The 1097038-nt window shown below is 35.7% G+C and overlaps 118 protein-coding genes, 13 long non-coding RNA genes, 54 other non-coding genes and 2 pseudogenes across 262 annotated transcripts; 124 read left to right on the forward strand and 63 right to left on the reverse strand.

Annotated features, from left to right (window-relative positions):
* Positions 1-3686: 3686 nt before the first annotated feature.
* On the forward strand, positions 3687-23704 carry LOC149729701 (uncharacterized). Of its 4 annotated transcripts, XM_089886414.1 has the most exons (15): positions 3687-3950; positions 4183-4785; positions 7557-7617; positions 8323-8460; positions 13379-13532; positions 14050-14117; positions 17707-17787; positions 18469-18643; positions 19320-19395; positions 19839-19986; positions 20366-20495; positions 20949-21133; positions 21604-21844; positions 22272-22387; positions 23059-23704. In XM_089886414.1, exons 1-15 carry the CDS (start codon positions 3859-3861, stop codon positions 23131-23133), a joined length of 2343 nt encoding a protein of 780 aa, XP_089742540.1. In that variant the 5' UTR covers positions 3687-3858; the 3' UTR covers positions 23134-23704. The 4 variants fall into 4 exon arrangements, with proteins under 4 accessions (XP_089742540.1, XP_089742542.1, XP_089742543.1 ...); XM_089886416.1 differs by lacking the exons at positions 3687-3950; positions 4183-4785 and adding an exon at positions 5416-5614; XM_089886417.1 differs by lacking the exons at positions 3687-3950; positions 4183-4785 and adding an exon at positions 5683-5704.
* A 33-nt stretch (positions 23705-23737) lies between these two features.
* Positions 23738-28036, reverse strand: LOC149729702 (ninjurin-1-like). Of its 3 annotated transcripts, none has more exons than XM_089886437.1 (5): positions 27801-28036; positions 27124-27363; positions 26124-26217; positions 24266-24431; positions 23738-23865 (listed from the first exon to the last, which is right to left on the reverse strand). In XM_089886437.1, the coding sequence occupies exons 1-5, from the start codon at positions 27978-27980 to the stop codon at positions 23832-23834; spliced, it is 714 nt and encodes a 237-aa protein (XP_089742563.1). In that variant the 5' UTR covers positions 27981-28036; the 3' UTR covers positions 23738-23831. The 3 variants fall into 3 exon arrangements, with proteins under 3 accessions (XP_089742563.1, XP_089742565.1, XP_089742564.1); XM_089886439.1 differs by having other exon boundaries at positions 27124-27231; positions 27801-28035; XM_089886438.1 differs by having other exon boundaries at positions 24246-24431; positions 27801-28034.
* Positions 25395-25484, forward strand: Trnai-uau (transfer RNA isoleucine (anticodon UAU)). Its single transcript is given in 2 exon segments — positions 25395-25432; positions 25449-25484. It is a non-coding gene; the product is annotated as a tRNA-Ile (tRNA).
* On the forward strand, positions 25666-25755 carry Trnai-uau (transfer RNA isoleucine (anticodon UAU)). The gene is given in 2 exon segments: positions 25666-25703; positions 25720-25755. It is a non-coding gene; the product is annotated as a tRNA-Ile (tRNA).
* Positions 28037-28557: 521 nt separating the features above from the next.
* On the forward strand, positions 28558-28647 carry Trnai-uau (transfer RNA isoleucine (anticodon UAU)). Its single transcript is given in 2 exon segments — positions 28558-28595; positions 28612-28647. It is a non-coding gene; the product is annotated as a tRNA-Ile (tRNA).
* A 722-nt stretch (positions 28648-29369) lies between these two features.
* Trnai-uau (transfer RNA isoleucine (anticodon UAU)) lies at positions 29370-29459 on the forward strand. The gene is given in 2 exon segments: positions 29370-29407; positions 29424-29459. It is a non-coding gene; the product is annotated as a tRNA-Ile (tRNA).
* A 163-nt stretch (positions 29460-29622) lies between these two features.
* On the forward strand, positions 29623-29712 carry Trnai-uau (transfer RNA isoleucine (anticodon UAU)). The gene is given in 2 exon segments: positions 29623-29660; positions 29677-29712. It is a non-coding gene; the product is annotated as a tRNA-Ile (tRNA).
* Positions 29713-29910: 198 nt separating this feature from the next.
* On the forward strand, positions 29911-30000 carry Trnai-uau (transfer RNA isoleucine (anticodon UAU)). The gene is given in 2 exon segments: positions 29911-29948; positions 29965-30000. It is a non-coding gene; the product is annotated as a tRNA-Ile (tRNA).
* Positions 30001-30480: 480 nt separating this feature from the next.
* Trnai-uau (transfer RNA isoleucine (anticodon UAU)) lies at positions 30481-30570 on the forward strand. The gene is given in 2 exon segments: positions 30481-30518; positions 30535-30570. It is a non-coding gene; the product is annotated as a tRNA-Ile (tRNA).
* Positions 30571-30731: 161 nt separating this feature from the next.
* Trnai-uau (transfer RNA isoleucine (anticodon UAU)) lies at positions 30732-30821 on the forward strand. Its single transcript is given in 2 exon segments — positions 30732-30769; positions 30786-30821. It is a non-coding gene; the product is annotated as a tRNA-Ile (tRNA).
* A 198-nt stretch (positions 30822-31019) lies between these two features.
* Positions 31020-31109, forward strand: Trnai-uau (transfer RNA isoleucine (anticodon UAU)). Its single transcript is given in 2 exon segments — positions 31020-31057; positions 31074-31109. It is a non-coding gene; the product is annotated as a tRNA-Ile (tRNA).
* Positions 31110-31308: 199 nt separating this feature from the next.
* Trnai-uau (transfer RNA isoleucine (anticodon UAU)) lies at positions 31309-31398 on the forward strand. Its single transcript is given in 2 exon segments — positions 31309-31346; positions 31363-31398. It is a non-coding gene; the product is annotated as a tRNA-Ile (tRNA).
* A 489-nt stretch (positions 31399-31887) lies between these two features.
* Trnai-uau (transfer RNA isoleucine (anticodon UAU)) lies at positions 31888-31977 on the forward strand. The gene is given in 2 exon segments: positions 31888-31925; positions 31942-31977. It is a non-coding gene; the product is annotated as a tRNA-Ile (tRNA).
* A 480-nt stretch (positions 31978-32457) lies between these two features.
* Positions 32458-32547, forward strand: Trnai-uau (transfer RNA isoleucine (anticodon UAU)). The gene is given in 2 exon segments: positions 32458-32495; positions 32512-32547. It is a non-coding gene; the product is annotated as a tRNA-Ile (tRNA).
* Positions 32548-32747: 200 nt separating this feature from the next.
* Positions 32748-32837, forward strand: Trnai-uau (transfer RNA isoleucine (anticodon UAU)). The gene is given in 2 exon segments: positions 32748-32785; positions 32802-32837. It is a non-coding gene; the product is annotated as a tRNA-Ile (tRNA).
* A 163-nt stretch (positions 32838-33000) lies between these two features.
* Trnay-aua (transfer RNA tyrosine (anticodon AUA)) lies at positions 33001-33089 on the forward strand. The gene is given in 2 exon segments: positions 33001-33038; positions 33054-33089. It is a non-coding gene; the product is annotated as a tRNA-Tyr (tRNA).
* Positions 33090-33287: 198 nt separating this feature from the next.
* Trnai-uau (transfer RNA isoleucine (anticodon UAU)) lies at positions 33288-33377 on the forward strand. The gene is given in 2 exon segments: positions 33288-33325; positions 33342-33377. It is a non-coding gene; the product is annotated as a tRNA-Ile (tRNA).
* A 482-nt stretch (positions 33378-33859) lies between these two features.
* Positions 33860-33949, forward strand: Trnai-uau (transfer RNA isoleucine (anticodon UAU)). Its single transcript is given in 2 exon segments — positions 33860-33897; positions 33914-33949. It is a non-coding gene; the product is annotated as a tRNA-Ile (tRNA).
* Positions 33950-34438: 489 nt separating this feature from the next.
* On the forward strand, positions 34439-34528 carry Trnai-uau (transfer RNA isoleucine (anticodon UAU)). Its single transcript is given in 2 exon segments — positions 34439-34476; positions 34493-34528. It is a non-coding gene; the product is annotated as a tRNA-Ile (tRNA).
* A 198-nt stretch (positions 34529-34726) lies between these two features.
* Positions 34727-34816, forward strand: Trnai-uau (transfer RNA isoleucine (anticodon UAU)). The gene is given in 2 exon segments: positions 34727-34764; positions 34781-34816. It is a non-coding gene; the product is annotated as a tRNA-Ile (tRNA).
* A 481-nt stretch (positions 34817-35297) lies between these two features.
* Positions 35298-35387, forward strand: Trnai-uau (transfer RNA isoleucine (anticodon UAU)). The gene is given in 2 exon segments: positions 35298-35335; positions 35352-35387. It is a non-coding gene; the product is annotated as a tRNA-Ile (tRNA).
* A 545-nt stretch (positions 35388-35932) lies between these two features.
* Trnai-uau (transfer RNA isoleucine (anticodon UAU)) lies at positions 35933-36022 on the forward strand. The gene is given in 2 exon segments: positions 35933-35970; positions 35987-36022. It is a non-coding gene; the product is annotated as a tRNA-Ile (tRNA).
* A 198-nt stretch (positions 36023-36220) lies between these two features.
* Positions 36221-36310, forward strand: Trnai-uau (transfer RNA isoleucine (anticodon UAU)). The gene is given in 2 exon segments: positions 36221-36258; positions 36275-36310. It is a non-coding gene; the product is annotated as a tRNA-Ile (tRNA).
* A 481-nt stretch (positions 36311-36791) lies between these two features.
* On the forward strand, positions 36792-36881 carry Trnai-uau (transfer RNA isoleucine (anticodon UAU)). Its single transcript is given in 2 exon segments — positions 36792-36829; positions 36846-36881. It is a non-coding gene; the product is annotated as a tRNA-Ile (tRNA).
* A 545-nt stretch (positions 36882-37426) lies between these two features.
* On the forward strand, positions 37427-37516 carry Trnai-uau (transfer RNA isoleucine (anticodon UAU)). The gene is given in 2 exon segments: positions 37427-37464; positions 37481-37516. It is a non-coding gene; the product is annotated as a tRNA-Ile (tRNA).
* Positions 37517-37714: 198 nt separating this feature from the next.
* Trnai-uau (transfer RNA isoleucine (anticodon UAU)) lies at positions 37715-37804 on the forward strand. Its single transcript is given in 2 exon segments — positions 37715-37752; positions 37769-37804. It is a non-coding gene; the product is annotated as a tRNA-Ile (tRNA).
* A 481-nt stretch (positions 37805-38285) lies between these two features.
* On the forward strand, positions 38286-38375 carry Trnai-uau (transfer RNA isoleucine (anticodon UAU)). Its single transcript is given in 2 exon segments — positions 38286-38323; positions 38340-38375. It is a non-coding gene; the product is annotated as a tRNA-Ile (tRNA).
* Positions 38376-38920: 545 nt separating this feature from the next.
* Trnai-uau (transfer RNA isoleucine (anticodon UAU)) lies at positions 38921-39010 on the forward strand. Its single transcript is given in 2 exon segments — positions 38921-38958; positions 38975-39010. It is a non-coding gene; the product is annotated as a tRNA-Ile (tRNA).
* A 198-nt stretch (positions 39011-39208) lies between these two features.
* Positions 39209-39298, forward strand: Trnai-uau (transfer RNA isoleucine (anticodon UAU)). The gene is given in 2 exon segments: positions 39209-39246; positions 39263-39298. It is a non-coding gene; the product is annotated as a tRNA-Ile (tRNA).
* A 481-nt stretch (positions 39299-39779) lies between these two features.
* Trnai-uau (transfer RNA isoleucine (anticodon UAU)) lies at positions 39780-39869 on the forward strand. Its single transcript is given in 2 exon segments — positions 39780-39817; positions 39834-39869. It is a non-coding gene; the product is annotated as a tRNA-Ile (tRNA).
* Positions 39870-40414: 545 nt separating this feature from the next.
* Positions 40415-40504, forward strand: Trnai-uau (transfer RNA isoleucine (anticodon UAU)). The gene is given in 2 exon segments: positions 40415-40452; positions 40469-40504. It is a non-coding gene; the product is annotated as a tRNA-Ile (tRNA).
* Positions 40505-40702: 198 nt separating this feature from the next.
* Trnai-uau (transfer RNA isoleucine (anticodon UAU)) lies at positions 40703-40792 on the forward strand. The gene is given in 2 exon segments: positions 40703-40740; positions 40757-40792. It is a non-coding gene; the product is annotated as a tRNA-Ile (tRNA).
* A 481-nt stretch (positions 40793-41273) lies between these two features.
* Trnai-uau (transfer RNA isoleucine (anticodon UAU)) lies at positions 41274-41363 on the forward strand. The gene is given in 2 exon segments: positions 41274-41311; positions 41328-41363. It is a non-coding gene; the product is annotated as a tRNA-Ile (tRNA).
* A 200-nt stretch (positions 41364-41563) lies between these two features.
* Trnai-uau (transfer RNA isoleucine (anticodon UAU)) lies at positions 41564-41653 on the forward strand. Its single transcript is given in 2 exon segments — positions 41564-41601; positions 41618-41653. It is a non-coding gene; the product is annotated as a tRNA-Ile (tRNA).
* Positions 41654-41816: 163 nt separating this feature from the next.
* On the forward strand, positions 41817-41906 carry Trnai-uau (transfer RNA isoleucine (anticodon UAU)). The gene is given in 2 exon segments: positions 41817-41854; positions 41871-41906. It is a non-coding gene; the product is annotated as a tRNA-Ile (tRNA).
* A 198-nt stretch (positions 41907-42104) lies between these two features.
* On the forward strand, positions 42105-42194 carry Trnai-uau (transfer RNA isoleucine (anticodon UAU)). Its single transcript is given in 2 exon segments — positions 42105-42142; positions 42159-42194. It is a non-coding gene; the product is annotated as a tRNA-Ile (tRNA).
* Positions 42195-42357: 163 nt separating this feature from the next.
* Trnai-uau (transfer RNA isoleucine (anticodon UAU)) lies at positions 42358-42447 on the forward strand. The gene is given in 2 exon segments: positions 42358-42395; positions 42412-42447. It is a non-coding gene; the product is annotated as a tRNA-Ile (tRNA).
* A 128-nt stretch (positions 42448-42575) lies between these two features.
* Positions 42576-42665, forward strand: Trnai-uau (transfer RNA isoleucine (anticodon UAU)). Its single transcript is given in 2 exon segments — positions 42576-42613; positions 42630-42665. It is a non-coding gene; the product is annotated as a tRNA-Ile (tRNA).
* Positions 42666-43389: 724 nt separating this feature from the next.
* Positions 43390-43479, reverse strand: Trnai-uau (transfer RNA isoleucine (anticodon UAU)). The gene is given in 2 exon segments: positions 43390-43425; positions 43442-43479. It is a non-coding gene; the product is annotated as a tRNA-Ile (tRNA).
* Positions 43480-43766: 287 nt separating this feature from the next.
* On the reverse strand, positions 43767-43856 carry Trnai-uau (transfer RNA isoleucine (anticodon UAU)). Its single transcript is given in 2 exon segments — positions 43767-43802; positions 43819-43856. It is a non-coding gene; the product is annotated as a tRNA-Ile (tRNA).
* Positions 43857-46944: 3088 nt separating this feature from the next.
* On the reverse strand, positions 46945-50125 carry LOC149729741 (TAF6-like RNA polymerase II p300/CBP-associated factor-associated factor 65 kDa subunit 6L). The gene is made up of 4 exons (XM_089886421.1): positions 50002-50125; positions 49388-49679; positions 48471-48639; positions 46945-48118 (listed from the first exon to the last, which is right to left on the reverse strand). The coding sequence occupies exons 1-4, from the start codon at positions 50058-50060 to the stop codon at positions 47028-47030; spliced, it is 1611 nt and encodes a 536-aa protein (XP_089742547.1). The 5' UTR covers positions 50061-50125; the 3' UTR covers positions 46945-47027.
* A 1464-nt stretch (positions 50126-51589) lies between these two features.
* On the forward strand, positions 51590-74536 carry LOC149729742 (IQ motif and SEC7 domain-containing protein 1-like). Of its 4 annotated transcripts, none has more exons than XM_089886403.1 (15): positions 51591-51903; positions 54305-54420; positions 55776-55912; positions 56716-57278; positions 59117-59353; positions 61244-61423; positions 63005-63166; positions 65090-65204; positions 66786-66960; positions 67751-67860; positions 69278-69433; positions 70445-70544; positions 70889-71041; positions 72354-72473; positions 73180-74536. In XM_089886403.1, the coding sequence occupies exons 1-15, from the start codon at positions 51719-51721 to the stop codon at positions 73461-73463; spliced, it is 2793 nt and encodes a 930-aa protein (XP_089742529.1). In that variant the 5' UTR covers positions 51591-51718; the 3' UTR covers positions 73464-74536. The 4 variants fall into 4 exon arrangements, with proteins under 4 accessions (XP_089742532.1, XP_089742529.1, XP_089742530.1 ...); XM_089886404.1 differs by having other exon boundaries at positions 72357-72473; XM_089886405.1 differs by having other exon boundaries at positions 54305-54354.
* A 1250-nt stretch (positions 74537-75786) lies between these two features.
* Trnat-agu (transfer RNA threonine (anticodon AGU)) lies at positions 75787-75858 on the forward strand. The gene has a single exon. It is a non-coding gene; the product is annotated as a tRNA-Thr (tRNA).
* Positions 75859-76407: 549 nt separating this feature from the next.
* Trnat-agu (transfer RNA threonine (anticodon AGU)) lies at positions 76408-76479 on the forward strand. Its single transcript has one exon. It is a non-coding gene; the product is annotated as a tRNA-Thr (tRNA).
* Positions 76480-77257: 778 nt separating this feature from the next.
* LOC149729745 (uncharacterized) lies at positions 77258-96341 on the forward strand. The gene is made up of 21 exons (XM_089886402.1): positions 77258-78894; positions 79140-79275; positions 81346-81487; positions 82415-82518; positions 83771-83895; positions 84193-84376; positions 85066-85163; positions 85649-86179; positions 86702-86810; positions 87982-88075; positions 88580-88712; positions 89160-89341; positions 89950-90043; positions 91166-91299; positions 91737-91843; positions 92420-92549; positions 93111-93268; positions 93841-93955; positions 94433-94588; positions 95272-95374; positions 95916-96341. The coding sequence occupies exons 1-21, from the start codon at positions 78765-78767 to the stop codon at positions 96083-96085; spliced, it is 3135 nt and encodes a 1044-aa protein (XP_089742528.1). The 5' UTR covers positions 77258-78764; the 3' UTR covers positions 96086-96341.
* Positions 96342-97914: 1573 nt separating this feature from the next.
* Positions 97915-106033, forward strand: LOC149729746 (uncharacterized). Of its 2 annotated transcripts, none has more exons than XM_089886419.1 (13): positions 97915-99194; positions 99258-99289; positions 99769-99849; positions 99924-99983; positions 100076-100132; positions 102196-103035; positions 103247-103305; positions 103482-103616; positions 103688-103810; positions 103941-104038; positions 104101-104283; positions 104514-104644; positions 105176-106033. In XM_089886419.1, exons 1-13 carry the CDS (start codon positions 99124-99126, stop codon positions 105268-105270), a joined length of 1965 nt encoding a protein of 654 aa, XP_089742545.1. In that variant the 5' UTR covers positions 97915-99123; the 3' UTR covers positions 105271-106033. The 2 variants fall into 2 exon arrangements, with proteins under 2 accessions (XP_089742545.1, XP_089742544.1); XM_089886418.1 differs by having other exon boundaries at positions 97918-99194; positions 104412-104644.
* Positions 105858-144373, reverse strand: LOC149729747 (cilia- and flagella-associated protein 54-like). Its single transcript, XM_089886400.1, has 55 exons — positions 144241-144373; positions 143944-144144; positions 143289-143556; positions 142843-143058; positions 141880-142023; positions 141257-141358; positions 140875-140988; positions 140202-140397; positions 139605-139703; positions 139148-139260; positions 138168-138478; positions 137743-137866; positions 137089-137224; positions 136455-136657; positions 135339-135505; positions 134459-134635; positions 133376-133514; positions 132588-132666; positions 131703-131902; positions 130917-131202; positions 130111-130271; positions 129609-129731; positions 129005-129147; positions 128364-128589; positions 127650-127894; positions 127072-127228; positions 126309-126458; positions 125276-125423; positions 124774-124949; positions 124233-124393; positions 123727-123972; positions 123222-123419; positions 122406-122558; positions 121906-122040; positions 120651-120809; positions 119886-120018; positions 119338-119470; positions 118596-118776; positions 117744-117944; positions 116768-116981; positions 116239-116438; positions 115501-115661; positions 114792-114934; positions 114158-114319; positions 113471-113575; positions 112953-113081; positions 111949-112122; positions 111397-111585; positions 110691-110825; positions 110050-110214; positions 109143-109373; positions 108389-108591; positions 107580-107677; positions 106761-107053; positions 105858-106239 (listed from the first exon to the last, which is right to left on the reverse strand). Exons 2-55 carry the CDS (start codon positions 144126-144128, stop codon positions 105940-105942), a joined length of 9390 nt encoding a protein of 3129 aa, XP_089742526.1. The 5' UTR covers positions 144129-144144; positions 144241-144373; the 3' UTR covers positions 105858-105939.
* A 193-nt stretch (positions 144374-144566) lies between these two features.
* Positions 144567-147772, reverse strand: LOC149729748 (uronyl 2-sulfotransferase-like). The gene is made up of 6 exons (XM_089886436.1): positions 147323-147772; positions 146766-146995; positions 146302-146446; positions 145786-145880; positions 145254-145410; positions 144567-144807 (listed from the first exon to the last, which is right to left on the reverse strand). The coding sequence occupies exons 1-6, from the start codon at positions 147494-147496 to the stop codon at positions 144646-144648; spliced, it is 963 nt and encodes a 320-aa protein (XP_089742562.1). The 5' UTR covers positions 147497-147772; the 3' UTR covers positions 144567-144645.
* A 391-nt stretch (positions 147773-148163) lies between these two features.
* Positions 148164-151805, forward strand: LOC149729749 (glucoside xylosyltransferase 1-like). Of its 2 annotated transcripts, XM_089886430.1 has the most exons (7): positions 148170-148389; positions 148451-148664; positions 149008-149145; positions 149208-149420; positions 149730-149901; positions 150434-150615; positions 151559-151805. In XM_089886430.1, the coding sequence occupies exons 1-7, from the start codon at positions 148295-148297 to the stop codon at positions 151715-151717; spliced, it is 1173 nt and encodes a 390-aa protein (XP_089742556.1). In that variant the 5' UTR covers positions 148170-148294; the 3' UTR covers positions 151718-151805. The 2 variants fall into 2 exon arrangements, with proteins under 2 accessions (XP_089742557.1, XP_089742556.1); XM_089886431.1 differs by lacking the exon at positions 150434-150615 and having other exon boundaries at positions 148164-148389.
* A 467-nt stretch (positions 151806-152272) lies between these two features.
* LOC149729750 (uncharacterized) lies at positions 152273-162913 on the reverse strand. 5 transcript variants are annotated; one of them, XM_089886411.1, is made up of 16 exons: positions 162767-162913; positions 162475-162552; positions 162024-162161; positions 161362-161564; positions 161061-161173; positions 160371-160529; positions 159780-159974; positions 159139-159279; positions 158216-158336; positions 157838-157929; positions 156351-157070; positions 155705-155879; positions 155304-155390; positions 154761-154912; positions 153958-154113; positions 152273-153453 (listed from the first exon to the last, which is right to left on the reverse strand). In XM_089886411.1, the coding sequence occupies exons 1-16, from the start codon at positions 162854-162856 to the stop codon at positions 153368-153370; spliced, it is 2706 nt and encodes a 901-aa protein (XP_089742537.1). In that variant the 5' UTR covers positions 162857-162913; the 3' UTR covers positions 152273-153367. The 5 variants fall into 5 exon arrangements, with proteins under 5 accessions (XP_089742537.1, XP_089742535.1, XP_089742534.1 ...); XM_089886409.1 differs by having other exon boundaries at positions 162024-162176; XM_089886408.1 differs by having other exon boundaries at positions 162475-162594; positions 162767-162911.
* An 809-nt stretch (positions 162914-163722) lies between these two features.
* On the reverse strand, positions 163723-166749 carry LOC149729751 (uncharacterized). Its single transcript, XM_089886429.1, has 8 exons — positions 166583-166749; positions 166066-166229; positions 165532-165822; positions 165319-165464; positions 164456-164612; positions 164291-164381; positions 164057-164174; positions 163723-163861 (listed from the first exon to the last, which is right to left on the reverse strand). Exons 1-8 carry the CDS (start codon positions 166747-166749, stop codon positions 163802-163804), a joined length of 1194 nt encoding a protein of 397 aa, XP_089742555.1. The 3' UTR covers positions 163723-163801.
* On the forward strand, positions 166073-167849 carry LOC149729752 (uncharacterized). The gene is made up of 2 exons (XR_016385830.1): positions 166073-166213; positions 166593-167849. It is a non-coding gene; the product is annotated as an uncharacterized LOC149729752 (long non-coding RNA).
* Positions 167850-168188: 339 nt separating this feature from the next.
* Positions 168189-170322, reverse strand: LOC149729753 (uncharacterized). The gene is made up of 5 exons (XM_089886441.1): positions 170233-170322; positions 169947-170086; positions 169388-169547; positions 168737-168827; positions 168189-168375 (listed from the first exon to the last, which is right to left on the reverse strand). The coding sequence occupies exons 2-5, from the start codon at positions 169947-169949 to the stop codon at positions 168264-168266; spliced, it is 366 nt and encodes a 121-aa protein (XP_089742567.1). The 5' UTR covers positions 169950-170086; positions 170233-170322; the 3' UTR covers positions 168189-168263.
* LOC149729754 (uncharacterized) lies at positions 170264-171678 on the reverse strand. Its single transcript, XM_089886920.1, has 4 exons — positions 171567-171678; positions 170864-170959; positions 170603-170766; positions 170264-170508 (listed from the first exon to the last, which is right to left on the reverse strand). Exons 1-4 carry the CDS (start codon positions 171611-171613, stop codon positions 170264-170266), a joined length of 552 nt encoding a protein of 183 aa, XP_089743046.1. The 5' UTR covers positions 171614-171678.
* Positions 171679-172716: 1038 nt separating this feature from the next.
* LOC149729755 (uncharacterized) lies at positions 172717-173470 on the reverse strand. Its single transcript, XR_016385783.1, has 2 exons — positions 173183-173470; positions 172717-172812 (listed from the first exon to the last, which is right to left on the reverse strand). It is a non-coding gene; the product is annotated as an uncharacterized LOC149729755 (long non-coding RNA).
* A 3107-nt stretch (positions 173471-176577) lies between these two features.
* On the reverse strand, positions 176578-177529 carry LOC149729756 (uncharacterized). Its single transcript, XR_016385840.1, has 3 exons — positions 177299-177529; positions 177062-177245; positions 176578-176691 (listed from the first exon to the last, which is right to left on the reverse strand). It is a non-coding gene; the product is annotated as an uncharacterized LOC149729756 (long non-coding RNA).
* A 3529-nt stretch (positions 177530-181058) lies between these two features.
* LOC149729757 (lysoplasmalogenase TMEM86A-like) lies at positions 181059-190069 on the forward strand. The gene is made up of 5 exons (XM_089886666.1): positions 181059-182700; positions 182789-182960; positions 183831-183942; positions 184408-184541; positions 185371-190069. The coding sequence occupies exons 1-5, from the start codon at positions 182563-182565 to the stop codon at positions 185544-185546; spliced, it is 732 nt and encodes a 243-aa protein (XP_089742792.1). The 5' UTR covers positions 181059-182562; the 3' UTR covers positions 185547-190069.
* Trnai-uau (transfer RNA isoleucine (anticodon UAU)) lies at positions 184578-184667 on the reverse strand. The gene is given in 2 exon segments: positions 184578-184613; positions 184630-184667. It is a non-coding gene; the product is annotated as a tRNA-Ile (tRNA).
* On the reverse strand, positions 184863-184952 carry Trnai-uau (transfer RNA isoleucine (anticodon UAU)). Its single transcript is given in 2 exon segments — positions 184863-184898; positions 184915-184952. It is a non-coding gene; the product is annotated as a tRNA-Ile (tRNA).
* On the reverse strand, positions 185092-185181 carry Trnai-uau (transfer RNA isoleucine (anticodon UAU)). The gene is given in 2 exon segments: positions 185092-185127; positions 185144-185181. It is a non-coding gene; the product is annotated as a tRNA-Ile (tRNA).
* LOC149729761 (adhesion G protein-coupled receptor G7-like) lies at positions 187691-207241 on the forward strand. 4 transcript variants are annotated; one of them, XM_089886633.1, is made up of 23 exons: positions 187691-187825; positions 190480-190962; positions 193184-193264; positions 193779-193889; positions 194204-194326; positions 194761-194880; positions 196142-196264; positions 196625-196747; positions 197403-197525; positions 197891-198016; positions 198341-198430; positions 198718-198830; positions 199164-199322; positions 199764-199958; positions 200595-200807; positions 201140-201262; positions 201496-201633; positions 202340-202449; positions 202824-203031; positions 203406-203547; positions 204289-204452; positions 204992-205162; positions 205873-207241. In XM_089886633.1, the coding sequence occupies exons 1-23, from the start codon at positions 187765-187767 to the stop codon at positions 206071-206073; spliced, it is 3501 nt and encodes a 1166-aa protein (XP_089742759.1). In that variant the 5' UTR covers positions 187691-187764; the 3' UTR covers positions 206074-207241. The 4 variants fall into 4 exon arrangements, with proteins under 4 accessions (XP_089742759.1, XP_089742760.1, XP_089742761.1 ...); XM_089886634.1 differs by lacking the exon at positions 193779-193889; XM_089886636.1 differs by lacking the exons at positions 187691-187825; positions 190480-190962 and adding an exon at positions 192833-192883.
* Positions 191530-192743, forward strand: LOC149729762 (polycomb group RING finger protein 1-like). Its single transcript, XM_089886648.1, has one exon. It carries the CDS (start codon positions 191610-191612, stop codon positions 192435-192437), a length of 828 nt encoding a protein of 275 aa, XP_089742774.1. The 5' UTR covers positions 191530-191609; the 3' UTR covers positions 192438-192743.
* A 1192-nt stretch (positions 207242-208433) lies between the features above and the next one.
* Positions 208434-232324, forward strand: LOC149729763 (uncharacterized). 8 transcript variants are annotated; one of them, XM_089886626.1, is made up of 23 exons: positions 210418-212772; positions 214115-214396; positions 214697-214801; positions 215472-215906; positions 217177-217296; positions 217571-217690; positions 218054-218173; positions 219461-221389; positions 221458-221580; positions 221769-221882; positions 222252-222344; positions 222729-222856; positions 223539-223691; positions 224480-224677; positions 225241-225471; positions 226286-226402; positions 226939-227073; positions 227986-228095; positions 228520-228727; positions 229165-229306; positions 229646-229809; positions 230828-230998; positions 231546-232323. In XM_089886626.1, the coding sequence occupies exons 1-23, from the start codon at positions 212697-212699 to the stop codon at positions 231756-231758; spliced, it is 5487 nt and encodes a 1828-aa protein (XP_089742752.1). In that variant the 5' UTR covers positions 210418-212696; the 3' UTR covers positions 231759-232323. The 8 variants fall into 8 exon arrangements, with proteins under 8 accessions (XP_089742751.1, XP_089742754.1, XP_089742753.1 ...); XM_089886631.1 differs by lacking the exon at positions 210418-212772 and adding an exon at positions 213118-213757; XM_089886632.1 differs by lacking the exon at positions 210418-212772 and adding an exon at positions 213118-213710.
* LOC149729764 (uncharacterized) lies at positions 232167-233356 on the reverse strand. Its single transcript, XR_016385842.1, has 2 exons — positions 233203-233356; positions 232167-232532 (listed from the first exon to the last, which is right to left on the reverse strand). It is a non-coding gene; the product is annotated as an uncharacterized LOC149729764 (long non-coding RNA).
* Positions 233357-233553: 197 nt separating this feature from the next.
* LOC149729765 (dehydrogenase/reductase SDR family member 11-like) lies at positions 233554-234893 on the forward strand. The gene is made up of 3 exons (XM_089886652.1): positions 233554-233874; positions 233940-234220; positions 234608-234893. Exons 1-3 carry the CDS (start codon positions 233554-233556, stop codon positions 234783-234785), a joined length of 780 nt encoding a protein of 259 aa, XP_089742778.1. The 3' UTR covers positions 234786-234893.
* A 135-nt stretch (positions 234894-235028) lies between these two features.
* On the forward strand, positions 235029-237030 carry LOC149729766 (dehydrogenase/reductase SDR family member 11-like). Its single transcript, XM_089886653.1, has 3 exons — positions 235029-236206; positions 236271-236551; positions 236680-237030. The coding sequence occupies exons 1-3, from the start codon at positions 235886-235888 to the stop codon at positions 236852-236854; spliced, it is 777 nt and encodes a 258-aa protein (XP_089742779.1). The 5' UTR covers positions 235029-235885; the 3' UTR covers positions 236855-237030.
* Positions 237031-237807: 777 nt separating this feature from the next.
* Positions 237808-240499, reverse strand: LOC149729767 (uncharacterized). Its single transcript, XR_016385841.1, has 2 exons — positions 239213-240499; positions 237808-238750 (listed from the first exon to the last, which is right to left on the reverse strand). It is a non-coding gene; the product is annotated as an uncharacterized LOC149729767 (long non-coding RNA).
* Positions 240500-241242: 743 nt separating this feature from the next.
* On the forward strand, positions 241243-243194 carry LOC149729768 (dehydrogenase/reductase SDR family member 11-like). Its single transcript, XM_089886664.1, has 3 exons — positions 241243-241616; positions 241678-241955; positions 242319-243194. Exons 1-3 carry the CDS (start codon positions 241299-241301, stop codon positions 242467-242469), a joined length of 747 nt encoding a protein of 248 aa, XP_089742790.1. The 5' UTR covers positions 241243-241298; the 3' UTR covers positions 242470-243194.
* A 38-nt stretch (positions 243195-243232) lies between these two features.
* LOC149729769 (dehydrogenase/reductase SDR family member 11-like) lies at positions 243233-246344 on the forward strand. Its single transcript, XM_089886657.1, has 3 exons — positions 243233-243698; positions 244116-244393; positions 244845-246344. The coding sequence occupies exons 1-3, from the start codon at positions 243378-243380 to the stop codon at positions 245002-245004; spliced, it is 759 nt and encodes a 252-aa protein (XP_089742783.1). The 5' UTR covers positions 243233-243377; the 3' UTR covers positions 245005-246344.
* Positions 246320-248053, forward strand: LOC149729770 (dehydrogenase/reductase SDR family member 11-like). Its single transcript, XM_089886651.1, has 3 exons — positions 246320-246674; positions 247083-247360; positions 247715-248053. The coding sequence occupies exons 1-3, from the start codon at positions 246321-246323 to the stop codon at positions 247872-247874; spliced, it is 792 nt and encodes a 263-aa protein (XP_089742777.1). The 5' UTR covers position 246320; the 3' UTR covers positions 247875-248053.
* An 11-nt stretch (positions 248054-248064) lies between these two features.
* Positions 248065-249878, forward strand: LOC149729771 (dehydrogenase/reductase SDR family member 11-like). Its single transcript, XM_089886663.1, has 3 exons — positions 248065-248382; positions 248942-249219; positions 249581-249878. The coding sequence occupies exons 1-3, from the start codon at positions 248065-248067 to the stop codon at positions 249738-249740; spliced, it is 756 nt and encodes a 251-aa protein (XP_089742789.1). The 3' UTR covers positions 249741-249878.
* LOC149729772 (dehydrogenase/reductase SDR family member 11-like) lies at positions 249794-252133 on the forward strand. The gene is made up of 3 exons (XM_089886647.1): positions 249794-250195; positions 250762-251039; positions 251240-252133. Exons 1-3 carry the CDS (start codon positions 249794-249796, stop codon positions 251397-251399), a joined length of 840 nt encoding a protein of 279 aa, XP_089742773.1. The 3' UTR covers positions 251400-252133.
* A 12-nt stretch (positions 252134-252145) lies between these two features.
* Positions 252146-254166, forward strand: LOC149729773 (dehydrogenase/reductase SDR family member 11-like). The gene is made up of 3 exons (XM_089886662.1): positions 252146-252463; positions 253019-253296; positions 253761-254166. The coding sequence occupies exons 1-3, from the start codon at positions 252146-252148 to the stop codon at positions 253918-253920; spliced, it is 756 nt and encodes a 251-aa protein (XP_089742788.1). The 3' UTR covers positions 253921-254166.
* Positions 254167-255026: 860 nt separating this feature from the next.
* On the forward strand, positions 255027-258473 carry LOC149729774 (vacuolar protein sorting-associated protein 29-like). The gene is made up of 5 exons (XM_089886667.1): positions 255027-255181; positions 255648-255839; positions 256254-256325; positions 256870-257033; positions 257625-258473. Exons 1-5 carry the CDS (start codon positions 255176-255178, stop codon positions 257740-257742), a joined length of 552 nt encoding a protein of 183 aa, XP_089742793.1. The 5' UTR covers positions 255027-255175; the 3' UTR covers positions 257743-258473.
* A 597-nt stretch (positions 258474-259070) lies between these two features.
* Positions 259071-264091, reverse strand: LOC149729775 (cytochrome P450 2U1-like). The gene is made up of 9 exons (XM_089886646.1): positions 263801-264091; positions 263368-263510; positions 263145-263244; positions 262239-262342; positions 261786-261886; positions 261395-261507; positions 260611-260755; positions 259667-259827; positions 259071-259391 (listed from the first exon to the last, which is right to left on the reverse strand). Exons 1-9 carry the CDS (start codon positions 264050-264052, stop codon positions 259071-259073), a joined length of 1440 nt encoding a protein of 479 aa, XP_089742772.1. The 5' UTR covers positions 264053-264091.
* A 1894-nt stretch (positions 264092-265985) lies between these two features.
* Positions 265986-268659, reverse strand: LOC149729776 (ubiquitin-conjugating enzyme E2 L3-like). The gene is made up of 4 exons (XM_089886669.1): positions 268483-268659; positions 268160-268249; positions 267435-267621; positions 265986-266421 (listed from the first exon to the last, which is right to left on the reverse strand). Exons 1-4 carry the CDS (start codon positions 268507-268509, stop codon positions 266267-266269), a joined length of 459 nt encoding a protein of 152 aa, XP_089742795.1. The 5' UTR covers positions 268510-268659; the 3' UTR covers positions 265986-266266.
* A 1276-nt stretch (positions 268660-269935) lies between these two features.
* LOC149729777 (uncharacterized) lies at positions 269936-271746 on the reverse strand. The gene is made up of 3 exons (XM_089886670.1): positions 271537-271746; positions 270523-270676; positions 269936-270449 (listed from the first exon to the last, which is right to left on the reverse strand). The coding sequence occupies exons 1-3, from the start codon at positions 271631-271633 to the stop codon at positions 270284-270286; spliced, it is 417 nt and encodes a 138-aa protein (XP_089742796.1). The 5' UTR covers positions 271634-271746; the 3' UTR covers positions 269936-270283.
* Positions 271747-271958: 212 nt separating this feature from the next.
* Positions 271959-272032, forward strand: Trnai-aau (transfer RNA isoleucine (anticodon AAU)). The gene has a single exon. It is a non-coding gene; the product is annotated as a tRNA-Ile (tRNA).
* Positions 272033-272144: 112 nt separating this feature from the next.
* Positions 272145-273887, reverse strand: LOC149729779 (uncharacterized). Its single transcript, XM_089886671.1, has 4 exons — positions 273749-273887; positions 273634-273671; positions 272872-272970; positions 272145-272395 (listed from the first exon to the last, which is right to left on the reverse strand). Exons 1-4 carry the CDS (start codon positions 273858-273860, stop codon positions 272249-272251), a joined length of 396 nt encoding a protein of 131 aa, XP_089742797.1. The 5' UTR covers positions 273861-273887; the 3' UTR covers positions 272145-272248.
* Positions 273888-273978: 91 nt separating this feature from the next.
* On the forward strand, positions 273979-276271 carry LOC149729780 (uncharacterized). Of its 2 annotated transcripts, none has more exons than XM_089886672.1 (4): positions 273979-275116; positions 275187-275239; positions 275527-275607; positions 275879-276271. In XM_089886672.1, exons 1-4 carry the CDS (start codon positions 275056-275058, stop codon positions 275996-275998), a joined length of 315 nt encoding a protein of 104 aa, XP_089742798.1. In that variant the 5' UTR covers positions 273979-275055; the 3' UTR covers positions 275999-276271. The 2 variants fall into 2 exon arrangements, with proteins under 2 accessions (XP_089742798.1, XP_089742799.1); XM_089886673.1 differs by having other exon boundaries at positions 275527-275595.
* A 260-nt stretch (positions 276272-276531) lies between these two features.
* On the forward strand, positions 276532-285397 carry LOC149729781 (uncharacterized). Of its 3 annotated transcripts, none has more exons than XM_089886639.1 (8): positions 276532-278214; positions 278654-278838; positions 279322-279445; positions 280105-280158; positions 280707-280793; positions 282249-282282; positions 282914-283057; positions 283802-285397. In XM_089886639.1, the coding sequence occupies exons 1-8, from the start codon at positions 276691-276693 to the stop codon at positions 284059-284061; spliced, it is 2412 nt and encodes an 803-aa protein (XP_089742765.1). In that variant the 5' UTR covers positions 276532-276690; the 3' UTR covers positions 284062-285397. The 3 variants fall into 3 exon arrangements, with proteins under 3 accessions (XP_089742765.1, XP_089742766.1, XP_089742767.1); XM_089886640.1 differs by having other exon boundaries at positions 276532-278211; XM_089886641.1 differs by lacking the exon at positions 282914-283057.
* A 316-nt stretch (positions 285398-285713) lies between these two features.
* Positions 285714-298642, forward strand: LOC149729782 (uncharacterized). 4 transcript variants are annotated; one of them, XM_089886660.1, is made up of 8 exons: positions 285714-285831; positions 291918-292053; positions 294153-294252; positions 295374-295514; positions 296109-296206; positions 296532-296712; positions 297296-297390; positions 298028-298642. In XM_089886660.1, the coding sequence occupies exons 1-7, from the start codon at positions 285829-285831 to the stop codon at positions 297381-297383; spliced, it is 747 nt and encodes a 248-aa protein (XP_089742786.1). In that variant the 5' UTR covers positions 285714-285828; the 3' UTR covers positions 297384-297390; positions 298028-298642. The 4 variants fall into 4 exon arrangements, with proteins under 4 accessions (XP_089742786.1, XP_089742784.1, XP_089742787.1 ...); XM_089886658.1 differs by having other exon boundaries at positions 285716-285831; positions 297296-297379; XM_089886661.1 differs by having other exon boundaries at positions 285721-285831; positions 297299-297390.
* A 2575-nt stretch (positions 298643-301217) lies between these two features.
* LOC149729783 (uncharacterized) lies at positions 301218-308359 on the reverse strand. 2 transcript variants are annotated; one of them, XM_089886638.1, is made up of 9 exons: positions 307082-308359; positions 306695-306772; positions 306039-306230; positions 304746-305387; positions 304434-304616; positions 303864-304242; positions 303407-303746; positions 302063-303035; positions 301218-301557 (listed from the first exon to the last, which is right to left on the reverse strand). In XM_089886638.1, the coding sequence occupies exons 3-9, from the start codon at positions 306150-306152 to the stop codon at positions 301393-301395; spliced, it is 2796 nt and encodes a 931-aa protein (XP_089742764.1). In that variant the 5' UTR covers positions 306153-306230; positions 306695-306772; positions 307082-308359; the 3' UTR covers positions 301218-301392. The 2 variants fall into 2 exon arrangements, with proteins under 2 accessions (XP_089742764.1, XP_089742763.1); XM_089886637.1 differs by having other exon boundaries at positions 304434-305387.
* On the forward strand, positions 307144-326312 carry LOC149729784 (uncharacterized). 3 transcript variants are annotated; one of them, XM_089886656.1, is made up of 6 exons: positions 307144-307188; positions 316945-317486; positions 322478-324188; positions 324245-324514; positions 324801-325030; positions 325339-326312. In XM_089886656.1, the coding sequence occupies exons 3-6, from the start codon at positions 324134-324136 to the stop codon at positions 325543-325545; spliced, it is 762 nt and encodes a 253-aa protein (XP_089742782.1). In that variant the 5' UTR covers positions 307144-307188; positions 316945-317486; positions 322478-324133; the 3' UTR covers positions 325546-326312. The 3 variants fall into 3 exon arrangements, with proteins under 3 accessions (XP_089742782.1, XP_089742781.1, XP_089742780.1); XM_089886655.1 differs by lacking the exon at positions 307144-307188 and adding an exon at positions 316429-316814; XM_089886654.1 differs by lacking the exon at positions 307144-307188 and adding an exon at positions 316429-316810.
* On the reverse strand, positions 309429-314659 carry LOC149729785 (B-cell lymphoma 3 protein homolog). The gene is made up of 3 exons (XM_089886668.1): positions 313931-314659; positions 313046-313154; positions 309429-310337 (listed from the first exon to the last, which is right to left on the reverse strand). Exons 1-3 carry the CDS (start codon positions 314032-314034, stop codon positions 310005-310007), a joined length of 546 nt encoding a protein of 181 aa, XP_089742794.1. The 5' UTR covers positions 314035-314659; the 3' UTR covers positions 309429-310004.
* LOC149729786 (uncharacterized) lies at positions 317480-321584 on the reverse strand. Its single transcript, XM_089886642.1, has one exon. The coding sequence runs from the start codon at positions 320148-320150 to the stop codon at positions 317748-317750; it is 2403 nt and encodes an 800-aa protein (XP_089742768.1). The 5' UTR covers positions 320151-321584; the 3' UTR covers positions 317480-317747.
* A 538-nt stretch (positions 326313-326850) lies between the features above and the next one.
* On the forward strand, positions 326851-332279 carry LOC149729787 (uncharacterized). 2 transcript variants are annotated; one of them, XM_089886645.1, is made up of 4 exons: positions 326851-327881; positions 328099-328183; positions 328272-328753; positions 329578-332279. In XM_089886645.1, exon 4 carries the CDS (start codon positions 329600-329602, stop codon positions 331778-331780), a length of 2181 nt encoding a protein of 726 aa, XP_089742771.1. In that variant the 5' UTR covers positions 326851-327881; positions 328099-328183; positions 328272-328753; positions 329578-329599; the 3' UTR covers positions 331781-332279. The 2 variants fall into 2 exon arrangements, with proteins under 2 accessions (XP_089742771.1, XP_089742770.1); XM_089886644.1 differs by having other exon boundaries at positions 328272-332279.
* A 2145-nt stretch (positions 332280-334424) lies between these two features.
* On the forward strand, positions 334425-338352 carry LOC149729788 (uncharacterized). Its single transcript, XM_089886675.1, has 2 exons — positions 334425-336130; positions 336171-338352. The coding sequence occupies exons 1-2, from the start codon at positions 335486-335488 to the stop codon at positions 337959-337961; spliced, it is 2436 nt and encodes an 811-aa protein (XP_089742801.1). The 5' UTR covers positions 334425-335485; the 3' UTR covers positions 337962-338352.
* Positions 338353-338976: 624 nt separating this feature from the next.
* LOC149729789 (uncharacterized) lies at positions 338977-416477 on the forward strand. Its single transcript, XM_089886674.1, has 104 exons — positions 338977-339919; positions 340926-341053; positions 341717-341867; positions 342279-342433; positions 343171-343274; positions 347805-347996; positions 348645-348748; positions 349261-349386; positions 349699-349858; positions 350245-350447; positions 350802-350986; positions 351763-351949; positions 352485-352669; positions 353620-353848; positions 354450-354611; positions 355593-355764; positions 356508-356662; positions 356992-357147; positions 357978-358133; positions 358996-359129; positions 359545-359682; positions 360064-360304; positions 360732-360791; positions 361425-361579; positions 362121-362277; positions 362965-363156; positions 363753-363962; positions 364338-364470; positions 365118-365237; positions 365834-366014; positions 366845-367058; positions 367819-367972; positions 368816-368941; positions 369289-369457; positions 370575-370812; positions 371767-371991; positions 372698-372814; positions 373118-373234; positions 374220-374353; positions 375553-375626; positions 375916-376031; positions 376697-376864; positions 379838-379956; positions 380252-380445; positions 380791-381097; positions 381688-381839; positions 384869-385094; positions 385391-385546; positions 387343-387601; positions 387966-388133; positions 388740-388859; positions 389215-389352; positions 390043-390283; positions 390788-391600; positions 391825-392062; positions 392453-392534; positions 393545-393763; positions 394097-394254; positions 394514-394637; positions 394987-395149; positions 395391-395601; positions 395778-395995; positions 396565-396835; positions 397026-397209; positions 397480-397557; positions 397981-398127; positions 398487-398675; positions 398955-399045; positions 399108-399212; positions 399689-399909; positions 400157-400358; positions 400627-400776; positions 401157-401398; positions 401701-401784; positions 402085-402268; positions 402551-402713; positions 403260-403362; positions 403585-403791; positions 404041-404181; positions 404658-404883; positions 405285-405356; positions 405943-406132; positions 406461-406773; positions 407141-407311; positions 407821-407978; positions 408648-408776; positions 409018-409225; positions 409976-410062; positions 410504-410687; positions 410818-410891; positions 411083-411209; positions 411404-411559; positions 412124-412355; positions 412587-412754; positions 412844-412973; positions 413082-413186; positions 413598-413706; positions 414052-414203; positions 414495-414753; positions 415000-415188; positions 415541-415596; positions 415655-415726; positions 415807-415871; positions 416163-416477. The coding sequence occupies exons 1-104, from the start codon at positions 339707-339709 to the stop codon at positions 416194-416196; spliced, it is 17430 nt and encodes a 5809-aa protein (XP_089742800.1). The 5' UTR covers positions 338977-339706; the 3' UTR covers positions 416197-416477.
* Positions 344284-347165, reverse strand: LOC149729790 (uncharacterized). The gene is made up of 2 exons (XM_089886643.1): positions 345673-347165; positions 344284-345613 (listed from the first exon to the last, which is right to left on the reverse strand). The coding sequence occupies exons 1-2, from the start codon at positions 346712-346714 to the stop codon at positions 344370-344372; spliced, it is 2286 nt and encodes a 761-aa protein (XP_089742769.1). The 5' UTR covers positions 346715-347165; the 3' UTR covers positions 344284-344369.
* LOC149729791 (uncharacterized) lies at positions 382065-384518 on the reverse strand. Its single transcript, XM_089886865.1, has one exon. It carries the CDS (start codon positions 384516-384518, stop codon positions 382065-382067), a length of 2454 nt encoding a protein of 817 aa, XP_089742991.1.
* A 389-nt stretch (positions 416478-416866) lies between the features above and the next one.
* LOC149729792 (intelectin-2-like) lies at positions 416867-421185 on the forward strand. Of its 2 annotated transcripts, XM_089886650.1 has the most exons (10): positions 416869-417196; positions 417276-417391; positions 417524-417545; positions 417608-417732; positions 418178-418307; positions 418363-418454; positions 418631-418799; positions 419013-419115; positions 419231-419390; positions 419501-421185. In XM_089886650.1, the coding sequence occupies exons 1-8, from the start codon at positions 417073-417075 to the stop codon at positions 419018-419020; spliced, it is 786 nt and encodes a 261-aa protein (XP_089742776.1). In that variant the 5' UTR covers positions 416869-417072; the 3' UTR covers positions 419021-419115; positions 419231-419390; positions 419501-421185. The 2 variants fall into 2 exon arrangements, with proteins under 2 accessions (XP_089742775.1, XP_089742776.1); XM_089886649.1 differs by lacking the exons at positions 419013-419115; positions 419231-419390; positions 419501-421185 and having other exon boundaries at positions 416867-417196; positions 418631-418822.
* Positions 421186-423805: 2620 nt separating this feature from the next.
* Positions 423806-427568, forward strand: LOC149729793 (uncharacterized). Its single transcript, XM_089885771.1, has 5 exons — positions 423806-424116; positions 424866-425132; positions 425682-425819; positions 426334-426461; positions 426751-427568. The coding sequence occupies exons 1-5, from the start codon at positions 424111-424113 to the stop codon at positions 426962-426964; spliced, it is 753 nt and encodes a 250-aa protein (XP_089741897.1). The 5' UTR covers positions 423806-424110; the 3' UTR covers positions 426965-427568.
* Positions 427569-428601: 1033 nt separating this feature from the next.
* LOC149729794 (uncharacterized) lies at positions 428602-430094 on the forward strand. Its single transcript, XM_089885769.1, has 2 exons — positions 428602-429770; positions 429855-430094. The coding sequence occupies exons 1-2, from the start codon at positions 428905-428907 to the stop codon at positions 429940-429942; spliced, it is 954 nt and encodes a 317-aa protein (XP_089741895.1). The 5' UTR covers positions 428602-428904; the 3' UTR covers positions 429943-430094.
* A 675-nt stretch (positions 430095-430769) lies between these two features.
* Positions 430770-434697, forward strand: LOC149729795 (uncharacterized). Its single transcript, XM_089885772.1, has 4 exons — positions 430770-432293; positions 432810-432947; positions 433463-433590; positions 433880-434697. The coding sequence occupies exons 1-4, from the start codon at positions 432087-432089 to the stop codon at positions 434091-434093; spliced, it is 687 nt and encodes a 228-aa protein (XP_089741898.1). The 5' UTR covers positions 430770-432086; the 3' UTR covers positions 434094-434697.
* Positions 434698-434847: 150 nt separating this feature from the next.
* Positions 434848-437416, forward strand: LOC149729796 (uncharacterized). Its single transcript, XM_089885770.1, has 2 exons — positions 434848-436885; positions 436965-437416. The coding sequence occupies exons 1-2, from the start codon at positions 436026-436028 to the stop codon at positions 437050-437052; spliced, it is 948 nt and encodes a 315-aa protein (XP_089741896.1). The 5' UTR covers positions 434848-436025; the 3' UTR covers positions 437053-437416.
* A 233-nt stretch (positions 437417-437649) lies between these two features.
* LOC149729797 (uncharacterized) lies at positions 437650-439499 on the forward strand. Its single transcript, XM_089887138.1, has 2 exons — positions 437650-438640; positions 438724-439499. Exons 1-2 carry the CDS (start codon positions 437766-437768, stop codon positions 438809-438811), a joined length of 963 nt encoding a protein of 320 aa, XP_089743264.1. The 5' UTR covers positions 437650-437765; the 3' UTR covers positions 438812-439499.
* Positions 439500-439541: 42 nt separating this feature from the next.
* On the forward strand, positions 439542-441214 carry LOC149729798 (uncharacterized). Its single transcript, XM_089887137.1, has 2 exons — positions 439542-440602; positions 440671-441214. Exons 1-2 carry the CDS (start codon positions 439608-439610, stop codon positions 440756-440758), a joined length of 1083 nt encoding a protein of 360 aa, XP_089743263.1. The 5' UTR covers positions 439542-439607; the 3' UTR covers positions 440759-441214.
* A 9374-nt stretch (positions 441215-450588) lies between these two features.
* Positions 450589-460651, reverse strand: LOC149729799 (uncharacterized). The gene is made up of 2 exons (XR_016385893.1): positions 460589-460651; positions 450589-454524 (listed from the first exon to the last, which is right to left on the reverse strand). It is a non-coding gene; the product is annotated as an uncharacterized LOC149729799 (long non-coding RNA).
* On the forward strand, positions 460380-491514 carry LOC149729800 (homeobox protein Meis1-like). Of its 5 annotated transcripts, none has more exons than XM_089887130.1 (12): positions 460380-461310; positions 463802-464100; positions 468650-468791; positions 470146-470202; positions 471558-471608; positions 472000-472146; positions 476431-476617; positions 480768-480916; positions 483105-483181; positions 489836-489894; positions 489996-490106; positions 490349-491514. In XM_089887130.1, exons 1-12 carry the CDS (start codon positions 461299-461301, stop codon positions 490720-490722), a joined length of 1665 nt encoding a protein of 554 aa, XP_089743256.1. In that variant the 5' UTR covers positions 460380-461298; the 3' UTR covers positions 490723-491514. The 5 variants fall into 5 exon arrangements, with proteins under 5 accessions (XP_089743256.1, XP_089743257.1, XP_089743259.1 ...); XM_089887131.1 differs by having other exon boundaries at positions 460909-461310; positions 463805-464100; XM_089887128.1 differs by lacking the exon at positions 460380-461310 and adding an exon at positions 462956-463555.
* Positions 491515-493978: 2464 nt separating this feature from the next.
* Positions 493979-494670, reverse strand: LOC149729801 (macrophage migration inhibitory factor-like). Its single transcript, XM_089887139.1, has one exon. It carries the CDS (start codon positions 494668-494670, stop codon positions 494302-494304), a length of 369 nt encoding a protein of 122 aa, XP_089743265.1. The 3' UTR covers positions 493979-494301.
* Positions 494671-494703: 33 nt separating this feature from the next.
* Positions 494704-496628, reverse strand: LOC149729802 (macrophage migration inhibitory factor-like; annotated as a pseudogene). Its single transcript, XR_016385892.1, has one exon. The product of XR_016385892.1 is annotated as a macrophage migration inhibitory factor-like (transcript).
* On the reverse strand, positions 495223-495588 carry LOC149729803 (macrophage migration inhibitory factor-like). Its single transcript, XM_089886921.1, has one exon. It carries the CDS (start codon positions 495586-495588, stop codon positions 495223-495225), a length of 366 nt encoding a protein of 121 aa, XP_089743047.1.
* Positions 496629-496908: 280 nt separating the features above from the next.
* Positions 496909-497283, reverse strand: LOC149729804 (macrophage migration inhibitory factor-like). Its single transcript, XM_089886922.1, has one exon. The coding sequence runs from the start codon at positions 497281-497283 to the stop codon at positions 496909-496911; it is 375 nt and encodes a 124-aa protein (XP_089743048.1).
* Positions 497284-497623: 340 nt separating this feature from the next.
* On the forward strand, positions 497624-505569 carry LOC149729805 (glucose dehydrogenase [FAD, quinone]-like). The gene is made up of 13 exons (XM_089887127.1): positions 497624-497851; positions 497909-497969; positions 498261-498408; positions 498898-499174; positions 499787-499910; positions 500296-500515; positions 501135-501257; positions 501688-501803; positions 502090-502195; positions 502775-502955; positions 503148-503250; positions 504199-504318; positions 504672-505569. Exons 1-13 carry the CDS (start codon positions 497728-497730, stop codon positions 504805-504807), a joined length of 1839 nt encoding a protein of 612 aa, XP_089743253.1. The 5' UTR covers positions 497624-497727; the 3' UTR covers positions 504808-505569.
* A 630-nt stretch (positions 505570-506199) lies between these two features.
* LOC149729806 (nucleolar complex protein 2 homolog) lies at positions 506200-517029 on the reverse strand. Its single transcript, XM_089887126.1, has 18 exons — positions 516615-517029; positions 516023-516111; positions 515324-515494; positions 514701-514802; positions 513820-513909; positions 513248-513441; positions 512692-512808; positions 511934-512126; positions 511397-511513; positions 510730-510918; positions 510208-510347; positions 509177-509317; positions 508941-509025; positions 508095-508223; positions 507744-507860; positions 507243-507356; positions 506727-506874; positions 506200-506436 (listed from the first exon to the last, which is right to left on the reverse strand). The coding sequence occupies exons 1-18, from the start codon at positions 516691-516693 to the stop codon at positions 506225-506227; spliced, it is 2427 nt and encodes an 808-aa protein (XP_089743252.1). The 5' UTR covers positions 516694-517029; the 3' UTR covers positions 506200-506224.
* A 225-nt stretch (positions 517030-517254) lies between these two features.
* On the reverse strand, positions 517255-525350 carry LOC149729807 (4-galactosyl-N-acetylglucosaminide 3-alpha-L-fucosyltransferase FUT6-like). Of its 3 annotated transcripts, none has more exons than XM_089887135.1 (8): positions 525137-525350; positions 523463-523681; positions 522224-522413; positions 521713-521901; positions 520987-521068; positions 519501-519688; positions 518527-518769; positions 517255-518211 (listed from the first exon to the last, which is right to left on the reverse strand). In XM_089887135.1, exons 1-8 carry the CDS (start codon positions 525297-525299, stop codon positions 517995-517997), a joined length of 1491 nt encoding a protein of 496 aa, XP_089743261.1. In that variant the 5' UTR covers positions 525300-525350; the 3' UTR covers positions 517255-517994. The 3 variants fall into 3 exon arrangements, with proteins under 3 accessions (XP_089743261.1, XP_089743260.1, XP_089743262.1); XM_089887134.1 differs by having other exon boundaries at positions 523445-523681; XM_089887136.1 differs by lacking the exon at positions 523463-523681.
* A 4166-nt stretch (positions 525351-529516) lies between these two features.
* LOC149729808 (sodium-dependent phosphate transport protein 2B-like) lies at positions 529517-534618 on the forward strand. The gene is made up of 10 exons (XM_089887343.1): positions 529517-529635; positions 529988-530065; positions 530366-530512; positions 531037-531183; positions 531388-531499; positions 531610-531769; positions 532177-532281; positions 532647-532800; positions 533057-533266; positions 533652-534618. The coding sequence occupies exons 1-10, from the start codon at positions 529587-529589 to the stop codon at positions 534377-534379; spliced, it is 1890 nt and encodes a 629-aa protein (XP_089743469.1). The 5' UTR covers positions 529517-529586; the 3' UTR covers positions 534380-534618.
* A 1493-nt stretch (positions 534619-536111) lies between these two features.
* LOC149729809 (ubiquinone biosynthesis protein COQ9-B, mitochondrial-like) lies at positions 536112-537556 on the forward strand. Its single transcript, XM_089887346.1, has 2 exons — positions 536112-536905; positions 537241-537556. Exons 1-2 carry the CDS (start codon positions 536112-536114, stop codon positions 537371-537373), a joined length of 927 nt encoding a protein of 308 aa, XP_089743472.1. The 3' UTR covers positions 537374-537556.
* On the reverse strand, positions 536191-544217 carry LOC149729810 (AP-1 complex subunit sigma-2-like). The gene is made up of 3 exons (XM_089887348.1): positions 544072-544217; positions 538701-538892; positions 536191-538047 (listed from the first exon to the last, which is right to left on the reverse strand). Exons 2-3 carry the CDS (start codon positions 538866-538868, stop codon positions 537730-537732), a joined length of 486 nt encoding a protein of 161 aa, XP_089743474.1. The 5' UTR covers positions 538869-538892; positions 544072-544217; the 3' UTR covers positions 536191-537729.
* Positions 539863-542202, forward strand: LOC149729811 (uncharacterized). The gene is made up of 5 exons (XM_089887349.1): positions 539863-539990; positions 540241-540273; positions 540650-540766; positions 541116-541226; positions 542066-542202. The coding sequence occupies exons 1-5, from the start codon at positions 539970-539972 to the stop codon at positions 542129-542131; spliced, it is 348 nt and encodes a 115-aa protein (XP_089743475.1). The 5' UTR covers positions 539863-539969; the 3' UTR covers positions 542132-542202.
* Positions 543793-545450, forward strand: LOC149729812 (uncharacterized). Its single transcript, XM_089887350.1, has 5 exons — positions 543793-543971; positions 544081-544113; positions 544205-544324; positions 544916-545026; positions 545388-545450. Exons 1-5 carry the CDS (start codon positions 543951-543953, stop codon positions 545430-545432), a joined length of 330 nt encoding a protein of 109 aa, XP_089743476.1. The 5' UTR covers positions 543793-543950; the 3' UTR covers positions 545433-545450.
* A 10503-nt stretch (positions 545451-555953) lies between these two features.
* Positions 555954-558952, forward strand: LOC149729813 (succinate--CoA ligase [ADP/GDP-forming] subunit alpha, mitochondrial pseudogene; annotated as a pseudogene).
* Positions 558953-559897: 945 nt separating this feature from the next.
* Positions 559898-561527, forward strand: LOC149729814 (succinate--CoA ligase [ADP/GDP-forming] subunit alpha, mitochondrial-like). Its single transcript, XM_089887345.1, has one exon. The coding sequence runs from the start codon at positions 560200-560202 to the stop codon at positions 561193-561195; it is 996 nt and encodes a 331-aa protein (XP_089743471.1). The 5' UTR covers positions 559898-560199; the 3' UTR covers positions 561196-561527.
* LOC149729815 (iron-sulfur cluster co-chaperone protein HscB-like) lies at positions 561526-563782 on the forward strand. Its single transcript, XM_089887347.1, has 6 exons — positions 561526-561642; positions 562146-562347; positions 562545-562695; positions 563021-563162; positions 563219-563292; positions 563534-563782. The coding sequence occupies exons 1-6, from the start codon at positions 561603-561605 to the stop codon at positions 563723-563725; spliced, it is 801 nt and encodes a 266-aa protein (XP_089743473.1). The 5' UTR covers positions 561526-561602; the 3' UTR covers positions 563726-563782.
* Positions 563783-563853: 71 nt separating this feature from the next.
* Positions 563854-570557, reverse strand: LOC149729816 (fatty acyl-CoA hydrolase precursor, medium chain-like). Its single transcript, XM_089887344.1, has 10 exons — positions 570391-570557; positions 569590-569792; positions 569120-569266; positions 568467-568666; positions 568003-568206; positions 567010-567121; positions 565916-566075; positions 565621-565827; positions 564656-564887; positions 563854-564473 (listed from the first exon to the last, which is right to left on the reverse strand). The coding sequence occupies exons 1-10, from the start codon at positions 570467-570469 to the stop codon at positions 564350-564352; spliced, it is 1668 nt and encodes a 555-aa protein (XP_089743470.1). The 5' UTR covers positions 570470-570557; the 3' UTR covers positions 563854-564349.
* A 939-nt stretch (positions 570558-571496) lies between these two features.
* LOC149729817 (uncharacterized) lies at positions 571497-573011 on the reverse strand. The gene is made up of 3 exons (XR_016385918.1): positions 572731-573011; positions 572198-572364; positions 571497-571630 (listed from the first exon to the last, which is right to left on the reverse strand). It is a non-coding gene; the product is annotated as an uncharacterized LOC149729817 (long non-coding RNA).
* A 1119-nt stretch (positions 573012-574130) lies between these two features.
* LOC149729818 (uncharacterized) lies at positions 574131-575169 on the reverse strand. The gene is made up of 3 exons (XM_089887421.1): positions 574921-575169; positions 574495-574733; positions 574131-574198 (listed from the first exon to the last, which is right to left on the reverse strand). Exons 1-2 carry the CDS (start codon positions 575055-575057, stop codon positions 574499-574501), a joined length of 372 nt encoding a protein of 123 aa, XP_089743547.1. The 5' UTR covers positions 575058-575169; the 3' UTR covers positions 574131-574198; positions 574495-574498.
* Positions 575170-575765: 596 nt separating this feature from the next.
* On the forward strand, positions 575766-577042 carry LOC149729819 (uncharacterized). Its single transcript, XR_016385776.1, has 2 exons — positions 575766-576220; positions 576816-577042. It is a non-coding gene; the product is annotated as an uncharacterized LOC149729819 (long non-coding RNA).
* Positions 577043-577625: 583 nt separating this feature from the next.
* Positions 577626-583241, forward strand: LOC149729820 (cytochrome P450 2H1-like). Its single transcript, XM_089885868.1, has 10 exons — positions 577626-578705; positions 579506-579603; positions 579893-579974; positions 580039-580273; positions 580516-580683; positions 580958-581094; positions 581460-581564; positions 581726-581857; positions 582115-582312; positions 582713-583241. The coding sequence occupies exons 1-10, from the start codon at positions 578546-578548 to the stop codon at positions 582892-582894; spliced, it is 1497 nt and encodes a 498-aa protein (XP_089741994.1). The 5' UTR covers positions 577626-578545; the 3' UTR covers positions 582895-583241.
* Positions 583242-584176: 935 nt separating this feature from the next.
* On the forward strand, positions 584177-584654 carry LOC149729821 (uncharacterized). The gene is made up of 3 exons (XR_016385777.1): positions 584177-584374; positions 584458-584513; positions 584600-584654. It is a non-coding gene; the product is annotated as an uncharacterized LOC149729821 (long non-coding RNA).
* A 148-nt stretch (positions 584655-584802) lies between these two features.
* LOC149729822 (uncharacterized) lies at positions 584803-614904 on the reverse strand. Its single transcript, XM_089885867.1, has 13 exons — positions 614738-614904; positions 614551-614614; positions 613505-613713; positions 612701-612877; positions 612315-612413; positions 611589-611859; positions 593292-593477; positions 590687-590858; positions 588887-589026; positions 586731-588540; positions 586605-586666; positions 586511-586548; positions 584803-586132 (listed from the first exon to the last, which is right to left on the reverse strand). Exons 1-10 carry the CDS (start codon positions 614858-614860, stop codon positions 588323-588325), a joined length of 1659 nt encoding a protein of 552 aa, XP_089741993.1. The 5' UTR covers positions 614861-614904; the 3' UTR covers positions 584803-586132; positions 586511-586548; positions 586605-586666; positions 586731-588322.
* Positions 607108-611184, forward strand: LOC149729823 (uncharacterized). The gene is made up of 3 exons (XM_089885866.1): positions 607108-608584; positions 608852-609070; positions 609361-611184. Exons 1-3 carry the CDS (start codon positions 607887-607889, stop codon positions 610574-610576), a joined length of 2133 nt encoding a protein of 710 aa, XP_089741992.1. The 5' UTR covers positions 607108-607886; the 3' UTR covers positions 610577-611184.
* Trnai-uau (transfer RNA isoleucine (anticodon UAU)) lies at positions 611936-612025 on the forward strand. The gene is given in 2 exon segments: positions 611936-611973; positions 611990-612025. It is a non-coding gene; the product is annotated as a tRNA-Ile (tRNA).
* Positions 613354-613443, forward strand: Trnai-uau (transfer RNA isoleucine (anticodon UAU)). Its single transcript is given in 2 exon segments — positions 613354-613391; positions 613408-613443. It is a non-coding gene; the product is annotated as a tRNA-Ile (tRNA).
* Positions 613797-613886, forward strand: Trnai-uau (transfer RNA isoleucine (anticodon UAU)). Its single transcript is given in 2 exon segments — positions 613797-613834; positions 613851-613886. It is a non-coding gene; the product is annotated as a tRNA-Ile (tRNA).
* Trnai-uau (transfer RNA isoleucine (anticodon UAU)) lies at positions 614104-614193 on the forward strand. Its single transcript is given in 2 exon segments — positions 614104-614141; positions 614158-614193. It is a non-coding gene; the product is annotated as a tRNA-Ile (tRNA).
* Trnai-uau (transfer RNA isoleucine (anticodon UAU)) lies at positions 614363-614452 on the forward strand. The gene is given in 2 exon segments: positions 614363-614400; positions 614417-614452. It is a non-coding gene; the product is annotated as a tRNA-Ile (tRNA).
* Positions 614905-615522: 618 nt separating the features above from the next.
* On the reverse strand, positions 615523-621301 carry LOC149729829 (uncharacterized). The gene is made up of 9 exons (XM_089885871.1): positions 621133-621301; positions 620946-621009; positions 619900-620108; positions 619096-619272; positions 618710-618808; positions 617984-618254; positions 617008-617188; positions 616693-616815; positions 615523-616443 (listed from the first exon to the last, which is right to left on the reverse strand). The coding sequence occupies exons 1-7, from the start codon at positions 621253-621255 to the stop codon at positions 617085-617087; spliced, it is 1047 nt and encodes a 348-aa protein (XP_089741997.1). The 5' UTR covers positions 621256-621301; the 3' UTR covers positions 615523-616443; positions 616693-616815; positions 617008-617084.
* On the forward strand, positions 618331-618420 carry Trnai-uau (transfer RNA isoleucine (anticodon UAU)). Its single transcript is given in 2 exon segments — positions 618331-618368; positions 618385-618420. It is a non-coding gene; the product is annotated as a tRNA-Ile (tRNA).
* Trnai-uau (transfer RNA isoleucine (anticodon UAU)) lies at positions 619749-619838 on the forward strand. The gene is given in 2 exon segments: positions 619749-619786; positions 619803-619838. It is a non-coding gene; the product is annotated as a tRNA-Ile (tRNA).
* Trnai-uau (transfer RNA isoleucine (anticodon UAU)) lies at positions 620192-620281 on the forward strand. The gene is given in 2 exon segments: positions 620192-620229; positions 620246-620281. It is a non-coding gene; the product is annotated as a tRNA-Ile (tRNA).
* On the forward strand, positions 620499-620588 carry Trnai-uau (transfer RNA isoleucine (anticodon UAU)). Its single transcript is given in 2 exon segments — positions 620499-620536; positions 620553-620588. It is a non-coding gene; the product is annotated as a tRNA-Ile (tRNA).
* Trnai-uau (transfer RNA isoleucine (anticodon UAU)) lies at positions 620758-620847 on the forward strand. The gene is given in 2 exon segments: positions 620758-620795; positions 620812-620847. It is a non-coding gene; the product is annotated as a tRNA-Ile (tRNA).
* A 616-nt stretch (positions 621302-621917) lies between the features above and the next one.
* LOC149729835 (potassium channel, subfamily K, member 16-like) lies at positions 621918-626941 on the reverse strand. The gene is made up of 7 exons (XM_089885870.1): positions 626789-626941; positions 626537-626740; positions 626170-626287; positions 625717-625871; positions 623403-623583; positions 623088-623210; positions 621918-622838 (listed from the first exon to the last, which is right to left on the reverse strand). Exons 1-7 carry the CDS (start codon positions 626891-626893, stop codon positions 622648-622650), a joined length of 1077 nt encoding a protein of 358 aa, XP_089741996.1. The 5' UTR covers positions 626894-626941; the 3' UTR covers positions 621918-622647.
* Positions 626942-627302: 361 nt separating this feature from the next.
* On the reverse strand, positions 627303-629611 carry LOC149729836 (sugar transporter SWEET1-like). The gene is made up of 6 exons (XM_089885872.1): positions 629375-629611; positions 629200-629277; positions 628967-629090; positions 628553-628711; positions 628218-628337; positions 627303-628025 (listed from the first exon to the last, which is right to left on the reverse strand). The coding sequence occupies exons 1-6, from the start codon at positions 629446-629448 to the stop codon at positions 627933-627935; spliced, it is 648 nt and encodes a 215-aa protein (XP_089741998.1). The 5' UTR covers positions 629449-629611; the 3' UTR covers positions 627303-627932.
* A 3550-nt stretch (positions 629612-633161) lies between these two features.
* On the forward strand, positions 633162-644990 carry LOC149729837 (eukaryotic translation initiation factor 5-like). The gene is made up of 10 exons (XM_089885869.1): positions 633162-633322; positions 633532-633901; positions 634109-634190; positions 634463-634635; positions 635483-635704; positions 636803-637012; positions 638096-638227; positions 640492-640599; positions 643076-643246; positions 643930-644990. The coding sequence occupies exons 2-10, from the start codon at positions 633827-633829 to the stop codon at positions 644074-644076; spliced, it is 1320 nt and encodes a 439-aa protein (XP_089741995.1). The 5' UTR covers positions 633162-633322; positions 633532-633826; the 3' UTR covers positions 644077-644990.
* Positions 644991-645288: 298 nt separating this feature from the next.
* On the reverse strand, positions 645289-650174 carry LOC149729838 (TATA box-binding protein-associated factor RNA polymerase I subunit B-like). The gene is made up of 11 exons (XM_089885886.1): positions 649741-650174; positions 649209-649486; positions 648863-648951; positions 648666-648807; positions 648124-648269; positions 647948-648036; positions 647614-647780; positions 647238-647395; positions 646485-646692; positions 645925-646146; positions 645289-645487 (listed from the first exon to the last, which is right to left on the reverse strand). Exons 1-11 carry the CDS (start codon positions 649969-649971, stop codon positions 645304-645306), a joined length of 1914 nt encoding a protein of 637 aa, XP_089742012.1. The 5' UTR covers positions 649972-650174; the 3' UTR covers positions 645289-645303.
* Positions 650175-650336: 162 nt separating this feature from the next.
* Positions 650337-669972, forward strand: LOC149729839 (uncharacterized). Of its 3 annotated transcripts, none has more exons than XM_089885878.1 (24): positions 650339-650756; positions 651177-651382; positions 652498-652567; positions 653042-653135; positions 653403-653614; positions 654186-654347; positions 654779-654847; positions 655364-655474; positions 655855-655990; positions 656339-656534; positions 657169-657344; positions 657631-657677; positions 658061-658208; positions 658563-658649; positions 663031-663248; positions 663452-663562; positions 664014-664168; positions 664574-664708; positions 665062-665154; positions 665303-665395; positions 668039-668093; positions 668276-668348; positions 669213-669327; positions 669695-669972. In XM_089885878.1, exons 1-23 carry the CDS (start codon positions 650685-650687, stop codon positions 669293-669295), a joined length of 2802 nt encoding a protein of 933 aa, XP_089742004.1. In that variant the 5' UTR covers positions 650339-650684; the 3' UTR covers positions 669296-669327; positions 669695-669972. The 3 variants fall into 3 exon arrangements, with proteins under 3 accessions (XP_089742006.1, XP_089742004.1, XP_089742005.1); XM_089885879.1 differs by having other exon boundaries at positions 669213-669323; XM_089885880.1 differs by lacking the exon at positions 664574-664708 and having other exon boundaries at positions 650337-650756.
* LOC149729840 (protein STPG4-like) lies at positions 659149-662759 on the reverse strand. The gene is made up of 6 exons (XM_089885916.1): positions 662543-662759; positions 661736-661886; positions 661136-661293; positions 660544-660644; positions 659709-659822; positions 659149-659449 (listed from the first exon to the last, which is right to left on the reverse strand). The coding sequence occupies exons 1-6, from the start codon at positions 662717-662719 to the stop codon at positions 659290-659292; spliced, it is 861 nt and encodes a 286-aa protein (XP_089742042.1). The 5' UTR covers positions 662720-662759; the 3' UTR covers positions 659149-659289.
* A 467-nt stretch (positions 669973-670439) lies between the features above and the next one.
* LOC149729841 (uncharacterized) lies at positions 670440-672673 on the reverse strand. The gene is made up of 4 exons (XM_089885921.1): positions 672469-672673; positions 672302-672360; positions 671344-671401; positions 670440-671136 (listed from the first exon to the last, which is right to left on the reverse strand). The coding sequence occupies exons 1-4, from the start codon at positions 672521-672523 to the stop codon at positions 670595-670597; spliced, it is 714 nt and encodes a 237-aa protein (XP_089742047.1). The 5' UTR covers positions 672524-672673; the 3' UTR covers positions 670440-670594.
* Positions 672674-675537: 2864 nt separating this feature from the next.
* Positions 675538-677823, forward strand: LOC149729842 (uncharacterized). Its single transcript, XM_089885922.1, has 3 exons — positions 675538-675796; positions 676525-676594; positions 677535-677823. The coding sequence occupies exons 1-3, from the start codon at positions 675662-675664 to the stop codon at positions 677672-677674; spliced, it is 345 nt and encodes a 114-aa protein (XP_089742048.1). The 5' UTR covers positions 675538-675661; the 3' UTR covers positions 677675-677823.
* Positions 677824-678016: 193 nt separating this feature from the next.
* Positions 678017-687390, forward strand: LOC149729843 (uncharacterized). Its single transcript, XM_089885885.1, has 16 exons — positions 678017-678231; positions 679244-679336; positions 679957-680080; positions 681649-681757; positions 681986-682145; positions 682403-682542; positions 683083-683179; positions 683621-683796; positions 684070-684222; positions 684667-684928; positions 685312-685434; positions 685708-685783; positions 686061-686199; positions 686425-686628; positions 686932-687019; positions 687299-687390. Exons 1-16 carry the CDS (start codon positions 678176-678178, stop codon positions 687336-687338), a joined length of 2040 nt encoding a protein of 679 aa, XP_089742011.1. The 5' UTR covers positions 678017-678175; the 3' UTR covers positions 687339-687390.
* Positions 687391-687534: 144 nt separating this feature from the next.
* LOC149729844 (uncharacterized) lies at positions 687535-693720 on the forward strand. 2 transcript variants are annotated; one of them, XM_089885912.1, is made up of 4 exons: positions 687535-690905; positions 691432-691615; positions 692246-692376; positions 692790-693720. In XM_089885912.1, the coding sequence occupies exons 2-4, from the start codon at positions 691434-691436 to the stop codon at positions 693593-693595; spliced, it is 1119 nt and encodes a 372-aa protein (XP_089742038.1). In that variant the 5' UTR covers positions 687535-690905; positions 691432-691433; the 3' UTR covers positions 693596-693720. The 2 variants fall into 2 exon arrangements, with proteins under 2 accessions (XP_089742038.1, XP_089742039.1); XM_089885913.1 differs by having other exon boundaries at positions 687535-690901.
* A 2778-nt stretch (positions 693721-696498) lies between these two features.
* Positions 696499-701077, forward strand: LOC149729845 (4-galactosyl-N-acetylglucosaminide 3-alpha-L-fucosyltransferase 9-like). Its single transcript, XM_089885910.1, has 7 exons — positions 696499-696688; positions 697312-697537; positions 697871-697966; positions 698573-698652; positions 698999-699115; positions 699509-699703; positions 699943-701077. The coding sequence occupies exons 2-7, from the start codon at positions 697325-697327 to the stop codon at positions 700496-700498; spliced, it is 1257 nt and encodes a 418-aa protein (XP_089742036.1). The 5' UTR covers positions 696499-696688; positions 697312-697324; the 3' UTR covers positions 700499-701077.
* A 526-nt stretch (positions 701078-701603) lies between these two features.
* Positions 701604-702077, reverse strand: LOC149729846 (uncharacterized). Its single transcript, XR_016385778.1, has 3 exons — positions 701886-702077; positions 701747-701801; positions 701604-701659 (listed from the first exon to the last, which is right to left on the reverse strand). It is a non-coding gene; the product is annotated as an uncharacterized LOC149729846 (long non-coding RNA).
* A 1464-nt stretch (positions 702078-703541) lies between these two features.
* Positions 703542-709457, forward strand: LOC149729847 (4-hydroxyphenylpyruvate dioxygenase a-like). The gene is made up of 11 exons (XM_089885911.1): positions 703542-703814; positions 704161-704187; positions 704795-704857; positions 705123-705217; positions 705604-705739; positions 706189-706385; positions 706699-706776; positions 707230-707464; positions 707837-707959; positions 708592-708708; positions 709264-709457. The coding sequence occupies exons 1-11, from the start codon at positions 703749-703751 to the stop codon at positions 709345-709347; spliced, it is 1221 nt and encodes a 406-aa protein (XP_089742037.1). The 5' UTR covers positions 703542-703748; the 3' UTR covers positions 709348-709457.
* A 4306-nt stretch (positions 709458-713763) lies between these two features.
* On the forward strand, positions 713764-721655 carry LOC149729848 (dipeptidyl peptidase 4-like). Of its 3 annotated transcripts, none has more exons than XM_089885882.1 (18): positions 713765-714028; positions 714091-714186; positions 714252-714346; positions 714896-714973; positions 715028-715083; positions 715141-715252; positions 715880-716031; positions 716339-716504; positions 716827-716971; positions 717317-717498; positions 718099-718237; positions 718498-718635; positions 718697-718795; positions 719188-719280; positions 719767-719900; positions 720377-720498; positions 720908-721046; positions 721351-721655. In XM_089885882.1, exons 1-18 carry the CDS (start codon positions 713899-713901, stop codon positions 721609-721611), a joined length of 2337 nt encoding a protein of 778 aa, XP_089742008.1. In that variant the 5' UTR covers positions 713765-713898; the 3' UTR covers positions 721612-721655. The 3 variants fall into 3 exon arrangements, with proteins under 3 accessions (XP_089742009.1, XP_089742008.1, XP_089742007.1); XM_089885881.1 differs by having other exon boundaries at positions 713769-714028; positions 719146-719280; XM_089885883.1 differs by lacking the exon at positions 718498-718635 and having other exon boundaries at positions 713764-714028; positions 719146-719280.
* Positions 721656-723132: 1477 nt separating this feature from the next.
* Positions 723133-723860, reverse strand: LOC149729849 (uncharacterized). The gene is made up of 3 exons (XM_089885924.1): positions 723732-723860; positions 723578-723677; positions 723133-723435 (listed from the first exon to the last, which is right to left on the reverse strand). Exons 2-3 carry the CDS (start codon positions 723675-723677, stop codon positions 723233-723235), a joined length of 303 nt encoding a protein of 100 aa, XP_089742050.1. The 5' UTR covers positions 723732-723860; the 3' UTR covers positions 723133-723232.
* A 2903-nt stretch (positions 723861-726763) lies between these two features.
* On the reverse strand, positions 726764-745102 carry LOC149729850 (potassium/sodium hyperpolarization-activated cyclic nucleotide-gated channel 2-like). Of its 3 annotated transcripts, XM_089885888.1 has the most exons (16): positions 745034-745102; positions 744426-744497; positions 737265-737330; positions 736743-736827; positions 735675-735805; positions 735171-735243; positions 734320-734465; positions 733615-733764; positions 733045-733206; positions 732643-732772; positions 732291-732426; positions 728468-728628; positions 728032-728112; positions 727478-727657; positions 727192-727410; positions 726764-726933 (listed from the first exon to the last, which is right to left on the reverse strand). In XM_089885888.1, the coding sequence occupies exons 3-16, from the start codon at positions 737318-737320 to the stop codon at positions 726817-726819; spliced, it is 1827 nt and encodes a 608-aa protein (XP_089742014.1). In that variant the 5' UTR covers positions 737321-737330; positions 744426-744497; positions 745034-745102; the 3' UTR covers positions 726764-726816. The 3 variants fall into 3 exon arrangements, with proteins under 3 accessions (XP_089742014.1, XP_089742015.1, XP_089742016.1); XM_089885889.1 differs by lacking the exons at positions 744426-744497; positions 745034-745102 and adding an exon at positions 738023-738168; XM_089885890.1 differs by lacking the exons at positions 744426-744497; positions 745034-745102 and adding an exon at positions 737525-737790.
* LOC149729851 (uncharacterized) lies at positions 729250-731896 on the forward strand. 2 transcript variants are annotated; one of them, XM_089885918.1, is made up of 5 exons: positions 729360-729661; positions 729727-729975; positions 730359-730555; positions 731069-731247; positions 731684-731896. In XM_089885918.1, exons 1-5 carry the CDS (start codon positions 729575-729577, stop codon positions 731815-731817), a joined length of 846 nt encoding a protein of 281 aa, XP_089742044.1. In that variant the 5' UTR covers positions 729360-729574; the 3' UTR covers positions 731818-731896. The 2 variants fall into 2 exon arrangements, with proteins under 2 accessions (XP_089742043.1, XP_089742044.1); XM_089885917.1 differs by lacking the exon at positions 731684-731896 and having other exon boundaries at positions 729250-729661; positions 731069-731408.
* Positions 738348-836036, forward strand: LOC149729852 (uncharacterized). 3 transcript variants are annotated; one of them, XM_089885873.1, is made up of 156 exons: positions 738348-738703; positions 739005-739179; positions 741271-741390; positions 741734-741887; positions 742018-743160; positions 743485-743555; positions 743942-744074; positions 744443-744566; positions 745009-745143; positions 745631-745737; positions 746868-747044; positions 747401-747632; positions 748234-748398; positions 748791-748911; positions 751840-751921; positions 752229-752376; positions 752768-752850; positions 753602-753755; positions 755012-755136; positions 755474-755662; positions 755925-756054; positions 756685-756808; positions 757097-757187; positions 757636-757759; positions 758064-758260; positions 758717-758842; positions 759354-759557; positions 759958-760129; positions 760642-760752; positions 761002-761118; positions 761616-761807; positions 762279-762407; positions 762795-762987; positions 763169-763299; positions 763674-763898; positions 764183-764324; positions 764819-764942; positions 765758-765946; positions 766412-766534; positions 767103-767285; positions 767585-767779; positions 768034-768142; positions 768281-768475; positions 769179-769327; positions 769992-770069; positions 770700-770865; positions 771333-771446; positions 771967-772158; positions 772571-772711; positions 773389-773455; positions 773728-773860; positions 774244-774382; positions 774909-775106; positions 775609-775758; positions 776157-776339; positions 776816-776932; positions 777365-777514; positions 778061-778213; positions 778741-778956; positions 779359-779484; positions 779852-779996; positions 780540-780742; positions 781291-781506; positions 782216-782322; positions 782808-783058; positions 783444-783610; positions 784096-784209; positions 784704-784820; positions 785218-785341; positions 785754-785866; positions 786510-786694; positions 787214-787280; positions 787828-788166; positions 788530-788658; positions 788821-788966; positions 789332-789494; positions 789713-789823; positions 790009-790196; positions 790625-790871; positions 791284-791380; positions 791878-792035; positions 792506-792679; positions 792871-792980; positions 793883-794045; positions 794392-794580; positions 794997-795104; positions 795455-795616; positions 795933-796052; positions 796477-796575; positions 797175-797441; positions 797889-798058; positions 798897-799014; positions 799598-799720; positions 799964-800126; positions 800746-800822; positions 801232-801355; positions 801680-801834; positions 802208-802420; positions 802957-803097; positions 803822-803941; positions 804290-804494; positions 804915-805132; positions 805420-805566; positions 806131-806333; positions 806932-807094; positions 807436-807555; positions 808143-808267; positions 808886-809066; positions 809317-809493; positions 810099-810212; positions 810842-810961; positions 811462-811593; positions 812011-812244; positions 813009-813266; positions 813983-814075; positions 814447-814661; positions 815183-815330; positions 815941-816118; positions 816353-816452; positions 816998-817122; positions 817516-817652; positions 818182-818295; positions 818680-818854; positions 819110-819174; positions 819551-819699; positions 820356-820473; positions 821069-821139; positions 821358-821417; positions 822175-822384; positions 822930-823107; positions 823428-823591; positions 824002-824118; positions 824798-824887; positions 824987-825151; positions 825564-825689; positions 826061-826264; positions 826670-826894; positions 827359-827562; positions 827937-828041; positions 828425-828529; positions 829080-829189; positions 829743-829857; positions 830439-830546; positions 830884-831069; positions 831321-831407; positions 831660-831767; positions 832071-832166; positions 832332-832440; positions 832518-832593; positions 832990-833120; positions 833359-833563; positions 834049-834278; positions 834695-834882; positions 834993-835057; positions 835118-835300; positions 835633-836036. In XM_089885873.1, exons 1-156 carry the CDS (start codon positions 738652-738654, stop codon positions 835652-835654), a joined length of 23928 nt encoding a protein of 7975 aa, XP_089741999.1. In that variant the 5' UTR covers positions 738348-738651; the 3' UTR covers positions 835655-836036. The 3 variants fall into 3 exon arrangements, with proteins under 3 accessions (XP_089741999.1, XP_089742000.1, XP_089742002.1); XM_089885874.1 differs by having other exon boundaries at positions 820356-820458; XM_089885876.1 differs by lacking the exon at positions 741271-741390.
* Positions 836037-836316: 280 nt separating this feature from the next.
* LOC149729853 (PIH1 domain-containing protein 2-like) lies at positions 836317-841128 on the forward strand. Its single transcript, XM_089885914.1, has 6 exons — positions 836317-836776; positions 837486-837606; positions 837974-838095; positions 838399-838720; positions 839432-839565; positions 840187-841128. Exons 1-6 carry the CDS (start codon positions 836606-836608, stop codon positions 840325-840327), a joined length of 1011 nt encoding a protein of 336 aa, XP_089742040.1. The 5' UTR covers positions 836317-836605; the 3' UTR covers positions 840328-841128.
* Positions 840766-842602, reverse strand: LOC149729854 (cyclin-dependent kinases regulatory subunit-like). Its single transcript, XM_089885923.1, has 3 exons — positions 842017-842602; positions 841535-841662; positions 840766-840904 (listed from the first exon to the last, which is right to left on the reverse strand). Exons 1-3 carry the CDS (start codon positions 842160-842162, stop codon positions 840852-840854), a joined length of 327 nt encoding a protein of 108 aa, XP_089742049.1. The 5' UTR covers positions 842163-842602; the 3' UTR covers positions 840766-840851.
* Positions 841508-873273, forward strand: LOC149729855 (MAPK/MAK/MRK overlapping kinase-like). Of its 7 annotated transcripts, none has more exons than XM_089885905.1 (14): positions 859768-859921; positions 860161-860235; positions 860462-860548; positions 860925-861039; positions 861606-861695; positions 862242-862312; positions 864087-864165; positions 864601-864649; positions 865372-865550; positions 866323-866424; positions 867028-867204; positions 868898-869030; positions 870340-870642; positions 871288-873273. In XM_089885905.1, exons 2-14 carry the CDS (start codon positions 860229-860231, stop codon positions 871360-871362), a joined length of 1467 nt encoding a protein of 488 aa, XP_089742031.1. In that variant the 5' UTR covers positions 859768-859921; positions 860161-860228; the 3' UTR covers positions 871363-873273. The 7 variants fall into 7 exon arrangements, with proteins under 7 accessions (XP_089742029.1, XP_089742027.1, XP_089742031.1 ...); XM_089885908.1 differs by lacking the exon at positions 859768-859921 and adding an exon at positions 869231-869728 and having other exon boundaries at positions 859959-860235; XM_089885903.1 differs by lacking the exons at positions 859768-859921; positions 860161-860235; positions 860462-860548 and adding exons at positions 841508-841648; positions 859171-859396.
* On the reverse strand, positions 842603-854172 carry LOC149729856 (cytosolic phospholipase A2-like). The gene is made up of 20 exons (XM_089885884.1): positions 853973-854172; positions 853420-853501; positions 852333-852496; positions 851512-851628; positions 850996-851033; positions 849981-850113; positions 849437-849573; positions 848581-848715; positions 847968-848061; positions 847439-847553; positions 846928-847146; positions 846584-846663; positions 846300-846384; positions 845876-845936; positions 845467-845597; positions 844946-845035; positions 844509-844621; positions 843707-843914; positions 843146-843288; positions 842603-842772 (listed from the first exon to the last, which is right to left on the reverse strand). The coding sequence occupies exons 1-20, from the start codon at positions 854033-854035 to the stop codon at positions 842662-842664; spliced, it is 2319 nt and encodes a 772-aa protein (XP_089742010.1). The 5' UTR covers positions 854036-854172; the 3' UTR covers positions 842603-842661.
* Positions 873274-875072: 1799 nt separating the features above from the next.
* LOC149729857 (broad substrate specificity ATP-binding cassette transporter ABCG2-like) lies at positions 875073-885551 on the forward strand. Its single transcript, XM_089885877.1, has 17 exons — positions 875073-875700; positions 876007-876252; positions 876614-876673; positions 877095-877209; positions 877635-877787; positions 878190-878347; positions 878698-878849; positions 879377-879646; positions 880261-880410; positions 880814-880944; positions 881455-881537; positions 881662-881757; positions 882388-882509; positions 882819-882973; positions 883752-883841; positions 884674-884831; positions 885315-885551. Exons 1-17 carry the CDS (start codon positions 875093-875095, stop codon positions 885460-885462), a joined length of 2895 nt encoding a protein of 964 aa, XP_089742003.1. The 5' UTR covers positions 875073-875092; the 3' UTR covers positions 885463-885551.
* On the reverse strand, positions 879640-882821 carry LOC149729858 (uncharacterized). Its single transcript, XR_016385779.1, has 3 exons — positions 882428-882821; positions 881621-881717; positions 879640-880361 (listed from the first exon to the last, which is right to left on the reverse strand). It is a non-coding gene; the product is annotated as an uncharacterized LOC149729858 (long non-coding RNA).
* A 338-nt stretch (positions 885552-885889) lies between the features above and the next one.
* On the forward strand, positions 885890-909907 carry LOC149729859 (uncharacterized). 10 transcript variants are annotated; one of them, XM_089885900.1, is made up of 13 exons: positions 885890-886110; positions 886366-886438; positions 897325-897660; positions 898046-898231; positions 900038-900166; positions 900624-900677; positions 901304-901396; positions 904118-904175; positions 905095-905142; positions 906011-906167; positions 906562-906658; positions 906971-907219; positions 909050-909907. In XM_089885900.1, the coding sequence occupies exons 3-13, from the start codon at positions 897433-897435 to the stop codon at positions 909095-909097; spliced, it is 1347 nt and encodes a 448-aa protein (XP_089742026.1). In that variant the 5' UTR covers positions 885890-886110; positions 886366-886438; positions 897325-897432; the 3' UTR covers positions 909098-909907. The 10 variants fall into 10 exon arrangements, with proteins under 10 accessions (XP_089742026.1, XP_089742025.1, XP_089742024.1 ...); XM_089885894.1 differs by lacking the exons at positions 885890-886110; positions 886366-886438 and adding exons at positions 896732-897165; positions 907398-907441 and having other exon boundaries at positions 906014-906167; XM_089885893.1 differs by lacking the exons at positions 885890-886110; positions 886366-886438 and adding exons at positions 896733-897165; positions 907398-907441.
* A 223-nt stretch (positions 909908-910130) lies between these two features.
* Positions 910131-919498, forward strand: LOC149729860 (protein amnionless-like). Its single transcript, XM_089885909.1, has 13 exons — positions 910131-910454; positions 911312-911442; positions 911765-911809; positions 912038-912137; positions 912854-912963; positions 913315-913416; positions 913804-913947; positions 914096-914266; positions 914537-914582; positions 914847-914966; positions 915294-915453; positions 915880-915970; positions 919364-919498. The coding sequence occupies exons 1-13, from the start codon at positions 910400-910402 to the stop codon at positions 919496-919498; spliced, it is 1410 nt and encodes a 469-aa protein (XP_089742035.1). The 5' UTR covers positions 910131-910399.
* Positions 916835-923132, reverse strand: LOC149729861 (claudin-1-like). The gene is made up of 6 exons (XM_089885919.1): positions 922823-923132; positions 922033-922197; positions 921230-921382; positions 917844-920907; positions 917602-917688; positions 916835-917015 (listed from the first exon to the last, which is right to left on the reverse strand). Exons 1-4 carry the CDS (start codon positions 923064-923066, stop codon positions 920729-920731), a joined length of 741 nt encoding a protein of 246 aa, XP_089742045.1. The 5' UTR covers positions 923067-923132; the 3' UTR covers positions 916835-917015; positions 917602-917688; positions 917844-920728.
* A 7244-nt stretch (positions 923133-930376) lies between these two features.
* Positions 930377-936023, reverse strand: LOC149729862 (uncharacterized). The gene is made up of 5 exons (XM_089887357.1): positions 935318-936023; positions 932560-932693; positions 932033-932128; positions 931831-931941; positions 930377-931747 (listed from the first exon to the last, which is right to left on the reverse strand). The coding sequence occupies exons 1-5, from the start codon at positions 935817-935819 to the stop codon at positions 931157-931159; spliced, it is 1434 nt and encodes a 477-aa protein (XP_089743483.1). The 5' UTR covers positions 935820-936023; the 3' UTR covers positions 930377-931156.
* Positions 936024-936046: 23 nt separating this feature from the next.
* On the forward strand, positions 936047-937608 carry LOC149729863 (uncharacterized). The gene is made up of 2 exons (XR_016385921.1): positions 936047-936197; positions 936373-937608. It is a non-coding gene; the product is annotated as an uncharacterized LOC149729863 (long non-coding RNA).
* A 5365-nt stretch (positions 937609-942973) lies between these two features.
* Positions 942974-953742, reverse strand: LOC149729864 (tRNA (guanosine(18)-2'-O)-methyltransferase TARBP1-like). The gene is made up of 18 exons (XM_089887355.1): positions 952544-953742; positions 952145-952291; positions 951689-951916; positions 951275-951461; positions 950835-951018; positions 950339-950506; positions 949662-949903; positions 949186-949294; positions 948436-948683; positions 947417-947978; positions 947116-947240; positions 946517-946716; positions 945795-946066; positions 945186-945426; positions 944534-944693; positions 944026-944110; positions 943477-943681; positions 942974-943247 (listed from the first exon to the last, which is right to left on the reverse strand). Exons 1-18 carry the CDS (start codon positions 953740-953742, stop codon positions 943046-943048), a joined length of 4764 nt encoding a protein of 1587 aa, XP_089743481.1. The 3' UTR covers positions 942974-943045.
* Positions 953743-953789: 47 nt separating this feature from the next.
* Positions 953790-955515, reverse strand: LOC149729865 (translation initiation factor eIF2B subunit alpha-like). The gene has a single exon (XM_089887359.1). The coding sequence runs from the start codon at positions 955513-955515 to the stop codon at positions 954598-954600; it is 918 nt and encodes a 305-aa protein (XP_089743485.1). The 3' UTR covers positions 953790-954597.
* Positions 955516-955550: 35 nt separating this feature from the next.
* Positions 955551-957761, reverse strand: LOC149729866 (protein phosphatase 1 regulatory subunit 36-like). The gene is made up of 2 exons (XM_089887358.1): positions 957626-957761; positions 955551-957468 (listed from the first exon to the last, which is right to left on the reverse strand). The coding sequence occupies exon 2, from the start codon at positions 957446-957448 to the stop codon at positions 956063-956065; it is 1386 nt and encodes a 461-aa protein (XP_089743484.1). The 5' UTR covers positions 957449-957468; positions 957626-957761; the 3' UTR covers positions 955551-956062.
* A 207-nt stretch (positions 957762-957968) lies between these two features.
* LOC149729867 (radial spoke head 1 homolog) lies at positions 957969-962358 on the forward strand. The gene is made up of 10 exons (XM_089887360.1): positions 957969-958008; positions 958107-958191; positions 958255-958368; positions 958604-958709; positions 959273-959398; positions 959643-959743; positions 960114-960185; positions 960601-960706; positions 961165-961320; positions 961815-962358. Exons 2-10 carry the CDS (start codon positions 958138-958140, stop codon positions 961880-961882), a joined length of 903 nt encoding a protein of 300 aa, XP_089743486.1. The 5' UTR covers positions 957969-958008; positions 958107-958137; the 3' UTR covers positions 961883-962358.
* Positions 961972-966672, reverse strand: LOC149729868 (uncharacterized). Its single transcript, XM_089887356.1, has 6 exons — positions 966533-966672; positions 965306-966189; positions 964914-965031; positions 964323-964572; positions 963451-963612; positions 961972-963138 (listed from the first exon to the last, which is right to left on the reverse strand). The coding sequence occupies exons 1-6, from the start codon at positions 966621-966623 to the stop codon at positions 962943-962945; spliced, it is 1701 nt and encodes a 566-aa protein (XP_089743482.1). The 5' UTR covers positions 966624-966672; the 3' UTR covers positions 961972-962942.
* On the reverse strand, positions 966643-967849 carry LOC149729869 (prohibitin 1-like). Its single transcript, XM_089887361.1, has one exon. It carries the CDS (start codon positions 967748-967750, stop codon positions 966932-966934), a length of 819 nt encoding a protein of 272 aa, XP_089743487.1. The 5' UTR covers positions 967751-967849; the 3' UTR covers positions 966643-966931.
* Positions 967850-970018: 2169 nt separating this feature from the next.
* LOC149729870 (uncharacterized) lies at positions 970019-972470 on the reverse strand. Its single transcript, XM_089885927.1, has one exon. The coding sequence runs from the start codon at positions 972251-972253 to the stop codon at positions 970931-970933; it is 1323 nt and encodes a 440-aa protein (XP_089742053.1). The 5' UTR covers positions 972254-972470; the 3' UTR covers positions 970019-970930.
* Positions 972471-975713: 3243 nt separating this feature from the next.
* On the reverse strand, positions 975714-977004 carry LOC149729871 (uncharacterized). The gene is made up of 2 exons (XR_016385780.1): positions 976303-977004; positions 975714-975972 (listed from the first exon to the last, which is right to left on the reverse strand). It is a non-coding gene; the product is annotated as an uncharacterized LOC149729871 (long non-coding RNA).
* Positions 977005-977520: 516 nt separating this feature from the next.
* On the forward strand, positions 977521-986637 carry LOC149729872 (mitogen-activated protein kinase kinase kinase 8-like). 3 transcript variants are annotated; one of them, XM_089886542.1, is made up of 17 exons: positions 977524-977873; positions 978224-978298; positions 979256-979452; positions 979827-979960; positions 980699-980795; positions 980939-981020; positions 981383-981556; positions 981966-982134; positions 982555-982720; positions 983198-983362; positions 983643-983743; positions 984015-984159; positions 984534-984715; positions 985070-985131; positions 985443-985515; positions 985597-985639; positions 986292-986637. In XM_089886542.1, the coding sequence occupies exons 1-17, from the start codon at positions 977772-977774 to the stop codon at positions 986305-986307; spliced, it is 1983 nt and encodes a 660-aa protein (XP_089742668.1). In that variant the 5' UTR covers positions 977524-977771; the 3' UTR covers positions 986308-986637. The 3 variants fall into 3 exon arrangements, with proteins under 3 accessions (XP_089742671.1, XP_089742668.1, XP_089742670.1); XM_089886544.1 differs by having other exon boundaries at positions 977524-977840; XM_089886545.1 differs by lacking the exons at positions 984534-984715; positions 985070-985131; positions 985443-985515; positions 985597-985639; positions 986292-986637 and having other exon boundaries at positions 977521-977873; positions 984015-984163.
* A 1339-nt stretch (positions 986638-987976) lies between these two features.
* Positions 987977-995455, forward strand: LOC149729873 (uncharacterized). The gene is made up of 16 exons (XM_089886534.1): positions 987977-988091; positions 988161-988225; positions 988862-988960; positions 989315-989473; positions 989808-989890; positions 990051-990133; positions 990190-990283; positions 990782-990950; positions 991254-991412; positions 992146-992337; positions 992397-992552; positions 993006-993145; positions 993492-993663; positions 993729-993848; positions 993906-994856; positions 994915-995455. The coding sequence occupies exons 1-16, from the start codon at positions 987988-987990 to the stop codon at positions 995034-995036; spliced, it is 2868 nt and encodes a 955-aa protein (XP_089742660.1). The 5' UTR covers positions 987977-987987; the 3' UTR covers positions 995037-995455.
* Positions 995456-996340: 885 nt separating this feature from the next.
* Positions 996341-1004421, forward strand: LOC149729874 (uncharacterized). The gene is made up of 18 exons (XM_089886523.1): positions 996341-996499; positions 996574-996635; positions 996934-997035; positions 997095-997202; positions 997463-997621; positions 998029-998111; positions 998293-998375; positions 998625-998724; positions 999099-999267; positions 999820-999978; positions 1000104-1000295; positions 1000668-1000823; positions 1001552-1001688; positions 1002087-1002417; positions 1002521-1002832; positions 1002902-1003018; positions 1003077-1004039; positions 1004112-1004421. The coding sequence occupies exons 1-18, from the start codon at positions 996477-996479 to the stop codon at positions 1004249-1004251; spliced, it is 3396 nt and encodes a 1131-aa protein (XP_089742649.1). The 5' UTR covers positions 996341-996476; the 3' UTR covers positions 1004252-1004421.
* Positions 1004422-1005485: 1064 nt separating this feature from the next.
* LOC149729875 (ectin-like) lies at positions 1005486-1007640 on the forward strand. Of its 2 annotated transcripts, XR_016385832.1 has the most exons (4): positions 1005486-1005920; positions 1006959-1007044; positions 1007209-1007422; positions 1007507-1007640. XR_016385832.1 is itself a non-coding variant. In XM_089886588.1 (3 exons), the coding sequence occupies exons 1-3, from the start codon at positions 1005848-1005850 to the stop codon at positions 1007323-1007325; spliced, it is 276 nt and encodes a 91-aa protein (XP_089742714.1). In that variant the 5' UTR covers positions 1005486-1005847; the 3' UTR covers positions 1007326-1007511. The 2 variants fall into 2 exon arrangements, 1 of the variants encoding a protein (XP_089742714.1); XM_089886588.1 differs by having other exon boundaries at positions 1007209-1007511.
* Positions 1007400-1009629, forward strand: LOC149729876 (uncharacterized). Its single transcript, XM_089886923.1, has 6 exons — positions 1007400-1007409; positions 1007507-1007640; positions 1007700-1008027; positions 1008086-1008202; positions 1008255-1008893; positions 1008974-1009629. Exons 1-6 carry the CDS (start codon positions 1007400-1007402, stop codon positions 1009627-1009629), a joined length of 1884 nt encoding a protein of 627 aa, XP_089743049.1.
* A 36-nt stretch (positions 1009630-1009665) lies between these two features.
* Positions 1009666-1010998, reverse strand: LOC149729877 (ribosomal RNA small subunit methyltransferase NEP1-like). Its single transcript, XM_089886576.1, has 5 exons — positions 1010826-1010998; positions 1010519-1010671; positions 1010303-1010452; positions 1010098-1010247; positions 1009666-1009994 (listed from the first exon to the last, which is right to left on the reverse strand). The coding sequence occupies exons 1-5, from the start codon at positions 1010967-1010969 to the stop codon at positions 1009881-1009883; spliced, it is 711 nt and encodes a 236-aa protein (XP_089742702.1). The 5' UTR covers positions 1010970-1010998; the 3' UTR covers positions 1009666-1009880.
* A 9-nt stretch (positions 1010999-1011007) lies between these two features.
* Positions 1011008-1013642, reverse strand: LOC149729878 (uncharacterized). Of its 2 annotated transcripts, none has more exons than XM_089886568.1 (5): positions 1013439-1013642; positions 1012807-1013036; positions 1012396-1012523; positions 1011803-1012026; positions 1011008-1011596 (listed from the first exon to the last, which is right to left on the reverse strand). In XM_089886568.1, the coding sequence occupies exons 1-5, from the start codon at positions 1013640-1013642 to the stop codon at positions 1011222-1011224; spliced, it is 1161 nt and encodes a 386-aa protein (XP_089742694.1). In that variant the 3' UTR covers positions 1011008-1011221. The 2 variants fall into 2 exon arrangements, with proteins under 2 accessions (XP_089742694.1, XP_089742693.1); XM_089886567.1 differs by having other exon boundaries at positions 1011803-1012041.
* A 44-nt stretch (positions 1013643-1013686) lies between these two features.
* LOC149729879 (NADH dehydrogenase [ubiquinone] iron-sulfur protein 4, mitochondrial-like) lies at positions 1013687-1014826 on the reverse strand. Its single transcript, XM_089886579.1, has 2 exons — positions 1014779-1014826; positions 1013687-1014512 (listed from the first exon to the last, which is right to left on the reverse strand). Exon 2 carries the CDS (start codon positions 1014493-1014495, stop codon positions 1013917-1013919), a length of 579 nt encoding a protein of 192 aa, XP_089742705.1. The 5' UTR covers positions 1014496-1014512; positions 1014779-1014826; the 3' UTR covers positions 1013687-1013916.
* A 2228-nt stretch (positions 1014827-1017054) lies between these two features.
* On the forward strand, positions 1017055-1038270 carry LOC149729880 (uncharacterized). 2 transcript variants are annotated; one of them, XM_089886520.1, is made up of 44 exons: positions 1017055-1017195; positions 1018838-1018934; positions 1019459-1019598; positions 1019954-1020108; positions 1020559-1020686; positions 1020812-1020910; positions 1021082-1021165; positions 1021291-1021466; positions 1021795-1021972; positions 1022243-1022365; positions 1022839-1023052; positions 1023372-1023607; positions 1023692-1023769; positions 1024133-1024260; positions 1024518-1024672; positions 1024877-1025007; positions 1025296-1025403; positions 1025634-1025732; positions 1025890-1026059; positions 1026221-1026332; positions 1026884-1027142; positions 1027205-1028208; positions 1028282-1028506; positions 1028749-1028982; positions 1029346-1029450; positions 1029998-1030225; positions 1030521-1030751; positions 1031082-1031123; positions 1031418-1031610; positions 1032015-1032214; positions 1032736-1032877; positions 1033051-1033108; positions 1033421-1033679; positions 1033987-1034070; positions 1034149-1034535; positions 1034591-1034671; positions 1034728-1034826; positions 1034890-1035234; positions 1035517-1035593; positions 1035925-1036054; positions 1036397-1036480; positions 1036541-1036619; positions 1037047-1037234; positions 1037644-1038270. In XM_089886520.1, the coding sequence occupies exons 2-44, from the start codon at positions 1018862-1018864 to the stop codon at positions 1037775-1037777; spliced, it is 7455 nt and encodes a 2484-aa protein (XP_089742646.1). In that variant the 5' UTR covers positions 1017055-1017195; positions 1018838-1018861; the 3' UTR covers positions 1037778-1038270. The 2 variants fall into 2 exon arrangements, with proteins under 2 accessions (XP_089742646.1, XP_089742645.1); XM_089886519.1 differs by having other exon boundaries at positions 1034728-1035234.
* Positions 1038271-1038420: 150 nt separating this feature from the next.
* On the forward strand, positions 1038421-1041557 carry LOC149729881 (uncharacterized). Its single transcript, XM_089886537.1, has one exon. The coding sequence runs from the start codon at positions 1038947-1038949 to the stop codon at positions 1041404-1041406; it is 2460 nt and encodes an 819-aa protein (XP_089742663.1). The 5' UTR covers positions 1038421-1038946; the 3' UTR covers positions 1041407-1041557.
* Positions 1041558-1041925: 368 nt separating this feature from the next.
* On the forward strand, positions 1041926-1051326 carry LOC149729882 (magnesium transporter NIPA2-like). 5 transcript variants are annotated; one of them, XM_089886562.1, is made up of 10 exons: positions 1041926-1042156; positions 1043777-1043817; positions 1044403-1044496; positions 1045108-1045250; positions 1046172-1046228; positions 1047001-1047091; positions 1048350-1048510; positions 1048948-1049195; positions 1049644-1049800; positions 1050095-1051326. In XM_089886562.1, the coding sequence occupies exons 2-10, from the start codon at positions 1043796-1043798 to the stop codon at positions 1050364-1050366; spliced, it is 1245 nt and encodes a 414-aa protein (XP_089742688.1). In that variant the 5' UTR covers positions 1041926-1042156; positions 1043777-1043795; the 3' UTR covers positions 1050367-1051326. The 5 variants fall into 5 exon arrangements, with proteins under 5 accessions (XP_089742688.1, XP_089742691.1, XP_089742690.1 ...); XM_089886565.1 differs by having other exon boundaries at positions 1041928-1042156; positions 1043777-1043810; XM_089886563.1 differs by lacking the exon at positions 1041926-1042156 and adding an exon at positions 1043052-1043526.
* Positions 1051327-1053195: 1869 nt separating this feature from the next.
* On the forward strand, positions 1053196-1064610 carry LOC149729883 (uncharacterized). Its single transcript, XM_089886527.1, has 20 exons — positions 1053196-1053559; positions 1053624-1053878; positions 1053996-1054145; positions 1054424-1054506; positions 1055026-1055108; positions 1055368-1055470; positions 1055802-1055964; positions 1056344-1056496; positions 1057475-1057675; positions 1057992-1058150; positions 1058566-1058699; positions 1059096-1059255; positions 1059682-1059834; positions 1060304-1060750; positions 1061401-1061538; positions 1062347-1062460; positions 1062770-1063003; positions 1063489-1063696; positions 1064083-1064156; positions 1064526-1064610. Exons 1-20 carry the CDS (start codon positions 1053493-1053495, stop codon positions 1064537-1064539), a joined length of 3093 nt encoding a protein of 1030 aa, XP_089742653.1. The 5' UTR covers positions 1053196-1053492; the 3' UTR covers positions 1064540-1064610.
* A 2283-nt stretch (positions 1064611-1066893) lies between these two features.
* LOC149729884 (uncharacterized) lies at positions 1066894-1072686 on the forward strand. Its single transcript, XM_089886552.1, has 10 exons — positions 1066894-1067042; positions 1067449-1067567; positions 1067951-1068042; positions 1068378-1068508; positions 1069036-1069204; positions 1069804-1070072; positions 1070588-1070722; positions 1071021-1071172; positions 1071415-1071818; positions 1071930-1072686. Exons 1-10 carry the CDS (start codon positions 1066973-1066975, stop codon positions 1072015-1072017), a joined length of 1629 nt encoding a protein of 542 aa, XP_089742678.1. The 5' UTR covers positions 1066894-1066972; the 3' UTR covers positions 1072018-1072686.
* Positions 1072687-1072924: 238 nt separating this feature from the next.
* Positions 1072925-1076309, forward strand: LOC149729885 (uncharacterized). Its single transcript, XM_089886573.1, has 8 exons — positions 1072925-1073078; positions 1073157-1073275; positions 1073600-1073697; positions 1073997-1074299; positions 1074685-1074842; positions 1075086-1075177; positions 1075436-1075573; positions 1076013-1076309. The coding sequence occupies exons 1-8, from the start codon at positions 1073027-1073029 to the stop codon at positions 1076079-1076081; spliced, it is 1029 nt and encodes a 342-aa protein (XP_089742699.1). The 5' UTR covers positions 1072925-1073026; the 3' UTR covers positions 1076082-1076309.
* A 407-nt stretch (positions 1076310-1076716) lies between these two features.
* Positions 1076717-1080612, forward strand: LOC149729886 (uncharacterized). The gene is made up of 8 exons (XM_089886572.1): positions 1076717-1076860; positions 1077196-1077320; positions 1078113-1078204; positions 1078265-1078591; positions 1079123-1079280; positions 1079524-1079615; positions 1079906-1080043; positions 1080273-1080612. Exons 1-8 carry the CDS (start codon positions 1076815-1076817, stop codon positions 1080339-1080341), a joined length of 1047 nt encoding a protein of 348 aa, XP_089742698.1. The 5' UTR covers positions 1076717-1076814; the 3' UTR covers positions 1080342-1080612.
* A 332-nt stretch (positions 1080613-1080944) lies between these two features.
* On the reverse strand, positions 1080945-1092218 carry LOC149729887 (sodium/calcium exchanger 1-like). 2 transcript variants are annotated; one of them, XM_089886536.1, is made up of 10 exons: positions 1090876-1092218; positions 1090101-1090211; positions 1089231-1089584; positions 1087381-1087544; positions 1085378-1085478; positions 1084209-1084369; positions 1083679-1083778; positions 1083223-1083305; positions 1082613-1082799; positions 1080945-1082310 (listed from the first exon to the last, which is right to left on the reverse strand). In XM_089886536.1, the coding sequence occupies exons 1-10, from the start codon at positions 1092061-1092063 to the stop codon at positions 1081916-1081918; spliced, it is 2844 nt and encodes a 947-aa protein (XP_089742662.1). In that variant the 5' UTR covers positions 1092064-1092218; the 3' UTR covers positions 1080945-1081915. The 2 variants fall into 2 exon arrangements, with proteins under 2 accessions (XP_089742662.1, XP_089742661.1); XM_089886535.1 differs by lacking the exon at positions 1085378-1085478 and adding an exon at positions 1086277-1086380.
* Between the last annotated feature and the right edge of the window lie 4820 nt (positions 1092219-1097038).

Here is a 1097038-nt window from a genome sequence, read left to right on the forward strand (position 1 = left end):
TAACATTCATACATAAGTTTAGTTTAAGTTTAAAAAGTCTCGCTTTTAAATCTTTAATTAAGACATAAAGCATCTGCGACATTCATTAGCAATCACTCCACTAACACGTAATGAGTATTGATTTCCTACATTGGGGTAATAGCATTGTGCAATAGTGTGGCTATTGTTGGTGCGGCATATGCAGCAAAATGGTAAACCTAGGCGTTAGACAAGTAAATCTACTTTAGCAGCAGACTAGTAAGTATATTTTAACAAACCAGCTATTAATAATGGAACAGTCTAACCTATAAAGCTTACTTTTAACAGTTGGAGGTGTATTATAGATATGTATTGACGGTGTTACTACTGTTCAGTAAGGTTCAAGGGCAAATTCTACCTTAAAAAAAAAACGATTGTTGTCGTGCAATTCCGCTGATCAAACTGCATAGTATCATATAATCAGCTGAACTCATTCTAATGCAGATAAATCAATCCGTCCTACAGCAGTAAGCGTTCTCGTGCTGTCACGGGCGATTTAGGATGGGCCAGATTGCATTCTGGGTCAATAACATTAAACGTCTTCTTACATAGAATAGAAGCATTATACGATCGAAGTTTACTTCAAAATAGTACAAGTAAATGCTGCTCCAGGGTAGAACAGCAATATCATAGCATGTGTTGCTCGTTGGTGTTGATTATCATTGATAAAATCGAAAGGGATATATACTTGTATTAAGGCTGTAGTATAGGAAGTCGCTTGTTGGAAACCTTTTGTTACCAAAGCGTACTAGGACGTATGTTTTAGCAAGCTTTAACGATATCTATAGCATTTAAATAGATTCTGTGAAATCTGTATCGTTTTTTACTGCATCCGGCTGTAGGTATATATATAAATATATATATACGAATTAAACTAAACCAAAAATCGCGATACAAAGAACACCAATGCACTTTGTTCACCTATTGAGCCGTTGTTTATACTCTGTTTTGTGATCACCGCCCGCTGTTATGCGCTGCGTTTATTTTCCGCCTTTTCAAATCGTTCATTAAATGCGCGGACCTATCCTCTGTAAAAGACGATCAATTATTTCCAGTTAATCTAACTGCGTGAGGGATAGCTTATAAAACAGTGCCCTGATACCTTTTAGCGATATTGCGCTTTACTTCTACACTAAATTGAGATGCTGAAAGACTCTTTTAAGGATTTGTTCGTTAAACTGTACTAGCTGTATGGACAGTTAGCATGATAACATCAGTAGTTATAGTAGAGTGGGGAAGATGGGACATCTTTCATTCTGTTTTCTCGTCGTATCTGGTAGTAAACAAAAAACATTTAAAGAATTATAAAACTGTTTCCTCACGAATTCCATAGACCGTTGTTAGTTGTTTAAAAAACGATCAGGTTATTGGAATAATATGTGTTAAAGGTGTCCCATATTCCTTCATCCTACTATATAATACAAATAGAAAAAATAATTGCATTGAGCGCATTCCTTAGTAATGTAGACCTATAGGCTCCTAAAAATACTGGAATGTGTGAACGTTTCAGCTGTGTAAACAGGAATACAATTTTGATAGTAAGCATATACACGTATGGGTTATGTCCTATATATTGTGCCATGCAGAAAGTGATCAGGTGTAGGTGTATATACTAGGGTGGGGAATATGGGACACCTTTAGCAAAGAATATCTAAATGTCCGGTTTTAAACAATCAGCAACGGTCTATGGGAGAGGACACGGTTTTATAATTCTTCGAGTGTTCTTTGTTTACTTCCACACGTGACGAAAAGTAGAATGAAAAGGTGTCCAATCTTTCCCCGTCCTACTATATATCATTTAATATCGTATACCTCTCGTGTTTAGACTGTTATCAACTTACGTTATATTCCGACAGCTGGGTTTTAAAGTTTAGGCTGTATGACATGGTAGCTTCCTGGATTGGCTAATTGTATCCGTTCTCTCTTAAACAAATTCGTCGAGGTTTTAAACAATCTACGTTTGTACGCATGCTTTAACATAGCCCGGTAATACATATTAGGGTGGGAGAAGACGGGACACCTTTAGCGCATTATAATAAACAAATTTGCAGATCGCTTTTCAGCCAATTACCAACGGTCCATGGGAGACGAAAGGATACAGTTTTATAACTCTTTGGGTGTTCCTTTGTTTACTACCAAATGGGACGAGAAATAGAATGAAAAGGTGTCCTATCTCCCCCTACCCTACTACACACGTGGGTTGTATCTAGCACACGGAAGGTGCAGTGCGGGAGGGCCGGAACCGAGGGCGTAGTAGTTTTTTCTGAACAGCAAAGTAAACATTCTTTGCCATTATACAGTGCTAAGTATATCAAGGCATATTTGGAAAAAAGCTGGCCAGGGTTTATTGTTAAACTTATTCTGTTTGTAATCTCAAACAATTTGTTTACCGAGTCATTACCAAGCCGGAAGCGGGAAATGTTTGACCAAAGAATGCTCGGGTAAGGAGAAAGCGCCTATCTCTCGCGCTCTATTGTCTCGTTGCGTTGTAGCAGCGTTGTTGGTAGCTATTACCGCTTGTAAGGTAAAACCCGCTGTTTAAAATCGTTGGTCTGGCTCTGCTTGAGTGGTTACCGCCGATCTCGTGCGACGCCGGGTACAGTTTCTCACAACACAAAAGTCAACAGAAGCGCGTGCTCTGATGTCATCGCATCACGTGCAGTCTGAGGGCTTTGCTGACGTGGAATCTTGTGATCGCTAACGGCGTTTAGCGCGAAAATACGGAATGAAACGTGAGAGTAGTAAAAGAGAAATATTTGTGACGTTTTAAAATAAAATTACCAAAAATACGTCATTACTGTCGCCCCATTTTCAAAGTTATGCCCCTTCTTGTACAACCAAACACCTCTGTAGCTTATTCCTAATGCGAAGAAATACGCCTTTAACTTCTGGCCGCCATTGCACCATACATTTGTAACTCCTATATAGCGACTTAGTTACGATTGAGTCGACCGAAAGCTAATCATCACGTGCACGAAGCATAAATCCAATTTTCCGTACGCCACGCGTTCATTGATCGGTCCCTGGCCGTCAGATCGATGAAGCTGTTTCGTTGGACGGTTACTGAACGTAAAATCTTCCGAGTAGCCTTTGCAACGAAACTAAACTCTGTTTATTGTTTCTTGGATTCATAGGTCATCAGTCGTATTGTTAAGCTTACTTATTCTCTAGGAAACTGCACATTTTACTCCTTTGCAAGCGTACAGCGGCTTTACTAGCCGTATAAAGCAGTCGGTGGGACATTGGATTTTTTACTTGTTTAGCCAACTTAAATCTGATATCGTAGTTCTTATAATGTTCACCAGGCAGTTACGAATGTGCATACAGTTGCAACAATATGGTAATAAATCACGTTATAAACATCATGCAACAATAGCATGGTTATCCGGTTTTACGCGAGTAAGTGTTAGTTTAGTTTGCTAGATTCGCCAATAGAGACCCCTGTACCAGCTTATTGATTTTTCTACTGCAATTACCCCTTTGTCGTATGATTTTCGGCATGGGCAAAAGTCGTCAATATGCCCAGGGGAATTCGCCTTTAGTTGGCTAGGAAATCTCAACAGAATACGCGTTACGTTTCCGGCTTACACTCGGATTAATGGAACAGTTTGCGATCGCTTGGGTTCATTTTTCAGTGCATGCAACGCTTGCAAACGATGTAAGAGCAGACTGCAGTGTGCCACAGTTTAATAGCGCATATATAAAAATATAGCTGTTTCAGCAAGACAAATGAAAGATCTTCGTTTATTTTAGGAATAAACAGTTATTGGATATTTATGCTACAGTTAAACTTAGAAAAAAGGTTGAATTATTTTCTGTTTTGAGCTATACGCAAAAGCTATGGTAGGGTCCACGATTGGCAGGATCGTGAAACGAAGTAGTACGGAAGATATTTTTGATCAAGTTCATGTCAAGCGTCCAAAATTACCAAGGTAAATGCTATGCGTAAGTATATCCTATATTATAGGACAACATACATGAAGTTTAAACGTGAGTGATAAAACATTTAACCTAACGCGGTACTGTTGTTGGAGGGAATGGATTAATTACTAGTTTCCGACAAGCAAGGAAATCCCGTCCATACCATTTGTAATCAAAAGTTACCTCGTCGTGCGCGTGGGTCATTTTTCATAACTCTTATACTCTCGTTTTCTCTCTTTGCAGTCACGGTTTTCGGGACATGGAGCAATCTGGTACGCTGCCAGGCGGCCATTCATACGACTCACAACAAAACTCATTAAGTTGTAAAAGCGACGCTGAATGGCTTGCCGATGAACTGTTCTATCGGACCCCTGGTACCGAACAAGCAATGTGCGACGACTGGGATACGACCAGCTACTTTACCGACGACGAGGAATACGATTTATCGAACGACTTACCCGTACGGATTACTTCGCCTGGCTCGACTTCGTCTAACCAGGAATCGGAAGGTTACGGAAGCGATACGTCCGACGTAGTCGACATTTTGAAAAATGAAACCGCCAAGCCAACCGTAAAAGCGGCCATTACTCAAACTGTACAAGAAGTGACAGCTGCTCCCGGGAAATTAAAAGCAAAATTGGAAACCGGGCCGATTCGTATCAGCACCACCAAGAAACTTGTACCAGTAACGGGCAAAGTGGCGTGCGTAAACGCGCGGTCGATACCAAAGACGGCAAAAATTTACCAACTACCTCAATCGTGTGTAAAGCTGAAAAAAGAACCCACGAGAGTAGAGACCAAATCCCGCAGAACTGTAGTTCTTCGCATAATAAAGTCATCACACGGGTAAGTGCGTTTTGCGACTGAGGTTAACAGTGTACCGCGGCAAAATTGTGTAACTACACAAACATATATAGGTCATTACATATAGTACTATGGAGTAAGAAGGGCTATACTGTTAGCACCTAAATAATTTTGAAATAGGGTATCATACATATTTAGTATTGTGGGCCCATGTGGGGTAAGATGGGATACTGTTAGTATTTAAATCCTATATTTCCTGATCGTGTTTTAAACAATTAACAACGATAATTCAGAGGCGCAGGGCTGTATAATAATATAATTATGTTAATATTCTTTGTTTACCAACAAATGAGACGGGAAAGTGAATAAAAACATCTAAACATGTCCCACATTACCCCACCCTACTATATATCGCAATGTTTCAGGTACGGTAGATAAAATTTGTAGGCGGTACCCAATGGGTTAGGTTTCAGTCAAAGTTATTAAACAAACCGTTGGTTCAATTAGTTTACTTAAGTTTTTCGTTTTACCTTGGTTCTCGCCGGTGAGACACCACGCAATTTCACGCATTTCAGTGCGGTGGGAAACGTACAGCAAATTTTCCGAGCGAAAAACGCACCGTACTCGCTAGCGGTGCTAAAGAACAGTATATAAGCAAGTGTGGCCAAGCTGGTTTCGTGACGTGTGTTTGTGTAGGGGAAGAAGGCTTGGTAGCTTTAGTTAAAGCTGCTGTTTTGTTGCCAGTCTGGCTTAGCGTTTCATAAAAGTCAGCTGTTATGAGTGAACGTAAATCAAAAGGTCGCATTCGAAATGTGACAATCAAGTATTGACTTACACAATTTTCACTTCAGTATAAGAGACTGCAGTGTAGGTTAGTACGTAAACAAAAAGTTAAATATTAGTTAGCGTTTTAGCCCAACCCCTAAAGGCGAATCAATAGACCCCTAAAGCCACGTATTCGGTTAGTTTAACTTAATTGTGTAAAGTTGCGGACTTAATCTATTGGGATACTTATACACTTTGTTATAGGGAAACTCTAGTCTGTTTTATTAGTATAACTAGCTCAGTAAAGTACCAAATAACACGCAATACTTTAACTAAAGTATGCTACATATCTTTGCAACGAACATATGTTGCTGTAAAGTCTGCTTATTGTGCAAAGTTGGCTTCATTCAGAACTCTGCAGCTTTTATAAATACATTGCAAGATAGAAAACTGCAGGTGTATTAATATTTAAATATCTGGTTTTCCTTTTTTATTTAAGTTAAGAAGCTGGTTTAGTGTTAATACTAGGAACTGAACTGGTGTAGTGTTTTGCTGGTTAGAACTTGAACACTTTTAAAAGACCTCAGTTTCTATCTCACTTGTTTTGTATCTGTTGTGTTCACTTCTCAGAAAAGGTTTATATATTTTTTTAAATCATTGAATTGCTATTTTGCCTATACATACTATGTGTTCATGAATAGTTATTGTGATAAACATGCAACAGTTTTAAAACGTAATATGGACCTCTTTTTAAATAGAATCTATATATTAGTACATAAGAAGTATGCTTACCTACATAACATATAGTACATAGTAGATACATTCCACACAGTAAGTAAATGCACCTGGGATGGCATTCACGGCTAACTACTAAACTGGTCGCTGTCTAAATTCGATTTTGGTTTTATAGTCGCTGACTAAAATTTTCGGTAGATTTTTATCTAATGCCGCTACCGACTAGTTTAGTCGGTAGCCAAAAATATGATGATGGTGCACAGGCTATGCATCTAGCATTGGTATGCCCATATAACTGTATATGCAACACAATAGTAGAAATCCTTTGGTAACGATACATTATGCCTATACAAAAGTACCACTGAAGAATATTACATGAATACATGGCCCATGATATCAAAACTAAATCTATATAGTTTTGCAGAGTTGACTTTTCAGTCTGTTTTTTTTTCAGTCTGTTTATTTACTGAAGATTTTCAGTCTGTTTATATTGGTTCATTTTAAGGAACAACTTGCTGTAAGCTGCAATACCTTTACCAACTTGACCTTAAAATGAACAAAATAAACTAAATGTACAATGATACAATAACTTTTATTTGTCTTTTCGATTACAATAGCAAAGATTTAGAAATATTTTAAACGAAAAGACAGGATAAAGCGACAAAACAACAGTTGTTGTTTTTAACATTTAATTGGAAAAATTTAAGCGTAATTGCTACACCTAGCAGACAAATGATGTAACTGTTACTTAACAACTTAGAAGTAACTATGTAATACAGTGTAACACCAGGGGTCCCATGAGTCTAGTATACAAGTGCTTGGTAGGCACTATAGAGTCACTAGACAGTGTTTTGTATCATTCGGCAAATCGACTTATGTATACACTAATGTTTAAAAAGGGAATATCAAAGTGATATCTCTTCACATAGTGCTTAAGCCTGTGGTGTACTTGGTTTCTAATGCTTAGAGGCAGGAAAATGTGGTTGGTTAGTCAACATTGAAATACAAATAGATCAATGGTTTATGCTACCCAATAACCCAAATGTATAACCATATTTACATAAACCCTATTTTTTTACTGGTATATAATTGGGATTTGAAAAATGCATTGATTTGTGTAACACCAATTGGCACAGTTGCCCACCATTACAAAGATAAGGATTTGGTTAACAGCACAAAAAGTTTCAAGAGTTCAAAAGCCACATATAAAACTGCTAGCTTTCTAACAGTGCAGAGATGATAGCTTATGTTTGTATAACCTTTTCAGGGTTTAAAACTGTAACAAAATTTAAATTTACCTATTTTTTTCACAGAAAACAAAGTGAAAAAATGGGTAGTCGCGCTAACATGAAGATGCAGTTACAAAGGGACAAGGTAATATTACTTTTTATTAATTTAGCATTTGGTATAGGCTACCTAGCTACGTGTAATGTTTATTAGTTTATACTTTAGCTTACATACATGATTATACATCCCTTTAAATTCACCTGAAAAGTTTATAGCAGAGTCTGTAATTTCCACAGTAACATAAGAGTCATGACAAACGCCACCAACCTATTCTATTTATGTTTCTTATGTGGCAAACTAGTATAGGATCTAGGCATGGTCATTTCATAGACTTTACGTTTTGTGACACTGACACCCACTTATATCAAGTCATATATGACACAGATAGGCAGTAGGCCACTGGTTTAGAAGTTTGATCTGCCAATTTTTGCACCTATCTTTCTGCAGCATCAAAAGTGTTTGTATTAATATTATGTAGGCCTGTATACAACACATAATATTCGTTATTATATTGTACCTTGTGTTTTGCTTTTTTGTCTCCATTTATGGTAGAGTGGGGAAAGACGGGACACCTTTTGCACATAATATCCAAATATCCTGATCTTTTAAACAATTAACAACTGTTTATGGCAGTTGTGAGGATATGGTTTTAAAATTATTTGAATTTTCTTTGTTTTCCACCGAATAGAACAATAAAATAGAATAAAAATGTGTTTTATCTTCCCCCACTCTACTATATCTAATAATAAATAGCCTAACAATTTAAATATATTGAAACGTTTAAACTACTAGGCCCTTATGGAAGAGAAGAGATTAAGACAAGCTTCACAAAATACAGCTCAAGCCTCAAAAAGTTCTTCATCTTCAACTATTAACATGCCAGTTGTAACTCTAACTTCTCCACCCCAACTACCTGTACAAGTGCTTAAGGTAATTATTTGTCATAGTTTCAATTCTTTAAAGATTTCTCTGTTATATTTTTCTGGATTTTTTTTTATGTTTGAATTAGTACTACAAACGATTTATTAATTTTTCTCTGTTTAATTTTTTTAGAATATTTATGCTTGAATTAGTTCAAATAATTTATGATTTTCGATGAAGTAGGTTAAATACTATTTTATTACATTTTATGCCTATTTTCATTTTTGAATACAGTTAGCATTGTTTGTGCAACACATAAAAGCTAAAACGAAACTCTTTGTCTCTATATTTGTTGGTTTAGGGCTCAAATGTGCCAGCATTTAGCTAAAGTGTTATAAATAATAAACTTAAACTACTTGCCTTTTAATAGGCTACTCTCTTTTTCTACACATTCTAGTAACTACATTGCATTTGCATACAAAAGAATGCTTGTGCAAAAAAATAAAAACATAATATACATAGCTTTATTATAAGCGCCGTGGCGTAGTGGTAAGCGCGCCTGCCTGTAACCATTAGGTAATGGGTTTAAGGCTCGTCGCTGCTAGCATTGTGGGCGTATGTGTCCTTAGGCAAGACACTTAACAACAATTGCTCCAACCCAGTGGCCACTAATGGGTTGTCCAAATTATCAGCCATACATAAAAAAAAACGAAAAAATCCAAAAAAAATAATCACCCACAAAGTAACATACATGGTAACTCGTAAGCTGGCATGAGGTGTTAAACCCGTGTGATAACGACTGTCGTTTTTCGGCCACGCGAGGATAAAGTAAGTAACATTCATTCATACATTACATATTGCAATATTGCATACAAAAGAAAGTTTGTGCAAAAAATTAAAACCATTCATAGTTATACTACACCATTCTTCAAAGAGTCATGTTATACTATTCTTCAAAGCTATTGTTATGTACAAAGCAATAAATTTATTCAAAATTGCTTCCTTGTCCAATTTGGTGCTGCATACTGCCGGCACACTGTTTTGGAAAATCCCATTGATTAAAATAAGTTTTCCGCTGGTTGACTGGCTGTAACAGTCACGCTGATTAGCCTACCATAGCTTTATGCTACTTTAAATGAATTTGCACCATTTAAAAAGAGGTTTATTAATAAATCTAAAATGATTTCAGTGCAAAAAAATATTTTTTTTGCTTAAAGAGCTGTTTTAGATTCATGGATTCATGTAACAGTAATGCAAAAAATATTAAATATTAATACTGCTATATACATTGGGTAGTTTAGGTTTAAGTTTAGTTCCTGCAAATTTTTAAATGAAATATGCATTCACCAATTATTTTCCTTTGTTTCGGTTCAATATGTGGTTGTCTGTAACCGAAGTTTGCTCATCAGACATGCATGCCTTGCATTAAGAAAACATGCCACAAGCTTTCTCTGTCCCACCAGGCCTACTTAGCAGTGTTTCCTACACTTTTCACTTCGAATTGCAGTGTTTCCTACACTTTTCACTACAAATTGCAGTGTTTCCTACATTTTTTCGACAAATCATAATCATTCTAAATTATATAACCATAACCAAAAAACATGGGCAAAACATTTTTTAAAAACACCCATGTATTAATTAAACAACAAAACACCAACTCAATATAAAAAATCAAACAGGGATGAGCAGTTGGCGTCCCAATTAACTTTTATCTTTTATTAAAAAGCCAATAAATTGGCAGAAATCCGCAAATTATTAAAATGAAAAAATTAGTAAAAATTATTCCCCTAAATAATTTTTGATTTTTTGCCACTGAAGTCAAATTGTATAATAATAATTTATATATATAAATATATATATACATATATAATAATATATAAATTAATATAATCCTTCAAAATTAGACTATTTCTTATTTTTCATCACTGTATTCTTGCTTAAAACCAGCAACACAGGAGCGAGCACGAAGTATGTTTATCCACTCATCAATATTTCAGATGGAGGTTTGAAACGGTTTCCTTTAACGATGAATTTATAAAAGATCGTTTTTTTTTTCGCTGCAGAGTAGTGCAGACTGCAAGAGTGCAATGCATAGGAATTAAAACAATAACAAAACAAAACACAATCAGTCAAAAAACTTCTCTTGTCTTAACACAGGGCTTTTAAGCGTTTTCGGTGCACAACCCTAATAATAAAATTGAACCTCATCTCATTGGTTTGAAACATGTTTACTGATTAATGTGGTGCAAAAAACTCCAGAATAGGCCTGCATACCCTGGAACTTTGACACTAAAAAGTTATGTTGTAATCCGGTGGTTCAGCAGCTTTTTAGCTTACGGCCGATAATATTTCGATCTAATTTGCAAATCTACATTTCACATAGCTTATTATCTTTTGGGATTTTGAAACTTCTTGAGTAGCGATCCAACCAAATAAAAATGGCCCACTTGGGTTGTAGTTGTAATATAGGGATTAAAAGGCATTCTTAATGCAACTTTAAAAATGTATTTAAAATCTAAGCATGTAAAATCGTTTCATACCTTTTCTGTAGTTAAAACTCACTACACATTGGGTAAAATAAGTTTATAAAACCTTAATTATGCATTGAACTATAGCAAAAGTCTCATTTGTAAAATAAATCTATTCATTTTTTAAAACTAATCAACAGGCTATAGTTTAAACTCATATGGAAGTATTTGTGTGTAAAGATATTTTTTAACTTTTGTTTTTGTTGGAGTAAGCAGAGGTTAGAGTATTTTATGAGTGTATAACTAAACTCCCTTTTGCACATTATTAAAAGTTCAAACCAGGCTGCTTTGACTTGAATCTATTTTCACTTTTAATTCAAAAATTCAAGCTAGGTACAAATTTACATTTAAGCACACTAGACTAAAAATATATATTACAAAAATATAGGTCTATATTATATATGTTACTTAATATACATACTTGTAGGTTGAAATCGTTGCTATAATAAGAAATATATGAACATTGATTGCAACTTATTTATGCTATGCTGCAGGCAACTGTATATGTATTTTGAGTTGTGTTTTACACGACTCCCAAGTCTTGGTTTGTGGACCATTGTGGATAAAACATTTATTAAAATGAATTAGTGTAAAAGTGTATATGTAAGAACTTTCAATTCTAACGTACCAACTTATGGTACAAACTATTTTACAATACGCAGTCATACCTTTAAGTTTAAACCAATATGTGACGATATATATATATATATATATATATATGTATAGTAGGGTGGGGGAGGACGGGATACCATTAGCACATAACATCCAAATATCCTGATCGTGTTTTAAACAATTACCAACAGTCTGTGGAAGTCGTGAGGATACGGTTTTATAAATCTTTAATTGTTTTGTTTACTACCAAATGTGACGAGAAAATAGAATAAAAATGTGTCTCATCTTCCCTCACCCTACTATAGATCTTTGAAAATGCATTTAAATAAACGGGCCAACAATCTGCATCTACTTTGCATCTTTTCTTCCATACGGTAAACCAACCATCTGCCGGTTTAATATGATAGTTGCATTACCATTTGAATTCGTTCTTTCCCAACAATAACGATAAAAATAATAACTTGTATTTGTCTCTAAAACATCCAAGTGGAAGAAACTTGCTAAAACTCACTGCTAAAACACGCTAACAGTTAAAAACATATTTACATTTAATTGGAAGAAACTTACATAGCAACTTAACACTGTAGTTCATGTATTTGACTTCCCTCTAAATCCTGTTAAGTCGATCTGATCCAACGCTAATAACACTATAGGCCGCAATTCCGGATTAGTGTTGCTTTCAACAGACTAACTCGGCCGCACCGACGTTATTAATTCGATATTAAATGCGGATTCGAAACACGAATACTTCCTCTTAGAGTTGGGAATGCCTTTTCCCCGTACGCGTATTTAAATTTGCCCTAGAGTTCGAGTTAGTGAACACAACTTCATGACAGTATAGCAGTAATGTTCGCATTAAGTTAGCATACAGCTGATGTAGATTGCAGAGATTTTTAAGATGGCATTTAATTACAGATAACGAAAAATAATGAAATTACTGGTAGCGTCTATATGCAGTAAAGTGCAGTCAAATATATACATAGGGTGCTTTAAAAATACAGTTTATTTTACGTTTTTTAATCTTTAGATACAAAGCATATTCGCTTAGAAAACTGTTAACATTTTTAAGTTAATTTAAAACACGATGCGTGACTCTGCCAACCCCGTCGAGTTCTCCAAGGAAACGTACCCACCTATCCCCCTAGGCCCCATGCAGTACATACCCCCCAGCTACCGTTTCAAACCCAGTATGGGTGATAGGCAAGCCCCCGAGGCCCCTAAAGTTGGCAAGCGGGCATGGCTGGATGAATGCCAAGCGCTAACGTACAGCAGACCAGATTTAAAGAAGCCAAATATATCCACTAATTTAAACGACTCCGAAAACGACAACTCTGCGAGACTTCGGTTTACAAAAAGTATTGTGTATGGCGCATATTATAAATGCCAGGTTGAAGAAAGAGCTGCAATGGCTTATAAACAGAAGGTAAATTGGGTGCGCTGCCAAGTCTCGTAAACTAGATATTCGCGCGTAGGAATTCGAGTTATTTCATGCAGCGTCCTGCACGATTTTTTCCGAGATACATATAAAAAACAATTCTTCCGGCTTTTTACTATAATAATAGGAAAAAAAACGATTTTTGCACCAATCTTAAAATCTGTAGTTTTTTTTATTCGGCGTATTTTACGATTTTTTTGAGATACATTGAAAAAAAAAGCCTTTTCTCGTATTTTACTATTATAACTAATCGTGAATCGTAAAAAAAAATTTTGACGCAAATTTTAATTATTCTATGGGCGTCCTGCACGTTTTTTTTTTTCAAGATACGTGTAAAAACAACTTGCCTTTACTGGCCTATCAATACAATAATCGCAAAAAAAAACATTTTTCACATCAATTTTTCCTACAGGTCGAGACTGGCCTACAGAACCCGACCCAATACCATGTTCGTGAAACACAACGTAACCAAGTTCGTGAGTACATCAGTCAGTCTCATAAAGATGGTTCCAAATACATGGTCCGCCAGCTATTCAACCCTTCGCAAAGCGCTCCCACCAACGCAGGTACTTTATGCTAAATATTCAAAAAATACTTTTTATTCAGAGCGTGTTTTAACAACAATATATTTCATAACTTGTTTCAACGACTATTGTTTTGCTGTTGATTCCCTTCTCTTCGTTCTTTAAACAACATGATCTTCGCTTTCATTTTAAAAGAGATGTTTTTGAACAGTCAAATAAAAATATTTTAAATTTTGTTTTATTATGACTGAAACTTTTTTAGGCTACCTATCATTTCTTTACAAAATAACTGTGCGTCGCGATTCGGTACAGCGGTTTTCATTTTAATATTATTAAATACAACGTACACCTTGTCATTTATTACGCAAAATGCAAGTACAATTTTCAGATATAGTGTATTTCCTTTTGGTGATAGACCAACTGTGGAATAAATTCCTGGTCTTATGACTCGCCCATGTACAATAATAGAAACAGCACCTTTATAGATATACATAGTGGTAACAATAATAATAATAATATATTTAAGAACGGATAATAATATCTTTCTACATTTATCCAGGTGACGCATTCCATGCTAACAGTACACCAGCGAGTCCTCTAGCTCGTCTCAACTTGTCCACAGACCCGGTAAGCGACTTCCAAAACCTTAGTTCAACCTATTACGTCGACTAACTATATTTTACGCCTAAAACTCCAATTTTACTAATATTTTTTTGTCTATTTTTACTAAACCCCACGTTTTAAACTCTATTCTGCATATTTTTTCCTTCTATGTCTATTACCCCGAATTTTTGTAATGCAACATGCGTAACCAAATACGCAATTGCATGTGCACATTATTTTTACCCCTCCGACCACATCTACCTTTTTTCTTTGTACGTCCATTTTACCCCTAATCGTCGTAAGTAATAGAACATACGCAACTAAATACGTAATTGCATGTGCACATTATTGTTACCCCCATCTGATGCTGCGTTCGCATTTCTTTACGCGCCAGTTTCTCCCGAGCCTCGGCTCTATGACTCAGCATTGAATCACAATCGCTATTATGACGTCGTACTGACTTGCGAGTGCGTTTGATTGACGTGTGCCCGCCGTTGGATAATATTCCGCGCCTGTAAAATCTACCTGCAGTACACGCTGCCTGATGCTGCACTGTTATTTAAGGAATGGCGTTTTCTCATTTTAACTAGTATGTGTTCTAGTACATTAGATTTTATATGTTTTTATAAAGTGAGTTAAGGAAAGTGAAACTGTGGAGTTAGTTTTGCAGTCTGCAGCCCTAGAAAGATACTTTAAGGGCAAAAAATGAGTTTTATTTTATTCAATTCTAAATTCTATATGTAATTCTATATAAGGGTAGATTCTATCTACTCTTTATGTGCATGGTTAAGGCTCTGTGTCGATAGACGCCAAAGGACTTGTGATTTAGGCACAAGATTTCTCATTAGCATATAATTTAGCCAGATACAGTTAAAGCAATAGTTTTATAGCTTAAAATATAATTTTATCGATTATATTTTCAGGTTGCTTCTGTATTTCCTAATTCATTTTGTATCCTTATTTTTACCGCGATCCGTGTGCCTTATTGCTTAGAATCGTGAGTCACCGCACGACTCGTTGTCATTCTAACCAAGAGAGCATTATGGCTAAAACGAATCGAACTGTGCAAAGATTATACTGCGCGTGATTGCAATACGATTAAGTAGCTTTATATTACATTATACTTCGCCCTTATCCGTTAGTTATCTAATTCTAAGACCCATGGCATATTATTTGTATTAAATTGGGTATAGCAGTATAGCACCTACTAAAAAATGTTTAAATTTAAAAACTCAGATACAATTTTATAAAAAATACAGGCATTTTCAGTGTTGCCTAAATTTAAGTTCCCAACGTAATTTCCGACGTTTTAAATCAGGATAAGAAACACTTTTCGCCTATATCTTGCCCTATACATTAATACATATAGTTCTTCTCGTGCCATGGTCACTTAAAATCCGCGATCCCTTCCCATTATTGGGCGCCCCCTTTCAAACACTACCCGGAAAATGTCCAGGAAGCCATTTGTGACGTAACAATAGCACGCAACCGCCATTCTTTCTGGACAGTTATTGACTGCCCTTAATTACTTCTTATACGAAAACAATTTTATTTTTGGCAATAATTAGCTACCGAATGCCTACAGTAACCTATATAGTAGGGTGGGGAAGATGGGACATATCTTCTCGTCTTATTCGGTAGTAGACAAAGAACATTCAAAAAATTATAAAAACCGTATCCTCGCGACTTCCATGAACCGTTGTTAGTCGATCAGGGAATTTGGACATTATATGCTAAAGTGTCCCATTTTCCCCCATAGTACTATAAAACATTTTTGGAAATTTTTAACTTCCTGATTAGAAACCAAGCACCAAATTTATGGTCAAGTTTTGAAGACGCTTTCGTGTATACTTTCACACGTATAACGTTTGTTTATTACGCGTGCGTTTAGTATTTTCCACTTAATTACCTCAATGTTGCCACGATTCGTACTTGCTTTCCAGAACTTGCGGTTATTTGGCTTACCCCGTTAATATCCACCCAAAATTTCTCCCAAACAACTTAAAAATAAACTACTATTAAAACAATAGAAACCGCGACGTTTAGCGTTGGTGTAATTGCAACAAGGGCTTGGGTGTTTAATTATAACACCACTGGTCCCACACGTACGTTGCAACACCTTAACAATACCTGGGCAGCAATAAACAAGTTCCATCCGCATTACAGCATCCGGTCGTCTATGATTGCGCTGTATGGCCTTATACAACAAACGATATTAATATCTCAAAAGGATATGCACGTCCAGTCATTGTAGCATTTAAACTATGTACGCGCGACGCAGTATAGTGTGGTAATATAAAATTGCGTGGGCAGATTATGACAGATTGACAGTCAATGTAAAAAGTTCAGTTTTGCAATCTGTTGCAACGCGTTATATAACAGTGCACAGACAGCATATAGTTTAACTTGTAGATGTGTTATGCAATGCAGAATTTTATTTTATTATATTATGATGTGATTAATACTAGGACGAGGCGCGCCATGGGACATTGGATATAGCCCAATTACCCTATAACACCTATGCGATACACAGTAACGTACACTTACAATTGTACATATAATATACTAAATGGTAATATACTATAATAGGTTGGAGGAGGACAGGACACTTTTTCATTCTATTTTTTCGACCCATTTGGTAGTAAAGAAAGAATAGTCAAATAATTATAAAACCGTATCCTCATGACTCCCATTGACCGTTGTTAAGTGTTTAAAACACGATCAGGATATTTAGATATTACGTGCTAATGGTGTTCAGTCTTTCCCCACCCTACTCTATATTACAAACTGCACTTAATACTTCCAGAACCGCAGCATAGTTTTGTATTTAAGTGATTAGGTGCTCTGTAACTTTCGATTAGCGAAAAAAATCTTTAAACTTTCAAAAATTTTAAATCTTCGCAAATTCCCAATCTTTATTATGACGTGGACGCGTGGTCACACAGGTTGGCGACACCCATGGTGGGGAGGTCCTATACCGTACAACTATGGACAGGTGCAAATGAAGTCTAAATTAGTTTTGTATTTTTCACCCTAGTAAACAATCGTAACGCACAACGCGCGTTCAGTAGTTTATTGTTAGGATATTATATCACATGCCTTTTCAGTATTATGATAATAATATTAATCACTTTTATTTGTCTCTTCCATTACAGTAGCGTGGATTTAAAAGTATTTTAAACGAAAACAGGATATAGCGACAAAACAACAGTTGTTAAAACACGCTTTACAGTTAAAAACTTATTTACATTTATAGGAATAAAAAAGCATGGTCGCTACACCTATTGTTTAGTTTACACATTTTAACTAATTTGGTGTAGATACTCAAGATTCAACCTAAAACGAGTCAGTGCATATTTTATTAAAAGACGTTTGAACTATCTGTTGTGTGTCATACTCTGTATAGTTGTAAAACCAAACGCATCGACTTTTATGTGCTTTATTAAATTAACCGAAATTTCCTACTACCTTACGTCAGTCGTATTTCTCTATTGATTTATTCCTTTCTTTCGGACAATTTCCAACAAAATCATTAAAAATTCGCTTTTAGCAATTACAATTCGCTAACACACCCCTTTCAAATTATACAAAACTTTAACATATACTTCTGCAGATGACCGACATAATAGACGACATTGTCAGCCTTGAGTCAAGCTTCGGAGACGAGCCTCGCTTCGACCGTAACGCTACAACTGTAAGTATTGATTTTACTATCAATAGCAGTAACTACAGTATTACTGCTGATTTCTGCTTTGGGTTTTGACTTTTGTTCTTGGTGAACTTTGTTATTTTAGACAGCTAATCGGTGCTGGGCTCTAAAAAAGAGCTCGCATGCCATGTATGTATGGTAATACTCGTATGTGGTAGGATACTGGTTTCTTTGCCTAATGCCATGTTGGTATAGGCGTGCGTGTTCTTGGACAAAACAATTGATCGGTTACTGCCTTTTCCCCCCAAATCACTGCATACTCACGGAGTATGTTGAGTTTTAGGCAATTTCACAGGTCAAATAACCTGCTTGATTGTAATATCAACCGGTTAGCAGAGAAAAGTTATATGTACATTAGTACATCTGTGTACTCTTGTAGCGCAAACTTAAATCACTGCATTTTCCACGTATTTGATTAAGTAAACTAAGAATGACATACCCTTCCCTCTACTCCATCAACTACTAATATAGTAGGGAAAGGAAAGACGGAACACCTTTAGCACATAATATCCAAACATCCTATAATCGTGTTTTAAACAATTAACAACGGCGAACAGTTTTATAATTCTTTTAATGTTTTTTAATTACATCCAAGTAGGTCAAAACAGAATAAAAAGTTTCCTATCTTCCCCCACCCTACTATACTAACCACGCCATACCCCTCAGCTCCAAACAGTTTCCCCGTCTGACCTTGGAAGTTTTGCCCGCTCCTCTGCCCATTCCCTGCCCGTTATCTCCAACGAAACGTCCTCATCGTGTCCTGTCATCAAACGTGAATTTACGGAAGAAGATGCTCGTCTCTTCGCTAAAGATCGGATCAAGAAGGACAATCACAATATAAGTAAGTCCCTGTTTTTTACACTATTTTACCAAATATAATACAGAATACAGCAGATGAGCAAAATACATTATGGTACGGTGGGGTAAGATGGGACAACTTAAGCACATAATATCCTGATCGTGTTTTTTACAATTAACAACGGTATATAGGAGTCGTGAGAATACGGTTTTATAATTCTTTGAATGTTCTTTGTTTATTACCAAACGAGAAAATTAAACAAAAAAGGTGTCCCATCTTTCCCCACCCTACTATGTAAACAGTACAGACAGAATACAGCAGGATATATGTTATATAATACACAATACAGTGTACGAAATACAGTATCTCAAGCTAAAAAAATATCTCGGGTGCAACAGCAGCCACACTTCTTAAATGACAATCTTACACTTTTTTTTCATAGCGTGTTTTAACAACTGTTGTTTTGTTGTTAATTCCTTTATCTTTGTTCTTTAAATAACCTGATATTCCCTACGTTTTCAAAGAGAGATAAATAAAAGTTATGTTATGTGAGTACAGAACACACCATACATTGTATAATGCTATACACCACCAAGCTACTTATACGGGAAAATGTTTAAGTCCTTAGTTTACCAAAGTAATATGTATCGTTAAGTACACCATATAATACGTTTTACTACCTTCAAAACCAACATGACATAGTTCATTTCTTAAACAGTTGAGCGGAGACGAAGGTACAATATAAACGATCGAATACGTGAGTTGGGACACCTCGTGCCAAAGTCGTCCGACCCGTAAGTGGTTGTCTACGTTTGTTTGCCTGTTTTTAATAGATTCCAACCCATAAGACTCTGGGGTACGATGGGATACTGTCAGTTCATAATTAATAGCACTGTGGTCTGTGGGGTGAGATGGGACATCTTTAGTTCATATTTAATAGTACTGTGGGGTAAAATGGAACACCTTTAGCACATAACATCCAAATATCCTAATCACGTTTTTAACAATTAACAACGGTCTATGGGAGTCGTGAGGGTACGGTTTTATAATTCTTTAAATGTTTTTTGTTTACTACGAAATGGGACGGGAAAATAGCATGGAAGGTGTCCCATATTCTCCCACCTTTTTGGGATTTTGTGTTTTTTTTGTAACAACTCCAAAAACGATAAAATGGACCACTGTGTTGGAGCAGTGACCGTTAAGTTTCAAACGCATTGTAAAAGTTGATGTTTTGCAGAGAATTGCGTTGGAATAAAGGTTCCATACTGAAAGCTGCAGTAGATTACATACAGCACTTACAAAACGACCAACAGAAACATCGTGCACTTGAACAACGAAGTAAACAAATGGAGACGATGAATAAGAAGTTACTGTTACGAGTTCAGGTATATTTATGTGAAAATATGTATTTTTTTTTCGAAAAATATCAGGCGCCTTAGCACAGTTGGTTAGCGCACCTGCCTCTAACCCAGAGGTAATGGGTTCAAAGCTCGTCGTTGCTACCATTGTGGGCGTATGTCGAGGACAAGACACTTAACGGCAATTGCTCCATCTCTGTGGTCATTAATTAGTTGTCCAAATTATCAGCCACACATAACAAAAATAAAAAATAAAAAAATCTTCCCTTCCAAAAAAAAATAATCACCCGCAAAGTAACAAACATGGTAACTCGTAAGTTGGCACGAGGTGTATGAACACCCGTGTTATAACGACTGTCGTTTTCCGGCCACACGAGAATAAAGTAAGTTACATTCATTCATATAGGAACTCGAAATGACGGTACAACAGTACGGTATTAATGTTGACAACAGCGAAAAACAAGGCATGATGAACCAGCTTCTTAACTTTAACACCGCCCCGACCGCGGGCATGACGGACGGGATGTTCACCGCAGGTAGTTTTCACAATTCTTATTATAAATTGTAATAAATTTCGCGAATTTTGCCCTGATCTGGTGCTCATAGAGTTGAATAATTTCGGTGTAAAGAAATACAGTAAGGATCTGGTGCTACGAAAACGTAACAGACAAAAAAAGTGCATTCTATTGTATAGTAGGGTGGGGGAAGATGGGACACCTTTAGCACATAATATCTATACATTCTGATCGTGTTTCAAACAATTAACAACGGTCTATGGGAGTCATGGGGATATAGTTTCATATTTCTTTGAGTGTTTTTTGTTTACTACTAAATGGGACGAGAAAATAGAGTTAAAACGTGTCCCATCTTCCCCCATCCTACTGTATAATAAAACATATTAGGCTAAAAGGCATCGTCAGTCTTCTATTCAAATATATAATCATTTAAAACTTGTAATGTAATTTTCTAACGTTAACTTATCCCCGCAGAAGAGGAACACCACGTCGCAAATTTCCCCACCAACGCCGTCTCGCCCCAGAACAGGTCGCCGGGTACATTAACATCACAAACAGCGGAAATAATAGTTTACCAACAGCCAGAGCAGGTAGCACCTGGTGCAAATACGAACCCCGACCAGCAGTTTTTACACCAACAACAACAACAACAACAACAGGTTAGTAGATGGTTTTAAAACGGATGAATTGCTTCTTGGAGTCGGCCATGCGTTTTTATATAGTAGGGTTTGGAAGATGGGACATCTTTTCAATCTATTTTCTTTTCCCTTTTGGTAGTAAACAAAAAAACATTTAAAGGAATATAAAACCGTATCCTCACGACTCTAATCGACCGTTGTTAGTTGTTTAAAACACGATCAGGATATTTGGATATTATGCGCTAAAGGTGTCCCCTCTTCCCCCACCCTACCATACCTTAACTTCAAGGTCAATATAGACACGACGTTAATCTAGTCACAGTATGATAAGTAATTTGTATTGAAAATAAATTTTTAATATTTTATTTGTAAAATTGTTATGTATGTCGTTGGTATACCTACAATGTTGCTAAAAATACAAATTTAGCAATAGTAAAAAACATTATACGAAAATTCCCTATGTTAACCAACGTAACTTATTTCCCCTGCAGTTATTGACGGTCGACTCCACAATCATCAACGACCAACAACAGCCAAGTCTCTCCCCTAACCATCAGATGCAGGGTAACTTCTCCCCTGCTAACTATAACCAGCAATCACCTTTGGGCAGTGCAGCTTCTAGCACTCTCTCGCCAACACACAGTGAAATGAACATGCAACAACAACAACAACAGCAACAACAGCAACAAACACAACAGCAACAACAAGAACAGTCCAACACATTAAATTTAAGTAAGTAAAATTTGCGGATTTTTTACTGTACGAATTAATTTGTAGGTTTTTTCTCTGTGTGGTTGATAATTTGGATAACCAATTAGTGACCACTGGGTTGAAGCAATTGCCGTTAAGTGTCTTGCCCAAGGACACATACAACCCGGACACATACAACACGTAGCTGTATACTTGTATTCCATACAAACACAGCGAACATCATCTTGTATACAAGTTTTTTCACCTTTTACTTATAAACGCTTACTAATCTCCAAATTGCATTGCATAGCTTAACTTATTTTACACTTATAACTTTTGACTAAAAGCCACCATAAAGCATTTCAGATAGTTTAATCTGGACTAAAAAATAAAAAAATCCCACATTTTTTCCACTAGAAAAATTTCAAACACTTAAAAAAAATTAAAAAAAAAAACTTTTTGTTTTCAGATCTTGACGAAGTAGATATGACAGCGTTTCAATTTCCCGCAAATAACGATGCCGATCCACTAACCAGTATAATGGGGGGCGGGTTCAGCTCCTTGCTGACTTCAGAGCCAAATCAGGTATATTATGTAATACATCATATAGTAGGGTGGGGAAGTTAGGACACCTTTAGCACATAATATCCAAATATCCTGATCGTGTTTTAAACAATTAATAACGGTCTATGGGAGTCGTGAGGATACAGTTTTATAATTCTTTAAACCTTCTTTGTTTACAAGCGGAAAGAGAATGTAGAATGAAAAAGTGTTCCATTTCCCCCACTCTAATATATATTATATAAAACAACATACATAACTGCTAAACCGCAATATTTTTAAATTTAAAATTACAGCTTTATAATGTGTCCTCTCTAATAAAGTAACTGGAAAGCGTAAATTTTATAACTTCCCACGTACCTTGTCATAGGTCCTCACCCACATAGAATATAATGTAGTATGGTGGGGTAAGATGGTACATATTTTGATTTCATTTTTAGGGTGAGGTAAGATGGTACACCTTTCCATTTTTTCCTTTTATTCGGTAGTAAACAAAGAATATTTACAGAATTACATGTAATCCGCCCCACTTAAAATAGCGTTGTTAAATAATTAAAAGCGATCAGGAAATGTAAGACTTAGTTGCTAACGGTATCCCATCTTACCCCACAGTATTATAAAGTCATTACCATGTAAAATGTTCGCTATATACAAAATAAAAGAATTGCGTTTTTACTCAAATTCTTGTATTATAGTTTAATGACGTCATGATGGTGGACGATTACGGTCTTATAAAAGACGATATATTTCTGTCCGATGCTAACCAGTGATATTATAACTGCGTCTACGAAGCACAAGTCTTCTCTACCAATCAATATGACGCTGTAAGCTGAACAAGGAGCTTGTAACCTTTCCGTGTCACCCGGTTAAGTGCCAGTTGGCACCTGGCCGTTTTTTCTTCCAAGAAAAAAGATGGTTCAAATTTGCTATAGAGTTCTGTATTAGGGTTTTAAAGCCATTATCGGCTTTTCTATCCAAGAGTTCTAAATTACAAATCCTAGAAGGCTGAGACATACGTTCTGTATGTCGACGTACCTCTTTCTTTTTAAAATCAAGTTTTCTTAAATCCGTTTTTATTTTTTAACCGATAATCAAATTTGTCAATCTAACAGCCGCGCAAATCGTGACCGAGTTTTTACCAGCGTGGTACTTTGACCAATTCATCTGTACAGTGATGCAATGTTCCCTGTTCTAACGCGATGAGTTTTTACAGAAACGCTTTATTTTTCTCATAGCAATAGCAGGCCCAATTTTGGTGGCCGCTAACGCGTTGCAATTTCGCCCTTTTTCTATCGAATCGCTTCGTTTTCGTTAATATTATATTTGCCATACGGAAATCCATTCTGAGACTGAAGTATTTTTGAGAACATCTGGTTTTAAAAGTTGTTGATGTATTTGTACAGGCGGCGAGAAGAAAATAGCAGAGTTATTGTGAGGCGCTGTTAGCGGAAGTCGATCCCATCAACGTTCACTTGCCAGGTGGCGTTGTTGGTATCGAAACTCTGAAAAAGACATTCGTAAAGTTATGAAGCTTAAATAGCATTTTTAGTGTATTTCTGCAGAAGTATCATGTTTAGCAAACTCCGTTGATTAATTTTGCAGCTTTAAATAGTTGCAGAAACGGATTAAGAATTTAGTTTTAACAAGCACCCAAAATAGCATGCACAGCGGGCAAAGATACGTTAAATAGTAGGCTGGGGGAAGAGGGTACGGTTTTATAAAATTTTAAATGTTCTTTGTTTACTACCAAATGGGACAAGAATTGAAATAAAAACGTAACCCATTTCCCCCCACCACACTGCAATAAAAACAGATTGCCACCGGTTAGAAAAAAAGCGATTGCTTTAAAGTCATTGTAGAGTTGCTGTTAGTGTTTTGCCACCTTTGTAGTTGCGAGCTTACGTTCCGTTAGACACCGGGTTTGGTATCCCGACGTACAGTCCGCTGTCGGCCATTATGTTCAATACTATAACACTGATGATCGTGATGATACCGGCGAATATCGTGCACGTGATGTTGAGTCTTTGTAGACAGGCTTGCTTTCTTGGGTTCTGGATGTTTTGTGTGCCTGAGTGGAAGCGCATTAATTTAGATTGCAGTTGTTGAATATATAGTAGGCTGGGGGGAGATGGGACACATTTTCATATAGTAGGGTGGGGGAAGATGGGACACATTTTCATATAGTAGGTTGGGGGGAGATGGGACACATTTTCATATAGTAGGGTGGGGGGAGATGGGACACATTTTCATATAGTAGGTTGGGGGGAGATGGGACACATTTTCATATAGTAGGCTGGGGGAAGATGGGACACATTTTCATATAGTAGGTTGGGGGGAGATGGGACACATTTTCATATAGTAGGCTGGGGGAAGATGGGACACATTTTCATATAGTAGGGTGGGGGAAGATGGGACACCTTTTAACTTTATTTTCTCGTCACATTGAGTAGTAAACAAAGAACATTCAAAAAATTATAAAACTATATCACAACGACTTCCTAAGACCGTTGTTGATTAATTTAAACACGATTAGAATATTTTGATTATATGTGCTAAATGTGTCCTATCTTCCCCCACCCTACTGTACTATTTTCTCGTCCCATTTAGTAATGAATAAAGAACATTCAAAGAAATTAAAACCGTATCCTCACGACTCCGATAGACCGTTGTTAATTGTTTAATACACGATCAGGATATTTCGATATTATGTGCCAATTAAAAGGTGTCCCATCTTTCTTTACTATATACTATAGTAGGGTGGGTGAGTTGGAATCCGGGAGTATATTCGGTCTTTTTTGGATCCTATTTGCGGCTAACTATTTGATGATAGACAAAAATAAACGTTACATAATTATTCCACAGTATTCTAGAATAAAAAAGTCTCCCATCTCCCTCAGCCTATTGTATAAATAAAGTTTACGTGACAAAGAAACTAGCAGTCCTTTAACTTCGCAAGGTTAAATACTAGTTGCAAAATACTATCAATTTAAAGTCTATCAATATTTTGTCTCATTTTAGAGAACGAGCGTCAGCTCCAGTGGCGCAATCGGTTAGCGCGCCGTACTTATATAACAGTATCGGAGACATGCGGAGGTTGTGAGTTCGAGCCTCACCTGGAGCACTGTTTTGTTACTTCACTATACAATTGTTACAGAAAAAGTTAATCAAGCTTTTTCAGAATCGCAGGGCTGTATATGGTTACAGTATTCTGTTAATATTCTACTTAGGTAAAAAGTAAAAAATGCCCTATCTTAAAGGTGGTACATTTGGTAATTTTAAAAAATAGTTCCGCTTGTACGTCAACTCCAGTGGCGCAATCGGTTAGCGCGCCGTACTTATATAACAGTATCGGAGACATGCGGAGGTTGTGAGTTCGAGCCTCACCTGGAGCACTATTTTGTACTAATCAACTGAACAACAATTACAGCCAAAGTTAGTAGAGAAAATATCCGTATAAATGCTTATTACTTGATCGATATGGACACTTATACGGTCATCACCGAATAACATATGTATTAGTGTCTGGTTCTGTAGTCTAGTCTACTCTAGAGTCTAGAGTCTAGACTATGTGGGTATAGTTAAAATAAAGAATCGCCCGTTTGTTCGTAGGTAAGAGTAACGGAATTCTGAAAAATTCGAAATTTAAATAGCAACTACTTTACCAATGAATCATCGTATAATGCTACCACAAATCTTCAGAAGCGTATTTATAATATATAAGTTACACGAGTATATATGTAGCAAAGATATTTTGACTTACTTAGAAATACGAGCAGAATTCCTTCAAGCGCCAACAACCCAAGCAGGACAGATATAAGAATAAGCATCGGTAAATACCATTTTCCGTCCGCGCCCTAAAGTTAAGGACAATTATCAAATATTCACTGCACGTATAAGTACTGTGGGATAAGATGGGACACCTTAGAACATAATATCCAAATATCCTGACCGTGTTTTAAAAAATTAACAACGGTCTATAATTAAGCGTCGTGAGGATACAGTTTTATAATTCTTTGCGTGTTCTTTGTTTACTACCAAATGGTGCAAGAAAATAGAATAAAAAGGGTTTCCATCTTTCCCCACCCTACTTTAATTTACTTGGATTTCCGTATATTTACAGTGTTGTTGTCTCTCCCTTCTATAAACAATCAACCACAAAGTTATATACGTGGTAACTTATAAGCAGGCACAAGGTGTACAAAACAGAACACCCGCAAGCAAAACAGAACACCCGCAAAACGAGCGTCGTTACTTCGTCACCGGAGATAAAAAAAAACTTACATTTATTCAATAATTTTAACAATGGGCAAATATCAGTCTATAGTGTTAGAATAACGGGTCCGATTATTGTATTACCTCAGTATTATACATTGTTATTATTTAATCAGTTAATTAAACCACCATATGTCTAATCGCTAAAATACTTCTTTGTTCACGTTGATTGATGTAAGCATATACCGGGTGATTTAAATGAACTGGTTACCGTTACCGGGCAAGTTTAATGTATGAACACGTTATAATTAAATATAATACCGTGGGGAAGTTGGGACACCTTTGGCACATAATGTCCAAATATTCTGATCGTGTTTTAAACAATTAACAACGGTCTATGGGAGTCCTGATGATATACGGTTTTCTAATTCATTGAATGTTCTTTGTTTACTACCAAATGGGACAAGAAAATAGAATGAAAAGGTGTCCCATTTCCCCCACTCTACTCATAATATATGAACACGTCATTATTAAATATATCTGCTCACCATTTCCACTACTTTCCGGAGCCGAACAGAGGCGTCCACTATGAGAGTAATAGTGAGTAGCCCGATGCCAGCTGACTTCACCGTTGCGTATCTATCGTAGTTGAACATCTGTGATACGTTTACGTTATTCACCATAGGCTGTAACTGTGCGAGTTGGTGTTCAGGCTGTTTTGCCTGTTGGTTCGTATACATCTCGCTAACGATTCGTCCCCTGCCGTTTTCTGTAGCTACGTTATACCCCTATGTAAAGAAATCTAATGAAAAGAATGTAGAAGTTTTTTTTCCCTGCAAATTGAAACACACACGACTGACAAACTATTCCAGCACTGTTTTTTTTGCTGTGTTGTCACCAATATAGAAGACGTATACGGCTAAGGGCAGTCGACACGCAAAATAATCTACAACTTGAAAACAGATGTAATATTAGCACGAAAAATGTCACCTACGGAATCTACTAACGTAAATCTGTAACAGCAACCATTGCAGCAGAACTTAGCAGCCTTAATTCGAACAGCTGAAGTAGATTACGCGAATCTCTATAACGGGCGTCACTCGTCTGTCACTAAGGACTTTAAAGCACTGACTGGCATATATACAGAGTATAAATATACTTTACTTTCCGCGAAATATCTTAACTGTGTTTCAGGTAAAGCTTTGAGATATTTAAGTTTAAGAACCTTTTTCGGGATCGGTGGTGCAGGTTTTTTTGGCATCTTCTTCACCGTATTGTTCTGTTTTTCTGCTGGCAGTTCTGTAGTCCCGTTGGTCGGTTTCTCCTTTGTATCATCTGCTGTGATGTCAATATCAACGTCCACTTTACTCGTTTCCTCTTTCGCGTCTTCTAGTTTGTCAACCATATTTACATAGACAGTTAAACTAATCAAAAAACCCTGGATCAATTATTAATGACAGTTTAGACATTATAACAGTATCAGTCGTGTGCTATCACGGCAACAGACATGTAAAGCAACACCAAGCAACGCAAATTCTCTTTCGTTTGCCCAATATTTCATCCAGTCAGCTATAATACCTTGCTTTTTCAACAGATGTGCGCCATATGTCGAAACCTTTGCTATGTTCTACAACGTGTAAGCTGCCCTAATACTGCAACCCTGCAGGTTAAATTACCGCCTCTGCAAATGCGCCACCACTCCGCTTAATTATAATTGGCAGTCCCAAGCGGTATCGCAACACAAGCATGGGTACAGACTTAACTTAACTGGCAGACGTTTCATAGCCAGTACGAATCATATGCTATATATATATAATGTAGTAAATATGTGTATACAAATTTAACATGTAACACGAAAAGCGGTAAATTTTGTGTTTTAATTAAACTTTAACTTCTGTTTTCCTTGACCTTTAATTACGTGAATGTCACGGACTCACGGTTAATAAGAAACAGATTTGGTTTTAATCGGATTGTAATCTGCTGCTCCAGTGGCGCAATCGGTTAGCGCGCCGTACTTATATAACAGTATCGGAGAAATGCGGAGGTTTTGAGTTCGAGCCTCACCTGGAGCAAGCTTTTAAAGTTAATCCACGTTTATACTACAAGCAAAAGATCACTAAAGTGTTTTGCCAATTTAATTTGCACATGCCGTCGTTCCGCCAACTTTTTTAAACTGTTCTCACCAAGTTATATTTTGCGGAGTTATAGTTTTATTTTAGTTAGCATGTCTCAGTTGTCTTCTTTGATATAAGGAAACTTGTTTACAACCCCGAGCTCCAGTGGCGCAATCGGTTAGCACGCCGTATACTTATATAACAGTATCGGAGACATGCGAAGGTTGTGAGTTCGAGCCTCACTTGGAGCATAATTTTAAAGTAATTCTCGTCAATATTCTTCAGGTGAAAGCACTATAGCTCTTTTACTAATTTATTTTGCCGTAGTTTCTGCGTCTTATTCAGGTCAGTTCCACCAAGGTAGATATTATATAACAGCGCGTATACGCACAAATTAACTAATGCGCTTCATACTATCGTACCGATATCCGTTACGCCCCAACGGTACAAAAAGGTATTTTTAGCTGATTCAATCACACAATTTTTATTTTGGCGCAAATTAATATTTTCTAGTTAAATGTTATTTTATAAGCTAGCAGGAAACCGAATTATATTTGTTACATAGCTTGCATGCGGGCGTTGTACAGGCAGTCGTCGAAACGGTTGATTATATTGACTTGCTAGAAGGATAAAATGTGATAAATTTGGTAATTTTAGAAAATAGATTAGGGTGATCGTCAGCTCCAGTGGCACAATCGGTTAGCGCGCCGTACTTATATAACAGTATCGGAGACATGCGGAGGTTGTGAGTTCGAGCCTCACCTGGAGCATAGTTTTGAAATTAACTTTTCTTTACTACTGGTACAAATAACACTAAATCGTTTTTGCAAATTTAATTTACTTAACTCATCGTTTCGGCGTCTTAATCAGGCCATTCCCACCACGCAGATTTAATGTTGCCGCATAAGTGGTATTCTGTTAACCAAACCCCGAGCTCCAGTGGCGCAATCGGTTAGCGCGCCGTACTTATATAACAGTATCGGAGACATGCGGAGGTTGTGAGTTCGAGCCTCACCTGGAGCAAGCTTTTAAAGTTAATTCACGTTTATACTACAAGCAAAAATCACTAAAGTGTTTTGCCAATTTAATTTGCCTATACCGTCGTTTCGCAATCTTTTTCAGATCGTTCCACCAAGATATTTTTACGGAGTTATAATTTGATCCTAGTTATCATGCAACAGTTGTCTGCTTTGATATAAGGAAACTTGCTTGCAAATGTCTGCTCCAGTGGCGCAATCGGTTAGCGCGCCGTACTTATATAACAGTATCGGAGACATGCGGAGGTTGTGAGTTCGAGCCTCACCTGGAGCACTGTTTTGAATGTTTTATTCGCGTTCAAAGTAAAGCATGTTTTAGGGGCATAATTTTAAAGTAATTCTCGTCAATATTCTTCAGGTGAAAGCACTATAGCTCTTTTACTAATTTATTTTGCCGTAGTTTCTGCGTCTTATTCAGGTCAGTTCCACCAAAGTAGATATTATATAACAGCGCGTATACGCACAAATTAACTAATGCGCTTCATACAATCGTACCGATATCCGTTAACGCCCCAACGGTACAAAAAGGTATTTTTAGCTGATTCAATCACACAATTTTTATTTTGGCGCAAATTATTATTTTCTAGTTAAATGTTATTTTATAAGCTAGCAGGAAACCGAATTATATTTGTTACATAGCTTGCATGCGGGCGTTGTACAGGCAGTCGTCGAAACGGTTGATTATATTGACTTGCTAGAAGGATAAAATGTGATAAATTTGGTAATTTTAGAAAATAGATTAGGGTGATCGTCAGCTCCAGTGGCGCAATCGGTTAGCGCGCCGTACTTATATAACAGTATCGGAGACATGCGGAGGTTGTGAGTTCGAGCCTCACCTGGAGCATAGTTTTGAAATTAACTTTCCTTTACCACTGGTACAAATAACACTAAATCGTTTTTGCAAATTTAATTTACTTAACTCATCGTTTCTGCGTCTTAATCAGGCCATTCCCACCACGCAGATTTAATGTTGCCGCATAAGTGGTATTCTGTTCCAAACCCCGAGCTCCAGTGGCGCAATCGGTTAGCGCGCCGTACTTATATAACAGTATCGGAGACATGCGGAGGTTGTGAGTTCGAGCCTCACCTGGAGCAAGCTTTTAAAGTTAATTCACGTTTATACTACAAGCAAAAATCACTAAAGTGTTTTGCCAATTTAATTTGCCTATACCGTCGTTTCGCAATCTTTTTCAGGTCGTTCCACCAAGATATTCTTACGGAGTTATAATTTGATCCTAGTTATCATGCAACAGTTGTCTGCTTTGATATAAGGAAACTTGTTTACAACCGTCAGCTCCAGTGGCGCAATCGGTTAGCGCGCCGTACTTATATAACAGTATCGGAGACATGCGGAGGTTGTGAGTTCGAGCCTCACCTGGAGCAAGCTTTTAAAGTTAGTTCTCGTTTATAGTACAAGCAAAAAATCACCAAAGTGTTTTGCCAATTTAATTTGCACATGCCGTCGTTTCGCAATCTTTTTCAGGTCGTCCCACCAAGATATTTTTACGGAGTTATAATTTGATCCTAGTTATCATGCAACAGTTGTCTGCTTTGATATAAGGAAACTTGCTTACGAATGTATGCCCCAGTGGCGCAATCGGTTAGCGCGCCGTACTTATATAACAGTATCGGAGACATGCGAAGGTTGTGAGTTCGACCCTCACCTGGAGCACTGTTTTGAATGTTTTGAATGTTTTATTCGTGTTCACAGTAAAGCATGTTTTAGGGGCATAATTTTAAAGTAATTCTCGTACATATTCTTCAGGTGAAAGCACTATAGCTCTTTTACTAATTTATTTTGCCGTAGTTTCTGCGTCTTATTCAGGTCAGTTCCACCAAAGTAGATATTATATAACAGCGCGTATACGCACAAATTAACTAATGCGCTTCATACTATCGTACCGATATCCGTTAACGCCTCAACGGTACAAAAAGGTATTTTTAGCTGATTCAATCACACAATTTTTATTTTGGCGCAAATTATTATTTTCTAGTTAAATGTTATTTTATAAGCTAGCAGGAAACCGAATTATATTTGTTACATAGCTTGCATGCGGGCGTTGTACAGGCAGTCGTCGAAACGGTTGATTATATTGACTTGCTAGAAGGATAAAATGTGATAAATTTGGTAATTTTAGAAAATAGATTAGGGTGATCGTCAGCTCCAGTGGCGCAATCGGTTAGCGCGCCGTACTTATATAACAGTATCGGAGACATGCTGAGGTTGTGAGTTCGAGCCTCACCTGGAGCACTGTTTTGAATGTTTTATTCGTGTTCACAGTAAAGCATGTTTTAGGGGCATAATTTTAAAGTAATTCTCGTACATATTCTTCAGGTGAAAGCACTATAGCTCTTTTACTAATTTATTTTGCCGTAGTTTCTGCGTCTTATTCAGGTCAGTTCCACCAAGGTAGATATTATATAACAGCGCGTATACGCACAAATTAACTAATGCGCTTCATACTATCGTACCGATATCCGTTAACGCCCCAACGGTACAAAAAGGTATTTTTAGCTGATTCAATCACACAATTTTTATTTTGGCGCAAATTATTATTTTCTAGTTAAATGTTATTTTAGAAGCTAGCAGGAAACCGAATTATATTTGTTACATAGCTTGCATGCGGGCGTTGTACAGGCAGTCGTCGAAACGGTTGATTATATTGACTTGCTAGAAGGATAAAATGTGATAAATTTGGTAATTTTAGAAAATAGATTAGGGTGATCGTCAGCTCCAGTGGCGCAATCGGTTAGCGCGCCGTACTTATATAACAGTATCGGAGAAATGCGGAGGTTGTGAGTTCGAGCCTCACCTGGTGCAAGCTTTTAAAGTTAGTTCTCGCTTATAGTACAAGCAAAAAATCACCAAAGTGTTTTGCCAATTTAATTTGCCTATACCGTCGTTTCGCAATCTTTTTCAGGTCGTCCCACCAAGATATATTTCACGGAGTTATATTTTGATTCTAGTTATCATGCAACAGTTGTCTGCTTTGATATAAGGAAACTTGTTTACAACCGTCAGCTCCAGTGGCGCAATCGGTTAGCGCGCCGTACTTATATAACAGTATCGGAGACATGCGGAGGTTGTGAGTTCGAGCCTCACCTGGAGCCTAGTTTTGAAATTAAATTTCCTTTACTACTGGTACAAATAACACTAAATCGTTTTTGCAAATTTAATTTACTTAACTCATCGTTTCGGCGTCTTAATCAGGCCATTCCCACCACGCAGATTTAATGTTGCCGCATAAGTGGTATTCTGTTAACCCAACCCCGAGCTCCAGTGGCGCAATCGGTTAGCGCGCCGTATTATATAACAGTATCGGAGAAATGCGGAGGTTGTGAGTTCGAGCCTCACCTGGAGCAAGCTTTTAAAGTTAATTCACGTTTATACTACAAGCAAAAATCACTAAAGTGTTTTGCCAATTTAATTTGCCCATACCGTCGTTTCGCAATCTTTTTCAGGTCGTTCCACCAACATATTTTTACGGAGTTATAATTTGATCCTAGTTATCATGCAACAGTTGTCTGCTTTGATATAAGGAAACTTGCTTACAAATGTCTGCTCCAGTGGCGCAATCGGTTAGCGCGCCGTACTTATATAACAGTATCGGAGACATGCGGAGGTTGTGAGTTCGAGCCTCACCTGGAACACTGTTTTGAATGTTTTATTCGTGTTCACAGTAAAGCATGTTTTGAGGGCATAATTTTAAAGTAATTGTCGTACATATTCTTTAGGTGAAAGCACTATATAGCTCTTTTACTAATTTATTTTGCCGTAGTTTCTGCGTCTTATTCAGGTCAGTTCCACCAAGGTAGATATTATATAACAGCGCGTATACGCACAAATTAACTAATGCGCTTCATACTATCGTACCGATATCCGTTAACGCTCCAACGGTACAAAAAGGTATTTTTAGCTGATTCAATCACACAATTTTTATTTTGGCGCAAATTATTATTTTCTAGTTAAATGTTATTTTATAAGCTAGCAGGAAACCGAATTATATTTGTTACATAGCTTGCATGCGGGCGTTGTACAGGCAGTCGTCGAAACGGTTGATTATATTGACTTGCTAGAAGGATAAAATGTGATAAATTTGGTAATTTTAGAAAATAGATTAGGGTGATCGTCAGCTCCAGTGACGCAATCGGTAAGCGCGCCGTACTTATATAACAGTATCGGAGACATGCGGAGGTTGTGAGTTCGAGCCTCACCTGGAGCACTATTTTGACTGTTTAATTCGTGTTTAATTCGTGTTTAAAGTAAAGCATGTTTTAGGGGCATAATTTTAAAGTAATTCTCGTACATATTATTCAGGTGAAAGCACTATAGCTCTTTTACTAATTTATTTTGCCGTAGTTTCTGCGTCTTATTCAGGTCAGTTCCACCAAGGTAGATATTATATAACAGCGCGTATACGCACAAATTAACTAATGCGTTTCATACAATCGTACCGATATCCGTTAACGCCCCAAAGGTACAAAAAGGTATTTTTAGCTGATTCAATCATACAATTTTTATTTTGGCGCAAATCATTATTTTCTATAGTTGAATGTTATTTTATAGGCTAGCAGGAAACCGAATTATATTTGTTACATAGCTTGCATGCGGGCGTTATACAGGCAGTCGTGGAAACGGTTGATTATTGACTTGCTAGAAGGATAAATGTGATAAATTTGGTAATTTTAGAAATAGTTTGGAGTAAACGTCAGCTGCAGTGGCGCAATCGGTTAGCGCGCCGTACTTATATAACAGTATCGGAGACATGCGGAGGTTGTGAGTTCGAGCCTCACCTGGAGCAAGCTTTTAAAGTTAGTTCACGTTTATACTACAAGCAAAAATTACTAAAGTGTGTTGCCAATTTAATTTGCCTATACCGTCGTTTCGCAATATTTTTCAGGTCGTTCCACCAAGATATTTTTACGGAGTTATAATTTGATCCTAGTTATCATGCAACAGTTGTCTGCTTTGATATAAGGAAACTTGTTTACAAATGTCTGCTCCAGTGGCGCAATCGGTTAGCGCGCCGTACTTATATAACAGTATCGGAGACATGCGGAGGTTGTGAGTTCGAGCCTCACCTGGAGCACTGTTTTGAATGTTTTATTCGTGTTCAAAGTAAAGCATGTTTTAGGGGCATAATTTTAAAGTAATTCTCGTACATATTCTTCAGGTGAAAGCACTATATAGCTCTTTTACTAATTTATTTTGCCGTAGTTTCTGCGTCTTATTCAGGTCAGTTCCACCAAGGTAGATATTATATAACAGCGCGTATACGCACAAATTAACTAATGCGCTTCATACTATCGTACCGATATCCGTTACGCCCCAACGGTACAAAAAGGTATTTTTAGCTGATTCAATCACACAATTTTTATTTTAGCGCAAATTAATATTTTCTAGTTAAATGTTATTTTATAAGCTAGCAGGAAACCGAATTATATTTGTTACATAGCTTGCATGCGGGCGTTGTAGAGGCAGTCGTCGAAACGGTTGATTATATTGACTTGCTAGAAGGATAAAATGTGATAAATTTGGTAATTTTAGAAAATAGATTAGGGTGATCGTCAGCTCCAGTGACGCAATCGGTTAGCGCGCCGTACTTATATAACAGATTCGGAGAAATGCGGAGGTTGTGAGTTCGAGCCTCACCTGGTGCAAGCTTTTAAAGTTAGTTCTCGCTTATAGTACAAGCAAAAAATCACCAAAGTGTTTTGCCAATTTAATTTGCACATGCCGTCGTTTCGCAATCTTTTTCGTTCGAGCCTCACTTGGAGCATAATTTTAAAGTAATTCTCGTCAATATTCTTCAGGTGAAAGCACTATAGCTCTTTTACTAATTTATTTTGCCGTAGTTTCTGCGTCTTATTCAGGTCAGTTCCACCAAGGTAGACATTATATAACAGCGCGTATACGCACAAATTAACTAATGCGTTTCATACAATCGTACCGATATCCGTTAACGCCCCAAAGGTACAAAAAGGTATTTTTAGCTGATTCAATCATACAATTTTTATTTTGGCGCAAATCATTATTTTCTAGTTGAATGTTATTTTATAGGCTAGCAGGAAACCGAATTATATTTGTTACATAGCTTGCATGCGGGCGTTATACAGGCAGTCGTGGAAACGGTTGATTATTGACTTGCTAGAAGGATAAATGTGATAAATTTGGTAATTTTAGAAATAGTTTGGAGTAAACGTCAGCTGCAGTGGCGCAATCGGTTAGCGCGCCGTACTTATATAACAGTATCGGAGACATGCGGAGGTTGTGAGTTCGAGCCTCACCTGGAGCAAGCTTTTAAAGTTAGTTCACGTTTATACTACAAGCAAAAATTACTAAAGTGTGTTGCCAATTTAATTTGCCTATACCGTCGTTTCGCAATATTTTTCAGGTCGTTCCACCAAGATATTTTTACGGAGTTATAATTTGATCCTAGTTATCATGCAACAGTTGTCTGCTTTGATATAAGGAAACTTGTTTACAAATGTCTGCTCCAGTGGCGCAATCGGTTAGCGCGCCGTACTTATATAACAGTATCGGAGACATGCGGAGGTTGTGAGTTCGAGCCTCACCTGGAGCACTGTTTTGAATGTTTTATTCGTGTTCAAAGTAAAGCATGTTTTAGGGGCATAATTTTAAAGTAATTCTCGTACATATTCTTCAGGTGAAAGCACTATATAGCTCTTTTACTAATTTATTTTGCCGTAGTTTCTGCGTCTTATTCAGGTCAGTTCCACCAAGGTAGATATTATATAACAGCGCGTATACGCACAAATTAACTAATGCGCTTCATACTATCGTACCGATATCCGTTACGCCCCAACGGTACAAAAAGGTATTTTTAGCTGATTCAATCACACAATTTTTATTTTAGCGCAAATTAATATTTTCTAGTTAAATGTTATTTTATAAGCTAGCAGGAAACCGAATTATATTTGTTACATAGCTTGCATGCGGGCGTTGTAGAGGCAGTCGTCGAAACGGTTGATTATATTGACTTGCTAGAAGGATAAAATGTGATAAATTTGGTAATTTTAGAAAATAGATTAGGGTGATCGTCAGCTCCAGTGACGCAATCGGTTAGCGCGCCGTACTTATATAACAGATTCGGAGAAATGCGGAGGTTGTGAGTTCGAGCCTCACCTGGTGCAAGCTTTTAAAGTTAGTTCTCGCTTATAGTACAAGCAAAAAATCACCAAAGTGTTTTGCCAATTTAATTTGCACATGCCGTCGTTTCGCAATCTTTTTCGTTCGAGCCTCACTTGGAGCATAATTTTAAAGTAATTCTCGTCAATATTCTTCAGGTGAAAGCACTATAGCTCTTTTACTAATTTATTTTGCCGTAGTTTCTGCGTCTTATTCAGGTCAGTTCCACCAAGGTAGACATTATATAACAGCGCGTATACGCACAAATTAACTAATGCGTTTCATACAATCGTACCGATATCCGTTAACGCCCCAAAGGTACAAAAAGGTATTTTTAGCTGATTCAATCATACAATTTTTATTTTGGCGCAAATCATTATTTTCTAGTTGAATGTTATTTTATAGGCTAGCAGGAAACCGAATTATATTTGTTACATAGCTTGCATGCGGGCGTTATACAGGCAGTCGTGGAAACGGTTGATTATTGACTTGCTAGAAGGATAAATGTGATAAATTTGGTAATTTTAGAAATAGTTTGGAGTAAACGTCAGCTGCAGTGGCGCAATCGGTTAGCGCGCCGTACTTATATAACAGTATCGGAGACATGCGGAGGTTGTGAGTTCGAGCCTCACCTGGAGCAAGCTTTTAAAGTTAGTTCACGTTTATACTACAAGCAAAAATTACTAAAGTGTGTTGCCAATTTAATTTGCCTATACCGTCGTTTCGCAATATTTTTCAGGTCGTTCCACCAAGATATTTTTACGGAGTTATAATTTGATCCTAGTTATCATGCAACAGTTGTCTGCTTTGATATAAGGAAACTTGTTTACAAATGTCTGCTCCAGTGGCGCAATCGGTTAGCGCGCCGTACTTATATAACAGTATCGGAGACATGCGGAGGTTGTGAGTTCGAGCCTCACCTGGAGCACTGTTTTGAATGTTTTATTCGTGTTCAAAGTAAAGCATGTTTTAGGGGCATAATTTTAAAGTAATTCTCGTACATATTCTTCAGGTGAAAGCACTATATAGCTCTTTTACTAATTTATTTTGCCGTAGTTTCTGCGTCTTATTCAGGTCAGTTCCACCAAGGTAGATATTATATAACAGCGCGTATACGCACAAATTAACTAATGCGCTTCATACTATCGTACCGATATCCGTTACGCCCCAACGGTACAAAAAGGTATTTTTAGCTGATTCAATCACACAATTTTTATTTTAGCGCAAATTAATATTTTCTAGTTAAATGTTATTTTATAAGCTAGCAGGAAACCGAATTATATTTGTTACATAGCTTGCATGCGGGCGTTGTAGAGGCAGTCGTCGAAACGGTTGATTATATTGACTTGCTAGAAGGATAAAATGTGATAAATTTGGTAATTTTAGAAAATAGATTAGGGTGATTGTCAGCTCCAGTGACGCAATCGGTTAGCGCGCCGTACTTATATAACAGATTCGGAGAAATGCGGAGGTTGTGAGTTCGAGCCTCACCTGGTGCAAGCTTTTAAAGTTAGTTCTCGCTTATAGTACAAGCAAAAAATCACCAAAGTGTTTTGCCAATTTAATTTGCACATGCCGTCGTTTCGCAATCTTTTTCGTTCGAGCCTCACTTGGAGCATAATTTTAAAGTAATTCTCGTCAATATTCTTCAGGTGAAAGCACTATAGCTCTTTTACTAATTTATTTTGCCGTAGTTTCTGCGTCTTATTCAGGTCAGTTCCACCAAGGTAGACATTATATAACAGCGCGTATACGCACAAATTAACTAATGCGTTTCATACAATCGTACCGATATCCGTTAACGCCCCAAAGGTACAAAAAGGTATTTTTAGCTGATTCAATCATACAATTTTTATTTTGGCGCAAATCATTATTTTCTAGTTGAATGTTATTTTATAGGCTAGCAGGAAACCGAATTATATTTGTTACATAGCTTGCATGCGGGCGTTATACAGGCAGTCGTGGAAACGGTTGATTATTGACTTGCTAGAAGGATAAATGTGATAAATTTGGTAATTTTAGAAATAGTTTGGAGTAAACGTCAGCTGCAGTGGCGCAATCGGTTAGCGCGCCGTACTTATATAACAGTATCGGAGACATGCGGAGGTTGTGAGTTCGAGCCTCACCTGGAGCAAGCTTTTAAAGTTAGTTCACGTTTATACTACAAGCAAAAATTACTAAAGTGTGTTGCCAATTTAATTTGCCTATACCGTCGTTTCGCAATATTTTTCAGGTCGTTCCACCAAGATATTTTTACGGAGTTATAATTTGATCCTAGTTATCATGCAACAGTTGTCTGCTTTGATATAAGGAAACTTGTTTACAAATGTCTGCTCCAGTGGCGCAATCGGTTAGCGCGCCGTACTTATATAACAGTATCGGAGACATGCGGAGGTTGTGAGTTCGAGCCTCACCTGGAGCACTGTTTTGAATGTTTTATTCGTGTTCAAAGTAAAGCATGTTTTAGGGGCATAATTTTAAAGTAATTCTCGTACATATTCTTCAGGTGAAAGCACTATATAGCTCTTTTACTAATTTATTTTGCCGTAGTTTCTGCGTCTTATTCAGGTCAGTTCCACCAAGGTAGATATTATATAACAGCGCGTATACGCACAAATTAACTAATGCGCTTCATACTATCGTACCGATATCCGTTACGCCCCAACGGTACAAAAAGGTATTTTTAGCTGATTCAATCACACAATTTTTATTTTAGCGCAAATTAATATTTTCTAGTTAAATGTTATTTTATAAGCTAGCAGGAAACCGAATTATATTTGTTACATAGCTTGCATGCGGGCGTTGTAGAGGCAGTCGTCGAAACGGTTGATTATATTGACTTGCTAGAAGGATAAAATGTGATAAATTTGGTAATTTTAGAAAATAGATTAGGGTGATCGTCAGCTCCAGTGACGCAATCGGTTAGCGCGCCGTACTTATATAACAGATTCGGAGAAATGCGGAGGTTGTGAGTTCGAGCCTCACCTGGTGCAAGCTTTTAAAGTTAGTTCTCGCTTATAGTACAAGCAAAAAATCACCAAAGTGTTTTGCCAATTTAATTTGCACATGCCGTCGTTTCGCAATCTTTTTCGTTCGAGCCTCACTTGGAGCATAATTTTAAAGTAATTCTCGTCAATATTCTTCAGGTGAAAGCACTATAGCTCTTTTACTAATTTATTTTGCCGTAGTTTCTGCGTCTTATTCAGGTCAGTTCCACCAAGGTAGACATTATATAACAGCGCGTATACGCACAAATTAACTAATGCGTTTCATACAATCGTACCGATATCCGTTAACGCCCCAAAGGTACAAAAAGGTATTTTTAGCTGATTCAATCATACAATTTTTATTTTGGCGCAAATCATTATTTTCTAGTTGAATGTTATTTTATAGGCTAGCAGGAAACCGAATTATATTTGTTACATAGCTTGCATGCGGGCGTTATACAGGCAGTCGTGGAAACGGTTGATTATTGACTTGCTAGAAGGATAAATGTGATAAATTTGGTAATTTTAGAAATAGTTTGGAGTAAACGTCAGCTGCAGTGGCGCAATCGGTTAGCGCGCCGTACTTATATAACAGTATCGGAGACATGCGGAGGTTGTGAGTTCGAGCCTCACCTGGAGCAAGCTTTTAAAGTTAGTTCACGTTTATACTACAAGCAAAAATTACTAAAGTGTGTTGCCAATTTAATTTGCCTATACCGTCGTTTCGCAATATTTTTCAGGTCGTTCCACCAAGATATTTTTACGGAGTTATAATTTGATCCTAGTTATCATGCAACAGTTGTCTGCTTTGATATAAGGAAACTTGTTTACAAATGTCTGCTCCAGTGGCGCAATCGGTTAGCGCGCCGTACTTATATAACAGTATCGGAGACATGCGGAGGTTGTGAGTTCGAGCCTCACCTGGAGCACTGTTTTGAATGTTTTATTCGTGTTCAAAGTAAAGCATGTTTTAGGGGCATAATTTTAAAGTAATTCTCGTACATATTCTTCAGGTGAAAGCACTATATAGCTCTTTTACTAATTTATTTTGCCGTAGTTTCTGCGTCTTTTTCAGGTCAGTTCCACCAAGGTAGATATTATATAACAGCGCGTATACGCACAAATTAACTAATGCGCTTCATACTATCGTACCGATATCCGTTACGCCCCAACGGTACAAAAAGGTATTTTTAGCTGATTTAATCACACAATTTTTATTTTGGCGCAAATTAATATTTTCTAGTTAAATGTTATTTTATAAGCTAGCAGGAAACCGAATTATATTTGTTACATAGCTTGCATGCGGGCGTTGTACAGGCAGTCGTCGAAACGGTTGATTATATTGACTTGCTAGAAGGATAAAATGTGATAAATTTGGTAATTTTAGAAAATAGATTAGGGTGATCGTCAGCTCCAGTGGCGCAATCGGTTAGCGCGCCGTACTTATATAACAGTATCGGAGAAATGCGGAGGTTGTGAGTTCGAGCCTCACCTGGTGCAAGCTTTTAAAGTTAGTTCTCGCTTATAGTACAAGCAAAAAATCACCAAAGTGTTTTGCCAATTTAATTTGCACATGCCGTCGTTTCGCAATCTTTTTCAGGTCGTCCCACCAAGATATATTTCACGGAGTTATATTTTGATTCTAGTTATCATGCAACAGTTGTCTGCATTGATATAAGGAAACTTGTTTACAACCGTCGGCTCCAGTGGCGCAATCGGTTAGCGCGCCGTACTTATATAACAGTATCGGAGACATGCGGAGGTTGTGAGTTCGAGCCTCACCTGGAGCATAGTTTTGAAATTAACTTTCCTTTACTACTGGTACAAATAACACTAAATCGTTTTTGCAAATTTAATTTACTTAACTCATCGTTTCGGCGTCTTAATCATGCCATTCCCACCACGCAGATTTAATGTTGCCGCATAAGTGGTATTCTGTTAACCCAACCCCGAGCTGCAGTGGCGCAATCGGTTAGCGCGCCGTACTTATATAACAGTATCGGAGACATGCGGAGGTTGTGAGTTCGAGCCTCACCTGGAGCAAGCTTTTAAAGTTAATTCACGTTTATACTACAAGCAAAAATCACTAAAGTGTTTTGCCAATTTAATTTGCCTATACCGTCGTTTCGCAATCTTTTTCAGGTCGTTCCACCAAGATATTTTTACGGAGTTATAATTTGATCCTAGTTATCATGCAACAGTTGTCTGCTTTGATATAAGAAAACTTGCTTACAACAGTCTGCCCCAGTGGCGCAATCGGTTAGCGCGCCGTACTTATATAACAGTATCGGAGACATGCGGAGGTTGTGAGTTCGAGCCTCACCTGGAGCATAGTTTTAAAATTAAATTTCCTTTACTGCTGGTACAAATAACACTAAATCGTTTTTGCAAATTTAATTTACTTAACTCATCGTTTCGGCGTCTTAATCAGGCCATTCCCACCACGCAGATTTAATGTTGCCGCATAAGTGGTATTCTGTTAACTAAACCCCGAGCTCCAGTGGCGCAATCGGTTAGCGCGCCGTACTTATATAACAGTATCGGAGAAATGCGGAGGTTGTGAGTTCGAGCCTCACCTGGAGCAAGCTTTTTTTCTCGTATATACTACAAGTAAAAACAGGCAGTCGTTGAAACGGTTGATTATATTGACTTGCTAGAAGGATAAATGTGATAACCTTGATAATTTTAGAAAATAGATGGTAGTGACCGTCAGCTCCAGTGGCGCAATCGGTTAGCGCGCCGTACTTATATAACAGTTTCGGAGACATGCGGAGGTTGTGAGTTCGAGCCTCACCTGGAGCACTATTTTAACCCGTACTCTTCAATCCATTTCGTACACGATGTTGATTTACAAAGATCGCGATAAGTTATGTTACACTTCACGATTTGGTGCCTAATCATTACACGCCTTAAACGGTACGTAATTACGCCCGACCCGGGAGTTTCAAAGCTTTTTTCTTTTTACCTGCAGTACAATGCTTTGCCCACAATTGGCGTTTACTTTAGTATTCAAATTTTAAGTGAGACGTCTGCATTCTTAATTAGACGCTTAGTATCACAAAATCTACAAATGTAGAAAATTTCTTTAACGTTAACTTACCATAGTTTAAATAGAAGAATGTAAATGTACATTTTGAGATTCAATCATGTTTTGCTTTTTTTTGTAAAAAAAAATTGTTTAGTTAAATGCAAGGTAGAAATACAGGGATCCCGGTTTGTGTATCATTATGCAACCTTGAATGCAAGGCACGTGTATTGCAATATTCCGTAGCGCTCGGTAAGAACTAATATCAAAATAAGATTAGGCCTACTTATGATTTGTGCTATTTTTTATGTCATTTTTCAGTTGTTAGAAAATCGTATTATGGACGAAATGCACATTTGTAAAAGTCAAACGTGGATAGTTTTCAAATCGTTTGCATGTTTGGGGTTTATGTGTTTAAATATTAGATGCTATAGTTTAGTTATATATAGAAGATTATTTTTGCGCTGTAACCATTGTATATAGTTGATTAATATAAAATTGTGCTCCAGGTGAGGCTCGAACTCACAACCTCCGCATGTCTCCGATACTGTTATATAAGTACGGCGCGCTAACCGATTGCGCCACTGGAGCTGACGAAGTAAGCGTGTTTTCTTGAATAAAAAGCCGCAACAATTCCATGATAAATTGGGGTCAAATAATAAATGCGTGGAAATAAACATAATCAGGACATGTGGTAAAGTTAGTTTAAAATTTAGGACAGGTGTTTTAAGCTGAAAAATAATACCAGCATGTTGCAACTTTGAATTCGTATAAGTTAAAACAGTGCTTCAGGTGAGGATCGAATGTGCTAAAGGTGTCCCCACACTACTATTTTTCACATGAGCTGTAACTATTGTAAGTTGGGTAATACAAAAAACTGCTCCAGGTGAGGCTCGAACTCACAACCTCCGCATTTCTCCGATACTGTTATATAAGTACGGCGCGCTAACCGATTGCGCCACTGGAGCTGGCGTTTTCTCACACCTATTTTTGTAAATTACCAAATTGATCACCCTTTATCTTTTCGACCACTGCCTGCGCAACACTTGCATAAACTATATATGAAACCTTTAACCAAACATACGCAATAAAGTTGCAAAGGTTAGTAAGGTGGGGTAAAAAAGACACGTTTTCAAGCGTTTTTCTCATCCTATTTGGTAGTACTCAAAGAATATTTACATAAATATGTACCCGTATACAATGGGTCGAAGGGGCTTTCATAAATGTTCAAAATAAAATCAGAAAATGTTAAATATAGGCGCTAAGGGTATCCATCTTACCGCACACTATATATATATTTTATACACAGCTTTCACACCTTAATGTGAAAAGTTAAATTCTGTCTGGTAGCACCCTCAATTAAACAGCAATGGATTATTTGTACAAAAATAAGCTATCTTTGGCATTAAACGCTTACACCATTAGAAATCGGCCGTGTATTAACCGTGGGGCTATAATTTCCTTGATTAAGTTAGATAAACGTATATGCTACGCCTTGTAAGTGTAATCTTTGATTCGCAGTGTAAACGCGTGTGAGAACTTATTACTTTTATAGTAAACGGCCTAAGCTATTAGTTTTGTATAGTAAGATGGGGAATTACGAGACAACTTCACCACATAATATCCAAATATCTTGATCGTGTTTTAAACAATCAACAACGGTATATGGAAGTCACGTGGTGATACACTTTTATAATTCTTTGATTATTCTTTGTTTTTTAAATAATGGGAAAATAGAAGGAAAATGTGTCCTATCTTTCTCCACAATTGTTTACTATATTAGTCCGGCGCCGTGGCGTAGTGGTTAGCGCGCCTGCCTCTAACCCAGAGGTAATGGGTTCAAGGCTCGTCGCTGCTACCATTGTTGGCGTATGTGTCCTTGAGCAAGACCCTTAACGGCAATTGCTCCAACCCAGTGGTCACTAATGGGTTGTCCAAATTAGCAGCCATACATAAAAATGAAAAAAAAATCCAAAAAAAATAATCACCCACAAGGTAACATACTTGGTAACTCGTAAGCTGGCGCGAGGTGCACACCCGTGTTATAACGACTGTCGTTTTCCGGCCACGCGAGGATAAAGTAAGTTTCATTCATTCATTCATATACAACCTAAGCAATCCTAAACTGGAATTTATATATCTAACGCTATACTGAGTATAATAACTCACTAATTTGACAACGATTTTCTGCTTTTACCCTTCACAATTCAGTAAATAGTAGGGCGGAGAAAGATGGGACACCTTTAGCACATGATATCTAAATATCTTGATCGTGTTTTAAACAATTAACAACAGTGTATGGAAGTTGTAAGGATACGGTTTTATAATTTTTTGATTGTTCTTTGTTTTCTACCTATTGGGAAAATAGAACGAAAATGTGTCCCATCTTCCCCTACCCTACTATATAACTTTAAAACAAATTTCTTCTTAAACCATTCATAAGTATAACTAACCACTACGACAATTAAACGAATTACTGCTTAAACTCTCCATAACCTGCGCGCATTCGCTTTGGTAAAATACGCCTCCACAAACAAGTTAAACCCGCTTAGTGTTTATATCCGCCTAAGGCATTGGCAGATCTTGGTGCGAAATATTCCGAGTCGCATCGATCACAATAAGCTATAAACCTCAATGCCATTCAAGTGTGTCATCAGTGGTTTTAGACGTCCAAATATCAAATGAGGTTACACCAAAGCCGCAAGAATTTGGGCATATAGTGTGATTATCTGAACAAAAATTTTGAATTCGCTTATAGTTCTAAATTTTTGTGAACTAAAAATATTATGCGATTTTACTTAGTTTCGCTTTTAAAGTTGTATGAAAGAATCTATTGACGTATCTTGCAGCAGTAATCGTAGAGCACCTAAAAAAGAACAGTCAATAAGTGCCATTATAGTACTAGGCATGTATTATAAAGTACTGTGAGGGAAGATGGGACACCTTTAGCACATAATATTCAGATATCCTGATCATGTTTTAAACAATTAACAACGGTCTATGGGGGTCGTGAGAATACGGTTTTATATTTCCTTGAAAGTTCTTTGTTTACTACAAAATCGTACGTGAACATAGAATATATATGCCTATCTGTTTCTGCGTGGGGAGCATATGAATAAACGTTAAAACACGGTTGTTCTGTTTCATACACCTTTGGTTATGACGTGAGCGACGAACCACTGAGCTACGACGTCAAATTTCACATGCAAACTTAGAATCTCCACTTCCAAATAAATCCATGATCGCATGTTTCGAATAATGGCATAATTAAACATAAATTTTTTTTTGCCTGCTAGGTGTAGCGACCACGCTTATTTTCTTCCAACTAAATGTAAATATGTTTTTAAATGTAAGCGTGTTTTAACAACTGTTGTTTTAACGCTATATCCCGTCTTTTCGTTTAAAATATACCTAAATCATTGCTGCCGTAATCGAAGAGACAAATACAGTTATAGTTATATAGGGTGGGGGGAGATGGGACACCTTTTTGCATTCTATTTTCTCCTACATTTGAATGAATGTAACTTACTTTATCCTCGCGTGGCCGGAAAACGACAGTCGTTATAACACGGGTGTGCACCTCGCGCCAGCTTACGAGTTACCAAGTATGTTACTTTGTGGGTGATTATTTTTTTTGGATTTTTTTCATTTTTATGTATGGCTGATAATTTGGACAACCCATTGGTGACCACTGGGTTGGAGCAATTGCCGTTAAGTGTCTTGCCCAAGGACACATACGCCCACAATGGTAGCAGCGACGAGCCTTGAACCCATTACCTCTGGGTTAGAGGCAGGCGCGCTAACCACTACGCCACGGCGCCGGGGTATTTTGGTAGAAGGCAAAGAACATTCAAATAATCATAAAAACATATATCCTCACGACTTCCAGAAGCTGTTGGTAATTGTTTCTAACACCACCATATTTGGATATTATGCGCATCCCCCCACCCTATACTATAGAAAATTGTTTTATTATTATTAACATAATGAGCTTGTTTCAGTAGATGGGTGTTAACTGTGTTATGCGAATATCTGATAAATTAAAAAAACAACGCATTTTTTCATATTGAATATAAAATTTATTTTCCTTTTGAAATTTTGTATTGACAACTTATTCAATACACGTAATAGATACAAAATTACAGATACGATGTTAATAAATTATACGATCGTGTAAGTCTGGCCGACCGTGCACGATACTTTCGATGCGAAACATTTATTTGTGGGTATGGGTTCGGTCTATGAGAGCTGTTTTGATGAAACCCGAACTTCCGAGCCACAGGCCTCGGTGTACCGAAGTTTATGTAGATAGGTTTGTTGAAAATTGAACGCACGCGGTCGAACATTTCGTGCATGGGAAATTTGACCGTAGGGGGAGTGATTGTCGGCAGTTCGCAGCTCGAAAATCGTGGGTATGACGGTTGCGGTGGCGCTATTTCTTTTTTCAAGTCCCCAATTGGAGTGTATGGTTGTAAGTTATAATAGATGGTATCGCCGAAAAGTTCTGTAATTTGCGCGAGCAAAATCGGGTCGTTCGGACTGTTTTTGTCAAAGCACCGTCGCAAGCAGTGGCAGACGGCGCCTAACACTTTCTGAGCGTCTTCTTTCATATGAGCGCTCGTGAGCGAACGGTCGTTCGTGATTGGCATGATGTGATCGACTACTAACTTGGTGAGCATTGGCAGCAGCACTGTCCGTACAGGTTCCTCGCCAAGATAATATATAACAGCCAGGGCGCCATACTGCGAACATAACGGCTTTGTGGGGTCGGAAAGAACATTCCTGGTCGCCACTTTTACACTGCCCAACATTTCCTCTGTTTTCTGGGGGTACTGGTGCACTATCTGGGTGATTATCCTCGCCCCGTAATCCCTTAGCAGCCAGTGGTCATTCAAAGGGTTAATAGAAGCAGCTAACGGCTCAAGAACGCAGTACATAGCAGAAGAAAGCAAGGGGTTAAGGTAATCAACTAAACTAAGATTAGGGTTCATGAGCATAGCTTTCATGGTATACAGCATCCATGATAACTTGTCGAGATCATGACTTACAAGGCTAGCTTTGGTCAGAAAGGTAACAAAATATGGGACGCACGGGGCAACTCTGGGATTACTCCTCAAATCAGTAAGCATTTCACAGAAAACTGGTTTGTTGTCAGTAAGAAGTGACTCCACCAACGTGCTGTAATATTTCGTGAACTGATCGGTATTGGGTTGGAGTCGGACATCTGTTTCTGGAAAAGTGATTTAAAACGTGAATTAATTAAAACTTTAGACTTTTAAACGGGCATACCACTGAAAATGAAAATTTGTGTATTGATAGATATGCTCAAATGTGATCTAAAGGTAACATCAAAGTTTGAAAATATGAAGCAGCTTTTGAAAAAAGAGTCTCAAAAACATAAATGGCCCGCTTGTCTGCTAGGTGTAGCGACCACGCTTATTTTCTTCCAACTAAATGTAAAAATATTTTTAACTGTAAGCATGTTTTAACAACTGTTGTTTTTTCGTTATACAGTATCTTGTATTTTCAGTTATTTTTTGTGATACTTATACACAATAAAACCATAATTGTTATTAAAATACCTTGCTCACTGTCCAGTTCACTTTGTTCTGAAAGTTGCATAGGTTCCTCCTTATCACATGACACATCTACTGATGATAATGTGGACGAGGAAGCAGGTCTGAGCTCAACATCAAAAATCTCATCCCTCAGATTGATAGTGGGATCAATGGGAACATGAACATCTGCAACCTGTGTATATATAACATAAGTTACATACGCTTGGTAACTTGGTTGCGAGGTGTATGAAACAGAACACCCGTGTTATAACAACTGTCGCTGCCACTTGTAAGTTGGCACGAGGTATATAAAAAAGAACACACGTGTGTTATAAGGACTGTCACTGCACCACTATGCCAGGATAAATAAGTTGTAAGTGGGCATGACCGCATGAGGTGTATGAAACAAAACACCTGTGTTAAACTTAAAAAGACTGACGTTGCCTTGCCATGGAAGGATAAATAGGTTGCATAAGTGGTAACTCATAAGTGGGCATGAGGTGTATAAAACATAACACTCTTGTTATCGTGTTATAAATACTATCGTTGCCCCGCCCATGGGGTGGTAAATAAGTTACATTCCTTCAAGTTTTAGTTGGTGCTTAATAACGGGTAATGGACCAAGGCTTGACTGATTACCAGTTGCTTTGGCAACAAGAATGTGAACAGATTGGTTGCCAACCTTGGCTACAGTTTGCAGTTCTGCACATTATGACAGGTGCATAATTTTTGCTCTAATGTATTAAGGTTCATTGCGAAAGTATTGATAACAAACAACCTGTGAACAGATTTTATTCTACAAAAGTGTAAAGTTTGGGGATTAAGGGGAAAATTCCAAACTTTTCTGTGAGGGGATTTTTTTCGCAGGTGATTATTCATTATCTGGCACACCCTTATATAGAATACAGTAAAATGGTAAACAAAAACAATTATCAAAAAACCTGTTTAAAATCCAGTGTGTTTGATGAGCCATGTATAGCAGGGGTGTCGCTCCAATACAGAGCTCTGTTGACGTCATTTGCGAGCAGTCGTTTCCGTCTTGCATGGCGGAGAAAAGTAGTGGATTTCGAAACCAATTCCCGAAGCCTGTAGCTCACATCCTCTGCAAGGGTTTGCTTGACAGCATCTGGTAGATCAGTTATGCCTAAAGACTCTGCATAAATCTGAATGCTCTCTTGAGAGAAGACTGCGAATTTGCGAGTCTCTTCTACTGGAGCTGTGCTTGTCATTTTTCTGAAATATATATACATCAAGTTGTCAAGAACGCAAATACGTTTGTTTTAAAAAGTCACCATGTAATATTTATTGCACATACTACTGTTATATATACATTTTTCTAATTATTTCTTCCAAAAAATCTAAAAAAAACTAAAAATTATGACGTAGGGGAATTCCCTATCGATAAGGTGGGGACGATATAATTTTGCATATATATTGTCAAATAATCTGTATACTATAAAAATAATGTTATGCTTTTTATTAAAAATTATAAAAATCTAAACAAAAATCAACGTATAAAAATTCTATTACTTGTTAAAGTATAAACAGTAACTACCTGTTCTTAAGTATAAGGTGCGTTTTCCATATTTTGCAGTTATAAGGCGCGCTATCCATAAATAATTCATTTTAAATTTAAAATTGCAGTAAAAAATATTATTCGATCGCCAATTCGCTTTTATTTTGATGGAATAAAAATAGATTTCAAACGTTTCTATAACCGAAACGACAGCCTGTGGCGGTCGAGAAACAAAACAAATCAAAACGTCATCGGGTTTGTTTTGTGAGTTTTCTCTAAAACTGTAATGGTATAAAAAAAGCGCCGAGATTTTATTGCTACGGATTATGTATGTGTTCAGTCAGTATATTCACTTCATACTAGATAATATAACACGCGTAAACATTTATTTGTAAGAAATATTTCAGATAGTTAAAACTTTGCAAATATTAAGCAGTACAAACGCAACGCATTTACTTTGCTAATGTTAAGTAACTGTAATAGGCGGTAATCAAAATATGTTTACATTATTTTTAATAAACAGTTTTACTACATTTTTAACAGTCTTGAAATAAGTCAGGTATTGCTGTTAAACATTAAGTTATGATTATATATAGATGTATATTATTTTTTTGCAAAATGTAAGCCAGTCTTTCACAATTTTGTATTCTTTAATTGAATGAGATATTCTGTATTCATGCTAGTCCTCTGTATCATTTTATTGCCAACTTGTACTTGCAGTTTACGTATTTAATCATAAATATTAGGTTATAACAGTTGGATGTTTGTTTTTAAACTTATCCTAATTTATATGATTCAATGATTGTAGTCAACCAGTCTGCAGAGTAAGGCAGTTTCTGACGAGATCTCGTAAGACGTTTTTTTTGCATGGGGTCGTGCTATTCTCAAACATTGGCCTGCAAAGCATGTACATTTCCAAGCCGCGTTAGGAAATCCTACTTAATTTAATACAGTTTTTTTATTGTTTAATTAATTGGCGTGGTGGGTCAAATTTTTGCGTGCATCACCAAAAGTTTGTAAACAAAATCGCTCGTGCACCTTCCATACTGCAAATTGGGTGGTCATTATAGGTTTTCAATTATTTCTAATCGTAATTATGTAATATAAGACAAAGTATGGCTGAATAAAATGCATATCACAAAATAGCTAACTTAAATCTGTAATCAAATCGCTTAGAAAACTGGTAAAAGAGAATAATAAAAAATGCTTATCCAGTGACACATGCACCAGATTGAAAAGAATGGTCTGATTTTCACTATTGGTTTCTCTCATATTCCATGCGATTTGCCAAAACAATTTAAATACAGTCTGTTAATAATAAATGAATTGTTCTAAAAACAAAAGTTTTTTGGGTAAAATATGCTCAAATTGCTATATTTCGACAAGAACTATCAGAAGAGAATATAATATTTTATTTTGTTGCTATATCCTGTCTTTCCGTTTAAAGAAATTATAAATCTTCGCTACCGTAATCGAAGAGACAAATGAACATTTTGTATATTATTATTATTATAAATCTGCACAAAAATAAAACTTCATATGGTAACATGCGGAACGCTGCATTTCCAGTTTGAAAGAAGACGAATTGTAATGTGATTTATTTAAATAGTTTTTGTATCTTTAACAAATTACAAAATATTCAAAATAGCTGATCCTTTGTTTTAGCCTACTATGTAGGTAGGAGTGTATACTTAATCCCTCAGCATCATATATGGATTTGGGATAAATTTTGGTGTTTCTTGCTAAATTAATAAGGATGAATGTTGGGAGCAGCAAGCGTGCAGTGGATTTACTCTCGGACTTAAAGGGAGTGATTGATGAGCAAGAAGCGACCATCGCAGAGCAGGCACTTAAGATCCACAGCCTGCAGACAGAGGTTTTAGAGCTCACTGCATCACGAGATGCTCTTCTGGAAAAGATTCAGCAGTTAGAAAAGCAAGTGTAAGTTTTTGTGAAATTTTTCTGTTTTTTGGAAACTGCCTTTATGTCCCACTGTGGACTTTTTTTCTGGCCATTATTTAGTTGTGGCATTCATAGTTTAGTAATGGTCCGTTTCAAAGCCATCATGAAATAGTAAAATTAAATTACATTTGCACATAAATAGCTAATATCCGCATTTGTATACAATTTTCGTTTTTAAACTTGCACTTTGCATGCTATGCCTATAATCAATAGTCTTAATAAAGTTTTCAGTATGTTTTTGATATAAAATTTCTAAAATGCTTTGTAATTCTAAAATCAAGCTGTAACCCTTTAGTAAGTTTAGTTTGAGTGGATGTGTAAGCTCATGCATTTTCACGCTTGTTTGTGTGCCTGTCGGTGTCCAGAACTATAGGACGGCTACTTCCTGTTCATTGCACATGCATGGTATAGTTTATAAAAGCAAACCAGTCACAACAGCCGCACCTTACCAACTTCCTTGTATTCCACATTATTATTTACTCATATCACTCATACTATAGTTCATACATTAACAATGAATTTGATCTGTTTGACCAGAACCAGGCAAGCCTCTTTGTCAAACAAGCTATGCCACAGCTATTCAAATGAACAGAAGTGTTTTGCCACTTTCTAGTTTGTTTTTTTTTGCAAATTTAATTGCAAACAAAGTTTTCCCTAGTTTTATTGATTTCTATTAATTTCCAATTGCTATAAGGTAAGTTATAGCAGACAGTTGTATAGTATATTTTATTGCATTAATAAATATCTTTATACTGTGTTCAGATTAGCTAAAAACATAAGATAACGAAAGTAACAGTTGCAGCATTGAATTTGATCAAACGTTTAAATAGGACAAAACTTTTAATAGTTTAGGCTTAAATAACACCAGCTGTGCATATGTTGTGTTGTTGTGTTTTTAAAAGTTCAAATGAAAGCAAATGCTTCCTTTTCATGAGTAGGTGGTATCACATAGTTCCCCTATTTTCGCTCTCTGCCAATTCATTGAGTGATAAAAATATTGTGCAACGCGGGATATGATGTCATTTCCTTTTTCAGTAGGCTTGTTGCGTCTTGGTGCATGTTGAATGATACCCGGCGTGCATGGCGTCAGGGAAAACTGAATTCAGTACCGTTCCACTACCCTACCATTGTATTTTCTATTAAAATCATTTATAATCAGTAAAGACCTTATTGCAGCTGAATACAACAATTTTATAATGGTAATTTAACTAGTGTAAATGATCTTTAATTTAAAGCTACTTCTTTGTTTCATGTAGCGTGCTCTGACTACTATCACTGGCACTTTGTGTTATGAATGTTTTTTTAAGATTACTTTTGTGCAGGGTAGGCGGCACAATTTGTAATATTTATTATGTTTTTTCTATTCAGTAGTTTGTTTGATAAGTAAACTTAAACTGGCTTAATAACCACCTGGAAAAATTTCACTTCATAACCATAACTAAAAGTAGTAGTCAAATTAGGAAGGGAAATGCTTGACTTACAATGCACAATAGCATGTTATATTATGGCATATTTTATACCCTTAGTAAACACTTCTCAATTTTTATATAAAAACATCATTTTAAATTATATATACAAAAAACAGGAAAATTCAAGACATGTAGATATATACAGTCCTATTTTGCATTTGTGGACAATTTTTTGTGTTCGGTACCTATCAATAGCACAAAATATATCTAAATCACTTCGTACTAGTAGCATTTCCATTTTGTTACGACATTCCACAAAAGCTTGTTATATTATTATTAAACATAAAGCACAGGGTATGATGCAATTACCTGCCAAGAACATGCGTGAGTCATTCCAGCACACAGGTGCATTAAAATAGTATTTGATTACGACATGTATTTATGTACAGAAGTCTTTGTTTGAATGTATTATGTTTGCTTTGGTTTTTATTTGTCAATCTTTATTCTTAAGCTATTTGGACGACATTAGGCCTAGATCTAAAAAGGCATTTAGCAACTTAGCATAAAGCAGTTTTCGTTATTATATGCAGCAATACAGCAAATATAAAAATGAATGTTTTGCATTCATTAATTTACTGGTCTCTACCATAAGCATGCATTACACCATATTTTGTATAGTTTATTTAATATAACTTCGTTTAGCCTATACAGGAATATTTGTAAAAATAATGACAATTCAGCCTTTTTAAAACAGTTTAATGGTGCATGTCCCAAATTGCCAACACCACTATACCAGTGCGGTGTCCCACAAGATATTTTTTTGCAAGGTTTAAAAATACATTGTTTTTCCAAAAAGTTCATCTCCACCAAAATAAGTTACTTTCAAGTACACAAAACCCACTATACCATAACAACATTATATACATACCTTGATACATTATCTTTTTAACATTACCTTTTCTTGTTTATAGTGATTCAAATGTTGGTCACAAGAAGCATCATCGACGAAGAAGTTCCTCAGGTAAGAGGAGAGGAAGCTCTGCCTCAAATCATAAACCACTCTCATTGCAAACAAGCAATGGTTCAGGTCGGCATTCTTTAATTTAATAATTCTCCAAAATCTCGACCTGCCTAACAACCCATGGCTTCATTATATATATATTATAAAATGTATAATATATAGTAGGCCAAGTAGGGTGGGGGAGATGGGACACCTTTTTATTCTATTTTTGCATCCTATTTGGTAGTAAACAAAGAACATTCAGAGAATTATAAAACCGTATCCTAATGACTCTCATAGACCAGTGTTTAATTGTTTAAAACACGACATTTGGATATTATGTGCTAAAGGTGTCCCGTTTTCCCCCACCCTACTTACACTTAACACACTGGGTGTCAGGATGTTGGGGTAATGGGTCAGCCTAATAATCATATAGAATAGAACACTTAACAATGTTAATGCCCAATTCTGATATATCATGTATGTTGCTACTGCGCTTAAACATGCGTCTACAGCAGGTGTTCTGGCTTATTTAATTATAGATTAAACTAAGATACACCACAAAACAATGTATTTCTGCAATACCTGTAGTCCAGTTAATATGCATACCGAAATTGACCTAAAACTAGGGAATTAAATAGTTCTGCAATGTTGCACAACTTGCACTGTTAGTGTTTAATTATTAAAATTTTAACATTTTTTTACATCCTTTTATAAATCTGTTTAAAATTTCCCAAAATTGTGTTGCATCACTGCAGACTCATTCTTGTTGCTGCAATTAGATTTTATGGCGGCAATAAGCCAAGTCATTTTTACTCACAAACATAAAACACAATAACTTGTGCAATAGCATGAGGGACCTGCATACTTACAATATATCTCATACACACAGTATAATCACTATAATGTTTGGTTATTAAATGCTGTATGTATTGCATTATTTTATTAAATGTGGTTAATATGCCACATTAACCACATGTTGATATATAATTCCAACAAGTCTGGGCAGGATCACGTTTTCTCGAAAATTCTGCTTTGTCTGCAGCATATTTGTTTTAGGAAGAATTTAAAGTTTACTTTTTGGTCTAGGTTGCTATTTCATACGTTTTCTGATAAACTGGGTTTTATTTAGTCTGTGATAAAGCAGACAAAACAGTGGTCAATGTACAACTAATTGGCCGTACTACAACATTAAATGCAAATCAATTCAAGCAGTGTTTCCATATCATATTTACAAAACAAATGGACATCACTGTTTAAGTGTTTAACCTGCTTTAAAATATGCATAATTTTCTTTACATATTATCATAAAGATATAAAAAATTTAAACTGGCAACACTGTTAGGCAATGTTTCAAATTAATACCTAGGGGTCATAATACAGTCATCCCCATGTAAGCATCACTATGCGTGGGTTTGTAACTAAGAGATATTCTTACACAGTGAGTGGAATAACAGCCTCAGTGAGTCGCTCGTCAAGTTTTCAGAAGAAACATCTAGAAGAGCAAGACTCGAGACAAAATCGTAATGCATATCAGCTTAGTTCGGATTTAAGGGACAAACAGGTTGAAGTTTTAAGGGTAAGTTTATAATATTTGTTTTCTATGTCTATCTGTATTTATATAGTAGGGTGGGGTAAGATCGGACACCTTTTCGTTCAATTTTCTTGTTGCATTTGGTAGTAAACAGAGAACATTAAAAATATATTCCTAAGACTTTCATAGAACGTTGTTTATGGTTTAAAACACAATCTTGATATTTGGGTATTATGAGCTAAAGATGTCCCGTTTTCCCCCACTCTTCTATATATCATTTACCATAGGCATAACTGATAGGTATTATGTAATTAAAATGGGATTTTGTTATTTTTTTGTTAATAGTTGTTGGCTGGAAATTATAAAATACATTATGTATATATCTCATATTCATAGGCGCCTAACTTTTGTATATTTTTTTAACTTTGGCCAGCTATTGAAAACCTGTTCTTGTCATGTTTTTATATATATATATATTTATTCATTGGTGATTTTATTTGTAAAGCAATCCAATGTGCTTTTACTATACAATTGTACATATATATATAAAAACAAGTTATTATTTTTATACGTTGGCTGCTATACCTTTAGTAGTGTGTTATTTTTACCCTTGACGTCAGGTTTCGGTGCACTGTGTTGTACGATGCATCATAATATGCTGATGCACAATATGCATTGTGAGTCAAATCTACATATGCCTGACTCAATGGAATGTATGCATTCTAATTTTATCAATGTTGTGGTGATATAGTCACGCGTTTAACTTAAAGAAATAAGAATTGCATGACTTGACTACTGTGTATGCTGCATGTAAACATCTATTTATTAATGTTGTTGTTTTTGTTTAGAAACTTTACGGAGGTTCACAGAAGAGCGAACACGCGGCACGTATTATACAGGAAGCATATCGGAAGTACCGCATGCGTTTAAACTTCCGAAAAATCCGACATTCTAAAGTTCGTCGGCTGACAGTCGACAGCGTGCCCCACCCGAAACACTTTGTGCGGGACTCGAACCCGGGGTCTCCCACTCCCGAAAAAGCTGCCGAAACCTCAACGGAAAGCACAGAAAACATGGACAATACAGGGGTAGTGGAGGTGGTGGAACTTATCCATACATTTGATGAGTCAAGTACTCCGGATCAGACCCCTGACCCTCCAGACCAGATCCATGATCCTCCTCCAGAAAGTCCTCCTCCTCCAGAGCAATCCGCAGAGGAAATATCCCCTATCGGTCCTCTAAAGGACTCTTCCACGGATGCAAATGAAGAGAAAGATAAAAATGATGAAGAAGACACTGTGACACCGACTGCTGAGCACGCTCCTCTTGGAGAGAAGGAATTAGTAGAGAGAATATTAGCGGAACAACCAATAATGCCAACTCCAAATCGAACAAGGAAAAGACGGCATGGGTAAGAGGAGTAATAAATTATGTATATTAATATATCTGAACTTAATTAGTAATCCTTAAAATTTCAAAAATGTCTTGGCATCATTCCAACACATACTAAAAATATTGCATTTATATATATACATACACAGTTTTTTTTTCTCAAATTTGGTTAACAGCTACATAAACCACAGTAATACCAAGTTTTTGAGATGTTCCAGCATAAAATACTAAACATTTTTCTTGTTTAATATCAAATTAGTAGCCTGCAGCGGTCTTTAGTTATAATATGATTGTGTAACACTAAGTAACAGCAATGCTAAATCAATGTATCCTGTGTATATGAGTATTGCATTACTCAGCTTTACTCTGCATTACAAAAAGTGGTGTTGCGTTGTACCGCTGCAAATAGTGTAATCATTAACTAGAAGTTTACATTCACACCAAGCACAGACAAGGGTATATAGTTTGAATAAATGCAACTTTAACTTTATCCTCGCATAGGCGGAAAACGACAGTCGTTTTAACACGTGTGTTCATACACCTCGTGCCAGTTTATGAGTTACCATGTATGTTACTTTGTGGGTTAAACAAATTTCTTTTAAACAGAGACTTTTAGTTACATTTTTCAGAGTAAAGTTTGTTTAGTTACATTTTGTCACAGTATAGTTTGATACCTGCCTATTTAAACAGTAGGGTATTTATGGCAAATAATTTGGGTGGTAGGGTCACCAAGAGTGACTCAAGATATTTGCTGTGATTTTAAGTGGGTGGTTCTAATCCTGCAGTTGTAATGCCGCGCATATTCAGTGCTGTTTCCCACACATATAAATACCAAAATGATAAAATACCATACAACACTAGACCTTTTCAATAAACTTTGTCTGTAAACTGTATTACTAATTGCCGCCAAGTTTACACACTGTTTAATTCAATAATAAATACATGTGTTTGTTTGACATTAAAGCCACCATTAAAAGAGGTTTTGGTGTGAAAGAATTAGGCTACACTTTTATATATATAATTATATATAGTATAATGGGGGAAGATGGGACACCGTTTTATTATATTTTCTCGTTCAATTTGGTAGTAAACAAAGAACATTCAAAGAATTATGAAACCATATCCTTACGACTTCCATAGACCGTTGTTATTTCTTTAAAAACATGATCAGAATAATTGGATTATATGTGCTAAAGGTGTCCCATCTCCCCCACCCTACTATTATATATATATACATAACATTATATTGCTTTATGCTTACCTTATTAAAGGCAGCAATTTAGTTGGGGTTTATTTATTATGAATTTTGTATTATCAGTTACTTAAAAAAATAAAGTAAGACGTAACACAGAATCACATGTTGTCAGCTTTAAAAACACAAGTATTGTTTGCTTTGCATTCATCAGTGTTAATAAAACAATAAAATATTGTTTGTTGGACAGTCTGTACAACAGTACATATAACCTTTTGGCTAAGATTTATTAGTGATACTGATACCAATTGCTTTGTTAACAAATCAATATAAACAGTTTCTGTAATCACAACCTGCATTTAGGAACATGCTCAATAGGACAGTTCCTATTTTCTGCACAGAATTCAAAACTATTATAGGGCGAAACCAATTTATGTAATTACTGTTGCGTTTTAGTAGTTAGTGCCTTTACTAAGAGAACATTTTTTAAATAAATCATTTTTTAAAAGTGTGACTGCTCCATGGTTGGCCTTAAATGTTTAAAAAGAACTATGCTCCTTATCTATGGTTCTTATGCATGTGTTTGTTTATGCACTAAAGCTTTTAATGTATTAAATGTAGTTTGAACTATAAATACACTCCTAAATGCATTTAAACATATTTAGCTACGAAACGGTCAAACCTTTTGACGAGACCCTTCCTGCAACCCCTGAAGTTGTAACGCAAGCCATTGACCCCGAACCGGGGCTTGCTGTGCTCCGTCGATCGGGTATAAGAAGCTCGTCCCATTCACACAACAGCGACACTGAACCCCGCAATGTTTCTCCAAGGTGGATAAGAACGGGGTCCGAACTCAGCCTCTCTAATTATGAGAATGATGGGGATATAGATAGCATGCGAAGGTAAGAAATTACGTTGTTATATAACAACCAGTCTCAGAATTGGTAATTGTAGTTTCTTTTACAATATATTAAGTCTATAATATATTAATTGTAGTTTTTTCAGTTTTGTGTTTTGAATCGTATTTTGTGCATACTGTCCAGTGTTAACCATTTAAAACGTTTTCAGTGTTGCACATTTCGTAGTTTTTTCTCTTTTTTTTTCTATTTTTGATGGGAATTGTATTTTGTCCACACTTCCAGTGCTGCACACTTTAAAAGTTTCTTCAGTGTTGCGCACTAAAGTGTTTAAAATTATATTTACCTAAAGGGTAAAAACTTGGCTAATTAATTATCTAAAATTAGGTTTCTGCAAAAATGAATAATGTTATCTACCTTTACTGGCTTTAGACTTTTAAAATATATTTCAATCCATACTTTTAAGTTGAAATCCCTCTGTGGTCCCTGCAGACAAAGCAAGCTATATATCTGCCGCTTCACATGTCCCCGCCCCTGCTATTTTAAATTGCAACAAAGTCAATAATAGCATTGACTTGTGGAGTGAATAACTTTATGTGTGGTCAAATTACATTGAACTGATAAGACGCTTTATTAAGGCAGCTATGTATTACACACAAATTTGCAAAACTGCAATTTCCATTTTAAATGAAGTATAATATAGCCTACCATTTATTAAGGTCATAACAGAAAAAAGTTTAATAGAGCACTAAAGTTTATAGATTACATTGAAAAATCTTTTTGAATATAAAATAGTAGTAAAAATACTTTTATTGCAAAATTTAATAAATATTTTTGTGTTTAACTTGAAAAGTAGTAAAATTTAAAACATAAAATGATTTTCAGTAAAAAAAAAATTTACCAAAACTATAACCTATATTACCCCATATGACTTATTCCCCACCCCTAGCCCTGTAGTGTATTTTGCATTGAATCAGATAATTGATTTTTTACAGTTGAAAACATGACCTTTCAAAGTTCCTATTATATTGAGCAGTTATTGGTGTTTATAATTATACCCTTTGTTTTAATTACATTACGTATGTAGCTTATAGGAAATAGTGTTTATATAAGCAATTAAAAACCTATTGTGGCTGCAATGCTAATATAGGAAGTGTGTCGAAATCTTGTACTTTGTAAGACATGGTTCATTAATTTTTCCAATTGAACACGATTCAAACAAAACAATATTTATAAAACACAAGGTTTGTTCACTAGGAAAGACAAACAATACACAACTAACAATGTATTGCTTTTGTACAATCAATGTTATTGTTTAATGACACATTTTTTCAGTATAGTTTTAGTTTTTACACTACAAGTAGAGAATTATGAAATCTTAATTTTGTAATGTGTTTTATTGATTTAATTTTAAACAATAGCTGAACACCTTAAATTTTAGATTGATAAATTTGTTACTGCATCATCACCTAGTAACATTTCTGTTTTAATCACATACCGTTTTAAGTTAAAAACACTTTATTGAAACCTATACGTTTAATAGATTTGATTATAGCTGAACATTAGAATTTTATAATTAGTTACTGTGTTAACATGTAGTAGCATTCGTGTTTTAATCACATAAAGTTTAAGTACTGTTAAACTTTGGACACTTTATTAAAATCTATGTGTTTTGTGGATTTGATTATAACTGAACATCTAAAATTTTAAAAGTAGTTAATGTATAAACACCTAGTAACATTTCTGTCTTAATCACATAACATTTAAATACTGTAAGGTAAAGTTTAAACACTTTATTGAAATCTATGTGTTTCGCAGATTTGTTTATAACTAAACGCTAAAATTTTTAAATTAGTTACTGCATAAACACGTAGTAGCATTTGTGTTTTAATGATATAACCAAATTTTAAGTTAGAGCTTGGAAATTTTAAACAGCTCCGACACTGCGGACACGATGAGCATCTCAAGTGAGATGTCCTCCATCGTAGGAGACGGACTTCAGAGTGGTTATCATCGAGAGAGCAACATCAGTGTTCGTGAGAGTTGGCATGGGGATCCAAGTAACGATATATTACGAAAACGAATGTATCGCATTGGGCTCAACCTTTTTAACACGTAAGTGCACTACTGTCTATTTTAATTATATATGTGAGGTTCTAGACTCTAGAGCAAAGTAGATTGCATGAGATTTAGGTATAAGTTGGCTTATTACCCCAACAAAAAGGGTGGTACCGCATGTATATAAATGTTAGTCTACAGTCCATACCAAGGTAGCCCCTTACTCAGCTATAAGCAAGATCTTGTTTTGTTTCTAAAAGTTACTAAAGGAATTTTATAACCAATAAAAGCAATAATGTATTTTAAAAACATTGGTATCTGTTTTTGATCAATGGCATTTTGGCAAAGATTTTTTGGTCTATTAATATTCTATTCTATGTGGATGGGGTGATGGGGTCTTTGTTGGGGACCTAGGAGTTAGGCTACCCATTACCCCAACACCCAAGGAAGCTTGTCCTATTTATAACGCACTGTCATAAGACTCATAAGTAAAGAATTGTAGCCTGCTCCATTTTTTTCATGCTTTCTGATTTTTTAAGTGGATTAAATGTTCAATATCTGTATAAGTTTTGCAAGAAAAACATCGGAAAGCCATTATATTTTTAGAAGCAAATAAAGTTCAGTTATATTTGTATAAACCTTTTGAAAACTTTTGAAAACTTCATATTTACATAGACTCAATGACATAACAACTTGTTTAAAGTACATACGTGTACAACTTTCTGTTTGAAATCCTTTCTTTAAAAACGACATATTTTAAACAGTCCTAGACAAACTAAAATTACCAAGCAGGACGAAACCAATTAAAAATCGCTAATTTTGCCTTTTGAAAATTTGTTGGTGTACAAGATCTTTGAAAAATGACTTTTTTGTCCGGGAAACTGCAACAGTGGCTGTTACAAGAGCCACTGGTTTTAAAATCAGTTACATTAAAACTGTACAACTATATCATAGTGCCTGGAGTATTGTACACATTAAAAGTTATATGCTATAGCATAAGTCACATATAGATAAGTCATACAAAGTTGCTATCTGACGTAGCAATTAGTCTGATGGGACCATTAATCAATGTTGTTACGCATAAGTGGCAACAACATGCAAATGGCCAGTGTTATAAATGTAGTAGGATGTTTTATGAATAAAGTCTGGCGCTATGTGCAATTTTAAATTTACATAATATAGTAGGGTGGGGGAAGATAGGACACCTTTACAGCATAATATCCAAAGTCTTAATTGTGTTTTAAACAATTAACAACAGTCTATGGGAGTCGTGAGGATACGGTTTTAAAATTCTTTGAACGTTTTTTGTTTTCTACTATATGGGACAAGAAAATAGAATAAACATGTGTCCCATCTTCCCCCACCCTACTATATTTTAGTCCTATTTTTATTTTTATTTTCGGATTTATGAATATTAAGTATCTTAACCTTTGATCATACTATTATTATAACACTGAAAATGTGATCTTACAAAAGCATCCCTTTTTAAATTGCTCTGTTGCGGCTATTTTGCAGTTTTTTAAGTATCCCATCCCAACTTGGCTAGCTGATTCCTATTTGCAGCTACAATCTGCAGTCATACCGGCATATTCCCAGTCATACCGGCTCAGTGCTTAATACTTGTCGCAATTTGCACAGGAAACCCAGCAAAGGCCTTGCGTTCTTGGTCGAGCACTCGTTTGTGGCAAACACCCCTCCTACTGTTGCTTCCTTCTTGCTCAACAGGAAGGGTCTGAGTCGGCAAATGGTTGGAGAATACCTCGGAAATGTACAGAAAACCTTTAACCAGGAGGTCTTAGAGTGAGTGTTTTGGTAACCCTATATTTCGTAATTAACACTAACTTAAAGTGGCATACCAACTAAAAATGACTTAAAGGGGCATACCAAAGAAATGAATTAAATGGGCATACCAACAAGAATGTCTTGAAGGGCCCTGCCAACAAAAATGATTTAAAGGGGCCTACCACAAAAAATGACCTAAAGGGGCCTACCATTGAAAATGACTTAGGGGCATACCAAGGAAAAATGAAAATTTATGTGTTGATAGAAATGCTCAAATGTTATCTAAAGGTACCATTAAAGTTTAAAAAAATCAAACAGCTTTTTACGTTGGTATGGAACTTTAAGTTAAAAAAATGCTGGTATTGGTTTGTATATAAAGATTTAGATAAAAGAATGATATTTTTTATAGATTTTAAATAAATACCGTTCGCACGATTGGAATTATTTTGTAACTGGTAATAAAATGGTTGCACTTTTGAGATTGACTCAGATTTCAAATAAAACAACACTGTTTTTTAAGAATTTTAATAAACAATATCTACATGGCACAAAATTAAAATGTAAAACAATTTTTTTTTGTAAATGAAAATATACCACATCTTGTTTCTGCACTTTTGTATTGTTTTAAAATAACATCTAGGAACCTACTACCTTAAAAAGCTTCAAATATCATACCTTTTCGAAACAGCTCATTAAGAATATGTACATTTCACCAATAATTGAAAGGCTTGTATAGTTATTGGTTATTGATCCATGCCAAAATACATATGCAATATGCAATAGGTTCATCAGGCTTGACAGACTTTTAAGTCATCTTGTTTAAAGTATGCTTTTATTTGGTATAGTAGGGTGGGGGAAGATGGGACACCTTTTCATTCTATTTTTTCGTCCTATTTGGTGGTAAACAAAGAACACTCAAAGAATTTTAAAACCGTTTCCTCACGACTCCTATAGATCGTTGTTAATTGTTCAAAACACGATCAGGGTATTTGGATATTTTGTGCTAAAAGTGTCCCATCTAACCCCACAGTACTATATGTTTGCATTGTATACATATTTTATCAAATATCAACATAAAAATATGACTGTGTAATTGGCTGGTTTAATCTTAACATTAAGGTTACAATTAAAATCTTTCCATTAATGTAGAGACGTAAATAATTATTATACGTATTTCAGTACAGAAACTAACAAAAAAGTGTAACACTACATGCAAAATCACTGTGTAATTAGCTAGTTTTAACCTTAACATTAAGTGGACTAACACAGAAAAGTGTAGCACTACGCGCGCTTTAATAAATTGATCATATATGCCTTTTGCCCATAATACATTTCATGCTAAATTTAATTCACCTAAAGTAACTCCCGTCCAACTCTGTGGAGTGATTGTATTGATTTTTGCTTCACTTGCAGTCTCATACTGAGCCTACACTTAGTACTTGTGGACATGAGTGTTTATAAGTGTCAAGTGGAAATGCAAATTCGAATTTTCACCATACATACTTAATACGCGTCAAGGGTTTGCCATTTATAATTCTCGTTGTACCACATATTTTGCTCGTTTTTTTAAACCAGACAACTTTTTCTTTCATGCAAATTTAATGTGACTTGTCAGATTCAATAAAAGTCACCGAAAATTGCGCAAAATTTACAAAATCATTGAATAAAAACCGCAGTCAATAGTAGCAGGCTGTGCATACAATTCTGTATAAAAGAGATTGCCGCAAACCGTAACGTCTAATTTAGCCCAGTATTCGCAATCTAAAACTATTTTCCTAAACTTGCATGAGCATTTTACATAAAAATCCCTCAAATTCTTTATTATTAACAAAAATAGTCACGCTAGGGTAAAAAACAGCAGTTTCGCGACCAGACGAAGTAGCGTCTAGCAGAATTCCCCCCTTCCTAGTTTGACGTCATAATTGATTGTTTATGACGCAGTTCCGTATGTGAGCTGATGTCTTTCAGCGGGCTCGAACTGGACGAAGCTCTTCGACTTTTCCAGTCACAGATCAAGGTCCAGGGCGAAGCACAGAAGGTCGAACGACTTGTTGAGGTACGTCATACTATTGTACATTACGTCACGGTACGTCATACCACCGTATATTACGTCATACTATTGTGCATTACGTCATACTACTGTACATTACGTCACATCACGGTACATCACGTCATACCACCGTACATTACGTCACACCACCGTATATTACGTAACAACCGTATATTACGTCATGCCATTATACATTACGTCACACCACGGTACATTATTATGTCACACCATTGTATATTACTTTACTACTGTACATTACGTCACATCACCGTACATTACGTCACACCACTATACATTATGTCACACTACCGTATATTACGTCACACCATTGTATATTACGTCACAACGCTGTATATTACATTACATCACCATATATTACGCAACAACCGTATATTACGTCACACTACCATACATTACGTCAGAGCACCGTATATTACGTAACAACATCGTAAATTACCTATAAATTTCGTATTTTTAACATTTAAACAGTTTTAAACTATAAGAAACTGTCCATTGAAGTTTCTTAACAAAATCTTAATAACATTATATGAACCGGACGCATATTGAACAGTTTGAACTCTATAGCATCTCCCCACACACAAGACTTATATAATTTGACTGCCCACCCAACGCAACAGTCCACATGCGTCCGTTTCCTTGTTACATAACACATATGCTTACATCATCTTAAATCACATATACAGTAAGTTTCCACATCAACAATCGCTTATACGAACCAATACTGCAAACGTTCATGGATTTTTGGTGTTTTATGAGACTAATTTTACAATTATCAGTATATTTTTTATGGGGTGCACAATCATACAGTATGATGTATATATTGCACATTCTGTCTGTATTGTATAGCCAGGTTTTTAATTAAAAGGTTTCTATAAGAACCGTAGTAGCGGTAATGGGCGAACTATGGCCATTGGCGAACATCTTTGCCATGCTTACACATACAATGAATAGCAATAAAGAGCCGTCATTTGGGTTTAGCAAACTATTTTTACAAAAACAACGTGTGTAGTAGGGTGGGGGAAGATGGGACACCTTTTCATTTTATTTTCTCGTCCCATTTAGTAGTAAACAAAGAACATTCAAAAAATTATAAAACCGTATCCTCACAACTTCTATAGACTGTTGTTAATTGTTTAAAATACGATCAAGATTTTTGATATTATGTGCTAAAGGTGTCCCATCTTCCCCCACCCTACTATACAATATTTCCTGTGTTTCTAACTGTTTTATTTTATACCAAACAACGTATCTTTCAAGCATTTTTTACCGCAAAGTCGTCTTTATAGTTTGGCAAACTGTTTTTTAAAAAAACATTGTATATTCTATTACCCTATGTGCATATAATATTGTCTGTATTTTGAACTGTTGCATTTTCTTTTTACCGAAAATGTATTTTCAAGCATCTACACAGCAGAGGCATTATTATAGTTTGGCAAACTGTTTTTAAAAATACACTGTATGTTCTGTTCCCCTCTGTGCGTATATTGTCCGTATTTTGTACGAATAATATTTTTTTGTAATGTTAACAAAAATGTCAATACTTTTTTACAAAAATGTAATTTTAAGGCATTTTCACAACGTTACTGCACGTGCAATCCTAAACTGATCAACAGCTTACGTAACCTGGACTCCATATTTATCCTTGCATTTGCCATCATAATGCTTAACACTGATCTCCATTCCCCGAATATGAAACACGAGAAACGAATGACGGAAGCCGATTTTATTAAAAATCTACGCGGTAAGTGGTCGAATGTGAAAGCCATATATACACACCCATTAGGGTAGCACATCTAAAACTGGGGTAAACTTACCCCTCGGGGAAAATTCCATGTATTTAGAGGGTAAATGAGCTACCAATCAAAATTTACATTAGTTAACGGGACTTTTTTGCCAATTGTAGTACTTTACCAGACATCATTGCCAAAAAGCAATCGTCGCATTAGATATAAATAACGTAATCAGTTGTTTTTGCTTTTTTAGTAAATAAGCGCCATATTACATATTGGGAGTAAATTTGTTAAGCATCTTTGTTAAAAGGGTAAAGCATACTATAATGTCTAAGAACCACTCCAGTAGGGCAATAGACACCCCAAAATGAAGAACAGATTTATTGTGTACTGAGTCATAAATACCGTTAATATTACGTCAGACAGGTGAATTGTGACCTATTGACTACAGGTGGCGAAGCTTTTTGTCCGTGCGTTTTTTGTAATTTTTTGTAAAAAAAATAGTAATTTTTCGGCACGTTTATTGTAAATTTTCGCAAAAAATAGTAATTTTTTTATTTTTTTTGGCCTGTTTAATAAAAATTTTTAATTTTTAGTATACTACAGACCAGCACATTATTCAAGCATTTCACTACACATGTGATAATCTGTGTTTAAATTATAAAACAAAACCTGTTTTTATCAAAGATGTTACTACTGTATTTGCAATAAAACAATTGAATATGTCATTTCAAACCAATTAACAACTAAAATTGCTTATTATTAAAATTAAATCCATTGCGTTTATTTTCATGTTTTCAGGCATAGACAGTGGCGAGGACTTAAGCGAGGTCCTTCTTAAAAATATCTACAACCGAATCCGTGAAAATGAATTGATAACATTAGACGACCATGTCACTCAAGTGTTACAGGTACTTCGTATTATAAAACTTATTTTGACTAAAATTTTTAAAGCTGGTTTAGTAATATAGTTGGGTGGGGTAAGATGGGACGTATTTTCGTTCTGTTTTGTTGTTCAATTTAAGAAATATAAAACCTTATCCTCACGACCAGACGGTGTTAATTGTTTAAAACACAATCAGGATATTTGGATATTATGTACTAAAGGTGTCTCATATTTCCCCATCCTACTATATTTTATTAAGAGGTGTAGTAGGGTGGGGAAGACGGGCACTTTTAGCACATAATATCCAAATATCCTTATTATGTTTTAAACAATTACCAACGGTCCATGGGAATCGTAAGGATACGGTTTATAATTCTTTGAATGTTCTTTGTTTACTACCAAATGGGACGAGAAAATAGAATGATAAGGTGTCCCATCTTCCCACACTCTACCATATAATGTATTTTATGATTGTGTGTAGGATTGTATCACTCTGACTAGTAAAAACGGTATATGGTTCGAAGCGCAATTCCTGCCATTGTAGACATGAGTGTCCTTGGACAAGACACTAAATGATAATGGTTTTACCCAAGTGGTAATTGTAGTTAGGGTTCTAGGATATTAAGACACATTTTCATTCTATTTTCTCGTCTCATTTAGTAGTACACAAAGAACATTCAAAGAATTATAAAACCGTATCCTCACGACTCTCATAGATCTTTGGTAATTGTTTAAAACACGATCAAAGGTGTCCCGCTTTCCCCACTCTTCTATATATGTTATATATACTTTGTAAAATAGGACACCATGTTATAACGACTAAAGTTACAAACTACAGTATAATATGCGACTATAGTGAACGCTAAAGGCGCTCACGCTAAAGGCGCTCACTATAGTCGCATATTAAGGCGCTCACTATAGTCGCATATATATTATAACTGCTTTTACCATTTACTTGACATTTCTACTGAATTATTAATAATTGTCAACCATATGGCTTATATGTATTCTAATTAAAAGTAGCATCTGGAAAGCTGTACTGTAAGTTCAGAATGTTGTAGCATATACTGTAATAAACATAATTTTACATAACTTTAACGACGGATTTTGTCAGTGTCCGCTTTACTGTCTGACTTGTCTGTTGCTAAATGAGTAACAGTGTATCAAAACTTTTTTTTTTATTTCTTTTTTGTATATATTTTTAATAGTAGGGTGCGCGGAGATGGGACACTTTTTCATTGTATTTTCTTGTCCTATTTGGTAGTTAACAAAGAACATTCAAAGAATTATAAAACTATATCCTCCCGACTCCCATTCACCGTTGTTAATCGTCTAAAACACGATCAGGATATTTGGAAAGTATGTGCTAAAGGTGTCCCGTCTCCCCCCATCCTACTATATAATAGAAACTGAAAAAATAGTTCACCAACCATTTTAAACAGGTTGAAAGCAACATCGTTGGCAAGAAGCCTGTCCTTGCCGTTCCCCACCGTAGGCTGGTGTGTTATTGTCGTTTATTCCAAGTAACTGACCCAGCCAAGCCTCAGAAGATGGGTTTACATCAGCGTGAGGTGTTCCTATTCAATGACATGTTACTGGTAATGTAAAGTTTTATGTTGTATATATTATATTATGCTCGTTTCTTGTTAGTTTTTTTAAAGTAGTGTACATGGGTTCAAGGCTCGTCGCTGCTACCGTTATGGGCGCGTGTGTTTTTGGAAAAGACACAGGAAAAGACACGGAAATTGCTCCAATTGTGTGGTCACTAATGGGTATTCTAAATTGTTAGTCATACAGAAAAGCTCACAAAGTTACATATGTGGTAACTTGTAAGCTGGAACGAGGTGTTTGAAACATAACACCTGTGTTATAAAAGGACTGTCGTTTTTCGGCCATGCGAGGACAAAGCAAGTTACAATCGTTCAAAACCAAACGCAATGCCAAGCAATGTTTTTCTCACTATAACTTTAATATTGATAATAACTTTATTTGTCTCTTCGATTATGGTAGCGAAGATTTAGAATTTTAGAAATATTTTAAACGAAAAACGTTCTGTAGTGTTATGTCAAGCTAGCCCCATTAAATTGAAATATATAACACTGATATACGAAATAATGTACAAGTATAGCATAGTGAACGCAGCTTTAACTACAAGAACTTCGTGTCTGTATCTGTCTATTTTGTATCAGGGCATCAGTAGTTCATAATATATTCCTAGAATTTCTAACAAAATTAGTTAATTCAACACGTGCGTATATACTTTACTGTTAGCACAACTAGCCCCACATAATAAACTATCTATAAACGCTAATAATTTATTTAATATGTAAAATTCACGGAAAAATTAAACATAAAATGGTAAAAATAAACTAAAAAATGTCAAATATGTAGTAGGGTGGGGGAGATAGACACCATTTTATTCTAGTTTCTTGTCCCATTTGGTAGTAAACAAAGAACCTTTCGACTCTTATAGACCGTTGTTAATTGTTTAAAACACGATCAGAATATTTCGGACATTATGTGCTTAAGGTGTCCCGTCCTTCCCCCACAGTACTATACTTCAAACTAAACTGTTCATTTTAAATTGCAATAAATTTGTTTTATTCTAGATAACAAAGATACTGAACAAAAAGAAAGTGGGAACAACTTACACTTTCAAAATGTCGTTCTCACTACACGATATGAGTTTCCTCGTGTTTGAAACCATGTGTAAGTTACTAAACGTATTTGTGTGTGAGATTCAAATATTAATGGTTCGAATCCCCACTTTGGTAAAATGTTAATTTTTATGTAATATTTTATGAAGTTTTCCGAATTCCATAAACTATTACGTTATACGTACAATGACGTCATATGTACTATAACGTCACATACTTCGCCGTATATAAATAGATAATTTCTTTGCGATTTTAATTTACTGTCTTAAAAAGTTCAAAATTAATTACCGAAAAAAATTGGCCCAAAAAAACATTATTTTGCCGGCGCAAAACCACTGAATTTCTAATTTCGTCCACACAAAATCATTAGCGTTTCCAAAACCGACGACTTTCCAGATTTTCCAAACGGAATTCGTCTTATCAATCAAACCGACAACAAAGTGCTGATAACGTTCAACGCACCGAATGAGAGCGACCGTAATAAGTTCGTCACCGATTTACGAGAATGCATTGCAGAAGTGCAGAAAATGGAAGCGCTCAGAATAGGAGGTAAATATCTTCCCATTTCAGGCATTAAGGGGGTTCAGGTTTACCAATGTTTTACATAATACTAATATATAGTAGGGTGGGGGGAGATAGAACACCTTTAGCACACAATATCCAAATATCCCGAGCGTGTTTTAAAGTTATTTAAACAATTAACAAAGGTCTATGGAAGTCGTGGGGATACAGTTTTATAATTCTTTGATTGTTCTTTGTTTTCTACCAAATGGTACGAGAAAATAGAATAAAAAGGTGTCTCATCTTTCCCCACCCTACTATACAGGTTTACCGATGTATTACACGCATTATAATGTTAATACTGCATATTGGTAAGCGTCATTTTAATTTTTACGTAAAAAAAATAAAGCCCATAAAAAAGCCAGTATCTAGACCTTACCCATATGCATTCTCACTCTTAGCCATAACATTGTCCCACACTTTTAAGTTTAAGATTGGATACTATATGGCATGTAATACACTATTGGGCACATGTTGGCTAGAGTGGTCATTTTTGTTATGGAACTTTTTTAATTGCTATAGAATTCGTAACGCCCAGGGCCTCAATAGGGAACATTTTTCACGTTGCCTGATTAAACTTGCTCTTATGACTTTTCCGTTTATTTTATGTTGGACTGCAAGCAGGCTCTTAAACTCTCTCTTAGTGTTTCCAATATTTAATTGATCCATTTTTATATACGTGAGAATGCAAAAATATGAATGCATATCTGGCAACACTTTATCTTCTTTTTTTGTTTGACTTTTCTATATTTCCGCGACCTAGCTTCGTGGTTAAGAGCACTCGCATCGTAACCCAAAGGTAACTAGCTTGATGCTCGTTGCTGCTACTGATCTATGATAAGCGGACACCGCCGCACGGGATGTATGAAACAGGGCACCCGTGTTATATCGATCGTTCTGTATGGGCGATCTCTTTCGGCAAAGCACTGCCCTGATTGGAAAAGTAACTGACGTTCATTTATTTTCCTACTTATTTGCGGTTGTCTTTCTTTTTTATACATAGCGACAAAAACATTTTGCATTTTTCATACTTCCATTGCATTTTCATACCTATCATACTGTGGGGTAAGATGGGACATTCATTTTCTTTTCCCATTTGGTGGTAAACAAAAAGAATTTATAGAATTATATAACCATAGCCCTACGACTCTAAAACAGCGTTGTTAATTACTAAAAACACGATCAGTAAATATGGGTTTAGGTGCGATCACCACCCATCTTACCCCACAGTACTTTATTTATAAATTCACCACCAAATCTGACAAAATCGACGAAAAAGTGACTCGTTATTACGTCACAGCAGAACTGGAGCGCGCTCAGGTCCCCTCCCCACCGCAGTCGCGAACTAACTCTGCTTTGTTCGTCGACTCCAAGAAGATGTCCACATCCATGCAAAATCTCAGCGACACTGCCACCAAACGTAGGTTACATTTCCGCGTGTCAGAAATCGCTTGAATTTGCAGTACAACATAACTAATTGTGCCATAGCGCTTGAAATACAGCGTTTCAGTTCTATCTTGGCCGAGAGGTACAAGTTTTAACCGGTTCAAACTAGAAATATCGAAACCGGATTTCTGTAGGGCATACATCATTTGAAATTCTGAAATACCTCTTTTGCCAAATTATTGCTCCATATATTCGTATAAGTCTACTGCTGGTAGTCTTTATAAGTGTAATAACATCCAAAGTCTGTGCATTTTACACTTGGACGCAAAAACAGTATCATGGTATATTGTAAACAATTTGTCAAAAAAGCTGTTTTATAATTACGATATATGCATGGGAGCGACAGTTTAAAATAAGCAACTTGTTTTAAGATTCTGAAAAGAATCAATTGCCTGCAATATACTACATAAGCATTCTGATACCGCATGTAAGTCTTATATTTTTGTTATAAGCCTGGGCACAAGTTTTCTGTTTGTCATGCTCTCTTTCTTGTTTACGAAAGTTTAAACAGATTTCTAACGTTTTTTTTATGAAAGAAATATTTTATAAGGGTCAGAACTAAACACGTTTCGTACGGCAGCACCCCGACTGGTGTCTTTTTTCCATAAATTTTATAATTTTTTTAAAAATTATTTTTCGATATTTTTTTTCAAGATGTAATTTTAACAATTTCGTCCTAGGTTCGACAACTAGTTCTCTCACAGGCGACCAGCGTCCCACGTCCATGTACAACTTACACGCCAACGAAAACAACAACAACAGCGTTTCAAAGTCGACAAAATCTGAATCGGATCGCTCCCCGAACCGCAACGGCTCTCGTATCCTGGGCACCCTTTTCAGCAGCAGTGGCAAAGCGACGAAACGCACTTCGCGTTTTTACGCTCCTCACCAAGAAGCGCGCGCCAACCAAAACGGTTCTTTGCCGTCAGTGGTTCTCACTGAGCATTCGCACACAGACGTCTGAAGTTCCTCCAAGGCTCTTGCCCTCCGCATTTACCTAATTGCGAGGCACAATCTTAAAGTGGTATGATCGCCGCAGAGAACAAAGATATTCCAGCAGTTTATATCTCAAATAAACCAGTTTCCGCGCAGGTCTGAACGGTAAATTTTATTCATAAATTTTTAAACCCGTTTTTTTTCTGCATTTCCCAAAAAAATATTCGTTTTTTTTCTCAAAAAATATTCGTATTAGGTAAAACGGGTAGAACTCCTTCTTTAGAGCCGTAGTTGGTGTAAATGTAAAAACTGCCCGATAAAAGTCATCAGTTTGTAACAACGTCTATATAACCCACGTCAATCAAAAATCAGCCATTTTCGTTTCTAATTCATAAACATATACTGCTCCTATAAGCGGTTACCATTAGTCCTATTAGACACACGGCCATTTTTTTCTTTATTTATAAAATAACCGACGCGAACCAGCAGCGTTCGTCCCTTTGCGTTCTCTCTATTGTGATTGGCGTTATACCTTCACATTGTTATAGTATATTCAATTTCTTTATATTACCCTCTATGAATGTTGATTCATGTCTTGCTGTTACTTTTGTCATGTTTTTCTTCGCCCCTTACTATTCAAGTGCAATCAGCGATCGCCTTCACGCGCCACGGCGTCTAATTGATAGAATGCTTCACCTAAAAGCGCGTATTGACCGTTTTTCCCTTTTGCTGGTCCCCACTTGCCCGAAAATCGTCTACAAAAATAGAAAACAGAACCGTTTTCGTATTCAAATTTACCGTAGTGAAGTCTAACTCAATGTTCATCAATTAACATTTAACTCTTAACCAAAGTGTTTTCCAACCACAGTTACCCATTTACGAATAACCATAAACATAGTCATAATAACTCGACATTAATTTGGCATTTGGCAAAAAAAAAATTGAAAAAAAATGCTGTATGTCAAGTTGTTTATAAGCTAGCTTGGAACACCGTCGCAACCAATTTGATTTTTTTGATCATTCCATTTCCACCCCACGTCGGAGATGTATTATAATAGCATTTAAGATGTGTTTGGCACAGACAATAAAGTGTTACAACAACTTTGTGCTTTGCTGTGGCGTCATATAAGTGACCAAATGTTTATACAGTAGGGTGGAGGAAGATGGGACACCTTTAGCACATAGTATCCAGATATCCTGATTGTGTTTTACAATCAACAACGGTCCATGAGAGTCATGAGGAAATAGTTTCATATTTCTTTGAATGTTCTTTGTTTACTACTAAATGGGACGAGAAAATAGAGTTAAAAAGTGTCCCATCTTTCCCCACCCTACTGTAATTAATTTTAGATCATTTGTATTCCGTGACAGTTTTATAGACATAAAAGCGTAGGTGACTTAGTTTTATGGAGTTTATTTGGATAAAGTTGTTAGGTGCTTGTATGTGTCTTACTGAGACTGCCCTGGCTAGTTTCTTAATTTTTTATTTTATTTTTTTAACATGCATCAATTTTCAATAAATAAAATATTTTTTTATTTATAAAATAAGGCGTAAAATGAATAAATTGATGATAACTTATGTTTCCTCGTGTGGCCGGGCAAAAAAAGTAGTTATAACCTAACGCGGGTGAACCATACACGTAACTTTGTGGGTTATTATTAATGGGATATTGTAGGCATGGCCATGGCCTACTAAAGATATCTTTAGTAGGCCATGGCATGGCTAACAGTTTCGATGCATTATGGGTTCGAGCAATTGTATTTTTACGAAGTGCTGGCACAGTGGTTTATTGGACACCTTCTAACCTAGAAGTAACACATTTAAGACTGGTCGCCCTGCCATTGTGGGCGTTTATGTCCTTTGGGCTAAGGCATTTGCTGCAGCCTGGTGATACCTGCATGAGTTGTCTCTATTGGCAGCGTAAAAATAAATCAAAATCACAAACAAAGTTGCACATGTAGAAACTCGTAAGTGGACACGAGGTATACAAAACAAAACACCCATGTTATAACGACACTGTCGTCGGGAAGATTAAACAAATTGCATTTATTTATTCAATCATTTATTTATTCAATAAAAGTGTCTTGTTTAAGGACATCTAAAATAATAGAGCTGGTATTATTTGGTCTATATATATGAGGCATTTGCCATAGCTTTTACGTAAAAGAGTTTGCAACAGGTGTTGTCAACAAGAAGATTTTTAAAATACCGCAAAACTAATTGCAATGTCTAAAATTTGTACGACAGGCTGTTGCGGTTTGGGGCGACAGTCATTTCTATTCTGATTATTTACCTTCACAGTAATGAACATTTGGAGGTGTATGTCGCTAATAGCTAACACCAGACCGTCGGCGCCATGGCTTAGTGGTAAAGCGCCTGTCTAGTAAACAGGAGATCCTGGGTTCGATCCCCAGTGGTGCCTTTTAAGACTCAACCTGTACATGCGCATCACTGAGCAAAAGCTGAGATTTTTAAATTATAAAATAGTACAGTATCGGAGCATTCATAAAAATTTTCAAAAATCATCTTGTGCTTTAACAGCGTCGCTGCATCGGATGCATGTGTCCTATCTTACCCCACAGTACTATAGTAACTCCTAAGTGGGCATCACGAGGTGTATAAAACAGATTACACGTGTTAAAACTGCTGTCGGCGGGAGGATAAAACAAGTTGCATTGATTCATTGAAAGTTACCACAATGGTATATCGGATGACCGATATTGTCTGGTCCATGGGCGACTTTTGCCAAATGTTTTATGTAGGTTTCTGCGATACAGATCATATGGTAAATGGGTTTGCAATAATTGTCAATGAGAAGATTTTTCAAATACCGCAAAACGCAGTGACTGCAATTTCTTGCGACAGGGTGTCGAAGTCTGGGGCGACAATCACTTCCATTCGAATAATTACAAACCAACACAGTAAAAGTTATTCGGCGGTGTATATCGCTGATAGCTGAGTACAGCTTGTCGGCGCCATGGCTTAGTGGTAAAGCGCCTGTCTAGTAAACAGGAGATCCTGGGTTCGATCCCCAGTGGTGCCTTTTAAAACTCACGCTGTACATGCATTAAACTAAAGCTGTAAATTTAAATTTATAAAGTAGAACAGTGTCGGAGCATTCATAATTCGATTCAAAATCATCCTAAGCACTAACAGCTTCATCATGAGCCTAAGCGGAAAAGCTCCTATATTTTCAATCTTGTGACATTATTCTTTTTATACCTAGTTTCTTTTTATATACATAAATATTTTAGCAATATTTCTGTGGTTAGCGTTCGTAGCGAGCGGACACAACACGCAATGAATAAGGTCCAAGCATTGCGCACGTTGTTCATTGAAAGGCTGGAAGCTATTTGAGAAGACCCCCCTTTATTATTATTATTAGTCAAAATGTGATCGAAATTTCGGAAAGAAGTGGCCGACGTTGAAAGAACCCAATAGCAACGTCACTATAAGACAAGTAAACATAAGTTTTACAGCATATACAACGGGCAACAAATAACGTAGCAGTATTGCATAAAAGCGCGAACGCGCTTCTCTAAAATTGACGAGTGTTTTTCTTTGTCTGGGATATACATAGAGGGGAAACACTGGCCGGGCATTGGTCTTGTTTGTATGGAAATCAAGGATCTGCCGGACCTTTAGACAGACGTCGGTGGCGTTAAAGGGCAGTGGGTGTATGCGTTGATGGTTTAAGGCGGTCGTAATATAAGCTGTTATAGTTATTGTGTTCAGAAATTATGTAACACAAAAAAAGAAAGGTCTTCAGAAACGATTTACTATTGTAAACAGAGACACACGTTTAACAGTATCTTTTATTTGTACTAACAAACGGACTTTAACCGACTTTTTATATCTAGAAGTAGTTCTACAATTTTAAATACCTTCAATTGCTCTGAAACATACAGTTTTAATGGATACTAAAGTCATGACCAACGCTTCAGCAATCAAATGCAGAAAATGTGGCAGTATTATTTTGCTTCCTAATACCTCAGTGTGGACTGAATTGACAGAAGGAATCTATCTACCGTCTTTGAAAAAAGAAGAAGAAACAGGCGTGACAGAATATGTATTTTGGACTGTTTCGGACATGTTTACATTCGAAAATGTGGGATTTTGTAACACAGTTAATAACATAAAGTATCTGGCTTGTGCTGATTGCGAAATTGGACCCATTGGCGCTCATTTTATTAACGATAAAACTAAATTTTATGTTTCTCCTAATCGTGTTACTATGCTTGAAGTTCAAAAAGCGGGAAAAGGAGCAAAAGATTGATTCTTGTAGCTTACAAACTGTTACCGCTATAATACATTAGTCGGTGACCAGTGAAAATTTTGGTTTCTAAATATTCCTTATGCCACTCTGATACTCACTGTATAAAACAAAATTTTAAAACTAGTTTTTGGCACGAATGTCCCAGTTTTACTAAAAAAATTAGACAGCAGGTATCAGTGATGCTAGGCAAACATTTTGGACCAAAAATTTTACTGGTCACCAGCTAAGGATAAATCCTGTCATTGTATAATGTGTTTGATCTGATGATAAATATTACCTTAACTAAATTGAATTATTTTATGTATTGCTACTTAAGTGACTTTGCATGAAATGAATGCTAAGGTTCTTAATTTACCTTGATTAAAGTACCACAGTAAAACAGTTTAACTGTTTTTGTAAAATGAATAATTGTCATTCCATAAGCTCAGCTTTTTTACTGAATGAAGAACCATATATTAGTAAAGGCAATTAACACTGTTTTGATCATATAAGTCATGCCAGAGATTCATGTCATAGTTGGTCTATTACCCAAATGACAACTATTTTATATAAGTTTTCAATTGAAATGTACTATGTTGTAGGGTCCCTTTAATTAGTGCATATCCACTTTGTTCACTATGTCCGCTATGTTCACTATGTCTGCTATGTCCACAATATTAACTACTGGACATAGCGGATTTGCACTAATTAAAGGGACCGCTATGTTGTGTAAAAGAAGCATGCATCAGGCACTGTCAAAATATCTTCATTGTTGTATTTGTGTTAAATTTAAATGCATTTGATTCTCATATTGTAGCTTGTATGTGCCAAGCTGTATGTACTAATGCTTCACTATTACATGTCTATTAAATCTAAACAACACTGAAACTATTATTTATTTCACATTTTATTGTTTCTCCCTAAAGTTCTTGATTCTTCCTAAATGTAAAACGTAATAACCAAATTTTTAATCCGCTAAAAATTTACTGAATTTTTTTCGTTTCCGTCCTTGCAGAAATAGAATATTTATAAAAACTGCAGGAATAAAATAAAATATTTAAAAATCTGTTAAAATGAAAGAGCTTGAAATGGAAGTTGTAATGACTTGTCAACCACCACCGCATTCTGAAGATACAGAAAATGCAAAAGACAATGAAGAAACAGAAATTTTAACAATGGACGTCCAGCCTTTTGTGCCGCAAGGTAAATTAATAATTCTATGAATGAATGTAACTTACTTTATCCTTGCATGACCGGAAAACGACAGTTGTAAACATGGGTGTTAGGTTTCAAACACCCCATGCCAGCTTACGAGTTACCAAGTATGTTACTTTGTGGGTAATAAACCGTTTATTATACAATTAGTTGTACTTGATTTTTGTCTGTTCCGTTTTTTTTGTCACCAGATCCAGACATACACTTCAACACTAATGCATAAAACTTTCCAGATACTCCAGCTACTTCAACCAACCATGGTGTATGTGGTTTATACAATCTAGGAAATACTTGTTACATGAACAGCACATTACAATGCCTATTACACAATTCTCAACTAATGGAACAAATGTCATTGAAATCTTCAAGGTGACGCTTATGTTTTGCTATATTAGTGTAGTAGGGTGGGGAGAGATGGGACACTTTCCCATTGTATTTTCTCTTCCCATTTGGTAGTACTAGTAAACAAAGAACATTCAAAGAATTAGAAAACCGTATCCCTATGACTCCCATAGACTGTTGTTAATTGTTTATAGCACGATTAGGATATTTGAATGTTATGTGCTGAAGGTGTCTGATCTTTCCTCACCCTACTATAAATATATTATTCACTCATTTATTTAATTTGTTTTAAATTTTGTTCACGAAATTTAGATAACTGTGTTTTGGTTACGAAACTCAGATAAAGTAAATTTTGACTAAACTCAGATAAACTGAGAAAATGATAATAAATTTAGTTGGTTTGTCAGTTTTATTAGTTTCAGTTGCTTAAAGCAAGTAACATGTCTACATTTAAATGTAGTTTAAACCTTTTAAATTGTGATTGTTAATTTGAAATGTTTTGTTCTTTGTCCACGAACACATATGGTGCTTGTTTTTTATATTGTTTGTTGAATAGCCTATGTTGTGTGTGTTGCTGTTTAGGTTTGAATATTAAAATATATTTTTATCCAGGATTGTAAAAGTTGTAAATCCGGACGGTGATCGTTTAATTTTATTGAAAATCCGGACGTAATATGTTTTACGTGCGTCTGTCACCCAAGCTACCAAATCTTGTTATAAAGCGTATTACTGACTATCACCACGACACCACAGTCTAGTGCGGGCGCCTGTGCGATAGAAACCGTTGTTAAAGCTGCGATCTAATGTTTTATGTTCGTAATAATCAGCTAACGAAGTCGCTCGAGTAACAAACATTGCCGTGCTGCAATTTGACATTTTGCGCTTAATTGTTACGTCACATGTCTTATTGCAACATAACTATTAACTATGACGTTTCATTCGGGAGGAATGCCCACTGCCCAACGAACCACGAGATCGAAACATCGTGTATGAGCGTCACATTTTTACGCTCTGCGCGGGCGTAGGAAATAAAGAAAGACGCATGCGGTAGCATACATTCTACACCTAACAAACGAAGCAATCGTTGTGAATTTATTCTCGTAAAAAGTGCCGTAATGAAACTCTGGTTCTCGTGCGGTGCCAACGAACGATGTTTTTTGGCTTCTGTCCAAGCTCGGCCGGGAAGATACTTTGTAATATCATATTACAATTTGCGTTGGTTCCAACTTACTGATAGCGTCGCTCCTCGCTCTTATATTTGCACCAATTAAAATTCACATAAACGCAATTTACCTGCATTTATTAAAGTTTAAACTATTCTTGGTTGCTTGCTTAAATTATATCGGGATTAAAACAATTATACGAAATATAGAAGCACATAAACCACAATTGTTATCTAAAATTTTAATAGTTTATCAAGGGTATTATGACGTAATCATCGTTACATTTTTAATCCCCCATGAACGTGCGTAAAACTTTTCATTTGTTTCTACCGATTTAGATACGTCGTTTTAATAAATGTAATATCATTTTAAATTCACCACATAAAGGTTCCATTTGACATGATTTGTGACAAAATTAGTATAGTAGGTGTTAGGAAAATGCATTTTTTTTTAATGTTTGCCCGAACCGTTTCGTCATTTTAGCTATTCGCCGTGTTCTCGCAATGTAAGCGATGCGGTTAAAATAGAGCGCACGTTTATGTCGTCAATAAATACGAAACTAAGAAACCAAAGAATATATTGTCGGCCGAACGTAAGAAAGTTTATTTTAATATAAATAGGATTTATTTCTACTAAAAAAATCCGGACGTTTTTCGACGATCCGGACGGTGACATTATCACTGAAAAAGGGGTATTTTTACAATCCTGTTTTTATCATGTTATTAATATAATATACAGTATTGGTGCCTATTGGTTGTTGCTCAGGTGTATGCAGGCTCTCATTTAGGTATAGTACTCTGGTGTAAGATGGATCACCTTTATCACATAATCTTCAAGTATCCTGATCATGTTTTAAATTATTACCAATGGTCTATGGGAGTGTGTTTTCAAAAAAATTTTTTTTTTAAATAAACAAATTTTTTTTTTGTTGCAGCTCTAAAAATGAAAGTGGTATAAGTGGTCATTTTCTTAACCTATTCAAGAAGTATTGGAGTGGCGAATATTCTGTGATTGTTCCAAGTGAATTTAAAGACCAACTCTCAAAAATTCATACTCAGTTTGCCGGCAATGGGCAGGTAAGTAGTTGATAAATTTACATTATATATATTATGACTACTGATACATTCATTGATTTAGCCAAGTGCTCATGTATCCTAGCACCATCTGGCAGTACAGCAGCACAGGTGTATTAGTATTGGTGCCTCTGAATGTTAAAACCATTAGGCTAACATTATATTAGTGGCTCATCTGGTATATTAAAAACGTAGTGTATAGGCTATCCAACGTTTTTTACTAATATAATATTTATACGATGCCTGGTAGCAGAAGTAACAGAACATTAGGCTAACTCATCTAATATAAAAGTTACAGCTTAAAAATATAACTCTACGAATTAGTTTAAAATCTTGCACAAAATGCAAAAATGTTGCTTTGTTAGACTGTTCCATGTCATTAGGCTTGATCAGTAACCAACCTAAAAGAAATGTTTCCCGCTCTAAAAATTTAATCCTACCTATTAGTTTAAAGTAGGTTTGAGCATGCCGCAAAAAAAACAATTATGTGGGCCCGGAACCAGCTTCATATTTTACACTGAATTTATTTGATGTGACAATAAATTTATATATATAAATATATATATATATATTATATACCATTTTTCTTTAGAAATTTATGCGTCCTATCTAGTATCTTTATATTTCTGCAAAGAAGAACCCCCTTTTAATATCACAAGATCAAAAATAAAAAGAAATTATCATTAGTCCATGTAAGCCTATGTTAAATAAACATACGCCCGTAGTTTTACCCCGTAATTAATACCTGGTCCTTCTGTAATAAAAGTTGCACACCACTGGTTTAAAAGCTTGCTCAAAAAGCAGGAATAAATCCAAATTACTGGTTTATTCATTGACCTATTAACGTAAGCCACAGTCTGTCTGAATTATTCAATCTTGTCCTATAATCCTTAAGTAGATAAGCTAATTTACATGTATGTGGTCATGTAGCATGACGGGCAGGAACTTCTTGCTTTGTTTTTGGAGTCTTTACATCAAGAAATAAAAGGAAGTACTCCCATTGCTCCAACATTGTCTGTGGTGTCAGATGAAACGTGAGTATTTAGTTTTGTTGATTTTATTCTATGTGGGTGAGGTCTCGCGGCGTGACCCGCTATGGGTCCTAGGATTTAGGCCAGGATTGGCCCATTGCCCCATAATGTATATGAGTAGTTAGTTATGAATATGTATTATCCCCGCTGTTGTAATAAAACAACAGCTTATTGCTAACCAATAACTTTGAATAAATTCAAAATTATTTTCGCTGAAACCAATTTGTGTAACAGTGTAAATACTTTTGCATTTTAGTAATTTTCACCTTTGCAAATTGATTGTTTTTGTATAAGGAAATTTTGTTGGAGCAGTTGACCCTTTCTTGCTGTCAGTGCTTGCTAAAGCATTTTGCCTCAAGGCATTTGTAACATTGCGTTAAAAGCTGGCTTAATTTAGAGCTTGTATATTTTGATTGCATTACGATTAAGAGTGACTTTTGAGTGATGTTGCAGCTTAGCTAGCATATTACACAACACAAATTTTACATACAAATATCCTAATCTGGTATGATGCCATTCACCAAAAAAAATTTCAATATTTTTATTGCTTTAAATTTAGTTTAAACTCGTTTTATTTGGTTGGGTGGATCAATTTAAATTAAATTTTCATATAATTGCTTGCGTGTGGTTTGATTTATTTGCGGATATTCCCATACAAAACATAGCTCTGAAAAATTAAATTACATTTTCCGCATTTTTTTTTTTTTAAAAAATCAGTTGGCTTAAATTGGTTAATTTTTTTCCATTACTAAAGTTATAGTTTGTTGTTTATGCTTTTCAGCCAGCAATTTTTAACTTTTAAGTGAGTGGTTTTAAAGACTGTATTTTGTTGCCTTTCTTTCTCTTCCTTGCATTATTCAATGTGATCTTTATTATTCTATGATACAAAATAAGAGTTAAATACATACTAGATTTATGTTTGTGTTAAAAACATATTTATAATATATGTATATATATATATAGTAGAATAATAATGAATATATATATATAGTATATGGGTAAGATGGGACACCTTTAGCACAAAATATTCAAATATCCTGATCAAGTTTTAAACTATAAACAACGGTCTATGGAAGTCGTGAGGATACGGTTTTATAATTCTTTCAATATTCTTTGTTTACAACCGATTGGGTCGAGAAAATAGAATGAAAGGGTGTCCCATCTTCCCCCACCCTACTATCTATAATATACATACATATATGTTTTTAACACAAAAAATTATTTATATAAATGTACATCATATTGATATTTTTAGTGTGAAACGAAAACGAACTAAAAGCACCGAAAGTCTTGATGATGGGCGACCAAATAATAAACGAATGGATATCGTTGCCACCAACGGCCACCATACCAACCTATTAACCATCAATTCTTTCTTTGGTAACAGCCCTAACAATTATTTCGAGTTATATCAAATACTTTAAGAATGTGCCTAAAAACACAACAGAAATTGCTCCAATCCAGTGGACACTAATGGGTTGTCAAAATTATCAGCCATATTTAAAAAAAAAGAGGGAACTTCTCCCCCAAAAAATAACTATCCTCAAAGTAGCATACATGGTAACTCAAAAGCCGGGCACGAACTGTATGAAACAGAACACTTGTGTTATAATGACTGTCGCTTTCCGGCCACGCGGGGATAAAGTAAGTTACACTCATTCAAAAATTCCTAAATAGGTAAAGAGAAGAAGACGGCAAATGTGAATGTTCTAAGCAGTGAAGTAGAATGTGATGAAGAAGCCACCACGGATCATAGCAACAAGTTTCCACAAACTGTATGCTCCAGGCTTAACAATGGTCAACTTATGGGAGATACTGAGATCACGAGCCCAGTCCCTCAGCAGAAGAAACCAATGGACCAGTAAGCATGTGTTGGTTTATTAATAGAGATTTTTTGATTTTTTTGTCGCAGTTTCGCTCATAAATAAGCCAAAACCCATTTATTTTAAAGTATTAAAGGATCCTGTAACTTTGTAAGGTTGTAAATATAGTTGTAATGTTTCTCCAAAATAGCAAGTAGCAATAAAACTGTGCAAAAGAGAAAAATATCACAGTTATTGTGTAACTTGTGAAAAACATAGATTTTGTATGAAATATATTTAGATTTTGTATGACAAAAACTCAAGTCCGCGAGTGCTTTCCTCCATGTGTTATTAAAATATGTTTACTTGCTCTCAAATGTACATACTTTACATTTACACAACAGTTTGCCAATTTGCCACAGAAAAGTAAACCGCTTTACCACATACTACAAACAGCCATTTGAGCTGTGAAAGACCTTTAGATCATAGATATTGCAAAAAAAATAGATTAATGTGGCATTACCATACGATACCACAAGATTTTATTTTTCATTTTTCCCCAAATGTTTACAATTTTTTAGTTTTTTGGAATTTTTTTACAATTTTACTTTTCTAAATGTTTACAATTTTTACTTTTTTTGAAATTTTTTTTACAATTTTCTTTTTCTAAATGTTTACAATTTTTCTATTTTTTAAAATTTTTTTTTACAATTTTTCTGTTACTAAATGTTTACAATTTTTTCACCAGAACCAACTCCCAAGACATTACCACCGGTGTTGAATTAAAGAAGCTGCAACTCACTAAGTACAAGCAAACAAACTTGTTAGCGGAACTCAAGAGAATAGGTATTGTTTTATGGTTGTTACGGTTTCAGTTTCATGCCTTTTTGCATGTAACATAATGGATTCTTTTATGTTATGGCTCCTATTACAGATTTAAATTACAGTGTGGGTAGAATCTAAATATGTTATTATATAGTAGAGGGGGGGAAGACGGGACACCTTTAGTACAAATGGGACGAGAAATGAAATAAAAAGGTTTCCCATCTTCCCCCATCCTACTATAAGTGTTTATACTTTATTATATAACAGTATTTCCCAATTTTATTTAACCCGCAAGTGAATTGAAATTGTCATTTTTTTAATTTACTGTAAGAGTAACGTAACATAAAAGGTTTATTATTAACTTATATTTAATGAACAACACAGAAGTTTGTGTAAAACTTTTTACAAACATTATAAGAATCCTGCATTTTTCTGTAGCCCATTCCTGGTCCATAGCCCACCATTTAGAAATGGATGTCCTTTAAAAATTCCATAATTTTCCCCAGATAGTGAAACTACTTCCACTCCCAACTTTGACAAGATTTTCAATGATCCAGTCACGCAGTTCAAGCAGAACTGCACAAACTCTCTTCTCCCATCTTCTACATTTCAATTCGGTTCAAACACACCGTACTCTGCACTGGAAACCCCTATTTTCTACTCTGAAATTGCTTCACCAGTATTTACAAGCCATTTTATACCTCATGAAAATATTCTAAACAAAAAACGGAAAAATCAAATTCACATACCATCACTACAGTCATTTGACCAAGACACATTAGCAGTAACAGCCTTATCACCCCCACTGGATTTAGCAGGGCAGCCATTTGCACCACAAAAGCTATACTCTCTAAGGCGTTCTAACAGCATACCAAATTTGTGCCAAAATTTTCGAAAATCGAAAAATGTTGATTTTTATGAGCCTAGCTTCTGTGTTAACGGTGAGGGTGTAGAAAATGGATTTTCGAATAACGAACGCAATTTTGTTTGTGAAACTGACACCAGTTGTGGGCTACAGTCAATATCTGGAGACAGAGGTAAGCTGCCTATAAAAAAGTATGTCATTTCAATTTACACTGTAGCCAGAAAAGAAAAACTACAAGCAAAAAGATATTTTTAATATAAAAAAATTATGCAAAAAAATAATGGGAAAGTTAACAGTTTACCTGCACAAATATTTTTGTGTGATAAAAAGGTACTTGTTTAAACATCATTGTTGCTACCATGGTTTAGTGAGTGTTATTAGAAAACTACATGTAACAGCAAATCAGCAATTGCTCCAACCCAGTGGTAATAGATTGGCAGTGATGTAGAAAATAACAAATGAATTACCTTCAAATTTTATACTTAAAACTAGCCAGCATTAACTATGTGTATGAAACTACTTAATAGTACCATATATATATGACGTACCTCTTAATGCCCTTTGCTCTTATAACTTACTGAATTGTTCATTTGCCATAGTGGGACTATGTACTTATTTATCATCTATTTAAAACTATATATGATAAATTTTTCGGATAGCCAGTATTACCTTTATCACATACACCCCACTATAGGTTTACTGCTCACAAAGTTTACCAATATACTTGTGGATGAGAGTGCAGAGTCTGCAACTGGTAGTTCAACTATCGGGGGCAACTGTTCTGATACAATGTCTAATTTAAGGTAATTTAAATACAACTGAGTATATCTATATAGGTTACAATCTAACACAGTACATAGTGTAGTCATAATGCTACAAAAATCACTGTATTTCTTTACACAAGAATTGTTTAACTCTATGAACACCAGATCAGGGTCAGATTCGCTGATTTTATTACATTTTTTGCTTAATGTAGTATTTGAGTTAAAAACAATTAGGGTTTGGTGTTCTTATAAGTGACATTCATTCATACTTAGCTGCTTCTTAACCTGTGCATGTAGTTTCCTTAGAAAGGCTTTAGATTTCATGGCAGTTGTTTGTAGTTTAGTCTGATTTTCGCAAATTATTCAATAAAATACATTCATTCCCAATAAAAAATAATTATTGTTTTTTGATAGTACATTGGGCTAGGCTTGTACATTTTTTGTAAGCATTATGTAATAGTGATGGTTAACTATTCTAGCTTAAGGGTGTCCCATGTCAAGTGTAAAAGGCATGACCTTAACTATACTTGACTATTATTCATTAAATGAATAATTCGTGTTAGTGAGATGTTATGAATCATTCGTATACTTATGTGTGGGAGAATGATGCAAAGTTTCCTATATGTTATACAAAGGGTTAAATTATCTAAATTTCATATCATTAGTCACTACAACCCTTTTCTTTGTTATATATGTTTTTGTTGTGGGTTGAAACTGGAATATTAATTCATTTTTCCAATCCAATGGTAAATCATTTTTTAATACTGGCTGAGAAAAACAATTCATTTCACTACTTTAGTAAGTCTATTTTATTACCTTGCATTTTATAATGTGTTTTGGGTTGAAATTGAAATATAAAGTAAGTTTCTTTTAATTTAGCGGCGAAAAATTCCTTTTTTTATTATTGGTGTGGCAAAACTAATTTTTAGCACTGCTTTAGTATTTGATTAAAAGAAGTTAGTTTGCAAATTGAAGAATTTGTGAAGTTGTTTTTTGTAGCACTGCTTGTTCATAGTCATGGATATCTGCTACTTTGAACATAAAAATAACAGTTTTTAGGATTTAAGACAATTGCTTCACTTGATGAAGTATGGCCATGCTTTTTCATTGACTTCTGTCACTTTTCTGAACATAAAAACACTAACTTTGAATTTTTTCTATATAAAGTGGAAAGGGTGTAAACTAATAATATTGTTAATTATTTTAACAGGGATGATATCTCAAGTACAAGTCCCAGCGGCGATCATAATTCAAACGCTATTGCTGATAAAATATGGAACAGTTATATACAAGCTAACCAATCTGTAAGTGCTAAGTTTATTTTATAAGAAATGCTTACGTTTAAAACATTTCCATTTTATTTAAACCAGGAAAACAAACTTATTGATACACACCCTTTTAACTTTACCTTAAAACCTTTTTGGATCAAACTTTTTGCTAAGGAATACATTTAATTCTGCCTTTGGTTGGTGCTCCTGCTTCTAAACTAGAGGTAATGGCACTAATGGGTTCAAGGCTCTTCTCTGGTACCATTGTGAGCGTATGTGTCCTTGAGCAAGACGCTTAACAACAGTTGCTCCAACCCGATGGTCACTAATGGGTTGTCCAAATTATCACCCACACATAAAAAAATGAAAAAAATACCTCCAAAAAATTGTCACCCACAAAAAGTAACATACTTGGTAACTGTACTACACCTTACATGCCCCTAGTTTTTACAAGTTTATGTGGTTTAAAAAGCAACACAATATAGTTAATTAAAACGACAAATATATAAAACAGTTAAAATGACCAAGAATTTTTTTTAGGTGGTAGTAGATACCTTCCAAGGCCAACTAGAAAGCACAGTTGTCTGTTCGAAATGTGGATTCAAGTCTGTAACGCACGAACCATTCATGTATTTGTCATTACCAATACCACATGCTCTTAACCGGTGTATTAGTAAGTGTTTTTTTTGGATATTACACTATGTTATACTAAAATGCCAGATCATTGTATATTCTGTGCCATATAATATATATGTATAAAAAATTAACCACAAAGTTACATATGTGGTAACTCGTATTCTGGCATGAGGTTTATGAAACAGAACACTCGTGTGTTATAACGACTGTTATTTACCGTCTATGTGGTGATAAAGCAAGTAACATGTATTCATTAATGTTGCAATAAATTAAGAACACTTTTAACACATAATATCTAAATATCCTGATCGTGTTTTAAACAATTAACAACCGCCTATTGTAGTCGTGAGGATACGGTTTTATAATTCTTTGAATGTTTCTTGTTTTCTACCAAATGGGACGAGAGAATACAACGAAAACCGTCCCATCTTCCCCCACCCTACTATATACCAGTTCTAGAAAAAATAACCCATTTACATTGTAGACGTGCATGTCTCCCCACTTGACCACACCTCACAGCACTTCTCAGTGTACGCACCACGCCATGGGAAAATATCTGACTTACAGGAACAACTGATTAAATCAAATAAACCTGAACTGCATACAACGGACTTAACCAACTTTGTATTCTGTGAAGTGAAAGGTTATAACATTATGGAAATACTAGTAAGTTTTTTTTCTTACCTACTGTGTTTAATGTACTATTTATTTAGGAAATGTTTTTTCTATTTGCTTTAAAAACTGTAAATGGTTCCTATCTATTAAATGTAACTTGCTTTATTGTCGTGTGGCCGGAAAATAACAGTCGTTAAACATGGGTGTTTTGTTTCATACACCTTGTGCCAGCTTATGAGTTACCAAGTATGTTACTTTGTGGGTGATTAAATCGTTCTGTGTTGTAGCACAGTTGGTTAGCTCGCCTGCCTATAACCCATAAGTTCTAGGCTTGTCGCTGCTACCATTGTGGGCGTATGTGTTCTTGGGCAAGACACTTAACGGCAATTGCTCCAACCCAGTGGTTACTAATGGGTTGTCTAAATTATCAGCCATATATAAAAACATAGCCACAAAGTAACATACTTGGTAACTCGTGAGCTGGCGCGAGGTGTATGAATCAGAACACCTGTGTTATATCAACTGTCGTTTTCAGCCAGGCAAGTATAAAGCAAGTAACTTTCGATTAAGTTTTTTGTCTGCTACGTTTTAATAGCCCTGTGTTCTTACTAATTCTGGTAACAATATTCATTGTATCTAACATGTTCTGTTTAAAATAGGAGGGAAACATGCCACTCAAAAATTTGAACGACAACACCAGAAAATTGGAGCTAATGGAGTTTCTTAAATTAAAATCAGAAAATGATGAAAAAGGTATTTTCTTTTTTTTAAGTTTTTTTTCTTTAAAACGATAGCGGAGATCATGTTATTTAAAAAAATATATGATTAGCAAAACAACAGTTTTTAAAACAGGCTTTGGATAAAAAGTTTGGAAAAGGTGTCGGTTAAAAAGCGTGGCTGGTACTCTAAGTTTTAATATGTTGTCTACACCAGTATTTTCCCTGTGACAATACTTATATGTTTAATTGTGAATTATTAATTGTTTATATAGGATGAGTAAAATATATATGCTAACCTTTATAACTGTGGTTAGGAATTTTACCTTTTACCATAATTTGCTAGGATATTGGACACAGTTTTACTGTTCAATTAAATTAATTTAGTTTAAATACAAGTTTAGCGAGGAGAATAAAAATGTTTTAGAGGTTTTTAAATAAATGTAATTTTTAGCCAAAAATGAAAGGCCTGCAGACTGCACAATGCAGTGTCTTTTGTATCAGCTGTTCCCTTTATTTATTTTAGTTAAACGTCTCAATCAATCTCCATAAAATCGCTTGAATCAACAAAACTCTTAAACATTAACTAAATGCTTCTCTTTATCCATTAATTATTTACCGATAACAGGTAATGTTTATTGAAATAAATCTCACAAACAAACACATTACATCAGTCATAAACAAAGAAAAACATGAGCGTAGTTTTTTGTAAAATTGAGTTAGTTTCTATTGTGTTCTATATGGGTGAGGTTCTACAATGACACACTTTGATACATAGGATTTACACCAGAGTTGGCCCGTTAGTTTAATGTCATTTTATTTTGCGTGACAAATTGTAACCGTTTTTGCAAGTTAAACAGAATTCAACATTTTTTAAAATTAGAAAAAAATTCCCAGAAAAAAAGAGATATATTTATTTATTAATTTATATATTTTAAATCAATATATATATATTTTTTTCCTAGGAATTTTTTTCTAATTTTAAAAAATGAAATGGTTATATATAAAAAAATGAAACGGTTATATATAAAAAAAACGGTTATATATATACATATATATGAAATAACATGATGGAAAAAACAAAAATGTGGGCATATGTAAAAATGAAAAATAGAAATTATATACCATTTTTTTATAACATGTAAAATAATTTTTGCAGCTGAATTATCACCCACAGCAGCAAACACTTCATGGAATTCTTGTTGTATTTGTTTGGACGAGTTTTCTGATTCAGAACTTCTTCAACACCAGCGTGAATCTTGTCCTATTCTTATTTGCCCCTCATGTTTGGAAGTAAGTACGATGGAACTTAATGTATCCTCGTGTGGCTGGAAAACGTCAGTCGTTATAACACAGTGTTTTGTTTTATACACTTATGCCAGCTTTTGAGTTACCACGTATGTAACTTTGTGGTGGATTATTTTTCTGATGCTGACAATTTAGACAACCCATTAGTGACCACTGGGTTAGAGCAATTGTCGTTAAGTGTCTTACCTAAGGACATATAGGCCCACAATGGTAGCATTGATGAGCCTCGAACCAATAACCTCTGGATTAGAGGCATGCATGCTAACCAACTGTGCCACGGCGCAGGTTGAAAAAGATATGCGTATGTCAGCATGTCCAACTGAAAAATAACAGTAAAAGTTTGTCGTTAAACACGAAAAACTTTTTTCAATTTGTAAATTATATAGTTTTTATTCTGTATTAACCGTAACTTATACGCCCAGAATTCAGTTGAACATTATGGAATAGAGAATTTTTCTTGCCCAGTTTGCCATACACATTGTTATCCAGTTACTGACTTTGTACCTCTGCCATCATGCAACCAGAACAGGTTAGAAATGTAAACTTTGAAACTTATTTCTTATTTTATGCATAAATTTAGCAATGCAAAAATACAAGTTTTTTTAATTATTTTTACTAGATAATATATAGCATATACAATACATAGCCTATATAGCTTAATTATAGACTTTTTATTTATTAGCCTTTGTTTATCTTTACAAATTAAGATGTATTACCAATACATTAAGGTTACATAATACCTCTAATCAATTCTGAGAACATGACCCTGATCTGGTGCTCATAGAGTTTAACGATTCTTGTGTAAAGAAATACAGTAAGGATCTGGTGCTACGAAATACATGAAAAAATCAAGTCCAGCGAGAATGTATATAAATATAAATATATATACATGTATATAATGTTTTTTCTTACAAAATCTTTCATTTTCTGCCATGCAAACAGACTTAGTCATAACATTTAACTCGACAAAGCATTAATTTTTTTTTTTTAACGAAAAAAACTTAGTTTTTTAACAAATTGTTTTATACTGTTTAGACACAGGATCAGTACAAAATATATAAAAATATTTCGTTTTGTTGTTACAACTAATGTATTATAACAACAGAGACGTACTGGTTACTATCAGCTTTACATTCCTTGATGAAGACAATGTTGTTCAAGTAATTAGTGAAGCCAAGCTACTGAACACTTCAACTACTGTGTCATGGGATGTATTATATGAAGCTATTACAAAGGTATTATGTTTTTTAAAACTTCTAAAGTTTTTAGCAAAGTTATTTTAAATACCATTGTTTGATGTGTTTTTTTAAATAGCCTTCGTTTTAAAGGAATTTTTATGAAACCTTTAAATTTGCAGTAATTATATATATATATATAAAAATATGCATTTTGTGTAACAAAATTATTTTTGTTTTTTTTACAAATGTGTAGGCCAATGTTATGTATCAGTTATATATATTTTATGTATATGTAATAATAATATAGGCATGTTTTATTGTATATAAAATTATACTGTACATGGGTACAAATTCATTTATTTTTAATGATGCCAAGTTCAAAATTGTTACAGAACATTGTACCATTACAACATAATTCAATATTTCTGTTAATACAGTTGTGTCTTATAGCCCAGGTTTGAATCTAATTGATGCAAATTATATTTAAGCTCCTTTTAGTGTCATTTTTTATTAAAAAAAGTTAAAAAACATACAAATTTTAAACATACAAAAAATTTATTTTTATTAAAAAAACATATAAAATACATTTTGCAGCTTTACATTTGTTTTGATACTTAGCTTACCCCACCACATCTGCATGAAGACTTTACGTTGGTGCTTTCCACACGAGATGGAACTTATTGCTCCAGATGTCAGTACCCCACCACTTGTAGGGGATGCCCCTTACCCCAGGGTGAAAAGGTCACTTTACAGCCGGGTGACAACATTTCTTGCAGGTAGGACGAAAAAAAAATTACGAAAAATTAAATGTTATTTTTTTATATGCTAGCTGTACTGGGACAACTCAATGTTAATTCCAGGTCCTTGGCGAAAGAGCACATCCATACGAAAAACAAAAGTAATAATTTTCTGGGGTGTTGCACTTGCTTGGATTTCTTTCCTTGCAACTAGAGGGTGCTAGGTTCAAAGCTTAATGCTGACACTCTTGAGGACATTTATTTTAGTGTATATATTATTTGTATTTGCTTGTATTGGATTATTAGAGCAACATTGGTCTAAATATCAAGTCCCATAGTGTGACTTGCCATAGAATATTACCTATAATAGAACAATGTATAGTACATTTGGGAAAGATGGGACACCTTTTCTTTCTATTTTCTTGTCCCATTTGGTGGTAAACAAAGAACATTAAAAGGATTATGAAACCATATCTTTACAACTCCCATAGACCGCTGTTAATTGTTGAAAACACGATCAGAATATTTGGATTTTATGTGCTAAAAGTGTCCCGTTTTCCCCTACCCCACTTTATCAAATACTTTTACACTCAAATACTTATAATGATCAGGTTTACTGGTTCACCAAATCATGTCAATAAAAAACAACCACCAGTTGCTAAAATCAATTCTACTGAAGATGTGCTTACACTTGAAAAGTGCCTGAGTGCGTTTACTAAGAATGAGGTATATTATTACTTCTATATAATTTTTACTTTATTTTAAGCATTTTTATTTATTTTTTTAAGTCGTTTGACTGGCGCTTTGCGTCTTTTTTTTCAATTAAATGTAGATATGTTTTTAACTGTAGATGTATTTTAACAACTGTTGTTTTGTCGCTATATCCTGTCTTTTCGTTTAAGATATTTCTTAATCTTCGATACCATAACTTAAGAGACAAATAAAGTTATTTTTATTATTGTTATGCAATACAATGCAATAATATTATCCAATACAAAAAAAATAGACCCCAAAATTTATTTTTCCTTTAATAAAAAATATCTGTTTCAGATATTAGAAAACTTAGTTATTATTATTATTATATAAATTATTATTATTATTATTATTATGCAATAAAAGCAAATTTAAGCAATAAAATTATCTAATACGAAAAAAGTTAGTCCCCAAAATTTATTTTTCCTTGCATAAAAAAATCTTTTCCAGATATTAGACGTCGACAATCCCTGGTATTGCCCTGCTTGCTGTGGACATCAAGTGGCCGAAAAACGACTTCGGATTTGTCGTTGGCCAGATACGCTTATAGTTTATATTAAACGATTTCTCTATCATAGTAAAAATGCTGTGAAAGTTGACGATGAGGTAATTTTGTGGATGTTTTATTTACTGTAAATAAATGTTTGGTTGTTTTATAAGCAATTTTTAAGTCAGTTTCAACTTTTTAGTAACTTAAAAATGATTTTTTTACTCATTTTTAGTTTTTACTTAAAAATGTAACAAAAATTTTACTTATTGTGCAACAAAATGTTTTTAAGACACTGTGTTTGCTCCTATCCAGTGGTTAATAATAGGTTGTCAAGATTGTTAGCTGTGTAAAAATGCTGTTTGAAACATAACACCCTAGTATAACAAGTGTCAGTCCCTCCATGTGAGGTTGAATAGTTTATATTTATTCGAATACTCTGGGCATATTGTATATTTATACACACCATGCCCACTGTTATATTTTTACGTTAGTATAATATTGAATATAGTAGGGTGGGGAAAACGGGACACCTTTAGCACATAATATCTAAATATCCTGATCGTGTTTTTTGAACAATTAAGAACAGTCTATGGGAGCCGTAAGGATATGATTTTTTTATTATTTACTACCGGATGGGATATAAAAATAGGATGAAACGATGACCCATTTTTCCCCACCCTACTATACATAAAATGTATGTACAGAAAACAAGGCAGAAAATTTACGATAGGCCATATACGCATAAGCACACAGACTACTGTAATCAAGTCTTTAAAAACATGGCAACAATTTCCTACAGGTTTTATTTCCAATGGAATCCTTCAGTCCTGGTCAACTGAGTGGAACTCACCCACATAACTTCAAATCATACGATCTTACAGCTTGTATGTCCCATTTTGGAGGTAATGTCATACACAGTACTGTATATGAATGAATGAATGTAACTTACTTTATCCTCGGTGGCCGGAAAACGACAGTCGTTATCACACGGGTTTAACACCTTGTGCCAACTAGTTACCATGTATGTTACTTTGTGGGTGATTTTGTGGCACCTTATGCTAGCCATTAAAGTGAAATTCCAAAAATACTGTAAATTTGAAAATTTATTCGATGCCTTGTCAGTTGTCACAATGGCTGTAGTAAAACAGAACACCCTTGCTATAATTAATGGCATTGCTGTGCAAACAAATTATAAATATTTTTTCTAAGTTTAAGATTAACTTCAAATTTTCATCATTTTTACCTTTTGACTAAACTTGCCTCTAATTGTTCGTTTCTTTCCCATTTTAGTTTTTTAAAACATATCATTTATTTGAAATTTATGAAAAATATTTTTAATGCTAGACCCCCCCCCTAAAAATATTTAAATTGCTATCCGTATTTTGTAGGTTGCAAAAATGCAAATAGTTTCCAACATTTTGTATTTTCATTTTCAATCTCCAGGTGTATACTCTGGTCACTATGTGGCCCACTGCAAACACCCAGTGACTGGGAAATGGCATTTATTTAACGATGAAAATATATCAGAGCAAACCCTGTCTTCCAAAGATAGCGCTGGTGCCTATGTTCTGTTCTATCAACATAAGCCATCACATAACACTGAGCTAGTATGATATTTTCCTTGTGCCAATAAAACTTTTTTTCTGGCTTGGTGATGTCCATTTCTTTACTGTAATTTATATAAGCACATAAATTGTACTGTAGCCTTTGCATATAATGTGATCTTTTAGAAGATTGTATTTGCATCTACTGTGTAGGAACTTCTGTGATATTGTGTTGTGAAGACTTTTTGCAAATTAACCTCGACCTCTTGCTTTTTTTCTCCAATCTCTGATCATCTGGTTACAGTATTAAACTTTATTCAAATTATCAAGTGTTTTGTAAAAGTTGTGTGGAATAGTATGTTGTAGGAAGAGGTAAATGAATGAATGAATGTAACTTTATCCTCGCGTGGCCGGAAAACGACAGTCGTCATAACATGGGTTTAACACCTCGTGCCAGCTTACGAGTTACCATGTATGTTACTTTGTGGGTGATTATTTTTTGGGCGTATTTTTTCGCAGTTGTTTGAGGTATGTAAAATGGACGAAAACCGTGCGACAATCAAAAATATTTGTATGTTCGTGAATGCCAAAACACATTTCTAGCAAGAATATAAAGTTTGGTACTATTGTTTTTATTTATTCTTAGTGGGTTTTTATTTATTCTTGTGGGTGAGGTCCTTGTCAAGGACTTGGGATTTACGCCAGATTTTGCTCAATACCCGGAAAGCCGATTCAAGTCTTTCATGCGAGCGGTGCCGCGACATTCCTTCTATTTACCGTTGTTAGTTGTTTAATAAACCACGATCAAGGTATTTGGATATTATGTGCTGAAGGTATCCCATCTTTTCCCACCTTACTATATTATTAACATTTATACTGAAAAGCATTTTAAATATTACAATTTGGAAATTTAAGTATGAAAAGCATGACAATTTTAATTTCAGCACAAGCGCTTTATGATTCGTTGTAATTATTATTTCAGTATCCCCGCCTTTTCGTGCCGCTGGTCTCGTTTTAGAGGCAGCGCTTTTTTCTTGCGCAACGAAACTGTTTGACAGCCTGTTGGAGCCAAGTTAGTTTTCGCCGTGTGTCTAGTCACCACAGTGCTATTTAGTTCAAGTAAGTTTAAGTAAGCAGTTGACGTTTAAGTAAGCAGTTGACGAGCTAATATAGAGTACTGTGGGGGAAGATGGGACACCTTTAGCACTTAATATCCAAATATCCTGATCGTGTTTTAAACAATTAACGACAGTCTATGAAAGTCGTAGGGATACGGTTTAATAAATCCTTGAATGTTCTTTGTTTATTACCAAATGGGACGAAAAAATAGGACGAAAAGGTGTCCCATCTTCCCCCACCCTACTATACCTAGAAAATGCTGGTTTTTGCGAACCGTTAAAACAGATGCAAACTGGCCTTGATTGGTTTTCCTATAACCAGCGTAATATATCTTCCACATTAACTGGATCAATGAAACAAGTTAATTAATCTTCAAGTTCCTTAGCAAACAAGCTTACCAGTAACGGTGTTTGGTTTGTCGCGGCTCTTGTTTAATATCGCATAAATGTTCCAGGAATTGTTACTAACCGTACAGTCTCGATATCAGTGCAAATTGTCACGCGATTGTTTTCACGTTAACCCAGTTTTGTGAGTTTTTTACTTGAAAATTATTTTAAAGTAGGAACGCGGGATTATTTGGTTGTCTAGACCAGTGCTCTTCGACTTTTTATGGGTTGGTGAACCCCTTAAGTTGTTGCGTCGAACTCATGCACCCCTGATTGCTTTAACGTAAAACTAATGAAGTTTCACAATTCCCAGTGATGCAAGATATAGAATCCGTATAAAAAATGTAGGAAAGTGGCTAAATTGGTTAAAAAATTTAAAAAGAAAAAATATTGCTGAAAATTGTCGAAGTTTGTGATGCACCCTTGTATACCTTTTTGCACTGGTGCACCCCTGGCATATTTTTGTGCACCCTAGGGTGCACCGTGCACACCGGTTGAAGAGCACTGGTCTAGACTCTAGAGTGTCCTATATAACCCGCGAATTCGTTACTTATATTGTATTTGATAACGCGGTATTTGGACACATATACAGATATTCGCGAGCTAAGGAACAAATATCGTTGCTTGCCGGTCTCAGTAAAAGTAGCCTACGTTGTCTGTTAAATGACAATCACGCGTAGGTTACAAGTTTAATGGTTGAAATGATTTAGTAACAAAATCACTCTTATGGTGTTGAAGTGTATTTATATATAGTGAGATGGGGGAAGATGGGACACCTTTAGCACGAAATATATAAATATCCTGATCGTGTTTTAAACAATTAGAGAACAAGGTTTTATAATTCCTTGAATGTTTTTTGTTTGCTACCAAAATGTACGAGAAAATAGAATGAAAAGGTGTCCCATCTTCCCCCATCCTACTATACCAACATTTAGATTGTCAATCATGTTAATAATAATAACTTTTATTTTTCTCTTCGATTACAGTAGCGAAGATTTAAAAATACTTTAAACGAAAAGACAGGATATAGACAAAACAACAGTTGTTAAAACACGCTTATGCAGTTACTTTTTTATTAACCGTTCGCTGCATGACAGAGTATCCAGCTAGTATACACTGTACTTAAATCAGCATTTCTCACTAGAACAAGTTACTGAACTATACTGTCTAAGTGTCTATTACATATACGGACATTTCGCTTACTTGTAACTTAGGCTTCCATACCAGGCTTACCGTTTCATGCCAAGCCAACGCCTTATTAGGCTATATACATTTTTTAATTTTGTAAACTGGTACGATGTGTATGAAACCGAACACCCGTGTTTAACGACTGTAATTTTCCGGCTACGCTAGGATAAAGAAAGTTAAATTCATTCATTCATCATTCATTCATGCATTCATCCATTCATCCATTCACCCATTCACCCATTCACCCATTCAGCCATTCAGCCATTCACCCATTCAGCCATTCACCCATTCACCCATTCACCCATTCACCCATTCACCCATTCACCCATTCACCCATTCACCCATTCACCCATTCACCCATTCAGTGGGAGGTGCTTTAGGCTACAGTGTGAGTAGGAGTTGCAACACAAGAAAATGTCGGATAAAAACCAGGAAAAACAATTTTTTACTAAACCAGATATTGTGGAAAATATACATGATGACAGGTAGGTTGTGTGTTGTTATTGTTTGAATATTCATCGATAATTAAAGCTCACTTGAATTTTCAGACCATTAGGAAGGCACATAGAAAAGGCTTCAGGTTTGTTGACAGGTTTTTAATAATAACTGGTTTATTCTCGCATGGCGGAAAAACAACAGTCATCATAACACGGCTGTTCTGTTTTAAACACCATGTGTCAGCTTACAAGTTACCACATATATATTTTTTGTGGAATTGTGTTTCTGCATGGTTGGTAGTTTAGACAACGCATTAGTGGCCACTGGGTTAAAGCAGGCGCTAAACACTTTGTATCTAAATGACCCAATGCAACCTATAAAGAGCTACATCACGGGTTTTCTATTTTGCTTTATATATGTCTGTATATACACTTAGTTGCTACTTTTGATTTTAACAACAATTTTGACAACCTAATGGCCACCACTGCACAGCTTAATTTGAATTATTTTCCCAGAATCACGTGGTAGAGTGCTGTCACGTGGTGTACTGACCACTTGGCTGGAATAATACCAGTTGGCATTTTAAAGCACTTCATTTTAAGATATTTGTGTTTATTGCAGAACATTGGAGCCCCAATTACCCGCAGCGAAGAGTATCGCAAGCTACGTCATCATTACGACATGACAGAAGTGACCCTTTGTGTAATTTAAACTTTGTTTTGAGCAAAATTCAAACTGAAAAACTTTTTTTTATCTCGTCCATTTATTTATTGCAGTTCACGTGACCCACAAGGTTGAGCAACCAAGCGTATCGCAAGCTACATCAAAGTTACAAGGTATGCAAATTAACCAACAAATTTTGTTGATATAATAATACTCTAGAAATATAATTAAACATAAATATAAGCTCAATTATATTGTTTTCCAGAATCACGTGGTAAAGTGACGTCATCAAGACTAAGGTTTGAAGATGTTTTTGGTTCAGGTAGGCCAAATGTTTACTTTTTTATTATTGGCCCAATATTCATATATTAAATAGGTTTTACCTAATGGTATAGCGAAGATTCCTAACTCGTACCTAACATTATTACTTCGTTTCTGGAAATTGCTCAAAAGATCGCCGTCATATTACGATTCGTGCCAAGTTGCTATTTGGCGTTTGATGGTATAACATTAACAACCACACATCAGGCCCGGCACCGTGGCTTAGAGGTTAGACGCCCGCGTCGTCGTAACCGAAGTGTCCCCGGTTCGATTCTTGATGGCGATGCTAATACTGATTGGCAAATGTGTCCTTGGACATGACACTTAACGGATACTCCAACCCAGCTGTTACCAATGGGTTGTCCAAATTATAAGCCATACCAAAGCAAAATTCAAACACGAAGTTAAAACGTGTGGCAACCCATAAGCACACGAGGTAAAAAAATTGTGCGAAAAGTACGTGTCCGACAGCGAGGGTGTCGCGGTACCGGTCACATGAAAGCTTAAATGGGCTTTTGGGTGTTGGGGTAATGGGCCAATCCAAGGTCCTTGACAAGGACCGAGAACCTCTTCCGCGTATTGGTTTAGCGGGTTAGTGTCCGCTGCATATATACGACAATCAGTGTTTGTTGTGAACCCTCAACCGGTATCGCTTGATCTAAAGTCTTATTGAACACGTTATTGAACACGTTAGTGGTCATATAGATCCTTTTTCGTCGAACAGTTGTTCTTGGCTTTGTTGTTGTTGTTGCTGATAGGGTGATTATTTTCCGCACTTATCCTAATTCTCAATTCTAGCATTTTTTCTTTAATCTCTTGATTGAAATCAAATCGTAATATATATTTATAATTTTTAGACTGAATTTTCAGATTTAAAACCGCACGATGAGCGATTAATTAAAGATTACTTTCCTCATGCACTTTACATAGCGGAAACACTGCCTGGCAGTTTGGCGGGAAACGACGGCAAACGTGTTGTATCTGCACAACGATTCACGACTGAATCAAACTTAGCATTTAAGTGGGGACGCATTAAATGCACTACTCTTATACCGTATTATCATTAATCGTAATTGAAACATTATTTTTAATTCAGCATCATATGATTAATATTAACTTCTAACATTACCTAATTACTGCGTGATTACGGTTTGTCAAAATTCATGAAAACAAACGTTTTAAAGCGACGACAACGTTAACTAGTGTAAGTTTACAATAAACACATGGTACAGGAGTTGTACAAAGCGTATTTACACATATTCTTTACCAATCACTCAATCCTCATACGTCATAAGTTTCATTGGTTATAATACATGTATAAATACATTCTGCCTACTGCTCTACAGTCACCAATGGCGACTAGAACCCGTTTTGTTGGTTACTTCAGATTTGTTTTTGATCGAGCCCAGTCGACAGTGTAATAAAAGGGTTAACTAATATAGCAGTGTGGGGGTAGATGGGACACCTTTTCATTTTGTTTTCTCTTTTCATTTGGTAGTAAACAAGGAACATTTAATGAATTATAAAACCGTATCTTCACGACTTCCACAGACCGTTTTTAATTGTTTAAAACACGATCAGGCTATTTGGATATTATGTGTTAAAGGTGTCCCATCTTCCCCGACTCTACTATCTTATGATAATTAGTTTAAAACGTGTTCATTCATTAGATCTGTGATCTCTTGTTAAAGATAATCTTTGTTGGTGCATTACAATAATGAAGTACCTTTTTTGTTTGTCCGGCGCCGTGGCGTAGTGGTTAGCGCGCCTGCCTGTAACCATTAGGTAATGGGTTCAAGACTCGTCGCTGCTACCATTGTGGGCGTATGTGTCCTTGGGCAAAACACTTAACGGCAATTGCTCCAACCGAGTGGTCACTAATGGGTTGTCCAAATTATCAGCCATACATAAAAAAATAAAAAATCCAAAAGTAACATACATGGTAGTAACATACATGGTAAACTCGTAAGCTGGCACGAGGTGTTAAACCCGTGTGATAATGATTGTCGTTTTCCGGCCACGCGAGGATATAGTAAGTTACATTCATTCATTCACCTTATAAAGATGGCTGTCAACTACTGCAAGAACGAAAAGGTATAAAGCTTGACCCAGCTGTCATTACATCCAATCAGCGTCTGGTAAACCGTTACCGATATTATATGTTGAATGGAGAGATGGAAGAAGCGATTGGAATAAAAGATCACTTGAGCAATTTGTTTAAAGATAAATTTCAAACCACATCAAATGATATCAAAAACGTTGCTGACACTGTAAGGGATGAAGGGGAACACATGGAAGCGATTTTGTTTTATCAAATCGCTGCCGAGTTTTATAAAAATCAAGCGTTAGCAGATTTGATTGGTATAGCGCATTGCGCAAAGGGAATCAAAGAGTCTCTTAAGGCAATGTTATCACGTGACAAAGGATTGAAACCGACCATTAAAAACAAGGTGATTTCACTGATGCGTGACATGCGAGAAATGATTCGACGATCTGACGACGTTGGCGAGGAAGATCGGTATTTGCAGGAAGTTTGGTGTTTGCATTGGATCGAATACAGTGAGTATTTGATCGCTGACATAAATGGCCGAGAAAAAACATTGAACGAAGCGATCGCTATAATGGAGAGAGTTTTCAGGGAGAAAGCTGAAAAGTATCAGGTGTACGCAACTTGTTTAAACAATCTTGGTGTCACATATTTACGCACTTCCCGACCCAACGATGCGTGCCAGTATTTTTTCAAAGCTATTGCGGCTTATGAAAGAGCTGAGGATATCAACGATTATAAAAAGGCTGAAAGAATTGATAGAAGTAAAAGAAATTTGGAAAGAGTTAAGAAGCAACTTCAACCAAGCGTATCGAAAGCTATGTTATCGTTACAAGATGTGCAAATCAACCAACACGGTTTGTTGAAAAAAATATAAGACTACACCAATCAATCAACAGTTATTTTTCGTAGTTATAATATATTTATATACAACGCCCTTTAGCAATTTGGTGTGGCAACGTTTTCCTATATATTGTTATTGAGATTGTGGTACATGGTGGACATCCATGCTTTAGTATGACGACAATTAAATTTATGTTTGGATACAAATGTATTTTAAATTAATAGAAATTCCGATAGAAGAAATGAATCAGGAAGTTGATGATGTTGGATTGAACAAACATTTGGTTGGTACTTGCATAATAATTTATATTGGAATGAGAATAATCTTGATCTGTTTATACCTGAAGATAAATTGCCGAATCTTTAGGTTTAGTGATAGTTACCATTTTAATAGATGTTTGTAAATAAACAACATTTCTACGATTTTATCTTGAGTATTTTTTTTTAATGATCAACAAAGTTTAAATCTTCGCCCGAAAGTTTGATTGGATCAAGTGGAGGAAAGTTAGAGGTTGGAGGATGTGAGTTGGTTGTTCCACCTGGAGCATTGGAAGAAGATGTGAAGATTAAACTGACTGCATCACTTCCTCTAGAGGTATAATCATTTTTAGTCTTACATTTAATTTCATATTTACAGTTTACCATGTTTAACTAATATGTTTCCAGAGTAAATGTCTTGAAACTCCAACACTTCAATGTGAACCAGCATCCCTTACATTCAAAAAACAAGTGACAATAAAATTACAAACTCATGTTGTGTTGGATGAAGAAACTGTTAGAAGATGCAGGGTCGGTATGTTTAATGTACTATTTGTCATCAAATACAGGATACATTGGTTTAAACAAGAGTAACCACGGCCGTTTATTGCTTTAAAGGTTGGTAAAACCATAAGCAAATTTCACAGTTTGTTTGTTTCAGCTTTTACTTAGTAAGGATGGAATTAAATGGGAAGCAACAAAAACTAGGTTAGAGTTTTCTGACAACTTTATCTCATTTCAAATCAACCATTTCTCATGGTGAGTTAATTTTTGTTGGTTCTGTTTACTTATTTCATGTTTGATATTTTTCTTTCTTTCAGGTGGAAAGTTATTTTTGAAATATTACAAAAAAGCGTTGATTTTTTATATAAAATTCAACTGAATTTCTTGCTTTACCAAAACGCTGGCGCCGTGGTTTGGAAAGTTTGTTGGAATCTTGATTTGGCCACAAAAGAAAATATCCTAAAAGAAGAAAAATTCTCACAAGAAACCTGGATCATACCGTAAGTTCGAGTTTTTTGTTTTAAATGTTTGTTCACCCGTTCGAATGGTGATAACAGAATAGTACTGTTGTGTATAGTTTTATGTTGGGTTTAAAATGAACAATTTAATAATCATACAATATTTAAAGTGGAGGAAACAGTTTGATTCTTCGTATTGCGCCCCGTGAAAAAAATACAAACGTTGAAATCAACCCATCAGTAATCACCAAAACTGCCGAACAAATAAATAGATCGTGTCATTTTGATCGCCGGTTTGAGGTTCAAGGCCAGTTTTCAAATAGAATTTGGTTAAAAGCAGAACGTGTTTGTGGGAATCTTCATGAAGAAGAGGAAATTTTGTTCCCGTTACCTAACACACAAGGTAAGCAATCATGTGCATGCTAAAAATTATAAAAAATAAAGAGTTATAGTTCGATGTTAAAAAAACATGATCGGGAAATAGGGGATTTAGGTGCTAAAGGTATTTCAGTCACATTTAATACATTATATTTAATTTCGTAAATAATAATTATTCTTGATCTTTTCATACCTCATAAAGTAACAAATGTAATTTCGAGAAAATAAATAAGTTATTGCAAATAAGGTGATGTATATTACAGCACATGTATTCCCATTTGCTTATCACATACCTATAAATCCTGATCTACGTGGCCATTCATTCGAGCTAGGCTCTCTTGTTTCCACGATGTTTTTTCAAGATAGCAACACGGAGATATCACTGCTAGATCGTCTCATTAATGACATTAAGAAACTAAATTATTAAACTCTTTAAGCAGCACAATAATATTTTGTAACCAAATATTAACATATGGTTGTCTTTATTCGTTACAATAGCACAAAGTTTGAAATTGATCGTATTCAAACAGTTCTGAACTAAACCGTTAAATCTCAGGTCGACAGCCGACCAATCAAATCGTTAATATGGTTGGGAACATGTTGGACCACGCTGGAGTCTTTTGTAAGGATGTCAATATTCAGTCAAGCTAAGGACGAATAGTTTTATGTTATAAGTTGATGAATAGGAAATGTACAGCTCAGTAGTCTGTTACAGTTGCATTACTCAATCTTTTGTGTGATTATATAGAAATACTGGTGGTTTGGAAATGAAATACGTTTGACATCAAACACAATGCAATAATGTTGCTCCAAGCAAGTGTATGTTAACCATCCATATGTAAACGAAGGATTCAAATTCAAAGCATTTATTGAACACATGCTTTATGCGGCGTTGACAATTATAATCCCTCCTTTAGTGACTTCAACCTTATTTGCTACAAACCTAATTTCAGTATTTTGTATTTATGGAATACGCAATCAAATGGAGAATTAGCATTTTCTTAGAACGTTACACATGACGCTTATCTAGGCACTGCTAGGGTATGTTCTAAATTATACGGAAAAAATATTTTTGCCAATTTTTGCTTGGATCTTTTTCTATTAGATTTGCATTACTATTTAAAAGTAGCCTAATTGTAGTGGCCAAAGCCTGCTTTTTATTGATTTTTCTTGCCTAACATAAACACAAGTATACATGAACTATTGAATTATCTAAAATACCTGGAAGCAAACATTCAATTTTTTAAAATCCTAAAATTTATTTTCATTGTATAAACCAACACAGTGTAATAAACACACGGCAAACTTTAAATCGCAATCTTAACAGGGACATAAAAGTGAAACCAGCCATTTATACAATGGGTGTGGTGGCTTAACACAGCAACCAATTGTGAATAAATCCATTACACTCTCAGCAGTTTCCATATTAATTTCGAAGGGTAATTCTGTCAGAATTTCGTCCTGTGCTGAAATAAGGTCAACTACTTGATTTAAAACGTGTTTCCAGTCATTGCTGAGTTGTTGGTCAATGGGGAGAGAAACTGATGCTTTTTGCTTGGATTTCTTTTTTTGGATTGAGTCACTCTGAGTGAGACTTCGTCCGAAAAATTCATCAGTTCTCTGTTACACATGGGGTTCGTTTGGTTGAGTATTTAAATCGTGTTCACAGTCATTAAATAAATAAATGAATGTAACATATTTACATAGACTGTTGTTTTAAAGTCTGGTGGTTCGAAAACGTAACAAATACCAATTGTATAGCAAAGATTCTATTTAAAAATATTAAACAATTGGTTGGGGCTTGATTTTTGTGTGTTAGGTTTTCATTGCACCAGATCCTTACTGTATTTCTTTACACAAGAAATGTTTAACTTTACGAGCTCTAAATCGGGGTCAGATTCCCGGAATTTATTCCAGTTGTTTTAACATAAGTTTTCTATTTCATACACTTTGTGACCGTTTTTGAGTTATCACATATGTAACCTTGTTGTGGCTGTTAGTATTTTTTGGTAATTGCTGTTAAGTGTTTTGCAGACAGACACTATAGCACAGATAGCAGGCCTGAGGTTTGAAATAATGAAAAAGTTTTTTCAATTTTAATCTTTGCAAATCAAAGTCAGTTACCGGACAGTACAGCATACCTTTTTCAAATCAGTAATCTGCTGTAGTATGTTGCTATGGTCAGTTGATGAGACTTCGGTAGCTGAGCAATCTACTGATGTATCTGCTCTTGCTACACACCATAGCAATGTGAAACTTTTAACTGCAGAATTCCTGTACCATTGTACAGCTGCAAAACTCTGTTCTTTTGGTACTGGTGGTATAAAGCCGTATGATGAATACATAGTAAGTCTTGTGGAAAGATAGTTCTGTAATGCTGATAACCTCAACGGGGTGTTTGAACTTCCAAGAGGAGTTTGAACAGTTGTGTCAGCTAAAAAAATACAAAAAAAAGATTTGAAAACAGTTATGTAACAAAATTATTCTGTATGGTTGAGGTCAGATGACAGGGGGATCTCGGATACAGGCCGGAGTTAACACATTACATGAAGAAATTGCTTGGTTGATATTATTATGACATGTTTAAGCAGGAATAGTTAATTTTATTGCCATTGTTTATATTTGTGAGACTGTGAAACTATGAGATTTTTATAAGGGTGCTTCATTTTATACACCTCGTTTTCGGCCTTAATTTTTAAGCGATTATATTTTTGACAACCCATTTGCGACCTCCAAGTTGGAGAAATGACTGTCAAGGCTTACTTCAGTACACAGATACCTACAATGGTAGCAGTATGCAGTCTTAAACCATGTTGTTTTATGGTCTATAAATATAAGGTAAGCGCTCTAGCCATTTTGCTATCACACAATAGTAAACATATACTAATAAAATGCAATTTTTCCACTGCTTCTACAGAGTCAAAAAAAAGGGTATTTATCTGCATACATATGTTTTTTACCTCTATTTTGTGAAGAGACAGCACCACTACTATCTGAACTACCAATTTCATCGTTGTAAGAACTTCCACCAACTAATAGACTTGATAACCGAGATTTTCTAAAAAAAGAATTAATGTTTGTTATTGTGAACATTTTGAAAAAATGTTGTTTGTCCTCACGTGGTGGGGCAACTTCAAAAATTGTAACACAGGTGTTTTGTTTTTATACACTATGTGTCCATTTACAAGTTACCAAATATGTAACTTTGTTAGTGATTGTTTTTATCTGTATAATCAACATTTTAGATAACCGGTCCCCAATGGGTTGGAGCAACTACTGTTAAGTGACTTGCACAAGGACATACAAGCCCACAATGGTAGCAGCATCGAGCATTGAAACCAGTATCCTTTTTATGATTCTAGACGGCTAGCTCTAACCCCATTACCAGAATGCCGATAGTAATTTATTTTTAATGTAAACAAATATATATTATGTTTTAGGTTTAATTAATGTGATACATGAATGTAACTTGCTTTATCCTTGCACGGCAACGGCAGTCGTTACAACACAACTGTTTTGTTTCATACACCTTGTGCCAGCTTATCATGTACCATGTATGCTACTTTGTGGGTGATATATAATTAGTAATAATAGTAACTTTCACTTGTCTCTTGATTACAGTAGCGAAGATTAGAAATATTTTAAACAAAAAGACAGGATATAGCGACAAAACAACAGTTGTTAAAACAAGCTTACAGTTGAAAGCATATGTTTACATTTAATTGGAAGAACATGAGCGTGGTAGCTACACCTAGTTTCCATTACGTACCTCTGCAAAGTGACAAAGTAAGTGAAGATTCGAATCCAACTGAATCCTGAAGCGGCTCCTCGGATCAAACTGAGGAGTTCAGTGGTTGCATCTTCCGCTGCAGGTGAAACATCTGGGAGGTTGACATGATCTGATGCAAGATCGAGGATCAAAAAGTCCGGAAGTGATGATTTGTCTTCATTAGAGAAAGTTTGGCCCGTGATCTGAAGAATAATAAAAAAGTATTAGGAATACGGTTTAATGCAATGTAGGTTTCAATATTTCAGATAATTTATGGTTAAAAACATCATTTGCATTAAATATATATATGTTTAATTTTTATTAGGAATATTGTTTTTTTGGTAAATGCATTATGTCAGGCAGTGACAGAATAATTTTTTTGGAGTTATTGAATGTTATATGTTGTTGTATTTTGCAAGACTGTAACTTGCACTTGGTTTGATTTAATATCGGTCAAAACGTGAAGCAACTTTTGGGTAGGATATGAGACAATTGCTCCAACTCAGTTATCAATAAGGGATTGTACAAATTGTCAGCTATGCAAAAAAATACAAAAAGCTACAAATGTCGCAACTCGTCAGTATGCATGAGGTATATGAAACAGAACACCCATGTTATAACTAAAGTTGTCCACCATGTGAACATAAACAAGCATTTTTCATTGAACCATCCAGTATCTAGTCATTTATTCATTTATTAACTTTTTATATAAAAATAACCCAAATTTATTTACTTAATTTAAAAAAAATCTCACCTCCCCTGGCATCAAAGATCGTTGTCTGATTCCTTTGATCGCGTGGAAAGCAGAGAAGAGCGCGGTTGCTACTCTTATTTTTCCCTGGGTGACCTCCAGAGGTTGGGAGATGACTCCGACATCTAGGGAGAAGCTCCTCGACATGATCATGGTCGGAGTGATCCCCGTGGAGACGGAGGGGGAAGATGACACGCGATCCAAATCGATTGGAATTTTACTGTTGTTTCCAAACTAAAAAAATAAAGGTTAAAAAAAACTATTTTTTTGTTTTAAATTAAGTACAAACGATCGCTACTTTGAAGCGTGCCGATTTCGTTTAGGGCTGCCGCTACGTAACGAAAATATGTATAAAATTCCAAGAGGGTGTTCCTACACAAAACACCCCTATCTAGATCTGCCTCTGGTTGAATTCAACCATTAGATATATGTGAGCCATATTCCATGCTTGCTCATGTAGACTATTTTTATTGTTATTTTACATCTATAATCTATGTTTTTTTATTAAAAATATTTTTTTTATTATTGGAGGACCCATTACTTCAACAACATGACTTTCTCACATACGCAATGCGTCATTTTTTTGTGGTAAATTCAAAAAGCGACCGCTTTATTGATTCCAAAAATATTTTGCTTATTAAAATCGGTCCAGTATAGGCGTAGATATTCTTCCTCAAACAGTGATCTCTAGCGCTATCCTTTTTTACTACGAGCTCCGTGATTGTGACGTAGGAACGTACTAGTCACATGATGATTCATTCGTAAAAGCGAAACCTGCGTTTTTTTGTTCTCTTGTTTTTCGCTAATAACAGTGCGTCTCGCGGGTCATTTGGTGATTCTAACCTTAAAACCTTACATTAAAAAAAATAGCCCATACTATAAGCCCAAACTTTAAATAACAACCCCTCACCTTAGCTTGTATATTGGTAAGTTCAATCAAAGCAGCTTCAAGATGAGTTTGTCGAATAATCCTTAAATCTTTCATCCTGGATTCACACAACTTGCGAGTTTCAACCAAAATCTTCAAAGCTTCCTTTGCGTCCCCGCATCCAAAGGAACAAAGGAGTCTTTGAACCTGGGAGATGATGTTGTGAAGTTTAAATATGAAGATGGAAAATTAAATCAAGCAAGGTAACCCAATTTCAATCACATTTTTTTGGGATTTGAGACACATATAACCTTTTTATTTTTTTGTCTCTTTTTAGCAAAGATTTAGAAATATTTTTAACAAAAAGACAGGATATAGCGACAAAACAATAGTTGTTAAAACAGGTTTAAAGTTAAAATACATTTAATTAAAAGAAAATAGGGTGGTTGCTACACCTAGCAGACAAACAAGGCACTTGAATAAATGTTACTTATTTACCCGCTTGTTAAAGGAAAGTAGTAGTCATTATGACACAGTCACAGATGTCATATTTCATACACCTAATGTCTGCATACAATTGTATGTAACTTGGCAAATTTTTTTTTGTATGACTCACGAAACCTTACTGTTTCCTAAAAAAAACATTTAACAAAAAAAATATTTTTTTTAAAGTAATATCTCACCTTCACTAGCTCAAGTTGAATTTCTGCCAATAGCTGTGGTTCCATAGCGACACCTTGTGAGCATAATATTTGCGCTTGAGTGAGCAACTGCCCCACCAAGTGATGATCATCAACTATGGATTCAAACGGCAAAGTCTGGAAATTTTACATTAAACGTAAAATCGTAAGTAAAAAAATATTTTTTTGTATTCAATTTTTGGGGTTGGGTTATGTTCAAAATTTCTATTGAATTTGAAGTTTGATTAAAATCCCAATTCCAGAGTATCCTGCTGTTTTTGTCATAAGGAATAAGCAATGTATAAAAAAGCTGCCTGTCTACACACGTTATTTAAATATAACAATGTTTGTCTGTTACAAATAAGTCTGACTGACAAAATGACTATTATTAACATTTTTATACTGAAGAGGAAATTTAAATATGAAAATTTCTAAATTTAAGTATAAAAAAATGACAAAAAGCTTATACTGTACTTGCATTTTAGAAGGTATTTTTAAATTTGTTTACATTTAACAAATTCATCTTGCTAGATATATTATGTATACACCATACACCTATAGGTACCAATATAATATAGGTATTATTGTTTTGGATTTGTCACAAAATATTTCTGTGACAAAATTTTCCATAACCAAAAACTTTTTGCCACCGTGAATTTCTAGCCCTTATTTTTCCCGAAATAAAATAAACATTAAAAACCCTGCCCACCTGGAATGTAGAGTGTGCAATTCTTAGTTTAATGTGAGCAAGAATTTGTAAATGGTTGGAATAAAGATTCTTTATTGGATGAAGTATTGTTGATAACTCAGCACCAGATTTCGAATGAATTATTGTTTCCCCTTCTTTCATTGCTTTCAATAGCAAGACAGAGTGACCGTTTTTATACATCATCACGCTCTGAAATTTCACACATATATTATGAATGAATGAATGAAAGTAATTAGTTGTTATAATTTTATAACACTGGTGTTAACACACCTCATGCCAGCTTAAGAGTTACCATGTATGTTACTTTGTGGGTAATCATTTTTACTTTTTTCTGTTTTTTTGGCGGCTGATAATTTGGACAACCTATTAGTGACCACTGGATTGAAGCAATTGCCATTAAGTGTCTTGCCCAAGGTCACATAGGCGGAAACAATGTGTATGAAATGGCAATTACAAAAACTGTTATCACCCTGCTACACGAGGATCACTAAGTCTCATACTTTCATTCAACACATTGATAAAAATACTAAAAATTTGACCAAAAAATGTCACCTCAGCTGTTGAACAGGTTCCACCCATAATAGATAAATCAGCAAGATGTACAGTACATGTAGTGAGACCAACAACTGCTCGTGATGATAATTCAGGTTGTTCGTCTAAAGTTGAAGAAGCATCTTCTAGCATGTGTCGTCTTTCTTCAGTTGACACACCATCTAGCATGGAACCCTATGGGATGGTTAGTAGTTTGGTTTATTTTGTTGTATAAAAAGTATGGAGTGATTTGAAATATTTTATGCAAGGTATGGAATATAAGGTGTATGTATATATATCAATTTTTTAATCTATTCGGGTGAGGACCTGGCATTTAGACCAGATTTTGCCCATTACCTTAACACCCTGAAAGCCTATTTAGGTCTTTTATGCGATACTGCATCGCAGTAAGACACCTTTTTATCGCACTATTTTTTATCCTGGTGTGCTTTCGAGTTTTTCAACTTTGTGTATGACACACTTTTCAACTTTGTGTATGACTTTGCTTTAATACGACGTACAATTTGTACCACCTATTAGAGCCCGCTGGGTTGGAGCTCTATTAAGTGCCTTACATAAAAAACACATACACCGATCAGTATTAGTATCGGCGTCAAGCATTGAACCGGGGACACTTTGGTTACGATGCAGGCACCTAAACCACTGAGCCATAGTGCCAAACAAAGGTGTATATGTACTTTATAATTGTAGGTAATTAATATACTAATTACTTCTGTCATTTTAATGATGTGTCTTATACTACGGCAATCATGTATATTGTCCGTTTGCAAGTTACTCAACTTCAACTTTATTAGTGATTGTTTTTCAGTATACGGGCAATTTAGACAACTAATTAGTGACCAATAGGTTGAAGCACTGAACTATCTTGCTCAAGGACATACACACCCACAACGGTGACAGAACCGAGCTTTGAACCTGGCATCCTGTAACAAGGAACCCAACGCTTCAACCACTGAGCTATAATGCTCCTTAGTTACAAAGAAACAGAAACACAATAATAAGACCTGTATTAAAAACAGAGCTTGCATTTCCACATCATTGCAAGCCTCAGCTTCAGCCAATCCTTCAGCACAGTAAAGTTGAGCTTGTGAGTGATCCAGTAATCCCACACTGTCAGGTAAGGAATCTCCAAGCTGTATGGAAAATATCATTTTACTTAATTTTCCCTGCGTGTTGGGGTTAGGGGTTATACCATTGGTGTTATATTGTGTACTACTTAATACACCTTGTTCCAAACTTGGAAAAAAATTAAGAAAAATAGGTTTTAGGGATAACGTTATGCAAAAATTTTTAAGGATATGTTTTAGAGAGTTTATAAGTGACCAGTTTGAAGCAATTACCATTGAGCAATTTTGACGCATATGGCCACAACTGTAGCAACATCAAACTTTAAATGCAGTTTTGTTTGATAAATATTTATTCACTTAAATTGAGTAAATGATACCAATAAATAAACATATTCTATCCTACTATTTTACCACAGCACCTACACTATAAAAACATACTAAAATAATAATGTCACCTTTCCGAGCCCCTTGATTTGGGTAGAGAGAGCTTGGCACATGAGTAATCTACAATCTAACCAAAGTCTTGCATTCAATCGACATCTGTAGATTTGTTCAATGGTCTGCAAGAAAACATTATCATTGTTTATCCAGCTTCGTGGCTTAGTGGTTTAGGTGCTTGCACCGCAACTGAATGGTACTGGGTTCAAGGCTCGTCGCTGCTACCTTTGTATGTGTTTTTCGGCAAGACAGTTCACAGACACTGCTCCAACCCAGTAGTCACTCATGGGCTGCAAAATTGTCAGTCATAAAAAGATTATCAACTAAGTTACATACGAGGTAACTCGTAAAATGGCAGAAGGTGTATGAAACATAACACTCGTGTTAGAACGACTGTCGTACTTCCACCACGCCAAGGTAAAGCATGTTACATTTATTTATTCAGTTAGCATCCAATACAAATCAGAAATGTGCTAAATTTCAGAGCGTGATGATGTATAAGAATGGTCACATCATGCTATTAAAAGCAAGGATAGAAGGGGAACAGTAGTTGTGTGTATGAAACCGAACACCTGTGTCATGACAACTGTCATGCCCTACCCCAGTAAGGTTACATTCATTCCTTTACTTTAGTATGACGACTTTTCAGGCGAATAACAAAAAAAAATTTTTTTCAGAAAATCTCCCAAAATGCACCCAAGCACCTTTTGCTGAGGTTCCTTTTGCTCCGGATCTTCCTGATCCTCTCTCCTCTTCCTCACTGCTGATCTCAGCTTCCTCTTCCCGAGCATAGGAGCATCGAACACGCTCGATTCTTGCAGAATCTGCATCGCTGAATATGCTTGTGCCGCGCTCACAGTTGATAACTAAGAAAAAAGATTTAAAGTTTAGCATATGTAAAAAAGCTTATTATATCATTGGCTTTAAAATAAAGTAGTGCCTATAGCAGACAAGCAATGGCATAATAAAGTTAAGTTCCAAACCACAGGAAACATATTATAAACACACTATGAGTTGTAGCAAGAGCAGCCAAATATATAAGTTTGCAATGCTTACTATAATATCACACGTGGTATTTACATAAGTTTGACAGCATGCATGAGCATTTTTGCTTGGAAATAGGTATTAAGAAAGGTGTTTACTAGTTGTTAGAAGGTAAGCATATGGTATTTTCTCCATTTAATAAAAATTCTGTGTTTTTATACATCTGTACATTATGAATAAAGGGTGTAATTGCTGCATGGTAAAAAGTTTATCTGAAAATTTTTTAACCAGAAAATGAAATATAAAAACTGTACTAGCTAGACTGTGGGCATGAGGTACCACTTTTACACACACCTGTCTTTGCAGTTGAATATCAGCAAGCAAGCAAAGGCCAGTCACTCTCAACCATAATGTTGAAGAACTTGAATATTCGTTCGAATCTTCCAGTGTTCTTGTGATGGCAGATGTAAGGTTCTCTGCTACAGCAAGGAGCATGCCTGGGAAAAGTTTTGTATGGGTTTTATATTAATGTAGCTTGCTTTATCATTGCATGGCGGGAAAAGGACAGTTGTTATACCATGGGTGTTTTGTTTCATTCAGGTTACGAGTTACACCGTATGTAACTTTGTAAGTGATTGATACCTTTTTTTATTATTCTATTTTGCTGAGAAATTGGAAAAAAATTTTAATGATGGGTTGGAGTGATTAAGCCCAGAGACATACATGCCTCCAATGCTTATTTAACTTAGTATTCTTCAGTTACGATATAAGCGCCATGGTGACAGACTATATACACACACATACATATATACATAATTTTTTTTATGACTCTTTTTCGTAGAGTTTTTTTACAGTTTTTAGTTGGTAAAGGACCATAAAGTATCAGAACTTATTTTATAAACTAGATTTAATAATATTGCGCTAAAATAAGCTCAATGTTGATACGCGCATAAACCAATCGCCATGCAAAATAACGCCGTTAGCGAGTTATCGTATGACGAGTTAATGCGGATCGCTATTCGCATTAACTTTTTACCATGCAAAAAGGGTATAAGTATCTTACCTTTAAGCAGTTGTTGCCCCATCGGTCTTTCTCTTTTTGTGAAAAGTTTGTTAACATATTTAGAAGTTGATGAGCTTGAAAATGCGCTGAAGTTAGAACGGGTGTCGTCAAATTGAGACGAACCACGGCGCGAACCAGCTTTTGGTGGGATGGGGTTGGATCTAAAATACAAAGCTTGTTTTTAAAATTAGATTGGTTTTATTTCAAGTTTATATTTCTTATTGTATTGTTTTTGCTTTTTTTAAAAATTAGATTGTTTTTGCAATGTTTATTTTATGTTTATTTTTTTAAACCACATTGTTTTGTAGGGTTTATTTTATCTTTATTTTTAAATTATATTGTTTTTGCAGGGTTGGATATAAAATATAGTTATTTCTGTACCAGTATGAGTTAGGATTTGAGATTTTAGAAAACTGTTTCTAAATCTTTATTGATTCACAGTCTCTTTTATTAATACAGTAACTTAAATTTGTTTTAACTCGTAATAATTTCCTGCGAATCTGACCCTGATTTGGTGCTCATGGAATTGAACGCTCTTTGTATAAAAAGAAGAACAGTAAGAATCTGGTGCAACTAGCATGTAACAGACAAAAAACAAAGTCCAACCAATATTGTATTAGAGATATGCATTTGGCCTAAATGGCGCTTTTAATACCTCCAAGGAACTTATCATATATTCTACAAAATTGGTTTCATATGCTTGTGGTTTAATAGCTACAAAAATATTTCCATACTAACCTATTTTTCATTTCATTCTGAAGGTCTGGTGACACGAACTGCAAATCGTGGGCTGTTGGTTTTTGTGGCACACAAGATATACAACTTGCTATAGATATAAGTAGCTTGGCTTGTGCAAGTGTTACTTCACATGTAAGGTGGGGTCCATACACTGAAGATAGTTGCGGAGAAATCCTCTTGCTTGCTAGGACTTCCATGGCCTAAAAGACAAGCATTTTTGTTTACTCAGATAAAAGTGACCTAAAAATATGTCGAAATTAGAAAAAAAAATCCCTTTTTAATTTGCAAAAATTACATACAAGCTGATTTGTAAAAACTAGATGGCACTGGACAATTTCTGATTTAAAAATAATTAAAACTGATATTTTTTTTAAATAAATACCTTGTTTTTAGGTTAACAGGTAATATTTGCAAATACATGGTAGTTTACTACACAGGATTAAACTTAAACGTCAAAATTGTGATTTTGTGTTTTTTTTTAATTTTTTACTGATTTTTTCGCACATTTTTTTGTCATATTTTTACCCACTTTAAGGTTATCATTATCTTCTACAGGGTTGCTTGTGTTGAATACCACGTTTGGTATTGGAGTTTCAGGTGGACTGAACGCACAGTCTGTAGGGTGGGGGAGTCGCATGCCATATAATAAGTTTAATGCGTCGTCCATTGCTTCTTTGTACATTTGTTGCCCAATTAATGCGTTTAGTTTGAGACACCTGCACTGCACTGTCTGCTGTATATCTCTGTGAAGTCAGTTTGAAAAAGTAAGTATGAAATTGGTATACAGATAGAGATGCTCAAATGTGATTAACGAAAAATGAAACACGATACAATAACGCCAGTAATAGTTTATTTTCTAAAATATTAAAAGTAATAAAGCTGTTTTTGATTAAAGCGATAATGATACCTAAAAGAGCATGTTTTACTCCAGTTTTTTTTCAGTGGTCACTTATGACACAATTTGTCAGGCATACTAGAAGAAAACACAATCACCAACAGACTTATATTTGTTGCAACTTATAAGCAGCATATTTATGTTATAAATCTCAAATTTCCTAAAATGGCACTTTAATGTAAAAAGTATTAAAATAACTGAGTGCACCCTACTTATGTATAACTCAAAGATGTCAAAAATTTATCACATATGAATTTAAACATATACTTAAAGTCCAAGACATAATAAGCCAAATCAGGCAAAAGTCCTCTGACATGCGTCAGTGTAAAACTACACCCAAACATAAAACTTCTAATATTTTAGGTATGTGTCATTAGACAAAAAAATTAATGGCAATTGCTTCAACCCAGTGGTCACTAATGGTTTGTCCAAATTATCAGCGACACATAAAAAAATGAAAAAAATCCAATAAAATAATCACCCACAAAGTAACATACTTGGTAAATTCCAAACTGACACGAGGTGTATGAACAAAACACTTGTGTTATAATGATTGTGGCCATGCGGGAATAAAGAAAGTTTCATTCATTACTGGAAAAATATCACTTACCTGCAGATAAAAGTAGCAAGGTATTGATAAAACACAAGAGGTGGTAGAGAGGACATGAAGAATTGTAAACTGATGAGTGTTTCACATAACCAGTGTAGTGAGGAAACCAATGTTTGGACGTCGCAACGGAATTTGTCGGCGAATAGGTCAACACCATTGAGCAAGCTACCACAGTGTAGTTTGCCTGCTTGGGCTTGAACCCTGGGAAATATAAAGTATCTTAACAGGAGATGAATTTACTAAATTTTTTAACAAATTTTGTTTCTGAGACAGAAAACTGAAAAATTATATTAAAAGTGTTAATATTCTATTAAGTTATTCAATAGAAATTTCATCTACTAGTACTTTAATAAATGTCAGTGGTTTTGGGTTTAATGCTCATCGCTGCGACGCTGCTCTCATTGTGGGCCTATTTGGGGGCAAGACACTTATTGACAATTGCTTCAATCCAGTGGTCCTTAATTGGTTGTCCAAATTGTCAGACATATATGACACAAAAAAATTCCCTAAAAAACAATGTGTTGCTGATAATTTGCACAGCTGATAATTTGCACAACAGCACATTAGTGACCAAGTGTCTTTCCCACGAACACATACAACCAAAATGGCAGCAGCGAAGAGCCTTGAACCTATTACCTCTGGGTTAGAGGCAGGAACTCTAACCAACTGTGCTACCGCCGTTTAAAACTTACCTAGTTCTAAATTCCGCGCCTGACTGCGACGCGGTGTTGCACCGGTCGCACGAAGGACATAAATGGCCCTTTCAGGGTGTTGGGGTAATGTGCCAAATCTGGCCTAAATCCTAGGCCCTTGACAAGAACCTCACCCATAGAGAATAAAAATAAAACTTACCTAGTTCTTGATGGGTTTGTGGTTGGTGAAGGATCCGCACCTCCAGGTCTGATCTCATACGAAGCATAATCACAATCTGCAGTGGGGTGTGGTAGTGAAGATTTGAACACCGCCCTTACTAACTGTGTTGCAAGGAAAGCGCATTCCGATTTCAAATCGACTTCAGTTGAAGTGAATTCTCCTATGTATCGAGTGTATGGTTAGATTTAAATGTGAATGAATAAATGAATGAATGTAACTTACTTTATCCTCGCGTCCCAAGAAAACGGCAGTCGCTATAACATAGGTTTATACACCTCATGCCAGCTTACGAGTTACTAAGTATGTTAGTTAGTGGGTGGATTTTTTTCATTTTTTTTTATGTATGGAGCAATTGCTGTTAACTCTCTTGCCCAAGGACACATACGCCCACAATGGTAGCAGCAATGAGTCTTGAACCCATTACCTATGTGTTAGAAGCAGGCACGCTAACCACTTTGTTATAGCGCCGGACAAAATGTTTTTAAGCTTTGTGGCAAAATAGTGTTGATGTGTTATGGCATAGCATAACAAGGTACTGAGATTTAAGCCTAAGGGTGGCTATACACAGTATCCGGCATGCGAATTCGCTTGCCAAGTCGTACACAAACCCATTACCGAGTCCCGCATGCGGCAGGGAAATCCGGACAAAACAGACAAAACGGACGAATTCCGGATACTGTGTACAGCCACGTTTAGTTTGCCTATTACCACAAACACTCACCTATTTTGCATGTAACTGTAATTGCCAGCAAGCAACCCCATAATCCGCATGTTTTTAAAAAATGTTCGGGGATTTTTTCCAAATCATCAGTTAGTTTTCTCCACTCAAATAAACTGTTCTTCTTTTTAATAATCTGTAAAAAATAAAAAAAGCTTTTGATTAAAATGCATTCATAGCATAGGCATAATGAATATTTAAATATTGCTCTTAAGGCAAAAACGTGTTTAACTTAATTCCACCAAAATTTCTTGGAAATTGGGCAAGTTTTTAACAGAAGTCATTTCTTTTTTATTTTACAACAGTCTTCACTCTTTAAAAATAAATATATTCCTATACCTGTACATATACACTGTATTACACAAATAATATACATTTTTAAACATTGTTCTATACCCCCCAAAAAGTTTGAACGTTTATATAAATTTTAATTAATGTATTTTACAGTTGTTTACATATCAAAAATAAAAAAGGTTCAAACTTTTTTTTTTAAATGTATTTTTTTTTACATTAGACTAAAATTAAAAGTCCTCCATTTTTGGGCACAATACCTGGTCCAATGATTTCATCCACCATTTATGAGCTAACTTAGTGTGGCCCTGATGAAAATAAAGATTTCCAAGTTCATGTGCAGCTTGTGCAACAAGGTCGTGCTTTGCGTGCGATTCGAGCAACTCAATTGTCCTAAAATATCATATTAATTACTCTGTTTGTCAGAATTACTTCTCTTACAGTTTTTGCAGTTTTACTGAAATGATATCAATTAAAAACGGAATGTGGGATATGATTGAATCTAGTGTACTGTGTCTCAAACTGTGCACCAAAACTTTCTTAAGGTGGCTGTACACAGGATCCAGTGTGCGAATTCGCTTGCTAAGTCGTATGCAAACCCATTACCGAGTTCCGCATGCGGCAGCGAAATCCGGACAAAACAGACAAAATTTCAGATACTGTGTACATCCAACTTTGGGTAGATTTTACCCAAAGTGTGTTTTAATAACTGTCGTTTTGTTGATATCCTTACTTTAGTTAATAACTTTGTTACAAAATCAAAGTGATAAATAGGGTTTATGTTTGTGATATGTCATGAAAAACTTTCACTGATATCAAACTGTTAGCTTGTGTTGCGTAAAATTGGAAAATATTTTGAAACAGGGTACAAGTAATGCCAGGGTACAAAATTGAAAACTTATAAAAAAAAAATTGGGTAGACTATTTAAACTAATGTCACATCAAAAGGAAATTAAATTAAAAACAAAAAATATAAAAATCGTTCAAATTTTATCAAAAAATTATAAAACAAAAAACAAGCTCACATGTTATAGGATTGTATGACAGTACTAAGCTGTGAAGATGCCACTGTTTCAACAGAATCGATTATTTCAAAATTTTTCTTCCCCACATCAACTGGTGCAGCGGAATATCTCATTTCTGCTTTGGTTGAAAATTCAACACAGGATGCATTAGATTCAAGTCTGGAATAAAATTGAAATAATGAATCAATGAATGTAACTTGCTTTATCCTTGCGTGGCCGGAAAACGACAGTCGTTATCACACGGGTTTGACACCTCGTGCCAGCTTACGAGTTACCATGTATGTTACTTTGTGGGTGATTATTTTTGGATTTTTTTATGTATGGCTGATAATTTGGACAACCAATTAGTGACCACTGGGTTGGAGTAATTGCTGTTAAGTGTCTTGCCCAAAAAAAATTAGTACCACAATAAAGTTAGATGCTGCTACCTTCGTGGGCATTTCTGCGCCCCATTGGAGTTGTGTTATAAATTTAGCAAAACCCATTTCTAGCAAAAGTCGAAAAATTAAGAAAAAAGAAATCATGGCAAAGTTAGACAGTAAGGATCTGGTGCTACGAAAACAGAACAGAGAAAAATTAGGTCCAAACAATTGTATAGTAAAAGAGATATATATTACATGTAAAGGGCATTATCAATCTCTGCAAAAGAAGCATAATACTATATACTACAACGTTAAAAAAGTGGTAACTTATAGGCAGTATGAGTTGTTCAATGTAATGCTAGTTTCATTGTCTGCTATGCAAGGATAAATAAAGTGAAATTCATTCACATATAATGTACAGCCGACATATTTCAAATTAAATGTAAATATGTTTTCAACTGTAAGCAGGTTTTAACAACAATTTTTTTGTCGCTTTTCGTTAAAAATGTTTTTAAATCATCGCTACTATGAATGAATGAATGTAACTTACTTTATCCTCGCGTGGCCGGAAAACGACAGTCGTTATCACACAGGTTTAACACCTCGTGCCAGCTTACGAGTTACCATGTATGTTACTTTGTGGGTGATTATTTTTTTTGTTGGATTTTTTGTATTTTTTATGTATGGCTGATAATTTAGACAACCCATTAGTAACCACTGGGTTGGAGCAATTGCCGTTAAGTGTCTTGCCCAAGGACACATACGCCAACAATGTTAGCACCGTCGAGCCTTGAACCCATTACCTCTGGGTTACAGGCATGCGCGCTAACCACTATACCACGGCGCCGGTTACTAAAAATCGAAAGGACAAATAAAATTATTATTATTATTACTTTGCACTTGATTTTCTTGAGCCTTTGATAGAATTATGTTGAGATGCAAGATACACCGTCATTAGTTGCCTTGAGTGTTGTAATGCCCTTGATATATATTGTGACTGGGAGAGCACAGATCTTAGCTCTTCCATGCTGGGAATGTAACACATATGTTAAGTTTTGGATAAGCTTTATTTTAAATTGGTTTTGGGTATAAAATATTTTGATAAATTTTGGGGTGTTGGCTAAATTATTACAAAACGTAAAAAATGATATTTTAGCTGTTATAACTTTTTAGGGATTAGGCAAATCGCATTCTAAGTATGTAACATGATAACGATAGCATTTTTTGGGAAAGTTTATATAATACATACATATGTGTTCAATTTAACACATATATATATTACCCAAAGTTAAGTAATTTAAAACTTTTTAAAAACACTTTGTAAAACCAAAACAAATTTCTAAGAGCTTTTCGTAAAAACTAAATAAAAAAAAAATTTGTCAGAAAAATCTACCTGTGAACGGGATCAAACGGGACACATGAGAGCGCTAGAGCACGCCTTCCACCTTCGTACACATCATGTGTTGATGGATCAATGTATCCACCTATACCAATAGGGGAGGCTTGGCAGGGAAGAGGTATACGGAGTTCATATGTAAGAAAGTCCCTAAAATATTTAAAAAATATTTTGTTAGTATCATCTAATTTGAGTTTTATAGATGATTGAATGAATGTAACTTAGTTTAACCTTGCATGGCTGGAAAACGACAGTCATTATAACACAGGTGTTCTTTTTCATACACCCCGGCTAGCTTAAGAGTTACCATGTATGTTATTTTGTTGCTGAATATTTTTTTTTACCTCTGGGTTAGAGGCAGGCGCGCTAACCACTTTGCCACAGCGCTGGACAAAGATGGTTAAGTTCCAAAGTATCTTACCTTTTTTTAATGCAAAAAATCGACCAGTTATCGTTTATAGCACATAATGTATAGGGTAACTTATATAAAATGTATAGGGTAACTTATATAAAATGTATAGGGTAACTTTTATGGTATAATTACTATTTCTGACCCACCATAAGAGTAAAAATAAGAGTCATTCATATACAAAAATTTATATATTAAAACCAAACAAAAAATCTACCCTTTTTGCTACAACATTTATATACAAAAAAATAACAGCAAAATCCGAAAATTCCACTATTTCCGCTACAAAGGTTATATATATACAAAAAATTAACAGCAAAATCCAAAAATTCTAACTCTACAAAATTTATATACAAAAAAGTAAACAGTAAAATTTCTAAAATCAACATTTCTGTTCCACCTACTTATTCAAGACACGAGACTTGTTTAATTTCGCGGCAGCTTCTTTGAACTGGGTTTGTGGATGCGGCATTCCCCCAGCCATACTGACACGATCTTTTATTCTGTGTTGTGCATGCACCATCATTGGTGTTATGACCTCACAATAGTGATTGTTTGTCACAATGGAGAAACGAAGGCATAAGTCAACCAATTGCTCCCATCTGTAAAAAAAATTTTTTCACATTTTTAAAAATAAAAATTTTAATAATAAAAAAAGGATATTTCCAAAAATCTCCAAATTAAAAGTCAATTGCCTATACAGAAATACATTGGTATCAAAGCAAAACCAATTAACATTTAATATCATTGCTTTAAACCACTAATAGGTTGTCCAAATGGTTGGCCAAACAAAAAAATACACACAAACTCGTAAGCAGACACGAGATGTATGAAACAGAACACCCATGTTATAACCACTGTCGTTTTCCAGCCAAGCGAGGATTAAAATTAATTTATTCTTTACACTACCTTTCTTCATAATGTAGCATCTGCACAGCATGAAAGAAGATCTGTTTCAAGATAGCGAAGTCAACAAAACCAACGTCATCCAAATGCTCTTCAAACTTGAGAGAGGTTCCTCCCTTCATGGACCTCATTTTCCCATCTTTTGATGTGAATAGTTTGAAACAATCTACTCCATTTTTCTCATTTACTTTGACCATCATGTCCAGAAGAAAGTCAATAGCCATGGCAACAGGTCTCCACACTACTGATCTATTCAGAAAAAGTAAAAAAATCACAAAAAAAAAGAAAAAAATCTGACACACAACTCAAAAAAAGAAGAAAAAAATCGAGGAACAAAAAATATTTTTTTGGGGTTTAAAAAAAATAGATGTTCGATAGTCTATTTAAAAAAATAAATAAAGTTGTAAGAAATTAAGGTAGACAAAATTGTAACGTTTAAAACATTTCTAAATCTTCACTACTGTAATTGAAGAGACAAAAACATAATTATTCCCTTTATTTACTCTTACCTAAGCTCGGGCACTGAGAAACTTGGCTCAGAGTTACTTGCTGTAACTTGTAGTGATGATGTAACACACGAGTACAAAGAATGGGAAATATTTTGCAACAAAGCCCAATGTTGTCCTCTATGCGCGAGAACTAATGCTCGACGGAAACTTAGCATCGTGACCTAAAAATTTCGGCAGTAATTTTATTAAACTAAAAATGATAAAAATGTTGTTTTTACACTAACATTTGTTTGGTGGATTTTTTTCCTAAAAAACAAGAAAATTAGTAATACTGACATTATATCCACATTCTAAATTAGAAATAAACCAAAAAGTACAATGAAACAAACAGTGAAAATATTAAAGGAAAACAATAAAAAGCACAGGACACTCACTTTTAAAGAGTCATACCAAAAACCCTCTTTAAAAAAATCAAGGGGAGTTCTCAGAAAAAGATGTAAAAAGCACCAGACACTCACTTTTAAAGTGTCATATCATAAACTCTCGTTAAAAAAACAGTGGCAATACTCAGAAACAGACGTAAAAAGCACCGGACACTCACTTTTAAAGTGTCGATAATAACTTGTGGTTGAACTGCAGCCACCTCAGGGTCCATGGTTTGTGTTGAAATAATAGACATTGGTGAGTTTGTACGCTGGGTGCGGGGGGTTTCTAACCCCGGTACAACGGGGTCATCGGGGGTCGTCTGATTGCCAGATGAGGGTAAAGGGGCTGTCACTGTAAAGTATTTTTAGATACATTTTTTTGTTAAACGAAATGCACATAAAACTGTTAATTTATAACATGGGTGTATTATTACACAATGATGGCTAAACACACCTTATGCACATTTATTAGGTGCCAAGTGGCCAAATATTATTGACTGCTGAAAAAAAGAAAATCAAAAAAAAAAGATTTAAAAAAATAAGAATACTTTTTATTGCCACCTTAATTTGTTCTGGTAGCACCATTAAATCAAATTCTAAACCCTTTTTTTCTAGTTGGGGGTAAAATGCTTAACTTCTACAGTTGTAGAGTAGTAACTAAATACTGTGAATGCTTACCCAGTGAAGAAGTAATCGCTAAAAACGCAGCTTTTTCGAGCGATTTAAGCGTGATGTCATCTTTGTCGTCATCGCAACTTTGTATTTGTCTACAACCATCGTTCCAACCAACAACGATCGTGCCACTTGTGCTGTACGACCACCAATCCTGATAACGATGTGGACATATATGTTATATATGTCAACACTATTAACATATATATATATATGTATGTGTGTGTTATGGTACAGTAGTTACATTTTTAACTGCTAAAATTAGGGTTTTTGAGCTTGGATGGTGTCAATATATTTGTTATACCATATATGTATATATATGTTATGATGAAGTAGTTACTTACATTATTAACTGCTAAAATTAGGGTTTTTGAGCTAGCGATGCGATTTTTTTACAATTTCATCATTTTGAATGGTGTCAATATATGTGTTATACTATATATCTATATATATATGTGTTATACTATATATATATATATATATGTGTTATACTATATATATATATATATGTGTGTTATACTATATATGTATATATATGTACGTTATGGTGAAGTAGTTACTTACATTATTTAACTGTGAAAATTAGGGTTTTTGAGCTAGCGGTGCCTTTTTTTACAATTCTAACATTTTGAATGGTGTTAACATATATGATAAATTGTATGTCAACATATATGTTATATGGCAGTGGATACTTAAAGTTTTTTTTTACTGCAACTTAAATGAGGAATTTTGACGCAACTAAAGACAGTGCCCTATGTCTCGAACTCGAACAGCTTATTTTTTCCACAAAATCAGCAATTGTATAATAGTATTGGCAGAAAAAGTGTGAAAATGTGCCAATCTCTAAAAACATGCAGTTTCAACAAAAATTGTTGTTCAGAAAAATTGCCAACCCCTAAAAAAATTGACGTACCCTTTTAAAAAAAAACAAAAATCGCATACCGTTAAAATAAAACGTTTGTTCGCACATTATGGTTTGATGAAAATTAGATGGCCACACATAATGTATTATATTTAAATCCTAGTTCCTAGTTCTTACCTGGTCAAGGAACTCCACAGTGCTACCTAGTGGATTTTTTATCCCATAGATATCATTCCTAGATTTCAGTTTGCTGAGAAATACATTTGAATAAAGCAAAGCAACAATATGATTGAACTCAGCTCTCCATGGCATTTCTTCCGTTGTTAACTGGTGATAAATAAGAAACTGTTGTATAATATTAATAACTTGATTTGTCTCTTCCATAACAGAGCGAAGATTTAAAAATATACCAAGTATGTTAATTTGTGGGTAATTATTTTTTTCTTTTTTTTATGTGTGGCTGATAGTTTGGACAACCCATTAGTGACCACTGGGTTGGAGCAATTGCTGTTAAGTGTCTTGCCCAAGGACACATATACCCACAATGGTAGCTAATCAGCTATGCTACGGCCCCGAACTTATGTTGATGTAAATGACTTTTATGTAACTCAAGTATATCAAAAACAACTCAGTACACTGTGTATACCAAATAACTTTAATACAAAATTGTAGTGAATTCCTTCGCTGAATTCCTTCTCTTTTTATTGTTACACGCCGCTCCTAGTCTACATTCCTACGTTTCTCCCGTATTTCCTAATTTTCCACGTTACTCAGTTTGCATTTGTTACTTGCCATTTGTACTGCAGTTAAGTTAGAGTGCGCGTTAAGTTGTCTTTATACCTACTTTAACTTTTTGTTTCTTTTAGGTTACCATGAAACATTTTAAGTTTGTTTAAACCTTATTTAATAAACAACTAATGAATCGTTCCAAAAACCTTACCCTTCTTAGTTTCTTCTTTTTATAAGCATTCCGATAAAACTCGACAAAATATTGCTCAAGAGTTTGGAGCGCTCTTCTCTCCGCCTCCTCCTGCTCTTCGTTTCCAACGTTCTCTCCACTCCTCTTCTTCATCAGAGCCAACTTCTTTTGCTTCTCTCTTCAAGAAAAAAAATTTTAGTATTTAAATAAAAATTACAATTTGTTTTAATTAAGTTTTTTTTTTAAATCATAAAAGAAAATTTTATCACAAGTTAAACTAAAGATTATGTAGAAAACAAATACTGTCATTTGTCATTTAAAAAAAATAAAACTAAGTTTTTATTTTTAACATTCCTTTTTATCATGCTTTTAGTTTTAATCTTAATTCTTTGGTTAATTCTTACTGTATTTCTAAAACTGACTATATATTTTAAAATGCCACACTGATATAAATGACATTGTATCGTCTGTAGGTACGTTTTATCCAAACTATTCTTTCTTTCTTTTTAATCAATAAGTTTTTTTATCAACTGTTGTTTTATGTTATGGTGACCAAAAAGATTTTCATTAAATTTCATTCATTTCACAACAAAACTCACCTCTGCTTTGTCCTCACTGCTTCATTTTTCCTATTCTTTTTCGGAACTTCATTAGAAAACTCCACAATGGCAGCTGCATATTTTCTTGCCTCGTCACCTTGTACAGCAACACCCCCTGGCTGCTTGCTCAACACAGCTCTATTTACGGCCAAAGCCTCGTTCCGTTTTCTTAGGAACCCAATAACGTCTTGTGACCACTCTAATGCAAGGTCAATCTGTTCTAACCGCAAGGCTTTGCGCAGAACCTGAAATTGGTCAGACGTTTTAAGAATTGGTAAAAAAATCCTTAGATCTCTGATTAAAAAAAATCCTTAGAGCATGCTGGGCCTCACCCATATAGTATAGCATATAAATTGGCTGTTACTGCTTAGGCAGCCTAATTTTTTTTAATTGTTTACTATTCTGCGATAATTTTTGGAACTAATTTCGAGACTTTTGTGGATAAAAAAAACGCAATAATGGAAAAAAAACTGTTTAAAATGTTTGCTTACCAGTTTTTTCACTAAAAAATCAAATTGTAAGTTACAGTATTAAAAACTGTGCACCAAATAAAAATAACGAATAGTTAAAAATATGGCAAAATTACAGACTGTGTGACATGCTATAGTAGTATATACACCTATCCAAAATTTTTTGTAACAGTAATAAACCACAAACATATCCAAAAACATTTTGTTCAAATTAGTTCAAACCACACCAACCACATTTACTTACACAAACCAAGAACTCCAAAAATCTTGTTCGTCGTCTGAACTTCCCAAGCTCCCGGTACGCCACAATCGGTCGCATCTTTGAGATCCGTGCGAGGACTTGAGGAGCCTCCTCCGCTCCAGTGAGTTCATCTGCTGCTTTGCTCTCGCGAGCTAACTCTGCAAGTCGTTCTTCCAGAGCAGCAAGCTCTTGGTTGGAGAAGACTTCCACTGTAGTACCTTTTCTTGACCTATATTTTTATGTTATTAGGTATTTTTCTAGAATTTTTTTTTATAGAATTAACTTAATACACGCAAAATTAAATCCGAGTTTGGGCTCTAGCTCTTAAGTTGGTAGCTTAGTGTATAGTGAAAGGTGTCTTTGGGCAAGACACTTAACAGAAATTGCTTCAACCCAGTGGTCACTAAAAGATATCCAAATTATCAGCCACACAGAAAAAATAACATTCAAAGTTACATACATGGTAACTTATAGGCTTGCAGAAGTTGTATGAAACAGAACACCCGTGTTATAATAAGTGTCACTTTCTGACTTTTCGAGATTAAAGCAAGTTATATTAAGTTCAGTTATATTTAGTGAGTTAGTTTATTTGGCGAACAGAACAGTATAGAATGTCCCTATCAACCAAAACTTCAAACTCTTACTTGCTTCTCTTTATAGCAGCAGCTGCATCCTCAGATAATTGAACTCCATTTTCCAACACAGGAGAATTCTCAACTCTCAGTATTTGTTTCCCAGCTTCAAGTATGGATAATGCTGTGCTGTTCTTACCGTGCTCTTTTGTAACCTAGGTAATGGTGCTTAACTTAAAAAATGGAAAATAATTTTTCTTTTTCGCTTTGAAAAATAAAGAAACATACATAATTTTTATTTATCTTTTTTCGAAAATGGAAAAACCTACACAATTTTTATTTATCTCTTAGAATTTGATAGCGAAAATCATGTTATTTAAAATACAAAGAGAAGGCAATCAACAGCAAAACAACAGTTGATAAAACATTAAAAGTGTGGGAAAGAGTGGCCTTTGCAGCCAACAGCTTCATCGCTTCTATCATTGTGGACGTATGTGTCTTTGGGCAAGACACTTAGCGGCGATTGCTCCAACCCAGTGGTCACTAATGTCTTGTCTAAATTAACAGCCATACATGAAGAGTATTATAGCGACTGTCGTTTTCCATTCACGAGAAGATAAAGCAACTTACATTCATTAAATTCACACAGCAATTTCAACAAATTCCACAGCCTCACCTTAGCTATGTAGCTGGTTAGTACAGCCACCATATGATGCAACGATTCAGTCACATTCTGTGATCGCCTCTGTCTCAATAAGTTGTTCACTTCTTGCAGTGCGTAGTGGCAACGTATGGCAACCTTATAAAATATATTTTAGATTTTCATTTTGTTCAGCTTTTTAATATGACTTTAAGTAGTTGTGTTAAAAAATCCTGTTTTTACGTTTAAAATATTTTTAATCTTCGCTACTGTAATCAAAGGGACAAATAGAGTAATTATTATTATAAAAATAGCAGTCAAATAGAAAAAAATGTGCAATACCAAATTGCAAATCAAAGTTAAGCAATATATATATATATATAGTTAAAAGTAGTAGTAGGGATTACCCTGAAATTAAAAAAATGCTTTTAAATAATTTAGTCTAATTCACGTGTTATTAAACTGTATATGATACTAACTTAACTACAGTTTAAAAAAGATGAAAACCTATACTAAACAACTGTATCCAGCCATTAACCTGTAATATGGGTAATGCTGAAATTTCAGCTTGTATGATGGGTGCTATCAACCCATATGTTTGAATAGCTGCTTGTAACAACGCATGCGAATCATTCAACCACCCAGCAAGCTCCATAGCTACTAACATTTTCTCACATTCTTGTAATCTGTGCAGTTGGCCTGGAAATATGAATGTTATTTATTAACTACAGGAATTATAACATGAATGTTTTGTTTAATGGCAAATAACGTTTTTTAACATTCTTGTAAACTATGCAGTTGGCCTGAGAAATGTAAACGAATGAACAGTTGTTATTTTATTTTAATTTGTCATTTTTTATTTGTTTTTTTTTATGTTTTATTTATTTGTCGTTGTAAGACAGGGCAACTCTAGAAGGTATAACATAAGTGTTTTGTTTTGTTTTATATGCTTAGCCACTTACAAGCAACCATGTATATAATATTGTGGGTGATTGTTTTTTTTGTATGAATTTTTTGGAAATTGGTTAGTGAAAGGGACTACTGTTAAGTATTTTGCCCAATGACGTACACATGTGTAATGGTGGCAGCATCAAGCCTTGTTGTTTAGTTAAATTTTTAAAATGTACACAAACAAATATATACTAAACAGTTTTTTAAAGTATAAAAACACATTCTATATAATATGACCAATATTGTAAAATTTTCCTGTAAATCATTTTGATGTAAATGTTCAATAATTATTACTGACTTGGAAGCAAAAGCCCATCACATTAATTGCGTTAATTCAGTCTTTTGCATTATTAGCGCTAATTCAGTTGCAAGTATTTAAAAATAAGTACTAACTTGGAAGTAAAGGGCCATTATCGCACAGTTTATCACAGAACAGCTCATTTCCCTGCACAGATGCTTGCACAGTTACAAAAACAGAAGTCAGTGCATGACGAAGCAAAACTGGTGATGATTTGACTGCCACAGACTGGTTAATATGGAAAGTTTTAAGAGAATAATCAGAACGTGCAGTGCTGGTCCATTCATCATCTGATAGCGTAGGTTGGGGGGCTACAAAGTGGTTCCATAACACAGAGCAAGCCTCCTTTGAAATATCAAGAGAACCAAGACGATAACTGGCCTGAAAATAAAAAAAATTAAGTGCTTTTAAATTAAAAAAAAAAAAATCCTAAAAATTCTTTAAAAACACCTAAAAATATGACACCAGAACTTCAGAAAATAAACTATTTAGGTATTTATTAAGATTTCAGAACGAGGTCCTGGTCAGTTGGTCGTGAAATTCGACCCTGCTGGCTTACAGTAGAACACAGTTTGGGGCTATTGAGTATATTAAACTGTAGTAATATCTTGATTCGTTTAATGAAATAATTATTGCTTAGGTTATGGCAATTGAACCCAGCAGTCTATTTAATTTTCCTCATTGCTTGATACTGCTAAAACTATGGGTGTGTGCATATTTGACGAAAACTTAGTGTAAAATGTGTCACTTGTTGTTTAAAAACTGTCATTACCCCACTACGCACAGATGGATAGATGAGTGCCACTCACTTTTTTGAACTTTATATTAAAAATTACCTACTGTGCCCAGAAAATGCTAACATTTAAAAACCTTTAACTGACCTGTGCCAGGTGTCCCCATGTAGCTAATATAGATGGAGGGTGGCAAGCTACAACAGAGTGACTTGTTTTACCAATACTGCCGCCTATTAATTTACCATCACTCGTATAAGCTGCCACAGCAAACACATAACGTTGGTTTGCTTCCAAACCACTGACATGGAGCAGACAATCTTCTCCAGCGGGTACTTCATCACCAGTGCCTATAATGTGTATTTTTACACTGAGTAAAATACATTTGCAAATGCATTATACTTTCTTTACCATAAAGAAATGTAACTTGCTTTATCCTCGCGTGGCCGAAAAACGACAGTCGTTATAACACAGGTGTTCATACACCTCGTGCCAGCTCACGAGTTACCATGTATATTACTTGGTGGGTGATAATTTTTTGGGGGATTTTTTTATGTATGGCTGATAATTTGGATAACCCATCAGTGACCACTGAGTTGGAGCAATTGCAGTGAAGTGTCTTGCCCAAGGATATATACCCCCACAATGATATAGCAGCAAACCCATTACCTCTGGGCTAGAGGCGGGTGCTAACCACTTTTCCACGACGCCAGTTAAAGTAAAACAAAAGCACAATTATCACAAAGTTACATACCCGGTTACATGTAAGCTGGCTACATAAGGATAAAACAAGTTACATTCATTCATTGAAGGTAAAGAAAATATATTCAGTCTATGTAAGTTAGCATGCATTTAGCAGAAACTGAATTCAGGTTGCTTTCATTGATTATGGCAAATTTTCCCCTAAATTTACTTAACCCTTTTAAAAATAGAAAAAAAAACGTTCTATTTGTAATAAAAATTCGGTAAGAACTAGTTAAAAATGACTGTTGCTAAAATACCCTATGGTATAAAATATTTGAACATTTTTTTTACCTGGTAAAAAATAATCATTCAGCCGAACCTTCACGTTAGATCCTGCAGCAAGCCTTCCGTAAATACGATACCATGCAACCTATTGTAAAAATGCATTGAAGGATTCCCAATCTTGCATAACTTTATTTTCAATTGTTTTTTAAAGCATTATAATATGAGTGTCTTATTTCATACACCACATAAATGATTACTAGTTGCCCATAATACGATACTACGCAAACTATTGTAAAGGAATTATTGAAAAAACTTATTTATTCCTATTTATTTTGTGGTTGGGCAACTTTGGGAATAATATGAGTGTCTTATTTCATACATGTCTTAAAAGAGTACCTGTTATCCAGAATGTAAATTTGCGGGCTTATAATTGCTTTTTTGTTTTTTCTGTATTTCTAACAATATGGAACTAATTATTACCCCTTGGGTTGGAGAAATTATTGTTAAAGGTATTGCTTAATTAAACATCAGCCATATTAAGACCAGCATTGAACTTTGGTCTAACCAATGCTCCAGACTACTATTTTTTTTTTACTCTTAAGGTGGCTGTACACAGTATCTGGAATTCGTCTGTTTTGTCTGGATTTCGCTACCGCATGCGAATTTGGACATGAGTTTGCATACGACTTCGCAAACGAATCCGCATGCCGGATACTGTGTACAGCCACCCTTACACTTTCCTCTTACGATAATCTAAAAAAATTCAAACAAATTAAGATAATGAAAAGTGTCAAATTCTTATTTTATTTGCATAATTTTGACCTACTTAAAACGTGAAAAATAAAACAACCTACTTTTGATGTTGGGTTAAAAGAGCTTGGTTTGAAGGTAACCGATTCATCAGATCTATTTAACAAGATGGGTGGAGATGGGACAACATCGGATGTAATTTCTGTGTGTTGGTGTAAATGCATCCAACTGTCTTCATATAATCTACAATACAACTGGTTTAAACTGTTGTGTTCTTGGGTTTGTATTTAGAGGCCAAATTATAGAATGAAAACTAAGGCGAGCACACACAGATATAAAGGGCACTAAATTGCGACATAGCGACACCAATTACTACATAACTACACATTTAATAATGAAACACGCTGACTGCGGCACATTGCGCAAGTCACGTGGCTAAGGCATGCCAGTGCCTTTCTGTCGCGGGTGTGCTCGGAGGCGTGTCCATAACATAAACTATTATTCTCTTCCAATTAAATGAGAGAAAAGAAGCATAAAATAATACAAAGTTACACATGTGGTAACTTATAAGTAGTACAATGTGTATAATATGTTCACACTTTCATTTTCCGCTAAGAAAGGATAAATAAGTGAAATTCATTCACATAAAATCTACAGTTCACATACTTGCAACTAAATAACTGTAAGCGTGTTTACTTTTAACAACTGTTGTTTTGTCGCTAAAACTTGTCTCTTTGTTTAAAATATTTCTAAATCTTCGCTACCGTAATCGAAGAGACAAATAAGTTATTATTGTTATATCACTCATTAAAGTAGTATCAGGAAAACAGTGTATATCTTAAAAAGTTCGATCCAATTTGTATAAATAAAAACCAGTGGTTTACAAACTTTTTTTAGCTGACACACTAAGAAAGTTAAGTAATAATCACAGTAGACTTACTACACAATAAGTATTTTTAATTAAAAGTAAGCATTCAAGTTTTTGCTGCCTGTGGGCACTTCTATTTGTAATATGATACACATTAAAAAAGTTTCATAATTTTTTGGGCATTCATTTGAGAAATACTGGTTAAAACCAATATAAATCTCACTTGGCAATAAACAATAAAAGTTTTCAAAGCATGCTTATCAATAAAACATTATATGTGTAATAACAGAACAAAATTCTATGTTTCGTTTAGTTTTACCTTTTTTCTTCTAGTTCAGCTTTTTTCAGAACACCCATAGCACTACTGAGTAGTTTAGAGACTTTGGGGTGACCAGGACAAAGTTGGTTAGCTTTTTGCATGAGTAGAATAGACTTGGAGATGAAACTACTGCCCACATATTTATTGATGATTTCTTCAGTAACTTGCAACTCTTGACTGAAAATCAAAATGTTAAAATAATACATAATAATATAGTAAGGTGGGGGAAGATGGGACACCTTTTTATTCTATTTTCTTGTCCCATTTGGTAGGAAACAAAGAGCATTCAAGGAATTAAAAAAACATATTCTCACGACTCCCATAGGCGGTTGTTATTTGTTTAAAACATGATCAGGATATTTGGATATTATGTGCTAAAGGTGTCGTATCTTCCCCCACCCTACTATACAAAATTTTTATTTTTCTCTTAAAAATGATAGCGAAGATTATGTTATTTAAAGAACGAAGAGAAGGGAATCAACGGCAAAAAATAGTTGGTAAAACACGCTATGAGTAATCCTTTCACAAGAATCGTCCTGCTATATAGACACCAGATCAGGGTTAGATTCACAGAATTTAATACAGAATGAATGAATGTAACTTACTTTATCCTCGTGTGGCTGGAAAACGACAGCCGTTATCACATGGGTTTAACACCTCGTACTTTGTAGGTGAATATTTCTTTTAGGATTTTTTATGTATGGCTGATAATTTGGACAAGCCATTAGTGACCACTGGGTTGGAGCAATTGTCTTGCCCAAGGACACATACGCCCACAATGGTAGCAGCGACGAGCCTTGAACCCATTACCTCTGGGTAACAGGCAGGCGTGCTAACCTCTAACCATTAAGATTATTTGTGTTTTGGTATGTAAACTTACATAGTGGTAGCAGGTCTACTACTAGATGCTGTTAGGTCACTGTATATCTTTGAAGTCTGATTTTGTTGCCTGTCAATCAGCTTCAGTGCTATTCGGTGATGCACGACCAGCAATTCAATATGCAAGTCACGGATCAGCGCATCCGTTGTAGAAATATCAGTGTCTGCCTGTAGAATTATAAATGTTTTTATCATTTATTACTTTTAGATTAAAAAAAAAAAAAAAAAAAAAAAAAAACTATTAATACATAAAACAAAAAAAAACAGCAAAAAAAACAATTGTTTACAGCAATAAATAGTGGGACAACCTTTAAAACAAAGTTAGGTATTTTTTTGAAGCTCTACCAATAATACTAATGTGTTCACTTTGTTTTCATACCAAGTAACCATTTTTTGGTCAGTAAACTTATAAATCGTTTAAAATGAAAACCGACACTTTCACACACTTTTTACAATTAAATTCACACCCATTTTCATTTTGTTTTGTAAAACAACCAAACAGTAAACACTGCCAATCATATACAGCAGTGGTTCTTAAACTTGTTTGTATGCTTTATCCTTTTAACAAAGTTGCTTATCAGATTTACCCCAAATATGTAAAATGGTGCTCATTTACTAAAAGCAAAAACAGCTAGTTACAGCAGTTATATTTAATGCGACGGATGCGCTAGCTTTTTGGCAGCAAGTTGTTTAATGTCTGATAAAGTACTACAATTGGCACAATTTTTCTGTCACGTCAACTGATGTGGATTTTGATTGGTGGCTTATTTACCCCCTAAATACAAGGAATTTACCCCGAGGGGTAAATTTACCCAAGTTTAAGAAATGCTGATACACAATGAATGAATAAACGAATGAATGTAACTTACTTTATCCTCGCGTGGCAGGAAAACGACAGTCGTTATAACACGGTTTTAACACCTCGTGCCAGCTTACGAGTTACCATGTAAGTTACTTTGTGGGTGATTATTTTTTAGGGGGGATTTTTATGTATGGCTGATAATTTAGACAACCCATTAATGACCACTAGGTTGGAGCAATTGCCGTTAAGTGTCTTGCCCAAGGACAAATACGCCAACAATGGTAGCAGATACAGGGATTCTATATAGCACCATACCCTATCTAAAGTGGTTAGCCAAGATATATCTGCCACGTGCTCAGCGTTATTCTTCGTCAAACTGGACTGGCCAACCGCAATACAACGTATTGCATCTTTGAGTATCTGTAGGGCATTGGCGAGCTGCCCGGCAGGGGAAACTTGGGTCGTTGAATACAAAGACAATCTGGATCCTTCTCCAATGTCTTCACTCAGTCTGTTGTCTGCGATAATAAACAATAACTTTATTTTTTTTTGCGAGAGTAAACAAAAAATAAACTCGAGCTCTGAACCCATTACCTCTGGGTTACAGGCAGGCACGCTAACCACCATGCCACGGCGCGGGGTGTATGATATAAGTCAGTAATACGGTATGCAAATATTAAAGAGTGATTAATAGAATATAATTGGTTAACCTGGCATATACTTCATACAATTTAGTTTAGTCTCTACTCTAATTTTCAGATAAATTTAAATGACACTGAACTTTACACTCAAATTAAACTCAATTTTTACACTTAAAATCATAGCGTTCGCTATGCTCGAAATGCACCCAAAAGCTCAAAATGCACCCATTAAGTTCGCTATGCTCAAAATGCACCCAAACCAAACACACAGTACTTCTAAATTTAAATATTTTTAACCCAAAACTTACGGTAAGTTTCTGAGGTAGCGACAGTTTCTAAAGCAAGGGCAAGTCGCAAACTGATTTCTGTGACGAGAACAGGATCAACAGCAGATATGCCTGACCAGGTTAAGGAGGAATGAACTACATTCAGTATATGAAGCCACTGTGAGAAAAAATGAGTGAAAATTATTATTGGGATTTAGGTTGAATTGTGGCTTTTTTAAGTAAGAAATATTTTTTAAATTAAATGCAAAAATAAAGTGTTTGATTACATAATATGCTGCATGATATATGCAGAGAATAGCGTGGTTTTTTAGTTTCAGTTAATCAACAGGGTAATACACAAGATTTAGGGAGTTATTATAAGTGAAAAAGTTTTAGGAAAATGAATAAACTTTTTATTTTTATAAAGAAACTGCAAAACATGATTGAATCTGAGTGTACAGACAGGAGCGTTCAAAACTGTATGAGTAGTTACTAGATTACAAGTGTAATCAGTGGCGCAGCCAGGGGGGTTCAGGGTGTCGCGACCCCCCCTTTCAAACACCCAAAAAAACATAATTAAAAAAAAAAAATTTGAAATTTTTTTAATAAACCCCCCTCTTACTTTTTTCTGGCTGCGCCACGAAGTGTAACATTAACATATAGCATAAACATGTATCTTCAACAAAACTAACTCACTTTTCCTGGACTTCCTGTTCTTTGTAGTGCAGATGCCACATCACTTTTACCTCCAACTTGAAACTTACCTAGAGCAAGTTTACATTTATTCCACAGTAGAAGGCTTGCATCTATTATCATGTCTCTGTATAAACATATTGTAATCAATTACATTTTAATAAACTATATATATTCGACTGGCCTATTATTTTTGAATTAGGATGGCCAATAAACAGAAATATAAATCTAATATTAACTATTATAAAAACTAGAGTTCTAATGCATTTGATGCCAGCCAAGCAACCTTATCATGCAACCTTTGCAAACGGGCAAATATTACAAAAAAAATCGAAATTTAACCAACTTTGACTTATTTTTATCAATACATATCTGCTAATATTAAATACATAGCATATTCACTATCATTAGAAGGGCATTTTAATCACCTGTCAATTAAAATATCTCCATCTGATCCTTGTGGGATAAACAGAGAAGGTTCGTTGATGCAGTAATACACGGTCTCTGCAAGATTCACGCAATCATCGGTGACTTGAACGGAACGAACTGACCCCTGAGTTGGAGGGGGAACCTCGCTTAACTCCTCACCAGCAGAGGGCAGCACAGAGCCACTGGTGGTTGTTTGAACGCGGCGTGACTTGGAACGAACCACACGCTCCATGACCAACAAGAGAGCTAAGCACAGCTCAGTGCTGGTGTGTTCAGGACCACCTTTAGGTGAAGCATCACCGCTTGATTTCTGAATATATGAAAGGTTAAGTATAGTTGAGCTATTCCCACAATGGTAACGGGTTCAAGGTTCGTTGTTGCCACCATTCTGGGCTTATGTGTCCTTGGACAAAACACTCAATGACATTACTTCAAGTTTTAACCCATTGGTCACTAATGGGTTGTCCAACATACTTGGTAACTGGTAAGCTGGCACGAGGTGTATTAACACCCGTGTTACAACGACTGTTGTTTATCGGCCACGGGAGGATAAAGTTAAGTTACATTCATTCATTCATTCATGTTCTGAAAATTTACTGATGAAGGTGACTTAGGACTTAGAAATAGCGGCCAAAAAATTTATAAATTGCAAGAAGAATTATATTCGACTCTAATTGAGTTATTTTGACAACTTATTGATGAAGGGGATGTGACTTCGAAATAAGGGTTAGAAAAATAATAAATTTTAAGAAGATAAATAATCAACTTATGATATGCGTTGCAACAACAGCATTTATTATTAAAAATTTTCATTATTAAAATTAAAATTTAAAATATTAAAGTTTAATGTTAAAACTTAAAATTCTCAGTATAATACATAAGCTTCACAAGAAGAGCCATACAAATTTTAAGTTGTCATAATGACAAGCTAAATTGCATTAAAGTTACAATTTGTCTGTGGCATTAAGATGAAACTAACTTTGATGTATATCAGTGCACAGTCCAGCAAACTGTTGAATGTTGACCACTGCTCGTAACAAAAAGCAAGTTTGATGAAGCAAACTACACTGTCCAATGTCACGCCATCTTCACCTGCATAAGTTTGTTACAAATTTTTACAAAAAAACTTAACATAACAATAAAGCAACATTTTGTTAGAGCTGTAACAGAGAAGTTTTAGCACTGTTTACAAAAGGATACCAAGCCCAAGCATTAGGAATATGTGCGTCTCTGGGCAAGACATTGCACACCATGTATTCCAATGTAGTGTTCACTGATAGGTTATCCAACTTGTTGGGTTTACACAGTATGGAAAAAAAAACAAACTTACATACAAAGTTAAGTTATAACTGCTATAGTTGCTCGCTAAGTAAGGATAAACAAGCGAAATTGATTTTTTCAACACAGTATTACCGAATATGTAAAACTTAGTATACCTGCTGCAGCCAGTTCTTTCAGTGACTTATCTTGCCTTACACCAGCCAACACTGAATGGTCAGCCCCACTTGCCACGTGGCCACTGTTACCACCTCCACCTGTATTACAACCACAAAGTTCATTTCATATTATTTTAAAACACTGAATGATTAATGTTAACAAATTTGAATATAAAAAAAAACGGTTTGAATTCATAAAATGTTAGAACACAGAGTATCTATTATTGAGAATCTTGGACACATACGCCCACAATGGTAGCAGCGACAAGCTTTGAACCTATTACCTCTGGGTTCCAGTCAGGCACGCTAACCACTTTACCACAACGCCGGTACATTATAAAACACAATAAATTTGTAAGAAGTACTATTGCTTGCTAAACTATTTAACCTATATTGCAGTCATTGCGTTCTACATCCATTATATTGTCACCAATTTTTCAAATATAGTTTAGCTTAACAATTTACACTAGAAAATAATATATATTGATTAGCGAGAATAAAAAGTACACAACTGTTGCCTAAATCCCAGGTACCATGGCTTGACTCACTGTAGTACCTCACCCATATAGAATAGAGTCATTTCTGAATCAAACTAACCTGCAATTATCTCCTTGCCAGCGAAGAACAATTCTGCTGTTACGTCCATAATGTCAGAATCAATAGAAGCCACATCTGTATGCAGAGTTCTTCTGTGGGAGCTGGATAAAGCTTCAAGGATAGCAAGAAACTGAGCGGCTCCTCCTTCAAACATATCACCAAGAAGTTTCTCAGTTGCAGTTCGAGGCCACGACATCTGAGTTGGAAAATTTTTGCTGTTATGCCTACTGTTAATAAACGTCACTTATTTGCTCTTGCATGAAATGGCAACGACTCTTGATAATCTATAAAATTTCATGATTCCAATGCCGGTACTTAATACACTGTACTGGAATATTATTTGAACTGTTTTGGAATCAAATTAGAAAAAAAGAACAGATTGTTGTTGATTACAAATTCCATACAAACAACTCAAGGTACAAACTCAAATTCCATACAAACAACTCAAGGTACATACCATACACTTTATCAGCAATTACTACACAGCAGGGAATATTATATGGTTTGTGGTTTCATATATTTTTAAACCATATTTTATAGAAGCGTGGTCCTATGTTACAAAACACGTTACAGTACTTGGGATGCATGCCACAGCTGGCTTGTTATTCTTAGATTTGTAGTTGTTTCAGCATGATAAAAACTTGCAAGCTATTCAACATTATACAGAGCAAACCTGAGCAGCATCTTTTAAGTTGTTTTTAATCTTGGGACGCAAATATCCTTTTGGTTTCTTCCTTGTTTCAAAAACACTTCTCTTAAAAACCATGGACGCCATTTTGGCTGTGGCCTAAAATACAACATATTAGATTTCTTAAATTTGAGCAGTGGACAAAGAAAATTGGCATAAGTCCAAACTTTGACAAAGCTTTTCTAGAGGCACCAAAAGAATTAACAAAAGGGGTTTTGTAGTGTAAAAAAATCAGCCTGGAGATTAAGCTGGAAAATCAGAAAGATTTTGAAGTCTATAGTTTAATATTCAGTGGGTGTAGGGGTACTAACAATTTAGCAAGACAGTACAGACTTTTGGATTAAATGAGTGAATGTAGAATCATTACCTCTCTAAATATGCATTGAGTTTCTTTGCTTTCTGGTTCATCACTTAAACGTTGCAACTCACTCAGTTCTTGCAGTTTCCTCAATGCTCTACGGGCAAATGCCTGTCAAAACAAAATCAAAATTAAGTTCAATAGTTCAAAGTAGCATATGTTATATTTGTTCTTTAATTGGGACTAGGCACAAAGTGTTTTCAATTTAAACAATGGATATCTGCATAACCATGCACTGTAATAGTTTTACCACTGTAAATGTTGGAAGTACGATTTTCAAGTACGGATACTCAAATTCTAACTGCCAATCTACAAGAATATAAATGTCCGAATTCTATACCTATCAGAAGTGGGGTAATGGGCCAAATCGCCCAAAATCCGAAGGACTTTACCCAAACAGAATTGGAACCAACCAAAAAACATGTCTGCTTATCCACACACTGTAATAGCTCCATTTACTTAAATACATGGAAAGTGGCAATCGTGGATAAGTCAGCTAAGTTTCCACCTACAAGAACAAAAATGACCAAAACCCATACCTATCTTTGTAAAATGGACCAATGATTTTCAACACTCACACACACAATTATATGGGTTAGTATTAGCAATACAAACAGATAGCTTATAAACACCTCAGCGTGGTGACCAGCTTTACAGTCATAATATGCCAGACATACAGCAGAGTACAGAGTCACTCTCCATGTTAAATACTTCACACTGAGTAGTGGTAAAGAGCTTTCCATGCACATTGCTGCCCATATAAGAAACTCGATTGCCTGTAAAATAAATTGGATATTTAGGAATCATGGTATAGTAGGGTGGGGGAAGATGGGACACCTTTTCAATCTATTTACTCCTCCAATTTGGTAGTAAACAAACATTCAACGATTTTTTATAAAACATTATCTTCACGCCTCCCATAGACCGTTGTTAATTGTTTAATACACCATCAGAATATTTGGTTATTATGTGTCAAAGGTGTCCCATCTTCCCCCACCCCACTATATATCAAAAAAAACACAAACAATATCTATATTTAAAAGTGCATCATTGACTGAATGAATGTAGGAGTGATCCCTTTTATTTTATTCTTGCCAGGTTGGGCAACATCGGTCGTTATAACTTGGGTGTTCTATTTCATATACTGTCTGTCTTCTGATAAGTAACCACGATGTAACTTCATGGTTAACTGTTTTTATTGCTTTTTCTGTAACAATTTAGACAGCCACCACTGAATTAGAACAATTATTGTCAAATTTGTTGCCCAAGTGAACTTACTTACACAATGCTACCGGCATTGAGCTTTGAGCCCAGTAGCCTCTGTTGATATGCTAATTTTGGTTTAGCAGCAACGCTTTATCTGACACTTTTATTCAAGTAGTTTTTACGACTGTTGTTTTGTTGCGAATTCCCTTGTTTTCTATTCTATGTGGATGAGGTCCCGCAGTGTGGCACACCATGGTTCCTGGGATTTAGGCAAGGATTGGCCCATTACTCTATTAATTCCCTTGTATTTTTTATATTAATTAACCTGATCTTTGCTACTATGTTTAAAGAGATAAATGAAAAGGTTATATTATGTTAAATCACCTTACCTTTAATGAATTGGCAGATGACATAAGCGACCTGCAGACTCTGTATACCACAGTAGTTGCATTGTACAGTACCCAACATAAGGATTCTTTGGTTAGCAGGCACTGGGTAAAGGTCCGTAGACACCTTAGTATCAATTGACATCGTTCAATAGAATGTGTGGACTGCAAGTTCATGTCTAACTCCAATACACTCTCAAATTCACACATGAGCATTCCCTGTGAGAAAAATAGAATTCTAAAACAACTTCAAATCAGTCCTAGTTAAATAAAAAGCTGTTTTTAAGTATATAGTGGGGTGGGGTAGATAGTAAACTAGGAACATTCAAATAATTATAAAACCGTATCTGCACGACTCTCATAGACCATTGTTAATTGTTTAAAATACGATTAGGATATTTGGACATTATATGTCAAAATAAATATTTAAAACCAAAATAAACCATTACCAGCATTGCTTTGCAAGTCAATATAAGTTCCTCACTATCTTGTTTTGGTTCAAAGTAAATTGATTTAAAAACTTCCAATTTTTCGATTTTTGCCATTGAAGCTACCCCACACTTTGTAAGCAGATAACGCTGGTAACACTGCCTGTTTGCTACGTTATGGAAGCCATGGTCACGAAGTGTGTCACCAACAGATACCAGCTTGAAGTAGAAAATTGGGACAGGGAGTCTAGGCTCATATTTGTTCCATATGTCAAATAACCAGTTGGTTCTGTGGTGATACAGTTTACATTAAGGTGAAGTCAATTTTATTTTATGCTAATGAAAATATAAGCATTTAATTTACTCTAGGCATGATACCAGAGGTTTGCACTATTTTTTTCTTTCATATTAAATAAAAAGTTATATACTTCTTTTTAGTAGGTTCAAATCTTATACAAACACAATAAGTTTAATTAAGGCTTCTAAAAATAAAAGGTACATGAAGAAATCCTCAGCACATGCTGCACAAGGCAATTTTTTAATCCAGTATAAAATTATTTTTTGATATAAAAACGCAAGAATGACGATTTGACTTTGGGTTGAATTGCAAGACATCATAGGCTCTTAAAATTAGCATAAATACAAAGCCAAGTATAGTTAATTAACAGCAAAATACCCTCTAGAACTTGCTTCTTCTTGGCTACTGTTAACATTTGACTTTTTTAGAAAGAAAGCTAAAACTTCTTTTATTTCCTTCTCTGAAGCACAAATGACCGGGTTTTTCTCATCAATATTACCATAGTACGAAGCATGAGGCAGTCGTATACTTGATAAAGCAACGTTAATTAATGTGGAAGCCATTTTGGCTTGTTAAAGCCTGTAAAAAAACGTAAATAGGTTTCAAAACTCTTTTACACTAAAACTCTGTTTAATGGTACGCGTATAAAACCATTGAAAGAATTTGAAACATTACCTGTTATGTAATATATCCTGTCAGACCTTTTTATATTTTACATTTAGGTTTTTAATACGTTTATTTGCAAAAATACCTTAATCTAGTTTCTTGTGTTTATAGTTTTTAGCTTTTCAAATCACCAAGGAAACATTTAACATAGAAAACTATTATACTTTGTCGTGGTAATTTCAACGGGGGACTGAGTCTTCTTTTTGCGCTTATTGCTTACAATATTCGTTTCGGTTAAGTTCTTTTAATAAGAAATACAGCACAGGTATTTCTTTAGAAGCGATAGATTTTATATGAAAATATTTTATTCTTTTTACAATATGTTGCCATGTAAGTCCGATATCTATTTTTTTATTATTTATCACAAACAAAGTTTCATAGCATTCACTTCAGAAAAAACTTGGCATAGCAAAATCACAGTACAAGAGTTTTAAGATTCTCAAGTTCAGATTTTACGAACTCATATAAGTCGTATTCAAGTTTTAAACTAGTTTCGCTTTTGAGAAAATCCCTCGCTGCCTCTGACGTTTCTCGTTTATTCCTTGTGTGTGTTTCGTGCTTCATCCGTTCATTTTCCTATGAAAAAATAGGCAATACTTAATAATCGTTGAATAAAAATAAATTTAAATGCCGGAAACATAAAGTAGGATGGGGTAAGATAGGACATATGATTACATTTCCCTCCTCGTCCCATTTGGTAATAAACAAAGAATATTAACATAGTGATATAACCGTGACCCCGCAACTGTAAAAGAGCGTTGTTAATTGTTCAATACGCGATCACGAAATATATGATTTAGATGCTAAAGGTATCCCATTTTACCCCATAACTACATTCAACTGCAAGAGCGCTCGTAAACATACAAAATCGAAAATACGATGCTTGAGAATCATCATATGCATTGTGTCCTTAGGCAAGAAACAACGGACATCGCTAATATCTCATGTTATAATCAGACCCTAATCCGTAACAGCGAAAAAAATAAATATATAGTAAATTCTGAAAAATATAAAAACCTTACCGGATTTAGATAAATATTTGATGCGTCATTGAAGTAAGATGGTAGGATAGCTTCTAATACTTTCAAGCTATTGTCGAGATCTTCTAGTATTCCAACGAACACGTAATGCTCTTTAATGTTTTGCTTTGCTTTATCAACGGCCCACTTTGACCTTGACCTATAATGCAATGTATTGTGAGAAAGAAAGCCAGAAAGTATTGTTATAGAAAAGTATTGTAATAGCTTAATGTAGACAATGCTACAGTATATGCAAGGCTATACAATATGAAGTGTAAACTGTTGCACAATTCATTGTATATATTATTATATACATTCTCTCGGGCGCATTTGGTAGTAAGCAAATAACATCCAAAGAATTACAAAAACCTTATCTTCACGATTCCCATAGACAGTTGTTAATTGTTTAAAACACAATCAGGATATATTTGGATATTAGGTGCTTAACGTGACCCGTCTTTCCCACCCCACTGGGTTACTGTAGGCAAGGCTATAATCGTATATCTACAATATTACAATTACTGTTACATCTTACATGCAGCCAGGATCTTGTCCACAGAAATACGGTACGACTTGCCAATATGGCTTGATGCATTCTTGTCGTCTTCTTTGTATGCATTCGTCTATGGACTAAACGTGTACACAATTAGAATAGAAAATTTGAAATCGTCATGAGCCTATTTATCAGTGTATCATATGCATCCAACTATGATCATATCTTTGTCGTGATGTAAAAAAGCTGGAGGCTTGGTCGTTTTAGTCTCGTTTGCTTTAAAATAACCGAGAGACAGTCAGCATTTGTTTTTTTTTATTACGTTGGCCTATGCTTGAAGATCCCAATTTTGTTCGTTTGTAATGCCTGCACCGTACTATGGAAAACTACTACATGTATACTATAAAAAAAAACACAAAAAAACAACCACCTACAAAGCAACATACTTGGTAAGCTGGCACGAGGTGTATGAAACAGAACACCAGTGATAAATCGACTGTCGTTTCCGGTCACGCAGACATAAAGTATAACTTACATTCATTAGTACTTTTGTCTTACCTCTTGCCTTCTTATTTCGCTCATTCGAGAGCTCGCGCCCCCGCCTCCCCGTTCGTTACCGAAGCGTGAAAAATAATAAAAAGATTCGAACCGCGAGACGGGATCACGGATCATATTCACATAAAGCGGTTGCTTTTGGCCAAATCTACGGTCAAAAAAGGGAAAAAATATCAGGACTGGTAACAGATTTTTATAGGTTTCAATAAGCTATCACTATGATATGTGTTAAGCAAGTATTTTCATACAACTATAGTAGGGTGGTGTATAGGCTAAGATAGAACATGTTTTCAGTCAATTTTTATTTTTCTATTTGGTAGTGAACAAAGAATACTTACATTAATATATAACCGTAACCTCGCGGTTCTATAAAAAAGCACCGTTAATTATCAAAAACATTACCAGAAAATATAGGATTCAATTGCTAACAATATCCAATCTTTCCCCATAGTACTGTCTATAAGTACCTTGTAAAGTCGATAAAATACTGATGGCGGATGTACATATATCCCGGACTCTGCTCATGAAGGAATTCGACAAAGTTTGCTTCTTCTTCTTCATTTTTGTTTGGTTTTTCTCCATCCTCATACGGACTTGCGACTTTGAAACCGTTTGCCCCACCAAGGCGATAACAAAGTGTCGTCATCGACATACTGCCGCATTTCGGGACTCTGTTGTAAACCACGTAGTTTCTGTCCTGAATAAATGAATGTAACTCATCGTGTGGCCGGAATGTGGCCGGAAAACGACAGTCTTTATAACAAGGGTGTTCATACACTTCGTGCTATCTTACGAGTTACCATTTATGTTACTTTGTAGATGGTTATTTTTTGGTGTTTATTTTGTTCATACACTTCGTGCTAACTTACGTGTTACCATTTATGTTACTTTTGGTGTTTTTTTTCACTTCTTTTATGTATGGCTATATTAATTTGAACATCACAGTAGTAACCACTGGGTTGGAACAACTGCCGTTAAGTATCTTGCCCTTTTGAATGTAGTTTCATATCTTTACATAGCCTACCTTGTTATCAATATCTTTCCTGATACGCTGAAGATCAAGTAAGGAGTTTTTTCTCAAACCATCGTTACTTCTTGCCCGTCTATTGCTGGTGATCGAGTTAAGGTACATTACTCCACCGATTAAAATACATGACAAAGTCAGAATAAGTTGCCTCCGAAACGACCAACGGGGCATTTCTTCTGATACCGATCTCGAAGCCAAACAGCCAGAGTCGATTGTTGTTGAGAGTAACCAACACCTATAGTGAACCTACCTATATATTTTTCACATTTCTAGCCTACCGCTCACCTGCATAAACAACACTGAACTGAAGTTTATGAGAAAATTCAACCTGTTTTCTCGTCTCAGTTAACCGTATTCAATAAACTGTTTGGCGTCTCTAATGCATTCAAGCTTTAAATCCGAGCTCTGCGACAAGGTGCTCATTTTCGTACATTGCCTCTATTTAGTAAGCACTCACTTTCTAGATTACAGCTGAAATGACGTTTCACAATGTCGCTGCTGATACGGAACGCCGGGGGCGGTCATTATGGCCACAAAGTTTCAGACCGAATTTTTCAACGCCGTGAGGAGATTGAAATAACAGCAGACGCATCCGTTTCAAATTTAGAATGCCAGGTTTATTGAAAATTCAAACAGAATTTAAAGGTTAATTCTATAATATAAATTGATAGGTACAGTCATATACAAAGCGGGCAGTTCAGCGCAGATAAGAGCTGTAGCATGATTCGGTGTTTAACCATGTAACATTAAGTTTTAGTTTTCAAGTTTTGCCAAACGCCGCTTTTCTGAAATATGTGGTAATGCCTAAGTACAGCTTTTGGAAACTGCAACCTATAATACTCGTTTGTATTTATATTTACTCTACAGGTGCAAAGTATAACTCATATATAGCTGAATACCTGTAGTCTATACATATAATATATATTACTTGATGGATAAAGGGCAAAGACAACGTATCGTAATGATAAGATGATGTTCTATGTTCGTTCAGTCTGCCGGGTCCGTTGGACATTCGTTTTGCTTTCTTTTCTGGTCGTCTGGATATTTTTTCTTCTCCGTAAACAGTAAGCATCAGTGAACGCCAACTATACATTTCTAAAGATCTTCAAAAACGTTATTTTCTAGATATGTTTCAAAGCAACTGGCTCATAAGCAGCACCCTGGTCGTGTTTTCCAAACAGATGAAACTATGCACCTTGCGATGGCGGCTTGCAGAGGAAAATCACTTACAATAGTAAAGGAAGCAACCACAATGATCAAGAGTGCAATCATATTCTCTCGTAGCAGAATTCATGTTCATATATTTACTGAAAATTTGGAAGACGAATTCCGCAAAGAGGTAGACAGCCATTTTTTAACGATTCGTTTTGAAAATTGTGTAGACTATAGTCCTGTAAACAGAGTGTTAACATATATATAGTGCTGTGAGGTAAGATGGAACACCTTTAGCACCTAATATGCAAACATCATATCTTATTTTAAACAGTAAACAACGGTATATGGTAGTTGCGAAGATACGGTTTTAGAACTCTTTGAATGTTCTTTGTTTACTACCAAATGGGAAGAGAAAATATAATGAAAAAGTGACCCATCTCACCCACCCTACTATATTACACATAATTATATAAACTATACAAACTCAATTCCTTCTTTTATAAAACATGTCATTTTATGTTGATTAGTTTGCAACCTGGCCACTGTCTGCCAAGCGAAAGTTTTTGTTAACAATTCATCCGTTGGTGTACCCACTTGATCAAGAAGAACTCAAAGTGATGAAAAATTGGTGGGGACCTTGCGCCTCGTTTCGTCTTTTTCTTCCAGTAAGACTTAACTGCTATTATAGTCCTGCCTAAAACTGAAGAAATGTTTTGTTTCCGTTTAGACAGTATTGGATAAAACGGACTCCGTTTTATACGTCGATACCGATGTTATATTCTTAACTCCCCCTGAAGAACTGTGGCGACATTTTTACTTGTTCAACGATCGCCAAGTTGCTGCGTTAGCACCACGGGTAGGATGGAGCTTCCAAGTTCCAAATGATAACGCTAACTTTATAAGGATGCAAGATGGAAAGAAAACTCAAGTCAATTCAGGGGTAAATCCAACATAAAATGACGAAGTGTAATTTTTTTTTCAGTTTTGTATTTTGTATTCTTGATGGGACGATTACATTTTTGATGAAGATTAGTTTCCTAGTAATCTTCAAGTATTTATAAACGTTTGATGCATACGTTGGCTTGTGGCAAGCAGTATAGGTTTTATTTTAAAATAAAAACGCCGGGCTACCTAATTTAACATTATTGAGACCAAATACTTAAACACATTAACTAACTTAAACACACTAAAAACACCTAAACAACCTAACTAAGTATTAAGATAAAAAACAAGGACCGTTTTCGATCAGGTTTTTCTGATGAACCTCACTCGAATGCGGCAACCAGTTTTCGCGACCGAATCCGAGTCGAGGCAGAAAATTTCGTGGAACAAAAAACTTTTGTTTCCTTTGTATAGAAAGCACAAAGAGGATATGTATGGGGATCAGAATTTAATTAACCTTGTGTTTCATTACAACCCAGGTAAATATATAGTAGGTTGGGAGATGATGGGACACCTTTTCATTCTATTATCTCGCTCTATTTGGTAGTAAACAAGAAACATTCAAAGATTTATAAAACTTTATCCTAACGACTCTTATAGACCATTGTTAATTGTTTAAAACACCATCAAGACATTTAGATAATATGTGCTAAAGGTGTCCCATCTTCCCCCACCCTACTATATATAACACACAAAGCTTAGTTAATGCCAACTTATAAGTAGACCTGTTATACACAAGAATCTGAATATATAGTAGAATGGGGGAAATGGGACATTTAAGCACATGAGGTACTTTATTTAGAAATTCGCACATTAGGTGTAGTTTTACAAATTCGAAAACACACAGGGTATGACATGATACAGTTTAAAATCATTTGATTTTGAACAATAAGTTAATTTATATCAAAACACACGTAAATAACAGGAAATAGCGTGTGTATACAAGGACTGTCGTTTGTTGCTAAATCTTAAGTTCCTCGTCGTATTACCTGGTATTCGCTACTGTTACAGACTTGATTTATTTCCTACCTTGCAAGTACAACTACCACCACAAGTTCTGCTTTGATGCTTACCGAGAACGTTGGTGTACATCTGCCGAAAGCGATGGTGCTGCTGTAATACATGGCAACGCAAATACGTTTTACAACAACTATGCACCTGCGTTTCGGGCAATCAGTAATGCTATGAGAGCAGTAAGTTATCATATAGTAGGGTGGGGGAAGACGAGACACCTTATCATTATACTTTCTCGTTAATTTTGGTAGTAAACGAAGAAAATTCAATTAATTATAAAACAGTATCCTCACGACTTCCATATAGACCGTTGTTAATTGTTTAAAACACGATCAGGATATTTGGATATTAAGTGTTAAAGGTGTTCCATCTTCCCCACCCTACTGTCTACATTTCAATATAAATGGCCAAGGTTCTTCAGAGAAGCACGCCAGAATATACAAGTTTTAGGCTTTAGTTGGCTTATTATCCCAAAGGTGATTATAACTTGCTTTACCCTTGTGTGGCCGGAAAAACACAGGTGTCTTTTTGCCTAAGGACACACAAAGGGCACCAGCGACGAGCTTCGAATCCATTACCTATATATGTTAGAGGCAGCTATGTGTTAGAGGCAATATAAGACCTACTTAAATTGTGATATAACCTGCTACTGCTGCAGCTGAGTTATATGTGTGTTAACTCGTTAACAAATGTCATTTTCATACTATTCCAAAAGTTACATTTATATAGTTTACAGATATATAGTAGTGTGGAGTAAGATGGGACACCTTTAGCACAGAATATCCAAATGAGAGTCGTGAGGATGAGATTTATATTTATTTGAATGTTCTTTGTTTACTACCAAATGTGACCAGTAAATACAATGATCCGATGTCCCATCCTCCCCACTCTAGTATACTGTTTTTTTAAATAGTAGGGTGGGCGGAGTTGGGACACATTTAGCACATAATATCCAAATATCCTGATTGTGTTTTAAACAATCAGCAGCGGTCTATCGTGAGGATACGGTTCTATATTTCTTTGCATATTCTTTGTTTACTCCTAACTGGGATGAAAAAATAGAATGAAAAGGTTTCCCTTCTTTCCCCACTCTACTATATATCTGTTATTTGAATTTTGCAGTACAATTTCGAAAGAGATTTGGAGCGTTACTTACTGAGCCCAATGGAAAGCGGGCTTACTGATCCGTCCGTTGAAGCCCACGAACACTGTGGAAACAAGACTTATCTTTTTCTGAAGAATATTCGAAAGATGGTAAAAAGAAGACGAAATTTTAGATAATTTAAAACTAGCAAAGCGGGATCGTGCAATATATATGTGTGGTAGTTTTCTTCATGTAGTGTTTTAAATAAACTTTTCACTGATGAAATCTGGGCGCGGAAGAAACACGTTTTTATGCCAATATATATCACGAATTAAATGCAACAATTCCATACGTAAAAAACTTAAAGCCGACAATTCCAAAACTAGAGACATCTTCAATAGCCATAAACCTAAACCCTAAATCTCCGATAGTCTTTAAGACTACTATAACCCCTATGTGCCCATTTTGTCCGTGATTTTGTTGCATGACACATAAAAGAATATGTAGGGGTAAGGTAGGGTACCGTTAATACCCGAACCCATATTTCTAAGTTTTTAACAATTAACAATTGTCTTTTATATTCGTGGAAAAGCGGGGCTACGGTTATATAATTCTGTAAATATTCTTTGTTTACTACCGAATTGTACAAGAGAAGAGATTGAAAATGTACCGCCTTACGATTACTATACGATACTATGTGTGTGACATGCCCATATTCACTCAACCAACAATTTGAAACACAACACAAGATGTTTTGTTACATATATTAAAACGTAAAGCACACAGTTCCTTTTCGGTTATACATGATTTTAAATTATGGTGAAATAACAATGTAAAACTTTGCAAAAAAATCAAAAGAAAGGCAAACCAAGTGTCTGTATATTTTTAATTCAAATCGCTACATTCTCTGTGTCATAACAGTCATCTGGGGTGCTTGGGGTAACATCTGCTGGTTAATGTTCGACGTACTCTCCAGTGGTTCCAGTGGATAAGTGTCGGGTCCGTAATCCAACGGAAATTGTTTGTAGGTCATCACTGGCGGGTCATTTTGGCTTGGCAACACGCTAAGGTTGTTTGCTGGGTCCCTTATAGGTGGGAGTCTACGCATTGCTGGTTTGTAAGCGATAGAAACTATACCAACGACTGCCGCTATCGCAGAGGAAATTATAAACACAAGAAGAATAAGTGTCCAGTTTGGTTCTTCCATGTCATTTGAATCAACAGTTTACATAAGCTTTATAAGCCTTTAATACAGCATCACTGTAATTCAAATGTTATATATTGTTCTGGTAACTACAATTGTTTTTGAAGTATTATAGTAGGGTGGGAGAAGATGGGACACCTTTATCACATAATATTTAAATATTCTGATCGTGTTTTAAACAATTAACAACGGTCTATGGGAGTCATGAGGACACAGTTTTATAATTGCTTGAATTTTCTTGGTTTAATACTAAATAGGACAAGAAAATATAATAAACAGATCTCCTATCTAAACAAAACACTACGTAGTAATCTGAACACCTTTTTCTTAGTAAACATGTTAATTTACATAAGCGTTACTCCCGCTATCTTTTTGCCTTGTTTAAATAATTCAACCCAGCTCAGCTTTCACTATGATTTCACACTCTCGTTTCAAACAGAAAGTTGCGAACGAACTCGTCGGGGAAGTACATTGCTGTACAAGCCCGCGGGCAATGTAGACTACGTGTGTTCACGCAACCTTTTCAAGCCAAAACATTCAATGCATTTTCAAACTAATAACATGAGACCAAAACTACATGTTGAATATTGTATTTGTGTTACAAATTTTTGGCGACAGATCAGATTTCCTAATTAGGTTGTTTTTATTGTTGGACACACGGACTTGGTTCGTCAAGCGGGGGTGTGGCCGGTGCTTCACTGTCGTGGTCGATTATGACGTCACTATCGTCTATGTTCGAAAACAAATGGTTCAAATTCAAATAATTAAATTATTTTAAAATGCGTAATAACCATCAAATCAGAGGTATAGTAGGGAGGGGAAGATGGGACACCGGTTCATTCTATTTTCTCATTCCATTTAGTAGTGAACCAAGAAAATTCAAAGAATTATAAAATCGTATTCTTACGACTTCAATAGACCATTGTTAGTTGTTGAAAACATGATCAGGATATTTAAATATTGTATGCTAAAGGTGTTCCAGCTTCCCCCACACTACTATATATTAAAGTACTGTAGGTAAGATGGGTCACCTTTAGCACATAAAATCCAAAAACCCTTATCGTGTTTTAAACAATTAACAGCGGTATATATAGGAGTTGTGAGGATATGGTTTTATAATTCTTTGAATGTTCTTTGTTTACCACCAAGTAGGATGAGAAAACACAATGAAAAAGTAACTTTTCCCCCCACCCTACTATATCAAACGTTTGGTCGAATTTTCTAAACTGTTACCTTGTTGTTGATCTCTGTTTTTGACACCAGTTGAACACTTGGGCGCTGCACTGCTGATCGGTTGTGTCAAACCGATATCCGGCATTTTTAACGCTTCACATTCGGTATCCATCTCCGAACTGCTTGGCGACGTAACGTTAACAAATGCATCTGTAACTGAAAGGCAGTACATATTAGCACTCGGAAATAAACAAAAAACAAATACGTGTTAAATAAAATCCAGTTATATACGAGACTTTTATTTTACATAACAAATTCATTTTTTTTAACAAAATCTAAATTTTAAAAGAGCGGAATCTAAAAAGTGCAATTTAACAAATCTAAGTTTTATTTCATTCCAATTCCCGCATTTTGCACTGCTAAAACTAATCTTCTAATCTAAACGAAATATTCTTTGTACATCACATACATAAATATATATAAGGGGTGGGGTAAGATGGCACACTTTTTAACTCTGTTTTCTCGTATTTAGCAGTTAACAATAAACAATCAAACATTTATAAATCTATACCTTCACGGCTCTCATAGACCGTTGTTAATTGTTTAAAATACGATCAGGATATCTGGATATTATGTGCTAAAGATGTCCCATCTTCCCCCACTCTACTATATATAAGGGGTGGGGTAAGATGAACACGTTTTCATTCGCTTTTCTTGTGCGTTTTTTAATGTTAGAGTATTGAATGATACAACCGAAGCACTGAGACTCTACAAAAGCGTTGTTAATTGTTTAAAACACAATCAGGAAATATGCGATTTAGGAGCTAACATAAATTCGTTTATCTCACAGTACAATACTATACCTGGCTCGGAGGTTTCTACCGCCGTGCTTAACACGTCACTTCCGTCCACCTCGCCGTCGCTAGGATACGGCGACACGTCACGGAAAACAACTTTATGTGAATTCGAGTCGCTATCTTTTGTGGACGGAAAGCTGGATATATCTATTGACGCTCTGCAGCAAAAAAAAACATATAGTAGGGTGGGAGAAGACGGGACACCTTTGGCACATAATATACACATATCCTGAGCGTGTTTTAAACATTTAACAATGGTCTATATAGGAGTCGTGAGAATATAGTTTTATGATTCTTTGAAAGTTTTTGGTTTACTACTCAGGACGAGAAAATGGAGTTAAAAGGTGTCTCATCTTTCCTCACCCTACTGTAATAATCATTCTAAAATAAACAGCTGCAAACTTGTGGTGTGGCAACTTGTGGGCGCAAGGTGTATGAAACCGAACACCTGCGTTATAGCAACTGTCATTTCCCCATCACACGAGAAAAAATAAGATACATTTGTTCAATCCGTTATATAGGACTTTTGTCTATTAGTAAAACACGTACGTTTGGCTTGGTTCAACTGGTATCCCTCTTTTTAAGTTGGACCGAATCCTTTCAAAAGCTCGATTCACGCTATGGTTGTACTCTGTCCTGTTGGTTAAATTAACAACATAAGCTCAAAGTGACATTCAATTGTTTGGTACAACAAACTGTCCAATCTATATATGACCTTTTATTTAGTGGCACATCATCAGGTATAAAACGTGGTGCATATTTCCGACGCTTCGTCTGCCACCCGGCAAAATCTATAGCAAAGTCAGACCAAACGTAGAAATAATACGTTTTATACCAGTTGAGCCGCTAAAAGATTATTACATTATGCCTGGTAGCAGAAGTAACAAATAAAACATGTCATATACACAACACACATAGTTGCATTTGAATCATTAGAGTTAAACACTCACCATTCTTCTTCGTCGTCTGCGACCTCCCCAAATTTTGAATACACGTGATCCGATGACGCAATCTCACTTCCCTGCTCCATTTCGATGACGTCACGAAGGTGCGCCAACTCGTTCGCAACATCACACGTATTCTCCGTAGGCTCGCTGTCTTCGTATCGGACTGGTAGGCCCGCCTCTTGTCAAAGTAAATTAAAATGATAATGTTATACATAAAGACGCGAAATTGAATTTAATATTTAAAATTATGATTGTCAATTACATTTTCCTTGTTCGTCGATAAACTGCCATGGCCGTTCAAAACAGTATAAGATTTTTCTTTGCAAGAATTTAAGTAGATAGCTACATAGTGTTGATAATGTTCATACAATAATAGTACTGTTGGGTAAGGTGGAAAACGTTAACACCTAAATCTTTTATTTGCCTGATCGCGTTTTAAACAATTAACTGTTTTAAAGTCGTGTGCCTACGGTTTTATAAGTGTCTAAATATTCGTTGATTACAGCCTATATTGGGACGAAAAAAGAGAATGAAAACATGTCCCATCTTACCCCAGCCCACTATATATATACATATATGCCTGATACAATAATATTACAGAATGCCAGCATATCAGTGTGTCATCATTATTCCTTTATCACGTATTTACCTTGTCGTCGAATGATGCTATTCACTCGATCTACCAGACCTTCCATTCTCCGTCTGGAGCTAGAGACAGATTCGAAAGTTCCATTAAACGCAGGGGGTGCTTCCTGTAAGCTGGGTTGACTCCTTTCAAACTGGGCTGAATCCATTCTTGGAATTTTAGCAGGCAACTCATCGTCAATGTCTATATCCATTCCCCCTAATGCAGATACACGGTGTTGGGCGGGGACGGCCTCGTCTACATCGTCATAGTTATTAACCATAGACCCAGGAGTCTTGTTTGTAGCATCTAAAATACTCTGCCTTTGGTTGATTTGGGAACCGATCGAAAGAGCTTGAGATATTTTCGTGTTTAGTGGAGCTTTTTGAGATCCTAACGACGCTGCTTCGGATGTTCTATTGGCTGCTGGAAGTTTTATATCATCGTCGATTTTGTCGTATTCTTTTATTATTTCTTGTTTGGAGATCGTTTTTACAGTTGGCTCAGTTGGCGAATCAGGTATTGAAGTTGGTTTGAAAGATGTTCCTGAAGGTGGATCGGCATCGATTCCATCATACTCCTCCAGAATATCGTCAGGAAGTGGTAGGGAAAAGTCGTCGTCGTGTTGGTATGTGCTAATGGGCTGGTTGGATACCTTGGACGGGATTCGATCCACGACTGTTTGTGCTTGAGTTCGACTATTGGACACGGTCGGTTCTTTTGAAACTGATTCAACAGCAGAATCTGGGTGGATAATAAAAAGAGACGATTCTGTAAAGTACACTACTACCCTTTTTGCATGGTAAAAAGTTAATGCGAATAGCGATCCGCATTAACTCGTCATATAATAACTCGCTAATGGGGTTATTTTGCATGGTCATTTTGTTTATGCGCGTATCAACATTCAGTAAGCTTATTTTAGCGCAATATTGTTAAATCTAGTTTATAAAATAAGTTTTAACACCTCATGGTGCTATTACCAACTAAATACTGTAAAAATAATACCCGAAAAAGATTAGGCTCTTAAAAGTGAAACTGTACCTCCACCATACTTTTCTTTACTCGCATAATGCGAGTAACAAGCAACCTCCTACAGCAGGTAACACGCTCATGACGTTATGCGTGTTAACTTTGTTTTTGCGAGTAAATATGCCAGTACTTACGCGCATAAAAGTGACCATGCAAAAAGGGTATATCTATTTCTAATTGGGAAAATAGGGTGTTTCGAATTTACAATTGGCATAAAAAGTGAAGCGAGTAAAAAGGTTCCACTTTTTTTAATTTAATGAAGTGTTGGACCAACTTTGGCGGTAATCCTTGCTTCCATGCAGGTCTGGACGTTGTGGCTTATTAATATATTGTATACAATATTGGGCATATTAATAAAAAGCTCAAAATTTTTTTTTCTTGCAGTAGTATTCTACGAACTACTGGTCCTAAGGTTAACTCGACTACGAGTATTTTAACATTATTTCCATGATTTTCGATTAAATATTCAACACAGTTTTTACCTGAATCGTGGGCCAGGTTCACTTTGCGCCTGTATATAAAGTAAGCTCGAGGTATCAGGACATCACGGATATACGCTCCAACTCTATAATCTCTGTAATAATGTACGCTTTGAAGAATAATACACGTTTTAAGGTGCAGTAGGGTGGGGGAGATGGTTAAAAACAAGGAATATTCAAAGAATTATAAGGCCTTATCCCCATGACTCCTATATACCGTTGTTAATTGTTTAAAACACGGTCAGGATATTTTGATATTATGTGCTAAAGGTGTCTCGTCTTCATCTCACTATATTATATTATGCCTGTTTTGAAGAATAATACACGTTTTGAAGTGTAATACCAGTTTAAAGAAATGCGTAAGTTATTAATTTGACTTACTGCTGTATGTGTGTTGCGGAAACACCTGGCGAAGATTCGTTCCAGTTTGATTTGAAAAAGTTGAAAAAGGATTTTGGTTGTGAGATACTGGAACCTGAAGCCGCATCCGAATCTGAATGATCTGGGACCGGAATTCATATTTTAAACATGAAATAGATTAAATGGATAAATGAATGAATAAAACATGGTAAACATTACGTGGCGATGCTATAGGACAATGCTTTCGGTTTTATACACTTCGTGCCCGCTTTAACTAAACATAGTGGGGAGGGGAAAGATGGGACACCTATTCATTTGATAACATTCAAAGAATTAAAAAGCCGTATCCTCACGACTCCCATAGACCGTTGTTAATAATCGTTTAAAACACGAACAGGATATTCGGATGTTATCTGCTAAAGGTGTTCCGGCATCTTCCCCCACAATACTATACATAACTTGTTGGTTTTTATTTTTTTGGAGTATTTATTGTATGGCTGACATTTTAGACAGCTCATATGGGACCCCTGGGTTGAAGAAATTCCCGTGTCTTGTTCAAGTACACATACGCCTACTTCGGTGGCAAAGGCAAGCCATGAACCAGACTTCTCTTTAGCGTTAGCCACACTGTTATGACGCCGGGCTAAAACTCATAAGATAAAAATACTCGCAAGGCGGGCCAAGTCTTCTAGTTAAAACACCTTGGGTCTCGTATGGCTTACCATGCATGCTGGCGGCTTTATACCTCGGGTATACGCTTACAAATAATCACCCACAACGTAACATGCATGGTAACTCGTAAGCTGACACGAGGTGTATGAACACACGTGTTATAACGACTGTCGTTTCCGACCAAGCGACGACAAAGTAAGTTACATTCATTCAATCATTCAAATATGAAACTTTGATCGTATCTTATTTAGTCTATATTGTCACAAACTTACTGCACGGTGGCTTGTACCAGTCAATGTTCGTGCTTTTTATTGCTACGACTTGTGGACCTTTGTAATCGAGTAAACTTTCAACTTTTCTAAGTCGCTTGTTTCTCACGGATCCCATCGTAGAATGAAAGTCGTGTTCACTTTCTATACAGAAGAAAACAGTAGTGTTGAGCAAGTACTTCAGTTTAAATTTGCTCTTAGTTAAATTTGTTATTTGAAACTCGACGGTCATAGTCACTCTCTATAATATAGTCTATATGTTGGGTTCGCGTTTTATATGAAAATATATATGTTAAAGAACATTATAATTTGTAAATTCCGGTCTCTTCGCTGCTTTATATATTATGAGGTTCGTTATCGCGGCAAAAGAGATTTATAAATTTTAACTTAAGTTATGTACAGTACCGTGAAGGAGATGGGACACCTTTAGCACATAATATCCAAATATCCTAATCGCGCTGTTTTAAACAACTAACAACGGTCCATGTGAGTCGTGAGGATAGGGCTTTATAATTCTTTGAATGTTATTTGTTTACAATGAGACGAGAAAATACCCTAAATAAGTGGCATCCTTCAGTATTAGTTTTTCGCAGAGGCAAATAAAATGGTACGCCGTTATATTTCGTTAAAAAAAATGCTTAAACCTTCGCCATCTGCATCACAATCTTCCTTTCTGTTGATCGATAACTTTATTTGTGACGTAGCCGCTTCATCGGTTATGACGTAATCCTCGTCATCCGGGGTCAGGTCGATGACGTAACGTTTTGAAATAACCGGGTTTGTAAAAAATGGATTCGCGCGAAATTGAAATTTCAGTTCAAATCCAACAACGTTGTCTTCTGCAAGAAGTTATTTCTGTTATACTTATAATACCAGTTTACTGTTTTAGGAAAATCAACTTTGTTTTCAAAATATAGCTGAAACTGGCTGTCTGGTGCTGTTTTTTTTGCCAAAATAGATTGCAATTCTTTGAGTTGAACACACATGATTATTCATATATATAGTGGGTTGGGGAAAATGGGACACCTTTAGCATATAATATACAAATATCTTGATCGCGTTTTAAACGGTCTATGAGAGTCGTGAGGATACGGTTTTACATTTCTTTAAACGTTTTTTGTTTATTACCAAATGGGACGAGAAAATAGAACGAAAATGTGTCTCTTTTCCCCCACCCTACTTATTATGTATGAACTTTAATTCTAAGTCTAAACTACATATTGTATGACTCTTACTTCTAAATTCACCCGGCGCTACTTCGACGTGATCAGAACTGATATCAGTAAGATATTGCAGCTTCGGAATATCAGACCAGTGGATCAATTTCTGTAGAATTGGATCCGAATTCATCATGGCTGTCAGCCAGAAGTTCTCCGAGAATTCCATGGTTTCACCTGGATGATATGGAAATTGCAAAAAGGAATAGTTATCCGCGTAGCAGAAAAAAGGTGGTCGTTTGACCAAGGTGGTCCTAGAATACCGATATTATAGCGGCCATTTTTGATACCTTCTATTGGTGCCACCAACCTAAAATTTGGACACTGTACTAACTAGACCCCGGGTCATTTGTCCTATTTCATGCACTTCGTGCCCACTAACGAGTTATATAAGCGCGGCTTATTACATTACGGGTTGTGTTCACAGCAGTTCGTGCTAGTTAAATTAAGTTTAGTGCAGTTTTTTTAGCTTTTAAGTTCTTTGCTATGATATAGTAGGGTGGGGGGAGATGGGAGACCTTTAGCACATAATATCCAAATATCCTGATCTTGTTTTAAACAATTAACAATGGTAAATGGGAGTCGTGAGGATATAGTTTTATGATTCTTTGAATGTTTTTTGTTTACTACCAAATGAGACGAGAAAATAGAACGAAAATGTGTCCCATCTTCCCCCACCCTACTATACATTTTGTACCACGCACTTACCGGCATCAATAATAAATTGTAGATGCATTTTTAACCTCTTGAAGTCTTCGTCGTTTGCTTCAAATACAGAGCAGCATGATTCTACATGTTCCAAGTCTAAGGGCGATCCACCCCTAGGAAACAAGTGTTATACGTCGCAAAAAGCCTTTAAGTCATTTATTTAAGCCAAGGGCTGTAAGTGTTAAAAAAATGCATTACAAAACAATTCACTGGGAATGGCACTAAATCAAAATCAAACCTTTAAAACTATACTGGATCCCCAACGCTGCTTAAAAGCTTGATTGAATATGGTTTAACTTACTGAACTCCACAGATCAGCATTTTCCTACAAGCAAGCAATGGTTTGTAGTATTTGTTTATATAGATTTTCTCCAGTTCATAGACATCTCGCTGGAAACGAACTTCAGTTCCAACCAAGTGGTTATGCAGGATAGCTAATGCTCTTTTCTGATGCGTCTCAAGTTTCTTGATATCGGTTTGTTTTGCTTGCTGTAAAGGTGCAGCCTGTAGGAAAAATGGATGAATGAATGAATGAATTGTCTTTGCTTTATCCTCGCGTGACTTGAAAACGACAGTCATAATAACACAAATGTTCTGTTTCATGCACCTTGCGTGCCCGCACTTCCGATAACGCTAACTTTGTGGGTGATTGTATTTTTCTGTATGGCTAAAAGACAACCCATTAACGTCTACTGGATAATTCGACTAATGCCCTTGCCCAAAGACACGCCTATATTACAAGAAATATACTTGAAACTTCATCTTTGCGTTGCAAAATCCTATTCTATATACGAATGAGGTGCGGGCGGAATGTCAGGGACACAAAATGAAAAGAGAATGAAAACATGTACCATCTTACCCCAACATACTATATTAGTGAAACACCAATGATGTTGTTTGAGTGTATATCGAAAATATTACAGCTTACAACATATAGACACGGGCCAATATTAATTAACTTACTTTCTTTTTCTCTTGGTTAATCTTACAATTCGATGTAGTTGTTAAAGGCTTGTAATTAAACAAGGTTGATGTTTGTTCACTGGTGTCTTTACTTGATGACTTCGATGACTGTGCCACAGTACTCTCCGTTTGCGGTGACTGGACGAAAGAACTCTAAAATTAGATGCACGTAAATAATTATTTCAAGCAGAATAACAGCGGTAGCATACATACGGGTTTAGGCCTATACTTAAGACTGTGTATACCTTATTGCCCGCTACGAAACTTTGTTTTACCTTACAACTCACATAAAGTTTTATCTCAAATGTGGTTTAACTTTTAAATTAAACCGCAAACTAACTACCGTAAAGACTTTAAATAAAAATAATTCCGTACAAAAAAGCTAGCTAATAAAGAACTGCAAAAGTACTGTTGTTTAAGTTAAAATTATCGGACAAAATTAATCACGAACCTTTGTTTCTGTAGCAGTGGCAGAAGACAGCTCCTCTAGTTTCCTCTGTTGTGCCAAGGCGCTCAGCTTTGCTCGCAACTGGGAAACAAAGTCCGGATTTCTCCAAATCGTGTTTAAATCCTTTAGCAAATTTTCGAGTACTCTCAGAAAAACAACCGTTAACATTACTGATTATTTGCGCATCAGGATAGAACGATTTGGAATGTCCCAAGTGGTAAAACCAAAATTTATCATTCGAAATAAATAAAAACAAGTTTGGTAGCATATTCATTTAATTACTGTTTAAACTTACCTTATTCTTTTTGTTTTTATTTTTCTTGGGTTTTAGTTTTGCGCGTTTCTTGGTTTTGAATTTAGGTCTACGTTTTGCTTTCTTTGCCATTTTGTTTAAAATATTTTATTTGCTATACGCAGGATTTATTTTACGTGAATAACAAAATTTATCTCCAACGTAAAAAGTATGAATTAGTGTGACGTAATACTTTAATTATTACATAACATTTAAATCAGAAATACGATATTTTATATGGTAAAACAAAAGTAAAATGGCTTCATGTAATAAAAAAGTAATGTACTGTTCATGAACCACTTAGGATATTTTTTAGGAGTTTATGGTACTGTCTGAGAAATTATACGCGAAATGGGCCTTGTCAGTAGCTCCCCGAAATTTTAAATTATCTTTCAAAACGGTCCAACAATTCTATTTTTGGCGGGTAATAAAAAAAAGTTACCACTGAGCGTATATGAGATGTATGTAGCTGACTAGCTGCATAGATAATGTGTAGGTATGATTTTACAAAAGATAGTTAGTGTTTATTTTAGTCAGTTCATATCAGTATAATGTTGACGTTCTTTTGACGTTTATTGTAGTTGTTAAACATGCAACGTTTGATATTTATGTACGCAAGTTTTGTTGAAGTCATATGTGTTTAACTGAATAATTAAACAACAGTTCTTGGTTAACCAACCTATGTTTGATTTTATAGTTAGTTGGAATTTATTTCATGCGGTAATATTTATTGACTAGATCTTTTAAATGAACTGGTTTATTTTCATAAAACACGAGTCTGTACGAAAAATTACCAACTTTTACTTTAAATAAACAATAAGTATGCGACTGAAATACTATTACTAAAAATGCTACTGAGATATAGTTACACGGGTATACAACAATGATTTATACAAATATAAAGTATTTACAGCCTTGTGTCTCACTCTCTACTAATACACCTATCTTAAAAGTTTTTGTAAAGTCACTTTATTTACCCTTACATGTTTTGCACATTTAGGAACTTAATTTTTCATTACACATTAAAAGGCAGTAAGTTTAGTTTTGATTGTGTTGAGAAGTTGCAAGGGAGCAGTCCAAGCTTGATGAAATCGTGTTCTAAAAGTAAAATAATTTTTACTAACTAAACTTTGCCAAAAAAATGAGAAGTAAATGGGCTATTTTATGTTTATTCTTTAAATACAGGATTAATATAGCAACACAGTGAGTTTTTACGATTATGATGTTTTAAATAGACTTAAATTTTTAAAGGCATTTTTGAAACTATATAAAGCTATGCTATACCTATTATACCTGAATAACAGTAGTCTGAGCAGGTTGCTTTTTCTTCCATGGTAGTTTTGACCTTATGTTAGCCATAAATTTTCTAAAGTCATTATCACGAACACTGTATATCCCAACATTTATAACACTGTGAAAAAACAAAAATTATTTATATATATACAATGTGTTTGTTTTGTTTAATCTTAGATTAATACAAGTTAATACAATAATGGATTATATAAATCAGAATTGTACGTAAAATACCTGTTGAGCATGATTGTGTAGTAGCATGTCAGATACCCTATTACAGAACACCCATCAACAAACACTAGTATGTACAAGACCAGCATTGGCACTGTCATTTTAAGTATAAGTGGTTTTTAATTAAGTTCCAAATAGTACATAGACAGATATTATATTCCTACTTACTTAAACTAAGTATGAAACCAAACTCCATCATAAGTAAAGTTTTGTAAGCTGTCTTTTCTCGTTTGAACAAAATATCATTCACTTTTTGAACTGAAGTTCTTTTAAATGTTTTCCCTCTTTTGTAAACAACAAATCCAGTAGCAATTGTGAAGAATGTCTTTGAAAACAGTATGTGTTGATATTTTAAATTCTCTACAATATATTTCTGGGCATTCTGGTTTGCTAAGACTATTTGAAAGAAAACAAAACTTCAAAGAAAACAGATAGGTTGATGGTATTGTAGTGATCGACGTGTGAAAGCGGGCGATAAGAATGTTACCGTTGTAATTCCACGCTTACCGATGTTGTATGTTTACTGGTTTAATGATATTGTGTGAGTCCACGTACCGATATTGCCTGACAACGGAAACTGTCACAATTTCCTAGCTGTTTCCTAATTAAGATGCGTGGCTGCTGGCAGGATTTATCGTTGTAAATTGTGTGTGAACTATGCTCAATACCCAGACATTGTATCTGTAGTTACGTTATGTGTGACTGGCGGTAAGCCTGGAGGCTGACGTGTTCCCTTCTTCTCACAACTCTCGTCTGTATAAAAGATGGCTGCGCCATGTTTCGGCACGCATTGAGCCGTAAATTCTGCTATCGTTATCGTATCGTTACGTCACTGTCAAGTTACTAATAAAGGAGTATTAAGTGTTGATCTGGTTCCAATTGATCGGTGATTAAACGAGGTACAGCATCTAGTACGCGCGAAGAGGAGTACGATAGGACCAGACCCAACAGTATGTATTTATGGGTATTTACAGTTATAAGCTTGTGTGCAAAAGTTACCGAAAAAGTTTTATATACTATACACTGCTTACCGTGATAGAGAACAACAGCAGCAAAGTACATATGCTCGTGACCATTAGAGTCATAAAATCTTGAATACTGTTAACATTGCTAGGTGAGGATAGGTACAGAAACACCATTGGTGAGTATCCAAAGTCATAATTTGACTCCAAAATTACTATACGAAAAAGGTTGCATTTAGGAAGCTTGTTTATGTTTTTTTATAATATTTAAACACTAATTACCTGGAAAAATAGCTTCTGTCATAATTAATATCCACACAATGAGTAAATTCCAATGTGGACGCCTTGATGAAGCCACCTTGTACTTTAATGGCCACTTGATTGCATAAAAACGATTGTAACTTAAATATAACAGATGGTCAAATGGAGCTATTAATGTGAGCATGTAGAAAGTGCAACCGATGGCAGCTCCAGGTGTGGCCCATGTTTGAAGGAAGTTCATATTTATTTGTAGTGGTGTCGAGTATAAGGTTTTTATGGCATTGGGAATGGAAATGGAAACCAATTGCAATCCTAAAATTCATTTTATAAAAGCAATAGAAAGAAAGTTTTATTAAACACAGTGAAATTTATATTTAAGTTAGGTGTAAGAGGTTTTAGGACTTGATTTATCTTACCAACAAATAGGTCGGACATTGCAAATGATGTTTAATGTAATTAAATTTGCTAAACTGTTGAAAGCAATCTTATTAAACACAGTGAAATTTATATTTAAAGTCAGGTATAGGAAGTATTTAATGATTTGATTCATCTTACCAACAAATAGGTCTGACATTGCTAATGACATTTTAATGTAATCTGCTCTCATTCGGAAAATCCTTGGTTTGTGAAATACAGATGCAATGACAAGAGTGTTAGCAAAAAAGTTTGCAGTTGCCAGTACAACCATGTACAATATTATAAGGTAGAAACCATATTGCCTAAAAAGTAAACTGTTTAATAAATCGAAAAATTGTTTGTGTTGTTACGCTTTAGCCAAGTTATCATTGTGCATTATTTTACATATATTAGTATGTCAGATATTTATACACTGTTTACAACATAATCTTCAAAGGATTTGGTTTAGTTTTTGAATATGGTAATTACTATGAGCTACACGCCTACCCCTACACAATATAATTTATTAAAACATATTTAAATAATGACGAGCTACTATTACTATTGTGTTGTACTGCTGTAATTTATGCTAACAAATCTGCTACAGTTTAATCCGCTTTAAAAACAAAAGTTAGTCACAGCTCTGTTGACTTTGAAATTCTCTTTCTCAACTTACCTGCATGTAGGGCATGATAACAGCACTGTGTGGTTGCTACAAACTACGGTAGTTTCAACATCACAAAACAATGTCCAATTCATAAGGTTCAACACATTTGAAGAATTAGATGTATCACTTTTTACATTATCAATGATAAGGTTGTATGGAACAAATTCTTCTTCCATTGCAATAATGCCTCTGTTTGTTACATTGAATTAACGTTACTGCAATGTCTTAAAATTATATCAAATGAAATGAAACTGCATTTCTATATTGGTCTTTTTTTATTTTATGACACGTAGTATGAATCATATGAATCTAATTTATTGAAGTTCTCCACCCTCCCCAAGTTTTTAAATAAAGAGAATTTATTTTAGTTGTAGTGCTAATGCCTGATTTAGTACCATTCAAAATCGAGACCTATTTAAGGATCTACTCAACATTTAAAACTATTGTAATATTTAAATCTAGTTACCACTTCTAACTTCCTAATTATCTATGAGAGGTATCTCATACATTCTAACATCAACCTTTAATAAATCCAATCTGTTTTAAGACTGATCGCTATGTGTGACCTAAAATTAATATTGGCTACATTTTTGTTTTTATTGGAAATTATTGCGTTTTTTCACACCTTTTTACATCACACATATTATCTTCAGTGGTACAGATGGCTAATCTTTTATAAGCTAACATTTACTCTCATCGGTGTATCACTAATACGTGCCAACACGTTGAATTTTTTTATCTCAACAGTTGATGGTAAACAACAGGTCTATGACAAACATTAATTTTTGTAATGTTGAATTCATTGAAACAGTGAAAAAAATATTTAATTGTTTTAATTGTGCTGCTTTTTGTAGATGGTAACCGGTAAACAATGACATGCAATTTGGCAAATTTAATAATCTTGTTAATTGTGAAAGATTCCAAAATCACATTTTTTTCTTTCTTTCTAGCAGTGTTTTTTTCAAAGTTAAGTGATGAACAAGACTTAATGAATGACAGTTGCATATTTACCAATTGTTCAATCATTTTTTCAATTGGTTAAATAATTAAACTTAATCTATAAATTATTAAAATGATTTATCAGTGTGAAGATGTGTATAACAAACGAAAAAATCATTTGTATGCCCTCAGTTTTGTTTACTAAGATTATATCTGTTTACTATTTTAGTGTAATTTTCTTAACACATATTTATTATTTACCTACCTAAAAATTCTTAAAATGACTCATCAGTGTGAAGATGTGTTAAATTAACAAATAATAAATTATTTGCCTTTAGTTTTGTTTCCTGAGGTTATCTGTTTGTAATGTAATCTTAGCACATATTTACCTACCTCATCTAACAGATGTTAAAAATTATGATTCAAACCCTCTTCAGGTAATACTTAATCAAATCCTTTTTCTGCAGGTAAACATAGTTATCTTTACTTGATAGTAATTTATAAAGCAGGTTGTTCTAAAATTTTTATTGCTAACTAATAATCCACCCAAAATTTGAAAAATATGTGACCGAAGAGACAAAATAAAAGTCATTCATTCAAATATTATTTTTCATAGTTTTACACTTTCTTGGATATTTTTTTACGACTATGGTGTGTTCAAGCTTAGATATATAACTTATGCAAGTATTTCATTTATTTTGCACCCACAGAAAACACTTTAAATACATTCTTAAATGTCCTGTGTTCATCTTTAACCAGTTGTTGGTGGCGAAGCTTTGAAAAGTTTGCTTCTCCCACAAACTTTAGTGATAAATGTTCGAAACTCTTCGTCCCTTGTACTGTAGATCAGTACGTTTACCAGGCTGTGAACATTACAGTATATTAGCGTTAATGCGGGACTTCATCGGCCAACGCCATAGTGATTTGAGCCTTTGTTGCTGCCAATTTAGTGCGAGCGTGTACGCCGTATGGCAATAAGACATTAAACGATTAACAGTCCTAAAATCTACCAATTGAATGAATGTAACTTACATTATTCTCGCATGGCCGGAAAACGACAGTCGTTATAACATGGGTTTATTACCTCGTGCCAGCCTACGAGTTACCGGGTATTTTGTGGGTAAATATTATTTTTTATATTTTAATTGCTTGGTCAAAAACGTTTAGGTCGAATTTGGTAGAATTGGCCATTATTTAAGAGTGAGAGAAATGTGGTTGTTGTACCTGTTAAACATCTTCATGTAGATACATATTAGCAGAGCACTCTTTGCCGCCTTCCCCGTGTAGAAAAGTCCAAACCAAACAAAGATTGGACCTTAAAATAGTTTGCATTATTAAATTTTACCAAAGAAAAAGTTGAAAACTTCCTTGAAACTGTATATTTATGTGATGATGGGATATGAAATACGAACGTGTTTGACTTGTTTGTTTGGATATTTGGAGCGGAAATCGGTTACTAGATACAGCCGCAAATATATTATGGTAGGACCGGGGAAGATAGGACACCTTCAGCACATTTTGTCCAAATAAAATGGAAAGAGTGAAGAGACAATAAAATAAATGTATGTTCTATCTCCCCCAACCTACTGTATATATAGTGGGATGGGACACCTTTTCCTTTTCATACGGTTTTCTCGTCCCGCTTGGTAGTAAACAAAAAACATTCAAAGAAATATAAAACCGTATCCTTACGAGTCTAATAGACCGTTATTATTTGTTTAAAACATGGTCAGGATGTTTGGATATTACGTGCTAAAGGTGTCTCATCTTCCCCCACACCACTATACCACTGCTAACATAGAACACTAATCTAAAAAAAAAGCGAACGCAGCTAAAACGTCATGGAAAATGATTTGTAAAATGTGATTTGCCTACTTAATGTGATTGAGAATCCGAAATCCATAAGCAATAAATTTTTCAGGACAACAATGTCTCGTTTGTTTAAGCATCTGGTAACAGTACTGGATTGCGCAATATCGCCGCGGTTGTGGCGAGCTCTCAGTACGAAGAAGCTGGACAACACATTAAAGGAGGACTGCAAAGAACGCACATATCGTTGTTGTAAACATACTGTATAGCTATCACAAAATTCGACAAATTTCGTACGGAATAATTACATACGACAGGTTTTTCTGAATTGAATAAATAAATGACACTTTACTGTCCTTACGTGAAGAAACAATTCAATAAAAAGCATAATGCGGGTGTCGTTTTCAGACACCTAGTACGGTTGCAATTTATTACAATTTTATTTTTATTCGTGACTTTATAGGCGGCTGCATTTTTGCATATTTTTTGTTTTTTCTGACATCTTGGACAACCCATTAGTGACCACTGGGTTAGAACAAGACTCACAAATACGCCCTTACTGCGGTCATACGTTCCGATGCCAACGAACCATGCCACAACAATAAAACCAATATTTTTTTCTTACCATGCTTATGTACGACAGTGATAGAATTATGAGACTGACAGCAACTATGCCGAAGTCCGTTGACGTTGTTGCAACAGTGTGTGGAAGATAGAGAAACACATGCGGTGTATAACCGCATTGAAACACTTGGGGAAACCAAGCTGTTGTAATACAAAACTGTTTATCTTCACTTCTAAGACATACTAATATGTTATTCCAATTACCAGCAGCTTGAACTAGTATACGAAAAATACATTGTATGGTTATGCTTGCTTTGCGCTTAACCTTCTGGTACAGTAGTTTTTACCTGCGTATGATGCAGCAACCGTTGCCCAGATCTACACTAAACATATTTTTAAAGCAACATATTTCTTCCCCTGAGTCCTGGTGTAAAGCGCGAAAAACGTGTAACTCAACAGCGTCAGGTTGAACAGAGGCGCAGTAATGGTTAACATGAAGAAGCAACCAGCTACAAACGCATCAGGGCTTAAGAATCTTTTGAGATATTCGGTGTAGATTTGCTCCGGAGTGGAGTACATTGACCGTACCACGTTTGGAATAGTGATAGCTATGATTTGTATGCCTGTTGTTCAAAAAATGTGAAGGAAAGAGGTGTTTGTAGAATCGTCTATATAGTCTTAATTCAAAATTGAACAAAACTGAAAAAATAGTGTTACCGGACAAGAAATCCGCTGCAGCTAGTGATGCTTTGATGTAATCAAGAGTTGTCGATCGTTTTCGAGATTTGGTCAACACCGAAGCAATAACAAGACCATTACCCACAAGAATAAGCGTTGCCAGAAGTGAAACCATTACAATGAATCCAATGAACATAGCAGGTCTAAATAACAAACTTAATTACTTCGCAAGTTTAACGTGAGACCCACATGCGTGCTTAGAACAATTACTGGTTTTATATGTTAATATAAATTTATTACCTGCATGATTGACAAGTAAAAAGCTCCACGTCAGCACACACAGCGTTCACGTCATCGTTACAAAATGTCACGGGTGACGTAATGTTATTTTCCAACCTAAGATGTAGTTACGCTATTGTTTAATGAGTAAACAAATCTATATCTTTATTTAATCAACGTCACCGGCAGTATGACCAATCGTTAGGCTCTAGTTAAGGTATAGTACGATGGTGTAACAAAGTGGTTAGCGCGCCTGCCTGTAACCCAGGGGTAATAACTTCAAGGCTCGTCACGGCTATCATTGTAGGCATACTCGTCATTTGGAAGAAACTTGACGGCAACGGCTCCACCCCAGTTATCACTAACAAGTTGTTCAAATTATCAGCCATACATAAAAAAGAAAAAAAATCACGCACAAAATTACATACGTGGTAACTCGTATAAGCTGGCACGAGGTGTATAAAACAGAACACCCGTGTTTTAATGACTGTAATATTTCGTCCACGCGAGGATAAAGCAAGTTACATTCATTCACAATAAAAATTTATATAAACGCAAGCAGTACCAAAGCATAAAATCGTTATTAACTTTGTAAATGAATACTTATATACGTTAAAAAAAACCTTTATACCCAAAACATCGCAACTGTTTGTTTTATTAAACATACGAAAAATGTACCTATTGAAATGCATTCAAGTTTGTTACACTTTTCCTGTAATCTTACCTTGAATTCGAATAATTACTGTAAGCAACAGTGTTCATGTTTGTCATTTTCTTAGTTCTATAATTTCTAAAGATTGTATACCTTAAAGCTTATGTATAACTTTTAATTTCATTACTATGTATAACTTTTAATTTCGTTACTGCTTACGTTCTTTTACTGGTCTCACGAAACATCTAACCCTTAACTTGTGCTAGTTAACATTATTACAACTTGTGATGTGTTTAACTATTTGATATTTATTTGAAGTCGATATTTTTGACATGCCGCACGACCAAATGCTTGAAGGCGTAAATAAATCTATTTGCTTTTTTAGTCAGCCTTGCCAGATGCTAGCCATTGCTCAAATAACTCACAACAAGACAGCACAACCCTAATGATTAAGCACGTTTCGTTATTAGCTATATTTGTAATGTAGCTTTTAGGTATACAAACGAAGCTCAAAGGTACCGATTACTGGGTTACAAACGGTTCCCTGGCACGTTAAAGTTTACTTTGCTCGCGAGAATAGCAATCATTAAATATATCATTGATTTGGCGATTTTATACATCATGGGTTATATAAACAACTAAAACAATATTTTTTTGTGAATGAATGTAGCTCTTTGCTTGTACGGTAGTCGACATAACGCACCTTAGGCAAGATATTTAATCGTATATTTGCTACAACGCAGTGGTAGGTAATGGGTTGCTCACATATTCTACTCTTGGTTAAGAAGGCTGGTGCAATAAGCCATAGCCACGTACACATGCTTTCGTTAAGCTAATATGTCGCGAGTGCTGGTATATTATGATACACTCGCAATAATTAATCAATTAATCCATTTTATCCAAGTGTGGAGAAAAGAAACGGCAGTCGTAATAACATGGGTGTTGTGTTTCATACACCTTGTACCCGCTTTCGAGGTTAAAAAATAAAAAACCGTATTCTCGCGCCTGCCATATACGGTTGTTAATTGTTTAAAACACGATCACGAGGTATGGATAATATGATTGTGCTAAAAGTCTCCCGTCTTTCCCCATCCTACTATATAAAGAAATCGTGCTCCTTAAAATTTGGCTCATTACTCGCTACACTATTTTTTGTGATAATCTCCTTAAAAGGTAAACGGTAGGACACAGAGATCTATACAATAGGAAACACAACTTATTGTAATGCAAGATGGTTTATTTATATTGTTAACCAAATTTCCACATCTTTGTTCGTGCATTTATTCAAGGAAAGCAGATAAATCAATACCATCCGAGGCTACAACAGAAACAAATAATTTTTTGTGAATAAATGTAACTCTATATGCTTGTGCGGCGGGGAAACGACAGACGAAATAAAGCACCTTAGGCCAAATATTTAACGGTATTTGCTACAACCTAGTGGTTGGTAATGGGTTGTTCACATATTGCTAATTATTCCAAAGAACCAAGACACCCATCTAAATATTCCCGCTAAGTTACTCGAGTAACGACGGTCTACGGTATCAGGTGAATGTTTCCTATAACATTATAGCAGGAAAGACATCCTACACTGAACCGGTGCCAATAACATAACATATTATTTGCTGCGTAAATCGGTTAATAACAAACATTGTTTAATTGCAAACAAATTATCATTTACGACGTACCTGGTTTGAATGGCGTATAAAACCACACGGAATGGGGATAGATTCTGATGATTCTGCGTCTAGAACTAGACCAGATACCATCATACTTGCTTGGCGGAAAAACGGCACTAGCATTTATTGTATCGATGAGGACGAGGGGTCCGACGACAAGCAAGAGGAGAAGCGCTGACTTATTCATCTACAAAAAGAAATCTTAGTCTTATAACACGAGTAAAACAAACAACCACTCACTTTGCTGCCTTCTGAATGAAGAGATGATTCCGTACCAGAACTCGACGCCTTTTATTACGTGTGTACTGGTTATTAAACGCGTTAACATTTCCAAAACGGTTAGGTTTTAGAAGAAGCAGTTTTGTTCTTCTACGAAATCTAAAAGGTTTTCGCAGTTCGAGCACATCTGATTTCATGTTTTTCACAACACATGGGTTGTCCAAATTATCAGTCATGCTTAAAGTCAATCACCCACAAAGTTACATGTGTGATAACTCATAACCTGACACAAGGTGTATGAAATGAACAGCCGGTGTATAACTATACTGTCGTTGGCCGCCACGTCAATCATTCATATTCAGCAATGTGGCGTTCAAGTTAACGGTATAGTTAGTCAGGACCATCACGGGAAGTAATCATTGAGACATCGCGTGATCGTTTCAGTGAAATCTGTCTACATTGGATGAACAAAGTTGTTTTAATGAAGAAGGCTGGTGCAACAAGCTATAGTCACGTACACACGCTTTCGTTAATCTAATACGTCGCGTGTGCTGGTAATATGATACACTCGCAATAATGAATGAATTAATCTATTTTATCCTAGTATGGTCAAGAAACGGCAGTCGTTATAACGTGGGTGTTGTGTTTCATAAACCTCGTACCCGCTTTCGATTTACCACGTATGTCACCTTGTGGGTGATTGTTTTTCTGTATGGGTGACTATTTGAACAACCTATTAGTTGCCACAGGGGTATTCCAACCGTCCTTATAAATTGTCTTGTCCACAGACTCATACGCCTTGTTCTCACACACAACATGGACACAAAACGCTAGTTTGAAATCCTGGATCATTTAGTTTTTATAGTTTATTTGCAAACGATTTTAACAAATCTCGAGTGGTTTGTTGTTGAACAGCCGAGCAAAAATAATCACCTATAATGTATGTGAGTGGTAACTTGTAAGCTGGCTCGGAGTGTATATGAAACTATTTGCAGTAAATTTGCACGGGCATTGCATTTTTATTATAATAATTTGTGTTTCCTATGGTGTAGGCTGGATCTCTGTGTCTGAATGTGCTTTTGTTTACCTTTTTTTTGCTCGATCAAAAACAAAAAAGTAAACAATAGCCAACAAAACGGGTTTCAGTCGCCATTTGTGACTGTGGAGCAATAGGTAAAATAAAATTATACATGTACTATAGCTCGTGGTGTCTTACTGAAAAGCGCGGGAAGTTTAAACCCACCGCGGCAATCATTTTGATAAGCCGACGTCTACCGCTTTTAGTTGATTCCCCGAGCATGTAACGTCGTTCTCACACCTCGTTGCAACTGTACAAGGCAGTTTGGATGAAGCAGCGACAAAGCTACAAGCACCCTTTGGATAAACTCAGTGCAGGATTATATTTGTTTCTTTTTTTAACGACGGTCTATGGGAGCCGTTAGGATAAAGTTTTATAAAAAATCATTAAATGTTTGTTTACTACCAAATTGGAGGAGAAAATAGGTTGAAAAGGTGTCCCATCTCCCCCCACCCTACTATATGTTTAAAAAACCTTTATACCCAAAACATCACAACTGTTTGTTTTTTTAAACATACGAAAAATGTACCTATTGAAATGCTCTCAAGTTTGTTACACTTTTCCTGTAATCTTACCTTGAATTCGAATAATACTGTAAGCAACAGTGTTCATGTTTGTCATTTTCTTAGTTCTATAATTTCTAAAGATTGTATACCTTAAAGCTTATGTATAACTTTTAATTTCATATCGTAAATTTAAACACTGTTGTATCTCTATGGGACTTTACTAAGAATGAGGTAACTTTGTATTAACCTTATTCCTTATGTGACCTCTACAGTACATAATTTCGGGCCCTGAAGTGTATACGTTAACTCCTACGTCTGGCGGTTACTGCTTACGTTTACTTCTACGTCTAGCGGCTTTAGAATGACATTATCTTCTGTTCTTTTACTGGTCTCACGGAACATCTAATCCTTAACTTGTGCTAGTTAACGTTATTACAACTTGTGATGTGTTTAACTATTTGATATTTATTTGATTTTTAAGTCGATATTTTTGACATGCCGCACGACCAAATGCTTGAAGGCGTAAATAAATCTATTTGCTTTTCTAGTCAGCCTTGCCAGATGCTAGCCATTGCTCAAATAACTCACAACAAGACAGCACAACCCTAATGATTAAGCACGTTTCGTTATTAGCTATATTTGTAATGTAGCTTTAAGGTATACAAACGAAGCTCAAAGGTACCGATTACTGGGTTACAAACGGGTCCCTGGCACGTTAAAGTTTACTTTGCTCGCGAGAATAGCAATCATTAAATGTATCATTAATTTGGCGATTTTATACATCATGGGTTATATAAACAACTGAAACAATATTTTTTTGTGAATGAATGTAGCTCTATGCTTGTACGGCAGTCGACATAACGCACCTTAGGCAAGATATTTAATCGTATATTTGCTACAACGCAGTGGTCGGTAATGGGTTGCTCACATTCTACTCTTGGTTAAGAAGGCTGGTGCAATAAGCTATAGCCACGTACACATGCTTTCGTTAAGCTAATATGTCGCGAGTGCTGGTATATTATGATACACTCGCAATAATTAATCAATTAATCCATTTTATCCAAGTGTGGAGAAAAGAAACGGCAGTCGTAATAACATGGGTGTTGTGTTTCATAAACCTCGTACCCGCTTTCGAGTTACCACGTATGTAACTTTATTGGTGATTGTTTTTCTGTATGGGTGACAATTTGAAAACCTATTAGTTGCCACAGGGGTATTCCAACCGTCCTTTTAAATTGCCTTGTCCACAGACCCATACGCTTTGTTCTCACAAATAACATGGACACAAAAACGCTAGTTTAAAATTCTGTTTACATACTTTCACTTGTAGCAGCACTAGCAGTAAATAAATTGGCAATAAACAAAAACACATTCAGAAAAATATAAAACCGTATTCTCGCGCCTGCCATATACGGTTGTTAATTGTTTAAAACACGATCACGAGGTATGGATAATATGACTGTGCTAAAAGTCTCCCGTCTTTCCCCATCCTACTATATAAAGAAATCGTGCTCCTTAAAACTTGGCTCATTACTCGCTACACTAGTTTTTGTGATAATCTCCTTAAAAGGTTAATGGTAGGACACAGAGATCTATACAATAGGAAACACAACTTATTGTAATGCAAGATGGTTTATTTATATTGTTAACCAAATTTCCACATCTTTGTTCGTGCATTTATTCAAGGAAAGCAGATAAATCAATACCATCCGAGGCTACAACAGAAACAAATAAATTTTCGTAAATAAATGTAACTCTATATGCTTGTGCGGCGGGGAAACGACAGTCGAAATAAAGCACCTTAGGCCAAATATTTAACGGTATTTGCTACAACCTAGTGGTTGGTAATGGGTTGTTCACATATTGCTAATTATTCCAAAGAACCAAGACACCCATCTAAATATTCCCGCTAAGTTACTCGAGTAACGACGGTCTACGGTATCAGGTGGATGTTTCCTATAACATTATAGCAGAAAAGACATCCTACACTGAACCGGTGCCAATAACATAACATATTATTTGCTGCGTAAATCGGTTAATAACAAACATTGTTTAATTGCAAACAAATCACCATTTACGACGTACCTGGTTTTAATGGCGTATAAAACCACACGGGCTGGGGATGGAATCTGATGATTCTGCGTCTAAAACTAGACCAGAGACTACCTTCTTGATACCTTCTTGACGGAAAAACGATAGTAGCATTTGTTGTACCGATGAGGACGAGGGGTCCGACGACAAGCAAGAGGAGAAGCGCTGACTTATTCATCTACAAAAAGAAATCTTAGTCTTAAAACACGAGTAAAACAAACAACCACTCACTTTGCTGCCTTCTGAATGAAGAGATGATTCCGTACCAGAACTCGACGCCTTTTATTACGTGTGTGGTGGTTATTAAACGCGTTAACATTTCCAAAACGGTTAGGCTTTAGAAGAAGCAGTTTTGTTCTTCTACGAAATCTAAAAGGTTTTCGCAGTTCGAGCACATTTGATTTCATGTTTTTCACAACACATGGGTTGTCCAAATTATCAGTCATGCTTAAAAAGTCAATCACCCACAAAGTTACATGTGTGATAACTCATAACCTGACACGAGGTGTATGAAATGAACAGCCGGTGTATAACTATACTGTCGTTGGCCGCCACGTCAATCATTCATATTCAGCAATGTGGCGTTCAAGTTAACGGTATAGTTAGTCAGAACCATCACGGGAAGTAATCATTGAGACATCGCGTGATCGTTTCAGTGAAATCTGTCTACATTGGATGAACAAAGTTGTTTTAATGAAGAAGGCTGGTGCAACAAGCTATAGTCACGTACACACGCTTTCATTAATCTAATACGTCGCGTGTGCTGGTAGTATGATACACTCGCAATAATGAATGAATTAATCCATTTTATCCTAGTATGGTCAAGAAACGGCAGTCGTTATAACGTGGGTGTTGTGTTTCATAAACCTCGTACCCGCTTTCGATTTACCACGTATGTCACCTTGTGGGTGATTGTTTTTCTGTATGGGTGACTATTTGAACAACCTATTAGTTGCCACAGGGGTATTCCAACCGTCCTTATAAATTGTCTTGTCCACAGACTCATACGCCTTGTTCTCACACACAACATGGACACAAAACACTAGTTTGAAATCCTGGATCATTTAGTTTTTATAGTTTATTTGCAAACGATTTTAACAAATCTCGAGTGGTTTGTTGTTGAACAGCCGAGCAAAAATAATCACCTATAATGTATGTGAGTGGTAACTTGTAAGCTGGCTCGGAGTGTATATGAAACTATTTGCAGTAAATTTGCACGGGCATTGCATTTTTATTATAATAATTTGTGTTTCCTATGGTGTAGGCTGGATCTCTGTGTCTGAATGTGCTTTTGTTTACCTTTTTTTGCTCGATCAAAAACAAAAAAGTAAACAATAGCCAACAAAGCGGGTTTCAGTCGCCATTTGTGACTGTGGAGCCATAGGTAAAATAAAATTATACATCGCGGGAAGTTTAAACCCACCGCGGCAATCATTTTGATAAGCCGACGTCTCCCGCTTTTAGTTGATTCCCCGGGCATGTAAAACGTCGTTCTCACACCTCGTTGCAACTGTACAAGGCAGTTTGGATGAAGCAGCGACAAAGCTACAAGCACTGTTTGGATGAACTCAGTGCAGGATTATATTTGTTTCTTCTACAAGAATTGAAGTTAAGTACTATTGCTACGGTTTAGTATTACTTAATTATATACTATTTTAATATACTTACACTAGAATAGGACTATATGTATTAGTATTATATAATTATGTATAAACCTATTATAATCAATTTAGTATTGTGCCCTGCGATTGGTATTTTTGTTCTATCTTTACTATATTTTATTTGTTTAATATTTAACAAAATTATTTGAGAAATTTCGCTACGGTTCTTATTTTTGTCAGAAAAGTCACTCGCGACTTGGCATTGGTTTACAATTACATAATCGCTGCGTTACGTCACAATGCGTTTTATGACATCCGCTTCGCCATCGCTCGCGAATATTACGTCAGAGTCAGGTTCACGCCCGAGAGCACACATGTGCGACGTCACATTTCGGTTTCTTCTGTACGCTTGTTTTACGCCACGTTTTTTTTTCATGGGGCCCCATGCGCGCTTTGCGTCGTCGCAAGGCACATTACTTATACTTTCTTATTACTTTTAATCTAAAATATATTTCGTGATGTTAGCACGAAATGAAGAATGAAGATCAAAGATTTGGTAAAGTATGAATCACAATAGGCATTGTTACGTACACCCCCTGTTTTCTAGATGACATCAGCAATGTGACGTCACGGAGTGGTGATGACGCAACAGAAAAACCCACTTCGTAAGTTGTTCGCTTTCGTCAGCACAATCTATTTTTATTAAAACAGCAATATTTTGAAACTTTAGAACATATTGTGTGACGTCACAGAGGATCAAGAGGACCAGGCGCAAAGCAGGAATAAAGGTAATTGTGACGTCACAGTATAAATCGACATGTAAATATTTTATTGTTACAGAAAAGTCAGCGTATATGCTGCAGAAGAAAAGCGCAAGGTATAGTGTATAATATTTCCTATTACTTTAAAAAGGCATTATTTTGCCAAAGTTAGTTCTCAAAGTAGTTAATGTTTGTTAGAAAGTTAAAACAAAATGTACATCAGCACTGTATGAATTGAACCGGTGACAATAGGATGCGTGTCGTTTGTAATATTATTACTGTAGAGCAAGATTAATTTTATTAGGCACATGTTACCCCTTTTTCTAATCGAGCTTTTACCAATTAGCAACACTATTTATAGAGTCTCGGGCTACGGTTAAATAATTCTGTAATTATTCTTTGTTTATCACCAAATGAAACGATAAAATATATGTACCTTTTTACTCCAACCTAATTCATGTTTGTTTTGCAGACAAAGAGCAAAGACGACGATAAAGATGCCGGTTTGAGGTTTTGCTTAGGCTTAGAAGTTGTGTGTTGTTGGGGTGTGGTTGCTGGAGCACTCTTACAGTGTTGCCGGATTAGTGTTTGTGCCTCAATTTCGCTGGACCTAATGTGGCCAGCCTTTTTGTCAGTCACTACTTTAGTGCATTTTGCATGTCACTGAAATATATGCAATGAAACTATGGCGAACATCTTGCTGGATCGGATTTTGTTGTTGTACACGTCATTATCTGCTTCCTCTGCAAAGGTCGAATCTTTTAATGATTCTGCATTGTCCTAATCACTTGATCGTAACGGCATGTTGGTACACAAATACTCGAGTAATATCAACGCGCATTACAATATACACGCAGTTAAAACTTATACATTTGATATTCCTTATTTGATCATTAGTTAATTGTCCCCGTTAACCTGTTTCTATTTTTTTTACAAAAGTCTAATTGTGACGCTGGCCACGTTACAATTACGCTATACGTCGATGGGTCTTTAAGGTCCGGCGTTCGGTGCGGTTACGTCACTGTCCAGACTGAGTTACGTTACTGTTGGGTTGTTGCGTCGACGTCGCCGCCAGTGGTGCTACGCTAGTTTTAGGTCACTACCGGTACAGTGATGCTACGCTCGGTTATTTAGACCACTACGAGTGCGGTTCGTAACAACCTAATGCAGTTTCATGACGGTCGAAGCGGTGCTTAACATCCGAACGATATTATATTGCGTGGAGATACCACTAGAGTATCGCGGTACCAACATGGCGACTTGTCAGGTGATTGGGACATGCGGAGCTGTTATTGGCTTCGACTCCTTGTGGTCGGACATTTAATAATTTGTACACTGCATATGATTATCCTTCAGGATTTGAACCATATTTTCTTTGAAGATGTTTCATTGATTATGTCCGCGTAAATTAAAGTCTTATAACTAGCCCATTTTTGGATGTGATTGAGCTGTTGTTTGTATTGCATGCTTTTTGCACCTTTTCTATTTGCACCTCGTTGTATTATTTTTGTCTTTTTGTCGTTGTTGTCGTGCACATGTGTATGTGCATTTGTTGTTTCATTTTTGTCTACGGGGGGGTTCTTTAACCTGCGTGGACAGTAACATCCCGCAAGGGTTTCTCACCAAAGTAGAAACCCACTACCATTGGCTGGGGGCTTGTCGTGCCGTAGTGGCTTTCCACCAACGCCAGCCAAATAAAATATCAAGGTATTTTAATCTTGTTTTAATTTTTCAGAAGGCAATTAATTGATGATCATGTTTTTGCCTCAAGTGATTGATCGTAAACCACTAGATTGACTAGAATACAAATAAACATGAAATACCTTTATATCATTAAAGTGGTCAATAATGTACTGTTATCCAAATTATCAGCAATAAAAATAGACAAAATTATAACTGTTAAGCTGACATGCAGGTATTGAAACAGAACACCCATGTTATAACGACTGTCGTTTTCCGGCCACGCGAGGACAAAGCAATCTACATTCATTCGCACATTGTAGAAAACGCATGCGTATTGTAGGAGAGATATTACTTTAAAATTTAATTAAATGTTCGAAAAGCGTTAGTATCTTAGAAAGTATCAGGACGCCATTTGTCTCCCTTCTTCAGTAAACAAACTTAGTACACAAACGCCGAATAATTACCACGAACTTGGTTATGCTGTGTCCCTTCGGTTTGTCTATTAGAGTTGTTATTGTTTACATTAGTCCATTGTATGGTTGCACCACTGCCTATATAATAGGTATATATATAAGCGTTATTTTTACTTACATATTTGCAAAGAAAGCTTTATGTTCGTATTCCGATTTTTTTTGTAGCCTGTAATGTGTGTAGCTTATACGGCATACTTACAGCGTACGATGGAGCGCAGTGTATTTAAAAGTGTGGTAAATGTATTGAAATGGCACTATATAGAAAAAGTTCGAAGACAGGTTTTATATTTTATAATTATTTATATGCTTTTTGTTTAATTGTATTTTAGATTCTTGTTACATAAAACTGATTTCAAGGACAATGGATGAAAACCATCATATAGCGCATTCTACAACAGTAGAAATATTTATATAGCAGGGTGGGAGAAGATAGGACACATTTTTATTCTTTCGTTCTCGTCTTATTTGGTAGTAAAAACAAAGAATTATAAAACCCATCGTCACGACTTCCATAGACCGTTGTTAATTCTTTGAAACACGATTAGGATCTTCAGGCACTACATGTGCTAAAGGTATTCCATCTTCTCCTACCCTACTATTTTCTTTTTGCTTGTGTCTTTTATACTCTTGTTAAAACTGATTTTAAGGTCAGTAGAAGAAAGCCACCGCTTGTCATACAGCGTAATCTACAACAGTTTGTGGCGACGTTGTTTACAATTACTGCGTTAATCATAAACTAGACCTGCGGCTGTTGTGTTTACTTATGAATGTAACTGTGTAAGACAGTTAGCACACATGTTGTTTTGATCAGTCGAGGTTATGAATTCGCAGTAGTATGTGTAAGTTCTGCGGGTAAAGTAATTACATGCACAGTTAGATATGAATTAAAGTAAATGCATACTAAAAAAATGTTATGCGTCTTTAACCTTTACAGCTCAGCAATTTAAATTTTTATTCAAGTGTCTTCGTTTAAAACGATGGCTGGTAAGAAAGTTGCTTTGAACTGGTCTCAACTGGTTCCATTTTTCGTCGCCATTACCATATTCTTTCCTTTGTATTGCTTGCATATGAACGAATACATCACAATTCCAATGAAAATATTTTGGTTATTAAAGGTATGACTCGCTATGTGGTATAATTATAGTAGAATGAATAGGTTTATAGTCATACTATGGTTTAATGCATTATACTTTTGTGTTTCAGTGTTTTCCAATTTATTCTTTGATTCGTTTCGTCTGCAAGCAGTTCTATTCATTCAACGGTTTGCGGAATGACACATTTTCGTTTTTGATCGTCGTGGGATTAGCACTTTCTTCTGTTGGAGATATTTTTCTTCAAGACGGAAAAAATCGAACCAACGACAGCTTCTTTTTAGGTATAGTATATAGTGGGAAAAGATGGAACACTTTTCACTTTTTTTTCACGTCCCATTTGTTAGTAAACAAAAACATTCAAAGAATTATAAAACCGTATCCTCGCGTCTTCCGTGGACCGTTGTTAATTGTATAAAACGCGATCAGGATATTTGGGTGTTATGTCCTAAAGGCGGTGTCAGGTATTCCACCACCATATACTCTATAAACAGTCTTCATAGTCTCTAGTAGACTTTATAAAACATAATGCTGTTGTTGCAAACCTATACACAGTGTATTGACATAACGTCTGGGTTTTAGACACCAGCTGGAAAAAGTATTAGCATTTTTGGATATCAAACTGATATTTATTTATGGTTACTTGTGTTTTGAATACCCCGTGGCTTTATTTCTTATTGACAGTTTAATCGGTTGTTTGATTGTATAGGCACTACTATACAGTGTATAGCCATTTCTATTTATCACACGAAATCAATTAACCAAGGTAACGGATACACCAGCTTATTCAGTGTCAATATGTACAAGTCATATCCACACAGCTCCTACAATACTGTATTGCGTATCACCATCCCGCTCTTTGATGGTATAGTAGAGTGGGGGAGATGGAAACTTTTTCATTTTATTTACTCGTCCCATTTGTTAGTAAACAAAAAACATTCAAAAAATTATAAAACCGTATCCCCACGACTCCCATAGACCATTGTTGGTTGTTTAAAAAACGACCAGGATATTTGGAAATTATGTGCCAAGGGTGTCCCGTTTTCCCCACCCTACTGTATATACCAAACCCTGTCTAGCTATCTTTATGTTGCATTAAATTCGTTTTAAGTTGACTGCTTTTGTGCAAACGTTACTGGTTTTTATTTGTTCAGGGTTGTTAGCATTCTTGCTTGCTCATATCTGCTACATACAAGCATTTAAATGGACGCCGCTCAAGCCAGGATTGTTCTTTCTCCTTCTTTTCTTGGTGATTATAGAAACGAAGTAAGTAGACTATAATAGTAGTGTGTGGTAAGATGAAACACATTTAGCACGTAGTATTTAAATACGCGGATCGTATTTTAAACAATTAACAATGGTCTATGTGAGTCGTGACGTGTTCTTTGTTTACTACCGAATCGGACGAGAAAATACAATGAAACGGTGTCCCATCTTCCCTCCACCTTACTATATATTAATCTATACACGGTTGTACCGGTAACTATAGTGCAACGATTCTTCGTTTTACACTCTTTTTTTACAAAGAGTTGATTATACTTATACATAAACACTTGGTAGGAAACAAGACTGAATTTTGTTCTTCTGTAATGTTGAATTTTGAAGGAAAACGTATAAAATACGTAAGCTTTATATTGTACTGTTATGGCCTAGTTTGTTAATTTTAAGTTATGGCCAAATTTAAAACACAAAACCCGCATTGTTATATTCCCAAACCCATACATTACACAGCCTTCTATTCGGCGGTGATGTTTTGGCAAAATACCCGCCGACGTTGTCAATTGGAGTGTACGTTTATACTGCTGTCATTGGCATCATGCTTTGGAGATCATGGGCACGGGTAAACTTTGGCCAGTTACTTGCGGGTAAGGATATAAGGCTCGTTGTAATTAAAAAAATTATGCTCCAGGTGAGGCTCGAACTCACAACCTCCGCATGTTTCCGATACTGTTATATAAGTACGGCGCGCTAACCGATTGCGCCACTGGAGCTATACATGCTAAAATTCTATATATAATACATGCAATTTAACAAATTATGAAATCCAAAAGATGTTAACCAGAAAACTGGTTTTGCTTTCATAACCCAATTCCCAACAAAATACCACATAAGTGCATTACTTTTTATCCCAGCTTTTATATATCCAAGCGTGGTACGGCGTTTTTTGGTGATCGATTTAAAAATAATGCTCCAGGTGAGGCTCGAACTCACAACCTCCGCATGTCTCCGATACTGTTATATAAGTACGGCGCGCTAACCGATTGCGCCACTGGGGCTGTCTATTAGACGGGTGGTTTAATTTATATTATCGAAAAAAACACTGATTATTTAAAAATAACGTAAAAGATGTCGGTGCTCGTTCAAATGTATTACGATTGCTGTTCTGTTTGTGACTATAAAATAAGAAGAAAACAATGCTCCAGGTGAGGCTCGAACTCACAACCTCCGCATGTCTCCGATACTGTTATATAAGTACGGCGCGCTAACCAATTGCGCCAATGGAGCGGTGTTCAGGCTTAGTAGTTAAATGAATAACACCGAGAAAAAATACCAATCACCCTCAAAAAGCATAAGCATACGGTGCGTATAACAAAAATAATAATAATAATAATAATAATTTATTGCTAACCGATTGCGCCAGTGAAACTTCTTGTCGAAGTAACAACTTCTTGAAAACTATTTTTATCGTTTTAGGACATTGGCAGCCGCTGTGTGGCGCTGTGGGTGCAATTTTCTTTGTTGTGTCCGACACCATAATAGCTGTGTCGAAATTTCGAGGCCGATTTCCGGGTTCTGGTTTTCTAATTATGACGACATATTACGCCGCGCAACTTGCTATTGCACTAACAGTCACGAGACGAGTCAACTGATGGCAAATGTTATCTATGTGAATTGTTATTAAAACGCAAGTTCGTTACAGACCCAGCAGCATATTCAATATGTTTGTAAAATATTCTATCTATAGTAAGGTTGGGGAAGACAGGAAACCTTTAGCGCATATTATCGAAGTATCCTCATCGTGTTTTAAACGATTAAGAATGGTTTAAATTGGAATCGTCCCCCACCCTACTATATGACTTGCGTACATCTATTGCTGGTTTAATATTATAAAAGCATTTTACTTTATGCAGAAGTAAAAGGGATAAAACAATGATAAAGCATAATTGGCAGCAGTTTATTGTTTAACAGTTTTCTAATTATAGAAAATGCGTAAGCCTATTTAAAGATAAGGCGTGATAGAATATATGCATCTTTAGCGGACACGAGAAATTTTCTAATCTGAAAATTGAGCGTTATATAGATTCGTGCGTCGTACGAGATTACGGTTACGTCACAAACGTTTAATTCTGGAAACTTTTTCCTTTTGCCTAACTGTATTTGAACTAAAAACAGTTAATGTAGGTCGTAGGCTATACATATATAATAGGGTGGGGAAAGATGTGACACCTTTAGCACTTAATATTCAAATATCGAGATTGCTTTGGAGTTATAAACAATTAAAAACGGTCTATGAAAGTCGTGAGGATACGGTTTTATAATTCTTTGAATGTTCTTTGTTTACAACCAAATGAGTCGAAAAATAGAATGAAAAGCTGTCCCATCTCCCCCATCCTACTATATATAACTAGTTGTATATATACATATATATTTATTTATTCATTCATTGCAATAAACCTAATGGACACGTTTATTTGCCAACTTAATTTACAACCGGTCATCTCTTCTTTGTAGTATATCGGCCAAAAAGGAAACTGTTGCAAGACGTAAACAGTTACATCAAACACGCCTAACCGCCACCGCAGCATTCTTATGACGCTTTGAGGTTATGCATTATTGAAGGTTTAAATATGTAGCGGTCATGTTTCAGACATACCACCGCCAAAAAGTTGTATGTATGAATAATTTTTTTAATTACCTAGTCCAAATAGGCAGCTGGTATTCGCTGCGGATCTGGATAAGATCCATGTAATTTGACAGTAGAAGCAAAATTAGATTTTAGTTAAAGAAAGTATCAGTTAAACATGACCTCAGAAAAGCCGACATTAAACGGTTTTGTATTTATTTATGAATCATATAGTAGGGTAGGGGAAGATGGGGCACCTTTTCATTCTATTTTTCATCCCATTTTGTGGTAAACAAATTATAAAACCGTATTCTCACAACTCCCATACACCATTGTTAATTGTTTAAAACACGATCAGTATATTTTGATATTATGTGCTTAAAGTGTCCCATCATCCCCCAACCCACTATATATAAGTCATAGTCATAGTTACGCACGCTTGTGACGGCGTGTTGTTTTCGTACACGAAAAGTTGTGACGCGCAAGTGTTTAATGTGTAACAGCTTATATGTGTATCTATAACAAAAACAATCATATCGTGCTGTGATGCCGCAGTTCATAGTTTGATGGCTGTATAAGTATAGGGTTCCATGAAATATTTTCGCGAACTGCATAAGATAGGGAAAGGATGTGGTTAGCGATAGCGTTCTGCAAGTTATAGCAGGCCATTCCAGGGTATTGTCATTTTTATTCTCTTCCTAATAAGGGAAGTTTCATTTTACGCGTAAGCATATTGACGCATGCACGCCGCCAACACTATTTTAATAAACATTCCCCCGACCCCATGCCTGTATGACCAGCTTTGTTATTTCGTTTCCAGCTAAGTCTCAAAACGTGATGGGACACTTGCGTACGGGCCGATATTTTTAGTCGCGGCTGCTGTCGAATTATCTTAGAAATTAAATTTGTTGTCAAATTAATTTCAAGGCAGATCGCGGCAACAAGCGTGTAATGGAAGCGTAATTGAATTATTACATAGTTGTTTTTTTGTTCCGTACAGGCCCGACAAGTTAAATAATTTATTGCAGATCGCTTACAGGAACAAAAACGGTATTTTTTCTGAGTCAGTTGTACGCAGCAGTTGTCGCGTGTGTAGGCGGAAGTGGTGCTCTGCAATACATTAAACCTTTTTTGTCATAATTTTTTTTTAACTTGTACTTAAGCGAAGTGCAAAACGTTGGAGCGAATGTGTAGCAAGTTTTATTTATGCGAACTTCGTAGATACGTATACAGAATATAAGGCGATGTTAGAACTAGTATTGATATGTGTAAGTTTTGTTGTTCTGGGTCATTGCAACGTCCAACGTAAGTAACCTATATATTTTATGTTTAGTGTGGTGGGGGAAGATGGGAAATTTTTATTCTATTTTCTCGTCTCATTTCGTAAGAAACAAAGATCATTAAAAGAATTATAAATGCATTTCCTCACGACTTCCATAGACAGTTGTGAATTGTTTAAAACACGATCAGGATATTTGAATATTATAAGTGCCTAAGGTGTCCTTCCATGCCCTACTGTATCCCCCACCCTTATAATATATATTGTAGGGTGGGGGGAGACGGGGCACCTTTATCACATTATGTCCAAATATCCTGATCGTGTTTTAAAGTTTAAACAATTAACAACAGTCTATGGTAATTCTAAAGATACGGATTTATAATACTTTTAATGTTCTTTGTTTACTAACAAATAAGATAAGAAAATCTAATGAAAAGGTCTCCCATCCTCCCCAATCTACAATGTAGGCTATATATGCAATTGTAGCGGTTGATTGTGCTCTAGCACAGATTTAATGATATAAAGATAGCCAAATTTAACAGTAATACATAAAGATTGAATATAAAGCAACGTCGTATAGCGAAAACAAAAGCATGACAGGAATAGAATGCAGTTTCGCTGCTTTCGTAACATCTACTTTCCCGTCATTCTAATCGTGATAATAAAACAATTACCCAGTTGTGTGTATGCCAGGCGAGGCAATTGCCACATGCCAATGACGCGTTTTATTGTTTTGCTACACGTGTTTTTCGTTATATAAACCTTCACTTTCCTGTACTGTGAGGCAGTACGGGGCTTGCAATACCCTGCTGTTCTCACTTTGTCTCTAAGCTCGATGTCGCACTTTCACCGTACAATAAACTGAGAAGTGTCATACATCGGTGTGCAATGCGTTGCGGAGTCGGATAGCGTGTGCGTCGGGGCAGGATGGAACAGCGTCGTCGCGAGGCTTCGGAGCGCGAACCCGCAACTTCAACATTAGCCGCCCCCCACAATTGGTGAAACGCTGGACACAATCCTTCCGATGGCAACTGCAGTCAACGGTGAATCTTTTTCTGTTTATCTATACTTTATGCATATTGTGAGCTGACCACTCACAGGGTTTCACTAGTCTATGTGGCCCGAATATTATATACTTTATTACTGTTGAAGTAGGGTCCGACAAAGACCTCCAACTAGCATAACCGTTGAGTTGTTATATGTGCTTTATACTTTATTACTGTTGAGGTGAGTCTGACTAAGACCCCAACAAGCATAACCGTTGAGATGGGTAAAATAATGTTTTCCCCCAACGAGTGATGGCAAAATGCCCTCTTATACCTATTTTTTAGGCTTATTGTGAGTTAATACACTCGCAGGGTTTCATTAATGTTATGGCCCGAATGTCTATTTTTTCTTTGGTCTTATATTTGTATGCATATTGTGAGTTAGCACACTCACAGGGATTCAGCTGCCTATACCTGAACCACTACCTTACAGTAAATTGTTCGCTTGTTACTGCAGAAGCCATATGTCGTTTAAAACCCAGTTTTATCTCTACCTATCTTACCCGCTCGTTATTGTATTTAAATATTCAATCTCTATGGCATTAGTACTTTCTCTCCAATTTGTTTTTCAGACAATCTGCTGCTCGAGTACTGATACTCTACTGATACCCTGCACGACACTACGAAAGCGTGAGCGAAATTTGATCAAATGTCCTCATCGATGCCTAGTCTGGTCTGCTCAACACAAGAAGTTGCGAATCTTGCAACAAGTCTACCGTCGTGAACATGCCAAGTAGCGACAAAACAATTTCAAGATGAGGAACAAATGAACAATACTCGCGATTGCGGACGTATATGAAACCATTCTGTGTGGTGTGGGCGTATTTGTAGCGGTTGATTGTGCTCTAGCACAGATTTAATGATATAAAGATAGCCAAATTTAACACTAATACATAAAGATTGAATATAAAGCAACGTCGTATAGCGAAAACAAAAGCATGACAGGAATAGAATGCAGTTTCGCTGCTTTCGTAACATCTACTTTCCCGTCATTCTAATCGTGATAATAAAACAATTACCCAGTTGTGTGTATGCCAGGCGAGGCAATTGCCACATGCCAATGACGCGTTTTATTGTTTTGCTACACGTGTTTTTCGTTATATAAACCTTCACTTTCCTGTACTGTGAGGCAGTACGGGGCTTGCAATACCCTGCTGTTCTCACTTTGTCTCTAAGCTCGATGTCGCACTTTCACCGTACAATAAACTGAGATGTGCCGTACAAGTGTCTAACATCGGTGTGCAATGCGTTGCGGAGTCGGATAGCGCGTGTGTCGGGGCAGGATGGAACAGCGTCGTCGCGAGGCTTCGGAGCGCGAACCCACAACTTCAACATTAGCCGCCCCCCACACAATATTGCGGTCCATCACATTATTGGAACCATTAGTGCCCACCATTTATTATTGTTAACATATTTGTTGTGGTTGTGGTGCAAATAACCTATATCTTGCGCTTAAAAATAATTGTTGTGCTAGTAAACCCCAAGAACATTAAAATGCTAATGGCACACCATTCACGTGACTAATCCCGCACCCAAATTGTGCTTTAACTATCGCACATGTATCACGTTTGTTACGATGGTCAATTTAATCTAATTACTGATATTTTTATTCAAATTTAATTTTCTTCCTAAAGCGAACAAAACAATGGATTACAACGGCACAACAGTTCTATTTTTTCTACAAGAAAGGAGTTTTTCGAAAGCCAACCAACTTTGTCAAATTCACCACAACGCCTCACTGGTGTTTGTCAAAAACGAGCAAATTCAGATGGCGATTTCAAACGAGTTAAATAATTTCACATATGAAAACCCATCTTTCCGGCTAAAGCCGTACCACACTCTGTTCTGGGTAGGGGCCAAGGCCATTGCGTCGCGGCCCAGTTGTTGGCATTGGTTGGATGGTAGTACTCTTTCAAATGGGAAGCGCTATGGACAGCGGCAGCGGCAATACCACAACTGGTTTTTGCACGAACCAAGTTATGGCAAGATTAACACCGAGTATTGCCTTGGATTAACCGCAAATAATAGAAATCTTTCCGAGCAACAATTTCCAGAAAAACGGGGTGGATGGGTAGATGACGAATGTACCAAGAAAAAATACTTTATTTGCCGAACAGGTGAGGTTTATCCTGTCCGCAAACAACGAGTTACCCGAACTGTTATTTTAAATTATATTTCTATGTAACCTTGATCGTAAGTGGGAATTTCCCGGCTGGTCAATTTCAACTATTTCTAATTTTTTTATTGAACGGAACTTAAAATGCTAAGGAAAAAGTTAGGTTTTATGTAGCGTTCTATAGAACACCAGTTAGTGTTAGATAGACCGCCTAATTACCGTCAACCGCCTAATTTCAGAGGGTTTTTATACAAAAACGGTTAATTTTCGCAAATGCGTTGCTTAACCAAATTATAGCATAGCTTCACAAGTCCTTACGTTAGTACTTTGCGTAGTTCTTTTGTGAAGAGTAAGCATAAAGCAACAACATATAAGAATCCTAAACTTAGCGTCACATTCCAGATCCTACATGAATGTCAAGTGATATAACATAAATAATACATTTTTGTGCGAGTGAAGAATTTTTCCTCACCTTATTTGCTAACTACTAACCCCTATAACCCCTAACTACTAACGCCTATAAGTATAACCAATACCCACCTAACCATCAACCCCTAAGCCTAATCTGCTATGTACTGTAGGATTTTTTACTAGTACCTACATTTTTTGTACAGTTTGATTAAAAAGCTTTAGGGTAATTCACCAAGCATGACCAGCGTTGGTAATGATAAACCGGTCTTGCAAGATAGTGACTTAATCCTTAAAATAAGGACTTTAAACCCGCACATTGTATGCGCGCTGTGCGCTGGTTATTTTATCGATGCTACAACCATTTCGGAATGCTCCCACACTTTCTGCAAGAGCTGCATTGTCAAGCATCTGCAGACGAAGAAGTCATGCCCAGAGTGCAGCCAGAAGATCCATGAAACGCAACCTCTGATGAACCTTCGGAGCGACCGTGTGATGCAGGACGTTGTTTACAAACTCGTCCCGAATCTCTTCCAAGCAGAGCAGCAAAGAGAAGCGGAGTTCTACAGAAGCAGAGGAGTGGACTTCTCCCTGAGTGGGAGTCATCTTCTTAACATCGGGACTCCGCTAAAATATACGCAACAAAAAGTTCTCCGAGACACTTCCGATCTCGACGTGCCGAAAATTGATGCGCGGAAGATCCCAAATGTGCATATTGCGCACAGATATAAATTTGATGAAAAACTATACTTCCAACTGATGTTGGACGAAACAATGTTACCGTACCATGATGGTGGTTTAATTAGGTTTGAAAATCTTACTTTTAAAGAGCTACCAAAGTACATACGTTGCCCAGGTCGTGCTACTGTGTGGCATATTGAGAAAATTATCGCTTCACAATTAAGGCTCGGCAGCGAGCATGTGCTACAGCTGTCATGTTGTGGCAGGGACTTGGACAGCTCTACCGGCTTAAAGCAAATTACTTTAATGTCGTATTATAGTAAATCGAACGCTGGATTTGAAAATCAATGTATTCCAATTATAAAGTACAAAGTTGAAATGAGATGATGGACTAATTACTTGTACAGTTCATCAGGTCTTAAAAATCACCTGATATAAAAGCAGAAAAGCTTACATTGAAGCTATGCATTGAATTACTAAACCCAATTTGTAAAATCAACAATAGGCCTATGATTCAATAAATGCTGCCTTTATTTTACTGCAGCTTTTAAACTACTGCCAATCTTGAATCTGTATTTGTTTTTTTATTCTGTGTTTTCTGCTTTACATTACCAACTTTTATGTCTACTTTAAAAGGTTTAATACTATGGCATGCAGCATTTGTCTATATGAAAACACACTCACATATTTAAACAGATGTTTTATATTTTCAAATAAAAATTGAGTCATGTAGTTCTAAGACAAGTCAGTTTTAAGTCTATAAAAATAAATCCATAGAACTTTTATATTACTGCAGTCAAAATTAGAGAACAGTGTTGAAAAGTATTATAAATGTAAGTTTTATATATATAGTAGGGTGGGAGAAGAGAGGACACATTTTTTCTCTATTTTCCTATGCCATTTGGTAGTAAACAAAGAACATTCAAAGGATTATAAAACTGTATGTTCACGACTCCTATAGGCAGTTATTGATTGTTTAAAAAACAATCAGGATAATTGGATCATGTGCTAAAGATGTCCCATCTTCCCTCACCCTACTATACTATGGGCCTACTTATTTTTGTTGTTTACTCTTTTTTAAATTTAAATGTACAATCTTGATCCTTCTTTGAAAATTTTCCCTTTTAATTTAGGCCAGCAGATTCCAAGCAACGTACAAAATGACGAGTGTGTTTGTGAATACGGATACTACCATGATGGATCAACCTGCGCAGGTTAACTAGTAGTTTAGCTTCTAAAATTTCTTCATATAATTTTAGTTGAAAACAAATTTATAAAATAAACTACCAACAAAATGCTACAGCTTATATTTATATTGTTTCAGCACATTTCGGTTGAATTTTATTTCATTCATAAATCGTGCATGCAATATTCTATAATTTCCTTAGAAATTGATTCTATACGCTAAAAAAAACAAAAGGCGTTTGCCCTAATACAACTAAAAAGGTTGTTAAACCAATTAAAATATAAACAAATAGACTTTAAGTATTTGTTGGTAAAAACAGTCATTGTAGAAACAACAGTCTTTGTGTTAAATTGTTAAACCGAAAAGCGTTTAGTCCAAAAAAAAAACCTGAAAGGTTGTTAAACCAAATAAACCATACAGAAAAAAAGACTTTACAGTTTTTGCTTCATTGACTCATTTTAATTCTATATGAAGTACCTTGTATATAGTTTGTATGTATATAGTTTCATGTTATTTTATTGTGATTTCTTTATCATAATCAGTTGATCCTTGCTTTGGCATGCAATGTGGTGTAAATTCTGACTGCGTGCGGTTTGAAGGCTGCGTTTGCCAACGAGGCTTTGAAACAGAACCTTTGACACAGCAGTGTGTAGGTAAATTCAAGTTTTTGCTTCTGTTCTGTAAGTTTAAGTCTCACGCTAGTAGTTGGGGGTATGGGCAGAGTACTTTTAACACATTTCACAAAATATATGCAATAATTTGCTAAAAAACCTTCAATTAAAGTTTTTACTTTTATTTTATAAATAAAAGCCCCACACCAGTAGATAGGGATGTAGGTCAGAGTTTTTACTTTTTAGACCTTTCACAAAATGTTCTTGTTTATTTTTCTGTAAACACATGCAATGTCTGGGTTTAATTTGCTGTAAACACACAAAATTTCTACATTTAAATTGCTGAAAACCCTTAGATATTGATGAATGTCATCCCAAAAGGCTTGACTGCCCATCATACACAGTTTGTGTTAACACTGCAGGAAGCTTTAGTTGCGAATGTAGTACTGGATTTCAGCGTTTTGGTTCTCATTGCTCGGGTAAATAAGTTAAGCATGGAGTTTATTTTATACTAAATTATCATAGGAAGAAATATCTTAAATATATATATATTACGATATTTCTTCTTGTGATAAATGCATGTGCAATACTAAATATATTTATTTTATGCTGTATTTTGTTATATCGCGTCCAGCACCGCGTCAAAGTGGTAATCAAAGGTCTCATATGTCATATCTAATTGTAGTGTTAATATCAAGAAGCACTTTAAGCTTTCCAAACTAAAATGGTAAATTGGGTCACAGAAATTAATTAACAAAATACAAAAAAAATAAAATTTATTGACAAAAAAAATTATGTTAACAAAAAATTATTAGCTTCACAAAGTTTTTTTCGAAATAAAGTAGTGAACATTTTTCAAAATTGTATCTCATTTTTTTTCCAGATGTATTCACACAATTTTTTTTTTTCACAGACATTGATGAATGCAGTACTAACAACTCATGCTCTGAAAACTCTGATTGCACAAACACAAATGGAAGTTACAATTGCCAGTGTCATAGAGGATATTCTGGTAATGGAAAAACATGTGCAGGTAATTAATGTACAGGTCCTCTCTTTACACTTTCTATTAGAAGACTAACTTGATATTAATTATGAATGGCTAGTTTGTCCGCTCGGTGTAGCGACCACGCTTATTTTCTTCCAATTAAATGTAAATATGTTATAACTGTAAGTGCGTTTTAACAACTGTTGTTTTGTCGCTATATCCTGTCTTTTTGTTTAAAATATTTCTAATCTTCGCTACCGTAATCAAAGAGACAAATATAGTTATTATCATTATTTAATATGCAAAACACAGACTCTTTCTATTGTGTATAGACTATGTCTTTGGCGAGGCATGCAATGCAATATAACATGTTTTTTTTAATTGGCAATCAGGGCCGATACATTTGTTTTGTTCTATAATTTAGCAAAAGTGTGCAGTGACCAATATATTAGTTGCTAAAACTTCTCTGCATCATTGCATGTACAACATATATTTAATTTGTGATGAAAAGTTTACACCCATTCAAAAATTTTTGTTTAAAAATCACCACCTAAAGCGAAACTCAAAAATAATAATTCTACTTGTTAAATTTTTTTGTGGTTTATTAATAATTTAGAAAAAATAATTAAGTTTGTTATTGGTATGCTTTGCTAAATTCTAAAAAGTGACCTTACTCAAAAAATGTTTCAATTAAAAATTGACATCTAAAGCGAAAAATAGGTGATAATTTGAAGTTTTGTTTTTAATACTTTAATTAAAATATGTGCCATTTCTAATTACCTAAAGTTACCTAAGTGACCTAAGGGTAGTTAGGTTCACATTTTGTTCCAAATTAGACAAAAATAATCATGTTTATATAATTGGTATGCTTTACTTAGGTATGTGACATATATAGATACTGAAAAGTGACCTTTGGTTCAGAGTATGTGCAGTATATAGTCGTGTATGTACTCATGTTATGTTAGATGACTCTTACCCATTTTTATATAGTATGCATTAAAGGGGTCAAGACAGGTCAAAAATACTGTCTAGACTTAACTGATTCACTGATAATGATTTTTTTGTAACTAAGCTGTTGTATCGCTTAAAAATGACAAATTCGGTAAAAAGTTACTAAAAATTACTAAAATGGTAAAACTTATCTTCATTAGTTTGTTTTTAACGTTTTAATTTTTTTGTGTTTAATTTTTTTGAATGTTGCTTAAGGACAATGTCTTAATGTGGGGCAATAAACTGATTTTTTTAGTAAAATATAGGCGAAAAATTTGTTTGTTTCTTTTTATAAAAATAATGTTTATGGTTACAGACATTAATGAGTGTGAAAATGGTGAAGATATTTGTCATCAAAATGCTGACTGCATAAACACCAATGGCAGTTTTAGTTGCGAATGCAAAACTGGCTACAGTGGCAATGGGTCCATATGTTATGGTAGGTAATAATACATAAAATATATTTATCACAGCACAAGACCATGGTATTTTTTAGTGTTTAGGTTCTTGTGTATTTTGTGTCAATTGGACTAAAATATGTACTTTAGTTAAAACATGTTAAATCATTGGGCAAGACACTTAACTGTTAAATAATGGGTTGTCCAAATTATTAGCTGCACATAAAAAAAAACAAAAAAAAAACAGTTATACTCTGACAAAGTAACATACTTGGTAACTCATAAGCTATAAAAACAATAAAAAATGTTTGCTAGGTTTTATTTATGTTGTTTAATCAGTAAAATGGGACAAAAATTACATTGAATCAGTTGTCAACAAATTGAAACATAGTTTTATGTAGATTTAGATGAGTGTGAAGCCATGACAAATGCATGTCAATCAAATGAGATTTGTAGCAACACTGAGGGAAGCTATACGTGTCATTGTGTTCAAGGTTTTGAAAGGAGTGGAAATCAATGTATTGGTAAGAATTTTATTTATCCTACCCCAAAAATGTTAATTATATTTAATCTGTTAAATAATGTTAAAAGTTTTGTATATTTTTAGGTAGGTGCTAATTTTATAACCACTGAAACCCTTGGCCTTGCTGTATTACTTACAAACAGTTTTTCGGCTTTTGTTCAAAAGTGGATTGTGATTTTTGCTATTAAATAATGTTAAAAGTATTGCATTTATTTAGCATTGTAGGTAATTTTTAATTCTACAACCACTGTTGACGATTTAAATACTTTTATAAACGCTTTCTGTTTTTACTATTTACGATTTTTTCGACAGAGAGTGCTGTTGTATTATTGAATAATGTTAAAAGTTTTGTATATTTTTGTAATTATATGTAATTACTACATGTCTATATCTATAACCACTAATGACTCTTTAAATACTTTTATAAATGCTTGCTACATTACTTACAAACATTTTTTTCTCAAGGGCAGAAAGTGCTGTTTTACTGTTGAATAATGTAAAAGTTTTGTAGATTTTTTGAAATATAGGTAATTACTAATTCTATAACCACTGATGACACTATAAAAACTTTTATAAATGCTTGCTACATTACTTCAAAACATTTTTTTCTCAATGGCAAAAAGTGCTGTTTTAGTAAACTAAAACTTATATTGTAGATATTAATGAATGTGAAGGAACAACAGTTTGTCCTCATTTTGCAACATGTCATAACACCGTGGGTGGATTTCATTGCAACTGCAGCATCACCCATTATATGGATGGTGACAATCAATGTATTGGTGTGTATAACTGTTATATTGAATATACCTTGTGCCCACTTATGAGTTACCGTGTATGCAACTTTGTAGGAAGTGGTTTGTTAAGGTTTTTGGTTTTTGTATGGCTGAAAATTTGTAACTAAAACAACCAATTTTGACCTTCATGAATGTCACTTTTTTATGGCAGGCACCCCTGGCAATAACACAGGTGTTCTATTCCAAACCACTTATGCCTGTCTAGAGTTACTAACTCATGCCTGCTAAGAGTATGGTACTTTCCAACTGGTTGTTAAAACGCTAAAGTAAGGAAGTGGCTACTAACCTACTTTGTTTTGTAAAACGAACCCAAAATTATGAACAACCTCTATTGTATGTTTTTCCCATAGAAAAGAGCTTAGCTTGTAGCAATGACTCACAATGTGCGGGAAATGCTACCTGTTTGGGTTCTTCCAGTGGAAAGTTTTGTGAGTGCAACCATGGATATGATGGCTTTCCTGTTTACAAATGCATTGGTGAGATGGCACGTGACGCATATTTATACTCTGTGCATATAGTAGGGTGGGAGGAGATAGAACACCTTTAGCACATAATGTTTAAATATCCTGATCGTGTTTTAAACAATTAACAACAGTCTATTTTCAAGCATTCGTAAATTTCTATGTCTTCTAAACCTATTGTAAAATAAAATTATACTCAATTTTCAATATTGCCATTAATTTTATAAAATTTCTCTGAGCCTACTTTTATAAGATTTATTTGAGCCCAGTAAATTCTATACCTTAACCTATCGTAAAATAAAATCACTATATTTTCAATAATGTTATTATTTTTATAAGATTTCTGTGAGCCCGGAAATGTTGAAGGATTTAATTTTCCAAAAACAAGAGTTGACACGACTGCTTTCTCCACACAACTTTGTCCGAAAGGTAAAAATTTGCTTTAAATTAGTTTATTTTTCTGTAAGAAATATTTCTGCTCTAAATTAGTTTATTTTTGTGTGGGTAAAATATTTCTGCTCTAAATTTTTTTTTTTTCTGTAAAAAATATTTCTTCACTAAATTAGTTTATTTTCCCTATAAAAAAAGGTTTATTTATTTAAATTATCATATAACTTATAGTCCTGCAGAAAATGTAGCTTTTGCATAATGTATAATAAATCAACACCTATTATAAGTGTGTGTTTATATTCAAGTCACCAATCTCTTCACTGTAGGATTTCCAATGGCATCAGCTGTATGTAATGTAAAAGCCACTGAAACCGATATTGTGTCTTTATTTTCCATCAAAGTACAAATCCCATGCAATACAACTCTAGCATCATCTATAGTGAGTAACAGCCATATTGTTTATATTTTTGATGTTTTTTTGGGTGTATAGTAGGGTGGGGAAGATGGGACACCTTTTCATTCCAATTCTCGTCCCATTTGGGAGTAAACAAAAAACATTTAAAGAATTTTAAACCGTATTTTTACAACTCCCATAGACCATTGTTAATTGTTCAGTACACGAAACAATTTGCATACATGGTAACTCAAAAGAAATGTTGCCCTGCCATGTGAGGATAAATATTGCACCTTGAAGAAGATGGTTTAAATAGGCATTGGTTAGCAAAGTAATTTATTACCATTTTTTTCCATTCTGTTACCATTTTTTTTCTAGATACTGACAAATAACATAACAAGCCAGCAATTGGAGTCCCACACTGCTGTCGTAGAACTTCTGGCTTCTAATTCATCAAATTTAAGTAACAAAGACACAAACTTAATCGTTGACTATCTTTCCACTATACAAGAATCAGCAGAAAGCAATCAACTTGAGGTATTTTAATTATATCACATTTTCGTGGTGGGTCTAGTTAGATCTCCAGGCTTCAGCACTGTGACAAGGTGTGGTTAGCGCGCCTGCCTCTCACCCAGAAGTAATGGGTTTACAGTTCGTCGCTGCTACCATTGTGCGCTTATGTGTCCTTTGGCGAGACACATATTGGAAATTGCTCCAACCCAGTGGTCATTATTAGGTTGTCCAAACTATCATACAGAAAAAAAATTATAAAAAATAATCACTTGCAAGCCACAAAGTAACATACTTGGTAACTCGTAAGCAGGCACGACCAGGTGTATGAAACAAAACACCCGTGTTTAACGACTGACATTTTCCGCCCATGCGAGGATAAAGCAAGTTACATTTATATCATATTAATTGGTAATAATAAATCGTAGGGTACTACCTAATTATCCATTACAAACATTTTTTCCACAGATAAAAACTGAGGCATTTAAGTCTGTAGTCTCAATCTCAGTGTCTGTAGCAGAAGGCTTAGGAATAAATAATACTCCAAAAAACGAAGCAATAAATTTGAAACAAAGGGTTGCGAAAGCTTTTTCGTCTATGACGCAAACTGTAATCTTGGAAAACGAAGTTTTGGGTTTGGAAAATGATGTTTTATCTTTAATGGTAAGTTGGGAAGATGTAGTTGTTTTTGTTTTAGGTGTTTTTGAAAAAAAATTTCAGGTGCAATTTTTTTGTGGTTTAAGAAGTGTTTGGGCAACTCAAAAGTTCAACAAAAATGATACAAAAAATATCATTTAAATGCACCATGAATTGTTGTGGTATCAATATATACAAATTTTAATCTCTTAAACAATTCATTTTTAGATTAGAGACAAATGTGCAAACCGTACCAGAAATTATAAAAAAATAATAATAATTAGGGGTGCACAAGTGTTTGTTTTTTTTTTGGTTGCTAGTGGAACCCAAAATTATTTTTTCAGCAACCCTTAATATTTCCTGTCTTCGAGTTAACAGGTTCTTTTTCTTTTTGCTGGGTAAAATTAAAAAAAAAATCAAATAAAATGGTCACCCACGCAATTTTTATATGTGGTGACTTTAATCGGAAAGGAGGTGTATGAAACAGAACATTCATGTTATAACTTCTGATGTTGCCCTGCCACGCGACAATCAACAAGTTACAGCGATTCATTATAAATGGCACACATGGGTTAGTCTGGTCGAGAACTTCTGGTCTTTAATATTAGGCTTGTGAGTTGCCATGTAAGATTGCCAGATGTCTGACATTAAATTTTCATGCAGGTTTCCGACCAACTCTCCAATCTTTCTATCTCGTTTTCGCCGGAAATTATTGGCAGTGTTGCCAGACCTGTAAAAATAGTGTTGCCAGCTGCTGCATTGAAGTCTGTAGTTAAAAAAAAGGTGAAGCGCAGCACTGGAGTGGGAAGTGTGAGGTCTTCCTTTGTATGGTATCGGAAAAACTTGCTTTTTGATTCACCAGAAAATGCTACTTCTGTGAGTACTTTACTTACTGAAGTTTTAAAGCAACTTCAAAATAAATTATTCTAAGTAACAAAACCTACTTAGTTAATAACAAATGCAGAACTTTGTAATTAACTACTTTTCCGTTTCTTCCTTGACATTTTTAGAGTTTCTTTTGATTTAAAAATATTATTTTTTGCTATTGGACATTACATATAACGGTTTTTCTTGCACCACTGATTATCATTGGTAATCTATATAATATATATTAAACTTAATTAATTTTAACGACCCCATTTTAGATGACCATATTTATATATATATATTTGTATATAATTTTTAAAACTCCTGCTTAAAACTTCCAGATCGTATCAGCGGACCTTGGTTTAAACATTCCAATTAACAATCTGCCGGAACCTGTTGTCATCGAACATGATGGTGTGTTTGCCAAACATGGACTTTCTCCAGCAAATAAGCAATCTCTGACAGTGAGTGCCATATCTGCAGTGTTTAAGTGAAAAATGACTAAATTAAAATTATATATAGTAGGGTGGAGGAAGATGGAGCACCTTTAGCACATAATATTCAAATAACCTGATCGTTTTTTTTATGTGTCCTTGGGCAAGACACTTAATGGCAATTGCTCCAACTCAGAAATCACTAAATGGCAATTGCTCCAACTCAGAAATCACTAACAGTTTGTCCAAAATATTTTTTTTAGGTGAATAAAACACAATTATCTTGTGTGTATTGGGACTTTGATACAGGAGGTTGGGAAACTGCTGGCTGTTGGTTGAATTACACATCCGATAAACCAGTTTGCTTGTGCAGCCATCTTACAAATTTTGCTTTATTAGTGGTTGGTGGAATTTCTTATATTTTTATTGTATAATATGCTTAAATAGAGCTTCTGGGTATTTTTTTTATATGGGTCAGTACACACACTTGGTAATAATCAAACATAAATGGCTTGTTTGTCTGCTAGGTGAAACGACCACGCTTATTTTTTTCCAATTAAATGTAAATATGTTTTTAACTGTAAGCATGTTTTAACAACAGTTGTTTTGTCGCTATATCCTGTCTTTTCGTTTAAAATATTTCTAAATCTTCGCTACCGTAATCGAAGAGACAAATAAAATTAATATTATATTACTATTATTACATTCTATATGAGTGAGGTTTCATGGCTTGCCACCCTAGGTGACACCAGGGCGTGAATTGGTCTATTACCACAATTTTTCTTCCGTACTTTAAGATGTAAACATTATTTTATGACCCCAACAAAACTATATTTATTTTACAACATTGGTGTACATTTTCTAATTTTTCTTATATGTTTAAATAAATAGGCACCAATAAGCTTATTGAACAGTTTCTAAAACTATGTGCCAGGATATAGTAGTGTGTCGTCTGTGGTGTGCCAGAGTTTGTTTTTTTTTTACAGTAATTTTTTAAATATTATAAATATATATGTATATTTTTTTACCCATGCAAAACATATCTAAAGAATCCAGTTATTCTATAATTCTTGGATTTAAAAAAATTAAGTTTCCTATTGTATACAGACCACTATACAAGTACCTTCTGGGACAGCATTATCCGTTGTGAGTGACATTGGATGTGTGATATCTATAGTTGGCTTATTTTTAACAATCATAGCGCACTTGTTACATCGGTGAGACAATTTCTATTAATTTATTTTATAATTTAAAATTAATGGCATGTATAATAGTGTGGGGGAAGCTGAGAAGCTTTTTTTTTCTACTTTCTGGTCTCATTTGGTAGTAAACAAAAAACATTCAAAGAATTATAAAACCGTATCCTTACAACTCCCATAGACCTTTGTTGATTGTTCAGTGGTCACTAATGGGTTGTCCAAATTATCAGCCATACATAAAATATCCGCCAAAAAACAATCACCCACAAAGTAACATACATGGTAACTCGTAAGCTAGCATAAAGTGTATTAAACAGAAACCTATGTTATATTAACTGTAGTTTTTCGGCTGCGCAAGGATAAGGTAATTTACATTCATCCATTTTTTTTAGTGATACTCGCAACAGGCGTCCAGCCAAGATTCTACTGAACATCTGCAGTAACTTGCTTATTGCTTACTTCATATTTGTGGTGGGCGTGTCGCAAACATCAAATCGAACCGGGTGCAAAGTAGTTGCTGTGTTGCTGCATTACTTCTTTCTAACCACGTGGTGCTGGATGTCTGTATACAGCTATGACATGTACATGTCACTTGTTAAGGTGGGAATATATATTTTACAGATTGCAATTGATAAATAAACAATTATATAGTAGGGTGGGGGAAGACGGGATTTTTAGCACATAATATCCAAATATCCTGATGGTTTTTTATATGTCCTTGGGCAAGACACTTACGCTAATTGCTCCAACTCAGAGGTCACTAATGGGTTGTCCAAACACTTAAAAAAAATAATCACTCACAAAGTAACATATTTAGTAACTCATAAGCTGGCACAAGGTGTATAAAACAGAACACACGTGTTATAACGCCTGTTCTTTTTCCGGCCATGCGAGGATAAATTAAGTTACATTCAATGCCACAAACAAAATTCATTGCACTTAACCTGGCCTAAAATATAACTCTTTTATTGCAGGTGTTTCATAAAAGTCAGCATCAGTTTTTACAACGGACATCACTTTTTGCATACGTGGTACCGTTTGTTATTGTTGTAATATCTGCCAGTGTTACTATGGGATACTTAGACCTTCAAAATGAGGTTACTCCATATGGAATATGTAAGTATTTTGTAATTAAACTGTTAAATGAACTTATGTGCCGTAGTCATCAGTTTTGCGTTGTGGCCATTAATGGTGTTAATGTATTTCATTCAAAATTTTATGCCAACTTTTTTGACATGCCGCTGCTGTTTTGAATAGATGAATGAATGTAACTTATTTAGCCTTATTTAGCAAATTTGTTTGGCCTTATTTAGCGAATTTAATTTATGGGCAGTAGTCCTGAGTTTTGTGTTGTGGCCATTAATGGTGCTCCAATATCTCATGCAAAATTTTTGCCAACTTGTTTCACCTATCTCTCCCCTTTAGATGAATAAATGAATGTAACTTATTTACCCTCGTTTACAGGGCAATGACAGTTGTTATAACACGGGTGTTCTGGTTCATACACCTCGTGCCATTTTACGAGTAACTATGTATCTAACTTTGTAGGTAAATATTTTTTATAGATTTTTTTTATGTATGGCTGATAATTTAGACAACTCATTAGTGACCACTGGGTTGAAGAAATTGTCGCTGTCTTTCCTAAAAAGCCATACTCCCACAACGGTAGCAATGTCGGGCCTTGAACCCATAACCTCTAAATTGGAGACAGGCCCTCACCATTGTGCCACGGCAATTTTCTGATATATAACTTAACACTAATTACAACTCACACACAAATATATGATATATAACTTTTTATGATCTTGATTTTTATGATCTATATCTATATTTACGCTCATGATAATCTTCTTGCAGTGGAGGACCCTTTTAAGTCCTCATCCTACATCTCGGATCACATGTGCTGGCTGCGAGGGAACTCTCTTTACTTCAGTTTCCTCCTCCCAGTTGGAATGATGTTGATTTTCAACATCTTTGTTTTTGTATCTGTTTCCAGGGAGCTGGCACTCAAAAATAAATCGGTAATTTTTTAAAAATGTATTTTTACTAAACCATTATATCAGTGTATAATATTCTGTAATTGCGATTTTATTTTGGGATTTCAAGCAGCTCGCATTTTAAACATAAATCAGTAATTTTTTTAATGTATATTCAGTTATGTTAATCAATTCCTGTAATTGCTAATTTAGTTTAAGATTTATATTTGTAACAATATAAAATTGACTTAAAAGCGACCAAGTTTTGTCAGAATTAAACAAAAATCTATTCTTTTAGTAAAATCATTTTATTTAAATACTATGTCAATTCCCAAATTTTCATTTTAATATAGTACGGTGGAGAAAGACGGGACACATTTAGCACATAATATCCAAACATCTTGATCGTGTTTTAAACAACTAGAACGGTCTATGAGAGTTGTGAGCATGGGGTTTTATATTTCTTTGAACGTTCTTTGTTTACTACCAAATAGGACAAAAAATGGAAAGAAAGGTGTCCCATCTTCCCCCGCCCTACTAAATATATGTTTCTAAACATAACAAATAAACCCACTTTTTCATAGGCGACCTCGCCTAACCTGAAACGTTCAACAAAACAATCACTCACAATCGCTATTACCATGACCTCACTAATGGGTCTAACATGGGTGTTGGGGTATTTTATTTTGATATCAACCGATGTTGTTTATGTCACTGTTTTCAGTTGGTTGTTTGCCCTATTCAACACACTACAGGTAAGAGCTTATTCAGCACTACTGTCATTAAAACATCTCATTTTACTGCTATCATTGTGAGCCTATGTGTCCTTGGGCAAGACATTTATTATCAGCCATATATGAAAATAAAAAATAAATTTCCCTCAAAATAAGCACCTACAAAGTTACATACTTGGTAACTCGCAAGCTGGCAGGAGGTGTATGAAGTATAAGGTGTATGATACAGAAAATGTTATAACGACTGTCGTTTTCCGGCCAAGCGAGGATAAAGCAAGTTACATTTACATTCATTCATACGTAGATACACACAGATGTTATGTTTTATACACCTCGTGCTCACTTGCGGGTGACCATGTGTGTTTCTTCATTGGTGATTATTTTGGAAGGAATATTTCTTATTTTATGTATGGCTGATAATTTAGACAGCCCATTGGTGACCACTAGGTTGGAGCAATTCCCGTTAAGTGGCTTGCCCAAGGACACATACGCCCACAATGGTAGCAGCAACGAGCCTTAACCACGGCGAAAATTACCGTTAAGTCTGCCAAGAAGGCACGCCCACCATGGCAAATTGGCGAAGTAACATACTTAACAACTCGTCAGCTGGCACGAGGTGTATGAAACAAAACACATGTGTTATAACGACTGTAGTTTTCGCGCCACGCGAGGATAAAGTAAGTTACATTCATTCATTCATTCATCTCACACTTTCACTTATTCCACAACAGGGCTTCTTCATCTTTTACCTAACGTCGGTGCGGCGATCGGACATGCGCTCAGTGTGGCTACGGCCTTTCCGTAGCTACCGTAGCTCAGACCTTTCGGCAGACAATGCGAAAACGCGAAGCAAGAGCACATACTCACTTAAAGAGACCGCGGCAGCGGATTCGACCGAAAAGACTCGAAAAACAACATTCACTCAAATTTAATTCTTTTCACCTGCTAATGCATTGTCTTCAGTTTTATTTAGATGTCGTTTTCTAAGTTCGAATTGCGTATGAACGTTGCGTGTCATTCAGTTTTGTAGTCACTTTGAACCAGCATTTCTTAAACTGGGGTAAGCTTACCTCTTGGGGCAAATTCCTTGTATTTAAAGGGTAAATGAGTTACTGATCAAATCCACATCAGTTGACGGGACAGAAAAATTGTGCCAATTGTAGAGTTTAACAAGACCTTGAACAACTCGTTGCCAAAAAGTAAGCGATTCATCGCATTGAATATAACTGATATATAGTAAGGCGGCGGAAGATGGGACAACTTTTCATTCCATTTTCTCGTCCTGTTTGGTACTAAACAAAAAGCATTCAAAGAATTATAAAACCGTATACTCACGACTTCCATATAACGTTGTTAATTGTTTAAAACACGATCAGGATACTTGTATATTGTGTACCAAAGGTGTCCCATCTTCCTCCACCCTACTATAATTAGGTATTTATGCTTTTTAATAAATGAGCGCATTTTTACATACTTGGGGTAAATCTGATAAGCATCTTCGTTAAAAAGGTCAATCATACAAAACGTTTAAGAACCAATGCTTTAAACTTAGAATGGCGTCAAAAACGTCCCGCAGTAAAAATAGTTGTACATTTAAAAATTTCATTTATGTGTTATTCCAGTTGGTTATATTATTTTCTACCTCTTTTTATCTGTTTTACCTGTACAAATTATTGATGTCATTCTAAGACATTAATTTTGTTCGCTTGTATATGTTACCTAATTTCCAAACGTTGTGTTCATCCACTTAAACATAAATATAGTAGGGTGGGGGAAGTTGGGACACCTTTTTATTTTCTCCTCCCGTTTGGTAGAAAACAAAGAACATATAAAGAATTATAAAACCAGAACCTCACGACTTCCATAAACCGTTGTTAATTGTTTAAAACACGATCAGGATATCTGGATATTATTGCTAAGGGTGTCCCATCTTACCCCACACTATTCAAATCGATACAGTTCTTGTAGCATAATCTGCAGATGCGTGTTTTCAATAAATGTATTTTATTTTCAAGTGGCGGCTAACAGCAGTTGTTATAACACAGGTGTGCTGTTTTATACACCTCGTGCCAGCGTATTACGAGTTATCACATATGTAACTTTAAAAGTGTTTATTTATGTTATTTTTTTATTTATGGCTGTCAATTTGGACAACCCATTATACACTATATAGTAGGGTGGGGGAAGATGGGACACCTTTAGCACATAATGTCCAGATATCCTGATCGTGTTTTAAACAACTAACAACGGTCTATGAGAGTCATGGGACATAGTTTCATATTTCTTTGAATGTTCTTTGTTTACTACTAAATGGGACAAGAAAATAGGGTTAAAAAGTGTCCCATCTTCCCTCATCCTACTGTAATAAAAGTGACGACTGGGTTACAGCAATGACAGATGGCGTATTTTGTTTAAATACAACCAAAAAGACAGCGGTGCAGCAAAAAACAGTTTGGTCAGATTGAAATGACCCCCCTTTCGCTGAAAATTGTACAAATGTTCGCGTCAGCATAGCTGGAATTCTCAGACGTTCTGCGTAAACTAACTTACTATTAATTTGGCATGCCCATTTCCGTTTACTTTCAATGGTATATGTCAACGGATTTTGTTCATGCCAATACAGTGGCAACATTATTAGTGGATTTGGCTTAGTCTGTAGCAAGACGAGTTGTAAATAGGTTTTGTATGAACATATATAAACAGCCAGCAATGGGTAGCAGTAAGAAATATATAGCATTCTTTGTTGCAGAGCCCAGATCAATTTAGTGTCAGAATTAAACAAAAATACCAGATTCACAAAGCGTAAGCGTTATTTTATATGGCCACCAAAATATGTTCTGTTTTTGTAGAAAATCGAAAAACTGAGTGCAGTTAAGATGTGCTGAGGTCTGGTTATACACGCAAGTAATGCCCACAGTTCAATCGGTTTATAAATCGCTCAGTTTCGTTTATCCCGCCTACTGATTACTAACCAGCACGTATAACGAGGTGGTGTTTTCTCAACTCAACTTTTAATAACACAGCTTTCTTTAAATGGAAGGTTGTCAAATTTTGTCAGCAGTTTCATAAGCAACATTCAGCTAATATTAGCTTCTACGCAGACGAGTTGCGTTAATACGGATATGATGCATCTTATATTGTGTATAGCAACGTTTCAACAAGTAAACCGGGCATTCATGACAGGTTTAGCCAGAAAAGTTTTTAATTTGCTATATGTTCCCAGTGCAAAACCAGTGAAAAGCAAATACAGGCAATAATTTCTAACGACTACAGTAGCCTATATTTATAAAGTGTATAAAGGTTTTGTTTTTACCAGGTCGTAATTGGCACTTTGTGTACTCTGTTAGCTGATAATTGTAAAAGAAACAATGATTTATGCACTCTTGTTACTGTTTTCTATTTCGGGATTCTCTATCTTCAATCCAGCACAAGGTATATTATATATGCGAATTTTAAGTTACGGTTGTCTTCTTTGGTCAAACCAGCATTTCGTGTATTTGCAGTAGGGTGGGGTTAAACGGGACACCTTCAGCACATAATATACATATTCTGATCGTGTTTTAAACAATTAACAACGGTCTATGGGACGAGAAAATGGAATAAAAAAGATGTCCCATCTTCCCCTACCCTACTGTACATTTAGAGATTAAAATTCTTGAAATGTTGCTCTTTCACTACCAAACGGCACGAAAAAATCGAATAAAAAAGTGTCCCATGTCCTCCCACCCTACTATAATAACCTTGTATCAACTTTTGTCTTTAAGGTCAATACCTGCCCCCGCCCAACACCACAATACACGCTGGAAGAAACATTACATTTTACTTTCAACGTTTGTCATGGCTCAATGCATCTTCTGCATGCGGCGCACAAGATTCTTCATTGATTGATATAAAAGACAACGCTACCCAAACCGCACTAATTCAACACCTAAAAGTGATGCAGTTCGACTATATCGCAGTGTTCGGTAATAACCTTTACCTCACTTTGTTTTGGGTCGGTGGGCAGTTTAACCAAAAGTGGGAATGGCAGGATGGCACAAACATTTCCACGCCGTTCAATGATTCGCATGGCTATCAATATTGGCTAAATAAAGAGCCAGACAAAAATGAAAACGCGTGCCTAGGAATCAGCGCCTACAAAATGCAGCCAAACAACAGCAACCTGCAAGGACCACGGATACTTGGAGCCTGGATAGATAGTTTATGCACAAACACAGCTTTCTACATTTGTTCCAAAGGTTTGTATTTACATATATGGTTCATTAATATAAAATATTTGAGCTTATTTTGTATTTTGTTGCTCTTTCACCACCAAACGGGACGAGAAAATCGAATGAAAAAGTGTCCCTGTCATCCCAACCCCACTATAATAACTTTGTATTAACTTTTGTATTTTAGGTCAAGACGTACTGCCCCCGCCTAACACCACAATAATACACGCTGGAAGAAACATTACATTTTACTTTCAACTTTTGTCATGGCTCAATGCATCTTCTGCATGCGGCGCACAAAATTCTTCACTGGTTGATATAAAAGACAGCGCCACCCAAACCGCACTAATTCAACACCTAAAAGTGATGCAGTTCAAATATAGCGCAGTGTTCGGTAACAACACTTACCTCGCTATGTTTTGGACCGGTGGGCAGTTTAAAGAAAAGTGGGAATGGCAGGATGGCACAAACATTGATGTGCATACCTATCAATATTGGCAATATAAAGAACCAAACAACAACAAAAGCGCGTGCCTTGGAATCAGCCCCTACGAAAAACAGCCAACCAACCACCAACCATGGATAATTGGAGCCTGGATAGATAATTTATGCACAAAAACGGCTTTCTACATTTGTTCCAAAGGTTTGTATTTACATATATGGTTCATTAATATAAAACATTTGAGTTTATTTTGTATATATGGCCTACACAGTAGAATAGGGGAAGATGGGACACCTTTCAACTCTATTTTCTCGTCCCATTTAGTAGTAAACAAAGAACATTTAAAGAATTATAACCTATACCCTCACGATCGTATACACCGTTGTTAATTGTTTAAAACACGATCGGGACACTTGGATGTTATGTGTTTAAAGTGTCCCATATTCCCCCTTACCCTACTATATATAAAATGTAGAGGGAACTATGAAAACCTTCATACAGTAGAGTGGGGGAAGACGGGATTCCTTTAGCCAATAATATCAAAATATCCTGATCGTGTTTTAAACAATTTACATCGGCCTATGGGAGTTGTTAGGATACGGTTTTATAATTCTTTGAATGTTCATAATTCACTACCAAATAGAACGAGACAATAGAATACACAGGTGTCCCATCTTCCCCACCCTACTATACATATATGGTTCATTAATTTAAAAGAGTATAGGGAACTATGAAAACCATCATACATTTTTTTGAATATATGTGATGGTTATACGATTCTCTTCGGCTTCGCGATTTTGTATTTGTTTAATCTACATTTAGGAACGACGTTCTATTTACCACGGGTGTTAGTTGGCGAGCAGGTTCCTTGTTTTAATGAAGATTAAAAAAAAAACGAAACACTCGTTTTGGTGTTAAAACATCACACAAAATAGATTGTTTATATTTATAGTAATGTGGAGTAAAATGGATATCGTTAGTATATTATCCCATATATAATGGTATGTGGTTAACAGCGCTATTTAAGAGTCCTTTGGGTAAGGCTACATAGTCCTGTAAATATTCTTTGTTTACTATATTAAATGGAACGATTAAAGAGCATAAAAACATGGACCATCTTATTTAAACCTATACTTTTTTACTTTTTTTATTGAGCCAATGCGATTGAAACTAATACGTAAGCCCGTATTATTACAATGACGTGTATTAGATTCTGTATAGGTTCGTGCTGAGACGCATGGTTACCATGCAGCAAATTACGTAACTCGCACGTCGTTAAGCCATAAAAACGACAGTGGATCCTGCATTATTCTCACTGATAGAATGTCATGCTATGACGCGGTTTAGCTCCTATTACAAATGCGACCACCTCCACGTATTTTCGGTTTAACCACTATGACGTACTTTGGATTTATGGATAAACCAATACTCCATTATACGAAAGAGTTGCAGTGAGTAATTGTACATACTTTATATAGTAGTGTGGGGGAAGACGGGACACCTTCAGCGCATAATATCAAAATATTGGGGTCGTGTTTTAAATAATTAACAACGGTCTATGAGAGTCGTAAGGATACAGTTTTATAATTCTCTGAATGTTCTTTGTTTACTACCAAATGGGACGAGAAAATAGAATGAAGCGGTGTCTCATTTTCCTCCACCTTACTATAGTGTTACCTAATTATACGCAGTTAGAATATGTGTTTCAAAAGTCGCTGGCAACGGATCGTCGTTATATAGTTTTAATAGAAAGCGCTATGCCGGTGCGGCATATAGTAGGGTGAGGGGGAAGCTGGGACACCTTTTAATTCTATTTTCTGGTCGCATTTAGTAGTAAACATGTAACATTCAAAGAATTATAAAACCGTATCCTCGTAACTCCCATAAGCCGTTGTTAATTGTTTAAAACACGATCCGAACATATGGATATTATGTACTAATGGTGTTCAATCTTACCACACAGTACTGTATGCTGATGCGGATTTACTATTTGCGCATACGCAGGCTTAAACTCGACTCAGCTAACAAAAGGTTTTCCGTGTATGAATCACCGCATTGACCGAACCGAATTGTCGGAGCACGTAGATGCAGCGCTGTTGAAAGTACCAACGCATGCATCAGAGGAAATGACACAGTGGAATAGCTATTTCACTAATGCTTTGCCACTGGGTACTATTTCTGTATTGCCCACACGAAGTAGTGTATTAAAGCGAGGCGATTTATATTACATAACGCAGCGGCTCATTCCATATCAGCCAGCGTAGGCCTACACGTCAGCAGACTTCCCCCTGCATTTCCCGATTATTTACTAACAGTTTGATAGGTCAGTATAAATATCTCAGTTTCTCTGAAGTATTGCACAAATACTGTGCTAGTGTTGCATCAGGGTAAACGCTGGATTTCCTTGAGCTTTGTTTTGTTAGTTTAAGTTATAGAATCAGATCCTTGTGCATTTACCTTTTTGACGCTGAGCTTTACACGTCAAGGCACGCCTATAATAGCAAGTCTGATAGTTATAGGTACAGATTAAAATGAAGCGTGAGTGTATGTTATAATATAATAATAACTTTTATTTGTCTCTTCGATTACGTAGCGAAGATTTAGAAATATTTTAAACGAAAAGACAGGATATAGCGACAAAACAATAGTTGTTAAAACACGCTTACAGTTAAAAACATATTTGCATTTAGTTGGAAGAAAATAAGTGTGGTCGCTACACCTAGTTTGACCACATGTAGTCAGTATGCTATGGTTTTACACTGCTATGTACTGGGTTATTCCAAAGTAAGTTTATTTAACATGTTTATCTCAAATTTGTTAGCTCATGTAGTTTGAAATTAACTTTTGTTCTCACTGCTTGTATTTCTGTTTCTTCAACAAACCGAAACGGATTGCTGCTACAATGAAGGTAAAACAAGGTTTGGTTGCGCTGATGCTTCTAGTTGTGCTTACGAATGTCACAATTTCTCAGGTTGAAGGTAAGTTAATATCAGTAGCAAAATTTTCAAAATTTCCGTAGTTTTTATGTGAAAAGCACACCTACAGGTTAAACGGTGGCGCAAAGATTAGTTGTTCTTATAGGCCCGTATCCCCCTTGTTACTGCGCATGCGTCTTGTTACTTGCTACTGCGCATACGTCTTGTTACCCCTTGTTACTGCTTATGTGCATTTCTGATTAAACCTATTGTAAATGTCCGGCACGGGGGCATAATGGTTGGGGCCCCTGCTTCTAACCATAGGTAACGGGCCCAAGGCTCGTCGCCGCCACCATTGTGGATGTATGTGGCTTTGGGCAAGACACTTAACGGCAATTGTCCCAACCCAGTGGTCACTAATGGGTTGAAGTACCAGCCACACAAGAAATGAAAAAAAAATCATTCACAAAGAAACATACATGGTAAATCGTAAACTGGCACGAGGTGTATAAAACAGAACATCCGTGTTATAACGACTGTCGTTTTCCGGCCACGGGGGTATAAAGTAAGTTACATTCATTAACATTCAAATTTGTACGGATTTTACATAACATATCCAAATATACTAGAAACACAAGGTATAACAAAGTAAACAACATTTACTATTAGACAACCACAAAGGTAAAAAACGCAAAGTTACATACGCAGTAGGCGGGCACGAGGTGTATGAAACAAAGGAAGAAAACACCCTACCACGGTTTTTACTTTGTTACTCAGTGGCTTCACCTGGTGGACCATTCAATGAGGAAAACTCCCGGGGTTATTTCCCTCAATTCATCCTGCTCCAATCGTACTAAGCGAACATTATTAGATAGCCTTTTAGTTTTTTGATTGAAAAATTCTACGCTTGCGTCATCTGCAAACCGCTAACCACTAAATCCTTTTAATTATTTGTTTTTAAAAAAGTCGGAAAACGGTGAAAGGATCCACCAGTAAATAATGTAATTTATTTATCCTCGCGTTCACACACCTTGTGCCCGCTTATGAGGTACCACGTATTTAACTATATGAGTAACAATTTTTGTGGGTATACGGGCTAGAAGCACATGCTAACCAGTTTGCCACGGCATTGGACAAAACATTAAGTATAAGTATCAACACTTCGGTAACTGTTAACTACCCAAAGTTTTTATTTTAAAAACTGTTTATAATTTGGCCTGTAACGTCTGACTGCATATTTATACTTAGTATTACTGAATTAGACAATCCTTGACTGAAGAAGCAAACAATTTCCTAATAATTTTGGTTATAACATGAAAGCAGTCACATAACACATGAAAGCAGTCATATTATGCTTGTTTTATTGCAACATTATATCTATTGTCTTTTATCTTTGTAATTCCAGAACCAGAAGTTCGTCAGACTAAAAAGAAATATGATGATGCCAGTAATGCATGCACTACTAATGGTTCTACTTTACTTGTATACAATGATACATGGGGAAATGTTTTAAGTGGAAAAAGTTGTCGTGATTTGTTCCCATATGAAACTAGACAAACTTGTTTTATTTGGGTGGCTGGAAATAAGACCGGTAAAAATCCTAAAAGATGCCCTTCCATGAAAATTCCTGATAAAATTATGCGAACAAAAATGTGCGATAAACAGAAAAATTACATTTGCCAGAGTGGTAAGTTAAGTTTTATTAATATGTTTACGTTCTACTGAATTTGTTTGATCTGAAAACGTTAGTTTTCTTATAACAGTTGTGTAAAATAAATAAATATAAGTTATTGCTCCCCACAAAATGGAAGATTGATGATGCAATAAATAACCGTTTTTTAAAATGATTTTTTTTTATCAAAAAAAAAACGGGAGTTAGTTCTCTCCAAGCCAATGTATATAGTGTTACTAAGTATAATTTAATAATTACATACCTTAATTTAAATTTCTTCCTAATTAATATATGTATTTGACTTTTAAATTACAGACCTGTCTAAATTTCTTAAATGTCCTGCGAATTCCACGTATTCTCTTGCAAAACAAACATGCAAATGCAATCCTGGGTTTATTATGAAAGACCATGAATGCCAAGGTAAAAGTTAAGTCAAAGTTTTAGGCCATCTTATCGATGTGGTAATGTCATATTTGTCCGGCGCCATGGCATAGTGGTTAGCGCGCCTGCCTGTAACCCAGAGGTAATGGGTTCAAGGCTCGTCGCTGCTACCATTTTGGGTGTATGTGTCCTTGGGCAAGACATTTAACGGCAATTGCTCCAGCCCAGTGGTCACTAATGGGTTGTCCAAATTATCAGCCATACATAAAAAAAAATCCCCCCAAAAAAATAATCACCCACAAAGTAAAATACATGGTAACTCTGGCACGGGGTGTTAAACCCGTAAGCTGGCACGAGGTGTTAAACCCGTGTTATAACGACTGTCGTTTTCCGGCCACGCGAGGATAAAGTAAGTTACATTCATTCATTCATTCATTCATAACAGTTTCAAGTTCTAATTGTGTAAATATAGCTTTGAGTGCCCACAGTTTTTTTGGCACATATGTGTTGTTTTTTTTATTGACAAGTTTTAACTTGTTCCTATAAATTTTAACTTAAACATATATAAACAATTTCATTTTCCAACAATGCTGTAAAACTTTCATTTTTATCATTCTAAATACATACAGTTGATAAAAAACACAATTTGTTGTTTTTATCGTCCATATTTCCATTTCTCCAGCAATCACCATTTATACCTTATCTGTAGGTCCAGAGTTTTCTTATCATAGCCACAACACATGGTATTTGGTCTTTAATGAAACTATAAAGAACTTTGTTGCCGCTAAAGCAGATTGCAAGGCAAGAAACGCAAAACTCGTACAAATTTTATCTTCATCGAGTCAGGATTCACTTAATAGTATGTTTCAAACACTTCAATATAATGTCCAAAACTGTAAAAATGGATATTGGTCATGCCTTTTCTTTGTTGGTGGAAAACTTTTAAGCACGTCTTGGCAATGGGTGGACAGCAAAAAGAAGTTCAACTACACAAATTGGGCAAAAGATGAACCAAATAATAACGCAACTGAGTTATGTGTTACTGTCACACCTGGAAACTTCAATATCACAAATAATAAATATACTACTGGGCAATGGTTTGATTATGATTGCAGTAGGAAGAGTCACTACATCTGTGAGATAGGTAATCTTGTTGGAAATGAGTTGCGTATAAAAAGTTTTGGTTGATTTCAGCAATTAATTCAGTTTTATCATCTTCATTAATATATTTTACTATGTTCAAGAAATCATTATAATAATAACATTATAATAACTTATTTGTCTCCTCGATTATGATAGCGAAGATTTGAAAATATTTTTAACGAAAAAGACAAGATATAGGGACAACAAAACAGTTGTTGAAACACGCTACAGTTAAAAACATATTTACATTTAAGTGGATAAAATAAGCGTGGTCGCTACACCGAGATAAACTGCGCTTTTTGTTGGTCTTTACTTTAGCATCCTGTTCCATATAAAAGTGGCGCCTTCTATGAATCATTTTTGTAAGAAAGTAAAAAGCGTGTGTGCCGAATTTTAAGCCCACCTACCCCCATTATTATGCTGCGCATTAAAAATTAGTTGAGAAAAGTTTACTAATAAACTTTTTTTCCGGTTAAGTATTACTTGAATTAATAATACTTTTTAGTAAGTATTATATACTTATTATTACCTCACTAAGTAATACTTACAGAATATTTTAACTATAAAAATAGCATTCACCAAATAGAATGCTCTTAATCTTTAGTTGTTTCATTACATGGTTTGTAAAAGACATAACCAGTAATATAAACAACTGGTTTTAAGGGTAAAGTTTTCAAGGTGCATATATATAATCGTGCCAGTATACTAAAACAAAACGCATGGTAATACCAACCGTTGTTGCTCTTCTATGTCGGAATAAATTTTTAAAAGTAACTCTATTAAGTAATAATTTTTACAGTCAAAATTTTATACTGTATTTGTGATTTTTTTGTTTGATTGATATAAATTTATACATTATTGTAACTGCATTATCATTTTAGAAATTTACAATGTGCAAATATATTACTGTTTAAATCCTGCTTACATAAAATGCACAACTTTTTTATTGTTCCGTTTTTAAAAGAACATTTTTATTAACATTTATATATGGTTAAATGTTAATTATGTGTCTCGTGGAAGACACTTAACAATCACGTTTCACTGGAATATATCAATTTTTTACACATTTTGCCTTTTGTAAATTGTGGAGCAAAATTTTATGCAACTGTATTGGTAGTTAAATTAAATAAGCTTTTATAAAAAGTATTTAATTATGTAACTGGATTATAGAAGTTACCATCACTTCTTAAAATCATGTTCTGTTTTATCGTCTAAAATTTGGAATATCACTACATGTTGAAATACTTCCATATAAAATACTCTCAATTTAGATTTCAATGAATGTGAACTCCCTGGAATTTGCAATTCTTCTGGCACATGCACCAATACTCCTGGAGGATTCAGTTGCACCTGTGATGAGGGCTATTCTGGAAATGGAAAATACTGTCACGGTGAATACCATTTTTTTATCTTACCCTACAAACTATTTTTAACACAAATTTTATTTCATTTGGATTGATACTGTTTCATTGCAAAATATAGAGTAAGGTAATTAGGTTCTTTAAATTTAACGGGCATTTTGTTAAATAATATAACAGTGTAAATTGGTTACTTAATTTGCCATGCTAGCTCAAGGAAAAATATGACAGCATTTTCTCCACTGTATATGATAACAGGTTTATACACCTTCTTAACGCACTGCCATTTGCACTTCGTTTTGTTCAGATATTAATGAATGTAAAACTACTTTCCCCTGCCACCATAATGCCAGTTGCACCAACACTAACGGATCATTTAACTGCTTGTGTAAGAGCGGCTACACTGGAAATGGAACTCACTGTGCAGGTAATTAAAGCTATAACAGCCCCAATATTTGAGCATTAAATATATGCCATAATTATAGTAGATGTGTAGCAAGCACATTTTTTTCTTTCAATTAAATGTAAACATTTTTAAACTGTAAGCGTGTTTTAACAACTGTTGTTTTGTCGCTATATTCTGTCTTTTTCGTTTAAAATATTTCTAAATCTTCGCTACCGTAATCAGAGAGAAAAATAAAGTTATTATAATAGTAATATGCATTCTTATCAATTGTATACACTATATTCTATATGTCTGATGTTATGCTATTAAATTATGTCTGTTCATATGAGTAGTAATCCTCCAATAAATGATTACATGCAACTTCATGCATTTCATTTTCTTTAGATATAAATGAATGTAAAACTACTTCCCCCTGCCACCATAATGCCAGTTGCACCAACACTAACGGAGCATTTACCTGCTTGTGTAAGAGGGGCTACACTGGAAATGGTACTCACTGTGCAGGTGATTGAATTTTAAGATCAAACAAATAGCATCCTAGCTGTTTGTAACCTTAATTTATACTTAGACAGTGTTTTGTAAATTAAGCTTGCAAAAAAAATAACCCCTTACGAAGTAGCATAAATAATAAATCTAAGCTGGCATACGGTATATGAAACAGAACACTTGTGTTATAACGACTGTCATTTTCGGGCCACACAAGAATAAAGTAAGTGACATTCATTCCAAATGATCAATTTGTATTACAATATATGGCACATACATGGTTCTAATGCATTTTTATTCAAAAACTGTTATAATGGTTTAAAATCCTGGTCCATAAGATCGTACAGTCTGCAAACATAAGACACCTAGATGTGGCAAATGCATGCAGGATACATACTATTTTCTAGGATACGTACTATTTTCTTTTATTTTAGGCTTTAGTTTAAGTTAAAGCTTTATTTTACAATAGTTGTTGGTACTCGCTGTTATAATATTTATTATACGGCTTGTATTTGAAATTTTCGTTGACTAACCAATTAACCATGTTTATGTGTATCATGAAATTTGAACAGAACATATTTTATTTTACATTTCTAATTTATAATGCATAAAAATAATTTGTTTATACCCTATTATGTTCCATGCACTTTAAACAGAAGTGGTTGTACACATGTTTAAACTTATAGACAAATCAGAATTACAAAACTACTTTTTGTACCCTGTAAAGATTTAAGTTTGCACCTAACGAATAAGCCACAAATTTTAGTTGTTTGAAAACATTGTTTTATACTTTTCTTTAAAATCTCCCGCACCGTGGCACAGTTGGTTAGCGCGCATGCCGCTAACCAAGACCATTGTTGGGGCGTATGTATCCTTGGCCAGGTCACTTAAGGTCAATTCTTCACCCACAAAGTAACATATACTTGGTAACTCGAAAGCTGGCACAAGGTGTATGAAACAGAACACCCGTGTTATAATGACTGTCGTTTTACGGCCACACGAGGATAAAGCAAGTTACATTCATTCATTTAATGATTTCAATATTTACCAAAACTTCATTATTTAAGTACATGTACCTATTTAGTAGCATCATATGTTGTAATTTCTCACTAGTATGTAACGACTGTCTATGAGAAATTTTAGTCCAAAGCCATGTAGTGGTTTTGCTTTTTAGTGATATCCAGCCATGTGCCTGAGCATATGGCAACTACATACAGTCTTGCAGGACAAATAAATAGCTTGGTTATGGTAACCACACTGCACTATTTTTCCATCTCTGCTACAATTTGAGCCATCTATTCTTAGATATTGATGAATGCTCAAATACCCAGGACAACAGCGCAAGTGGAATTCCCACCAACATAAGTATTCCTTCCACCTCCAGCACAGAAAATTCTAAACGTAGCCTTGTAACACATGACTGCCATACAAATGCCAATTGCACCAACACAATTGGGAGTTTTACTTGCGCATGTGTTACTGGATTTACTGGAGATGGTGTAAATTGCACAGATATTGATGAATGTAGCCTTGGAACACACAACTGCCATGCAAATGCCAATTGTAGGAACAGAAATGGAAGTTTTACTTGCGCATGTATGACTGGATTTACTGGAGATGGTGTAACTTGCACAGATATTGATGAATGTAGCCTCGGAACACATGACTGCCATGCAAATGCCAATTGCACCAACAGAAATGGAAGTTTTACTTGTGCATGTATGACTAAATTTACTGGAGATGGTTTAAATTGCACAGATATTGATGAATGTAACCTTCAAACACACAACTGCCATGCAAATGCCAATTGCACCAACAGAAATGGAAGTTTTATTTGCTCATGTATGACTGGATTTACTGGAGATGGTTTAAGTTGCACAGATATTGATGAATGTAGCCTTAAAACACACAACTGCCATACAAATGCCAATTGTACCAACACAAATGGAAGTTTTACTTGCGCATGTATGACTGGATTTACTGGAGATGGTTTAAATTGCACAGACAATGATGAATGTAACCTTCAAACACACAACTGCCATACAAATGCCAATTGTACCAACACAAATGGAAGTTTTACTTGCGCATGTATGACTGGATTTACTGGAGATGGTTTAAATTGCACAGATATTAATGAATGTAACCTTAAAACACACAACTGCCATACAAATGCCAATTGTACCAACACAAATGGAAGTTTTACTTGCGCATGTATGACTGGATTTACTGGAGATGGTTTAAATTGCACAGATATTGATGAATGTAGCCTTGGAATACACAACTGCCATGCAAATGCCAATTGTACCAACACAAATGGAAGTTTTACTTGCGCATGTATGACTGGATTTACTGGAGATGGTTTAAATTGCACAGATATTGATGAATGTAGCCTTAAAACACACAACTGCCATGCAAATGCCAGTTGCGCCAACACAAATGGAAGTTTTACTTGCACATGTATGACTGGATTTACTGGAGATGGTGTAAATTGCACAGACAATGATGAATGTAGCCTTGGAACACACGACTGCCATGCAAATGCCAATTGCAACAACACAAATGGAAGTTTTACTTGCGCATGTATGACTGGATTTACTGGAGATGGTGTAAATTGCACAGACAATGATGAATGTAGCCTTGGAACACACGACTGCCATGCAAATGCCAATTGCACCAACACAAATGGAAGTTTTACTTGCGCATGTATGACTGGATTTACTGGAGATGGTTTAAATTGCACAGATATTGATGAATGTAGCCTTGGAACACACGACTGCCATGCAAATGCCAATTGCAACAACACAAATGGAAGTTTTACTTGCGCATGTATGACTGGATTTACTGGAGATGGTGTAAATTGCACAGACAATGATGAATGTAGCCTTGGAACACACGACTGCCATGCAAATGCCAATTGCAACAACACAAATGGAAGTTTTACTTGCGCATGTATGACTGGATTTACTGGAGATGGTGTAAATTGCACAGACAATGATGAATGTAGCCTTGGAACACACAACTGCCATGCAAATGCCAATTGTAGGAACAGAAATGGAAGTTTTACTTGCGCATGTATGACTGGATTTACTGGTGATGGTTTAAATTGCACAGATATTGATGAATGTAACCTTAAAACACACAACTGCCATGCAAATGCCAATTGCACCAACACAAATGGAAGTTTTACTTGCGCATGTAAAAGTGGATTTACTGGAGATGGAATGAATTGCACAGGTGTAATATTTTTTATAACTAGAGATATTGTATCCCTTGAAAATTTTCATGATAAACATTTTATTTAGATATCGATGAATGCAATGCAAACACACACAAATGCTCGACTAAGGCAACCTGTTCGAACAAAAATGGGAGTTACACCTGCTCTTGCCATTCTGAATATGCTGGTACTGGATTTAAGTGCACACGTAAGCGGTTGATTTCATTTTCTCCATGATATGTGCCTTATCTGCTTAGTAGTTTTAAATTTTTTTATTTGGAAAAAGTTTGTTTTTTTTTTGAATAATTTTGAATAAATACATTGTTTAACCAATACTTGTGTAACACTGTTTAAAATAGCCTTAGATATGGTATTTTAGCCTGTTTTATTTTACAGGTATTGAAAACAGTTGTGTTACAAACAATTGTGGCCTGAATGCATTTTGCGGGCAATCTTCTGTTTGCAAATGTAATTCTGGTTACCGAGGAGATCCCAATATTAAATGTGTTGGTATGTATGTTCTTAGGATTTTTCTTTTTTTTACCAACACCTGTTGGTACAATGTTCTTAGGATTTTTTACCTGCTACCATTGAGATTATTTATCCTTCTGAAAGACACTTTATAAAAACGGTTTGTCACTATTCAGTTTTTATCCTAAATTGTCAGTCATAAAATACAAAAAAAATCACCTACAAAGTTGCACAACTAATAACTGCCTAGGTGTATGAAACAGAACACCTGTATTGTAACTTTATTAGTTAGCCCAAAGCTGTATTACAGTATTGCTGTGCAAAAAAAATATTATTTTTATTATATTCTGTGAGCAAAACTTGATCTGGGTTACAATAGTTATTTTGAACTGCTTTCTGTTATTTCAGGTCATTGCAACAAAGAAAAGGTAGGAAACCTAACTTTTCCAACAACTGCTATTTCACATGTTGCCCTCTCGGAAGAAAAATGCAACAAAACTGGTAAGTAGTAAAAGTAGTGTCTGTTTTAATCAATTAAAAAAAAACTAAAGAAAAATTGGAAAAATATAAGAAAAAAATCGTAAGGAAAATGATTACTGCTGTTTTAGGTTGAAAGGCAATAAAAACATAGTTTTAGTTTTTTGTGTTTGAACAATTAGTATTACCCTTTTCGTTGGTAATAAAATTAAACGATAAAATGCACACATTTTTATAAATATGGCTTAGTGTTAGTTTTCACACTGTGACAAAAGGATAATAGGTTCAATGCTTATTGCTGCTACCATTGTAAGCATATCAGTCCTTAAGCAATAAGCATTAAAGCTAAAACGAAAATTAAACAATAAAATACACCAATTTTTTTTAACATTCCTATATAAATTAAAGGCTTATCCCGCGGTTCAGCCATTTGCAAGTATAATACACAGGACGAGGCTTACTTTGATAAATCATCAATTTTCTATGTACCATGTCAATTTTCTATCAATTCTTTGGTTGAACAGGTTATATCTTTGGTGAGTATAATAATTCTAAGTTTGCAATGTGTATAATCTGGAAAGATGTCCTTTTTGTTCCCATTAAAGCCCTTGTTACTAATCTTAGGAAAACAGGCTTTATTTAACATCTGGTGAGGTCCAAATGGTAGCAGTCCTGGCTGTTGAGTTCTAAGTCAACTCCTGTTTCATAATAATAGAATAAAGATGGTAAAAATTGGGGGTGCATAGGCAAAAATAATTTCTTACGAACTTTCTCTTAAGGAAATTGTATTGAAAAATTAGTAGTGACAACCATGGCATGTGTTATAGTTATATCTTGTTTTTTTTGACAGTACTACACTACAGAACAGGACTATAAATTATACTTAACACTTTAAATTGTCTGCATCTATAGCTTAGTCTTAGAGTGTCATATCGTAACAAATGGATACTAGGTTGAATGCTTATTGCTGCTACCATGTACGCATATATGTCTTGTGCAAGGCAAATTGTGATTTCTCAAAACTAGTGGTCACCGGTGTATTTTCTAAAACAGCATCAAAGCATACAACAATAAAAATCAATCTATAAAATTAAATATTTGGTAACTGTAAACAGGGATGTATAAACTATAGATACAAGTTGTATAAACTATACCTCCATCTTATAAAGACTGTTGCAGATTTGTTCAATTAATTTTCAATTGTTTTTCATGGTCCAGGGTGAAAACATTACTGATGAAAGTATTGTCAATGGGGTAAACCAACTGGAAGTTATTGCATCAGGACCTGACCTGATTTCTGGTGATACTAAAGAAAAGTTTGTGGAGTTTTTTAAAACTATCAGTGACCTTGCTGCTGAAGGGAAAGCTAAGGTAATTGTTTATTTTTTTCGTGTTTCAATAATAACTTTTAAATTTTTTATTTTTCTTATTTTTTTAAAATTGTTTTTAAAATGGATTTTGGGTTTTTAGAGTAGAGTGATTTTTTAGTTTTTTTATGTTAAGTGTTTAGAACGTTCTGCTGTCTTTGTTTACAACAGACCTGTGTGATATATGATCTAGGTTTAACATTTGCCTGCATATTCATCATGTACGTATGTTGTATTTATATGTTATGACTAGTTTGAGCATTTAATAATGATCATCTGATGCATACAGATCCCTTAATCATTCACTTCCTTGTTTGTGAAGTTTCTGTATCTATAATAAACACAATAATCATCGCTTACTAAGTAACTGATTTAAAATCGATTGAAGAAATACATTCATTTCTTGGACATCGACTATTTATGTGAAAAACACTTTTTGTTTTCACAATGGCATATTTTTTATTTTATCTTTTCCACATAATGTACTTTTTTTTGTTTTTTGAACCACTAGTTATTATACCAAAATATATATAGTTGTTTTTTATACCAAAAATAGTTTGTGTTTTCATACCAACATATTGTTTGTTTTAATACCGAAAGATAGTCGCCAAAAAATTGTTTTTTTCTTATTCCCACTTTGTTGGTGCCAGTACCTTTATATTGAAAGCAGTTTTTTTTCATTTTTTGGAACATGTTCGTGTACTGTTTAAATAGAAAAAGCAACTGTTTTTTTTCGACGATAGGACGCAAACACGCTGAATTTAATACTAAAGATTAAATGATCATTTTCAGATAACCTCAAACACGCTTATCACTGTACTCTCAATTTCTGCAAAAATCTCAAAACCTCATGCCAGTGGCCACGTATCTACACCTGAGGAGAATAAAGAAAAACAAGATATAGTCAAATCCATTTCCACACTTGCAGAAAATGTTATTTTGTCCAAGAATGAAGTATTGGAAGTAGAAAATGACCTCTTTACAGTAAAAGTAAGAAAAAGTTTATGTTTTTCATTTTTTTTCCATGTTTTGTATTATTTCCAGTTTAGGTGGACTAATAACTGTTAAGTGCCTTGCCAAAGGTCACATGCCCAAACTGGTAGCTGGTATGAAATCCAGTTATCTTTAGTTATGACCCACACATTCACTCCACTACATAAAATTTACGCCCTTTTCAGATATTATCCGTTTACCCCGTAGGTTTTATGTTTCAATAGTCTTTGGTAAGTTGTAATACAGCAGTGAAAACAGATTGTTCTTTTTATGGATACTTGAAAAAATGTCAAAATAATGTAATTAATATTTAAGACTGTATGGTTTTGAAGCAGCACTAATACAAAAAAAAGAATTTTACGAGTTAAACAAAAGTAGAAATATCAGCATGACCCAAAAGGTAATTATTTACAGAGGTAAAAACGCTAGACACATAAAGCAATTTTCAAAGTTTTAGTATAAATTTGGGTAACTTTCCATCTCTCAAATGGTGAGCCACATCATAGGAGCTCTGCTGTACGAAATAGAATCATGCTTAAGTAAACTTCTTTTTTATATAGATTTTCGACCATGAAGGCAGTAGCTCAGTCAGCTACTCACCAGTAGTTAAGGGTGTGAATGGAAACAACAGTCAACCTGCTAAAATATCAATCCCAAACGAGGCGCTGGTCCAGACCTTATCAAAAGGACTGGCAAGGAAAAAACGTAGCACCGAAAATGCTACGTTTCGTTTATCCCTTGCGATGTACAATGATGCATCGCTCTTTCCTACAAATGACAATGTATCAAATGTATGTATAGTCAGCAGTTTCAGTTGTAAAAAACAATTGTTGTACAGTTCCTGGTAACATACTTTGGAAATGTTTTTTCTTAAGAATTTTAGGATCTGCTTTTCTAAAATTTTTAACTGTATAATATACATAAGATTGGGTTTTTATGTAACATCTTGCTTAAATGTCCCATGTATGAGCCACAGGTTTTACACGATTTAAAAACTATTTGTGGTTTATAAAAGAAATTATACTTTAATTTTATGCCAGAAAGCAGTTCATGAAACACTATACCTTGTACCAACAGAAACAGATTTGTTTTGATTTATCCAAAGTTTTACTTTTTTTCTTGATAGTGAATGAATAAATGTAACTTACTTTATCCTCGCGTGGCCGGAAAACGACAGTCGTTTTAACACGGGTTTAACACCTCGTGCCAGCTTACGAGTTACCATGTATGTTACTTTGTGGGTAATTATTTATTTGGGATTTTTTTTTTTTTATATATTGCTGTTAATTTGGACAACCCATTAGTGACCACTGAGTTGGAGCAATTGCCGTTAAGTGTCTTGCTCAAGGACACATACGCCCACAATGGTAGCAGCGACGAGCCTTGAACCCATTACCTCTGCGCTACAGGCAGGAGCGCTAACCACTACGCCACGGCGCCGGATATAGTAATATAGATTGTACTGAATTTGCTTTGGTTCCAGCTGATAAGGGTGTGGAACATGATTTTAAAAGTTACATTCATTCCTACAACCAATTGTGTCTATTTTTTTAAATGTGAATGTTTCAAAAAAAGTGGTAACATTTTTTTAACTGTTTTTTTAAGGTAATTTCTGCTGGTGTTGGGGTAAATGCAAGAATAAAGGATTTGGCCGAACCAGTTGAAGTTCTGTATCTAAACATTGGTGCAAAACATGGAGAATCCATCACTGCTACTATAAAAGTAAGATTTCTATGACTGTTATGTTGTTTTTGTGTGATAGCTTTTAATAATTAGTTGTAGTTCTGACTGAATGCCTTACCTAATTCATGCTTGGTATTTCAAAATTTATGTGTATGCCATACAGATATATACAACAAAATAATGTAAAAGTGCTTACTGTGTTTTATAACCCTGAAGGGGACAATATCCTGTTTCTGTTATTTCTGCCACCAGGCAAAATGTATAGTGGGGTGAGGAAAGATTGGACATTTATATTCAAATAACTTGTTTGTGTTTTTAACAATTATCAACGGTCTACGGGAGTCGTGAGGATACGGTTTTATAATTCTTTAAATGTTCTTTGTTTGCTGCCAATTGGGAATAAAAATAGAATAAAAAGGTGTCCTACCTTTCCCCACCCTACTATATAAAAACGACTCATCTGATATCAAAAAACGTAGTGTACTTCCAACGTTATGTCTGTTATCCTGCAGCACTTTATCAGGAAAATATTTTTTTACAATAAATTACATAGAAAACTTTTGTCTCACATTTAGACGAAAACGTCTGTGGTTTGTAAGTACTGGGATTTCACTACTTCGAAATGGGCAGACGATGGATGCTGTTTGAATGAGACGGCTAATCCAACCCAGTGTCTATGCAACCATCTCACCAACTTTGCACTGCTTGTGGTAAGAAGTTTTTAATTTATTTGTATCCTACAGATTAAAGTCCGGCACTATGGCAAGTGGTTAGCGCACCTGCCTGTAACCAGAGGTAATGGGTTCAAGGCTCGACGTTGCTACCTTTTTAGGCGTATGTGTCCTTGGGCAAGACACTTAACGACAATTGCTCCAACCCAGTGGTCACTGATGGGTTGTCCAAATTATCAGCCATACATAAAAAAAATTAAAAAATCCCCCAAAAAATAATTACCCACAAAGTAACATAGATGGTAACTCAGAAGCTGGCACGAGGTGCTTAAACCCGTGTAATAACGACTGTCGTTTTCCGGCCACGTGAGGATAAATGAGTAACATTACATTACATTAAATGCACCAGGTCTGAAGAACTTTAAACTTTAAATATTTTAGAATATTGCTACAATGCTTGTGGTTGAGTGTTATGTACATGATAGCAAGCTGTGACAGAATACCAATAATTCCAATGTCCGGCGTAACTGCCGACAGACATGATTATCATTAGTTCATTACCGAATGCCTATTACTGAATTCATAAATCAAGGGCGTAAATATTAGAAAAACGACTGGCTGTCGCCTAAATTGCGCGCTGTGAGGTGCCCAAATTAATAAAGAAACACTCGCTTTTTCTCTCTAAATAGTGAACGCGTCTGCTCCCAATTGTTGAAAAAAAAATACTCGTGTCTGTTAACGGATTTAAAATGCGCCTATTTACGGCCCTGTATAAATACAGTATAGGTTCTTTAAGGTCACGCCTGCATTTATCTGTTTGAACCTCAGCTTTACATAAGCTTGATTGGTTTATTTAGCGGCAATAACTGTCTTATAGGTTGTCTAAATTTGAAACTATACAGAAAAACAGAAAAAATATATTCATATTTTGATTTTTTTTGATTTTTTTAGACAAGTGTACAAGGACCAACCGACGTAGTTCTGAGCGTCATCAGTGATGTAGGATGCATTCTATCCATCATTGGTCTTTTTGTTACAATCCTAGTCCATGCACTTCACAGGTATTTAAAAACACTTTGGAATGTTTTGACAATTTTAATAGCATTTTTAAACAGTGAAATAGATTTTTTTACTGCAAATATGGTTTAATAGTATATACTACTACTTTAATAGTGGTTTATTAGTGTATACTGTAGTTAAGTAGTGTATATTACTAAAAAGCAAAAATCTGGAATATATATTAAAAAGTGTATGCTACTAAAAAGCATATTTGTGTACATTTTTGCTGCCTTTAATAGTGGTTTATTATTGTATACTGTTTTTTATTACTGTATACTACTAAAAATCAAAAATGTTTAATAATATATATACTAAAATTTGTTTACTGCGCAAAAAAAAGCAAAAATACATGTAATAAATTAAACGTACATAATATCTTGAAAAATAGTATGGCTAAGATTAAAATAGAAAAATTTATTTTTTTAGGGAATCAATGAAAAAACGTCCAGCCAAGATTCTACTGAACATCTGCAGTAACTTGCTTATTGCTTACTTCATATTTGTGGTGGGCGTGTCGCAAACATCAAATCGAACCGGGTGCAAAGTAGTTGCTGTGTTGCTGCATTACTTCTTCCTAACCACGTGGTGCTGGATGTCTGTATACAGCTATGACATGTACATGTCACTTGTTAAGGTGGGAATAACGCTACTTAAATAAAGCTAGTATTTACATTTCAGATTTTAACCTTTTCTTTATTGTCCAGTTTACTCTGGTTAAGTTACAAGAGCTTTTTGTAGAGTAGGGTGGGGGAAGATGGGACAACTTTTCGTTTAATTTTCTCGTCCCATTTGGTAGAAAACAAAGAATAATCAAAGAATTATAAAACGTATCCTCACGACTCTCATATACCGTTGTTAATTATGTAAAACACGATCAGAATATTTGGATATTAATATATGTGCTAAAGGTGTCCCATCTTGCTCCACAGTACTATATGTTTTAAACATGGTAATAGTAAAGTTTAGGCCATTAAACCAAAATCAAGCAATAAATTTGAAAAAAAATTGCCCCTGTATTTATACACAGCTTATACATTAGCATTAATTGCAACATGATTTCTTGTTTTTCAGGTGTTTCGAGGAAGTGAGAGTAAATTGCTTCAGAGAATGGCAGCCTTTGCTTACATTACACCTGCAGCCATTGTTATTATTACTGCAGGGGTTGCCATGGGTTACGTGGATCAAAAACAAAAAAGTACATTATGTGGAAAAGGTATAACAACAAATACGGCCATTTTGAATAAAAGTGTTTTTCAATATAAATTATTATATTTTTTTACATATCAAATGATTGTATTTTAAACTTTAGTTTATATAATTTTATGATTGTAGTTAGGGGGCATGGTATTTATTTGTTGATATGCTATTCCACACGTTATTAAAACCAAAATTGACCATTCAAATTGTAAAAAATACAAAATATCACCCACAAAGTTATATTTAATTCCCATAAGCAAGGACAATGAGTTTAAAATAGGCTACCCAATTTATAACTCTTCATAAATTTACCTTTCAGTCAAGTATAAAAAATAACTTCATTCATTTTCTACAGTGATAGACCCGACATTATCATCCTCCTACATAGCTGACCATATGTGTTGGTTGACTGGTGGATCTTTGTACTTTGGATTCCTTCTACCAGTTGCTGCAATGCTTATGTACAACTTCTTCGTCTTTATTTCAATTTTCCGTGAGCTGAACAAGAATAGCTCAAAGGTTTGACCATTTCCCTTAAGAAACTGTTTTAATAGTGCTGTGGTTTACTGGTTAGATTCTAGCATTAAAAGTAAAGGACACTGGGTGGTTCAGGCGCCTGCATCGAAACCAAAGTGTTCCCGGTGCGATGCTCGGCAGCGGTACTAAAACTGATCGGCGTATGTGTCCTTGGGCGAGACACTAACGGACACTGCTCCAACCCAGCGGTCACTAATGGGTTGTTTAAATTGTAAGCCATATCAAATAAAAATCATACACAAAGTTGAAAAGTATAGTAACTCGTAAGCACACGAGGATAAAAAATGGTGCCAATGTGTCGCGGCACTGCTCGCAAGAAAGACTTAAATGGGCTTTCCGGGTGTTGGGGTAATGGGCCAAATCTGGCCTAAATCCCAGGTCCTTGACAAGGACCTCATCCATAAAGAATAAAAAAAAGGGACACTGGATTTGTGGTAGCCCTTGCTGTCATAGGGGACACGTGTGTGTCCTCGGGCAAGTCACTCAACGGTTATTTCTTCAACCTAGTAGTAATTAAGGTTTTTATAATATAATAATAACTTTTATTTGTCTCTTCAATTACAGTAGCGAAGATTTAGAAATATTTTAAACGAAAAGATAGGATATAGTGACGAAAAAAACAGTTGTGAAAACACGCTTACGGTTAAAAACATATTTACATTTAGTTGGAATAAAATAAGCGTGGTCGCTACACCTTCGGACAGACAAGCCATTTATTTTAATTAAGTTAAACTTCTAATAGAAACAAAAGTGTGCGATTTAGCTTGTATTTACGATTTAGCTTGTATTTAAAATATTAAATATTCCTTTAAAATGTGCATATATTGGGGAACATATAATTTATTACGCTTCTTGGTGTCACGTACCATTTAACTTGGTGTCACATACCATTTAACAGACATAGCATACTTGTTTTGCAATTTTTTTTAAATATTCTTTTAAAATGTGCATATATTGGGGAATATCTAATTCAGAGGCTTTTTTATGTTTTTTTTTCCAGGTTACCACCGAGCACATGAGAAGGACCACCAAACAAACAATGACAATAGCAGTTACTATGACATCACTAATGGGTGTGACATGGGTGTTTGGATATTTACTTGTGATTTCTACTGATGTTATTTACGTCACTGTATTTAGTTGGCTGTTTGCACTGAGCAATACACTCCAGGTAATGTAGCCTCACATTTCTTTTTTTTTATTCTTATGGGTGAGGTAATGTAGCGTCACATTCCTTTTTTTTATTCTTATGGGTGAGGTAATGTTGCGTCACATTCCTTTTTTTTATTCTTATGGGTGAGGTAATGTAGCGTCACATTCCTTTTTTTTATTCTTATGGGTGAGGTAATGTAGCGTCACATTCCTTTTTTTTTATTCTTATGGGTGAGGTAATGTAGCGTCACATTCCAGGTATTGTAGCGGCACATGCTGCAAATTTCCATTAAATTGTTAGGAAAATTTGTCTGTCTATAATCCTTATCTAATATTGTATCAGGCAATATGATGAATTCCAAAATTGTGTGTAATATGTAGCAGCACCTCATAATGTATGTTTGTGGGTTCTGATAGTTCTTAGGTATAAAAATACTACCATCAAATTCTTCTAAACAAAAACTGTACGTATGTTGTATCAATCTGGTTCAAATTAATACTCCACCTAGCCACTTATCTACTAGTTTATGTTTTCCAGCATTTTTACGAGTTCTACTTTTTTCCAGGGATTTCTCATTTTTCTTTTGACAGCTGTGCGCCGCAAAAATTTGAGAAACGTATGGACCGCACCCTTTAAACGCTTGTATTCTAGCACTTCTTCTGCAGCAGTCTTCAGTATGAGGAAAGTGTCCGGCAGGACAGCTTCATATTCAGTCTCGGAACTCACCAAGTATCCTAACGGTGAAGGTGATACAGCGCAAACTACAACTAATGTATAATTTTTCAATCAAACCTACACAGCCAGTGGCCAAAGTGGACTGTGAAGAAGTAAAAACAGTCACACAAAAAAGTGTTCAAAACTGTGTTATATGTCTTACTATAGCCCTTGTAGCTATTTATCAAGGACTGCTGCCCACAATAATACAGGATTATTAGGCAGATTCCAATAGATGTACATGTTTTGTATGTTTCTAAATATTTACACTGTATGACATTTTCATTATGAAAATTTAAGATGTGCAAATTTTTTATTGGGTATTTTTTGATCATCATCTATTATCACTGTTAAGTGCTGTAAATCTGAACTGCAATATTACACAAATATGTATTTTTTTGTGTCTAAAAAATGGTTGAACACAATGAACAGCATTTACTAGCTTTTTGATTTGTACTTTTATGAATTAAGATTTATTTTTTGCAGCATAGATATTAAAAAAGATTTTTCAATTATTGTTTTATTCTTATGTATGATTGCACTGTATAACAACATATCTAAAAAAATGTTCATTTTTTTGTATGTTTAAATCATGGTATCTGCCAGTGTTATACTTAAAACATATGTACCAACACATTATTGCTAAAACCAAATGGCACGCTACAGAAAACAGTGAAAACAGGCGAGTATTAAATGAATACAAAGGCTAGAAAACAGTGAGAACAGTCGTGTGGTGAATACAAGGGAGGGAAGAAATACATTACAGCACAACAAGGTTTCAGTGTTGTTCAGCTAGACTGCTAGAGCAAAGTTTCTCAGCATTGTTCCAATCCCATTGCTAAAAACACAGTTATGTTATGAGTTACACAGAACCATCAAAGCACATACTTGTGCTCCACCAGATGTTACTGTGACCAAAATAAAATCTTTGATATTTATATATGCTCAACTATAATATTAAATAAAGCACAGTTAATGGCTACAACAGTATATCACACATACAGGGAAACAAATAAAGGTTCTGTTACCCGGCAACTAACTGTCCCCAAAGACCAGATATGTTTTAATTGTTATTTAAAGGGTAGATCACAAGTCTTTGTAATATGATGTGCACATTTGACCAGACTAAAATAACATTTTAAAGGCTTCAACCTTTGTGTAAATGCGCTTTTTGTTGGAAATTTGTTTTTGCCATAATTCTATGGTTAAGAATGAGAAATAATATAATAAATTTTAAGTTAAATAAATAAGAAATAATATAATGAATTGATTTATTTTAGGATTGTGCTTGATAACTTTTGTGCCAATGTATTATATTGTGACCATCAGCATATAAAAAAAAGAACAGGGCTATTGTCATAGACAATACATTCTACTTATTGTGTTACTATTTGTTCTATTTTTGCTGTCTATTCATGCCGTAGGTTCATGAACTAAGAGAACAAATAGCTTTGAAATACATTGTCCCTGCATTAAATTTGAGCTGGACCAACATTTATTTTACATACCTAAAACTGCTTATCACCAGACAAAGTCTACACAATGAATGGAGTCTTTCTGGGTTAATATTTAATCCATGACAGTACAGTAGTATTAGTAAGACACTTAAAGTTTAATAAACACTGTTGCCTACATTTGTTTCATTGTTGATTAAGTGGATATCACACTGTAGGCCTACAAAGCTAAAAAATAGGTCTGGCAGTACTAGAGTTGTTAAATATTGACACAATTCTGCAAAGTCATCTAAAGCTATTTAGTTTGGTACATAATGAGTTTTAGGCAGTTGCTATACTACAGCTGCACTTGTTTAGTGTTTAAATTATTACTTATACTGCAAGTATTGGTAGAAAAAAATCAGTATGGATAGATGGTTAGGTAAAGTTGCTGTTGTGACTGGGGCATCCAGTGGTATTGGTGAAGCAATCGCTAAAAAGTTTGTTGGTCATGGAATGAAAGTGGTTGGTTGTGCAAGAAATGAGGAAAAACTGAAACAAATTGCATCGGAAATCAATGGGAAGGGTCAAGGGGAGATGTTCCCTTTCAAATGTGATGTAAAAGAAGAATCACAAATTTTGAGCGTGTTCAAATTCGTAAAGGAAAAATTTGGAACCATGCATGTGATGGTTAATAATGCTGGATTGGCACATTTTGCTGCAAGTTTAGTTGCAGGCAAAACTGAGGTATAACAGCGCTGTTGCATTAAATGAAAAAATGCATTTTTAATCTCTTTGTTTAATAAATTTAGGATTGGAAAGACATGCTTGATGTCAATGTTCTTGGGTTATCTATTTGCACACGAGAAGCAATTCAGCTGATGAAAGCTGGCAACGTAGATGACGGTCATTTGTTCAACATCAGCAGTGTGGCTGGCCATGCTATTAGTCCTATGGCTCCTTTCTACAGTGCAACCAAGTTTGCTGTGAAGGCTTTGACTGAGGGATTAAGAAAAGAACTTCGTGACAAAGATTCCCAAATCAGAGTCACTTCTATTTCTCCTGGTGCTACTATTACCGACTTCGGTTACAGGTAGGACAGAGTCAATAAAAACTTGAATTAACCTCTTTTTTAGAATAAACCTAATGCAGTAACGATTCAGTGGCAAAGTGGTGAGCCTGGTGCCGTGGCAAAGTAGTTAGCACCCCTGGGTTCAAGGCTCCACACTGCTGCCATTATGGGCGCATGTGTTCTTAGGCAAGACACTTAACAGCAATTGCTCCAACCCAGTTGTCACTAATGGGTTGTCCAAATTATTAGCCATACATAAAAAAATAACCACCCACAAAGTAACATATATGGTAACTTGTAAGCTGGCAGGTGGTGTATTAACACCGTGTTATAACTAAAGTTAGTTACATTCATTCATTTATGCCAACAATGTTCTTAAATTTAACCTTATAACTACTATATTTTTAGAGCGATGCCACAAATGAGAGAAAAGGTGCCAAACCTAGAAGTCATTATGCGTTTCCTTACGGCAGAGGACATTGCAGATTCTGTATTGCATGCCTTGCAAGCCCCAGCACACGTGGATATCAACGAAATTATAGTTCGGCCGACTGATGGCGATATCTCTAAGCGCATGAAATTTTAAGTTACACCTCAATAGTCTATTTTAATTACACCTTATGCTGTGTAACTATCGATCATTAATTTGTATTTATTTTAGTTGTGTTGCTAATAAAATGCAATAGTAACCTCCTTTGTTTTGGCTCTACCTTCATTGTGACATCTTTACATGCATAAGTTTGTATATTTATGGTTGATTTATTGCTATGATACGTACATGCTTGCTGCTATAGGATAATGTTTAATTTTTTTTAAATTCAATAAATTCTGTAGGTAGTCTTTTAAAACATTTTTAAGGGTTCAAAAATGTTGTTTTATCAGCCACCAGAGTGCATACAATGTAAGAAAACTATTAACAGAACGTAATACAGGTGAATTAAAGTGACTAAGCATATTTCCGTGCCCTTTTAAGTTAATTCCAGTAATTAATTGTGCTTAAATACCAGATCTGTTTTAACTGTTGTTGTAAAGTATGATTCCCACATCGGTTGTTTGTTATATGGTATGCACACCTGACCAGACCACATAAAACTTAAATTTATAATAAAACAGAATATAAACTACATATTATTCATATCTGAAGAGAAACCTTGTATAGCCTACACTAACACTAAGAAAAAAAAAGAATACTGTCATACAAAAAGACAGTGCTATTCTTCTATTGTGTAACTATTCAGTCATTTGTTGCTGTCTATTCATGCCATATGTTTAAGAAGTAAGAGATAAATGACATTAAAATACATTGTCATTGCATTGATTTTGTGTTGGACCAAAATTACTTCACCTGACCAAAAAACTGCTTATCACCGGACAAAGTCCACACAATAAATAGAGTCTATCTGAGTTAATATTTATTCTATCATAGTAGGAATAAAGGTGTGTCTGGTTGGGAAATCAGTGTTACCTACTATATTTTTTCATTGTTGATTCAGTGGATGTCTACACTGTATCAGGCTAAAGAAAAAAGTCTGGCAGTACTAGAGTTGTTTAAATATTGACCCAAATCTGCAAAGTCATCCTCAACTTAGGCTATTTAGTTTGGAAAATATGGAGTTTTAGGCAGTTGCACTGGTTTGGTGTTCAATTTAGTACTGATATTGCAAGTATTCATATAGAAAAATCAGTATGGATAGATGGTTAGGTAAAGTTGCTGTTGTGACTGGGGCATCCAGTGGTATTGGTGAAGCAATCACCAAAAGATTAGTTGGTCATGGAATGAAAGTGGTCGGTTGTGCAAGAAATGAGGAAAAACTGAAACAAATTGCATCAGAAATCAACGGGAAGGGTCAAGGGGAGATGTTCCCTTTAAAATGTGATGTAAAAGACGAAACACAAATTTTAAAAGTGTTTAAATTTGTGAAGGAAAAATTTGGAACCATGCATGTGATGGTTAATAATGCTGGATTAGCACATTTTGCTGCAAGTTTACTTGCAGGCAAAACTGAGGTATGAAAGAAACACAGATGCATTAAATGTGAGTTACCATTTTAATTTTTTGTGTTAAATGTAGGATTGGAAAGATATGCTTGATGTCAATGTTCTCGGGTTATCTATTTGCACACGAGAAGCAATTCAGCTGATGCAGGCTGGCAATGTTGATGATGGTCATTTGATCAACATCAGCAGTGTGGTGGCGCATGTGATTAGTTCTATGGCTCCTTTCTACAGTGCAACCAAATTTGCTGTGAAGGCTTTGACTGAGGGATTAAGAAAAGAACTGCGTGAAAAAGATTCCCAAATCAGAGTCACTTCTATTTCACCTGGTGCTACTTTCACTGACTTTGGTTACAGGTATGGGCGTAGGACACAGTCTACGTACACTAGAATTAACCCCCTTTTTTAATAAGAAACCTAATGCAGTAACCATTTAATTATGCCAACAATGTTCTTAAAGTTAACCTTAACTACTTTATTTTTAGAGCAATGCCTCAGTTGAGAGAAAGCACACCAAATCTAGCTTCCGTTATGCGTTTCCTTAAGGCAGAAGACATTGCAGATTCTGTGTTGCATGCATTGCAAGCCCCGCCACATGTGGATATCAACGAAATTATAGTTCGGCCGACGGATGATTTCTCTAAACGCACAAAAACCTAAGCTAAACCTCAACAGACTGTACTGTTTTAATCACAACCGTATGCTCTGTAATTATAGATCATTAATTCGTATTCATAATCGCTCTGTTGCTAATAAATTGCATCTTTTTTACTCTTTTAATGTTTTTTGCACTACCTTCACCGTGTACAGGCAATAAATTGTATGTTTATGGTTGATTTATTGTCATGGTATGTATACATCATGCTAAAGCTAAACTATAGATTGAGAATTAAAATTGTTTTAAATTGAATAAATTATGTAGTTAATCCGTGGGTTTTATAACTGTTAGATAGACATTTTATAAATTGCTCAAAAAAGTTAGTTTTAGGATTTTATCAGCTTATTCGTAAGCTAAGAAACAGTTTATTAAGTATCCAATGTTTTGTATAGATACTATTAGATTGGGAAGCACTAAAAGCTTGATCTAATAATTTCGTGTTTAGACAATGCTTGTAAAAATAAAGCAATCTACCAGTCTGCAGAATATGGCAATTTTAGACGATATCTCGCAAGTGCAAGATAGTTATGTTATGCATGTGCGCGTGCTATTAATAAAAATAGGGATGCCTACCAAAAAAGTACATTTAAAAATTTCAATAAGAAATCCTACTTAATTTAATACATATTTGGTTCATAGTTTAAATAATTGGCGTGCGTAGAAAAAATTATGACATGCATAACCAAAAGTTTGTACACAAAATTGCCCAGGCACCTCAGCACCTGCCATACTCTGCAGACTGGGCTATCTATATTGATTAATGAAATATAATGCACCCTTTCTTAATGGGTTTCCAGTTGACCATGGTGGCTCAATCGGTAACTAGGTAGCCACAGGCAAATCTTTGCTTACGGCTTGTTTTTAGATGCCAATTTCTGTAAAGTGTTGTGGGCGTCAAGTGATAAGTGGGCGTCAAGCGATACGACGTTAGCCCACAGTCCGACTCCATAACATGTCCAGGTTCAAAACTCAGTTTATTCAACAAAACAGTTCGGGTTACAACGACAAAACAACAACGACGTCACGATACTCTCCGGCCTCCCACTGGCTGGTCCAGGCTCACACTGCCTAGCTGTACAGTACAGGGCAGGGCTTATAAAGGAGATAACTCAAAGGCGAGAAGAAGCGTTATACACGAGAAAACATTATACACATTATACAGCAAGGCAAAGTCTCTCAGCACTGTCACAGGGCAAAGTCTCCCAGCATTGTATATAAAGAAGCATTGTTATACATGGGTTACAGGAAACAATCCAGGCGCATACACATTATGCCAGCTGGCCAGCTGTTAAAGTTACACAACGCAAAATTCAATCTTTATGCATTAAGTTAAATTTAGATAATTATATATATATTAAATATTTGTGCTCGGAGCACCCTCAACCGCTACATATAGGCTGGCCCCACCGAAAAATGTTTTCATACGCAGGCCATACGCGCGCATAGTTATCATTGTACCTCATCTTGAAATTGTTCGTCGCTACTTCACTGCGCTTCAGCAGGATTTTTTTCACGACAGTCGCTACTTCCCTGTTTCAGCAGAATACTTTTCACGACAGTTTGTAGGTTGCAGATCGGCACCTTTTGTTTTGTAGTATGTAGGCTAGGCTCGATGAGGAGATTGATTGTACTTGCGCGTGCCTTTGTGATGATGAATCATGTAAGGTGGGGTATGCAGGCGATCGGTGCTCCAGCGGCAGCTTATTCTTAAAAACAAATTGGGGAAAGTACTACTGCAATAGAGATTGAATAACGTATACGAATAAAACGGTATTGGGTACGCTAACACGGTAACTTCCATTAAAATTCTTGGGACAATACATTATATTGCCGATAAAACTGCAATATTGATAGCGACGTGCTGGCTACGCAGCTTACGATGAAGGAGAGAAAATGAGCTATGGATGGGTCACATAGATTAGTGGTGCCCGTGAGTACTGTGTCAACTCACAATGTAGGTAATATAGTAGGCGTAAGGGTCATCACGTAGATTAGTGGTGCCCGTGAGTGTGTCAACTCACATGTAGGTAATATAGTAGGCGTAAGGGTCATCACGTAGATTAGTGGTGCCCGTGAGTGTGTCGACTCACATGTAGGTAATATAGTAGGCGTAAGGTTCATCACGTAGATTAGTGGTGCCCGTGAGTGTGTCAGCTCACATGTAGGTAATATAGTAGGCGTAAGGTTCATCACGTAGATTAGTGGTGCCCGTGAGTGTGTCAGCTCACATATGACTAGAGGATAGATAGCAATGCAACCTGCAATTGCTCGTTGGGGTTAACCCATGTTAATTGTTAAGCTTGTTGGGGTCGTGGTCTGACCCAACTTCACATTATAAAACATAAAACACAGTAATTCACCGTTGATTTTTCTTCGGAGGGCCTGTCCAGCGGGCTCAACCCATTGTTGTGGGTGCGGTACTTCAGTTGACCATTCGTTGCAGACTTGTATCGAGAAGGGCGTGTCCAGCGAGTTCACCATTTGTGGGCGTCAAGTGATAAGTGGGCGTCAAGCGATACGACGTTAGCCCACAGTCCGACTCCATAACATGTCCAGGTTCAAAACTCAGTTTATTCAACAAAACAGTTCGGGTTACAACGACAAAACAACAACGACGTCACGATACTCTCCGGCCTCCCACTGGCTGGTCCAGGCTCACACTGCCTAGCTGTACAGTACAGGGCAGGGCTTATAAAGGAGATAACTCAAAGGCGAGAAGAAGCGTTATACACGAGAAAACATTATACACATTATACAGCAAGGCAAAGTCTCTCAGTATTGTTACAGGGCAAAGTCTCCCAGCATTGTATATAAAGAAGCATTGTTATACATGGGTTACAGGAAACAATCCAGGCGCATACACATTATGCCAGCTGGCCAGCTGTTAAAGTTACACAACGCAAAATTCAATCTTTATGCATTAAGTTAAATTTAGATAATTATATATATATTAAATATTTGTGCTCGGAGCACCCTCAACCGCTACAGTGTAAATTAAAAAACTATAAATCTTGAACAAGGTGTATAAAATATATCTGCCATAGTATAACAACTGTCGTTGCCATGTCCCACCGGAATAAATTTAGTTTAAAAGGCAGAACTGTTTTTAAATTTAGTTTAAAAGGCAGAACCGTCTTTTTATTAATCACTTTACAATAGATACTCTGATACAGGGTCGTAGGCTATTAGAGTATTTATGATTTACCATTAAACGTATCCATTTATTAGAGCTTTGTTCTCTTATTAAATTTAAAGACCACACAATGCATAGCGATGAAAAAGTTAATTCCAAAAATATTAATGTTCTAATCTAATAAATAGAAGACATAACGATAGCAGTCATAGCAAAGTTACAAATTCTGACAACAAATTACCCAATGAACATGTTTCTGACGTAACGGGACTTCCCCACTATGAAAACATGCTGATGAAGCATTTTTAATTATTGCCGCAAACGAAGGTTGTTGTAATTTGATCGCGTTACTTGTTGGTCGTTGGCCACAAATCCACAATACAGTGCAAATATTGCTTCCAGAGTCTGTTGTGGTCTGTGTGTATTAGATTGACTTTCGTAGGGGTCTTATTCAATATTATTTGTCTCCGCGATTACGGCAGCGAAGATTAAAATAATAGAGCCTTAAACTTAAATTAACTATAATACTTATACCACATACAAAAATTAAAACTAGTAAAAGTAAGCCAAATAAATGAAACAAAATAAAAGTCATAATGTTCAAGCTTCTTTAGTATTTTTTACACGAAATTGATTATAACCGAAGTGCAATAGCATGTAAGATGTGACAGACTGTGAGACTGGCAGTTATATTTTGTAAGTGCACTCAGTACAGGAATTGTAATGTAACAGCACATTACACAAGCAGGAAAACAAGTAAAAGTCATGTTAACCCATATTAGCTGTGTCTAATCACCAGATCTGTTTTCATTGTTATTGTAAAGGAAATTTTGTGTCTGGTGACCAGTAACAATTTTGTTCTCAAAATTATTCTTTTTGTCTTACTGTATATACATACCACACATAAATTACATGCAAAAAGTTTTTTGTTGCACTAACCTATATAACTAAAAGGCTTATATTAGTTAGATATTATGTAGTGTACTGCCTGTAACCATTAGGTAATGGGTTCAAGGCCTGTCGCTGCTACCATTGTGGGCGTATGTGTGCTTGGACAAGACACTTAACCACAATTGCTCCAACCCAGTGGTCACTAATGGGTTGTCCAAATTATCAGCCATACATAAAAAAATGAAAAAAATCCAAAAAACATTATCACCCACAAAGTAACATACATGGTAACTCGTAAACTGGCACGAGGTGTTAAACTCGTGTGACTGTCGTTTTCCGGTCACGCATGGATAAAGTAAGTTACATTCATTCCTTCAGATGGTTACAGTATATTGCTGTAGGTTACAACATATTAAGATAACATGGATAGATGGATAGGTAAAGTTGCTGTTGTGACCGGTGCCTCTGCTGGAATTGGTGAAGCAATCGCTAAAAAGCTAGTTAGTCATGGAATGAAAGTGGTTGGTTGTGCAAGAAATGAGGAAAAACTGAAACAAATTGCATCGGAAATAAACGGGAAGAGTCAAGGGGAGATGTTCCCTTTCAAATGTGATGTAAAAGAAGAAACACAAATTTTAGAAATGTTTAAATTTGTGAAAGAGAAATTTGAAACTGTGCATGTGATGGTTAATAATGCTGGGTTGGGTTCAAAGGCACCTTTAATGTCAGGTAAAACTGAGGTGATTACAAATTGAGCTATAGGTCCTATATCTAGAACACAAATTAAATACAGCCATTTAGGAATGGAGAAACATGCTTTATGTTAATGTTCTTGGGTTGTCAATTTGCACACGAGAAGCGATTCAATTGATGAAGGCAACTAATGTAGATGATGGTCATGTAATTAACATAAACAGCATGTCTGGTCATAGAGTTGCATATAAAGCATTTTATTCAGCAACCAAGTTTGCTGTGACTGCCTTGAATGAAGGAACAAGGAAAGAGCTGCGTGAAATAGACTCTCAAATCAGAGTCACTTCTATTTCTCCAGGTGTTGTTAAAACTGAATTTGGAAGCAGGTAGCTGCAGCATTTGAATGCTATAATATATGTTTTGCTGGAAGTTCGTGCTGTATATAAAAATTAGCCAGATGTCTAGTACTCGTACCATAACAAATAAAAATTGTTTATAGTAATGATTTTCAAATCCAAACCCTTTTTTTGTATGGTCAGTTCTCAGTTGGTTGTATTTGTTTTAAATTCTAAAAAAATCTCATAATATATATTGTACGAGATAAATTCATTCAATAAGGAATCAGTATGTCTGCAATTTTATAGATAGTTTTTGTAAATAAAGTAGCTACTCTCAAATATTGTAAGTTTCTTGTTATAAACTAATGTTTGACTAATTTCAAATTGTTTTTTTTTTGTTCTGTTAATTAGAATCGACACAAAGACTCCAGGTTCTTCTTACCCATTTATGGAGACGGTATATGTTGAGGATATTGCCGATAATGTGTTGTATGCCCTGCAAGCCCCATCTCATGTTGATGTTAACGAAATTTACATACGTCCAACACTTCAAAAGATATAATTTCTCGATAAATTGAATACAATTGTAAATTTGAATGTAACAACAAAGTGTTAAAGGGGCAACAGTCGACCGTTGCTTACGGCTTTTGTTAATATATTGATGCAGCTGGTTATCATAGGGTGTTGAATTTGTGTAATCTTGGCTGGATTATGTTTAAATCGTTTTTAAATTAAGGTTTTTTTTTGGCAAAGATGTTCCGTAAAAACTCTATTATTCTGTTACTTCTGCTACCAGGCATAGTACAAACAATATATCAGTGGCTCATCTGGTATAAAAACGTATAGTGTATTTCCAACACTATATCAGGGAAATGAATGAAGTCTCGCCGTATGGCAGACGAAACGTTGGAAATACACTATACGTTTGTATACCAGATGAGCCACTGATATATTGTTTAAACTCTATTATGTTGCTATTAATGGCTATAAATTGTGGTATTTATGGCAAACATTTCTTTAGACGTTAAATATTTACACAAATGTTGCTCCGTCAGCATTACCTATATATATATAATTTCCTCTTCTCTTTTTATGCCATGCAGTATTTTACCGGTTTTGGGTGAAGGCAGACTTGTTTTAGCTTGTACTTACTAACTAACACACACAAAAAAGCTATATTTTATTGCTTTTGTTTATTAACTAAAGTTACTAAACTAAATTTGTTACTAAACAACCTAGTGGTCACTAATGGGTTGTTCAAATTATCAGCCACACATAAAAAATAAACTTAATCACCTACAAAGTAACATACTTGGTAACTCAAGCTCGTAAGCTGGCGCGATGTGTATGAACACCTGTGTTATAATTAACGATTGTTTTTTTCTGGCCATGCAAGTATAAAGTAAGTTACATTTATTCATTTTTATGTCTTTTCATTTAAGCAATTTTCAGTTGTTAGGAATTGTATAAATGATGGATAGGTGGTCTGGTAAAGTTGCTATCGTCACTGGAGGCTATGAAGGCATTGGTGGAGCAACTGTTAAAAAGTTGGTCAGTCATGGAATGAAAGTGGTTGGTTGTGCAAGAAATCAGGAAAAACTGAAACAAATTGCATCGGAAATCAACGGGAAGGGTCAAGGGGAGATGTTCCCTTTCAAATGTGATGTCACAGATGAATCCAACATTCTAGAAATGTTTAAATTTGTGAAGGAGAAGTTTGGAGCAGTACATCTGCTGGTTAATAATGCTGGGATAGCATTTGATTCTCCAATATCATCGGGAGACTCACAGGTAGACAGTGTATTTTATTCAACTTTAGGTAAATTACATTTTATGTATTACCTTTTACTCATGTTCAAATATCCTAATCGTGTTTAAACAATTAACAACAGTATATAGGAGTCGTAAGGATACGGTTTTATATTTTCATAAATGTTCTTTGTTTACTGCCAAATGGGACAACAAAATAGAATAAAAGGTGTCTTATCTTCTCCCACCCTACTTTTGTTCTTAGTCCCGCACCATTTTAACCTCTACTTTAAAAACATAAAATGTTGTGAAATTATTCATATATTATATAGATACATCCTATATATTCAATATTTTATTTTACTGATATCAGAACTTAAAACGATAAAAAATTTTCCAAAACTGTAAACCTGCATTTTGTAGCAAAAATTACTTAACTGTTTATTTATGTGGTTAAAGAAATGGAAGAGAATCTTGGACACCAATGTTCTTGGTCTCAGCATCTGTTCCCGTGAAGCAGTACAACTAATGAAAGAGACTGGAGTCGACGATGGGCATATAGTTAATATCAACAGTGTGGCTGGTCACAGGGTAGTGGACAAGCCAATGTATGCTGCATCTAAGTTTGCAGTCACTGCTCTTACTGAAGGTCTAAGAAAGGAGCTTCGTTCTGCAAATACTCATATTCGTACAACTTCAATTTCACCAGGCTATGTCAAAACGGAAATTTTTCACAAGTAAGAAAATTGTAGAAAATTATGTTAAATTTTTTGGCGATGCAGTTATAACTACTGTGAATTTTATGTGTTAATTACATGTTACATCACTGCTAACTTCTTAAACACCTATGTATATGTCTATATACATGCATGAAATAAAGAATCTTGCATCTGCTATTCCTATAAACAGCGTTGTTAGGCTTCGGAAATAAGTTTTTTAAATTTTTGTTTAAGGTCTCGGCATTTTTTTGCTTAGTTTAACTAGGTCTCTGTTTGTTAACAAAACCGGTGGTAAAAGCAAACAAATTATATATAGTGAAAAGTGGTTGCAATTTTCTGTGAGTCTCCAGGACAGTTACAGTGTATATCCTAAGCTTTTATTTTAGTGCAAGTTTTTGTCATTATAATATGTATAAAAAGGGCAGTTTCAATTTAAAAAAAATACATTTTCCAAATATATTTTGTTTAGAATTTACCCAGACGACACTGAACGCGTCGAAAAATTGCTGAAATCTGTTAAATGCTTGGAAGGTGAAGATATTGCTGATGCTGTGCTGTATGCAGTGTCCGCACCTGCTCATGTTGATATTAATGAGATTATCATACGACCTGTTGAGCAAGCCTTGTAAATGATTGCGGTCCTACGACCCTACATGCCAGAGCACTTTTGATTTAGCTTTAATTGGCCAATTCTCCCATAAGTGTCAAACATCTTTAATAATGATATATATATTTTTTTTTTCTTATAAACGTTTTTTCTCTATATATCACAAACTAATTGATAAAACTGGATCTGTATAAATCCAAACAACTAATTGATGAAACTGGATAATTGTTAAGCGTAGTTTTGAATGCTGTGATTTGTGTAGTGTTTGTAGGAATTTGTAATCAGTTTTTATTATCTTGCCTGTCTCTGTTATCACATGAAGGTATGTTACATGAAATTCATTTTTTTGCATGATAAATTTACTGTGAAAATTCTTCTTATATTAAATTACCAGTTTTCGAAATAGTTTTTGAACTCTTAGAAACATATATTTTGTATTTGAATATTCTTTAGTATCACATTTTTGTTTCTGAAATATTGTATGCACTTTAAATCATTTAATCAAAAATCTGCATTTACAAGATATTTATAATAATTTTTAATGAACTGCATTCCTGTAATTTATACGTTTGTGTTGGTGTACTTTACAGTTAATTTTAATAATATATAGGGTGCTTAAAAAGCCACATTGTAATTCATGTTGTTTTTTTGAGTATGGTCATTTTTTTTTATTGAAAAAAAAATGTGTCTGAAAATGCTCTTGCATGCTAAAGGGTAACTAATTTATGGCTGTGATAAGTTCACTAAATCTGGTTCTAATTTAGCACTTATATTGTTGGTTTGTTCTTCGATTATAACAAACTATACGAAATGTTACTAAATATGCAGCGTACGAAAATTGAAGCCAACTGATAGTATACCAATGAGATAATATTTTGGCAATATCTTTATTGGGGCTAATACCAATATTGGCATTATTTTGTATGGGTGAGGTTCTTGTCAAGGACCTGGGATTTAGGTCAGATTTGGCCCAATACCCTAACACCCTAAAAGCCCATTTAAGTCCTTTGTGCTTCCAGTGCCGCGACACCACACTCAGATGCATAAAATACTGGCATTAGCACTAATACCAATATTGGCATAATAAAGAAAAAAAACTTCATTTAAAAAAGACACTGCTGTTGCTGTGTATTAAAGAAATATTTCTATTATTGGCATACCATTAGTTTTGTTTGATTTTTGTTTGCTGCCTATGTAGTAGCGCTTGGTAGTGGTACTCTATATAACTGTATAGCTTTTAACTTACTATGTACTATCTGTAAGTTACAATATATTCCCGTTTGCACTAGATAAATGTAGTGTAATATTTTAAGTAGAGTGTGAGTGTTTATTATAACTATGTGTATTCTAATTCTGGTGAAGTGTAGGGTAAAAATGGATAGGTGGTTAGGTAAAGTTGCCGTTGTGACTGGTGCCTCTGTTGGAATTGGTGAAGCAATCGTTAAAAAGTTGGTTGGTCATGGAATGAAAGTAGTTGGTTGTGCAAGAAATGAGGAAAAACTGAAGCAAATTGCATCGGAAATCAACGGGAAGGGTCAAGGGGAGATGTTCCCTTTCAAATGTGATGTAAAAGAAGAAACACAAATTTTAGAAATGTTTAAATTTGTTAAGCAGAGCTTGGGAAGTTGCCATGTTTTAGTTAATAACGCTGGATTGGGACACAGAGCATCACTGTTGTCTGGCAAAACAGAGGTACTGAATTAGGAAAAGTGTGTTTCAGTTAATAATTTAGTTTCGTTATTATACAAAATACAACTATACTAAAACTTTTAAAAAGTAGCCATTCAAATAAAGCCAATTTACGGTTTTTTATTTATGTGTATTTAAGATATTTTGTTATAGTAATAACTTTATTTGTCCCGATTACGGTAGCTAAGATTTAGAAACATTTAAAACGAAAAAAAGGATATATTACCAAAAAACAGTAATTAAAACACGCTTGCAGTAAAAAAATTTTTTGGAAGAAAATAAGTGAAACTAGTACTACACCTAGCAGACAAACAAGCCATTTATGTAAAATTAATATCCAGTAGGTCTTCTAATAGAAACAAAACTGTGCGTAAAACCATGACCAGTACTACGTCTGATTTATTGTTGCAGCAATGGAAAGAAATGCTTGATGTTAATGTTCTTGGGTTGTCAATTTGCACACGAGAAGCGATTCAATTGATGAAGGCAACTAATGTAGATGATGGTCACGTAATTAACATAAACAGCATGTCTGGTCATAGAGTGTCAGGCATGATTTTCTATTCCGCAACCAAGTTTGCTGTGACTGCTTTGACTGAAGGAACAAGGAAAGAGCTGCGTGAAATAGACTCTCAAATAAGAGTCACTGCTATTTCGCCAGGAGTGGTGGAGACAGAATTTGCATACAGGTAAAAGTAATGAAGTAATTTTTATACCTAAGTGCTGGATGTTTTATTAATGTTTTTACAGTCGTTACAGCTTTTAGTAGCAACATATTTGAAAATAACTTTTAAAGTCTGGCGCCGTAGCACAGTTGGAGGTAATGGGTTCAAGACTCGTCGCTGGTACCATTTTCGGCAAATATGTCCCTAGGCAAGACACTTTGCAGCAATTGCTCTAATCCAGTGGTCACTAATGGGTTGTCCAAATTAACTATTAAATTTGGATGTATCTCTAATTAGTGTATGTTTAAAACCAATTTACTCCAATATTAAACAAGCTACTACAATAGTATAAACAATTTTAAATTATTTTTATTTTAGATGCAACATAGCTGATCCAACGAGAGCCAAAGATTTGTATTCTAGTATGAATTGTATAAAATCTGAAGACATAGCAGATTCTGTTGTGTTTGCTTTGCAAGCTCCACCCCATATGGATGTAAATGACATTCATATTCGACCTACACAACAGAAAATGTAAAATCAATTTGGTGGATGAAATATATCATATATATGTGCGATAATTCTTCAGAAAATTGAAATTTGTAACACTTTGTACTTTTTTTGCTTATATTTACTCCATTCGCATGTTTTTAAAATGCAAAACTTACAATCGTGTTCTGAGTACTTTACCTGAATTCGATAATTGCTGATTTCAGAGACTAATAAAAATGGATAGGTGGATAGGTAAAGTTGCTGTTGTGACCGGTGCCTCTTCCGGTATCGGTGAAAAGATTGCTATAAAGTTGGTCAGTCATGGAATGAAAGTGGTTTGTTGTGCAAGAAATGAGGAAAAATTAAAACAAATTGCATCGGAAATCAACAAAAAGGGTCAAGGGGAGATGTTCCCTTTCAAGTGTGATCTAAAAGAAGAATTACAAATTTTAGAAATGTTTAAATTTGTGAAGGAAAAATTTGGAACCATACATGTGATGGTTAATAATGCTGGGTTAGGTCACTTCACATCATTAACGACTGGAAAAACTGAGGTTTGTGCTTGTAGTAACAAATTAAAATGATGTAAGCTCTGAACTTGGCATATTAAAACCCAGTGTTTGTTCAAATGAATGTAACATGCTTATCCACTTGTGGTGGCCAATTAACTTATAACATTATCTGGTGACGTGGCACAGTTGGTTGGCGGGCCTGTCTCTAATCCACAGGTATTGGGTTCAAGGCTTGTCGCTGGTCCCATTGTGGGCGTATGTGTCCATGAACAAGACACTTAATGGCAATTACTTCAACTCAGGTCACTGATGAGATGTCTAAATTGTAACTCGTAAGCTGGTACGAGGTGTATGCAACAGAACACCGCTGTTTAAACGACTGTCGTTTTCGGGCCAAGCGACGTTGAATCAAGTTACATTAAATTAACATAGCTGTTCAGTGTAGTCTAAAGGAAATTATTAAACACCTGTAGCACTGTGCCACATGAAACTTTTAACCTCTAACCTTGAGACTTATCTTGTTTAATGAAATGGATTTTAATGCAGTGGTTACTACCGATATTTGCATTGAATTTTTTTAAGACCAATAGTTATTTTCCAGCAATGGAAAGAAATGCTTAATGTTAATGTTCTTGGGTTGTCAATTTGCACACGAGAAGCGATTCAATTGATGAAGGAAACTAATGTAGATGACGGTCATGTAATTAACATAAACAGCATGTCTGGTCATAGACTGTCAATTCTAAATTTCTATTCCGCAACCAAGTTTGCTGTGACTGCTTTGACTGAGGGAACAAGGAAAGAATTGCGTGAAACAGACTCTCTAATCAAGGTTACTGCCATTTCACCTGCATTGGTAAAAACCAACTTCAATTACAGGTGATTTCATTAATTTTCTTTGACAAAGCAATTGTGTGCGTAATTTAGCTACAGGTTCATATTCAGTTTTTTTGAAATTTGGAATATGTTTTAATTATGTGGCCTGGTAATGGGCCAATCGTGGCCTAAATCCTAGGGCCCATGGCGCGCTACCCGGGGGACCTCACCCACATAGAATAGAATTATGTGGCCTTGTAAATTTTACGCTGTTAATTTAAAAAAAATAGGTATTACATTGTGAAATGTATGATAAACCATATGCCCTAAAGTTTTTAAAGTTATCCTGATAAGTGTTTGGTCAGCTTTAGCGGTAAGTTTAAAAAGTTGCATCTTTTCAATACTATTAATATTTTGAACACAGAGTTTATCCGGATGATCCAGATCGGGCAACAACGCGCTATGCGAGCATGGAATGTCTTAAACCAGATGACATAGCAGATTCCGTCCTCTTTGCATTGCAAGCTCCACCACATATGGATGTAAATGATATTTACATTCGCCCCACACAACAGAAATCATAAGTCCTCCCAAAAATATGCAAATATACATTTGCGCACTTTTTAATTGATTTTTCATGCTTGTATATTTTTTACATTATGCAATAATTTCATTTTGTTTAATGTTGTACACTGCTTTCTACACAAAATCTCTAATAGAAATGGATAGGTGGATAGGTAAAGTTGCTGTTGTGACCGGTGCCTCTGCTGGCATTGGTGAAGCAATTGTTAAAAAGTTGGTTGGTCATGGAATGAAAGTGGTTGGTTGTGCAAGAAATGAGGAAAAACTGAAACAAATTGCATCGGAAATCAACGGAAAGTGTCAAGGGGAAATGTTCCCTTTTAAATGTGATGTAAAAGAAATATCGCAAATTCAAGACATGTTTAAATTTGTAAAAGAGAAATTTGGGACCACACATGTGATGATCAATAATGCTGGTATCGCATTTGATATTCCACTAATTTCAACCAAACCTGAGGTGCAACAAATTTTTTAACCTAAATTTTGTAGCAGAATACTTTAGTTTTTATTGCATTACTATTTATTAACACTAAATGCGCACTATCTGAAATAGATTTGTTTCATTTAGAATTAAATTTAATGGATGTCTTGTTTGTAATGTTTGTGTATTACATAATGATAAAATGATCACAGAGCTGATATTTTGGGCTTACATAATTTAGTTTTAAATACAGAATGTTTATATTACAATTGGGAGCAACAGAAAGGATGAGATATTTGTATTCATAATATCAACATAACCTTGTTGCAGTTTGTTTGGTTGGTCATTCAGCAAGGACTAAAAACCTTGAGCATTTGAGTGTTTTAAAAAAAAAAAAGTTGTATATACCTGAACCTATTGAACTATAAGTTTAAATAAAACAACAAAAAATATAGGTTTCTATTATATTACAGTGACTTTTTATTTATTTTTTTTAAACTCTGTTACAGTGTTGTTGCTGTTACCAAGTGTTTATGCAATTAATTTTGGTTAATATATTTTTATCACTAAGTTGTGCATTTTTTCAACCTAATTTTATTCAGGAAATGAAAGCAACACTTGATGTTAATGTGCTTGCTACAACGGTTTGCATGCGAGAGGCAGTGCAGATTATGCAAGGCAGTGGTGTAGACAACGGCCATGTGGTCAATATGTGCAGTTTGGCTGGTCACAAGACAGGTTACATTGCAATGTATACGGGGACAAAATACGCAATTCGAGCCATTACTGAATGCATGAGAACGGAGCTTCGACAAGCCAAGTCCCATATAAGGTTTACCTCAGTTTCACCTGGATATGTGGAGACATCCTTTGCACCAACGTAGGTTATAAATTAAATAAATATCGCTACTATGCACATTATAAGTCTATAAAAATGTCCTCTGTCATCTGCCACAGTAATAAAATGTTGGTAGGCCTACCATATCACGTCTTCCATGAATTAAACTTAACTGCTTACTATTCTTGTATTCTATAACCATAAACATGACGTTGAATAAACATGTATGTTTTATTTTGCAGAATGTACTCCAATGAGCCTGGTAGAGCAGACGCTCTGTACAACAGTATGAAGTGTTTACAACCCAACGATATTGCCGATGGAATAATATATGCTTTATCTGCACCACCACATGTGGATGTGAATGAAATAATATTGCGTCCAGTTGAACAACAATTTTAGTCCAAAACTGTAACCACTATGCCTTCATGCATTATAACCAGTATGTCTTCATGCATTCATTCATTTAACCAACTGAACGCACAGAAATTGTACCTCAAATTTTAGTGCCTATTACCACTATAATTAACATTTTCGAAAATTTTAAAGGGGCATACCAACGAAAAATCAAAATTTGTGTATTGATAGATATGCTTAAATGTGATCCATATACAAATTTTCATTTTTCGTTGGTATGCTCCTTTAAGTTTAGTTTAGACTTATTTTGTATTCTAATCATATTAAATGTATCAACTTTTGTACTGGTTTGTATTCATTGTAATTGAACTCCTTGTGGTGGCTCATTACCCCAACAACTGTTCTGCTTGGCGTTTATGTTTATTGTTTATGCAAAGAGTGTATTTGTCCTTGACTAACTCAACTCATTTCATCTGGCACTGTAACACAACTGATTAGCCCGCATCCATCTAACTCAGAGGTTATGGGTTCAAAGCTCATTGCTTCTACCATTGTGGGCGTATGTGACCTTGCGCAAATTACTTTAAGGCAATTGCTTTAAATGGGTTGTGCGAAGATACATACGTGGTAACTTGTAAGCTGGCACGAGGTGTTTGAAACAGAACACCACACGCTTCCAGCTACACAAAGATAAAACATATCGCATTTTAACCGTAACCTCATGTTGTGCGTTATTTGAAGAATTAACCCATACCTCTATTGTGTATCTTTAACCATAGGCTGTATATACAATGGATAGGTGGATAGGTAAAGTTGCTGTTGTGACCGGTGCCTCTGTTGGCATTGGTGAGGCAATCGTTAAAAAGTTGGTCAGTCATGGAATGAAAGTGGTTGGTTGTGCAAGAAATGAGGAAAAACTGAAACAAATTGCATCGGAAATCAATGGGAAGGGTCAAGGGGAGATGTTCCCTTTCAAATGTGATGTCACAGATGAATCCAACATTCTAGAAATGTTTAAATTTGTGGAGGAGAAGTTTGGTAAAATTCATGTCTTGGTTAACAATGCTGGACTTGCTCATGAGGCTCCAGTAACATCAGGCAAAACTGAGGTAGTTATGCCAATTTCTAGATTCTATATTTTAAGTGGAATATTATTGGGGGTAAATATGTAACTTTGTTTGTTAAATGTTCCGTGTCAGTTACACCTATATTCAAAATATATTTTTTGTTTCATATAAAATATTTTCATGAGCAAATAAGTAGTTTGTAAGATGTAAGGCACAGTTTTATGCATTTTACAGGATTCATATATAATGTAAAGTCATGTGTATAGTTAGATTAAAGTAATTTGAAACTATTAGCACTATGGGCACCTAACATCGGTATGCAATTGCAAAGTATGCGTATATACCCTGCAAATAAAGTACCCAGTATGAATAAATAGAATTTAATATACTATCTTACAAACATGTCTTAAAAAACACTATACAGTGGTAATGGGGGAAAGATCAGTCCAGTATTTTCCAAACAAAAGCTAATAATGTGACACGAAAAAAGTTCGTGCTTTCGCCAGCATAAACTTTTATCTTTTAAAACTTATGGGTACCTTAACTTTTTAAAAGTTATTCGCCCATGATTAACAGCGCGCGTGTTGATTTGAATAGGAATGGAAGAGAATGTTGGATGTAAATGTTCTCGGTTTATCAATTTGTGTGAGGGAAACAGTTCAGATGATGAAAAGCACTGGTGTTGATGACGGACACATAATTAATATATCAAGTGTTGCTGGACATAAAGTGGGCGATAAAACCATGTATGCCGGCACCAAATTTGCTGTTCGTGCTCTCACTGAAGGTTTGAGAAAGGAATTAAGAGAAGCAAAGACACATATAAAGTCCACAAGCGTGTCCCCTGGCTTTGTGGCTACAGAATTTGCTTACAGGTTGGATCCTAATAATATTTGTTGCTAACCAATGCTACTATTCTCCATCGCTACAGCACAGTTTGTTAGTACGCCTGCCTCTAACCCAGAGATAATGAAGTCAAAGGCTCTTTGCTGCAACCATGGGTTGTCCAAATTATCAGCCACACATAAAAAATCCACCCCAAAAAATAATCACCCACAAAGTAACATACTTGGTAACTTGGTAAAGCTGGCACCAGGTGTACGAAACAGAACACCTGTGTTTAACGCCTATCATTTTCAAGCCACGTGAAGATAAAGTAAGTTACCCTACATTTCTTATATAGTAGTTAAGAGTGCTTGCCCCATAACTTGATAAAACAAAACACCAATATACAATTCCTGCATATCTTAACTGTACACTAAAAGCCTAATAGTCTTTGCAATATTCTTTGTGATTTTTTAATTAAAATTACATTGAATCAAGTTATTCTGTTTTATAGGTTATACGAAGGAGAGCCTGAAAGGGCACAGAAGCTGTACAGTAAAATTGTTTGTTTAAAAGCTGAAGATGTTGCTGAAGCAGTTGCGTTTGCTTTGTCTACTCCTGCTCATGTTGATATAAATGAGATTACAATGCGGCCAGTGGAGCAAACAAATTAAGGCCTACAGCTGCTTGAATGCATGCGGCTCATTTAGCATTGCTTAGGAAGGTGTTCAATTTATTCTAACAACTGCAATATGTTTATGCTATTTAATTATATTGGTGGTTTTAATTTTAAAACAGAAAGTTACTAATCTTGTTTAACTATCTTTAAAAAAAATACAAAAAAAACATAGTATTAATTCTTGTAAGCATTATTTGGATTATTAATAAAATTATTTATAATAAAAAGCAAGAAAATTGAATATTAACATAACAATTGAATAATAATCCTGAAAATTGTGTGAAACTAACAATTTGTTCAGTATATATAGTACTGTGTGGGAAGATGGGACACCTTTAGCACATAATATCCAAATATCCTGATAGTGTTTTAAACAATTAACAGCGGTCTTTGGCAGTCGTGAGGATTTAGTCTTATATTTCTTAGAATCTCCTTTGTTTACTACCAAATGGGACGAGAAACTAGAATGAAAATGTGTCTCATCCACCCCCACCCTGCTATACGTTTGTATGAATGGAATTGAAGTTTTCAGAAGTTAACTGAATCAAAAAAAAATTATTATGAACAAAATGCAGTAATCAAAAGTTGATGTTTCTCCAATGTAAAAGCAACACGTTTAGCAGAACGTACTGTCTTAAACGTGTATTTAACCACACCACCGATTTAACAATACCTTTGCAATAAATAGTTTACTATGATTAGGTGACTCCTTGTATGTAACAAAACGTGAATTTGATTTTATAAATCTCTGGTTAAACGATAGTCACACGGTAATTTTAGTAGGATGGGGTAACATGGGACACTTAAGTACATCTTGCCCAATGAGATAAGCTAGGACACTTTAAATTCGTTATTAATTTCGCTGGGTTAGTCAGCCTATACAGCAAGCCTTACAAATGATACTGTCTTTTAAAAAGAATATTTAAAAAGTGTCCTAACATGCCGCGTGTCCCGTTATGCCCCGCTCCACTTTATGTAATGTTCAATATTTGTATGATATATAACTAAAAATAATGATTCGGTTAATTGCAATGAGGCACAGTGTAGTGGTTTAGTGCGTCTTCGTTTTAACATGTGTTTATCTATTTTGGTTTACTTTTACTATTTAATAATTTTTACCGAAGTCATTAAGTACTTTCGGCAAAAGCACGGCCTACCCATAGATATCTAAAGTCAGTTCCAGACTGTTAAATCAAAATATTGCTTTTGTGGGGCTTGAGTTCGAAACTGATTTCCGTTAAATACTCAACATGGTGGTAAGTTTGTTAGTTTTATATATTTATAAATTATAATTACTACTGTTAAGATGGTTATGCAAAGATTTAGGATTTGATTACTTTATGATTTGAACAATATGTATACCAATTTTAGAAAGACTATTTTCTATTCATTGCTGTACCTGTACGTTTTGGTCCATAGCCCTCGTCTCATGTCTACAGCCATTTAATTGGTATTTACAAACAAATTAGGATTGGGTTCTAGTGAAACCCCCCCCCCCCCCCACCTTATTTGCTAACCACTAACCCCTATAACCACAACTACTAATCCCTATAAAACCGCTAACCCCCTATATATATGCTAGGGACATTTTAGCCTTGTGGCCACATCTGCTCAACTCCATGGTTGTTTGCCCTAACTATTATTATAAACTTTTTCATACTTACAGTAAAATATTACCGATTAGTAAAATTTGAAAAAGTAATAATTGTTTTACACTTCCAGCTTGTTCTTGTGGTTGGAGACATGCACATTCCATTCCGGGCCTCTGGTTTGTCCCCAAAGTTTAAGAAACTTTTAGTGCCAGGAAAAATACAGCATATCCTCTGTACAGGCAACCTGTGCACTAGAGAGTCGTATGATTATCTCAAAACACTCGCAAGCGATGTGCACGTTGTAAGGGGAGACTTTGATGAAGTAAGTGTCATTTTTTGTTTAATATAGTTAAATGTTTAATTGACTAAAAATTAAATCCCACATGGTATGACCAGTGGAACTGACTCCTAACTACCAACCTCTACCACTTCCCACTGGTGTATTCTGATACATACTGAAGGATTCTTCATTACTGCCCTTTTCTCAATTTATTGCTATACGTTTTTATTTATTTTGGTTACCTATATATTTCAAGCCCAAGTCATAAGTATGCCATGCCAGATGATACAAGTAATAAGGCTTTGTGCTATTAACTGTTTTTTGTGTCTTTTTGTAACAAGGGCAAGACAGTTAACTGTCATTGATTCAACCCAGTGGGCAGTTTGGGTTAACCAGTTGGTTTGTTTGTTTCGCCCTTTAGCATTTTTTTAAAACAAAATTCATTATTCATTCCAGAATGTTAACTATCCTGAACAGAAAGTAGTAACAGTAGGTCAGTTCCGAATTGGGATGTGTCATGGCCATCAGGTAATGTTAAAATATATTATTATAAATTTCTACATGACTAGTCCTAGTATAGGTTGCCTAAATTGTTAAAGCCCATATATATTTCTAGCGTTTTTGGTAATGTAGATTTCTATGTTAAACTATATATTTTTAAATTCTTACAAAACTAATATAAAACAGGTTGTCTAATGTCTAATTTTCTAAAGCCTTTAAATATTTATAGCCTTTTTGGTAATGTCTGTTATGTTAAACCATTTGTTCATGTGCATCAGAGACTCAGAGTCATAGAAACAGAGAATAGTCCAATTGCCGCCACTGTGTGCCCAAAAGCAAGCAAAAGCGTTGACTTTTGCAATGTATTTAAATAAACTTTTCCTTGCGTTCCCTTTTGTGAAGATGCATAAAAGATTTACCTTATCGTAATCGTACATTCTAAAATCCCAAGTTTCGCTTCAAATTAGCAAGAACAAAAATTAGCGAAATGTGAAAACTAACAGTTTACTACTGAGTAGGACTGTATGTTTCCGACAAGCAAGGAAAAAATTTTCTAAATTTTTTTTTCTAGATATGTCCATGGGGAGACACTGAAAGCTTAGCAATGTTACAACGACAATTAAATGTTGACATCTTAATATTCGGCCACACACATAAATTTGAAGCATACGAACATGAGAGTCACTTCTATATCAACCCAGGCAGCATAACAGGTGCCTTTTCACCAACTGCAAGGTAAGACATTAGCCTATTGATTTTTATTGAGCATATTGATATTTGATACTAGCACTTTTATTGACAAAGTCCTGTTTACTTTATTGCAAGTTAAAATACTAGCATATTTATTAATGAATGTAACTTACTTTATCCTCGCTTGGTAGGAGCACGACAGTTGTTATAACACAGGTGTTTATACACCTCGTACCACCTTATGAGTTACCATGTATGTTACTTTGTTTTTTTGGGGGGGGATTTCGTTTATGTTTAGCTGATAATTTGCACACCTCTTTAGTGACCACTGGGTTGGAGCAATTGTCGTAAGTGTCTTACCCAAGGACACATACGCCCACAATTGTAGCAGCGACGAGGCCTGAACCCAATAAACTTAACGGCAATTGCTTCAACCCAGTGGTCACAAATGGGTTTTTCAAATTATCAGCCATACATAAAAAACTAAAAAAAAATATTCTCCCATGAAGTAACATACATGGTAACTCGTAAGCTTGCATGAGATGTATGAAACAGAACACCCGTGTTACAACGACTGTTGTTTTCCGGCCACGCAAAGATAAAGTAATTATATTCATTATACATTCATATTTTCAGTGAGGTTATTCCATCCTTTGTCCTTATGGATATCCAAGCAAGTACCGTTGTAACATACGTATACCAACTGCAAGCCAATGACGTTAAAGTGGAGAGAATAGAATATCAAAAGTCGTGATCATCAGGTTATAACTACCAACCTTACAGTGCAATGAGTGGTATAATCGCTTCAGCTCTCTGCAGTGTCTATTCTAATTTTCATAAAATTCTCACGTTGATTTTCATTAGGCGGAAAAACTACCAACCTACAGTAAACTTTAGCTCAAATACTTTAAAAAAAGTTGCTACCATATTTATATGTATTTACAATATTGAATGAAGGCTTAAGATCTTTTTTTCAAGCGCCCAATCAAAAAAGATAGGAAAACTTAGGTGTTTAGTGCCATGTGGTAAAAAAAATTGCATTGATAAAAAATATTTAAAAAGTTTTCACTGGTAGCTGCCTTATGTTAAACCGGTTTTTAATTCAAACATAGTTTCTATTCATTCACAGTTAAATCCAAATAAGTATTTTTTGGCCCATTTGGTAGTAAACAAAGAACATTCAAAGAATTATAAAACTGTATCCTTATGACTCCCATAGACCGTTGTTTTAATGTTTAAAACACGATCAAGATATTTGGATATTCTGTGCTAAGGGTTTCCGGGCTTCCCCCACCCTACTATATATTTTTTAACAAAAAATGTTAAACTATATCCCTTTTAAATATTCTAATCTGCTGGCCATTAGGAGCAAATCTTTAAGACGAGATTGTTGTCTTCAATTCATGTGATGAATTTTCTTGATTCGTTGTAACACGTCATGCTTTATATTGCGTAAATTCATCTTATAAAGTGAAAAACCGTTAATGCTTTGCTACCTTGGCAAGTCCCGTAAAGGAAGATTTTTATTCTGTACGGATGAGGTTTTGCTTGATCGGAAAATGAATGAATGTAACTTGCTTTATCCTGGCGTCGCCGAAAACAGCAGTCGTTATAATGAGGGTATTCTGCATCTCTTACCAGCTTTCAACTTACCACGAATGGTATTTTTTGGGTGGTTGTTTGTGGAATTTTTATGTATGGGGGATCATCTAGATTTTTGACAACCCATAAGTGAGCACTTGGTTGAAGCAATTGCCGTTAGTGTCTTATACAAGAAGACATTTGGCCACAATGAAGACTCTCGAATCTATTACTAATAAGTTAAAGGCAAGGGTGCTAACCAACTGTGCCACGGTACCGGAAAAAAAACGAAATTTAGCCTACAGTTAGCGCAGCCTGCGCTTAGGCTACCCTTGCAGAATATAATAGTAATGGAAGATGTCTTCTTAAAATATATTTTGTTAAAAGTTGTTTTTATTTATTAAAAGCTGTATTTTTGTAGCAATAGTGTGTTAGTAAAGCAGGAATATATATAGATATGAAACTGTTTTCGCGAAAACGTGTGCTTAACAAATTGTGCTGTCAGTTTTTTCTTGCGCGAACGCTGAAACGAAAAGGTGCTGGCGTGTTCACGGCTCCCTTAGGATCTTTTTCCAACGTCGGCGGACCGGTTACTTGATCCACTACCAAGTGAAACCGTTTGACAATATTTACTATAAAAAGAAATATCTCTGCTTTGGCTATTTGCTCGCCCAAACAACGCCTATAACCACATGCAAAAGGAATGACGTTGTTAGATGAGACGAAATTGCCGTTGCTGTCAAGATGACGATCGGGTCGAAACTCGTGTGGATTTTTCCAAACATTTTGATTATTGTGGACCCTCCAAATGTTGGTAAGTACCTATGTTAGAATTAAGCACAAAACGTACATGTTATACTTTATTATATATATCATTATTAATGTAACTTATTTATCCTAGCCTGACAGGGTAACGCCAGTCTCCAAAACAGAGGCGTTCTGTCCTACATATCATGTCCGCTTATACGAGTTACCACTTATATAACTTCATGGGCGATTTTTTTGGTTATTTTTGTTCAACGTCTGGCTGCGAATTTAGAAAAACACATAAGGTAAACGCATATGTCTGATGTGTGCTGATTGGCCAATGTACTTACTGGAGTATCTTTAGGAATGTCATAACCGCACAGTCGCACGCTTCGAACAGTTCGATGAGGCAGATTCAGCGTTGCAATGGATCGGTGCCGGTGTATTTCTTGTATAAACGAGCGCATGTACGGCATGTTTTCTTGGTGTTTGCAACTGGGAGTTTCGTCGCCTGATTTAAATAAAAACGCATGGTAGGCTTGGGGAAGACGGTGCGCCTTTAGCACATAATATCCTAATTGTGTTTTTAAACAATTAACAACGGTCTATGGGGGTCGTGAGGATACGGTTTTTATAATTCTTTGAATGTTCTTTGTTTAAAACCAAATGAGAGGAGAAAATGGAATGAAAAGGTGTCCCGCCTTCCCCCACCCTACTATATGCTTGTTTACGTGAATATAAATTATTAATAAAGGAAGCCTATAGCGCAGCAGTCTGGTCAGTAGCGATTGGCCGTTATAGAACAGCGTCCAGGACCAAACACTTAATAACGTAACGGCATTTACCATAAAATATTCGCTTGATGTTCTATTTCGCTACATAGCATTATTACCTCTTTTTGCTTAACCTATCATGGCAACTTTTTTTTATACAGTAAGGGTGGGGGAAGATGGGACACTTTTTATTCTATTTTCTCGTCCCATTTGGTAGTAAACAAAAAACATTCATAGAGTTATAAACCGTATATAGGCCTACTTACGACTTATACATAAGCCATTGTTATTTGTTTAAAACGCGACTAGGATATTTAGATAGTATGTGTTAAAGGTGCCCGTTTTCCACCGCCCTACTAAATAGTAGTGTGGGGTTATATGGGACATATTTTCATTATGTTTTTCCCGTCCCATTTTTTACATAATTTTAACATAGGTGCAAAAACAATAAAGCCTGTATAAAACTCAGTAGTTTGTAACTTAGAAATACTGATCCTTGTATCCGTTCAAAATAAACTTACCGATAACCTTGTCCACCTCTTGCCATATTTTCTCCTGACACTCTGGATGCCGAAGCAAAGACACAACACACCAACCAAACGCTGCAGTCGTTGTATTAATAGCAGCTACCAATAAATCTCGAGTGTAATGGTGGAGTTGCTCATCCTATAACACATTTATTTTTGTATTGTGGCGTATTGTTTATTCTTTTGCTGTTATATGTTTGTAGTTTTTTATGTGTAGTTTGCTGTGCCGTCCTGTCGTATTGGTTAAATTGAACGAATGAACAAAATGTAAGTTGTTTACCACGCGTGGCGAGGCAACGACAGTCGTTATAATGCGGGCTTTCTGATTCAAACATCTCGTGCAGGCGCGTGAACTATTGTGCCGCGGCGCCGGGCAATTAACTTAGATACTCTTTCGTCTTTGTGTTGCAACTTTTTAATTGCAGTGACTGCACACGAGTTGACACTTCTGCCGCGTATTTTACTGATAATTGGTTGTCTTGGCGTGAGTGCGCCTTTTTCTCTCGTTACCATAGCGAACTAAGTTCGCTATGCTCGTTACCCTTGCACCCGACCTAGTATTGGACATAACTGGAAGTTCTCGTTGTGCAGTTAACGTGGTACAGTTTTGTGACAAAACCGTTGGAATTTGTGTTCAGTTGAGAGCGAGTCTTGTTTATGTGTAACTCAGTTTCGTGATTAAATTAACAATAAAGAAAACATACAGCTTGGTCAGTATAGCGGTAGGCCGTTAAAACAGTGTTCAGGATCATACACATTATAACGTAATAGAATTTACCGTAAAGTATTCGCCTTCCTTGTTCATTTCTGCTATAAAATGATCGACGAAGTCTCTTTTGGTGCTTGAATCGAAGTCCTGTTTATGCATCTCAGAGATGTTCCGTATTACTCCTGTTATCAACAAATTATAAATTACTCGCCGCTTCTTGCCAAGTTTGTCCCACGCCTTTTAACTCAGGCGCAGATAACCGACTGGCAAGTTTCAATTGAACAGTTAAGCATTACAGCTATTACTGCACTATGGTCGTTATTGTTATATATTCATATGTAGTCTATTACTAATATATTTGAATATATGATTTTTCGAACGATTTTTAACACGTGAGCATATACAGTACAGGATTAAACCAAATTATAGACAGCATTAACATGTATTATATCAGTTATACCTGTAACCTGTTCAATGCTGTTTACTATCTTCTTGTATGTCCAACGGAAAGGCGGGATAAACCGAAGAATCGGTGAGTACATGACGACTGTTTTACTCGGTCTGCGTATTATGACATACATGAAAAAGTTAGTATGTACAGTTGGGTAAGACGGTGCAAGTTTTCATTCTCTTTTCTCGTCTCATTTGGTAGCAACCACAATGTATTATTTGGTAGTAAACACAATGTATTATTGGGTAGTAAACACAATGTGTTACAAAATTACATAACCGTGTCTTGACGACTTTAATAACGTTGTTAATAGGTAAAACACGATCATGAAATATGGGATTTAGGAGGTACGATACCCCACAGTACTATATTATATTCAAGCATACGTTGGAAATGTATGTTTTTATCCTTTCAGCAATTGGTTAAAGCATGTCCATCGCATATAAAAAGTGGTTCAGTTACCTTATATGTTCTGTAATATTGTTCAAAACTGGATCGTCGTAGTCGTATCGTTTTCCCATTAGAACGGAGCATGTGACATTAGTTACTGCTTTCCGAAAGAGAGTCTGTATAAACATTATTTTATTCAGATTGCCTTAACACAGTAGAACAGTGGGGTAACGCTATATACTGATGTGAATAAATCGTAGATTCATTTGAAAATACAAGATATAGAGTCGGGTAATATGGGACATGTTTTCGTTCTATTTTCTCGACCCATTTGGTATAAAAAGAACATCTATATACTTGCTTTAGCGCATAGCAGAGAAAGCGTTGTTATTTCTTTGAAATACGATCAGGAAGTTTGGATTTTAGTGCTAACAGTATTTGATATCCCCTCTATCCCCAGCACGGTACTATATTTCATAAAGTTTTTTTTTCGCGTTTTATAATTCAGCCTATTGTATAGTAGGGTGGGAAAATGGGACAGCACCTCTGCCCATTCTGGTCCCATTTAATAGTAAACAAAGAACACCCAAAGAATTATAAAACTATATCTCTAGGACTTCCATAGACCGTTGTTAGTTGTTTAAAATACATTCAGAATCTTTTGAAATTATGTGCTAAAGTTGTCCCAATTTCCCCCACCCCGGCACAATATCATATTTTTCCTCTTTTCTTCTTTTTGAGCGTATTGTATTCTGTATGTTGGTAGTATAGGGTGGTTTGGGGGAGGATGGGACACCTTAAGCACATAATATCCAAACATCCTGACCATGTTTTAAATATAAATAATAACGGTCTATTAGAGTCGTAAAGATACGGTTTTATATTTTTTTGAATCTTTTTTGTTTACTACTATGCGAGACGAGAAAATAGTGTGAAAAGGTGTCCCATCTTCCCCCATCCTACTGTATATAGTCCTACCATAACATTTTCTTGTGACCCGCTGCTTGATAGAAAATGGCAGAGGACTTCAAATTCGTAGTTCATTATGTCATCTAAGGACCCTCTGCCCATTCCTAGACTAAATCGTAAAAAAAAAACTTTTTTGAATGTAACTTACCCCACCATACTATATATACTAATCGAAGACTGGTGTATTAAAGTTTAAGATTTTACTGCAGCTGACTGTATATACAGCATATACCTTCTTAGTGTCATAATACCAAACTTTCGCTGCGCCTTCCATTTTTCGCCATCGACGAATACAATTCCACAACCGTTGGTCAACATATCGAATAATGGCGACTTCGGCCGCCCAGCAAAATCCTCTCCCTGCTTTACCAACGCCTATACAAGCGACACAAAGTCAGAGTTCTCCCAGATGTATAATATAGTACTGTGGGGTAAGACGGGACAACTTTAGCACATAATATCTAAATACCCCGATCGTGTTTTAAACGATTAACAACGATTTATATGGTAGTCGTAAAAGTTTATAATTCTTTGAATGTTCTTTGTACCCTATACTAAATGTGACGAGAAAATAGAATCTTTCCCCACCCTACTATATACTAACTCTAGGCACGCCACTTGTAGCGACCACTATACAGTATGTAGATATTATTTTGTATATATACCTGTGTTATAGTTTCAATGTCATTTAGTACGATCCAGTCCATTCGGCCCATACGAAATGACATGACCCGACTTTCGTACTGATCAGCAAACTTGCTAAGAACTTTTTCGGGATACTTTCCGAAATAAGGCACGATCCCAAGCACAGGAAACCCTCTTGGCCCCGGTGGAAAGTTCTTAGGTCTTCTGTGCCACGATAGTAAGCAGTAGATTGAGAAAACTGCAATCGTGAAGTAGCAAAAACAGTATTCCATTGTAAACCTATAGATTTCTGCGCCTTGGTGGATTTTTTGGTTATTATATTTAACGAGACCTACATCTCTGGTTCATAAGTTAGACCTAAATTTTAAACGGTATTTATAGTAGGGTGGGGGAAGATGGGACATTTTTTTATTCTATTTTCTCACCCAATTTGGTAGTAAACAAAGAACATTCAAAACATTACAAAGCCGTATCCTCACGACTTTAATAAACCGATTCTAACTGTTTAAAATCTGATCAGGATATTTGAATATTCGCCGCTTAAAGTGTCCCGTCCTTCCTCACCCTACTATATAACCAAAATGCATATCCACGTATGAGTTTTTATTGCTTATTGACTTACAACGTATACATTTTCACACATAACTGCATATACCCCGTTTTTAAGTTTTCTGTACGCCAACATAGAGGCACAATGTGTAAGAAAAAGTTTAAGTTCGGGCTCACTTTTAAATACGGACAGATGGTGCCATTAAGAAGCGCCAGTTAAACCAAAGCACGACCGGCTCTAAAATAAGCGGATTTGTGAGTGTGAAATTTAAACATAATATTTGCAATGATGCGTGCAGGTCTGACTTTAATCGCAATTTAAAACTATATTGACCTGCGTTGCAAGTGGCGGCGGGTCAATACCAAACTGTGATCAGTTGCTTGAGAGCAAGATTAGGTAGCTTATACGTCGAATCATTATTGGTGTCTCGGTTTAGACGCAAGCACTGTAGATAAAATCAGGCTATCGTTTTAAACTCGCGCTGGTGTCGTGATATATTTGTTCCGACCGTGAAATTTAGATCGGGTGCTATTGCGCCGCAACGCTACTGCGCAGTAGGTCGGAACAAATACAATGCGAGACCAGTTTGTTTTTCTGGACAAAATATTTGATCAACCAAGACAAATACTCAGTTTGTATTATAGTAGGGGGAGATGGGACATCTTTGGCACATAATATCCAAGTATTCTGAAAGTGTTTTAAACAATTAACAACGGTATATGGGAGTCGTAAGGGTACGGTTTTATAATTCGTGGAATGTTCTTCGTTTCCTACTAGGTGGGACGAAAAAATATGTCCTATCTTCCCCCACCCTATTCTATGCACAGCTTATTTTATCAAGTATTTTTACAATGGATGAGAAAAGTATGGTATGTAAGCAGTAAAGCATCTTGTTTGAGCATGTATTAGTAATAAAGTAAATTATGCCTATTAAACTAATCTAATATAAGTTTGCTTGTAGTACTTGCTTATTCTAGGCTACAAATATCATATGCAACTCATTTCTGATGGCTTCAAACCGAAAACTAAAATTCCAACAAGTAAAATTCGTGTCCGGATCAATTTCAACGGAGCAGGGTCGCAATAAATTTGGACCGGGTCGTCATTATATTTGTTCCGCGTTACGACGTATGCGCAACAGCACCCGGTCCAAATATAACGGCAGGGACAAATATATTACAACACCGATGTTGGCTGACAATTTATACAACTCAAAAGAAACCTCTGGGTTAGAGCAGTTACCAATAAAAGTCTTACCCAAGGACACACATTCACAATAGTAGCAACGTCGAGTCTCAGACCCATATACTCTATTTTGTTGTGTTGTGAACAGTTTAAATGTAGGTAAACCTTACTAGATGTGCTGGGCAACAGTGTAAGACACCGTTTGTTTGAGCACAGTGTCTTAGTAACCAGTATAAGAGTCGAATCTAGTTGATTGCTTATTGGCAGGAATGGTTTATGAAATATTCAGTTTTAAATCTAGACCGCGGAGTATTCTGTCTGCTAAATCGAAGAAGCCTTGTGAAAAATCACGCGTTACATAAGAAGCGTTTATTTAAGCTTTTTTTACGGCGAGATCCGATTATTTTAAACCGCCAACGGCGAATAAACATTGATATTGTTTTTTTTGCGGTAAGAACAAAAGACATAAGTCACCATAATAGCAAATTGTATTTGCGTGGGCCACAAAAAAGCTGCACCCTATTAGCCGAAAAATCACAAGATATTGGGTAAAGGGAATTCATATAGAAATATATAATGTGCTGTAAGATTGACTTTAAATCCCAACAAACAAAAACTGCGACAGACAGTAAAATGTATGTGATTTTAAATAGGCCATAAATTATAAGGTACAAAGAGACAGTTTTTTTTTTTTCTCATAGCACAACTGCATGTGTGCTTACGCAGCTGACAGAGTAATCTTTCATGGCTTTTAATCTGTTGGGCGTTTTTCGGCGTGTTTTTTGGTGTAGTCTTCGGCGGTTTTATTAAATTTTGATCGGTCTTTTGTGAATTCCTCAGCTAAATCTCCACGAAGAGGATGCTCCGGCTCTGGACTTGTAATTAGAACCAGAAGAGCGTTCAGGACTAGAAAATTGACAAAATTAATTAGTTTTTAATTTTTTGGGCCACAAAGTTTGACCTGCAGATTAAAGATTTCCATGGATATATTTGGCCTACCAAATGTTGTTAAACAAAAAGTCTTAATAGTTACAAACGATTTATATTAAAAAATGAAAATGCTACACGCTTTCACACAAAAGTTGGCCTTCAGTTTAATGTGTTATACTTTTACTGTTATGCACCAAATACTTTTACTGTTATGCACCAAATGGGTACTGTAACTGCCTAACTGGAGTTTATAAAAAAAGAATGTATGACCAATTAAATAAGAAGCGTTTCGGCACATGACCTAAATACCAAGTATGTAAGCTATGCACTGCGTTCTGAATGACCAGACATTGTATGGGTCATGTCTTTATGCACACTTTTATTTCTATTGGAAGTTTAACTTAATTAAAATAAATGGCTTGTTTGTCCGTTAGATGTAGCGACCACGCTTATTTTTTCCAACTAAATGTAAATATGTTTTTAACTGTAAGCGTGTTTTAACAACTGTGGTTTTGTCGCTATATCCTGTCTTTTCGTTTAAAATATTTCTTTGGTAATCAAAGAGACAAATAAAAGTTATTATTATATTATTATTATTATAGATATATTTTAAGGTAACTGTGCACATAAGTGAGAACCAATAAAAATATGTTTAAGGCACTATGGCCTTGCACCAGAGGACCTAGGATTCGGGTCAAGGTTGGCCCAATGCACCACAACAGGTAAACACTAAAACAGTGTTATTGAATGTGTACTGTTGTTGTTTCCATTCACAATAATTGATCTAGTACTTTAGTGAGTAGCCTGTGATAAGTTGGGTAATAACACAAAAACAACTTTACAGTGAAATAGCAATGTTACTGAATATGTGCTGTTGCTGCTTCCATTTACAATAATTTATATAGTAAGTTGGTTAGTAGCCTGCTAGCCTTACACAAAAAACAACTTGAAATAAAAAAAGGTAACACTCTGTAGTATGAACATTTCACCTTGACTTGCTTTGGTTGCAGGTTTCCAATTTTCTGGGCTGATAATGGGTAAACAAATTTGGCCTTTTTCATCAATGTTTGGATGATAGATCTTTGTTTTGAAAGTTATTTTCGGTGGTTTAAACGGGTACTCAGCGGGAAAATTGATTTCAATGTGAAATGCTCCCTTGTTGTAAGGAACGCATTCCTGTGAGTTAACGGTTTAGTTTATTAATGAAGGAATAAACATAACTTATTAGCCCCTCGCGCAGCGGGTCAGTGGGGGTCGTTTTAACAGGTATGTTCTGTTTCATACACCTTGTGCCCGCCTACGAATTACTACGTATATATTTTGAGGACAAGTTTTTTGAATGTTTTTTATGTATGGCTAACAAGCAATTGTTGTAAGTGTTTTGTCCAAGTACACATACATTTTTAACAAGCAATTGTTGTTAGGTGTTTTGTCCAAGTACACATACATTCACAACGGTAGTAGCGACAAGCCTTGAACCTGCAAACTCTAAGTTAGTGGCAGGCAAGCTAACTAGTGTGCCACAGCACCAGAAAAAACTGATATTTTGACTACAAAATATCTCAGACTTTGATAATCGCTTTGGACTTTAACAAAATAGCAGAATCCAAATGAAAAAAAGTTACCAAATAAATATCTTAAAAGATATAAAAATGCTTTTGCACATATATATATTATATAAAAGTGTACATGCATATCTATAAAGCAATCTTACTGGAACAAGCAGGACTTTCCAAGTTAATATATTATCCCAATTAATAAGCCTGTAAGCGGAACCTTTTCCTTTTCCGATATCTGCAATCTCCTAAAAACAATAAAAAATTATAATAATAACTTTATTTGTCTCTTCGATTGCGGTAGCGAAGATTTCAAAAAAATTTAATTGCAGACCCGATATAGCCACAAAACAGCAGTTGTTAAAACACGCTTATAGTTGTTAAGATGGCATGCCTTATCATGAACTAATACCAGGTTGGAAACTGAACAACTTAATTCAACCTTTGCTTTAGTGGGAAATTATAAATGAAGCAAACCTACCTTTGTAAGTCTTCTTGTTGCCGCCATACTGTATACTCGTTTTTTTTTTTTGCTTTTTTTCACGTTCCCTTAAAACTCCCTATAGGAACCCTTTTTTTTGTTAACGTTAAACGTGGATATCAGACCTGCTGCTGCACTTTCAGTCAGTTAAGCAATTTAATGCTTAATGAGCGATTTACAAATTTTAACTGCTTACGACCAGTTCCTAGTAAAGTCAAGGAATTCGGTCAAACCAAATTACACGTTGTTGTTGTATATTATATTTACGGTATAGAATATAGACACAACGAACACGTATCGCCTGAAAGCTAAAATATATATAATATTTGTCTTAACTGAAATTTATATTATATACAGTTGTTTCCTTTCGGTTGGTAAACTGGTGACTAACTAACACGTAAACCGGTAAACGTAACTTAAAACTATAACTATAACATAGCAGTTAGCCAGTTACAATGTACGTCTTTCTTCGAGTACTTTTAGATTCTGTATTAAATTAATGTCAATAGCAAAATATTGCAATGTAGACTGTGTTTACACTGCTAACAACATTTGAGTATGTGCTGGGCGATTTTACTCTCAAGATATTGCAGAAGTTAATACAGATACAGGAACTAGGAGATTAAATATTCCCAAAGCCATAGAAAACCCAAGTACACCAACCCAGTGTTACGTAAAGGGCAAATAAAAGACAATTTGGGTCCAAAATAACACAGTAGGCATGGGGAAATACAAAATGCATGTTTTTTTGGTAAATTGAAGGAAACATGCACTTTAAACTAACTTAAAAGTTTGAAGTCCTGAAACCTAGAAAATTTGTTTTATTAACAAAAAAGTCAAAAACTGGATTTAGACGGGGTTAATTTGTTACATTTTAGTCATTTATTACACAAAGTGGTGGGAGTTGGACTATACTTGGTGTTTTAAGGACTGTGTTATTTATCTGAACTAGCCTATCACATGGCACAGGATGCTGCTGTTGAGTAACGGTCGCCCAAAACATTTTTTAGCTGGTACGTATTTATTAGAGCTCGTATTGTATTTGTTCTGACATGATGCGCATGCGCAATAGCACTCGGTATAACTACAACAGTCGGAACGAGTATATCACGACACCGGCGCCGTGGCAACGTGGTTATCGCTTCTGAATCTAACCCAGAGGCAATTGTTTCAAGGTTCGTCGCTGCTATCATGTCGGGCGTATATATGTGTCCTTGGACGACGAAAAACATTTTTGCCGTGCCAGTTTCGTATCTTTAATGGGATATGGGCTATGTATTTGAAAGTAAGATTTCACTGCTCTTAATTGTCCACACAGATATAGGTAATCACAGTTTGTGTATGTTGCTTCCGATTCACTGGCGCCCTTTATAATTTGGTGTATGGTTTCTGGCGTTGCGCGTATTGACTCTTGATAAATAATACAAACTGCTTGAGAAATAACGAATTGCAGTAAGGTGAATGGAATAATACAATTCCGTAACAGTTTGATTATAATACAACAGCATTTTTAAGATAAAAACCTAAGAACAAGGTGCAGCCAGATTCAATACAGAGATATTCAGTCACTTTGAATATATACATAAATAATTTAAATCGAATTCTATCCGATGCGTGTTTAAGAGCAGGTAGCATGTTAAATGGCACGCTTGGCCTGAAGGTGTTCGATCACACGCCGCCAAAGTAAAGGAAAATATAGCAGCTGAATATATACACGATTTTTCGAATGTCTTTTACAAGATAAAACATTAGGAATTATGGAAGTCAATTGTGTACGATTTGTGGTGTCATTTCTTGAGTTCTAGGGAACACTAATGAAATTTAACATGCCGGCGTCCATCGGTTCTTGGTCAGTTATATTGCCAGAGCACATCGCTTGTACCAAGGTACCGTTATTCCAAATGTACGATGTTAGTTCGGTGTAGGAGGCGACTCTTTGCCGGCAAGTAACATACATTTCCCACTCCCTATGACGTAAAGAAAAAACGGTTTGCGATTTTCAATACAGTACATGTTATGAAAGCTTTATACACATTTTACCTGCAAAACTTCTGCATTGGCATCATCTGATCTACGAAAAAATTGGTCTGCTTTAATAAACGGATAGAAAATTGGTCTGCGCACGTCAGAGACTGTTCGAGGTATTGCTTGTACGTGAATTTTCGACTACCCCGGCCGGATATTAAATCCATTCCTGTGGGAAATCATAAATTTTATGACAGTGCTGCTGCATAATCAAAGTAGCAGCTCTTGACTTGTTGTTATACGAACTTGAAACGCAGTATTATAGTGGGGTGGGGGAAGATGGGACACCTTTAGCACGAAATATATAAATATCCTTATCGTATTTTAGACAATTACCAGTGGTCTATGAAAGTCGCAAGGACAAGGTTTTATAATTCCTTGAATGTTTTTTGTTTGCTACCAAAATGTACGAGAAAATAGAATGAAAAGGTGTCCCATCTTCCCACATCCTACTATATGTATTTTGTTTTGACTGTGCTGCTGGCCATATTTTTCATCGAATATATTTGCCGTATAATTTTTATAACACGGCTCTTTGCATTTAAAAACGAAAACACATAAAATATTTATGCATTCCAAGTGTCATTTGATTGTTCCCATAATAGGATTCAAATTGGCTATCATGTCCTATAATTCAGCATTGTACTTGGAAAGCTCATGGCGTTTAGCAAGTACTTATACACATCCATGACTCCCAATTAACCTTGCATAAATAGATGGACGTGCTAATCGCATTCTTGTTAGCAAATGAACGCTAACAAAGGCGAAGCAGCTGCCACTGCTATGCGAATGCCTACTGCTGACTCAACCAGTGTTATTGATTTTTTCTATATTATTCCGATGCGACAATTTTATTCAAGACAGCATTACTATAGAACAATATACTCTCTTTGCAAATAAGCTTCGACAAAACTATAGTTGACATCAGCTATTCATATATTGAAATTTATGACCAAGTGCTTATATGAAAATAAGAAAAAAAAAAATTTTCCGAATCGGTACAACTACACTAATCCTATACATTCTTACCATATAGAAGTCCAAACGTAAGGCCCACAAATACTACAATACCAACAGGCAACCACAATTTATTCAAAGTTGTCGAGCTTCGCTGCATTCCTGTCATATTTCCTAAAATGTTAAACTAACAAAAAATCCTAAGCTATCACTGAGAAAATAAAAGTCTGCCCTGTTGTTGTTTAATTTTTTAATTTTCTTGCGTCAATGGTAGATGTGTATTTTTCGGTGTTTATAACTTTTAAAATAACTCTTGACATATCTTTAATTTTCTAGCTTTCATTGGTGATTTGTTTCTGACTCTCCGATGTATAGTAGCACTACTGCATGCTCTGGTTTCTGCGAGCTGCTGTTATTTGTGTTCTGCGCTTTTGATTGATCTGTTCAACAATTGTGTTGGAGTATATACTATTTTCAGACCAATGCTGGCGGTTGGCCGGTTAGCTCAGTTGGTTAGAGCGTCGTGCTAATAACGCGAATGTCGCGGGTTCGATCCCCGTACTGGCCACTTCTTGTTTTCTTATTTCCAGTTATGCAAACAGTATTTTTTTATTCTAAGATGTAATTTACAATCACCGACAGCTAGACTAATATTTAGTTACCAGAAAGGAAGTCATAACTATAAAACAATAACTTAACTTTAATTAAAATTATGCGAAAAGACAACGTCGAAAACTATATGCGTAAAATATTGAAATATGTATTGTTTCTCTTGTTTCGTTTATTATATTATTTCACGATGCTCTTGATCCGCAAGCAGCATCTTTAGTGCTTCATCAAGGTAACTTTCTGCCTGTGCGGGGTGTCGTAAAGGGTAGAGCCTTTTTAGTATCCCCGGTACAAACAATTTGTTGTGTCTGGTTTCTCTTATCTATAAAAAGTGAATATAAAAAATTAGACTTATATAGTAGGATAGAGGAAGTTGGGATACTTTTAGCACATGTACGTTGTATCAAATACCCTGATCGGGTTTTAAACAATTAACAGCGGTAGATGGGAGTCGGAATTGTTAACTACTAAATGGGAGGGAAAATATAATGAAAAGATGTCCCATCTTTACCCACCCACAAAGAACCTTCAATGAATTATAAAACCGTATCCACCCGACTCCCATCTACCGCTTTTAATTCCGAGAAATTAAGCCTCGACAAAAAGTCGCCTCGACGTTTAATTCCGAGAAATTAAGCCTCGACGAAAGTTCAGACTAGTTCATTTTGCGGCGGTCACTGACGAATTACCTGCAGTAATGGGTGGAAAATATGGATGTAGTAGGCTACACCCTGGGACAAAGTTAGCGCACTGCTATAGCTATAGTAAGGAAACCATAAAAAACCTTATTTGTTTTACCTCGGGTCTGTCATCTTGCAAACCGTACATGTTTTTATCTTCGATTTCCTGGAGTGCCTGGTCGTCGTTTAGCATGTTCTCCACAGTCGTCAATAAGTTCTATATTGATATAATATTAAAAATACAGTATAAAAAATTAATAAAATCAGAACACTGCTACTGTTTTGTATACAATCCTCATATTATATTAAACATTTACTTTGCGTTTATTCATTCATTTATAATGGTAAGGTGGGGAAGATGGGACACCTTTTTATTCTATTTTCTCGTTCGGTTCGGTGGTAATCAAAGAATATTCAAAATATTATAAAACTGTTTCCCCACGACTCCCATAGACCCTTGTTAATTGTTTAAAACACGATCGGGATATTATGTGCTTAAGGTGTCCCATCTTTCCCCAGCCTACTATATTTATTTATGCCCTTTTCAGCCATTAAAATATTGTATTCGTTTAACACCGAATTTTATTATTAAACAGCAGTAACCGCTTTGCCGGGCGCTTTGTTGAAATGTAAGAATACTGGCAAATAATACTACAACTGCTTTTTTCATCAATTACAATTGGGTACTCGTAAAAGGGCTGTCTTACTCGAGTCCCGTCTTACCCCCACACAACTATAAATTAAGTGTTGTTTAAGTTAAGCGCCCAGTAGGCCTAGCTTGCATTATTTGTGTACAGTTATACTTATACGTGTACGAAAATTGTTAAAATGTCTTACCTAATTAACAATTAAAATGTCTTACTGTTAAATCAACAAATACCTTAAACTTGGCCCTGTCAGACTTCCTCAGTGCCACACCTATAATAAAATAAAAACGGTAAAAAACACAATTTTATATTTTTTTTAAATTTGATCTTCATAAATAAATGTCTTACTTTCAGAAAAAGTAGGCAGAAAAACTAATATACAGAGAAGTAGTCCAGCAACAAATATCCAATTTCTGATTGAAGGTTTTGTATGACTTGGTTGTCTGACTTTTGCAGCCATTTCACACGATTTTACTGCTTAAGGATTATCCTGTATAATATAGAATCAACTTTTGTAATGTTAATAATAATAAAATAACATTTTTAAGTCAGCCAACTTGGACAATAACGTATATGCTGTCAAACAAACGTCAAACGATATCTAGTCTAAAATCAATCGTACAACACAGGGCATTTATATAGTGCTGCTCCGGAATTAATTGTTTTCTCATTTGTATTCCATTAGAGGCACATTGATCTTTTGCGTATTTACTGCACCGACGTATGTTTCATTATACATTTGACGCAAATGCGCCACTATGATTTAAAATATACTAAGCGAAATAACAATCATAGATCAACGCTAAAGGGGAGTTTTCCAATGGCATTTTTTGACATCGAGTATCTAGATTAAAACGAACCATACAGCAGATTAACGTTGCATTAATTTTATATGATTGAAACCGCGCCATCTGTCCCAAATGGCAAGAAAGGACGCAAAGCGCGATTAAAATACCCTCAATGTTATTTAATGTATAAAGAACTTTGCTCATCAGTATCTATGGTACAATCCATATACACAATCTATCATTTAAAGGTAAAATCAACACGAAATATTTGTCATCTGTTTTTCAGTTCAACTATATGGGAAAGTTTTACCCACGATGACATCATATTCTGACCATTAATTTCTAAATAAATAAACAAAAATAATTTTGTCTTGCAAAACATTAATATTTAAAGCGCTCTAATTGCCGGCACTCACACCACTAAACGTTTACTTAGGAACAAATGATAAAATCCTGCTGAATTGATAACGGCAAATATAGTAGGGTGGGGGAAGATGGAACACTTTTAACACATAATTTCCAAACAGTCTGATCGTGTTTTAAAGAATTAACAACGGTCTGTGGAAGTCGTAAGGATACGATTTCATAATTCTTTGAATGTTCTTTGTTTACTACCAAATGGAATGAGAAAACAAAATGAAAAGGTGTCCCATCTTTTCCCACCCTACTATAATGGGAAAAAAGTGGTAATTCCCAAGATTATGTGATTGACAGTCGACGATGTAGATGAGATATGAAAACAAAAGAAAACCCAATTAAAATTTCCATATCGACTGCTTAAAAGCACAAGTCACTTTCGTTTTTGCATCACTCCGCATTTTTATTTGAAGCAATAAAACTTACTCAGTAACCGTCAAAGTTTACAACATGGCAAAATCAGTTATGTTGGCAATACTGTTGATTACAATTACGTTGATTTTAACCGAAGGTAAAATTCTTCTATTGTAAAAATGTGTAGGCTATGCTTTAGTTTTAGTATGAACAATCTATGTTTTTAGGAAAAGCTATTTCGGCAGTTGACGATCAACTGGGTGCAAAGCAGCAGCAACAGGTAGTTCGCTTGGTTGTATAGCATTATTATGTTGGGAGAAGATGGGACACGTTTAGCACATAATATGCAAACATCTTAATGGTGTTTAAAAATTAACAAAAGTGTATGGGAGTCGGGAGGATTCGGTTCCACTAATTCTTTGTTTTTTTTATTCCTACCAAATGGAACGATAACATAGAATAAAAAGGTGTCCTATCTTCCTCACCCTACTATGTAGTGAGTACTTGTGGTACAATTATAAAATTTAACTTCTGTTACCCTTAAACTTTAAACAAAAATTGTTGCAGAAATTGCTTGATGGTGTCACAGCTTATCTTTTAAACGATCTCAATTTAGCGAAAGACGACCAGCAAAAAGTAGAACTTTCGGTGACTAGTATATGTGCTTAAAATGTATAGTGCGCGCTTGCATATATAGGATACCAAAGATTCAATGAGAATTTGTCTATGTGGAATTCCAAATCGATTTCGCGAACATTTCAAATTCACCTTAATCAAACAGTGAATGGCAAATCTTGAAACTTTAATGCGTTAGATAAATAGATAAAACTGAACTCATTAAAACGAAATCGATTCAATCTGTAGTCAGTTTAACTGTGTCGTATTGTATATTAGAATATACTTTTTTGTGTTTTTTTAGAATGATAAAAAGGGTCATCTAGTCGTGCCGGGAATTTTAAAAAAGCAAGCTTCATTACCATCAGTTGAACCCTCTGGTCAAGAATTATATCGCATTCTTCTGCAGAAACTCGTTGATTGATGAGAGAAAGAATGAACACCAGCAATTTCTCATCGCTTTTCTTTTTTGTATTGTTTATTTGTAAGCATGATAGCGTAAAATTAAAAGAAGTGTGTTGGTCAATAACAGTCATTATCTTGATGTGAATAGCACGATAGTTTAACTATCTCTGGTTTAATACTACAGCAGCAATTGGCACGTTGGACTATATTATAACTTAGCTTGTATATATGCCCTTTTAGTTTTTTGTCGCCCATAAATAAATGTAGCTTGCGTTAACTACAGTCGTCACAACTCAAGTGTTTTGTTTCACACACCTCGTACCAGCTTACGAGTTACCACTAATGTTTCTTCGTGGGTGTTTGTGGGCTTGTGGTATCACAAAAAGGATCAAAAATGGTCGTTGAAGGCTGCGTTCTGTATACTATATACTACAATCACGTTGGTCAGTTTTTATCGCTAAGCTGGATATAATTGTATTCGGGGTAAAATTTAAGTTGTTTAGCGTTTTATTTGATTTAAAAGGCGATTTAGAACAGCAAAATGAATTAATCGAAGAGACAAATAAAATGATTAGAATTATAATTGGTATATTGCAATTTGCAGGTATGTAGAAAGTAGAACCACATGATATAACAAAACGCAAAAGTCCAATATAAAAAGAGAAAGTTGCTTTAACAACTAAACTGCTGTGCACATCAAATGTTGAAAGGATGTCAGATTTTATACCAATTGTGTCAAATTCCCCCCCACCAATCGATATCACAGACGATGAAGATGATTTCACCGATTTTCGAGCTGCAAATGATCACTGGGAGAGCGATGAGGACCTAAACTCAATCCCTCCTCCAATGCCGGATGTTAGTGACTCTGATTTTGACTCGCCAGTGAAAAAAATCCTCCCAAACTCTTTCCCCGAAGTTCTAACAGAAAACGGTGAGAGTTTTAAAAGTTCTGACGTGACGGTAGTGGATGATAATGATAAAAAACCGGAGAGTTTTATTTTCGCTGACCCACATACCTTTAAAGAGTCAAAAATAAAGCAAAATGGTGAGGTTTTATCAATAGTGGACACAATAGAATCCAGTGTTTGTGCAGTGAACGGTATTCAAGAAACAAACGAACACATGGAAAAATATGAACCTGAAAGTACAGAAATTAGTCCTGACTCTGACCAATACAATGTCAACAGCACTGACCAATCTGAAGCAACTTTAGAAAATACTCAGCAGGTACCACAACACACTGGTAGTCATACAGATTTTGGTGACTTTGGGGCATTTGAAGACGCAACACATAATGTGGAAAGTTCAATTTCTACAATAAATGTAGAACCTGATACGTCTGTTTCTTCTGAAATTGATACTAGTGAAGAAGTGGGTAATGTTGGTACCTTGGACAAAGAAAAGTCGATTACTAATATTGAAGCTGAAAGTTCTGTTGAGCAATTTGATAATGATCAGCCAGAAGTGCCTAGAGAGTCTGCACTTACTACCTTTATTAAAGACATTACTTCGGAGGCAGATTGTGAAGATGAAAATCTCGAAACATCTGCAAACACGGATGACCCAAAGACAAACACATGTCATGGTACTGACTATAGTGTTAACCAGAACGAGAAGCCGGATAATTTAATTTCTGATGAAGACGAATTTGTTTCTAACGAAAACAGCGACGCATTTGTGACAGATGATAAAGAAACTGAAAAGGTTTCTCAAAATTCAGAATCTGTCGAAGAGTTTTCCAAAGTTTCTGAAGACTTTGTAGAAACTGAAGACAACTTTGCAAATTTTCAAATAGCCCCAACAATTGCTGAGAAAACCGAAAGTGATAATGACGATTTTAATGACTTTGCAAACTTTGAAAGTTTTCCTACTGGTTCCGAAGCGCCAGTTGCTGCGAACAATTCATTTAATGCTTTTGATGAAAACACTACCCACGCCCCTGAATTTGTAAATGAAAGTAATGATTTTGCGGCCTTTGCATCACCAACGAATCAAGACTTTTCTGAAACCAATGAAATAGAAAACCCAACAGACAACGATGACTTTGGAGACTTTGGGTCTGCAGAAAACCAATATTTTAAAGCGGAATTTGAAAATTCTGGTACAGAAGACAGAAGTACTGATGATGGGAATGACTTTGGAGATTTTGGTTCATTTGAAGAAAACACATTTCCAGCTGCAGATACGTTGAAAGAAATCAGTGTGTCTTTAAAAGAAAGTTTGGATCTCGTGGTGATTTAAATTCTATTTTGTTAATAAAGTATTTAGGATCAATAAACATTTTAATTTCAGTCTTAATCAATAAAAATTCATACAAGGAAACAAATACAGTAAGGTGGGAGATGATGGGACACCTTTTTATTATATTTTCTCGTCCCATTTGGTAGTAAACAAAGAACATTCAAAGAATTATAAAACCGTATCCTTACAACTCCCATAGACCGTTGTTAATTGTTTAAATACACAATCAAGATATTTGGATAATATGTGCCAATGTGCGGTATCCCATCTTATCACACCTTACTGTATGTATATATAAACATCAAAACATGTCATATTTAAAACATTCCTGCTTTCATTACTCTTATTGGACAACAAAACTTTAAAAATGACTATATATATATATATATTTGTAGACATATATATTTATATGTAAATTTATATTTTGCAGTTCAAGGAGGTTTCCAATTTAAAGCTTTGGTTTCCCGTTCAAGAAAAAAGCACTGGCAACACTGAAGAAAATACTGACACAGGAAACACTGCAGTCATCAAACAAGTGCATGATCATATTGAAGATGACATATTGGATATTTATGTTCAAGACTCCCCTGTTACGAACAACAACTCAGTAAACAAGTATGGTGCTGCTATTACTTAGGCCTACTGATTTTTAATTGTTCTTTACACAACATAATCGTCTTAGCCACATGCCAACTAAATGATTAAAAAATGTCTCTAACCACATTTCTTTAGCTTAATATAGGAGATTTTATTATTAAATTACTCCATTTCTTCTGTTTAATTGAATGCCGCAAATTTAAAATCAATTGTGAAATTCATAAGTCAATGAATTTAAAAATTCAAATTTAACTATTTAAAACTGTTAATTTACAACCCTAAAGCTAAAGGTCTAACCCCTGTTAATTCACAACCGTAAAGCTAAAGGTCTACTTTTTAAATTTTTAAAAATTGTTAGTTTAGCTCAATAGATAATGTATTATGACGTCATTAAACAGAATTCCAAATCCCGTAATTTGAATCGAAGTATTAGATTTGAAATTTTTTGAATTAAATTATCAAGGTTCCTGTTTTACTTAAGTAAAATCTTTTTCTACACAGGCCTTCTGCGCTGTGGGATTTGCTAGAAGACGTTGACAATGCAATTGCATTAAAGTTCCAATGGAATGGTTCGGACCACAATCGCAGACTTATAGAGTCTCTAGGCATCAAGACACAGAATATCGTAAGTATCCTCAACCTGCCACAAGTCCTTGCTCTCAGTATGCTGGGTGTTGGTGTTGCATGTAATAGCTGTGATGGTGTATGGATAATTGTATGAGGGGACAGTGGCCACTGTAGCGATTACAGGGCGCCAATTTATTTTGCATTTTTTGCATTGCATTCTTCCAAAATCATATATTAAGGTTACTTTTCCTTTTTTGTTCTGTTTTAACTTTTCCTTTGTTTGTTTGTTTGTTGTACATGGAAGTTGTAATTTTGTTTCCTAATTTTTTCATTGTTATGATTCTGTTTTTAACCAAGCTTGTTAAATTAATTACTAAACAATGTTTGTTTTTTAGTAAACTACCAAAAAAATCGTTTTGTTTTTTTCAACAAAGTCAAAGATAATGCTGTTTGTTATTTCTATTCATCTGTTGGTCTTTTAGGCGGTCATTTTATAAGCCTTGCTGTCTGTATATAATACTTTTTGAATATAGGGTAATTTTTGTATAGCGGGTTTACAATTTTAAAATAGACTGATGAGAGATAAGACAACACTGAAGGAAAAAATTATTTAATTAAAATTAAACAAAGAGAATTTCTAAAAGTTTTTTGTTTGCTAACAACCCAAAACTGGTTGTTGTCTAACCCTAATGAATCCAATCTCTCAACTTTTTTCAGCTTTTTAGCGGAACTGCAAAGCCCTACTATGTCCCAACATATGCATCTGGTTTGGTAAGCGAAGCTTTTTAAGTTATCGATATAATTGTTAACATCTTTATTATTTCTTTAAAAAACATGTTTTATTTCATTAAATAACACATATCATTTCTTTAAAAACTGATTCTTTCTTTAAAAAACACCTATTATTTCTTACAAAACTTATACAACTTTTGACCTGTTTTCGAAAAGACAATAATTGAATCAATATTTTTAACCACTTTCTCTTTTACACTGTTTTAAAATGACTTTACCAAGCACTTCCCATGGCAGTAGCAGTCAGCTAGTCACAACAAATTTGCATGTAATTGTTAGATCCAGTCTACCAATCTTGAAATATAGTATGATGTATACTCGCAAAAAGTAATTTATTCATTTGTAGAAACTACACCCCATATGTAATTTACACATCTCAAAAAGTAGAATATATATAATATAAGCAATGTTGCAGAGTAAATCCTATGGCATATAATACAGACCCTAAGACATTAAATTGCTTTCTGCCTTTCTCTAAGACAAAAAAATATAAAACACTTTTATTTTATTTGGCAAATGTACTCCAGGGTTTATTGGAGCCTTCCAAAGAGTTAAAACCGGTTTCAGCAGCTGAAAAAATAACCGCAATCTCTCCCACTGACAAAGTAGCTCCTGTAAGTATTTCAGGGCTTTAAAAATTTTATAGAGGTTTCATAATATAGTAGGGTGGGGGAAGATTCTATTTTGTCGTTCCATTTATGAGTAAACAAAGAACACTCAAAGAATTATAAAATCATATTCTTCTGACTCCCATTGTTAATTTTTTAAAACACAATCAGGATATTTTGATATTATGTGCTAAAGGTGTCCCATCTTCTCCCACCCTACAAAACAATTCGTTTTAATATATTGACATATAACAACTTTAAAACATAACATTCCTTTAAGCTCTGTTTCTCTACAATTTAATGATTTCATTTGCTCATAAATAAATTATAAACCCTTGAAAAAAATTAATAATTTTAGAAGTATGTAATGTATTAATAAACAATTCTGCGGTCTTAAATGTGACCAGGTGCTGCCAAAGTATCTTATTGGCCAATTAATAATTTTTATTTGTTTCTTTGATTACGGTAGCGAAGATTTTAAAATATTTTAAAACAAAAAGACAGGATATAGTGACAAAACAACAGTTGTTAAAACACGCTTACAGTTAAAAACATATTTACATTTAATTGGAAGAAAATAAGCGTGGTCGCTACACAGCAAACAAACAAGCCATTTATGTTAAATATTTTCAAGTTAAACTTCTATTCTTACTGTACTTTACATAAATCAATACCTGAAGTGTGGTACCAACTTCAGCCAACAGCTCCAGCTACTCATTATAGCAAAAATAATGACATCATACAATCAATTTGTATAAGAGACTGACAATGCCTGTTAAACAACAGGTTGAAAAAATCTTATTAGCCCTTTAGGGACGAGTAATGCAAAAACGCATTTTGAAACACAAGTTCACAAAAATGTTCATAAGTTTTTTGTAGTTGGTAAAAGTTTTTACAGTTCGTTTTATTTGACAAAGGAATTATCTACCAATATAAAGTTTGAAAAAGGCATCATAGCATTTAACAGTGTTTAACAAATTTGATTTGAAAACTGTTAAAGTATTTTTTTAAAAGGTTAGTCCATTTTCTGCCCCAAAACATTTTTTTGTTTGTAACCTTTTTTGCTTTTTTTGTCTGTTACCTTTTCGTACCACCAGATCCTTACCATTGTAATCAATTAACAATAACAATATTACACTGCATATATTTTATTAACCCTTCAGTTACATTTAATTCACAAAAGGATAAAGTACAATTAATCCATTCCATAAACAGTGAGCCTTTTCAGGTACATTTTTTTATTATATATTTTTCGTCCCACTTGGAAGCAAACAATAAAAATTTAAACAACTATAAAACCGGATCCTCACTACTCCCATAGGCCGTTGTTAATTGTTTACAAAAACATCAGGATACTTGGATATTATGTGCTAAAGGTGTCCCATCTTCCCCCACCCTATATATTATATTAATATTACATAGTACTAATATTATATAATTATAGTATCTTTATGTTTACAGGTTGATGGTGATGCGGTTTGGGAAACAGAAACAGGTTTGTATCTAAGCAACTTACTGGTCATTTTTGTCAATATACTTGTTTTAGATTTAGGTTAGTTTTTATATCATTATTTTTATAGCGGTTGCCAATTAGAAAACTTTATAATGTTGAAGCCAGCGTTATACATTATCGGACAGTGGAACAATAGCACAGCCAGTAAGCTGATTTCACAGCCGCTTTAAAACTTTAAAAAAGGCAAAATCCTCCAAAAATGATCACCTAGAAAGTAATAAACATGGTAACTCATAAGCTGGCACGAGGTGAACGCCAGGGTTTAACGACTGTCGTTTACCAACCATGCGAGAATAAAGTTACATTTTAGCACATTTTCCACTATGTTATGCTTCTTATTTTTATGTAATTTGTTTATGAGTGGTATTTTTTGAACTGACTGTGCCACTACAAAGTACTGTTATTACTTTTTAATAAAATTTGGTTTCTTTTACTGTTATTTTGTGAATTTGCAAATTTTTGGTCGTTTACAGTTCGAACTGAAGTATGTCTGCAAAACTTTAATTATTATTTTAATTTTTTTTGTAATATTTAGTACATTGTATTATGACTTCATAGTAGTTTTCGTACTTTGTAGTTTTCGCACTAACTTTTATTGCATGGCCACTTGTAGGAGGTAGCAAGCACGTAGTCACTGATGCATGTCATACTGGTGTCGGGGGTGTAGCGACATCTAGTGTGCTCGATTCCTGTAGTTTAGATCTTGATTTTTTCGACAAACCTTCGCCCAATGCATCTTCACACAAAAACAAATCAGGTTGAATTTTTTTCAATCCATTTTTTTGATCTTTGTTCCCTTTTTTGATTTTTTGTCAGGTTAAATTTTCACATCACATTTTTTACTTTTTTTTTTTAAATTTTTTATGTTGAATTTTTTTTAATCCCCCATTTTTTTTCTATACTGGAATATTGCTCCTTTAAAACGGGGCTTCTCAAATCATTAGTCCGACTCAGACTCAAAACTAGATTTCTATTTCGTTTAGTTGTGTAGCTGGCTATTGGTTATTAAAACCTTTTAAAATTTTTTTTTTGACCGAAGTTTTATCAATAATTTTTTAGCCAGCTTTACCTGTCTACCTTTTCCACATTAACTCATTATCAGTGTATACGATTTGAATTTTAAAAAGGATTTCTTAAAATTTGGTTAAAAATTTCCTAATTTTTAAATTCAACCAGTGTAACAGACAAGAGACAGCAGTATGTGGCTTATTAAAATCAATGTTTATTTTTACATAGTATTTTAAATAACTTGATTTTTAATTGTTACTCTATGTTTTAAAGCACTGTAGTATCAAATTCAACATATCATTGTCACTGCATCTGCTCAAATTATCATTTTCACTTTAAAAAACCTATAAAACCTATAAAAACCTATACCTATAGTTTAAAAAACCTATATTGGCACATTTTTTGCTTTTGTAATGTTGATGCAGTTTGCAAATAGGAATTTTTATTTTTGCAAATTTTTTGTTGCAAATTTTAATGTACATTCTCCTCCCAGATCAAGACAAAATTGATCCGGAGCTCCTCCAACTCGCGATGAAGGTGACTCCGGACACAAATCCTAAGAAACCAGATCCTTTTTCGAAGATCCTCGCATCCCTTGGAGTTGCCTCATCCCGGAAAACAATGAATGCAGAAGAGGATGAGGACATCAGTGAAGAAGGAAGAAAAGTCCTCCAAAAACTCCCAGACCTTTCCTTTATGCGATCGACTGTCCTTATGTTTCCATTGCAAAGTAAAATATCAACCACGGATTAAACCTATTTTTTAAAATGTTTTTTCTCACTTTTTTCATGTTTTTTTCGACAAAAATATTTTTTTTAACATTTTTTCCACAAAAATGTTTTTTCTCCTTTTTTTAGTTAAAATAAGTTTACATAGCAACATACACCATATCAATGAAAATAACTTCTATTATGTCACTTGCCCAAAAATATGAACTAAATAATGTTAAATTATAAAACCCCCTATTTTTATTCTGGCATTTAATATAAAACAAAATAGAAAAAATAGTGCTAACTAAATTATATAACTACATATATGCGTTTCTGTATTTTTTAGATCAAGCACAATTTTCACGTCAAGTCAAATCCCCTAAACCAACATGTAATAACTAGTCTATTTCCCAGTAAGCAAAAGCCTATAAAGCAATACCCTTGCATTTTTAGTTCTCATATTCCTCAATTAGCTAGGTACTGTATTGTCATTTAATAATTTTACGTTTGAATATTTTATTCCCTATTTTAGTGTTAGTTATTCTTTTCGTCAGTAGGTGTCATTTTCATGGTCAGTACTTCTCCAAATGTCTGTAACTAGGAGTGGTTTAATTATATACAATGATTTTAAAGCAACAGTTATGCTTTATTGAGCATGTAGTGTAACTACACGACCGGATTTATTTTTCTTTGACAAAGAAAATTTAATATTTTATGTCAGCCGAATTTTGCTCACAGTCTGTGTAATGTAACTCAACTTTTAAAAATAGCTGTGTGCTTTCAATGCCAGTATATGAAGGAAATGGCAATGGACCAAATGTTTTTCATATTTAACAAATTTCTTTATAATTCAATCTACAGCAACCATTGTGCAATTATACTTCTCTGTTCAAGTGAAAATTTTACATATTTCTTGTGTTCGTTGTATTTTTATTTGTGTTTACACCCAATTTACAGCAACCGAATAGTAAAGCATCCAAAGATGCACAACAATTGAAATGTTAATTTTTTAATGAAACTGGAAAAAAATCTTATTTTTATTTAATCATTAATTTTTTCGGATTCTCTTAATTTAACTTCAATTCAAAAATCTGACACACTGTGCGTTTTAAAAATTATGGTATCGAACTAACACTTTAATTGAAATTATATCATTATTTATTTGCCTGTTCACATGTATACTTCTATTTTAATTGTTAAATGGTTTTGGAGTAGGGTGATTTTGTAATTGCATTTTTCCTAGATAGCAGTGGTAAACGTTTGAGCTGCTACCTAGCGTAAGAATTTGCACGTATATTTTTAAAACGACACACTGCTTACTGGTAGTTTGGCCTCATTGTACTTGCGTGCCCTATGAATACATTTACAATGGCCATTAATTTGACCAAATCATCTGATAAGAAACATCGAGTTAAAGATCAACAGTGGTTCGAGTTGTGGACCAACAGTCCGGTTGAGCGGCAGGACGCTAATTAGTTTCTCGAAGAAGACACAGCAACTGCAAACCCGAAGGTACAAGTTTTGAATATGAATGAATGAATGTGTAACTTGCTTTATCGTTACGTGGCCGAAAAAAAGACAGTCGTTGTTTTAAACACGGATGTTCTGTTTTATATACCTCTTCCCAGCTTACGAGTTACCATGTATGTTATTTATGTTGTTTTTTTTCTGTAGGGCTGACAATTTATTTTAGACAAACAATGAGTGACCACTCGGAAAAAAGAACAAGTATTACGCACAAAGTCACAGCTTGAATGATCCGCAATCACATAGAAATATTGAGAACAATTGACAATTTATAAGAAGCACTATGGTAAGAGCAAATTTACATACTCGCTTGATTAATGACTAAGTTTGTTTGTTTTTCGAGATATTATCGTTTGAGGTCATTATCAACAGTTAATGAGAGAATAATTAAACACCACACAAAGTGATGAGCTTTTAGTTTTATAAAGTTAGCATATTTTGTCAATATATAGTAGGATGGGAGAAGATAGGACACCTTTTCGTTTTATTTTCTCGATCCATTTGGTGGTAAACAAAGAACTTTTAAAGAATTATAAAACCGTGGGCTTACGACTCCCATAGATCGTTGTGAATGGCCTAAAACGCGTCAGGATATTTGGATAATAAGTGGTAAAGGTGTCCCGTCTTTACCCTATTATAGTTCTTGATAATTTGCGCTAACAAAATTGATTGCTGAACTTTATGAGATTAAATTAAACGAATTAAAGAGTATTCGTTTAGCAAATTTAGATTACCACGTATTTAGGTAAAATTTTATTAATTTTTCTTAACTTTGCGGTAATTTGATTTTATCTACGAAAACAGCTTTTAGCAGTGTGTAATATGATGCCTTGCTTAATGACTATGTTGAAACGAGATGTAGCGTGGTGGTGCTGGTACGCTGTGGTTGCGCTCGTAACTGATTTCAAGTGTGATGGCCTATCCGTGACCTCGCTGGGAAATGTGTACTTCGTAGGCTAAAGTGTACTTAAATGGCCAAACGGGCCATTTCGGACCTTGAGGGTTCGGCCGCTACACTCCGTGTGTCGTTTTCCTTAAATTTTTCGACAGCTTTTATTGAACGATGAGGTATATCGTGATTCTCCCACCAATTAAGCTATTTTAAACGCCCAAAAGCCAAAAGAGGAGACACCAGGTTGAACTAAGCGCTTGTGTCGTAATGAGAAACTATAGGGGCGAGTTTTCTCGCACAAGATTCATGTTCTAGTGCTTGGTAAATAAACGTACAAGCATTCGATGCTAGCCTATATACAGGGCGTCGGTTAATATAACAAGCCACCTCCCTCAATTGTATAATTGGGCCCATGTATCAACTTCCGTAGCTATTTATCTAGAGCCATGTAATTTGCAGGAGAAATTCGCCACCGTGAAAATTCGATTCCCCGAATTATCCGCCTACCTACCGTGTCTTGTAAAAGCATGTTTCCGTAGTACATTTGTATACAGTAATTTACTTTCGAGAAAGGCAATAAAAATGTTGCAAATCTTGATTGTTTTGAACCCATATGCTTAAACACGACAGAGATAATGCCTCCAATAACATTTACACAGTACAAGAACAAGAGTCTTCATATTATTTTTCTCGCAGCGTCAGCGCAGTGTTGACCGCACATTTTCTTTTTCACCACCTCCAATAAAACGGCTCCGTGTCAACACTTTCGGAATTATGCAACCTTCGCGGAAGGTATCATGTCGCTGATTCTAATCTGGTTTTTAATCGATATACCTGTACGTAGCTTGACTTTTTGAACTTACCTGGCGGCGGATAAGAATATGCGCGTTGGTGGCGCGACTTCAGCGGTAAAAAACTGTTCATAAATAAAAACTCCTACGGGTATGGAATTACCTCTGTGTCTAACCTTTTTGTACTACTAGCTATCGTATGTCTCATCGACAACTGCTAAAATATTCCTATCAGTAATTAGATTCGCCACCTTCAAAGTTAAAAAAGATGTTTATTTGAAAAAAAGGGATGGGAGCCGTGAGGATAAAGTTTTATAAAAAATCGTTAAATGTTTGTTTACTACCAAATTGGAAAAGAATATAGATTGAAAAGGTGTCCCATCTTCCCCCACCCTACTATATATCCAAATATCTTGATCGTGTTTTAAACAATTAACAGCGGTCTATGTGAGTCGTGAGGATATGGTTTTATAGTACTTTCATTGTTCTTTGTTTACTATCAAATGAGACGAGACAATAGTATGAAAGGGTGTCCCATCTCCCCCCCCACTACTGTATTGCCTTTTTTATAACCACCATTAGGTAGTGGAACATTGATCCCTTTAAGAATACTGTAAGCGTCTTTTTACGTTTGGAACATTATTATCTTCATATACCAGTTATCGTGTTCAGAAAAATGCATGAACTTAACGCGAACCTAATGCTTGGGAATTATAAAGTTTGTTAAGCTGTGGACAAAACCAATAATAAATTGTATAGATACGGTGGTACATAAGACTTACTTTGGTTTTAAGATTGCGCAGGAACTAAGCAGTAAGTTAGGAAAAAACAGCATTTTGGTTAAACGGATTTTAAAATCGACTTAGGTTTTTAAAAAAACGCCATATATAGCTAGGTTACAGCATGTAAAGCATTGGCTGCGGTTTTGGCCCCAAAGAAACGTGACGTGCGGTACATGGCGGCCCCGCGATTGAGCAATTCCGCAACACCCTTTCTTCACTTTTGATATAAACAGGCAGACACGCATGATGCTTAACTTTGTTTATTACGGGGCAGATTAGGTAACACAGCTGGTCGCGCCAGAAGATCAATTAAGACCCCATGGCTGATATTGAGCGCTTTCTTTCTAGATATAAAGCCACAATTAGGCAAATGCCGCGGGCATAAGACAATCGTGTACTAAAAGTTATGGCAATACGATATTAAGGAACGGCCTGTAATACCCTTAGCACAATACGTTGGCACTTGTAATGTCCTCTGTTAAGTACACAGACGTAAACCTCATTAATATTATTATTATTAATGTAAACATGCAACGCGTGTTTACTTTTTTCTGTAATACCAGGTTTTTAGTTCATTATGTACCTCTTAATGTGTCAAAAATTGTTTTCGTGCAAGGAGAACTTTCGTATGTTCTTCTAAGTATGCGTGACGAAGTCATCAACCACACGATTTCTGAATCATTTGTAACCGCACCTGTTAGCTGTACATCCAAAAATAGAACAAACTAAGCAGTGCTCGGTACCAGGATTGGTCTAAATTGGCAGATTCCTACGGCGTTTGGACGCGATGTTCATTTTCGTGTGAGTTTATTAATCAAAACCTTCGAAAATCTCCCAATTCGTGTAATCCAGTGACAGTTTGGTCTGTGCTCAGCGGACGTGCGATCATTTATTACCTCCGAGGCGAGTCAACCATAAACAAACGTTACAGGTTTTTACCAGCATACGTAGAACTTGCGCAAGTTCAGCACAGCAACTGCGGGTCACCAAAAGGTCACACAGCAGTGTTTCCAAACCCCAGTGGTGCAAGATCGTTTTTTCGGGTAGTTGTTTATTTGTCTCGCGGTTTCTGTTTTTGCAACCGTACAGTTTTGTGTCGGAAAATGGCTTGTTTTTTTTCGGGGTACTAGAGTCCGTTCGTTTTAATCAAGCAAACGTTCTTTGATATCAGTTAAATCGGATGCGCCCTGGGCTATGACGTCAGCAAATATGGCGTCAACTCAAATCTAATTCAATTACTTGTGTGTAGATTTCATTGCAATCTATGTTTGGCAGCACATGTGAGGGAGTCTAAATTCGCTTTCAGTGTAAAGGCAAGCTCAGTCTAATTAAAAATATCACAAGAACGCCTAAAAGGTCGTAAGACCATTACCCGTTCATCCAGATCTGATATAACGAACACGACGTTGGTGTTTTTACCAATTCCTTGTTCGTCCTGACACTCCGAACTAATTGAAGTTCTTTTCACTTTCCAAATAACCTTAATTTGAACTCTTTATCGATTCTCGGTGGCTGTCGTGCTGACGTAGGCATTTGCACCTGAGACCAGAAACTTAGTGATCGCTAAATCTTTATGGCGAAATCTCAATTTCGTGTCGGAACTCTCGTTGCTTAAGATTTGATCTCCGTTGCAGGCGGAAATATACGCAACCGCTCTGTTTGCTAAGCTTCCGAAAATACACATGTCCGATTATAACTGTTTAATTTGGAATGTTAGAGACAGATGCAACATGCTGTTGTTGCAATTGCATGTCCCACTTTAAATTAGCCTTATAATGAAAAACGCATTTTTCTGGTTTGACTTGACCCGGTAACCTTTGGCATAAACTCTCAGTGTGTTTGGTGCTCGTGTGATTGGCAGGTGATTTTGGAATAAATGAATAAATAAAGAAACGAATGAATGAATGAATAAATGAATGAATGTAACTTACTTTATATCCCGGCGTAGCCGAAAAAGAACAGTCGTTGTTTTCCGTTTCATAAACCTCGGTTGTTCCGTTTCATATGTTCCGTTTTATACACCTCGTGCCAGCTTGAAAAGTATGTTACTTTGTGGGTGATGCTTAATGAGTTGAATCCGATGTTAAAAAGCAGCTCAAAGAATAGAAAATTGTTTAAATTAACCACGTTAAAGTATACCGTGACGCAAACTTATGTAGTTCACGCCCAAGAAAAGTAATCGAATCTCCGAAACTGTTTTTTAAATCACGACTTTTCGCTGCCCTAATTCGTGATGTGCCCCACCGAGGTACAGTCGCGTTACTTAGTTTATTTACCCAACATAGGCGTTTATTGCAAATTGCACAAATGACGTTACCTTTTGAATATACTTCCCGGCAGCGTAGCTTACCCGTATAACCACAGTGGTGAACAGTAGGCCACGGATAAAGTTTCCCTGTACAATTTATATTGAATAACTACGCAACGTACCTATCAAGATATTTTCTACAACACAGGATGGCAATTTCAATGCGATTCTTTCCGAGTAGGTATAGTAGGGTGGGGGAGATGGGACACCTTTTTATTCTACTTTACTGTCCCATTTAATAAGAAACAAAGAACATTTAAAGAATTCTAAAACCGTATCATCACGACTCCCATAGACCGTTGTTATTTGTTTAAAACACGATCGGGATATTTATATATTATGTGTTGTGTCCCGTATTTCCCCACCCTACTATATCCTCTGTTGCAACACATGTGGTGTAAAAACTCACACAAGCCTTAGAATGTAGTTGCTTCGTTCCGTAACAAACATTACAAGGGCGTGTGTGGGATTGCGGTTTTATTTTGACAGTTGGAACACGAAATTCGGCAAATTTTACGTTTTACATTTTACAAGTCTAGTTTTCGTCCGCGACCTCTGCTGTAATAACAAACATTAACAGAATTAAGCATTTTGACGTCATCTCAATTATCTTCACACCGCGGGCTTATATTTGTCAATTTTATTTTTCGTTTAAGTTTTCGAAACGATTCGACTGTACCACAAAAAATAAATGACTGTATTTAAACAAAATAATCTCCCCATAGATATACACCAATTTAACCATTACGTGTTTGCAAAACAGCTAGGATTCAAACAAAAAAGATGAAGTAGAACAAAAAAAGATGAAGTAGAACAAAAAAAGATGAAGTAAATAGAGTAACTCAATTAACACCGTCGTTTTAAATGTGCATTTTGAAATAAGGGGATTACATAACCTATAACTTCTTATAGGGTAAATGAGCCAGTTGTAAGTACAGTATTGGTAGCCTGAATGAGCACCATTTTGTAAATTAAGGGTAAATCCAATATTTATCTTGGTCAAATGGATAAAACATACAAAAAAGGGTTACAAAATCCTGGGTTATGTAATCCCTTTATTTCAAATTGCACATTTAAAGCGACAATGTTAATTGAGTTATACTCCAAATCGTTTTAGCCTGTATATGTGTATACCTCATAATCGTATTACAAAACGATTTCCGAGCCTAATATGGACATATACTGTAATCAAAGAAATGCGGTGTCGGCTGCCACGATACAACGTCAGCTTTAAATAAACATCGCTATTGGCGATCTGCTACTTACGGAAAAAAATCTCGCACCTTTTTCCACACGCCGTTTGCTGGGTTATAAATACGAGGTACAGACGGTGATTTCATCCAACTTTGTTGGGTTGTAGAAACCAACTGTACCTGGCAAGGCTTCGGAATTTTAATTCGTTTGTTTGATGGCAAAATGGCATCAGAATTTCGGATTTTTGGATTCGCAATGTAAAACTTCTGTTACGAAATTTGGCAAAGATATTTTAGTCATTTTTTTTATAAAAAATGTAAATGTATTCGAGCTAAGTGTAGAAAATCGAACACAAAACATTAGTTTCACGCATCTTAGACTAAATTTATCTTTTTGTTTCTTTAGACTGGTCAAATTCAAAGTTTTCAAAAAGTTTTAAATTTGTTTCTGCTTAAAATCTCAAAGTTGAAGATGCTCAGTGTCAAGTCAATCGTTCTCTTTGTTACTTTAGTAGCAACTTGTACTGCCCAAATCACGAACTGTAAGTACTAGACATCAAAATGTGTTTTCTAAATATTTTCTAAGTATTTTTTACACTCTTTATGATGCAGTAGTTTATCAATATCGAAAAAATTTAAGGCTAATTTAAAACAGTTATAGTAGGATGGGAGACGACAGGAGACTTTTTTATTTTATTATCTTGTTCCATCATTTGGTAGTAAACAAAAAACCTTTAAAGAATTTAAAACGATTTTCCTGCGACTTTTATAAACTGTGGTGAATTGTTTAAAACACGATTAGTATGTTTGGATATTATGAGCTAAAAGTGCCCCGTCTTCTCCCACCCCACCCTAGCCTACTATATAATTTTTACCTTATTTAGGACTGTACAACGCAGTCTGTACGCATGTACAGTAGGCTACACAATCTTTTAAAACATGTTAATATTCCCCCAAACAAATATTATAAACTAGTCAGAATTTTTAACCCAAAAATTTAATTACTCAATTTTTGATGATCGAAAACTAATCTTACTGCATTTCATAAGACTTGATTATAATCTGCCTTGTCAGCCACAGGACTGGCAATAAACAAACGAGACAGGTTGTTGTTTTGCCATCAAAGGCTATATAGTGGCGCTGAAATATTTCGGAAATTAATTCGCTGTCTCGAAATTTTATCCTGTTGTCAGCATATCAGTTTTACGACAGTAGTCATATCGTATTACTTAACGATAAGCACCTTATCTTCCTAAGCCTAATTCGTGCCTAATTGCGCTAGAAACGCCTTCATCAGAGCAACTGGTATCGGTTATATAGTAGGGTGGGGGAAGATGGGACACCTTTAGCACCTAATATCTAAATATCCTAATCGTTTTTAAACAATTACTAACGGTCAATGGGAGTCATATGCATATAGTTTTATAATTTCTTGAATTTTCTTTGTTTACTACTAAACGGGGCGAGAAAATAGAGGTAAAAGGTGTCCCGTCTTCCCCCACCCTACTGTACTAAGTATTCGGCATATCAAATATGTTCTGGGGTAAATGTAAAATATATATAATTTTTCTATTCGAAAAGCTTTGACGAAAAATAACAATATATTATTATGTTTTTATCAAAGATAAAAAGTGACTTGTGGTTTATGCTTTACAGCAGTGTTATTTATAAAACATCGTTAATATAACCAGTTTTTATTTATATGGCATTGGGAAGATGTTAATACTAAGTGGGTTAAATAAATAAATGTAACTTACTTTATCCTCGCCTTGCCGGAAAAACGACTGTCTGTATAACACGGGTGTTCATACAATTCGTGCCAGCTTACGAGTTATACCATGTAAGTTACTTTGTGGGTGACTATTTAAAAAAAATGTTAATGTTGAGCTTTATATAAAGATTTTCGATGAACTATGTATCAACTCCAGATTAAAAGTACCGCCAAAAGGCCCAAAACCACACCTTACACATCATTTGACATTTTTCAAAACCAAAATTCCGTGTTGTGTTTATCACACACAAGGCGTGACCGCTAGAAGAAATTACAAAATTAATTAAAAAAGCTCTCCAAACCTTACGTCACTTCGCCTTTCGTGCTTTTTTTGTGATCAACTAGTTTACAAAAACAGGATTTTTTTTGGATTTTAATTTCCAAGCATGCCCGTTCCCATATTTTGGCGCCGGCCGTAAGCTAGGTTAAACATCATCAAAATTCCGGGCCAGCTTTACGCCGCAAGTGGTTAGGCAACACAGTTTAGTAACTGGTACGTCATGTCCAAATTACGTCATCAAAACAAGGTCGGGGCGAGGATAAGCACGTCTGTACACTTTCTCTCGGAAAATTAAAATAACTAAATTCTACACAAAGTTTAAATAACTAAATTCTACACAAATTAAAATAACAAATACTAAATCGGACATAAATTTAAATACCTAAATTAGACACAAATTTTAATATCTAAAACGGACGCTTAGGGATTTTTTTGCGTTATAATTAGATTTTGAACTTACCAGTTAGTAGCCTCTAGTAGGCAGAATCGTCTCACGAACCTACGCACTTCTGAGGGTATTTTTTATCAGAAAATCATTTTACAGCCAAAAAGCAAGGCTGAAAACTATATAATATTTCCTGTATTAACAGATTTGAACCCTGACGTGTTTCGAACGATCGGTGAGCAGCAACTTCAAGCGCCCCCTTTACACCACCACTTCAACCTTTCGTTTAACTTAAACACTTACGAGTAAGTAAACCTTAAATGTTCTTTAAGTAAAAAATCTCCTTCTTTTATTAAGTTATCAGTAGGTTGGAGTAAGATGGGTCATGTTTTCATTCTCTTTTCTCGTCTCCTTTGGTAGTAAACAAAACTATTTTACATAATTACATAACGTAGCCCCGGACTATATAAACGGGCGTTGTTAATTGTCAAAATCACGATCTGGAAATATGGGACTTCAGTGCTAACAGTACATCCCGTCTTACCCCACAGTACTACATGTCTTTTTGAGTTAATCAAAATTAAAGACCTTTAAATTTACATTTTTTACATTGCTAACTTGGTTAATTTAAAAAAAACACGATTATAATTTCAAATTAGTTGATTTTTAATTACCCATTTTGATTGAGATTTGTTTTGTTAACACAACACCCAGTCACCTGTATGTCTTGCCCCCTGGGCACGGACAAGCTGGGTTGCCTGGGTACAATTATTTCTCTTGTAAGATAAAACATGGTGTGTAGCTGTTATATGTGATAATTTTCTGACCATTAATTCTTGGTCTTATGTACGGTAGACACTCTTTGATAAAATTAGACATTTAACAGCTTTATATATTATATACATGTTATACTGTAGAGTAAAATGAAATACCTAAAATCCATGTTTCCTGAATGTGTTTTTAATAATTAGCACCGGATTTTACAGCCGGTTATACAATTTTGTAAAGATTCTTTGTTTACTAACAAATGGAGCGAGAAAATAAAATAAAACATGTTCCATCTTACCCCACCCCTACAACACCAGTGTCTCATTGTTGCACATTTTTAAATAGTTTAGATTATACCATCGTTTCTACTCTAAGTTGGCTGGTAAACCTTTTAAGTTCGTATATACGCATAGTAGGGTGAAGGGAGTGTGACACCTTTTCATTCTATTTTTTGTCACATTTGGTTGTAAACAAATAACATTCAAAGAGTTATAAAAATGTTCCCTTACGACTCCCATAGTCTGTTGATAATTGTGAAAATAACGGTCAGGATATTTTAATATTAAATGCCCAAGATGACCCTTCTTCTCCCATCCTACTATACATACGTGTTTATACATATTATTTTCACGTTAAATCAATTTCCTTTTTTTTGCAGGAACACAATTCATGAGGTGCTTCCAAAAAACTCGTCCTACCAAGTCCGTTCACCAAGCGCCGCTACCAATGGTGTCATCACACTTACTATTCCCCTGCATCACGTATCCATGCGTGGCATGTACTTCACCACACTCAGCTTGTAAGTTTCCATATATATAGTAGGGTGGGGGAGAATGGGACACCTTTTCATTCTATTTTATGTCTCATTTAGTAGTAAATAAAAAACGTTCAATGAGTTATAAAACTGTATCCTCACGAATCCCATAGAGTGCATAGACCGTTGTTAATTGTTTAAAACACGATCAAGATTTTTGGATATTATGTGCTAAAGGTGTCCCGTCTTACCCACAGTACTCTATACGTCGTACTTCAAAAATGTCTTAACGAATTTTTCATTAAAACATACTCCTATCCTACATATAACAGTATATGTTCAGCAGATGTTTTTAGTTTTCGGCGCACAAAATAACCAGAAAAAAATGATAATTCGGTCTTGTCCTGAAAAATAATCTGCAAGTATAAATACGACTTGTATATAGTTGTTACTTGTAAGGATAGTAAGCCTTGTATATTTTATGTCTGTTTGTAATTATTTTCCAAAACTGTAAATTTTTGATCATTTCCAAAATATAATTGCCGCACCTTAAAATAAATCAGGGAGCAGCAAGCAGTTGAGACCTGATGTTTTAATACACCTTGGCGTTATTTAGTGTAAATTCCTTTTTTTTTTCAGGACACACGGAGACCAGACCACAGTACTCCAAAATAACACTGGCAGCTTCAGATTAATGATGAGCGAACTGGATTTTCGATTCAGGATTAATTTTTTCTGTAAGTGCTATAATAATATTTTTATGCGTGAATTTTAAATTACAGAGAATTTGGTTCAAAACACCGCTATGTTAGTTTGGAGAATATAGAAATAGAATATTACTTGAAATTCCGTGGTTTTCCATATTTCTCCCGTTCCCCGAAATTTGCGTTAGCGCTCATTACTCTACTCTGTAGTACAAGCGGCGATTGTTCACCTCCTTCAAGCAAGGTTAATTACATTGATAAAATCAGAACGTAACCGAGTCATGCCCAAAACGTAAACTTTCTATAACCGACTCCTTAATTTCGAAGCTCCCGCTTAAACCGCCACGTTTTTCTACAGTTTCACTAAACGGGATAGTCCTCGAGACGAACGACTGTTTAACCAACATAGGCGACGTCGACTTCACTCTCACGGAATTGGATGGCCGACCAAAACCAATTGAATTGACCGCCATTAAACACTTAATGGAGATGGAAGTGAAGGGACAATACGGAAGCATGTTCTGCTCCACACTAAGCGCGTAAGTATATGCATGTAGGTATAGTAGGGGAAGAAGAGAGATATAGAACACCTTTCCATTATAGTTTCTCGTTCCATTTAGTATAAACGAAGAACATTCAAAAAATATATATACCTGTATCCTCGCGACTTCCACAGACCGTTGTTAATTGTTTAAACCGGGATCGTGATATTTGGTTATTATGTGCTATAGGTTTCCCCTCTACCCCCACTCTATTACAAACTTTATTCAGATTATCAACTTTTATTAGTAAACAAAGTTAGGTTCGGGCAACGTCTCTACTAACTTTAGGTTTAAGTATAACTGTAAAGTCTGTAATATTTATACCAATACCGATTAGGTACAACTGCGAGGCATGCCAGGATTCTCTATTTTGTGTTATAAAGTCTATATTACCCTTATTCTATAGCCTAGACGAATTTACTTCATTTTACAGTTTCGTTACAAATATACTTTACTTTACAATTTTTTTACAAATATGCTTCATTTTGCAATTTCTTTACAAATGTACACCATTTTACAATTTCTTTGCAAATATACTCCATTTTACAATTCCTTTAAAATTATATGTCATTTTTACAAGCAGTATTACTTCCCGAGCGGTTCCTTCACCACTTTATGACGCGATCGGAAACAGGATAGTGGGAGCGTTGGAGATGAATTACCAGTAAGTATAAGGTATACTAACACCTTGTTTGGCAGCAAGTCTTATTTATAGGATGGTGATTTTAAAGTTCTGTCTGTTTTTCTAATTTTAAAGCGTTTTAAACATATGGAGTATTGGTGGGGGAAGATAGGACACCTTTTCATTATATTTTCTCGACCCATTTGGTGGGAAACGAAGAACATTCAATTGTAAAGCCGTATCCTTACAACTCCCCTAGACAATTGTTAATTGTTTTAAACACGATAAGGATATTGTGTGCCAAAGGTGTCCCGTCTTCCCCTATCTTACTATATGTATAGATATTCTGCACTAACAGCAGGTTTGTTTTGGTAATAGTAAAATGCAAGTGGTAATTTCCAGTTTAAAATATAAATGTCCTGCGCCGTGGTATAACAGTGCTTAGCGCCCCTGCCTCTTATAGTTAAATAATTAAATCACCCACAAAATTACGCATGTTGTAACTCGTAAACGAGCGCAAGGTGTATACAAAACAGAACATTCCTGTTGTAATTGCCCCGCCACGCGAGGATAAATACGTTTCATGCATTCATAGTATTAAACTAAGTACTTTATCTACATAATTGTTATTGTCCGAACAATTATGCATATAACGTCACATAATTTTAAACATTTTTCTTTTTTCATTAGAAAATCCGGTTAAGAAATCAACCAGATGAACTTTTACAATTTGGATGGAAGATGTCGTTAATATTAGACGTGCACTAAAATGTCTGATATCTTTATCAAGCTTATACATTTTAAAACTTTGTACGGCTGGTTTATTCGCCATACTTTATCAAGACGTGCACCAAAATGTCTAATACCTTTTATTAAGCTTATACATTTTAAAACTTTGTACGTCTAGTCATTTGCCATGCTTTATCAAGACGTACGCCAAAATGTCTAATACCTTTTATCAAGCTTATACATTTAAAACGTTTGTACGTCTGGTTCATTCGCCATGCTTTATCAAGACGTGCACCAAAATGTCTGACATCTAGCCTATTCATTTTAAACCTTTTGTACGTACAGTCGAGGTCATGTGCCATACTTTATCAATGATGTTGTACATTAACACGGTATTCTGTCACTTGTTAACTGCCATAGATATGACTTGTAGTCCAGAACTTCTGTAATGCGTATCTAACACGTTGTTAACACTAACATCAGGTTTCATCCCATTTTTGTTTGCTCGAATTCATATTTTGTATGTTCGATGTATTTAATGTATATGGTCGTTATGAAGAAAAATATCTATTCATATTTCATGCGTTTAAATACTGAGTGATTTATAATTCTATAGTACCTAAATCCTATATTTTATAATCATGTTTTAAACAATTAACTACGCTTTTTGTGAGGATGCGGGTATTTAAATATCTGTAAGTATTCTTTGTTTACTGTAAAATAGAAGAAAACATATCCCATCTTTCCCCACCCTACTATATACATTGAAACATAGTATACAGCAGACAAGCGGAATGCGCGTTTGCAGCAGTTTGGCTCTTAATTGTTTCTGCAAGTTCCCGCCCTTTGCAGACTAATAATTGCACAATGCGCAAGGACGCGCTCCTGCTTTAGGAAGTTTAACACTTCTGTTCCCTCGCACGCCAATACGGTTGGCCCTGAGACTGCACTGTTAGTTGTTCTAATATCACAGCTCTGTGAGTGTATAAGCGTTTTGAGGAAATACAGTTATATGTTGTATAGCTTATATGTAAGGTGCACTAGGTTTAACGGTTGGCCCTGAGACTGCACTGTTAGTTGTTTATATATCACAGCTCTGTGAGTGTACAAGCGTTTTAAGGAAATACAGTTATATGTTGTGTAGCTTATATGTAAGGTGCACTAGGTTTAATATTCTGATATATTTGTTTTCTGATGCAACTAGGCTAGGTAAACAAACTGTTTATTCGAATGATGTAGAAAATACTTAGCTGATGATAAACAATGAGAAAGGTAAGGATTTTTGCGCGTATTCTATGTACAGTACACAGTTCTTAGTACAGTAGATGGGAGAAGACGACACCTTAAGCACATAATATGCAAATATCCTGATCGTGTTTTAAACAATTAACAACGGTTTATATGGGAGTCGTGAGGATACGACTTCATAATTTTTTTAATGTTCTATGTTTACTACCAAATGGGACGATAAATATAGTTAAAATGTCTCCCATCCTCCCCCACTCTACTATATTAAAACACAGTAGCGTGTTTTAAATGCAGCATCTGTATTATTTTACGCCTTTATTACTTAAGTATATATAGTAGGGTGGGGGAAGACGGGACACCTTATCATTTTGTTTTCTCTTTCCATTTGGTAGTAAACAAAGAACATTTAAAAAATTATAAAACCGTATCCTTACGACTTTCACAGACCGTTGTTGATTCTTTAAAACACGATCAGGTTATTTGGAAATTATGTGTTAAAGGTGTCCCATCTCCCCCCACCCTACTATACGTAAGCTATAGTGATTGGTGATTTTTAATTGCATCAGTAAACTGTGTTTTTTTACGCCTGTCTATGCATTGGTATACGTAACCCGAAACTGTTTGTTGCTGAGAAATTGCGATTATTTTTTAATCCAATTCTTTTCATACACTTACCACATTTCTAGGTCGACAGAATAAGGTTTAGCTTGCTAAGTTTTGCGTGGTTCTTTTCTTTTTAAATTATGCCGAATGCTTTCAGACTATCTTGTTTACTGCGCTCTAGTGCCACCGCCCGGTTAATAAAAATATTTAATGTTTGTTTACACAAATATCTTTCGCTTTAATATTGTATACCAATACGGTAAAATATGTTTAAAACTGACCCAACGCACTGAAATCGTTGATTGTAGCTTTATTGAGTTAATATACATATTTCATATTTTCACTACGGCTTTATAAGCTAGTTGATTCTATCTTTTTCTATATGGTGAGGACGGCAATTTTTTGATTTGTTCTTGCCTGACCGGGCAAAGGCATTCGTTTTTAACATGTCCTGGTTCATACTACTGCGCATGCGCAGAAGGTCTGACTAACTTTAATGCAATCCTTCATTGAAAACGTCCTGGCCATTACGTTTACACGTTGAAATCTAATTCTAAAATAAAGCCAGCAGAAATGAGTTGAGTATAATATGTTATAATTAGACTAAAATAGGTTTTTGTCCGTGGTATCTCCATTAAACTCCAGGAGGAAGAACGTGAGCGACGTGACAACTATGTGCCCGATGTTTCTGCTCTTGACCAAGATATTATTAAAGTTGACCCAACCACTAAAGAAATGTAGAAATCTCTTGATTTCGGAAACATCCCGGGTCTGCAGCTTATGCAGTCTGGAAACAACTTCAACAACCAGAACCGAGGCAACCAAGGATACCAAGCTCGCTAATTTAAATGCAAGTCAGTTGCATTTGTATAGGTCAATACTATGAGAGTTAAGCGTAACAAAGTAGGAGATTAATAAGTGTTATGTCATTACCGGTAATTATCGGGTCAACACAATGTATTGTATTCATGACGTAATCAACCATATAGCGATGCCAACTTTGTAGAACGTAGACGGTAGACATATTCCTTGACGTTACAGATGTGTATTTATTGATATTTTGGGCGTTTTTCAGCCAGACAGTAATTAATGGGTCTCGCATTATATTTAATCCGACCTTCTGCGCATGCGCAGTAGCGTTGAAGCGCATGCGCATTACTGCCCCTCTCAGATTCAAACGGCTGGACCTATATATCACGACACTCAATTTAAATCAAAGTTTTTTCTATATTTTTTCAAGTTTATAATGCCGTTAGTTTTTCAGTGCTATAACCACTTGTTCGTAAATGATGCAGCTGACTTGTAACGACGTAAGTTTATTTTGAATACCCGCAACTAAAGATGTCGATCGGAATTAGAACTTTAAAAAATCAATCAGACGCAAATTAGTCAACAAACATGTGCAATTAAGTGCGTTATAGCTTCTCGTTGCTACGATTTTTCGGCAAATAGGTTGTGCATGAATGATATATAGATCATGCTATACCAGAATCTTCTTCGTCGCTGATTTCTAGTTCGTTGAGGTGTACGTCTTCAGACATCGCCGTGTGTTGACGTTTGTCGGGTGGAAAAACTCGAATTCGCGGAACTGCGTGGCGCGTTTGCCGCCAGAGGTCGTTGTTGATCAGCAGCAACAATTTCTGAGAAAAACAAAATGTATATTCAGTTGTCGTTTTTAGTTCGCATAAAATACGACAAGAGCCCAAATACACTGATTTTAGAATGAAAAAGAATAATAAAATGAACATGTTTAAACTAAATGTCAAATTTGTACATGTAAGTTGTATAAATAAACTCTTTGTCATGAAAGTTAAAATATGTTTTTGGAAATTGATTTTGACAGAATGTCATACCAAATAACAGTTATGGAAAGCTGCCTTTACTTCTACAGATCAAAGTAGTTAATTGCTTGTCGTTTTGGCGACGTCAAATGTGTGTAGTTAATTAATGAGATATGTGTAGTAACAGTTGCTTACGTATAGTAAATTACTTATCGACTTGGCGGTGTATATATGAGAGGGTATAAAATCAAATAAATAAAATGGGTAGAAAAATAAAAAAAGAACAGAAATGAAATCGTTTGCGGTGGCCGTTATTTTAGGTGATAGACGCCAATTGTGAAATAAGATAATTTAGTGTATGTACCTTGTTGATTTGGCTGTGTGATGCACTCATTTGTGACATGAGAGGGTACATTGGAAACATTGGTTTCATTAAAAGGTGGGGGTAGGTTGGGAGGTAGTAGGCTGATGGTAAAAGTTGCTGTATTGCTGCTCGCTTTGATTCTACTGTTTCTGTCAGTCTTGATGTCCAAGTAGGTTGCTGAGAAGCAGATGAAATTGGAGAGACGTTACGGTGTTGTGGCGGTATAGGGATTGTGGTAGAACGAGGGGAACTTCTGACTGTTATAGCGCTGTCAGGTCTGCTGTTATGGGCATTGTTGTTAACGTCAAGGTCCGTGCTTTCAAGTTTAAGTTTCTTTAGAAAAGGTTCGTCTTCAGGTTCGCTGTCGGAGTCTTGAATTGAGTTTGCCAAGAAATCATCATCGCTTACTTCACTATCCAACCGCTTTCCTTCCGACATTTCTTCGCGGACAGCAGTCTCGTAACTGCTCTGGTGGCGCAGTAAAGCCTGCTGACGTAACTGTTCGAGTTTTGCGTCCAGCGAGTTTTTTCGCATGCAGATAGGATGAGCCTTTTTGGGAATATCATTCAAAGATGGTTCTGGTTCCCATGTGTCCGTTCCGGAGTCATCCGACACGCACTCTAAGCAGTCGGACTCTGACAGCGAAAGTTTTGTGAAGCCATCTCTTGCTACATAAACGTTTACCTCATGTTTGTCATCACTTGGCGGGTTATTTGTTTTTTCAGCACCATTGTTATTTTGATCAACACTTGTACAGTTAACGCTTGTGTGCTCAGCAGAGCTTCTACTGACGTCCATATTTGATGACGTCATCCGGAGTGACGTAGCATTCGAAAGCGGACTGTGTTGGTCATTTTGTCGAGTTAACTGAATGTTTTCTTGTAAGCGGGACGTTGTTGACTTCTCAACTTGTTTTTCGAGCTCAGCACAATAAACAAGCTTCGGAGAAATTTTTCTTGGCGCTGATGTATATCTGCAAGAAAAATTTTCGAATGGTTACTCACTGTCTCGTTTAAATAAATGAATGCAACTGCTTTGTCCTCGCGTGGCCGGAAAACGACAGTCGTTATAATACGGGTCTTCTATTTGATACACCGCGTGTCAGCTTACGGGTTATCAAGTACGTTACTTTGTGGGTGATTGGTTTTTTGGAATTTTTCATTTTTTTTGAATGGCTAATAATTTAAACTACCCATAAGTGACCACTGGGTTGGACCCATAAGTGACCACTGGATTGGAGCAATTGCCGTTAAGTATCCTGCCCAAGGACACATTCGCCCACAATAACAGCAGCGACGAGCCTTGAAATAAAACGTGAGACAAATACGTTATAGAAATGTTTACCTGGGATCAGTTTTCCTGGATATGTACAGCAGTTCGTCTTGTTCTGTGACTTCGCCATTTCGGTATTCACAGCCGGAACATTTGTGTAAGTTATTCGCAGTTACGAAATGTCGCATTTTGATGACCGCTTCAAACTGTACCGGTCTCGGCCTATCGACAATGTCACCAGAAAGGTATCTGATGTTTGGAGCAGAGATTGAGGTTTCATGACGTATTTGTGGTTTAGATTCGTCTGCGCTATTGAACCTATCCACGTCGCTTGGTTGAATGGCGGTAGTCATTCGACATATCTCTACATCATTGCTGGCGTTGCTAAAGTTCTTTAAATTCGATTTATTTTCTGGAATAAAATAAAAGTCAGAGTTACTTACATGCACAGGTATGCATTTTAAAGGGTTAAGTGAAATACTGAGTATACGATTTACAGTTTGAAATTTAACGTATAACAACCTGTAACCTTTATTTTTTCTCTCGACGTCCGCTTTTCCCCACCCGTTTGGTTCCTTCGTAGCTGCGTGTGACGTCAGATCTGGTGACGTCACTGGACAGGCGAGATCTCGACCATCGGCACTTCTTATACTAGTAGGTGTAACACGTAAGTCGTTTTGAGGTGAATGGTTGGTGTTTGAGGAAATTTGAGTATAAAGAGGTCGTTTGCAAGCTCTCTTAGTTGAGCTGGGACATTTTTCATCCGACGTTGGATGGAACACATCTGCGACTTCCAACAGAGCGTTGTGCGTCCTCACCGGAAGATTTCCGGAGGACTCAAGAAGATGTAGAAAGTGGGGCGGGAGGCAACCGGTATAAGAACGCAGATCTAAATTCTTTCGTACATCCTGTGAAAATGAAAGTGGTAAAAATGCGGGACAGGCCCTTAATGGTTATGAAAGAGCATTTGGACAGAGACTTGGTTAAGAAAAAGCATTTGGACAGAGACTTGGTTAAGAAAAAGCATTTGGACAGACCGTTGGTTATGAAGAAGATATAAGAATACGGTCACTGTGTTTACGGTTTGTTCGCCTCTCACCTTTTTAGTACCAGCAGGCGCACTGTTTCTTCGCCCACAAACGGCGTGTTCGAATTGCAGGGGGATTCTCGCGCTCTGCCTCGCATCCTCACTCCACCTCTTCATGCCAGAAGCACTATTTTTAGTGACAGTAGGCACCGCCCACTTTCGATCGATAGGAACCGCCGACATTTGAGTTACAACCTGCGCGGAAACATCACGACTTACTTTCCTGCTTTGCTCTGATTGCAGAACGTGATTTCCCAAGAGGTACGGGGGTGGAGGACAAGCTCGTGTCTCGTCAGTTCTGTTTCTTACAGTTCCAGCATATACCTCTGACATGGACTCCATTTTTGCTCCAATTTTATACGTAGACGATTCTGCTTCAGGCCGACTTAAAACACGAACTGCTTTGTTAGTAACTCCCTGCACATTTTCCGCTGGTTTCTTGCTTAAGTCCAGCGGTAAGTCGTCACACAAGTTTGAGGTTTCAGCAGATGAGGTTACAGGTTTCGGTAGGTCAGCGATCACTTGATTGCTTGCCAGCATACGCTTATGGAACTCGATCAAGTATTCTTGTGGAGAAACGTCACTCAAACGGACACCGCTGCGGCCGTTTACATGCTGGCTTGCAGCAGGCGCAAAAGAAGGCCATTGCATTACTTTATGTGCGATGGCGAGACGGCGCGATTCTTCCTGACTACGAAGCAAGGCATTTTCGTTTGGGGAACGTGTTTTCAAATTTTCACTTTCGGTTTCGCTCGTATTGTGTGGTGATGGTACGTGACTTTGTGACGTCGGAAAGCCAGAGTTTCTTGTTGGAGGACTTTGTTCCCGCTTAACCAATAACGGTTCTTTGTTAGTTGACCCCGTCGAACCGTGTTGTGACGTCGGCGCGTCATTCTTTTGTTGTGTTGGGTGACGTAACAATGGCGAAGACTGCGTCACTTCCGGAGGAACGCGAGTTGTTTTAATCTAAAAGTTTCAAGAAAATGGTTTAGTTAAAGAAAAACCGGTGGTGTTTTTAAAAGATCGCTTCGATAAGCTTGCTAATCACATGAATATGGCTGCAGGCGATTGACTCACGGGTCACGAATTGGCCATAAAGCATAAATTCTTCAGCCACAACCTACCCCTTTAGGCCGTAAATCAAAAGTCGTGAATTTTTTGCATAAAAATAGATTTAGTTTGTTTAAATCGATAGTTTAGTGCTCATAAACAACGGGAAACTCCTAACAATAAACATACAGAAGGAACTGTGTGCGGTTTTAAGATGGAAAGTACACAATATATATAACAGTTGCGCATACTGCTTGAGGCGTCTTTGTTCAATTTTCGACTTACATGGAATATGGAATTTTCTGTTCGTGTATCCATGTAACACCGTTTTTCGTTTTACAAAATTCGGCGAACAGTTTATGTAATATGGTAGGGTGGGGAAGATGGGACACCTTTAGCACAGAATATCCCGATCGTGTTTTATACAATTAACAACGGTCTATGGGAGTTGCGAGGATACGGTTTTATAAATTTTTAAATGGTTTTTGTTTACTACCAAATTGGACAGAAAATAGAATGAACAGGTGTCCCATCTCCCCCTATCCTACTATATAAAACAGCCTATACCTGTCTTCTGTAATGGGCGCCCAGTTTCTTATATTCGATCAACGGACCCTCGTTTGTACAGCGTTCTCGCTTTGTGTCGTACGGCGACTCGTAGAATGCCAGCAGCTCACTCATTGCGCGGTCTTCCCTTGCGCTTGACACCTGTCCTGCAGTTTCGCCGTAACTGGTACGCACATTGGGGTTTCCGCCAAGCTGTATTGGGTATTTAGTTAAAGGCGTGACGTGAGATACGCTTTTGTGTTTGCGTTCCTATAATGATAGCAACGTCAGCATGCACCTTACATGGTAATATGCCACACGTATCGTATGAGGCCTTTTGGTGCATTGTTCGCTTTACAAAGAATATACGTTATATATATATAACTGCTGACTTATGCACTGTTTGCGTTTTATCAAAAACTACAAGATGCATGTTATAGTATATGATTATAATTTATCGTGGTAAATTACCTATTAACAATATTCATTAACGCAAAACATGCAAAGCCAAAAGTACAGAAAAATCCTAAACTGTCCAAAATCAATTACGATCAACGACAGCATGAGTATAGTAATACAATTCATCCGCATTGGTAAAAAAAACTTGCAGTGACTTATCCATAATTGTGAATCTAAATTTTAGTTTTAATTTGCAGAGGTGCATACGCATGACTTACTTCTAAAATTTTCCTGGCCGCTTTTACGTTCGATTGTCTTGCAGCTAGAATAAGCGCAGTAACCCCGCCTCGGTTTTCCTGCCAACAAAAGTCAATGAATGAGTTACGTCAAAAAGCGTTCATGCCTGTTCGGATATATTAGTATCTGTGCTCTCTCCACGTGTTTGAGTACAAAAATCGTGGTGTTATTTTCAGCTGATACATGCAGCTCAAGACTCGATTTGCCCGGGGCTGATACGAAAATGGCAATCCGCCAAAACAATCGGCGCGTTCATACACCGTATATCATTCTTAGCTAAAGCAATACCGTATTTTACGAAATGTCTAAAAAACAGTTTAGTTATAATTTCTTTACAATTTTTCAGCAATGGAAAAAATCCCACTCACCAAAGCGTTGATGTCGGCGCCAGCTTTGTACAAGATTTCTATGGCCACGTCGTCGTCCCTTTGGGCAGCGAGGTGTAACGGAGTCAAGCCTGTTCACACAAAATCAGGTAATTTCCTATCAATTTCCTATTGCTGAGCTGAGCACCGGACATGCAATACAATGGTAACGGTCAATACAGGAAATCATTAAAATTCACTCAAAAATCTCAGCAAACACGTTGTTCGTGTCCACAAAATCGGTGTGCCTCGAGCTATGCACTTTCTCGTACTGCATACCCACAGGGCTGTGGACATGAACGGACGAACAAAATACGAACACCGAAACTAAACCCACATATATATCGTATATAAACCCTAGTGTGTAAAGGAGAAAATTGACGCTCATATGACATAACTGCTGCGTACGCGGTTTGCTATTTAAAAGTTGCCTTTTCTGAAACGTCTCTACACTAAAGCTTATATAATTGAAATCTACTATATATGTTCTGCAAAGCTGCCTGTAAATATGCCACTCTGCAATTAGGAATAGCCTACAAATACGCCTGCCCCCGCATACTTTTTCCTGACTTGTGAATCAGCCGGCTAAATGCTGAAATTTTACAAGCATAACACCCCGGGGCAAGCGCGCGAGCCACATCAGCCATTCACTTGTACTACCAATTCTTACAGTTTCGGTTATGACTCAGGAACACGCGTCACAGAGCCGGAAATGCTTGCGGGCCTAGAAATTATATGTGGGTTATTTAAAGCTTACGCAGGCCGTCGGATCCATAACGATTTCCTTTGCTTAAAGCTTTGAAATTTATGCAAGTATAACAGGTTCGCTTTACGTTTGTTTCCATTGCAGTTAAACTCTAAATGACTGCGGCTACCTTTGCTTATAAGGACCACGTATATAACACAGTATTTATAAAATCCGCTGTACAAAAGCGCATATACATACTCATATTATACTTAAACGGTTTAGCTTTCAATAAAGCAAAGACGTTTTTGAATGCAAGTTTCTATATTCGTTCATACGCAGTAGCTGTACCTAATCAGAGCAAAAAAACAAATCATTTTTTAATAACCTGGAAACCTGTCTGAGTATTGCAGCACCGGTGACATTTAAAATTCTGTCAACCGACCAAGCTACTATCAAATTACATTTGCCGGCTGTCAAACTCTGGCACGATTAGGCTGTCGACTTCCCCCGAACTTCAAAACTCCGGTTTCGTTAACGATAAAAACGCTTCTCATAACGCATCCCCAGAAGGAACTAATTGAACGCGTGTGCTTTGCGGTCAAGCGCAGTTTCGGTCTGTTCGCGCAAGCGCTACGCTAAAGTATAGACGACCGCTTGGTTTTGAGTCGAGCCCACCGCGGGCGAATTGGCTTGCCATTCGAAAACGAAGGTATAAAGTCAAAACGCGCGTTGCCTCCGGGCTACCTCGAACTATATTTGTCAATGGGTATAATACTGTAATATTGCTGTTTACGTGCTTCACTGTTGGTTGCAAGCGAATACTTTAACATATATAGTAGGGTGGGAAAAACGAGACACCTTCAGCACGTTGTTAATTGTTTTAAAGAATTAACAACGGTCTGTGAGAATCGCGAGGATACGGTTTTATAATTATTTAAATGTTTTTTGTTTACCACTAAATAGGACAAGAAAATACAATGAAAATATGTCCTATCTTTCCCCCTATACATATGACGTCAAACCACTTTTACCTGTTACGATATCACACCTTAGTCAAATAATTTGGATCTTTTAACCTAAACAATGCTCAATACGTCTACTCTAGATCATTAATCTATAGCCAGCTGTTTCCTTGCATTTTAGTTTCATAGTTTTCTCGAACGTTTTCTCTGGCGGGCAAAACGAGGCAGGTTTCGCCAGCGAAAATCGGAAGCAATTCGATTTACATTGCAGCGCTCAAAACAAAAACTCGCAATTTTCAACAGCCATGCGGTATGTACGTTTGGGGCGAGGGCTTTCCGAGAAAGCTTCGTCAAAATTCGTGACCGTACAAAATGCGCTTTACACTATTTCTGCATGCAGACTCGCACGAGTTTGTGCGTCACCGAATCTGTGTGATAATTTGACTGCGTCTTTGTCCGCGTTTTCTCGCGGCTAAATTTCCACGCTACTTTGCGAACTTGGCTAGCTTAGCGCGCTTTCAGCTTACAAAACCTACCGAGTTCGCGCGACCTTTTAATCTCATAAAGATTGATTAGACAGCAGTATAAATCACACACAATCATATTCTCCTAGAGATTTTGCTTTTTTTGACACCAGACGAAACTGAAACCATAGTATATTTAAGTATACTATACTGAAACCGCTATTTTAGGAAGTGGCCGCGTTTCACATCAGTAAATCATTCTAACATTCATTATAAAATGACAGAAAAATTGTATTTTAAACCCTGAACATATTTTATCACGTTATTGGTGTAATGTAATTTTACTAGATAGAAAAATATAGAATTATTTGTAGCTTGTAATTTTTCCCTGTCACTATTTTACAAAACGGCGCATTTCAGGGGTTTACCATACCCGCCTATATTTACCCAAAAAGCACGCGTTATAGTGTTGCATTACGTGATTCAGGCAGTTTTGAAACTGAGTTATCGCATGTCTGCCAAATAAAGTCTAGCACAAGTAGGACATCCATAAGAAAACATACTTCTCTTGAGAATTATCACATAAGCCGATTTTGTCCTCAATATATCTTTTTATTCATATATATCTGTCATTGAATCATGCATGTGTATAGTAAAAGTGGGGAAAGATGGGACACCTCTTTTCGTCCCATTTGGTTATAAACAAAGAACATTCAAAGACTTTTGTTTATTGTTTAAAACAAAATCTGGATTTTTGTATTTTATGTGCTAAAGGTGTCCCATCCTACCCCACAGTACTTATTTTAGGGTACTCAATTTACAACAAAATGTAAATGTAGTAACATCGACGATAGTAACATCGAGTATGATTGCCCCGCTATATAATACCCAATCCGAATATATATAGAAATGAATTTAAATAGTAATTTACCATATATGTTACGTTCCTCTACGTCCCTGGTCCGTGACGCTCGTGTTAGCATCCGCAGGGTGGCATGCTGAGTCAACTTTGAACTGTATTTCACCGCTAGATGGATTCCGTTGTTGCCATGGCGATCTGTGACCGTACTTACGTTGGGGTCGGTCTTAATCAGCAACCCGACCAAAACAGGATTATCAACAATAATGGCCACGTGGACTGGCGCCTGTTAAATGTATGAATGAATAAACGTATTTATTTAACCCTTGAGAAAAACGACAGGTATTTGTCATACATCGGGTTTTAGTTACGATTTGTCTAATATAGTAGGGTGGGGGATGGGACACCCTTTCATTCTATTTTCTCGTCCCATTTGGTATTTAGCAAAGAACATTTTAAAGACCTATGAAACCGTATTATCACGACTCCCATTGACCGTTGTTTAGTGTTTAAAACTTAGGATATTTGGATATTATGTGCTAAAAGTGTACCGTCTTTCCCCACCCTAATATACATAGCTTTGTGGATTTTGATTTTTATCTGCGAACGCCCTGCAAGGCTGACCACAGCAGTATCTAGTCCCAAACACCTGAGTTTCGGGTCCAAACTACTAGCCACGGTGACAGCCAAATACATAATGATATAAATAGCATTTACAATATAAAGGTAGTGCCTGGTAACTAAGTCTGCGACACATTTCCAGTGTTGTTATTTTTATTTTATGGAATTGGAAATTCTTTCACGTCTGCCTGCAGCAGTTCGGAGAATTCGACACGTATGTTAAACCAACCGTGGTTGGCATAGCGTCGACGATTATATATAACGTATTTGTGGATTTGGAGGTTAAATGAGTGGAACAAAAATAAACAACAAGGCGGCGAAAATACCATTGCTTGCGAGTAACAAAGATAAATAACGGAACACATTTCCTGAATGCTCAAAATAAATGATTTAGTTTCGTGGGAAAAAAAAAGTTCGTGGGAAAAAAATTTAAAAAAAGAATTACAAAATCGAAATTGTTTACAAAACGAATAATTTTGCAACACGCGTAATTGTAGAAACATCGGTTTTTATCATTACGAAATACACAATCCGTTGTTAGATGGTTTGCTTGTAACCAGGTTTAACATATTTTTCGACATTTTGTTTTCCAAGCAAAAAAAATGTATCGATGAACTCAGTATACACCTGTATATCACTCAGTGCAAGAAAATAGCTATAGGGCCTATATGTGAGGCCACAGACCGCCTGAGCTTTGGTGACAGAAACGGATTTCTATATCTATCTTCGTTTCGCTACTTCTTTTATAGTATAGAAATTTCCCCTGTTGTGCTGTTGCTAAATTCACACGCTCTTTGAAATTCCCAAAAGGGAATTACCCGTAGGTTAAACAAAACGACATTGGTGAAACGACTTTGGGGGTTTTCCTGCATTTTTTGCGCGCTTAGTTAAACAAGCGTATTTTGCTTTTAGTATACGAAAAACGTTTACATTTGTTACCATTAAAAATCTGTTGGAAATGTTATGTAAATTGTTTTATTGATGGTAAGATAAAGGTGTAGCCTATTCGTTAAACTTTTTGACATAAATGTCAATTTAAATATAAAGTACTGTGGGAAAAAATGGGACACCTATGGCACATAATATTCAAACACCTTGATCGTGTTTTAAAAAATTAGCAACAGTCTATGCCTATGGGAATCGTAAGAAAACGGCTTTTTAATTCTTTGAATGTTCTTTGTTTAATATCAAATGTGACGAGAAAATAAAATGAAAAGGTGCGTCTCGTTTATTCCTACCACCCTACTATACCACATTTACCGTAACTATACGGCAAGCGCTAGAAAAATACAATTAAAACATGTGTGAAGTCGTGTTTGAAGTATAACAAGCAATAACTTGCGCCCTTTTGGGCTTTTGTATTTAACGCATTGCAAATACAAAACTATAAACGGGTCCGCGGCGAAAAGTTTCTGTCAAATTTGAAAATTTCGAAGGGTATCAACTCAATGGTAAGGCCTATGAGATTTTTTGCCGGCGGCTGTGATTCTATTTTGCGGTGACCAGATTGGCTGTACCTGCTGGCAGCCAGTGACCACAAAGCGGTCGACTATATGCGATGCCACTTCGATTAAAAAATGACTCAGTGTCGCTTTATTTCAAATGACCGGTCGGGAGAACCCAGTAAAATTTATAATTATTTATTTAAACTGCTGCGCAAGTTTACTAATATTTCAAATCCATGTAAGTTTATTACATAATATTAAAAAAATACACTATTAGCAAATAATATCTAAAAATACACCTTTAGCAAATGAATGTAACTTATGAAAAATAATATCCTATAATATCGTAAAACACACTTTTAGCGCGCTTTATGGGAATAGTGAGGGTACTGCAATTTAATTATTTGAAAGGTATTCGTTTACTTTTAAAAAATTGGCATATTTTAATCTGTGCAAATCAATTTTGATTTTATAGCTTATGCAATGTGGCTCAGGCCTCACAAGGCAGTATTGTTTGTAAATTTTGTTTGTAAATTTTACGTGTCGTATTTGGGTATAATAGGAATTTAAACTAAAGGAAGCAGCAACGAGCCTGTATTTATAGTGATGACACATTTCATGAATAACGATACCTCCCCAATGGGCTAGCACAACGAGCTGTATGTTGTACGTTCTGTACTTCCATAACTTAAATACGTGAATTTATTGATACCTATGGTTAACGGCGCTAAGCTATTTTAAAATCTATTCGGACATTTTATTCAGTTAAAACGCGATTAATTTTGTAGGCTATACATGAGCGCATTCAAATATACGCCATTTTAAAAAGCGGGAAACATGTTCATATATATTTAACTTATTTTTAAACAGTTTATAATTCGTAAAAATATTTCAAATTTACAAGGCAGGATTTTTGGGGCATAATTACCTGTACTAAGTAGTTTCTCATGTTGGGGGATATCCCATTTCGCTTCAGCACGCTCAAAATCGTAACTACAGCTTCGATATTTTCGTGAGCGATTGCGATGTGTAACGGCCTGCAAAACATAATGCAATTTACTTTTCGAACTTTACTACGTAGTTGACTAGAATGAATGAATAACTATATCTTATAAATCCGCGCGTGGCGGGTCAATGACAATATATATTATCTCGTTCCCAAAGACACGCATGTCCGCAGTGACAGCCACGTAACGGTTATCTGGTAAAACACACAAATTCTAAGAATTGCCTTTGTTTTAAAATATACCAAGATTTTATAAGAAAAAAATAGCTGTTAGGGAATTACTACGATGTATAAAATATATCCTTATAAGTATAAGCGCATGTATAGACGTTCCGAGTATGTATCCACCATCGAATGCTTATTCTCTTCACCAAAAGGATCCTACTAGCAGCGTTATTTATTTTATTTTATGGTACGTGTTATGAGACTAAACAAGAAAAATAATGAGATCAGTAAAACCAACGGTGTAAATTTTATGGTTATTTAGGTGAGTTGCAGGCGGAGATATTTCATTACTATCGCCTATTGCCTATTTACCTCTCTTTTCTTTTGTATTCAGCTTTCGTCGTATCGTTTTTAATACGAAAATAAAAAAAACAAACAGTAATAATATAGTAGTGTAGGGGAAAATAGGACACCTTATTATCCTATTTTCACGTCACATTTGGTAGTTAACAAAGAAAATTAAAAAAAAAAATGTATTTTCAAGAATCCCATAGGCCATTGTTAATTGTTTAAAACACGATCAGGATATTCTCTGCTAAAGGTGTCCCAACTTCCCCCACCATACTGTAATCAAAAACTTACGTATCTCCATCTGCGTCCATGCTCAGTGCCCACACTTTCTCTTTTCTGTTTCTTTCTTTCTCCTTCAGAGCAATCCTCGTTTGCTCTGTCGCGGTAACTTCCATAGAGGATGTCGTTTTATAGTTATGTTGCGCTAATTCTAAAGGGCTATACTTTGCGAAGGGTGCCACGATACTGTATTCTCTGTTTTAATCATTCCAAAAAAGAAATAAATAAATAAACCTGCACGAAACAAAGAGCTTTTTAGTAAACTGATTAAAATCTAAACGACCGTCTTTTTATTTCTGTATGTTTAATTCGAATCATTTGATTTTAGTATTTTAATAAAACATTTTTTCGAAAATTAAATACTTTGTTGCGTACAGATTTACGCACTTTTGCGCACTGGTTATAAATCGACCTAAACTGTGCTCTTAAAATGCACCGATAATTTTCCCGCTTTACTCGACCTTGTACCTCAACGCGGGGCGCATAGTAACGTCCCACCCCCGGGCCATGTAGTGCTGTATTGTCTCTGGTTTAGGAAACACACCAGCCAGCATGGGCGTCTTCCTGGATTTTTCGCTCGAAGCGCAAAAGTTTTAACTTATTCGTGCAGCCGGTCAGGGTCATGAGCACGAAGTTTTTTTTTTGTATGCGCTTATCTTGCCATCTCTTCACGATGTGTCGGTTAGTGCCATTTTGGGCAATATATAGTACACGTTTGATATAACGTTCTCACGTATTTTCTCTCACTTTCCAAAACGGTTATTTACAAATACCGAAAAACCGGTCAAATGGGCCAATTAACAAACTTTTCTCAAATTCCGTTTCTTTGCGTTTTTTCTTTTTAAAGGTTAATGGGTCCCAAATCACGTTTTACGTCAAACGTGTGTCTCTTAACTTAGACTAGTATACTTTCAGTGAAAAAATGCGGATTAGAATATAGTAGGGTGGGGGGAATTGGGACATCGTTTCATTCTATTTTTTCCCATTTGGTAGTAGGCAAAGAAAATTTAAAGAATTATAAAACCGTATTCTTGCCACTTCCATAGACCGTTGTTAATTGTTTAAAACACGATCATGATATTCGAATATGATGTGCTAAAGCGGCCCCATCTTACCCCACATACACAGTACTATATTTCATAACTTAACTAAAAAATGTTCTGTCGAGGCTACGCAATACACAATTTAGTTTTTTTATTTACTTTATAATAATAACTTATATATTTGAGTAAAATCCGGCAAAAATGTGAGGAAAACCTTTTTTGGGGGCAGTTTGAAAAACCGTTGGTATCCAGCTCAAGTTTGCGACTTTACGATTTTCAGATCTTTTTGAAGACTTTCTCTCAAGTGTTTCGATTACATAATTGCAGGCCACCGAAATTCCAGGACAGCGTAGTCATGACGACATACAATTTTGCTTGGCAGATAATAAGGAGAAAATCCCACGACGGCTTCTCCAAACAAGTTCCCTAAATAAATCAAATAAAATTAGATTTAAAAATAAAATTTAGAAGCTGTTTTAATTCCCATGTCGCTTTAAAATTTCCACCTTAAAAAATCACCCAAAAAGATGAAGAATGGGCTATTGTATTATTTGTATGGCAAAAAGCGCCCGGTACAAATGTATCAGTTGGAACAAATATAGTAGGATGGGGGAAGATGGGACACCTTTTCATACTATTTTCTCGTCCCGCATGGTAGTAAACAAAAGACATTAAAAGAATTATAAAACCGTATCCTCATGACTCCCATAGACCGTTGTTATCTGTTTAAAACACGATCAGGATGTTTGGATATTAGGTACTAAAGGTGTCCCATCTTCGCCCACACCACTATATATCAGGACACCGTCACACAAGCCAACCTTTTTTACTCTTTTCTAGTGCAAAACTAGAAAAGCTTATGCCTTTTTATTCCTATGCGTACAAGAATGATTTTAGCACTATTGTTAATATAACACCACTTTTTATGGTTTTACTTGAAATCAACTAAGTATTTTGAGACGTTAAAACTTGCGTTTTTTATAATACGTTTTAGCAACTGCCCCACTTGCGTTTTAGCGTTTTGGGTAGGACATATTAAATCGTTTATTGTTTCGTACCAACGTTGTATAAAGTGTATTTAAAATATGAAGGACACTCATTGTGTGTCCTGCGAATGAAGCTTTTGAGACTTTATCACATAATCGCATTGAGGCCCAGTCTATTGTTATACAGTAGGGTGGAGGAAGACGGGATACCTTTAGCTTTTATCACATATCCAAATATCTTCCCCCACGCTACTATACCACAGATGAGAGAGGCCACTCGTAAACTCGTTATAAAATGCATGTGGAAATGCATGTAGTCGCACATCTGTATAACGAGTTTACGAGTGGCCTCTCTCATCTGTGACTATACATCACATAATATCCAAATATCTCCCCCCACCCAACCATACATAAAAAAAATCATTCTTCTGATCGCAGCACAATAGCGACCACTCGCAAGCACAAAACTATTAGTAGAAACAAGCGGCCTCCTCAATTTTTCATTGCGCTACTTTTCAATTGAGCGTGGCGTAGCAACGACCGTCGCGTTATAACACGTGTGTTCTGTTCCTACACTTCGTGGCCGCTTACGAGTTACCACGTATGTAACTTTGTGGGTCATAAGTTGTTTATTTTAGTATGGCTGGCAAATGGGAGAACTCATTATAAACAAGCAACTTGAAGCATTTGTCGTTAGTGTTTTGCCCAAGAACACATACACCCACAATAATAACAGCGACGAGCCTTGAACCCATCTCCTCTAGGTTAGAGACCGTCGCGCTAAACAGTGTGCCACGGCGCTAAACTATGTTTTCATAAATCTCGTGTCTTATAAGAATACAAGTTCCCAAGAATACTAGTTTGTAGGTGATTGCTTTATCGATATGTATTTTTTCTATGTGTGGTAAGCCTTTGTTGAGGAGCTGAGATTTAAACATGTATTTAATTGTTTAAAAAAGTATTATGCTCATAAATTTGGTATTATATTTTTTGACAGAAATGAGGACCTTTCAGAGGGATTCATACAAGTTGATCAACCATCAAGGAAACTTTGTGTCTTCCTTGATCTCTGCAGCCCTACCAACACACCAGGCCCAGGGTACTACTTTACATTATTTTGTATTGAATATAACCTGTATTAATTTGCTTGGTTGAAACTCCACAAACTAAGCATATTTTAAGTTGCAAACTACATTTAATCTAAATTTGTAACAATTATAAATACAGCAGTGTAAAACACTTTAACTTATTTTGAATTAACTTATTAGTTTTGAAAGGTTATAAAATTTAATCTAACAAAAGTGTTTTTACACATTTATGGAAACAGTTGCACTATTATGTTATCATACAAGTTGTTTCATTATGTTACCATACAAGTTGCAAAGAACTGCTCTGGGAAGGTTTTTAAAGCCAATTTTACATTTTGGAGCTGGTGTTTAAATTATCTGAACTAATGATACATTCATAAGCATGGTATGAAACTTTGTGTCTTCCTTAATCTCTGTCACTCCCTGCTGTCAACCCTACCAACACACCAAGGTACTACCATCTATTGTATTTGTAATTATACACTGCATAAAAGAATAAAACACAATTGGAAAATAAAATCTAAATCGATTCTCTGAGGAAAAAAACGAACTAATTGATATATTTAATGCGATTAACTCGAAAAAAAATTAAACATCTATTAAAATTTGTTGAAAATTAAAAATATAATGTTTACGAAATAAGAGAGTTCGGAGTATTAAAAAGACAATTTAAAATGCTTGATAACTGTTTTATTCTATTTTTTTAAGTTGTTCATCGTTGTGTACGTTTTAGAGCATTATCACACATATGCCTACAACATCCACACCACTCTGCATCAAACATCTCATTTTCTTCTTCCAACATAAATCGCTTTAGAAAATGATAAGAAATTTTAGTGTTAGCATACATTTTATGCGATAGTTTCGCACCAGTTGCAATATGTTCTTGTACAGCATGCAAATTCCATAAAAATGAACCAAGAAAGTTTTTTAAGCCAAAGTGACATATTGCAAGTAAAAAGAAATTTCGAGGTTTATAATATTTGAATTCTCTACCTTGAAATGGAGGGATTTTATGTAATGCTGTCAAAGCTTCTTTGAAATGTTGTAAACTCAACAAAGATACAGCTCTTAATTGTAAAGTCATAAAAAACTGCTGATTACTGTTATAGTTTGCATTCAAATGACACAGGCGTAACGAGCTATGCAACACAACAAGAGCTGATTCATAATTCCCAGATATTTGTAAACCTAAAACAAAACAAAACATAGCTGACCAGCAAGTTGTAAATTGTAGTCTGTTTTTTTTTCTACAAATTAAACTGCTTCTCCTTATATGGTCAAGCAACTTATTTTTTAAAATTTCTGCTTCATTGTTTATGTCACCGATGCTTATACATGTGAAAAATGCATGTGCCATAATAACAAAAGTTTCTTCTTCAGATTTACAATACTTCAATGCTTTTCTTTCAACCTTCCAAATTAACTCAGGAATCGCAAAATCTAGTGACATACCAATAAACATCCTTGCCATCCCAAAATTAATTTCTGTTGTATCTTCTATAAATATTTGGCATTCAGTTACAAATTCTTCTTTCAATTCCAACAAACCAAGTGTAAGGATTTTGAATTCCCAGTTTTCTACATTACTATCAAATAAGCTGAAATCATGATCTTCCAAGACCTTAGTAAGCAGTAGTACAGTATTAGTAAATTCAATCAAACTTGTTTTGCCAACTAGACCTTTTAAATTCGAAAACACTCCTTCAAAATCTTTAACAGAAATGTCCGAAATACTGTCTTCTTGCTTTTCATACTTCATATACATTTTGAATCTTATCTCCAATGCCACAGCCACCATGAACTTTAATTGATGTGTGGTTTGTTCATTGAAAATTCCAATCTCTTTTAATTCATCCAATATATCAAAGCAAGAGGATTTTTGGATGTAATGAAATCTGCCGAGAGCTGCTATGAATAAAGTGGCATTTCTGTATATCAGACGTTTTATATTATTTTTTTTGACATTAAATTTAGTTTCCAAGATTTCGTCAGATATACTGAAGTTTAGTAGATCCTCTTCTACCTGTTTTTTCACTTTTGCAAAGTCATCAGTTCTGTCATTTGCAATCACAATTAAGTTTGCTCTTTGTTTAAAATCTTTGTACAAAGATTGATCACCAGCTACGTAGCAAGTTTTGGACAAAATATCAGCGAGATGATATCCTTCTTTCATATCTACTTCACTCCCTAAGTATTTTAGCATTTCCATTACTGGTTTAATTAGTTCTGTTTTCCAAGGCTTGCCTTTAGTATGCTGTTGCCTGCCAAGGGGCATTTTGCTTGCATGAGGCATCATTCCGTCAAAGGATATGCCCCTCCGAGTATTGCTATCAAAAAACCAGTCTTCCTTTTCACCGTTAAGTGTTGAAATTGCAACTGCAGGAATTATAGTTTCTTGGAGGTTGATGACAATAATGTGAAAGATAGTGGTAAACCACCTGAAGTATCGCATAACCTTCTTTCTTTTCTTTTTTTTCATGTACCCAACTTTATCATCCAGAACAATAACATGCTCAAAATCAGAATACAAAGTAATCTGGGCACGAGCTAATGACCCCATTCCTACAACTGTGTATTTACACGGTGGCTTCCCCATGATCTTTTCACATTTGTCAGACACATACTTCATTAACTCAGTGTAATTTGCGGTGACATCATCTTGCATTTTTCTCACACTGTCTATTTTTTGTTTCTGCAAAGCAACAAGTTCTTCTCCTTTTACATCATCTGGTATTAAAAGAAGTTCAACACTTTTTAATTCTTCTCGGTAATTTTCAAGTTTCCGCTTCACTTCTATTGAAAATTGGACCAAATTTTCATCTTCAATTTTTGCCTTTGCTGCATTAAGAACAGTGCTGCACAAGTTGTCCAAATTTTTTTTTATTTTTGTATTTCCCTTGTCCCGATTAATAGCTGCATTGAAAAGTGCAGCACTGCGTATATAGTTTAACTTTTCATGTTCAGTATTTGCTGCATATAAGTTGGCCATTCCATGAAGAGCTTGTGATGATTTCTTTAAATCAACTTTTTTATTGTCCTTATCACAAGCCAGCTTCAACTGTCCAACAAGTCTGTTTTCCTCTTCACATTTTTCACTGCTATCGAGTTGCATTGTATCCGTTGCAGTATGTTAAATTCCAGAAATAGTTACCGCAATTTTATCATAACTATCGTAAAAGATTTAGTTATTAGGAAGAATACGCATGTAACAAACAATTTATTGCACTATTTCTACTAAAGTTTTGTCAATATGATATTCATAATTCATTTTATTTATTACACCAACAATACAAATGTGCTTTATTTTGGCTGCACACCTAACTATATAATTCAACACCTTAACAAAAAGGGTTTCCCATCTTACTCTGCTTTCCTTTTCTGTAATATGATACACCCGGCGATTGATTCGCTTTGTTTGGTATTCCATACCACAAAGCACACAATAGAATTGTTGTATCACATTATTGTTATACAACAAATGTTTTTCAATACCTAAAGAGTCACCTTTCGGCTGTTTCTATAATATAAGGTGAGCTATGTGTAGGCTACAATGCTAACAGCCTACATTAAACTATATTGTGAACATGAGAATATTGGATAAAATACATCTTTTTCATATAGTGGTACACTTTCATGTGGTACTTAACTGCTTTATTACAGTCTTATGTTGGGTTATTTTATATTTTGTTTCTCTGTTAACTCTATATACACCTAGATTGCCAAACGAATATATCAGTTTCTTTGTAGAACCACACATAACAGAATTTCAGTTTCATTTTTACTAATATTTCCATGAACTATAAAATAACATAAATTTTTATTAATCTCTTTAAATGGTATCGAAGATCAGACTAATCGATAATTTAATTTTCAAGTTTTCCTTTTACTTCCATTGAAAATTGGACCAAATTTTCACCACCAATTTTTGCCTTTGCTGCATTAAGAACAGTGCTGCACAAGTTGTCCAATTTTTTTTTATTTTTTTAGTTTCTTTGTCCCAAATAATAGCAGTATTAAAAGTGAAGCACTGCGAATATAGCTTAACTTTTTATGTTCAGTATTCGCTGCATATAACTTGGCCATTCCATGAAGTGATGATTTCTTTAAATCAACTTCTTTATGTCCTTATCACAAGCCAGCTTCAACTGCTCAACAAATCTGTCTTCCTCCTTACATTTTTCACTGCTATCATTCAAGCACTTATTATTTGATAATAAAAACACTTATATATTTCTTGTTGTTAACTCAGTTGAAAATGTTTTATACTTCCGATTGATGCTAATTCTCCCAATTGGTAAAATTTAAGTCTTCTATACAGCGGAAATATAGTCTGCTGCTGGAAATATACTCTAATATTACAACAATTTAAGCAAGGCACTTTTAGGTTAAATTTGTCGACTTTGTAGCTCCCTATCAATCCTACTAACACACCAACATACTGCCTATTATTTTATTCAAGATAATATACACAGTTCGGTGGTAAAAACAAGGAAAATCAGTAAATAAATGGTAGCAAATTAAAGAAATGCTAAAATTTATAGGTGGAAATTGAAGAAAACTGTAAACACCATTGACAGATGACTTTTAACAAGCCTGTTTTCCTCTTCACATTTTTCACTTCTGTCTAAATCGTGTGTTTCTATTACAAAAATATTAGTTTTAACAATTATTTTTAAATTTCTTTGTAATTTATTTTTATCTAGATTATTCATTTGTTCAGAAATCACGACTTTTTATATTTATAACTGCTGTGTTTTAAAGTAATAAAATAAATAAAGTAGGAAAACAGACGTGTTAGCTTTTGGGGATAGCCATTTTTGCACAACAGTCTACAATAATATTTCGTGTTATTTACGTTTATTTCTAATAATAATTTAATTTAATAAACCAAATTAACAAGGATTTTGAACTATCCTATCTTACCCCGCCCTTTGACGAATCGCTAAATAACACCCTGTGCGTTTTATCACATTTTTTCTAATTGTTTACAATTTATAAAAGTATAATATAGTACCTGTTCATGATACAGTATTAAAAAGTCATATAATTTGATTTTTGAAACATGGGGCAACATGCGCTTCAGTGTTCCATCTTACCCCCCTTCTATTTATATACGGTACATGCACGTACCAGCAACTCGTATTTAAAGAGATATCCAGTGGGGTTTACAACGTATAGTACGTGGTAAAGTTGTTGGAAAATATTTACTAATTAGGAAAACACACAACATACTTGTCTAAAGTGGTGGCCATTAAAATCGTGTCCCGAATTGCCTTTACATAACAATTGTATACAAATAGTGCTATACTTTTTGGTGAAAATACGCTCTCTTAACGTTTGAAATAAAATTCTGGTCTGTCCCTTGTTGGAAATATAGTTTTCCTATAGGCCTACAGCTTAAGAAAACTGTTTCAGTAAAATTTAACATTTCCAATACAGAAAATGGATGAAAACAACCTTTCAATCTAGTAGTTGGTGGACAAAGCACCGAAGGTCACTGCATTAATTAAAATTATTAGCCAAACAGCTATTTGTTTTTTTTGTAGTTTTTTCGCAATAAAATTTAACTTCAGCTTCAATTAAATTTATTTTAAAACGAACATTTTTTTTCCTGTCGTCTAAAACAAAAGAATGTTCTTTAGAATTCATTTTATTTTTGGTTATGGTTCTAGGTTGTGCCATAACGCGATGACTAATGGTTATAAATGGCAAAATGGTTATAAAGCTACCTTTATTTTTTCTTTGTAAGTAACAGAAATGTCATATATGTTTAATATGGTATACTGAACGTTATCTGTGGAGTATCATACGTCAGAAAACACAACTGAAAACATAAGTCTTTGCCACAGTTCTGTTTAAACGGCAGGTCTCTACAGTTCATGTTTTTTTGTCATTTGATTACTAGGAAAATTAGCGTTGCCGCCATCGGTCGTGTGTGGTCGTACCATTATCCTACAACATTATGTTTATATTTGCGGAGCTAAATAGAGCTGAGTAAATGTGATAAATGGGCAGATATAAACGCGTCAACCAATTAATGTAATGTTGCACATTAAAACTCATTATTTAAGTTGAACAACACATTACAGTTGAATCAAGACGCTCTGGCAAGCTCTTGGGGCGATCGGTATGTTATTTTAACCTCATAATATCGTATAGGCTCCATACTGCTGTGCCGTGGCTGGCGAGTGTCTACATGAACAGATTTAATGTTCATTGTTTTAACCAATTGTTTACTAGATGTTTGGATTATAGAAAAAAGGTCAAAAATTATTTACAAAGTTGCATACGTTAACTCATAGGCGGATATATTAAACACGACGTATAGTAGCGTGGGAGAAGATGGGATACCTTTTTCATTCTCATTTCTCATCCCATTTGGTAGTAAACAAAGAACATTCAAAGAAATATGAAACTGTATTCTCACGGCTCCCATGAACCGCTGTTTATTGTTTAAAACAAGAGCAGGATATTTAGATATTATGTGCTAAAGGTGTCCCATCTTCCCCCATTGTACTATATATATTATAGTTGGAGTTTTTTTTAGGGACGCAACCGTCACTGCTGCACTGAAATTTAAATAAATGTTACTCGTTTGTGCTTATTTTTTCACATAATAATGAGTATCTGTTCAATTTCGGTGTTTTTGAGCGCCCGACCGAACTGTGACCCGCCGAGTTGTCCAGTTTCCCATTAAAAAAAGGTGTGAAACGCATGACATAAAAACCGTACAAAGCTGAGAGCGTATAAGCAGAACTGCAGCGGAATATCTGCTGTCATTTGGGTTGTGATTCTGGAAGATGTTACAATTATTAAATATTCCCTTTACTAGCAGGGCATGATGTATTTAGTTCGACTTTCCTCTAGGACAGCTAGTTATATCCATTTTTTGTATAAGTACAGTTTACGTCATGTATTAGCGCCCTGATTTTGTGTGTTTTTAACGATCCTATTTTATCTCACTCAAACTTCAGTGTTAGATAATAGGAACTAAAAGCGTTTTATAGTCACTGAAAACTAACAAGTTTAAAGCACAACCTAGGTAAATTATCGTAAACTAGTGTTTTCATTCTTCGTTTACTACGATTGAAGACCATGAAGCATATTTGGATTCCATTTCTTGTACAAGTTTTGTACGTAGCCGATTCGAGTAAGTTATTTATGCTTAGGTTGTTAATATATAATTAATAAACAATATATCAACAGATCAACTAATGACAAGTAAAGGAAGTTTTGAACTCTCTTTAGTTTCCACTAAAGTTAAGTCAAATATAAATGTCGGCTACATGATGTGCTTGCCGAAGGTCCCTGATTATGTTTACGCAACAGCAAGACCAAGCAACCCATCTTTGCCCCACAAGTTCAACCTGACCATTCTTGAAATAAAGAGAGGATACTTTGTGGTTGAATTAGAGCGAGTCGACCAAGTTTCAGGATGGGATACAACGGTAGCTGTTGATTGGTTCATGTATATAGGTACAAACATAAATGGAAAACAACATTTTTGCCCGCATTGTTGTTACAAAGGATTCGCCGAAATAAATAAATAATAGGGTGGGAAGAAGATCCGCCATTTTTTCATCTTATTTTCTCATCCTAATTGGTAGTAAACAAAGACCAATTATAGAATTATAAAACCGTATCCTCACAACACCCATAGACCGTTGTTAGTTGTTTAAAACACGATCATGATATTTATTATGTGCTAAAGGTGTCCTATCTCCCCCCATCCTACTATATACTCGTATCTTAACTGTTACAGGCAAAGCAACTGTTTACCAAAACGTAATCATTTGGTTTCCTGATGCTTCAGTTGGAAGGGATTTAAATTTCACGGAAGCAACGGATTATTGCACTGCTAATGGCGGTAGATTGGTGGATATTGCGGATAAGGCGATGTACGACGTAATATATAATTACTGCCAACAAAACATCGTATTTGGAAATTTGTTGTACGTCTACACTTGGCTCGGATCAAGCTACAATTCAACGGTAAAGTCAAAGTGAAAATAGCAAAAATTGTGCATAGATTTTTGTTTAATAAATACTGCGAATCTGACCTCAATATGGTGCTCATAAAGTTGAACGATGGTATAAAGAAATACAGTCAGGATCTGGTGCTACGAAAACTTAACCTGCAAAAATCAAGTCCAACCAATGTGTTAAACAATTAACAACCTTTGAATGCTCTTTGTTTAATACCAAATGGGACGAGAAAATAGAATTAAAGGGTTTCCCATCTTCCCCTGCTTTACTCTATACCATTTTGTTTGTTTATTCACTAATTTATCTATCGACAGGCAAAAACTGTTACACAGAGCAACGGAAAACCGGGATATTATGGAGATTGGCGACCGACCGCATACCCCATAAAGGACCCCATTCGAAGTAGATTGTTGATTCGAATTATTCCATCGGAGTCAAAAAAAAACTATTACGGAATGTTCAATATTTCCCCAGCACGTTCACTGTTTGCTGTACAACTTTGTTCAATTAACCCGAAGTAAAAAACTGCACGAAGTTAAGTGTGGAACAACCAAGTATTTAAAACAAATTTCAATCTAAATATTCTAAGAACATATTAGGGTGGGGGGAGTTGGGACACCTTTAGCAGGTAATATCCGAATATCCTGATCGTGTTTTAACAATTAACAACGATCTATGACAGTCGTGAGAATACGGGTATATAATTCTTTAAATGTTCTTTGTTTACTAACAAATAGGACTAGAAAATAGAATGATAGGGTGTCCCATCTTCTCCACCCTACTATATATTTAAATGCAGCACACGTTTGATGAAAGTATTAGTTTAATTACTGGTAACTTATGTTTTTTTACTTCACACGATCATTTTTATACATTTATACCTTTTTTTTCTATTTTATAATGTATAGTATACTGTGAGGTAAGATAGGGTACTGCTAGGACCTAAATCCCCTTTTCCGTGTTTAAAAAATTAACCACGACATTTTAGAATCGGAGGATTTAATTCTGCAAGTATTTGTTATTTACTACGAAATGGAACAAAAAAATAGTATGAAAACATGTCCCATCTTAGCCCACCCTACTATACATAATTTTCTTTGGCTCGTATATGTTACAATTTTCCGTCGTTTACGTATATATGTGTATTATTTTAAAAATATGAATAAAATGAATGTAACTTACTTATCCTCGTAACTTATATCTGTGCAATCTGTTTCACAATTTCTTTTGATCAATGTTCTTTTACGCTGGCTCGCCGCACTGTACGAATTTATTTATTTTCCTTTCATTTTTTCGGAAATTGAACCGACTCCGTAAGTATTACTACTTCAAATTTCACACCTTTCTTATTCTTGAATATTTTATTTGATAATCAACCAATTACAATATTATGAACTTCTAAATCGAACGCGGATTGTTCAAATCTGATCCAATGGTTATAGTGTAGTGCATCCAATTTGCCACGCTGATGTTTTAACCTCGACGTTCACAGAGTGCGTACAAGTTGTACTCCTTGGTTGAGCAATCGTAGTCGTACCAAAGTATAGGGTCATGAGAGCTGCTGCCAACACAGTCTTCAATGCCATTAACGTTATTCGGCTCTCCTGGATACCATCTTGCCTCACTGTCGCTTAATGGTGTGCCGTCCTCCCAAATGAATTGGCACTTTCTTTTTTTATCGATGAGACCGATTCAGTAGGGCTTTTGTGTAAGTGCGGGCATTTGTTTGCGGAGAACTCTGCAAAGATAGAAATGAACGTCGCAAATATATAAAAGTGCCTCTGGATAAAAATAAAGGGCCACTCGTAAAATCTGTGCCTATACCTCCAACTAAATCTCACATCTACCGCAGTGCGAGAATTCCATGACACTCAATACGTTAACAACAAAAAACATAAATATAGGTATTCCTGACAACATTTTGCACATATGAAATGAAGTGTAGCCTATCTTGCAAGCGGAATAAATATTTTATCGATGTTGTAGAAAATGGTAATCACGTGACCACCACTTCATGCGCATGCGCAGTTTGTAAAATAAGAACGATTTTTTGGTGACACCGGTGTCGCGGAAATCTGGTTCCTATCGGCTACTGCGCATGAGCAGACGCAACGCATTTTTATCACAAATCTATAAATGTGGTTCCCAGAAGTTAACTTGAATACATGTAGACATGTTTTTAGATAGTTTATTCTATTTAATGTAAAAATAAAGGTTTGTCGCCCTTATTTGTTGTCGATGATGTGATGTGGGCAGTAGTCATTGGTCATACGGCATTATGTATACTTTTCGTTAAAATACAGCATACATTTTTGTTAAGAAAAGAAATCTTTAAAAAGAATTAGGGTATGAAATACTTCGCATCTGACAACTGGTATTTTTAGTCGCAACCAGCATAGTTTTGGATTCCTCATAAAACAGGTTTTTCTAGCCTATGGGAACCAGATTTCCGGGGAACCAGATTTCCGCGACACCGGCACATTTTCTTGCTTAACTTAACCAGCGGATGGGGCTAAAAAGCCATTGAATTTTATCAGTGTTCCTTGAAATGGTAGAATCCTAGACTCTGTTACATGGCCAATGTGGTGGTATGCAGAACAATTTTCATAAAAGCTGTTCTCAATTTCATAAATTCTCCCTAAGGATTTTCATAAAAGCTGTTCTCAATTTCATAAATTCTCCCTAAAAATTAATGAAGTCACTCGGCAAAGATTTGTTGCTTTGTGATGTCACACTGCCCTTTTCAAGTAAGCGTTGGGGTTGGGGTTCGAACTTGGTATCCGTGGGTTTGGTTGGTTGTTTTGTTCCAGTTATACTGGGAGGAAGAGAAGCAATCGACATTCGTGGACCTGGGGTTGTAAGTTGGTTTATGTTGATTGTATAGGCTGTTACTTTGTATGTTGATTGTGTTAATGTTGTTAGTAGATAAAGTGTTGATATTGTATGGGTTCCCAAGCATTTACGGTTACACATTTTGATAACAAATGTAAGTGGTCAAGTACAGCTGAAATACCTTGATAAAATATTCGGCGAAATATACACAAATTTCAAATTAAAAAAAGAGTACTTTGCAGAAGACATTCTGGTTCCTAATCGTGACATGATTTCACTCACTTCAGGTGATACTTGTGACCACTGCTCTCTTCTCGTATTGGCCAGGTATGCACGTGATTTGAAAGCATCCCGCAAAAGATTGTCGAGACCGTGGGAAAATAAAAGTTACAATTTTTTATTTTTTTATTTTTAGAAATACTTTTGTTTAGAAGACTTACTTGAACTTCATCCTTGCGTGGCCGGAAAAGTCGTTATAACAAGAGTGTTCATACACCTCGTGCCAGCTTACGAGTTACCATGTATGTTACTTTGTGAGTGAAAGTTTGTTACATTTATTCAAAATCGAATCTTAGTTTTACCAAACAAAATAGAGGAAAGTTTGACTTGAAATAGTATAAATTCTGCAAATGGTAATGGAAAGATATGTTATCTAACATTAGATATGAACTAGCAATTTAATAACACCTTTTGTTACAAAAATGTGTGCCTTGTGTATGTTTGTCTGCCAAACATAACTGTACAGTAAACAAGCCTGTACCAGGACGAGCCTAGATGTGTTTGTTAATGTTGACTAATGAGTCCGCAGAGTAAACGAAGTCGGAGCATTCTAGTCTATATGGGTAAGGTTCTCGTTCAAAGACCAAGGATTAAGACCAGACTTGGCCCATGAAAAAGGTTGGTCACGTGGCACACACTTTTCTAATAACAACTTGAATTATTTGCTAAAATCATGTGGTAAATTTGCTGAAAAATATAAATAAGAAAATATGTTGTGTGCAAAATATACATTAAAAACTCCAACAAACCAACACAACTGCGTTTCCATATTGAGTCAAATTTTCATGTTTTTGAATAAAACATCCAAGACAAGCAGGCTTCACCTGCTGTTGCTGCACTCAGCAGGTGAAGAATTCTCTTTCATTGCAGGGTGATGTTCTGTTAAGGCATTTGGTTTGAGGAGTTGTGTTCAACTTACCTTATTTGGTTTGATGAGTTGTGTTCAACTTACCATAGGAAGTGTATGGCTCAAAAAAATTACATGCTTTCTGTGTGACAGAAAATTTGAACAACTCACTAGTTAACTTTAATTATGGGGCAAACACTCTGGCCTGTGATACGGCACAAGAATATTAAATAAAACTATTGAATGTTTTATCCGTTTGTTTAATCATTAAGCTTAAAAGAATTTAACATTTAATTGAGAATATTATGACAGAGCAACATGTTAAACCACACATAGCAGTAAATAGTATGTTTTCAAGTGGTACAAAAACAAAAAAACATGAGAATAGTGTAATTATTATGTTCCTAAATACTGAATAACCTGGAATACGAAATGCAATGTCTCTATTTACTTTGGTTAATCAATCATTACACACAACAAACTCATCAATATTTACTTAATAGGTTTCTAACAGTGTATACAATTTGAGTAGAACCACGCATGTTAGAAATTGTTTCAGTTTTTATTGAATTAAACTTACAAGAACTTTTTATAGATTGGTATTATAAGTCACCACTATGGAATCACAGCACTTGGATAGCAGTGAAAAATGTGAGGAGGAAGACAGACTTGTTGAACAGTTGAAGCTGGCTTGTGATAAGGACAATGAAGAAGTTGATTTAAAGAAATCATCACAAGCACTTCATGGAATGGCCAAGTTATATGCAGCAAATAGTGAACATAAAAAGTTTAGCTATATACGCAGTGCCGCACTGTTTAATGCGGCTATTTTTCGGAACATGGAAAATACAGAAATAAAAAGAAATTTAAACAACTTGTGCAGCACTGTTCTTAAAGTAGCAAGAGCTGAGAAGGGAAATAAAAGATTGGTTAAACTTTCAGAGAAAGTGAAACAAAAATGTGTGAAATATCGGAAAAGATTAAAGCATGTTAAACTTCCACTAATACCAGATAATGTAAAGGGAGAAGCACTTGTTGCCTTGGAACAAGATAAAATAAACAGAGTGAGGAAAATGCAAGATGATGTTACTGCAAATTACACTGAGTTAATGAAGTATGTCTCTGATAAATGTGAAAAGATCATGGGGAAGCCACCGTGTAAATACACAGTTGTAGGAATGGGGTCATTAGCTCGTGCCCAGATTACTCTCTATTCTGATTTTGAGCATGTTATTGTTCTGGATGATAAAGTTGAAAACATGAATAAACGGGAAGGAAAGAAGGTTATGCGATACTTCAGGTGGTTTACCACTATCTTTCACATTATTGTGATCAACCTTCAAGAAACCATAATTCCTGCAGTTGCAATTCCAACACTAAACGGTGAAGAGGGAGACTGGTTTTTTGATAGAATTACACCAAAGGGCATCTCCTTTGACGGAATGATGCCTCATGCAAGCAAAATCCCGCTTGGCAGGCAACAGTCAACTAAAGGCAAGCCTTGGAAAACAGAACTAATTAAACCAGTAATGGAAATGCTGAAATACTTAGAGAGTGAAGTAGATATGAAAGAAGGATATCATCTTGCTGATATTTTGTCCAAGACTTGCTTCGTAGCTGGTGATCAATCTTTGTACAAAGATTTCGAACAAAGAGCAAACTTAATTGTGATTGCGAACGATATATCCAGTGAGTTTAAACAAGTAAAAGAACAGATAAATGAGGATCTGAATACTTTCATGATGCGGCATCAAATCGAGTTTCTAAGATTAGTAGCATCAGAAAACAACATTAAACGTCTGATCTACAGAAACGCAACTTTATTTATTGCTGCTCTTGGTAGAATTCATCACATACCAGAAGCCTCTTGTTTCGATATCTTGGATAAATTAAAAGACATTGGTTTTTTTGATGAAGAATTCACACATAAATTAAAGTTTATGGTGGCTGTGGCATTGGAGATAAGATTTAAAATGTATATGAAGAGTAAAAAGCAAGAAGATGCTATTTGTGTTCTTGATAATGATGATATAGAGCCTCTGGTTACAAATTTAGTAGCATTAGTGGGAAAGGAAAGCTTGATTCAGTTTGTTACAACAACAACACAGCTAACTGAAGATTTTTGGAGTACAGACTTTGGTTCATTTAACAACAGAATGATGACCCTAACTACCAGGATTCTTACACTGGGTATGTTAAATATGGAGGGAGATTTTGAAAAGGAATGTCAAAAATTTGTCGAAGATGAAACAAATATCACTGAGGAAACCTTTGATATTGTATTAAAGTTTATTTGCGATGTAATACGTTATACAGCCATGTTTGAAAATAATCTTGCTGTTGGTTTGATTATTGTCAAAAACACACTAGAATATTGTAAAAGGGAAGAAGAAGAATTTGTTGCTAAGGCATTCATGATTCGCTTTCTTGTATTGATAGGTGGTATAACCGATGAAGTGGGAATGTTAAATAATCAATTACAAGTTATTTTAAAAGGAAGCGGATTAATTTGTAGAAAAAAACACAAAAACAAATTCCATGATTGCTGGTGGGCTATGTTTAGTTATGCCTGGGCTTTGGAACGTATGAAGCAACATGAGTTAGCTATTGATGTGTTCAGGAGTTTATCACAGCTGAATCAGTTAAACTCAGAGTATACAAACAATTGGGGTTGTTTTTATATGTTTTTTATTCAAGTTTTTGTTTTGATTCAATTTAAAGAATTCAGTAAAGCTCAATCAGTACTAATTCAATTATTACCAATTCAAGGAATAATGGCTAAACGTGTTAAGCATTAGTGTTACTTTTTACTTGCAAAATGGCACTTTGGTTTAAAAAACTACCTTGAATCATTTATCTGCAACGTTCATGGTATTCGTGTATGTATTGCAAATGGTGCGGAAATAGGAACGGGCATGCGAGAAAACACTTTTGTTACTTTTCATTTTCTGAAGCGATTTTGGTCGGGAGAAGAAAGTAATGAGGAGCTTGAAGCACAGTGGCGTATACTGCTTAATGATATGTGTGGTGATACTGCTTGATGATAAGTGTGGTGATACAAGTGATGATGACTAAAATAGATTCACAATTATGAAAATCATGTTTTTATATGTTTTGTCCTCGCATGCGCCTCATTCCAACTTTAAACTGTTCGTGTGTAAATGACATTTAAATATCTTAACCAAAGTTAAGTGTTAGTATCATATTTTTCAATTTTGTTGCTACTTTTTTTTAATGTGTGTTATGATTCTCTTGACTGACTTACATTATCATGAATACAATTATAATGTAAAATAGTACTTTGGTGTGTTGGTAGGGTTGATAACAGGGAGCTGCAAAGATCAAGGAAGACACAAAGTTTCCTTAATAGTTGATCAGCTTGAGTGAATCCTTGTGAGAGAAGCTGAATCTCAAGAACAAGAACCAGACAACGGTCTGGTTGAACTGCATTTACTGTGCTAAATGTGATGTCATATTTAAATAGTGAGGTCAAAATAAAAATTTAAATTTAGGTTTGTATTCTATAAGTCTGCCACATTGGGACGTTAGCTTGATGAACCAATTTTTGAGATTAAATCTGAATACTTGTTACCAAAAACAATACAGCTTTAATTTCCAAAAAGTCTCACATAATGAATGATGAGCCAACCTTACATTAAATCTTTGCATTTGTCATGTTTTGTCGCATGTTCTCAATGTAATATAGCATAGCATGAGACAACCAATGTTAAGATAAACAAACCTAATATGTTGAGCAATTATGGCAAAGCAAGCCTGGTTGGAACAGCTACATTTAACATGCTATTGTTTAGCTGGGCGAGCAGATTCGGGACATTATAATCTGTTCCTACTCACTCTGTTTGGCCACAATTTCAACTACATGATTTAACTTGCTTTTAAATCCAGTTTTCGAATTCTATAGCTCTTTAGCACCATCTAGTGTGGTGAAACATACAGCAGTTGGGAGGAGAAATTATGACCATGACCTCTTAACTCATAACGACAACCTATTTATCCATTGTGGCCTGGCAACTGAGAGCACTGGAGCAAAAAGCTAGTCGAAATTAGAGAGACACAGAGTTGTACTTGTGGTGCAGGTAAATAACTGAAAGTTTGTTTGGTTTTTACACTTTTCACCTTAGATGCCGAAGTTATTAGGTTTTAAAAATGACCGTCATAATTGTAATTCACCAAAACCTCCCAACCACGTCTTTCCATACAGCATAATCAACACCAAAGTATTCTTAAAGTTTAGCCAGTTGTTATTCAATTTGGTTTTAAATCAAAATATAAACTTTTTATTATCTTTACTTAACCTACAGTTCCTGTTTTAACACTGTGGTAAAAAGTTTGCTTAGCTGTTTCTCATTAAGAAAATCGTTCCGGTAAGAAAATTTTAAACTCTTATGTTCTTGTTGCGTTTCAATAATTTCTATGATTTAAAATGGCTATCGGGCAAATAGACAAATCTCTGCAAAACATTTTTAGCCCATATATTATTACACAGCATTGTTATTAATTTAGTTTATATTAAATATTATAACAAGATTGCCTCATTTGGATCTGTACGGCCACTTGAACCATTAAAAATAATTTTTTGCATATGATGGCATACATCCCTCTGTTGTGTCATAATGCTTATCAAGCCTGCTTCTTATTCTGTTGTGTAGGGGTGAATGGTTCTGATTAGTATTATATGGAAAGCTATGCCCATAAAGAACCCAAAAATAATGAAACTGTTGTAAACCCAATAAAACTTAAAATCATTATTATTCAAAAGATATATGTTAATAAAAAAATTCACTACTAACCTCATGCATGGGAGTGCCTTCAATATGTTGCTCCACATACACCCTTAATGCCGGTTTCAATCGGTCTGCATGTAATGTTCGTATTAAAAGTAAACTTTGGAAATCAGAGAACTTAAGCAATAAAATCATAATAATTTTGTTAACTAAGTCTAACTAGAATATTTAAAATCTGTACCTCTGGTGCCACCTCATGGAACCACACCTTTCGCTGTTCATTATTCTCTGTAACACGAACACATAGGCAGTAATTTATATATACAACTATGAAATGGTCTTATTGTGCTTATTTTTCCCTAGTTTAAGTCATATTTACCACAGCCCTTTCTAATGTTTGATATTAAGTTAACAGAATTAAAGTAAGCTACAATGTATTAAACACATTTACCTTTATTGCATAAAATAATGCATGTAAAATGTTTGATAAGTTATTAAACCCATGTAATAATACAACCATAAACTGATGTTATTCTTAAAATAAATAAATGATTTACCAATAAATACAAATACCAATATTCACAGAAAGTGGTGAAAACAGACTGCTTAAAGTATTGTGTTTAAGGCCAATACCACGGGGACATGCATGATGTTCGAACACCACTGTTTCTGACGTTGAGCTTGCACAATCACCATCCTAAAACTGAAAAAAAAATACATAATTACAAGTAAAAGCAAGAATACAATATTTTTTCAGGTTTTCATTCACATAAGAATAATATAATGAAAATCAGCTTGGTTTAGAAAAACATTAGTCTAATTGTACGGGTCTTCAATTTTTTTAACAATAAAATCGTAATTCTTTTATTTGTGGTAGAACAAAGAGGCCGATCTTATTGTTTGGCAATGATATATGATATAGGTAACAAAGTAAGAAAGCAGTAATGTAGCACAATGGTATGTATCGCTGTATAGGCAATGGAAACATTTATTCATTTGTTCGTGATATTATATTACGTCTCTTAGAATATTTCGGTGTTTTCATCCCATACAAATTCAATTTTACTTGCTTTGTTACTTGCGCCTTTTGTTCAGTAAAAAAGAAGTTCTTTACCCAGTCAATTGTGTGTAATAGAAAACTGAATAGACCTAAACAATTAAATGGTATACAATGTTATAAAAAGGAGAGCAGAAACAGGTTAGGTTATTTTTTGGGAAAATATTTAAAGGGAACAGTTTGTTAGGAAGTTCAAGTAATTGTGTAGGCTATTGACATTTAAGAAAATTAATTTACTTGAAAGATGTTTGAGAAATAAAACAGTGTTTTTAATATAAGGTGATTAAACACTTCAGTGTTTGTACCATTTGATCTATGCTTTGTGTGCAATAATGTAAAGTGTGTGGCATACAGTACATGTCCACAAATCCAGCACAAGAACATGCTTTTTAGGAAGAAATTATTGCGTCAAGATTTTAATTTCTGAATACAGCTAAGACACATTTCATCAGACTAAAAAATGATATTGTAAAAAAAGCTATCACCAAAACTTTAATCCACTTTTAGGAAAAAAAGGGTTTGAATAAAATGTAACATCCATTACTATAGTGAGCAATCAGACACCCATGGGTTGACCTATATTTTACATTGCATCAATTTAAAATATAGCAGTTTTAAATAATAAAAAAGTCATTTTAGAACAAACAAATGATAATTTACAGGAAGATATAAAAATAATTTTTAATATTAATATTTTTGTAATGGAAACACACCATCTAGACAGAAGTGAAAAGTGTGAGGAGGAAGACAGGCTTGTTAAAAGGTTGAAGCTGGCTTGTGGTAAGGACAATAAAGAAGATTTAAAAGAATCATCACAAGCTCTTCTTGGAATGGCCAAGTTATATGCAGCAAATACTAAATATAAAAAGTTGAGCTACGTTCGCAGTGCTGCACTTTTCAATGCTGCTATTATTCGAGACAAGGAAAATACTGAAATAAAGAGAAATTTAGAAAGTTTGTGCATCACTGCTCTTAAAGTAGCAAGAGCTAAGATGAAAAACGAAAATTTATTCGAATTTTCTAAAGAAGTGAAACAGAAGCTTGAGAGTTATAGGAACAGATTAAAGACTGTTGAACTTCCATTGATAGCAGATAATGTGGAAGGAGAAGAACTTGTTGCTTTACAGAAACAAAAAATAAACAGCGTGAGGAAGATGCAAGATGATGTCACCGCAAATTACACAAAGTTAATGAAGTATGTGTCTGACAAATGTGAAAAGATCATGGGGAAGCCACCGTGTAAATACACAGTTGTAGGAATGGGGTCATTAGCTCGTGCCCAGATTACTTTGCATTCTGATTTTGAGCATGTTATTGTTCTGGATGATGAAGTTGAAAAAACAAATAGAACAGAAAAAAGGATGAAAAGAAAGAAATCTATGAAAAAAACAGAAAAGAAAAAAGGTTATGCGATACTTCAGGTGGTTTACCACTATCTTTCACATTATTGTGATCAACCTTCAAGAAACCATAATTCCTGCAGTTGCAATTCCAACACTAAATGGAGAAAAGGAAGACTGGTTTTATGATAGCATTTTTCCCAGAGGAGTCTGCTTTGACAGTATGCTACCACAGACAAGCAAAATGCCACTTGGCCGGCAACAACCAACTAAAAACAAGCCTTGGAAAACAGAATTGATTAAACCAGCAGCGGAAATGCTGAAATACTTAGAGAGTGAAGTAGATATAAAAGAAGGATATCATCTCGCTGATATTTTGTCCAAGACTTGCTTCGTAGCTGGTGATCAATCTTTGTACAAAGATTTCGAACGAAGAGCAAACTTAATTGTTGCAGAAAATGATAAATCCAGTGAGTTTAAACAAATAAAAAAACAGGTGAACGAGGATTTAAATAGTTTGATGATTGGGATTCAGTTAGAAAATTTAAGGTACAACGCTGCAAACAACAACATTAAGCGTCTGATTTACCGCAATGCAACTTTGTTCATAGCTGCTCTTGGAAGATTACATTCCATCCAGGAATCTTCCTGCTTTGATATATTGGATAAATTAAAAGCAAAGGACTTTTTCAATGAAGAAACAACACACAAATTGAAGTTCATGGTGGCTGTGGCATTGGAGATAAGATTCAAAATGTACATGAAGTATGGAAAACAAGAAGATGTTATTTCTGGTTTCAATTTTAGAAATATGAAAGTACTTGTTTCAAACTTAATGGAACTGATGGGAAAGGAAAGCTTAATTCAGTTTGTTACAACAGCAGTATGGCTTACTGGAAACTTTTGGAGTACAGACAATAGTTTATTTATTAACAGAATAACAACCCTGATCAGCCGAGTTCTTGCATTGGGTATGTTAAAAATGAACGAGGAATTTAAAAATGCATTTATGTCATTTGTGGAAGATGAAAAAAATATACGTGAAGAAAGTTTGAATATTGCACTTACTTTTGTTCGTGATGTAATGCCTAATACATCAATGTTTGAGGACCATCCTGATATTAGTTTAATGTTTGCAAGAAAAGTATTAAAATGCTGCAAAGATGAAGAAAGGAAATTTGTTTCCAAAGCATTTATGCTTACCTGTCTTATCCGAAAGGGTGATATAAACAAGGAAGCAAAAATGTTTATAAAACAAATGCATGATATTATAAAAGGAGGTAGGCTAGTCTGCAAAAAAACAAATAAAAAGTTTTTTTTTACTTGCTGGTGGGCTATGTGTCGGTATGCAAATGCCTTGTTAAGATTGAAGGAATATGAGTTATCTCTTGATGTGGTTAAGCATTTATTGAAGCTGAATCATTTAAACCCAGACTATGCAAGCAATTGGGAATGTGGTTATACATTATTCATTCAAGCTAAAGCTTTGTTTTGTTTAAAATATTTTAGTGATGCCGCATCAGTATTAAATAATTTCTTATCAAATCAAGCGAAACCTGTAAACAATTTTAAACCATTGTGTTACTTTTTAATAGCAATATGTCACTTTTGTTCAAAAAACTTTGTTGAATCATTTATATGTAATGCTCAAGCTATTTGTGAAGATATTGCAACTGATGAGCAAAAAGTTCAAGGAATACGAAAAAACACTTTTCTTAGTTTCTACTTTATGAAACAAAAATTTTTGAAAGAGGAAAGTAATGATGTGCTTGATGCACAGTGGGGTATACTGTGTTCTGTTATGTATGAGGTTGGGTTAAATTTGATTCAGAAATAATAAATGTATGTTTTCGTAATTTGTTGTGCAGCCTAAGTACTATTATTTACCTACTTTTAATGTTAAATTTGCAGAGTTCCTATTCAAGATACCCATCAAAACTTGATACCTGAATACAAATGTTTGTATCACTGTGTTTCCTAACCTGGTGTGATGTGATCTCTTTTAAACTATATTTATGCCTATCTTCTGATTTATGCTTATTATCATAAATACAAAAAAATTTAAATACAAACGAAATTTAGTGCTAAATTGAAATATCTGTATAATACGGTGGGGTGTTGTAGTTTTAGAATACAAAAGATACAAACCTGTACTGTGGTGGCAAGCAACACTATCTGTGTTGGGTTGGTGTGCAACTTTTGGTTGTAATATAGAGATATATCAATTCACACACCTCATGCCTGCTAAAAAACTGAGCGATAATTGTTGTTTGTTACTTAATAACTTTGTCCGTCGTGGCAAAGTGGTCGGCGCACCTGCCTCTAATCCAGAGGTAATGGATTCAAAGCACGTTGCTGCTCCATTGTGGGCGTATGTGTCCTTGGACAAGACACTAATAAAACAGTGCGAAAAACAAGATTAAAACTTGCCAAAACATAAAAAATATAAAACCTGCCAAAACATTAAAACTTGCCAAAACATACCCCCGGGTGGGGTATGTTGGGACATGGGGCAAGTTAGGTTATTTTTTTTAAATCTAACTTTTACGGGTACCCATTTGATGACTAAAACAAATGTTAGAGTATTATTTGGTATTCTCGCGGTCCAACGTAATCCGCACTTGTTACTGAGTCGTTACTGTTCTGTTGGAGTCGGATTTCTGTTGATGGAGGTGCGGGTACAGAGCTCGGGACACGTGAAGACGTACATGGTTCAGAGTCGGTTGTGTAGTTGCAGAAAGTGAGTTAGTATTGTATGGTGGTACCAGGTGGCAGGTATGAAATCCTGTAAATGTTTTTTTAAGACAAATATTAATACTAAGGAAAAATATATTTCAGAAATATTAAATTTTTAGCGGGTGCGGCTTTCCAATTAAATTTGGTATTTGGCCGTTATAAATGTGATTACCAATAAACTTTCTGGCCAGTATTTTACGGGAACTATTTATAATAGAGAACACTTCTCTTCAAAAAATCATCAACGAAGCCCCTTTATTTCTCTAAAGTGCGCCACCTACAAATCACTCCTGGCAACTTAGACGCGAAGCGTTGACACCTGACCCGATTGTTCGCACGTTGTTATTGTAATGTTTGAGGCAACTTTTGAATCGTCTACAGAGCAATTTTGTATTAAATTATTACTTAATTATAAAGCTAGTTTAGTGAATTGTACAAAAAGTCAGTATTATGTTGCTGTCAAAGTCATGGAAACACCGAGAACTCCAACTGCCACGCTATTGTGAATCCAAAAGCTAATAAAACTGTGACCTTTGCAATGGGTTTAAACGAACTTGTTGGGTTTTATTTTTATTTTTATTTTCTAGGAAGGCGTGAAATAGGTTATATTTACCTTATCATACATTTCTTGCCAATAAAATTTTCCTTCATTAAACGACTAAAGTGTCCCAAAATAATCTCTTCTTATAAATCCCGTTTTTAACTTTTTCAAATAGGAAACAAATTATCCATGTTTTTCTACATTTTCCAATCAGTTTCAGACCTTCTGTATCAACAATCTCAGGCTTTTCAATATAGAACCCTATTTTTGGCAAAAAGACATGACACAGTTGTAACCTCCCGAAAATGGACACAGACGAGCGATTTCGGTGGCTTGAATTACGAATCTCAACGTCCCTAAGACCTCGTGCTGATGACCTGAAATCGCTTTTCATTCAGGATGAATCAAAAGCAACTGTGCTAGAATTCTTCTCTAATGACGAAGCACATCACTTGTTTGTGTATACCTTGACGGAAGATAAAGGGGGAATTAGAGTGTCAACATTTTCACCAAAGAAGGTGGCTATTATGTTGAATGAATGAATGAATAAATGAGTGTAACTTACTTTATCCTTGCGTGGCCAGAAAACGACAGTCGTTATCACACGGGTTTAACACCTCGTTCCAGCTGATGAGTTACCATGTATGTTACTTTGTAGGTGATTATTCTTTTGGGGGAATTTTTTAATTTTTTTATTTATTGCTGATAATTTAGAAAACCCATACACAATGGTAGCAACGTCGAGCCTTGAACCCATACCCTCTGGGTTACAGGCAGGCGCGCTAACCACTATACCACGGCGCCGGACATGTTATAATAGAAAAACGTATGTAGAAAAGAACAACTTTACATACACTGTCTGGCGCCATAGCACAATGATTGGCGCTGCTGCCTCTAATCCAGAAGTTACCGTTAAAGAATTAAGACATGACGCTGCTACCATGGTTTGCATACTATGTGTCCTTGGGCAAGACACTTAAAGGACAATTGCTCAAATGGTCACTTATGGAAACATATGTAACACATAATGAAATAATCCAAAAAAAAACACATACAAGGTAAATATTAACTGGGCACAAGGTGTGTGAAACAGAATACTTGTGTTATAAGGACTGTCCTTGTCCCGCTACGAAGGGGTAAATTAAATGAGGAACATTCAGACCAGGTACTGTGACTACAGTCCTTAGTATGAATAAATGTAACTTACTTTATACTTGTGTGGTCAGAAAACGACAGTCGTTATAACAAAGTTGTTCATACACCTCGTGCCAGCTTACGAGTTACCATGTATGTTTCTTTGTAAGTGATTATTTCAGTTCTTGGTACATAGCAGTTTTATCAAAACATTTTTCTTGCAGCATGCCTTTAAACTGTATGTGTAGGATCAAACTAAATTTTATAGGGATGAATTTTCACATCCACTATTAGGATATTATACAGATATAGCTAGAAACATACATTTCATCAAAAAATTCATGCTTAATTGCTTAGGATTTTTTACAATTCTTCTTATATATATTTCAGGTTTCTGAAAAATGTCTCTGCTTTGTAAAGACTGGTACAGCATCACAGTTACACGCAGGAAATTTTGATGATGGAGTCACCTGTCTTGACTGGTCAGAGGTTTTACCTCATGCTGATTTGTTTGTCAGGTATGTTATATTTTACTTGTATGGATACTCTTACCCAGCCGTTCTTAATCTTTTTTGTATGTTTTACCTTTTTAACAAAGATGAATATCAGATTTACCCCAATATATGAAATAGTGCTCATTTAAGCAACTAATACCTAGAACTGGCGCAATTTTACTGTCCCGTCAACTGATGTGGATTAAGTTAGGGCTAATTTACCCGCTTGATGGACAGCTCATTTAAATTTACCCTTTGTTAAGAAAGGCTGCCCTAATCTAACCACTATGATTCGGTGTGCTTTTAAAATTACAATAATTTTACGTGTGATTGGTTACTTAGAAATTTGTATATTCGTTCTATTTCCATATGCTATCATAGAACAGTGCCTTTATATAGGAAAGTCAATTCATCACATTACGTAACTCAACATCTAATTTGTTTTTTTGGTTAATAAAGAAGATTAGCTTAGTTTGATATGGATAGGTTATTTATTGTCAGTGTAATGAAGCAGCTGTGGCCTATCTCAGATACCATGGTATGCCTTGCAGTATAACCTCACCCATATAGAACAACCAATGGTCAATGGTTAAGTATTAATGGACAGTAATATTGGCTAAAATTATGTTAACATTAAATGAATTGTCGGAATGTTGAAACGTCTTCATCATTATCTCTGATTTATAGGGACATCTTCCTTCCTCTTCTTTGTACGGACACAGAACTGATGTTGGAAGCAGCAGGAGAAGGTCTCGTCATCACTTCGGATAAACTAATGGATATCTTGCACCGGTTGCTAGGCAACCTGGAAGTTTCAAGAGGTGTCCTTGATGGAGCGGTATGTGAAAATTCACGTTTCATTATTTTCCGGCAAATTTGTTGCAATATATACCTCACATAATAAAACTATGCAACCACTTTTAATATTAATTGTAAGAATAAATTTGCAGCAACTATTATAAATATAATAAGGTGGGAAAAGATGGGACACCTTTGCATTTTATTTTCTTGTCGCATTTAGTAGTGAACAAAGAACATTCAAAGAATTGTAAAACCGCATCCTCACGACTTCCATGGACTGTCGTTAATTGTTTAAAACACGATCAAGATATTTGTATATTATGTGCTAAAAGGGTCCCATCTTACTATATCATAATATTTAACATTTAGAAAGCATTCAACCGTCTAAAATGAATCTATTTTTGTAACAGCCTTTTTCCCAAATAACTTAGTCACAACATTACCCCAGGTAACCCTACCCCTCCCATGTATTGAAGTTCTAGCAGAAGCTGCTGTGTTTCAACAGCGTCAACCTGCCGTCATCCATGTTTTAGAATCAGCAGTTGTTGGTTGGATTCGTCAAATTCGTAACGTGCTACGTCATGACTCACTTACTGCTACAAAGTTAGTTTTTTAAGTGCTTTAAGTAGTTATTACTGTTTTAAGTAGTTATTTTTACTGTTTTAAGTAAGTTATTAGTTCAAGGCTCATCATTGGGTATATGTGTCCTGGGGTAAGGCACATATTTCCTAAAATCCTGCAAATTCTAATGTTATAATGTCTGTCCGTTATGTAAGTTAAATTCATTCACATTTATAGTATAATATATAGCAATAATAATATTTTAGTGGCTTATCTAGTATAAAAACATAGTGTATTTCCAACATTTCGTCTGCCATACGACGAGACTTCATCAGGGAATGAAACGTAACAGTACACAAGCAAGCGAAAAACAGGAAATGGTTGGAAAAAAGCGATACTAACGTGATAAGGGACCGGATGAGCCACTAATATATTATTTATACTATGCCTGGTAGCAGAAGTAACAAAATATAGCAATAGTATCAAGGTGTGTGATCAGTTTTTCAACATATGCTTGTCATATTATGTATTCTTTAAAAAGAACAGCTTACAAATATATGGAAACATTTTATTCACTCTGGCCATATCCGCCAAACTTATAAACACAGGGGGGGCAGGGATAGTCAGACACACAACTCTGTGAAACAAGTTTTACATTATTAGTTGTAATTTTTATTAATAAGTTCACTACATCAAATTTCAGGGTGCTTCTGCCTACCCTGCCTCCCCAGGTTTGGTGCCTATAATTCTGGCACACACAATACATGTATCTATTGCAGGAAATTAAGTAAAGAAGCTAATGAACCCATCAGGCCACACCATGAGCTTGAGATGTGGGAACAACATATTCAACATGCAACCTCCATTTTACAACAGCTAGATGGTAAGTTTTTTATTTTACAACAGCTAGATGGTATGTTTTTTTTTTCTTTTAAAACAGCTAGATGGTACATTTTTTTTTATTTTACAACAACTAGATGGTATGTTTTTTTATTTTACAACAGCTAGATGGTAAGTTTTTTTTTTTTTACAACAGCTAGATGGTACGTTTTTTGTTTTTTTTTAAAACAGCTAGATGGTAAGTTTTTTATTTTACAACAGCTAGATAGTAAGTTTTATATTTTACAACAGCTAGATCGTAAGTTTTCCATTTTACAACAGCTAGATCGTAAGTTTTCCATTTTACAACAGCTAGATCGTAAGTTTTTATTTTACAACAGCTAGAGGGTAAGTTTTTTTTATTTTACAACAGCTAGATCGTAAGTTTTCCATTTTACAACAGCTAGATAGTAAGTTTTTTATTTTACAACAGCTAGATCGTAAGTTTTCCATTTTACAACAGCTAGATAGTAAGTTTTTTATTTTACAACAGCTAGATCGTAAGTTTTCCATTTTACAACAGCTTGATGGTAAGTTTTTTATTTTACAACAGCTAGATGGTGAGTTTTGGTGGGGCAACCATAAATGCATCGCATTCAAAATGCAACCGACATGATAAATTAGTAATTAAACCCTATTTAGCTAAACAAGTATTTTTGCCATGAATGCCTAAGAACTTCTAATGTAAAGTAGTTTGCCATTTTATATGACTGCAGGCAAGGGCTATACCTAATTTTCTGTATTGATGTCTAAAAGGCTTCTGTAATAATGTTTATTATTCAGAAAAGAGCAAATTTTCGACTTTTACATATAAATTTCATTTTTGTTTAATTTGACATGAGAACTGTGCGAGTTGTATGCTGTTGCACTATTAATGCAAAAAAACTAGTTTTTGGCAGGCTTTGACTAATTAATTATAATTTATTTCTTATTTTGTTTGACCCTATATTAGTTAAAGGTGTTTTTTTTCAATTAAATCAGTCTGTTTTAAAAAACTACAACATAAAAACATGTTGAAAACTTGGAAGCTTGTTTTTATTTACTAACAAATATAAAACGTGTGTATTCACATTTCCGTAGTTCAAGTTATGTTTTAAAATTAAACATCTTTTTCATTGTCACTGTCACTGGTCCATGCTTCACTTGATATATCACCAGTGGAAACATCTTGAATATTTACCACTGGTAATGCTGGTTGATCATCTTGGTTTAACTTAGATTTCTTACGTGCCATATCATACCCTTCAAGTCTCCTTGTCTTTTTCCTGGTTTTGCCATCAGGAAAAGCAGTTAGAAAGAGATTGACAGCATGGGAGTAGTCCTGCTTTTCATAACCACTATCTTTTCCACATATTCTCAATAAAGCTAGCTCTGGTTTGTTGTTTAAGCGTTCGCTGCGTTGTTTTTTAGTAAAAGAGGAAAATATATGTTCCACTTTAGCATTTGTAAAAGGAAGCACCATACAAATCTCAACAATTTGCAAAGCATTACTAATTTGTAACTTTTTCTTCAAACGAAACAATTGTTGCCAAGCAACCTCATTTGAAGACTGCTTGAGGAAAAGCATGTGATGGCTTTGTATTGTACGTATCTCTGTCTCCACTCTTCCAAAAATGCATTTATTATTGGTTAAAGGTTGATGAAATCTCTCCTCCACCACAGAATATGCTTTCCTTATTTCTTGTACTGACATTGCTCCATAAGATGCCACATCTAACACCATTGCTGCGTTTACAAAGATTGGATCTTTGGTCAGATTTTGCAGCCTGCTTGTTAGTGATTCAACTAATTCATGAGCCACTGTGCGCAATTCTTCTGATACTGCTTGTAAGGTTGCATCCAGGCCACCAGTGCACTCACTCAATTTGTGACTATGAAAACTATATGTTGAAGAATCCTCAGATTCTTGTATGTTGGGAAGAACATTTGTGTGAAGGAACTGAAATGCAGAGCTGTCATTAAGAGCTTTTCCACCATCGTTCTGTAGATTTTCCATCAAGCATGTAATAGATGACATAAATGCTTGAACTGCTGTAATAGTACAGGGCATGAGCAAGTTTACATCTTTTAATGCAAGAGAGCATGGCTTAACCATATTTAACACATCGTGTTTGACAGCTAGCATGATAATGCTCTTTAAAGAAGTGCATTTTCTCTTCACTCCTTCCAACCTGGCTTTGTCCTTTTTCATTATGTTGTTATGTGGAGAAGAGAGTTGGTCTGAACAAAATTCTATCAGTGTTGGTAAGTTAAATAGAAATGTTTCAATAGCTGTGATCTGATGGCCAACCCAGCTTGAACCACTTAGATTAAAACAAGGTTTAAATCTAAGATGAGGCATACCTGTAGAAAGATAAGTAGTTAAAATAAAGATAAAATGTTAAACATGCATAAAATCCTACCTAGAAAAGCTGCGGTTCTTTTAAACAGCCTCCACCTTAGAGACGAACTCTTGAATAGGCCATACACCATTGTCATAAGTTCATTAGCTTCTTTGCTGGCTGCACTTGAATCAAATGCTTGGTGGATTGCCATCTCAACCTTATGAGAGGGACACGACACCATTACTACATGGTCGCCTAAATCTTCTCTTTCAAGACGATGTACAGCCTTATTTGTGGATGTCGCATCTCCCCCCAATCCAATTTCTCGTTGCTGCCGAATGAAAGTAAAGCCAGCTTTTTGTACAGATTTATTCAGGGCCGCTTTAAAACCCGCAGCGTCGATATCTTCGAGGTCCTCGATTGATAAAACATCAAATGTTGGCACACCACCTTGGCAAGTTTTAATTACGAATACTTCTTTTTTATCATTAGGTTTTTTTGCACTAGAACAACCATCAAATAAAATACTGAAGTATAATCTAGATCTAGTATTTAGTGGCTCTGTAATATCCTTTTCCAGTATAGCTTGAGACAAATATTGCAAAATTTCGGATGCTGCTTTGTCGTTACGATAACCTAATCCAAGATTGATATCAAATGTTTCTTTATTGGAGAGAAACTGGCAAACTGTTGGGTAGAGTCTAAACGAAAGTGTATTTGCCGCCATGAAATGCACAACTTGAAATTTTTTGATTAACTGTTGTTTTTGCTCTTCATTTAGTATTTCCTTTATCTGTCTTCGATTAATTGGAACAGTGTTTTTGGATGGGCCTGGAGAGCCATCCTGGGTATTTGCTGCTTCTCCTAGTTGCAGTACAGCAGTTCTGTGCTGGCCAGAACTCTCTAAATGTTTTATTGCATTGAATTTTTTTATGACTCCAGTACCATCAACCCATTTTCGCATTTGATTTACAACTGCTCCGTGAACCGTAATTTCATATTGGTCAGCATAAACCTGTTTGCACAGTTTGCAGTAGATTTTCGTCACGTTGCCTTTCTCGTTCTGTTCATATCCAATTTCTGGTAGATTCCATCTCTCAACCACACATGCTTTGACCATTCTTGCTGGCCACAACTTCTGGTTTGATTCGTCGTCAAAATGGACGTGTTTTGTTAGTTACGAAGTTAGGAACTTAGGACACTGCCAAGCAAGCATAAGCAATGGCGCTTAGCTATTTTAATGCTGAATGCGCCGATCGTGTAGTGTTTCCAAATCTGTGGCATTTGGCTAAAGCCGCGGTGAATTTCGGGTGTTGCCATAAATTATTTGTTGGATTTAAGTTTTACAGCATATGAATATTTGCTTACCAAAATATTTTTTTTATCAAATCACGTTTGCTGATATCGCCGTTTTGAAATACAGGAACCAGAGTGACGAAGTAATATACGTAAATAATGTATGTTGTCCGTTATATCATAATGAGAATGATATTTAATATTTATGTGGGATTTACAAATTTTTATCAGTTGTTGTGGATAAAACAATTTGTCTTACGCAAACTTAGTTTATGCTCAATTCAATTCCATAGCCGCGCCGAAGAAATACGGATGGTTCGCGAAAGAGAAAGGAGAGCAAAGGCACGTACCACGTAGGTATTACAGAAAAAAAGGCTCTCTCGCGAACCCACGAAGGGAAAGTTAGCATAGTTAACGTGACGTTTTGGGTATTTCCCTCCGCGTGCTTTTTGATATTGCATTCGTGGCTTTTGCGATGGCCGTTTTAGGTCTGCATGGTTTAATTTTCTACATGCCACCGAGTTTTCGTTAATTGTATGTATGTAATGTACTTTATCCTCGCGTGGTCAGAAAGCGAAAGTCGTTATAACACGAGTGTTCTGTTTTATACAGTGTACGAGTTACCATGTATTTACTATGTGGGTGATTATTATTTTTTTCCCTTTTTTTATGTATGGCTTATAATTTGGACAACACATTACTGACCACTGGGTTGGAGCAATTGTCGTAATGTGGCTTGCCCAAGGACACATACAACAATGGTAGCAGCGACGAACCTAAGTTCATTACCTCTGGGTTAGAGGCAGGCGCGTTAACCACTTTATCACGGCGACAGACAATTAGTTCGTAACTTTTATTCCCGCCCAAACCTGACTTATAAGTTACCTAAATTAACAACAGTTTTGTTTATATAGCGCCCGTCGCCACCGACATTCTACTTAATCTCAACCAAGCTGGTAGCGCGTACGCCAGGTCGTTCGGCGAAGTACGAGAGGAAATAGAACACGCGCTCGAAGCAGCTAAAGCACGTCTGCGGTGTTTTGCTACCGTGTTGCCATGGATACAAGACATGTACAGAACGTCGTCTGTCGACCGAATGCTAAAAGGTGACCGTTAAAAATTCCAATGTTTTATTTACGTTTCTACCGCGATTGCACCAAGCTGTGAAACCATACGCCTTAATTAAACTACTTTTAAGAGGCCCTCCTTTCAAGGAGCTTTGCACCCGCTATACAACGCTACATATAGTAGGCTGGGGAAAGATAGGACACCTTTAGCACACATTAGATAAATATCCTGATAGTGTTTTAAACAATTACCAACGTTCTATGGGAGTTGTGAGGATACGGTTTCGTTATCGTTGAACTTTTTTTGTTTACTACCAAATGGGACAAGAAAATAGAATAAAAAACTGTCCCATCTTCCCCTGCCCTACTATAACTACCAATTAGTAATAAAATATAACGTATTTTTAAAAACCAATAATCAGAGGTAGTACATAGAATTTACATATAGTAGGATGGGGGAAGATGGGACACCTTTTCATTCTATTTTCTCGTACATTTTGGTAGTAAACAAAGAACATTCAAAGAATTATAAAACCTTGTCTTTGCGACTTTCATACCCCGTTGTTAATTGTTTAAAACACTATATTTTGTGCTAAAGGTGTCCCATCTTCCCCCACCCCACTATAGAAAGTACAATCATCAAAAAACATTATACCACAAGTTTAAACGTTAAGTTTCTATTTTCAGTGTTCCCCCCACTTCTTCATACTGTGTTATTAATCTGGAAACACTCAGATTATTACCATGACCCGAAACCATTTGCCCAACTTCTAAAAATGCTTTCTGATGAGGTTAGTTTTTAATATACTTTGGCCAAATTTCTCTAAAGATGGCTGTACACAGTATCCGAATTCGCTTGCGAAGTCAAATGCACTTGCGAAGTCAAATGCAAACCCATTACCGAGTTCCGCATGCGGCAGCGAAATCCGGACAAAACAGACAAAACGGAGGATTTCCGGATACTGTGTACAGTCACCTTAATGCATATTTTATTTATAAAAATTATAACATTATTATAACAGAATCCCTATATAAACATTTTATCAACATAGGAATCTTACAGACCAACCTAATGGGGATAAGTTAACTGATTGTTTACCCCAGCAACAAAAATTTTAAACATTGCAATTATCAAACTTAAAAACTGGGTCACTTTTTTTATACAGATAAACAATTACTTTTTTCATCTCTGGTTTATAATAGAAGTATAATGCAATAAAATGGCTCTTGTTTATGCGACATAATTTGATTGTATGGGGCTTTATACACTGATTTATTTGCGTTTCTTTTCTCCTTGCATCAGGTTGTTGCCAGAGCCCGAAGCTTGGTGGGTGACAATCCATTTGAAGACACACAGCACTCATATATTGCATTAAAGGATGCACTACGACTGTGTGCAGCATTCCGAGGAACCTACCTTGATTTTAAAGTAAGAAAACTGTATTTCTAATTTAAACACCCCCCATCGTGTACAGGTTGTGTCCTAATGCACACTTTTCTTATGTTTAGAATTTTAATATGCTTAATCAAATGTTACTTACTTAATTTTAATATTGTATACTCTTTAATTTGTAACGGTCCCGCCTTTTATCCAAAACATTATTTCTTTTTAGTATTATCATAAAGCGTGTTTTAACAACTGTTGTTTTACCGTTACTACATTGCGGACTATTTCTGCGATTATTCCTTTTCTTCATTCGTTATATAAAAATCCATCTACATTACCCTATTTTTCATTTAGGAAAGAGCGAATGCCTACAACACCGAGAAAATTGAATCCACAGTTATCACAATGGCTCGATTACGACCAAAAGATAAAAACGTTCTCTTTCGAGCGAAAATGTACGGACCTACTGGGTACCAACAGTGGTTATCAAGGGTTGATCAACGAGATCACGAGGGTAAGCTCTTGGTTGATCTGTTTAAATGTGATTTTGATTTTATGGTAGAAATTGGTAAATTAAACAAAGTGTTTGTTAAAAAAAAAATTTAGAATTGTTACACTAACTTTTTCCCGCTTCGTTCGTTATTTTTTTCTGGCTTCTTTTTGTTATATCTATTTAATGTGCTTTTTTTGTACTTGTATGTTTTTATGGTATTAATATTTTTCTATATGGGTGAGGTCCTTTTTGTGGACTTGCGTGGGATTTAGGCCAGATTTGGCCATTACCGCAACACCCAGGAAGCTTTTGTATGCCATTCTTTCGATTCATTTAATATGTATATTGAACAAATTCTAAAAATGAAAGTTTGTGGTCTGTATAAAATTGTGGGACTTTGATTTTAGATGAAGAAGGTCACTGGGTTGATTCAGCATGGCCTGCTCGTAATGACCGATGCTTTAACGGGCTCAGTCGCTTCGTAGAGCGATGTAATGATCTTCTGGATCTTGTGGAAACAACCAGACACTTCCTTACTCTTGAGGAAGCAGCAAAGATCGGAGGAGCGGGTTCTCGTGCCCTGGATGCGCTCATCTCAGATATACACCAGGTTAAAAGCATTTACAGATAGATTAAAATAATAAGCTTAAAATTTTTGACAAAATAGCTTAACAATCATTTTTAGCTTAAAAATCATTTCGTATTCCTGACTGTTTTTTAGTATTTGGCAGGAGGGAAGACGGGACACCTTTAGCACATAATATCCTGATCATATTTTAAACAATTAATGGAACTGAACGGTCTATGGGAGTTGTGGGGATACAATTTTATAATTCTTTAAATGTTCTTTGTTTACTATCAAATGAGTCGAGAAAATATAATAAAAAGGTGTCCCATCTTCTCCCATCCTAATATATTTCATTTTTCATTTTGAAACAGCTTTACCTTCTTACTCATTCTTTAGGTTTTTATTCGCACAATACGTGACTTTACAAGTCACAACCATGACGTGCTGACTATTGATGAGAAACAACATTTTGAAAAGGCGTTTTTCAATTATCGGTCAGTTATAAAAACACTGGAACACAGACTTGCTGATGTGCTACGAAAGTCCATAAAGAACTGCCCAAATGCAATGTCACACTTAAGGTGGGAAGTTTACTATTTTATGTGACATATAATTTCAAAACTTTATAAATACAGAAAAAATACGAATTAATAAAAAAAAAGTTTCTAAATAAATTTGTCAACAAAACTCACAAAATCATTGGTTCTTTAATGTTTTTGTGTTTTTAATTTCAAAACTATATAAATACAGAAAAAATACGAATTAATATTAAAAAAGTTGCTAAATAAATTTGTCAACAATACACACAAAATCATTGGTTCTTTAATGTTTTTGACATAACTTGTAACCAAAGCAACTCGTACTTTTTTTGCAAAATTAAAAATTACTACACAAAAAAATTAATTATTAAAAAAAGAATAAAAAATCATGCCTAAGTATTTTTTAACACTTAGTGTAGTACTTTAAAATATTTTTTTGCGACATTAAAAGTAGGGATGTGTGTAACTGGACATGTATTAAAAAGCTTCTGTGACCTGAAGTGTGAAAATTTGTTTAAAAAGTATTTTTAAAAATGAAGTGGTCATAGGCTTTACTGAAAAATTTTATTTTGGGGTTTAATATAATCTTTTTCTCAAAACTTGAGCTGGTTTGCAAAAAAGCTAAGGTTACAAAATTAGTTGTTAAAATTTTTCCAGGTGTTAAAAGTCGTTAAAAAAACAGGTAAAAAATTACCGGCGTTAGGTTTTTTTTTTCAATTTTTTTTCTCAAAACTTGAGTTCCAAAAAATCTATTCATCACAAAATAAATTGTCAAGTTTCTCGAATTCCTGTATCTATAAATATGACTTACTATCCAGGGTGCTGGAGGTGTTTGAAGGCATCAGTGCTCGCGAACTGCTACAGAAAGAACTACAAACAGAAAACCATAGCTTGATTATAGAACTCACTAAAGAATTCCGTTGCGTCAAATCCATGTTTGAATCGTCTCTGCCAAACGTACCTCGTCACTTAAATATGCCGCCAACTGTTAGCAAGCTTGTATGGGTGAGTGGTTTTGGTATTTTTGGGTGAAATTTCATTGATATATTTTTGATGTTGTAAGCTGTCTAAAATGACATTGCTCCAACGTATATAACATAGTACTGTGGGGAAAGATAGGACACCTTTTCCACATAAGGTCCAAATAATCTAATCGTGTTTTAAACAATTAACAGCGATCTATGGAAGTTGTGAGGATACAGTTTTATAATTTGTTAAATGTTCTTTGTTTACTATCAAATGGGACGAGAAAATAGAATAAAATTGTGTCCCATCTTCCCCACCCCACTATAATAATAACTTTATTTGTCTCTTCGATTACGGTAGCTAACATTTAAATATATATTTTAAACGAAAAGACAGGATATAGGGACGAAACAACAGTTGTTTACACATATTGTGTAACTCCGAGTGTAGCGGAGGCAGGGATATCTTAATATTTTTTGAGAAAATAAAATACCTTGGTGGTGCACACGAAAAATTCACAGTCTAAAACTGGTATCACGCTAAAAAATTAATAAAAATCATTTTAAATTCGCAGGTTCGATCAATGAAACAACGTGTTGGTGTCCCCATGGCCAAAATCCGTCAAGTTTGCCCTCATGCACTTGAAAGTGACCTCGGCTGGCAGCTACGTGATGCGTATACAGAAACAATGAATGAAGTGGAAAAATATGAAACAAGACTGATTACTCTGTGGTCCAGAAGTGTGGACTCTGACCTGAGGTGAGTGACTGCAACCTTTTAACTAGTTTACATAAATAAATAGACATTCTTATGATTTTCATGTAATATTTAAAGGTTATGAACAATAATATATGCATTATTGAATAATGTATATTATGTAGTATCCCTATATAAAGTATTGGTAAACAAAATTATCCTTGAAGAAATCAGCTTTTTATGTATATTTTTCAGATTCATGTATTAACTGTATAAAGAGAATTATATTCCGCTGGTGGTATCCCCCAATGTAATAGATAAAGTGACTTTTCTGGTATAAAAACAATACTTTTAGTTAACCAACTTTTTGGCTGATATATGACAAATGTATCTAAAAGTATAGCAAGCTAAATTCTGTGTTGCATGTTCAACGTTCCTCGCTGGTACCATTGTAGGCGCATGTTGCCTGGGCAAGACACTTAACGGCAATTTCTCCAACCCAGTGGTCACTAATAGGTTTTCCAAGTTATCAGCCATACATAAAAAAATGAAAAAAATTCATAAAAATAATCACTCACAAAGTAACATACATGGTAACTCGTAAGCTGGCACGAGGTGTATGAAACAGAAAACTCGTGTTATAACGACTGCCGTTTTCCAGCTACGCGCAAACAAAGTTAGTTACATTCATTCTCTGTAGCATTTTAATGACTTGTAATAAATTCTGCTTTCCTCTGTTTGTCCAGCGTGCCTCTCCCGTTCTGTTGTTTTTAATGTTCGTAGATGCAGGTGTTTGTGTTCCTTGGTTTTCTCCATTCCATTACTTTGCTATATTTTTATACGCTTCTTTTGCAGAGACTGACGATGCCTTTTAGGCGAAATATATTTCTCTATTACTACTAGTGGTTGGACTTGATTTTTGTTGGTTACGTTTTCGTAGCACCAGATCATTACTGTAGCATTTTATTTTGGTTGTTTTTGATTATTTGGTAAATATAAAAAATTAAATGCAGGGATAGGTTGAAGCAAGCAATACTGGCAGTTGAACAGCTCAACACATCCCGTGATCAGTCACAGTTATGGGTTTCCGATACCCCTCGAGACCCTTCTGACCCCGACCTTGAAGTGCCGCTTGACCCCGAAGACAAAGGTCAAAAGGTCGCAGGGTTAAAGGTGAACCTGGATTCGAAATTGCTGGAAATGTTAAGAGATGTTCATTACCTGCAAAAGCCACCACACAATGTAAGTTATTTAGCTTTTTCAATATATATATATAGTAGGGTGGGGGAAGATGGGACGCCTTTAGCACATAATATTTAAATATCCTGAATCCTGATCGTGTTTTAAACAATTACCAGCGGCCAATGGAAGTCTGAGGATACAGTTTTATAATTCATTGAATATTTTTGTTTACTACCAACTGCGACAAGAAAATAGAATGAAAAACTGTCCTATCTTCTCCCACTCAACTATATATACATATTATTTAACTTTTCAGTGGTTAAGGCTGCTACAATGTGGGATGAGAAAACATGAGTTTTATGTTTGTTCATTTATAATTCTGTTCATTTATGAAGTCTTTTATATTGTTTTATTGAAACTAATTTTTGTGCTTTTGAGATGCCAGTGAACCACTAATTTTAAAAAATAGCTGCTAATTTTCTTATTTTCGTGTTTTAAATAATAAGATTCTCGCTTTTTAAATAATATAATTTCTTGACTTTTTCCCATACCTTTTATTCATATCAGGTTTTAACGACTGTTATTTTGCTACTGATTCCCTTCTTTCCATTTTTTAAAAACACATGATTTTCGCTTTATAAATATTATAATTTCTTTTCAGGTTGTGATTCCGCCTTCTGTAAAATCTCTTCTGAGATCCGTGGACAGCTCGGTCCTCCAAACACGATCCACTCGTCTCCGCACCATTGTCTCCAAGTACAACCACGTTGTACAATGGATGCAGGATCATGAACAACTCCTCTTCGAGAACAAGATGAGGAAGGTGAGAGGATACTTGTAGAGAATGAAAAAACGTCTAAACATTGATTAGAAAGAAATCTCTTGATTTTAATGAATAATTTGGAAAAAATTTTAGAGTGGTTTAACTACACTTTTGGAGTGTTTAACAGTATTACTAGTTCGAAAAAATAATTAACTAGCGAAGTAGAAGTAGCCAATACATATATCTGCTGTTACATATACATACGAAAAATTGAACACAATAAATATTATTACCATTCTTACAAACAATTTAATTTAAAACCCTAAAAATCACTCACAAAGTTATATACGTGGAAACTTGTGGTTGAGCACGAGGTGTTTAAAACAGAACATACATGTTAGACTGACTGTTGTTGTCCACCATGCCATGATAAATAAATCTCATTTGTTCATTTTAAGAACTTAAATATAGAAGGGTGGAGTAAAATATTGTAGGACGGGGGAAGACGGGACACCTTTACCATATAATATCCAAATTTTCTGTTCTTGTTTTAAACAATTTACAACGGTCTATGGAAGTCGCGAGGATACGGTTTTAAATTTCTTTGAATGTTCTTTATTTACTACCAACTTAAACGAGAAAACAGAATAAAAAGGTGTCCCATCTTCCCCCACCCTACTGTAGGACATATTATATTTACAAAAAAAGTATATTTACAAAATAAAATACCTTCATCCTCAAGACTCTAAAATAGCGTTGATAATTATTAAAAACAGGATCATGAAATATAGCGTATAAGTGCTAGCAGAAAGTAACTTACTTTTATCCTCATGTGGCCGGAAAACGTAAGTCGTTATAACACGGGTGTTCTGTTCATACACCTCTTCCCAGCTTAGGAATTACCATGTATGTTACCTTTTGGGTGATTTTATGTTTCTTTAGATTTTTTTTATTTTTGTTTATGTGGCTGATAAATTGGACAAATCATTAGTGACCACTGGGTTGTATCCCATCTTACCCAACAGTACCAATATCTTCTAGGTTGGTGAACTAATAGCAGAAGGAACGGAGAATGTGACTTGGGGTTCGGCTGATTTGGATGATTTCCTTGAGAAATGTTCATCTATTATATGTGATGATGTGCACAGTATTCTCACACGCGTTCATAACAACTGGGACAGGGTGAAGGAGATGTCAAAGTCTTGGTCTGAAGGTGTGTGAAAATAAAGTGCAATGAAAAAATAGCTGTAAATTTATTTTTGTCTGTTTTTGCAATTTATTTTGTTCAATTGGCTTAGTAGTTAAATCACTTGCATAGCACCAGAGGGTACATGGTTCAATGCATACTGCTACTACAATTGTGCACGAGTGTCTATAGACAAAAACACTTAAACGTCATTGCTCCAACGCAGTGGTCAATAAAATTGTTCAAATTGTCAGCTATACTAAAAATACAAAAACGAACTAGATTTTACAAAGTGACATACATGGTTACTTGTAAGCAAGCATGAGGTGTACAGAGTAGAAAATTAACCATCATAATAATTACTAGCATTGCCCCGCTACGCAAGGGTAAATAAATGTTTTTTATTCAAATTTTAGTTTTAACAAAACAGAAATAGTGTTAAACAAAGTTCAAATGCTAAAAATAGTTTATCCCTGTTATACCATTGTGGGCGTATGTGTCCTTGGACAAGAAACTTAACGAAAATTGCTTTAACCCAGTGGTCACTAATGGGTTGTCCAAATTATCAGCCATACATAAAAAAAAATTAAAAAAAAATCTCTAAAAAATAATCACCTACAAAGTAACATACATGGTAACTTGTAAGCTGGCACGGGGTGTATGAACACTCGTGTTATAACGTCTGTCGTTTTCCGGCCACGTGAGGATAAAGTAAGTTACATTCACAAATAAGTTCTAAACAACTCTAAATAAATTTACTTTTTTTTTAGGTGCCCTTGATATTTTTACTGGTCATCTGATGAGTAAGAAAACAAAAAGCCTCCATGAGTTACTCCAGGAGCAATCAGACTTAGATGAACAATACAAGATGAAACTCATTCCAAGTGGACTTGAAATACATAACTTACTTCAGGATTCTTTTAATGTAAGTTTTTCTGTTACCAGGTAATAAGGATTTTTTGATATTCGATTTTTATTTTTTTTATTTATGATTTTTTTTATTTTAAAGAAAACATAAAACTCTGGTGTAAAAATAAAGGTTTTTCCTTTTTTATACCAGATCAACAATTTGAAAGTTTGGATATGCTTTGTTTTAATGAGTATCGTTTTCAGAATTTGTAAAAAAGGCCGTAATTGCATTGTACAAGAAAAACACCGAAAATTTAAATATTTCTAAATTCTAATACATGTAATATTGTAAATTTTTAAAACTGGGCTTTTTTTAAAAAATTAACAGGAGTTGTAATATTTCAGGCAGTTGAGATGAGTGCGGCATCTCCAGCGTGGCAACTGTACACAGCACAGATGGATGCCATGGTACTTATGGCACTCAAGAGCAGCATACTTACAAGCTTAGACGCCATGTACACTATAATAGCTGATAGTTCTACAGAAGAAACGCAGGAATCGGTAAGAATTAAATTTTTACTTTAATCAACTGAGTTTTAAAACTGCAAATGTTATCACTAACTGTACAATAAAACTAATGAATGTACAGATATATGTACTGTATAGCAGTGCTCTTCAACCTTTTTTGGGTTGGTGAACCCTCAAAGTTGTTGTGACGAACTCATGCACCCCTGATTGCTTTAACTTAAAAATAATGACATTTCTCGATTCCCAGTTATGCAAATATAGAATTCATATAAAAAAAACTGAAGGAAATCGGATAAATTTGTTAAAAATGTTCAAAACTGAATACTATTGCTGAAAACTGTTGAAGTTTGTGATGCACCCTTGTATACCCTTTTGTTCTGGTGCACCCCTGGCATGTTTTTGTGCACCCTAGGGTGCACCGTGCACACCGGCTGAAGAGCACTGCTGTATAGCGTTGGTGTTTCTCTTGTGAGATACAAGTTTTTGTTGTCATTATTTTATTAAACTGTTGTTTTATTTAATTTTTTTCAGTTTTGCAGTAACTGGGACATAGTTTTTCTAATTTTTTAGTCATGTAATTTTAAAAGGGTGATGACAAAAATGTGCCAAAGAACATGTTATGGCATAGAACCCGGGATTTTGCTCAAAGTTTGCCTATTACCCCATTTATAGATATACAAAAATCTTATAATAAACACGGCCTTAATCTTGACCACTTCCTTTTTGCTGATCTTTGCTCAAATTATGGAAAGGAAATACAAAAATCTTTACAACCTTAAAAAAATCTTTCAGCCTTAATATAGATCCTGTACATTGGGCTGGTATTTTGTGACTTTTGTAAAATTAATGAATTCCTCTTCCAGGTGAGCATTCTTGAGATTCGATTGGAGCTTGTGGAGCAGACCGTGTCCTTCTCTCCTCCTCTTGATCGCTCCTCATCAGTTGATAACGTGGAGGACGCAGTTTCTCAGTGGTTGTCATCTTTTAACAAGCGATCAACTTTGATAAAAAGACTCACTGTAAGATTTCTCTGTTTCTAATAGAAACACACAAAGTGTAGCATAATAGGACTTAATGCAATAGGAATTAGCCATTTTATTTTAAATAACTAAACAAATATTTCACAAAAAAAAACTGCAAAGCATGGTTGAATCTCAAAATGTCTAGTCCGAAGCGTTTTATTGAAATAATGATATGTGATACAGTTACATTATTTTATTTAAACTCTGAGTAATTTCTTTGTCAGTATGGTATATAATAAATTGTCCAGCGCCGTGGCGTAGTGGTTAGCGCGCCTGCCTGTAACCATCAGGTAATGGGTTCAAGACCTGTCGCTGCTACCATTGTGGGCGTATGTGTCCTTGGGCAAGACACTTAACGACAATTGCTCCAACCCAGTGGTCACTAATGGGTTGTCCAAATTATCAGCCATACATAAAAAAATGAAAAAAAATGAAAAAAAAAAAAATAATCACCCACAAAGTAACATACATGGTAACTCGTAAGCTGGCACGAGGTGTTAAACCCGTGTGATAACGACTGTCGTTTTCCGGCCACGCGAGGATAAAGTAAGTTACATTCATTCATTCATACATTCAATAAAAGATTATTTTTTAATAAATTTAACTGCACGTCTGCACCAATTGTGTATTAAGTAAAATGTAGTTTCCTTCCCTTTCAATGCAAATGTTTCAGGGTCACAGAAAACAGTAAAACAAATATAAAAACACTGTTTAAAATAATACAAACAAAAAAAACAATTTTTTTGATTTTTTCGTTGGAATTTTTTAAGCTTTTTTCGGTTGAAACAGCAGCCAATTTTCTGTTGGAAGTTTTTATACAAAAATTTCTTAGTCCTTACAATTTTTTTTTCATATCCAGGACCCTGAGAGCTCTTACTCTGAGTTTTTATCCAACGACCAAGATGTTTGGGAGGTGGTGGAAGAAATACAACACGCAGCTGAGGAGAATACAACAAAATGCAAACAACTCCTTTCTATATTTGACAATTATAAGTAAGTTTACTTTGTACTACACCTGTTAACAAAGAGTTACGTTTTTTTTTATTTCTAGTGTGTTGAGTTGTGTAGATTTGGTCTATGTCACGAGTAAAAGTTAAATTTGTAATCAATTGTCATCAAAGTTAAATTTGTAATCAAGTGTCATCAAAGTTAAATTTGTAAGCAAGTGTCATCAAATTTAAATAAGAGAGTAACTTGATTTTACAAAATACCAAATATTTTGATTTATTGGTAAATAATTGACCTTATTAGTGATAATTGGGTTAAAAACTGATTTTTTTTACCATGTCTTGTTAACAGACACATATTCTCTATTGGTAGCAGCATCAAGCTCCCAACCTCATATTTTCTACAGCAGCGAACAAATTTTTGTGCAATTTTTTTTCTAAATAATATTTCTTCATTGCAGATTTTTATGGGTACAAGACGTGCAACAGTCGTTCACAGACTTCCTTAACGGCCGGCCCTCCCCTAACCCACTGCGTGTGTCGAAACAATCGCAAGGCAGAAGAAGTGATATGGAACGAGCCAGACTTTCAACACAAAGGTATAACTTGGATATGAAATAAAGTCATAATACTGTAAAAAGATGTACAAGTTACACCCTTTTTATGTGGTATACTATAATTTCAGTTTTTTTAAATTCTAATAAAATTATTTGTCAAATAAAGTTATAATATTGTGAAAAATGTAAGATAACCTATGTTAACAAGACATGGCAAAAAAGTGGTATCATATGATTTCAGTTTCTAAAACTCTGATAATTTTTTATGAATTTTTTTTTAGGGTCAGGATATTAGGTATTAAGCCCCAATGCATATTATTGTGAAAAGTTGTACAAGATAGCCTGTACGAAGTATATCTATGTTTTCAGTTTTTAAAATCCCGCCAACGTTTATTTTTTTATAAAATTATTTTTTTTTTTAAGGTCACGTTATTCAGTAAGAAGCCCCGACGCAATCAATGAAGCAGAACGTGCATTCCTTACGTCCAATCACAGCCTGCGGAACATAAGCCGTGGCACGGAGCCGGACGGCACTGTCGTGCCAGGCCTCGCAGAATTTGACGACGAAATTGGGATTTATCGGACCGCTCGTGACAATATTCTGGCTCTGCCTGATAGGAAACCTGTTGGTTGGCTTCTCTTCGATTTCCAGCCGATTAAACAAGTGAGTTATAAATACATGTAAAGTTGGCTTATGGTAGTATATGCTTAGTGTCTGGTGTTATTTATTACATTAAAGTTATGAAATAATGACCTCTAGTGTTTTTTCTGCATCAAGAAGTTAGCACACTGTTATAGTCTGTCATATTTTTGCATCTTGCTCACAAATTAAATTTTTACAAATTAAAAAAAGTTTGGGCAAGACATTTAACAACAATTGCTCCAACCCAGTGGTCACTAATGGGTTGTTTAAGTTATCAGCCATACTTAAAAAAAAAGATATAAAATCTCTTAAAGATATTACACCCACAAAGTAAACGTACATGGTAACTCATAAGCTGGCACGAGGTGTATTAACACCCGTGTTATAACAACTGTCGTTTTTTATCCACACGAAGATAAAGTAAGTTACATTCATTAATTCAATTCAGGTTCTAACAACATATGCAAGCAAATGGATGTGGACTTTCATCAAATACTTGTGTGATCAGGTAATTTGTTCTTTCTATTTTAACAAATTCTTTTAGCAATAAATTCCTAAACCTACAATCAGATTGTCAAAATGAATTTAAATTTGTACACTACTGGCTTAAGTTTAAGGCATAGCTTTTCCTGCCAAATTTTTATAATTGTTTTAATCTGTTTTTTTTACTGCTTGTTGTAAATTGTAGACATGTTTTATACCTTTTGAATGAGCTAAAAAAAATTTTTCGTAAGTGTGTTATCATGACTGTCATATTGCCTGTTATTTCACAATGTACATATATACACCCATTTATGTATATATTAAGATATGATATGTTTATCTTTACACAAGTTATAATTTTAGAACAAATATTACTCTGTACTTTAAAAAGTATAATTTAGACGCATACAGTAATACAAGCATTAAAAACTTCATATAATTTATTTCTAACTCTCCATTTACTCTTTTCTAAAATTTACAATTTTTTTCAATTCAGTACATTTTTTTGCTAAAATTCCATTTAAATTTTATCTTAAATTCAATTTATTTTTTTTCTAAAATACCATACTTTTTTTAAATTCTATTTAAATTTTCTCTAAAAATTAATACAATTGCTTTTTTAAATTCCCTACAAGTTTTTTACTTTTTTAATTTTTAGGTGACAGACTCCTTAGACACACTTGCTGACTTCCTCGCGAGGACAGAGCCAGAGATTGAGAGCATCACTGGTGAGGAGAGAGACACCGCATCATTTATGAAGATGATGAGACTCTTCAATGAGGTTTCCGCTCAACAGCAGGACATGGATGGGAGGTAAACTGGTTGGAACTAGTTTTAACAGGATTTGAGGAATGTAGAAAAAACCATGAAATGATATAGTAGGGTGGGGGGGGATGGGACACCTTTAGTACATAATATCCAAGTTTCCTGATCAATTTGTAAACAATGACCAATTCATGAGAGTCATGAGCATACCGTTTTTTAATTCGTTGAATTTATATTGTTTACTACCAAATGGGACAAGAAAATAGAATGAAAAGGTGTCCCATCTTTCCCCACCCTACTATATACAGGAGTTTTTAAGACATTTACTAAAATTTGGCTGATAAACATTTTTTGAAATATAAAAGTAAAATATATTCCGTTTAACAGTATTAAATCTTAAATAAAAATTCTATTTGAATGAGAGACTGACAATGCCATTTGGGCCAAGTATATATCTTTTAATATTATACAATTGATTTGACTTGATTTTTGTCCGTTACATTTTCGTAGCACTAGGATCTAATACATGTTGTTTTTGATTGTGTAATCTGTCATCTTATTTTTAATGTTGCGACAAATATTTTTATAGGTTTTCAGTCATGCAGAGGACAGTTGATTTGCTTGAGAAATATGACATGAAACTTCCAAATGAAACACAAGAAATGTTCAAATCGGCTCCTGACAGATGGAACCATCTGAAAACTAAAGTCTCATTAGCTAAGCAGAGACTTGGACCTCGAATACAGGCATGTCACTTATTATACATCATAGTTATCATGACAAAAGTAGATAATTTGATCACACACATTTTTCATAAAAGTAGCATTTTGTAATATGAAAAATAATATTTGAAAAAATCTAGCTTACAGTATTTTACACAACTAATTATTGATTTATATTAAACCTACTACACACACCCATCTATGGCTCAACTATGTATCACCCTGTGGTAGTAGTTTACTTGCTATCTCGTCTTGCCCCGATAACATTCCGGCGCTTTTATTCCTAATGCCTCGCCGAGTAATTAACACTTTTGTTGTGTCGTGTTATACGCACAGTCGCCAGTACACGTACTTTGGCTCTGCTTGTTTGTATAGACACCTAACAGCAGGGTAAAATCTGGGGCGACATTGTTAAAATACAGTTACACAAATAGTTGTCAAACATAGGGAACCTCATTGATTAATGTGGTGAATGCAATATACTTTGGCTCTGCTTGTTTGTATAGACACCTAACAGCAGGGTAAAATCATATAAAGCAGCAAAATAAAGCAGTATAGTTCTGTTGTATAGCGTTTACTTTAGATGTATTATATTGTTATTATATGTTCGTAAATATCCATAGTTTTAGTTTGTTCAACCCAAATATAATAAGTTACTTTATCACATATCCAAATCGCTAGAAAATTTAAAACCATATTTTTCTACTACAGGAAGAGTCAGACAGAATAACCTGTGACTTGTTGAGATTCAGTGACCGTGTGGAAGCTTTAGCAACCGAGCTTCGAACATCTGACGTTTTTTCTCGAGAATGCCCGATAAGCGCAGCCAACCACACTATTGATGCGTTTGCTCGTAGATTAAAACTTCTGCAAGCTGAAGCACAAGATTTGATTGAGTTGCAGGTTAGTTTTGGGCAGTAAATACTTTAACAATAACTGTATTTCCCATAATCTGTAAAAAAAACTATATTTTTGGCAAGATTTTTTAGTTGTGAAAATTGTTTTGTGTAGATTGCATTTTTTTGCACTCATGAGATACTATTATATATGTATGAATTGCAAATACAATTTTTTATTTTATTTTTATTGCGCAAAAAAACGATTTCATAAAGTAAAATAAATAATTTCTTAAGTAGAAATTTAAAGTGATAATAACTGTCTGGACAGTTTATTTTTAAAAGGATTGACCTCAAGAATGTAATGAATAAATACTCTAAAGCATACCTATCTAATACTAGTACTACTACTTCTGTATCTCATTTTTCGATAAATATAGTAGTATAGGGGAATATGGGACACCTTGAGCACATTTTATCCAAATATCCGGATCGTGTTTTAGTCAATTAACAACGGTCTATGGAAGTCGTTAGGATACGTTTTCATAATTCCTTGAATGTTCTTTGTTTACTACCCAATGGGACCAGAAAATAGAATGAAAAGGTGTCCCATCTTCTCCCACCCTACTATATCTCAAATTAGTGTTTCCTTTTTATTTTCAGGAGCTGCTTGATACTGCAGTGGTGAATTTCTCAGTGTTGCCGCAATACCAGCGTGACTTGCGCAACCTTAAACTTGTGTGGGATCACGTGTGGATGGTGGAGGCTGAGCAGAGAGAATGGAAGATGAAACACTGGCAGAAAATCGACACCAAACACCTCCAGCAAGCTGTGCAGAAGCAAAAAGATCTAATTCAGTCACTGCCTCCAGAGGTAGCAATTAATAAACTAAGTTTTGTGATGCCTTGTGCCCTGGTTTAGTGGTTACATTCATTCATACCTATTAGTAGACCAGGACTGTACCCATTTAAAATTGATTGGAATATCCACCAATAAAATTTGAGTGTAAATTTAAATTGAACAATCATGATAAAACATAATGAAACTTATGAATAGATTCAGATAAAAAAAAACTGGTAGATTCAGATACAAAGTTTGTACATTTCACAATAATCATTTTTTAATACACTTGTAAAATTATTTTCCTTTACTTAAAAAAATCTGTTCGTTGCATGTCTAGATAGCTGGTAAATATTTTAATTTCTTATATTTGAAAATAGTAGTAAGGTTTTTGTTTATTTTTACCAGGTAACAGATTGGGACGTGTACGCGGGCATGATAGCTTCTGTCACCGTGATTGAGCAATGTCTTCCTCTTGTTGAAGATTTGAACCACCCAGCCATGAGGACGAGGCATTGGAAGCAACTTGTCAGGATTACAGGTAACTTTAAAAAAAAAGTAAAAAAAAAAAAATTACTAAATTAAAAAAATATTTAAAAAAAAAGTAAAAAAATTTACAATTTGTTTAAAATGGTAATTTGTGGGTAAAAATTCAAGTTTAAACAAACAATAATATAATATTGTATATTAGGTATTATTTTCGCAATTTACTTCTTTAGAGTTTTTATTAATGCAGCAAAGAGTTACATACATGGTATATTATAAGTGAGGACAAGGTGTATAGGTATAAAAAAATAGAAACACCTGTGTTAGATTCTGAGGGTGCCGTCAGGAGGTTATAACAGGCTTTATTTATAGGCGCTAAATTTTTTAACATTTAAAATAATATAGTTATAGTTATACACACATCTCATTGAAATAATCTAACTCATTGTTCCTAATGTTTACTGATGAATGCAGTGCAGAAGATCCCTGGGAGGCCTGCCTACCCTGCCTCCCTAGGTTTGGCGCCTAAGATTTTATTCGCTCTATATCACCTGTCAGTCAATCATTCTTTCTATGCCACCTGTCAATCAATCATTCTTTCTATGCCACCTGTCAATCAATCATTCTTTCTATGTCACCTGTTAATCAATCATTCTTTCTATGTCACCTGTCAATCAAATAAAAGAATTCTCTTTTTCACAGGTGGTTTGCTACAAACTGATACCGACAGTTTAAGGAAAATGGTTGTTGGTGATCTGCTTGAACTTGGTTTGCAAAAACATGGAGATGAAGTGAAGTCAATCGTACAACGAGCTGTGAAAGGTCATTTTTATTTTTATTTTCAATATCGAAAAAAGTTTATCATTTCGGTAGTTATTAAATAGAGACGTGTTTATTTGTTATGTTATTGGCCAGGTTTTGTAGTTTAGTAACTGGTAAGCTGACATCAGGTGTATGGTGAACACCCGTGTTATAACAACTGTTGTTTTCCGGCCACGCGAGGATAAAGTAAGTTACATACTACTAGTACAGTGCTTCTCAACCACCGTCCGCGTCAACTTTTCCACTAGTCCGCCAAATATATTACAATTTTATATCTCAATCGCAAAATGCAAGATGCTGAAGTCTTGTCCATTGATTAAAGAAATAAAGCAACAAATTTTAAACTGATTTAGTACTTCGCTAGTTCCGTAATTTGCAGCACTGTGACGTAACATAGAATTCATGGTCTACTTTGGACTTCATTGTACGTAATTATATTTTGGGTTGATTTTTGAAGGCCAATGGTCTGCAAATTTGTTTTTTTATTTTATCGGCCGCAAGCTAAAAAGGTTGAGAAACACCGGTTTCGTAAGTGTAAAGTAAAACTTTTCGTTTTTTGTTTTTACCAATGTTAAATTTTTAATTTTTTTTCACAGACTTAACCATTGAAAGTTCCCTGAAGACATGCGAAGAAGTTTGGCTGAGTAAGGTCTTTGAGATTCGTCCTCACACTAGAGGGCAGTCTAAAGCTGTTGGACCTGATCTGGAGGCCGGTAGTGAAGTCACGGGAAGCGAGATGATGCCTCATGCTCTTCTGCAGACACACGAGGGCAGCAGGTGAGAATTTTGTGATAATTTTTTTGCTGTAAATTTATGTTTCTTAGTTAAGATAATTATGTAAATTTATGTTTTTTAGTTAGTTAAATTTTAAATTTTTGTCTCTTAGGTGATTAAATTTATATTTCTTAGTTGAATACATTTTAAATTTATGTTTATAATTTTATGTTAGTTTATGTCTCTTAGTAAATGGGGGAAACTATGTAGGATTTTCCTGTTTTATAAATTTTTTGTTTAATATTTGATGTAAATTATTTCTCTTGGTAGTTTTAATTATTAAGGTCTTCTTTATTTGGTTGATTTTTTTTAAATCTGATTAATTTTTGGATTAATTCTTAATTGTGAAAAAATGATCAAACTGTTTGGTGTACACTTAACTGTATTGATGTAAAAATGCAAACATAATTGATGTATAGTAGGATGGGGGAAGATGGGACACCTTTAGCACAGAATATCTAAATATCCTGATTGTGTTTTAAACAATTAACAACGGTCTATGGGAGTCGTGAAGATACGGTTTCATAATTCTTTGAATTTTCTTTGTTTACTACTAAATAGGACGACAAAATAGAATGAAAAGGTGTCCCATCTTCCCCCACCCTACTATACATTAAATGCACACTTATAAGTTAAAATAAACTTATTCATACTCATGTAAGTTGATCACATAATATATATTTTATATTTTAACTGAATTTTCAATAATTTTTATTATTTTTCAATAAGTTGGTAAACTAATTTATATTTTTTCTGAATTTTCTTTAACTTTTATAATTTTTTTCCAAAATTTTAACTTTTTTAAAAATTTTTTTGCAAATTGTGATTTATAGAACTGGAGGTACTCGCACAAAGAGCATGAAGAGTGGTCCTCACAGTCGATCCTCTGATAAAACAGGAGGAGGATCAGTATCTAGAGGAAGAGGAGGTGGGAGGACATCAGTCCTCTCGCTTCCAGTAAGCCTCCTCAATCTCGTGGATGACCCGAGTCCGATCTGCCTCCTCAAAAATGTGGAGAAGATTTTTTCAGAGCTTGAGCATCATCAGGTAAGGGGATATTTTGCTAATTTGAAATTTGATTCTTTAAGGGTGAGGGTCCTGTTAAAAAGGTAACAGGAGTATAGATTTTAACTTGAGACCTATTTTTTAAAGTTTGCAAATTTTTAGTATAATTTTTATACTATTGGTTGCAATTTAGTTTTTTTTGCATTTTTGTTAAAGTCTTCATGGGTCTACACTTTTTTATGGAGTATTGTTCCTACATCAAAGCGTACCAAAGGTCTTTGCATTAGAGCTAAGTTAAAAAATACTCTTTAAAGTTCTGTTACAAATTCCTAACTTCCTAAATACTTAGTAACAAATAAGCGGGCAGGAGATTTATAAAACAAAACTTTGTGTTATAAATACTGCAATAAATTTATTACATTCATTTATTTGAGTATGTGAATGAATGTAACTTACCTTATCCTCGCGTGGCCAGTAAACGACAGTCGTTGTCACACGGGTTTAACACCTCGTGCCAGCTTACGAGTTACCATGTATGTTACTTTGTAGGTGATTATTTTTTGGGAATGTTTTATTTTTTTTATGTATGGCTGATAATTTGGACAACCCATTAGTGACCACTGGTTTGGAGCAATTGCCATTAAGTGTCTTGCCCAAGGACACATACGCCCACAATGGTAGCAGCGTCGAGCCTTGAACCCATCAACTCTGGGTTAAAGGCAGGCGCGCTAACCGCAATGCCACGGCGCCGGAAATGTGATGAAAATCAACATTTTAAAATATATCAATACAAATTTTCTAGGTTGAGTTGAACAGAATGCAGAGCAACAGTGCCATTGGTTCATTCCTTGATGAAGTAACAAAGTGGCAGAAGCGTTTGCACCTCATCGAAGCTGTGTTGGAAGCTTGGGTGAGCGTGCAAATGAAGTGGGTACAACTTGATGACGTGTATTCAGGTGGGGGTTTAATAACCTTAAGCAATAAATTTTATTTTAATATTTTCGATTTTTTTTGCGATTTGTAATTAAAATGCATGGAATTAAAAATTGAGTTTAAAATTTAATTTTTTGAAATTTTGGTTTAGAGCTATGCACAGGCTACAGTGATTCTGCAGATTTTTATTTTAAAATTAATGGTGAAAATGGCTGTTTATAGATTGGTTTTATATTTGTTATGGTTATATCAGTTAGAGCTGCTGGCATTGTTTCACGTTTATACTAGAATTGTGTTTCATTTTACTATATTCACAATGTCGAAAATTATTATAGTCCAAAATATAAAGAGATTTTAAGGAAATCAAACGGCAAAACCTTTGAGTTTGTTAGTATTTTGTTTAAAATTTTTGGACAGAATAATTTTTCAATCAAATGTCTTCTTGCTCAGCTGTATTCTTTATGTTTTATTTCTTCACAACTGTTAGGAAAGCTCTATTGAAGCAATTGCTGTTATAAACACAATAATGTATTCTGCACATAGAGGTTTGTCCCGGCGCCGTGGCGTAGTGGTTAGCACGCCTGCCTGTAACCATTAAGTAATGGATTCAAGGCTCGTCGCTGCTACCATTGTGGGCGTATGTGTCTTGAGCAAGACACTTAACGACAGTTGCTCTAACCCAGTGGTCACTAATGGGTTGTCCAAATTATCAGCCATACATAAAATATGAAAAAATCCCCCAAAAAATAATCACCCACAAAGTAACATACATGGTAACTCGTAAGCTGGCACGAGGTGTTAAACCCGTGTGATAACGACTGTCGTTTTCCGGCCACGCGAGGATAAAGTAAGTTACATTCATTCAGGTGCTGATGTCCGAACTGCACTTGCGCATGAAGCAAACATGTTTGCTGTGATGAGTAAAGACTTCAGATTACTGATGAGAGCTACAGAGAAAAACACAAATGTTCTCCAGAGCTGCTCCAGAAAAGGTGAAAACACTGTATTAAAAATTTATTCTAGTTATAATTATTAAGTATATAATGATTTTTTTTACAAATTAGTGAAGTAAAAATTATCTAATTTTTATTTAGTCTTTTCAATTTGGACAACACATTGGTGACCATTGGGTTGGAATAATGACCACTCAGTGTTTTGCCCAACATCTAAAAATGGTATTAGGAACACTGAGCCTCTAACCCAAAATCATTTACAAGTCAAACAGTTTTTTTTGCTACTTTTTATTATTTTTGCAAATTTTTATCATTTTTGACAATTTTGCCAATTTTTAATTTTTTTTTATCATTTTTGACAATTTTTTATCATTTATATCCAACAGGTCTTCTTCCAATGCTTGAGAAAATGGATATTAAAATGGAGTCGTGTCGTCATGCCTTGCTAGGCAACCTGGAGCGACGACGTCAGCGTTTCCCCCGTTTCTACTTCCTCTCTCCCGAAGATGTAATGAACATTGTGTGTTATGGATACGACCTCGATGCTGTTAATAAGTGAGTAAAATATAAATTTTAAATGAAACTGTTACTTAGATAATACTTTCCAAGTAACTGAACATTTTTAAATTTTTCATTTGTCAGTCATAACAAAAAAAATAAAAATGGTTGATATGTTGCCCAGTTTTTTAAATAAAACTATTACTTAGATAAAATTACCCAAGTAACAGAACATTTTTAAATTTTTCATTTGTCAGTCATAACAAAAAAATAAAAATTGTTGATATGTTGCCCAGTTTTAAAAAAAAACTATTAACTAGATAATATTATCTAATTACTGACTATTTTTAATTTGTCCATTTGTCAGTCATACCGAAAAAATAAAAAATTGCTGATAAGTTGCCCAGTTTGTGATTTATAAGCAGACACAAGGTGTTTAGGGCTGCCCTTTGAGGAGTAAAATTCATGCAATCTTTGTGGGCGTATGTGTCCTTGGGCAAGACACTTAAGGACAATTGCTCCAACCCAGTGGTCACTAATGGGTTGTCCAAATTATCAGTCCTACATAAAAAAAATTAAAAACAAAACCCCCAAAAAAGTAATCGCCCACAAAGTAAAATACTTGGTAACTTGTAAGCTGGCACGAGGTGTATGAAACAGAACACCCGTGTTTAACGACTGTCGTTTTCTGACCACGTGAGGATAAAGTAAGGTATATTCATTCATGCAATCATTGTGTATAAAACGACTTGCAGGCAATGGATTTGTTATTGAAGTCCAATTTATCTCAGTTCCTCATATAGGATCTTTCTTCTGTTTATTTAGGTGCTGGATAACAGGTTTACTGTTAATGGAATATTCTATTGTTTTTTTGCTTTAAAATTTTAACATTTTCTAATTTTTAAGTTGGAAGAATATTTTGGGCCAAAATTTTACTTTCTCCACCAGGTACTTGTGTAAGGTTCTTTGTATTTTTCATTTTGCTTAAAAATTTGAACATTTTTTTATATTTTTAAATTTAAAGAATTTTTTGGGGGCCAAAAATTTTTACAACTTATCTTCACCGGGTACTTGTCAAAGATTCATTGTTTTTTTTTGCTTAAAATTTGGAACTTTTTTCAATTTTTATTGAAAGAATTTTTTCGCCAAATTTTTTTACAACTTTCTCTACCAGGTACTTGTGCAAGATTCTTCCCCATCTTGGTAAACTTGTATTTGAGGAAGTTACAAAACCCACAAACTTGACACCACCGCCACGCCATACATCGGCTAGCCCTAAAAAGAAATACAAGGTCACCGGTGTATCAAGCTCTGCTGGTGAGGTCATGACCTTTCATCGACCCCTTGTTTACGAAGGCCCCATGTCACTATGGTTACCCCAGCTACTAATGTCCATACAAGCTACTTTACAGGTATGAAAAAATTGCATTATTTTGGTATTAGATTGAATGCATTAGCACAATGGTAAGCGCGTATGTCTCTAAGCTAGGGGTTACAGGTTCAAGGCACATCGATGCTACTTTTGTGGGCGAATGTGTCCTTGGGCAAGACACTTCACGTCTAGTGCCTGCCTTTAAACTAGAGGTTAGGGGTTCAAGGCTTGTCGCTGCTACCATTGTGGTCACTAAAATTGCTCCAACCTAGTGGTCACTAATGGGTTGTCCAAATTGTCAACATACATAAAAACAAACAAAAATACAAACAAAAATAATCACTCACCAAGTTACATATGTATTAACTCGTAAGCTGGCACGAGGTTTATGAAACAGAACACCTGTGTTACAAGGAGTATGGTCGACTGATTAAATCCATCATGGCCCTATCACGACAGAGTAAATAAGTAATAATAATTAAAAGTGAGGGATACCAGGTTCAGAGCTTGGTAATGCTACTTAATTTATTTAACTTTTTGCAAAACTCGTAACACTAATTAAATCCAGTGGTAACTAATGGGTTGTTAAGATTGACATTCATATATGCAGAAGTCGTTCCAGAGTTGGTATTTTGTAAACAACAGCTCTATGTATGAAGCTACTATACACAGTGAATAATAATACACATATTCCAATGCAGTTTTATTTAACTTAAATATATGAAGCTAAATTGCCAGAAGAGCTGTTTTTCCTTTATATTATAGCTGACAGCAACAGTTTATTGGTGCGAAAAATACGCGTCTGGGTGCAATGCGGTGTTGCGGCACCGGTCGCACGAAGGACTTGAATGGGCTTTCAGGGTGTTGGGGTAACATGCCAAATCTGACCTAAATCCCAGGTCCTTGACAAGGACCTTGCCCATAAAGAATAAAAAAAAACAAAAAAATACATTTTTTTTAACTTAAATAAGAAAATTCTGTACAATTTTCAAAGGAAAATCTGCACATAGCTTTGGGCAATGAGGCGCGACCTGCTCAAATTGTTCAAACTTTACGAAGCGCCGGAGCGTCACGTGTTCGCATCAGTCGTCCTTCGTCTGCAGTCTCACAAAGGTCCGGCTCTGATAATATCCCTCGTGTGGCGGTAACTGCCGCACATCAAACATCGGACACAGAATCGTTAGCGAGTGCTAAAGGCCTCCCAATGCTTGATGAGAAGGTAAAAATATTAACAATAACTTTTTTTGTCTCTTCGATTACGGTAGCGAAGATTTAGAAATTTTTAAACAAAATATCAGGATATAGCGACAAAACTACTAAACATGTTTACACATGCTTGTTAAAACAAAATACTAAACACGCTTACAGTTAAAAACATGTTTTAATGTGTTTTAATGATTGTTGTTTTAGCCAAAATGGCAAATTGATGTTTTTAATTTGTGTTTACTACAGCTAGTATTAAGTTTTTAAAAGTAAACTGTATGTATTAAACACTTGCTTAAAAAAAAACTTTTACTGTAGGGTATTTGTATTTTAATCCATAGTATACTACTTTTCTAGGAGTAATAAGCAAAGGCCATAGATTTTTTAGTTTTTAATAAAATCTAGGGTGACTTTGTTAGACATTAATGTAGTAAATGAAATAAACTTTAGCTCTGCTTAAAAAAAATGGATAAAAAACTGAGATGCTAACCTATCTAATGTCATGGTTTATCTATTTTTAGGGTTTTGTTTTTAACTGGTGTTTTAGGTCTTGTTTTATCATCCACACCTGCAAAAAATGAAACGATCAAAGAAAATAATCACCCATACTTGGTAACTAGTAAGCTGGCACGAAGTGTATGAAACAAAACACTTGTGTTATAACGACTGTCACTTCCCGGCCACGCTAGGATAACGTAAGTAACATTTAACTTTCATTCCAGCCCTCTACTATGGCCACTCAGCTTAGCACAACACTTGGAGCTTCTATTGAGCCGACCCAGGTCTCATGGACTTTAGACAACCCCACACAGATAGTGTTGCTTGCCACCACAGTGCAGGTTTGTATCTTATTTATTCCCAAACCACACCACACTAATGTACTATACAGCTATCTCATTTACATTTGACTGCAAATTACGCTTGTTTTAGCGTCTATTGTTTAAACACATTTTTTGTAGGAGTCGTGAGGATATGGTTTTATAATTCTTTGCATAACTTTTGTTTGCTACCAAATGGGTCAAGAAAATAAAATAAAAAATTGTCCCATTTTTTCCACCCTACTATATGTTGTGTTTTTTTAAAACAACGTTTAAATAAATTAAATTATAAATAAATTAATACCAAACTTTTTTACAATACAGATGAATGGGAGCATTCAAGATGCGATTGAAAAAACTTCTAAAGGAGATGACCTTGCTTTAATAAAAGTTGCTGATCTTATTAACAATCAACTCAGTGAAGCTGTTATCATGTTAAAGGTATTTTAAAATTTAGTAACTTCAATTTAGAAATATTAAATGTATGTGTTCTACTTTATTGGCTAGTTATTTTGAAAAAAAAACACAGAAATATTGACTAAACAGTTTTATTGTCATTGTATTCTACATGGGTGGTGTGTTTTGTCAAAACTTACCAAAAAACTTGGATTTGCGCCAGAGTTGGCTCAATCCCCCATTTTCGTTAATGGTGTTATTATTTAAGAAAAATTAGGTTTTTACTTTAACATACCATTAATTGAATAAATGTCTTCAAATAGCTTACATATTCTTTTTACAACTACACCAGAAAATTAGAAATCAAATTTCAATCTGTTTAGCATTACCAAAGTTATTTTTAATTCATTTTTCGGGTGTATTGTTATATAAATGACCAAACCTACACATTAATCTTTGATTCTTTTCTCTTCATTTTTTAAATAAGCTACCCCATCGTTTTCGAAGAGATAAATAAAAATGACATTCATATATGCAGAAGTCGTTCCAAAGTTGGTATTTTGTAAACAACAGCGCTATGTATAAAACCACCATACACATATTTCAATGCAGTTTTATCCAAGTTAGGTATATAACATTCATATATGCAGACATATATGAATGTTATATCGTTTTCGAAGAGATAAATAAAATAATAAATCATGGTAATTTTACCAAAGGATATTTATTCATTAATAGTTACCTAAGCAAGCCTTTGACATTAGTGTAATAACCTAACCTAACTTTTATTGAAGAATTTTTTTAAACTTTGTTTATTACTTATGGGTGAGGTCCTTGTGGAGGACCTGGGAATTAGGCCAGATTTGGCCCATTACCCCTACACCCAGAAAGCCCATTCAAGTCCTTCGTGCGACCGGTGTCGTGACACCGCATCGTAGTCAGACACGTATTTTTCGCTCTATTTTTATCCCTGTGTGCTTAGGAGTTTAATGAAGAAATATGGGCATTTTAATTAACAAATGTTATCCAGGGTATGGAAGATGAGAGAGCAGTGAGGCTGAGAAGTGCAAAGAAAAAGGGGACTTCTCATGGAAGAGAACGTAACGAAGAAGGGGGGAAAGTTGAATCAGATGCATCAGAATCTATAAGAGCACCTTCAACTAGGTAAATATGAAAACGTTTAAATGAGCAATGTAGTAACAGCCGGAATAAATCACAAAGATACATGGTTTGGGGAAATTTTAAAACATATTGTGATTTGGGGCTAATCTTAAATGTAAATGAATGTATGTAACTTGCTTTATCCTTGCATGGCTGGAAATTGATAGCAGTTAAACACAGGTGTTCAAACACCACAGCCCAGCTTATGAGTTACCACGAGTGTAACTTTTTGGGTGGTTGTATTTTTGATTATTTCATAATTTTTTATATATGGCCAACAATTTAGACAGCTTATTAATGACCACTAGACTGGACTAATTGCCGTTAAGTGTCTCGCCCAAGAACGCATACGCCCACAATGGTAGCAGCAACCCTAAAAAATTAAATCAATCTTGTACAACAAAAAACATGATTAAATCTTAAAATGTAAACAAGATTGAATCTTAAAAAATGCAGTCTAGGGCGTTTTAACTAAATGATGAACCTCTGAGGCACACACGCTACTAAACTGTCTATGCCGCCAGACAAATGTCTGCCAACGCTAGACAGCATTGAGTTTAGAAAAAAACCATAACCAACACTACTTAATGGGACATACCAACAAAAATCAAAATTTGTGTATTAGTAGCTTAAATGTGATCTAAAGGTACCATCAAAGTTTCAAAATACAAAACAGCTTTTGAAAAAAAATGAGTTTAAATCCCCCAAATTCAAACGCTGGAGTAAAAAAAGCCCATCTTTATCCATATATAGTGGGGTGGGGAAGACGGGACACATTTAGCACATAATATACAAATATCTTGATCGTGTTTTAAACAATTAACAACGGTATATGGCAGTCGTTAAGATACGTTTTATAATTCTTTAAATTTTCTTTGTTTACTACTAAATGTGACGAGAAAATAGAATGATGGTGTCCCATCTTCCCCCACCTTACTATACAAATTTTCATTTTTTGTTGGTATAGTAGGGTGGGGGAAGATGGGACATTCTATTTTCTCGTCTCCTTTGATAGTAAACAAAGAACTTTTAAAATATTATAAAACCGTATCCTCTCGACTCCCATATACCGTTGTTAATTGTTTAAAACACGATCAGAATTTTTGAACATTATTAGCTAAAAGTGTCCCATCTTCCCCCACAGTACTATATGCCTTCATTGACAATGTAGTTACTGGTACACCATATTGAATATTTTGTAGATCCATGTTAGATGACGACATGGAAGGGGCAGATGACACGTTTAATGAAGATGCATTGGGAGGAGGAGATACAGGTTCGTTACTCGCTTTAATTTTTTAAATGTACCTAAAAAGTGAAAATATATATGTAGACTTTAAATCTTGTAAGAATCGTTCGTAAAATTTTATGTAAAATGTGAAAAAAAAATTATTTTTTTTTTTTTTATATACGGTATTTGTATATTATTTTGTTACTGTCATAATTTATAAACATTTATTTTAAAGTGTAAGTATAACTTACGTTCTTGAATCTTGTCAAAAATTGTATCCAAAAGGCGAAATTTTATCCTAAATTTAAAAAAAATCCCCTCTTGGATTTTTTAGGAGGAGGGCCGATAAACACAATGCAGAGTTTGCTCTTCACTGAACAAGTGAGATCTGGATCAAGAGGAACGAGAGGAGACATATTAGATGGGGATGCGAATGAACTTAACAACCAGGTGAAAATAAATACTATATACTATGCCTAAGTATTGGTTTATATTGTTATTTATAACAGCATTCTTGATTGAGATGAGAGTTTTATGACTTAAATTTGCTCACTTTTGACAGCATAGCATTTAGAATTTTACCAATTTTTTTAACTTAAATTTACATTAGTCTTGTAGTTATTGGGATACATTTCTAAAACAGTCTGTCTAGCAAAAAAATGATAAAGCCAAATGTTGGTATTGCCAGTAGAGCTATTTCACCTTCATGTTATAGCTGGCAGAAACTGTTTACCTTTTTGGGTTATAAAGCACAGACTGTCCCCACCATAAAAATCAGCGTATTTGGTCTAATATCAATGTATTTCTCTAGAATGGGACAGGGTTTAAGGTTATTTATGGGCATGGCTTTACACATAGTACTAATCAGAACTACTAACCCCTACACAACAAACTAAAAAGCACCCCACCACAAATATCATCATTTAACTCGCATAAAAATATCCAAAAAAATAATCACCTACAAAGTAACATACATGGTAACTCGTAAGCTGGCACGAGGTGTATGAACACCTGTGTTATAACGACTGTCGTTTTCCGGCCATGCGAAGATAAAGCAAGTCAAATTCATTCATTCATTCAGCAATGCTTGGTCTACTATCAATGTTTTACTGCAGGATGGCACAGAAGTTAGCAACCAGCCTGATGGAAAGTTGCTTCTCTTCCCTTCCCAAATACAGAAAATATCAGGCTTGATAAGCATTATGACACAACAGAGGGATGTATGCCATCATATGCGGAAATCCATTTTTAATGGCTCAAGTGGCCGTACAGATCCAAATGAGGTAATCTTGTTTTAATAATTCATGTAAACTAAATTTAAAAACAATGTTGTGTTAAAATATGTGGCGGAAAATGTTACATGGAGATTTTAATTTTTTTTTGGTAGCCATTTTGAAAATTATGCATTTATTATAATCTAACGTGAAGGTAGATAAAAGTAAAAAGTGTATGTTAATATGAGATAAGCTTAACAAACTATTTATCTATTAGGCTGGTGTGTTAATAAAAAACAATTATCAAAAAAATGTTTTAAAAATTATTAAAATAATTTAAAAATTATTGTTTTTTTTTAATGTATATGCGATACTTTCCACACTTTTGCTTTTAAAGTGCAGTAAAAAGTGTAGCTTATTTTTTTACATGTCATTCTGACCTTGCAGTTTTTTTCATCACTGCATTAAGATATTAGCATTATTACAGCTATATTTTGGTAATGAAGTCATATCTATTCCCTTAAATAGAAAGATGGTAAAATAATTATTTTTAGTGCATTGGTAACTTGAACGCTAATTGTTTTCTATTTATTAAAGTGTACGGGCAAAATATTTCACTTAAAAACTTGTCAAGAAAAGAAAGAGAACCTTCATGTAAGAAATAGCATTGATTTGAGACACAGGAGAATTTGTGAGCATATACAAAACAGAAGATACAGATTCAGTAGTAACTATTACTAACTATTTATTTAATAAAACTAGAAAAGTACAGTTTAAGCAGTTGTAAATAGTACTATAGTAGTTGCTGTTGGTGCACATACAGTTATAAGCAGTGGCGCAGCCAGAAAAAAATAAGGGGGGAGGGGGTTTTATTCATAAAATTTTCAAAAATTGTTTTTTTATTTATTTTATTTTTTTTTATTTTTATAAGAGGGGGGGGGGTCGCGACCCCCCTGGCTGCGCCACTGGTTATAAGACTATGCTTTGAAGTAATTACCAGGAATAAAACACAAAGGAAAACGTAATATGGTAACATAGCATGCACTGGTTGATCTACTGAGGTTAGATTGCATATCTATAGCAGTTGCTGCAATTACAATTTCAAATTTGACAGCTTAATGCATTCCCTATTTGTTACATGTAAATTTTGATTGTTTGGTTTGGAATAGTGATGTACCGAAGTTTCGGTTTTGGCCGAATCGTGCGTAAAGATTCGGCAAAAACCGAACTTTTTCACAGACAATATAGATACGATTAGCAAGAACTTGCGCAGTTTGTGAGATAAGAATTAAAGACTATTTGCAACAAATAAGTTTAATTCAATTAATCGTCATGCTTTATAGCAATGCTAATCATTTCGGATACGGTTCTATGGGCTATGGCACACGCGCACTTTGATAAACTTCGTCACATTCGCGACTGAATCTGCTCCCGATCGTCGATAAAGAAACACTCGCTTTTTCTCTCTAAATAGTGCACGCATCTGCTCCCGATCGTCGATAAAGAAACACTCGCTTTTTCTCTCTTAATAGTGCACGCGTCTGCTCCCGATCGTCGATAAAGAAACACTGGCTTTTTCTCTCTAAATAGTGCACGCATCTGCTCCCGATCGTCGATAAAGAAACACTCGCTTTTTCTCTCTTAATAGTGCACGCGTCTGCTCCCGGTCGTCGATAAAGAAACACTCGCTTTTTCTCTCTAAATAGGGCACGCGTCTGCCCACGATCCCCTGCACATTTTTAGCACAAAGCAGAATACAAAATGTAAAAGTAAAGTTTTCGAATAATTTTTTACTCTCGGTATAGTTTTAAGCCACTAACTGTGAGTAGTATAAATGCAGGTAAATCGCGATTATGTGAATTTTAATTGATGCAAATATAAGTGCGAGGAGCGAAGCTATCAGGAAATTAGAACCAACACAAATTGTAATGTAATATTGCTAAGTATGGTCCCGGCCGATCTTAGACAGAAGCCAAAAACGTCGTTCTTGGGCACCGTGCGAAAATCAGAGTTTCGTGAATCCCAGTTGCAAGATATTAATTTTACACCTAAAATATTAAATTTAAAATTTATATACACATGTTACGTTATGTAACATTCAAAATCCAAAAAACATTTTATATAAATCCGACATTTTATATACCACAGGGCACAGGCTGCTTGCAAATTAGACTGAGGTTAGCATTTCGTCGGTTTCTACAAGAACAAATTCACAACGATTGCTTCGCTTACTAAGTGTTGAAAGTATGCTATCGCATGCGTCTTCCTTTATTTCCCAAGCCGACGCAGAGCGTAAAATGAGACGCTCATACACAATGTTTTTTTCGTCACAAAAGTAAATAATTTTTTTTGTTTGCGTAACACAGGTTTTGTCAATGGTTACGCCGTTACAGTAAAGAATTTTTAAGTTCTCGAATTAACTGCTCGTCCGTGTTGCAATAAAATTAAATTTATCTAATCCACGCTCGTCCGTCACCGTTGTGCTTTTCTCCCAACGATTTACCTACCCTGTAGTTTTGGTTCGTAAATACGCGCGTTATTAGGAGACTTATGTTTCCCACAACGCTTTATTGCCACATTAAAGACTTATATTGAAATTGTTGATACTTGTGTGTGACACGGTGCCATGATAAAGTATTTTCCTTTATGTCGTTTTTACCGACCGCCCGTCGCTGTAGGTTCGGATGACGTCATAAACGATTCGGTTGATTCGGCCGAATTGATTCGGCACAAATGGCCGAATATTCGGTTTCGGCCGAATCGTTTTTTTAATGATTCGGTACAACACTAGTTTGGAACAACTTAAATAATCACTGGCTGGACTTTAAGAATAGTTAAGTAAAGATGATGTTTAAAAGGAGTTATTTTGTGAATCTTAAATATAAGTTATTCTTAAAACAATGCAACTTAAAAAAGCTTTATTATGTTTAGAAAACAGATTTTTATGTGGATAATTAATCTAATTGTCATTCTTAAAATAATGCAACTTGAAAAACTTCCACATTGAAAGAAAAAATTGTAAAAATACAGTAACTTTTACAGTTATTTGAATGGAAAATGAAACTGCACCACAAATACAATCCTGATAATATGGAAGTGAAGGTTCATGTCAACCAGTGGTGTTTTGATTATGGCTTTGAATATCAAGGCTCTGCAATGAGGTAAAATAATCTACAGTAGGGGTTATGATATAAACAGTATATGCTCACATTTTAGTTGATGTTAATACATTCTAAATTTAAAACGAAAAAAAATGATATTTTTATTAAGTAGCACAAAAATAGTTTTTCTTTATTAATTTTAGTAGTATGTTATAATATGTACAATGATGCCAAAGACTAATGAAAGGGTTGCGTGACTTCTCCAGTTTAAAATCTGCCATATTCAAAATTTACCTTTAAAAATCACATTTAATTTTAAGATCACACCTAATTTTTTACCTAACTTTTGACACAGATATGTTGTAAGCCCAAGTTGTGACCGTGTTCTGCTCTCCATGTGTCAAGCTCTGCAAACCAACACTGGTGTTGCTATTTCCAATTCATCAACCATGTCTGGTGCACCAGAGTCTTTATGTGAACTGTCATACCAACTAGGAAGAGCTCTTTATAATGTTGTGTGCACTCAGTCTGTTGATCATTACATGCTAGGTAAGGATTTGTAATATGCTAATATAATCTAAGGAATTTAAGTTTTACATTCTATTTACATAAATATATTATCCTTAAGTTCAGGGCTTGTCACCACTACCATTGTGGGCGTATGTATGCTTAGGCAAGACACTTAATGGCAATTGCCCCAAACCAGTGGTCACTAATGGGTTGTTTAAATTATCAGCTATACATAAAACAATAATTATCCACAAAGTAACATACATGGTTACTCGTAAGCTGGCACGAGGTATATGAACAACCATGTTATAACGACTGTCGATTTTTGGCCACACGAGGATAAAGTAAGTTGCATTCATTTATTCAAGTCCTATTTCATTACAGGGGACTTGTTCAAGGGACTTGCAGAGACAGGGTGTTGGATGTGTCTCTCCAGGTTCGACTCTCTTTCCGCTCCAGTGCTCTCAGTTGCCGGGCAACTAGCAGCTGAGGTGCAGAAGGCGTTACGAGGAGGAAAGCCGTCAATTACTCTCATGAGTGAAGAGGTCACGCTCTCCCCGACTGCTGCATGTTTTATCACACTAGACGGTGCTAAAGAGCCACAAAAATCAAAAACTGGATTTAAAAGCATGTTAAATGTAGCTGTTCCCACTATGCTTGCTTTGCCAGAGGAATGCTCAACTTATTTTAGGTTTGTTGTTATTTGTTATTGCATAAGTGAGTTAATGCAACCCAACACGCCAAGTCCGGCGCTGTGGTATAGTGGTTAGCGCGCCTGCCTGTAACCCAGAGGTAATGGGTTCAAGGCTAGACGCTGCTACCATTGTGGGCAAATGTTTCCTTGGGCAAGACACTTAACGGCAATTGCTCCAACCCAGTGATCACTAATGGGCTGTCTAAATTATCAGCCATACTTAAAAAAAAAGAAAAAATCCTCCAAAAAATAGTCACCCACAAAGTAACATACATGGTAACTCGTAAGCTGGCAAGAGGTGTTAAACCTGTGTGATAACGACTGTTGTTTACCGGCCATGCGAGGATAAAGTAAGTTACATTCAATTCAATAACATAAGTTTTAATGCAATGTTGGCCCATCAACTGTTATTTTATTTGTAACTGTTTAAAGGCTAACAATATGTCTCTGTTTGATATCCAAGCTATATGGTATTTTAAAACCAGTAATTTTGAAATCAATTAATCTTTAAAATCTTAGACTTTGAGCTAATGTGCTGGTGTGGTAGCTTTATCGAATACAAAACTTAATTATGACATCACATTCAGGACAGTAAATGCAGTTCAACCAGACCGACGTCTGGTTCTTGAGATTCAGCTTCTCTCTCAAGGATTCACTCAAGCTGATCAACTATCAAGGAAACTTTGTGTCTTCCTTGATCTCTGCAGCTCCCTGCTGTCAACCCTACCAACACACCAAGGTACTAGTTTACATTATACTTGTATTCATGAAAGTCTTTACAAATCAGGAGACTTGCTTAATAAACACAGTTCAAAAGTGGACACATTGCAGTTAGAAAACACAGTGAAACAAACATTTGCATTCAGTTATCAAATTTTAATGGGTACCCTAAAAAGGTAAATTTAACTTTTAAAAGTAGGTAAATATTAGTACTTACACAACGAATTACAAAAATATACATTTATTATTTTTGAATCAAATTTAACCCAACGTCATACATAATGAAACACAGTATACCCCACTGTGCATCAAGCACATCATTACTTTCCTCTTTCAAAAATTTTTGTTTCATAAAGTAGAAACCAAGAAAAGTGTTTTTTCGTATTCCTTGAACTTTTTGCTCATCAGTTGCAATATCTTCACAAATAGCTTGAGCATTACATATAAATGATTCAATAAAGTTTTTTGAACAAAAGTGACATATTGCTATTAAAAAGTAACACAATGGTTTAAAATTGTTCACAGGTTTCGCTTGATTTGATAAGAAATTATTTAAAACTAATGCAGCATCACTAAAATATTTTAAACAAAACAAAGCTTTAGCTTGAATAAATAATGTATAACCACATTCCCAGCTGTCAGCATAGTTTTGGTTTAATTCATTCAGCTTCAATAAATGCTTAACCACATCAAGAGATAATTTATATTCCTTCATTCTTAACAAGGCATTTGCATACCGACACATAGCCCACCAGCAAGTAAAAAATCTTATTTTTTCATTTTTTTTGCAGATCAGTCTTCCTTCTTTTATAGTATCATGCATTTCTTTTTTAAACTTTTCCGCTTCATGGGTGTCACCCTTACGGATCAAACAGTAAAGTATGAATGCTTTGGCAACAAATTTCTTTTCTTCATCTTTGCAACATTTTAATATTTTTCTTCCTAACATTAAACCAATATCAGGATGATGTTCAAACAGTGATGTATTAAGCATGACATCACGAATAAATGTAAGTGCAATATCAAAGGTTTTGTCATCAATATTTGTTTTTGTTTCATCTTCTACAAAAACTTTGTAAGTGTTTTTAAACTCTTGTTCCATTCCCAACATACCAAATGCAAGATTCCTGCTGATCAAGGTAGTTACTCTGTTATTAAATTCAACATAGTCTTTACTCCAAAAATTTCCAGTAAGCTGTACTGCCGTTGTAACAAACTGAATCAAGCTTTCCTTTCCCACCAGTTCCAATAAATTTGAAACAAGTGCTTGCAAGTTTCTAAAATCGAAACCAGAAATAACATCTTCTTGCTTCCCACTCTTCGTGTACATTTTCAATCTTATCTCCAATGCCACAGCCACCATGAACTTCAATTTGTGTGTTGTTTCTTTATTGAAAAAGTCCTTTGCTTTTAATTTATCCAGAATATCAAAGCAGGAAGATTCCTGGATGGAATGATATCTTCCAAGAGCAGCTATGAACAAAGTTGCATTTCGGTAAATCAGACGCTTAATGTTGTTGTTTGCAGCGTTGTACCTTAAATTTTCAAACTGAATCCCAATCATCAAACTATTTAAATCCTCGTTCACCTGTTTTTTCACTTGTTTGAAAGCACTGGATTTATCATTTTCTGCAACAACTAAGTTTGCTCTTTGTTTAAAATCTTTGTACAAAGATTGATCACCAGCTACGTAGCAAGTTTTAGACAAAACATCAGCGAGATGATATCCTTCTTTTAAATCGACTTCACTTTCCAAGTATTTTACCATTTCCGCTACTGGCTTAATCAATTCTGTTTTCCAAGGCTTGTTTTTAGTTGGTTGTTGCCTGCCAAGTGGCATTTTACTTGTATGTGGCAGCATGCTATCAAAGCAGACTCCTCTGGGAAAAATACTATCAAAATAATAATTTTCGTTATCTTTGTTAAGTGTTGGAATTGCAACAGCAGGAATTATGGTTTCTCCGAGGTTAATAACAATAATGTGAAAGATAGTGGTAAACCACCTGAAGTACCGCATAACCTTTTTTCTTTCTGTTTTTTTATGTTTCTTTCTTTTTATGTTCCCAACTTTATCATCCAGAACAATAACATGCTCAAAATCAGAATACAGAGTAATCTGGGCACGAGCTAATGACCCCATCCCTACAACTGTGTATTTACACGGTGGCTTCCCCATGATCTTTTCACATTTGTCAGACACATACTTCATTAACTCTGTGTAATTTGCGGTAACATCATCTTGCATCTTTTTCACCCTGTCTATTTTTTGTTTCTGTAAAGCAACAAGTTCTTCTCCTTCTACATTATTAGGTATCAATGGAAGATCAACAGTGTTTAATTTTTCCCTGTAACTCACAAGCTTCTGTTTCACTTCTTTGGAAAATTCAACCAAATTTTCTTTATTCATCTTAGCTCTTGCTACTTTAGGAACAGTGCTGCACAAATCGTCTAAATTTTTCTTTATTTCATTATTTTCCTTGTCTCGAATAATGGCAGCATTGAAAACTACAGCACTGCGAATATAGCTCAACTTTTTATATTTAATATTTGCCGCATATAACTTGCCTATTCCATGAAGAGCTTGTGATGATTTCTTAAAATCTTCTTTATTACCATTATCGCAAGCCAGCTTAAGCTGTTTAACCAGTCTGGCTTCCTTCTCATATTGTTCACTGCTATCTGGGTTCATTTCAGCCATTGTAACAAATACAGCGTGAAAGAAATGGCGTGTCAATTCTAGTAATAAAAATGACGATATGCTGCATTTCATTTATATTTCCTTAGTGTGTACACTGTTATTTGTGGTTAAACCTGTTCCTCTATCATTATCTTCTAATTGAATATTAAACTTCTTCTTCAAAATATTAAATTAATTATTTGTTTAAAAAAGTAAACATTGATGTCTAACTCACATGAGTGTTTGCCCTGTAACTAATGGTGGGTGCACTATGTACAAAGTAAGGCTTGTATTAATTTAGAGCCGTTATACTCGTCCTATGCCTTTTAAGGTCGATTTAACACAATTCATCAAAGCAAGTATATTAACAGAACATGACCCCGCAATGAGGGAGAATTCTTCAGCTGCCGAGTGCAGCAAACATGGTATTGGTTGTCATGACAACAGCTACACCTCCATATCACTAATGGAACACGTGATCACGGGAGCTGGAGTTGTGTTGGATGTTTTGTTTCGTGAACAGATTGAGATGAAACATGAATATCGAGAAGTCATTGCTTCAAAAACAAGAAAATTTGCTGGAATATGGAAACACAGGTTCGTTGGTTTATGATTACTGCAGTTTTCAGAATACCTGCAATTCGCGGTTAAAAATCTTTTCATATTTAGATTTACCGATCTGCAAATAACTAGTTTTTCAACATGTGAGTTCAGGAAAAAATCTTGCCATAACTTTGTCCTATTTTACCTTACGCAAACATTAGAAAGGATATTGCTTAAGGAATACACTGTGTCACAAGTGTCACAAGTGTCACAAGTGTCACAAACTTGTGTAATGATTTTCTTGAATTGAAATGTAGAATTGAAACGGAGTTACATAATTCCCTTTACAGATCAAGTCTTATGTCAAGTTCTGGAGGTCTTGTGCCAAGTTCTAATGCTGCAGATGATAACGGTCACGATGGCCTACTTGGAATCGGAGTGTCTGCATCCTCTTTGGCGCCATCGGTTGATCCTACCACTCAGGAAGCTATTCAAGCAAACAAGGAGTAAGTTTATGGTCGTCTAAGTTTGATTTGTTGCTTAAAATGAAACTACTACAGATTTTTTTTTCTTTTGTTAATTGTTTGTATTGATTTTCATATGTGTGGAATTTGATTGTAATTAGATTTTCATTTGTGTGCAAAAACTGGACCATGTTATGTGAGAGAGAAGTACTAGGCTTTATTATATAGTAGGGTGGGGGGAGATTAGACACGTTTTCATTTGATTTTCTCATCACATTTGGTGGTAAACAAAGAAAAATCAAAGTAATTATAACCATGAACCACTGTTAACTTTTTAAAACACCCTAAGGACATTTGGATATTATGTGCTAAAGGTGTCCCATCTTCTCCCACCCTACCATATCATTCTCTCTCATTTGTTCTTACTTAGCGCTAAAACATTACGCGGGCATCATATTGTTTACCATGAGTAGTGGACTCAATTACCTCGTGCTTGGAAGTTCCCGAATTAAAACTAATATTTAACATTTTGCTGTAGTTCCTAGAATTTTCAAAATTAAAACTAATATTTGGCAACTTTGAGTTCAACCTTGTTTCTGTTTTATTTACGTCACACTCATTACTTAACAACCACTTTTGACTCCTACTGATACAGTTTGTTTACTATACAGTTATGTTTGCCAGTCAAACATACACAAGGCACACACTTGTATCAAACAGTGTAGTTAAACTGCTAGTTCATATTTGAATGAATGAATGAATGAATGTAACTTACTTTATCCTCGCGTGGCGGGAAAACAACAGTCGTTATCACACGGGTTTAACACCTCGTGCCTGCTTACGAGTTGCCATGTATGTTACTTTGTGGGTGATTATTTTTTTGGATTTTTTCATTTTTTTATGTATGGCTGATAATTTGGACAACCCATTAGTGACCACTGGGTTGAAGCAATTGTCATTAAGTGTCTTGCCCAAGGACACATACGCCCACAATGGTAGCAGCGACGAGCCTTGAACCCATTACCTAATGGTTACAGGCAGGCGCGCTAACCACTACGCCACGGCGCCGGACAAATTTTAATGTTATCAACATATTTGTTTAATATTTCCGGCAATTAAGTTATTACATATCGGCAGTTATACTACTACAAGTCAATCTCTTCCTTTTTGTTTTATTTAAAGCATAAATTGATTTTTTGAAAAAATGTTCGAAGTTTTAGAGTTTTTTATTCTTAGTTTTGCAAGCTATTTATTATATGGGTGATTATATATACATGGTAATATATATAAATGTACAAAATTTATATATATATTTACTCTTACAAATTCTGTGTTTAGCACATATAGAGTAGGGTGGGGTAAGATGGGACACCTTTTTGTTCGATTTTCCCGTTCCGTATGGTAGTAAACAAAAACCTTCGATGAATTTTAAAACCATTTCCCCACAACTTCCGCGTACCGTTATTAATTTTTAAAATACGATCAGGGTATTTGGATAATATGTGCTAAATGTGTCCCATCTTCCCCCACCCTACTATATAATAGTATACATACATTAATACACATATAGGTTGAACTACCATGTCCACATACAACAAGTCTGCAAAACACTGCAAACATGGCTTACACTCAGTGGCACAGCCAGGGGGTTTCGAGGGTCGTGACCCCCCTTTTAAACCCCCCCCAAAAAATTTTTTTTTTAAATAAAAAAAAAATTTGAATTTTTTTTTATTAATCCCCCCCCCTCCTTTTTTTTTGGCTGCGCCACTGCTTACAATATACAGAATAATTTCTTAACCTAAATTTAAATCTAAAACTTCATCTTTGCTCATATTTAGTCGGGAGGTAGTAGAATCGGATGCGGAAGCAATGAGGAAGATGGAAGAGGTTGCTGTTGTCACTGCTCTCCGCAACATCCTCGCTCCTCGCCTCCCAATGAAAGAGGATCGGAGCTTGGTCTCCACTTTTGTGATGGACTTATGGCCGGATGCAGATGTTGATTTCGGATTAGAAGAAGAGGAAGAAGAAAGGACCGAAGTCCCAAGAGGAGAGTTTACTTCTCCTCCAGAAGACTGGGATGAAGAGATGAATGCTGATGTAAAGACTTAAATATCTTTATAATTAGCCTGCTAAACTGTTAAACATTAAATTTATATGCATAAAATGTTCTGTATAATGTTCTGGTATGTATAACTTTAGCAATAGTTTTTTTTTAGGTAAGTGATTTTTATTCATTTTCATCATTTACTAATTTTTTTTAAGTAAATGGTTTTATTTTTTTTATTTATTACTAATTAACAAAAGATATAAACAGTATTACAGATTGTGGTCTACTGTTCAAAGGCTTTGTTGGATTCTTGTGTTTCAACTACACATCTGGTAGTTTAAAGTAACACCAATGAAAAAAAAACCATAAAGATTTGAAATAACAATTATTTTACCAAACTCTACATACTCTTAGGTGACCATCCCAGACAACATGGCAGATTCCGAAACTCGACCTTTTGACCCAAAACTACCAGAGCATGAACCAGTAAACGACGTTGAAGCTGCTGTTGCCATAGCAACAAAGGAGTGCGGGTTGAGCCCAGCTGTAAAGTTTCAAGCGAAGGCTGCACAACTTACTGAGGTTAGTACTTACGTGAAGGTAAATTAAACTTATATTGATAGCATTTTGGGCGCATGTGTCCTTGTGCAAGCCACTTAATGGAAATTGCTCCAACCCAGTGGTCACTAATGGGTTGTCCAAATTATCAGCCATACATAAAAAAATCCAAAAAAGTAACTATCCTCAAAGTAACATACATAGTAACTCGTAAGCTGGCACGAGGTTTTAAACCGAAGTGATAACGACTGTCATTTTCCGGCCGAGCGAGGATAAAGTAAGTTACATTCATTCATTCACATTTTGCATTTTTTTAACTTTATAAATTCACTGAGAATTTATTCACATATAACCGTATAACCTTGTAAGAATTCCCTAACACCTTAAAAATAACAGTAAATTTGGAGTTCTAGTGATTTAATCATATTTTTATGTATTTGAAGAAATTGACATATTTCATTTTTCTTTTTAAGTCAGTCTGTCTATGCAATTTTCTGTAAGTTAGTTAAAATGCTTTATTTATAGTAAAACAGTGAAAATTTACTACACATCTGCATTCTGCAATCTTTTTAATACAAGTTACTTTTTTTCTATTTTTTTTTAATTTTGGTTAATTTTATTATTTTTCAGCTTTCTGAATCCATCAAGTCAGTAATAGTGTGTGGAGGTGCGGGGTGTGGGAAGTCTAAGTGTGTGGAGGTTTATACACAAACTCAAAAGCAACTTGGGTTCCATGTTATTTGCAAAAAGGTGGTAACTCTTTACATTTACTGAAAAAAATTGTGATTGTCCTAAAATTAAAAAAAAAATTGTGATTGTCCTAAAATTAAAAAAAAATTGTGATTGTACTAAAATTAAAAAAAAAATTGTGATTGTCCTAAAATTTAAAAAAAAATTGTGATTGTCCTAAAATTAAAAAAAAAATTGTGATTGTCCTAAAATTAAAAAAAAATTGTGATTGTCCTAAAATTTGAAAAAAAAAATGTGATTGTCCTAAAATTTAAAAATAATTGTGATTGTCCTAAAATTAAAAAAAATTGTGATTGTCCTAAAAAGTTTTTTCTACTATAGGCAACAAATGTATGTTTGTTTTTTGTCATAACAGGTTTATATAAATGCAATTGATTCACAAAGGAAATTGTTTGGTTACTTTGAAAGCCCCACCAGAGAATGGAAAGATGGGCTAATGCAAACACTACTAAGACCTCATTGTCTGGGACAAGACACGCCTACTTCTACAGAGGTAAACCAAGACTGTAATGTCATTCGGCTTAAATAATATGTTAAAATTCAATTTTGATTTTTTTGTTAATTCAATTTTGAGTTTTTGCTTATAATGTGTTAACCTTCATTTAAATTTCATGTCTATTGGTGTATTGTTGCATAGAATCTGTGAATACAATTAAATTCTTACTGGTTTCCTAAAACTTTGTCCCAACAAAATGTTTGCTGTTTCAATTTTATATGATGAAAGTATTACTGGGTAAACAAAAAAATATTAATTGCTAAATATAATGGACTTTTCTATATTTTGTCGGGAAGAAATTAATACTAATATATTTTAAAAACAATATATTCGTTAATAAACTATCTATTGAGAATTCTATTTGGAGCTATTTAAATTTGAGTCATGCTTTAAATGACTTGTGTGTAATTTGGGTAGCTTTCATTTATTTGCAAATAATAGATGCATCTCTAAAAGTCCTTAACAACCTCTAAGTGTCTTTACCCTTCCGGGACCGTGGTAAAGTGATTAGCGCGCCTGCCTGTAACCCAAAGGTAATGGATTCAGGGCTCGTCGCTGCTACCATTGTGGGCATAAGTGTTCTTGGGAAAGACACCTAACTTGCTTCAACTCAGTGGTCACTAATGGATTGTCCAAATTGTCAGCCATACAGAAAAAATAAAAAATATATTCTTTTTTAAATAACAGAACTCGTTGAAGCCAAATGTCTTCATCCTCCATGTGGATGGGAAGATGCGAGCAGAAGACACTGATCTCTTTCTTCAGATCCTCCGGACTCAACCAGGAAGTGGATCATGGCTCTCTCTTCCCAACAATGAGAGGTTGCGATTGCCTCCGGATCTGAGAGTGATCTGGGAGATGGAGAACCTTGCATCACTTGATCCCAGTGTGGTATCTAAACTTGGATTACTGGGATTCAATTCAACAGGTGAACGAAAAAAAATCCCTCCTATTATATTATTACCGTTATTTTGTTTGCATCGATTCTCTTCTGGTGCTATTTTTAAGCAAATACTTAAAATAGATTTTACTAAAACTACATGTTTACTGTTTTTTTTTGGTGGTTTATTTTTTTACAGCAATTATTTTCTTAATCAAAACATCTTTAATAAGCAACTGTTATGCAGAAACCAGGGGGGGAATGAATATAATTAAATAATTGATCACCCACAAAATCACCCACAAATTAACATATATGGTAACTCGTAAGCTGGCACGAGGTGTTAAACCCGTGGGATAACGACTGTCGTTTTCCAGCCACGCGAGGATAAAGTAAGTTACATTCATTCATTCATTCAATTGGCATTTTCATAGAAGTTGTTGCCTAATCAAATTATCAAACGATTAAAATTGCTCTACCTGCCTGCCTTGCTGTAGGATACTCCCTTGTAGAATAGATAAGCTAACAATTGTTTTTTCGTTTTGTATGCAGAAGTAACCTGGAAACTGCATTTAAACCACTGGCTTCAAAATCTTCCTGATTCCATTGTAAGCATCACAAAGGACATTGTGATGCGATACTTGCCCACACTGGTGAATCATTTCAGCAAGTTCACTGCTCCTGCACATCTGGTTGATAATGGAGCTATTCAACTGCAACAAACAATTCGATTATCAAATCAAGCTATGACGGCAACATTCTGCAAACTTATGGACTGCTTCTTACCACACAGCGAGGATGTTTCACCAGTAGAAAGAGAAAGATTTGTCGGCTACTGCGCTTTCTGGGCGTTCGGTGGTACTTTAGAGGGTGCTGGACGGGATTCCTTCGCATCTTGGTGGAGTGAGACATGGCCGAATTTGTTCCCAATTAATGGATCTGATGTTTGGAGGCAATTTGTGGATGCGGAGACACGATTATTCGCTCGCTGGGAAGATCATCTTCCTCAGTTCTCAGGGTCCAGTCTGGTTAGCAGCGCATTCGTGCCTACACCGGATACATGTCAGCTTACTCATATTGTAGGGGCTTTATTAGATGCTGGACATGCAGCTATGATTGTGGGGCCTCCTGGTTGCGGTAAAAGTGCTTTAGTTCGTGAACGAATCCATACCGTAAGCTCTGGGGAAGTGGCAGAGGTTTTGAGTCTTTTCCTTCACTGCAACAGGCTCACAGAAGCAGGCACGCTGTGGAAGCAAGTATCTCAACACTTAGAATGGAAACACGGGGTTACTTATACACCACGAGGAAACAAGAAGTTACTTTGTATGGTAGATGATGTAAACCTGTCGCGACCGCTTGGAACCGGTATGCTGATTTTCTACTTTATTTGATCTTGATCTTGTCTTTATTTGAATCTTGCAAAATGCGAAATTATGTTCGATAAAGTTATGCTTTTTAGTTTAATGCTATTTTTTAATAACGATTTTCAAAACAAGTTTTTGCTAATTTTTATTATAAAAAATTTCATGCTGTTTTTATTAAAAAAATTTTTAAAAGATTCATGCTGTTTTTTGTTGCGTTTTTCACAGAAAATGAAAACATGGGTTTGCAATCGGCTTGCGAATTAATCCGGCAACATCTAGATGTAGGAGGAGTGAGAAATCCTAATACTAATAAATGGCAACAAGTGAGCAGCACCTCTTATGTGACGACCTGCAATCCCAACCACACGGGGACCTCGTGTGCCATGAGTCAGCGCATGACACGGCATTTTTCCGTCTTCTCATGCCCATACCCTTCTGCTACCTCCCAACATGCTATATACAGGTAAAATATTGTACGTTGTAACGGTCACGTCTTTTATCCAAAACATTCTTTCTTTTTTTTATCAATAAGCGTGTTTTAACAACTGTTGTTTTACCGTTACTACCCGTTTTTTTTTCGCTTTTGTCAACTATCTTTTTTGTGACCGAAAAAAAAAAATTAATTTATTCATATATATTGTTTTACGAGTGAATATCTAATGCCATCTGATTGGCGGAGTGTACATATGGTTCAGCTATTTTTAAGAGAACTCCTGCAATAACTAAAACAATAAACAAATTTTTCTAAATAGCACACCACTTAATTTTTACCTCCAATTTTCTTTTTCGTACTTTATAAATTTTAATTCTTATGCGATTGTTTTAGTAATTTTTAACATTATTTTTTATATAGCACCTTGGTCCAAAGTCACTTTTTGGTGGAACCTTCCTTATCAAACAGAACAAATAACATTGAAAGAGACCGTGCTTTCCAGGTATTGCGTCCAAATTAATTTCAACATGATATAGTAGCATTGTATTTAACTGTGATTAATATACTGTTTTTGCTGTATAACTTTGCACACATATTTATTGGCACTTGGAAACAACTAGGGATGCACATTACAGAATAATTAGGTATTCTAGAATATCCTAGAATACTTTATTTCGAATCTAGAATTCCGAATCTAGAATTTCGAATCTTTTTTTATATTTATAGGAAAAAATAATTTTACCCACATAAGTCAGTTTATTGACTCTTTCATAGCAGCCTTGTTGGATCATGAGCTGTAAAATTATCAAAAATTGTACTATTGGGTATTTTTTGCGTCATGAAACGTTTAGCAGGCTATGAAAAGACGTTGTAAAACGTTTACTCTCGAAAGTCCCACAAACACAAAAATATTTTTTTTTTAATTATTAAATTTCAAAAATTGTTAATATAGTGTATGAGATGACGTGTGATGACGTCATTAAACAGAATAACGAATCCCGTAATTAGATTCGAATACAAAAGGATTTGAATCTCATAGATTCGAAATTCTGTAATGTGCATCCCTAGAAACAACTCAAACTTTTGTTGCGCACCATGTATGATACCAATAACAATATTATGCTTACCATGGTAAAAAAGCAAGCTTGATTGTCAACTAGTTGCTTATCAATCATCGCTGCTACCATTGTGGGTGTATGCGTCCTTGGGCGAGACACCTAACGGCGATTGCTTCAACCCAGTGGTCTCTAATGGGTTCTTCAAATTATCAGCCATGCATGAAAAAATGAAAAAATCCTTTCAAAAGAATAATCACCTACAAAGTAACATACAGGGTAACTCGTAAACTGACACGAGGTGTATGAACACCCGTGTTATAACTACTATCGTTTTCCGCCCACGTGAGAATAAATTAAATTACACTTATCCATGACACATGCATTTTAAATCTAACACCCTTTTTCTATATTTATTTATTTTTTCTACTTCTCACAAACACTGATATCTCTACAGAACCTACTATCTAGCATCACACTTGTAACAGTCGAGCTGCAAGAGCGCCTACGGGGTATGTACCTCTCCACACCTGAGCGAGCACACTACACATTTGCGCTCAATGACCTGGAACGTATTTTCCGTAACCTCATGCTCTCACTTGGTCCCGACTGTCACCAGAGGGAGCTATTGTTGCTATGGCGACATGAATGTGATTGGTCGTATGGAAAAAGAATGGTATTTTAATTTAGATGTTTTTTTCTTCTTCAATTATCAATGTACTTTTGGTTTTTGTGGTACAAGTGTTTTTGGTGCATCCTCTACCATTATATTTTGTTTAAACACCAATCTTGACTATTTAAAACAGTTCCACTAATTTAAAACATTCAAACCGATTGTTTTGAAAATGCTACTTTAAACCCAGTGGTCACTAATAGATTATCAACCATACATAAAAAAAATGCTTCAAAAAACTAATCACCCACAAAGTAACATACATGGTAACTTATAAGGTGGTACGAGGGGTATGAGGATAAAGTAAGTTACATTCATTCATTTATTCCCTATCAGGTTTCTGACGTTGATTGTGAAAGGTATCTACAAGCACTGGATACAGCAGTTCGGAAGCATCTAACAGAAAATAAATACCTTCCGCTAGTTTTAGCCTCCAAACAACCACTTTTCAGCAGTGTTCGAGAACTTGATAGTGGCTTGGTCACTGCTGGCAGGTCGGGTTCAGTTTTTCATGTCATATTTTTTTTAATGGACATAATTTTAATGGACATAAATTTTTTTTAATGGATCATAATTTTTAAAGTAACCGTTTTAAATATTTAGATAAGTTTGAAAGCTTTCTAGAATATTTTTATCATTTTTATGAAGAAAGCTTCTGTAAATTTTATAAAAATATGTTTCAACATTTTATCCATGTTCTCTTTAATATAAAATTGGCAATCCTTATTTTTAGAAAACTAATGCGTGTTTTAGACATTTTGGTCGAAATTCATCAAGAGCATCTGGTTCCGGCAATAGCGGAGGTCATGTGACTGATTATTACAAACCAGCGCAAAGTGAGAAGGAAGTCCAGCAACTTTTAATGGAAGCTGTGAAGGTAATATTGCATTTCCTATTTTAAAGAAAAATATCGATTCCAATATGTTTTCAATATCATTAATACTGTATTTTTCCCTAATGTGTTGTTGTGTCAGTTTTAAACATTTTTTATGCAGTGTAGCTTCTTAATCAACCCAATTTTTATAACTGTTATTTAAATTCACTAAAATTTGTAACTATTTGTAAGGGTATATATTATACTTTGATCTTTAAATGGAAGAGGACCTATTACTATAGTCTTATATATGTTTTGTAACTTTAGGGTAGGTCATGCATTGTGGAACACATAATACAAAAATATCAAATATTCTGTGCATATTTGTGATACAAATTTACATTTTCAACAGGAATACAACAAAATCAATGTTCAGATGAAGCTGTCACTTTACAGTGACACCATTGCACTAGTTTGCAGGTTGGCGCGAGTCATACAAAGTCCCCACCCCATCTCACACACACTTCTGTTTGGTGATGGCTGTCCAGTATTGGCTCAGCTTACAGTAAACCTAGGTATGCCAATAAACCAACAATTTTTAGTTAATTACCTAAAATTAAAATACAGGTAAAATTTAACATTGTTAGGCTTATAATTACATAAAAATACTAATGTGTAAGATAAAATATTCCAGAGTTGCTTTTACATTTTTTAATTTATTTCTTTTTTTTTTCTTTTTTTGATGCTTATTTTTGCTTTTTAAATGTTTTTTTAGACTTCCTTTTAATTTTTATTTTTTGATTTAATTTCCTTTAGCTGCACATTTGGGAGGTTTTCGTGTGGTAACACTGCCTCCAATCATTGCTCCTTCTACCACCGACAGCCATTCCCACAACATGGTAGGGCCATCCTCATCATCAGATCTTGAGCGCACACGTTTAGCTCACATGAAAAAACACCTTGTTCAACTTTATAACCAAGCTGGAGTGAAAGGAGAAAAGCTTGTGTTTTTACTACATGATGACAAGTACTAACTCAAACATTTTATTGTAGAACTGTAAACTTTACAATACTGCATAGAGATTGTCTACTAGTCAAACATTTTTTTATAGAACCTGTACAGATTCTCTCTAAAATTAAAATTTATCTTTTTATTCATTTTTCCTAAAAAAAAATTTAAATAAAACTAACTTTTTTTTGCAGGGAAGTAACACACGAGTGCCTTACCATGGTAGAAGAGCTTGTAAGACACGGTTCTATCTCCCACCTCTTTACAAACGATGAACAAACCACAATAGCCAACTCAGTACGCAGTGAAGTCACTGCCGCAGGTCTCACTTACTCAAGAGATGTTGCATGGAACTTCTTCCTAAACACAGTCACCAAGAATCTAAGGGTTGTCTTCATTTGTTCACAAACAGGTTAAAAGTTATTTTAAGAAGGACTTTCATTTTTAAGTTTTGAATTAAAGTACTAAATACCTGCTGTTTATTTAAAATTAATTCAGTTTATCTGTTCCAAAATATTAGGCATTCTACCCTAATATTTTATAGGGGAGACCGGAGATGGTTCGGACGTTTTTTGAAAATTGCTCATAATTTTTTTTATGTGCGTCACATGAATTTAAATGTTAGTTTGTTGTAAAGGGTAATCCTTTGCCGAAAAAAGGGTAGAAGAGTCGCTTGCCAAAGCAAACTAAAAATGCATGAAAAAGGTCAAATTCCTAAGGCTCTTAAGTGTCCGATGTTGCCCCGGTACCGGGCTATATACTACTGCAATGAAATATTCACTGATTATTAATAGTAGTTACGTTTTCTGTTCACAAACAAAAGGTGTTTGCTATTATTCTACTAATATCAGAATTGGATAAATCTGAGCAACCAAAATTTTATAAAATACCTGAAAAATCAAATGTCAAACCTTTTTTAATTTTCGTGGTCAAATTAAATTCACAAATTTTCAATTGTATACTTAGTTTTCTTTGTAACAGGTGCCTCCTTTATGGAAAAGAGCTTGGAATTCCCAGCTTTATTCTCTCGAATGAGCTGTGTAGCTTTAGACCACTGGTGCCATGACCAACTAGTGGCAAACGCCATGTACCATGTAACCAATGGTGACCAGGATACAGTTGGGATTCCAAACGATCTGATTGGTGGAGAGGCAGATCACGTGATGGATGACAGATGGCGGGAAAATGTGGTTCATCTTTTGGCAAACATGCACGTGACAGTGAGGGAAAAGGACAACAACAAGTTTTACAAGTAGGTTGATCAATTTGTATGTGATTTCTCGGCTCAGTCAAGATAAATTGTTAAACAGAATATATCGCAAAATTATCATTTCATTAAAAAAAGGTGTGTGCCACAAAAAAAGTTTTAAAATAATTACTTTTGCACACTCTAGTGTATATCATATATACTTTTATCTCATGTTTTTTCTATGTTTTCCCAGAATTCAGGGTCACGTGTGTAATTATGCTTTTGAAAAACTGGTTGAACGATTTGTGTGTGTCTATCGTGATCGCCGCAAGATGGTGCAAGAGAGCCATGAGTCGATTAAAGGGGCACTGGAAAATATTGATCGCGAAAATCTAGTTGCAGAAGCTTTACAGAAAGACTTGGATCGTGAAAAACAGGTTAAAAGCTGTTTAAACTGGTTAAGCTATTCTTATTTCATTTATAACTTTAAAGTTTCTTTTTTACTAGTTTTAATTTTGTAAAATCAGTGCCTTTTTGTTTCAACTGGTTTTGTTTCAACTCAGTGCCTTTTTGTTTCAAGATGTTTATTTTTTTATTTAAAAAAGTTGTTTATGGGTTGTTTTGTAGTTTTAAATAGTTTTTAAGCGCATCCCTTTTGTGGGTAATTTAGTTTTTAAGCATTTTTTAAACTGGTACTTCCTACAAAGGTGTTAGATGAGCACAAGTCAGGAACTCTGAAGTTACTTGCACAGATTGGACAAGACATGGTGATCACTGAGCAGCAGGTATCATTTATGAACAGTCTTTAATATAAAATGACTTAATGATTTTTAAATGCTAAGTTTTTGCAAAATTGTTTTATAAGCTGTCAATGTGTCCGAAGCCGTGACATAGTGGTTAGCGCGCCTGCCTGTAACCCAGATATAATGGGTTCAAAGCTCGTCGCTGCTACCATTGTTAGCATATGTGTCCTTGGACAAGACACTTGATGGTAATTATTCCATCCCATTGGTCACTAATGGGTTGTCCAAAGTATCAGCCATACATAAAAAAAATTAATCGCAAAAAAGGTACCTACTAAGTAACATACATGCCAAATAGTAAGCTGGCACGAGGTGGTATGAACACCTGTGTTATAACTACTTTGTTTTCCGGCCACGTGAGGACAAAGAAAATTACATTCATTTAATATGGTTTCGTTTCTCCAGGTTTCAGCTGTTAGAAAACAAATTCGAAAAATTCGTCATTTAAAGAAATCACTTCCTGAGTATGAACTTGCTCATGAAAAAGCTGTGTTTAAAGCTGCAGCTATTGTTGCTGATACTAAGACTGTTGTTAAAGAGATTAATATACAGGTTAACTAGTAATCTATTTTTGTTAAAACTGCCTGTTTAATCTAGCCTCCTATGGAAAGTTTTTTCTGTATCTCCTGTTGGAAAATCTTTTTCCAAAATATTGATGATATCACATTTAGGCAAAAAAGTTTACAATTCTATGTGTTAATTCCACCGTAGTATTAAAATGCTATTTCTTATGCATATAGCTTATATAATTTGTTTGTACTTGATATAGGAACTGTTGTAGATTTTTTTAGCATGTTTGTATTTAAAATAAGAAACTGTTGTAGTATTTTTAAACAATATATAGTTTATCATTATAAAAGCGGTCCATTGCGTTTTCCGAAATGGGTTCATTTTTTCTTCTTCTTTTACAGGATCTCTCAGAGCTCCGATCTCTTCAGAAGCCGGACTCCGATGTTGAGGACTTGATGGCAGCGATCATCATGATCCTCAAGTCTCCAAACTCTGATGTTACTTGGAGCAAAGGAGCGAAGAGGCAGATGGCAAATCTCGATCGATTTTTAGACGAACTTGCGAACTTTGATGAAGTCCCAATGCCTCAGGTGACTTCTGCAAGAATTGTGAAATAAAATGATTTTTTTTCTTTTAATACAGCAACATAGCACTTAGTATTTAGTAATAAGACACCTATGATGCCAGGATTTTTGATATGTTCGTTATTTTTGTGTTCGTATATATATATAGTACCATTTTGATAGAAAATCAACAACTAGTAAAAAGTGCTATTAGTACTTTTTAGGAATATAAGAACAATTGAAGACTGAAAAACAATCAATTTTAAGTATCAAAAATATTTTCTCAAGCTTTTAACTTATTTTCAGGGAACTTTGGAAAACTTAGAATCTTTTTGGGAAAAAGAAACTTTCACTCCAGAAAACTTGACTGCAAAAGCTGGTGGCAACACTGCTGCAGGTAACGAATCTGGAAACACTAAAGGATAATGCTTTTGTTAAAACTGTATCTTTTTATTACAGGTTCACTACTGAAATGGGTGCAAGGTGTGGTGAGGTACCACACCACAATGATAAACAGGGTGAAGCCATTGCATGCAAAAGTACAAGAAACAGCTTCTTCTATTGGTCAGTTAAACTTCCTTGATTAAGTTTTATTTTGCAGTTTAGAAAACTCGAATTATACACCTAATCTTGGGTAGTGATTTACAATAATTAATATATGGAAAAAAGGCCTTTTTCACATTTTTTTGTCTTTTTCTGAAAACCTAATTTTCTATAGAAAATTAAATATCAAAAATATTTTGATGTAAATGGCAAATGCAGATACTCCCTCTTGCCTATAAAAAAAAGAGAGACCAAAAAAAACAAAAAAAAACAATGGACCAGAACGGTAATTCCCCATAAAAACAATATATTATTAAATATCTTGAGTTAGGGCCAACCGTTAGCAGCAATCTTGGTGGCGTTGGAAAGAAGAAGCAACACTTCAATAAAATTACAATATTTTTACCATTTTGTGCTTTTTATGTATAAAACTACAATAACAAGATTTCCTTGTCTAAATGAGGCATATGTGAATTTCTTATACATGCTTCACACAGGTGATGCCCAGCATAAACTAAGGCAGCTTGAGAGCAAGAAGGGAGCATTAGAGGCTCGCTTACATGACCTTGCTGAGGGTTTTGAGCAAGCCACAGCTGATAAGAATACGCAAGAAGAGAAAAGAATGGAGATGCAGGACCACCTCCGGGTGGCAGCAGAGTTCCGACAAGTTTTGACAGAGGAACATAAACGCTGTTGTGCCGCACTCAACTCACATAAGGTGGGATAAAATTTGATTGTTTAAGTTTCAGCTGTAAAATCTTAGAAGAAATGAAGTCAACTGTATATTCAATTTTTTTGCATTTAAAATTAAATTTACTCTTATTGTTATTTTAATATGGCATAAACTATAATTTCATTTAATTCATTTAAAAACAAGGGTTTTTTATTCTAAATTTTACCCGCCAAAATTTTGCTATATCTCACTTTTCAAACTCATACATTCTATATTTTCCTAATGTCTACAGTACCGCATTGAGTGGGTGACAGGTGCAGCAGCAATAGCAGCAGGATTCGCAATCTATTTGGCCCCTTACCCTTTCATGTTTCGTCGTATGATGCTCACTGTTGATTGGGCACAGTGCTTGGTTGAAAAGGGCATTCCACTTGTGTTTGACTCCACTGACCCGGTCAAAGGTCACAACGTAGAGTTTATGCTGGATGTAAACGGTCAGTTGGTTTTTTAGATTTTAAAATTTTGGAATAATTTGAATTTACCGAGATAAGTGTTTTGTATTTTTAAAAGTATAACTTTTAATTGTAATTACTTATTTTCTCTGTATTTCGAAAAATGCATACATCTTGTGTAATACCTTAAATATATACCATAAATAATAAATGAAACATTTTTTTGTTTAATTATTTTTTTAAGGTCTTATTTTACCAGATATACTTATACTTTGTTTTGTTTACTAATTTTTTTTTTTGCACTTTGCAGAAGGTGGTTTAGAATCTGCACAAGCCACAGCCAGGGAGGGAAACATGGATGATGAACTTGTTGTTGGGGAGGGTGACGCAGAGAGTGAAGAGCCATCTATCAACCTCAACCAATCAATTTCAAATGAAACGGCAGATTCAGAAAAACAAAGTGAAGAAATTTTAGATTTTACTTTTTAGATTTTGGAGAAAAGTTGTTCTTGTAAAATGAGTCTTAAGAAAAATATTTTGGTTTTTGTTTTTATTTTGAGATTAACTGATCAGATTTTTCTGAAGAATAAGGAATTGAAACAAATATTCACCCACTGTGTTAAATATGTGGAAACTTTAAAGCAAGCACAATTTGTATGATATAGAATACTTTTGAAAAATTTCTTAACAGCAGCCAAATAGCCTTAATTAGGAGAGAAAACAGAAAAAGTTAACTAAGGCTGAAAATAAAAAGTGACTTTAAAAAATTTACCAACATACAAGATTTTTTAAACATTTTAAAACTTTTGCTTTAGTTATGTAAATTAATTATTTTTTCAGATATGAGTCAATCCAACCTCGCAATTAATGGTCTCCCTCCAGTGGCGGAAGAATCGGACGCAGAGGAGCCAGAAGAAGAAGATGTGGAGCACAGTAACATGGGAGGATCATCAGAGATCATTCCGGAACCAGAGATCCCGGATCAACCAATAGAAGAGATGAGGAGTAAAACATCTGAAGCACCAACATATCACACATACACCATTGCTACTCTTCCTTATATAAGTGCAGAGGAATACCATGTGAGAAATTTAAACTCTTAAAGGATACACCTTATATTTAAGCTGTATTTAAACCTTGCAAAAATGTATTTGAAAGCTTTCATCTCATGATGTGTAAAATTAGTAATGTAAGCTTGAAAAGAAGAACTTTATATATTCGTTGTTCTTACCGCATGGTCACAGTAGGTGTTCAAATTACAAACCAAAGTGCTTTTTACAAATCAAAGTGCGACACAAATTACAAATCAAAGTGCGGACACTGACTGTTTTTTTACATAGCAATGCCCTCTCACTGATCTATACTTAATTTGTGAATATTACAGATTTATGTTAATTCCGTCATCAAAGTGCTGGTTGGAGAAGACACCTTGCAAGATTGGCTTACCAAAGATTTTGCCCATCACCAGGTAAGATTCACTGTTTGGATAATGGTCAATTCTGGCCTACATCCCAGATCCTCTGCCATGCTATGCCTCATCCACATATAACATAACCATTATTTCTGCTAATAGAGTATTTATTTCCTAAAATTGTATCATTTAAATACACATAAAAGCTATATATTAAAGAAATAAACATAATTTCTTCCGTTAAAATTGCTATGCCTAGTTAAAAGAACAGAAAAGAGTAGAAATTGAAAAAAACGAAATAAAAGTAAATAAATTTTAACAACAAATTTCTTGATTTTTAAAAAAGTTGTATTTTAGCTACAAAATGCCGCTGTCATGTTATCATCATGGCAAAGACCTCCATTACTACTTGACCCTTATCTTGCTGGGGCAGACTGGTGTGCTGTTCACCTGCGCAGGAATCCAAATATCACACCTGTCAACCTCACATCTAAAATTGAAAACACTCATGTCATGTCAATTGAAAAATCAGTTTTGGGAGGTTGGTTTTTTTAATACTGGATTTTTAATTTGCTAAATTGTTAAGTCTTAAAAGTATTTATATCTGAATGAATGAATGTAACTTACTTTATCCTCGCGTGGCCGTTAAACATCTTTTTTTAAAGATTGCTTTTTTCAGATCTTTTTTAAGATTGTTTTGTTTAAAGATTAAAATTTATTTTCTTATGGTCAATTCAGGGCAAAAAATCATTTCACATATAACTTTTACTGTTTTAAAGAAAAGTGGTACAAAAATAAGTTTATGTTTTGTTTTCACTTACAGGGCATACCCTCATGCTCATGGATTGTGAACACCAAGCTGGTGCCCTCGTGAGGCCACTGATTCACCATTCGAACACAGCTGGGTGGCGTAAAGAGCGCTCCTCTGATGAATCACAAACTGTTCGGTTTTTAGGCCGAAGACTTCTCTGTCCTGATTCTTTCTTGTAAGTATTTGATACAGAGTTTAATAGCAAAGCATAATTCAATTAGAACATATTTAGTTCATGGCTCTCTCTATGGTTATATATTTTTAAAGGTTATTATTTTAGTTGTGCTTATTGTTTACCACTGAATCTTTTTACATGACTGCAACTCCAATGTGCATATAGGATTATAAAACAATTGTGATATACCCGTTGAAATCAGTAAAGAATATTATATATCCTATTTTTTATTTTTTTATATTTCATACCAGGAAACATGAGATCAAAGCTTAAATTTGCCCATAACACTGTTAAAAACATAACTGTATATAAAGCCCTGGGTTTAGCACAGTTAGTTAGCCATACATAAAAATAAATGTAAAAACTGCAAAAAGTATTCACCCACAAACTAACATACATGGTAACTCGTAAGCTGGCATAAGGTGTATGAAACAGAACACTTGTGTTATAACAACTGTTGTTTCCCGGCCAGGCAAGAATAAAGCAAGTTACATGCTTCATTCATGTCATAAAAAGTACTATTAACTACATTTATATGTATCACAGATTATACCTGACCACAACTCAGATGACAGCAAATCGTTTACACCCGGATATTACTGCAGCAACACAACTGATAAGTTATGTACCAAGCACTGAAACATTGCAGGTAAAACAAACGATTTAAACTTGTTTGTATGGTAATTACATTTGCCTTTGGTTCAAAGATAATTCCTTATAAACATTAATTGAAAGTCAGAATTATTATGAATATTTGTAAAACTTATATTTTGACAATTTTTAGTTTTTTTAAAATAAAAAAATATTATTTTAAATAAAAATTAAAACAAGTTGTTAAAACTTAAAAATATTTCATAAAATTTTTTATCAGGAGGACCTTTTACTACGAGCTGTGTCTCGTGTGCGTCCTGACATTTACCGAGAGCGGCACCGAGTGTCAAGAGCCATCCGGCAGCACCGGCACACTTTGGCGCAACTTGACAGCATCTTGTGCGAGCGTCTGGTCACCGGTGACGACCCAAGAGCAATTGAGAACTCAACAAAATTCCTCTCCAATGTTGTGCAATTAAAACAAGATGTAATGCATTCAGTAGACATATATACCTTATTTTAGGAGCTTGTTTTGTTATGGGTTTTTGTAAATTATTGCATTTTTAAAGTGTATAAAATAAAATTCTTATGTTTTTAAGTTTTTAAATTAAATGTATGTGATGATGTTAATTGGATGCAATTTTTAAGCCTTAAATTGCATGTCTTGTTCTAAGAAAAAAAATTTATGTATGATAATTACAGCTTAATATTTAATTTTAAAAATCTACCTTTTTAGGAATCAGAGAAACTTGCGACTGCAGAAGAATTACTAATGACACTGACTAATTTAGTAGAAGAACTTTACCCCATTGCACAGCGTGGTGCTTTCTTGTATTCATTATGCAGAGCCATACCTTCTCTCAACCCACATTATCAGGTATATGCTGCCTATACACTTGTGTTTACAATGTAAAAACTAACTATGTTTTGTTGTTAAAACTTCCTATGTTAAAATATACAGGATAGCTACTTTATCAAGAAAGTTTGTTAAAACCAAGTTTATGTTGACTATGTTATGTTTTTAATAAATTTAAGCCAAAATTTTACCAGAAATTTCATTGAGATACTAAGAATTTATAAAAAATTTGATTCAGCTTCTATTGTGTAAAATTTGAATGTATTTCCAGCCACTAACTTGTAAAATCAAAAAAGCTCTCTACTTAGACATATTTTTATAGTTAAACATTCCTTTTCCATATCTGGTTCAAAAATTTAGACTTATTTAACACATTATTTACCCCAAAACTATAAAATGTTTTTCTTAGAAATTACCACAAGTCAAACTTAACCCCTTTTTATTCATAATCTTACTCACTTTTATCCCAAAAATATTTACTCCATACTTTCACCCAGGTTCCCCTCCCCTACTTCACCCACCTCTTCGACACAGCAGTTGGGTCAGAGTACGAGGAAGAAGAGGAAGAGGGAGGTGGACTTCTTCAGGATGTTGCCGTGGTGCATCCGAGTGATGTAGATGAGGATGGAGAAGAGGAGAAGATGAAGATGGCTGCAAAGAGGAAAGCAAGTCTTCGCCTTGGAAGCGCTAGGAAGATGATCAAGAAGAGAGATAAGATGAAAGGTAATTTTGGCAGTGAGCATAAAGTACATCATGAGGTATGTGTGTACTTTATGTACAGAACCCCTAACAGAACGCCTTGGTTGATCTTTCCTAAGCTATTTGACAGCTTAGTTAATCTATCCTTAACCAAGCTGTCAAAGAAGATCTTCTATTACCATTAATGTCCTTGTAGCCACACTTATGCGAATTTGAATGCATTAAAATCTGGTGTGGTCAATGGGATAGCGCCCTGGGTTTTAAAATAATGGGAAACCTATTTTACTGTCAAATGCTAGGTCACTAAAATAGCAAAAATCTGTGAAATTGAGAAAAAGTATACCCCGAAGTCTGAAATTTTTCCTGAAAAACCTGTGAACTAAAAAACTATAACACGAAGGCTTAAATTTTTGGTAAATTTTTAGAAACACTATCAACAACTGCTGAGGAAGACGAGAGAGAAGACACGGAAGCAAGTGATCATGAAAATACAAGTGGTAAGTTTATAACTCCCTTCCAGAGATAAATCTGTCCAACATGTGCTTAGGAACATTTTCACTGCTTATATGAGAGTTGTTTGAAGCAAAACGAGTTATTGACACTTGACTATTAAAATAATGATTTTATGTTTTGCTTTATCCGGTACTAACAATGAGAAAACTTTACCACTATGGTATCAAGTATAGGTAATTCTGGTTCTCAGCTAGAAAATAGAGATACGATTTTTATTAAGCCATAATCAATAGATATATTAAGGTAATACATCTTACATGCAATACAATAAGATTTTCCAGCAAGGAGATTACATCAATATTTATAATATAATAAACCATTTGATAACTGTTAAGGGTAACTGTACTAAATCCGCGAAAATATGACTTCGATCTGGCGCACATAGATGTAGATGATTCTTGTGTAAAGAAATACATTAAGAATCTGTTATTTGAAAATGTTACAGTTTTCATTGAAGAAGAGATGATGCCATTCAAGTGAAATATTTTTCTTTTATTATACATTTAGTTAGACTTGTTTTTTCTATTCTGTTTGTAGCACCTGGTCCATCTAAAGAATCTTTTTTTCTAGCCTCCCGTGGCCCACCAGAAGCAGAGGAGACAGAAGTTTCAGATCGGCCAGGTTCTGGCACTCGTGTTGCTGTACCTGATGTTGCTACACTTCCCACACGAGGGGTGGAATATACAAGTTTTCCTGCTGAGAAAGTTCAAGAGATTGTGGAAATATTGACGAAGAGGATCTTTGCAAGTGTTTATGGAAGGTTAGCTATTTTTGCTGTGGTTACTTTAAGCTTATTACTATTTGTAATAAAAACGGTGGCGCTTGGGCTAGTTTGCATTACACACTAATGTAGGTTATGGCAAAATTTTGTTTTGCCAACCTTTTTCTTCAAAGTAAATTGATGTAATAAATCAGTAGTGTGAAGAAAAGTATATATATTTTATGCCAAGACAGGGATCTGATGTTAAATCTAGCTTGTAGGCCCCTGCAAAGACACAAAAAGGTTTTAAATTATAGAAGAAACAGTGATTTGCTAAACACTGCAAAATATTTATTTTTTTAATACTTCTGAAAATTCTTATTTCCAGTGTATGTCCGGAACACCGCCTTCAAGTGACAGCCCTAGCTCTGCTTAATATACAGCTAGATGGCGCCGACGCTGCGTTCACAGAAGAAGAAATGACTCTTCTGGTTCACGGGAATCCTGGATTCGGTCGTTCTCTCTCTATCAGTCTCTCAGACTTTGAGTGCTCTGCTTCTGTTCCCGACTGGCTCCCAGCTGATAGATGGGAGGACTTGTTGGCATTCTCGGTCCTCCCAGGATCGCTAGAGGGCATATGTGTTCGTGTTGCTGAGAATAACGAACAGTGGAAGGCGTGGTTCCATGAGGTGGCGCCAGAGGTACGTAATTTGAATATTTGGGGTCTAAACTTATAAAAATGATATTTTGGACTTTTTTGTTGGTTTTTATTGATTACATATGCATGTGTAATGAAAAATCACTATAAACAATTATTTTATTTGGGTAAATAGGTAGTATTAGGTGTGTGAATATGCTATGTACAGTGTACAATAAGTATACACCAGAAATGTTCTTTCAAAACTCTGGCCCACAGCAGATTTTACACTATTTCATTTTTTTTTACTTTTTCTACCTCTATGTTGGACTACCTAGCTAAACCTGTATGCCTTCTAAATTATAAAAATATGATTAATAAAAAAAAAAATTAATAATTTTTTGGTAATCAACGTTTTTCATACTTTCCAGACGGTACCATTCCCAGCATCATCATCTGACAACTTACCTGACGATAATTCGAACCCTGAACTCTCCGATTTCCAGCGTTTACTTTTGATACGAACATTACGTGCTGACCGATTGGAACCAGCATTAAGGGTGTATGTGGAGCAACATATTGAAGGCACACCTATGCATGAGGTTAGTGGTGCAATTTTCCTAGATACATATTTTTAATATTTAAGCTGGAACAATCTTAAAATATAAAACATAAAAAAACTTTTTTATCCAATTTTAATACATTTTGGTATTAGATATTTTTTGTTTTTTAAATATTTCATTTTGTTTGTCCAAAAATTTGCTAAAAATTCTTCTAGTCATTCTCTTCTCTTTAAAAATATATGATATTATGAATGTTAACCAATGATAAATAATGGGAAAATAGCATTGCAGAAATCATTGTAATGTATGTATATTTGCCACAGGCAAATTTGCTTATCCACAAATTATAAATATACTTTTAACAGCCCATTTGGTATAAAAGTTTAATAAATTTCCGACATTTTGTTTGCCCCCTCACAAGACTTGATTTGTACCAGCAAATTTGTGTTATACCTATTATAAATTATGGCTATGCAATCTTTAACTGTACATCCCTATTCACATTTATACGATCAACATTGTTTTGTATTAACTTCCTATCTTTCTAGGTTGTGAGCATGAACATACCACTTGACTTGGACACTTTGTTCAAAGATGTTTCAAACACTCTTGGTATCCTTGTGTTGTTGCCAGACATTGATGAACCAAATACAGAAACCAGGATTGTGATGAGGCCTGAAGATGCAATTAAACGACTCGCACAAAAGTGAGTGACATAATCATTTTTTTCATGGTGGAATAAATTTACTATGTTTTGTAGCACAGAACACTGTATTAACACAGCGAGTTGGTTTTATTTTACTTATTACATTCTATATTTTGCTCCAACCCAGTGGTCACTAATGGGTTGTTCAAATTATCTATACATAAAATATTCTCCCCAAAGTAATCACCTACAAAGTAACATACATTGTAACTGGTTAGCCTTGATAACGACTGTCGTTTTCCCGGCCACCCAAGGATAAAGCAAGTTACATTCATTCATATTTTGTGTAAATGAGTAAACACACAATATGTATAAACACTATACTTCTGTTTATTTTTATTGTACAAATGTATCTATATGTTAAAAAATCTGTAAAATTAAATTATCCTTAAAAATTTCAGAATATATGTATTAAAAATTATTTATGTAAACATTTATCTCTTAAAACGAAAACATTATTAAGGTATAAAACTTAATTTTTCACATTTTAGTATGAATGTGTTGTTTAACATTTAGTCAATAAAATGAAAACATTTTTAAGCTATAAAACTTAATTTTTCATTTTTATTATAAATCTGTTGTTTAACATTTAGATAATAAAATGAAAACATATTTAGGCAGTAAAACAATTTTTTGACATTTAAGTGCAAATTTGTTGTTTACATTCAGATACAAAGTGAACGTTGAAAGTGTTTTGATGGGAGACGGTTATGTGCAGGAAGCAGGACGTTGTATTGACACAGCATTGGCACAAGATACATGGGCTCTTATTAATGGCTTGCATCTCGCTCCAGCTAAGTAAGTTGCTTTTTGGTCCAAGTCTATATTAAATGAAAATTACAATACTGCTTGGTAAATTTTGCATTGGTGGTAGAATGAAATGTATAATTAAAAAAAAAGCATTTTAGTGATTTATTTAAGGCAAAAGCTTTTAATTTTTTTATTTTTTTTATTTACAATTTCTCAATGTCATTTTCAAACAGCAGTTGTGCACTGTAGGTAAAAAAATTTAATCCAAAAAAAATTTTTTTTTTTTTAGATTTTTTGAAGATCTTCAGATACAACTGGCGCGTGTGGGAAACATAAGTCGACAGAGCGAATCTGGTAACAATGACCCCTCTGTGACATCACTGGGTTCACATTTTCAAGTTTGGATGACCAGCCGGCCACACCAGTCTCTCCCATCCCTTCTTTCACAATATTTGTATAAATTATCATGGGATACATTGCTCAAACTAGCACTGGAGGTAAAGTAAAAAAATACTTTAAAACGAAAGGCTAGGGTATCTTATTTTTCTTTCAAATAAAATTAAAATAAAATATATTTTGAAACACGAACATTGGTTTTATGGAAATAATAGAGTTAACAAAATAGGAGTGAAAATAAAGGAGTTCGTCGTAATTTGACATAGAAATAGTAAAAACAAAAACACACATTTCATAGTATTTCTAATCTATATATGAATTTTTTCAATCCTTTTGAGGTAAAATCATAAAAAAAACAGATGAAATACAAATCAAAGCAAATATTTTTTTGTTGAATAGAAAAACTTGAATGTTATACATAGTTAGTTATTATCGAAAGTTTTTTTGGTTCTTTTTTATTTCTTGACATTAATCTAAACTACATTTTAGTATTAAGAGATATTCTAAATCTGTTTTCTACACACGATATTTTTAAAAACAAATTTTAATCATAAGTTTGTTCCCAGATAGAGAAAGTTTTACCACATACCTGTGTAATATAGGACACAGTTTAAATAAATATAATTGAATAAGAGACTGACGATTTCATTAAGGCAAAATATATACCTCTTATATTACACAATATGACTTAATTTTTGTATGTTATGTATTTCATAGCACCAGATCCTGACTGTATTTCTTTACACAAGAATCCTGCAATATTAGCACCAGATTAGGGTTAGATTCAAAGAATTTATTACAGTTCCAGTTTAAACTGGTATTTTAAATAACTATTTCTGTTTTTAACACAGGATTCTACCCACCCATCAGAACCAAAGATAATGTCCTCGCCCACAAGCTCTGTTATCAAGTCATGTTTGATTTCAAGCATGGCACGGGTAAGTTAAATGAATTTAAGTTCAGTATGTGACGAGAAAACACAATGATCATTATTTACATGCATTAACTCAATCAAATGTTGAAATTAGTTCCATCATTGTGGGCGTGTGTGTCCTTGGGCAAGACACTTAACGGCAATTGCTCCAACCCAGCAGTCACTAATAGATTAAGCTGGTTCGTAAGCTGGCACAAGGTGTATGAAACAGTACACCCGTGTCATAACAACTGATGTTTTCCGGCTACGCGAGGATGAATTCAGTTACATTACGTTAAATAGGAACAAAAACTGCACATAAAAAAACTGAATGTCACCTACCGCATATTTACATACTTCATGTAAAATGTCATTCAAATTTTGTTTTAAGAAAAAGTTATGTCCATTTTGATTGCACACTATGCCTGCAAAAAAAGGTACCATAACCACAAAATCTGTTACACAGATGCCAAGTTATATTACTACTCAGTGGACAGAAGCTGACAAGAATGTTCGCCGACTGTTGTATGCAATTTGCTTCTGCCATGCTCTGCTGGTAACCAGGCAGTGCTTTGGTTGGCATGGTAACAACAAGTACCATCCCTTAAGAGAAAGTGTTTTGCGACAAGCCATGACTTACGCACTAGCAGGTAAGTTTATTCTGATGGTAATACAATTTATTTTAGAATAAATATTGTTTTAGTGATAAAACTTTAGAAGCATGTTAGACTTGAGGTAGAAGAAGTTTTTTTTTTCTAATTTGCTGCTTTTAAAATGCAGAAAAATCGCAAAATGCTGGTATTTCACTTGCGAAATGTGTTTACGATGACGTTATACTGACTACAGCAGATCAGGTAAGTTGATAAGATATCATACTCGATAAGCAGAAAAAATTTTAATTTTACCAGGTAGTCTTTTCTAATTTAACGAAAACCGAAAGCACCAGCAGAAAATGCTTTTGGCACATATGAATAAACTTTTTAACCCTGGGATACCGTTTTAATACACCAAGTCATTTTTTTACCATCCTATTTTTTCAATGCAGAGATATGTCCACCAGCTATTTGATGATGTTGTTGAGCAAATAGCTTCACAGAAAGGCCAGAAACAGAAAGCAATTGAAATAAATGAAGTTCAATTTCCTATTCCACCATCAGAAACAACTCCAACAGGTGATTTCTTTAAAAAGTTGAAGAATTTTGCATAATTTGAATTACCTTTAATTTTAAACAAATATGAAAATATTTTAACCTTTTTTGTATTAATATTTGTTTGTGTACACATTTTTTGGGTCTGCACCGTAAAACAGTGGTAAACACGCATGCTTCTTGTAGTAAAAGCATCTAAGATTTTAATTTTCTTACAGATTACCCAGCATGGTTAAGTGCTAACCTTCCAGATGACATTGATCTTATATCTGCTCTTGCTTTGCCCTCTACTGCCACCACCTGGCAGACCACTCAGAGTGGAGAGAAAATGCTTCTCCAGCTGCAGGATTTGTTTAATGCAGTTCAACAGCCTGGTAGGTGTCAATTTTTATTGTGCATTACTGTTTTTAATTTCTGTTTGGTCATCACTGCTTATCTGGATGTATTAGCAGTTGTAGCATCAATGTTTTTTATTGAAAGCACTTTTATCTATTTTAATCTGCATCACTGCTGAATTTTGCTGAGTGTCGTGAACCATTGAAGAGACTATTTAAAATTTAGTTTCTAGTTTTATTCCAATTATCTTAAGTGATCTGTAACACAGTTAAGTAATAATTAATATAACATAGTTCCGATTTATGATATGACAGAAACCTTGAAGTCTACAAAACACAACATGCTCCGACCATGCGCTGCTTAGAATGAAAGGTCAGACAAAAGACGAATAAATGGCGGATGGCGTAGGAAGAAGGCGCAGCGATATCGAAATAATAGAATAACACCACACTTAGTCTGTCATTTTTTCATAGCCCACTCACACAAATCAAAATTTATTGCAAAACCAGCGCCAAACTTGGACCCGTAAACTTTGGGCTAGAGGCAGACATGATAAATACATTGCCAGGCACCAGACTAAAAACCTGTTTATTCGCTAACAGGCTACGAATCCAATGTTTTATCACCTGGGCAAACTCAAGAGCCCAGGGCTGCTCACCTGACACTGCAGGGGTTACAAAATGTCATTGACCTTTGCTCTGAGAAGCTCCCACCTTTGCTGAACCTTGGAAGGTCAGACAAAGAGAGATTACTTGAGTTCAACTTCCCGTACCACAGAGCATCTGTTCTAAGCTCAGGGAACCCAGAAGTTGTACATATGCCAGAATCAATTGGGTAAGTGACCAGTTGATTTCACTAAAAGAACAAGAAAATCCATCTTTCTGACTCAGTTTTATTGTTTTTGAAGTTGTTTTGGTATGAATGGTAGAAAGAGGCTTGTACTTTTTTGTAATAAATTTATCCGATTTTACATTACTTCTTCTGATCTTATTGCATTTAAAAATGGGCCTTGTTCTCTTATTGCATTGAAAAATAGGTGTTTATAGTTTGACTATTTTCACTCAGATTTGTGCTGTTGCAAGAGTGCATATGGTTCAACCAGTGTGTATGTCATGTAAGACAACAGCTTCATTTACTACGCACACATCTCTTTGCGACTTCTGATTACAAGTTATCCTCACAACTATTGGAGACAGCACAAGCTTTATCTTCAGAGGAAGTTCCCCCATCTTGGTGAGAATAAAAACAATAATAACTTTATTTTCAGTATTCAAATAGATTTATTTTTCTTGGCAACACTTTTTACTTTTTTTTTTTAACAGGCAACACTTGAATGAATCACCCAACACACATGTATTGTTAACATGGCTTGATGACATCACAAAAAGATACAAACAGTTCCGATCTTGGATTAAAAGTGGGAGCGTGCCTCTTGATGGAAAAACCCCAGTGGTAAAAAAATATATATTTTTGAAAAAAATAATTTATCAGTATTGAGTAATTTTTGTAAGTGAAAATTTATATTGACCAAAAGTTAAGCCAGTCTTTATTTATTTCCAGGGTAACCTTTCATCTGTATGGCTTGGTGGATTGGTCAATCCAGGTGCTTTGTTGATGGCACTCTGCCAAGAAAAGGCTGTCCTGCATGACTCCACACTTGACCAGGTAGAATTTTGTTAAAATATTTCCTATCATTATTTTTTCTGATTTAATTACAAGACTTCTCTGGTTGTCTTATAGTAAACAATTTCTAAACCCTAACTTTGTACCCCTTACCAACTAGGCTTCCCATAGACTTTTTCCTTCTTTTATTCTCTAATTCTTCATCATTCACATTATAACCTCAATTCATTATTTTGGGACTCGAATTAGCATCTTTAAACCTGAAAAAAATTTTGTCCACAGGATTGATTCAATAAATTGTTTGTTACATGTTTACATTAACGTTAAACTGGCAACTGCCAACTATTATCACCATCCTCATAACCCAACACACACTATATTTTCTTTCAACTTAGATACTTGTTTCCTATATAGTTTTATTTTTAAAAAAATAATGCTGACTCATGTTTCCAGATTCGAGTCTCATGCACATTGTCGCACGATGGCGATGCAGCAGAACATGAAGCCGGTATTTTCCTTGAGGGAGTCTCCCTTCTAAATGGAAAATGGGATTCAGGAAAAGGTAACAATTTCTATATTCATTTTTTTAAAATGTTACTACCACAAAACATTAGGAAATCTGAAAAAATTATTAGGTAGTTTATTGACTTAGTTACATCAATTGCATCAACCCAGGGAACCTTATCGGTTGCCTAAATGGACAAAACTCACTAACAAGTTAACCTTCACAGTGAATAGTATTGGTAAGCAGGCATTAGTAGCCTATATAAAACAAAACAGTCATGTTATAACTATCCTTGTTGCACTGCCACTCAAAAAAAAAATTAAAACTGTGAAAAAAAATGCAAAATCTTTGTTACAAAGCTATTCAGAAAGTTTATTTTAAAATCTTTCAATATTTTTCCAGAATGTGTTACCAAAGCCACCAATGATGTCACAATTTCCGCTCTTCCTTCTCTCTTCTTTTATCCCACTCTCATGACATCTGAGGAGGAGGAAGAGAATGTAAAGAAACAAACACAGGAGAATCTGGTGGAATATCCAGTCTACATGAACCTGGTAATACAAATCAATTTTTTAGTACAATACTTTTGGTAATCTTTTAAATTCTTGTATTGAAATTAAAATGTAATAAAAACAAGTTAAAATGTTTTTCCCAGATAAAATTAACAAATATCGGTTATTAGGCCAAAAAATGATTCATATTTTTAACAGATTTATTTTTAACACAACAGACTTTTTACGAAAACTTCCTAAAAAAGCAATAATCTTACTTTTACATGTTTAAATACTTGGTGTTTACGTTTAACACTCAAATAAATCTAAATTGCAATTTTTATTTTCCCACAGTCTCGACAATCTTTTGTCTGTTACCTTCCCCTACCATCCGAGAATGTTTCGCGCTTCAGTGAACTCCATAACGGACTCCCATTATCCACCAATTGTGACATCATACTTCAGACTGGTCCAGACATCACGCAGCGTGATGCTTTCAAATCACGTGCATACCTGGCCAATAAGAGAAGGGAACAATGGTCACGAGTATCACCTGAAGTGAGTGAGCTCATGTCACGATCAGGAACCAGAATGTCTTCTGCAAGGAACTCAGGTTCGTATTTTAACAATTTTTTAAAATGTAAACAAAATTATTGTCTTTTGGTTTAAAAAAATTATCTAATTTTCGCTGATTTATTTCAACCGTATTTAAAAAACATACTCATGCTATCAAAAGTTTTAACTCAATAGGTTAAAGAAACGATAAATGATTGCAATCTGTATTTTCAACTTATATTTTCTTTATGGACACACAAAGTAACAGTCTATACAATCAACATAAACCAACTTACAACCCCAGGTCCACGAATGTCGATTGCTTCTCTTCCTCCCAGTATAACTGGAACAAAACAACCAACCAAACCCTCGGATACCAAGTTCGAACCCCAACCCCAACGCTTACTTGAAGAAGGCAGTGTGACATCACAAAGCAACAAATCATTGTCAAGTCACGCCTCATCGCACTTGAAGCAACCACAGAAACAAAATCGTAAGTTCTTTGGAAATTTGAAACAATGTATTAGCATGACATTTTTTTGTTTTTTTAAATGTTTTGGTTTATTTACTATCCTGTTAGAAAATATTTTTTTTGATTGCAGGGGAGTGCTGTGAGTAAACATTGTGATTTCTAACTATTTGGGTTATGTAACAATGTCCAAGATTCTACCATCGCTATTTTACCTGTTAACATTTTTGGCCTCTATATAATCACTACAAATAAAACTAATATGCATATTGCATAAAATATTCAATCCTTTAATACTCGCAATACTCAGCAAGTTTTTTTTTTAATTTTACTAAAAACAGCGCCAAATACAGTCTAACCAAACTTGATTAAACAGCCGAAGAAACTGGACACACCCAGCGTACTCTACCAAATGGACACGTCACCCACTCGGTAAATATTGCATTACAACAGCTATTAAACATTAATTAAACTTTTCTTCTTTATTTAGAAACCTGAAAATCAAGACAATGGCTCTTTGGTCCCACCCACTGGTGAAGAGGACCAAGAAAATGAGCCAGAGGTAAAGAATAAAATTTGTTGGAAAAATAAAAATTAGTGGATTTTTTTTTTCAATTTTTCACCTTGACCTGCTTTTTACAGATGGAGAGAGAAGGCAGTTTGTTGCAGACAATCCTAAACGATGAACAGCCTTCAGATGATGACAGGTAAAATTTCTTGGATTGTCTTAATATCACTTATAAATGCGCATAGTGGGGCAAATTTAAAACTTGTAAGGTAGGTGTATACAATAACTTCACTTGTCTCTTCGATTGCAGTAGCGGAGATTTAAAAATATTTTAAACGAAAATACAGGATATAGCGACAAAAAATACAGTTGTTAAAACATGGTAACAGTTAAAAACGTATTTACATTTAGTTGTAAATATGTTTTTTTTTTCATATTTACATTCCCTTTTATTAGCTTATCAGTTTTTATTTAAATTTTTATCTTTCAGGTCATTTGCCACACCAGAAGGGTCAGTTAACTGATAGAAGATATATCCTCTTTTTTTTCAACTGCTCCAAGCAGTTTAAACCAAGATCTAAATTTACCTATAAGTTTGAATTACCTGTATTTTACTTATCAGGAATCGTGTTTTTTTAATTCATTTTGTTTTTCACTGTAGTTAAGTTTACCTGGTTTGCTTTGCCTTAGTTTTTGAACGGTTTGTTTTATTTTCACTGTGCTTTTATAGAATGTTTAGTTGCATTTGAATTATGAATTGTAGCTTTGAGAATCACTATTTAATAAATATTGAATTAAAATAAAAGCTTGAGTGGTTTATATATATATCTGTAACAAACACAGACATTTTTAATAGTATTATTATGACGGAAAATTGGAGAAAATAGTTTCAAATTGTGACAACCCATTAGTGACCACTTGATTGAAGCAATGACAGTGAACTATCTTTCCCAAAACACATGCGCAAATTATTATCAGCAGTTATCATCCAATCCAGTACTGTTCAGTCATGATGCAAGCACCACAACCACAAACCACCAAAAAGGGTTAATGGCTCTATGTAGCTTATTTTTAACTCATTCCGAATTTATATCATAGTAATCATAAAAAAACAACAAATTTTAAACCATTTACAATTAATAGGCCTGTATATAAAAGTTTTTATGAAGTAACATTACATGTATTGGTTTATCTGATATCATGATGCTAAATTTGCAATTCTTAACTTGAGCGGGGTATATAAATGTTTTGTAAGCCAGAGTGCAGGTTGTATTGATTTACGAGTATCTGTTCCGAGAGTAACATATATCTTGTGGGGTGTAAAAGTATTATGGATAGTTTATAACAGCACATATCTTGTATTGCGATCACTCAGTGTAAGTGTAAGGTAATTACTCAAGATGGATATTGATTATCGGAACCAAAACCCAGTGCCTAATGAAGGGTTTTATGAACAAGATATTCACTACAGCCCAAGGGAAAACTATGAAGAAATGACAATACCGAACAAAGTGGTGAAAGCAGGTAAATAAAATTGTAAAAATTCTTATAATTTTTTTCTTATAAAAACTGTTATTCCCATGTAATGAACAATTATATTTAGGTAGTGGAGTGAAAAACAATGGTAAAAATCTTTCACCAAAGTTTTGGAAACTCCTAACAGGTCTCGTGTTTTTGTTGGTTCTCACTGTGGATACTGTTGGGATTTATTACATTGCTGTAGGTTCATTTTAAATACCTTTTAGTAACATATGGTAGCTTTATTTTATCTTGTAAATTGTGTATAATCAGTAGCAGCATTTTACACTTAAAAAAACTACTTTAAAAAAATGTTTTTGTTTTATTGTGTAGAACTCCAATGCAGGCAAGCCAGGTAAGCCTTGAAATTTTTTCACGTTTAATTTGTTTATAACACAAGTTTTTGTTAATCATTAGTAGAGTCTTGCCCATCATCAAAATCAGCTGCCATTGCTACATCATGTTTGGACTTGAAAAACTCAGGAGTCTCCAGTGATGGCTATTACTTTATACAACCCACAGGAAGTGATACTTCTTTCAAGGTTTTAATTAACTGACACAATCCAAACATTCCACCAATAACTTTAGTATTAATTTCATACTCTTAAAATATTAATAAATCATTAAATTGGCCATAAAAAATATAATCTGTTAGTATAACATTTATTGTTAAGTGTCAGTAGTTGAATGAATGAATTAAACTAACTTTATACTTTGTGTGGCCGGGAAACTATTTTATTTGATGTGTGATTTTTTTTTGGGGGGGGGGGATTATAGGCTGATAATTTGGACAACCCATTAATTACCACTGGGTTGGAGCAATTTGCAATAAGTGTCTTGCCCAGGAACACATACACCCACAATGGTAGCAGCGACAAGCCTTGAACCCATTACCTCTGGGTTAAAGGCAGGCGCGCTAACCACTTTGCCCAGCGTGTTATTTACTCATAACCATATATAAACAATTTCTAAAAGTTGTATTATCAGGTATACTGTGACATGAAAACATCTGGTGGTGGTTGGACGTTAGTAGCATCTGTTCATGAAAATGATATCAATGGAAAATGCACAAATGGAGATATGTGGTTCAGTAATAACCTTCCACGATATTCAATATGTAAAATATTGAAATATATTAAAATATGAAACGAAAAATTATATTTTGCTTTCAGTTTCAAGAAACTGGGAAAACATAAACACATTTGGAAATGTAAAAGAAGCAACTTCAGCTGATTTTAAAAACATTGGTTACTCTGTCATGAAGGTTTGTTATGCAAACATATGGATTCACCTTTTCTATTATCGTATTGAGACTGTATGCATAATACAGTATAAAGTTATTTATAGCTTAAAGTCAACATTTGGGTGGTTTAAAAGTTTCCCACCTCCACACATTATTGTTAAATAAACTGAGTGATTCATTTAGTTTCGCTTTGACAGGCATCTAACTTAATGTTGCGGCATGTACCAAACAAAACACCAGTGGATAAATCAACACTCTTAGCAAGCTTGCAATATCACACAAGTAACAACTTCCTTGACAAACATGGTGGAAATCTAATCACAACCTACACCAGGCATTACCCGATGAATCCAAAAACAACAACAGGTGATAAACATATGCTAATTTAAAAAGTTTTATGTTTGAATGAATGAATGAATTGTAGTTAGGGCCTACGTTATCCTTGCATTGACGGTAAACGACAGTTGTTAAACACAAGTAGTTTTAATTATGGAAATGAACACAAGTAGGTTAACAAACTGTTTGCTTTTAAATTCATAAGTAAAATATTAAAATAACTGCCAATCGCTTAATCTACAGATGTCTAAAGATTAGAGGTATATCCGTCAGCAGAAAATCTCATCCATTTATTGTTGTAACAGCTATTGAAAATCCAGATTTATATTCTTCTGGAAATTATAAGGTATGTTATTAAACATATTGATAGTTTTGGCAATTATTAGTTATTTAAAAAAGGTTCACACTGGGTTAGCACAGTGAGTAAAAGTATCTATTGAATATACTATATTTGGTTACAGATTACTAGCGACAGACCATCGTCTGACTCAGACACTTCATACATTGGTAAACTAACAGAGGGCAACTTTGAGCTACAATACAGAGCTAGATGCATTTATGGAAGAAAAGTTCCTAGTGCCAAGTGTTTGTGATGTTGTATTTGCAGTTAATAATACAAAGGTTAGATTTTTTATTTTTAAATACCCTACAGTGTTTTACAGTAACTTTGTTTGTTGGGATAATTGTATTTAAAAAATGTCTAAATAAACTTTTGTATCTGAATATTTCAGGATTGGGCTTCATCTACCACTTTTACTTTGTCAGAATTTACCGACCATTATCCCTTTTTTACTATTACCATGTATTTATAAATAACTACCCAAGAAGAACATTGTTTGGTTATACCATGCTTTCAAGGTTCGTAGCTTTAACCTGTGTATCAATACAAAGAGTTCCTTTTATACTACTTCTTATTCTAGAACTAGTGGAACGACGTACAATCACTTCATTCTATAGTTTGTCACACATGAAAGCTGGTGTAACAATATGCCACCTAAATGTACAAGAACAAATATATAGTTTAACATACGTAAACACATTATAGTTAGGTTTGCTGAAGTTGCAATTAATTTGGTGGTGCATAATTTTCTATGCAGTAATTGCTATTGGTTATCAATTCTCTTTTCAAGAGAAAATTACAAATTTGTTTTTCCATTTCAGGCCCCATCACTTTACCCCTGGTGTTTGGGTCCTGTGGCAAAACATGTAACTGCAATTTCTCCAACCCAGTGATCTCATAGGTTTTATAATTGTCAGCCATACAAAAAATCTTTAAAATAATCTCTCATAAAATTACTTAATCTTTAAAATAATCTCCCATAAAATTAATTATCTCTCTAAATTAAGAAATAAATATTTTACAAAATAAACTGCGAAACATGATTGAATCTCAAAAAGTATAGTCCAAAGCGTTTTAACTAAATGATAAAATGTGATAGAGTTACATTCTTCTATTTAAACTCTAATAAATTTTTCGTTCAAGAATTCTTCTACGCTGTCATGTTTAAGCAATAACTTAAACATGTTAAAAGTAGGCATGATGTGTATGAAAAAATCACATTTTTAAAAAAGAGTGTTACTATGCAAATATAAATAGGTTAGATCTATTTATATATATATACATTTTTTACAGACTGGAATAGGTTAACCAACAATCCAGATTATCACACCAGTAAGAGCTATGCCCATTCAACTAAAGACATTGAATCCACCATCATGATTTTCTACCGTTGACGTTTGCCTTGCTAAAATATATATAGCTTTCAGTAGGTTGGGGCAAGATTTTTTTTTGAAAAAAAAACGTATTTTGTGATTATTGTATTCCTAATTTAAGACACACGGATCTTTGTCTATTTTATTCGCACAACCTATTTAAATTTTGTTACAATTCTAAAATTAATTTATTTAGAGAAAATTAAACTGTATAAAATGTTTTATTAAACTACTGTACTGGATTTATGCAATTATTTTATGCAAAGGCAAAATCTACACAATTTTGGCAGTTAATATAATTTAGTAAGTTTTCAAAATTAGCATATTTTTATAATAATACTATCAATGTATATGAAACTACATTCCTTTTATAATTGCCCACACTTTGTTGGACCATTGAAATACTGTCGAATAATACTGTAATATTTGTTTTGTCTCATTAAATGGGTTCCTGTAAAATATTTTAAAAGGCATCCCAATTTGCCCCGTGTCCTGACATACCCCACCTTTGCTACTTTTTAATTTTAGAATTTCTTAATTTTTATTGTTAGATTAAATTTAAAATAAAAATTATAGTTTTTTTTAACTAACATACTTAAGGTTATAAGTATCTAAATATTTTAATTAATTACTGTATAAATTGATTGTTTAAATTTGACCTCTATAGTTTTTAAACAAGCGCCAATAAAAGACAAATCACGTGTTGGATCTGCATATTAATGACTGAAATACAGTAGAAGGAGGAAGATACAAGATACTGAAGATAGGACACGTTTCGATCTATTTTTTGTCTTATTTGGTAGTAAACAAAAAACATCCAAAGTAATTATCAAACCGTATCCTTACGTCTCCCATAGACCGCTGTTAATTGTTCAAAACACGATCAGGATGTTTGTATATCATTGCAAATTATTTTTTTTTAAAACAAATTTTATTGCAACTCATTTTTATCGACTGTTAAATTGCCTATATATTTTGACATTTAATGTAGTATATAAATTACAGGCCCAGAGGGCTTGCATCAGACTATGACGGACAGGGTGTAACAGGGGTCTTTACACATACTTTTCTTTTAGTTGCATAATTTTTGCAACTAATTTTTATAGGGTTTAACAGCTATGTTTATAAATGCGTTTTTTTTCATTAATCAGACTGGAACGTGTCCAGCTTTGCTCTCTCGTATATTAGACACGTGATATTGAATGGTTCTTGGCGCGGAGTTAGTAAACACAGAGTTTGTGTGCTTGGAACACTTTCACAGAAACTGCGCACACGTTTAACGTTTTGTAAACTTTCCATGCCGCTGCATATTAGAGAAAGGTGCAAAAAAACAAGAGTATAATCGTTTAAATTTTTAAAGAGTTATGGCAAAGAACAAAAACAACTGTTGGGCGAAAAAAACTGCTATATAAGCCCCAATCAAATAAAAAAAAAATGACCTTTACTGTAACAAACCGAGCCACGAAATCTTCTTATGAATGCTGCAAACCAGTTTTGAGTTAAAAACGCAAAACTTGAGGGGTTCCGTTATATAAATATTGCAAACTACACCAAAAAAAACAACCAAGAGTAAAACAAAGCGCTGTGGTATACGTCCCAATAGGTATTGCGATCACTACTAAGAAACTGATAAATTAATACTCAAATAATCAATATTAAACACGATTTCATGAACATTCTACACGAGTTTCTTGAACACTAAACACGTTTCTTAGGATTTATTCACGATAATTTTGTTCGAATTGGGTCATCGCAAACGGTTTGAGATGGATTGTATTAAATTTTTAAAGTTTAAAAGTGTCGTCCCGGATTTCGTACGCTTTTTATATATATGCACATAGTGGGGTTGGGGAAAATGGGACACCTTTTGCACATAATATCCAAATAAACAGATCGTTTTTTTAAACAGTTACCAACATTCTGTGCGAGTCATGAGGATATGGTTTAAGACCCCAATGAACGTTCTTTGTTTACTACCAAGTAGGATAAGGAAATGGAAAGAAAAGGTGTCCCATCTCCCCCCAATCTTATATATATTTATTAGGTTCATTGGAAGTTGCTAGAACGTGTAATGTCCGTTGTGGTAATCAAACCCGTAAAAATGAGCTGAATCTTGTAATATTTTATGTTTAATACGATAAGAGTGAGTCTCTAATTTGCGCCCCGTTTTCGTTTGATGCATGTCCATAGTTTTTAGCACTTTTATTTCGTCGTCAAGATGTATATAGGGTGGGGTAAGATGGGACTTGCTTTCGTTTTTCGTCCTATTTAGTAGTTAACAAAAATATTTATAGAATTATATAATCGTAGCCCAGCGATGCTAAAAGAGCGTTGTTAATTAAAAAAAACACGATCAGAAAGTACGGGATTTAGTTGCAAACAGTATCCCGCCTTCCCCCATAGTACGACATGTGTTAATAGATGTATGGTCTGTCTAATTTTCATTGTGTTTGGTGTAAAGTAGAGTGGGGGAAGATCGGACACTTTTTCATTTTATTTTCTCGTCCCATTTGGTGGTAAACAAAAATATTTAATGAACTATAAAACCGTTTTCTCACGACTCCCATAGACCGTTGTTAATTGTTTAAAACACGATCAGGATATTTGGATATTATGTGCTAGAGGTGTCCCGTCTCCCCCGCCCTACTTTATTTAGGTTGTTCACTTAATTGTTCAACCTGTTTTTTTTTGGTTTTATTTGTGTTTCCTTATCGCTATATTTGTTATCCACTGTTTACCAGCACCTGTTTCGAACTCGATCACTTTCCGAGTGTCATGCACTATTTCTTCTCTCGGTGTGGCTGCCTGCGCTAGTTCTGGTTGTGCTGTATAGGCGTTATGCTGTATATCGTTTTACTTTGACATATTTCTATCTTATATTAACTATATCCAGTTGATTAGAGTATTTGTTTTTAGCTATTAGTGTGCGTAAGTTGTTATATAACGGCTAAGTGCATTTTTTTATTACAACTCGTTTTTAAAACAAAACAGCTTTTTTATTGCATCTCATATTTGATCGACCGTTAATTTGCTTAAATATATTGACATTTAATGTAGCTTATAGCTGACAGGCCCAGGGGTGGTCACAGTTAACTTACAGATAGGTTGCAGCAGGTTTCTTTACGCATGTTTTTCTCACAGTTACATAATTTTTTCAACTGATTTGCATATAGGTTAACTGTCACGCTTATCAATTTAATTTTATAATTCGGTACCTGGTCTGAGAGTTGATAAGTGCGTGTTTTTTTATTAATCAGACTGGAACGTGTCCAGCTTTGCTCTTGTATATTCGACAAGTTCTTTTAAATGGTTCTTGGCACGGAGTTAGTAAACACACAGTTTGTGTGCTTGGCACACTTTCACAAGAACTGCGCACACGTTTAACGTTTTGTAAACTTTCTATATCGGTGCATATTAGAGCAGGATGCAGAAAACAAGAGTATAATGGATTTAATTAGGAGATTAAAGAATAAATTAAAAAATTAACCATAACTATATATATGTGGAATAAATTTGGCGATGAAGAAAAACATCTATTCGGCGAAAAGGACCTATGGTCACTTTATACTCGCTGAAAAAGCTACGATTTCATACTTTATGACTAGAAAAATAAAACTCGGAAAATAGCATGCAGGTCTGATTTTGCATTTTCCAAATAAATTAGAAAAAAAACATAACGTCAGGATATTAAAAACTGTTTAGTATAACGCCATTTTGAATTTAGCAAATAGGCAATGCCAATTTCGTTCAATGTAATATTTATATCAGACAGTTCTCGGTTGTTTGTGAACAATATAGAATAAAGAACTTTGGATCCAGTCAGTTCAACAGTACGGTATATGTAACGATTATAAAATTTTGGTTAACACTGTTTGCTTGGTTATTCTTGCTGACGCAAAACAAACAAACATCCTTCGCTGCAAGCCAGGTTGGAACCGCCATTACGGGTCGTGTCTTTACACACACTTTTACTTCTATTAACTTAAAAATAATTAAACATAAATGGATCGTTTGTCTGTTAGGTGTAGCGACCGCGCTTATTTTTTTCAGTTAAATATAAATTTGTTTTTGAACTGTAAGCGTGTTTTAACAACTGTATTTTGTCGTCGTATTCTGTCTTTTCGTTTAAAACATTTTTAAATCTTCGCTACCGTAATAGGTATGGTTATTATTGGTAGGGGGAGAATCGGACACCTTTTCTTTATATGTTCTTGTCCCATTTGGCAGTACAAAGAAAATTCAAAGAATTATAAAACTGTATCATCACGACTCTTATAAACCGTTGTTAATTGTTTAAACCACGATCAGGATATTTCGATATTATGTGCTAAAGTTGTCCCATCTCTCCCGACCCTACTATATAAATATTGTTAACCTGTGCAGTTACAAGTGATTGCAAGAGTGAGCGAGTTTGATTTCATTTCAATTGAACTAGAAAACGAAATGTCTGCTGAAGCGTCAATCCAGGATGAGTTATACAAAGACCTAATTCCTGGTGAAATTGGATGCAGAAGACTGACATCCGAAGATCGAGATTTGATGGTCGACTTAACTCTAAATCACTTTCTACCAAGAGAACCGATTTGTTCTTTAACAGAAAAGAAGTTCCCCGGAAAAATGGGACCGTTTCTTAGGGACGTTTATACAAAAGTAAGAGCAGCATATTTAGACAAAAATAGAATATAGCCCTACCGTTAAATTATTGAAATTAAATGAATGAATGAATGAATGAATGAATGAATGAGTGAATGAATGAATGAATGAATGAATCAATTTGAATGAATGAATGAATTTGAATGAATTTGAATAAATGAAAGAATGAATGAATGAATGAATGAATGAATGTAATTTACTTTATCCTCGTGTGGTCGGAAAACGACAGTCCTTATAACACGGGTGTTTTGTTTTATACAGTTTACGAGTTACCAAGTATGTAACTTTGTGGGCGATTATTTTTTGGTGGAATTTTTTTCATTTTTTGTATGTATGGCGGACAACCCATTAGTGGCCACTGAGTGAATATAACGTTTTTAATACACTGAAAACTCATAACAATTTACATTGTTTGAAGATATCGTTATAGGTGTTTCCATGTATGATACCAAGCAAGTGCTACAGAAAACATTGATTCCAGTCGATTTCTTTGCCCCAGCTTTTTGTACAACTTTTTTTCTCATAAATTGGTTGTACTTTTTATAGAACGTCATTCAAGATAACGCATCCTTAATTGCATACGATATTAAAAGCGGTGAGGCAGTGGGAATTATTTTGGGAAACCTCCATCGCGTCGGTGAACCCCACCCACCCGTTCTGGATAAAGACATTGCGCCTATGGCGGTAAGAAAAAACTGTTATGAATGAAAATATAGCGGAGCGGCGGAAGACGTGACACTTTGGCAAATGATATCCAAATATTATGTTTTTTTAAACAATTGACAACGGTCTACGTGAGTCGAAAGGATACGGTTTTACATTTTTTGAATTTTCTTTGTTTTCTAACGAATGAATGAGAAAATAGAATAAAAAGGTGTCCAATCTTAACCCACCCTACTATTAAACGAATAAATGTAACTTATTTATCCTTATGACACGGGTGTTCTGTATTACACGACTCGTGCCAACTTGCGAGTTACCACGTATATGTAACTTTTTAGGGGAGAATGGAACACCTTTTCATTTTATTTTCTTGTCTCATTTGGCAGTACAAAGAAAATGCAAAGAATTATAAAACCTCATCCTCACGACTCCCATAGACCGTTGTTAATCGTTTAAAACACGATGAGAATACTTGTTGTTAATATGCCAAAGGTGTCCCATCTTCCCCCATCCTACTATATGTTATTTTTTTTAGAGATTGTTGGACGCTGTAAACGTCGATATTGCATCATATGTTGGTGACGACGTGTACCTCACTATTGCATTGTCAACTGTCAAGGAGACACATTGTAAAAGAGGAATAATGACTGCAATACGAAAACGGTAATACTGACTGTATAAAAATATAAATATTCAAAATAAAAGTTTAATTGAAAAAAAGGAAATCCTTACTTAATTTAAAACAGAAGAACAGAATCTACGTCTTCTGAACAAAATCTACCGCAATTTAACGCTTATTTAAATTCGTTATAACCTTATTAAAGTTTATTTAAAAACTATTTAAACTGGTTAAAACTTTGTTTAAAATCTTTATATAAACTTAAATTTGTTAAAAACTTGTTTAAATTCATATGAAACTTTATTTAATTCATTTAAAACTAATTAATTCAAGAATTGAACTGGTGGCAAAGGAGTTGAACTGTGGGTATGTAACGAGTGAGTCGACGTCATTATACACACAACTCATAACCTCAAAACTTGGTTATGATACGAAAAAAGAAATCAAGTTTGCTGAATACGTGGATTCTGTTACTGGCGAATACTTTACGAAGGATATAGACCCTCCTCATTATTGTGTTAAACTCATGATCAAAAAGATTAACTAAAAATTTTACCTAAACAATTTAAATTTTGAATATCGCCATCAAATTATAATAGGGAACTCTAAAAATGAGAGTAGGGTGGGGGAAGATAGAAAACTTTTTCATACGATTTTCTCGTCCTATTTGGTAGTAAACAAAGAACATTCAATAGAATCATAGATAACCGTGTCCTATAACGACTTTTCTAGACCTTTCTTAAATGTTTAAAACAAGATCAGGATAATTGGATATATTTCTGCTAAAGGTGTCCCGTCTTCCCCCGCCCTACTATGTGTATGTTATAGTAGGATGGAAAAAATAGCGCATTTATAATTTTCCCATTCCGTGCACCTGTATTTGACAACAAACGAAAAAATGACTGTTTTATTAGACAGCATTTTAACTGCCTAACAAAAACTAATGACGATTACAGTTGCTTTTTTTGTTAAGTATTAAAATTCGGTGTTAAAAGAATACATCATATTTTCTGAATCATATACTATCGTGATAGTACCGTAATTATGTGAAGTTTAATTCTTGTTGAATCATGTGAAAACTGCCAAAGTTGTGTAGATTGCAAGATTGCATCGCCAATTCAATCTCGTAGTTTAATAAAATAAGGCTGTAATTTTTCGTCTATGTGATTTTGTGTAATAAAATAAGTTTCATTTGTGTAAAAAAATTATGTATAGAAAAAATACATAGGTCAATATGGCTCAAATTAGGAATGTTACCGCAATACTGGTGTTTACGATTGTATAGTTGGGTAGGGAAAGATAGGACACCTTTTCGTTCTATTTTCTCGTCCCATTTGGTAGTAAACAAAGAACATTCAAGGAATTATAAAACCGTATCCTCACGACTCCTATATAGACCGTTGGTTTTTTGTTTCAAACACGATCAGTCTATTTAAATATTATCTGCTAAAAGTTACCCGCCTCCCCCCAACCCTACTATATAGTAGGTTGGGAAAGACAGGTATCGGGCAAAAACAAGATTTTTAAATCTGCGGGTACTCATTTGATGATAGATTAAAACAAATGTAACAGTATCTCACGGTCCAACAAGGTGCGCGGCAAAAACAGAGATGACGCGATGAAACAAAACGGTGCCACGCAATAAAAATATCCATCATAAAGGAACTGAAATCATATACTGTACGCACATATAAAGACGATGTTCTTTTATCATTGTTAGCTTTGTTTTTCTTTATAAATCCGGGTAGCTTAACAATGGGTGAAGAGTTAAGTTTCGAAAATAAAATAATCCCCAACAACAGCTTTACTGGATTTTCATCTCAATAACTACACCCGACAGACATATTGGCAAGCACAAAGGCGAATGAAGATTAGCAGCGTTGTCACAATTTACATTTACAATTGCAATATGTTGACTGAATAACAACTCAGAATCTTACGAAAAGCAGTGTTTTACGATCTAAGTAAAGTTATAACTAATAAATCTACCCAAGTTTAATGTGACCGATGACACCAGAATTATGCAATTAAAAATCAAAATGAACAAACTCTTGTGAAAAACAAAACAAAAATTGAACACAAATTTTATCCAATGAATATAACTTTACCGAAGAAGGAGACATCGGTTCACTTACTGGAATTCAGGTATTGTAGTTTGTTCATGAAAATACATATAGGGGTGTGTACATACAAACAGAATCTTTGTTTATTTCATTGTGGCCTTTTGTTGTCTCCATTGTGGCACACACATCTAAGGTTTCAAAAAGCCAAAAGAGAAGTTTCGAAATTGATAAAATCCCCGAGAGCAGGACTTTAGTTTACCTATATAGCACATCTGAATAAGCAAAGTCCTGGCCTATGATACAGAGAAAAAATAGCAAGAATAAAGGCGAGAGAAAGGTATATATTTGAAAACTTTGCAACTACCTTCCATTAAGCAGTTTATCGATAAGCAGCTTTGTCACAACTTACATTTATTATTGCATTATGTTGACTGAAAAACAGCTCCGAATGTTACGAAGCGCAGTGATTTACGATCCAAGTAAAGTTCCAACTGATCTGCCCGAGTTTAATGTAACTGATGAGAGTAGTGTTAAGGATTTGCAAGATAAAACTAATCGGCGCTTAAGCAAAATTGAACACAAACTTCAATCTGATGAATATACCTTCATCAAAGAATGCGACATCGGTTCACTTACTGGGAAGCAAATCTTGCAGTTGTTCATAAAAATATTGAACGACCCAACAAAATATATAATTGGAAATTGCCTTTTATTCTCTGTTAATGAAAAGGCTGAAGCAGCTTTTGCCATTAACGGTAAGAGATCGTTTGAGGGTCAAACAGTTAAGCGTGAAAATCTTTGCGATAAAAAAATGTGGGTAAAGATTTTTGACGATGGAGAAGTTGATAGGTATCGACAAGATAACTCTTGGTCGATATATTTCACTGAAGATCAAATAGGAAGCATTCGAAACCAAGTACCTGATAAATTGCATACATTTATGAGCGACGCTGTTGGTAAATGTGACACAAATTATCGATGTGCCTTCTTGGGTATGCTTCAGGAGGTAGCAAGGGTGGAAATGCACAGAGAGGGAGCGATGGACGAAATTGTACAACTACAGCAGGTTCCAGTTGCAGCTTGCGTTAAGTTAGCTGTAGATTCTCAACAAACCGGAAAGCTGCAACAAGTGTTTGGATCGCATGGCAGTTATAAAAGCATTACAGAAAAAATCAAACAAGAATACACAGCGGAGCACGGTGTCGAAATATCTGTCAAGGAGTTGTATAAGCGGACACTGCAGGAAAAGAAAAGATTGAGATTCGAAGCGGCTGAAGAAATTATACAAAGGTAGAGTATCGTTTTTCTACGTTGTCTGTATAGGGCTAATGCATATATGTATTTTTTTTTCAAATAAAAACAAACGACTTCTAGGTATTTCGAGAAACAAAATAAAGATGGAAGTTACAACGATGACGTCATGAAGAAAGTGAAGGACGATGTAACAAAATTCTTTATGTGATTTGGTGGAAAAAAGAGACGAAACCTTTAGTTGTATTAATCAACTATATAACTTGTAATATAGGCTACCGTAGCATTAACACTACACTTATAAACTGTTCGATTACTGAGGCTTTTATCCGTAGTTCAATAAATTTTATTATTAGTGATTTTTATATCTTACATTGGATATGATTTTATTAGTTAGCATTTTAAAAATAGCATTTTTGTATTACACCTAAAGAAATGATTTTTCATTGTATATATTGTGGTACCACTGTTTAAGCAATAATAAAACATAATACTTTATACAGCACAGTGTAAATAAACCAAACCAACCAATGATTTAATTAATAAAATCACCGACAGAAAATAAATCTTTTATTCCAAAGCGATTCGTTATTTCATGTAAAATATGTGAAGCATTAAACCTTTTGTTGTGGTTTGTTTGGAGGTAGTTAGGGGAAAGCCCCGACTACGATCCGGCAATCTCTCGCTTTTGCAGTGAAACGGGACATAGGTATGACGTAATCACAGTGATATATTAAGTGGAACCTGGCATACGTATGACCCCTGTCGATATTTTCTCATGTACATGTCTAAGGTTTCTCACAAAACTTAGAGTATTTGTGTTTAGCTATTAGTGTGCGTAAGTTGTTATATAACTGCTAAGTGCATTTTTTTATTACAACTCGTTTTTAAAACAAAACAGCTTTTTTTATTGCATTTTATATTTGATCGACCGTTAATTTGCTTAAATATATTGACATTTAATGTAGCTTATAGCTGACAGGCAGTCATAGTTAACTATATATTACAGATAGGGTGTAGCAGGTTTCTTTACGCATGTTTTTCTCACAGTTACAGAATTTTTTCAACTGATTTGCATATAGGTTAACTGTCACGCTTATCAATTTAATTTTATAATTCGGTACCTGGTCTGAGAGTTGATAAGTGCGTGTTTTTTTTCATTAATCAGACTGGAACGTGTCCAGCTTTGCTCTCGTATATTTGACAAGTTATGTTGAATGGTTCTTGGCGCGGAGTTAGTAAACACACAGTTTGTGTGCTTGGCACACTTTTACAAGAACTGCGCACACGTTTAACGTTTTGTAAACTTTCTATATCGGTGCATATTAGAGCAGGATGCAGAAAACAAGAGTATAATGGATTTAATTAGGAGATTAAAGAATAAATTAAAAAATTAACCATAACTATATATATGTGAAATAAATTTGGCGAAAAAGAAAAACATCTATTCGGCGAAAGGGACCTATGGTCACTTTATACTCGCTGAAAAAGCTACGATTTCATATTTTATGACTGGAAAAATAAAACTCGGAAAATAGCATGCAGGTCCGATTTTGCGTTTTCCAAATAAATTAGAAAAACAAACATAACGTCAGGATATTAAAAACTGTTTAGTATAACGCCATTTTGAATTTAGCAAATAGGCAATGCCAATTTCGTTCAATGTAATATTTATATCAGACAGTTCTCGGTTGTTTGTGAACAATATAGAATAAAGAACTTTGGATCCAGTCAGTTCAACAGTACGGTGTATGTAACGATTATAAAATTTTGGTTAACACTGTTTGCTTGGTTATTCTTGCTGACGCAAAACAAACAAACATCCTTCGCTGCAAGCCAGGTTGGAACCGCCATTACGGGTCGTGTCTTTACACACACTTTTACTTCTATTAACTTAAAAATAATTAAACATAAATGGATCTTTTGTCTGTTAGGTGTAGCGACCGCGCTTATTTTTTTCAGTTAAATATAAATTTGTTTTTGAACTGTAAGCGTGTTTTAACAACTGTATTTTGTCGCAGTATTCTGTCTTTTCGTTTAAAACATTTCTAAATCTTCGCTACCGTAATAGGTATGGTTATTATTGGTAGGGGGAGAATCGGAGACCTTTTCATTTTATGTTCTTGTCTCATTTGGTAGTACAAAGAAAATTCAAAGAATTATAAAACCGTATCATCATGACTCTTATAAACCGTTGTTAATTGTTTAAACCACGATCAGGATATTTCGATATTATATGCTAAAGTTGTCCCATCTCTCCCGACCCTACTATATAAATATTGTTAACCTGTGCAGTTACAAGTGATTGCAAGAGTGAGCGAGTTTGATTTCATTTCAATTGAACTAGAAAACGAAATGTCTGCTGAAGCGTCAATCCAGGATGAGTTATACAAAGACCTAATTCCTGGTGAAATTGGATGCAGAAGACTGACATCCGAAGATCGAGATTTGATGGTCGACTTAACTCTAAATCACTATCTACCAAGAGAACCGATTTGTTCTTTAACAGAAAAGAAGTTCCCCGGAAAAATGGGACCGTTTCTTAGGGACGTTTATATAAAAGTAAGTGCAGCATATTTAGACAAAAATAGAATATACAGTTAAAATATTGAATTTAAATGAATGAATGAATGAATGAATACTGAATGAATGAATGAATGAATGAATACTGAATGAATGAATGAATGAATGAATGAATGAATGAATGAATGAATGAATGAATGTAATTTACTTTATCCTCGTGTGGTCGGAAAACGACAGTCCTTATAACACGGGTGTTTTGTTTTATACAGTTTACGAGTTACCAAGTATGTAACTTTGTGGGCGATTATTTTTGGGTGGATTTTTTTTCATTTTTTGTATATATGGCGGACAACCCATTAGTGGCCACTGAGTGAATATAACGTTTTTAATACACTGAAAACTCATAACAATTTACATTGTTTGAAGATATCGTTATAGGTGTTTCCATGTATGATACCAAGCAAGTGCTACAGAAAACATTGATTCCAGTCGATTTCTTTGCCCCAGCTTTTTGTACAACTTTTTTTTCTCATAAATTGGTTGTACTTTTTATAGAACGTCATTCAAGATAACGCATCCTTAATTGCATACGATATTAAAAGCGGTGAGGCAGTGGGAATTATTTTGGGAAACCTCCATCGCGTCGGTGAACCCCACCCACCCGTTCTGGATAAAGATATTGCGCCTATGGCGGTAAGAAAAAACTGTTATGAATGAAAATATAGCGGAGCGGCGGAAGACGTGACACTTTGGCAAATGATATCCAAATATTATGTTTTTTTAAACAATTAACAACGGTCTACGTGAGTCGAAAGGATACGGTTTCACCTTTTTTGAATTTTCTTTGTTTTCTAACGAATAGGATGAGAAAATAGAATAAAAGTGTGTCCAATCTTAACCCACCCTACTATTAAACGAATAAATGTAACTTATTTATCCTTATGACACGGGTGTTCTGTATTACACGACTCGTGCCAACTTGCGAGTTACCACGTATATGTAGCTTTTTAGGGGAGAATGGGACACCTTTTCATTTTATTTTCTTGTCTCATTTGGCAGTACAAAGAAAATGCAAAGAATTATAAAACCGCATCCTCACGACTCCCATAGACCGTTGTTAATTGTTTAAAACACGATGAGAATACTTGTTGTTAATATGCTAAAGGTGTCCCATCTCCCCCCATCCTACTATATGTTATGTTTTTTAGAGATTGCTGGACGCTGTAAACGTCGATATCGCATCTTATGTTGGTGAAGACGTGTACCTCACTATTGCATTGTCAACTGTCAAGGAGACACATTGTAAAAGAGGAATCATGACTGCAATACGAAAACGGTAATACTGACTGTATAATAATATAAATATTCAAAATAAAAGTTTAATTGAAAAAAAGGAAATCCTTACTTAATTTAAAACAGAAGAACAGAACCTACGTCTTCTGAACAAAATCTACCGCAATTTAACACTTATTTAAATTCGTTATAACCTTATTAAAGTTTATTTAAAAATTATTTACACTGGTTAAAACTTTGTTTAAAATCTTTTTATAAACTTAAATTTGTTAAAAACTTGTTTAAATTCATACGAAACTTTATTTAATTCATTTAAAACTAATTAATTCAAGAATTGAACTGGTGGCAAAGGAGTTGAACTGTGGGTATGTAACGAGTGAGTCGACGTCATTATACACACAACTCATAACCTCAAAACTTGGTTATGATACGAAAAAAGAAATCAAGTTTGCTGAGTACGTGGATTCTGTTACTGGCGAATACTTTACGAAGGATATAGACCCTCCTCATTATTGTGTTAAACTTATGATCAAAAAGATTAACTAAAAATTTTACCTAAACAATTTAAATTTTGAATATCGCCATCAAATTATAATAAGTAACTCTAAAAATGAGAGTAGGGTGGGGGAAGATAGAAAACTTTTTCATACGATTTTCTCGTCCTATTTGGTAGTAAACAAAGAACATTCAATAGAATCATAGATAACCGTGTCCTATAACGACTTTTCTAGACCTTTCTTAAATGTTTAAAACAAGATCAGGATATTTGGATATATTTCTGCTAAAAGTGTCCCGTCTTCCCCCGCCCTACTATGTGTACTGTATAGTAGGATGGAAAAAATAGCGCATTTATAATTTTCCCATTCCGTGCACCTATATTTGACAACAAACGAAAAAATGACTGTTTTATTCGACAGCATTTCAACTGCCTAACAAAAACTAATGACGATTACAGTTGCTTTTTTTGTTAAGTATTAAAATTCGGTGTTAAAAGAATACATCATATTTTCTGAATCATATACTATCGTGATAGTACCGTAATTATGTGAAGTTTAATTCTTGTTGAATCATGTGAAAACTGCCAAAGTTGTGTAGATTGCAAGATTGCATCGCCAATTCAATCTCGTAGTTTAATAAAATAAGGCTGTAATTTTTCGTCTGTGTGATTTTGTGTAATAAAATAAGTTTCATTTGTGTAAAAAAAATAATGTATAGAAAAAGAGACATAGGTCAATATGGCTCAAATTAGGAATGTTACCGCAATACTGGTGTTTACGATTGTATAGTTGGGTGGAGAAAGATAGGACACCTTTTTGTTCTATTTTCTCGTCCCATTTGGTAGTAAACAAAGAACATTCAAGGAATTATAAAACCGTATCCTCACGACTCCTATAGACCGTTGGTTTTTTGTTTCAAACACGATCAGTCTATTTAAATATTATCTGCTAAAAGTGTCCCGCCTCCCCAACCCTACTATATAGTAGGTTGGGAAAGACAGGTATCGGGCAAAAACAAGATTTTTAAATCTACGGGTACTCATTTGATGATAGATTAAAACAAATGTAACAGTATCTCACGGTCCAACAAGGTGCGCGGCAAAAACAGAGATGACGCGATGAAACAAAACGGTGCCACGCAATAAAAATATCCATCATAAAGGAACTGAAATCATATACTGTACGTACATATAAAGACGATGTTCTTTTATCATTGTTAGCTTTGTTTTTCTTTATAAATCTGGGTAGCTTAACAAAGGGTGAAGAGTGGAGTTTCGAAAATAAAACAATCCCCAACAGCTTTACTGGATTTTCATCTCAATGGGTATACCCGACAGACATATTGGCAAGCACAAAGGCGAATGGAGATTAGCAGCGTTGTCACAATTTACATTTACAATTGCAATATGTTGACTGAATAACAACTCAGAATCTTACGAAAAGCAGTGTTTTACGATCTAAGTAAAGTTATAACTAATAAATCTACCCAAGTTTAATGTGACCGATGACACCAGAATTATGCAATTAAAAATCAAAATGAACAAACTCTTGTGAAAAACAAAACAAAAATTGAACACAAATTTTATCCAATGAATATAACTTTACCGAAGAAGGCGACATCCGGTTCACTTACTGGAATTCAGGTATTGTAGTTGTTCATGAAAATACATATAGGGGTGTGTACATACAAACAGAATCTTTGTTTATTTCATTGTGGCATTTTGTTGTCTCCATTGTGGCACACACATCTAAGGTTTCAAAAAGTCAAAAGAGAAGTTTCGAAATTGATAAAATCCCCGGGAGCAGGACTTTAGTTTACCTATAGCACATCTGAATAAGTGATAGGTCCTGGTCTATGATACAGAGAAATAGCAAGAACAAAGGCGAGAGAAAGGTATATATTTGAAAACTTTGCAACTACCTTCCATTAAGCAGTTTATCGATAAGCAGCTTTGTCACAATTTACATTTATTATTGCATTATGTTGACTGAAAAACAGCTCCGAATGTTACGAAGAGCAGTGGTTTACGATCCAAGTAAAGTTCCAACTGATCTGCCCGAGTTTAATGTGACTGATGAGAGTAGTGTTGAGAAATTGCAAGATAAAACTAATCGGCGCTTAAGCCAGATTAAAAAGGAATTTCCTTCAGGTAAATATAACTTCATCAGAGAATACGACATCGGTTCACTTACTGGGAAGCAGATCTTGCAGTTGTTCATGAAAATATTGAACGACCCAACAAAATATCAGCCCGGAAATTCTCTTTTGTATTCTGTGAATGGAAGAGCTGAGGTGGCTTTTTGCATTAACGGGCCAAGGTGTTTCGAAGTTTGGACAGATAGGAGTGATTTGCCCTGGAATAAAAGGATGTATGTAAAAATCTTTGATGATAAAGATGTCGAGTCCGCATTGAAACAAACTGATAAAGTGTGGTCACAGAATTACGATCCATCTAAAATAGAAGACATTCGAAAACAAGTTCCTAAAAAACTTAAACAATTTCTAAACAACCCTGTGGAAAATTGTGAACCATGTTATCGATGTGCCTTCTTAGGTATGCTTCAGGAGGTAGCAAGGGTGGAAATGCACAGAGAAGGAGCGATGGACGAAATTGTACAACTACAGCAGGTTCCAGTTGCAGCTTGCGTTAAGTTAGCTGTAGATTCTCAACAAACCGGAAAGCTACAACAAGTGTTTGGATCGCATGGTGTTCAAGATGACATTGAAGAAAAAATCAAACGAGAGCACGGTGGCAAAGTATCTGGAAATGAGTTGTATAAGCGGACACTGCAGGAAAAGAAAATATTGAGATTCGAAGCGGCTAAAGAAATTATACAAAGGTAGAGTATAGTTTTTCTACGTTGTCTGTAGGGCTTATGTTTATGTATTTTTTTCAAATAAAAACAAACGACTTTCCAGTTCTTTCGTGGAACGGAATGAAGATGGAAGTTACAACGATGACGTCATCGAGCAAGTGGCAAACGATGTAAGAGAATTCTTCATGTGATTTGGTGGAAGAAGAGACGAAACCTTCTGTTAATTAACTATATAACTTGTATTTTATCACAGTATTAACAGTACACTTATCAACTGTTTGATTGCTTTAAGTTTTTTATTCGTAGTTCAATCAATTCGATTTTTAGTGATTTTTATATATTACATTAAAGTTTTTTGTTTTCGGGCATTTTTCAAATAGTATTTTTGTATTACAGATAAAGAAATGATTTTTTATAGTAATTATTGTGGTAGGCTACCACTGTTTACTTTAACCAATTGTAAAATATAATACTTGATACAGCGCACACTGTAAATAAACCAAACCAACCGATGCTTCATTAAACAAAATTACCAACAGAGAATAAATCTTTTGTTCGAAAGGAATTCGTTATTTTACAATATGTACAACATATTAAACGTTGAACCTTTTGTTGTGGTTTGAATTGGAGGTAGTTAGGGGTAAGCCCCGACTACGATCGGGCAATCTCCCGCTTCTGTAGTGTAACCTGACGTATGTATGACGTAATCACAGTGATTAATAAGGGAAACCGGACATACGTATGACCCCTGTCGACTTTACTCATGTACATAGTGAATGGTACAGAGAAATAGCAAGAACAAAACCGAAAGAAGGATATATATTTGAATACTTCGCTACTACTTTCCATTATTAAGATTTAACGATCAGCAGTGCATTTCTGGTTTACTTTTAGAATTATCACTATGTTGACTGAAGAACAGCTCCGAATGTTACGAAGCGCAGTGGTTTACGATCCAAGTAAAGTTCCAACTGATCTGTGGGAGTTTAATGTGACCGATGAGAGTAGTGTTGAGCAATTAAAAATCAAAATGAACAGACTCTTGGGTAAAATTAAACACGAACTCCAGTGTAATGAATATAACTTCATCAAAGAATGCGACATCGGTTCACTTACTGGGAAGCAGATCTTGCAGTTGTTCATGAAAATATTGATCGAACCAAAAAAATATAAAGCTGGAAATAGTCTTTCATTCTCTGTTAATAGAAAGGCTGAAGTTGCTTTTGGTATTAACGGTACAGGCGGGTCTTCTAAGGTTCTAACAAGTAAGCGAAAAAGGGCTTGCGATAAAAAAACGTACGAAAAGATTTTTGACGATGAAGAAGTTGCTCGGCGTCTACAAGCAGGCAATACATATTGTTCGAAATATTACACTCCGGGTCAAATTCAAAGGATACGTCAACGAGTAACGATTGAACTGCAGATATTTCTAAACAACCTTGTGGAAAGTTGTAAACCATGTTACCGATGTGCCTTTTTTGGTATGCTCAAAGAAATAGCAAAGTTGGAAGTAAATACAGATGGAATGCTGGAGGAAATCATACAACTACATCAGGTTCCAGTTGCAGCTTGCATTAAGTTAGCTGTAGATTCTCAACAAACCGGAAAGCTACAAAAAGTGTTTGGATCGCGTGGCATACAGGATGACATTGAAGCAAAAATCAAACGAGAATACACAGCGGAGCACGGTGGCGAAATATCTGTCAAGGAGTTGTATAAGCGGACACTGCAGGAAAAGAAAATATTGAGATTCGAAGAGGCTGAAGAAATTATACAAAGGTAGAGTATAGTTTTTATACGTTGTCTGTATAGGGCTAATGTATATAGGTAAGTTTTTTCAAATAAAACAAACGACTTTCCAGTTCTTTCGTGGAACGGAATGAAGATGGAAGTTACAACGATGACGTCATCGAACAAGTGGCAAACGATGTGAAAGAATTCTTCATGTGATTTGGTGGAAGAAGAGACGAAACCTTCTATTAATTAACTATATAACTTGTATTTTATCACAGTATTAACAGTACACTTATCAACTGTTTGGTTGCTTTAAGTTTTTTATTCGTAGATGGGACACCTTTTTTTAAAAAAACGATCAGAATATTCGGATATTCTGTGCTAAATGTGTCCCATCTTCCCCCATCCTACTATACATATCTAAGGTTTTCTCACAAACAAAAAACAGCTTCATGGGGAGATGGGACACCTCTTCAATCTATTTTCTGGTTCAATTTGGTAGTAAACAAAGAACTTTCAAAGAATAACAAAATCGTATTCTTCTGACTTCAATAGACCGTTGTTAATTGTTTAAAACAAACTCGGAGTGTATGGATATTATGCGCTGAAAGTGTACCGTCTTCTCCCACCCTACTATAACCTAAAGTCGTTGCGCGTTTTTTACCTATGAATATGACTTCATAATAATGTAACATACAGGCAAATGAAGTTACCTCTTTATTGTGAAGATTGGTACTTCATGCATTTTTATCAGTTTTCTATTGAATAAAATGACGAGATAAGGCAAACCGAAAGATTATACGCAATAAAATGAACCATGAAGAACTGAACTCGGTAAAGTTCATGTGCGTGCCAGCACAATGCTACGTTCTTCATGGTTGCGTTTGTTTAAATCGGTAAGGTTGTGAACAAAGAGAAAAGAGTTTCGAGAATGATGAAATCCCCGACGGCAAGGCTAGTTTTTCTACAACACGCATGGATAACCCAACGGGAATAACCGTAGACCTAGCCTATGGTACAGAAAAACGGTAAGACCATAAGCGAGAGGTTTATATATTTGAAAACTTCGCTATACTACCTTTTATTATCAAGTTCAACGATCGGCAGCTTTGTCACAATTTACATTTATTATTGCAATATGTTGACTGAAGAACAACTCAGAATGTTACGAAGCGCAGTGATTTACGATCCAAGTAAAGTTCCAATTGATCTGCCCGAGTTTAATGTGACTGATGAGAGTAGTGTTAAGGATTTGCAAGATAAAACTAATCAACGCTTAGGCCAGATTAAAAAGGAACTTCAATTTGATAAATATAACTTCATTAAAGAATGCGACATCGGTTCACTTACTGGGAAGCAGATCTTGCAGTTGTTCATGAAAATATTGAACGACCCAACAAAATATATAATTGGAAATTGCCTTTTATTCTCTGTTAATGAAAAGGCTGAAGTAGCTTTTGCCATTAACGGTACAAGATCTCTTGAGGTTCAAACAGCTAATCGTGAAAATCATTGCGATAAAAAAATGTGGGTAAAGATTTTTGACCAAGGAGAAGTTGATAGGTATCGACAAGATAACTCTTGGTCGATATATTTCACTGAAGATGAAATAGGAAGCATTCGAAACCAAGTACCTGATAAATTGCGTACATTTATGAGTGAGGCTGTTGGTAAATGTGACACAAATTATCGATGTGCCTTCTTGGGTATGCTTAAGGAGGTAGCAACGGTGGAAATGCACATAGAAGGGGCGATAGACGAAATTGTACAACTACAGCAGGTTCCAGTTGCAGCTTGCGTTAAGTTAGCTGTTGAATCTCAACAAACTGGAAAGCTACAACAAGTGTTTGGATCGCATGGTATTCATAAAAAAATTACACATGAAATCAAACGAAAACACGCAATGGAGCACGGTGCTGGCGAAATATCTGGCGATGAGTTGTATAAGCGGACACTACAGGAAAAGAAAAGATTGAAATTTGAAGCGGCTGAAGAAATTATACAAAGGTATAGCAGTTCAGTATGAGCTTATGTTTATGCATTTTTTTTTCAAATAAAAACAAACGACTTTCCAGTTTTTTCATGGAACGGAATGAAGATCGAAGGTACAACGACGACGTCATCGAGCAAGTGGCAAACGATGTGAGAGAATTCTTCATGTGATTTGTTGAAAGTAGACAATGAAACTGGCACATATAGTAGGGTAGAGAAAATGGGACATACCTTTTCATTCTGTATTCTCGTCCCATTTGGTAGTAAACAAAGAATATTCAAAGAATTTTGAAGCTATATTCTTACAACTCCCATTCAACGTTGTTAATTGTTTAAAGTACGATCAGGATATTTGGATATTATGTGCTAAAGGTGTCCCATCTTCTCCCACCCTGCTATATAGTAGGGTGGGGGAAGATGGGACACCTCGAATACCGTAGACCGTCCCCCCCCCCTCCCCCCTCTATATACAAATTCAATGACAATCATGATTTTCATATCTTTACGTTATCCCGGTGTAGAGTAGGTCGATTATTATTTAGCTTACTATGATTTCTATAGACATCAACTGGTTGTATTTTTATCAAAAGATTGTATGTAATAAAATATGCATAAAATAGCATTACCAAGAGGCCGCGTAGCTATGTTCGATAGTGCTTCCTTTTCCTTAAAAACATTTCCGCTAGCGGCGCCAGTGAGCTGTTTATAAAGATGGCTGGAAAAAACAAGAGAGATTAATCCTTTGCAGAATCTCGGATTTAAAAACTTTGGTTTACTGTTTCAAAAAGCCACAAAGAGTGCCTGCGCCTCTGATTAGTGCATTCCACGACTGGCAAGTTTCTATTTACGTCCAGCCATTAGTGGAAAGCACACCCCAATTTCGGTGGGCCAATGATAGATAGCGGGGCCTGTCTTCGGTCTGATGTTTACCGAAAACAGATGGCCCGTTCAGAATAAACAACCTACCACCACCCCTGCAACCCAATCAGCTTCTCTTAACGTTTTAACCGCGTGATTCGTGCCCTGTATGGGGATTTTGACCTTCGCCAGCCACAGGCGTGTTGGTAACTGCTTGGGTATAATTGAATTATTCTGCGACCTCTGTTCCAATTTAGCTCAAGTTATTTTAGAAGCAGGGTCTGGTTTGGCTCACTCGCTGACACCGCATTTGTTACTTCCCTGTGACGTCACAGTCGCCTTTGATCCGTGACGTCACAGGCTCGCTATGGTGGACTTGAATTTCGCAAGGGATCGCCGCGTATTGTTTGCAGCTAGTCAAAACAATCGTTTACTGTTCACGAATCGAGGCAAGCATGATCGTTGTTTGTTTACGTAGCACTACCGCAAGGAGTCAAACCGCCGAATTACGTGACTTCTCAGCCCAGCGATTCGGTCGACGCTTCGTTCTCGCTGCTGGTATGAGAAAATTCTACGACACCACTTTGTCATTTAGACACTGGTGGCCGCGAGTCGAACTCTGGCCGCTGCGGGTTGTCGCGTAATAATGCCCATTTTCTACTTCATTACGTCCGAAGAATGGCAGCAAATGCGATTATTTGAATCACAATTGAAAACTTTGCGGCTTACTGGACGCGCTAAAACTTGGGAAGATCAATCCTTATAACGTGCCTAGTTTAAACAGTAATCTTAGGCTACCATTACCGATACCAACACCTTTTAAATACCATTTAAACTCTGGGTTGGATTCATACTATACAACGCGGGTTATGCCAAAGAAAAAAAATCGTTTTTTTTTGCGAATATATAAATTCAAAGCACGTTTATAGTGCAGCTTAGGCTCAATGATTTGTTATCGTTTCTGCCTGTGTTGTAACCGGGCGTGACCGCGGATAAGGGGGTGAGTTTATAGGCAGGACCGGGCGCATTCCCTAAAGCAAACACGGCTTTCTTTCCGAAGCTTGTTTGACGGCAATTCTTTTACGAAGCCTCACACTTTGTCAAAAGGTTTGACATATTTTATAAAGAGGATCTTATTTCGTGGGTCGCTTGGGTCAAGGGTTCGTGTGCTTAGAGGGCTGGGTGGGCGGGCCCCTGTGCGAGCCAATTCACCCAGCTCAGACGGGCCGTATAAATCAAAGAGGATTTATAGGGTCCCCCGGAAAAGGGCTGGCTCCCAACGACGCTAAATTCGACTTTGTTTTTATGGGACGCCCGGATTAGTCGTTCTGGTGCGCGGTTCTGCAAAATTACACCAATGTTTTTTTGGCCGGATATGACATAAAAGTTGCGCTGTGACGTCACGAGAGCCACTTTGGCTTAAAGTTCCAGCCCCAGTCAGTATTTATGCTTAAACCTGTCTAAACAAATTCGGAAACGTTTTGAAACTGTCCATACAAAAATAAACCATACCCCCACCGCAAGCACTGTAGAAACACCAATTAGGACTTAAAGCGCTGCCAGAGCAGATTTCTGACGCGTGAAATAAGTCCTCTTATTACGTCATACATCGTCCAAGTGTCAGATAAGCGTAAAGCGATTGTCACGCAACAGAAGGCTGCTGGACGAGGATGAGGGGCCAATTATGAATATTAAGACAGATTATGTAATGCTAATGACCAACGAGTATCACTTGAGGGGGCGCGAGATCATAATGAATGTGTCAATCAAATTTTCGTTGGTTTTTCGTTACACGCAATCTATTTAATGCCTGCGTGAGCGAATCGATATTAAAACACGTACGTATTATGTAATAACGCATGTTCTTATGCTTCTAATTTATTGAAGTGTGTCAAAACACTTTTACTTGCAGCCTTGAAAAAGTAGACGTAGTTATAAGATAAAGTTAATTTTAATTTCAAAAAAAAATGTTTAAAATATTTTTTTAAAGAAAAATTTATCACTTTTGTGGGAGCTATGAAAATCAATTCACTTAATTTAACCGTTAAAACATTTTCCCAGGAAAAAACTTTCGTTTTTAATAACGTTATATTAAATAGAAGCTTTTGTTTATAGTCATGTGTTCAAATTGTTTCAAAATGGACGATTGTTTTTTGTCTCCGCTTGAAACCACTATAGACTTGTTCAAGCTTATTTAGTTGTTATTTCAATGTACGAATTATTTTGTAAGCATTTTTTTGGAAATGGAAATTTATACAGAACATTATTTTTTGCTGAATGTTCTGACTGATATAAATACCATTAGAGTCCAGTTTAAATACGTTAAGCGTTTAACCGGTGGCCGCTTGAATGGAATATATACTAAGGTGGGGGAAGACGGCTTTGGTGGATAATATCCAAAAATATTGATCGTGTTTTAAACAATTAAAAACGGTCTATGAGAGTCGTGAGGATACGGTTTTAAAATTTTTTGAATGTTTTTGTTTACTACCAATTGGGACGAGAAAATAGAATAAAAAAGTGTCCCATCTTCCCCACCTTACTATTAAAGAGTTTGGGAATTGTAAAAAATATAGCTTCAACTGCAATCAATGCGGCTAGAAGTAAAAATATCAGCCGCCTAAATACGTGACATCTATACAAACATGATGATAAAAAAATGTTTTAGTCTTTGGCACCCAGCACAAACGACGATTGTGTATTTCAAAAGCATTTTGAGCAGTCAAATACGTTGTATTTAAAAAATATGTTTTTTTATTTTTAAAAGTAAGGTAAGTCCGAATTAGCGATATCCTGGTCTGGATTTTACAACTATTTTTTTACTTGAATTACTGATACAAATGTTTTGTCTAAATCTGTAAATTGCAACAGTTAAAATGGCGCTGACAGACCAGCTGTTGCAACTACACAAAAAAATCGCACCTTGCGAAAACTTTTCAACAAATAATCTAGAAATTAAATTATATAATCGTTATTGCTGTTTAATTAAACAGGTTTGGAATAAATTAAAATTGATCAGGAACTGGCAAGCAGAGAAGGGTAAACTGAACACAGAACACGATGACGTAACGAATTCCGTTTGCGCTGTCAAATTCCGAATTACTGGAAATCAAGCTTGGGTGAAAGGCCATGTCCGCCATAGCTTTGTCAATGTCTCAACGAATCGATTGTTGATCACAAATCGTCGCCAGCGCAATATGAGGCTGTAGAGATAGCTCAGCATGCGAGTATTGCGTCACAATGGGTCTCGTTCCGCATCATTACATAGGACCAAAACGCGGGTTTGAAATCGAAACGAAAACATCGGATTATGCGAAAGCACCGCTGGGCATAGAATTTATTTCGTAAGTTCAACAGGGTTAAAGGTTAAAGTTGTCCTAACCATATGCTACAAAAGGATCTATAAATAAACCAAGCTGTATGCTTGCTCTTTAACTTAAACCACATCAGCATTTGAATTGTAAATTAGTAAATTTTGTATTTATTTTGTTGACAAGGAATCTACTGAATACAACATTTTTTTCGGGCCATTAGGTTGAAAACGAAATTGTGCGTAAACAGTCGTTCTACTCGACTACTGCAAGAAAATATTGTACAGTTGCCAACACTAAAGTAGGTGCTTTGAAACTGACACGTTTGGAACTGTATTAATAAGCGAACAAAAAGTCTGGGGTTAAATTGAGAAACCGATTTGTACTAATAAACGTTTCACGCTTTTTCCGGGGTCGGGCAGTTAATCATAAAAATGAGTGACCGCGGCTAAAAAATCGCGACCGGCGCCGGGAGAAAAAGGCATCTGCCAATAACTAAGAAAGTTACAATGTATAATTTTTTAAACAAACTGAAATTAAGAAAATTCCTGCGTTTTAGTAATTTGTGCAAATTTTATCGCTATTTGGAAGCTAAAATATGTTTGCCAATATCCGCAATGCTGGACTTGTTTCCTGCTGTTTACTTAACAAAAATCAATCAGAATTCGTTGTTTAACATAAACCAGTTCCAGGGTTTCTTGTTTTTGGTACAAACAGTATTATGACGTAACAGTGCCTGGAATCGAAATGAGCCGTGACGTTCTCATGCCAGTTGACCTCGCGACTGTCCACCTGTATTACGTGTCAAAGGCCTGTTTTCAGGGTCGAATTTGACCAGCGCGTGCAAAGGTATTCAATCATTCGATACGTTTCACAAAAATAAACGTCAATTAATGAGATATCGTATAACCGCCAATCGCAGATAGAGATTTTCTGTCGAGCCAGGTCGCCCTTGAGCGAACACATCATTGGTGCCGGTTAGAACGCAGATAGAGTTACAACTATGATTGATAAAATTCGATAGCTTTCCGTTCAAAATCCAATATTAGGATAAAGGGTACGAACAACGGAAATGTAATTTTCTTAAAGACCTGAGTGCAGAAATGCTTGGCTTGCGAGATCCCGGCTATGGTTAAGGCTTGGGAATCTGTAATAAGCAACTTCATTTCGTCATGGCGCGTCAAGTGTTATAAATGAGAGGGATTAGGTAGTGGGATCGCGCGTCTGGTCTGCCTGAGGATTAGGGCCGAGCTGCTCCCTACTGTTGAGTTAGGAAGCGCAGACAATTCGCTCAACTCATGTATAATTGCTGGCTGTCGGTAACGTTGAACTTGACAGAGGGACTAGAGCGCCGAAAATTAAGATCGGTGTGCCGTCGGACGGCCCGGGTGGCTTTGCGGAAATCTCGACGATAATAAGCTAATTTCGCTGTTTGCACAACACGCTAGGCGGCATCGCCCGCAAGTTTATCAGCGGGCTCCGCTGAGGCTTATATGGGTCCGCTCTATGATTATTGATAGCATTTGTAACCGCGAAAAACAAAGAGTCCTGATTGCCCTGTATTGTTGGTTTGTTTAAGCCATGAGTTACCGAGTTACGTGGCATCCAGGAGCGAATGTCATTACAGCGAGTAATGATAGACGATGAACAGAAACCCAACGTCCCTGGGATATTAAACTTAATCTTAAGCTTCGTAGTTCTACCATAACAGGCGACGCAAACCTGCTAAAACAACACAGTTTGTTTTAGGTGTCTTTAATTGTACACAGCATTTTACCATAAGGTTAAATTTAAAATAAACGACAGCCACGCTGTACTTTTTTCGTTAAGGTTAAATTCTTTGCCTTATATAGTTTTACAGCTCGTCGGGTGTTCGGCTGTGCGGCCATTAATTTTGGGACAACGGCTTAAACAGTGCGTGCTGACAACGTAGTTGTACCTACTCTAATCGTTCGGTTTTGTCAAAACGCACCGTGTGCACACATGCACTTTGTGGTACAGTGCAACCCGACCCAGCCGAAATCACTGCCTGGTGTTTGCTAATCCCCGGGTTATCGCAGCAATGGGGATACAAACACGCAATCCATCAAGCAATTTCTACCCGCGAGCGATAACAGGGAGCTTGGGGGCGCCCGGAACAAATGGGGCGCTGAGTTTCGGGGCCAGCTATGCATATACTAAGCGTTGTTGTGCTTACAGCAGGCCTGCTGATATAACGGCAAGGAATTTTCGAAAATTGGTGCTGGCTTATTTTAAGATATTTAGTTAATTTGTAACAAATTAAAATTTTCCGCACATCACACAAAAACCCTGTACCTCTTTATAAAAATTTACGAAAAGTTGTTTTTTTTTATAAAATATTGTAAAATGGTAGATGTAAAATTACTTTTTTTTTAACTTCCAAAAGAAATTTTGAATATTTTACATTCACCTATACTGTTGTTTTTAAGTAAATAGGGCAGGTAATATAGTAAAAAGTGGTACCGTTTATTGTGGTGTGTTCGGCGTAAACAAAATGTACACACGACCCGAGATTCACCCTACAATACACGTCGACGCACCAAGACGAATGGAAACCGGGCATTTGCAGTGCGCGATGCAAATTAGTGGAAACTAGGACCGCCCGAGTTGACCGAAACTCCCGTGATTATAGACTTCACAAAAACTTCAAAAAGGCAGCGCCGGAGAACATAGAAGTTTTGATAAGGATACTGCTAGTCCTATTTACCAGTCCAACTCAACGTGAGTTACTATTGGGTTGGGACGAGGTGCACACGGTCGAACGACGGCTTTTGCGACTGCTTTCAGAGCCATTTTATGCGGTTGGAGTAAGGGTACTAGTGACATTGATGGTCATTAAGTCTGTAGTAAGAACTGGTACAGCAGTGCATAGATAGCAGTCACGTGTCGTTCAGTACTGGTTATGTATGGGTATTGTACGTGATATCAAGTTGACGGAGTTAGAATCTTGCTTTTATGTGAAAAGTGTTTTAGATCAAGGAGATACCGTCATTCAGTGTGTGTATTGTGCGTTAAGTATCTACACATGGCCAGTACTTCGACGTGTATGGTTTTATAAAGGGGTTCATACGTTCCCGTCACTTACACACTGTGAAACTGGATGCTGAGGTAAGCCTTATGTGAAGTAGTTTATTGTGTCTAGTGTTTGTTGGATATATAGTTTCAAAGACAGGACACTTTACTTTTTTTCATATTTTTGGAGCATTTAACGTTAAATGCGATCAAAGGGCAAAAATGCATAAGATACTATGAAATATTAATGAATACCGATATGCCTGTATACGAATATTGCTTCTTAAATGTTTGAATTTTATTCCTAGCAATCTAAATTTAATCCATTTCGTGTAAGTGGCCTGTCCGTTACTGCTGAAACACCTATTTCATGTCAACTGTTTTAAATCGAATTTTATGTGCGAATTGTTGAGTCAGTAATTAAGCGATATTTAAAATGTAAACTTAAATGTCCCTACTCGCCGTGGCAGCCATTTTCGGCGCATCGGAAAAGCGATCGAGGAATTCCCAGTAGGCCCGCCTGAAGCCGCTAATCGAATTCCCGCCGATCACTCCGTAAGTTCACCGGCAGATTTAATTACCGGCTAATAGGCCTCTGCCTGTGCGTACGCGCGCACAGTCGGCGGAGGCCTCTGGCCGTATTCCTGCCCTAACATGATTAGGGGTGTCCCTATGGATTTTGCTTGATTCCCGATTTTTTTGACGATCCCGGTATTTTCTCCGTTAATGAAACCGGCATCTAATTCAATTCGCTTTGCCCTGTCGTGTCGTGATGGCCGTGACGAGCATGGCGCAGGAAGCGAGCGATTTCCTGGCGACGGCTCAACGGGTATCAATATTTGGACGCGCTAAAACAGCGGCGATATTTCAACCTAGGTTCCTAGGCAGGTCCGTATTGATTTTATAAATGACTAATTATTAAAATGTCAGTTTCCAGGGAACGTTGAAAAAGTTGACATTCAAGACGCGTGTCGACCGGTCACTCACTCAAAATAAATCTTATCTTAAAAAAAGTTGTTTCATTCTTGGCAACAACACGTTAGCGTTTTGGTATTTCGGAAGCGGTGGCTTCGAGGTAATATTCGTTTTTGTGACGTAAGCAATCGGTTGCTATGAGTTCATTGTTACGTCATAATATCAACCAAGTGGAAGGTCGTGCGTAATAACTTGCAATTATAGTACTTGAAAGTCTGAGAGCCAATCTGAGCGATAGCCTCGACATCACAAACGCTATTGTCGTCGAACAAAAGACGACTATACAGACACGACGCGTGCTTTGCTTTGAGCATGTATCGGTAACCACTAATATTGGACTCCGACTACCGTCGTAGAAAGGCTTATGACGGTAGCTTGTCATTGCTGGGCTAATCCAGGCAGGCAGTAATTAGCCACTGGCCGTGTTCTTTGGCTGCACCAATCACTATTACTACGTCGTTGGCAATGTACAAGAGTCATAATGGAAGCGGGTGATAGCGGTAGTGCTGTGTACGACCGAGAATGTTACAATTACTGCTTTGTTTACCATAGTGCGAAGGTTTTAATTATCGCAGTCGTAGTTTGCCCTTCGCGCGACCCCTACTGCAATAAACGCTCCCATCTCTGCTTATTATTCTTGTATCGGTAACGGCGACCGGTCCCAGGCCGGTCCAGGGTTGTAAAACGTCGACGAGTTCGGCGAGGGGCCGTAAATCACTCGATGCGTTGGTTTGGAGGGAGGAGAGTTACAAGCGCTCTCGGCAGGGTCATCTAAAGGTGAAGCCCGGGTCAGGATCAGGTGGCTCTCCCGAGACGTTCCGGAGGACGCCCCCTCTCAGCGCGCATTGCACGATCCGCTTTCGCTTCATTAAAGTTTATAGCTCGCTTTATTACGGCGCGCTCGCCTATACGCCAAAGGCCATCGATTAAACGTCGCGAAGAGGTCGGGGTCTTGATCTTGCTCCCCGGTCCAGTGAGCTCCTTTCCCCGCAGATTAATTGCGAATGGCCCGTGCTCGGCCTCAACAGATGCTGCCGATTAAACTTGATTATTTTTCCGCCCTTAAGCCTAAATTGCGCGAGGATTAATTTCGTTCAATCAATTTGTGGCGATGTCGGCACAGCAGAAGGCGGTGATCCGGGCGTAAGTGATCCGCAAATGGGCTGACCTATTTCAGATGGTTAGTTAAGGTTAAAACGGTTCGCGTAATTATGTGAATTGGAAAAAATCTATGTGCATTTTAAATGACACAGAAAACTTGTTTACGTTGTTGTAGATGCCGTTTTTAAACAAGTAACCCATTGTGCCTAAGTTTGATTAAATAACTTTAATGAAATGACATAACATTTTTAAGTCTTTCGTGGCTAATATAACTCAAATCTAAAAAAGTGGGTAGTTTTGACAAACAGGGCGATCCAATATTACTTAAATCTAAAAAACGGGTATTTTTGACAAGTAGTGCGATTTTGTTAATGATAGCAAGTGGTTAACGTAGCTCAACATAAGCACCCGCTTAGAAACATTGGTTCTACTGTTTGGGTTCGCTTATCAATCTGGCCTTCGTGTCGATTTTCGAGTTTACGTCGAAACTCGAGACTCGTTGCCTCTGCCACGTCATCCGTCGCTAAGCAACCGGAACTGACTGGCCAGGAGGCTTCGCGTTGACCGATCTGTGACATCATAATGAAGATGTATCGTCCAAGTGAAAGGGGAGCACGAAAAATGGAATTCGAGTTTCAGAGAGAGTCCGTATAAATTGCAGCCGCGAGAGGGCGCTAAAAGCTAGGGCTAAATGAAGGTCAAACCACGCAACGACAGCGAGGGACGGATTGGTATAAGTTTTATGATAATCTGCAATGCAAAAGTGCACAGAAATTAGGGTCAAAGTTGGCATACGGATATGCGCAGGGTTCCGAAGTCTGGAAAGGGGTCGGGGAAATCGGTTCGTGGGAAATGGTCCCGCGGCATAGCCGAGCAGAAATACAATTGTTTGCAGCGCAATGTACTTTGCCGCGTGACATTTGGGGGCTTATTATTGCGTCACAATGGAAGAGTTCGCTTATTGGTCGTCGCAGTGTCTCACCGCAGAATGAAGGTTGATTGGTCGATGTTATTCCAAAAGGAACACGATCGTCTGCTTGCTTGGCACGTATCAGGCTTTTCACCTCGTACACCCCAAGTTGATTTCCACAAATCGTCAAATGCCAGACACGAAAAGCCAAAGTTTGGCCTGGACTAAATTCCTGTATCAAGTTGTGCTTTCAGCACTAGTAATTTACCGACAAGAACTTGTATATCAAAATGTGGAGCTGGCCAAAACTGCGTGCCTTTGAAATCTGACTACGCGTCTTACACCTGTTAATATTTCAATTTACTTGCGATTCTGTATATCGTCTGGTATCGTCGGTTTGAGGTTATGACCTCGCGCAGTCTCGACCTGTAACCGGCTTTCTGATTGGCCGGGAAGCGCTTCCGGTTGTAGCCGGAAATTTTCCCACGTATTGCTTATTGGGAAGGACAAGCATTTGACTTGTACAGCCGCAGTAAAGTACTTCGTACAGAAGACTGCTATTTGGTCACGTATGCAACTGCTCTTGGAAAGGTCTCACGGCATAGTAGAATACAGTTCAAGTTCATATGTTCAAACCACCATATTTGACCAACTGTTGAATCCATTCCACTAAAAACCACGCGATTGAATTTTACTAGGTAGTTGACGTAATTACAGCATACTACAACCAGTGTCCTACTGCCTCGAAAACTGTATATATCTCCCAGCGTGCAGTCGATAGCGCAAACCGTTCAAAATTTAGCCGGTGTGTCCGCAGCTGAGACCGCAGGCACGAAGCACTTGCAGCCGGGCATCAATCTTCCAAAGTTGAAAAGTCCACGAGTTCAGTGCCACCATAATCGCAACGTTTGTCCGGCAAGAATACGTAATAGTTGCTTTGACCAGTCCCACATGACGTCATGGGACCGACCTCTTGCCGATTGCTTCCTGTTTTCTGTGTAGATTATGATGTCAACGACAAGGCATTCGGGGCAATTCGTTGCTTCACAATAAACACGATTACGCGGTGATAGTAAGCAATAGCGGTGTATAGGGCCGGCTGCTACACGCACGTCTGGGAAAACTTCCTGCGAGCGAGTTAAAGCTGGGTCGAACCGCCTAAATCTCGCTTTTCTGCCCGAAAACTCGAAGGGGGAAAAAGTCGAATGTGGTTCCGCCAGCACCACGGGCTCAAGCAATGTTTTAGCGTGTGACATAGTTGTCTGTCAACCAACGGAGTAAGACCTGTAGAGTGATACTTTCTCTGGTAGGAGGGAAGACCAGAATTGCTCTGGCTCCAGTTTCCAAAGTTGTAAACTTGATTAAATAGCGCTGCCAGGGGTAACCGACGTGAAACGGTCGAAGCAGTTCAGTTTGGAATTGTATTCTACAGCGCGAGTGATGTCAAGATAGTTTGAGTGGTGCCGGTTTCTTGCGGCGGGAAACGTTGGCGTGTTTTCCGCGTGTTAAATCAGATGGTGCGAAGTGACCGGTATTGAAGCGAAATCGGATGCTTATTCAGCTATTTTAAATCGCCTAGTAATCAAGCCCGGAGCTGGAAAAATACGGCCGAAATTAGCTAGCGCCGCCCAAGGAAATGTCACCGCGCAGAACTGGCATTTATCGACGCGCCGGTCGCCATTTTGTTCTCGCTGATGGCTGCTGTCAATATGACATCTTGACGTAGACGGAGGCGATTTGTTTGCGTCACTGCGGCTTGGCAAGTAGGTGCAGCGCGCTGGTAGATCATAATTAGCAAGTGGACGCAAAGGCGGCATTGGAAACAATATTCCCAGGCGTGAAAAGCGAAATATGATGAGACAAATATGGCCAGCGTGAAATCGCGCTGTGAGTGCTCTCTCCAGACGTCCAACTTGACGGAATATTTTCAGCGGAGAACAAGTGCAACAGCCAAGGATATATCTCAGTGGATCGAGTGAAAATTTGCAGGCAATAGAATAGTACAATCAGGTACGCTAACAATGGTTATCAAGCAAAAAGTAGCAATTTTAAAGCTTAATCTATGAGCAACTACTTAAAGTTAAGTTTAAAGCATTATGGCCGTCGAAACTAGATTTAAACAGTATTTTTTTATATAAAAAAGGGACAAAGTGTATGTAAATGATCAGGGTAAATTATGCTGAAGATTGTGGTGGTATAACTGTACTTAACCTTCACCTTGGATGCTTTGAAGCAATAATTTTTGCGCGAGCCTAATCCTGTTAACAGTGACCCTATCTTCACTCGCTCTTGTCACGGTTTGCAATCAATCATAAATAAACACGGCACCGATCGGTGTGACAATAGGGAAAGTGACAAACAGATCGTCGTCGCCCGGCCAGTCAATTATCGAGATTCGGCCTAATTGTTTTTGAGTCACACCTGCTGATGTAAGACAATGTAAGAATGGGATTTCCCAAGCGAAGGAAAGTCCAATGAAAATTGTTTCAAATATTTTGTTTGTTATAGACTGTAATTTATGAGCAATTACAATTTAATACTTAAGTGTTAAATGCGTGCGTCGAATAAGCGGACATTTTGAAGAGACTGGGAACGAAATGGCGACTGGGTCCTTGTCTCTTTAGAGGTCAAGGCCAAACATGCTTTTAAATGTAAACTCGATTTAAATCAAGTCGACCACTCCAAGTGTAAAGTAACGGCAACGAAACAGCTTTCGGTATCGATTATAGCTCGCAAGGCGCATTTTCGTCGACAAAGTGTTTCAAAATGGGATTGCCAAGTAATTTCGTTATCAATATACCCTGCTGAGGATATTGGCCAATATTGTTCAACGAATCCGGAAAAAAATACAATTTCCTTTTTTTTTATATCTAATGGCATGCAAAGCCAATCCTTCAAGGGGTGAAGGGAAAATGACTTTTCGTTTAGAAACACGGTGCCGGCAATCGGCATGCAAAAACTTTATACCAGCGTAGGTGCTGCTTAGGTCGGCGTGTTTTTATCACGGCCAATCTTCGCCACACTAATCCGACAGCGACACAAGATACCCATTAAAAGCTCGGCCCTCACGCGCCCGACGTTTATAATGAACTTGGTATAAGGCGGGCCAAGCTGCACCACCTTGTTGCAAAGGCTGCAGAAAGGTTATGCTGTTGCTCCGCTTTCAGCATTCGCCTTATCTGCTTAATTAACCCAGCTAGCGACAGGGTTGAGATACTCTTTCGCGGATAGCATGCGGTAAGGGCAAGCTTTGCTTTACACGACAAAGGTATCTAATAGTGCGATACCCGACCAGCAGATAAGATTTTCTTGCGGTTTTAACTCGATCAAGGAACTTTTACATTGTTTTCGTTCTCGCTGGCGTGAAATCGTAAAATGGCAGGCACCTATCGCGCATATATCTGCTTTTCGATGGTTAATTTGTTTTCCAATGTAACGTTTCAAAATAGTAAAGGCAGCTCCAAGCTCAGGTTGCTGTCACAAACCCTAAGCTTAATAAGCCGGAAATCAAACCGAAAATTCGCAAAAATAAAACCGATTAATAGCAAAATAAGTTAATCAAAATAATTAGTTTACCTTCCAAACTGCAGCAGAATTGAGTTTGCGACAGGTCAATTATTGACCTATTGGCCGAAATCGCGACGTTTTTGTGACGTGTTGTGATCACTGTGACGTATATGATTGAAATCTGTGGCCAATTGCGGTGGATTTGAACCTCGTTAATGTTACGTCACAAATTCAATCGCGGTCTGCGAGAGAATACGAATTAAAAAGGTTGAGATTAAAACGTTTAAATTGCTGGGTGGGGGGAGCCGCAGAAGGGTGCTGGCCACGCGAGTTTCTGAGATGCTAGAGCGGCTGTAACAATCTATTCTTGCATAAGCTGTCGTTCACAGACATAACTTCATTACCTCTGACGGGTAGGCGCGTTTTAATGGTGCCTTGTCGATATATTCCAAAGCCAGGTCATTAATAACGGAATTTGACGTTAAACGGCGCCGCATATGCCCGAAGTTCTAAACGCTCTGGCAATTATAACTGCACGGAAATTGAATTAGAAATAAATCGAAGTTCGATGATCTGACGGGCGCTCTCAAACTCAAATTCGATTTGGATGAATATTCAATACGCAATCGCGACCGAGACGGAAATTGAACGAAAAAGAATTGCGCGCTTTCCAGACCCGAGACTTTAATACGTGACGTTTAGGAGAGCACTTGTAGCTGTAGGGTTTTGACAAAGTCTGCCACAAAACGATAAAGATTTTGTTCCGTAAAAAAACGTTTAGGAAATTTAAAGCATTTTTTTTTTGCTTGAAAGGTACTGGGATACAATTAACGTAAAACCTTCGATTGCGATCGGCAAACACGGTTTACAATGCACGATTTCGTAGAAAGAAATTGACAGCCTGCCCAGGTGTATCTGATAGCCAATTTGTATATCTCTTATCACGGTGAAAGAATGACATTGTCAGCGGCGGTAGGCCAGCTGTAAGAGGCGTGCCGTCCTGTCTCGGAGTCGGACCAAGAAAAACGCTACTTTCATCTAATTTTATCGCCGCGATCGCCTTGCAAAAATAAAGCTTCACCACTTAGCCTATCTTAACGGCCACCCATACCGAGATAGCATTTAAACAAAACCTAAAAACAGGCGATAACTTGTTGTGGGCTGATCTCTACTTGTTTACCTGCGTGCACGGCATCTAAAGCGGCATCAAAGAGTTAAACGCTTTGCGGTGTAATTCTGTGATGGGCTTTAAAGATTCTCAATATCTCGGTGGCTTGTGTCAGGTATAGTTGATGTAACAACAATTGCTTGAAGCGGCATCTGATACAATATGATGATTTTGACATATCGGCGGCTTATATCGAATCTTAAGAAGCCCTCGGCAAATTGTTATCATTTTAGGGCGACTTTCGTTAAGTGTGACCTATGGAAAACTAGTAATTAATTTTTATATCTGTATAAGAAATGTAAAATTTTGCCCAAACCGGCTCGGGAACACTGACCGAGAGTTACTTTTGCGCGGCCGTAATTAGGGGGAGGGTTTTCCTTGTGTTATCAGAAGAGCTCTCACTTGACCTTCCTATAACCCGGCTGGCTGTATCAAGTGTTTGTCTTGGGTCCTCGCATAGTGGACACATAGCGCCAACGAAACCGAATTCACACGCTGAGTTTTATTTTTTATAAATCGTAATCGACACATAGCCGCCTTTGGGGCCTGGGATTTGCGAGGGAACAGTGTAATGCAAACACGTACAACCTGTTCCGAGTGGACGCAGATTATGAGCGAGAGTAACCGATCGCTCTCCATGAAAAACCTGCCACAAAAGAACGGAGATGTGTGACCGAAATCGCCACTTCAGTTTGGAGTACCATACACGTTGTGCCACCCACTTGACACCTCAGAAAGCCAGTTATTTGCCCGCTTGTTAGCTCGAAACAGATTTTACAAGGCGTACACAACACTTGTTGAACGGATAAGCCGCTGTGTCGCGCATGTGCAGAAACAACATTTTGTAACCACTAATCACACACAAATTATGCATTAGAGCAGTTTTAATCTCGTAATTTCTATTCGGCGAAAATATGCATTTGCCAAAGACTTTGTTTTTTACTTTGACCGCCACCACTGTCTTTTGTAATACGAACTCTAAATCTTTAAAAGCAATACCGCAAACTCTTTGCGGTCGTTAGGTGCCGCTCATGGTTAAAACGCATGCCTCTCGCAGTTGGAACAAAACCCTACAGGCAAATTTTATATCTGTTTTTCGCGAAAACGATCGACTTTGCGGTACGTACATGACTGAGGTCGCTAAAATTTTAGGAAATGGCTTGTGTGTTTGTTATTTCGAGCATTAGCTTTTGCTGGTGCGGACGTGCGAAGAATTTCGAATGAGAACAGATTTAACACGCTGTGATTCGCATGCCGAAGTGTAAGATTACTGATATGCGGGTTGGCCCTTGACCTTTGCTACTATCTCCATCTTCAGAGGGTCGCCATATTTGGAGTCTGTTCGCTATAATTAAGCTCGGGAACAACGGTCTCAGAGCAGTTTCAAAATTTCGGGGCAACAGTGACGCGTCTCGTAAACAAGAATGCATGCGATTTGGAGAAACTAGTTTGCATTTCTAAAAATTGTGTAAACGGGTGACATTTCAATTGAAGTCGTTACTAGATACCGATCGAGTCTGATCTTCGAAGAAAACTTGTCTCCGAATTCGACGCACGTTTCCCTATATTGTCATGCTACGACAATCGCCGTCCGTTTCCACCGCTTTCGAAGAAAATCCAACAGTTTCCATCCTAGTTTCGGAAACGGTGGGCTAACAGGGCGGAGCGGGGCGCATTATAGGATGCAGTCGTATATCATTTCTTTCGTTGGAAAAGGGAAACGTTAATTAAGCTTTCCTGCTTTCTCGTGGAAGAAAAATGCCTCCACACGAGGGGCGACTAATCATGCTTATGCGTCAGGTAACCTCACTTATCGGCGCACAAAGATATATCTCTTCTTGATACTTAAGATTAAAGTGGATTAGATTGTTTTGCAATCTGTATAAACCCAGCTGTGGAGTTTGCTAGTTGAATCGGACATAAAATGTTTACTATTGGGTCGTGCCATTTATTTTTCTTCACTTGTTAAATATATCAGGTTGGGGGACACCTTTTATTCTATTTCCCCTGCCATTTGGTAGTAAACAAAGTATAGTTATAGATTTATAAAACCGTATTCCCACGACTCCCATAGGCGTTTTTTAATTGTCTAGAACACCTTTAGGATATTTGGATAATATCTGCTAAAGGTGTCCTGTCTTCCCCCATCCTACTTTATCTTATGTTAGACTTGAAATTGTTAATTACATTAACGGGTACGTAAACCGACACAACATATGCGCTATGATTCCTATGTCAGTACACTACAGCCTTAACGAGCGCGTGAATGCATGTGAATTAGGGTCGGTACTTTTGACAGTCTGCTCTTCGGATTTCTGCCTTGGAATGCACATGAAGCCCATAGCAAAAGCTTTTGATTGAAATGAGAGAACAGTGACAAGTGCACAATAGAAGGAAGCAATTCAAACGCATAGAAATGCTGGCACGTTTTCCTCCAGCAGGCCAGGTCATCCATAACTTACTATTCATACGCCTGGCGTCGGGCGAGCGACTTTAACGTCGCATCGTGTAGCGGTTCCAATCGTCACTCAAACTGTCATTACGTTTCCTGGTTCGAAGTTTCAATGGGCACAACAGTCGTTGGATTCATTCGCGTGGCTTCGAGCCTTGTTTTAGATTTCCGAAGAAGGAGTGTCTCGATTTACAATAGCGATTGTTGCGCGTTTCTTCAACACAATCTTACGCTGCACGAGCCAAAGGGTGCTTCGAAGTAAATGAACCAGCATTGGCGACTTTCTGGGAAACGCAATGTTTCAACAAAAGTTTTGTTTTTTACTCACTGCAGTGAACGGGCTAACAGTTTAAAAAAATTCCTTTTTATAAAGAAAAATCAGGCGTCAAAATGTAAAAGAACATAGGGATTTCACCACACAGTTTCCAAGTCTGCACAGCCAGACAAAACGTAACAGAGAATACCGGACCGAGGCGGTGATGGCGCATAAATAGAACAAACGTGACTAAAATCAGACACACATGCTTCGTAGTGTGTCTTTGAACCTGGCTTGCATTTTAAAAATGTTTCCGTGCCAACGTCTACATTATTGATAACTAAGATCGTGTTTTGGTGACCCGGCGGTGTATTTAGGAGTAAAATACAGCGCTGTAATCCTAATACAGCTTTTAACCATTCAGTTTTATGTTGTAGATTGGGGAAAGATGGGACAACTTCAGTATAATATCCAAATATCCTGATCGTGTTTTAAACATTTAACAACAGTATTTGGGAATCCTGAAAAATGGTTTTATAATTCTTTGAATGTTCTTTGTTTACTACCAAATGGTAAGTGAAAACAGAATGAAAAAGTGTTCTATCTTCCCCCACCCTACTATATTCTAGTTAAAAAGAAAGCGTTTGCATTTTCGAAGCACCGTCCGTTCGATTTCAACTGATTCAACTTGTGGTAATCGCTTGCAACCGAGGTGCTGTTTACTGCGAGCGACTTCCTATACACGAGTGTTTGATCGAGCGCTTTCGGAGTTTATCCGACAAGACCTATCAAGCAGTTTGCTGGATTTAATAAATTGTATTTCCAAGCGCCGCGCAAGCTGAGTTACATTCAATCTCATTCAGTGCGTCTCAAAATTAACACGGCTAACGCACATGTACGCGTTCAAGGTATATTGCAACTAAACGTTTTCCAAATCCAGTCCGAACATTTTCATTAAAAGTGAGAATACTTTTGTCGCTTTTCTCTGTTAACGCTTTTTGATCCAACGCCGCGACCCACGACTTAAAGGGTCGAGGTGGTATATACGCTTCACTTTCACAGGCTTCGCTTCCCATTTGTTCGGGCGAGCAACTGTGACCGTGTTATCAGCTTGCGCCTCATTCGTTATACTCTGGCAGTCGTACCGTCATTCGTTCACAAGGCATCCCGGGCGAACCAGGGAATTACATACAGCACAATAAGATAGCGAGCACTCGAACGACTGTTTTAGAAATGAGTCAGTTGTATTTCTCGGAGCCATGTCGGGACTTAGAAGAAGTATTATTGAGACTTACTTAAGGTTTAGCCGGTACCAGGTAATACAACACGCGCTAATACGAAATAATACTGGTGTATGGCTAAAAATAAATGTATTTTTTTCCGGCTTACAATTTCGGGTTTAGTAAGTGTTTTTTTGTAAATATGCGTTTTTGATTTCTGTAAATGCGCATATTACTTACAAAACAGTTAAAAGGTTGCTTAAACTTGTCTTTGCTCTAATACCTTCAAATCTAAGCCATATTTTATATAAAAAATGATTACATATCCTACCGTTTAAGTAAACCATAAACGTTAAAAAATCGGTGAGTTATACATGTGATCATACACGCCATTTTTTTCGGATAAGTAAAACTTTACTTCATACGACTTTAATTTAAACTTTAAACAAAAAAGGCTTCAAATTAATTGGCGTGACGAGACGTCGTATACCCCGTCACCATTTGCCGCAATTAAACTTTCGCAGCTCGAAACGTATTCTCGTTTTGTTGCCGCGCTTGTCTTATTAAAAAACCGCGACCTCTCAACGTCCCCGGGTTCTAATGCTGGCCGATCATCTGTGCACGCGGGCGATGCTACAATACAACGTTGTTCGATAACTGCATGTTATAATGATGACTTATCAAGCTTTACGAGGTCGTAACGTACGGCGCGTCGCCCACGCAACCTGGCTCCTATTGCGTGGTTATTAGGCCAATGAACGATTCATTAGGGGAGTACGATTCAGTAAAACGACTTATTGTTCTGGATATGAACAATTCCGTTTAGATTTCGCTTGGCCAACGCGAAGCAGGCAATAAATTATTATTATTTTCGAATATTAATAATTGGATGTGGTTGGTTCTGTTATGTATTAGGGACACATATAGTATTATGGGGGGAGACGGGACACCTTTGGCACACAATATCCAAATATCCTGATCGTGTTTTAAACCAATAACAACGGTCTATGGGATTCGTGTGGATACGGTTTAATAATTCTTTGAATGTTCTTTGCTTACTACAAAATGTGACAATGGCATGAAAAGATGGTGTCCCATCTTCCCCTACCCTATCATACCAAGACAAAAGTTCGCAATGAAAACATTTTACCGAACTTTTGAAAAAATACAAATACGAATACAGAGGTTTATAAGTTAACAAAGGACTTACATTTTCGGTATAGCTACTTAGAATACATTTTGTGACGTTCCTGTATCGTTTTGGCTTGGGTAGCTGCAATGAAAAAAGTTGTGAAAAAATATATGTCTAAACGCATGTTATTCAAAAGAGTTTTTATCAAAAAAAGAAAATAACACGGGTTAAACCGGTCACAAAATTAGGAAAAAAACAATGTTAAATTAAGCATACCTGTTCAAAATGATACTTGTGTAAAAATGCACATTTTAACGCAGTTTGATAAACGCTGTGAAGGGTTTAACTGTTATTTGTTTACAGCTCAGACCGCCTCTTACGAAGTTGGTAACGTAGCAGGCACAACAATGATTTGACAGGCGGGAGCTGTCAGTGACAGAATATGGGCTTCAATTCCTGTTCTGTCTTGGCAAGCAAATCAACAGCGTTTGACAGCGAAATAAAGATATAGCAGAGGGCTGGTTTTACAGTGTTGATATAACGTTTTCAATTTTGACAAAAACTTATGCATATTTGTTTTAATAGTTGCGGAGTATTTTTTAGTCCGTGGCTATTCTCTTTTTGCAGGTTATTATATATTTGTATGTATAGGTTTTAGGATATTTAGGCAATAAAGTTTATGTACTATAACGACTGTATATTTGGACGATTTGTGTCGGAATACTTTTTGCAAAATACTGTCTCTACTGAAGACTTATTTGGAGTAAATTCAAAGAAAGAAAAGAAAAATGTCGCAACAGGTAACTGTTTTTTTGGTATTTTCTTTACGGTGGCTTCGTTTTAAAATACGCTGCAGCAATTTACGAGGTACACAAAAAAAGTAGTGAACCGATAAAGCTACAACATACGCTGCATAAAAATAACTCAAGTACTGGTTTACTGCGCATGGTTTATCAGCCAAAATTCGGCAGTTCGCCGAATCCAGTAATGCCTTCAGTTGCAATTATGCGGCTTGCGAATCGGAATCCAAGCGGCGGTCCGCGTGATCATGACGTCAGGATAGAGGCGCACCTCGTAATGGCCTTGGGTGGGTAGTGCCACACACAAGGCAGAAATAATCCCGCAGTTAAGTAAACAGGTAGCGGAGCGTGTCCCGGGCAGCGACCTTCGCTGGATAATCCCGGGTTTGGAGGGCCGGATTTCGACGCGGGTCTTTGGACGTTTGTACTTGCATTTTTACAGCTATCCTTGGCTCGTAGCGCTTTGTCTGGAACTGTCTCCGACGTGTTGCAACCTAGGTTTAACCCGGACAAACCAGCGGGGCTTGGCTTGGGGTAAATATTATCAAATTGCGAATGTCACAGCCGTGTTTGAAAGACAGTTTATTATAAAATAATCCGTGCGAATCGAACTTCGCCAACCTTGAAGAAAATTAAATTTCTTTGCGTTTTAATGTATATACGACGGATACATATAGAAATAAACCAGTTCACCATGTATATTTTACAGCCTTGAATAATAGAAACGATGACGATCTGTGTTGTAATAAATAAACTATGTAATCCCACAGGAACATAATTTTACTTGACTTTATGGGGCTTAAAGTTTGCTAAACTTACATAAAAATATCTCAAGAGCTTTGCAGTTAGAAAACAGACCAGGGGTGGACTTTAACTTTAAATGATTAATAAAAAATAATAAAAACGGTAAAAAGTCTACTAAACTAGAAAATATAACCGGAGATAGATAAGCAGAAGTGTTTTTAAGTGTGTTTTGATAAAAGTTACTTGGTTAGAACGGCTAGAACAGATCATATTGTGAAAGAAATATTTCTCAAAGGAAACAGAGCTGTCGAAGACGTATGACGTAGCAGTTTGGCGGCACGAGCTGCTGATTATTTGTGTAAGAAGCTTAATTTCCGATTCAGGCAGCGCAGGGTGTTGGTGGTGTTAGATATAAAGCGTGACTCGCAAAAGGATATCTACTGCGTACCGCCATCTCGCGGTAGGAAAATTTACGGTTTAAATTTATGGTTTTTAAAGGACTTTCTAAGCAAGTTAATAATCAATATCAGTCGCCGTTTTAAGTAAAATGTGTTTCCGTTTTCTTAAGAGCTAGTTTAAAAAGGATTTAGGGCTTAAGGGGAATTTTGAGGTCGGTAGAAAACGCTACCTATGGTACTTGGGTGGCCACGATGATAACTTTTGATTTTCCGTCCAATGCAATACACTGCGAGCGCGATTTGTTTTAAAGTAATCATTGGACCAGAAAACGTACTAGGCGAATCGCAAGCGACGAACGGCAGTGGAAAAGCGAGTGGCTCCTTTTTTCCTACGTCGTGGTCTGGCAGAACGCGAGGTGCGAACGTCGTATCATTTCTGGATGCTCTCGTCTATCGAGAAATAGCGAAAAGCGAGTGGCCGCGGTTCTATAGCTGTTAAACTGTTGTTGTTGTTGTTACTGCTGTCCGAGCGAGTCGTATTTTTCGAAAGAGCGGTATTTTTTAACCGACTTTTGACTGGATTCGTTTACATAAGGCGCTCTGCCATGCGTCTTAATGCCGCTGCCCGCTTGTTTGTTTAGTCGGCGCGCAGAGCATGCTACCGGTTACTGCACCTTGTTTCGGCTCGTCAACTTTAACGAGCGGCATCGGCAGCGGGGTGGAGGCGAGCAAATTCCACGAGCAAATAGAAAAACAGCCGAGTTTCATCGGGGTTTGTTTTTGAGGCGAGCGAGGGCCAGCAAGCACGTTTTATCACGCTTGGCTAGAAAAGAAGAAGCCGTCGTAGTATTGGGCACAGTGACGCATACTCTGGCCTGTGTCAGTGTGATTCGGACAGCAGAGAAAAGGTTTATATGTAGCCTTCTAGTCTTGGCAACCTGCAGAGCAGTGAGATTAAATGTCGAACTGCGTGCTTTTGTTTCAGATCGTTGATAGGTGCCTAACTCAGATTTGAATTAGTTTTACTGTACATTTTGAGATAGTGTAGCACTACTACACCAGAATTAACGGATCTGAAGTTTAGCATGGCAGCAGTCACATGTGTAAGTATAATATACAATCTGCCAATATTAGTTTGCAGTGTAGTATAAAGCCTCTGAATTTATACCTTGTTTGTCCCAGACAACTTTGGTCTTTTAATTAATTTCGATTAAAGGCAGCAAACGCTATTGCTTCTTGTGTAATCAGTTACCGGGCTGTAAATCAAGGACATTACGTCGCTTTCACGTTTAATGTTACGTTAATCAGTAATGATCCGCCTGTGCCTAAACCTTTTATTCTCCTTTAAGCAGTTTGACGACGGAATGGCGCACTTCGGCGGCATGAACGACCTAAGAGATATGAGCCAACCGTCATCGGGCGCGGGCGGACTGTACGGCGGGGATTTGAACCGCTCGATCCCGCAGCTCGGGCATCTTTCGCACGGGCACTCGTCGATGTCACATTTCTCAGCAAGTACACCTGGATCTGCACATCCAATGTCAACTATGCATGCGACGCAGTCGTCAGGTTCATCTACGAGTATGGACGAAAGATTAAGCGACTCGGAACGCGTCAATCTGAAGGGAGACAAGGACGCCATTTATTCGTAAGTACATAAATTACCACCTTGGCGTGTTATACCTGAACGTTACGCGATTTGCTCTGTTCGCCAGGAGCTAGCGAAACCGCCCGCCCGAAGCCTGTAGTTAGATTGAGCCTGAAACAATTCTAATCTCTTAAATACATGTTTAAGCTAAGTCTGATTGGCAGGCCAAGTCACAGCGTGTGCAGACATTGCAGTTTAGCCGTTTCGGTTCGTGTATATGCAGGGAAGTGGGAGTAGGCATGAATTATTAATGCTTAGGTGTTGGGGACTGTGTGATGCTAATCAGAGTAAATAAACAAGCGTATTCGACTCCAAAAAAGACAGAAGCATTGAGCCAGATCTCTATCTCGGTTGGGTTCATTAATTTTTAACCTTTATAGAGGAAAAACTGCGATTGTAATTGACTTACTGGCAGTCTGCAAAAATCCGTTATAGACTGAACAGTTTGGCTGCTGTATGCGAAGTTTTAATTGCTTTGCACGAAAGCAGAAGCAACACTTTCGTGACGCGACATGCAACAAAATGGCGACATTTCAAGTACACGGTCGAAATCAGTTTCACAATGTCACGGTCGAAAGATAACACAGAATGTCGTGTGCTAATAAAATGGCGACGGAATGACAATTCCCGCGCGTATAGCTGCGTTAAGCAGCCACCGATGCGATTACATGAGGATTTTGTGTTTTTGCGAAAGCCCGAAGGCACGGAACTCAAAACCGCAGTTCGGAATTCGCGTCGCGGTCGCTTGTTTACGTTTATTTCTCGACGTAAACAACGGCGGGTTCAAGAAGGGTCACGAGCTCTTGGGTTTGAGTTCTGTGAGCTGTCAAAACTGCAGCGTACATGTCATCTAGCATGTGCTTATGCAGTGGCATGCTTTATTTAGAGTTTTTGGACGCAGATTACATCTCTATTTACCATACCTTGACAGGGCTACCGGAGCCTGTCAGATACATTGCCACACTCAGATAGTGCAGTTTTAAATATTTAATTATCACCCAATCGTCGCCTCTTTTGTGTATGCTTGATGACTGCTTGTCGTGCTCACCGCCAGTGCATGAAGCTGCCAATTACAAGGCATAGATCGACCTCGAATGACAAGCACTTTTGAGTGTATGTTACGCAACCATACTCTAAATTTAAATTCGCGAAAAGAATTGAATATCAGCGCCCGGTCGAACCGGGGAATCTTAGATCGTATCCCGCATTTGGAATTCATTAATTCGCCGTAATGGCCGCGAAAACGAAGCACGGCTAATGAATAATACATAGTCAGCAAATGAAATTATTCTCTACATGTTGGTGTAGGTTACAAACAGAATAAAAGCGACAAACATGCGAAAAGGGGGAACCGATAAAAGCGAATTACTGTAGTTGGATTTTTTTCTATTTCGGTATAATAATAAGTTATAGTTAATTATTAGTAGGGTGGGGTAAGACGGGACACCATTAGCGCATAATATCCAAATACCCTGATCGTAACTTAAACAGTTAATAACGGTCTATGGAAGTTGTGAGGAAACGGTTTTATAATTCTTTGAATGTTCTTTGTTTACTACCAAAAGGGTCGAGAAAATTGAATAAAAAGTGTTCGATCTTCCCCCACTCTGCTGTATGTATATTATAAACTGTTTTTTTATGTATACCCAAGCAAAAATAACACACTAAACTGGTGTTGTTGTACTGATATTAAATTAAATAGCTATAACGTTTAATCGCTCCTAAATGGTATATTTAGCTGTAAAAAAGACAACAGTATTTTCTAGTTTTTGATACAAGGAAAATAGGAGTTTTACAATGTTTACCGTGTAAACCGCCATATTAAACATAAATATACAGTTTTATGGCTTTTAACCGTTGATTTTACATATTAATTCATTCCAAACAAAAACTGTTACAAACTTATTACAGTATCGCAATATTCAAGTTTGTATCAAAAACAGTATGTATACTGATAATTGAAATTAAGCTAACGAACGACGCACAGTACTGCATGAAGTTGTACATTGAATTATAAGCAACAGGAAAAGGATACAATTCCATCTCGGATTCGAACCGCGTGTTTCGTCTAAGCCAGAAATTAAACATCCGTATCGTTGTGTAAATGATCGCTTGCCAAACACGAATTGGGCACGCACGCCTGTTTTTGTATTCGTATTACACACTTAAAACAGACTGCTGTAGTAATATATATAGTGACGTTTATAAACCCAAAGCCATGCACGCCCAAGGCGTTTCTAATGTTGTGAAAATGATTTTTTATTTGAACAAACTTATTTTTCAAGTGTAAAAATAAATCAACATTTTTTTAGTTGTAAAAACAAATCAATATTCGATATTCTAGGCGATATTTTAGCTGTATATCCCTGTAAAAATAACAAAATACCACTGAGTTCTGTTTCGAGTGTTTTTGACAATTTTTAAAGTTGGATCCGCAGTCTGTTTTCAGCAGTAAATCCTTTTGCGCCTGTTTTTAATTTAAATCACTATCTCTGCGCGTTGAGTGATCGATTTTACGGTCAGCTCTCTTTCAATTCGAGTTAAGGTTCCTTGCTTACTGCGTGTTACCATGGAAACAGTCATTACCAATTTTGTCCAACAGTAGCGACTTATAACGGTGCGATATGACGTAATAAAACTGCAAAAGGGATCTCTTTTGTTCGTGACGCACCTGTAGCTGTGTTTATTTATCCCAGCACCTTAACGTTGCCGAAGTTCACAACGATTCAGTCGCCCGTGGCTGACAGGCGATCAAGTGCGCGCACCAGTGTGCGTGAGGTTAAGCATGGGAATGTAAATTCAGCGATTCCGGTTAAGTTAAGCTGAAATCCGTCGATGAGAGATGCTATTCTAATAACATTATCCCAAACCAAGTCAATGGGCTATTCGCCTGCCATTGTGTTTTGCCTCTAAAACTAATACAGAGACACCTGGTATCTAAACGTGTTAAAACCTCATATATAAATATAGACACACAGTTGTATAATTTCACATTAAATTGCTTGTTTTACGTCACTCCTATCATGTCTGTCAACAGTTTACATTATCGATAGGCGGAATTTTGAGATGGGCCTTTATATACACTTTCATTGGGTATTTTTTAAAGCTTAGGCTGTGTCCAATTATAGTGGCTTTTGAACCCTGGCAGTTGGTTTCGAGTTTTATTGTCCAATTTAAAATCGTTTTCCGGTAATCCAGTATTTATTTCGCAATACCTTATTTGCCAGGTTGCGCTACGCTAGGTTGAGTTAGTGACATTTGTGTCAGCGGTCGACGTACGAGTTAATGAGACTATTACGACCCCAATCAAAGCGGTTTGAAATTAGCCGTCATCGGCGCCGTCAAAGACGTCACGTTGACGTATGAATTACGCAGTACAATCACGAATATTGGTAGGAATTTGGATCACTGGTCGCGGTGCCCGCCTAGGGACTTGTGTATTGTGTGAGGGGCTTTGTAGTGGCGGTGTCTCTGCTTCTAATCCCACCGCGCTCGTACAAAGTGCTGCTTCCCAAGGATAGGGATAAAAGGCGACTGGGCTTCGTGGGAAGGCACGACTCAGATCGATCCTTCGATCGTCGAATCTTGGAAGAAGATAATATACAGAGATACTTTTACATGGCGCACCGAGCAGACGAAAGCGCGCATTATCAGAGAAATATCATTTTAGAAAGCAGCGAAGGTCGATACCGGGAAAATCAATGGATTTGTTGCAGGGCCTGGAATTCATATCCGCCCCATTTTTATTACCAGCAGTAGCGACGACTGCCTGAAATCATTCACGAACCTGCCACCGTTGACTAAGCCGGCTCGTACAGGTGTGAACTGGGTTCTGGGTCGATGACGGTCGATTTGAAGCGATAAATTCAAGGGTCGTGTGAATGTGCATAGCGCCATTTTACTTCGATTCGCATGCTTGTACAAACAAGCCTTACAACAGTGTATTTCGCGGCGGGCGGTCCCTCGATTCGACCCGGTCAGTCTTTGTTTCGCGGTTCATCTGTGACGCGAAGAGGGTCACAATCACCATTTTCCACGTCACAATTGTGCAGCGCGAGAAACTACGCGAACTGTGCGCCTGCACCGGCAGTGACGTCATCAGCGGTCAGATTCAGACTGACGTAACAATGTAGATTGTTTGGTAAACACTTGAAAATTGTAATCAATTTCCATTGATTACACTATAGAGCGAGAAAGGCCATTGAAAGCCGGTAAGACTTTGCCCCAACATCCGGTAACTATTTATAAAGTGACCTATAACAGTATCAGTAACGAACTACCGTGTTAGTCTCTTAAATAAAGCTTCGAAAAATGGCCTTTCAATCAAAATTCAAAATTCAATCAAAAAATATTATCACTAGTAAACAACAAAATGACTTAACGCGTCGTCTCGCATTTTGACGCCATTTCCCCCGATAAGTTACGACATAGTATATACTGGGAAACCGAAAAACATTTCGCAGCAGGCAGAATTTGCATTACCTCACCGCGTACTACGAAATTCGTGCTGCGTTAATTCTATTCTTAAACAAACGTGCTTACTTCTTAGACACCCCCTGTTCCCGCTGCTGGCTCTGGTCTTCGAAAAATGTGAGTTAGCGACCTGTACACCACGTGACCCCGGCGTAACAGGCGGTGACGTATGCTCTTCCGATTCATTCAACGACGACATTGCGTGTTTTGCTAAGCAGGTACTTTCCTACATTTTCTAGTTTTTTTACTGCTTTTCCTTAGATTTTTTAAACATTTTTTGGGATATTGGGCCAATCTTGGCCTAAATCCTATAGGACCTATATGGCGTGCCACAACACGGGACCTCACCCACATAAAATAGCATTTTAACATGAATTGTTTATATTAGAAGTTGTCGTACTCCATTTATCTGCTTAAGGACCAAGTCTATATAACTTGAGTATAGCATTTCAGTAAGCGTATATAGAACGTTTTTTCTGTTCGAAGGTTAAATTATCAGTGAAAAGTTTGAATACATATAGTCAGTTTGGGAAGATGGGACACCTTTTCATTCTATTTTCCCAATTGATAGTAAACGGAAAAACATGCAAGGAATTAAAAACAGTTTCCTCGCGACTCCCATAGACCGTTATTAATTGTTTAAATCACGATCAAGATATTTGGATATTATGTGCTAAAGTGTCCCATTTTACCTCACAGTACTGTATTTAAAATTTGTCACGAATGTTACAAGTTGCTTGTGAATTCAATGTTACACTATACAAGTACAAAGACATAAACTGGCATAGACTTTCACGGATAGTTTAATTCTATCAGTCGTGTGTGAGAGGCAGGATGGCCACATTATTTACTTTAGGGGCTGGTATGTCAGGCTCCATGAGAGCGCGCAACCAAATTAAATCTCGACGAAAAACCCCTTGGTATTGAAGACCAGAGGCGGATGGACTTCTTAACGCTTCAAAACACTCTTTGGGTGTTAGATGTAGAGTAACTGTTAGCTGGCTTGTGTGAGTACAGCGGGCTATCCAGTAGGACCTCTTGATAGCACCCCTGATTGCGACTGAGACACGACTAGCCCGTACACAACACTCGAGTGTGGTTCAGCCGCAGTTCAACCCGGTACTTGTGCGGCGTTTGATGACGGAACAATGTCCATTGTTGGGTCATATAAGCAGCGGATTATTTTCGCTTCGGAGAAGCCGTCGCGCCTTCGGCTACGTCACACTCGCTCCATGACCTCGGAGTGACATCTACGCGATTGCATTTAATCGTCTGTTACGTCATAAAACTTGCTGAAGCGGGCGTCGCGAACACGTCACGCAAATTGAGATTTCACGGGAGAGCGAACACAATTTATCGGCGGGCAGATACGCAGTCATTCCCACCCTATTTTAAGCAGCAACTTGTAAAGAGAGGTTCATTCGCTCGGTTGCAAAAATGACAGTAAACCGCGACTCTGACCACTGCTATTCTTGCCAGACCAAAATAGAATGTCCACCAAAACACCCCCACACCCACATTGCAGTTATTCATTTAAAATTATACCAATATTGAAACTTGCTTACGTCACAGATTCATTCCGAAAACCGACCAATCACCTTCGACCCCAACAACGAAATCGACAACCTGGTAAGTGAATAATAACATTATTTAAATATTTGTAAATACCTTACGGGCATTATAATTGTAATATTAAATATGCGATATGATATAGTAGTGTGGAGGAAGATGGGACACCTTTTATTATATTGTCCATTCCCTTTTGGTAGTAAACAAAGAGCATTCAAAGAATTATAAAATCGTATCCTCACGACTCTCATAAACCGCTGTTAATTGTTTAAAATACGATCAGAATATTTGGATACCATGTGCTTAAGTTGTCCTGTCTTCCCCTATCATACTATGTATACTTTAAATTACATTAACTTTTCGTTATGGGTTATATAAAATGGCGGGCTAAACGTTTAGGTAACACCAGTTTCCATTTTCTTAATGGAGATACAGGGTATACGCCACGCGTTCAAATATGCTTAGATCATAGGCGATTGCTGTCGCCACTTTAAGAGTGGAAATGCCAGGTTGGCAAAGCATCCCGTCGCGGCTGGCAACCATTACGTAATCGTAGTCTTTGGGAAGGCCGACCGTTCACAACACTGCTATGTGGTTGCTGGTAGATAAGGTTGCGCTGACATCGCTCGCACTTGCGGCTCGGTTCTGAAAACACTGCCCATGCTGCTTGCCCATGGGGATCTCAGCTTGTTTTACGCGCCCAGCAACGCTCGGGGAATGCGTATCTATAGTACATGGCGGTGACAATGAATTACAGCCTAGGCGAAATGTTAAACAGACAAAATCGTACCCGCACCAACGAGTAACCAAACTCTTAGCGCATGGTACAGAGTAACTAATTCAAATACAGGCAGAAACTGAAGCGGTTGAACTATAGTATTACGTAACAAGATAATTAAACGATATAGGCGCCCTTTGGCGTCAAATTCTAAACAAAGTAGCAACATCATAACCAACTGTCTAGTGTCTAATGGCAAGAAATAATTATTGCAACACGGAAATACCGTACAATTTCCCATTCCTTTAGCGTTTTGTCACTTGGAGGTGAACCTGAAACCATTACGCTTTAAACATGGGTGTATACAGCTGGTACAAGCTGCCAGGCTGTATACTGCTACCATTTTCAATACGAGCAAGCGACTGCTCACCTTTGTAAAATATCCGAAACCCTTCCTATTACAAGTACTAGTTGGCGAACAAACGGTAAGAAATTACGATATAACGTATAACCGGCTGTGTGATGTTGAATTAAGACGTGCCTGTAAAATAAGACATCACTACGATCGCATTTCCAATTAGGAAAGCGACCGTGTCAATCGACGGCGTTTGATTAATAGCATTGAGTTCCTATGTAACCGGTTTACATTAGTGCTAATCCGTTAGTTGTTTTAGTAACATTTTGTTCACACTTTCAGATGATCCTGTCTATTCAGGTTCTGCGTTTCCACCTGCTTGAGTTAGAAAAGGTGAGAAAACATATCTTGTGTTTTACTTAACCCTATGTTCGTGTTATATATAGTATTAACCCTATGTTCGTGTTATATATAGTAGAATGGGGGAAGATGGTACACCTTTCCATTCTATTTTCTCGTCCCATTTGGTAGTAAACAAAGAAAATTCAAAGAATTATAAAACTGCATCCCCCTGACTCCCATAGACTGTTGTTAACTGTTTAAAACAGGATCAGGATGTTTGGATATTATGTGCTAAAGGTATCTTACCTTTCCCCACCCACTATATTTGAGAACAATTTACACACCGAGCCCTATACTTTTATTCTGCTTTCAAAAATACCACCAAAGCAATTGCAAAAAATCCCGCATATATAAGTACAATAACATTTGCTTTCTGCAACAGGTTCACGAGCTATGTCAGAACTTCACATCAAGGTATATTAACTGCCTAAAAGGAAAAATGCCCATTGACCTGGTCATAGAGGATCGGGAAGGGGGAGTCCCCTCGAAACTGGAAGCGAATGAGCCGACCTCATCAGGCTCCGAACAGGTAAGACAGAATGTTTTTGATTTCACCGTTTTTTAAATAAAATTCATAACAGTAATGGATACGTGCGTTTGACCGTAATATAGAATTTGTTGGGTCCAGACTTTCTGTTTTAATTCCAACGCCAAGTTTATAGCATAGAAGATAAATTGTCGCGCGGAGTTTAAGTTTTGCGATCAAAAATTGCGACGCGCATGGTTTACCTGATTCGGGAATACTTAGGAATTTCAGGAGCTGTCAAGATTGGTCGGGAGTTGATTTATCATCGGCTTTTCCTTTGTTTCCTGCGTCAATACCCAGCTCTTGGTAAATTGGACGAGCGCGGGACGTCACAGGGCGTTTAATTTAAAGCCCATGTATTTGACCAGCGAAAATTAAAAATAACTTCGATTGCCCTGGCATCCGTTGACGCGGCTATAGGGCAGTGTATACCTTCGCATCAAAATTCATAATAAACTGTTTTGATCTGCGCGCCAGTCTTGACAGCTGCGCAACGTCGAGACACGCAATATTACAAATCCTGGCACTGGTGTGTGTGCTTGGTGGAAATCCTTACAATAACGAAGACTAAACTTACCAACGCTCAGTGCTGACATATCACGATTTTGTAAGGACAGACAAAACAAGCCGGCGCATGCACGTCAGCAAGTTTGAATGCCGATCCCCAGACATACAGTTAGCCTGTGTACATGTTTCCTTGCGTACCTATACGTTTGCCTGGAGACGACAGGCCCGCTGTCTCAGTATAAATTATGCTCGCTTATTGGCGGACAAACATGCGCCTTTTGTTTTTACCGCTGGGTAAAAGACACCGTCATAAAACGTACCAGACAAGTCGTAACTCATAACTGTTTGGCGTCTTGCACCAAATTTTGAGTAAATAATTCCAAACATTTTCGAATATATAGTAGGGTGGGGGGGGAGAGATGGGCCTTCTTTATCGCATATTATTCAAATATCCTGTTCGCGTTTTAAACAACTAACACCGGTATATGGGAGTCGTTATATAATTCTTTGAATGTTCATTGTTTACTACCAAACGAGGCGACAAAATAGAATAAAAAGATGTCCCATCTTCCCCCACCCTACAATAACTTGGAAAGGGAAAGTACGATGAATATGGTGCAGTTCGGTTATAATTGTCACAATTCCCCTTTAAAATAATACAGACGGTGTTTCACACTATGGTTTACTATTTACTAATCTGTTTTCAGTTATCCTTATCATTTAATCCGGTTCCCTTGTTCTTGCCCCATTTGCCTGCTTTAGAAAGGAGCGACGTGTATATGATAAGGGCGCAATGGCGGTGCGTGGCTCGTAGCGACGGCTTGTTACATACGGCTGTGGAAACATCCAATTCGAGAATATTTGGAGACGCTTTAATTGATTGCCTTCCGAGACAGCAATCGCTTTAAGGATTCCCTGAAAGATAGCGTAAAAGTTGGGGATGTAATATGCACACGTAGTCGTATTACGTCGCATAATTTCACGGCATATACGGCGATAGCTCGATGTCTGGGTCTGCGATATTGTTACACATGTTTCAATATTTGCGGAACTCGGCGCTCGGTGATTGTGCAAACTCGGCCGGGCTGCGAGCCGCCCACTCCCGCCTCGATAATCATTAATTGCCCGATGTTGAAAGAGCGGCCGACCCTTGTGATCGTCGTTTCTCGAGTGGGGAGGCTTCGGCGCCTCAGAAGCGAATCTTGAGTGACGTCTGCTTCGAACGACCTACGTCGTAACGATGTTTGTTTTTTCTGATCGTGAAAAATTAAAACAAATATTGAAATGAAAGTACATAATTATAGTACAGACTGTTCGAAACGGTATGTTTGGCGGTGTTACAGTTCTAACCCTTATCTCCAAAGTCCCGTACGAGTAATCATATGCTCAAAAGGCCTGGTAAATAGCTTAAAAATTCCAGTATTTAGGGACGCCTTCTGTTTAATATTAATTCTGTTTATGCCACGATCGTCTTGGTGTGGGAAAGCCTAAAATCGCAATGCTAACAAATCGACTGTCGGCGTAAGGTCGTTTCTTCAACCGCGCAAGTATAATAATAATTGCATCTTCGCTCATTAAAATTTGAATTGCTCTCTAAACATTTAGTTGGATACGGCAGTGGCTCGTTAATTTTTAATTGACCGCTGATGATTACGTCGCGCGAGTCGGCATCGCTTTATCTATAACAAATAACCGCGCAACCCTACTGTCAGTCACAACATACTACCCTGGTTCTTTTGGCAGCGGTGCCCTTGGCGCCTCCTAACACCAAGGAGAGCGCTAATTTCTAATGCTCCGCCGGTCCACGAGCGTAAACGTAATGTATAATGCAGAGGGCGGATAAGATCTGCTTGGTACAGGGTCATTTACGAGCTGTTCGTACGATATAATCATAGATTTGCCTGCACGACATAAAAACTCCTCCTCCATGTATATGTGGGGGGAGAATCGGTACCTATCTTTGAGACTTGCTCCTTAATATTTAATGCGCCTCCCTTGCTCCCATACCCGTGTTTTGATGCTGTTAGCTTGTTCCTTAGCACCCCGAATCGGGTATTGGGTACTTCTCAAAGCAAGGATGCGTCAGCTTAATTAATCTGTACACCTTTTATAACTTGGAGCTGCGTAAGCAATAAATTTGAAGTGCATAACGCTTGGCAACAACAAGGTTATCGTGGAATATACAGACGCCGTTCATCGCCGCGGTTTAACATCTGCAGCAGAAAATTGCATGCGACGTTTACAACACAGTTTGTATTTAAATTCTGCGCGTATCCGTTTAACTGTTGCAAACAATCACAGTTTCGTGTAGCGTCAAATTTAAACTTAACCACGGACGCAGTTTTTCGTGGAAGAACTAGGTTTACTAGAGCAGGTGCGATTGTTTGTCGACAGACTGATTGGCGACCACGAATGGCACGATCGCCGCACTAAGGCATGAGTTGTGTTTATTTTACAACACTATAAGATCCAAGATGGACGAAACCCGCGTATAAAGAAATCCTATGTAAAAAGGGGTCTAGCGGTATGGCCAAAAATGTCGAGAAAAAATGACTAAATGAATAATTTCCATGTGGTATAATTTGTACGTTACGTAATCGGGATTAAACATGTGTAAACTGGATGTCTGAAACACGTGCTGTTTTTGTCGTTTACAAATTCGCGGGTGGTTTTATTTGCATATATCTTTACTAATCGTACGATTAGAGGCACACATCTGTATCCGATCGACCTGACTGGCCCCTAGATGCTTTATAAGGGTGTTGATGCGACGAATCCTGCATTATTCAGTTAAGTTCGATTTTCTGGTCAGGCAGTATACCAATTGAGACGCACGGAGAAATATTTTTAAGCTCAAAATGGTAAGAAATCCGTATGTGAGATCACTGACGATGGGCCCTTCGATAAAATAACTCAGAGTCGCAGCGCGAATATTTTACTGCGTTCGAATCGCGGAGATCCGAAAGTGTGGATACCTTCAGCTATATAGTACGGGCGAGAGAAGACCCAGTAGGCGTAAATATTTAGCTTACCGGCCGCAAATCGAGGCTCACGAAGCACTGAAGTCTGAAGCGCACCTGGCCGGTGGATTACGCAGTGTTTATGCGAGTAATGACCGCTAGAGCAGTGGTAGAGCATGTGTGGCCTCAACCGCTTATGAGTTGCGAATAAATCAAAATTAGCAGGGTCGGCGACTTTTCTTTGAACCGCTGCCCGCGTATGTAAGCAGCTGAAAAAACTCCTTCACTATTTACCATAACAACGAGGGTTGCAACATTATTTGCGCCGGGTATTTGCGGAACACGGTAAAGAGTCAACACCACGTATTTGGGCGTACATCCCGATCTGCTACTTTGAGACAACCTGAAATAAATTAAAAAACATGTCGTATAGCGGTCGGTTGTAAAACGTTCTGTCGTCGGTCCTCTGACGAACCAACGCATCTTGTACCGAGTAATAACCGTAACAGTTATTTTTAGCGACGCAGACATCCAGCTTCAACAGGCTGTGTATAGTAGGGTGGAGGGGACGGGACACAGCACATAATATCTAAGTATCCTGATCGTGATTTAAACAATTAACAACAGTCAATGAGAGTCTATACGGTTTTACAATTCCTTAAATGCTCTTTGTTTACTAGCAAATGGGACGAGATATTATATTGAAAAGGTGTCCCATCTTCTCCCACCCTACTATATATTAGCTTTATTTCTAAACTAAAAACGTCCACCCTGAAAAGGTTGTGTTCTGCATAAATAACGACGTTTTTTTTTATTTCAGTCATTCTATAACCAAGAAACACCTTCCCACCCTAGTATGGATACAAACGCTATGCACGCGGGTAACATGGGCGGTGGGGGGCCTGTGGCAATACCAGCACAGTCGTCATCCCACCACCACCTACATACACCGTCAACACATCAGCACCAACAGCAACATCACCATAACGCGGACTCCAGTCCAACAGGTAAGTTTTGTTTACCAACTTTATAGGTTACCGAAATCAGTGATAGCATTAAAGTGTGTACCTTTGACTTTTGTTCCTTTTGGAAGTTATACAAATAATGTTATATCACGGGATCTAGTTTTCTGTTAATCTCGTCCGAGGTTGTGTGCCTTTGCACTTCAAGTGTAGCCCCACCTAGCGAAATAGTTAATTTAGTAAGGAGAGCAAAGCCGAGAACAAAGATTCCGATATGTTTACCAACGCATGTTTTTGGCTCCTTGGCCGCGATTGGCCGTGTTTGCTTCTTACTGTCATCGAAAAGTCAATGATCACCCGTGATAAGGGTAGCCGCAAAATAAACGCATATTATGACGTCACACAGACGGCAGTTCCAAAGGACGCCCTTTACGAGAAGCTCGATTAATCACCGGCCGCATATTTCATAAATTACTTCTCGATTAAGATTTATAACTGCACGCCTACATTCTCAAGTTTGATTCAGCGCTCGCATTCAGACCGGCGGTTTTTGCTAATAAACCGACGTCGAATATATTCAGCCGGCAGTGATCTTAGTGGGCCTATGGAACATATGTCCCGGTTCGTTTGCTCATATTACTCTCGGAGCGAGGTGCGAATTTGTTACGCTTATTGACCGCGCGGGGCATTAGCACAGCGGCTTAGCTGCATTATTAGCCCCATTAAGTTAAATGTCTCCTAATGATTTTAACGAAGAAGCGGCAAGGCGACGGTTTTAATCGATCGAGTCGAAACCCAGGACACTCGCGGAGATCGGCAAGAAAATCAAAGAATTAAAACCGGTCGAAAAATGAACGTTTTACCGCGGCCGAGTGGTATCGTGAGGTTATAACGTAATAAAGTTTATTGCGCCGGCGGAATGAGATTAAAGTTAATATCCACCTTGTCAGCAAGTATTTAAAACTTGGGAACAAATATTATTGCGCGAACTCTCAGCGATTTTCCAATACTGCTGCCGTCGGCGCGAGTCAAGCGTTATATTCACACGTACTGGCGCGCTGGGTCGCTTGGAAGGATGCAGCGACTCCCGAACCGGCGTGGGCCGCATCGATTCCTTGCGAGGGTAGAACCGACGGCGGGCAGGGGGTAGGGTGAGGGGTCACGATGCATTATTACACACGGCGTGTTTTTATCCGTTTCCAGTCTCCTTCTGAAATCGATAGCTTATAAATATTTTAGCAGGCTGCGCTGGCCGAGCCCGCCGGCTTAGATTCGAAGCGCACGGCCTAGCTTTATAAGCCAGAGAGCGTGCTCGTTATTAGGCGCGGCGTGGCCACTATGAATAGCTAAACGCGCGCGATTAGGCTCGTGAGTTCACCGTCAAGGTCTGCGGGCGCGTTGGTGCTCTCTTCGCCGCCGAGCACCGGTCCCATGGGGCTGGATTCGCATGTCGCGCAGCCCGCTAATGCCCGATCTATCCGGCAAGGCTCTTTCGGCGCCGTGTTTTAATCAGGCTCTAAATTAGCCGAATTCACTTTTTTAGTTACATTATTGCATCCGTAAACAATGGGCGACCGTTTTTAAATTCTCCAACCCTCCCCCCTACGAGAAATGGGTCGCTCGGCAGCACTCTTATTCTACAGAGCGTCTTGTATAGCGTTTGTAATGGGATAAGCGGCCTTTAATGCGTCATAATGCAAACGCGCGCAGTATGTGATTAATATTTCATAATGCACCAATAGAAATGCATCGGGCTGCTTCAGTGCACCTAACGATACGTGTTCTACGTCATAACTGCTTTGAATGCAGCTGTGGACTGAAATTCCCCGTTGTTTAAAATTCACGGCCACGACGGATGTGTAACTAGTGAGTCAGCACAAGCACCACACACAAGGATCTTATTAATTTTTTGCTTGGTTCTGATTAGGGACTGTTTTGGTATGAAATATGACTATAGTAGACCGGGGAAGACGGGACATCTTTAGCACATAACATCGAAATATTCTAATCGTGTTTTAAACAAATAATAACGGTCCATGGGGGTCGTAAGGATACGATTATATAATTTTTTGAATGTTCTTTGTTTACTACCAAATAGGACGAGAAAATATAAAGAAAAGGAATCCCATCTTATTCCCCCGCCCTACTATATAATTGATACGCGCCGGCTTACTAATACATTTTGGTTGTGTATTAGGGTTTAAACGACTACAAGTGATCAACGTAGGGAAAAAGTAACACGGTGAAATCAATTCTACAAATCGATGGCGAGTTACACAGCGTCAGTAGGACGGTAGCACGTCGAAAGGCAAAAAAAGATTTTATATATTTTCACTCTGACTGAAGGCGCCCGTTTGCTAGGAGCAAGAGAAAGCAAATGACGGCGTGTGAAAATTAACAAAACCTGCAATGTTGTTTTGTTTGCCGACTTCGGGGAGTTTGTGAAAAGTTTACAATATGGCTGATATTGACATGTCCGCCATTTTGTTTTTTAAATGGTTCTGAATCTTGCTTTGACAACCAAAATAAAAATAGTGACCAAAGGACAGAATAATTTATTAGAGTTCGAAATTGATTTAATCTGTTCACGTAAACGGAAAACAAATTTGCGACTAAAGTTGCAAAGATTAAATATTTAATTTTAAAAAAGGTAAAACGTGCTTCTGCAAAAAATAGCACCCGAAACTGAGCTAAACGGTAGAAATTCAGTTGTTGGTTTTACCAATAGGTTCCGAACAAGCGAGAGGTGATTAATAGGCGGCATTTATGTAAGAGGGAAGTAGTTGGAATTTGTTGTACACGCTACTAGTACTGCGTAAAGTAACTTAAGTAACACCCCTTCCTGTACAGCCTGTTAAATACTGTGAAACGGAGGTGTTGCTTTGCGGCTTAGACGATTAAAACACGTAGCAAACAATCGTTTAGAGGCAATTAAGTAACCGGGTCGTGTGCGAGCATTTCGACTGCTGTCAACTGCAGCTTACCGCGCTGGAATCGATGGGTTATTTGGAATTGCGTATTAAACTCGAGATATGACAGCTGCATATGTCGACCTATCAAAAAGCATTCATGTCCATTGAGCTGTGCGATTATGACGGTATGATGACAACTTAATCCGTTCGTGATGGCAAGGCGCTTATGTCGTGTAATCTCCATGTTTGACCCTAATTCTGCTGGGAGTATGGGACCGAACATGCAAAAGCAAGCTAATGTATTTCATTGGATCGAAGACCTAATCAAATCGCATTCAAAGGGGACTCATCCGTTTCTTTTCCGCCTAATCCAGGCGAAGCTAAGGTGAACGGAATTTGAGGGACGCGGCCAAGTCTTTCCACGTTCAATCTAAACACAGAAGCTAAGCAACTTATTGATTTAACCCCGACAATGTAACACAACGCCTGCGGGTTTCTTTGCCACCTGCGCGGTGTGAGATTGCGAGCAGGACTTTTAGCCTCGTTCAAATGACCAGAACTGGACGTTGATCAACGACTGCCAGCTGGGCCGGCTAAATCGTTTCAAGGTGGTACACACATGACTACTAAGGAACAGTTCACGATCTTGGCAATTTGGACACAATTTTGTTGCAATTTGGCAATTTTGAAGGTTAAAGCGGAAACGGTTTCGCGGTGGGCGTTTTATTACGAAAAACATCCGATTTCGCGGTAATTCGTAACGGAAACACTGATGAATTCTGCGAAATTGCCGGGAAACACTAGTCTTAAACAATTTGACAAAATTCACTAAAACAATTTATCCAAAACAGCAACAAGGTTGCTGAGTAGCCTTTTGTTTTTCTAGCGCGGTTCACTTAGAAAAACGCTAATTATACGTAAATAAACAATACTCAGTAATACAGATGCAAAGGAAGTGTTATAACTTCGCAAACGTGACTACAGTCATACAGATACCATCTAAATGTGACATTCGTTTGAAGCGCCGAAATTGTTTGTGCAAAAAAACAACCCTCTATAACGACAAAATTATAATATGATATTGGTAAAGCACAACTGATACTGCTTCAAATTTTCCAGTTTAAATACGAACATAATCATGTTTGGAAAAGGTGTAATTGAGAACCTTAGTGCATATTTTAAAGTCAATACTGCCAAAAAAGTTAAAACTGATACAAAAGTCAAAACTGACACAAAAAGTACAGTTTCTGTTCCTCCAACTCAAAATCCATTTTTTCTAACAGGAAGCACCATAGAAGGGAGTACATACTCCGGGGAAGGAGGTAACGAAGATGATTCCGATCCCGGCAAGAAACCCCAGCAGAAGAAAAGAGGAATCTTCCCAAAACAAGCGACTAATATTATGAGAGCTTGGCTTTTCCAAAACTTAACGGTAAGAGTATTTTTAGATTGTTTTTGTTTTTAATTGTATTGTTGGCGAATGTATAGTGGGTTAGGAGAAAATGGGACATATTTTCATTCTATTTTTTGTCATATTTGGTAGTAGTAAACAAACAAATTCAAAGAGTTATAAAATCGTATCCTCACGACTCCCATAGACCGTTGTTAATTGTTTAACACGATATTTGGATATTATGTGATAAAGGTGTCCTGTCTTCCCCACCTTACTGTATGAAAGCTTTGAAGAAAACACTATGAATTGCACTTGAAATAAATGTTAGCATAACAACTTGTTTAGTATTAGTTTTGTTTCGTAATTGTACTGTTGGCCAATAGATAAAACTAAAGTTTTATACAAAACATTACAAACTTTATCTGACATAAGAAATTGCTTAACACCAGCCGTGTCAATAACACCTGCGTTTATTTTCGATCCGTCTGAACCTACCAGTTAAAATTAATCGAGACTTGTTGATGGATAAGTCGCAATAAAACTCGCTACTTTTAATTCATCCTCCTTCCGACTCGTGTACGGCTAATTAAAGGGCAGGATTCGACTTTAATTAGCGGAGTCCTTTTGGGATCCGAATTTACCGCCTGTCTGCGCCTAATCATTACACGGAGTGGGGGCGGGGTATTGTCTTAGCGTTGATACAGCTACTGAAACCGAGCGGGCGTGTTCGTACTCTATTAATCGACCCAGGTTAGCAGCGGAGCACGCATGCGTCAAACGCGCCGTGACAACGTCATTAGCGAACATTATGACTTGCCAGTCAATCACAATGGCCGCAAGATTACCGATCAACGGCTACGAATTACTTTCCTAAGCCCGGGCCTGGGTATTGATCTTACCAGGCTATCGTGTAATTCAACTTTGGAAATAAAGTTCCGGGGTCTAAACAAAACACGGTTCGCTGTCAAATGATCGGAATTATTTTCCACATCTCGTATAAGTCAACCGGTGACATTCCAAGCATCATAAACGTCGATAATTCGACTTTTTGGTCAAATAATCTCGTCTAGTATTTCATATAACTTCGAAGTTGAATGTTTTTGCGATGCGTAATATTTTCAAAATTGGCTGACTCCGAGGCGCACGGCCGTAATTAAAAACCCAGATTAGTGCGCGCCCGCGAACACTTAGTTTAGCCATAACGCGGATGACATACCTCCCGAGCGGATTACTAGAGACCACCCACTGTTGGGCTAATCGCGTTGGACATGGGAGATACATAATGGCAGATGGGTAACGGTCCCGCCGTGTGAAAGCATAGGCAACGCGGGCAATATCAGCGTGTCGAATCGGTACAACACAGACGCACGCTTACACGCAATAACCGCCGCTTATAGGTTTGCAAATGCACTCAAACAGTTAAGCAATAATAACCGGCACATGTTAAAATATCCGTTTTATAGTTTAAAATGTAGCTTATAACGGTCTGTATCCACACATTGCGCTAAATTCCCTTTAAGTTTTCACAAGCGTATTACATTGTGTTGCTATCCAACCCAGTTGTTTACTAAACCACTACAGTTTGAAGTGAGCCGTGGTATTTAGGCTTCGGTATTTATCTCCGTTCCCAGCATCAGATAAAACATGGCGGGCAACGATGGCTTCTCGTCATCCTATTGACGTGGCCTGGGGCGTCTGCCGCCTCATGTTATGCCACCCAGCTTTCGTTGTTTAACGATTTTCCACCGTCGTATTATTGATAATTTCAAACCAGCTGCAATCCAATCCCGATCGAACTCCTCACACCTACTTTTGACGCCTAGTGAGCGAGAGAAATGATTTCAAAGCGACATTGTCTCGAATTTTGATACCTATTACTTTTTAAACAGTACCAAACTATGACTGATGGTGCTTAAAAAACATACATTATATATAGTAGGGTGGGGGAATATAGTGTACATTTCATTCTATTTTCTCGTCCCAATTGGTAGTAGACAAAGAACATTTAGAAAATTGTTAAACCCGCTTTAATTGTTTAAAATACGATCAGGATATTTAAATACTATGTGCTAAATGTGTCCCATCTTCCCCGACTCTAGTATAACTTCTACTAAATTCAACCAAATTACATTCTCCGTACTTTATTAGGAGTATTACTTTTCTATTGTTTTTGTTTCGTGTTATTTTAAAAACAGCGTTGTTTACACGCGAATACTTTACATTCCAGCACCCTTACCCAACCGAAGAACAAAAGAAATCTTTAGCTAACCAAACCGGGCTTACGATACTGCAAGTGAACAACTGGTAAGTCCCGTTAGATTTGAATGGGTGGGGGGGTTAATGGCTTTTATAATTTGTTGGGCGAAATGTGACCGAAAGTCAGAATGATTGTATTGGTAGGGGGCCGTATTGCTGTTGACAAGCAAGCATGCTAGAAAAACAAACAAGTAACTGACACCCCTACTTTCGTTGGCCGTTTGACTAAAGACCTTTTGCAGTATCTGGATTAGACGAAGTTTTACCTGCCAACTAATTCGGTGCGGCAGGTGTGTCGGCGCAGTGGGAGGTCTTAAGTATAAGCCGCTTACCGGCGGTCGAGCCACCTGAAAATTGCGGCTGAACAGGGCAGACATAACTCAGAAGGAAACCTAGCCAGGTTTGCCCGATGAATAATTCAAGTTGGCTGCAAAACAATGAGCGGACAGCGCAAGAGAGCTGCTGACAGCTTATGCTCCTAATCAAAGCGGTTATTGAGCCAACAGCAGCCGAAGGACTGCGTACCGATACCGTGGCAAACGTTAAAGTGCATGCGAGTTTGTTTTTGTGATGATTTTGCAGTCACATCATCGCGCTGTCAGTTGTTGAAATGTAACTGTGTAAACTCGTTTGCGGAACTGCAGTGTGTCACTTACGCTTCCGCGCAATCATACTATACCTGAAATCGCTGCCATCAAAACAAGGGGATTAACACGCGGTGTTTTACGTCATAGGAGGTGGAATTAATCCTGCACTTTTAAAGGGCTGAACATTCTTAACAGCTGGCTCGGTTGCAGACTGTTTACTCGTACCTAGCGGCCAAGAGTGCCTTCGCCCGACGAAATAGTCGCCAGCTCATCAAAGTCGTGATCTGATTAGAGCTTTTCGGTGGTTTAAGCTTTTCGATTGGGATTAGCGTCATAAGGTGGCATTTCTGATAGGCCTGTAGTGTTGGTTGAGAACTTTGAAGAGACCGAGATCCTGATGGGCGTCCTGGTATTAAACGGGAAAGATTAAGAGTTGCTGGAGTCGGAACATGGGCAGGAAACCGCACTGAAATGACGTAGTTGCGTATAGGTGGCGTGTGAATACACGGTACGCGAGTGTTCCGTTCCGAAAAACGTGCGACATTTGGAAAGAATCGCGAATTCGGCGGCGGTTTAACAATTAACATTTCGCGGCCGAGACACCAAACAAAAGTTGGCTCAAATCACGGCGTTGGAATGCAAGTGTGTTGTTTGCCTAACCCCAGCCTTCGCTTGCATATGCCCTCAACAGCTGGGTTGAGGTTCGGGCCTTTTCTGAGGGGGTTCTGCCTCTGCCCTTGTTACGTCACAGAAAGATAGCGTTACCTCGATATGATGATCATTATTCGTAGACCGCGCGCAAATTTTCGATCGACGGCGATAAGATCAAAGACGCGCCGAAAATCGTTCGAACTTGAGAAGGTGATAGAAACGAGCTTCCCAGGTGGTCTATATGACTACAGCATATATGGAAACTTATGCTACGAATAAGCATTCGCCAATGCTGCTGAAAACGCCGATTCATCACAATATACAGAAATCCGACACTTCGAGTGTCGGTACTTAAATTCAGAGATCACATTGGAGTTTTTTTATGCGCATTTTTAACGCGGTACAAGTTCGAGTTGTTGTTTGTAAGACTTTAGGTAGGTTTAAGTGATAAAATACTGAAAATAGTAAACGTTTCGAAAGTGACAAAATAATTAACGCCCAGAAAGTTATTTTTGACTCATTCGGTGCGGAATTGAAAACGTCCCGAATTTACCCGCAATTTCACGGTGAAATTTCGACATGGCACGGTCAGCGTAGAGCAATGACCTAACCGCACCGGCCAACGATGTTTCCATAACACTGGACCAGGTGTGCAACGTTAGAGGAGTAATGAGGCTCGCGATTTAAATAAAGATATGGTAATAACGGACGCAACGGAAAAGGGGCCAATTCGGACTATTTCCCAGTGGTGGGCGCGAAGACAAAACAGAACGATTTTTAAAATTTTAGTTTTGTGGTGAAATTGCGCGTAGAATAAGACACATTAGGTATGCGTGAGCCAAAAATGCTATGATACGTTACTAAGCTGACGCCGATTAGGCTCTAAACAACTGACAGAGACCTGATTTGGAGGCTAAATAAACAGCACTTCGGTTCTCTTTGTTTTCACAACGATTGGGAGATCGCCTTTCAGTGCTTAGAGTGTGAACTGTCCTCGGTGCCGGTGAACCTAGTCCCACAACCAGGTTTCCGCTTGAAAATCATTACCGCTTATGGCAACTTCGCGCCCGGGCGGCCCCTCGCTTCTACTGAAGAGGCGCAGGAGTTCATAGAACGGACACAACGTCTATGTGTTTTTAAGCCGTCAACTGGACCCTGTTTGGTGTGCGTTCAAAACAACAGCTCGGAAATGCTGGGATGTACGGCTAATTTATTCTTGGCGTAGCTGGCACCGGCGGTGAGAATAATCAAAGAAAAATTTTCAATTGGATTTTTTAACTAAAAAAAAACTATTAAATAATAATTATAATAAAACGACTGTATTTTATGTAAGTGCCTGCGGAACAAGAATTACGTTTCGGCGTTTACTGTCATGAATTTCTTAACGATTTGCCAATCACGCAATAGGTTTGCGGATCGTACGCGTTATCGTTTAGCAGAAGCATCGGGGAGGAGCGCTTGTGTCTGTTTACCTCGCTTTAGAATGCGCCATCATAATCCTAAGCAAATTTTGCCTTGCCCGAGAAATTCTTTTTCGATAGATCTGAAATCGGCAGTTCGGCAAACAAACTAATGCCCCTTCGTCAGTTACTCGCTCTAATCAAACACGCGCGCGATCGCGAAGCTTTTGTTACGTTGACGCTATCGTGCCGGGGGTGGTGTCTAGGAGGCACCACGCTATTGTGATGTCATATTCCACGCCGCCCGTGGATAAACACAGGGGTCCGGCGATTAATCGCTCACCGAAAATGGAAATCGAAACGAGAACGAAAAAATATCAAGAATACATTCCACCTTAACCGCGCGAGAGGGATTTTGTCGGCCGAGTAGACACCAGTGACAATTTATTCGCCGATCTTCGATTTTTGACGGGTTTCCGACGTTTCGCAGCCAAATTGAGCGATGGGGACGAAACCTTACCGAAATCTGGTGATAGGTGAGCGAAAACAACCCGGGCGTTTAGACTCGAATTGAAATTGACGAATATGAGACGTGGTGCGTCACCAGATTTAAATGAAATTCTTTTTCGCACGACAGAAATTCTTTTCGATCATAAACCAGAACACAGAACGCGTAATCCTCTATACAAATTACTTTTTTTGTACTATTGATTGTTTTGAGAGCAGTTAGCTACAGCACGCGTGCCCTACTGCAATCTCAGAGTATTATGACATCACAATAGCTGTTGTCGGACCACCTGCAGTGCAAAATAGCTTCTGGCACCAGCCAGGCTCTGACCATTTATCCGGATCACTCTCACTCTTGCTCCGCTTTTTCTCTTCCATTTCCCACCCTTCGCCCACGAACTCTCAGTGTTATATCTAACTATCCGATCGCCGCTGGTTAAGCTACTTACCTGTATCCCATTTCATGTTTAACGCCACTTTCAGCGCCGCTATGACAATTACCCGTAGCTGAAGACCCGATCGGAGTATTACGGGTTTTAAGGATGCCCAGTCTCACAGTTGTGAAATTCGCGCCGGAAATTAAAGCCACAAAACTCGGGACTAATCCGGATTGAGCAGCGCGACAGTCATGGCTCCAGCAAGAGTGCTATAACAGCTCTTTAGCGCCAGCCGCCGGGCGATATTATTTAATTTGCGACTTTTCTCGCCTGTGATTAATGGCCGCCGAAATGCGGGTGGCAAAATCTGCCCTGTGTTGGTAAACTGAACCATTTTTAGAGGCAGGAGACAAGCGTGCACGTCAACTCTAATCGTTTCACACCTGCACTATTAGTTTGTGTACATAAGCCCTCCCGCCATTCCGTCCCTGCAGAAAGTGCTTTAATTTCGCTTTCTTCAAACACCGTTCGTCAGCTCCCTCTGGGTTGAACGCGTCCAGCGGCGACAAAAAAGGGTTTACACTTACACCCAGGCCAAGGTCATTGACTTCGGGGCCAAGGTGAGGTTTTGCCGGGACGACGTCCATCGCCACCCGGCCACGCTCTGTCGCTAATCTCGAAGTGTGGCGCATTCGATGAGTCGGCTTTTGTTTTGACACTCTTTCCAGGTGTCTAAAGTTAGGTTGTACCGCAGGCATCCGGAGCTAAAGTTTACGGCATTTGATTTTGATCCCCAGTCGCCCCCCTACCGCGAAATAACCGCAGAAAATAATAAAGACGCGATTTCTAACAAAAGAATTAACTATAAGTAAGCCGCAAGGTAAAACCTTAGAAAACAATTTCAAATCGCCCATACAGCAATCTTAGTTGGAATGAGATGCACGGTAATCACCCTGACGTCATTCGCGGCGAAACTCCCATCCTTGAAACACTTCTGATTCGGTTGTTCTTATATGGCTTTGACGACAGCCCGGCTCACGTAACATTTAACCAACGCACTGTCATGCTACAGCTGTACATATTTCGTCAACTACATCACGCTTACGAAACTTAGTGGAGAAAGGCGTTTACCGTTTCTTTTTATAGTACATACTGCTGAAAGACTGGGTTATTTGAACCATATTAGCGATATACGGTACCGACTGTAAAGTTATCAATATTATACATAACTTCAAAGGGATTCACAACGTGCAAACAGATGGGAGACGGTGGCTAGGAAAGCATAGTGTCACTGTGGTGCTTTCATAAATCGTGGGGTTAACGCCTGTGTTTACGGTGCTGGTTCGATCGTAGGCCACGCCGCCTTTATCCGAACCCAGCGATCACAATCGGCTGACCGCATCGTATTCGAATGAAATGATGCGTGGGCGGGCACGGTACGCCAGGATCGCCCCCCGCGTCACCGCTTCCTTCTTAATCTAACATCAGCTACTCAATCCCGTCATCGTACTGCTTTCGCTTGATTTCACCCCAAAACACCGGTGTGGGTCGCGACCCTCCCTTGTAAGTGGGTGTAATCCGCATTCACTCATCGACGACGACGCGAGTTTACGGTCGTGCCTGCCGTCGCTTATTCCGCTAACGTGGCCGATCGCGACACCAATTCATTCGGCCGACGCAGCTGCTAGCAGCGTCGTCAGGTATACGCGGTACCCCGAAATCTCTGCGCTTTGTTTTCGGTAAAAAATCATCAGATCAGGTTGCAGTCACAACCTCTGTGCCCGTTCACCCGGAGCGCTCCCCCAAACATCTCTCTGCGCGGATTCCCTATCTCATGTTCGGCAAAGGCGGAACAATTAAGGTCCCGGAAAGTAGCACGGATCGAGGCCTGGTTCTCGTCACGGTATCTCATTTCTTATCGTTGCTGTCGCCTCGCCGAAGCGCAAGCAGGCACGCCAGGCTTGCACCAATCAAAACAATGTCTACGGAACAAGTGGCGAACGACGCCGCCGCGGATATGTATTTACGCGCGCCATTAATCAACATTAGACGCAACGATCAAACTTTCAAGTCTCCCAAAAAAGGAGCGAAAAATGCTCGAAACAACCCTGAAACTCCCACCACCCCTGAACCATCGATGGTATTGCGAAACTTTTTACGCTGTCTTGAAAACGCCCGAGCATTCCATACCACGAAAGATGATTCACAAACCTCAGCCTTTACAGAGTTACCCGACCGCCATTTTGGTTTCAACTTAAACGGCCGTGATCGATCAAACACGCGTTCCTATTACGGGTCGTACGCAGTTAATTGGCCGTCAGTTTGCTGGACACTGATCGTTGAACAAAATACGGTAATTGTCCGTCAACTGGACTGTACATATTTGCAACATAGACCAAAACTTAAGCACCGATCGCAAGGTTTCGTATATCGTTTGTCAGGATTCCAAGCAATCTTGGCATCTCTTATCCGCGATAATTGATCGGAAAGACCGTCACGCCCCATTGATAGCCACGTGATTATCTTTTGAAAATGAACCCTGGATTTAGAGGCGAGGGGTCATTTATGTTTGCCTTGGTCAGCTAACCGTACCCCAACCTAACGACCCATGGGACTTAACCCCTGGTAATTGAATGGAATGCGCCCGCGTTTTCAAACGCTGCTTAATTTCCACACTGATAATGTGTCTAACCGATACAACTCACGGTGCCTGACGTTGTTTTAACCCTGGAGCTTGCGCTCGAGCAACATGATCCCACGAAAAGTTCGAACTCGGGGAAAATACTTCTAACTGATTTATCTGCGCGCCTGAAACGAGTACAATCGCTGGAAAACTTGCAATCCGAGGTGTAAATGGACCTACTGGAAATAAAGACTTGACACGGCCCATTAAACACGCGGTGGCGTGCAGCACACTGCGCTTGCTGGCCGTCCTTTTGAACGTGCGGCCGATGTCAGCACCACAGCTAAAACTCAGTTGAACAAATTGACAAGTTCTAAAGTTACCGGCAGCACCGGCTATTAGCGGCAACTTTAAAATAACGGCCACGGTCCGTCCAAGGGGGGTGTGTAGTAACCTTGTTTTTGGCAGTGTCGGCACTTTTATGACCTGTCCGAAAATTCCTTTTATGTTAGTGTAAGTCTGTTATAGTGGCTTATCGAGTCTGTTTCTTGTTTCAGGTTCATTAACGCGAGACGGAGAATAGTCCAACCGATGATCGACCAATCCAATAGAGCAGGTAATTGCCTTATAAACACATAGCGTTATAACGCCATTATAATCTGTCATAACTGGCGTGACAGTTTTGAGAACAAGTATTAATCTATGCTACGTTTACAGTGAGCAATGCTATGGGACCATACAGCCCTGATGGTCAATCTATGGGCGGCTTCTTATGCATGGACGGACAGCCACCGCACATGGCAATGCGTCACCCAGGATGGCCGTCAGGTAAATAGACTTTAACCTAATAGCGTTCAATCTAATAAGGATAATTTTGCGAATATATATAAAGTGTATAATAGTTTTTAGGCTACACGTGAAGTTGCGTGACTTTGGATTACAGTTACATCTTTTAATGGATTTAATGTCTTTATATTTTAAACCATGTTTCGTATAGTATGAAGTGTCTTTTCTCGTCTGTATCAATTTTATGTGTTTTTTGGTGATAAATAATAATTATTATATGACAGGTTTCCAAAGCATGCCTGGCGCAGCTGATATGATGGCAGCACAGCATATATCAATGGCAGCTGCAAACAGCTCATTCAACCCGACCTCCACTATGTCACCTTCACACCACCCTTCAGGACTTCACCACCAACTTCGACACCCCCCCTCACAAGCCATGCTGCTTCCCGGGTCTCACCAGCACCACCACGCGGCAGCCGCAGCAGCAGCAATGATGATGCCACACCATGCAGCGGCGGTGGCTGCGGCCGCTGGACACAGCGCAGTAACAGGCATGGGCCACCACCCGCACCACGGCCACCACCTACACCATTCAGGCCAATCTACGATGAATCCAGCGGACATGTCGTCTCATATGCTCGGCCATACTTGCTAGCAAAGTCTCCTTAAATCCGAGCGGTAGCTCGTGAGCAAACGTTGGAGTTAACGCGCGGATGAACTCCATCCAGACAGCGCGTACCACGGGCGGATTGCACCTAAGGGATGGCTACCCGCCTCGTGACAACCAATGGTTCCAGTCAGTTTGCTACCTCTTATTAGCGTTCGACCACGAGAGCGCTGCTCACAAAGAGTGTTCGTCTTTTCGGTCAAACCACGTGACCCGGCGTCACCGGCGCAACGTGCCAATGTAACTGAAACGTCCAAGACGTCGCGTCGTATTTATTGTTGCTACGAAGGCAAATGTTCGTTCTCGGTGTTGTCGTTTATCATTGTGACGTAATGAACCACCCCTTTGTGACGGTACGAGATGTATGAACGACAACTTTACTATGCACTAAACGCCCAGCAAAAAAAGTACAAACTTTTTTCATAAACGGACCCAAAATCAAGTTTTAGCAAATCGTTTTCTACATATACACAGACTACATAATATCGTATACAGAAACACAATAGTAAATAAACAGAACCAGTGTTCATCACTACCGCATATTATATGACAGTTCATTTTGCCGAAAAAGATTACATCAGTACACCGCTGACGTCACGTCTGTTACGTCATCGCCTGTTCGTTTCCCCCACTTCATTTATACCCGAGCTCGGAATATTTTAGTACGTCTTCGTGATGTAACGTTTTTTTTCTTCTTATTATTATTAGTACTATTGTTCGTATATAATGAGACACGGAAGATGATTGTTCGTGAGAAAAAATTACAGCACCAAATACTGACATGGTTTGTTTTAATGAACATATTTCAAAATCATACATAGCGTATACCGAGAAATTAGTGATGCCCGCTGGTATTTTCGCGTTGAGATATAGTTAATTACAGCACTAAATACTGATACGGTTTTAATGAACATTTTTCAACAAGCAGACATGATATAAAGTATATTGATAGAAGTTTGATGTCCGCTACCAATTACTCGTTGAATTATAGTATAGGGTGGGAGAAGGTAGCACACATTTTCATTCTATTTTTTGTCCCATTTGGTAGTAAACATAAAACATTGAAAGAATTATAAAACTGTACCCTCACGACTCCCATAGACCGTTGTTAATTGTCTAAAGCACGATCAGGATATTTGGATATTGTGTGCTAAAGGTTTGCCCGGTCTTCCCCATCTACTATTTAGTTAATTACTATTACAGCTCACTCTGCACGTATTATCATTGTTCTAGGTTCTGACAAAGTGTGTTTAGAAATTTGATGTACATTCAGCAGTCTTAAGAGTTATTACAACTATATAGGTACGGCATACTGAAATTCAGAACTAAATTCGAACCAAAAAGATAAAAGATCAGGTTGTACAATGGTCAAATACTGTGTATACATACTTTCTCTGTATAGAAAGGCTACACAGTAGGCAAATTTAATTAACGGAATACATTTAAAAGTAATCACCCACACAGTAACATACATGGTAGGCTACCTCGTAAGCTGGCACGAGGTGTATAACACCCGTGTTATAACGACTGTCGTTTTTTGGCCACGTGAGGATAAAACAAGTTACATTTATCGAATCATTCATTCATTTATTGAGATACGAAGCTACGAATGTTTCGGATTTTGATTTTCATTTAAATACAAAACAAAAACAGATTTACGAACAAGATTGTGTGCGGCTATAACCAGAACCCTTACGCACCAAGATACTTACAAAGCTGTAATAACTGTATAGCCTACGCTTAGACGCCTATATTGATTATTGCCTATGTTATTAAACTTATGGGCCACATACGCTATGGCTACATAATTACGACGAACACGATAACTTCAAGCTTCAACAATATTGAAGGCTTTCGAGTACTGCGTACGCTTTGAACATTAATTGCATAACCGTAGGCTCTTAAAAGCGATTTGGTTTCACCGCAAACTAAAATCGGACTACACTCTATCAAAACAAATGCAATAAAGCAGTGAACACATTTAACACAAACAATTATTTTTACCTTGAGATAAACAAAATTCTTGAGTAGTTGTTTAATACCGCTATGCTTGTCTTGGTTTTGCGATATTTGCCAATGAAAACTTCGTAAAAAGTCAAGTCCGATAAATTCACTTATGATTTAAACGAAGCTTAGCATATAAACACATCTTTTAAAATATTTCATTTATAACACCACCTATAAAGTATAACTGTTCTTGTTTTTAAATAATATGTATATATAAATGTTAGTATATAATACTTCTTCTATAATGTATAGGGTATAGGGTAAGATGGGACAAGTCTTTTCTCGTCTCATTTGGTAGTAAACAAAGAATATTTACATAATTATGTATAAACTGTAGCCTTGCGACCCTAAAAGAGCTTTGTTAATTGTTTAAAACATATTTAGGAAATCTGAGATTTAGGTGCTAACAGTAGGCTTTCCCACCTTATACCTCACAGCACTATATTTCTAAATACAGCTTTGTAGCCAAAACCTGTATGCTCCTTTTCAACCTGATTATTACCACTTCACACAGCCTCCACTGACTCGTGCTGTGCAGTAAGTTTACAAGTCACACGTTTGGTATTAAAAGCGCCGCGCAATAATTACATCCATGCCTATAGCAATCAACGTGGAGTGGAGCGAGCGCTCTGAACAACTCAATTACGCGAGGACTCACTGATTTCATACATTTAATCTTATTTGTAGTTTTTATTTTTTTAATAATACTACCATGATTAAATATATAGTAGGGTGGGTGAGATGGGACACCTTTTCATTACATTTTCTTGTCTCATTTGATAGTAAACAAAGAGCATTTAAATATATATATTTATAAAACTGTATCCTCACGACTCCCATAGACCATTATTAATTGTTTATAACACGATCATCAGGATGTTTGGATATCATGTGCTCAAGTTGTCACGACTATACTACATATCCACAAATCTATACAATGATTCTACCTTGACGTGAAAACTGACGTAAAAACTTACAACCTTTAAGATGGCCATATACGAGTGCGAGGTGTATAAAACAGAACACTGGTTATAACGGCCAACGTTTTCCCGCCATGCGAAGATAAACAAAGTTACAATACAATGTCGTTATATTTTTTGTTAGATTCCTAAACCCGACGTTGTTACTCTCCAAGTTAAAAATGTCCCTGTTGGGAATTCCCCAGTATACGAACATTTGGATATGTCCAGTCCTGATTTTGGTCCAGTCAAAAATTAGTAGAGACGAGACCATGGGATAGTTTTTTCATTTCTTTATTTATTTGTAATTAAGCAATTCTACTGATAAATTGAACCGGAATGTTTTAATATAATTACAATACACTTGCAGTATTTTTTATTACATCAAACTAACATGATTTTTTTAAAAAGCAGCCAACCAAAATGCAAACAATAGCAGGATTCAAAATAACTTGATGAATTTTTTCAGTTAAAAAATATTTTTTTTCTATATGATTAAAAATACATGGGAACTTTGTTTTATCAAATGCACCAGAAAATTAGAGGTAACAATAAAAATTGAAGTATGCTGCTGATGTAAGTAATGACAGGCATTTTTCATTTATTTCTTGGCTGCGAGTTGGTGGAAAGTTGTGCCGTTATACCCCATGGTTTCCCTCGTTGCTTCATGGAATTCAAGATACATTCTGTCTTGTGCAACTCCCAGTAACTTGTATATCTCACCAAGCATAGCTTCAGCATATGTAGTGCATGTTTCTGCATTGAAATCACTGATAGAAGTAAGCACTGCAGCAGCACAGGGCTCCTCAGTCCCACCAAACGACATCCATACATCAGGAACCACAGTCACACAGACATATTTCTCAGGCTTGTTTGGAATTGTTGAAGACACCAACTTAGTCAGATCCTGCAGTATGCTCTTTGGCAACTTGTCTTTTGCAACATTTGTTTTCACAAATAGATGGGGCATGACTAGTTCACTTATAATAACCTTAAAAAAAACCTAATGAATAAATGACATTATAGCATGTAGAGTAGGGTGGGAAAGATGAGACACCATTTAACTCTATTTTCTTGTCTCATTTGGTAGTAAACAAAGAACATTCAAAGAATTATAAAACTATATCCTCATGACTCCCATAGACTGTATACATATTTATACATTCTTACATATTTGGCACAAAAAATGTATATGCTATCGGATGAATATCAGTTCTTCACTGATATTTGTATTAAAAACACAGAAAGAGTTTCAATATACAATAGTGAGCATGGCACTATGCTATGGCAGTATACGTTCTTACATATTTGGCACAAAAAAATATATATGCTATGACACATGATACGAATATTATTTCTTCACTGAATACTGCATTTAACACACAGAAAAAATTTCACTCACAATGAACTTCGAGGCAACATAAAAACGTATTATATAAGAAGTATTGCACAGTAAAATTCATTTGATTGCAGATGATTACAATAATAATGTTGTTGAAAATGATAAATTTAATAAAAAATGTTATGCTCCTCCTAATTTGTGGACGCTTGTTCCCATAAAGCCTACAGTAGCTGAAGTAAGTTCATTGAACTCAAGATACATTCTGTCTGGTGCAACTCCCAGTAACTTGTATATCTCACCAAGCATAGCTTCAGCATATGTAGTGCATGTTTCTGCATTGAAATCACTGATAGAAGTAAGCACAGCAAATGCACAAGGCTCCTCAGTCCCATCAAATGACATGAACAGATCAGGAACCACAGTCACACAGACATATTTCTCAGGCTTGTTTGGAATTGTTGAAGAGACCAACTTGGTCAGATCCTGCAGTATGCTCTTTGGCAACTTGTCTTTTGCAACATTTGTTCTAATAAACAGCTCAGGCATTATTGAATATATGAACAAATTATTAAGGTTTTTGATTTGCTGATAATAATATGTAATTACTGATTGTCCACATTTTTTATCAAAATTATCATTTTCTAACAACATTATTATTGTAATCATGTGCAATCAATGAATTTTACTGTGTAATGCTTTTTATATAATACATTTTTTTTATTGCCTAGAAGTTCATTGTGAGTGAAACTCTTATCTGTGTTTTAAATGCAGTATTCGGTTAAGTAAAGGTTTTTGATTTGCTAATAAAAAAACGTAATTACTGATTAGATAATTTGATAAATAAATTGTAAAATCAATGGTTAAGTTAGTATGCCACACATAAATTACATTGGTTAAGTTAGTACAAACAAATGTCAAATGCATGGGATAAAGTGATATATATTCAGTATACACTAGTGTTGCATGCCAGTGAACATTCTTACATAATTGTCACAATGAAATATACAAGCTATAATACAAACATCAGTTCTCAACTGATAGCTGTATCAAAACACATAAAAAATATGAATATTAGTTCTTAACCGAATACTGCATTTAAAACACAGAAAAGAGTTTCATTCACCATGAACTTTTAGTAAGTAGAAAAATGTATTGTATAAGAAGCATTGCAGTAAAACTCATTTGACTGCACATGATTACAATAATTAAGTTTTGAGAAAATGTTAAATTTATTGAATTTTTTTATGCAATTCCTTGTTTGTGAACAGTTGTTCCATCAAAGCCTATGGTAGCTACAGTAGCTTTTTGAACTCAAAATACATTCGGTCTTGTGCAACTCCCAGTAACTTGTATAAAGCACCCAGCATGGCTTCAACACTGAAATCACTGATAGAAGTAAGCACAGCAAATGCACAAGGCTCCTCAGTCCCATCAAATGACATCCATACATCAGGAACCAAAGTCACACAGACATATTTCTCAGGCCTATTTGGAATTGTTGAAGACACCAACTTGGTTAAATCCTACAGTATGCTCTTTGGCAACTTGTCTTTTGCAACATTTGTTTTAATAAACAGCTCAGGCATGGTTTTAGCTAAGTGGTCAAACTTATTAAAAACAAACTAGGTGAATTGCACAGACATAGATTTAATATAAGAATTTTGCTAAAAATTGCCAATTTCTAAATTGCAGTACCACGATACATTAAAAGTCAAAAAATTATAATTGCACCTTTAGTAAGAACAAAAGTTACAGAAAAATAAAAAAAAGACACCACTAAAATACACAACGGAAACTAATTAAGTTACGACACAATTAGTGTGTTTATAACAATTACCAATGTAACTCGATGGCTAAATTTAAACACTAAGAACTCTGCTTTCTTTCACGAACTACTTTAACAGTTGTACCCTGGAAGCCCATTATTCCTGCAGTTATTTCGTGAAACTGTAGGTAAAAACGGGTTCCAGAAACTCCTAACGCTTTTTGAAGAGGAGGCATCAAAAGCGCTGCAAGCTTTTCGCAGGTTTCTGCGTTGAAGTCTACAATAGAAGTGACTGTACAGCAAGCACACGGCTCTTCACTTTCACCAAATGACATCCATAGATCTGTTAACACAGTAACGCAGATATTTGCTTTCGGTTTGTTGAGATGCTGCGATACAAGTTCAACCACTATCTCTTGTAAATCCGAAGCGATTTTGTCGCTTGAAACGTTGGTTTGTATCGTAATTTCTGGCATCGCCACCTTTCTCTGCAACTGCTTCAAATGAACCTCCCACTTCTAAAGTCGAGACAAATCAAACATTAATTTAATATTGCAAATTCAGCGGAAAAGGTTTGTTTGTTGTGTAAACAAACAGCGTTCATGCGGAACATCACGTGCCAGTGCTTCCGATACTTTTCTTTGAATTACTTAATGAAAGGCTCTTTGCTACGCACCTCATTAATGCATATAGGTTTCTGATCATTTTTGCAAGCTTATTTTTATTTTATTACCTGATAAATTGCTAAAATACTGCTTTGGCAGTAAAGTAAAAAAACCTGCTGCATGTCGCTGTTGCATTGTGGGCCAGGCACCGCAGTTGAAAAAATCGGGAAAGTCCCTTTATTTGTTTACATTTTTGACAAAGCAGGTCTGAGGCTTTATAAAACGCGACAATTGTAAAATAGGTATCAAAACAACATGAGCCGGCTTCTTTACACTGCAATTTTTATATTTGCGATAGGGTATGTCGTTCAACGGTTGCGCGTGCGGCATTATTCTATTTGCAGAGATGAAGCAGAAGAACAATATGACTTTATTATAGGTATATCTATTTTATGTTTTAGATTGTACCTTTAAATGCTTCTATTATCTTTTACAGTTGGCGCTGGAACCACTGGCAGTGTGATAGCAAGTCGAATAAGCGAAATTCCTCATGTGAAGTAAGTGTGATATGACAGTACTTTATGGTACTGGGGGACAGATGGGACACCTTAAGCACATGAAATCAAAATATCCTGATCATGTTTTAAACAATTAACAGTCTATGGGAGTCATGAGGGTACGGTTTTATAAATCTTTGAATGTTCTTTGTTCACTACCAAATGGGGCGAGAAATTATAATAAAAAGTTTTCCCATCTTCCCCCACCCTACTATACCTCTTTGGTCCATTATTTTCGCCTTTAACTATTTGGGGTCTATATAATTTTTTAAACTTTGTTTTCCTGTTTAGAGTCCTCTTATTGGAGGCAGGAGAGGAAGATTCTCCAAACTTTCTCATTTCTACTCCTTCTCTTGTCACAGCTCTTCAGGCACAAAGCACTGACTGGAAATACCGAACCGTACCACAGAAATCTGCATGTCATTTTTCGAAAGATAACGTATGCTCACTGAAGTTATAAACTTAACATATGTGAAATTTATTTATACAGTGTAAAATTGAGATCTATTTTGTTATGGAAATGGAATGCACAACAGCGGTAAAATATTTTCAAGAAATTTCGGTTATTCTAATTGTAATATTACCGAACTGTAGTTCTTCAAAATAAGGTCTAGAGCGGACGTGTGGTCTATAGCAGGCAACATACGGTCTGCGGGCTAAATGAAGTTCGCAAAGAAAAGTTGTGCCCGGGAAGCTAGCAGCATATTTTTAATTGAGTGGCCCGCGAAGCTAGCAGCATATTTTTAATTGATTTTTTTTGATATGACAATAAATTTATATAGCATTTTTTTTCAGAATTTATACCTGGCCCTCTTGTAATAAAGGTTGCACACCCCTGGTCTAGAGTAATCTGTTCACGGCAATAGAACTAATTTTTAATTATTTTTTTTTATTTTTATATATTAACTTTACATTTAAAAATTATTAGGTTGCTTTCTGGCCTCGTGGTAAAGTACTCGGTGGGTCAAGTTCCATTAACTACATGGTGTATGCTCGAGGCAGTAGATATGATTACGATGCTTGGGAGCTGTACGGAGCTCTTGGATGGGGTTTTGACAATGTTGAATCGTATTTTAAAAAAGCGGAACAAGTTATTTTGAAACCAAATGAAGCTTCAAGCCTTGGTAAAGAAGGGCCGCTAAAAATGGAGACTGGTTTCATTAATAAGGCTACAGAGTGGTTTTTAAAAGCTGGAATTGATATAGGTATGTATGTAACCAGTGGCACAGCCAGAAAAAAATAGGGGGGGGGTTAATCAAAAAAAAAAAAAAAAAAAAAAATTATTTTTTTTAAATTATTATTTCTTTTGGTTTCAAAGGGGGGGGGGGGGTTGCGACACCCTAAACCCCTCTGGCTGCACCACTGTGTGTAACCTTGTTGTTTTTATTCAATTCTGTGGTAAAAGTTTAATGTAACTTTATCTTAGTTAAGATTTAATGTAATATGTCCTAAATTTGTGCATATTTCTGTTTTTGCGTTGTGTATCACATGGATAAATAATGAGATTTAAAGCTTGTTGTTGCTTTAGGATATCATCGTAGGCATTTGTGTTTATGGAGAAAATGTTTAATTGCAACAGCCTACTATGTGTAAATTGGCAGCCATGCAAAAATAATCACTTACAAATTAATGCTTGGTAAAATGGACTTATATATTGTTATATTTGTGTTGAAACTTTGATTTGCCAAGAATACTGGATTTACATTCATTTAATTGATTTTTAAAGTTATAAAATAGCTAAGTGAAATTTATTAACTTGTTTTTTTTTAAGTAAAAAAATAGGAGATTTACATTCATTCACTTGATTATTTTTCAAGGTTATAAATTATTTGATTACAATGCTGGGACTGGGGATGGATTTTCTGTTGCAAAACATACATTGAAAGATGGTACAAGGCAAAGTGCATCTTTAAGTTACCTGCATTCTGTAGCAAATGAAAGGTAAATATGAGGTTTTTTCTAACAGAAAAAAACGCTACAACGCAACTTGGATTTTAAGTTACTGATCTCTTCTAGTATTGGTAAATATAAGTGTAGTAACATGCAAATTTCTAAATCACCGTTAGCACATAATATTAAAATATCCTGATCATGTTTTAAACAAATCTGGCACAAGGTTGGTATATATATACTAGAATGGGGAAAGATGGGACACCTTTCATTCTATTTTTTCTTGTTTCTTTGGTATAAACAAAAAAAATTTAATGAATTATAAAACTGTATCCTCACGACTCCCATAGATCGTTGTTACCTGTTTAAAACACGATCAGTATATTTCCTATCTTCCCCCACCCTACTCTACCAATACACATTTTGTTTTTTTCAGACCAAACCTGCACATTATAAGTGGGGCTCATGTACAAAAAATCCTATTCAACAATAATAAGGATGTACCTAGAGCAGTAGGTGTCAAATATGTGAAAAACGGTGATACCTTTAAAGTGATGGCATCTAAAGAGGTTATAGTAAGTGGAGGAGCGATTGGTACACCTCATCTACTTTTGGTTTCTGGAATAGGACCTAAAAAGCAGTTAGAGGACTTTAAGGTAATCGGATATGAAGTTACCGTATAAATGATGTGTTAAACATGATGTTATGTTATTGTATAAAGTTGACTTAAAACGCAATTGGAAGCAATGTTAGTATTTATATTTTTATCACATTGTCTATGCAAAAAGTTAAAAGTTTTTAAATTAATTAATATTTGTGGTGTTAAAGGAAAAGTTATAAGTTTCATTAGTAGCAATCAGCTAATGTAATGTAAATGTAATGTATGAATGTAACTTACTTACTTTATCCTCGCGTGGCCGGAAAACGACAGTCGTTATAACACAAGTGTTCTGTTTCTCGGACACCTCGCGCCAGCTTACGAGTTACCAAGTATGTTACTTTGTGGGTGATTATTTTTTTGGGAATTTTTTTTTTTCATTTTTATGTATGGCTGATAATTTGGACAACCCATTAGTGACCACTAGGTTGGAGCAATTGCCGTTAAGTGTCTTGCTCAAGGACACATACGCCCACAATGGTAGCTGCGACGAGCCTTGAACCCATTACCTCTGGGTTAGAGGCAGGCGCGCTAACCACTACTTCATGGCGCCGGACGTAAAATAATTAAACATTGTTTTGATATTTTGACAACATTTTGTTTGATTTGTCAACCAGGTAGATGTTGTTGCTGACTTGCCAGGAGTTGGATCCAATTTACAAGATCATTTTTTCGTTCCTGTTGGATTTAGCTCAGAGTATAACAATATTACTGAATCTGTAATGAACTGGTGGACCCTTGTAAGTTTTATCAATTTAAGTTATTAAATTTGCTTTTATTGTTTCGAGTATTGGTCTAACTCTGGCCAACATTTCATATAGTGCTTTCCCAATGGTCTCTCCGTCATAGAATATATTAGGGGTGTTTAAACGATTTTGCCAAAATCCACCACAGCCAAATCTTACAACATGATGATCCTCTGAATACGAATAATAAACATATTGGATATGCTTTAATTTTTACTTTATTTGTGTAAATGTACCTTACATTGTAGGGTTAACACATTGAAACTAAAAACACATTAATTTTAACACAGTTATTTTCTATATACAGGGTATGAAAATAGTTTTAAACGCAGGGTATGAAAATACTTTTATGTACAGGGAATAAAAATACTTTTTTTACAGGGTATGAAAATTGCTTTTTTTAACCCTTACCCCATTTTTGCAGTTATCACCCAAAAACATTTTATCTTATCTCTATAATGGTTCTGGTCCATTAGCAACCTCTACAATAGAAGGGATTGCTTTGTTGAATCTTTCATCAAAATTAGAAGCTGATAAACCGTAAGTTAAATGAGTTTGTTGTGACATGTGTCCAAGAAAAAGAACTGTAAAACTTTCTGAGATCATTCATGGCACACTCTTAAAGAATTCTGCGAAAACGTGCTTTAAGTTCATTGCTTATTTGATATACTATGAAAAAATGAATAAATAAATGTAATTTACTTTATCCTGGCGAGGTCCGAAAACAACGGTCAATATAACACGGGTGTACACCTTGTCCCAGCTTACAAGTTACCACACATACGAATGTATCTGTTTATACTTACGCCAATGTATTTTTTATTAGGCTTGATTGGCCAGACATTCACTTTATCATGCAAGCATTACAATGGAATGTTAAAAGCAGGATGCATCTTGATACATTGAGGAACAATTTTAATTTTAAAGAAAGTGTAAGTGGATTCTACAGTTTTAATAAAAAAATGGTTCTATTTGAATAACTGGCTCATATTGCTAGAGTTGTCAAAATGTATATAGTAGGGTGGGGGAAGATGGGACACCTTTTCATTCTGTTTTTTCGTCCCATTTGGTAGTGAACAAATAACATTCAAAGAATTATAAAATTGTATTCCTACAACTCCCATAGACTGTTGTTATTTTTAAAACACGATCAGGATATTTGGATATTATGTGCTAAAGCTAAAGGTATCTCGTCTTCCCCTACTCTACTATATATATTTGCTACACCAATATTTATGCACGTTTTTTACGAAACAGAGGTTTTAAAAACAAGACAGTTTGAAAATATGTCCAATACTTGGCATATTAGCATCTACTTTCGTTATTATTAACATTCATGTGTACAAAATATAATAAAAACATGTGCACAATTTTATAATAAAAAAATTGTAATAAAGAGTTTCTGCATGTTTGTATATTCACTTTGCTTTTATTTATTTTCCCCCAGATATTGACAAAGACATTGAAAATTGATTAAGAAAAATGGTTTGATTTTATTTATTTTCCCCCAGATATTGACAAAGACAATTGAAATTGATCAAGAAAAATGGTCTGATTTTAACATCTTACTAGCTCTATCTCACCCCCACAGTAGAGGCTCAATTACTTTAAACAGTCCTGATATAAATGTACATCCTACTATAGACCCACAATATTTGGAAGATGACAGGGACATAAAAATAATTTTAAAAGGTGAATGAATAAATTCTTAGATTTAATTTAATTATCCTCATGTGACAGGCAATAGCAGTCATTATAGTGACTTATTTCATAAACTTTGTTCCAATTTTTACAAGTTATTATATATATATGGACCTTTTAATTTTTTTTTATTGTTTTTTTGGCATAAACATATATTTAAATTTAGATATAACTACTTTACAGCTTTTAAAGTTTTGGAGAAACTAGAGCAATCTGCAACTTACAAATCGCGTGGGATAAAAATGTCAATTGATCACACTGGATGTGAAAATACAACAGCCATAAGGTAAATATGACTATACATGTGGATTGTAATTAAATGTGTCTAGACTTCACAATGTTAGAAGTGTTGTGTAAACTTTATATTACCATAATGCGAAGATTACAATACTTTTTTTTTATTTAGTTGAAAGATTTGGTAATAAACGTACTTTTTTATTAATTTGTGTTGTTTTCTCTACAACTTGGCCCACAATTGGTCTTCACCATGATAAAAACATACTATATATTTGTTTTATCATTTAGATGAAAGATTTGGTGATAAATGTACTTTTTTATAAATTTGTGTCGTTTTTTCTACAACGTTGCCCACAGTTGGTCTTTACCATGCATAATAAAAACATTAAAATACATATAACAGATTTGGTTGTAAATGTAATTTTTTTTATTTGTGGTTTTTTCTTGATGGCATTAATACTTGTGTTACAGCCTCATAATAATCATATGCGTGTCTGTGAGTCATTTGACTCATTTCAGTAAACAGGAAATACATAAAAAAAACACAGAAAATACACGTTTATTTTGTCAATGACGTGGCAGTTTTATCAAATTTTCGTAATGTGTGTAACAATAAGACAAATTTGTTGTTGTTTTGCCAATTAATTCTTAGTACATAATACATGCTTTCAAAATGTGACAAGGTTTAGTACTTTATTAATAAATAAATATATAAATGTAACTTATTTACCCTGGTGTGCCTAGAAAACGACAGCCGTTATAACATGGGTGTTCTGTTTGATACACCTTGTGACGCTTACGAGTTACCATGCATGTTACTTTGTGGGTGATTGTTTTTGGGGGATTGTTATAATATTTTTTTATGTATTAGTGACCAATGGGTTGGAGCAATTGCCGTTAAGTGTTTTGCCCAAGAACACATACGCCCACAATGATAGCGGCGAAGAGCCCTACTTTATAATCACTACATTTTACCAAAAAAACTTTCTAATTACAGAAGTGACGCATACTACGAATGTGTGGCACGATTTTTCACACTCACTGAATACCATCCGTGCTGCACAGCTAAAATGGGTCGCTCAGATGATGTTATGGCTGTGACAGACCCAAGACTTCGGTAAGTGAACATAAGTGTACCCTGACTCCATATATTTTTATAATAGTAAAAACCCTATTACAATTTAGTACTAGGCTATTCAAAATTCACCTAAATTTATGAATAAATGAATAAATGTAACTTGTTTTATCCTCCCCTGACGGGAAACAGCAGTCGTTATAACCCAGGTGTTCTGTTTCATACACTTCGTGGCAGCTTTTGGGTTACCAGGAATGTAACTTTGTGGATAGTTGTTTTTTGGGGGGATTTTTTTGTTGTTGTTTTTATGTATGTTTGACAATTTAGACAACCCACATATTTAATTAATTAAACAATGAATTAAGTTATAATTGATACATGTATGCTTTTTACAGAGTATACAAAGTGGCTGGGCTGCGGTTGGCAGACGCCTCAGTTTGGCCAACAATAACATCAGCAAACACGCAAGCACCTTGCTACATGGTGGGTGAAAAGGCAGCAGACATGATCAAGCAAGATTGGAACTTGTAATAAGACTGAATGTACATTTTGAGATTATTATTTAGTTAAAACAAAATTTAGTTAAAATGCTTCTGAGTGTACATTTTGAGATTTAGTCATGTTTTGCAGATTTTTTGTAAAGCATTCATTTAGTTATCATTCGGTCAAAAAATTCTAAATGTACATTTCAAGATTCTATTATGTTTTGCAGATTTTTTGTAAAGCAGTCATTTAGTTATCATTTTATCAAAAAATTCTGAATGTACATTTTGAGATTTAACTATGTTTTGCAGATATTTTTGTAAAGCATTCATTTAGTTAATATAATGCAACGATTCTATTTGAATGAGAGACTGACATTGCCATTGGGCAAAATATATATTTTATATTATACAATCTGCTGGATTTTGTCACTGGGATTTTCTAACCTAAACCATAGACAATTTTTAATTTAAAAACTACAAGTGTGTAATTATATAAATTGACAGGTATATTTAAAATATTTCTTTTCAATTTCTTTTATATTTTTTCATTGTTTGCAGTGATCACTCTACTTATTATATTAATCAGACTATAATATTATATGATTTTATGTAAGGCTTAATACTGTAACCAAGAAAAGTATTTTTTTAATAATTTTATTGCTTTTAAAGTTTGACATTCTTCTAAATGCGCTAGTCAGTTACTAAAGTAATAATTTTGTAATTATTTTTTATATGGAAACCTATGCAGCACATTATAATTAACTGTTGTGACATTGTACCTGCGCTTTTAAATAAAAGGAACAGCATATTGGTGTTGTTATAAGTAAAAGAATATTTAACACATGTTTTAGCTTGTCATCAAAATTATAGCAGATATTTTTTTATCCTGGCGTGGCCAAAAACGACAGTGGTTATAACACGGGTGTTCATACACCTTGTGCCAGCTTTCGAGTTACCATGTATGTTACTTTGTGGGTGATTATTTTTTATGTATGTTTGGTAATTTAGACAATCTATCAGTGGTGTATGGGTTGGAGCAATTGTCGTTAAGTGTCTTGCCTAAGGACACATATGCGCACAATGGTAGCAGCATCAAGCCTTGAACCCATTAGCTCTGGGTTAGAGGCAGGTGCGCTAACCACTTTGCCACGGCGCCGCACATATTAGTCCTAATGGCTTTCTAAAATCTATTTACACAAGTACAAACTTATAAATAGTACACATACATTTCCATAATAAGTTTAACTTGAATGTTTGTTTTCTTGGTGAAGCGGCCACATGTTTTTCCGTTACGATTAAATATAAATATGTTTTTAACCGTAAGCGTGTTTTAACAACTGTTGTCGCGGCATCCCGTCTTTTTGTTTGAAAAACTTTCATCTTCGCTCAAAAAAGATGGTGCTTGCTGCATAACATAGATTATTGCTTGAAAAACAACTCGGTCTCCAGGTTTATTTATTTGATTAATCGCTGTCGGAAAAACGAAAATCTTCTACAATGTCGGCCTCATCGGCTTCCATACTCATGTCCACTTTTTTAATTTCCTTCTCTTCAATTTCCTCTTCCTCTTCACTTTCATCATATTCTTCATCGTCAAGTTCAGCATCAGAAGGAGAATCTTCACTTGGTGGCTTGTCAGCGATTATTTCATCCAATTTTCGTTTTTTTGGGCGACCTTAAAAGAATACCAAAAATCTGTTGTGGTTAAAAATTGTTTTGGAGGGATTTTATCCAACTTTTCTTTTTTTCGGGGGACCTTAAAAAATACCAATCAAAAATTTTGTAACTAAAAATATGTGTTGTAGTTAAAAAATTGTTTTGCTACAATTTCATCCAATTTTCCTTATTTTTCAGGCGACTTTTACAAATTTTGATAAAAAAGGGGCAACAGAAAATATGTGTTAGTCCTTGTGGATACAACTTTTTTTGGGGAGGAAAGCAAATTATTAAGTTTCCACAACACACCCTCTTGGATTGCTCTTTCAAAGTCAGCTTTCGCATCTTCTTCATCTGAACTTCCAACAAAGAGTTCACCGAACTCCTCACGATCCGCGGGCTTCGACTGCTCCATCAGTTTTGTTCTTTCAATCGCCGGAAGATTCTCTTCCACATTCTACATGAAAAAAATTTTTAAAAAAGAAATTTTTATTTTCCAATAAATAATTAAATTTTATTGAAGTTTTAACTATTAAAACTTCGATATTTGATATTTAACTGGAGCGGGAGATTTTCTATAAGAAGAGTGTTTTTATACTACCCAAAATTGTTTAGCCTAACAGAAAAAGCAATCACCCACAAAGTTAGATATGTGTTAACTTAAAAGCTGGCCAAGGTGTATGAGACGAACATCCGTGTTAAAAATCTTTCGTTTCCTGGCCAAGCGAGGATAAAGCAAGTTACACATATCACACACAAAACTCTTTAATTTGTTATTTAGCAACGCCAACAGCTTAAATAGTGAAACGGAGTTTCAAATTTTACCCTGTCCTTGTCAGCAATTTGCTGACTAAGTTCTCTCTCCCTGTTTTTCCTGTACGTGGCATAATGTTTAGTAAACGGCATCTCAGTTCCTTTTAATTCGTTTTCCCAAGCAACCTGTAAACAAACAAAAATAAACAAAAACAAATAGATAAAAGTGAACAAATCTGTTTAATAGAAACAGAAAATGCAAAAACATGCTGTAAATTTTTGTGATTATTTTTTATATCAGGGTGGGGGGAGACGGGACACCTTTAGCACATAATATCCAAATATCCTGATCGTGTTTTAAACAATTAACAACGGTTTATGGAAGTTGTAAGCGGTTTTATAATTCTTTGAATGCTCTTTGTTTACCACCAAATGAGACGAAAAACAGAATAAAAAAGTCTTCCATCTTCCCCCCCCCCCCTATTATATTAAATAAAATTCTTCCAATAAAAAAATGAAACAGTGTTCACATCAATTATAACAAAATATGATGTTTCTATGAAAAATACTCACAACAGCAGTAACATCAGTCACAGAAAACGTGACGTCCGAACGCTTTTTTGTGATAAATTCTCCCTGCTCAAGCACCCGATCTACTATTTGCTTCATCATTTTTAAATAGTTTGTGTTCTAAATAAAAAATAATTTATCAGCTTCAAGTCATTCTTTTAAAAAAAAATTTAGAAATGTGAAAAAATATTATTAAATTGCCACAAATTTTTTTTCACTAAAAATTTAGAAGCTACTAAAATTTTAGAAATTGAGTACTTTACATGCACAAAATTAAAGAGTAATTGCACAGGTTTGGATTTGTGACATAATAAAAAAAAAAATTAACAACAGTTTTTATACAACTTTTACTACATTGCATTTTTTGATAAATTTCTTCAACATGACAACAGAAGGCACAGCAAGTTCTGGGAAAGCAATTGTGTGGGCTTGTGTGTTGAAGTAAGCCATGAATAAGTCGTAAACTTGGTCCATTGCACCATCCTGGTAAAAACAATTAAAATGTATAATGAAAATTGAAAACCACGCGAAAATTAAATTTAATTAAAATTCCATTTAACAATACCAAAAAATTAATCTTGGTATTTCATATAAAAATTGTTTTAAAACAGATAAAAAAGATCAGACTAAAGTTAAATTTAACTAAATTCAATTTGACAAAATCATAATTTTAATTTTGTGTATTTAGTAAAAACATTGTTTTAAAAGTAAATGAGACGGTATCTGAATTCAATTTAACAGGATTAACAATTTAACTTTAACATTAACATTTGTTTTTTACACTCAATTTACAGAATATCTGGTTGCATAGTTAGTAGCTGCATTCATACCAAATATTTAAAATGTAACAAATTGTTTCAATAACTTAGATTCTTCGCAATGTGTAAAACCGCTTACGTAGAAATATGGTAGAGTGGGGGAAGATGGGACACCTTTGGTACATAATATCCTAATATGGTGATCGTGTTTTAAACAATTAACAATACCTGTCTATGGGAGTCGTGAGGAAACCTTTTTATTGGTTAACTACCAAATGGGACGAGAAAATAGTAAAAAAAATGTCCCATCTTCACCCACCCTACTATATGCAATTTTTGGCTTAAGAGTCCAAAAGTGTGGTTTTCAATTGAAAATGTCAAATTAAAAATTTAAGCTTTGGGTTTGGTTAAGGTCACGTGTTGGTCATTATTAAATACATACCCTATACGACTTTTCTTTAAGTTGAGAGTTTGACAATTTCAGTATCGTCTCAAATGCTAATGGGCGAATTGAAACACCAGACTGCCTGAAATGGTGAAAATATAAAAAAAATGTAAAATTTAATTCAAAAACTTTTTAAAATTTACTAAAAAAAAATTATGAAAATAAAAATTAAAAAAAAATTAAAGTAAAAATTAAAAAAAAAAGTATAAAGAATAAAGAGCATTGAAACTCACTTTTTGGCAAACTCGTTGAGATGCAGAGGAGCCATGATGAAGTTGGGGAGAGGAATGAACGTGTTCGTGCAATCTCCAAGTGAGATCAGGGATCGCGTGATGTGGAAACGGAGAGGAAAGAATCGGGCCGTGGGAACAAGTCTGTGGAGAAAAAGTTTAAAATTTGATGGCTGGGCACAGTGATTAGTGAGTCTAGTGAGCCAAAGGGTCATGATTCAAGGCTCGTCGCTGCTATTGTCGGCGTGTGTGTTTTTGGGCCAGACACATTTAATGGCAATTGCTCTAACCTGGTTGTGGATTACTCAAATTGTAAGTCATACAGATTAAAAATACCCACGAAGTTACGTATGTGGTAACTCATTGGCAGAAAGTGTATAAAACATAACAACCCATAGGTTAATGGTTCAAGGCTCGTTGTTGCTACTATTGTGGGTGTATGTGTCCTTGGGCAAGACATTTAACAGCAATTGCTCCAACCCGGTGTTCACTAATGGGTTGCTCAAATTGTCATAGTCATACAGAAAAAACACCCACAAATTACATATGTGGTAACTCATTTGCATAAAGCGTATGAGGCAAAACACCCATGTTATAACGACTGTCGTTTTCGGCCACGCAAGGATAAAGCAAGTCACATACGAGGTAACTTGTAAGCAGGCATGAGGTGTATGAAACAGAACACTTGTGTTATAATACTGTCATTTCCGGCCACGCAAGGATAAAGCAAGTTACATATGTGGTAAACTTTAAGTGGGCATGAAGTGTATGAACAAAACACCCATGTTATAACGACTGCCGTTTTTCAGCCACGCAAGGATAAAGCAAGTTACATACGAGGTAACTTGTAAGCAGGCATGAGGTGTATGAAACAGAACACCTGTGTTATAATACTGTCATTTCCGGCCTTGCAAGGATAAAGCAATTAGGTATGTGGTAACTTGTAAGTGGGCTTAAAGTGTACAAAAATGAGAACCCCCATGTTATTATAATGTCGTTTTTAAGGATAAAGCAAGTTATATTTATTTACTTACTCAATTGTACCAATGGCCACTTGTACAAGGGGGTATATAAGCGCTTGCAAAGTTTCATTTGGATGATTGACAGATAAAACACGACACCAGATGCCGATAGAGTGCACAAACTGCCAGTTGTAGATAGTTTGACGAGTTTCCTGCAGAAAAATGGATTGTTTAGTCAGAATGTAGTCTGGGGCCCTTGTACAATGGTTAGCACGCCGCCTATAACCTAGCTAGAGGTTACGGGTTCAAGGCTGGTCACTGCTACCATTGTGGGTGTATGTGTTCAAATTGTTGGCCATACTCATACATAAAACAAAAAAATAAAAATCACAAAATATATTTACCTGCAAAATTACACTAATAGTATTTTATTCTATCTATATAAAAACTGTTATTCAGAAATAAAATTCAAAATAAAATCTTCTAAAAATTTTTTTCTTTTTAATTGACTCACAATAAAAATTAACAAATAAATGTTATAAATAAAAATTACCAAATAAAAAAATTAATAAATAAAAAATAACCAATCTTCACCTTGCTTTGCGTTGTAATTGCTTTTCGAAGATGTACGGCAAGTTGTCTAATATAGAGGAAAGCAAACTGGTAGGTGACATTGGCATCTACACTGCATATCTCAGCAAACGTCCGTTGCATGAAGTTTATCATTGGGAGGGTGGAGGGAGAAGTGAACTTACTGTTTGCCACGTAACTTACATATGTTTGCTGGAGAGAAAAAAGGGGTTTTATAATTTTAATAATTAAAAATAATCAACTAATTGTGTTTAAGCCCTTAACAGTCGTGGTTGCATTATTAAAAAAATCATGCACAAAGTAAGAGGGGTGTATGAACACCTGTGTTTTAACGACAGTAGTTTTTTCGGTTACACGAGGATAAAGCAAGTTACATTCAACGAAACGAGGCACCTCTTGTTACTTAAATAGCTGTTTGTGGTTGTTTTTTCTTATTGGTTCGCAAATTTAGTCTTAGTGAAGGAGCAAGCAATTTGATTTTGATTTCAGAATTGAAAACCACATAATGTATTTGAAGAGTACTGTTTTATGAGAGTACCACAAAGAAGTGCATAAAAAAATTTCGACCTCTTTAAAAGACATCCTGACAAAATTAATTTCATAATCAATTTAAAATCGACATATAAAACTTATATTGGTATATATTTATATATTTGCAGAGAAAACTTACTTTCATTGTGTTTTCCAAGAACCTCTCCTTTTCCATAGTTATAAGTCTTGTAATACAAAGAAAAGCTAAAACGCGAACACTCTCGTTTTCTGCCGAACTCCACTGTCGGATCAGCAACTAAAAAAATATGGTAGTTGCTTTATACACACACACATATATGGTCATATTGCCCATAATATATTAATCGCCAGTGACCATTTTCAATATAAATTAACTAATGCTATAAAAAAAAACACATTTTTTTGCAGCAGGTTTTTTCTAAAGAAATTTCAAATATATATATATATACATATATTAATAAGTTGATTTTTAATTTTACCAAAATTTTACTATTATGCATTTATATTAATTTCTTCATTTATTTAATCACATTCAAAATAGGTATTTTTTTGTTTTTTTAACAAAATTTTAACATTTAAGGACTTTTGTTATTTTAACAAAACAAATTATATATATATATATATATATATATTTATATATATATAATATAAAAGGTATATATTTTAAATATACCCACTAAATAAGAACAGAAATTACCTTCAGCAGAGTTTTCGAAATCTTTGGGAAACTGATAAAATATGGAAGAAGTAGCAGGAGGTGTCGTAGGAAGACACGCGTCACTGATGGTTCGAGCAGTGTGCGTGCAAGCGTGACCGCATCAGCGAGATAGATGCGTACGTCTTCGCGAATAATTGCCCACTTTTTGCATGTAGATGGGAGAGGTGCTTTCCTGGGAATAAGTTATTTTTTTAACAGGATGGAATATAATACGTAGGCTATAGTAGGGTGGGAGAAGATGAGACACCCTTTCACTCTATTTCTCGTCCCATTTGGTAGTAAACATTCAAAAAATTATAAAACCATATCCTCTCAACTCCCATAGACCGTTATTAATTGTTTAAAACCTGAACAGGATATTTGGATATTGTGTGCTAAAGGTGTCCCATCTTCCCCCACGGTACTAAATAGTTACCAAATAAATAAAACAGTAAGGAGTCTTTTAAGAAAAATTTTTGGTATAAAAATTTTAACGGAGTGGAATGATAAGAACAGTCTGTAGTAACAAAACAAAGAAAATGGTAAAAAAAAAATATTTTTTTTGGTTGAAAATTTTAAAGGAATGAAAACATATATTAATTTGCAAATCAGCACTTAGTTAGGGGTATATTTCCTAAAGTAGTCTGAAATGAAAAACAATGCTTAAATAATACAAGTGAAAAAAGTAAACTATAGTATGGAATATTTTTGACTGTAAGAAATCTACATTTACATATTTGCAGAGAATGAAAACTCACTGTTTTTTAGTTTTCTTCATTTTTTTAGGAAAGTAGTTAAGAAGTTTGGCCAGCGTTGGTACAATTGTTCGAATGCATAGCCCAACCACTGAGTTAAATGTAGCAGATCCTGTAACCCTGAATGAATGTAATTTTTTAATGTATGGTAGTCATAATATAGTAGGGTGGGAGAAGATGGGACACCTTTTCATTCTGTTTTCTCGTCCCATTTGGTGGTAAACAAAGAATATTCAAAGATTTATAAAATCGCATTCTCACAACTTCTATAGACCGATGTTAATTGTTTAAACCACGAAAAGGATATTTAGGTATTATGTGCTAAAGGTGTCCCATCTTACCCCACAGTACTATGTAATCATAGCCGCCAAATTTTGTGAAATGCAGGAAAGGCAGGGATAGTTAGACACACATTCTTTTGAAAAAAATCTAACTTATTGGTTGTATTTTTACTCATTAATGCAGTAGTAAAATACTACACACAAATGCACACAATGTAGTTAGTATTATGCACAGACACAAACACAAAGTATCAAACACTAATTTTAAACCACCTTACTTGTATTTTAGCTTGGGTGTCGCGCTTTTTTTCCTCTTTTTCCCTTTTTTCTCTTTCTCTTCAGGTTCAGCAGCATCTACTCTCACAAGCGCGGCATGAAACGCCTTGATTAACTCACGAAGCGAGGACATTGATGGGACCTCAGTAAGCAAGTGGTTCTGCCACTCTTGTACCATCTCTTCTGTGACCGTTATCTGTTAAAAACAAGTGTTAAAAAAACATCATATCTCTTTAGCTTTAGGCAACAGCCAAATACAGGTTCAAAATTAGGAGCTTTTGTTTATATGGTAGGCTGGGGGAGAACGGGACACCTTTAGCACATAATATCCAAATATCCTGATCTTGTTTTAAACAATTAACAACGGCTTATGGGAGTTGCAAGGATACGTTTCTATAATTTTTTTTATGTTCTTTGTTTACTACCAAATGAGACGAGAAAATAGAATAAAAAGGTGCCCCATCTTTCCCTATCCTACTATATCTCATAAACTACATGCAACAGCCCTTGAGAATTAAGTTAGCTCAGTCTTTTACCCTGAAACCATTAATATAAATTCCTAACAAAATCTCACCAGTTTTTTCTTCTTCCTGTTCTCCTGATCCATGTCATCACCATCTTCATCCTCAGACATACCAACATCTACATCGCTGTCAGATGCTTCCTGGAATATTATTTTATACAAAACAGTTTATTTTCAAGTTTCATCTGCCATAAGATGTAAAAAACGTAGTGCGTTTCTGATGTTTTGTTTAAAATGGGATGTAAAAATGTAGTGTATGTTCTACGTTTTTTTTCTGTTGGAAATTTTTTTGGTGGGGGGGGGAAATGTAGTGCATTTTTGATTTTTTGTTGTCAATAGGATGTACAAAATGTAGTGTATGTCAGACGTTTTATCGGCCATAAGATGTTACAAAAAAATTCAATGTATTTCCCACGTTTGGTCTGCCACTTACTACCATCCGGCAAAACTTTATCAAAAGAAACGTTGGAAATGCACTATGAGATATCCCGTAAAAAAACATTTGCACGGTGCACCCTAGAGTGCACCATAATATGCCAGGGGTGCACCAGTACAAAAAGGCATACAAGGGTGCATCATAAATTTCAAAAATTTTCAGCAATAATATTTAGTTTTAAACATTTTTTACAAATCTAGTTACTTTCCTACAGTTTTTTTTATATGAATTCTATATCTTGCATCATTGGAATTGCGAAACCTTATTAGTTTCACCATAACAAGGGTGCATGAGATCGTCGCAACAACTTTAGGGGCTCACAAATCCCAAAAAGTTGAGCACTGAGGTAATGCATCACTGGGAACTGGGATTTAGACAGGAGTTGGCTCATTATAATATTAGTGGCTTTTTTACCCCTTCAGTAACTTAACCCAGTAATTGTCTTACAGAATAATTAATACAAGCTTAAATTCAAAATATTTTTGTTGCCATTTACCTCCAGATGATCAGGAAGTTGGTGAACTGCATCTTCGTCTTCGGAGGACGAAGCATCCAAGTCGAGATTGTCTTCAAAATTAAGCAAGCCGGACTCCTCGTCCTGATTAACATAATTAAAAACTAAATTAAAGAACTCTAACTTAGTTTCAACAAAGTGCTAATGTACCCAATATGGTGTATGGGGTAATTAAGTAACTTTTTACGAAACAAAATGTAAAACATGCTGTCAGGCGCCGTGGCATATGGGTTAGTGCGCGTGCCTGTAACCCAGAGGTAATGGATTCAAGGCTCGTCGCCGCTACTATTGTGGGCGTATGTGTCCTTACTCCTTAGGCAAGAAACTTAACGGCAATTGCTCCAACCCAGTGGTCACTAATGGGTTGACCAAATTATCAGTCATACAAAAAAAATTTAAAAAATCCAAAAAAATAATCACGCACAAAGTAACATACATGGTAACTCGTAAGCTGGCATGCGGTGTTAAACCCCTGTTATCACGACTGTCGTTTTCCGGCCACGCGAGGATAAAGTAAGTTACATTACATTATTACAACTTATGATTGAATCTCAAAATGTACAGTCCAGAGCATTTTAACAAAATAATGAAATTTCATACAGCACCTGTAAAAACTTGTAAAATTCTGGATCTTTTTCTTTTAAAGCATTGAGTTGTTCCTGATGGGAAGTTCCTGATTGTTTTCCGAGAGTTGGCTTTTTATTGTTCTGCTTTTTTATCACTTGCTTTTTTGTGGTTTCATCATTCTGTTTTTTGACCTTTACAGTTGTGTCAGCCTGAGAAGAAATATTAAATTATATAAGTATGTCTATAACACTACAAGGATACTGTGTCACTGTCACTATTACTTTGTAGAAGTGCATAAGGTAAAACGAATGTCAAATGTCACAGAATCTGTGCTAACATGATAAACTTTTAGAACAAAAACAATTATTTGGCTGCTGTTGCCACCCTGCATAAATGTATTATGTAAATACATGAAGTTGACCTACTGGTAAAATCTGAAAAAAAAAATTATACATATATATTTATTTATATATATATATATAGACTACAATACATCAGTACCCATCATTGGTTATACATTGGGCTAACAGAAAACCCTGTTACAAGTGGATATGTTTACTAAAATGATTTAGTTTGCAGAGTATGGCAGGTGCACAACCGATTTTGTTTAATTTTGGATATGCACTGCACAATTTTTTCCACGCACCCCAATTAATTAAACCATGAACAAAATCTGTATCCAATTAAGTAGGGTTTCTTAATGTGATTTAAAAATGTATGGGCTTTAAAAAGCTTACAATATTTTCATCCTGTTCAGCTTGAGGTTGGGCAGGTTTCTTCTTACGCTTTGTTTTCTTTTTGTTTCTCTCTGGCTTTGAGGTTTTCACTACAGGCAACATACAAAAGATTGTATACACAGTGTTTACATTTAAAACAACTAATTTATATTCCAAGTTCAAACTAACGGTTTTTGCCTTGTTTACCCTCATGGAAGTGAAAAGCTTAAAAATCTAGGTTTTGCAGTAGCACCCAGGTGTTTGTGTGTAATGGGCAAATTTGGTCTAAGTCGTAGGACCCATAATGTGCAATGTTTCCTGCTAGTGAAAAGTCTCCCCCCACCTTATTTGCTATTGCTAACCACTAACCCCCATAACCACTAACCCCCATAACTACTAACTACTAACCCCCTAACCATCAACACCTAACCCCCTAACCATCAACACCTAACCCCCTAACCATCAACACCTAACCCCCTAACCTAGGGGTTAGTGGTTAGTGGTTACCAAATACAGTGGGGGGGGGGGTTCTTCACTAGCACCAACGTTGCAGCACCTCACTCATATAAAATACAACAGCTTTTTCTTTAATTCCAAAACAAAAACCGTATACCTTTGGCATCATCGTCAGTAGAATGATCTCCCCAATCCATTTCCATAAACTCTTCCACAGTTGCATCGCCTATTCCCATTTTATTATATATTCAACTAGAAATAAAGACGTTATTTACTCCGAACTATCTTGCCGAAGCTAAATGAATAAATGAGTTTAACTTGCTATATCCTCCCGTGGCCGGAAAACGACAACCGTTATAACATAAGTGCTCAAACACCTCGTGCCAGCTTACGACTTAACGAGTTACTATTATGTTCAAGCTATCCGTAAATCCCCGTTTTATTGTATATTTAACTAGAACATTACGTTATTTACTCGGAGCTAACTTTTGTTTTAATTTCTACTGCACTGTATACAAATACAACGGGCAAATATTGCTAAAACCAGAGTTTATCCATGAACCCAATGCAACAAAAAATAAATTAACACATGTTCTCATGGAAATCTCAGACATGCTGCTTGGCAAGAGAGCATAGCGCTAATAAACAGCCACATATTTCTCGATACGTGCCAGAAAGTGGCTCCAAAACTGTTCAGATAAAATACGTAATAAGTAATACGCACAAATATAGGCTGCTTGTATATAGTGCAGATATACCTAAAAGTACCAAATTTCAAATTCAATTTTGGACAACTGTTGGAATAAAAATTTTACTATAATTTTTGTTTCAACAAATAATACGAAGTACTTGTGTTCCATTACCTCGCAAAAACAAACCATATTTCAAACAAAATATTAAACTTTAAGCAAATTATAGAACATAAGCAACATACAGAATATACGAAGTACTAAGCAATATGCAAAATCTTATACAACACACAGTATAGTTCAAAAATTGTTGTGTTGTGAAACAGACGGAGTGTGCCACAAACTAATTAACAATATAATTTATTTACCAAGTTTTGGCATATGTTGAGTTAAACTGGTAAATGTTACAATTAAAAAAAATTCTACAATGCAAACTTATTTAGAATACGGAAGAATGCTGTATTCATAAATAGTTTAAGGATCCCTGGTTTGAACTGTTATGCTTAAAGTGTAAAAGGTATAAAATAAATCAAGAAGATCAGATTCGGAAAAAAATGCTTTTCCAGTATTTGACCGCACAATAGGTTCAATTTATAGTAAATAATCAGTAGGTTTACGATCAGAAAAAAAGGAATATTCAAAAATATAGAAGCTAGACTAAAATGAATCATTAATCTAGACAAGTAAAAGTGCATAATCAAAGGGGACGTTCTAACACAGAAAGTATGGGCTAATATACTTTCTATATCTATACAGAAGTGACTCCCCTACAAAAAAAACTATATAGAAGAAACTGTATAACAAAACAGTAAAATTTGAGCGCATACAGATCAAACAGTATGAAAAACTTATGCAAGACACGTTGAGGATTCTGGCCCAAAAAAATTCTGATTTAAATTCGGAACTGTCTGACTGTGGTTTTTATTCCAGCCTTGACGAATGAGTTTGCACATATGGCAATAACCATTTACTTCGTAATCAAACATGTCATCCTGTACAAGATCTTCAGGATTTTCGGGTTCCCTAATTTTGTAAACAGGGTAAAAACCTGGCTGCTTCCACCACCTGCAGTAGAGAGATAGATTTACTGACTGGCGCCGTGGCACAGTTGGTTAGCACGCCTGTCTCTAACCCAAAGCATAGGGGTTGAAGGCTTGTCGCTGCTACCATTGTTGGTGTATGTATCTTTGCGCAAGACACTTACACCTAACAGCAATTCCTTCAACCCAGTGGTCACTAATGGGTTGTCTAAATTGTCAGTCATACAATATTAAAAATTTAAAAACAAATTAAAACTACACATAAAGTTACATATGTGGTAACCCATAAGCTAGCAAAGTACATTATTTTGCCCCGATAAAGTTACACACACATACGTACTGAAAATACTCCTTATAAGCAGTGTCATTGCTTTCGAGCATCCTCAAATGGTCAGCCAACCTTACAGGATCATTTCCAAAATCTGCTGCATGTATGTAGGAGCCAGGTGGAGCTATTCGCTCTGCAGTTTCTTTACTGGTGCCCCATACAACAGGTACAAGTCCAGCGTATAAACCGTTATACCAGAATTTTTCAGTGAGGTAGTCTTTACAATCAAGAGTGTTTTCAAAAGCAAAGTAAAACCTGAAAAATACAATCATAAATATGAGTGTAAATTATATTTTTTATATTTTCTTTATTTTTGCGTGGCGAGAATAAAGTTATTATAACATGAGCACCCTATTTCATCACCTCATATAACATGCCGGATTTTGAGTTATGTTTAATTTTGGAATGGCCAACAATTTGGACAACACAAGCACCCGCAATAACAGCAGCATTTAGCACCAAACCCAGGGTATGTGAATAAATTAATGAATGTAAGTAAATTACTTTATCCTTGTGTAGCTGGAAAACGAAAGTCTTGACACCCCCTGACCCCCACCCCTTGTACACGCCCCTGGCTACAACCCTACGTCACATGTACCCATGTACATTATTGATAAGCTGCTGGTAATAAATGGGAAATGAAACCACATAATACAGCACACTTACATTAATTTTGCATATCCCTAATTTTCAAGGCTGGCATGGAGAAAAATTGCTATTGCATGATTTTTAATTTAAAATGTTTATTTTTCTCATCTTATTAAATTGATTGAATGAATGTAACTTACTAATCTTCTCTTGGCCGGAAAACAACAGTCGTTATAACACGGCCCGAAAGTGTTCTGTTTCATACACCTTGTGCCAACTTACGAGTTACCAAGCATGTTACTTTGTGGGTTATTTTGTTACTTTTTAACAGGAATCATGGATATTATTTACCGGTTAGCGGTTACCATGTATGATACCTCTTACATATGTTATCTTACTTAAAAGTTCGCAGAAAATCAAAGAACTTAGTGTTGCTGAGTGGCAGTTCCTTGTCGCCACACTTCCCATACATCTCCACTGGGTATTTTCCTTCATTTTTGATCCTCTTAACGAACTCATGTCGTTCTCTAGCATGTTTTACAATAGCACAGTCGCTGGCAACCCAAGCAGATCCAAGCTTTTTTACCTGCCACAAAACAACTTTAAAAATGAATTTAGAAAATATTTTAATTATATATCTCATTTTTAATACAACTTTGAAGATGAATTTTAAAATGTTGCGATTACATAAATTTCCATTGTTAAAAAGAAAAATTTGATCATATTAATCACCCACAAAGTAAAAAACATGGTAACTTGTAAGGTAGCATGATGTGTATGAAACAGAACACTCGTGTTATAACAACTGTCGTTTTCCCACCAGGATAAAGATACATTTAACTGAACTTTACTAAAACTTATCATCATTTTAGGTACTACATACAACCAGTGGTAAATCTATAGGTTTGGTGTTAGAACACCCCTCAAAAAGTTTATACACATTTCCGTTACGTAGCGCTAAATGAAAAACGGCATGTGTCAAAGTTGTGTAAAACAACTTAAGCCAGCTTTCATGACATACTAATTTAAATAACAGAAAATCTCACGACGGAAAAATGTTTTACAAAGAAAGTGTTAGCTAGTAAAAAGGGAACTGAAGACAAATTTAAAAGGTGTCCAGATTTATTGAATTAATAGAACATACAATTTCAATTTTTTGGCCCAAAATTTTAGCACATAATATCCAAACGCCCTGAGCAATTTAACAACGGTCTATGGGAGTCCTAAGGATACGAATTTATAATTCATTGAATGTTCTTAGTTTAATACTAAAAGGAACGAGAAAAAGGGAGAAAAGTTGTCCCATCTTTCCCTGCCTTGCTGTATATAGTTCTCCAGAATGGCAGTTTTATATTGTAGACTTTACTCAACAAACACAAATATTTATTAAGCAGTAAAATCAGTATAAAAGGACTTGTAATAAAAGTCAACAAATTTCAATCCAAGCTATCAGCTTAGCAGCAATGGAAAAAAAAACATAAGAAAATATAAATACAAACAATATGTAACTGTACTGTTAGGGCAACTAACTAAATAAGTTACTGAAAATCCAACTAAGCGAAAACTTAAATTTCACCAGTATTAGCTATCATCACTAAAAAAACTTAAAGATATAAAAAAAAATTATACATATAACAGTACTGTTAGGGCAACTGATCCAGTTAGTAAAAACTAATTTAAGCGAAAACTCATTTAAGAGCAAATTTTGAGTAAAAAAAGTGTAAATAAAAACAGGCCTACCCATTTTTACCAAGTAGAACATCATGTATCGGTGGAACCCTACACACATGCGGAGAAATTTCTGTTTAGCTTTAAAAATAGATCTAAAATAACTGTTTGTTTTATCAGCTATATCTAAGAAAAGATAAACTTTATTTACGTTACCTTTAAAAGTTCTTGAAACATGTTTTCAAATTGTGCGTCATCTGTAACTCTTGGAAGTTCAGCAACAAATGAATCTTTGCCTCTGTGTTTACAAAACATATAAGTTACATGCTTGGTAACTCGTAAGTTGGCATGAGGTGTATAAAACACTAGTGTTTTATGACTCGTTTCCAGTCACAGAGGGATAAAGCAAGTTACAGTAGTTCTAGGTAACCTACATTTATTGTCACTATGTTTATAACTGCCAATTTAGATAACCCATAATTGAAACTGACCAATAGCATTAGGAATATGATAAAAGACTTAATTAGTAGTTTAAGTTTGCTCAATAGGAAGATTTTTGCAACTAAACTTATCTGAAAGGTCAAAATAAAATTGAATGAGGCATTTTCCAACAATTAATGCAATTCGATACAGGGAATAGCCTATCTATTCAGTCAATTCAGACTAAGTATCAGCACCAAACCCATTCTCCATTGAACAACTTAAATAAGCACCACTTCTCACAGGCACAAGTGCAGGTTTACTGTCTATATGGCAATTCTGATGGTATAGTACTTAGTGCGCTAATAAAAAATGTTTCTCCTTAAAAAAAAACTTTTTTTTAAGGCGAAATCTAATAAAATAGTTTTAAAATAATTTTGTTTCGCCCTGTAATAATTGTTCGCCCTGACCTTGGACTCGGGCCAGATTTGGCCCAAAATATATTTGTACCTACTTATTTACCTTCCTACTCTGTGGAGATACCAGTCCAGTGCTGTGTGCGGAATCATGGCAGAAATTATGTCAGAATCGGAACGAAAATGCATCGTGACGTTGAAGAAATTGTTGTGTTCAGTTAAAGCCTTGTGCCAGTAATGTCTTACAGTAGACGGACTCTCATGGCACCACCATGCAAACACTTGGTGGGGCTTTCTGTAAATGAAAAATGGGTTTCAACTTTTATTCACAATTTTTGTAACTAGTGGCACAGCCAGGGGGTTGAGGGCAAACCCCATTTTAAAAAAATATTTTTTTTGTAAATTATTTTTTTTTTCCTTACTGCATCACTTTTTGTTACATTTTAAACAATACGACTTGTGAAACTTTAATTTTTTAATTTATAAATTGTTTCATAGGCAAAATCTGATTCAGCTGTAAAATTATATATTATGAAACAATTTACTATGAAACAATCTATTTACAAATACAAAAGCCTGCCTTTTATTAGATACATACAGAGAGAGTCACGCCTTACCTTTTAGTTGGATCTGGTTTATTTTTAGCATCAGTTCCTTTCATGTAAAATATGACGGCGTCACTTTCATCCAATCTGTTATGGTCAGTTGTTAGTTCACATCCACCTCCACAAGCCTTCGTTGCAGGAAGATGCCAGTTTCGCTTGTGATATGTGGACACCCAATCCAAAATAACAGGTTTTTTCAAGCCTAAGAAAAAAATGTGTGCCATTATTTAAATATTGTAGAAAACTGCAAAAAATGACTCAAGCCACTAACCATTCAGCGTAAAGTTTTAATAAAGTTATTAAATAAGAGTGATTTCTAATTTGTGTTTTGCAAGAATATGAGTAAATTATTAGAATCATAATTTTGTACTATAAACAAATTACAAACCAAATTGTGACCGTAAAATCAAGATCAATAAATTTTTATAGTTTAGAAATTTCTTAAACCAAAACTAAACATGCATTAATTCAGTGTGTGCAAAAGTATGTTCATTCACTTAAAAAGCAAGACGACATACCAAGCAAATTAAATAAACAAACCATGCTATTAAGTTAATTACAGTAGATCATATTAACCCAACTGAATCAATATTAATTTAATATTGTGTTATTGTGTATGTTATGGGTTAGTTTGAAACTTATAAATAAATCAATAGCCCAGGTTATTTTATTAGTATTGTTTCTTTTAGTATGTTTTCTAAATGTAAAACTATATATTCTAAAAATAAAAATAGAAATATTAAATGCTTGAAAAAGATTAATGCATAACCAGGCAAGCTAGTTCAATTGAAGCTATTGAGTATAGGGAACACCCAGACAGGCTAAAAGGCCAATTTTTTGCCCTTTTTGCCCAACTTCGGGAAGCGGCAGGGTTCAAAACAAAACCTGGGGAAGTCTATGCCATAGCACCCTGGGTGTTGGGGTAATGGGTCAATCCTAGCCTAAATCCTAGGACCCATGGAGTGCCACGCTACGGAATCTCACCCTGATAGAATAGTATCAGTCAGGGGCGTATCTAGGAATTTAAAAAGGGGGGTCCGCAAGTTTTTGCCTAGAAAATGGGTGCGTATAAAACAAAACGTGTTCAATTAAAACGTACCTTGACTGACATAAATAATAATGCACATAATAGAATTGCGTAAGAATAATAGAAACGCGTAGGAAAGGGGGATTCAGACCCCCTTAACCCCATTTCCCCCCCTTGTATACGCCCCTGGTATCAGTATCACCCACTTGGATCTTGTGTAGTACTTTGCTGAGTTGGTGGGGCAGTATTGGTTGTTGTTGTTGTTGTTGTTGTTGCTGTTGTTGTTGTTGTTGTTGTGGTTGTTGTAGACATTGTTGTTGTTTTTAAGGCCATATCTTCTGTCTTCACATTTTTAACATCTTCAGGTTTCGGATATGGATAAATTTCAATATGAGATCCAGAATTCATTGCGACAGACCCATTGGACATTGACAGGATGTTGGCTGATGGATTTGAAATGAATTCATTTTGTTTAATTAAAGCTTTAATTTGTAGATTTTAAATGAAATTTATGGTTATACTATCTCAATCTCATAGGGGTAATGGGTAATACCAGAAAATAGTTTTGTTAAGATGTATTATTGACATATATAGCGTAAAACTCCATTACTCCAATATCATATTCTTTTTTGTTAGTCTACATGAATATTACTGGATATATTAAATGCTAATGCCGTCTACACAAATTTAATAAAATTTGTCAGTAGTAACTATGAGTAAAAATAATACCTTATTAATAGTTTTTAGTTTAAATTCACCAACTGACTGTAACCACATAAAACCGTAGGCTTTTATCTAAATATTTGTAGCAGAGGGTAAAAACCTAAAATACATGCCAAACATATTCTCTTTAACATAGGGGTAAACATTTGACAAGCGCTGTGGCCATAGGCGACTAACTTTTAAAATGTCAAGGTACCCATAATTTTTAAAGAATAGAAGTTTACGCCGACAAAAGCATGATTTTTTTTGCTTGTCACAATATCAGTTTTTATTTGGGAAATACCGTACTGATCGTTACACTATCACCCCCTATAATGTTTGTTTTAAGACATGTTCGTAAGATAGGCTATTCAATTGATTATACGTTTAATCTGGGTACTTACTACTTATGGGTGCTCTAATTTATTTTCAGGGTATACTATATACGTATTCCTTGCATACCAATATACCAATGTTAGGCGGCTATGGCTTGTGGCACAGTTGTTAGCGCGCCTGACTCCAACTATAACCCAGAGGTTACAAGTTCAGGGGTCATTGCTGCTACTATTGTGGTGTATGCGTCCTTTGTCAAGACAGAAAAAAGTAATAGCTTCAACCCAATGTACCCTTTCGAGCTTTTTAAGTTGTAAGCCATACATTGCATCAAAGAATGAAAAAATCTAAAGCTGCATACTTTGCAACTCAGAAGCTAGTTATGTTTATCCCCATGTTGACAGTTGTACTCTCAAATATTTACCAAAATAACAAAGCTATTGGCATACTTTGTGAATTTAGCATCATTTCTGTCTTCTTGCATACAAAAAATAAAAGAAAATTTAAGCGTCCCTTTAATTAGTGCATGTCAACTATGTCCACAGACAATATTCGGTTCACTATGTCCGCTACATCCGCTATGATCGCTATGTCCGCTATGATCGCTATGTCAGCTATCTCCACTATGTCCACTGTGTTCACTATGTCCACTATGTCTACTATGTCCACTATGTAGTGAATATTGTGGACATAGCAGACATAGCGGTCATGCACTAATTAAAGGGTCCACTCCCAATTTAAGTGGCAACAAATACAAACAACAAACAAACAATGGATGACATATGTGAGAAAAACACAATCAATGTACAATAATTGCACAAGACATGCAAATATGAAATTCAAGTGCAAAACACAAGTCTCACCTGCCCTGCTTTTCCAGATCGCTTTGATATTAGTCTTTGTTGCCTCATAATAATGAGATTGCAAGCAAAACAGGATAAAAACCATTGCTAAACTTAGAAGGCTGACACCCCTACATATTCGACTTCGCATTTTTTCAACCAGGAAAGCACTGATGTAACTCATTAAACTGCCCACACCAAAATTAACATCAAGTAATCCTTAGATCCACGATTCCTGTTAAAATAAAGTTACGAAATTACCACAAAGTAACATACTTGGTAACTCATAACTCATAAGCTGGCACAAGGTGTATGAAACAGAACACCTGTGGGCCGTGTTATAACGACCGTCGTTTTCCGCCCACCAGAGGATATAGTAAGTTGCATTCTTTTATTCCTTCATAATTTGATACTAGTAAAATCCTTTTCTTATGTTATTGGACCTCTAAAAAAACCGTAATAACCAACACAAAAATCGTAACAATCTTCTAATACCTATCTATCTTAAACAGTAAAACCACCAACCCCTAACTATTAAGCATTGACTATCAAATACAATCCCCTAGTACTCTAATACCTTCCAGTTTCCACCAGCCTAATCTTAAAAGTACCGATTCTTTGCCAGTGCCAGCAGTGCCTGGAACTTTTATAACTTAAGAATTCTAAATCCACACTACAAGGATTCTTAACCAAAGCTACTGTTTACGGTCCGCAAAATATAAATAAACCGATATTGTTTTAATATCTGGAAAAACTGCCCACCTTCCTGCGTCGAGGTATCAAACATGAGTTTTTAATAAGAATACACTTTATTAACTATTGCGTTCGGTGTATCGAATGACACATCGGGTTGTCAAAATATGAGTATTTAATGGGGTTACACTTTACTAACTGTAACAGGCATGTTGCGTGTACCAAACGACGCGCTCATGACGTTCTTAGACAACCCACGACTTTAAAAACTCAATACAAGCGAAGCGAATACGTAGCAACTTCAACTTAAAAGGGAAATTCCCACAGAAACAATTTGACCCACGTAGTCGTCACGGGACTGGGTACCGCATCTCTGCTAACTTTGGGTAGCTCAATTGTTTGTTTTTTAATATTTTTTCAAAAGAAGAAAACTCGACGGCTATAAAACTGTTAATTATATATAGTAACCCTTTACAACTATTCAGACGAGTAGACAAATCGCCAGCTGGCCCTCCATTTGGTCATTTTTTAAATTTATACACGTCACCAGGAGTCGCTCTAAAGCAATGTTTTTGGAAATGCTCGAGTGGCGGGGCAGTAACAGTCATTATAACACATGTGTTTTGTTTCATACACCTCGTGCCCCTTTGTGGGTTACTATTTTGTTGTTGGTTTTTTAATTATTCTGTTTTATTGTATTGGTGACAATTTAAGCTGAAATAATTGCCGTTTAGTGTTTGCCCAGAGACACATTCACCCACAATGGCAGCACCAACAAGCCTTGAACAGGTAACCTCTGGACTAGAGACAGATGCGCTAGCCACTGTACCACGGCGCTAATAAAGTATGATTTTTACCCCAATGTTTTTTATTTGGAATTTTGGCTTCCGGAAGTGCTAGAAAAAGATTATTTATTCGGTAAAAGTGAAAACAATAAGATTGCATAAATGGCACTGTCATACGTTAGTTCCTTTACTAAATACTATCTTGCACGACTAGAGCTGCATTTTACAAATTCTTTTTTAAACAGACATCATCCGATCACGCGTGGTCCCATACATGAGCGATTAAACTTTACGAGCATGTACGGGCCGGGTCCTTTTGGACCAAGCCCATAGCCCACCCCTCTGCTTCTACGTCAAAGCAAACAGTGATATTACCGGTAATTAACACGTGTTTAACTTACAAAGACGCGGGTCGTTGGCTGGAGGGGAGACTTTTATACGAACAAGCTGTATGTCCATATTCACTACTTGTTAACTCTCAAAACTCTCTGCTGAGAAAGAGAGTGTATGAATGAAAATTATTGTCGCTCATTTATCCCGCGTTGCAACATGAGAATTTACAGCTGTCTTTATTTCGGTAGGGCTTTTATAAAATAGTTTCTACATTTGCACTACGCAAGATTCCACACTTATGCTTGATTTGTATACGAGTTGCCTCACTTCTACCGTTTTGGGTGATGGTGTTTATTTGATTGTTCTGTTAGTTATTACATATCTCTTACACCTCAAACCCGGGCCATTCCAGATGTGCAAGGTTGCAAAAATCTGCCGTAAATACAACGAAGTCTCAGGCTAATGAACGATAAATATTCGCTGTGTTTACCTCTATCCAGTTTAGTAGTTGAACTGATTTAGAGTCTGCAGTTGCTGGTTCGCTCTGCTACAGAGGCGTGCTTTGTAAATGGGCGAACCGTGGGCAGCGGAATTTTTACCACCGGCCAAAGTCTTTCGTCTGTACTGTGCGCGGTATGCAACCTTTCAATAGATATTTTAGCTTTAACGAGTTTATAAATTTGAATTTGCTTTTAGTATCCAGAATTTTACCGCATTTAAATTTAAGCACACGTAAAAAAACAACAATAACAACAAAAGCGAAAATTATGTTGTTTCAATTAGTTACACATGTGTATTTGAGAAACCTAAACGCATAGTAAATTAAATGGTGCCATCAACCGCTCAAGGTCGATTGTAAGAGTCATAAAAAAGAGGAGCATAAAAATCTGCAACCGAGAGCAAAAAGCAAAATGATGTGTGCCATGAGCACTTACATTTGAGCGTCTCGTCAACACGGAATTTACCCCTGCGGCATGGATGGCGGTAAACGAAAAGTCAATGTCCTCGTGAAATGTAAAAAATGCGTAGTTGTTGACGGAATACCTGACAGTTATAAACTATGGGTCGTTGATATCTAAATCACAAAATCATACGCTGTGGCATTTGCGACTTTGGCCTTAATGCACACTGGGACGTTAAACCCTATATAAAATAGCAACAGTTAAAAGCACCTTCAACTGTAAGTTTCGGTAAACAAGTAGAACTTTTACGTTAACGAGGATTTATGACACTGGGGTTTACAATAAAGCTTATTTTAAAATGTGCAACGTTTTCTTCCGAGCAAATGTATTTACGAGTAATAATATATTGTAAATTTGATTGTAGTTACTGTTAGTATAGTAACAATCTCTTTGAGGATATTTTGGATAAATTTGGATAGTCGGGTGGGGAAAGACGGGACACATTTTTATTCTAGTACCGTCCAAATTGCTAGTAAAACAGAGAATATTTTAAAATTATAAGGTCTTTTCTTCACGACTACCATATACTGTTGTTAATTATTTAAAACACCACCAGGATATTTAGAAATTATGTTTTAAACGTGTTCCGTTTTCCACTAATGTGCTGTATAGTACTGTGGGGTAGGATGGGACACCATTACCACATAAAATCCAAAAATCCTGATCGTATTTTAAACAATTAACAACGGTCTATGAAAGTCGTGAGGATACGGTTTTTAAAATCTTCGAATGTTCTTTGTTTAATATACCAAATGCGACGGATATAGCACAAAAAGGTGTCCCATCTTCCCCTACCCTACTATATACTTTATATTACCATTTAAGCCTTAAAACTAAACCCCTAACCTAAATAGTATAGTAACAAGCAGGGGCTACGCATGATGTTTAATTTGCGGGATTTATTAGAGTGACATTTATGTCTGCCTAAACTGCAAAACTGCACTTACACACGCGATATGTGTATATTGATTTACGGTCATGTCAAAAATATGATTTAAATGTCGCACCTGCTGTTTGCAGCCCTGCCAAAAACATCACTATTGTTAAAGTCCTTTTAATAAATTTATTCTGAAAGCCACAGTTCAATATTTGGTTTAGCACCTTGTAGGGACGGGCATTTATAGACCTTTATGGACCCAATCGCGGTTGCGGTTGGCGCTGTGTCACCGACCTTCAAGTCCGTCAGCAAGTACTCAAAAACAAATTGTGCATTTACAACTCGATGCTGCACGCACAAAATGGCGGCTTTTACCCACAATTCATTTAGCCATAATTTAATGTTCAAAACAGAATATATCACTGGGTAAAACAGAAATGTTTCTATTTTTTCACACTGTATATATATACGTATAAATGGTGAGTGTCATTTATTTATCCTCTCGTAGCGGGGCATTACAAGTTGTAATACAAGTGTACTTACATATATATATCTCGTAACGCTTATCAAGTCTTTAGGTTTGTGGGGAACTTTGGTGAATAATTTTTAAAACAAAAGACCGTTAAGTTGTTACGCAACATGCGGCGCTTAGCATTTGTTTACTTATATAATCACGTCTTCAGCGCATGTTTTACAGGTCTGACGGCGCTATAACGACGTTAATATATAAGTACCACCGACACAAATAACCGGCGCAGAAGCATAAGCACCCACGCTAGTCAAGGGAAGTTTTCTGCGTTGCGAATTGAGACTAAAAGAAAATGAAGGCAGAGAACACTAAAACCGCTGATGTAAAAATCGTGGATGATGGTATAAAAAAGTAGACTATATATCTAACGATATTTAGCGATTTTTGATGTATTTTCTATCAATACTAATAGACTATATCTAACAATATTTAGCGATTTTTGATGTGTTTTTCCGAAATTAATCTACCGTTTAACAAAAAAAAAGCATTTTAAATAAAGGGGGAGACGGGACACCTTTAGCATATAATATCCAAATATCGAAGAGGAGAAAATAGAATGAAAAGGTGTCCAATCTTTCGTCCCCACTCTACTATATACTGTTTTACACTGTGTCCGCATTTTAAAAAATATTCAATTTCGCAATCAAAATAAAATTGCTTCGCACTATAATTAATCTGCGTCTTGTTACACAGATTCATTGGATTCGACAGTAAAAATCGAAGATTCCGATCAAAAAGTTGACAATTTCGCTGTTACATGGGAAGATGACGGTAAGCATGCAGAACTTGAGTTTAAAAAATTTCAATCATAAGAAATTATTTGTTTTTTTTTTATTTAAAAACATTTAATTGTGTATTTTCATTGAAAAATATAAGAATACCATTTTTCTAAAAAAATGAAAATGAAAATTGTTGTTATTTTAACAAAGTTTTGTTAATTTTCTTTTTTTGTTAGTTAATCTTTATTAAAAAATCTAACAATATATATATAAAAATCATATTCTTTTTGCAATGAAAACTTAGGCTAAGGTATTAACGTTAAATAAAACGTGAAATTTTTGCATCCATTAGAAAACTATGTGAAATGGAGTGATAAAACAACGAACGAAAAGCTGAAAACTGTCGTAGTGACAACTGTTAAGATTATTCTTGCTCTTGGTTGCTTGTACATCTTCATTTGCTCCATCAGCATGCTGGGAGATTCTTTCGAAATTCTTGGTAAGTATATAAGTATATATATAGTGGGGTGGGGGTGGATGGGACAATTTCTGCACATAATATCCAAAAACCCTGATCCTGTTTTAAACAATTACCAACGGTTCATTGGAGTCGTGCAGATACGGTTTTATAACTATTTAAATTTTCTTTGTTTAATACCAAAAAAAGATAAGAAAATAGAATGAATAAAGTGTCCTATCTTCCCCTACCCTTCTAAATAGTATTACTAAAAAAACGGTATTCATGTTAATTTTTTTTTTAAAGCACTTAAAAGTGCTGATTTTCCGTTAGCTGCGTTTATGGAAATATTCGTGAGACCTTTAGATTACATTTGAGCATATCTACTTATATACGAACTTTTTCGTATGTGTGTTTTTTTCGTTGGTGTGTCCTTTTTTCTTATTCGTTGGTGTGGTCCTTTAAACCTAACACTCTACCTTTTTTCTGAGACGCATAATACTGCGTTACCTAACCTCCAAAAATTCCATCAACTAACGCAATTTTGTACATATAAAAAATTGCAGCTGGTAAAACTGCGGGCGAAATCTTTTCAAACGACTCATTTCTCGCAAACCCACTTTCTGGTTTAATTGTTGGGATTCTGGTCACAGTGCTGGTTCAGAGCTCATCAACTTCAACTTCCATTGTCATAACTATGGTTGCTGCCGGAAGTAAGTACTGTACCGATAGCTTATAAGTAATCAGTGCAACAAGAAGTATTTTTTTCCCATTAAAGCACATCTCAAAATTACTGCGCACTTTTTTGGTTTTAGTGTTTAGGTTTTTCTATGCGGATATTTTCCCGCATTTCCGAACAAAAAATGCTGTGTATATCCTTTTGAGTTGGTGACAGTGATATTATTATCTGTCTCCAGTTCTTCAAGTTCACATAGCAATTCCTATCATCATGGGAACAAATATTGGGACTTCCGTGACGAACACGATCGTTGCACTTTCTCAATCCATAGATAAAAATGAATTCAGACGGTAAGCGATGGCCACGTAAGTGTGACATTGTTCAGTTTAAACAAAAATCCTAAATCCTCGCAACCTTTATTTTAATACAAGCACTATAATGTTGGTTTATTCGTTTCTAGAGCATTTGCCGGCGCTACTGTTCACGATATGTTTAACCTGCTGTCTGTTCTCGTGTTCTTGCCTCTGGAAGTGGTATCTGGGTACTTAGAAGTTACGACGCAAGCTATTATTGATTCGTTCCACATTCAAGGGGGGTCAGATGCCCCAGACATGCTTACAGTAAGTTTCCAGAAAAAAAAACACAAGGAAAGTTTCAAAATGTATACATATATTTTTTTAGTTTTTTAGTTTTTATATTTTTTTAGTTTTTGTTGTTTTTTTTTCTATTTTTAATACATAGTAGGGTGGGGAAGAGATGGGAAACCTTTTCATTTTATTTTCTCGTCCCATTTGGTAGTAAACAAAGAACATTCGAACAATTATGAAACCGTTTCCTCGTGACCCCCATAGACAGTTGTTGATTGTCTAAAACACTATCAGGGAATTTGGATGTTCTACCAGTGTCCCATCTTACCCCACAATGCCAATTTTTTTTCAAGATGCGTCACGACTGCCAGACTCCCCTGACTGCGCAACTGTATGCAGTACATTATATAACAACACATTATATATCTTTTCTTATTTAGATTATAACGGACCCAGTTGTGGAAGGGATTGTTCAGATCAATAAATCTGTCATCACGCTCTCTGCACAAGGAATTCCTCTGGAGCCAGATTCAAGTATGATAAAGGTTAGTAACGAAAACCATTACGTTCTATATCTTTTTCACAGAATAGTTTTGTGTATATACGAAGTGTTACGCATTTAATAAGTTGTTTTTTTTGCTGTTTTTTTATAGCGTGTTTTATAACGAATGTCATTTTGTCGCTAATTCACTTCAGCACATATTATCCAAATATCCTGACCGTGTTTTCAACAATTGCCAATGGTCCATTTGAGTCGTGAAGAAACGGTTGTATAACTCTTTAAATGTTTTAGGTTTACCCAGTTTGACGAGAAATTAGGATAAAAAGTTCTCCAATATGCCCCACACTACTATATATGTTCAAGTAACGCCACCTGCTGCGCTGTCTTAAAATATAATTTTGTTCACAGATATGGTGCGATCAAACAACTGCAGAAATCAACAGCACGATACTCACAAACACAAGCGTGCCAATCGGTGTTACAACTTGGCCGAATGCTTCAACCACCATTGTACCAATGAATTTGACAATGATCGAAACCGTTTATGTTGGAATCAGAAAATGTATGTCAAATGGTCCCTAAACATGCTGGTAACACATACGGTTTACGGAATGGTGCTGCATATATGCTTATTATTATTACATATAGCAACTTGTTTAACAAATTTGAGTATTTGGAATTCAACTTTTACAATTCTGTTCATATGTCCACAGTTTCTATAATAGACTCCAATTCTTGATTTTCTTGCTTCAACTGTATAAACAATTATCTTTGTTAAATCCAAAATACCTCTGTTTAATCCTATATACGTTTTTCAGGCAAGTCCCCTCAAGATTTCCTTTTTGCAAACACCGGACTTTCTGATGTAGAAGCAGGAGTTATCCTTCTTTTCGTTTCTCTATTCATTCTCTCCTCCTGTCTTATCGTCATGGTGAAGCTTTTAAGTTCGATGCTTCATGGTCCAGCCTCAAGGCTTATCAAGAAAGTTATTAACACGAAGTTCAAGCGACCATTTGGCTGGGTTACAGGTACTCCTTTTGTTTTAAGGATTTCGAATTCTTGTACTATCTTCTACTGGATTTTTGTTAGTAATAAATTTCTTTACCACCTAATTAAACGACTTCAGCAGCTGGAATATATAGTAGAGTGGGGGGAGTATAGGACACCTTTAGCACATATATCCAAATATCCTGATTGAGTTTTTAACAATTAGCAACGGGCTATAGGAGACGTGAGGAAACGAATTTATAATTTCGTGAATGTTCTTTGTTTACTTGCAAATTGGACGATAAAATAGAATGAAAAAGTGTCCCGTATTCCCTCACTGTACTAAATAGAGATAAAGGGAACAAACGACTTTTAAATTGCACTCTCTTTCTATTTTTGTTGATACAATGTTATTTTAAATCTCAGGTTATCTTTCTATTCTGGTTGGTGCTGGTTTGACATTCGTTGTGCAGAGCAGCTCTGTCTTCACGTCTATTCTTACCCCGTTGGTCGGCATTGGTGTCATCAGTGTTGAACGTATGTACCCACTCACCCTGGGTGCTAACATCGGCACGACAACGACAGGCATTTTCACCGCACTGGCTAGCGAGCCAGAAAGGCTGGAGTATTCGCTTCAGCTGGCGCTGGTCCACTTATTCTTCAATATTAGCGGAATCCTTCTGTGGTATCCTATACCGCTAATGAGGCGTGTACCCATACGTGGCGCGAAGGCACTCGGGAATATAACGGCAGATTATCGATGGTTTGCAGTGCTGTATATGATCTCAGTGTTTTTCCTGATACCAGCAATTCTCCTCGGTTTGTCCTTTGCTAATTTCTGGGCCTTGATGTCGGTGGTGATAGTGGTCGCTGTCATTGCTGTTTTCGTGGTCATAACCAATATCATGCAAACACACAAACCACAGTGGTTGCCAGAGATTCTTCGCAACTGGTTATTCCTGCCTGTATGGATGCGGTCGCTGCAGCCATACGACAAATTCTTCAGCAAATATCTGCTATGTCGCTGTTGCTGTAAACCAAAAGACGACGAAGAAAGCATCATTTCTAGCTCGGTCGAGGCACCAAGCGGAAACGATAACACCACGTTTGAAGCTGACGAAATCAAACAAGAATTTACGGGGACGAAAATGTAGTTTTATAATCTTGCATGCAGGATAAACTTTCGGTTAAAACGTTGATACCCTGCAGCGCAAACATCGTACATTTCTCATCGACTTGCAATTCTTCCGGCGTATTTCTTTAATGTTGCGTTTCACAGACCTTGTGGTTAATAAATGTTACTATAACGTTCGTTTTTGTAAATGACTGTAGAATAAATGCGGTTCAAAAAACTATGTGATTTTGTCGTAATTTCAATCAGTATAAAAAAACATAAACAATTTCCAACGAAACTGGACCAACGTCATATATGATATCCTACATTGTTCAATGTTCAACATAACCATTAAGCTGAGAAACATACTAAGTTGGCTAACCATTAAGCTGAGAAACACACTAAGTTGACAGGACAACTGTTGTGTTGATTTACAAGCTATTTGGTGGCTTTAAATACTTTGGTTCTCCCACAGGTAATGAATAAATGAAAATAACATGCTTTATCCTCACGTGACCGGAAAACGACAGTCGTTATAACATGGGTGTTCTGTTTCATACACCTCGTGCCACCTTACGAGTTACAAAGTATGTTACTTTGTGGGTGCTGTAATGTCCACAGTCCTATGCTCGCCGAGAAATGTTGTATTCTACATTTGTATCTACACTTGCACACTGACATAAAATAAGATAAAACGTAGATGTTGATATGTTACTAACGGGTTTCTGATGTTTAAAAGTTTGTGAGTTACAGTGCACCATCTCTAGCGTTTACAAATTAATTGAAAAACTTTCACAGTAGGACAAAACAAGGTGTTAATAACACGACTGACACCTAGCAGTTAGGAAATAATGTAAATAAGCCGCAAGGCGTCGCCAAATTGTGTTTAAAAGAGAACGTGCAGATCTGGGGAACTCCCTTTTTTTGTTTCCTTTCATGTCTTTTAAATTTTAGATATATATGTTCGATTTATTATACAGATGCATCATATAGTTTTCTGTTCTTAGATTTACCTAAACGTGTTTCGTTCCCTTGTACCATGGCATTTATTACGGAAGCTGAGTTTATAAATATGTGTACTTCTTTTGTTAAAGCCTCCGACAGTTTGCGCGACGGCTGGCGTTTGGTTTCAGATGATATATTAAATCTTACATACGCAACAAAAAAGTTCTGTAAACTGATAAAGCCGCGATCTAAAGAGGACAACACTAACGCCATTGCTGTTAATTTTGACTGTCACATTGTGTACAGCAATTCGTATAGCAATCCCGTGTTTTATTTCACCGCTTGTGATTTGGAGGGCAAACCATTGACACTCCTTCAATGTTGGGAGTTAGTTGACTGTAGTTACCAGCATAACGTACAGGAAAACAATAAATGGAGTTTTATAACTGAAAAGGAGCATCCTATACTGTTGCGGCCATTTTTTCAACTACACCCTTGCCACACAGACAAGTTTATGGCACCATTAAAGAAAGCAACACCAAATTACATTCTTTCGTGGCTGTCTGTTGTGTTACCGTGCTTCCAGCTGGATTTTAATATAAACAATTATGTTAAGTATTATGACCATCACTCTTGATACTAATTAGTTAAACAGGCTATTTTAGTTTTTTATTCTACCATTCAGTGTTTACAAAATAAATTTTGAGATTCAATTATGTTTGCTGTTTATTTGTAAATATTTATTTAGTAAAACTGAAAATGGCTATTTTTCAGTTCATTTCGTTTTATATTTCCTACTTTTATTATTTTTAGTTTAGACATCAATAATGTGGGTGAATAGGTGTACGAGGAATGCACTGCGAACTTACACCTCGCTTGCACAAATGAGAAGCATAAGAACGCAAGCTAACAAGCTTTCAGCTGCTTTAATGTTTCATCCTATACTCAAAGTACATGCGGCACCTACAGCAAATAAAAGGGTGAGATTTTTTACAACAGAAAAAGATGGAAAAAATGAGGAAAACTCCAAAACTGAAGAAACAAACACTAAGGAAAATGAAACTAAAGGAGAAGAGGAGAGTGTTAATACTGTGAAAGTTAAAATTCTTGATAATGCTTTGGATTTTGTGGCAGATCATGGCTGGTCAAGGAAAGCTTTGTCTTGTGGGGCAGAACAAGCAGGTTACGCTGGTGTTGCAGAGGGCATGTTCACTGGTGGTGGGGATGATCTTGTGTTGTATTTCATTCAGAAATGTAACTTTCAATTGGTTGAGTACCTAAAGTTTACTGTAGAAGAGCAGGAGTCAAAGGAAGAGAAGATTAAAGTAACATCTTTCATCCGATCCGCAGTGGAGTACAGACTCCGGATGATTATTCCTTGCATCGGAGCGTGGCCACAAGCGATGGGAATCTTGGCAAGACCGGATATTTTTCCGAAGAGCGCAGAAGAACTTGCGAAGATGGTCGATGACATTTGGTATTATGCTGGTGATCGTTCTGCTGATATTAACTGGTACACCAAGCGTGGTATTCTGGCAAAACTGTACGGCAGCACCCAGCTTGTAATGCTAACAGATCAGTCACCGGATTTTAAGGATACTTGGGAATTCTTGGACCGCAGGTAAGAGTAATATTTTATAAAAGTCAAACCTATTCAGGCACCGTGGTTACATGCCTGCCTTTAACCCAGAGGTACTGGGTTCAAGGATCGATATGGACGTATGTGTCATTGTCCAAAATTGGCATACATAAAAGGGTGAAAAAAGCCAAAAATAAGCAAACATACGTGGTAACTTATAAGTTGTATATAATGTCTTTCTATTTCTGGCCACGCAACGCAAGCATAAAGTGAGTTACATTTATTCATTCTGTACAAGATTCAATATTGCCAGCATAATGGCAATATCAATATGCATGTGTCAAGTTAGAAGTTACTAACACATTTTTTACTTGCAGAATTTCCGACATCAGCAATTTTGCCAAGATCAGTCAAAGTGTGAAAGACAATGGTAGCGCCTTCGTAGAAACTGCCTTTTCTGGAGCAAAAGTTTTAAAGAACATTGCTGGATTTGGTGATACAAAACGCTGAAATTCATCGCAAGTTCAACCAAAATTGTGGATTTTCTCTTCTGTTTATTTACTACCGTGTAACTGTCTCTGTGCTTATACCCTGTATTGTATTGTTTTAAAAACTGCAGTTTTTTTGCTTTCTCTGCCGTAGAGTATCTACTTTGAGCATTTATTGTATTTAAATACAGTACATAAATTTTGATTATTTACATTATTTGTGAGCATGATTGGCGTGATTCATTGAGCACATTAAACAAACCTTGGTCCTAGCGGCTTGTGTAAGTGCCAACAAGTTCAAAAACGTAGGGGGGGGCATCACTTTATAACTAAAGATATAGAAATTGCATCTAAAAGGATTTGGTCAATTTAAGCAATTCAGGAGAGACCAAACTCTTCCAAAATGCTCCTTGTTGCTTCTGCTTCTTGGTTTTCTTCCTGGAGAGCATCAGAGTTCTCCACTGCTCGTAGGACCTTGTTTTTGGAGGACTCCTGAATTTCACCAGCAAGAAGGAATTCATCCAAGATGAAATAAGCTTTCTCGAAGTTGAAAATAATATCAAGCTCACACACACTCCCAAAATACTTGTCAAGAATTTCCACGAAACGGTGGATTACTTCCAGAGCAAGAAGTTCGTTATCACTTTCCTCGATTGCGCAGCAGAAGAACAAAGAAGCATACCGCTTGTAAACAACCTGAGAGAAAAGGCACCATTCTTATAAAATGAATGTAGAAAGTTTTTTTAGCACAACAGGTTATTTTATCATTATTCTAGCTTGATAATTCATTTTTGCAAAGCAATTTCGTTAGTTTGTTTGAAAAAAATAGTTTGTGTTGTTACCATAGTTCAGTGATTTAAAAATTAATATCGTTTAATTTAAATATTGTATTTATTGTCAGTTTTTTATGTATTGCTGACAATTTGGGCAACCCATTAATGACCACTGGGTTGGAGCAATTTCTAGTAAGTGTCTTGCCCAAGGACATATGCGCCAACACTGATAGCAGTGACGAGACTTGAAACCAGGATCTCAGTAGTTATGCGCTTGCATCTTAACCAAAGGATATCGACTTCAATTTGCGACGCTGATACTGATTGCGATATGTGAAATCACCAATAAAAAATAAGGTTATCATTTGTGTTTAAATCAGTTTTGGGCTGCATAGTGTCAATTTAAATTTATGTACTAAAACAGGTTTACAGAAGCCAAATCAAGCATTATTGGATAGGTTATTCGCAAAAACTACAAAACCGCATATAGCGAATTATTTATCAATTTCTCCCAAATTTTTAAACAGACTGCCTAATATGGGCAAACATGGGTCGTATAAGACTTTAAAGCTTTACCTTGTAATCTTTCCAGTCCAAAAAGTTGCACATCTTCGGGCGTCGAGACAGCACCAGACTGACCAATTCCCGGGTTATCTTTTTACGCTCTTTGTCGCCAATTGCGTTAAACCATTTCTGCAGTCTGACTTTTCCTTGTCTACTAAACAACAGCATAAATCGCATCATCTTGCAACGGTGCTGTGATATCACCTGAAAATAGTAACATTACATACTTTAAGAAATGCATCAATAAAAAAAAATGGTGCTAATGAAAAATCCTTTTCTACAAACAACTAAACTCAAACAATACCCCTAACGTATCAATCGATAACCTCTCTCAAACGATTCTTCACTAGTACCACAGTAGGTACCACCATAGTACACTTAAAACATAGTATACTCTACTGACATATTTTAGTAAACTCTGCTAGCACCACCAAAATAAATAATACGCTTTTTGAATGCGTCTGGCGTTTTCGCACACATATTTGGTCAAGCACCTAACATATCTCAATTTATTCGATACTGATCTTTAAAATATTACAATATTCCTTATTTATTTCAATTTACATTAAAGTCATACTAAAATTACCTATAAGTCTAACCCAACCAAATTATAAGCGCCAAGCGGTACCATTATAAGCCTACGCTGTATCCATTTTAGTAAAAGAATAATAAATATAGTAAAATTTAAACTAGTTAAGGAAGGAACGTACTGCTAATTATTTTTTAATGAATTTAGCAGATATTTTACAATGCGTTACTTGATTTTTGTTGCATTTCATGCTCAAAGACACACACGCCCACAATAGTTGCAACGTCGAGCCTCGAACCCATATCCTTTGTGGTCAAACGCGTCGGTTGAAAGCGATACTTTGCTCAACATCACACGTATTAAAACCCCGCCTTCAAAACGCCTATTGTTTTGACAACGACGTTACACGTTTATAATTACAGAAGTCAAAGTGTAAGTTCAAAGGTTACGCAGCAACAATCATGTTTTGGTCCTGCTTTGCATATGCCATGTATAGTCCTACACCTCCAAGAGAGCATGCTTACAATACGTTAATACACGAATTCTTCGACACGTTTTGCTAAATCATATGCCCTCGGTTCTCGTATTTCTAAAGCCCTTTGTTCAGCACGTGCCTACTGATTCCAGCTATGATATTTGATACCGTGGCTCCCAATCAACGAGACTTCGCGGCTATTAATACGCTCACTTTCTCGAAGTAAACGGAACTGCACGACCAAGGACGAATGTTCCAACTCGTACAACGATAAAAAATGGACGAAGACATTATATCGGTAAATTTGTTAATATAACTTATAAAAAATAACTGTCCATAAATGTAATTATGTGTACGTGTATACTACAACTTAATTCAATACCAAACAACCGTTAGGTACTGTATAGGGTTACTATGAGTGGTACTACGCTGTACTGATTACATAGTTTAAATCACAAAGATGTTATGTCAAGAATTCAATGAATGTTGAATGAAAAAGAAATTTATGTCTATGATTTGATTTTTGTCAATGAAATTTTACATTTCAGCTTCAAGCTCGACTCTCTGCATTAAAATCAAAGGTGAGTTGGAGAATTGTATATTTTTGTATATATATAGTAGTACTATGTAGTAAGATAGGACACCTCCTGAACATAATATAGTAGGGTGGGGGAAGACGAGACACCTTAAGCATATAATATCCAAATATCCTGATCGTGTTTTTAACAAATAACGGTCTATGGAAATCGTGAGCGTACGGTTTTATAATTCTTTGAATGTTCTTTGTTTACTACCAAATGCTGGACGAGAAAACAGAATGAAAAGGTGTCCCATCTCCCCACACCCTTCTATATACACGAACGTTTTAAACCGGTAATAACGAAGTTTTAAGTCATACAAGCTTTTAATAAATTGTTCATCATTGCCGTTTTAATAGCACTTCGTGTATTAATACAGATTCGAAAATGCAATGATGACTTGGTCGACATACGATTCATGGCTAAAAGGAATGAAGATAAAAGATATGAAAACCTGTTGAACAGACCAATACAACAATTCACTACAAAAGTTTCGGTAAACCCACTTTTCAATGTTTTTGTTTACTTTGAAACCATAAAATTAATATATAGTATGGTGGGGGAAAAAGATACATATTTTGTTATATTTCTCGTCCCGTTTGGTAGTAAACAAAAATATTCAATGAATTATAAAACTGTATCTTCAAAACACCCATAGACCGTTGTTATTGTTTAAAAAAGTCTATGATATTTGGATGTTATGTGCTAATGGGTGTCCCACCTTACCCCTCAGTACCTTATTTCATAGTAATAAATCGTTTTTTTATTTATATATAGGAAGGTATTAATTGTGGAATTTTCTATAGTAAAATACATATGTAATTCCAAAGGCAATTTGCTTGTAGATATATCAAAGAGAGATTGATAATATCAAACTGGACATGAAAATGAGACAGGAAGAAGCAGACGTGAACGATTTCTTGTACAAATGTAAAATAGCTGGGCTGAAGGCGAAGGTACGTTAAAAAATAGAAGTGTTTATCCTGTCATAAAAATAAATGTATAACTTGTCTATATCTATGCGTGGCAAGGTATAGCAACAGTTTATTATAACAAGCGTGTTCTGTTTTATACCCTGCCCGATCTATCTAGTTAAGACATATGCAACTTTGTGGGCGATGTATTTTTTAATTATATGGCTGGTAATTTAGACACTTAATAATGGACTACTGGGTTGAAATAAATGACATATAAGTGCCTTGCTCAACAACACATACGCCCACAATGCTATATAGTAGCGTTGACCCTCGATTCCGTATCCTCATGGATAAAGACTGGCGTTCTAACCAGCATTCTGGGCCACAGCGTCATGCATATTGTAATATAAGTAAAGCAGGTCTCATTATGCACGGACATTACGAATAACGGCGCATTCAAATTACAGGAATGTAAATTAATCCGCAAGAAGGTAAAAACATACAATAATATAGTAGGGTGAGAGAAGATGGGACATCTTTAGCACATATAATCCAAATATCCTAATCGTGTTTTAAACAATTAACAACGGTCTTTGGGAGAATACGGTTTTATAATTCTTTGAATGTTCTTTGTTTACAACCAAATGAGACGAGAAAATATAAAAAATGAACAGATGTCCCATCTTCCCCCACACTATTATATGAATACTACGAAATACGGTATGTTGGGGCAAGCCATTTATATTTTTGTATCTGCTAACAGTTATAGCCCGGCCTACTATACATATAATAGTATGGGTAAAATCACAATTAACAGCCATAAATGATGTATAATGTTATACCTTGAAATAATCTTTATTTTTGTATTGGTTTTACAGATTAAGGTTTTCCAAGAAAACCTTGATTTCTTCCTAAGAGAAAGATACAGAAGAGAAGCTGTGTAATGGGATTGTTTTAAACAACTATATCTATCAATGTATAGACTGCATGGCTTGAAATAAAATTGACACATTAATCTTTGGTGTTATTGTTACAAAGACGATGTGAAGATACAGGGCAGATACCTTATTTATATGAGTGCTTTTTATACGATGAATGCAGACCGTAGTTTTAAGCAAGACACTTAACGGCGATTGCTCAAACCCAGTGGTCGCTATTGGGTTGTCTAAAATAAATTGTCAGCCAATTAGAAAAAATAATCACTCAGAAAGGTATACTACGTGGTAACTCGTAAGGGGGAACGAGGCGTATAAAATCGAACACCTGTGTTTCACGACTGTCGTATTTCGGCCACGCGAGGCCAAAGCAAGTTATATATATGTATAGTAGGGTGGGGGAAGATGGGACACGTTTTTATTCTATTTTCTCGACCTATTTGGTTGTAAACAAAGAACATTCAAACAATTATAAAACCATATCCTCACGAGTCACGACTCTCATAGACCGTTGTTAAATGTTCAAAACACGATCAGGGTATTTGGATATTATGTGGTAAAGGTGTCCCATCATGCCCTACCCTACTCTCTGCCTGGAGTTGAAACTTAATCTGTAGCTGCGATACTTTGTTTTGTAGCAGATAGAATAACTCGAAAGGCCCTCAGGTGTTTTGAACAATTGAATGTCAACAAACATCTAACGTTCAACTTCCCTAGTAACTTAAAAAAACTATACCAATCTTACACAATGTCAAAAGTGAGTTAATGGTATTTTTATACAGATGGTGCTAAAGTGCTTTTATTTAGGAACAGCGTTAAGTGATTGGTTAGGAAGTGAATTAGAAAACTTTATCTTGTCAGTTTAAATAAATAAAATCGTAAGTGCAATAAGAAACTTGTAAAAACGTATATATTTTGTGGTACAGTAGTTATAGCACGCGTATACCCACAACTATAGGTGGTGGGTTCGAGGCTCGGTGCTGCTATCATATAGTGTTCGTACTGTGTGTCCTTGAAAATCGTATTTAAAAGCCATTACTCCAACCAGCAAGTGGTCTCGTTATAAGTTAAATTGTTAACCACACAATATAAACATATACAATCGCCACCACAAGGTGTATAAAGATGGGACACCTTTTTATTCTATTTTCTCCTCTCATTTGGTAGTAAACAAAGAACATTTAAAGAATTATAAACCGTATTTTCACGACCTCATAAACAGTTTTAATTGTTCAAAACACGATCAAGATATATGGGTATTATGAGCTAAAGGTCTCCCACCTTCCCCCACCCTACTATAATATAGTCTATTTTTATTCCATTGATATAGCTTATAATATAAAACACCCGTGTCACAACTTCTAAATATAGGTTAAATACTAAGTATATATTTGGCACAACGTACTACGACTACAATATTGATATCAATCCTAAACGCATTCCACCAAGAAAAGATTTATAGCACATTGATAAATTAGTTGTATAAATCATAGACGTGTCTGGACCTGCAGGTTTATGAACCTAACAACCAAATACTTTTCTTATGTATAATACTCTAAATACACGTATAGGTTCATAAAACTGTATATTAAACTATGTTCGGTACAGAAAATGTGATTCTTCTTTTGAAAACAACCTGTTTGGCGTGTCTGGATGTTTTAATCAAACCGAGTGAATAGCGTCCTTTTATTAATATGTAACAGAATATAGGCCCATTTTGACCGCGAACTGTGACATTAGCAGAACAGATAAAGGCCTGAAGGGTAACTATATAGCGTATATAGGTTTTACATAGTTTGTAATTGCACCAGCAAATTAGCTGTACCAAATGGACGAAGACGAAACCACGGTAAGTTTTTGTATTGAATCGTCACTATATATACGCAAATGCAATATAGGCTAAATTAATTTATTTTTAGTTATGGTAAAAACTTAGGTTCCAAATATACCTTTTTCAGCTTCAACAAAGATTGGCTTCGCTATTAGAATCGGTAAGTAGCTTATGTGATTTAAAAGTTGTTTTTACTTCATTGATCTCTGGTTTATAAATACACATAAAACGTGTTGTTTTTACCTAAACAGATCAATTTACTAAAGACTGAAAGAGACGAACTCAAGGATAAGATTGGGAAACAGCAATTAAACAGTAGTTCATCTTACTCTACTCACTCCGGTTCACCTCGTTCTAGTTACACATCATTTGTAAGCAATTATGTAGTTTATTACACAGCATCTGTTTTGTTGCAAACTTATCTAAATTCTAAAGCACAATACGTCATAATAGCCCAATGTCGAAACAGTAAAGTACTATATCCTGCACTATATATATTGACTGTAACTGGTAACTGCAGCATCAGTCTGTTAACAACAAACCAGCATTTGAAACGCGCTGTTAGTAATAATTGGTAAGCAAAAAGCGTTGCCAACACCTCCGCGGGTCAACGTGGTGTCGGGGCAATAGTAATTATTGTATAACGAAACTCGCACGTATCTTCCTTTATACACTTCTAGGCATAGTTCATTCATACTTTAATATACTACTATGTGTTAAGATGGATACTGTTTTTTCCTATTTTTGTTTTTACTAATGACAACGCTCTGTTAGAGCTATGAGGCTACGTTTATATATTTCTATAAAGATTTCTTGTTTAGTAGTACCAAATTGAACGAAAAGTGGAATAAAACTTTGAGCATCTTTATTCCCAGCGAACTACATTACACTTTAAACCTAAACAAAAATTATGACACTTCTTAAAATCACTTGTACTAGGTTTATTGATTACATATTAACAGAATATAAAAGACTCTTGTGAAGACATTCGGGAATCTATAATTAACACAACTAAGCAACTCGAACGCAGTGAACGCTTGTATAGAATTAACGTCCAAGGATTAGAAAATGGGGTAAGCGTATTCGGTTTAGCATCCACTCTTTTATCTGACACTTTTATTCAAGTGTAGTTTTTGCCTGCAGGGTGTGTATAACGACTGCCGTTTTTTGGGGGGTAATTTTCCTTTCCTTGTTGTTGTATTAATTATAACCTGGTCTTCATCGCTACTGTATCCATAGAGATAAATAATAAAACTTATGTTTTGTAAAATAATGTGAATCGTGCCTTTTGCGAGAACGAAAGAACGTTTTGTTTTTAACTTAAACTTTTATTTCCAAATAATATGGCATTTTGTTTCTTGCTTTAAACTGTATATATTCTGTATTGGCTAAAATATCCCATATATACATACCAAATAGTATTTTTTTCTATAGGTAAGTCTGCTACAACAACAGTTGGAAATGGCGGAACATAAATAAAAAAAACGGTGCATTTTGGCTTGGTTGTCTAATTGAATCATAAAGAACAGCGTATAGGATCGGTATAAATCTAACCGTCAGGTGGTGGTAGAGAGTAAATATTTAGAAGGAAGGAAATTGGTCGACAGCTGTGCAAAGAACCTTTTGTTCGTGTTGGTCTCAGCGTGGCTCTTTTAGCGAAACCTCTACAAAACTTTACCCAAAAAATTGCTTGTTAAATTAATAAAACACCTACAGACTTTTTTAGCTTGGTTCATCGTTTTAACGAACGATAGATTTATTGCTAAAAAAGTGGCGGTCTGAAACCAAAGCAATATAAAAAATACGTGAAACTATTCCAGTTGTCGAATAACTGCTCAGTGTTAAACAAAAAAGGAAAACTAAATAAAATTCCAGAGGTTTCGATACATTTTTTGCAACTCAACTTTTAATTTACGTAAAACTGTAGCTGATTGTAATGCTTATCATGAGGCATTGGATTGAGCCCCTGTGTTACGTCATAAACAGGGCAACAAACTCAACTCACTGCCAAATCATAGCATCGGAGGACAGTCGGCACTAAAATGCCTTGGTTTTTAAAGAATTGTAGGATATATTATGCTAGAGGACTAATTATAGGCTGGAGTGTGGTATTCCACTTGTTGAAAGTACCAGGGCGATGGCAGAAAGATGGTCAAAAGCTCTACGTTTTTGTTAAGAGCCATTAAACATCAATCATAGCCGTCAAACGGTAAGTTGTCAATCACTGTACTGTTAAACTAATAGATATTACTTTAGATAACAGATCAGCATAAAAACAATGTCTGGGAATCGCCTCGAGGCGCTGCCGGCTTCGTGGAATGAGGTATTCTGTCGTGGAATGGCTCGGTTGTAATGTGGCAGGCAGGCTAGACCCTGTTGCTTAAGCTGTTACAGGGCGCTAACTTGCGATCACTGCCAAACGACATTTACCGAAAACAAGAGAGAAATAGCTCACTTGACCTTTTAACGCCGGTTCTTTCGGTATCGGTTGAGCCGAAATCGAGCAAGTAGTAAACAGTCTGCCCGCAGCGACAGCAACAGTCACGCAGAGGCAGAAACTGATGTTTAGAGCGGCTTAAAACAGAGTAAACCGAAGGCAGTTTCTCCTCTGCCAACATTTACAATGCGGCGGGTTGAAGGTGACTTTTGAATGTCATCATTTATTTGCTGCCAAATTTGACATTTTTAAAACAATAGCTGACTTTTTATGGGTAATTAAAGAAATTTCTTTGATAAGCTGGCTAAGACGGATACTAAAGGAATTCCTTTCTGGCTATTTCAGCAGCAAATTGACGGTACACAATGTGGCAGGCAATTTAGCCCCTGTATATGCAAAACAACAGGGCACTAACTTGCGATCACTGCCATTTCGAGCACGCCAAGGCTGAAGTTCCCGGAACAGCATATAGTAAAACATACATACACTATAATTACAAGGTTAGCATATGAGTAACATGTATGCCTTTAACATATAAGTGTTTAAGTTAAAGATGTTTGGGCGTCCCTGCATGTGGCAGACAGGATAAACCCTTTGTCATATTACAAAAGGGCCTAACTTGCGCATACTGCCAAAGTTCGGGACACTGCTAAATGGGGCATTCTACATATCTATTTAATTATAAATACCGTGCTTGTTGTGTTTTCGTTATAAGCTTTGGTAAACCAAACCAGAAATATATCGTAATCAGTAAACGGCCGAGATAATACGTTTGCATTTGAGCAAATCTAAACAGAAATCTGCGATAAAACCAGTCCTGCGTATAGGAGTGTATGGTATAAAACAGTGTGGATACTGGTTATAGGTTAAAATCAAACGTTTGACCCGTACACCTGTTGTATGGACAAATTGAATCAAATTTGTAGAATATTATGACTTTTTACATGTTTATAACGTTGTACCAGTTTATCAAACGAAATAGGCCCCAACACATTTCGTATGCGGTGGTTACGAGTTTCGTTTATTGCTCTAATCATTGGAATCTTAATATAATGCGATAACCGCGGTGTGACTCACACCAACGGCTGCTGTGGTCGGGCAAGGTGCGAACAACAAGGTACCTAAATGAGATAAGAGACTGTTAATTATTAGATCGTTGCGGTAGCTCTATGGTCGACATATTAAAACTTAACAGCTCTGTCAATATTTAAAAACGGTTTAAACGCAATCCGTCCCGGTGACCGCAATTTAGTAACGTTAGCATTACCAAAAGTTGCTAAGTGTCATAAGAACGGACTGCATGTAACAAAAGCGGTGAGCCATACGTAGAAGCGAAAGGCGACAAACATGAGTAATTAGCACCGTATTAGGCTTATGTAAGCACTTGATTAAGTCATTCATTGACGAATGCGTTCGTAATTGCAGTTTAGTGGAGTGCTTTGCAATAATTATGCTCTTGGATTGAATTCCGTTATGCTGCCATCGCCATGTCTCGACAAGTTCCGCACTTTTCCAATAAAAAGCGACCGTTTAAAAAGCAAACAATACTCGAATTAAAAGTTTTTGTTAGGCTTTTAAATTCTAAGGTGGTCGCCGTTTTTTCCTGTTAAAATTGCGGCTTCTTTTACACATACCACTAATTCAATACTACAGCCTGGTGGGAATCTTAATTCGATGAGAAAATTGTAATCGGCAAGGCGTTGAGGTAGAGGCTGTTTTGGTTTTGAAACAGCCTGCTACAAGAGACTCACTGCCATACCCATAACAATATGAGAAACTGTTTAATTCACTTATATGGCTTTCTCTTGTTTCCACTGTTCAATTGTATGCGACGTTCTGCCTGGCGCAATTCTATATACTGTCACTGGTTCAGGCCATTTGCGAAAACAGAATGCTTTCGTGGCTCGAAAATATGACAGCTCAGGGAATTCCGCTAAGCCATGCTGGGTAAGCCGAAATCGTAACATCGCGGGATAGAAGCGCCGTCAGACCGGACTCGCGACTCGAATTTTTGTTTATATTAAACTGCGCGCCAGGAGATTTCGCGAAATCGCTGGCAGGCTGAAATCGATGTTTTACGCAAGTGCATGCGAATGGCGTCATAAGGGATCGGGATATTTCGCGGAATTTCGGAAGAGATCGTTTCTCCTGAAACGTTCGCGAACTTGGCGGTTGGGAACTGCTGGAAAACACGGAGGCCTTCCGCCCGCATCTTTATGCGGTGGAACAAAAACACACGGCTGTCTGACATCCGTTTTAAAACGAATTTCGTCCTACGAATGTTGAAAGGACTCCACGCAACGAGGTAGTGAGGTAACAGCTGTTTGATTTCATGACGTCACATGATGTGTAGCCACTGCAACAGCCTGCTACGATAGCTCACTGCCATGTTGCGATGAAGACAGAAATTTAGTTTATAATTTAGCTTCTTGCTTTACTATACACTTCGTGACTGTTTTACGCAAAACCGCCATGTTGTGAACTCGAAACTACAAATCAAATAAAGTACTGCTGTCCTTGCACGCCGCAAACTTATGCTTTGCTCACCATGTAATACGTTTTGTGCTATTAATCAAATTTTGGCGTACGAGATGCGTTTATCTAAGCAAACTCCCACTGCGTTTTACCGACGTGGCAACTGCCCGAGATTTGATGAGTCGAATGTACGAGGTGCAGGAGTGGTTGACGCGGCTGACTCGGCGCGTTTATTCCGATTCCGATCATTGTTATTTGATTCACACGTAACAAAGCCCGAATTAAATATCGCGGTACCTGCCGCTGGTTGAATGCTCGCACAAGGTATTATTGTTATTGCACAGCCCGCCCATTGTTCCGAGGCCACACTGTACCAGATAGCAGGGCAAAAGTCGACGAGGTTCCGGGTTCGTTCAATCAGTTCTCAACTGCATTGCACCTATGGTAAAAGCAAAACATATAACGTGGGCTGTAAAACTCTGACCTAACTCCCTGGGTATTCAGTATACCAACCATAATTAAATAAACAACAAAGTAGACCGGGAGCTGTCGGGTTTCTGAGAAGCGGTCGTTCTACTACGACTGTATCAATCCGACCACGTGCTTTATATCTTGGCGATCACGTCGGTTGCCTGAGCGACCTACACCAACAGACCCACATGGACCCAGAGTGTAGGTGCTTTCTGGTTGCTAAGCTACGAGCGTAAACACTGCGGTGGACGAAACTGGTCGTCGAACAATAAATCGCGGCTGTGTGAACCAGGGTGCGTGAATCAGCGTCAACAAAAGCGAGTCGTCGATTGAGCAGCGATCCTCATTGTCGAACGAACGTAACTCGAGCCCCAGCCCATACTCGTGACCAACAAATAGCATAAAGCAGCCCGACCGGGCCTGTCTGCATGCCCCATCATGCCCGCCCGTTGTTATGGCACCCTAACAGTTTATTTTCGAAACGACCCCATTTCAACGTCATAGCGGCTACTGTTTTTAAACACTAATAGCGTGATTGCTCAACAGGCCCGGCTTTAGTAACCTGTTTAAATGGAGGCCGTTCGAGCGGTGAAAATGGCTCCGTTTTACAATCAAGTTATTATGCGGTATACCAAACACAGACGAGTAAGATAAGCGCATACGGGAGTAAAGAAGATGGCTCCGGGATTCTGGCAAACAACATTGGCGAGTCCACACACGTTAGATATACTTTCATTTCTATAATATGACTCTCATAAACCGAAGGGTCTTACAAATATGGTTTCCCATACCAATACATACCGATTTTATAACACGCGGGGAAATAACTGTTAAATAAAATATAACGATTTAGCCTAGCAGCGGTTTAAAATGATGACAGTTGTTTGGGTAAACGTTCGCCAGATAGTATCAACCTCCTCGCCCACGTGTATTAATAACCAACACGCGTGCCTTCGTTCAATTTGTGACGTCATAAGAGAACACAATGGCGCATCCTTCCGTTATACTTATAACGCTCGAGACTCGTATAGGCATCTGCTTTTATTACGAGGCTTATTTTAATATTGCCCGATTATTACGAACAATTATACACCGACTGCGCTGTGCTCCCCGGCCGTTGAACAGTCAAGTGATTTCCGTGGTAGTGCAAAAAGCAGTTGTTCGAAATAAACCGTTCGGGATGCAAGTCCATCTCGGCAAGAAAACAACTAGCTAACTACACTGCCTCAGAATCACGTGAAAAGATCGGCCGAGTGCTAGGATACGAAGCAAAGTCGGATTTCTACCCACGACAGCGCTATACTGATTCATTCTCTTGTCGTCGCTAAACTGCGCCTAAATTTAGAACGTGTCTTTCAAACTTCCAGCGCTACTGGCGGTAATTTTACCTATCGCCGTTTCATTTATAAAGCTTAATGAAAATCGGAGCATCGGGACCGAGGAAACCGTACATATCGGTGTTTCCACCGTATATAAATAACGCTGGCGATTTTTGCGAGTAAATACGGAAAACGTTTCAAAGTGCGGTCACACTGGGAGTCGTTGGACGGCACCACTTTTCCTCCGCCATCGAAGACTGCTTCCTACGCTGGCTTAACATCAACACGACACCCATATGCTCCTGTACTAATGTATGCGCATTCGACTGTTCGCTGGAAGCACAGTTTCCGGGCTTAAGCTATCTCTAACGCTATGCTGGCACGACATGATGGTACACTAAAGGCTTTTCTCTTGTCTCCTAAAGGTATAATGTTGATAAATAGGCGGGGCAGTCATGAACGTTGCGTTTCATGTCGGTCTCAAGTGCTGCACGTGCTCAGTACACAACTCGTTGAACACTGACTTGCTCTGAGCCGAGCCGCTGGCTTATATACTTCGAAGAGAAAGGAAGAGAGAGCGGAGAGAATGACAGTTTATGACATCACACTCAGCCTCTTACACAGCGTAACCTCCTTATATCTCGTATTCTCTCGTTTCGAAGTAGCGATAATTATGAAGGATTTCAAGGCGTGTCCTGTCGGCTCCCCCCAGCTTCTGCCACGATACGTTACGTGTGACGTCACAATATCAACCGTCACGAGCTAGGGATAAACTATTGTTTCATTGTTCTCGCTATTCGATTTGTTAATCACACAAACTTCGCAAATCCGGCTTTCGAAAGGAAAGTGGAAATTTAAAGCGCGGAAACGGGTATCGGCTTTCCATTGGGATTACATCTTATAACTTTCAGTTCGAATCGCGGAAAACGCGTTTTACAATTCACACTTGCGACACCCAACATTCTATCAATCATTAAAACTAGATTGCCGTTTAAATGGCCCGTTGCAATGTTCGTTATCCGTTGAGGCCCGACTTCGTCTGAACAGGCACGCGCTGTTTGCTTGGCAATAGGTAAACATAACAGGTCTGGCGACGCCTGGTACCGCCCGAACAGTGCCCTAACTATGTCCCGGCCTGCCCCATGTCCGTTGGAATTATATTACGTCACAACGGTGTCGTACGCTCATAACATTAAACTAGTGAGTAAGCGTTTATGTTTTAGCTGGAATGCTATTAATGCGCGGTGTATTAATGGTTTAGGCGACTGAAGTGGATAGAAAGCATATATAAACGTAATGTACGGAATATATACAAACAACTCAGTAAGAAACCCATACGTCACGGTGGTCGGTGATATACTGCGTACGCAAATACGATACATAAAGTATCTCGACCGTAACTCACTTTGTCTGTTAGGATTGGCATGAAACGGGTGACTCGTCTCCTATTACCGATCAGCTGATGCAAACACGTGTTTGCTGTCACGCTTCGGCGCTCACAGCCGCGCTATCAGTCACTTGTAGGTATGACGTCAGCTATCATTGCCATTCGGGAATCGGGCAACCAGAAATCGTCCAGCGAAATCAAAGTGTCGAGCGACGTCATCTTTTCCGACAATTAGACCCACAGATCGTGAGCTGTTATGTCACAGTGGCCCGACAGTTGCCCGTTAATTAGGCTTGTTATGAGCGAAAATTGAGCGGTCCAAGAGCGATGTATTGTAATCATTAAAACTGGATAATGCCTAACTACTAAGAAGCGTGAACTCGGCTATACTTCAGCCGGCGCAAATAGGGCAAGCGTGTAGGGCATTTAACGCGTAATATCCGTAATCACCTCCGAGAAGTGTAATAGGTACAAAAAGAAACTCATTTTCGACAACCGGGTTTTGATAGCCTGTAACGTAATTATAACAATAAACTTAAGTTGTATTAACAGCGACCCGAAACCATGCCCAACACACACGGTAACCAAATAATGAATTTCGAGTGTATTTAATTAAACATTCAAAATCGGATTTGAATATAAACCAAAGCCACCGTGACGGACGACATAGCGATGAAGGACTGTTTATAGTAGGGTGGGGAAAGATGGGACACCTGTTCATTCTATTTTCTCGTCCATTTGACAGTAAACAAATAACATTTAAATAGCAATAAAAACGTATCTTCACGACTTTCTTGGGCCGTTGTTAATTGTTTAAAATACGACAAGGATAGTTGAATGTTATATGCCAAATGTGTCCCGTATTCTCCCACCCTACTATATAAGTTTATTTAAACTTACCGGTAGTAGTGAATGGAGATATCTTTTGACAGAGACGGTGCTACAGTTGCCAGGAAGTGGCCGCATCATCAGTCATGCCGTGGGAGTTACCTGCACAGGATAGGAGGATAGGAATGGAGATTTAACTCGCGTGAAACAATAACCACCGAAACTTTATTACATCCGTTTATTTAACGTTTTATTTACGTCATGCTTCAGGCGTAAGAGAACGGATGGGTCGGCGGCACCACGCCATTGATGTAAAAACACAAATTTAAATTCAATACGGAGCATGAAAAATACGTTTGATATTGTAATTTTAAATAGGTAGATTTATGGTAAAAATAGTACTTCGTATTGCGGTGACAGGTTTAACTTACCCGTATCCGGTTAGTCTCGGTTTGCCTTTGCTTGTTGTGCTGATAAAACTAATGACGAGAACTGCTTTCGAAGCTGGGCTTGATTCGAATTAGTAGCCAGCTGCTCGAGTCACTCGCTTTTGTAGCTTTCTCTTCCGGGTAGAAATAACTGGGCGAAGGGCTGTGCTTTTGTGAAATGGGATACGTACGGATTGTGGATGTACGTTGGAAAAGTCGGTGTCGCGAATCTATTCACGTCCTTTTCCGGTGCCGGGCTTGCCTTGGAATAACACGAACCGCGCGCCATTGTGTACAAAACTTAGAGAAAGCTTTGTGTTTAACTGTTGGAAGGCAAGCGGCGACACAGGCTAGTCAAAGCCGGGCCTGGTCTGGGCGTTGACGGCCGTTAGAAACGGTTGAAGCAACGAGAGAGAATGGGAAAAAATACAACAGCGGTTTATAAATGTGAGAGAACTAAGAAAGAAGGCAGGTTACGGCAGCCCGGAAAGTCGCCGTACTTTCCCACGCTGTATGTAGCTTCACCGTACAGTGTCATAAATCGATGTAAACGGTTGCGATACAACTTATACAAAATTGGAAAGGTAACCCGGAAAACACAGTACAAAAGGCATCCGTAAATTAACAAAATATTTTTCAAACTTCAAATTTCGATACTTTTACACAACCGTCTGAAACTAAACGATACATAATATGATGTCATAATACACATCCCGAATTAGCGAAATCGGAATTCGCTGACAATGCTGTTGGAATTCGGAACAATGTAACCGAAGCTGCCAATTATCTACGGGCGTGAGTTACGTGAGACAATGCGGCGCAGCTAGTAACTTGACAAGTCCTATACAATGTATACGCAAGAACTTTCCAGCTGATCAAGTCAGTACGGAACTCGATACGTTAGTTCCCATCAAATGCCGGTATCGGGACATGATGTGACGTGGTCTTATATCGGTGTCAATTTCTAACAATTCGGCTCGCTTTCTGAAGCAACGGGTGTGCGACAACCGAATTGGATTACGGTTGCTGCCCTGGCGAAGGGAGGACTGTTACGTGCTGATATTTGAGCGTGGTATGTAGCAAGACCCGGTAAATGGCGCAAGCATATTCTGCTGGTATACCATTATTAATTTGCACGCATTCCAATGAGTTTAAATTGGTACTGATTAATCGATCTGGTGGTCACCATATACTTAACTGTACAACATGGACGACTGATGCACACCGTTTGAAAACGCGGTTACACTGTAAAACTGCAGAGCTGGCAAACACATTCTGAATTACCTTCTTTTTCAGTATACACAATATACTGTCCACCACCAGCAGTTAGAATAACGTCAGCTCTACCTATAGCTAATAGAACACAAAAGAAACTTCGCCTTTTATTTAAACACCTGGATATACCAAGCAAGTTAAGACCAACAAGAGGCTACTGAAATGAGTAACCAGTGTTTAACGCAACGTCGTGGGAGGCTCTTGCAAGTACAAAATAAACATTGGAGGCTATATATTTAAATGACTTAATCTTAAAATTTGTTTAAAACGTATGTTTAATATTTATTGCAGTTACTGTACTGCATACGCTAATAGTTTTCCATTTAATTGAAACCCATGCGCCACGTGCTAAAGAGGCGCGACCAGTACTTCGACAATCTAAGCTCAAGGGACCAAAACAGGCAGGCCACACGTGGCAGAGACCACCAACCGGCAACTTAAAACACAATGACAGTTATAATTCAAAAGCGAGCTGCCCTAAATACTGTCCGTTAAAGTAAAGGGTACCGTTAAGTCCGTTAAAGTAAAGGGTACTGTTAGGCCGAAAGTCATGTACTAGTTATGTATAAAATCCGCATTTTACAGTGGTTTCAATTCCGCTTGGTAGAAACAGTTTTTTTATGTGCTTTGGGTTTCTTCTTAAGCCGGGGTCTTATAACAAACGGAACCGGTGGTTTCTACTATTCCCCAACAAAGCCAATTGCCTGTGCATAACGGATATTATGACGTCACAGTGCTATCCTTTTCGTGTTACCTTACTGAAACTGGAAACAAGCGCCGATAGATAACGTATTGTTGATAGTTTCGTAGTTCAAATTACAGACAAATATTAAAACAACAATTTTCCGGAGTTTTTACAATAGTTGTCGGTGTACTGTAAAGTAAACTCGTGTGTACACTGTATAAGTACTTCTCAGTCTTCTACAAGGCGCAATGGCGGGACGAAGTGCGTTAAATTATAAATGTAGTTTTACTGTGAATTGGACAGCTTCCAGCTGAGACACGCCCGAGAACTGCGCGAAACTGTCTTGTGGCAAAGCGAAAGTGTTACTTGGACAAGCTGTCGACACGTCCGTAGATATTACTGGCACGTACTCGCCCAGTGACCCGGCAACGGCATGCCTGAGCCTAACTTCTTAACCTTTGTTTACACAACGTCTCAATTGACTGGGATAAATAACCGTTAAACTGTTTCCTTTCTGAAAAGCTATGAGCCGTTTTTAACTGGTTTTTGACTGCCCTGTTAACTCTGCTATACTAGAACAGGGTATTCCATATCTTATACAATTTATATACTTTATACCTGTTCTTAATGTCTGTCATCTTGCTTATGCAATGCGTCTCCAAGCCTGAACAGCAACTGGCCGAGGCCGCGAGGCTTGACTAAATGCGGTAACGGAATAGGAATGGCTGCTATATAGCGAGTCGGGAACAGCGGGTACAGCAGCTGCTGAAACGCCCGTCATGTGTATGCAGTAGTCTGTAACGTTTCGCACTTTCCAGGCAGCGGCTTTGTGGCATTATTTCAGCCTGGAGTGACGACTTCGACCCTGACGAAACTTTAGACTGCGGACACGGGTGCTGGGGTTTTGTAAGCAGTGGTTATAAGCTACTTGGAAACGGCAACAAAGTTTAAAGACCAGGATATTGTCGCTATTTAAAGGGTGGCGTAATTGGATGCAGCTATAGCGTTGAGTCATTTAAACTGCGGCCTTGTGGCGTGTTTAACGAGATTTCGGGCTCAGTTTATTATACACCCTTATCGTTGTACAACCTATGCACGGCGTGCACTGTCAACTGGTTACTGATTACCGTGTGCCGTATTGCATGATATGTGTTTGCACTCTGGACTGTTTAACAGAACGCCTAAACAAGTCACAACACATAAAAAATGAGGGTGTCACAAAATGCTTTATATTTTATAGGCTAACATGTTATAGCCTACACAATACGTATGCCTCTGTTGGTGCGTGTAGCATTGCCAAGCAGCAGTAAATCATAACCAACTTTATAACATACGGAGTGTCATCGAGGATATAATTTATACTTGCTTCGTGGAAATTGGAAACTAAAAGGAAAACAGTAGCATATACGGGGACCTTTAATTTAGTGAGAGGGAGCACTATGACACACAATGCTATTTAAAGGGGATATTTCGTTAGGTTATTTTGCGAGTTTTTTTCCAAGCATACGCGCATCCCAGAGAATGAATTGTAAGCACAGAGGTTGCACATGTTATTCGAAACATCAGTACATCTATCTGCCGCACAACCAGCCCTGGGGTTATTCAGAGGACAATGGCCTTTCTCAATTTCTCCCACGCGAATACGCAGCCCACTCATTTTTAGTAAACACAAATATTTAGTTGCAGTTCCTGGGTGCTGAGAACAATATTAGCTTGTAGGCCGCCGAGAAACGTTTTAAAGAATTCGTTATAAAATTAAAGTTTACGTGCGCGTATTACTGCTTTGTTAAACATTATAGACTGAACAGTATGAATATAATATAAAATATGACAATCCCAAGTTGGGATTCCCAACCCTTGTCACACCCAATACCTGTATGTATAGCACCCTATCAGCAACGCGTGTAGCTATGAGAATTTGAAGACCTATAGCGCCACCTCGCGTGCGGTATAAGAACACTTTCGTCCATATGTAAATTTGCGAAACATATATATATAGTAGGGTAGGGGAAGATGGGACACCTTTTCATTCTATTTTCTTGTCGCATTTAGTAGTAAACGGAAAAAAATTAAAGAATTATGAAACCGTATCCTCACGACTCCCATAGACCGTTGTTATTTGTTTAAAACACGATCAGGGTATTAAAATATTATGTGCTATAGGTGTCCCATCTTCCCCCACCCTACTATACTATTGTACAGTTCAAGGGTAATTTCGATAATAACTAGATAATAAAGTACACTGCAAAGGCGCGGTGAAAATGCATTATTTCACATATTGGTACTCTCTCTGCACGAATGCGTCACTTGACCGGATGCTGCATATATATACCACGGGACCGAACGTCATGATACACATGATATCGATTTGTTTTGCTGTCAATTGTACACCATATAAGACAAAGAGCGCTAGTTTTTTACTTTTATTATTAACTCTTCCGCTGTAGGTTTGGGAAAAGATTTACAGAATGTTTTCTGTTAAAATGGCGCTTCGGGTTTCGGTTCATAGTAAGCTGTTTGCCCGAGGTCTGGGCTATGAAGCAACTCGTAAAAATATAAAAGTAGATTCAAATACCAAAGTTATCTATCAAGGCTTTACCGGTAAGCACGGTACCTACAACAGCAGACAAGCAATTGAATACGGCACTAATGTGGTAGGAGGTGTCTCTCCTAAAAAAGCCGGGACCAGCCATCTGGGGTTGCTTGTGTTTAAAGATGTAGCCGAAGCTCGTGAGGCCACCGGTGCTGAAGCTTCGGTCATTTTTGTACCACCTAGATTTGCAGCAGATGCAATCATGGAAGCAATTGATGCTGAAATACCACTGGTCGTTTGCATAACTGAGGGAATTCCTCAACAAGATATGGTGAAAGTGAAGACCAGATTGGAACAGCAAGATAAAACGAGACTAGTTGGACCTAACTCTCCAGGAATTATTGTTCCGGGGAAATGTAAACTTGGTGTAATGCCGGGACATATACACAGGGCCGGTGAGATCGCTATCGTATCCAGATCCGGCACGCTAATGTATGAAGCCGTCGATGGAATTATAAATGCCGGTTTCGGACAGACTATTTGCGTTGGGATCGGAGGGGATCCGTTTAACGGAACTAACTTTGTTGATTGTTTGGACGTTTTTCTCAAGGACGATAAGACGGAAGGCATCTTCCTTATCGGAGAAATAGGAGGCGAAGCGGAGGAAGAAGCGGCTGAGTATCTTAAGATGAATAACGTAGGAAAAGGGGCAAAACCAGTTGCCGCATATATTGCCGGAGTCACTGCACCACCTGACAGGCGCATGGGGCATGCCGGAGCCATCATTGCTGGAGGCAAGGGAGGAGCAATGGGGAAGATTAAGGCTCTTCGGGATGCGGGAGTTAATGTTACATTAAATCCTGCCCGCATGGGCTGGGTGATGTTACGCCAGTGGGAAACGGTATACAAAAGGTTCAGGCCGATTCTTTGGTTTTAGTTAAGTGATGCTTATTTTCCCTTTAAATGAGGAACCTGGCTGGGGTAATTCAACATAATTTAATAATAGGTTCTTAAACGTATACATAAGTAAAGGAGACTGTCAGCGTTGTATTTTGATGTATACTAAATACAAGTTTTGCAATAAACGTTTGCGTCATAAATAACACATTTTACGTTTTAGTATCGTTTACCTGTCCGATTTTTATTGCAGTTCAATAAAATGATTTAAAAACGGGTGTAGTATGTGGTGTATTAAAGGTTAAAAGTAATAGCATGGTTCAACTTTACCGATGACATCACAGCTTTTACTTTGCGAAGCTAGTGAATTTTCGTGTTATACGTCATAGGGTCACGTACAGTTGGAAAGAGTTTCGACGCTACACACCCATTTATACAACACATGCAATAACGCCCCGTATACACTATTTGCTCAACAGGGACATTGAACTAAAACAAACCAGGTAGTATTTTTCGATAAAAACGTGTTGCATTGGAATTGACAACTCATTGACGTTAGACAAATAAATAAGCATTGACGATTCGACAGCAGACAAAAACGCGTGACATATGTTTCTAATTTCAGCTTTCAAACTAGTCATGCACTTGTATATGCACTGAATAACTGAAACGTAACTCTACTTTTCGATGCTAACTTTGAGAGCGTCCTATTGAATAAGCTTTTACTAAAACACTTTACCGAGCTATGGGCTTACCTTGGTTTAAGTAGACCTTTTGTGCAGAGAAGGTATAGCTCTTGCTCTATATCTATACTTATGATTTGCCATTTAAACAAAGAACTTTTTTTGACAGTTTTCGGGGACTTCCCTTTCGGTAGGCTGTTTCACCAAATCGCCTGATTAATCTGAGGGCATGCCTGGACTTGTAGCAGACTCGTCATGCAAGAATTCTATAATTACAAGTTTACAACTCAGTGGGGCAACGAAGTACTTCCTCATTCCAGACCTCAATACGTATTACTTTTTAAAAACCGATTTGTTTACTTTTTAAAATTTACTATAGAAACACCGATGACAGCCACTGTTACGTAGCCGCAATTGTGACGTCATGGGTGGAACAAAAATAGTATAGTGTTTCTATGTCACGAATTTGTCATTCGGGAAATTCGCTTACATGCAGTCAGTTGGTTAAAAAGAGCATTGTGTGAAGGTTCCATTGTAACATTGAATATGTCCTTGGCATTTTAGATTATATATGATATGTAACCACGATGTAACAGTTTAAGTCGTGATTATTGCTTCTTAAATTTACAAAATCAACACCACACGCGAGGCGACAGTTGTTTCATTGCTGGGCGCTGCGTCATTCGCAAGTTATGTTTATGTACATTTTGCATGCTGGGTGTAACCTTCATGCTTTGAATTAATCAAAAATATAATTGATAACAACATGCATATTTTTAAATACAGCTATAGGTTGTATTTCATTTTTTTCACTTTTCCAAATTAATAATGTTAGCCACCAGTCTGACACGCCAAGTTTTTGCCCATAGCAGGCAATTCGTACGAGGTCTTGGCTATGAAGCAACGCGAAAAAACATGAAAATAAACTCCCAGACAAAAGTTATTTGTCAAGGCTTCACTGGTAAGCAAGGTACCTTCCACAGCAAGCAAGCAATCGCGTATGGGACCAACATGGTTGGCGGTGTCTCTCCTAAGAAAGCCGGAACCAACCATCTGGGATTGCCTGTGTTTAAAGATGTAGCTGAAGCTCGTGAGGCTACAGGTGCTGAAGCTTCGGTTATCTATGTGCCGCCTCCATTTGCTGCAGCTGCTATCATGGAAGCTATTGATGCTGAAATACCGTTGGTCGTGTGCATAACTGAGGGAATTCCTCAACAAGATATGGTGAAAGTGAAGCGCAGATTGCAACAGCAAGATAAAACGAGATTGATCGGGCCCAATTGTCCTGGTATTATTCTTCCCGGCGAATGCAAAATCGGAATCATGCCAGGACACATTCACATGCCAGGCAATATTGGCATTGTCTCCAGATCTGGCACGCTTACATACGAAGCAGTTCACCAAACCACCAATGTTGGACTTGGCCAAACTCTCTGTGTTGGGATTGGAGGCGATCCATTCAACGGGACTAACTTCGTTGATTGTTTGGAAGTCTTTCTTAATGATCCTCAGACCGAAGGAATCCTCCTCATCGGAGAAATTGGAGGAGGAGCCGAAGAAAAAGCAGCTGCGTATCTTGCCGAGCACAACACTGGAGCAAATGCGAAGCCGGTGGTTTCCTTCATTGCTGGTCTTACTGCACCACCTGGCAGGCGCATGGGGCATGCTGGAGCCATCATTGCCGGAGGCAAGGGAGGAGCAGAGGGGAAGATTGAATCTCTTCGGGATGCGGGAGTGAACGTCACCCTTTCTCCTGCTGAGATGGGAATCACGATGATCAAAGAATACACCAAGTTTTATGGTGGTAGAAAGACCAGTGCATAGATTTGTTTATTTGTTTATTTCCGTCAGAGAATTTCTTATTGACAAACCTGTGTTTAAATAAACCGTTTCAATGCGAAAGCTACTTAAAACTTCTTGCATTTTGTCACTGTATCAACAACATTTATGTTCATTTATTTGTCAGTCCTCAAGTTTATGCACTGTTTAAAATGAACTAAAAAGATTGCGTATTGCACTTTAAAGTTTGCTGTTTGGTAAATGTAATAATTCCGTAGCAAATTCAATTGAAACATAAAATTCATTCTCGTGTACCAAATATTTAATCAGTTTTAAAATAGTTTGCCAAAGTAATTGAAATAAACTACAACTTGTGACATTTGCAGATATATTGCTATAGGTGGCTTTAAAGTTTTATTTGATTAGTGTTGTTTTAAACTCTTTAAAGTAGCATGGCAACTACAAAAACGTTAACAAGACTTTTTTCTTTAAGTGAGTGAATTTACATATTTGAAGTTCGGCATTGTGTGTTTAAAAGCTAAATTGATTACAAAAACAACTATTCTCAATTAGTTCACATAGTATAACTCGAAAAATGACAGATTTACTTTAAAAATTATTGTATTATACAAGTTGAAAAAGGTTGTAGAAATAGAAAGCCTGGTGTGTACTGTGTGTTTAAAAGCCAAATCGATCACAAAAAACAACTATTATTTCTTTGATAACATATTATAACCCACAGAATAACATATATACTTAAAATTGTATTATACATATTGAAAACATAGAAATATAAAGCCTGGCTGGGTGTTTAAAGGGTAAATCCGACACAAAAACAACTATCATCAATTAGATAACATAGTATAACCCACAAAATGACACATATATATACTAAAAATGGTATTATACATACTGAAAACAAATCTAGATGTATAAAATTGAATGTCTGACACCAATCTTTCTTTTGTTTGGAAATAATATGTAATTTATATCAGGTTTGCAGCAAACCCTACGTCGGAACTCTTCAAATTCTGTCCTGAATATCACTCAAAGAAATTGCTTACATATATATGTTCAAACTCAAAGTTTTCTACCAAAAGTTTTTGTATCAAACGCCAAAATAAAACGTAGATATTCAACTTTGGTGGAAAATGCAGAAGAGTTACGGTCTTCCAAAGATGTATGCTGGAAATGCAGGTAAGATGGGTTTTCGATCTGGATAATACAGACGCAAAAGTTATTGCGCATAAATTTTAAAAAAGGGTTAATATTAATAATGATATTAACTTTACAGTAGTTTCATCATACTAGTTCCACATAGGGCAAAAAACAAAACCCAGTTTTTATCACTTACAAAATACTGTTTGTTTAATATATTTTGTTTTAATTTCAAGCAAGAAAGTAAAGACATCCGAACTCTTTTGTGCGAGCTGTGGAACTGTGTTACCAGTGAAAAACTCTGACAGTTACTTTACACTTTTCAATTTACAAGTTGATTTTAATATCTCTTCACCACTGCTTCAGAACAAGTTTAAAAAACTGCAAGTATGTTTTTACCATAACTGTTTTAAATTGTCAACATCCTTTTGTACAAAGAACTTTAAGCCTAACCTTGTCTGCTGCTTTTGCTTATCTTCTCACTATAAATGGTAAGTCCACATACAGATCAAATCACACTAATGGTTTTCGACTGTACCATAACATTTTAGTAAATTTAAACTGTCTTGGCAGCACATACGAAACACTTCTAAACTTCTTCTTTTCTAAACTGGCATTTTTTTCTGTGAAAAGAATAATATAATTTACATCATTTTATATAAGATCCTACCAGACACGATACATTTTTTTTACCTTGTTATTTTTTTTGCAGAAACTTCTTCATCCTGACAAGTTTTCATTAAAAAGCTCAGCTGAGCAGGAAATATCCGAATCTGTCTCTTCAAAACTCAATAAAGCTTATTTCTGTTTGGCCAAACCGTTATCGCGTGGGTTGTACATGCTAAAACTGCAAGGTAAAAAACTATGAATGAAAGAAAATGCATCAATCAGTTATTCCATATTTTTCTAGGTATACACCTTGGTGAAAACGTAAGTGCAGATGACCCGGAGTTTCTGATGGAAATTATGGAACTTAATGAACAGGTGAACTACTGAGTTGTGTGCGTGCCAGTAAGACTCTTGTGCATAGAAATTTAGGGGTAATGGCAATGGGCCAATCCTGCCCTAAATCGTAGCACCCATGGTGTGCCACGCTGCAGGACCTAGAACGGGCATAAGTTTATCCTTTGCACTCTCTTCGTATTATTTTAGAACTGCATATTTGGTTAAGATTGATCAATTTTAATAAATACTGGCATACTTCTGACTTGATTTTATTTTTTAGATCGCGGCTTCAAATGAGGAGACACACAAAGAAATCCAGTCCACTGTGAAGTCGCACTTAGAAGAACTAACGATGAAAATAGCCGCAGAATTTCGTGACAACAATTTACATGCTGCCAAGGAACATTTAATAAGATTTAAATATTATAACAACATTGACGAAAAATTAAGGGAGTTAATACCGCCATCGTAATAAGTTTTAACCTGTTTATGCAACTGTGCACCTAGAATAAATGTGTTTGCAAATGTAGCAATGACCTGAAGTACTCAATACTGCAACAAGGTTTCTTCTAATAAAGTTACTTCAAAAAATGGTTGAAATTTGATCTTGTGGGTGTATTATATTAATAGCATCAATTACACTAAACATATATAGCGAAATTGTATTACAAATTACAGCAATCGGGTAAACATGTATTTGATTAAATATAAAACATATAAGGAACAAACGCCTGCATAAATAATACAGAATGGAAGCAGCTTCATTGCATAGCAAAACCCATGCCTATATGGTTCTGATATTCTAACTAGGTAGTTAGCGGAAGAACATGTAATAGGTAACAGGTTCAAATACCACACGGGTATCTGCAGTTTAAATCGACTAACACAGCATTATAAGTGAAGATTTCGTAATATACTGAATAACATAATCTGCAACAAAATTTTCTATCTGCATTAAAAACAGGTTAACTCATTAACGTGTAAACTAAAAACGCGGCTATTTAAAACTGAATTAACTATAGCACTGTAATTAAAGGGTGAAGTTATAAGACTTATGTGCAATCAAGGAATTATGAAGTATATAAAGCTCCTGAGCCTAATTTTCAAAGAAAAGTTTCACTTTTTGCTCTCGGAATCCGCTGTGTACAGACATGGTATCATTTATCAGAACATATTCGGGGTAGTGCGGCCATGAAAACGAACCAATACTGTTTGGAGACCTATAATACACAAAAGCAAGAAATCATTAAAACTTAATGTATGTTATAATATTTCAACTATCCTTTTAACATACGAAACTTACTGTTCCTTGCAAAATTTGCAATCATATTTACGGCAAGTCATAAAAAACTTAAGTGTTTGTTATAATATTTTAACTATCCTTTTAACGCAGGAAACTTACCCATTTCTCGCAAAATTTGCAAGCAAATTCATTAACTTTCTGCTCAGGTCTTTTTCACCTTGGGTGAATGTAAGACCCCGTTCCTTTAACCCAGGAAGAAAGGGGATTCCTTGAAAAAAGATCATATCGTCGCAGTGATCAGCTCGTTTAAAGTCAACAAGTCTGGGTTTGAGACTTTTGGTCAGTGAAGGCTGCTTGGTGAACTCATACATATACACATTGCCTCCAGCACCTTGTAAAATAATATGATTACACAAAATGAAGAATTGTATCTTTCTGTAAGCAATCTAACCAAAAAATATATTTTTTGAAAAAAATTTTTTTGATTATTGATCAGCAATGAATAAAAATAACATATTTATTCTCTAATTCGTCACATGGCGGGTCATATAGTCGTTAATACGGGTGTTCTGTTTCATACACCTCCTGCCGCTTTCACGTATACAACAATCATCTTTGTTTTTTTTTGGAAATTTTGTTCAAACTTTTAGGGAATACTGGGTTAAAGCAGGTAATGTATCATTGAGGTCCGAGGACATGAAATGCCATAGAACATGGGATTTAGGCCAAAGTTTTCTATCATACAAGCTTGTTGATAATCCTTAAAATTAACAAAACAAATAATGTCATTTTTACTTTAGTAATAACTATGAGTAGCCAAAACAGTAATTTGGTAATTACTAATTAGTGTTGAATTTGTTGAACTAAAATTAATAAACAGGAATCTATTTTTAGTACGGAGTAACTGCATGAATAAAAAAAAATCTAATCTAGTTTACTGTTTTTTTTAAACATATATATATACTATATAAATAAGTAATATGAGTTACTGAAACAGTAATTTGGTAATTAGTGCTTAATTTAAAAAAAAAACAAAAAAAAAATTAAACAGGAATTCTAAACATAGTGCAGAATACATTTTAAAGTTTAGTTCTCTTTTAGTTCCTTGTCAATATGTTACATACCTTTATGAGCATTAGCTACAGTGACTAGTTTAGAGGTGTACCATGAGTCTGTAAGGTAGTCAGATTCAGCTTTTACAGTGTCAATTCCTGGTTTAATGTTGGTAAGATATTCCCTTACGATTCTGTCAGGGTTTTTCAGTTGTGGGTGATATTTTGCTAAGTCATTACGAATTAATGACTCAGCCGATTTTGGCGTGTGAGATGACACTGCAGAAATTAAGAAAACAATTTTTTAATTAAATATTTTTCGAAGATACACATAAAAGTTACTGTTATTACAGTTACATTCTAATACCTTTATTATAATTTGGAATCATTTTTTTCCCAAGAATAAAATCCATTTCTCCGCTCACTACACCAAGCATGAGAGGAATTGATTTGTTGAATGCGTTTGCTGTCAACCGATGGCGGGGAAAATCAGGGAAAAAATCGACATCAATGTTTGTACCAAAACGCTGGAAAAAAGGTTATTTAATGGAAACAATACAGCCAAAACATTTTTAGACCATTTAAGTTTTAATATTGGTTGAAAAATATACAGTAGTCATGATAACATTTTATACAGTATTCTATTCTGTGTGGGTATGGGTCCGTGAGAACCTGGGATTTAGGCCAGACTTCGCCCATTACCCCTTCTTATACAGTAAAACAATTTGTTGTTTTTCATATTTAGGTCTTCTGCACATTTTACAAAGTAAAACCATATATTAGTTTTTCACTGCGTTTATAATTTAATATAGTTCTGTTGCATGGTAGACAAATTGTATGTATTAAATAGATTCTACAAACATTATGTCTTTATTCTGCTTGGTAACAACAACAGTTAAATCACTTTAATAAATCCTATGAATCTGACCCTGATTTGGTGTTGATAGAGTTAAACAATTATTGTGTAAAAAAATACAGTTAGAATCTGGTGCTAAGAAAATAACTGACAAACAAAAATTAAATCCAAACAATTGAATGATAAAAGATATATATAATATATATATATATATATTGCATACATCACATTGTCAGTCTTTTATCCAAATATAATTCTATTCAAGAAATCAGTTAAATTAGTGTGAAAGTAATGTAGGATAATGAAGGACATATACAAAACTGATACCCAAATAAATTTACCCATTTTATAATAAAAATACAGCTGATAATGGTATAGAAGTGTGGGGGGAGATGGGACACTTTTAGCACATATATAATATCCAAATATTCTGATTGCGTTTGAAACAAATAACAATGGTCTATTGTGAGGATACAGTTTTATATTTCTTTGAATGTTCTATGTTTACTACCAAACGGGACAAGAAAATAGAATAAAAAGTTGTCCTATCTTCTCCCACCCTACTATATATATACTTAAATAAACCCCTCTACTTAAAAACTTACCATTTGAAGTGATTTTGTTGCTGCCAACATTTCACTGGTAGTGACATGGTTACGTAGGCAAGTAGAAGTGTGTGCGTTGTCCCAAAACTTACACCCTAACTTCTCAGCTAGTCTGTGGATAAGAAACATAGAATAACTGCCTTAACACAAAGAATATAACACTTGAAATAAGTTTAACAACTGTTAAAAGAAAAACTTTGTAAAAAAATTATGCCATTAAATAGGTCTTTTTACCGCAGATTTCTATTTTTAGACAGTTTTGCATGGAGTTTTTAATGTTGTAGAACTATCTTAAAATTTGGGTTTTCTATATTATAAAACTTTTCCCTTTTTATTCAGCATGAAAAGAATGGGCTCTGTCATCTACTGCAAATAATAAACAATATAACAATATATTTTAAAACTAACTTAAGTGATAGTAATAAAAATATCAAAAAAATATTGATTAAAACTAACTTTAGAGAGAGTAATAAAAATATAAAAAAAAAAACTTTTTAAAACTAACTTAAGTGATAGTAATAAAAATATCAAAAAAAAACTTGTTAAAACTAACTTAAGTGATAGTAATAAAAATATCAAAAAAATACTGAATAAAACTAACTTTAGAGGGAATAATAAAAATATCAAAAAAATATTGATTAAAACTAACTTTAGAGAGAGTAATAAAAATATCAAAAAAATATTGATTAAAACTAACTTTAGAGAGAGTAATAAAAATATCAAAAAAATATCAAAAAAATATTGATTAAAACTAACTTAAGTGAGAGTAATAAAAATATCAAAAAAATATTGATTAAAACTAACTTTAGAGAGAGTAATAAAAATATCAAAAAAATACTAAATAAAACTAACTTTAGAGAGAGTACTAAAAATATCAAAAAAAACCTTTTAAAACTAACTAAAGTGATAGTAATAAAAATATCAAAAAAAACTTGTTAAAACTAACTTAAGTGATAGTAATAAAAATATCAAAAAAAACTTGTTAAAACTAACTTAAGTGCATCTGCAGCTGGATTTTTCTTTGAAAATTCTGGGTCGTTATAAGGTAGTATAGCCACACCACTCATGGCAAAAGCTCGGTGAAACAAACCCCTGCTCCTTGGCGACAACATGTGGGCAGAAACAGAGAAGCCTCCGGAAGATTGTCCGAATATTGTGACTTTTTCAGGGTCCCCTCCGAAAGCTTGAATATTATCTCTGCAATAAATGAATGAACGAACAAATGAACGAATGAATGAATAAATGAACGAATGAATGAATAAATGAACGAATGATTGAATAAACGAATAAAGAATAAACGAATAACAAAACAAAATACAAGTGTTTGGTGTTTGAAGAATTTTTTACATAATTTCGTTACTCACATACAAGCACAAATTAATTTAATGTTTCACTGATTATTTTAACACTGGCAGAGCTTAGAAGAGAAATTGGATAATTCGTGATCAAGACAGTACCTGACCCATTCCAATGCTTTGACCTGGTCCAACAACCCGGTGTTTCCAGGTGCCCAGTTATCTTCCAAGGTGAGAAATCCAAACACACCTAATCTGTACTGAATTGTAACTACCACCACATCCTCGAAGGCTGGTAGCATCCACAGTTTATTGGTTGTGGCGGTGAAGGAAAGACCACCGCCATGAATCCAAACTAGAACCTAAAAAATAGTTTGTCAAATTTTGACTTTCAAATAAATATATATATATATATATATATATATACAATTATTTAAATGGATAAACCTGGTTTAATTGTGAATTAAAGTTAAAAACTAAAACAATATTTAGTTTGTAACAGTTTGCTTAATGCCCTTCCTTCTTCGCCCTTTAATTAAGAACTAAAGTAAGTTTTAATGTGAATATATGAAGTAAAATTTCTAAAAGTTCATTTATTACTGTGAAATGTGAATATATATATAACAAAGAAAAATTTGTTAATGTGATTACAGCATGATGAACTGATACTTTAAAAAGAGCCTGTTAATTGACTTGATTGGAAAAAAATAGTCTTGACCAGTATAGCAAAAGTCTAGAAAAATAAAAAAATTGATACCAATTTAGGGCACTGAAACCTGGAAATGCTGTTATGAAAACGTAAAAAAAAAACTTACTGGCAATTTTTTGGTCTGTTGCACCTTAGATGGTTTGATTGGCGAAAAAACATTCACAGTCAAGCAGTCTTCTTTCATTGTGTTGTTCGCATCTATGACGTAGCTGAACCAAGTGTCTTGTCGCAGATTTTTTAGTAACAATGGATCCTATTATGTAAAAGTGCCAATATTAAACAAATTTTAGATTTAGAGAAAACAAAATTTAGATTTTGTTTTGTAAATAAATAACTGAAAGTAACTTGCTTGATCCTTGCGCAGCGAAAAAAATAAAAATTGCTCCATTTAGCAAAATTATTTCAGACTTACTTCCATATTTATGTTTACTTTCTTCCAACTAAATGTAAATATGTTTTAACTGTAAGCGTGTTTTAAAAACTATTTTTTTGTTGCTTTGTCTTGCGTTTTAAAAAAGTTTTGAATCTATGCTACTGTAATTGAACAGAAAAATAAAGTAATTAATATTAATATACCTGGCTACAGAAAGGGACATTTTGATTTGTTGTGTCTTTTACTCCCTCCCACACCCAAGGGTCAACTGGAGGTCGAAATCGGAATGTGTAATCAGGTGATCTTGCATATGGGATTCCGAAAAAAGAATAAACATCTCTATTTGACTCCAATGCTCTTTGTGTGGTTCCTTCCACCCAACCATAAAGTGTTTTCACGTTCAATTCTGTAAGATAAATTGAATTAATGAATGAATAAAACTTTATTCTCGCATTTAGAGGAAAGCAACAGTTGTTATAACATGAGTGTTCTGTTTCATACACCTCATTGAGGTGACCTCAAGCCCACTTATAAGTTAACACGTATGCAAATTTGTTTTTTATGTGTGGCTAACTCTTAGACAACCAATTAAGCACCACTGGGTTGGAGCAATTGTTGTTAAGTGTCTTGCCCAAGAATACATACACCCACAATGGTAGCCGTGAGCTTACCACTGTGCCAGACTGCCAGTTAAATTTAACAAACATAACACATTTAATTGTTGTTCAAAACATTACAGCAAAGGCCAGTAATAGGCTAATGCATAAGACTTAGCAAATGGGTTGTCGAAGGTACATTGCTTTTTAAGGGTTATAGTTATTAAATAAACCACATGAACAAATTTAGATGAAAGATAGTTCACTTTAATTACCGTACATTTTTGTATATAAAATATTACTACAAAACTACATATAAAATGAAAATTTCTAAGTTATTGGGTAGCCTACTCGAGTTGAATAATAACACAAAACAATATAATTATATGTATATATAATGCAACATACCTTCAGTAGCATTAACCAGATTACTGAACAGTGTGGAAAGTATAAATATACACAGCAGGACGAATGTAAAGTGTGCCATTGAAGCTTAATAATAATTAAATTGACTCTAATTGTACTGCATCAGTGTTTCTATTTCAACCTGTATATATTATATATAATGTTACACTTGAAGATAATTGAACGGTTTAAATAACAACACACGCCGAAAGTTATAGTAATACCAACTGCCGCCATTGCGTGTCTATAAGCGAAGAGAAACAAAATCGGTGATTTCCGGTGTCGCGAAAATCTGGTTCCCCAGAAATCTAGTTCCCATTGGCTACTGCACATGCGTGGATACGGTACATTTTTATCAGAAATCTTTAAACCTGTTATAATACAGCATACGTTTCTATTAAAAAGATAAATCCCTAACCATAAACTTACGAAGTATGTCGCATCCAACAACTGTTATTTTTAGTTGAAAACAGAGTTCTAGATTCCTCATAAAATCAGTTATAAGTAGCCTGTGGGAACCAATTTTCTAGGGGAACCAGATTTCTGCGACATAGAATTCGTCACTGATACCTATACATCAACGCAGCACTTCTTCGCGCCTTTTGAATATTAATTTTCGGCACGAGCGGTTTACTAAAAGAAATATACAGTAGATATCAGACCCTGACTGTACTAACTTTCGAAAGACCCAAAAACATTTCAAGATCAAAGTTTTTGGACATCACTGTGTGAACATTCTTCAGTCACGCTTACATTTCTGCGTAACTAACACGACATACCGTTTCCTAGACATCCTGATATTTGACACTTTTGTATAGATTTTCGATTTTATAAATTTTCGAGTCCGAGTAAGATGATAAAATGTATAGAATTTTAATTAGACGCATGAGGGCCTTATTGTGGAAAAAATACCAATGAATTTGTTGATAAAAAATTACACTTTTCTAATCTGTGCACTGTTCATCCAGTGCTTGATAAATGATTAACTTGTAACTGTTATTATATCTTAAAGAGAAATTATGCTGTGAGACCTACAACTTATAAATGACGGTTAACGGTCGGGTTATCAGTGTCGAAAAAATGCTTTTTATATTTATTTTTTAATTGTAGCTGGCCAAGATTATAGGCTACACATGGTATTCTCAAGCTCATCACTATTGAATAAATACAATAAAGCAACGATATTGTCTTGTTTTCCTTTTAATTCATGGCATCATCAGTGCGAAGCATGACACGTTCGTGGCTAAAAATGGTAAAACAAAATATCAATTTAAAACCTACAAAACATAAACAAAATATCACCCTAAAGAATAACTAAATTTTCAATTAAACCAAATTCAGCTGTAAGTTGCATATATGAGGGTAGGGTAGGTGGGATGTTTTCTTGTACCATATATTAATAAACAAAGAATATTTACAAAATTCTATAACTGTAGCCTTGTAACTCTAAAAGTAGCCTACATTGTTAATTGTCCAAAAAAAAACACCAGGAAATATCTAGCTGTTTTAGGTGCTCTATAACGATATATCCCATCCTACCGCACAGTACTATTATAAATCACTATATAGTAGGGTAGGGGAAGATGGGACACCTTTTCATTCTATTTTCTCGTCCAATTTGGTAGGGGGCATATAAAATTTAAAGAATTACAAAACCTTATCCCTACGACTCCCGTATACCGATGTTAAGTATATAATACACGATCAGGATGTTTGGATATCATGTGCTAAAGTTGTCCCATCTTCCCCCACCCTACTGTATTAGTTAGTTTTTTTTTATTTAAAAGTACAGTTCAACGCTTGGGCTTACCAAATTATTGCAGTACTCTTCTCTGGGCATCTAACTGTTCGAATTCGATATTTGCAAAGGTTCCGTCAGTAATAGTTGCATTTGTTAAAGTCCCGTTTGTAAAGGTCCCGTTCGTTGAAGTCACGTTCGTTAAAGGATAGTTAGCATGAGACAAATGGACCCGTACGCTTTAATATCAAGGTAAATGTGAAAACACATAATTATGCGGCGTTTTGTTATTACGACAATATTAACACCAATTGAAGAATATAGCCGGGAATTGTTAAGTTAAATATGCCTATATATTTCATTGATAGCTCTATAAATATATAGCAGCGTGGGGGAAGATGGGACATCTTTTCGTTATATTTTCTCTACCCATTTGGCAAAAAACAAAGAACATTCAAACAACTATAAATCCGTATTCCCACGACTCCTATAGATTGCTATTAATTGTTTAAAACACGATCAGGATATTCGGATATTATGTGCTACAGGTATTCCATCTTACCCCATCCTACTATATTAAATTAAAGTTTTATAGCAAAACTTACTGTTTTATTTCAGGTAATGGAAACCATCCCCAGCCGATTCGACGTCTTGTTCTAAAATTTGTCCCAGCTGCATTTATATGTACAAGCTGTAAGGTGAAAAGCACCACCAACAGAAAACTAGCCTTGCATTTCATGGTGTTGTTTCCACTAGAACTGTCTGTCTTAATAAAACTCTTGACTTGATGTTTTCTTTTCTCATTAATGTACCGATATTGGTTCTGTGGAGAACTTCTACTTCTATGAAGGAAATTTGTTTTGATTGCAAGAAGATGTCACAATATCGCGTATCACATTGTAACTTCTTTCCCCTCGCTGTCAAGTGTCAGAACTGTTTTCCTTAAATTTGTTTTAAGATCAGTTTACATCTTAAGCGTAGAGCAGGAACCCTTAATTGCTTTTGTAATCACGTGTCAAAAATTGCTTATATAGAAATGTAACTATAGGGTAGGGGTGAAAAGATAGGACACCTTTTCAATCTATTTCCTTGTCTAATTTGGTAGTAAACAAAGAACATACAAAAAAATTATAAAACCATATTCTCACGACTTCCATAAACTATTGTTAATTGTTTAAAACACGATCAGAATATTTGGATATTATGTGGTAAAGGTGTTCCATATTCCCCCACTCTACGAAACATAAAAATGGTAAAGGTACATAACGATATTGAACCGTTGTTATATTTTGTAAAACAATACCGATACTTTGAGTGTGTTTCGATTTTTGTCTTAACTTATATACCTTATAGGCATACGGTGCTTTAAAATGCACCAAAACATTCGTTGCCACCGTATTTTTTCTTGGTAAAATGCTAAAAACTGAAAGCGAAAGTGACCAGCCTTAATTACTGTGACGACGAAATTTAAGCAGAAATAAAGGTTCGCCTCCCTAAGTATGCCACGTTTAATAATTATATAAATTAAATGACGCTTCTGTAGGCAAAGGTCGATGAAAAACAAAAAAGTAGAAAAAAACTTCTAATAAAATGCTGTTTGTCATCGTGTAGTAGTAGGTAAAGTACATATAGAGTTATTAAAATAATATCCACTTAGAAACTACCATTTTGTTGGTATTATGTCCGTTCATTAAATTACATACAGGTTGAAAATTACATACCAAGCCAGTTCATATACAATCGTTTGTATTCTGAGTATCGCAGTATAAAACTTCAAGTTTTTAATCATAATTGTAACTTATCGTCAAAAAGGATAACTCATTCGTTCGTATTTCTGATAATGTTATGCCAAAAACGCATTGTGTGAAATACTGTCCTACATTGGTCACGCCTATGTTTTCAAGGATATAAGCCAAACTGCATACGATATTGTTTTGTAGCTGGCCAATATTATACGCATGTATCCCTGAGCTCATAACCATTGTATAAATACAAAGTAACGACATTGTTTTGTTTCCTTTTTATTTGCGTGGCATCATCAGTGCGAAGTGCATTGTATATTTGAATCAAGAACTGTTAAAACAAAAAAGCATCTCAGAAAAAAATACTTGAATATGTATGAAAAAGAATCCCAAATTATATAGTAGGGTGGGTGAAGGCGGGACGTTTATCACATAACGTCCAAATATCCTTAGACAATTAACAACGGTCTATGGAAGTCGTTAGGTTAAAGTTTTATAATTCTTTAAATGTTCTTTGTTTTCTATACCAAATGGAACGAGAAAATAGAATGAAAAGTTGCCCCACCTCTTCCATCTTATATGATATTTGCATGTTCTATTAGAAATACAGTTAGCGCTTGGCCTCACCATTTTATTCCATTATTCCGACCTCTGGAGGAAAGGGTTCGTTTCTGAAGGATCCGTTGCGTAAGGTTTCGTTTGATAAAGTACCTTCAGGAAAAGTGGGGCTCGTAGAAATAGCAAGCGTTGCACTCGACGAAGTCGCATTCGTTAAAAGTGCAACCGTCGAAGTTACGTTCGTTAAAGGTGCGTCCGTTGCGTCAGATACGTTTGTTAAAGGTGCGTCCGTTGCGTCAGTTGAATCCCTATATGGGTTACATGAAATAACGCTATGTTAAATATTTAGTTAAATGTTAATACAGGCACAACTTTTTCAAGTTTTTAGTGATTCTTATTTTTAATAGTTTTAACAATAATCTCAATATAACTGTCGGCGGATCGGGATTAGTCTATAATCACCAATATCAAATATTCAATAAATCAAACACTTACTGTTCTAATTGAGCAGGTATTTGATTCCATTGCCAGCTGGTTCGACGTCTTGTCCAGAAATGTGTCCACGTTGCATTCACATAAACAAGCTGAACAGTGAAAAGCACCACCAACAGAAATATAGCTGTTCGCATCATGCTGCCTTAACTAAATGCCTGAATAAAGAGCGTGACTAAATGTTTTCTTTTCTTATTACTGTAACGATTTAAGTTCTGTTAAGAGCTCATATTTCTGTGTAGGAAATTTGTTTTGATTATAAGAAGATGTCATATCTTGCTTCGCATTGTAACTTATTTTCCTGTTGCTGTCAAGTGTCAGAACTATCTTCCTTAAATTTGTCTTAAGAATCAGTTTAAACCGAAGCGTAGTTACACCAGCATTCGATTTGTGCAGTGACATTTTGACAGTTTATCATCGGCGTTGGCTCAGCTGAGACTTGAGTGTCTCCAATTTTGTGACAAATTTTGTGATGCTGTCTACAAACGCCAATTTTGTGGCAAGTATTAGACAGAGTATGTCACCTCTTGGTGAAAAAAGATACGGGTGTCGCGGAAATCTGCTGGTTCCCCAAAAATCTGGTTTCCATCGGCTACTGCGCACGCGCAGACTATATAGGGAGATTTTTATCAGAAATATATAAACCTGGCTCCGAACGAAGATTACTTGAATACATATATACATGTTTTTAGATATTTTATTTAATGTGAAACTGTATGTTTTGTCGTCCTTTTTCGTTGTTGATGACGTGTTAACGGTAGTGGCCACTGGTCATATACCTTATAATATATAATTTAAGGTAAAATACAGTATTATATCATTTTATTTATTAAGAAGATGAATATTTAAAAAAACGTACAAACTATGTCGCATCCAACAACTGTTATTTTTAGTCGAAACCAGAGTTCTAGATTTCTCATAAACTAAGTTATTTAAGTAGCCGATGGGAACCAGTTTTCTAGAACCAAATTTCTGCGACAACGCGGCTGTCATTCCCAAGGCCATTTCTTATATTTGATTCAATGATTCCAAGTTTTGCTAAAGCATTACAAAGAACGCCCTTTATGAGTAGAAAAAGGAACGTACTCATTTAAGAAGATAAAAGATGCAGAAAATTGCTAATATTTTCATAATTTATAAGTGCTCGACAAAGATAAATCATCATGGATCGCAAAGTTCTTCTTCTCCTCGTCTTGGTTCTCGTCACCGTTCAGCTCTCGAGTGTAAACGCAGAAGAAAGTGATAATATGATATGGTCAAATTGGAAATACTGGGATCAAAAGGTGGCGCAAAAATTGAGAAAGTGAGTTTGATTTGTTTGCAATTTACTGCGGGCTATAAATAATATAAACGATACTGAGTTTCGTGTGGTGGTCCAATAACGACGGTCGCTTTTTATAAAATACGAATAATTCACTTTGTGCTGAAACTTCTCTTTACCTATAAAACGACTAAGCTTAATGTAACCTAACCAGTTCTACACGATGAATAGATATATAGTAGGGTTGGGGGAGATGGGACATCTCTTCATTCTATAGACCATTCCATAGACCATTGTCAATTGTTTAAAACACGATCAGGGTATTTGGATGGTATGTGTTAAAGGTGTCCCATCTTACCCCACATTACTATATCCAACCTCCTATTTTGTCACTTAGGTGAAATACCTAACCTATAGTAGGGTGGGGGAAGATGGGACACCTTTTCATTATATTTTCTCGTCCCATTTGGTGGTAAACAAAGAACATTTAAAGCATCATAAAACTATATCCTCACGACTCCCACAGACCATTGTTAATTGTTTAAAACACGATCAGAATATTTAGATATTATGCACTAAAGGTGTCCCATCTTCCCCCACAGTACTATATATTAATATATCCACAACTTTTATCTAGTGAATATCAGACTGCCAAGGCCGTTAACGATTTGTTCTCTCAAATGTTGGATTAAAATAGTAAGTTTTAACTAATCTTGCATTATTTCGTGATATTACTTCACGGCAGTGTTATTCGACCATAAAATATTACGATTTCTCTGTTTCAGAAACACAGGACAAGATTAATGCGTTCCGCTGGAGAAAAATAAACAGACCAAAATTTTATTACGTGTGTTTTCATTTGCCAGTTATTATACAAAATCAACATCACGCAGCGGTATAGGTGTAGAATTGTAGATATAGTGGGTATAGTGTAAGTTGGGACATATTATGTTTTCTCGTCCCATTTGGTTGTAAACAAAAAAATACTTACAGAATTATATAACTGTATACGACTCAACAAAAAGGGTTTTATTTGTTCAAAACACGATAAGGAAGTATGGGATTTAGATGCTAATGATCCCATCTTACCTTGCAGTACTATATATGCATTAGAGTTGCAACTACGTACGTAGGGATCAAAGTATTTTTTTAAATATGTACGTGGGGATTTAAGTATTTTATGTTATAATGGGGTAATGGGCCAATCCTGGCCTAAGTCCTATACGACCAAAGGCGTGCCACGCCGCGGGACCTCACCCACACAGAATAGAATATGTTATAGTAGGATGGGGAAAGATGGGACACCTTTAGCACATAATATTCAAATATCCTGAACGTGTTTTAAACAACTAACAACGGTCTATGGGAGTCGTGAGGATACGGTTATATAATTCTTTGAATATTCTTTGTTTACTACTAAATGGGACGAGAAAATAAAATGAAAAGGTGTCCTATCTTCCCCCACCCCACTATATGTAGCGACGGTGATTACATATCTCAAGTTAATCTTTAATGAAATCAACAACTAAACCGAGCAAACATGGAGTGTTTGTTTATCATGGTATTACATATAACGAACAGGTGTATAGCTCTGCCGGTAAATTCAGTAACAACTATTTTAGTTTGATGCTCTTTGGTTAAGTATTGTAACTGTTTTCTCGCGTTTGCAATTACGACGATAAGCTATACATTTGTTTGCGTTTTGAGTTGGGGTTAGAGGTTAGTTTTTGATTAGGCCATGCACTTTTAAAAAGATTTAGTAATTTGAGGCTGCAAAGTTGTTTTTTTAGTGAAACCTTGTGACAGTTACCTTTTCCCGCTATGCTGCTGGTAGATATTAACTGTATATGATAAAGACTAGCTCTATAGTTTAATTCTTACCTTGTAACACCGCCTATGAAAACGTTGACGCTAATCGTAAAATTACCAATTTTAGGGCGACTTATACTCCAATGGCGGAGAACTTTATTTACCGTAGTGCGACTTTTTAATTTTACCCAAGCATCACATCACGCTCAATATTAGCATCAAAGAATGTCAAATTTCAGGAACGTTTACAAGCAGTGACCCCAAATTTCAGAGCTTAAGGCAGGCGAAAAGTGTTCGGCGATTGAAATGTTTTGTGAATGTATATATAGTGGGGGGGAGATGGGACACCTTTTCATTCTATTTTCTTGTCCCATTTGGTAGTAAACAAAGAATATTCAAAGAATTATAAAACTATATCCTCACGACTCCCATAGACTGCTGTTAATTGTTTAAAACACAACAAGCATATTCTTATATTATGTGCCAAAGGTGTCCCGTCTTCCCCACCCTACTATATATACTGTCCTACTAACCAAATTGTATTGAGTTCACTAGATCATGTTATACGGAATAGGTCTTACAATAATTTTCGTTCTTTGCCTTCCGATTTGTCACTGGATTTATGTTTTGCTTTCAAAACCTCGTAACTATCCTCCTGGCCCATTGGGAATTCCGCTTTTTGGAAGCTTTCATTATGCTGCCCCAGCTATCCACATAAGTATGTACATTCGCAATCATAATGCTTAACACTAATCTTTATTTAGATATTATGTGCTAAAGGTACCCGTCTTCCCCCACCCTACTATACATAATTTACTACTACTATAAACTGCTCTATATTTTACAATATAACCCTCTCCTAACCCCCAACCCCCAACCCCTAAACCCCTAACCTAAAAAGGGGGGATTAGGGGTTAGGGGATTAGGGGTTTTATTTTAGTATGAAAAATTAATATTGTAAAATATAGAGCAGTTTATAGTAGTAGTAAATTATGTATATAGTAGGGTGGGGGAAGACGGGTACCTTTAGCACATAATATCTAAATATATTGATCGTGTTTTAAACAATCAACAACAGTCTTTGGGAGTCGCGAGGATACAGTTTTATAATTCTTTGAATGTTCTTTGTTTACAACCAAACGGAACGAGGAAATAGATTGAAAAGGTGTGCCATCTTTACCCACCCTACTATAATAGTTATTTCCGAAAAATCATTACGTATACCAGAAACGTTTTAATATTTACACACACAGGCGCTTAAATAAACTAAAATTGGCTGTAACAGCCCGCTTTTAACAGAACATTTTCCCCACACCTTTTATTCCATGTTTTAACAACAACTGTCTAATTTTTGTTCTTGATCTTTGTTTTCGTTTTATAAAGATAAATGAAGGTAAGATCTTAAGGAAGGCACACCTGAGACCTTTAATGTATAGGACTATTTTCAAAAATCTGTTATGTTATAATCTATAAAAGTTTACCCGGTATCACAAGATAATTTTCTTTCATTAATCGCAGATTTGCCCAAACTGGCCAAGAAATATGGACCAATATTTCAACTTCGGGCGTTTAACCAAGCAATTGTATGTGTGGTCGGATATGATTTGATTAAAGAGGTGAGAAAGTTAAGACACCGGTAAAAGTTGCAAAAACTATAGACTAAATAATGTATATAGTATAGGGTGGGGAAGACGGGACAATTTTAGCTCGTAATATCCAAATATCCCGATCGTGTTTTAAACAATTACCAACGGTCTATGGGAGTCGTGAGGATACGGTTTAATAATTCTTTGAATGTATCTTTGTTTACTATCAAATGCGGCAAAAAATTAGAATGAAAAGGTGTCGCAACTCCCCCCACCCTACTATATGCAGTTTGTTAACTTTTATTTGTATGCTGTATAGGTGATGATAAACAAATCGAAAGATTTCGCATCTCGATACGCAAGCGTACCTGGAAAACTTGTGCGTGGTGAAGGAATGGACGGTTTGGATATATAATGAATAAACTAGCCGGCAAAGTTTGTTTTATTCCGACATTTTATATCAAGGTATCGCGGTTGCACCGTATGGACCTAAATGGATGGCAAATCGGAAGTTTTTCTACTCTGCTATGCGGACCATGGGGTTGGGAAAACGTGGAATAGAAAAGTGCGTGATTGATGAAGTTCCCTACATTGTGGAAGAACTTGAAAAACTTTGCTCTAGTGACGAGTTGTTTGAACCATCGAGCGTATTCGACCCTGCTGTACTAAACGTGCTTGCTTATTTCACGTTTGGGAATCGGTAAGAATATTAGTTTTAACAGTTAAAAATAAATGGTTTCTAATGGGCTGTCCAAGTTGTCAGCCATAGGTGAAACAAAATATAAAAAAAATCAACAAAACAATTTACGAAGTTACATTCGTGGTAACTCGCAAGCTGGCATTGGTGAAACAGAACCAGTGTTGTAACGACTGAATAAAGAAAGTTACATTCATTCATTAATTCATTTAATTATTCGATAAAAAAACGTTTAACATTTTTAGATATTCTTATCAAGACGAAAAGTTTAAAGAACTCATTCACATCAATAATGAATTCTTTCAAAAAGCAAAGTTTCTGAACCAACCAGAATTCTTCCTTGTTACTTTGATACCTGGCTTGCATAAATATTGGCTTCCGCAATGTGGGAAGAATTTAAAGGAATCAGTTGGGTTAGTGTGTAATGACTTGATATAGATTATTTCGTGTAAAACTCATGCTTGTATTTATTAGATAGTATAGGACACCTTTCCATTCTATTTTCTCGTCCCATTGGGTAGTAAATAAAGAACATTTAAAGAATTCTAAAACTGTATCCCCCCAACTTCTATTGACTGTTATAAATTGTTTAAAACACGATAAGGATATTTGGACATTATGTGCTAAAGGTGTCCCGTCTTCCCCAACCCTATAGTTTAAAAATTTAAAACATTTATTTTGATTCAGAAAAATCCACAAGTTTGTGAAAGCAGAGATCAAACATCACAGGCAACACCTTGACCCACAGAACCCAAGAGATTACATTGATTGTTACCTGAACGAACTTAACCAGACGAGTGATCAGAGTGAATTATCTGAACTTGGTAAATGTAATTCACCGTATACGGCTAAAGTTACATATTGTAGGGTGAGGGGTGATGGGACACTTTTCATTCCATTTTCTCGTCCCGTTTGGTAGTAAACAAAGAACAATCTAAGAAATATAAGAAAAACGTATCTTGACGACTTCCATAGATAATTGTTAATTGTTTAAATCACGATCACAGCAGTATTTAGATGCACTATGTGCTAAAGGTGTCCCGTCTTCCCTTTATTCTACTACATCATTTTTTTCGCAATTGCTTGAGATCGGGCGTACCAGGTACATATCATCTGGTTTAGAAAATAAAAACCTGCACAAGATACCAAGTGTTTTTTTTCACGGTATCAAGTTTTTGTTGCTTTTTAGGTTTAGAAATGTCAATTATGGATTTATTTCAAGCTGGTACGGAAACAACGGCGACTACTCTACGTTGGGCAGTTTTATACATGGTCAATAATCCACATATTCAAGGTAGAACTTATTGTGATTGCGGATTACGCCTCTGTGTTGTTATTATAATAATATTAACTGTAGTTGTATCCTCGATTACGGTAGCGAAGATTTAGAAATATTTTAAACGAAAACACACAAATTTATTACAAGTTAATCTTACATTATCTTGTTTTTATCAGAGAACGTTCAGAGTGAAATTGACAACGTTTTGGGTTTTGACCAACTTCCTAAATATGAAGATAGGTCAAGAATGCCATATTGTGAAGCAACTGTTCTAGAAGTACAAAGAATGGCGTCTATAACCCCTTTTGGTGAGATTTGTACAAACATACAATTAAAGATTTTTAACGCAGAACTACTCTGTATTTTTAACATATAATAGGTTGGGGAAATGGGACACGCTTTCATTCTATTTTCTCGTCCCATTGGGTAGTAAACAAAGAATATTTAAAAAAATGAAAACGTATCCTCACGACTCCCATAGACTGTTTTTTTGTTTAAAACACGATCAGGGTATTTGGATATTATACGTTAAAGGTCTCACATCTGACCCCACAGTATTATATAGGTTTGCTCCATTGCTCAGAGGAAGACCAAAAGTTAGGAGGATACCACATCCCGAAACATACATGTATCATGCCATCTTACCATACTATACATTTCGACCCGAAGTTCTGGAAAAATCCGAATGAGTTTGATCCATGCAACTTTCTAGATCCCGATGGGAAGGTTGGCACTCGTGATGCATTTATGCCATTTGGCGGAGGTATATGAATGTTACTGGATTTATCCTCGCTTGGCCGGAAAACGACAGTTGTTATAACACGGGTGTTATGTTTCATACACCTCGTACAAGCTTACGAGTTACCACTTATGTAACTTTGTGGGGGATTGTTTTTTTTTTCATGTAGCCTATGTTGACAATTTGGAAAACCTATTAGTGACCACTGTTAAAGCGATTGACAATAAATGTCTTGCCCAAGGATCTAATAACACATAGAAGTGACGTTCGTTTGGCTTATTGTTCTATATTTCTTTTACATATACATTGTCGGATCAAAGAATGCTGTTCTGCTAGAAGTCCTACATGATACTAATACTAAACAATTATAAGAAATTTTTGTTTGCCGATTTGCGGAGGTTAATTTATTGCAACTTTGTTTCAGGACTTCGAATCTGCGTTGGAATGAATATAGCCAAACAAGAACTCTTCCTCTTCTTCGTGGCAATCCTTCAAAAATTTACCCTGCAACTTCCGGATGATGTGAAAAGTCTTGATGATGAACCGATACCGGGAATGACTTTAGCGCCCAAACCATTTCGTGTGAAAATCAAACTTCGATCCTAAATTCACTTGACATAACCAAAACCTACGTGTCAACGTATGGAACAGTGTTCTATTCAGACGTGTTTTGTGTGCATCCAATCGCGTTTTCTTCGCATATACATATAGTAGAGTGGGAGACCTTTAGCATATAATATCCGAATATCCTGATCTTGTTTTTAAAAATTAACAACAATCTTGTTTTAAAAAATTAACAACAGTCTTATGGAAGTCGGAAGGTTGCGGTTTTATAATTCTTTGAAAGTGTTTTGTTTACTACCAAATGGGACGAGAAAACATATTGAAGAGATGTCCCATCTTCTCCCATCCCACTATATCTCATTTTTCTCACAAATATTAAACCAATCAAACCAAGTTGTACGAGATAGTTCAGCTTGTTCTCGGCTTGCTTGTTCTCGGCTTGTTTTAATAAACTACGATCGATGGTTCAAACTCGCAAACTACAAAAATTGGCCGGATTTAACGCGATTTAGCGAGCATAAGATTCAGCGAGCATTCAAAATTAGCGCCTTACTAAGGCTTTTTTTTCATTTAAACGGGCTTGTTTTCTAAAACATTTGTTGTTGTTGCAAGAAGTATTTCAGTTTCCAAAGAAGTTATGTCAAACTGATAAGACGGAAACAGATAAAAATGACACTTCCCCCTAACCAGGCGCCGTGGTATAGTGGTTAGCGCGCCTGCCTGTAACCCAGAGGTGATGGGTTGAAGGCTCGACGTTGCTACCATTATGGGCGTATGTGTTCTTGGGGAAGACACTTCACGGCAATTGCTCCAACCCAGTGGTTACTAATGGGTTGTCCAAATTATCAGCCCTAAATAAAAAAAAAATGAAAAAATTCCAAAAAAATAATCACCCACAAAGTAACATACATGGTAACTCGTAAGCTGGCACGAGGTGTTAAACCCGTGTGATAACGACTGTCGTTTTCCGGCTACGTGAGGATAAAGTAAGTTACATTCATTCATTCAACCCTAGACTAGTTTTATATCGCTTCCTTAATGGGCGACATAACTTGAAAAGCAATGACAGGTGTATCCTGCGACCGCTGGCCAAGAAAGAAAAAACTCGCTACTTGCTGTCAGCAAATGACAGCATCATATTATAGCATCTAGTTGTTTCTTAAAAAATGAACGAAATATGTCAAACCATAGAACCGTTTCACGCGAAATAAGTTTTCCACATTGCTTTCGCTTCACAAGAGCGACATAACTTCCTCGAAAATCGATGCCTTTCTTGCAACAATGAAAAAAGGTTTCGTAAACCCGGCCTGTCAAAGTGTGTATATAAGTGCGTGAAATCAGTCACTTTATCATCTTCTTCAAGTGAGCTAAGATAAATCATCATGGACCGCAAAGTTCTTCTTCTTCTCGTCTTGGTTCTTGTCACCGTCCAGCTTGTGCATATCGCAACATGCGAGGATTTCTGGACAAGACGTCGTACCAGCTGGAAGTGGAATGAGCAGAATGCTCAACAATTGAGAGAGTAAGTTTGGTTTGCTACATTCTAAGTGTTTAATGTCGATATATTTGAACTGTAAAACCAGTTAACCACAACTTTGTATCCAGTGCACGTGACGCCCTTGAAGACGACTTTTTGTTGGCCAATGCTTTCCAATAAAATGGTAAGTTTTATAATCTCCAATTATTCGGTAAACATTCTTCTTTATGAATAATATTCGACCAAAAACTTAGATTTTTTTTGTTTCAGAATCGATTGTGATTTGTGCGTTTCGTTGGAGACAAATAAAAAACAACGAATAATATTCTTGTCTAAAACTTTGACATCTAAAACCCACTTTAGCACAAATATGTCCTAACTTTTCTAGCTAATCCCAGGCAGGCTATAACTCTGCATGATAAGCATATACGACGCGGCAGTGATTAAAACCAGCGTATAGCATGTCGGCTATATTTGATTGGATGTTTTGTTTTTATTAAAGAACACACAACCTAAGTAAACCGTTAATACTAAAATCTTTGGTTCGTTGTCTTTCTGGAAAATAGAAACAGGATTAAAATACCTTCATATTTTATGTGGCTGGCGTTGGTGGAAAGCCACTACGGCACGACAAGCCCCCAGCCAATGGTAGTGGGTTTCTACTTAGGTGAGAAACCCTTGCGGGATGTTATTGTCCACGCAGGTTAAAGAAACCCCCATAGACAAAAGTAGTACAACGAATACAAATAACACACCAACAGAAAGACAAAATTAGTACAACGAGTGCAGAAAGAAAATGTGCCAAACATGCAGCAAACACAACAGCTCAAGCATACATAAAGGGAACGCAGTCAAAAAGTAATTAACGCGGACAATCATGGAAACATCTACAAAAAAGTATGGTTCAAATCCTGAAGGATATAAGCATCGGACGTGTACACCATATTGAATGTCCGACCACAAGGAGTCGAAGCCTACAACAGCTCTGCATGTCCTTTAATCAAATAAGGTAAGTCGCCATGTTGGTACCGCGATACTCTCGTCGTATCTTAACACAATATAATAACGTCCGGATGTTACGCACCGCGTCGACCGTTACGAAACTGCGTCAGGTGGCTACGAACCGCATTGACAGTGACCTAAAACCGAGCGTAGCATCACTGTGCCGATAGTGATCTAAATATCTAGCGTAGCATCACTGGCGGCGACATCCTCGCAACAACCTGACCGTTAAGTAACTTAACCGACGTGACGTAACCGCACCGAACGCAGGGCCAGGACAATGCTCTGACCCACGGTATCGACGTCGTAGCGTAGTTGTGACGTGGCCATCGTCCCAATCACGCTACATGACGTTTGTAGTATTATATTTATTTCTACTCAGGAGGTAGAAGTGGATATTTTACAGAATTAAACAAAAAAATATGGACTTTACTTATGCGCTATATATTATACTGCGTGTTGATATTACTCGAGTATTTGTGTACCAACATAGCGTTCTCACCAAGCAATTAGGACATTACAGAACCGCTGAAAGATCTTTGCAGAAGAAACACACCAAATAGGCATAGAGTGTACAACAACAGAATCTGATCCAGCAAGATGTTCGCCATAGTTTTATTGTATATATTTCATAGACATGCAAAATGCACTATAGTAGTGACCGACTAAAATAAGTATTAGGCACATCAAAAAAATGACAGCAGCGCAGACAAGACACGCATACAACACACAACTCGTACTAATAATACTCAAACCTCAAACCGTGTTTCCTTTATTGGCGTCTTCGTCTTTGTTCTTCGACTGCAAAACAAACGTAATAGTTACGTCACAGGCTTATCACATAATACAGTACTATGTGGGGTAATATGGGATATCGTTAGCACCTAAAACACTATATTTCATACTCCTGTTTTTGCCCAAAAACAACAATCCAAACTAAGAGTGATAAAAATTTAAGGAAAAAACATGTACAATCTTTAACCAAGTCTAACAAGACTGCTACAAATTTAATGATTTTAATTAAAAAAGTACGTAAACGTACTTTGGCAATACCGTTCGTAAATGTTTAGCACAATACCAAAAGTTAATTAACAAACCTTCTAATTTAAAAGTAGAAACTAAATTTTAGAATTTTTTTTCTTTAGTAATAATATTATAAACAATGATAATATACAATACCTTGCGCTTTTCTTCGGCAGCTTTTTTCGCTGACTTTTCTGCAATTTAATAATAGTTAAACTATATTGCTTATATGTTATTACGTCATATTTACCTTCGTTCTTGCTTTTCGACATGGTTCGCTTGATCCTTTGTGACGTCACATACTATGATGTTCTGGAAAAAATGTTCAGGTTAAAAAATTTTGGTACAAAAGTTTGTGACGAAACAAGGAACTTACGAAGTGGGTTCTTCTGTTACGTCATCACCACTTCGTGACGTCACATCTTCGAGGATTCTGGAAAAGAGCTTATGTACGTAATAATGCCAATTGTGATTTATACTTTACCAATTCTCTGATCTTCTGGTTTCGCGTTCATAGCGTTAATATAATTAGAATATACAAGTAATGTGCATGCATCGACGCAAAAACGCGCATGGGGCCCCATGAAAAAACGTCGCGAAACGAAACGTACGCTTAGAACAGTCGCGTGTTGTTTATCTATGACGTAACGAAACCTATGACGTAATATAAACGCGCGTCGGAGAAAGCGAATTCTAAACGATAGTATCGGATTCTGACGTAACAGAACGAACGTTTGCGAACCTAGATATTGCGTGTGACGTCGCGAGTGACGTAATATAAATAACCGTCGCGATCTCTCAAATAGAATCCGATAAACAATAATTTTGAACTTAATGTAACAAAGTAATAAACGCAAGGCACAGAACTTGTGGCATAGTGTTATTGTATATAATGTAGTGCAATAATATTACTGTATTGTAGTATAAAGTAATAATGTATATTATAGTAAATTGTAAGTCTTAATATAATACTAATGTTTAATAAAACACTTAACTCAAGTCTTGCAGGAAAACTTCAGAAAACCATCTAACTTGTAACGTGATGTGGAACCAACTTCGTCTGGAACATGGTAACTCGCTTTTTAGAAGAGGCATTTTATGCGCGGAGCAATCAAGGCGGGATTAATCAGCTGGTACGAGGCGTCAGTCACGTGAGCAATCTACCCAATCAGATTTGTACAGCGGCATCATTGTGACGTCAGTTTAACATTGTGACGTAACAAACTAAGTTCACAACGATTCGCGATTTCGGATTTCTATTATAAGCGGTTATAAATGTAAAGAAAATATTCTAACTAAAATTCAAGAATATATTTAGTTTGATTTGGTTTCGTCAAGACATTAAACTAAAAGACTAAATGCGATAACTAAGTATTAAGATATACCGAAAATATCGTGTAAAAAGACTAACTGTGATGGCACGAAAAATGATCTATAAATGGTCACTACGTGCCCAATAACAACGCTGTTTTAAAGTCGCGAGGCTACGGTTATAATTCTGTCAATTTAGACCGAAGTAGAATATTACATCATGCTTTAGTTGTCACCGTTATAAGTTAGATTTTCAATTAGCTGATGTCAAATGTGTCTGAATTGTAAAAATAGTGGAAACTTCTAAACACTTTTGTAGTCAATATAATATAGGGTGGGGGAAGAACAAAGATAAACTCATTTTATTTCCCCCCCAATTCGGTAGTAAACAAAAAAACATTTAAAGAATTATAAAACTGTATCGCCACAACTCCCATATAGGCTAATAGATAGTTTTAATTGTTTAAAACCGATAAGGATATTTAGATATTATGTGCTAAATGTGTTGACCTCCCCCCACCCTACTATATATAAATTTTTGTTAAGATATATAAACACTAATTTTACAAAGCAATATCGTGATTTGTAATTATCCATGTTAACATTCAATTTAAAAATAGATTGCAGTATATGGAACCAAACAGACAGCGTGTTTATTTAAGAACTTGGAAGCACTGTAGCACTTTTGACCATCATCATCGTAGCTTTTAACGAATAGCCTTCGTCGTGCCACGTATTCCATTGAATTCCAAGGCAGTCCGCGCCGTTGCAGCGCCCGAAGTTATCGCTTGTTATATAACGACCGTTAAGATTGGAGTCAGTGCATGCCCTGTACCACCAGCCTGCGCTGTGGCGCTCCGCGCAGCTTTCAAAGGCTGCAAAAAAGAACATGATTAAAAAAGTAATGCATTTTTTTTCAATGGTATAAATATACTGTTGAGTGAATGAAAACTGCATGAATGAATGTAACTTGATTTACCTGCCCGTGCTGGCCGGAACACGGTAGTTGATACAACACGGGTGTTATGTTTCAGACACTTCGTGCCAGCTTACAAGTTAGTGTATATGTAACTTTGTGGGCGATTATTTTCGGATTTTTGTTATGTTTGGCTGATATTTTGAACAACTCATTAGTGACCACAGGGTTGAAGCAATTGCCGTTAAGTGTTTTGCCCAAGAACACATATACGCCCACATAACTATAGCAGCAATGAGCCATACCTTGGCCTTCATACATGCATGGCCTGCAACTATCGTTGTCTAAATCTCGTGCTCCAAACCGAGCTAAGTACGCGTTCCGTGAACCGTCCTCTGGATTGCCCCTCAGTGCGTCGCCAGCTGTGCCGGAATACCCACCAAATCTGTACAAAAAAACGTTAAAAAAGTTAAAAATAAACCTTTTTAAAGACCTACATGAATGCGTGTGTAAATAAATCTAAAAAAAAAAGATTTAGATTTTTTTTGTATGGAATCTTATGCATTAATTAAAACTTATGTAGGCTACGCACTTTACGCCATTCAAGGAAAATGTTTAAAATTTACCACAACCGCTTAAAAGTGTCAGACTGCACCTGGTGTATAATACACACGTGGGGGAATATTTTGCAGTTGTTATAATATAGTAGGGTGGGAGAAGATGGGACAACTTTAGCACATAATATCCAAATACTCATCGTATTAAAAAAATCAATAACGGTCTATGGGAGCTGTGAGGATACGGGGTTGTACAACTCGTCAAATGTTTTTTTTAGCCAATAAGACGAAAAATTGTTGAAAAGTGAAAATTTGCTTAGAGGTGGCCTGGTTTTATAAATAGAACATACACTGGACGTGTTTACTGGTTAAAAAATGTGATGTTTTTTAAAAAACAGGTGTTTGCAAATTTATAAACTGAACGTGTGATAATGTATATGCCTTACTTTATTTTCGCATAGAAAAAAAATCGACAGTCGTGATAACACGGTTGTTCTGTTTCATACACCTCGTGTCATTATGCGAGCTATTATTGCACCCCAATGACGCTATTTTAGGGTAATTACTTTTAGCTTATTTTGAATGTATGACTAACAATTTATACAACCCATTAGTGACTATGGAGCAATTACCGTCACTCTTGGCCAAGGACACATATACGCCCGCAATGGTAACAGAGATGAGCCTTGCGAACCCATACCTTTTAAGTGAAATTTCACAAAAAAAGTTTAATTTTTTTTTTATATGAATTCTTATGCAGTATAATTTTATGTACAAGTTCTTTACAGTTGACGATTCAGAAATTCGTTTTAAATCTTTACCAATAAGACCTTCTAACTTGCACCTGTCTCTCGAAATCTAAATACTGATGGATTAGATGTAGGCCTGGGTTTGTAATTAGAATATACAGCTGCTCTTTACCGGTATATATATATATATATATATATATATATATATATATATATATATATATATAAATCAATACACACACATATATATATACATATATATACGAAATTCGCGTTTTAAACTTTTATTTTATTTGTTTTCGAATACTACAGCTTATACCAGTTTAAATTTATCTATAGTATCCTGTTATCTATACTTTTGCCACAGATTTGTTTTACCACATATTTAGTTTTTTACATTGTGTTTCCCGTAGTTCCCCAAACTCCATATCCCTGCCTACTTTGTTCGTAAAGATAGCTAAGCCTTTTTTTATAAAACCTAATTTATTAAACAAATACTAAAATGTTCATGAATGAATGAATGTAACTTACTTTATCCTCGCGTGCCCGGAAACGACAATCGTTATAACACGGGTGTTTTGTTTCATACACCTCATTCCAGCCTATAAGCTATACCATGTATGTGACCACTTAGTTGGAGCAATTTCCGTTAAGTGTTTTTCCCAGGGCCACATACGCCCACAATAGTCGAGCCCACGAACCACTTTGCCACGGCCTTTTTAAAAGTATCATATCTCACCATGTCCCATCCACCCCTGTGCCATTTTCCCCATTCTGCTATGTTTAAACATAAAGCTACCTCACGCTGTAGTAATCCCTGGAACTACTGACACGAAAGCCTTCATACTCGGCATATGCTCGGTTGCCCGCCCAATCCAGCAGTACAATATGTAGACGGAAAGTGTTTTGATTTGTCAATTGGTGAATATTTTCGTTCCCAAGCCAATATTCGCCAGATGGCTCCCCGAATCCTACGTGAAATATTGCTATTGTAACGTTAACAATCACATATATAGTTATGTGGGGAAAGATGGGACACCTTTAGGACATGACATCTAAATAATCTGGTATGACATAATATCTAAATATTCTGAATGTGTTTTAAACAATTAACAACGGTCTATATGGGAGCCGTGAAGATACAGTTTTATAATTCTTGAAATTTTCCGTGTTTACAACTAAACTGGACGATAAAATAGGATATAAAGGTGTCCCATCTTCCCCCACCCTACTCTTCGAGTATAACAGAGGAATTGGTTGAATTAAACAGGATTTACGGCTGCGTACCAGTTTGTATTTCCCATTGTATAATCTAAAACGGACACAGTAAAGCTATAAGCTGATGTAATAGAAAATGAATTTAAGCTTTTTCTCTTTTTTAATTATTTTGTATTGATCGGCAAAAAGGGAAACGAAATCTGTTCAAACAGAAGGAAGCAATATTTTTCTATAAATAGGGGCGGTCCATCTGTACCTCTCAGATAATTCTTGAACGAGCGTGTCCATTTTTGCAAACTGTGGCAATTTAAACGGGTATAACCATCTTTTCGTCGGTAAGTTTCTATCAGCGTTGTGTTGCATTTGCAAATAATGATGATAACTTAATTTGTTTCTCTCTATATGCCCGTAATTGTTTTTTTATCTGCCTTGATTGCATAATATTATAACGTATAGCTATAATAGTAATATAACGGCATATATATATATGCTTGGAGACGTGCGTATTTTACATTGCTGGAGTTTGAAGCATTGCAAAAAATAATTCCGTATATAATATTTATGGAAGAAAGAAAAGTAAACAAACTGCTAATGCATCTCCACCCCGTTTTGTCGTGGCAACAGCTCTATTTGTAACTAACCATTGGTTTCAAGCCTTGTACGTTAGGGATGCGATACCATCACAATTAAGTTCTTACCAACGCGTATATTTATATAAAAAATGTATTTGTGTATAATTTGTATATCATATTTTGGGATAACTGTACCGCGAAACAACAGTCTATTTTATGGGCAATTATATGCGTCAAAAACATAGTTCATTGTTTGTGAATGAATGGATGGATGGATGAATGTACTTTATTCATACTCGCGTGGCGGAGCAACAACACGTTGTAACTCGGTATATGTTGTTCTGTTTCATACCTTTGCGTCAGCTTACGATTTACCACGTGTGTTCTTGTACGAGATTATTTTGAGTGGAATTTTTCGTATATTTGTAACATGTGATAGCTGACAATTTAGACGACCCATTAAACTAATAAAGATTACTTGATTTGCGCAATTGCTGTTAAGCGTATTGCCCAAGAAGACAGAAGCCAACAATGGTAGCAGCGCCGAGCCTCGAACCCATCAAAACTGGGCTAGTGCCCACCACGATCACCACTTTTCTTTATGAAAAGAATGTAAGTTGTAATTTTAATTTAAACGTACCATATAGCCACCTGATCAAATAATATAATTAAAATCAATATTTCACTCGCTGTCTGCGCATTTACATTTGTACCCGCATGCCCCGCAGTAAACACAGCTCATGTTTGAAACGTGCATAATGCATACAACTGTCAAATCGGTTGTCACATTAACGAGCATTACGAAACATGCGCAATTCATTTCGTCCCCAAAGAAATCGCATCAAAGGATTTTGCTATACAGAAATCAAAAGCATTGCATTAAACGACTCGAATATGCGAATATGTGGATTCAATTTCGATCGGTTTTGATATTAATTCCATTTAATAGGTTTTATGTGAGCAGTCTAACAATATACCCTTCGTTCTTCTAATACTATAATAGGTTTGCAAACGGTTACAAGACAATACAGTAGGGTGGGAAAAGATGGGACACATTTTCGTTCTATTTTCTCCTCCTATTCGGTAGTATAAACCAAGAACATTCAAAGAATTATAAAACCGTATCTTCACGACTCCCATAAAACGTTGTTAATTGTTTAAAAACACGATCAGGATACTTTAATATTATGTTCAAAAGGTGTCTCATCTCCTCTCACCCTACTATATTACAAAAAAAACGGCTATATATATTCGAATACACTGTATTCTTATGGATGCAGCAAAAGCATAAATAAATAACGCCTATAACAATTAAACCTCGTGTATATAAGGTTCCGGTCCAATGTCAATATTATGCGGGCCCGTACATATTTTCGCAATATTTTTTAAAAAATGTTCTTTTACTTTTAAAAGGGTGCCCCAGTTACCTACTTGATGTACTTACTAGAACCCGGTTTTATAATTTTTTATATAGTGGGGATACGGTTTTATAATTCTTTGAATGTTCTTGTAACTGCCAAATGGAATGAGAAAATAGAATGAAACTATGTCCCATTTTCTCCCACCCTACTATATGTATTAAAAAGTTATTTTATGTTAACCAATTAAGCTCACCAAGTGCATAATCGTTCCAATCTCTGTTAAAATCGACACTTCCATCTCGGCGTCGTTGAATGACGGTCCACCCACCTCCGTAGTAATTCTGCTCACAGAACACTTCAAATGTTTCACGTGACTGCCATGGGTGGATCCTGTACACGCCAGATTCTGTGTATCCAAGGTTATACAGCTCTTGGCAATCTGACAAAAGCAAAAGTTGAAGAATGAATATTTGAACGATGGTATAGTAGGGCGGGGGAAGGTGGAACAGCTTTCCGTTCTATTTTCTCGTCCCATTTCATCCCAAAAAAGGAATGTTCAAGGAATTATAAAACTGTATCCTCACGACTCCTATAGACCGCTGTTAATTGTTTAAAACACAATCAGGATGTTTGGATACTATAAACTATAGGTGTCCCGTTTCCCCCCCCCACCCTACTACCTTAGTTTTAATACAGTTTTTTGGGGTAGTGTATGATATCGTAAGGTTATTTAGTTACAGGCTATTTTCAAAGGCTTTTTGCAACATAATACTTAGATACCAAGCGTTTTGAATCTTCCGAAAGGTTTTAATTATTGAAGAAGTTTAAATGGTAGTTGGTTGCACACGCACGCTGTATGAGATATACAGAATAGGGTGGGGAAAGATGGGACATCTTTAGCACGTAACATCTAAATATCCTGATCGTGTTTTAAACAATTAACAAGGGTCTATAGGAGTCGTGAAGATACAGTTTTATAATTCTTCGAATATTCTGCGTTTACCACCAAATGGGACGAAAAATTAGAATCGAAAGGCGTCTCATCTCCCCCCACCCTACTATATCACTTCCATAAAATTCCTGGCCTGCAGTAGCTATAGGCAGAGTAGTAAACAGAGAAAAATAGTAATATCTCGTGTACTTTCGGAATGCGCTATAGTTCATACGCTTTGCTAATAAAGTGGCGTTTACGCAATCGCTAAATAAATAAGTTCGATTTTCATAAGGTCCGACGTCCGCGTTGGATTGTAAATCAAGCTGGTAGCAAGTATTTGCTCTTCTAGGCAGCAAAACAGCCCTTTACTGGCGTGCGGTTTTGTTACGCGGAACTTCAATGGGAAACTTTTGATGGGAGAGCTTCTCGCGCGTAAAAGTTTCTGAAAAAGTATTTATTGGGACGAAGATTAATTTGGCAGCGGTAGATTGGTAGCGTATTCCCGGTGGTTGAAATTGCCAAGAAAGTATCAGTTTGTGTATGTTATCATAGACCGCTTTTAGTAGTAGGATTTAAAAGTGGCAAAAAAAGAATTTTGGGAAATGGTGTTCAGTGTATAGTAGGGTGGGGAAGATGGGAAACCTTTGCCACATAATATCTAAATATCTTGATCGTGTTTTGGACAAATGACCTCGGTCTGTGGGAGTCGTGAGGATACGGTTTAATAATTCTTTGAATTTTCTTTATTTGCTATCAAATGAGACGAGAAAATTGAATTAAAGGGAGTCCCATCTTCCCCCACCCTACTATATATATGCTTTCTGAAGGTTCTGGGTGGTCAGAAAACCGCTGCGGCGTGTCTGCAACGATCGTAGGCATTCCTTGATAAGGTATAGTCCGTTGGGAATTAGATTGCCGCCTTTGCAACGGGGAGTATGCTTCAAAACCCGTTCTTGCGGGAAAGGCATATGGCTGTTTTTACGTCAGATGGTTCAATGGTGTCATAGGAATAAATCCAAAAGTAACAATCGTTTTTCTATACGTATTTGAGAAAGCGTATCTGTATAATTCGCAGAAGGCGCCGAAGTCGGTTGTTGTTTATTAGGCATTGGTAAATTGGATGTTTTTGCACGCAATTGGAACCCGTGTGGTGATTTCTTGAATAAATTCGCACATTGTCAATTAATTATTTATACGGCGCAGGTTGCAGCATCTGGCTACTATTTTAATGAAATCGGCAAACATCCGTTGCTGGTGGTGTGTGGTTGCCGGCAACAAGTTCTCCTTGGGATTCATATTAGTATACAGTGATTAGCATCTGGTTGCGAAAAATAGAAAGGGAGAATGGCAAAAGAAATCGCGGCGTTTGAAGCCCCGTTGTTGCACAGTATGCCGTAAAAATCGCGTATGATGCATTCTCCTCACGAGAATTTCTCATAATTTTGTAACGGGAAAATATAAGGACCAGCACGCAATGTAGTTACGTTGCAGACGATGTTTTTCTTAGTTTTACTACGAATTTCCGTGCGCCGGGAACGGGAGTCGAATTTACAACATTATAAAAACGCTATGCATTATTGAAAGGGAAAAGAGGTAGCTTAAAGTAGACGCGTGTCTGCCGACTTCATAACAAGCAGTCTTCGCACGTGAGGATCGTAAATGCACTTGTGTGCATCCAAAAGACAAGTGTGTTTGAATCTAAGTATAGTAGGGGACGCGGTAAAAACATGTTGTATATAGGAGAGTGGGGTAAGATTGGACACCTTTTTATTCTACTTCTCGTCGAAATTGGCAGTAAACAAAGAACGTTTAAAAAATTATAAAACCGTTACCTCATGACTTTCATAGACCGTTATTAATTGTTTAAAACACAATTAGGATATATTTGCTAAAGGTGTCCCATCTTACCCCACCCTACTATACAAAGAAATGAATGTCTACAGGACACGAAACATTTAATAAACTGCGAGTGTTGCTAGATTTTACTGCTTTATTCGAGACAAAAGTTTCTGAAAATAATATGAAAACTTTGTCTGTGAAAAAAAAAACATAAAATCGAAACTACAATGTAGCGAGTCAGTAACGTGAACTGAAACATCTGCCGCGTAACGTCTCAAATTATCCGAATTCTTTGTGCGCGCTGCGAAGTTACAAATGTGTTGATGGGTGCAAAGATACGAGAGTTTATTTTGTCTGTGAAGAATCGAGCCTTTAGATCTAATCAGAGGCGCATTCAATTAATAATACATCAGATGTACAGCGCCGGCCGCATCAGCCATAAAGCTATAGGGGCTTTGGAATGCGGCACAGCTTGACTGCGTTGTGGTTTGTGTTAATAAAGTGCAAACGAGCTACAAATTTTTCTTATTGAGTTTTTGGACAGATTTATTGATCGGCAGGGCAGGCATGAGTTAAAAATTAATACTGTTGTTCGATTCGTAGCTGCGGTGTAGCGGTCTGTAGCGGTACTTTGCCCACGTCGTAAAAGGGGAATCGGTATTCGCGTAAAGCTGAGGAAAAGCAGGCCCTCGGTAGTTTAACATGGTTTAAATGAAACAGGATTTAGCGAGTGGTGCGGCGTGTGTGAGGTTTAGTGTAAGAGTAATGTGAAGTTTTCCGGTAGCGGATTTGTGTGGATAAAGTAAGGTGGGGGAAGATGGGACACCTTCAGCACAAAATGTCCTGATCGTGTTTAAACAATTAACAACAGTCTGTGGAAGTGGTGACGATACGGTTTTATAAATATTTAATTTTTCTTTGTTTACTTCCCAATGTGACGAGAAATAGAATGATAAGGTGTCCCATTTCCCCAACTACCCAACTACATATATTGTTTGGGAGGGAAGGAGCAATTGCAGTGTAATCCTTTCGTTATGGCAAAAGGGAACTTGCAAATTACGTTAAAATCTTTTAATGTTTATTGCATACTGTCTGATTTGCTGTATACCAAAAAAACGGTGAACATTTCTGATTTTAACAGAACTGGAAAAATGTAAAAACAGATTCTGCAAAATGTGCAAATGTACATGTTTTCGTGATTTGAACGAATTGATTTGTTATGCGGGTTGAGTCATACTGCCGCTCGAAATTGGTGTTTTTATGTTATTGGTTTGCGTTTTGGTGATTAATGAAATATTACCGTTTGGTCCGAGCGAGTAACGCCGTTTGACGTCATTCGGATTGAGTTTGATTGACAGGTGCGTGGAAACAAAGTCTGTTATGTGGGTTCAGGTCGTGGAGAGGTCTAGAAGGCGATTGAAGCATTTTTGGAGTTAATTTACGTAAAGGAAATGCCGAAGTATTTAAGGCGTATTAGGTTCACGACCTGGAACATCGTGCAAGTATAACTGACCACTTCACTTGCAGAGCATTTTAAGAAGGCTATATACGGTGCAAACAAAGCATGCGACATTAAAACGACTTAGAGATTGTTCTGGTGAATTCATTTTAAAATAAACTCGATTTTTAACGTTTATGTTGTTGAACGTGTAAGCTGTTTGTATAAAACGTGGCAATGATATCGTTATTTAGTTTTAAAAAGCAAAATACACCTGTTCATAGATTTTTCAGTTGTCAATAAGAAGTTTGCCGTCCAGAGTTTCTATGGTAGCGTGGGGGTAGATGGGACACATATTTTTCGTCCTTTTTGGTAGTAAACAAGGAAAATTCAAAGAATTATAAAACCGGATACTTACGACTACCATATACAGTTGTTAATTGTTTAAAACACGATCAGGATATTTGAATATTATGTGCTAAAGGTGTCACATCTTCCCCGACGCTACTATAAGAATACCTAAACATGTGTTTTATTTAGTGGTTGTAAGTTATTATGTGTTGCAATTTTGCGTTATCTTTGCGTTTTTTAAACGTAACTGCAAGGTATTTAAATTTTCCGTGCACGGGTTTCAGTTTTAATGCAAATTAAAACCAAAAAAACTGCTACAAAAGTCGCTAAAAGTCATTATTTCAATCTGAGTATAAAAATATTCCTTAAAATAAATGGAAAATATTGGTAACCTAAATCTCAGCATATAGCATATCAAATACACGGGATTTTTGCTATGTGTCGCCATGGGTATATGAATCAATTTTCCCACGTCGACAATTCGTCACTTTTTGCAGACGTAAAACCGATTTGGTATTACGTCATTGCGGTTAAATTATCAACAAGGCGGCTGCAAACGCTTCAAAAATCCATTCGCTTTAACAAGTTAAAACAGCGGTTGGGATTTAGCGTGAAGGACTCGTTTTGAGCACTGCTTTAATAGTGGTTGAGTGCAGATCAGAACCAAGTAACCAGGGATTTTCATAACAAGGAACTTGAAAAATAGAAATTCAAAAAAAACAATTATTTAGTTTATATTCGCAATTTTTAGTTTGGAGTTTCTGTATATATATATAGTAGGGTGGGGGGAGATGGGACACCTTTAGTACATTAAATCAAAATATCCTGATCGTGTTTTAACAATTAACATCGGTCTATATAAGAGTCGTGAAGATGTGGTTTCATAGTTCTTTGAATGTTCTTTGTTTACTAACAAATTAGACAAGAAATTACTATGAAAAGGTGTCTTATCTTCCCCCACACCACTACACATATCTTAATAGCAATATTACAATCACCCTTAAGGATCTTGTTAAAATCGTGTATTGTTTAACTGCGGTACAGGAATTCTGGGTTATTTATGTAATTTATTCCGCTGTGTCGCTTATTTATCGCACGCTGGAATCTATATTTACAGTCGCTGTAGGATGTGGGGTACAAATGTGACGTTCGTTTCCCGTTCGTGTTCCCTTTTACGGCTAATCCTAGTCTCAAACCTGCACTATGACGTAACAATCACTTCGCGGCGTCAACAGTCGGAATACTCGATGAGCGGGAGCTATCCGCGAAAGGAAGTTACGTCATAACTGGCTTCCTGCCGTATAGCTACTGATAACAGCCAGTGTTTAAACCGAAGCTGGTGTTACACCATAACACAGGACCATAGCGTGCGTTACGAAAGGCATTTGTGAAGTATCTGTGCAACCTTAGGCCAGCTCGCAGTTGAATGCAGTTGTGTAGGCGCATTTCGGGGCAGCAGCTACTGTTTAATTTGTACATTAGATAAGACTCACGCGCTTTAGGTTGAGTTAGATTAAAATCCAACCTGATAACGAGTTTTTAACGTACAGAGTCGTACATGCTTGATGTGTGTATAAAATGGTATGATATTAGTTTAACGTCCCAACGTTACTGTAATAAATTTGTCCAACGGTAAAGCTCTGCTGATGTCGCCGAAACTGCAAGTTCAGTACCTTAAATTGCACCGTTGAGTTGTGGTAAGGCGCCTTGTACGGATATGCTTTTTTGGTTAAGGCGAAACGAGGCTTATTACTACACCGGCAAGTAACCGTTTATAATCTTAAGTGAACCACCGCCCAATTTACATGTAAACACTTGAGCCAGTTCAACGCCGGGGCACCAATGCTCTTGTAGTAGAGTCAGTTGGGGTCAAGCTGCACGGCGTGACCGTTTTTTACATGGATGTTAAATTACTGAAATTAACGTTTGTTGTGAAATCAATGCAGAACATGGACGTTTGTATTAAAGAGCGTTAATGTCTCCTAATTTGGTTATACATCCTGATCGCTGTTTTGGGTTGACAAATTACATAAAAAATGCATGTTCTGAAAGGTATTTGTACACGAATGTGCACGAGTATGCGGTATTTTTTAATATTGCAGGGTTAAAAATGGGCGTTTTGGAAACATGTTGCGAGCAGGGTAATAACCGCCAAAAATTTAGTAATAAGTTATAAATATTTTTGTTAGAATGATAGTAGTATATAGTAGGGTGGGGGGAGAGATTGGACACATTTTTATTCTATTTTCTCGTTCCATTTGGTAGTAAACAAAGAACATTGAAAGAATTATAAAACCGTATCCTCACGACTCCCATAGGCCGTTGGTATAATTGTTTAAAACGCGATTAGGGTTTTATGATATTAAGTGCTAAAGGTGTCCTGTCTTACCTCACAGTTCTGTACTGTAGCAGTAGTTCAAATATCCTTTATTTTAGATATGCGTTTCCTCGTATGTATACGAAGCGTTAGGTTACGGACTGATAGCTGGGAATTGGTGCTCGCTATCCCGCCAAAAAGCGCAAAATGGTGCCAAGGTGACGCGATAAGGATCCACGAAATTAAGTTGAACTTAAGAGGTGGCAGTAGCCTATTAATTTTCAATGGAAGGTGTGCCCGCGCGGTCCCTGGCGGCAGGAGGCAATTTTCATTAAGCGAAACCCAGACGGTCGAACATAATGTGTAAAAGGACAAGTAGACTGAAAGCTGTCAACGGGTTCAAGTGCAGGTTAAGATAAAACTGAAGGTTTCGGTAAGAGTTTAACGGAGTACAGCTTGACAAGGCGGAATAAGTTATTGTAGCACTGTGTGAAGGTTTGGGCAGCGGAACTTAGGTTGAAATCGGTTTGCTATGCTTCTGCAGGGAGTCACAGCATGCACGGTTTGGCTTAGCGGTTTGGCGTATTTTGGTCAAAACAACGTTGCCCGAAAATATAACCTTTTGCGCTGTGTACGACTCATGCACACAGCATTTGTGTAAACAGTAAAGATGGGTTTCTTAATTTATTAAATTTGGATGTAAAATTAATTAGTCGTTCCCACCCGCAAGAAGCCACCTATGTTATTACGCAATTCAAATTCCATCGCTAAGGTAGGATGTCACGGCGAACTCCTCCGCCCCGTCGCCGAACGGTTATTAATTTCAGAGTCGTGCCGTTTAATTGGTACGATCGAACGGTCGATACTGTACCGTGCCGATTCGTCAGCAGGGGCCCGGTGGAAAGCGTTTAATTATTTCTGTTAAGTCACCATGGATTCGCCGTTAATATAGTCGAATAATGGTGCACGTAAACTGACAGACCGGTGCGTCAGGTTTTATTTGGCAGCAGCTCGTGAGGGTATTGCATTTAAATTGTACATTTAAAAGAACTTTGATGACTGGTTTTGTAATTAAACGAAAATTTAGAATGAAAGAAAAAAGCTAAAGTGGCATTCAAGTGTATTGCTGTTTTCCTGCCGTTTTACGTTTATTTACTATATAGTGCGGTGGGGGAAGATGGGACACCTTTGGAACCTAATATCAAAATATCCTGATCGTGTTTTAACAATTAACAACGCTCTAGAATACGTTTTTTAATTATTGGAATGTTCTCTGATTACTATCAAATAGAATGATAAAATAAAATGAAAAGGTGTCCTATCTTTTCCCAACCTATATATACTATATTTAAAGTAAGGATTGGGTTCAGTGTGGCGTGTGTACAGCTCAGTGACGAATCAGGCCCTGCTTGTTAATTAGGAGCAATTTCTCTCAATTTACGCACATTTGTACGCACATACTCGTTTCGTAGAAATATTTTTCCAAAATTCGCTGATTAAAACAAGTCGCCATTGATGACATAGGCTTTACAGTGATTAAGAGATAAAGAGCCGCATTCTTCTGTCAAGTACATATGCTTTAATTTGCTTGAGAGTTTCTCATTTTACCAGCAGTTTCTCATTCGTTACACTGCTGTCAAGCCAATCGTACACTTCGTTTAGAAGAGATTATCTGATCTCCGGATTTTGAGGAGAAACGAGAGATTTTCCGCAGCAATTTCAAGCTTTTCTTTGTAGCACATGGTTTACCTAATAGGTTTTTCTCCATGGCAGCAGTTTGTTACGCATCAGCAGGTGTGGGTTTCCTGTTACGCACAGAACCAACCGTTTTAAATCTTTAGGCATTTTTTCCGCAAATTACCAACAGTAAATGGAATTTATAGAATTCTTAAAAAGTATAGAAAGTTTCGCAGTTTTTTTTTCTGCAAACCTATAACGGCCAAAAAACGTGATTCGTGACTCTTTTACAGCGAATCTAAATCCAGCATATGCATTCTGCGTTTATGAGAGAGCAACCCAATTTGGCGCAAAGAGTTTCTGCATAATTAATATCATTGAGATGGATAATCCAGAAAGGGCCTTGGTTTTAAATAGAGTTGTCAAACTATTGCGGCCTACGTACGACAGATAGGCTTATCTGGGTATCCCGTGTGTAACCAAAGCATCAGTAAGTGTACAAACACCTCTTAATGCATGTAAACAAACTCGACAGCTTAAAAGGTGGTACAAACGCATAATATAGTAGGTTGGAGTAAAATAGGACATGTTTTTATTCTCTTTTTCCGTCCCATTTAATAATAAACAAAGAATTTTTACAGAATTATAAGAACCGCAACCCCGCGAAACCTGAATAAGCGTTGTTAATTCTTTAACACGATCAGGAAATATGAGATATAGAGATGATATATATGCTAACTCATTTTACCCCATGCTATAATATATATATAATAGGCTCAAGTGTATTTTTTAGAATGTGATTAAGTGTTTCACCCGTGCATCGTTAGCAGGTTGTTCGTTTTTCTTTGTCTTTTTTGGGTTGACCAGGTTTAGACAGAGTATTCATTATATTTGACAGCGCCTGGGTTAGAATGAGGGAAAACGATTAAAAAGTTGTGTGTTTGTTATTATATAGTACTGTGGGGGAAGATGGGACACCTTTAGCACCTTATATTCTAATATCCTGATCAAGTTTTAAACAATAAACAACGGTTTATGGAAGTCGTGAGGATATGGTTTTAAAATTCTTCGAATGTTCTTGTTTACTACCAAATGGAACGAGAAAGTAGTATAAAAAGATGTCCCATCTTCCCCCACCCTATACTGTACAATCGTAATCCTGCATAAGAACTGAAAATTTTACCTATAGTACAACTGAATGCGTTTTGTTGTACAGCAGTGTGTCTAGGTAATGTCATGTTTTTGTTTACCGTTTTGGCATGACGCGTATGCAATAAGGCCAGAAGTGTGCAAACATAACGGAAAGCGTGTCTTCATATATTTATAGTGAGGTGGGGGAAGATGGGACACAGCACATAATATCCAAATATTCTGATGTTTTACACAATTAACACCGGTCTATGAGAGTTGTGAGGATACGGTTTTATATTTCTTTGAATGTTCTTTGTTTACTACCAAATTAAACGAGAAAATAGAAAAAAAACAGGTGTCCCATCTTCCCCCACTCTACCATATATATATAGTTGCCGATTTGCCATTGCATATGTTTAGCCAACGTCGATATAGGGTAGAGGCTTTCTGTTTTGTTCGGTTTGAACTACAGGAAGTAAACGTATTGCAGCAGGTTGCAGCGAACGCTGTTTATTCGACTGTCAATTTCGCGTAACAGAAGCGACCGATGAGCTACCGGTGACTGTTTATTCATTTCACGCTGCTCCATTGGCCAAAACAGCTGCCGGTGTTTATAAACACTTGTTCGTGGCGATGTGGTCTTAAAAATAGCAACGGCAGATAATTTAGTATTGGTTTCTGTAGTATAACTAATATTGCGGGTCCCGCGTGTAATTTTGTGGTGGATTTTCTTTTGCACGTGCTTCCATGGCATTTTTTCTTTTATAAGGTAGATTGTGTCTGGTACGTTTGCAAATGCCGCTTCTAATGTTTAGCATACATGGGAAGACACTCAAGGCACCTGCGGTTAAAAGGTAGCAGCTCATGCAGTCTGAAGAGAGCGTTAATTGATATGTTCTGTTAATATTACATCGATTTTACGTTTTCAGTTCTCCGGGGTGCCGCATTATATGAGTATGCCATGTTAGCCGCGGTTTTATCAATACATGTAAACTGTAGAAGCGTGGTCGGGTTAAATTTAGACGCATTTTTAGAAATGGAATGCACTGAGCAGTATATATATACTAATGCATTACTGTAATCGATGATGGACATTATAGTTTTAACTCATCCGTTTTAGGAAGGCAAAAGGTATAAATACGCCCTTTTTATGTAGTAGGGTAGGGAAAGATGGGACACCTTTTATTCTCTTTTCTCGTCCCATTTGGTAGTAAATAAAGAACATTCAAAGAATTATAAAACCGTATCCTTATGAATCCCATAGACCGTTGTTAGTTGTTTAGAACACGATCAGGATATTTGGATATTATGTGCTAAAGATGTCCCGTCTTCCCTTATCCTACTATAATATTTTTAGGATTACCTGGTTTATGAATTTTGGTAACTCATTTTTAACGAAATATTTGTTGTGTAGTTTAAATAGGCAGACACTGTTTAATTTAAAAATGGTGTTTGGATTAGCTGTAATACGTTACGCGTGGAGCAAACTTCTAATCGTGAGTTCACGGTGCTTGTGGTGGAAACGATTTGTTTACGATTTGTTAACTGTGACGCACAAGGACGAAAATCCGGAAAGGAGTCATTTCGTTTAACCGGCTGTGGTTTAAAGTTTTGTTTACTGACGTAACAGTACTGGTCTTGTTTATTAAATATTCGGCACTCTTGGCTAGTTATTTTACATGAAGGCATGAATTGGACTGTACGTTTTAAAAAGGGTTGTTTAAAATCGTTTGTTTTAGTGAGTAATTAGGGTGATTCGTGTTAATTATTCTGTTTTCTGTGTACTTGTTGCGTGTGTGCTGTACGTGATATATGACATGGAATTGGTGTTTTCTCCTAGTTCTAGCTCTGCACATTCCTTCCGCGAAGTCTTCTAGCCCCGGGCAAAGTGCTGAAAATTATGAAGCTTTAATTACGATCTATGATAGCGTGGACGATTGAGCCGATCTGTGCTGTTCCAGTGGCCCTGTTGGCACTGCTGTGCGGCGTGGAAACGGGGCGGCTTTTGTTTGATTTAGTGGTTTTGAGTCCGACCGATTCGTGGTATTACTGAGAGTGAATTCGCAGTTGCAAATGTAAAAAAATATCTTTAGAAAAAATTGTGTTGTTCGTAGTCGTCGTACAATAGATATATGCAGATGGCGTTTTGTTGTTTGTTTAAGTAGACAGTAATGTGGGGTAAAATGAGACACCTTTGGCACATAATTTCCAAACATACTGACCGTGTTTTAATCAATTAACAATGGTCTACGGGCGTCCTAAAAATACGGTTTTATAATTCTTTGTATGTTTTTCGTTTACTACCAAACGGGACCGGAAAATAGATTAAAAAGGTGCCCCATTTTTCCCAACCCTACTATGTAAACATAAATTAAAAACGTTTAAGTTTTAATTCAACAACCGTTTTCGTTGCAAAACAAGTCACAAAAATTTCCTATTTTACATTAAGTGAATTTGTATAGATTTTCTTTCGTTTTACATTTGGTTTGCTAATGTAGACAAAGTGACACAGTCGATATATGTCTCTACAGATTATTTCGAGTCTAAAGTTTTGTCTTTTGTATGTAAATTGTTTGCTTGCCTTTTAATTACCTGAATTCTAATTTACGGTTTAGCAATATAGGAGCATTTTCTACTGTGATTCATTTTTTTTCGACTTTTCTTAAAGAGTATTTGGTAAACTTTTTAGCAAGGAGCTAGCGAAAAAATGTATAACTTTCGAAAGGCAATTCGCAAGGTCGGTTACTAAATCCCAAGTTCCGTATCTTGGGTTTTAGGCAGGACGCAGAAAATGTTCGTGAGTTGGAAGTTTTTGAATCGGTTGCGCCATTTTCCCGTAATATTTCATAGTTTTGATATGATGACCAATTTCGGCCACCTGCACCATTAACTTGCTTTTATGACGTATAATCCGTCACGTTTAAGACCGCAAGGGTCGCGAGGTCGTGGTCGGGGAAATCGTGCTAAGATCGGCGACCAGATTTTCGGGCTTGTACGTCACTGGTACATTCGTCGACATTTGCTTGTACATTGTGAAGTTGAGAGTAGGACACGAATCGCCACTTAAATTGTTAAAACTTAATCCTTTAAGTATACAAGCCGAAAAATGTCAAAAATCGTAAAAAATACTAAGGCATTCGTTGTATTAGGGTGGGGAAAGATGGGACACATATTCATTAGGTTTTCTCGTTACATTTGGTGGTAAACAAAAAACATTTAAAGAATTATAAAAAGGTATCCTGGCGACTCCCATATAGACATTGTTTTTAAAACACAACCAAAATATTTGGATATTATGTGCAAAAGGTGTCCCGTCTTCTCCTACAGTACTATATACATAGTTTTCATTAGATAAGGGTACGAAGGGTGCGAAGCCAAAGCGATGATCGTTTTACGCCATTTCTAATACCCATAGAGGTAACGCGTACAAAAATTTGATATGCGTAATTTGGCCGGTAAAATTTGAACACAACAGCCTAAGGCTGTGTACACGAGGATGGCAATCGTGATTGGCGGCTTAATGAACCTGTGCGGGTGTTATACAGCGGGTATCCTGTGGCTTGCATACGTCAACACGAAATAGGATTTAATGACCGGCGAGAGGTATAGTTTAAACGGGTAAAAGCAGGCTTAAAAGTTGCTGGTAAAATATAGGCAAGCACTAACGCGAAATTGGTTGCTGTTGAGGCGAACCTTATTTTTTGCTGAAACTGTTGTGACGTTACGATTCGTTTTCGTTTTTCTTGTACAGAACATACACATAGCACTGTGGGGGAAGACGGGACACCTTTAGTACATAATATCCAAACATCCTGACCTTTTAAATAATTAACAACAGTTCGCGGGAGTCGTGAGAATACGTTTTTTTTATATCTTTGAACGTTTTGTTTACTGTCAAATCAGAAAATTGAATAGAAAGGGGTCCCATTTTTCCCCATCCTACTATATATCAACTATAGTTTTAACAACAAGTAAATTCGCGTGTGAAGCTGTTTAAACCGTTGTATCGACAGCAGGTATAGTTGTTGTATAACTCTCCTACGCACCGAAATCTGTTCATGAACGGTTAATCCAGCTTTACTGTTGTAAGTCGTGACGGATAGAATGTAACTATTACCTTGTTAAACGTATCAGTTTAGAATTTAAAAGAATGTTAAATATTCTGTGAGTAAAATAGTAAACTGTTAAAAAAAATTATAAAAAAAAGTTGTTTACCAAAAATCGGTACAGACTCGCAAGCAAAAAAGTATTAGTTACGTGAACGTGTTGTGTACTTGAGTTTCTTTTGCTAATCTGCTAAACAAGGCTATCATATTCAACATTTTAGACCGGCATGTCTTTAACTGGGGTAAGTTTACCCCTGGGGTAAGTTTACCCCTGGGGGTAAATTCCTCGCATTTAAAGGGTAAATGAGCACCAAACAAAATCCACAGCAGTTGACAGGACAGAAAAATTGTGAAACCAACTTAATGTTAAATCTGATATTCGTTGTGTATTATCTACTACTTTACCAGACATTGAGCAACTCGTTGCCAAAAGGGAAGCGCATCCGTCGCATAAAATATAACTGATGTAACTAGTTGTTTTTGCTTTTTAAGAAATAAGCGCCGTATTACATATTAGGGGTAAATCTGATAAGCATGTTTTTTAAGGGGAAAAGCGTGCAAAATGGTTTAAAAACCACTGTTGTAGACCAGTAATAACCATGGCTTGTATTCTGGGAATGTAACTTGACGCTCGTTTAAGCGTTCAATTAAGGAAGTCAAGGCTATACCAATGCAGTTGCTGTTTTGCGGTCTTTGCGTTAGCGTTATTGCACCAGCTGGAACATTGTATAGTTGCTCGGCTTCTTGTGGTTTAAATCATATAACCTTCTAAAGATTGATGTTAGATCAATGCAATTTAATAGTTAATTGTTTTGAGTTGGCTGCACAGATTTATAGTGACAAAATATAGACTTGAAGGGATATGCTGAAATATTTGGTTCGAAGCAGAAATCAGGGTAGAAAATACGACTGAGACTGACGACAGGGTAGAAAATATATTTACACAGCAATCAGAATGTTTTCTAATTATTTAACAATTTTCATCAATTTTGCAGAACAAATCGATATATTAAAATGCAAATATAGGTTGAGGCAAATTTTAAACAAGAACCACCATGACAGATTTAATCGCGGCGATGCAGTATTCGACGCAAGTGGAATACCAAGTCGCTTTTTGCGACCCATTCCCCTACCCTGACCCTGTTCCTGGCAATAAGAGCTACGTGACTCTGTGGGAATCAATGCCAGTTCACTGTCGACAGAGAATGGAAGGTTTTATTGGCATGATGTCGGTTTTAGCCGTTTTTACCACTGTGTTTAATTTGGTCGTGCTGGCCGCGAACCTTACACCAAGAACTAGAAGACTGCGCAGCAGAAACCCGACCATGCAAAACTATTCAACTTACGTTATATCTATGGCGATGGCCGACGTTATAGTAGGGGCAATTGTTTTACCGTTGGTGGTGGCAAACTTTTATAAAGAGGCGACAGCCAAGCGCCCTGTGATTCTACTAGACAGCCTATCCAACCGCATGAATGCTTCCTACCACACAACGATCACCATTGTGGAAACTTTAGACCAAAACGGGTCCGCCACAGAACGTGAATTGCAGTGGTTAACAGACACAGAAACGCCTGAGTCGAAACCGTGGATCGTGGGCGAACCAGAAGGATTGAACAGGATAAGAAACTGTTTGGGAGTACTCGCCCACGTAGTCATATTCGTTTCCGTATACACTCTTGCTGCAGCGAGTGCGGATAGGTTCTACACATCTACAAAACCGATCAGCAGCCGCCCAATCACTCTATCAAGGTACATACCGCTCATTTCTATTCACTCCAAATACCTTTACGAATCATCAACACATTTTGGTTTCCCTTAACTTTTGTAAAAGTACATTTGTCCCGAATTGTAGCAGTGGGCCTACTTTGTCCTAAATTGTAGCAGTACTTTGGTACCGAACTGTATCATTAAATTTCTTTAAAACCTGACAAAATCATAATTTCCAGTGTTGCCGCTTTATACTTACTTTCGAGAATTTTCATCTTTTTCACGCAGTGTTAACGAGTGTTTTTTTAGTTCATCATTTCGCCGAACGAACAAGAACGCTTCTCCCGAGCTGGCATGGTCCGTTTTCAACGTCAGTCGTTCCACGTTTGCTGTTATCATTATATGGATAGCGGGTCTTCTGTTTGGGCTTGCACCCCTTGGTGTATCACGTGATTTTCACTTCCGGTCAGTGGGTCACATATTTGTCGCGTTGTCGTCGGACGGAAGTTACGTAGCAAGTTTGACTTGGTAAGTTATATTATTGAGCTAGACTTGACTGTTTTCGAACTGAAATAGGTTTAGATCCTTTGAATGTAAAATTTCGTTTTAACGAAATTTGTAAAAATATCGGTTTTCATTATTGAATCGTATTTAGTTTTTTCGGCAAATGTTTGTTGCGTATCAACTATCAACGTTTCATGTTCTTTTAATCGGGGCGTTTTGATCTTGGAGTCAGTCGACTTATGGTATTTCGTAATCTTGGATTTTTCATGATTAAAGTCTTACGAAAACATTTTTCTAACATTTATTTCAATCAGGTACGGGCTCGCCCTGGCTCTGCCCCTCGTGGTCACGTGGCTGTTCAGTTTTCTCATTTGCGTGACTCTGTGGCGCCGCAAGCGGAGACTGAAGCACTCGAAGGCCACACGAAACTATTCCACCAAAAGTTTGAACCGTCGATCGTCTGATAGAGAACAAGATATTTCAGTGAGACAACAGACAAGCAGAATAAGTGTGAGCGCGAGTCATGCTACATGCAGTGCAGCGGAGAGGGTGTTGAGTAATGAAACGGAAGGGGGTTTGGTTGTAACAGATGATCAGCCGTTCTCCGATGTTTTTGAAGAAGCAAAGGAGCCAAAAGTTCCGGATGTTGTTTCCACTCCTCCGTATCGCGGAGGACTGCAGAGAAGAAGAAGATCGAGTATCGATCTAGGTGTTTCTTTGAGGAGACAAAACTCCGACGGAGCGGCAAGACCGACAAGAACATTTCATCGAAGGGTCGGATCGCTGGAGGACCCTGTTAGGACTCCGGATGCCGATCCTGTTAAGACACAAGCGGGATTCGTAGCGATGAGGATCCTTTATCGGAAGAGCTGGAACGGGTGTCCGGATGAGCCGCAGTCTCTTCCGCAGAGTCCGGACAGAGGACGGAGGATTCTTCCGGCAACTCCAGCACTTCCTCGGTCGATCGGAAGTTTTTCTTCGATCCCAACGTGTCAGATAAACAGCCCAAAGACTCCGACCAGAGAGCGGCGATGCGAAGCCAGTCGACCACGCGCCGGTTCCTCCCGTGTGCGCAGAAAATCGTCAGTGTACCGAGCCCGAGAACTTCTTATGTCAAAATCGTTTGAAACAAACATCGCAAAAACACTTTGCGCAGTTGTTCTTGCATGCACAGTCGCCGTATTACCGCTGTTGATTACTGTAACCACCTTAACGAAAGACGACGACGCCCCAAAAGAGATCTTAAACGCAGAGGTGACCACCATCGTTGTTTCAATGACAATACTCTTCTCAAACTGCCTGTGGAACTCGCTCATCTACGGCTCTCGGATGCCCTACTTCCGGAGGACTGTGATCCGGATCATCCGGCAGACCACTGGTCGCGCAAAGAGGAGCAAAGGCGGTCGCATCATTTCTTCCTTGCTTGGTAGCGTCCGCCGCAGTGTGGGAGCTGCTTCACTAAGAAGTAATGTATCCGGCCCGGCTGACAACCGTGCAGACAGCGCTGAAAAGACACCCCCGAACACGTAGCAGTATACATCCCAATAGTTTTACTGTTAGAGCTTAATACACAAATCGTTACATGTGCACTTATAGATAAAATCCATCACTATTCCTCTGTTTTTATTCCTTTTCTACTTTCTCATGTTTCGCATAAGTGCAATCCACGAACCAGTTATTTCAATTTGTTCATTTGTTCCTCCTGCATAATACGTTTTGCCGTTTACTACGTACATGTTTTGTACCACTGCCCTTACAGCCAAGTCAGAAGTCGAGTACAACCAATAAAAAAGAGCCATTTTATAAGTATTTGTTTTCACGACGTTTTGCTTCAAACAACCAAATTTTCATGCGTTCTTTTTCTAATATAACTGTCGTATAGCTGCATTGTGAACGACATGCGTTATCTGTAGTATGGTTTTCTGTCCTAAGTCGTACTCCATTTTATTGCGTTCATACGTAATGTGCGTCATAAGTCCCTTGTTACACTAAAACTACAGGTTAATGCTTTGAATTGCATTCTCGCACTGAACTACACGTACAAGTTCCACTACTTACATTCTACTTAAATCTTATTTGTTTACTTTTCGTTGTAACACTGATCCGAAACAAAATAAAACGTTTCTTCTGCAGGGAAACTGTTCACGCATTTGCCGCCGCTAAAACTGTCACGTAAACATAGAAGTGTCTCGCACCGTAACATAGTTGGTTAGCGCGCCTGCCTCTAACCCAGAGGTAATGGGTTCAAAGCCCTTGCTGCTACCGTTGTAGGCGTATATTATGTTCTTGGGCAAGACACTTAACGGTAATTGCTCCAACCCAGTGGTCACTAAAGGATTGTCCAAATTATCAGATATACATAAAAATAAAAAGTCCTCCCAATAATAATCACCCACAGAGTAACATATACTTAACTCGTGAGCTAAAACGAAGTGCATGAAACAGAAAAACGTTACAACGACTGTCGTTTTTCAAATGTTACAACGACTGTCGTTTTTTAGCGAAGTTACATTCATGAAAACATTCAAGTAATCTTTCTTACCGTTAGGTGGCACATCAGGTTGCGGGTGTGAAGCTACAGGTATTGGCGGTAATGGTCTCCCTCCGTCGCTCTCCCCATCTGCTACCCAGTTTTCTACACGGTTTAATCTAGTTCCGATGCTCGTGACGTCATTCGTGACGTCATTTACACGTTCTGATAGTGCGGTTATATCAGAATCTGATGTCACGGACTCTCGGTCGCCCTCTAACGAACGGTTATGCAGTGCAATCACAGCTTCAAGATCATCGAGTCTTGTTTGGAGCGTTCTTGTCTGTGAAAAAACACTCCGTTATATTGCAGTGAAACCTGATTGGGGTAATATAATGATATTTGACTGCTAAACACCAGCTCCAGTGGCGCAATCGGTTAGCGCGCCGTACTTATATAACAGTATCGGAGACATGCGGAGGTTGTGAGTTCGAGCCTCACCTGGAGCATTATTTTAACACATTTTTGTCGCAATTGTAGTTAATTTACGTGCCTGAAACTTACTGTTGATTCATTCGTACATTTTCAAACCACCAACCTGCCATACGAATATATATAATAAAGCGTTATTCGAACCTCTTTTTTTGAGACCATACATTTTACAGTTATTTTAACTAAAATCCACGAACAAATCAGAGCTCCAGTGGCGCAATCGGTTAGCGCCGTACTTATATAACAGTATCGGAGAAATGCGGAGGTTGTGAGTTCGAGCCTCACCTGGAGCACACTTTTACTTACCCTTTGGTTCAGACTTTGCGTTTGTAATCTCAATTCACGATTCTGTCCACTCAGAATAAGGTTCTGTTCGCGGATTACGGTACTTAGATCAGTGGCAGCCTGTAAAACGATCCAGTTATAACCAAAAGGCAGCAAGTATACGTAATTTGATTCTACATTGATAACTGTATAAGTAAAAGATACATACAAATATATAGGAATGTGTTTTATACAACTCATTTTGATCTATATCTTATACTCTAATCTAGATTTTATCTGATATTTCTATTCAAGTAGTTTCTACTTGTAGCGTGTGTATAACGACTGTCGTTTTGTTGCTAATTTTCTTCTCTTTGATATTAACGCGATTTTCGCTATATGTTCAAAAAGATATGGAAATAAGTTACCTTTGCTTTTCTCAGCAGTATTTTATTCTGGTGAGTTAATCTTCTCAAAGTTGCGTTCATTATTGTGAGATCCAGAGAAGACGGTCCGGATGCAACAGTATCTTCCGTAGGTGGTTGTATTAAATCTGTGGTGAAACGAACTAGTGTGGATGGAATGGTTCTTAACACGGTGTTCATCTAACAAAAAATTATAAGGAATTCAGGAAAGTGAAAAAAAATATATCGTGTAAAATAATTGTTACTTAAAAAAATACGACTAGTAATATATGGAATCTATTGGTTAACCACACTTGGTCGGTATATAGGTACTAGTAAGAGAAGATCCCGCCGCAAATACGTTATTCTAATTTATAAATCAAGATTATAAATATTTAATGTGCTTTTGGTATGTAATGAATTCTTGATATATAGTAGGATGGGGAAAGATGGGACACCTTTACATTCTATTTTCTCGTCCTATGTGTTAGTAAACAAAGAACATTCAAAGAAATATATAACTGTATCCCCACGACTCCCATAGACCGTTGTTAATTGTTTAAAACACGATCAGGATATTTGGATATTATGTGCTAAAGGTGTCCCATCTTCCCCCACCCTACTGTATAGTAAACAGTGCGATCACGTTTTTCATTAAACAGTAACCGACAACGTCAGCTCCAGTGGCGCAATCGGTTAGCGCGCCGTACTTATATAACAGTACCGGAGACATGCGGAGGTTGTGAGTTCGAGCCTCACCTGGAGCACTATTTTAAGGCACGTCATATACACGTATATAAATATATTTTTGGTTATATACTAAAATACCTCATTTACTGAAGTCTGGACAGTGGCCAGGTTATCTGTGATCGTTTCTTTGAGTTCCAACACAATCTGATCAACATCCGATTGCACACCGGCCGAAATATTTCGTTGCATTTCAGCCATATAAGGCCCAATGTCAATACTTTGGTTTCCAATACGAGATGAGATATTGCTGTTGGGAAGACATGCATCTTCAATGCTAGCAAGTCGGTCTGAACAATTTAAATATATTATGTTGTATAAAATATTTTGTATTGTTTTGTTCGGTATATGGAATGATCAGTAAACTGCAGGCGCTCCAGTGGCGCAATCGGTTAGCGCGCCGTACTTATATAACAGTATCGGAGAAATGCGGAGGTTGTGAGTTCGAGCCTCACCTGGAGCACGTTTTATGCTTTTTAAATAATAAACAACCAAAAGACAATTTTGAACGGTGCTGCTATATGAAATATGTTATGACCTTATTAAAACATATATAGCCCACTCAATTTGTTTTCAGTTTCATTATGTATTAGGTAGGCCACGATGAAACATAATTTTTGTGTATGCTTTTGTAATCAACGTGTGTTTTCACAATATGGATTAAAACACAAGCACTCAGAGCTCCAGTGGCGCAATCGGTTAGCGCGCCGTACTTATATAACAGTATCGGAGAAATGCGGAGGTTGTGAGTTCGAGCCTCACCTGGAGCAAGATTTTATACAAAGTACGTTTTGCAGCGACGCAAATATAGCCCGGTTTGTTCTTAATTTTTTTCGTCTGGTTCGTGGAAAATAGGCCAAAACACCAATTGAAACTTTACAATATGAATACGATAATAAAATTCCGAATATGGTTATATTTCTACAATCTGACAAACGAGCTCCAGTGGCGCAATCGGTTAGCGCGCCGTACTTATACAACAGTATCGGAGAAATGCGGAGGTTGTGAGTTCGAGCCTCACCTGGAGCATTATTTTTTGGCTTCAAAATAATCACAGCAGCACTTAAAAATGCTACATCAACACACGACGCTATGCAATCAAAGTTTGTTTAATTTACTGGTCTTACTTTGCAAAGCGGTTTCAAACTTGTTGATTTTTCTTTTAAGTTTGCATCCGTCTGGACATGCAGGCTGTAATAATAATTCGATAAATATAAAATGTGTTTACCCAAACTATTTATGTTGGTCACTGTATTACAATATATTAACTGGCACACTGTTAAGTCTAAACTGCAGCTATATAATAAACCATACCTTAGTTCTTGGTTTCCTTCTTTCACGTAGTATGTTAAATGCATCGTCTGAAGAAACAGCGAAAGTTTCTTTACATAGCGCTAACATAGTACCCAGTACTGATATACAGAGAAACAGTTTCATGTTCTTGGTCTGTATTCGCCTATGGACAGCAGTGATAATATGTTATTGAACAACTAATCCTAATCACAGACACGGCGCGCTCAGGGCTGACGACGCTTCGCGTAATGATTAACTGATAAATCTGGTTAAATACACCAAAAATCTTGCTGTTGTATACGATTAGTCTTACAAACTCCGTCCTCACTGACTGGTAAACATAACTCTTTGCACTAAACCGAAGTACTGTTTGTGTTTGCCACGTTGGAATCTTGGCTGAGACCGCAAAAACTGCGAGGTTCGCCACGCTTCGATGTATCACCGTTTCTTCTCAAAACGTGTGCGGCGCCTTTGGAGCGCTTTCACACGTACCCGCTCACACACTGCAGGAGCGTGTGCCTTACTAAACAGTATTTTATGTTCATACACTCTATACATTTACGGTTTAACTGTACACACTTGTTTTAAAGGCGTAATTTTATTACTTTTTTTATTTGAGTATTTTAGAACGTGCACTATTTTCCACTTATAATTTTATTAGCCAGATAAAGTTATATACTATAAAGTTATATATTTTTCTTGCAACTACGAAGGCTAAACGAAATTGCGACCATCTTAGAAAGAATTCTCATCCATACATCGCATATGATAAAGCTGTACATATTGGAAGCAATGTAAAAAAAAGCTTTTTATGAACAAAACGTACGTTTATTAATATGAGGCAGATACAATGTTGAGCAGCCAAAGCTATAAATATTAAACTCTTTGTTTGGAAAACATGTAATGAAAAAATGTTTATTTACTAATGTTACTGCTTGAATATCAAATGCAATAGTGAGAAAATTGCAGGTTTGTGGTAATAGGTTAGCTGTGTAATGTAATAAATCTGAGACAACATTATAGTAACTAAATATTGCAATAGTGATTGTGCAGTTAAATGTAAAAGAATTGTTTTTGCAGCATTGCAGAATGGTATGAAAAATGTTAAAATGTGAATACATGTTAAAAAAAGTTTTAAAAAAATTACACATTAATGGTAAAAGCATGACCGTTACTTTCCCGAAAACTATATCATAAGTTTATGTGAATCAAATTTGGGGGAGCAAACCAACTTACTTGGAGGTTTAAAAAACACTGCTTGGAAGAAAAGAAATGAAGGCAATACTAAATACAATAAAGTATATATAGATTAAAATGCTCGCAAAAATTAATGACTGACATAATAGATTAGATAAAACATCGAAATTGGGACAACACCACTAAAAATCAAATTTAACTGAAGCACTTATGGTAAGACACTGATATCATGGCAGTACGTATTTCCTGATCAGTACGACTTAATACAAGAAGTTTCAAGAAAAAGCAACAAGTATATCACTGTGTAAAGTCGCAGCATCTTTCTGTTTTCATTTGAATTTATTTAGTACCGGGTGAACCGGTATTTGAGGACTCTCTGCTTTTTAAACTTGTGGTTTCATTTAAGGAATTGCTTTCTTTGTTGGTGTGGTTGGATATTGAGTTTTTTGGTAAGTCGGCAGCAGCAGCAATTTCCGCATTCTCTCCATCTGGGTCTTCATAATTCCCTAACTTTTTCTTTATCATCAAACCTGTAATATGTAATATGTGAGAATGGAGCATAGTTAGAACATAATACACAACAGGATGCACGCATAACATTTTACCAAGAAAAATGTTGACATTTTAGAAGCAGGTAAATCAGTATATACTGTGTATAATTAAAACATGGCGTGTTATAAGTCAAAGTATATTTCCAATTGTTTATTTATAAAACCACTTTAAATAGGAGTAGCCTAATGAAACCAATATGCAAATACAGACATTGATTTTTTGCATACCTCTTTGTCGAAATCGCTCCGTTAAAAAATTAATGACTGTAGCCATGTAAGCAAGTCCAAACAGTATCCAGAAATATACCATGACTCGGTAAAGTGGTGTATACTTTATGCGTGGGTTGTCTCCTGAAAAAGTTATTTATCAAGTCATTTTGTTATAGGTATGAATACCTGATAGAAATCCACTATACAATATTTAAAGCTTGAGGAAGTAAAAGCTGTTTTAAAATCTTAGGAGTAATTAGCCTTTTAGTTAAAAGGCCAATTCAATTGTTAACTTTATTTATGCATAGTGTATAACTAACCATTGTGACTCACCTACTACAAAATCCCCAAAACCAATCGTGGTAAGGGTGATAATTGCATAATATAGGCTGTCACCGAATGTCCACTGTTCAGCAACAGATATAATGGCTGCGGGTATGCAGCAGAATAGCACAAAGCCCACGGTGGAGAAAACAACAAAAAGCAACAGGTGTTTCATTAATGGCTGCATATCCTGTATTAGAATAACAGGAAAGCAATATTGTGAGTTACGTAGAAATTTCCGTTCCCATGTGTATTGTTATCTTTGACATTACTGAGATATTCATCCTGCTCTGGCGGCAGTATTGACATATGCCAGTTTCAACAGTTCATATAGAATAAAACACACACTACAAGATTGTACAATAAAGTATAGGAATGTCTGTTAAACCATTACATAACATTACTGTTATCAAGTGTTTTGAATATTATAACAAAATATGAATATTATATGGCTGGTACCTATTTAAACGTCAAGAGTCAATACCTTTAAACAAACATAAAAACCTGGTGGGTAGCACTTTCTTCAATAGGCTATGTTTTTCTGATTTTCCTCAATCTTTCTTCTGACTATTTTTTAACATTACAATCCCTTGCTGATTTATGTGTATTTTTAAATAAAAGAGACAACTTTAATGTTGCTCTAACAAACTACTTTAAATATAAACCAATACTTTTTTTACTTTTACACATACACCATAAAAGCTTTCTTATATAAATACACTGTAAAACTATGGAGTAGCAACAAAAATTATTTATTTAAAATCTATGTCTTTTAGGTAGACACATTTTTCATTTTAAAAAGCGTTTATTTTAAAATTCATGTAATTTTGCTGAAATAATGTTGTCTAGTCTATAAATTGACCTTTTCATATGCAAATGGTAAAATATATCAACTAGCTAAATGTAAATATAATTTCCCAATTGCACTGACTGTCGTTTTTTAGCGAAGTTACATTCATGAAAACATTCAAGTAATCTTTCTTACCGTTAGGTGGCACATCAGGTTGCGGGTGTGAAGCTACAGGTATTGGCGGTAATGGTCTCCCTCCGTCGCTCTCCCCATCTGCTACCCAGTTTTCTACACGGTTTAATCTAGTTCCGATGCTCGTGACGTCATTCGTGACGTCATTTACACGTTCTGATAGTGCGGTTATATCAGAATCTGATGTCACGGACTCTCGGTCGCCCTCTAACGAACGGTTATGCAGTGCAATCACAGCTTCAAGATCATCGAGTCTTGTTTGGAGCGTTCTTGTCTGTGAAAAAACACTCCGTTATATTGCAGTGAAACCTGATTGGGGTAATATAATGATATTTGACTGCTAAACACCAGCTCCAGTGGCGCAATCGGTTAGCGCGCCGTACTTATATAACAGTATCGGAGACATGCGGAGGTTGTGAGTTCGAGCCTCACCTGGAGCATTATTTTAACACATTTTTGTCGCAATTGTAGTTAATTTACGTGCCTGAAACTTACTGTTGATTCATTCGTACATTTTCAAACCACCAACCTGCCATACGAATATATATAATAAAGCGTTATTCGAACCTCTTTTTTTGAGACCATACATTTTACAGTTATTTTAACTAAAATCCACGAACAAATCAGAGCTCCAGTGGCGCAATCGGTTAGCGCCGTACTTATATAACAGTATCGGAGAAATGCGGAGGTTGTGAGTTCGAGCCTCACCTGGAGCACACTTTTACTTACCCTTTGGTTCAGACTTTGCGTTTGTAATCTCAATTCACGATTCTGTCCACTCAGAATAAGGTTCTGTTCGCGGATTACGGTACTTAGATCAGTGGCAGCCTGTAAAACGATCCAGTTATAACCAAAAGGCAGCAAGTATACGTAATTTGATTCTACATTGATAACTGTATAAGTAAAAGATACATACAAATATATAGGAATGTGTTTTATACAACTCATTTTGATCTATATCTTATACTCTAATCTAGATTTTATCTGATATTTCTATTCAAGTAGTTTCTACTTGTAGCGTGTGTATAACGACTGTCGTTTTGTTGCTAATTTTCTTCTCTTTGATATTAACGCGATTTTCGCTATATGTTCAAAAAGATATGGAAATAAGTTACCTTTGCTTTTCTCAGCAGTATTTTATTCTGGTGAGTTAATCTTCTCAAAGTTGCGTTCATTATTGTGAGATCCAGAGAAGACGGTCCGGATGCAACAGTATCTTCCGTAGGTGGTTGTATTAAATCTGTGGTGAAACGAACTAGTGTGGATGGAATGGTTCTTAACACGGTGTTCATCTAACAAAAAATTATAAGGAATTCAGGAAAGTGAAAAAAAATATATCGTGTAAAATAATTGTTACTTAAAAAAATACGACTAGTAATATATGGAATCTATTGGTTAACCACACTTGGTCGGTATATAGGTACTAGTAAGAGAAGATCCCGCCGCAAATACGTTATTCTAATTTATAAATCAAGATTATAAATATTTAATGTGCTTTTGGTATGTAATGAATTCTTGATATATAGTAGGATGGGGAAAGATGGGACACCTTTACATTCTATTTTCTCGTCCTATGTGTTAGTAAACAAAGAACATTCAAAGAAATATATAACTGTATCCCCACGACTCCCATAGACCGTTGTTAATTGTTTAAAACACGATCAGGATATTTGGATATTATGTGCTAAAGGTGTCCCATCTTCCCCCACCCTACTGTATAGTAAACAGTGCGATCACGTTTTTCATTAAACAGTAACCGACAACGTCAGCTCCAGTGGCGCAATCGGTTAGCGCGCCGTACTTATATAACAGTACCGGAGACATGCGGAGGTTGTGAGTTCGAGCCTCACCTGGAGCACTATTTTAAGGCACGTCATATACACGTATATAAATATATTTTTGGTTATATACTAAAATACCTCATTTACTGAAGTCTGGACAGTGGCCAGGTTATCTGTGATCGTTTCTTTGAGTTCCAACACAATCTGATCAACATCCGATTGCACACCGGCCGAAATATTTCGTTGCATTTCAGCCATATAAGGCCCAATGTCAATACTTTGGTTTCCAATACGAGATGAGATATTGCTGTTGGGAAGACATGCATCTTCAATGCTAGCAAGTCGGTCTGAACAATTTAAATATATTATGTTGTATAAAATATTTTGTATTGTTTTGTTCGGTATATGGAATGATTAGTAAACTGCAGGCGCTCCAGTGGCGCAATCGGTTAGCGCGCCGTACTTATATAACAGTATCGGAGAAATGCGGAGGTTGTGAGTTCGAGCCTCACCTGGAGCACGTTTTATGCTTTTTAAATAATAAACAACCAAAAGACAATTTTGAACGGTGCTGCTATATGAAATATGTTATGACCTTATTAAAACATATATAGCCCACTCAATTTGTTTTCAGTTTCATTATGTATTAGGTAGGCCACGATGAAACATAATTTTTGTGTATGCTTTTGTAATCAACGTGTGTTTTCACAATATGGATTAAAACACAAGCACTCAGAGCTCCAGTGGCGCAATCGGTTAGCGCGCCGTACTTATATAACAGTATCGGAGAAATGCGGAGGTTGTGAGTTCGAGCCTCACCTGGAGCAAGATTTTATACAAAGTACGTTTTGCAGCGACGCAAATATAGCCCGGTTTGTTCTTAATTTTTTTCGTCTGGTTCGTGGAAAATAGGCCAAAACACCAATTGAAACTTTACAATATGAATACGATAATAAAATTCCGAATATGGTTATATTTCTACAATCTGACAAACGAGCTCCAGTGGCGCAATCGGTTAGCGCGCCGTACTTATACAACAGTATCGGAGAAATGCGGAGGTTGTGAGTTCGAGCCTCACCTGGAGCATTATTTTTTGGCTTCAAAATAATCACAGCAGCACTTAAAAATGCTACATCAACACACGACGCTATGCAATCAAAGTTTGTTTAATTTACTGGTCTTACTTTGCAAAGCGGTTTCAAACTTGTTGATTTTTCTTTTAAGTTTGCATCCGTCTGGACATGCAGGCTGTAATAATAATTCGATAAATATAAAATGTGTTTACCCAAACTATTTATGTTGGTCACTGTATTACAATATATTAACTGGCACACTGTTAAGTCTAAACTGCAGCTATATAATAAACCATACCTTAGTTCTTGGTTTCCTTCTTTCACGTAGTATGTTAAATGCATCGTCTGAAGAAACAGCGAAAGTTTCTTTACATAGCGCTAACATAGTACCCAGTACTGATATACAGAGAAACAGTTTCATGTTCTTGGTCTGTATTCGCCTATGGACAGCAGTGATAATATGTTATTGAACAACTAATCCTAATCACAGACACGGCGCGCTCAGGGCTGACGACGCTTCGCGTAATGATTAACTGATAAATCTGGTTAAATACACCAAAAATCTTGCTGTTGTATACGATTAGTCTTACAAACTCCGTCCTCACTGACTGGTAAACATAACTCTTTGCACTAAACCGAAGTACTGTTTGTGTTTGCCACGTTGGAATCTTGGCTGAGACCGCAAAAACTGCGAGGTTCGCCACGCTTCGATGTATCACCGTTTCTTCTCAAAACGTGTGCGGCGCCTTTGGAGCGCTTTCACACGTACCCGCTCACACACTGCAGGAGCGTGTGCCTTACTAAACAGTATTTTATGTTCATACACTCTATACATTTACGGTTTAACTGTACACACTTGTTTTAAAGGCGTAATTTTATTACTTTTTTTATTTGAGTATTTTAGAACGTGCACTATTTTCCACTTATAATTTTATTAGCCAGATAAAGTTATATACTATAAAGTTATATATTTTTCTTGCAACTACGAAGGCTAAACGAAATTGCGACCATCTTAGAAAGAATTCTCATCCATACATCGCATATGATAAAGCTGTACATATTGGAAGCAATGTAAAAAAAAGCTTTTTATGAACAAAACGTACGTTTATTAATATGAGGCAGATACAATGTTGAGCAGCCAAAGCTATAAATATTAAACTCTTTGTTTGGAAAACATGTAATGAAAAAATGTTTATTTACTAATGTTACTGCTTGAATATCAAATGCAATAGTGAGAAAATTGCAGGTTTGTGGTAATAGGTTAGCTGTGTAATGTAATAAATCTGAGACAACATTATAGTAACTAAATATTGCAATAGTGATTGTGCAGTTAAATGTAAAAGAATTGTTTTTGCAGCATTGCAGAATGGTATGAAAAATGTTAAAATGTGAATACATGTTAAAAAAAGTTTTAAAAAAATTACACATTAATGGTAAAAGCATGACCGTTACTTTCCCGAAAACTATATCATAAGTTTATGTGAATCAAATTTGGGGGAGCAAACCAACTTACTTGGAGGTTTAAAAAACACTGCTTGGAAGAAAAGAAATGAAGGCAATACTAAATACAATAAAGTATATATAGATTAAAATGCTCGCAAAAATTAATGACTGACATAATAGATTAGATAAAACATCGAAATTGGGACAACACCACTAAAAATCAAATTTAACTGAAGCACTTATGGTAAGACACTGATATCATGGCAGTACGTATTTCCTGATCAGTACGACTTAATACAAGAAGTTTCAAGAAAAAGCAACAAGTATATCACTGTGTAAAGTCGCAGCATCTTTCTGTTTTCATTTGAATTTATTTAGTACCGGGTGAACCGGTATTTGAGGACTCTCTGCTTTTTAAACTTGTGGTTTCATTTAAGGAATTGCTTTCTTTGTTGGTGTGGTTGGATATTGAGTTTTTTGGTAAGTCGGCAGCAGCAGCAATTTCCGCATTCTCTCCATCTGGGTCTTCATAATTCCCTAACTTTTTCTTTATCATCAAACCTGTAATATGTAATATGTGAGAATGGAGCATAGTTAGAACATAATACACAACAGGATGCACGCATAACATTTTACCAAGAAAAATGTTGACATTTTAGAAGCAGGTAAATCAGTATATACTGTGTATAATTAAAACATGGCGTGTTATAAGTCAAAGTATATTTCCAATTGTTTATTTATAAAACCACTTTAAATAGGAGTAGCCTAATGAAACCAATATGCAAATACAGACATTGATTTTTTGCATACCTCTTTGTCGAAATCGCTCCGTTAAAAAATTAATGACTGTAGCCATGTAAGCAAGTCCAAACAGTATCCAGAAATATACCATGACTCGGTAAAGTGGTGTATACTTTATGCGTGGGTTGTCTCCTGAAAAAGTTATTTATCAAGTCATTTTGTTATAGGTATGAATACCTGATAGAAATCCACTATACAATATTTAAAGCTTGAGGAAGTAAAAGCTGTTTTAAAATCTTAGGAGTAATTAGCCTTTTAGTTAAAAGGCCAATTCAATTGTTAACTTTATTTATGCATAGTGTATAACTAACCATTGTGACTCACCTACTACAAAATCCCCAAAACCAATCGTGGTAAGGGTGATAATTGCATAATATAGGCTGTCACCGAATGTCCACTGTTCAGCAACAGATATAATGGCTGCGGGTATGCAGCAGAATAGCACAAAGCCCACGGTGGAGAAAACAACAAAAAGCAACAGGTGTTTCATTAATGGCTGCATATCCTGTATTAGAATAACAGGAAAGCAATATTGTGAGTTACGTAGAAATTTCCGTTCCCATGTGTATTGTTATCTTTGACATTACTGAGATATTCATCCTGCTCTGGCGGCAGTATTGACATATGCCAGTTTCAACAGTTCATATAGAATAAAACACACACTACAAGATTGTACAATAAAGTATAGGAATGTCTGTTAAACCATTACATAACATTACTGTTATCAAGTGTTTTGAATATTATAACAAAATATGAATATTATATGGCTGGTACCTATTTAAACGTCAAGAGTCAATACCTTTAAACAAACATAAAAACCTGGTGGGTAGCACTTTCTTCAATAGGCTATGTTTTTCTGATTTTCCTCAATCTTTCTTCTGACTATTTTTTAACATTACAATCCCTTGCTGATTTATGTGTATTTTTAAATAAAAGAGACAACTTTAATGTTGCTCTAACAAACTACTTTAAATATAAACCAATACTTTTTTTACTTTTACACATACACCATAAAAGCTTTCTTATATAAATACACTGTAAAACTATGGAGTAGCAACAAAAATTATTTATTTAAAATCTATGTCTTTTAGGTAGACACATTTTTCATTTTAAAAAGCGTTTATTTTAAAATTCATGTAATTTTGCTGAAATAATGTTGTCTAGTCTATAAATTGACCTTTTCATATGCAAATGGTAAAATATATCAACTAGCTAAATGTAAATATAATTTCCCAATTGCACTGTGTTCATGTGTTGTATTGACTAGGTTCTATGCTGTATAACATATACTAGGTCTATGCTGTATAAGTGTATAACATATGTTTTCCATGTACATGTCTTCATGCTTTTGTTTGTATACACCATCTGGAAGCTGAATTCGTAATCAGAATGTTCTAAACAACTATGAATGAATGAATGAATGAACGTAACTTACTTTATCCTCGCGTGGCCGGAAAACGACAGTCGTTATAACACGGGTGTGCACCTCGCGCCAGCTTACGAGTTACCAAGTATGTTACTTTGTGGGTGATTATTTTTTGGGGGGATTTTTTTTCTCCATTTTTATGTATGGCTGATAATTTGGACAACCCATTAGTGACCACTGGGTTGGAGCAATTGCCGTTAAGTGTCTTGCTCAAGGACACATACGCCCACAATGGTAGCAGCGACGAGCCTTGAACCCATTACCTCTGGGGTAGAGACAGGCGCGCTAACCACTACGCCACGGCGCCAAACACAAACTAAGATTGTACTAGAACTAGATACCGACTAAGCTTATTTTCTTTACACCCTCACTCTTGTCTTTTCACTTAAATCTGCATCACTAAAAAATAATTCAAATTACAAACTGATATTGACCGCTGTTAGCAGTTTTTGTGGCTTAATTAGTATTGTTTACTTGGAAAATTAAAGCTAATATTAGGGATGCACATTACATAATTTCAAATCCATGAGATTCGAATCCTTTTGTATTCGAATCTAATTACGGGATTCGGTATTCTGTTTAATGATGTCATTACACGTCATCTCATATACTATATTAACAATTTTTGAAACTTATTAATTTAAAAAAAAAATATTTTTGTGTTTGTGGGACTTTCGAGAGAAAACGTTTTGTAACGTCTTTTCATAGCCTGCTATACGTTTGATGACGCAAAAACTACCCAATAGTACAATTTTTGATCATTTTACAGCTCATGTTCCAACAAGGCTGCTATGAAAGAGTCAATAAACTGACTTTTGTGGGTAAAATTATTTTTCCTATAAATATAAAAAGATTCGAAATTCTAGATTCGGAATTCTAGATTCGAATTAAAGTATTCTAGGATATCCTAGAATACCTAATTATTCTGTAATGTGCATCCCTAGCTAATATTAGGATATGATGTGTGTAGAATGACCAACTTCCTTTGGACGTGTTGTGAATAGGGTATACCATGAATGGTGAGACATTATATATGTCAAATAAGTTAACCTACATTACAGTATTTACAAGAACCATTAATCTTTAATATGACTTAGTTTAAGAACAGAATAATATAAATTTTTCTAAGTAATCAATAGACTATATTTGTTTTACTATATCTGTAACATCAGTAATCGTATCAATTTTTTATGAAATAAAAGTTAAACTGACCTTCTCATCAACTTTGTTTGTGCCTTTTTTTAGCACCAGACTAAACCGTTCACTTAATCCTGAGAACATTATGGCAAAAAGAGGAATCCCGAAAAGAGCGTAGATGACACAAAAAGCACGACTGCCGGTCGAAGTCGGGGTAATGTGTCCATAACCTGGTTAATTTGAAAATAAAAATCTATTTATTACATAACAGTAGTACCTTTGGAAGATAGATAGGATTCTTTTACTAATTAGTTTGATCCAATATTATTAAGGTTATTAAGGCCATGCCCATATATTACCACTGCATTTTAAAATTTACTTGCCGAATGCCTAGACAGCTGGGCAGATATTTTTGTACATTTGTAAAGAAAAACATTTCTATTTGTTGGTGTATTACAAAAACTTTGGACTACTATAAGACTATGAAAAATATACAAACTCGTTAATTAAAGTAAGCATAAAATTTACCTATGGTAGTTACAATGGTACCAGAGAAAAAGAAAGCACTCTGAAAATCCCAGTTTCTAGTTTTGCAAGTCACATTTTGTAAAATTGGAATTCCTTTATCATAATATGTCATCATAACCTAAACAGAAATGGTCTTTTACTGAAGTGAAATTCATGAATTGAACAATTAAGCTTCCGGTTGCATAGGCTATAAAAAGGATATAAAACAACCACAGAAAAAAGGCAACAAACGACAGTAATGTAACTTTTAATAAATATCTTGTATTTATTATTTGAAAAAAAAAACAAGCTATAAGGCCAAAAAGAAGCTATGATGCCAAAACATATATATATGCAATAACTATATAAAAATAAACAAGGTACATACTTCTATAAGATTTACAAGCTGATTGCGTGTAAGGTTACCAAACTTTAAATTTGAAATTGCCGTGTTCAAAGCTGTCTTCGATTCTCGACAGTGCTGTACTTCCATTGGGCCTTCAATAGCATTGAAAACTCCTGCTCCAATTAAAAGATATGCGAAATATGCCACCACCAAAACGAACAGCGTTTTTAGCTCCATCGGCGACGTCTAAAATATCTTGCCTAATTAAAAACACACAAAAATTGGCTCACTGACCTCACAACCACATCCCAAGGCGTCAAGTAATGTTTGATCATCTGAACACCAATCGCACTCAGATACCGAGTCGAATTGAGAAAAAGGCTGCGGGGGGTTTCCCATGAACGAAGAACTACGTTTTTGCGAAGTTGGAAATTTCTGTATAGTAGTCAGCTTTTTAAAATCTTTGGCTATCATAACACGGATAATACTAGCCACAATTCAATTTATGTTGGACCGATGACGATCAAAACGACTGACCTATCTTTCTACTGCTGCACGTAATGGCTGGAACTTATAAATCACCATTTCCGCCTGTGTGACGTTTTTTTCGGATATCGTGAAATCGAAATGTACTTGATTCTGTCTGGTTTTCCCTTTAAGTCAAAAACTTTCTGGTTTCCCTTCAAGTCAAAAATAGTATGGGTTCAACTGTAATCCACATATATGACGCCCCCATATTCCTATACTCTTAATTTTGTTGTACTAAAAATATAGCCTACAGCCCTACATCATATAAAATTTCCAACAGTTAACATAAAACATTTTATTATCTTGTGTAGTGCATATAGCTTACTTCTAAATAATCGCACAAAGCAAGCAAAAGAGATTTTTAAACAGTAAAACAAAATATAAAACTTTCTGCATTTAAAAAACATACAATCATATTTTGGGGTTGTTTTTTTAAGTAACTGCAGATTAGGTAACGTTTAAATAACTTGATAATACCAATATATTTAGGAAAATTAGGTACAGTGCTGTTTGATAGGCAGTCTTAGTATTTTGTGTTATAACTGATAAAAGCAAAGAAAAGGGGATTAGGCAAGTAACATACAGAATACAGCAAATAAGCAATCTGCCAAAAGCATTTTACACGGTAACAGTATGCCCGAATTTTGAACTTTAGTTAACTGCATAAGAATAACTCATAGCCTAGTCAAATGACATATTAAATATTCAAGTGACAGCTTAATGTTTTAGCATACGAATTTAAAGCATAAAACAGTTTTTACCTGCGGGTAGCTGACTATATACCAACAAAAATATACTGCATTTACCATATTTATCAATAGTGTTCCTTATGTCTGAAGACTATCAGTGTAACTACATTTTAACAATGTCACACTAGATTTTGTTTTTTAAACATCTGGACACCTATGTCTCATACTGAATGAGGAAGGCCAGGAGATGATGGATATTTATAGAAAAGATAAAACCGGGAAAAAGCTGCAAAGAATCCAAGAACATTTGGAATCTGAAATAATGAAATATGTTGTAATACATATATATACACTGCAGCTTATGTACCTGTTTTGTATTATCATTGGGCATCATTTTATTTAACCATTTCCTGACAGGAAACCAATTAATTATAAGTTTGTTTCATTTCTAAATTATAATGCACTCATTTAACAAGAGCCACATTATATATACTTTGAAAACTTACAATGATGAAGTTATCATGTAAAACAAGTCCAAACATTGTCCACATAGCAGAACACAGGGATGCAGTGACAGTAAGTGGTAATGAAATGGTAGCCGTTGATTTATTTGCAATAACAGTATTCTGTAAGGGAAAATTTGTTGATTTATTTAATTTTGCCACAATTTTTTCTACTTTACTAAAATAATTCTTAGCATAGCAATAAAGTATAATGAATAAACGTTATACTCAAATGCCTATATATCTAAAATATACTCTGTTCCACGAATTGCTAAATGTCAACAAAAGCTACATTTTTAAACGATTAAACTTTACAAAAGTGATTAAAAAATACTTACTATTTCTGCAAGTGGAGAGGCAAACATGAAGATAGTAACAGTACAGCAGATGATTCCAGTTACATTGATAGCATCAATGACATTTGCAAATTGTGTGATGAAGTACCATGTGATCGCTGCAGCCCCACCACATACACTTGATTGCACCAAAGGTTTGGACTGGAATAAAAATTCCACATAATGAAACATATATATATACAAAATACACACATATATATATATATATATATATAGGCTATATGTTGGTCAATATATTAAGTTTAGGGGCAATAAAATGAGTTTCTAAAGATAAATACAGTAACAGTTAAACTGTCAGATAATTAAAGCCTGTATAGTATGCATACACATACTGATTTTATCGATTAAAATGAATTCCATCCCAGGTCTGTATGGTAATGATTTAGCATAGGCTACCTTGTCTGCTGCAAAGAATATGTACACGGCCATGTAGAGAGTTTGCAGTCCGGCACCAATTGTATTCACAAACACAACAGTAAAGTTTACGGTCATTTTTCCATAAATTATCCAGCCAATTGCGCTAAAAATAAACAAATTTTAGAAATCTAAAATTAAACAATAAAGTTGCACAAGGTGTACCATAAAAATCGTTATGGAATACTTATTTTGACCAATAATTTAAGACTTACTTTACATTTGTAATCAAATATGGAAGAAATGGAATGTTTTTAGTTGTCTTTTTCTTCAGCATTTCCATACATTGTGGGCTGCAAAATAAAGTAATAACAGGTAATCTTTGTTTGTTCTTGTTATGTAATGAAAAAGCAATTAAATAGCTACACTAGTGTCGAAATGTGCACTCACATGCCAGTAGCAAACATAATTATTGTAACAGCTATACAGCCATTTGAAAAGAAACTAATCCAAAACTCCGCCATTTCTTTGTTTTTTCCAACAGTTGCAACGAAGTTTTAAATTAGATACCCTGACAAAAGTAAACTATTAAGGCATGTTTCGGACGTTTAAGTTACGAAAAGCGTTCAATTGCTAAATCCGTGCAAAAATTCCTGTCGGATTTGTTTTGGTAATACGTGGCGATGCATGACCTGCGTAATTCCCACTGTCGAAAATTATCTGCTCCCCAAACTCGAAACACATTTGCTTTTACAGTAAATGTGGTTCATAATGTACCATTGTGAAGTCAGCTAGTGATGCCATAGCAATAAACTATAGCATGTTTTCATTATTGTCGGAGGTTAATATGGAAACGCCAGAGAATTTAATCCGTGAGGATAACCCACTTCTGACGAAGCCGCAACGGCGGACTAAGTTTACAGATACATTTTGGATGGTGCTATTTTTGCTAATGCTTACAACTGTGGTCGGTATATCAGTATCCACTTTTCAAAACTGTATCTCGTCCCGATTCTTTCGCGGAATAGATTCGTGGGGCAATGTTTGCGGCGGCAGTGTCTCTACAAAGACTGTTGTCGCTGGAGTAAACGGATCTGGGCAATCAAAGTCTGAAAATCCGTATTTGTGGAGTATGAGCTTTCAAACTGCAAGGGACGATAACAGCTTGAACTGTTTACGTTCAGCTAAAAATGCTACGTTTGTGAAGATTTGCGTAAAACTATGTCCGGGACGCATGAATATTACCAAAGAAAGCTGTCGAAAAGTTTTGGATGAAAATGGTTACAACCTGGAATACGCGGAGAAACAATGCCAAAATATAACTCAACGTGCCATAGAGTGCCCATCAAACTCAAAGTAAGTTAGGCTATATAGTAGGGTGGGGGAAGACGGGACATCTTCAGCACAATATCCAAATATTCGAATCGTGTCCCTTCTTTCCCCACCCTTTAACCAAAACAAAATCTTATTTATAGCGAGCGCTTCCATTTTCTTTTTCGTTTCAGTTCAAACGTATCTGACGTCATCATCTTTAGTCGCTGTCTTCCACCTGAAGTGATTAAGAGTAATTACGTCATCAATTCGTCATACCTCAGCGTCTGGCACTACGCCATTTACGATGCCATCACCTGTGCGGATGTCATTGCCTCTTCAGTGGTATTGGCCATGGGTGCTTGCGTTCTGACCTGCATATTTGTCATAAAATACTCAAAGTATGCCTTCGTATGCTGCAACGCAACTGGGTTACTAGTTTGTACAATTACCACTGCGTTGACGACGTACAGGCTGTTTAAGGTAAAAGTTTCAAAACCATTAAACTTGCTTAACGACGCCGTTTTACTTTATTTACTATGTGTGATCAGCTCTACTTACTCCTTGGCGGTTATTTCTGTCACTATATGGAACAAAAGAAACGACAACCGATATGCAAGAGGGTTTCTTTCCGAATCTTCAAGGTGTTTACAATCGCTCCCTAAGTTGCTAAGCCAGCCATTATGGACAACGTTTTGTACTTTGATTAGTACATTTTACTGCGCACTGCTACTTACGAGCGTTTTGAACTGTGGCGATTTGAAAGCTTCCGAAGATTTAACAACAGTGGAGTATTTCACAAGCCAGTCATCACTTTCAAGCGTCTATTCTTCGGTTGTTGTGATTTTCTACTTGTGGTGCGTGAATATATTTACTACAGGCCAGAAAGCTGTAGTGACTGGTGCAATATCACTGTGGTATTTCAACGAAGAGCGACATCGTCTCCTTCATCCCATTACAAGTTCATTACAGATGTTGTTGCGTTATAATATAGGTAGCGTGTTTGGAGGGGCTGTTCACTCAAAATTCCTGTACGCCGTGTTTTCTTCTTGCAAGAAAAGAAACAGATGTACCTCTCCCGGCTCCATCTGCAGAGAGGAAGTTCCGGAAACTTCTCTCTCATTGTTATCGCCATATTGTCCAGCCTCCATTGGAGTTTACGGTTACGCCCGACCAACTTGTATCTCCGAAGGTCGATATGGTTTTTATATAAATACAAATGAAGCAAAATTACCGACGGCCAGCAGAACTCCATTAAGAACACGCTCTTTGTATTCGGTAAAAACGGAATCGGCTGGTCTTCCCTCAACTATTCGGCGATCACATGCCGCTGCTCGGTGGTGCATACGATGCTGTCGTATGTCAATAATATGCGCAGCGATGGCACTATGTGCAGGAATACTCGAAGTCAAAGAAAATGCATTAGTAAAACTTTTCCCGTTTCTGGTCACTATGTGCGCAATTTATTTTTCATGTGATGTCTGCCTAAGTGTATTGACCGCTGCGATCGACACGCTTGCGGTTTGTTTCAGTGAAGATATGGCCAGAAACAACGGTGTGAATCGTTTGTACTTTGGTTCTCGGGGGTTGATCTATCACATTACAGGTACGAGGCTCCCGGAAGCTGCAACTTTCGGTGGTGTCGTGCGTATCGGTAAAAAGAAAAGACTACAAGAAAAACAAAGACTAAAGGACGAGGCACGAAAAGCTAGAGAGGTAGAAGCGATGGCAAAAATTAAACAACCTAAGGATAGGAAGAAACTTAGAGTTATTCGAGAGGACATAACGTCATCAAGCGGCAGCAATGGTGTGGCAGAGAATTTAAACGAAAGGGATTTTAAAAAGTCTAGCAATTCTACACATAACGAACAAAAATCTCAACAAAGCTGCCGTTCAAATTTAAAAACTAGTGAACTAGAAAAATTAAAGTTGAAGTCTGAAGCTGCAAGTAGTTTGGAAGATACAGCTACATCGGCCATGAGCTGCAAAACATCCGACTTAGAAGCATCATGGACCGTTGCTCAAGTAGCTGAAAATGACGACAAACCAAGCGATACATCTATAGCTTCAACGACTAGTTCTAAGGTGACGAGTGTAAAATCGCACCAACTTGAATATCCCCAAAATAGCAGTACGACGGTTGCTTCAGAAGACGGACCAGATACAGACCAATCTTCAAGCAGTTTTATTCAGTTCAAGGGAAAATCTGCGTTTTCTAAAGGCATTTGGAACACTTTAGCAACTGTTGCTCCTTCAGTCGTATCATCACAGAACAGACCACCACGAATTATTAAGACAGTTCGCCGAGAAGAAGATTATTGTAGTGAAGAAGAAGACGAAGATAATATCAGTCAATCAAAATACGAGGCCAAACTTTGGGAAGATATAACATGGTAGCTGAAATACACAGAACCTCAAACCTCAAGCAATAAGAAATCAAAGTAAATCTCCGAAACTGTTACAATATTTTGTTTTGTGTGCTGTTTGTATTTAGCGGTTTTTCTCAGTCTATTTTTTGTCATGCACCTTTCTGTATTTAAACCTATTTCAAAACAAACGTGTCGCAAGCACATCGAATTTCTTTCTTTTGTTCCTAATAAGATGGAATATATATTGTATAAATGCATTTCATAATCGGCCACGTGCTATCAATGCGGATTTCTATGCCCCTACAGTTGCTGTTGCGCAACCGAAAACAATTCGCGAGACCTCGCTTTACTGATTCTTCTCTCTGTGTGACGTAAATTTGTACATCCGGGAATGTTGTAAAACGAACGGACTTGCCGTGTCAGTTTTTGTTCTATTTTGTTTTGCAGTTGTGCGGTTGCTCGTGTACGATAAAATGCGTTGTAACAAAAGGCATTCGTTTGTATTTTAATGTTTTGTTAAAATCGAACTGTTAAATTCAGTTTAAGGTAGCATAGGCGCAGTATAAACGTGTAATTTGATTAACGCTGTTGTTTCTTTTTTTTTACTTTCAGAACTTTGATTTTATAGTTTGCTTGTCCAGCTGTTTCCACCACTATATTTTTCTTTGCTTGAAAGCTCACAAGCCCAAAGTGTTTATGTATTTTTCCACCGCAAACGGTAAGTTATTTGCTGTTTTACAGTTTAGTTTATAGTTGTAATAAAAATATTGGTTTTATTTAAAAATAAGGTATTGAATTATGTTTTTTTAGTGTGTTTGTGTTTTACTTATTCAAACTTTGGGGAGTCTAGGGTTAAAAGTTACTTGCTGAAGTGTATATAGGCTATATATGTGTGTTTTACCTTTTAAACTTATTTTTCTTACACAGATCGTATACACATCAACACTACCACGATTCCTAGAAGACTGGAGGGTTCAATTTATCGTCCCTGCTTCTCCTCTACATGTCATTCTTGCACGACAAGATTAGGTCCAGGTCTGAATGGGAGCATAGTGAAAAGGCCAGTTGATTCTAATGAACCCGACTCCGAAGGAACAAAACACGCAATAAAGCGAATAGCTTGTATCAGAACTGTAAGAAAACAAAAAGCAAAAAAATCGACGAAACAACGACAACGTAACCTCCTTCTCGCGCAAAAGAAGTCAAATCTTCAACATAAATCATGGCTATGCTTAACGTCAACCGAGACGTCCAAGATGTTTTCTACCGTTACAAAATGCCATGTATTATAGCCAAGGTAACTGTCATTAATTGTCTTAGGTTTTTGATAGTACACAGGGCCACAGGGCAGATTCACAGTAAATATTTATAGTAAAAAAAGACTGTTTCATGTTATTGTAGTAACTTTATTCGGTAATCTATATATTGTATTTATTAGAGGGTCTTTCAGAAATGAGTCGTATATTCTCCATTTTGTTTTTCTAAACCTTGTTTCATTCCCTAGGTTGAAGGGAAAGGGAATGGTGTAAAAACTGTCATTGTAAACATGTCCGATGTCGCCAAAGCTATTGGCAGACCTGCCACTTGTAAGTTATCAAATTTATCAATATTCTTCTTCATTTTATATATATATTTAATAGTTTATATGCCTTATATTGAATATTTTTGGAAAATTTGTAGGTAAACAAGAGTCTAATTCCTATTATATACATATCTAAGACTAATGGGCAGTAGAATCCAAACTTTAATAATTTATGCCCTAACAAATTGATTATTTTTTTAAACTATTTTTATTGGGGTGTTACCACTTATGTTTGCCCCCTGGATTCCATCACTAAAAACTTTACATTGTCTTTAGACGCCTGCAAATTTTTTGGCTGCGAACTCGGCGCCCAGACTCAATTTGATTTGAAGAATGACAGATACATTGTTAATGGCTCACATGAGAACACAAGGCTTCAGGATATGCTGGACATCTTCATTAAAAAGTTCGTGCTATGTAACGAGTGCGAAAACCCAGAAACCACAATGGTAAGCCTGTTGGTAGACTGTGTGTGCCCTGTTAAGAGTTTTTACTTAGTTGAGGTATTGCTAAATGATTTGTTTAAATTTATCTATTTTGAACTAAGATTTTTACGAGTTACCATGTAAATTACTTTATGGGTAATTATTATTTTTTGGGGGGATTTTTTTCCTTTTATGTATGGCTAATAATTTGAACAACCCATTAGTGACCACTGGGTTGGAGAAATTTTAAGTGTCCGAGGACGCATTCGCCCACAATGGTAGCAGCGTCGTGCCTTGAACTCATTACCTCTGGGTTACAGGCAGTCACGTTAACCACTATGCTACAGCGCCATAGATATATTAATACATATTCAAAATTGAAGTGGTTTTAGTTTTCTAATTTTGTGTGGCTGCGGCTACCAATAACTACATGGCCAGTTATGGTAGGTTTCTGTTATCTAACACTATGCTGTCTAATACGTCCTGTCACAGGCCATCAATTTTATTCGCATCCTTCCTGTACAGAAACATGCATATTGCATGTGCTATATTACAGAATTATTCATCATGTTTGTTTTTATTAAGCCAACAATGTAATTACTGTATCAGTACGTCACAATGTAGCTTCGAGATATGATGGTATTAACAGCTTGAAAACTCTTTTTAAATTGGCTTTAAACTGTAGGCCTATTATACTGTCTACTGCTTTTACCCATTCATGTCTGATTTCAGTACTAAAATCATTGTCATTTTAAAAGGTATTGGAATTATATATATTTTTGTGGTAATAATGCGCAAGCTCTACCTAATTCCAAGGTCCTGGACCTGCAATCACCCATATAGAATAAAACACATTACTTTTTCTTTTTAGATTGTAAAACGTGGTACAATTGGATTAGTGTGTAAGGCTTGCGGCAACCAGAGCTTGGTAGATCTGCGTCACAAGCTGTGCACGTACATCATTAAGAATCCGCCCCAAAAGGACAAGAAGGAAAAGTCAAAGCCCACCAAGGGACGCGAGCGTGGCCACTCCAGTGAAGAAGAAAACTCAGCAAATGCCGCAAAGAAAAATGGCAACAAAGAAAACAACAATGTAAGTAACGCTATGTTTGAAATCAATTTTCCCGTTTTAAATTTTTGTAAAAGGAAATTGTGGACTGTATAAGAAAACTACAGGACTATTAAACCTTTACTTATTAAACCAAGGCTTTAAACAAATTTAAATTCATTTTTAATTATGTTTCCAATTCCCAAAGGAGTAATTTCTGTACCTTGCTAATTAAGTTGCAAGCAATAGGCTTTCTAAAAGGTCCTAGCTCTACTGTAGTTAAAGACTGCCATTAAGACTTGTGTTCTTTCAACTCACAGACACAATTACTCATGGAGGTTTAAACCTAAAGATTATTCACATCAGCTGGTCTAACCATCAATAATTCATTATAGGATGGCTGGGCTGTTAAAATTACATTCCAAGTCATTTGAGTCTGAAACTCTCTCTTTTTTAGAATAAAATTCTGTTTTTTAAAGACTAAATTCCCTCTTATTTTAAAGAATAAAATTTTCTCGTTTTTTTAAAAAAACACAAACGAATTTCTTTTTTTTCTAATTGAGAAACAAAAATGTAGTTTGGCGAACAAAACCTTAAGCAGCTGTTGTAGCAGCACTAGTATTAAATGCTTGCATCCGTGTTATCACCGCTGCTTGTGAAAGAGCGGTTGGTTAAGTTCTAGCATATGGTGTCTGGTGTGAAGTTTTAGCAGTATTGGTGAAAAAGTTTGAAACTCTTATTAATTCTCATGTACAATGCTGTGTTTGGCCTTGTTTATACTGTATAAAGTCCAAACAGTTACAAACTTCTTTATTTTATTTACCACTTAAAATTTTAATAATGTTTCATATTTCAACTACTGGTATATGGTTCATTTTAATAACTGGGGATTTTGGCCTTTGTTACTTTATAGACTTGTGGTAAATAAAGGTATTTCAGGTGGTTGGTAAGCTTTTTCCTGTACACCAATTAAACAGTTTAAGAGTATTTTATTTTTAAACAAATGATACAACAAACAGACCTGTATGAAATAAATTGCTTCACAAATAAAAAAATCTTTCAACCCTGATTTAAAACTCAGTATTATGAAAATTTGTGCTTTTTCCCCATAAATTTAACATGAAAATAACTTTCCAACCCCAGGGTGTCGCCAACGGAGCAAGCGACAGTTTTGGAGACGATGATTGGTCCGTGGATGTCTCGGAGGCTGCAGTTGCTGCCCGGATGAACGAGATTACATCCGGAGCAGCGACACTAGCTCTTACTGATGACTTGGAACGCACGCCAAGTGAACGAGCAGACATGTTATATGGATTCATAAAGAAACGCATCAATGCTAATACTATTATGAATGTAAGTTTTACTAATAATACTATAACTTCTAAAAGGCTGCAAATTGCTTTGACAATAAAAACTTAATAAAAACGTGCTATTGGTGCCTATGTAAATTTATTTATTAAAACTTAGTCTATAAAATACCACAACATTTGTAAATATGTTTGCTACTAGAAAATTTGCGAGCATTTTAGTAGTGGTTATCTTATTATTTATTATTTTTGTCTTTTTTTACAATTTTCTGAATTTTTTTTCGAGTTTAAAAGCTGGCTATACAATTGTCACCAGAAAGTAGATTTAACCAAAGTAGTTTTAATTGCCTACTAAAAGAAAGGAAGTTAGATTTTTCCAAAATGTGATATGCCTGCTGTTTATTTACAGCAATGTATGCTTCCAGGCTGTTCCAGCTGCATAGGTTTTGATTAATGTTGCAGTCTGTCCCATCGGCGCCAGTTCTGCATTAATCATTTACTACACAGCATATAAGCACAACTGGCGTATTGTAGGGGGGTTATTTAACTAAGAAGTATGTCACTTTAATTAAGCTGTGTGACATTTGATTTCATATGACATGTGACATAATCTTCGGACTAATTAATTTCAACTGATCAGATGTCTGTCTTGTTTCCATACAGCAATAAGCCAAGACTTAGTTAGCTAAAAACCAATATTGAAATTCACACACTCTGTTATTTTACTGTCGAATTTTTTACTAATTCACATTAAGGGTTTCAGTTTTACTTTTGCTGCATTACCACTCAGCTTCTGTAAATAGTAAAATTGGATATTAGTTCATGTATAGTAGGATAGGAAAAGATGGGACTCTTTTTTATTCTATTTTCCTATCCCATTAGGTAGTAAACAAAGAACATCCAAAAAATTATAAAACCGTATCTTTAAAACTCCCATAGACCGTTATTATTTCTTTAAAACACGAACAGGATATTTGGATATCATGTCCTAAAGGTGTCCCGCCTTTTCCCACCCTACTATGTATAAAATTAATGTTGTTAATTTTGATAATTTTAACCATTTTTTGCATATAAAAAGATTGCTTGTAGGAGAAGCCAATTTCCTCCCAATTAATTTTTTTTTCTCCAGGCATCCAAGGACATTGCTATAGAAGCAGAGAGGTTGGACATGAAGAGCAAAGCTCCTCTTATCTTGGTTGAGCTTCTTTGCAATGAGAACATGAGAGAACAAATCAAAACTTACAGGAACCACTTTATCAGGGTAAGCTGATTATTCCTAATAAGGAAATAGAATTACGGATTAGAAAGTATGTATGGTATGAACTATGAAGAAAGTTTGTTTTAAAAAGACTGTAAAGTGTTTTGGCACTTAAAAACTGTAAAGGTTTTTGTCAAAAAAAAGTAGAGTATTTTTTTTGTGGGCTAAAATTTAATAAAAATACAAACAAAACAAAAAAGTATCGTTTGGCACAAAAACAAAATTTTTGTGTAAAGTTTTTAGCAGTTGTAAATTTCTCCTTTGAAATAAACCTGTGCTGTGTACTGTTTATATGTGGCTGCTCTGTTTCGCGTACACCTCGATACCTGATCTTAACAAAGCATCCCCCGATGTTCCAATCACCCCACACTATTGTTTGTTCAGTAGGCCATGAAATTTGATTCTCAAGCCCCTTGCTGAGCCAAAGACTCTATAATTGAATTCAATCTCCTTTCTTTAGCAAACCAAACTTAGGTTATTATTGAATCCTGTCATTGTGTCAATTCCTATTAAGTCTGCCACCATGGTTCTACATATATAGAAATAACTCATTTCAACAACGGTATTTGTTGTTGTTGCGACCAAGACTTGAATAGGAGCTGTTATAAGAATACACAATTACTAAGAACTCTGTATGGGGTATTTCAATTCCCTTGAATTATAATTCTGTGTCCGTACTCAATTTCATAGCAATTACCTAACAGAAGACAATTTTGAAATCTGCAGCATGTCTTAGTGTATTATAATTTGCAGTCTTAGTGCTTAATATACATGATTCATTTATGCAATAATATACTATTGGTTATTTTAAAATTACAACACAGTAAAATGGATTGCATTTGTTGTAAAAAGCAAGATAAACCAAATTAAAAACATAAACCTTTAGGCTTAGTTGTAAAAGTTGGAAATAATGATGTAGAAATCTTGTGGTTTCAAACGGGCAGTTATTTATAAATCTTTGCCGTTACTCAACGAATCTTAATTTTCTGCCAAGCTTGTATATATATATATATATATAATATAATTATACTGGTAAAAAATATGTATTGTGAATAAAATGCAAATAGTATAATAACAACTATATGTTTAATACAAAGACAGCCAATACCGAAAGTTTTATTATGTTTTCTGTATTTTTTTAAATTGACTGGTTTTCTGGTGTAAAAAGGTTTGGAACCACTGATTTAGTTGTAGATTGTATACAACAGTTATGTAACCTTTTTCTGCCATGTAATCATGCCTAAGGTCTTTCAAGTTAAGTTTAAACAACAACGTTTGTTTTTTCATTGCCAACATTCGGCAGACAAGCGTGGCCCACTAATCAACTTTGTATTGATTTTTATGAACTAATTGGTGATTTAATTGAAATATAATATGATTAATCTACACAATGTAGCATGTTAAGTGCTTTTTCAACTTCTTTTTACGCAAGTCGTTTCTCTTGGCCGTGGTTAATAGGGTTAAAATTGCACAAGCCTAAATGTTAATTCAATTTTCTGAGAAAATGCATTTTGATTACGTATTTATACAGAACATTAGGAAAGTAGGAATTGCCTTGAAAGTAGATCAGTAATGTTTAAACTAAACTAATACATGTAAAACCGAAAACATTTCTCAGCTTACTATTATCATAATCACATAGCATTTTAATGTAAAATTCCTTTTGTATAAAACAGAGGACTTTCTCACAACTGTTTATTTTGTTTCAAGGTTTTTAAATAATACCCAAATTTTGGTTTAATTAAAACAATAGACCATCTTTTGTGTGTGTTTGCGAGTAACATGTATTTAACATGTACTTCTTGCAAGCAAAAGCTCATCCAAATTACACTAAACAAAATGAATCCTGTTATTGACATTTCATTGTCAACATTGTATATACACAACAAACAATTGTCACCAATGTGTTCACATTTCAAATGGTGCAATGCCATCTGACCATCTATTTGTACTTGTACAGCTGTTTTCGATACCAAACTGTTCATTAACTCTGTTTTATTAACTTATTGCTACCATTTGAAATATAAGAATTTACCATTTGAAATATTAGAACACAATTTTTTATTGCCATAAGTAAATAAGTGTACAATCTAATAAAGAAATAATACAGTTTTAAGTTTAACTTTCAATTGTATTTTTTTGTTGGACCATGTGATATTTTGATTTTATTGCCATCGAAAAAATATAAATAAATATATATATATAATATGTATACTGGAAAAGTCCATTTTGTGATCCAAATATATCATATATAATCTATTCCACAGTTATGCCATGGAAACAAGAAAGCACAGAAAGCGTTGCTGGGTGCATTTGAGAAGACAGTGGAACTTCATAAAGATGCTTTGCTGCCCAAAGTTGCTCATATCGTTAAGGTAAATATTTAATAAGCAAATATATTCGGCGCCGTGACATAGTAGTGCCAGTCACCAACCCAGAGGTTAAGGTTCAAGGCTCATCGCTGCTCCTTGTGTGCGTATGTGTCTTTGAGCAAGATTCTTAACGGCAATTGCTCCAACCCAGTGGCCACTAATGGGTTGTCTCTTGTCTGAATTATCAGCTTTATTGAAAAAAAAAACAATCATCCTCAATGTTACATAAGTGGTAACTCGTAAGCTGGCACCAGTTATATAAAACAGAACATCCGTGTTATAATAACTGTTGTTTTTGTTAGTGTTTCGATAATATTCGTGTTTTGTAGGGATGTGCCGAGCCGAGCCCGAACTCAAAAGCTCGTGCCCGAGCGTCTCCTTTTTTGACGCTCGGCGCTCGGCTGAAAACTGGGCCGAGCGCCGAGTCTTTTGCTATAATGTTGCACGCGAGAGCGAAAAATATTAAAAATGAAAAAAGTGAAGCTACTAAAAGATAACGAGACTAGTCAACGTAGCTTTCTCTTTAATTATTTTTCGTTCGTTGTGAATTTGCTCTCTCGCAAGTAACGAATCGCAACGTCAGCGAATTTGCCCGTATCGAATTACAGCCGGTGTCGAATTACACGAGCGCCCAATGTTTTCGTATCACATTTTAAATAAAAAGCCAAAAACTCTTAAACTTTTTTATAATGAAATAATATGCTGCAACCACGGTTTTGCAACCACAGGGTTTTGCAACCCCTAAGCCACCTTTACCGCAGACACGCACGCAGCCAGAAAGTGCTAAGACGCACACACACGCGTTGCATTCAATATAACATTCCTTCGCTTGGAATTAAAACAATTTTTCATTCAATTGTTACGTCACGTGTCCTATCGCAACGTAACTATTAATTATGAAGTTTCATAATATAACAATCGGGAGGAATGTGCCCACTGCCCAAGTTGGGCAGCCCAACCAACCACGAGATCAAAACATCGTGTATCAGCGTCACATTTTTACACTCTGCGCCGGCGTATGAAATAAAGGAAGACGCATGCGGTAGCATACATTCCACACGTAACAAACGAAGCAATCGTTGTGAATTTATTCTCGTGAAAAATGACGTAATGAAACTCTGGTTCTCGTGCGGCGCCATCAAACGATGTTTTTTGGCTTCTGTCCAAGCTCGACCGGGACGATACTTTGTAATATCATATTACAATTTATGTTGGTTCCAATTTACTGATAGCGTCGCTCCTCGCTCTTATATTTCCACCAATTAAAATTCACATAATCGCGATTTACCTGCATTAAACTAATCATCAGAAACAAAAATTATACACAAACTACAGATCGTATGGAAGCGAATAAAACACGATTGTTTTCCAACAATCTCGTTTGTGATGTAACGATCGTAAAGGTTTATTCTGACGTAAATAATCGTTACTTTATCCAAGATGAACATGCGTAGAAACTTGCTAGTTGTGCCACTGGCTGTAACAGTTATAAATATTTTTTTAATTAAATATTTTTTGTATGAATTTTACATTTTGCAACAGTAGAAATTATGAAAAGCGAGACGCGTCTTTAACCGCAAACCACGTGTTCTGTATTATTTTGATTAGCGGCGCTTTTCGGCTGAATAGGAACACATTCTCGTACGCCTTTCTCCTTGATGACGTCATAGGTGCTCGGGCTCGGGCTCGTGCCGAGCTTTTCGTTGAAGCTCGGCGCTCGGCGAACCCGAGCTTTTTCAACTTCAGCACATCCCTAGTGTTTTGCATTTTAATTCTTTTACACAAGCAAATGCGTCCCTGTATACAATATACAAACAAGGTTTCAAACATAATGATTTTTACATGACATGAAAAGCTAGCACGTATTATGTATGTGACACCTAAAATCAGAGGTTTTCACGGTAGCACCTCACCTATATGGAACAGAATGGGTATTGCTTTGAAGTGTGACAGCTTAAATTGATTTTTCTATAAATTTTTACACTTAATGTATAAACCCTACTTAAGTGCTTTCACTGCTGGTACATAAGTGCTGAAAACCAACATTTTAACCTGAAGTGTTCGATGATATGTTTGTTTTAACTGTTAATACTAGGTATATGAAATATTTATTTATGGAAAGTCTAGTTTAAGCTTGTGGCATTAATCCTGCAACGACAGACATTCGATCCCTTCAAAAATGATTCATTTACACTGTTGCAAATTGTATGAAAAAAGTAGTGTAAATTGGCTTCGTCTCTGAAATATATTTGGCTTTTTGGCTTTTTTCGAAAATCCTAACTTTGAAGTACCGGTTATGTAACATTTTCACAACTACACACTTTTTTTTTAAATGATCTATTTTGCAAATTGTAAAAACATGAAAATATTAGTAAAAAATTGTTTTATTTCTGTATTATATTTAAATTTTTGTCTCATTTTCAGAAAATGTCATTTTTGAGGTGCAATTTTGTAACGTTTTCTTCATTTTTCTCCTCAGGATCTGTACGATCAGGACATCGTTGATGAAGAAGTCATCATTGAGTGGGGGGAGCATCCCAGCAAGAAGTACGTCAGCAAGGAGCTGAGCAAGATGATTCATAGCAGAGCTGCTCCTGTGGTCAACTGGCTTAAGGAGGCAGAGGAAGAGAGTAGTGAGGAAGAAGAAGAGGTAAAAACGTCAAGATTTATTTTGTGGATTGCAAAAAATTGTTGCATACCAAATTTGCAGCACGCGATTTAGTCTGCGGATTAATACAACTAATTTTGCAATTTTCCATGTTTTTTTTTAAACGCATTTGCCTTTTTTTCAAATTTTTCCCGTTTTCGGTTCGTATTTTTCTAGTTCAAATTATTTTGACGTGCCTGTTTAAAATTCTTTTACAAATTTTAAACCAACTGCCTTGTTCTATACAACAGACAATATTTCGTTTTGCCGGTTGTGACTTGAAAAAAAGCCTAATAACAACATAAATAAACATTTATGTCAAAATTTTGTGTGATTTTTATTTGTATGCTTGGTAAAATATTATTTTTTCACAACTCTATATAATGAAATATTTTATTTTAAATAAAAGAATTACACTATTTTTGGCTATTACCTCTATTCAAACTAGCCTTATTGTCTTTAGGTATGAATGTTTTAAAATATATGACCACAACTATTGATATGTAATAAGTTATTCATTTTACTTACTAATCTGCTTAAATGACAATTTTGACAGCAAATGGAGTAAAACATTTTTTGTTTTTTAAATTTAAGCCAAGTTTTGGCAAAATCACCTTTCTTTTAATAACTACCAAGTTCCTAGCCAACATTAAATATTAAACGTGTTTTTCCCATGACATACACAGATAGAGATTGAGTACACAACTCGTGCCGGTACTGGCCTTCAAGTTGAGGACATACCCACTGCAAATGGCAACCATGCTAACGGTGATGCTCCACCTGCCGAAGAAGAAGAAAATGGCGGTGACGATTTCGATATTGATGACATTTAAAAACAGAACAGTATAACGTAACCAATATATAAGGGCGGGGAAGATGGGACACCTTTTTGTACTATTTTCTCGTCACATTTAGTAGTAAACAAAGAACATTAGAAGAATTATAAAATCGTATCCTCACAACACCCATAGGCCGTTTTTAATTGTTTAAAAAATGATTAGGATATTTGGATAACACGTACTGTTGGTGTACCATCTTCCCCCACCCTACTATATATAAACATACATATGTAACTCAGAATAACCACGTCTGCATGCTTCACCCATTTCCTACAAAACTCATAATCGTTTCACCTTTTTGTAGGACCATTTTTTCGTAGCTCCCGTTTGAAAGGAAAGCCTAGTTTAGTTTTGAGTTTTCACCTATGGCGGTTTTGTGTGCGTAGAGTAACTTGCTTGATATAGATTAATATATGCTTGTATTTATAAAATACTTTTGGAAAACGGATGTAAAATTCTAGTTTTAAAGAAGATGTGACTTTGTGTGTATTTCATATGAGCAATACCAATTGTTATGTACATTCATTTAATTATTCGAGTAATTCAATGTAACCTTTATCCATTCATTTAAATTTAAGATATAGTTTGCCTTGTAAAAGAGGCGGAAACCAGTAATTCAGTTGAAAAGTCTGGTGTTCTTAATTTTGCTTGCGCCTTTTTAACTGTATTCGGTTTGAAGTTAAAACAAAACGCCTTGTACATAACGAGCTTACATTCATACTGCACGATGAAGCGTGCCTATCAGAACATACGGAAGAATGTATAAGGGGTTCAGATCAAAGGGTTTATCTCCTATTCCAGCCAATAGTTTTGGCGATTACTTTCTGCGTCATTCCCTCTTCCCTTCTTGTACAGCCACATGTGTATTTTGTTGCTTTGGGTGTTCAATAAAGTAACTGCATTGAGAAGATGTTTTTTTATGATTAGAGCAAGCATGTCAGTACGATCTTTTAGTTTTAATAACCACTATTAGTACATATGGAATGAAATGCATTCTGCTTATATGGCAAAGACAATACCTCCAAATGCAAAGGGGAAATTTGGTATAAAAATTGATAAAGAAAATATTTATTTTCAAGCAAAGGAGTACTATTGAATACACACGTGTGTATGAATATGTTAGAATTGTTTATATACTCTGCTGCACACTTGTTTAAAGAGTGATTATGCTCCTGCCTCCTATATTCTGACCCTGCAGTATTAAAAGATAGCAAACAAAAATTATTTTTTTTCTTTTATTTCTTTTTTTACACAGTCTAAAATAAAATATTTTTCCATTTTCCAAACTTCGTGATGAATTTTTTCTCTTTCAGCTGCGGTTATTTCAGAGAAAATTGAAAGCAAGAATTTGTAGGAGTCGGAATATTCAGTGAAATTAATTCTGTCTTTCAGTTGCTTGTTACTACTGTAAAATAGCAAGAATTAGTAAAATAAATCATACTAGTCTTTCCAAACAAAAATGAACATATTAAATTGAGAGAAGTATTTTAAATCTTTGGGGAAGTCCTACAGCATGGCATGTCATGAGACCTGAGATTTAGGCTACAGTAGGTCTATTACTCAAACACCCAGGGTACTAGTACCAACAAATGAAGACACTCTTCCGAAAAGGTTGGCGATGAGGGTTTTAAATGTAAATAAAAACTTCTCTTGACAGCTAGCCCAAAAATATTGCTTCATCTAATCACATATGTATATGTTTAAATAGAACAAAAAAGCATCAAACATTTTGTTCAAATATGAACAAAACATAAGTGTTCACTTGACGAGGCATTTATTCTCCCCATGTTTATAAGCCCCACCTGTCAAGAAGATATCATATTTTATACTTTTAACACTTACTTTGGGTTTTGTATCAACACATACTCCATACTCCCACTTTTTAGCCGGTCCAACCCTTTGCAGATGCACATGCTCTTCATATCCTCCTCCTCAGTTGGAGCTGGGAAGACAAAAGGATTTTCCCGGAGCTGAGCCCGCCTCTGGATCTCATCCAAACTCCCTTGAGCTTCAACAAGTTTCCTCATAACCCACTGTTTCGTTTCAATTGATTTTAGTCGATGCCTGAAAAATTGTAAAAACAGTATTAGTTAATAACTGCTTACAATCGGCTATATTGCATTTTAACTGTCGCTGCCTGTTGGCATAGCACAGTTGGTTAGCGCGCCTTTGCTCCAACCGAGTGGTCACTAATGGGTTGTCCAAATTATCAGCCATTGATAAAAAAATAAAGAATAATATTCACCTAGAAACATACATGGTTACCACTGTATGATATTAACTTGAATAGGCCTATAAAATGATTACCTTGAATAGGCCTATGAAATGATTAACTTGAATAGGCCTATGAGTTAATTTTTGTACATTTCATTACACCAAGGTCATCTCACGCAAGGCTATACCTTCCACCAGTTGTTTCTTTATTGTGTAGTTGAGAATTAAGTATAACTTCATCCCAATGCTCAAAGTAAGAGTGGAGATCCACAACTTTCTCTGCATCTCTTACATCGAAGAGAATCTTGGGGTTTTGCATTCTTTCTTTCCTCCTGTTCAGATGATACTGCATCCAGGATTTCCATTCAAAATTTCGACATATATGCGACGTTTCAACTGTTTTAACAAAAATGGATCCATTAATATTGGAAACCAATACATAAATGTTTTTCTTTTCTATACGGGTGAGGTCCTATAAAGTCATGCCATGGCCCAATAGACTTTGAATTGAAGCCTTGGTTGGTTCATTCTCAGTTAGTACTGTTGTTTTTTTAACTGTGGTCTTACACATAATGTTCATTTGTCTCTACCAAATATATTTTTTACACTTATTTTATATATTTTTTTAGTATATATATATTTATATATAGTAGGGTAGGGGAAGACGGGACACCTTTAACACATATATCCTGATCGTGTTTTAAACAATTAACAATGGTCTATGGAAGTCGTGACGATATGGTTTTATAATTATATTTAAATGTTCTTTGTTTACTATCAAATGAGACGAGAAAATTAAATGAAAAGGTGTCCCATCTTCCCCCACCCTACTATATTATGTTTTAATCACACATTTTATACCCCACTCAAATGTACAATATAAATTTTTTACACAAGTATGTAGTATGAAAGATTTGAAATTGGTTTAACAATCTGCTTACCATTTTCTTGCTTCTTGTCACAGTTTTTATTACCATTGCCAGCAGTCCACTCTGTTACATCATTGATACCATACAACAACTTCAGAGCCACTACAATGAGAGCGCATGAGATGAGATCTGGTGCATAACCTGTAAGGGCTGTTGTTCTAACATTTGCCCTTGAAAAGTAAAGGTTTACCTCATTATAACTGTGGATAAAGCAGGGTTTTATAAATATTTTAATGCCACATTTAATAAAAACTAAAATTGAGGTTTGAAAAAAGGTTTTAATATAAAAAAAAACATGAAAAATGGCAGAAAAACAAACCATTGTCCAATACCATGAGTCCATGACAGTGCGGCAACTTGACAAATATTAAAAATCAATTATTTTTACCTCGTGTATTTAAAGTTGTTGATGCGGATGAGATTATTGATGAAAGAGATTATCTCCAGAGGAAGATTGACCTGGATGACAAAGCGAGCCATCAGGGAGGAGATGTCAACATCCGGAAGAGGAGGCATTTCCACGTACTCCTCTAATAATCTTGACACCTTCACAAACTGAAAAATATTTTTAACTTTTCAGTTTTTAAAAAAAAAAACTTTTAGATAAAAAAATATAAAATTTAAGGATAAAATGTAGCCTGTAGGGCAACATTTTTATAGATGAAAGTTAGTTTTTTGGGGGGATTTTGAATTGAAATACCAATGAATGAACAAAAGCTTACCTGTTTATAACTTGGAATGATATTTCTTTGTAAGTTTGCACCATCATAATCTGAAATCTTCATATGCGGCTCCAGGCAAAGCAAAGCATCTAAGAGCAGAAATTGAATAAAAAAGTGACATTCTGCGCTCCTTACTATAATAACACAGTACATGCTGTATGCTGTCAAAATAATACCTATGTACGGTAAGTAGCCTTGCTTCACCCAATTTAGCAGGTCACCAGGAGTTATAAGTTCTTTACACCACTGAAGAGCTACATATAGAATGGATAAAAGCTTGGCTTTGCACAAAACACCAGCCTTTCGTCTTTCACGGCCCCAACTGCAAAAATATATATATAAATGAATGAATGTAAAAAACAACACGTTTTTTTAACATGGATGGTATGCTTCATACAGTAGTCAGTACACTCCCAATTTGGACAACCCATTAGTGACCTCTGGGTTGGAGCAATTGTCGGATCTTGCCAAAGAATATGTGCTAATAATGGTAGCAACAACAGGCCCTGAACCCACAACCTCTGGTTTAAAACCATGCGCTAACCACTTTGCCAAAGCAACAGAAAAATATATGTGGCCAGATCGCTTGCATCGTTACCAGAGAAATAACATACTTAAAGCTCAACACTGCTACCATTATAGGCATGCATATGTATTTTAGTAGCCACTGCTTTAACCCAGCGCAAATTGTCAGCCATACAAAAAAAAAAGAACTAACTGATTGAATTTCTTGTTCGCAAGTTTTTTGAAGCTTGCAGCAGACATTGTAGAAGCAGAACTGTGGTATGACGTGTCTGATTCAGCACTTTCCGCACCTGAAGCAAGAGAGAACCATTCTTCATCTGATGGAATTACACGCTCTGAAAAATTGAGTGTTAATAGATGTCAGGTAGAACGTGAATATTTTGTTGCAACCTTTCTCTTCCTTTTTTGGTGTTTTTATTTTAAGTCGTCCTTTTTTTGGCGTGATCGGGTCCTCCTCAGAACTTGAGGAAGACTCTTTCCTGATTGTAAAATACTGTATGTTATGTTAACTCAACTGTTAGTATGGTTATACAGTCTGTCAGTTCCGCATAACTTTTGGTTAAAATTTTGGTATGCTAGCAAACTGATGTGTGTTTATTTTAGCATTAGAATATTATTTTACTTTTTCACTATTAGGAATTTAATGTCAGACAAAAAACATTAGGTTACAGAATGTAGCACCTTGTACACTACTTAATTTTGTATTTTTTGAATTTCATTGGCAGAAGTGTTATACCTTCTCTTTCCTAATGATGAAGCACGGAGCATTACCAAGTTTTTAGTTGTAGGAAAGGGGTTATCTTTTGGTTTATTGTCCCCAAATACCCCGTTTAAATAATTGTCCCGAAAAGATGAACATTGGGGTGCAGGTTTTCCAGATACAGGAACCTGAGGGTCAATCACTGCCATTCCACACTTGTGAACATATTTGAACCAAATCTGCTGCACCACTTTGTCCAAACGCTTTGAACATCCAAGTGATATTAGAGCCTGGACCTGACATTTTAACAGTGCCTGAAAGTGAAGGTTTGTTTTTTGATACTACATTGACACATATACACAAAGGAAAAAATAACTAAACACCATGACTCTGTCAGGCTTTTTTTGCATGGCAAATAAAACACTTGTTATTATATTTTTTAATATATACTTTAATATTATTAAATAAAATAACTCCCAATCATATGTGCCAGGCCAGAATAAATAGATTGCATAGGCTATGGGTGCTGTTGAATGCATTACAAAATATTAATAAAAGAAAAACAAACCTGTAATCCTTCTACTGTAAACCAAGGTTTTCCAGGATCGATTGTGAAATTTGGAACACGTTTACTTTTCCTTCTCTGTTTTCTATCAATAAACCTTCCTACGACACTTTCTGTAGCGTTTTCAAGATCTTCTTCAACTATATCCTGCGATTGCGTGCTGCATATGCGACAAAAATAAAGCCCGTTGAAGATGTCGTATTCTTTGGAATCGCATACAGGGCACACAGGCATTTTGGTTCTTGCCTGGCTTGTGTTTGCAACAGAAAGAATTGCAAGCAGTTCGAAACAAACTAGTTTATTACTGTGTGATTCATTGTTGCAATTACTGAAAAAGTGTTTAGGTCGTCAGGAATTATCAGCAACGCTTATATATATACATTTATAAGCGTTGCTATGTTGATAATTGCGGCATTCACGATTTAATTGCCACATGTGTTGAAACTGTTAATTGTGTGCGATGTTTTTGTTTGTGCGCGCGAGAAACTGATAAAAGAAAGGTAAGACGTATGAGAGAAACGATCAAAAAACAGCTGCTGTAATATGGGACAGCAACTAACTACCTTGTCCATTGGGTTGCTCTGTTTTTGTACACGAATTTCGCGCGTGAATTATAACTTCCAATGTCTGCTCAGTAATGTTTGGTGATTTGTATCAGAAGTCATATTTCTCAGTTTTTTTTTTTCTGTCACACGGTTTACACATCAGCTGGCAGGTCGCAGGTTTACTTATCAAAATATTCGAAATCACAGTTTTAAAGGCACATCACATAAAATACAAATAATTATCGGACCATAAGCATTAAAGCATGTTTGGGGTTTTAAATTGGCGATAAGCACGGTATAGGTACCAGTATATTCGGCTTACAATAATGCGCATTTCATATATATCTCAGCAATTCAAACCGCCAGTAAGAGCCTGGATAACAGGCTTGGCTAAGTTGCAGAATGCAGCAAGGATTTGTTCATCCCTCACGCGCACATTTTATTAAACCTTCAAGCCAGAAATCAAAACAACCGGTAAGATACCTGTATCAGTTTTACAATAATTGAATTTAAAAAAAAATAGTTATATATCCTCTTAATAAGCATTTTTGCCAGCAGCCAGTCTGCAAAGTATGGCAAGTGCACGAACGATTTAGGAGATGCACGCCAATTAATTTAACAAAAAAAAAATGTATTAAATTAAATAGGATTTCCTAATGTGGCTTGGAAATGTACGTGCTTTGCCTGCAGATTTTCGATAATAGCACGGGCGCACGCAAAAAAGTATATTTTTGCGAGATCTTATCAGGAACTGTCATACTCTGCAGACTGGGCCAGCAGTAGTACTGTAACATATCAAAGTAAATCTAAGCCTTGTAACGTATATCTGTAAAATATTATATATAAAATAAAGTAGACAATACTTAAAATTAACTTATTTTCTTTTAAAACCAGTTGCGGTCGGCTTTATCTAAGCGCCACCATGCTACGAAAAGGCCACCGGCTGTGGTAGAGAGCACTAAACCAAACGAAGACGATCTTCTGGTCTTTGGTTATGCAAGCAAGCTGTTCCCACCAGACAAACACTCGGCCTCAGTTGCGAAAAATTTGCACCTAATCAAATGGAATGAAGATGGTCATGCCAACATCTTGATTGATAGGTTTGTGTGAACATTTTTCCAGCTTTGCCTACTGGGTTTGGTTTTAAGTTTACAGTGAATTAGAAGCCAAAGAGTAAACGTATGCTTCATAAACATGAAGTTTCAAGTGAGAAAATGTCTTGTTCGTAAGGTAAGTCTCTTCAGATGGAATGTTTTTTAACTTCGTTTTGATGTCTCCAAAATATCTTGCCCAGGTATCAAAAGGTAAACAAAAACAAAATGTAATTTTTGTGGAATTCTGAATACTTAGTTTAAAATACCTTGAGAATTAAGCTTAATGTTAATTAATAACTTCTTCCTAATGTTAATTTGTGTCTAGTAATCTAACCTATAACCAGTTTATAGTAGACTCGTGTGTAAGTTAGATTTAAAGTTCTGTTTGTCTGTATTCAAGTATTATTTTCCGAAATATTCATTAGAAATTATTTTTCAGGTGTAAATATTGGTTTAGTTCGTCCATGTAATATTTTCTAAATAATACGTTTGTTTCAGCTTCAGGTTTTTTACATTTATTTTCAACTACTCTTATGCATGTTCTAGGTTTAGCTTAGGCCTATATTAAAAAGATTTCCATATACTCCATATATTTATATATATGTATATATATATAACATTAACATATATATAAATATAATAGGTTTTAATTTTATAAACAACTTTTTGTTGTGGTTTTTACATTATCTAAACCAATTGCTGTATCACTGTACTTGTAGGCAGTCTTTTATTTAATTTTAAATTTATCTTTTTATGTTTAAATATTATATATTTATATATATATATATATATATAGTTTGAAAATTGTTACAATGACGCGTAAGTGTGAGCTATACAATGAGACACATTGCATGCTGTGTCAAACTATAGCGCGGTATTCATATTGTTTATTTATATAAAATAAACTATTGTGAATATATTAATATATGGGTAAGTAAAAGTAACAAGTGTTTAACAAAAAATGTGAATACTTTATGTCTTGTTGTTTTGCAGCGATGTAAAATGCAAATTTCTGTTATTTAGTAGTCTTTTTCAAGTTTTTCTGTAAAAAATATGTGTTTTTTTTTGTTTTCTCCATGTTTTTTCTTACCACTCGGTGTCTCTGTTGCGTGAAACTAAAGATACGACTGCCGCGCTTCACTTCACGACCTCTCGGAGTTTGATGGAAACTCTTGGAATAAAAAGCACCAGGTGAAGGAAGTGAACTGTTGTTCATACACATAGTCATACCACTTGCCTTGGTTTCCAATCCTTGCCAAATTCTAGAAACCATGGCGTGCTGTGGGACCCCACCCACATAGAACAGAATGCCTAGGTTTACATGCAAAATTTCTTTAATAAACATACAAATTCAACTTTAATTCAGTAAATTTCTTGGTATGACCATTAATACTGGTGTGCAGATTTGTGAGAAACTTCTAAGTATCTGTTAACAACAGTCTAACTACTGCATCAGGGCCAACACAAGTCCTAATCCCAGGTCTTCTGCTAAGCTGTTGTAGGACCTTACCCATATAGAATAGAAGCAGATAAAAAAATTATAAACAATTGTGTAATAAAACAAGATAAAAACACTGTGCTACGCGACTACGTCACTGGTCTAATCGTAATTAAACATCACAAAAATCGATTCAAGAAATATTGAAGTTTATGTTTTGCTCTCAGTTATCTGAGGAAGAAGTGAGATTGGAAACTTATTTAGATGATGAGAGATACCGAGCTCTGCATGTAGAAGAACTGGAAGAAAATATAAGACAAGGTTGGTGACTTGCTGTGTTGGAATATATTATTGTAGTTTTAAAATTCTTGCATGTTTCGTGTTAAGTAATCGGTCAATCACTGTAAATATAAATATATTATATATATATTTATACTTTTTAAATGTGGTTTTGTTGCTAAAAGTTGTACTGCTGAACTGAAGAACCAAGTATAAAAAGTCACTATCATGACTAATTCAACTAAGAAATACAAACTATATGGAAAAAAGACCAATTTATAAGCTACTGACTACCCTATTCATTATCAGAGGAAGAATTAAAGAGACTTCATGCTGTAATCAACGAAACTCCAAGCTCAAAGTTCAGTCAGGTCCAGTTTCGTTATGACAATGATAACAGTGATCAAGAAAGTCAAAAAGATCGTTACAACCCGTGTGATCCCACTAATGATGAAGAGGAGGTTGATGAGAAACCTTTTTTTGCTCCCGCATCACTTGCTGTTCCGGAAGAAATGGAAATCGTAAGTTATTGGTTATTACCCATGTCCACAAAAATTCGATAATTAACTCGGAAAATTCGATAACTAACTCGGATAATTAACTTTTAGCGTTAATGTGGGCTACGATAATTACGCACTAAGTGAAAACACACAATTGCAATTTGCATCATATCATGTATGGCAGATGAAATATCCTGTCACCATGCTATTTATAGTTTGTTCTGTATGTTTGATTATATTGGTCAATGTGCTTACCAGACACTGATAGAGACACTGTCTATTAGTGATAGTATATGTATATAATAACCATGTAATTCAACAAGCAGTACTAAACAATGTCCAGCTCATGCCTTTTACTGTAAGGTTGTAAATGATTATTTAATTTACCAACAAGTAACAAGTAACATATGTTTCACTTTTTAAATATAAATTTAAAAGCCTTAAATTGTAGGTGGGTTAAGTTCTTGTCAAGACCTGGGATTTGGGCCAGATTTGGCCTATTACCCAGATTTGGTACCTGTGGATTAGGCAAGATAAATATAATTTAAAGCCTTCATCCACCTGTATAGCTTACCACAATATACCATTACAGCCAGCCACTGAGAAAATGCATGCGATTATTGAGAAAACGGCAAAGTTTGTCAGCAAACAAGGAGCACAGATGGAAATTGTATTAAAAGCAAAGCAATCTTCCAATTCACAGTTTCAGTTCTTGCAGTTCGGCCATTACCTTAACCCATATTACAAACATATTGTAAGTATTTTAATCTAGTAATTGTGAATTATTTTTTTATCTTAATCAATATAGCAAATGCAAAATATGTTAAAGAATGTTTATACATTTTAATTTTTATGTTTCTTTTTATAAATATATATATATATTGTATATATATAGTAGGGTGGGGGGAGATGGGAAGCCTTTTTATTCTAATTTCTCATACCTTTTAGTAGTAAACTAAGAAAAATTGAAAAAATATAAAACAGTAACCTCATGGATAGACCGTTGCTATTTGTGCAAAACATGATGTTTCCTGTACTTCCCCACACTAGTATATATATATATATAGTTTTTTTAGTTTTTTAATTTCATATTTTGAATATGATGTACATGTACGTAATACTATGTACTGTACTAAACAATGTACGGTTTAAGAATTTTATAATTCTTGTTTTAATAAATCTCAGGTAACGAGAATAAAAGAAGGAAAATATAATCCTGAGGTTCAAGAAACTAAAGATAAGTCTGAAGCGGAGGTGAGTGGGAAGTTCATTTAAAGTAATACTACAGTAACTACACTTCCAAGGGTTGGCACTTAAATCGCAAGTGTCTATGTCAAGTCAAGTCAAGTCCACATAGTTTTAGAATAAAAATTACTTGATTTTGTTTTTAAGATAAAAATTTCCCTATTATAAATTGTCTTTATTTTCATGTGTTTGATTCTCATATACAAACTTTTGTCCCATGATCCATTCAGAATGCCACAATGGTTAGCCTGTCTGTCTTTAACCGAATGGTTGAGGGTTCAAGCCCTGTCGCTGCAACGCTATGGCTTATGGGCATATATATGTCTTCTTCGGCACGGCACGTCACTAATAGGTTGTCTAATTTGTCAGCCATATATAAAACATCACTCACAAGTTACATGCGTGGTAACGCATAAGCAGGCACGAGGTGTGTAAAACATAACACCTGTGTTTTACTTTTTAACGACTGGTGATTTCAAGCCATGTGAAAATAAAGCAAGTTACATTCTTTCAATTTTGATGCAGGAGTCCGATAGTGGAAGTGATGATGACAGTGAAGGAGGAGGATACTTGCATCCAAGTCTCTTTGCTGCAACTCACAAGAGCAGGGAAGCAGAGAACTTGGAGAAAACCAAGGTCAAAATGATTCCCACATATTCCATTGTTATTACCCTTAAATCTGCTATGTTTAAAATTTTAAAGTTTAGTTTTAGCAGCTAACATGTATAGTCTGCAAGTTGTGCAACACAGTTTAATACTTTTTTTTCAAAATTTATCCACTATTCCTACCTTAAGACAACATTTTTGTTTAACAGCTTATTTGCTTGCTTACTCATATTTAATCACAGTATTTAGAAAATTAGAAATTTCATAAAGCTAATATGGACCAGACGTTCTTTACCAAACAATAACAGAGAATAGGCATAGTTAATAATTTAATATATTCATAAGTCTTCAAATTCAGTTAATACTAATAGGCTAGTAGTTAAATGCTAACCATAGAATTATATTTTCAGGCTATAAGGACAGTAGACCCAAACCACCCCTTAGCTAAACTCATTGAAAAGGGGAGAGCAGCAAATGCAGTAAAGCAACATCAGAAGATGGCGGAATCTATGCAGGATTATTATAAAAGCAATAACACTGCTAATGGTAAGTAATTAGAGCTTTTTAATTTAATCGTTAATTTTTTGTGTCTATATTTTGTTATATGGGTAAGGTCCTTGAGGGTTTTAGGCCAGATTTGACCCATTACCCCAACAGCTTTGTACGTCCGAAAGTGGGTGCTTGCTATAGTAAATCCTTTTTTGATATATTCATATTTAACCTGGGTTTTAGGCCAGATTTGACCCTTTACCCCAACAGCTTTGTACGTCAGAAAGTGAGTGCTCGCTATAGTAAAGTCCCTTTTTGATATATTCATATTCCGCCTCAAGCGTTCTGACCAAGTCCGAATTCGGACTATATCTGCGTTTTGTGAGCATCATGTTTATATTCAAGGAAACACAAATGCAGAAACCACAAACGCAACACTCCCCCCTTTCATGTCAATGAGTGGCCACACCACTTCTATACAACAGCCCACCTCCACAATACAGAGTGAAGATACTGGCCACACACAACGTTATATAACTACTGCTGTGCAAATTGTTCCGCCACCCCCAGATTTACAACCTGTTGTAGAAAATATTGCCAGGTATGTGGTTTTTATACATACAGGGTTCGGAAAGTCACTTGCCACTGTTTTAGTATATTTTTTTTAGTTTTTTTTTATTTAAATTTTTTATTTTTTTTTACAAAATAAATTTATTAGGGGATTCGTTTAAGGTGTTCAGAAACAAAATAAGATGTGTTCAAGTCCCAATTGATGCTAATGGGGGTCAATTTTAAAACAAGTTATAACTGTCATTCATATTTACCTCCTGGATTCCAATCTAAAACATGTTTGTTAATAAATATGTAGGTGTTATAACAACTGTCGTTTCCCGGCCATGCAAGGAAAGGGCAAGTTACATTCATTGAAAATTTACATATAGAATATAGTTTCCTTTATACAATTCAATACGATAAAATACAAAATTGTGATATTATATAGGAGGATGGGGAAAGATGGGACACCTTTCATTCTATTTTCTCGTCCCATTTGGCAGTAAACAAAGAACATTCAAATATTTATAAAACCGCATCCTCATGACTCCATAGGCCGTTGTTAATTGTTTAAAACACGATTAGGATATTTGGGTATTATGTGCTAAAGGTGTCCCATCTTCCCCCACCCTACTATATGATACTTTATAAAGTTTGTAACTTAAATAAATTTATTTTTACAGGAGAGTAGCCATGGAGGGGGGTGGGTTAGAAGCAACTATTTTTACCACTAACCCCGTCACCTTCGGCTTCCTAAACCCAACCCATGAGCTACACCCATATTATCACTACCGTAAACTTGCGTGGGTGAAACACCTTTACCCAGACCCCACTGCCCAGACAAACCCCAATTCCGAGGGTAAGTACAGGGGTAAATATTTTCTGCGATTCGAGGTTTTCAGACTTTTTTAGTCAAAATGTGTGGTATTTTAGAATACACGTCGTATTGTCATAGCTAGCTATTACCTGCGTTGCATTTAACGGCCCCCAGACCCTTGCTAGAAGCATTTTCACACATTTTAAAAAACTCTTTTTCATTCCTGTAGGTAATATTCTGTAAGTAATATATACATTTGGGTTAAAATTAATTATAGCCACTATTTGACCTCTAGTAACCTTGACCCAATGTAACCTTTCCTCACCAGGTGTGAACAACCAATCAGAAATAAGTGAAGACACACAGCAAGAACAGGTTCAACATTTGATAATTTTTTACCTAAAAAAATAATGTTTTTTATGTTTTATTCATTAAAATATACTTCACGTTCACAGTACTGTAAAAATTTGCCCCTCGGTATAAAAACTTTAGTTTTATGATACCAGTGTTTCGTCTGCCATTATAAAAAGAGGAGGATATTACATGTTAAATACTGTTCAATATTCTGTTAAAATTTACCCAGTGAATTTAAAGTTTTACCATTCAATATTAAAATATAACCACCTAATTTAAAAATTTAACCACTTTTTTTTAATTTTTCCGCCGAATTTTAAAACTTACCCGCTGATTTCAAAAACTTAACCACTTAATTTAAAAATTTACCCACTGAATTTAAAAGTTTACCCCTAATTTCCCAGGAGCCCACCCCTGCCTTGCCCATCTCTTTTTCCATCAAGCCTCGTAACGAGATAACCAAAAAGCCCATTATGACATCACAAACCACAATGATGTTAAAGGGAAATGATAGCGAAGACGAGACAGAAGTGGAAAATCAACAAGAAAAAGGTAAAACTGTGCTTGATGAATGTATGTTACTTATTTATCCTCGCATGTTGGGCCAACGACAATCAATAACTCAATATAATACAGATTTTCTGTTTTAATGAATATAACTAATTTGTTCTCGCATGGTGGGGAAACAACAGTCGTTACAACACAAAAAATTTTGACCAAAATTCTAGAAACCATGGCATGCCGTGCTGCGGGACCGCACCCACTTGGAATAGAAATGATAAAACTAAAATAACAGTCAAGGGCTACTGGTAGATGACCAAACCACACCAAATTTGGGACAGGACCAAGGGATCCAAAAGCTCCGCCATTTTGCACGCAATGTATTAAAACAAATGTGTTCTACAGGTCCAGAAACTGTTATAACTGTTAAATCGTCTAAGAGAAAGTTCACAGAAGAATATGAACCACCTCCTGTGAAAATTACTAAGACAAGTAAGTAGATATTGGAATAAGAGACTGACAATGCCATTTAAACGAAATATACTGTGGGGTAAGATGGGACACCTTTAGCACATAATATCCAAATATCCTGATCGTGTTTTAAACAATTAACAACGGTCCATGGGAGCCGTAAGAATACGGTTTTAGATTTCTTTGAATGTTCTTTGTTTACTACCAAATGGGATGAGAAAATAGAGTAAAGAGGTGTCCCGTCTTACCCCACCATACTATATATATCTTTTATTATGCAATTGGTTGCACTTGTTTTTTGTCTATCAAGTTTTTGTTGCACCAGACCTTGCAAGTTAATAGTTTTTTACTCTTGGTTTGTTTTAGCATGTTTTAACCCTTTTTTGTGGGCGTTTATTAAGTATTTTTCCGTGATATGGTAGTCAAGTCACATGTTACCAGCTATTTTTTGCAATAGTTTTAACCCTACATAAAAAAAAATTGTAAAAAAAACACCCACGTTTTTTTGTTCATTTTATGTCTAGGTTTTTTTGCATCTATATAACATTTCTATTTTAAAAGTTTTTTAATTTTTTTCTATTTTAAGTCAGTCATTTATTCCAGAGATAACATATTTCTTCTTAATTTTTTTCAATTATTTTTTATTTAATTTTTTTTTCTATTAAGTCTCAAAAGTGTTCCTAAAGTAAAGTCCGTGCATTCTACCCATTTGAGTAATGCTTGGGGGGATTCCCTTGTTTCCCCCCTGGGTGAGGGTGGGCTCATAGGTCCCAGGTCCTGGCACCTTAGTGTGCGCTGTCGAGAACCGGGGCGTCGCCGACCTGTAAATATATAGTGACGTCACAAAGCAATTTATTAGGCAACAATGTTATTATAGTAGGGTGGGGGAAGATGGGACACCTTTTTATTCTATTTTCTCGTCCCATATGGTAGTAAACCAAAAACATTGAATGAATTATAAAACTGTATTTCCACGACGTTGTTAAATTGATGAAACACGTTATTTTGATATTGTGTGCTAAAGGTGCCCCATCTCCCCCACCCTACTATATAACGTTGGCCATTAAAATGCGTTCAAACCTAAAACACGAAGATACCGCGTATCGTGTAGCAGGTGTCGAAGGGTCATAGGATCCCGGTGGTGGTCCCTCATGCGGTTTTAAGTTGCTCGACGGAAAGCGCTTGGATTGGCTCCTGCAAATAAACGCGTGTGTAACGGAATTTCTAATCATTGTAATTATTGAATAGCGGGTTAAAACATCTATTTAAAAAACATGTAGCGCGTTTATCTCTGTATATTTAATCATTTTTAAGACTTTCTCAGCGCGTGAGTTCTTAAAGTGGCAAACCAACAAAAAATAAAAATGTTAATAAGGATAGATATACTCGAATGTAAAGGTACCACCACCAAGTTGAAATAAACACAATCATTTTGATTTTTCGTTACTATGCCTCTTTAAAATATTAATCTAATCAAAAACTACGTAGGCGTTTATTGGCGTACAAAATCTTGACAAAAACCACAATCGTTGTGATTTTTCGTTGATATGCCTCTTTAAAGTATTAATCTAATATAAAATGTACTTAAAGCGTTTATCTGCGTAACACCTAGTATCTGTTTCAAACATAAAACCTGCTGAATTCATATATTATGTCAGGATGGCAGCATTAGCCATGTAAATATAGCTATTAACGAATGAATGAATAAAATTTATTTCGTCTCTTCGGTCACGATAACGAGGAACGGAAAAGTTTACAAAAGCGAAAGTACGGGTAGTAACGGTAAAACAACAGTTATTTTTTTGATAAAAAAGAAAGAAGTAATTTCTTGGATTACACGCGTGACCGCCTTGACCGTTACACCTTATCACCAGTCTCCTAAGTTAACTAGTAGACATAATATTACTAATATCACCTGAAAGCGCTGCTTAAACAACCCTGTGGTCGCGTCGATTTTGTCGAGTTATTTTCACCAGTTGTGTTGTAACGCCAGGGCGGTACGTTCAAGTCCTTGTCCTGCAAAATAAACATGTAAGTTAAAATGGCCATATATATAACTGTAACACAGAGAATAAGGGTACACAACTAGCATAGCCTACTATGATATAATATGGTAGCATTGGTAGGTTAGCAGGCCATACTACGTGTAGTTGAAAGCAGTAGCGTTGCATCGCATGTGCAATTATGGCGCCCGGATAACGGCCAGCTTTAACATATTACGGGACCGGCGTTCGGTGCTCGAAGCCGCTACTGTTGTGGGCTCGCGTTTCATTGTGTAACTTACTTAACGGCCACTGATTTAACTCAAAATTCACTGAAGTATTATCCAATGCTTGACAAATGAAACGGACAATTACCAACAAAGTTACATACGCGGCAACTCGTAAGCTGGCTGAAGGTGCTTTTATACAAGCGGGCAAAAAATGTATAACTCCTGTGTTATAACGCTTTTCCACAACGCAAGGTTAAATAAGGAACATTCGTTGATGTAACTACTCAATTCGAACCTGGAATCCAGGCGGTGTCCTCGCCCGTCCAGAGCTCTTAAATGAACATGCCGCTCTTCGTCGTTTCAGTTGTTTGATAAAGTCGTTATGTTGGTACAAGCCAGGTAGAAGCATAACCCCATTTTGTGCGACCCCCGGCTCTCTATTTCGCCCCTGACCTGTAAATAATAAGGCTAATAAAACTGCTATATTATAAAACATAAAGTAGTATAGAAAAAGCAAGTCTAAATTTGATGACTGGACACCCAGACCCAATATATAAAACCAGTATTACAAGAAATATGGTGTTTTACAATTATACATATCTTCTGTCTTTTCTCTTAAGGTGGTTCGAATCTCGGCGTCGCTACATTCCGTAAAATAAACCTAAACAATGTTAATTCATCGCTTTTAAACTCCTGTGAGAACAAGCAATTTAAGAGTTATGGGTTCGAATCTCTGGGTCGCTACGTTCCTTAAAACCAAGCTAAATAATGTTTAATTTGCCGTCTCCGAACACTTGCGTAAAAACAAGCAAAATTAGTGTATTTTACAATTATACACATTTTCTGCATTGGCCTTAAATTCTGGGTTCAAATACCAGCCTCGCCACTTTCCCACCTGCGAAGTTATACGTCGCTTGTATCGGGTTCATGCTACCTTCGTATAAGAAGTCTCTATACTTATAATGTCCGGGCACTGGTGTTTCTTTTACGAACGCTCTCCACCATTCTCGTTCTGTAATTGAAGCTTCATAATCGTCTCGTGGATCCTGGAAATATGACCCGTTTAACTTGCTTGTTTCTCAGCCCCCCAAAAAAGTACATTCGTGGTAATACGCACAAAGTTATATGCGTGGTAACTTGTAAGCTGGCACTAGGTGTATGAACACCCGTGTTTACAACGACTAGCGTTTACCGGCCACGAGGATAAAGCAAGTTACATTTATTCATTCATTTATCATATTTGATGTGATAGTGAAATCGTAAAATGCTTATTTCCGTTATTCTGGATCATTTCTTTAATGAGTAATTTCATACGGCGAAACATATTATCGGATTTAGGATTTAACCTGGATTTAATTCATTACCCACAAAAATTACGCATAACTGAAAACTAGACCGAAATCACTTACATTTAAAGTAACTAATAGTAATAGATATACCAGCACCTAGGTATGCGTTGCTCACAGCAACGTAAAATAAGCACGTATTAGATGAACTACTACAGTTATAATCGATTCAAATGTACTCGAAATAAATTTTAATAAGATAGAAATAGTTTTGAAGTACATACGCGGGCCAGTATAGTCCTGAGCTTAAAGGTTAATTTAAAGAGTCAAAATTTGTATTTTAAAATCACCACTGCTTTATATAAATGAATCATCGAAACACTGGTCTAGGTTCGAATCCCAGAGTAAACACTCACCGCTCTCCCTTTTGTATAAGCCGAGTAAACTCTCTTTTGCAACAAATCATCGATGCGTGTTGGTACTTTAAACGTCACGTGACTCGCTTCCTTCTTACTGGCTGCCGCTTTGCTGACGTCACCAAGTCGCGCTCTGCTCTGATTGGCCAGTTTTCGTACACTTGCGACGTCATTCATACTTTTTTGTCTATTACTACCAAAACTATAGTAGAGAATAGAATTCTATATTAGTTTTTTTGTCGGCTTTTCACCTCATCATGAGTTCATAAACGTCGTTGTTGCGTCATAATACCACATGAACGGAATTGCCCTTGTAATATAGCTTACGTATTACGCTTGTCTGACATAATAAAACTTTTTGGGTATACCTTTTCGGGTGCATTAGTTTAAATATAGTAACAAAGACAACCGAATTCACATTTTTATTTACGTAACCCAAACCTTTTTGTTTATATTTATTTTATAAATTAAAACGTATATACCCCTAGTTCCAGCAACGGTACCAATCGTACCTGAAAACCTACCTATCCCTGCCCCTACCGAGTCCCAGCCTGCCCCCGTCGCCCCAGCACCCATAGCCCCACCGTCCAGTTTCACAGCAGTGACCCCTAGCGGCGAGGAAGCCTCTATCGCCACCTTGCGACAGAAACAAGCGGCTCGTCGCGCGAAGGCACTGCTGTTCCTCAACGCTAAAAAGAAACTCCAGGTAAAAATTATTACCACCGTTGGCGTATGTGTTATATGCAAGACACTTAACAGAAAATGCTCCAACCGAGTGGTCACTTATTGATATGGTTCAAATTATCAGCTATACATTAAAAAAAAATCAACTCTAAAAATAAGGAAAAAAAATATGTTAATAAACCCACAGTATAATAAATAAACCGTGTTATAACAAATACACCGTAGGAGCAAGAAAATGGGTCTAAAGGAACACCTGAACGTAATATAACAGCATCAGCCGCCACGGAAGATATATTCGATTTATCTAATCCATCATCGCCCGCAACTGTGGATTCGGTAAGCTTATATGTTTGCCCTTTAGATAAATAATTTACATTTAATGTATTTCGTTTTTAGTGTGTATTTTGTTTTTAGCATAGGAATTTCCGAAAAGCTTTGTTCTATTCTATTCAACATGGGTGAGGCCTTGAGGTGCCAGAATGTAGGTCAGAATTGGCCCATTGCCCTAGCTCTCATTTGCGCCCGAAACTGACAATCTCGTGAAAGTGAAATTCCTTTTTAAGTCCTAAAACTGTTGCACTGTACAATTATTATTTAATGTAAACCTGTGGCGGTAGATCTGTCAAAAAGTAATGCATATTTTTTCTAAAACGTAACATATAAGTATATTTTAGCGTAGTCAAGAGTATGGCGACAACCTGACGTAGAGTAAAAGGAGAAAATCCTACTGGATTTTGATTATCAATTCCACGTAAATTCTGGTTTCTAAATTTTCGCTTCTTAACAGCCATCGAGGACCGCTGAAAAAGAGGGGGAGGTCTCACGGCCTAAACGGACCTCAAGGTTCGATATTCTTCCCAGGGGTATGACGTCACTTCCGCTTGCCGTGACGCAACATCCGGTAATGAGCGCGGGTCCCACACCTGGTTACCTAAGTTCAAGGTAACTACCAAAAACTTTTGAAAAATATATAAAGTACGGGTTTAAGTGTAAAATAGGTATGGTTTACTAAATCGAATATTTAGTTCTGTGAAGTAAAATGGACAGCGTTAGGTAAGACGAAATATGGATACCGTTAGCTAAATCAAATATATATTACAGTGGATAACGTGAGCTAAATCGTTTAACACTGTGGGGTAAGATGGCTACCATTTGGCTTTTGGACATAATGTCCCATATTTCCTAATCGTTTATTTAACAATAACTAACGCTGTTTTACAGTCGTAAGAATTCAGTTACCTAATTCATAAATATCCTTTGTTTGCTACTAAAGGGGACCATAAAATAGATTAAAAACTCATCGTACCTTAACCTACTATATACAAGTGATTTCGCATTATTACGTAGGCATGACGTCACAAAAACCTCGCGTGACGTCACCCCTGTATCAACACGTAGCGACGACGGTGATGTGCCGAGTGCTTATAGGGTAGAAAACGAACCCGCTAGGCGGAGTAGAGAGCGGGACCGACGTAAATCGAGGTAATGCTTGAAATACTGGTGTGGGGCATGGCCAACTATGATGGGCATTATAGTAGGCTTTATAATATATTGTATAGTAGTCTATGTAATGTATAGTAGGGTGGGGGAGATGAGACACCTTTTTATTCTATTTTCTCGTCCCATTTTGTAGTACACCTTTTCGTTCTGTTTTTAATATTATGATACATCTATAAAATGCAGTCTAATTACGTATTTAAGACTGTGCTTTTAAACTTATCTATATCAAAAACGTTATTTTTATTGCAACGTCTCGTCTATTTTACGTTTTGCCCGGTGGCAAAAGTAACAGAATATCTAATTTTTTTATTATTATATTTTTTCATTTTTAACAGATCTTCAAGTCGACGTCACAAACATCGTAGCCATGACTACCGACGTCACTCTGACGATGATCGCTCGCCGTCCAATCACAGATCAAGCAGAAGGCAAGTTGTTTTTGTCGCCATTTTTACAAATTTTGTTTTCAACCTTACGCTATTTTTTTTATTGCAACGTCATTTTTTATTGAAATGTCATTTTTTGTTGTTCCTCATCATTTTTTATTGTTACACTTTGCATTTTTACGTAATACAGGTACTCTCGTAAGACGGAATCACGTGACAGTAGTAAAACTTCGAAGAGGAAAAAAGAGAAAAGGAGACGTAAATCTAGATCAAAATCCCGGAGGTGAGTTTTGGCCGCTTTAAACTCGCTGGGCCTCGAACCGGGTACCTCCAAATCTTAGGTTCCCAATATATAGTAAATTACTGTGGGGTAAGATAGGATAGCTTTAGAACATAATATCCAGATATCCTGATCATGTTTTAAACAATTACCAACGGTCTATGAGAGTCGTTGGGATACGGTTTTATAATTCTTTAAATGTTCTTTGTTTACAATATTCGAATATCCTGATCATGTTTTTAAACAATTAACCACGGTCTATGGGAATCGTGGGGATACGGTTTTATAATTCTTTAAATGTTCTTTGTTTACTACCAAATGAGACGAAAAAATTGAATGAAAATGTGTCCTATCTTCCCCTACCCTACTTTACGTCTATGCGTTATTTTCCCTGACTGTTTGCGGCCAATACATAGGATTACATGGCCATATTCCCCAGACGGCCATCAAGTATAGGGCTAAACAATGGATTAGTGACCTGGGTCTCGTTTCTAGTTTGATTGACAGCTGAAAGAAGCGTGGCGCGCCATCTGTTAATTTACAAAATAGCGAAAAAGATTGAAGCCATCTGCGAATGTCATTAAGACAGTTCCAAAAAAAACGTAATTAGCAAATCAAAAATTCGCTCTATTGGATCTGATTTATAAATTAGTAATGCTTATTTTTTAATCGAATTTTCAATGCTGCGTTGCAACTTAAATCCACATAGGCGCACTGTAGTTTATTTCAGACTAACGCTTGCTGGACTTTCGCTCATTATTTTCAGTTTGCTACGAGTTCATAGTTTGCTCTCATACCATTTAAAGTAAATGATATACTGTAACATATTTGTATTATTGTACGTTTAATTTGCAAAAAACACAGGAACCAACACTATATACATTGTTTAAATTTCTATTATCATTGTAACAAATTTCGTCAGAAAAACATAATATTCTGCACGCTTTAAAGTAGTTACTGTCACAATTTCATCCCATTTTTTTCTAAATTTCTAAATATCTGCTACTTTGCATCGTCGGTCTATAAAATCTCATGTATTTAAACAGATAGGGCCATTATTTAATACAGACCAGTACGCAGTCACCACATGTTTAACCGATAAAATCGCCTTATTATGCTTCGGTTCGGTGTTATGGTTTATTTGAGTGTATGTGTGTGGGCACCGACAATTGCTCCAAGCCAGTGGTCACTTTTAGTTTGTCTAAATTGCCAGTCATACAGAAAAAAGCACCACAAAGTTACATTCGTGGTAACTCGTATGCTTGCATGAGGTGCATTAAACAGAATACCCTTGTTATAACGACTATCATTTTCCAGCCACGCGAGGATAAAACAATTCCAATTCAACCTGCTTAACATATATGTGTGAAGTACCGCCATGTGACCTCGGGATTTAGGCCAAAAGTTAAGCCGTAACCATAACCCAATCCTACACATGAAATCCGACCCCTGACCCTTACATAATCCGTATCAATGTTCATAAATAATATATAACAACGACAGTAGGACAAGATCAATGCCCCCGTTACGTCCAACCACAAAAAGCCATTCATCTGCTCCAATATATTATTACATATTGTTACCCTAATCTTAATCTTGTATTACCAATCTAGCTTTTGGCATACAGAGAATAGCGTATATCAGCACATAATAACCTTAGAAATTCAAACTATTGAACATATTTTGGCCTTTTCCGAACAGATGTTCATTTTCTAATTTATTTTGCACTCGATTGACCTTATAAGTTTTCCTACTTCTTCCAATTTTCGCTGGATTAGTCCAATTATTAAACACGTTTTTTTTTTTTTTTTAAATTGTTTAAATTCATCAAACAATTAAACATATTTTGGCTTTTTTCCTAAACCTATGTTAATGTTCTCAATAATTTTTCACTCGGCTTTTTACTACTTCTCCCAATTTCGCCATTTATTTTTTTCAAAAGAATAATCCAATTATTGAACACATTTTTTTATTTTCCCGAAAAAGGGTTTAAAAAATATAAGTTCCTACACCTTAAATCAGTCGTTCCTGTTTCCAAGATGTCGATCTTATTTAATATTTTCCATAAAAACAGATCGAATACCATTTCCCCCGCACTGTTATTGCGTATAATTTTGCCCATACACCTAGGCAGGCTTACACAACAGATTGCCTAATTTTCCGCACTATTACCCAACCCCCCTTATCCGTATTTTAAAAGCGATAAATTACTCCCAAATGCACTGTAGCTTATATAGCAGTTCATTGGCCGTGAAAAATACATTACGTGCTAACGAGATTGTACTTTACCATTTTACCAGGGCAAGTTCCGCCTTATTTTAAATGGGATTGTAATTATCCCGACAGCGACGGCGTGAAATTTAAACATCGGCTGTTACGCGTCGCTAATACCGGATGGAAATTGATTTTTTTCCGCCGAACTCGAATTTTGTCTCGGTGTCATTTGCGAATAAGTATAACTGAATATTGTAATGCATTTTCCCGTTTCGTTTTCGATCTTTTGATTTTAACTGACAATGAAACTGGCATGGCTTAACAAGTATAATGAAAATAATGACACATAATTACACAGCCCACAACGCTCCGATAATTTGCATAACTGTATTGATATTACATTTCCTTTTTCTTCACCTCTCTCGTTTGCAGTTCTTCTAATCGATCATCATCCGAGAGAGAGGAAAGCCAAACAAAGCATTCCAAGGTACCTTTACTATTTATTTTATAAAATAAAACTCAATTTCTAAAAAACCCAAGAGTAACTTAATCGATGCTTACCGAGGTAGCACCAGTTTTTTCATATATAGACGCAAAATACTTTTTTTACAATAAATTTTAACATAATTTTGTTTTGCCAAGACTAAAAAACACTTTTTTTTCCGCTAGGTTCGCCACCGAGAGAAGTCACGTGGAGGGTCATCAGAAGACACAAGTGACGTCACACCCACCCATAGTACAAGTAAGTAGACCGTGCATCGCAGCTAAATAATGCATGATCGTTACGAATTCAACACCACCGCAATGGTAAACAACACGACCGCGCATGTACACGGATACCGCCATCCGGTTGATTACTGTCTCGCATAAAGCCTACGTTGCAGACATTACCGGTGCAGTAATCGCCGTACCGTTTTTCAATGCCTATACGTCTATATACGAGGTAATACATTTTGCAAATGGCAAACGTATGCCGTACCATATGTAGTTTTACGCTAACGGTAAACTATCTTAGGCCTTTGGGTGCCTGAAAAATACGGATAAAGGTGGCTGTACACAGTATCCGGAATTCGTCCGTTTTGTCTGTTTTGTCCGGATTTCGCTGCCGCATGCGGAATTCGGTAATGGGTTTGCATACGACTTCGCAGGCGAATTTGCATGCCGGATACTGTGTACAGCCACCTTTAAACACCGAATAATCAAGAAATAGCCGTAATATAATCGCTTCGGTACAGCATATGTTCTAATACAGACCCATGGTCTAATAGTCTAAATCAAATACACAGATTTATTTCTGATTTAAGAATTACTACGCAAAATGAATGGAATATTCGCGTACTGCTAAAAGCGTGTTGATATACAGCACTACAGCAGCTGGTCGTACATAACGGTAATATTTTAAGCAAATAAATGGAAACCAGACACTCGCTTGTATTATTTACGTATTTAATATTTTATAAGTGATATTTTATAATTTTTACTAACGGCGATTTTCTTTTTCTTTTTTTTTCTGAAAAATAAAACGACTATCGTATATTAGAAACAAAATTAAAAAAAAAAACAAAGGATGAAACCAAGTAAAAATATATTATTTTATTTCTTTTAGGAGATAAAAATAACGATGACGTTGCAAGTGACGTTTCCGTGACGTCAGAGAAGTACCGCAGCGAAGGAGAACTGACGTCATGAAAGTGACAGGACAAAATTTCCCTGCTGCGTATGTATGTGTCTCCTATAACTAGTATAGTGGGATGGGAAAGATGGGACACATTTTTATTTTACTTCGTCCCATTTGGTCGGAAACAAAGGACATCGTAAAATGGCCCTTTTTAAAACGTAATCTTATCTGTTAAATTTGCCCAAAATAGTGACCAATATATAGAGGGCGGGAAAGATGGCCCACCTTTTTATTTTATTTTCTCGTCCAGTTAGGTAGTAGTAAACAAAGAACATTCAAATAATTATAAAACCGAATCCTTACGACTTCCATAGACCGTTGGTAATTGTTTAAAACACGATCAGGATTTTTCGATATTACGAGCTAAAGGTGTCCCGTCTTCCCCTACCTTACTATATGTTTACTTTCAGATAAAAACAAGTTTCACGTGTAACACAATAGTTCACCGCGTGAAATGATCGTGATTTAAATCATATGAAGTGGACACCATACTGAATGAATACGTGAACGGACGTCGGATTTCACAATTAAATATTTGCCTTTCTTTATATTATACTGCCTATACTTGAAAAGAATGTATTATAGTAAACTGTTGCAGTTTCGGGTACAGTTTTATTTTAAATGCAGGTCAGGTTGTACTGCGTTTGTTGTTGAAATTCTGTCGATTAAAACCTGGTTAGGCAATTGACGGTGCGTCCAGTACGTCTGAGTTACAGTTGACATTCTGTTGGTTTTTAAGTTTATTTTTTCCGAGAAAATAGAGTATGGTGTGGGGAGACAGGACACCTTCAGCACAGCCTATCTACGGTTTTATATTACTTAAATGTTTTTTGTTTACTATTAAATTAGACGGTAAAAAAGGATGAAAAGATGTCCCGTCTCCCCCCCCCCTACTATGTACATTCGGTGTGTTTTCAAAAGATTTTTTTCCCGAGAAAATGTCTGGTAGATTCCCGACTGAGTTTTTATACCGAATTAGTAATCGGACTAGGATTTTTTGCTGTTACACAATGTGCCCCTCTGGCTGTGCATTTTCTGCACTTTGGCTTATACAACATACATTGTTTTTACACATATCCATTTTGTAAATCTTACAGGTTGCCCGATGCGTTTACTCAATCCGTCACTCTTACACGGCAATTCATTGCAACATAGTTGGCTATATACATTTATTAAACGAGCATGTAACAAGACGTAGTGCAAAGTAAAATTAACAAAATGTGCACAACAAATATAGCGACAGCCCTACGTGGGCAAAATGTATCTATTATTAAAGTCGCGATGTCCAATGTATTTTCCTATATATACATTTAACTACGTCGGAAAAGAAACGGGATGCTTTCGCCGCGGTCTTCCAGGTAATGAGCAGAAGTATCACGTTTGAATAGGCTGTGCAGATTGCCTCGTTGTTTCGTACCGTCGTTGGAGCTGTCGTCTTCAGGATATTCTTTTGCTTCTGATAATCTTTTAAATAGGCCCTGGAAGTTGGGGTAACGTTTGGGAAGGGCCTGAGCTTCTGAGCTGCGCTTAAACGAGCCCTGTGTCGCTGAATCCCGCTTGAACAAGCCCTGTAGACGAGCATCGCTGCGTTTGAACAAGCCTAGCAGCCCCCGTTTGAAAAGCCCTAGCATACCAGGGCTTCTCTTAAATAAGCCCATACTGTTATAGCGCTTAAACAAGTCTGGAAGATGGGGGTTATGGCGTTTAAAAAGTCCTTGAAAACCAGGGTAACGCTTAAACAAAGACTGGAACGGTTTATCCGACTGGATAGACTCAGCTTGTCCGGGACTGTAATCGTTGTTTTCTTCGTCGCTGTTTCGATTTTCTGACAGGAAAGGATTATCTTCTGCATCTAAAAATACATTTAAATAAAAAAATACTTTTAGTTTAAAAAAGAAAAATATATTTGGCGTAAAAAAAACGGCGGGCACGAAACGTATGAAACACATGTTACGTTTTTTAGGTAAGCTTGCAATGAACTCTAGCAAAGATTTTAAAGATAGTATTTAATTTAACCGATAAACAAATCACTTAAAAGTAATCTATATATAGAACTTACCATCTGTGGAGTTTAATTGATTTGTCCAGTCCAAGAAATTCTCAGGATTCCCGGTACCCTAAAAATATTGGCGTTAATAATTTAGATTAAAATTAACGGTAACTTAATTTGAGTTGGTCTAAAATTCTAAATTATTCAGGTCACATAAGGACCGTTGATGCCGGTGTTTATGACAACGACTGTTATTTGACCGGTCCATGATATAAAGTACGGCATAATTTATTAAAATAAAGTTTGCAGTATTTTAAATTGACTAGCTTTTAGTAGGAACCATCGCTTTAAATGTATTAAACAAACTTTGCAAGCATTTTAAACACGATCAGGATATTTGGATATCATTTGCTAAAAATGTCCCATCTTACCCCACATAACTTAGCCAGAATTCTCCTAAACGCCGTTTTGAAGCTCGAAAAATATTTTAATTTTACCGGAACGGCGTTTCGGTTACTTCTAGCTAAAATTCAGGCAGGAAATTGAAAGTGTCAGCAAAATGTGTTCATTTGGGACAGAGCGCACTTTAACCCAGGTTATAATCAGTTGGTTTGTAATCAGTTTTAGCATTTCCGAAAGCTCTTGTCTGATAAACCTGGCCCTGTGCTGCTATGCACATTACTGTTGAATAAGTTAGGATATACCGTTAACACCTAAATCCCGTATTTCCTGATCGTGTATTGACCAGTTAACACAACTCATTAGAGCCGCGAGGCTCGGTTATATAATCTGTAAATACTCTTTGTCTTCTGAAACAAATGGGAAAAAAAGGAAAATTAAAGCATGTCCTATCTTACCCCACACTACAATATGTCCCACTAATCCGCATAAATACCCCTGAAATACGGACTTTTACATTACATTATTGATCAACATAAAATTTGATTTCTCAAGTTGATAAGAAAATTGTTTGTTTATTAACATATACTCGTTTTGTTTTCAATTGCGTAGTTTTTAATCATCCTACCTCTCTCCGTAGAAGTTGTTTTTCCACAGTGTCAACCGGCACCGCATCAGCTATGTAGCCTGCAAAACAAATTCAAAATTTTTTTGTTATATCAAGTTTCAGGGTTATTAATTGCATTTAAAGATTTTGAGAATTTTTTAAAACTGGTCAGTTACATTTTAACTTACCGAAATAACAGACTACAATCGCAGCCAAAATTGAGAAACTCTTTACCAATTTCATCGTCTTTATTCAAGTTGTAATAAGCTTATAAGTTAACTGCGTAAAAAATATCCAAATTTAGTTTCATAAGAACGCGACAGTCAATTCTGCCAATTAAATTCCACGCGAATCCTGTAGAGTGTGGCCTGTACTCTCTTTGGTTTTAAACTGGCTGAAGTGCGTGCATTCAATCTTTATATAAGCTCTGCAGGCCCGTCGCCTTTTTTGCACTGGCCTTTATAGGTCGCACCGAACTGTCTGAAATATGCTAAATATGTATTCCCGGTGGTTGAATGCGAAATCCCAAACTGAAAGTCTGACGTGCCACTGACTCCCAACATAGCTTTGCACTCAAAAATGCGCAAGTTAAAATTGACCATCTGACAAAACTGTCGTGTTAATGCGCAATACGTACGATTTGAGGTAAACCTACGTATTGGCTGAAGCTAGATTAAACCACAGCGGTGCAAATGTGAAATCTGTTCTTAAACACTTACCATTGATTTCTGATCATTAATCAATGTACATCGGATACTTTCAGGACACTGCTTTTAACTGTTGCCGTTTGTGAATATTTTCACGCGAATACAGTAGTGAACAAAACGCTAGACAGAAAGTCGCATTAACAGCGTTCTCCGTGTTTTACATTCAAACTTAATTAGTCGACACATATACAGCTGTCATTTTTTAAAAATTCTAATCCACGCAATGAAAGGCCTGCTTTTATATTCCCTATAGCCACTTATTTTTACTTAAATATATATTTTATTTATAGTTACTGCTTCCGAATAAATACTAGGGAAGATGGGACACCTTTTCATCTAATTTTTTCGTCACGTTTAGTAGTAAACAAAGAACATTTATAGAATTTTAAAACCGTATCATCACGACTCATATAGACCGTTGTTAATTGTTTAAAACACGATCAGGATATTTAAATATTATGTTCTAAAGGTGTCCCATTTTCCCCCACTCTACCCTACCATATAGTATAGGGTGGGGTAAGATCTTACTTGTTTAATTCTCTTTTCTCGTCATATGGTAAATAAAGAATATTTTTTTTTAAATATATAACTTAGCCGGGCGAATCTAAAATTATCAATTGTTTACGTTAAGATTCAGATAATTTATGATTCTTAGGTGCTAACATGTGTTCCATCATCTTACAGTTATTAACGCTTTCCAAACCACAGCACGCTGTAGGCTATATAAGAATCTTTCGACGGCGGTTAAACGCATTTATGGTCATACTCTGCACGTTCACCTACCGTACTTAATTTTTCAACATACATGATAACTCGTAAGCTGGCAAAAAATCACCCACAAAGTAACATACTTGGTAACTCGTAAGCTGGCACGAGGTGTATGAAACAAAACACCCGTGTTTAACGACTGCCGTTTTATCCGGTCAGGCGAGGATAAAGTAAGTTACATGCATTATTGGAAACTACAAGTTCAACTATATGCAACCTCTTCAATATTTACATTTCAAGGTTGGTCTAGTTTTCTAGTAGTTGCGTCACCGGTATGGAATATAGGATTAAATTCCTGGTAGAAATTTTTATCGATTGCAGTTTTGCTGTTGATTACCTTCTCTTCGTTGTTTTAATATAGTACTGTGGGATAACATGATATTTTAATCAATTAACAACGGTCTATTCGCTGAATGTTATGTGTTTACTATCAAATGGGAATAGAAAATGGCATGAAAAGGTGTCCCATCTCCCCCCGCCCTATATATTTCGATAGCCACATGAATCGGGCGCCGATTGCTTTTACACACTGTATTATGTAGGGTGGGGAAAGATGGGACACCTTTAGCACATAATATCCAAATATTCTTACTGTGTTTTAAACAACTAACAAGTTTATACTGGAGTCTTGAGGTTACGGTTTTATATTTTTTTGAACGTTCTTTGTTTACTACCAAATGGGACGAGATAATAGAACTAAAAGGTGTCCCATCTCCCCCCACTCTGCTATATTATATGCTCATTGAAACACTTTATCACCACTGCCGTATTTATCTTAACAATAAGACGCTTGTAATCTCACAAAATCAAACAGCTATGTTATTAAAATCCATTTTGCATTTGCTACTGTTGTTGCTACATTTCCAAGCGTTAATATTTAATGCACTGCCTCGCCGCCCTTTTCTACGTTCCGGGTATTTAGAAAATCTGAAAACGCAAGAACACGTTTTACGCTAGTGCTTTAGCTGTTTGAAGATGCCTATCTAGTCATACAGTTTTCGATGGCTTTGTAGATACGTAGGTATATGAGCATTCTATTATGTAAACTGAGCTGATGGTTGCTGCTAGTATTAATCGCCAACGGAAAGTAACCTGATAAATCACACTGTACCCCGAAACCAGTCAAAATACGAATTTACTTTACATAAACTTCCAAATTTGAATCTACAGAACGAGATTTTTATCAAAATTAATATTTTAAATGTTAAAACAACTGCATTATGCTTTTTTTGGCTTAATCACTTACAAACACCAAATAAACATACAGTAGAGTGGGAGAAGATGGGACACCTTTAGCACATAATGTCCAAATATCCTGATCGTGTTTTAAACAGTCTATGAGAGTCGTGGGGATATGGTTTTATAATTATTTAAATGTTATTTGTTTACTACCAAATAGGACTAGAAAATATAATGAAAAAGTGTCCAATTTTCCCCCAGCCCTACCATACATAAACTTGTGATGTGAGTGTGACTAACAGGCAAAACATTTGCAACAATACCAAGCGTCAAATTTTCATATAAACAATGAATGACGCACACTCACGCTTTGGTCTCTCTAGCTTTTAATAGGAACTGCATAATATAACAAGCATAAGACGTAGATAGTTTTATGTAGGGAATACCACGAATGTAGTAGTGATTCATAAAGGGTATGACAGTAATAGGTATAGTAGGCGTTTTGTTATTACAACGCTAGTATTAATTATGACTAATACATAAAAATTAAACAAAAATAATTCGTCAGTTGTATCATAACACAGTTATAGAATGCATGAGTTTTTCAACAGGCCGAGTAATGAAGAGTTTACTATCGTATTTTTATTATTGAAGTTAAGGTTAGTGCTGTAAAACACTATATTTGACTATTGGATAAAAAACTGTGTCTGTAAAAGTATAAAGAAAAATGGCGAACGATTCAAAATCAGGCGTAATGTCAAATCTGGACAAGACCATGACAGAAACTTACAAACTTTTCTGTAAATACGATCGGGACAACAGCGAAACATTGGAGGTGTCAGAGCTATTTTTGTTACTTCAGGTACATATGTTCGTTCTGCGGTGTAGTTAGTAGAATTGGGGAAGATGGGACACCTTTTTATTTTATTTTCTTGTCCCATATGGTAGTAAACATAGAACATTCAAAGAATAAAAAACTCATCCTTAGCACGATTCCTATAGACCGTTATTAATTGTTCAAAACATGATCAGGATATTTGGATATTATGTGCTAAAGGTGTACCGCCTTCTCCCACCCTATATATTTTATTGGTAACTCAATGGGTGTATGGCTTGACGCTGTTACCATTGCGGATGTGTGTGTCATAGGGCAAGACAGTTTCTTCAACCCAGTTGCCCACTTGATTACATGCAAGTTACATACATATATGTGTTAAACGGGTACGAGATGTATGAAACAGAACAGCCATGTTATATAGTAGGGTGGGGGGGAAATACAGGGCACCTTTAGCACATAATATTTAAATATTCTGTTTGTGTTTTAGACAAATAACAACGATCTATGGAAGCCGTGAGGACATGGTTTTTATAATTCTTTGGATGTTCTTTGTTTACTACCAAATGGGATAAGAAAATAGAATAAAAAGGTGTCCCATCTTACCCCACTCTACTATAACGACTGTCGCTGTCCTATACCAAGCAAGGATAAAGTTACATTCTTGCGTTCAACATGAAAAGTCCTGTTTTTTTTGCTGTGTAACCCTGTTATGCTAAGAGACTGATAAATATTAACAACATATTCGCTTTAAGGACTGCAAGATTCCAACCAGCGAGGCAGAGGTCAAAAAATGCCTGAAAGCCATGGACACCAATGGGGACGGTAAGTGTATAACGTTAGAATGTGTTTAACATAGGTTACAGCCAAAACCTGTATTCTGTAAAGCTATTGTTTTGTTTTTGCCTGTGTCAGCACATATGTGCGTTTCAGCCATTATCGTGACGTAATTGTGAGCTGGAAATTCGCTTCAGCAGTCTACCGTCTTTAGACATTGTAAACAAAAGACTAATAATAGAAAACGTATGAGAAAATAAATAAACATATCCTGACACAATAACCCCCTCAGTTATGCGACAAGAGTTTTTGTTTCGCTGCGTAGGTAGAAACAAACATATTACTCTAGTAAACAAAATCACGCTGTTGATTTAAAAAAAAGAAATTGTATATATAGTAGAGTGAGGGAAGGATGGGACACCTTTTCATTCTATTTTCTCGTCCCATTTGGTAGTAAACAAAGAGAATTCAAAAATTATAAATTCGTTTCCTCGCGACTCCCATAGACCTTTGTTATTTGTTTAAAACACGATCAGGGTATTTTAATACTATGTGCTAAAGGTGTTTCATCTTCGGCGCCGTGGCATAGTGGTTAGCGTGCCTGCCTATAACCAATAGGTAATGGGTTCAAGGCTCGACGCTGCTACCATTGTGGGCGTATGTGTCCTTGGGCAAGACACTTAACGACAATTGCTCCAACCCAGTAGTCACTAATGGGTTGTCCAAATTATCAGCCATACATAAAAAAAGAAAAATAATCACCCATAAAGTAACATACATGGTAACTCGTAAGCTGGCACGAGGTGGTAACCCCGTGTGATAACGACTGTCGTGTTCCGACCACGCGAGGATAAAGTAAGTTACATTCATTTATTCATCTTCCCCCACGCTACTTTATGTTGTACAAGTCTGCTTACAGTGTACCACATTATACTGCCAATGTCGTTAACTTAGTTATGCTTTAACCTGATTTTCTTACTCATGGTAGGAGTAATGGACTTTATGGAATTCATGACCTTTCTTGGAATGATATACATGATACGGTTATCGAACAAAACAGCCATCGCGAAAGAAATCAAGAATAAAGCGAAACCCCCTCCACCGATAAGAAAAAGCAGCTTGTACTGAAAAAACATTTACCGAAAATATTTGCATTTTACTGACCGTTCTGCCAAAATCCCCGTTTTTTTGATTAAATTAAAGAGTTTTTCCTTTTATTTTATTTGAAAGCAGAACAAAAACATGCATAAAATTAATATAAGAATCAGAAAACTAAATCACAACATCTTACTGGTTCATGAACCTAACAAAATAATGTTTGAAGCAGCATATATCGTTAATACAGAATCTTATACAAACCTCAGTGAATTTTTATAGAACTGTTTAATTCATTATATCATGGGTAATAGTAGGCCAGTTTTGATTGATTATCTCAATTTTTCAACTTATATTTTTCGCTCCCTATATATATTTAAACGGAAATTAACTCGGCAACACTGTAAATCTAACAGAGCGGAAATTTCAATTTTGTTTACTAACAGTTCGTTAAGTTCTCGATAGCGACAAGTTCGTATTCTGTACAGTTCTCGTTTTTAAACATATTTCAAATGTATTAACTTTTTCCGTGATATGCAAACGAACGCTTTGACATCGGGATCCGAGATTCTCTTTCACCCACCAGGCTGGTAAGAATATAAGCGACGTTAAGAATTAAAATATTACGTCATTTTTTATTTTACAATTTTAGTTTTGTACGGACATACGGTTAATAGCTTTTTGTAATTTTTGAGAGTACAGTATAATGTAGATAATTGGGTGCTAGTGAAGACCCCCCACCTTATTTGCTTATCACTAACCCCTATCTATAACCACTAACTACTAACCCCTATAACCACTAACCCCCTAACCATCAACACCTAACCTAGGGGTTAGTGGTTAGCAAAAAAGGTGGGGGGAAAGATTCTTCACTAGCACCGATGATTGTTTGTTCTAAGATTTTATTTTAACCAGTGGCAATGCCACAGTATCATATAGGCTGTACCACCAGACTGCAGAGTATGGCAGGTGCACGCGCGATTTTTTTACAGACTTTCGGTTATGCACGCCACAATTTCTCCTACGCACGCCAAATAATTAAACAAAGAAAAAAATACGTATTAAATTAAGTAAGATTTCCTAACGTGGCTTGAAAATGTACATGCTTTGCACGCAGATTTTTAATGATAGCACGCGCGAAAGCGAAAAATAACCGTCCTGCACGCGCGAGATCTCGTCAGGAACTGCCATACTTTGCAGACTGGCTGTACCATTTCATCACACTGTCTGTATTAAGTGGAACAAAAAGGGAGTTTTACGCATACACATGTAAACATGTTGGGTCATAGCAACACATGCATTATTTTGGGTTAGTACTAATTCTTATCCAGTTTGGGCAGTTCCTGACGTGATCTCACGCGTGTATGATGGTTTTTAATGCGTACACATCATTAAAAATTCACAAGCAATACACATACATTTCCAAATCACGTTACAAAATCCTACTTAAATAGATACAGATTTGATTTTTTGTTTAATTATTTGGCAGGCATAAAACAAACTATGCAGTGCATAACCAAAAGTTTGCAAACAAAATCGCTGTGACCTGCCATATTCTGCAAACCAGGTTCTTATTCAAAATATATATTTATTTTTTTTCAGTAACCCATTTTATGTCCCACCCCTTCCATCAAAAAACTATCATCCATCTAATCCACAGAATCAACCAACAGATGTAAAAGCCATAGCTCTCACGTAAGCATTTATCTACTGTTGCCCATCATTCTTGTTGTGCTGCCTAAAAAGATGTCTAAATCTCCGTTTTAGAAAGGATGAGATAAAAAGTACAAAATTTGGGTACAGTCCATTTAAATTCAGTTTTAATTGAATATACCTTTATGCCATCAAAAATTATTATAAAATTGCTCTTATACGGAATATAAGAAAAACCTAATGTATTAGTCACATAGTCAGGTGAAAAAATAAGACACATTTTTACTCTTTTTCTTTAAATTATTTCAAGTAATTTTGTTATGATTTCAGTTTTAACATGGCCTATACTTCAAAAATACAGTTTTAACATTGATAAACTTAACATTAGAACTTAGCAGGCCCGTATTTTTAAAACATGTGTGCTACCATGTGTTTTAGCACCCTAGTTCTCCACTTTGAAACAAGTTTTAGGTGTCTATGAAAGCCTTGCTAAATTAAAAGCTTCCCTCAAAAAGCCTTCCTAAATTTGATGCATAAGCCTAAAAGTTAAACTGTATTTTTAGTTTTTACAATGTTAATTGACTCACTTCAGATTTGTTAAAAAAATGTGTACCACCTTTCTTAACTGTTGTGTGCCGAATAAAATTTATTTGCACCAACAGACCAGAAAAAAAGAGAAACTTTCACCTGAAAGATAACACATCATACACCCCTTTAAACTACTCATTCTGTAACGATGATGAAGAAAATGTGGATGTAAATGTACCAGAGAAACCTTCTGACCAAGTATGTAGTGTTGTTACAAGTCCTTGTATCTTATTAAGCTTGTACCACTGCATGTGTTACAATGTCTTCGCTCGTATTCTTTTAAAAACTCGCCCTATGTGCCTTGAGCCGTATGCGCTCCTCCTGCTCCTGCTCCCACAAATTCCCTCCCACGCTGATTACTTTCTAAGTCTCCAACGTAGAGACGGGCGTGGTCTAAGTGTAAAGCCAGTACGTACTGTGTCGTGTTAAGAGTCGGACGTTCTTTGCTTTTATATGCAGCTTTATATTACAATACGACTTTTGAACACGGGTGTTTTACAACTTGAAGACTATACAAAAGTGTAACATATGCATTGTGAAATTATAACGTTTAATCTATAAACACATAATGTTCAACAAAGTGAACGCAAGATGAGAGCATCTCTTCTTGGCTGGGCTGTCAAGGGAAGATCTTCCATTCATCACCATAACAGCCCTTTTTGCCTACCTCCGGGAAAGTGGCATGAGGTCCATGTGTTAGCACTCCCTTTGGGTAATGGGCCAACCCTTGCCTAAGTGCTAGGACCTATGGCGTGCCTTGCTGCGGGACCTCACCCACATAAAATAGAATAAACATATAGTCTACTAGACACTTAAAGTTTTTATAATAAAACCAGCTTTTAAAGACTTGGTCTAGGTCAAAATCTATTGCATGTATTTCACTCAGCACTGAATTCTAATATTAAACAATGTTAATGCTACTGAATGGCATTTCCCACCTTAGAAAAGCACCTCATTTCCGTTTTAATTAAATAGATAAGAAAATGTCAACCCCTTTAAGTAAAGGGGAAACATAAATATTAAATAAGGTGAACATAAGAAACTAAACTTGATGATTTGTATATTTTTACTTTGTCTTATTGCTTAAAATGACTCTTTTTCAACTTTTTGTTGCTTTAAATGTCACTGTTCTTATTCAAAAGTAGCCATTACCTTTTATTCTTCCCACTCTCATGGATTACGCATGCCAAGTTTTTGTACTGATACTGATAGTACAAAATATGATGTACATGTATAGTGGTTCTAGCAATGTTTGACAGAGGTGTTCCCTGGAATATGTTTAGCTAATAGTTTCAAAGCATCGTGTTGATATGTCACTTTGTGCGCATATTATGGTAACATCGATTTCACTTTTTCTGCGTTAATAACAAATTTATGCGTCTGTTGTTGTAGCACAGTTGGTTAGTGCGCCTGCCTCTAACCAAGAGGTAATGGGTTCAAGGCTCTTCGGTGCCACCATTGTGGGCGTATGTGTCTTTTTAGCAAGACACTTAACAGCAATTGCTCCAACCCCAAAATTCACTTTAATAATAAAGAATAATCACCCACAAAGTAACATACTTGGCAACTCGTAAGCTGGCACGAGGTGTATGAAACAGAACATTTGTGTTTAAAGACTGTCGTTTCTCGGCCATGCAAGGATAAAGTAAGTTACATTTATTCATACGCGTAATAAAGTCATTTCTTTACAAAGGCTTTAACCAGATAAGCAGACTGTTTGTTACCTACTATTTTTTAACAAGTTTTTTCTATTTGTTTTTATGCAGGTTAAACAGCATTGGATACCACAACCAAAAAAGCAGGCACCGATATCAACCACTAGAATTCCTATCCCCAAATCTACACCGTCGATTCATGGTGGTTATTCAGATACTGGTATGCTAACTGTAATTTACAACTCTAAATTATTTTAACCTTTTTTCACCACTATTCTACTAAATTAATATAGTTACAAATAAAGGCTATTCAGTTAAAAAGTTATAAATAACAGTATTTAATATTAGTACACTTTTTAACAATTAATATTTATTTTTAAAAATGTAACTTTAATAATAAAAATGCACCCTAAAATGTTTTTTTTATATTATTTTACACATATTTTAGATTCTCACCACAAAAGCAAAATGTCACAAAATATAACCAGCAACTCAAGAGCGCCCTCCAGGGATAGTCGAGCTATTTCTGTTTCATCAATTTCAGCTCCCGTCCCAAAAATGACGTCAACTCAAAACTCAAAGGACAAAGTCAGTCCTAATATTTCCATGTAAGTACCAAGTATGTATTAGTTATAGCATACTAATATAGATACATATAGGTTTTTCAAAACATAAACTAAATAGAGCTATTTTTCAATATATGGATGCCAAAATTACCTAATTTATACAGACCATAAAAACGTATTATTTTTTATTTCCTAATAATATTGGCAAAAAATATTTTAAGACTCAATTTATTTGTTTTTTCAATTCTTATTCATGGGTTGCAAATTACTGAAATTAATATCATTTCTATGTTTTCAAGGTTGGTTAAAAGGTTCCGTCACGGGAAACCGCAGCCCCCTAGTGCTCGGAAGTTATCCAACACCTCTTCTACCTCATCTAGTGACAAAAGCAAGTACGAATGGATGTCAACAACAATTCCGTCATCGCAATCAATTAGTGGTAATTTCGATTTTATTAAATTGATTGTAACTTACTTTATCCTTGCATGGCCGGAAAATGTCAGTCGTTAAACACGAGTGTTCTGTTTCATACACCTCGTGCCAGCTTACGAGTTACCATGTATGTTACTTTGTAGGTGAATATTTTTCATATTTTTAATGTGTTGCCGATAGTTTAGACAACCTATTAGTGACCACTGGGTTAGAGCAATTGCCGTTAAGTGTCCTGCCCAAGGAACCATATAATAGCAGCATTAAGCCTTGAACCCATTACCCCTGGGTTAAAGGCACGCTAACAAATTGCGGCGCCCGGTTCTGTATAGGTGAGGTCCTGTTATAGGCACCAAACTTTTTAAAAATGCACGAGAGGTAGCAAGCAGAGATAGTTAAAAAAACATTCTTTTAAAACAAATTTGATGCTCATGTTTGCAAATAAAGTGCCGAAAATTTTATTCCTGTCATGTAACCATTATGTTGGTACAAAGTAATGGGTAAACATTGTATTTGTTTAAGTAGTTAAAAATATTTTATTTTTCTTCAGCTGTAGCAGAATCCAGCAGTTTAGAAGAAATAAATGATGTGTTTGATTCCAGTCTTGCTGAACTACAGAGTCAAGTGGATCAATTACTTAAACAAAGGTGATTTTAGTTACAATTTGCAGTTTATAACAGTGCTAATGCTAATATGCAATGATATGGTTATATATAGTAGGGTGGAGGAAGATGGGACACATTTTCATTTTATTTTCTTGTCTTTTGGTAGTAAACAAAGAACGTTCAAAGAATTATAAAATCGTATCCTCAAGACTTCCATAGACCGTTGTTAATTGTTAAAAACATGATTAAAACACTGTTACTAATTAATAGGCATATGCGTCGTTTGACAAGTCACTTTGCGCCAAAAAACGCAAAAGAGTTACATTTTACTGTTAGGTGTTTATTTTGTTTTTTTATTGGTTTTGTGTCTGTTTCACTTGTTAGTATTTTTTAAAAAATTGAATAATTATAATTCTCATATTTACACTTTTTGTTTTTTAACTATAAATATGTTACTTTTCATGTGAATATTATTTTTAACAGCGAGACCCCACAATCTTTACTCACCCCTGTCCCAACCCCAATTTTCACCCCGGAATTCCCCAGTTTTAACCCCACACCCACCCCACCCATGTTACAACCCATGGAAAACATATCATCAGCGAAAACTCCTCATATGGTCCCAAGCTTCGCATACAAACCCCAGGCACCACAGCAAGGTATTTTTAACTCAACAAACACGTGAGCAAATTATATTTATATAACCGTATCCTCAAGACTTTAAAACAGCGTTGTTAGTTCTGCAAAACAAGATTAAAAACTATTACCACTTTATTTTGTTTGTTTTTTTCAAGTATTGATTTATGTTTAATAAAATAAGTTTCAACTTTTGATTGAACTATTTTTAAATTGACATTTTTTCCAAATTTTAAATTTTTTTAAATTAAAAAAAAATCTAATTTTTCAAAATATAATTGAAGTTTTATTTTCAGTTCCCGTTGCTAAGCAACCAGAGGAGCCATTTCCTCCTCGTATCCTAGTCCAAGATGACATCCTTCAGCAGTGGAGGTTGAAAAGGAAGATGGAGATGGCAAGAGCAACATCTGCAACATCCAGGGATCAAATTTGGAGCTCGTGCCACAGAGGTAGAAACCCACTTATAGTTTAAGTATATGAAAAAATGAATGAATGAATGTAAATTGCTTTATCATCGCGTGGCCGGAAAACGACAGTCGTTATCAATCGGGTTTAACACCTCGTGCCAGCTTACGAGTTCCCATGTATGTTACTTTGTGGGTAATTATTTTTTGGGGGGATTTTTTTTTATGTATGGCTGATAATTTAGACAACCCATTGGGTTTGGAGCAATTGCCGTTAAGTGTCTTGCTAAAGGACACATATATATAGTAGGGTGGGGGAAGATAGGACACCTTTAGCACATAATATTAAAATATCCTGATTTTTTGAAACAATTAACATCGGTTCACGGGAGTCGTGAGGATACGTTTTATAATTCTTTAAATGTTCTTCGTTTACTACCAAATAGGACGAAAAAATCTACTTAGCACAATTTCTATCTTATTGAACAGAAGCACCACAGAGCTGTAGTATACGCCACAGTGACAGTGTCAACTACCCAGAGGCAGAAAAACCTTACACCCCCTCCTGCTCGCCACGCAAAGCAGAACCACCCCACCAAGTCTTAGAACCACGAAAATGCACAAAAAGTGTCGGCGTGTCCGTCGTGCCAACTTCGTGCGCAGAAACGCAAACCACACCAAAATCTTCAAACGAAAATTCAGTTGTTTCAATAAATGATTTTAGAACTGATTTTTCAGTCTCTATGCACAGGTAACATAAACTTACAAAATCTAAGTTAACTTGTAAAAAATTCCGCGAATCTAACCCTGATCTAATGCTCATAAAGTTGAATGATTCTTGTTTAGTAAAATACAGTAATGATATGGTGCTAGGAAAATGTAACCAACAATCTATGTGAATTAGAAGATGACGATGCCATTTAGGCCAAATATATTTCTCTGTTAGTATTACTACTATTGGTTGGTCTTAATTTTTGTTCGGTATGTTTTTGTTCATTTTTATGAATTTAAATTTGTATTAAACAAATTTTTTCCGACTTTTTTAAGGAAAAATAAATGATCATATTATTACAACAACAACTGTGTTGGCTCAGTTTTCAAGTCATTTTTTTTTTATTTGTTGTTTATTTCTAGAGTTACAGTTGTGGATGGCTCCACTGGAACACATGACCTTTCACCTTTAAGTTCAAAGGTCATGACCCGAAGTGACCCTGACATGTTTGATGAAGGGTCAACACACTCAAGGTCAAACCAGAGGTCAATAGATTTAAACTCAAAATTTGTATTTTTTTTAAATAAATGCATTTTACTAACTTATTGCAACTGATTCTTCTTCTTGTAGTGGCCAACTTTAGAAGGTATGACATAAATGTTTCTTTTCATACATTCTGTGCCTGCTCATTTTGCCGAGCAATAAGCAGTCTACACAACCATATTATTGCCTACTGAAAGTCCCGTTTATTTAGCATGTATTTAATTTTAATATTTTTTGATTATGCTTAGGTTATGAAAAGTTTTTTTATTTTAAAGAAATATGAAAAAAGTTGAAAGTTTGAAAAAGAAAGCGAATCTCCCTCACTCCCCTACTACTTCAGTAGTAAAACAAGTAAGAAGATACTTTAGATGCTCATATAATGCTTTCTGGTCTTTACTTTTTTGTGTAGTAATCATCACTTATGCTTACTATTATCACTTTTAATATAAGTGTTTTATCCTCTACCTTACTTTAAGCTAAAAAATTTTCCACCATGTAGGATTGTAGGACCTTGCCCACACAGAATAGAAAAACGTACGTTTACATTAAAACTGCAAGAATTATATAAAAAATTACCCACAGTTCAAAATTTTATTACCAAACAAAATGTTATTATTTTTAATCCCAGGTTATAGGAACTCATTTATTCGATGCAGCAACAGATGTTTTAACTCCAGGAAGAACCGAAGGCTCATCTGATGTTTATTTTGATTCTTCAATATCTGACCACAGTATGTCTACTGCACCTACAACTCAAACTAAAAAAGGTTTAAAATTGGAAATTTTTAAATAAATACCCTCGATTTATTCTTTACCTGGACCAGGACCTCACCCAAAAAGGACCTCACTCATAAAGAATAAAAAAATACCATTTTTAAAAGACATTGTCTTATATAAAGATTTTTAATACTGCAAAAAATTATCTTTTTTTATTCTAAATCGGAACAAAAGCTGCAAAATTTATAATTTTATTTTTTAATATTTTTTTTTAGTCCCAGATGATCAGTCCTCCTCTTCCTCGCATCCTGGATCATTAACTCTTCTTCCAAACTCCCAAATACCTCCAGACCCCCTTCCCAACATTCAATCTCTGGATGCTGCATCCACTGCTCCCGGATCTTCAAAGAAACAGGGATCAATTCAATCCTCATCTGAAGTGGAGGACCCTCAAGATATTTTGGACTCCATACTTGACAGTAATAAAAACTGTAATAAAATTTACACAAGGAAAAAAAAAAGGAATAAAAAACTTTGTAAAAATAAAATTCATGTATTTTCTTTGTATTTAGACCAAATATTCCTTGTGTAATGTTTATTAAACTATTCTGTATTTTTTCTGACATTTTTTACTAAATAAATATATATTATATATATATATACATAAATATATAAAGTTCTATATTTTTTAGTTATTCTGTCTTTTTCTAGTATATTGTTTAGAAAATATTTTTCTCGCATTTTTTGTAATTTTTTTTTAAAATATTTTTCTTATATTTTAGACATTCGAAATGACCCTGGGGTATTTCCCGACGATCCAGTGCTGACGTCACTGCGACAGCAACGTCAAAAGTATTTGGACGAGTTGACGTAAGTGTGTTTACATTTAATACGTCTATTATAATACATATAGTATAGTAGTACTGTGAGTGTGGGGTAAGATGGGATACAATTAGCACATAATATCCCATATTTCCCAATCGTTTTTTTAAGAATTAACAAGGTTTTTTTGCGTCTTCGTGCTGCAGTTATATAATTCTGTAACTATTTTTGTTTACTACGAAATAGGACGAAAAAATGTCCCATCTTACCCCACCCTACTATATTATCTATATACAGATTTTCATTTCTAACAGTTGCTTTTTACAGATCCATAGACGACCAGCTGTCCAGACTACAGAAGCATTAGATATTTATTTTTCAATGATCTAAATCTAGAATATATTTTTTATTAAAATGCACTACGTTTCCTTAAAACACAGAAATCTATCAGAAATATAAAAAAATTCAGGTTGCTTAGTTTTAGTATAGGGTGGGAGAAGGTAGCACACCTTTTCATTCTATTTTCTTGTTCTATTTGGTAGTAAACAAATCACAATTAAAGAATTATAAAACCGCGTCTTTATCACTTCCATAGACCGTTGTTAATTGTTTAAAACATGAAGGTATTCCATCTTACCCTAAAGTACTATACTAAACAAAAAATAGTTACAAAATTATAAAACTACATATCCTCACGTCTCTAAAAAAGTGTCGTTAAATTTTAAAACTCTGTTAGGAAATAAGCGCTTCGTACCCCGCGGTACTATATAGTAGGGTGGGGAAAGAGGGGACACCTTTAATACATAATATCCAAATAGCCTGATCGTGTTTTAAACAATTAACAACGGTCTGTGGAAGCCATGAGGATACGGTTTTATAATTCATTGAATGTTCTTTGTTTTCTAACCAATGGAAAGAGAAAACTAAACGAAAAGGTGTCCCACCTTTCCCCCACTCTACTCTATTTTAATTAAAACTAGGCCCAGTCAGTTCTTAGTAAATACGGTTTAAATCTTTTGTGGAATTGAGGCATATTACGTTTGTTTTCGACTGTCAGTATATTGCTGGTGATTTGTGACGCAAAAGTAAGAATAGACAGACAAGTACGTCATAATAGTTATTGTGTGGTTAAAAATATATGACTATCTGATTGACCCAAAACAACTTTAATTCGGATACTGTCGTTTTTACCTGGTTTAATTAAATGAGTTATTGTGTGGTTAGGAATATATGGGTATCTGATTGACCAAAAGCAACCTCGATTCGTATGATGATTTTGACACGCTAAACAGCATACAGTGTCATATATTCTATTTCGTGATGAGCTCTTTTGTCTTTGGTTACAATGGCATACTTGGTTCAAACAGCTGTTTCATCACGTTAATATTGGTTTCACTTAACTCTAAAGAGTTACTGTACGCCAGCATTTTTATGCTTTAAAATTTTAAAAGTTGCTGCGTTTTATGGACATGATTCGTATTTTCTCGTTTTTTTTCTGATAGAATACAGAGTTTGTTCGGTGCGTATCGGCTTATAAGATCTTGCCAACAAAACATAGAACAGAATATGCTTTTATATGTACTTCTATAATCAGACAGTTCTGGTTTTGAATTATAGGAGAGTGGGGAAAGGCGAGACACCTTCATCACATAATATCCAAATGTCCTGATCCTGTTTTAAACAATTACCAACGGTCTATGGGAGTTGTGAGGATACGGTTTTATAATTCTTTGAATGTTCTTTTTTTACTACCAAATTGGACAAGAAAACAAAATGAAAAGGTGATATCCAATCTTCCTCCAGCCTGCTATATAAACTCTTGTGGGTATCTTTGCCGCTAATGTTCAAAACGAACACTTTACAATACTTCCGGGTTCTTAAGCGATGATGACATGGTCCACTGTCTTTCTTCAACGCTGTAACTTCTGGGCGTAAAATTCTCATTTTCATTGTTTACAGCGAACCAGTCTTTCGTCATGTTCAAATTATCCCTTGTCGTAAGCAAATGGTTAGGGCGATCCATCATAGGTTTTATTACGGCTCAAATTTGCTACAAACGATCGAATAATTCGGACCACCGTGTCAGCTACTCTGTATATACCAGGTGCTCCTTATCTTGTCATTATATCAGCCGAGATACGGAGCCTCAGTTATGGCCGTAGGGCAGAATTTTGGCTTCGAAATAATGCAGGTTATCATCTGTTTCACACAGAGCAGACGCAGTACATTTGTTATGTAATACAATAGCGTGTATGTAATACACTGTGAGAACTGTACAGGTACAAAAATGGATTGTCATTTTGCACCTGAAAAAACAGTCCGAAATATTTCTTGTTTAGTCTTTCCTGTCATATTCTCAGCCTGAGCGGAGAAATAACAAGTCTACATACCAGATTATGGTCACAAAGAACCACATGCTAATCCCAACTAATTACCAAACAGAAAGATTCACTCATCGTTTTGAATTAAACCAGCTCACAAATTGTAAACACAAACCATAATTAAGGGTCGGCTTGGGAGCGAGTCTCTCCGGATAACGATCTGCGTTTCCGTTTTCAAAACAAATTGTTTTTCGAATGCTCATTTATAAACGGCGAGAGAAAAAAATACCTTTGTACCGCAAACTCGAAAAGCGTTTTCAGAAAGGGATTAAGCGAAATACTGTTACATGTCTAATCTTGATGGATTAGCTGCGCGATTTGGAAGAAAATAACGTTTCAAGTGTTCGATTATCGGCTGATTATTATAGCGATGATTGGCACCATATTTGGCAAGTTTAGTTGCTTAATTTATCACGTTTTGAACAACCTGAGTGACGTATTTTGACGCTGTAATAATTTTGACCTAATCTGTTAACACATTCGGGCTGTTTTCGTATCAATCAATACATATAATGCGATTCAATTACATCCATAACTCAATAACGCACAAAACGTCCGTGTGTGACATTTTGAGCGAAAACTATACAGAGCTCAATAATAAGCTTTTTAAACCTTACAACCACGGAATTTTATCTTACCATAGCATATGTAATAGTGTCTAAACCACCAAAAAATCAATAAAATCTCTTAGAAATTGAGGTAAACCTTTTAAATCGGGCCACCCATGCCGAGAGAAGTACATATTTTGTCCAACCGCTCATATATCCCCGGGCCGAATTAAAGGCTTTTCTGCTATCGGCCTCCCAGGAGCCAGCAATGATCAAAACCTGTTACGAATCGCTCTACACTTCAAAGTTAAGACTTTCAGTAATCTAAAACTTGATGGCACTTGGCGTCATAATACGCCCACGCTGTTTTTATTGAAAACGCATAAGTTATGCTAAAATGTGTATTGTTTTATTATTATAGCGCATTCGATTTTAATAACGTTTTAATTAAACGGGAGAGATAAATGTGACGCAAACTTATTTTCTGCAATAAAAGGGACGTATATTTATACACATGTGTTTAAATATCACAATCCTCAAACACGCGGGGAGCATAACTAAATTAACAAAAACACGTCACCGCATATGTCACAACAAAATAACATAATATCAGCGCAGCTAAAATGTTTCAAAATGTTTGGATAGCGAGTCTGAAAAGTGAATTTTAATCAGTAATGATAGATTGCATAACCAAGGTTTCGCAACGACGTTTTTAGCAACGTATCGCAAGATACAAAGGCATTAAGGCCAGCGGCTAAAGCAAATCTTTTCTTTGCGCTCCGAGCACAAACACAAGATCATGCGGTTACGCGGTCTTCTGCGTGTGTGGTCCCCGGCCGTCTTCTGTTTCGGATAAACACCCGACGAGCTATAAGCTGAAGCGGCTGCGAGGACCGTACATTTGGTCGCAGACGCTCGTGGAAGTTTCAAAAATTTCATAAAAAAATTTTTAAAGAAAATTTTTAACAGTCAAAAATTGCAAGAAAGTTTTGAGCATCAGTGTAGGTGATGAGTTTTTGTAGTTATGTAAACTATTGTTATTAAAAAGAATTGGAAGAATGTTAAATTAAACGAATCAGCAAAATAGAGAATACAGTACAGTGGGGGAAGATAGGACACCTTTAGCACATATTATCCAAATATCCTGATCGTGTTTTAAACAATTAACAACGGTCTATTATGTGAATTGTGAAAATACGGTTTTATAATTCTTTGAATGTTCCCTGTTTACTTCCAAATTGGGCGAGAAAATAGAATGAACGGATGTCCCATCTTCCCCCACCCTACTATATATGTTAGGGTGGGGTAAGATAATTTTAGCCCCGCGACTCTCAAAACGTGTTGTTAATTGTTAAAAACACGATCTAGAAATATTGGGTTTAGGTGCTAAAGGTAATTCAACTTACCCCACAGTACCACAACTTGCACTTTTACAGATTTTAAAAGTGTATCATAAAAAAACGAATAGTAACTCTATGAGATCGTATTAAGTCCAGTTGAAAACAAACTAAATTATAGTTTTGTAAAACAGAAATGGATCTGACCTCAGAAATTTCAAATCAGACTGCACTTGCCGAGTTTGATACCGTTGCAAGGTCTATGGACAAATGGAAAGACGTTGAGGACGTGCGGCCTCCTTATTCTTACATCGCACTCATAGCAATGGCAATTTATAGAAGCAAGAAACGAAAAGAAACACTGAACGGAATCTACCGGTAATATAGGATAATTTATTTATTTAAGCAGTTTTTGGTTAAATCCTATATTTCCTAATCGTGTTTTAAACAACTAACCAACTGTTTTAGAGTAGCGCCCCCACGGTTATTTAATGCTGTAAATATACTTTGCTTACTACCAAATGAAACGAAAAAAAAGGAATCCCATTTGGGGGTTTGGACAGCACTATATATGTTGCTGCAATTCGCTAAGGCTTGCATAACGTGTGATCACATAGTGCCGGGTCGCAGTTTGAGACTGAGTGCTCGCCCCTAAATCGGATACTGTGTTCGAGGCTCGATCTCGTGAATTAAGCTGTAGGAGGACACGAGATGTATAGCATATTAAGGCATGCTGTAATAAAGTCTGTTACAGTACTGCGGGGTAAAATGGAATGCCGTTAGCGTCTAAATCCCATATTTCCCAATCTTGGTTTATACAATTAACAATACTCTTTTAGAATGGCGGGGCAACGATTATAATTATGTAAATATACTTGCCTTGCTACCAAATGGTACGAGCAAAAATCTATATCTTACCCTATACCTATTCCAGCACCAATATTTGCAGTTGCCCCTGGTGTACTAAACTAAACAACGGTCTTGGTTAAAATTACTTCGATATTTCAGATTTATATCGAATAATTTTCCCTACTATCGTCGCAACCACCGTGCATGGCAGAATTCCATCAGACACAACCTGTCACTCAACGCTTGCTTCGTAAAAGTTAGCAGAGAGAGGGAAGACCCACCGGGAAAAGGTTCGTGGATAAAACGGACTTGTGTTTTTGATTTGTGGTCAAAATTTCAGACCTTTAACATATCAGCGAGACTCTAAAATATTAGCGATTCGAAATATTTTTTCGTTTCCACCCGAAAAGTGTAACAAAAATTTGTAAAAATGACCTTAAATTTGAAAATGTTACACGTCAATGACATACCGTCGCTGTTCGCGTACAATACGCCCATATTTAAAGTATAAACTGGTACGCATCTATGGCAGTTTAAAACCAATTAAATCGCTATGTTACGCTGCTATCGTGGATTATTTTTTGCAACTTTAATTGGGTAAAACAGGGAATAGCTTCGTGCCCGTCTATGTTTTAAAAAATACGCGCACTTTTATATTTTACAATAAATGTACTATGGCTCATATAAGTCAATGTTACTTCAGGTCACTACTGGACTTTCGCTGATGGCTCCCCAGAGGTATTTGCTTTGTTCGAAAACCACCTTAACGGAGATTCGGAGGAGCAAAAGTCTCCCGCATCCGAGGATCAATCTTTATCTTCTCCAGACACCGATCCCCAAACCTCTGAGCTGTTGCCAAACATTTTTCTAAAGAAACCCGACCCTTTGGTTCCCAATGTTGCGGAAAATTCGCGAAATTTGACACATACTAACAGTAATTGCGGAAAGCGAAGGCGATCCGATTTCTCAATCGATTCAATTCTTGAAAACCAATGCAAAAGGTCTTGTTTTAAAACTTCAAGCCAGGGTACTCCTACCGAGTGCCACACTTCTAATTTTCATAGCCCAGCTACTACGTCTATTTTTGCACCCGTGACTTCAACCAGTGATAACGTCCAGCGACCCACAGCACGGTACCAGCCACCGAATTCTGGGAAAGTGGAAAAAAGACGAACAAAAAAGCCGGCTTACCACTGCTTAGACGGCCGATTCGCATCAAAATTAAACCCAAAACAAATGCTTTTTGTCCCCAAACCAGCTACACCTATTGACAACCGCCATTTTTGTTATGTACCAACGTATCCTTTATGCGGTGAACAATGCTGGTATTGTGACGTCGGTGCACATTCGTACACTCAACAGAATTACTCTGCGAATTTCGCCCTAGCCAGAGAAAAACATTTGAAATCACTTCTTTTGGGTCTTAAGCCGCAATTTGGACAGTATAATCCACATATACCAGCAATTAACCGCTTTACCTACCCAATGCTTCAGACTTTTCCGTGGTAACTCGTTCTGACCTAATCTAAAACGCGTTTTCATTTTGGCTGCTACACGTATTACCGTTTTATAATTGCGTGATATTCACATAATACTCTTTTGTAGCAAAATATATATTACAGACATAAAGCATATTTAGTAAATACTTAAAAACACAGGTATGTTTGTTTGGTTACATTTTTACTAGGTTACAATTTGAGCTTCAACTTATTTTGACCATAATATAGAGACTGTTTATACGTAGGATATAAACACAAGTTCAACTTCATGTGATACGCATGGTTTATATAGTCCACGCCACAGTGAGAAAAAAAGCATGATTGGAAATATAGTATAGTGGGGGAAGACGTGACACTTTTGGCACATAATATTCAAACATCCTGATCGTGTTTTTAAACAATTAACAACGGTCTATGAGAGTCGCGAGGATACAGTTTTATAGTTCTTTAAATGTACTTTGTTTTACTGCCAAATTGGACGAGAGAATGATCGATGTCTTATCTCCCCCTCCTTTATATTCAAACAGATTAAAACCATAATATCCAAAGAGATTGGTTTTAATCTATTTGCTTATATTGATACAGAAGTGTTTAGAAGTTTCAACTGATTTTACAATTCAGACACATTTAACATCGGCTAATTGTCAATCTAACCTAACAGTGACAACTAAAGCATGATGTAATATTCTACTTCGGTCTAAATTGACACAATTATAACCGTAGCCTCGCGACTTTAAAACAGCGTTGTTATTGGGCACGTAGTGACCATATTATACATCATTTTCGTCGAACAGTTGGTCTTTTTTATTTTCGGTATATCTTAATAATTAGTTATCGCAATTAACCTTTAATGTCTTGACGAAACCAAATTAAATTAAACATATACATAAATTCTGGAAGAATTCTTCAGATTTATAACCGCTTATAATTCAAATCCAAAATCGCGAAACGTTGTGAACTTTGTTTGTTACGTCACAATGTTGAACTGACGTCACAATGAGGCTGCTGTACAATTCTGATTGGGTAGATTGCTCACGTGACTGACGCCTCGTACCAGCTGATTATTCCCGCCTTGATTGCTCCGTGCATAAAACGCCTCTTCTAAAAAGCGAGTTACCAAGTTCCGGACGAAGTTGGTTCCACATCACGTTACAAGTTAGATGGTTTTATGAAGTTTTCTTGCAAGACTTGAGTTAAGTGTTTCATTAAACATTAGTATTATATTAAGACTTACAATTTACTATAAAATACATTATTACTTTATACTACAATACAGTAATATTATTGCACTACATTGTATATAATAATATTTTGCCACAAGTTTTGTGCCTTGCGTTTATTACTTTGTTTTATTAAGTTCAAAATTATTCTTTATCACATTCTGTTTGAGAGATCGCGACAGTTATTTATTACGTCACTCGCGACGTCACGCGCAATATCTAGGTTCACAATCGTTGCGTTCTGTTACGTCACAATCCGACAATCGTTCAGATTTCGCTTTCTACACGTCAATGTTGCGTCATCATAGGTTTCGTTACGTCATAGCTGAACAACACGCTACTGTTCTATACGCGTAAATTTCGCGACGTTTTTTCATGGGGCCCCATGCGCGTTTTGCACCGATATACAAGGCATATTACTTGTATATTCTAATTATATTAGCGCTAAGAACGCAACGCCAGAAGATCAAAGAATTGGTAAAGTATAAATCACAATTGGCATTATTACATACACAAGCTATTTCCTAGAAACATCGATGATGTGACGTCACGAAGTGGTGATGACGCAACAGAAGAACCCACTTCGTAAGTTCATTGTTTCGTCACAAACTTTATATCAAAATGATAAGTTTTTTAATCTGAACATTTTTTCCAGTACATCATAGTATGTGACGTCACAAATAAGGTTCAAGCGGACTTGACGTAAAGCAAGCATGAAGATAATTATGACGTGATAATATGTAAGCAATAGTTTAACGATTATTATATATTATAATGTAGGCTTTGTTTATTATTAGTGTTATTGCTGAATCTTACAAAAGCATATATGTTTATAACTTTATATAGTACTGGGGGGGTGGATGGGACACCCATAGCACATAATATCCAAATATCCTGTTCAAGCTTCAAACAATAACCACGGTTTATGGTGGTCGTGAGGATACAGTTTTATAATTCTTTAAATGTTCCTTGTTTACTGCCAAATGCGACAAGAAAAAAATGTGAAAGTGTCCCAACTTCCCCCACCCTACTGTACATTCATTTATAAACCTTTTTTTAATTTAAAGCATGAAATAGTTAACAATTATATTGGGTTTAACAAAGATCCTATGAGTTGGAAAATACGGTTATATATGTTTATATAAATATTCTTTGTTTACTACAAAATGGGTTAAAAAACATGGACCATCTTACCCGGGATACGTCGGACAACAGACGTTTCCCCAGACACGTGGCGATGTAAAAAAAAAGGCAAAAACATAGCCGCCTGTTTACCCCCTGCTAAAAATCTACGTTTGCTTATTGAAGTGTTGCTTCTAAACTACGACTTCCACCGCAAAAGAATTTCTTTCGGCTCTTAACGACCGAACTATGCCCTTACAACCAAAACTTAAAAAGTAGATATTTTTGTTAAACTTACTTTTTTTGTTTTAACTAATCGGTTGAACTACGTATGCCCCCAAACAGTATGTTGATATGAAATGGAAACATTAAGATTTGTTAAAAATGATATCACAATACTCTATTGTGACGTCATGTACAAGGTCCCAACTATCCCCGCGTCCGAAGTGTCCCCGGTCTCCCTAACTATAAGCGAGGTACATATCGGCTTGAATACGCACGTTTTGCATAAAATAAACATTGCAAAGATCATGGCCTACTCAATGTATTGAGTAGGCCATGCAAAGATTTGCGCTTTCTTCTTTGAAGGAAATAATTCAAACAAATATTACTTGGTGCAAAGCGCTTGCTTTCCGTTTGATTGTTCCGTTCTACAGTTTTGAAAAGCTGATATGTTGTGTTGGTGGACGAGAAACAAAACTATAAAAAGTCGTGTGTTCGGTCCAGAACTTTCGTATTTACATAGGAACGAGTTAATAAAGGTGAACCAGAGCAATTTAGAATTGTAACATAAGGTCCTGTAGTCAAATTGTAATGGGTGTATACTTTTACCAATCCGGATTTATTAAGAGAAATTATGTTACAACATAAAAACTGATCAATAATTAACAACATAAAAACTGATCAATAATTATCTGACTTGTCAGTGCTAAGCTCAGCTCAGCTCAGCGGGTATTATAATACTGTTGCGGAAGATGGGACACCTTTATCACATATAACATCCAAATATTCTGTTTGAGTTTTTAATAATTATCGGGCTATGGGAGACCCTAAAAAACGGTTTTATGATTATTTGAATATTCTTTATTTACTATCAAATGGGACGAGAAAATGGTATGAAAAGGTGTCCCATATTTCCCCCCACACGATATTAGAAAAGCTTTTTATCTGCTGGTAAGATTAGCAGCTTTTGTTTGGATGCAGAAAAGGTCTGGTTCAAGTGTTAAAATATATAAGCAAACATCAGCATTTATTGGTTTTATATTTTTTAAATGTAAGGTTGACCCGATTCCGGTCTCAATCCCAGATTTAGTTGCATGCTTCGCCATTGGCTCTAATTCTTACAGGATACAATCTATATTTAATGCATCGAATCTGTATTCAGCTATACCCTGAAGATGTCCGCATTATCAGCGATAGAAAAAAAGTCAATGAAATTTGCTTGCATTGTTGTGTTTATGCTAATTGTCTGTTGCATCTTAAACTTGAAACTGAAACGACAATGGAAAGGCTTCCAACCGAGACGAAACAAAATCGGAACAAACAAAGCGAAAGAGTTTGGCACTATGACGTTGAAAAGAGCCATTGATATTGCAAATCTTGAAGAAAAGGTTGTAAAAAGTTAAGTTACTATATGATAGGGTAGAGGAATAAGGGACACCTTTCATTCCATTTTCTCGTCCCATTTGTTAGAAAAGAAAAAAATCGTATCCTCACGACTTCCATAAACCGGTGTTAGTGGTTTAAAACACGATCAGGATATTTGGATATTATGGGCTAAAGGTGTCCTGACCCCCCGTTCTATTATACATTAATATGGTAGATGAATTCTAGCTTATTATATTGAATGAGGCCACGTAGCATGAAGGGCTGAGAAACTGTATTATTGGCCGTGTGCTATGTGTTGTGTTTCAGATGGTAACACAAATACGTGTAATTTTCAGATTATTTTATATTGGTGCCCGCCACATGTCGCTGCAGTTAAATCTAGACACAGAAAATTCTGCGGTTGGTGCACTGCGTCATCTAATCGATCACTGGTATGATATGCGTTGAAGTTTATGTAGTAGGGTGGGGGAAGATGGGACACGTTTTTATTCTATTTTCTCGTCCCATTTAGTAAACCAAAGAACATTTAAAGAAATATAAAACTGTTTTCTCACGATTCTCATAGATCGTTGTTAATTGTTTAAAACACGATCAGGATATTTGGGTATTACGTGATGAAGCTATTTTCCCTCACCGTACTATATATTCTAGTTTGAATCATGGCCTACTAAAGATATCTTTAGTAGGCCATGTTTGAATTAAGTTAATAATGTTCGTTGTTGTTTACGTAAAATTTGTATTGTCTGTTAGTTTAGTTCTGGTTGTGTTTCTTCTCACTATTTGTGTTCTTTTGTGTTTCCTTATCTCAATGTGTTGCCTACTTATCACGAACGGCTTGTGGACTATACAATTAACGTTTCTGTGTGTTTCTTGCCGCTAACCAGATTACTGCGTGCCAATAATCACCCGTAAAGTTGCATACAAGGTAACTCACAAGCTAGCACGAGGTGTATGAACTAAAACACCTGCGTTATAACGACTAACGTTCATAAAAACATTCATTCGTTCATTCCCATATTTACAGCCATAAATTTCAGATCACAGATCGAAGAACTGCCGCCGTAATTTTCCATAACAACTGCATGTCAAGGAAGGAAATGCCGCCTGATCATTTAAGGTAAAAAGTGGAACTCCTATATATTTGTCGTCGTTGATTATAATGGTTGCCACCGATTTGATTTTTAACATATTAATGTAATATATTAGGGTGGGGAAGATGGGACACTTTTGGCATATAATATCCAAATACCCTGATCGTGTTCTTAAAGTATTAACAACGGTCTATATGGGGGCCGTAAGGATACGGTTTTATAATTCATTGAATCTTCTTTGTTTACTACCAAATAGGTTAAGAAAATGGAATGGCAAGGTGTCCCATCTTCCCCCACCCTACTATATGGGCTCGCCCATTTAGAATAAATTTCAAACCATTGTTGTTCAGCATATTATAACCAATTTTTCAGGAAACCCGATATGTATTACATTTGGTTTAACATGGAATCGCCGTTATCGCAATCGTTGTCCAAAAAGCCTCTCACGGACTTTGAGACAAACTACTTCAACGCTACAATGACGTATAGGTTGGTTCATAAAATAAATCAAATTAATACGTCCGGCGCCGTGGCAAAGTGTTTAACCTGCCTCAGAGGTAATGGGTTCGAGCCTCGTAGCTGCTACTATTGTGAGCGTATTGTCCTTGGGCAAGACACTTAACGACAATTGCCGCAACCCAGTGGTCGCTGATGAGTAGTCCAAATTATCATCCATACATAAAACAAAATGAAAAAACGCCCCCCCCCCCCCCCTAAAAAAATCACTCACAAAGTAACATACATGGTGACCCGTAAGCTGGAACGAGGTGTATGAACACCCGTGTTATAACGGCCGTCGTTTTCCGGCCACGCGAGGATAAAGTAAGTTACATTTATTCTTGTATGCAAAAGTAGCAGCAGCACATTGTTTAACATTTTCAGAAGAGATTCCGCTTTTTACCAACCGTATATGCCGAGCAACTTAGTTCTCGGTAGAGTAAGTGCATTCATTCCGAAGAAGAAGAGACTTGGAATTTGGATAGTTTCAAATTGTCACAGCCATTTTGGTGCCGTAAATAGAATGAAATATTTCAAAGAACTTTTAAAATCTGGACTTAAAGTTGATGCATATGGGAAGTGAGTATTAATGCTATATATATACCTTATGCTCACTGTCAAGTTAAAATGAACGTTTTCTAAATTACAATAGAGATACACATGGTTTTCATTAACCTTATTTGCATACACCGTACGTTTATTACTGTCAAGATATTACAGGAGTGTTGTCTTTTAATACACTTGAGTACTAGACACACATGATGTATTCATACAGCTCATGCTCACTGTCCAGTCAAAAAGTTTGCCTTTGTTTTCAGATGTTTTAATAAACTTGTCAACCTACAACGCGGTGAAAAAGAATTCTTTCAATTTTTGGGCGACTATAAATTCTACTTCGCGTTCGAGAATTCTTTTCATTGCCGGGATTACATAACAGAAAAGTTCATGCAGCATGGTTTGTATTCGGGGACAATACCTATTGTTTGGGGGCCGAAAAAGTCCGACGTCGAAGCAATAGCCCCTCCACGGTCGTTCATTCATGTTGAAGATTTTAAATCAGCAAAAGATTTAGCAAACTATATAAGTTACCTGGATAAGAACAACACAGCGTATATGGAGTATCATGAATGGCGAAATCATCTGCCTAGAACTGATCCATATAGTAAGTCGTCTACGGGTCTCTGTCTTCTATGCCGAACTTTGCATGGAATTGAAGAAAAGGGGAAAACGCAAATGAGTGAATATTACCTACGGTATCTGAACCACTCTTTTAGGAAGGTTAAAGTTCGACGAAGTCTAAAACACCGGGTTGTTCAGAGTCTAAATGGTTGGTGGTATGGTACTGATAACCGTGAATGCCTTTTTAACGATTGAAGTTTAAATTAATGGATAGCAAACAAATCAATTTGTGTCTTGGTGTATAGTAGGGTGGGGTAAACGGCACATTATATTGGGTAAAGTGAAAAGTTATATTATTTTTTACAAGCTCCCATTTGGGGATAAAACAAAAACAATGTTTCACGGTTATTTGACAGTCTTCGCATGACTATAAAGCGAGCGCCCATATAAGATGTTTACTAGTTTTGCGTGTATTTATTGCCAAACATTCGTTGGTTTGTCTGTATATAATGCAATATTTTCTATCTTTTGGGTGTTTAAATATACCAGGGTGGGGAAAGATGAAACACCTTTAGCACATAATATCAAAATATCCTGATCGTGTTTCAAACAATTGAAGCTGTGAAGATACGGTTTTATAATTCTTTGAATTTTCTATATTACTACTTAAATGACACGGGAAAATGGAATGTACAATTGTCCCATTTCCCCCACCCCTACTATATAATATATACTGATATAATAACAAATGAAATGTACAGTATTACAATACTAAACTTGCTTGGAAGCTGTCCAGGTGATTTTATATTAGAAATATAAGGAAATCGAACATGATTGTGTTATAATCTTTAAATAATGGTAAACTCCCAATACCTCATCCTATTTTTTTGATCAAGTTGCTTTTGTTAAGTTATGATAAAGTTTTTACTTCAGGGTTTTAGTTTTGGCATTGACGAAAATGTGGCGTGAAAATAACGTTTTGTAAAACGGCGGCTGGCATAAAAAAGGACACCCACCTTTAGCAATTTGATTTTGTGTACAACTATGCCAACGTAGTTGCTCAAATTACATTTGTTTGAGTTTTAAAGCAAAATAATATTTTGATATTTTGCAAAAATTGTTAGCTTTAGCAAGCACGTCATTACTTTTTTTTCAATATTTACTCCTTGCATGTATTTAACAATATAATTCTATGTTCTGTTCGTGCGATGTACGTTTGCTTTAACCGAGGCAGCATAGGCTATATGGTTGTATTCAGTCATGCTAAGATATAGTCTGTCTGGAATTGGCTAAAACTTTTACGACACATTTCTGGCTAAATGACATTGTACATAGCAAAGATTCATAAAAAAAGATTCAATTATTATTCGTCGTTTTTTATTTGTCTCCAAAGGAACGCAAAAATGACAGACGATTCTGAAACACAAAATTGACTAAGTTTCTGATTGAATATCACTCCTAAAGAAGAATAATTACTGATTAATTGGAGATTATAAAACTTACCATTTATTGGAAAGCATTGGCCAACAAAAAGTCGTCTTCAAGGGCGTCACGTGCACTGGATACAAAGTTGTGGTTAACTGGTTTTACAGTTCAAATATATCGACATTATAAACCTTAGAATGTAGTAAACCAAACTTACTCTCTCAATTGTTGAGCATTCTGCTCATTCCACTTCCAGCTGGTACGACGTCTAGTCCAGAAATCCTCGCATGTTGCGATATCCACAAGCTGGACAGTGACGAGAACCAAGACGAGAAGAAGAAGAACTTTGCGGTCCATGATGATTTATCTTTGCTCACTTGAAGAAGATGATAAAGTGACTGATTTCACGCACTTATATACACACTGTGACAGGCCGGGTTTCGAAACCTTTTTTCATTGTTGCAAGAAACGCATCGATTTTCGAAGAAGTTATGTCGCTCTGTTGAGGCGAAAGGGGTATGGAAAATTTCATGGAAACGAGTTACTTGGTTGACACGAATAAAAACACAGTTACTCTTAAACATTAAGGATGCATTTTTTACTTAGGTTACCCCTCGGATTGTTATATTTGCTAATATAGGCGATAAAAAACTTAAGGAAGAAAATCCCAGTTTTACAATTCAAGTCACAGGACGTCAGTCAGTGACAAAAGTAGTCCGAAAATTTGTATGTATTTTACATTTAAATTATGCACATAATGCAAAAGTCTGAATAATTCCTTGCGCAGCCACCGACCCTCTTACAAGCGGCAACAACAATTTCAAGGGTAACAAATATGCATAGCCTTTTTTACATTTACTGTTCTGGTCAGAAGTGTTTTTAAAACTGTTTGAAGATAATCTATTTTAAATTTAGCTTCGATAGTGCTGTCATTCTCTGATACAATTTCCGATTCTTAGATTTCTTTCTAGGGAAGCTGTCAGGATACTCCTGTCATTTCTTTTCAAGTTATGACATCTCGAGTGGCTCATAAAAAGGCGATGTAAAACCAGCTTAGAGTGAAATGTCATATTTTCCTGAAGCTGGTTTGGAAATCATGAGGATCATAAAATCATTAAATAATCGTTTTGAAGTTAAAAAATCATTAAATAACGTGACAAGAAAACGACAAAGGTTATAACATGATTGTTATATCTTATACAACCTGCCGACTTAGGTAGCCACATTCAAGTTACCGAAGCCTCGAACCCGTATCATATGTGGTCCAGAGGCGAGTGCTCTAACCAGTGCCACACTGCCGCCCCGAACGACTTTTGTTCAAGCCTGGTCTAGTTACTTTAAATGTTCAATGTACTTTTCATTTATTTACAAGGCCGTAGCATCTTTTTAAATCATGTTTACAAATTGTAGATAATGATTATAATTATTATCTTTCTTCTTCAAAAGTAACCTCAAGATCGTTACCGCTAAGAAAAGTTGTTATGGTTAGGATTAAACAGTGGTGGCCTATAAACAAACATCCTTTTTTACCAGTATAGGACCGATATGTACAGTCTCTTGCAACTAAGTAATATGCAAACCAAACGTTGTTATACATTAATTTACATTAAAAGCCAAAACGCATAAAAATGTTTTTTCCCCATGATGAAATATAGGTCACATCTGTGACGTTTTTGTTACGAGTCTACGTACAACCGTGTATAGCTTGCTGTGAATTCACGAGTTGGCACATAATAGTTGTTTTTAACATGTCTCACGCGTGTTTTGCCTTTCCGGTAATTGGTTTACGTAGCGTGAGTGCGTTTTTTCTCTTTAGGGTGTCAACATCTGATGTAGTTCTTATTGTGTATCCAACGTAATGGTATCGTGGTATCCGTTGGTGTATTAGGTCTGACTCTGAATATGAACGAGTCTTTATTAAATCCTAGTTAAGAAATCTGTTATGTAGCGGTAGGCCGCGAGAACAGCGTCCAGGGCCATAAGTTTTACGAAAAATATCCTAAATGGCCCTTTATAGTATACAATATACGTATTGTCGGTAAAACATAAAGTATCTTAATTTTTACTACAGTGTTGTTATATGATAAAAACTATTTTTTCAGATAAAATATTTATTTTGTTTGCAAACTTTGCATATCCAATTATGGTAAGTACATTTTGTTCTTTTATCACTTTCGAAGATATTGATTGAATTTATGTTTTGTTACAATTGATATTGTTAATGTCTGGTATGAAGTGGGAAAAGACAGGACACCTTTAACTTATAATATCCAAAAATCCTTGTAATGTTTTAAATAATTTACAACGGTCTACGGGAATCGTGAATATACACTATTAGAATTCTTTGAATGTTCTTTGTTTACTACCAAATGGGACAGGAAAATAACAAAAAAAGGGGTCCTATATTTTCTTCCACCCTACTATATAAAGTAATTTAATTGTTTTTTGTTTATTATTTCTTTAGATTTTATACGAACTGTTTTTTTTTGCAGACTTACCACCAAAACAAAGGAAAAAAGGTAAATGTTAATTTAAACCATCAAACTACCCGTACTTTAAATTTAATGATAACCGTTTTTAATTTCAACCTAAAAAAAGAACAAAATATCGGCATCCAGGCCACATTTATGGCCATAACTTGTTAAAAAATACAAGAGATCACAGCTGTAATAAAAAGGCACGAAAATTGCAATGCGTATAAACGAAATTGACGTCATACCAGGTGCTATTTTAGCAGACGAGGCAAGCCTTATGATTTCACACTTACCGGCAGGGTACGATATTTTACGTCTAATACTGAATTGTTTTAACATATATTGTTAATCCTGTTTTAAAAGTTTGGGTGACATACCCATAATATGTAGGAATTTTTCTGTTAAAATAATTTGTGTGGCAAACGAATGTGACACTTTCTGTACCCCGGCGCCGTGCCAAAGTGTTAGCGCGTCTGCCTCTAACCAAGAGATAATGGGTTCGATGCTCGTTGCTGCTAACATTGTAGGCGTATGTGTTACATTCATTTCATACGCAGACGTTTAAAAATTACAGGAATTTATATGTCTTTTTAAATCTACATATTATTTAATGTGACGGGAATATAATTAATTTTGACATTTAACATTTCAGCATGAAAAAGGAGAGTTTAAATGTTTCGATTACGTGACATTTTGGGTTGGAAATGCAAAACAGGTTCTTACTACTAAAATAATACATTATTTTGTGTAAACTATACAAATCGCAAACAAATTTAGTATATAACTAATTTTTTTTGTTGTCACTATACTTTTTTATTTTTTTCAACAATTTTTATTTCTTGTGGAACAGAAAATAGGTAATATTCTTTTTTTATTTAGTTTTATATTACAGTGTTACATTATATGACATTTTTTCACACATAGGTGTATAATGTTTATTTTAAAGTAAATTTAATGTATGCACAAATACTTGAATACAGGCAGCGGGATTTTATTGCACCCACATGGGATTTGAACCTTTTGCATATCGGGGACTAGAGACAGGGGAACGGAACATTGTCTCACATGTTGTAAGGTCTGTATAGGTTATAGGTGTTGCAATCATAGTTTTAATCTATTTCAAATGATATAATTTAACTTTAAATTGTGCTAAAATAATTTATTTTAGATTTTTAAGTTTTAGTATTGTAACACATTGGTTGCAGCGCTTCCATCTTAATCAGTTGGTACTAGGTTTGAACCCTAATGCTGGTATTGTGTGTTCTTGACCCAAATTCATTGTTCTAACTTTGGTCAATAATGTGTTTTTTAAATTCACAGCCATTAGAAAAACTTGTACCTTTCAAGATGTTACAAATGTGTATGAAATAGTACACTTCTGTTGTGTTAAAACAAATGCACCGCCACATGAAAACAAAAAAGTTATGTACATGCATTGTTTTAACTCTGCTGTATTTCCAGACAAAATGAGATCATTTTTGTTTTCCAATCTGCACTAAAACCTGGGAACATTTTGTTTGGAGCGCACCTGCAAAAACATGGGGATGCAGTTAAAGATGTGGCTTTCTCTGTAGAGGATTGCAAAGCTCTTATCGAGGTAAAACTTATTTTGCAAGAAAGATGCAGAAATTGTTAAAATATGCGAAAGAAAAATTAAATCAGTTTCTATAACATAGGTTGTGGACTTAAATAAAACGGTAAAACTAAAATGGTTTCGTAAGGCAATTAAAGGTTTTGTTTCATATTGAATTATAGTTTTGACATCAACATGTAAATGAAAAATAATTCTTAAGTTTATGTAACGAACCATGAAACTAAAAATGGCTCGTTACTCTAACACCCAGGGTGCCTTTAAGCCACTGCTGATCCCTGGGTTAGAGCAATGTATGCTGTTTTCACTAAGAGCACATATGTTATTACTTCAAAATAAGACAGTAACTGATCATTTAATTCGCATACACAAGCTTTCAAAATTATAGGTTATTTCTTAATTTTGACTGGTATTATATCTTTATGCCGTTTTGTTTATAATATCTCTATGTTTAGGCGACTAAAAAGCGAAGTGAAGTTGTTGTTGTGAAAGACGTGTGGAGCGAAAGCGATGAAAATGGTTCCGTAAATTTTGCAATCGTTAAAACATACGGTGATATGACGCACACACTGGTGGAAAGACATGGCTACAAAGGATTGTTCTTACCAGGGTTTAAACCTCCTCTATTCGTGCCAACTATCTATAAAACATTGTAAGTATTTGGTAGGGTGAATATTTTTGTACACGATGTGTATTATGTGTATAAAACACGATGTGTATTATGTGTATAAAACACGATGTGTACATGTTAATAATGTTGCCAGCTATTTTTAGCTAGTCACTACTATAGTACATCAGGTGTACTAAAAGAAAACGAAGTGACAGCAAGCACAAGATGTATGTGTTATAACTCCTTAGTCAGGAAAAAGTGTGCAATGGTGTGTAGGGTATGGTATAAATCAACGTATGTATTTAAACTTTTAAAGGTTTATATACCTCCTTGAAAACAAATATATTGTTGACAGACCAGTTCCTGCTCTCAACTATATTGACCACATAGTTGGTAACCAACCAGACAAGCAATTGGAGCCAACTGCAGAATGGTTAGTACCATTTTTTTTAATATTATACTCCAAGAATGGTTAGTACCATTTTTTTTAATATTATACTCCAAGACTGTAGTTCATTGGTGTGACACCTTTGTTATAGCTTGACAGAGAACAGTAGGTGAATCCGTATATATATATAACTTGTGTGTCTGCCATCTGGCGTATAAGATGACACACATTCTATACAGTGTGCATGAAACTTGTAGAACTCACTGTATTGTCCATTTTATCCTTGGCAAGGCAACAGCAGCAGTTTTAACACTTAAACCTTAGTAACAAAAACTTTACAAATTGTGACCACTTTAAAAAAATAATTTGAGCTGCTGAATAAATGGCTCTTATTTAGCCTTTCCTCTATAGGCATTGCACAGAAAGTAGATATTTCATACACGTCGTGTACGTTTACAAGTTACAATGTATTTAATGTACTCACATAATGACCCACAGGTATGAGAAGAATCTACTTTTTCATCGATTCTGGTCAATTGATGACGACTTAATGCACACAGAGTACAGCGCACTCAGATCCACAGTCGTTACCAACTTCCAGGAGACGATAAAGATGCCACTGAATGAACCAGCACCGGGAAAGAGAAAAAGTCAGATACAGGAATATTGTGAATATAATGATGGCCCAGGAGTTCAGCATATTGGAATGAACACCATTGATATTATATCAGCAGTAGGTTTTTATCATTGGGGTAATGAGCAAATTCTGGCTTAAATTCTAGGACCCATGACATGACATGCCATGCCACAGGACCTCACCTACATAGAATAGAAGTTTTTATCATGCTTACTGTGGGGAAATAATGGGCTTCAACAATTAGGGTCCAGTCAATAACGTATTGAATGTTGTTGTTATTAGCCAACTCTGGCCTAAATCTAAGGCCCCATGGTTTGCCGTGCAGTAGAACCTTACCCATAAGAAATAGAGTTAAAAAGTTGATATTGTGATTATTAAAAAAATTTTCCACCTAAGGTTTATCACCTACGAATGACAATTTTTTTTTCTGACTGACTATGTTCATTTACAAATATTTTCTTAAAACAGATTGAAGTTTTGCGTTCACGTGGGATGGAATTTCTCAGCATTCCTGACACATATTACATCAAATTGAAGGAAAATCTTTTCAAATCGAAAACCAAAATTAAAGAAGACATGGGTATTTTGCAGGTTTGGTATAAGTTTTTATTACATAGTTTTTTTAGTTGTAAGACTTATTAAACATTTTAAATTTTTTATCTTCGGCGTCTATTTGAAAGCAACAAAAGTAGCTATTTCATACACCTCGTGCCTGTTTACAGGTGACAACAGATTTAACACTAGGTGTTTTAATTTGTGGCAATAAAAAATATCTATCATTTTTTGCACTGCTGATTACCAAGTTTGAATGAATGAATGTAACTTACTTTATCCTCGCGTGGCCGGAAAACGACAGTCGTTATAACACGGGTTTAACACCTCGTGCCAGCTTACGAGTTACCATGTATGTTGCTTTGTGGGTAATTTTTTTTTTTTATTTATTTATTTTTTTTTATATATTGCTGTTAGTTTGGACAACCCATTAGTGACCACTGGGTTGGAGCAATTGCCGTTAAGTGTCTTGCCCAAGGACACATATGCCCCCCCCCTGAGCCTGAAACCCATTACCTCTGCGCTACAGGCAGGCGCGCTAACCACTACGCCACAGCGCCGGTTTCAATCCTGATAACCGTTTTTAATTTTGTTTGAAAAAGGATTGCCTAGCAGTCTCAGAAAAAAAACCCATGCATGCTATAACTGATAAACTTGCCTTTTTTATCCAGAAACACAATGTTTTGGTTGATTTCGATGACAATGGATATCTTCTACAAATTTTCACCAAACCTATGCAGGATCGGCCAACTTTCTTCCTAGAAGTAATTCAGCGTCATAATTATCATGTAAGTATGTATGTGATATCATAATTACATTAAAATAATGTAGACAGTGTTTATCTAGGGTCTCAATATTCTTTCAAAAACTTTTGAAATATCCGTTTTTTGATAAAATGTGTTGTTAAAAATGTGGTTTGTCGCAAACAACTTGGCATTACAGTGTACAGTGTCTTTAAAAAATTAAAAACACTGGATTAAATGTTTTAGTAGCACAGCCAGTATTGCGTTATTAAGTCTGGCACCATGGCCAGCGGTTAGAGCAAATGCTTACTAGGCTACAACCCAAGGGTTACTGATTCGAGGCTTGGCTCTACTACTATAGTGGACGAACGTGTCTTTGAGACGTGTATAAGCAATTACTTTAACCCAGTAGTTCGTCAAACTGACATAAAACAAATAAAAAAAATGATCCCTACAAACAAAAAAAAATAATCCCCCAACACTGTTACATGTGTGAAAAAAGCAGGCACAGGTGTATTAAATGAACATCCATGTTATATTATTAATGCGTTACTTTGCCATGGAGGGATATATAAGTTATGTTAGGTTATTATTTTTCAGGGTTTTGGAGCTGGAAATTTTAGGACTTTGTTCCAAGCGATTGAAATTGAACAGGCTGCCCGTGGAAACCTTGTTGCTGAATAGATATCTTATAAAACCAATCAATTTAGCATAGTTGCAATTTGAAAAATGGTAATTTTCGTTATTTGTTATTTATGATATATGAAATAAATTTTAGAGATTGCTCCCTCAAATTCCCTCCTTCGTTGATTACTTTCTTAGTCTCCAACGCAGTGACGTAGAGACGGGCGTGGTCTAAGTGTAAAGCCAGTACGTACTGTGTCGTGTTAAGAGTCGGACGTTCCTTGTTCTTATGCAGCTTTATATTACAATACGATTCTATCTGACCACGGGTGTTTTACGAACCTGACTATACAAAAACAGGATCACGTGCCAGCAGTGTGACGTCATGTGACAAACGGGAATACTATTTGAGTATGTTTACGCTGAACCGGATTTCATTACCCGCTCTGTACACGTAACTACCCGCTCTGTACACGTCTTTTTTATTAAGCGTGAAGAGTAAACAAGCTTTCGATAGGCTTTCCCATGTATTTAGCTTTCTTAGGTTAATCAGTTACAAGTGTAGTGTCATGTTTATTGATAATTTCGTATATTGTAAGGGAAGATGGGATACATTTAGCACATAATATTCAAATATCCTGATCGTGTTTTAAACAGTTGACAACAGTCTATGGGAGTCGTAGTGATAATTTTTTTTAGTGTTCTTTGTTTACTACCAAATGGGACAAGAAAATAGAATAAAAAGGTGTACCAACTTCCCCTACCCTACTATATTTGTGGGAGCCGTTTGGCTTACGATCACTTCAAAGGTAGCAACTGCCATGTGATGACGCGCGGTGGCTACAGATTCGTTCTTCTCTTTCAGTTTCGTATACTGTGTAAATTCCCATTTTAAATTTTGCAGAAACTGGTAATACGTTTGTGGCATAGAATTTTTCGGGCAACAGGCATGGCAAAAATGACTGATACGTCTGTGGGTTATGAGTTTCAGTGTATGCTTCCTAAAAGGAAGCAGTATTTAGATAGGAACGTGGTGATGTATTCTTACAAGAACTCACTTAAAGAAAATCAAGAAATATGGAGAATTCAAATTGACGAGGAAGAACATCAGCGTATCGTAGGTCACATGAGTCTAATTGACGTGGTAACCGGAAAACGTATTCCCACTAATTCTCAACATGCTAACGATGCATTATATGGAGCTTTTACCCGAGTTACGGTTGAGAATATGCGTCCATCTGACAGCAGTTGCGATGTAATAGAATACCAGTCCGAAAACCGCGACATTGCCTTAACTTTAACAGGGAACGTAGAACATCTCAAAACCATTCAAAATCATAAATGGGAATTGGAAGTGGAAGAAAGGGAGTTCCAAATCCAAACCGGTAGTGTACAGGATCACGATGTTAACACATGCGTCTATGGTTTGATGAAGGTGGTTGATGGAAGTGAACCATTTCAGCGTATCCACGAATATTATCAAGTTTTCAACGCGGCTGGGTTCCCTGATATTTTAAACCGATGGTTTACACACTGCACAAATACACTTGCTTGGCAAAACTACATGAACTAAATCTAAATAAATGTAAAGATGATAACAACTCACTTCTCAATAATTATAAACTTGTAATGCATTTCATAATTGTATCCTTGTCTTGCAACAGACGCTTTAAATTACGCCACCTTACCCAATTACAATACTTCAATAATCAATGTCAACAGTGCGGATAAAACTTATTTCATCTGAGACTACTCTCAGGAAAACATACCCCCCGTTTAACAAGAATAATGATACCTGTTCAGTCGCTGATAGACCCAAATGGTTTTCCATTTTATTACATGACGTCACACTGCGGTCACGTAATTCCGTTATAGTATATATAATTCGCCTTTTGCTGTAACACAATAACGAGAGCTAACTAACTATAACTAACTAACTAACTAACTAACGAGATATATATACGCCACTATACTGGCACAGAGACCTCGAGGTCTAGGTTCATGGCGGGCTCCTAAGGGGCTTTAGTATAATTGTAATGCATTTTACCACATGTAATAAATATACAATGCTAAAATAGTATATCCTTGAGGGGCTGTCATGCGAGCAAAGTATTTTTTATGCAGTATCAAATCAAGTGTCTTTTAGTTTTGCAAGTTCAATTTGTAGCAAATTTCCAAAATATTTTTTTCTGTACTATAAAGAGTAAGGTGGGGGAAGATGGGACACTTTTTCATTCTATCTCCCGTCTCATTTGTAAGTAAACAAAGAACATTCAAAGAATTATAAAAACGTATCATCACGACTCCCATAGACCGTTGTTAATTGTTTAAGAACACGATCGGGGTGTTTAGATATTATGTGCCAAAAGTGTCCCATCTTTCCCCACAGAACTATTTAATAAAGATTTTTTGTCCGGCGCCGTGGCGTAGTGGTTAGCGCGCCTGCCTCTAACCCAGAGGTAATGGATTCAAGGCTCGTCGCTGCTACCATTGTGGGCGTATGTGTCCTTGAGCAAGACACTTAACGGCAATTGCTCCAACCCAGTGGTCACTAATGGGTTGTCCAAATTATCAGCCATACATAAAAATGAGAAAAAAATCCAAAAAAAATAATCATCCACAAAGTAACATACTTGGTAACTCGTAAGCTGGCGCGAGGTGCACACCCGTGTTATAACGACTGTCGTTTTCCGGCCACGCGAGGATAAAGTAAGTTACATTCATTCATTCATTCAGGTTTTAAAGCTAATTGAAGCATGCGTGCCAGTCTAGTGCGCATGTGCAAAAATAAATACAACAACATGTTTTTGCTACCCCCAAGCTCGTCCTGTTTATAATTGATTAGGCAGTAAAACGAAACGAAATATTAACTACACGCGTATCCACTGGACCAAAAGTAGTGTAAAAAATATGACTATTTATTATAATTTCTCTATCTTGCCTAGGTGGGTCACATCATAACACTGGTATTCTATTTCATACACCCCGTTGCCGCTTGCGAGTTACAAATCATGCAAATTTGGGATTGTTTAGTGAGGTTTCATATGTATGGCTGACAAATTTGAAGAACAGAATAAGAAGACAAGACGGGTAATTTATATTTATACAACAATCACACACTACAGCGCGGTAAAAACAAAAAATGTAACTTGCAGTGTATATGATAAAAAAAACACTCCAATAAGAATTCGCGAGATCCGATTGTGTCTTTAGGTTTGAGATAATCTCAAAGTCGTAAAAAACAAATTATAAAATAAATGAATGAATGAAATGAATGAAATTTATTTCGTCTCTTCGGTCACGATAGCGAAGAACAAGAGAGTTGACAAAAGCGAAAAGACAGGTAGTAACGGTAAAACAACAGTTGTTAAAACACGCTTATTGATAAAAAAGAAAGAAATATTGTTTTGGATAAAAGGCGTGACCGTTACACCCAAATGTGTGTTTTGGGCGCTTAAGGCATACCAACATCGTCATTTCAACACCGTCTAGCCATTATTTATGTACCTCTGTCCTAACTAACAGGTAGGGCGGCGCACGAACTTTACGGTATATTTGATAATTTATACGTTTATCTTATTATTATTATTTATTAAAGTCGTAATACACGTGGCCTTTCATTTGAGCTGTGCTCTCTTGTACCATAATCGAAGTTTATAAATGTCAAATTCAACGACTATGATAAAGTTTGAAACGGATATAAGTATGTATAACATGTTTAAAACATGTTTATATACAGACTCTGGGTATAACTAGAGTATAGAAACTTTAAACAACAGTCGTTATCACACGGGTGTACATACACCTTGTGCCAGCTTACGAGATACCATGTATGTTACTTGGGGGGGATTTTTTCTTTTTTTTTATGTATGGATAATAATTTGGACAACACATTACTGACCACTGGGTTGGAGCAATTCCTGTCAAGTGTCTTGTCCAAGGACACATTTGCCCACAATGGTAGCAGCGTCGAGCCTTGAACCCATTAACATCTGTAGAATAACTTGAAATCAACCAATCAAGTTCTGTTTTGTAAATAAAACTTTTTCACTAAACTTGTAAAAGTATAAAACATGTTGCTGTTATAGAACACCTTTTATGATATGGCGCCTATTTTTTCCTCAAGGGGCAGGTTTTCTATCTGCATACATTTTTAACTATATATATGTTTTTTCCTGTTATATGACTGCTATCAAAGAGATTGGTTTTAATCTCTTTGGCTGCTATGACATTTTAAACAACTCCACATGTGACTGCTGGGTTGAAGCAATGTCTGTTAATTGTCTTGCCTTAGTACTTATACACCGCCAATGGTATCAGAATCAAGCAACCCTTCATTTCTTTAAGATGTGAGAGCCAACCACTCACTCACGACTAATTATGCGTGGCAGTTAGAGAAACAATCCAAACATGGCATACTAAACTTGTTACACACTTTTAAACAATTTTTTTAATAAAAAAATAAATAAATTTAACATTTTAACCATTGTAAGTTTTTGTGTGCACTTTGTACTTTGCTAGGTGTTTACTGCACCACCTAAAAGGGTTAATCATTAAACAGGTTTGGCACTGCAAACTTTGTTGCATACAGACAAGTGAAAATAAATAAATATGTCGTACAACAGAAGTTTTACAGTCAGTTTTAAACTCTTCGTCTTTTTTGGAATTTGCACTGGAATCTGGTTGTTATATGTAGAGTTATCAAACAAGAATAATGCATTGGCAGTTTACAATGAACGTGGTATGTATAGAATATATTATTTTAACTCTTTTAAAACTGCATTTCCTTCTCAAATGATACAGAGCACTTGGCAATGCCAAGTAAGCAGTGGATGGAATTTAATGATTTCTTAGAGGGAACTTTTCAAGCTCGTTCATTTTACCCTTATTGGGTGTCAGGTGTTTGTTTATTTATTGTCATTTAAAACAATGACAACATTTTTTGCTTAACATTTTTTTCATAGGAAACGAATATGTTTATATGAACAGTACAGCTGCCATAAATAAAGTCAATATTGGAACTAATGTTGAAACGGAGATTTTGAATGGGGAACCATGGGTTAGTATGGGACATCTTTTTTGTTTGTTTTATGTTTTATTATCTGGTAACAAAGAACTTATGCTTATAATAACATTATATCAGTTAATCACATTGATTAGTATGTCTGCCTCCAGCTCATAGGTTACAGGTTTGAGTCTCAATGCTGCTACCATTGTTGATGTGGCTTTGTGCAAGACATTTAACGACAGTTGCTCCGATCCATAGTTCCAAAGTGAAATAATCAGCCACAATTGATATATTATAGTAGGGTGGGGGAAGATGGGACACTTTTTAACTCTTTTCTCTCGTCACATTTAGTAGTAAACAAAGAACATTCAAAGAAATATGAAACTATGTCCTCATGACTTTCATGGGCCGTTGTTAATTGTTTAAAACGTGATCAGGATGTCTGGATATTACGTGCTAAAAGTGTCCCATCTTCCCCCTCCCTACTATATATATATATATACATGTAGTAACTTCTAAGCAGGCATGAGGCTCATTTTAACCATTGTCATTTTCTAGCCATGTGAGGTTAAATGAGTTACATTCATTCATATTTTACAGTCAAATACAGAGAAACCATTCTCTTGGAAAATATCTGCCGATCAAAACTACTTGGCAATATTTTATATGAAAACAGACGTAAGTATTTCATTAAACTGTAGACCGAACCTGCAATTAATTTGTTAATTTTAGGGCTATGCTGATTACGTCAGAACATTTTCATGCGATATTTACAACTTATTAAACGGGTAATACATACTAGAATAATAATTTGTGCACAATCAATATTGTTTTACTTTTTATAGAACCAAGCAAATTCTTCCAGACTTTCCCACAGAAAACCTGCAAAAGTTTCAATGGTCTCCTACTGGTCATGATTTTTCTTACGTTTACGAATTCAATGTTTACTTGTACAAGGTAGCACTATACACTAAACAACTGGTCTTTTATTTATATACTCAAATCTTTCAGTGGTACTAGAATATGGATAAATTGTAGTGTATTTATTAGTTATATTTATATGAGTGAGGTTCTTGCCAAGGACATGGGACCTAAGCCAGATTTGGCCCATTATCCCAACACCCATTTTGCTTATGTACGCTGTGTGACCAATCTGACTTTATAGGCGCCGTGGCATAGTGGTTAGCGCGCCTGCCTGTAACCATTAGGTAATGGGTTCAAGGCTCGACGCTGCTACCATTGTGGGCATGTGTGTCCTTGGGCAAGACACTTAACGACAATTGCTCCAACCCAGTGGTCACTAATGGGTTGTCCAAATTATCAGCCATACATAAAAAAATGAAAAAATCCAAAAAAAAATAATTACCTACATAGTAACATACATGGTAACTCGTAAGCTGGCACAAACCCGTGTAATAACGACTGTCGTTTTCCGGCCACGCGAGGATAAAGTAAGTTACATTCATTCATAGTAAATAATTACATTTAAACTTGTTTTTAAAACTGGAACAAGGTGTGAGAACTTGCCTTTTCTATACTATTTTTTTAAATATGCATAAATATGAAAAAATCACTTGAACACAGAATACATTCCTAAATCATCATCAAATTACAAACGATGGAGACGAACAGATGGTTTTTAACGGAATTGCTGATTTTTTGCACTGGATTGAAATAACTGAAGATGATTCTTTGATGTGGTGGTCACCAGACAGTCAATATTTGGCATACGCAACGTGATACGCTTTGTTTACTATGTTAAAGCTACACTGTAAACATTTGTCTTAATGATAATATTAGGCAATCACATTTCAAAATATTGATTACAAACTAATATATTCCCACCAATATACATTGTTTTAACAACTGTTGTTTTGACGCTATACCCTGTATTTTCATTTAAAATATTTATAAATCTTCGCTACCGTAATCAAACAGACAAATTTATTATTATTATATTCACATACTATTTTTTATAACTTATGTTTTCTTTTTCTTTAATCATTTTTCGGTCGGATGTTTATTGAACATTCGATGTTGCAGAATCAAACAAACTAATGTTTTCGCTGTTGAGTTTTCTGTGTACAACAACTACCAATACCCAGAGATGATAAGATATCCCTATCCCAAACCTGGCACACCTATACCAACTACAACTGTCACTGTTGTTGACTTGAGCAATTTGTCTTTAACTCAACTTAAAACATTGGTAAACAAATAAATAGGAATGAAAAACAATTTTTTGAAAAACAATAAAAATGTCCCATTTACCCCACCCTAATATATAGAAGGGTGGGGGAAGATTGGACACCTTTTTATTTTTTTTTATGGTCTCATTTGGTAGTAAACAAAGAACGTTTAAAGAATTATAAAAACGTAATCTTTACAGTTTCCATGAACCGTTAATTGTTTGAAACACGATCATGATATTTGGATATTATGTGCTAAGTCTCTTCTCCCCCCACCCTACTATATATGCTGTTTTCTAGAGTAATTTCATTTACGGAAAATTTTGTATCTCTCGATTTCAGAATTTTTCATCTTGGTCTGATGGGTATTATCTCAATTCAGTAACTTGGCGAGGTAATCATATATTAAGCCCGACCTGGAAAAACCGTATTTCAAATGAAGCAGTGGTAGAAAATTGTGCAACACCAATGTTCAACTGTTCTTATGGTAAGTGTAGAGTGTTTTTGCATCTTTTAAGATTTTTATTCAAGTTTATTCAAGCTTTCATGAAATAGGTGAATCGTGGCTATGAGAAGTAATTATTGAGCACGTAGTTGCCCTATAAATTTCTTTCAGCATCTTTTGATTTCCATGTTGTTTGTCTTTGACTAAAACCAATTAATAATACATATATATCTTAAAATGAAAATTTAAATTTAAAACTAAATAATTAGCAGGAAATTAACATTTATTCTAGTGCATCTAAAAATTAGATATAAATATACAAAAATAAATATACTATGAAGAGTAGTAAACCATTAAGCAACCAGTTTGTTTTTAATTTATTTTTAGTTTCCGGAATGACAAGTAAGAGTACAACTGGATGGCTGGGTCACTACAAAGTTGCGCATATTATTCCCACAAACAACGATAATGTTTATATTACGGTACGAAGTTTAGACGGCTATCAACATATTACAGTGTTTTACGTAAAGGAAAATAAAGACGACTGGAGAACATCTGGAGAGTTTGAGGTGATGTATTTCATTCATTATTTACATTCATCCATTCATTCATTCATGTATAAATGTCGTGGGTGCGTGGCAACAACAGCAACAGTTGTTACAACTTGTTAGTGTTGCCACTTTGGTTAACAATTATACAAGGTCAGAAAGTGTGTCAGCCAAGAAATTAATATATTGTATAAATGAATGAATGTAACTTGCTTTATCCTTGTGTGGCCAGAAAACGACAGTGGTTATACACAGGTGTTCATACATCCCGTGTCAGCTTGCGAGTTACTGTGTATGTTACTTTGTGGGTAATTATTTTTGGGGATTTTATCATTTTTTAGGTATGGGTGATAATTTGGACAGCCCATTGGTGACTACTAGGTTGGAGCAATTGCCGTTAAGTGTCTTACCCAAGAAAAGCGGGCCTGCCTCTAACCCAGAAGTAATGGGTTCAAGGCTTCTCCCTACTACTATTGTGAGCATGTGCCTTTGGGCAAGACTCTTTTAACGGCAATTGCTCCAACCCAGTGGTCACTAATGGGTTGTCCAAATTATCAGCCATACATAAAATAATCCCAAAAAAGTAATGACTTTCATCAACTCCATATTGTTTAATTTAAGGTAACAGACACCAACGAGGGATATTCACCAATTTACTTCTACGATGAAATAAACAACTGGATTTATTTCACAAGTACCGAGTTGGAAAGTAAACCAGGTACAGCGTTGCCGCGGGTACGTCATATGTGGAGAGTCAAAGGTGTGTATCAGGATATTATGATGAATTGTTGAATGTAACTTACTTTAACCTTGCGAGGTCGAAAATGACAGTCGTTATAACAGGGGTGTTCTGTTTCATACACTTCGTGCCACCTTACGAGTTACCATGTATGTTACTTTGTGGGTGATGTTTTGTGGGGGATTTATTTTTATAGCTGAAAATTTGAACAACCCATTAGTGACCACTGGGTTGAAAAAATACTGTGTATAGTGTATATATGATATATAATTGTTGTACAGGTTCTGGTAGCGATAAAAATCGCTCTTGTATCTCTTGTCAACTTAATGAAATATTCCCGGACAGATGTAATTGGGTGACGCCATCGTTTAGCAGGGATGGGAGTTACGTGGTAATAAATTGTGGGGGATCCGGCAACGGTAACATTATAAAATTGTTAAGAATAAATCTTTACAATAAGCAAGGTCGAATTATATTTAGCTGCACCTGTGTCAACTCTTCATATGAGAAATTCTAGTGGAGATTATGAATTTGTTGGAGTCGTTGAAGGGAATGAAGAGTTAATTCAAACACTAAATGGTTTGTTAAATAAATTACTTTCGTTAAGTTTTTTACATATTATGTATTTAAGTGGTGTTCCTCCCTAATTTTATGTTTTTTTTTCTTAGTGATTTTTCTGCCTGGTATCCTTTCCAACGGTTTGTTAATCAAATAAATAAATAACTTTTGTTAGGTTTTTGGTGTAATATGTATTTTGGTGTACCTTCCCAATTTCATGCTTTCATGTTTTTTCTTCAGTGATTTTTCTGCCTGGTTTTCTTTATTTGACCATATTGGTCAATTATCCTCAACTTGTTATTGTGTTTTAACTCTGTGTGGAACTCACCAAAAACTTGAAAAATCGATAATCTATCATTCGCTTTACTTAGATTTTTACTTTCGGAAACGTATATATGGAAACTTAACTTTAGAGGGCATACCTGGAGAATGGTTTTACATGCTTCACTTGCCTCCTAATTTTAATGAAAGTAAGAAATACCCGATGTTGGTGCAAGTCTATTCAGGTAAGGCCTTTACTTTTTTAAAAAAGTTAGAAACCACATTTCTTTTTTCCATAACTTGTTTATAAAAATTAGAAAAACTTTTTTTTTTTCTGAAAGTTTTTTCCTAAAAAATAGAATTATTTTTTATCTCTTTAACTTGTTTGTATACAATAGAAACAAAAGTTAGAAACCACATTTTGTTTTTTCCACAACTTGTTTGTAAAAGTTAGAAAAACATTTTTTTATTTCCTAGAAGTTTATTTTTTTAAAATAGAATTAACTTTTTTCTCTTTAACTTGTTTGTATACAATAGAAACAACATTTGTTTTTGCCCTAATTTGTTTAAAAGTTTAAAAACCAACTTTTCTTTTTTTACCCTGTTCCCAAAAATTAGAAACAACACTTTTACTGTTTAAAAATTTAAGATTAAAACTTCTTTTTTACCTAACTTTTTCTAACCTGTTTAGAATTTTAGAAACTAAATTTATTTTTTTAAACTTTTTTTAGGACCTGCTTACCAGCAAGTTAGAGACCGTTTTGAAATTAGCTGGAAGGATTATGTCAGCAGTGCCAGTAATGTAATTGTTATGAGTTTTGATGGGAGGGGTACAGGCTATAGGGGAGATAAAATCATGCATCAGGTTTAAGTTTAATTAATTTTGAAAATATATATTATAGTAGAGTGGGGGTGGGATACCTTTTCATTCTATTTTCTTGTCCCATTTGGTAGTAAATGAAGAACATTTAACGAATTATAAAACTGTATCCTCATGACTCCTATAGACCGTTGTTAATTGTTTAAAACACGATCAGGATATTTGGACATAATGTGCTAAAGGTGTCCCATTTCCCCCTACCCTGCGATATAAAAAGGAATGACTGATTTAAACATTTGATTTATGTTGCACAAAGGAAAAAATGAGTTGTTACAATAGAATTTTCTGTTTTATACACCTTGTGTCAGCTTACGAGTTGCTACGTATGTAACTTTGTGGCGTGTGGATAATTGTTTTTTTCTGTATGTTTGACAATTGATACAACTCATTTATGACCACTGGGTTGGAGCAATTTTACCCAGAATATCTAATTAATTAAAGGTCATTATCATCTACTTAAGGTTTATAAAAAACTTGGCCAGTATGAACCTCACGACCAAATAGCAGCAGCAAGGAAATTAGCAACAGAAAACCAGTTTATTGATCAATCGAAAATTGCTATATGGGGGTGGTCATACGGAGGGTAAATATCTTTATAAATTGAAGTTAAATTAATGACTATGTTGAATGTATGAATTATTGAATGTAACTTACTTTATCTTCGCCTGGCTGGAAAATGGTGGTCGTTAAACACGGGTGTTCTGTTTCATACACCTCGTGCCAGCTTACGAGTTACCATGTATGTTACTTTGTGGGTGATTATTTTATGGGATTTTTGCATTTTTTATGTATGGCTGATAATTTGGACAACCCATTAGTGACCACTGGGTTGGAGCAATTGCCGTTAAGTGTCTTGCCCAAGGACACATACGTCCACAATGATAGCAGCATCGAGCCTTGAGTCCATTTCCTCTGGGTTAGAGGCAGGCGTTAACCAACTGTGCTCAACGCTGGAAATTAAAATTCATTGTCCTGTTTTGATATTTTAAAAGATACGCAACGACGCGTACAATCGGAGAGGATGTGAATAATGTATTCAAATGTGGATTTGCTGTTGCCCCAGTTACAAAGTGGGAGTATTACCATACTATTTGGACTGAGAAATACATGCAACAACCAAAAGACAATCCTGTAAGTGAATGAATGAATATGAAAATCAACTCTGGTGTGGTGGGCAAAGACACTTCATATAACATGGGTGTTCTGTTTCATATACCTCGTTTCCGCTTACAAGTTGCCACATATGTAACTTTGTGGGTGATTTTTTATCTTATGTATGGCTGATGATTGGGAAAAGGATACATTTGTCAAAATAGTACCAGCGACGAGCCTTGAATTCGCAACCTCTAGGTCAGAAGCAGGCGCTGTAACCAGGCCAATTCTATGCACACATTATGTAAGGTGGTAAATAAAGTTATATCAAACATTAATTCAGGATGGTTACGCCAAAGGTAGTGCGCTTCAAGGAATTGAAAACTTTCGAACTCATCATTTTAATTTATTCCATGGAACAAAAGATGAAAATGTTCATTTTCAAAATTCAGCGCAACTTTCAAAATACCTTATTGATGGTGACGTCAAGTTTGGCGCTTTCTTTGCTGCAGATGATGACCATAGCATGTCTCGAGTGAATAATGGTTACAGAAATATTTATAAACAACTCACAAGGCAAATGGATATTTGTTTTAATCTGTAAATATACTTAATTTTGGTTTAAATATATAATTTTGTACCAGAGTATTTTATTTAAAATATTTTTCAGGTATAATAAAAAGTTGGGTGCTATTGAAGAATCCTCCCCCCCCCCTAATTTGCTATCCACTAACCCTTAACTACTAACCACCAACCTGTAACACTTTCCACCTGCCTATTCTGCTATGTATCGGAGGATTCTTCACTAGTGCCAAAACTAGTCTTGTTTGATCACTGGGCATCAGTCTTTTCCAATTCCACTACTGCTAGGTAGCCAACACACGAGTATACAAGCTATTCGTCTACCATAATACGTAAACGCTTCGTTGTAGAATCCCGCCAAACGGTTGGTGGGCGTCTGTGTTTCTCGTTATAACACGGTCGTTTATACACCTCGTGCCAGCTTACGAGTTACCAGGTGATCTTGTACAATGCTCTCAATTGTCAGCCATACAAAATAAACGGTTTTGAAAAAGATTTACTTATACAGCACATTATGATTTTGGTAATATTGGGCAATATGTGCTTAAGTGTCTCGTTTGCCCCACTCTACCAAATAATGGATAAAAATCGGTATTAAGAAAAATGAAATGCGGTAATATACTAAAAACCCGAAAAACGTAGGAATTGTAATGACGTGTGGTGTGTCAATTGGAAGTACCGAATTGCAGTTTCAACGATGCAAAAAGAAGGGATTTCTTTTGAGGCAGAATTTCGCGTTTAAAGGTGCCCTTAGAAGAAAAAAAAAAGAAACCAGCAAAATTCTTTTATTTCTTTGTTTCTGGCGTTTGGTGGGCGCGCTTTGTAGTTTTCTTTTTTATCCTTTTTCGCTGGCGTTAGTCCGTAGCTGCAAGTTCGCAACTCAGTTAGCGGTTGTTTTGTTGATTTCTTGCTTGGTTTTAGAGCGTTTTGAACACCCAAGTCTTGTTTTACATTCATTTTTACGCTCTGTTGTGATTTGTGTGTCGCGAATGAATAAGAATTGGTAATTGTTGTTAGGCTTTTGACACGCATATTGTCGGTGGTTGTTGGTACGTTTTTGACTCGTTTGTTTGTTAGACTTCATCCGGCATTATTTGCTGTTTACTTATAAAAAGTGCTTTGACGTTTTTACCGATAATACAGTGTTGTTGTAGCTTAGTGTTGTAGCTTTTTCATTTATTAATATTGTTGATTAACATTATGTTTAACTTAGTACGATCGTTGGATTTTTCTAAGGTACAGGTTGAGTTAGCCCAAAGTAATAGTTTCACCTCATAGGAGGTATATACACCGAAGAAGAGCGTACGGGATCTTTAAAATCTTAATATAAAGGTGGGATTTTGATTTTACTTGAGCTTCGTTCAACTCGTGAAACTTTACTAAAACATTTACATAAAGATTGTTGCTAAACTTTGAAAGTTTTATGCGGCTGCTTTGCGATATACTTATATATTCGTTTAAAATACACGCAAAAAACAACTGTTTGACGAAAAATGACCTGTGTACGAGCCTAACAACAAATAGTCAAGAAATCCCAATAATGTATATGCACGATGGTTTATTTAAATTGAAAATCGGTAAACTTGGTTTGCTGATTGATTTCCATAACGTTTATCAGCATTTGTGCCATAATATTAATGATCTTAATAATAACCATCGGCTTTGTTGTCATAATAGTAATGATCATCGGCATTATTGTCATAATAGTAATGATCATTGGCATTATTGTCATAATAGTAATGATCATTGGCATTATTGTCATAATAGTAATGATCATCGGCATTATTGTCATAATAGTAGTGATCATAATAGTAATGATCATCGGTGTCGTAGTTGCCTGTGATAGCTGAAATAGTAAAATTTCCATTAAAGCTGATATTAATATATATTTATAAACAACAAACATTAAAACCGGAATATTTCAGTATGGACCCAATTATGAACATACAATTTTATCTCTTTAAGAAAATTTAAAGATAAATGCTTACCTTTTCCGACTTGGTGCTGGGCGGGAAAAGCGTCCACGGTTTCGATGAGGACTAGGAGTCCGACGACAGCGAGCAAGAGTTGAAGCGCTAAGTTATTCATCTGCAGAAACAAATATTAATCACAGAAAACAAGTAACACAAACTGAGAACTCACTTTGTTGCTTTCTCAGTGAAGATATGATAACGTACCAGAACGCATCGCTTTTTATTGGGGTGTCGAAGTATTAACCAAACAATAGTTTCCGCACCCCCTTTTATTTAAGTGGAAAAATCTTTTTCTTTCGCGAAACAATAATATGTTCCAAGTAGCCACCAAGCAGCTTGCAATTTTTTTGTGTCTAAATTTCCGCAGTCTGTGTTAAAACTGAATTTCGCAAACTTACATGAGTTACTGCTAAATGTTAAAGTTTCGTTTAAAATTTAGTTTCTATGCTTAAATGTCGCGACCCAGTCGATGTAAAAAACATTACAGATATAGTAGGGTGGGGGAAGATGGGACACCTTAAGCAAACAATATCTAAATATCCTGATCGTGTTTTACAATTAACAACGGTCTATAGGAGCCTTAAGGATGTAGTTTTTTAATTCTTTGAGTGTTCTTGGTTTACTAATAAATGGGACGAGAAAATAGATTTAAAAGGTGTCCCATCTTCCCCCACCCTACTATATAATTCGGCTTACTTACAATTTTTGCATAGAGTATTTAGGCGATGCTACATCAAACAACGTTATAGAGAGACATAGTATTGGGTGTGGGGAAGACGGCAGACCTTTAGCACATAATATCTAAATATCCTGATCGTGTTTTAAATATAATTAACAACGGTTTATGGTAGCCGTGAGAATATGATTTTATAATTCTTTAAATGTTTTTTGTTTAATATCAAATGGGACGAGAAAATAGAATGAAAAGGTGTCTCATCTCCCCCACTCTACTTATAGGTATAAAAGTTATAGCAAACTTTTTGTTCCTCCACCACCGTGAAATAGGATGTTAATGTTTTTTAAGAAACTTAAATAAAAAAACACACATTTAGAGCAGCAATATTTGAAAAACGAACACGCGGCATTATTTGGCAGCGTGTTTTATGTAGGCTATATTTAAACAACGTGAAATGTTGTTCATTTTTTTGCAATTTGTGGGTTTTAAACATTTATAATAGGAATCTTTAAACAACGTAAAACGTTTTTTAAGTTTTGTTGTGCGGATTTTAGTTTTGGTGTACTGGTAACAAATTCAGCAACTTTTCAAAACGTTTTGTTACTGATATAGTAGAGTGGGGGTGATGGGACACCTTTTTATTTTATTTTCCCGTTCGATTTGGTAGTAATCAAAAAACAATTAAAGAATTATAAAACCGTATTCTTACAACTCCCATAGACCGTACCCACATCCCATAACAATGCAACTCGTGTATCTGCATCGCCTCAGAAACTGTAACGCAGTAATTAGAAATAACACGGGAAGTTATTTGATTCTATACCCGGAAACCACGTGATTATATCAGTAAGATGTTTACAGATCGTAACATACGGACATGTTTCTGACTAAAGACTGTATTTTTGAATTGGGTTGTTTATTATCTTTTTTTAAAGACTCAAATTAACTCCGCATGACAGGTATGGTTCATACAGTTATGTTTCTAATCGAACAATACCTGTAAGCACGAATGAATGAATAAATGAAATTTATTTAGTCCGTTCGGTCACGATAACGAACAACGAGGAAGTTTGCAAAAGCGAAAAGACAGGTAGTAACGATAAAACAGCAGTTGTTAAAACACGCTTATTGATAAAAAAAGAAAGAAATAATGTTTTGGATTTAAAGGCGTAACCGTTGTACCCTGCGGACATTATAATGGTAATTGAATTAATCTTGATAATTTTTTTAAGATTAGTTGTATTATTTAAATACACGCACCAACTAAAACATCACCTTTGTACTTTTCAAAAATGCTTTACATTGCACAATTTTTATAGATATGCTATGTTTACGTTAATATACAGTGGGGTGGGGGAAGATGGGACACCTTTTCATTCTATTTTCTCGTCTCATTTGGTAGTAAATAAGAAATATTTAATGAATTATTAAACCGTATCCTCACGACTTCCATAGACCGTTGTTAACTGTTTAAAATACGATTAGGTTGTTTGGGTATTTGTGCTAAAGGTCCCCATCTTCCCCCAGCCTACTATATAACAAAAAAAACTTGTTATTTTTTGCAAAGGAGGGCAGTTGTTGAGAAAGCAAAACACGGAGTTTCTTCTTCGCATAGTTTGCGTCTTTGTTGGCGATTCTAGTATTAAACGTTTAATAATTTCCGAAGCCCTGTCAGTTAAAAGGAAAAATTCTAACGATTCGTACCCATAATCACGTGATTAATTCGGTGAGATATGTACAGATTGCAACATCTGGAGATGTTTAGCAATAGTTTGTTATAATGCATTTTGTTAGACTTTCTGATGAAACAGTAGCGTAAAATGTATCAATAAATTTCCTTGCGGTTAGATACTTTTGCGTGATGGCCCTCTCTATAAAACATGGTATTTCTATAAACTGCTGTGACTTTTGCTCTTCCAATGCTATTTTATGATTCGTATATATACGCAGTGCCGAGTGGCAATTTTATGGGACCAAACAAGCCCGGACACAGGATTAAAGGCATACCGGAAGTAGGCTACATAGTAGTGGTAGAAAAAATGCTTATTGTTAAGGTAATTGAAAGTTCGTCCTTACAGAAGCAAAGCTATTGTTAACCTGTGTAATGTCAATGCTATTTTATGATTGATGACAGCGTGAACGTGACGGAAATACATTGGCCGTAGACACGCCGGGATCGCTAGAAGTACTTGCTCTGGTCGAAGTCAATGCTATATAACTGACCTTATTGACGAAATGGAAAATACACCTACAATTTAATTGTATGGAAATCTTATGCAAACCACGAACGTAGGATATTACTTTGGCGATGAAGTTTCACCCTCTAATTTAAAACAACGTTCTGGCGCCTGCGCTCTTTCCGGTTTATGTTTTTCATTACCAATCGGCGTTTAAACTGGTGAGCCATAGCGCCGAACTTTAAACAGTAGCCCATTCGCAATTTGTCTTTCTACGCTGTAAAATAATATATAATTCTTTAAATGTTCCGTGAGGAACGAAAAAAATCAAGCAACCACACCCGATCATGTTGGCAAAAAGTCTTGTACTGGCAGCGATTACTTATCAGTTTTTCTAACAATTATATTTTGAAGTTGGATTGGCACTTTTGTATGAAGTCGTATTGAGAAGAACGTTCGCGAAGTTTTGCAAATCTTGTGTCGATTCTCTTTTTATCATCCGGGTGCCTAAGTGCCACCTGTTACAGAACAAAATAAAGGTTACAAACTATGTTGCGGTCATTTTTAATTAGACAGTATCTTGAGATCTCGTGGAAAACCTATCCAATGAATGTATGAATGTAACTTACTTTATCCTCGCGTGGCCGGAAAACGACAGTCGTTATAACATAGGTGTTCATACACCCCGTGCCAGCTTACAAGTTACCGTGTATGTTACTTCGTTTGTATTTTTTTTTTTTTCGTATCAATGTACCTGTTTTTATGTATCAATGTACCTGTTGGTAGTCGTGCCTATGCAAGGTGTACATGTGCACATTAGTGGCCGCCTTAACCGAAGCAGCTCTTCTTAACTCTTGGTTGAGAAGACATGTCTCTCCAAAATGCATTCCATCGCTTATTTCGCGCATGAAACTGCCGTCGCTAGCTTCGATTACTAGTTCACCCCGGAGAATAAAGAACATATGGAACGCCTTTTCACCCTCAGAAACAACTTCCTAAAGTTTGAAAACTCTATTTAACAAATCTGCATTTTTTTATGTACAGTCTCAATTGCATACTCACTGCGTCAGCTGTGTAAACAGTGAACACCATTTTCGTTCCTAAATCTTCAATAAAACCGTCGCTAACGTCTTCGAAGAGAGGAACAGAATGTATGAGGTCGGCGCAGTTGTGCCAGATTATGTCTCTCCTTAACCCTGGACTTAGTTCTTTGAGTATTTTTTCCTCGTCGAATAGTCTGCCCTGTTCGAGCAAGGTTGTTTCGTTATTTATGTGCAAAACAACGATATAGTAGGGCGGGGGGAAATGTGACATTTTTTTATTCTACTTTCTCGTCCCATTTGGTGGTAAACAAAGAACATTCAAAGAATTATAAAACCGTATTCTCACGACTCCATAGACCGTTGTTAATTGTTTAAAACACGATCAGAAAATGTGGGTATTAAGTGTTAAATTTGTCTCGTCTTCTTCCACCCCACTATATAACTAGTTTTGATACGAACATATTTAGAACAATATTGTCTTCGTTTCGAAACATTTTAGTTTAAAATACTAAACCCATCATCAGTGCTGTTGTAACATGAAGTATAGAAACGAGGCAGTATATACCGACTTACAGTGTACCGAATGTCGAAGTAGTCCAAAATCTTTCGTCGAAGTTTTACTGGGATACGACGGAACGCAAGATACTCTGTGATCTGAAAATAACATTAGAAACGTTACTTATACCCAAAGTTACTTTGCTTATACCTACAAACATGTCTTTACACAGATTTTCCTAACAAAACTGCGCAAAGTGCAACGAATTATTTTACATTAACTGCTTAAGTATTCTGTTATAAACAGTCTTTATAATTTGAAAATAGGTATAGCCTATGCCCCATACAAGGTTCAAAACTTTTTGTTTAAAACGAAAAACAATTAGACCAGTTCATATGTTACATCCATGTCGTTATTTTATTGTGCATACATTTTTATGCAAAATATGCCCTCCGCCACTCGAGTATAAATAATCTATTTAATAATTCATATAAAAAAATATTTAACCCCAACCTGGGAAAGTTTCATTTTATAAGCGTTCTTTGACGCGTCCATCTCTTCCATTAAATTGATGGCATTCCCAATAAAAACAGCGAAGAGAATTGCCCCAACTATCTGACTCAACATTGTCATCCATAAGTCAATCAAACCAATCGGTATCACTTCACTGTAACCTGGAAAAAAACATTTTCAGTTTACAGGCTTTGCGGAGATTGTAAAACTTGTATTTTGCCGCTCCGTTTGTGACGTAGGTAATTATTATTATTAGTCCTTGATTGTTCTGATGCGCGCGCTTTTTACTGTGAACACATTTGCCGTTAGCTAGCTTCGGTTGCAGTTGCGAAACTGTGCTGATTGTGTACGTGTTGATTATTTTAGAAGCTGGTAAGTAATGTGTCTGCAGTACTAAGTTATGTATTTAGAGATTATATAAATGCTTCTAGTTGTATGACTATAACTTAAGTATACTGTGTTGTAAATTTACGATATATCTATTTTCATTGTTTGCACGTGCTAAAGAGTATAGGCTACTATAGAGTATTTGTTTTCATGACGTAGTGTGCAGTCATATCTAGTTCTAATTAGGACAGCAAATTTGCCAGGTGCGCAAGGGGAATTTGTTTTTTTCGGTCACTGGGGTGCAATGTTTTTATATTTGGTTTTGTTGAGCTTCTTGTTTTCGTTGTGTATAACTTTTTGATTTTCGTTTACGCCTCGTGCTCGTTTCTGTTTCCACGTTTGTCGCGATTTTCTTCCAGTACGTTTGTTTCTGGTTGAGTTTGGTGCATACAGTTCTCATAATGAAACATTATCAGGGTGTTTTAATGTTACAAAACCTTTACTTTTAAAACCTTTTTGTCTCGTGTTGTATTGTTTTGATAGTACGTTTGAAATCAACACAGTCAAATGTATTGATATTTCAGTTTATCAAGATTAAACTCGTAAGAATTCGATTACGCTGCGTAGTTATAGTACATTGGGAGAAAAGGTCTGATGTTGAAATGTTTGCCGTTCAACATATGCGACGTTCACACGCTTGAAGCTTTCTATAAAAGGACAGCGATGAACAAGCAACAACACATAACTTGAAGATTGCGAAAAGTGACAAAGAGAATAATCATGAAGTGTTTGGTAATATTATTTGCTGCGTTTGCGACAGTCGTTGTAACTACTGCGTCTGAGAACAGAATACAAGTCAAAACAATTGTAAGTAATTTTGCTGTTTTTTATATTTTGTGAAACAGCACTAAAGAGTGTATGTTCTTTTACAGTTTAACGAAGTAACAGCAAGATACGAAGGCGACGATGTAGAGTTATATTGTGAATACAGCATTGCTAGTGGAGTAGACCTCCCTGTTACTGTGACATGGAAAGTAGGGGACGGTCCTCGCTACGCCAGCAGCATATATGAGTGTACTGGTTACACAAACTCGGCCAAAACTTGCAACACTGAACAAGTCTTTGATCCAGCATATGAAGGCCGTATCAAGTTTGAGCAGAACTATCTTACGCTTTCTTCGGTAAGAATGCTTCATATTTAAAGTGAGGAAAAAAATGCTCAGTGACAAATATTGTTGCTAATTTTTAACCGAATCTAACTGTATCACATTTCATCATTTAGTTAAACCGCTCCGGACTGTACATTTTGGAATTAAATCCTTTTTTGCAGTATTTTTCGTGACATAATTAATTAGTTTTTTTGTATTTTAAATAAAATAATTTAACTGTATCACATTTGACCATTTAGTTAAAACGTTCCGGACTGTAGATTTTGAGATTTAATCCGCTTTTGATTTTTTTTTCTTAAATATTTATTTCGTTATTCCCAACAACTGTGAAAGGATTTTAAATTGAAAAATTAACACTTTTTTTTCTTTTAAATCGAAACTGTTAATATGGGCAGGTCCAAGGATCGGATAATCGTAACTACTGGTGCCAAGTTGCATTGGAAGGTAGCAGCCAGCATAGCGATGAAGAATTCGACATGAAATCAGTTGTACTTGTTGTCCCTGATAGCGGCACAATGCCAAAGTTTAACACTGTAATTGTACAAGAAGATAGCGTCCAACAACTGGGAAAGGAAATGCTTTTAACTTGCGAGTGAGTGTTTTTCGGATTTGCAGGTGCTGGTTATATAGAATTTGATGATGTGTTTACTATTCGTGGCAATGAATGGTTGGCACGGGTGTTGGACAGCATGTGTCTTTCCAGTTCTTGAATAGTACAACGTCGGACTCTACTAACTTTGGTATAGTAGTAGGGAACATCCTGATCGTGTTTTAAACAAATAACAACAGTCTATGCGGGGAGTCGTGAGGATACGGTTTTATAATTCTTTGAATGTTCTTTGTCCAAAGTAGGACGAGAAAATATGATGGAAAGCTGTCCCATCTTTTCCCAACCTGCTATAATTTTTTTTCTCAACTGAATGAACAGTGGTCAGTACTGCTCAGTATATGTTTGTCCGTTTTGATTGCTTACAGAATTTTGCTTGATAATGCAAATGTGCTGGGTAGTTTTTATCGGTAAGATGCATATAGTAATTGAAGCGTCTTTGGGCTACCATTATTTGCGTAAAAACTTTTTGTTACTTTGAATAAAATTCCCTTTAAGGTGCCTTCAATCCAGCATTTACTGTGAAGATATTTACTGGTACAAAGGCCCAGTAGATAGCGAAAACTCAAATTACGATCTGATTTATTCAAGAGTGACTCAGCATTATGCTTCTTCACCTGGAACCTACATACAGTACCAATCTTATGGGGATTGGGAACACCGAGCAGTTTTGAGCGGTAAGAGCAATACCGTACAAAACAGGGTCACCAATGTGTGGTTCATAACGACAAAACGCCAGCAGATATTGGAACAAATGCGCTTAATTCAGGAAGAGTACAAGCGTGTCTTATTTAGTCCACCTTATGCCTGCTTCAGGCTGTAACTTTGTTTAGTATTGTTTTTTTTTTAATTTGTTTTTTTTTTACATGGCTGATAACTTAGACAACTTATGAGTGACCAATGGGCTGGAGCAATTCCCGTTCAGTATTTTTCCAGGAAAGCACATGCCCACAATGGTGACAATATCAAGCATTGAACCCATTGTTACAATTAATAAACCTTCAAACTGCTAATCATTGTACCGCACCTTTGGGTTAAATAATTACCGTTGTTTCTTAATCATATATTTGAGGTGTACTATTCTCATTTGGTTATGGAAACTTCTGATTTTAGGAGATTCTTTGTTCGTGACAATGCTAAAGGCTTCAGATGCTGGACGCTACTGGTGCGAGGGGCGAACAGCAGCTTACAAAAGCATTGGAGAATGGGGAACAGACGCCCATTCGACAGTGGTTGAGATTGTTTAAAAAAGCAAGAAGTCCAAGATTTTTGTCAGAGTTGATGAAAAAATCTCTGTTGTGCTTTCAAATATATTTTTACGGTGTTGCAAATTGTCATAATGGTTTTAGTTTAGTGCGAAAAGTAGAGTTTCGGAATGCTCTCACGCGCAGCGAAGTAATACGAGTTGCTATACTGGGTTAAACCGGTTTAACTCCGTATTTTCAACTAGTTTTGCACCTACGTATTAACTCACAAAGTAACATACATGGTAACTCGTAAGCTGGTACGAGGTGTATGAACACCCGTGTTATAGCAACTGTCGTTTTCTGGGCAAGCGGGGATAAAGTAAGATTCATTCAACATGCGATTCTCTTTACAAATTAAAACTCTGCACAAAAATGCAGACTTTAAGAATACCTGTCAGGTTTTTTTTATACAATGCTTCCTAGTTACAATTTACAGTAGGTTGCACAATTTTTACAAATTAAAAAATTCTCACCAATACACAACATATGGCTGGTGCTTTTGAACAAAGACCAGGAATATGCTTCCCACCACGTGATGTTGGGGTTATCCAGTCCGCGCATGCGCACCCAGGTATCTTCGGGAAATCCATAATACATTGGTACCATGTACTGCAAAAACAAACATACCAATTTTACCTCTGTTTTTCAGTAATAGAACAAAACCTGTTCAAACACTTGTAATTTCATAGGTTTAGTGTTAGATAATACTTTTTTTGCTAGTTTTAATTTTTTAATTGGATGTTTTTTCAATTCAAAAGTTAATACTGGCAGTTTTTTATTGTTATTTTTTTTATAAAGTTGTTTATCCTTGCGCGTGTAACCTACCTGTAGACACCCCATCCAATGACACACGAGGAAAATGATGAAAATAAGATATGCAAGTCTTAGCAGGGACACCGCCATATCGTACTGGAGGTTAAATACTTCTTCCCATTGGTGCAAACCACGTATCAACCTGAAAATATATCATTATAAAATTAACGTCGATCCGCATTATGTAACATGCGAAAGAGTTGTATAGTGGGGTGGGGTAAGATGGAACACCTTTTGCATATAATATCCGAATATTCTGATCGTGTTTTAAGCAATTAACAACGGTCAATGGTAGTCGTGAGGATACGGTTTTAGAATTCTTTGAATGTTCTTTGTTTACTACCAAATGGGGCGGGAAAATAGAATAAAAAGGTGTCCCATTTTCCCCACCCTGTCGTATTTCAATATCGTCACCTTGGTATTCTTGCGACTCTTATCAAAGAAAGGCCTTTTCCAACCCGTAAAAGGCTAATAGCTTTGTGCGACTTGCCTGGTGCTTGCCCGACCACATACGTGAGAATAAAGTCCATCGGAAAAGAAGCGATAAAGTCAATTGCGAACCAACCTTTTAGGTACCTAAAACAAAAAATCTTCGCATAACTATTTGGGTGTTAGGGAGTTGTGATTTTAGGGAGTTGTGAGCAATGTGATTCTTTAACATCCTATGCTAATATCTTTATAGGGCTGTGAATCGCTGATGCAGTCTTGCCGGGTGGCAGACGAAACGGCGGAAATACACTATACGTATTTTTATATCAGATAAGCCGTTAAAAATATTTAGATTGTGCTTGGTAGCAGAAGTAACGTTTAATTGGTTTTACGCAGTTTGATTCGGCGTAGGGCAAGGGGTTGCCACTTTCAGAACTGGGCCGAGTTCAACGAAAATTCTTTGTTAAACATAGAGAGCATAGTTTCTCAGGTCCCACAGAGTGTTACGTTCACCCGCGTGAAAGGGAAATTGATAAAACACTCAAAAAAACGCACCGATTTCTGATTTTTGCTGGATCCAGTTCAATGATAGTACTGTCCGTCCCGATCACAGAAATACCGGTGCGGAAATTTAGTATGATGTCAATTAAAAACCAAGCGTCAGATATCAACTTGAACGCCATACTAGCAACTTCACGGCGATCTCTGTTTATAAATGCAAAGCTCAAACTAAACAATATTGTCGTTGGGTTTACCTGTATACCCAATATTTTTATTTAAAGTTCTATAGTAGAGGTGGGGAATATGGGACACCTTTTCATTCTACTTACTCGTCCCATATGGTAGTTAACATGGAACATTCAAAGAATTATAAAACGTAACCTTACGGCTTTCGTATAGATCTTTGTTAATTGTTAAAAACATGATCAGGATATTTAAATATATGTGATAAAGGTGTCCCATCTTCCCCCAACCTACTATATATAAACAAAAGGTACCATAAATTCCAGATTAGGGAAGGATGGTCAGTGGTATCATGTAGAAAACATCAAATATTATAGAATTAAATACCCTTATCCTCACGACGCTAAAAAAACTTAGAAATTGTTACAATCAAGATTAGAAAATACGGGGCTTCCTTCTGCGTTGACGATCTGTCAGCAAAAGATTAAAAAATAGAAAAAAGAAAATTGATGGTTTAATGACGGTTGTTGATATGTCACGTGAAGAAAACTGTCAGCAAAATAATAGAATTCTTACCCGGAGAATGCAAGGTCCATTGGGATGATAATGATGTTTGCGATGATAAGAAGAGCAGAGAGCAAGTCCCAAGTAAAGCGAAAGTTACTGAACGGATGAATGATAAAACCTCCCGCCTCAATTACTCGCAAATGCTCATCTTGTACCTAATAAATGAATGTAACTTGCTTTATCTTTGTGTGGTCGAAAAACGGCAATAGTTACATGAAACGGGTGTTCTGCTGCACATACACCCGAGTCAGCTTACAAGTTACAATGAATGTAACTAATTTATTCTCGCGTGGCGGGGCAACGACAGTCGTTATGACACGGGTGTTCTGTTGCATACATCTCGTGTCAGCTTACAAGTTACAATGTATGTAACTTATTTATTCTCGTGTGGCGGGGCAATGACAGTCGTTATGACACGGGTGTTCTGTTGCATACACCTCGTGTCAGCTTACAAGTTACAATGTATGTAACTTATTTATTCTCGCGTGGCGGGGCAACGACAGTCGTTATGACACGGGTGTTCTGTTGCATACATCTCGTGCTAGCTTATGAGTTACCAGTACGTATGAAACTTTGTGGGTGAAATAAGTGACCACTGGGTTAAAGCAATTGCGGTTAAGTGTCTTGCACAAGGAGACATACGTCCACAACATTAGCAGCCACGAGTCTTGAACCTTTCTTTTGCTACAGCGCCGGACAGGGATATTTGAGTCCGAGAGAGTAATTTGGTTGATAAAATCAAAATGCCATTTTTCGTACGCTGTCCAGGTGCATATTGATATTTAAAATAAACAGCGATAAAATCACAGTTTAAATAAAACATGGCGGACAATGCAGATCGGTCAAAACAAATATCTTACCGCTTTTTCGCTTCCGTACAGCTTTCGGGACCATTTTGTGAAGGGGACAGCTCTGGTAGCGACAGATACAGCGCTGTAAGACATAAATGCACTATGTAATATAGTGAGAAAAGTAATTATATTCGATATGGTTAATGTTTTGCGGCAAGGTATGCCCGTATAATGTAGTAAGAAAGTCTTATACTGTTTTTTTGTGTGTAGTGTTTTTTGACTATAGTAGTAGGTTGGGGGAAGACGGGACACCTTTAGCCCATAATATCCAAATATCCTGATCGTATTTTAAACAATTAACAACGGTTTATGAGAGTCGTGAGGATACGGTTTTACATTTCTTTGAAATTTCTTTTTTTTATATGCTATCAAATGAGACGCGAAAATAAAATGAAAAGTTGTCCAATATTACCCCACCCTACTTATACGCAGCCACTGGAAACCCGAAATATATAATAATTATTTTTCTATTGCTGAAACAGCAATGTAATTTGGGTATAGATTTGTTTTTACCTTTTAGTGCTAGCTAAAGATGATGTGCCTTTGGCTGTCCTACTTGTTCTTGCGTTCGGTGCTCGAAGTAACGCAGTGTCTGAAATAGATTGGCTTTTCGTGGAAGGTCCTTTTCGTTTGGACAAACGTTCCTGTTAAAACAAAGTAGAGTAATATAGTAGGGTGGGGAAAGATGGGACACTTTTCTCTCTATTTTCTCGTTTCATTTGGTATTAACCAAAGAAAAAACAAAGACTTAATTATAATCGTATTCTCACAACTCCCATAGACCGTTATTAATTGTAAAACACGATCAGTATATTTGAATATTATGTGCTAAAAGTGTCCGATCTTCCCCCACCCTACTATATAACAATAATAATAATAACTTTATTTGTCTCTTCGATTACGGTAGTAAAGATTAAAAAATATTTTAAACGAAAAGACAGGATATAGCGACAAAACAACAGTTGTTAAAACACGCGTATTTGATGTCGGTAAAGATAAATATATATGATCTGTACCAAAAGTAACATTTCATATTAGCCTAAACATGTTTTTAGGGTAGTTTACATGAGTCGTCAGGCGGACTTCAATATATTAAATACATTAATATATTATTGCAAAGTTGGGACAGCTATTTATTTTAAATGGGCTTCATTAATTCAAGTAATCGATACATGGAAAGAATATACGATGCTAATTGGTTTACTACTGCATTCATTCGTCAGGATAGCATGTTATTTGCCAATTGTGTGGTTTACGGTACATTAAAGTCGGAAAGGGCGGATGAAGGATCATTTAAAGAAATTTTATGGAAGATGGAAAAATTCTATCGATAAGAAAAGTATTTTTTCAAAATACTGATTTCTGTTTTTGTCAAATATAGTAAACTGTTTTAGTTGCGACCGCATATATTTTGCACAGACAGAAAAATGCGTATAAAGGCGTTTTTTTTTATTTCGTTACAGAAAATTTGTATATAGTCTACATCAAATATTATTTTAAAAAATTGAGTACATTAGACTATAGCTTGCATAGAAGAGCATATTATATTTGCACCCTTGTACGGGTATATAAGCGTTTTACTTTAATGCTGTTGATGCTTTTTCTTGGAAATTTCATGAGCCCTGCAACACTAAATCTTCTAATATGTTCAGATTGGCTTCCAATACTGAAAAAGCACAAAATATTTTGCTTAAAAAAAGATAAACCTTACAAATTTTAAAATTTATCTAAAAATACTAATTCGCTGAAGTTTTCCTCCAATAGCGAAAGCATTGAAATCATTTAATGATTTAAAAAGTATGTAACAAAAATAATAAAAAATTCACAATTTAAATATTGCTTTTGTGTTGAACGTTACAGTTAAGACCAATTTCGCCATTTTATCTATACAGTCATAATTGACTTTTCTATTGCATCAACCGCCTACGCAAACAGTATTTGACCTATTCTGGTGCATTAACATTACGCAAATAGATCTAGCCTACTATCTACATAACATTTGCCAAGAGATAACTGAAAATGCTGGTGCCGCTGTCTTCGGCTTGCTGTTAAAAGCCTTTCTCGTACGTATAGTTTGCACCATGTCTGTATATACACGCCTACCTGTCCGTAGTGGACGTAATGGGAACAAACTCGTTAATCCACTCTGTCGTAGACATTATACCGGTTCTATAAATAAAATGAAAATGAAAATTAAACCCACGTTTGGCACAAGCTGTTATAATTTAAAGTCACACACTCATACATTATTGACGGTTTCTTATATGCCTGCAAAACGGTAATCAACTTTTACACGTAATTGTGTGGTAATTGTTTCGCGTTACGTCTAAAGTTAACTTGGTTAACCAATGGCCTATACTCACCTGTGCGGGGTATCTATATCGTCCTTTTTTGTTTTTGAAAAATTCTGATTAGATTTATTTATAACGATCGAAGCAATTTATAAGGCTAGAAGCTAAATGGCAATAGGCGGCCCACAACAATTTCTTCCAATCGATAGTATCGTTTTGTTTTCTTTTATATTGAACGTAGCCCCTATAATTGGTTGTCCCAGTAAATAGACCAATCAATGCTAAATGCCACGCAATATTCAAACGCAGTTTTCAACAGCAATTACAATTTAGGCTATGTAATACATTTTGTACCAAAAATACCTAAATACAATATAATAACACAGCAGATTACGCATTGCAATTCGTTCCTAGATGACGAGACAAAAATAGTTTGAAATAAAAATCGGGGTCACAGTGGTTCAGTTTTTTATTCGAACGAGTTTCTAGAAACGTGTCTTGTAAAAATTTCTTATTTGGTAAGCTCAAACTATAGTAAATTATACAATTTACGCTAAAACAGAACCTCACCTGACGAGTTATGGGTTTTCAAGCAGTTTTCACCATTTTCCCTAACTAAACCATGTTTTACTTTCATTTTTTCGCACTCACAGTAACAATAATCGTCATAATCGCAATTATTGTCATCAAACGCAACAATCACACCAACCGGATTTCTAAAAATAGTTTTAATACAGATTTCCCATCAAGTTCCCCAAAGATAAAACCGCAGGCCCATTTATTCCCGCCGTCCTAATTTCTATGCTCCAACGCGCCGATTTCGTTTCGAGGCACCCGACGCTATTTTGTTCGCGAAAAATCAAAACAACAAAAACTCAAAAATAAGTCATTTCTTTATATTTAATCGGTGTTTGCGGGATTGTTGTTAATATATTTCATTAGTAATTGCATGTATTAGATATTTTAAAGTCTAGGCAGTCAGTTATACTGTATTACTATTTTTTAAATATTTTTTTGAGGCGTTTAGTGGTTTTTATTCGTTTTTTTCTCAACTTAATGGAAAAGCCATGCCGTTTTTTAATACCTTTTTGTAAAACAGTTAGAATTTAGTTAGTTTTACTAATTATAAAACAAGTTTGTAAAATGTAAAAAAACGAAGTTGAATATAAAATTAAGATAAACAAAACAAAAAGGAAAATATGGTTTTATTTTGGTTTGTCATTTTCTGTTCACTTGGAAGCATATTTGCAGGTTTGTAATTAAAATGTTTTCTTATTTTCACAATGCAAAGTTTCAATGTAATCAGACCTATTCTGTTTTGGCTTAAATTTTACCTATTCTGTTTTGGCTTAAATTTAAATTAGTTTTTTCTAATGTTCGTTAGTTATTTAAGCTCTTACAATTAAAAAACAGCATTGTAAATTGTAACTTGTTATAGCAGAAAAAATTATTTGTTTTAAAATGTGTATATCAATATATATATATGTATTTTTAACAATAATAATATCAATTAAATTATAACAATACAAATGGTTTTTAATTGTCATTTTAGAAGACTGTCCATGCTGTGAAAATTGTACAATTACTGCAACAACAGATGCAGCAACAACAACAGAACAAATAACAACAGCAACAACATTTGCACAAACAACAACAACATGTGTGATGTGCGGTAAAGGGCTTTATCTCGATGGTGATGCATGCCAACCCTGTAGAGCAGGATACTTGTAAGTTGGTTTATAATTTTGCTATTTTTACTTGATTAAGGTATTTAAACGAATGTGTGTCTAACTTCTGAGTAGTACAGTGTAATTAAAGCTTAAAAATGACAGTTTTGTGTAAAAAATATGTTTCTTTTTAAAGTAAGAAACGCAAATTTTAATAATTCTTTCTTTTTAAACTAAGAAACCCAAATTTTAATATTTTTTTTAGCTTTTTTGATTCGTTTTATATTTCTATACAGTTAAAACTAACAATTTAAAAAATGCTTCTTATTAAAATTGTAAAATGACTTTGAAAAGAGTCGAAACTCCTAATTTAAAGAAAGCAGTCCATGTTATTTACTACCTAAATCTTGGCGGGACCTCAAGTCAACTGTAGGCTTGATTTGATTGAAACATATGTTTAAATAGCTGTTAAACCATCGTGTTTCAAGTATGTAAGGATAAAAGAGCACAGGTACTTCAAATTAGCAGGGGCCTTTTCGAGAGGCTACGATAGTAGCTTAAGTGTTTGGCAGCGAAAGTAATTGGCTCATAACAGTATTTGGTAGTATGTGATGTTTTTTACGATACTTTTTTTTATCTAAATACCTTCCAATAAAACAGCAGTGTTGTTTTGTTACATAAATATGCCTTTCCCATTTTTTAATATATAGTAGGGTGGGGGAAGATGGGACACCTTTAGCACATAATATCCAGATATCCTGATCGTGTTTTAAACAATTAACAACGGTCTATGAGAGTCATGAGGATATAGTTTCATATCTTTTGATATATCCTTTGTTTTTTGTTTACTACTAAATGGGACGAAAAAATAGAGTTAAAAAGTGTCCCATCTTCACCCATCCTACTGTATATATATATATAAAGCATTTTCTATTTTTTTCCAATACAGCATTTTCCAAGTTTTGCAATTCTTTAATATACCATTTCCTAATTTTTTTCAGTAAAGAATTTTCCAAGTTTTCTAATTACTTAATATGGCATTTTCCCAGTTTTCCCATTCTGTAATGCAGCATGTGAACCCAACTGTGTTATAAAACTTTGTTTTAACTGTATTATTATGTTTCTGAACCAAAATTATAAATTTCTTTTTGGTACAGTATACTAGATCTGCTACGAAATACGTAACAGAAAAATTCTAGTTCAAAAATTGTTAATATAAAAACATTTTGCCCAAATGTTATAGTCAGTCTCTTATTCAAATTAAAAACACTATAGACTGGTATTTGTTAGTTAAAAAGTTCATTTAATTTGTCAAAGAGTTCATACAATTTGTCAAAAACAGTTTATATATATTATTTGTAGAGGAATTTATATAATTTGTCAAAAGTGTTTATACATGTTATTATAAAATTTGTAAAAGAGTTGGTATTATATATTTTTTCCACTAATACACATTGGTTAAAGTTTGAGGTAATTTATTCCTAATGTGAGCCACACTATTGACATATTTCGTCAACTATTCCATGTTTATTTGCCACCCTTTGCTTACTTATTGTATCCATTCATTGTGCTATGATGTAACAATAATGTCCTGTCATGTAGAACAGTGGAAGTCCATTGTTACGCAACAATAGGCCTGAGAATGGGCTATTGTTATTTTAACCCAGTGTCTGAAATCGGGTCGCCTTCTCTCACAAAGAGAGTAGAAACCAAATAAACAATTGTTGGTTTAAAACTATAATGAATTTTCTCACTCTCACAGTGTGAATTAAATGTTTAAATAAACAATTTTTATATTAAGTGAAATTCTGTGTTTTATTAGAAAAATCCAATTTTGGTGTGCTGTTTGATCTAAGTTATTTACAATTTAATATATTACACAACTTTTTTCAAAACAGCCTAAACTATGTTAATTTGACCTGGTTATCAATTACTTTCCTTGTGCAGGCTATCTTTTAATAATTTTAAAATACAGGCTTTAACCATGCGCCAATACAATCAAAGCCTTTTTTAGACATTCTTTTTATTATTAGGCCCATTAAGCATATTTTAAGTTAAATGGAGATCTTTAAATAGGCTAAAAAAGGGGAAATTCTGTGTCTCTATAAGGCTTAAAAAATGTGTGTTTAAAAAATGTATTTTATTATTTAGTTGCCCAGACAACTACAATGAAGAGATATTATGTAGTGACGGGCATTACACCAACACAACAGGACAAGCTTCGTGTATTTTATGCCCAGAAGGTCACATGTGTATTTCAGCACTAAATGTGTAAGTTAAAAAAATCATTTGATTTATCACACATTTTGAACTGCTTTGAAATAACATTCAAGTGCGTCGTAGTTTGGCCTTCACGTGTGTCAGAGTTTGGCCGTTAATATGCGTCAAAATTTAGCCTTCACGTGCGTCTTGGTTAAGCGTTCACCTGCGTCGAAGTTTAGACTTCACGTGCGCCGTAGTTTGGCCTCCACGCGCGTTGCCATTTACCTTTTACGAGCCTCATAGTTTACCCATTTTTTACGCCCCTCTAAAATTGGTTTACAACATGAAAAAATGGACACCCTGCCCTTGGATGTTTTCTAGTATTTTTCCTAATTTTATTATTATTTTCTAGATCTGTAGGGCAAACTACACACCCTATACCTTGCCCTCTTGGACAGTTTGCGAAACAGGGTGACGGAATATGTTCAGTGTGTCCGCAAGGTTATTTTGCCAACTCAACTGCCCAAGAGATCTGCGAATTATGCCCAGCAGGCCACCAATGCCAGGTTGGGTGGTCTTTAGCTATTTTAATATTTTTTTACCTTTTTTTTTTAGTTAAATTTAATTTTTTTTCTATATTTAAAAAAAAATTAGTTAAAAAATAATTTTTATTTTTTTTTATTTTTATCTTTACAGAATAGCTCTTTGAGTCCAGTACCCTGTCCTGAAGGCTCATTTTCACTCTCTGGCTCCATTACATGCACTGTATGTTCATTGGGATATTACAGCAACAATACGGGTTCCTCTGCATGCCAGCCCTGCCCAAGGGGTTACATGTGCCCCAACCCGTCTAGTGACCCCCAGGCATGCTCAGCTGGGTCCATATCCTTAGGAGTCACAGATACCTGCCTATCATGCCCACCAGGCTACTACACAATTGAAACTGCAGGCTCGTTTTGCTTACACTGCCCTGCTGGCTCAAAATGCAACAGCACAAACCAAGAACCTAGTCTTTGTGAAGCAGGCACTTACTCTAGCAACAGATCTACCGAATGTTCATCCTGTTCTGTTGGATTTTATGCTAATTTCACTGGCGCAACTGAATGCTTACAATGTGAAACTGGCTACAAATGCCCTGACACAGCTAGCAGTCCTATACAGTGCAATACTGGCAAGTATTCTACTGATGGCGCCACAGACTGCCTACCTTGCCAAGTAGGGTATTATAACGACAAAAAAGGCCAGTCCACATGTAATGAATGTCCAAGTGGTCATTATTGTCCGAATGGTTCAAGTTCCCCAGAAAAATGTCCTGCTGGTACATTTTCTCTATCTCTATCAACAGAATGCACTGACTGTCCATTGGGCCATTACAATACATTACCTGGATCTCAAAACTGCTCTGAATGCCCACCTGGCTTTAGTTGTTCAAATTCAACCACTGTAACCCCATGTATTGGTGGTACATACTCAACTGGCTTGCAAACTAAATGCACACAATGCGAATCTGGCTACTATGCTGTAAGAAACAGCTCAAAGCAATGTCTACAATGTCCCGAAGGCCACTCATGCTCTGACCCTACTTTAGCTCCAATTAAATGCCCTGCAGGGACCTTTTCTACACCATGTTCAATTGAATGTGAAATGTGTTCGATGGGTTTTTACTCTGCACAACATGGGTCCCAAAACTGTACAATCTGCCCAGCTGGGTCCCAATGCAAAAATGCTTCCAACCCAGTCCTATGCCAATCTGGCAGTTACAGTTATGCAGCATCCACTATTTGCACTGAATGCTCTGCTGGGTATTACACCACTTCAACAGGCAGTACATCATGCATGGTAAGATGAAAAGATTGAAATAATAAATTTTTGCAAGACCAAAGCAGTACAATAAATTGTTGTGATTTTAGAAGCAGAACACCCACATATTTTTCCTCCTAATTTATTCATATTCTAATTTTTACCACCTTATTCATTTATATTTTACCTACCTTTTGAACACCTAATTTTTTCATATTTTAATTTTTACCCCCCCCCAATTTATTCATATTTATAAAATTAAACTTAATTTTTAGTTTCAATAGGCTTGTATACATTAAAATATGTATTACACTATATTGTTTACTTTACATTATAACCTATATTTGTTGAATATTAATACAGGAATGTCCTGAAGGCCATGCTTGTCCTATGATTGACAGTGACCCTGTTATATGCACTGCTGGCAATGTTAGGTAAGATTTAAAAATTTTTTTACTATATTTTTAAATATATATATATATGTATATGTTAATTTAACTACTGGTTGAAATCATCAACCTATTTGTTTACCTACTTCCATCAGGTAACTTTTATAATGTTTTAATGTTTTTATTTAAGACTTTTTTGTTATGACAAATTTACTTTGATAATCAAAGAATAAATGAATATAGCTTACTTTATCCTCGCATGGCCGGAAATTGACAATCGTTATAACACTGGTGTTCATACACCTTATGCTAGTTTACGAGTTACCTTGTATGTTACTCTGTGAGTGTGAGGTATATACTATATAACCATGTTACAATCATTTTAATGCCAAAATTTGAATTTTTCGTATATATATTTGTGTGTTTTTTAGTTTAGCAAGAGCAGTTTCATGCACACCATGCATAGCTGGCCATACTTATGTGGATATACCAGGTCAGTCTACATGTCTGCCTTGTCCAGATGGTTATATGTGTAATGACCCATCAGTAGCACCCAATAACCAGGTTAGTATGAATATAAATAAATGAATGTAACTTGGTTTCCTTGTGTGGCCGGAAAATGAAAGTCGTTATAACACGGGTGTTCTGTTTCATACACCTCAGTCCAGCTTACAAGTTACAATGTATGTTACTTTGTGGATGATTATTTTTTTAATTTTAAAATATATATACATATATGGGTATTACAGTTATACCACTTGAACCAGGAATATCAATGAATATATAAATGTAACTGGTAACGTCATTTATTTTTTTACTTTTTAGCTTTATCTTGTGTATTCTATTACATACTTTTTAAAATGCGAATTTTCAATTTCAAATTTCCAGTGTTTACCAAATGTAAATCTCACTTACTTTGTTATTTATTCAAGTCTTGCATGGCTGGATGGTACGGCACCAATGGCAACACTTGTAGAAGGTGTCCACCTGGAAGATACAGCAATGTAACTGGATCTCTAAGCTGTGATTTATGCCCAGCTGGAACATTTTGCCCAGGTATGGTATTTAGTAATGTATAGTTGGGCGGGGGAATATGGGACACATGTTTATTCTATTTTCTCGTACAATTTGTTAGTAAACAAAGAGCATTTAAAGAATTATAAAACCGTATCCTTTCGACTCCTATAGACTGTGGTTAATTGATTAAAACAATAAAGGTGCCCCATCTTCCCCCACTCCACTAATACTTTTTAAGGTATATAACACTTATTTTAATTTTTGATCATAATTTTTTTGCATTTTCTACCTAACTGAAGTTACCAGCTGCAAAGTATTTATGTAAAGTATTTTTACACTTTTTTTTCTGTGATAAAAAATATATATATATGTGTTTCTTTAAAAGTTCGAAAGTAATTTTAAACTGGTAGAAAAAAATGATTTATAAAATAACTTAAATTGTTTTAATATTTTTATAAAATAAAATTTAAAAAAATTTTAGTTGAAGGAAGCGTGTCTTATCTCACTTGTCAAGCTGGTAGTTTCAGTGTTGCCGGATCCACAAACTGCACCCAGTGTTTCCCAGGATATTTTCAAACCATGGAGATGCAAGATTCCTGTCAACTTTGCCCATCAGGTAATTGGAATACGGCAACACTGTAAAAAATTGACGTTCTTAATAAAAAAGTGTGATTCCTCATAAAATAAAAAGATAGAAAGCTTCCAAAAACTGTATTACAATAAAAGTGTTTCATTTTTCTTGTAGAATAGTTTGTTAAAATATAAATCGAACTGTGTCCTGTGTTACTGTTTAATACATTAAAAAACCTATTAAGATATAATATATATATATATATATATATATATATATATTTATATATATAATATGTTTTTTTCATTACCTCCACTACAGTCGTAGATTACACACATCGGTTTATATAGTTTTTTTATACATAATGAATGAATACATGTAACTTACCTTATCCTCGCTTGGCCGGAAAACGACAGCCGTTATAACAGGGGTGTTGATACACCTCATGTCAGCTTATAAGTTACCAAGTAATCAAGTATGTTACTTTGTGGGTGAATATTTGTGGATTAAAATGTTTTTTTTTTCATTTCAGGCTACAGTTGTTCAAACCCATTATCAAACCCAACCCAATGCCAAGCAGGTAGTTTTGCCACAAATGGTTCTACCATATGTACACCTTGTAATGCAGGCACATATCAGGTAATTATTATGACGGTTTAACTGCATAGCCTTTTGTATATATAGCAGGGTGGGGGAAGATGGGACACCTTTTCATTCTATTTTCTCCTTCCGTTTGGTAGTAAACAAAGAAAATTCAAATGATTGTAAAATCGGATTCCCAACGACTTTCATAGACCTTTGTTAATTGTTTAAAACACTATTACAATACTTGAATATGTGCTAAAGATGTCCCATCTTACCCCACCCTACTATACATCGTGTTTAAAATTTTTACATTTTTTTGCCGGTTTAACTGCATAGCCTATTGAATATACATTGTATTTACAATTTTTCCTTTTTTTTAAATGAATTCTCATTTTTGCCCATATTAAATATTTTGTTTAGTTTTATTTTTATAATTAGTATTTTTATACTAGCTTTTTATACAAAGAAGCAAACATGTTTAAAATCATGGTCAATATAGGTTACATTTCAATTGACAATGAGAGTTAGGTGTTTTATTACACGGACGACATTGTATGTTTTCAATGGCATAAATAACCTACATACCTTATTCAAACTTTTTTGTATTAGGTGTATGACCTTGTGTGAAACATAAGACGAGACACCTTAGCACATAATATCATTATCCCGATCGTGTTTTAATCAATTAACAACGGTCTATGAGAGTCGTGAAGATACGGTTTCAATTATTGTTTGAATGTTCTTTGTTTAATACAAATGGGACAAAATTTAAAATGAAAATGTATACCGTCTTTTTCCACCCTACTATATAAATACACCGATACGCAGCTAAAACTTTATCTAAATTACATTTCAAAGTTAATTTTCCTACAGTACATGTAAAAATTTGTCTGGCACAGTAGCACAGTTGGTTAGCGCGCCAGTCTCTAACCCAGAGGTAATGGGTTCAAGGCTCGTCAGTGCTACCGTTGTGGGCATATGTGTCTTTGGGCAAGACAAATTATGAGCCACACATAAAAAAAGAAAAAATCAAAAAATATAATTACCCACAAAGTAACATACTTGGTAACTCGTAAGCAGGCACGAGGTGTATGAAACAGAACACTGGTATTTAACGACTGTCATTTCCTGCCACGCGAGGATAAAGTAAGTTACATTAATTCATTTCATTCTAATTTTTCTAGGACCTACCTGGCCAAGCTGGTTGTAAAAATTGCCCAGCAGGCTACAAGTGTCCAGGCAGTGGTACAGTGAGCCCTATAATTTGTTCCAATGGTACAGTTTCAACATCTGGTCTGTCTGAATGCTTCCTATGCAAGTATGGCTGGTATGCGGCAGCTGAAGGCTTGACCAACTGCACAGTAAGAAAATTATAGTTGTAAATAATTTTTTATAATTATTATGTAGGATTTTTATAATTATTATAAATATTATATAGGATTTTTTATAATTATATAAATTTATAATTTTTTATAATTCTTTAATGTGATAATAAACAGTTTGTCGTATTATAATGAGTAAATAGTCTAAAACTGTGTTTTAAGGGCAATCTTTTATTTTTTATACCTTATGTCCCCCAAGGTTGCAGGCCCTCACCCTTCAAAGAACAGATAAATATAAAAAAGTTTAAAATAGTATATCCTTCTTAAATATTATAATGTGCCTAAATTTGTTGGATTTTTTAATAAATAATTTTATTTTAAACACAAACTCCCAGGCATGTCCAGTAGGTCACTACTGCCCTTCACCCAACCTACCTCCCATACCCTGTCAGTCTGGCTACGTGGCTTCTGTTGAGGGTCTTATGGAGTGCTCACTGTGCAACGCCGGGTCGTACTCTGCGCAGAATGGTTCCACTGTGTGCCAAAGCTGCCCGGTGGGCCATGAGTGTCCAGATGGGGCCACTGAACCATCTAAGTGCTTTCCGGGCTCCTATGCGGACACCAATGGTATAAATAATAATACGAATACAATGTAACTTACTTTATCCTCGCGTGGCCGGAAAACAAAATTTGTAATATAAAACGGGTGTTCATACACCTCATGCCAGCTTATGAGTTACCAAGTATGTTACTTTGTGGGTGATTATTTTTTGAGAGTATTTTTTATAAACTGTCTGTAATTACAAAAATGAGTCTATTTATATAGCATCTTATAATCAAAACTTAAGAAATAATATCATTTATATTTTTGTACACTATTTAATAACAAAATTCACAAAATAAATGTTAAATGTATTAAAAAATATAATTTTGTAACTTTTTTGCTGTAAAATTGATCTAATTTTTTTTCTCACAAACCTCTTAAAAATATAAACACACTTGTTAAAAATTTCCTATATTTTAATTTTTAACCAATTTTGCTCTTCAAAATGCTGTTAATTTAAAACTAGCCAATAATATACCTTTTCCTTCTGCTTTTAACCAATTTTAGGCTTTAAAATGCTTAAAAACTAGCCACAAAAAATTTTGCTTCTGCTTTTACCAATTTTAGGCTTTAACGTGTTACAATTTAAAACTAACCATTAAAAAACTTTTCCTCCACTTTTAGGCACAGTTCAATGCAAATCATGTGAGACCGGCACCTACAATACTGACTTCACGTCCACACAATGTTCTCCATGTCCTGCTGGTCACAGCTGTATTGCTACTAATGTAGAACCTCAAGCATGCTTAGCTGGAACATACAGTGCTGTGGGATCTACAGTCTGCATAGGTGAATTTTGTGTTAATAATTTATGACTCTCATTATAATGAAGTTCAGTGCATTTTAGTACTGAATTTTTACCCTAAATAGAATTAATGCTTTGATCGTTTAATGAACATAAGCAGTGGAGCAGTCAGGGCAGGGTTTCAGGGGTCGCGACTATTTTTAGAAATACCAAAAAAAAGAATTCAAAAAAACCTATAAGACTATGGTAAATACCCCCTCTACCAAGTTCCGTTGTTTGACAAACTATTTTTGACATGCTATAAAAAAAATCTATGAATCTCTAAATAATCATAGCCCTGATACTTTTATATAGCATTACCAAAATGCCAAAATAAATTTCGAAATATGATAAATACAAACATAACATTACTTATATCCTTTAAATCACATTACAGGTTGTAGTTCTGGCACATACACTACTACCAATAGCAGTTCATCATGTACAGTTTGTCCCAAGGACCACACATGCGTATTCCCTACAGCACAGCCTGAACCATGCACATTGGGAATGTACAGGTATGCATATTTTTCACATATCATATAATAATTAGAATAAGAAGATACAGATTTTTTACTTTTTTACCTGTCTGTAGCTAACACCATTTTACATAAAAAACAACAACAAAAAACAGGTATGCAACAATGCTTATTAATACCATATCCTAAGTAAAATAAGCAGGCAACTTTAAAAAAACTTTATAACCTACTTTTGTTATGACGTGCTATTACAATATATCTCTGTAGCTAAGCCTTTCTTACTTAAAAAACTTATTCTGTCGGTTTAGTAATTTTTTGGACACCGTTTTGTTAGATAATTTTACTCAAGTAGTTTTCACCTCTAGCATAATCCGTTTTTCCTCTGTGTTTTAATTAAATATTCTTTGTTACTATATTTATATTTAAAGATTTTTTTGTTATTTAAAAACTTACCTTGTATCGTTAATGCAGCTGTCTTTATATATTATTGCCCAAATTTATATGATACTATGACGTTTTATTAATCTTGTATAAAAAGTTACACTGTATCTTATATACATACTGTCTATATACAATACTGCCTATACCATCGTCATATCAGCATTGGACTATATTTAGACATTGCTATCTATGTAGATATACCTTCATTTGTTATTCTAACTTCTTTAATTATAAAACCCTTTTCACGGCGGGTACACCTAGTCATTTGCACAGACAATACAATAACCCTATTGATCTAAATCTACAAAGGCCCTAGCTGTCCCTGGACCCTTTATTCTACTCAAAACAAAAACCAGAATATTTGCCAATGAAAAACCTCTATAACAGTATAGTTACTGAAACTCTCACCAGCTGCCTATTTAGGTGCTAATTTTTTTTCCGAAAAAAAATAAGCGTTTTTAACATTTTTTACCACTAGATAGATTTATAGCTTAGTGACTAGAATTAGAGTAATAAATATCACTTCTTAGCCAAGAAACGAGGCGTCAGAAATCATGTATGCTTAGTAGGTTTGCTTTTTTCTGGTTAATATTTAACTATGATGAGTCTGTGACTTGTTTGATCAAAACCATCATTTCAAGCAAGGAAAGTGAATTCTTTAAATGCTCTTCAGATCTCTAGTTTAGTTTGAAAATTTTGAAGCCGTTTTAAAAATTTTGGATAAAATTAAAAAAAGGCACTGTGTTTGGATTTTTTCCTCTAAAATTATAAGTTGTTAAAAAAAAAAAAACTTTTTATAACGTAGGTTATAAAGTTTTTTTTCTGCGCGTTTTATGTGTATTAAATCAGCTGTAGAAAGTATTCATTTCCAGAGTAACCCATGATAACCAGTACATTAGATAAATCAGAATATATATTTATAGAGTCCATTCCTTCAGAAAATAATTTGAGAAAATTCTTTTTAGACAATATTTTGTAAACAGTAAATATTAGCCTTTGTTCTAAAAAAGAGGCTTTAATTTTCAAAAATCTGTATTAAAATAACATAATTTGCCAATTATTCATTTAAATCAGTCGCAAAATGTGCAATTATAAACCTTATTTTTATTTAAATGTTTTATTTTTAACTTGTTTACTGTTATTTAGTAGCATAGTCAAGTTACATAAAGTAATGGAACATTTTTTCTTAAATGTTAAAAAAAAAATTTTTTAAAAGCTGGTTATATTATTACTGAACTGATAGCACAAAGAGATAAGTTTATATTTGCTGACACTTGCGTTATTTCGTGATTTTTTCCACAAACAGAAATATCTGTATAGTGGTATAGTAATTCTTATCAAATTAATAAATTTAAATTAATATATTATCTCAAAAAAAGTATTGTTGATTTAGTTTTAATATTTAAAAAAATATTAACACAACATATTTAGGTTTCTTATAATAAATTAAACTGTTTTTTAACTTTTTTATAAAAGTATTGTTTTTGTTGTTTAAGTAGTTTTAATGTTTCTAAAACATAAAAATGCAGCATGTTTTCTATTAAAAAACAATGATTTTTTAAATTTTTTTAATCTTTTTACAACAGTAACTTTGTTTTTAAATATTATCTGTAAACTAATCCCGATTTTGATTAAAATTCCATTTAAACCACTAAAAAGTAGCTTGTGCGTCAATAGATAAGTCATTGTTTGTTTTTTTCCGCTCAGACGGCTCTGCCAAGCCGCGGCACTTGTTTGCTTTGGAGCCGCGGCATCCTTGTCGTAATAACGGTGTCCACAACACTGCCATTCGTTTGCTGGCGGTCGCCACAGCAAGCCAAGGCCACAAAGGCCAGTGCAGGCACGCCGTGTTAGTGGTTTCAGTTGACGTTAGTTTTTTGTCGCATCGCACAATTACTCACTTCTATACAAATAGGATTACATGGACACTCGATCTCTTTTGTTCCACCAAAGTTATCACCTTTAAATTGCGCCATTTCCTACTAGTTAATCCCCAAACACTATTTAAATCTCAAGTGTCTTAAAATTTCCCACACTGCAGAAAAACATACATTTGGAGTAACTATTAGAACAAGCATATCCGTTACAAAATTTAAAAAAAAAATAATTTTCAATTTTTTTACATTTCCTAAAACATTCTTACACTTTTGGTATAAGTAATAAAACGAAGCTTTGTTGTAATGTCAGTTACCAAATTAAAAAATAAATATTTTCTTATAAAATTTTGAATTCTTTTTTTGAAAAATATTCTCACACGTTTGCTGTAAGTATAAAAACAAAGCTTTGTTTAATGTCAGTTACCAATTAAAAAAAAATTATATATATATCTGTCGTAAAAAATTCTTGACACACATTATTTCACAAACTTATTACTTAAGTAACCTGCTGCTACTTATATCTCTTTTTCCAGATACTTTTATTTTTTACGAAATTTCTTTAACATGCGATTGTCATACTACAAATAGCCATGCTTGACAAACACAATGTACTTTGTGTATTCTTACTCACACTTTTAACTGGTTTCAGTCCACCTGGTTCAACCATATGCTACACTGCTGCACAAGGAACCATTTATGACCCAGTGACTGGATTATCAACTGCATGCTCAGTAAGTTTCATAATTTAGCGAAACTAGGCATAGCAATACACGTATTGGATTTTTTTTCTTCGTTCTTTAAATAACATGATCTTTGCTGTTGTTTTGGGGAACTAAATAAAAATAATGTATGTATAGTTGTTTAACATAACGCCACGGTATTTTGCATAAAAAAGATATCATAATTCTAAACACATTTTTTCTAAATTTAAAACTAAAATTTTTCAAAAAAAAATTAAAATATTTTTTTTAATTTTTAAAATTAAACACTTTAAAATGAGTTAAAATAAAAAAAGTAAACCCATTCTTTGTAACACAGCCAGGATCCTACTTATTTAACTCCACTTCATGTGAGCAATGCCCCAAAGGGTTTTCATGTTCTGGTAGTACAGCAGGCCCCCAACAGTGCGTGAATAGCACATACCAAGACAGTGAAGGGCAATCTACATGCATTCCATGCCCAGCAGGTAAAAAAAATGTAAATTTAAAAAAATCCTGTTTTTATATAAAAAAAAACGGTAATAATGTTTTTTTATGATGGTGTTTTTTTCGTAAAATTATATTTTCAAGTTAAATAGTATGTTTTTATCTATGTTTGTATTTTTTTATATATATTTTGTGTGTAATGAACTAGCTGTAATGGTATATATGTTTATTGCTGTAATATGCCATAACTGGCTCCTTTTAAAAAAATTACAATATTTTTTTGAAATGCCTTATATAATAGAGTGTTTTTGTAATATCATTAAAACTATATATACAAAATTAATTATTATCTTAAACAAAAAAACAAAGACCCCACAAACCCTAAATTAAATTAGCATTTACATTATTCAAAAAATTGTTTAATATTTTTAGGGCAAAGTTGTCTTGATCCTGCTGCTACCCCTGTTAATTGTATTGCTGGTCAATTCAGTGCACAAGGTTCTATAATATGCACAGTAAGTTTCTTTGCTGTGTCGGTTCCTTTTATAATTGTTGTCAGAGTTTTAACCATATTTTTTAACACTATATTAGGTAAAAGCTAAATTATTTTTTCTTGCAATTTTTATGTATTGTACAGCGCCGTGGCGTAGTGGTTAGCGCGCCTGCCTGTAACCATTAGGTAATGGGTTCGCTCATCGCTGCTACCATTGTGGGCGTATGTGTCCTTGGGCAAGACACTTAACGACAATTGCTCCAACCCAGTGGTCACTAATGGGTTGTCCAAATTATCATCCATACATAAAAAAAATGAAAAACTTCCCAAAAAAATAATCACCCACAAAGTAACATACATGGTAACTCGTAAGCTGGCACGAGGTGTTAAACTCGTGTGATAACGACTGTCGTTTTCCGGCCACGCGAGGATAAAGTAAGTTACATTCATTCATTCATTCAAGTTTGGTATAAAAAATATAGATATCGAAATTTTTTTTGCATATATATCTTTTCCTATCATTAAACTCTTACCTAAACTTTTAAGTACTGTACAACTCACCATTTCGAAAACATTACCTATCTAATTTTATGTTTTAGAATTCTCTTCTATATTTTTGACCCGATGACATTAATTTTGGTAGTTTCGAATTTACACCAAAATTGTCCAATTATTAAAATTTTATTAGCAAATTTCATTTATCCATAACATTTATTGTTCTTATTGTTTTTTTTTATATAATAATTATTGTTACAATTTATTGTTATTATCAGCCTTGTAAAAGTGGTCACTACAGCTCATCTAATGCAAGTTATTGCAACCCGTGTCCTGCTGGTTCATCATGTCCTGGAGGTACTCCAGCTGTTGATTGTCCTTCTGGAACATTCTCTTTAGAAGCAGATGGCTCGTGCACAAGTTGTAAAAACGGTAAGTGGTATGTGACAGAAAAAAATGAATAAATAAATGTAACTTTCTTTATCCTAGCGTGACCGGAAAACGACAGTCGTTATAACTTGGGTGATCTGTTTCATACACCTTTTGCCTGCTTATGTGTTACTATGTATGTACCTTTGTGGATGAATGAATGTAACTTGCTTTATCCTGGCGTGGAGGTAAAGCGACAGTCGTTATAACAGGGGTGTTCTGTTTCATACACCTCATGCCAGCTTACAAGTTACCATGTATGTTAGCTTACGAGTTACCATGTGTGTTAACATAATTTGAATTATTTCTTTTTGAAAGAGGATAGTGAAGATCATGTTATATAAAAAAACAAGAAAGGAGAATGAACAGCAAAACAACAGTTGTTAAAAAAGGTTATAGATAAAAACCGCACAATAACACAGGTTTTGTTAAAAACTGCACAATAACACAGTTTCTGTAAAAAATGCGCAATAACACAGATTTTGTTAAAAGCGCGTAATAATACAGTTTCTGTAAAAAAATGCGCAATAATACAGATTTTGTTAAATATGCACAATAACAGTTTTTTGTTGAAAACCGCCTAATCACACAGTTTAAACTGACATTAAAATGTTTGCATACTTGAATAAAGTTTGCCCATTTACACAGTTCAAGTCCAAGTTAAACATTGTCCCATATAATCAATCACTTGTAAGCTGTGTAATAATGTTGACTTAACAAACATAACTTGATTTATCACTGCATGTATGAGGGTACTTAACTAAAGCTTGTTTATTTAAGACAGCAGACACCTGCGCAAGTAGGAATTATGTTATAATATAGTGTTATCAAATTTGTTAGTTTAATATATTTAGTAAAATGTGAAAAAAATAGTTAGCGCTTCTGCCTCTAACCCAGAGGTAATGGGTTCAAGGCTCTTCGCTGCTACCATTGTGGGCGTAGAAGTTGTGGTGCAAGACAGTTAACAGCACTTGAAAAGTGGTAACTCGTAAGCACACGAGGATAAAAAATGGTGCAAAAATATGCGTCTGAGTGCGATGTGGTGTCGCGGCACCGGCCACATAAAGGACTTAAATGGCCTTTTCGAATGTTGGGGTAGAGGGCCAAATCTGGCCTTAATCTCAGGTCCTAGACAAGGACCTCATCCATAAAGAATAAAAAAATTACACATACGTTTGTTAAAAAAACTTTTAAAAGACCAATTCTGATACCTTAAAACAGCAATCTACCTCCTAATTTAAAACACACTGTCTTCATAGGCACCACAACCGATGGAAACCCAGGACAATCATACTGTCAAGATTGCCCTGCAGGAAACGAATGCCTAGACCCAACGGCAGGACCTAACCCATGCTCAATTGGCACGTACAGTCACAAAGGAGACGTGAGTATTTAAATTAAAATACGTGCGCCATAGCACAGTTGGTTAGCGTGCCTGCCTCTAACCCAGAGGTATTGGGTTCAAGGCTCGTCGCTGCTTCCATTGCGGGCGTATATGTCTTTGGGCAAGACACTTAATGGCAATCGCTCCAACCCCAGTGGTCACTAATGGGTTGAGAAATTCCCCCCAAAATATTCACCCACAAAGTAACATACTTGGTAAGTCGTAAGCTGGCACGAGGTGTATGAACACCTTATATTTTTTTTTAAAAAGACGCAATTATAAAAAAAATTGTTAAAAAAATATTGTTTCTAATTTTTTTTTTCATATTTTCTAACAGGGTGAATGCTTTACTTGCCCACCCGGAACATACTGTGCAGATCCTGCGGCTGAACCTGTAGTTTGTCCTACGGGTACTTATTCTCTTGGTGGTAGTGGTTCATCATGCATTGACTGCCCAGCTGGTCAATCTTGTATAGAAGTTGATAAAACGCCCGTTAACTGTGTGACTGGTGAATACTCTCTTCTGGTAAGTGATATGGTTTATTTATATTATTGACTGTTTATTATTGTGTTTTAATTTTGTTAACATTTTATTTATTAGTTCCTTAAAAATATTTAGTTCTTTTATTTCTTAAATCATATATATATACTTTATTTTTTGTAAAACTTTGTTTAGAATTTGTCCTTTCCCCCCCAAAAAAACGAATAATTAAGTATATTTACTTTTTGCGTTTCTTTTTTTAGTCAATGTTTTTGAAATTTTAAACATCTGTTCTTTTATATCCTAGCGTGATGGAAATTGTAAGCCTTGCCCTGCTGGCCAATCATGTGCTACTACAGCTTCTACACCAGTTACTTGCACTGGTACTGGTGTGTTCAGTTTGGAAGGAAATGATACATGTTATGCATGCCCATCTGGTAAATTGAGTGTAAAACATTTTCTAAGTTTGTATACATAATTTAATATAAAAAACGTTGTAATTAAAATTATATATTTTAATTTGGGAATGTTTAATCCTAGTTTACATTGAAACCATTTTTTTCATAGTAGTAAAATTTTTGTTTGTTATAGTTTACAATTAGAAATATTGTTAATTTAGCGCTTTGGTTCATCACTGTAACTATTATGTAGTATAAAGTTTACATCTTAAAAACAAACTTCAGACTAGTTTAACAGCATCATGGAATATATTACTATAAAAAAGATCTGAAATCTCATATAGTGGGGTGGGGGAAGATGGGACACCTTTAGCACAAAATATATAAATATCCTGATCGTGTTTTAAACAATTAGCAACGGTTTATGAAAGTCGCGAAGACAAGGTTTTATAATTCTTTGAATGTTCTTTGTTTACTAGCAAAATGTACGAGAAAATAGAATAAAAAGGTGTCCCATTTTCCCCCTTCCTACTATATATCCACTTATATATGGGTTCAAGGATCTGGTAACTCGTAAGCTGGCACGAGTTGTATGAAACAGAACACCCGTGTTATAACGACTGTCGTTGCCCAGCTACACAACACAAGCAAGTTACATTCATCATACAGGCTACATCTGTACTGACCCTGCAGCAGCTCCACTTAAATGTGCAATTGGTTCAACTACTGAAGGAAAAACAGGCCAAACAACTTGTACACCATGCCCAGCTGGTTCAACATGCCTTGACCCAACGTAAGAAAATATCTATTTTTATTTCATATTTTATAAAAATTTTATGAAAAATTGTCTTAATTTTATGTTTTTAATAATTTTTTTCATGAAAAGCGGAATTTTTTTGTATTATTTTTATAATTAATAAAGTGCATTTTTCAATTTAAAATTTCAAGATAGTTTAAAAAAGTAATAAACATGAAAAACTGCAAAATTTTTTTGCTATAATTTTTTTTGTAATTTATAAAAGGCAATTTTTTTTATTCGAAAATTTCTGAAAAAAAAGTTTAAAAACCCATAAACTCACAGAACTAGTCCATCGGTATGTCCTACTGGTTCCTACATACCAGCTGGTAGTATTAACTGTGAACCATGCCCTGCAGGTGCTAGTTGTGAAGGGGTAAGTAGGAATAACTTTTGCTTGTTTATGTAAATCAACATTCACTGTTGATAGATGCCTATGAAATTGTTTTCCTTTTGTGAGTACTGAATGTAACTTAATTTATCCTCGCATGGCCGGAAAAGACAGTCGTTATAACAGCGGTGATCTGTTTCATACACCTCGTGCCAGCTTACGAGTTACCATATATGTTACTTTGTGGGTGATTATTTTTTGGGGGGATTTTTTTTCATTTTTTTAAGTATGGCTGATAATTTGGACAACTCATTAGTGACCACTTGGTTGGAGCAATTACCGTTAAGTGTCTTGGCCAAAACACATACGCCAACAATGGTAGCAGGGACGAGCCTTGAACCCATTACCTAAGACATAGTTTAAAAACCTATCAAAAATTTTTCCCAAACGCTTATTAAAATTAAGTTTGTATATTAACATACACACATTACAGGGTACTGTGGTACCTTGTACACCAGGTACATATGCAATCTTAGGTGATGGGGTGTGTAGTGCATGTCCTGCTGGGAATGCATGTCCTTATACAAACCAAGGCCCAATTATCAACTGTGAAGCAGGTAGTGTGTTACATAGAGTATATTTACTATTTTTTTTAAGTTTTCTTACTTTTTATATATGTATGTTACTGTTCTGCAAATTTTAACAAATAAAACCACTCTATTTTTTTAAGATAATTTTGACATTACTTTAAAAAAATAAAATTTAAAAAAATGTATATGTAATTATATATTTTTTATTAATTTTTTTTTTATAATTTTATATTTTACTAAAAAAACAAAAAAGTTTAAAACTAATTTTTGCTTAATTTTTTTTTATAATTTTTTTTACAAAAGAAAAGTTTACAAATTATTTATCACTCAGGGTCCTTCTCCTTTGAAAACCAGACGTCATGCACTCCGTGTCCAGCTGGCTTCTCATGCCCGGACACTACAACTGACACCAAAGTTCCGTGTGCCACTGGTACTTACTCGTTTGGCGGGAGCGCAACTTGCACGAGTTGCACGGCGGGCACGATGTGTCCGAGCACTGATGGAAGTGGAAATGTGCCGTGTATGCCGGTATGTGCTTTTTTGTCATTTTGTTTGTGTTGTAGCTTAACAGTGGGTATAGGAATATATCGTGCCTGTCAACACCCAGTGGGCATAAGGTTTAATTTGTTGCTTTCTGTGAAAAAAAAGTTTATTTTGTTTTTGATGTCAAAATTGTAAGGTATCGCTCGACAGTGAGCATAAGGCATGTTTAAACGCTTGTCTTGGTGGCATAGCTTGACAGCGGGTATGAGGGGTAGGAATGACACCCATTAAACATATGTGGCAACAGCCTGACAGTGGACATAAGGTGTAAATATTGCGTTTTATGTAAACATAAATAATGGGTGTAGATAAAAAAAAAGTTTTATTTTATTCTTAAATACAAAATTGGGTTTGTCTCGGCAGTGAGCATAAAGTATGACTCGGCAGTGAGCATAAGACATGTTCATAACATGATAATATACCCTTAATATAATATTCCAGGGCACATATTCATTGTCGAATGCAACAAAGTGTGAGTCATGCCCAGCAGGCCAGGCATGCCCATATACTAACAGTGATACAATGGTCACATGTGAAAATGGTAGTTTCTCTGGGCCTGACCAAACTGTAAGTTGAAAAAAAAACAATATGTAAATATCTATATTAATGTATCAGTTTGTGTAGATAGGTTAACAGCATTTTTTTGCAATTGTAGTACTATTCACTCAGTGAACAAACCACTAAATTTTTGAACGACCTAAAAATTCTGTTTTTTTCGCGTAAGTTTTTTTTGCGTTTTTTTTAAGTTTTATTATTTAAACAAAAATCCCAAAATAAAAGATTTTTAATTTCAATTTATTTAAAATTAGTTTGGTAGCTGACATGAGGTGTATGAAACAGAACACTTATGTAGTAATGCCTTTTGCTGCCTCTCCATGCGGAGATAAATTAGTTACATTAAATTTATTTTTGTTTCGTTGGCTTTTTATTACCTTCTACATTTTTTTCTTTTTTATTATGTTTCTTAATTTTTATAATTCATACCTCTTCTAAAATTATTGTTTTTGCAAAAAAATGACAGAAAGAGTTTTAAATTTGATTAAATTATGCGAAATGTTTTTCAATACCTTTATTACAGACGTGCACAACCTGCCCAGCTGGTTACGAATGCCTGACTTTCAATACAGCTGATGGTGGGGCAACTGCATGTGCATCAGGATCATACAGCACCACTGGTGTGGCTACATGTACAGATTGCCTGCCTGGTTACGCTTGTCCAACCATATTCGTTCCCATAATTATAACATGCCCTGCTGGTACCTACTCTCTAGCTAAGCAAATGGTAAGTTAAAAAATATATAGTAGGGTGGGGGAAGATGGGACACCTTTGGCACATAATATCCGAAATTCCTAAAAGTGTATTAAACAATTAACAACGAATTATGGGAGCTGGGGAATACGGTTTTAAAATTCTTTGAATGTTCTTTGCGCTGGTATAATGTGTCGAAATTTATCAGAGATGTCCAAACTAGCCTAAAAATTGTGTCAAAATGTATAAACTCATAAAAAACGAAAAATACGGCACACTTTATAATGTAACTTACTTTATCCTCGCGTGGCCTAAAAAATCAGTCATTAAACACAGGTGTTCTGTTTCATACACCTCGTGCCAGCTTACAAGTTACCATGTATGTTACTAATTAGGCCTTAAGTTATAATGAAACCTTATTTCACACATCCAGGCATGCACACCGTGTCCAGCTGGTGAATATTGTTCAACAACAGTCGTAACATCGGGAACCCCATGTGACCCTGGTTCCTACAGTTTAGGACGACAGACGGAATGCACTCCGTGTCCTTCTGGGTTTGATTGCATTACAAACCCAGCTGTTTACCCAACACCTTGTACAGCAGGTAAAATTTGCGAAACAGTATGTTTTTTTTATACTTACTTAGGTTTATTTTGCTTTAAAATGTTTCAATTTTTCAACATTATTATTTAATCCATTTTCGCCATTATTTTTTTATTTATTTTTGAACATTATTATTTAACTTTTTTTGAACATTATTATTTTATCCTTTTTCGCCAATATTTTTTTATTTCATTTTGAACATTATAGTTTTTTTAAACAAAACTAATTTATCTATAATTTTTTTATAGCAAGTTTAAATTTTTTTTTTAACCGTTTTTTTGCTACCAGGAAAATTTAAATAATTTATTTCCGGCTTATTTGGTATTAGACGTAGTATATTTCCAACAAGACTTGTCTTGCCAAATGGCCGATAAATTGTCTGAAATACACTACGTTTTTATACCAGATTAGCCAGTAAAAAATATCTATGTTTACTTTCAATGTTATTTCGTGCCATGAAAAGAATTTTTTTTAAAGTATTTTTTTTTTTTTATTTATTTTTTTTTTTTTCAGGTACATATTCCACAGCAGCTAGTACAACAGTGTGTGTAACATGTGATGCTGGTTATTTATGTGGTGAAGCAAGTACTTCACCTACCCCTGTTAGTGGATTATGCCCAATAGGTAAGATTAGTTTTTCTGTGTTTTGAAACCAGTGTTCCATAATTTTGTCTCTGTAAAATTGCATTTAAATTTAAAAAAGAAACTAATTTTTTGTTGAATGTTTTTTTGGTTATTTTGTTTCTACATTCATCTATTTTAGAACATTACATTTACGAAAACAAAATTATTTTATCTTTTTTTTTTTTTTTTTTCGCCCTTTTTAAAACAAAATAACTTTTCAAATTTAATTTATTCAAATCTGATTTTGAGGTTACTACTGTACTGCCGGTGCCACTACTGCTACTGAATGTGCTGCTGGTACTTATGGGTCAAGAGAAGGTTTAACCTCAGCAACAGGCACTGATGGGTGCACAGACTGTCCTGCAGGTAATCCGTTACATATTTTTACTTTTTGAAATGATTAGGTTTTATGTAGTATAGACATCGGTATTATAATGAATGAATGTTGTTTTCCTGCCAATCAAGGATAACGCAAGTTAGATTAATAATATGTAAAAAAATATGCATATTTACCATTTAACAAGAAGTTTTTAACTGTTCAGTATAAAAACTTTACACTCACAGTGTTAGACCAACATTTTCAAAACTATAGAATGAATGTAATATTTTCTAATGAATGAATGTAACTTATTTACCCTTGCATGGTGGGCAAGGACAGTCGTTATAACATGAGTGTTCTTTTCTTTATACCTCCTGCCCCCTTACGAGTTACCATGTATGTAACTTTCCAGGGCATTATTTTTTAGATTTTTTTGTTTTTATGTATGGCTGAAAGAAAAAAAAAAAAAATACAATCCACTAGTGACCACTGGGCTAGAGCAATTCCCATTAAGTTTCTAAAATATTGTACATGCAATTTTCAGGTTACTTCTGCCTTGCTGCAACAGAAGGCGTTCCTGGCGTCAACAACCTCTGTCCACGAGGTGCTTACTGCGTAGCTGGAACACAGACTGCTAATGAAAATAGATGCCCAGCAGGCACCTATGGGCCCTATCCTGGCCAGGAAGATGTAAATGGCTGTAAGGAGTGCCCAGAAGGCCGGTCGTGCCCAACTGGTAAGTATCAATGTTTCAAGTTAATGCCTAGATACTAGATCCTTGCTTTAAAGTTTATTGTGTTAATTTATCCGAATGCAGTGTAGGCTACAGTTGAAAGTTTTAGTAACTTGTAAGCACATGAGGATAAAAAATGATGCGACTATAACCCAGAGGTGATGGGTTCAAGACTTGTGGCTGCTACCATTGTAAGCGTATGTCTCTTTGGGCAAGACATTTAATGGCAATTGCTCCAACCCAATGGTCAATGGGTGGTCTAAATTGTCAGCCATACGTAAAAAAATTCCTTCCAAAGTTACATTTATGGTAACTCGCAAGCTGGCACGAGGTGTATGACCACCCGTGTTATAACGACTCTCGTTTTGTTGTGACAAAAGTGAAACTCATTTGATAAAATGCTACACTTGGAATAATTGGGGAAAATGCCATAGGAAAATTGTTACTTAATATACTTTAACTTATAAATAACAGGATGCTCTGAACCTGGTGTCCCATGTCCACGCGGCCATTACTGTGGTCCAGGTACAGGTGTTATAGGAGATCCATCTCCCCCTACACCATGTGTTGCTGGTACATACACTGCAGAAGAAGGGGCACGAAGTAAGTTTGCACGCATTTTATATTAAACTAAAAATTATTCTACAAAAATTTAATTTTATTGGCTTCTAAAATGCAAAAAAAAATATGTTTTTGGTGAGTTGTTGGTACTATTAAAAACATACATGAGGAAAAATTAAAAATGTTCAAAAATTAATTTAATGAATATGTTAGAACAGATTTTTGTGTTAACGCCTATCCTTTTTGTTCAATTTTGGTAAATATGTGTTTTGTTTTCAGCTTTTAAAGTTGTTTTAAGTTTACAGAAATGAATTTTACATTAAATTACAGAAAAATGACTTTTACACTGAAAATTTTCTAATTACTTTTACAATTTTTAAATAACTTTATTTTACTTAATAAACTTATAATGGTACATTTATATATTAGCTGCAGATGCGTGCGTTGCATGTCCTGCTGGTTATTACTGCACACAAGGAACTGCCAACCCTACAGCGTGCGCACCAGGCACATTTCAACCTAATGTTGGCCAGTCAGACCCGAACAGCTGCATACAGTGCACGGCAGGCACAGCGTGCACACAATCCGCACTAAAGGGGCCAGACAAGTCCTGTGACCCAGGGTATGCCAAAATTCAGTGTTATACACTTTATCTTTTCCCTTTTCTTTTTTTCTCCTTTTTCTTTTTATAATTCTCTCATTTTTTAGGAACTTCTAAAATTGCAGTGTTGATTTTTTTCAGTTTTCTCTTTTCAAATTCTCTTTTTTCATTTTTTTCCTTTTTTAATTCTCTCATTTTCCAGGCACTTTTGCCCAGAGGGGACATCACTTTCCAACACCAACCCGTGCCCAAACGGAACTTTTACAGATTTTTACAACCTTACTTCAGCTGACCAGTGTGAAACTTGCCCTGTTAGATTTTCCTGCCCTGCTGGTGAGTCCTTACCCAAATTATTACAAAACCTACATAAAATGTGAATACACCTGGTAAATACTTTATTCCATGTATAATTTCACTTTATTAAAATATCTAATATTTTAAAATGATATTTTAAGTTATGATTTTTTTAATTTGAGCAAAAAAATATTTTATTTAAATTTTTTTAATATATACTGTCCTTTTTTATTAACTAAAAATTTACAACAAAAGATTACTTAAATTCAAAAAAATAGTTTTAATTTTATTTTTTTAATATATATTGTCCTTTTTAATTAACCCAAAAATCCACAACAAAAAATCACTTACATTCTGAATGCTATTACATTTTTCCCAGTTTTTCAAAATCCCAAATTATTTTTCCCCCCTAGGTACTGGAGGCACCAACCAGGCCCCCTTAAAATGCGCCCCAGGATATTACTGCCCCAACGGGACCCAGTACCCCACCCAATTCCCCTGCCCCGCTGGGTCATACTCCAACAAAACTAACCTAGCATGGCTGGATGAATGCTGGATTTGTCCCAAGGGTTCATGGTGTGTGAATGGTAGCACGCAACCTCAAGGGCCTTGCCCTGCAGGATACTACTGCCCTGCAGGTAATTTGACATCTAAAATAATTAATGTAAAAAATTGAGTGTACATTTGTAGGTCATTTTGTAAAAGCTGGCTTAAAGTGTGCAAAATAAATATATTTTATCTACACTTATTATGCTACGCACGTATTCAAGCGTTATGTTCATTTATTTGAAATCTAATTTTACATAAATTTAAAAAAATACATAAAACATCTTTTTGTATGGTTTACCCTGAATAAAAAAGATGAATAAAAATTAAACAATTTTTTTTTTCGTTTCTAATTCACCCCCTTCATTCCCCCCAGGCACACAGTACGCCACGCAGTACCCGTGCTCCTCTGGTTCATTCTCCAACCAGACAGGTATCGTAAGATGGGAAGATTGCGATGATTGCTTGCAAGGTTCATTTTGTGCAGAAGGTTCAAGTACGCCCATGTTGTGCCCTCCGTAAGTTAATATGATCTGTAGTGAAAGTTTTCATTAATTTTGTTTTGAAATTGAAAAGTAATAGAATTTTTTGTAAGGTAATGCAATCTGTAACAGAATTTTCTGTGACAAACAATGTTTTATGTTTACATTACAAATTTTTTTTTTTTTTTTTTTTAAAGTAATTTTCCATAAATAATACCTTTCGCTTTATTCGTTGTAATGGAATTTTTTGGTTAAAGTGTTTTGATTTTAATAATTATGAAACTTTTGTGTTTACATAGAAATAAAATTTTTAAGCCACGTAATTGTTTAATTCAAATTATTCTGTGTTTTTTCTTTATTTAAATGAAAAAAGCGATTTTCCATGGAAAATCATTTTAAATTCTAAATTTTTGGTTTTCTTAATAAAACACCTTAATTTTGAAATTTCGTAAAAATACATTACTTTTCTTTATATAGCATATTACCAAACAATTTTAAAAGCTATATATAATTTAAAATATAATCCACAGTGGGACATACAATAACGTATCTGGATCTGATGGTCCTGAAGACTGTGCATCATGTGTGGCTGGTTTCTACTGCCCTGATAATGGAACTGCTGACCCTGTTAGCTGTGGGAAAGGCCAATACTCTGTAAGTACCAATTTAGACCTATTTAATTTGCAATATATTCGTTAATTACTCTAAAATAATGGTCTTAATGAATTTGTTACCAAGCCACATAGATAAAAGAGGATACGGTTTTATAATTCTTTGAATGTTCTTTGTTTACTACCAAATGGGCGCAAAAAAGAGTGAATGAATGTATGTAACTTACTTTATCCTCGCGTATTTAATTTGCAATATATTCGTTTATTACTGTACAATAATGGTCTGTAATGAATTTATTACAGTTTAGGAAACCATATTAAAGGAGTAAATTAATAAATGAATATACCTTACTTTATCATCGCGTGGCTGGAAAACGACAGTCGTTATAACACCGGTGTTCTGTTTCATACACCTCGTGCCAGCTTACGAGTTACCAATTACTCCAACCCAGTGGTCACTAATGGGTTGTCAAAATTATCAGCCAAATCTTAAACATAATACTAATCACTCTTAAAGTTATGACAACTCTTGGACTAGGAGGTGTATGAAACAGAACACCTATGTTATAACAACTGTAGTGCCACACCACACAGTGAAAAATTAGTTAAATTCATTCATCCTATTTAAATATGTAGAATGGTTGGGGGGGGGGGACGGGACACATTTAGCTCATACTATCCAAATATCCTGATAGTGTTTTAAACAAATAACAACGGTCTATGAAAGATGTGAGGATACGGTTTTATAATTTATTGAATTTTCTGTGTTTACTACCAAACAGGACAAGAAAACAGACAGAAAAGGTGTCCCATATCCCCCAAACTACTATATTTTCCTAAACTCAATCCTATATTTAGGACTACGGAGCCTCAAAATGTGAAATTTGTCCAGCTGGTAGATATTGCGATGAAGACAGTCTGCCTGCTTATTCTTTACCAAATAAAGTATGTCCATCTGGCATGCATTGTCCTGAAGGCAGCACCCAAGCACCAAACTTATACAATAACTCATGCCCTGCTGGCTTCTACTGTCTGTTGGGTAGTACGGTACGTGTTTTTTTAAAAAAAACGTTTTTTTTGCATAAATTTTTTGTATCACAATTTTGTGTTTTTGTATAAAACTGTATTTTTGCATAACATTTTTTTTGCACAATTTTTGTTTTCGTATGCTAACTGTTTTTATTATCTTGTGTTTAATAAAAAAAGGGTCTTTTTTCGAATCTTTAGTTTTAAATCAAAATCAAAACGTATCAAACCGATTTTTGAAGGGTATTTGATTAAAACCTACTTATTTTTTTTCTAAATATGCGTGTAACACCAAAATTTTAAATCTCAATTTAAATTTCACCCTACACATTTTAAACTATCGTGACAAATTATTGTTTTACTAAATATTTTCAACCACAAAACTACTATAAAAATATTTTAATAATTTATTATTATTTTTAAATTTTTAAAAAATTTATGTAAAATTTTTTTTCTTTTAAAATTTAAAATCGATATATTTTTTAGAATGCATACCCTGTACCATGTCCAGTGGGAACCTACAGTGACCAGACAGGTCTTAAAACAGAATCTGATTGTGTGCAGTGTACTGAAGGATATTATTGCGACGTTACCAATTTAACAGCCCCGGTAAATTGATTTTAAATATATATATATATATATATTTGTTTTACGTGTAGTAGGATTGGGTAAGATGGGACACCTTAAGCACATAATATCCAAATACCCTGATCAGGTTTTAAACCACTAACAACTGTTTATGGGAGTCGTGAGGATGTGCTTTTATAATTCTTTACATGTTCTTTGTTTACTACCAAATGTGCAAGAAAACAGAATGAAAAGGTGTCCCATCTTCCCCCACCCCACTATATAGTAATATAGGGTAAGATGGATAGCCTTAGCACATGATATCCAATATTTCCTAATTGTGTTTTAAGAAGTACGAGCGCTCTTTGACAGTTGTGAGGATATGGTTATATAATTCTGTAACTGTTTTTCAATATGAGATGATAAAAGAGACTGAAAATATTAACCAATTCACCCCAACTTAATGTAGTTTTTCCAAGATTTTTTTCTGTTTTTTACATTTTTAAATATTTAGTAATAATTTTTAAATATTTGTAAAATTAGCAATTTTTCAACTTTTTAAAATATTTTTACTATTTTTTTAAAATTATCATTTTTTTTATTTTTTCAGGCGGGCCCTTGCCCCAGCGGTTACTACTGTACAGCAGGCACTGGTGCATCAAACACCCACCCCTGTGACCCTGGTACTTTCCTCAATGGTACATCAGCTATTTCATCGATAAGTTGTACTGAGTGTTTATCTGGGTATTATTGTCCGAACCCTGGAACCGCTGAACCACTACCTTGCCCAGTGGTAAGATTTTTACATTTTGTAAATTTTAGCAAAGTTGTAAAAAAAATGTTTAAGTTAAATATGAAAAATAAGTTGTTTACTATTATTTTGAATAAAAAGGCATAATTTAAATATTTGTTTTTATAAGTAAAAAGCAAAATTTACTAATGTTTTCTCATGTAATAAAATTGGCTCACTTTTTTGATTTTTCTGTAATTTTCCATTCTATGGGTAAATTCTCTGTAATTTTCCATTCCCAGGGTAATTTTCCTTTATATTTCTATTCTTGGGGTAAATTTTCTGTAATTTTCCGTTCCCAGGGCTTCTACTGCACTCCAGGCCGTGTTGACGCAGAACCATGCCCAGCAGGGACATACAGCAATCGTACGAACGTCAAAAGTGATCTTGAATGCACCTTATGCCTTGGTGGTTACTACTGTATGGGTGTTGGCAACTCAGAAGTTACAGGCCCTTGTGATGCTGGTTATTACTGCATAGAAGGAGCAACTAATCCAGTATGTACTCAATTCTCTCTTTTGTTTTTGCCTTTTTCTTTTTTCCCTTTGTACTGAATTATATATTACAAATTTTTAAATCGAGGCCCCGTCGCATGAGGACAGATAAGTTACATTCATTTATTTAATTTATGCAGCTTTTTTCTTTTTTTTACAATATCTTATTTAATCTTTTTCACATATTTTTCGCATTATTTTAATCTCTTTTTTGGCATTATTTTTTTCTCATTTTTCACGTTCTCTTTTACATTTAGACCCCCACAGATGGATCAACAGGTGGCAACTGCACAGCAGGGGGTTACTGCCCTTCCGGGGTCAAATGGCCCCAACCATGCGAACCAGGAACATACTCAGAATCAGAGGGTGCGAAAAGTTTTTTCTCTAATTTAATTTTTTTCTCATTTTTTTATGGTATTTCCGTCAGAATTGCCTTAACCAAAAAAATTTTTGAAAAAAAAAAAGTAAATTTTTACTAAAAAATTTATATAATTTTTTTTCTAGGAGCTAAAAGTCAAAGCAACTGTGTGGCGTGCCCTGCTGGTAAATTCTGTTCCGGCACAAACTCTATTGGAGTGACAGGAGACTGCTCCCCTGGTTATTACTGTCCCGGTGGTGCAAGCACACCAACACAGATGGTTGCACAGCCTGGTTATTATGCACCAGCAGGGGCTAAAGACCAAACAAGATGCAACTGCAGTGAGTAGATTGTATTTGTGTTATATACATTTGTATGCAATTGCAGTGAGTAGAATAGATTTGTGTTATATGACTGTATACCTTATGTCCGCTGTCAAGTTACAGTATATTTACTTTTTAACCAAAAATTCATACAAATTCTTTACCAATATTTCATATTTACCTAATTTTCTGCTATCCATGTTCTAAAACAGTAAAAGGACTTTAGTATTAGACATTTAATCGGGTTTAAGCCCTTTTTGATCACAAGGCACATGCAATCCTATACAGAGCATAAAAGTTATTCTATTATAAATTTACGTACAGTCCTATACACATGAGGAAGTTCACTCATTACTAGTATAAACTCATTAAAACTGGTTTCAAAAGAATTTTCTACAAATTACATACAATCCTATACACAATGTAAAAAGTTTCTACTTAAAACAGATTCAAACCATTTTTTTCCGCCAGGGACCCACAGTTTTGTATACAGTCTAATTTTTTTTATCTAATGCTAGTTTTTAAACCAGATTTTTTAAAAGGGCACATACAGTCTCTAATCCCTTGAAAAATTTCTTCTAATACCAGTTTCAACCCCTTGAAACTGGTTTTAACCAGTTTTTTCCACCAGGCACATACAGTCCTTAGCCCACTGAAAAATTTCTTCTAATACCAGTTTCAACCCCTTCAAACCAGTTTCAACCAGTTTTTTTTCCACCAGGCACATACAGTCCAGGCAACCACTCCGCTTCATGTGACACCTGCCCCCCTGGTCAGTTTTGTAACGAGACTGGCATGTCATTCACACACCCATGCCCCCCTGGTAGTTACTGCCCTGCTGGCTCTACTAACCCAACGCCTTGTCTTGAGGTAAGAATTTAAAAATCAATGTTTTTTATGATTATTGAAATGAATAAATGTAACTTTTTGACCCTCGAGGGGCAATGACAGTCGTTATAACACGGGTGTTCTGTTTTATACACCTCGTACTAGCTTACCACGTATATAACTTTGTGGGTTATTGTTTTAGGGGTATTTTTGTTTTCATGTATGGCTGACAACTTGAACAACCCATTAGTGATCACTGGGTTAGGGTTTTGCGCTAAGTGTTCTGCCCAAGGACACATACGCCCACAATGGTAGCAGCGAAGAGCCTTGAACCCATTACCTCTGGGTTAGAGGCTTTGTGCCACAGCGCCAGACTTTGGAAATAAAACCACTAAGGTTCAAGTGCTATAAAATGTGTCTTGCGCAACAACGCACAAACGCACTCACAATGGTGGCAGCATGCCACCTTTTAAATACTTTGTATTTAAATAATATAATGCTTAAACAATAATGCCCTACAAATATAACAGTAATTAGAATAAATAATAAATGTAACTTACTTTATCCTCGTGTGGCCGGAAAACGACAGTCGTTATAACAGGGGTGTTCATACACCTCGTGCCAGCTTAAGAGTTACCAAGTTAATTAGCCTACTTTTTTATTGCACAATATGAAGTACATAGGTTAAAAATGTTGACTTATCCAGGGTACATACAACAGCGTACCAGGAGCTACTGATGATACTTTCTGTAATCCATGTGAAGAGGGATATTATTGTAGTCAGGTACGCAATATTTATTTGTATTTTTCATGAAAACTTATTCCTCAAAAAATAGTTAAAAAAGTGGGTTTACAGGAAGATATATATTATTTATTCGCATTTTTACATTTTTTCCGTGAAAAAATGCATTTAAACACAAGTATGTTTTAGTGTAAAAAATATTTAATCGTTTATAAAAAACTGTAACACCTACTGTATTAATTAGTTTGTTTTTACAGAAACATGTTAAAAAATCTCATTAAAAATAAAAAATAAAAATCCAACTGTAAAAAAATTAACTTTTTGATTAAAAATAAATCTTGTGTAGTAGAAACATTTTAAACATGCTGTTTAAAAAACAAAAAATTGATTAGCTAATTGTAAAATACAGCTTACTAATTCATTTATTGAATATTGTTTTTGTAAAAAACAATATGTATAAAAAGCAAAAAAGTTAGTAACTAACTGTAAAAAACAGTTTACTATTTTATTTAAAACAAGTGGTAAAATCTGTTAAAAAGACTACAATTTAATAGTTAATTTAAAAAAATATCGTCTTTTTGCAAAAAAAAAATGGTGTTAAAAAATTCAAGTAATTAATTTTTTTCTTTTTTTTTTTTAAATTCAAAGGATTAAAACAAGGTTATTTTTTAGGTTGGTTTAGCTGCCAGTGAGGCAAAGTGCTTAGCAGGGTACTGGTGTGGACAAGGTTCCATTACAGGCACTCCTAATGGTACGTTACCAACTGGAGGTCCATGTCCTGCTGGTTCTTATTGTGAAATGGGGGAAGCAAGCCCTCTTGGAAAACTGTGTGATCCAGGTGAGTTTGCTGTTGTGAAATTCGTTTGCTGAAAAAACAAATATAGTAGTGTGGGGGAAGATGTGACACCTTTAGCACATAATATCAAAATATCCTGATCGTGTTTTAAACAAATAACAACGGTCTATGGGAGGCGCTAAGATACCGTTTTATAATTCTTTAAATGTTCTTTGTTTACTACCAAATGGGAAGAGAAAGTAGAAAAAAAAGGTGTCCCATCTTTCCCCACCCTAGTATATTTGTTTGCTGAAGTATGTATACAGTTTTGAGTTTTAAATTGCCGAAAACCTTTTAAAACAGGAACGGTACTTTATTTTTTAGTTGCTTATCTTCTGAAATTATTTTTTATTAAGACTAAAATGTCATCTAAATACTTAAAATCATTATGTACACATTTTTTTTTAAATTTACAAATAAAATTTATTTCAAGTTTTTAAAGCATATTTACAAGCTACTTAATTGCACAGGCACATACAACAACGTCACGCATGGCAACTCATCAAGTTTCTGCTTACCATGCATAGCAGGCAGGACGTGTCCTTTACCAGGAATGTCTGAACCATCTGGATACTGTGAACCAGGTATAACAACAACTGTTTTAATTTTTTTAGTCTGTTTTACTTTTTTGGTAGTTTTACTTGCTGACGATAGCTTTTCGAAGTTTTTTTTGTGCTATTCTGTTTTTTTTTGTAACTACTATAATTTTGTATTTTATATAAGTGGTTGTTTGTTTAATCTATATTTTCAGTTACATTTTTTGTGTATAACTCTGTTTCTTTTATTCATTTGTATGTGTCTGTTTGTGTTTTTTTTTATTTCTTATTATTTATATTTCCTTTTGTATAGTTTTTCGAGGATATGTGACTTTTTTGACTTTCCTATTTTTTTTTTACTTTCTAACTGTATCTGTTTTTAAATAAAAAAAACGTTTTTATCTGCCCTAAAATATACTCAAACACAAATTTTCTTATCTGACTAAAAATATACTTAAGCAAAAATTTTCTTATCTAAATAAAATCTACTCAAACACATTTTTTACCTAACAAAAATATACTCAAACACAAATTGTCTTATTTTGACTAAAATATACCCATACAAAAGGCTACTACTGCAAAGAAGGAGCCACTGCCCCCTTTCCCACTGACCTACCATCGAGCTGGGGGTTTGAATGTGAAGCAGGCTACTACTGTCCAGAAGGCAGTGGTTACCCTAAACCATGCCCCCCAGGAAACTATACAGAAACTAAACTACAATCATCATGTGCTGAGTGCCCTGCAGGGTACCAGTGTATAGGTAGGGGCTTGTATTTAATTAATACTATTTTGATTGCTGTTGGTTTTTTTAGGGCTAGTTTTTGTTTGTTTTTTTATTACTGTTTGTTAATTTTTATTTCTGGTGTTTCTGTAGAAGGGGTTTCAATTTAATTTTTTTTATTTTTTACTAAAATATAAATATTGCATTTGCATTTTTTAAATCTTTTAGCAGAATCACCAAAAAAATGATGAAAAGTAGCTTAATGCTCTATTTTTTCAAAATATTTAATTTTTTTTTTAATTTGTCAGAAAAATATTTTTTTTTAGACTTTTGTAAATTTTGCACTTTTTCACTCAAAACTGCAAAAATATGCTAAGGAATTGTGTAAATAGCATGAGACTTAACACTAATAGTTAATCTAAATCACTGTAAAATAATTCCATTTCTACAGGAATTGCAAACAAGACGTTATGCCCTGTTGGAATGTATTGTCCCCCTGGTACAGGACTTGATCCAGGCAGGTGTCCAACGGGAACATATTACGACGTAGAAGGGGCAGAATCTATTAGTGATTGTAAAGAATGCAGTGCAGGTAGTTATCTTATTAATCAGCCAAACCAAATGTAAAATAAAAAATAATTAAAAAAATTTTTTTTTATGTTTTCGAAAAAATATAAAAATTATACCCTCGCATCAGATATCTATTTTTTCCAAAATTACGTAAACGAATTTTATAAAACATTAAAAAAATAAATTCAATTTTTTTCTAAAAAAAATAAAAAACTATACAGATTAACAGGAATTTCTTTGTAGCTGTGATTCTTTAAAGTCCAAAGTGTCATTCATTCATTAAAAACGACAACGTTACATAGGTGGAAACTTGTAAAACCCTATGGCGTCCGACTTTACCTGGTTTTATGATATATGTCCGACGCTGTGGCGTAGTGGTTAGTGCGCCTGCCTGTAACCATTAGGTAATGGGTTCAAGGCCTGTCGCCGCTACCATTGTGGGCGTATGTGTCCTTGGGCAAGACACTTAACGACAATTGCTCCAACCCAGTGGTCACTAATGGGTTGTCCAAATTATCAGCCATACAAAAAATAAATAAAAAAATCCCAAAAAAATAATCACCCACAAAGTAACATACAAGGTAACTCGTAAGCTGGCACGAGGTGTTAAACCCCTGTTATAACGACTGTCGTTTTCCGGCCACCCGAGGATAAAGTAAGTTACATTCATTCATTAATTCATGAGACATTTGTATACAGGTTTTTATTGTGACACTCTTGGTCTTACATCACCAACCAAGCAATGTGATGCATCCTACTACTGCAGGTAACATAGACCTATAGGAAACAGTTAAACTTAGTTATTTTTCCACTTTTATATTTTTTTATCATTTATTTTTTTCAAAACAATGTTTATTATATATTTTGTTTTAATAATTTAGAAAAAAAATCGGATTTTTTTATGAAATGACTATTTTTTTCGGAATTTACAATATTTTTAAAAAATAAAAACAATTTTATTTTGTAAGAAAAAAAAATGTTTTTACAGCGAAGTGCTAATTCTAATAAAAAGTTTTGTCAATTGTTATTTTTTTTTAGATCTGGGGTAAATGTTAGTGACCCCGGGACTGCCCCCAGCTCAGGGGACGGGGGTTTATGTCCACCTGGGTATTATTGTCTTCAGGGAACGGGGGAACCTGTGGGTTGCGACGAGGGAACTTTCTCTGATAAGGTGAAAAATTGTTTTTTTTTATACACATATTATATATATATATATATATATATATTGTTTGTTGTTTTTTTTTTAGATTTTGTCACTTTTATTTCATGCAATGCCAATAAAATGCTATGTTATTATTTTTTTCGGGGATTTATAATATGGTTCTTTATATTGGTGATTATATTACAACCAATACTGACTTCTAGCTACAATTTCTGTATATTATGTACTTAAACACCTTATACCCAATGTACCCAAACCATAACATATTCTGATGACTTTCCTATTCTAAAAGTGGTGAGGTCCTTCGGCAGATCTTGGGATGTAGTTCAGAGTTAACCTATTACCTGATTCTGATTTCTGATTAAATCTTTTTTTATAAATAACCGTATCAGATTGGAGCCAGCACACCTGGCGATTGTGACAGCTGTACAGTTGGTCAATTTTGCTCGGAAAGGAACCTCACATCACCTAATGGAAACTGCACAGCTGGTTTCTTCTGTTCTGGTGGTTCAGCTACCCCTACACCAACAGGTTTGTAAGCCATGTTGAAAGATAAGAAAAGAAAATCATTTTCCGAAAAGTTAAACACTATTCCGGCGCCGTAGCACAGTTGGTTAGCGCGCCTGCCTCTAACACAAAGGTAATAGGTTCAAGGCTCATCGCTGCTACCATTGTGGCGTATGTGTCCTTGGGCAAAACACTTAACGGCAATTGCTTCAACCCAGTGGTCATTAATGGTTTGTCCAAATTATCAGCCATAAATAAAAAATGGGAAAATCCTCCCAAAAAATAAATAATCACCCACAAAGTAACAAACATGGTAACTCGTGAGCTGGCACGAGGTGTTAAACCCGTGTTATAATGACTGTCGTTTTCCAGCCACGCGAGGAAAAAGTAAGTTACATTCATTCATTCATTCATTCATTCGTTACATTCATTCAATTTAAAAATAAAAAAATATTAAATCAATTAAACAAAGATAAAACAATGGTAAAAAAGCTCCTTTTTAAAAATATAAAACCTATATACAATTTTATAAACTAATATTTAAATCCAGGTATTGGTGGAAATGTATGTTCATACGGCAAATACTGCCCTGAAGGGACAGTGGTTGAGTTAGACTGTCCACCTGGAGGTTACAGCAACACTACAGGGTTACCTGCATGTACACCTTGTCAAGAAGGCTTCTATTGTCCTGGTGCTACCATAGATTACTCACAAAATCCATGCGTGCCTGGGTATTACTGCCCTACAGGTAAAGTTTTGTTCCTTTTTTAAAATTTGAAATTGAGTTTAGCATAAGATAAAAATAAATTTAAAACAACCTAATTTCCATTTATTTTTTAATTGGAATACAACACCAAATTCAAATTAAATAAAACGGGAGAATTAGCAACAAAACAACAGCCATTAAAAAAACTTTCTATTGGTAAAAATGACTTGAAATAAGTGTCATATAAAAACATTGCTTCTAAACCTACTATTTTAGAGTGGGAAAAATAGTTTTTTTTGAATATTCTTTTTGTTTGAATAGTAAAATTGGTTTTTGGTAATATACTGCTAAATTTAAACATAAAACTTTTTTTTTTAACAATTTTTTAATTTTCCAAAAAATTCTCTTTAACAATTTTTTTAATTTTTCAAAAAATTAATTAAAATTTTCTTTTTTTTCTAATTTTGAATATTTTTTACACTGTTTTACATACGTGCAAAAAAAATCTTCAAATTTTTAAAACCAAAAAACAATTTTACACCAGGCACAGCAAGCTACATAGATACCCCATGTCCACCTGGTTCCTATGGTACTGTACCACAAGCATCATCTGTAGATATGTGTTCACCATGTGATCCAGGCATGTATTGTGTGGGTAATGGTTCCACTACCCCAACTGCACAATGTGACCCAGGTAAAATTTTAAACCATGTATTTGTACTTTCAACTTTTTTTTCTTATAATAACTATATAGTTTAAATGAATGTTTTTTGTTTTGTTTTTTTTGCGAGAAATGAGGTTTTCCTTTTGAGTTAAAATACAAAAGTATAAAAAAATGATCGATTTTCTTAAATTTAATTTATTTTTTTATTTATATATATTTCATTTATTCTTTTAATCGCACCTAAAATTTAAAAATTGTCGATATCCTTTTAGTCTTACAATTACAAAACTAGAAGTCTCTCTTGCTTTTCTCCCAAATATAAAAAAAAAATTAAAAAAAAAATTTTTTTTTAGGTTATTGCTGTATGACAGATATTTTCTAGACAGACCGTTACAACAGTTTCTCAAATTTGAAAAAAAAATTTTTAGGTTATTACTGCGTCGTCAACGCCACCACCCCCAAACCAAGCGGTATGATGAATGTAACGGGTGTCGACTCATGTTTATGCCCCGCTACTGACACAGGGGGTCGTTGCCCTATCGGATATTTCTGCACGGCAGGTTCACCTGCGCCAGAACCCTGCACTGGAGGTTACTACTGCGAAACAGAAGGTATTTAATAAAACAATTTTTATATGGGTGAGCTTCTGCGACAAGGCATGCTAAAAAAATTAAAAAAGTTTATGCTTTTAAAAACTTGGTCTTTTTTGTATAGTTGGTTTTCAGGAAACCTCAGATTTGAGCCAGAGGAGGGCCTAAACACTCAGAAAAAGAGCTGTTTAAAAAAATAAGTTTTTTGTTTATAAAGAATTATGTTTTAGGGCAAACTGGCTATTTATATTCTTGTGTTAATTTAAATAAATATTAAAATCTCACATTTTTCACACTTTTTTCTTGTGTTTAAATTTTAACTTTGTCAGAAGATCTTTTTTTTTTCTAATAGTACCAAATGTCATACCCAAAATAAATTTTTTTTTTTACTAAATACTAAAAACAATACCAAATTTTTCGCACCAAAACTTAAAACTTTTAATTCTTTTTTTAATTTTTACCACATATATTTTAAATTCTATATTTTCAATACACAGGTCTAGATGCTCCTACAGCCAAATGCTTTGCTGGTTATTACTGCAACAGCAGTGCTACCAGACCAGACCCTGTTGATGGTTTTACTGGTGGTGTGTGTACTGAGGGCCATTGGTGTGGTAAGTAAAAAGTATTTTTTAGCCCAGTGGTCACTAATGGGTTGTCCAAATTATCAGCCATACATGAAAAAATATGAAAAAATCCCCACAAAATAATCACTTACAAAGTAATATACATGGTAACTCATAGGCTGGCAAGAAGTTTATGAAACAGAACACCCGTGTTATAACGACTGTCGTTTTTAGGCACAACAATAGTTACATTCATTCATTCAGTATAGCCACAGAAAAGCAGAACAAAACAGCAAGAATTATAAAAAATACACCAAAAACTGCCTAAAAAAATACACCAAAAACTGCCTAAAAAAAACTAACAACAACAAAATAAAAAATACACCAAAAACTGCACAAAAACAAAATTTTACCAAAAACCACATAAAATGAACATCATAAATACAATTCAACTAATTTCTAGCATTTTTCTAAAAACAGATGAAGGAACTGCCAACCCTAAACCATGCCCAGCAGGCACTTATAACAACGGGACGTTCCTTAAATCTCAATCTGAATGCTCACAATGCACTGGTGGTTACTACTGTCCTGATGCTGGGCAAGTTACAGTCACAGAAGAATGCCCAGAAGGTAATATGATCATTTTGTTATTGGCATAATAATACCTTATAGAGTGTACAGGCACCATAGAAAAGTTGTTAACACGCCTGCTCTAACCCAGAGGTAATGGGTTCAAGGCTCGTCACTGCTACCATTGTGGGCGCATATGTCCTTGAGCAAGACACTTAACGGCAATTGCTCAAACCCAGTGTTTGCTTTATGGGCTGTCTGAATTGTTTGTTACCTATTTATTGTATATAGATAGCCCATTTTTAAGGTCCACAGTTTTTTCACCCTTTTTAAGCCATTTGATGAATAAATTTCTCAGTGGGTACCATGGTACTGGCTTTGAATCTTGGTGCTGCCACTATTTTAGTATTTTCTTGGGCAAATTGCTTAATTTCTCCAACCCAATGGTCACTAATGAGTTGTCAGCCATACAGAACAAAAAAAAATTTTTGTGGGAATTTTTTAAGCCAGAATTTGTATGAAACAGAACACCCATGTTATAACATCTGAATGCGAAACTGAAGAAATTACGTTTAGTTTAACATAAAACTATCTGTTTTCTCACAGGCCACTTCTGTCCCTCCGGTTCAAGCAATGGCACCAGCAACCCCTGCCAACCTGGTTTTTACTGTCCAGCTGGTTCACCAGATCAAGTAATTTGTAACTCAGGTTACTACCAAGATGAAATGCAAGCTATAGATTGCAAACAATGCCCTGGAGGTATGAATACAAAAGTGTTTTATCATTCCAATAATCCATTATTTTACGTGGCAGAAATTTTCAACCCAAAACTTAAAAAAAAAATTATTTAAATACTGTTTCATTTTATTTGTTTGTATAAAAGTGTTGTTTTTTTGTTTTTAGTTTTTAAAATTAATTCTTGTTGTGTTACTTTTTCATTACTGTTATTTAATACTATGTTTTACGATGGTGGTTCTTACATGTAAGTTGTTTTTATATTACAATATGGTTGTTAGATATATTTTCTATTATACATAACAGTATTTACCAATATCCACTATCATATTACATGTAACGACCATATTATTCCTTTAAAAAAATCCCAAAAAGTAATCCCCCACACAGTAACATACTTAGTAACTTGTAAGCAAGCACGAGGTGTATGAAACAAAACACCTGTGTTTAACGACTGTAATTTTCCGGCCTAGCGAGGATAAAGTAAGTTACATTCATTTAAACATATTTGTTAATTTTTTGTTTTCAATTTTTATAATTTTTTCTCTCAGGTTACTACTGTGACAATAGCATTGCTGCAATCCCAGATTACAGTACCTATCCTTGTCCTATGGGTAGTTATTGCCCCAATGGTACCACATTTTCCACACAATATCTATGCCAACCTGGTACCTATGGTAGCCAAGAGAAAAGGGTTTCTGCAGATCAATGTGATGACTGCCCACCTGGAAAATATTGTCCTCTTTTGGGAATGGTATCTTCGGATGGTAAGTTTTTTTTACTAGGCTGGGGTTTGAACCCAGGACCCTTGTTTTGTATTTAATGTTTTATTTAGATTTTATATTTTATAAAGAATTTTTTTCTGAATGAATAAATAAATACACTTAACAACAATTGCTCCAACTCAGTGGTCACAAATGGGCTGTCCAAATTATCAGCCACACATAAAAAAAAACAAAAAAAATATTCACCTACAAAGTAACATACTAACTCATAAGCTGGCACGAGGTGTATGAAACAGAACACCCTGTGTTTAACGACTGTCATTTTCCAGCCACGAGAGAATAAAGTAAGTTACACTCATTCATCCAAAATATTAGAAGGACAATTTACATCTTAAAAACAAAGCAAATTTTGCAAAGTTTGTAACTTTTTAATTTGTTTTCCAGTTACACCATCTTCCCCCACCTACGATTGTGCAGCTGGTTATCTTTGTATATCTGGTGCTTCAGTTGCTACACCTAATGATACAGTCACTGGTAAACCATGCGACGCTGGCTATTACTGCAAAGAAGGTAGGCTAAGCGTTTTACCGATTTTCTATTTAACGCATGTGGTTCTGAATGCATATTGTGTTTTTTTCAGTTTTTTTAAACTTTTTTTGCTAAATAAACAAGTATAAACAAAGCTGTTGCAGCCAGGCACATTAAAAACTCAAAGTGTAAATAGCTCTTATTGCAATTTGAATATTGCTTTCAAAGAATGTAGGTATGGTCACCTTTATCAGTCAATACCATTTTTTAAACTTATCAATTAAAAAGAATATTTCCCTAAAAGAAGTGTTTTTAAATACACTTTTGCTAAAAACTGTGTTTTTTTTACACAATATTTAAACAGAAAGTTTTTAGTTTTGACACAGAATAAAACCCATTATTCCTCAAGGTGCAATATCTCCTACTTCATGCAAAGAAGGGACATTCAACAATCAAACCGGACAAGGTTTTTCAACCGCATGTGTAGACTGCACACCGGGTTATTATTGTGATCAAAAAGCTTTGGTTAATCCGTCTGCAAAATGCAGTGCTGGGTAAGATTGTAGTTTTAGACTTGGTTGCAATTAACCATGGCCGGGGCTTAATTGTTACCACTACTCTTATTGTACTTAAGGCCAAAGGGTGCAATGTTTAATGCTCAATGTTGGTATCATTTTTTATTTAACAAGACACTTGACGGAAATTGTTCCAATCCATTGGTTATGTGGTATCTAAATTGTAATCCATACAGAAAAAACTTATAATTTAAAAAGTTATTTACGTGGTAGCTTCTAAACGAGTATGTGGTATAAGAAATAAAGCACTCATGTTATGACAACTGATTCACTGTGGCAGTCACCAATGTTTTATTATAAATAAATTCCAAGTATAAAATTGAAAAAAATCCAGCCAAGAAAATCATATAAATTCTGTAGCAAAAAATGCCACTGTCACCTAAAAGTGGTGGCAAATACCACCAACCACTATTAACTGCACAAATTTTATGTCACAGACTTAAATATTTCTCTGGCAATTTCATGTTTTTGCCAAACGCCACCTTGAATTTTGAGCTCCATATTAATACTTTTATTTTTTAGCTACTACTGTCCTGGTGGTGATGAAATACCAACACCTGCAAACCAGAACTGTACAGTAGGTCACTACTGCCCTGAAGGAACAGCAAACCCCATTCCATGCCCTGATGGAAGATACATGCTTGATAGACAGGCTGAGATATGTTTAGACTGCCCAGCTGGTACTTACTGTGTGGATGGTATTAATACACTCCCATGCCCTATTGGTAAGAATATTATATAATCCTATACTACTGTACAGTCTGATTACTGTATATTACGATATACAACTAAAATCTTAAACTTTCCTTAAAAAAAAATTTTTTTCTAGCTTTTTTTATGGTTGCAATTAATGTAAAATATACCAGTATGCATTAACCTTCTAAAAGTCCTAAAAAAACTATAAATTCTCGATTTAAAACCTGCAGAAAACAACATTAAAAGCAGAAAAGCCAAAAATAGCATTTAAAATAAAAAGTCCATATATAAAAAAACATCAAAAATAGCATACAAAACACAGCAAAAAACTGCATACAAAATGAAATTTAAACTTTTAAAATACCAAAAAAAATACTTATTACTATTATTATTTTTTACAAAATTTATTTTAACACCCCAATTTTTTTAGGTTACTTCTGCCCTAATGGGACATGTTATCCATAGCAAAAAAATAGCAGAAAATCACATATTAAATTTAAACAAAAAAATACAAAAAATTAGTTCTATATGTTAAAATTAGAAAAAAAATTAATTTAACAAAAATTATTTTTATCAGGTTATTTCTGCCCAAATGGGACAGGCTATCCGTGGCCTGCCTGCCCACCTGGCAGCTTTGGACAAGCTGGTAGCTTACAAAAGATTGACGATTGCGAGGCATGCCCTGCAGGAAAATATTGCGAGGAATATAATGCAACAACATATACTGGCCCATGTGAAGCGACTTATTTTTGTAAAAATGGAAGTTCCTCAGCTACACCTGATGGGAGTGACGGTAAGGTTATGTTAATTTTGGATTGCACTATAGAACTTATGTATAGTAGGGTGGGGAAGACGAGACACCTTTAGCAGTTATATATTCAAAAAGCCTGATCGTGTTTTAAACAATTAACAACTCTTTATGGGAGTTGTGAGGATACGGTTTTGTAATTTTTTGAATGATTTTTGTTTACTACTAACTGGGACGAGAAATAAATTGTTTTAACAACCTTTGTTTTGTCGCTATATTCTGTCTTTTTTGTTTACTATTTCTAATCTTTGCTACCTAATCGAAAAGACAAATAAAGTTATTATTAAAGGTATTATGTTTCTTGTTGGAGGTGGTATAGTATTTACTGGTCATAAAATTTGTACTTTTAAACAAAAACATTTTTTTCAGTGATGGTAGATTTGTGTATGTTTTAATTTAGCGATTCACCTTTTCAATTTGTGTTATATAGGCATTTCAACCTAAATTGTAAAATTTGACTTTTTAAATGTTTATCACAGCTCTTTTTTTAAAATTATAAGAAGAGAGACTAGTGTTCATTTAAACAGAAACTATTAAGTCACATTTAGAGTAACGCTCCAACTCAGACCTAAATCCCTATAAGTCCTATAACGTGTCTCATTGTATAAAATAAATACTAACCTGTGACCCTAGCTTTTCCAGCTGTATTACATTTTACTATTATAGTTTAGTATTTATCATTTATTATCATCAGGTATCAATGGTCCGTGCTCGCCTGGTCACTATTGTCCAGCGGGTGTCACTGTGGAGCAGGATTGTCCATCAGGAACATTTTCAAACAAAAGTGGCCTCGCTGTTGCTGTAAGTTGTTTCTAAAAACCTGTCAGAATTTAAAACTGTAATGGTTTATGAATGACTAACTATGTTTTACACTTACATGGCGGTATAACATTTGTTGTTATAACGTTTTCACTTCATGTGCTCCCTTACAAGTTACTACAAATATGACTTCATTCTATTTTTTGCTTTGTAAAAATATATGCTTATAGGAGTAATAGTACTCATGTAAGGCCCAAAGGGTCTTAAAAATCTGGTCTAAATTCTAGGTCCGCTAAAAAAAACTATATCTATAGAAATAGAATAAATTTTGTAAAATCGTTTCTGAAAATAAAAAATGTATAACAAAAATTAACAAAATAATAAAAAAATCAATAAAAAAATGGAACTAACCCACAATTTTTTTTCTTTACAGTCTGAAGGTTCTGGCTGTCCTGCTGGTAAAAAATATAATCTAAATAAAAAAAAATTAAAAAAAAGTGGAAATTGACCCACCCCTTTTTCTACAGTCTGAATGTTCTGGCTGTCCTGCCGGTAAATTCTGCAGCGGTGGAAAAGATGCCCCAGATGGTGACTGTGCAGGGGGTTATTACTGTGTTGTGAATTCCACACAAGAAAAACCACCAGTTACAGATAACACAGGTGGTCCATGCCCATCTGGTTTCCAATGCCCAGTAGGATCTGCCAACCCAGAAGCTTGCAGAATTGGAACTTATAACAACCAACCTGGACTGCAAGAGTGCTACACCTGCCCTGCAGGGTAAGAAAATTCAAAAAATATAGAAAATGGGTAAAAAAGTAACTTTTTTTTCAAAAACTGGTAAAAAATAACATTCTTTTAAAAATTGGTAAAAAAAGTAAAAATAATTAAAATTAAGTACAGTTATAAAAAGTTCAAATGTTGTTGTTCATAGTCTACTGCTGTAAAAAAATACTTTTTTAAATGGTGGCAGGGTAAGAAAATATAAAAGAATCATCTTTTTGTTAATTTTTTCACTAATGTTAGAAAATATTTCACTAATGTTAGAAAATAGCAAATAAAACATAATTTATTCACAAATCATTTTGGGTGTTTTGAAATAGTTTTTGCCCAGCAAATAAAAATGCAATTTTGTTTATATTTTATAACTTTTCCACTTTTCCAGCTACTTCTGTCCTGAAAATGCGACAGACTATATCAACAACGAGTGTCCACCTGGTTATTTCTGCCCTAATGGAACTGGGGGTGCATTTGATCACCCATGCCCTATTGGTACATTCAACAATGCTAGTGGTGGACAGGATTTAAGAGACTGTGCACCTTGTAAACCAGGTAGGGGATTGAGTGTTGGAAAATTTTGGGGAGTGGCACAATGGGTTCAAGGCTTGTCGCTGTTGCCATTGTGGGTGTATGTGTCCTTATGCAAGACACTTAATGAAAAATGCTCCAACCCAGTGGTCACTAATGGGTTGTCTGAATTGTCAGCCATACATGGACACACAAAAAATAGAAAAAAATTATACCCAAGAAGCTACATACGTGGTTACTTGTAAGCTGGTACGTGGTGTATGAAACAGAACACCCGTGTTATAATGACTGTCGTTTTCCTGCCGTGCGAGGATAAAGTAAGTTACATTTATTCATTCAAAAAAATAAAAATAAATTAATTACCTGCAAAGTAATATACGTGGTTACTTGTAAGCTGGTATGAGGTGTATGAAACAGAACACCTGTTATAAAAACTGTACAAGTACACCACTATTTAAAATACCAATTTAAAGTACACCAATATTACATCCAGTACCAACTTTTCTCAGGTTATTATTGCGAAACTGTTGGTCTACGTGAACCCAATGCTCTATGTTCAGAGGGCTGGTATTGCACGTTATGTTCATGGTCTCCCACCCCTACTAACTCCACCCCTATAACTGGTAAGTGTTGCCAAATTATTTATAAAGCATGGTATTTTTAATATTTGGGTGGGCGGGTGAAACTGAACTGGAAACCCTTTTTTGTGGCAGATTTTTTTTTTTTTTTGTGGCAGAATTTTTTAATTTTTTTGTGGCAGTATTTTTTTGTGGCAGTATTTTTTTATTTTTTTGTGGCAGAAAAACAGTAATTGATGTTTTGAGCCATGCACTACAAAAAAATTAAAAAAACTCTAAAATAATAAAAGTAGTTGCCATGAAAACGGTAGTAAAGCCAATTACAAAAGTGACTTTTAAATGAGACTGCTGAAAGTTGTATGATAGCTTACCTTTTTAAAAATCAGGACTATTTTTCAGTTAGCGAATAAAATGTTTTTTTTTATTTTTTCACCAGAAGACTTTTTTTCTTATATATCATATTATGCCTGGTGGAACAACAGTGAAATCATGTGTATTTACCCAAACCCCAAGTTAATTTCAATCATACTTCTCAACAGTAAGCGACACTTCATGCCTTTGTCCTGTACAAAGTGACGTCAACTCAACAGGAGGTCGATGCCAACCTGGAAGTTTCTGCCCAACAGGGTCATACGAACCAACACCGTGCACGCCTGGTATGAAGTTTCTTTTCGACATTTTAAACCAGTGCTTTTGGATTTTTTGACCGATTTTGTTATTAAAACCACTGAAATAAAATCGTCTTCCATATTTCTTTGTTAAAAGCCAATTTTAAAAAAAAATATTTAAGACACATATACATATGAACCAACTCCATGCGCACTGAGTACGAAGTTTAAAAAATAAATTTTTGACAGTGAAACCAGTGCCTAACTTTTTTTGACAAATTTTAGTTTTTAAATCCATTCAAGTTTTATTGGTGTGAACTTTTCTTTGTTAAATTACTCTTTTAAAAAGTATTAAATTACATTTTCGAAATTATTATTTTTAAGAAGAATTTTTGAGTAAGAACAAGAATCGTCGGAAAAATTTTATCACTAACATTTATTTCAGGAGAATATTGTGAAACTGCTGGTCTTGGTAGCACGACCAGTGGACCGTGTCAAGCAGGTTTCTATTGTCTCGGTGGTGCGAGCTCTCCCACCCCCTCTGATGGTGTAACTGGTGATGTGTGTCCGTAAGTAGAAGAAAATCTTTTAAAATTTTTTGTGTGTTGCTGTGGCAAGCGGTTTTCCCCTACCTCTAACCCAGAGGTAAAAGGTTCAAGACATGCTGCTGCTATCATTGTGTCAGCCATACATCAGCCACGTACATAGAAATATTACCAAGATAATCACCCACAAAGTAACATACATGGTAACTCGTAAGCTGGTACGAGGTGTTAAACCCGTGTGATAACGACTGTCGTTTTCCGACCAAGCAAGAATAAATCAAATTGCACTTTCATACATCCATTCGTAAAAATAGTGATTCATTATTTAGTGTAAAAAAACATTCTAAACCGAAAACCTTTTAATTATATTATAATTTAAATTATAATACTAGTTTTTCTATATTAGTTATATTAATATCCAAATATAATTGTACAGCATCGGGCATTACTGTGAGTCAGGTAGCAAAGATAAAACACCTTGTGCTCCTGGTACCTTCAGTAACCTTACTGAGAATCAGAACCAAGCCAACTGTACTATGTGCACGCCAGGTAAAACGCATTTCTAATTTTAAAATTACTGTAAAATATAATAAACTTGAAAAAAATGCGAAAAGTTAGTTACTGTTTCAAGTTTTTAAATTTTCATTTGATGCAAATTTTTTACAACAGTGGTAAACTGTTTCCTATTTTTGTTCTGGTATTATAGGCCTTTAGCATTTTATTCCTTTATACATTTTTTCATGCTAACAAAATTAAAATAGTTACAAACCTAAAATTTCATTTAACACACTTAAAACACTAAATTCTAAAACTTTGATTTTTTACTATTTCTTGTTTTCTCCAACAAATATAGTAGGTTGGGGCAAGGTAGGATAGTCCATGTTTTCATTCTGTTTTATCGTCCCATTTTGTAGTAAACAAAGAATATTTTCAGAAATACATAACTGTATCTTCCTGCCTCTAAAGGAAAATTTTTAGTTGATAAAAACTGCATTACATAACATGGGCCGTTTTGTGCTTACGGTATCCATTTAACCCTAAAAAACTATACCAAAAAATAGTCCAACACCAACTTTAAACAAAAAATATTTACAAAATTACATAACTGTATCTTCTTGCCTCTAAAGGAGTGCTTTTAGTTGTTAAAAACTGCATTACATAATTACAACATTTTTCAACACCTACTTTTTAGGTTTCTACTGTTCTGGTGGCGATTCTGTTGAAACTAATTTATGCGCTGAGCGTTACTACTGTCCCGGTGGCCAAAATATAAGCAGTCCGGCTGAATTCCTATGCCCACCTGGTTCATACTGCCTAGCAGGACAGTCAGAACCCGCACCTTGTGAAAGTGGGACATATCAGAATCAATATGGACAGGTAGTAGAGTCAAAATTTTTTTTTTTTTTTTATTTATTTATTTTTTTTTTTTTTTTTTTTTTTTTTTTTTTTTTTTTTTTTTTTTTTTTTTTTTTTTAATTTTTTATTTTTTTTAATTTTTTTTTTTATTATTTTTTTTTTATCTAAAATATTTTTCTATGTTATATTCTATTTGTTTAGCTGCAATGCTGTTACTCTAGAAATTCTGTTATGTGTTATTTTACATTAAAATAAATTTTATTTATCTCTTTGAACACTATAGCAAAAAAATAGATAAATTAATCAAAACAGTGAAGAGAAGTGAATTAGCAACAAAACCAGTAAATGACAGTCATTAAAAACACCCTATGAGTAGAACCTACTTGAAGAAAAAGTGTCATATAAAAGCATGGCTGCTAAACCTACAATACAGTATAAATTAACTCCTATTGAATTGTATTTAAATTAAAGCAAATTACTGTAGATTTAAAAAAAGGTGTTATTTTTGATAGGTAATTCAATACATGTTTGTTGTTACAGATTACATGCGAAGAATGCCCATCTAGTTATTACTGTGAAGCAATTAACAGTTCTGTTGTAGTAATAGGTACGTAACTTGGATTATTTTCTGGTATATCCAAGAATTGGGCAACTTAAAAATGAAAAAAATTCTGTATCTCCACAACTTTCATAGACTGTTGTTAATTGTTTAAAACACGATTAGGATATTTGGATATTATGTGGTAACGGTGTCCCGTATTCCTCCACCCTACTATGAATAGTATAACCGAATATATTATATTTTAATAATATAGTAAAACAATGGTTTTGAAATTAGCTGATCCATGCTATATCTATATAACATATAACCTTTAACTATATAGGAGGGTGGGGAAAATGGGACATCTTTTTATTCTATTTTCCTGTCCCATTTGGTAGTAAACAAAGAACATTCAAAGAATTATGAAACTGTATTCTCGCGACTCCCATAGACAGTTGTTAATTGTTTAACAGGATATTTGGATATTATGTGCTAAAGGTGTTCGCCTTCCCTCACCCTACTATATATAATATAACTACTTTAAATCATATTATAACTAGTTATAGTCCAAAACTTAGCTTTTCTACATTACAAGTACCATATATCCCTACAGGTGTATCTGTTCCTACTGTCTGCCCACAAGGTTACTTTTGTCCTAACGGCACGCGCTTTGCCAAAGAGTTTCCCTGCCCGTTCGGAACATACGGCGACCGTCAAATGCTCTCTAGCGCCGCCGAGTGCAAGGAGTGCGACCGAGGCTCTTTCTGCGGCAGCGCAGGGTTGTTAGCGCCCTCTGGTTTCTGCCAAGCAGGTTTTTATTGCATCGGAAACTCCTCCACAGCGACACCTAGGGACGGAACAACGGGGGTGCCGTGCCCGTTAGGAAAATATTGCGTGAATGGAACAAAGGCACCGGAATTGTGCCCGCCAGGAACTTTTGGACCTGTAGAAGGTAAATTTATTGTTTTTAAGCTCATTTTGAATAGCTTTAAACTGTTTCTAACTGTTTTTCTGTACCTTATAAAGTTTGTAAATACAACTGAATATGAGTTAATTTGTATCATTTGTCGGTTCAATAGACACAATTTCATTTGAAATTTTTACTTACGTAGTTTTTAACGACCATTGTCGCTACTAATTTTCTACTTTTCGTTGTTTTAATCAATCTGATCTTAGGTATTTTATTTGATAAAAATAAGTTTAAAAACAGATTATTTTGCTTCTAATTCTCTTCTGTTCACTGTTTTATTTAAACTGATCTTCATTGTTGTATTCGGAGAGATAAATAAAAATTTTATACAAATTTCACGTACAGAACTCAAATCATCTGATGAATGCACTGACTGTACTGGTGGTAAATTCTGTGAAAAAAGTGGGTTAATTGAACCTAGTGGGAACTGCACTGCAGGATTCTACTGCCCTACTGGATCTAATTCATCTACAGGTGATTTATTCCTATAAAATAAATAAAAAATATATTTTATAAAAAAAATGTAGGATAGGGCAACAACAGTCACTATGGCACAGTAAAAAAAAAATTGTGAAATTTTTTTTTTTTTAACTTTTTTTAAATTTTTTAAATTTTAAAACTTTACTCTGTTTCCAGCTTATGAGTGTCCTGTTGGTTTCCATTGCCCTGAAATGTCAGCGATCCCCCAACCCTGCCCTGCTGGTAGTTATACTGACTTACCACTACAGTCAGTATGTCAACCTTGTCTAGAGGGTAGCTTCTGTAATGGAACGGGCATTGAGGTAAAAATAAAAAATTATTTTATTTGCTGGGGCAACGAAGACCTAAACATTGTCAAAAGCCATCTACATACATAGTGATAACATGCGCCTCATGCACATTGTCAATTTTTTTTATGAATATATTTTTTTTAAATGATTTTTTATAGTTTTAGTAAACCATTTGTAATAAATAAATGAAAACTTTTTTAATAACACAGGTGTCCTATTTCATCCCCCTAATGCCTGTTTATGTTAAAAAGCCCAAAAAACATTTATTCCAGCCAGCAAAAATGACTCCATTCAAAAAATCTGCAACAAAAAAATACTTTTACTTTTTTATTAAAAATAAATATTTTAATTTTTTTGTTTTTGCGTTTATTTTACAGAATTGCCCCGCGGGTTACTACTGCCCCCCTTCAACAGGGGGTGTGCTGTATCATTGCCCTCGTGGGACTTATAGTAACGAGACTGGATTGAAGAGAGAAGACCAATGCAAATACTGTGACCCTGGTTTCTACTGCCCTGATTTGGCAGCTACTTCTTACAAAGGTTACATTGTAAAATTTTAAAATACATTTTTTTTTAGTGTTTTTGCTTTTTGTACAGTAAAACCTATATAAATACAATGATATTATTTTCTATTTTTTTCTTTTTAGGTTCTTTTTTACTTTTAAATGACAAATTTTGTTGAGTTTTTCATTGATTGTCATATTTTTTGTGTTTTACCATTTAAGTTTTAGGCAAAAATGTTATTTCTGTTTTTTTAGGTCCATGTGATGCCGGATATTTTTGTCGCAATGGATCAGATTCGAAAACACCATCAGGCGGCAACACTGGTGATGCTGGTGTATGCCCAGAAGGTTACTACTGCCCTCAAGGTAAGTATATATGTTTTCAAAAAAAGAAAAATTCTCCAAAAATATTCAGCCACAAAGTAACATACTTGGTAACTCGTGGCACGAGGTGTATAAAACCGGACAATGTGTTATAACGACTGTCATTTTCCAGCCAAGCTAAGATAAAGTAAGTTACATTCATTCATTCATTAATATTTCTTCTCTAGCAACTGGCGAGCCATTTGCCTGCAACCCTGGCACTTTCAACAGTCTTCAAATGGCCAACAGTTCGTCAGCATGTGTAGAATGCACTGGAGGCTGGTATTGTAACAGTAGTGGCTTATCATCACCTACTGGTCAATGTTATCCTGGTTTCTACTGTACTGGTGGCTCTACTGAACCAGCACCCTCAATTGTGAGTTTGTGACCAAAAAATATTATTTAAAATAAAGTTAAAATAAAACATAAAATTGTAAGTAATCTTTTAGCGATTTATTTTGTATAAAACAAAGTGTATTTGTGATGTTTCGTCTGCTATACTTTATCTAAAAGGATAAAAGAAAACCGTATTGTTAAAAGGAAAAAGACCCCTTAATGGACTGTAAGACTTTATCAGGAAAAATTCTTGTTGTATATCAGAAAAAATGTGGAAAAACCTAAAAAATAAAAATCCTTTATTGGATACAAAGTTAAAAATGTGATAAAAAAGCGGGGACGGGGTGTATTAAACTGAACACCCATGTTATAACGACTGTAATTCCCTACAATGCAAAGACAAATAAGTTTTTATTTATTTATTCAATAAAGCAGTCAGACCCAAAACTAAACCGAAATTTTTTTCAGCCAACATCAACTGGAGGCCCATGCCCAAAAGGATCATTTTGTGAAATCGAAAGTAGTGTACCAAGTTTGTGCACAGATGGTTCATACACACCAGACATAGCCCTATCAACATGCTACCCATGCCCTGCTGGCTTCTACTGCCCTATAGGAGCCACTAACACAACAGAATGCCCCGTCGGACATTATTGTGTGGATAATTCAACTTACCCTGTGGCATGCACTAACGGAACGTACAACAACGAAACTGGTAATTTGCTGATATACCTTTTAACTATATATTTTAGGTTTTTCTTTTCTGTTTTATATCAATTTACCAGGACCATACCTTAACCTACACTACTGTAATGGGTTGAAAAATACAAGTTATTACTAGTATTATGTACTTTTAGTTTGAATTTACAGTTTAGAGTTTAATTTGTATTCTATTCTATTCTACATGGGTGAGGACACATGGTGTGGTATACCATTATAAAGGGAATTTGGCTTATTACCTAAATACATTTTAATTTGTAGTTTTGAACCTTACATACCCAAACTATAAAAAGATGATTTAAAAAAAAACTAAGAAGAGATTTTAAAAATAAAAAATATTTTTAAACCCCTTCTTTATTTTTTTCTGGCCTCACCACTGCCTGTATATTAACAAAGTAACCACACAGGTGGCCAAAGTGTGGACGATTGTCATTTCTGTCCACCCGGATACTACTGTCCTTATATGGGCATGGAGAATCCAGAAGGATTATGTGCACCAGGATGGTATGTTAAAGTTGGGCCCTGTGCATGACGTGTAAAAGTCCTTGAATAGTTTATGTTTTAGAAAATATATGTGTTAAATATTTTGTATTTGGGGTATGGGAGTGCATATTATAACTGGACAGTGAGCATGAGACACCTGTGTAATAGCTGGGCAGTGAGCATGAGGTGTATGAATACATCATGTGTGTCTGGTGTATAAGAAGACACCCATGTTATAACTTAACAGTGAGCATGAGGTGTATGAATACATCATGTGTGTCTGGTGTATAAGAAGACACCCATGTTATAACTTGACAGTGAGCATGAGGTGTATGAATACACCATGTGTGTTTGGTGTATAAAAATACACCCATGTAAAAACTTGACAGCGAGCATGAGGTGTATGAGTACATGTAACAACTTGACAGCGAGCATGAGGTGTATAAATACATCATATATGCCAAATGCATACAAAATAATTTTTTATACAAAAACACGAAAAATCCATTTTTTTTCAGGTATTGTATTCTCGGGTCCTGGATGAGAAAACCCACGGTGGTCGGGGTCAATATATCGGGTGAATGTGGTTGCCCCGCAGATGGAGGTATAGGGGGTGAATGTCAACCGGGGTATTATTGCCCCGAAGGAGCGAATAACCCGATACCATGTGACCCAGGTGGGGGACTTTTTTCTTTTTTTTTAAATGTTAAAATTTAGTGAAAATGTTATAATTGGTAATTCGTTTAAAAATTAATAAAGGTATTTTAAAACAGTTAACTTTATAATACATTCTTTTCCATTTTTTGCCTAAAACTAAAATTTTACATGAATGCAAGTTTTCTGATGTCGTCATTCGAAATTTGATGCATCAAAAAAATTGAGATGCAATCTTGTAGCAAATTTACCGAAGAACGATTGTCTAATTGATTATTTTTCACTAGCACAAACACCTGTGTCGCTAGAGAGCAATATTTGACAGTCGGTCAAAAATACAAAATTTAATCAAAGATATCTCATCCTTGAGCAGAAAAAAAAATAATTGAATTTGAGTAAAAAATGGTTAAAAACAATGTTAAAGCATGTAAAACATAGCGTAATCTAATTATTATTAGTTTATTTTTTTTAAATTTACCGTATTTGTCCCAGGTTACTATTGTAATGTTGCTGGGTTATGGGACGTCAGTGGGGCATGTTTAGAAGGCCATTACTGCATTGGTGCAAGTGAAAAGCAAGCACCGGTTGATGAAATATATGGAAGTATATGCCCTGTTGGTAACTACTGTCCTACCAATAGTTCAGCGCCCACAAAATGTGAAACAGGTACGAGAAAATGATCTTTTTTGTTAAATCATAAAATTTAAAAAAAAATTTTTTTTTAGCTAAAAAAAGTATTTGCGAAAAAATAGAAATAAGTTAGTTTTGTCAAAATTCAGAAGTTTTTTTTTCTTTTTTCTGTATATTATTTTTTTTTTTTTTGAAAATCCTAAATAGTGTTTCCATTTAAAATTTAGGATTTTTTACAAACTCAACTGGCAACACTGGGATAGTAGATTGTGAAATGTGTACAGGAGGATGGTATTGCCCGTCACCAGGACTTGATTTACCTTTAGCTAAGTGTGAAGTGAGTCAAACCATTTATTTCAACAATTTTTTTGACTTTTTTTAATGTATGCTTACACAGGTAAAAAATGTAAGTTTAAATTTTGTAAGAAAATTTTGTTTAGCGTTGTGGTTCAGTTATAGGCACTTGAATGGGCCAACTCTGGTGTAAATCTTAGGTCCCATGACACGCCACGCTGTAAAAATCCACGTAAAAATGCGAATTTTGTTATGTATAAATGAGTTAAAAATGCGAATGTTATAAAATTAAAAACAGGTAAAAATACAAATGTTATAACATTTTGTTATGTATAAAAATAGCTCGCTGTTTGTCTGCTAGGTGTAGCAACCACACTCATTTTCTATATGTTTTTACTATAAGCATGTTTTCAAGAATGTCTTTTATCGCTATACTCTATCTTTTCGTTTTTTTTAATCTTTGCTATTGTAGTCAAAGAGACAAATTAAATTGATTACAAATAATCCTTTCAGCGGCTTATCTGATATAAAAAACGTAGTGTATTTCCGGTGTTACGTTTTTTTTTAGTTAAGCCGCTTAAAATCGTTTACATTATGCTTTGTAGCGAAAGCAAATTATAATATATAGAGAATAAAAATATATATAGTTACAATTTTTTTAAGCATATTTTAAAACGTATTCACATTATTTTTGAATGTAACTTTGTTTGTCCTCGTGTAGCTGGAAAACAACAGTCGTTATAACACGGGTGTTTTGTTTCATACACTTTGTACCAGCTTACTAGTTACCATATATGTTACTTAGTGGGTGATTTTTTGGGGATTTTTTTATGTATGGCTGATAATTTGGACAACCCATTAGTGACCACTGGGTTGGAGCAATTGCCGTTAAGTTACATTATGGCTGGTAGCAGAAGTAACAGGTTAAAGTTACAATATACACAGATGGGATTCTATTGTCCACCTGGATCCACCGAAAAAGCTCCATCAGCTAACCAGTGTCCTGCTGGAACTGAATGCCCAGCAGGCAGTGTAAACTACACACCGTGTTATTCCGGTTCATACCAGCCAGATCCAGAAAGAGGGACATGCTTTACTTGCCCAGAAGGTAGATAAAAGAGTAACATCTGTTTTAGATAAAGTCCTTTTTTTTAATTTTTTTTTTGTGTTTAAAATAGTAGTTTTTATATAATTTTGACAATTATTTTACAGTGTTGTTTTGCGTATTTTTTGCACCTGTTAGATACTTTTCCTAAAAATAAAATATATTTCCAACATTTTATTGTATGGTAAATACATTTTTTTTCAAATATTATACACATTTTCTAGCAAATAATAAATATCTTTGTTTCAAATTTTAATATATTTTTTCCAAACATATATATATATACATTTTTTGCAGAAAAAATAATTTTGCAAAAAATCTAACCCGAGTGTTTCCTTTTAAATTTCAGGCAAATACTGTGATTTCCTTGAGGCAACACTGGCTGGCCTTGAAGGGGTCACGACCCCTGAACCTTGCCCTGCAGGGTTCTATTGCCCAAGTAGTACAAAATTTGCAACAGAACACGCATGCCCTAATGGAACATATAACGACCAAATGAACAGAGGAAAAGTAACAGACTGTGTTAAATGTGATGGAGGTATGTTTTATTTAAAAAGCAAATAAAAAATAGGAAAATTTGTGTATTTTTTAAATGTGTATTTTTTATGTGTATTTTTTCTATTATTTTAAAATATGTATTTTTTGTAAATTTTTTAAATCTGTATTATTTGTATTTTTTCATATTTTTTTTAGTTTCTCCATAATTATACAATTTACTATATGAAATAGCTAGTAATTTAAATATTACAAACAATCTTTTTTAACTTTTTTTAGTCATTTTTGTTTAAAATCCATGATTTTATGATACTTTTAGAAAAGATAATGTTGTAAAAAAAGTTTGTTTTTTTTCTAAAAATGTAATTAATCTCTGTTCCCATGCCTTGCTGTAGGACCATGTATTTGTAATTTGTATTATTGCAGTCATTTTAAATTACCAATGTTACCACATTACAGGTTTCTTCTGTGATCGTACGAACCAAACTTCACCAACTGCTCCATGTTATATTGGGTATTACTGTCCACTTGGAACTATATTACCAACTGATAATGAATGTCCTATGGGTGGGTAGTACAGTGTATAATATAGGGTGTGTAGTACAGTGAATAATTTAGTTTAATTTTAGAAGTACCTTATTTTGCTTGCAAGTGATTTTTATATAGACTCGTTATTAATTAAATAAAGAAAATTTAAAATTGTTTTTCTTAATAATTTTAATTTAATAAAAAAATACTTTTTATTGTTATATTTTTCGAAAAACCAAACACCCTCTAAAAAATTGCCTTTTAAAACCGCAAATTTATTTTTTTGTTAGTAAGCCCCTTTAATGAGCAAAATTTTCATAGCAAATACCCTTTTTAAAAACACACGTTTATCCACAGTATAAAAAAATATATTTTTCAATAAATTCCAGGCTCTTATTGCCCTGCCATGTCCACCGTTCCAACCAAGTGTCCTGAGGGTAAATATGGAAATGCTCCTGGGTTGGGAAGTGCAGATGATTGCCACCCATGTGATCCTGGCATGTATTGTGACACTGCTGGCTTAACTGCACCCAGAGATGGCTGCAGTCCAGGTAAAAAAAATTTTTTTTTTTTTTTTTAATTTATTTATTTTTTTTTTTTATTAATTAGAAAAAAGTTGTGAAAGAATAGTTGTGAGAAAAAGTTGTGAAAATAATATTGTGAAAAAAATGGGTTGTTAATTGTTAAAAACACAGCAGGAAATATGAAATCCAGTTGCTAATAGTATCCCATCATACCCCACAGTACTGTATGGTTATGCAAATTAAAAAAAAAAAAAAAATTGTCAAAAATGGCTTAAAATTGATTGTTATACCCCTAGATTGTCATAAATTTTTTAACAACAATTTTACTTAATTTTACACCTAGGCTTCTACTGTTCTGGTAATTCTACTGAACCAGACCCCAGAGGGCAACTATATGGCGACGTATGTCCTGCCGGTGCTTACTGTCCTGCTAACAGCAGTCAACCATTATACTGTAGCAGTGGTAAGTCAAAGTAGTTATGCTCTGTACACTGTACTACAAGTGTTTTTTTTGTATACTGTATTATATTACTCTCTTTTGTGCCCTAGCCTAATGGTTAGCCTGCCTACCTACCTGTATGCTATAGGTTGAAGGCTCGTGGCTGCTACCATTGTATGTGTCCTTGAGCAAGACACTTATTAGCAATTTCTCTAACCCAGTGGTCTCTAATGAGTTGTTCAAATCAGCCATACGTAAAACCAAAAAAAAAAAAATCTAAAAATATTTATTTTTTTCACCTACAAAGTTGCATAGATTGTAACTCGTAAGTGGGCACGAGGTGTATGAATCAGAACACCCATGTTATAAGGACTATCCATGCCCACCACGCTAGGGTAAATAAGTTACATTCAATTTTCATTTTCCAATCTATATATTTCTCATACAGGTACATTCAACCCCAACACACAACAAACACAAGCAAGTGACTGCCAATCTTGCACGCCTGGTTCATATTGTAACTCAAGTGGTTTAGCTGACGTCACAGGTAAGCCTTTATCTAATGTAAAAATCACCATATAATGTCTAAAATTAGTTAAATTTTACATAGTAGGTGGGAGACGGGACACCTTTTCATTCTATTTTCTTATCCTATTTAGTAGTAACCAAAGAACATTCAAAGAATTATAAAACTGTATCCTCACGACTTCCATAGAACGTTGTTAATTGTATTAAACACGATCAGGATATTTGAATATTATGTGCTAAAAGTGTCCCGTCTCCCCCACCCTACTATAGAAAGTCAAGTATCATTTGTGTTTTTTTGGCTGACAATTTGGACAACAAAAAACAATGGGTTGTTTAAATTTTTAACATAAGAAACAGAAACACCGTAATCCGCAAAGTTACATACACGGTAAATGTAAATGAAACAGAACATCCGTGTTGTAAAAACTGTCTTTTCCGGATCACGCGAGAATAAAGCAAATTATATTCGTTCATTCATTCACAAAGTTACATACATGGTAACTCGTAATTAGCACGAGGTGTATGATACAAAACACTTATGTTATAGAGACTGCATTTTTCCACCATGCGAGGATAAAGCAAGTCACATTCATATATTCATATATTTATAACTTACAGGTGACTGCTGGCCTGGTTTCTACTGCAATGGCAGTGCTAGTGACCCCACCCAACACCCGTGCACAGTCGGTCATTACTGCCCTGGAGGTAGCCCTGATCCTGTAGCATGTGTCAATGGTACATATTCAAATGTGACCGGGGCACCAATGTGTCAACCGTGTCCAGAGGGCTGGTATTGCGTGGATGGTGCAGTAGACCCTCTCCCGTGCCCACAAGGTTATTACTGTCCTGCTCAAACTGGTTACGACTGGCAGATGTGTGAGACAGGTAAGAATTTCATCAATTTTTTTGTTTTTAATTGATTTTTTTTAAATTTGCAATTGTTTTTTTTTAGAAGTTATAGCTTTTTAGTTATTTTTATTTAAGTAATATAAAGTTTCGTTTAAAAAGCAATAACTTTTTAATTTCATGTAATTTGCTTAATGCTGTTGTTATGTAATGGTTTGTATTTAATTGATGCGTTTTTAGCTTTTATACAATTTTTCAATATTTTTATTTAATGTTTCCAAATAATTTTGTTAAAAAGCCTAAAATTTCTAAATTTCCTAAAATCTAAAATCAATGATTTTTTTGCTGTTTTTATGTTTATTTATTTTACCCATAATTCTAAATTATTTTTAGTAATTATTTTAAAATTAATTTTTGTTTTAAATTACAAACATTTTTATTTTATTCCAACAAATCACCTTATTTTTTTTCTATTTTTTCCAACAGGTACCTTTAACCCCACATATGGGTTAAGCCGTCAAGATGAATGCACTCAGTGCACACCTGGTTCATATTGCAATGTAGCAGGCCAACCTACAGTGGGCGGCCAATGTGATCCTCAGTTCAACTGTATATTAGGTGTAGATACACCACAGCCTAATAATGCTACTAATAAGGTAAGATATATATTAATGTTACTTGCTTTATCCTCGCGTGGCCGGAAAATGACAGTCGTTAAACATGGGTAAACACCTGAACAATGAACACCGTGTTATAACGACTGTCGTTTTCCGGCCACATGAGGATAAAGTGAGTTACATTCATTCATTTATTCATGGGTGTTCTGTTTCATACACCTTGTGCCAGCTTACGAGTTACCATGTATGTTACTTTGTGGGTGATTATTTTTGAGGTTTTTATCCTTTTTATTTGTGGCTGATAATTTGGACAACCCATTAGTGAATGAATGAATGTAACTTACTTTATCCTTGCGTGGCCAGAAAACGCCGGTCGATATAACAAAGGTGTTCTGTTTCATACATCCTGTGCCAGCTTATGAGTTACCATGTATGTTACTCTTGAGGGTGATTGTTTTTTATGTATGGCGGACAGTTTTAAACAACCCATTAGTAACCGCTGGGCTGGAGAAATTGCCGTTAAGTGTCTTGCCCAAGGACACATTGGTCTACAATGGTAGCAGCGACAAGCCTTGGACCCATAATCTGTTTAGATAAAAATAACTTTAATCCAAGGGTTAAAATTTAACAGATTTTTTTTTCAATTTTGAGGCGTTTAAGTTTTACAGGGGGATATGAAATGATTTTACATTTTTATAAAGTTCGATCTCTGTCAGTGTTTAAAAAAAATTGATTAGGTATTTAAAATTACATTTTAAATGTTATATTCTAATCAAATTGTGTTTTGTGCTCACATGGAATTGTCATAATATCAAAATCTCATACTGCATATTTACAACATTTCTGACTGGATATAACTGGTTTAAACTGGATTCAGGGTTCTGGAGGTCCATGTCCAGTAGGTCATCAATGTATGAATGGAACAGCTGTGTTATGTCCACCAGGAACATATGCAAACACTGAAAGACAGCCTTTATGTACAGTTTGTACTGCAGGTGTGTTTTCTACAATTATATAGCCGGTTGGGGGACGATTTTCATTCTATTTTCCTGTCCCATTTGGTAGTAAACAAAGAACATTCAAAGAATTAAAAAAACGTATCCTCACAACTCCCATAAACCGTTTTTAATTTTGAAAAACACGATCAGGAATTTGGATATTATGCGCTAAAGGTGTTCCATCTTCCCCCACTCTACTTTATGTAATATATAAATGCATTGTGTAAAGTCTTAGCAGTTTTGAATTTATTAAGGTGTTTGGCTTTTTTGCATTATGTAAAATTATAGAATTTATGCATAAATTTTGGGGTTAAAAAAAATGTGTTCAATTTTACAAATTATGAATGAATTTTACTCATTTATCATCGCATGGCGGAAAACGACAGTGGTTATAACCCCGGTGTTCTGTTTCATACACCCTGTGCCCGCTTACAAATAACCACGGATGTAACTTTGTAGGTAATTATTTTTTAGAACTTCAATTTTTATAAATTTTTCCGTGGCACACAGCTCTAACTCTATTATAAATTTTTTTTTTTTTTTTTTTTTGAATAATTTTTTTTAACACCCTTTTTTACAGGGGGTTACTGCAGTGGGGGAACCATCAACCCCGAAGCTTGCCCCATGGGTCATTACTGTTTACCTGGTACCATGTCTGCACACCAGTACCCATGCGATGCTGGAACATTTAACAACAAAACTGGTAAAAAATTGATTTTTAGATGTAATTTTAGTTCTATTTTTATATAAAATAATTTTTTTATAAGAAAAGTATAGATATTTTGTTTTAGACAGAATTAAAAAAAAATTCTAATTTTTGCTATAAAAAGTGTTTTGTTTAAAATAGTACAAATATCTTGAATTTTTAACAAAATTTGAAATATTTTTTTCTGATTTTTTTGCAAAAAAATTTGCTCTTTTCAAAAAAAGTATTTCCTTTTTCCAGGTCAAGCTACTTCTACCAGTTGTTTAGCATGCACAGGTGGTATGTTTTGTGAAGGAACTGGCAACACTGAGCCAGATGGTGAATGTGATCCAGGTTATTACTGTGTAAGCGGTTCTGACAGCCGTAAACCGGTTGCAACCGGTACAACAACTGGTTCTACCAGGTAGGTCTATATTTTGTATTAGAGAAAAAAGAATGAAACTTACTTAATTCTCGCATGGCCTTAAAACGACAGTGGTTATGACACAGGTGTTGTGTTTCATACACCTCTGGGCAGGTTACGAGTTACCAAGTATGTTACTTTGTGAGTGATTATTATTTGTTTTATATTTTAATGTATGGCTGATAAATTGGACAACCTATTAGTAATCACTGGGTTGAAGCAATTGCCATCAATTTTCTTGCCCAAGGACACATACGCTAACAATGATAGCAGCGACAAGCCTTGAACCCATTACCTCTAAATCAGACGCAGGCGCACTAACCAATTTACCTCGTTGCCAAACTAATTTGATATAAATGACACAGAAGAAAAAATGCACTTAATAACATTACATACTTATTCATAAAATACAACTTTTGAATATTGTTTTATATTAATTACTGTTTATTTCAAAAATATATAAGTTTAACTGTTAAGGTGCAGTTTTTTTTGCATTTGTGTCAAAAACTAAACACTTTCCTTTAGAAAAGGTACAAATATTCCTTTAAATAAATGTTTTTAACAAAAAGTTTCATAAAAAAAATTAAATATATATAATTTTTGTTTGTATTTTATTTAGCAATGAAACCTGCAGCAGTTTATTTGATTGTGTGTGCCCTGTCCTACCTGATACAAGAGGGGGTATTTGTACACCAGGTGAGTCTGGCCCATATGTTATGGTTGTAAAAACTGAAAAAGTAGTTTTGTTATTCTTTATGGGTGAAGCCCTTGTCAAGGACCTGGGATTTTGGCCAGATTTGGTCCATTACCCCAACACTTGGAAAGCATATTTAAGTCTTTCATGGGACCACTTTTTTCACACCGCAAAGTATCATTTGTATTAAATTCACCAAGTTTTTAAAAATACTCTAAAAATGTACTCCCTAAAAAATGTTGTTATTTTTACAAAAATTTTCTTATCAAAACTGGGTAAATTTTCTACTACATAAATTTTGCCCAACAAAAATTTTTTTTTTTAATATTAAAAGACTGATTTTCAAATCTTAAAATACTTCATATAAAAAAATTCTGTGGAATTTTTGATGTTATGTGTTTTCTATATCAGGTTACTTTTGCCCGAGAGGAAGCGACAAGCCAAACGAATGCACACCAGGAATGTATTGTCCAGATTATGAAATGGAAATACCGTTGTTAAGCTGCGATGCTGGTTACTACTGTAGTAATGGCAGGTAAGCTTCAGAATTTGGTATTTTTTAAGTATTTTTTATATATTTTTTTTAAATATTTTAAATTTGTAAATAGAAAATTTTAGTTATTTTTTTATTTACTTTTTTTCAGTTTTACTGTTTTACTCATTAAAGTGTACTTCATTTTAACATACACATATTTTTTGTCTGTTTCACAATTTTATTAATATACCCTATATAAATCATAACAAAACTTTTAAAAAATGTTTAAAAAAATGTAAACTTTTAAATAATAAACATAAAAATGAAAAAAAAATTGTTTTTATATAAAAAATAACATTAAAAAAATGTTTGTTTTTTTTTCAGTTCTACCCCTACCCAGTTTGACTGCCCACCCGGTTACTACTGTGAAGTAGGCACAGGTGTACCACAAGCTTGCTTACCTGGTACTTACAGTCCTACCTACAATAATAAGAACGTCAGTGCATGTCTACTATGTGAAGCTGGCTATTACTGTCAAGGTATGATAGTCTTTCTAAAAAATCACTTTTTTTAATCATGGTCTGTCTTAAAAAATACTTTTTATAAATAGTGCTTATAAAAAACTAACTGGAATATTAAATTAAATAAAAGCCTAGCTCAGGGATTCTCAAACTTTTTCACAGCCATTTTTTTAATCTCCCAAAATTTTCCGTGCCCCTTTACGGTCGAATGTAAACTGTTACTTTGTGGGTGATTATTATTATATTTTTTATGTGTGGCTGGTAATTTGGACAGCCCATTTGTGACCACTGGGTTGGAGCAATTGTCGTTAAGTGTCTTTGTTTAAAAACACTAAAAAATAACTTTTATATTAAAAAAGGTCACCTAAAAAAATTATTTTTTTTTACACAGGTAGTCATAATGCGAACCCCACCAACAACTGTACGGGGGGTTACTACTGCCCTGGGGGTGACATTACCCCCACTTTTGTATGCCCACGCAACCACTTCTGCCCAGTGGGGTCTAAGAACGCTACAGTATGTAGTGCAGGTACCTTCCAACCATCACAAGGAAAAGAAAGTTGCCAAACTTGCTCGGTGGCTCGCCTATGTGACCCATATAATGGTATGTGATGTTTTATGATGTTTTTTAACAAGAAGTTTTAATATATTTTTAGAATTGTTTGTATTTTTATTACTTTTTAATTTTTTGTTTGGTTATATTTTGGACGAAATTTTATTTTAGTATTTATTGGTGACAAAATTATTTGCGATTCTGTTATTTTTTACTGTATAATATATATATGTTTGTTACATTTTTAAAGAACCAAAAAAACTAGGCATTTTAAACAAGACTTTAAACTTGTAACCACTCAAGTGAGCCTTGAACCCCAAAACTTCTGGTCACACAGAAAAGAAAATTGCAAAGTTTCGCAAAATATCTTAACAGTACAACAACGTATTGAAAATGCACATTTTTCAACTTTTTACCCAAAAAATTACAAATCTTTTCACCAAAAACAAATAAAAAATGTTTTTTTTAGTTGTTTTACTAAAAATTAATACAAACTTTACCTTTTTTTAGGTGTTTTACTAAAAACTAATACAAATTTTACCCTTTTTTAGGTGTTTTACTAAAAATAAAAAAAAAACTTTTTTCAGGTGTTTCACTTGACCCGGAGAATTGCCCACAAGGCTATTACTGCGTTGCTGGGACAACTCAACCTGAACCTTGCCCTGCAGGAAAATTTGGCGATTCTGTAAATTTACCTGCAGAAGCTAACTGTCTTGATTGTACAAGTGGTAAAAATGACATTAATTAATTCCAAAGGTGGCTGTACACAGTATCCGAAATTTGTCCGTTTTGTCTGTTTTGTCCGGACTTCGCTGCCGCATGCGAAAATCGGTAATGGGTTTGCATACGACTTCGCAGGCGAATTCGCATGCCGGATACTGTGTACAGCCACCTTTAGTTTTTTCTAGCATAGTGGGTTCATGGATACACAGTTGTTAACATAGCTGTAACGCAGCTGGGTGTTTGGGTAACAGGCTGAATCTTTTTAACTTAAATACAGCTTAATATGAATTAACTAATACTATGTCATGGGTTTAACACTCATGCTTGTAGTAGTTTTACCTACATGTTTACAAAAAATTGCTGTTTCATTTGTAATTTAAGAAAAAAAAAAATTTTTTTTTATTATATAACTAGGACCTCACCCATACAGAATAAAATATACCAAAAATATAATTACAGAAAATTTTTATTTTTATACGCATTTTTTATTTTACGTTTGGGGTAATGGGCTAAATCTGGCCTAAATCCTAGTTGACAAGGACCTCACCCATACAAAATAAAATAAACCAAAAATATAATTACAAATTTTTTTTATTTTTATACGCATTTCTTATTTAGTGTTCGGGGTAATGGGCCAAATCTGGCCTAAATCCTAGTTGACAAGGATTCCACCCATACAAAATAAAATAGAATATGCATATTTTTTAAGCTTAATTTTTCAATGCACAGGTATGTACTGTAGTAAGCCTGGCTTACCTGCTCCAGATGGTGAATGTTATGCTGGTTATTACTGCACTGGGGGTGCAAGTCAACCTGATCCTTATATGGATAACTCTGCTGGCAGTTCAGGTTAGAAATTTATATTAAAAATATGAGTTTTTTGTGTAATTGCTTTATTGGAAAAATGATTAATTCAAAATTTTATTATTTAGTTGGTTTTAAATAAGTTTTTATAATTTTTTTGTAAGTTATTTTTTTAATAAATTTGTTTATTTTTGCAAAGGAAAATTAATCTGTTAAAAAGTAAACCGATTTTTAAGTGTGCTTTCAGTTTTACAATTTGTATTTTTCATTTTTCAGTATATCTGTTTTTATAGTTACGCTGTATCTATTTTAACTGTATTTTACAACATTTTATTTTTCACTAAGTTTTTTATTTTTCTTTATTTATTTTAACTGTATCTTTTTAATTTCTAGGTGGAGTGTTCTTAGGAAACAGTATCTGTCCTGTTGGTCATTACTGTCTAAATGGTACCAGCACCCCAACACCTTGTCCTGCTGGAACTTTCTCACAAGACACACGAAGAACAAATGTGTCCGAATGCCTGCCGTGCCCTCCGGGAAAATACTGTGACTCCTCCGGAAGAAGCAATGGAACTACAGCACCTGACTGCAATCAGGGGTGGGTTTTAGTTTTTTACCGAAGGGGGGCTTTTTTCTTTTTATAGTATATCAAATTTTTTGTGATTACTTTTTTAAGAAAAACTTGTTGGTTTCTCCTGCCTATACCTCACAATAAACGAATGTTCTTTTGGTCGTTTTAAACGATTTTTTATTTATTTTTTTTAGTTTGAAAATAAATTTTGTGAATCTTTTTTAAAAATATCTGTTTTTATGTTTTTTTAATTTGAAAAGACAGTTTTTAAAGAAAGTTTGAAAATATCTATTCTGTTTTTTTCACTTTCGTTGCCCACTGCTGTGTTTTGAGCATCTTACTTTTACATTTAAAAAATTTTTTAAGAAACAATGACTGCACGACTTATACAAAATTTTAAAAACAATATACAAAATTAAAACAAAAAAAATTAAAAAACTTTTGCAGTTTCTACTGTACTGGAGGTGCCATCTCCCCCAGCCCAGACGATGACACCGGTCACCCTTGTCCAAAAGGTTACCACTGCCCTGCTGGTTCTTCCGTGCCGCTTGGCTGCGACCCTGGGAGCTACAGCCCTACTATACAAGCTGACACGTGCACGCCGTGTCCAGCCGGTGCACTTTGTCCTTTCGCAAATATGACAGCGGCCACTCCATGCTATGCAGGTAATTTACCCCTCAAAAAATTTTTTAAAGTTGTTTTTTATTGAATTTATGTAAAAGTGAACATTTTATTCATCATAAGCCGTGTATTTTTTTAATTTTAGTAACTCTGAAAAAAAAAATAATTAACCCAATATTTTAACTCTAAACGTAAAAAAACAAAAAATTACCTAGCTAAACAAACATTTTTTCATTACTTTAATTTAAACACTCCCAACCCCTATTTTTTTTCTACACAATAAAGTTTCTTTAACAATAAAGCTCAAACAAAAAATCTGTAAACCCCTTAGGCTACTACTGCATGTCTGCCACCTCCGTTCCCACCCCATGCCCACAGTCGACCTACAGTGATCAAGTTGGGGCGTTAGATAACACAACTTGTCAACCATGTTCACCTGGTGCGTTCTGTAATGGCACTGGAAATGATGCCCCAACAGGTTTGTTTTATTTATCTATACATAAAAAAGTTGGTTGTACAAAAAACAAAAACAATTTTGTGATAAAAAATAATTAGAAATGATCACCCACAAAGTTACATATGTGGTAACTCGTAAGCTGGAATGAGGTGTATGAAACAAAACACCAATGTTATAACAACTGTGTTTTCCGGCTATGCGAGAATAAAGCAAGTTACATTCATACATTTATAAAAAAAAGATTAAGTAATAACTATATATATATTAATTTTAAAATTTACATAAATGTTGTGTTTTGTAAAAATAGAAAACAATATTGTGTTTTAAGTTAAGCAATTTACAATATGCCTATTGGCAGAAATAACAGAACAACGCATGTAGTACAATGGGGGAAGATGGGAGACCTTTAGCTGAAAGTATCTAAATATTCTGATCATGTTTTAAACAATAAACAGCAGTCTATGGGAGTCGTGAGAATACAGTTTTGTAATTCTTTGAATGTTCTGTGTCTACTACCAAATGGGATGAGAAAATAGAATGAAAAGATGTCCCATCTTTCCCCACGCTACTATATTATTCACATAGGTCCATGTGATGCTGGTTATCTATGCAACTTGGGCAGTTACACCCCAACACCTATTGACGATGGTAGTCTGCCTTATAATGGTCGTTGCCCAGTGGGCCAATACTGCCTCAGTGGTGCCACGGATGGCACAGATTGCCCGAGGGGCACGATGCGCAACACGACGGGTGCTGCTGCAGAAGATGAATGTTTTCCATGCAATCCTGTGAGTTTTTGAAATATGTGAAATTTGGGTCTAATTTGAAATATTTTATTAAAAATTTGATTTTGGATTTTGTGAGATTTTAAAAATATATGAAATTTTGGTCTAATTCGAAAGGTTTTATTAAACAGCTGATTTTGATTTTAAAGCAGTTCAAAACTGAGATAAGAAATGTCCGTAGTTTTATGTATTTAAAAAGAAAGTATTGTATATATATGTATTTTTAAACACCTATAGTAGGGTGGGAGAAGACACCTTTAGCACATAATATCCAAATATCCTGACCATGTTTTAAACAATTAACAACGGTCTATGGAAGTCGTGAGGATACGGTTTTATAATTATTTACATTTTCTTTGTTTACCACCAAATGGGAGGAGAAAATAGATTGATAAAATGTCCCATCTTTCCCTACCCTACTATATATATATATATATATTATGGTTACAGCAAGTTTACACTTTTTTTTACATTTGTTTTAATTTTATCAAAAAAGTTTCAAACACTTTTTACAGTTGTGTGTAATTTGTAAAGACACCACATTTTTTCCATTATTTCCCAAATTTGTTACACACACTCAATATTTCTCCATTTTTTACAGGGTTTCTACTGTTTAAATGCTGGCCAATCTGCCCCAACCAAGCCATGTGAAAAAGGTTACTATTGTCCTGGTAATGCGTCTAATACATCACCCACACAGTATGATTGCCCAGTGGGCCATATGTGCCCTGAACAATCTGCAGCACCTATACCTTGCCAAACAGGTGTGTTTTGTGTTGTTTGCTGATTTTAAGCAGACTTGTTTTTTTTTAGGTTTTTGTGAATTTTTTTTTTTTTTAATTTTTTTTATATTTTTTTGTGTAAATTATTATTAATTTTAGATTCTTTTTTTAATCGATTTTTTAAAGTGTGTACCCTCACAATCTGACATATAATAAACAAGTTGAATTTTATAGTCTAACATACAAAAAAAATAAAAATAACAAAACTTACCAAAAAATAACAATAATCTAAAAAAATAGAAATCTCTATCTAAATACGCCCTGCATATTTTCCTGTCTAAAGAAATCTAAAAAACTTAATAAATTTCCAAAACTCATTACAGGAACCTACCAGCCATCAGTTAGGGGTTCCACATGTGAATTATGCCCACCAGGTTTTTACTGTGAAGATGTTTTAACCGGTGGCCAGCAACCATGTCCTGCATTTTCATACTGCCCAGCTGGTAAGTATGAGGTATAGGGCGACTGTTATATACAGTAGGGTGGGGTAAGATGGGACTCTTTCCATGGGTATAGGGCTACTGTTGTATACTCTAGGGTGGGGGGAGATGGGACACTTTTAGCACATAATATCCAAATATCCCGATCGTGTTTTAAACAATTAACAACGGTCTATGGGAGTCTACAGTTTTATATTTTTTTTTATGTTCTTTGTTTACTACCAAATGGAATGAAAAAATAAATTGGAAATTTGTCCCATCTTCTCCCACCCGACTATATAACTAGTTCCCTTGTGTGTTTTGGCATAGGACTTTACCTATATAAAAAGGCAAATGACCCCAATTATTTAAATTACTGAAAGTACTTTTGACGAAATTTGAACCTGTCTAGTGTGTTTTATTCATGTTTTAGTAAGAAAATAATAAAAAAAAAACATTTTCCAACAAAAGTTACATTCATTTATTCATAAAACAAACTTTCAGTGTAAACTTGCTGTACCATAATTTTTTACTTATTTTTATTTCTATTTACATTTTCTGTACTTTTTGCCTTAATTTTTATTTTGACATATATTTTACTCCATCCCTAGGCACCCCGTACCCACTTACATGCCCAAATGGAACCTACACACTTTCCACTGACCAGGGATTTGCACGGCCAACTGAATGTCATCAATGCCCAGTTGGAAAGTTCTGCACTGGTGGACAAATACAAGTAATACAGTACTGAGGGGAAGGATGGGGCACCTTTAGCACATAATATCCAAATATCCTGGTCCTGTTTTAAACAACTAACAACGGTGTATAGGAGTCCCAAGGATACGGTTTTAGGATTCTTTGAATATTCTTTTTTACTACCAAATGGGACGAGAAAATAGAATGAAAAGGTGTCTCATCTTCCCCCACCCTACTATACATTTTTTCTTAATTTTTTTTTAATTTAACTAATTTTTTTTACAGTTAAAAAAATGTTGTGTTTTGTTTTCAATACCATTTTTTTAAATCTTTTTATTTTTTACAACTTTCTAGCTCTTTTTGTTTATTTTAAGCCAAATATGCGTGCTTCCATTGTAGGTGTAAGTGTCCTTCGACAAGACACCTAACGCCAACTCCAACCCAGTGGTCACTAATAGGTTGTCCAAATTATCAGCCACACATAAAAAAAATGAAAAAATCCACAAAAAATAATTGCCCACAAAGTAATATACTTGGTAACTCATAAGCTGGCATGAGGTGTATGAAACAAAACACCATGCCATAACAACTGTCTATTCCGGCCATGCAAGGATAAAGCACGTTACAGCTAGTTACCATCTTTTTGCTATTTTTACAGGGCAACTGTTCCGCTGGTTACTTCTGTGAGTCTGGTTCCTTTTCACCAACTGGTAGCATCTTACTTGACCCCTGCCCGTCATTACAGCCATGTGCAGGTCCATGCCCTGCAGGTTCTTATTGCAGAATTGGGGAAACTGACCCAGTTCCTTGCCCTGAAAACACAATTAGAACAACACCAGGTAAAGTCACTATTTTTTATATTATAGTAAAGTTGGGGAAGATGGAACACCTTTTCCTGCCATGTTCTCGTCCCATTTGGTAGTAAACAATGAACATTCAAAGAATTATAAAACCGTATTATCACGGCTGTAAAAAATAAGAAAACGTTTACTAATTTTTATACATTTTTTATATTCTGTTAAGTTAAGCATATTATGATTTGTTTTTATTTAAACATTACGAATTTTTTTAAATTTTGACTTTTGTTAGGTGCTAGCCAGCTATCTGACTGCATATTCTGCCCTGCTGGTCTGTTGTGTCATGAAGGTAACCCAGTGGCTGACAACTGCCCTGTAGGTCACTACTGTCTTGGATTGAATTTCAGTGACTGCAACAGTGGTGCGGGCCCACAGCCATGCCCGCTGTACACCTTTGCTAATGAAACAGGTCAGTTATTTCTATATGAAAAAAATTCTCCAAAAAATTAGCACTTACGAAGTAACATACATGGTAACTCGTAAGCTGGCACGAGGTGTATGAAACAGAACACTCAGGTTATTACGACTGTCGTTTTCAGGCACGCGAGGATAAATTAAGTTAAATTCATCTCTACATATAAGCATTTATTTTATATGCTTAATTTTATATTGTTTACAAAGCATTGTCTTAAACTGGTACGATATTACTGTAAATATGCACACGTGCTGCCAGAGCCTCAAACGACACTGGGTTAAAAACTTACAAGTGAACAATGTTCAAAGCTTGTTACCACTGTCATTGCATGCCTTCTTGTGCAAGGCACTTAACTGTCAATATTTCAATCTAGCAGACACTTCTAGGTTGCCCGCATTGAGTTATTAGTCATACAAAAAATATAATAGCGCCGATAACCCATAAAGTTACATATACATAACTCGAAAGTGGGTACGAAGTGTGTGAAACATGCATCTAAATAACTGTAACTGCCATACCTATATTCATTAAATGGCTTGTTCCTAATAATTCAACACATAATTTTGTTATTATTTACTTCATGTCATTTATTTAAACAGGAGGAAGCAAAATAGACGACTGCCTACCATGCCCACCAGGTTTCTGGTGCAATGAAACTGGTCTTTCTGATTATTCAGCTTCAGCGTGTGAACTTGGCTTCTACTGTACTGGAGGTATGTATGAGTACTATTATCAAACTCTCACTGTTTTATGTAACTTTAAAATGCATGCCTGCCTAACCTTTATACAGATTTTTTCCTTGGTTTCTTACTATATAGCTGTGAGAACTGCTACTAAAGACAGATAAAAGTCATATAAAATGTATTTTTGTAACATATTTTTGGTCCATTTTAAAGTATTAAAAATTTGGTCGTTTATGGCAGCTTTTGCAGTCATTAAAGACACCTAAAAGTATCTAACAATTGTTTTTTTATTATAATTTCAGCCATTTTAAAATATTTCACATTTTTGTGGTTTTAAAATTTAGGCCGTTTTTACACTCATTATGCCAGCCATAGGCTATACTTTGTCAGTCTAGTCTTACAATTTTGTGCATCATTTTAAAATGAACCACGTTTTTGAACCCAAAATCATGTTTCTCTTGTTTATTTCTTAACCATTATGTCACCCATAGTCTACAAGCACTCACAAAGTAACATACATGGTAACTCGTAAGCTGGCACGAGGTGTATGAATCAGAACACCCGTGTTATAACGACTGTCGTTTTTCTGGCCACGCGAGAATAAAGCAAGTTACATACATTTATTTCATTCTTGTTTTACCACATACATTTCTACATAGGGGGACAACCACCTACAAAATGTCCAGCTGGTACCATGCGTAATCAAACTGGTGGTACATCAGTAGGAGATTGTGGTTCATGCACTCCAGGTTATTACTGCCCTGACCCTACAACAACTGGTAAGGAAAATAATATTTGTAGGCAGTGGTGGAGCTAAAATATGAAGGTGGTAGAAAAAATTAAAAAAAATTATTTTTAAAATTTCTTTTTTCTTTTTTTTTATATTTATGTGGTAGGCGACCCTAAATAGTCATTTTTGTAGACAAGGGCCACTAATAACTTGTAAAACCGTTAATTAACTGTATGAAATAATCACCCACAAAGTTAATTATGTGGTAACTCATAAACGAGCACAAGGTGTATAAAACAGAACATCCGTGTTATAACAACTGTCATTGCCACCACGTGAGGTTAAATAATTTCATTCATTTAGACTGGTCAGAAAAATAATCACCCACAAAGTAACATACATGGTAACTTGTAAACGAGCACAAGGAGTATGAAACAGAAAACCTGTGCTATAACAACTGTCATTGTATTGACTTTCGTGACCACCCCCTGAAAGAGAAAATCACAAAAGAATAAATGTATTCCATTTTTATATATTTTCATCATACAGATGTAACAAATATCAATGGTATACCTTGTGATATGGGATTTCAATGTCCTGGTGGTTCTACAAGCCAGAAGCCATGTGATAGCGGTTACTATTGCTTGGAAAAGACCAGCATACCAAATATTTGTCCAGCAGGTGAGTTATTTTAAATTTTGAAGATTTTTTTATTAATTAAGTTGTGGGAATTGTTGAAAAAAAATTTTTTTTTTTAATTTGTAAAAAATTGGTAAAAAATTTTTTTTTTATAGTTTTTAATTTTTTTTTTACAGTTTTTTTAAACCAGAAAAGTAAATTTAAGTGATTAGCATGCTTTACTGTAAACCTGAGGATATAGGTTCAAGTTTAAATAATGCTAAAAAAAATTAAAAAAATATAAATTAAAAAAAAATTACAAAAATTGCTGAAAAAAAATTTCAAAATTGTTAGCGATACAAAAAAATACAAATTTAAGATAAAAAATTGTAAACCACACAAAAAAATTTAAAAAAATGTTAGCCATAAAAAAATCGATTTCAATTTCAAAATTTATTAATTTCAATTTTCAAATTTCAGGATATTTTTGCCCCGAGGGTTCGTACAATTTTACAGAGTGTTCTTACCCCTTCTACTGCCCCGAGGGGACGGGAAACCCCCGTCCATGTGATATTGGGTACCAACCCCTAAACATATCAAGTCTACGTAGCAACCTAACAACAGCTTGTATGATATGTCCAGCTGGTTCGTACAGAAATTCTTCAAATGACGATAAGTGCCAACCGTGCCCACCTGGGTATTTCTGCCCAGAAGGTAAACAGTTTAGTTTTAGTTTCTGCTCTGAAAGTTTTTTTTTTTAAGTTTTTTTTAAATTTTTGTAAAATGTTTTCTTTTTTTTAATTTTTGTAAAATGTTTCTTTTAATTTGACTGTAAAATTCCGTTAGTTTTGATTTCTGCTTAAAGGGTAAAATGAAATGTGTTTTTAGCTTTTTATTGCTATTTGCGTAAGTGGTAACTTGCATGCGGGCACGGAGAACATGAATAGGGCACCCATGTTAAAATGGCTGTTATTTTCCCACACAAGGGTGTGGAAAATGAGTGTACAGGTTACATTTTTTCACTCTCATTCATTATTGTTTTATAACTACCAATTTTGCTTTAAAACAAATGTGTTTTTTTGCAGCAACTGACAAAGGTTGTACGAGAAAAAATTCTGTTATCTTATATTTTCCTCGCAAAATAGGAAATTTATTTCAAAAATGCTGTTTTTGCCATTTTCTCTGTATATAGTAGGGTGGGGAAAGATGGGACACCGTTTTATTCTATTTTTATCGTTTAAATTGGTAACAACAAAGAACATTCAATGAATTTTATAACCGTATCCTCACAACTTTAATAGACTGTTGTTAATTGTTTAATACACGATCAGGATATTTGGATATTATGTGCTAAATGTGTCCCATCTTCCCCCACAGTACTATATATCAATTCCACAAACAAACTGATACAACATTATTAAATGCCATAGGTCATAGAAAGTTGCATTTTATTTACTATAATTTCGATATCTACACAGGAACTGGCAACTACCAAGAAAACCCATGTCCAGTAGGTCACTACTGCCCCGAGGGTGGGGTAACCTCTGTAGGCGGGGTAACGGGTCAAGCCATCCCGTGTCCAGCGGGGACATATGCCGACGCCCCGGGCTCAGTGGCAGAAGCGTGCATTTCGTGTTTGGCAGGCATGTACAATAACTTAGAAGGCCAGCCTGCTTGCTTCCCATGTGGTAGCTCCGCTGTTTCTGGTGTTGGAGCAACAGAATGTACATGTTTAGGTCAGTTTTGTGAGTTTTTTTTTAATGTACATGTTTAGGTCAGTTTTTGTATTTTAATGTACTGGCTTTGGTCGGTTTTTGTGATTTTGTAATTTAATGTACATGTTTAGGTCAGTTTTTGTGAGTTTGTATTTTAATGTACATGTTTAGGTCAGTTTTTGTGATTTTGTATTTTAATGTACATGTTTAGGTCAGTTTTTGTGATTTTGTATTTTAATGTACATGTTTAGGTCAGTTTTTGTGAGTTTGTATTTTAATGTACATGTATAGGTCAGTTTTGTGGTTTTTTTTTAATGTACTTGCTTTGGTCAGTTTTTGTGATTTTGTATTTTAATGTACATGTTTAGGTCAGTTTTGTGGGTTTTTTTTAATGTACTTGCTTGGGTCGGTTTTTGTGAGTTTGTATTTTAATGTAGATGCACAGGTCAGTTTTGTGTTTGATTTTCTGTTTTGCAAAGTATAATTCACTTTTCTGTGTTTTTTTTCTGTTTTCAATTTAAACTAAAAACTTCAATTTAACCCATTAAAAACTAAATTAATCAGTAGACATTAGAACCAATGAATTGAAATTGTCCTGTATTTAATTTTATTTGCCGTCTATAATGTGTTTTTTTTTTGGTTTCAGCAGAATTTTTTCATTTTTTTACATCTTTTTGTATTTTTCAATAAAAGGTATATTTTTATTATATATGTTTAAAACTTTTTTGTCTGTATAGGTTTCAACAGAGCTTTCCAACCCAGTGATGGATCATGTATTTGTCAGTCAGGTTACATCTATTATAATGAAGCAGACCTACTTGAATTCCAAGGTAAAAATATTCACAATTTGTGGGCAGACAAGTGTACTACAAATAAAATGCAATTTTTTTGTCCTAAAAACTAAAAATATGTTTTGCTTTAATTAAAGTTAAGTATTTGTCCACTCTATGATAGTAACATTTTAACTAGTAAGATTTTAAATTTTACTAAAAAAACAGAAATGTTTACAGATTTATCTAAAAATAATATTTTTAGTTTTAAACCCATTTTAATTGTAGTTTTTTTACCAAAAAAAAAATTATATATATATATATATATTGGAAAAATACAATTTGAATGGGTTTAAACTAAAAACCTTATTTTAGATAAATCTGCATTTTTTGTATTTTTTAATAAAATATATATATAACTTATTTTCCAGGCAACTCTGAATTTTCTTGCGAGGCTGTAGTAGACACTCGTTGTGGTAGCGGGGAAACCAGGGTAGCTAGCGACCGTTCATGCACGACTGCCACCACATATTCATGTGATGGTTATTGTGGCAACCGTGGGGGTTCAATGAATGTAGATCTTGGAACTTGTTTGTGTGACAGCGTGACCGCTACTCAAGAAATTGATTGTTATGACTGTAATACTGTAAGTAGGGGGGTTAAAAGTGTTTAGTATAAATAGGAGGCTATTAAAAAGGGCTTTTTTTACCAAAGATTAAGCGGCTTTTTTGAGACCAAGCCACTTTGTAAACAGCCCATTGGTCATTTTAAAAATGCTCTTTGCCTTTGGTCAAGTCACAAAAAAAGCCTCTTAAATTCAAGAGGCCTTCTAAAAAGAAAAAGGCTCCTAATTTGTGTAAATTCAAAAAAAATACTTTCAAAATACTGTACTTTGGGATCATTTGCCAACCTTGTCATAAATCCTAGTTTCCCTTGTGTACCTTACTATAGGACCTCACTGAAACAAAATAAAGTGCTTTAAGCAACACGAAAATACCCAAACAGATATCCAACCATTTACAAATGAAGTTTTTCACAAGTATAAAATTAGTTAAGTGTAGCAATAAAATAACTAAAACATCTGTTTTTACTAGACATGTCAAAAAAAGATGTAGACTTAGGTACATTCATTCATATATTTTAGAAAAATCAACTATTTTTTTCCAGCTTTCCACAAGTTTAGACTCGAACGGAGTTCTAACAATAACGACCACAGAGTCCAGCACAGGTGCCACGACACCCGTCACCGTTCCCGATGTAATCGGACCAACGGATAAAATTTCTTCACCTGCTGATACTTACTTTGTGCAGATGAGTAAGTTGTGTTTTGTTAACCGTTCCACACAGTCACGTTTGGTGCGCATGCTTTTAACATAGAGGTTACAGGTTGGATGCTTGTCGTTGCTACCTTTGGAGGCGTATGTGTCCTTGGTCAAGACATCTAATGAAAATTGCTCCAACCCAGTGGTCACTTATGGGTTGTCTAAAGTGTCAGCCATACATACAAATAAAAAAACAAAAAAAATAGTCGCTTACAAAGTTACATAAGTGGTAACTCGTAAGCGAGCATGGGTTGTATCAAACAGAACACTTGTGTTATATAACAACTGTCGTTGCCCGTCAGGGTAAAACGTTACATTTATTCACCCAGGCCTTGTTACAAATGACTATTTATGTAATTTTGTGGGGACATATTGTATGTATTTTTATATATGGTTGACAATTTGGACAACCCATTAGTGACCACTGGGTTAGAGCAATTGCCGATGGTAACAGCGCCAAGCTTTGAACCAGTATACTCTGGTCCTTAAACTAGTACTTTAACGACTGTGCCAGGCTAAAAATAAAATTTTAGGTAAAATTATTTGATTAATTTGTTTAGTTTTACAAAAATAATTAAGAAAAATTTTATTTTTTTTGTCCAGATCCCAATGGAGTTTTTGGTACAGTACCAAACGAAATGAGCACGGCCGAGAACGTTGTTAATGGGAGTATGCAGGAGGAGATAAATGCTCTCTTCCCTGCCGTTACTGCTAGAAAAAGAAGATCTGTTTTTGTGGAAGATGATCTTCTCGAATCTGTTTCAAGCTACTTTGGAAGAAGGTAAAAACAATTTTTTGATTATTTTTTATAATTTTTAGCAATTTAGAGGTTCTAGTTTTATTTTTAAACTTTAAAAAAATTGTGTTGAATTTTTTTGCGACTTTCTTCAACCAAAAAAAATTAATAAAATTTAAAATTTTTAGTTACTCAAAAAAATCATATATTTTTAAGTGCCTATAATTTGTTATCTAATTTAACTTTTTGGTAAATTTTAAAACATTTTCGATATTTCAGACTTTTACAAACCACAAGCAACGCAACAGCACCCCCTGTAACTGTAACCCTGCCTGCCACAACACTACCTGTTATTTCCAACCCTGTTATTTGCTTGCAAGTAAGTTGATGTATTTGCTTATATGTAAGTATCAGTATAACTGTATGGAACACATTGTGTATTTATGTGCCTAAATTTGCTGCCATGTTATAGCAGCGGTGGTTCCCAAATTGTTCTAAAAGTTTTGCCTGGTGGACCCTTTGCCATTATTTTGATATTTCACGGCCCTATAAAAATCAAGGAATGCTATAGGAAAAATGCAAAAACCACATCAAGAAAAGAAAAGGCAAAAACCATCAATTATGGTAACCCTCTAAAAAAGTGATGTGAAAACCCTAGTTTGTGAATTGCTGTGTTATAGCGTGTGTATCTTCCTATACACAAGTCATAAATGTTGTATTTATGCACTTCATGCTCACTGTAGAGTTATACTATATGTGTCATTTTATACCCAAAATAAAAACAGCCAGTTTTTACACCTCCGAATTACTAGGTAATAACATAGGTGTCTTCCTAAAAACCAAACTCAATTTTGCTTACTATACATTAAGCTCATATATATATAACCATAAACCTAAAATTTTCTCGTATTTTTCCGTCCCCAGTTAAATGAGATGCTGATATTCAGTGTATATGTTCACCCTACTGATAGAACACTAAGCAATTACCCAGTATATGTGAGGAACCATCTGTTTAATACAAACCCCACATTTGACTATGGTGCATTCAGGTAAGAATTTGATGTTTTTTAAAAAAATATGGAATCGTGAGGGTGTGGTTTTATAATTCTTTGAATGTTCTTTGTTTACTATCAAATGGGATGAAAAAATAGAATGAAAATTTGCCCCATCTTTCCCCACCCTAATATATAAGTCTAAAACTTTAAATATATTTATAACTTTGAATTTAACTTGCTTTATCTTCGCTTGGACGGTAAATGGCAGCCATTATAACACAGGTTTTATGTTTCATACACCTCGTGTCAGCTTACGAATTACCACATAACTTTGTGGGTGAATATTTTTTATATAAAGCTGACAATTTAGACAACTCATTAGTGACCACTGGGTTGAATAAAGCAATTGCTGTTAAGTGTCACTTTAATACCACATCCCATTTACAGGTTACTGCAGACTTACATCACACAAACTAACTTAACGGTGTCCAACTTTGCCCAGTTGTTTGTAACACCTGGTATTTATGTGTTCGCTGACGCTCAACAACCTTCGCAGGAAGTTTTTGTAAATGTGCTACAGACTGGTAAGAAATCATTTTATTTAAATTATATTTTGGAAATTTTTTATTTAATATAAGAATATAGAATAAATTTTTAGCTTGTTTGGAGATTTTTTTAGAATTCAATATTTATTTGTAAATTTTTAATTTTTAGTCTTTTGGGTTTTTTTATATATATTTTTTATTTTAAATTTTAAGTATTAGTGATAGGTACAGTGCTAAGTGCTTCGGCATTGTAACTAGATGGTACTTGGTTCAAGGCTCACTAAAGCTGCTACAATTGGACTCAGTACTTTATCACATCGTACAATAGAAATTGGATTACCCCACTTGTTTCTTATGGTTGTCCAAATTAAAAACCATTATAACTTAAAATGAACCTAATTAGACTTTCAACTTGTAAAAAATTCAAAATAGACTGTAAATTTTGTAAAGAAATCCAAATACACCCTAAATTTTTAAAACAATAAAAAACAAACTTTTTAAGATTGAAATAAGTATATTTATGTTAACTCGACAATGAGCATAAGACTTAACAAACTGCTCCCTACAGGTTTACAATGCGTTACACCCCGGATTCAACCGGCTACAACCAGTTCCTTGTCACAACTCGGCATTGCAAAGCAGTCTGTTACAAACTTAGCACCAGACTGGGTGCTTATCGCAGGTTTGTGAATATAATATGAATATAAAATGGGTTATTTTGTATGGAAATTTAAAATTTTTCATAAATTGCACATTTTTCAAAGAGTTGTTAGAAGATTTTAAGATTACATATTTTTACAGTTTTAAAACTTAATTTTTTTGTAATTTTTTAAGAATTATGCATTTTTAGCAGTATTTTTTTCTATGTGGGTGAGGTCCTACAGTATGGCCTGCAAACGACTTTAGTTCTAGCCTACAGTTGGCCCATTAACCCCATATTTCTTACTTAAACTAACTTAATTCAAATTTAAAATAAACCATAAAATTTCACTTTCTGATTTAAAATCGTTTACCAACTTTATATAGGTCAATTAAAACACAAAAATAACCAAACAAATTTCCTCAGTCATTCTCGCACTTTTCGGAGCTATCGTTCTTCTACTGCTCATTGCTGTCCTCGTGTGGCGGCCCCGAGATGCCGGGATTTACCCAATGCGGTACTGGAAGCCGCGGTATCGTGCCTTGGGTGAACCTTACGTGGCACCTGAGAAATCTGTGGTTTTTGGTGCGGTAGACGCAAGGTTTGCAAATCTTGGTTATTTTTTCAGTAATTTATTTATATTATTATGTAATTTGGAAAAAACAATTTTTTAAAAAATTTTTTTTAATTGAAAAAATTATTTAAAAAATTGTTAAAAAGATTATTTAAACCAGTGTTAAAAGTTATTTTCAATGTTTTTTTTAATAATGAAGTTTAATTTTAGCGACTTTTCAAAGCTAACCCTATGATTTTATTTTTATATTTAGTATATTGAAAAAAACTTTTTTATCAACAGGGAAGGGCTTGATTTTGTTCGAGAGAGAGGAGAAGCTGAAGGGGCTGAAGCTTCACTTGTTAAAGGTGGGTAGAAGGGTTATATAATAATTTTTGTATATTTAACTACAACTATTGTGACAACTATTGGCAGCATGTATGAAAGTGCAACATTCTCTAACTCAAAAATATTACGATTAATAAATTTCAAGTCTTTATTTAGATATGAGTTACCAGTTTTAGGGTCAAAATGTTTTATCTCTACTGTACAATTTAAGAATGGATGTAAAATGCTATTCAATGCACACTTATTCTTTTATTTAAATAATCCAACAAAAAGCACCTACAATAATATATATATATTAATACAAAAGCTAACTCCCAGAATTTTCTGTTTTCAAAACCTGTTTTTAAACTCTCTCATTTTCCTTTTTTCTCTTTCTCATTTATTTTCTTACTTTAGACCGGCAGCTGCTGGAGGACTTTAACGTCCGTACTTTGTACGACAAACTAGAAGATCAGAACCTCCACATAGCAGCTCAGATGCATAAGCATAGAGATTGTTTGGAAGGATTCTATAAGAGGATTAGCAAACAAACTGAAGGTCTTAAGGTGGGTAGCTTGAAATGGAAAATATTTGTATAGTAGGGTGGGGGAAAATGGGACACCTTTTTGTTCTATTTTCTCCACCTGTTTGGTAGCAAACAAAGAACATTCAAAGAATTATAAAACTGTATCCTCACGACTCCCATATACCGTTGTTAATTGTTTAAAACTCGATCAGAATATTTAGATATTATGTGCTAAAAGTGTACCGTCTTTCCCCACAGAACTATACCGCAATTAAATAAAGCATGGCTTGTGGCTGTGTCATACTGTTAAGGTCTTTGCAATTAAGGCAGTACAGATTCAGTGGTGCAGCCAGGGGGTTTGGGGGTTCGCGACACCCCTCATTAAAAAATAATACAATATTTTTTTAAACCGCTCCGTTATTATTGTTTTTTCTGGCTGTTCCACAGTACAAACTGTTGCCATGTTAGATCCTGTAGGAGTCTTTATTACTTTTTATATTTCTGAACTAGATTTGAAAAAATTGTTGCCACAGAAACGCCCAATGTAATCAATTTTTTCTCATTGATTTTTGTTGCATTATAAACCTGTATCCATTTTATACATATTATTTTTTAAAATAAACCAGCAAACTAAGAAATTATTGTTATTAACATAAAATTTCCTGCTTTTTTTGTAACTTTTGTTATTTTGACCAGGACATGTTGAATGATTTTGATCCAAAACATCCATCAGGCATGAGGAGAGGAAGTGATGATAGTTCAGGTCTTACTGTGGTTAATACAACTGTTGTTATGGATGGTATGCAAGGAAGGGGTGAGGGGTTATGTATTTTTTCGAAGGGTTATTTGCATTTTTTGAGGGGTTGAGGGGTTATTTGCATTTTTTCGAGGGGTTGAGAGGTTATTTGTTTTTTCGAAGGGGTGAGGGTTATATGTATTTTTTCGAGGGGTTGAGGGGTTATTTGCGTTTATTGAGGGGTTAAGGGGGTTATTTGCCTTTTTTCGAGGGAGTTGAGGGTTATTTGCGTTTTTTCAAGGGATTTAGAGTTTATATTTTTTCTAGGGGTTGAGGGCTTCTATGTATTTTTATTCAAAGCATAGTTGTTTTGTCCTTGCATTAGAACAAAAATATATAAGGCGTTATGTACAATGCTGTCTTTTTGGGTGAATACATTAATATGTAACAGAAATATCCTAGTGGGCCAACGATAGTTGTTATAACATGGGTGTTCAATTTCATGCACCTTCTGCTCACTTACAAGTTACCACAACAGATAAAAAAGTCTTTAAAAGCTACGAATTGCCAAAATATAATATTTTTCTATTTTTGTTTCAACTGCTTCCTAAGCCCTGCTGTTGTATGATAGCTTGTGTAAACAATTTGTTTTTTATTCTTATTTTAAACGTAGGACCTGCTCAAAAAGATCAAGATTTGCTTAATATGTTGGAAGACTTGCTTAAGAAGTTGAACAGTGGAAAAGTAATGTTTAATCTATCAGTGACCTAAATTCAAAAATTTTTGGTTAATGCAGTTTTCCTCAAATAAATTGTTTTTTTATTTTAACTTGAAAGTTTAATTTTTTTTTACTTTTTTTAACATAATTAAAAAGTTATTTTATACATTTTCGATACAACAATTTAGTTAAAAAACCAACATTTGCTATTAAAAAAAACACATTTCTACGATTTATTCCGTAGATCACGTTATCAGATGAGATGATAAGTGATGCAAGAAGGAGGATGCAAGGCCTTGATAAGGTGAGGAAAGATGAAATTCTTAAAACATATATAGTAGGGTGGGGGAAGATGGGACACCTTATCATTCTATTTACTGGTCACATTTGGTAGTAAACAAAGAAAATTCAAATAAATATAATTCCGTATCCTTACGACTCTCATAGACCGTTGTTAATTGTATAAAACACGATCAGAATATTTAGATATTCTGCGCTAAATGTGTCCCATCTTCCCCCACCCTACTATATATTATGTTTTAGGGGCTGTATGCCGACTTTGGCCTCTCAAGGCTGTTTTTGTTCTCTCTTAAGGCTGTTTATGTTTTGGAAGTTAATGGGCCAACTGTGGCCTAAATTCTAGGCCCTATACTCTATAGAGTGCCACACTGTAGAACTTCACCCATTAAAGAATCTACGTACATACGATAACACACAACAGCAGAGGTATAGTTCACGATTAGAAATATATATGAAAAAAAGAATAAAGCAGAAACTCAAAAAAGGAGGAAAAAACCTCTAAAAAAGAAAAAAAGTACAATTTAAAATATATGTGAAAAAATGAAAAAAAGAACCTTAAGAAAAAAAGAGAGAAAAAACATCAAAAAGAGAATAAATGCACAATTCGAAAAATATATGAAAAAAATGAAATAAAGCAGAACCTTAAAAAAAACATAAAAAAAGAAAAAAAACAGAAAAATAAGAACCTGGTCCATTAAAAAAATGCAATATTTTATCATTTTTGTATTTGTATTTTCTTCTTACTCTTCCTTTGGATGCAGGCATCAGATGATTGGAGAGCAGGAGCTGATGCGGATTTGATCCGATCCCAGCAGGAGGACTCCATTAACCTGGAGCGAGATCTGATCTCAAATGAGAGAGACGACCTCACGAAAATGATCATCAAACATGAGAAGAGAAGACAAGATGCATTGGAAGAAATGAATAAAAATCTCGCGAATAAATTACAAGGAGAATTATCCGAAAAAGAGGTGAATTTGGTTTAGATAAATCTAATTGACTTATTCACCTTCACATGGCGGGGAAACTGCGGAAGTTATAACATGGGTTTTCTGTTTCACACCCAATGCCCTAGAAGTAAGATTTATTGCTCTTACCCAGTGGTTTCTTGTGGGTAGTCCAAATTGGCACCAATGAAAAAAATATTTAAAAAAATTTCACTGTTTTTTTTATGTGGTAACTTGTAAATGGGCATAGGATAAATGTGTTCAGTTCTTTAATTTATTCATGCCTGTTTATTCATACCACGTATGTAGCTTTATAAATATTGTTTTATGGTTTCTTTTTACGTTATGGCTGATAGTATGGGTGTGACCACTTGGTTGCGGAAGTTATCATATTTTCTTTACATGCGAATTTACCTGAAATACTAATGGTACAACTCCATAAATCTTGGTCCCATGGCATACCACGCTGTAGGGGACCACCAATATAGAATAGAACATGTTAAGTTTTTCAAAATTGTCATAAAATATATACGTGCCCATTTCATAATACCTCTGCTCTCTTGTTTCAGATCAACTTGTTGCTGGCTGACCATGAGAGGGAGCTAGAGAAAGCTCTCGGAGTTTTGAACAAAGAGAAGCTTCGGCAAATGAATGATCTTAAAGATCAGCTCGCTGCAAAGAGAAGAGAGAGAGGAAGAAGACTTAATAATCTTCACTCCGAGCAAAGGAGAGAAGGGGGACTTCCAGGTTGGTGAAGTTTTTAGACCAAAATATAATTGTTTATGCTTTATGCCCGTTCTTGAGGTTTTTATTCTTGGAAAGATTTCGATTGTATAGTCTGTGAGAAAAGATGGGACATCTTTAGCACATATTATCCAAATATCCTGATCGTGTTTTAAGTTTTAACAATTAACAACGGTCTATGGGAGTCGTAAAGATACGGTTTTATAATTGTTTAAATGTTCTTTGTTTACTACCAAATGTGTTTTTTTACAATGTTTTGTTAAAACGTTTTTGTTATTTTAGAAGGACAGACGTTTTAAAATTTTTTTTTTTTTTTTTTACAGATGCTGGAGCACTTGGTGAAGAAGACCTTTCACTCCTCGAGAAGAAATTGGAAGCAGCCATGTTGGATGAGAGGAAGAATGCATCACAGGAGGAGAGAGATCAATCATCTGCATCAGCTGAAGAGGACAAAGTGAAGATGTCGAAGACCATTGATGACGAACTCGTGAGTGGAATTTTCCGTTTTTAGAAGAAAAAAATAATTTAAAAAAAAATTTTTTTTTGTTAAAAGAATGAAATGTCTGTTTGAAAAAAAAGGGTGAGGAAAATAGGTAATGCTAAAACGTTTTCAAGTAAAAAAATAAAATATTTGAAACACAAGGCTTATATTTTTCTATTTCCACACAGAATCAGAAAAGTTATTTAGATGTATTTTTTTTTTCGATATAAAACAACCTTAGTTCTTTGATAAAGAATACTTTAAGATTAAAAAAATTCCTAATTATCTGTTAAAAATACAGAAAAAAAGAAGAAATAATTGTTAAAAAATGGTAATTATTTGTTGTGATATATAAAAAGATTATAGCATTAAAAAAAATTTTAAAAATATAAAAAATATTTTTTTGTTTTTTCTAGGACTCGATGGTAGCGAGTGGTCTAATCACAGATGACGTTCGTGAACAACTGAAGCAGAAGATTATCAACCAGGAGCGCGATCTTAATGAGAGGATGGAGCAGAAGAGAGAGATGCAGGTGGGAAGAGCTAGGAGGATAACTGCTGCGGAAACTCTTTTTTTTAATTTTATTAAATTTTTTTTTTTTGAATAAAAATGTAATTTATATTTTTTTGTGTTTTGAAAAAAATAGGAAAAAAACAATTTTTAATGTCAAATTGTAAGCATATTTGTTACGTGTTGTTTTTAAGGAGTATAGGAGAAACATTAGCAGGTGTTTTTCCAAACAACTCCTGAAGCTGCCAAGGAGAACGTTACGTTCCATTCTTTAAGTGATAACAGGGCATGACATGTTTGCCAGTCATCTGCATAAACTTAAAAAAAGGGAGAGTCCCATCTGCCCTGTCTGTGACGAGGAAGATGAGACATCCTTTCATTATGTTGGCAAATGTCCAGCATATGAGAACGCAAGACGGAAGCATCTAAACTTGACCGAGCTGTCAAGGGAAGATCTCCCATCCATCACCATTGAAGCCCTTGTCGCCTACCTTCGGGGAAGCGCCAGGCTCCTTAAACTGGGAAGGTCCATGCAGTAGCACCCCGGGTGTTGGGGTAATGGGTCAATTATGGCCTAAATCCTAGGGCCCATGGCGTGCCACGCCGCGGGACCTCACCCACATAGAATAGAATACGTGTTGTTTTTGGTTGTTTTTTGATCTTTTTTTCTAATAATTATAATTTTAAATTGTTTTTTTTAGATAAAGTCAATGAGAGATAGAATGGCAGAACGTAAAAAGAAGAGAATGAAAATGCTGCAAGAGAAACATGAAAGAGAGAAAGTTGAATTGGTAATTAAATAATAATGTTAAATTTTACAAAAAAAAATATATTTTTTTAAATTTAAATTTTTTTTTTGATTGACGATAACATTCATTATGACATCACAGGGAGACGATGTTCCAGATTTAGAGGAACGACATGCAGCGGAGCGTGACGCGTTGGAAGCCGAACTCGATGCTGAGGAATATTCAGTGGAGCGTGAAATCAACGAAACCATTCAAGTGGAACATAAGGAATTGTTGTCGCAAATCCATAAATCTGCAATAACAGAGGTACGGGGTGTATTTTTTCCAGGAATTAGTTAAATTTACAAGAGGACATGTTATAACAGAAGGATAAACATAGAAAAAATGTTATGTCATTAGTGTGAGAATTTCTTGTTTTCTGTTTTTTTTGGTTAAATATAAATTATTTATAGTAGTGTGTAGGAACAAAAAATATGTGAAATTTTTTTTAAACTGTTTTTGCCATTTTTATTTGTGAAAAATTAAATTTGAATTTTTTTTTGTGAAAAAAGTATTTTAAACTAGCACTGTTTCAGAATTATACTTAAAAATTAAGAGAAAAATATTTTAAATAAACTAAAATTTACTTTAACCATCTTAAATTAATTTTTTCAATCAGTGTTTCCAAATATTTTTTTATGCAAAATTCAGAACAATTAAGGTTACATTTAATTTCCAGCTGGCAACACAGGAGAACATGGACGCTGACAAACACCAAGAACTGCTTGATAAATATCAACGTGGACTTGATAATTACGAACATCTAAATCAAGCTAAACGTTTAAAACATGCACAGGATCTTAAGGTAATTTTTATTTTCATTTTAAAATTTTTTTACTTTTTTTCCTAATTTTTTTTATTTTAGAATTATATATAGGCCTACTTAATTTTTCTTTATTTAAAATTTTTTTTTTATAAATTTGTAAAATCTTGTCCATCGTTATTTAATGGAATAGCGTTTAAACTGGTTTAAACTAGTTTAAGGCCTTTTTATTTATTTAAATTTTTAGTATTTTGAAATTATGTACATTCTTCAGGATATTGAAATGTAACTTTTTCTCAATTTTTTTATTTAAAATTTTAAGTATAATACCCTCAATTTTTAATGCCTTTTTCGTAAACATTTTAAAATATTTAGAATCGTATACTAAAATTTTTATTTTTTTATTATTTTAGGCAAGATTAGCGGCAAGAAGAACTCGCAGAGCAGCTGAAATCCAGCGCTCCGAGGAGGAAAAACTGCTCTTAAAGAAGAGAGAAGAAGAGGAGAGGATGATACGAGAGATGGAGGAGAAGAGAAGAGAGGAGGAGAAGAGAAAAGAGGAAGACGGAGGAATTATGATTCCTCATATTAACATCACTGAGGGTCATGAAGTCCAGGTAAAAATTTTACTTTTTCAATTTTTTTTAAGAATATTTTTTTAATTTTTTTTTTTTAGCTGTAACCTGGTGGTCACTAATGGGTTGTCTAAGTTGTCAGCCATACAAAAAATCACCCACAAAGTTCCAGACGTGGTAACTCGCCTGCTGGCACAAGCTGTATGAAACAGAACATTTGTGTTATAACGACTGTCATTTTCTGGCCATGTGAGGATAAATAATTTCCATTCATTAATATTTATATATATATTAGTCTGGGTGTTGGCCCTGTTGGGGTAATTAGCCAACTCTGGCCTAAATCGTCTAACAAGAACCTATATACAAATAGAAGTGACATTTTTTGTTCGTTAAATTACCCTATACTTTGTTTAACACTATGACATCATAGTTCTCATTATTACACAGGCACTCGCCCGTGAGCAAGAGCGCCAACAAGCGGAAAACGAGACGGAAAAACTCGCTGAGGTAGAACGACTCAACCATGACCTGGAGAAGAAAGAGCAAAAAGAGGAGAAATCGCTGGAGCGTAAACTCCAGGAGGAGGAGGATAAGATAAAGAGTGAGATGAAAGATAAACATGATGCTGAGATAAGAGCAAGGACAGATCTCACTGATGAACAAATGCAGCAGGTGAGATTTTTGATTATGAAAAAAAGAATGTGGAAACACTGGGAAAATTAAAAATGTATGACAACACTTAAACCTTAAAATATATGGCAAAACTGCGAAATTAAAATGACCGGCATCACTGAAAAACTAATAATGTCTGGAAATACTAAAAATGTGTGGCAGCACTAAAAAAACTAAAAAAAATCTTGCAACACTGAAAAACTTATAAGTCTAAAAACATTTCACTAAGTTTTAGTATTTTTTACAATCTTAAGTTGCAAATAAAAAATGTTAATATATCTTTTTTAATGTGTAACTTTTACATATAAGCATATTTTACTCAAGAAAACTCAAAAATTTTAATAACTTTTAATAATTTTTATTTTTGTTTTTAATAATTTTTTTAATAATTTTTAATAATTTTTATTTTTGTTTTTAATAATTTTTTTATTAATTTTTAATAATTTTTATTTTTGTTTTTACAGCTAATGGCGGCCCATCAGCAAGAATTAGATGAACTAGATCGTGGGTTGGAAAAACAACAGAATAAACAACGAGCGGCATTAAGAGACAGACTGGCTGCACGCAGAGCAAAGAAAACTTCATTGTTACGTAATAAACAGGAGACAGATGCAAAGAAAGAGGAAATTGAACAAAGAAAGGAAATGTCGCAAGTGAAAGCAAAATCTGTAAGTTTTTAATTTGTTTTTATTGTTTAATGTTTCTGCCAATGATATCTTTAAAGTTAGTGAGTTCTTGATTTTAAAATTTTTTTAGGTTTTTTTTGTTTGATAAAATACTTTTATGTTTAAGTACCTGGAGTTAGTACTTGACAGGTTAGAAAAAAATGATTGTGTGTAATTTTAATTAATAATTAAACAGTAAGAAGATGCCTAGGATTAGCTTTTATAATTTTCAAAAGATTACGTAATCAATTTTACAATTATAAAATAACCTATATGATTTGTTATACGCAACAGTTCACAAAACTACAATCCACAAATTTTGAGATGTAAAATTTAGATGTGTTTAGAAAATGGTAAAGTAACATTTTCCTCCACAGGCAAAAGAGGCGGAAAAAGCAGCGATTATTGAAGGAATTCAACAAAACGGAGCAGAATCGAGTCATAAAGTTATTCAGAGGGTGCTTGAACAAAGACAAAACCAGGTTTGTAATCTAAAACAAGTTTAACAAGTGTGTAAACTGTTTATATAGTACTGTAAGGAAAAATGAGACACCTTTAGTACATAATATCCTGATCGTGTTTTAAACAATTAACAACGGTTTGTAGGAGTTGCGAGAATACGGTTTCATAATTCTTTGAATGTTCTTTGTTTACAATTAAAATGGGATGAGAGAAAATAAAATGAAAAGGTGTCCCATCTTCTCCCACCGTACTATATATATTTTTTTTTAATAAAGCAGTAACATTAAGGTTGTTTGTTCAGGAAAATAAAATATATATAGTTATTTTGATCTGTTAAATAAATTTACACAATATTTTTAAAAAAATGAAATTTTGTATTTTTATTAAAATTATTTTTTTTCAGGAAATGAAAGATTTGGAGGCAGAGTTTGCTCTGAAGAAGAAGATCATATTGGATGAATGTCTTCAAGATACCAGGGATCAGTTCAGAAAGAAGATGGATGCTATGGTGGGTTTATTTAAAAGGAAGAGTCAACACTGTTCTTGAATCCGGGGAAAAATATGAATCTGGCAAAAAACAATATAGTCGTACTTTAGTTATTAACGGCATACATGTTTTTTTTCGTTTAATTTATTCGAAAATTTTTGAAAAAAAACAAAGTTTTTATACTTTGCTGCCAAACATAATATAAGTGTGAAAACTTCTGGCCATTTTTTTGTGAGCTATAGGCCCAATGTTTCGTCCTTCATAAGGCGAGACATCCTTAGCGTCTCCCGTTATCGATATGTTTAATTAGCAGGGTTAAGCCTGGAACCCATAACTTCTGAGCTACTGGCAGGCGCGATAACCAATTTGCTATTACAACCTTTAAAAAGTGGTTTTACAAATAAAAAAATTTATAAAAAAAAAAAAATTTCTTACCACTGTCAAAAAACAAGAGTCTGAACTTGTTTTTTAACAGTGGTAAGGACATTTTTTTTTTATAAATTTTGGTGGTTTTACAAATAAAAAAATTATAAAAAGAACTATTTTTTAATTTATTTTTTTATTTTTAAAGTTAAAGCGGCACGAGTCAGAACTTGAACAACTTGAAAACGAAGGACTTTCCCATGATGTGTTGGAGGCTCGGAGAGAAGAGTTGATTGGTCGACAAAAAGATGAGATAAGGTTTGTATGTTTATTTATTACAAAGAAAAGGTATACTAGGATGGGGGAAAACGTTTCACCTTTAGCAAATAATATCCAAATATCCTGATCGTGTTTTAAACAATTAACAACGGTCCGTGAAAGTCGTGAAGATACGGTTTTATAATCTTTTGAATGTTCTTTATTTACTACCAAATGGGAGGGGAAGTAGAATGAAAAGGTGTCCCATCTTCCCCAACCCCACTATATATATACAAACTCTGATGACATGAGGTGTATAAAGTAAAACACCCTGTTATATGAACAACTGTCATTTCCCCTTCCAAGCACAGTTAAAGTTACACTTGTTCATATTGCAATAATGGGCATTAACTTTACCAGTTCAATAACCAACATAATTAATACCTAATATCTTGTTTATCTATTTCCAATATTAATTATTATTTTTTAATTTCTCCAAAACATTTCGCACCTGCATTGTTAAAATTCCCTAATCAAAATTTAAAAAATCAAAATTTAAAAAAAAAATAAAAATTTAAAAACCTTTTTTAAAATTTCAAAACCTTTTTTCTAGATCTCTTGAGCAAAATCATAAGAAAGAATGCAAAGAGATTGAAGAGCATGCTACAGCTGAGTGGAACCTTGACTTTGCTAAAGCTAAATATGAACTGAAAGAAAAGCATTACCAGGTATATGTAGTTCTATTTGGTAGTAAACAAGGAATTTTTCCGAAGTTAAAAAAACGTTTCCTCACAACACTAACAGAGTGTTGTTAACTGTTAAAAACACAATTAGGAAATATGGGTAATTTGGACAACCCATGAGGCAGTGAGTGTTAGGTGTCTTGCCGAAAGATATATATGCCCATAAGCAGTGGCCCAGCCAGAAAAAAAATAAGGGGTGGGTTTTATTCGAAAAATTAAAAAAATTTTTTTTTTTATTTATTTATTTTTATTTTTTTTTTGGGGGGGAGGGTTTATAAGGAGGGGGTCAACCCCCTCCCTGGCTGCGCCACTGTCGATAAGCATCAGTATTGAAGGTGGTATCCTTCGTATACAATGCCAGCACCTGATAATTAAGTCACTGCATTGGTCTGTATAAATATCATAAGTACAGAGGATCCAAACATCTATAAAAAGTGCTTTGTCTTTGGTGAGGTATCAAAAATTAAAGCTGTACTTTGCATAAAAACTCTCTTTAAAGTATACTGTAACAGGGTCCCTTTGACCTGTTATAGTTTAAAATATTTCATGTGTTTTTTGTTGCACAGGAATATGCACAAACGGTGCGCGAGCTTGCACCAAGTGTTGCACAATCTGCACAAGAAGCTGAACAATCTGCTCAGAGACTTGAATCTACCAAACAAAGACTTGAACAAGTATGTTTTAGCAAAAAAAACTTTTTTTATAGTGTTTTTATAAAAAGCACTTTTCTAAAGTACTTTGTTGTTGTGAAGACAATAGAAGTTACATTCATTTTTTTAGCATTTTTTTAATACATAGGTGTGGAATTTATTTGATATGTTTTACTTATTTTACCTATGCATTTCAAGTATGATAAAACAGACAGGGTCATATAATATTAAAATCATTTCTACCTTTTTATAACGATTAACCAGAGAAAAACGAAATAAAATTTCGTATTTTTTAACAGAAATGTTTGCTTGTAATTTTTTTTGTATTTTGTAATTAATTTTTTTAATTGTAATGTTTCAGGAACGGGCAGAAGCAGAGAAGAAGTTTGCTCAAGAGCGTTTAGATCTTGAAGAGGAAGGGAAGAGGAGAATTGCGATGGAAATGGAAGATTTTGAGAAACAACTTGCTGAGGAAACTAAAGCTGAAAAATTGAAAGCTGAGAAAACGCTGCAGACGCTTGAAAAGAGAAAGGAAAAAATGCTCAAGGTAAAAATTTGTTAAAAATTATAAATTTTAGTATAAATTTCTTTGTTTTCTTGTCTTTCTATGAATTGTTTGTTTAATAGTGGTTATTTTACTAAGATGTATTGCTTTTTTTTCCTTTTCCAGATTTTCTTTTTTCAGATTCCAGATTTTCATTTCTTTTTCCAGATTTTCATATTTTTATTTTTTTCTAAATTGGAAGTATTTTTAATTTTTTTTTATTTTACTTTTTTTAAATTATAACTTTCCTCCAGGATAAAAGAGAGAAGATGAAAGAGGAAATTGATCGAGCAGCTGCAGCTGGAGCAAGTGAGGAGGAACAAAGGAAGATTCTGGAACAGGTGGGATCAGAAATATTACTTACATACAACTAATTTAAAAAAAAAAATTTTTGGGAGTTTTTTTATATTTAGTTTCATATTTTCTTAAATTGACATAATTTGTAATTTTTGTAAAAAAAAAAAAAAGTTGTATGTCTTAGTTTTGGTTTTTTTTAAAAAAAGATGTTGTTTGGACTTCTTCTGTTTAGTTTGTTGTGTTCTTGTAGCTTTTTGTGTTCTTGTTGTTTAACATTGTTCTTGGTACAACAACAGCATGAACGAGATGTTGAGAAGTTTACGAACAAAATGGATCGTGAAAGACTTCGAATGCAAAGTCAACTGGAGGAGAGACTCAAGAAGAGAAGGAAAGAAAAAATGCAGGTGAGAGAAATGCGAGAAAAAGGGGAAATATTTATTTCATGTTAAAAAATCTTTTAGGGACTACTATTTATTCAAAAATTGACCTGACAAAAATTAAAATATTTTATTAAGGCTATTGTGTTTTCTAATTATATATATATATATATATATATATATAGATTCGTCAGCAGCTTTTTTACAGTAGTAAAACCTCAAAACTGATAGCGGCAGAAAAGTTGTTATGTTATTTCAATTCTCTTTGCTGTTAAAATTAGATCAGTGTAGTGTTATAATTTGATTCTAAAATATTGAACAAACACCCAGGCAAAGAAAGGAGACATTGAACAACAACAAGAAACTACAAGGAAAGAAATGGACGATAAACAAAAGGCTGAACTTCAACAAGTACAAGAAAAACAGGTGATTTTCCAATAGAGATATTGTCTTTTTTGATATAAAAGCATTATCTTGTAGCGGTTGCATTATGTTTACTGCGAGCGGTTCTACATTTTGATTTGATTTAAACATTTTTAAATTTTTTTAAAGATGAGAATTAATTTTTTTATATTGTTTTTTCAACTCCAGATACAAGCCATGCAAGAAACAAGCAAACTTATTGAACAAGATTCTGCTAAGCTTATACAAGACCAACCAGTGCTTCCAGATGTACAGACTGTGCAGCATGTGCAAGCAGGTTTGTTATTCTGCATTTTTTATCTGGCAACACTAAAAAGTAATTTTTTTTAACTTTTTTTTTTCTGCCTAAAACAGATATGAGGAGCTCAGTTATTCCCACAGTGATTGGCGTACCTATGCATTCCGCACCTGCACAGATGCCTGGAATGAGGTGAATTTAATTGTTAATGCATTTTGTAAATGTTCAAAAGTTTTTGCATTACTTACATTTCAAAATGCAAAATGACAGACTCTCTGTGTATCTAGTTTTAACTTCTGTGGCAACTTTAGATTCTATAACATGTGTGTAAAATGAATTACCACACATATACCTTTCTGTGTGTTAATTTTTGTTGTGTTTTGTACACTTTTGGGTTTTCTTAATAGTCAGCCATATATTTAAAAGAAAATAATCACCCACAAAGTTACATACGTGGAAACTCATAAGCGAGCACAAGGTGTATTTAACAGAACACCTGTGTTATACCTTAAAAATACTGTCATACCCTTTCATACAAGTTTAAATAACTTACATTCATCTATTTATATAACTTATACATTATCACAGTGAAAAACAGCTACACGTCATGTTACAATCATCACCACTTTATAAAACTCTGCAAGAAATACAAGTTGTATTATCAAGTGAACAAGGAATTGGAGTGCGGCCCACTTCAAAATCTGCTTTTATGGGACCAGGTACATTTTACATTTATTTTCTCATCTATTATAATGTGTGTATACTATGAATGTAACTTTCTTTATCCTTGCGTAGCCGGAAAACGACAGTCGTTAAACACGAGTGTTCTGTTTCATACACCTCGTGCCAGCTTCCAATTATTATTAATTTGAAGAAAATTGGCGTGGTCACTACACCTAGCAGACAAAGAGCCATTTATGTTGAATCTTTTTCAACCTGCAAAACTCCTTCCAACAGACACAGCAAGCACAGACACGGAACTCATCCCAACGAAACTATCTGACTTATCTGTCCACGAACTCGTGGCATACAAGTTTGGCACGTTTGTCCTCGGCTTACTACGTATGCACCGTAAATCCCACCCCCCTATAAACTTACTGGTGGCGGAAAAAGTTCCAGCACAGCCAGAGTTGACGGGAAATGCATTTAGAGGGTCTTTCAGGTAAATTTGATTTTTTTGTATTCTAATCTGTATTGTGTTTCTGTAATCTGTATTGTTGAAGTTATGATTTTGTTTTTGTTGTTTCTTTTGTCTGAATTATTCCCCTTTTTTGAAAATCTAAAAAAAAAAAAAATAAATAAAAAATAAAAAAATAAAAAAAATAAAAAAAAATTTTTGGCATTTTTATTCTAACTTTAAAGGGCTTTTTATACTTGTAATAATATGTATTCAAAAAAGCTATAGCACAGAAATTGGCATGCCTACATGTAGTCATAAATATACAATTTAAGGCTAGATGCTGCTATTATTGTGGCCTATGTGTTCTAATACAGAGTTCATGAAATATTCTGATGATTTCAGTTTCCTGTCATATAGCAAAAAAAATTTTATCAGTTAATTTTAGCTTACAAATAAAAAAAATTTACTCTAATATTATTTCTCTTTTTCACTTTATTAGACTTAAATTTATATTTTTATGTTTTTAGTTTTGATCAAGGCAACGGTATCTTATACATCAAGCGTTCGTGGTTGGTTGGAGAATCTGTAGGACGTTTATCATTGCTGCTTGTACATTGCATGGCACATTTGACTATTAAGGATTTCAGTGATGATTTGGCTGCGGAATTCTTACAGGAGTTCTACCAGTGCCTTGCAGTGCTCAGTGATGACCTGTTTTTCGCAAGGTGCAAGGATGAGGCTGGGAAGAGTGGGAATGGTAAGATAAATAGGCAACACTGTAATTTCGTTTTTTATTTTTTTTAGCAATTTGTTTTTTGTTTTTTTTAGGCAAGTAGAAGACTGGTGTTGGTTTTGTATGTATATAACTAATTTTTTTTTTTTTAAATGTTTTTTTTAGATTTTAAATTTTTTTAAAATAAAGTCAACAAACTTTTCATTTTTTTACTTCATGATATAGTAGGGTGGGGAAAGATGGGACACCTTTTCAATCTATTTTCTCTTCCCATTTGGTAGTGAACAAAGAACATTCAAAGAATTATAAAACCGTTTCTACCAGGCTACTATAGACCGTTGTTAATTAGGATATTTGGATATTATGTACTGGAGGTGTCCCATCTTCCCCACCCTACTATATATACATACAGTGTAACTTACAAATCGACTTGTTTTCAGATACAAAGTCACCAAGCCACCTTAACCCAACCCATGATCTGCTATTCGCTAAATTGCCTACCGATGTCAGCTCAGACCGCTCCTTCCACCAGGGTGCGATGGAGAGTCGGCTGTCGAAGTATAGTCACGCCTCAATGAGCACAGCTGTTCGAGACGACCTCGGTAGTGTAGAGAGTAAAATGAAAAAGGTATTTTACCTAGCATAGTAGTCAAGTATTATAGTTTTGGCTTGTACAAGCTATTTTTCCTACATTTTCAATACTGTGCAACTAAATGCATTAAAATGTAATTTTTCCAGGCATCCCAATCTTTGCATGGATTTGACCAGAAATTGAAGGAATTTGCACCAGATGCTCAAGACAGGTAGAAAAACTTTGTTGAAAGCCTTTTCTTGCTTTAAAACCAACCATAATTTACGCTTAGACCAAAAACCACCACACCAACACCAAATGTTGACCAAGACGATCTTAACAAGGAGTTTTTATCGTTGACCAAAGAAGCAAGTGACTTACATGAGGAGTTGTCACATGGTGGGCAAAAGGAGGGTGTAGGAGTTCGGAACCGGCTTACAAATGTCACAATACGATTGTCAGAAGTGCAAAAAAGGTATTTTTGTTTTTGAACAAAATGCTTTTTTTTACCTGTTTACCAACTTTGCTTAAAATTTATTATTATTTTTTTGATTTTCGGGACAAATTATAAAAATACATCGTAAAAACTAATAATTAAGTGAATAAAAAATGTAGCTTTTTTTACCCCAACAACTGTGGGTGTTTACCATAGGTTTTACCATAATTATACTGGTTTAGTAAATTGGGTGCAACTTTTTAACAACTGTTGTTTTGCTGTTCATTCTTTTCTCTTCGTTCATTAAGTATATATATATTGTTTGTGTGTAATGTTAAAGTATGCCAATCAATTATAATTTTGTTTTGCAGGTTGCGATCGCCTCAACAGTAAAGCACACAGAAGTTTAAGCACAAACAATGTACATAGTGCGCAGTAATATAAGTGCAATTCCAATGTATTGGCTGCATTGAAAGATTGCAGTAAAGTTAAAAACAGAAAGCAACAACATTTTAGTTACATTTTGATATAATTTATAAATTGTACATAATTTCATATATTATTTTGTATTTTTTCAAATTACGTCAAATTTATATTTATCTATTTTTGTATATTTTTCAATTAGTCGTCTGTGATTTTGTAGCAGTTGTTTTGTACGCGCAAATGAGCACTGTCCAGCACCCACGCACATCTCCTGCACTTCTCACTGTTACCGCGTCGATAGCAGAACGCATAGTTTTACTTAGCAAATAAAATTGTGAAATTAGTTTGAAAACTTGTGATAAATTTCATGTATGAACTCAATATTTTTTTGTTTACATTTTACAGACAATTTTGTCTGTGGTGGCCGTTTTTGAGAACTTTGAACATTAAATGTCGGTTAAGTACCATAGATTAGGGTTTAAAAACATATTGATTTATAATTCGAACAACCGAAAGAACACGAACATCTGTTAAGAAATAGTTTATTTTAAAATTCATGCCTAACAAACTTCGGGGAGGAAATAAATTTACCGCTAGCATCAAAGCAACGTTTGGTAACTGGAGACGCCATTTTATGAAGTTTTGTGTTTTGAAATTTTTTGTTAAATTGACGATTAAAATAAGTAAAATTAGCAAAAAATGTCAATAAAAGCAGTTTTGTTACATAGTTTAAGTAATATTGCAGGTACAGCAAAAATATTGGGTTAAGAAAATGTGTGCCTAATAAATAAACGGTTCATTAAATTAAGTGTAAAATGTGTTAAAACTGGTTTGTGTTTTAAAATATTTTGTTGTTAGAATTTATAATTTTCAGCCAATTTCTTAAATTTTAAACGTCCATAGTTTAATATTTGTTAAAATATGGATTCAAAAGAGATGCAAGAACAAGCAAATTACATTTGGAACAGACTGGATGATTTGGCAGGTTCTGATCCAGATGCTTACAAGAAATTCATTGAAACACAAATGACAGAAAGAGAGAAATTCATGTCAGCTCCTGAACCAAAGTTTTGCTTTGAAACCTTTGTAACTGTAAGTATATAGCAAGTACATCTATTGATAAATCAATCTATGGAATCGTATGGACCGGGGGGATCCTAGTTTTATCATGGCGGTCTATTCTGTTTAAATAAGGTCCTATGACTGGGTACCTAATAAAACTACAGGTTGACCATACGAGTGTAACAAACCAACTTTTGGTCCGATGCCTCGAATGGTTTTTGAGTTATGGACAAAAAACCATTACACGGTTGCAGATATTTTGGTTATTTCAATAACTCAAAAACCATTCGAGGTATCGGACCATAAGTTGGTTTGTTAAACTCGGATGGTCATTTGACGTCTATTGGACGTGGATGCGTAGCGTTTCTTGTCGAAATAACCAAAATATCTGCAACCGTTTGCAACTGCGTGTCATAGGACCTTGTTTAAACAGAATAGAACACCATGATAAAACTAGGATTTGACATCTATTCTACGTGGCTTAGCAAGTCATGGGATCCAGAAATTAGGTCTAAGTTTGAAAGTTAGCTCATCACTGCAGTCTAATAGGGCAAAATCTGATAGCTTTAAGTATGTAGAATGTAGATCTATATAAAATTTAATTTTTCAACTTTTCATATATATAGGCCTATACATTTTATCCTGCAATTATTCGTTTACTACACTGTTATTAAACTTAAACCAAACAAAACTTAATTAATATATCTGTATATTTTTGACTGTTTCTTGTTTCCATTAGGAGTCTAAAACACCAGTATTTGTCAACGTATGTACATGGAGACGAATCCCACCACCAGCTGATGATAACGAAGCAGTTAAGCTGTTGACTGGGTTTAAAACAACTCATAAAGGCCCGAAAGGTTTGAGAATCATAGATTTTAAATAAATATTACTGAAAATATAAACCTTTTTTCTTTTGACTGAAACCTCTAGAATACTTATATGTGACTTTTATGTGTCATTGGAATTTTTATAATATATATATATATGTATATTATTATATACATAGGCTATCACTTTTTAGTGCTGTGGCACAGTGGTTACAACGGTTACATTTTGACCATAATATAAAGACTTTCAGATTTAATGTTGCCCCTTGCTACGATTGTGTATTTCCTTCAGCAAGACACTTTTTAGCTATTGCTTTAACCCAGTGGTTACAATTTCTCTGTTAGGCTGTTTGAATGGTACTGGTAATAAATTTTTATGAATTGATATATATGACAGGCAAATACATCACGATTCCAATTGCGTTAAATGATAAAATCCTGGAAGAAATCTTAGAAACAGCTGGAGATAAACAAGAAATGATGAAATTGACAATCCATGTGATACAGGCTGAACATAAGGTGAAAAACTTTGTCTCCAACTTTTTCTTAAACTTTGTATTTTACAGATTTTTTAAGAAAATACAATCATTTTTTCTGTTTGTTTTTTTTACCTAGTTTTACCCCTGTACATACTAATTTTTTTTTATTCTGTATGGATGAAGTTTAAATAAATTAACCTTTAAAATGTGAACTTTTTAACATTTTTTTCTATAAAATATCAGATTTTGACCAGAGTCTTACAAATTTATATAGTGCACACTGCAGACTGCACACATTGTAATTTTAAATTCACTCTCAAAAAAAATAAGTTTTATTTTACAGATATCCTTATCAAGCAACTTTAAAGAGTGCAGAGACATCTTTAAGGGTGATCTGCCTGCCAACCCGCGTGCTTTGTTTGTAGAAAATCCAAATTCAGACACTTCGATAATGGATGCGAGTAAATTAGCCGAAAAGTGTCAGGCACAAACTGGTAAGGGCGCCGATATTTTGTCCTCGCCAGAAATTTTGTTGCAAAATCTCGCTAGTGCAACTGCTGAAACGGACACAGTTTTAAATGGAACAGATGTGGTTAAAAATTTGACGGAAAAAGGAAAATCAAATGGTGAAAAGAAACCAAAAGTAAAATTAATAGAAGAAATTGGTAAGTGTGTATGGTTAAAACATTGTACATGGTTATTAATATTTTAAAATGCTGTATCTTTTTATAATATTTATGAATGCAACTTATTTAACTTTTGTGGCGGAGCAACAACAGTCGTTATAACATTGCTGTTTTCCAAGCTTATTAGTTATCACATATGTAGCTTTGTAGGTAATTATTTTAATATATACTCTGAAATCTAGACAACCCATAAAGGACCTCCGACTTGGTGGTTCTGTTTTTCATCCAGGCATGAGTTTTCCTATTATGTCATACACTGTTAAAAATGCATTTTTTATATTTATCCTGATTAAGCCATTGTGTTATAAGAAAACGATTATTTTACCATAAAAACTGCTAGTAACTTATGAATGAATGTAACTTACTTTATACTCGCGTGGTTTTTTAGTGTATTCTCAGTTTTTTTTTGTTTTTTTTTATTTGTGTGGCTAATAACTTAAACAACTCATTAGTGACCACTAGGTTGGAGCAATTGTCGTTAAGTGTCTTGCCCAAGGATACATCTGACCACAATGGTAGCAGCGTTGAGCCTTGAACCTACTACCTATTGGTTACAGACAGGCGCCGAGGCGCGCTAATCACTACGCCACGGCGCCGGAATGAAAGATTCGATAATTATTTTTAAAATATGCGTGGCATCAACAGTTTATTAATTATGCAATTTTCACTTTTGTTTTTATTAATTTTTAGCTGTTCCCCTTGACGTACCAGTTCATATGTTACAAGAACATGAAGCAGATAATGGGAAACCTCACAGATTTACTCTCAAAGTTAATCTTCCTCTTGTAGAAAGTGTTGCGGAATGTGATTTGGAAATATCTCAGGTTAGTTGTTTTATGGAAATAAACTGAATAAAAATAGCATTTTTATAGTTTTACAAGTATTAGTTTTACCAATTTAAGAACACATGTTAATAAATGTAATCCATGGAAAACCACAGTCGTTACAACACGGGTGTTCTGTTTCATACACCTTTTGTGAGTTTTGTCAGCTTACGAGTTTCCACATGGTATGTTACTTTGTGAGTGATTATAGAGGATTTTTTGTTGTTTCGTGTGATTAAACTACGGAAAAAGTGGGTTTTATGTGCTAGCGGTTTCCCGTTTTAGCCTATAGTACGAATTTGTTTCATTAAAAAAACTTTAGCATAGGTAACATTAGGACTTTTAATATTGCTAGACTAATTTGGGTATACCATATAAAACATTAAAATATTGTTTCGAGTGCCAATAATTTATCAAAGACATTTTGTGTGTGCAGCATAGGGCAATTAATACATATAGTAGGGTGAGGAAGACGGGGCACCTTCATCCCATAACATTCCAATATCCTGAAACATTTAACAACGGTCTATGGGAGTCGTGTCCCATCTTCCCCCACCCTAAAACGGTGTCCTATTTTCTCCCACCCTACTATACATCATATCTCTTACTTTTATATTTTAGAACGAAGTAGAGTTGTCCGTAGAAAAGAAATATTATTTGAAATTCCCCCTACCACGTTCGATTGACGACGAAAACACGTCAGCGCGGTTCGTCCGCAAAAACAATGTATTAACTATTACTATGCCTATTGCTGGTACGTGATATAAGTTATAACATACGCCAGAACGGAAAATATTCAACCATTTCGTCCATAGCTATTATTCTGTAGGTATATAGTAGGGTTGGGGAAGATGGGACACTTTTTCATTCTATTTTCTTGTCGCATTTGGTAGTACATCAAAAACATTCAAAAAAATATAAAAACGAATCCTCATGACTCCCATAGACCGTTGTTAATTGTTAAAAACACGATCAGGATATTTAGACATTATGTGCTAAAAATGTTCCGTCTTCCCCCACCTTACTATATGTCTATGTATTTTGGGGTAAAACGGGCTAACTTGGACCTAAAATTCCAGTTCCTTTGGCTTGCCTCGTTTCACGCGTATATAATCTATATTTGATAACCTACGGTCCTATTTTATGTAACATAAGTTTGAAATTACGTATTCATTTTAACTGTGCGATTGTGAAAAGTACTAACTATACAAATTAAAACAAAAATATACACGAAACACAATTAAAACATAAGACGCGATTAATTAGTTGCAATTTCGGTAACCAGATCACGATGTGTCCATTTCGTAGTTTGGTCTTCTAAACAGCAATATATGTGGTTCTGTAACGTAATATTTTTTATTGAATAAAATTTTTACTGTTTACATATATCACGGCCTACTATCTCTAGTGGGCCGTGCATATATGTATACTATGTTATTGTTTTATTGACACAGTACTTCTATTTTTGTATAGAAAAATATAAATTTAAATGCAATTTTAAAAACGTGTTGTTTTATTTGCGCACTGTTGAAATATTGTATTTATTAAATTGGTTTCATGGCATGTTGTGCTGGTGATTCTTTGTTGAGCTGCGACAGAACTACGTTGCACGGACAATTATTAGTCGGCGTGCACGCCTTACAAATTAAGCCTTTTTTCCAAAATTTCCCAGCGCTTAGACCTACAGTTCAGTTGTCGTTTTGCAGCTTTTGGTACAAGAGCTAAGTTTTAGAGTTTATATCTCAAGTCTAGTTAGTTAAAAAAATGTTTATATAGTAGGATGAGGGAAGATGGGACACCTTTAGCAAAGTATCCTTATCGTGTTTTAAACAATTAATGGAAGTTATGATGATATGGCTTCATAATTATTTGAATATTCTTTGTTTACTACTAAATTGAACAAGAAAATAGAATGAACAGGTGTCCCATCTTTCCCAACCCTACTATGCACGATTAAAATTTTCCTTGCCTGGGTTATGTTTCATATAATGTTCCCAACCAAGCGACTGCTGAATACCAAGGTTTCTCCATTCGCTTTCAGTCAATAAATGATGATTGGGAATCATTCGTGCCAACTTTGGAGGTAAGAAAACGTGTCTGTATTTTTAAATTGCATTATTTAATATTAATAGCATTTTAAGCGCCGTAAACGTCTCTGTAATCGTTGAATTATTTCTTATGACGTCACAACGACTCGTATATTGAGTAAAGTTTGACTGTAACAATATATTAGGTTTAAATAATTCTGAAAAAGCATTTTACAAGTTAATATATCACAAACGTATTACTGTATTTGGGAAATGCGTATGTAAATTGCATAATAGACACGCATTGATGTATAGCCGTTTTGCTGTTAGTGTTTATAAACGGTAACTTCGTATACACCGTATTATACGGTCATTTTTCCACTTGATATCAAACTTTTTTTTGTTTTGGTTATGCTTTTTGTACCTGTAGTCGTACGTTGAGTCACTGTACTTAGTTGAGTAACGTATCTCGCCTTGTAGTTTTTGCATTTGTGCTTGGAGGGTTTTTAACGCCTCTTCGGCCCATATTTCCTGCGTTCTACTGACAGTACTACTGCTTGAACTGTCCATGTAGTAAAAATATTTAATGTAACTTGACTGCAGCAGGCTACACACTTATGTTCTGCTGAAATTTTAGCAATCAATCTTGAAATTTAGCGCCAAAAACAAACAATAGAAAATGCATACAATATTGCATATTTTACTGGGGTGTATGATTAAAAATATCGTTTTTATTTATATTTGCAAGTAAGAATGTGCTACATTTACCAGATAGGTCTGTATACACACTATATGCATATTTATTCTGCGTATAAAAGTTTTCGGAACTTTCGTGTTTGTGCAACTGCTATAAATGATATTTGTTTAAATTGTAACATAAAATCAACTGCTTAATTGGTACAGTGTAACTGTAGTGTACAAATTCTGGTTAAAAGTGCTACAGTAAATATTAAAAACACAGGGAACGAAATAACTTAATTAGGTACCAAGTAAAATATAAAATTGCAGTTTCGCAGTGAAATGCACATATAAACATAACAACTAAAATGTCGCTTTTTAATTATAATCATTATACATATGTGCCGTATGCTTGCTGGTCCGCAACAACATCGATATCGCTTTGGTTCGCACGTTTACGTCGCTTTTTCTCAATTGCACGTTTGATAGCTGCTTGAATAGTCTGAATACAAATATATGAAAATAATAAGATATAGTCGTAGTGAAATGCTGCATGTTTTCATTCTCTTTTCTCGTCTAACTTGGTAAACAAAGCAGAGTCCGTATATAAACATGATTATATAATAGGCCTATAGTTTTCGTAAGCAAGTTTTTACATGTATATAGGGACTCTGAAAAAAAGAACATTCAAAGAATTATTTAACCGTAGCCCTTCGGCGCTAAAGGGGTGTTGTAAACTGTCAAAAGATAAAGAAAAATGTGATTCTATGGTCTAACGGTATATAGGCTATCCCATCTTACCCAACAGTACTATATCCTAGTGATAACCACAATACATAATTAGGCGTATACTGTTATTACGTCATTCCACTTACGTCAGAGCAGCTGATGACGTTATGATACATTAATTCGACAAGTTGATCAAACTCCAGACCAGTATAGTCGAAGTCGAAAGTAGAAAACGCAGTTTCTTTCGTAAAAACGTTGAAGTCATTAAATTTTTGCCCCTCCGGTACGTCTGAAATTATGAAAACAGTTAGAAAAATGTTTGTTTTTTTTATAGAATGTCGTACTAGTATTTTATTCCTATTCAAAACTCCTCTTTAGACAAAGTAACACACATGGTAACTCGTAAGCTGGTACGAGGAGTATGAACACTCGTGTTATAACGACTGTCGGTCACGCAGAATAAAGCAATTTACATTCATTTTGTATAGTTGGGTGGAGGAAGATGAGACACCTTTCATTCTATTTTGTCGTCCCATTTGATAGTAAACAAAGAACCTTTAAGAAATTATAAATTCGTAGACTCACATAGAGCCTTGTTAAATGTTTAAAACACGATCAGAATATTTGGTTATTATTTGCCAAAGGTGTTTCGTTTCCCCCACCCTACTGTAGTTTTGTGTATAATAGTTCTATACCATGTTACGTACCTTCCGTGCTGTATCTGGGCTTAAAGTTTTTCAAATTTTGGAACTTTTTGTTGCATAAAGTTATCCAAACAACTATCGGACATTCGTCGTCGTTTTCGTCTTCCAAAACAATATATTCTTTAGGTGGTAGGTTGGCTATCTTCTCAAAACTGATCGGCGGAAATTTCATTCCATTTTGCCAGGCTTGTACCGCAGCAATGAGAATTTGCTGAAAAAAAGTGGTTTTAGATATAGATATAGTTTATATACTTCTATAGGTGTTTGTAATGCATTGTAATTTACAAGGCTGAAATGTGGGTATCCGGTTTAAAAACTAGTGACTTTTATACCCATAACAAAAGCGTTAAAACCAGAGTCCGTATATAAACATGTTTATATACGGACTCTGGTTAAAACAACTAGAAAATACACGACTTATAGTAGGGTGAGGAAAGACGGGACATTATTAACAGCGGTGTATTTGAGTCGTAAGAACGGTTTTATAATCTTTTGAATGTTTTTTTTTTGTTAACTACTGAATGAGACGAGAAATAACCCGAAAAGGTGTCTCATCTTCTCCTAACCTACTATATATTATAGTAGGTTGGGGTAAGATTGTCCTTATTTTCATTCTCTTTTATCGTCTCATTTGGTAGCAAACAAAAACTACTTACAATATTATATAACCATATCCTCACGACTTTAAAAGAGCGTTGTTGCGAACACGATTAGGTAATATATGAGATATTATGTGCTATTGGTATTCATTTTACTCCACACTAATACATTTGTTTCCCATTATAGTTTTGTGAATATTACTCACCGTAAAGTCTAACTTTTCATCTGAAGGCGAGGCTGTAAAATCTGTAACTATCAGTACATCAACCGCTCTCTGTGGTCGTAAAATCACGTCCGTCGGTACATTGTTCAAAACACCTGTTCATATATCAGCTTATGTTCCATATCCAGCATTACGTTATACAGACAGTCGTTATAAGACGGTTGACTATTTAAACTGCCAATAAGTGACCACTGATGTAAAGCAATTGCCGTAAAGTGCTTAACGACATACAGAATCACAATGGTAGCAGCGTTGAGCCTCGAACATGTAACCCATGTGTTAGAGGCTGTGCTAACCACTTTGCGGTCGTTATAACACTGGTGTTCTGTTTCACACACTTCGTGCCCGCTCACGAATTACCACATGTGTCAATATGTTTTGTTTATTTTTTTGTATGTTTGTGTTTTCATTATTTGTACCTGCGTCTACAACTGAGATGATATCCCTCTTAGTCGACATTTTCTTTCTCTCGCGAATTCCAAGTCTAGCAGCTAATTGTTTTTGTTCAGCTGTTAAAAGAATCAAAATTTCATATTAATTAAATACGTAAACGGTACTGTGGGGTAAGATAGATATTGTTAGTACACAATATACGCTGTTGGCTAATCGCGTTATTAACAACTAACGACGCGTGGAGTAAAATTGGACCACTTTAGCACATAATATCCCAATGTCCCAATCCCGTTTTAAACAAGTCAAAACGTCATAATGGCAGTCGTGAGGATATGGTTTTATATTTCTTTGAATGTTCTTTGTTTACTACTAGAGACGAGAAAAATAGAACGAAAAGCTGTCTCATCTTTCCCCCACCCTACCATATGTTTTTGAAACTCCTTGTTTACTACCAAATGAAACAAGAAAAACAGATTGAAAACATGCCCCCCCCCCCCTAACATTCTACTATATATTAAAAATTTTTGGTATCAATGGATAAACATACGTCCTTTGTATGCCGGCTCTCCCAAAGGATTCATATAGTAAGTTGTAATGTCCTTAAATCCACGCGAGAAATTGAAATATTTCGCTGTTCGTCCCAGAAAGCTTACTCTTGATTGGAACAGTTTCGTATCCCTAGAGTTTTAAGTATAAATAAATGAATGTAACTTGCTTTATCCTCGCGTGGCTGGGAAACGACAGTCGTTATAACACAGGTGTTCTGTTTCATACACCTCGTGCTAGCTTTTTGCCACGTATGTAAGTTTGTCGGTGATTGTTTTTTTTTCTGTATGGCTGGAAACTTGAATAACACAATAGAGACCACTACGTTGGCAATAATAGCATCAGCGAAGGGCCTTGAACCCATTACCTCTGGGTTACATGCAGTCGTGCAAACCAACTGTGCTACTTACCTAAGAGAGGCCAAAATAGTAGATAAAAACGACTTTTCTCTTTCTGAGTTCTCTCCGTTTTCTGGGTAGAATAAAAGTAGTTTTAACAATTTGCCTCTCGCGGCACTTATATGACATATATTCTATCAGTTAAAATGGAAATAGGAGAGATTATGCGCTAACGTTATTCATCTAAACCCGCACTAATATAGTATATAGGGTGGGGGAGGATAGGACACCTTCAGCACATAATATTCAAATATCATTGTTGTGTTTTAAACAATACACAACGGTATATATAGGAGTTGTGAGGATACGGTTTTATAATTTTTTGAATGTTCTTTGTTTGTTACCAAATAGAACGAGAAAAAAGATTAAATAAAAAAATTCTCCTTTCTTCCACCACCCTACTATATATACCATTTCGTGCACTTTTTAATATTACCTTGATCACCGTTGCCTTGAGAAGTAACTGGATCTCGGTCGTTTTCTTCTTCGTCGTCGCTGTCTATCTCCGAATCAGATTCAATCTAAAATAAGCCGAAATAACACAGAAAGTTAGGACGTATCATTTTTCGGGTTTGAGTCAATTCAGTTCAAAATTTCTTTTAATGTCGAAAATGCCACAGTTGTGCATTGTATGTAAAGCCTAAATTTAAACATAAAAAATGTAACTGGTTTGTTCTAATATTGGTTTAAGGAGGGAGTATTATGCTTTTCGGTCATTACCTCTAACTTTTCTTTATTCTTGTTACTTCCATTTGTTGTACCAGCTTTGGATTTTGATTTTCCTTTTACTCGAAGATGGTCTGAAAATACAGAAAAGCTTCTTAGATCGCAGCATGTGCGTGCATGGTAACTTACCAACTCTTGACTAAGCTTATACTTATATAGGTTACCCGGTATGTTGCTCCAATTGCCTCACCAAAGTGGAATTAGAATTCGTTTCTATTCTACGGGGGTGAGGTCCTGCAGGGTGGCACGCCATTGGGATAAAGGTGTCCCATCTTTCCCCACTCTATTATACTTAATAGGTCTAATATAAGCACTACTGTTTTGTATGCATCTTCCACCTATGTATTTATTAAACTCCAATGATGTTTCTCCGGTGGCAAACGCGTTGAAAATGACTGAAAATGCAGAACCAACAGTTCCTTGAAGAAAATGCAGTGGTAACTCAGGGCAACGTCTTGCTAGAAAACCTCCGTTAAATACAGACCCGAATTGATCGACTGGAATTCCATATCCGAAAACGGGGAGATTGTATTCGTACGGAGAGCATTCAATATAAACTGCAAGAATTAACAAGCGAATAGTTTTAGCCAATAATATATAGTGGGGTGGGGGAAGATGGGCCATCTTTTCACTCTACTTCTCGTCCCGTTTGATAGTAAACAAAGAACATTCAAAGAACTATAAAACCGTATCCTCGCGACTTCCATTGTTAGTAGCTTACGATGGTTTTGGTTTTTAAAAACCGAAACGTATTAAACAAAATTCGTATCTTACATATGGGCTGTCATATTTGGATTAAGAGAAAGCAGACAAAACATGTTTTATACACATATAGGCTTCATTACTTACCGTGAAAAGTTGAAGCCAACGCTCTATTCTTAACATGGAGCATTTCAATAAGAGGGAATGGAACGTCAGCCGATGTAATGTAGCTTTGGATCGTTGATAGTTTTTTCCATCTGTCCTAAATAACGTTTTACGTTTACAGTGTCTTTAAAAATGTAAAGAATTATACAGAAATGTATCTAGGCTGCATATACTTCGATTAAAATGTTCACAAACTGGGTTCCATTACATTTATATAGTCGTATACCCATGTCCAATAAGCTTAATATGCGTTTTCTGGTTTAGTGCCGGACCCCAGAGGTTGTGGGTTCAAGGCTCGTCGCTGCTACCAATGTATGTATCCTTGGCCAAGCCACTTAACAAAAATTTATCCTTACCAGTGATGATCACTAATATATTATCTAAATTGTCTGCCCACAAGGTTACATACGTGGTAGCTCGTCAGCTGGCACGAGGTGTATGAACACCTGTGTTATAACGAATTTCGTTATCTGGGAGCTCGAGAATAATGCAAGTTACATTCATTACTTACTTCTTTGCCTAGCAGTGAGGTTCCAATCAGATAACCAAAAAAATCAACAAAAGAAGTAGGCTGACCGTACTGTTGTTTTTCCTCGACAAAGTTACTGAAAAACAACTGACAGTTAAATGCAGCATTTCAGATAAACTTATATGCTGTATATACTTCTCCAAAAAATGGACTATACTTTCGTAGCGAATTTATCGCGTTTTACAAATGAGCGTAGCTCTTATTGTATTTCAAATTTTTTTGGTCACTTTGTATTAGTAATAAAAGTCATTCAGACAATTGGTTATATATAATAGCCTATATAATATTTAAGGTCCCATATTTTCGGTATTCTGCATTACTTTCTTGACTGATTGTTATGCTATAAGTAGGTATAGGGAATAGATGGCTTATGTTTTCATTCTGTTTTATCGTCACATTTGGTAGTAAACAAAGAATATTTACAGAATCATAAAACCGTATCCATACGAATTTAAAAGCGCTGTTAATCTTTTAAAAAAACACGATTCAAAAATATAGGATTTTTTTGTGCTAACGGCATCCAACCTACCCCAAAGTACTATATGTTTTAAATATGCAATATATTGCAGTATATTAAATAAATTTATGTACTTACAAATAACCTTCTCGGAGAACAACTTGTAAAGCGACAGACACCCATTTCTGTATCACGTTCTGTTTCAACGATTTCACAAACTTAGTGATTTCTTTCGGTGTCATTCTGTGTTGCTGATAGGCTGTGGTGAAATACCTGAACGTACAATTTATACTCGTAAAGTAAAGTAGAAGTGACTTTGGAATGTCTTTAGTGTTTCTAAGCCAAGAGGCTTGTGTATATATACAGCAGGGTGGGGAAAGATGGGACACCTTTTACCTCTATTTTCTCGCCCCCCTTAGTAGTAAACAAAGAACATTCAAGAAATTATAAAACTATATGCCTATGACTCCCATTGACCGTCAGTAATTGTTTAAAACATTATCAGGATATTTAGATATTATGTGCTAAAGGTATCCCATCTTCCCCACCCTACTATATTTATGGTTGACCATTCCAATACGAATGTATATGCGCATGGTAATGGCATGTGATTCTGTCTTGTTTAAAACGCAGTGAATAACCGTGCAAAATGTTATAACGTATGCCGAAGTTCGTTGCAAAAAAAGGAAACATTCCAGAATCAGTATATATAGCTATCGCATAAGCAGTTGTATTTCGTGCTAGGAATGATTTTGTAATACTTTATAAAACATGCCAGCGTTCTTTGCAAATGCGTGCTTGTGTACCAGAGTGTCCATCTTCTTAAAGGCAACATTTTGGAGTCATAGCTACCACATACGCAGTTGTTTTTAAAGCTCAATAAATAAAAAACATTTGCAAAGCGTATATATAACCAGTTTTAAAACCAGTTTCCCATAAGCCAAGGAAACATAACATTGTTCTAGCTATCGCAAAAGCATTCATTGTTTCTCACCAAGCCGATCCTGACACACCAGCAGTGTACATAAAGGTATCCAACACCCCAATATCTTTAAAGGCCTCCATCGCCCCACAAAGTCCAACTGCAGCACGGTAACCTCCGCCAGAGGACGCGAGTGCCACGACTGGTGTCTAACGAATAAAATAAATTATTTTATTGTAAAAAAAAACAGAAAAATGTTGTCGCCGAAGGGTAACCGAGCAATTTGACTAACGAAGCGTAACTGAACAAAATTTATAGGTTATCGGTTCAAGGCCTTTCGCTGCTGCCATTGTAGGCAGGACACCTATTAGAAACTGCTTCAACCCAGTGGTCACTTAGTTTTAAAAAACAATCTCCCACACAGTTACATTCGTGGTAACTCGTAAGCTGACACGCTGTGTATGAAACCGAACACCCGTGTTATAACGACTGTCGTGTTCCAGTCACGCAAAGATAAACCAAGTTACTTTCATTTATTCACTCAATTTGATGGATTAAAAGGAGGATGGCTGCGTATGTATATGTCTGTATTTTAAAACATTTAAACGTTCAATACCTCAAGCAGATTTTTCGGTCCGTCCTCTCCCAAAATTTTGTTCAAAGCTTTAAAAACTTTTGGAAATCTTTTCTTTCGAAAGATTCTTTCGCCGTTATGTAGCTCATGGCCAAGTCGAAAATCTGGCGAAGTCCTGCATAATGAATGAATGAGTGTGTTTAACTTCGTGTGGCGGGGCAACTACACTCGTTATATAACAATGGTGTTCTGTTTCATACACCACACGGTCCATCTTACAAATTACCACGTATGTAACTTTGTGGGTGATTGTATTTTGCGCAGGATTTTATATATTTTTGTTTGATGCATGGCTGACAATTTGGACAACCCATTAGTGGCCACTAGGTTCTATAGCAACCGACGTTTAAGTGTCTCGCCAACGACACATATACGCCTAATAATAGCGGCGACGCAACGCAGCCTAAAACAAGGCAGGCTTTTTGCGTGGCAGGACTTTCCCACATGCTGTTTATAATCAACGTAACGACAGTATAAAGTACGTAACCACACCGCGACAGTTATTTATAAATGCATATACGCTATAATAGCGCCGCGTCATCTAATGCAACGATATAGTTATGGTGTTAAATACGGGAAGTAAACTCGATGATTCAAATGCTATATGGGGAAAATGCGTTATGCTGATTTAAATACACGGAAATCATTGGCTTTATTGCAGGCCGTATTACAAAGTGTGTAATATCCTGTTACGTAATCCAGGAAATTAAAACTTTAGAAAAAGTTTTTTTTAAACGGATTTGTGTTAAAATAATATATTTCATAGTTACACCTATATATATAGTAGTGTGGGGTAAGATGGGACACCTTTTGCACATAATATCCAAATATCCTGATTGTGTTTAAAACAATTGACAGCGGTCTATAGAAGTCGTGATGATACGGTTTTATAATTGTTTGAATGCTCTTTGTTTGCTACCAAATGGTGCGAGAAAGTAGAATAAAAAGGTGTCCCATCTTCCCCCACCCTACTATATACATCACTTTTGTATCAAACCTTAACGTCTTTGTCAAAGAAATATCCACTTCTCCATGCTGTAAAACATAAAATATGTAACATCCGGTGTATATGCAACTAATCCTACGTAAGGGCTATACCTAAATTACTCATACGTTTTAGTCATATGTTGTTGTAGTGTATGGATCAGCACTTTGTTTTCATGTTTCTAGTGATTAATGTTTTTACATTATAAGTCATTACAGTAGGTTATTGCGGAAAAATAGGACATGTTTTTATTTACGTTTCTCGTCCGATTTGGTAGTAAACAAATTTTAAGTTTAGATGCCAACGCTATCTTACACTGCAAAAATAATATGTCCTGCCCGACAGCGCTATACAGTACAGGTATTTTTTTAACATCTGACACCATTGAAGATGGTTTTAGTTTTTAAACCAAAACGTTTGAAATGAAAATTGTATCTTACATTTGGACTGTCATGTTTGTTTTGAAATTTACCAAAAAATCCGCATTTTATGCAACTAAGTAAATATTACGCAGGCATTTTCTCTTACCGATCCAAAGCTGACAGTGAGCAAATTTTCTTCCCCATTAGTTTCATACGGAGCGGCATCAATTGTTCGTTTTGCGATTAAATCGTCGAAAACAATATCAATATCAATTGCGGAAATCTGCACAAATTGTTTCCATTAGTGAGCATGAATAAATGAATGAATGTAACTTGCTTTATCCTCGCGTGGAGGACAACGACAGTCGCTATAAATCGGGTGTTCTGTTTCACACCTCGTATAACCCGCTAATAAAGTACAACGTATGTATCTTTGTAAGTGATTATTTTTTGAACGTTTTTTTTATGTGTCTGGTTCAATTTTAGCATAGTTTCCTAGGCTATACTGATTGCTGGAGAATAGTAAAAAACATGGTTATCAGGTGTTAAAACAAACGTTTTTTTTTTTTTGTTTCTTGTCGCAGTGCCCCGTCTACTAGAGAATATCTCTCGCAGGCCGTGCGCAGTGGTATATAGTTTGCAGACGTTTTATCTCTTTTTGACATTGGATAAAAGTATACGCGCATTAGTTAATACAGAACTACACAAATTTTGCGTTAATGGCATTTCATGTTATAGGTAAAACATATAGTAGGGTAGGGAAAGACAGAACGGGACACCTTTTCGATCTATGGAAGTCGTGAGGATACGGTTTTATAATTCTTTGAATGCTCTTTGTTTACTACCATAGGGAGGAAAGATGGGTCACCTTTTCATTTCATTTTATCGTCGCATTTGGTTGTAAACAAAGAACATCCAAAGACATAAAATCGTATCCTCAAAGGTGTCCCGTCTTTCCCCACCCAACTATATAACGATTTACTATACCTCAACGGGTATCCCAGCAGTTACGTCCAAGTCGTTTGGAATAATAAACTTGAAAGTCTCATTTATGTCATAGGTCGTCGTGTCTTCTCGTCCGCGAGAACAAAATAAGTTGGGACTTGGCAGTGTTTTACATCTTACCATAAATTTCACATCTGGCGTATCGACTGTATAAAAAGAAGAAATATTCTTGTTAAATTATACGTTGTCTATGCATAAATGAATGAATGTAACTTATTTATCCTTGACTGGCGGAACAACGACGGTCGTTATAACACGGATGCTAATTTAAACTACCAGTATAAGACCACTGGTTTAAAGCAATTGCCGTTAAGTGCCTTCTTGCCTAAAGACACATACACCCATAACGGCAGCACCGTTGAGCCTCGAACGCATAACTATACGATGTTGAAATTTTATACGCCTTGCATATTAAGGTAAATCGCGTGTACGGATGAAATACGTCTAAAGCCAAAAAGTGAGTTCATGTTACACACATATTGGCACACATATTTCTACATGTAGCATACAATAGTTTATAATATTTCCTAGTATTCTCTTCCATATAGTAGGAGGGGGAAGATGGGACAGCTTTTCGTTTTATTTTCTCCTCTTATATGGTAGTAAACAAAGAAAATTTAAGGAATTATGAAACCGTATCCTCACGACTCTTATAGACTGTTGTTATTTGTTTAAAAAATGAATATTTGGATATCATGTGCTCGAGGTGTCTCATCTCCCCCCACCCTACTGTAATATATATTTAATTTTTTATATTACAAGAATGCAAAAAAAAAGAAAAAGAAACGGCTCTTGAAAGAGTGCTGACTGTTAAAACCAAGGTTCGGAAATATTGAATATATTTTGTCTTAACAGTATCCATCTTTCCCGACCTACCAAATCTCCATAAACAAAAGCACTTGCGTATACCCTAATTAAATTATCGCTGAATTTTATATTGTGTAACATGAGACACAAACGAAACTTCATACGTTTTTTAGAATTGACAATACGTTATAACGTTACACTACGACAATTCGAAGTAAAATGTAGCATTGTTTCCAAGAAATATGAATTGCTTCATACTTACAAAAATCTTTAACCGATGACATTGAAATATCTCTACATCTTAGTAGAGTAACGCTCAGGACGGTCACTGGCTCAAATGGTACCTGTAAAAAAAGAAATTTACATTAATAAGGTATATTAATATATATATAGTAGGTTGGGAGGAAGATGGGCCACGTTTTCATTCTATTTTCCCCTCCCATTTGGTAGTAAAAAAAGAGCGTTCAACGAATTATAAAACCGTATCCTCACCACTACCATAAATGACCGTTGTTAATTATATAAAAGAATGTGTTATTGATCATACGTGCTTAAGTTACGCACGGCTATTCGTGCTATTCAGCCATTATTCGTCGTTATATTATTCGCAACGCTTGCTCAGCCAAACAGAAAAAACAACGATTTTTATAAAGCGGAAATTTAATGTTTACAAAATACTAAAAACAACAGCATAATGTGACGGTGCGTGTTGCGTAATATTCGACGTTCACCGTTTTGTTATACTGTATCTAAGATAATGAACAGTTCTTATAGGCGCTAAGCGTTTAAAAAAAGGTTGTATTCATATCTCTTACCTCCACGTTATGATACCTAGTTTGCCGTTCGTCTTCCTCTAAGACAAATTCGTTATATAGCATATCTTCTATTCCGTACTAACTCCTACACAGCGGTTTATAATGTAAAGCTACGATTCTACATTGAAAACAAGTTTGGCCATTAAACTTCCGCGTATTTCTCGTGCAAATGTTGCAGTATTCCGAGAATTGTTTTGTCTAGTGCGTTATAACTACGTATAACTCTACTATAACATGTGTGCAGAATTAAACAAAATCTGTTTAGTTTCTGCATGTCTTTTTGACCAGCTTATCAGCTGTACTGACATATCTATACCATACGCTCCTGAAGGTATAGCTTATATATATATCTATTCTAAGAGCGACCGTACACACTGTACTGATTCCGTTTATCACGCTATGACAAGGTGCAAATTTTTGATGACGGCACCCATGCGTCACCTGGATAGCATCAGTTTGTTTTTAGACTGATTTATTTAGTATGGATTTAATAGTTCGTTGGTTACGACTATGCATGTAGATTAAATAGGTTAATGTTCCATTTTAGCAGTTAAATTCAAACAGCTTACATATACGTACAACTTATACGTGATGGGACACCTTTTCAACTCCCATAGGCCATTGTTAATTAAATAAAACTCGATCAGGATATTTGGATATTATGTGCCAAAGGTGTCCCCCCGTAGGCTACTACTATAAACCGATGTTATAATGCATAAACGTACATATTCATATAAAAAAAAAACGATGTTACGCTTCATATACGTATGTATTTATATATAACGGTACATATACGTACATGTCCATGCATATATGATGCATATACGTACATATTCGTTTCAATGTTCGAATTATCGTGGGGTATAGGTGAATATGATGGGGATCCTGGATATACGACTGAAAAACAGCAATTTTTTCTGATTAAGTTACATCAGTCTCAACCGTACATATAGGATATAGTAGGGTGGGGGAATGATGGGACACCTTTAGCACATAATATCCAGATATCCTGATCGTATAAACAACTAACAACGGACTATGAGACTCATGGGGACATAGTTTCATATTTCTTTGAATGTTCTTTGTTTACTACTATATAGGACGATAAAATAGAGTTAAAATGTGTCCCATCTTCCCCCATCCTACTGTATAGTCTTTACCTTAAATAAAGTTGCTTTAATATGCTATTAATATTTAACCTTACATACGGCCCAATACAATATATATGTATATATATACTATACATATATATAGTACTACATGTTATACCCACAGTACTACATGTTATAGCGGGCCACTTCTAACTTATCGTCAGTTTTAACAGAATTTAAATCGTAAAACATTGGCCGACAGGTGTCGCTTCGGAGTAGTATTCCTGAAGTATGGCGTGGTATAACATCTTAGTGAGAAATTTAGCACACACACAATTTCTTATAGTTCATACTTCACTAACATGACGCTTAGCTAAGTAAATGTAAGAAAATATTTCCCTAGTTTTACCAACTTGGTGGAATGCGCGACTAAAACTCGTTTGCGACGTGATCGATCATATGCCGTTGTAGAACGCTATATACGTAAACTGTTTATATACATACACTTTAGTCTATTCTTGTGTAATGAGCATTTTAAATGAAATTTGGAGAATTAGGGTTGAAGACCACGTCAGATATAATTTGCTGTGTTATTATATATAGTAGGCTGGGACAAGATGAGACACCTTTAGCGCATTATATACAAATATCCTGATCGTATTTTGAACAATTAACAACGGGCTATGAAAGTCGTGAGGATACGGTTTTACAGTTCTTTTATGTTCTTTGTTTACTGCCAGGGCAAGAAGTAGAATGCAAGGTGTCCAATCTCCCCCACCTTACTATAATGAAGCCTTTCTTTATTTAACATACATTACTGAGGGGTAAGATGGGTATTGTTAGCCCATAGTTTATCCCTCATTTCCAATTGTTTTTTTTTAAATTCACAACGCTCTTTTAGAGCCATTTTAGTGATAATATAGTTATTTATTATTATTTTTTTACTTTAAAATGGGACAATAAACTAAAACATGGACCATCTTACCCCCACCTATTATATATAAATTCATTTTAGCCTTTGCCGGATATATATGACACGCATCAGGTATTGACTCCATGTGCCCCAAAACGCCTTCATGTTTTTGTAGTTTGTTTTTAAACACTCCTTTCGAATGACATTTAACTTTTATCTTATCGGGTACTTAATCATATATTTTATAAGTTAGAAAACTAAACTTTGTGGGGAGTTGTCCCTAAAGCGGGCAGATTCCATGCTTGATCAAGCATGGTGCTAGGAAACGATTCCGTGACGTCGACGCGGGCGTGGGTGCGGAAATGGGAACGGATATTATAAATCGAGACGGATATGTGTATATATAGGGTCTAGGGCTACGTGGGGTAAGTCACAGTTCGTGAGGGGTCGGCAGTTCAAAACATGTTTATGTAAAACTCCAAGAAGTATAAATCCGTAACGTCGTCACGTTTTTTGTTGTTTGTCCAAATTTTGTTTTATTTAAAGTAGATGTTTTAGTTTTTTTGTAATTCAAAGGGCAGTAGTATAAAAATACTAAATAAATGCAAGGTTTCTGTTTATAGACATAATGAAATATGCACGGCTACCATTAAGCTTTTTAAAGGCATAACACAAAACGTAAATCCATAAACGTTTTATATGTAGGGTGGGAGAAATGGGACACCTTTTATTAATTGTGTTTTTTTCTCGTCCTATTTGATAGTTAACAAAAAACATTCAAAGAAATAGAAAACCGTATCCTCACGACTTCCATAGACCGTTGTTAATTGTTTAAAACACGATCAGGATATTTGGATATTACGTGCTAAAGGTATCCCGTCTTCCCCAACCCTACTATAAGTCTGTCTGTTTTTTTTTCCTTTCTGCGCAACCCTTGTTCCAACACCATGCAGTATAAATCACAATTACGAACACACCGTATTTTTGCACGCTTTATTTGTGGTGAAAGCACAGTGCGTTTGAATTCCCACGATTCCTTATATAGGAAAGTTACGAATTTAGTCTTGAATCGTAAATTAGCTAAAAAATGCTACACGCCCGGCGTATTAGGGGTAACATATCTCGTTTACACTAGGACTTATTTAGCTTCTACATAAAGGGCTGTAACGTAAGCCTTTTTCGAGTTAATCACTTGTATTTACTATTTTTAAAAACTATTTTTGTATGGTCGCGGGTCACGCAGATTCGCGCCGCGCCCCCTGTGTGACGTCATAAACAATTGACCTTCTTAAGAAGTTTAAATTCTCGCCAAGCGTTCGACAGTTTATCTTGAAAAATCACATATCTGCCAAAATAGAAAAACCGCAAATTTACCATATTTTTAGGCACGGCACTCAGGTTATATGCTACCATGATAGAATGACATTTTTTGAATTATTCATAACCATCAGTTGTCTATAGCGACATCTAAACTAAAATTGTAAAGCTTTTTTCGCGATTGTACCAACCGTGTTAATAAAACGGCAGCACATTTTGTGCTAGGCGGTAAAATCAAACTGTACCGATTTTGCTAAAGAACTTATAGTAGGGTGGGGGAAGATGGGACACCTAAAGGACCTAATATCAAAATGTCCTGATTGTATTTTAACAAATTAACAACCGTATATGGTAGTCGTGAGGATGCAATTTTATAATTCATTGAATGTTATTTGTGTACTACCATTTGTAAAAACAAAAACAGAGTAAAAAGGTATCAGATCTGTCCCCACCCTATACTATATGATTTTTTTTTTTAATTTATTGTTATACTTGTATTTAAAAGAAAGGGCGTAGCGGTAGCAATATGTAAGTTAAGTTTTTGAGCAAATACAATTTAAATAGCCCGACAGACGCATTTATTTTAATAACTCGCCTTTGTTCGATGGCTATACGAACAATTGAAAGAAATAATTCCCTTTGTTGAAGGATAATGGCCGTCGTTTCAGCAATTCTGAATTATTCACGTTGTTAGTTTTGGCGCAGTAGGGCCTTGGCTATACAGCATAACCGCCCATTTTACAGTGGGATACGGCTTTATTTGATTTCAGTATTTCTTTACTGTTTACGGGACTGACCGATTGTGTAGCATCGATTGTGGCTCGGTATTTGTACTATTTGCGCTGACATTAAACAAGGCCTAAGAATCCAGGCGCGTCGGACATGTTTACTTTATGTTTCGGTGCTTTACTATGGGATGAAGCACACAGATGACGAGACGTTATTGCCGTGTAACCAGTTGTTAAATAACCGATATTAGTTTTATACTGACACTGATTCGGTAGCTGTTTGGGCCAAAAGAGGCTGGAAACTCGCGACTCGGCCCGCGTACGAGTGACTCGGGACAAGTGGGAGCTCTTGGAACACTCGTAACGAGTGTTTGCTTATGCGCGTCGGAAAAAGAAGCTGCCGCGCGCCCGTAATAACACAAGTATAGAAAGCGGCGAGGGCTGCGTAACCACAGTTACAATCGGCTAAACTGCACGTTCGCCATAAAGGTGACAATTTAGTCGACACAGAGAAGCCTTTGTGAGCGAGCGGCGCAGAACTCTTAACGCGCAGTCAATCTCAGAGGCTCGGTATGGAAGTGTTGATTATAAATAATAAATGTTTGATTTCGAAATACAGTTATAATGACGCAGTTCTGTAATATATGCGATAGAATGAAATGTATTTTTTTAGTAAGTTCATTTATATAGACGCAAGCACAGAAAATATTGGATAGATGAGCTAACCTTTTATTATTCTGCGAAAAACAAAGAAAATCAATAATATCCATACATAGCATATGGTCACAAGCTTTTGCTCTATTTTTTTGGAACAGAATTTTCCAAAATCTTTTCTAACTAGGATTAGGTTCTTAGTGTGTGGCAGTTTTTTAATGAGCCATGCAAACAATACATCTGGTCCTGCAGATCGTGTATTATACCTAAGCCAAATATGACTAAAGTACAGTTTTAATTTTGAAGATGTCGCAGTATGGTGTTTTGAGATTTTAAAACGCTTTTTACAAGTTCTGTTTTAGGAGTTTAGTGTACCAGTATGCTTTTGGCATATCTTTCTACAAGTAACTTCTGTTGAAATAGTGACTTTAACGTCCGTGAATATAACACGGCGGATTCATTAAGTTAGCACTGCTATATTTATTGGATATACAGAACTTTTCGGATTACGTGATCACTGAAGGACAGAGCTAGTGATCATCAATGAAGCTATCTAGCGTGCTGCCTAATAAAAGTCAGCACACCAAGCCCAAACTGCCTATGGGTTCTTTATATAAGGACCTGCTGGCTTATGGAAAGAAGCTTCCCGCTCCAATACACCATCACCAACACACAAGTGGAAGTTATGACTTCGTTTTCAGCAACACCTTGCGAGCCCACGGTATATTATTATTGTGTCTGTTTTATAGCGATTTATAAATAATTCCAGGTTCTTTTTGGCAGTCGTAAACTTCATTTACAAGCAGAATAATGTGCCCATCCCATTCCACTCCTTTAGTTTGTTCAGTTTGTAGCGAGCACTTAGCAACCGTTCAGTTTACCCGATTCTGAGGTTAAACCAGGTTTACAATCGCCAGATGAAAGCGCAAGGCCAAAGAACAGATTTATGCGCATATAATGTAGGCTTACTCCAATATCGTAAATCACTACGGCAGATGATTGAACCGGGTAAAACATTTACAGTCTCAAACTTCACATTCGTTTGCAGACTAGCATTAGAACTTAATTTTAAGACGCACGGGCGGCGATAAAGAGCTTACGCTGCACCGACAACCATGGTAACCCGATGCTGTTTCTGCAAAATCCCGAGGTTTTTGTATAGGAGTCAAATGTACACTAAAGTATTCTTGACGAGATCCCACTTGCGGTTTTGGTATCCGATGCGCCCTACTGGCTTTTACTTATGGTAAAATCGAAAATCGCATTTCTAGAATTTGTTTAAATACTGTTTTAGTGCGTGTAATATTATCATGCAATTCTCATATTGTTTCGATACGTATGTTCTTTGTAAGTGCGAAACAGCTAAAGTCACGCTTGTTTTTTGAAAGTTAGACTGGGCTAGTTGGTACTTAATCGATTGGCAACTGTCAAAACAGCTTTCCCAAACAACTGGATTACTAAAAACAACAACTTATATGTGAATAGGTGTTTGACCAGTCGCCATGACAGTAGCTGCAACAATTTGTCCAAGAAAAACAGCTTGAATATTTATTATGCATAGTAAGTAGACGGGAATTTAATCTTGTCAACCGAGTTTTCTCGTGAGGATAGTTTATAGTGTGGACAAACATCTGAATTTTGACCTGGATAAATTTGGTCATAATTAAATATTGTTATCTAAATCTGCTTGTCTAGTTCATACATAAAAATATAAAGTACGGGTCTTTAAAATATTTGTATGTGACTTAATAACTAAATAAAGTTACTTTATATGTTTTATTACCAGAAAGAACGAAGAGTCAATCAAACTTAACCATGGATAGTGGTATGCAGGGAAGGCTTAGATTGGACACATTATCTCCATTCAGCCCTGGTTAGAATATATCAGCTAAGCTGCATTGAGTTATATGCAGATACTTGTATATGCATATTGTTGTGTGCAGTCATTTTAGAGAGGATAACATGCATAGGTCTTATATTGTAGTGAGAGAGATTTTTAAACAGTTTAGAATTAGGTGTCTGGTATTGCTGTATGATAGATTTTGTGGGTATTTTTCCCACGGCGTCATAGCAAAAAATGAGACTTCAAAATGAGTTCTGTTAGTAGTTAGTGGTAAGGGTAGAAAGTAGGGTGTAGATTTTTTATTAGCACTGTGTAATACCTGCTTGAGTTTGGCTATGGCCCAAATGTTTATTAAACTTTTGGTGCTAAAATAATAAAATATTCAACATGACTTTTTCATTTGCAGAATATCGGATTTTGGGGAAGAAGGGAGAAGGCACATTTTCCGAAGTGCTGAAATGCCAGCATGTGAAAGATGGCACTTATTATGCATGCAAGAAAATGAAACAACATTACGATGGGTAATTTTTAGTTGTTTCGTTATAAAGTTGAAACAACATTACGATGGGTAATTTTTAGTTGTTTCGTTATAAGTTTTTGGGGAGGGTAACTGAGGCTAAATCGTACTTATAAAATCTTTACTCAAAAGTACTCGTGATACGAATTGATTTATAAACTGATTTTCAACTAATAAAAAATATATAGAACTGTCTTAAAAATTATAAAAATTGACTATGTGGTTAATAAAGTTGGCATTTGCTTTGTAAAGCAGCAAAAATGCCACTAAAGGACTGAAATATGTATTACCATATACTAGACCAATGGTTCCTAAACTAGGGTCCGTACATCAGTTTTTAGAAGCTTACCATATCTAATAGTTTTTGCTTTTCCTTTCATTGATGTGGTTTTTAAATTTTTCCTATAGCATTCTTAGATTGGTCGTAAAATGTCAAAATAATTGCAAAGGGTCCACCAGGCCAAATTTTTGGAAAAGCTGGGAATCGCTGTACTAGACCTTTTTAGACAAAAGCTCAGATTCCAAGCATAATACGCATACATACGACACATAACTTATGTTTAACCGCAGGGTTGATCAAGTAAACAACTTGAGGGAAATCCAAGCAATGCGTCGTCTTAACCCTCATGCAAACATCATTGGACTCCATGAAATTATTTAGTAAGTTTTTTTACAAAAAGAAGACTCAAATTTAACTAAAAATAATGTTAATAAAAAATGTTATATATACATTTATATATATATATTATGTAATATACATTAAATGTATATATATATACATTTTTTTGTTTTTTTTTGTCGCTTATTTTTGCACACAAATGTAAAATTATCATTGATATAAAACAAAACATTTAGTACTAAGCTTCATATGTCTCGCAATCTGTTTGGATTTCGTAAAATTTGCGATTGCTTTTTATTTTAGCATATGCAGAATACCTTTTACCCCAATAGCATATCACTTCACTGCACTTTGCAAAGCAATGTCTTCCAAAATGTTGCCTAAACCACTATAATAAAATATTAATGCAGCAATTTCTTGCTGCAAACAATATAGGCAAACAATTTTTAAAACTGCTGAAATTAAAATTTTTTAAATAGTATACCCTTTATTGAAAAGGCCTTTTATATATACTTTATTATTTTTTTTTTGTTTTTTTTTTGCGAAAATAGAAAAGTTTTTGTAACTGGTATTTTTTCCAATTTTAGTGACAAGAAAACTGGAACAGTTGCTCTTATATGCGAGCTAATGGATATGAACATATATGAATTAATAAGAGGTATGCATGTTGGTACATTTACCCAAATATAACCCATACCCTACAGAAACATATCGAAAAAAATAATTTTAGAATTTACTGTCTCATTCTGTTTTGTTTGATCAGACATACAAATACGGTTGTATTTTGTGGAATTTTTGGTATTAAGGTCTATGTAGTGTTTTACAACATAGCAAAGTGTGGATTACATTATCAATGTTATATTTACATATATATTATTAACATATTATATTATAAATGTTTTTGCAAGCGGTAAACTTATAACGCATCAGTGTCTGTGTTTTTTTTGACTTAATAAGTGTGCACTATCCAAATATTTTGCTCTTTTTACAACGATTAGTTACAGTTTGTCCCTGTTAAGGTATTTTTTACAAGAACCAGGGACGACTTTTTTAATTTTTTTTCCAACTTTTTTAGTTGGTGTTTTTTAGTTTTCGTCGTCCGACCAAGTTTCTGTGCATTACTTATTACAAAAATTAGTTGGTCAAAATTTACCGAATAAAATTTTAGTTGGGCGCCTAAAAAAGCAAAATCGCGACCACGCCGACCAGTTTAGGCCATAAATGAGAATGCCATTCCAGCTGTTGTAGACTTCTGCGGTCAAATTTGTGGTGCGTAAATACCATCACAGGCCTGTCTGCTGTTAAAAGCTTATTCAGCAAGCGTAAATATTTTAACCCAATAATCTCTGCCAAAAACTTCCACTTGAATTTACCGCGTGATGTATTTGCTTAAAGATGGATTTTTATAAGTTAAGCTATGTCTTTTAACAAGCACTAATACTGCCCTGATGTGGATAAATGAGCTATGTCTGAAACTGAGGGTAATAGGCCAACTCTGGCCTAAATAAAAGGATGTAGTTGTCAGACCTCACCCACATAAAACGTTTTACTCTGATTATAAAAAAATCGTATTTTTTACTTTTTTTTTCAATTTTTGGTATGCTTGTAAAAGGTACACTGTACCAGTACTAGTTTTTACAAGCACTGACATACATATAATTTTTTATAAAGATATCTTAAAAACATGTTAAAAGAGACTAATATTGCTATTCATTTAGAAAAGTTTTTTTTTTCACATTTGGTACAGCATGAATTCTACTAGGTTTCTGTTTTCTGAATATTTGGTAGCGCTTGAGTGCTATATAAAAATATAAGTGTTAGACCAGAGGCAGAGTCATGGAAAATATCGCAATTATATAAAAGAAGCTGAAAGCTGTGCTTTTTTTAACGTTTATTAATGTTGTATTCCTTTTAAGTTAAATTCAATATGTAGGCTATAGATTTTGATCCCTTTTGGTTGCCAAGCAGTTAAATTTGCTGGGAAATTTTCATTGTGGTCTGTTAAGATTGTTAAATAGCACTCAATGGATTAGTTCGGCTTATGCCATCTCTACATAAAGGCCAGTCGTTTCTTCACTAAGTTTTCAATTGCTATTGTCTCAAGCCTTGCCCTATTGAGTCAGAACGTCGTGTTTTGTTTTCGACCATACACATGGTGACATTGTCAGCCCGCTTTTGAAAGCTTTGTCCTGCACCAGTAGAATACCGCCTTTTACACGGAGCCCTGTAACCTGAGCCCTTTGCCCTGATATGTAGCTTTGCTTTACGTAGTGTAGAATATCTCCACAAACTAATATTCCAATTTCTTCACAACGATTCGCGACATATGCCTTTCAAACTTTACCCAAGAACTTGTTTACTGAGAAATAACATTACCTTGTTCAGTGTGGAGAATTTCGAAGGTTTATTTTTATAAACTTTTTTATTTTTAGGACGTCGTCATTATGTGCCTGAACCAAAAGTTAAAAGCTACATGTATCAGCTGCTCAAGTCATTGGATCATATGCACAGGTAGCATTTTAATGCAAATAGGGCTGTTTTTGCCTCAAAACATCCTCAGTACAAATAAATTGGTTTAAATCTTAATTTTATACATAGGGAAGATGGGACACATTTAACATATTATATCTAAGTATTCTAATCAAGTAATACCGGTCTATGGTAGTCGTGAGTATACAATTTTATAGTTCTATGAAAGTTCTTTGTTTACTACCAAATGGGACGAGAAAATAGAATGAAAAGGTGTTCCATCTTCCCCCCTCCACTTTTTAACTGTAAGCGTGTTTTAACAACTGTTGTTTTGTTGCCATATCCTGTCTTTCCGTTTAAACATTCCTAATCTTCGCTACTGTAATTGAATGGACAAATAAAAGTTATTGTACTTTGTAACTTACCAGCGTTACCACCCTGCCCGTGTAATGTTAACTGGCAGATTATTATTTACAGATGTGGAATCTTTCACCGAGACGTAAAACCGGAAAACATTCTAATTAAGGTACCTGTTTAAACTTGTTTTTATATGACCCATTGCACTGCTATGGGTTAGGAGAAGCTGGATTTCCATTTTGTAATTTGTAAAATCATGTTAGTTATATTGTTATGTAAAGAATTGTATGGTATTGTGATTTGAATTGAATTATTTAAATTTCCGGAATCAATATATAAATTACTTTGAATAAAAATTTCTGTTTTTTTTAGGAGGTAATAAACAGATTTTTAAAATAGAAAATTCAGTTTAAAACTGTTTAAAAAAGTCTTAAGCAAAATTGTTTTAGTTACTTTTTAAAAATAATTCAGCCTTTTTTTACCTTTTCATTTTTAAAAAGCTGGCTTTAATTTTCTCAAGCCCAAAACCACACTGTTGGTTACTTAGGTTAGTTTAGAACAATTTAAAAGAATCTTAAACAAGTTGATTTTGGTTATTGTTTAAAAATACTATTCTATGTTGGTGAAATTCTACAACATTGGTTGTCCAAATTATCAGCCATACATGAAAAAATGAAAAAATTTCCTTTCCAAAAATAATCACCCAATAAGAAAAACATACTTGATAACTCGTAAGCTGGCACGAGGTGTATGAAACAGAACACCCGTGTTATAATGACTGTCTTTTTCTGGCCACACGAGGGTAAAGTAAGTCACATTCATTTGAACATACATATAAACTTTCAACATGGTAAATAATTTGTCTTAAAATTTGTTCATTTTTTTAAACAGGATGATGTTTTGAAACTGGCTGACTTCGGATCGTGTAGAAGTGTCTACAGCAAGCAGCCATACACGGAATACATAAGCACGAGGTGGTACCGTGCCCCTGAGTGCTTGCTTACTGATGGGTATTACACGTACCGTATGGACCTATGGAGTGTAGGGTGTGTGCTGTTCGAAGTTATGAGGTAAGGTCAAATTATTTTATGTAAAAAAAATTTTGAACTGTGATTATAACATATATAATATATATGTATAATTATATCTAAATACTTTTTTTTAAATATTTCGAGATAATTTTTTGTAGGTATGAAAATCTAACTTTTAAATTTGTGTGATTGTTGTTGGACAGGCTTTTGTTAGTGGGTTAATTTTTATACTTTTTGATCATTTTAATCATAATATGTATTGCCACTAGTTTAAGCAAGATCTAAAAGACTTATCTTACAGCACATTATTAACTATCTATTATCAGGATAAGGCTTACTATTCAGTATCTTATATATCCAAAGTTGCCAAACCAGGGGTGGCAGGGTATTGTGACTTTTTTTAGAATTTTTTGCAATGTATTAATTAGTTAACAGTGTAACCTAAATTGTTTAATAGAAATGAGTCTCCTGACTTTCTTGCATTTTAAATACTTAAGATGGCTGTACACAGTATCCAGAATTCATCCTTATGTTTGTTTTGTCCGGATTTCGCTGCCGCATGCGGAACTCGGTAATGGGTTTGCATACGGCTTCGCAAGCAAATTCGCATGCCGGATACTGTGTATAGCCACTTTTAGGCACATATACCTCTGGCTAAATCTATAGTGTAACTAGTTTAAATGTGCCTAAAATTAAAAACAATTCTGGGGGTCAAAATGAACACTACTGCCTGTACTCTCAAATTCTTAATATATTTCTTCTAAAGCTTGAGCAATCTTTTTAAATTTATATTTAATTTTTTTCTCTACAGCTTACACCCTTTATTCCCTGGTGCGAATGAGGTTGACCAGATATCTAAGATACATGATGTACTTGGTACCCCTGATGCTTCTATCCTTAATAAAATGAAACAGTGAGTGTCTAGCTTTAAATAGACCTAATTTCATATGTCTAAAGCACCCAATCTTAGAGTGGCTTTGAAGAACTGGCAAGGGGACTGCAGAGAGTTATTTTTAGCCAGTTTTCTTTTTATAGATTATTAATAAATTAATTTGAGTTTTTTTTGCTTAGGCAAAAGTATAAGTCCCAAGAAAGTGCAAATTAATATTAAGAAAAGATTATTTTTTGTCAACAACAAAAATAGTTGTATAAATTAAATGTATTCATTGTGATATATTACATGAATCGAGCCCTGATATAATATCTTGCTCCAGCCTGTTCCAGTGGTAAATTATGTGTTTTTTAAATTGTAAATACGGATGAAAAAATAAAATAAAAAATATCCTTTCAAAATAATCACCAAAACAGAACCGATGTTGTAGTTCTGCCACTCAAGGGTAAATAAGATACATTTATTCATTCATACAAGTTATATTCAATTTTTCTTCTGCCCTGCCGCCTGCTAAAGTTTAACATTTTCCTAACACACCATTTTCAAAAAATTGTAAAAAAAAATTTTCACATTAAAAAAAAAATTACAAATATTTTAACATTTTAAAAATATTTCATTTTTTAGTCGAAATCGAGGAATCAACTTTGACTTTCCTCAAAAGAAAGGAACCGGGATTGAAAAACTGCTTCCCCACGCCTCACAACAATGTATTGAACTTATATACAAGATGTGTACGTATGACCCTGATGAAAGGATAACTGCAAAGCAAGCATTACGACACCCCTACTTTAGAGATATACGGTAACTTATGTGTTTAATTAAAGCATTCTATTCTTTTTTTTGTGGGTAAGGCCCTGCTTTAGGTCCTAGGATTTATGCCAGGATAGGACCACTACCCAAACACTCAGGGTGCTACCACATGGACCTTGCTAGTTTTTAGAGCCTGACGCTTCCTTGAAGGTAGCTGACAAGGGCTTTAATGGTAATGGATGGGAGATCTTCCTAATAGTTGGTTTTAGACAAAAATAGACACTTTTTTGTCATATTAAATTGTATATGTTTACCTACGAAATATTTCTACTTTTTTCTTTATAAGAAAAAAATACAAGTTTTCATAATTATCTACATATCGGACTTTAAAGTGCCAGACTGTTATTTCTGCTTCCAACTGGTCCTTCCCCATCTTATTAGTTTAAAATTCAACACGTAAACAATTCAGTCATAATTTACCCAGCTGCTGTATTTAAACATAATGTGCGCCGTGCACGCTTATAAAACGGAAAACTGGGCGTTTTTTGGTCGTTTTTCATTTGGGGAATCACGCTTTCGTGTCCTATTTCCTCAAGGGTACTCAAGACTTGCGTGGGGCTCTTAGCTTTATATATTCAAGTCTACAGGTGTTGATTCAGGCTTCCCATGATTAATAGACAGATGGTGTAGCCACGTTAGTTCAGATGCCAGCTGAGGTGGATTATAATACATGGCCCTAATATAAGACAACTAGCATTCAACATTTCAGGCAGTTTAGTATTAAGTTTTGTTTTGCGCAGTGGGGTGAATTTTTAGTTTTAGGCAATTTTTTAGCCTGTTTAGGTGTCTGCTTTTCAATGGTTTAATTTTCAAGCGATAAATTTTAAACAATGATCACCTAATATATAAAAATGTATTTTTCGGCTTGTTTTAAATAATATGTTATTTTTAGCTTTTTTCGGTAAAAAAAACTTTATTTAAAAAACGATTCTTCAAGTGCGTTGGGTATGCTTGCTTGCTACGTACTAAGGTTTTAGCTTTTAGGTAGTTTTGAAATTTTAAATTCATTTGTATATAAAAAACCTAGAAAAAAAAATCCTAAATATGTTTGTAAAATTTTCATAAAAAAATATTAAAAACATGGTTTTACGTAGTCCTGTAATTTTAAATCGATGTGTTTATAAAAATTTTAAAAGAATTAAAAAAAAATTACCTAAAAATATTTTGTAAAATTTTCATAGCAGATATTTTAACTTGTCCTGTTTTACTGTAATGGACGATAAAGTTATGCTGATGATTCCAACTGTGTGGCTGCCTCAAGAAATTGATGGAATTAATATGTAAGGTTTAATAAAGCTACCAGTTAATATTAACAACTCTAAAAAGCAACACTCCAATTTTGAGTGGCGTGGTGGTTTTACGCTATACGGGACTTTTTTCGATTCATTTTTGAAAATGTTATATTTTTTAATTTATTCAATAGCCTATGGAGGATACATTTTGTTTCATATTGAAAATTTTTAACTATTGTATACATTACTTGGCGTGATATTTAGAAGAGATAGAGTTTGGCCCATTCCCCCTATGAAAAATATATTTATACACATTTTGATACACAAAATTTCTAAAACTAAAACCGTTTAACTTTTCAGAGGGGCCAAGAAAATTATATTATCAGAAATTTTGCGTTAAAAAGTTTACCCCTAAACCTAGGCACATATAAAACTAAACCTCAACTTTCCAGGGAGGCAGAAAAGCGAGCACAAGAAGCTCAACAAATGTCACGATATAACGAAGCTGGTTCAGTTAAAGGAGGACCTGGGTCTAATGCTGGTGATGTTCCTGTCTGGAAACAAAACCAAATACAAAAGAAAAGGGTATGTGTATATTATTTTTTACAGTTTTATGGAAAATTCCAAAACAATTAGTCAGCTTTGTGCTGTTTTTAAAGATTTTTGTGAAAATTTTTTTTGTAAAATTAAAAAAAAATGGATTTATGTTTTATAGTGTTTTGGCAACACAAGACAATTTCCTAGTTTTATCAGATTATTTTTGGTCAAATATGTTGTTCATTTAGCAGAGAATTAGTGCAACAGAAAGACTGTACAAGCCACTCCAAGATTCTAGTAGCTTTATAGAAAAATCCTCGAAAAGCAAACAAGAAGAAATCTGGCAGAACAGGAGAAATGCTTCCAAACAAAAACGGGTTCATTTTTCTGCTGTAGTTAAACGGCAGAGCAAAGTATCAATATGCAAGGCGGTGGCTGGAACTTTTGACTCAGACCAGGACCTTACCAAGTTAGGCAAAAAAGAAAGCAAAATGAAATGGAAAAATAAAGCTGTTAGTGAAGTGGCACCGCAGAAAAAGTTATCTAATACAAAAGGTTTTAGCAATTTGAGCAAAAGTACAGTGCAGAAAAAAGGGGCGTCTAAAAAAGAGGTATCGCCTAAAAAGTCAGGAGAAGTTGTTAAGAAAAAATCTTCAACTGTAGTTAAAAAGCAGAAAGAAAAACTTAGAAAACCAATGTTTCCAGAAATAACACCTTGCAGGAAAGAGATTACTGTTTTAAATCAGGTAGGCAGTTTCTATTCTGTAAGGGTAAGGTCTTATGACATGTATTCCATGCTACAATTGTGGGTGTATTTGTCCTTGGGCAAGACACTTAGCGTTAATTGCTCCAACCCAGTGGTCACTAATGGGTTGTCCAAGGCTTTCAGACGTACATAAAAAAATCATAATTTGTGTTTAAACGTATGAATAAAGTTTACTGTTTTGAATATCATAGAATAAAATATTTTACAGTCAAGATGCTGCAATTGTTAAGAGTTAGAGTAGTTATAAAAAAACATACAAACGTTTTCATAACATTTCTTTCAACCTAATAAACGTATGTGTCCTTTGGCAAGACGCTTAACCGTAATTGTTCCAACCCAGTGGTCACTAATAGGTTGTCCAAATTATCAGCCACACATAAAAAAATAAAAATATCCCCCAAAAATATTCACCCACAAAGTAACATACTTAGTAACGCGTGAGCTGGCACGAGGTGTATGAAGTTACATTCATTCCTTTATTGCACTTTATACGTTTTAGCCTTACGGTTTCCATACCCCTTTAAAAACCGCTATCATATACGTTATCTGTATAAAAGAAACCTAATAAAACAAATGTCGTCGTTGTTACAGAGGCGGCAACGTCGTCTGGTCGAGCAACACCAGACGCACCATCAAACGTTAGGCGGCATTGGAGTACACGGTAACTCAACCACCAACGCTCAAGGTGCCCTGCCCCAACTCGTGCCAGTAAACGGGACCGCCCTCCACGGAAATTCGACATTCGGCGGGAATTCGAAGCCCGTTTTCCCGTCAACTACGCTCCCGAAAGTCCATCTTCCGCACCACCATCAGCCTACAACTAACAGTTTGCTACCAGGAATCCTGAAGGCGAATATGATGCAGCCAAAAGCCTTACACAAGCCGAAAATAAAGGTAAGAACAATTACCCACAAAGTTACTTACGTGGTAACTCGTAAGCTGGCACGAGGTGTATAAAACAACCGTGTTATAACGACTGTCGTTTTCCGGCCACTCGAGGATAAACAAGTTACATTCATTCAGTTGTTGTAGCCCACCTTTTTCTTTTCTAAATGGTTTGCTTCTTTTCAACCCAATTTTTGGGTGTCTAAATTGCAAGTTTCATTCATTCATTCATACCAAGACGTCTTTAAACGTCGTCAGCAGAATTTTGTTTTTAAAGAATCGTCACTTACTGGTATTTGTACGACACAAATAGTGGTACATGAATACCGGTATATGCGACTCCGCACTTTTACCATGATTTATTGTAAGCAAACAACAGACGGTGACCAATTATTTGCACTTTGTAACCAAATATTACGGCTTAAAATAACTCGCAAAATTTCATATGCAATTTAGAGGTACGTTGAGTAAAACATACGTCACTACTATGTCATATCTGTTTACGTCAGTGTTACGTCATATTTAACTACGTAATTATCACGTCATACTAACCTATATTTCATATTTTTCTAGTATTTTTCAAGTTTATTTTGTGTACGTCATTCTGACGTCATATTTGTTTACGTCATTCTAACGTCATATTTTCCTTTTCAGCCCTCGGAGCCAACCAAGTCGATGTACGGTCATTATCAACTGCCGTCTATAAACCGTCACATTTACCACCACTAGCGGCGCTAAGTGGTCATCAAGAACTTTCGCAGCGTTTTCATTTTCCTTTCCTTTCGCCGACGAATACGTCACGAATGACGTCACGATTTGCACACACCCACACATGACGTCAGAGCCCCCCACGCACTGTGTCTTCTTTCCTCCCCGCGCGGGTTAGTCACGCCCGAGCGGTTTTATTACGTCATTCGACGCATGACTGCACCCGGCCAAACAAGGCCCTGGAAAAAAATGTTTTCTTCGGGACCGGAAGCCCCGACTTCCCGCCGCCAAAAGCCGAACTACGTCGATCGAAATCTCACATACATCACTGTGCAAGTTAAACGTGTCTTTCTTTTAGTTATCACACTATTTCCTTGTGTCCCACAGAGTTCCAGGCCATTTTCGCGGCCTATAACGCTATCAGTCCCTCAAAAAACGCCCTAAACAAAATATCAACCCCTGACGCCTGTGGCCTCGTATGCGGTTCCAGTCTGTTATTAAACCAGCAACAGAAATCCACTTAATGCGTTCCAAGTGCCGATAAGTGCGTTGCCGGGCCTTTGCGTTCACATCTGCTTCTGTAACGTCAACGCCGGAAGCAGCGAAGCATCGGCGACCAGTATGATAATATAGAGCCAATTAAAACAAGTACACTCGTTGTCCTATCTTGTCCTTTCCTCTAACCCATTAAGCGCGCTATATGGTAACATCGGCAATGGGCTCTTCTAAGTGTCATAATCAGATTGATTAATCCAATTGAGTGTGTACAGAACACGCTACTCCAGGCTGCGAATCAAACGGTAAACAACACGTACCCATAGAGCCAATATAAAACGTGCTATTCACACTGTACAAGGATTTAAATTTCTGCACGAAAGTTCCACAAAAAAGAGTAATTTAAAGACGTATTCGAACAAAGGTTAATAAAATACATAGTAAGCATTTCACAAAAGATATATAGTATGGTAGGGGGAGATGGGACACATTTTTATTCTATTTCTCGTCCGTTTTGGTAGTAAACAAAGAACATTCGAAAAATGATACAACCGTATCCTTACAACTCCAATAGACGGTTGATTGTTTAAAACCCGATAAGAATATTTGGATATTATGTCCTAATGTGTCCCATCTTCCCCCACCCTACTATAATCGTTTTTCTACCCATTCTATATGGGTGAGGTCAATTGATTTTGATACACTGTAGCAAAACATACACAAACATTCCAACGACTTGGAACCGCGTTCCATCGTACTCTGCCCGACATGTAACACGCCCTTTCTATTTGCCTTGCTTAAAACAACCAACTCCGGCGCTTTCTCCGTCGCTAAGCAACCGCGCGTGTTATAATCGAGGATTATGACGTCGTAACGGAAGATCGATCGAGTAGGAGCAGACTTCGTTTCACGATTTTAACATTTTGATACTTGGTCTTCGCAAAACCAACATAAAACCCGGCAGACGAAGGACCGTCACGTATAGGCAAAAAATCTGTATTCAAACCAGCACTTTAGGCCTGACCGCGCTGTCAGACGTATTCCATTAATCCAACAGCATAACTCGCAAGTTGCCGAGTTATTGTATATTCTGATACCGTCCGCTTCGAATAACGTTTACCTTTCAATTAGCCCTGTTTTCCGTAAACCAAATTTCCGCATAAAGCACGACGAACAAACGGGTACTGTTACTTAGCGTTATAAAATTTTATATATTGATGTTATAGTCACTTTTTTGTGACTTTTTCCTTTCTATAGTAAACATTCTGACCAGTTTTGCGTCATTTTTAACTGAGACAATCTTTTCCACACCTTTTTGTCAGATTCATTTTTTCGTTGTTTTTATTTTGCCCGTAGTCAAACGCTTTTACTATCGTTGTTACTGTTAATACGGTTATCGCTGAGAAAAACGTATAAAATGTTCTAAGCGTTTTAAAAGTGTGGCCTAAAAGGTGGGTGCCCAATAGCGCCACCTACCGCAGTGTATCAGAATCTAGATAAGCCGCTAGCAGCAGAAGAGAGCCTACTCATTTATGATTTGGAGTTTTTATATAGAAAATGGAAGTAGCGATATTGCCAAAATAGAAACAGAAAACAGCTTAACAGTAATATATGCAGGTATTTAAAACACTATGAATAAATTTACATCGCAATATACCAGCAGAAAATGCAACCTAAAATTGGTTGTATGATTTGGTACTGCGGTACAGCATACACCAATTCAAGCGATTGGTAATAGGAAATAATAAACCGGACATATTTTATTACAAGCTGGTGGTCAATTGTTCTGGCGGTCAGCGATTTACTTTTTGATGATAACAGAATAAGTTACACTGCTACAGCAATGCTGTATGAAAAGTAGAAATAGAAACAATCATGTGACTGTACATCAACAGTATAAGAGGTATGTACATACATTAAATAGCAGGGTAGGGAAAACGGGACTCTTTTAGCACTTATTATCTAGATATCTTGATCGTGTTTTAAAAATTAAACAGCGGTCCATTGGAGTCGTGAGGATAAAGTTTTATAATTCCTTGAATATTCTTTGTTTACTACCAAATGGGACGAGAAAATGGTATGAAAAGGTGTCCCATCTCCCCCACCCTACTATACATTATATATTATAGGACAGTTCATACCATATACGGTATTTTTCTGAATGTAATTGTGTTTCGCTTTAACTAATTTATCCATCATTATCGTATTAATAAAGATATTTAAAATGTATAGGACTGTAAAATAGATACCATTAGTACATAACATCCCATATGTACTACCAAATGGGACGATTAAAGCAAATGAAAACAATAAAACATGGCCCATACCCCAATCTACACTGTAAAGTGGGTTGGGGGAAGATGGGACACCTTTTTAATCCATTTTCTCGTCTCATTTGGTAAAACAACAAAGAAAATTCAACGAATTATAAAACCATATTTTCACGACTTTCATAGACCGTTGTCAATTGTTTAAAATAGGATCAGAATATTTTAATATTATGTGCTAAATGTGTCCCATCTTCCCCCACCCTACTATACGTTTATTACGTTACACTAAAACAGTATACACTTAAACGAATTTAAGTTTGCGAAATGCTAGTCAACACAGAATGGGACGTTACCTGCTATTTCTGGCCATTAAAATAAATGTCTCTGCCATCTATTTTGCCAGAGGGTATTCCTTATCTTATTACAGCGTTAATTTGCTGCGCCACCACAACGCGTGTTTTGATTACATTAACTGGCGACAACGCTACTTTTCATTGTGTAAACTGTCAGAAGCCGGTCACTGACAGTAGTTTTTGCTTGCAGGTCTGGAAACTATACTAGCGTATGGGAAAAATTTATTCAGTGAGATTCATTTAGACTTTATCCATAGATAGGTTTAATATGCTGTGTAAAGATATAGAAGTAGTATGCAGGTTTAACTTGTTTATTTAGGTTAAATTGAAAATGCTTTGCTTGTTTAGAAGGGTGTTTAGCCTATACACATGAAAATAAACAATAGTTATAAATGATATTATAACGTAATATAGCGGGGTGGGGAAGACGAGACATCTTTTCATTCCATTTTCTCGTCTCATTTGGTACTAAACAAAGAATTCAAAGAATTATAAACCGTATCCTCACGACCCATATAGACCGATGTTAATTGTTTAAACACGATCAGGATATTTGGATATTATGTGCTAAAGGTGTCCCGTCTTTCCCAACCTACTAGACTATATTTTTTGAACAGGTATATAAGTCTAGTTATGGAGTCTTTGCAGCCTGATATCAGCGGTGCTCCTTTCGGTAGCCAGGGAGCTAGTTCGGCTGGGGAGAGCGTTTATTTTACTGCTAAAAGCGAAGAAGACTTGAATGCCGGAAAACCAAACGGTGTTGCTACCATTGTGGTGCATGCGATTGATAAAGGCAACAAGGAACTGGTTGAAAGTTCTGAAGGTGTAGACAGAGTGGTTTTGGGGCAAGATTTAAACGCACAGTCCCCGCTTTTGGTAGAAACTAAAAATCGTTCCACAAAAAGCAAAGAAAATGAAAATCGTGCGAAAAATTTACATAACTCGCACTCTACTGACGCCGCTATCCTATTGGTCAATGAGGAATCAAACCAACCAATCGGATCCGCGAATGTAACTGACGCATTGCTGACGTCGACACCAGCGATATACGTCATCACAAACGATGATGACGTCATCGAAACAGCGGTAAAAGAAGCAGCAGCCACGCCTCTTAAAAAACGAAATCCACCAGTGAGACGGTTTTCTCTTGGGGGTATTCCAAAAATCTTCATCTCTCCGGCGACACCTCGTGCCTCACCCATCAGTGGAAAACGGAAAATGTCTCTTCTATCGTGCACCCGGTAATTATTATTGTTTAAATAACAATTTTAACAATTCGCAATGGACCACTGCGTTGGAGCGAGTGTTTAAAGTAATAGCCGTTTATAGTTTCTGGCCCAAAGTCACACACGTCCACAATCGTACAGCAGCATCGAGCCTCGAATATGATCCGCTAGGCGAAAGGCAGACACGCTTACCACTGCTCCACGGTGTCGCACATGTCTCAATAGAATTGATGTCTTTTTTGACGTCGGTTATGAATTATGTGACAATATGTGGTGTGCATTTTTAAGGTGAACTTTTATGATCGAACTTCATTTCCGCAGAGTATCTTCTATTGATTATGCATTGACGTCTGAAGACATAGAAGAACTGGATCTTACCACCCGAACATTAGGCGAAGTTTGTGACGTCAGAGGAGCCATTATTCTCAGCTATCATGACGTCACAATGAAAGTGAGGGTCATCCCCAAAGTAAAAGAAGCGATCGGATACTGTTATGGAGGGGTGACACCTAAATACGATAAGTCCTCGGTGGAAACGGGAAACAAGATTATTCTAAATGGAGTCAGGTAAATGGATAAGTTACATATTAGCGTGGGGGAAGACGGGACACCTTCATCACATAGTATCAAAATATCCTGATCATGTTTTATTTAATTAACGATGATGTATGGAAGTCGTGAGGATACAGTTTTATAATTCTTTGAATGTTCTGTATGCTACCAAATGGCATGAGAAAATAGAGAGAAGTCCCATTTTTCCTTATACCCTACTATATATGGTATTCGAATATAAACAATCCTGTGCATTATTTTGTACATAAATTTGTCTGTCAAAATTTAACGATTAATTTTTAATATATTAGCCTAATTAGCTTTCGCTTTCTTTAAAATGGGTATTTTTATGGTATTTCTATTATTTATTTTTCAGCGGAGTTTTTCATCCTGGTATAAATGCTATCATGGGACCTTCAGGGAGCGGTAAAACAACGTGAGTGTTTTGCATCTTTATAATACCATGTTGTCTGATAATAATACATGTATATAACATACGTTCTGCATTGTCTGTAACAAATATGTAAATTTTATGAATGAAAATATGATGAGAATTATACACCTCGTGCACCCTTACGAGTTACCACGTATGTAACTTTTGGTACGATTATTTTGGTGCGGTGGAAGCAATTACTGAACAAACACATATACACCAACAACGAAACAGCGCCAGGTCTCGAACCCGTAACGTCTGGTGTAAAAGCGAGCGCTCAAATCACTGATGTGTTGATGCGTTCCAAAAAAAAACAAAAAAAAACTACTATGTAAATAAATGAGGTTACATAAATTGAGTCACACTAGTCCGCGGTCTAATTTTGAAACACTGTACAGCGTAGAGTATAAACCTCTTGCTTCAGGCTGCTTGAAATTCTTGCTGGAAGAAAAAATGGACGAGGTGTTGGGGGTAGGGTGATGGTGAATGGACAACCTATTGCTGCAAAGTTTTGCCAGAAAACAGGTTTCGCTCCGCAGGTATACATAGCTTATGGGGATATCTAAAGGGATTCTTATTTTTTGTTAAATAGTCTATCTGAATAGGAGAATGCATAGCGTTAACATGTTTGTTAAATTTGAAGTTTAATTTGAAATTACTGTAAGATCACTTTTAATTTGGCTATTTAAATATGTTTTTTTTTTAAATCTGAGGCGAAACTAGCAGCTCATTTGTTTTATTGCAAATGAATGTAACTTTTTACTCGGCGGGCAACGACAGTCGTTATAACACAGGTATTCTGTTTCATACACATCATCTCATGTCTGCTTACGAGTTACACCATATGTATATCTTTTAAAGCAGTTATGCATAACATAAAACCTATTCAGCTACATGCTATCAAATAATCCACTTCCAGTACTGCTAGATTCTACAAATAAATGTCTTCCCCTGTACTTCCCAGGAGGATATTTTGAACCCCGGATTGACGGTCCGAGAACATATTTGGTATTCTTTGTGTCTCAGGAGACCTGACTCCTTAACCGAGGCCGAGAAAAGTTTACTACTTGGGGAAATTATTTCAAGTTTAGACTTACTCAAATGCGCAGACAGTAAGGTAGTTAAACAGATTCAGAAATAATTAAACTTTTTACAAAAATATGAAAACAAGAGCAATAAAACGATAGTCGTTGTTTAGTAGCGTGGGGGAAGATGGGACACCTATCATTCTATTTTCTAGTTCCTTTTGGTAGTAAACAAAGATCATTTAAAGAATTATAAAATCGTATACTTACGACTACAATAGACCGTTGTTAATTGTTTAAAACACGATCAGGATGTTTAAATATTATGTGCTAAAGTTTTCCGTCTTTCCCCACCCTACTGTAAATAGTTCTATAACCAAATAAATATGTTACAAAAAAATGAAAAACACACAGCATTAAAACTACATATAACTAATATTTTTAAATTTATATATACATTTAAACTCAATCAAAACGTGCAAAATATTTTTTAGGTGGGTAATGCCACAAATCATAACATATCAGGGGGCGAAAGGAAACGCACAGCCGTTGCAATGGAGCTAGCTTCCGCTCCGAAGATCCTTTTCCTGGACGAACCGACAAGCAAACTGGACTCGAGCACGTCTAAAACTTTGGTACAACTACTGAAAAAGTTGGTATTGCAGACACATATAGATAAAAATTATGTAATAGTTTATAAATAGTTTATAAAGTAAGACACATATAGATAAAAATTAAACAATAGTTTATAAAGTAACTAATTTGTGGGTCAGTTCCCACATATATAGTAGGGTGGGGGAAGATGGGACACCTTTAGCACATAATATCCAAAAATCCTGATTGTGTTTTAAACAGTTAACAACGGTCTGTGGAAGTCGTGAGAATGCGGTTTTTGAATTCTATGAATGTTTTTTATTTACTACCGAATGGGTTGATAAAATACAGATGGACTGTTATATTTGTAAGGAAACGGTTTATAAATAACTTGTGTTTTACTTTCAGATTATCCGACAACGGACGAACGATTGTTCTTACCATACACCAGCCCTCCTACGCCATCTACCGAATGTTTGATAGTCTCACATTAATCGCGAAGGGGCGCACAGTGTACCACGGATCCGCTGGGTTGGCATTGTCGTATTTTTCAAGCATAGGTAATTTATGTAGTACAATTTTTGATAATAACTTATGCAGTAATATTTTTAATAATATTTATTCCATAAATTCATCAGTTTTAAAACAATAGTTACCGTTAATACACAATTACCCACAAACCTCAATACGTGCATGGTAACTCGTTGGAGGACGTGTGTGAAACAGAAAACGCCGTGTTATAACGGCTTTCAATGCCACGCCATCTATAAGTTTAAATATATACATACATTCGTTAATTATTTAATGTCCCATATTTCCCAATACTGTACAATTAACAACGCATGTTTTTGTAATGATATAATACAGTTGGACGATAAAAAGAGAGTAAAAACCTAGCTGAACCATCTTAACCCAACCTTATTTGGAAATGTTTTTTTCCGCTTAAATAGATAAGTTCGGGAAAAACAACTATATGATAGAAACGATTGAAATGTATGAAACAAACGTTCGTGTCATAACGACGGTCGTTGCCATTTCGCTTAGACTTAATAAGTTATTTTTATTCATTCAATTTTTACTCTTCTAGGATTCACATGCGAAAAATACAACTCTCCGCCTGACTACTTCTTAGACGTCTTATACGGAGTTTATCCCCACAAGCCTCCAACACCCAGGCTCACGTTCACACGCCCCACTATTACCCCATCACGGTCGCTGCGTCGAAGTATTTTTCACCGTTCAATCAATAACAACGAAGATAGTCGTCGTACAGCTACAGACCACTATCTGGACGACAGTGTGTTTTGTAATTTAACGCCAACTTTTACCCGTTTTGCTATTGGCGATATTCCAAGATGTAAGTATATTTGTTTTAATCTTGTTTTGATCTGTGGCACAATAGTTAGCGCGCCTGCTTACCTAAGGGTTACGGGTTCAAGGCACGTCGCTGCTACCATTGTAAGCGTATGTGCTTTGGGGAAAATATTCACCAAACAAGTTACATATGTGGCCACGAGTATGCATACACGAAGTGCATGAAACAGAACACCAGTGGTATAACGGCTGTAATTGCTCTCCATGCTAGGATAATAAGTTTAATTCGTTTATTTAATCATTTAAAACAGTAGCTCCTGTTCGCCTGTTAGGAGTTGACAGAAAATAGAATTTGGTTGGATTTGTAGTATAGCTAAAACTGTTTTGTATTTGGTCCCAAACTTAGATGGATATATCTTGGTAGTTATTACACGTCGTATAAGCTGGTGATATTGGCATATTACTAAATCCGGAATATATGAATACATTTGGTCAATGTATGTATTTAGGTCGTAGCAGTATATATTTATCTTGCATAAAGCGCACCTACACCGGCTGAAAGCAGCATGATATAATATCCTAATCCAATCTTCAAAATTATAAAGGTAAATCTCTAACCCGTACATAATGTTGATTTCCACATACCCACTGTTGCAGCTTACTCTTGCGAGCTCGATATAACGACGGAAGAGGGCGCTAAAGCACACGCCGACATCGGAACACACCTCGCAGAAGCATACGTCACGTCTCAACAAAATCTGAAAAATCGACAAGAATTAGCCGAGATAGAAAAACTAACGAAAAGAAGTTAGTTGCAAGAAAACACCAAACACTAAATTTTATAAGTTTTATATATATACAGTAGGGTGGAGGAATATGGGACACTGTTTTACAAAGAACATTCAAAGAATTATAAAACCGTATTCTTACAACTCCCATATAAACCGTTGTTAATTTTTCAAAACACGATCAGGGTATTTGGACATTATATGTGATAGAGGTGTCCTGTATTTCCCCAACCTACAATAATAATATCAGTTCAGTTCTTGATGTTCTTGATAACATTGATGGCGTATGTGCCCTTGGTAATGACACTTAACAGCTATTACTAATGGGCCCAGCAGAGGTCACTAATGGGTTGTCCAAATTGTCAGCCATAAAGTACGCGACAGCAAATAAAATTTTGCACACCTAATTTGGGTTTTTACAGCACTGGGCTACATGTCCGAACACGAGAGTTTCAAAATGCATAAATCGAACAAGAATCTTTCGTTTGGTCTTGAATACACACTACTGACAAGACGAGCGCTTAAAAGCTCGACCAAGATATTTGCTGCTTTGGTATGTACTATAGCGGGTTGAATAAGATAGTTTGTTTTTCGTTTTTTAAATCATCCTATTTGGTAAAACAAAGAACGTTTTCAAATGTATAACCGTATATATGGTAGGGTGGGGGAAGATGGGACACCAGTTTATTCTATTTTCTCTTTCAATTTGGTGGTAAGCAAAAAAAACATTCAAAGAATTATGAAACTGTATGTTCACAACTCCCATGCACCGTTGTTAATTGTTTAAAACACGATCAGGATATTTGTATATTATGTGCTAAAGGTGTCCCATCTTCCGCCGCCCTACTATATCCTTGCACCTCTGCACCGGCGTTGTTAGTTAAAAACACGACTAGGTAATATTGGATAACATGAGATAAAGGTGTATTCGTATTACTCGCCAGACTATATTTAAAAACTGTTACATAACTTTGCGCTGATAATGGTTTCACCAATTATACACAGTTTGGCAAATTGCATAAAATCAAAATTGACATGTTTTTGACTCCAATATAATTTCCAGGGCATAATGAACGCTGTTATCGGACTCATATTTGGTATTCTCTATTTCTACAATGAAGATTCGCACCCTACAGTACAAAACAGGTTTTTATTTACACATTTATAATTTGCTATCAAATCAAAAGACAAATTTTCTATTAAAATTTAGAACCAAAATATAAGCATACCTCTGTCTGAACATTTTATTATTGTGTTCGTTAATGTACAGATTAGGAATGTTTTTCTATCTCTCTGTTCACGGAGTGATGGTACCAGCCATGATCACTGCAAAGAGCTTTGCTGTCAACGAGAAATCTCTGTTCAGGTCAGTATATGTATAGTTTTAGGCTTATCCGTCCACAGTAGAGCTAAATTTCACCATATAGTTATACTGTGCATGTGAACGCTCACTGAACAGTATATATAATAGGGTGAAAAAAAAGGGACAGCATTTTATTCTATTTTTCCATCCCATTTGGTAGTAAGCAAAGAACATTCAAAGAATTATAAACAAGTATCCTCACAACTCCCATGGACCGTTTTTAATTGTTTAAAACACAGTTAGGATGTTCGGATATTATGTGCTAAAAATGTATCCCATCTTTCCCCACCAACTATATCTTATAGTTACATCGTTTGTGAAGTAACTTTATATAGTAAGGCTGTCTATCACATCATTTCAGCTTGATACGGTTGTGTAAAAGTGTACACCCCATTTACCAATATCTGTTTATCCAATGAACATTTTATGTATAGGGTGGAGTAAAATGGGACACCTTTAGCACATAATATCCGAATAGCCTTATCCGGTTTTAAACAATTAACAATGGTCTATATGAGAGTCGTGAGCATATGGATTCATAATTCTTTAAATATTTTTGTTTACTACCAAATGGGACGAGAAAATAGAAAGAAAAGGTGTCCCATCTTCCCCACCTTACTATACCATTCTTAGGCACGAGCGCAAGGGTGGGTTCTACAGAGCATCGACTTACTGCTTAGCTCGTTGTACAGTGGTGTTGCTTGCAAGGATTCTCTCTGCAGTTATATTTTCTGGTTTCGTTTATTGGATGACAGGTAAAAATATTAGTTTTTTTTTGCAAAAAAATGATACGGTTAAATTTCGTCGTAAGGATGGGTAAATTTATTCTGTAAATATTCTTTGTTTACTGCCGAATGAAACAAGAAAATATACTAAAAACATGTTACATCTTACCCCACCCTACTATATATAACTTTTCTTTTCCAATTTATATATGTAAAAATTTTACCACTTGCAAAACGTATAGAACAACATTGCTGGCCATGTGTAATATATTTAAGACTGTACAAATTCGTTACATTGTGTATTTCTAGTTTATTAAAAATCTCATGTCATGAACACAGGTTTACAACGACACCCAGCTCACTTTATGTCTTTCTTGATGACAGCTTTCTTCAGCGGTTTCGCTTGCGATGGTATTTGCTTGTATGCCGCACTCGCGTTTAGGTCTTTCAGCACCGGCCGACTTTTCGTTGTGCTCTACATGACTTTGACTTCGGTAAGAATAACTACACATACAAATCAATATGTTGAACTTTACAAATTTTCTTGGGCACACGTTCTTCTATGCTTTTTTATAGGCTAAAAACAATCGAACGCGAATTTAGTATAACCCGCATTTCGCATATCGTAACCATTAAGATATACCGTTTTCGATATACGTGGTTCTGCCACCATTATATATAGGCGTGTATGTCTCTGCCGTTAAACAACATAGTATATACTAAACGATATAGGCTCCAACTCATTATCCACTAATAGATTGTCCAAAATGCCAGTAAATATAGATAAAACAATTAGCCCACAAGTTACATACGTGGTAACTCGTAAGCGGCCATAACGTGTTTACAATACAGCCTCCGTGTTATAACGACTGTGGGTGGTATGCGAGGATCAATAACTGTCATTCATAGAACATAGATATAGTGTACCGATCAGCCATTAATGTTCTATTTTATTGTATAATGTATGGGAGTGGCCTTTCAGGCCCTGGAATTTATAGGCCAGATTTGACTTATTTACCCCAACACCCTTGTACAGCCGAAAGTGAGCTAGTACGTTACCGATGCGGTTAGTTTGCCAAAGTAACAAAGTTTTATTTTCATGCCACATTGTGGGGTATTTTATTCAGTTTTTATCACTATACGTCTCACATTGCAGTTTTTGCCTCTAACAGTCACTAATACGCTGTGACAACATAATTCGTACTTTTCAAAATTTAATTTTGTTATGCTTACGCATACTTAATTTATAACATGTTCCATTTTCCGGTACAGGTGTTTGCGGGTTTCCTTCTCGATCTGAACGAAGCATTTCCATGGTTGGCGTGGGTCAAATATATCAGCGTGACTCGATACTGCTACTTGGTAATTTATGCCCAATACCTGAATTATAGTAGTGTGAGGTATGATCGGACACCTTCAGGACATACTATCCAAATATCTTGATCGTGTTTTAAACAATTAACAACAGTTGTCCATGGGAGTTGTGAGGATACCGTTGATTCTTTAAATGTTCTTCGTTTACCACTGAATGGTACAAGAAATTAGAAAGAAGAGATGTCCCATATTTTCCCACCATACTATATATTATTTCCGAGGCAACGTTATCGACCGGTCAGCTTGGGAAATAGATTCGTACTTTTCAGGCGTTCTAATCTAGCTTGTATATGGCTGAGCAGAGAAATGCGTCTCGGTTATTTTCACGCGGTCATAAGCATGTTAATGAACATGATTATTCCCGAGGTCTTTTGGGTTTGACTTTTAACGCGTATTATGTTTAAAAAACCGCAAAATGTGACAACACTTATATAATTACTTGACGTGTACTAAAGTACATTATCCAAACAGGGTTCTATTCTATTCTGTAAGGGTGAGGGCCTATGGCATGCTATGCAATAGGGCTTAGGCTTCGGGATTTAGACAAGTGTGGCTTATTACTCTATTTAACACTTAACCCTTTGTTGGATTTTTTTAAATGCGGTTCTATTTTATTTTGTTAGGGTGTGAGGTCTTATGGCGTGTTTTGCAATAGACCTTAGTAATTAGACAAGTGTTGGCTTATTACTCTACTTAACACTTAACGCTTTGTTGGATTTTTTTAAATAGTCGACCGTTGTAGTAAAAGAGTTGTTTAATATTATGCTAAGTAGTTTAATTCGTGCTCACTCATTAGATCTTTGATCTCTTTTTCAAATAGGGTTGGGTCATAAACGAATTTATCGAACACGACTTGGAACCTTGTCCACGTTTATTTACGGAGAAACGGAACCAGCATGCACTGATGATCAAAGAGAGATTGACATCTATACAAAACGCCGGTCCGGATGGAAGAACGAAAACGAATATAACGAGCTGGTATGTAATATGTTTGTATAGTGCGGTAAACGTAAAATTTTAATTAATTCACCAGGAAAATGGTAATAGTTTTATACCAGTGCAAAAAACAACTAAAAAAGAATTCAAAATTGGAATAAAACTTTGCGTTTTAAACAAGTTGTGCTAAATAGAATGTTGTGGGGTAAGATGGATACCGTTAGTATATGATATCCCATATTTAATAATCGTTTGGTTACTACCATAAAAGACAATGAAAAAATGTACCATTTTACCCCAACGTACTACATAGTACACGGGGTAAGATAGGAGCTACCATCTATATCCCATATTTTCCGATCGCGTTTATACAAACAACAACGTTTTCTTTAAACGTGAGGATACGGATATGAAATTCTGTAAATATAGCCTATAGGACTACCTCGTTTACTAACAAGTGGGTCGATTAAAGAGAAACCTACTATATTACAATAAAAAAAATTTAAACAACATTCTTGTATTTAGCACTTACTATCCTGGCGATGCTGTATTACCAATGGTGGTAGGCGATGATGAGATTTTTCTCCACAAGATTTGGCTTACTGATGTGATATTGCTACTTATGGCTATTTTTCTCTTTGTTGCTTGCTTTCTTCGTATGAGAAAAATGTGATAAACTGTGTGAAATTTGCTTCTTTGCGTTCCAGTTTGTATTTATGTGTTGTTTTGTATTTGTCGATTAAAAACTATGAAAAAGGAATGGGTTTATTAATAGCGAGGTATTTTAAAAGTTTTTAGGTAGTTATTTTGGTTGTTATGAAAAATACAGTAGTAGACTGTAATTAGCAGGTGTGGTTCTGTGAATTGCTAAACCTAATTAACTCTCCCCGATAGATTCCAATTTCCTTGTTGCCTGCTTTCGGGCGAGCTCGACTGTGACGAGACTATTATGACGTAAAAAGACAACAGAGAGTGAAGGCGACGATCACTGCAGTGCGTGTGTCGTCTCTCAGGTAGTTCGTACTTGTTTACTGTACAATTGAGCAAAAAGCTTCGCTAGGGATATAACTTGGGTGTTAAAAGTCAGTAATGGTGTTACAGTTTGTATACATATACAATGTAAGCGGGTAATATCAGCGTTAACCTGATTATTTTGCAGTGTTTTACCAGTTATAAAATTTAGTTGTTAGCGATATAGTAGTTATATAGTTGTACCTGGTCTTTATTAAGCGTGGTTCGTGTCAGTTATAAAGCAAAAGAAGCGGAATTTCAAGAGGACACGGTTATATGATCTTCAGTTGCACGTCAAGACATCAGAACGGTAGGATAATTATTTCAATGAGTGGCGCGTAAAAAACGTGTTCGGATTTTTATCAACGAAAAAATGTATGCTGCAAAAAAATACGTTCAACCTAAAGGCTGTACAGGCTATCCAATTTATAAATTTATGCAAAGAGAATTTTTATTTCAAACTTTTTTTATATAAGAAAATTGTTATTTTTCCCCAGTGGTGTAGCCTCAGGTGTGGGCATATATGCCCTCTAATCTTATAATCAACTATCTTGAAAATCTGCAGAGAACTAACTGTAGCATAGCGCTACTACTTGGCAGTGGGGAACCAGCTTTTATAAACCGACTTAGAACATGAGGTAACGTTGTCACAGATGCACCTGTATGATTCGGAGACATGTGTTAATATGTGCCTGGGTCTTTTGTCCTGTGGCCACTCATTTTTCTTCTTTGATCACTGAATGGGTTGCAATGAGTTCATTTTCATTGCTTCATTAAAGCAACTGTAGATCAAACCCAAAGCAAGCTATCCTTTCTTTTGAATGGTATCTCTGCCAACAGTAACATCTTCATGTGTTTGTATTGTACTAACTTGTTTAATTTACTTTTTGCGGTTGGCTTTGATACGTATGTGAAATGGTTTTGGCTGCATCCGTTTGTCTGTCACTGTAGATCACTCATTGTAATATTGGCTTGCGCAATGAAGCATCCACAAATGGACTTGCACGTCGAACTGGGGAGTTCTGTGTATTTTTATTATTTCAGTTCTGCATTTCACAGCCTGGCCTTTTTGAATGAGCATTAATTGACTAATTCGATGATTTGATTTGTCCCTGTGTAAGTACAGAGCAATATTCACTGCTCTGTTCTCACCATATCAAGTGAGGCACAACCATCATATGCTAGTGCTACATCACCTGGCATATTAATACCACATTAACAGATATGGTATCAATTCCTCATTTATAAGCTGTGACACCACCACCATGCATACTCTTAGGCCTGCCGGTTAGCGGGCAGCATACAGCGCTTGTAACGTTTTTTAGCAAAATTCATTTGATTCCATCAAAGCATGTTTACTGTACACACACCATTGTATGATGTTATACTTCACGAATGAGAGCATTTGTTTAATTGTTTCTTGGTTTCTGAACCTGTACAAGTTATTGGGCAGTCTTATAATATAAACTCAAGAAAACTCCCCTAAAAGTGATGTAGCCATATTAAAAGCGATATGCCTACTTATAAACTTTAAAGGGTAGGGTATATTCCCCCAAAAAATTCACTAATACGCACATAAGGCTGCCCAGTGCCCAGTCCCTTCCATACCTGCATGCCCGTGTGTGAGTGGCAATACATTATTTAAAGCTTGTCTGCCCACTTCAACAGGCAGCAGCATTTACACACTACTATTTGCATGCCCAGTTTTACAACAAAGTATGCTTCGGTATTCGATTTAGAGCATGGTGTTGTTGTGTTGCATTCGCCTTCCAAAATAGGCGAATGCAGCCTAATCATATGTACTAGATAACCCCTGGTTAGCAACATAGAAGCTGTAATTTGTTTTACAACGCTTTAGAATTTTGGTGTGCTGGTTTTTGGTGATTGATTATTTTAACTTAGTATTGGACGTTTATTTATTGTAAATACTAAAGTATGTACTATGTGTAGGACAGATTAAGCCTTTTTGTTTAACCACCACAAAAAAACCACACACAGTATTATATAACGGTTTAAACGGTATCACATAACACTGTGTTTATAACATTGGCACACCACAGTGACAAAACAACCACATTAGTCATTCATATGGCTCCACTATGCAACATTAGCTCTTTCTCTTTAATAGGTCGCTTACATTCCACCACAAACGCGGATAATTCTCAGCTGTTTTTCTACGGGTTTTTAACGGGTTTACGTATGTATAGAAAGCAAATGCTGCATTTCTTTGAAAAAGAGCCATGTTTGCACCATGTAATGTCAAACCGCAACTGGTTCTTTACGATTTTCTTTAAGTCGGTTTACGAGCATCGTAAAATGGCATTTGCGCGTCACCCCACCCGCTGTACAAAGTAGCCACGACCAATGGACGTTTGTATGGTCCATTGCGCTCACAGAATGGCAGTAAAACCTTCCATCGCTGGAGGCCAAAAGGTTTATCTCAATTTCGTATATACTATACTTTAAAAAGTGACGTGCCGTATACTTTATCCACTCAATCTAGAATTCTATTTATCTTCCAGTTTAAGTTGTGTGCGGTTTGATGTCGCCAACGCTGTAAAACTTCTGCCTAAATTGCCTATTTTATGACCAAATTCACTCTATCTATATTTGAAGGCGAATTTGTATAGCGATTTATGTCTAAAATTTACAGCGATATATGTGCGCCGAACATACCTAAATCCGGTTACCTAACTAGAAGCGGCGTCCGAATTCTTGTTCTTGCGCTTCGCCTTTAAGTCGATTACATTTGATTATACGTCACCAGATCACGCGTTTAGAGAATTGTTGGCGATTACCGCTTATATAATGGTCATATAAACAAGTAGGAATTAAAATGCACCCTACGGCACCAACCCACAACACAAGGCCACAGTATATAACTATAGTCTATATATGTGCTATTTCGGTAAAAAAATGCCACACTTCGTGGCCCACACACAGGGTAGTTGATAAGAGGATTCAGCATACGTGATAAAGCTGGCGTTTATCTAAACTTTCAGTCGACCTACATCGCGGTTGCTTAGGCACTGAGCTCAAAATAATACGCCATACTTCATACGTTAATAATCCAGCCAAGGTTATCATTCCGATACCTTGATAAGAAAAGTTATAAGTTTTCGAAATGGTAAAATACATATAGGATCGTGTTTTATCTCTTGGTGCGTCTCCATTAACCACCGGCCCCACTCAGTTCATAATATTCGGGTATTTTCATTCTATTTCTCCGTCGTTATATTTGCCCAGAGAGGCGGTTTGGTTGCCTTATCGTCCGTGCAAACAAACCGTGTTGTCATGTCTTTCTTTGCGATTCGCTTTCGGCCTTTATTAGACACTCGAGCCCACAAGTACGCATTTTAATCTCACCCACTTGATTACACCCGTATACGTTTAATTAAACGTACAAAACCTCATTATATTATGCAAAACCCGCAAACAAAATTTGCAGAATTTCGCTACCAAATTCCATTCGTAATCGCCACCTATAATTTTCGTTCCCAAGTGCTTATTTCGTAACGAACCTCTATTCAGACGTGTTGTTATTCTAACGACGCAGCGTCCAACCTTTCGCGCTGTATCTGTTGTTCTTGTCGTCGCATTTTAAAATCACATACGTTCGAAAATGGGACTGTTATTTCAAACGTGAGCGAATAAATAAGTTCGCTGTATCACTGCCTATTAGTCAGTACAGTATCAAATCCATACGTGCTTTTAGTTGTGTGTGACTTTTAATAAATCTAAACCGCTTACATTTGATTAATTATGCTCAACACTTTGCCGCTGTATGTATTTCTCACGGACTTAACGTATCTTGCCAAGCTGTTAAACTGCCACCACCGGAAAACAAGACTCATGCATCCTAATTTCGAATCACTAACAAGAAAAACTGCTTCCAAAGGCACTTAACTAAGATAAATTGCAATCATTTTTAATTGACTCAATTATTCGTATCTATCGTACCCTAGTCGTGTTACATACTCGTTTGATGACACCTATATAACTTCAATATTTAGTAGGATGGGGGAAGATGGGACACCTTTAGCACATAATATCCAAATAGCCTGATCGTGTTTTAAACAATTCACAACGGTACATGAAAGTCGTGAGAATACAGTTTTATAATTCTTTGAATGTTTTTTGTTTACTACCAAATGAGAGAAAAATATAATGAAACGGTGTCCCATATTACCCCACCCTACTATACTATATTGGACCTACTAAATTATATTGGTGTTAAGGATAGATGCAAGTATTTTTTGTAAGTTTGTAACTGGTATTTTTGGCTTCACTTTGCTTAATGAAAACTTCGCCAACTCGGTGCATTTGTTTTACCGTTGTAAAACACACAGGCCTCGGTGTAGGGCATATGTAAAATTATACAACCTTTGACGTTTCGCATACTATTGACATCTGTTTTATAATGGACCAGTAACTTAAATTAATACATACCGGCCTTTAAGGCCTATGTAAAATTATACAACCTTTGGCGTTTAAAACCTTTTGACTTACGTTATGGTTATATAAAAGCCCAGTTACTTGTATAGTGCGCAATAACATGTTAGCAATCAACGGTAGTTGTATGTAAGCGAGCGATTTGAGCTGGTTGCCTTTTCCGGTCGAGTTAATACAAACAAACCGCGTCACGCAACCGGATAAATTGTATACACGCCCGCAGCTTTTCCAATATAAATCCCATACTGTGCCGTGCAACATAATCTAATTTACGCAGATATCACGGACCGATTGCGTGAGATTAAATTGGTCTGGAAAATATCAACAGTTAAGAGAAACGTTCAATTGCTTTGCTTGTTTACGGAACAATGTCGCAACGCTGCGTATTTCCGCAGCCGGTTTTAACCGCTCTATTCCGGCCCGTTTATTTATTGTGCAAACGCAACGTAGAAATGGACGTCCGGAACTCGCCCAAACACGTATCAATAGTAAAATATGACCGAGCAAAAATACGATCTTTATAATTCAGTTCAAGCCTGTCAAAAACCGCAAATGTTACCAATCCACAAGTCACTTTGCGGCGCTTCTTCTTTCGCCAAGGCCAATTTTCAATCGTAATTGGTTACCTTACCAGTGAGGAGGAACGCGTGTTCGGCACGGCGTTTCAAACCATTTTGATGAATACGTTTAGTGTTGCAATTTGTATCTTGCTTGTGGTAAAAATGCGCATTTTAACGACAGTTTACAAAGCAGAAGGCGCAGCCGCATGTAATCCCGCTTGACAGACAGTATTTAAATTTAACAGGCAGTTTTGTTTAATTACATGTCAGCAAAACAATTCGCTAAATCAGCCGAATCAATCAGCAGGTGTTCAAACAGGTTGTTATTGACAGGCTTCGCGTTGTTACTTGTTACAAAACATATGTCAGCACCATCACGATTGCGCAACTCAAGTCTAGATTCAGGTGTTTTGAGTACCCGTTCCATACACTCAATGATTAATAAGCCAACAATCGGTAAATGAATTCCCGTCGGTGTGTTTGTTCATATCCCATTATGCGGAAAGGTCGATTAAGCCTATGTCTACACACACTACAGTAATTAATGTTAACAGCACGCGAAATGGGTCCGACATTCCCCTAATCTCTTACGAGTAGATTTACCGCGCTGCATAGTACCCGTTTTAAACCTAAATCCAATATAGAGCATTTTCAGCCGATATGCGCCGAACAAACTCTAGCTACGGACCATTGCTGATCAGCAGTGGAAATACCTTTGGTTAAAACCAGTCACCCATGTAAAGCCATTCATTCGCTGCACCCTGCGCCCTGTGTTGTAATATTTGGCAACCGTGGTAAACACACGTCCACTGTACCGTTCCCTCTCACGCTTTAGTTACTTTAAAATGGGAAAATACCGTCACCCCCAATCGAGCGTGAACAGGCAGTGCCTGTTTCCTATGGAAATGCGCCAAACTAACCACACCACACAAGTTACACTGACGCAAGCTTCCTTTAAGGTTAAATTCGACTTACGTACGTATCACATATTTTAGCGATGACGAATCACAGATTCGGCGTGTGATAAATTTACTGTTGTAATCCTAACCGAATCACACCGCAGGATTAAGTACATCATAGTTTAACTGTGTTATCCTGCGTCATTGTGCCTATTAAAACACGTCATAAAAAGCGTCGTATTGTCTAACCCGACTCGGAAATAACCTTAATATATTTAATCCAACGTCTTTAATCCACTCTCACACTTTTGGTTTATAAACTTTATAAGCATATTATGTTTGTTCCAGTAATATTAGAGTCTCTTGTATGAAACTTATCTGGCTCTGTGCGAATCATCGTTGTTTGGGATTTATTTCACCCACGAGATGTCGCTGCAGAGTGGTCCCGAGGTTTGACATTCGTCTTTATTGATTAAACATTCCTTTATACTTGTACTGTTTACATGTACGTTATGTCCAATACTGCTGGTTTATTTAATGCACATTTTAGTTTTACATAAAAACTCGCCTGTACCACCCCACTCCTAAAAAAAACGCAAAAAAATCGTACCACCCCAGTAGTGTATAAAATTCGGACTAGTAGGCAGCTATCCCCGTATATAACTAATTAAATTGCTTTGATTAGGGCATAGGGGTTAGGTCAGGTGCGCCTTACAAAAATACGTTGTCACCGAAGCGTAAAACAGCGCGATTTGATTGGTTCAAACTAGGTGTGGCTGCGTACAAGTGTATATCTTTCAAATTGGCAACTGTAATGTTATATAAACCCAGTTATAAATCTAAACCACTTTTCCAATTCCAAATCCAAATCTTAATTTAATGAATCCGAACACCCGGGTTTCGTCCGTCATGACGTCACCGCCTACTATGCATATTGCGTCATAACTCAAATCGATATCTCCAAGCAGTCACGAAACCGATTACGCTTCCGTAGCTGCGCTTAATGGAATTATGACGTCATAATTGAAGTGACGTGCACAATCGATATTCGCTGACGTCACGAAACCGCATTTGGAAACTTTTTAAAAAGGTGTGTTTCGCCAGGTCTTAGTTCTTAAGATTGCGTATTTGCTATACAAGCTTAATTGCTCTTAATTAATGTGATTCTGGCGTTTTGTCGTTGCGTTTATTATATAAGCACGCCATTTAAATTGCTCTAGGGCTTAAAGACTTTAATTCTTCTGTCGTGCTTTCGCAAAACAGTTTCCCCTTTTCTAAACTCCTACCAAAAACGTGGTCAATTTTTCGAATTCGACGAACCCCAAACCCGCAATTATTTCTAAAGTTTTAATTTTCCCCTTGCCCGTCACTGATGGCTCTCGTTTCGCCCTTATTATCCATTCCACAACCTCGCCACCAAATTCCCCCAGCTATAACCAAGGTTTCCACTCCCGCCTTTAGTATTCATTCCCCAAGGGAATTGGCCGCTTCCCGATCAATTTCCCGTCGGCCGTCTTTTGTTTTGCCAAGTCAACGCAATCGGAGGCAGTTTCGCCTTTTTTATTGAGCAAGAAAAGTAAAAAAACACAGGGCATATGAAATGGCCATTATTCATGTTCAGTGGGCCGTACGCTTATGGTTTTCAGAGAGTTTTTGGTTTTTTATTATACATTGCAATTTAGTATGCTCCAATATAATTGATTTCTTCACAATTGCGTGTAGGCCCAAGGGACTATGTGTCATTACGAAAATTTGCGCCACTGTATGTTATGTATTGGCTTTTGCATTTAAATTTTTGGTCTTATTTAACTGCATCTATGCGAATTTAGTGCACCATGCTCTAAATTGCTATCAACGTTTGATTTTTCCGCACAAAACATATAAACAATCGTTATTAGCGACCTGTTTCATTAGAAATGTTTGCTAAACGTGTTGTTTTTTGTCAAATTCTCAACTCGCTAAAATAAGAATATTCAAAAAAAAGAAGAAAATGATAAAATTTAAACCGCTGAATTAAGTCCTACAAATTCATGATGAAAAAGGATAAAATAAACAAAATAAAACCGATAAATTAATCCATTTAACCCAAACGATTTTAGGGCGTGTCCAAACAAACAGCTTAAAATAAACATGCGAAAATGCAGCAAATTTACTTAAGAATGTACCAAACAACTTTAAAACACGGCGCAGATTTTGCAAGGCGTTGTTTTAACGGTAAAATGCTAAACTGGGTACCGGTATATATACATAGTTTTTCATAAGGAATGCCCGAACCCCTGCCGTGTATGCATTTCGTCTCCTGCAGTGACACGTGCCCCTTATTCCCTTAGAGTCTAATCCCTTCACAGTTCGTCTAATGGACCAAGTTCATCCCAACAGCTTACCTTCATCCCAACAGCTTACCTGCCAACCCTACCATATAACCATACCGCACGCGGCATTAATATATGCATACAAAATTTCTTAAGGATACTTTGTATTCAGTCAAGCCACTACAACTATATACATGTACGTACGTGACCAATAAGTACGCCCTTTTAGCACACGCCGGTCGTTATCAAGGTACTGTACCGCTTTAAAACCGAGTCTGCGTAACGTTATGATTATGAATACATTTTACGACCCCTCCCCACGCGCGGCTAGGCAGTAGATGACGTAACCAGACTCCGTGTCTCGTGCCTATGCGTATTCCTGATGTCACAGTCACCGATTGAGCTATCATTCGACATCGATCCGGTACAAAAACCTAAAGCCTGCGAGGTTAAACGCCCCCATAATGCAGGGCCCTAGCCGCTGTGCTTTCCGGCCGCCGTTGCTCGTTTTTCCATTAGCTCACCGGCACGAGGTGCTCTTATTAATAAATTATAAGCCCTGGCAGCTTGTGTTGCACAGCGCGTAGCATATTTTGCTTAGCCTCGCTTCTCAGCTGTTGCCCGCTTATCTGCCGACGCCGTCGTCTCACTAAAGCCGCTGCTTAGCCAACGGTGCAAGAACCTTAGGATCAAAGTGGTTTAGCGCTCGCACGAACAATAGGCGGGGCCCTAACCTTAGGGTCGCGAACGGTTCTAATCAATGTAAAAGCAGTTTTAGCCATAAATTTGTTGTCTTGGTTGAGTCAGTTAAGTCCCCCATCTGTCGTAGTTCATTTACGCCGTACGATGTAGAATAATCGATTTTTGATGAGATGTCAAAAAGTAAGAAATTTGAGTTCAGTGCGCCCTTTGCATAAAACAACATCTGCTGCACTCAGCAGCTATGTCGTGTTTTTTTTCTATTTTATAAAGGAATAAATTTACTACGTATTGACCCACGTCGCTTCCAATTCCATGCCCAATACCTCGTCTTGAGATATCAGTCGAAATTTGATTCCGATCGACTTTTTGAACCAAGCGAATATATTTCTAGAAATTTTCGTATCTTTATGCACTATAAAGCTATAGATTTTTGCGTGTTATTTGTCAGTTATAGTTGTTATAAAAATAGACAACCTGTATTTGTATGTATCGGTCGCACGTACGTCAAACCATCGATTATTTATAATTATTCTTTCGCTGTATACTGCTTGTTCTTAATTAGGTCAGCGTCATAAATCGTGCCCGGCAACGTAGCGTGGTTTTGCTTACGGAACCCAACGGTTTAAACGTATACAAAGTAAAACTCCCGTTTTATAAAATATATTTACACCGCTGATAACTAAACCTTTGATTCCCGTTGCCTCCCACTGAGTTGCGTAATCCTGTTTACTCTTACAAGTCGTGGAGTGAGTTCCATCCCCAAAACTCGCCGTCTTTAATTCCCATCGGGTTGCGAAAGATGACAGTTTTGTGTGAAATTTCATCTGCGCCTGCGCCTCCCGGGATCGAGGTCTGAATTCATGAAAGGCAATCGCCAGTTGTTTCAACACACAGCTGTTGGTATGAAGCTTCTACGTCACCAGCTTCTAGTACCATACAAGCGTATCTATTTTCTAAGTCGACCGCCGTTATTACATATTGTTTTAAATATGCATGTTCTGACACTATGTCCCCTTATCGTTTTTGCTTATTATTGTTGCAGTAGCAGAAGCAACGTCTAATAAAGGCGCTTTGTTTTTCTTTGTTGTTGAACCTCTAAAACAATACCCTACTCCCATAACATAACGTACACGGGCGATTCTTTGTTGTTTACTGGTAGTTGCTATGCAGAAGCAAGTACTGCGTCATATTGACTTAATTTTTAGTCATATTTTGCGCTGACAACAATTATTGCAAAGCATTCGGTGGCTCGACTGCTTCGTCATATACCAAAACATTGCTACGTTGTTATGCGTTTTGAATTTACCAGGATTGTAGGGTTGTGCAGTCAGTTTTCGGTTGAATTTGGCCGGAAGCCGCATTCGAAGTTAGTGCATCTAACTCTACGAGGTCGTGATTGATTCTTTTGTTTTGCCAACGTAGGTTGTGTTCGTTGGGCGGAAAGTAACATGTAGCCGGGTAAACTAAGTTACTGAGACAGTTAATTTGCCGTCTGTTCCCGCTGGGACATTAAGCAGGTCCCGTAGATTGAGGAACAAACGTTAGATATAAACACTTTCGCCTGCCAGCCGCATTGAGATACCCGCTGACGATGTCTGGTGCTAATTGCATTTGAGCCTCCCTGGACGTAGTCAGCTGTCTCCCCGAGCTTTTTTCGTTCCCCTGACAGTTCGTCCGGCCGCAACGTAAAGGAACGAACAAAAGAACTCAGGTTTTCTCTCTTTGACGAGCCGCTGTTGCTCCGTGCGCCTTTTTCCTTTCGCACCCTGCTTTGGAACGATCGTTACGTCGCTGAATTTGCTCTACTGAACGTGCGACGAACGTAGCTGTCGCAAGTCGCACTTCTGTCACTATAATAGCTACAGTCGCGTTACAGAATTCAGATCAATTCGTCTAGTTACCGTAATGCAAGACAGTAGCTCCAGGGGCAAGAAGCAATATTTTACATACCTTCTAACAGAGTCAGATCGTCAGAGAGCTTACAATAGATCTTATTCTCCTGAAGTTGTTTTAGGACGTCTATATAACTCTTTGTTTGCGTGCAGCATTGTTATTAGGATTTATTATTATTTTCCTGCTACCCGGATACTCTTATAGAGGATATATTGCTTCAAGGAAGGATATATATTCCTTACACGATATTTCTCTGCTTACCAACTGTGCTATTCAGTGATAGACTCTCTTTGCCCAGGGGCAAAACTTAGACCAATTGGCCCATTGACCTTGCGTTTGATCGGGCTTACATTTCCCTGCTGTCATTGTGATGATTTCCGGTCAGTCTACTTGTGAGTGGCAGACCGTACAACCTCAAGTAAACGGCCACATCGACCAGGCCCACCAGCAACAACAGCTAGCAGCACAAGGAATGGTACCACCTGGAATCCCAATCATGTTGCCTCACCCAATGCTAACAGCCCAATCAGCGTCTGTCCCCAACTGGGTATGCTTCGTCAACAAACCTATTCTTTATCTTTCCTTATACCTCTTGCACCACTGTCTCCAAAATCACACACAGAACACTACACACCACACAAGCTTAATTTTACTACAATATTTTTAGATTTCTATCGCTCTTTTTTAACCTTGCAATTCTTCACAGGATCCCAACTCAACCCAAGCAGCAAGTGCGAGCGGCACTGCCCCGCCTTCGACCGTCACCACCTTTGTCAATAACCAGTCCATCCCCAGCACTATCACTTCAACCTACATGAATTCAAGTCAGTCCGACACCGCCACCTACATGCAGAACTCAGTCAAAACTGAGGTGGGTGTCACCCCGAGCCCCAGCGTGGCCCCGTTTGTGAACCAGTCAATGAAAGAGATGCCGCAGTTGCCCCAACACCCTGGCATGTTTCCACAAGCATATTTGCTGCCAAACGGTCACACTGCCACAGCTGAATTCGTTCAAGCTCAAGCTGCTGTTGCTGCTGCGCAGGTAAGAATTTAGTTGCTTATTTTGCACTACAATATCTATAACTGCTCCAATAGGTCTAGCTAAATTTCTCTTATGCTGTAGCCAAGGGCTTCCCAAACTGGGGGTCACTTAACAAACTTTAGTGGTTGCTGAAAGTATACCAATTTTACACAAATTACCTCATATATTATACCTACTATTAACTGTAAGTGTCCTCAAAAGTCTTTGGCTATTAAACTGGTTTGCTTATAAAGTTCAAGAAGCCCTTTTGTAGTATGCCATACTCCATTGAATTAGGAGCTTTGGCATATAATCTTATGCAATAAGTGTGTATTTAATTGCATTACCAATAAGTGTGTATTTAAATACATTACCAGTCATAATAAAAAGCCATAACCCCCTACAGGGTCAAGCTGTTGCAGTAGGCGATGGTTCTGTCCCTTCCACGTCTTCAGTTGGTTATTCAGTGACCGGACAACCCATAATCATGATGGACCCCAACCAGGTCCCCAATGGTGGGGTACCGGTCACCCATGTACAAACTCTTGCCCTACCTGCCCCTAATACCTCAACTGGCTCAGGAAGTTCTGTGGTAAGTTCTAATGCATTGTATGATCAATTTAAGTTACGGTAGGGTTGGGGAAAATGGGACATTATTGGTACATAAAGTAGGGTGGGAAAGATGGGACACCATTAGCACGTGATATCCAAATATCCTGGTCCTGTTTTAAACAATTAATAACGGTCTATGGGAGCCATACAGATACGATTTTAGAATTCTTTAAATATTTTTTGTTTACTTCCAAATGGTACGAGAAAATAGAGTGAAAAGGTGCCCCATCTTTTCAAACCCTACTATAACTAGAAATTTATAAGGCATTGTAATTTGAAATTTGTACGATATTTAAAATTGAAAGTGATATGTCAAGTGTTTGTATAGTGAAATCTTTGTATTTTGACTTTCATACAGCAGCTGCCAAATTAATAACAATTTTACTTCGATATTTAAACTCAGTCTATACAGTGCTATGAGTTGTGTATTAGAGTTACATCTATGCTCTTAAACAATGTAACATCAAACGCATTTGCTCTACCCAGCAAAACCCATTAGTAGGCATGAGAACATTTTCCTAAATTCCCCAAGGACTAAATGATGTCATCCTATATTTTGGGCCGGGCCCTTCGCGAAACTATTAACTTCTATGCGGGCTCTAACAGCGCAAAACGAGTGGAAGTGTTCTGTACCAGATCAATGCTGGTTTGAATAATTTATACCTTTGTAAAGCACCCACCCCTCTACCACGTAAGGTGTTTGAGCTAAATCGATTCAAGAAGCCATCCCACCAACATGCACTTAGCCCAAATTGAATATTTTCAACTCTTATAGCGAGTCTAGTTTTAAATAAAATTAAGCAGTTTTAACAAAAAGACTTGACTTAAAATCGATTTTTTTTCAATTTTATATAGAGTAAAATCACAAAAATTCAACCTTACTTAGCCCAAATTGAATATTTTTAACCCTTATAGTGATTTTAGTTTTAAATTAAATTAAGCAGTAACAAAAAGACAAATTAAAACCTAAATTATTTGCATTTTTATTAAGTTTTATAGTCAAATCTCAAATGTAAAAATTTAACCTTATATTAAAGTATAATGTTTCATGAAGCAGACTGCCCTGTTGATCTGTAGGATATAATATAAAAGCAACTGTTTACTGTCGCCCTATTGTCCGTCTGTTATTATTAAGTCTTGTGCATTCTTCCTAGCCAATAATCACCGTAAATTATTCAGTGACTAGATCAAAAGGGTTAATGGCAAAGTACTACAGCAGAATAATAGAATGGACTTTTTGTCCAACCTGCTAAGTGTATTGTGACTTGTTTTGTGTAAATTTTCCTGGCATATACTTGGCCATTAGCCATGAATGTGAATAGAACATGCAATTTTAATTGTATAGCCTAATCATAAACTGCTTTTTTTATCATGGCCAGTCCTTTAAGTATACCCTGAAAAACCCTGAAAATTTACTTGAATTTGACTTACAAGTTAACATTACCATGTAACAAAAATAGTTTGAGTTGTTTATATACTTTTTGTGTTTATAAGAACATGAAGCCCTAATGAATTTTATAATTATATAACTAAAATTTTGTCTTTTTAATTTTGACCTTTGTTTAACTTTGTCAGGTGAACCAAATTCATTCCACAATTAGTAACAACTCTAATTAGGGCCAATGGCACAGCTAGAAAAAATAAGGGAAAGGGGTTTAAATTTTATTAATCATTTAGTTTCAGGGGGGTGGGAAGCTCAAAACACCTAGCTGAAGTACTAATTGGGAAGACTTTTCTACCATTTTTTATTAAATTTTTTTTTTTAATCTTTGATTTTTATCTTTAGACTGACGAGGCGTCCTCATCTACAAAGAGCGATGCTGTCGACCCAAATAAAGTAACCAATCAGAAGCGTCTTCACGTCTCAAATATTCCGTTCCGATTCCGAGATCCTGACCTGCGACAAATGTTTGGGGTGAGTTTTACTTTTTAAAACAGAAAGGCAAAAAATAATTTTGTGTTTTCATTTCATAGGTAGTTAATTAGGTTTGTACTAAATATAAGTTTTTTTTCTGTTGGTATAATTAGAAAACTCTGTCATAAATCCAAGGTCCCATGGTTTGATTGTAGTATGACCTTGCCCATATAGAATAGAATAGCTTTTGTATTTAACTATTTAATAACCAAGCAACTGGCTTGTATGCTGTATGATGACTACAGTGAAACATCTTTTCAATTATAATAAGCCTTTAATTTCAGCTAAGTGGCAACCCAAGTGACCTGCTGCATTAAAGGGTCCATTAATTAATGCAACTGATATTTATTTAAAGAGTCAATTAGACTACCATGTTATATCACTCATTCCCTATTATAAATCATAGCATCTGTTTTTTATTTTAGGATTTTTTTTAATTTTGTTTTTGTTTTTGCAGAAACATGGTAAAATTGCAGACGTAGAAATTATTTTTAATGAACGTGGCTCCAAGGTGGGTTGTTTTTTAATATGATCTTTTGATCTTTGCCTATATGTTATGTAAGTGTTTTTACTAAACATTATCTTAACTGGATTTTATAACTAATTTTGTATTAGTTTTAAAACACACTAAAAGTGATTATAGAAAAAAATACAACTAAAACACAATTTTTAGAATTTCTTTTCAATACAAAATATTAGCCATTCTGCTATCCATTCAACTACAAGTAGTCTTAAAGTTTGGACATACATTATAATTTTTTTGTTTTAAATTAGCTTTATATAACATAAATGCCTAATGGCAACCATTTAAAACAAAAAAGGACAACTCGTCTTTAATTTAAATACACAATATAAAGTTATAAACAAGTTGTTTTATTTATAAGACTCTATATTTAAGTTTTTGGGCAAATTCATAATTTATACTTTTTTTTTAAATCCTTTATATATATAATGTAAGTTGCAACATTTTAAAGCAACCGCCTTTTTTCATTTAAATGCACAACATAAACTAACTCATTTATTTATAAGACTCTATAGTTGAAAGTGCGTTCTGGGACACAAATTTAAAACTTCCCAATATGGCCATCACGCCATATAAATCAACAGATTAAAAATTAAAATTCCTAAATTCTCCAGGGTTTTGGTTTCATTACGTTTGAAACAAAGGAGGATGGAGACAGAGCAAAGAAGGCTCTGCATGGTACCATTGTTGAGGGAAGAAAAATTGAGGTATGTGTAGTTAGATAGGTATTTTTGAACTGTTTCGGCAAAATACTTTGCTTCTTCTTTGTAAATTGGTTGTAGGAATTATGTTTTTATAGTTTTCAGGTTTTATTTTGTATTTTAGCGCACTAGGAGCTGTTGCGTTCTATAATAAATTTCTTTCAGTGGGATTTTAAGGGTATATTCACCAGTTTTTGAGGTTTCTGACGTGTTTTCTAGAATTTTCTATCATTTTGCATTTACAACACGTTGTGCCAGACTTACATGGCTTATTGGAAACAAAGGTGAGTTGGTTGCCTGCACATTCGGGCATGGCAATAATGAAAGCAGACCAAACATTAAGTTGCGACCACAGCATGAGAGATGCAGTAGCCCATTCGTAAAGTGCCGACATTCTACTGGCAATCTAGGAACAGCAAACTGCGCTCTTTAAAAAGTACATTTTGAATTCGAAAAAAAACACTTCTTAAATCATAAAAAAAAATGGACTTTTGAAAATTTTTTGTAGAAAAAGATAAAAATGCAATATTTTTTGGTATAAAGCAGTAAAAGATTTCCATTTTCCATAAACGGGCCTTTAAATTTATATAAATTGGGTTTGCTGTTGTTGCGAGTGCCAGTGGAATTAGCGTTGTATCAGTTTGACATCTAGCTGTGGGCGGAGCTTCTCTTGCGTTTGTCCTGTCAATCATAATCGTCATATGACCTTCGGCTGCACCAACGTTTGACAATCTTGCCTGCAAGTATACGAGTGATCTATCTATGCCTGGGTTGCATCGCAAATTCCATAATTCTATCTAAACACAAAAACACAACTTGTGTTTTCGTGCTTAAAGTCTCATTCACATCTATATTCTTTTCTCTGTGTCTTACTCTCTTTAATTTAAAAATATTACAGAATTTCGATAAGTTTAGTAAACCCAATATTGTGACACCTTTAGTTTGTTTCTTAAATATCTTTTTAACAAATAAGATACTGCCATACAGTTTTAAAGCTATAGTATGACTGTTTTAGTGAGAATAACTAGTTTCAAAGCAATTATATAACTGTTTTAAATTAATAAGAATACCTGCAAAAATAGTAAAAATTCTTGTTTTTCTACTGGTATCAATACCCTGGTCTGTTTTTGTTTTATTTTAACAAAGTTGGAGATAAAGCTCTCACTTTTCCTCCTTGTTTATTTCTTCTATTGCTCCTCCCACCTCTTCCCTTCTCTCTCTCCCACAGCAAGAGCATGGGTTTTATTAATGTTATCAGTTCACTTGTCGTATCTGAGTAGTCAATTTAGTGGTGAACAGACCAGACTTCTGGAGGGGGCATGTTGTTTATTATGATGATGATTTGAAAGCAATGGTAGAGCATGCTGTTTAACAGAAATACTTCACAATAATGTGTATCATACTTAACACATTAAAACGCACAGAAAAATGCTTCGAAATTTAAAAAATCGAACTAATTATAAAACTACACACTTTTACTGCAATTCAGGCAATAAAACAATTTTTTTTTCGAAAAAAATTTAAAATGACATTTTTACAAAAATTTTAGAACCCACAAGGTTCTATTTTTTTGTGATATTTGTGTCAGCAACATGCTTTACCATTGCTAAAGGGTGGTGGAACCATCAGAGGCGTGTGGTGCAAATTTTTGACCACTCTATCCAGTATCATACTGTATGTGGTTGTTTAATTAATGAAACTGCTTTTCATTTGCCATTAATTTGCACCAAGTAATGATAGAGGTTGTCTCCTAATGAAAGCATCAAATTGGTTCAAATCTCATCGTGCTGTCTTGTAATTTGATACCCAGCGATAGAAACTGACATCTTTAAAATTCATGGGTCTATCCGAATGCGTAAATCCGAAAAAAACATCATTTTTTACTAAAATAAAACCAAATTCCATCACAGTTTACATTATTTTTCACCCAAAATGATATAATCTGTGTTTTTTTTAAATACTATAAATTTTTTTTTTACAAAAAAACGTTTTTTTGTCTGTTTTTTTAAATTTTTTAATAAAACTATTTTACCAAATATCACTTCTAGTATAATAGTTACATATTAAAACAGTCTAAAGCCTAAACTAAATCCTGTTAAACGTAAAATTTTATTACAATCTCTTACTAGCCCTCGCTTTGAACTGAAATTGAATTTGGTTTTTATTTAATTTGAATTGAATTCCGTACTACACTTACGCATTCGCGGTGGGCCCTGCAATTTAAAACAAAACCTACCAGCTTATGAATTAAAACCTCTGCATGGGTATTTTCTAGAAGCTGTTGAGTATTATACATCAGTTGATTTAACACTAAATATGCATGTTTGACTAGCCTAGTACAACAGAATGTCGTTAGCTAAAACTGACACAAACATATATACTGAAAAGGCTATTGAAAATTATGATTGTTATTGTTTTAAACTAAAAAAAACGAAATCTGCCTGTTTTAAATATGTCATAAAACTAATTTATCCATTTTTTCATTTTAGTTTAATTTTTTCATCAGAATGTCCATAGTTTTAAGTTAGGGCAGTGAAAAAAAAAACTTACTTACAAGCTAAAACAATATGCACACCCATTTACCCACAAATTTAATTTTTCCCAACCTATATTATAACATCCCATTAGCCCTAACCAACAATAAAAAATGGACTTCACCAATATACCCAAATAATACCTCTTATTACTTACATACAAGTACCTTTATATTTTCCTTCCCTTCTAAAGGTAAATGACGCTACTGCGAGAGTCCAAACCAAGAAGCCAGCAACCCCACTTATAAATGGTAGGTTTATAGCATGCTGCATGATATGCCTTCTCAAATTATGCTGTTGAAATGATACTCCATTTCCAAGCTACAAAATTTACCACACATTTGATTACAGTAATGTGAAAATATTTCAGAAAAATTGTTTAGGCTGGATTCTCCAGTCAGCAAACATTAACAAGTTCTACAGCATGAAATATACAGCGTGCCTGGTACATTGCTTCTCTTACCTATACTGCATTGTATTGTAGTCCATTTAAATTCCATGCAGGTGTCTCTATATACACTATAATGCAATGTAATATAGTCAATTCAAATTCCATACAGATGTTTTCCATGAAAAAAATGGGGTAGTTTTTCAACTCTAGCTTAAATCTCAGGTCTTACAGTGTTCCTGAAGCCTGCTGTAGGGCCTTACCAATATGGAAAAAAATAGGAAATTTTTTTTTACTTTTTTTTTCTAGGAAATTTTTGCAAGCGCGCTGTTGTTTCATGCTGTAATCAGTCTGCATACACTTTCCTTATGCATTTAATCTCAGTAACTCAAAATTTTAAGAGTTCATAATATCGCGTATCCCACATGCATGCAATCAGTTTTACAGCACTTTTCCTGAATTTTTGCCACTAAAATCTAGTTTTTAAGTTCCAAAAGGGTTTCTAATGCCAGTATTTAGTTTCAATTAGCTGTATACCAACGTAGTGGTACTTACAGCCAATCTAGTTCACCCAAAAAATATAATTTTTGCATACAACATAATAACACCCCTTTTAAAAAATTCACACTTTTTCTTTTTCTGAATGTCTTAAAAAAATGGTGAAAAAATCTAAAAATGTGTTAATTTTTTCACCCCTTTGTATGCCACGGTGCCTGTGTGATGTTGTTTTCTGTTTTTCTCGACTTGCAATCATTATGGTGCGTTGTTGTTTGTTGTTGTAGGTCTAAAGTTGCCGCAAATGGTTGCCGCAAACCTGTATGACCCCATGGGTACGTAATTTTCATGCATGGTGTCTTACTGTGCATGCGTCTCATATAGCAGATATATAACACCCCGCACACCTGTGTTATAAACCTAGAAATGCCACTCTAACTTTAGCTAATTTTTTGTAAAAAAATTGTTTTTTTAATTTGTGCTAATTTTCGGCATAAAAATTTATTTTTCTTGTTAAACTAAAAAAAATGTTCCCTTAAAAAATTTTTTAAAAAAAGGAAATTGGACATCTCTGGTTTATAACATTGGTGTAAATTCAACTATATATAATCATTACTGCATGCTGAGTTTCTAACACACAGAACAAATAGGGTGATTTCTATTATTTTCCTTTGTGATTTGTAAAGCCCAGCAGCATGATATTAAACCGAACGTTTATATCAAATTTTACCCGAACATCGGAACATATACTGGAAAATGCACCTAAATGTTTTTAACTTGAAAACAACCCAAATATATTTACAATCACATGATTCTGTCCCACTAAATAAAGTTATATAAATTGGCTTCTCCAGACTTAAAGGTTTTGGTCTTACTATATGGCAGATAAATTTCTGTTAAATTAACTTTTTTAACAAGAGGAGCCAGTTTATGTATAGTAGGGTGGGGGAGGATGGGATTCCTTTTCATTCTATTTTCTCGTCCCATTTGGTAGTAAACAAAGAACATTCAAAGAATTATAAAACCGTATCCTCACGACTCTCATAGACCGTTGTTAATTGTTTAAAACACAATTTGAATATTTTTATATTATGTGCTAAAGTTTTCCCGTCTTTCCCCACCCTACTATATAGTTTTTTATAATCTTTCCCCAATCTTTATATATAACAAATTATATAACATTACTAACTTTCCCAACTTTAGCAGCAGCAGTGCAAGTCAACCCACTAACAGCAGCAGCATACAGACAAACAGCACTTGCAAGAGGCAGAGGAAGAAGTCTCCTAGTTCGACAACCAGCGCTTGCAGCAGCTCCACAAATGGCTACAGCTGCAATACAAACCAATGGAGGTCTCATACCGTGAGTATTGTATATGTCCATAGCTTGCAATAACATACTGGTTTAAAAGTCATGCATTATTTAAGCTTCCGTGGCACGGGATAGGAAGAATAGCGATTGTGTTTTGTTACAGGAACTTTACAGAGGGTGTTAGGGTCTTGACGGCTTGACTTATATTTGCGTCTCATTTTAAGTGCTTCATAATACTTCGGTTGCATCTCAGTAGGAAAATAATCACCCACGAATTTTTATATATAGTAACTTGTAAGCGGGTCTGAAGTGTATAAAACAGAACACCTGCGATATAACGACTGTCGCTGCCCAACCACACAAAGACAATTAAGTTACATTCATTCATACCAATGCTCATACACTTAAACAATGTAATTTAAAAAAATTTTTTTTTTTCTTACAGGGTAATGTACGACACAAGCAGCTTGTACCAACCGGCTCCGACCGGTTACGACCTGTCTGCTCTCACTGCTGCAGTTCAAGGCGGTTCTGTGTTTTATGTAAGTTCAAGATTTGTCACCAAAATGGACATTCAGAAACTTCATTTACTAAACAACTTTTAGCGGCTTATTCAGTATAAAAATATAAATCCTCTAATGAAGTCTTGCTGAATGGCAGATAAAAGGCAGAAGTACTATGTTTTTTTTAACTAGATGAGATCTGAAAAGAATATTTACAATATTTCTGGTAGCAGAAGTAACGGAGTATTTATTTATGAGCCTAAAAAACGATTTACTGTTTCCTAAAAAAACTACAAAAATTAAACATAAAGTTACAAAAAACACTGGCCTAATTTTTTCCCCATTCTACAGCAACCAACTGCGCAAGGTATCCCAGCCGGTGCCACAGCATATACCATCCCGCAGTACGCCACTACACGTTACATACAAGCCGCTCCTGCCTCCCAAGGTGCCACAGCCGCGCAACTGCAGGCTGGCTTGGCGTACACTGCAGCCGGTGCCGTGCCAACTGCAGCCGCGCCACAACAATTGACCTACGCTACCCCGACCGCCATTTTGGACCCCTACCAACAGGCTGCCCTTACACCTGGGGCTTATGGGGTAAGTCTAGCATGGCAACCATGTTTCATACGTCGAGCATGGTAAATTTAAACCTTTCTACTACAGGGCATAAATCTCGCGCCTTTTGCGCCGCGATGGTTCTTTAGTTGTATTAGTTATATATTCCGTTTCTCACGCTCTCATGTGTCTTATAAATGAATATTACTTTTCAATTTAGTCTCCCATCCCCCTTTCGCCAATGGTCTAGTCTCCTGATTCATGGTAAGTTCACAAAGACGCATGCTGGCATGCACAGAACAATGCAAGTGGCGCGCCTAGTTTGTCCGAATCGTTGTGTGTCAAGAATGCGGTTGAAAAATCAGAACCTTGAATGTCGTTTCTGTAGAAAGCAACTAATTCAAGCCCTGCCTTAAAACACAAACCAATCAAAAGCGCTTAACGATTACCCCATAGCAATCATGCCTATCATACACACTGCTACCATTGTGGGCGAATATGTCCTTGTACAATATACTTAACAGCAAATACTCCAACCCAGTGGTCACTAATGGGTTGTCCAAATCCCCAGCCATACATTAACACAAAAAAAAATTAAAAAAAAACCAACTCGGAAAATCATCACCCACAAAGTAAGTGAACACAAGGTGTATGAAACAGAACACCCATGTTATAACGACTGTCATTGCCCCAAATAGGTTACATTCACAAATTCAAATATTCTCAGCAATTGAACCCTTATGACGTTGCTTTACCTACAGAATCAAACGTTGTCATCACTAAACTTGAAATCGTGCACGCCTAAACGTATGGCTTCATTTCATGAACAGTGTAGGCGCAGGTCGCTGCGAAATTGAGTGTCCATGATTTTGCCGCCTTTTTATTATTGTATAATCACTGCATTAAGCTTTATTCCATTTTCGGTAGTTAAATGCATGATTGAACTGTCATATGGGGTACTTTATATATGTGTTTCGGTTCAATGGGTCCTAACAACGCTTATTGTCGTTCCTAGCCGTCACTAACTCTTTGTCATTACGTCATAGCTATGACGTCACGGCGGTGCGCTCGTCGGTTCGATTCTGTTGAAAAATTAGCTCGGCTCTCTTGTGTCCTATGTTTCACTGTCATGTCTGGAGGCCGTCCGCTTCGGCGGCGGTTGCACTGTGACGTCATATTGCGGATACACTGTGACGTCATAATGCGGTTGCACAGATGCCATATTGTGGTTGCACTGTGACGTCATATTACGGCTGTGCTGTGACGTCATGTTGCGGCTGTCCTGTTACGTCATTTTGCGGTTGCACTGTGACGTCATATTGCGGCTGTACTGTGACGTCATACCGCCGTTGCACTGTGACGTCATACCGCCGTTGCACTGTGACGTCGTACCGCCGTTGCACTGTGACGTCATGATGTCGTTTCTTTGCCGAACAGCAGGCACCCTGGTGACACAGCATTGGACTTTGCATTTAAACGTTTTAGTTTGCTTCTCTGCTCTGTTGCATATTTGTTCCCACGTTATGTCGCCGCTTTGTCCACTTGCATGTCAGCATGTGTCCCTCCCGATTTCAGACGGGGGACGCCAGGATACGACATGTTTGTATGTATGGTTGGCAACAGACTCAGGGTACATTTTATAAGAAAACTGTGCCCTGGCTTGAATGGTTATATGAAGTTGGGTTAGGTCGTATTCACCGAATGAACAAACAGTTGTACAGGCTGTTTCAATATACATGGCTTGCGCAATAATCCATCAAACACGCGTGGAATTATGCATGCCAATGTGATTATGCAGTACAGCCAAAAAAAGCAGACAATAACTCCCCTTTAAACGCCGTACACTTTATAACTTGACACTGTACATTCCAGGCGACCTTAGCCCACCCTGCAAGAAGTTATCGGTTCACACCCTACTGAGAGAAAATCCGGATTCAACCGGCTCAAAGCGGTTCAGATTGCGAAATCCTTGAACCCTCTGCTTTTCGGAGGTGTTCCATATGAACTGGCCCTGACACGTCATCGCGAGTTCTCTAAAACGGGATTTCCCCGCTCAATGCAGTACGATCACCTCTATTCTGTGTTGACGTCAGTGCTTTTACCATTCTCCCGTTTATTGTCGCTTTGTATTTATATAAGCGAGTGCAGTACGTAGTCCAACCCTTTTCTCTCTCTCTCTTTTTTCTCACGATGAAATTGTTATTTTTTATTACTGCTGCGCGCGCTCGCGGCGGCGGACCGTTTTTATTACTGAAAGGCAGCGCCCCCTTTTTTCTGCAATATATTTTGCCACGATATACCCGACCCCACAACCCCCAAGCCGCTGGCCCTTTTTTCCGAAAAAATTAAACTGCCTTAAATCCACTGCTGCTACCGCCGCAATACCGACTCGCTTTTTTACCGCCGCGAGATGTCCCACCTTGGTGTACATAAACCTCCAGCTGCAACTCAGCATTTTTCCGTCCCCTACTCCCCCCTTGCAGTAAAAATTATCATGTTCGAACAAGAACGGTCATACACGTCCTTGCACATTTCTATTGCAAAACCGAACTCGAAAACCCGGGATTTTTTGCCGTCGAAAGTAAAATGCACTCATTTAGTGGTAATTCTGTATCCCTTCCCCCCCTCCTGGTTTTCGGGTTTGAGTTTTTGCTTGTTTTTGATGACTACAAACCGTGTTGATCACCGTTTCCGCCCTTTGATTTATTAATACACGAACCCGACATTACATTTGTGTTGTCTTAATATCTATGAGCACTTTAATTTTAAAAAGCCGAAAGATTAAAAAAATGCATATTTTATAAAAACATGGCAAAATTACCTTGAATTTGGAAAATGTTCAAATTAAAAAGAAAATATTTATATGAGCACCTTGATAACAAAAAGCAAAAAGATTAAAAAAATTAACTTGAATTTGATAAATAATGTTGAAATTAAAAAGGAACAAGCATTCTAATGTTCTGCTTTAAAATAGGAACTGCATTAGAGTGCACAAAATTGTCATTTTATAACTAAAACAATCGTATAGTTTTATTGGTCTACTATGTGCAAAAACAAACATTGTAAAATCTACTGCCTGCATGTCGTACCAATTGGGCAGATCACTTCATTTGTAAACATTCTGTAAAGAGGGTCGTAAAACGAAACTGCGAAATACAGTTGAATAGATTTGATTGGGAATACAGTATTGAATCAAGTCAGAAATTCCAAGAAATTAGGCAGATGTTCAGAAGTAGGGTCTTAGTACTTCTCTTTAGAGGGTTACTTCTACTCTCAGGTGAACTTATGTGAAACAATAACGTTTAATACAAACTAGTCGACAGTGGCAAATCAAATGTTTTATCTTAAAAGTGCTTAAAACATTTTCAGTCGTTTTCTGTTCAATGTTTTGCTATGCCTGGTATAAATTAACCCTTAAGTCACTTCATGGGTGCAAATTTTGTTGTGTTTGTTAGTTACAGTGGGTGGGGGAAGATGGGACACCGTTTTGTTCAATTTTCTTGTCCCATTTGGTAGTAAACAAAGAAAATGCAAAGAATTATAAAACCATATCCTCACGACTCCCATAGACCGTTAGTAATTATTTAAAACACGTTCAGGATATTTGAATATCATGTGCCAAATGTGTCCCATCTTCCCCCAAAGTATTGTATCTGTTCTGGTAAAGTCATTTTATTGCTGGTGTTTGCAAAACTACTTTAGTTTAGAGAGTGACCCTTATATGCATAATACACATATTAGTACCCAGCGATATCGTAGGGTGGAGATAAAATATTTACAGAATTCTACAACCTTAGCCCGGCGACTGTATATATAAGAGCGTTGTTAATAATTAAATACATGATCAGAAAATATGGGATCTACGTGGTATAGTTCTATGGGGTAAGATGGGACACCTTTAGCAAGTAATATCCAAATATATTAAATTTTAAACAATTCTATATGGGTATCATGAGGATACTGTTTTATAACTGATTGTTCTTTGTTTACTACCAACTAGGAAAAGAATATAGAATGAAAAATTGTCCCATCTTCCCCTACCCTAATAGATGACGGCATCATATCTTTAGGTGGTAACACCATATAAAAAATATATGCACAGTTCATAAATTTAAGCGGTGTTTGTTTCTACAGCATTTACATCGTGTTACTCGAAGCAATATACACAAACGTTTGTTTCCAATTCCAACTTCGATAACCCTGAAAGATGGGTCGGACACGGCGTGCCGTGTGCAGAGGACAACATCGTATTTAATGAAGACCAGGTAGTTAAAATTAGTCGTTTAAACAAATCTTCTGCCATTTAAATTTTTAGGTAAGTTTTTGTCTTTTAGCAGCTTATCTGGTATAAAACGTCTACTGCAGTCTTGCCGTACTACAGTACTGTGGGGGAGATGGGACACATTTATCACATATTATTCAAATATCCTGATCGTTTTTTAAACAATTAACAATGATCTGTGGGAGTCGTCAGGATACGGTTTTATAATTCTTTGGAATGTTTTTTGATTACTATCAAATTGGATGAAAAAATATAATAAAAAGGTGTCCCATTTTTCCCCACCCTACCATATGTATTTGTTTCAGGTTGTGTCTATATTTGTTCAGACCAACGCCAGCATAAAGGAATTGGTAAGAAGTTTCATTTGCTCATTCTCGAGCAGCAGCATTTTGTGAATATTGGAAGCTACGACCACGCTTTTCAACTGACACTTAAAACTTTTTCTTTCATAGCGTAGTTTATCAGCTGTTGTTTTGCTGTTGATTCCCTTCTCTTTGTTTTTTTTTTAAATGACATGACCTTCGCTATCGTTTTTAAAGGATAACTAAAAATTATGTTATATATTATGTTTTAAACAGTATTTTCCTTTGAACGGCGAGTTTATATTCGCTGATGGAGTTGTATGGGGTGCGGATGAAAGCCTTTCACCATGTGTGGGTGACGATCACGGTGATCATGGTGAGTTCGTGATATAGTGATAATGTGAAAAAATGTGATTCAAGGTCTGAAACTTAATTTGATGATTTTTGCATGCAATATGAAAAGGTTATTTTGCTAGACTGGTATAAGGTTTTAAAAATTGACTTTCTGTTGAGTAAAGGTGTTATATAGTTGAGAGAAGATAGAATACATTTTTTTCAAGTTTTTTGTCCTGTTTGGTAGTAAACAAGGAAAATGCAAAGAAATATATAGGGCCTGCTGTATCCTCACGACCCCCATAGACCGCTGTTATTTGTTTAAAACACGCTCGGGATAATTGGATATTCTGTCCTAAAGGTGTCCCAACTTCCCCACCTATATATATATGATTGTCGTATAAGGATAAAGTCTCATTAGTACTAGCTGTTAACGAGTGTCGTTTTCGCTAATTTAAATCTCTTCACTGGTTTAATTAATACCATCTTTGTTATTTTTGACAGATATTTATTTAAAAACTATATTATAGTATGGGTTGGGAAAAGATGGGAATAATATATAAACATCCTGATCCTGTTTTAAACAATTAACAACGATCTATCGAAGTCGTGAGGATACGGTTTTATAATTATTTGAATGTTCTTTGTTTACCACCAAACGGAATGAGAAAATATAATGAAAAGGTATCCTATCTTTTCCCACCCTACCATATTTAAGTTGTTATGTTTATAAGTAGTTAAATTATGTTTTTTTTATAGTTTTGACTTACAATTCTGTTCCTTACAATTGGTTTGACATCGGTAACTGGCAAGGTAGCGACGAAAACGGAGACGAAATGTCAAGCAAAGATTTATTAGATATTGAAAAGGTATTTGAAATATTTTTCATGAAACGCCTAAAGTGCGCAAATATATCATGTGTGTTTTGAAAATTCAATGTATAGTTTGCCGAAAATTTGCTCCAACTTAACGTTTTTTATTTGGTTGTTCGAAATGTTAGCCATATAAAATAAAAAATATGATACTCCCAAAAACTAATTACCCACAAAGTTAAATGCGTGAAACCTCGTAAGCGGGCATGAATTGTATGAAACAGAATGTGTTATAACGACTATCATTGCCCCGCACGTCAAGATAAATAAGTTACACTCATTCAATTCACGCCCTTTGCACTGTATAGGCCTATAATGTAATTTACAATTGTTTGCAATTAATTTTAGATTCCGTGTGATTTCGACACTGCAGTATTTCCACTTAAGCAATCATGGATGGTTTCGATGCCAGAAGATATTAATCTACACCGGTTAGTTATTTGGAATCAGGTACGTTTTTCAATTTTTTTGCCATAAATTTAGGCTGTTTTGTAATCAGAGAAAAGTTATATAACTATAAAACCTTATCCTTGCGGCTCTTATAGACCGTGGTTAACTGTTTAAAACACAATCAGGGTATTTGGATATTATATTTTGGAGGTTTCCTATCTTCCCCTACCGACTATTCATTGGAATATGACCCATATAAGCTAATTTATCCTGTATTGTGGGTTTTGCAGATACGCTTAAATTTTAAAATTTCACCGAAGAAGGTTTTTACCCATAGCATGTTTTATAAATACTGTCGTTTTTTGCCAGTTCTCAATTTCTACATTGTTTGAATTTAAATTAATTTGATCTTCTATTAAAAAAATGAAAATTAAGTTTGTGTTTCAGGATTTCGACAGCGCCACATTTTCCGATTATCGAACAACCGGTAGAGGGCGCTACCAGTTCACAGGCAGTGGTGTAATATCTGCTGAGCGAGCCATATGCAGTGACGTAACTGGATGTGCATGTCGTGCGGGCGACAATCTTCAGGTTTTATTGCAAAATGACTTAATTTTGTTGTAAAATGTTTTAATTTCGTTCTACAATTACTTAATTGTGTTGTAAAATTGATTATTTTTTGTAAAATTACTTAATTAAAAGTTACTCAGTTTTACAAAATTACCGTTTTAAAAAACAGAGTCTAATTTGCGGAATGGTCACGTGTTATGACGTCAGCTGTTCTCTTCCGATCTCTGCAGCCGGCCAGTGTTGCCAGCTGTGCGGAGCAGTGTTGACCATTTCTTACACACAAGCTTATAAGGAAAGCGCATTGCAACAGCTAATGGCCGACTTGGACCAAAACGTTCAGGTAACATATATACTGTGGGGTAAGATGGATACTTTTAGCACATACTGTTCCATATTTACTAATCATGTTTTAAACAATTACAAACGCTTTTTATGGTCGCGAGGCTATACAGTTTGTAATTATTTAAACTTTACCTACCAAATGGGACAAAAAATAAAATGCTTACTACTAAATGGGTTAAGAAAATTTAATGTAAGCATATATACCACGTTACCGGGCCTACTATGAATAAAATATAAAGATAAAAATTTAACTAATTTGTGATTTTAGTACACAGGTGTGCATCATATACTCTCAAAAATTGACTCCTACTCAAGTAAGTATAAATTCAGTTTATATTGCGTAACTATGGTGGGGTGGGCGAAGATGGGACACTTTATCACTGAATATTCAAATATGCTGAACGTGTTTTAAACAATTAACAGCGGTTTATGGAAGTCGTGGGAATACGGTTTTATAATTTTTTGAATATTCTTTGTTTACTACCAAATGAGACGAGAAAATAGCATGAAAAGCTGCCCTATCTTCCCCTATCCTACTAAACCCAAAACCGTTTTAACTTTTATACACCTCGCTGCAGGAAAATTGGAAATTTCGGAACCTTTTGTTCAGGTTTTAATAACGGACGAAAACACGGGGACTTCTACTGGTTCTAATGCGAAGGATTACGCAACTGCACTGTACAATAATATACTAGCTTGTAAGACTTACTTAATAATTTTTTATTTTTCTATTTTTTCTAAGACTTATAACGGTTTAATTTAACTTTTTTCTAAGACTTCATTTTTTTTTTTTTTTTTCTAAAACCTAATATTTTTTTCCAAGACCTAATATTTTGTTTTAATTTTTTTTCCAAGATTTAACATTTCATTCTATTTTTTTTCTAAGACTTAATACTTTTATTTTTTCTCTAAGATTTAATATTTTATTTCATTTTTTGTAAGACTTAATATTTTATTTTACCTTTTTTGTGAGACTTGATATTTAACTTTATTTTTTTCTAAGACTTAAAAATCATATTTGCCAGCTGCAGATTCAATCGGAGTTTCCGAAATTACAATGACGTCATCAGGAGAAGGGATTTCCCCGCAGACGGGAATGCAGAGCGGGGAAATTGCTGGACTCGTCATAGGGTTACTGATTGCTATAATATTGGTCGCCGTTTTAGTGATTTATATTCGTAAAAGGTATATGTATGTTTATAGTAGTGTGGGGAAAATGGGACACCTTTGGTACACTTTATCTAAATATCCTGATTGTATTTTAAATATTTAACAACGGTCTATGAGAGTCGTTAGGATACGGTTTTATAATTCTTTGAATGTTCTTTGTTTACTACCAAATGCTGGAACAAAAAAAAATAGAATGAGAATATGTCCCGTCTTCCCCCACCTTACTATAGTAATGATAAAATAGTGTTTTTTTTGTGTACGATGTCAAATATTAGGGCGACTTAATTTTTTGTAAATACGCAAGGCTATTTTAAACGAATATTGAAAATAAATTTTGGTGTTAACTACCTGAAAATAAAAGATGGTTGTTGAAACTATGACAAACTAGACTTAAATATTTGCAGTAATTAATACCATAAAATTATTAATTTAATTTTTCAGAACATCATCATATTCACTTCGATTCAGTCCATTCCCGAAGAAGAGCAACGACAATTATGGAAATCCTCTGTTTGACATCGACATGAATGAGGTAGGAGTAAAATTATCTGATAAAATATTTTGTTCAAAAATGGCGTCGAGTAAAAATTATACGCGACGAAAAAAATCTATGTAATTATGTATTGTATAGTACTGTGGTACACTATCAAAATATCTTGATAGTAAGAGGGCGTTCTATATCTTCGTAAAAATAATTAAACACACTCACTCACAAATTTACGTACGTGGTAAAAACATTAGAATTAATTTATCAGAAATAACAATGTGAAATATTTCCTCAATGTAATTAGCTTATAATCGCGAAAGCTAAACACAAAAACAACATGAACAAAAATTTAATAAAACATGAACTCCAAATTGGACAATACATTCCAAAACATGGTCAAAGCCCAACTCTATAAATCAGGACCTCCTTATATACCCATACAAAATAAAACCACTAAACTTCCAACTTGTCATTCAAAATCTCCCACCAGGTCAATATCACTTCATAGGCCAACCTATCAAATTAGCCCTTATAGCGTAACCGGTTTTATACATTGGTCTTTAGCTATCTTATAGCGTAACCGGTTTTATACATTGGTCTTTAGCTACCTTATAGCGTAACCGGTTTTATACATTGGTCTTTAGCTATCTTATAGCGTAACCGGTTTTATACATTGGTCTTTAGCTATCTTATAGCGTAACCGGTTTTATACATTGGTCTTTAGCGACCTTATTTCCTTATAAGTGTACCACATTTAAATTTCACTTCTAGCTACCTATTTCTGTTAAAGCCTACCCCCCATTTAAACATTTTCCACCGTAACTCTACTTCATTAATTCTAGTTATAAATTTCTGGCTCAGCATTTCATTACTTTGAACTAAAATTTAACACGAGTTTTTGAACTAAAATTTAACACGAGTTTTGAAAAAGTTTTATTAAATTTAAAATCAACAAATATAAAACGGTGTTTAATCCAATTTTTTAAACAGTTTTATTAAAATCTTTCATTAGCAAAAAAGCAATATTGTACACGCATATTTTATAAACCAGATCTTCGTTATGTTGTCCTTAAACGTTTTCTTCAGGATCCTATAATATAGAATGAATTAATACTGGATAATATTATATGAAAATCGTCGGCTTTAGTTTGAAAGCCACTGCACCACGACAAGGTACCGACGAGTTAGCAGTGGAATTGTGTTTTGGTGTTTGAATTTGGATTATTTGTGTAGTTGTGTGTTTATGCAACGCTGCTGGGTTAACCACTACTGACATTCTGCCTGCAACAATTCTAATATAACTATATAGAGAAATGAGAACCTGTAAAAAGAAAGGAGAGAGAAATTCTATGCCCTATTGTTTGGGCGAATGAAACCATTTGCCACCTGTAAGAAAATGTGTTTTGTTTGGAGCTATGCCCTACTTAAAAGAATAACCCTAAACCCAGCATTGTTGCGCATTTTACATTTTTATGGAGAGCCTCTTCGTGGTATAATCAACAAAAATACGGAGCGTAAAGGGACGCGCGCGAGTGACAAAAATAATACAACACACGAAGTGCAGCTATTCTTACCAACAAAATGTTGGCCCACGCTCGAGAACTCCCCCCTACAACCTTAACGTGCTAGTAAAAAAATCACGGTACCGTTCACCAGTACTACAATTTGTACCGTACTGGTGTTGAAGCTGGTGTTCCATCCACTCCTTTTCGTCCTCTCCGTCTTTAAGACCCGGATACAATTCTATCTTTTCTTCTTTCTTCCTGTTTGAAAACAAGTGTTAATAATAGGATTCCACATAAATAGCAAACCTTTATTGCCATAATAGGCTGTATTTGACTGGATAACCAGTCAATTATCTGCGTTGGACAAAAATAAGTTACCCCCAGAAGGTTTAAAATAAAATCGTGAATCTCACCTTTCTGATAAATACACGAGGATGTCAGAAACGTAGCCTTGCTGACGTAATCAAGTCTTCAGGCACACCCAACCTGTACCTGAAACTAAATTCCTAGATTGCCCTCGTCTACCCCATAAAGTATATAAAATTATAGTAATAGTAATATAATATGCATAACGAATTAAATTTAGCTCACAATTAAAAGCACAAAATGACCAAAAACGCCAACAATGGCCGACACATCGACTGGCTTAAAAGCCAAACAATAATATCAACAACAACAAATGCCAAACTCGGCAACCCGAACAGCACATCAAAATGTGCAAAAACAAACTAAGAACAAAACATGAACGTGCAAAACGCTCAAAAAACAAACCAGAAACACAAAACCAAATGACCCATCATACTAGCATAACAAACCAACAACCGCCAGTTGAGATGCAAGCTTGCAACTGAATGTGAAACATAAAAGTTTGGGCAAAGACCACGAGATAAAAAAGAAACAAGAATCTATTTTTCTTGATCGGGCAAATGTTGCGTAAAACGTGGTTTTCTTTTTCTCTTGGCGGCGCAAAAGTCAGGAATTTTGACACTTTACTGAAAACGTTGATTCGACGATCTAATTATCACAAGCGCCATGAATCTCAAGATAAAAAAGAAACAAGAATTTATCTTCCTTAGTTTCGAATCAACTTGCGTAAAACTTGTTTCTTTCTTTCTCTTAAGAGCGACACATGACGCCTCATCAGGAATTTTCACACTTTATAGAAAACGTTAATTCCGCGAGTTTATTATTACAGGCGCTAGTGTTTCCTAAAATTTTCTGTTTCTAAAATCTAACGAACATATCCGATTTTATCCGAAGATTTCCGAAATATGGATTCACACATTGCACAGTACACTCAATATACTAATTAACACTGAATATAAACCAATTGCCAGTTTTTTACATATATAGGCCTACCCGTTCTGTTTAAGGTATATAGTACTGTGAGGAAAGATGGTACATCTTTAGCACATAATATCCAAATATTCTGATCGTGTTTTAATAAATTAACAGCGGTCTATTGGAGTCGTGAGGATAGGGTTTTATAATTCTTTGAACTTTTTTCTTAAACACCAAATAGGACGAGAAAGTTAAATAAAAAGATATCGCATCTACTCCCTATATCTATATTTAATTTTCTGAAAATGCTTGCAATTACAAACACGCGCTACTTTTCCCCTCGCATAATGTTCGACATAAAATGCCCAGAGAAACAAGAAACTAGTATAAAAATATTTCCCATCTAACCCCACCCTACTATATAGTAGGATGGGGGAAGATGGGACATCTTTTTATTATATTTTCTCGTACATTTGGGTAATAAACAAAGAACATTCAAAGAATTATAAAACCTTGCCGTCGCGACTTTCATAGACCATTGTTAATTGTTTAAAACACGACCAGGTTATTTATATATTTTGTGCTAAAGGTGTCCCATCTTCCCCCACCCCACCATATAACAAAAATCCTAATTACAAAACCCGCTTTGCAGAAATCCCAACAAAGCACCGAGAACCCCCCGCTTAGTACCATGAGCTCGGCTATTACGGGACTACCAGCTTCGGGAACTCTACAAAGTTTCGCCTCAACCTTTGATAACCCAATGTATGAGGAGGAAGACGTGTAAAAATCACGATTTCAAAAAGATTTTTCACTTACGTGCAAAAATGTATTTCGAGTAATTTATGTATAAATTAACCTATACATTAGTTTAAATTGTTTAAGTTCTTAATCCGAAATGTTTGAGATGAAAACTTTATCATATGCATAGACTCTTAAATTTGAATTGATATTTTTCTAACTGTAATGGCCTGACTTATGCAGTTAGTAATTCAAATTTTAAATCGTGACTTGAGACCATTTCATTCAACTTTCTCGTTCCATTTGCTAATAAACAAACAATATTTAAAAATAAATAAACTGTATCCTTATAATTCCCATAGACCGTAGTTAGTTGTTTAAAACAGGATCAGGATATTTGGATGTTATGTGCTAAAAGTGTCCCGTCTTTTCTCGCCCTACTGTATAATAAAAATTACCTTCTGTCATCACATAAAAATGTGTATAAGTTTGTAATCCAAAACGTTGGAGAGGGAAATTGTATCATATGTATGGGTTCCCATGCTTGTATTATTATTGTTTCTAACTTTTATGATCACAAAACGTGTGGTTTATAATTGAAATAATTTAGTGATGCATTGTAGATGGAATTTAAATAGTTCATGTTTTCGTTGTCCTTTATTTAGTATAATAGGATGGAGGAAGATGGGACACATTTTTATTATAGTCCCATTTGGAAGTAAACAAATAACATTTAAAACGTAATTAAACTGTATTCCTACGACTCCCATAGACAGTTGTTAATTGTTTAAAACACGATCAAAATATTTGAATATTGTGTGCTAAATGTATCCCGTTCCCCCACTTTGCTATGGTAAACAAAGAATGTTTACAGAATTATAAAATTATTGCTTTATGATTTTAATTAAGTGTTGTTAAGCGTTAAAACGCATCTAGAAAATAGTTGATGTTATGTGCTAACGGTGTCCATCTTACTCAACTTACAAAATTTACAGAATAAAAAAAATTACAGAATATTTATCTAAGACTTGATTTTTTAGTATATATTTGTTGTTTCGAATCACAGAGTTTTTAAACAAACTATGTTTTGTTTCAATTAACGGCAGTTTAAAACCGTGACTCTTTGGAACAGGCGCTAAAAATAGAAAGTTCTTTAAAGTAAATAAGCATAAAATATACTGAAGTGACTTCGGTATAATATGAAAAAAGTGTACACAATCATGTTTACACTATGCGGCAAAGCCAGGACCGATAATACATGGCACCGATATGTTATTCAAATGTATTCGGTCATAACTTCGTTCGGCTTGTATTCTTTTCGGTTATTTTTGCGCTGCTGAAGTGGTGGTAAGGTTTTCCTGTTGCGTGTGTGGTAGTCACTGTGCCCATAGTCTGTGTCTTGTGAGCTGTGACTTCCACAGCAGCCGTCGTGAGAGCACAAAGTGAAGCAAACTCCTGGTAGATTAAATATAAAAATAAATTGTGTGTAGTGATTATATTAAATACAGAGCATTTTGTTAAATATTCAGAGCAAAAAAATACAAAAAAAACATAATTAACTTTATTGGTCGTCACTGACTGTTTTCTGCGTCACTGACTGATTGTATTTTCCAAAAAAATAAAAAAAATATGTAGATTGTTTTCATTCTTTAAAAAAATGTTAACGCATTACCATTTCCTTTTTTTCTCGTATTTTTCACTGTTTTACATACGCACCAAAGCATTGACGCTACGGATGCCTAAATTTTTTATAAAAACATTTTCAAAATAATTTCACCTGCTATCAAATCTAACCCTCCAGAAGCGAGAGCAACGAAAATCGCTCTGCCGATGGTATAACCAAGTCCAGTCGGCCCGACCCTGTAATACCACACTCGTTCGTAATATATCTCTGCAAGGTACCACGAGCCAGCCGAAGCAACTAAGCAACCTGTTATTACAAATTGTTAGTATCAGTGTTCGCATTAACGTTACATATAGTAGGGTGGGGGAACATGGGACACCTTTTTATTCCATTTTCTCGTCCAATTTGGTAGTGAATAAAAAACATTATACGAATTATAAAACTATATCATCACGACTTTCATAGACCGTTGTTAATTGTTTAAAACATGATCAGGATACTTAGATATTATGTGCTTAAGGTGTCCCGTCTCCCGTATATTATATAGTGTTAGAGAACTTCTGCAGATACGACTATGCCGCATAGAAACAAAAAATATATTTGAATTTGGCTAAACGGTTAAGCTACCACAATAAAACATGGACAAAAATAATAAAAATGGGTGAGGCATAGTACAACGTGGCATGTAGGGAATATAGATTGTGGAATATATTTTTAAGTGGGGTAAGATAGAACACGTTTTCATTCTCTTTACTCGTACCATTTGGTAGAAAACAAAGAAAATTACAGAATTAAATAACTACATCCACACGACTTTAAAAACACGATAATTTAGATAATGAAATTAGGCCCTAACGTTATCCCTTCTTACCTCCCAGTATACCATAGTACTGGTCATATACCCTATTAAAACTCAATAAAAATAATATGCTAAGTAAAGAAATTATAAAATGAACCTGAAATTAGGAAGAACCACCCTGTAAGACATCGGTATAACCGTTTATGTCCGTTGTCAATAGATTTAAGGACACAGCAATGACTTCCAATAGCACCGAGCAGCAGAGAACATGAAGTTAATATAATACAAGATATAGTTGCCGCTCTACAGAAATGCTGGCGAGCTGTAACAGGTAATGTATTAATAGCATAGGCGGTATATATCCATGGGTCATAAAACAAAAACAATTTCTCCAACCCAGTGGTCACTTACAAGTTGTTACTACTCTAAGCCATATATTTAAACAAACCTGAAAATAATTACCAATAAAAATGATCATTGGGTAACTCCAAAAGTATGAAATAGAACACAAGCGCTATACTGTGATTGCCCGCCAAGCGGAAATAAACAAGTTTCATATTTTCAGTTGTTTGAACCATCGGACACTTTTAAGTTATCTAAATTGTCAGCCATACATTAAAAAATCATAAGATTTTACACCTAGTTATATATGTGTTAATATGTAAGGTGACGTAAGGTGTATGTAACAAAACAGCCATGCAGCTGCCCCGTTGCGCTAAGTTACATCGATTAACCTATTTGTATATACAGTAGGATGGGGGGAGATGGGACACTTTTCAACTCTATTTTCTCGTCCCATTTAGTAGTAAACAAAGAACATTAAAAAAAATATGAAACTATATGTCCTCATGACTCTCATAGACCGTTGTTAATTGTTTAAAACACGATCAGGATATCTGGATATTATGTGCTAAAGGTGTCCCATCTACCCCACCCTACAATATTACCGCTAATGTTGAGGTCTATGACCGTCTTCCCATAATAACCGTCACATATCCAGCTTCCATCTGAAGGAATGGTACACCCGACCCATATTCCATAACACACGTCGTATGGTTGAACAGACAAATCCTGACTTGTGATTTTCCAGCATGGGTCTAGCAAACACCAAAGGGATCCGCATACGGAGAAGAATCCAGCAGTTAAACCAATCAGTTCAATTACAATAGTAATAGCAGACGCTTGGGACATATTTCAGTATTTCCAAACGAACTAAAAACGTCTAAAAATCGAATTCTCTAAAAACGCAAGAAGGGTATTTAATTGCATATGTGTCTTTAACAATTAAAAACGCGATTTTTAAATCGCGGGACTACAGTTATTTAATTTAGTAAATGTTCTTTGTTTAATATAGTAGGGTGGGGGGAGATGGAACACATTTTATCCCATTCCCTTGCCCTATTTGGCTGTCAACAAAGAACATTCAACGAATTAGACAACCGTTTCCTCACGACTCCAATATAGACCGTTGCTAATGGTTTAAAACACGATCAGGATATTTGGGTAATATGTGCTAAAGGTGTCCCGTCTTTCCCTACCCTACTGTACCAAATCGGACGTGAAAAAAAGCATGTCCCACTTTACTCCAAACTAATACATAAAAACTCGCCTGCCAGTCCTTACAGTATAGAGTTCTAATTCTGTTTTACTCGTCTTACTTGCCCACATAAGACACTTAGCACTGTTATATGCCGAACCACCATAATAGATCTGATAGCAGACAGCATCTATCAGCGAAGGAAACGATCACGTAGTCTACGAAATATTTCGTTCTGGAGTGAAAACTTCCACGTATTTAATGGTTTCCAGGAAAGCAGAATATACATTAACAACCCGGACAAGTCACGTTTACTTAGCTGGGTCTCCCATGCTTTCAAAACATATTGAAACCAAATGAAAACATTGCTGTTTGGCGTTCTATCCGAGCTGACTTATAATGTAGTACTGCGGGGTAAGATACCACACTTTTGGCATATGATATCCAACTATCCTGATCGTGTTTTAAACAATTAGTAACGGTCTATGGGAGTCGTTATGGTACGATTTTAATTTCCTGAATGTTCTTTTCTTACCAGCAAATCGGACGAAAATAGAATAATAAAAAGGTGTCCTGTCTTCCCCCACCCTACTATACATGCTACAAAACTTTTTTTCTAACCTAACTGACTTGTAAAATACATGCTAAATCATTGTCGTACGTTTTCTTTTCAAAATGAAAAAAGTTGCAGACTGTACCACCCTAAGTGAGCACTCTAGTATATAGTGAATTACTAGAGCGCAAAATTATTATTTTCGGATTATCAGATTAGTTCCTGCTAAGCTTTGATCCCTGTGGTTATATTGTCTACGAGTTATGAAACTCATTGCAAAGCTGCGACTTATGCGACTGAAAGTTTTTGGTTTTGGGTTCGGAGTCTACCTACGGAACTGAAATACAAAAATCGTATTAATTCTAGAAATTTTAAAATAATTATGACAATAATGTTTTGAAAACAACAAAATGTAGGATATAGTGTGGGGGGAAACGGGACACCTTTCAACTCTTTTTTCTTGTCTAATTTGATAGTAAACAATAAACATTCAAAGAATTGTAAAACCGTATCCTCACGACTCCTATAGACCGTTGTTAACTATTTAAAACAGGATCAGGATGTTTGGATATTATGTGCTAAAGGTGTCCCATATTTCCCACCCAACTGTATAGTATGTAAACTCCCTATAGCAAATAATTCAGTTTATGGTCTTCTAAAAGCGCTAAAAGCGATTCAAGACCAAACTATCTTTATATAGACTATTTAAAGTTTGGAATTTAAAGATAACGTGACTCGCAACGACAGAGTGTATTTTGTTTCCATAATAGAACTAGATGGTAATTTCGTCATAGAAAAATATACACCCGAGACTCCTTATGCGGTTTCAGTTAGTTTCAAATAAAGTATAACATTCAATTTAGGAGAAATGCAACTCAGAACGAAAACATGGCTGATTTTACAGGAATCTTTGCCGACACCTTGGGGTAGATATAGTCTTACGAACATGGCACTATGCGGCGCCACTGAGTTAAACTACTGCCACAGATAAAAAAATGTTTCCAATTTTTTTAAATGAAACCTTTCGAATTTAGAAGGTAGATTATTGTAATGAATTGTCTGGTATTGCATATTATTACTTATACTGATATAAATTGTCATCTATGTTTAACTTTAGGCAAAGGAGACAACACATATTAAGTTGAAACACTTAGAGCCAGAATCTTAAAACATCACGTGATCGTATTTTTTGGAAAACCTGTTTATATAATAAATTATAATAAAATAAGCATTTAATTAACGAACAGTCTATCATTTGGTAAATTAAATTTAATTTACGACATTTTATTTTTTTATTCTAATGTTTATTTTTTATACTAATATATATTTTTATACTAATGTCTATTTTTATATTAATGTATTTTTATACTAATGTATTTTTTCCATTTTCCACCTTGTAGTCGGAACTCACCATATAAAATACAAAGTAATACGGTTTTAAGTTAAACTTTAACAGAAAAAAATATGTCACGATAAATTTAAGAAATAAAAAACGTAAGAAATAAAAAACTTTTGGGGGTAAAAAATTGGTCATAACAGGACGTTTTGTAAGCAATACGTCACTATATAATGATGCCCGCATGCCAAAACATTGGTTTTGCACACAGTACATGCATTGGATGCATTAATATTCATTTGTTATTAGATTTTATAATGTCTCTTGAAATAAATTATAATCGTTTCATATTAATTCTGCCCTTTGATGTGCCCATTAAATTCCCACTATTATTTGTAAGAAAACGGATAAAAACAGAAGTATCTCCTTACAGGTTCTTTGTTTAAGTAGGTGTACAATTAATACGGTGTTTTGTAGGGTGGCGGTACCCCTTCCTTTGAACGCAATTAGAAAATCCCACCACAAGTGCATAAGATGCATGCATTAAATCGGTGGGTAAGTTGCGAGATATTTCTGCATCCGTTGCAATAGCAGTAAGAGAGGTCGCAGACCAACCAGGCGATGAAACAATATGTCATTAGAAGTAGTAACGATCGGTCATATGTTAGTATGGAGATTTAATACCACTTGAACTGACGTGCTTTGAAAATTGCCAAATACCGAAAACCGTACAGCGAACAGAAATGAAGTCCTAACGTTTTTCAAGGCTATGGGTCACACGTATGTCCTGCACTAAGGTTTATTCACATTTATGCAATATCGCTTAAAACTTTAGCGTTTTCGTGTATGCTGCTATAACGCCAGTACTCATTAGTATGCATTTTGCTACAGTTTCAATCTCTATGTATTTTAATGGATATTGTCGCTAACAATACAAAGCTATATATAAGGCTATAGGTTATAATTATTCATACGGCGTATATATATTTCATTATATTTGTATCTATAGTGCGGTGGGGAAAGACGGGACACCTTTAGCAGATAATATCTAAATATCCTGATAATGTTTTAAACAAGTAACGACGGTGTATGGGAGTCGTGAGGATACTGTTTTATATTTCTTTGAATGTTCTTTGTTTACTGTCGAATGGGACAAGAAAATGGAATAAAAAGGGGTCCCAACTTCCCCACCCAACTATATATACATATATAAAGAAGTTTATGAATAAGTTTAGAGTTCCAAATTGGCAAATTGGAACAAAAAAGATCACCATAGTGACTTTCCCATGCATGCATGAGGTCATTAGTTCTTTTGGGCCAAATTTTATGTAAACTGTTCGGTGATTCCACTAGGCTTGTACCGGTACGAACTTGGGTTGCAAAACCACCATTGGACCACACATCAATGCCCGAACTATGGAGATCAAAAGAGTTCGCACCGATTTCACTTGAGGAGCGCTGACTCGTGCCCGAGTAGTACAAACTAAGTTTCACACGAGAAAAAATCACAAATTTTCGGTGCTGGGGCGGTGGCCGCTTCGCACCTTACGGGGATATAGAAAATATAAGCATCGGTGCTTATTTGAAGTCGCTCGGCTGTTTTAATAAGGCTGTAAGAGAAAACAAGTGATTCACAAGCCAAGATAAAGCGGCCGTGTCACATCAGTCAGACCAACCACGAATTGAGAAAGGAAGTACTCGGAGACATAGAAATTAAAACCAATTTGGTTTTATTCAATAAAAAATCGGTAATTTCCGCCGCAAACTTGGCAGTGTGCAGTCAACACTAACACTTCAACTATCTTAAACAAACTTCAAGACGATGAGTTTGTATAGGCATAGTAAACAGAAAAACAAAATGAATTATAACCCTGAACACATAGCTATACATAACCATTGCGAATAAAAACACCATACATTAACATACTGCATTTATTTTGCAGGTGTTTACATTTATACATAAAAAAGTAAATAATCAAGAGTCGCGTGCTGCTATTAAATTAATCGTATATCAGGCTTCATTTACTAGAGTGCTTGAAGCCCTGTACCGTGAAATGCATCCGCACTCGGCACACGCATCAATTACCTCAATGGGTTTTATATGGCTCATTAAAAATGATTCCAAGCCAAATTCGATAATTCGGATTGCCTTTAAAATGACAGGCAATTTGTTTTTATAATAATAGAGTCTTACGGGTTGTCCGCAATGTCTCTTGAGCTGCAGCGTTGATAAACATAACCTAACCGTAGCATACTTTATTGGTGAGTATTATATAGGCAGCATAAGCTGGGGTAAATTGTACGTGTGTTTCATTCTTTTTCATCGTCCTATTTGGTAGTAAACAAAGAATATTTACATAAATGTATAATCGCACTCCTACGGTCCTAAAGGCAGTTTTTACTTGTTAAACCACGATTAGGAAACATGGCATGTTATGTGCTAACAATATCCACTGTACCCCACAGTATTATATAGTAGGGTAGGGAAGATGGGACACATTTTCTTGCTATTTTCTAATTCCATTGGGTAGTAAACAAAAAATATTCGAAGAAATATAAAATCGTATTCTCACGACTCCTATAGAACGTTGCTATTTGTTTAAAAAACGATCAAGATACTTGAAAATAATCTGCTAAAGGTGTTCCATGTTCCCCCACAGCAATATATATCGTATTGGTATAAAATATATCCAAATTGCCCGATTTTTACAATTTCTGAATTTAGTTTTCCCTTGTGCCAATACAGTTCAAGTTCAACGAAAAAGTTCGTGACTTAATTTGTGAAATAATCTTCCCCAGCGGGGTGCTTTTGAGTGACGTGGGTTTTCCCCCGCTGAGCCGGTGATCTGACCATTGTGACGTAAGAAACACGGACAATGCCGTTACCTGAGTTCTAGATTGTATCCATTCACAAATAAATTCCTAATTCCAGAAAAGGAACCTTGTCGTTTCATTATCGTTGCCAAATAACTGAAGGTACAACGTTGGGACGATGTTTTTCCTTTGCAAATATTCGTAAAGATCATTTATTGAAAGAGCAAACACAGACAGTTGAACTTTGACTTTATACCCGTCTGCCCGGGCATGCTTATTCGAAAAATTCGAAAACAGACGTCCGTACATTTTTACAGGTGCATTTTACATTAAGTATTCTGACCGTTTTAAAAATTCTACCAGTTATAACGCATTTTATCACTCATTTTAACAATAATAGTACACGTGGAACTCGCGTGGTATAGCATGCCGTTGCTCGTTGCTTTTTAGATTCTTAGATATGATGTTGATTAAGCACTTACAAGGCCCATTAGTGCGGCTTAACCAAATATTGTTTTATCTACTAATCGGGATTTTTGATTGAAGGGGTGTAGAACAATTGAAGACTTTTTGGTGGAAATTCAGATGCACATTATAAGAATATTGACTAATTCTGCTCTATATCCATTGCACAGGTAACTTAAATTACTAGCAGTACTCTATAGCAACAAAAAGTAACATTTAAAGGAAGTACAGTAGGGTGGGGTAAGATAGGACATGTTTTCATTCTCTTTTCTCAAACCATTTGGTAGTAAAAAAGAAATCATTGCAGAATTATAAAACCGTAGTCCCGGAACTCAAAAATATTGTTGTCAATTGTTCAAAATACGATCAGGAAATATGGGATTTAGGTGCTAACAGTATCCCATCTTACCCCACAGTATTATACCTCCCAAGACAATTTGTGGTAAATTGAAAGCAAAGCGTGTTGAATGGTGTATATTGTATACATTGACAGCTTTTTAACGAGCTAGCCAACAAGCAGTTTAAAACGATATATATCTTTGTGGTGGAACAAACGCACACCACGCGCCGTTGAAATAGAGTATAACGAAGGCCCATGTTTGATTGCCGGTTAATATTAACGCTTCGTTTCTCACGCCATCAGCGCCTACGATTAATGATTCAATGATTGACTTGAGTAAAGCAACGTGTAGAATTGCGGGTTATATACGAAGTAAGACACTTCCTATAACTAACGACCGTTGAGGCTGGGAAATATTAATATGGTTTTAAATTACAAAAGTAAAACACTTACATTTTGTCACATAAATTGAAAGTGGCAACCGCTGCGTAAGTCTATACTTAAATAAGGCGAAGTTAAAATAGCTGCCGGCGAAGGTAAATAATAAAAATTTTGTTTTAACTTTACCGGAGGGTGCTTCAGATGTGTCCAAAAGCGCAAGAAAAACGGGCGATTTGTGACACATTTACGCCATTGTGCGCCTCTACCAGTCGCGATAGTTATGATTGGATGGTATAGCCGTTTTGTGAGCTATACGGATTCGGGTGCTAAAAGTTTGGGCCACAAAGCGCTTATGCCAACAAGTTCCAGACTCCGTATTATGATGTCATAGAGCCCTCTTTGATATCACTGATTGGTGTGAGCTTAAGACAACTCTAGCGTGGAAGTCGCACGGCCTGTCAGAGTTTTTTTGCTTTCTGTGTATTTTGGTTGTCGTGATTGTTTCTCCGGATACGTAACAATTGCCCGGTTTAATGCAAAATAAAGCAAGAATAATTTTCACAAACCTGTAACGTGAAATCGGATAGATATGCCTCGGTAAACAGCGAGTGACGTCGCAATATGGTCGGACGTTTAAATATTCCACACTTCCGTTCCGTTATCTTTTGTTTGCTCAATATTCTCGAACTTTCGATGCGAGACCAAGAACAATTCAATCGGTAATATTTCATTTCTACATCCAGTTCTAACTTAACGCCTCTAAATAGAACTATTGGCCAGTAAACCGGTGTTGTACCAAAACCAACAGCAGTAGAAGAATAATAGCACAAACATCGCGCTTTGTTGTCACAAATTGCTACACTGTTGGAATAAAGTATATCCGTACGGCAGCAGTGTGTATCTGGCCGACGACTGTACCAACATTGAAACAATAGCAAGAGTACGACGAATGCATGGTTAAGCCAACACAGAACGCCTGCTGTAATTTTACCCCATTACGGTGCAATGATAGCTGTAAGGCCTAATTTCCATGCGCGTATTCATGAGCTGAATAAGCAAAGCTCCTGGAAAATGATTCGGTAGAGATGATTTATTTGGTAATGAATATGTACAGGGCGCCTAAAAGGTAACAAAGTGTGACATGGATAGGTAAAATACAAAAGGCGCGCAAAGAAACATCGTTGACCTCAAAAGCGTTGCACCTAATTCAAATAATACATCACGGTATATATGAAGATAACACATATTTGAATGGAGAATAGAAACAACATTTCACCTTCAACGTCACGCTTCAGTAGACATTGGCAATAACCGCCTAAAATTGGCGCCATTTTTTCTCAATAATAAGATATGATTGCTGTTCGTCAAAAACTGTATTAAGATCAGTGGTAACCCCGTATGGTGTTTTCCCCATTCATAATTACTGTCGTTCAGGACTGCTGAGTCTATTAAGTATTATATGAGGAGGTACTGGAAGCCCTGGTAAGTAGTCTTGACGATGCGGCTATATCGCAATCGAGTGGACTGCTCAAGTGAATTATACAGTGTACGATCGGAACAGTGTCGGTTCGACGACTTTCGACTTGAAGTTTAAGTTGAATTAAATGAGTTTCGGATTAGTCTGACATAAGTACGTATAAACAGAAGTACGTCGAATCAGGTATAACTTGTGTAATATGTATGCTTAAGTATAGCGGTGTATTTGTAGAAGTAAAACGACTAATAGAAGACCCTGCGTACGTAACTATGAGTCATTGTGTTATGTTGACACTTATAGTTCTACTACTGCCTCTAACCTTCGCTTCTATAGCATTGAGACAGCCTTATCATAAGAGGCGTACGTTCAGTTGCTAATTCATCGGTAAACACTGTACAGGATCGACTGATCGTTCAAGACAGTGTTGCCGATAGGGATGTGGTTATGGTGGGGGTGGTGTTGGTACGCGTCGACCGCATTAAGTGTCGTCACGTTCACGTTCATTAGGTCGTGGTGATGGGTCGAGCCAAGGTAGTGCGTCTGCGGGACGATGTTGCCCGAGTTCCCGCCGGACCCTTCCGCCGAGTCAACGTTTACTTCTTCGAGTTTTATGACGCTTGAAAACGGCCCAAGGCCTGCTTCGGTGTCGGTCGGTTGCACGACGTTCGGCATCGGCATTTGCATGTTTGGCGACTCGATGATCGTCGAATCGTGGCAAGAACCATCTGACATGGTTAAATGGCGCGGCGAAGACTGGTCACCGTTCTGGTTCGAAATGTGAACCATCCTATGCCCATCGTTTCCATCCACCATACCTGGCTGAGAAGCCTGGACACCAGTTGGAACAGGGGAATACGTTTCTTGTGGCGTCCGTGTTCCGCCCGGTACAGCACTGGCTACGGGCTGGAGCTGGCTAGGATTCGAGTGAGACAGATCGTTTGTGTGTTGAGGCTGCGCGTTACCAGAGGTCTGTAAAGATTACAGTTCGTTAGTCGCTTCCGATGGTTATAATTTTAATATAAAACGACTGTTAGTTGAAACGACAAGTGTACCTGGGATTGCTGTTGCTGTTGTTGTTGTTGTTGTACACTCATTTCTTGCGTTTGCTTGTCTTTTAGTGAACGTTTGTTTTTGTACCGGTGATTTTGAAACCAAATTTTAACCTGTTACAACATTGGGGTTAAAATCCCTGTATATACTTAGGCTGCGATTTATACAGTCGATGTGTCAAAACCTACTGAAATTCTCCCTTACCTGCGTTGGCGTAAGATGTATCATTTGTGCCAGGTGTTCCCTTTCAGGAGCGGAGAGATATTTCTGTTGCTTGAAACGTCTCTCTAGTTCAAACACCTGCAGAGCGATAATACATTAGGAAATCATCAAAGTATCACTATTCAGTGAAAGCATCATGTGAGATCCACATAGGCTTCAGCATAAAACGCATTGGAAGTAAAAACATGTAAATGGATATAGGTAGCCCTTATGCGAAATCTGTATATTTTTTAATAAGCAAAACCAACGGTCCATTTGAAAAGTTTTAAAACAAACGCATGTATAAAAATACACAATAAGTTCGCATATTTTGGTTTTACATTAAAGTATAAAGTACCGTGTTTTAGACTTTTAGTGTATTTCTAATTTTCAAAATCTATTCTTCAGTATAGAATAATAAACCTTACAAAAATGGTCAATAAAAAACAATGTAGCATTGAATAAATAAAACAGACAACAGAAAGTTTAAGTTGTTCCATCTTTGAGAGCTTGAAATATTTTGTCCATACCTGTGCTTGAGAAAACAAGACCCTTCGTTTCCTTCTCTGAGATGGTGGCAGAAGCGTCTTGTGCATTCCATCCATGCCTGTACCTGGCATCATAGATCCATAACCAGTAATTTGCAACCGAGGGTAACTTGGAACTGAAAAAAATAACTGGCTTAGTTTTGAGGATTTTTAAATGAACAATTTTACTGTTAAATCAATCTATGCAAGATATTAGATGTATTCTGTAATAGGATTCAGGGGATTATTTGTGTTTTTTTTATTTTATGCTGTAGTGCTGGGCAAAAATATCCTAAATTTAATAACAGTTCAACAAGCAAAATGACTGCATATGATTTAGGTTTTAGGTGGGTATTCTAATTTATTTAGGACAAACGGGCAAATATGTTTTTGATGAACAGTTTGGCAACAAAAATGATTGCCGCATTGTGTTTGGTTGAAGGGCAAGCGGCACAAACGTTGCCTTATCGATTGTTTAGCATTTATAGGCGGAAAATATCACAGTGCATTTCGCACGTTGTATAAAGATATCGGTAAAATCCACGCTATAGATCCAATAATCGGAATGATGCAACCCTGTATTTCGCTCTGCTGAACAAATCGCGTGTGTTTTTGCGGATTAACACGCTTTAATGTTCGAATACCACCGCGTAAAAGCGTTTGGGCAAGCGACTCGGCGCGGTAATGCGCGATTGTGACGTAACAAACACCTAGCGATGAACGCGAAGCGCTAATCCTGACTTGCAATCCGGTAAATTAAATATTGGCCGACCCGTTAATTCGTAATTCGTTGGATTTTGCGTCTTAATTATACATCGAATGATTCGTAGGATTATTCACTAAAATGGGAATCCTGGTTCAAATCTAACGGGATATTGAATGCAAATTTTATTTGCTAACTCTTCATGTTTAAAACGCCGCAAATCATAAAATGACAAAATGAATTAGATTAAAATATCAAGTAACTTTCAGTATAAATATCAAAAACTATAATAATGTGACTTAATAATATTAATATATTTGTTTTAAATTTCGTGCATGACAAAATGGCGTCTGGCATTTTATACACAGCCATTAGATAAAGTTTGCCGTGTTGTTTGTTTAAGAACTATATTGCACAAGCAGACTATTTGCATTTACAATGGCGCAGGGGTAATCTTGGAATATAACAATGCGCATCATTTTGTCAGAATCAATCGCAAAAGTTCAAATAAATTGTTTGTTTAATCATTTTAAACAAACTTAATTATTTTTCTTTCTTCCTATTTATTTAAATTTCAATGTTTTATGCGTGTTCATAGTTGAATATTTCTCTAGACATGTAGTAGTGTGGGGGAAGATGGGACAACTTTCGATTCGTTTTCCTCATCCATTTGGTAGTAAACAAAGAACATTTAATAATTAAAAAAAACGTATTCTCACGACTTATACGCATACCGATGTTAATTGTTAAAAACACATCAGGATATTTGGATATTATGTACCAAAGTTGTCCCATCTTACCCTACTATACTTTTTGCCAGATTTTACATCTATTTTTTACAGTTAGTTGTTCAATATAATGTAGTAGTCGGACAGTCTGGTTAGTAAGAAAGCCGACTGCAAAATTAGGTATATCATTCGGGGAAAGTGTCTTGTTTGCAAAGCAACATGCCGCGTTTCGAGTGTACATAACCACGGAAATACTGGTAAGCACCCTTAGCTATGGACACACTAGTAAAATGAATTAATGTTGAATTATGAAGGCTCTTCTTGTTGAGCGGGGGACTTGAGCCCGATGGGCAGGCTACTTTAGACTCGAAATGCACTTACAACATATCCCAGAGCGCCCTTTAAGATGGCCTAAGAGATGAGACGAGGGCTATAGTAAGCACTACAGTCGGTATATGAGAAGCGAATTTTGTTAGGTCGCCATTAGTGCGAGCTATATTGGCATTGGCAAAGGTAATTTTAATGCATACGTCCAAGAGTGTATGTGTGTATGTTTGACTAAACCTCAGTAGCAAAAGGTGTTATCCAAAATGGAAAGCAACGTTGAAATGATTTTCAACAATTTTAGCAATTTAGGATTATGTAAATATTATATTAATGCCTTTATTATTTAGATTATTGTTTAAATAGGTCTTTTAGTTATTTTTGTGTGGTGAGCTGTTTACTTTTGAGATTGTTGCTCTTGGTGCAGCTAAGTTTATATAGCGAGCGAGTTTGCTTACAAAAACAAAATGGCGGATGCTTTAGCACATGATAAAAAATAAGCTTTTTACAAATTTAAACTAGTCAGTTAACAATTGGAAGTTAATATTTTAGTTTTTGGAATAATAACTGCTAAATAACATGTTAAAACCTTAAGGATTGCGTACAAAATTTGCTGAAAAGTTAAATTTAACTTAGACTGTATTGTTAATTTTTTTAAATGTTATATTGCGCAATAGTTTGCAGTATGAAGATGTTCGCAAGGTTACTGACCGATAATTTATTGAAACATAAGACAGCAACTTGGACTTAAGCCGACAAACGTCTAGGCTAATATTAGCTGCCCTGCCCAAAATTTATGTCAACAGAGATCACTTTCTGCGAGGGTTTGAGCATATTTGCTAAGCGGTTCTTGTAAATAGGAAACGTGTTTTGCTGTTAAAACTATCTGGCATAGTTTATAAAAGTACGAGTAAAATTAACCAGTTTGTTTAGAAAGGCTCTATGTTTAAGTATATTCGTATTTAGAGAAAGAACCTATTTATAAGCTATAATCTGGAGAACTTACCAAATCTTGGGTCTGGATTTGAAGGTGCACCGTACCATGGAGATTGTACATTATTATACGGTGGCAGCTCCGGAACACCCCCGTTGCCATACCCAGTCGGTCCACCAGATCCAGGCATTGCATGAAACGAAGTTTGCGGTGGGGTAGGCATAGGGTGCAGGTTATAACTTCCATTCATTCCTGCTGCAGTCTGGTAAGGGTTGGCAGATGACATTTGCTGATGGTGTATAGAATGGTGCGGCGGCGTGCCCATCATCGGTTGTCGGTACGAAGTCATGGGGGAAGAGATCGACCCCGTGCTGCCTCCCCCGCCGAGATTCGGGACGTGAATTCCCGCCGACGAGGCCGCGCCGGATTCCATGTTGCTGTACAGCTCGCTAAATTCCCTGCGGCCGCTGACAATGCCTTCAACCGAACCGGTCCCGTACGACTCTTCTAGCGGACTCAAAATATCGGTAACTGAAAATGGGGTTGTAGTCGAATGCTTTGGGCTAACTGACATCTCACAGCAAAGTCTCCAGTGTCGGAATAAATTATTAACTTGCAGGATTAAATATTAATTGACTTAAAACTGCTTCTGTTGACGCAGGCCAAGAATGTTACCGGCACTTGTGAGCTAAGTATATTTCCACTCGTTAGCCTAGTGGAGATATCTGAACAATGCGTATGAGATCTGATCTCTCCACTCTTGACTTGATAATGCTTCAGAGCGATTTGAAGATCTGGTTCCCTGCGTCTGCGGGCCATCTCGGTCGCCGGAAAACGAGAGAGGCGGGGAGAAAAAGGCGCAGGTACGCGCCGAAAATAGGAGAGAGATATTCATTGTTCCGCACAAAACCATTCGCGGATTATCTTTCCCTATGCCACCGTGAACAAACAGGTTATTATGATGTCACAGTTAAAAATACTAACACATATTGCTCGGAAAGAAACTTTACTCCAGAATTTTTAAAATTCTTAGCACTAAATGTTTATATTTTACCCTGCATGCCAAACTTGTTAAATTTGCTGTTAAAACATATACTTAAACTGCTATATTTTAAACTTTATTTTAGTCGCGGAACAATTAAACTTGTGACGTCACAGACTGTGGTCGGCAGCCGCATCGAGCGGGAAATGAAACGGTTCGACGAACGGAAATCAAAAGCAAATAAGAATCGGAACTTTCCGTTCCAAACTAAATGCGACATTACAAACTCATTAGCGCTGATAAACGTTTGAAGTATTTTCGACAGATGTATCTTGGCAGACACAAACAACCAGGAAGAGATAGACATCAAACTCACACAGGACAGAGTATACGGAAATTTGATTCGTAAAAAACGACATTTTATTGTGAAAAATGACATTTTGGTTGAGGAAAATGATATTTTATCTGGAAAACTATGTACTATTCCAAAAAAACAATTTTATTCTGGACAACGACATTCCTTCTGGAAAACAAGAAATTTAGTTCCAGCATGCGGAAGCTGCTCTGGTTTTGGAAATAATTTTTAGTGTTAAAGAAGCGAATTCTGAAAGGCTTGAAGCTTTGTTCGCAATGGGAGCTTAAAACAAACACAGTTAGGAAAATATCCGGCGGCAGCTGTAGCTTCGCATTCCGCGAACTATCAAACAATTATTCCCGAAATCATCTGTCGCAGAAGAACTTTGAAAAATGTTCCGTCAGTTCCCGGGCTCGGGTTCAGCGAGAAGAGCACTTGAGCCCCATCGAGCGGTGGTACGACGACGGCCGGGTGCTCAGTATATCGACTGGAGTTGGCACTCGAAAGTACGGGACACTTGAACGGCAGCTGAAGCTAGCATTAGCGCGGGCTGCTATTGTGAGACGTAGGCCGCTATGTTGGATCCGCATTCGAACTAAATTAGCTTGTGCTAATTTGTGAACAGTGTACAGCGTTCTCTAGCAACGAAACTGACGTTAACGTCATTGTAAGGCCGCTGAACAAAGAAAGAAACAAAAAAGACCCAAAGCCACACATACTTTCAACACTTCAAAATAAAAGCACAGCCACGCATTACGAAAAAATCAATCATTTGAAAGTAAAGTTCCAAAATATGTTTTAGCACTGAAAAGTTGTGTCGCTAACACCATGCTAACACCTCCTAAACGATATAAAATACTGTGGGTGAAGATGGATATCGTGATCAGATAATATCTCATGTTTCCTAATCGTGTTTTTACCAAAAAACTACGCTATTTTAGAGTTGTGAGGATACGATTACACATTCCTGAAAATATTTTTTGTTTACCACCAAACGGGACGATAAATTCTAATAAAAACATCGGCGATCTTACCTAAATCTACTACATAAAAACCGACAGAGAAGATACAAGCCCTAATCTGACTTGGCTCATGGAATAACAGCAATCTATTTGGTATTACACCAAAAACGGGATTTAAAAAATCTTATGCAAAATGTGGTTATTTTGGTTTACCGAGGTTTTAGACGGCCGCCACCGGAGTACCATTGTCTCGTATGACGTCAGAGAGGACGTCACTGATTATTCTGAATCACGACCCTTATTGTGTATCATGCCATGAGTCATTGCTAACCATGAACTAGCAAAGACGAACAGAATTGAAAGAAAATTATCGTGAACAAAATGGCGGAATCGTTAATCGTAAAAAGTGACAAGGTTGTTCTAATATAGTGCTGCGGTGTAAGATAAATATCGTTAAAAAATATACAAAATCTGCCTTGAATTTACAATTAACAGAGGGCACGGTTAAAAAACCTGTAACTTTTCTATCAAATGGGACGATAAAAAAAATGAAAACATGAAAGATCTTACCCCAGCAACCAATAACACCATCTGTATGGTAAATTAAGTTCTTCGTAGTATAGTAATTTATTAAAGATTTATATTATAGTTTTTCGTTTAATCATTTTATTTTATATTTTCTTGTGATTTTTTTGTTGATTTTGTGCTTGAAGTGACTTTATAAAACTAAATTCGTATGTATAAAATCAAGGGAAATTTTATTTGGTAAAAAAGGAATATGTTTTTTTAATTTTATATCTTCACTGTAGCCTTTCGGTAATTTTATATTATTTCAAGATACCAGAATACATATTGAATAGCATGGGTTTATTTGATACTATAGTAGGATGGGGGAAGATGGGACACCTTTTCGTTTAGTTTTCTCTTTCCATTTGGTAATAAACAAAAGACATTCACGGTTCTACATACCGTTGTTAATTGTTAAAACACGATCAGGCTATTTGGATATTATGTGTTAAAGGTGTCCCATCTTTCCCCACTCTACTATATATTCCGCGTAGCGTTTTTATGCTAAAAAATGCTGAAGTATTATTATACCCCTTTTTGTCGAACGTCTTTAACATTGTTATGTTTCTGAAAATAAATGTCAAAATACATAAATATATCTTTTGACCATTTTTTAAATAGAAAAGGAAAAAAGGTAAACTATCAGAATAATGACGAAAACAAAACGAGAGAAATGAAAACAAACACTTGAGTTTGGGCCGCGTTGGCGGCAATGCAAGTTTTCCGCAACTTAACTGGTTACGGATACTTTGGTCGAATCAAAGCTGACCCAGAAGTACACACGACGCCATGACGTAAGATTGTGTATTGTGACGTCAAAAGAACGTTTGTTTGCTAAGATTTCAAGATTTCACACAGCGTGACGATATTTACCAAAAAAATTGTTTTACTTTTGTTTATTTATTTGTCTATTTTTTGGTAATATTTTGGTAAAACAAATTACCAAAACCAAAATCCGGACTTGAATTTTTTAACAAGTTTCATTAAAGACCAATAATGCTTAAGTCTGCTGCTGATTAGGGTTTAGAAGTCACGTCTTTTATTCGACATTTTATTTATAGAATTCACCTGCAGCACGTTTTTAATGCCATTTTGTTTCTAATTTCTTTCTCTTCTTTGTTTTAATAATTTGATCTTCGCTATTATTTTCTAGAATATAAATGAACATTTAAATTAAGTTCATTTTAAAAACTCTTAAAATTGATTAATCGAAGAACTGCAATATAACATCATTTTACTTTTAACGTGAATGTCTTTTATGTGAAATCAAAACCTAAAAAGTCCTTTTTAGAAATACATTTTCCACGCGGTATATAAACATAACTGTCTGTAATAAACTAGCAGTACGACTTTATAATATAGTAGGTTGGGGTAAGATGGTATATGTTTTCATTCACTTTTATCGTCCCATTTTATAGTAAACATATTTTTTTAGAACTATATATCCGTATCTTCATGACTTTAAATTAGCGTTTTTATTTGTTAAAAACACGATTATAAAATATAGGCAAATATGTGGCACAACGATATCCATCTTCCCCAGCAACAGTACTGTGCACATGTGTAATATTCGAATCATTTTTTTGCTAAACTTAAAATGGAAAATGGTGGATAGTCTGGGTTTAAACAGCTCAAGTTTTTTAATACATGAAAACTCGACAAGGTAGCGACAGTCCACTTTGCCAGTGGTGGGTCAGTAGACAACTCTTCAATTTTATCTTGACGCGTTGGCGTTAATCCGATGTCTCGCTTTCAACTGTTATGCAACAATGGCAAGTGAATGTATTGTGACGTCACAGGCCACTCCTAATGCAGACCGAAACTTTCCTGACGAAAATGATTGACAGGAAACGAATAGAATGGAAAAGGAAATAAATAAAAACAGAATGCAAATTATATGTAATGCGTGTTGCAATAAAACATAGTAGGGTGGGAGAAGATGGGACACCTTTAGCACATAATATCCAAATATCCTGATCGTGTTTAAACAATTAACAACGGTTTATGGAAGTCATGAGGATATAGTTCTATAATTCTTTGAATGTTCTTTGTTTACTAAAAGTTCCCCATAAATTCATTAACCTATGCTAAAAATTGTTCCGCGCCAAATTAAGTAGACATAAATGTTCCACCGAAGTTTTAAGCTGTATTTAGTGTTGCAAGAATGTTCGCAAGTGTTATTCGGCAATAGAACGCCTATACGTGTATAAAGCATATAGTAGGGTCATACCTTTTCATTATATTTTCTCGTCTCACTTGGTAGTAAACAAAAAACATTTAAAGAATTAAAAATCCGTACCCTCACGACTCCCATGGACCGTTTTTATTTGTTAAAAACACGATCAAGTTATTTGGATATTATGTGCTAAAATTGTCCCGTCTCCCCCCACCATACCATATAATATTTTACGAAATATCTATGCGGCATACTAATACCCTTTTTGCATGGTCACTTTTATGCGCGTAAGTACTCGCATATTTACTCGCAAAAACAAAGTTAACACGCATAACGTCATAAGCGTGTCCTCTGCTGTAGGAGGTTGGTTGTTACTCGCATTATGCGAGTAAAGAAAAGTATGATGAAAGTACAGTTTCACTTTTAAGAGCCTAATCTTTTTCGGGTATTATTTTTACAGTTTTTAGATGGTAATACCCCATAAAGCATCAAAACCTATTTTATAAACTAGATTTAACAATATTGCGCTAAAATAAGCTAACTTAATGTTGATACGCGCATAAACCAATGACCATGCTATTCGCATTAACTTTTTACCATGCAAAAAGGGTATAAGTAGTCTAAGATTCCTAACAGACAATTACAATATAAGAACAGCCAAAGCTTCTCATTTTACGAGATGGCCAATATTTCAATAGAGAATGCCTTTCGTGTAAATCCAGTTCGCTAGTTCGCACTGGCTGGAGTAAAACTTTATTAAAAAAATCGATCAAGAGATTTCGGCCGCACAGAGCTCGGCGTTTCTGGGTGGAAATGTTTTGATGTATTTTGGTAGAAGCGGTCGAGTCAGTCACTTCGTGGAGAGCTCAGTAAGTGGTACTTGTATCCACGAAGCGAAAATCCCGACTTTGTGCAGCTGTCGCGTTTGAAAAGACCCGGGATATTTTGCCAGCTACGAAAAACCGGGACTTTAATCAGCATCGGACCTGGCCACCCCTGTTTTGACTACGTTTAACAAAACTGTCCATTTTAACAAAACTGTGCTGAGAAAACATACAAAAAGTCTTGGTTCAACTTAATGTCATTTATACGGAACAACGTCATATTGACCATTATGACGTAATGGAATCACAAAGTGTAAACAGAAAGTACCTAAACAGAAAGCATATGAATAAATTATATATTTTACGAAATGCAACTAAAGAATAATCGACAATATCCATTTAAATGTTGTAGCTATCGAGCGACGTCTTGTGGTAAAGGATGAACGGGATAAAGAACCACAGAAATGAAGAAACACAAATCGTAGAAGAGGTATTTTTCTACCCCAAACTGCTGATGTGTTAGCACTTGGTAAATAGCGTGCAAATTTGGTATATTAGCTACGTTTGTTTTACAGTCCACAGCAATATTGAATTGGTTGGTCAAACGCATAAAAAGCAACCAACATTCGCAAGCAACGAAAATACCTAAATGCATAGATGGAAATAAATACGATACGGTGGGTAAGACAACAGTAGACAACCTTATATAAAGCTATGTGGATTCTGTAATCACGTTTAAAGTGTAGTTTAGATTTCCTTTTGCAAATAAACTACGTGGTAACTCGTAAGCTGGCACGAGGCGTATTGCAACAAAACACCCATGTAATACTGTCCTTGCCCCACCACGCAATAACCCACATTGATTCATACGTGGTCGCTTTGTTCAGAAAACGAAGAGAAGCGGTCTAACAGACGCAATAGTAACCAGCACGTCGCAACCAACTGTACTGAACAAAACCAATGTTAATATAAAGCACAAATCAGTCACTCAAGACGAGAAAATTGTGCAATGCCGAAAAATCTGGATCGAGAGTTGCATTAAAGAAAGGTCTTCGAAAAAAACGGCTTACAAAAAAACAGGAGCAGCCTGGGTGAGACCTGAACCATCTACCTCGAAGTTTGTTGTCGAAGAAGAAAATATTACCAAAGAAAAACTGGATGAGATTTTTAAGGAAATGGAATCGTTTATGCTGCCACCTCTAAGACCGATTGAAACGGTGTGTTTAGATATACGCTTAAAATAAGACAAACAGAAAATACATTTTCGCGGTAGCCTATACCAGACTACTAAGTGTGTGGTATATACCATAAATCAAAAAAAAAACATACTTATTTTTTGAAAGTCTGCCGTATTGGTTTGGTCATTTATTCATGTTCTATCTACCAATTAGCAATCAAGAGCGCCAGTACTGAACTGCCTATTGTTGTCACTTTTCGCTGGTAGGTTTTTGCACTATGGTAAGTATACTTTACATTCAGGAGGCGGCTAAAGAATGGAATTCGGTTCTGATGCAGAAGTCCCAGCTCTGTTCCGAAATCATCCGAAAAGACGCGAAGTTGGCACGGTTGGCGGCAGATGCTAAGTGGCGCCAAAAGCGGTTGGAAAAGTTGGAGAAAAGAGCGAAAAAAATGGAAAAGAAAATTAAAAAATTTGGAAAATTGCGTAAGGCTTTGAAAAAAAAATCAAGAAAATGAAAAAGTGAGCAGAGAAAAGAGAGCTAAAGATCATCATCGGTTCTTCACTTGTGCTCATTGCGGAAAAATGAGAATAAACTGTCTCTGCTTAAGGTATCGGGCACAGAAGCAAGAGTGGTAGTTAAGAAAACTGCTATACACCTCGCTGTTGAAAAATGCGTGTTGCATTTACGTACATGGTTTGAAGACCAAGCTTTTTGTATTTTGATTGCGTTTCGAGAGATATGTGGTACCATATGCTATGTTTTGGTTGATTGAGATAACCTCAGCAGTTTTTGCCGGGTAAACTCCCACACGGTGATTCCCCCGCTGACGTGCACGTTAAGAGAGCGCACAACGCCAACTTGCGGTATCTCAATGCACGCGCTGCACATGCGCAGTAGGTTGGGTGGAATGCCCTCTTTTTCGTTGCCGAGCAGAATGACGCATTTCGGGGGAAATCTAAAAAAATAGATTGGAATAATACAATAAATGAAAAGTCAATATCATACAGTAAGTATTGGGTTAAAAATCATTGACAAAAAAGTAAAAATTCAAAGACAACTTGTCAATGCTATAGACACAACTCACAGTGAATTTTTCAATGCAATGTATAAGTGTGTGAATCTATTATTATATGCTGAATTGCAAAAAGCGGGACCAAAAATTACTCAAATGCATTTTTTCTCACTTGTATTCGGTCAAACATACACTTTGCTCTGTTTGTTCCGTGGCCACCAGAGCGTAACCTTGACGCTTCATTGATTCCAGATATTCCTCAAGTTCCCAACGTTTTACCTCGGACATTTTTAACCACTTGTGGGCAGTAACCGACAATGACTGAAACAGCTTGTCGCTCGTACACGATAAACTGTGAACTATCATTTGTTCAGCTCCTGTAAAATTTGAATCAGTTGTTGTAACAATAAAGTGACAATTTGTCTGTAAATAATGGCTATTATCCTTTGGGAGTCATAGCACAGTTGTTAGCACTCCTGCCTCTAACCCAGAGGTAATTGGTTGAAGGTTTGTCGCTGCTACTATTGTGGGCAGATGTGTCTTTGGGCAAGACACCTAACGGCAATTGCTCTAACTCAGTGATCACTAATGGGTTGTCTAGGTTACATTCATTTATGTATGTATTGCAAATTACGCAATTGACATTTTTCTGTCTCAAATAAGGTCCTGTTAACGGAAAAAAAAACAAGAAACTTATGAAAAATACTATAAGTATATTTACCAAATACTTCACAAGTTCTAGTGAGTCCTCCCAAGTTAGATGGCTTGTCAATCAAAGAAGCAACAAGAACCAAACCACCAGCTTTCTGTAAATGTAATCACAAAAATGTTAAGTGATGTAATAGGTCTTGTATGTGGATGTAATAAAGAAAGAGTGAATGAATGCTACCTGTATATGCTTGCATAGCGGGCATTAGTACCCATTGAAAAACCTACATGCAATATTTTCTTTTTATATAGTAGGGTGGGGAAAATGGAAAACGATTAGCACATAATATTCAAATATCCTGATCGTTTTTTAACAACAGTATATGGAAGTGGAGAGCATACGGTTTTATATTTATTTTAAGGTTCTTTGTTTACTACCAAATGGAGCTGGAAATTAGAGTTAAAACGTGTCCCATCTTACCCCACTCTATACTGTATAAATTGAGAAAAAAATGTTTTTTTTATTTTATATAAATTAAGAATACAATTAGTTGGTGCCCATATATATTTGTTTGTTTTACCTTTTTAATGTCACTGGTTACAATCTTTTTCTGCACATTCCCAGTTTCCATGAGGTCAGTACTTGATGATGCTTCATCAGATAACTTCTTACTTCCCATTGCTATCCAGTTGGAAGAATTCAAATCTCTCAATATGCTTCTTGGATTACAAACTGGTATCCTATGATAAGGGGAAAAGGAAACATTAAAATTTGCTTAAAAAACTATGGTTTTTAACCTATAATGTAATGGGTTAACATGGAGAGACATCTCAAATGTCTTTGTGCAATGCACACCAGGTTATCTTTTGATAAAAATAATTACGATTTCTTGAAAAAGAAGGTGTAATAGGAAATGGTTTAACTTGGACATGTAAATACACCTCAGATATCAAGGTAATTAAACTTACAAAAAAAATAGTTGTATTTTTGCTTTTTATAAAAAAATAGATTTATGCTGCGTAGGTGGACACTAATGTTTGTCGTTTTCTATGTTGTTTAAAGTCATGCTTTTTTAAAACCATACATAATGGTATCCTGCAACTAGCCAATTAATCATATTCTGGCAAAAAAATTACTAAATGCAACCCTAACCTTAAGAAAGACAAAGTGTACAATATATTTAATAGCACATGGAGAGTGCATGTAAAATGTAAAAAAAAAGAAAAAATCACCATGAGTCAGTTGATGCTTTTTCTTCAACTGCGAAAATTTCTGGAATATCTAACAAACACAATCGTGGGATGGAATGTAAAATTGTTTCGAGAGAAAAGTCCTCCAAAGGGTGAAGATGGAAGAGCATGAAGCTTTCCTTGATGCGGTGCCAGTTCTTACCGACGTTTCCGGAAGAGTTTTCAGCAAATTCTAAACATTTTTCAAGAAACGGAAACTTGGATTGAAGAAAATCCAATTGATCTGTAAAAAATATTTTAATATGGTCTGGGGAAACTGTATGGTCAATTTTTAGTCACTATAATAAATTCTGGGAATATAACTCTGATCTGGTGCTCATAGAGTTGGACAATTTTTGTGTAAAGAAATACAGTAAGAATCTAGTGCTACAAAAACGTAACAGACAAAAATCAAGTCCAACCAATTGTATAATAAAAGCACCAGATCCTTAAGTGAGATATATTTTTGGTATTTCTGTGAATTTTTTTTTGTCTTTCTGTCAACTTAGAGTATTTTTTATATTTCTGTAAATTAGTTTTTTTGTCTTTTTGTAAATATATATTTTGGACTGCCTAAATGGCATTGTCAGTAATAATAAACTAATCACATACCATTTTCATGATAGATCGTTCGAACTCTTAGCAACACAGCACTTGCGTAAAGTCTGACGGAGAAATGCTGAGTCATGCACCACGGTATAGCACAATTTATTAATTGCATGAAGTATTCTGAACAGGTCTCGAATGGTTTGTTGTACAACCTACTAATTCCAACTAAAAGGGCTGCAGTTAGATAGGAGCAAATAGCTGAAAATACAGCTCCTTTCTTGCCAAGTATGTTTGTGTTTAAGCATTTGAATACATGGCCCTGTGTGTGTGGGTACCTGTAAAACAAAGGGAATTTAAAAACCATTACAAAAAGTAATACTGTTTTTTACAATAAACCATTACAAAAAGTAATGCCTTTTATGAAATGGTTGCGGAAAAAGTTTACTAGCTATTAAAATTTCCCTATATAGTATATGGTAGGTACAAAAGGGTTTAGCTTTTTGTCGGTAAATTCATGACATCCAGAAAACTTCCAGAGTAAATTTACTGATCCACTGTTATTCTTGTACATAAATGAATGAATGTAACTTGATTTATCTTCCCATGGCCGGAAAATGACAGTCAGTATAACACGGATGTTCTGTTAATCTGTTTCATACACCTCGTGCTAGTTTAGGAGTTACCATGTATGTTACTTTGTTGGAGATCTTTCTTTACATTTTACTCCTAAACCGCATACACACATGTTAATCTGCATATGCACAATAAAGACACAAAGCCCTTACTTAAACAACAACAATGCCAAACTCCATTCCATGAGGTGTCTAACAGATGCTTGCATGTCCTGTTTAAGTCTGTCCAGTATGTCTAGTACAGTCTCATCACTTTTGTCAGGTGGAACAAACTGAAACAGTAAGATCATTCCTTGCCACAGCTTCTGCTTTACCAAGTGTGTGGGAGAATTAAAGTGGTGACGTGGTTTTGCCTGAAAATGTTTACAAAAAGACAGTTTTAGGTATTAATTGTTTTATGTATTCTATTCTATGTGGGTGAGGTCCTTGTGGAGGACCTGGGATTTAGGCCACATTTGGCCCGTCACCCCATTGTTTGTAAGTATCATATTGCTTTCACATATATACGCACTAGGCTTTCTAAAAATTATGGATAGTTAGACACGCATTCTCATAAAACAAATCAAACCCTATTGATTGGAATGTTTAATGCAGTGCAGAAAAATCTATCTAACACTGTAAATTCTGTACCTGTAGACAGGCTATAGTTTAGTATACTGTGGTATTTCATAATATGTATACATACCGATCACTGCGGTTATCACATTAATAGTAATGGTTGCTAAAATTTGAATTATAGAAAATTACTTTACCTTGTTAATATCTTCATCACGAACTAGCAGCTTGTTTAAGATATTCCAAGCAAATAGTTGATGATTTGGTTGCCCAGGATTCAAACCATGAAGCAGTTTCATAGCAGTTAAGTTTACTTCTGCTTCTAATGATAAAAACACAAGTGAGCAGTAGACAGAAAGAAGGAAAATCTATTTAGTATTTTACAATTACTGCAGATTTAGGAAATACATACATCAAAAAATATTTGTTCTGAAAATTAGGTGCTTTGGGTTTAAAATAAATTTATAAATATATGACTAGTTTAAAACTGTTTCTTACCTGTATTAGTGGGTGGTGGTGGGGCAAGAATGTTTTCAAGGGTGCATGAGAATGCTATGGCCTGGTTAGAAGATTTTGAGTCTTTTGTTGGCGCAGGAGAATAAGTGAGGCAGTGTATAAGAAACTGGCAATGATTAAGTGCTGAGCTATGGACTTTAGAGAATATCTCAGTAGTTAAATTTTCGGACCTTAGAAAATGAGTAAGTAATGTAAAAACATCATTTTTTTGTGCTTGATGTTTGCCATTTCCTAATTTTGTGGTTTGATTCTGTTCCTTCGACATTGAAGACCAATACTCAACGCAAGATTTGATAGGAGCATTTAGGAGACCAGATTTTGAGTCTGAAAGAGATATCATATCGGAAATAACGTCACATAAAGAGGCATAAACTGGTGTTTCATCGGTAAAAGCAAGAACGCAGGGTTGGAAAACAGCAGCAACAAAGTGAGAATACAGGGTGCGAAAAGAAGATGATGTTATCAGATCCTTTACAGTTTTCCACATACATTTAATACAGGAAGCTACCTCTGTTTCAGTTTCATTTGTTTGCTCAAAACTTGCCTAAAAATAAAAAAATGCACTTAAGAAATATGGTGAAAAACAAATAGTGAGTGTTTTAATTCTAATAAACAACTAGGCTGTCCTTTGCTCTACACTAGAATTGTCCATACTGCAATGATCAGTAAATATGGGACCAAATTTGTTTTCCAGAAAACATGTCTTACTATCTTTCTCTTATATTTTTAAAAGTTTGGTACCTATCACAAGAAGTATTGTAAAAAAATAAACAGCCCAGTGGTCATTAATGAGTTGTCTAAATTTTCAGCTATACATTAAACAAAAAGTATAAAAAATCACCCACAAAGTTACAGGCGTGGTACCTGGTAATCGGGCACGAGGTGTATGAAACAGAACACCAGTGTTATAATGACTGCTTTGCCCGCCATGCAAGGATAAATAAGTTACCTTAATTCAGTTTCAAAAAAATGTAATCAATGAAAAATATTTTCCCACTTACCATACAAATAGAACTTTTTGCTGCACTGTATATTGGATGCAGACAAGCAGCAGGTATGCTGTCTATAATAGACCCTATTTCATGAACAACACTAGTGCAATTCAACTGCTCCATGTCCCTGTATTTGTGGATAACATAAGGCAGGATACACCAGTGTAGGTTGCAGTAAGAAACGAGTTCTGAACCGGTTAGAACTGGTTGAGACGACTTTATTCTTTTGCCCGATAAATCCAGAGGTAGAATTGATTCTAGTGAAGCAGAATGAAAATAATTTAGATTAAATGAAATACAAATGCAGTTGTTATGCTCTATTGTAGGCTTTTATACTAAAAATAACATCTCAACCAAAAACAATACATAAGAAATCACTTTATATGCCATGTTGTGATTCTAAGATTTCCTATATATACCTACTATGTTTATCAGCCACACATAAAAAAAATGAAAAAATCTTAAACAAATAATCACCCACATGTAACATACTTGGTAACTCGTAAGTTTGCACGAGGTGTATGAAACAGAACACCCATGTTTAACGACTGTCGTTTTCCAGACACGTGAGGATAAAGCAAGTAACATTCAATTATTGATATGTTAAAAACATGATACATATAACATAACTGTAAGAAAACTATTTTTTCGATATATTCCGACTTAATATGTTTATTACATATTACAATAACAGACTATACAACAAACTATACTGATAAATTCAAGCTAGAAATTAAAACTTTGTATTCTGAAACATACCATGCAATCTTGTAGCAACTGTAGTGTCTAAATGAACGTGTAGTGAAGCAAGTATTTCCAAACACCAGTGTACAGTCTTGTAAGCAGATATTAATGATTGAAAGTTACACTAAATGTACAAAAATTCAATATTAGTACTAAAATGGGCTAGCACTTGCATAAAACATGTATAAAACTGTACCTGTACGCAAAGGCAACAAACTTTAAAATCCAAGGCAGGCAGGGATAGACAAACTACTATACTAGTATATTGTAAAACATATGCATTGGTTTCTATTGTTTACAGAATAATACAATGCAAAACAAAATCGGGTTTAGCCTGCATACTCTGCAACCCCAGTTTTGGTGCCTCTGATACAGGGGTAAGAATATATTGATACTTAAATTAAACACAACTAAACACCCACTTACAGTTTTGCTTAAATGGCCACATCATTCTAAGTTAAATAAACACAACTAAAAAAAAACACACTTACAGTTTTGCTGCTGTGAAGTCTCTGCAGTGCCTTTGACACCATATCAGTAATAGCATTGATAAAGGACCTGACTTTGCTTGTAAATTGACTTGGGTGATCATATGTTAAAAATATGATTAATTTCTTTGTAGCTTCAAGATATACATCAGGTTGCTCCACTGTGAGTATTTTCCGAGTTATAAACTCCAGGGTTCCAACTAAAATTTGTCTGCTATGGTTTCGAAAGAATTCGGTGACATGATCTATTACAACAATACAAATATAATCTTTAAATTAAAGAAATACATACATTGTGAATGTATGTTTCATTTGTACTGAGCGTATTATAAGATTAAAAGAGTTAGGGTATACAAGTAACATACTTGGAAACTCGTAAGCTGGAATGAGGTGTGAAACATGTGTCTAATGAATGTCATTTTACAAGCACTAGGAGACGATAAAGTAAGTTACATTCATTTATTGTTTTAAAACAACAACAAAGTTCACAGGTTGGGAACCACTGCAATACAGCATTAATAAATGTAAACATGTTTGTAGCTGTAAGCGTTTTAACAACTGTTGTTTTGTCGCTATATATATTGTCTTTTCGTTTTAAATATTTCTTAATCTTCGCTACCGTAATCGAAGAGACAAATAAAGTCATTATATTATTATTATTATTATATACACCATGGTACCTGTATTCTTTGGGACTCTGCCCTGGTTTAAAACGTCAAATATTGAATGAATAAAAGAAAAGGCTGCCAGTATTTTGCTTTGAGATAGATAAGCATGTGTTGCAGCTTTGTCAGTAATGTTTGATATTTCAAGCATAATATTGTGACCAATATCTTCTACTAGTTTGCCTGAATGAAAATACAAATGTTGTATTATTTTGTATTATGTAGTGACTAGTGTTAATATTAACTTAATAAACAGCAAAAGTGTATTGTATTACTATACACAAAAATTCAAAAAAGACAGTACAGTATTTAAAAACTTTATGGATGAAAAAGTTACTGTTAAGAGTAACTTGTTACACTGTAACACTAAAGTAACTTATTATACATTAACATTAGAAGAACTCATTATACTTTAACAATAAAGTAACTTATCACACACAATCACACACCAATTATTAGCAACAGTGAATACAAAAAGCAGGAAGTTATTAATTAATTTTTTATTTATTACCTTCTTTTGAAGCCAGTGCATCCATTATTAAAAGAGCACATAATGAAACACGATCAATTTCATTTTCCTGGATTTTAGAAGATTCTTTTTGAAGGATAACTTTTACTTTACTTAAGATGTACAGCTGAGGTTCAGATAGATTTTCCGTAAGTGCAAAAAAGTTTTCATTCACCCAGGAGACAAGCTGAAATGCAGTATGTACTATAAAAAAATAAATAGAAATAAAAACTAAAATATTTATCATACATGAAAATAACAATAACAAAATAACCCAAAAAAATTTCCTATGAAATTATTTTTTAAAAAGTTTACGAAATAAAAATTTGGCCTACCCAACCGAAAAAATGTATTACACCCCAATTTGCAAAATGTTAAAATCAACACAAAGTTGATCAAAAACAAAACTTTGTTGATTTTTATATATATATAATATATATTACCTGACTCCAAAGTTTAGAATTTCTTGTAAAAGCAGCTTCTTTCAAATTAAGTTGAAAAAACTTTAAAACATGACTCAGTGACAGATTTGAAGGGTTGGCAAATTTGAAAAAACAACTCAACAAAATTTTCTGAATAGTTTTCCTCAATGTAGGGTGATGGGTACGAACAGTTTTGTTGGTAAGACACCTAAATTTAAAGAATAAATAATAACGACATTTTAAAAATGGTTTATAGAATTCTGGAAAATTACATGAGCTCTAAAAAGGCAAAAAAATGTTTTTTTCTGTTTAAGTGTTCGAACTGTTTTTTAATGAATTTATAATAAAATTTTATTAAAGTTTTTTACATGTTATATTCAAAAGCGAAACACATTAGTTCGCATACAAAAAACAATAATTGACACAATAACACACCCTAGGTCTTCTACTGCCTTATTTCCCCATGCTGGTGTTTCAGGTAAACAGTGTATTGCATAAGACACATAGAACAAAGACACAGGACTCCACGTTGTAAGAGTTAACTGGTGTACGACATGTTTGAGAAACAAAGCTTTATCTTCAGTAAGGTCAAGGCAAGTAGATAGAAAGGTGGGAAGGCTGGTTACAATAGAGGTGTCTTCTTTTGATGAGTGTTCATCAGTGCTGGTAAAAAATGTTTTTAGATAAAAATATTTAAAAATAAACATAATTTTTTTTTAAAAGACAGTAAAGGCTCAACACTCAAGTATTCTTTGGGCTTGCTCAATACTACATATTTATTTAAGGTCCATTTATACCGATACTAATAAAAAGAAAACAAACATATTCGCACAAAAAGTAAATTTCTTTGAACACTATATTTGATACATATAGTTGAAACAATTGACATACGTTTGGGCTGTATAGTAAAGCTGGTCATCTCTCAAAATTTGCAGCAAAGTTATAACAAAGCAAACCAGGGTAGTGGTTTCCTTTAACAAAGAATTGTTGTTGTAGTTTAAATTTAAAAGCAAGCTGACACCCTCTTTTTGAACCAATCTAAAATACACAAAAATAATATTTTTACTTACATAATTATATTTACAGAGAAAAAAGAAAAGGACTCATTTAATTTTATGTATTTTTTTTATGTATAACTTAACGAATGTATTACAATATAGTCATATTGTAAGACTAAATACCCTAATTATTGTTGCCCTTACCCTCAAAAAATGTGTTTCATGAAATTAAGCACAACAATATATAATAAAATTAATAATATATACCTATACACTAATACACATAACATACTTGCTTTCATGTGAGAGAAGTCGTTTTGAAATTACCAAAAACCAAGTGAACGGAATTGAAACTTCACTTTCACAAAGACTTTTAATTTTTGCAAATATTGGTTTAACGACATGAATTTGGTTTTCTTCCAAAGCTTCGAGTATTGATGCCAAGTGTTGCCAGGTTGCAATATTTTTCGTTGTTAATGGATTAAAAGAAGTAAAATTTAAACTGGAACTGGAAACACTAGGTTCTGCAGCATTTTCAAAGCATTGTAGCTTCTGCATGTGTTCTGTTAGCCTTCTTAAGCTGGAAACAGCAATTTTTCTAATAGAAGAAACAGAATGAAAAACACCAATGTGAATAAGGCACCAAACTGGATTGTCTGATACAACTTGTTCCATCAGATCAGATACTTGGCAATGGTCACTGCAGTCAAGCACACATTTTAAAGCAGTGAAGCAGAACTGAACAAGTCCACCAGTTTGTGTTTTGTATGAATCCATAGTGTGCATGAAATCAAGTGCGTTTTTATGGGCAGTTAAAGCATCTAGATATTTTATAAGCTGTAAAAGTGAAGCATTTGTCCACTCTTCGATGTATGGTTTACCTGATTTGTTCACCACAATTATTGCTTCGGTGATATACCCAAAGCAGGCAGTGATAGTAAAATATCTATTATGGGTTAAATTTGCAGTATGGACAAAATAAAGCAGCTTGGAGACCAATGATTGAATAATTTGGTTCTTTCCTTTATTGATGAAAATTTGAACCAAATTTGAAAGTTTTTCCTCATTGACTATTGCATCTTTAGGATCTATGCGTTCAGCTGCTGCTTTTTGGAGTCTTAGATTGTAAAAACTTGTTTCAAAATAATCCAGAAGTGTTTCAGTACATGGTGTTGATAGCTCAACTGGTGAATTTTCTGCTGTACAAAACAACATAAAACTGGCAGCACTTTTGACAAGACTTTCATTCCAAGTAAAGCAACTGTCTTTAAAAACAGCACAGATTTCATCGGCAAGAGCACCACATTTGGTGTAAGGAGATTTAATGCATGAAACATAAGCAGCCAAAAGCTGTACATTTTTCTTGGTAATTTCTAAATCGACGATTTGTTTTTCTTTATGTGATTGTAGAAGAGTTTGGCATAGATTGGATGAGACTTGGACAGCATTAAACTCAGGAGCAAGCTTCAAAGCTGAGATAAGGTCTTCCATTATAATTGAGCTAAAAATCCAATGCAAAATGGCATAGACATAGGGACCTGCAATATCCAAGAAAATAATTTCTGTAAACTTTCAACATTAAAACCAAACTAAACAATCACTCTGATAAGTCACACCATATGCGCTGTACGCACATATATTATAAATACACAAAACATCACCAAAGTCCATAAGCCAACTTGTTTTGAAACAGCTATACTAAAATAGCAGGAATTTTACTATATTGATAAATGCATCAACAAAGCTTAGATTCAAACATTGTATGACATTTAATACACTTTTCCATGATAAGTGCAAAATTACACTTTAGAATGACTACTCAAATCCCCAACATTTAGTACTGCAAGAATATACAACACACAGGCACAAATAGTTTAAAAGTAAACCGAAAACATAGCAGCACAGAAGGCATGATTGAATCATATGCACACTTTAGCAGTGCAAAAACTTTATTTATCATTTTAAAGAATGTTTTTTTTCCAGACAGAAAAGGATTTAAATCTGAATCATCCACTTGTTCAATGCTGAAACCTTTAGTCCATCTCAATATGAATAAAAAATAATATTGCCCAACTGAATATTTTAACAAACTACATTTAAATTTATGGCCTATATAGTAGGGTAGGGGAAGGCTGGACACCTTTAGCACATAATATCCAAATATCTTGACCGTGTTTTAACAATTAACAACGGTCTATGGGAGTCGTAAGTAGAAGGTTTTATAACCTTTTAAATGTTGTTTGTTTAGTACCGAATGGGTTAAGAACCTAAAGTGAAAAGGTGTCCCATCTTCCCCCTACTTAATAATTGAAAATGAAATCATCATTATGTTGGCAGGTCATTATTTTACAAGTAAAGTTTTATAAGTTCATCACTAACTGCTGAAGGGGTTAAGACACCAAGATCTGTTATTAGCAAACTGATAAGCGATGGAGGGGTGTAGTCAACAATTGGATGTTCTTCTTTTAAATTAATATTATTGTTGTTTAACACTGAGGTTTTGTATTTAAAACGATCTGGTAAATCATGTTGGTTTAAAGGGTAAAGACGAGCAAATTTAAAGCTTTCTGCAAACACATATAATGGCTTGTTTAACGCTTTTGCACAGAGTCCAAGCTGGTAGCTGCCGATTTTATTGACAATGCCACCGTTTTCTACAACACCTTCGGCACCAACAAGTACTACGTCAACTTTTTCGAGAATATACCCCGCAGCAGCATCTAGAATTGTTATGACTGGGATAGAATACTGACGAAGTTTTTTCGCCATTTCGTAACCGGCATCGTCAGGGCAGGACTGCGTGACATAGACGGTAAATCGCTTCTTGTTTTCTGCTGCTTGTTTCAATACAGAAGCCACCACCCTAGAGTAAGAATGGGTTAGAATAATAGCTCCATCTTTTATAAAGGGCCATCCGAGATTAGCGATTTTACTCCTACAAGTGCAAACTTTTTGTAGAAAAAGCTCTCCTCTGCTGATCATCACTCTCTTTACTTCCTGGAAGTCCGGATTCTCTAGGGACGAAGCCAAGGTGATAAAACGAAGGAAGAGCTCTGCTCCGGAGGACACAGATGTTCTAGCGAGGCAGTCAGTCTCCACAAGGATGTCTTTTGCTTTCTTCAGATTATCGATCAAACCTGACAAAGTTTCAGTTGTGTCTTTGCGCAAATACTCCAGAAGAGTTTCGATTGCAGCGACAGCAGAAGAAACATTGTGGTTTTCGAGTTTTTCCGTAAAAAACTTGACAATCTCTGCTCCGTCCATAATTTAAACTTAACAATTTATTAACAAAACTAATATTCCTGAAAGAAAACAACAGAACAGTGTAAGTGCTACAAATGGGTAGGTGAATTATAAAGTCCAAGAAGGTAAAAACATCACAAGTGCTATTCTTTTAAGTTCTAAATAAATGAAACGAGTGTATACAGCAATGTAACTATAAATCATTCATACAAATTAAGTAAATTTTAGCAACCTTTGAATAACTACAGCTTACTAAAGAATGGGCTATTCTAGTTAACACTAAGAGTAAATGTTTTAATTACAGTGGAGAACATATCTGAAGACACCTAATGTGACCTAAATCAACACAACGGTATTTTTTATACATGAAAAAAACATTGTATAAAAAAAACACATTTTAAATTCTATAAATATGTAAACCAACTACAGATTTTAAACCTAAAGTAACAGAATAGTAAGCACACACAAGGTAATTAATATGAAATTTAATAAAACAGGAAATTTTAGGTAAAATTCCAGCAGGTAAGGCATAGGTAAGTTAGTTCCCAAAAACTTTGATAAATTATTTCTAATGTTCTCCGTCTTCTGTAGTGGCTCTGGATGTTGCGCTGTGACGAGAAAGATCACTCTGCGTTGGTTTGTTGTTTGACAGCGAATGTGAGTCCCCATCCAAAGAGTCAGAATCTTCCTCATCACTGTCAGTGTTCTTCGGTTGGAGGTTTTCGGGATTAAACATCTCCATCGGTTCTCCGATGATCCCGAGCTTCTCTGATGGGAGGATGGACTGATGCTGAAGAAGAAACATCCCATCCGAGTCCTCCTTGATCTCAGTGATAGACTTCTCATTCGGGATCTTTCCTCCAAAGAGGTGACTCGCATCCTCTTTAGGAAGAGGAAGCAGGGAAACAAGAGCAGAAGATCTTTGATGAATGGCCTTCATCAGCGCTGGACGTTTTCCCGCAAATCTTCTATGTTGTGCTGGTGTGAGTTTCTCCAACTTTGGCAGTTCAGCCGATAGTAAATCATGGATTCTTCGGGCAATTGGTTTCTGCATTGCCTCTTTTCTACCTAATGGTTTCTTCACAGTTTTCTTCACATTATCATTGTTAACAGGCTTCACTTTACGATTGGCAGGATTAAACACAGCGGATCTTAACATGTCTCCCATTTCTTGGTGAACTCTAACATATTCCTTCCTCCTAAAGGTGACCCAAATCAACAACGTACAGAAGGTGTACATATCTTCAAACATATGCTTGTCTCTGTGAGTTGAAGACACTCTCTGCTTTCCACAACCCATATGGTGATGTTTCTCTAGGCCAAGTCCAAGTACAATCACACAATAAGCCTGGCCAAGCCTTCTTTTCGTTACTACAAGTCGCTGTTGAGTTTCAGCTAGTGCTTTTACCTCTGCCTTGCTTGGTTCCAAATAAGTAGTTTTATGTGGGTGTCTCTCCTGTTCTAATCCCACATAAAAGCAGTTGAAGTAACGAAGAAGTGTCACCAAGAAGTTATCGAACTGTTGAGTACTGACGAGGTTTATAAACGCAGCTGAAACTTTTGTTCTTTTAGCTTCTCTTTCTTCAGCAAGCAAATCCATAGCAACAGACTTAACATTATGCAGGGTGACGTCATTACTGCTCCCCCCATGCCATATCCCACCAAATTTAGGCGACCCACCCTGGCCCCCAATTTGGCCGGTCAGTCTGCTGGACACAATACCAGGGTTTCCTCTCGGAACAGATGAGAACCCATATATGGAAGGTGCCTTGACTGCTTTTGTAGTTTTACTTTTCAGGTTGGCATGACCAATATCAAAATGACCTCTGCTTCTTCGTTTCTTGTCGTAGTAACCATGTCCATGGCTATCCTTGCTTATAAACTCAAGACACTTGGATTGCTCATTCCATTCAAAGTGTCCATGAACAGGACGCACTGCCTCTGCTGTTGTCATTTCAGTTTATGTACTCAAACCTATAAAGTAACTTGAAACGTTAATTTAGCGATAAATCACAGCAAGATTTAAAAAATATGCTATTTCAACCTCAAACTATAATATGTGGAAAATACAGTAATAAACCGGTTATTTAATTTTAAAATGAAAAAAATATTATTTTGTAGTAATATTCACCTTATTTTGGTCGAATTACAGTTGCCGTATCTTAAATTACCACACAACCGTACCCACACATGCAACCATAACAAAACAGAATTGATTAAGCAGCGACACCACACGTGCGTTACCTTGACTATTTACTGATGACGTCACGATTTGCTAAAATAGCGAATCACGCTACAGACTATTGTTAGATATGTATTGTTGTATAATTTCGGTTTATTTAATTTTAATACCAAGTTTTATAGAAAATAATTTAATAATTCTCTTCATAAACAAAATATCCCAAAAGTGTTTTGGAGCTTGACTGTTTTGAGTCTAACATCCATAACAACGGTTGCTACGTAATAGTAAGCCGTCCGAGATTTCAGTTTACGAATTTGTCTTGAATTTCACAGGTAACTTGTCGGTTTTCGCACGGTGTGTATGTTTTAATGCCTGTATTTTTATACTGATATTAAAATTTACATGTAATTGTAGATCTTCGTACTTTCAGGTGGCATTTCTAGGCTTCTATATACATAAAAATGTCGGATTTAGGATCAGATGAGTTTGAAGACGAAGCCGGACCATACCTTGGGGTGAGATATTGATTTATTTGCACCCACAAATAATATGATTTTTTGTAAAACTTGTATTTACAGGAATATGAAGGAGACAGAAATGAAGAAGGGGAAAGACATGGTTATGGGAAAGCCACGTTACCAAATGGGGATACCTATGAAGGCCAATATGACAAGGGAAAGAGACATGGGCAGGTAAAGAATCGGACTGTAGGCTAAAATCTTCTTTTTGTTTCAATTCGTAAAATGTACAGTGTGAATGAATGACTGAATGTAATTTACTTTACCCTCGCGTGGGAAAACCTCGTGCCAGGAGTTACCAAGTATTTTACTTTGTTAATGTTATACCTTTTGTTTGTTTTTCTTTTTGTAATTTTTACCAAGTATTTGTATGCTTTACTTTAACAGAAACATTTTTCTAATTTAACAGGGCACATATAGATTCAAGAACAATGCAAGATACATTGGAGAATATTTAAGAAACAAAAAACACGGCCAGGGTACTTTCATTTATCCAGATGGATCAAAATATGAAGGTATGGTGAACAGTTAATCGCATGTATTGACTCATTGGTTTATTTAAGAAACCACATAAACAATATAAAAAGTGATTGTAACAGAATCAGAAACACATCCTTTTAGCACAGATTTTAAAACATTTTTTTGCTCAAACCTACACCAATTTATCTAGTTGTCACTAATTGTTTTCCCAAATACAAAACCACATAATCATCCATAAAGCTTGATAACACCTGTAAATAATTGTGAATCTAACCCTTGTGTACAGAAATACAGTCAGGATTCGCCAATATGGTGCTACAAATCACAGAACAGACATGTATCTCTTATATCATGCAATTTGCTCGACCTGATTATTGTCTGTTATGCATTTTGTAGCACCAAATAAAGTTTTAAAATTAGTATTTTTTAAGCTGTGTTTCAATCTACTATGTATTGAATTTAACTGTTTATTTTGTCACTGAATTTCACTTACATTGAGCAATAAAAAAGTATATATATAATATACATAAAATATATTTGCATATATTCTGCATTATGTGTAAAATTTTGCAATATTTTAAATGTATTTTCCTTTCAGGTTCATGGGTAGATGATCAGCGTCATGGGAATGGAAAATATTTTTATGTCAACGCTGATTCTTATGAAGGCGAATGGCTGAAACACGAGCGGCATGGACAGGGTGTTTACATATATTCTGACACAGGTATAAGAAATTAAAAAAAGACAGTCAAAACAGTTTTAAATCAGTATAAAAAATTGGAAACTGACTAAATATTTTGCTTTAAAACTGTTTTATGCACTTAGGTTATAAAACTGTGTTCATAACACCTGTGACATTAACCATGATATATTGTGCAGCTTTACCTAGCTAAAGATTCTGATATAAACTAATGAGTTGCCAAATCAAATCCTTCCAAAATAATGACCTGCTTGCTATTTTTGTTCAGGGTCAAAATATGTTGGAACTTGGGTGAGTGGCAAATGTGAGGGGGCCGGTGAGTTTGTCCATGCTAACCACAGATTCCAAGGCAACTGGACAGATGGCAGTGTAAGTATTGGTGCTATGGAAGATATCAATCTATTATTTTTCCATCATGATCCAATCTTCGTGTCAATCCCTTTGAAGACTCCCCCATTGTACTTGTCTTTACCCAAACTTTCATATATTCGCTCAGTAATTTGTTGTAATTTAATTTTAGTAACTCAGTGTGAGTTTACCATATGTTGGGTGCAACAGCCATGTTTTTATCTGACACTCCCTTTTTGCATAGCGTGTTTTAATAACTGTCATTTTGCTGTTGATTCCCTATTCTTCTTCTTGAAATAACATGATCTTCGCTATCGTTTTCCAAGAGATAAATCAAACTTATGTAATGTTATGTTATAATAGTGTTATATAATACTTGTTGTATCTTTAGATGCAAGGTCCTGGAAAATACATCTTTGATATTGGATGTGAGCAACATGGAGAGTATATCCCTGTTGAACAGGTATTTCTTTTGTGATGATACCTTATTATGTTAAAGTAAATGAATGTATCTTATTTATCCTACAGTGTTGTGGAACTGACAGTATTTGTAAAAGTTCTGTTTCATAACTCTAATGCCCACTAATAAGTTACTGCATTTGTAACTATGTAGATTATTATTTTGAAGATTTTTATTGTCTTTCTTTGTCAATTGGACCAATTGCCACAAAGTGTCTTGTCCACACATACTTTTAAAGTTGTGGCACACTAGAGCTTCGTAACCTTACACATACTTTTAAAGTTGTGGCAGACTAGAGCTTCGTAACCTTATATTGAATTGAATGCTCTAACCACTAAGCCACAGTGCACTTTATTTATATGTCATGTGTGTTATGTTGTGTTTATCAATCTATTATTACATAATTATGATGTCATAGGCACAAGGTGATGGTGAGGAAGAGGAATCGGTTACCGTGACAATACCGAAGTGGAAAGCAGGAAAGATAACGGCAATTACTTTGTATGAGCCAGAAGAAAAAGCAGGTTTGTTTTATAAAAATTATATTGTTTGATACCATTAGTCCATATTATGCAGAACAGTTGGTAACATTTTTAGTTTATTCTTACTGATAGTTTGAACAACCCATTAGTGACCACTGGGTTGGAACAATGTCTTGCCCAAGGACGCATACATTTAGTAAGGGTATCGGCGTTGAATGGTACTGATCGGTTACAATACAACTGCCTAAACCACCTGAATACTGGCATCCAACATATTTTCTTCAACATTAATTTCAGTCAAATTTTGTGATTTTGTATAGGTATGTAAAAATGATAATACTGAAACATATGAACTTTCAGATCAAAACAATTTTTTTTAAACCAACAATAACACCTTTTTCAACAAATATAAGCCAATTTCAAAGCAAACAACCTTTTGAAAATAGATCTTACAGCAGTATGTTTCTTTACCACTATCTAAAACAAACAACATTATATAGCAAATGATGAAGTTGAAAATGAGAAAGTCCCAACTCCTGAGGAGGAAGTAAAAGCATCTGAAGAGGCTCCACAATCTCCAGCTCCTGCTGATCCCGAACCTGAAGAAACGCAACCTCCTGCTGCAGAAGAAGCCCCAGCTGCTGAAGAGGCAGAAGGTACAAAAATTTAAAAAATATTTTTTTTAAATATTTTTGTGGAAAGTGTAAAATTATGGACCTTTATTATTATCTCACATATAGAAATTAAAATATGGGATTTTTGTCCCACATATTTACAATAATGTAATGTATTTCGATATACTTTTTAAGGGTTTCAGAACTTTTGTATGTTTACAACTAATTCCTAAACTTGCATTGCAATGCTCTGATGTGCATTTTGACAATTTAAAGCATAAGTAGTTATTTTTTTTGCAATTAAAGATGTATTAGAAGCACTGTAAACAAAGTAAACCTTTACTATTTGATTTGGCCCATTAACCCAACGCCCACAGCAGTATATACCATTCTATTCTATGTGGTGAGTTTTTGCACTGTAGCAAGCCATGAGTCCTAGGATTAAGGCCAGGATTGGCCCATCACCCCAAAAACTGTATTCACTTTAGAAGGTGAATTCCAAAATGCACTTTATGTTCATTTGATTTCTTTTCCAGAAGAAGCAACTGAAGACGCTGAACCTGCAGAGGCTGAAGATGCAGCTCCTGCTGAAGATGACGCGTGATCATCTTTAACAATTTTTCAATTTTCGTATTGTTTTGTACACTGTATACCGTTTGCTCTTCATGTACCACTCCACAAATAACAAAAAAATACAAATTTTCGGATTTATTTTTACAATGACATATAAAGAGGGCAAGTTTGCCTTTTAATTTTTAACATATAGAATTTGCAGAATAAAAAATAAAATCTGAAAAACAAGAAAAGATTTTAAAGTTCAAGCACCAGTACACACAAAATATCACATAAGTTTGAATTTATGCGTAAAAAGGTAAAATTTTACAATTACACCATTTTATTACAGAAGTATTAGAAAATATATGAAATTACATTTAAAACCATAATAAAATGTCTGTTAACTGATTGTATGCAGTGCATAAGTGGGTAAAAATAAAAAAAATGATCTTAAAGTAACTTTTAGAGTAAAAACTATATATTTTTTAAAATATATCTGACAGAGCATCATGTAAATTTTTTTAATTTTTAAAAATAAAACTGTGTTTTTGTGTTTGCCACGACCAAACAAAAAAAACAAACAAGATTCTAGTATGCTGATAAAAGGATAAAGAATATTCCATTGCTGGTTAAGATACAAGACGTACCACCAACAAAAATAATGACCTTTAAAGAATGTTCATGGCAATAGATATGTGATAAAATACATTAAACAAAAAATTATAACCAATAACCATAAAAGTCTACTTTCACACTTTTATTCAATATGATGCATATCACTGGTTTGAATTTCCGTAAATGTTAGGATCAAAATGAATCTTTGATTGTGTTCAAAGTACCACCACACCCTACTGTCTTATTCCTTATAAAAAAGTACCAGTTCGATTTTTCAAGATTGTAATCTAAAATGGTGATGGTCAGAAAAGAATAAATTGTGTTTTCAACTTTATATGATATCCATTAATTTTCCTTGGACGGATCTAAGCTTAGTAGCAGATTTTAAGCTACCGCCCATTCAGCACAGTGTGGAGCTATAACAACATAAAGTAACTCCAGATCCCCCTTGAAGCTGTATCTTAACTTGAACATAAGTGCCACAAACCATTTTTTCATACATTTGATTCAAATCTGTTTTGTTCATCCTCTGGTTTTCGAGACGTCACTTCTGCGAATATTGCCTGCCGAGCGCTCTCGTAGGACATGACGATCTGTTCTAATTCCTTCTTCATGAGCATAGTGAGCATCTCACTGAAGCAGTCGAGCTCCTGGACTTGGAATAACTCCCATCGAAGTTTGTTGTCAAACCTACCACCAGAATTTGTTACAAAAAGTCTGAGATTTTTAAAACCGAAATTTAGTCAAAAGACACAGACATTGCTATTTAAATAAAAAATAATACAACTATTGTCTGTTTTTTTTATACAAAACAAAAAAAAAACGGGGCAGAAAATGTAAATTAGCTGTATAATTAAGGTAGATTAGCCTTCGTTGTTTTTAAAAATTCAATCTTGTTTACAAATTCAAAAAAATAAAAAAAAATTATTTCATATATACATATGTTTGTCTAAATTATGTGAAGCAGCAGTTATACAGATAATGTTTAAGTAAAACTTATACTTTTGTGGCGCTTTGGAGTAGACTTGTAGCCAGCGTGGAATTTCAGCCGTACTGAGGTACGGGTTCGCTTTCACAACTTGGTTGTGTTGCCATGTATCATATTGTTGGCTGGGTTCAGCTGGTGGGAGGGGCTGCTGCTCGTTCTTTGTGGCCGCATTTTGCCTGGTTGATTGTCAAGTTATAAATACAGAGATAGAAGGTAGATAAGAGGGAAAACATATATGTAGATTGGTTATAGTGGGTAAGTGGGTTTAAAGTTGTTATTTTTAGCAAAATCTATAATGACGTATCAAAATGCTGTTAAACTCATAATTGTCAAGCATGAAACCTAGTCTAATAATAAGGGAATGCAGTATTTGCTATTTGGTCTGTGCTCACTTACACCAATCTGCAGAGTCTGGCTGGGCATGAGCAATTCTGTTTACAAACTTTTGGCGATGCACGTCATAATTTGTCGAACGTGCACCAATTAATTAAACAGTGAAAAAATTTGTATTAAATTAAGTAGGATTTCCTAATATGGCTTGGAAAAGCACAAACTTTGCACAACCATGATAGCTCGCTCGCTCACGAAAAATAATCGTCTTCACACATGAGATCTCGTCAGGAACCGCTATTCTCTGCAGACTGGCACTCACATGAACACATAACATGTTCAAACCTAATTGAGGCTTAAAACTAGGTTGCAAAGATGTTATAATGATGTTACTTGTGTTTTTTTTTCCGCCAAATATGTCAATTTTTGCTTAAGAAAAAGTTTCAAACAATCTATACTATGAAATGTGAAAAATTTGCCGTATTTTATCTAGGCCTATATTTTGTATTATTTTAATTCGTCTGAGACCGGTTTAAGAATAAACTAATATATTTACCTGGGTGCTAGTGGGTGTTCATACTGTGTCATTTTTTCCACATGGTTTACAAAGTACATCCCATATTTTGAAGAAGTGACTTTTTCCCAACCAGGGGGTAAGCTGTCAGTGTTAAGGGGGTGGGTCCAGTGGGTGGTGTCGGTGTTATGGTCAACGTAATAGTAATGCCCGTTGATTGTCCAATCCACGGACCATCCAGGAGGAAGATCGTCGTCTCCGCTAGAGTGCGCTGCAGTGCGATCATGTTGTACTGAGTAGAATTTGGGAAGTTAGAAATTTTTTGGAAGTTTTTTGGGGGATATTTTTATCTTCATTATTTTAACTGCTGTGCGATTATTTTGTACTAAGTAAAAATATAAAATATTTTGGCATAATTTTAACATAAAAAAATTGTGTAAAATGCAAAGTATTTATAAAAGTTGAATTTAAAATAAATAGATAAACTTTTTTCGTTTACAATTTGTACCAACGTTTTAGGGTGCAAATCTAATTTTAGACAAATTAAGCAGTACAGGAAAAAAAATTAACAAAAAGGGCACAGTTCAAGACAGTACAGATGGTCTATGCTTTGTAAATGTTACCAAAATGTACCTGAGTATGGTTTGCTCATGACGGGTTGGTTTAATCGCTCCTGACTCTTCCCAGCGTAAAGATTGCTCTGATGTTGAGGACTCTCAACATGAGGGGGGTGCATTGATTGCTGCATCGCCTGAAGATGAAGTTAGTTTTTAAAAAAGAAAGGTTTTTAAAGTAAAGTTGATTATAAAGTTAAAAAAAAACAGTTTTATACTGTAGCAGAAAATCCAGGGGGCAAAGGCAGCATTCAAAACCAGATTAAAACATTTTCATCAAAAAAAAACAATCTAATCACCAAAAGCTGAAATTATTTACTGAAATATACTGGTTTTACATCCCAATAGTTTTTGATATGTCGGCAATGAATGTAATCACATAGCAATTTAAAGTTAAGATTTGCTGGTTACCTGAAAAGAACCAGAGTTCCGATCTGAGTTTTGGTGCTGAGGAGAAGCATGGTGGAAACTATTGAGAGATTCACGCGATTGGTGCATTTGTGATGTAGTTGGCGTGGCAACAACATATTCATCTCCGTAACCAACAGAATATCTGTTGTGGACTTTCTCTTGGTCATCAGTGACTGCGTTTAGGCTGTTGTTGGACCGGACGCGGGGCACGTAGGAATGGGGGGAGTTGTTGTGGTAGTATTGAGACTGGGGTGGCTTCTGCATTATTACTGGTCGTTGTTGCTCATTTTGCTTCTGCGGTACAGAGTGTTGTTGTTGTTGTTGTTGCAAGTGTTGAACTTGTTGATGGTTTAAAACTTGCCGTTGAATAGGTTTCGGTTGAAACATGTTTCCAAGTTGATGGTTTGACAAGCGCGGTCCGACGTTAGAACGCAGTGCAGGCATGGGAGCGTACTGTCTATTCAAACGCGGTTGGGAAACTGTGTGCGGTGGGTACTGTGGGGTGCGGTACCGAACTTGGCCTAATTGAGGTTTAATTGGTATCCGGTTTTCTGGGGAATGGTACGGATTATTCTGGTTCCTGTTCACGACAGCTGGTACGCTCATTACTGAGACTGTGTGCTCATTGTCTACATTACTGATCACATTCCTGGGTATTGAAGGCATTGAGCCTCCATGGCGCATTTGAACAGAAGAGATTGGTCGATAGGCTGATGTTGTAGTGACTGGGTCTCCAACCAAGCGCTCGTTGTATGGGGTGGGGGAGATGAGTCGTTCGTCTTGAAATCTGTTCGATCGGTTGTCAATATTGTTGATGTTAAGGGCAGAGCTAGAACGCTTCTGTAAGGTCGGTCCATGCCGAAATGTGCTGCCAACTGGTTGTACTGAAATATAAATACATTTAGTATTGGGGTAAAAGAGAAGATATTTTTAGCACCAAATATCTTATTTTTCTTGATCATGTTTTAAACAATTAAGAATGAAGTAATGAGAATATGATTTTATATTTCTTTGATTGTTTTTTGTTTTCTACCAAATTGGGTGGGAAAACAGAATTAAAACAAGTCCCATCTTACCCCAACTTACTATACAACATTATAAAAAAAGCAATATTGTGCGATTTGGCATGCAGGTATTACAACACAGCATATTCTACTAATTTATTAGAAAATTAGGAAAATACTTTTGTGGTTAGCAATTTAAATTAGCAATTTCTTAAACACATACCTTTTACAAATTTAGAAGAATCTTTTTTTACATAGCTTCCTGCAGATGCCTTCACTTGTTTTACTTTTGCTTTTTTACTAAAAAACGGCATCTGATTCTACTTAACTAGCTCTGCAGCATGAATTGAGACAATGTCATATTTGATCACAAATTTTTACAATTTTAACCAGTATAATAATTAAGCTAAAGTGTGTACATAATATAGGTATATGAATTCAGAAAATTACAATGGATATTTTCAGAAAAAGCTCCAAATAAATGTACATGAACACTGAATACATTCGCATTAATAGGATTAATTATGTGCTGCATTAATTTAAAAAAAATGGCGGAATTTACACATCCAGAACTGTCCAAAACTGGCAACCATTATTCATAGCATTTCCTTTAAGTTCATAATTAGTTTGGATTTAAAGAAAGGAGAACGCTCTGGTTAGGTGGAAGGTAGCTGATGTTTCTTGATTTCGACATCAAACCTGCGATTTCTTCAGCAGCTTCTAATTTACGAAGCTGGATAAGACCTTCTCCTGCTTCTTCCACGGACTTTGCGATCATCTCGGCAGCTTTTGCGTCTCCCTCAGCAGTAGTGATAGCAGCAAGCTTCTGCTGTTCGGCTTTCTCGACGACGAATCTTGCTCTTTCTGCTTCCTGTTGCGCCACTTGCTTCTGCTCTACAGCAGACGTAAACTCGTGCCCAAACGTAAGATGAGTGAGAGACACATCGTCTAAGATGATACCGAAAGAATCTGCTCTGTCGGCTAAATCCTCACTGACTTGCCGAGAAACGAGTTCTCGCTGCGTGATGAGCTCGCTAGCATCAAACCTCGCCACGACGGCTTTCAAAACTTCATTTGTGATCGAAGGAAGAATCCTCTCATCGTAATCTTCGCCAATGGTCGAGAAAATGTTCGGGAGCATCGAGGGTTTTGGTCGGAAAAGAATACGCAGCGTGATGTTGACGTTTTGGAGATCCTTCGAACCAGTTATGACAGGAATATTTCTCGGTCTCGCCTTGCAGTCGAATATAATAGGTGTTTGGATGAAGGGTATAAGAAAGTGTGTACCTTCGTTAGATACTGTTTGTCGGACTCCAGAAAGCCGATCAAAGATAACACCCCTGCATCCTGCTTCTACGTTGTACAATGCTGAATTAACCACGCCACCAGCCAAAGCCAATCCAACTCCAAGTTTTGTTAATCTTGAAAGTAAAGCTTCCATTTTTTTGTTTAATTATATAAGCTACAAATACAACTTGCTGGTATTTACAGTGTAAAGCACTTAACTTGCCCTATACCATAAAAGAAATAAAAAATATGAGACTTTAGTTCTATAAATTTAAAGAAAAAAAAACAGAACTATCTTAGAAAAAAAGGGAACTAAAAAAAAGAGAAGTATTTCAGGAAAATACAATGTATTTACTGGAAACTACAAACATCAAACTATACAATACAGAAGAAACAGCATATATATACCATAATGGCCACTTCATACTTACCGTCTGTGCTATTAAAGTAACACTTTATAAAAGTGGTGATAGCCCAACTAATAACTTGAATTTTGCGTATACTGAAAACTTCTTTTTAAACCAAAATAAGCTGTGCAATATTTTACAGCATAGCCAATTAACATCTATAAAAATAGAGCATACAAACTGACGACTACAGAAACAGAACGGCAATTGCGGTAAATCTTTAATTGAAGTTGCACCACATTGCATAAGGTTTATCGAAAATCGGGAACAAACGTGCTTTTCTCGTCAGTCGATTCGGCTAAAACCAAATGTTCCAAGAATATCGAAGTGAAGTCGGCAAAGACTTTGGTACAAAAAGTTTTTTTTTAACCATTTTTTTAATCCTATAGTTTATTGGAGTCCGTATAAAAACATGTTTATATACGGATTCTGGTTCATACACATTTGAAACTATCGCCAATCGGTAAATGGCTATTGTTACGGTTTTAAAGCCAAACTATTATTTATCAATTTACGTTTGTTTATAAAAAGGATAATATGTTTGGAACTCAGACAAGAGATACGGGTATTAGAATGTGGGGAAAAGGTCTTACATTTGAAACAAGAAAGACTGTTTGCTGAAAATAAATGTTTAACACCACTAACGTGCGGGACAACGACCATCGTTAAAACAGAAGTGTTCATCACGCACCACGTGCCCGCTAATATAGTAGGGTGGGGGAAGATGGGACACTTTTTCAGACAAGACCGTTTTTTAATTTTCTTTTTATGGACCCCCATTTCATGATAATCAGGAAAAAAAGGTTACAGAATTATTCGACAGTAACATCACGACTTTATAAAACGCCCGTCAAAGCTGATTACTGTTTTTAAATATTAAAAAAATATGTAAAATAAAAACAGTATTCTTTGAAAAGGTAAAAAATGCGAAATAGTAAGGTGCTATTTTTTAATGCTCGCTAAATCGTAGTAAAGCCGATGATTTTTTTAGTTTGCGTGTGCGAACGGTTAAACTAGTTTCATAGCTTCAAAAAACAACCTTGACTATTTCGTACAGTTTGATTTTGTCTCATAAAACTAGTTTTAGTTTTGTAAAAAAAAACACTGAGATATAAGCATGGAGAAAATAGGCAGGGGTCAATATGACTTTAATTTAAGATAAAAACAACAAAAAAATGTCGGTTTAAAGTTATATATATGAAGTTTACATGACAAAAAAACTAGCACAGCCTGTTTAAATCGGTAGGTTAACTACAAGTTGCAGAATACTGGTAATGTAAATATATTTCAAATTAGAGTCCCATCTTACCCCACACTGTAGTTTTGTATGTTTTCATTGCCAAACTTTAAAAGATTTGCTTTCAATTTAGTAATTTATACATCAGGGGTTATTCAACTATAAGATACTGATATAATAAAAAGATAATATTTTGAAAATCTATTCGAAATTTGGTCATTTGCACTTGGTGATAATTTATGAGAAGTGGCTTGTGCCAAAAACAAAGTATTAATACCCAGTTTGTAGCAAAAATAAAACTTTATCAATAGTTACAGTCAATTTTCTGTTATTACAAGTTCATATACATTTGTAGGATACAATATTTACCCATTGATGTTCGAACATTACCCATTGTCGTTCAAACAATACCAATTGTTATACAATAATATAATGTATAGGTAACATGTAAAAACTATAGCAGTAGGGCAAAAAAAGAATGTTTAGACTTAATTTTTAAAGCGTACAGTATTATTTCGTGTTATTTACGTATATTCCCATTTATAAATACACTTATTAATCAAAATTACCAATGATTTTAAACTGTCCCATCTTATCCTGTGTGTTTTCGAATTTGTAAAATTTCACCTGTTGTGCGGATCGCTAAATAACGCCTCGTGTGTTTTATTATATTTTATTAAATTGGTGTCAAATAATAAAGAAATGATAGTACTAATTCGTGGTATTACCCAAAATCCGCCATCTATTTTGATTTTGAAAATATTTGACAATATGTGCATAAGAGTCCCATCTTCCCCCATTGTACTATAATTAAGCTACTAATGAATGAATGTAACTTACTTTATCCTCGCGTGGCCGGAAAACGACAGTCGTTATCACACGGGTTTAACACCTCGTGCCAGCTTACGAGTTACCATGTATGTTGCTTTGTGGGTGATTATTTTTTTTGGATTTTTTTATATTTTTTATTTATGGCTGATAATTTGGACAACCCATTAGTGACCACTGGGTTGGAGCAATTGCTGTGAAGTGTCTTGCCCAAGAACACATGCGCCCACAATGGTAGCAACGTCGAGCCTTGAACCCATAACCTCTGGGTTACAGGCAGGCGCGCTAACCACTATACCATGGCGCCGGACGCCATACTAAACATATATATAACTGGTGTGGTATTTTTACAATACCTGAGTGACTACTGGATTGTAGAAATATTGCCCGAGGACACTTAGACCAACAATTGTAGCAGCGCCGAGCCTTGAATCTACCTCTGTGGCCTGTGCTACATACTATCCTGTGTTTATCAATTTAATTTCACTAGTCACGAGCTAAAAGATTAACTTTGGAGTTTAGATTAGACTATATAAGAAACTTTTTTTCAAGAAATACGGTTTATTAAAACTACAGACACCTCGTAATTACTGTTCCATTATTTAACGTATTTTTATTTACAAAAATTGTTGATGCAAAAATTTTGGTGTAACTGAATGGTAAAAAATGCGCTTATCGTTGCACAAGCTATATACATACATTAATATAATTAAAATACTAAAATACTGAAAAACGTGAAGAGAATTAGTAAACAAGAGTATATTAAAACGGTGCTGGTTATAGTTTCTTTTGTACAGTGCAGTATCTTTTATAAATATGTGTTAGATCAGTTGTCCGTCCTTATACTGCGTTTACGTGTCCTTTAAAAAATGCTGAACTTCCGGTAGTTGTTATTTATCCAACCGCGTAACAGGTTATTCAATCGCACAATTTTCATCAGCTTGATGACGTCATCTTCAGCTTGATGCTGATTGGTTGATGGCGTTCGAGGAAACGAACGACGGAAAACATCTTCCAGTTTGCAGGATTGTCGGGCCCGACCACGCAACTTCCTCATCCCAAGAAGTGAGTCAGCGCATCTTATTTCTGAGAAGATCGTTGGATTATAGTTGGAAGAGCGAATGTGCCTTTTGAGCAAAGGGAAGTCGAAGTCCATTCCATTATGTGCCACCAAACAGATAGGGGAGACCTGTCTTTCTAGAAATGCTGCAATAATTTCAGATGTCTGAGCATTAAACTTCAGTTTAAAGCTCTCTTCGATGATCTGGTTGTTTAATTTTGTTATTGAGGACGCGTGGTCTTCAATTGTTTTGTCGGGATCAACTAAAAGAACCAATTTATCGACAATTCTTGGCACAGAGCCTGTTTCGGAAGCATCCAAAGAATCAATGGTGACAGCCACCATGCATATCTCAGTGATCTTGCTTTGTCTAAGCCCTGTAGCTTCCAAATCTAGATAGACTTGAGTCTTGTGCGCGCTTATGGGATTGCCATCAGATTCTGGCGTTTCAATTTCAGATTCAGATTCAGTAAAGACTTCTTCTTGTTCTGGAGCAGTCACGAGCTTAAAACTTATACTGCTAAGAAACTTGTCCAGGTTTTTCAAAACAACTTTCACCAAACATATATTCTGTTCCTCGGTGGTTGGGGAATCTGGCATTTCTTCGCTTAATTGCTCGTCACAAATTCGTTTTAAATCAGATGGTTTTTCTGGCTCGATTTTCTTAAAAACTTCTTCGGAATCCACGAACCAGACCTCGCGGTCATCCACTTTATCAAATGCTTTCCCAATGCGCCCCAGCTTGGATTGCAAAATTGAGAAACCAAAGCAGCCGTGGCTTAGAAGACAGAGTTTACCAGACTGGCGAGCGAGAAAGAGGCGCAGAAGGTTGAAAACTTTCAAGTCGAACTGTCCCCGCTTCGCCAGTTGAAAATCTTGTGACGTCACGTTGTACGTGTTGGCTACGTCACTATCCAACTTTGCTTTTGGGTCGATGCAGATCGTCATTTTATCACAAACTCTCGGAAAGCAATCGAAAAGTTTATTTTCTGTTCTGGTAAGCTCATTGCTGAATACACTTATCAGGCTGATTTCAGTTACGCCACGATCTTTCTCGTGACTGTTTACATTTACAGTTATAAAAACGTAAGACACGCTTTCGCTGCTGGTATCAGATAAGGCCATGTTTCATAAAACTTGCGGATTTTTAATACTTCTTGTCGCTTTAGCTTTTGCAAATGGGTGGTGTGAAACTAGCAGCCAAATAAATAGTGAATTCGAATCAGAATTCAAAAGAAATATTAGAACAAACATATTGCAAACAAAGGAACGATACTCGTGGATAGGAACTGGGGAACTCCCCTATCTGACACCCGTTGCTACGCGTCAACAAACATTGTATTGGTGGTATGCCAAAACAAAACACCGTCTGTAGTTGTATATATTAAATAAACCTGGCTATGTAGCCCTGAAAGACGACTTTTTGCAACAGATGTTGAGCAATTCATTACACCACGCTACCCAAGTATCGTTATTACATTACGCCAAGGATAAATAAATGAGTTTTTGTTATGAAGTACAGCTAACATATATACATAACCGAAGCCCCGCGACTTCAACATATCGTTGTTAAAGGGGTAACTTTGGATCACATTTGAGCATATCTATCAATACAAAAGTTTTTTTTGTTGTGCCCTTTAAATGATAAAAACACAATCATAAAATATGGGATGAATATAGATAGGCGATGCTAACAGTATATCTATCTTACCCCACAGTACTGTACGCTAAATAGGGATTTTGTATGTTTATAAATTCATAGAGATGAATGTACAGTTTTTCCGGACATACCGTCGTTTTAAACAACCAGATGTGGAAAACAATCGGAAATTATACAGCGCAATCTCACTTCGAAACACTAGAGTAGGCGGTTAAGGGAAGTCCCATGTCTGATAAAAAAAAGTAGCCAAACTGAACACTAATTTTGAGCGCTTTATTTATTTAAAGGTTAAGGAACTTTACATGTATCTTCACTTTTGTCGTTTTAAATCTGAACATTAATTTTAAAGCAATAAATGTGTATTATAACTCGTCGATAGATGTAAGAAATTGAAATGCGCTTAAATGACCATGACGAAAGAAAAGTGGTTAAGGAAAAAGATTTCGGTTTAAACAAGGTCTCCGGTTTATGAACCTGAAAATAAATTAAGTTTTAAGCAATTGCTTAAATACATTTCAATATATATCAAAAAGTAACATATATAATATATGGTGGGGTAATATGGGATATATTTAGCACCTAAATCCATGGTAGCCCGTGTTTTGACAATAAACAACGCTCTTTTAGAGTCGCGAGGCTACGATTATATATATTTCTCGAAATATTGTTTACTACCAAATGGGGCGGGAAAAGTGAATAAAAACAAGTTCCATCATACCCCACCCTTCTATTCATATATAAACATATAGCTGTTCTGTGAAATCAATGCAAGAGTTTTCATATGTGAACACGATTTTGGACTCGGAAACATAGCTTTTCGAAGCATCATTTATACTATCCATGACGCAAGAGAGCAGGCCAAGTCAACAACTTAGTATAGTAGGGTAGGTGCAGACGGGACACCTTAGCACATAATATTCAAACTCTGATTTTGTTTTAGACAATTAACAACGGTCTACAGGAGTCGCAAGGATATGGTTTTATAATTCCTTGAGTGTTCTTTGTTGACTAACAAATGGGACGAAACAATAGAATATACAAAGGTTTCCTATTTCTCCCCATCCTAACTACTTGTTGTAATGCATACACAGCGGCGCAATTAAGGCAGAATTTATATATGTTGGGTGGGGGTTAAGATTTATATTAGCGGTTGAGATTTATATTTAAAAAACCTAATAATATCGCACTTTCAAAATCCAGCAGCTCTTCCAAGTGTTTTGCATCTTCCGGATCTTTATTTAGTTTCAAGCTTTGTTTCATGAACCACCACCTAACCAAAAGTTAAACAAATATTAACGTATCTTAGACATTATAAGCTGATGCAGATAATTGTTCTAAAGCTGTCGCCACATAATATTCAGTATGTACCGTCTCGTTCCACAGCCATTGGATCTCTGCCTCGTGCAAAAGTTAATAAATGGGAAATTTCTCTTTTTGCTACGACGTGTTCTTGACTGGACAAGCACACCGTCTTCAAAAAGAACGCAGATGAAGAGAAGTAAAATAACTATTCGCATACTATATGTATTTGGCAGCAAACAACCAATCTGTAGCCTATATACCTCGTAACAATATGCCAAAACAACGTTTCTTTCTTACTTACTGAAATCAAATTTACAACGTTCGCCTTTTTTATACGCTTTACGTGCTGTATATAGTATAATATGTGCAAAAAAGCACGGGTACGGCATTGATAAACTGAAAATTGGGTTCAACTTTCACTCAGTGTCAAGTTGACATCAAAACCCGATTCACTCAGTGTCTATTTGATAAAGTGAACTTAACAGCAATTAGGCTTAACCGAACAACTTGTATTGGAGGAAAAGGAAATTATTTCTGCTTCCTTTCGTCAAACGAAATTAAAGGTGACCATAAATTATACTGTATATAGGTATTCGTTAAATCATATCCGCACTATGCATCTTTAGAACTTGTCTGAGAATAATTAGTTACTGCATGATTAACAACAAATAAGTTCCGCTATTCAATGAATGTTTATTATATGTTTCACGTGGTAAAGCCTTGCAGTCTGACATGCTATATAGTACTGTGGGGTAAGATGGGACACCTTTAGCACCTAATACCCAAATATCCTGATCCAGTTTTAAACAATTAACAACGGTCTATGTGAGTCGTGAGGATACGGTTTTTATAATTCTTTAAATGTTCTTTGTTTACTACCACATGGGATGAGAAAGTAGAATATAAAGGTGTCCCATCTTCCCCCACCCTACAATATATATGTTACACCAGATTTAGGCCAAAGATTGGTTATTACAGCAAGGCTGCTATATAGGGCCTGCTGACGTCAACAGATATTAAAGCCTGCCGCCTTTTTGAAGAAATATGCGACAAGGGCTTTAATGGTAAGAGCTTGAAGATCTTTCTTTGACAGCTCAGCCAAAGATAGATGCTCCGGTGTAGTGGAGACAGCGCTGGGATTACATACCAGCACAGAAAACCCGGATTCGATGTTGCCACTATTGTGGGCTTGTTTTTGATTGAGCACGACAATTAACGGTTATTGCTTCAACGCGGAGTGTTTTTTAATAAGTTGTTTAAATGGCTGGACAAAATTACTTTCCTAAAGACACAAAGGTACACCCTCGCGTTAACTCGTATGCAGAAACATGATGTATAGTAGATTGGGGAAAGATGGGACACCTTTTTATTCTACTCGCCCAATTTGGTAGTAAACAAAGAAAATGGGAAAAGAATTATAAAAGCGTATTCTCACGACTCCCCTAGACCGTTGTTTATTGTTTAAAACACGATCAAGACATTTATATATTATGTGCTAAAGGTGTCCCATCTTCCCCCACCCTACTGTATATATAGTCATATAATATGATATATAATGTAAGGCACTAGCGTTTTAACGGTTGTATTTTCCCTGCGACGTGAGAATGAATAAACTATCAACAATTTATTTTGTATAATTTATTAAACGATTGAAACCCGAAACTAGGATCAAAATGGTGTATGCAATATATTGTAGAGGCTATACTATAATAGGTTCCATATATATCAGAGTAGGCTAAGTTTATTTTAAGAGTAGTTTTACATATTATTGATTATGTCTTCGAAGTCTTCGAAATTGTCATCATGAATATCACGTTTCGATTGACCCGGGGCCCAGCCTCCCCAACCACCACCGTTGCCTCTTCTACCGAAACGTTGTCGGCTTAAAAACAAAACATTTCTATAAATTGAGACAAATGAAAGTATTTTAGTTTACAAGCTAAAAGTCGGCGTCGTGGAAAGTAGAGGTCGGCGCACCCACGTCTAGTTCAGAGGTTATACGTTTTTAACGCTCGTCGCCGCTACCATTGTAGATTCATTTGTTTTTTTAGCGAGACACTTAACGGCCTCTATGGTTTCGAGGTAGACGCGCTATAACTATATTGTGCCACGGCGCCAGACATTATAGCCAGCACTGTCGCATACATAATTCGTGTGCAGGCCACGCGTTATAGGGTGTTCCGTATAAAAATACTGCAGAAATTAAGGCTACCTATGTTGGCTCGTATGTTTGTTTCCCTCGATTGCCTTCGCCGAACCTTCAGAACACCCCGACAAAACTGCAAAACACGCCATGACCACGATAACCAGCAACACAAAACGTCTCATTTTATCCAGTCAACTATAGTTTTTGAGTACTTCCAAAAATTTAACACTCTTGGTGTGTTGTCTAACCTGTGGTGGCCGATCTGCAACAACTGCATAGGCAATGGCCCTATATATACCAATCTCTGTTTTTTTTCGATGTTTCCTTATTCGCCTTAAAGGTTTAATAAATTTCTCGGTATTGCAACAGACAATTGCGTAATAGAGAAACCCCGGCATGAAAAAGCGTGATATCTTTAAGATGCCGTGTGCAGAATGTGACGCAGACTGTCAAGGAAGTTTCAATCCGGTAACTGATTAATTGAGAATGTATCATCAACAACCGCATAAAGGTCAGACGTTGACATAATATATTACACGAAATGCCGCGTGACAGACGTGACGACCAAAAACTTGTCGTATCATTGCCCAAGAGGCGGAACTTGCAAACAAAGAGAGTTAACTGTCCAAAATGATTTTTATCTCTTTGACTTGTCGGTCTAATTCCCTTCACGGATATTGCAAACTATTGCTAAAAATGCAACGTAAAGATCTGGATTAGTTTTAAATCTCTGAAAATTTGTATCACAATAGTACAATTGTTAAATTAGAAAAAAACATGACATTTTTATATTAATTATGCCACCCCAGAGTCGTATAAACACCGAGTAGTCCAACTGCCGTCTATGTGTGTCCAAAATAGAGCAAAAGTGGTGACTTTGACAATGGGTTTAAACGAATTTGATAAGTTTTGTTTGTGTTTTTCTATTGTGGGAAGGTGTAAAACAGCTTCTATTTACCTTACGAAACATTTTTTAGAAAAAATGTATAAATTTAGCCGCATTAAATGACTAAAATGTCGCAAATCAACCGCTTCTAATTCTAATTTTTGACTTTTTTTGACACAGAAAACAAATAACACATGTTTTTTACATTTTTCAACCTTTAAATTTGTTTTTAGGCCCAAGTTTTTCTGTAATTTACCGAAAAACATACATTTTCCCTATACCTACTGTGTTATTTTGGACCCAAATTGCCGTTCAATTTGTGTTTTACGTAACAATGGGTTGGACTACTCGGTATTTCTATGGCTCTGTGCCACCCCAAACAATTTAAAAAAATTGTCCTGGCACAGGGGATTTTCCAGTAAAGGAAACGTAAACAAAATATTTACATTCATTCCACGAAAAAAACGTAATTACGTTTTGGAATACACATTACACGAAGTTAGAAGTATAACATAAGACTTAGCTAAAATAATCTACAGGTTTTCATACTTTGGAGCTAGCGTTATTAAAGTTACTACTACGTACTTTAAAGTAAGCGAAGTTGTGCACAGACTGTTGTATTTGCCAGACAAAGCACTCAAAAGGGCAAATGGCCCGCAGAAAAACAATTTCAGATAATGATGAATATCAGTTTGGCCTTTATAGGAGACGACAACCGGTAGAACATAATGAAAATCGTTGTCATTATCAAGTTTGTTTATTTATTTTCTTCATTTACTAAAAAAAACTTGTTTTATGGTTGCTTCTGCAAAAAGGAAGCAGTCTAATATTCATATTTCAACTTCTGAAAACATCTTCCGTAAGGTTCACATAACCAGTAAAAGTATACATGGATATTTTACTTTTTAATTTTACTGGCATACTCTTTTGTAACTTCCTAAGCCTTGCGCATGGGTTTGTATAAACCACTCTTAATTGTATTGTGAATCAAATATACTGTCATGCATTTTCCTTACTGTGCATGTGTATATGTAAATATGGATTTATGTTTTGTGTATTTTACTATTTTAGTAATATATATACTTCTTTTATTGTTTTCAGATGCGGCCAACACCTGTGTTTTCTGCAGCATATGCAAACAGGCCAATTATATGTACAAATGTTACTCAACAGCAGGTAAGAAGTTAAAACTTAAAAGGATCATTTTCTGTAAACAACTTAAAATTAATTAAAAAGATCATTTTCTCAATTTAAACTAAATTGAAAGGATCATTTTCTCTGTAAACAACAAATCAGTTCTGAGTTCCTGGGTGCATGGAGTATGGGGCAATGTCGCCTACATTTAGGTGCCACAGCATGCTGTGCCATAGGGCAGTGGTTCCCAAACTTTTTTTTCACCCGGCGCCACTTGAGCTATTCAAAATGTTTGCGGCGCACTTAGCCAAAGGTCTTAGAAATAAAAACGCATTTTTACAGTTTTATCGTGTATTTTAAGATTAGGCTCGTTTAAGCATATGAAACTTAAGCATATAAAAAGTGTTGTACCACAGTCTGGACATGATTATTGCAAACCGAAAGAAATAATTGGCATTGTTACGTAATATACAAATCTACTGTACAGATAGAAATGCGAAAACAAACTTTTTAAATTTTATTATTGAACAAACACGTTGGATTTTTATATAAAACAACAATTTATATTGCAATAAAATATTAATACAAATCAATTATCTCGACCATGCTAAATTGGAAATGTTTCTGCAAATTTTCACGGCGCACTTGACGAGTTGCGTCGGCGCACTAGTGCGCTGCGGCGCCCACTTTGGGAACCGCGGCCATAGGGCTTAAACCTTATAAAAATGGCACAGTTGGTTAGCATACATTCTTCTAACCCAGAGGTTATTGGTTCAAAGCTCATCGCTGCTACCCTAAATATGCGATAGAAAAAACCAACAAAGTTACGTGCGTTGTAACCTGGCACTAGGTGTATGAAACAGAACATTCGTGTTTTAACAACACCTTTTTCAAGAATAAAGCAAGTTATATCCTTTTATTCAAAATAGAATATGTATTGTTGGGAAATTTAAGTAAACTATTAATTACGTGTAACCTAACTTCCATAAACTCCTTTAGGCCAGAGATTATGTCCGGTTAGAACAAGAAGAACCACCTCCATCGCAAATAATAACGCCCCGAACAAATGTTCAAAGAGTAAAGCAAGTAAAAGATTGCCTGGGTAAAGTGGCTTATGGAATGCCAGAGCATATGGTTCAGTTTTCAAAGTACTGGGGTGAGCTTGCAGCTCAGTTAAAGAAGAGCAGATCTCCAAGGTGATGACGTGCGTTGTGCATACCAGTGGAAAATATTAACGTGTATGATTTGTGATAGGAATTTTTGCATTGGAAATGCTATCAGAATAGGAAAATTTGCTGATAGGTCTCCACTCTCTAGTAAATGTGTAACATAATTCTACAGTATTTAAATTGTCATCATATGGATGTTCTGCTTTATGATTTATAAGGAAAAGAGATATTAATGTTATTGGTATGTTAAAAAATCTATTTTAAAATATTTGTTGTGTTGCCCCTTCCGTAAATTTGAAGAATATTTAAAAAAAAAAAATTATTTAAAAAGAAGTATTTAGAAATATCAAAACATGTCTGATGGACACTACTTCACTCTTAAACACAAGCATTCATTTTAGTTCACCACCAATCTCACATAACATGACAGTCGATTCAGAAGGTGTTATTTTAAACAAGGCTCTAACAATTGACCATTTGTCATATGGTCCAAATGCACAATACATGAGAGTATCACCAAACTGGCAGGCCCAAGGTTTGTTGAATCTCTGTATTGATTTAGGTGGTGTCCTTACGCACACTTTTCTTCCAATTAGAACTTTAATATGTTTAATTAAATGTTATTTACATAATTTTTACATTGTAACGCCTGTAGGGTGTAACGGTCACGCCTTTTATCCATAACATTATTTTTTTTAGTTTAATAATAAGTGTGTTTTAACAACTGTTGTTTTACTGTTACTTCCCATCTTTTTGCTTTTGTAAACTCTGTTATTCTTTAAAACAAATTTCCTTCAATCATAAATGTTTTTTCCAGCTTAACAAATTCGTCAGGCTTAGCACTAAGTAAAGGCTTTTTAAATGTAATGCCTGTACATTCCCAATAAATAAGTGTAGTTTTTCTCAACCGTTCATGGTTTGCTTTTGTTTTTCAATGAAACTCCACACATTTGCATTTACTGTTGTTTTAACTTGTACCTCACACATATATTACTCAACTTTACAGCAATGACCATCAAAAATACTCAAGCCCTTAACTATTAACCTGTTTATAATAATATAATAACTTTCTTTGTCGCTTCGATTACGGTAGCGAAGATTTATAAATATTTTAAACAAAAAGACAGGATATATAGCGACAAAAAACAGTATTAAAAACGCTTACAGTTAAAAATATATTTACATTTAATTGTAAGAAAATAAGTGTGGTTGCTATAAAGCTACAACTAGTTTATCTATGATCCTTTCTCTAAAATTCCTATTTAACTTGCAGGTACAAGCGGGAGTATCAAAGATGTCGGCTTTGGACAGTATGGGCGTGTGTTTCATGTTGTAGACGTTGCAAGCCAAAGAGAAGGGCACATTTTTGAGTAAGTTCTGTTACTAAATCCTGTTTTTTGGTAAAGTATAAAAAAAATATGTTTTATTGTAAAAATTAAAATATATTTATTACTTTTTTCGCTTTAGTTTTTTGTTGTTTTTTTTTTATAATCTTTCTGTTTTAAATTTTTAGTTTTGCGGAAAAGATCATTCCTTTGGACAGGTTTAATGAAAATGAACTTGATATTTTATGCAGTGTTGATCACAAAAACATAGTGAGTATTTATAAATTGAATTACTCTGTAAAAGAATGGACAGTTGGTTAGCGCGCCTGCCTCTAAACCAGAGGTAATGGGTTCAAGGCCTGTCACTGCTATCATTGTGGTTGTATGTGTTCTTAGGCAAGACAGTTAACAGCAATTGCTCCAACCCAGTGGCCACTAATGGGTTGTCAAAATTATAAGCCATACATAAAAAAATTCCACAAAAAGTAATAATCACTCACAAAGTAACATACATGGTAACTTGTAAGCTGGCCCAAAGTGTATAAACACTCGTGTTATAAAAACTGTCGATTTTTGGCCACGCGAGGATAAAGTAAGTTACATTCATTTAATAACAGTTTAATCTCTTGCAGGTTAAATGCTATGGAGGCATTAAGACTGTCCATGGCATTCATATCTTAATGCAGTTTGCCCCAGGGGGAAACATTGATCAATTGCTGCGAGAAAATTCCAATGCCGAGCCAGCAGAGGAAACAACAGACAATAGGCTGAGAAAGGAGTTCTGGGCGCTTGAATATTACAAACAAGTACGGTCAATTTTCTCTGTTTTGGAGTAATGTGTAAATCCAGTCTAAATCTCAAGTCCCATGGCGCGTGTTTTATTCTATGTGGGTGAGGTCCCGCAACGTGTCACGTTATAGGTCCTAGGATTTTGGCCAGGATTGGATCATTGCAGTACTTTACATTAATATAAATACATTGGTTAGCTTTTTTAATACATTTAGTCATTTTGTTGTGAAATTGTTTGTAGATTCTGGTACAGAATTAAGTGTCATGTTCATACAATATATAAATCTGCCAAAACCTAATTTATAATGACATCATGTACAGTAGTACAATGTACTTCCCTTTACACATATCATCAAAATATTTAGTTTGACACCACAACAAATGAAAGGGTATTATATTTACATTACCTTGTCTGACCTTTCCCAGGTAATGTCTGCCTTGCAATATCTTCACACCCACTATATTGTGCATTGTGATGTAAAAGCCAGCAATGTAATGTTATCAAGTGACCAACGCCGTTGTTTCCTAACGGACTTTGGCGAAACAATGCGAGTTCCGCAAGGGGAAGAATATGTGAAACTAGACAATGTAGTAGGTAAAACAAAGTGTTTGGGTTTTTTAACCTATACAACAAACAAAAATGGCAATTTATAACTGTTTTTAGCAAAGAAATATAAAATTTGCTATTTTTTATTAAAATTTTTCTTATGTTAGTATTATACCTTGAAAGTTTTTGTAATACATTGTATGTGCTAAATTTACAATTGTTTTGGGCAAAAATACATAAGGTTCTGCTGTAGTTTATGTTTAATACACGTACGGTAATGTAACTTATTTCACAACTATAGTTTGACATCATTAAAGCCTATTACATTCTTTTTTATGTGGGTAAGGTCCCGCAGCTTGGCCCGTCATGGGTCCTTGGATTTAAAGCCTGTTATAACACAGTGCACCAAAATTCTAGGTTCTAATCACAAATACATCCCATAAATTTCTACCAAACCCTTTCCCTCAGGTACAGAGGCCTACATGAGTCCTGAAGTCATTGAGTTTCAAGTTTACAACTTATTAAGCGATGTATGGTCAGCTGCATGCTTCCTATTAAACATGATCACACGTAAACAGCCCTGGTCCATATCTTGCCCAAACCTTGGTACTTACATGTACATTATCCCACAAAGGTAACAATTTCTATACTTTTTATATCTAACCAATTAAGCTAGAATTTCCCATATTTTTTTATAGCTAGCCAATTTTAAGCTAGAATTTTCCTATATTTTTCCTATAAGTTATTAGCTTACTAATTAAGCTTTTTTACTACTAGCATTGTGTCATGTGCAGAAATTTATCCTTTTAGGAAGAATTGTCTGTTTTATGGTGATTTTAGTTTAAAATCCAAAAAGTATGTTAAAGTATACACATATTTTTTATTAAACGTAACTTATTAAGCTTTCTTACGGCTAGAACTTCCTCATATAGGAAAATATACCCCTTTTAAGAAAAAGTACCAATTTTATGACGATTTTCGATTAAAATCCGCAAAATTAAGAGAATACACAGAAACAGATAAAAATCTACCTTCTAAAGAAAATCCGCTGCTTTTAACCATTTTTACGAACCGTTTCTTACAAAAACTTCTCTTTTACCACACCATACAGGCCTTTCAAAATTTTGAAAGAAATCCCGGATTGGGTGCAGGGAAACACGTTGCGTATTTTAGAATCTTCATTTGTTGATGTCTCCAAGAGAATTGCCTCCACTGAGCTTCTTATGCTCGCTGGTAAAGCAATCGAAGTTGTTTCGACAGAGTATCAGTCATTGGCGTAAGTTGGTCTCTGTTTTACGATACATTTTGCTCCATTTATAGTAAATTAGGATTTAGAGGAAATTGATTTTTATTACCTTTTTTGTTAATTTTTATATTTTTGTTGTTAGTTTGTATAGCAACAAGCATGTTTAATAAAATAGTGAGTGAAGCTTTGCAAGTAGATAATGTCCTTTAAGTACATTTGGCTACACTTAAGTACATTTGGCTACACGTGTGTATCACAGAACCTGTAACACTTCCTGTTAATACGTTAACAAAATTAACTGTTTATTCAGCATTCCATCTTATGGAGGACAATCCACAAGCGTTGAAATTGAAAGTTGTACTTCCTCCATACCCTATGAAAGCACTGGTAGTGAAATAATTCAAAATTCAGGTAATTTTTGAACTTTGCAAATATTAATTTGTGGTTAGCGTGTCTGCCACTACCACAGGATAACAGGTTGAAAGCTCACTTCTGCTACCATTGTAGATGAAAGTATCCTTGGGCAAGACACCAAATGGTAGTTGCTTCCCAGTAGTCATTAATGCGTAAATTAAAATAAGCGCGAACATGGTGTATGAAACAGAAAACCTGTGTTATAACAAACGTCATTGTCCTGCTACCGAAGTATAACTAAGTAACATTCATTAATGTTGTATTCCAGACTTGGTGGAACAAATTTCACAGCAGCAGTCAAACCTGGAACAAATTTCACAGCAGCAATCTAACCAACCAAGTTGTGATGTTGGTTTTACTCCCGAAAGTCCAGAAAAGCACAAAGATCCCTTTAGAGATGATCACTCGCTGGAGTAAGTTATTTCGACTACAACTTTACATTTTATACAGCAAAAAAAAACAGCCAAAAACTCATGCTTTCCTTGTTTTTGTTCTTTAAAACAGAAACTAATTTTTCCAAGTGAATAATTTTTTGGACTGCAGCCCAGAAGATACATGTTTTAGGCTTAATTCTGTTACCATTGTGGGTGTATGTGTCTCCGAACAAGACCCTTAACTGCATACGTTGATTAGGCCTTTAGGGTAAAAAAAATCCACAGATCACTTTTGAACATAGCATGTCTGACGGCAATAGCGTATATAATTAATCCATATAATTAAATGCAGTAATAAAATTTTAGTTCGCAATCGCATTTGCCTTTACTTTTTCTTAAATATTCATTTTTAGAGAAAATGACTCCGCACATACTGAAGTGAACAGCAGTGTTTCCGTATCCGAAGAGCCTTGCTTTGAGCACATTGTTCAAGAGGCATTAGCAGAACCAATGGTCAACACCGATAACCGAGTTGACCAACAGCTCTCACCATCTGATGAGTTGGAACAATTGCTTAATGAACATTACTGTGAAGGTAAATGAATGAATGTAACTTACTTTATCCTCGTGTGGCCAGAAAACAACAGTTGTTTCATACACCTTGTGCCAGCTTACGAGTTACCAAGAATGTTACTTTGTGGGTGATTATTTTTTGTTTTTGTTTTTTGTGTGTGGCTGATAATTTGGACAACCCATTAGTGACCACTAGGTTCGAGCAATTGCTGTCAAGTGTCTTGCCCAAGGACACATACGCCCACATTGGTAGCAGACATGACAAGCCTTGAACCCATTACCTCTGGATAAGAGACAGGCCTGCCAACCAACTGTGCTATGGCGTCGGACACCATAGCTGAATCTAATATGATTTTACTTGTTAAATTAATTACAGATGAAGAAACTTCCAATATTGATCCGAATGATGCAGCAGAAGAACTGGATAGACTATTGGCAGTGAGTATTATTTTCCAACTTTATAATATTAACAATAATTTTATTTGTCTCTACAATAATGGTAGGGAAGATTTAGAAACATTTGAAATAAAAAGACAGGATATACCGACAAAACAACAGTTGTTAAAACACCCTCAGAGTTAAAAACATATTCACAATTAGTTAAAAGAAAATATGCGTTGTCACTACACCTAGCAGACAAACGAACCATTTATGTTTAATTATTATTATCAAGTTAGTGTTCTTATAGAAACGTAAAGACACAACCCGTATGACTTCAGTAGCCTAATCAACTAATCTTTGTTAAACAGGAATTTGAATTATTAAACGGAGATATTGAGAGTGACTCTGCCTTTAACAACAGAAGCCACTTTTATCAAACAAGTAAGAACATTCAAAACATTTTGGTAACCCAAAATTTGACAACTTTTCCTAACCCAAAAATTTGACAATTCTTTTTACCAGACATTGTTATTACAAGTGCATCTTCAAATACATCTTGTAAAAGGTATGTAGCATTATTGTTATTGCTGTTAGGTTTCTGTTAAAATATTTCTAAAAATGTGTCTAAATTCTGTATGGCATATAAAAAATATTTATGGTTTCAGCATGATATGTAAAAGTGAGCTTGTTGTTTTGGGACATATAATTAATAGCTGTAATGTACAAGGCTTAAATTAAGTGTTTAAAATGACATTTATTTATTAGAAAATAAATTCATGATAAAATAGCGTATGGGTTATATACACAATTGTGGTACAGTGACTAGTTTCCTTGTACCCCAGAGGGTAGGGCAGTCTTTTCTACCTAGTTTGGATGACGACTGTTTTTTTTTAAAACAGCAAAATCACAGTGCCAATGAAATTTGCTAGTAATATGTATGGTAGTTTAGTAGGCCTCCCAACAAAATCGATGGTAACGTCCCGCACAAAACCTCCACACTGCTACTTGTGGAAATGTGTACTTTTAGGCAAGACACTTAATATACTTAAAACTTAAAAAAACATCCATCCAGAAAGTTACGTATGTAGTAAATCGTAAACAGGCACCACATATGAAACAGAGCCCTGGTGCCCAGTGTTATAACGACTGTTATTGCCCTGCCATGCAAGCATAAATAAGTCCATTGTTTCATTCATTGTATATTTCCTCATTCGCAGAGTTGTGCCGCCATGAAAGAACAGACTTCGCAGGGAAAGTGAATCATTAATTTCCTTTTGCTGATAACGCGATTTAAAAACGGTGCCGAGGCAATGCGTTCCACTGTACTTCACATTCTATTTTATGCAGCAAATTTTAACAGCCAATATATATGTAAACCCTTGGGTACATTTGAGGCTATGCAGTTCAGTACAGTGGCTAATTTTTCATTTTTTTACATCGCCTGTTAGAGTTTTTATTCTTATCGTGTAAAGTTTCAGTAAAAAACATGTTTTTATTTTTACACTTTGATGCACTTATTTTTTCATCAGCAAAGAAACTTCAATAAAATTCCTGAAAATGCAATGTCTGGACCTTTTGTATTACATTTGTATTTATAAGCAAAAACCTCTTGTTTTTTTGCAATTAATGGCCAGGTACATTATATACTTCCACCTCTTTGCTACTTTATGACTATCTTCAGAAGATAACGTCCGTCACAGATATTTTGAGTCTTTTACCGCCTTAAGTGTCGTCGAAAACTTATTTCGAATTTTTTTTTAATTTGTGGCCAAAATTTTCGTTTCTAAAGTTTTTTTGTTCATGAAATGAACATTTCAACTGTCTAAAAATAAATTTCGCTTGTAGGATATATAAGGCCTAATGCGCCTACTAAAACGCTTTCACCGCAATGTTATACTGTTTAGGCTTTCAGTAATACAGTGTATAGACAATTACATTACGAACGGTATACACACACGGCGTACAAACAAGAAATCGGAAAGTCTGACGATTATAACATGAGAGTATTGAAATTATTCATCCGGATGTACTATGGTGATATCATAGCCTGCCTTAATGTGCGAACAATACTATACAATACATGCTACATATTTGCACGAGCATAGATTGAGACGGTGTTTAGGAGCGGCTCATTACCGCATCTATATTAAGCCAGTAACGACAGTCAAGAATGTGGGGATCGGTGCTAATAGGCTTAATTTGGTCTAAAGTTACCGTAATAGCTATGACGTTTGATCGTTTGAAGTTTCAAGTAGTGACTTACGGTTACGAAAATGTTACAATTTTTACATAAGCACTTATATTAGCGATAACATGCGTATACAACAAAGCGCGGTAATGTATAAAAGCGTAGGCCAGGTGTACTACTGCGCATGTAACAAAACGTAAACTTGTAAACTTAATAACCTGCAAAAAAACGAATTATAGCAAGCGGAAATAATCACCCTAAATTTTATGTACACACATTACTAACAAAAGTTAACTTAAAACCTACGCTTGCCGAATGTTTTACCCAGAAAGTTATCGGCGCGAACGGGGCAACTATATCTCAATGTAGTTTAAGCGAATTTACGAATACTTTATAAAATAAACGTTTTTATGATTTACTAGTAATTAGCACAAGTATATATGAAAGCAAGATTATAGACAATCCTGAAGCATGTTCGAGAATATGTTTTGACGTCATAAACGGGTTAAGTGATAACATAATTAGCTGTAATTAGAAATTCGCTAAACGTGCTTGATTGGGCACAACGTAAGCAATTCTGTTTTGGCAAATGTCTCACCAATCATCAAGTACGTTTTCAGAGCGATGTATTATTGGAACGTGAACTATTTTTAAAGGCTCATTTAAAATGTGAAGCCAAATGCCATTCTTTGACAAAACAAGTAAAAAATTGTAAACTTGTTAATATGTTTTGTAGAAATCACAATTCGAATGCAGCAGTTTCTGGTACATGTAACTGTAAACCATATTTTGTTTTAGTCGCAAAAGAACAACACAAAATGCGTTTCGGGTAAGTATGGTACACATTTTTAAATCACATTTTTTTGACATAAAACTGATCAAAAAATATTAAATTTAGGTTGATTGTTGTTTTACTTGCATCCGTTTTTCAATTTTCTGTGGTTTACTCTCAAAGTTGCTCAAGTAAGTACTATGTGTAGCCTATAATTATTTTGCTTTGTCATTGTGTAAAAAATAACGCCCACAAAGCATGGCGCCCTCTATAACTATATAGAGGGCGCCATGCCACAAAGTAACTTTATAGAGGGCGCCATGCCACAAAGTAACTTATACTTGGCGACTCGTAAGCTGGCACGAGGTGTATAAAACAAAACACCTGTGTTATACCGACTGCTGTTTTCCTGCTCACGAAGATAAAGTCATTTACATCCATTCATTAAACCGGTGACTCATGCATGTTTGTCACTGCGGTATTATATTCCTCCGTGTTCTTAAGGTTTTAATAAGACATAAAAATACAGTGACGTAAAGTTAGTTTACGTTTTAATTGGTAGCAAATTACACTAACTACATTAAATTCCAAACACGTGATTCATCTGGCCCTTTATCAATTGGTATTCGTAATTACAAGTTCTCTAACTCAGTAAGCATATATCTTGTATACACAACATTTCTAACGTTCGCTGTTCTGTAGCTGTTTCTAAGTCACTATTATATAGGTATTTAGAAATAAATGGTCACTACAGTACATGCAATGAAACATATATTAAACTGTTACACTGTATACCACGTTTTTGACCTGGTTTTTCGACATTTTAGCTTTGAAGTGCACTCAAAAGTGTGACTCTACTTCCACGCCGCCTAAATGCACCTGCTTTACCGGCTACGAGCTTCAAAACGATGGCAAGACATGTTTGGGTAAGAAACAAACAAATCTTTTAAGTCCTAAAAGATAAAACAGCCCGGCGCCGTAGCCTGCCTAACCCAGCAGAGGTAACGAGATCAAGCTCGTTTTTGCTACCATCGTGGGCGTATATGTCCTTGGGCAAGACACTTAACGGCAATTGGTCAAACCGAATGGTAACTAATGGCTTGTCTAAATTATCAGCCGCACTTAAAAATCTACAATAAAATTAATCACCCACAAAGTAACATCCTTGGTAACGCGTAAGCTAGCACGAGGTGTATGAACACCTGAGGTATAACAACTGTCGTTTTCCGGCCACGCGAGGATAAAGTAAGTTACATTCATTCACTCACGGTGTACGTTAGATATAAACGAGTGCCAAAGAAGCAGTTCACTGTGTACGGCGAACGACGCTCCACTGTGTAGGAATACTGAAGGATCGTATATATGCACTGGGTGCGGAGCAGACTCGAATATTACATGGCAGTATTATAAACGGTCAGAGTGTTGCAAGATAGATACTAGTAAGTATTGTTCATAGTATTGTGCTCAATATAATGTTGTTTCTGGAAATATCTTATGTCTGTTTCATGCAGGCCTTATCTATTTTCTCGTACGTTCATGTATTTCCGACAAGGACACCTTATCGTTCATTTTCTCGTCCCATTTGGTAGTAAATAAAGAAAATTTAAAGAATTATAAAACAGTAGCCTAACGACTCTCATAGACCGTTGGTATTTGTTTAAAACACGATCAGGATGCTTGGATATTATAAGTTAAAGATGTCCCGCCTTCCCCCAACCTACTATATATACGAAACATTTCAATCTCCGGTTAACCAAACAGCATATTTCCCAGCTGCTACTTGCGGTAAAAGTACAAGTACAAGTGGACGTATTGTCGGTGGGACTGCGGCAAGAATAAGCAATTGGCCATGGACGGTAAGAATATGTCACAGAATCTATCAGTACAGAATAGATCGTTTAAAATATTTCTAAATTTTCGCTACCGTATATTCAAAAAACAAATAAAGTTAATATTATATTCTACCTATACTTATTGCCCACGCAACATTCATTTCTATACTTGTTTTTTTACAAGGCGTATCTCTCCATCGGCGGCGATGCATGCGGGGGTACACTGATAGCGGACAACTTGGTCCTGACGACTGCCCATTGTATCCAGTAAGGCTTTACCATACGCGTTTCCAAACGCACAACTAAACTATTATATTTCTCAGAAACGCCAGTCCGAGTCAAGTCACTGTAACGCTTGGGGTATCGAACTTTCACGATACGTCGAACGTACACAGACAAACGTTTACAATTTCAAAGGTAAATTATACCAGTTATACGATATAACTTTATATAGCGTTTAAATGCATCGTGACTTAAATTGTTTTGTGGAGTAAGATGGGATTTTTTGTTTTTTTTAGGGGTAAAATGGGTTACTTTTGGCACACAGTTTTCCATATTTTCTGATTGTATTTTAAAGAATTTACAACGCTGTTTTCAAGTCATAAGGCTTTGGTTATATTTTTTCAATGTTTCTAGTTTTTAACCTAATGTGACAAGCAAGGAAAATGAAACCATGTGCCCTCTTACTGCAACCTTATAATGCAACACCACGGATTTAGATTAGGCCAAGGATGATATATGTTATTTTCTATTCCATATAGAGATATTGCGGTGCGGCATACCAGGAAACATGGGATCAAAAATGGCCCTTTCCATATTTTACACACTAAGATTAAAATGTTGGGCCCTTTTGTAGGTTGCAAAGCTTTGAGACAATTTGTAATTTACATCTTAATAAGATTTTTACGTTAACAGTTTGAGCGTCACCCCGATTTTGACAGTTTGCGGTTACAAAATGACGTGGCAATTTTATGGCTGTCGACGCCTGCCATAATTGGCTTGTATGTAGCACCAATATGCATGCCTAATGGTCAGGTACCACCAGACGGAGAAAAATGCTGGGCAACTGGATACGGGTCGTTGGGTACGTAAGGCTCAAACATTTGTTTAAATTTATGCATTAAAATTGTCACTATACTTGAACATCTAACGTTATGCCCTAATGCATTAAAATGAATATACTTTGGGCATTTGAACTGCATTAGCGCGATCAAAGTAAATCGTCAATATTATATAGTATTCTATTTTCCCGCCCCATTTAGTAGTAAACAGCAAAATACATTCAAAGTTGTTAAAATTTAAAAACATGATTAGAGTAATTGGATACTATGTGCTTAAGGTGTCCCATCTTACCCACAGTACTATATTCCCCTTTATGTAAATGCAGCGGAAGGCGGTTCAACACCTCAGCCACTTCAAGAGGTAGACGTTCCCATAGTAAACGTACATACGTGTGCAGCCGTGTACCAGTCGTTTACGCAAAAAGTAGTTCCCTCGACAATGTTATGTGCTGGATATCAAGAAGGCGGAAAAGACGCATGCCAAGGTGCTTATAGTGACTTTAAAAGTATTTTTACGTATAACGGTTAGGTCCTGGAAGCTGCGTTAACGGTTAATTGTGTCTTTCCTATATCCTGCCTACTTTTTTGTTTAAAATGGTTTTAAATCTTTGCTACCGTAATCGAACAGACAAATAAGTTGTTTTTATTATTATTCATCGCGGGGCCTGTCTGTCGTATAGTCTGCTGTAGGCTGCACTAAATATAACTAAACTATAAAACATGTAAATTAATAGAAACAATCTAAAAATGACATTAAAAGATACACTTAACGATTACATACGACCCTATGCACAATAACATCTCGATACAAGTATCACTTATTGACTGAATACAACAATTACCTTACAGTAAACAACCACTAACACAGTATACAACGAAAACTCCTGAAGCACCCTAAACCACGAGTATAAAAAACGCGCAATGTGCGGCACGTGAGACGCAGAGCAATCAGACCAGCTGCAGCGAAAACGCAGAAAGGTTAATCGACCGTAACAAGCTATATGCGAATACTGGACCACAAATAGTGATTAGGAAACAAAAGAACAAGCACTGAGAAGACAGACAATTAACACCAAACTAACAGACGGTGAAAGAATTTAGTTGGATAAAAAGGGCAACTAACACGATTTAAACTATAGAAAAACATAGTGTTGAAACTGCGTCGGTATTAGTTAAATGGTGGCCCTAACCCCCCACCCTACTATGTATTGATTCCAGGTGATTCTGGGGGCCCGCTTGTTTGTCAGCGATGCGACAGTTGCAGTTGGTACTTGGCCGGAATCACTGCGTTTGGACGAGGGTGCGGTCGGGCAAACTCGTATGGCGTTTACACAAAGATTTCTGCCTTTGAAAGCTGGATAGCTTCAAAGACTCAGTTATCACATGTAGTGAAACCATGTTCTTTACCAAGTAAGTCATTTGTATACAAAAATCCTATGTTTTGATGATTTTTGAACTTTTTGATACAGCTTGGCTGGATTGGAGCGAGTGGTCACTTACGTGCCCATCTTGCGGTCCCGGCACAAGAAAACGAACAAGAGTTTGCAGCAACGGCGCCGTGGGTGTTCCAGGGTGCGTAGGGTCGACAACAGAAACAGAAAACTGCCCGAATAATCCTTGTACAAGTAAGTAAAGCTGTGTATGTACGTAATACTGGTATGTTTAATTTTTTTGTCGCTATATCCTGTCTTTTTGTTTAAGGTATTTTAAATCTTCGCTACTGTAACCGAAGAGACAAATAAAGTTATTATTAATATTTATAATGCAGAAACTCACGATACAATTACATACTAGTCCATTAGCCTTGGCCATATATTCGCATAACCATTAGCATTGGCCATATATTCGCATAACTTAAAATGTATGTTCGGTTTATATTTTATAGTAGATAACATAATATCCATACTTGGGAAAGCTGCGTATTGTGTCTTCGAGATACAGATTTTTTTCAATTTTAGCACCGGTTTGCTGGCCTATAATATGCATTAGCGTATTTTAAAAGGGCGTCTGCTAATATTACACATAATGTAAAATAGTTAAAACAGAAAGATGACCAATTTACCCAACAATTCCAATAGATACAAGTTGGGGTTCTTTTCTCCCGTGGGGAGCTTGCAGTAAATTATGCGGTTCCGGGACAAGGACAAGGAGTCGACCGTGCGTAGGAGGTCCCGTTGGAAGTTCTGGTTGTCCAGCAAGCGAAGAAAGCGAAACCGAAGTAGGTTTGCTGGCTATTGTATAATGAGACTTCCAACTTTTCGTGTTGGTTATATTCAGATATGACACTGAGTTTTTCAAATAATAAGATATATTAGAATGGGAAAGATGGGACACCTTTAGCACATAATATCCAAATATCATAAAAGTGATTTAAACAATTAACAACGTCCAATGGGAGTTGCAAGGTCACGAATCTATAACTCTTTGAATGTTCTTCATTTACTACCAAATAAGACGAGAAAAAATATGAAAGGTGTCCCATCTCCCCCCACTCTACTATATGTGTTGCAAACGTGTTTCAGGCAAAGAGCAGGATATGAATATGAAAGCAATATTTCGTTCAGGCTTGCAACACTCAAGCGTGCGGGACGTGGGGTGATTGGGTTTGGGGCGATTGTTCTGTAACTTGCGGTGGTGGAACTAGGACAGGCGCTAGGGCTTGTGACACGAAAGGTGGAACTACAGTATGTGTGGGAACTTCTTCGCTAACAGGGGTGTGCGGTGCTGCACAATGCGGTAAATGAACATTTTCCAAATTAATTTCAAGTTAATCTTTTGTATAAAACTCTAATTGCATTTAGTCGACACGACCTGCAAGGATAAGCTGACCGATTGTGGCACCCTGTCATCTCTATGTCAGCAAACTGCTTATGTCTCCTTAATGCGAGATATTTGTCCGCAAACATGCGGCTTATGTGGGGGTGAGTGAGGGTAGGATTATTTTGAATAAACTGCATGTAATACGTCAAATTTTAAAGGTTCTTCGTGGAGTGGTTGGACTAACGACGGGACATGTTCCGTCACTTGCGGCACTGGTGTACAGAAACAAATCAGAACCTGTAACGGTGGAACTGCAGGCGCTGGTGGTTGTCCTGGATCTTCAACACAAACTATCGTCTGCAATGTACAGGCATGTCCAACACAGGGTAGTTGGAGTGAATGGTCAAATAGTGGGACTTGTACAGTAACTTGTGGTGGTGGCATTCAACAGCAGATAAGAACATGCAATGGTGGAACTGCAGGCGCTGGTGGTTGCCTTGGTTCTTCAATACAAACGATTGCTTGTAACCAACAAGCTTGCCCCCCACAGGGCAGTTGGAGTAGTTGGTCAAATAGTGGGACTTGTACAGTAACTTGTGGTGGTGGCATTCAACAGCAGATAAGAACATGCAATGGTGGAACTGCAGGCGCTGGTGGTTGCCCTGGATCTACAACACAAACTATCGCCTGCAATGAGCAAGCTTGTCCACCCGTAGGCAGCTGGGGCACTTGGGTTAACAGTGGTTCATGCAGCAAGGAATGCGGAACTGGGGCCCAACAGCAGACTAGAACTTGCAATGGTGGAACGCCTGGAGTCGGCGGCTGTCCTGGCTCTGCAACGCAGTCGATACCATGCAACCAACACGCTTGTCCGGTGCTAGGGTCTTGGAGTTCTTGGGTTAACAGCGGAACATGTTCTGTAAGCTGCATGCAGCAGCAGACACGCATTTGTACCGGAGGGACTGCTGGTCAAGGCGGTTGTCTCGGCTCAACAACACAGTCAGTGACTTGTACGGGTGGAAGCTGTCAGCCACAAAGCGGATGTGAAGCCCTTATTGATCAGACCATAACTAGCACCTGCGTCTCTTACGCATCTTTTGGCTACTGCGACACATACGCCACGTTCATGCAGAACAACTGTGCTAAAACCTGCTGTACGAAACGAGGGGGTAAGTTTTCATACTACAGTGACTTATTTATTTAATAGTATTGTTGAACATTTTTCAGGTGGTTGTTTGGATGTGGACCTTGACCCTTCGTGTCCGTCAAAAAAGAATTTATGCCACTTTGGAACTGTTCAAGCTTTTTGTAGGAAGACATGTAACCCGGCGTGTAACACCAAGAAATAGAACTACTATCTAAAATACACATCTTATTATTCCTACGAAATCGTTAAATTATTTTGTATGATATGACTCAAAATGTTGTTTTCTGTTTAGCAACATACTTTCGTTTGAAACTATTTACTCGTTATATAGTAGGGTGCGGAAGATGGGACACCTTTTCATTGCATTTCCTCATCCAATTAAGTAATGAATAAATAACATTCAAAGAATTATATAACCGTATCCCTACAACTCCTATATACCGTTGTTAACTGTTTAAAACCCGGCCAGGATATTTGAATATTATGTGCTCAAGGTGTACCGTCTTCCCCACCCTACTATATATTAAAAACGCCAACTGTATCATAGACCTTTTTCTTCAAAGTGTTGTGGGTTATAATGTATGGAACATTTTAAATAAAAGTAAGTGTTGTCGATCAAAATCTATAGTAATAAGTTTATTTATATTCGCGTCGCGTTATATCAATACGTGAATGTCTAATAGTCTGTACAGTATAGGTTGGGGGGAGACGAGACACATTTGCCGCATAAAAGCAGAATATCATTTGGCGCTCAAATTTTGAGTCATATCAACGGTCTGAAGGAGTCGTGAGGATACGGTGTTATAATTCTTTGAATGTTCTTTGTTTACTTCTAAATGAGACGAGAATGTACAATGAAAAGGTGTCCTATCTTCCCCCGCCTAAACTACCCTAAGAAAATACTTGCATTATAAAGCCGCTTTAATCTAACGTATAGGAAACTGATGTGGTATTATTAATGCTTACCAATTAGGCAAGATTATAGTTCGTCAAAATCAAATAAGACGAAACACATTGGGAGTAACTGTAATTGATTAATGACTTCGTGCGAGAAAAATCGGGTTCAATTTGATTAGGTATGGCGAATACCCTCAGGCGTACAAACTCTATATTCGTCCAGCTTTATACCACACTGGAACGGATAGCGAGAAAATTTTCACCGAAAAGAGGATTGTAGGCAATATAAGCTCAGCCGTCGCAACAAAGAGTCAGTATTGATTCTAACAGTCGAATCGGTGCAACAACAAAAAAGTAAAGTCAGACTTGCTTCGAGTTGTTGAAGACAGGTATTTTGTTCAGGCAGAAGTTAGCTTAGCAGTCTCGTTTAAAAAATGTCTAAAGCAAGGTTGATATGTAAATACATTGCATAACTAAATACATAGTTATTTTTATCAACACCACAGCGAAAATTAAATTAAATTTTGTTTTTGCAATGCTATTTAAAACATATTAAATGTGAAGACAAATATTAGTAGAAAAATAACGATATTGGTATATATCTTCGAATACGATGGCAAATATCTGATTAATTAGATCAATCACTTTTTTATAGATATAGGGCGTTTTATACTGATTTTGTCTGCTCCATTGCACCAAAAAAGCGTTAGTCTTAGTATTTATAACTGCTGTCCCAGTTGACAAAATGGGAAAATATGGATTTTTATTGTAAGTAGTTTAATCTACTTTAAATATGTGACATATACTGAAAAATAAGTGACAATTTTTATTATTTCGTTCAGGATCACCTCAGCCATTGTTGTGTTATATAACACGGTTGAAGTTTCTTCGCAGTGCCAATCAAGTAAGTAATACATTATAATTATAGTAGGGTAGGGGAAGACGGGCACCTTTCATACCATTTCTCGTCTAATTTGATAGTAAACAGAGAACAATAAATTATAAAACCGCATCCTTAAAACTAACACAGACCGTTGTTAATTGTTTAAAACACGATTAGAATATTTGGATATTTATACGTGCTAAAGGTCTCTCAGCCCTACTATATATATGATGCTTTTGTGGATCTGGTGTAGCAAAAATACTTACAGAACTGTATAACTCTTCTATACATGTTGTTAACATATATTAAAACATTTCAGTTGGATGTGGCGATTGCTATACGTGGTGTGCGCCTGTACACTGCAGTTACCCAACCGGTCAGCTATATTGCAGAGCTACGTGTGGAAGCTGTCCAAATGAACGTAAGTTATTGCCTGAACTCCTCTCAGGACTTTGTTTATCATTTACACTTGTATTTTAGAATGCAGGGCAGCTGGATGTAGCCATACTTGTAACCCCAACACCAATCCGGTAACCTGTACATGTAACGCGGGGTACGAGCTGCAAGCGGACGGAAAAACTTGTCTTGGTAAGTTCAAACATTTTTATAGTAGGGTTGGCAAGACGGGACACCTCTATTACATAATGTCTAAATATCTTGATCGCGTTTAAACATTTAACAACGGTCTATAGGAGTCGTGAGGATGCGGTTTTATATTTATTCTAAATATTATTTGCTTACTACTAATTGGACAAGAAAATAGAAAGAACGGATCTTTTAATTCCCTCCGCCCTACTTTATAACTTTCACGCGAATTGAGAAAATTTAATGTAAAATAATTTATACAGATATAAACGAATGCGAGAGAAGTAGTAACCTGTGTACCAATCCAACGTCGCCACGATGCAAGAACACGCCGGGGTCCTACATCTGTACAGGTTGCGGGGCAGACTCGAACACTGTTTGGCAATATTATAACAGAACAGAATGCTGTAAGATAGACACAGGTAAAATGAAGTTTTCCTTGTATCTATAACATCTAGTCGCGCTACTACAGAGCTTATCTTGCGCCGTAGCAAAATAGTTAGCGCGCCTTCCTCTAACCCAGCATAGGAAATGGGTTATTCAAGGGTCGTCGTTGCCTGTTATGGGCATATATGTCTTTGGGCAAAACACTTAACAGCAATTGGTTCAACCCAGTGGTCACTGATGGGTTGTCCAAATTATTAGCCATACATAAAAAAATGTAAAAAATTGCTCACAAAGTAACATACATGGTAACTCGTAAGCTGGCACGATGTGTAGCTATGAAACAGAACACCCGCTTTATAACGACTGTCGTTTTCCGGCCACGCGAGGATAAAGTAAGTTTCATTCATTCATTCATTTAAATGTGATGGGTTTTGATTTCTAGCTTCACAATGCGGTACAAGTTCAACAACAGGTGGTCGAATCGTAGGAGGCGAGTTAGCAGTCATAGCAAACTGGCCGTGGTCGGTAAGTTCATAAGCTATATTATGCGATAACCTTGATCAATCTGGTTTGCCTGGGTAAAATAAAATTTACTTGGAAACGGTAAAGACTAGTTATTGTATTAAGTCTGCCTGTGCTTTATATTTGCCTAAATTAAGCTTGCCCATGTGTTTCTAATTAGACTTGTTTGTTTTCATTGGTACAGGCGTACATTAAAATCGGTTCAACATTGTGCACGGGCGCTCTAATTAAACGGAACGTCGTATTAACAGCAGCTCACTGTCTCGCGTGAGTACATTAAATACTGAATCTTATACTTATGTGATCGATAAATATAGTAGGGTGGAGGAAGACCTTTGCCACAAAATATATATATCATGGTCGTTTTTTTAAACAATTAACAGCAGTCTATGGGAGTCGTGAGGATACAGTTTTATAATTCTTTGAATGTTCTTTGTTTTCTACCAAATGGGAGGATAAAATAAAATGGAAAGGTGCCCCACCTTACCCAACTTTACTATATAATAAACTTCACAGAAACCGCGTTACAAATCTAGACGAGCTTAGAATATATCTTGGGGTCCAGAATATTAGCGATACGGGAAACATTCATTCTCAACACATTGCTGCTCTGAGGGTAAGTATATCTGAGTAACTGGTGGTCAATACTATATAACTAATGCAATGTGTGTACACGGGTGTCTTATATATTGGTATCAAATTTGGTAAATATATACAGAAGGTTGGGGTAACTTGGTTTAAGTTTTTTATTTGATTTTATCGTCCCATTTGGCAGTAAACAAAGGATATTTACAGAACTAAATACCCATATCCTTGCGACTTTAAAATAGCATTGTTATTTACTCGTGAGGATACGGTTTTATAATTTTTTGTTCACTACAGAATGGGACAAGAAGATAAATAAAAAGTGTCCTATCTTCCCCCACTCGACTAAGCATTATTTTACTATAACCTAAATATGTTTATTATAATATGTTATGTAACATACAGTATGTGCAACACCCGAACTTCGACTCGAGTACTTTGGAAAACGATATCGCAATAATTTTCTTGCGGACGGAAGCGACCATTGGCGATTACGTCAATACTATTTGTTTGCCTAACGGAGAGCAAATCGCGGAAGGAACAAAATGTTGGGCAACTGGTTACGGAGCTATAAGTATGTACGGTTTTAATACTTTTTAAGCTTTACTTTTAATTTTGTAAAGGTATATTTCGTTAAGGTTTATGGACCATAAATATGTGATAGTTGTAATGTCAATATTGTTAAATTTCTTGACCCAAAACTATATAGATTTTCCCATAGCGATATAGCAGGGTGGGAGAGACGGGACACCTTTAGCACAAAATATTCAAACATCCTCATCGATCGTGTTTTACACAATTAACAACGGTCTTGAGGAATCGTAAATACGGTTTTACAATTCTTTAAAAGCCCGCTTTGTTTAATACCAAATGGGACGAGAAATAGAATGAAAGGTGTCCAATCTTCCGCCACCCTACTATATATAGATTAGCCTACTTGACAACTGTATACATTTTTTCATAGCGATATGTGTTTTAGACAGTTATGAAAAGCTAAAGCCATATATACTAGATTTAAGTTTAGGAAAGCTTAAATAACAAGCATATAAAGCCTCGTATAGGCCTTCAGCATAAACTCTTCAGCTTTAAGCCACTAAATACTAAAGATAAGACCTGTTATTTTTAGGCGAAGGTGGCCCTCTTTCTCAAACGCTTCGACAGGTTGCTCTGCCGATAGCGAACTCCCAAACATGCGTTCAAAATTACGCCAGGATTTCGCGAACTGTTAATCCAGTCAAAACTATGTGCGCTGGATACGAACAGGGCGGAAGAGACTCGTGCCAAGGTGGGCAAATGATATGTAAAATGTTTTACTTTTTTGAATACCCCAGAAATTAAAAAAAAAGAAAAGTCACAATTCTTGAACAATTTGATTTTTTAAATCTTGATTGCAATTTTCCTTTATTTCAGGTGATTCGGGCGGCCCATTAGTATGTCAGCGGTGCAACAGCTGTAATTGGTTTTTGGCTGGTTTGGTATCATTCGGCAGAGGATGTGCCCGAGTAGGGATGTTTGGTATATACAGTAGGATGACATATTTTGAACAGTGGATCGCATCTCAAACAGGAATGAACCACAGTCCTCGATCGTGCGTTAGACCATGTAAGTAAAACCAACCAAACATATTCGCGTAGTCTACATTCGATTTTCGTCTTTTAAATAGTACGTTGGGGTAACAGGATACTTTTATCGTCTCCGCAAAGAGTGGAGTAGGGTAGACTATCTTTTAGTGTTTTTTTTGGTATAGTAAGCAAATGATATAAAGGCATATATAACGGCACCTAGAATAACTCAAAATAGCGTTGATCTTGTTAATATAGGAAAGCATCTATGTACCAGCTGTATTCATTTTTAACCCATGTTACCTCTTTAAAAAAATAACTTTAGCAATCAGTTTCACAATGAGATACAGGTTCAATCACAACTACAAATCTGTGCATATAAGTCTAACATATAGATGAACTTTTGTTCCAGCATGGTCTAATTGGAGCGCATGGTCCCAGGATTGCCCTAGTTGTGGGGCAGGAACGAGAACTAAAACCAGGAGTTGTACAAATGGTGTGGTTGGTGACCCAGGGTGCGATGGGTCCGCTACTATGACCGGAAGTTGCCCAAACAACCCGTGTTCAAGTAAGAAAGCTAATGTGTTTGAGTTAATCGGTCAATTATACAGCGAGCGGCGCTATTTCGAGCTTATTTTCGCACATACTTCACAGCGTAATGGCAGGAGCGGTTGCCTGAAAGATACATGACGATTTTCTGTACTTAGTACGTGATTTCCGTATTCAGAATTGCCTGGTACGCATCCTTTAAAAACCGCGCCCGGGGCACGGTCTTACGTCACAGCAGTTAATGCGTCACAGACCAGCAATAAAAGTTTCTAGCTCGCTTGCAGGCGAGAATTTTACGAAAATAATTCAACATTTTAGAATGATAAGGCACAATCTGTTCAAGTAGCTAACAGCCCATATATTTATATCAAAATATTAACAACGATCGAGATAAACTATTATTACTTCTCGGCTGTGGTGGCTCATTGCCGTCAACTGGGAATGTTTAGACAGTGGTTGCTATGCATCAACAGCACGTTTATTAAAACGGAATTTCCAAACCAAAAGATAGTTCAACTGAAACTAAAGATAAAGATTAACGTTCCGTTTTTTGGAAGTTCCCAATAACACGCAAACATCTATTTTAATATATCAAAGCCGTATACAAAGAGCTTATCTGTGTATAGAATGCAAATTACGGAACTTCATGTGCATATTATATTTAGCCAATCGCCGAATGCGTCAATAAAGGTGTTGTCTGACAATGACGGCTACGTATTCGTAATTCCATATTTGCATTTATTGTAGGCGGCAGCTGGGGCGATTACCAACAGTGGTCCACATGCACGGTTAGCTGTGGAGGAGGTACAAGAACCAGAACTCGAAGCTGTAATGGTGGTTCGGTTGGTAGCACCGGATGTCCGGGAGAAGAATCTCAAACCGAGGTATAAACGAATGTAACTTACTTTATCCTCGCGTGGACGACAGTCGTTAACACGGGCACACCTCGTGCCAGCTTACGAGTTACCATGTATGTTATTTTATTTTTTAATATGTGCCTGTTAATTTTGGACAACCCATTAGTGACCACTGGGTTGGAGCAATTGCTGTTAAGTGTCTTGCCAATGGACACATACGCCCACAATAGTAAATGTAAACTCATGGAAAGAGATTTTAAAGGGTGTTTCAGCTTGCTCGAATCTACTATATGATTATTCACAAGTAATTTGAAGATGAACTGTCCATCAGTGGTCACCGGCGCAACCAGTCTATTTCCTCGAGATAAAAGGAAAACAGAGTTTAAGTTTTTTTTAAATCTGAACTGTATGTTATCTGTTTCTAGCCATGCAACACTCACAATTGCCCGGGTTGGAACAACTGGGGCAATTGGGGTGAATGTACTGCATCTTGCGGAGGTGGGACAAGAGAAGCGACCAGAACATGCAACACCTTTGGACAGGCGGGAGCTACTTGTTCTGGCGATGCCACAAAATCTGAAGCATGTAACACAACACCTTGTCCAACTTGGGGTGAATGGCAATGGGATTCATGCAGTAATACATGCGGTGGGGGCACAAGAACTGGCACACGGACGTGTAATAAACACGGTGGGACATTGGAATGTACTGGATCAGCAACTACATCGGAGAGTTGTGGAAATGCTGCATGTGTAGGTAAGCATTTGTATGTAAGTTGTGGTCAATGCGAGAATACCTGAATGATGCTGCATCATGTAAAAGAAATTGGTTCATGCTATTATGTTCTACTATTAAACAGGTGCTTCGTGGGGCGATTTTGGTGCGTGGTCCGCTTGTACAGCCAGTTGCAACGGTGGTACACGAACGCGCACAAGGTCTTGCAACCAAGGGTCAATCGGGAGCAATGGATGTCCTTCTGGTGGCGAATCTGAGTTGGAACCATGCAATACGTTTGGTTGTCCAACTTGGAACGACATGGTATGGGGCGATTGTTCCGTAACTTGTGGTGGTGGAACACGGACAGGTACAAGGACTTGCAACAGGAACGGCGGGACAGCTGATTGCGTGGGATCGAATACAGTAACCGGAGTTTGCGGCGCTGCACAATGTGGTAAATATTTTGATTGCTTTGGACATTTATGACCAAACAACACAATCTTACATACAACATTTTATTTAGCAACCTCGTCATGTGTGGACACATTGGGTGACTGTAGTGATTACTCCTCTCTTTGTTCTTCTCTAGCTCATCAGTCATTATTGCAAAGTATCTGCCCACAAACATGTGGATTTTGTGGTAAGTAAAGATGGAGATAAAGTTAACCGGGCCACATAATTATCGTTTTATTTTAAAGGATCTTCAACTGGTAGTTGGGATGAGTGGACAAACAGTGGAGGTTGTTCACTGACTTGTGGAGGCGGTACACAGCAACAAACAAGAACCTGCACGGATGGAACTGCAGGCGCTGGTGGCTGCCCTGGATCTTCAACACAAACGATTGCTTGTAACCAACAAGCTTGCCCCCCACAGGGCAGTTGGAGTGGCTGGTCAAATAGTGGGACTTGTACACGTACTTGCGGTGGTGGCACTCAAGAGCAGATAAGAACATGCAATGGTGGAACTGCAGGAACTGGTGGTTGCCCTGGATCTTCAACACAAACGATTGCTTGTAACCAACAAGCTTGCCCCCCACAGGGCAGTTGGAGTAGTTGGTCAAATAGTGGGACTTGTACAGTAACTTGTGGTGGTGGCACTCAACAGCAGATAAGAACATGCAATGGTGGAACTGCAGGCGCTGGTGGTTGCCTTGGTTCTTCAATACAAACGATTGCTTGTAACCAACAAGCTTGCCCACAACAGGGCAGTTGGGGTGGCTGGTCAAATAGTGGGACTTGTTCATTGACCTGTGGTGGTGGCACGCAACAGCAGATAAGAACATGCAATGGTGGGACTGCAGGAACTGGTGGTTGCCCTGGATCTACAACACAAACAATTGCCTGCAATGGGCAGGCTTGTCCATCAAGTGGGTCCTGGGGTAATTGGATAAATGTTGGGATTTGTTCTACAAGCTGCATGCAAGCACAGACGCGTCAGTGCAATGGTGGAACAGCAGGTCAAGGTGGATGTTCTGGCTTGTCCTCACGAATACAATCATGTACGGGGGGAGCATGTCCAACACAGACCGGATCATGCAGCAATTTAAGGGACTTACAAGCACCTGCAACCTGTCGTAACTGGGCTAGCTTCAACTACTGTACGGATTATGCGGGTTACATGTTAGCTAACTGCGCTAAATCCTGCTGTGAACGAAATGCAGGTATATTTAGTTCTTAACTTTCTTTGGTTTGAATTACGATAAAAGTAATAATAATACCACGTTCTCTTTTAGGTGCATCTTCTACTGCTTGTAGTACAATCTTTGATTCCTTCGGTACTTGGTGCACGACTACAACTTTAGACTGTAGTAATGCATATATATTGTATGTGTGTGCAAGAACATGCAATCCGCTCTGCAGTGCTGCTGGTTGAAGTGTCTTCTATTCAGATTAATAACTGTTTTGAACTGCTGACCACATCCACTGAAGCACAAACACAAACATATTGCTTTGGAAGGAATAAGAGCGCTAAACTATATTCCCCCAATTTTAACATTGCCATGTTTCTGTTCTTCGCAATAAAATAATAAGAAAAAATGACAACTTGGCAGATCACAATATACGCTATTTTTCGTCACAAGCAGTGGACAGTTTGATATACAAGTTGAAGAAGCACACCAACGAAAAATGAAAGTTTGTGTATGGATATAGATGCTCAAATGTGATATTAAGGTACCGCCAAAGTTTCAGAGGCTTTTATTCCAGAAGCTGTTCTTGAAATTTTGCTGGTACATTAGATCACACTTGACAATTTGAGCATCTCTAAACAAATTTTGATTGATTGGTGCTATGCTCTTTTAAATCAATAGAAAGTGGATACCTGCTGATAGAAATAGTTTCATTTGACCTGTAAAATGGTATAGGAATAAAGCACCTTTCAGAACTAATTAACTAAGCAGAATGTAGTGACGAAAATCACTAATGCTTTTTTGAAGGTTTCGATCAAAAGCGCGCGGAACTATGGTTTTTAACATTAATATTCGTAAATTATCATATGGGGATCCGTACAAGGAGATTTAAAGGTGGCCCAGTTTGCCCCGCGTCCCAAAATTCCCACTAGACTAAATGTCATTTTAGTAGAAACTCTCGAATAATATTTGCTGCTATCTTCTGCGCAAGGGTCGTTACGTTAACGCGCCTGCGCAATACTACCCGGCCCAAACAATATAGCCAGACTCAATTTTAAACGACATTTTGGTAGGAACTAAAAATATTAAAATATGTAAAAATGGTTGTTAGTGACTCTACTTTTTATATTTTTTTGGTGATTTTAGATGTAATCCGGAGAAACGATTTCGGTGTATCGTAAGGTGTAGTTAAATTGTTTAGAAGAATAAACGATAATGATATGAATGAAATCTAATGTTAAATCGTCTTATAATATCGTAAACAGCAATTTGTAAATCTTGCATTCCATCGGGCTTATACATAGTAGGGTGGGGAAAGACGGGACACCTTTAGCACATAATACCCAAATATCCTGATCGTGTTTTAAACAATTAACATCGGTCTATGAGAGTCGTGAGGGCAAAGTTTCATATTTCTTTGAATGTTCTTTGTTTACTACTATATGGGACGAGAAAATAAAATTATAAGGTGTCCCATCTTTCCCCATCCTACTGTATTTGTTTTTTGCGTTTGGAGTTTGAGCGATAATTTTACCCCGGACGACATGAGACTGGGTTGGTCTTGATTGCATAAAAATAACTTGCTCTGCTGCAGCACTTGGGTATATTTATGCAAAACGGTTCGAATATATATATGTAGGTTTCTGGTATATGCCCCCGGCGATGCTGCTATAGTCCAACTGCATTCCTCTCTCATTTACTTCGACTACAGATGCTTATTTCCATACTCAGAACCAGAGTTCGTATATAAACATGTTAATATACCTGTTTATATACCGACTCCGGCCAGAACTTTATTGCATTTTTTCTAAATGGAAGATTTTAGGCAGACTTAACTTAGCATGAAAGTATCATTATTTAGTATCCAGACACTTCTGTTTTGCGCTTTCGAGCTTGTTACCCGGACAACGGAACGTGAGTTCTTGGTTAAGTTACAGTTGAAACGTATTTACTATCGTTATAATACATTACATCGATTATTTTTTCCCGTATGCGTTTTTGGGCAAAACTCCATAACGACAAATGCAACAATCCCAATCGTGCCTAATGTGTTGTGCACAGGGTGACATGGTGAGTCATAATATCCAAATATCCTGACCGTGTTTTAAACAAATAACAGCGGCTATAGGAGTCGCGGGGATACGGTTTTATAATTCTTTGAATGTTTTTTGTGTACTACCAAATGTGATGGGAAAATAGAATGAAAAGGTGTCCCATCTTCCCCCACCCTACTATATTACATACCGAACAATTTTCCGGGAAATATGCACACGAGGCCGCAAAAAAGGAAAATGGCTCTATATCTTCGGACAAAATAAACAAATGCAGGATATAGCCAGATACAAAACGACCTATCACTCTACTCCAATAGTTAAAAGAAAAGGCAAAAACTGTTAGGAGAAATATAACGTGACCGTTATTGTGACGTCATAACATACACAAAAATGATAAGTAATATTGACTTTAGTATCAAACAAAACACACGTACTATAAATAAAGAAATTTCGTTGCCCCGCTACGAGAGTTTAAATAACTATACTTATTCATCTTTTTAAACATGGCAAGAAATAATATGTATAGGATTCGTGAAAAGATAAAACCACCTAGTTATTTCGTGCTCGGAAATCACAACGCGAACAAGCACAGCTCGCGGAGTTGTTTTAAATATTTTTTGTTAAAGAAACGATGTGGCGCAATACAAAGCTTCTATCTTGTCTTTGTATAGTAGGGTGGGGGAGATGGGACACTGTTTCATTCTATTTTCCCGTTCAATTTGGTAGTAAACAAAAAACATTCAAAAAATTATAAAACCGTATCTTCACGACTCCCATAGAGGCATAGACCATTGGCAGTGACATCGGTGTAGGCTATGGCGTAATGCTGCGTAACAATGCTCTGACATCGGTGTATGGCGTAATGCTGCGTAACAATGATATTGTACAATATTCACAGAAGCAATAAGGACCAGAAGGCGAAGATGTATTGGTGGTTTTATTGGGAGCAGCGGTTGTCCAACTGGACAAGATACTGAAAATGAGGTACGCGGATACGGTTGACGATTTTGTTTCAAAAACTTAAAAATGTGCAAACTTTTTGATCGAAGATTTATTCATAATTATAAAGTCTTCATAATTAAAATATAATTCAAGAAGTTTTGAGGTGATAAGCGTAGAAAACTAAACTGTTTGCGATGTGTTTTCAGTACTGCAACACTCACAATTGCCCGGCGTGGAACAACTGGGGCAATTGGGGTGAATGTACTGCATCTTGCGGAGGTGGGACAAGAGAAGCGACCAGAACATGCAACACCTTTGGATAGGCGGGGGCTACCTGTTCTGGTGATGCCACGAAATTTGAGGCGTGTAATTTAACACCTTGCCCAAGCTTGAACGGATGGCAATTAGTATTGCTTTTAGGTTGGCATTTATACTGTTGATTTTTTCCCAACACAAAAGGATTTGTTTTGGACTATGCCAAATTATGTCAACATAATTAAACAGGTGCTTCGTGGGGCGATTTTAGTGCGTGGTCCGATTGTACAGCCAGTTGCAACGGTGGTACACGAACGCGCACAAGGTCTTGCAACCAGCCAGGGTTAATCGGGGGATGCCCTGGTGGTGAATCCGAGTCAGAGGTGAGTTATCGTAAAACAATGACGATTACTTGGATAAAGGAATGAGTTATATATTTTAGCCATGTAATACGTTCGGTTGCCCGCAATGGAACACATGGCAAACGTGGGGAGCTTGTTCGGAGAGTTGTTTAGGTGGTACTAAGACAGCTACTCGGACGTGTAACACGTTTGGACAAGCAGGAGCGTCGTGTAATGGATTAACGGCAAAATCCGAACCGTGTAACACGTTTGGCTGTCCAACTTGGAACGACATGGTCTGGAACGATTGTTCTGTAACTTGTGGTGGTGGAACACGGACAGGTACAAGGACTTGCAACAGGAACGGCGGGACAGCTGATTGCGTGGGATCGAATACAGTAACCGGAGTTTGCGGCGCTGCACAATGCGGTAAATATTTCGATTGCTTTGAACATTTAAATGCTCTCATATACAACATTCTATTTAGCATCCTCTTCATGCGTGAATACCCTGAGTAATTGTGGGGATCTCTCCTCTCTTTGTACTTCTGCAGCTCATGCTTCATTAATGCGGAATATCTGCCCACAAACATGTGGATTTTGTGGTAAGTAAAGATGGAGATAAAGTTAACCGGACCACAATGCTTTATTTCAAAGGGTCTTCAACTGGTAGTTGGAGTGGATGGTCAAATAGTGGGACGTGCACTTTTACTTGTGGAGGCGGTACACAACGACAGACTAGAACATGCAATGGTGGAACCGCAGGTGCTACTGACTGCTCCGGATCTACAACACAAACGATTCCATGCAATGAGCAAACTTGTCCACCACAGGGTAGTTGGGGTTCGTGGACAAATAATGGGACTTGTTCACTGACTTGTGGTGGTGGCATCCAACAACAGACACGAGCATGCAATGGTGGAACTGCAGGAACTGGTGGCTGCCCTGGATCTACAACACAAACAATTGCCTGCAATGGGCAGGCTTGTCCATCAAGTGGGTTCTGGGGTAATTGGATAAATGTTGGGATATGTTCTGCAAGCTGCATGCAAGCACAGACACGTCAATGCAATGGTGGGACAGCAGGTCAAGGCGGATGTTCTGGCTCATCCTCACGAATACAATCATGTACGGGGGGAACCTGTTCAAGACAGACCGTAACGTGCGGGAATTTATTGGACTTGCAACCAAGTGCGTCATGCCCTCGGTGGGTTAACTCGAGCTATTGTAACCATAGGAATTATGCAAGTTACATGTTAACCTACTGTGCCAAGTCCTGCTGCATATTTAATGCAGGTAAGCAATCCTTAACTTTTTTGGTATGGATTACGATAAAAGATGATAGACCACACAATTAACGCTTGTTTATTTCAAAGGTTCTTCAACTGGTAGTTGGAGTGGATGGTCAAATAGTGGGACGTGCACTTTTACTTGTGGAAGTGGTACACAACGACAGACTAGAACATGCAATGGTGGGACCGCAGGTGCTGCTGGCTGCCTCGGATTTGCAACACAAACAATTGCTTGTAACCAACAAGCTTGTCCGCCACAAGGGTCTTGGAGTAATTGGACAACTAATGGAACTTGTTCCCTGACTTGCGGTGGTGGCAACCAACAACAGACACGAGCATGCAATGGTGGAACCGCAGGAACTGGTGGTTGTCCTGGATCTACAAAACAGACGATTGCATGCAATGAGCAAACTTGCCAACCACAGGGTCAGGAATCTTGGGGTAATTGGACAAATAATGGGACGTGTTCTGCAAGCTGCATGCAAGCACAGACGCGTCAGTGCAATGGTGGAACAGCAGGTCAAGGTGGATGTTCTGGCTTGTCCTCACGAATACAATCATGTACGGGTGGAGCATGTCCAACACAGACCGGATCATGCAGCAATTTAAGGGACTGGCTGCTTGAATGCGCTATATGGGGCAACTTTAGCTATTGTAACCATACGGAATATGTAGAATACATGTTAAGGGTCTGCGCCAGGTCCTGCTGTATATATAATGCAAATATGAACAATTCTTAACTTTCTTTGGTATTGATAAAAAACGATATTAAGATGTTCTTTTTAGGTAGAGCTTTATAAACTATACTCGCATTTATTTCCCAAATGTGCGCAAATACATGCAATCCACTCTGCAAGGTTGAAGTGTCTTCTATTAAGATTAATAATTGTTTTGAACTGCTGACCACTTTATTCCAGAGCACCCGGTTTTAAAATTGCTAGGTTTCTTCTCTTCGGGTTAAAAAATAAGAAAAATATTACATCATGGCTGGTCACAATATGCCCCATTTTTCTTCAAAAGCAGAGCACAGCTTTGTGCAAGTTAAAGCAGCAGAAAGCGGGTAACTGCTGATAGAAACAGTTTTCTCTGTATAGGTTTCTTTAATCTGTAAAATATAAGGAATACAAAATAGACACTTCCAGATCTAAACTGAGTAGAACGAAGCGACAAAAATTATCGCGACTTACTTATAAAAAACAAATACTTACAGCGCCATGGGCCATTGCACCGACCACGAATACTATTGGTTTATCAGAAGGTACCAAATCTCTTACATCAACAATATCAGACACAGAGTAAGAAGTTCCAATTCTTTGGCAACCAGCAGGAAAGTGATTTGAAACTGGGCCTTTTATGACCTAATTACACAAGCGTTAATAACTTAACAGCTGATGTAGACATATGTATTTGTACCTTCAATAACTTTACAGGGGCATCAGCACCTCTAATGCTAAGCTTATGTAGAAGCTGCACCATTAAGCCACAAAATCTGTCAAAAGTTCTTGGAATTCTGGTTTGTGGATTAATTTCAATTAAAACGTTTTTCGCAGTTTCAATGTAAACCTGCAAAAAACAACTCCGTTTATTCAAGTTAGTGCATTACACACTAGAATGACTAGATTAACATACTTGCAATAAACCAGCTCTGTTCAATGGGCTGTCCATTAGCATAAGAAGACACTGATGCGTTATGTCAGGTCTACAAGAGCCTGGATCACGGTTGTTCTTTTTTAAAATAGATTTATGTTTGTCGCAGTTTAGCAGTTCAAATGACTTTGCAACCTACAGGAAAGAAAAATTACAAAGTTTTATTATTTGATGAAAACTGTTGACAGCACTTATAAATTGATAACAAATATTAATTGGATACCCTAGATTCAAACCACATGTAAACTGAATTTCTATACTTATTCATGTCAAGCTCAATAAAACTTACCTTTACTGTTTCAAGACTAGCATTGGCAAGTACAACAATCAATCGTTTTGAGTGGTCTTTGTGAGTTAAACTACGTAATAGTTTTAAACCACTTCCGTTTTCATTCTCATCATCTTCTTCCAGTTTTCTTTTCGAATTTTGCATTTTAAAAGTGTACGATACCTACACCTAATGCTATGTAGTTCTAAAAAATATACAGAACTTTTTGTAAAAATAATATGGTAATATAGAAAAAAAATGACTGGCTGCATGAAATAAAATGCAACAAAGCCTGTAAAACAGGTCTTATGCTTGTAAAAGCAAGAATTGAAAGAGTACTAGAACGAAAATAAGAAAAAGTGCTGAAGAATTTAAAGCACCATTGCACTCAGACAAGAATTAAGTACAGAACAGTGATCAGGGTTTAGAAAATGGACGTGAACCAGGTATACGAATTAGAGACTTTGGTTTAGCAGGAGATCGCACAGCCTGCCTTTTATTTGGAGGTGGCTGGGGCGATTTATTAAGAGGTGCTTTTGGAGAGAAATTTCTAAACCGCGACGCTGAAGGGTTTGTCTGTCTGTTTGTAGGTTTAATCAGCTTTGGTTTAGAGGTGCTAGAAGTGGTAGTTCCTGTGGAAACCAAGTTTTTTTTCTTGGGGGAGATATTCTCCTCTAAGGCTTGTTCAGGTTCATAATCCGGAATAGAATCATCACTGCTAGGAACAAGTTCAGGGATCTTATACCCTCCTAGCTTTGGTAGTTCAAAACTGTTCATAACTGCGTGCTCTGCCTGCATTACAAGTTAAAACACACAGTTTGTTATTATAAATAGTCACTACCAAAATAATCATGAAAATACAAATTTATCAAGACATAACTAAAAAGATTCATATTTACAAATTATACCAGCTATAATACAATGTGATATAATATTACAATAGAAAATACTTACTGCATACTAAATCAACCAATCTGGCGTTAAACTGTACATCCTACCTGCACCATGTCTGCCAGGACTTTCCTAATTTGTTCCTCAATTTCAGAAACATTAAAGTCCTCTTCTGAAGACTTTTGAGAAGGATTTTCGATTTGATCTAAAGTCATCTTTTTGTTGATTTCTTGAATCCGCGACTTATGCTCTTCTTCCAGTTTGTGCAGACGAGAATCAGAACGAAGCAAAACCTTGTTTGATGCTTCCCATACACTCGTGGGAGCAGATTCTGCAAGAGCAAGATCTTGTGGTTGAGGAACAGAAGTTTAAACAATAAAAAATGTTAAATATTATCAGTAAAATATTACCCATACGTTTGTATGTAAGAGCCTTAGCACGTATTGTTAGTGTCACCGACCTCAGTGTTTAAAAGAGGGGCATAACATGTTCTCAGATTTAAGCCTGAAGCACCTTATACCCTGCTAACCTGCTAAGTGTCATTGCATGCTTTTAATTTGTACAACCCCACATTTTGTTGTGCATGTTAGAGTAACCTCAATCGTGACTTCGAATCTGTTTTAACCCTCCCCCCAAAAAAACTTTTTTGAAAAAATCAACGCTTATGATGGTGAATGGTGATATATAAAGGTGCTCTTACCACTTTTCTCCTCTAAACATTCAACACCATCATTATCATCCTCTTCCTCATCATCAGTGAGATCATCATCATTTAATTCTTCACCGTCAATAGATTTTAGTTTCGGCAAATGTTGGAGCAAAAGATCACTGAAAGGTTTCGAAAATAAAACTTGTTGGTATCAAAGAGATAAAACAGATTTTTTAAGAATCTTTGGAGCAATTTTCAAAATACAGAAATATTTAGAGTTGGAAAAACTCATAATTTGACGGCCGAAAATTCGCGATGTGAGCCAACTAAAACGCACAATGTAGTATATATACGGGTTTTGATAACACCATTTGGAAAGTATTTAATTTAGTACCAATTAAAACTTTCCACTACGTCATATATAACTTTAAATAAAAGACGCTTCCATTCAAATCTACATACCTGTAATTTTCTTTGTTGCAGCATTCATTCCCTTTAAATGAAACAAACACCAGGTTTTGGGGAAGTTCGTCAAAGTCAATGTTCTCAATTAAATTATCACTGAGATCAAGTAGAGCAAGAGCTTGCAAATTTAGAAGACCTTCAACTTTTGTTATTCTGTTCCCTGACAGAGTAAGAAACCTCAGAGAAGATGATAAGCAATCAAGATTGCTTATTTTCGAGATTACATTCTGAAATGAATGTTAATAATAAAGTTAACATTATCCAAATCTGGCAATAGTTATATCATATATGTTTATAAAATATATATATATATTTGTTTAATGATATATATATATATATTTCAATAAACAACAATTTTAACAATTTACTTTAGAGAAAGAAATATTTCTGTCATAAGATTTCAGAAAAGTTAAAGAACATAAGAAATATAAAATAATAAAGTTAATACAATAACACTGGATTATTAAATTATTATCTGAGTCTCCATCATTGTTTTCAACTAAGTCTAACTACTACCGTCGTTTCAAGCAAATTCCAAGGGCTGGTTAAAACGATAATTAGAGAGAAATAAAACACACCAACAAACAGTTTAAGTTAACTTTATAAATCTAAAAGGCAAGCAAACTTACAGACTGCAAATAGAGATTGGTTACATTGCCAAGACATTCCAGGTTTTCAATTTCACTAATTTTTTCTCTGTCCAACCTCACATGGGTAAGCTTTAAAAGATCTTCAGTTATCTTCTCATTGTCTTCTTCTGTGATCTGTATCTTTTTTTGAACATTCCTCTTTATAATAAGTGAAACAGTCAACTGTTTTGTACCCTCAGCCATGAAAGCAATGGGTATTCAACATCTAGGCTAAAAATCCAATAGACCTAATACAGTTGATACAATGAAAATTTGTGGTAGTGAATATCAGTGAGCTAAATTTACAATTTGACCAATGAATAAAAATCAACAATTTAGAACCAATATTTCGGGGAAAATCAAATATTAGGATTTCTGCTAACTTGTAAAGTAAATTCTGTCTCAACCAGTAAAAGAAAAGCATTAAATATTCCAAACAATAAAGATTTTTATAGTCAAAGAGAAAATAACAACAAAATTATTTCATGGCTCTTCGGGTGCGTTTGTCCCAGGAAAAGTTGGCAGCATACGACTTTGGCTGCATTTTCTTTTCCTTTGCTTCGTCTACAAACCAACTCCAACCTTGCCTCTCGACAAAGCTGATTGCATCATCTTTGGAGTTGAAGGAGAGAGCCATGGAGATATTGGAAAGAGGATCAGCAGAAGATGACCAACCCATCGTTGGGTTTTCCCACCGCTCACGGGTTTCTGGTTCCACTTTCCATTTCTTGGTGTTTACGTTTCCAGACTGCATGGCGTTCTTTGCAGGGCGGAAGATCCTCACTTTACGAGTTACAGCGTGCTCTTCCGGAGCTCCTGTTACCACGGAAACATCATGCGCAGTGGCATCTGTGATCCGGAGTTGGACCGCCTGAGTTTTTGTGTCTTCGACCTCAACTTTTCTGTCTTTTCGACTTGTCTTATCTTTTTCAAGCTTGTGGGAGGCAATAGTGGTAACCACGGAGCCAGGTAAATGAACTCTGATGTTCATACATGATGAAGATGTAGAAAATGATCTACTAATGCCAAATCCTAACCGAAGTAATTGGGATGCCATGACTTTAACCAAAAAACCTGCAGTTTTAAAAAGGTTAGGACTTAATTGGGCAAACATTAGCATACGTAAATTGTATTGCTGTGTGCAGCATTGGTACATTATTTACTGTGAAATTGTAAAGAACAAACTAACACCTTGCAGAACTCGCCATAACATTCACACATCGATATCTGAATTGCAAATGCGACTATTCCACAGTGTAAACTATTTAAATTATACCAGAATCAATACTAAATCCACAATGCTCTTAAATTTATTTGCAAACTCTGTTTTTCAGGCTTACCTTTCGATAAGTTATAAGTTAATTTAGTAAAAAATATTTTGGTTTATTCACCTAAGCATTTTCGCCACACGTGGTGTGTTCTTTTGGGATCGGGGACCAAGTTTGCGTTTGCTCAGTAATACAACATCATTTATATTGTTTTACAACGATCACTTTTGATCTGTTGCAACTCGAAACAGAAAGTGATTTTACAATACGCATTGTCAGCATCACCAATTGTTAATCGTGTGCATAAAAACGAACATTTTAAAACACCGTGTTTAACTGGTCCGAATCAGAGTCCGTATATAAACGGCATAAATCCGAAAACATGAGCATTTATAATCTGATGAGAGAACACCAAATTGTGGCCCTGTTTCTCTACGTAGTTTTTTTATAACAATTCCAATCACAATGTTAAGAAAAACATTTTTCAGGAATAGCTCAAGTTATTTACATAACTACAACGTCCTCACATAACGAATGACTTTCTAAAAACCATCTTTAAAAAGTTATTAAAAATTAAATAACGTAGGCTATATATGTATGATAACCCAGGATTATTACATTCCTTCAGCTTTATTTAACACGATAAGATGAGCACGTTACAACACGTAGGCTACAGTATATAACAGACGTGTAGGCTATATGACTGTATGGCCGTGCTGGTAATATACAACCTTCTATGATAATGTAACACCTTGTGTGATAATTAGAGTATTTTCTATGAGTAATCTAGTAATTTTGTTAATTAAGGACAATCAATTATTTAGCAAAGATGTTTCAACAATATTCCAATTCAAGACGGTTATGCGGTTTTCAAGACAAACGAAGATGGGTATATAGTAGGGTGGGGGAAGATGGGACACCTTTTCGTTTTATTTTCTCGTCTTATTTTGTAGTAAATGAAAACAAAATAATACTAAAAGTAAATAATAAACCTTATCTATACCGTGTTGTTAATTGTTTAAAACACGATCAGGATATTTAGATATTATGCGCTAAATGTCCCATCTTTCCCCACCCCACTATATATATGTTATCAGATCCGGCTAGGATAAGTGCTACTAGAATCTTTACAGAAGTGAGACGTGTTTTCAATAAAAAAAAACCTTGCGAATTTGATCATAATTTAAGACTATAGGTAATAGGTTGCGGCCACGTCGCGGGAAAGTCATCGGGACCTAAGTTTTAATTCACTGCTGGCCGTTGAGTTAGTATGAGTTGGCCTAGGTCGCCTGCGGCAACTATATAGTCAATTATGACGTAACAATGCCGTTCAATCGAACTTTTAGCCCAGACAAAGTGGAAGGAAAGTTTCTGTTTTTCTTTTGTAAACGGAATATAGTTCTTAGAATTAAGCAATAGGTTTTAATTTTGCCGCGTTATAGGCTTGGTTTAGTAGAGTAATTTTTTTTATAAAAAGTATATATAGACAGAAGGAATAAATTAAAAGTAAAAACTGTTGTCACGTTGGGTTCATTTATTGAAGTGCTTTTATCAGCCAGAAATGTGCATGAACGTAATTTTGCAACACTTAAAGAAAAAGAGAAAGTTCGCAACACGCAAAACAAACATTTCGGCATTCTGTTATAATGCGGATAACGGAAACGATCAAATGACGTGTAAAACACACGGTAAGTTTTACAAGCGAGGATTAAGTTACAGATAATAGAGGAAGTGATATCAGAAATGTACGACGGCGCGGTCGGTCACTAGAAATATCGAAAATCGTGCAAGTTATGTGTGTCTCTTCACGACCTTGCCCTGACCGGGGAGTGAAAATGATACTGTGTTTAAATTTTGGAGAAAATTACTTGCGCGATTGATTTACGCCGTCTTGGTTACGTGTATGTGTCTTACTTGCGTGTCGTTTTTTTGTGGCAGCGATTTTACTTACAGTAAGTTGTATTATTTTCATAGCAGTTAGGAGTAGCAGTGAAGGTAAATAAACAATGAAAAATGAGCTGAAAAGAGTTTAATATTATTGTAACGGTAACGTTTATTTCTTGCTAAGGTATTTTGAAACGAGAGGTTTTCATTGAACACTTACAGTTTTATAATAACCGTTCCAAACAATTATCTAAAAAAATATAATAGTATGATGGGGGAAGATGGGTCAGCTTTTCATTCTATTTCTTTTCCCGTTTGGTAGTAAACAAAGAACAATAAACGAATTATTCTTACGACTACCATAGACTGTTGTTAATTGTTTAAAACACGATCAGGATATTCGGATATTACGTGCTAAAGGTGTCCCATCTTCCCCACCGTATTCTATACAAAAATACAATAAAATGTCGTTTTATTTTAAATGAAGGAATTTTTATAAAACCAGTGTTTCGTAGAGGCACTTATGTCCTCAACTGGAAATAGGTAACGGAATTAATAAAACGGAATATACTCAGCGGGATTTATTAGGCTAGAGGAATCTCAAAGTAAGTGGACGTTTATGTTACGTTTAAATTTTGGTTGGATAAAATAAAAGTATGTTTGATATTTTGTGTAAAATAAGAGAAGGTAAATTATAAATTTGATGGCGTATACTGGTGTATAATATTTTATAGCTAAGTTCTGTAAAAAAAGGATAGAGGAAAATTGCTATAATTTCACCTTGTAATAACCAATTACTTGAAAGTGCTGTAAAACAAACTTATTTTGCCCTCAGTTATAGCAGGCACTCCCTGTAAGTACCACGTGACTTATGTCGGCTATGCCTACAGCCCAAGGCGACATAGATAGACGCTTTCAAAATGCCACCACATCTCAGTGGTTCCAACATTTATTTAAATGCAATACTTTTTTCTCGCTAAATATACCTAATTCTTAATAAAAAAGAAATTGGGTAATTTTATTTTTAAAGCAAATACATGCCCATCCTTATACCGTTATAGGACACCAAGAAAAACGTGTTTAAGGATTGGTTCAAATATATAGTAGCGTGGGGGGAAATGGGACACTTTTTTATTCCATTTTCTTATCCCATTCGGTAGCAAACAAAGAACATTAAAATTACAGAACTGTATTTTCACATCTCCCATGAACCGCCGTTTGTTGTTTAAAACAACATCAGGATATTTGGATATTATGTGCTAAAGGTGTCCCATCTTCCCCCATTGTACTACAATTATTCACCTTAGAAAATTATTTTTGCACTGTATCGAGTTTTTTTTTTGATATGAAGCGCCCAAAGGTAAAAATAGGTCGCCATAAATCCCTTTGTCATGGGTGTTTTTCTATTTAAACTATTGGAGTTGCGTCATGATTTATTCTGTCGCGGCTGTTGGAATAGCGTCATCGTAGGAGTGAGAACCAGTTATGTTGCTGAAGTCACACGTTTGGTAACGTGGTGTCGTTAAACTCCTAAACACCCGTAATAATATGGGCAATACACCAATTAGGTTTTACTGCCGAAAGTTTTACCTCATAAATCAATTAAAATGAACGGTTTATTTTAGGTGACGGTTGATGGTAACGTGGGCCATTTTAATAAAGTTTAAATAGTTTACTAAACTTATGAAATAATATACATGACCGTTACATTCAATAAATAGCTTATATTAAGACATTATTTAACAAAACAATACTGTTTATAAATTAAAGGAAAGGGTGCATGAAGACCGTATACAGTATTGTAATGCGGTTTTCAACTCTGATTTTTTTTTTTTGGACGAAAATTTTTTTGGACGAAAGAATGAGTGCTTTGCGCTACAAGTCAAATTTTAAAATTTACTTGCCAAGATTAAACAGTCTCCGTTAACGTTTGTTCGCAATGCGCAGAAAATACACACTATCTAACATTCCATCGCACTGACGCGGTTGTCTTTTTCGCGGGAGCCCGAACTTTATTAATTCAAAACGGAGAACAGGAGAATGTAGGTCTCAATTGCTCATTAATCTGCGTGGCATTTACAACAGGAATGGCTAATACAAATGGTATTATCCATAGGCTTTCTTGCCGTCGGCTACGATTTAAGGCTGGGTTTCTGAGGCCGCTCTTTTTACTCCGAATCACGCGTGCTTCAGGATCTGTTAAAGAACCAATAAACACTTATAGATAAACTTTCTCGAAAATTACAGATTCGAAGCCGATTTGACGTCACGATGACGTCATTCCAAATCGGGATACTTACGTTGTTCATCGTAATTGAGATGGCAGTTTCCCAGACAACGAAACGTGAGTTACTTTTTATACATGACCTTTTAGCAATTATTACCTACCATAAACGGTAAAAGTTGTAATCATATAAAAATATAAGCCCAAAATGTGCAAAACAACCTATTTGATAAAGCGACCCAAATATGTTGCAAATCTTCAAGGTTTACTTCTTACAAAATATCTCTCGTGAAGGTAACTCTTACTCAGAATCTGTCATTTCGTTACGGTTTGAAGCGTGAACTTTAAGGACCCATAGGCGCTTTAACTGTGACCTTTCTACGTTGTTCAGGACATTCAAACCGTACCATTAAGCAAATGTATACAAAACATTAACCGCTGACAGTTTTCCTATGATGCATTTATACAACGGATTTGCGTAACCAAAAGTGACCTATTTTCATTGAAAAATAAACAAAATAGCATAAAGCATTATATAATAACAGAATTAAAAATCATTAACACTGAACAAAGAAGCGCGATTGCACGCGTAAAAATGGTAATTAACTAACCATAAAAACAACTTTATTACCGTTACGTTGTAGCAAATGTTGTGGGCGTATGTGGTGGGACATTTGAAGGCACCAGTGGTTCCATAGCAAGCCCTGGATTCCCAAACAACAACTACGTAGATTACCTCAACTGCACTTACGAGATTAAAGTTCCTGATGGTCACGTAGTTGTGGTAAGTACGCGACCACAGTTAGCAGCAGTTCACCTCCTGCCATCACGCTGGCACACCTAGACCTAAGTTCATTATCCTTTAAATTTTAAAATCTTACTAACAAGGAAACCGGTTTCTAAATATTTGTAAATTGTTAATGCTAAGATGTTTGGGTATTAGTTAAATTAAATTTAATGCTATTTACTCTTTTTTATTGCCTGGCTGAATAATCCTAAAGGGAATACCCTGGTAATTCCCTGTTCTAATTTGGTTACTGTATGTTTGAATTGCGTAAATTACCAACCTTAAATATGTTCTTTAGTCAATGCAAATTTGCTAAATAGAATTAGTCGGTAACTTGCAAGATATTTCTCAGTACCAATCTACATACCTTGATCTTGAAACTGAAGATGACGGTTTATGCTTGGATTATGTTGCCGTCTATCCAAATGCGGATACTTCTTCCGAACCAAATATATACTGTGGCAACTTAAAGATATTCACAAGCGCGTCGACAGGAACTTCGCTTATGTAAGAATTCTGCTGTAAACCATATTTATTGAAAACTTATTTTTACACAGCTAAATCAATATATACTTGATAAATGATTTTATTGCAAAGATAAACAAAATCATTACATAAATGAATGTAACTCACTTTATCCTTGATTGGCCGGAAAACATGGGTGTTCTGTTTCATACACCTCGTGCCAGCTTACATGTTACCATATATGTTACTTTGTGGGTGACTTTGGGATGAATGGCTGATAATTTGGATACCCCATTAGTGACCACTGGGTTGGAGTAATTGCAGTTAAGTGTCTTGGCCAAGAACACATACGTCCGCAATGGTAGCAGCCATGAGCCTTAAACCTTTTATCTCTAGGTTAGAGGCAGGCACGCTAACCACTTTTTAACCAATATATATATATATATATATATATCTTTATAGGCCCGTATTAAATATGTTTTTGATTTTCAGAGTTCGTTTTGTTTCTGATTGGAACATAACTGCTGCTGGATTTGTTTTGACCTGGTCAGCTGTTAACCCTACTAACATTGCTCCAACTTTTAACTGTAACTTTGATGGGCCCTGGCCACTGTGCCCAGGTATGATGTACATACTGAACAAATTGTATGCTTTAAATGTGTTCATAATATGACATTTGTAACTTTTACAAACCCACTGGGTTAAGGTTGGAATTCCTATTAATAAATCTTTACTTTTTAACCAGGTTGGACACAAAGCCAGGAAGATAGTTTTGATTGGACAATTATCAGAGGTTCCACTCCAACTCAAGGCACAGGTCCATCATCAGACCATACTCCTGGAGGTACAAGTGTTTTATATAATTATCATGAGTTAAAAAACTTACATAGAGGTAAAGCAATCTTCAGTTTTATTTTGAGCTAACCAAATTTATTTTGCTCTTAATTATTTATTTGTAATTCACACTTTAATGTTAAAGGTGAAGTGTTTAATATAATCATTAATTTTGTTTTAGAGGGAAGATATGCATACATTGAAGCCACAAACATAACAAATGGAGCAACTGCACTGCTTTTAACACCAAGCCTGCCATTAGATGGTAAGTTTTTGTGTTTGTTAATTAATTAAGCTTTTAGGTAAACTAATTATAACATGATTCTATTCTTATAATGTAAGTTATACAGTTCAAAACTTAAATGGAATTTCTAACCTTTTATGCTTCAGAATCCCCAAACTATTGCCTGGACTTCTGGTACCACATTCAAGGAGATAAAGCTGGAAAGTTATCGGTAATACAGCAGAAAAACTTTGTTGGAGAAGTTCTCCGATCATTCGAACAAAGAAGTTCAGAGTGGCAGAATGCTAAACTTCCAGTGTTACCTTCCAGCAATCCTGTACAGGTAATTGCTCCAGTCACTAATAGGTTGTCTAAATTACAAAGTTACATACATGGTAACTCGTAAGCTGGCACGAGGTATATGAAACAGAACAACTGTGTTTAATGACTTTTGTCTTACTGCCATGCCAGGATAAACATGTTGAAAAAGTTACGAGGAAAAATGATTTTTATCTTAAATGAATCTATGGTTAATTTCGTTTAGCTTTGTGGTGTAAAGTATATTGGTTTAAAGGTAAGGGCCAATTATTTTTACATTTGCTGTATTTTGCCCAAACCCGATCTTCAACAAAAAAATCCGCTTTTTTAAGAAACACTGACATTTTTTTCAGTTTGTATTTGAAGCCATCAAAGGACAAGGCTTTAGGTCAGACATTGCAATCGATGATATTCAAATGCTGACTGAGCCGTGCACACTTGATTTTGCTTTTGAAGATGTGGAGGCAGATACTGCGGCTCCTGAAGAAGATTCTTCACAAAACCGAAATAATTTGAAATTCCTTCCAAGAGGTGAGAAGTTATTTGTAAAATATGGTTATATAAAATAGTTTTGAAAGTAGTGTATAGAAAACTCCACATTTTTTGTGATATTGTAATACTGTTAAAGACCTTTTGTTTTCAAACACTTTAATTTAAGCAACATAAGTTAGTTCTGTGTTTATGTGCTTTGAAATATTGTAAATACTATCTCTTTATTCACTATAGTGACAGATGTAACTACACTATAAGTTATTGGTACACTATGTAGGCCACCCAAATATTAACAGTATCTATATTTAGGGAACTGTGCAATTGGAGAAGTCCCTTGTCTGACCACAGGTTGCACTTCAGAACAAACTGTATGTGATGGTTTAAATGACTGTGATGATGGTTCTGATGAAGTCAATTGCACCACTACACAAAGTAAGCGAACAGTTAGAGCAACTAATATTGGGCAAAGTTGAATCTGGATCCAAATATTTGGCATTGTTCGGTTCAAAATACTAGAATGAATAAATGTAACTTGCTTTATCCCCGCCTGGCTGGAAAACAACAGTCATTATAACCTTGGTGTTCTGTTTCATACACCTCATGCCAGCTTACGAGTTACCAAGTATTTTACTTTGTGGGTGATAGTTGACTAATCATTGCATAACAAATAGAGTTCTTTTTATATGTAAGATCCTATGGCAAGGCATATTGTGAATATAGGCCATTACACCACACGCTAAATATGATTTTTTGGTTAAACTATATGTATATTATATGTTAAAACCTTGAATTAAATTTTCAAATGTGTATGTTATATCTTAAATGTTATAAAATTTAGTTTTAGGCTTGTAAATGGGTATATTGTATGTTAAAAGCCCCTGATCCATTTACTGTTTTTTTTACAGCTACTATTCCACCCACAACCTCCACTATTCCAGCAACAAATCCTCCCACAGAATTACCCACAACCACTCGTTGCCCTGAAAACTTGATCTACCAATCATGTGCAAGCTCCTGTGACCATGCATGTTCTGATGGCGAACTCCCTCCCCCTTGCTCATTAGAATGCGCACAGAGATGTGCTTGCCCATTTCAGTTTCCAATCCTTCATAATGGAAGGTAAAGAATTTCATTAGCTTAAAAAGTTATTTTTTAAATTCATGTCTATTTGGAAAAATAAAACGTAAGTTCATGGTTTATTACTGTACTATGTGCAATTATAGTTGCAAAGTATACAGGTGCATAATTAAATGATTTTGTTTTCCTTTTTAGTAGTAAAAAAAGAACATTCAAAATAATACTGTATCCTCATGACTCCCCTAGATTGTTTATTGTTTAAATCAGGATATTTGGATATTATGTGCTAAAGTCTTATTTTACCTCACAGTAATGTGTGTTTTAAAATGGTGTTTCACGGGTTGGTTTTGTTATTTACCAGGTGCATAACATATGATGAATGCCCTTTTCTGGAGAGGCCACTTGCTGCCGTGAAAAACTTGAATGTCACAGTGGAAAACTATGAGAATATCACATGGAGCTTCGAAGGGGATAATACTGCAAGAACATACAGGATTTATATTGTAGAACTGGCCAGTCTTACTGTAATTGATCAAAACATAACTGCAACATTAGATCAAGTGTTGTATAGTGGAGGAATAAGTGGACTTTTCCCAGGTAAATAATCACAAGCATAACTTGCTGTAAAGATGTTTTATCTTTAAAAGATCCGAAGTACATTACAATTTACTTTCAATACAGGAAAGGGTTATTCGTTACAAGTTATCAGTAGAAGAGATGCAGAATCCTCAACATCTCCCCTTAAACTTTTCTCCACACGTAAGTTAAATAAATAAATATCTGCAACTTGCTTTTCATAACATGTTTACTGTTGTAACATTCCACTGAGTGAGGGTTTAACCAAAAACACAAAATGCTGATTTCCGAATGTTATCCTTATTGTAATGATTAATACAAGTTTATCCTGATAATAATTAAACATAAATTGCTTGTTTTTCTGCTGGCTGTAGCGACCACGCCTATTTTCTTCTAATTTAATGTAAATAGGTTTTATTAACTGTGAGCAAGTTTTATCAACTGTTGTTTTGTTGCTATAACCTGTCTTTTTGTTTAAACTATTTCTATAAATCTTTGCTACCGTAATAGAAGAGACAAATAAACTTATTATTATTGTTGTTGTAGCTAACGTCCAGTGTAATCAAGTTATCACTGGTGAGTTACAAGGAACAGTTACAAGTCCTGGGTACCCGAATAATTATCCCAATAATGTGACCTGCTTCATTGAAATTAGAGCAGCAGCTCCAATACAGGTTTGACTTTTCACACATATTTCCATATTTAGAGAACAAGATTCAGTAAGCAAGTAATAAAAAGGATTTTTATTTTAAATTTGTTTGTTATGAAAAGTGATTGGTTCTTTAGGATCTTCTTTCTAAAGACAAATAGACTTTTTTCATTTTATTAAATATATTAATATCAATTTCCAAAAAAATGTATATATAATATTAATTTCAATTTTTTTTCTTTTTATCTTTTTATATTTGTATTTAACATATTCTATGTTTAGTTTTATGGAAACATGAACCTTGAGGCGCCAAGTGAAGGCAGCTGCTATGATTATGTTTGGATTCATAAAAGTGGCGTACCAAATAATGACACTGAATATTTCAACTGTGGTGACTCCGTCATAAATTTCGGAGTTAGCACTGGAAATAATCTTCTGTAAGTTGTTTTCTATTTTACAGCAGCTTGATTTTCATGCTTTTAATATGTTTTAAAACAAAACATTTTGGTATCAATTTCATTTAGCAATCCACAGCACTGTCTTTTTCTTTTCACCTTTATAGAGTTTAACGTGTATTTGTCTCATTATTAATGTCTGACTGTTTATGTTAATCAAATCTGACTGTTTATGTTAACTTATAGGATTGAATTTCACTCTGACTTGAGCACATCTGCTCCTGGATTTGTTCTACATTGGGATGCGAGAACAGAAGAGCAGTTGCCCGCAAATTCCTTTAACTGCAGTTTTGACAGACAACCTCAACTTTGTCCTGGTAAGTACTCAGTTTTTTTGTGTTTTTTTCTTAAGCACATTTTATATCGAAATCACAAACATGAAAAAATCCTATGATAATCTGGTTGTCTGGAAAACATCTTTTGGCATCTTTGTTTGTTATTTTAAAAGACACTAAACTGTTTGTAATCAGGGCCTTCAAGATCTAAACAAAAAAAATGCCTGATCTCGGCATACACTTATATATATATATATGTAATTATGTATATAACTATATATGTATGATTGTCTATTTTCCAACAGCATGTGTATGATTCTTGTTTTATAGGTTGGACACAAGAACAGTTAGATGATAACCATGACTGGAGTTTTACTAGAGGAGAAACTCCATCGTCTAGAACAGGTCCACCTCATGACCACACTCTAGGAAATTTAGGTATGTATAAATAAAGCATTTTATTGTTTTTCAATTAGTTCTTACTGACTCAGAGTCTTTGGAATGCATTCATTTTAATTGAAAGAGAACTGGTTTAAAAGTTTGTCAGTGTTTTTCGTTTTTATTGAGTGTCATGCCAGAATAACGTTTAAGACTGTTAAAATTATGTTGTTTTTTTGTTTTCTTCATCTCACCTGTTCAAAACATTGTTCAATATGTTATTTGTGCAGCTGGAGGTTATGCCTTTTTCGAAGCAAGTCCTGAAAATGGTGTTGTCAAACAAAATTTACATACTGCAATGTTACTAACTCCTTTTATGGACATTTCTGGTAAGCATATTAGCATAAAGTTATTTTTTCATACATCAATAATTCAAGCAGTTCACTTTTAAAAATGTTTTTTTTGTTTGTGTTTTGTAGATCTGTGCTGTCAAAAACTAATAGATTAAATGCATAAGTGAATGCCAATATTTTTATTTCACACCAGGAGTTGAACACTGCTTTGAATTCTGGGTCCACAACAAAGGAAGGGCCACACTTCAAGTGATATATGCATTAGAAAGATCAGACAATAGCTCATTTGACAACCAAATAATCAGTGAAACAAATGATGAATGGAAGCGGTTTCGATTTAACATAACGGATGATTTTTTTCAGGTATATTTGAAAAACTGTTTGTAGTATAGGCATTTTTTTGTTTGAGATTACCAAAACTTATGACATACCACCAAAAAATGTTTTAAAGGACATTTTTTTTACAGTTTATTTTATTACTGATATTCTTTACAACCTCATTTTGTTTTGCTGTTTGATTATAGGTTGCCTTCAGTGCAGTAAGAGGCCCTTCATTTAGAGGGGATGTTGCCATTGATGATGTCAAGTTGTATCCTGGCAATTGTGTCACCGGAGTTACCACTACCAGTAGTACAAGTCAGTTGCATAGTGATATTTTACTTTTAAGCGTTGGATGTAACTAACATTTAATTTTAGTACATAAATACCTGTAATGTACATCATAGTACACATTATATTAACTCTGAAATATAGTGTACCAAAACTGCATAAAAGTAAAAGTTTGATGCAGCGCGCCTGCCTCTCACCCAAAGATAATGGGTTCAAGGCTCGTTGCTGCTACCACTATGGGCGTGTGTGTTCTTGGGCAAGACACTTAACGGCAATTGCTCCAACCCAGAGGTCACTAATGAGTTGTCCAAATTATCAGCCATACATAAAAGAGTTTAAAAAATCCGAAAAAATGATCACACATAAAGTAACATGTTAACTCATAAGCTGGCACGAGCTGTATGAAACAGAACACCTGTGTTTAACGACTGTCGTTTTATGGTCGCGCGAAGATGAAGTTACATTCATTTAAGTAGTTAAAATATAGGATTTTTTGTAAATTTTATTCTCATTACCCAAATAATAATATTTGATAAGCTTTTTTTTAATATCCATATTTAAATAAAATACATTTCTAGCTTCATGCACGGACCTTCAGTTTACTTGCTCAGATGGTCAATGCATTGATGAAGGGTTTGTGTGCGATGGTTCTGATGATTGCTTCGGTGGGGAAGATGAACAAAACTGTGAGACTTGCCCACCAACCTTTGTGTATGATCTGTGTGCAAGTGCATGTAACCATACATGTGCTGATGGTCCTACTGCTCCACCTTGTACTCAAACATGCAGTCCTGGCTGTGAGTGTCCTGATAATACACCAGTGGTTCATGAAGGAAGGTAATTCATGGCACATTTCACGGATAACTTACATATTAATGTTTTGTAACTTTTTATTACAGATGTATAACTTATCAAGAGTGTCCTGTTACTACTACATCTCCAACAACACCAGAACCAACAACACCAGAACCAACCACACCAGAACCAACCACACCAGAACCAACAACACCAGAACCAACAACACCAGAACCAACAACACCAGAACCAACCACACCAGAACCAACCACACCAGAACCAACCACACCAGAACCAACCACACCAGAACCAACGACACCAGAACCAACAACACCAGAACCAACAACACCAGTACCAACAACACCAGAACCAACAACACCAGAACCAACCACACCAGAACCAACCACACCAGAACCAACCACACCAGAACCAACCACACCAGAACCAACCACACCAGAACCAACGACACCAGAACCAACAACACCAGAATCAACCACACCAGAACCAACCACAACAGAACCAACGACACCAGAACCAACAACACCAGAACCAACCACACCAGAACCAACCACACCAGAACCAACCACACCAGAACCAACACCACCAGAACCAACCACACCAGAACCAACCACACCAGAACCAACCACACCAGAACCAACACCACCAGAACCAACCACACCAGAACCAACCACACCAGAACCAACCCCACCAGAACCAACCACACCAGAACCAACCACACCAGAACCAACAACACCAGAACCAACAACACCAGAAGCAACCACACCAGAACCAACCACACCAGAACCAACCACACCAGAACCAACAACACCAGAACCAACAACACCAGAACCAACCACACCAGAACCAACCACAACAGAACCAACCACACCAGAACCAACATCACCAGAATCAACGACACCAGAACCAACAACACCAGAACCAACTACACCAGAACCAACCACACCAGAACCAACGACACAAGAACCAACAACACCAGAACCAACAACACCAGAATCAACAACATCAGAAACAACTACACCAAAACCAACAACATCAGAACCAACAACAACACAATCTACAACACCAGAAACAACTACAACATTGAAACGTAACTTCACTTGTTAATTTCTGCTACGTCAAACACAAAATATATTATCTAACTGTTGCGACTTTTATTTCAGAGTTAAGTCTTTGCCACGAAAAAATTCGAAATGTGACTCAATTTTTTAAAGACAACCCTGATATACAAGATGGCCCAGAAGCCCCTTTTTGTAGGGAGGACGGCACATTTGAGCCAAGACAATGCTACAGCTTTGTTGGCAACTGTTGGTGTGTCACCGTTCATGCCGGCATTTATATTCCCGCCACAACACATAATGACACAGATACCAACAGAGATTGCACCAGTAAGTTTACTTCTCTATTTAATTTATAGTACTGTGGGATAAGATAGGACATCTTTAGCACATAATATCCATCTTAATGGTGTTTCAAACAATTAACAACAGTCTATTGAAGTCGTGAGGATACGGTTTTATAATTCTTTAAATTTTCTTTGATTACTACCAAATGAGACTAGAAAATAAAATAAACAGATGTCCAAGCTTTTGCTACTGGATAAAGATTTTAATACAAACTTGTGTTTCAGATCTTACCACTTGCCAGCACTTTTTCAAATTTCAAGCTGAAAGAATGAATGCTAATTCAAGCAAAATAGCAACCAGTGTTAGGATGCCTGGTATTAGATGCTCTGAAACAGATGGCTCTTACATGCCAAAGCAGTGCAATGAGTTGGGAAATGAATGCTGGTGTGTGGAACCTATTAGTGGATTACCATTAGGTACTAAAACTGCACCAAGCATTGAAGAATTAAACTGTGAAGGTAAGAATTATACATGTGTAAAAAAAACAACTTTTACTTATAAATTTTTATAATAGTTATAACTTTTTTTAATCAACTTTTTTTAATCATTACACAAAAAATGATTTTTTTAAAGAGTAAAAATGTAATAATGTATCGAAATAAAGGACTTATTTTGTTTTATATGTGTAGTAAATTAATCATGTTTCGAAAAGAATTTATTCTACTTTATATGGGTGACCTAACAAAGGTTGTATAATATCTGAACCTAATTTTTACATAACTTTTATGTAACTTAATTGAAAAATTGAAAGTACTTCTTAAGTGAAAACTTTATTCCTACAAAACTGCTATTTTACCCTAATGTGCTTGTTGTGATTTTAGAAACAACTACACAACAAACAACAACTGATCCAACAACAACAACAACAACAGAAGTGAGTTTAACAACAGCAGTTATAAAAGAAACTACAACAAGTTTTATTCAAAGTAAGTTCCTTTCGTTGAAAGTTGTTTTTACAAACTAAAAATGTTTATTTTTAAATTACTTTTATTTTGGTCATAAAATGGGGTATTATCAATTGACCGAAATACAACAGTAGTGTTATATTAAGTGTCCTATTGGTTGGCATGTAGTAACTATATACATTTAATTTTTTGCCGAACAGTTGTTGTTATTCTTGGGCACGCAATGGCTAAATAAATTCATTTTTGCATATCAGTTAATTTTTCTATTATTCTGTAGGCCTATATTGTTACTTTCCTAACGTCCTGATTTTTACACCCTATGTGTTTTACAATTCTGGATTTTAATAATAAAAACTCATGAACTTTAAAGTAATTTAAAACCCAATAATTGTACAGCAATTTACTTTGCGTCTTTCATCAAAGGTTATATGCCCAAAATGTATAAATACTAAACCATTGACCACAATCACTGTAATGCTTGTTTTTTGTGCCCATTTATTACAGTGATGCTCTCTTGTAAAATATAAATTTTCTGATACTCATATGACAATAGCCACTGTTTTTACAGGAGTCAGCACATGTGAAGAAAAAGTTCAAAATATCACAAAATTTTTTGAGGAAAATCCTGATATTCAGGATGGCCCAGAACCACCATTCTGTCTTGAAGATGGCACATATAGGCCTAAACAGTGCTACAGCTTTGTTGGCAGCTGTTGGTGTGTCACAATGTATTCTGGCACACAAATTCCTGGCACATATGTAATAGACGGGAATGCTACTCTCATTAACTGCTCAGGTAAATGTTAAACTAAAGTCGAGGTGTGCTACCTTTTATTACAGTAGAGCCAGGTATAAATTACTGAGCGAACCACAGCCTGTACGTTTATTTAATATAGGCTTGCATGGACCAATAATACTTTCTTCTTGATTTTGATCTTATGATATTAAAAGGGTGTTATATCCTTACAAAAATGTGAAGTTGGGGCGCGTATATATTTGAAGAAAACTGCTGTATAAATTTATTGTCGCATCAAACAAATTCAGGAAAAACTACAGTAAAAAAAACCTGTTTTACTTTTATGATTTCACAGATGATGAACTTACAAAGTGTCAGCAAGACTTTAAACGACAAACCGAGCTTCGTACACTTGAAATAACACTTGAAGTGCCTGTCACCAGAATAATACCTAAGTGCTCTGTCCTAGATGGATTGTATGAGCCTAAACAGTGTGGTATTGACTCTTGTTGGTGTGTTAATACAGAGACAGGGGAAAGGAAAAATGATAATACATTTTCAATTACTGCAGAAGGCAACTGTACAGGTAAAAAAATTACTTCTCTTGTGAATAGTTACACTTTGAGCTATACTTTTACGAATAAACCATTTTTATAATTTCTTTAAATGAAATAAATTTTATTATCCTTCCATATGAGGTAAAGTGGCAGATATTATAACATGGGTGTTCTGTTTCATACATTAAAAGTTACCATATATGTAACTTTGCAAATATTTTTTTGTTGGGAAACCCATTATTTACAAACGGGTTGTAGCCCTAACACGTATACCCACAATGGTAGCAGCATTGAGCATTGAACTCAGTACCCTTGGTAACATCGTATGCAAATTACTTAAGTTTTCTTTGTATTTGCAGAATCAGAAATCAAAATAGAAACTACAGTAGAATCTTTAACAAGTAAGTTAAGTTGTAAGTTTGCCAATACATTTATTTAATAGCTTAAAATAAAATTACTTAAAGTCGGAATAACTGTCGGAGTAACGACATTAAAACAAGGTTGTTCTGCTTGATACCAGTTTCTGGTATGAAAAAATAGTTATTTCCTGAGACTCCATCATTCCCTGATAAAGTCTTGCCAGATGGCTGAATTGTTGGAAATATACCAAGTTTTTAATACCAGATGAGCCGTTGAAATATTATTCACATTATGCCAGGTAGCAGAAGTAACAGAGAAATAAACTTTTTTTCCAGCCACACAAATTCCACCGACGCCCGAAACTCCATCTGTAGTACCACCAGTTGAATGTGGTGGACTTTACTTTGCACGAACTGGAATCATTGAATCACCTGGTTACCCTATACCAACTGCAACATCCCGATGTGTGTATCATATTTTAAGAACCGATCCAAAGGAATACGTGACCGTTTCATTGGACAGCATTGGGTATGTATGTAATATAACCTTGATGTCTTACAGTACATACTTTTTAATTAAAGCAGTATTTTTATACTGGTGCTATGTTACAATGGTATGCATGCGGGACTCTAAAGGTTATAGGTTCAAAGCTTGACACTTGAGGCTTGATGCTGCATTGTTTGCGTGTGTGCCCTTGGCCAAGACACTTACTAGCAATTGCTTCAACTTAGTGGTTCTGAAAAGGTTGTTTAAATTGTCAGCCATACATAAAAAGAAAAGAAAATATTTAAAAGATATTTACTTACAAAATTATACATTTGGTAACTGGCATTATATAATAACTGCCGTTGCCCCGCCTTGCGACTATAAAAAATTTTGTTTTAGTTTTTTATTCTAAGAATTTTCTTTTAAACAAAAATAAAATTCTATAGGTTCCCACCAAGAGACACAAATGGCCAATGTCTTTCTGATCGCCTTGAGTTCACTAAAGAAGACAACGTAACAACAGATTTTTGTGGAACAATCAGTGATCCAATCGTAATTGATTTTAACACTGATGTTAAGATCACCCTCGTTCCTGGGGACCCTCCTTCCATAACTAAAGGGTTTGCCCTGTCTTATCAAATAAAAAGTAAGCTTTGTGTTTTTTATTTGCTTTTGTAGGAAAATTTTTATATGTATAAGACAAAGAAGACTTTTGCAATGCTTAAAATTAAAAAAACAAGATTTTGTCAAATTCTAGCTTATATGTGTTTGACATTGTAAAACAGTTCTTAAAAAGAAGACTTTTAATTTTGGTGTGACGGTTTATCAGGGCACTAGAGATGAAATAGTGTTTTTTGAGCTGTAGCTTGTTTTTTTTGTTGGGTGGGGTATGTGTTATTTAGGTGTGCCTTGAAAGATTTAAAGATGCAAATAATAGGACAAAGTAACTTGGTAAAAGTATGAATGAATGTAACTTACTTTATCCTTGCGTGACCAGAAAACGACATTCGTTATAACACAGTGTTCTGTTTCATACAACTCGTGCCAGCTTACGAGTTACCAAGTAACTTTTGTTTATTGTGTAAGATGTGTAACATTTTGCCATATAAAAACTATAAAGGGCTTTGCCAACAATACTTTCCCATCAATAACGAAAAACTTATGCAGCTTGTGAACATGAGGGCCAGCGATTCTTAAACTATGCCTCTGCATGCGACAAAACTTGTGACGAGCCAAACCCTTCCTGTACCAGACAGTTTGTGCAGCGATGTGCCTGTCCAGTTTATAAACCTTTTCTACACTCTGGGAGGTATGCACACAGGACTAATTTTTCATGTTTTTAAGAATGTTTTAATGTTTTTTTTTTAACTTTTTAAAAGATTTTTATTTTTTTTCAAGCATTTTATTTAATATTTATTTTTTTTATAAATGTTTTAAGGCTACAAAACGATTGCTTGAAATTTTGTTGTTTAAATATTTCAGGTGTATTCGATTTGAAGAGTGTCCATTACGATTTAATGAAGGCTCTGGCAGTCTCCAAGTGAGTAAAAGTACTTTTACATTGCATACCCTATAGTATGATTGTAACCAGCAGCCTAAACCACATACTATTTGCATGCATTTTTAATGTGTTGGCAATAATTGCCTAAATATTCACTGATTCTTTTGTACTGTGTGTTCTCAAATACTTTTAGTACACTGTTTTTGTGTTTTAAATTTGTTGCTAAAGACTATTCTTGGTGCGTTATGTTGTTTTTCTTTGTTTTTTTAATTTTTTTTTTGCTAAATAACGAGCAATGTTCATAGTACAATGTGTTTCATTATGTTTTAAATTGTTTAATTTTGTAAACAGCCACCCAGCACCACAGCAAGCTCTTCTACAACTGAAGAAGCTACAACAGTGACTACCGTTTTACCTGATGTGGTTTCATTTGACTTTATAAACACAACAAACACAAGAGCATGCATGCTCTTAGTAGGGCCTGCTACTAACCTAACTTATCAATTGAGTATTTATCCATCCGATCAGCCCGAAACTGCCCAAAGACTTTCCTTAAGAGGGTCAGTGTTTGGTGTGAGCCAAGTGGTCTGCATAAACAATCTTAAACCAGGTGAAAAAAAAATTACTTTCATGCAGTTTTTTTTATAATTTTCTTTTATTTTTTTATACAAAATAATAAGCAGTTCGGTTTGTATTGAAAATGACCAGGAAATCCCAATTATGCCTGTTTTAATGTGTAATATATTGTTGTCTGTGTGTATTTGGTTCTTTCTTTTATAAAACATTGGTGAATAGCAGACGAAACATTGCTAGATTGAAGTTTAGCTCTTTAATAAAAAAACTGCTAATTTATACAAGTTATGTATATTACACTTTGCCTCCGCAGGAGATTTTAAATTTTGTTCAATATTTTCCAGGAACAAATTATTCTGTTTCTGCTTCTGTGACAAAGGAAGGAAATACTGGTCAACCGTCTCTTATAACATTTATAAGTAGTTCTGGTGCGTATATGGCCTATTTATCTATTTCGGACTTTTTATTTTTATTTACTTTTTTATTTCTAAATATTCTTGATATAGATACAACTACTACCCAGCCTCATGCCAGAGCAGAGGATGGTGGAAGCCAAGAATTTACAACTGAATCACCACCAACAACAACAGAACAAGCTACAACTGAATCACCAACAACAACAACAACAGAACAAGCTACTACTGAATCAACAACAATAACAACAGAACAAACTACAGCTTCAGCAGTACCAGACTTAGTTTCCCTATCACTGATTAACACAACAGCTACAAGAGTTTGTTTGGAACTTATAGCAGCAAGAGCAGGTGCTGATTTAACCTTTCCAGTTACCCTATACGAATCTGCCCAACCAGATAGAGTGGGCCTAAATGGTTCAGTGTCAGGGTCAGAACAAAACAATTTACTTATCATCTGCATAGACGGGATAACTCCAGGTATGGACTTATATTTTAAAGCTGGTTTTGTTTTCTTAACATTTCTTGTACTCAGGCACAAACTACACCTTCACTGCTGCTACCGAGTACCAAGGAGAGCAGGGAAAAACATTAAAAATATCATTTGTTAGTAAAGGTGGTAACATATTATTGTTTGACAGTTTTGTTTTTATTTGACAATGTTTATTTTAGAAATAACCACGCCACAACCTTTGATAATGATAACTTCAACTGAACAATCATCAACAACACAAAAAGCTACAACACAACAACCCACAACAACTGCAGAAGCTACAACAACAACAACAGAAGCAACAACAACAACAGAAGCTACAACAACAACAACTGCAGAACCAACAACAACAGAACAAACAACACAACCAACAACAACTGCAGAACCAACAACAACAACAGAACAAACAACAACAACACAACCAACAACAACTGCAGAATCTACAACAACAACAACAGAACCGACAACAACTACAGAAGTTACAACAACAACAACAACTGAAGAACCGACAACAACAACAACAGAACCAAAAACACTTTTAGTTTCTGCAACAACTGAAGGTACAACAACACCCAGAGAGTCAACAAACACAATCGCTACAACACCATTCCCAACTTTACCCTTACCTACTGCTGCCTTTACGACACAAGACACAACAACTGGAACTATTGAAACTGTCACTCAAGGTACGTTTTGATGAAATTTGTATGGTAAGGGTAAAACTCATAGCATGCAACATATATATACTTTTGTTTTAATAATTCTATTTAACAATGCATTTGTTTTAGTAATTCTATTTGTTTTTTGTTCTATATGAATGAGATCCTATGGCAGGAAATGCCAGGACTTCTGGTTTATAGGCCAGATTAGGCACATTAACATATAAAAGTGTCAAATGGTATACAGAACATAAATTTTAATTTACCAGTTTAACCGTAAGCGTGTTAATATAATGTTTTTATTTATAGCACCGGAAGAATTAGACTTCATCCAGTTAATTCAAGTTGATCCTACAGTTGCTTGTGTGAAGATTAACAACAGCCAGGTATGATGTATGTTTAACCTTCAATAATAAATAAATGTAACTTATTTGTCCTTGTGTGGCAGGGCAACATCAGATGTTATAGCACGCTTGTTTTATATACCTGGTGCCCGCTTATGAGTTACCACATGTAACTTTGTAGGTGATTTTTATTTTTATATGCATGACAATTTAGAAAACTCATAAAGAGACCACTGGGTTGAAGCATCAAATATAATAGTAACAGCCCCTTATAAACCTAACCGTTCCACCAAAACAAAATTTTAGTATCCTTTTCAAGGCTTAAACACTTGTTGTTTAACTACTTATTCATTTAATCTGTATTATTTTACAGTCAGCTGACTCGTACATGGTAATACTTGATGAAGTGAATCAACCAAGCGATTCTGGTTCGTCTGAAAACTTTGAAGACGTCAAAGCAACCTCTCCGTTCACTTATAAATGTTTCTATGATTTAAGACCAGGTCATAAAACTAGTATACTTCGATAAATCTTCCTGGGATAAATGATTATATTCACATTTTCTAAGACACACACAGTACCCAATATCTGCACTATAAAGACTGTATGTATGGCAATTTTTGTATAGTAGATTAAAATAAAAATGTACATTTAATCTCTTATTTTGGTAGGAAGCAAAGAATATTTACGAATTTTTTAACCGTATCCTCACTACTTTAAAAAAGCTTTGTTAGTTGTTAAAAACTTAATCAGGAATATTGGTTATTATGTACAAACGGTATCTATCTCACCCCACAGTACTATATGTACATAAATAAACTCATTACTTTATCAAACCATTACAGGTACTGAATACATGCCTTCAGTAATACCAAAGAAGAATGGATCTGCTGTTAGCCAGGCCCAGAATACAAACTTCACAACCAAACGTAAGAAATTTCAAAAACTATCTTCCAGAAAATATTTTTTAACATTTTTTTACTCTACAGTTGCACCTGCTGTAAAACCAGTAATATATGAACAAACAAATGACACAAGAAATTGGCAGAAGTCCTATTATAACTGGAGGTTGGTAGCATGAACAGAGTATGCCTTATAGGTTTAACCTATCCAAAAATATTAAAGAGTGTTGTGTACAAACAGCTATTAATAAATAAATGAATGTAACTTATTTGTCCATGCATTTTTTATTTTATAAACATCATGTCCGGTTACAAGTTATGTAACTTTGTGCGTGATTGTTTCTGAAATTTTTTTTATGTTTTATGTTTGGAAATTTGGACAACTTAAATAGGACTGAAGAGCAATTTTCATTAAGTGTTTTGCCAACGAATCCACAGCTTGATCATTATTGCATGGGTATTAGAAAATAGTGTTGTGAAAAACGATTTGAGTTCAGAGATATAACTATTTTAATACTGTACTTTTGTTGTATTAGTTAGATCACTAGAGTATTATAAAAATATTCTTTGTTTTATTCATGGTCTACCTTTAGGGACAGCACAATGAACACTTGGTTTGGTGAACTATCAAGTTACATGAGTGAGCTAGCACCACAAGCAGGTCTTGCTCCAAATTCAACTAAATGCCCCAAGCCATATAAACCAACATGCAAAACGAAGCCAGAGACGTTTATTGATTACAATCAATGTCTATTTCTTGTTTGTAAAGAGCAACCAACTGGTAAGCAAAATTATACTTAGTATACTTGGTGGTATGATTTTTAATTTTTTTTCGTACATCAGAAAATTTATGTTTTTTTACAATTTGTTTCTTGTTAAATTTGGTAATAATGGTTTGACTGAAGTTAGCTTGTTAGTTGGGTTGCTTTTCGCAGTGGTCAAACATAGGTTTAAATAAAATTAAGTTAAATTGATGAACCCAAACATAGGTCTATTAAAGTTAATGTTATGTGTAGAAAAGACATGCTTAATCTAATACAAAAACCTTACATAAGAATCCTATACACATACAACGACTGCTGTTGTTTAAGCTAAAGAATAAAACATGTTTCATACTTTTATTCTTTCATTACTATCCATTCTTTATTAGCTACTCAGTTACAATCATTCTTACTGAACCTTATTTGTAGTTGGTAACGTCACCGCAGCTGATGTGACGTCATGGGAGGCCGAAATGAACATTTTCAACAATTACCTAATGCCAATGTGGAAGCAACTCTTTTCGTCGTACAAAAACACTAAAAAGAGCGACGGAGCTCCTTAGAGCGCCCGGGGAGCAATACTTAGTTTCTTAGTCCATTTCCCCAATACACCAAAACAGCAGCAAGAATTCCAGCTTCGTTTTAATCGCAAAGGTTCCACTCTTGTGACGTCATAAGCTGGATCCTTCTCTTGGAATCTGTCAAGATTCCCAGCCCAGTAACTTATATTTTAACCTTTTATTAACACGCCTTTACCTTGAGCATGTTAACCCTAGATTATTAAGCCAACTATCTTTTGAGATCATTACTGCATATGTCTGAATTTTTGGTCGAACTACTGTTTTTTTGTTGAAAGTTAGAAAAAATGCTCATTTGTTTCGTTCGGATTCGATCACCACTCAATCGAAATTGATGAACGGCTGCTCATAATCGCCAATGTCATATTTTACGCTGTTTTTCATCGTTTTATGCATCGTCGTACTCCCCGTAGAAAATCATTAGAACCGAAAAAGCAAAAAAATGAGAGGTTTTGTTTTCAAGAGAAAAATGCTATGATTTATGTGTTTTATCCATGAAAACCTGTTTTTAATTTGTTTACTTCATAACTCAAAGCGAATACTTCGAAAGATTGTCACCTGTCAGCCACTGTAGTTATAGCGCATACAGATTCCGAAGACAAGAGTAAGCCTTACTCTGTCCGCGGTTATCCCTTGTTTATGCATAAGAAAACTGGGCCGTGCCCTCCAGTCGCCAACGCTACACTGTTAACTGCGTGTGTGTGTGAATGATCTTTTAGGTTTTACATCAAATTGTGTATTAGACAAATTTATTTGCCATTTTCTTAAAATGGAGCTAGCCTTTCGTTTGATAATCGCAGTGACATTATTTATAATTTTTAACAAAAAAGGTGAGTATACATGTTTCTAATGTTTTATATTGTGTTTTAAAAGATGTGTTAAGTGGGGAAGATGGGACATCTTTTCATTCTATTTTTTGTCCCATTTGGTAGTAAAAATAGAACATTCAAAGAATTATAAAACCGTATTCTCACAACTCCCATAGACCGGTGTAAATTGTTTAAGAAGCGATTAGGATAATTGGTTAATATGTCCTGAAGGTGTCTCATCGCCCCCCATCTTACTATATCATTAATCTTTGCCCATTTATAGGTTCAGGAGCAGAGGAACTGGTGTCAAATAATAAATCCACCAACGGAGGATGCGCTGCCAATATGAAAAAATGTGGATGTTTGTTAGATCCAAGAAATTGCTCGTTCAACGGCAGCATTAAGACATCATGCATCCCTGACCAGGCTGTTCTAAACTCGAAAACTGATTGCGAAGACATGTCCGATGAAGGATGCCCTTCGTTAGAGTTTTATTCTCCCGTGGGTGTTACGGTAAACTCATGTACGGATAATGCAAGTTTGTCGTATCTGCTTGATCTTAATGCAACTATAGCAAAGCGTCCGAATCTAGCTTGTACCGAAGTTCAGTTTGCTTGCAAAAAGGATGAGAACTGTCGCAGTACTGAAACGTGGTGCGGGGACTCAAGGTACCACCCGTTGTTTTGCGATGATGGTAAGATGTTCTTTGCTCAACATTGGTGCGATGGTAAGAAGCACTGCGAAGACGGAAGCGACGAGGTGTATCATTTACCAGGCTTTGAATGCAAACCACGGAGAGGAATTCAGCCGAATATAGCGTCTTGTGTGTTGCCACAGAGGAACTTATACACCTCACTTCCATTTTGCGAATACAATCAAAACCTATGCGCACTGGAAGGTGGCCGGTGCTTTCAGTGTTTCGACGGAATGTATATAAATTCGGCCTCTCAGGTCTGCGACGGTGAGATAGACTGCTATGATTTGACGGACGAGTGCCTGTGTGAGAACAAAACAATTTGCAATGACGTGTTGGGAGACTCCAGAGAAAGATGCGGAGTTAATAAACTTCTGTGCTACGGTGAATGCGTGGACATGGATAAGGCTGTTATTTGCAACACTTCTTTTGCCTGCGAGGGCGATAGAAATTCAAAGTACTGCGCAGCCTACTTGCCAAGCAATGAAACAGACTTCAAATGTCCTAAAGGTGTAAAAGTCAAGGCATGCGACGGAATACCGGAATGCTTAAACCGTGAAGATGAATGCGACCGTACTTGTGCGAACCAAACACACTTTTGTAGCGTTGATATAGCTTGCCACAAGAAACTGTTCTTTTTGGTGGACAACAGGTACTGCGACAGCAAACCGTCCAACATTAAAGGTTGTCCATTTGGCTTTGACGAGACAAATTGCACCAATCGCTTTTACTGCACAAATGACAGCCTTGAGAACATTAGTAAAAAGCGCGTATGTAATGGATGGATAGATTGCAGTAATGGCGAGGACGAAGCGATGAAAAGATGCAACAGCACACGTTTCTATTGCCTCAACAAAGGGGTACCTTTATCGGTCGGTATACCGCGAGTGGAGAATGGAATCAAAGAGTGTTCAGATGGAAGCGACGAATGTCCACCGAATAGCAATAGAACCAGCTTGTTTTCTAACGCATTTGAAATGATTGATAATCCTTTCTTACTCGCCATGTTTTGGATAATGGGCATTTTCGCCATTTTTGGTAACATTGTAATGTTCATTGGTTCTGTGAAGAAATTTAAAGCGTCGACTAAACCACTGACAAGCTGTTCCTTATGGTTTGTTATTAATCTTTCGATCGCTGGTTTCTTAATGGGGATCTATTTAATAGCTATAGCTATAAAAGCGGCCGAGTTTTCCAAGTTGTACTGCTATTTCGACACAGATTGGCGAACCAGTGATACATGCGACTTTCTTGGAGCTCTGGTTCTTATTTCTTGCGAAGCTACTGCTTTTATGATGACGATAACGACAACGTTTCGACTGATTACGATTCTGAAACCGTTCAAGGCACGTTCTGTGAAGCCTGCGTGGTCGTGGGTAGCTACTATCGCCGCATGGTGTTTTGCTATTACTCTCGGAATCACGCCTACTTTTAATACAAGTTCTGGGTATTTTGTCACCGCCATATGGTTTCCAAACCACTTCTACGCCGCACAGTCGATAAGCAAATCAAATTTTGAACAACTTGCATGTGATATTATTACGTTGAAATCAAATGGTACATGCGGTGGTTTAACTTGGGCGGAAACAAAAGAACTCGTCACCAGTTCGTTCGACTATTTAAAGATAAAAGGCGAGTTCGGTTACTTTGGAGAAACCAGCGTTTGTCTTCCTCGACTGTATGAAAAGGTTGGACACCCCGCATGGGAATATACAACGTTCCTAATAACTCTTAACACTTGTTTGTTTATATACATAGTAGCCTGCTATGTAATCCTTTACAAGCAGAGGACAAAAAGAATGCACGTAGTGAGAAAAGATGGCGGCAAGGGAAAGAAGTTCCTGCAGCAGCGAATTTTTGTACTGGTTTTGGCACATTTTTGTTGTTGGATTCCTATATGTATTTTAGCATACATTAGCCAAGCTGGAGCGAACATCCGGAACGACGCGTACATCGTAACAGCCGGGTTTCTGCTGCCTATAAACAGCGCTTTAAATCCGTTGCTATATTCAAATATCCTTACCAATTTCGTAAAAACTATTTATAGGAAGTTGAAGGGAAGCGACTGGTGCAGTTTTGCTGTAAGAAACAACGACGAAGAAGCCAGATAATTCGAGATCGTCGTGTTATTGTTGTTGCAAATAAAGTTCCATTTAATTTTTTAATTTACCTTCTTTAATTGGTTACTTTTCGGTTGAGCCTTGACCAAAATAATAGTCACTTTAAAAGACCAACCACGTATGTTCTACAAATTCTATGTAATAAAACACCTATTTTATAACTGCAGTCATCCACCAAGCTTGGATACATAAAATGTTACTAGACAGTTAAAGCGCGGCACCTAGTATTAAAATCTGTTTATAACTACCAACCGTTAGGTGACGCTGCAAATTACTTTTTAGGGGTCAATAAATTGTACCAAAAACGAGTGATTCCATTACATAAAAAGCGTTTCTACTTTTATAATTGCAAGTAAACAAAACGAATGGTGTATTCATATTACTTTCAATGACACAAGTGGTTTATGCACAATTGTACAGACGGCTATAACATACTAAATAGGTTACACGGCGCATTCATTACCGACAACGTATAAATGACGCCAACGGGTAGAAGATGTCACGCGCTATGTGCGTCAGTGCGTGGAGGTGGAATAAGCAATTATGTTTGAAAAGTTTATACTCTTTTCGTGACGTTTTAATATCGTTTCCTTCTCAATTCAGTAAAATCGTGGGTTAAATTATTATTAGCGAAACGGTTAAATTTAAAACTAAGAAATCCGTAGCGTAATTGTGTACAATCAATTTGAAATAGCTGACAAAACCAGAAGCACCTTACCAAGAGACACAAAATGAGTTCCGGTAACTTTTTATTTATATGTACTTTACGTATATGTGTGCTTATAACTACAATCTACAACTGCAAACTGTTAAAAACTGTTTTTTTTTTAAATTTATTATTAAATTATTTTATGTTATACATAGTGTGTTTGATAATGTGTTGTTATAATTATTGTAACACATAGTGTGTTTAATAATGTGTTGTTTTAATTATTGGCCAATTAGCCTAGTTTTTCGGTAAATAGGAGTTCAGTATGAAGCAGTACTCATTTAATTCAGTGTAACTAAAACTAAATGCCGATAAAAAGGTTGTAACTTGATAACTGTTAGTTTCCGCAATCTAAATAAATTGATAAAAAAATTGTTGTACTAGGGTTTTTGTCGTAAAATTTATGGCAAATTTTAGGGGCCGCCATTTAGTTTGCATTGTTTTTTTTCCTCACCCCAGCTTTCAACGGGGTTAACAAGTTTTAAAATTGGGGTTAATTTAATAATTTTCACCCAAATGCATTTGACAAAATCTATTTACTTTTTGACTGTTAACCACATACAATTTTGATAATAATAATAACTCCTTTAAAAATTAGAACGAAAAAAATAGCCTTGTAGTCCTTTTAGTTTATTAATTAATTCTACTTTGGTTTTGTTTTGCTAACAGTAATTGTGTAGGTGTGGGGTGGTGGTTATAACGTGCTATAGTGCTAGACACAAGACATTTTAGTAAAGTTAGCTTCCTGACTTTGAATGGTTTTAAGAGGTTGTAGTTCGTGGAAAATAAAACAATGTTACAGCTTCGGTTTAGTTACTATGTTGAATAATCTTTGCCTAAATTAAAGAAAAGATAGTTTTGTATTAAATATACCGATACACGTTACACATATTTTTAATAACTGGTAATTTTGGTATTAATTTGGTTCTGTGTTAGGTGCATAAAAAGCATTGGGTACTTACCATACCCATAAAATTAACACTAATATGACATCATATTAATGTTTTATGGAGTTAGTTTAGCTTTGACTATTTAAATGATCTTTCCATCATGTATAGCCTATTATATAATATAGGAATATCCAAGCCTTTCTCTCGCAATATTTTTTGTGTTTACTTTAATGTTAAATGTTTGGATTTGTAAGGTATGATGTCATTGTATAGGGAACTCTTAAGTAGCAGTCACTCAGTATTCCCAATGCCTTTCTCTTTACCCTTATGAGGTAATCCCAGACGCCTCACATTGTGACATCACACAAGGTATATCACTCACTCTTAGTGTGCGTTTCACTTCAGTGATTCAGAAACATTTTCAAAAGGGAAATTGGGTGGGTAGCGTAGTTACTAAGTATACAGAGCAGACTCAAGCCAAAGTCACATGTTTAACAGTTAGAAAAGATAAGGTATTTAAATAGGCATTACAATAAAAATTGTATTAGTAAAGAGATGTAGTTTTTAAATTTATTATTAATAAGCCAACATGTGTAATTTCAGAATCGCTGTTTGATTATTTGTTTGTGGGTGTTTTTTTCATTGATATTTTTTACTTCAGAATTTTGATTTGTAGTCTAATATATATGTATTATGAAATCATGTGTGTGTAGCTATTTTAAATTATAGCGTAATTAGTGTTTTGCTGTATTATTATTACAGGTTTATAATTTGCTGTGAAATGATCCTAATTCATGTAAGAGGTTCGTGGAATCGCTTATGTTGTTTAGTGCATGCTTTTTGTTTTAGTTTTGTTGTCTGTTGGTTATGCATTATGCTAGCTACAATAATTCTTCACACTAGCTTATGGGGAAAAGATGGTGGTGAATTACTAACAGGCAAATAGTTCGTTTTACCATAAGTTGTATGACTCGTGTATTGTCACTTTTGTTTAATTTGCATGTCATATTTTATGTTAACGCTCTCTGTATATTACATATATAATATACATTTATAATTCAATACTTTTGCATGTTTTCAGTGTACATCATTTTCATTAGTTTCAATTCTGATAATAATTATTAACTGAGTTTAATTTAAAGCAGCTTCATATAAAGTCACAGTCAATTTGAGGATTAAAATCAGTCATTCATTGTCATATGACATTTATAATATCAATAATACAGCAACAGCCAACCATACTATCGTTCAAATTGTATATATGTATATATATATAAACTAATAAACACCTTTGGTTTAAGTATCTAAATTCAAAATCCTTACGGATTACCTGTATTTTACAAGAAGCAAAATGACTAATATTTTCCCTTTTTTATTTTAACCACCAGATACAAGGATATTAAACAGCACAAGCACATTGGACCTTACCACGTCCACTATTGAAATGGTGACAAGTAACACAGAAGCGAATGCTTCAGTCAGGTAAGATTGCTTATCCATAAGGTATAAGCCTTGTATAATGTCCCATATTATATTTCCTGCTCCATCGTTGTCATCAAAGGAAATCATGTGTTTGCTCACTGCCTGACATTATGTCATTCTTCTATGCACAGGTTGTAACTTGTAACCAAACAGTCCTACATGTAGCTATATTAGAGTACTTATCAATTGAAAAAACAACCTAAACAGGTGTATATATAGTAGGGTGGGGTAGATCGGGCACTTTTTTTATTTTCTTGTCCCGTTTGTTAGTAAACAAAGAACATTAAAGAATTATTAAATTGTATTTTTACGACTCCCAGAGTCCCATGTACCATTGTTATTTGTTAAAAACACAATCTTCTCCCACAGTATTGTATTATATTAGTCAATTTTAGCAATGAGATCATATTCTCTTAATAAGTTAACATATTTTCATTATTGTAAAATTGCTATTCTCTTAAATACAAAATCACTATAGGCTATATTACAATGTTATAAACTTTAATTATGGTGTACTAGTTAACTAGTTTATGATAAATATTAAATATGCCACTTAATTTATCAAGCTACTTGGTTCAAGGATGGCATTGTATAACAACCTGTTTCCTTAGTGCTGCCATGGATACAGAAACATATGGTGGCTTCTACATTGGACTCGGTCTTGCAATTAGTTCAAGCATATTTATTGGGGGAAGTTTTATTTTAAAAAAGAAGGGGCTCTTGCGATTGGCTGACAAAGGCACCACTCGCGCAGGTAAATATTAGGCTTGTTGTACAGTTTATTCGCGTTGTATTTTAGAATGAAGTTATACTAATGCAGAGGTAGCTTTTTGACTAAGAGGGCCATGAAAGCAGGGGTGTAAGTGTAAGTAGGAGACTGTTTTGCTGTCATGACAGCCTCCTTTCCGCAAACATATACGCAGTCAGAAGGGCTAAGACGGACACACGCGTGTTACATTCAATATTACATTCCTTTGCTTGAAATTGGAACAATTTTACCAATATTTAAATGATACATATTTTATTTGTTTTCTCATCAGAGGAATCTTACACCTAACTTAATAAGCACAAACAATTCAATTGTCAGAAAATTCTTGGTGAACAAGTTATAGAGACAGAAATAACACCTGGCATTTCTTAGCACCAATATTACAGATCAACTGTTTTTTTGATCATTACAAATGGATTGTTACGCTATGGAAAATTACAGAAAGAGTTTTATTTTTAGCATTTAAGCTAAGAAATGCCAACCTAGATTTATCTGCAAGTCACAGACACAGTGATAAACACCAAAAACTGAGCCACATCTAGGAGTCATAGGTTCCCGACCTCCTGGTTAGCATGTAGGTCTCAAACCGTACACTTCCAATTACTTAATTGTGCCCAATTGCTAAATTAATTAGCAGATATGCTAAATGAGAAAATGTTCTCTCAGAATGCATTTTTATCATAAAACTACCTTTATAATGATCTGGTGCTACAAAATACATGATAAACAAAAATCAAGTCCAGCAAATTGTACAATATAAGAGAAACATATACATTTCACATAATTTGCATCCTTCTTCAAACATAATACACAAAAACCCTGCAGCCATATGAGCACCAGATCAGGGTTAAATTTATGGAATTTCATACAGTTGGCATGATTTTAACTTCTTGTATTACATCCTAGGTGATGGTGGACATGCCTACCTTAAAGAGTGGATGTGGTGGGCTGGCTTACTGACAAGTAAGACTATATATATATTATTATACAGCTACCATTTGTTTATTATTGTGTATATATAGTGGGGTGGGGGAAGATGGGACATAGGGACATCTTTAGCACATAATATCCAAATATATTATCGTGTTTTAAACATTTAACAACGGTCTTTGAAAGTCGGAAGGATATAGTTTTGTAATTCTTTGAATCTTCTTTGTTTACTACTAAATGAGACTAGGAAATAGATTTAAAAAGTGTCCCATCTTCTCCCACCCTACTCTATATATACCAAAACAAAGGGAATGCCTATATATATTATTATAGCCTACTCAGTACCTAAGTAACAGAGTTAGAGTAATTAGTAAGGGGCTTATTTATGGGGGTTCTTGGCCATTTTCTTGTAAAAAATAGGGCCTGAAATAGTCATGCTTCATTGCACTGCACACCCGGTTTATGAGTGACGCAAAAAAAGTTTTAAAAAGCAGTTCGATTCTTCATTTGTAAATTCCTGAATAAGCCCATGTATTAGTGTTCACCTTGGAAAAATTCTTTGGTATAATCGTATGCTCTGTTTACTTTCCATGATCTCCCAACATTCCATTCAAGTCAATTCTTCTGCCCAAATATTTGCCAAGACAATAAAATCTTTAAGTTATCCTACAGCGGGTACAGACAATAAAACATAGATAGCATAAGCTTCAATCGCTAAATGTTCAATTTAACACTTGTTTTCTATGAATATGTATAGTGCAAAAAGGCCCTATGTCTTTATCTAAATATTATTTTATAATTACAGTGGGATTGGGTGAGGGAGCCAACTTCCTTGCTTATGCATTTGCACCTGCTTCATTAGTTACCCCCCTGGGTGCTCTCAGTGTTCTAGTCAGGTAACCAAAATTCTATTCTCTCTGTTTTTCAAATAGTATAATTGTTACTGTTGTTTATGAAGAGATGAATAAAAAAATGTGTTATGATGTAGAAACAAGTCTTTCATTTGTTCATGAACAGAATACGCTTTGTATATTTCTGTTGTAAATTGTGCTTTTTTTGGGAAAATCAACAGCAGTTATAATATGCACAAAACACAATTTATTGTCTGTGCAGAAAACAAAATAGTGTAGAAACATTGCGACCTCTTATGTATGAACCTGCTAGAGTGCTACATACATATATATATACATATATATTATATAATTGTGTTGTTGTGTATTTAATGCAGCAATGTGTTCAATTATGTTATGTGTTATATTCTGCCATATTATATGTCTATGTGACTGTACAAACAAATGTTTTTTCTCACATTCCCCCATTTAAATAAACCTGAAATAACAATACAACAATACAATATACTGTTTGTATTGTTTCCTTTTTGATCAATGAAAAAAATTGTATAAAAAATAAACTTTGTACAGCAAGGCATTTATCTTAAATAGTCACATGTGGATTTTTCTACCTTCTTGCATTTAATGATGCTATGAAGTATTTAATTTCCTTACCCTAACCCTTATGTGGTTTGGCTTGTAAATAATTAAAGCGCTGTTTGCCCTAAATTTAATCTCAATCAGTCACTTGTGCATTTTCTTGCACAAATGGGATTCCTTATCATTATTTCATAGCTATTGATCCGATCTGATGTTGCTAAAATCAGTTACGTAATTGAAAGTTTAATCGCTTGTGGCAACAATCATTTATTTCCCCAGTTTTGCCGAAATTGTAAATACAAAATGCCAAAAGTATAAACACATCAGCACAGCACATCTGCACATGTACTCGATTTAAACCTGTTTTAATAATTTTCTGCTTTGTTTTTTTTATAGTTGTCAGCCATGCAGGAAAAATGAAACAATTCACAAAATAAAATAATTACTCACAAAGTTACGTACGTGGTAACTCCTAAGCAACATAAGGTGTATTACAGAGAACACCTGTGTTAAAATGTTTATAATATACAGTTGAGTTATTTATTCAATAGCTAAAATTAACATACACAATTCAAAAAAACTGTTTCATTTTTTTAAATTGTGATACCTTTAGTTCACATTTTTTTATCAAGAGAGAGAATTTTTATCAATACACACTGCAGATTTGATTTTTTGTTGGTATGTCCCTTAACATGCAATTAATTGAACATTATATTTATTCCAGCGCTGTCCTGTCTTCTTACTTCCTGGATGAGAGGTTGAACCTCCATGGGAAGTTGGGATGCATTCTCTCCATCCTGGGATCAACGGTGATCGTGATCCACGCTCCTCAGAAGGAAGAGGTCGCTGATCTTCAGGAGATGGGAGAAAAACTTCGAGATCCAAGTTTGTTTTTTTAAACAATTTTTATTTATAATGTTTCTAGTATGTTTATGCTTGTTCTTAGAAAATGTTTGTTTTTTTTATTAATGTTTGCTCTTTTATTATAATTTTTTTAACTAATTGATTCAAGGTTTTTAAAACTGTGATGCAAACTGAAATGCAATTGACTTTATTCTAAAATTATTTTTATTGCAACTGGGAAATATGAATGTTTTACTGCCTGGCTATGTCTGTTAACATACTAAATGTTAACATGTTCTCTGTCTATATAGGTATAGCTTTTAAATTTCAATATAACTTCTTTGTCCTGGCACAAAGTGTATAAAACAGAACACTGTCATTTTCCGAAAACGCGAAGATGACGCAAGTTAGATTTGTTTATCCGTTTAATTCTTAAAATGACCCATTTTCTGCGTCATTAACCGAACCATAATTTCCAGTTTTCGTCACATATGCTGTTGCCGTGCTCCTTGTCTCCCTCTACCTGATATTTTACGTGGCTCCGAGGCACGGCACGTCCAACGTGATGGTCTACATAAGCATATGCTCGCTGCTTGGCTCATTCTCAGTATCCTGCGTCAAGGGTGTTGGTATGGTATTCAAGGGGTTCGCAGCAGGGGACAATGTATGGATCAAGCCTCTCACATACGTTCTTATCATTGGTTTAGTTCTATCCGTGTCAACTCAGGTATGGAAAGACTTTTGAGTTCACAGATTTTTTTACCTTTTAGTCTTATGCCAATTTTAGGCCTCATGTAATGTTAATGTTAGCATAGTCTTTCTGCTACTTATGAAATGATTTATTTCTTAATACATAAATTTTTGGATGTACAGTAGGGTGGGGGAAGACAGGACATTTTAAGTACATAATATCCGAATATGCTAATCATGTTTTTAACAATTAACAACGATATACGGGAATCCTGGGGATATTTTTGATTATTTCTTTGTTAACTACCAAATAGGACAAGTGAATAGAATAAAAATGTGTCCCATCCTCCCCCCTACTGTATACATATATTTAAATATATATATGTAGCAAAACAACCATGTAAAAAATTACAATATATATTATAGACGCATTTTACTGTTAAATTGGCTAATGCATTTTACCTAACATAGACTTTTGATTACAGGTTAACTACCTAAACAAAGCATTAGACGTTTTCAACACATCAATGGTAACTCCAGTCTATTATGTCCTGTTCACCACAACAGTATTGACTTGTTCAGCTATTCTGTTCAAAGAATGGAACGATATGGATGCTAGATCAGTTATTGGGATGCTAGCAGGTTGGTTGTGTTATTTAGATGGAAATATATTGTAATGTTAACATATCTCAGATTATATTATTGTAGTTTGAAAACAGTATTACATGTTTTCTACTATGTGCGTTATTATTTATGTCAGTCAGGGTATGTTTTTATCGAGCATGTTAAATTTTTTACGCGTAAATTTTCTAAGCAAAAAAATACTCCAATAAAGTGAGACCTGGCCAGACCATCCATGTAGCAATCAAATGGTTAAATGTTTTTTATTTTAAGTGTTAAAAATGCTTTTTTATTCAAAACTTGCAATTTTTTTAGGTTTCGGAACGATTGTCACCGGTATTTTCTTTCTTCACGCTTTCAAGGACATTAACTTCTCACTAAATGACTTACCGAAGTTTTCCAAGAATGGTGCTTCGGATCAGTCGGTCCACTATACCACTATGAGAAGGAATCATACGGATGAGAGAAGAGAACTCTTGGATGAGGTGGACCTCACTATGTACTCAGAGGATGATGAAGAAAACTCTGCCGTGCTCTTTAACAAAAAACCCAAGGACACTCTTCAAAATGGCCGCATCCAAAGATAAATTATCTTTCCCAACCAAATGTTCCATATACCAAGTTTTGCAGCACATTGTCCTGTGCCAAGACCCTTCTTCGGTTTTAGGGTTTTATCAATTGCGGCGTCTCTCGTGTGCTTTTTTCTTTTTTATCCCGTTTCCCTTCTCTCCTTTTGAACAATCTTGCAAATTGTTTGGTGCTCTGGTTCCAGCGAATTTGCCTTTTTCTCAGTAGCGGACTTATATTAATTTATCCGATCGTGCAGTTCGTTTCCCAACTACTATATCATAATCATTACATAAGTATACCCGTTTAAATAGCTCAAAAATCCTCATAAACTTATCCCAAACAACCAATTTTCCCCAGGCATACATCAAACTCTTTCACCTAATTCCCTTAGAAGTCGTAGCTTATCTATGCAATGCAATTACGGTACCCTAAAAGTCTAAAATGGAGTCGATTATATTCTCCACCCCACGTTGTAAATATTTCCCGATTTACAATTTTTTTCACTCACTGTTCGAGAATCAGCACCGTATCATCCAGTACATAAAAAATTTTTTCCCGTTTTTCGCGTTTTTTTTCCAACGTTTCGACACTGGCCGCCAGGCGACGTGAAAGGACTAAAACCACGCACTTATGCCTCCGATGTCTGACAGCGCGATAATTATGGACGGCGACTTATATTAGCACAACGAAGGTGTCTTTCGTGTTCGAAGTTTCAACACGTAAAGAAAAAATAACCTGTTTTGCTAAACATATCTTTATCAACTGTAGGCCGCTTCAAAGGACTTGTCTTTTCTGATTTTAAAAAACGTTTGCTGTTTTCCAATCAACCCCTCAGTGCACGGTATGCGTATATTGCAGCCTGGCCATTTACGTTTCATAACCTTGTTTCTGTGCCTTTACGTGTGGCGTTTTATTTTACGATGATTGTATTTTTACGTGCGTTTGTTTTAGTGAACATTACAACTATACATAACCAACGTTATTTCTCTTTCTTTATCCTCGCATGGGGGGATACGACAGTCAATATAAAACGGGTCCTTGTTTCATACACATCGTGTCAGCTTACGAGTTACCACTTAACTTTGTGGGTGATTATTTTTTTTGACTGACAATTTAGACAACTTATTAGGGACCACTGGGTTAGAGCAATTGTCGATAAGTTTCTTGCCCAACAGCACAATGGCAGCAGCGACGAGCCTTGAACCAATATCCTCTAGGTTAGAAACCGGCGCCCTTACCAATGTGACACAATGTGAAACTCTCATGTCATAATAACCTACAAGCCTCTGGGTATATTTTATCGCGAAATATGTTGAAACATTGAACGCAACATACATTTATAAATAGCCATCACCAAGGTACAAGTTTTTGATAAGCAAAATTATCCAGCCTCAGGTTGTGCATTTTTTGGTTTATCCGTCTAAATGCTCTGAACTGAAGTCGAGTTCAAATTAGGTAATCAATGGTACAACGAGAATTTGAGGTTATTATTAAAAATGCAGCATAAAATAGTAGGTTGGGGTGCAGTGACATGCCCCATGTTTTTATTCTCTTCTATTTGGTAGTAAACTTTTTCCTTGTGACTCTAAAAGGGCGTTATTATTTGTTTTATTACGGGGTAAGATGGGATACCTTTAGCAAACAATAACCAAATATTGTGTTTTAAACAATTAAGAACAGTCCATGTCAAACGTAAGGATACATTGTATATATATTTTAATGTTCTTTGTTTACTACCAAATGGGATGGGAAAATCGAATATAAACGTGTCCTATCTTCCCCAACCCTACTATATTAAAAAACACGATTAAGAAATATGGGATTTTAAAACAAGAATAAAAAATATTGAACTCCGTGGTACTAAAGTTGGCAATTTCAAATGGTGAATGACTTTAATGTAAAATAGGATCAGAGCAGTAAGCCAATGTGCATGCTGCAAATAGCAGTTTCAGTTCCACGTATTCATAAGAAAATTATACTGGATTTGTCAGCAGAAACCAAAGGTATTTGGCGAGATTAACTTAAACGATCGAAGTGTTTGTTTAGGTGTGTATTCGTGGTCAGTAGTAGCTACAATCTACAAGCTATTACCCTCCGATAGATTTGGTACCATGTACGTGGTGGTTCTGTGGGGTAAAGTGGGATACAGTTAGCACAAGTGTACACTTTTAGAGTCGCGGGGATATGAGTATATAGTTTTGTAAATGTTCTTTCTTTACTACCAAATGGGACGCGAAAATAAATAAATGAAGACGTGTCCCATTTTACCCTACTATATATCTGTAAATCTTTATAAAACGTTTCAATGAATAATTGCATATATTAGGCCATGTGTTGACATTTAAGCACTTCATCGTCCGTCATAATTAGGGCTTTAATATTCGTGATTGCGACCACATTATAAATTAGTGTTTCTGCTATATTTAGATGTCGAATCACACATGTTAAATACATCGTATAGGGAATTGAGAAGTGAGTTTTCGACGTAGTACCTCAAACCGTGTGACTGTCAAATCGTTTTGCGTAGGCAGTATATTTTGTAGATTAGCACCGTGAGAATGGGACTAGATCACGTTTGGTTTCGTTTCACCTTTATTTGCTGCTCAATTGAATAAAATAGTTAGCCACAAATGCGTCATAGTACTAATTGCTCGCACTTTAAATATGCGTAGCATTTGACAAGCTTGGAAATCAACAGTGTGTCTCAGCAGCTATATATATAAAGCTTGTGGTTTTGTAGTCAGAGACATCGCCAGCGATCGTAGTGCCCGATTCTTGGGAGCATGAGTAACTTTGGAAACAAACGGAAAATTCACGGTGACTCACCGACGTCAAGGTAGAGCTTGAGCGTGGTTGCCGGAGGGCACTGCTGTTAGTAAATCCAAAACTAGCTCAGAACTTCGTAAATTGTGTTCTAGTTTTGCTATTTCATGGTAATTAAGCCGTACAGATGAAAGATGTAGTTATAAAAGAGAGTTTCGGTCTGATTACCCATGTTTATTTCAAGTCCAAAGTTGTTTAAAAGAGCAGCGAAGAACAAGAGGTGTAAACGAGTTGAACTATCAATTTTGTGAATTTCGTCTCTCATTTTAATATTTTTTATTGTTTTTTTGCAAGAGATGAATTAGTTTTTCTACATAAAAATGCACAGTTATTCTGTTGTGCTCCTCAGCCTCTTGTCTGTTTTCCACATATTTCACCCATGGACAGGTATGTAGATACAGCACTGTCAAGAACAGCTTGTAGAAATCAAGTATAACGTAACCTTTTCTAGGAGTATCCTGTCAATTGCTACCAAGACATACACCCACAGCGTCCGATTGTGTAGACCAATATGGATGGTGTATCTTTGAATTTCGAAGTTGTGGATACACAACTGTTGCGACTGGATGTCGCAGAACGTGCAACAACTGCTACTGTAATGCCGTGCAATACGGATGCGAACACTTCTGTACTAATAATGGTTCAAGTGTTAACTGCATATGCCGAACGGGTTATAGGTTACACAGGAATGGCAGAAACTGTACAGGTAATTTGAGCCATTATGTGATCATTTAGGCGATTGTGAGATCATTTGGGCGAATGTGATCACGTTTGCCGCTCTTACAATGAATAAATATTACAACAGTTACGTATTTACTTTCAGATATAGATGAATGCGTAAATCACCCTTGTTCGCGTACTGAATATTGCGTAAACACGCCTGGCAGTTACTATTGTTCAAGCGAGTTTGTTTGCCCTAACGCCAACACTTACCAGTACTACCTTCAAGAACGCTGCTGCCGGATAAATGACGGTACGTACAATATATAGTGCGATAAGGGGAGATTACGGAGATAGGACACTTTTTACTTTTTCTTCCCATTTGGTAGTAAACAATGAACATTCAAAGATTTATAAAACCGTACCATTAAAGAACATTGAAATCCCATAAAGCGTTGTTAATTTTTTAAAACACGATCAAGACGTTTGCATACTATGTGCTAAAGGTGCCCCGTCTTTCCCTACCCTACTATACCTTTTTTAAAGTTGAGGTATATCCCAGTCTTATAACGTAACATTGTTTGTGTTTAGCTGCCTGTGGCCAAAACCCCCTTACTGGATCCGGGGTAGACCTGGTTGGACCGAATCAAATCCTTACGCAGTGGCCCTGGACAGTAAGTCAATTAGGAATGTGTTTTATCCGAATTATAATTCATTTCAAGGCTAAATTTCTGGTCCGCTCTGACGCATGTTGCAATGAAGAGTGGGAAAAAAATAAAGCCTACTGTTTTTAGGGTGTAGGCTAACGGTCACGCCTTTTATGGAATAAGAGTTGTATTTCTGTTTTAAGCTTATTTCATACATATTAGAATATAGAATAACAAAGAAATTTCAAAGTACGTTATAAAATCATATTCCACGACTCCTATACATCGTAGTTAATTGTTTAAAACACGATCAGGATATTTAGATAGTATGTACCAAAAGTGGCCCATCTCCCTTCAAGGTGTATGAAGTAAAACACCGTGTTTTACCATTTGTCGTTATCCTGCCACGTTAGGCCACGTATAGTCTAATCTAAGTGTCAATTATTTAAATCATACGCTAATACATTGCCGTTTGTATACACGATAATATTATTCGAATAATTTAAACTTATGTTTAGATTTAATAACTTTGTTTATTCACGAAAGGTGTTTCTGCATATTGGAAACAAAGTGTGTACCGGCGTACTTGTCCTACAAAACTGGATTATTGTACCGTCACGTTGTTTCAGGTAATGCGTCAATAAATCAAACTATAACATACAAAACGGCCATGCCATTTTATAAATTTTTAGTAAAACGCTCCGGACGTACAAAACAGCCATACCTTTTAATAAAACGCTCTTTTTAGTAAAACGCTGTACATTTTGAGATTCAATAATACTTTGCTGTTTATTTGTTGCTGTAAAATATTGATTTATTTTCCCGATATTTACAAATTACGGTTAAAATTGTACGATAGCAAATATAATGCCAATCTTATTTTCACAGCGGTTGGCGATCCGGACAAACACTAAGTGCAACTTTTGGCGCCCGCGAAGTCAGTACGGGTACTACTACTGGACAGCATCCCCAAACAATTAACTTAGCTGAGGTACATAAGCTAAAAACAACATAAAACATATTACTTTTTAATATAATTCCATATATAGTAGAGTGGGGTAACATGGGACATGTTTTAGTCTCTTTTTCTCGTCCCATTACGTAGTAAACAAAAAATATATACAGAAATATATTAGCGTATTATTGCGACTCTAAAGATCGTTGTTAATTGCTTAAACCACGAACTGAAATATGGGATTTTAGTGCTGACAGTATCCACCCATCATACCACGTACTCACGATATGGCAATGCGTGCCAACGCATATACGATTAAAAGATAAATTTCTCATGGTCCATTACTTAATATAACACTTGTCCACAGGTATACAGACACCCAAGTTATTCTTTCCCCCATTACGATATAGCGGTCGCACATTTGGACAACGACATTCGAAACACAGATTCAGCAAAACCGATTTGTCTCCCTTTTGGGGAAGTCCCACCCGACGGTGTAAAATGTTTTCTTGTGGGTTACGAAGCCGAATGTAAGTTTAATTTTGTTGTAGGTGACTATTGCATACACCAATAAAAAATGTCATAGCCATACACGATTTTCAAAGATTGTTGAATTTGAATAAAGGAACGAATATTTACTAAAACAACAAAATTAAAAAACTTACTATTACTTACGTTTGGGTGTGTTTTGTGCAAGACGCTTATAACTAAAATGCTCCAACCCAGTGATCACTGATGGGTTGTTTAATGTTTACTTACAAAAATCCGTATACGTTTTAGAATTAATTTAACTCCGAAGCAAATGTTGCTGCTATGTATTATTGTACGCTACGAACCTTCTATAATCTATACATATATTAACTACTTCCTAAATATTTTGCATAAAGTTTTACTCATGTTTGCATGCAGTTTCGAATGGAGCGCTCGTGCGTGTGAGAAAAGACATCGCAATGAATGTAACATCAATAGAAGAATGCAGACGAAACGTTATTAACGGTCATCAAGTTGAAAACAACATGATTTGTGCAAAGTACGATCCCCAACAGCTCGGGGCTTGCGTTGGTAAAGATTATAAGTTTTTTTGGTATTTGATTGTAATAGGTGACGAATACGCACGGGTCTGTAGGTCTTGGCTGCGACCTACTAGCTTTCGATCGAACCGGTTATGCCTAATCAGTAATTTAGTCTGTCTCACCATTCCGAGTTGTGTATATACAGTGTATTTACAGTTCAGAAGGTACACAGCGGCAATAGTACGTATTTGGCTAATCAAATTCAATTGCAACCAAATTACCAATATACTAAAGATAATTAAACATAACTAACATGACTGACAACATAAACCAAACGACTAAATTTCTTGAGGTTAACAACCCCGGATTTTACCTTATTGAAAAAAATACAGAATTAATGTTAGTACAGTTTCAGTTAACATAAAATAGACTGTCACTGCGAACAATAATACATAGGTACAACGCTAAATGACTGCGATTAAACTGGATTAATAATACCTGGGAAATGCTGTACTGCACAGAGCTAAAAATAGCTACATTGAACTTAGCGTTGCGGTTAACAAAGGAAATGGAAATAATGGCGGTTTCGTAACGCATGGTGGTTTTGGAATGATACAGCATAGAAATCGCATAACACAATGAAGGGGAATTAATAACCGTAACAATAGGAAAGGGTCTGGGTATTTATGTCCTCGAAAGTGATAAAATAATATATAATAGGGTGGGAAAGAAAGGACAACTTTTCACTCCATATTCTCCGACCATTTGGTAGTAAACAAAGAACATTCAAAGAATAAAACCGTTTCCTCACGACTTTCATATAGACCGCTGTTAATTGTTTAAAACACGGTCAGGATTTTTGGATATTATGTGATATAAAGGTGTCCGGTCTTGCCAAAATCGACTGGTGATCATAATATTGATTTAAATTGAAGTTAAATTATCCGGAAACGTACACAATTGACCCACTGGTTTTAAACAATCTAATGTGCAATTTTTTTTTAAGACGCTTTTACGATTTTTGCAGCCGAGTCGGGAGGACCTCTAATGTGCCAAAGATGTACATCCTGTAACTGGTATGTGGCTGGCATATTTACGTTTGGTGATGTATGTGTTAAGCGTAACAGCTACGCTGCGTTTACATCTGTTGAACCCTATGAACGATGGCTTAGTAATCGTACTGGAATAACAATACAAAAAGATAAATCCTGTGGCGCAAGAATACCAGGTAATTTAAAATGCAGTTAAATCAGGGTATGAATCACGGTGTTCTGAAGTCACTACAGTAAACTATGTTTGAGTCTAAAGAAAACATTATTAACGATATCTTTTTAAGAGTGAAAATATGCTTGGTATTAAGTTATATGCTTAAGATGAATTGTTTCAACCTGTATAGTAGAACACACTTATGAAACTGTTATTGCCGCCCCACGCAAGGATAATTAGGTGTCATCCGTTCATAGATTAACGCCTAAACGACCGAGTTAAAATCACAGATGTTTTTTAACTTTCATTTAAAATTAATAATTTCATTCTCCATATAGTTTGGCGGCCTTGGACATCTTGGTCGACTTGTGATACGTCATGTGGTGACGTCGGACAGAGGACTCGATCACGTATCTGTTGGAATGGTAACCCTGGTGACGCTGGTTGTCGTGGCAACTCCACAGAAATATCAAGATGCAACATAAGACCTTGCCCAAGTGAGTGCTTGTTTATTGAAAGACACCATAAAATTAAATTTCGATTCAAATGCCTTAAAACTACTACAGTACACTATACTATAGTGTCAAGTTGATATGTTAAATTACGTATGCTATTGTACCTTTATTCTGCTGGGTCTACTATATGGCCGGAAATTTTAGTAAGTCACTACTGTAGTGCATTTTACACGTCTATACTCGTAAGCGGGCACGAGGTCTATAAAACAGACACGTCTTAAAAAAGACTGTCCGCCACGCCAGGATTAAAACATTTCATTCATTATATACTTTATATAAAAAGGTAACCAAAAAACGACTATTTGAACGCTGACTTAGGTATAATTAAATTATTCCAAAATTGGTTCGCTTCGGCAATATTTCTACAAACACACGAATGTATAAGCATGTTTTACAGGATGGACCTTCGATAACTCATGGAGCACATGCTCTCGTTCTTGCGGAGGTGGGATACTCACTAGAGTAGCGACATGCATTAACGGACAACGGGGTGACCCAGGATGTGATTTTCCAATCCCTAGAAATACTCTGGTAAGCATATATATCACAAAACTTTATTTTTGGTTACATTTTGCCATGTATATGTCTCGACCTTAGGAATTACATTCATTCTTTCTTATGTGTGAGGCCCTACACGGCGAGACATACCATGTATGGACTAGAATTTAGGCCCGGTGGGTTCATTACCCCAAAACTACTTACTTGATCTACTAATTTTGTTTCCAATACATAAGGGGACATAGTGAATAAGTGTAACTTATTTATCGGCGCGTGACGGGGCTACGACAGTCATCATAACACGGGTGCCCCCTTTTTCACATTCATGCCCGCTTACGAGACCACATGTGTAACTTTGTCAAGGATTGAGAAATATTTTTGTTTTTCTTAATCAATAGATTTTTTCTCATAATTGATTAATTTATGCAGCCTTGCAACCAACATTTCTGTCCCACATGGAGCGATTGGTCACCATGGACTCGATGTTCGTCCACTTGCGGTACAACTGGCACCCAACGAGCTACTAGAGTTTGTCATGGAACTGGGGGTTGCAATGGACTTACTGAGAGAATAAAAACTTGCAACCGAAGTATGTATACTTGTTGTCGATAGTTTGCCACATAAGTTGCATTCAACATGGGTGGGGTCCTTTTTCGAAGACCTAGAATTTAGCCAAGACTTTGCCCATTGACTATTTAGGTACAGAGTAGATAGATTATGATTTCTGTACTATTTTTGGTGAAGTTATTCGTGAAATCGTAACAATCTGTATAGAGAGTTTTGGCATAACGTAACATATTTTTTTATTAATCTCTTCGACACCGATAGCAAAGATCATGTTATTCAAAGAACGAAAAAGAAAATCAGCACAACAACAGTTTGGAAAACAGCAAAACAACAGCTTTTAAAGCACTTTTTGGATAAAAAGTGTTAGAAAAAGTGTCAGTTGAAAAGCGTGGCTGTTGTACCCAATTCACTTACATAGAATTTATTTACGTTCATTTTTTGTATGCAGTTACATGCCCTGTGTGGAGTACTTGGTCATCATGGACTGAGTGTCCACGAACATGCGGTGGCGGTGTCATAACATCTCGAAGAGTATGCGAAGTCGGAACTTGCCCAGGTTCTTACATACGGACAGATTCATGTGCTTCTCAACGCTGCCCTGGTAAGTGACGAGAGCCGGAACCAGTACTAACCCAGAGCACACGAACTGCAACTCACTAATACAAAGCAAATCACCCGAACGTAATGGCGTCAGTCGCTCGGATTCAAAGTTTGCGATTCTGCATCAATTAACTGGCACAGCAGTATCTCTTGATAACTCTTCTATATATTTGTTCAACCCGTATTCTCTTGCATGCGTAACAGTTCATTTGCTTCAAATAAAACGATCGCTGATATGACTCTGTACTAATACCGCTTATCTAAGGTGTGCTTCAGGAGTTACTTGGCGGGACTTAGACAGATGCAGCGGTGTTTTTAACCGAGGAATGTAAAACGCAATACGTAACGTGCCGGTGAAAGGGCAATGAACCAACTCATGCCTAAATCTCAGATCCCAAGGCGTTCCTCACTGTAGGAATTCGCCCATAGATAATAACGTGCTGGTGTAATAAATTGCATTGCCTATGTAGTCTGCGAAGACTGGGAGCGATGGAGTTCATGCAGTCGCTCATGCGGTCCCGGTAGACGAATCCGAGAAAGGCAGTGCCCTGCCGACTCTGCGACAGAACACAATACTCGTGAGGAAGAAGCATGCAATGCAAAACAATGCTCAGTTTGGGGAACGTGGCAGTCTTGGTCATCCTGTACAGAAGCTTGCGGTCGGGGACGAAAATCTAGAGTAAGAAGCTGTTTGAACGGTCAAAGTTGCAGAGGCAGACCTAGGGAGAATAGAACTTGTTATGGAACTAGTTGCCCAGGGGTTTGGTCCCGTTGGAGCAGTTGGGGTGATTGTTCCAATACTTGTGGGGTAGGTGTCAAAACTCGACAGAGAGACTGTACTAGACGAGGATCTTCAAATGGACCGTGTGTGGGGAGTAACAACCAAACAAAGAGTTGTACTGGTTCTTCCTGCAGAGGTAAGGCCCTTTTTATAGTTGAATATTTTGTTGGACTGTTATCAAATACAGTTGGATAATTTGATTGACTGTTACAAATACACTTTCAGTGGGACATGAATAAGCTTAAATTTTGTTCTTTTTATAACTCCATTATTTCCGTTTGTTGGGGTATTGGCAAAATCCGGGGTCACCCGTCGTGCCTGGAACAAACTCCCTTAACAATGTAAATAAATTTCTAATACCTAGGTAGTTCAACAACGTAACTTAGATTTTAAATAGTCTTGCGTTTGTTGTAAACTGTTTGTTCACTCAAGACTTGAAGCGCCTTTTGCGTTGTAAGCCCGAGGTTACTTTCGAGCCGTTTGTTCTTGCATGTGTTCTTTTATTTCTTAGACTTGACTACGTAAAGTGCAGTCTTTCGCAAGCAGTTTACGCTGTGTAGGCCTACCTTACGGGTACTTTAGTTTAGGTTGTGTAGATTTCACGTTATGTGTACTTACAGATGCAGGCCGATAGAGCCTATATTTTCAAGCTTAATATATTAGATTAAAACAGAGTTGGACATGCAATAAGTGTGATGCTGCAACAGTTACGATTCTGTATCACTATCGTACTGTATATATTATACTGTATATAGCATTCATTTTCAGTAATACTTGGTTTTTTAGGTGAGTGTTCTTCACTCACAAATAACCCAAGAGCTAACTTTTGTGAACGGTTCGCTCGGTACTGCAGTCATTCACAATACAGAAGACATATGGAAAGGTACTGCGCGAAGACATGTTGTCTTGAAAGAAATCAAAACGGTGAGTAAACATTTTCAATATATAGTAGAGTAGGGGAAGATGGGACATCTTTAGCACATAATACCTAAATATCCTGGTCGTGTTTTAAACAATTAATAACAGTCCATGGAAGTTGTAAAGATAGATTTTTATAATTCGTTGAATGTTCTTTGTTTACGACAGAATAAAACGAGAAAATGTGGACTAAAAAAAGGTGCCTCATCTTTTCCCACGCTACTCTACATACAGAAAACAAATATCAACCACCCAATACTGTTTGTGATTGCCAATTTTATTTTTGGGCATCATAGTGTTTGTGTGCGGATGCGGGAATATTAATTACAAGTTAAACTAAGTGTAAAAGTTTTTGGCCGGGAGTGCTTATAAATATTGGTGGGTGACTTTTGGTTAATTAGTTTGAGATTCATATACACGTTGGCACTATGTATTGGAAAGCGGTCAATTAGAGGGTTATGAAACATAATAAACACAATAACCAACTACGTGAATGCAACAAACTATGCTGTTTATGCTGTTGAAGAGACATGTTTTGTATCATCCACAAAGTCTAATACGTAAAGTTTGTGTGTAAAACAGAACACCTGTGTTGTAGCAAGTGCGGTTGCCCACCACCGGAGAATTAATAAGTTACATTTATTAATCTGTACCACCTGTCTGATATGCTGATTACATTAAAAAGTCATAATGTCAAATCAGAAACTCGTTTATTATTTGCCTGTTTAAAACAAGTGATTAATGTATTTTTTTCAAATGATCAAAGTATTTTTTTAATTTAACAATTTATTTTAAAGTTCACAATTAAATGCAGATTTCGCTCAATGGTCACCTTGGTCTAAATGTTCTAAAGATTGCGGGGTCGGGGAACAACGACGGCAGAGAAGATGCCGAAATCGAAACTCCTGTCGTCGTAACGATGTACAGCGTAAGTTGGACTACCACAAAATATTTGAAATTGGTTAAGAAGTGTTGGCACCAAACTTGCGGCCGCTTATGTAACTGTAATGTTCTATATATAGTAGGGTGGGGAGTGTTTGGACACCTTTTCATTTAATTTTTTCCGTAAAAAGTTGTAGGGGTGCATGTTTTTTGACCGAGGATTTTTTACGATGCAATTTGGTTAAATGATTTTACGTGTATTTTAACATACTTTTTTATCTAATATAGCGGTCCCTTGGTATGATTTCTATGTATATATAGGGAATAAACCAGCTGTAATATTTTTACTTTACAGGTCGAAGGTGCCGAGGTGATTTTTGTGGCAGAACATTGGTTATAAGCGATTGGACGGACTGCACGGCCACGTGTGGTGGAGGGGAGCGGTTAAGACCGCAGAACTGTAGCGTAACCAACACTACGACAAGTTGTGTTCCGTTTATCGTAGAAGCTTGCGCAACGCAACCTTGTGCGGTGGAGAACAGCACGTCGCAAGTTGATTCTGGTCAAACAAACCAAACGCGAACTCCAGGTAATTAGCCTCGGATAGAGTTTTAACATTTCTTTTTGTCAAGACTTTTATGCAGTAAGGCGTTGGATTCGAAATTAGCGTAAGATTTCAATTTAAAGAGACATATCCTGTTACTTCTGCTACCAGGAATAATGTATAATGTCCGTGATGAAGTCTTGTCGGATGGCATAAAAACGTCGACAATACACTATACGTTTTTTATACCAGGTTATTTGCCACTAAAAGATTATTACTAAAGACAACATTTAATTTCGCCCAGAGTTATAGAACATTTTTTTGTAAATGTCATGCAAACCATTGTTTTTCCATTACCATTTTAAAATGTTAATATATGAATATGTATTATACCATTGTAATTTACCAACACTCTATATTTAGGCAACCCTACTTAAAGTGAAACATGTTTACAGCGTTACTTGTACGAAAAACCACCTAAAAGAATCTAACTTTAACAGTACTATAAGTTGACAGCAGTTGTTACTCAGAATGGGGCGAATGGTCGATCTGTTCCGCGACTTGTGGGTTGGGGGTGCGAATTCGACAGCGCGCATGTGACATCGAAAGCTCGGACGGCTGCACGATAAGTGAGACAGGTTCATGCCAAGGAATATTCTGCCCTGGAACTTGGTCAGCTTGGTCCGTATGGAGCACCTGCACTAGAACTTGTGGCACTGGGACGGCGAACAGACTTAGGTAACAATGTTTATAATATAGTAGGGTGGAGAAAATGGGACACCTTTTCATTCTGTTTCTCGTCTCATTTGGTAGTAAACAAAGAACATTTTTAAAGATTTATGAAACGGTATAATCATGACTCCCATAGACCGTTGTTATTTGTTCAAAACTCAAGCAGGATACTTTGGATAGTATGTGCTAAAGGTGTCCCATCTTCCCTACTATACCCCATCTTACCTATACCCTACCATACTCTGGCTATTTTAGTAAACAGTTTTTTTATCACATAAAATTAGACACTAAAATATTTCCAACAAAACAATGGCTTACTGCCATCGAAAAACCTAAACATAGTTTGACGATAGATGGTAAAAACGTCCAATAAAATATGTAATCTATTTCAGAACATGCTTGGACGGATTAGTGTGTACCGGGTTAACAGGAGATCTCCGATATTGTGGAACTACGCCATGTGCAGGTAATTAAAAAAATAATGTCATTCTATTTTGAATGAGTAAGGGTCTATAATAAGCACGATATTTAGTTTAGACCAGAGTTGACACATTTTTCCTGAATGTTATTTTTTTTTCATTAGCACTTTCGAATGTTAGTATATAGTAGGGTGGGGAAAGATAGGACACCTTTACCGCACATTATACTGATTGAACAATTTTACCAATTAACAACGGTATATGGCTGTCGTGAGGATACGGTTTTATAATTCTTTGACTGTTCCTTTTTTACTGTCGAGTGGGACGAGAAAGTAGAGTGAAATGGTGTCCCATTTTCTCCCACAGTACTATATATAAATTTATATCATTGTAATTTACCAAGACTTGTTTTTCAGGCAACCCTACTTGAAATAAAAGAAGCCCAATACAAATATTTTAGTATTTTCTCGGAATGATGACAACGAAATTTTATTTGTTTATTGTTCATATTTATAAGTTCTGACTGTTTGTGCGAATTTATTTTCTGCATTTCACGTATTTGTGTTACGAATACATTTGGTGAATACACAAATAAATACGAATACGGTTCTAAATAAAAAAATAGGAAAAATAATTACGTTCCTCAAGTGCATCGGATAATGTGGTACCAAACAGATGGACAAAAAATCTCTATTGAAAACCTGCCAAGCGCAAGGTCGAATTATTAATATATTAATCAAACAGCAATAAATTAGCATTTCTACCAGATTTTGTTTCGACACATAATTATTGGTGACGAACCGAAACTGATTACTGCATAACAAACAAGTTCGTGACGTAACGAAAATGACGTCATTTTCAAAATTTAGTATCCATTAATGGGTAATTCAATATTGTTGACAAAATCAAGTTACGCACCAAGTTGGTTTTGGTGGCGATTTCAAGGATGGCATTTTTGACTGTCGACTAAACTAGTCGCCGCCTAGATTAAATGTTGCTTTTTTAGTCTCCGACTAAAATTCAACTTGGTCGGCAAAATAAAATGCGTCACTTTAATCTATACCCACGATAGGTACACGTATCATAGCATGAACTTGACATAACAACGTTCTAAAAACGTTTTGATCCAAAAATGTTTAAGCGTGGGCCTAAATTTCCATGTAAAAGTACTTGTAACGGTTTGAACAGCGTAAATTTTGAAAAAGGCATGCTAAAAATAATTGAAAAATACCTAAATTTACATACACCTATCGTGTACCCCGCTGGCTAAATTGAAGGTAATATTTACATAGATTAACGCGTGAATAAATTTATATCACATCACGTTTTCAAGTAAATAAACACTGGGCGTATTCATTTCGGTTTTGAGTGTATATAAGCATAGGTTTTTTTTTTATTTATACTGGCCCGTCTGTCGCTCTGGGGCAAGTTGGAAACTTTTCTTTGTCCGCGGATCGTTGGCGAAATTTCCGACTATGTACAGTAGGTTACAGGCATCATATACACTAGGTATAATTGATGTCATTTTTTCTTAACATATTTTGAGTTTCGTGTAAGGATCTGGTTCTACGAAAACGAAACAGATAAAAATCATGTCCTGTATAATTAAAAAATATATTTCGTCTAGATGGCATCGTCAGTCTCTCATTCAGAAAGAACGCAAGTCTCTTATTTGAAAAAAAATAGTTTAAGGGAATACTATAAATATTTTAGCAGTTTTGTAATTAGTCTAAAGAGAGAGTCACATTTTCTCGGGTAGTATCTTGCGTTGGCGACGCTATTACTTTTTGTGGATAACTTTTTATGTGTTTTAATATATTTTTTTAAAGTGTTGTCAATTAATAAAGGTAGACTGCTACTAATTTGTATTATAAACAAAAAAATGTTATATATTTTAAATATTGGGCAGTTTGTACTTAAGTGTCCTATCTTACCCCACCCCACCCTATACATTTCGTTGTGTATGTAATGTATGGTTATTAATGCAAGAGTTTTACTGTGAGGGTAAGACTTTTAAGATTTTTTCCCTAGTTTATAAAAACGTACTAAAACTTGGTGTAACATAAACCATACGTAGCACATTCGAACTGGCAGAGACACAGAAAACGTGATTGGAACTGTTGACAAGCCTCCAGCGCTGTTATATTGGCAAGGTGTTTAAGAATGTGAACAGTGTTGCCGGATGTATTTTTAAATACGATAAAACTCCTCAGTTTCTATACTTTTGCAAAGCAAAGAGAATATATATACATTATAATCTGGAGTTATTGTTAGTTTACTAAAGAACACTGTAATGTGACACCGTACGGTTACAATTTAATAGTATAATTGGAAAAGCCGAACACAAAATGCTATACAGTAATCTGCGCGAAATTATGTAAATGCGCGAGCAAAGCCAAGTAGCTAACCGCTATTATGTTATTAAATGACAAACGTCTATAACATAACACAAAACTTATTATTTAACCACCTCAGAAACCAATAAGGAAACACTTATAGGGCGTGGTTAAATAAATGAAATTAGCGGACAGAGTGAAATAATTTATGACTTCTAAACTACCAGGACTGACGACTTGGACGTGCAACTCGTGCTAAATATTTATCCTATTTTTCAACAAAATTGTCGTGTTAATAATTTCACGTCGTCTTCGCCATGAGCATTTTACTTTTACTCGCAAGCTGTTATTACAGTACTCATTTCGTTTTGTAGTATTGGCAGACATATTATACCGTTTTTTAGGACATTTTCGGAGAAATCATAAAGTTATCCTAGTAACAAACTTTTTACATATTATCGTTTTGATTTCAAGGCAGTTTACAATTTTATGTTTTTAGATTTCATTCAGAATCGTGTTCAAATAGAATGACACGGATAGTAACAGCTATTTGGGTGTTTTCTGTTATAGTAGTTTTCTTTACTATAGTCAGCAACGGTAAGTAAAGTTTATTGTTTTTATGTTTCAATAATATGATAATTGGCGAAATTTAGGATTTTGCCATTACAAAAGTAGCGTGCATTAACCTTATATATGTCTCTCTACAAAGTGAACAAATCAGTAGATGGTTTATTGTCTATAACACAGCTGTAGTATGTATGTAGTAGGGTGGGGAGATGGGACACATTTTATTAAATTTTCTCGTCCCATTTGGTATATTACAAAGAACATTCAAAAAATTATAAAACCGTATCTCCACGACTCCCATAGACCTTTGTTAATTGTTTAAAACTTAATCAATACATTTAGAAGTTATGTACTAAATGTGTCCTATCCTTCCCCAACCTACTATATTTTAAAATCGAAATAATCTATAGTTATATTTTATTTGTTTTTTGTTTAGGTTGCCATGTTGCACGTCACGCTAGAAAAAAGCGTCAAACAAATGCTGCAAATAACTCGTTAACAGTGGAAGAAACAAGACAGCTGCGAGATTATTTCGCAAGTTGTATGACTGACAAGGTACTGATCGATACCTAAAATACCAGCCTGGCCTAAGTTCCCGGTATTACTTATATAATTGCCATGCTGGAACGAAACGTATTGAAGTTTTACTGATAATTACAGCGCTTTCCGGTAATCAGAAAGGCAGTATTTCATTGGGTGTTATAGCGGCGTATTGTAGTATATAGTTCTATGGGGCAAGATGGGATACCGTTAGCACCTAGTCCCATATTACCTGATTGAGTTTTGTGCAATTAACAACCATTTTAGAGTCGCGGGGTTAACGTTGTATAATTCTGTAAATATTTTTTGTTTACTACCAAGTTAGACAAGAAAATAGATTAAAAACGTGTCCCATGATACCCCACCCTACTATATCATTGATTGAAAATTGTTTTCAGATTAGCCTCTTTACGAATTGGAACGGAGTTATTGACTACACAATATTGGACACAAACTGGTATTTCCAAGCAGATGAGACCGTATGTGCTGGGTGAGGCGTTTTATATGTATTACGATCACACTAAACGATTCAATATGCCAATCCTGTAAACTATAGTATGGCGGAGAGAGACGAGACACCTTCAGAACATAATTTTCAAACATCCTGATCTTGTTTTAAACAATTAACAGCGGCCTATGGGAGTCGCGAGGACACAATTTTATAATTTTTTAAATATTTTTGGTTACTACCAAATTGGTCGAGAAAAATAGAATGTAAATGTATCTCTTTCCCACATTATGATATATATCCAAAAACAGGTGTACATCCCGTCTTCGGTTTAAACTATTCACTTATTACTATGGGTCATTACGTGTAATTATCAGGACACAGAACGACACCGTACCGTGCTGGGAAAGTCGAATCGACATTTATCTTCGTCCGACTTCCGTTCTCACTGGACCAGCCAAAGAGTGCATTCGGCAACTGCAGGAAGACGTAGCTACTACAGGGACAAGTAAGTCACACTTAGCGTTGATGTTGACGTTTAAGACGTTTCGAAACTACGCAGCAGTGTGGTATTGATGAGCTAGCGTATTTTTGCGGTAACACAGATTTTGACAAACATTTCAAATTCGCATTACTCAATCTGGTGATTAAAACATATTGTAAGTTATGAAGTACTTGTAAAACACAGTCCAAACCCGTGTTGACACAATTTGTAGCGTACTAATCAACAAACCAATTACCTTAAACGGCGCTTATAGGTGGTATATAGAACTTACTGCGCTGCGTACCCAGCAATACACATATTGCACAGTTAGTGCTGGAAGGCTGCGAATCTATATTAAAACAGCACAAGGTCAAAAACCATGTAACGCTAACACTTTACTTTTTTATTATTTTTTTACATGCATAAATCTTACCAAAATTGATCCAGCAAAACTAACACTGTACAAAACTATAATAATATTGTTTGTAATAAATATGGGTTATTCGACTTTCTTAAACAATCTGACTTTTTTATCACTTGTTACTTTGCAGTGATCTACAGATCTAGAACGAAGCGCCAAGCACCAGTTCCAGTGACGTCAGATTTCTTACGTGAGCAATACGTAGAGTGCGTTCGCCGTCAACTCGTTTTGCCCCCGAACAGAAGGAACATTGATATTGGGGAGGTGGTGAAGTTTGTGGAAGATCATGCTATTTGTGGGTAAGTTATTACAGTTAATTGATAAAATATCGAGCATAAGGTAGACGTAGTACTGTGGGGTAAGATGGGATATACCGATTGCAACTTAAATATTTTTTTTTCTGATATTTTCTAATCATGTTTTAAATAATAACAACGCTCTTTTATTGTCGCACGGCTACAGTTAATAATTCTGTAAATATTTTTTTGATTACCACCAATTGGTATAGGAAAAGAGAATGAAAATAACGACGTTAAATGGATGTCGTTTTATAGAATTATTGAAATACAACGGTTATTTTTTCATTCTGTCGAACGCCTGCCCAAACTTTATGTGATGTATTTAAACGAGCGTATTACTTAAAAAGCCGAGCTTAAATTTTGGACAACGTATATTTTCGGATAATTAAAGTAGGGTGGGGGAAGATGAGCCGCCTTTTCATTTTATTTTCTCGTCCTAATTGGCAGTAAACAAGAACATTTAAAGAATTATAAAACCGCATTCTTACGATGCCCACAGACCGTTGTTAATTGTTTAAAACACGATCAGGATATTTGGATATAATGTGCTAAAGGTGTTCAGTCTTTCCCCATCCTACTATATCATGTTTTATATGCAGAACATGCGACCTTGGACGAAACAACAACGCTTTTATTGTTTCTGAGGATACTCAACTGACAAGTAACCAGGATACTGAATCATTAGTCGCCACAATGAGCCAGTCATATACACCTACGAGCAGTACAACTACACCAAGTTCTAACTCAGGACTAGCGTGCGGAACAGAAGTTTACCCGTTCAGATTCCAAGCATTGACAAAACTAACTTCGCCATTGTTTTCAAATATTGTTACCTGCAACGAGGCGTACAGAAACGTATTTCTTATAAGTAAGTCATACTTTATTTCGATTAAGAGTGAACTGCCAGTTAAAATATTAAGACATATATAGTAGGGAGAGGAATATAGGACACCTTTATAGCACATACTATCCAAATATCCTGATCCTGTTTTAAACAATTAACAACGATCTATTGAAGTCGTGAGGATATACGGTTTTATAATTCTTTAAATGTTTTTGTTTACTAGCAGGTGGGACGAGAAAATAAAATGAAAAAGTGTCCCATTTTCCCCGTCCTGCTATAGTACTGTGGGGTAAGGTGGGATAACGTTAGCACCTAAATCTCAAAGCACTTGATCGTGTTTTAAACAACTAAAAACGCTCTTGTAGAGTCGTGAAGATGCGGCTATATAATTCTGTAATTACTCATTGTTTACTACTATACCAAATGGAACGGGAAAAGAGAACAAAAATATGCCATCTTACCCCTACCCTAATGCATCTCCCATTAGACCTATAACAATAGTATCTAAATTGTATCTGATTGGGTAAACTGTATAACAGACCCTTGCTCCGAGCTGATCAACCAAAGAAGTGACGCCTTCTGTAGATCTCAGTTGTCATGGTGCGACGCTTTCGGTGACTTCATGAGACAAAACTGTGGGAAGGCATGTTGCGAGAAAGAACAAAATGCATTGCGTAAGTGGCCAAAAATCTAGAAAAACTTCGATGACCCTTTGGCATATGTGCAGGTTTACCATTGCACGACCACGCTTAAAACGCATGGTTTATACTGAAAGGAGGCAAAGATCCAGATACTAAAAAATGTTTTAAGTTTTTCGAAAATTAGTTCTGAGACACTTTTAAACCGAGATTACAGTAATTTAAATTGATTTTCTTTTAAAATCAACGTAGAGTTTCCGAGACCCTGCTTGGTATTAGAAATATATACCAATATCTATTTAATTGTTTATATTAATTCCATTTATTTGGACAGTTGATGCCCCTGTTGTTGGATGGACGGAGTGGACATCGTGGGGAACCTGCCCCGCTCCTTGTGGGCAAACTGCAGTGCAAACAAGATCAAGAATGTGCCCCCTGGGTGAAGTTGGGGTTTCCCCTTGTTTGGGTCTTGCAAGCGAAACCAGGGTAAGTTTGAAATGTTATGGTTTGGGGTAAGATGTATATGTTTAATTCACTTTTGTCGTCACGTTTCGCAAAAAAAATATTTACAGATATAGCCATATCCCTGTTAGTGGTTTAAACACGATTGGGTCATATGTGATCGTGTGTGCTGACCGTACTCTAAGGCTGCATTAAACAAACTTTCTTTATGCCTAAAGTTATATCTTTAACATTCCTGATATTTATGCGAACTTTAAATTTGGCAGACCTGTCACCCCGTCATCGTGTGCGCTTCTTGGACTCAATGGCAAGCGTGGTCAGCATGTAGCGTATCCTGCGAGGGCGTTGGCACATTTAAAAACAGGTATAGGACCTGTCAAGGCGGAAACCCAGGAGATAGAGGCTGCGAGGGCCCGGGCATTGAATCTCAAGCTTGCGGAAGAGAGGTGTGCCCGGAGCCGGCCTGGGCGCCTTGGTCGTCGTGGTCCGATTGTTCTTGGAAACGAAGAACCCGTGTATGTGTCGGCGGCACCTGCCCTGGAGAAGCCACGGAATTTACAGAGTGCCAGTGTGGCACGTGCCACAGTTCTGTGGCGCCTGAATGGCAAGAATGGTCGGCATGGAGTGATTGCTCTGCGCTGTGTGGTAGAGGTGTTAGAAGAAGGGCAAGGTAAAGTTAATTTAGAAAAGCTACCTGCGTGATTAGTTTACTATAGGTCTTAATGAGATATAGCATGACTAAATTAGTAGACCTCTAATAGTATATTTTATTTTGTTTCAGAATTTGTCAGCAAACCAGTGTGATACCTCGTCAGTGCCCAGGCAGCAATGTTCAAGTTGTTTCTTGCAATGGCTTATGCCTTATCTAATGCCTCAACCCCTACTTTTATTTTTTTATGTTATTTAAAAAGCCCTTTTTTTTCGTTTTTTCTTAAACTGCTCATTCACTGACATTTTCTTGCATTCATAGCCAAGTCGCATTTTCGCAAAACGAAACCCGGAAACTTTTTCCTTCTATTTCCGACCGAACCTAGTTTCGAAGCATCAAGTATAAATCGTTGCCATGCCATAGAGAGAATGTTAAATCTATTTCTGTGAAGTATCTGAACTAATGCCTCGGATTTTAGAGTTTCGAATTCGCGGTCTGCTTTAACAAAAAGCTTGTAACGAAACTATGCGGTTTTCTGGCGCGTGTGCATCGGGAAAATTCTGCATCACGTTTAAGCTGTTTGCTAAATAAGTTCAGTACTGCTTCGAATTCGTGGTCTAGACTAGAGTTTCGAATTCAAAGTCTATTTTAATCAAATGCACCTGGAACGAATCTGCGTGGTTTCCGCTTTTCATAAAGCAAATTCTGCATAACTTTCAACGTTTTAAGATCTTTGAATAAAATTTTTACTGTTTAAATACAATTGTTATACTTTACCGCTTTACTTTTTGCAGTAAATTTTGTTTTTTTTACAACTAAAAATAGTTTTTATGATTTCAAACTTAATTGACTTGCCGTGTCAGGGAAATAAACATTCGTTCAAGCTAAATCTGTGGACCCGTATTCTGTTTTAGGCATTCTTTGTCCTCAATTAGTTAGGTTTTGATGTTATTTAATCATCATTTTCGTGGAACTGCGTCAGCAGTAGGCCTATACATCAAATGTGAACGGGCGAGAGAACGAACCGCACTCAACACGATTTTAAATAAACTTGTGTCCATTTCTTATTCCTTAGCTGTTTTCGTCATGTTTTCTACATATGCGACTTGTGGTAGGCACCGATCGTACAAAACACGAACTGCCTTGGGCCAAATGCTACGATTGCAGGAATATAAGGCGGCGTGATTAGAATAATTTATGTAGAACCAAATATTTACGAAGAAATCATCATGAATATGTTGCAAGCTCTAACTTTTTTCGGGATACTGGTTCTTGTACATGGCAAGTCTAAACTTCAGCAGTGTTAAACTCCATTACCGATCTGTAATATTTTAAATAATATTTTGAAATTTTTCTAAGGATGTCACCACTTTCGGAGCGAAAGACATAAAAGAGATTTGTCCCAACCTGGACCTGCAGGGCGTATTAACGAAACAATAACGTTGAGAAATTTCTTCACCGACTGCATGCGAAGAAGAGTAAGAAATTGTTTTAGTTTTATTTAATATTATGTAGTCTGCGACCTGTTTAGTATACCTGTATGTTTTTATTTGCAACTAATGTCTATAAACTATTGAAATATTGTGTAAAAGATCTTACAGCAAAATTTAGGGTTCATAGGTTTATTATTATATACATGCAGGTTTATTATTTTTTATAGGTTTATTATTATATATTATATTCTCTTGTGGAACTATTAGATTTTATAGCAAAATGTAATATAGAGTACAGTTGCTATAAGCGATGTGTGCAATAAGATAGACATAAATAATATACTTAGCTATTCTATTTTTGTCGTTCAGTTGCGCTTTGATGAGGGATATTTCGATTATCAAACGATTGTCGACTATGTGATTCTTGACAGTAACTGGTATAATAACAGCAATGGAACAACTTGCACGTAAGTACAAAGTTTGGCGTGTTGTGTATGGACTTTGGAGTAACGGGCTGACGAACGTCGCTTATTTAGAGTAAAGTTATGTGGGGTAAGATGGGACACCTTTCGCACCTACTACCCAAAAATCCTGGTCGTGTTTTAAAGAATTAACAAGGTCTGTGGAAGTCGTGAGGATACGGTTTTATAATTCTTTGAATTTTCTTTGTTTACTAACTAATTGAACAAGAAAATAGAATAAAAAGGTGTCTCATCTTCCACTTACCATATCGGGAGTTATAATACTTCAGCATTGTATCTTCAAGGTCGGAAAGATGGAGCGATGCGGCATGGTGTTGGAACGGTCGCTTAGCGGAACTGGTTCGTAGAGAATCTTCGTTATATGGTGCGGGCATAACTTGCATTGCTCAGTTTGTCACCTATGCGGCTCGTGGCGGTACAGTTGGGCGTGGAAAACGTCAATCAGGTTCACAGTCAAATCCTATATCGTCTGGAGAGATAGCAGACTACAACAGCTGCTTTACGAATCAACTACACATGCCCGATGATCGGAATCCTATTAATGTTCCCACCCTTACACGGTTTATACAGAATTATACTATGTGCAGGTAAATTGCTGCACAGAACTTTAACCTAATAACCATTTACAGGTAATTCTGTACAATGACAGCTGTATTTGCTGTATATACAAAGACATGCTGTCTGCGTATACTTATATCGTGCGTCATGCCAATGGATTCTGGCCACTTATACGCCAAACCATTCATACCTTTATAGTACTGTGGGGTAAGATGGGATACCGTTAGCATCTATATCCCATATTTCTTAATGGTATTTTAACAACTAACAGCACGATTTTAAAGTCGTGGTGTCAGCACAGATATTTAATTATGTAAATATTCTTTGTTTAGTACCAAATTGGACGGGAAAAGAGAATGAAACACGTCCCATCTTACCCCATGTCCCATCTTACTATACGTATATTTCCCCCAGCACAAGAACCGATATACAAGATTGTAAAACAAATGAGACAACAAGAGACCTTGCACAAAGAAACTTCGGTTACAGACTCGAGGGGCTCACAAGACCGGACTCGCCTCTAAGAAACGCTATTACCTACTGCAATAGGGATGTCTTCCCAATAGTAGCGGGTAAGTATTTCTTTTATCGTTTTGGAATTGGATTATAGTAGGGTGAGGGAAGAAAGGACACCTTTTCATTACATTTTCTCGTACCATTTGGCAGTAAACACAGTCCATTCAAAGAATAAACCGTATCCTCACGACCCACATAGACTGTTGTTAATTGTTTAAAACACGATCAGGATATTCGGATATTATGTGGTAAAGGTGTCCCATCTAACCCCGCAGTACTATATATTTGTTTTATTACAGCTGAACCGGTTCAAAGTACTAACGAATGCTATAGTGGTTTCGGTATGGATGGAGCTACGTGGTTTCGCAGACAGAAGTGCGCACCATATGAGGTAATAACATCAAAACTTTTACACGTATACTTAAAGCTTCGGTACATAATACACTGCTGCCATGTATTTGAATATACGCTAAAATCAAGCAATACGTTTCATCAACTGTTAAGGGATTATATTCTGACAAATGTTCTGGGTGTATGGGTAATGAGTCTACTTAGGCTTAAATTATACGTCCTCTCGTGCATTGTAACGCGTGGCGTGAGAATACCTCTGGATACAACACAAAAAAGCATGCTAAATCTTTTCTTTTAGAACGCATGTCAAACAAAAATTACCGTGAACGGACGAACGACAATGATTACGAAGAATTGCAAGCAAAGAGATGCGTGTATGAGCAACTTTAGTGGCAACAGACAGAACTGCTTCAGTGAAAGAGCAATAAACAACAGGGTGAGACATAAAGAATATTCTTTATTGTGTATATATAGTAGGGTGGGGGTATAATGGACACCTTTTCATTCTGTTTCCTCGTACCATGTGGTAGTAAACAAAAAGTATTTAAAGAAATGTAAAACCATATCCTCACGACTCCCATAGACCGTTGTTAAGTGTTTAAAAACGATCGGGGTATTTGGATATTATGTGCTGAAGATGTCCCATTTTACCCCAAAGTACTATACACAATGCATGCCAGTATTAGCTAAGAATTTGAGATAAATTGGTTAAATGGACATCGTTAAAGTACGTTTGAACTTGATTTTGCTGGCAAAAATCAAATTAATCTACATTTTGCGTATAGGACTGCTTTTATACTACACTCTTAGCCTGCTAGCTGTCCCTTTTCAGTGACGTGGAAATATTACGTCATCTTAATCGCCTTTTTTGACAGGCCAGAGTTTGCCATTTCTGCTGCACTGGAGACCTTTGCAACATTTCGAATAATATTCAAGATTATTAAGATGTTTCCGCTACCAACAGACAGCAGGAAATTTCGCACTATATACAATGCCTGTGTGTTTGCTTAATATCCTAAAAAGCTTCGAATCGAATTCGAGATTTGCTTTTTTTTGTTCTTTTAGGGTTGATTTCACAAAGTAAAATCACATATACAGTTGTTTTCTGAATTGTTTTCCTTTTTATTCAATGATGTGTTCGGTTCATCAATAAAACAACCCTGGCATATTAATGTTATGTTTTTCAATTTTGTTATTTATTTATTATGAATTTACATTAAAAGAAATATAAAACAGTATACCCACGACTCCCACAGACCGTTGTTAATTGTTGAAAACATGAACAGGATATTTTGATATTATGTGCTAAAGGTGTCCCATCCCCCCTCACCCTACTATATTAATCGTCGAAAATTGATATTTTTCTGTAGTGCGCATCCACTCGAAAGGTGCTTAAAATACAAACTTAACTATAATTTAGTTCGTCCTATACAATTAAGTGAAATACCTGCCGCGTGACGTTTTATAATTGGCGTGACGTAAACGCTTCCATGTCAAAATTCTAGAACATAATCATTTAAGTAGTTTCGGATCCAAAATAAAGTAAACAGTATGGAAATGTGGCCCACGTACGATGACTTGGTCAAAACATAAACCGCCTGAGGTCAGGTCAGTAAAAGGAATATAAGGAAGCCCAATTTGGTGTGGGCTAACACTCAGCAAAAGTAGGAGCAAAAGATGTTACGCGTTTTAGTTTTCGCTGGAATACTGGCTGTCGGACATGGTAAGAAAATGCTGTTAAAATAGTTGTATATATGTACTGTAAACTAGTACTAAAACATAATACCCCATATTTCCTAATTGTTTTTTTAGATCACTGACGCTCTTTTTATAGTAGTGAGGGTACGGTTAATAATTTTATTTTAATATTCTTTGTTTACTACCAAATTGAACGATAAAACAGAATATAAAAAGGACCGTCTTACCCCAACCCACTATATTTCCTTCTGGGCTGAGAACGCAACATTTTTTCCAAAGACTATTCTGATTTTCTCAATAAACCATTTTGGACTCTGCGTAGCTTTTCTTAACGTTTTCACATTTGTCGTTTGCACATAGGCTGCCACCACTCTCAAGGCGTGCCAGGAAGACACAAAAGAGCGCTCTCTCCACCTGGACCAGCAATAAGGATTGCAGACACAATAACGATGAGAGATTTCTTCACTAACTGCATGCAGCGAAGGGTAAGGAAGATTTTGCAATAATAGTGCTATGACGTAAGATGGTATGGCACCTTTAGCACAAAATATCCAAATATCTTGATCGTGTTTTAAACAATTAACAACGGTTTATGGAAGTCGTGAGAATAAGGTTTTATCATTCTTTGAATTATTTGTGTTTACTACCAAATAGGACGAGAAAATAGAACGCAAATATGACCCATCCGACCCCACTATACACATTATAACACGAACTGTAGTGTGTGGGAGTTTATAGGAATTAGCATATCTTCGGCGTAGTGGTTTCCACTGAGAGAATATCTTGTGTCGTATTGTAACAATTTACCTCAGATGTGGTCGTAATTAATGAGCTGTAATTTGAAGGTGCTGAGTGATGGTTGTTACAATTATCGTATAAACGGTGGTCTGTCCTATCCAATTATATCCTATAGTTGTACGTGTATGTAAGCAGGGTAAACCTCAGGCTTATATTGTACGTCACCTATACCTTTATGTAGCTTTAAAATCTTAATACAATTTACGGGTTTAATTGTGTAATGTACAGTAGTGGGGGGGGGGCAACACCTTTAAACTCTACTTTCACGTCGCATTTGGTGGTAAACAAAGAAAATTCAAAGAATTATCCAACCGTATCCCAACGACTCCAATAGACCGCTGTTAATTGTTTTAAACACGATTAGAATATTTGGACACTATACGTGCTAAATGTGTCCCATCTCCCCCTACCCTGTACTATATGTACCATAAGAAAATATAGGAAACAGTATAAAACCACATTTTTGTTTCCTCATTCAGGCAGGTAGTATATTTCCTTCTTTTCAAACCATCCTGGACTACGTGGTACTCGACACTAACTGGTACAGAAACAGCGATAACATAACTTGTTCGTAAGTAGAACAAAGTATGACAGAATTAGGGATTAAAACTAATTGTACGTTGTTGTACAGGTTGGCTTCGGACAGTGATACAGCAGAGTGTTGGATCGCTCGCTTAGGAAACTTAATAATCCCTCAATCACCGCTGTATGCAGCGAGTCAGGCTTGCATCTCTGATTTCGTAACCTTTACTGCTGCAGGGGGTAGAGATCTAGGGACCGGATTCGCTGGAGAAGGAAGCGCTGGTAGATTTAAACGGCAAGCCGTTTTGGATCCTGACGTTGGAGACACCGATGATTACATTAAATGCTTTGAAAACAAACTTCACTTGCCCGACGATAGAAATCCTATTTCGGTTCCAATTCTTGTTCGATTTATAAGGAATCATACTGTTTGCAAGTAAGTATCAGCACAAAATGTGACTAACCATTGATGAATAGTGTTCAGTATTCTATGCTAAAACCGTATAGGTCTCCAGTACTATGAAAATGCACCAGTCGAGATGCAATTTCATTTGCTCTATAAAAAAGCCCTTTTTGCAAGTTCAGCACTGCTACCAATTCATGAATTCGTTAATATTTTTTATATTCTGTTTCAAAATTAGGAGTGCCATAAAAATGTACCAGACGAAATGCAATTTCATTTTTTTTGAAACAAGTTCATTTTTTGCAAGTTTACTGCTATATCAACTCATTACAATGTTGATATAGTTAAGGGTGGGAGAGAATGGGAAACTTCTTTATTCTACTTTCTCGTCTCATTTGGTAGTAAACAAGGGACATTCAAAAAATGATAAAAACCGTATCTTCACGACTACCCTAAACCATTGTTAATTGTTTAAGACACAATCAGGATATTTAGATACCACGTGCTAAAGATGTCCCATCTTCCCCCACCCTACTGTATATTTTATCTCCTGTTTCAATACAGATTAGGAGCCAGAATAGAAGACTGTAAACTGAACCAAACTACAAGAGCGTTGGTGCCTCGAAACTTCGTCTACCGACTTGAAGGGCTTACAAGATTGGACTCGCCACTAAGATACCCGATCATATACTGCAACAATGATATTTTCCCCATAGTATTTGGCACGTATAATGAATAAGAACACTTTGTACGGAGTTACAGTAGAATGGGGAAGATGGGACACCTTTCGTTCTATTTTTTCGTCTTATTTGATAGTAAACAAAGAATTATAAAACCGTATCCTCACGACATCCATAGACCGTTGTTAAATGTTTAAAACACGATTAAAATATTTAGATATTATGTGCTAAGGTGTCCCATCTTCCACCACAAAACTCTATATGTTTTTTTTTTTCTTCGTTTAGATGTACCAGTTCGCAGGACCGACGCGTGTTACGCTGGTTTGGTAGTAAATGGAGTATCTATGTTCCGCACAGAGAGGTGCGCGCCTATGGAGGTAAGTTGACACTAACAAGTAAACAAGAATAGCTTGTATTATAAAGTGCACAATATTTATCAACTTAAAAGCCATTACTTGAATGCAACTTATTTATCTTGGCATGGCGTACAACCTCAGAAATGATATCAAAAGTGTTTTGTTTAAGAACCTATAATATCCGCTTTCGAAGTTATATACAGTACTGTCCTGAGGATACGGTTTTAGAATTCTTTGAATACTATTGGTTTACCACCAAATGGGTCGAAAAATAGAATGAAAAGGTGTTTTTTTTTCTTCCTTTTGTTCAGACGATGTGCCAGACGAAAATAGTGGCGAACGGGCCAATTAAGATCGTTGAGAAGAAATGCAAACATGGCCAAGCTTGCCTTAGTAATTGGAGTGGTAACAGACAGAACTGCTACGGTGAAAACGCATTGAAAAATGGGGTAAGAATCCCATTACAGTAACTTTCTTGGCAATAAACACAAATTTGACAAATAACTTGGCATAACCATAATTAACGATGAAAGAATAAGTTTTTTAGATTGGTTCCGTGAACACGTACAAAACATTCGTCAATGTGTACACGAATTTGAATTCGACTTTTTGATGATGAGATTCTATATTCACTGACGTAGCATACATGTCATGTTTAAACACTTTTTTCAATTTCAGGTCAGAGTTTGTCATTTCTGCTGTGCTGGGGACCTTTGCAATGAGTCAAGTGAAATCCCATCTAATTAAAATCATTTCTATACTATTCCCACGCTGCTTTGCCTTTTCCCAGGCTTGTCCTCTCTCCGTACGAAGCAGATTTAATGTCGTGCCATTTTGTTATATTTTATATTTTTAAGGAATTAACACGTCCAGAATTCAGTTAGTGTAAATTATTTCAGATTTTCTTTTCTCTTTTGACACCAGCTTCAATATTTAATGATATCTGCTTCAGATTGATCAATAATATAGAAACCAAGTCGCCTCCATTTTGAAAATAAACTATTTCATATGCAATAAATTCGTTGTATACGTCTGGCAATTTTACTGTTGACAGTAAACAGGACTATTTCCGGACAATGCAGTCGTATTCCTTTAAATTTCCGGAAACTTGCGTCTAGTTCTTACAATTATAGTAAGATGGGGGGAGATTGGCCACCTTTAGCACATCATATCCAAATATTCTGACCGTGTTTTAAACAATTAATAACGGTCTACGGAAGTCGGGACGACACGGTTTAATAATTCATCGAATTTTCTTTGTTTACTACCAAATGAAACGAGAAAACTGAAAAATTGTCCCATATTCCCCAACCCTACTATATAGCTTACACTAAAAAACAACCGAAAAACTTGCTGAAGGACTCCGTCGTCCACGTGATGTAATAAACCTATAAGCTATGACGTCAGAAGCACATAACACACAGCACGAATGAACAATCCAAGGGTAAAGTCGTCAAAAAGCGTAAAAACGATTCGCCGTCGGTAGTAGACGGCGTTTACAAGCAGAATAAATAGCGGGTAACAGTAGAACATAAACGAAAATAGACGTGCCTAGAATTTAGGCAAGTGAAAAAGTGGAAGCCATGCGTGGAACTGCAAACACTTCACGAATCTCTGTGGCGGACCAACCGTTGTGAGTTTCGAGGTGAAAGTGTTATCGTATTTTGTGTTAGTACTGTGTGGGAATTTAGTCGATTAGCTCGGTGGTTGTAACTTGGAATTCGGAAGAAAGGGTTAAAAGAACAGTTGTGCAAATTTAAAGTGACAAAGCCGCGTGTTGGAAGATAGCAATTTGCGCAGATGTGAAAACCTTATAAAATTTGTTGTGAATTGTACACTGTGGGTGCAATTTGCGGAGCGTAAAAATTCTAAAAGGCGAAAAGACAGAACAGTGTTGTTTCAACCCAACAGCAAAGGAGAAGTTCCTCTCGGCCAGCTCGCAATGCAATGTCTTCGTCTTAGTTCGTGCTCCTGGCAAGGATCAAGAAGGAAACGAGTTTTTAAAAGCAAATCATAATAACTTTGTGGTTGGACGAGCCGTGGGACAATCCACCGAAAGCGTGCACTGTCCGAACAGCAATTTACGCGATATAATTAATCTAAACGAAAGATACGAAGAGTGTGGTTGAGTAAAAAGGTGTATGCGCAACGGGAACTTTGAAGAGAGTGGGTTCGAGTTTACCAGCGCCTTCTGAAGTCGGGGGAAATCAACGGATCTAAAAAAACGCACCCCCCTAGATTCGCACGGCGGCTGACGTCCGTATACTTCCGGTCACGTGACCGGGAGCGGTTCCCATGAGGTCTGCGCTTGAGGGCGCTGTTTAGAAGGTCCTGATGACGCAGTAACTGTCGAGAGCGGCCAAGATAATATAGACCAGCCAGAGCGTCAGGAAAAAAAGACTGCAGATGATTTTCGGGACACGAGGTCCTCCGAGCTCAGCCCCGATCGATTTTGACCTTCTGCGTATCATTAAGATCGCAATCGCGATGATCGCGAAGCTCGAAAAGACGGTGACTGAAAACGCGAGGTTCCCGGGATTGACTCTGAACTTTTGCTCTTCGGGAGTTCTCCCAGTAACCGCCCAGTAAATGGCGGCAATGGTCCAAGCAATACCGATACCAAGGAAGACATTCACTGCGTTTGAACCAGTGACATTACCGATAGATGCATCAGCATACTGGTCCCCAACTGCTGCAACTTTGCTTGCAAAGGTGTCTGAAAAAAAACAGTGTACATTATTTACACTCTTTATTGTGTCGATACACCCCATAAAATGAGTTTCTATTGTTAAATTTATGAACTATTCGTTGTCGTCGTGTTTTGGAAAGTAAATGCCAAAAAGGAATATGAAACAAACTCTTACACAGTGTTACACGTTACCAATAGTTATTAACAAAATATCCGTTGTGTATTGTTTTACTCTCGAGTCCCACGCTAACAAAAATAGGATATAGGTGATTTAAGTTCACAAATGAATTTGAAGCAGTCAGACGTCGAAGACGAGGAAGAAGTCTTACCCGGGACGCTGGTGCCCATAGCAACAAGAGTAACTGCCGTGACTGCGTCATTGAGGTTTACCACACAGCCAAAGGCAGACGCTACGTCGCCGATCACCGCTGTCAGCACGCCTATCATGATGATTGACACGGTAAAACAAGCCCACCCGCTAAAGTACTCGGTGGGTGGAACGAAGGCGAAGAGCAACTGGGATTAAAAGTGATTAAGTTGGGATTAATGAATGGATTAAGGGGTAGGCTGTAGAGGCATTCAGTTGCTGTTATGTAAAGGTTGAATTTATCTAACTTGTGGGGTGATCCACGGTCAACTAGAGATATAGTAGGGTGGGGAAGATGGGACACCTTTAGCACATAATATTTAAACATCCTGATCGTGTTTTAAACAATTAACAACAGTCTATGCTGGGAGTCGTGATGATACGTTTTATAACTTTTTGATTTTTTTGTATACTACCAAATGCGTCTAGAAAATAGAATGAAAGGTGTTCCATCTTTCCGACCCCGCTATAACCTTTTAATTCAAATTTTACGTCTTTGAATTTTAAGGCCATATCTCTGGCAGGCTGTGCATGATTTTGTTTATCTAATTTAAATAGTGGCTGAGACTTACTTTCCAAAATACGGTTAGAAAATGCATGACGTAATCAAAGCAGGATGGCTCAGATTCTTCCTCATCCGAATCGTCATCGTCTCCTAAAAGGGTGATTTACATTGTGTTAAGTTACTGCTAGCCATAATGTACATATTGGTTCAAAATGGCACAAAATGTTTTTTTTGTACATTAAATCGCCCCTTTCCACAAAAGGACTGCATTAAACTGTTGCCACTATTAAACACATTGGGTTGGAATGTATGTGTTCCAATTTAACGTACAGATAAGTTAATGGCCCATAAATGGCAATTTGTATAGTAAATGGCCCCCTTTGTAGAAAGGTATTAAATCAAATTGTTGCTACCACTGTACAGGTTGGATTGAAAAAACTGTTCTAGTATACAGTTTCTATAGAACGCAGGTACGTGTAGCTTAACCAAATTTTCGGCTGGAATAACAAGATTTTGCACTCACCTCCGTTCACAGAAAGTGCTTCAATAAACTGTTCCCTCCACGACGAGGTACCAACAATTACAGCCAAGTTCGCCTTTTTGATGAGTTTGTCCACTGTATTCTGTTAAAAAAATTGTAAGGTCAAACCAAGAATAAATGTAAATTGACACCGAGCATTTTCTGTTAAAGTATGCAATATTAAAATATATACCAAAACTGTCAACCAGCACTGTTTTAAATTTAAATGCACATTTTAAAAAGAGTCAATTGTAGTAGGAAGGTATAGCCTAATTGCATGCGTTCCTAAATCAAGAGTTTATATCGATTAAAGATGACGTATGTTATAATAGAGTAAGTGGGAGAAGATGGAATGCCTTTCTATTCTACTTTCTTGTCGCATTCGGTAGAAAACAAAGAATTACAAAAGTGTATTCTCACGACTCTCATAGACCATTATGAACAGTTTAAAACACGATCAGTATATTTGGATATTACGTGCTAAAGATGTCCCGTCTTCCCCCACCCTACTATAAAACCCTCTCATTTTAAACCTTGAACTCGTAGCTCTCTTCAATTATAATTTCGACCGTTGTCTCCGCTCCAAGACGAGGTTTTCCAAGTTCGGCAATCCTCCTTGCTTCTTCCTCTTCTTCCGTTGCCTTTTTGTCAATTTCCTTCCCGTTGATCCCAGAATCGCTCCCTGCATCCGTTCCTGAGTCAAGGATGCAAGATCAAAATTGCATCAAAAGAGTGAGAAATTTATACGTTACTATCGTATTAAAATATCATCATGCGAAAGGTTCCCAAACCAACTTTGTACATCTTTAACTGCTGTCAAGCGATATCGATACATAAGTATTGCACGAAAACGAACAGGCTGCATTCAGCAAAACAGTTACCAGAGACAGAACGGTGAGTTTATGAGAATGTCACAAAACAACATGCATTTTTAAAGGCTTTATAAGATTTTTTACGTTTTTCAAGCTGCCTGACTTGGTATTTTGTTCCAAAAAGAGGTTATCACAGATTTCTGGCTGAGTGCACTTAGTATATAAAAAGGTATAGTAGGGTGGGGAAAGATGAGACACATTTTTATTCCATTTTCTCCACCCATTTGGTAGCAAACAAAATACATTTACAGAGTTATAAAACCGTATCCTCACGACTTCCATAGACCGTTGCTAATTGTTTAAAATACGAACAGAATATTATTAGGAGCTATAAATCTGTCCCGTCTTCCCCCACCCTACTATAGCTGCGACGTTCAATCCTTTTTAGCAGAACATACCGCGATTACACGTTCTGACAATCAATACTGTGGCGTCATACACTATTTTGTGACCTAATTTTGTGAGACGGATTCGTGCCGAGAAATCCGGCCCTTTAAAATCCATTACCAGACCTACTACAAGGTAAAGTACAGCTGCCATGTACTTTAATTATAGCTATGTTTACAACAGAAAACGAATACGAAAGTATTGGCGTGACCTAAGATTAAAAACAACATCGATATAACAGTTAACGATAGCATAAAAAAAACACGATCAGGATATTTAGATATTATGTGCTAAAGGTGTCCCATCTTACCCCACCCTAGTAATAAAAACTTCGCGTACCTATATTAAAAACCTAAAGTCAGGCTACCTATATTTAAAACAGTTTGAGTGAGCTACCTATTTAAAAAAATACTAATGGTTTTTCTCTCTAATAAACCACTTACCAATGGACTTGTTTGGTGAATATGGGTCAGCCAGTTCCACCCAAAACTTTACACGTTTGCTGTACGAGTTGTTATCTTGTATTATGATGTCGATGCACTTTCTGTGGCGAGTGGTAACAATTACCTTGGCTGTTAACATGTGTTGTGTTTTTGGAAATTGTGATTTTTTGAGTTGTGTATTAAGTGAATTTTTGAGTTGTGTGTTTTTTGCAAGTCAGATTTTTGTGGTTCGTTTTGTTTTTTTTAAGTTGTGTTTTAAGTGTGCTGTGTTTTTATGTGTTGTGGTTTTGTCAGTTTTTTTCGTAAGGTTATTTGTGAGTTTTGTTTTTTTGTAAGTTGTGTTTTTGTGTTGTAAGTAATACCAGGTAAGAAAACAGATTTTTTTTCCGAGAAAAAGACTGAAATTTCAAGCAAAACTGTGTGGTTTAAAAGAGTATCTGTTGCGAATTCGTTAAGAAGCTCAAAACTGGACTGTCTGGTTTATGTCACCTTAATTATGACATATGAAATGCTACAGCTGGTATATTACTAGCACCAAATAGACGCATCGTAATTCGTGGCTTTTATCGCGGTCGGGTAATTGAGTGAATTCTTGTAGTAACTCATACAGCTTTAGAATTAGAAGTTTTTGTCTGTTGTTTCACTAGCATCTGTCGCTATGATGCTATGTTCGTACCTACAACCATTCTAATTCTTTTTTCTTTTATCCAACCAGCGGCTCTTTCAGTTGTTCTTTTAAACTAAAGCTTGAAAGTGGCCCAGTGTTGCAAAATTGTAAGTGTAGCCTACCATACGTTCCAAGACACCATGCAGTGATGACCATGCAAAACATCTTTAGTATGCTTTAGTGTGAGACAGCAAACATTCAACTCTGAACGGGAACACTGAACGTCTCAAACCTGAGTCTTTGTCCGAATACAGCTTGGGTTGGGACAACTCGACGAAAAAACTTTTATTCTTTTCATATTCCTCGTCGTCTATTATCGTTACGTTGATGCACTTTCTGTTTTTCCGGAATCGCAATAAATTAAAAGAAAAAATAAATTTAAACAGCCGCACTAGCTTAAAAGAGAAGCCTTTCCGAATTTTTATGAAAAAAGCACAAGAAAACTTTCACGTGTAAAAGATAGAGTCAAAAAGTTTAAAAAGGAAACGCTCGTGTTTTAAGAAAAGATAGATCAATGTTTTTAAAAAAGAATAACAGAATGTTGAAAGAAAATGTTTTAATGTATATTTTGTAAATTTAGACAGCAATGTAGCAGTTTTGTCCCAATATATGCCAAATCCTTACACTGACAATTTTGGTTTATTAAAAAAAGTTTGTATATAGTAAGATGGGGGAAGATGGGACACCTATATCACATAGTATCCAAATATTCCTTGTTTTAAATATTCAACAAAGGTCTATGGGAGTCGTGAGCATACAGTTTTATAATTCATTGACTGTTCTTTGTTTACTATCAAATGCGACGAGAAAATAGAATCAAAAGGTGTCCAATCTTCCCTTGCACTACCATATATAAAAATGTTAAAAATTGAATGAAACTTTACTATAATTTTTTCTTTAAAACTTGGGCTATTTTTCCTCAAAGTGTCATGGGTTTTATAATCAAGTATAAACCGGCTGCAGGGTTTTCGATTCTGGAGCATACTTGCTCTCAATCACATGCTAGCATTGATTGAAATACAGTCGATATCGACCGGCAAGGAACTACCCTTGTATTGTAGGAAGTAGAACTCTTTAGAGCGGTTAGTTTTACAACCGTTTTGGGTCTGGATTAACTTAATTAAAGAAAATAACGTTTCGGAATAAACTCAAAAATGGGTAAATTTGTAAGGAATTTTGGGTTGTGGCTATTGGGACAAAACTGTATGTTATGTGTTTTATGTGGGTGGTATACAAATGATAGAATTGTCGATTTTAATGTAAGTGGTTAATTACAAGCATATCGATTAAAGCGCATACACAACTGTGTCAGCACCGAATCGATAAATAAGCTTACGTGGTCTCGTCGTTGTCGAAATCAAGCTCTCCGATTGCGTCAATATAGTCTTCTCCGCCTCCTTTTGCTGTTCCGCTCACCGTTTTGTAAGGTACAGTTATTCGACCGCGTGCTCCTGAGTTACGCTGTACTTCCACTTTCAAAACTCCAACGCCTTCGCTCACCTTTAAAGTTAAGACAGCTTGATGTAAATTTGCACACAGAAACGATTTTCGATAATTCGGTCACAAGTTTAGGTTTTTGATTTAATGGGTTGATGGAAGGTGTAGGTGTGTTTTTGCGGCGCGTTTAAGTCATGCATGTCTTAATCAGAACTCCGCTGTCCATCAGTACACCATTATGGATGTTCTTGTGCAAAACACTTAGCTGCAATACTTTAACCCAGTGTCCGTTATAGATTGTCTTAATTGTTAATTAACAGCTTTAAAAAAGTCTAAAAAAGCAATCACCCACAAAGTAGTATAGTAAGGTGGGGAAAGATGGGACATCTTTGGCAGATAATATCCAAATGTCCTGATTGTTTTTTAACAGTTATAAAAAATGGTCTATATGGGAGTCATAGAATATAGCTTTATAATTCTTTGAACGTTCCTAGTTTACTAACAAGAAAATAGTGTTATTAGGTGTCCCATCTTCTCCCAACCTACTGTATATATATATATATAACTCTACAACGAGTACAGGACGAATGAAACACACCCGTGTTTTAACAACTGTTGTTGCCCCGCCACGCGAAGACAAAAAAGTTACATTTACCAATCCATTTATTTACTCACGTTTGACAAGTATATAGCAAGGAAACGGGACATAATTTCCCTGGCGCTTATAGCGTTACTGTGCCAATTCGCGTATTAAATTCGTAGCCAACTGCGTGAACGCCAAACACTTGATAACATATAGGCGACAGACATGATGTACACTATGACGTGCTGAATTGAAGCAAGCGTCAGCTGCAAATCTCAAATTACCTCATCTGTCGTCAATAGAGGGTGAATGAAGTTATTTTCGGGCGTCGAAACAGTTTAACTGATACAAGCGAAACTCAGCAAGTTTTACGACGTGTTGTAATGTTAGCAATTGGTACAAGAGTACATGATGACACGAACGATTTATATGCGGGTTACCAATGCACTGTTTAAGTTCAACGAAACCCAAATAATGCTTATTAAAAAGCCACGTTTGCGAAATGCATTTTTGCCTACATATTTCTTTGCATGGACCTTTCAGTGTGCGGCCTATTTTTGCTCACATTATACCGATTTTCTTAATTAATTTCAGTGTTTCAATCTCCCGCTTCCATGCCCGCTTTAAAAGACGCCTATCAGATTACTTTAACATATAAAGCGGAAGTCCCACCAAGATTGCTCTTTAATAAATTAAGGAATAATTAGCGACAAACAGCGCTGGGTCTCCTATATTCGTAAAGATAGTTCCAGCTGCCGTCCCGAGAGGGACCGGTATTCTGGGCAAGCACTCAGCAGGGCAAATGCAACAGTTTAGTTTGCGCTGATCATTGATGTCAAACCAGTGCCTGTCAATTAGAAGTGCTTGTCCTGGTTTACCAGCCGTAGATTGTGACTGATACTTTGAAATGTTTAATAAAATCTTACGAACATGAGGTTTTTCATAAAGTTACATGTAGTAACTTTTAAGCGGGTGCGAGGTGTATCAAATAAAACACTCCTGTTATAACGTCTGCCGTTGCTGCGCCACGTGAGGATATATAAGTTACATTCATTCATTCTATTTAAATCCCAACTAAAAATAAATACTTAAGAAAAAAATTCCTCGACTCTTAATTCTTGCCTATAAATCCTAAATAAATGCACTTAAACATATAATGTACTCACCGTAATGGTGGGTTCAGGGAATGAGAAAACACCTGCGTGGTCGTCATCCAATATAACAACCGTTGCAACTGCTGGCGGCTCCAGCCTTGCGACTTGGGTGGAATTTGCTTTGGTATCGAACATACCGTCTGCGTCACCGGATCTTACGTTGCAGAGTTTCACTCGGAAATACTCGTCTTCTTCAAAAATGTCGTCATCCATAATCGTGATGGCTATCGTCTTTGTTGTCTCGCCCGGTTTGAACACTATGGTGTCCTCAGCATGCTCGAAGTCAGAGCCTGCGTTAGCAGTCCCGTCTTCGGTTTGGTAATCCACGTACAAAGTCGTGTTCAAGTCCCCACCAGTCCGCACGACCTGTTATTGTATATTGTTATAGTTAAAGCTTGCATAGGCAAATATATACAAGGCATATGATATAAGAACTTATATGTGTAACTTAAATGGGGTTTTACCTTATGTACACATACAGTCACATTTTTGCTCATATTAATTCTTTTTTGGGACATTATAGATTTATATAGTAGTAATGCTGTTAGGAATAAAAGTGTAATAGGGTAAAATGGGCCAATCCTGGCCTAAATAGAATAGAATAGAAATGTAATGTTTCATTTACAGCATACAAGTAGCAGGATATGGAAATTCCATAGACTTTGTAGTTCAATGTGGGTAATCATACGATTCCTGTTTTCAATTTTAAACTTAATGTTGGCTTACCCGCAAACAAGCAGTGCGTGCATGGTGTTGCAATGTGTTATACAAAAAAATCAATAACCAATATACGCCCAAGACCAATCTAATTTTCTAGACGACACCCAATTTTCACTTTCTCGGTATGAATGTGGCATTAATTATACAAAACATAAGATTAACCTGTAGCTCGGCCACACCACAGTTTTCCATTACTTTATACTCCGCTGGCTCAAAGTAAATTTTGGCAACTGCATCGTCAGGGTCTTCAAGAACCATGGATAAGTTATCCGCCTGTAAATATAGACCACACTGAAATTGGCGAAACATAGACACCTTTTCATTCCTATTTGGTGGTAAACAAAGAACATTCAAAGAATTATAAACCGCATCCACATGAATCCTAAAGACAAGACCGCTGTTATAGTTGTTTAAAACGCGATCAGCAATTTTGCATATTTTGTGCTCAAAGGCGCCCATATTCCCCCAGCCCATATGTTTTATAAGAGTTAAATAATAAAAATGTGAATAGAAAATGAATTCTAAAACCGTGGCATTTCTTTTTATTAACAGTTTATGTTTTCAGTTGGGAGTGTACAGAAGATTTTTATTAACCCAATTTTAAACATTTAAAGAGTAATTTTGATATTTGTGTTTTCACTATACCTCCTGTCTGTGAATTTAATTTGTATTAAGCTGGCAGCAGGCTTTATTTTAACGTCTTAATTACATCATAGGGACATATGTTTTGGTTGGTTTTTAATTAGTTTTCCGATGAACGAGATAACTGATTCATCTGGATAATAACAAAGACATTATATGCATGTTTAATCAACAATGAATTTCGATTGGGGCGTGCGTTCACAACAGTGCGTGTTCAGTGTGATTTTACACCGAGCCCAAGTACAAGAATTATCAACAACATAGTGTATGCATGACAGCGTGCAAAAAAACTTACTGTTTTAGCTTGGTCGTTTTTTCCTTTGTTAAGAATATTCCCTGCGCCGGTCATTTTACGAGTCGCTTGAATTCTGTAAAACGCTCTGCTCTTCGGTTGGTTACTCAAGGCCTCAGAGCTCGCCATCTTCGCTAGTTCTGCCATGTCAGCATCGGGATGCGTCTTGCGAAGCTCCCGCATAATTCGGATCATTGCTTTTCTGTTGCTCTCTGGGTCAACGATTAGAGGATCCATTACATTTCCAACTTGATCGTCATCCGTGTTTGCTTTGCCATCCTCCAACGAGTCCATGTTCAAAACCGTGGTCCCATCTTGCCTGTTGTCTTCGTCCAAAGCGCTACCTTCAGTTTCTACGATCATGTTCTTGTTTTTACGCATTCGATAGCGCTTGTACATGTACTTGTAAACCAGAAGGCGGCGGTCAGCGATCCAAGCCAATACTACCAGCATTGGGAAGAACAGGAAGGTAAGCACACCTTCCCATATCTCAACCACGCCGTAAGATGACACGGCTAGAATTACATACAGCCATACATAAGCAAGGATGCTCCAAGTAGCAGTAATGAAAAACACTCGAGGATGCTTCACCTTTCGAATTTCCCCATCGGGTATAACATACATGCAGATGGCTATAATGATAAAGAGATTAAACGATGCACTACCAACGATTGTTGAAGGCCCGAGGTCTCCGGCTTCAAATCTCTTCCCGATGATTTCAATGACAGACAGCATGATTTCAGGCGCGGAAGAACCGAGTGCCATGAGAGTTAAATTCGATACAGTCTCGTTCCAAATTCGAACCGTCGTCTTCGCTTCTTCCCCGTTCGGTTTTCGATACACCACAACTTTTTCCTTGGAGGTTATAACCTCAATCGAGGCCATGAAACGATCAGCGATTATGGAAACGCCAAGAAACAAATAGATTAAAGCAACAAGGTAAACAATCGCACGCCCCACGGTGTCTGCAGTTGTTATATGTGTGATTTCAGCAGGTGGCCAGAGTGGTAAGATAACTCCAGGTTGGCATACGCGAGGCTTCGCTGTTTTGTTTGGGTGACACCTGTCTAAGCCATCGTCCAACTTTGGCAGTTGCGCATTTGCACTTAAAGGTTGATCAAGAAAAACAACCATTATGCATGCGAGAAGGCACATACTTGGAAGACGCCATCTTCTGTTGCAACTCTCCATTGTTTCAATTCTAGTTCTCCTGAAAACTCTTCGTCCGTCCAAGCAGTTGTCTAATCAAATTTGTTTATTGTGAATTCATTTTGAAAAGGGCAAACGAGCACAGAGAAGTTCAGGTTTGCTTGCTCCCTACCCTGCATGAAACACATAATTACTTTCAGTGCAAATGCCGAATGTAATTATCAAAAGGTAAATTGTATTGAAAGAAAATCAATAAATCAAACCAAATGCCAATAGGCTACATTTACTGTACAAAATCTTGCCTCTAAAAGAACAAGCCAAATGCCTGTACCGCAAATCAACAACGTAGATTTTGTGACCAACGCGTTCGACTACCGGAGCGCTTTTTCATAAATAATTTAAAACAGATGAGATTTCTCCTCGATCGACCTCTACTAACCGGCTGAGAAACCTAGAATAGCTTAACTATGAACATATCGAATGTCAAAGCTAAAACGTATGAATCAAATCGCCAGAAGATAACTGAAAACATATACCGTTATATACATTCACTATACTGAGTGCAATCTGTCTGAAATCTCAAACGACTTTTAGTTCTCGATTCGACCGTTTTTTCCTGAGGGAATTAACGCAAGTTGAATTAAAACCAAATAACGCCGTCCCTTGAAATTTATTAATACAATGAAATCGTCGAAGAGAATCAAGACTCAATGTTACTCCAGCAAGCATAAGCTTTGCTTGTTTCACACAAGATTAAACAGCAGTACACGCCTTGTTCTCTGGGACAGTAGCAGGTTATCTTCCCTATATTGATCCAGAATATAAACTGATCCTAATTTTCGACTCGAGCGACTTTAAAAAAGACCGCAAATATTCAACACTTTCTGAGCCTCAAACGAAAGCGGTTAAACCTAACGTTGCAAGTCAACTACTGCGCTTTATTACTGGACCAGATAAATCCAGCTATGGAATCTCTGCCTTCTTTACCGGCTCCGGCGCCGTCAGACCTTCTCCCGTATCTAGTATGAGCCAATAGATCGAACCTACAGGAACGCGCGCTGGCTGTGCCAAGGAAAACTGCAGGCGAGGCTTCTTTTAGATACGCAGCTGTTGGGACTACGTAAAGCAACACAGATCGGCATAGCTGCTAAGGTCACCGAAGTACACCGTCAAGGAAAAGAGGACGCTCCTGCTAAGACAATTGGAAGCTTTTAATAAACTTTAGCGCTCTAGCGGATCATAAATACATGTCAAACTTCTTTACTGTTAAAACTTTTCTAAATATTAGTGCAAAATTATAGGCATGACAGATTGACATAAAATGCATTTTTTAACTGGGTCTACCACTCGCTCAACAGCTTCTACGATATATCGTGTAACGGAGTACATCCCTTGCCTTAATGTAATTTATATTTCACGATGTGGCTATATAAAGTTTCTCTAGACCGCCTGGGCGCTAATCGAATTCCATAGCTGACGCAAAACTCCTAGAAAACGTGGAACAAATCTGTCACGATTGGAATGTTGCCGGCGCTAAATTTAGACCCGACTTTTCTACTTGATAACAGCAGGGGGGCGGTAACTTATCACTCTCAACGTTGGTAAAAAGTCTGCCATGATTCGGACTTTTTAATTAGTCATGAGTTGTCTTTACACCGAACGTCAAAACAGGCGCCTAGAAAACGGGTGGCTGCGCGCAAACTGCCGTAGTCATGACAGATGGAAATGCTGGACAGTCTCGGGTTATCCTAATTGACCTTTCGGACCAGATATACCGTAAGTCAAGAGCTTTAATAAAATCAAATCCCCGCGACGAAAGATACCTTTGATATTGCTAAGCCTTTCTAGTATGCGGTAGACGCGATTTAAAACCGAGCGGTTGCACTTATGGGCGGGCGATGCGTGAAAAGGGAAATGATTAGTTGTCCGGTAAGTTGATTATCGACCTTCTAAAAATAAAGCACTATTGTAATCGGTGGTTGCGCGTGACTTAACTTGGCGCTGCGTTGCAAGCGCACTGGCTAATGGATGCTAGCGCAAAGGGCAGGGCTATTTCGGGACAGGCGACGAGCTACCAGGGTCTATCAATCACAGAAGAAGCCTCTGGGCCACGCATACAACGCTTGTGCGATTGATAAATAATACATGGGGGTTGGCGTGGTTGCATTCGCTGTGTTGAACGAATGCAAACACCAAACACCGACGTTTCTTTCTGCGGTGTCGTATCACGAGGAAGGCGGGACGTGACACCAACACCACATACGCCAATCATTCTCCCTTGATCTAAAAACATTCGCAAAAATAAATAAATATTAAAATCTGCCTGAAGACTTAGACTCTTGATTACTCTTGATACTGTAGACGTGTGTAAACAGCAGCTAAGTTACTCAATGCAAATGCAATGATTTAAAGTTACGCCTTCTGTTTACAAGAAGTGTGTTTCAACCATGAGTCATTTATAAAATCTTTCGAATCATTTAAAGAACGCTTTCCGTTTTACCAATTATATGATTACTCACTGCTGTACAAAGAAATACATAAACACTTTGTAATAAGCAGGTATGAATAATCTATCGTTTATTTCTGAACCTGACACTTGATAACGGGCATAGTTTATGATAACTTGAAATTGTAAAGCTTCGCAAAGAATCGCTTCGTATTCTCTCTACGTTTGAAAAGCCGATAGCGATCTATTCTTGTACGCAGTCATAACAGAAAACTCTTGCGCGGAATCCCTCGATCTTTCTTTAGCTTTCTTCGCTGACGGAGCGCAATGCCACGGCTAAGCACCAACGTAATATCGCACGTGCTGTACAATGGGGCGTCGGCATTGTGGCGGTCAAGTATGACGTGCGCGGTCTGCAGCGATATCTTTTAACCATCATCTACCAGTTGACGGGCGACGATCGCGTAAACCTGACGCATACCGGCGAAAATGATATACCTGCAATTTTTCTCGCTTGTGGTTCGGCAAATTGCAGTCTTGGATTCGGCGATCGATATGGCTTGATGAAAGTTCGATTTGGTTAAAATCGCGCTGGAGTGCATCGCTTTAAAACAATTGTGTTAATGATGCAGTAATCAGTGGGCCCTGACTAATTGGTCCCGTGTTGTAAATGAAATGGTTCACCCAAATTGACAGGTGCTTCGCCTGGTTGCGCCCGGTGTACAAGGACGCTTGGTAACCGAGTTTTGGCAAAACTATAATTACTTCGGAAGACAGAACCTGCATTCACTCAGGATTGGTATCTGCTAGGGCGAAAAGCAATGCCGGAATTTTAGTGCTATACGATTTCGTAATATACACCGACTGTGCAAATAGGGCTTGTGAGATAAGGCTGGAGTTTAGATAACCTTTAAAACAAGTAGGCACTTGGTAATGGCGTTTTCTTACATATTTGAAATGGTCTAAAAATTATACCTTCATATTAAGGTTATTATGTTGTACAAAAAATGACATTTTTGTTATATACCACCATGCTAGGCGTTTATAAAGCGCTTAAAGGAGTTTTACAAAACATATGCAGACCATAACAAAACATTTCATACCTTTCCGCGTAACTTAACACTCGTTAAAACTCGGAAAGTACGTTGGCCTTTCCTTTCGCCCACTAATACAATCAGCAGAAATCCTATTGAAAGTCACTGAAGCAAAGTAAATTTTCGCCCTTGTCCAAGTTCGTGCGGAGTCAGGCAGTTTAACAGGGCTTATACCCCTTTGTCGCAATGAACAATAGCAGAGAAAATGCGCAGTTTAATGATATGTGTGTCTTCTCGACGCACCCCTGGCTATTAACGTCATACCGACATAATGTTTACTTATACATTTTATAATAGGCGGATATGAATCTTTCTGGGGGGTGGTAAAACAATGTTATTTTCCTGACGCTTGGGATTACAACTATAATAGGTTGTCAGATTTGCCCAGGGCCAGACGTAGGAGGTAAACAATCACATGTTAAGACTGAATTCTTGGGGTTACAGACTGACAGTTTATCACAAATGACACATACATGATATATAAGTAACTCCGCATATAGTACTGTAGGTAAGATAGGTAACCGTTAGCACCTAATGGCTCATATTTCCTGGTGGTGTTTTGAACAATTAACAACCTTCTTTTACATTCGCGCGGCTACGGTTATATAATTCTGTAATTTTTTTATGTTCACACCAAACGTAAGGAGAAAATAAAAATGAAAAAAATTATGAATCCTGTTTCCCCACCATACCATATTAATAACCCGCAGAGACTGCGTATATAACTCTTGTACTAAATATGATATGCCTGCTCTTGCTTGTACTTTAGTTCTAAACATATACTGTGCAGCGCAAAGCTTCAACAAGCCTGTTTTGATACATCAAACCACGTTAAAGCTATAAACTGTAATTACGTTTTTTTTAAGACTTCACTCCTCAAATGCATCCCGCAAATTTTCTCTTCTAAGAAACTGCATACATCTCAGTCTAGTTCAAATTGACTGGCGAGCATTGGCTGCTTTCACGTGCGGCGCACGCACGCACAAAGCAGCTTAAACGTTGTTATCGCCGAGAAATCGAGCCTACGTTTTACGCAAGCACACACCAACGGCGAGGTATTTACGTACGGACGCCTAGACCTCAACCATCCGTGACACATACGCCAAACGACGCTCGACCGTCCTCGCTGCTCTGAATGGTTCTTGAGAAATTCGAGCAAGCCGAAACACTGCTGCTGCCTGAGACCACAAAACCATTTGAGGCGGATTTTGCTCTAATCAGTGCTAATACAAGCTTCGTGTAAGTTGCGCAAACGCGGTTTAAACACCTTTTAAAATAACGTTCCTCCAGCAACTTATTCAATCCTTAAATATTCGGATCAATATTCATAGCGTACCAAAACCTTTGCAGCGCTTTTGCGTTACTAACTTAATATTGGCTACTGTTATATGATTGCCGAAAGAAAGCATGTCGTTCTTATAGTCGCGTATTAATAACCACCTGTCAACTAGCATTTTCTCACGTTGAGCGGATATAG

The sequence above is a fragment of the Ciona robusta genome, chromosome 10 (genome assembly GCF_009617815.1).
Source record: "Ciona robusta chromosome 10, ASM961781v2".
Classification (NCBI taxonomy): Eukaryota; Metazoa; Chordata; class Ascidiacea; order Phlebobranchia; family Cionidae; genus Ciona; species Ciona robusta.

What these genes read in the sequence shown, in the direction of transcription:
- LOC149729771 (XM_089886663.1), top strand. Translation starts at nt 248,065, where the DNA reads ATGGATAGGTGGATAGGTAAAGTTGCTGTTGTGACCGGTGCCTCTTCC. An exon ending in TAACGACTGGAAAAACTGAG is followed by an intron (nt 248,383 to 248,941) that starts GTTTGTGCTTGT and finishes GTTATTTTCCAG; the next exon opens with CAATGGAAAGAAATGCTTAA. An exon ending in AAAACCAACTTCAATTACAG is followed by an intron (nt 249,220 to 249,580) that starts GTGATTTCATTA and finishes TTTTGAACACAG; the next exon opens with AGTTTATCCGGATGATCCAG.
- LOC149729809 (XM_089887346.1), top strand. Translation starts at nt 536,112, where the DNA reads ATGTGGGTGAATAGGTGTACGAGGAATGCACTGCGAACTTACACCTCG. An exon ending in TGGGAATTCTTGGACCGCAG is followed by an intron (nt 536,906 to 537,240) that starts GTAAGAGTAATA and finishes TTTTACTTGCAG; the next exon opens with AATTTCCGACATCAGCAATT.
- LOC149729803 (XM_089886921.1), bottom strand. Translation starts at nt 495,588, where the DNA reads ATGCCTGAGCTGTTTATTAGAACAAATGTTGCAAAAGACAAGTTGCCA.
- LOC149729815 (XM_089887347.1), top strand. Translation starts at nt 561,603, where the DNA reads ATGGCAACTACAAAAACGTTAACAAGACTTTTTTCTTTAA. An exon ending in AACAAGACTTTTTTCTTTAA is followed by an intron (nt 561,643 to 562,145) that starts GTGAGTGAATTT and finishes AATTTATATCAG; the next exon opens with GTTTGCAGCAAACCCTACGT. An exon ending in ACAAGTTTAAAAAACTGCAA is followed by an intron (nt 562,696 to 563,020) that starts GTATGTTTTTAC and finishes TTTTTTTTGCAG; the next exon opens with AAACTTCTTCATCCTGACAA.
- LOC149729886 (XM_089886572.1), top strand. Translation starts at nt 1,076,815, where the DNA reads ATGTTACGCGTTTTAGTTTTCGCTGGAATACTGGCTGTCGGACATG. An exon ending in AATACTGGCTGTCGGACATG is followed by an intron (nt 1,076,861 to 1,077,195) that starts GTAAGAAAATGC and finishes GTTTGCACATAG; the next exon opens with GCTGCCACCACTCTCAAGGC. An exon ending in TATTTTCCCCATAGTATTTG is followed by an intron (nt 1,079,281 to 1,079,523) that starts GCACGTATAATG and finishes TTCTTCGTTTAG; the next exon opens with ATGTACCAGTTCGCAGGACC.
- LOC149729792 (XM_089886649.1), top strand. Translation starts at nt 417,073, where the DNA reads ATGGATATTGATTATCGGAACCAAAACCCAGTGCCTAATGAAGGGTTT. An exon ending in GAACAAAGTGGTGAAAGCAG is followed by an intron (nt 417,197 to 417,275) that starts GTAAATAAAATT and finishes AATTATATTTAG; the next exon opens with GTAGTGGAGTGAAAAACAAT. An exon ending in GAAGTGATACTTCTTTCAAG is followed by an intron (nt 417,733 to 418,177) that starts GTTTTAATTAAC and finishes TTGTATTATCAG; the next exon opens with GTATACTGTGACATGAAAAC.
- LOC149729872 (XM_089886542.1), top strand. Translation starts at nt 977,772, where the DNA reads ATGGCCCGCAGAAAAACAATTTCAGATAATGATGAATATCAGTTTGGC. An exon ending in ACCAAACTGGCAGGCCCAAG is followed by an intron (nt 979,961 to 980,698) that starts GTTTGTTGAATC and finishes TTTAACTTGCAG; the next exon opens with GTACAAGCGGGAGTATCAAA. An exon ending in GTGTTGATCACAAAAACATA is followed by an intron (nt 981,021 to 981,382) that starts GTGAGTATTTAT and finishes AATCTCTTGCAG; the next exon opens with GTTAAATGCTATGGAGGCAT.
- LOC149729746 (XM_089886418.1), top strand. Translation starts at nt 99,124, where the DNA reads ATGTCGGATAAAAACCAGGAAAAACAATTTTTTACTAAACCAGATATT. An exon ending in TGACAGAAGTGACCCTTTGT is followed by an intron (nt 99,850 to 99,923) that starts GTAATTTAAACT and finishes TATTTATTGCAG; the next exon opens with TTCACGTGACCCACAAGGTT. An exon ending in CCCGTTACCTAACACACAAG is followed by an intron (nt 104,645 to 105,175) that starts GTAAGCAATCAT and finishes GTTAAATCTCAG; the next exon opens with GTCGACAGCCGACCAATCAA.
- LOC149729788 (XM_089886675.1), top strand. Translation starts at nt 335,486, where the DNA reads ATGGAAACACACCATCTAGACAGAAGTGAAAAGTGTGAGGAGGAAGAC. An exon ending in ATGAAGTTGAAAAAACAAAT is followed by an intron (nt 336,131 to 336,170) that starts AGAACAGAAAAA and finishes AATCTATGAAAA; the next exon opens with AAACAGAAAAGAAAAAAGGT.
- LOC149729745 (XM_089886402.1), top strand. Translation starts at nt 78,765, where the DNA reads ATGAAAGAGCTTGAAATGGAAGTTGTAATGACTTGTCAACCACCACCG. An exon ending in AACCATCAATTCTTTCTTTG is followed by an intron (nt 83,896 to 84,192) that starts GTAACAGCCCTA and finishes ATTCCTAAATAG; the next exon opens with GTAAAGAGAAGAAGACGGCA. An exon ending in TTTGCCCCTCATGTTTGGAA is followed by an intron (nt 91,300 to 91,736) that starts GTAAGTACGATG and finishes TTATACGCCCAG; the next exon opens with AATTCAGTTGAACATTATGG.
- LOC149729840 (XM_089885916.1), bottom strand. Translation starts at nt 662,719, where the DNA reads ATGAATGACGTCGCAAGTGTACGAAAACTGGCCAATCAGAGCAGAGCG. An exon ending in GGACACCGCCTGGATTCCAG is followed by an intron (nt 660,645 to 661,135) that starts GTTCGAATTGAG and finishes TTTATTTTGCAG; the next exon opens with GACAAGGACTTGAACGTACC. An exon ending in GCGGTATCTTCGTGTTTTAG is followed by an intron (nt 659,450 to 659,708) that starts GTTTGAACGCAT and finishes ATATATTTACAG; the next exon opens with GTCGGCGACGCCCCGGTTCT.
- LOC149729776 (XM_089886669.1), bottom strand. Translation starts at nt 268,509, where the DNA reads ATGGCGGCAACAAGAAGACTTACAAAG. An exon ending in CAACAAGAAGACTTACAAAG is followed by an intron (nt 268,250 to 268,482) that starts GTAGGTTTGCTT and finishes TATTGTTTTTAG; the next exon opens with GAGATTGCAGATATCGGAAA. An exon ending in GGAAAGTCCTGCTTGTTCCA is followed by an intron (nt 267,622 to 268,159) that starts GTAAGATTGCTT and finishes GTTAACTCACAG; the next exon opens with GAATGCGTTCCTTACAACAA.
- LOC149729857 (XM_089885877.1), top strand. Translation starts at nt 875,093, where the DNA reads ATGGAGTCTTTGCAGCCTGATATCAGCGGTGCTCCTTTCGGTAGCCAG. An exon ending in TCAAATGCGCAGACAGTAAG is followed by an intron (nt 877,788 to 878,189) that starts GTAGTTAAACAG and finishes AATATTTTTTAG; the next exon opens with GTGGGTAATGCCACAAATCA. An exon ending in TTGGTACAACTACTGAAAAA is followed by an intron (nt 878,348 to 878,697) that starts GTTGGTATTGCA and finishes TTTTACTTTCAG; the next exon opens with ATTATCCGACAACGGACGAA.
- LOC149729762 (XM_089886648.1), top strand. Translation starts at nt 191,610, where the DNA reads ATGACCAGCGTTGGTAATGATAAACCGGTCTTGCAAGATAGTGACTTA.
- LOC149729882 (XM_089886562.1), top strand. Translation starts at nt 1,043,796, where the DNA reads ATGATCCTAATTCATGTAAGAG. An exon ending in TTCTATCCGTGTCAACTCAG is followed by an intron (nt 1,049,196 to 1,049,643) that starts GTATGGAAAGAC and finishes TTTTGATTACAG; the next exon opens with GTTAACTACCTAAACAAAGC. An exon ending in AGTTATTGGGATGCTAGCAG is followed by an intron (nt 1,049,801 to 1,050,094) that starts GTTGGTTGTGTT and finishes CAATTTTTTTAG; the next exon opens with GTTTCGGAACGATTGTCACC.
- LOC149729793 (XM_089885771.1), top strand. An exon ending in AAGACATTGCGCCTATGGCG is followed by an intron (nt 425,820 to 426,333) that starts GTAAGAAAAAAC and finishes TATTTTTTTTAG; the next exon opens with AGATTGTTGGACGCTGTAAA. An exon ending in ATGACTGCAATACGAAAACG is followed by an intron (nt 426,462 to 426,750) that starts GTAATACTGACT and finishes AATTAATTCAAG; the next exon opens with AATTGAACTGGTGGCAAAGG.
- LOC149729859 (XM_089885891.1), top strand. Translation starts at nt 896,989, where the DNA reads ATGATTTCCGGTCAGTCTACTTGTGAGTGGCAGACCGTACAACCTCAA. An exon ending in TTAATGAACGTGGCTCCAAG is followed by an intron (nt 900,678 to 901,303) that starts GTGGGTTGTTTT and finishes TAAATTCTCCAG; the next exon opens with GGTTTTGGTTTCATTACGTT. An exon ending in ACCAATGGAGGTCTCATACC is followed by an intron (nt 906,168 to 906,561) that starts GTGAGTATTGTA and finishes TTTTTCTTACAG; the next exon opens with GGTAATGTACGACACAAGCA.
- LOC149729837 (XM_089885869.1), top strand. Translation starts at nt 633,827, where the DNA reads ATGGCTATGCTTAACGTCAACCGAGACGTCCAAGATGTTTTCTACCGT. An exon ending in TGCCATGTATTATAGCCAAG is followed by an intron (nt 633,902 to 634,108) that starts GTAACTGTCATT and finishes TTCATTCCCTAG; the next exon opens with GTTGAAGGGAAAGGGAATGG. An exon ending in AAGTTGCTCATATCGTTAAG is followed by an intron (nt 640,600 to 643,075) that starts GTAAATATTTAA and finishes TTTTCTCCTCAG; the next exon opens with GATCTGTACGATCAGGACAT.
- LOC149729849 (XM_089885924.1), bottom strand. Translation starts at nt 723,677, where the DNA reads ATGAATAACTTAGCGCTTCAACTCTTGCTCGCTGTCGTCGGACTCCTA. An exon ending in CCAGCACCAAGTCGGAAAAG is followed by an intron (nt 723,436 to 723,577) that starts GTAAGCATTTAT and finishes TTACTATTTCAG; the next exon opens with CTATCACAGGCAACTACGAC.
- LOC149729877 (XM_089886576.1), bottom strand. Translation starts at nt 1,010,969, where the DNA reads ATGCAAAATTCGAAAAGAAAACTGGAAGAAGATGATGAGAATGAAAAC. An exon ending in ACAGAGCTGGTTTATTGCAA is followed by an intron (nt 1,010,453 to 1,010,518) that starts GTATGTTAATCT and finishes TGTTTTTTGCAG; the next exon opens with GTTTACATTGAAACTGCGAA. An exon ending in GTGCAATGGCCCATGGCGCT is followed by an intron (nt 1,009,995 to 1,010,097) that starts GTAAGTATTTGT and finishes TATATTTTACAG; the next exon opens with ATTAAAGAAACCTATACAGA.
- LOC149729835 (XM_089885870.1), bottom strand. Translation starts at nt 626,893, where the DNA reads ATGGGAAACCCCCCGCAGCCTTTTTCTCAATTCGACTCGGTATCTGAG. An exon ending in CCTTGGGATGTGGTTGTGAG is followed by an intron (nt 626,741 to 626,788) that starts GTCAGTGAGCCA and finishes AAGATATTTTAG; the next exon opens with ACGTCGCCGATGGAGCTAAA. An exon ending in TACCATTGTAACTACCATAG is followed by an intron (nt 625,872 to 626,169) that starts GTAAATTTTATG and finishes CAAATTAACCAG; the next exon opens with GTTATGGACACATTACCCCG.
- LOC149729847 (XM_089885911.1), top strand. Translation starts at nt 703,749, where the DNA reads ATGATAAAAACTATTTTTTCAGATAAAATATTTATTTTGTTTGCAAAC. An exon ending in ACCAAAACAAAGGAAAAAAG is followed by an intron (nt 704,188 to 704,794) that starts GTAAATGTTAAT and finishes TTAACATTTCAG; the next exon opens with CATGAAAAAGGAGAGTTTAA. An exon ending in TTGGAGCCAACTGCAGAATG is followed by an intron (nt 706,777 to 707,229) that starts GTTAGTACCATT and finishes AATGACCCACAG; the next exon opens with GTATGAGAAGAATCTACTTT.
- LOC149729860 (XM_089885909.1), top strand. Translation starts at nt 910,400, where the DNA reads ATGTTCAGAAGTAGGGTCTTAGTACTTCTCTTTAGAGGGTTACTTCTA. An exon ending in TGACGATCACGGTGATCATG is followed by an intron (nt 912,138 to 912,853) that starts GTGAGTTCGTGA and finishes TTTTTTTTATAG; the next exon opens with TTTTGACTTACAATTCTGTT. An exon ending in GTGCGGGCGACAATCTTCAG is followed by an intron (nt 913,948 to 914,095) that starts GTTTTATTGCAA and finishes TTTAAAAAACAG; the next exon opens with AGTCTAATTTGCGGAATGGT.
- LOC149729845 (XM_089885910.1), top strand. Translation starts at nt 697,325, where the DNA reads ATGTCCGCATTATCAGCGATAGAAAAAAAGTCAATGAAATTTGCTTGC. An exon ending in TTGCAAATCTTGAAGAAAAG is followed by an intron (nt 697,538 to 697,870) that starts GTTGTAAAAAGT and finishes TGTAATTTTCAG; the next exon opens with ATTATTTTATATTGGTGCCC. An exon ending in ATGCCGCCTGATCATTTAAG is followed by an intron (nt 698,653 to 698,998) that starts GTAAAAAGTGGA and finishes CCAATTTTTCAG; the next exon opens with GAAACCCGATATGTATTACA.
- LOC149729823 (XM_089885866.1), top strand. Translation starts at nt 607,887, where the DNA reads ATGACAGATTTAATCGCGGCGATGCAGTATTCGACGCAAGTGGAATAC. An exon ending in CGCCCAATCACTCTATCAAG is followed by an intron (nt 608,585 to 608,851) that starts GTACATACCGCT and finishes GTGTTTTTTTAG; the next exon opens with TTCATCATTTCGCCGAACGA. An exon ending in TACGTAGCAAGTTTGACTTG is followed by an intron (nt 609,071 to 609,360) that starts GTAAGTTATATT and finishes TATTTCAATCAG; the next exon opens with GTACGGGCTCGCCCTGGCTC.
- LOC149729885 (XM_089886573.1), top strand. Translation starts at nt 1,073,027, where the DNA reads ATGAATATGTTGCAAGCTCTAACTTTTTTCGGGATACTGGTTCTTGTA. An exon ending in AGCAATGGAACAACTTGCAC is followed by an intron (nt 1,073,698 to 1,073,996) that starts GTAAGTACAAAG and finishes TGTATCTTCAAG; the next exon opens with GTCGGAAAGATGGAGCGATG. An exon ending in AAAGAGCAATAAACAACAGG is followed by an intron (nt 1,075,574 to 1,076,012) that starts GTGAGACATAAA and finishes CTTTTTTGACAG; the next exon opens with GCCAGAGTTTGCCATTTCTG.
- LOC149729783 (XM_089886637.1), bottom strand. Translation starts at nt 306,152, where the DNA reads ATGAGTGAGCTGCTGGCATTCTACGAGTCGCCGTACGACACAAAGCGA. An exon ending in CGTCGAGAGAAAAAATAAAG is followed by an intron (nt 303,747 to 303,863) that starts GTTACAGGTTGT and finishes ATTTTATTCCAG; the next exon opens with AAAATAAATCGAATTTAAAG. An exon ending in CACACAGCCAAATCAACAAG is followed by an intron (nt 301,558 to 302,062) that starts GTACATACACTA and finishes TGTTTTTCTCAG; the next exon opens with AAATTGTTGCTGCTGATCAA.
- LOC149729804 (XM_089886922.1), bottom strand. Translation starts at nt 497,283, where the DNA reads ATGCCAGAAATTACGATACAAACCAACGTTTCAAGCGACAAAATCGCT.
- LOC149729772 (XM_089886647.1), top strand. Translation starts at nt 249,794, where the DNA reads ATGCTTGTATATTTTTTACATTATGCAATAATTTCATTTTGTTTAATG. An exon ending in TAATTTCAACCAAACCTGAG is followed by an intron (nt 250,196 to 250,761) that starts GTGCAACAAATT and finishes AATTTTATTCAG; the next exon opens with GAAATGAAAGCAACACTTGA. An exon ending in GAGACATCCTTTGCACCAAC is followed by an intron (nt 251,040 to 251,239) that starts GTAGGTTATAAA and finishes TTTATTTTGCAG; the next exon opens with AATGTACTCCAATGAGCCTG.
- LOC149729843 (XM_089885885.1), top strand. Translation starts at nt 678,176, where the DNA reads ATGCAAACGAACGCTTTGACATCGGGATCCGAGATTCTCTTTCACCCA. An exon ending in CTCTTTCACCCACCAGGCTG is followed by an intron (nt 678,232 to 679,243) that starts GTAAGAATATAA and finishes ATTTTTTTTCAG; the next exon opens with TAACCCATTTTATGTCCCAC. An exon ending in GTCATCGCAATCAATTAGTG is followed by an intron (nt 682,543 to 683,082) that starts GTAATTTCGATT and finishes ATTTTTCTTCAG; the next exon opens with CTGTAGCAGAATCCAGCAGT.
- LOC149729865 (XM_089887359.1), bottom strand. Translation starts at nt 955,515, where the DNA reads ATGGACGGAGCAGAGATTGTCAAGTTTTTTACGGAAAAACTCGAAAAC.
- LOC149729814 (XM_089887345.1), top strand. Translation starts at nt 560,200, where the DNA reads ATGTTAGCCACCAGTCTGACACGCCAAGTTTTTGCCCATAGCAGGCAA.
- LOC149729754 (XM_089886920.1), bottom strand. Translation starts at nt 171,613, where the DNA reads ATGACAAACATGAACACTGTTGCTTACAGTAATTATTCGAATTCAAG. An exon ending in AGTAATTATTCGAATTCAAG is followed by an intron (nt 170,960 to 171,566) that starts GTAAGATTACAG and finishes ACTACATCTTAG; the next exon opens with GTTGGAAAATAACATTACGT. An exon ending in TGCAGCGGATTTCTTGTCCG is followed by an intron (nt 170,509 to 170,602) that starts GTAACACTATTT and finishes TTTGAACAACAG; the next exon opens with GCATACAAATCATAGCTATC.
- LOC149729856 (XM_089885884.1), bottom strand. Translation starts at nt 854,035, where the DNA reads ATGCTATATAACGAATTTGTCTTAGAGGAAGACGAACGGCAAACTAGG. An exon ending in ACTATTTTGGCCTCTCTTAG is followed by an intron (nt 845,598 to 845,875) that starts GTAAGTAGCACA and finishes TTAAAACTCTAG; the next exon opens with GGATACGAAACTGTTCCAAT. An exon ending in CATCTCAGTTGTAGACGCAG is followed by an intron (nt 844,622 to 844,945) that starts GTACAAATAATG and finishes ATATATGAACAG; the next exon opens with GTGTTTTGAACAATGTACCG.
- LOC149729794 (XM_089885769.1), top strand. Translation starts at nt 428,905, where the DNA reads ATGTTGACTGAAAAACAGCTCCGAATGTTACGAAGCGCAGTGATTTAC. An exon ending in GCTGAAGAAATTATACAAAG is followed by an intron (nt 429,771 to 429,854) that starts GTAGAGTATCGT and finishes AACGACTTCTAG; the next exon opens with GTATTTCGAGAAACAAAATA.
- LOC149729786 (XM_089886642.1), bottom strand. Translation starts at nt 320,150, where the DNA reads ATGCAACTCGATAGCAGTGAAAAATGTGAAGAGGAAAACAGACTTGTT.
- LOC149729870 (XM_089885927.1), bottom strand. Translation starts at nt 972,253, where the DNA reads ATGGCCTTATCTGATACCAGCAGCGAAAGCGTGTCTTACGTTTTTATA.
- LOC149729850 (XM_089885888.1), bottom strand. Translation starts at nt 737,320, where the DNA reads ATGTCTACGACAGAGTGGATTAACGAGTTTGTTCCCATTACGTCCACT. An exon ending in CCAGCAAAAATCAGAAATCG is followed by an intron (nt 733,207 to 733,614) that starts GTGCGTTTTTTT and finishes TTTTTGTTTTAG; the next exon opens with GTACCTAAAAGGTTGGTTCG. An exon ending in ATAGGCACGACTACCAACAG is followed by an intron (nt 726,934 to 727,191) that starts GTACATTGATAC and finishes GTTCTGTAACAG; the next exon opens with GTGGCACTTAGGCACCCGGA.
- LOC149729811 (XM_089887349.1), top strand. Translation starts at nt 539,970, where the DNA reads ATGGACGAAGACATTATATCG. An exon ending in TCTCTGCATTAAAATCAAAG is followed by an intron (nt 540,274 to 540,649) that starts GTGAGTTGGAGA and finishes GTATTAATACAG; the next exon opens with ATTCGAAAATGCAATGATGA. An exon ending in TAGCTGGGCTGAAGGCGAAG is followed by an intron (nt 541,227 to 542,065) that starts GTACGTTAAAAA and finishes TTGGTTTTACAG; the next exon opens with ATTAAGGTTTTCCAAGAAAA.
- LOC149729862 (XM_089887357.1), bottom strand. Translation starts at nt 935,819, where the DNA reads ATGTCAGTTAGCCCAAAGCATTCGACTACAACCCCATTTTCAGTTACC. An exon ending in AAATCCAGACCCAAGATTTG is followed by an intron (nt 932,694 to 935,317) that starts GTAAGTTCTCCA and finishes TATTTTTTTCAG; the next exon opens with TTCCAAGTTACCCTCGGTTG. An exon ending in TCTTGTTTTCTCAAGCACAG is followed by an intron (nt 932,129 to 932,559) that starts GTATGGACAAAA and finishes ATCGCTCTGCAG; the next exon opens with GTGTTTGAACTAGAGAGACG.
- LOC149729873 (XM_089886534.1), top strand. Translation starts at nt 987,988, where the DNA reads ATGTTTTGTAGAAATCACAATTCGAATGCAGCAGTTTCTGGTACATGT. An exon ending in CGATGGCAAGACATGTTTGG is followed by an intron (nt 988,961 to 989,314) that starts GTAAGAAACAAA and finishes GGTGTACGTTAG; the next exon opens with ATATAAACGAGTGCCAAAGA. An exon ending in GTGTTGCAAGATAGATACTA is followed by an intron (nt 989,474 to 989,807) that starts GTAAGTATTGTT and finishes CATATTTCCCAG; the next exon opens with CTGCTACTTGCGGTAAAAGT.
- LOC149729782 (XM_089886658.1), top strand. An exon ending in TACTTCACCACACTCAGCTT is followed by an intron (nt 295,515 to 296,108) that starts GTAAGTTTCCAT and finishes TTTTTTTTTCAG; the next exon opens with GACACACGGAGACCAGACCA. An exon ending in ATTCAGGATTAATTTTTTCT is followed by an intron (nt 296,207 to 296,531) that starts GTAAGTGCTATA and finishes GTTTTTCTACAG; the next exon opens with TTTCACTAAACGGGATAGTC.
- LOC149729869 (XM_089887361.1), bottom strand. Translation starts at nt 967,750, where the DNA reads ATGGAAGCTTTACTTTCAAGATTAACAAAACTTGGAGTTGGATTGGCT.
- LOC149729868 (XM_089887356.1), bottom strand. Translation starts at nt 966,623, where the DNA reads ATGCCGTTTTTTAGTAAAAAAGCAAAAGTAAAACAAGTGAAGGCATCT. An exon ending in TTCTTCTAAATTTGTAAAAG is followed by an intron (nt 966,190 to 966,532) that starts GTATGTGTTTAA and finishes TTTATATTTCAG; the next exon opens with TACAACCAGTTGGCAGCACA. An exon ending in GGAACTCTGGTTCTTTTCAG is followed by an intron (nt 965,032 to 965,305) that starts GTAACCAGCAAA and finishes CTTCATCTTCAG; the next exon opens with GCGATGCAGCAATCAATGCA.
- LOC149729812 (XM_089887350.1), top strand. Translation starts at nt 543,951, where the DNA reads ATGGACGAAGACGAAACCACG. An exon ending in GTTCTAGTTACACATCATTT is followed by an intron (nt 544,325 to 544,915) that starts GTAAGCAATTAT and finishes ACATATTAACAG; the next exon opens with AATATAAAAGACTCTTGTGA. An exon ending in TCCAAGGATTAGAAAATGGG is followed by an intron (nt 545,027 to 545,387) that starts GTAAGCGTATTC and finishes TTTTTTCTATAG; the next exon opens with GTAAGTCTGCTACAACAACA.
- LOC149729880 (XM_089886519.1), top strand. Translation starts at nt 1,018,862, where the DNA reads ATGACGTCATTCCAAATCGGGATACTTACGTTGTTCATCGTAATTGAG. An exon ending in TACCACTACCAGTAGTACAA is followed by an intron (nt 1,026,333 to 1,026,883) that starts GTCAGTTGCATA and finishes ATACATTTCTAG; the next exon opens with CTTCATGCACGGACCTTCAG. An exon ending in TTTCTATGATTTAAGACCAG is followed by an intron (nt 1,036,055 to 1,036,396) that starts GTCATAAAACTA and finishes AAACCATTACAG; the next exon opens with GTACTGAATACATGCCTTCA.
- LOC149729795 (XM_089885772.1), top strand. Translation starts at nt 432,087, where the DNA reads ATGTCTGCTGAAGCGTCAATCCAGGATGAGTTATACAAAGACCTAATT. An exon ending in TTAGGGACGTTTATATAAAA is followed by an intron (nt 432,294 to 432,809) that starts GTAAGTGCAGCA and finishes TACTTTTTATAG; the next exon opens with AACGTCATTCAAGATAACGC. An exon ending in AAGATATTGCGCCTATGGCG is followed by an intron (nt 432,948 to 433,462) that starts GTAAGAAAAAAC and finishes TATGTTTTTTAG; the next exon opens with AGATTGCTGGACGCTGTAAA.
- LOC149729829 (XM_089885871.1), bottom strand. Translation starts at nt 621,255, where the DNA reads ATGAAACTGTTTCTCTGTATATCAGTACTGGGTACTATGTTAGCGCTA. An exon ending in GAAGGAAACCAAGAACTAAG is followed by an intron (nt 621,010 to 621,132) that starts GTATGGTTTATT and finishes TTATTATTACAG; the next exon opens with CCTGCATGTCCAGACGGATG. An exon ending in GTTTGAAACCGCTTTGCAAA is followed by an intron (nt 620,109 to 620,945) that starts GTAAGACCAGTA and finishes TAAATTGTTCAG; the next exon opens with ACCGACTTGCTAGCATTGAA.
- LOC149729766 (XM_089886653.1), top strand. Translation starts at nt 235,886, where the DNA reads ATGGATAGATGGTTAGGTAAAGTTGCTGTTGTGACTGGGGCATCCAGT. An exon ending in TACTTGCAGGCAAAACTGAG is followed by an intron (nt 236,207 to 236,270) that starts GTATGAAAGAAA and finishes TGTTAAATGTAG; the next exon opens with GATTGGAAAGATATGCTTGA. An exon ending in TTCACTGACTTTGGTTACAG is followed by an intron (nt 236,552 to 236,679) that starts GTATGGGCGTAG and finishes CTTTATTTTTAG; the next exon opens with AGCAATGCCTCAGTTGAGAG.
- LOC149729844 (XM_089885912.1), top strand. Translation starts at nt 691,434, where the DNA reads ATGGATCTGACCTCAGAAATTTCAAATCAGACTGCACTTGCCGAGTTT. An exon ending in ACACTGAACGGAATCTACCG is followed by an intron (nt 691,616 to 692,245) that starts GTAATATAGGAT and finishes TCGATATTTCAG; the next exon opens with ATTTATATCGAATAATTTTC. An exon ending in GGAAGACCCACCGGGAAAAG is followed by an intron (nt 692,377 to 692,789) that starts GTTCGTGGATAA and finishes ATGTTACTTCAG; the next exon opens with GTCACTACTGGACTTTCGCT.
- LOC149729801 (XM_089887139.1), bottom strand. Translation starts at nt 494,670, where the DNA reads ATGCCCCATCTATTTGTGAAAACAAATGTTGCAAAAGACAAGTTGCCA.
- LOC149729741 (XM_089886421.1), bottom strand. Translation starts at nt 50,060, where the DNA reads ATGGATAGCGCGCCTTATAACTGCAAAATATGGAAAACGCACCTTATA. An exon ending in CACCTTATACTTAAGAACAG is followed by an intron (nt 49,680 to 50,001) that starts GTAGTTACTGTT and finishes TATATATTTCAG; the next exon opens with AAAAATGACAAGCACAGCTC. An exon ending in ACACACTGGATTTTAAACAG is followed by an intron (nt 48,640 to 49,387) that starts GTTTTTTGATAA and finishes ATATATACACAG; the next exon opens with GTTGCAGATGTTCATGTTCC.
- LOC149729879 (XM_089886579.1), bottom strand. Translation starts at nt 1,014,495, where the DNA reads ATGGCATCCCAATTACTTCGGTTAGGATTTGGCATTAGTAGATCATTT.
- LOC149729838 (XM_089885886.1), bottom strand. Translation starts at nt 649,971, where the DNA reads ATGCCTGTGTGCCCTGTATGCGATTCCAAAGAATACGACATCTTCAAC. An exon ending in TCATCATTAGGAAAGAGAAG is followed by an intron (nt 648,952 to 649,208) that starts GTATAACACTTC and finishes TTTTACAATCAG; the next exon opens with GAAAGAGTCTTCCTCAAGTT. An exon ending in GCGAACAAGAAATTCAATCA is followed by an intron (nt 648,270 to 648,665) that starts GTTAGTTCTTTT and finishes ATATTTTTGCAG; the next exon opens with TTGGGGCCGTGAAAGACGAA.
- LOC149729836 (XM_089885872.1), bottom strand. Translation starts at nt 629,448, where the DNA reads ATGGCGGAGTTTTGGATTAGTTTCTTTTCAAATGGCTGTATAGCTGTT. An exon ending in ATTATGTTTGCTACTGGCAT is followed by an intron (nt 629,278 to 629,374) that starts GTGAGTGCACAT and finishes TTTATTTTGCAG; the next exon opens with CCCACAATGTATGGAAATGC. An exon ending in TATTTGATTACAAATGTAAA is followed by an intron (nt 629,091 to 629,199) that starts GTAAGTCTTAAA and finishes GTTTATTTTTAG; the next exon opens with CGCAATTGGCTGGATAATTT.
- LOC149729749 (XM_089886430.1), top strand. Translation starts at nt 148,295, where the DNA reads ATGATGTTCTATGTTCGTTCAGTCTGCCGGGTCCGTTGGACATTCGTT. An exon ending in TGTGTTTCATTACAACCCAG is followed by an intron (nt 149,902 to 150,433) that starts GTAAATATATAG and finishes CTACTGTTACAG; the next exon opens with ACTTGATTTATTTCCTACCT. An exon ending in TCAGTAATGCTATGAGAGCA is followed by an intron (nt 150,616 to 151,558) that starts GTAAGTTATCAT and finishes TGAATTTTGCAG; the next exon opens with TACAATTTCGAAAGAGATTT.
- LOC149729805 (XM_089887127.1), top strand. Translation starts at nt 497,728, where the DNA reads ATGAGCCGGCTTCTTTACACTGCAATTTTTATATTTGCGATAGGGTAT. An exon ending in AAATTAGAAGCTGATAAACC is followed by an intron (nt 501,804 to 502,089) that starts GTAAGTTAAATG and finishes ATTTTTTATTAG; the next exon opens with GCTTGATTGGCCAGACATTC. An exon ending in GTGACAGACCCAAGACTTCG is followed by an intron (nt 504,319 to 504,671) that starts GTAAGTGAACAT and finishes TGCTTTTTACAG; the next exon opens with AGTATACAAAGTGGCTGGGC.
- LOC149729822 (XM_089885867.1), bottom strand. Translation starts at nt 614,860, where the DNA reads ATGAAACTGTTTCTCTGTATATCAGTACTGGGTACTATGTTAGCGCTA. An exon ending in GTTTGAAACCGCTTTGCAAA is followed by an intron (nt 613,714 to 614,550) that starts GTAAGACCAGTA and finishes TAAATTGTTCAG; the next exon opens with ACCGACTTGCTAGCATTGAA. An exon ending in TCCAGACTTCAGTAAATGAG is followed by an intron (nt 612,878 to 613,504) that starts GTATTTTAGTAT and finishes ATTTTTTGTTAG; the next exon opens with ATGAACACCGTGTTAAGAAC.
- LOC149729841 (XM_089885921.1), bottom strand. Translation starts at nt 672,523, where the DNA reads ATGAAATTGGTAAAGAGTTTCTCAATTTTGGCTGCGATTGTAGTCTGT. An exon ending in GATTGTAGTCTGTTATTTCG is followed by an intron (nt 672,361 to 672,468) that starts GTAAGTTAAAAT and finishes TTTGTTTTGCAG; the next exon opens with GCTACATAGCTGATGCGGTG. An exon ending in AACAACTTCTACGGAGAGAG is followed by an intron (nt 671,402 to 672,301) that starts GTAGGATGATTA and finishes CAATATTTTTAG; the next exon opens with GGTACCGGGAATCCTGAGAA.
- LOC149729774 (XM_089886667.1), top strand. An exon ending in TAAGGGGAGACTTTGATGAA is followed by an intron (nt 255,840 to 256,253) that starts GTAAGTGTCATT and finishes TATTCATTCCAG; the next exon opens with AATGTTAACTATCCTGAACA. An exon ending in GCCTTTTCACCAACTGCAAG is followed by an intron (nt 257,034 to 257,624) that starts GTAAGACATTAG and finishes TCATATTTTCAG; the next exon opens with TGAGGTTATTCCATCCTTTG.
- LOC149729854 (XM_089885923.1), bottom strand. Translation starts at nt 842,162, where the DNA reads ATGGACAGTTCAAGCAGTAGTACTGTCAGTAGAACGCAGGAAATATGG. An exon ending in GACTCAACGTACGACTACAG is followed by an intron (nt 841,663 to 842,016) that starts GTACAAAAAGCA and finishes TTAAAAATACAG; the next exon opens with ACACGTTTTCTTACCTCCAA. An exon ending in TTATATGAAACATAACCCAG is followed by an intron (nt 840,905 to 841,534) that starts GCAAGGAAAATT and finishes ATTACGTTACAG; the next exon opens with AACCACATATATTGCTGTTT.
- LOC149729842 (XM_089885922.1), top strand. Translation starts at nt 675,662, where the DNA reads ATGGCGAACGATTCAAAATCAGGCGTAATGTCAAATCTGGACAAGACC. An exon ending in AGCTATTTTTGTTACTTCAG is followed by an intron (nt 675,797 to 676,524) that starts GTACATATGTTC and finishes ATTCGCTTTAAG; the next exon opens with GACTGCAAGATTCCAACCAG. An exon ending in CATGGACACCAATGGGGACG is followed by an intron (nt 676,595 to 677,534) that starts GTAAGTGTATAA and finishes TACTCATGGTAG; the next exon opens with GAGTAATGGACTTTATGGAA.
- LOC149729796 (XM_089885770.1), top strand. Translation starts at nt 436,026, where the DNA reads ATGTTGACTGAAAAACAGCTCCGAATGTTACGAAGAGCAGTGGTTTAC. An exon ending in GCTAAAGAAATTATACAAAG is followed by an intron (nt 436,886 to 436,964) that starts GTAGAGTATAGT and finishes ACGACTTTCCAG; the next exon opens with TTCTTTCGTGGAACGGAATG.
- LOC149729763 (XM_089886625.1), top strand. Translation starts at nt 208,510, where the DNA reads ATGATTTATGCACTCTTGTTACTGTTTTCTATTTCGGGATTCTCTATC. An exon ending in AAATGGAACTCACTGTGCAG is followed by an intron (nt 217,691 to 218,053) that starts GTAATTAAAGCT and finishes CATTTTCTTTAG; the next exon opens with ATATAAATGAATGTAAAACT. An exon ending in CCAACTTTGCACTGCTTGTG is followed by an intron (nt 227,074 to 227,985) that starts GTAAGAAGTTTT and finishes TGATTTTTTTAG; the next exon opens with ACAAGTGTACAAGGACCAAC.
- LOC149729747 (XM_089886400.1), bottom strand. Translation starts at nt 144,128, where the DNA reads ATGGCTTCCACATTAATTAACGTTGCTTTATCAAGTATACGACTGCCT. An exon ending in GAATGATTATTTTTTACCAG is followed by an intron (nt 131,903 to 132,587) that starts GTAAAAAAAATG and finishes TACACATTATAG; the next exon opens with GCACTGGTGATGAAGTACCC. An exon ending in TTGCACACTCTACATTCCAG is followed by an intron (nt 110,826 to 111,396) that starts GTGGGCAGGGTT and finishes TAAAATTTCCAG; the next exon opens with ACTTTGCCGTTTGAATCCAT.
- LOC149729777 (XM_089886670.1), bottom strand. Translation starts at nt 271,633, where the DNA reads ATGACAGGAATGCAGCGAAGCTCGACAACTTTGAATAAATTGTGGTTG. An exon ending in TACGTTTGGACTTCTATATG is followed by an intron (nt 270,677 to 271,536) that starts GTAAGAATGTAT and finishes GATTTCCCACAG; the next exon opens with GAATGGATTTAATATCCGGC. An exon ending in CCAATGCAGAAGTTTTGCAG is followed by an intron (nt 270,450 to 270,522) that starts GTAAAATGTGTA and finishes TTTACGTCATAG; the next exon opens with GGAGTGGGAAATGTATGTTA.
- LOC149729785 (XM_089886668.1), bottom strand. Translation starts at nt 314,034, where the DNA reads ATGGAAGTTACCGCGACAGAGCAAACGAGGATTGCTCTGAAGGAGAAA. An exon ending in ATGGACGCAGATGGAGATAC is followed by an intron (nt 313,155 to 313,930) that starts GTAAGTTTTTGA and finishes TATGTTTTGCAG; the next exon opens with GCCGTTACACATCGCAATCG. An exon ending in TGAGAAACTACTTAGTACAG is followed by an intron (nt 310,338 to 313,045) that starts GTAATTATGCCC and finishes TACATTTAACAG; the next exon opens with GCGCCAGTCCACGTGGCCAT.
- LOC149729866 (XM_089887358.1), bottom strand. Translation starts at nt 957,448, where the DNA reads ATGACAACAGCAGAGGCAGTGCGTCCTGTTCATGGACACTTTGAATGG.
- LOC149729742 (XM_089886403.1), top strand. Translation starts at nt 51,719, where the DNA reads ATGAATGTTGGGAGCAGCAAGCGTGCAGTGGATTTACTCTCGGACTTA. An exon ending in TTTAACCAGGAGGTCTTAGA is followed by an intron (nt 63,167 to 65,089) that starts GTGAGTGTTTTG and finishes TTTATGACGCAG; the next exon opens with TTCCGTATGTGAGCTGATGT. An exon ending in TTTTATTAAAAATCTACGCG is followed by an intron (nt 66,961 to 67,750) that starts GTAAGTGGTCGA and finishes TCATGTTTTCAG; the next exon opens with GCATAGACAGTGGCGAGGAC.
- LOC149729748 (XM_089886436.1), bottom strand. Translation starts at nt 147,496, where the DNA reads ATGCCCCGTTGGTCGTTTCGGAGGCAACTTATTCTGACTTTGTCATGT. An exon ending in GGAAAGATATTGATAACAAG is followed by an intron (nt 146,996 to 147,322) that starts GTAGGCTATGTA and finishes TCATTTATTCAG; the next exon opens with GACAGAAACTACGTGGTTTA. An exon ending in TATTTTATCGACTTTACAAG is followed by an intron (nt 146,447 to 146,765) that starts GTACTTATAGAC and finishes TTTTGACCGTAG; the next exon opens with ATTTGGCCAAAAGCAACCGC.
- LOC149729761 (XM_089886633.1), top strand. Translation starts at nt 187,765, where the DNA reads ATGTTAGAACTAGTATTGATATGTGTAAGTTTTGTTGTTCTGGGTCAT. An exon ending in CACCAGAAAATGCTACTTCT is followed by an intron (nt 200,808 to 201,139) that starts GTGAGTACTTTA and finishes TAAAACTTCCAG; the next exon opens with ATCGTATCAGCGGACCTTGG. An exon ending in ATAGCGCACTTGTTACATCG is followed by an intron (nt 202,450 to 202,823) that starts GTGAGACAATTT and finishes CATTTTTTTTAG; the next exon opens with TGATACTCGCAACAGGCGTC.
- LOC149729851 (XM_089885917.1), top strand. Translation starts at nt 729,575, where the DNA reads ATGAAGTGTTTGGTAATATTATTTGCTGCGTTTGCGACAGTCGTTGTA. An exon ending in GAATACAAGTCAAAACAATT is followed by an intron (nt 729,662 to 729,726) that starts GTAAGTAATTTT and finishes GTTCTTTTACAG; the next exon opens with TTTAACGAAGTAACAGCAAG. An exon ending in GAAATGCTTTTAACTTGCGA is followed by an intron (nt 730,556 to 731,068) that starts GTGAGTGTTTTT and finishes ATTCCCTTTAAG; the next exon opens with GTGCCTTCAATCCAGCATTT.
- LOC149729797 (XM_089887138.1), top strand. Translation starts at nt 437,766, where the DNA reads ATGTTGACTGAAGAACAGCTCCGAATGTTACGAAGCGCAGTGGTTTAC. An exon ending in GCTGAAGAAATTATACAAAG is followed by an intron (nt 438,641 to 438,723) that starts GTAGAGTATAGT and finishes ACGACTTTCCAG; the next exon opens with TTCTTTCGTGGAACGGAATG.
- LOC149729789 (XM_089886674.1), top strand. Translation starts at nt 339,707, where the DNA reads ATGGACACAGACGAGCGATTTCGGTGGCTTGAATTACGAATCTCAACG. An exon ending in TACTTCAGGATTCTTTTAAT is followed by an intron (nt 356,663 to 356,991) that starts GTAAGTTTTTCT and finishes GTAATATTTCAG; the next exon opens with GCAGTTGAGATGAGTGCGGC. An exon ending in AGGCTGCACAACTTACTGAG is followed by an intron (nt 388,134 to 388,739) that starts GTTAGTACTTAC and finishes ATTATTTTTCAG; the next exon opens with CTTTCTGAATCCATCAAGTC.
- LOC149729751 (XM_089886429.1), bottom strand. Translation starts at nt 166,749, where the DNA reads ATGGAAGAAGAATTTGTTCCATACAACCTTATCATTGATAATGTAAAA. An exon ending in AATGTCAGACCTATTTGTTG is followed by an intron (nt 165,823 to 166,065) that starts GTAAGATGAATC and finishes AATGAATTTTAG; the next exon opens with GATTGCAATTGGTTTCCATT. An exon ending in CTCAGACTACTGTTATTCAG is followed by an intron (nt 163,862 to 164,056) that starts GTATAATAGGTA and finishes TTTTACTTTTAG; the next exon opens with AACACGATTTCATCAAGCTT.
- LOC149729807 (XM_089887134.1), bottom strand. Translation starts at nt 525,299, where the DNA reads ATGAGTTACATCAGTGCTTTCCTGGTTGAAAAAATGCGAAGTCGAATA. An exon ending in AAGTACTACACAAGATCCAA is followed by an intron (nt 522,414 to 523,444) that starts GTGGGTGATACT and finishes TTTTTTTCTTAG; the next exon opens with GCTTGAAAAAACCTGTTATT. An exon ending in GCTTATAAGGAGTATTTTCA is followed by an intron (nt 518,212 to 518,526) that starts GTACGTATGTGT and finishes TCTCTACTGCAG; the next exon opens with GTGGTGGAAGCAGCCAGGTT.
- LOC149729875 (XM_089886588.1), top strand. Translation starts at nt 1,005,848, where the DNA reads ATGAAAGTATCATTATTTAGTATCCAGACACTTCTGTTTTGCGCTTTC. An exon ending in TGTTACCCGGACAACGGAAC is followed by an intron (nt 1,005,921 to 1,006,958) that starts GTGAGTTCTTGG and finishes CAATATTCACAG; the next exon opens with AAGCAATAAGGACCAGAAGG. An exon ending in GACAAGATACTGAAAATGAG is followed by an intron (nt 1,007,045 to 1,007,208) that starts GTACGCGGATAC and finishes ATGTGTTTTCAG; the next exon opens with TACTGCAACACTCACAATTG.
- LOC149729780 (XM_089886672.1), top strand. Translation starts at nt 275,056, where the DNA reads ATGGCAAAATCAGTTATGTTGGCAATACTGTTGATTACAATTACGTTG. An exon ending in GTGCAAAGCAGCAGCAACAG is followed by an intron (nt 275,240 to 275,526) that starts GTAGTTCGCTTG and finishes AAATTGTTGCAG; the next exon opens with AAATTGCTTGATGGTGTCAC. An exon ending in AGCAAAAAGTAGAACTTTCG is followed by an intron (nt 275,608 to 275,878) that starts GTGACTAGTATA and finishes GTGTTTTTTTAG; the next exon opens with AATGATAAAAAGGGTCATCT.
- LOC149729852 (XM_089885873.1), top strand. Translation starts at nt 738,652, where the DNA reads ATGGTTTTATTTTGGTTTGTCATTTTCTGTTCACTTGGAAGCATATTT. An exon ending in AACTTTTGGACCTGTAGAAG is followed by an intron (nt 788,167 to 788,529) that starts GTAAATTTATTG and finishes TTTCACGTACAG; the next exon opens with AACTCAAATCATCTGATGAA. An exon ending in AGCAGAAGAGAGAGATGCAG is followed by an intron (nt 824,119 to 824,797) that starts GTGGGAAGAGCT and finishes TGTTTTTTTTAG; the next exon opens with ATAAAGTCAATGAGAGATAG.
- LOC149729800 (XM_089887128.1), top strand. An exon ending in ACAACGAAATCGACAACCTG is followed by an intron (nt 470,203 to 471,557) that starts GTAAGTGAATAA and finishes TCACACTTTCAG; the next exon opens with ATGATCCTGTCTATTCAGGT. An exon ending in ATACTGCAAGTGAACAACTG is followed by an intron (nt 483,182 to 489,835) that starts GTAAGTCCCGTT and finishes TTCTTGTTTCAG; the next exon opens with GTTCATTAACGCGAGACGGA.
- LOC149729775 (XM_089886646.1), bottom strand. Translation starts at nt 264,052, where the DNA reads ATGGAATACTGTTTTTGCTACTTCACGATTGCAGTTTTCTCAATCTAC. An exon ending in AGGAAGGCGAATACTTTACG is followed by an intron (nt 260,756 to 261,394) that starts GTAAATTCTATT and finishes AATGTGTTATAG; the next exon opens with GATGAGCAACTCCACCATTA. An exon ending in AGAGGTGGACAAGGTTATCG is followed by an intron (nt 259,828 to 260,610) that starts GTAAGTTTATTT and finishes TATTTAAATCAG; the next exon opens with GCGACGAAACTCCCAGTTGC.
- LOC149729818 (XM_089887421.1), bottom strand. Translation starts at nt 575,057, where the DNA reads ATGATGCGAACAGCTATATTTCTGTTGGTGGTGCTTTTCACTGTTCAG. An exon ending in ATACCTGCTCAATTAGAACA is followed by an intron (nt 574,734 to 574,920) that starts GTAAGTGTTTGA and finishes TAACCCATATAG; the next exon opens with GGATTCAACTGACGCAACGG.
- LOC149729848 (XM_089885881.1), top strand. Translation starts at nt 713,899, where the DNA reads ATGTCGTACAACAGAAGTTTTACAGTCAGTTTTAAACTCTTCGTCTTT. An exon ending in GAGATAAAATCATGCATCAG is followed by an intron (nt 719,901 to 720,376) that starts GTTTAAGTTTAA and finishes CATCTACTTAAG; the next exon opens with GTTTATAAAAAACTTGGCCA. An exon ending in TGGGGGTGGTCATACGGAGG is followed by an intron (nt 720,499 to 720,907) that starts GTAAATATCTTT and finishes ATATTTTAAAAG; the next exon opens with ATACGCAACGACGCGTACAA.
- LOC149729864 (XM_089887355.1), bottom strand. Translation starts at nt 953,742, where the DNA reads ATGGAAGACCTTATCTCAGCTTTGAAGCTTGCTCCTGAGTTTAATGCT. An exon ending in CAGAGTCCCAAAGAATACAG is followed by an intron (nt 949,904 to 950,338) that starts GTACCATGGTGT and finishes TTGTTGTAATAG; the next exon opens with ATCATGTCACCGAATTCTTT. An exon ending in GTATGTTTGACCGAATACAA is followed by an intron (nt 943,248 to 943,476) that starts GTGAGAAAAAAT and finishes CTATTTTTTTAG; the next exon opens with ATTTCCCCCGAAATGCGTCA.
- LOC149729769 (XM_089886657.1), top strand. Translation starts at nt 243,378, where the DNA reads ATGATGGATAGGTGGTCTGGTAAAGTTGCTATCGTCACTGGAGGCTAT. An exon ending in TATCATCGGGAGACTCACAG is followed by an intron (nt 243,699 to 244,115) that starts GTAGACAGTGTA and finishes ATGTGGTTAAAG; the next exon opens with AAATGGAAGAGAATCTTGGA. An exon ending in AAAACGGAAATTTTTCACAA is followed by an intron (nt 244,394 to 244,844) that starts GTAAGAAAATTG and finishes TATTTTGTTTAG; the next exon opens with AATTTACCCAGACGACACTG.
- LOC149729773 (XM_089886662.1), top strand. Translation starts at nt 252,146, where the DNA reads ATGGATAGGTGGATAGGTAAAGTTGCTGTTGTGACCGGTGCCTCTGTT. An exon ending in TAACATCAGGCAAAACTGAG is followed by an intron (nt 252,464 to 253,018) that starts GTAGTTATGCCA and finishes TGATTTGAATAG; the next exon opens with GAATGGAAGAGAATGTTGGA. An exon ending in GCTACAGAATTTGCTTACAG is followed by an intron (nt 253,297 to 253,760) that starts GTTGGATCCTAA and finishes TCTGTTTTATAG; the next exon opens with GTTATACGAAGGAGAGCCTG.
- LOC149729853 (XM_089885914.1), top strand. Translation starts at nt 836,606, where the DNA reads ATGGATTCAAAAGAGATGCAAGAACAAGCAAATTACATTTGGAACAGA. An exon ending in AACTCATAAAGGCCCGAAAG is followed by an intron (nt 837,607 to 837,973) that starts GTTTGAGAATCA and finishes TATATATGACAG; the next exon opens with GCAAATACATCACGATTCCA. An exon ending in TGATACAGGCTGAACATAAG is followed by an intron (nt 838,096 to 838,398) that starts GTGAAAAACTTT and finishes TTTATTTTACAG; the next exon opens with ATATCCTTATCAAGCAACTT.
- LOC149729855 (XM_089885908.1), top strand. An exon ending in GTGCTGTTCGAAGTTATGAG is followed by an intron (nt 865,551 to 866,322) that starts GTAAGGTCAAAT and finishes TTTTCTCTACAG; the next exon opens with CTTACACCCTTTATTCCCTG. An exon ending in ATCCTTAATAAAATGAAACA is followed by an intron (nt 866,425 to 867,027) that starts GTGAGTGTCTAG and finishes TTCATTTTTTAG; the next exon opens with TCGAAATCGAGGAATCAACT.
- LOC149729816 (XM_089887344.1), bottom strand. Translation starts at nt 570,469, where the DNA reads ATGGCACACTTTACATTCGTCCTGCTGTGTATATTTATACTTTCCACA. An exon ending in AAAGCATTGGAATGGGTCAG is followed by an intron (nt 568,207 to 568,466) that starts GTACTGTCTTGA and finishes CATTTATTGCAG; the next exon opens with AGATAATATTCAAGCTTTCG. An exon ending in GATTCCAAATTATAATAAAG is followed by an intron (nt 565,828 to 565,915) that starts GTATTAGAATGT and finishes TAATTTCTGCAG; the next exon opens with TGTCATCTCACACGCCAAAA.
- LOC149729701 (XM_089886414.1), top strand. Translation starts at nt 3,859, where the DNA reads ATGGTAGGGTCCACGATTGGCAGGATCGTGAAACGAAGTAGTACGGAA. An exon ending in TCAACTTGTCCACAGACCCG is followed by an intron (nt 14,118 to 17,706) that starts GTAAGCGACTTC and finishes ATACTTCTGCAG; the next exon opens with ATGACCGACATAATAGACGA. An exon ending in GTCCAACACATTAAATTTAA is followed by an intron (nt 21,845 to 22,271) that starts GTAAGTAAAATT and finishes TTTTGTTTTCAG; the next exon opens with ATCTTGACGAAGTAGATATG.
- LOC149729810 (XM_089887348.1), bottom strand. Translation starts at nt 538,868, where the DNA reads ATGATGCGATTTATGCTGTTGTTTAGTAGACAAGGAAAAGTCAGACTG. An exon ending in TGGACTGGAAAGATTACAAG is followed by an intron (nt 538,048 to 538,700) that starts GTAAAGCTTTAA and finishes CTTTTCTCTCAG; the next exon opens with GTTGTTTACAAGCGGTATGC.
- LOC149729784 (XM_089886656.1), top strand. Translation starts at nt 324,134, where the DNA reads ATGAAGCATATTTGGATTCCATTTCTTGTACAAGTTTTGTACGTAGCC. An exon ending in TTTGTACGTAGCCGATTCGA is followed by an intron (nt 324,189 to 324,244) that starts GTAAGTTATTTA and finishes ATATATCAACAG; the next exon opens with ATCAACTAATGACAAGTAAA. An exon ending in TGATTGGTTCATGTATATAG is followed by an intron (nt 324,515 to 324,800) that starts GTACAAACATAA and finishes TAACTGTTACAG; the next exon opens with GCAAAGCAACTGTTTACCAA.
- LOC149729808 (XM_089887343.1), top strand. Translation starts at nt 529,587, where the DNA reads ATGAAGGCAGAGAACACTAAAACCGCTGATGTAAAAATCGTGGATGAT. An exon ending in TGTAAAAATCGTGGATGATG is followed by an intron (nt 529,636 to 529,987) that starts GTATAAAAAAGT and finishes CTTGTTACACAG; the next exon opens with ATTCATTGGATTCGACAGTA. An exon ending in ATGCCCCAGACATGCTTACA is followed by an intron (nt 531,770 to 532,176) that starts GTAAGTTTCCAG and finishes TTTCTTATTTAG; the next exon opens with ATTATAACGGACCCAGTTGT.
- LOC149729887 (XM_089886535.1), bottom strand. Translation starts at nt 1,092,063, where the DNA reads ATGGAGAGTTGCAACAGAAGATGGCGTCTTCCAAGTATGTGCCTTCTC. An exon ending in GTGGTGTGGCCGAGCTACAG is followed by an intron (nt 1,089,585 to 1,090,100) that starts GTTAATCTTATG and finishes ATACAATAACAG; the next exon opens with GTCGTGCGGACTGGTGGGGA. An exon ending in GTATTCGGACAAAGACTCAG is followed by an intron (nt 1,084,370 to 1,086,276) that starts GTTTGAGACGTT and finishes TCCTTGACTCAG; the next exon opens with GAACGGATGCAGGGAGCGAT.
- LOC149729874 (XM_089886523.1), top strand. Translation starts at nt 996,477, where the DNA reads ATGGGAAAATATGGATTTTTATT. An exon ending in TGGAAGCTGTCCAAATGAAC is followed by an intron (nt 997,036 to 997,094) that starts GTAAGTTATTGC and finishes CTTGTATTTTAG; the next exon opens with AATGCAGGGCAGCTGGATGT. An exon ending in TCGATCGTGCGTTAGACCAT is followed by an intron (nt 1,000,296 to 1,000,667) that starts GTAAGTAAAACC and finishes CTTTTGTTCCAG; the next exon opens with CATGGTCTAATTGGAGCGCA.
- LOC149729839 (XM_089885878.1), top strand. Translation starts at nt 650,685, where the DNA reads ATGCAGCAAGGATTTGTTCATCCCTCACGCGCACATTTTATTAAACCT. An exon ending in GACAAACCCCAATTCCGAGG is followed by an intron (nt 657,345 to 657,630) that starts GTAAGTACAGGG and finishes TTTCCTCACCAG; the next exon opens with GTGTGAACAACCAATCAGAA. An exon ending in GCCAAACAAAGCATTCCAAG is followed by an intron (nt 668,094 to 668,275) that starts GTACCTTTACTA and finishes TTTTTCCGCTAG; the next exon opens with GTTCGCCACCGAGAGAAGTC.
- LOC149729884 (XM_089886552.1), top strand. Translation starts at nt 1,066,973, where the DNA reads ATGACACGGATAGTAACAGCTATTTGGGTGTTTTCTGTTATAGTAGTT. An exon ending in CAGAAACGTATTTCTTATAA is followed by an intron (nt 1,070,073 to 1,070,587) that starts GTAAGTCATACT and finishes ACTGTATAACAG; the next exon opens with ACCCTTGCTCCGAGCTGATC. An exon ending in GAAAGAACAAAATGCATTGC is followed by an intron (nt 1,070,723 to 1,071,020) that starts GTAAGTGGCCAA and finishes TTATTTGGACAG; the next exon opens with TTGATGCCCCTGTTGTTGGA.
- LOC149729779 (XM_089886671.1), bottom strand. Translation starts at nt 273,860, where the DNA reads ATGGCTGCAAAAGTCAGACAACCAAGTCATACAAAACCTTCAATCAGA. An exon ending in TCTGCCTACTTTTTCTGAAA is followed by an intron (nt 273,672 to 273,748) that starts GTAAGACATTTA and finishes ATTTTATTATAG; the next exon opens with GTGTGGCACTGAGGAAGTCT. An exon ending in TGCAAGATGACAGACCCGAG is followed by an intron (nt 272,396 to 272,871) that starts GTAAAACAAATA and finishes CACTTTTTATAG; the next exon opens with ATAAGAGAAACCAGACACAA.
- LOC149729878 (XM_089886567.1), bottom strand. Translation starts at nt 1,013,642, where the DNA reads ATGGCTGAGGGTACAAAACAGTTGACTGTTTCACTTATTATAAAGAGG. An exon ending in TGCAACAAAGAAAATTACAG is followed by an intron (nt 1,012,524 to 1,012,806) that starts GTATGTAGATTT and finishes GAAACCTTTCAG; the next exon opens with TGATCTTTTGCTCCAACATT. An exon ending in TCCTGGCAGACATGGTGCAG is followed by an intron (nt 1,011,597 to 1,011,802) that starts GTAGGATGTACA and finishes CTTGTAATGCAG; the next exon opens with GCAGAGCACGCAGTTATGAA.
- LOC149729861 (XM_089885919.1), bottom strand. Translation starts at nt 923,066, where the DNA reads ATGTCCCAAGCGTCTGCTATTACTATTGTAATTGAACTGATTGGTTTA. An exon ending in CATAGACCTCAACATTAGCG is followed by an intron (nt 922,198 to 922,822) that starts GTAATATTGTAG and finishes TACCTGTTACAG; the next exon opens with CTCGCCAGCATTTCTGTAGA. An exon ending in GTGGTTCTTCCTAATTTCAG is followed by an intron (nt 921,383 to 922,032) that starts GTTCATTTTATA and finishes TTGTAATAACAG; the next exon opens with GTTGCTTAGTTGCTTCGGCT.
- LOC149729765 (XM_089886652.1), top strand. Translation starts at nt 233,554, where the DNA reads ATGGATAGATGGTTAGGTAAAGTTGCTGTTGTGACTGGGGCATCCAGT. An exon ending in TAGTTGCAGGCAAAACTGAG is followed by an intron (nt 233,875 to 233,939) that starts GTATAACAGCGC and finishes TAATAAATTTAG; the next exon opens with GATTGGAAAGACATGCTTGA. An exon ending in ATTACCGACTTCGGTTACAG is followed by an intron (nt 234,221 to 234,607) that starts GTAGGACAGAGT and finishes CTATATTTTTAG; the next exon opens with AGCGATGCCACAAATGAGAG.
- LOC149729820 (XM_089885868.1), top strand. Translation starts at nt 578,546, where the DNA reads ATGTTATACGGAATAGGTCTTACAATAATTTTCGTTCTTTGCCTTCCG. An exon ending in GGCGTCTATAACCCCTTTTG is followed by an intron (nt 581,858 to 582,114) that starts GTGAGATTTGTA and finishes AGTATTATATAG; the next exon opens with GTTTGCTCCATTGCTCAGAG. An exon ending in ATTTATGCCATTTGGCGGAG is followed by an intron (nt 582,313 to 582,712) that starts GTATATGAATGT and finishes ACTTTGTTTCAG; the next exon opens with GACTTCGAATCTGCGTTGGA.
- LOC149729768 (XM_089886664.1), top strand. Translation starts at nt 241,299, where the DNA reads ATGGATAGATGGATAGGTAAAGTTGCTGTTGTGACCGGTGCCTCTGCT. An exon ending in TAATGTCAGGTAAAACTGAG is followed by an intron (nt 241,617 to 241,677) that starts GTGATTACAAAT and finishes ACAGCCATTTAG; the next exon opens with GAATGGAGAAACATGCTTTA. An exon ending in AAAACTGAATTTGGAAGCAG is followed by an intron (nt 241,956 to 242,318) that starts GTAGCTGCAGCA and finishes TCTGTTAATTAG; the next exon opens with AATCGACACAAAGACTCCAG.
- LOC149729781 (XM_089886639.1), top strand. Translation starts at nt 276,691, where the DNA reads ATGTCAGATTTTATACCAATTGTGTCAAATTCCCCCCCACCAATCGAT. An exon ending in GGTTTGGGAAACAGAAACAG is followed by an intron (nt 282,283 to 282,913) that starts GTTTGTATCTAA and finishes GGCCACTTGTAG; the next exon opens with GAGGTAGCAAGCACGTAGTC. An exon ending in TTCACACAAAAACAAATCAG is followed by an intron (nt 283,058 to 283,801) that starts GTTGAATTTTTT and finishes TTCTCCTCCCAG; the next exon opens with ATCAAGACAAAATTGATCCG.
- LOC149729753 (XM_089886441.1), bottom strand. An exon ending in CGGATTCTCAATCACATTAA is followed by an intron (nt 168,828 to 169,387) that starts GTAGGCAAATCA and finishes AACTATTTTAAG; the next exon opens with GTCCAATCTTTGTTTGGTTT. An exon ending in TACATGAAGATGTTTAACAG is followed by an intron (nt 168,376 to 168,736) that starts GTACAACAACCA and finishes TAATGTTCACAG; the next exon opens with CCTGGTAAACGTACTGATCT.
- LOC149729806 (XM_089887126.1), bottom strand. Translation starts at nt 516,693, where the DNA reads ATGGGAATAGGCGATGCAACTGTGGAAGAGTTTATGGAAATGGATTGG. An exon ending in CTGAACAGGATGAAAATATT is followed by an intron (nt 515,495 to 516,022) that starts GTAAGCTTTTTA and finishes ATTTCTTCTCAG; the next exon opens with GCTGACACAACTGTAAAGGT. An exon ending in CAATTACAACGCAAAGCAAG is followed by an intron (nt 510,348 to 510,729) that starts GTGAAGATTGGT and finishes ATTTTTCTGCAG; the next exon opens with GAAACTCGTCAAACTATCTA.
- LOC149729770 (XM_089886651.1), top strand. Translation starts at nt 246,321, where the DNA reads ATGTGTATTCTAATTCTGGTGAAGTGTAGGGTAAAAATGGATAGGTGG. An exon ending in TGTTGTCTGGCAAAACAGAG is followed by an intron (nt 246,675 to 247,082) that starts GTACTGAATTAG and finishes TTATTGTTGCAG; the next exon opens with CAATGGAAAGAAATGCTTGA. An exon ending in GAGACAGAATTTGCATACAG is followed by an intron (nt 247,361 to 247,714) that starts GTAAAAGTAATG and finishes TTTTTATTTTAG; the next exon opens with ATGCAACATAGCTGATCCAA.
- LOC149729702 (XM_089886437.1), bottom strand. Translation starts at nt 27,980, where the DNA reads ATGGTTGACAAACTAGAAGACGCGAAAGAGGAAACGAGTAAAGTGGAC. An exon ending in TCCGGAAAGTAGTGGAAATG is followed by an intron (nt 26,218 to 27,123) that starts GTGAGCAGATAT and finishes CCTTAACTTTAG; the next exon opens with GGCGCGGACGGAAAATGGTA. An exon ending in AACCCGGTGTCTAACGGAAC is followed by an intron (nt 23,866 to 24,265) that starts GTAAGCTCGCAA and finishes TGTCTTTTTCAG; the next exon opens with AGTTTCGATACCAACAACGC.
- LOC149729867 (XM_089887360.1), top strand. Translation starts at nt 958,138, where the DNA reads ATGTCGGATTTAGGATCAGATGAGTTTGAAGACGAAGCCGGACCATAC. An exon ending in GCAACTGGACAGATGGCAGT is followed by an intron (nt 959,744 to 960,113) that starts GTAAGTATTGGT and finishes TTGTATCTTTAG; the next exon opens with ATGCAAGGTCCTGGAAAATA. An exon ending in TGAGCCAGAAGAAAAAGCAG is followed by an intron (nt 960,707 to 961,164) that starts GTTTGTTTTATA and finishes AACATTATATAG; the next exon opens with CAAATGATGAAGTTGAAAAT.
- LOC149729790 (XM_089886643.1), bottom strand. Translation starts at nt 346,714, where the DNA reads ATGGTCAAAGCATGTGTGGTTGAGAGATGGAATCTACCAGAAATTGGA. An exon ending in AAGAACCGCAGCTTTTCTAG is followed by an intron (nt 345,614 to 345,672) that starts GTAGGATTTTAT and finishes ATCTTTCTACAG; the next exon opens with GTATGCCTCATCTTAGATTT.
- LOC149729883 (XM_089886527.1), top strand. Translation starts at nt 1,053,493, where the DNA reads ATGCACAGTTATTCTGTTGTGCTCCTCAGCCTCTTGTCTGTTTTCCAC. An exon ending in CAATCCCTAGAAATACTCTG is followed by an intron (nt 1,058,700 to 1,059,095) that starts GTAAGCATATAT and finishes TAATTTATGCAG; the next exon opens with CCTTGCAACCAACATTTCTG. An exon ending in AATAAAAACTTGCAACCGAA is followed by an intron (nt 1,059,256 to 1,059,681) that starts GTATGTATACTT and finishes TTTTGTATGCAG; the next exon opens with TTACATGCCCTGTGTGGAGT.
- LOC149729750 (XM_089886407.1), bottom strand. Translation starts at nt 162,856, where the DNA reads ATGGCAAAGAAAGCAAAACGTAGACCTAAATTCAAAACCAAGAAACGC. An exon ending in AGCGCCGGGTGAATTTAGAA is followed by an intron (nt 159,975 to 160,370) that starts GTAAGAGTCATA and finishes AACTTCTTGCAG; the next exon opens with AAGACAACGTTGTTGGATTT. An exon ending in TAGCATCATTCGACGACAAG is followed by an intron (nt 155,880 to 156,350) that starts GTAAATACGTGA and finishes TACTTTGACAAG; the next exon opens with AGGCGGGCCTACCAGTCCGA.
- LOC149729881 (XM_089886537.1), top strand. Translation starts at nt 1,038,947, where the DNA reads ATGAAAAAATGTGGATGTTTGTTAGATCCAAGAAATTGCTCGTTCAAC.
- LOC149729757 (XM_089886666.1), top strand. Translation starts at nt 182,563, where the DNA reads ATGGCTGGTAAGAAAGTTGCTTTGAACTGGTCTCAACTGGTTCCATTT. An exon ending in CAACGACAGCTTCTTTTTAG is followed by an intron (nt 182,961 to 183,830) that starts GTATAGTATATA and finishes TTATTTGTTCAG; the next exon opens with GGTTGTTAGCATTCTTGCTT. An exon ending in CTTTGGCCAGTTACTTGCGG is followed by an intron (nt 184,542 to 185,370) that starts GTAAGGATATAA and finishes TTATCGTTTTAG; the next exon opens with GACATTGGCAGCCGCTGTGT.
- LOC149729791 (XM_089886865.1), bottom strand. Translation starts at nt 384,518, where the DNA reads ATGGCTGAAATGAACCCAGATAGCAGTGAACAATATGAGAAGGAAGCC.
- LOC149729798 (XM_089887137.1), top strand. Translation starts at nt 439,608, where the DNA reads ATGGTACAGAAAAACGGTAAGACCATAAGCGAGAGGTTTATATATTTG. An exon ending in GCTGAAGAAATTATACAAAG is followed by an intron (nt 440,603 to 440,670) that starts GTATAGCAGTTC and finishes ACGACTTTCCAG; the next exon opens with TTTTTTCATGGAACGGAATG.
- LOC149729787 (XM_089886644.1), top strand. Translation starts at nt 329,600, where the DNA reads ATGGAATCACAGCACTTGGATAGCAGTGAAAAATGTGAGGAGGAAGAC.
- LOC149729876 (XM_089886923.1), top strand. An exon ending in TTGCGGCGCTGCACAATGCG is followed by an intron (nt 1,008,028 to 1,008,085) that starts GTAAATATTTCG and finishes CATTCTATTTAG; the next exon opens with CATCCTCTTCATGCGTGAAT. An exon ending in CTGCTGCATATTTAATGCAG is followed by an intron (nt 1,008,894 to 1,008,973) that starts GTAAGCAATCCT and finishes TTTATTTCAAAG; the next exon opens with GTTCTTCAACTGGTAGTTGG.